Source organism: Monodelphis domestica, chromosome 7, assembly GCF_027887165.1.
Source record: "Monodelphis domestica isolate mMonDom1 chromosome 7, mMonDom1.pri, whole genome shotgun sequence".
Classification (NCBI taxonomy): domain Eukaryota; kingdom Metazoa; phylum Chordata; class Mammalia; order Didelphimorphia; family Didelphidae; genus Monodelphis; species Monodelphis domestica.
The window spans coordinates 229,495,694-230,544,118 of NC_077233.1; the positions used below are offsets into that span (position 1 = coordinate 229,495,694).

The window sequence follows — 1,048,425 nt, forward strand, 5'->3', positions numbered from 1 at the left end:
GAAAGCTTTCCCTTTCTTTGAGGCCCTGCTCAGATGCCACTGAATCCAAAGAAGTCTTTCCTAATCTCTCTCAGATATACCCGTGATACCTCCTTAAGCTTTCTTAAAGCAATTTGGATCTTTCTTTTACTCTTATCACACTCTATTATCTGAAATAGTTATTTGTGAACATTCGGTTACTCAGTTGTAAAATAAAGATAAATAATACCTTGGGTACCTATCTCTTGAAATTGTCATGGGTCAGAAAGAAGATAATGTAAGTAAAGTATTTCATCAACCTTAAAGCACTCTACAGGATGTTTCCAAGATCTTGGTGTTTTCATAAGCTTACTAGCATGAAACTACATTAAGACTTTTGAGACACCCCTTATAAATGCCAAAAATTATTATGATTATTATTCCCATTTGACTCTAAGTTCCTTAAGGGTAGGCAGTGACTATCTTTTCCAACTCTATATCACTAGCACCTAATAAAAACTGTGGCAAATACATGGATAACACAGCAATCTTTGGTTTCATTGCTACTTGCAATCATTCTGTTTTAGTAGAAGTCATCTAGTCCAATCCTTGCATTTGGCAGAAGAGGAAACAGGTTAAGTGACTTGTCCAAAGTGACACATAGGTAGTAAATGACAAATTTGAGATTTGAACTCAGGTCTTCTGACTCTAAATTCTGTGCTCTTTTTACTTTGCCTTGTGTTAGTTGCTGTGACTGGAAAATATTGTCTGGGGGCTAACTTCTGATCTCACAACACATAGTTTGATGATCTGCCCTAAGAAGGTATTTAATAAATATCTGCTGAATGAATAAGTTTCTGAAGTTAACTAGGTTGGTCTTCAGACAAGACAGCCAGCCCATCACTGGGCAACTAGTCCCTCTAGTTTGGTAAGAGCTTCAAGTGCTTACATTTTATTTTCATGTTCTTTGAGGACTTTTGGGATCACCTTCATACCATAATAAAGTTTCAAAGTAAGAAAACTTCTCAAAAGCTAATCCATTTTGGTTGAATTGAGCTGATCAGATCCATCTACACAAGTGATGATGAACCTTTTAGAGTCTGAGTGCCCAAACTGCAACCCTCATGCCACATGTAAACTGCCCCCTTACCCTGGACAGGGGAGGGAGAAGATTCTCTCATTGGGCTGCTGGGCAGAGGGGCTGGTCATGTAAGAAATGTCCTCAGGCTTGGTGGAGAGGGGGATGGGAGTAGCCCCCTCTGGCTCATGTACCATAGGTTTGCCAAGATGGATCTACACATTCAAGAATAATATGGCAGTGGATAAGTTGATTACAAGAGGCAGAGGATGGTGGCAGGAAAACCTGGTAGAAAGGTCTTGCAGTAAGTAGTTCAGGTCGTTGGTAATCAATCAATTACTAAACCAACAAGCATTTATTAAACACTTAGTAAGTATATACCAGGTATTATACTTGGTGCTGGGGATATAAATACAGAGAAGAAGGAAATTCTTGCTCTCAAGGATCTTAAGTTCTAATGAAGGAGACAACAGTATATGTAAATATGTTATTGTTTAGTTGTTTTTAATTGTGTCCAACTCTTAGGGTCACCATTTGGAGTTTTCTTGGCAAAGATATTGGAATAGTTTGCCATTTCCTTCTCCAGCTTATTTTTACAGATGAAGAAACTGGGGCAAACAAGGACAAGGGACTTCCCAAGGTCACCCCACTAGTATATGTCCAAGACTGAATTTGAATTCAGATCTTCCTGGTGTTATCCTATCTACTGTGTCACCTAGCTGCTCATATATACATATAATATGTATATAAACAATAAATATAAAGAGAATAAATACAAATAAATAGCAATAGAATTAGAAAGAAAAACAGTTCAAAAGACATTATAGAGATAGAAAATACAGGACCTGTTTACTTGATGCAATAGCAGACGGAGAAGAGAGCCAAATGGGTATATGTAGGCATAGGAGTTTCACTACTTTTTTTTTTGACACCAGCTGCAGAGAGCCATTGCTTCCATGAACAGCTGCCTCCCTTAACTGCTGCTTTAAAGAGCAGGTCTTGGACTTAATTTAGGTGTACTCTGGGATCAACTCTGCACCCAAATACACTGTATAGTCTTCCTCACTTCCACAGTCAAACCTTTTTTTAAGAACTTGTCTGCATTCACTTCTCAATCCATATTGATTGGATTTCCAAACTCATTGCTCAACTGAAACATTTTTCTCTAAGGTCAAGAAAGATCTCTTAATTGCAAAATCGAATGGCCTTTTCTTAGTTTTCTTGTCCTTCTTGAACTTTCTGTAACATTCTAATCTGTTGGCCACCTCTTCCTCCTGGATATTCTCTCCTTCTCGGGTTTTCATGTCACAGCTTTCTCCTGGTTCTCCTACTGTCTGGCCCCTTAACTTCCTTTACTCTGAAACAGGTGTCCCTTAAGATTGTCTTAGACCTTTTCTTTCTATATACCCTCTCTCAAGGTATTTTTGTGGACAGTCCAGTTCCATTTTTATACAGTGACTCCAGGAATCTCTATAAAACTCATCTTTCTCCTAAGTCCCGATCCTATATCGCCAACTGTATAATGGGCATCTCCAACTGGAGATAGACATCCTGGAGTTAAACTGCCTCAAATGAAATTTTATTATCTTTCCCCTCAAACCCACCCTTCTTCACTTCCCTATTTTGGTTAGGAACTTTGCAGTCATCTTCATCTCTTCATCCTCCCCCATTACTCCTCATATCCTTTCCAAATTCCTGTCAATTCTGCCTCCACCACACTTGATTTTCTTCCCTTATTCAGATGGCTACCATCTCAGATCAGCTTCTTTTCACCTCTCACCTGGTTTTCTACAATAACCTCCTTCCCCAAATCCAGGCCCTTCCTTCTCCAAACTATCCACACAACTGACAAAGTGAGTTCCTAAAGCATGGGTCTGATCATAATACTTCCTCTCTCAGAAAGTTTCCTCTGTTTGGCATTTTAAAGTCTTTTACAATCTTCCTTCAATCTATCTTTCCAGGCTGACTTCACACTCCTCACATATGCTATGTTCCAAATGGGCCTATTTTTTTTTAAACTCTTACCCTTTGGCTCAGAATGGATACTAAGAGCAGTTAAGGCTAAGCAATTGGGATTAAGTGAATTGTCCAAGGTCACAAAGCTAGGAAGTGTCTAGGGCAAGATTTGAACCCAGATCCTCCTGACTTCATCCCTACTGCTCTATACTGTGTTACTAGCTGACCCTGCCTATTTGTTTCTCTCTCACATATGACATCTGCTTCCATGCCTTTAAAAGCCTGTACCTCATACCTAGAATCATACTTCTGTCTCATCTCTGCCTTTTTTTTTTAACCCTTACCTTCTGTCTTGGAGTCAATACTGTGTATTGGCTCCAAGGCAGAAGAGTGGTAAGGGCTAGGCAATGGGGGTCAAGTGACTTGCCCAGGGTCACACATCATCTCTGCCTTTTAGAGACCCAGGTTCCTTCAAGTCTCAGCTGTAGTGCCTTGAAAACAAATTATTAATGCCTTCTCCCCAGAAATTGCTTTGAATGTACTTTATTATTCACAAATTGTACTTACTGCCTTGAATATTTGTATTTTCATATTTTTCCCCAAATAGAATGCAAACAGCTTGAGGGTAAGGAATGGTTTTTTTTTAATCTTTGTATTCCCAAATGTCTAGCATGATGTTTATATATCCACATGTAACCCAGTGGAATTGCTTGTCAATTCTGGAAGGGGGGAGGGAAGAAGGGAGGGAGAAAACATGAATCATGTAACCTTGGAAAACTCATGTATACATTTATTATTGTAATAAGATAAGGATAAAATTAAAAAAATAAAGGCAGTGCGAAAATGAAAACCTCTCCCTTAAAACAATGTTTGTAGATCATCCGTGATTAATAAATGCCTGTTGAGTGAATGTTCGTTAACATAAATAATTCACGAAACACACCTAATTAAGAGAGTGAAGGTGAATAGTGGGAGGATGAATGTTCTAAGGTGAGTATGGCTCTACAGAAGTGCCTCAGGTACTACCCCTCCGCACAAAGGTAAGGCTTGTGTGGGGAAAGATTTTTTAAAAGGGGGAGGTAGAGTGTAAGTAGCACTGGATTGGGAATTAGACCTGGCTTCTCTTCTCTGCATTCTTCTCATTCCTAGAACTGGAGAATTCACTGTAGAGGAGGTAAGCCTTAACATATGGGCAGACCAAGTGCTTCACCGGTACTCAGGAAATGGAAAAAGTGCTAGAGGAAGGCATCCAGATAGCAGGTGGATCCTCAATGGAAGATTTATGGAAAAATCTGAATTGTTCAGGATGAGAAAGGGTGAATTGCCTTCCATCTGTTTGGGGCGGATGGTACAGTGTAAATAGCCCTGGCTGTACCCCAGGTCCTGGGATCTAATCTTGCCTCTGATGCTTACGTATACATGTGACCTTGGCCAAGTCACTAACCTCTTTTGAGCTCAGTTTCCTCTTCAGTAAAATGAGAAGGTTGGACTAGATGGCTTCTGACTGATAGCTTCCAGCTCTAATCTATGACCCGCTCTCCAAGGTCCTTAAATGCTCTACCATTCAGTGATAGGCGTACAAGTGTGTGTGTCCTGCCTTGGCGCTTCTGGGGAAGCATCCAAGACTTCAGCAGCATTTAGGGTCTAACCTGGGGTTCAGTTCTCACTCACAGGGCAGAGGTGCCCCCAACCCCTATTCACGAGGGAGGATGAAGCTAAGCCAGGACTAAGCTGTCTGGAGTCAGTCCCCCAACAGCGGACACAAGCACACAAGTGTGCACACGTACTACACACACAGATACCATAGACTCCCGGTCCCCAAACCTTCCCCCGTGAAAGGTCTATACTCCTTCCTAACTCCAGGTCTTGCCCCCACCCCGCCCCACACGCAGGCTATACCCTGCCGCCAGCATATCCAGGCTGGGTCCGAATGACTCCCCTCTTTCCCCAGCCCAGGTGGAGGCGCCCAGCTCACCTGGTCCCTCCACAGCTGTCTCAGCCTGGGCGCTGCTGCTTCTCAGCCACCTGTTTCCCTCCTCTCTCGGCCCCCAGGAGCTGTCCAGCTGGGCAGTGAGGGGCGGGGCTGGGGGCGGGTCGCAGTGGGCGGAGTCACCTCGAGGCACGCCCAGGGGTGCTGGGCTTTTCTCTTCTATTGTCTAAACAGGGCTCCTGGATTCCGTACCCAAGCATTGAGGCGAGCCTGAGCACCTCCCCCTCCTCTCAGGGGTTCACTTTCTCTAACTGTGACCAAAACAACCAGTATCCACTTGTCCTCACATCGGAGGCCCCAGGAGAGAAGCAGATCTCGGGGAGGGGGGGGGAGCTGGGGTGGAGTGGAGGTGGCAGTCGGGAGAGAGCAATCGTGGATGAAAAAAAGAGGCCTGGCCTCTGTTCTCCCACATCCAACAATCCCCAAACACTAGGACAGAATTTTAACCTTTGTTCTTTGAGTTTTGAAGTTGGGAGACATCTCCAGGCAGATCTGCATGTTCTCTATAGAGCAGAACAATTAGTAAACATGGATTATATAAAAGCTCCCTCTGGACTGTGGACGCTCTTTGTCCCATCTATGTGTCTCTTTGCTGGCTATTCCCTCCCCCCCCCCCCCCCCCATGCCTGGAATGCTCTCCCTACTTAATTCTACCTTTTAGAATTTCTTTAAGACTCAGTTTAGGATTCCCAAAGAGGGAAGGAACTGCAAATGAGATCCTTTGTGCAGCTAGGTCCATTCAGGCAGGATCTCTTTAAAACATGTCTAAGGTTTTTGCTTTGCCTTTTATTTTTTAATGGAACTACTATGCTTTGTGAATAGGCACTGAGAAAAGATGTCTTTCTTATCCTTCATCAAGACCAGGATCCCATAAGAAATGAACACATCATAGGAAAGAGGGGACCTCTTTGAAGTGAGGCAGTGACAGTGAGCAGAACTAGAATGATGCATACAATGAGGACAGTGTTATAAAGAAAACACACCTTTGAAAGACTTTATAACTCCAATTCAGGCAATGATAAGAAACCAGAAATCTAGAGGCCTGAGGATGAAACAGGCTATTCCCACCCTCTTTCATGCCAGGGAGGTAATGGACTTCAATTGCAAACTGAGACATACATTTGTCACTGTTGTTTTAAACCCTCACCTTCTGTTTTAGACTCAATACTAAGCATATGGGTTCCAAGGCAGAAGAATGTAAGGGCAGGACAATTGGGGTTAAGTGACTTGCCCAGCTAGGAAGTGTCAGAGGCCAGGTTTGAATCAAAGACCTCCTGTGCCTAGGCTTGGATCTCTATCCATTGAGACACCTAGCTGCTCTGTAACATACATTTGTGAACATGGCCAATATGGAAGTTTATTTTCCCAATTTTGCATATTTGTGGTGAAAATTGTATTTTTCTGTTTTTTTAAAAAAATTATTCAGTATGGGGAGGGAAGGGGGAGAAAGTGATAAAGAGAGAGAGAGAGAGACAGACAGACTGAGAGGGAGAGAGACAGAGACAGAGAGAAGGGGGGGTAAGAGAGAAAGAGAGAAAGAGGGAGGAAGAGAATAAATGTTTGTAAAAATAAATTACATTTAAAAAAGAACCAGGATCTACCTCTCTCACTCATTGACCCAAGATCTCTTCACTTAAATGACCAGTTTAAAGGTGTTATTTTTTTGAAAGAGAAGCATCACTTACAATGACATGTGAGGCAGTTAGCTAAACATTTTCATTTTTTCCAATTTGAAACAACAAATCACCTTCACAAAGTTCCAAGAAAGACAGAAGGCCTTGTTCCAAGCTTAACAAATAGGTTTTTCTTTCATCAAAGATTTATGAAGAACAGTGATCACTTCTAATATTCTAAACAACAATTCTGATTCTAGCAATAGTTAACTTTTTTATAAAAGCTATATAAAATACATACTATATACGCTATTCAGTTTAAAAATATATAATTGGATTTACAATGTATATCCTTATGTTCATATCCTTTAACAAGAAATTTGCTAGACAAGCTGCAAAGAGCAGCAACTCAATTCATTTTGATGGATGGATGGATGGATGAATTGGTCCTGTTGTTTTTCATTCCTTTCAAGCCACTCTAATAAAGGCATTCCAAAGAGTAGTCTAAAGAGGGCAGGGAGGAAAGCATGGAGGGAAAAAACAAAAGGAAAACAATGACAGGCCATTATTTGCTTAAAAAATACACAAAACTAAAACGAAACCAAGAAATAACCTAGTTCAACTTTCATAAATGAATTTTCATGGAGCTTATTTATTGGGACCAGGATTCAGAAACTCTTCTAAAACAAATTGCAAATCCTTTAACTCTTCGACTTCTTGTTTTCTGTTAATTTGTCTAGTATTTGTAGTCAACTGGCATTTTGGATTATTAATTGCATCTATTTAGGTCATCCTTATCCCCCATCATCTCAGGAAACCAAATCTGGCAGTGTGGTTTTATTTTTTCCTCATAGAAAAGAATTCCTATTGAGGGATCATGCAGTTTTACAGCTGAAAAGGTTCACTGGTACAGAGTAGAAGGAGATAGTATTCGCACTCAGATTTTTAGCATATTTTCACTTTAGCATACTGTCTCAGTTTTCATGGTACTTGATAAATTCCCATGTTTACCTGAAACCTCTTTTCTAAATAGGAATGTCTATTTCTTGAATAGTCTTCTTCTTCTGTAGTAGTACTCTATGAGAAAGAAAGAGGGTTTACTTTAGAAGGAAGGTAGGAGAGAAGGAAAGAAGGAAGAAAGGAAGAGGTGATATTATTATCTGTTCATTACAGAGGGCATATGCCAGGATGCCCACATTTCTGAGCCTGACCTAGTTCCTCTGGCCACTAGTTTTTAGGGAAATAGTACCCTGGTAGTAATTTGTTTCATCTTGGTGGGAAGCCAAGTTGTAGGATGAAGTAGAGCAAATTCTCACTCTCACCCTAGCTCTGCCTAAAGAAGGAAGTGTAGAAGGCAACATCTGTGATTAAGGGAGACAGAAAGGGAAGATGATGAAATGGATAGAAGCATCCCTATGACTGTGCACTCTCTAGTTATGTCACATCCTTACATTCAAGATTAGGCCACAGAGACTTTTTTCATTAAAACCTTTCTCCCTCTGACTGGCCAGTTCTTATACCTCCTTTACTTATGTAAACTCCTACCCAAGGAGGAGAGAATCTGAGAAACTCATTCATAATGTGTTAATGAAGAATGTCACTAATAATATAACATTATCTGTCCCAAAGATCAATTGTATTTGAAGAGAAGCAATAATATTAAAAAAAACCTGTAAATCTCTCTAATAGTGGTATTTTAGACATTAGAGCATTTGGGAGGGATGCTTCTTGTCACGCCTTATATATTATACTACAAAAACTTCATCATTGTTCTCTCCATTTTACAGATGAAGAAACTTTGAGAGGTTAAGGGACTTGTCCAAGAGCTCATAGCCAGTAAGTGTCTAAGGTGGGATTTTCCAAATCTAGTATGTTTCCCACAATTCCACTCTACCTCTGACACCTCAAAGTACTTCTGTAATAAATCATTGTGATACTTTCTGTCTAACCAAACATTTTTCTTGGAAAATACCTATGAGGAATGTCATATGTTATTTTTCTCAGAGAACTAAAAGTACCATGGGCAAGAATTAATTACTCGAGGTTACCTGGTTGCTAACTGGCAAAACTGGAACTTGAACTGAGCTCTTCCAACTGCAAGTACGATTCCATTTCTACTACACCATTCTCTCTCTGTATGATGAAAATTTACTTCACCCTGCATGTAGTCTGTGTCCTTTTTATTTTGGCACTACCTGCTGTTTCCCATCCCACCTATTTGTTTTTCCTTCATCGTGCCAGAAATGGCATAAATATCCTTTGAGTCTGTACCTGAAAGCCTGAGCCTGCCTTAGGAAATGCTTGGCTTTGAGTATCTCTTGAGCAAGTTTCTTTAGATCATCTCCTTCAAATAATTGCAAAAACGTATCCTTTGCAGGGGAAACAATGAGAAAGCCACAGTTACTTTCCTTCATATCTTATTAAAATACTCATTTGAATTATATAAACTTAGAGATCTTTTAGTATAAACTTCCACCCAATGCTGAAATTCTTTCTATGATATCCCTTTAGCAAAGGGCCTGACACACAGTAAATCCTTGAAAAATGCTCCTTAGGGTAGCTTGGTGGCTTAGTAGATAGAGAGCCAGGCTTGGAATTGGGAAGACTTGGGTCTTCCCTGGCCTCTGACACATCCTAGCTAGACAAGTTAATAAATCCCATTTGCCCAGCCTTTAGTGCTCTTTTGCCTTGGAAACCATATGTAGTTTTGATTTTAAGAAGGTAAGAGTTTTTAAAAAATAAAGTAAAATAAGCTTGTTGGTGGTCTGACCTTCAGTAATAAAGTTTCTGAACATGTGAGAGAGCTCACTGCTTCCCAAAGCAGGTCTTTCCATTGTTCACAGGATGACAGAAAGCTGGAAGGGACCTTAGAGGTTATGGAGTCCAACCCTATCATTTCTAGATGAGGGAACAGACCCAAAGAAGTGACTTACTCAAGGTGACACTGCTATTAATTGCCAGAGGTAGGCTTCAAACGCAAGTCTTTCTGATGCCAAGTCCAGTACTAACTACTATACTATGAAATCCCTTAATTTGGGTGATGATTATTGTTATTGTTGTTATTATTTTAACACAGGTCAGGCTTCAAATGTAGGTACAATGAGATAAATTTCTCATTTTACTGACTAGGCTTTTCATAAAACAAAGGCTGTTACATCCCCACCATTCCATGTCTTCCCACCTTCCTTTGCTTGAAGCTCAAAGGGAGAGATGCCAGGGAAGCCTAAGAGCCTTTGCTTCCTGCCCCTTATATCTTTTCGCTTTTAAAAAAAGAATGGATTTTAAGTTGAGGAAAATAAAATAAATATTGATGAGGAAAAACATCCCAGGACAAAATTCTACAGACATTAATAGTAACCTACATTGTTTTCAGTCATATCACCAGTCAGCAATCTATGAATCTCTGCACAGTCCTCTAAATCCATTTGGCAGTGATGGTAGCGCCCCCCAGTATTATTAGATATCTTTTTCAGAAGTCCGATTGCTAGCCTGGAGAGGAGTAAGATAGGGATGAAGTTGATAGGATATTGACAAATGTTACAAGTTGCTAATTATTACACTAAATAAGCATGGCCTCATTGTTTTAGGATGCAGAGAAATTAAAGGGCAATAATAATCATAGATGCAGGGCTGAAAGGGACCTCAGAGGCCATAGGATCTGACTGTTTCATTTTATTATTTGAATTTTTTATTTCAGTTTTTTTATTCTGAATTTAACATATGCCATATTAAATAAGCATTTAATTTGAAAAGGAGAGGAATGGGAATCTTTGACTATATTTTGTAGAGTTTGCTTTTTCAAGTATATATTATTTCAACATGTAACTTTCAAAGTTGTCCTGCTTGTCTTTTATTCTTTTTTTTTAACCCTTACCTTCCATCTTGGAGTCAATACTGTGTATTGGCTCCAAGGCAGAAGAGTGGTAAGGGCTAGGCAATGGGGGTTAAGTGACTTGCCCAGGGTCACACAACTGGGAAGTGTCTGAGGTCAGATTTGAACCTAGGACCTCCCGTCTCTAGGTCTAGCTCTCAATCCACTGAGCTACCCAACTGCCTCCTTGTCTTTTATTCTTTCTGGGCTTCCTTCTGTTTTCTTCTAGTGCCTTTCCCCTGTGATCATCTTTCATTTGCACTATATCTATATCTCATTTATACATAGCGGTTTGCCTGTTGTCTTTCTCAGAATATGAACACCTTGAGGGAAGGGACCATGCTTTTTGCCTTTGTTGCCAAGATTTAGTGAAGTGTAGTTAGAACACGTAGTTAGAACTTAATAAATACTTACTGATTAACTGATTTCTCATTTTGTGGAGGAGGGAGGAGCCCTAATTCTATCCTCTTTCTCCCTCCTACTTCCTTCTATTAGAAAAAAAGAAAATCAAAACTTCTATAATAGACAAGTACAACCAAGCAAAACAAATCCCCACATTGGCCACGTCCAAAGACATATCCTTTATTCTGATCTTGAGTCCATGTCAAGGGAGTTCAACCCCCTCATTTTACAGATGAGAATAGTGACTGACTTATCCAAGGTGGGATTTGAACCCAGGTCCCTTGACTCAGAGCCAGTACTTTTGTCTCTATACCATGCTGCCTTTTAGGCAGTGTTTAGTATAATACAAAAGGAAATCCCTAATTCGATTTATGGGCATGATTCTAAACTTTGTAATACCCCTGAAGCTTACTGTTATCAGAGACATTGGCATCCAAAGCTTTTGATTGTGTGTGTATGTATATACACTCAGGTGGGCTAGGGTATACTAGAGTCTGAAGAGAGAAGGCAGCATTCAATGAACCAACCAGGATCTTTAATCAGCTCTACCTAGATCCATGTAACATACGGTATGTATCTCTAGTTTTCAGATAACTCTTACACATCTTTATGCATCACATATTAGAGGGATCCTAAAATTCATCTAGTCCAACTCTTTCTTTTTTACTAAGTAGGATACTGAACAACAGAGAGGGTTAGTGGATGACTTGTCTGATGTCACAGAGGCACTTAGTAGCAGATTTGGGGTGTGAAGCCAGGTCCTCTCACTCCAGATCCAAGCTTTTTTCTCCTGAGCATGTGCGCCATTATCACAGATTGGAGGTGGGTGGAGATTAAAAGGAAGAAAAAATGTGGATGGAACAGAATGCATTTATTTACTCTTCTGGGGGAAAATTAGACTCAAAATTCATGATCCACTGATGGTAGATGAGTAACCATGCCATTTAAATGTATATAACACGAGCTTCAAAGCTCATTTGCATGAGATCTTCCTTAGTGTTGGAGATTGATTATATTCAGGGCTCCATGATGTGAGGAGCAGAGTTGGCAAAGAGCCTGCTGGTGGGTCTGCCTGCCTCAAGTCTCTTTCCTACTCCAAAAATCTATTCTTTATTCAGCTACCAAAATGATTTTCTGAAAACACAAGTCTGATCATGTCACCTCCCTATGCTATAAAATCTAGTAGCTTCCTATTCCCTCCAGGAGCAAATACACAATGCTCTGTTTGGCATTCAAAGTCCCTCATAATCTGCTTCTTCCTACCTTTCCAGTCTTCATACACTTTACTCCTTGCCAGATACTCTTTTTTTTTTCCTTGCTAGATACTCTTGGAGCAGTGACACTTGCCATCTAGCTGTTCCATAAAGAAGCCCTATTTTATATCTTGGCTTTGGGCATTTTCTCTGGTGGTCCCACATACCTCGAATGTTCTCTTTCCCCTCCTCTCACTCCTGACCTTCTTAGCTAACTAAAGTCCCTTCTTTTACTGAAAGTCTTCCCAACCTTTCTTAATTCTTCTTCTTTATTTCCTGTTCATTATTTCCTATTTATCTTGTATATGTTTGTTTGCAAGTTGCTTCCGCCATTAGATTGTAAGCTCTTTGAGGACACTTTTTGATATATTTTGTAACCCCAGTACTTAACACAGTGCCTGAAACACAGCACACTTTATAAAGGTTGATTGATTAATTGGGTTACATACACAAAAGATCATCAGGTGGGTAAATTGGTATTAAAAGAAATGTAGGGGGCAGTTAGGTGGCTCAGTAGATGGGGAGCCAGGCCTATAGATGGGAGGTCCTGGGTTCAAATATGACCTCAGACGCTTCTTAGCTGTGTGACCCCGAGCAAGTCACTTAATCCCCATTGCCTAGCTCTTTCTGCTCTTCTGTTTTGGAACCAACACACTGTATTGATTCTGAGACAGAAGGTAATGGTTTAAAAAAAGAGGGAAATGTAGTTGCATCCATTAAAAATATTTCAAAAGGTTCCCTTAACATGATTATTAGAAAAATGAATGAATCTTCCCAAGTAACCATATGTAGGACCTACCAGGGAGAGTATTGTCTATATACTATGTAAATGATTATAAGCTTATTACTTTTCTCTCTGATATGAAATTGTATAAACCTATTAACTAAAAGATTCTGGATTTCTTACCTTGATTCTTTATCTCTTTTAGAGGAGTTGTTAAAAGAAATTGAATGTACTTTAATATTTTTTTTCTTCTTGAGTTTTTCAACTTCATTCAGAATGAGACTGTAGTTTGAGTCCGACCTTCCATCAGTTAGAAGATACAGTCCTTTTACATCTTGAAAAGTGAAAGCTTTCTGGAAAAGCAGGGTGAAGTTTAAGGAGCTAGAGGGTCTATGGCCTGAGCATCACTAAATACTGGGGTAGAATTCAGGTGCTCAACAGTTATCTATGTTGTTGTCCATTCTTCTCCCATAGACTTATCATTCATTTTTTTTTTTTGGTATATTTTGTAATCCCAGCACTTAACATAGCAGGCACTTAATAAATGTCATCCCAACATACCTCTGGATCCCCTCCCTTTGTTTCCATTCCTTCAGGGTCAAGGGCAAGGAGTTAAGGGGAGAGAGAGAGGGCAGGGAAGGTGGTAAAACTCGCCAATAAAGCTCTCAAGATGGAGGTAGTTCCATGGGTTTCCAGTTTGGTCACCCACTGCACAGCCCTGTGGCATGCTTCATCTGTGGAGTGTACCAGTCTGTCTTGCCAGGAATATAGGTCTTCTGCAAAACCGAGCAGGTTAAAGCTGAGGATAAAGGGAGTGTGGAGCAGTGAAGGATGGAAGTTGAGAGAGAGATAGAGGCAGAGAGACATACAAAGAGAGAGAGAGAGGGAGGAGAAATATAGAGGAGAGAGAGAGAGAGAGAGAGAGAGAGAGAGAGAGAGAGAGAGAGAGAGAGAGAGAGAGAGAGAGAGAGAGAGAGAGAGAGAGAGAGAAATCTTTTGGTTAGAATATAATAGACTAAGGGGCAGAGAGGTGGTTCAGTGGATAGAGCACCAGGCCTGGAGACAAGAAGTTCTGGGTTCAGATCTGACCTCAGACATTGCCTAGCCCTTACTGCTCTTCTGCCTATGACTGATAATCTATTTTTAAGTCAAAAGATAAGGGTGTGGGGTGGGGGGAAGGAACATAATAGACTAAATCATATGTTGGCAGGGGGTAATAAATTGGATCACAGTAGGAGATTAGACCTCATTTATTCTGTATGTGTGGAAACAAAACCTACCTCTATTTTTTCTTTTTTTTTCCTACCTGTATTTTCTTTCTCTTTTTAAGAAAAGTTTTTATTGATTTTTTATACCTGTCTTTCCTAGGTCAATTTTAGCTATAATTTACATTGTACCTCCAAGAAAGTAAGAATAATTTTTCTCACCTCTGCTCAGAATGAATTAATAAGTACAGGTAGAAAGGTACTCAAGATGATTTTTTAGAAATTGCTTTATTTCCCAAACAGAGCTCATTTTCAGTGTTTTTCAATTTATCTAGTCCATTGGTTCTCAAAGTATGGTCTCTGAGATCCTTTTTGGCTATTCAAGAGGTCAAAACCATTTTTATAATAAAACTAAGAAAATATCTATTAAAATACTCTCCCTTTTTCCAATTACATGTGTGAGGCTAGATTTACTTCATATACTTCAATTAAAAAAATAGATCACAACAGAATGTAGAAGCAGAGGTAAGAATCCAGCTGTCTTTTACTAACACAGACACTAAAGAAATTTACAAAATATGTAAAATAATGCCATGCATACCTCACTAATTTTAAAAAGTTATTTTAAATAAAAATATGTTTATATATACTTGTTATTGGTATTGCAAAATAACATAGAGTTTAAATTTTGTTTTAATTTCTAATATGGCAAATATCAACAGATTTATCTAACAGAAATTCTTTAGGGTCTTCATTAATTTTTAAGAGTAAGTAATAAATTTTAACTGATGCCCCAACGTTTGAGAACCTTTGCTCTGGGGTATTTCAAAGGATATTTTAGAAACACTCATCTTCTTGCCTGATTAATGAAAAGGGAATTGATGAAGGTATTAACTAGGCTATGAACTGACCATGGGGTAGTGATTTATTGAATCATATAACTTTTTGGCAGGAAAGTCTCTTCATCTCTAGATAGATTCCCTCCTCCCCAGGGCTCCTTGTTCCTACCTGTCACATTTTCTCAGCTGTTCCCAAATCAGCAAGTTCAGTTCTTTCTTCACCTGCTGCAGATGGGACCCCATGGACTCTGATAGGTCTATCATGATGCAAACCTTGTTCTCCAAAATGGTGCCAAATAGTCGACGACTTCCTGATGAATATGGAGCCGGAAGAGGAATGAAGCATAATTTAATTTCCCTCCCCATAATATATATTGTAGTGCCTAACAAAATAAGTCTTCAATACATTTTTCTTGATCATGCCTTTTTCAGGTGACATCCTATTGGGAAATATCATATATGGCTAGAGGCCAGGGTGGGATATTCCTCTGGGAGGCTACTGGAATTCAGAATGGTACAGCGGGGAGAGAATTATACTGGCAGTCTGGAGTCCTGAGTTCTGGTCTTGGCTTTGACACAAACTAATTATGTGAAGTTGGGCAAATCACATTATGTCCCTAGGCATCAGTTTCCTCACCTGTAAAATAAGAGGATTGGGCAAGATAACCTTCTCATTCTGATATGATGTGGCTTTATGATTCCCAGATGTGTGGCAAGCCTGCCTACAGAGAAATCCTCTATCCTTTTTTCCTTTCCTTTTTAAAGGTTGAATTGAAGAATGCCAATATGTGAAACTTTACTGAAACTGTACACCATGTACCATTTACAATGTGTATTTCTCCTGGCCATGGGAATCTAAGCAAGGTGCCCCAAAATGTACCCAGAACAAGTGGACAGAGAGAATAGGGAAAAGAAAGGAGGGATGCCAGTTTGCATGAGGCTGGCTAACTTTCTGAGCAGATGTCCTCATTTTCCTTGTCCCAAGTATAAACTCCTTTCCTTGAGTCTTCACACTTATTTTTAAAATAATTCTTACATTCTGTTTTAGAATCAATACCAAGTATTGGTTCCAAGAGTAGAAAGGGCTAGGTAATGGGGGGGGGTGTCAAGTGACTTGCCCAGAGTCACACAGCTAAGAAATGCCTGAGGCTAGATTTTAACCCAGGACTTCCTGTCTCTAGATCTGACTCTTTATCCTCTGAGCCACCTAGCTACCCCTTACATAACTTAATATTTTTTAAAAACTGGCCAAACAAAAGAAGGAACTGAAGACATCATAATATGGAAAGATTGTCCTGGTAACACACACCACAATATCTCAACATACTGGTTAGTAGGGAATACTTTAAAACAGAAGTGTCAAACCAAGGACAGCCCAAACCAGATTAAAATGTAATTGGGAAATGTTTAACAAAATAAATAAAAATACATTACAATACAGATAATGATCCCTGTCCCCCTGAGTCTGCCCCAGTTCATTCTGTATGTATTCTGTATATACTCATGTGTCCTGTGTTGCCTCCCTCATTAGAATGTAAGTGCTGGGAAGGCTGGGACTGTCTCCTGTTTATCTCTGTTTCCCTGGAACTTCTCAGGGTGCCTGGCACATGGTAAGCAAGCACTTAATGCTTAGTGTTTAATTTAATGATTCTCACTGCATGAGAGCCAAGTCAAGGGAAGGGAGGGTTACAGATATTGGAACCCAAATGTGGACTATCTCTATGCTATTATTCCCTGCTCCATGGGCAAGAAATTTACCTGTCAGCAACCAATGAATCCGTCTGATGTAACACCTTGTTGTCTTCTCCATCTCTTCTATGTACTCGTCTAAGTCCTTATCCTGGCACTGCAGATGCTTTATCATGCTCTAGGATGGGGGAAAAGTACATAAAAGGAATGGAGAAATGTTTTTCTGATTCCCACAACAGTTTAAGGGAGAAGGGTTGGTTTTGTGATTTCACTTCTTGGTCCCGGAAACTTACAGTTTTAGAAAGCTGGCTAGATCAGAGGTGTTGAACATGAGAGTGACTGATAACACCCATCTAGACCAAATTAAAAAGTAATGGGGAGGGTCAGTGGATTAAGAGCCAAGCCCAGAGACAGAAGAACCTGGGCTTAAATCTAGCCTCAGATAATTCCTAGCTGTGTGACCTTGGGCAAGTCACTTAACCCCCATTGCCTAACCCTTATCATTCTTCTAAGATGGAAGATAAGGTTTTTTTTTAAAGTAATGGGAAATATTTACCAGGATAAATAAAATACAATAAAATACAGATAATATTAATTTTAAAACACACACACACACACACATATACACACACACACACAGCCTGGAAGGATCCTTATGTATGGTTTAAGTAGACTTATTTCTACTTGAGTTTGACATCACTGACTTAAAGCAGAGATGTCTTTTATTTTTATTCTGTACTTAACACCAAATGAAATGAGCATTTCCATATGCAGAGGAGTGTGTCTCACAAGCTATGACTATTATGTAGAACTTGTTTTAAAGTTTATAATAAATCCAACAGGAAACTTTCAAAGCTATCCTGCTCGTCTGTGATTGCTGCTGATTTTTTTCTTCTCTTCTGGGCATTTACAAAATACTTTAGTGAACCTCTTTTATTTTGCAAGTCTATTTATTTCTGGCTCTCTTCTCCCTTTCACCTCATCCCCATCTACCCCCAAAACCTACCTAATCACTTAAATTTGATTTGTGGTTAATGCTTTCCCAAATGTGTTTGACATAATTTTGCTCTTAAACTAAGTCCTATATATTTTTGGAATTGATATTCTTGAATAGGACTGTGGGGATTCATGGCAAATGCTATCACTGTAATGAAAACAATAACCCCACCATCACAATAGACCAATCTCTATTCTAAAACAGAAAGGTTGATGGGAAACCAGATCACATTAGTTAGGGAGGCATGATTTCCAGTTTGGTGGATTAAACTGGACAGGAACTTATTAATAAATTCTTGGACAACTAGGCATAGAGTAGATAGAGTGCTGGAGTTGGAGTCAAGGAAGACCTGAGTTCACATTTTGCCTTGGATACATAGAGATCCTGGACAAGGCACTCAGCGCTCATCTGCGTCTGTTTCCTCCTTTATAAAATGGGGATTATAATGGCAGTCCCTCTTAGGGTTGTTGTGAGACTTGTATGAAATATGCAGAGTATTTTGTAAATGCAAAAGCACTACAAATGATTAGTTTTGACTCTGCTGTCTTTAGCCAATACTAGTTCTCCCAGATGCTGAAAATGTGGTTGTGAGGGCAAAAGTGGGAGAGATTTTTTTTTTAAACTTAACATTTCAACTCCAATGCTGCTGTTTCTAAGCAGTTCTTTGCTTAACACATTTGGGTAAACCATTTCTTTTGAGAATGTTCCTCAGTGCTTCTGAGGCTGAGTTACTTTTCTATGCAATATTCTCCAGCTTGCCACAACCTACCAGGCTGGTCCAAGCATCTACAAACAAGATTTGGTGAGGTTAGAATTCAGGACTGACCTTGATTTCTGTGATTGGATAGTAGCTGGTGACTTTGGATGAAATTTGCTTCTGAAAGGCATCTTCCATTTTCTTCTGATGAATGGAGTTTGGACCAAACAAGAATCTGGGCAGTTCTAGCTTTAGTTTTCTCAAGCTGCAACTTGCCAACCACTTTCAAATAAAGGAATATAGTATTTGAGAAATCATGTGTCTGATTGGTTGACTGAATCATGCACCCCCCCCCCAAAAAAAACAAATGTAAAAAAAATATAAAAACACAAAAAACCCCCCAAAAGTAAAATTTGCTGCAAGTTTATAGCCCTCTTGGTTTGTGGTTTATTGGTATTTATTTATTATCCTTTTTAAGATTGTGAGCTCCATGAGAGCAGGGACTATATCATTTTATACTACTGCTACTTCCAATATCTTGCAGATAGCAAACTCTTAATAAATGTTTGTGGGATTTAAATGAATAGCCTGACAATTATTGTCTAGCTCAGTTTGAAAGGTTATAGGACAGCATATATGTAGTATAAGTGAAGTCCCTCTGTGTAGAGTGCTTTGGACTAGCTTCTTGGAAAGCAGAAATCCAAGAAAGAGTGAATGAGGTTTCTATCTTTGAAGTGCTTTCATAGTGTCTGTGTACCTAGACCCCAAAGAGACCAAAGAAAGAAGAAAAGCACTCATAGGTACAAAAAATTTTATGCCCCCCCCCTTTTTTTTGCTGTGGCAAAGAACTCTGAGCATGCTCATCAATTAAAGAATGGTTAACAAATAATGGCATATAAATGTAATTTAATATTCTTTTTACTTAAGAATTTAATTAATAAGCTTTTAAATTTATCTGTTCTTCCTTTATTATCCCATGATGAGCAAAATCCACTCCTGAAAAATAAAGACCTGTAGGTATAGTTGCATAGTATAGTAAAGCAAATTCCCACATTAGGAATATTTAAATAACCCCATATCAGAAAAAGAAATTGAACTCTTAAGAAAAAGTCCCCAGGTACTGATGGATTCACAAATAAATTCTAGCAAACATTCAAAGAACAGCTAATCCCAATATTATACAAACTATTTGACAGAATAAGCAAAGGAGTTCTACCAAACTCCTTTTATGACACAAACATGGTACTGATTCCAAAGCCAGGCAGGTCAAAAACAGAGAAAGAAAATTATAGACTAATCTTCCTAATGAACATAGATGCAAAAATCTTAAATAAAATACTAGCAAAAAGACTCCAGCAAGTCATCACAAGGGTTATCCACTATGACCAGGTAGTATTCATACCAGGAATGCAAGGATGGTTCAATATTAGGAAAACCTTCCACATAATTGTCCATATTAACAAGCAAACCAACAAAAATCACATGATTATCTCAATAGATGCATAAAAAGCATTTGACAAAATACAACACTTATTCCTATTGAAAATACTGGAAAGTATAGGAATAGAAGGGCCTTTCCTAAAAATAATAAACAGGATATATCTAAAACCATCAGCCAACATCATCTGCAATGGGGATAAACTAGAAGCCTTCCCAATAAGATCAGGAGTGAAACAAGGATGCCCGTTATCACCTCTATTATTTAACACTGTAATAGAAACACTAGCAGTAGAAATTAGAGAAGAAAAAGAAATTGAAGGTATTGACCTAAGTAATGAGGAGACTAAGTTATCACTCTTTGCAGATGATATGATGGTCTACTTAAAGAATCCTAGAGAATCCACTAAAAAGCTAGTTGAAATAATCAACAACTTTAGCAAAGTTGCAGGATACAAAATAAATCCACATAAATCATTAGCATTTCTATATCTCCAACACATCTCAGCAGCAAGAATTAGAAAGAGAAATTCCATTTAAAACCACCCTAGACAATATAAAATACTTAGGAATCTATCTGCCAAGACAAACATAGGAATTATTTGAACACAACTATGAAACACCTTCCACACAACTAAAACCAGATCTAAATAATTGGAAAAATATTAATTGCTCATGGGTAGGACAAGCTAACATAATAAAAATGACAATCCTACCCAAAATATTTAGTGCCGTACCCATCAAACTACCAAGAAACGTTTTTACTGAATTAGAAAAAGCAATAACAAAGTTTATTTGGGAGAACAAAAGATCAAGAATATCAAGGGAAATAATGAAAAAAATGCGAAGGAAGATGGTCTAGCAGTACCAAATTTTAATTATTATTATACTTTATAGTATAATAAAGCAGTGGTCATGTAAACAATATGGTAATGGCTAAGAGACAGAAAAGAGGATCAGGAAATACACTTGGGGTAAATGACCTCAGCAAGACAGTCTATGACAAGCCCAAAGATCCCAGATTTTGGGGCAAAAATCCATTATTTGATAAAAACTGCTGGGAAAAATGGGAAGACAGTGTGGAAGAGATTAGGTTTGGATCAACATCTCACACCTTACACCAAGACAAACTCAGAATGGGCGAATGACCTGAATATAAAGAAGGAAACTATAAGTAAATCAGGTGAACACAGAATAGTATACATGTCAGATCTTTGGGAAAGGAAAGTTTTTAAGACCTACATGCAGTTATGAAGCATGAAAGGAACAAAACCAAGAGATCATTATATACGGCAACAGAAATATTGTTTAGAGAATAATTTGTGAATGAATATCCACTTCCAGAGAAAGAGCTGATAATAGAAACATGCAAGACTTAGTTTTATGTATACATATATATGTATATTTAAAAAAGTTTTTTTCTTGTCAAATGATGCCTTCTTCAGTGAGTTGGGGAGACAGAGAGGGAGATATCTGGGAACTTTAATATAACAAACAAATAAATATAAAGAAGACAAAGCACAGTTCACTTAAAAGAATTATGCTTTCTTACATATTTTCTTAATTAGCAGACACTAACAGAAGTTACCATAGTGTCATATGAAGGTCCTTAACATTTTATTAAATATTTTAAAAAGGTTCCTTATATTAAAAAAGATTAGAAGTGCTGATCTGATTCAGAGGAACCATTGTTCTTTGTAGTTGTTGTCAGGGTTCAGTTATTCTCTGCTTTTCATGACTCCATTTGGGGTTTTCTTGGCAAAGATTCTGGAGTAGTTTGCCATTTTCTTCTCCAGTTCATTTTATAGATGAGAAATTGAGGTATATAGGGTTATATGACTTGCCTAAGGTTACACAACTAGTACATGTCTGAGGTTAGACTTGAGGTCTTCCTAACTCCAGGCCAGGCACTCCATCCATTGTGCCACCTAGCCACCCTGTTCTGAAACACTGTTCAGGAGAAATGTTTTTTTCCCTCCAATTAAAAAAATTATATACTTAGGAAGCACCACTACCAACAAAAACCATTTGAATAAATACATAAAAATGTGCAGGACCACAAATTCTACATTATTTATAATGTTAAAATATGTAAATTACATATGTGTGCTAATATAGACATCCTCTGCTTTTAAACCTTCTTTGGATTTACTTTGATACTTTTTCCTCTTGATTTTGTGACTGCTAATTTTTTAAGTGTAATCATAGTATGTATTATTTTCCTCTCTTTTCTTTTCACATTTTCATGCATTTCCCTTATTTCCTTTATATTTCTAATACTTGTCATTTCTAATAACATAATACATTCCATTATATTAAAGGAGACATCTATTATTATGGATAACTTAATACCTCTTCAGTTGAGGAAATGTCATCATTTTGGGGAAACTCAGTGGAAGGAAAACTTTTTTTCACAACTTTTATTGGTAGATTTTTCTTGTGTGCTGCATCTAGAAGAGATAATATTTACATCAAGTATAACTCCTTCTTGGTACCAATTCTCAATGTCATTCAATTGTTTTTGTTTTGTTTTGTTTTAGAGTCTGGCTCTTCTTATCTCATTTCCAGGTTGGAAGTACTATAGCCACTCATGGACTGATCCGAATACTGGTCAGCATGGAAGCTTTAGCCCATTCCATATTCTGACCTTGGTTGGTTTAACCTTCTTTAAGTGGCCCAGCAGTCCTCCATGCCTGATGGCTTACCTTACTGGTAAACTTCTCCCTTTGTTAATAACAAATAATGAAAAAAATGCTTGGTCCTTTCTTTGGTGATTTGATTTTTCTTTTAGTCAGAGCCCAATTTCATTGGCTGGGCTAGAAAAGAACACCTGACCATTTCAGATGGGGGGAGCCATGCTGGTTAGTTAGCACTGTGTTGTCTTTTAGGCTTAACTCCTACTTTCTAAATTAGAGACATTAGGCTTTTAGTCCTATTGTCTCTCACAATTCTTGAAATGAAGCAAATCATCAGCTCCAGACTTTCCAGTAGAAGAGACTATACATATTAACTACTATGCCTAATTTCAATTTGGTTTTAAAATACAAAGTTTATTATTTTTTAAAGGATGAATCTCTATTTATAATACTGCAACAACTATCATTTAAACCATGCTTTAAAGTTTTCAAAGCACTTTACATGTTATCTGATCCCATTCTTACATAACCCTGGAAAATAGGTGCTATTATTAAATAAGGAAACTAAAGCTGAGAAGGGTAAAGTGATTTGTTTAAGGTCACAGAGCTAGAAAAGTATGTGGGGTAGGATTCAAACTCCAAGGCCCATGTTCTATCCATTGTGCAGCTTTAGAAACAAAATAGTATAAATGCTAGCTAAACAAAATAAAACTATTAAGAATCATTTAACTCGATTGGCACCATTTACCAGTTACACAGACTGGGTACCCAAATTGGACTATTTTCATGGTAAGGGGACCTTCTCCTAACATTTGAGTGTTAAGGCAGTTGGATTTTAGAGATTTTTTCCTAATATAAATATGCATTTTTGCCTTTCCTGGATGCTTTCCTTCTCTCTGTATATAATTTTTGCAAGATCATCCTATGAATAAGTTAGCAGATGTCAAACTAAGGAAAGATGTACTCCAGAAATACTGCGAATGTAGCCTCCTGGGAAACAAAGGACCCTGGCACTGGTGAGCTGTTTCTTTTCCAACTACCAAGTAGGAGAGGTCCTTTCAAATGGTCTTACTTTGGGGCCCAGAATTGGAGTGTAGATTAACTCAGTTACCTGCATCTTTCCCTTGGTCAAGAACGAATAATGAAAAAGATGTGGTTGGCCCTTTCTTTGGTGGTTTGATCTTCTTCTTCCCCTTATTTGAATTCCAATCTTTTGTTAGTTGGCCTAGAAAAGGAGAACATTTGGCCATTTCAGATAGGGGATGCCATGCTGTTTAATACCATGCTGATTTCTAGCTTAATTGCTACTTCTTAAATCCCAAGTTACACTCTGAACTGGAAGACTGGGTTCTTGGACATCACAAACTGTGAAACTCAAGAATGACTTTGAGATCCTAGGTTACTAAGAGGTCTCTTTCTATTCAATATGACATACTCATTAGACCTCCACTGACTCTTTTGAAGTGTGTCTTGTAGGTCACTTAATTTTCTAGCAAATATGGGTGCTCTTTACATGGCTGGATCTGGGTCATCTGCTCAGATTATGATCATTTCGATTTTGTATTGAGATCTTAGCTTATAAAACTGGTCCCCATACAAATACTTTTTCTTCATTTCCCCATCCCAATCATGCTGGTGCCTATGCCCTCTCTTACCTGATGGGATGGTTGGTTTGGTGGTGTTCGGGTGCCATGTTATATTCTTTGTGGAGATGATCTTGTCTCTGTCAAGATCACTTTTATTACCCTAAAAAAAAAGGTCATCTGGAAAAAAGTCTTGATCTCTGTGCTGTTTGTATCCCTAGCCCTTGAGAACCTTTTTATCAACCTATAACTATAACCTGTACAAGTCGAGCTAGGGAGAAGGATAGGAAAAGTAGCAAGAGAGACATGAGGGCACATCATTCCCATCTCCTGTAGGAAGCTTTGCTAGATTGTGCAGGACTTCTAGGCCTTTACTATACTATACCATTATGTCTATGAAGGCAGGGAACTTGGCAAAAAAAAAAAGACAGAATAGAAATGAGCAAATATGGAGAATTAGGCATCACAAGTATTAGTCTGTTTCACCTTTTGCACTGATTAGATTTTTCTAAAATTTTCACTTGTTTGACCCAGAGAGTGTATATATCTGCTCAACTCTACAATTTGTCAAGCTGAAAGCTCTTTTGTTATTAAGTGTTACTGAAAGGCAGTAACCATTCAGCTAAAACAAACCACTCAGTCTCCTCCAGCTTGCCAGGTGAGCAGCCCCTTATCTGTGTGCCCACATGGAAAAGCGAAGAACTGAAACTCTAAGAAATAGTCTATCCCATTGAAGCTTTAAGTCTATTTATTTATTGAAGTCTATTTAAGTCTATGCAAAAGTCGATTAGAGGCATTGATAGTCCACAGAGCTGCCATTTCAGGCCTTTGGCTCAGTAACTACCAGGCAAGATGATAAGAAGAAGGCCTTAGAACTCTGGGTTTTTTTTTTTTAAATCATGGACAAATATTTGGGGAACAAGATGGGAAGGATGAAGCACCCTGAAAGCCTAAATGAAACTCTTGAATGATGACAATATGTGTGCAAATGGAGTTGAGTGTTGGCTGAATGTTAGCCACATTTTTGCCTTGTTAAGAAAAACTTTGGGTTAGAACATTAAAATCATTGTAAAATAATGAGGGATATATGCCTCATTGTCCTGCTTTTACTCCCAAGCTCTGGCATAGGCTATCACCTCTGGGGTCTTTTGGAAGGTTCAGGCCTCCCTCTTGGGAGCTCCCAAGGATTAGGTTCTGTAGCTACACAAATATACATACAAAACTGATACCTATGAAAAATCAGCTTTCCTTCTAACAGCCAAGAAAAGTAAACTCTTTGGCCAGGGTCAAAGAATAAACCATTTGCAGGCTAAATGCTACCTCTTCTTTCTTCTTCTTCTTCCTTCTCTTTCTCCTGACAAGTTTGACTTTAGTTCTCCAATCTATCCCTAGCTCTTTCTGGTCCATGATATTCCTATATATTCCAAGCACCCCCTGCACCACTCCATTCCTCTAGCACCATTCTCTGAGGCCAGTCCAGGCAAACCAAATTGAATCAGGTTCAGATTAGTTTGGGTACCTTTTTCAGACCCACTCTACCAGCTGGCTTGAGCTAATAAGCAGTCTCCTCAGAACTCTACTTCCCAGGAGCAGTGGGCAGGATGCTGCTACCTCCTCCCTAATTCGAGCTATTGTGGGTTCTGGTCCTTAGTGAGAGGGAGGTGCTGGTTTTCATTTCCTGGTTTCCCAATTTCCATCTTTTTTACTCTGGGGCCTTGCCTCAGATGCTTCTAAACCCTCAAAATGATCAAGAGACAAGGTGAAACACACAGGCACTCATTATTAATAAGGGGGAGTCAAACCATTTTGCCCAGCGTGAGGGTGTTGGATTTAGGGCAGTACAGTTTCCGAGGCTGAGGCTGAGGCTTGGGCTGGCTTTTTTCCTTCACCACCTTTGGCTCTTCTTTGGGAATTGGTGGGTTTTCAGTGGGGGGTCCAGGCTGGTTTTTAAGGGTTGCTACCAGCAAAGCACACTGAAATGGTGAAGCATAATGTTAGTGTAGCTCTTTAGTTTGATCTGAAGCTAAATATCAAGGACAAGGGCTGTCAGAGTTATTTCATGGGGAGTGGTAGTGGGTGGTAGTGGTGGAACTACATGCTGGTTCAATTGAAAGCAATGGGACCTTTGGAAATTTATTGAAAGTGAGCTCCCTAGGCCCTTCCTTTAGAAATCTTGGACTGCCAATCTGGCTGCTTAGTATTAATGGCAGTCACATTGTTTTTTTCCAAATGGAGCATAGATAGCAACCTCAGCTTCTATAATTACAAGCCTTACACTTAGGTTTGGCTATACTCATAGGCAGAGTAACTTGTCTTAATGGTCAGATTGGAAGACTTTCTAAGACCTTTTGCCCTAGAGAATCTTCCCCCCAGTGACCTGAAATTCTTTCTAGGTCAGATATTGAAAGCCACCATTAATACAAGTATGAAATCTGGAACATAATAACATAATAAGGAGAATACTTTCACAAATAATTATGACATAATTTCATTTGTTAGATCCAGTTGAATCAAAGGAACTGAAGAGAGAGAAACAAAGGGAAATAGATGGCAGGTCCATTTTAATGAGGTAGAGGAAAGGTCTTTGGAGAAGATCCAAAGAAGGAAGCTTTGTAACTAGGAGGGCACCACTTGGAAAAGGTGGGGTGTCAGGGAAACTTGAGGAAGCTGGGTACCTAGGAGAGCGACATGAAAGTCACTTATTTGTTCAAAATTTACTGAGCACTGTCATTATGTGTGAGGCATCGAGCTTGCTTATATGGTGGAGAAATAAAAAGATGAATTAGATAATCTCTGAGCCTTCATGGAGCTTGGTCCATTGGGGGAAATTATGAGTATATAAATAATGATAATATATCAAATGAATAGTACAAACAATAAGTAGTATAGGAATGTGAAGGAAGAAGAGGTCACTTCTGGCTGGATGGCTGAAGTGGGGAGAGGCTCATGAAGGAGGTTGAATTAGGCCCTAGGAATGATGGAATGTATAAGATAGTTGAAGTGTATGTGTGGGGGAAACAGCATAGACAGAAAGAAGGAAAAGGAAAAAAGGAAGAAAAGGAGAAAGGGAGGAAGGGAGGAAGGAAGGAAGGAAAAAGAGAAGCCCAAGTCCCCTTGTAATTTTGTTTAGGGGTAATCCCAACTATTTCCCTCCCTCCCCCCCCCATCCTGAATTAATTTCAAAGACCTGGGTTTTAAGAGAGAAATGCTCACTGATTTAGCACACCAGAAGCTACAAGTGGTTGAATAGTGGCAGGGTAGAGGAGGAAAGGATGGGGAAACACTGTATATTGAAGGAAGGTAATTAGGTAATTGTCATAAAGGAAAAGCACCTTTTGGGAGTAGTTGAAGGCCTTTTCCATCTCCAAGGCGATGGCACTGATATCATCACTCTCGAAAATTCCTGGAAGCCAAACCCTGAGTGACTGTAGGAAATTGGTTTTAAGCAAGAACTGTGTTCCAGAGGAGTTAATTAAAACAAGAGAAGCCTGTGTTCTACAGGGACCCATTGGAATTTCATAGCTGCTTTCTTTGGTAGCTTGGAGGAAAGGGGATTCTCATCTAGGGCTCTCCCCACCAGACCTTATTAACCCTTAATAAGAACACAGCTTCAATTCCAACTTTAAATACTGAGGTCAACCTCAGATTTTCGTAAATTGTTGCAAAGAAATCTTCACCACAATGTACCCTGCCTTAGAGGGAATCCAATATATATATGTATATATATTACCAACCCAGAGTCATATAAAATAGTCTATTAATCAATCAATAAGTATATGTTAAGTATCTTCTGTGTGCTTGGTACTGGGTAGCCCAGAGATACAAGTACAAAAAAGTCACACAGGACATAAATTTTCAGAGAAGATGCTGATCTGCCCTAAGAGAGGAAATTTTCTCACTTGGTAGTCCTTCCTAAAAATGATAATATGGGTCTAGTCCCTATCCTATCAATATCATTATTGATGTAATAACTAAAATATAGTAATAGAATAATTTCTTCAATGTGTTTTGACTTAATATGGGGACAGAAAAAGCATAGGGAAAAACTGAATTCAAATCCCACTTTAGACACTTCCTAGCTGTGTAACCTTGGGAAAGCAGTTCCCCCCAACTATAAAATGGGGATAAAATAATATCTGTCTTACAGGGTTGTTATGGGGATCAAATGAGATATTTGTAAAATATTTAGCACAGTGCTGGGCATATAGTAGGAGCTATGTAAAATCCAGCTATTATTATTAGGAATCCTAATACTGGTTCCAGCTGTTACTAACTAGCTTCATGTTCCTAGACCAGTTGCTTATGCTCTCAGAGACTCAGTTTCCTTACACATGAAGTGAAACAATAGTTTTTAGGATTATAAATGATCTCCAAGGTCTCTTCCAAATCTGAAATGTAGTTTCTTCTTTTCAAATCATACTCATAGCTGTGGTTTCATATTAACAAAACCTTGTGATATGGGTAGATAATTACAATTTTATAGAGGAAGAAATAGAGAAATAGAGACAAAGAAGATTATTCAATTTGCCTAAGGTTATATGATAGTATAGTCTGGCTTCCAGTTCTAGTATCTTTCCATTAGATTACTGCCACTGAGACTTAATTTATAAAAATTTTATTTATACAAAATGTTTTAGGAACAAATCTATTACTAGGGATGTTGCTCTGTTCCTTACAGGAGTATTTGGAAAGACATGCTGAAGCCATTTTAAAAAAAAGGTCTAATAATTGAATTGGGCCCAGGTGGATATATAGGAACAGTGGGAAAGATTAGAGAAGTGGACCTATGAGCTGGTGTTAGAATTTTCTGAAAAATACATTCTTTTTCTCTTTTAAAAAGGGCACTCCCTACCTGGCTGATCACAGACCTGGCAATTGCTTTGTTCCTTGGATATCATGAAGGGATACTGAATAAACTGACAATTCTGGGACCATACTCTACCCAAGTTCAAAATGTGATAGAGGGAGACTAGGCCAGAAAAACTGCAAGTTAAGTCTGTGACTCAAAGGTCAGAATCTGGCAGAAGGCAATCAATGGGTCTCTGTCTCTCTGTCTCTCTGTCTTTGTCTCTCTGTCTCTGTCTCTGTCTCTCTTCTCTTTTCTTCTCTCTCTGAAGTTTGTGAGCTTCAGAGAGTCATTCTGCCCAATGAGTTTTCAGCCCGCCTCAACAAGAATGGTTCAAAGGAAGTTTGGGAAAATTCTCTTTATTGCTCTGTTTGTGCTCTCTGGAGTAATTTTCATTGCAAATTCCTGCCTCCATATGTATTCTTCATATTTTCTCTGCTGTATTCATCTGGTGTCTCCTTATTAACCTTAACATTGTTAATTTCTTTTCTATAACATCTTCCTCCTGGTTAAGGTTAAGGAGGGGCAGCTCTGGGCTGCAAACTATGAATATGGAAGGTTTATGTGGCTCCTGATTGGTTGAGAGATTGCTGGGTGCAGATGAAGCATGTAGCCTCCAGCTATCTCTCCCCTGCCGTGCTTTGGTAGGAGTGTTACCTTTCTGTGTATGTATCTACCCTACCAGGTGCGTGTTACTCTTATATGTTGTTAAAATTAAGTATTTGCCAAGTAGTTTATCTGATTGAGTAAATTCCTGTTTTGATGATGATGATTTTCATTTTTGTCTGTGGGCTAAAATTTCCCTAAAAATGATCGGGGTATATTTTAATTTTGTATGCCTGAGAAACTTACATTTTTTGTTTTCTAAGATAGTCCTAAGAGTGTGTGAGTTATTAAGAGGTCCATCTGCCAGGATGCAAAGGTGCCAAAGCTAAAAGATCCCAATTTCACAAGTCTTTTGGGACATGTGTGCAAGAAGCACACGACGATGGGAGTATTTCTAATAGTTCTGGTAGATTTTTTTTTTTAAAGAGAGGTGGCCCATTCATAGTCTGGAATGCAGCCACCACTCTGATCAGGCACAAGTTCCAGCCTTTACTAGATAGTATAAAAAAGCAAGGAATTGCCTAAAAAAAGAAGGGAAAGGAGAGAGTAGCCAAGACCTTCGCTAACCTGTATCACCAAACCAGTGGAATCTCCCATTAGCAGCATGAGTGATATCCTTGTAAGCAGAAGCCGTGTCAATACTGTTGGCATAGCGAGCAGGAACTGCTCCATCCATGTCTAACTCATTGATGTGGAACAGGCAGACGTGAATCTTCAGATCACAGCCCCTGCAGGTCTCAGCAATGTAGGCGGTAACCAAAGGCTGTGGGAAGATGAGTAACTCTGGGAGTTCATCAGCTACAGGTTCCTGAAGCTTGGGACTGAACATCCTGAACCCATCTCATCACAGGGTAGGAAGGTAGATGGAATTGGTGTTGCCATCTGATCAGTAAGTGGTCAACACCCAAGTGGAAGTGTAAACCTTAAAATTTCTTAGACTTATGAATGTTGGAAATTTCCCCATTGGGAAATTTCATACTTGAAAAATTTCCTACTGATAGTAAGAACTCTATTGGAATGTGAAACTCCTTGGAATGGGAGGATCCTTCTCCTCCCTACTTAAGACTACTTTAGGACAGAAACCTTTTGCTAAACAATGGAAAGGGCTTTGACCTATGCTTAAGCATAGAACAGGAAGTTCTTTGAGTCATGATTGATTTTAGAATTGATACAATAGAGATACTTGGAATGACAGAACCAGGTCTTGGAAACTACAATCTCCACCCTACTCAGAGTAACAGGATTTAGCAAGGGCTGCAGCAAAGATCAAGATTTAATTATTTGAGAATATGACCTTCAACAGACATGTGCAAAGGAAACAGACCTCTGGGTGGTCCTGGGTTAAGCTAGAGCCACCACTGGCACAGGGGAGACATCGACAGTGATTGGTAGATGTGAGAACTGAGGGGAGGGGACTTGGATAGTTTCCTTAAAGATAGCGGGGTCTGAGGAGAGGGGGAGGTTGGCTCTGAGAAGTTTTGCTCTGAGAGGAGGAGGTTTTGCTCTGAAGTGGTGGTGGCTCTGAAGGAGGCTGGAGGTGGAGGCCCCTGAGACTGTTTCTCCATTTTGGTCACGTGAGTGATAGGGACTGATCTCTTTTCTTTGCCCCAGCTATCTAAGGGCTTGGGCCTTTGGCCCAGCCTAAGCAGAGGGGGTATTTAAGCCCTATTCCCTTCTCTCCCCTTTCTCTCTCTCTCTCTCTCTCTCTCTCTCTCTCTCTCTCTCTCTCTCTCTCTCTCTCTCTCTCTAATACCTTTCTTCCTCCTGTTTGTAATTAAAAACTCCATAAAAGGTTGACTGCTGACTTGAGTTTTCATTTAGGAATTACATAGCTGAATTCCTTGGCGACCTTAAATTAATATATATCAGTCTTTTAAAGTGATTTCCATATCACAGAAGAGAGCCATTAGGGCTTTTCAAAGACCCTCTTGTTCTGGGAAGGGAGGAAGAATACTCGGAGAAGAATTACCACAGTTCAAATTAGTTGGGTCTCTCAAATAGAGATTGCTCAAGGATGGCATAAGGAAAGTCATATCATCAAAAAGGAATTCCAAGTCACTCTGGCTGGAAAGATGGAAGAAGAAATAGAAGAAAAACACCTTCTCCATTCCACTTTTGGAAAGCATCTGGATAGTTTGACCCATTAGCTGGGGTCATTTATCCCTTTTCTCCCAAGTCCTTTTCATTTGATTTCTAATAGTTTCTGGACAATAGGCCAGGCTGACTTACAGTCCAGAGGCAGTGTGGTCTTGCCCTCTCTTAGAGCAATAACTGAGCCAGACCTGGAGCTGGATTGCTCCAGAAGAAGTGAGCAATATTGACTTGGCCTCTGAATTGCCCCCTGAAACCAGTAGAAGTTCCAGAAAGTTAAAGTCTTTTCATTTGTCTTGTCTTTCTGCTTTCCCTTTTCATCCAGAAGACCAGAATTGCCACTGTGTCAGGGGCAGTGGGGCATTCTCCTCTTGAGGACCTATCGGACACTTGGTATCAAAAATGGCTTCTGAAATTTCTTTGAAAGCCAGGTCTTATATTGTATGTGAGATTTCCCTGTCTTAAATGCCTCTAGTCTGGGGAGTGGGATTCATTTATACAAATGCATAGTTATTTCAGGAGGTGTTTGCCACCATTTTTTGGTGGCCTCTAGATAGGTCTGTGGCTCAATCATCATAGACAGTAAGTCCTGGAAAGTCTAAAAAACCCATCCTACCTACCATTTCCTGGTCAGAGACTCCACCAGTGAAAAGGTAGATGCCTTGGGAATCAAAGTTTTCTTTCTCCTTGAAATCTACTTCTATTGCCTTCCTCAGAGCCCCGAGGACATTTCTGCTGCCCTTGCAGTTCAGGCTCAGGATCCAGCTGGAGAGATGAAAGGAAAAGTCAAGATTCAGAAGGGGATGCTGAGAGGATAGATTGCTAATGTAGAACTGAGAATAAAAATAGAAAAAAATAATGTTAAAAAAATAAGTGTTTGGGGGGCAGTTGGGTGGCTCAGTGGATTGAGAGCCAGGCCTAGAGACAGGAGGTCCTGGGTTCAAACCTGGCCTCAGCCACTTCCTAGCTGTGTGACCCTGGGCGAGTCACTTGACCCCCATTGCCTAGCCCTTACCACTCTTCTGCCTTGGAACCAATACACAGTATTGTTTACAAGATATAAGGTAAGGGCTTTTAAAAAAAGTGTTTGAGGGTAGAGGAAAGACTGAAAAGAAAGTATGGGGCAGGTTTTTTTTTTTCCATGCCTTTTAGAAGAAGAGAGAGATTTCAGGACAGTCATAATTAAGGATTGCAAATAGCAATGGTTTAGGCATGGGCATCCCTAGGCCAAAAGAAGAGTAATATATCTTCCCTTATCACCTACCACCAGGCATTTTGCAAGTTTTCTTGGCTTAAGGGAACCATTTCGGGTCTCCAGCTTTCAATAATACTTCCAAACCTTCAAAGGAATCATCATCATCATCATTATCATCATCATCATCATCATCATCATCAAAAATCTTTTTTACTGTGCTTTACAATTTACAAGATTTCCCCAAGTATGGACAGCTAGGTGGCATGGTGGATAAAGTGCCAGGCCTAGAGTCAGGAAGACTCATCTTCTTGGATTCAAATCTGACCTCAGACACTAGATGTGTGATCCTGAGTAAGTCACTTTGTCCTGTTTGCCTCAGTTTCCTCATCTATAAATGAGCTGGAGAAGGTAATGGCAAACCACTCTAGTATCTTTGCCAAGAAAACCCCAAATACGGTCAGGAAGAGTTAGACAACAAGTCCTATATATTCAAGAGTTGATATTACATAGTAGGTAGAGAACAACCCTTGACTAGGAAACTCTAGAATCTGGTTCCACCTCTAACATTTACTGATTTTGTATGACCCCAGGGTAAGTCACTGGCTTCTCAGTACTCTGGGCTCTAGTGCCAAGACTCTGTATTGCAGAGAAGGTGCTGACCTGCACTGGTAGAGGGTGTTTCCTCACCTGGGGGCTCCTTCTAATAATGAAATCAGTCCTTATCCCTTCCTATATATTATCTCAAAAATCCTGTAAGATAGGCAAGGCAGCAATTACTATCTCTCTTTCATCTCTTGAAATTTATAGGAAACTTGTCAAAGGTTTAGGAAAGTAGTATGTAGGTATCTATTTAAAAGGATGCAGATAGGGATTGGACCAGTGATTTGATTGGTATGACAGAGAACTCTGGTGAATAGACTCTTTTCTCCCAACATAGGTCAATGCCTCTGCAATTTATGGTCTTTTAGCATTTCCCAGGGCTCTGAAAGGTTAGGTTACATGCCAATATGTGTCAGAGATGGGGCATGAACACAACTCTTTCTGGCTAGGAGAATGGCTTGATAATCACAACCTCCTGCTAGTCTTCTTCCTTCCTTCCTTCCTTCCTTCCTTCCTTCCTTCCTTCCTTCCTTCCTTCCTTCCTTCCTTCCTTCCTTCCTTCCTTCCTTCCTTCCTTCCTTCCTTCCTTCCTTCCTTCCTTCCTTCCTTCCTTCCTTCCTTCCTTCCTTCCTTCCTTCCTTCCTTCCTTCCTTCCCCTTATCTTCCACTTTAGAATCAATACTGTATATTGGTTCCAAGACAAAAGAGTGGTTAAGCACTAGGGGTTAAGTGTCTTGCCCAGGGTCAAACAGCAAGGAAGTGTCTATGGCCAGATTTGAACCTAGGACTTTCCCAACACTAGGCCTGGATTTTTATCTACTGCATCTCACAGCGTCCCATCATACTTCTTTCTAAACAAATTTTGGAGCATATTTTACATTAAAGTAGGTTAATAGGGAAATAATAATTATAGCTAGCACTTATATAGTACCTAGTATGTTCCAGGCACTGTACTAAGTGCTTTACAAATATCTCATTATCCTCACCAGAACCCTGGGAGATAGGTCCAATTTTTATCTCCATTTTACAGATGAGGAAACTGAGGTTTAGAGAAGTTAAGTGATTTGCCCAAGGTCACAAAGCTAGTAAGTATCTGAAGTTAGATTTGAATTTAGGTCTTCTTAACTCCAGGGCCAGAATTCTTTCTACTATGCCACCAAGCTGCATTCATTGGGAGGGATAAAAAAAAAAAGAAACTCTCACCACAGTTAAAACATCTCTATAAGTGAACAAACCTATGTATGTATACACATATACACCCAGAGAAAAACTGATTACTAGGGGAATGAGAGTTCTACCTATTTTTGAGGATCTAAAATCCATGATTCAACTTTCCAGCCTTTGTAAATATAAATGATTGAACATATTTGAGGCCCCCCCCCTTTTTTTAGCTAACTTGGTATCTTAGAGTCATTCTATAGGACTCTAACTATAGAAGATATAGGAGATTGGACTGGATATATGCTGATCTTGGGAAACTGCTTTTTGGAAAAAAAATAAGTCTTATCACAAACTTATTTTATTGCTATTTGTTTATTTTCATTAAAGTGGAACATAGCAAAACTAGGTCCTTGGTGATTTTTTTTTTTGGGTGGCAGGTCTTAGCTGAATTAAATTCTTCAGCTGAATTAGTTGAGATTTTTACAATGTATGACTGGTTGGAACTAGAGTAATATAGGAATTCAGACAAATGTGTGTTTGTAATATTCTGAGCTTTGAATATTTTCCATTTGAACTCAGGGTCTGGAACAAATGATCCTATGAAGCAAGGCAAGTGTGAACCTTATGATTCATCTGTGTCTTATTTTTTTGCATATTGCAGCATAGGAGTCATGAGAACAAACCCGGGCCATGAGATCTGGTTACATTTTACCCTGGTTGATCAAGTGATGTGTTTTGGGGCCACCTATCAACATTGCCCCAGTGGACTCCTGCAACCATTTAATTATTCAAAGCTAAAAACGAGATCATCCAAATCAGATAAACTGATAGCCATCATATGACGTTAAGTCCCTTTAATATTGATCGCCATCATCATCTTGTTGCCAGTCACCTTCTTTGTACAAACTCCCTTCCAATAAATATATTCCTCCCACCCCAATCATCAGAAGCTTACGCTATGATATTGAAGCAATCCTTGTTTGACAATTGTTCTTCAAGCAGAAGTCTTAAGGAATGTTGGATATGAATAATGTACATGGAATTGGTCACTGAGAGATCCACCAGTATAACTACCCTAAAAAGAAATACAACCTTTAAAAGGAGAACTGAATCTCTCAGCTAATGTTTATTTTGTTCCATATTACTATTTAAAGTTTTTTCCAGGAAGAATTATGTGAGTTGAGCTAAGCACTGTTCGAAATCTCTACAATTTGAAACCAACAAAGGTATGGCCAGAATATTAGAGAAGGTATCCTGAGAAGGGCATCTCATCTCTTCCTCCAGAAGTATCAAAATATGGAGCACTGGACTGGGGTAATTATAGCATGGTCATAACCTGAGGCATGACAATGGGGTAAGATGACCTCCATTTCCTTGGTTCAAAGCCCCTACGAGTTAATGATCCTGCAACTAAAAGTCATAGGGGAATGATAATGATAAAAATAATAATAGCTATAATTTATAAGGTGTATTAAGGTTTGCAAAAGCATTTCACAAATATCATCTCATTTTATCCTCACAACGATTCTGGGAGATAGGTGCTATTATTATCTATTTTACAGATGAGTAAACTGAGGAAGACAGAAACAGATGGGTCTTAGAGAAGGCAATTTGTGACATTAATATGCACCCTTCTTTTCTCCTCCCCCAACCTTCTCTTCTTCTTACCTACAGCTTATCTTTTTTTTTCTTTTTCAGATTTCCCCCTTCTTTTTCCTCCCCTGACTGACTATACCATAGGCTTACTGTTCTGGGGGGGAGTGCTTAAACTTACCATGGATTTTCAGGACTAGAGAAATTTTCTCTTCTTGGCCTAGATCAGAGGTTCTTGACTTTTTGTGTGTCAGCTGTGTCTATTTTTTTCCCCATACAAAGTCATGGTCCCCTGAAATCTATCTATGGAGTGGATGCCATCCACAATACCATCACTAATGAAGTTTAATGAGAACTCACCATGCATGAAGTGTTGTGTAGCAGAAACATAATGAAAGAGTCAGGAAACCACAGAGGAGAAAATACCTTTTTTCACAGACTGTGCCCCAAATTCTCCTGCTAGAGATGGAAAGCCACTCAATCCGCCTCTCATATATCTGTATGGCATTGTTTAGTTGCTTCTACAAATCCACAGATGGGACAGACTTAATGGACAATTGTTTCCAAAGAAAGGCAAACCAAGAGATTTGGGGGAAGAGGGAAATTTTGTGGTAAGGTTAAGGGGACTCCCATGATCAGGTTTCAGGAATTGTGCTATGGTTCTCCCCCCCAAAAATCCCATAAATAAATAACCTCTTTGCCTTGTACATAAAATCTCCATTTTAAAATGGGAATGATAATAAAGACTACCCCCCTTGTAACAACCTTGAAGGAAGATGCTATTACTATCCCCTTTTTACAGATGAGGAAACTGAGGCAGACAGAATAACTCACCCAGGGTCATAAAGTCCATAAGTATCTGAAACTCGATTTGAATATAGGTCTTCCTGACTTTAGGTGCAGTAATCTATGCACTGCACCACCTACATGGGAGTGTAGGGTAAATTGGTCTTGAGTTAAAAAAAAGAGAGAGAAGGGCAATGGGGAAGCTTTTCTAAAAGATGGCATCACAGACCAGATGGCCAAGAAGCATTTGCTGGGAGGGCCCTGGTCCCTACATTCAATTGGTGAAAACAATTTGGGGATTCTAAGTACAAGGCAAAGAGGTTATTTACTTTTGGGATTTCTACCAGTTCTTTCTGTTCCTCCTATGTCTGCTTTCTCTCATTCTTCCCACAGTGTGTGTGTGTGTGTGTGTGTGTGTGTGTGTGTGTGTGTGTGTGTGTGTGTGATCAAAAGCCATTCACTGACCTGATAGTCATACAGAAGGGGTAGATCTACTTGTATATTCTTTACGGTTCCATCATACCATTCAAACTGCATCATCACCTTCTGTAGTCAAGGGAATAGTATAGGGAAATGAGGTGAAGTCTTACTTGTGCTTTGGCTTCTGGGTATCATAATGAGAAGTGGGAAAATGAATTGCAGCCACATTTAAGGCTATAGAGACCACTACCATGTCCTCATCTTTTGTAGGATCAACAGGAAAGGGGGACTTGGAAGATAGGTGGATAAAATGTATAGGATCTAACTTTCAAAAAAAGTCCTCTTTTTCGATGCTTTTCTATGTATTGAAGGAACATACACAGTGAGGAGTACAACATCTATAAAACAGGTTTGTTAGATTTAGAGTTGGAAGGAAACTTAGAGGTCATATTAATCCAATTTTCTTCTATTACAGATGAGAAAACTGAGGCACAAACAGATTACATCACACAGATATAGTAAGAAGCAGAGTCAAGATTTAAACTCATGCTCTCTACCAGCTGCAATATTATTTCCATTAATATGTTGCAGTTGTCTTGAATTACCTCATGGAGAGTTGAAGGTACTGTTTTCTGGAGAATGGGCACAAATTCTTCTATAGGACTGAATGCATTAGGAGCCAAAATCTGGAAAAGAGTTAACTTCTTGGCTGTAAAAGACAGTAAAGTTCAGGGCATTTTTTTTTTAACCAAGGCATAATGGCATTTAGTTATTTGTGTCCACTCCTTGAGAAAAATACCTTTCAATCCATTTGACTTCAGCCAGTCTTCAGAAGTTCTGGTCAAGAAGTTGGGGATTTTAATTTTGAGGGGGCCCTCATGCTTTGGAGGCTTGGGTAAGAAGCTGGATATGGGCAATTTTGTAAACTCAGCAGAGATCTAAAATGAGTAAAAAATATCATAAAGATATACAAAATTTTAGAGCTAGGAAGAGCTTAAAAAATTCAAGAGTCCTCAGCATTGTACTATCTATCAGTAGACTTAGAAATCTTATTTGGTTAATCTCTAAGCTAACTACCACTGAACCAACTCTCTCCATGCCACCTTCTTTGGGGTCTGCTAAAATCTTCAATGAGAAGTCAAGTGCACTCATCAGCTCCTATTTCCATAGCCTACATAATGGCTTTGTTAGTAATTTCTTTATTCCCTTCATTACCATCACTGATATTTATATTGGAAAGTATGCTTGCATGAAAAAGGAACATAAAGACTTGTTCATTTACCATGCTCTTTAAAAAATCAATTAAAAATTCAATCATATTTTATAAAATTTAAAATTTGCTAAAATTAATCAAAAATGAAATTTATTTATTATATTCCATTTTTTTTGTTCCAAATTCTCTCCTTCAAACATTTTCCACACAATTAAAACTAGATCTAAGTAATTAGAACAACATTAATTGCTCATGGGTAGGATGAGCTAACAATAAAAATGACAATCCTACACAAACTAATTTACTTATTTAGTGCCATACCCATCAAACTTCTAAATTGTCTCCTTCCACTTTCCCTTAACCACTGAAAAGGCAAAAAATAAAAGTAGAATTTGTTATAAATATATAGTCAGGCAAAACAAATTCCACATTAGGCGTGACAAAAAAATGAAAGAAAAAGAAAAAATAGACTTCATTGTGCTCTCTATCTGGAAATAAATAGTATGTTTCATTATGAGTCCTTGGAATTGTGGTGGCTCATTGTGTTGACCAGTTACCAAGTTTTTCAAAGTTGAATCTCTTTATAATATTGCTGTTACTATATAAAGTGTTTTCCTGGTTCAGTTCATTTTACTCCATATCAGTTCATACAAGTCTTCCCAGGTTTTTCTGAAACTATCCCCGTCCTCATTTCTTATAGCACAATAGTGTTTCTTTGCATTCGTATACCATTACTTGTTCAGTCATTCCCCAGTTTGATAGATGTCCCTTCAGTTTCTAATTCTTTGCCATCACAAAAAGAATTGCTATAAATATTTTTGTTCATATGGGTCCTTTTCCTTTTTTTTAAAATCTTTTTTTGGGTATAGATCCAATAGTGGTATTATTGGGTCAAAGGGTATGTACAGTTTAATAACTCTTGGGGTACAGTTTCAAATTGTTTTCCAGAATGGTTGGATCAGTTTGCAGCTCTACCAGTAGAATGTTATCTAGTATATCTATTTTCCCACATCCCTTCCAGAATTTGCCATTTTTCCTTTTTTTGTTGTTGTGTTTTTTATAGCATGGCAAAATGTAGATAATTACTTCTAAGGTTAGAATAGTTGCCATGATAGCTCCAACCTACTTAGAATCAGCAACAAAGAGGGGAAGGGAGACCTCCTGGCTAGCTCCATTATTTTAAAGGTAAAGAAGCTGACAGTCAAAGAACATAACTTACTTGACTATGAAAATACAGTTGAAGGTCAAGCCTGAAACCCAAGTTTAGAGTCCAGTGTTATTTCACCCTCTACCATGCCTTTGTTCACTTATGCTCTAGTATTTTTGTTGTTCTGCAGTTGTTTCAGTCCTGTCTGACTCTTTGTGACCACATTTGATGACAAATATCCTAGAATGGTTTGCCATTTCCTTCTCTAGCTCATTTTTACAGATGAGGAAACTGAGGCAAACAGGGTTAAGTGATTTACTCAGGGCAACAGAGCTAGGAAGTGTCCTGAGGCTGGACTGGAACTCAGAAAGATGAGTCTTCTTGTCTCTAGGCCTGGCATTCTAGGCACTGTGCCACCTAGCTGCCCTACAAGCTCTAATATATAGAATAAGTACTCTATATTTTTCTTCTTTTTTTTAAAAAAACTCTTACCCTCTGTCTTAGAATCAATACTATGTATTGATTCAAGGTAGAAAAGTAGTAAGGGCTAGGCAATGGGGATTAAGTGGCTTGCCCAGGACCACACAACTAGGAGGTATCTAAGGTCAGATTGTATGTTATCTGCTCTTAATCCTGCCTTGTCAATAGCTGTGTTTTCTATCAAGCCAAAATGACATGCAATATTTATTGTGCCCATTATTATGAAATGAAGAAAAAGAAAGAGTTTTTAATGCTCTACATAACATTAGGCTCTAGTAAATGATTGACTTATTAAATTGTTTCCAAGTTCCCATTAATTATATCCACAAGGCGGTGGAGTTATTCTGAATGTGGCAGGAGAATAGAAGAATGATCTTCAAGGCATCTCACAGTCACAAAATCAATCCACCTCTGTGATGGGGGAACAGAACACTTGCAGTTCTCTCCTTAGGGAAGTGAAAATGACCAAAAGTGGTGAAACCATTTTCAGCCTCCCTGGGGCACATAGAAAAGGGAAAAAGAAATAAGTAAAAGAATCAAGCTTGATTGTTTTGGTGGAGGAGAGCTGATTTTGTTTCCATGGGAACCAGATTCAGGGAGCTTTGGGTGCACATCAGATGACAGGGACTTGTTCAACTTCGGGTATACAAACTACCTACTGGGAGTAATCCTGTCAGTTTGGCCTTCCTTCCTGTAGATACTTAGATAATAAAAAAGCAAAATAATTTTTTTAGAGGCTCTCTATATTTTTTCTGGGTGGTAGATTAAAATATACATGAAATGCCAAAAGCTTCCTTGGCAAATGTTGAACACATATGTTGGCAAGAGGGTTAATAAACATAGGTTAGGGAGGCTCAGCACTTACTTCCCGTGCCATGCTGGTGAATGCTTCACAAGTCCTGCTCTGGTACATCTCTTTGATGGTGCCAAGAATATTATTAGCCTGCTGAATCTCTTTAAGGAGCTTGACTATATCACTATTGGCAGAATTCTGATCCTAAGCAGGAATAAAACAAAAATTTAGGTTAAAGGTAAATATTATAGCTGGTCAAGATTCACTTAAGGAATGGACAATTAGCAAATGAGTGTGACTCATGTTCTTTGTGTTTCTACTTCTATTCTTGAAACTGTGTTATTTAAAGTAAAGCTTTAGGCAGGGTTTTACTACAGGAAAGTGCTGATTAAATTTGGTTCCCTGGTGTGAAATGTAAGATTTGTGACGTTAAAACATACCTGTAAAATCCATATACATTTATTAGTGGGCACCAATACCTGGTCATTGAAACATGAACCAGTAATCTAAACAACTATTTTACTAAATGGATAATTAATTATTTAAATGTTGATACAGGATAATATATAAACATGTTAATTGTTCTTCTTTGGTATTGGAATTGATAGCATTTGACTCTTATTATTACATATATTATCTTTATTTGGCAATGATTACTTCAACACTCTTGTTTTATCATCTTTAGAACTTGTACGTGTTCATTCTGGGAAGTTCATATCTCAGAGGGTAATACTACAGTGTTAGTTTTGAATTACATTGTCATAGAATCACAGAATTACACAGAACCTCAGAGGTGGAAGAGGCCTTAATGGCTTTATTGCTCAACAAAATGATTCCTTACAACATACCCCAGATGTAGTCATCCAGCTTTCATTTGACATACCTGTGAAGGGATACCTCCTACCCTCATGAGGTAGACCATTTCACTTTGGGATTATCCTAATTGTTAGGAAGTTTTTCCATAACTCAGGTCCATTTTTTCCTCTTTGCTAGTTCCCTTCATCAATCCTAGTTTTTTTTTAAACAAGCAAGACAAACATATTCTTTCTTCCATGTGCAAAACATTAAAATACTTCAATGCAGCTACCATATCTCCCCTAAGCCTTTTCTTCTTCAGTCTAACCATCCTTCAATTGATTTTCATATGGCATGAACTTGAAGCCTTCCTATAGTCTGGTTACCCTCATTGATTTCCAATTTATCAATATTTTTCCTAAAATATGACTAGAACTGAACATAATACTTCACATGCAGTCTGGCTGGGACAGAATACAAAGATATTATCACATCTCTAGTCTTATTCACTATATTTCTCTTAAAATGCAATCCAAGTTTGCTTTAGGTTTTCTTTTCTTTATTTCTTTGGGGTTTTTTGTTTGTTTGTTTGTTTTGCTATCATATAACACTACTAAAACTTAGAGTTCACAGTCCACTAAGGTCTTTGATTTTTTTTAAAAAATTCCCTGGATCCTGAAAGTGATTTCCTAGGGGGTCAATTTGTGGGATTCATCCACATCTCCTGTTTCTCTTTAGAAGTTTTGAAATGATAAGGATTGTTTATAGATTCAAAAAAAAATTGACAAAAATAGAGCATTCTTTTTAATGTTAAAAAACATTAGAAAGCATAGGGATAGGAAACTGAGGGGTTATCCATCACCTGGCGAATGGATGAACAAGTTTTAGGATAAGATTGTAATGGAATACTATTGAGCTATTAAAAATGATTAGCAGGATACATTCAGAAAAACCTGGAAGCCTTATATGAACTGATGCAAAGTAAAGTGAGCAGAACCAGGAGAACAATGCATACAATAACAAAAATATTATATAATGATCAACTGTGAAGGGCTAGACCATTATCAACAAAGCAAGTTTCCAGGGTAACCACAAGGGATTTGTGATGAAAATGTTACCCACAGCCAAAGAAGAAACTGGAGGAGTCTTGAGTGCAGATCAAAGAATGCCATCTTTCGCTTTATTTCCTTCATGAGATTTTTATTGTATGTGTGATATGTCTTCTATCATAACATAAGCAAGATGGAGATATGTATTGCATGAAAGTACTGGTATAACCTATATCAAACGATATATTACCTTGCAGGGGAGAAAGGAGGGAAAGAGCAAATCTGAATCTTAAAATGTCAGAAAACAATTGTCAAAAATTGATTCTGCATGTACCTAGAAAAAAGGATCAATCCTGACCTTTTTTGCCAGAATTTACAGTCTAACAAATATACATTTTGTATGTATTATATTTTTGTACTGTAATACATAGAATCTAAATAGTATCTATCTAGAGCAGAGAGATAGTATTATCTGTAAAGTAGAAACAATAAAGGTCTTTCCAGTTTAAGGAGGGCAAGAGTAAGATTGTTTATTGTTTCTACTAATATTTGATACAGTTTCAGAAATGCTAGCTAATATAATGACAAGAAAAGGAAACAGAGGCAATAAGCATAGTGTGAAGAGTAAAATTAACTCTCTCCTGATTGTGAAGATTAAAAGATCTGACCCCACATGTTTCCTAGCTGTGTGACTCTGGGCTAGTCACTTAACCCCCATTGCCTAGCCCTTATTGCTCTTGTGCCTTGGAACTAATACACAGTGTTGCTTCTAAGATGGAAGGTAAGGGTTAAAAAAAAAGAAAGAAATGTTTGTTGAATTGCATTGCCAAGGAGGAGATCCATTTCTTTTTCTGAGACTAGAGGGCAAGAGGAAAGGAAAGGCTATTATTGAAGGGTTTGGCATAACAAAGGGATGGAATTACAAAGGATGACTTTATTTTTCTCAGTAATGATTTAATTATTTGGAGGGAGTGATTAGAATTGGAGGTCTGAGGAAAGAGAAGACTTGAAATAGCAAATACAGGAAATCTAATAGACAATGAGACATGAAGAATCTGGGTAGCTAGGGGCACTGTAGAATGTAGTCTGATGGGATGTGCATCAGTGAGGACCCAGCTGAAGCATAAATTAATTGACATAATCAGTACCAGTTCATGATTTTTCTCCCTCAGCTTAGAGTAAGCAGCTCAGGAGTAGAACAGAGGTAGCAGAATTACCTGGAGTGAATGTTAGCAGGACAGGGATCAGGTGGTCTTACCTCTGGTCCTGGTTTGTAGCTGTGGTAACGGCCTTTAATACTTTCTGAAAAGTTCCTGACAACAGCCTACAGCAATGGTGACAGAAGAGAGCTAATGTCAGTCCTGAAGAGAGTAATAACAATATCATGGGGTTTACAACTCCTGGAAAGGTAATTGAATCTGGAGTCAGGAAGATCTGAGTTCAAATCTAGTCTCAGATATTTACTAGATTTGTAACTCTCTGGGCAAATAACATAGCCTCTGTCTGCCTCAGTTTCCTCATCTATAAATTAGAGGTAATTATAGTTCCTCCTTCCTGAAGTTGTTGTAAAGATTAGATGAAATATGTATGATATATTTGATAAATCTTAAAGGGCTTTATAAATGCTGCTGCTGCTGCTACAGCTATGACGACGATGACGACAACGACTACTACTACTACTTATCCCCTGGAGTTCAAACACTTAACTCCTCAATCCAACTTCCATAAATTCATTGCTTCCCCTTTTACAAGAATGAAAACTGAGGTACAGAGAACCAGCATTAATAATCAAATTGACATTAGAATAAACCAAGTCTTTTAACTCCCCTAAACCACGGATTGAGTCCAGATCTTTAAACCATAATGACTTTACCAGATTCAGTGAAAAGCTTCCTACCCTTCCAGGCACTTACCAGGGGCATGTAGTTACTGCATTTGTAAGTGATAGTGTGGAGGTTCAGATTCCTTCCCAGGGTGCACTGCAGAATGTAGTCTGACAGAATTTCTGGTGATTGGTCTGGGCTGAGGAAAAGGACCCCGTTTCAGACAAGACAGGCCATAGTGAGACAATCCCAAAGTAAAGGAGTTACAACAAAATGGTATGTTAGATTACTTATGCTCTGTGCCTCCTATTTTCTTTCTGAGAAAGGTACCTGAGAGCTTCCCAGGTAGATGGGTCTATACCCACTTCTCTAGTCCTTAGTGCTGTCTCCTCTCTCTCAACATTTTTGGATTAAAATGTCCCAGTGGTCTTTCTCTCACCATTTTACACTGGGAAGCTGTCCAAAGTGTGAGCATTTGAAAACACTAACTACAAGGTATGATGCCTGACAATCCTAGAGATTCAGGGGCCATCTGAGCATTTAAACTTAAGAATATCCTCTTAACCTCAGCTTTTTCCTTCTCTGCCCACTTCTTCTTGTTTTGTAGACATTTAAGTAATGCTATGTAGAGATATCTTAAAATATAGAGGCTGGTGGGCCCAACATCTGCTACTAAAATAGTTTTATTATAAAATGAGTGTGTAGAATAATTTCATATAGCATCTTTCAGAGTGTCTTATCTAAGGAGATTCCCACAAAATACTCAATTCTTCCTCTCTTACTCTAAAACACTGGGTTCTTAGCTCTAAGATCCATGTAGCTCATCCTCCAGGAGCCCCCCACACCTTTGACAAATTCCTTCCTATCAGGCCCACAGGAAAATCAGGATCAAAGAGAAAGCAGAGTTGTATAGATTAAAGGAAACTCCAAAGTTTTGTATATCATCTCAAGAAAAGACATTGATGTTTCCAAGAAGGAAAAAAAAATGCAATAGGAAGGAAAACCAAAAGTGGGCATGATATATTTTAATTCAAACATGGAACAGACTAGTTGATTAGGCTGATGAGGTCATAAGCATGGAGTTTAATTCTTTGGTGGGACAATCCTGATACATTAGCTTTTCAAAGTTAATGATTTCATCTCTGGTCATAACCATTCATACCACTAATCCCAAAGAGGGGTATGAAAGAGTATAGATTGTTCAATGGGATCCATCCTTACTTACTATTGGACACCCAACAAAATACATCTGATGGCAGGTCAACAGTTTAATTTCATATCTGAAAGATGGCATAATTTTCCAGAAGCAGGACAAAATGTTCTTTTAATTTGCCTCAAACTAATGATGCATTCTTACATACATAGTCTCATGTGCATAGTCAACTGGTTCTTTGCCTCAGTTTACACAGCGTTATGTTCTTTTATGTAAAGATAATTTTAGTGTTGTGACTTGAAATCTAGATTTAAATGGTCGCCAAATAAAATTCCCAAGTCAGTCTTGTCACTCACCATAAGACCATCTAGTCCTCCACTGAACTCAATCTTCTGAACTCAGTTCAGAAATAATCTCTTGAACTGACTTTTAGCCTTCTTTTAAAGAGCATTTTCTCTTATGTCACCTCCCCTAAATTTTTATATCTATCAATCACAGTAAACGCTTTTTTCCAGGACTGCCCATTCTTAGTTCTCACCACTCTAGTTCTCACCTTCTCTGGTTAGATTATATCTTCTGAGTACTTCACACTTCTTTGTTAAGCTCACCTTTTGTGAGTTACTTGACCTTTTTGTGATTAATTTAACCTTTACAGGTACTTAACACTTTTTTGTATTAGATCTAAAAATAGACCTAGCTTAAGGTTCTGGCTTCACTATAAGGTATGAGTTAAGTACCTTCATTGTTCAATCAGGAGTTTACAACTTTATCTTCCCCTAAAGTATGTCTAAGTATGGATGGAGTAATGTAAAGTTCCCAAGCCCTTCCTGATTCTTGTTAGACCAAATATCTCCATTGTTACAATAAAGAAATAGCTAAATCAAATCTTCTAAAGTATAGTCTGAGTAGTTTTTAAGATTTGCATTTAGGAAAAGGGACCTACCAGCTTCCTATGATAACTACCAAGGAATCCAGCTCCTTCTTCATGAAGACTTTTCTCAGACTTTGGAGCAAATTGCTTCCTCCACGGGGCTGTAGCATCTGTACCCACTCCTTGGCTTCCTGGAGGCTGAAAAGAGAACAAAACTGAGACCAAGGTTCACATTTCTATTATCATCTTGGGAATCCCGCTTTGATCTAAAGTATTGAGTTATCTTTCTTCACTTAAAATACTTCCCACAGCCTCTGGTAATTTATCTCAGACTGGGTACTCTCTTTGGGTATGCAATATGGACTAGCTTTGGACTAGCACAGAACCAAAAACTTATCACTAAAATGAAGATAAAGATGAAGAAGCACATGATGAAAATGAATTTTATTCAGATATTTGGATTAGATAGTTACTATAGCTTAATTGATGCTGAATCTCCTAGGATACCAAGTCTGGTTTAAGAAAGGATCAGAGAAAAGTTACAAAAATGTTATTAGCAGCAGCACAAAAACAAATGAAAAATTTACCTTCTTTTTTCCCCAGTTACTTGTAAAAAGTGTTTCCAACATTAAAAAAAACTCTAATTCTCTCACTCTCTCCCTTTCCTTTTTCATCCATGGTAACCAATATGATACAGATTTTTGATGTGCAATCATGTAAAACATTTCCCATATTAATCTTTCTGTGGAAGGAAACTTGAACAACAACAAAAAAAATTAAGGAAGAAAGTGAAAAAAATTTTCTTTGGTCTAGATTCATACTCCATCAGTTTTTCTCTGGAAGCAGATGACATTCTTTATCATGAGTCCTTTGGGATTGTTTTGGAGCATTGCATTGCTGAGAATGGTGTAGTCATTATTCACATTTATTCATTGTGTCACTGTGTACAGTGTTTTCCTAGTTCTGCTTATTTCACTCAGCTCCAGTTTGTTTAAGTCTTTCCAGTTTTTTCTGAGATCCTCCTACTTGTCATTTCTCTATAGTATTATTAATAAATAATTAATAATATTAACTATTACTAACAGCACGATAATATTCTATTACAATCATATGCAATAACTTACTCAGACATTTTCCAATTGATGGACATCCCCTCATTTTCCAATTCTTTGCCCCAATAAAAAGAGATGCTTTAAATATTTTTGTACACATAGATCCTTCTCCTTTAGGATTACAAATCTAGCAGTGGTATTGCTGGGGCAAAGGATATGCACTATTTCATAGCCCTTTGGGAATAGGTCCGAATTGCTCTCTAGAATGGTTGAATCAGTTTGTAAAACTCTCCCAACAGTATATTAATGTCTCAATTTTCCCATACCCCCTCCAAGCTTTGTCATTTTCCTTTTCTGTCATAATAACCAATCTGATAGGTGTGGGATAGTTCCTCAGAGTTGTTTAATAGTGATCTAGATAGTGATTTTTGCATGACTAGAGAACTTTAGTCATTTTATCTTAGAGCTGCCTATTCATATCCTTTGACCATTTATCAATTGGGGAATGACTTGTATTCTTATATATTTCCCCCATTTTCCTATGTATTTGAGAAATGAGGCTTGTATTTGAAACTTATGAAATTTTTTTCACCATTATGATTATTGTGTATTATTCTTCATCTTATTGTATCCCATTTATCCTTTTCTCTCTACTTTCATTTTACCTATCCTCAAAAATGTTTAGCTTTTGACTTCCACATCCCCCAATTTGCTCTCATTTCTGTTAGTCCTCTCTTATCCCCTTTCTCTTCTACTTTCCTATGAGATAAAATAGATTTCTATACCCAATTAATTGTGTATGTCTGTCCATCTTTGAGCTAATTCTAATGAAATTAAGATAAAAGTGCTCTTCTCCCTACCTCCCCCACTTCCCCCTCCACTGTAAAAGTTCTTTTATGCCTCTTTTATACGAGATAATTTAGCCCATTCTTTTTATCCATTGTCCCAATACATTCTTCTTCCTCATCCCTTAATTTTATTTTTTTAGCTATCATCCCATCATATTTAACATATACCCTTGCCCTCTATCATTGTATACTACTTCTAATTGCTCTAATAATGATAACGTTCTTAGGAGTTACAAGAATCATCTTCCCATGTAGATATGTAAATACTTTAACTTTATTGTCTTTTAGTTTCTCTTTCCTGTTTCTCTTTTTATGGTTCTCATATTTAAGAATCAAGTTTTCATTCAGCTCTGGTCTTTTAATCAGAAATGTCTGAAAGTATTTCATTGAATAAACATTTTTGCCTCTTAAGGATCATGCTCAGTTTTGCAGTGTAAGTGATTCTTTGTTGAAATCCTAGCTCCTTTGCCCTCTGGAATATCATATTCCAAGCCCTCCAGTTTTTTAATATAAAAGCTGCTAAATGTTATGTTATTCTGACTGTGGGCTCCATGACATTTGAATTGTTTCTGTTTGGCTGCTTGCAATATTTTCTCCTTGACCTGAGAGTTCTAGAATTTGGCTATAATATTTGTAGAAGTTATCTTTTTGGGATCTCTTTCAGGAGGTGATTGATGTGTTCTTTCAGTTTCTATTTTACCCTTTGTTTATAGAACATTAGAGCAGTTTTCCTTGATAATTTCTTGAAAGATGATGTCTAAGCTCTTTTTTTGATCATAGCCATCAATTTCCTAGTACAAATTCCTAGATTGTCTCTCCTGGATTTATTTTCCAGGCCAGTTGTTTTTCCAATGAGGTATTTCACATTTTCTCCTCTTTCATCTTTTTGACTTTGATTATTTCTTGATATCTCATGGAGTCATTAGCTTCTGCTTGCCCAATTCTAATATTTAAGACACGATTTTCTTCAGTGAGCTTTTTGTACTTCCTTTTTAATTTGGCCAATTCTTTTTAAAAATAATTTTTGTAACCCTTACCTTCTGTTTTAGAATCAATACTGTGTATTGGTTCCAAGGCAGAAGACCAGTAAGGGCTAAGCAATGGGGGTTAGGTGACTTGCCCAGGGTCACATAGATGAGGCCAGATTTGAACCCAGGATCTCCCATCTCTAGGCCTGGCTCCCAATCCACCGAACTGCCCCCTCCCCATTCTACTTAAATTTTTTAAAATTTATTTAGAATATTTTTCCATGGTTATATGATTCATGTTCTTTCCCTCTCCCCTTCCTCCTGGAGCTGACAGGCAATTCCACTGGTTTATACATGTATCATTGTTCAAAATCTATTTCCATAGTATCCATATTTGCAGTAGAGTATCTTTTAACACCAAATTATAACACCAAAAAAGATAATCTTTTAACACCAAAACCCTAATCACATCCCCATCAAATCACTTAATCGATCATGCTTTTTTCCTGTGTTTCTACTTCCACAGTTCTTTCTCTGTATGCGGATAGTGTTCTTTATCATAAGTTCCTCAGAATTTTCCTGGATCATTGCATTGCTGCTAGTAGAAAAGTCTATTACATTTGCTTGTGCCACAATGTTTCAGTTTCTGTGTACAATGTTCTCCTGGTTTTGTTCCTTTTTTTCTGCATCAATTCCTGGAGGTTTTTCCAGTTCACATGGAATTCCTCCAGTTCATTGTCCTTTCAGCACAATAATATTCTATTAGATACTACAATTCATTCAGTCATTCCCCAATCAATGGACACCCCCTCACTTTTCAATTTTTTTGCCACCACAGAGTGTGGCTATAAATATTTTTGTAAATGTATTTTTCCCTATTATCTCTTTGGGCTACATATCCATTAGTGATGTATTGCTGGATCAAAGGGCAGGTATTCTTTTAAAGTCCTTTTTTCATAGTTCCAAATTGCCCTCCAGAATGGTTGGACCAATCACAACTCCACCATCAGTGTATTAGTGTCCCAATTTTGCCACATCACCTCCAACATTTATCACTTTTCTTTGCTGCCATATTGGCCAGTCTGATAGGTGTTCCAATTCTACTTAAAAAAAAATTCTTTTCCTTAGTGTATTTTTGTACCTCTTTTACCAATTGGCCTATTCTGTTTTTTTAAGATATTAATTTCTTCGGTATTTTTTTTGTCTCCTTGACCAAGCTATTGACTCTTTTTTCATGATTTTCCTGTATCATTCTCATTTCTTTCCACAATTTTTATTCTACCTCTCTTATTTGGTCTCCCCTGACACCATAATATCTTTCAATGTTGAGTTTTGTTTTATTGTTTTCTCATTTGCCAGTATTTTTCTTTTCTTTTAATTAAAAAATGATTGAAGTTGGGCTCTGTTCCTTTAGTGTGGGGAGCACTATTCCAAGCTTCAGGTTCTTTATGCAGCTGCCTTCAGAGCTAGCTCTGGGGATTTATACATTTTCAGTTCTTCCAGGGTGGAATGATGTAAGGAGAGATGTGTTTAATATTCTCATGGCTTGTGCTCTAGTTTGTGAGTAACCACAGGTACTCTTTTCTGACTTGGAACTATGGCCAATGTCTCTTGCTCCCTTGGGGTGGCAGATCCTGGTATGTGTTAGTACTCCTCCTCATCTTGAGATTGTGATCCAGAACTGTGACCTGTATCTGTGTAGGGACATTGCATTAAGAGTCTTGCATCCAGAGCCAGCAAAGGGATCCCTGTAACCCTCCTTCTGAGCAGTTGTCCAACCCCTCTTACTCTCTGTGGCTGAATGTTTCCAAAGTCTTTGCTGTTGATATAGGTGCCCCCTATTGTCTGTTGCTATAGTTGGGACTATGTTGGCATGCTGCCCTTATGTTTCACTTCCAACCTGTTATAGTAGATCTGCTGTGCCAGTCACCTATAATTTTTGGGCTGAAAAATTATTTTACCCCATCTTTTTGTAGATTATGCTGCCTCAGAATTTATTTTTTGGTGTCATATCATAGTTGTCTGGAGGGTAATTTGGTAGAGATCGGGTGGGTCTGTGTACCTTCTCTGCTATTTTGGTTCACAGGAAAACTTAATACAGTCCTAATAATTCATAGTACTATGCTGGATACTTTATGTATGGTAGGATTTCTTAATAATTTTTTGTGACCTAAGTCCTTTGAGCTGGCTGATGAAGATTGTGGACTCCTTTTCAGAATGCATACTTTTTAAAATGCATAAAATAAAATTACATACATTACAAAGGAAATAAATTATATTTTAATATAATTATCAAAATGTTAAAAAAAACACATATACAGACTCCCTGAAATTTATCCATTGACACCTTGAGGATCCATGTACCTCTTGTTAAAATATCTGAGTTAGAAGATTATTATACAGGGTCTCTTTGGTTTTAGATGTTTTAGAAATAAGACAGATATCAACATTGGGCCAGGTACATACAGAGTGACTGTAAAATACTCATTAACAAATACTGGGGTTTTTCCTGCACTTATGCACATGCAAATCAGAAATGTGTCAACAGATGGAGAAGATCGTCTTCCATCTAGGGCAGGGGGTTCTTAATTTGGAGGCTGTGAATTCATTTTAAAAATATTTTGAAAACTGCATTTCAATAAAATGGATTTCCTTCGTAATCCTGTTCTTCATTTTATGCATTTAATACCTTCTTCTGAGAAGAAGTTCATAGGGTTTATCAGACTACCAAATGGTACCCTGAAAAAAAAAGGTTAAGATTTCCTTTTATTTTTTCATGATTTCACATCTATAATCAAAATCAAATTGCTTTCTGACTTAGTGAGAGGAGTGAGGAGGGAGGAAAAGAATATGAAAATAAAATTTTAAAAAAAGAAATATTAAAGAAAATTACACATAATTGGGAAACATTTAATAAAATAAAAAAAGATTTAAAAAGAGATTTCTCGTTCTAGGGTTATTGTACTTGGAATTTGCTCTGGGTTCAGAGGTCCTAGCCATTCCAGTCATTTCAGGGTTTTGCCTCCTGACCTCCCAAAGGTATGCTTCTTGTTCCCCATCCCATATGAGATGAGTTTTTGACTTGCTGTTGGAGGGTCTTCCCACCTCAACTCAGATTAGATCCACTGAAGTATGGAAGTACTCTGATTATCCTGTTTTCCTTGGTCCTTCCTGTTCAGATTATTTTATATGTCACCACCATTAGAGGCAGAACTCACGTGGACTTATTGACCTTCACTGGATTTGGCCAGAGAGCTGAAGGCTGGGTGCCGAAAGAGACAAGGTACAAGTGTTCTTTTTTGCTCAGCTGGTCATCTATTAGATTCTGCAGTAAAAAGGAAATAATAAAACCCAAGAATATAAGAAATGGAAGGGACCTGATAAGTTGTCTAGTCCAATCTCCCACTCACAGACAGAGAAATAAAAAAAATGTCCATTCTTTTTGGCATGTAGTTAAAAAAAAGGGCTGCCTCAGAATTCAAGGTATTCAAACTCTACCGGGCTCTAATTCCAGTTATTCCTCTTATTAGACTGAGGGTTTTTTGAGCAGGGACTATCTTTTATTTTTCTTTGTTTCATTACCTAATCCCAGTGCCTGGCACATAGTAGGTGCTTAATAAATGTTTATTGACTGACTTAATCACAAGAATATTAGAGTTTAGAAGGTGCCATAGATGTCATCCAACCCAAAATCACATGGCATGTGAGCAGTTCACCTACAAGATCCCTAACCAAGATTTATTCAGCCTTTGCTTGAATACTTCCAGAATGGGATATTCATTACCTCACAAGGCAACCCATTTCATTTTTAGGCAGATCTGTCAGGAGAATCTTTCTTCTCCTGAGTTGAAATCTGTTTCTCTGTAATTTCTACCAACTGGCCCTAGTTTTGCCCTCTGGAGCCAAACAGAACAAGCCTTACTTGTGATAGAATGTATCTGGTTCAATATGAATCCATCTGGGACCTGTATCTTTTTTGTAATGTGTGAAACTGAAACACTAAAAATTCACTGCTTTAAGGCATCCAGATTACTCACTGTCAGAGAAAGAACACCATCTTCTTTTAAACTGGAAAGATTCAGAAAGAAAAAAAGATCAGGATGTCTAGTGACAATGACCCTATGAGTCTTTGTGGTTCTCCAGTGGTGTTCCCTTTAGTTTATTGAAGTTGTGAGGAGAGAGATGACTATGATCCAGGTAAAAAACACTTAAATATAATAAAAGAAACAATAGTAGTTCTATTAATTTCCTTCCCATTGTATTTCCATGGTGGGGTATAGACTTGGGGTACTATTTCAATAGCTTGCTAGGAGGGTAATTTTTAATCCTTTTCTCCAATGGCCTAGGACTGTGGTGGCAAATCTATGGCACACATGCCAGTGGGGGCACTCAGAGTCTTCTCTGTGGGCTCTGAATTTATTACTAGAAAGCCAGAGGGACACGGGGACAGGCTGCTCCCCTCCCCCTCTCCACATGCACCTGAGGATATTTCTCACATCACCTGTCCCTCTAAAAGGTTCGCCATCACTGGTTATGGGGATGGTATGTCACAAGACTTTTTTTTTTCCCAGCAGGCAGACAGCTGATGTTTTCAATTCTTCCACCTATATGTCCACTCACCTTCCTAGAACCCAAGCCTATGTACCAAATGTGGCCTGTTCTGACCCTTTGAGATTTAGGAAACATTAAAAAAAAATCTAGGGGGCAGCTGGGTAGCTCAGTGGATTGAGAGTCAGGCCTAGAGATGGGAGGTCCTAGGTTCAAATCTGGCCTCAGCCACTTCCCAGCTGTGTGACCCTGGGCAAGCCACTTGACCCCCATTGCCTAGCCCTGACCACTCTTCTGCCTTGGAACAAATACACAGTATTGATTCTAAGACAGAAGGTAAGGGTTTAAAAAAAAAAATCTAATTAGCATACCTTAGAGTAAAGCTTATGTGTAACTGACTCAAAATGTCATATCAGTAGTCATATATCAATTAGTAATAGAAATTAAGAGGATTGGAGTTGGAGCAAGAAGTCTTAAATTTGAATCCTAATTCAGACACTTGCTAGCTATGTGACCCTGGGCAAATCACTTAACTTTAACTAATCTCAGGTTCCTCATTTGTAAAATTAGGATTAAGACTGCACTTATATGATTGTGGTAAGAAATCAAGTGAGATAACATGTAAAGGACTTTACAAACCTTAAAGGACTATTATAGATGCTAGCTATTATTATTAATATAAATGCTAGTTATTGTTGTTATATAATCAAAATAACATACCTCCTTCTTTCTTTCCTTGCTTCCTCCCTCCCTTCCTCCCTCCTTCCCTCCCTCCCTCCCTTCTCTCTCTCTCTCTCTTTCTCTTTCTTTCTTTCTTTCTTTCTTTCTTTCTTTCTTTCTTTCTTTCTTTCTTTCTTTCTTTCTTTCTTTCTTTCTTTCTTTCTTTCTTTCTTTCTTCTCTTACCTTCTTTGTCTTTCTTTAACCCTTACCTACTTTCTTTTTCTCTTTCTTTCTAAAACCCTTACCTTCTTTCTCAGAATAGCTACTAAGTGTCAGTTCCAAGGCAGAAATAAGGGTTAGGCAATTGGGAATAAGTGACTTGCCCATGGTCACACAGCTAGCAAGTGTCTGAGGGCAGATTTGAATCTAGGACTTCCTGGCTCCAGGCCTGGCTCTCTGTGCACTGAGTCATCTAGTTGCCCCATTCTTTTTTCTTTGTAAATATTTTTGTGTAAATATTGAAGAAAAAATACACAGCCTTGTCACATATCATGGTTATCTCCTTAAAAGATAAGGGAGAGAACACCACCTGAGACCCACAGGAGTTCACAGGTCAATGTCATTGGACTCTATTTAAATGAAATCCTTTAGTTATTGAAGTAGGTAAACTATTACCCTGATTTTTGTGTGTATATATTCCTGGTTTTAAAAGATGCTATACCATACTATTGACACTGATTGATATGGATACTTTATAGAAATGAATTTGAAACTTTGGGATGATAAGCTTCCAGAGGAAACTGCTCTCCTTATGTTAACTGGGAACTTTATACAAACAGTAGAACATCAGGCTCTGCTGAAAAACTTACATGAGCTGATACAGGCTGAAATAAACAGAACCAGAAGAGCATTGTACACAGTAACAGAAATATTGTGGAATGAGTAACTGTGAAAGATTTAGCTATTCTCAGCAATAATCCAGGACAATTCTGAAGGACTTATGACAAAGAATGCTATTCATCTATGGGGGAAAAAACTGTTGGGGTTAGATGCAGATCAAAGCATACTATGTTTCACATTAATTTATTTATGGTTTTCTTGGGGCTTTGGTTTTATATGAGTATTCTCTTACAACAATGACCAATATGGAAGTATGTCTTGCATGATAATACATGTATAACCCAGATAAAAGTGGATACCATCTCCTAGAGCAGGGAGGAAAGGGAGGAAGGGAAATAATTTGGATCTTATAATTTCAGAAAAACATGTTGAAAATTGTTATTACATGTAATTGGAAAAATAAAATATCTTTGAATAAAGAAAAAGAAGAACATTCAACCCTAGCATTTTGGATCAGTCTACAGCCCAGTTGGCAGACCTTCCAGGGTCACGCTGGAGAATTATGGGGACCTGTGAAGTCTGGAGGAGACAACACTGAGAAAACCCTGAAGACCTATTATGGTGAAGTAAAGGAACTCTTTCAAGGCTGGGAGAAGCTGACCATGGTGAAAAATATCTTATCCATTACTACTTCTTAGCAAGGGGTTCCCAAATAGGTCAGGTATTACCTACTCTAATTAACCTTGTTGCAGAGGTCTCCAGGCTACCTGACAGTGCTATCTCCTCCTCTCCTGGCTCAAAAATCTCAGCAGGGAAAAAGAGATTCATTCTCAACTTTCATTATTAATTAAACCATCAACAATCCCTTTCCCCTAAGGATAATATAATTTTCAGGAAGTCAAAAGTATTTACCCCTTAGGGAGAATCTATGGTTCTCATATTCTTGTAGTAGCGGAGATTCTGAGCTAGAAGAGATCTTAGAAGCCATTAAATCTACCCCTGATTTTATAGATGAGAAACCCAAAGAACAGAAGATGTTAAGTGACTAATGTCTAAGACAGAATTTGAACCCAAATCCTTTTGATTCTAAGCCCAGTCCCTTAACTGCTGCCTAGAGTACACTGCCTGTCAAAAAAAATCTACCAACAGAGGATGGTGGGTAATGTGGTATGTATTGATATCTAGTAGGACCAAGGGCAGATATCTAGGTAGCATAGTAGATAGAGTGCCAGGTCTGGAGTCCAGAGGACCTGGACTCAAATATGACCTCAGACACTTCTTAGCTGTGTGAACTTAGGCAAGTCACTTAAACCTAAATGCCTAGTCCTTACCTCTATTCTATCTCAGAAGCAATTGTGTATTGAGTCTAAGACTGAAGTTAAGGGCTTAAAGTATATATTTGTATCCACATATATTTGTATATAGTGTATAGGCATGGTCAGTTTCTGGGTTCACAATTCTTAGAGGAAACCATGAACTGAAATAGAAGTGCTGTTACAGAACGAAATTGTGTTTGAGGTGAGAACATTGGCAAATCTGACTGCAATTACTGATGTAAATGTAATTCATTTTTGTCTGTTTGGTAGCTTAGTGTTAATGAACCATTCTTGTCGAAAAACAAACAACAAAACATCAGCATCAGAAATCTCCTTTTATCCATTTTTTACAATTGAGCCCATTTTGCAAATTTAATGTTAACCTCCTACTCTCCTAATTCCTATCAGTCAGAACAAGACACAGAAATGGAAGAAGTCATTCAGTCCTGGACACAAACCTCTTTTCCCTGCTACCTCTCTCATACAGTTGTTCCTTTTCATTTAAGCAGGATAATAGAGTGGAAAGGGTACTAGATGAAACCCTAATTCTAAGTCAAGAGATCCCGTGTTCAAATCCCATCTCTGCTATGTATTATTTATTTGATCTTGGGCATGAGGTTGCTTAACCTTTTTTGTCTTTGGTTCCTTGTCTGTAAAATGATGTTGTTTCACTAGTTGAGGAGTTAATAACTTAGGGTGCACAGACCCTTAGAAGTCTATACACTTAGCTTCCTTCCTTCCTTCCTTCCTTCCTTCCTTCCTTCCTTCCTTCCTTCCTTCCTTCCTTCCTTCCTTCCTTCCTTCCTTCCTTCCTTCCTTCCTTCCTTCCTTATCTCCTATCTTAGAATAGATGTGAAGTATCAGTATCAGATCAAGTGCATTTTTATTTTTCACTCACCTTTGGTTTCCTTGGTCATCCTATCCATTTTATTTCTATTTTTAAAAACACTGTTTAGAGATGTGGTCCCTAGGCTTCATTAGCCTGCTCAAGGCTCAAAAAATTAGAAACCCACAGACTAGATGATTTTTAATAATGTCCCTTCCAGTTCTAAATAACTGCTGTCCAGTACCTCCCTTCTCTGCTAGTATCTTTTCCTTTCGCAAATTGTTGAGCCATTTCCCTTCATCTTTGATTTCTCCTCTTTATAAATCTTTTCATCCTTTATCAACTCCTCCATTACTTATTGCTTTCCTTAGGCTGCCTGACTTTAGGAGAAGACATCTTCTTACTCCTAGTTTCCCACTGTTTCATTGAGATCATAGGTTGTTCTTTCCTGTTTCTAGTCAACAATTTCTTTCTCTAATGCCTATAACTGTTTCTTGACTCATCTCCCACTATCAAATGCACCCCTTCTCTCACAGCTCAGGTGCAGCTTCTTCCATTAAACCTTCCCAATCCACCCAGCTAAAAGTGAATCTCTCAGTCTAACCCAGTTTCTCCTATGTGCTCACCCCATTCTAATTCCTATAATGGTTATTTGCATAGGCAGCCAGGTGCAGCACTGGATAGAGTGCCTGGCCTATAGTCAGAAAGACTCATCTTCTTAAGTTCAAACTAGCTATGTTACTTTGGGCAAGCCATTTAACTGTGGTTGCCTTAGTTTCCTCATCTGTAAAATGTATTTTAAAAGGAAATGGCAAGCCACTCCAGTATCTTTGCCAAGAAAACCCCAAATAGGGTCACAAAGAGTTGGATTCCACTGAACAACAACAACAACAACAACAACAACAACAACAACAACAACAACAACAACAACAAGAAAAAACCAACCTCTATTAGCCTGTAAGCTTACTGAGGTCAGGAAATTTAAAAAATATATATTTCTCTATAGTGTAGCAGTCCCTGGAACACATTAGATGCTTCATGAACATTGACTTGAGGCAGGTAGAGTTACTTTTTTTTTTTCAAAGTTCATAAGATCTACTTACCAATAAGTCATGTTGGAATTCTTGCATCTGAAAATGACAACTAATATTTGAAACATCCACCAGGACTCCAACTTTAGTTCCTTTTAGGAGGCCAAACACCTAAGGGCAAAGATGTTTGTTGAATCAGTGAATCAGAGACACTTTACATGGATTATCCCCAAAATCTTCCTGTGTTTTTAAAGTTATTAAAGCTCAAACCAGCACTAAGACTTTTGGGAAGGTACCAAGACTGAAGCTATTTGAGCTAAAACATCATTGTGACTTTTGGGACCCTCTGCACTTCTCTAATTACCAAACCTTGAGAAGTTCTGGAGCTTTCAGTTTCCTCCACTGAATCATGAAGTGCAAAGAGCACTGGTACTGTTAAAGTCCTTGCTGAGGAGGCAGAAGAATGGGAGCCCCAGAGAAGTAGCTGAAAATGACACATTCTCAGTGTTATTTACTTGTGTTTCTTGGCAGAAGATGATGTTAAGATAAGGCTAAAGACTTTGTCCCCTGGCAAAAAAATTGAAAATGAGGGAGTGTCCCTTGATTGGGGAATGGCTAAACAAATTGTAGCATATGATGGTGATGGAATACTATTGCTATAAGGAATGATGAACTGCTTGATTTCTATATGAACTGGAAAGACCTCCATGAACTGATGCAGTGAAATGAGCAGAACCAGGAGAACATTGTACACAGAAACCGAAACATTGTGAGATGTTCAAATGTAACTGACTTTGCTACTAAGAGCAATGCAATGACCTAGGACAATCCCAAGGGACTTATGAGGAAGAACACTATCTACATCCAGAGAAAAAAAACTGTGGGAGTAGAAACACAGAAGGAAAACATGATTTCTCACTTGGTTCTATGGGTATATGATTGGGGGTTTTGGTTTTAAAAGATTATTATAAAAATGAATAATAGGGAAATAGGTTATCAAGTGATGATACATGTACTACTCAATGGAATTGCTTGTCAGTTCTGGGAGAGGGGAGGGAAGAGGAGAACAAGAGAAAACGAATCATGTAACCATGGAAAAATATTTTTAAATTAAAATAAATAAAAAATAAAACTTTGCCCACCTATCCCCATCTGCCTCCTTGCCCATTCCTCCCATTCTGGGATTATTCTTTTTCCAGAAGTAATACTGATGTTGATACCCTCCAGGTGTCCTTGAAAGAAGAGTCTTTCTCTCTCTTTCTCTTTCTCTTTCTCTTTCTCTCTCTCTCTCTCTCTCTCTCTCTCTCTCTCTCTCTCTCTCTCTCTCTCTCTCTCTCTCCCTCCCTCTCTGTCTCTGTCTCTGTCTCTCTGTCTCTCTCTCTCCCTCCCTCTCTCTCTCTGTCTCTGTCTCTCTCTGTCTCTCTCTCTCCAAATGTTTTGCTTTTCTTTGTATCTCCAGACCTTAGCCAGTGCTTGGCACAGAGAAGGGATTTTATAAATGCTAGTCAACTGGCTGAAGACAAACCCTTGGCTTTATGAAAACCTGTGAGGATGTCCAAGTCTGACCCATTTTCAGAGTCTACAAAACACCACTGGTGAAGAACTCATTTGGAACAAATCTCGGGGCAGAAAACCACAGAGATGGCTCACAGTAGGTCATGACATGAAAAAACTTCTCTCCCAAAGCCACAAAGAAGGGAGCAGGCTAATTTCCCATTAGTCATATTCTGCTCCTGTGAACCCCCTCTCATCTTGGCTGTGCCATACTAGAGCAGAAGTGCTAGCATATGGTGAGAGCTTCAGGAGCTATTCTTGGGGAAAAAATAGAGAATACAAACCCCAGGGGGAGTGTTGGCTCCATGTCACTCTCATCTTCAAGGCTTTAAAGAACTAAAATGTCCCAGTCTTGCTGGATTTTGTCATGATCTCAAAGTCTGGGCACACAGGTTTAAGTTGTGTATAGTACCCAGATCACATTATGTAACTCTTTGCCCCTTTGCTCAAATAAAACTTAATACAATGAAATTAACCAGGCATTATAATTCATACTTCTATAATAGTGATTTACAGTTTGCAAAGCATTATCCTCACAAGAACTCTGTGGGGTAGAATACTATAAGTATTATTATCTCTACTTTACAGATAAAGAAAATATAAACTTAAAATGAGCATAACCCAACCCTCATTTTATAAGGAAGAAAACTGAGGTCCATTAAAAAACAAAACAAAAACAACCCTTACCTTCCATCTTAGAATCAATACTGTGTATTGGTTCTAGGGCAGAAGAGTAGGAAGGGCTAGGCAATGGGGGTCAAGTGACTTGTCCAGGGTCACACAGCTAGGAAGTGTCTGAGGCCACATTTGAACAGGACTTCCAATCTCTAGGCCTGGCTCTCTCTCTCTCTCTCTCTCTCTCTCTCTCTCTCTCTCTCTCTCTCTCTCCACTGAGTCACCTCGCTGCCCCTGGTCTATAGAGTTTTAAGTGATTTTTCTAAGGTGATATGGATATTAACTGGTTAGCCTGAGACTCATTTTGATATTTTCCTGACTCACAGTAAGATTAACTGTTGCTTCTCCAGTTCAAATCCAACCTCAGATGCTTCCTAAACTGGGTGACCCTGGGTGAGTTGCACATTTTTCAAATTCAGTTTCATTATCTGTTAAATGAGATAATAGCACCTACCTTCCAGGGCTTGATGAGGATCAAATGAAATAGTATTTATAAAGTGCTTTGCAAACTATATAAATGCTAGCTATGATAATAAGAGGTATTATAATTTTAAGGAAAGGGAACTGAACTTTGCTTTTAATAGGAAGCAACACCAAAACCCCACAGGGTCACTACATTTTAGTGTAATGTGAAAATTTAATCCAATAACCTCGTTATCAGGGGTTTTACCCTGAGAATATGTAAAAAGTATATTTCCTGCATTGCTTGTTTTTTCCCTACCATCATGATGCCTCTTCCTCATTCCACCTCCCAGGTCAAACTTATTTCAACTTTGGAATTCATACCTCCTTAGGACCTTTGGCTGCCTTGGTCTCTTTGGTTGTGGGGCTGCAGAGTAGAACAGAAAGTTCCTCCCAAAGCTTCTCTTTAAAGACAGCCCAGAAACTCAGCCAGTTCATTTCCTGCCAGCTTTACTACTTGGGTTTGACTCCACAGCATTACCGTGCCCCAAAGGCACTGGGTACCCTCTGCCCCTCTCCCTCTTTCAACTTTTTTTTTGGGTGCTGCCTTCTCCTATTAGATTGTAAGCATAGGGACTATCTTTTTCTTATTTGCATCTTCAGTGATTAAGCCTGGCACCCAGAAGGTGCTAAATATCTTTGTGCAGTATTGTGTCATAATGAAAAAACTTACAACTGGTATGACCTTGGGTAAGTCACTTAACTTCCTGGGACTCTCTGTGAAGGTCCCTCCTAGCCTAAATCATTGATCCTACAAAAACAGTGACAGTAGAATTATCTGTAATTGTAAAGAACTAGAAAAAACTTCAGTGTCAGACAATTGGTGAGGGGCTAAACAAATAATGGTCTATCTATGCATATGATAGAAATGGGTGAGTGACAAAAAGGCCTGGGCACGTGATGGGTAAAAGGCACAAAAGTCAGACTGCCACTGGGATCTTCTGGATGTGAGGAGAAATGGGGGAGCACGCTTGGCATGTTTTGGGGTGGACTCCTCCTTGTGATGAATTTAAGGAAGAACATGGAAGGAGTCTCATATGGGCAGGGAGAAATGCATTGTTGGAGGGAAGATCTAAGTCCATATAAAATCATAGGCTCATTTGATGATATGCCTGGAAGAGAATATTATTATGCTATTAAAATGATAAGTATGATGAACATAAAAATGAATTTTATTTATATGAAGTTGTATAAAGTAGAGAAAATAGAATAATAAAAATATATACCCTCTGACTACCTAAAAGGAAAATTTATGCAGAAATGGAGAACAAGGATATCGAGGGGTAAAAATCTGTTCTAAATGTTCCTAGTTAATGTAGAAATTAACTTAAAGGTGTAAATAATTGGTAGTCTATCAACTCTATGACACATGTCTAATTGGATTTATTATTTAAAGTATAACATACTTTAAGTTTAAATATAACATATATCATTTTAAAATGTAGAGACTACCAAGAAATTAAGGGTTCATGTAAGAAATTGCTGTAATTTTTTGAAGGAAACACATGATTGTGATATGTGATTGCTAGAATCATGAATATTATATTTAATAATATAATGAAAAATAGCACAAAGTGATTAATGGTCACAGGGTAGTTTACCCCCTTTTCTTGTTGAATTTTCATGGCAATCCCTTTGAGGCTGGAAGGAGAAATATCATTTATGCCCATTATACAGAGGCTGAGACTGATGCCCAGAGAGGTTAAGTGACTTATTTACCCATTATATTGTTAATAAATGCCAAATTTGAATCCAAGACCTCTAATTTCAAGTTCATTTAAAATATAGCTTTGAGGCAAAAAGAGAATAAAAGGGGCAAAGATAAAAACTTTTGTTTCTGTTACCTTTTTGCTGCCTTCCATGAGCCACTGAATTCTTTGCTGATATGTTTTAATAGCTCTGTCAAGACACAAGCAAAGCTGTGAATAATCTTGCTGCCAACTTTTACTTACATATCATACTTCTAACTTTTTCAAAGTTTTTTCCACTTCTATATCACATAAGAACAATCACTTAAGAACAATCTTGAGCGAATGGCTGAACAAATTGTGGTATATGTTGGTGATGGAATACTATTGTGCTCAAAGGAATGATGAACTGGAGGAATTCCATGGAGACTGGAACAACCTCCAGGAAGTGATGCAGAGTGAAAGGAGCAGAACCAGGAGGACGTGGTACACAGAGACTGATACATTGTGGTACAATTGAATGTAATGGACTTCTCCATTAGCAGCAATGCAATGATCCAGGACAATTCTGAGGGACTTATGAGAAAGAACTGTGGGAGTAGAAACACAGAAGAAAAACAACTGCTTGACCACATGAGTCAATGGGGATGTGACTGGGGATATAGACTCTAAGTGATCACCCTAGTGCAAATATTAATAATATGAAAATGGGTCTTGATCAGTGACAGTTAAACCCAGTGGAATTGCACAACAGATAGGAAGGGGGTGGGGGAAAGGAAGAACATGAGTCTTGTAACCATGGGAAAATATTCTAAATCATCTAATTAAATAAAATAATAAAAAAAGAACAAATCTGTTAGCTAGGCAAAAGGCATAATATTATTCCCATTTTATAGTCCCACATACTTGAATGACGTGCCCCAGGTAAATGACAGATCCAGAATGTGAACTCCTCATACCTTCTGATCTCTCCTTCAGTGATTACTGCTTCCTGAACCTCATACTTAGTTTGCTTTGGTGGGAGATGCCCCAACATCCAATTTATTTGTCCTAGTTACCATCGATGTTGGACACACTATTTAAATTGGTGATTCAAAATAGTATTTCCATAGGGGGAGTTTGATGAAGGGTCCTTGATGTCATCTTTGAGTTTTCCTTCTCCCCCTTACAACCATTCACCATTTCTTTTCAGGTTCTTCAAAATGTCTCATGGCCTCTCTATCCTTGACATTCACTCTCCAGACCATGCCTTCATCATCACATCATGCCTATATTCATATACTAGTTGACTAAATGGTCCAGCCTCTTCTACTACCTATCCACATAGTACATGGTGGAGAGATTAATTTTTTTCTAAAACACTATTCTCATTGTACAATTCTCCAGTTCAAAAATTTTCAGTGATTTCCTTATTACCTACAGGGGAAAGTTCTGATGTCTTAGCTTGGCAAAGGGCCTTCAGAGTTTGGCTCCACATTTCCTATTTTACTTTCTACTAATTTTTCACATGAAGTTTCTGCTTCTAGACCTGATTGTTTCACTATCTATGAGATAGGGCATTCCTCTTTTTAATGTTAAGCCTTTGTCTTATTTTTTAAAACCCTTATCTTCAAAAAATGAAATAAAATAAATTAAAAAAACCCTTATCTTCTATCTTAGATTAATACTGTGTGTTGTTTCTAAGGCAGAAGAGTGGCAAGGACTAGGCAATAGTTAAGTGGCTTGCCCAGGGTCACACAGGTAGGAAGTGTCTGAGGTCACATTTGAACCCAGGACCTCTTGTCTCTAGACCTGGTTCTCAATCCACTAACTGCCCCCTCCATCACACTTTCTTCTCATCTATTCATATTTCTCCTCTTCCTTCCCCTTCCTGCCTCTGCCCCCCTCCACCTAGGAGATTATAAACTCCTTGGGGACAAGAGCTTTGTCTGGCATTCTCTTATATCCATAGAACCTAAGGTGGTTTGGAATATAGCAGGCACCTAGTTAACTTAGATTGTGAGCTCCCTGAGGACAGGAACTGTCTTTTGCCTCTTTCCTATATCCTCAATGCTTATCACAGTGCCCTGCATGTAGCAGGCTTTTCATCAATGTTGACTGAATGGATTCAATAGTATAAATCCTTTGAATTAGTCAATGATTCCAGCTGAGTGACTTAAAACAAGCAAAAACTCTACTTGGGCAAAGTGTCAAGAAGGAATGAATTCCTGGAGGTAGAAAGCCCAGGACAAAACCTTTTGGAAAGGCAGCATTTAAAACATTATCTGCTAAAATGAAATGTTACACATTTCTTTAGCTGCTGGGGCTATACTTACTCAGAAAGTCTTGATTCAAAGCGACTGACAGCCTTGATAGGAAAGTGTATTTTTTGCATGACACTATTGTTCTTGTTCCTAAAGGGAGAACATGTCACTATGAGCTTCAATGCTTCCCCGGGGAAGATGGAGGGAAGCAGGGAGGGAGATGGGGATTACAGTTGGCTGAGGAGAAGCTTATTTTTATTATTTTTTTAAATTTTAGACTCACAGAACAGCAGTGCCCTGGCTGATCAGATCCATCAATGTAAGCTTCTGGAATGTTAAACTGTGGGTGTCAAACCATTCTTCAAAGCCTTTCTTAGGTGGGAACTGGATCTCTTTTTCATTTCCCTTATGAAAAATGGGACCCAGAGGCAAATAGCAGTTAGAGGAGAAGATAAGGTGGGGCAGGTTCCCCAAGTTTCCTTTGTACCCATACTGAAATGCTACCCACTCTGTCTGGACCCAAACCCAAGAAAATATTCAGAGACATCTCACTCGGAGGTAGGCATTTACAGAGTTCCCTGGGCGAATTCCATGAGATGTGCCCTATGCCTCAGACCCCTGACTCCATGTACAGAGCCATCCAATTTTTGAACTATTCATGCAGGACTTAGCAGCTACTCTCTATGCTGTCAGTTATCCTTTCTTGTGTCTATGTCATGTCTTCCCAGTTAATTCTGTAAAGTCCCTAGGGAAAGGTCCTGTTTCTTATTTATCTTCGTATATCCAAATATCTAGCACAATGCTCTTCACACTGGAGGTATCTAATAAATGTTTGCTGTTTTTTAAACAAGGTTCTTTTTCTGATCATGCCCAAAACCAAATAAATAAAGCATCCTAATTATTAACTGGTCAACATTCATGAGTGTCTTTAGTGTGCAGGACTCTATGGGAGGCTATATAAGAAAAAATGGGCAAAATTGCTATGTTCAAGGAGTTTGAAGCAATCTTTAGACATACTTTGTTGTTGTTTTTCACATGTGTATGACTTTTCATAACCCCATTTGAGGTTTTCTAGGTGGAGATACTGGAATGGTGTGCCATTTCCTTTTCCAGTCCATTTTACATATAAAGAAACTGAGGAAAACAGGATTCAGTGACTTGACAGGGATCACACAGGTAAGAAGTAACAGAGGCCAGATTTGAACTCAGGAAGATGTCTTCCTGCCTCTAGGTGCAGAACTCTATCCACTGCACCACCTAACTGTCCCTTTAGATATACTAATCCAATGCAAATCAACAAATACTTACTAAGCCTCATGCTAGAAACTGGAGATACTCAGATAGTCTAATGGCTCTTTGGCCACATCAATTTTGAAGTTCTCCCCCAAAATGCAAATCACATTCCGGTTAGACCTGATCATCCTGTGCTATTTTTGCCCTAGTCTGTCACAAAGTTGGACACAGAGGGTTCATTCCATGTGCTGGAAACCTTTTGCTTTCTCCTACATTACAGCATTTCCAGAGGAGTAGTTTGGCTTCCCCTTTTCATTTCATTTAAACACCTTACCATTACCTATTTCTCCTGTCCTTCTTCGGAGTTCCTCATTGGTTATATGTCACATTCTGTTCACACTCATCACGTACCTTTCCATTGTCCTCTCTGTGATACTGGTTTTTAAAATTCTTTGGAGATGGTTGTATTCCATGTCTTACCACTGCATAACAACACATATAGGAAGCTGATTTTTTAAAAAATGGGCCTTTGAGATATGAATAACACGGAAATCGGTTTTTAGCAATTACATACATACATACATGCATGCATACATACATACATATGTACATGTATGTACGTATATGTGTGTGTATACACACACACACACACACACACACATATATATATATATATATATATATATATATATATATATATATATATATATATATATATATATATATATATATATATATATATATAAAACCCAGAGGAATTGCTTGTCAGCTCCTGGAGGGAGGAGGGAAAAATTATGAATCATGTATTCTAAACAAATAAATAAATAGGGCATTTGTTTTCATGAGAAACTTGGGGTCATTAAAAGAGCTTTTCAATTTCCCAAAGGCAATCCCAACTTGTTTTTCACCTATACTGTATGTCCCAGCTATACATAATGAGAAACAAGCTCTATTAAGTTGTTGATCCAAATGTATGTCATGATTTAGTGATGGATGTTTTTCACCCATTTGGTTTTCCATGTGAGAATAGTTAACCTCCTTACTGACTGAATACTAACCCTACTGATCCAGGAGACTCTTCAGTGTTCCAGGACTTGATGTAATAAGCTCAAAGTTATCCACAAACAGGAGGGCCTGGAGGACCTCACTTTCAGTAGGGAATCCCTCACCAAAGTGAACTCTATCTTGGATCTCCTCCATTACAGTGGAAAGCATTTGCAGGGAAGCATCCATCTACCTTCTTTATTATTTACCAGATGTCTATGATCTGAGTTTCATTAAATAGGGCTATTTCTGTTGTTATATTTTTCAAGGAACCTTTTGGATGGAATTGATATACAGTGGGACCTTGTTTTATGCAACCAATACTTTCCAACACCTTTTGTGTAAGTTGAAAATTGGGCATAATAGTGATTCTCATTATTTAATAAATATTTCTTAAATGAACCTACCCAGGCACATTATAACTTTTCTTGGGTTTATCAGAGCTACTTTGTACTTTGGGGCCATTATTAATAACTAAGTAGTGTTAATAAAACAAAGAGAAACATACCTTTTATGCAAACACAATTTGTTACAAGAGAAAACTCCAGACAAAGACATCAGGCATCAGAACTACTGGTTAATATAAAATAGCGTCATGCCTCACACTAACGTTTCTCAGATGGAGAAGAGTGTGATGGGCTGCAAAAATGGTACTAATTTAGTGAATTATTAATTTTTTTCTGCTTTTTTTGATCAAGTTTTTGATTGCCAATCTTGTATACCTGAATTCGGGTGTGTGGAATTTGTGTAAAATAAGGTCCTACTGTGTATGGATGGGTCATACCTTAATTGTAAAAGAGTCTTAAGGTAGCATTTTGTTTTATTAAGTCAAGTGCTTTTTCATAATTAACAAACAAGAATCCCAGTGAGATCTTGTAACCTCTTTCAGACACTTGGAATCCAAAGGGAAGAGGAGCAGGGAATTAGCATTTATATTATGCCCACTATGTGCTTTTTACAAAATACTCTCTCATTTGAACAAAGAGGGGAAAAAAGGCAGGGCAAAGCCTCAAGAAACTTAGTCTAGCAAAGAGGAGGGGTTTGTGAAATATAAATAAATATGTGTGTAAGAGAAGTCAAATAGAATGGTCTGATAGAATTGATCACTTCTGAGGGGGATCAGGGAAGGCTTCAGAGAGATGACACCTGAGCTGGTCCTTGAAAGACAGGAAGGAAATTAATGAGCATAAATGAGGGAGATAGTTGGCTCCAGGTGTGTGCAAAAAACCTTAACAGCAGGAGATGGCAACATCAGGTCAAGAAAAAGTAAGTAGCCCAATTTGGCTGGAATATATCATGAACAAAAAATTGTGGAATAAGGTTGGAAAGCTGTATTGTGGAAAGCCTGAGAATCTGGCTAAGGAATTGCACTTCTTCACCAGGTAATGGAATGGGAGTCAGGGCAATGAGAGGCTAAGCTTTGAGTACCTTTATGCCCATCAGGGACTATGTTCAGAAGTTATCTATCCAGAGTTCATGTCAGATCTAAACCTAACTCTCCTATATTTGTCAAATTGAACAGAATTGAGTTCTTTGTAATTTTGCCTTGCCTTCCTTAGCAAGGGTAAAGGGAAAAGCCCCTGACATGAGCTGAGGCTAGAGCTTCCAGAATTGGCTGGTTATTATTCCCATGTGATATGGATGAGCTTTAAACATCACCAAGGGAATGTTTAATTAAAACTGCAAACTGGTCCCCCGACTGCTGGCATTGCTCTACATTTAAGACCCTCTAAGAAATGACTTATGTAGATGGACATAGATTTAAAGCTGGAAAGTAAAGATTTTCTAACCCAACTCTGTCCTTTTAAATATAATGGGGCCTCTTCCTTTCCTCATTCTCCCATTCTCCCAGCATTCTCTGCCTGTTGTCAGGGGACTATGTTGGAGCTCTGGGAGAGAGGATGCAATTTAGGCCAGGAATGGACTAATTTTCTGAGAGTCCTCTAAATGATGGCTGAGCTGATGATGGGGAGTGCCACTCCTGGTAGAAAAAAGTCCACTTTTGGCTTTTGGATGCAGCCTTCTGGGTCACAAGATGTGAATTTGTTGACCTGTAGAAGATGGCCCTTCTCTACCCCCATATGAGAGCCATGGGTTACTACTCCCTATGTGGGATGTAACTAGCTGAGCTTTTCCTGGGGCCTCTGGCTGCTACCTTTGTCTTTGTGTGTTTCCTTATTTTGTCATTGACCTTATGAGCAATGAGAAGTCTGAAGAGATTATAGCTTTGGCAGCTGGTGTCTTCACTTTCCCTAGCATTTGTGCTGAAAGATTTTTTGAAAAATTTCCCAAGCATGGGCAAGTGGGCTGGCACCAAAGGAAGAGTTGCCACTGGAGAGAGACCAGCAAAGATGGTAACTTAGGGGGAAGCAGTATAGTCTAGTTCTTCCCCATGAGCACTTCTAGAAAGAATGGAATCTTGATTGGGAAATCCAAGGGAAAAGCAGTCCTTTTCAAGATTCGGTCCGTGAAGGAAGATATGCTGAAGTCTGTGAGCACTGGGGATGACAGAGTGGCAGCTTTCTCCTTGGTCTGAGCTTGCTATCTTGATAATTCCACTGCAGGCCTTACACCATGGTGGGAACTGAATTGCTTACCTCACTCAGAAGCACACAACTGTTTCCCCCTTTTATTACCATCTTTGCCCAGTATACAGCCTCGAACCTGTGACTAGTCCTTGTTCTAGTGCACAGTTGAAGGTAATCTTAGCCTAGTTATAAGTTGCCTCCTCAGTCTCAGGAAATCAGACAAGGGGAACCAATGGGTATTTCCATGTGCAGAGCAGATCAGAAAAACTGCAGATCCTTTTTCCATATTATTCAACATGTAACTTTTGAAGCTGCCCTACTAGTCTGTCATTCCTTCTGACCTTCTTTTTGTTCTCTTCTGTTAAGGCAAAAAAAGATAATAACATATATTTGCGTGAGGCAATCCAGAAACCAAAGAGGGGGAGCTCCAAGGAGGGCAACTGGACAAAGATCAGTATAAGGAGAAACAGAAGCAATATTAGGAGACCACCTGAATGGCAGAAGGAAAACGATGAGGAGTTTGGGAAATGGATCACAAGCCAGACACAAAGGCACTTTAGGAACTTCAATTATCCAGACATATACTGCAACACTACCAAAAGAAAGAAAACTAATATATTTTTGGCTTGCCCAAGTGACAATTTATCCTTTAAAAAGTGGAGAAAACAATATGAAGAATTGCTATTCTGGATGTGGTTGTTAAGATAAAAATGGTGGAAACCTTGGGGCAGAGACAGAAATGACCACTATATCAGCATCAATGGTAGAAAGAATAGAAGAAACCTGGACAATTGTTTGACCTGTACCCTTTGTTGTGAAAGAGTAGATTTTTTAAAAGTTCCCCAAAAAGGCTAGGTAGACTCCTATGGACAAAATTTCTTTAGGGAGAAGGCAACCTGGGAGTAGTGAGAAGCTCTCAAGAATGAAATTTTGAGGCTACGTAGAAGCTATGTTTGGACATTGCCCTGAATCTTCATTACAGCCACCAATGAGGACTTTGTTCAGGGGTTTATGACATCTTTTTGATGAAGTATGAATTCCTTGTCTGGTACCCACAATGAAGAAGTGATCAGTTCATTTGGGCTCTCCACTGGACATAGAGAAACAGACACATAAAAATTTGGTTCCTTAGAGGAAAACTAGCACACACATACAGTCCTTATAGAGATACCATTGGTTAATCAATAAGCACTAAGTGCCTACTATATACACTAGACACTGTGAGGGGTTCTAAGTACAAAAAAACCCAAAAAATTATTTTGTATTTATTTTTGTAACAGTCTGTATAGATACTAATAATAAAGCCCATCACTCAGGTCAGAAATATTTGGTTTCTCTACATTAAAGAGGTATTAGGCTATATGACCATATTGTCTTCTCTTTGTCCTGGAGAATTATTGCAGGAGGAAAGATATGGGTGTGCATCTGAGGGTGGGTTGGATATGGACGGGATGCTCTGAAAAGAGTTTGAGAATAAAGACTTGACGGAGATGGGTATGAGATAGGGTGGAGGGAGGGTGGTTGAGCTATTAGCTCTGTGCTGCCTCAGTGTACACTGGTACTAGAACTGACTGAACACATTTGAGGTGGAGCATCATTGTATACACTTTTCCTTTATAAGATTTTATGAGCAAATAAGAGAGAACATTACGAGAAGTAAAATGAATAATTTTGATTATATTAAATTTAAAAGTTTTTTGTTACAAACAAAATGAAACCAAGATTAGAAGGGAAACAACAAACTGGGAAAACATTTTTTTCAAACAAATTTCTCTTATATATGTGTCATTTCTCAAATATATAAAGAACTAAGTCAATTTATAAGAATCCAAGTCATTCTTCAATTGATAAATGATCAATGGATACGAATAGGCAGTTTTCAGATGACAAAATCAAAGTTATAAATAATCATATATTTCAAATCCCTCTTGATTAGAGAAATGCAAATTAAATTAACTCTGAGGTACCCCCCTCATGTCTATCAGATTGGCCAATATGACAGTAAAGGGAAATTGGAGGGGATATGCTAAAGTTGGGACACTAATGCATTGCTGGTGGAATTGTGAATTGATTCAATCATTCTGGAGGGCAATTTGGAATTATGCTCAAAGGGTAATAAAAGGATGCATACCTTTTGATCCAGTAATACCACTACTAGGTCTATATCCCAAAGAGATTTAAAAAATGGGAAAGGATCTATTTGTACAAAAATATTTATAACTGCTCTTTGTGGTGGCAAAGAATTGGAAACTAAAGGGATGTGCCTCATTCAGGGAACAGCTAAACAAACTGTGGTATATGATGGTGATAGAATACTATTATGCTAAAAGGGATGAACAGGATGATTACAGAAAGAGCTGCAAAGACCTAAATGAACTGATGCAGAGTGAAATAAGTAGAACCAGGAAAACATTATGTATAGTAATTGCTATATTGTGGAATGACCAAATGTGATAGACTTTGCTACTAACAGCAATACAATGATCCAGGATTTCTGAGGACTTATGACAAAAAATGTCATCCATTTCCAGAGAAAGAACTATTGGAGTAGAAATACAGATGAAAGCATATAATTTATCACTTGTTTGTGTATATGTTTTGGGGTTATATTTTATTTATTTATAATTTAATTATATATGATCATTCACTTAAGAAAATGAATAATATTGAAATATGTTTTGCATAATAATACATGTATAATGCAGATCAGATTGCTTGCTAGTTCCAGGAGAGGGAGAAGGAAGAAAGGAGGGAGACAATTTGGATTATATAACTTTGGAAAACTTACATGGAGATTTGCTATTAAAATAAAATATTAAACAAAAAAAGAAATTTTCCCTTTAGGGAAACTGATGCAAGACAGGAGAAAAAATAAATTAAAACTAAAGCTTGTCTGACTTTTACTGTTTATATTTCTGCTCATTTCTTACTGAATGCCAACATGTTATAAATTTCTGATTTATATATGTGTTTCAGTCTTGTGAGTGGGGAGTCAGAGGAACAGCAACAGGTATGAGATACAAAGAGAGAAGGAGGTAGAGAAGATAAACTTTCTGTTGAAGATGTCAGAATCTTTTTTCCCCCACCTTCCTATGGCAAGAAGGCTCTAGAGTGAAATGAAAGAGACTTTTATTGACTGTATATTTCCCAACTTTCCAAAGCAAGACAAAAGCAAAGGCAAAAGAAAGTTCCCCATAATATGAAATGCTAGAACTTAAGTTTGTGTGTGTGTGTGTGAGAGAGAGAGAGAGAGAAATAGAGAGAGAGAGAGAGAGAGAGAGAGAGAGAGAGAGAGAGAGAGAGAGAGAGAGAGAGAGAGAGAGAGAGAGAGGTTTGTTTAAAAAAAAGCTTTTACTTATAGAAGTTTGTGAATTTAGGTTCTGGGTTTTTTGTTCATAATGAATTTCTCAAATGGAGATTTCTCTAGAACAATCTTAAATGCTTTTTTTTTCATTTAAATGTTAGTCACTAATGTTTAAAATTGTACTAATTGTTGATTCCCCAACAGCAGATCTGGATCTGAGAACCTCCTGCAAGAGTCAAGAGAATTTGTATTCATGATGTTAAATCTTAGTGTTTTCTTTGCACTTTCTTCACAGTGAATGTGGAAAATATTGTATATAATGCTATTGATTTTTAGAATGCAAAGCATTATTTTAACCTAAGGATAAGCTCCTCTTTTGAGCTGAAAGCTTAGGGGTTTCAAATTTAAGCTGTTGTCTAGAAAACAGTGCTTTTTCATTTAACAGGTTCTGCAGAGTAAAAAGTCATTTTGGGTTTGGTAATCTGCAGAAATGATTGTTTATTGTGATGAGAAAATTCTACGAAAATTCTAGGGAAAAAAATGCCTTGTGACTAATGTAAAAGACCTTGAGTGCTAATTGAACAAATTTAGGTTCCACTCACAAGCAGCTTCTGGAATATGAGGGAAATTTGGGGTGGAGCTGAAACAAAGGCAACTTTTCTTGGAGCCACAGTTGAGAGTGGAGTGTAAAGATAAGAAATGAGGATGGGCAGCTCTTAAAAGGGTTTGGAGGTCCCTCATATCAGAGGTTTCTGTCCTCCCTGAACTCCCATTAGTAGTTTTGATCTCTACTAAATTACTCCCCCCAAAAAACCAACCCTATGATATAACATCTTAGGATGAATGAACTCTGTAACATAACCCACAAAAAGATGGGGTAACAGATCTATTCACCTGCCAGCATCCAGAGGGAGACAAGTTTGATCACAGAACTTAAGAAAATTTATGTGGAAATTTGTTATTATATATAATTGGTAAAAAATAAATAACAAGATGGAGTAATTTCTTTTTAGCCCCCCAAAATTTAGAAGGCCAGCATGAGGGATCTGGTGCACGGGGGTTGGAGGTAGACTGCAATGTTGCACCATGGGAACAGGCCCTGGGCACAGTTGAAGCAAGAGCAAAGGCTTCCAGAACTCTTGGCCAGAGATGGTAAGGGGGAGGTCAGATAACTGCATGGAAGGAGATTTACAGGAGTCCCTTTGCTGGCTCTGGGTGCAAGACTCCTGTTGCATTGCCCATGCACAGATCCATGTTGTAGTCTTGGGCAGAGGTTTCAGAGTGAGGATGAGCACTAGCAGACACCAGTGTTTGCAGTCACAGGGGAACAGGGGATCTTGGTCACAGTTCCAAGAGGATAAAAGAGGACTTGGGGTTGCTCACAGACCAGAGCACAGGCCAGGAGAGTATTGAACACATTTCTCTTGATATCATACCTTGGAAGAACTGAAAGCAGAGAGATCCCCAGTGCTTGCTCTCAAGGCAGCTGCACAAAACCTGAAGCTTGGAATAGTGCTTCCTTCACCACAATTACTGAGCCCAACTTTAACAGTTTTTTTTTAATTAAAAGAAAAAGGCTGGAAAATGAACAAACAACAAAGAAAGAACATAAAAAGTTATTTTGGTGACAGAGAAGATCAAAATACAAACTTGGAAGATGACACAAAGTCAATACTGCTGCATCCAAAGTCTCCAAGAAAAATAAGAATTGTTTTCAAGCCCAAAAAGAATTTTAAAAATCAAATAATCAAGCATCAACAGCTTGGTAAAGGAGGCACAAAAAATCCCAAGAAGAGACATTTTCTAGGCAGATGGGAAGGACTTCACTAAGTCTCAGAAGACATCTGAACTGGACTAAGTTTTGTTCTTTGTCTATTTTGATTTTACACTTGGTTAATAACAATTTAAGTACCCTACTTAGTACTTCACTAGATTAAGAAGGTAGTTTTAACTCTCCTTTGTCTGCTTTTGAATTGAATCAACAAAAGCTTGAACACCCTACTACTACTAATCCCCTGGGCAGTGCTGGGCAATTTGGAAGTTGTGATTGGCCCTTGTGAAGAGGGGAAGAGACAAGAAGCCACTATAAAAGATACTGAATTTCTGGGGCTAGGGAGTCAACTTCAAGAAGGAAGTCAGCTTCAAGAAGGAATTGACTTCCAGAAGAAGGTTGGCTTATGGAAGAAAGTCTACCTCAGAAGTCACCTTCAGCTTGAGTCACCTGCCTCTTGGAGGGAATTTGGGTGAGTAGATAGCTGGCATTCCCTTCCTGTCTTCTGGAGAGAGTTTAATTCTGGTTGAAGGTCAAGTCCTGGCTGAGTCGAGAACTGGAGCAATATTTAGTTAGATAAGCTAATATCTTCTCTACCCTTTTGTGTTTCTCTACTTTCACTCTTTCCACCTCTTTTGTAAATAAAAGCTATTAGTCATTTTGACTTTGAGCAATAATACTTTGAATCAGCAACCACCATTATTATTTATAATCTTCATATATTTTAGTCAAACCATTAATTTTTAATTTCTACAGCATCTTTGCTCTACTTTACTTTGTCTATTATATTTCGCTCAGCACATGTCCCTGGGCTAGCTATGGAACTCCCCTGCTGTTTTTCTACCGTGAACAAGGCAGATAAATGATTCAATCTGAGAACTAGAAAAGTCAGAAAGTAAAAAAGCTAGTGCTTACCTCAAACTAGAGTAGGGGAGTTTCAAATCAGTTGTGTCTGTGAACATGAAAGGAATACTGACTATAATAATTAGTTGGGTTTGCTCAAGCCTCCATTTTTTGCAGGGGTTTCTGATCCTATGAAATAATAATACTGTGAAATAATAATAATAATGCTTTGTGACTGGAAGCTAAACTTGAGAAACGAGGACCACCAACTGAACCTGGAGCATGAGAAACTATTTTGAGTTTTCCAGATAAAACAACTGTTATCAATAAAACAACCCACGGGGAAACCCCTCCTACTCCAGAAATTGACTTAAACCCCTTCCCTGAGCTGGTTTTTGAGCAATAAAAAATCTAGTTAATCCTGTAGTTCGGGGGCTCTATTTCTTAGGAGAGGAATTCTGCATTCATGCCATTCTGCTGAAAATATGATAGACATAATGTCTGTGCTTCTCCCTCTGGTTCTTGGTATCTCTCTCAGTTGGTCTCTGGTCCATGGGGGCCAGACACTGGGGAGGTACTGTGTTCACATTTCTTATTTTGTTAAGAGGGCTAATATAACTTAATATCTGCTAGTATGGAAATTTACAGCAATTTTTTCCAGAGTGCTTTTCTAAGTTTGTGGAAATTACTCTGTATACATTATCTATGTAGAATTCCAAAATGTAATTATTTTGTCAATCTGTTATTGGAAAATCTTAGGCAAAAGTATTGGAAGCTTAGCATCTCATTCTCCTTGGGGGAGGGAATTTTGAATTCAGCTTAATTTTTGAAAATTTTGTTTGAAACTAAAATTTTTTCAATATTCAAATATTATAATGGGTATCTGATACATGCTTGATAAAAAACCCCAAAGTTATTAGTTATTATTATGAGAATTTGGTTATAAAGTCCTCCCTTTTCTTTTTCAGCCAAGCAGTTATTATGAAAATTCACCCATTAGAAAGGATATTCTCAAGGACATTTCCTGGGAAGGCACAGATTACTGAAGTCTGTCTACCTTAGATCCCCAAGACTGGATGGATTTGGGGGAAACAGGATACTCTTTTCTTTTGTAAAACCTATTTGCTCCTAGAGTACCTCCTGGCTGCTAATTGTCAATGTGTCTTATCCTTTGTAAGGTCTGACAGGAAGTGCTCCTAAAGGCTCCTGGTTCATGCCCTGACCTTAGACTCCCTCCCACCTTTGAACAGAAGGCCTCTCTCAGACTCTCCTGGACATTATCTTTTATTCCTTGCTATGGTCAATGGCAGAATCACTGTGACCACTGGGGAAAAATAACTGTTTGCTAGAAACCCCCAGATTGACTTTTGTCTCAGATAGAACTCTAAATCCTCCAGTACCTGTCAATCACCCAAGCTAGAACTCAGCTGAAGACAATCAAAACCTCAAGCACATCTTAATCATATCAAGCTCCAATGAATTCAATTAACTAGATTAATGCCTTTATTTACTAAATAAATTCTTCACGTTGTGTAGTTCATTGAGTGTCCCAAGACTGTAGTTCTATGGGGCTTTTCAGATTATAATCTATCTGGCCAATTACCTCTTGCTTAAAAACATGCATAGCCTTTCCTGATTTAAATGACTTTTTTTTTTAAACAAAAAGTCTTTTCTTTTGACCTTGCTTTATCCTTAAGCTATGATCTCTCCATGCCTCAGTTTCCTCATCTATGAAATGAGATTGGGCTTGATGGCTTTTAAGGTGTCTTCTGGGTCTAAATCTATGAGTTTTCTTCTTTCACTTCAAGGTCATCAATGTCCTCTTAATTGCTATAGCAAATGACCTTTTCTTGTTATTCTTTGACCTGTCTGAAGCTTTTAACCCAAGTATTTAGTATAGTGTCTAGTATGTAGTAGTAGCTTAAGAAATATTTGATTTATTGATGACCTCAGACGTCTCCAAAAACTGTAACTCCTTCTCTGGTTCTTAGTTCTAATTCTGAATTTCCAGTTGTGTCCTAGATATGCTAATCGTGCCTCAAAGTCAACATCAAGCCCATTATCTTCCTCCTTAAACGTCCTTTATCCCAAATTCATTTTCTGGTGTTGGCACATTTAGCTTCCAAGGAATAATCCAGGTTTTTATCCCTGAGTCTTCTATCTCCTTCATCTTCTCACATCCCCTCATTTGTCAAATTTTGTTGATTTTTACCTCCATGATATCTCTGGAACTTGTTTTCTCCTCTCTGTTTACATTGTTGCCCACCCTAATCTTGGCTCTCATCATTAACCTGGGAAATTGTAATGGTCTGCTAACTTGTCCTAATGATTTTCTTTCTTCCATTCACTTCTTTATTCCATCTACCCTTCATCACAATTCTGCCAAAGTAATCTTCCTAATTCCCAGATATGAACACAATACTCTCCAGTTCAGAAGCCTTGGATAGCTCTATATTGGTACAAAATGAAATAAAAATAATTGACTTTCATCTTACCATTACAACTTCATAGCAACCATTTCCTTTCATTTTACAATTCAGCCAGATTCAATTACTTATTCCCCCATTTCAGCCTGACTCTGCATTTGTTTAGACTTTTCCCCAATGCCTACAACAGAATCCATACTTTCTCTGCTTGTTGAAATCTTTTTCTTTAAGACCTAGTCAAGTGTCATATCTTCCATAAAACCTTCCCTTATTCTCACCCTCCTTAACCCTATCAGCTGAAAGTAATCTGTTCCCCCCCCCCTTAAATTTGCTTAGTGTATTTGTTTCAATTTTTTCTTTACATTTTTCTTTGTGTCTAAATATCATCTCTTGTACCCCCTTCAGACTATAAGTCCTTTGAGGACAGAGACTGTGTTGTCTTTCATTTAGGGCTTAATACAGTGCCTTCCATACATTGGTCACTTAAAAAATTGTGGTTTTATTCATTCAATAAGCAGAAGAATGTAAGAGATGGTCAGGGAATGGGTAGCAGCATATTTTGGCTGGAATGTTGTTCTAAATTTTATGTAACTACACTTTATTCCTCATCAAAAAGCCTTGGAGCTTTAAGGAACCTTTGGAAAACATTTGGTTTCATCCTTTGTCTTTGGTCTACAACATTATCAAAGATCCACGTGGTAGGGTATCTTATCACATGCTTAATTAATAATAATAATTTATATTTAAACTTGATGCTTTTTAACCATTCAAAGTCCAACTCTGTAAGACAGGTAGAGCAAATATCACTTTTATTTGGCAAAGAAATTGAGGCCAGAGAGGGTAATAAACTATTTGCCTATGTATACCCAGCATATCCAGTTGCAGAGCCAAGAATAAAACTGAGATTTCCTTGCACCTAGACAATTTCCAGTCCTTTTCTACCTCCAGTTATATGTAACTTTACCCAAATTTATTGAATTAACAAGAGAATAAAAATCCTACCTAAATTAATTTACTTACTCAGTGCCATACTAATCAAACTACAAAAAGCTATTTTATAGAACTGGAAAAAATAACAATTCATTTGGGAAAACAAAAAGTCAAGAATATTAAGAGAACTAATGAAAACAAAACGTGAAGGATGGTGGCCTAGCCGTTTTAGATCTTAAACTGTATTATAAAGCAGCAACCATCAAAACAATTTTGTACTGGCTAAGAAATAGAAGGGTGGATCAATGGAATAGATTTGACAAACTCAAAGATCATGAAACTTTTGGGATAAGAACTCACTATTTGATAAAAAAAAAACTGCTGGGAAAATTGGAAAACAGTATGGCAAAAATTAGGTTTAGATCAATATCTCACATCCAATACCAAGATAAAGTCAACATGGGTACCATATATGATTTAAACAGAAAGAGTGATATTATAAGTAAATTAGGGGAACATAGAATAGTTTACTCATCAGATCTATGCAGAAGGGAAGAATTTATGACCAAACAAGAGATAGAGAACATTATAAGATAGAAAATGAATAATTTTGATTATATTAAATTAAAAAGTATTGTATAAACAAGACCATTGCAACCAAGATAAGAAACAACAAACTGAGAAAAAAATTTATAACAAATTTCTCTGATAAATGGTTCATTTCTCAACTATATAAAGAACTAAGTGAAATTTATAGGAATCCAAGCCATTCCTCTATTGATAAATAGTCCAAGGATATGAATAGGCAGTTTTTAGATGAAGAAAGCAAAGCTATCTAGAATCATTTGAAAAATGTTCCAAATTCCTCTTGATTAGAGAAATGCAAATTAAACTAACTCTGAGGTACCCCCTCACACCTATCAGATTGGCCAGTATGACAGTAAAGGGAAGTGTTCAATGTTTTGGGGTTTTTTGGGGAAAATGTTATTTAATTAATTTAGAATATTTTTCCATGATTACAAAATTCATGTTCTTTCCCTCTTCTTCCCCCATCCCCCTCCTATAGCTGCCACACAATTCCACTGGGTTTTACATGTATCAATGATCAAGACCTGTTTCCATATTCTGATATTTGTACTAGGGTGATCATTAGAGTCTACATCCCCAATCATATTCCCATCAACCCATGTGATCAAGCAGTTGTTTTTCTTCTGTGTTTCTGCTCGCACAGTTCTTCCTCTGAAAATAGATAGCATTCTTTCTCATAAGTCCCTCAGAACTATCCTGGATCACTGCATTGCTGCTAGTAGAGGTCTATTACATTCCATTGTACCACAATGTCTCAGTCTCTGTGTTCAATGTTCTCCTGGTTCTTCTCCTCTCACTCTGTATCAATTCCTGGAGGTCATTCCAGTCCCATGGAATTCCTCCACTTTATTATTCCTTTGAGCACAATAATATTCCATCACCAACATATACCACAATTTGTTTAGCCATTCCCCAATTGAAGGGCATCTCCTCATTTTCCAATTTTTTTGTCACCACAAAGAGTACAGCTATGAATATCCTTGTATAAGTCTTTTTCACTATGTTCTCTTTGGGGTACAAACCCAGCAATGCTATGGCTGGATCAAAGGGTAGGCAGTCATTTAGCGCCCTTTGAGCATAATTCCAAATTGCCCTCCAGAATGGTTGGATCAGTTCACAGCTCCACCAGCAATGCATTAATATCCCAACTTTGCCACATCCCCTCCAACATTCATTACTTTCCATTGCTGTCATGTTAGCCAATCTGCCAGGTGTGAGGTGGCACCTCAGAGTTGTTTTGATTGGAAATGATCAATGTTGGAGGGGATGTGGCAAAATTGGGACACTAATGCATTGCTAGTGGAATTGTGAACTAATCCAATCATTCTGGAGGGCAATTTGGAATTATGCCCAAAGGGCTATAAAATAATGCATTCCTTCTGATACCACTACTAGGTCTGTATCCCAAAGAGATTTTTAAAAATGGGAAAGGTCTTGTTTGTACAAAAATATTTATAGCTTCTCTTTTTTGTGGTGGCAAAGGATTGGAAACTAAAGGGATGTTCCTCAATTGTGAAATGGCTAAAAAAATTGTGGTATATGATGGTGATGGAATATTACTATACCGTAAGGAATGATGAAAAGGATGATTTCAGAAAGAGCAGGAAAGACCAACATGAACTGATACAGAGTGAAATAAGCAGAAGCGGGAAAACACTGAACACAGTAACTGCAATATTGTGGAATGATCAAATATGATAGGCTTTGCTACTAACAGCAATACTGATCCAGAAAAATTCCGAGGGACTCATGGAAAAGAATGCTATACACCTCCAGAGAAAGAACTATTGGAATGAAAATGCAGATGGAAGCATCTTATTTATCACATATATTTGGGTATGTATTTTAGGGGTTTGTTTTATAAGATTATTTGCTTATAAAATGAATAATATGGGAAAATATTTTATGTGACAATACATGTATAACCCTGATTGAATTATGTGCCACCTCCAGAAGGGGGGAGGGAAGAAGAGAGGGAGACAATTTGGATTATATAACTTTGGAAAACTCACGTGGAAATTTGTTATTAAAATGAAAAGAGAGAAAGAATGTAAGCTCCTAGAAGATGTGTACAGCAAGAGTAGTAGCTTCAAGAACAATTTAGTTTGCTACTGAAAAGAATTTACATTTTGCCAGTGGACTGGGTTGAACTGTTAAGAGTTTCATGACAAGGTGGGTTCTATCCAATGGTATTGTGCAGTTCAAATGAGATAATAGATATAAAGCACTTTGCAAACCTTAAAGTGCTATATAAATGTCAGCTATTATTATTATTAGCCAATAGGCACCAGAACTATATAGTTTGGTGATGACCTTATTCTATGAGCCTTCTACTCTACTTCTGCTGAATTGAAGAAATACATAAAAAGCAATACAGAGAGGGGCTGGGAAATGTTTACTAGGCTTTCCTGGAGAAAAGATTGTATGCATACATACTCACTTTTAAGTTTAATCTACATTATTAACATTTTCCTAAGTATAGATTATCAACAAAGCAATAAATCTTGATTTGTAGTGAGGTACAAATTATTAGATTGATGGGCTCTTGGGAACCTAGGAGCCAGCTCTAGAACACCCCTACTTCTGCCTTTCCAAAAGAAGGTACAAGATATTTTGGGAAAATGAGGTTTCAGAGCTTTGTGAGGGGGATAACCTAAAATCACCATAAACCAGGAGACCCTATCTAATATTAGAAAAGGGAAGTTTATTAAAATGTCACAGAATGCCAATACTAAAAAGGTCCTTAGTAATCCTATGGCCCAGTGATGGTAAATGGATAGAGACAGTGTGCTGTGCCCTGCTCCCCCACCAAGTATAGGTATGCCCCCTCCCCTTTACCCCACACAGAGGAGGGAGAAAGTGTTTCCATTGGGCTGCTAGGCAGAGGGGCAGGTGATGTGAAAAAATATCAGGCATGGTGGGGCATGGTGGAAGGGAGCAATTCCACCTGAGTCTCTCTGCCTTTCTAGTAATGAAGTGAGTGAGGAGGGTAGAGGGCAATGTGCATGCCCACAGAGAGCACTCTGTGTGCCATCTTTGGCACATGTGCCATAGGTTCACCATCACTGCTATAGCTTATCACTTCATTTTATAGACAAAGGAAAGGAGGCTAAATTACTTGTCTGAGATCACACAGTAGCAGAACTGGAAACTGGGATTTAGGTCTTTCTCTTTTTACTATGCTACACAGAAATTTTATTTATATCTCAGCCAAAGGGCTGCTGTGTATAGCAGTCACAGATTTGAAAGTGGAAATGGTCATAGTTACATAAATAGCATATATTGCTAGCTCTTCCAGCCCATTTGCAATAGATATTCTGCCTGTAGGGTTAGGCAAGAATTGCCTGTATCAAATCCATCCAGATGTCACAATTCTTACCTCTTAGGATTCTGTCTTTTTGGTTGACACACCAAACATAGTAGAGTTCTTATTCATAATCCATTCATCTTTCCCATAGTAGAAATGATCAGTGGGACTTTTGAACATGGATACATAATTAACATCTGAAGAAGCACATATATGTTAGTGCTTTTCTATCTCTGTAGGGCTTAGACCACGATTCCTAATCCACAGGCAATAGTTTACATATATATAATTATTTTATTAATATGTAATACATACATACATATATATATATATATATATATATATATATAATTCTCTAATGTATTATCTTCCAGGGTCTGAGCCTCACAGAGATAGGAAAGCCCTTTGAGATAATATGGCAACTATTAAGTGAATAGATGTCCCTTTTTTCTATGTTCCTTATACATATAGACATAAGGATAAGAGGCATAACATATTATTTGCAGAATAACAGAACCATTTTGTTTAAAGTTAGAGATCTGATAGTTTATTTAGTTCAACCTCTCAATCAATTAACAAGCATTAAATGCCAACAACTCTGTGCTGAAAGGCAGTGTGTCATAGTAGATAAGGAGTTGGCCTCAGATTCAGGAAGACTGATTTCAAATCCTGCCTTTGATACATTTATGACCTTAGACAAATCAATTAAACTTTCAGGGTCCTAGGCATATTATAAGTTGAGAGAAGGTTCTGAATGGCTTGCATTGGGAAAAGGAATTCTCTATATCAATGAAATCACAGGTCCAGTCACTATCCCTCTGGACCCCTTCCCTCAAGAAGCCTACATTCCAAGGGGAAGCAGGGAGGAGGAGACAATAGATCTTGACAATGACAGATGGTCATCCAGCCTCAGCTTAATCACTTCCTTGCCTGGGAGCTCAGTATACCCTAAGTATTGCTCATACCAATGTTGGATGGCTCTGAACATAAAAAAATATTTTCTTTTGCAAGGAGAAAGCTGCAACCCCTACTCATCAATTCTAGTACTACTCTCTCCTCTGGAACAATAAAGAATAGGTTATCTCTTTCTTTCATAAGATAGTCTTTACACATTTGAAGACAGATTTCTGGTCTCCCTTAAATGCTCTCTGGTATAGTTTAAACACAAAGCTCAATCAGCTGTTTCTCATGTGACATGAGCTTCATCTCATTCCAGGCTTTTAGTCTTATTAGCCTTCTCATTCCAGTTAGGTGGCGCAATGGATTAGAGTACTGAGCTTGGAATCAGAAGACTCATCTTCATGAGCTCAAATCTGGCCTCAGATACTTACTGACTATGTAACCCTGGGTAAGTCATTCATTCCCATCTTAGTTTCTCATCTATAAAATGAGCTGGAGAAGGAAATGGCAAACCACTCCAGTATCTTTGCTAAGAAAACCCTAAATGGGGTCATGAGGATCAGAAATGACTGAACCACAAGACTTCCCACCTAGGGGTGTCCAAAATACAAATGAAAAACTGGAAATACTTCTCTAATAAAAGTGAATGTTTTAATTTTTTTCAAAGTACAAAGTAATTCAAGCAAATTAGATTTATCTCATTCTGTTAACAGGGGTGGTGTTTTCTTAATATTCATGAACATGGGTGTTTAGCAAAAGATGAGAAAGTAACTAGAAAATCCATTTTTAATCATGATCAACATACATATAAAATCTATCTTCCCCCCCTCTCTCTATGCAAAACAAAAGATAGGGAAAGTTTTCAAATTTCTCTTTGTATTTCCCATCTTTTCTAGCTTAATACTTTGCAAATTTCATGTCAATCAATAGCAGGCATTTATTAGATGTATATTTATGTGAAAAAACATCTCTAGTCCTGTGGTCAGTACACATCTGGAAGGAATTATTGCTTTTTTCCTCCTTTGCATGCAATTCAAAAATTTTTGAACATAAATATTTTCCCTGAGACAGTTAGTTGTACCTTTCTCGCTGCCCATCTGTCCTGATGTTGTTCTGCCAAGTCCCATTTTTCAACTTTCTAGGTTGAGGTATATCATTGGGAAGGTCCTTAGAGCAAAATCATCCTCTACCCACTGCCAATCCCCTAGGATATGATTTGTAACTATTTTTTCTTAGATGTATAAATTCAGTTTTTTATTACCAAATCCTGGGTCTCTTTGATGTTTGAAACCAATAATCCATGATCTGTTTTCACAGTGCTTCCATCGATAAACGGCAAATTTATATCCTTCTTAAGTTCTGCATCACTATTTTCTTTCTCACTATAAAACACAAATTCCACTTGGTCATTGCTCATAATTCTAATTCACTGTTTTCTTTTAACCTGTCTATGATCCATCATTCCACAGAGGCCTTGGAATAACTTTGAGGGGATTCTATTATTTTTTAAATAAGCTTGAGGTTTTCTTATTTACTTTTTTCCTCCCAGTTATCTTCATGAAACTTTACTATGTATGAATCAATCCCTTGGATTTATGTATCAAAGCCAGTTTATAGGGGAAGACCTTTTTATGATGTGGTATCTTGGTATATTAGTAACTAACCTCTCTCCCACGTGGGTTCCAAGACTATGTTAAATTTTATTCCCCATAGGATAGTATTGTAGAAAAATTCCTTAGTATTTAACAAACAAAAATGAAAACTGTATCAATTTCCTCTTATGAGTAATTATTTTATTTTCATTTGGTAAGCTAGGTCCTTACCTAAGGTCTTGCAGAAAACTTTCGTTATCTTCAACCTGGACTCCAATTCCAGTTTGTATGTCCATTTAAAAAATACTCAAAGGCATAGTTTTCTATGAAGGAAAATAATCACTTGGTGAATATAACCTATGGCAAACATTCTGAAACTAGACAGGTGACATGCAACTCCCTTAGGAGTCCTCAGCTTTCTTTTAAAATATTGTGGCAGGAGTAAACAAGCTAAATTGGGTGCCATAGAGCTATTTCAGCAGTGAGCATTTTATTTTGGATCTCCTTGTTGATACTTGTTTTATTTTACATTTTCAGGGAAGCACTAAGAAAATGTGAGGATGATTCAGTAACACCTCACCCAATATATTGGTGTCACTAGGGAAGTGGGATTCTGGGAGCTAGAACTGCTAAAATGGAAATTTCTTTAGAATCTTGGGAAGCCTAGAGCAGTCTCAGAAATTCTTTTTCATAGAAAGTGATTAAGAAGTATATAATGTATATAAATTCTAATATAATGGGCTTATTTGGTTAAATGTCATAAGGGATTGAGGTACAGATTAAATAAAAGTTACTCATATGATGGCAAGAGTACTGGACCAGGAAGTAGGATAATTGAGTTCTAGCCTTAACCCTGTGACTGACCTTCTATGAAACTTCATGTAAGAAGTACTTTGCTTCTCTGTTATCTCAATTTTTTTCAGCTATCAAATGAGTATAATAATATCTACCCACAGGATTTTTAAATGAGGATCAAATTAGATTATGGACTTGAAAACTCTTTGAAAAATATAAAGTGTTATAGTACTGGAAGGTATTGGGGTGTGCTGATAAATAACAATTGGCTGTATATACAACACTTCTAAAGTTTAATCTGGAGAGAAGACTTCTGGGAGTGTAGTGAAGATGGTGGAGTAATCCAGAGCAGCTCTGTGCCACCATGAGAATCCTCTCTGACTAAGATTAAAATATCATCACAAAATGAATACAGGAGTGAAAGAACCAACAGGGAGACAGAATGAAACAACTTTCCAGAAAAGAAAAACCTAAAAACTCAGGATGGAGCTCCAAGTCAAGACAATCAAGGGTGTGCCTGACTGGATCAAATACACAGCCCCTGACTGGATCAAGATCAGAATGAGATAAAAAATATATATACCTAAGCCTGAGGCAAGTCTTTAAGCTATCAGCATCTGAAGGGTCAATTGAAACAGCAGGAAGAGGGGGCTCTCAGACCTCAGACCATCACATCATTCCCCCCCCCCCAAGTCTACATAAAATTAGATAGGAAAAAATGAGCAAACAACAACAAAAAAAGCACTTAACTCTAAAGAATTTTTATGGGGACAAAGAACAAGGTACAGATACAGAAGGGTACAGACACAGAAGGAGACAGTGAAAGCAAAGGAAACACACACAAAGTCCAAAAGAAAAAATATGGGTAGGACACAGATTATGGAAGAACTGAAAAAGGACATCAAAAACCAATTAAGAGAGTCAGAGAAAAAGTGAGAAAGAGAAATGAAAATGCTGCAAAAAGAAATGGGCCAATTGAAAAAGGAGAACCAAAAACTGACAGAGGAAAATCAGGTCTTAAAAATCATAATTGACCATCTAGAAACTAATGATTTCATGAAAAATCAAGAAACAATAAAGCAGAATCAAAGGAATGAAAAAAAAGAAACCAGAGGAAAACATGAAATATCTTACTGATAAAACAACTGATCTAGAAAATAGATCTAGGAGAGACAATCTGAGAATTATTGGACTACCTGAAAGTCATGATCAAGAAAAAACTTTGGAAGTCATATTATAAGAAATTATCAAAGATAACTACCCAGAGATCCTCAAACAAGAAAATAAAACTGAAATTGAAAGTATTCCCATATCACCTCCAGAAAGAAATTCTCAAATGACAACTTCCAGGAATATAATAGCTAAATTCAAGAGTCATCAAGCCAAGGGAAAAAACATTTCAAGCAGCCAGAAAGAAACCATTCAAATACCATGGAGCTACAATCAGGATCACATATAGGACCCTAGTGGTTTCTACATTAAAGGACAGAAAGGCATGGAATATGATATACAGGAAGGCAAAAGATGCTAGAGAATGGGTGGGAATTGTACAGAGAAGAAAGAGAAAGAAGAGAACAGTTCTATAATTATAGAACTTAAAAACTGATTTGACGGTCTTCCAAAAGAGAAGAAATTAATATTTTCTCTATCACCTTCTTAATTCTAGATAATCAAGAAAACAATAAACACTGATTTGTAACATTTGCTGTTTTCTGAGTTGTAAATGCTAACATTGAAGATTTAACAATAAATTCTCTGAGCCCCTTCAAGCTGGTTCTAGCACATCCCTAATTTTGGGGTTGAAAGATATTGTTCCTGCCTTGAAAGAGCTAAAAATTACAATTTTGCATGTAAAAAATAAACAGTGAAATTCTTTAATTTCAAAGTTCAGAAAGTAACGGGAGAAGTAGAGGCAAGAGGACATCATTCAAGATAGTAGCTTTGAAAATAAAATTCTCAGTCTCAAAGTTCACTTATGGCAGGAATTGAAAAGGGCAACAATACAGTTTGGGCTCTAAGCATAGAAGGTTGGAAATACTTAGTGGATGTGATTTGATAGGTACCAAAAAGTCACTTTGTCCAAAAATAACTCCCTTTGGACTTCACTGAGTCTGTTAAGGCATTGATAATTCATGGTAATAATTCAAATATTACCTGGGAAGGTGAAACATTAAGTCATTAGTGGCCATTAACAACTTAGCTTTTAGCTTAAATTCTTTTATTAACTAGCTGAAGAGTAAGGCTCTGAAGGAACAGTAAATAAGAAAGGAGAGATTTTGTGAGACTGTCCATTAGAAAGTAGGGCAGACAGTTTTATAGTATGAAAAACTTTTTTAGTAGAGCAAGGCAAGGGAAAGGAAATTGGTAAAAGAGAGGAAAGGACCATCTAAAAAAGTCATTACAAACCAACTTATTCATGTTCTCCCATAACTTTGCCATGGAGGTCCACCAGAAAGGCTGAGAGCCTTCCTCAATTTCTCCTGACAATTGTAAGAATACCAATGGAGCACTTAGGCCTGGATACCTTTTTATTACTTGCCTTCTCATCAACCCATTTTCCATTTCTGGCATAAATTTTCCTGATGAAATTCTTTATTCCAGTTCTTCATCACTGGTTATGTTTCAGTCAGCTCATGCCAACCAACATACAAGAAGTAATAGTGACAAAAAGGGTTGGCTTCTTAAATAGTTGGCTGCCTATCTTTATCCTACTGTTCTTTTATTAATACCTGAAATTCCATTTTTAGAGATTGTTGTGCCTTCAAGAAACTCCTCTTGAAATTCTGTTATTTCTATAAAGGATAATTAGTTAAGCTAATATCAACTAAGATGTTAGGATTAATTGACAGGCAGATGAGAATAGCTTGGCGGAGTATAAAGAACTCCTGCTTTGGGATCAGAGGACAGGTTTGAATCCCAGCTCTGCTAATCAATACCTGTGTGGCTTTGCGGCAAGTCCCTTTATTCATCTGATTCTCAGTTCTCTCAGCTATAAAATTAGATGGGTTAGATGAGATCAGATCTAAGGACTCTTCCACTGCTAATGGTCTGTGATTTTGGATACTATTAAGTTGCTTTGGGAAAAAAGTGATAACTTAAGAGCAGGATGGAGACAATCAACTAGGACAAGAAAATCTCTTTGGCCCATTTAGGTAGTAGATGAATAAACTTCTCCCCACATGAGTGATGCTGATCTTCTGGACAAGAATTCTTAAAGGGATGAAAAAGGGCACTGTTTACTTCTCCAAAAACTCAGCTGACCATTTTCCAATTTCATAAGCCTAGGGTGGAAGCAGGCAGGTGTTGTTGCTTTTTCTGCCAATGTCTTTGAGAGTTTGGGATCTGGTAATGGCAGCTGAGGTAGGATAAAAAGCCTGCATGGCTGATCTTCTAGTACCTCCCACTCTACTACCCTTCCTGTAGTCTTCTGGCAAGAAGGATCTACAAAGTTGCTACTCATACTCACCTACCACTTCTTCCTATCTTTGATCCTCAGTCCTCCATCTTTAGGAGGAATATTTAACCCCAAAAGACTTTGAGGTCTGCTCACACTTTCCACCTCCTTCCTTACTTTCCTTATAGCCAGTCGGTGGGGAGATCTATGAGGATGTTGTTCCATCCCCTAGGTGACAGACTGTACCACAGTAAACCCTGTGGCAGGGGCAGTAGCAGGTCAAGAAGACTCCCAGATAGTGATAGAAAAGGACATCAAATTCTGATATTATTTTCTGAAATTTTAATCATCCCTCTATTTCGTCTCACCTGAATAATAATAGCCAAGAAGCAGCAATTTGTTTCATGCCTTGCTATTGTTATTTCTTCCCCTTCCCCCAAGTGTTTTTGTGCTGGGTAGGAAAAAAAATAGTTTAGTCCATTTAGAATAGGTTCTTTATATATGGTTGCCTGGCTTGGCCCTGCACTGGCTCACAGTGGTCCAGGAATGGTGTTTGTTTAGAAGATAAATGGTGAGTTGGGGTTGGGGTTTATACTAAAGATACCACTTCTTAGTTCCCTAGTATCATTGCTTGCTTTACAAATATAGTGGGTTGGATTAGCATCTTTACCAGGCAAAATCATGAAACAGTGGGTTTGTCTTCTGTACTCTCTTCTCTTGGCAGGACCTCATGCTCCAAGACCATTCCTTTCTCCTGCCTCCCCAGACTCCCATTGTGAGTGTTTTCACCTTAACTGTCTGTCTGTCTGTCTGATGGGCAATTCAAACCTTTAATGGGAAGGAGAGCTCTTCAAGTGTCTTTTTTTTTTGCCTCTCGACTCTCTCTTCCTAGGTATCTTATTCACTCCCATTTCAACTATTGCTTTTCTGCAGATGGTCTCCGAATCTAAATATTCAGACCTGACCTCTTTAAATTCCAGATCTATACCTCTAACTCCTTAAAGGACCATGACTTTGTATCTCTCCTCCCTGCCCCCTCCCCTGTCCCTCTCCAAAACCCTGAATAAATGTTTGGGGACTATCATACAATAGAAAAAACAATAGGATTCTGGCTTCAAATTGGATATATTATTTACTATCTGTGTGACTTTGGGAAATCAATCACAAGTATTTTTTACTACTATAAGCTTTTTACCATGTCAGGATGTTATTCAAAATCATAGTCCTTGCTCTCTCATTCCATAAGGGAAGACTAGGTACAATACAAGGCAATATTGAAGTGAGAGGCAGCTAGATAGCTCAGTGGATAAGAGCACTGGGCTTGAAATCAGGAAGACCTGAGTTCAAATCCAGATTCAAACACTTTCTATCTGTGTGACTGAGCAAATCACTTATGTTGTTTCATTTAGTCCACTGGAGAAGGAAATGGCAAATCACTCCAGTATCTTTTCCAAGAAAACCATGGATTGATGGATCATTAAATCAGTAACCCAGCATTCAAAAGAAATGCCACGAGACACTTAGAAGGAGTATAATTTTGAACTGTTAGAGGTGGAGGTCTGCATCTTGGAAAAAGCCAAGAGGATGACCTTGGCAGGGCCAAAGATAGAAGCCTCTTGGCTCAGTTTCCCTATTGTGTCATTTCTTTTTGAAAAGGCATGTTTCCCATCTGGTTAAACCCCAGTCCGGTTATGAAATGGGATTGCTACTGTATGATTGGTTGTCAACTATGACTTACCTGAAGAGCTAAGGATGCTTTACTAGACATACATGTATCAAGTCATTCTGTGCCTTTAGGCTTAGTTCTGAAGGACCAGTTTGGATGCTGTCATAATCATGTTTTGACTTTTTTTCTTTTATAGCAAATTACTATAATTAGAACAAGGTCAGTAGAAGATATGCACACAAAGCAAGTATGTAAGAGCTTACTGTTTTCATTCTAAATATATAGTCATTCTGTACCAAACAACTAAGTAAATTAATTCTTGGGCTTAAATTCCTGAAATATCTCATTCTTTCAAAATACTATGGGAATAATTGTACAAAAATAAAAAAAAAGTTTGTGAAACAAAGATGTGAATTTATTAATTTAAGAGGTTAATGTCATAAACCTGTTTTGTTTTAAAGAACAGAATTTCAATCAGTTATTATAGTGGGGAATAAAGTTTGTATACTCTTTTCCATTCAAATATGATTAAGTTGTTAATATACATGTTCTACTATAGGAAATCTATTTGATATACATTGGTCTCAAAATACAATTGAGAATTAATTACTTAAGTATAAGCTACATATCCCATTCTAGATCTTGTGTTATAATTGGAGTAAAGATAGCCTTTTATAAACCAGTTCATTTGTATAATTGTTGAACAGTGATGAAAAGCATCTACCTGTAAAGTGTTATTATCTATGTTTTCATGTATAGAATTAGATTCTTAATAGCATCTGATTCTCCTAAAGGAATTTGAATTAAATAGAATGGAAAACTTTTGAGACAGATATCAGATCAGACAATCCTGTATGTAGAATGTAAATTATTCGAATGGGGCATAAAACCTAAATTCTCTTAATTCCAAGCAATATTCTTCCTATAGCTCTATTGTTGATAAGATCAGAACCACAAGGTTTGAGCTAGTTTTCACCACATAAGCTAATTACATAAGCAAATTAAGAAAATTTGAGACACTCTACTAACTCATTGAGAACTATTTTGTAAAAGATTTTAGCAAGAATGTTTAAGGAGTCTCCACAAGTAACTTGGAACCAGAGAAGCAATCTGCTAAAGAGGAGCTTTATCCTACAATGTCTAAGAGAAGATGTTTCAAAAGACCAGATGACTATGTGGAACATCTGAGATTTAAGATAAAATTTGCTGATTAAATAGTTATTCGGCATGGGCTACAAAAATGCAAGGCGACAATGTTATTTCATGTTGAAGGTCATTATTGTATTACTTTGGCTTTTTGTTTTCTTTTATCTGTATACTGAGTTTTCTCAAATCTTGGTGTCATGTGAATTTCCTCTTTAAAATTAGTCCATGATTTAGATATCCTTGCTATGGTTTGTACTGTGATTGTCAATCTTGGTATTACACTAATTTGTCAGGGAAAATGTCTTTTTGACATAATTCAAAAAGTCTTATTGAAAAAAAGGAGAAATTGGGAAAATGAAATTATTATGATTCCATTTAAAAATTCATTCTATTAAACACAGGAACTATATGAACACAACTACAAAACACTCTCCACACAACTAAAACTAGACTTGAGCAATCGGAAAAACATTAACTGCTCATGGGTAGGATGAGCCAATATAATAAAAATGACCATCTTACCCAAACTTATTTACTTATTTAGTGCCATACCCATTGAACTCCCAAAATACTTCTTCACTGATTTAGAAAAAAACATAACAAAGTTCATTTGGAAGAACACAAGATCAAGGACATCCAGGGAAATAATGAAAAAAAACCACATATGATGGGGGCCTTGCAGTCCCTGACCTCAAACTATATTACAAAGCAGCAGTCATCAAAACAATCTGGTACTGGCTAAGAAACAGAAGGAAGATCAGTGGAATAGACTGGGGGAAAGCGACCTCAGCAAGACAGTATACGATAAACCCAAAGATCCCAGCTTTTGGGTCAAAAATCCACTATTCGATAAAAACTGCTGGGAAAATTGGAAGACAGTGTGGGAGAGACTAGGAATAGATCAACACCTCACATCCTACACCAAGATAAATTCAAAATGGGTGAGTGACTTAAACATAAAGAAGGAAACCAAAAGTAAATTGGGTAAACACAGAATAGTATACATGTCAGACCTTTGGGAGGGGAAAGACTTTAAAACCAAGCAAGACATAGAAAGAATCACAAAATGTAAAATAATAAAAAAAATTAAAAAAAAAAGAGATAATAAGGAAAAAGACTTGTACAAAAATATTCATAGCTGCGCTCTTTGTGGTGGCCCAAAACTGGAAAACGAGGGGATGCCCATCAATTGGGGAATGGCTGAACACATTGTGGTATATGTTGGTGATGGAGTACTATTGTGCTCAAAGGAATAATAAAGTGGAGAAGTTCCATGGAGACTGGAACAACCTCCAGGAAGTGATGCAGAGCGAGAGGAGCAGAACCAGGAGAACATTGTACACAGAGACTAATACACTGTGGTATAATCGAACGTAATGGACTTCTCCATTAGTGGCGGTGTAAAGTCCCTGAACAACTTGCAGGGATCTAGGAGAAAAAAACACTATTCATAAGCAAAGGATAAACTATGGGAGTGGAAACACCGAGGAAAAGCAACTGCCTGACTACAGCGGTTGAGGGGACATGACAGAGGATGGACTCTAAATGAACACTCTAATGCAAATACTATCAACAAAGCAATGGGTTCAAATCAAGAAAACATGTAATGCCCAGTGGATTTACGCATCGGCTATGGGGGTTGGGGGGGAGGAAAAGAAAATGATCTATGTCTTTAATGAATAATGCTTGGAAATGATCAACTAAAATATAAAAAAATATATAAAAAAAATTCATTCTATTTTGTATCCCCTAATGTTTTGTAAAATTGCCCAGTTATATTTATTTGTTTCTGAACATAATTCAGCTAGCCTGTAATAAGTTTAGAAATCTAGTTCTCCCACTATTCACCAAGTGCCAGATTCTTTTCACCTCCCTTGAGGTGGGTTGGAAGAAAAGGATAACAATTGCAGTAATTCTCTTATTGGTCATGTTGTTTCCCTATTTGTGCTTGAAGTGCTGTTGTGGATTGTGCCTCCAATATATTCATTGGCAGTCTCCTCTGCATCTGTGGAAGATGAGGAAATCTGTGGAAGATGTTATCGGAAAGATTGTATGAGCAGGTCTCAAGAGGTAGAATGTACAGTGGTCTCATGTGGTGAGGACATGACTTATGACTTCACAGAGAATGTAATCTACCTTGAATAAATACAAATTGCAAAAGAAGCTCCAACTATCCCACGGGAAAATCTGCACATAATCTTGGGTCATCCCTGGCCCTATAACTTTGTTTTCTATAGACTTGACCTGGCCTACGATATTACTTTGTCATGCTGACACTAAGGACTGTTCTCTTGTGAGGACACCCCCCCCCCCCCAGTTAATCTTATAAAACCTATTAATAACCAGCTGGCACAGGGCCCTCTTTTTTTGGTCTCAGTAGTCTCTTAATGGGCATGCCACCCTATAATTGGCATAATCAGCACAGATCTGTCCCCCTACATTTGGCATAGTTGGCAGACAGTCTGCCCCCCCCCCCAATCTTGTGTCTTTATACTTGGCGATTTGTGATGTGGATGATGGACAATGAGGAGTTGAAGATGAGTGCTATCCTGTGAAGGGTGATGGTGGCCAAAACTGAAGAGGGAAATTTAGAATAGGGATATCTTTTGGAAGAAAGATGAGTTCTTTTTTGGATGTGTTGAGCTGACAGTGCCTATAGGACACCCTGTTTAAAATCTGCAATAAGCTGTTGGTGATGAGGGATACTAAAGCTCTGAAGGGCATCAGGGAAGAACTTAACTTCTCTGGGCCTATTTTCTCCTCTAGAAAATGAAAGGGCAAGTTGGCGTCAAGTCTACCTACTACTCAGTGTGATCTTAGAAAGGCCACTTAAAGAAAAAAAGGTCACTTGTCCTATGTAGGTCACTACTTCCTTTTCTGTAAAGTGATAGGGTTGGTCTAGATGAGAAGTTCTACAACATTTTGGTTGCAAGACCCCTTTATACTCCTAAAAATTACTGACAACCTCTTTGTACTCTTAAAAATTACTGAAGACCCCAGAAAGCTTTTTAAAATCTGGATTATAGATATCAACATTTATTGTATTGGACATTGAAACTGATATTTTTAAAATGTTTATCAATTTATCTAAAAATATCAACAAAACTTATATTAATAGAGGTGACTTTTCCTTAATGAAAAATAATTATATTTTCCAAAAAAATGGAGAAGAGAGGCATTGTTTTATATATTCCTGTAAATCTCTTAATTGTCTGGCTTATTGGAAAACAGCTAGATTCTCATCTGCTTCAGCATTCAGTTAGTTGCCATGTTGTTTTAGTTGATACATATGAAGGAAATTCATCTTTGCATAGTTAGAAAAGGGAGTATTTTTAAAATGTCTTAGTATTGTTATGAAAAACTTTTTTTTTCCCCTTTTGGATCCCTAAAAGGGTCTTGAGAACCCTCACAGGTTCTCAGACTATACTTTGAGATAAATTCCAAGGTACTCTATTAACCCATGATACCCTCTCAGGATAACATTCTCAATACTAGCTCAGATACAGTGAAAGAGGTAGCAAACATTCTAAACCGAAATAGTCAAATAATTCTAGCCTAGACCCTGAAAGGTGTTTTATTAATTTTTATAATTTCTCCTTTTTTATATTTAAGAGGAAAAGGAGCAATAATATTTTATTCAGTCAGAGACCCCCTGCTGTGCAGTTTGGCATTTAAAGATCCCCTGCTGTGTCACTTGGCAGTTGGTGACATTTAGAAGGGTGTGGCTGAGTGTGGTTTGTAAGTTGCAGACCATTGGAAAGGGCTTTTTGTCTCTGGATATCCTGGGGAGAGGGTGTGTTGCTAGCACTTTCTCTGATTGGAAACAGAGAAACAGAATGTTTTAATAGCCTTATTGATTATCAATTAATTTGGGTAAACAGGTAGATAGTAGTTATATTATCAGATAGAGAGAGAGTAGTGAGAGTAGGTGAGGGCTTTGGCCTAGCAGAAGCTACTGCCCTCTGAGGCAGATAGATGTAGGGTTTTCTAGAGAAAAATTTAGTTAGGATTGGGATCTTGGGTATAGTTATAATCACTTTCCTCCTTCCTATTTCTAATCCATATTTCCTAATAATAAATTAAGTGTTTTATCGTGTTTAATAAACTGTGCACTGGTTTTTTATAAAACTCCTGCCCCCTCTCCCCGCCCAATTTAACCCCACACAAAGGAGTCACCATAGTGAGAACAGTTAATACTGATAACACCCAGTTGGGACCTGGGGTTGTGATTCACTAAGATGGAGAAAGGGAAGAGACATCAGAAAACGGGTAGTGTACTCATAAGAGAAAGTGTCATCATCTGGTACTTGTCACCAGTTGGTCTTCTGACAAGTGATCAGCAAATGCCAGCTGCTAGATTAATATCACTTGTCTCTTATAATGACCAACTAGCTCTAAATACTGTTGCAGGGAAGCTGGTGAGAGATCTGCAAAGGCTGGTTATGGTCATAATTTTTTTTCTGTACTAAAATGAAACAAAAACCAATGCTGAAAAAATGTTTTCTTATATTCATTCTCCACTAGGGCTCATGAAACACTCTCCTGAAGTATTTGTACATGTGACTAAAAAAAATGGACATGATTTTTGTGTTATTTCTCCTCCCTAAGTGTATTTGCATCTAAAAGGAAGAATCAATCAGTACTCATTTATTAAGTACTTACTATGTGTCAGATACTGTGCTAAGGAATGGGGATACAAAGAAAAAACAAACTCTTCACCCTTAAGGACTTCTCTCCCGAACAAGGGGAGACCACAGAAATAAATTAGAATATATAAAATATAGAGTAATCTTCGAGATAGCAGTAACTCTTTTGAGGACAGACAACGGCCTTCTGGAGGTGGCTTTTAAAAGTCTTAAAATAAGCTAGAGATATTGGGTGACAATGCCTTTAAATCCCAAAGAATCTTTATATTGTGGCAATTTAGGGCAAATTGAAAAGTCAAAAAAGGAAGTTATTTTGGGGGCAAACATCCTACCCAGCAACTTTCTAATTATGCTAAATAGCTCTCAAATTATAAGCCTTTTATTATGCTACTCCACCAAGTGCCTCTGGGCAGGATAATTGACTATAATTTGGGTCTAATCCATTATCTGGGTTAAAAACTATGTCATTCTGTTTCTTTCTTAGTCATTTAAGTCAGCTGACTTATGGCAATATTCTTTGCCCATCTAAAAGAGAAGAGGGTATATAGCACTTGAAAAGATTCCCTTCCTTCAAGGAGGCCAAACTGAGTGATTCAGAGGTGAAGGATAATCCTAGAGAATAGATGAGGAAACTGACCTTCCCTGTTCATGGTGGGTGAAATGTTACAGTATCAGATTAGGTCACTATATCAGATGTTTCTGGTTGAGTTTTGTTGTTATTAAAAGGAAGGCAAAGTTGAATTCAGAGGTGGTGGGAGAATATTTACAAAAATTACAATTATCAGGATACATATATATATATATATATATATACACACACATATATGTGTACATACACATATATATATTTATAAGCCTTCCTTCCTTCTCCCTTCCTCCCTCTTTTCTTCCTCTTCTTCATTCCTTTCTTTGTCTCCCTCTTCTTGTCTTCCTCCCTGTCTTCCTTCCCTTTTCTTTCCTTCTCTCCCCCTCCTTCCATCATTTACTTCTTCTTTTCCTCTTTCCCTCCAAGCCTTCCCTACTTCCCTTGATTACCTTCTCCAACTTCTTCCCCTACAACAACAAACCCTAATGCCCTCCAAAGAAAAACAAACAAACCGACCCTGGGAAAATATTCATGAACTCTCCAAAGAGGATTTGCTGATGATGTCATATAAAATAAAAAGGCATACACAATCTCTTAAGTCTTGATGTTTATAAACCAGAATTCTTTCTTTTAAAATAATTTTTCCCTTATAGACAATAATAGCAATAGTTCACCTTTAAATATCACTTTACAGAGCAGTTTTCTCAAAACAATCCTGTGAGGTAGATAGTGTGAATCTTATATTTTCATTTTATAGAGAACTTGATCTACTTCAGTTATAAAAGGCTGCCTCATGATGCCACTGAAAATGTATTATTTTACCTAAAGGCTACTTCTTTAGTCATTGCTTAGGAATAGAATTACTTTTAATTCCATAACATGGTCTCAGAGCTGGGCAAAAATTTGACCTAAGAACTGATAGCAGCAGTGAAACTTGGTAGATGGGTAGGAGAGAGTGAAGAGTGGGTGGCACAAGTCAGTTCATTAAAAAAAAAAAAAAAAGCCCTTACCTTCAGTTTTAGAAGTGATACTAAGTATTAGATCAAGGCAGAAGAGTGGTAAGGACTAAGCAGTGGGGGCCAAGTGACTTGCCCAGGGTCACACAGCTGGGAAGTATCTGACACCAGTACTGAAACGAGGACTTACTGCTTCCAGATCTAGCTGCCTCAAGTCAGTTCATTTAAAAAAAAAGGGGGGGGGGGGAAGAGGGTAGCTGAATGGCTTAGTGAATAAGAGACAGATCCAGAGATGGGAGGCCTGGGCTCAAATCTAGCCTCAGACACTTCCCAGCTGTGTGACCCTGGACAAGTCATTTAACCCCCATTGCCTAGCCCTTACCACTCTTCTGACTTAGAACCAATACCTAGTATTGATTCTAAGATAGAAGGTATGGGTATTAAAAAATTTTTTTTTTTCAAAAGCCATGCTGACAAAAGGTTCAGTGGATGAAGTAATTTAAAATAGTGTCTAACATTAGGTTTTTTGATCACAGGTAGATTTTGATTAGTCATTGTGGTAAAATAACAGAGAAAGAAAGAAACAAGAATTTATTAATCACTTACTAGGTGTTAGACACTGTGCTTAAGGCACTTAACAAATATTTCATTTGATCCTTACAACAACCCTAAGAGGAGATGCTATTAAGACACCCATTTTACAACTGAGACAACTGAAGCAAAAAAGTATAACTTGCCCAGGGTTACACAGCTAGGAAGTGCCTAAAACTGGATTTGAACACAGGTATTCCTAACTCTAGGCCTGGCACTTTATCCACAGCATTACCTAGTTACCAAGGATAAAATAAGAGTCAATAATTTCATTAGTTGTGTTTGAATATAAAATAATGTAGCAGAAAAAATTTCTATTTTTCTGATCTTGATTTTTGTTGTCTTAGACAATTAATATTAAACATTTAAAACTAAGTAGGACAGGATGGAATTGAACAAATCATTTGATTCCCTCTTGACATATGCCAAATGGAATTGATTTTATGTTGGCAAAACAGTAAAATAACTGTATAAAATAAAATAAAAGTAACTGTGGATAACAACATCCCAAGGATGAAGACCACAATTCCCTATTTGCTAAGCAGAAACCATTCAATTAAAACCATCTTGGCTGAGATCCAAACCTTTGCAAAACATAATACATCAGAGAATCTAAGAGCATGGAGGAATTTCCAGATGTCTAATGAGAATAAACAGTGACCATATCTTGTTTTCTTTCTTAAAGAAGGATATTCATAAATTTGTAACACTTATATAATATGATACACATTATTTAATATTTTCTATATTCTCAGATAGAATATAATAATCATGAATTTATAACTACAAATAAGTTAAACAGTAAAGTACCTAGAGACCAGAGTAGAATGGAAATGTCAATGCAACTGGCCAATCATCCAGCTTAATATACACCAGTTCCATAAAGAATTTTTTGGCTCCTAGAGTACCATTTATAAAGGTATTCCCTTGCTTCCAGTTAGGACTATAATGAATCTCAGAGATGGATGGCTTTCTGAATTCTTGAGATCTCCATAAGAGCAATTTTTCCTTTAGAATAAAACTTTGATCCAAAGAAATAAAAAAAGAAAAAGACCTATTTGTACAAAAATATTTATAACTGTTCTTTTTGTGGTGGCAAAGACTTGGAGACTAAAGGGAGGTTCATCAGTTGGGGAATGGCTAAACAAACTGTAGTATATATGATGGTGATGGAATACTATTGTACTAGAAGGAATGACGAACAGGATGATTTCAGAAAGAGGAGGAAAGACCTACATAAAACTGATGCAGAGTGAAATAAGCAGAACCAGGAGAACATTATATGCAGTAACTGTAATACTGTGGAACAATCAAAGGTGATAGACTTTGCTACTAACAGCAAAACAACGATCCAGGACAATTCTGAAGGACTTATGAAAAAGAATGCTATCCACATCCAGAGAAAGAACTGTTGGAGTAGAAATGCAGATAAAACATATGATTTATCACTTGTCTATTTGGGTATATATTTTGGGGTTTTAGTTTTATAAGATTATTCACTTATAAAAATGCGTAATATGGAAAATGTTTTGCGTGATAATACGTATAAATCCCAGATTGAATTGCTTGTCAGCTCTGGGAAGGGGAAGAGAAGAAGCGAGAGAGACATTATGGAACTTGTGTGGAATTTATTAAAATAATTAAAAGAAACCATTGTTTGAAATGTAATATTATAAGAACATGTTTGCAGTTACATAGTTAAAATCAATAGAAGTAAAAAGTGGTACTGTACCCAGGAAACCATCTAAAAAAAAGCAAGAAAGTTAAGTATGGGAGAGGAACTGCTTCAGGGATGCAAGAGAGCTTTTCTATGTGGTCCTTAAAAGAAGTTGGTGCTTTGAAAAGAGGGCTTACAAGCCAGCACAAATTCTAATAAGGGTCAGAAGCTAGATCCAGAACCCAGACTGTTAAACCAGAAGCAGGGGATAGACATAGTGTCTGTGAGTCACTATGAAGAGAGACAGAGCCTCCTGTAGAGTACTCAGTCATAGCAAGAACTAAGGCCAATCACTGCCTGTATAACAGTGCTGCAGTGATTGTGCAGGAGACATAAGATTACTGGCATAATCTTCAGTGTATGACTAGAATCTGTGAAGGTCACAGCACAGGAAGGAGAGACTGGTAAAGACCAGAACCTACAGAGTTGAGTCAGCAGAATGAGACTGGAGCAAGAATTGGAGGCAGAGTATGAGGCCTGGTAGCAGCCATCACCCAGAGCAGCTGTGACATCCGTATCATAGAATAAAGGTCTACCTGGCCCATTTGTGAGTAGAGCACAAAGTTCCAATGTGAAAACTGAAGGTCAAAATGAGTGAATAGAAGAAAACACCCAATACAATGATGAAACATTAAGGGTCATGAGAAGTCCAAGAAATAAACCCAGAAGAGTAATCCCATTGCAACTAAAAGCAGAGCTTAAAAAAAAAAAATAAATAAAGATGACTTGGTCATAAGGACTCCAAGGATGCCTGGAAGAAATACAAGAGATACATTGTAAATGAAATGAGATTTTAGGAGGAAAAAAACCTGAAGAGAATAATAAATAGCATAGAACAAGAGATAGAAAACCTTACCAAAGTAATTAACTTCTTGAAATACAGAATGGAACATGAGTAATGTTCTCTATGATGAACTAATGCCTCTATGAGAGAACAAATGACATCAGAACTAAGTCAAAAGGCAGAAAAAAATTGAAGTTATCAAAAACAACAGAACTAGGAATGGTTTGACTTGAAGAGAGATAATTTCAGAATTATCTGATTCAAGCCACAAAAAAAGCCTAGATATTATCTTTAAAGAAATTATCCAGTGAAACTGTCTTAATCTTCTAAGACCAGAGGGTAAAATAGAAGAGGAAAGAATCCACTGATTACCTCCTGAAAGAGATTCCAAAATGAAAACTCCTAGGAGAAGCATAATCAGATTCCTGAGCTCCAAGATTAAAGAGAAAATATTTAATGTAGACAAAAAGAAATCCAATTCAAATATTGTGTAGCCACAGTCAGGATAGCAGCTTCTACACTGAAGCATCAGAGGGCTTGGAATATGATATTCAGGATGGCAAAGGACTAAGATTACAACCGAGAATCACCTACCTAGTAAAACAGTATAATCCTTCAGGGGGAAAAAATGGATATTCATTGAAAGAGAGGACTTAAAAATATTCCTGATAAAAAGCCCAGAACTGAATAGAAAATTTGATTTCCAAATACAAAACTCAAGAAAAACATAAAAAGGTAAACAAAAAAGAGAAACCAATAAGGGATTTGAGAAGGTTAAACTATTTACATTCCTACACGGGATGATGATACTTGTAACTCCTAAGAACTCTGTCATTTTTATTTTTATTTTTTTTTTTGGACAGGAGTACTTATAAACAGAGGGTGTGGGTGTGAATTGAATATGATGGAATGATATATAGAAGAAAAATAAGGGGGGAGAACGAGGAATGCATTGGGAGGAGGGAGAGGTAGAATAGGGGTAAATTACCTCACATAAAAAGGCATGAAAGAGCTTTTATAGTGAAGGGGAAGATGAGGGAGTACAGGAGGGAAGCATCTTAACCTTATTCTCACTGGAAATGGCTCAAAGTGGGAGTCACATACACACTCAGTTGAGTATAGAAATCTATCTCATCCTAAAGGAAATAAGTGGGGAAGAATAAGAGAAAGGGGAGTGGGACTGAAAAAAGGGAGGGGGGATTAGGGGAGGTGGTGGTCAGAAGCAAAACACTTTTGACAATGAACAGGAGAAAGTAGGATAAGTAAATGGGGAGAAAAGGATGGAGGAAAATATATAATAATCATAATTATGAAAAAAAATTTAAGGCAAGTTTCTTTGATAAAGGCTTTATTTCTCAAATAAAGAACTGAATCAAATTTGTAAGATTTCAAGTGATTCTCCAATTGAAAAATGCTCAAAGGATATGAATAGGCAGTTTTCAGATGAAGTAATCAAAGCTATCTAGAATCACATAAAAAATGCTCTCAATGAATACTGATTAGAGAAATACAAATTAAAACAACTCTGAGGTACCATCCCATACCTATCAGTTTGGCTAACGTAAACAAAAAAAAATGACAAATGTTGGAGGGGATATGGGAAAATTCAGACAGTAATGCACTGTTGGTAGAATTGAGAACTGATTCCATCATTCTACAGAGATTTGGACCTATGCTCAAAAGGCTATAAAATTATGCATAGTCTTTGACCCAGCAATACCATTACTAGACTTCTATCCCAAAGAGATAAAACACAAAAAGGAAAAGAACCTATATGTATAAAAATATTTATAGCAGCATTTTTTGTGGTGGCAAAGAATTGGAAATTGAAGAGATGCCCATCAATTGGAGAATGGCTAAACAAATTTTGGGCATATTTTTGTCATGGAATACCATTATTCTATAAGAAATGATGAGCAAAAAGCTCTCAGGAAAACCTGGACATATGAATTTGGTGCAAAATAAAATGAGCAGAACCAGAATACTGTACATACTAACAGCAATATGCTACAATGATCAGTTATGAATGACTTGGCTATTATCAGTAATACAATGATCCAAAAAAAAATCCCAAAGGATTTATTGTGAAAATTGCCACCCCCTTCCACAGAAAGAAAAGATGCAGTCTGAATGTAGATCAAAGCATATTTTTTAAAACTATTTTTCTTGGGTTTTTGTTTTCTTTCACATTCTTGTTTTCTTTCACATGACTTATAAAGAAATATGTTTTGCATGACTACACCTGTATAATCTATATCAAATTGCTTGCCACCCCAGGAAGGGAGGGTATGGGATGGAGAGAATTTAGAAGTCAAAATTTTAAAAAATGAATGTTAAAAATTGCTTTTACATGTAATTGGAAAAAATAAAAAGTCTAAAAGAATCATGTGATTCCATGAAAAATGAAGACTAAACAGAAAACCAGCCCATCATATTCAAGAAATTAATAAAAGAAAACTTCCCAGATCTAGAACCAGAAGGCAAAGTGAAAATACAAAGAATCTGCAATCTGAATGAAACTCCTAACTGAAAACACTTAGGAATATAATAGCCCAAATCCAGAGCTTTCAAGTCAAAGAAAAAGAAATTGCAAGCACAGGACAGAATTCAAATATGAAGGGGCCAGAATTGTACAAGACTCTATGCCTCGGTTACTATAAAAGAGAAGAAAAATCTCAAAATGTCTTCTAAAAGGCAAAAATAAAAGGCTTACAATCAAGAAAAATTTAATCTGCAAAAAAGCATAATTCTTCAGTAGAAGAAATAAACTTTAATAGAAAGCTTTCAAATATTTCTGATGAAACAATCACAGCTGAGTTGAGACTTTGAAATATACAAACACAGGAGCAAGAAAAAACCTTGAGGTAAAAGCACTTAAAAAGGCTAAACATTTAAGTACTTATAATAAGAGGAAAAGAGACAAGTACTCCCTACTATCTTCAAGGTTGTAGAGGAGGGGAGGTAAGAGATAAACACAGGAGGGCCTATGTGTGGTTTTGTTCTGTTTGGTCTTAAGAAAGTAAGAAAAGGGAGGGAAAAAGGAGGAAGAATGTTTCAAACTATATGAGGAGAATATACAAAAAAACATGGAGAAAAGTTGGGGAGTAGGAATTATGAACCTCACTCATTTGAACTGGGTAAAGAATGATTGAACACACACATAGTATGATGTAGGAATACATTACATTCAACAAAATTGATAGGAATAAACAAAGCAGAGGATTATTAAAGGGAGAGCAGAGTCAAGAGGGAGACAGTCACAAGCAAAACAAACTTCAACTTTATAAGGTTGTTCAGAAAAGGATTAAAAAGAAAGCAAATGAAAGAAACCTCAAGATCTGGGCTTAGTAAAGAAATGTGGGACAGAAGAGTAGGAAGAGCCCATTTTGATTTGAGATTACCAGTGCTGATCAGATTAATTCTCTTCTTCCACTTTTCTCTTTGTATAGGAGGTGAAGGACAAAGAGGAAAAGTTTAAAAAGTCGTGCTAGAGAGATGCACAATTAACAATCATAATAGTGAACATGAATGAAATTAGCTCACCCACAAAATGGAGCAGAATGGATTGGAATGCAGAATCCTAAAATACATTGTTTAAAAGCATTACACTTGAAATATGAAGTTTCAAGACAGAAGTTAAGATAAAAAGCTGGAAAAGAATTTGTTTTAGATGAATTCAAATCAATTGAATCAGTTTTAGTTTGTTTAGTAGACAATTTATTTTGATAAACTTGCTCAATAACAAAAATACAAGTGAAGAAAATTATGTTCATTTTATACAGCTTGTATTAACAATTTGTTTTGAAATTATTAATTGAAAAATGTTATAACCAATTAAAAAAAACAATCCTTAATAAAGTTTGGGATAATATACAGACTTTGAGCACAAACTTTAAAATCTCTTGAGGTGATAACAACCATTAACTCTTTTGTTGGGAATCCTACCCATGCAGACAATTTTTTCCTTCATATATTTTTCATCCTTCAAAATTTTCCAAAAGAACAGCTTACTGTTTTAATTGTGAAGGTATTTTTTCTTTTATCTCTATATACACATATACATATATATGTGTGTATATACATATATTTTAATGGGGGAGGGCGCAAACTTAGGTTCTGGAAAAAGCTAATAGTCAATAAAAACTTATGACCAAAAAGGCTTTTAACAAAAACCAAAACAAAATGCTACATGTGTTCTTCTGAGGAAGCCCACACCTCAAGAAAAAACCGTGATAAAGCTTTTCGAAAGCTAAAGCACATTCAACACTTTTCCAGGGCCTTTCTTCCAAATCAGTAGGTGTAATGCTTGATACCAAGACTTCCATTTAACATAACATACTAAAGAATTTATTCACAGAATGTCAAATAGGGATATCAAACCTTTGGGCAAAAGGCTGAAAATCAATTAGGTGTTTTGGTCATCTAGAATACAAGAAAAGAGCTGTCCTTTAAAAACAAAACAAAGTAGGTGGAGTCAAAGAATTACATAAACACATTAAAAACATAGAACATGGATTACCTTTGGAAAGAATGATACTGAAATACTTGTTTTTAATGAATTAAAGAATTTAAATGTTTACAGATACTTAGGCATGTTCAACAAGAACTTCCTAGAGTTTAAAACTAATCTTGTGCAAATAAAACCTATAAATAGTTTTCAGCAGATTTTACAGTGACGCTCTTAGGTATGAAAAAATGTACACAACTTTAAAAACAAAGTAACAGACAAAAAGTTTGACAAATGATTGCACCATAAACAGTGTTTTATATACAGTTTATAAGATATGATTTTCTGCTATAAATTAATACTGTACTATATAGTACTTAATATAGTGACCTTATTAAAGGCAACTGCCAATAGTTGTCTATTTTTTCACTTACAGGATTTATAGATTTGTTTATGTAAATGATTTTATTTTCATGTTTGGACCAGAAGAATCCAAAGATTTGACTTCACATACTACTAGATGAAGTTGGGGTTGCTTTGCTCCTGGGTATAACAGCTAGTGGGTCTGGCCAGTGAATGTTTCCAACTCATTGGTCATTCGCACACTGGATATTTTCCAAGATGATGATGAAATTAGAGACAATTTGATGGATTTGATAACAGATACTAAACAAAATCCTAAGACTTGTCATCTTACACGTAATACCATTCATTGTAAGTGAAGGAAGTAAACAAGTGGGGAAATTATTAGCAGCTGAGAAACTCTCTCTCCCCATGCCCATGATCCAGTTAAAATATTTTGTGAAACTATTTACAATAAGATTGATCTTTTGGAAGAAGAAAAGCTCTTAATCATATCATAAATTAATTTGAACCATACTTTGCTAACACTTCATTCAGTGGTATAACGGTTATATCCAAAACTTCATTTCTGAGTGACTCATTTTATTTGAGGACCAACCAAATCTCAATTGGCATAGCAACCCAGCAATCACAAATGTCCAGAGAACATATGTCCAGTAGTATTCATGTAATTGGATAGACATCATAATACTTTAGAAATTTTTTTCTTAGAATTTTTGCTAAGGTGATTTCTTCTTAGAAATTAAAAAATATATATTTACTGTTACATTTGGGGAATACTCTACAGATATACTAGAACTTCCAAAACAAACATGAGCTGATATACACTAAAATCTTTCTTAATTAACATTGGAGGTATATGAATGGCAAGTAGGTATATATGAATTATGTTAGAAGTTTTTGTTTTCTTTGCTTATACATCTTCCAGCCCTCATTTCCACCAAGTAATTCATGAATACTTCAAAATATAATGTAGTTTCCTGGAAATTTGCCCTCTGCAACAATTATTTAGGTATGTAATTATTTTGACAGGTATATTTGGTTTGCCACTTCACTGTAAAGAACAAAGGCTTGACTCTACTGCCAAAAAGTGTCCCTATGTACATAAAGGGGAGAATATTTATAGTATATTCATTTGGAGGGGGGAAATGAATTGAGGGAAGTGAGAAAGGACTATTTGTGATTTAAGGTTTAGCTGAAGTGTCTCTTTTAGGAAGAAACTTAAGTTGTGGGTTTAAACAGCCCTTAAAATAAATGTACATTGAAAAATGTTAGCTTTTAGCAAATAAGGCATATCAAATAAAAAAGTATTGCTTAGGTTTTTGATGGAGATGAATTAATGCTTAAATATAAATTCATCTTTTATTTAAGTATGAAGTTAGTATTTGTAAATGACCAAAATACTGCTATTTTCTCTAGTGAGTTTTGTAGTTATGTAGTTGCTGTGCTTAAACCTAGATCAATGCATTATTAATGTAACAGATAAAGCAAGTAGAAAAGAGAATCTCTGTACAACAGACAACAGCTGATAATAATTTAAATAGTGTCAGATTTCCCAAATTTGGGTTTGAAGTATGACATGATCTTGCTTTCTACCCTCATATACAAATAAATTAACCGTACAAAGAATCTTTAGCTTAACTTAAAATTGCACCTAGAAAAGTATGGGATTATTTGTACCTATTACAAAAACCTGTTAAAATCAAGGGCTGCTACAAAGAATGAGGTAAACTGAAGACTCTCTCCACACTGCAGCCTTCAGAGAAATGGCTTTTTTCTTTTGAGTTCTAGGTTTGCACACCACAGTGTTTTGCTAGCAAAGCATTCCAAGTTCTCTTCCAGGAACTGTGTAGGTATATATATATATGTATATAGACATATATACATACATATATACATACATATATATATATACACACATACACACACTGTATACTGCATCAGCAAAATATATATATTATATATATTTATATAAATATAAGGAAGATTCCCCCCACCCCCAAAGCAACATATTTCTTAATATGTTTTCTTGTTAAATTTTTTTTAAACACAGAGACCAGGGAATTAAGGTTTTCTTTTTTTTTTTTTTCAACACATATTTTAGCAAACACATTTTGATCTATTGGCTTCTTGGTGCAGTAATGCAACAGCAATTCATTTGGGGGTCAAAGGCTTATCCTATCACAAGGGAGTTTTGTACACTAATATCTTAGGAGTGAGGCCAGCCCCACGTGAACTTTTCTTGCAACCATCTGGTCCACCATAAGTTCATAAATACTTTAAAAAAAATGAATCAGACAAAAACAGAACGGTACAGTCACTTAGGGCCATATGCTTTTCAGTATAAAGCATTCTTCTTCACTAGGTTGCTATCACAGTGCAGACCTGACTGCCTGAATATGCTCAGGAGATTTAGTCAATGTTGTCTGTATTTGGTTATGGAAAAGGCTCTCCATTTTAATCCAAAGTGCATAGTGAGAACGAGTCAACACATTTCTCTTTTCAGTAACAGATAGCTTCATCTAAGCATCCTCCTGAGAATAGGACTGCTCAGATGCCTTGCCTTTGTTCTCCCCACCCGCCATCTTTCCCACAAAAGAAGTCAAGCAGTTTAGACATTCATCAGCCAGGTAAACAAACTTTGCCAGCAAATAGAAGTCCCACTATTGTAAAGAAAATTGATAAGACAAATAGTACATATGAAGACCCAACTACTGTATTGTTGGGCAGTTTATAAGGTTGACCTCCAACTTCATTGATGTAAAATCCTATTGGAAATATTAGGGCAGCCATACAGAAAAGGATCACTGTAAAACAAACCAAAAAACCAGAAATTAGTGAGGCAATTTGGCGATTTATAAAACAACAACAATTTGGCAAAAAAGATAGTTATGAAAGGAATAAAGTTTGATAGAAGTTGGGAATTGAGCCACAGTATTATTAACATCAATAGTAAAAAAATATTCTGTTAAAAGATAGCTCATCCTTACATTTACTTGAATACGCCAAATCCATGGAACATAATTTAAAAGAGTAAAAATTTTATGTACCTTAATACAGTGTTATTCTTAACTCCAGTGCTTAAATTGTAAAAGTTTTGTATCATACTTCGTAAGTACTTCCTTGTTTTATTGAGAGGTCTACTACTGACTAATTCATTGGTTAAGTCACCAACTTTCAGGGGCAGCTGGGTAATTCAGTGGATTGAGAGCCAGGCCCAGAGATGGGAGGTCCCAGGTTCAAATGTGACCGCAGACACTTCCCAGCTTGACCCCCATTGCCTAGCCCTTACTACTCTTCTGCCTTGGAACCAATACACAGTACTGATTCCAAGATGGAAGATAAAGGTTTAAAAAATTAAAAATTAAAAAAAAAAAAAGATGACACCAACTTTCTGTTCCTCTGATGGATGCTCACTTATGGAGAATGGGACCCAAAGGCCAGGTCCAACATAAAAATTTGGTGTTTTTTTAAATTATAAAATTAAAAAGTCAATCAGTATCTTTTAGTACTGCCTTTTAAATATCAATACTTTCAGTGTTTTTTATGGTTACAGGTCATAGAACATTCATCTCTGAGGAAGTGAAAGTAAAAATCCTCCCAAAGGTAAAAGAAGCACAGTACAAACCAGGAATGATGAAGAAGTGGAACAAAGAATGTCATCAAAGAATTGTATTATTAAAAAAATAGATGGACTGGGGGGGGGGGGGAGGGAGAAGCTGGGTAGCTTAGTGGATTGAGAGCCAGGCCTAGAGACAGGAGATCCTGGGTTCAAATCTGGCCTCAGACATTTCCCAGCTGGGTGACCCTGGGCAAGTCACTTAATCCCCATTGCCTAGCCCTTACCACTCTTTTGCCTTAGAACCAATATACAGTATTGACTCCAAGATGGAAGGTAAGGGTTTAAAGAAAAAGAAAAAAGATGGACTGGTTGTGTAGTGAAGGGCTGCTTGTGTGCTCAACTATCAAATATACAATGTCAGTAGGACAAAAGGAAGGCCAGCACATTGTATGGAAGCTCTGTGGTAAATGTATACAGAGTGAGAGCTGCAGGGGATGGGCAAGTATGGTTGGGTTGAAATATGCATAACTGGAGGGAATAGAATACTTATATGAATGAGATTTTGAATCCGCTTGTGTATGTTGACTATTTCTTTATTTTGATTTAAGAGAAATGGTGAAAAGATAAAAACCTGCTGCGTTCACACCACAAGTACTTGAAGACATTCCACAACACAGAAAGTGGTAAGGACAGAGATTCACCATTGCCTATAGGTCCTGGGGAATTTAGCAATTATCTAGAAGGTATCTGCATTGTCCAAATAGTTGCTTTTTACCACAAATAATGTTCTAAAAAAATAAAATCCCTCTCAAGTTCTTGGGCATGGGTTTATATGGAAAAGCAGATTTTAAAAGACCTTCTTTTGCTTCACCTATCCAAATGCAATTAAGTAAACTACAATGAAAAATGCCTGTCAAAACTCTACTGGATAGGCATAAAAATTTTCATATGTCTGGGTCAACAGTTCTTAGTATGCTTGTGGAAAGTGTTTTAGAAAAGTATGCCCCACTGTTTCCAAGAAAAAAGTTTGAGTGTTTTGAAACGAACTTTACCCATATGTACTAATCAAATATTAATTCTATCCTTTATAGGTTAACTAGTTTGGAATCTAGAAAATCACTTTCTACATATAGTATAATGCAAAACAAGATAGATAGCTGTCTTGCTCATCAAGAGAAAAAATGGTGGTATAGTAAATAATGATTTTATCTAGGGCCGGCAATGGCCACTTCCTAGATTATTTTATACAATGTGCTGATGGTTCTTATGATTTAATATAATTTGATAAGAGATCTGGAGTCATAATTTAAGTTTCCAAAACACCCAACTTATTAAAATACAAGACAAGAAAAATACTTAAAAAAAAGTTTGTTTTTTTCTTAAATCTTTACCTTCCATCTTAGAATCAATTATTGTATTTTGGTTCTAAGGCAGAACAGCAAGGGCTAGGCAATGGGGGTTAAGTGACTTGCCCAGTATCATACAGCTAGGAAGCGTCTGAGGCCAGATTTGAAAACAGGACCTCTCGTCTCTAGGCCTGGCTCTCAATCCACTGAGCCACCTAACTGCCCTAAGAACAATTCTTTTTTAACTAATTTTCTTAATATTTAAAAAACTGGTCACCTACCTTAATCTTATACTCAAAATCAAGTTAATGGAAAAATACTTTAAGGAAATAATTTTACTGCTGCTAGTTTTGGCAATTGATATGTAAATGACATGCAAACTCCCACTTTCTCCTAACCCCATTATAAAATTAATATTCACACTTTATAATGGTATCCCATTAAAATAATCATCAATATTTTATATGAGTTGAATATTTTCCAAACTGGCAAGAAAAGGCTTAACAACATTTTTAAAGGAAGCAGATTCTTACTCACTATGATCTTGGTTGACATCCAAAGACATACAATCACTATGCTTCTTAGGCTTAAGATAAATTTTGTATCTATACTTTTTTATTGGTTACAAGGAAACATTAAGGTACTTGAGACTTTAAAATGATATTTTGATGATGATAATGAATCTCTTAATTCCCGAACAAAAGCTGAGATGTGCTGGCAGATTAGGAGGAGACAGAGGTTAGAAGAGACAAGCCTAGCAGCATGGCATAGTGTCAAGAACACTGACCTCACAGCCAACAGACATTTGTTCAAGCCTCAACTTTGTGGTTCATTAGCCTAATAGTTTTGAGACTTGTGGTCAATTTAACTCCCTGAAATTTAATTGTATTCTCTTATTTAAAAACATGCACAATAATACCCCTACCTGCATGCCAAAGAGGGTTAAGAGAAAATTGCTTTGCAAATGGCAAGGCACTATATAAGTGTGGATTATAATTTTTATTTATAAGGTCTTTCAGTAAACATGATCAAAGACATTTTGCTTTCCCTTCTATTAGGTTTCACACTGAAGTCTCTTCTAAGTTTCCCCACAGAAGAATCCATCAAACAATGACCTGACTGATTCATGAACCAATATGACCAATGTTTAAGAGATATTGGTGCCTAATATAGAACAGTATATAACAAGATCAAGATAATCTTCAAAGTTGAGATATAAACACTAGGGGGAGCCCATTCTCTCCTGTTATTGCCACTCTATAGCAGATGGATTCATCACAACAGACTAAAACATTAAGCTTGAGGCTTATTCCACCAAACTTCAAACTTTCTCTGCTGGAAGATAAAGTTTAATAAAGAAGTCAAATTAATTACTGCTCCTAATTTTGATCACCTGAACTAAGGGCCTATACATTAGTTTCAGTCTACTCAATTTATAGCAATTACCAATAACCACATGCAGAGGCAGACCTCATACTAATATTTTGACAAAATCTAGGGATAAATTCTTCCAATTATGGCTATATTTTAATTCATAAAGAATGAACTTCAAACAGCAAAAATTAATTGCTTTTTGTACCAACTCATAAAGTTCCTGTTTAAATCTCTATTTAGTATTCCCTAATTCAGGCATTTTTGTTTTCCTTAAACTGTCTCGGGGCACAGATCTAAGTAAGTGAGGAGACTGTCTTCAATGGTGAGTTCTCCTATATTAAGGTGAAAGGTGAAAACACCAGTTTGTTCCTTAAATAGGTAATAATAGTTGAGTAACTGTTTTTATGTCCATAGGGGGAAAAAAATAAAGAATGGGAACAGAAAGAAAAAGAGTAATAGAAAAATTAGAAGAAAAAGAACATATACTAATATAAAAAGACATTCAGATTCCCACAAAGAATGATTAATAGCTTCTTGGAAAAACAAATCTATGTTTTGGCCTTTTGAGATGTTGCCACTAATGATTTATGAAAAATTGTTAACTTTTCACAACTGTAGAGGCAAATGGAGCTATAATTTCCTTATATTTGTATGACAGGCTAGGTAATATGAAGTTGAGGGCAAATCCAGTCCATGGGCTAGTGTCTCTACGCCCATTTTATATTAAATGTTTTTTGCTGACTTGAAATTTGGGGTAGGTCAATGAACCAGAAGTTCCCTATATCATCATTATTTATCCCTAAAAATCATCACATTTCTCTACTGCTTTCATATCTCCCTGAAGAGTAATAGATAAAGCAAAATGATAGAAATGACTTTTCTTTTGCATTTTGATCTCTTTGATTGGACTCTAAGTTAAGCCTTCTTTTTATTTTGTAGTTAGGCTCAATTTTCTAAGTCACAAGAGGACATGTGGCATATACATTCATCACAATTTTGAACAATGTTTGACAACAATGTGTAGAACAGTTGATACATATTTATTACAAAATCAAACCTGTAGATTCTTCCATGCTCATAGCAGATATGTAAAAATAAGCAAAAGTATAATTTTGTATTTCTGAATCCTTTCTTTTGATTTATTTTTGGTATGGAGACCCAACTGCCTGTAAGACCAATGGCCACTTTGAGGCAAAAAACTGGACCAACTATGCTACGAAACAAACAAGAAACAAATTAAAAAAATAATAAAGACAGAAGAAGTCTTTAAAGTAGTCTAGGGTTTTGAATTACTAATCTTAAGTAAAAGCTTTGAATTCCTAATAGACTGCAGTAGTTCTCTTTGTATATAGTGCATGTCATGCTAAATTGGGCACTATGGCCTATGCTAAGAACAGAGTACTTTGATGTTTATTGATGTTCTTTGTTGATGTTCTTTGATGATCATGAAGAACTGATTATTTGCCTCTATTTTTCTTCATAATGTCATTAGTTTGCTTTCCTGACAAATTTAGCAAACACAGATTACTTACTTCCAGTGAATGCTATCCAACGAGCATATTTTGTAGCTTCTCTTCGCCAATGGGAAGCCACCAGCAAGCCACATGTGACAGTCAATGAAATGATTCCCATGATGATGAAAAACAACGTGGTAACCCATTCAGGGGGAAGCCGGGGAGGAATACATGTCCTGTCACGTCCATGGATCGTTTGACACTGCCGTACAAGGCCCACAGTGAGTGCTCCTAGAGAGATGTAAAACGTGGGGAAATGTTTATGGGACTGAGATTCTTCCTTCCTCCTCCCCCAAAACAAACTGAACTGTCCCTAATTTAAACCACTAGGTTAAAGCAATTATGATGCTTCATGAAATGGTCTTTGGAGCTAATGAACTTTTAACTTGAGAAACACTGGGAATGAGGTCAATCTAGTGCATTTAATTCCACTTGGGCCCTGGAAAGCCACAGATTGAGATTTTCCCTTTGACTGTCCTAGCTCAGACTGTAGTGAAGCTCTTTTTAAACATGCAATATAAACTATTTAAAAATACATATGTCTATATAATAGATACTGAGCAGCTGGAACCATTTTGTCTTAGATGACCCCCCCTCCCCACTGTGTATTACTTTTTATGGAGTCACTGGAGACAATACTTTATAAGAAAACCATGCTAACAAAATTAAATATCTTGGAATTTGCCAAATCACCATATAATGAAAGTTCTACAAAGGGTCAAGCATTAGAAAAACTACCTTAAACTTTCCCACTTAAACCCCTGCAAATATGCTGGAAAAGACTTTCCCATTTAGTAAGTTCAGCAAATTTAGAACATAATAAAAATACTATGTCCATAATTTTAAATAGTCACTGGCATAGCATTGTCAGGAAACCACTATAGCACAAACAACAAAAGATATATGGAGAAAATTTTCAAATATTATCAGTTAATGGTTGTTATAAAACATTATTTCCTTCCAACATAAAATAGTTTCACACCAATACGGATTCCCCTCAAGTCAACAAATTCAATAGATTAAGGGCCTACTACAGTGATGGTGAACCTTTTAGAAACAGAGCCTCACTGCCTAGGTTGAGTGCCACTCCCCTTCCCCCAATTACCCCACACAGGGGAGGGAGGAAGCATTTCCATTAGGCTGCTGAGCGGAGGGGTGGGGGAAGTGAAGAATGTCCTCACTGAGTATATAGAGGGGGAGAGGTGTGGCCCAAGCTCTCCGCTCCTCTCCAGCTCTGCTGCCTGTGAGTCCCCCAAGATTCTCTGCCTTTCTAGTAATGAACTCTGGGGGGAAGAGGAGAGGGCACATGGCCACAGAGACTGCATGCCATGTTTGGCACCTGTGCCATATGTTTGCGATCACTGGCCTACTATATACAAGATGTTGAAGGTGATACAAAAACAAGAGAATTTTAATGTCAAGTAGTTTACACTCTAATAGGTATTGGTAAATATAACATGCATAAATTAAGACCATAACTACCACATAAAACAAAAGTGAATAAATAAGAGAGGCACAAAGTGTTCAGTTGTAAGCTGCCTCAAGGAAGAGTATCATGGAGAATAGCATTTGAGTTGGGTTTTTAAATGTAGATAGATAAAAAATTTCATTCCACACCAATGAATGAGGGACAACTTTGGACAGTGTTCATGGAATTGTAAATAGTTCAATTTGACTAGATCATAGAATGTATAGGAAAAAAACTGCACAAGTTAAGGCACGCCAGAGCCAGAGAGTAAAGAGTCATAAATACAAGGATGTTTGGACTGTATTGAGGAGTCAGCAAGGATTTCTGACAAGTTGTGATTAGATATATGTGTTAACGAATGTTAATATTGCAATGGTGTAAAGGAGTGGAGAAGAGTTAAAAAAGATGGATTAAGGGGCTATTTCAATAGTTTTGGCAAGATGTAATGAGGGCTTTGTCCAGATTGCTGGCAGTGGGAATGAAAAAGAGATAATCTATGTTGAACTTCATGGAAGAAGAACCAATAGAAATTTTAGCAACCATTTGGATATGGGAGGTTGATGAGAGGGAAGGATGAATCAAAGATGACTGGTTTTGAGCCTTACATGACTGGAATAATGATGCTGCCATTAATAGAGAAACTGTAAAGATCAAGTTTGAGGAAAAGATGAATATGATTTAAGAATTTGAGTGAGAATTCATTCACAGAATCTCAGACTCAGACACTAGAGTTTCAGTATTCATTTTTTATCAACTTCAATCACCAATCAAGAATTGTGGGAGAAAGTGTTACTTCTATACAAAAAACAGTTCCAACAAAAGTTACCTAAAAGAAAAGAAATGCCTGGGGATCTACCAAAAAACAATCCGTATATTTTTTGCCTCTAATTATTTTTTCAATGGGAAAAAAAAGGATCCTTGGACCTAAGACAATGATTTTTGTTTGTCCTATTTATATTTTCACTCATTAAGATAAAGAAACCTGCTATTAACAAGAAAGACTTTTTTAAGAACAAAATTTGTGCATTCAGAACTCCTAATATGTAATGGGTCGGCTGTGGAGGAGGTTGTGACAGTAGTCTAGGGTGTTTTAGCACCTTGGTTTTGCTAGTGAAGTATTTTTAGAAACAAGAATGAAATTAAGAGTAAATGAAGTAAGAAGTAAGTAGGTTATAGTCTCAAATGGTGCTGCAATCTTGGAATATTTTTTTAAAGTGCTAACTACTTATGACCGTAGCTCTTTAATTACAATTATCAGAAAAGATAGAGGGAAATAAAATTCAGGCAAGTTATGTTTTTTCCTCTGTTACAGCACTAACATAATCTTACACTTAGATCTATATGATTATCTTTGCACAGAAGAAAGAAAGGAATGTAATTGTTCCCAAGTTATTACTAAGGTATATGCCAGATTCATAGAACAGACTTTAACAGTAACACTATGCCTGCCTCTAGCCATAGCTTAGAATAGTATATGCCAAATTGAAATTCAGTTTTCTTGAACCTTAATACTACTCTTTAAATACTACTCTTATGATAATTGTTTGAGACAAATTAGAAAACCAGAGGAAAAATGACAACATATAGCTATCCTTGAATACCACTAACATTTTCTTGAGATGAAAACATGAAGGGGAAAGCCTCCTACAAAACTATAAACTTATGATGACAAAGCATTTTCTTGTGCTTTCTGAAAACAAAGAAGGCATTCACAGCAGACTCAAGAGCTCAGAACAGGAAACTACTCCTGACCATTGAGCAAAGGAAGGCCTCTAACAACAAGTTAACCTCTGTAGTCCCTATTCCCTAAATGAAAGCAGATTGCTCTATGAAAGGCTGTGAAAAAAAGACCAGAGAAAGGCTCCTTACAAAGTGGAATCTAAAAACAAAAACAAAAAACAACTCAAAAAACTCTTCAAAATAAAGTATAATTTGAAAAAAAAATCACCAAAGTATAATCTGATGAATTCTGATTATAGTCTTTTTGAGTAATCAAAAGGGCTTTATGCTAAAAAAAGATGAGGGAGAGAGAAGACTGTTTATGTATAATCTCCAAGTGAGATATTATAGGAGAAAGAAGCCACAAAGAATAGCAACTGAAATACTTAGAAATTTATAGGAGAAAAAAATCTAAGAAAATTTGGCAGTAAAATCCATGCAGCCTCAAAAGTCTACATACAAATGATCAGCTTAGGCAAATATTAAGAGGTTCTTTACACAAGGAAGCAAATTTGACCTAAAAAAAGTTTTCACTGAGTTGTGGTGGGATAAAACCTGTAACAAGATCATGGCTCTAGATCCATATACTTTATTCAAAAGAAAAAGGGTAGGCAAAGGGAAGTAGAAGTAAGGTAGTATGTAATATCATGGAACTATATTCATGGAAAGAAATTTAGGACTCAGGGAAGCTAAATCAAACAGAGAGTATCTGAAAGTGAACAGAAGTGATTTTGTCACTGGAATCTTGTCTGTTGTTCATTTTTCATTGTCAAAGAGGACCAATGACATCACTTGGGTGATACCCTGACTCGACATAACTTGCATTTAAGTGAGGCAGAGATGTGCAAAGTCACAGACGTTACTTTCTCTTCCAGAATCGTTGAAGTTCAGTGGCAGGACAAAAGTCAAGAGGACTAGTGATAGCATGGGAAGCAATACTGGGATGACCTTGGCATTTTCAATGTTCGATAAAGCTCTAAGCATTCCATAGCACCTTCTTCAGCTACCTTTGTGGTTGCTGAAACAATCATTCTCATCCACCCATTTTGTTGGGGGAAGTCTTCATATGCATAGGGTAGACATCTCCCTAACTCACCAATGGGTTTGAGGCTTGTCAGTTATCCTTTGTTTGGTCTGTCTGCCAAGGCAGGTGTGGCTGCTGAGCATGCTACAAGTTCTTGGAGTCAAAGCTAAGAGTTAGGTGAAAAAGTAGACAGGAAAGGTGGATGAATAGCTCTGAAAAGAACTTGGCAAACACTTATATCAGAGGTGCTAGTTCTCCCTAAACACCATGTACACCCCACAAGATAGAGCAATCAATACAGAAAGGTAGACAAATCAGCCTGTTTAGGGCCAAATAGAGGAATCTGTGTTTAATCCTCTGCAGCTTCTTGAATAAGGGCATAAACTATTCAGACTGGTGTTTTTAGAATATTACTTCGGCAGCTGTTTAGCTGGCAGATTGCAAAGGAGACAGAGACTTGAGGTAGCATGATCAATTAGGACACTGCAATAGTTCACATGAAAGATGATGAGGAACTAGAGTGGTTTGCCTTGTGAGTGCCGAGGAGATAGATGACTTTTGTATTTAGAAAAGACAAGCCTTGATGACTGATTAGGTATGGGAAGTATAAGAGAAGAAATGATTAAGGATGATTCCTAGGTTGTGTAAACTTGGATAACTAGAAGAATTAGGGGAAGGGAAGCTGGTAGTAAGGATGGATTTAGGAAGAAAGATAATTAGTTCAGTTTTACACATTCTGATTTTGAGATAGTTAAGATACCCAGGTAGAGATATCTAGTAAGCAATTTGTTCATAAATAAATATATTGGAGTTGATAAAATCACAAGGAAGTGTAAAAAGATAAGAGGACTCTGGGATTACAACTATGCATGAGAGATAACATATCATTGATGATCCTGCATACGGGACTAAAAAGAAATCAGTTGGAGAAAAAGGAAAGGACTCATGATATAACTATTTAAAAAACAACCAAAAAAACCACTAACAATCCAGAAGAAAATGAGTCGTTCAGTCATTCAGTCACGTCTGACTCTTCTTCATAATCTAGCACACTACTTCCATCCTATACGCTCTCAAAGTCTGTCCAAGTCCATATTCTTTATTTCTATGACACTATCTACACATCTTAATGTCTGTTTATCTTTATTCAAGGATCCTCAGAACTTTCACAAAAATTCATTTTTAATATATTTTTGTATTTATGGAATTTCTCATGTCAAATCTATCTGAAGTTAATATTCAGAATTTTTCAATGCAAAAAAGATAAGGCTCCAGAGGTGTGGGGAAGGAACATTTGACAGCTTCTACCAAATATACATTCAACCTATATACTAGCTATTTACTATTAAGTGGGTTATGAAAAGAATTTGTAACAAAAAGAGATACTAGGGCAGCTGGGTGGCTCAGTGGATTGAAAGCCTGGCCTAGAGACAGGAGGTCCTAGGTTCAAGTCTGGCCTCAAGATACTTCCCAACTGTGTGACCCTGGGCAAGTCACTTAAACCCCATTGCTTAGTCCTTACCACTCTTATGCCTTGGAGCCAATACACAGTACTGGTAAGGGAGGAAGGAAGGGGGGAGGGGGGGAGGGGTTTGGAGGGTAAACAAAATAACAATCCCAAATTATTATTTACATATGGTTTTGATAGAACTGAAATCATCGTGCTATAACTCATGTTATCAGTTAAGAAAAGATGTGCCCAACAAACTAGCCCCCTCTCTATTAAAACATATGGTAATTAACTATGGAGAATAATACTTGTGAAGAGTAAGCATATATGGCTGTGTAGTCGTAGTCTCTCGTTAATGGAGGATGACGATTGTCTTTGTGCATTTTCATTTATGGTATATAGATGAGTGTGCACAAAGACACTTGTGCATGAAGGGGATTTAAGTGGAAAAGTCGGTGCACAGAGACAGTCCCACTCTCTCAGCGTTGGAAGCCTGGGTCCAGTGGCACGAAAAGTCGTTACACCTGGAGACTTCCTCAGCTGCATTGGATGGCAGTGTTGTCCTTTGTGCTCCAACACGCCCTAAGCACTCCACAGTGCTTTGCTGCGTCGCCCTCTCAGCCGTTGAACCTTCTTGTTGGTTTCTTCCATCTGTTCAGCCGAAGCAGTCTTCACAAGCTGGGTGAGCAAGGCCCTAGTTCACCAGGGGTCTACGACCTGATGGCTACCCTCACAAGGTTTAGCTGGCCTGTTGAAGCCGTTGCCTGGGGTATGGTTGCTGCCGAATGCTAGCAGCTACTAAGAGCCACAAGTGAGAGCTGGGTGTCAGGTGAGGGTCAGAGGCTGGAGAGCTGCTCTAGGAGGGCACAACAAGCCCTCCATACCAGAGATACTACCCCTCCCTGAGCACCCCATACAGTATTTAATGGTATCTTTTAATTGGTTCTTTTAAAATTGTGATCTGTGATTTAGAAGTTATTGGATGGTACCCTTCTTACTGCTCCTTCCCTTCCCTTCCCCCAGTTCCACTCAGAAAATTCAGCTGCCCCAAGAGCACCTTTTAAAATTGTGAGTTAGCCAAACCAAACACAAAACATCTTTCCCCTTACCTCAATAACAAATCTCTCACAGCTCTGCAGCCAGTCAATTGTTCATTCCAAAGGTGCTGAAAGACCCAGGTGATATCAATGCAGGGAGAAGGCCCAGAGAATGAACAAAAGCAGCTTTTCCCAAATAGAGAAAGTTTTGTGATGCACTTAGTCTCAAGAATTAGCAACTTAATGTAATTCCATACCCCCCCCCCCCCCCCCACATCTGCCCAGGCACTAACAGTATCAGAAGTTGTCCTTTGTTGTATACTTAGTAAAACACATCTGGTCCAATCTTTTGACAGTCCCTAGAACCATCACTTTGAAAGATAGTTTCATAGCCAGAATCCATGAGGATGGCAGGATGACAAGAGATAAAAAATGCAACACAAAAAAAATTATGTCACTTGAACTAAAAATTGTATAAATTGAGGGATTTTCTGTCTATCCTCTGGTACTGTCTTGTGCCTTTGGCCTAAGGGAATGTTCTGCTCTTGTGTAATAGCCAATAAAAGCTGTTGGATGTTTTCCATCTCATCTCAGCCTCTCAGATTTTGTTTTGGGTACTCCAGGGGTATAGCCCACAATTAGGGAATTCCAATTTTATCCCAAACACTATGAAGATGGATGATACATGCTCAAGAATAACATTCTGAAGATACAAAGAGAAACAATTTCATTAGGGAGGAAAAATTGGATTTGTCTAAGGCAGTGATGGTGATGTATGACACAGGTGCCAAAGACAGCATGCAGAGCACTCTCTGTGGTCACGTGCCCCCTCCCCCCTCCCCCCAGAGTTTGTTACTAGAAAGGCAGAAGGACTTGGGCAGAGTTCTTCCCCTCACCCTCTCCACCATGCCTGATGACATGTTTTATATCCCCGCCCCTCTGCCCAGTAGCCAATGGGAGCACACAGGGGGGTAAGGTGGGTGGTTCACAGGCAGCAGAACTGGAGGGGAGCAGAGTTTGTGTCACACCTTCCCCTCTCTACACTCACTGAGGACAATCTTCACTTCACCCTCCCCTCTGTCCAGCAGCCCAATGGGAGCGCTTCAGAACTCCCCTGTGTAGGGTAATTGGGGGGGCATGCCTGGCACTCAGTGGTGGGAGGGGTAGGGCACATGGTCTCTTGGGAGGTGGGCATAGCACTACTGTTGTAAAAGGTTCGCCTTCACTGGTCTAAGGGAACTCACTTACCAATTTATATTTTAAAAAGAAGCAAGGATGGCTAGAAGAATAAATAGAAGAGTGTGGCCTAGACCTATAAAAAGTGGCAGGAATCTTAAAGCTTGAAATGAAATGAAGATGGCAAGAGAAAGTAAAGACAACAAAAAGAGTTTTTAAAAAGTGGTGCAAGCAATTTGAGATACGAGAAGTCATAGTAGGGATTTTTTGCTTTAAGTCACAAATAGACATTTGAATCATGAGCTTCTGCCACCCTCCACTAGACAGTCTACCAAATGTTTGGTTCCACAAGTTACACGAGGCTGTCTTGTTTGGTTCAATTTTTATCTGGCCGTGTGAGCATCTGTATTGAATTGCTTTTGATTGCTTTTGCTTTCTTCTTCTGTCTTTATTATCAAGTTTGGGGACAAATTTCTTAACTTTTAATCATGGGTCCTGATGATGAAGGAATTGAAGGAGTTACAGCAGTAGCAGCATGGGAAGTTTTGCAGGAAATTAGTGGGGAGGAGCCTGAGGTGGATGAGGTAATCAGTACAACTGAGATTAAGGAAATGTTGAGGATTTGGGAAAAAATTAAAGAGTTTATTGAAAAGACATCCAGAAAAAGTTGCAATAGGTCACATGTGGGATCTGTATAATGATACTGTTTTAACATTATTGAAATGTTCTGAAAAGGAGGAAGAAACAAATTTCTAAAGAAAGGTTTTTGTTCAAATGGGCTTGAAGTGAAATCAAGGAAAGTGTGGCAAAACAGCCAAAATATAATGAAGAAAATGATGATAACTAAGTAAAGTAAAAAAATAGCAATTAAGTTTAGCAGTAAAGTTATATATCATAAGTAATGTGTAAGGTTAATTTTGCATTTAAATGTAGCATGATGTGTGTAGAAAGTAAGTTATGTTAAGCGATAGGGCTTGAAATGAAAATCTTCTCTGCCAGCATGACCTTGAAGGTAAATAACATTTCATAAGCAAGTTTATGTCTTTGCATCCTTTCTTATTATCTATAAATATATTTATTTGTTATTTATAAAGTACAGTTTAATATTTATATTATAAAGCAGTTAAAACAAAAACAATTATGTAGTTTTTTTTGTGGCTGGAATGGATTAATTGCATTTCCATTAATTTAAGTGGGGAAATTCAATTTGTCATATGAGCAAATTGAGTTATAAGCTTGGCCATGGAACAAATTAAACTCGTATGTCAAGGTGCTGCTGTACTGAAATGGAAAAGGGGACTCAAAGAAGAAAAAGGAACTTTGAAATGGATAAAAAAATGATAACTGATAAGACAGAGAAGGTAGAACTGTTCAATATTCATTTTGTTTCTGCTTTCTTTGCAAAGAATGACTTTTACCTTGGCAATGACAGACGAAAAATAACTAACAAGAAGTTGACACCCAAGATAATTAAAGAGGTAATAAGAAAGCACCTAGTTCCCCTTGATGAATTCAAGTTATTTGGCCCAAATGAACTAAGTCTATAAGTCCTGAAAGAACTGGAAGATATGACTGCTGAGCTCCTAATCAGTAATATCTAAAAGGTCACAGAAAACAAGAGAGGTACCACAGAGTGTCCTGATTTTGAGAAGTGTATATGAATCTGAAATCTACAGTCCAATGAATTTAACCATAATTCCTGAGGAAATTATATAATGGCTTTTAAAAGAAATGATTGCAGAACATCTAGATATAAGATTTTAAAAGGCCAGCAATGGCTTCATCAAGAATAGGATATACCAAACTAATCTCATTTTTTTTTTTGCTAGGAATTATGGATTGTACTAGTAAATAATGTTACCTAGATGTTAGCAAAGCTTTTGCTAAACTATTTCAAGTAATTCTTATGGAGAAGTTGGAGAGATGTGGAAAATAATACAATAAGATGGATTTAGAATTGATTGGATGTCAGGACTGAACGAGTAGTTGTTAATGGTTCAATGTTAATGTGGCAGCAGGTTTCCAGAGGAGTACCACAGGGATCTATGATTGGCCTTGTGTGTTAAGGTTTTCTTAAAAAAAACTTTTTTACTTTCTGTCTTAGTAACAACTCTACAACAGAAGGGTAAGGGCTAGGTAAACAGGGTCAAGTGACTCACAGCTATAAAGTGTCTGAAGACATATTTGAATCCAGATCCTCTTGACTCCAGTCCTGGAGCTCTATCTACTGGGCCACCTAGCTGCCCCTTATTTAATATTTTTATTAATAACTTAAAGTTGGAGATGGTGATATTTTTATCAAATTTACAAGTAACACAGTTGGAAGGCTTGGCTAACCAGAATCAAAAGATGATAGGCTAGAGCAAAAGGCTGAAATTCAATAAGGATAAATGCAAAGTTTCACACAGATAAAAAAATTAATTTCACAAATAAGAAGGAAAAGGTACAACAAGCAGTTGTTTTTAAATCGATGTGGAAAATTTAGTGGGCTCCAAGCTCAATTTGAGCCAGAAGTGTGATCTGGCAATCAAAATTATTTTTTAGGTTATATTAAGCAAGACTGTGAACTTGTATTAAGAGAGGTTTAGCTTACAGAAATAGGGAGGTGATATAGTTTCACTGTACTCTGACCTTGTCAGACATCATCTGGAGTATTGTGTTCAGTTATGGATGCCATAGTTTAAGGACCTGAAAAGCTAGGGAGTATCCCCCGGAGGACAATGAGAAAAATCAGAGCCTTGAGTCTATGTCATATGAGCATTGCTTGAAGGAACTACATACACATGCTTAGCTTAAGAGAATTTAACCTGACAGAAAAGTTTCCATTTATAGCTGTCTACAGAGAGAACTTTCCTAGATTTCATTTTGAAGATTTTTTCCATAAAGTAACTCATTCTACAAATCATAACTCAAATATACTTCCTCTTCTAAAACATATTTCTAAATGTATCTAAGTATAAAAGTTAAAATTAAATCTCAATAACAAAAATATTATATATTTAAGAGATTTATATTATCATTAGAAATCAAGGAATAAAGAAGATACAAAATAAAGACCATGTGCCCATGGCTGATCAGCCAGTTCAAACACCCGCCTTATTACCACCAAGCTTGGGACTGGAAGTAAAGAGGACATCTTTCATGTCCCCACTTAATATCCCCTATCTACAGGAAGTACATAAAAACAGGAAGTCAGTGGACTCCTGGGAAATGTAGTTCTTTTTTTTTAGGGTAACAGATTTTCAATTATACATAGAGTAGATAAAAGTATATATGTGCCATTGTTCCTCTTACCCAGGCACATTACAGGGCATAATATTGCTCTAGCCTAGTTTATCCTTTTGTGAATACTGTCAAAATTTTGAAGATTGACTTTACCTTCCTTTTTTGGCTAGAACTCAATCTAGTACAAAGGATTATACATAGTTAGAAAGAAGCTATTAATCAAAGTTTTGACATGTGTTCAACAAACTAAGAGAAAGAATCTTAACAGATGTTTTGTTCTAATGGAATAGCAGTGCCACTGTATGTACTGAATCCCTGACTGCCAAAAGTCAAAATAAAACATTTAACACATATATTTTGAAGAAAAGGGACCTAATGTTATTTAGTCACAAGAAAACATAATGAAGCTAGGAAAGTTAATCCTCAAGTATTTATTGTTTATTATGTATCCAGCACTGTTACATAAACTGGAGATATGACAATTAGTAAAATCTACCAATTTCAATTAAAAAGAACCTCTTATGACACACTGTATGTCTAGTGAAAGCAAATGGTTTGTTAACATTATTATTTTATTTCATGGGAGTGACCCTAGCACAACTTAATTTGTAACTTAGAATCTTAGAGCTAGATGAGATCTTAGAGATAACTCAGTTCAAGCCTCTCAATGTTATAGGTGAAGAAGCTGAAGCCAAAGATATCAGTGGCAGAGCTAGGAGTCTTCAGACTTGTATTACAGTATGCTTTTCACTACACACTATTATGTCCTTAGGATCTAATAAATTATAGTCACACACCTTATTCCATAAGTTATGTCTTACATATAGGCTCTTAATGTACATTATAAAGAGTAGATATATATCTGAGTATTCTGTTGTTTTCTAGTACTGTTAGCTCAAGAAACTTTTGTCTATCTGTAGACTTAATCTTTTTTACTCAGAAAAATTAACCATTACCTTTCTCTCTCTGAATTCCTGTATATAGGCTATATCATATAATCTTATACTTAATTATACTGCATTTTGCTTTATATAATCTTCTCCAGTTATTCCATGCTTGTAAGGCTTAATATGAGTAGGGACTAAATCTTCATCTTCTATGTCTTCTGTATTTTCCCAACCTTTAATAGTTTATGACAGCATTGGGAGCAGGGGCAGTTACTTAATAAATTCTTGGTGAACTGAAGTGAATTGAAAACAAGCTAAATCACACTACGTTAAATAGCCTCTCCTGTAGAATATGCCTTATTTTATGTGGTTCCCTGCAGCACATGAATTAAATACACTCAAGTCATTCACTAACGTTACATTCAGCAAGCTTTATTTGCCACTTGAAGTGGCCTACAATTCCAAATCCCCTTCAGCTCTGTCTGTATCCTGAAACTGTTTCCTAGGTAACAAACCCTGCCAAAGAAAAGAGCTGTATGTAGTAGAAAGAAACCAAACTCTAGAGCTCTACCCCTTTATCTCCCTTCCCTTGGAATCTCACTTGCATGACACAATATGCACAAGAAAAAACAAGTAATGGTTCTAGAAATGGATTCCTACCTATGGCCTCTTTATTAAAGAAACATTATGAAACATGCCATACAGAGATCTTAAAATACAGTTTAAATTGTCACACACAAAACCTGTATATATTTTGCATTTAAAATAATTAATAGCCATGTCATGACATGACACGACACCTCATACCAAAATTGATAAAACAAACTAATGGAGAGTCAGAAGGAAAAAAAGTTATCTTTAAGAAAGGCACATAATAAATTACCATTTAAAAGTGAACGTTCAGGAATCATGTATTTTTAGTATGATGGCCAACCCTTTGCAAAATTAAAAAAAAAACTGCTTTAATCTTATATTTTGTAATATTTCACCTACCCTTTTATTTATTTTTATTTTTTAGAACCCTTGCCGTCTGTCTTAAAACTGATATTTGGTATCAGTTACAAAGAAGAGCAGAAAGGATAAGACAATTGGAGTTATGTGACTTGCACACAGGTAGGAAGTTTTTAAAAGCAGCTTTGAACCCAGGACCTCCTATCTCTAAGCCTGGCTCTCTACCCACTGAATCATCTAGCTGCTGCATACCTATACTTTTAGCAGACCTCTCTTAACCTTCCTTCTCTCTTCCTCATGTGCTCAATTCCCTTCTCTCTAGGGTTCTCCAGTCCAGTTTTCCTCATGCTCCAACCCTTTCTCAATTCCAAATTGCTCTTAGATGCCTGACTGCTCAAGTGGAAAGGCTCATATATTCCTACGGTATTAGTGATTGATAATAGCTTAATGCTTGTCTTTTCGAAGGAGTATATACATTTTAAAAAGGGACAGTGTTTCAACATGAAGGAATGATGACACCTCAGGCATCTGTGACAGGTTGATGGGAAAGATATCTTTGAGCAAGGGAACTTCCAGAGAAATCTCTGAAACATAGAATCTTGGCAGCCAGCCAACCAACTCCTCTCATTCGAAAGACCTTCCTTGCTTGATTAAATATACTTGAGGTAGAGGTAGGATAAGATGACAAGAAAAGCATGGAAAATAAATACTCTCATAGTTCAGAAATTTGATTTATAGACATTAGATTTTGAACATTTTTACCTACATTGCTAGTTTTGAAAAATTGACTGAATATATCTCTTATAATTTCTTCTTGCTTAACTTAAGGTAGAGTTGGCATGGCATAGTGAAGAGATGTAACTTGGAAATTGAAGATCCTGATTCAAGTTTTGCTTCTGACACATTCTGGCTTTGTGATTCTGGGTAACTACTCAGTGCATGATAATCCTCAAAACCCATATAAAAACTCCTAAAAAGGCAATATACCAAGGGAGAACTGCAATGGTATATAATGTGCTAATGATATCATAGGTCTAGTCCATATCTGCATCCCGAGGCAGAGATACTACTTTTTGCTGTTCAGTTTTACTGGAAAACCTCTGTTTCCTCTGTATCCATATTATACCCCTAATGGTAGAAGTTCTCCAAAACTATTTGAAACCCTTTTTTTTTTCTTGCTACATACTCTTTCTTGGCAACCTCACCAACTCCTAGGAGCATAACTAACATGACTCTGTAGACAACTCACATATCCATATAGCCAACCCTAGTCTTTCCACTGGGCTTTAGTTGCATATCACCAATTGATTATTGGACATTTCAAACTGCACGTTCAGGAAACATCTCAAATTCAACATATCCAAAACTGAACTCATTTTTCCTCTCAAGCCCTACCCTCTTCCAAATTTCCCTATTCATACTGTTGAAAACACCATCATCCCTTTAACTTCTCAGGTTCATAATCTTGGCATTATCTTGTCATCAGTTGCCAAATTCTGCCATTTTACATCCTCATTTCTCTCCTCAGACCCATTCTTTCCATTCACACAGCTACTACTTTAGGTCAGGTCCTCATTATCTCTGATTTATTTTATTTTATTTTTCACCTCTCACTTAAATGATTGCAATAAATTCCTCACTTATCTCTTTGGCTCAAGTCTCTTAACAATCCAGTTCATCCTATTCACCTATACAAAGCAATTTTCCTCAAGGGTAGATATTACCATGTCTTCTACTTAAATTCAGCACTTCCTGATTGCTTTAGGATAAAATATCTGTTAAGGTTTTAAAAGCCTTCCCAGTCTGACCCTAGGCTTTCTTTTTAGTCCCATTGAATAGTTCCCCTCCAGTCTTACTGCCTCTAAGTTCCAGACAAACTGGCCTCTCTGCTCTTTGTCATCACCCATCTCTGTGCCTTCACATGATCTTTTTTCATCTCTGCCTGAGAATCCTTCTCTTCCTTCAAGATGAAGCTAAAGAATTAAGTTCTATGTGATGTCTCTTGTTGGTCAAAAAACATTTTCTAAGCAGCTACTATGTGCCGTCACTGTGTAAGGAATGGCGACATAAAACAAAATAAAACAAAACAAAAATCAGTCTCTGCCCACAAGGAGTCCACAATTTAATGAAGGAGACAATAAACCAGCAAATATGTACAAACAAGCTACATACAGGATAAATAGGACATAATTAAAAGTTAAGGCACTAGAATTAAGAAGGGTTGGGAAAGGGATACAGTAGAAGATGGAATTTTATGTTCAAGGAAATTACTAGGTAGAGATGAGGAGGCAGAGCATGGGAGAAAGTCAGAGAAAAAGCCAAGAGATATAGTATCTTGTTCATGGAACAATAAGGAGTTCAGTGTCACTGAATCAAAGGATATGTGTTAAGGAGTAAAATGTAAGAAGAATGGAAAGGTAGGAGGAAGATGGAAGATAAATTATGAAAGGCTTTGAATACCAAAACAGAAGATGAAAAAAATTGCTTATAACAAAATATTGGTTGTGATCTGCAACAATATAGGAAAGAAGCACATATATATAAGAATCAGATATCTGATCTCAATATTGGAAGGGAACATCAAGATCAAAACATACCAAGATAAGAATCTCCTCTGCATCTATCTACAAGTATCATGTAGCCTTGGCTTGTAGACCTCTGGTGAGATTGAAATCCATTACTTTCAAAGGCAGCCAGCCCTTTCTACTTTTAGAAGCTGTTAGGAAATTGTTTCTTACTCCCTAGCCATCTCTACACCATGCTGCTTCTACTCCAGTCATCAAGTCATTATCTCTGCTTCCCCCTCCGATCCCAATTCTCCAACCTTGGATTCCTTCCCTGGGATACCAAACTCTAGATAGGTGAGTTTTCAACTTATCCTAACTGGAACCAAAGATATATACTATTTCCTAAACATTTCCACACCATGTTATTTTCCCACTCATCTATCATTTATGTGCTATATTCCAGATTAGAATGCAAGCTCCGTAAAGGTAGTGATTGTCATGCTTGCTCATATATTTATCTCCAATCAGAAAAAGAAATTGAACAAGCCATCAAAGAACTCTCTAAGAAAAAAAATCCCCAGGGCCTGATGAATTCACAAGTGAATTCTATCAAACATTCAAAGAACAACTAATCCCAATACTCTACAAACTATTTGACATAAGAAGCAAAGAAGGAGTTCTATCAAATTCCTTTTATGACACAAATATGGTACTGATTCCAAAACCGGGCAGGTCAAAAACAGAGAAAGAAAATTATAGATCAATCTCTTTAATGAACATAGATGCAAAAATCTTAAATAGAATACTAGCAAAAAGACTCCAACAAGTGATCACAAGGGTTATTCATTATGATCAGGTGGGATTTATACCAGGAATGCAAGGATGGTTCAATATTAGGAAAACCATCCACATAATTGACCATATCAACAAGCAAACCAACAAAACTCACATGATTATCTCCATAGATGTAGGAAAAGCCTTTGACAAAATACAACATTCATTCCTGTTGAAAACACTAGAAACTATAAGAATAGAAGGGCCTAAAAATAATAAACAGCATATATCTAAAACCATCAGCAAACATTATCTGCAATGGGGATAAACTAAAAGCCTTCCCAATAAGATCAGGAGTAAAACAAGGATGCCCATTATCACCTCTATTATTTAACATTGTACTAGAAATACTAGAAGTAGAAATTAGAGAAGAAAAAGAAATTGAAGGTATTAAAATTGGCAATGAGGAGACCAAGCTATCACTCTTTGTGGATATGATGGTCTATTTAAAGAATCCTAGAGAATCAAGTAAAAAACTAATGGAAATAATCAACAACTTAGCAAAGTTGCAGGATACAAAATAAACCCACATAAGTCATCATCATTTCTGTATATCTTCAACACATCTGAGCAGCAAGAATTAGAAAGAGAAATTCCATTTAAAAGCAATATAAAATACTTAGGAATCTATCTGCCAAGACAAGCACAGGAACTATATAAACACAACTACGAAACACTTTCCACACAATTAAAACTAGATCTAAATAATTGAAAAAACATTAACTGCTCATGGGTAGGAAGAGCTCACATAATAAAAATGACCATCCTACCCAAACTTATTTACTTATTTAGTGCCATACCCATCAAACTACCAAAAAACTTTTTTACTGAATTAAAAACAAACATAAAGTTCATTTGGAAGAACAAAAGATCAAGGATATCCAGCGAAATAATGAAAAAGAAAATGTGAAGGAAGAAGGCCTAGTAGTACCAGATCTCAAATTAAAGCAGTGGTCATCAAGACAATACGGTATTGGCTAAGAGACAAAAGGGAGGATCAATGGAATAGACTTGAGGTAAGTGATCTCCGCAAGGCAGTCTAAGATAAACCCAAAGATCCCAGCTTTTGGGACAAAAATCCTCTATTCAATAAAAACTGCTGGGAAAAAGGAAAAGGGAAAGAATGTAATCACCACTTTTAATTTATAATGCCTAGAATCTGCTCCTATTTTAGTCACCCAGACCCAAATCTTATTTTTACCTTCATAATCAGACTTCTATAGTTAAGAGTTTTTGTTTGAGGGATCTCTTCTCCTACTTTATTTTTCCTCTCAAAACTCCCTCCCTGTGCCAGTTATGTTCACTACTTACTTCAATGTATTTCTAACACTAATTTTTTTAAACTTTCCCTTCCTCCATACAGTTAAATGAGGTTTAAAAACCCCATTCCTCATCACTTCTTCAATGTTTGGATAATTTTCTACTGTGCTATCTTAATGACAAGAAATAGTAAAATCCCTTCTTTTGTATTTTTTTCTTTCTACCTTTTTTGCTTTTTTGAATTTCTATTCCCAAAGTTTATCATTCTTTATTCCCTCACTAATCCTTAGACACAGTGGGGCACTGACAAGATAACAATATTCTTTTCCCTTTAGGATGTAGACTCCTGATCATAACTTGGCTCCTTCAAGTTTTCAAGCTATTTATCTCTAGTTCTGCTATAATGCTTGTTTTGAAAATGTGAAATTGTTCCAATACAACTGAAATATTAAGGCACAACAGTTCTAATTTTTAAAAAAATGCAAATTTGTTCTAACATGGTGGATATATAAAAACACATTTTCATCATGAGGTGAATTCCTTGTGGGAACTAGAGTGCGGGGCATGCAGTAGCCCAAGGCAAGGAATGTCACAATATTTGTGGTAGTTAAATTATGTGTGTGTTAAACATTTAATACATTAACCCAGTAAAGACGGAATCCCAACCTTACAAGGCCTTAAATGGAAAGGCGCTCCAGGCATCTGTAAACCTCAAAATTTCTTAGACTTATAAATGTTGGAAATTTCACCATTTGGAAATTTCATACTTGAAAAATTTCCTATTGATAGTGGGTCTTGACTATTGGAATGTGAACCCCATTGGCATGGGAGGTTCCTTCTCTTTCCTTCTTAAGATTACTTTAGGACAGAAACCTTTTGCTGAACAATGGAAAGGACTTTGACCTATGCTTAAGCATAGAACAGGAATTTCTTTGAGTCATGATTGATTTTAGAATTGATACAATGGAGACACTTGAAATCAATTTCCACCCTATTCAGTCCTAACAGGATTGAGTAAGGGCTGCAGCCTAGATCAAAATTTAATTATTCCAATCTCTACCCTACTCAGGTTAACAGGATTTAGAAAGGGCTGTAGCAAAGGATCAAAGATTTAATTATTTGAGAATATGACCTTCAACAGACATGTGCAAAAGCCAGAGACCTCTGGGCGGTCCTGGGTTTAAGCTAGAGCCTCCATTGGCACAGGGAAATTGATGGACAGGTGATTGGTAGATGTGAGGACTAAGGGGAGGCAACTTGGATGGTTTCCTTAAAGATAGGGGAGAGGCTGAAGACTCGGGTGGTGGTTGAGAAGTTGGTCGGTGTGGTTCGTGTGGGCTCTGAGAAGCTTGCTCTGAAGGAAGCTGAAGGTGGGGGCCTCTGAGACTGTTTCTCCATTTTGGTCACGTGAGAAATAGGGACTGATCTCTTTTCTTTGCCCCAGCTATCTAAGGGCTTGGGCCTTTTAGCCCAGCCTAAACAGAAGGGGTATTTAAGCCCTATTCCCTTCTCTCCCTTTTTCTCTCTCTCTATCTCTAATTCTTTTCTTCCTCCTATTGTAATTAAACTCCATAAAAGATTAACTGCTGACTTGAGTTTTCATTTAGGAATTACATAGCTGAATTCCTTGGCGACCTTAAATTAATATATATCAGTCTTTTAAAGTGATTTCCTTGTCACACATCCCACATAGTGTTGACCAGCATATGGGAAGAGGAAGACATGCCCCCAGAACTCAGAGATGCCTCCATCGTAGCCCTATACAAGAACAAAGGCGCACGATCAGCCTGTGATAACTACAGAGGCATCTCACTACTCTCCACTGCTGGAAAGATCCTCACCCGTGTTATACTCAACAGACTCCTGTCATCTGTTTCAGAGGAGAACCTGCCTGAATCACAATGTGGCTTCCGACCAGATTGTAGCACCATCGACATGGTCTTCATGGTGAGGCAAATGCAGGAAAAATGCCTTGAGCAGAACCTGAGCCTCTACATTGTCTTCATAGACCTGACAAAGGCATTTGACACAGTGAACAGGGACTCATTGTGGGTGATCCTTAGCAAGCTCGGTTGCCCAGCAAAATTCGTCAAACTGATCCAGCTCTTTCATGTCGACATGACAGGGGAAGTCCTATCTGGTGGAGAGACTTCTGATCGCTTCAACATCTCCAATGGTGTGAAACAAGGCTGTGTCCTCGCTCTGGTTCTATTCAACCTATTCTTCATCCAAATATTACGACATGTTGTGATGGATCTAGACCTGGGCATCTACATCAAATACAGACTGGATGGCTCACTATTCGACCTTCGCCGCCTGACTGCAAAAACAAAGACAACAGAGAGACTCATCCTGGAAGCTCTCTTCGCAGATGACTGAGCTCTCATGGCCCACCAAGAAAATCATCTTCAAACCATTGTGGACAGGTTCTCTACAGCAACAAAACTGGCCTGACTATCAGCCTCAGCAAAACAGAGGTGCTGTTCCAACCTGCACCAGGGAGGCCAACTAACCAGCCATGCATCACAATCAACGGCATGCAGCTTTCTAACGTCAACACTTTCAAGTACCTGGGCAGCACCATCGCCAACGACGGGTCCCTAGACTACGAGATTAATGCCAGGATCCAAAAGGTCAGCCAGGCACTCGGGCAGCTGCGCTCCAAAGTCCTCCAACACAGAGGTGTAATCACTGCGACGAAGCTCAAAGTGTACAACACAGTGGTCCTCAGCTCGCTCCTGTACAGTTTCAAGACATGGACACTGTACCAGAAGCACATGAAACAGCTGGAGCAATTCCACCAATGCTCTCTCCGGTCAATCATGAGGATCCAATGGCAGGACCGTATCACCAACCAGGAAGTCCTCGACAGAGCCAACTCCACCAGCATCGAAGTCATGGTCCTCAGAACCCAGCTACGATGGTCTGGACACGTCATCCGCATGGATCCACAGCGAATACCAAGACAGGTATTCTACGGTGAACTGTCAGCTGGACTCAGGAAACAAGGTGGTCAACCAAAGAAAAGATTCAAGGATCAGCTAAAGTCAAACTTGAAGTGGGCTGGCATTACAACAAAGCAACTAGAACTCGCTGCCTCTGTCAGAAGCAACTGGCGAACCCACATTAACCATGCCGCCGCCACCTTTGAAGATGAACGACGTCGACGTCTTGCCGCTGTGCATGAACGCTAACACCAGGCCCCAACCGTACCTCCTGTAACAACTGGCATCCCATGCCCCATGTGCCACAAACTCTGTGCCTCAGCCTTTGGACTTCAAAGCCACACAAGGGTACATCAATAGATGATAATGCACAAAGACAATTGTCATTCTCGGTCACCGAGAGACTACCATTACTACATTAAGTAGCATTGCCATTTTTATTACGTTCTTATATTTGTGTGTGTGTGAACAACAAATTTGAGTGTTGTGCCCCTGATCCCATAAGCTCTGTGATTTCTATTGAGGGATTTTGCACAGTGCAGTTATTTTTAAGAATACATATGTTGCATTATAGTAGAACTGACCATATTTTGTTCACTGGACTTTGCCTTTTGAAAACTTTGCACACCTCTAGTTTCTCAACAGTAAAACCGGGAGGTAATTCATTTGATTAACAAGTCCATTTCCCCACTGAAGTTGTTTTCCCATGGTATTTTTCCTGTGCATTTCAATGTCATTTTAATTTTTTTCCTTCCTTCCTCTTTGCTGATGTGCTGGCCTGGGTGACTCTGGCTGAGTTGACTGTTTATGATTAGTTACTTCCCAAGATAGGAGAAATTAAAGACTGGAAATGAGAATTCATTTGTGTGTATATAGAATTTCTTAGTGAGGAAATTCCATCTATCAATGCAGGTTAGCACCCTCTCTGCTACTTAAAGCCTTAGAGAATTGACTTAAAGCCTGAGAGAATTTGTGTCAGGAGGAAGGAAATAAATCCAAGTCTTCCTGACACTGAGGTCAGCTCTCTGTCCATTATGGCATGCTGTCTCATCTTAGCCACTGGTAGCATTTTTTCCTTTTTCTTGAAAGCTCTATAGCTAGGAAATCACATTTCTGGGCATGTTATATCTGGAAGTTTCTCTCTGTTGATTTATAGATCCTATCAATTGGTACCCTGTCATCACGTGGTTCCAACATTTTTGAGCAATTTTTAGTTTCTTAAAAAACATAGATTTTTCCATTCCTTTTCTGGGAGGCTAATGACTCTTAAGATTATTTCTCTATACCCTGTTTTCAGGTTGGTTTTGATAGTAAATATCATTGATGGTGTTCAACTTTTCTGGGTTGACCTTTTCCTTATATTTCTGAATCACTGAATTTTTAAGTGCTATTTCTGCCATTTTTTTTCCTCCCAAAGTATTTACTGACAAACTAAGGATTAAAAAATAATGTCATGAGGTATATTCCATTTCTTATCTCTTCTTTAAAACTTTCAACCACCACTTAGTCCTTTGTAGACATTCCATCCTTTTTCTAGAGTTCTTCCTAGCTGTGGTTACTGTAGAGTTACTGTACTCTCTTCCTCTGGAAATTTGACTCAGTTTTTCTTCATTGTATTAGGAAATTTTTGTTATTTGCTCATTTTCTCAGTCTCTAACTACAAGAAAACTAGAAAAGAAATGGGTGCCTATCAACTGGGAAATGTTCTGGGTCTGAATTAAAAAGCAAAAACCAAAATCTTGGTTATTTTATGTTCTATGTACTGTTAGTGCCATTAAAAAAAACAAACAACTCAGTAGCTCTTTAAATATGAGCATATGGAGTAGCCTCAGGTTAGTGCAAGGCAAAAGGTCTGAGAGACTCAGGGTAGGTTGGCAAAGGCCTCTGGTCTAAAGTTTTGTTGTTGTCTTTTCATTTTATACTAGCCATTATCCCTTCTTGCCCCATTACAGCCACCCTTAAAATAAAACAAACAAAATAACATTTCATCAAAACCAACTAAGGTCCAATATCTGATGGTATATCCTACATTTTGCATCTTTAGCCCAACACCTAAAAGAAGATATGCTTCTTGTAGCATACCAGGCATGTTAGCATCTTGTAAGTATGATTGATGTATTGATATTGTATCCTATATATTAATTTACCAGACACATGGTCAGATCACTTAATGATCACTGTATGGAAAGAGATAGTCCAAAGGACAAGCACAAAAGACAGGCGAATTCCCGGGCAGGGAGTTGCCGGCCACAGTGTCCTAGCTCGTGCTTTGTCAGACCACATTCCTTTCCAAGGTGCATGTTGGATTAATCTCCTCCTCTTTGATTTTGTGATTATCAATTCAACCTATGTCATATCATGTATTTATTAATCGCCTCCCACTTCACATTCCTAAAATCTCCAATAAAAGTTGGGGAACATGTGCGAGCCTCCCTGTTACTTCTCTTGCCTTGCCTCTTACATCTTGGTCTTGCCTATATTGCTCCTCATGTCTGACTGAGTTACGCAACGCAGTTGCCCCACATATCTCCCATTAATCTTTCAGCCATCTGGTCCATGGGAGGTATCCCAGAGTTCTTGGCTCCCCACATGTTCTCTTGTTTCTCATACTTATAATTTCTCCACTTATCTTCTTCTAGAGAGGTAATAACGGAGCTCGCAACTCCCCAAGTATTTTAACTTGTTGTCTCTGAGCCTTTATTCCTGTGTCTCTCCCTCTGTCTTTAATCTATTCATCCAGATTCCTCTAGCCTCCATTCTCTTTCTCAGGTCACCACCCACAGGCTCATTATATAGGAACTGTTGGCGGTTCCTATAGTTGGTGTGCAATGGTGGTCAACATCGCCTAAGGAGAAAGTATTGGAGTTCAAGATTGGAGACAGATCAGTATACCAGGACTTGTCCAGTCAGGTAGCGTGCTTTTCCATTCAGGAAACTGGATCAAACTCTATCTTCGCATACCTGTTATATTAGATTGTTGAAGTCTTTAGTTCAGAAGCGAGTACTTAAGATTTCAGAGACTAAGAAGCTCAGAGCATTGATTAAGACTATCTTAAAATCTTATCCTGATTTTCCATAAAAAAGGGTAGTAGATGTACAAGAATGGGATCAAATAGGTCGAGTTGCTGGTCCATTAATCTTTAAAACTAGCAATTAAGATCTCAGAAGTTTAGCTCTAGGTGTTACTTAAAGTTATCTTGTAATGTCCTAACTTTCAAGAAAAGGGAGTATTTACTAAACAACAATATGAAACATGGGGGGAGGAGAGAGAGAGAGAGAGAGAGAGAGAGAGAGAGAGAGAGAGAGAGAGAGAGAGAGAGAGAGAGAGAGAGAGAGAGAGAGCGAGCGCAAAAGCATGGTAATTATGGAGAATATTACCAGCAATTGGGAGCACATAGAATCTAGTCAGAATACTGCACTAAATGTGGAGAGTTGAGCTATTTCTCAGTTTCTACCCCAACCTTTCACTAAGTCTACTAACAATTTACTTATCACTATTCCTCTTTCAACTTTTTGGCTTTAACTGACTCATCTATTTATTCTACACCATTCTTACTCTGCGGCTGCTGCAGATGCTGGAAAGTAAGTCTAATCCTTACCTTAGGAGGACTATCTTTACCTCCTTTCCCCCCTATCCTCCTCAATTTCAACCTCTGCCTCCATGAGAATTTAATGCAGTATTACAATCATTTTAAATCTGGAGAAGAAAGCAGGTGAAACAGCTTCTCGAACAGAAATTAGAGATAATTCTGAAAGTGTAGTACAGTAAATTTAGTACAGCCTAATAATGTTGCCTTCCTGACTCCTAAAGAGATCAAAAGCAGGGTAATTCAGTATGATAATGAAGCTCCCTTCACCAAGGAGCTGCTGGACTAGATAAGCAGCAGTGTCTAAGGCCAGATATCAATTTAATCTAAACCTATTGAGGAAGATTTCTTAACTTGAAAACTGCTATTTCAAAAGTTATGCAAGCAACAAGCTAGAAAAAATAAGGAAATCTATGTGCCCATTCCGTATGAGGAATTATCTGGCACAGGTACAATTTGAAGTTTCTTAATAGGTAATTGTCATACAATTACAAACCTTTAATCACATTGGACTAGCTGCTAAATAAGAATTCTTTGAGGAGACAATTCCTCACAAGAGGGCTATAAGAACATTACAGGAACCTCCAGCAGTTCCTATATTTCTAATCAGTTATTTAGGTTCAAAAATTAGATCACAGATCTATTTACCTTTTACTGTTCTCATTTACACTGTTATACATTGCACACTGATCTGGTTCTGCTCACTTTGCTTTGTTTTAATTCATATAATTCTTACTAAGTTTCTCTGAATTTCACATTCATTTTTCTTAAGTCAAATAATATTCCATTACACACACACACACACACACACACACACACACACACACACACACACACACACACACACACACACACAGACACGCACACAGCTCAGTGATTTCCTAATTGATGGGCACCCATTTCTTTTCTAGTTTTCCTGCAGTTGGTTCCAAACTCTGACTCAGTAGCTGTGGGAGCCCCAATGCACAAAATCTAAAGATTGGAAATGGAAGGCAGGCAGCAGATGGTTTAGCCCTTTGCTGTTTTCCTTTAGATTTTCTGCAGGAATTGTCTAATGGAATTTCTTTTCTTTTCTCCTTTATTTTTTCATTACTACTCTTTTTATTTCATTTGGTTTATTTCTTACTATCTTTTAGAGATGGTAGAAGAGAAAGTCAAATTTGGCTAGTAACTTTTATTCCATCATCTTTCCAGGAGTCTCTCTGTATTAATTGTTTAACAAACATCTGCTGAATTGAATTTAGAGTCAAACTTCACTCACATTCTGCTTGCAATCCATTAAAATTCACAGATGAGATTCATACAATCCTCCATATCATACTTGAAAAGGTGATGGAAAAAAGTATAGGAATTTAGATTTAACCATATGAAATTTCACCTTTATTAGATGAGGTCAATAGTCTAATTGTCTTTCAGTTTCAGGATCATGAATCTGATCCATTTTATTAACCTCTAAGATCCCTTCCAGCTTTAAAGCTATGATTTTATGAAGTATCCTGCTCAACTTTATTATTAGAAAATTTGATAAAGATACCATTTATTTCATCTAAGTGATAAAAAATATTGAACCACATAAAGCTAAGAACTGATAGATTTCTAGGATACTCTATTAGAAATTCCTTGACATCAGAAATTCCTTGACATCAGGCTATGACTTTTCTTTGGGTCTTAGTCACTCCATCAATTCCAAAGCTACCTAATTGTACAGTCAATATTTAATTTTTTTTCAGAAAAGAATACTGAAAGACTTTGTCAAAAACTTTGCTAACATCTAGATATATTCACTCTACAGCATTTTCCTGATTAGAAAGGCTAATAACCTAGTCAAAAAGAAAAATGCAGTTAGTCTTGTATGACATGTTTTTGAAACCATAATGTCTCTTATGCCATGAAGTGGTGCAATGGAAAGAATCCCAGGCTTGGAATACTAGAATTCAAATCCAGATACTTTATTAGCAGCATGACCCTGAGCAAGTCACTTATCCTGTTTGACTCAGTTTCTTCATCTGTGAAATGGGTATAATAATAATAGTTACTCCCCAGGGTTGCTGTGTTGTTATATCATATAATATAGTAATTGTAAAGTGTTTATCACAGTGCCTGGCAAATAATGCTACAGAAATGTTAGCTATCATTATTACTATTAACTACTTCCCTTTCTAAAATCGCCCACAAACTTAATAACATATTCTAGAATTTTGTAATGAATTGAAGTCAAGCTCTTAGGACTGCAGACTCTTCCCTATTTCTTCTTTTGAAAGTTGGGGTAACACTTTTACTCGTCCTATGGCATCTCATCCACTGTTTCAAAATGTATTGAGTGTGGCTCAGTAATCATATCTGCTAGGTCTTTCAGGGCCCTGGGATAAAATTCCTTTGGCTTGGTGGGTCATTAAAGTACCTAATCCTCTTTTACTATCTCCTCACTTATTCTCAATTCTCCATTAATTATTCCTGATGTTCTTCCCAGGCTGAAGATTATTATCATTGATAGAGAAGAAAAGCAAAAATAAAGTTGTCTCCTTTCTGCTGTCCATTACTGTCATCCTACTTATCCTAAGCAAAAGTTCTAACCTTTGTTTTTGTTCTCCTTGCCTCTAAATAGGATCAATAATTTTTTAAAGCATCCTTAGCATTCACTATAAGAATCCATTCATTGAGATTTAGCATTTTTAAATGTCTCAAATATTTTTTGCTACTCTTTTGTAGTCATCCTCCTTTATCTGCCTTTGCTTTCATCTTAAACAAACAAACAAACAAACAAAAACAATCCAAACTGAATGATAGAGGTAGTACATGTGTAATAGTTAGAAGACCTGGGTTTGAATCTTGGGTTCTGCTACTAGCTATCTGTGTGACCTTGAGCAAGGCAACTTTTCAGTTTCAGTTTCCTTATTTATAGAAAAAGGGGATTGGACTAGCTATCTTCAAACATCCCTTTCAGTTCTAACCAGCATACCAGACATTTTAAACCGTATTTTTGTCTTTTCTTCCTCATTAGACCTATGTTAGGAGTATGTCATCCTACAGACTTCCCGTCTCTCTTAGTTTCACTTCCCCTTCTGAATTTTAGGCTGTAAGAGTATATCTATCCTTTCTATAAACTCTCTGAAACTTGCTATTCCAAAATATGTTATAGACCTTAATGTAAATTACTTCAATCAAGTCAATCCAATTTATTAACCACCAACTTATAGTGAAGCTGCATGATGGTTCTAAAGCCAGCCTTCAAAGCAAAAAAGTAAAAATGACCTTTAAAACAATATCCTTAAGAAGTAGCAAAAAAGTGTCTCTGAAAAACAAGGGGTATGAGATGTTTTCTATGGAAATAATTAAATACAAACTTTATTATTCTCCATATCAGTTAAGCTATTGATCAGGAGAGAAGAAGGAACTAGGACTTTTACTCAAACAGAAAAACAAACAAAAAAATAACCAAGAAAAGATTTAGCTGGTAAGAAAATAGACAATTAAGGGGGAAAAATTCTCTTGAGAGGGCAATTACACCATTATAGAACTATTCCTTTGTTCCTGCTTTACCATGAAAGGGGCATATGAAAGTCAAAGGGAACACAGCAGGGTAAAGCTGAATAGGAATACTAGGAAGACCAATTAAGGCTATATCCTCCATGTTAGCTCTACTAGATTAAGCAGAATTAATAGGCTGTCTGTGGGTATCATGAGGAAGATATTCTATAATCACATTCAATGCAAACAGATGCTCACACTATGAGGGGCGTGCAGGAATTGGGACCCACTGAGGGAAAAGAAGATTAACATTTCCTGCTCATTCAAGGACATATAGTCATTGAATGGAATGGCTGGTGAAATCCTCCACAATTGACTTTTCATCTTTATGTGTGTCTATGGAAAACTTGCCAGAAAATTCACTCAATGTGCTAGCAGCCTCCTTTTGGTTCTTTGAATATCATGGGGGCACACCAAAGTAACATTTACCCTCACAAACTATCTGATGCTTTTTACTCTTAATATATGACTTGCATACCACCACCCCCTCTCTATATATATTATATACATGTTATATATATATACATATATATAACTGATATCTTTTATACCATTTCTTTTATATGTTATTGTTGGTAATGTGCTGCAGTCTATTTAAATCTAAGACTCTTTTCCATTGCTTTTTTGTCATTCTGATTCCTCTGCAATGTTCCATTCATCACAGACATGCAATATCACTGAGAGAATATTGGGAGAATGTCTACTGCAGTACTAAGCAGTTTAGAATCAAACACTGCAAATGAAAAGCCACCCTAATTTCTCTTATTCAATTCCAGACTCATCTTATTCTCTTAATGCCTATTTGAAATCAGCTAACTGGGAATTCTAATGGGAAGGAAATTGGGGGGAAATGGTAGTTTGGGATCATGGTGTGTTTCTGGAAAAATTCTGATGATTATAGGTGAGCTGGGAAGCTTTGGCTGGCTAAAGGAATGGCATTGTGAATCTGAAGTTTGGAAGGTACATAGTGCTTAAATATAGATTATTTAGTTAACTGTAATGTAGGCAATATGGAAAAGCTGAATTTGGAGTTGGTGGGTCTAGGCTCAAATCCTCCATCTGCTATTTCCTTACCTGTGTAATTTTGAGTAGATTACTCACCTTCTTTGAGACTTAATTTCCTCAGCTGTAAAATGAGATGTCTAAAGTTCATGCCATATGAAGATCAAACAGATTTGCAGAGATAACTTGGAGTTATCTATTTAAAGGCTGTCACGTGGATTAGCCTTTATTGAGCTTTAATCTCCCATTACCAACTACCTCCTGGACAGTTCTCATAAATATCTCAATAGTATCACAAACTGACTTGTATAAAACTGAATTCATTCCCTACCCACCTAACCTTGAAACCTATTCTTTCAAACTTCCAAATTTATCTTGAAGGTACCATCATACTTCCAGTTATCCCAGTTTCACAATCTTCAATTCTTCATTATTCTTCACCTTCTTTATTCAAATCAGGTGATTCTATCTACACATCTCTTGTATCATTAGCCTTTCTCTACTCATGCCCTAATCACTTCTTATCAGGTCTATTATAGTAGTCCAAATGGCTTCTCTGCCTCAGGTCTTTTCCCCTTTCTAATCCTCCTCCACTTAAGAGGCAAAATGATATTCTTCAAATGCAGGTTTGACCCTGTCAGGCAACTGTTTAAAAAAATCCAGTGGTTCCATACTGCCTCTTGGATAAAATATAAACTCTTCAGTTTGGCATTTAAAACCATTTATAATCTGGCTATCACCTAACAGGGTATTAGATGCTGCTCCTCTATACACACTCTCCCTTCCAGCCAAACTGGAGCCCTTACTTTTAACTACAGTATACATAGCATTCCAACTCATCTCCTGTACCTGTGCCTTTACTCAGGCTGTCTGTCTCACATATCTGGAATGAACTTCCTTCACATCTCTGCCTGATGGAATCTCCTAGCTCCCTTTAAAACTCACTCCAGCACCATAAGAAAATTATAATCATGATAGCTTGCATTTATATACAGGACCTATACTATTTTCCATTAAGAATTGATCCTTCTAAAAAAAAAAAAGAATTGATCCTTCTAACAGTCCTAGAAGGTAGGTGTTATCACTATACTCGTTTTACAATTGAGGGACTTGAGTCAAATAGATGTTAAGATCACATGGTTAATAAGTGCCTGAGTCCCTATTTGAACTTCCCAACTCCAAGTTCTGCACTCAGCTCCATACCATCCAGCGCTACTTTCTATATAAGACCCTTCCTGACAACCTTTTGTCTTTGCATTCCAGTGCTTAGCTGAAATACAGGAGGTACTTACTAAATATATGATTTAGCCAATTTGGGAATCTTTTGCTTGACTGTATATATTTGTAATAAGTTTTGTTTTTCTTGTTTCTCAATACAGAGATGGGGGTGGAAGGGAAAGAATGAGGACATGAAAATAAAATAAAATTGAAGCAGACATATATATATATATATATATATATATATATATATACATATATATATGTATATATGTTGACTGACTGATAGTCTTATTCTGCTTGGCTCCCAAAGCACAAAACTAGGAACAAAGGACATAAGTTTTAGAAAGGTAGATTTTGGCTTTGTATTAGAAAAAACTTATGATGGAGTGCTTTGTGAGGTAGTGGGTTATCTCTTACAAGAGGTCTATAAGCACACATCGGGATGCTGTTCAGAGGATTCTTAGTTGAGTATGAATTAGACCACCTCTGAGGTACCTCCCAATGCTGAGGTTCTCTGATTTGCATATTTTGGGGGAAAGATGAAACCATCATCAACTTAGACAGCAATTCTCAGGCGAATCACAAATACAAATAACTTTACTCAGGATATAACAAAGGTTCTGCTGTGCTATCCCAGACCAGAGTCAAATTATCAGCTTACATTTCCCACATTAGCTTTTCCAAACCTCCTTGTTTTCTAACAGTCTGCCATAAATTTCTTTTGCTGACTTCCTCACTTCTCACCTCCCAATCTGAAGTCATTTCATGTGAGTTTGTTATTCTCCCATTCTCTCTATCATTCCCAACTCCTTCCCCTTTTCTCCTAGTCTCAACAATGATGTGGCCTTTCTCTTTGCTAGGGATAACCATTGTCCAGTAGACCCTTCCTCCACTTCAATCTCTACTTGTTACTGATTTCCTTCCCCATGCCTTCAAACATGTCCAAATCTTCTTCATCCTTACAACTCTATTTTAAAGGGTATTTATACATATATATGAAAATGGCCTAGGCAATCAATAATATATCAGACAAGGGGTCACAGAACTGACTTGGCATATTATGCTACCAAGAATATCTGGATTTCCCGTCAAGCGAATAGTCATGTCAACGTGTATTTATCAAGCATCTACTTATATAATTATGATTCTTGGTGGTGGTGGTGGTAGTGATAAAATCAAGTATCAGAAGGACTATTAGAGGTCATTTAATCTAACTACTACTAGAAACATGAATTTCTTGTACAATATCTCTAATAAGCATTCATATTACCTTCATTTAAATGCCTCCAGCAATGGGGAAGAGGAAGAGAATAAGAATTTAAATAGTACCTACACTGTGCTAAGTGCTTTCAAATATTATTTCATTTGATACTCAAAACAATTCTGTGAAGTAGGCCCTGTTATTTCCTTATTATAGAAATGAGGCAAACAGAGGTTAAGCAATTTGCCTAGGGTGACACAACTGGTAAATTTCTGAGGCCACATTTGAACTCGGGTCTTCTTTTCAAGGTCTAGGACTCTATCCACCATATTGTCTAATTGTCTCCTTCTTAAAGAGGAACTTTAGCTCTTGAAAAACCCTTTTCTGTTTCTAGTTGGTTCTATTTGAAAGTAGAATTTGAACCCAGGACCTCCCATCTCTGGGGCTAGCTCTCAATCCACTGAGCCACCCAGCTGCCCCCTTTCTTAATAAAAATATGGTTTCTAAAACAAGGGAATTGATAATCTCAACCTACTCTGCAGCTTCTAACTGTTGAATACACTTCCTTGACACTCACTTCTCTCTAGGTTTTCAGGATACCAGTGTCTCCTGGTTCTCCACCTACCTTTCTGACCCCTCTCCAGGCTTCTCTGCAGGTTCTTCATCCAGATCACATGCTCTAACTATAGATATCCCTCAAGGTTCTATCCTAGGCTTCCTCTTCTCCTTCTCTACTACTTTATTTGCACATCTCATCAGCTCCCTTGGATTTAATTATCACCTCTATGCTGATGATTCTCATACCTACCTATCTTGCTGACTTCCAATCTCACATTTCCAAATGCCTTTTGGACATCTCAAACTGAATGTCTAGTTGTTATTGGTCAGTTGTTTTCAGTAATGTCTTAACTCTGTGATACCATTTGGCATTTGGGGTTTTCTTGAGCAGTTTGCCATGTCCTTTTCCAGCTCATTTTGTAGATGAGGAAACAAGGTAAATAAGAGTTAAGTTATTTGCTCTGTATCAGGCACACAGTTAATAAGTGTCTGAGGCTTGATTTGAACTCCAGAAGATGAGTTTTTCTGGCTCCATGTCTGGCACTCTATCCACTGTACAACCTAATTGAGGTAGACAACCCTGTTTGACTCAAGTTTTCTCATCTATAAAGTTGAAGAAGAAAATGGCAAACTATTTCTGATCTTTGCCAAGAAAACCCCAAATGGGGTCATGAAGAGTTGGAGAGGATTAAATGATCAAAATAAAATCAAATGAAACCACTACAGATGTTTAGAAGACATCTTAAATTCAATATGTCCAAAGTAGAATTCATGATATTCTCCTCTAAACAATATCTTCTTGCTCCTAACTTCCTAATTACTGTAGATGGTTTATCACCCATCTAGACCATCAGGTTTGATGCTTAGTAGTCATCCTGGATCCCTTGTTACTTCTCATCCCCAACCATAATCAATCAATTGTCAAGACTTGTCAATTTTATCTTTGCCAACATCTCTTGAATATATATCTTCTTCTATTTTCTGGCACCAATATAACTATGCAACCACTAATGAAATGTTTTTTCTTGTCCTAGACCAGGGGTCCCCAAACTGTGGCCCCCTAAGGCCACTTATCCAGCCCCCACCACATTTCTGGAAGGGGCACCTCTTTCATTGGTGGTCAATGAAAGGAGCACTGTATGTAGCAGCACTGCAAAGTGTGGCATTGCTCACATACAGTATTTCTGGTGACATAATCCTTTGCGTGGTGCCTTGTTCTGAGAGTAACTGAATGAGAACCAGGTGCCAAGCAAAGGATTATGTGGCTGCACAATGGAAGACATCAGCATGGTGAGCGGAGATCTGGGGGGGGGGGGGGAGGGGGGGGGGGTTCTGCACTGTGTATACTGCTGTCCGGTATAGTGGTGGTGGTGATGGACCTGTGCAAGGTGTGACAGGCCCATCCCAGCCAGCACTGCAGCCTCCACTCTCCCAGGCAATGGTATATTGTGTCACAGGCTTAGCACTGCCTCCAGTACTGTATATAGGCATTTGATAACGGTGATCTGGCCTGTGACATCAGTGGTGGGCCTCTACTGTGAGAAGCCCACCACTGCCACTGGGTGTTTTGTAAGACACCCTCTGGTTTTTTTTGGATCAAATTAATATAAGACAGTGTCTTATTTTGGGGGAAACACAGTAGTACAATGGCCTTCATACTCCTCTAGATGTACCCTATTATAGGGGCCATTATGTTGTGCATCTGGGGGAGTATGGGGGCCATTGTACTGTGTACTAATGTGAGGAGAGACTTTTGGGCAAAAGGAGGTTATAGGGGCCATTATGTTGTACATCTGGGGGAGTATGGTTGCCATTGTACTATGTGGAGGAAGTGAGGCATGTCTTTTTCATATTATGGTTTATAATTATAATTACATGGGTCTTACCCATGCGATCAGATTCCTGTGTCATTTCACAGATCACAATGCGGTTTGCACAGGGTAGTGTGAACTGGAAAGGTGGTGGAGGAACCAGCTCTGTAATCGTGCCAGTTTCCAAACTGCACCAGTGTGAGCTTGAGGTAAAAGTGGAGTTCCACCAATATGGCCACTGGTGAGGCTGAAATGATGTGGACTGGGAAGACTCCTGTGACTTTGATGGACACAGATCAGATTGCATTGATGGGCAGTGCAGTCTGTATGCCTCTGTGTGGGCAAAATTATTTTTGGTATATTGGTTTTGTAGGGCTCTGTGTGTGTGTGTGTGTGTGTGTGTGTGTGTGTGTGTGTGTGTGTGTGTGTGTGTGTATTTTACTAATAGCAATTTGGAATCCCTAGGAAACAATGTCAAGAAAGAGAAAAATTGACTCAGAGCATAGGATATTCAAAGAACAGTTGACTTATGACTACTTTTTCATTATTTTCAAGGAAAGAGCTGTGTTTTTGATATGCCAGAATATAGTGTCTGTGTTCAAAGAATACAATTTGCATTGATACTATCAAACTCAACATAAAGATAAATATGATTGTTTGGTCAGAGATGTGAAAAAAATAAAATATTAAAACTGAAAAATACATTGACAACTCAGCAATATACTTTTATGAAGCAGAAGCAGCTAAATATTTCATCACTGTGAGCAAGTTTTCAAGTTGTCAAGCTAATAGTGTGCACTGGCAGACCATTCATGGAGGGAGAATTTGTACCAAAGTTCTTTCTGTTGCCAAAGAGATGTGTCCAGAAAAAGCAGACTTATTTTATTTAGTACAGTTAGTCTTTCAGGATCTACAATTACATGAAAGATTGAAGAAATGGGAGACAATTTGCATCAGCATCTGCAAAACTCCACAAGAAAACTTTCCTATTTCTCCTTGGCACTCAATGAGAGCAATGACATTCGTGATTCTGCACAACTTCTAATTTTTATTCATGGGACGAATGACAATTTCAAAGTCACAGAAGACCTTGCTGCACTGCAAAATGTAAAATTGAGATTTGAACTCTGGGCTTCATTCCCCAGGAGTCCTTGCTAATTCCCGGAATGCCCTCTAATCTCACTGAAACCTCACCTGGGCCGAGAACAAGATGGGGTATTTAACCTGATTGCAAAGGCTTTTGTTTCTCTTTACTTCTGTCTCCGCTGGCAAACAGATGCGTCTCATGATATGAGTGAAATTTTGGGTGGGCCTTATGGCCCACCTGGCACGTGCCTTTTCTTACTTGTATATTCTTAAATTCTCAACCTTTAATAAATCTCATAAAAATATAATACTCCTTGCAGAGAGAAACTAATTTCTACCTGCCTCAATTTCCCCAGTTTCCTAAATTTTAATCTTTACAAAAGCATCAAAGGAACAATTACAGGAGAGGATATCTATGAAAAGGTTTCCCAAACTGTGAAGGATTTGGAGCTGGACTGGGCTAAACTAGTCAGTGTGACAACTGATGGTGCTCCTAGCATGGTGGGGTCTAAGACAGGAGTAAATGCTTGCATTAACCAAGAGATGGAAAAACATAACCATTCTCATCCAATAGCCAAACACTGCCTCATCCACCAACAAGCGCTGCTATGTAGTAAATCACTGAAGTGGGACTCTGTTATGAAAACTGTGGTATCTTGTGTTAACTTCATTAGAGCTAATGCACTAAACCGCAGACAATTTCAGGAATTTCTGTCTGAGCTAAATGTTGCCTAAGAAGATGTTCTGTACCACACAAAAGTCAGTTGGCTGAGTCAAGGGAGAGTTTTGAGACATTTCTATGACTTTTTCCCACAGATTACAGCTTTTATGCTTTCAAAAAACAAAGAAGTACCAGAGCTCAATGATGCAGAATGGAAATGGCACCTCGCCTTTCTGACAGATGTAACAGAGCTACTCAACAGTTTCACTGTGCAACTTCAAGGAAAAGGGAAACTCATCAGTGATAAGCAATCACATGTGAAAGCGTTTGAAGTAAAATTAGGCCTCCTTATCAAACAAGTGAAGGAGGAAAATTTCTGCCATCTCCCCTTAACACAAAATTTGTTAACAGAAAAACCCTTGATTGCATTCCCAAAAGAAACATGTGGATTCACTGAAAAAGTTGCAAAAGGAGTTCCAATTCAGATTTAAAGAGCTTCATCTCCATGAACAGGACATACAACCTTTCTGTAACCAATTTTCTATTGACATTAAAAAGAGTGGACATAATTTACCAAATGGAATTGGCTGAACTGCAGAATTGTGACTCTGAAAGATGCATTCAAGTCAAACAGCTTGACTAATTTCTATGCATATCTCCCCTCTGAGACATATCCTAATCTTAGGAACCATGCACTCAAAATGGCAACCATCTTTGGCAGCACTTATGTCTGTGAACAGACTTTTTCCAGAATGAAACATCTTAAATCTCCAACCAGATCTAGACTAACTGATGCACACTTGCATCACTTGTTAGGGCTCAGTGACAAATGTGGAACTGGACATTGACCATCTCATTAGTCAAAAGCAGGCCCATATTTCCCATTGAAATATTGGTCAGTTTGTTAATTTAAATTGACTTGTTCTTTATTTTAAATATTGTATTTGTTCCTGTTGTATTTTTTTACTTTAAAATGTGCAGTGTGCATAGGAATTTGTTCAGTTTTTTTAATAGTCTGGCCCTCCAATGGTGTGAGGGACAGTGAACTAGCTCCCTGTGTAAAAAGTTTGGGGACCCCTGTTCTGGACCATCTGGACCACCTAAACAATTTAGGTTATAAAAATTTGTGCTCTGGAGGGAAGAGATATCTCAGATTGTGAGGAAGATCTGAGGTCCTATTCATTAAAGGGAGTCAGGTCGCTTTAATAAATGGCTATTGACTTGTTTCCCCAATGGTTTTTATTGCAGATTGGAGAGATTTTTTTGAAGATACAAACCTGCATGCCTTAAGTCTCTTCCAATTCAATTCCATCCTCCATTCAGTCACTAAGGTGATTTTCCTAAAGCAGTCACCCTTTCTTCTCACTCAATAAACTCCAGTGTCTCCTTATCACTTCCAGGATCAGATACAAAAACCCTCTGTTTTGCATTCAAAGCTCTTCACATCCTTGTCCCTCCCCACCTCCCCTTTCCACTCTCAAGCCTTTCTCTACTTCTCTTAATTCTAGTTCCTACACTCTTAATGATTTCCTATCTATCCTGCTTGCCCTCATGAATTTTAAAGTCTAGTGGAGCCAATAGACAAAAACAAAGATAATGATAAAAAATAATACATGGATAAGTGGATTAGAGCAGTGCAAAACAAAGGCATATGAGATGGAGATGGAGATGGCATATGATGGAGAAAAGGTTATTATAGTGGGGATGATTATAGGAGTAATCAAGGTTACTCTAGATTGGCATAATTATAGCAACATACCAAATGTTCCACTAAATGAAGTCCAGTAAGAGAACTCACTACCTCCACTTGCTCAGGTACTAAGGCACTTCCACGTTTAGCCCTAAATGTTAGAAAGTTTTTCTTTATATCAAGCTTAAATTTGCCACTTTATAACTTAATATTACTGCTACCAAGTTATTCCCTCTATGTTCAAGCAAAACAAATCTAATTTCTCCTTTCATGTGATAGTTCTTCAAACCACCATTGAGTCTTCCCCTAAGTTTTTCCTTTTCCAGACTAACCAGCTTCTATTCCCTTCAACTGATATTCATATGGCATGAACCTGAGACCCTTCATGTCACTGGCTGCTGTCCTATAAATACTTTTTGAGTGTATCATATCCTTCTTGAATTTACCACAATTGACCAGAATATTTCAACATCCCTCAAATAAGGATTCCTATCTATAAGTAAAGTCTGGGAAGACTTTGGTGGGATTATCCTTTAGGTTTGCAGTATGGGAATATTTAATGGAAGAAGAAAAGCTCCAGATCCATAATCTTGGACAATACAAAGTAGAACCTTGGTTAAGAAGGTTCTAATATTTGGGGCTTTGCAATACCTTTATTTTTCCTATAACCTCATCTGGGTGTTCCTTAATGTTCATGGTAGAAAACTACTAAAATTTAATCAGCTTTCTTATCTCTATTTGGATAGTAGTACTAAAAACACTCCTATAATTGTTTCACAGAATCACAAAATCTAAAAGATGCCTAAGAAGTCAATTTAGTTTGAGGGAGGCCTGAGCAGGAAAATGCCCGGCCTTGGAAGTTCAGAACATCCGTAAGCAGACATAAACATATCAAGGTCCCAATAGCAGTATGTACCAGATAAGAACTTAGGGGCCAAGCAGACCCCCGGCGGAAAACATAAACATGTCAAGGTTCCAACAATAGTATGTACCAGATAAGGACTTGGGGGCCATACATGCTGGTGGGTAGCAGGTATATAAACCTCTGCATTGACGGACTACAGTTGGAACTCCTGTGCTGAGCTCCCCTGGTACGCACCAGATCAATAAATGACCTTTTTGCTTAATTGCACTGTCTATTGGTCTTCTGTGGTGGTGGGCAACAACCCAGACCCTAACAAGTTCAACCCAAACCTTAATAAGAGTACCCTCCTATAACATTCCAAAAAATAGTAATCCTGTCTCTCCATAAAGATCTATATACTTTTGTAGAGTTCTATTCAAAAGTTTTACCTAGGATCAAGCCCAGATCATTCTTCCTAACTTCTACCCATTACTCCTAATTCTGCTATCTGGGGCCAAGTAGAATAAATCTAATCCTTCTTCCATATCAAAGCCTTTCAAATGGCAACTCCTGATACTCCTAAATTTTCTTTTTTTCTAGTTTAACTACTCCTATTCTTTCACATGACCCTCATATAGCATAATTTTATTTATACTATAAAAAGGCAGTAAATTAGTTTTTTATTGTTATTTAACCTGCCTGAATCACAATGTGGCTTCCGACCAGATCGCAGCACCATTGACATGGTCTTCACGGTGAGGCAAATGCAGGAAAAATGCCTTGAGCAGAACCTGAGTCTCTACATTGTCTTCATAGACCTGACGAAGGCATTGAACAGGGACGCATTGTGGGTGATCCTTAGCAAGCTTGGCTGCGCAGCAAAATTTGTCAAACTGATCCAGCTCTTTCATGTCGACATGACAGGGGAAGTCCTATCTGGTGGAGAGACTTCTGATCGCTTCAACATCTCCAATGGCGTGAAACAAGGCTGTGTCCTCGCTCTGGTACTATTCAACCTATTCTTCATCCAAGTATTACAACATGCTGTGATGGATCTAAATCTGGGTGTCTACATCAAATACCGACTGGATGGCTCACTATTCGACCTTCGCCGCCTGACTGCAAAAACAAAGACAACAGAGAGACTCATCCTGGAAGCTCTCTTCGCAGATGACTGTGCTCTCATGGCCCACCAAGAAAATCATCTTCAAACCATTGTGGACAGGTTCTCTACTGCAACAAAACTGTTTGGCCTGATTATCAGCCTCAGCAAAACAGAGGTATTGTTCCAACTCGCACCAGAGAGGCCAACTAACCAGCGCAGCTTTCTAACTTCAACACTTTCAAGTACCTGGGCAGCACCATTGCCAACGATGGGTCCCTAGACTACGAGATTAATGCCAGGATCCAAAAGGCCAGCCAGGCACTCGGGCGGCTGCGCTCCAAAGTCCTCCAACACAGTGGTGTAAGCACTGCAATGAAATTCAAAGTGTACAACACAGTGGTCCTCAGCTCGCTCCTGTATGGTTGCGAGACATGGACAGTGTACCAAAAGCACATGAAACAACTGGAGTAATTCCACCTACGCTCTCTCCAGTCAATCATGAGGATCCGATAGCAGGACTGTATCACCAACCAGGAAGTCCTCGACAGAGCCAACTCCACCAGCATCGAAGTCATGGTCCTCAAAACCCAGCTACGATGGTCTGGACACGTCATCCGCATGGACCCACAGCGAATACCAAGACAGGTATTCTATGGTGAACTGTCAGCTGGACTCAGGAAACAAGGCCGACCAAAGAAAAGATTCAAGGATCAGCTAAAGTCAAACTTGAAGTGGGCTGGCATTACACCAAAGCAACTAGAACTCGCTGCCTCTGAGAGAAGCAACTGGCGTACCCACATTAACCATGCTGCCACCACCTTTGAAGATGAGCGATGTCGACGTCTTGCCGCTGTGCATGAACGCCAACACCAGGCCACAACCGCACCTCCCGTAACAACTAGTGTTCCATGTCCCATGTGCCACAAACTTTGTACCTCAGTCTTTGGACTCCAAAGCCATATGAGGGTATACCGTAGATGAAAACACACAAAGACAATTGTCATTCTCGGACACCGAGAAACTACTACTACTACTAAACCGCATTTACCATCTAGCTCAATTTTTCAACTCATTTAAATTTCCATTGTACTTGAAAAATCCTCCTCCTATCAGTTAAAAAAAGACAACATACTTTTAAATAATCCAATTATAACAAATTCCATACCTGGCTCATTTGTCAAAAGTAAAAAAATGAATTGCTTTATAGCACTAATGAAAAGTTTACAGCACCTACTTCCCAGGGTTATTATAAGCTCATGAATATATCATATATATATAAGAAACTACTTTGCAAAACGAAAACAACTGAATTAACAAAAACCTTAGGCATCAGGTTAGAGGAAAGCAATTCTGATCCAACTAGGTGGCGCAATGGATAAAATGCCTGGCCTAGAGGCTGGAATTTCAAGAGTTTAAATCTGGGCTCAGATACTTTACTTGCTGTGTGACCCTGGTCAAATTACTTTACTCTACTCCTCATCTGTAAAATGAGCTAGAGAAGGAAATGGTAAATCACTCTAATATCTTTGCCAAGAAAACCCCAAATAGGGTCATGAAGAGTTGGACATGACTGAACAACAACAATTCTGGTGAAATCTTGCAGAATCATGATGTATTCAATGGTAGTATCAAATGAAATCATCTTTATCTTTAGGATTACAATAAAATGAAGAATATAAGATAAATTCAAGTAAATAAAAATATATAACTAATATAAAATAATTCCAAAAATGTAAGGATAGTAATAACGGGGAATTGGGAACCTACAGGGAGAATATGGGAAAGGCTTTCTGTAGGATTTAATATGAATTCTACTTTGAAGGTCTCTTAAGTAGCAGAGCTGAGAAAGGAGGGAATTCCAGACACAGAGGAATAGTTGTACAAAGGCAAAGAGGTGGGAGATATAAACATCATATACAAGGAAGGTTAGCAGACCAAAAGGAATGTAGAATGTGTGAAGTCTTATCAATCTCTAAGATAATGAACAATGTTGTAATGCAAATGGAAGTGTACTGTATCAAACTAAAGGTCTGCTTTTATTTAAGGATGAAAATTTACAAAAGAGATGAGGAAATGTTTTTCATGATATAAAAATGTCTATCTTACAAATTATTATTTTGTGGAAATATTCATATTAAGATTAATGGAAAATGAAGATTAAAAACCCAAAATTAAGATGGAGAGATATGTACTAATTAATAAAAATCAGATTTATTCAAACTTCAAGCTACATGTCTATTATACAAATCACTTCAATCACATATTACATTAGGTACTACGTGTAAGAGAACAAATTTGCTCTCTCAAACATTTTATATTCATGCCATTTCTCTACTTTAAAAAAGTCCCAATATTTTATACCGAAGTATAAAACTTTAGAAGTTTTCTCTTTGTAATTCATTTCTTTTGCCTTAAAGGATAGATGGTGATTAGAGCAGATGGCACTAGTTAGAATCAGGAAAACCTGAATTTAAGTCCTGTTCAGATACTTTCCTAGAGAAGTCACTCAACCTCTGTTTTAGTTTCCTCGTCTATAAAATGGGACTATTAACAGCACCTACTTCCCAGGGTTATTCTGAGCTCATGAATATATCATATATTTTATACATATATGATATATAATAAAACACTTTGCAAACTAAAAACACTATATCAATATTAACTATTATTATTACAAAAATGTTTTTAACTTTAGAATCTTAATTCCCAATCCTGTCCTCTCTCTCACTGTAGTTCCAAGAAAACAATTCAATTGTAAAATCAAGGTGATAGCCAATTCAGACCTAATGGGTGAAAAAAAAAATTCACCAGTAACTGTTCTCAGAAGTCTCACAATTTGTATTTTATATAGCTGAGAGAAAAAGTGAGCACCACCAAAAAATTCTTCCCATTTTCCCCCTTTAGGGAGAGAGGTTTTAAAAAGGAGTAACAACACAAACAGAAATAGAAAAGAGTGAAACTATTAGTTTCAAAATGGGGTCAAAGTCAACCCAAATGACAAAGAAAAAGTATTTTAATAACTTTGATGTTATAAGAATAATATTAGTATTCAGTAGCACCAGCTACTTTTTATAATATAAACTATCTCTGCCACAATCAAACCCTTTTCAATCACTTACAGAGGAGAAAAGTTATTTTCCAAATTTCCATGTTATAATAAAACAAAGCCTGACTCAAACCCCATCAACTATTTGAAGTTAGGCTGATATGAAACAACAAATAAGATAAAACCTTTTTTTCTATTGTAGGAAAACATATAGCTTTGAAATAAACAAACAAAAAAAAATTACAAAGCTACCAAATCCCAAACTAAAAGCATTCCAGAAGATTCTAACAAGCAAGATATGGTTTGCTAAGGCTGAAAATTGAAAGGAAAACTTAAGAAACTAAACAGAAAATGAAGACATACACAGTGATTTTGTAGATGGTCAGATATATAGGTACTTGTCATTGAGCAAAGAGCATAGATTATTCTACTCTGTAAGAATCTATTTCTTACTCAACACTTCTTTGAAATGTGTCAATATCTTTTGCTTCTCAAACGTGCCAGAGTAAAACTCAAGATTTTTAGAAGGCTCTTTTGACAGTATCAAGTCACAGGGCTCTTTTCTATCCCTTGAATGTTTATTTCTTCTTTGCCCTTTATATTTAAAAATAAAATAAAATAAAGCTTTAATCACTACTAAAAGATTGACTTGATATAATGGCTGTAATAAGAAAAATTGTCTTTACAGAAGAGAATGGATTTACTTCTCACTAAAGAGAAATACCTATGACAAATTTGAATATTTTAAAATAAATAATAAAAAGCTTTTAATTATTCTCTTAAGTGAAAGAGGGAAGAAAAAGATATGTGAACAGTCTCGGGAATAAACAGAATATGTTCAATTAGTGAAAAAGAATAAGTTTTCCTTTTGCATTATCAAATACAGAGATTTTAAAAGTGGCATGTATTCTTGAACATATACTCAAAGTCCGCAAAAATGTTTTAGCAAAATTTATATTATTGTCTGATTTAAATGAATGAATGAATGAATGAAAAAGCATTTATTAAGCATCTATTATATGCCAGGCATTGTGTAGGTTCTGGGATACTTTCTGCCCTTAAGGAACGTACATTCTAAAAGAGGGAGACAACATATATAGGATAGTGAATGATGGAGAAGGGAGTTTTTGTCTGAGAAGTCACTAGAATGATGAATGAAACCATAGGGCAATTGTCCTTCCCTTTCCAGAAGCAATGGTAGCATAGAATGATTTGATTATGGTTCTCAAATCAACAGGTGAAAAGGGAGAAGGTTATGTGTGTTACAACAGGGCAGATAGCAAGATACCCTCATGTCCAGAGTAGATGAATGTGAAACATGGTCTGGGCTAGCTACAGATGTTTAGGTGAATTGGCATTCACTGGCCAAACAAACTCTGACTCAGAGTGAAGTTCTGAAGAAGAATGGATTAACTCACCCAGGGAAGGTGTCATGGTCTCTGGTCTAAAAAATGATGCTATTCCACATGGGGAGGGGAGGGCAGCAGCAAGGCAGATGATAAGATGTTCCAAGATTTCCTGGGTGGATGGATATAAAGTGAAAATGCTACCTGCTGTGATTTGGGCAGAAAAAAATTACTAAGGGTATTAAAATGAGAATCTTTATTTTAAAAATAATAAAAGCATTTAATATATGAACTAGAAAAGGTGGACTTGAAAAGAATAGTCACAAGAGTTCAGCCTTCTCGGAAAACCTGGCATCAATTAAACTATCTGACCAACAAAGAAGCATCAGAATTTTCGATCCATGTATTTTGGAAAACTTGCAACATTACTAGACTACATATTAAAAGTGAGAAGGAAATTTCCCTAATTGTCTTTCACAAATGAAATGTGGATAATTTCCCCTCCTTGTTCTGATATACATGTTAAACATCACTTAATCATTACATTAATCACTCTAGAAGAGATTGCACTGTGGAAACAAGTGTTTGGCTATGGACTTGTCCTGCAGTATGCTAACATGGATTATTAGCAAGTTCATGGGTTTCTATAAGAATAGTTCCTCCCATCAATACTGTTTATTTCTCTAGAAGGCAATTACTTTTGTTGTTCAGTAGTTTTGGTCATATCCGAATCTTTATGATCCCATTTGGGGTTTTCTTGGCAAAGGTAAAAGAGTGGTTTGCCATTTCCTTCACCAAAAGGCAACTATGAACTAAAATAGTGATATCCAATTTAATTTAACAAAAATTGTTTCTCAAGCATCAGAATGATTTCCTTTTGTAATGTTTTTTAAAATCACAAACCAACACATTTGAATGTGCTCGGTTTTAAAAAAAGATAAGCATATCCAAAACCCTAGATCACATAACTGTGCTAAACATAACTTGCAATCCTTCTACTCTTCCTTAATTGTCAATACTTCACACAGCCAGTGTCAAACCTCTTCTCTCCTCAAGTCTCCCAGGAAAACATTACCAACCCCTCGCAGAAGATCTTATTTCACACTTTACCAAGAAAACAGTTTATTAATCCTGAAGTTCCTCTTCTCTCTTTTTTAAAAATAAAGAACCTTATTCTTATTATAATTCTGCATCTCAAATCCATTCAACATTATTCTTTGATCTCTCTATCGCTCCCATCTCTGAAGAGATGGCCTTGCCATCTTCTTGCCAAAGTCAATCTTTCCACCTGTGCTCTTGATCCAATCCTCACATCTCTTCCAGAAACTTGCCCCTTCAATATTTCTAATCTTCAATCCATCTTTATCCACTGGCTCCTTTTCTTTTGCCTACTACCATGCCCCAATTGCTCTACGCTTACAAACATCTTCACTTGATACTGTAATCCCAATATATTCTCCTATAATTTTGTTCCCCTGTAAAGCCAAACTCCTTAAAAAAAAAAAAAGGACATTTACACTCATTGCATCTAATTCTTCATATTCCATTCACTTCCCAACCCTTGCAATATGGCTTCCAAACCTGGCTTAAATTGCTCTCCAAGATTACTAATGACCTTGCTAAAAAATATATTTTATTGATATATTTTGTCACCTATTTTTGATGCCACCTTAATTTCTGAATAAACCCCTTCCCTCTTAGAGAACTATCCCTTATAATAAAGAAAAAAAGGGGTGGGAGTAGGGCTGAGGTTCAGTTCTGCAGAATCAATACATTTAAAAAGTCTGACATTATATGCAATGTTCCACACCAATGATCCTCTTCTGCAAAAAACTATGGGGAGATGCCTAACCATATAAATTCTATGAGGCCAAGTTTGGTCATTATAATTTTGCAACATTCAGTTTTTACTGTTTTGACATTTAAAGTCCTTCACAATCAGCTTTGACCCTTTCCAGGCCAATTTCACATTACTTCTACTCATATGCTGTTTTCTAGTCAAATTGACCTACATAATCTTCCCCATAAACAACAATCCGTCTCCTGCTTTTGTACCTTTGCACAGGCACTCCCTCATTCTTCTTGTCCTAATTTCTACTTCTTAGAATTCCTATCACCCTTCAAAGCTCAGTTCAAGTGCTACCTCCTATCAGTCTTTCCCAATTTTCTTCCCTTATTTAGACCTCCACCATACTTCTTTGTATATATTTTGTATTTTACTTATGTATGTACATGTTGTTTTTCTTCTACTAGTATAATGAAGCTCCTTGAGGGTAGAGGGTTTTTGTTTTTGTCACTGTAACACCCAGTACCTGGCACAGAGAAGACCTTAATAGTAAAAATGAAATTAATAATTTTATACTAGCTTTAGGACCTTATGTCCTAAGGATCTAGCACGATGTGATATTTAAATATCTCCAAGGCCAAATAACAGAATCCTAGACTTACACTATCTACCCCAATCCTTTTCTTTACACATTGAGGAACCTAGGGTCCAGAGAAATTAACATTACAAATTTTATCCCTAACTCTGTTTGCCTCATATATCCCAGCTTTAAAATATTTTCCTTTTACTTTGTAAAAATTGTCCCAATGTCTGTGAAAAATACTACACATGGGACTTCAGTTTCTAGGTCACCACAAAAGAGATCCAGCAAGTACTATAGCAATTTGCCTAATTAAAATGCTTCAATGAAAAATAAAGAGTCATATTTGGAAGCAAAAATGGCATTAACAGCTTCCATGTGCATTCACATGTTAAATTACAAGTAGCTCGACTAATAGGATGTTAGGATGAAGGCAAAGAGATCTGAATTCAAGTCTCACCTCTAATATATACTGGTTATGTAATGCTGGACAAGTCACTTAACTTCTAAAGTGTTCTAGGCAACACTCTAAAATTAAGCTGTAGGGAAGGCACCAACCTCCACTGATAGTTTCCTCCTCTTGTATTAGTACCTTCACAGGGTCCTATCCTTCATTAAGACCAAGAAAAGCCAAAAAATAAAAACTCAATAGAGCCAACATTTGGGCTAAATCCAAAATTGTGGACTACAAATTAAAGTTTCTATCAATCAATGATGCATAATTTGTATCAATTATCACCTGAGCTTCTAAGTCTCTCATAAACAACCAGCAACAATTTAAGCAACTAATACTTAAAGAAGAATTATAATGAGTTAAAAGGATTGCTATGGCTTAAAATTAATACATTTGAACTTTGAATTTGTTTCTGATTTCATCTGTAAATAGTTTATCATGAAAAACTACTTCTTCTAATAAAGATCAGCACCATTTTACAATTGATGTCTTTAAAAACAAAAACAAAAAAAAACACCCCTTACCTTCCATCTTAGAATCAAAACTGTGTATTGGTTCCAAGGCAGAAGAGTGGTAAGGGGTAGGTAATGGGGTTAAGTGATTTACCCAGGGTCACACAGCTAGGAAGAGTCTGAGACCAGATTTGAACATAGACCCTCCCATCTCTCTAGGCCTGGCTCTCAATCTACTGTGCCACCCAGCTGCCCCCAGCAATTAATAGTCTTAAGAGAACTGTCAGGGCAAAGAGGTTAAGTGACTTGTCCCAAGTCACTTGACATATGTCAAGAAGGGATGTGAATCCAGGTTTTCATGACTCCCAAGCCATTTCTTTATCTATTATCATATAATGGAAATAACAACAAAGAACACTAGTCACAAGGCCAAAAAAATCAAGTCATCTGGCACAAAAACTACTTTTTTAAAAGAAAAAATTAAGTACAAGCATTTACTGTTTATTATTTGTAAGATCCTTGTTGGATAACAATCTTAATTTTAAGTATATAAAAATCAACAACTGATTTCAGTTCCATAATGCTTCACTATTTAGCAAGGCCTTCTGCCACTCTCCTCCCTTATCCCTGTCTTACATAATGAAGAGGCTTTACTCCTTATCAAGGTTAACCCCTCTACTTACTCAAGTGATCCCATTCCATCTCATCTCCTCCAACAGATTGTTTTCTTTGTCATTTCCATTCTTTCATTTATCTCTCCTTTTTTACTGGTTCATTTCTTACTGCCTACAGACATGCTCATGTCTCCCCCATCCTGAAAAAAAAAACAAAAAACAAAAAACCTACTTGACCCTTCCATCCCTGGTAGCTATGTAGTTATTACATAACATATTTCTTCTACCCTTTGTAATTAAATTCCTTGAAAAGATCATCTACAAAAGATACGTCTACTTTTTCTCCTCTCATTCTCTTTTTAACTCATTACAATCTGGCTTCTGATCTCACCATTCCATTGAAATGCAACTCTCCAAAGTTATTAATGTTCTCTTAGTTGACAAATCCAATGGCCTTTTCTCAATTTTTATTCTTCTTGACCTCTCTACAGCATCTAACTCTGTTGATCACTCATTCTTGATACTCTCTTCTGGTTCTCATCTTACTTATCTGCCTTCTCTTTCTGTCTCTTATGCTGAATCCTCATCCAATATTCCTTTTGTTCCTCAGGGATGTGCTGGGCCCTATTCTCTTCTCCCTCTATACTACTTCACTTGGCAATACTATCCTCCCAGTTCCTTAGGCTCACAACCTTGGAATCATTCTGGATGCCTGACTATAGATTGATCCCAATATTGCCACGGCCTGTTGATTTCACCTTTGCAACATCTTTCAAACATGCCCCCTTCCCTCTTCAGACTGCCACTCTTCAAATGCAGGTCTTCACCATCTCATGCCTTAATTATTATAATAGTCTGTTGGTGGGTCTGCCTGATTCAGGTCTCTCCCCACTCTAATCCATCATCCATTCAGCCACTAAAGTGATTTCCTTAAAGCACAGGTTTGATCACAACACCCATGAACTCAACAGATTCCAGTGGCTCCTTATTGCCTCCAGGAGCAAATACAAAATGCTACATGGCATTCTAAGCCTTTTATAACTTAGACGTGTCCTCCTTTTTCAAACTTCTTCTACCTTACTCCCTTCCTACAAACTCATTGATCCAGTGACACTAGATTCCTGCTTGTTCCAGGAACAAGTCATTCCATCTCTTGGTCCTAGACATTTTCTCTAGCCATCCCTCATTCGTGGAATGATCTCCCTCAGCAGTGCCAACTAAAATTCCACCTTCTACAGGAAACCTTTCCCAATCTCTTTTAATTCCAATGCTTTTTCTTTATTATTTTCTATTTATCTAGTGTGTAGCCTGCTTTGTATATACCTTTTTGCATATTGTTTCTCTCATTATACTGTAAGCTACTTAAGGGGCAGGAATTATCTTTTGCCTCTTTCTGTATCCCTAGCACTTTGCTAGGCAATGTAAGCACTAAATAATTTTTTTTTTCAAAAATCCTTACCTTACATCTTAGAATCAATACTAAGTATCAGTTCCAAGGCAGAAGAACAGTAAGAGCTAGGCAAGTGGGGTTAAGTGATTTGTTCAGGATCTCACAGCAAGGAAGTATCTGAGACCATATTTGAACCCCAGGACCTCTTATTTCTAGGCCTAACATTTTATCTGCTGAGCTACCTAGTTGTCTCCACTTAAGAAAGTATTGATTGTACGAGGGAAAGGAAAACATATATTCTTATTCCCCTTACTATTTAACCTTCCCCACATATTTTCTCTCTCTCTCTCTCTCTCTCTCTCTCTCTCTCTCTCTCTCTCTCTCTCTCTCTCTCACACACACACACACACACACACACACACACACACACACACTCATCATAGATACCTATATGTATATATTTAGATATAGATATATCTCTTTATATATGACTTCCATCTACTTCTGTCTTTTAACACAGACCCATCTACCTGCAGATAAAGGTGAGAGGCTGTCAGCAGAATTTATACACATAAATGTTTTATTCCCAGGCCAGGCCACATGAATAATGAAGGAAAAGAATCATAAAAGTACTAGGCATAAGAAACAACAAATAATATTACAAAAAATGATACTGAGTAATTTTTAGCTGGACAGCTACAGTGGTGCAATAGATAAAAGTCAGGCCTAAAGTCAGAAAGACCTAAGCTATGTTACCCTGGGCAAGTTACTTAACCCTGTTTGCCTTGGTTTCTTCATCTGTAAAATGAGCTAGAGATGGAAATGGCAAACTATTCCAATATCTTTTCCAGGAAAACCCCAAGTGGGGTCAGGGGAGTTGGACATGACTGAAATGACTGAGCACAACAATTTGTTATTGATGTGAGAATTATTCCTAAAATCAATTGCCCTCTGTACAGACTACAAACTTGTTATAACAAAGATCAAAATGAATACAAATGAGTTTTGTCATTTTCCTTTTCTATCATAACAGCCAATCTGATAGATGTGGAGTGGTACCTCAGAGTTCTAATTTACATTTCCCTAATTAATAGTGATTTTGAGCATCAGGACAGAGGCAAAATCAAGAATTGAGGGAGATGTTTTAAAAAAAGGAAAAGGACATATAAATGCAAAAAAATTTATAGAAGCTCTTTTTTGTAGTAGCAAAAAATTGGAAACTAGGGTGCCCATTAATTAGGGAATGGCTAAAAAAATTAAGATATATGAATATAATGGAATACCACTGTGCTGTAAGAAACACCAAAAAGGATGATTTTAGAGAAACCTGGGAAGACTAAATCAGTCAAGTGAGCAAAAGCAGGAAAGCAATTAAAATAGCAACACTGTAGAAAACAATTTTGATAGACTTATGGACTCTTACAAATGCAATGATCAACCATGATTCCAGAGAGCTGATAAATTATCGTCTATCTGCTGTTAGATTCCAGATACAAAATGATACATACATTTTTGGACAGAGTCAATGTGGGAATTTGGTTTGCTTGATTTTACCTAAAACAAACAAAAAAAACACCAACCCTTCCCTTTGGCAGAAGAGCAATAAAGGCTAGACAATGGGGGTTCAGTGATTTTCCCAGGGTCACATAGCTATGAAGTGTGTGAGGTCAGATGTGAACCCAGGAACTCCCATTTCTAGGTGTGGCTCTCAATACTTAGAGCCACCTAGCTGCTCCCTGGCTTACTTGATTTTTAAGAGGTTTTTTGCTTTTTTTTTAAATTAGGGACAGGAAAGAATAAATGTTTGTTAATTGAAAAATAAAATGAAAGATTCGAAAAATAAAGGGAGAACCAAGTTTTGGCCTTATAACTTCCCTCTACTGGTACTAGTTTTGTACAGTCCAATGGTCAAAGACTATGATCAAGCAGTTCTACAAAGACATTCAAGCTACTGATAACCATAGGAAAAAACACTCCAACTCACTAATAAGACAAATGAAAATTAAAACAACTTTGAAGTTCTACCTCACACTTATCAGATTTACAAATAAATATTAAAAAAAAAAAAAGAAAAATGACAATTGTTCAAAAGGCCTATCTTAATATGTGTACCTATCACCCAGGATGTGATGGGTACACAAAAAGTACTGTTAGTTAAACTGTGAAGTGGTTCAACCATTCTAAAAACTATATTAAAAAAGGTCACTTACCTGTGCATACCCTTTGACCCAACAATATTATTATTAGGTGTCTATTACCAAGAGATTAAAGTCAAATAAAAGTATCTAAATGAATAAAAATATTTACAGTAGCCCTTTTATTTTAGCAAAGAACTGGAAACAAAACAGGTGCCTATTAACTAGGGAATAGTTTAACACATTATGATATACTTGTACGAGGATAGTGTGCCAGACTGGTGAGTTCAGAAAGATGTGAATTTAAATCTTGTTTTGGACATTTAGTCTTATATACCCCTGGCACAAATCATTTCACCTCTCTTAGTTTGAGTTTCTTCATCTATACAGTACTTTGTAAACCTTAAGATACTATATAATTGTTATTAACCTTTTGCTTATTTAAGAAATATCATTAAGTGTCATTAAGAAATAACAAAAGGGACAGATCCAAAGGGAACCTGTGAAAACTTGTATAAACTGATTCAGAGTAAAGTGAGCACAATGAAAATTATTTACAAAATGACTACAATATTGTAAATAAAAACAATTTTGAAAGACTTAAGAGCTCTGAACAATGAAATGCACAATTACTCTTCTAGAATATGGAAGGGGAATCATGCTTTGAATCTCTTGGCAAAGAGGAGCTAGACCAGAGGTATAGAATGAAATATACATTTTCAGATGTGATCACTGTGTCAATTTATTTCCCTTGATTGTATTCATTTGTTAAAAAGGAGGGATTTTTTTCTTGATGGGGGTGGAGGGACAGAAAGAGGGTAAAGGGAAGCTAGGTAGCTCAGTGGATTGAGAGCCAGGCCTAGAGATGGGAGGTCCTAGGTTCAAAGCTGACCTCAGACATTCCCAGCTGTGTGACCCTGGGCAAGTCACTTGACCCCCATTGCCTAGCCCTTACCACTCTTCTGCCTTGGAACCAATACACAGTATTGATTGCAAGATGAAAGGTAAAGGTTTAAAAAAAAAAAAGAGGGTAGAAATAATAGTGAAGGAATAAAAAGCATTAACAAAAGAACAAAGAAAGAAGTCCAAAAGGGGGCACAGATAAGCAGGGTAGTAGTATGGGTACTTCCATGCTAAATCTAATATATACTCAAAAAACAAATTATATATAAAAGAATCATGGTTTCATGTGCAACTTTTAAAAACATGGAAATATTAATGTTTATTGATAATTATTATTAGTACAATTCTGCTTCCACATGATACAAAAACAAACCTGTGATCTTGTCAATGTAGATATTCCTTCCAAAAATGGGGTTCATAACTTATAAGCTTGGGATAATTAAAATTGTCATGATTTATTTAAAAATAAAGTCATTCCGTTCTAACCTTATGGATCTTGTCAAGGAGTCAGGGTAGGGTTGAAAAGAACTACATCAACTTTATAAAGAACTGGAAATTGTTAATTACACCTGAGAGAAGAATATCAATGTTAATTATATAATTATATAGTTAACAGCAGCTTAAAATTCTGAAACTGTTAGAGGCCTCTGATTTATTAAAATGGCAGAGTAGATATTAAGCTTGCTGTTAAATGATTATTCTTTTTTGATGAACAACTCCATTGTCCTTCCTGTAGTGAATATTTTGAACAGGTGAAAATAATAAAGTGTTTATGTGCAGTAAATACAGATCAAGTTCTAGACTTGAAATCAGATTAAATAGATTAAAATTCCATTTCAGACAATTGGTAGCTGTTTAATCATAAGCAGCAAGTCACAACTTCTTTTAAGTCGTTTCCTCTTCTGTTAAATAAGGATAACATACAATATATCACTCAGCTATGAGGAAGTCATTTTGTAAAACTTACAGCTATATTAGAAGCTATATAAATATGTTATTATGTGATGATAATGATTACAAGTGTGTTAGGAACTTTCATAACAGAAGAACCACGGTTCAAACTAGGTGGGCTCAACTCAGAAAAAGGCACAATCCAAAACTGAGATCTGTGATCTTATCACAGATATGGGCATTCCCTCTAATGATAGAGAATTCAATGCATAGGATCTTCTGTGAGTTTTTTGTATTTTTTGTTGTTGTTACAAATCTATCAAAAGGGAGTCACCAAATGTCCAAAAAGTGTCCCTAAATATTTTTCGGCATTATACAGATAACAATAGAGAAAATGGACTATTCAGTGGCTATCCTTCCACCTAGCAACGTGACTGGCCCAATGTCTTTTCTACTCATACATATGTCTAATGATATCCCTTATATTACTTCCTAAATGAGGCAGTTAGGTAATGCAGTAGATAGAATGCCAGGCCTGGTGTCAGGAATTAATCTGAGTTCAGACCTGGCCTCAGACATTTACTAGCTATGTGACCTGGGACAAGTCACTTAACCCTGTTTGTGCAATTTCTGAAATGAGCTGGAGAAGGAAATGGCAAACCACTTCAAGATCTTTGCCAAGAAAATACCATATGGGGTCATGTAGTTAAGACACGACTGATATGACTGAACAATAACAATAAAATATAATTTGTCAAAATTAAGCTTTTATAATTACTATTGAAAACTTTATAGAATTAGATGCTCACTAGTTTGCTTTACCACATTAAGTTATACTCTTAAGCAACACAACGTAAAATGTTTTTGGAAGATGAAGCATAAAATTCTACTCTGAATCAAACCCTTTGAGAGCCTCTTATTTCTTCAAATACTGTTTTTACTGTTTAAAATTTTTCTTCAGATTTATTTTCTAAAGCAGCTTACCTTGAAAATGATCTGATTAAATTACTGTAGTATATGATAAACCCAGAGATCCCAGCTTTTGGGACAAGAATTCACTATTTGACAAAAACTGCTGGGAAAATTGGAAGACACTATGGGAGAGATTAGGTTTAGGTCAATATCTCATACGCTATACCAAGATAAACTCAGAATGGGTGAATGACTTAAATATGACGAAGGAAATTATAAGTAAGTTAGGTGAACACAGAATAGTGTACCTGTCAGATCTATGGAACAGGAAAGAATTTAAGACCTAGCAAGAGATAGAGAATATTACAAAATGTAAAATGAATAACTTTGATTACATTAAATTAAAAGGGTTTCTTAGCAAACAAAATTAGAAGGAAAGCAACAAATTGGGGAAAAAAGCTTTATAACAAAAACCTCTGACAAAGGTTTAATTTCTCAAATTTATAAGAAACTAAGTCAATTGTACAAAAAAATCAAGCCATTCCCAAATTGATAAGTGGGCAAGGGACATGAAGAGGCAGGTTTCAGATAAAGAAATCAAAACTATCAATAAACACATGAAAAACTATTTATCAAATGTTGGAGAGAAGTCAAGAATAATGAGGTTCAAGAAAAGGCTATCAGAACTGGCAATTAGGAAATCACTGGCAACTTTCAAAAGAGCATTCTAAATACTGAGATACAATTCAGAAGCTAGACTGCAAGTCACTAAGAAATGAAACAAGATTCAAGTCAAGCAATGATGGTGGACAGCTTTTTCTAGGAGTTTGGTTCTATGAGCATAGAGAAATGCAGGAAAATGGTTTGAAGGACAGGTAGGTTCTCGTGAGTCTTTTGGGTTTTTAGGATGAAGGTCACCAAGGCATATTTGTAGGCAGCAGAGAAGGAGTCCATAGGAAGAGAGAAGCTGGGCAAAAAGGGAAGACAAAAATATTTATTAAACATGTATTGTCTGTCAGGTAAAGTGCTTTACAAATATTATGACTGTGTTAGCAATCTGAAGAAGATACAGGAAGATATGGGATCCAGAGTATATGTATAAAAGGATAGACCTTGAATGGAAGGGAGGTATTAGAAGAGTAGGTATGGAACAGCCTCTATAGGAAAGAAATACAAAATCAATTAAGGAAGGACTGGGTGAGAGACCAGTTGAGATTAGAGAACATAAATCCATAGTATTTTCAGCATAGTTGCCTGACTTCCTCTAGTACAACACATAAGTAGTGGAGAAAGTGATAGTAGAAGTAATCCAGGGTTGAAATTAGGGAAAGAATGAGAGGTGATAGGACACAATGGCAACAGTCTTGAAAGTAGAGAAATGCAGTGCTGAAATGATTATCTACAGTGCTGAGAATGGGAAGTGAAGAAAGTGAAGCAAAAACAATGGCAATAGTCTGGGAGAATACAGAGGGTTAGAAGAACTAGAGATCATGGTGAGTATAAATAATAAGTTTTAGAGAAGGAATGGCACAGGGAGAGATGGAATTATAAGATATTCCAGATAAACAAATTTCAGAATTCTCAACATGGAAAAAGAAAAAAGTCATTCATCCTTTAATATTTGTGGATGTCATATTTGTGATTTTGGTTATTTATGGGTTGGCCACTGATAATCAAATGGAAATTTTTGGAGATTTGAGGCATACTATCACAGATGACACATGGATGTAAAGAAAACAAAAAATTAGTCATAAATATTACACATATTATTCTGTTATCACTTAATAAGTATATGTACATAAATATGTTATAAACAGTTACATTTTGAATGCACTCAATCAAATGTAACAGACTTTTCTACTAGTAGCAATGCAATGAACCAGAACAATTTTGAGGGACTTATAAGAAAGAACACTATCCACATCCAGAGAAAGAACTGTGGGAGTAGAAATACAGAAGAAAAACATGATTGGGGTTTGGGCTTTAAAAGATCACTCTATTGCAAATATGGAAATAGGTTTTGAACAATGATACAAGTATTACCCAGTGGAATTGCCTGTCAACTCCTGAGGGGGTAGGGAAGAGGGAAGAGGGAAAGATCATGAATAATGTAACACCATGGAAAAATAGTCTAAATAAATAAGTTTAAAAATAAATAAAGTTTCAGTGCTCTCTCTTTGGGAATTCCACCTCTTTGTTTCTCTACCATCTAGCCTCAGTCCTATGATTTCCTCCCTTAGTGATCACTGAAAGGGAGAAGAAAATCTGTTAAGGCTATGTTTGAAGCCTCTGCATAGTATGAGATACTATTCTCCTCATAGAAACTACAACTTTTTTAGGGATGCAGTGTACTGTTTTACTTGTTTTGTAAGTTAAATAAATATAATCAGAATTATTAAAAATAAAGGTTTGGAGTGGGGCCTAGAATTATCCAAGATTTTTCACACTTGTGGGAGTCCTATACCCCTTAACCCCCATAAATGATGAGGGATGACTATATTTATATATGATGTAGAGATCAAGGGTGAGATCACTTATATGTTCTGTATGTAGCTGTGGTGGAACAGAAAAGGTCATGGGAATTAATGAGACTGAGAAACTAGGAGTTTAGCATACATAGCATGTATGTTGTAGCTTCCTAGTGCAAGAGGGAGTTGGGGAGAAAGGAAAGGAAGACTGTAAGATTTCAAACCCCATAAAAAAGTAAGAGAAATGACCAGTAGATTACTGAGATTGGAATCTAGATTAAATTACATAACTGGAGTGAATCTCAAAGCAAGAGAGGTTGCTGACTGATGGCAATGGAGAGAGAGGCTGGAATTTACAAGAAGTTAGAAGTCTACTGTTCAGTATTGAAGAATAAGGAGGATTGTAGGACCAACAGGACACAGATACCATTTCTAGATTTTTTCAGTAAAAGTTAATTTTAGCAAAAAAGATATTATAAATAAAATTTTATTCCTGGTAATCCAAAACAGAGGATCTTAGATACTCTTTGTAAGAAAAAAAAAAAGAGTAGTGACTTCCTGATCAACAAAACTGATATGGGCACAATCTAACTACACCTGGGAAGAGCTTCTATTACTGTGGCTGTGAAACTTGATCTAATGTTCCAGGTGAATAACCTAGCTGTGATTACATTAGAAATGGCAAAGCCTCATAAAATGTCCCCTCTCCCACATTTCTTGCTTGATTTAACCAACTGAGTTTCTACTCTACTTTTTCTCATTCTCTAAAGATAGGTCATGGTCTAGAGTTGAACATCTCCAAATTAAAATTCAACAGCTGTCATTTTGCTCAATATACACAGCAGCAAGTGTCACAAAGCCAAATGTTATCTTTTATTTATAGCAAAGCTAGAAACCCCACCATGTGATTCCTCTTTCCCTAAAACTATTTAAGAATATATTTAATGTATTACACATACAAACATACATATTATGTACATAAATGTAATTCAGTAGTGATCCAAGGAAATATTAGTTTATTTCAAAATTGAATTATAAATTATGCTGTGAAATTTCACATAAACACAATCTTAAAGTATTATAGAATGCCAATTATTTTTATATATAAATATATATACACATATACATTTATATACATTTTATACTAATAAAATAATTCTTGAACTTTTTCACTTAATTATGTCACATACTGTACCTTTGGTACATTTTCCACTACAATTTACAAAAAAATTAGAGAATAGGCAGAAAAGTTTCTAAGGATACATCACTACTAAAAATTAGGATTAAAAATTCACATACTGAATATATTCAATGCAAATCCTAACAATCATATAATTTAAGAAATGGAAGTGATCTTAGTAGCCATATAGTCCAGGCTATACACAACAGGAATATCCACTGTACCCCCTTGACAAATGAATCTGTAGTCCAGACTATGCATGAAGACCTCCCAAAGAAGAGAAACCCACAATCTCTGATAGCAAGCCTAAATTTGCCCCTGTAATTTCCATCCTAATCTATCTCCTTTAAAACAACTCTTCAAATACTTAAGGATTCTTTGAGTCCTCTCCAGACTAACTATGCTTACTTCTTTCAATGAGTCTTTATACATGTGTTAAGGCTCCTCACCATCCAAGTTGCTTTCTTCTGGGCATTCTACAGTGTATAGAGTGCTAGGCCTGGAGTCAGGAAGACTGAGTTCAAATTTGACCTCAAACACTTACTAACTGTTTGACCATAGACAAGTCACTTAAACCTGTTTGCCTCAGTTTCTTTCTTTATCTGGAGAAGAAAATAGCAAATGCTCCAGTATCTTTGCCAAATAAAACTCAAATGGGGTCATGAAGAATTGGACAAGATTGAAATGACTAAACAACAAAAAAAGCCCAGAACTGAACATAATATTCTAGATGAAGTATGACAACAGAGTTAAGTGGGACTAACACCTCCTTATATCTGGAAGCTATTCCTCTCTTAATATAGTCCAAGATCTCATTAGCTTTTTTGACAACCACGTTACATGTATTGATTCATATTGTGCTCGAAGTTCACTAAAACTTCTAGATCATTTTTAGAACAATTGCTTTCTATTCATGTTATCTGTCCTCATTTTTTACTTTAAAGTCGAAGTTTTTATCTCCTACATTTATTCCTATTGAATTTTATTTTATTAGATTCAATCCAATGTTTTACTCAGAGGTGTCAAACACAGCCACATGCATCCCACAACACTCCAGAGAGTGGCCCCAAATACATTAAAATGTAATTGGGAAATATTTTACAAAACAAATAAAAATACAGTGAGTACTGATAACTAAGAGATAAAATCAATATGAGATTTTCTAAGTCAATACATGGCCTACAACATTCCTTATGTATGGTTAATGGCAAATTTCTACTTGAGTGTGAGACTATTCTAGACTATCAAGATTTCTTTTGGAGTTTGACTGGGTCTTTCACTATCTTTCCCAACTTTGTGTCATCTGCAAATCTGATAAGAATACCATCTATGCCGGAGCTTCAACCAGAAAAAATAATAAATGTGCGCATTACCCAAAACTCTGTCTTGGGCCCTTTTCTTCTCCTATATTCTTTCAATTGGTGATCTCATCAGTTCTCATGGTTTTAATTATCATCACTATATACATGATTCTCAAATATATTTATTCAGGCCTAATCTTTCTCTTAACACCCAGTTTCACATTTCAACTGCCTATTAGACATCCTAAACTAAATGTCCTGTATTCATCTTAAAACCAACATGTCCAAAACAGATTTCATTCCTTTTATCCTTCAAATTTTTTCTTCTTCCTAATTTCCCATTACTAGTAATGGTATCATCACCAACTCAGTCATGAAGGCTTCTAACCTAGATGTCATCCATGATTCTTCATATCCAATCAGATGTTGAGTCCTGTAGTTTTTGCTTTCATAATATCTATGTTTCCTTATCTGATACTACAACCACTTTGGTATAGACCCTCATCACCTGATGCTTAGATATTACAATAGTCTGATTAGTATTTCCGTGCCTCAAATGTCTCCTCATTTCCATCTATCCTCTACTCTGCTGTCAAACTGATCTTCTGGAACACAGATTTGACCATATCACCTTTTTATAAAATTCAATGGCTCCTCTCATCTCCAGGTTTGAATATAAAATTCTGTTTGGTTTTTAAAGTTCTTCATAACCTGATGCCTTCCCATCGTCCTTTCCATGTAACAATGGCTTCCTTGCTGTTTCTAACATGGCACTCCATCCCTGGACACTAAGCATTTTCACTGGCTGTCCAACCATGCCAAAAATTCATTCTGTTCTGATCTCTGCTTTCTAGTTTCCCTAGCTTCCTTCAGATCTCAGCGAAAGCCCAATCTTCTTGCAAGCAACATTTCCTTGTACTCCTTAATCTTAGTGTTTTCCCTTTAAGACTACCTTCTAATTTAGCTTTTATATATCTTGTACACAGTTGTTTGCATGTTTGTCTCTCATTTAAATGACTGTGAGCTCCTTGAGAGTAGGGGCTGTTTTTCTGCCTTTTGAAATATTCCTAGGTCTTAGTATACTAAATAATGACTATATGACTGACTAAACAACATAGAATAAAGCACAGATCTCAGAGGTGCTCAAATAAGTTTGATCTTAAGTGATTTTTAGATATACCCTTTGCATGTCAATTCTTCTCTGGTATTCTAATTACAATCTTGGCCTTGCCTCCCCCTAAAGCAAGGAGTGACTAAGGCCCTGCCAAATTCTGCCTCTTGAAATAGAAAATCTGCTATACCTCTAATTGGGATAGCTTTGTAAAATAATCTACCAAAGATGATACAAAGTGAATAATTTACAAAATACTTGGAAAAATCTGAGTACCACCAGAGCATGCCCAGGAAAACACTTGATAATCAGAGGGAAATAAATGTAGCACATAAACTATTAAATAATTTAAGATGTAGGGCACAGCTGGGTAGCTCAGTGGATTGAGAGCCAGGCCTAGAGACAGGAGGTCCTAGGTTCAAATGTGGCCTCAGACACTTCCCAGCTGTGTGACCCTGGGCAAGTCACTTGACCCCCATTGCCTAGCCCTTATCACTCTTCTGCCTTGGAGCCAATACATAGTATTGACTCTAAGACTGAAGGTAAGGGTTTAAAAAATAATAATAATAATTTAAGATGTAAATAAGAAACTTACCACCCACATACAGTCAGCCTTGTTACTACCTAGCCTTATCTCTTGGGCTACTTAGAGGAAAGGCTTAAAACAAGGTCATTGTGTGAATAATTACCCATTCAAATTGCATGATTAAGCTGTAATTTACACTCTAACAATAACAGTTTCACAAACATCAACACTTCATTAGTTGCCAGAGTAGAATGCCTGAGATATCATAATATGGCCCACTAGGTAAACTATACAAAGTCATGAAATAGATAATTAATTTTCAGGAAGACAATATGGGAGAAATTAAGTTTGGATCAACATCTCACACTCTATACCAAGATAAACTCAGAATGGATGAATGATTTGAATATAAAGAAGGAAAGTATAAGTAAATTAGGTGAACACAGAATAGTACACATGTCAGATCTTTGGGAAAGGAAAGATTTTAAGACCAAACAAGAGTTAAAAAAAAAAATCACAAAATGCAAAATTAATAATTTTGATTAAATTAAATTAAAAAGATTTTATACAAACAAAACCAATGCAACCAAAATTAGAAGGGAAGAAAGAAATTGGGGGAAAAAAATCTTCATAACAAAAACCTCTGACAAAGATCTAATTACTCAAATTTATAATAGTTACATCACCCTAATGACAACCAGAAGAGTTCTTATCCTTTAAGCTGGAACTACAAGTAGTTACACCATTTGGACAGATTTCCATAAGGAAATAGTTATTTTGCCCATTTCAAAGGTGATTTTGAGATGTTGGGAGGAATTTCAAATATAGTTATTATTAGTCAAATCCTCTTTTGATTCTCAACTAAACGAAAAACTTTATAAATTGTCAACTTTCTAAATACACCTAAAAAATCTGAGTTAAATGAACTATAGAGAACATACTGTTTCAATACCCATATCAAATCGGAAAATCTCAGAATGCTTGAAAAATAAGATAAAATCAACCTGGAAGAAACAAAAAATCAGCTATTAAAACCATCAAATAACTTCGGTTTCATGAATTAGGGGGGAAAAAAGCCTTCCTGTTCTGAAAACCTCTTCTATCTGCTCCAGCAAAGCATAAAATTGGTCACTTCTCATTTCTTGTATTTGCTTGTGTCCCCATAAGCACTAAATTCCTGCTAAAAATGACTATGTAGTCTCTCCTCATATTGAACAATAACAGTTTAAATCAACTTTTCTTGGGAGGCAAATATTCATCATATTATATATATGTATAATATACATTAAGAACAAGGGTGAAAAAAATAGTCTGCTCTGATGTGAGAGTGCAGTAACAAAGTTTCTAAGATGAGTCTAGACTTCCTGACATTTTTTTTACATCTAAGTTTTCAGAAGATTATACAAAAAAGCTGTGACAAATCAAATGTTTCAATAATAATGATCGTTTATTCTGGAGGGCAGTTTGGAACTATGCCCAAAGGGCACTAAAAGACTGTCTGCCCTTTGATCCAGACATATCACTGCTGGGTTTGTACTCCAAAGAGATCATAAGGAAAGGGACTTGTACAAGAATATTCATAGCTGTGCTCTTTAAGGTGGCAAAAAAATGGAAAATATGGGGATGCCCTTCAATTGGGGAATGGCTGAACAAATTGTGGTATCTGTTGGTGATGGAATACTATTGTGCTCAAAGGAATAATAAAGTGGAGGAATTCCATGGGAACTGGAACAACCTCCAGGAATTGATGCAGAGCAAAAGGAGCAGAACCAGGAGAACAATGTACACAGAGACTGTGGTACAATCAAATGTAATGGACCATTGGTGGTAATGCATTGATCCTGAACAATCCAGAGGGTTACAGGAGAAAAAACTACTATCCACATTCAGAGGAAAAACTGTGGGAGTAAAAACACTAAAGAAAAACAACTGCTTAATAACATGCGTCGAGGGGATATGCTTGAAGAGGTAGACTCTAAACGAACATCCTAGTGCAAACATCAACAACATGGAAATGGGTTCTCATCAAGAACACATGCAATACCCAGTAGAACTGTGCGATATGGGAGAGGTGAGAGGGAGGGGAGGGAGGAATAGAAAATGATTTTTATAACCAAGGAATGATGTTTGAAATTGACCAGATTAAAAAAAATAATAATAATAACGATCATTTTATGAACCTAGAAGCTAACATGATTCTATACCATTTATTTCCTTTTCTTTCCTTTTTTTTGGGCCAATCTCCATTTGTTATTTAAGTCTGCTAATATCCTAGGTTCCCAACCTTTCTCCTCCACAACTCACTGCATAGGCTAGCTGTCTACCTCTATCTCAGAGATCAAGAAAATAAAATCACAGGTCTGACCAACCCTCATTCCCTCATTTTTACTGTCAACTTTACTTAAAAGTAAGTTTATTTGCCTAAAGACATTGTTACTGTATGATACATAGGTCTCTATTTTTCTACTACAAAATTAACAAAATTGAAATGAAAAGAGTAATTTTTAAATGATTACTTAGATTACTGATAATGTTCCTCATGCCAAAATAACTTTTAGATAACTGAGGTCATCACTACTTTGAAAAATGGAGTTATTATTGATCAAATTTCAAATTATTATAATTTTAAATTTCTTATTGATGGTTTACAGCCGGAAAATCCAGCTACTTAAGTAATAGTTTAGTTAACTAGGATATACCATTACATCTTAGAAGTGTTCCAGGATTCCCAACAGAGAAATACAATCAACATTGACGCACAAGTCCTCCCCTTACATACAAGCCATTGGACCTAGCAGACCTTAAATGTTAGGGAAAACAAAAAGTAACTCTTCTTCATAAAAAGATGAGAATCTTGGGCTTAAAGAAATGAGATAAATTAGTCTGTGAAACTTTTAGTCCTCTTTCCTGATCTATAATCTCACATTACCAACAACCAATTAGATATCAGTTCCTTCAACCTCTAACATATAAAGTAGTCCATTCCACTTGCCAAGGCAAACCCCTCAACATAATGCTGCCCATTATAGCTTGTCTCCTCCAGAAGATTACTCCTTCTATCACCCTGTCTCACTAATCTTCAATCTTTCCTTGTCTACTAGGTACTTTCCTGCTGCTTGCAAACACACTTAAGTATTACCTAGTCTTAAAAAAACAATCTTTACTTGATCCTGATCATGTCCCCCTAAATGATAGTCCTATATTTCTCCTCCCATTTATGGCTAGACTTTTAAAAGTAATCTACAGGGGTCATCTGGGTAGCTCAGTGGATTGAGAGCCAGGAGGTCCTGGGTTCAAATCTGATCTCAGACACTTCCCAGCTGTGTGACCCTGGGCAAGTCATTGCCTAACCCTTACCACTCTTCTGCCTTGGGGCCGATGCAAAGTATTGACTCCAAGACAGAAGGTAAGGGTTTTATTTTTTAAAAAATAAAAAAAAAAAAGTAATCTACACCAGGTGCCTCTACCCTCTTCTAAACCCTATGAAGTCTTCCTTTCCAATCTCATTATTTAACTAAAACTACTCCCTCCAAAGATCTTTAACTATTAAATTTCATGGCATTTTCTTAACCTTCAAATAACTTACTTTCTTAAACCCTTACCTTCCACCTTAGAATCAATACTATGTATTGGTTCCAAGACAGAAGAGTAAGGGCTACACAATGGGGGTTAAGTGACTTGCCCAGGATCACACAGCTAGGAAATATCCCAGGCCAGATTTGAATTTAGGACCTCCCATCTCTAGATCTGGCTCTCAATCTACCAGCTACCCAGCTGCCCCCTAAACTTCAACTTTCTTGACTTCTCTGCAGCCTTTGATATTCTTTTCCTGGTTCCTCTTTAGCTAGGTTGTAACACTATGCTTTCCTGATTCTCCTCCTACCAGTCAGAATGCTCCTTTCTTAGTCTCCTTTCTTGGATCTTCATCCACATACCGTGAGTGTCCCCCAAGAGTCTGTACTGGACTCTATTCTCATACTATTTCACTTGGTCATCTCATCAGCTCCCATGGAGTTAATTATTATCTCTACCCAGATGATTCTTATATCTATTTTCCAAAACCTAAGTTCTATCCTGACCTGACCTTTAGTTTCTGTGTATTAGACATCTTAAACTAAATGTCACTCCGCCTCACTCTACTCCCCACTCCTGTCTTCCTGCCTGTCTTTTCTTCCAAAATCCTTCCCTCTTCTGAACTTCCCTTTTACTGCTGAGGTCACCATCTTCTTTCTAGTCACCCAGGCTCCCAATCTGGATATTATTCCTAACTCCCCACTCATCCCCCCCCCCCAATTTGTTGCTAAATCCTGTTGATCATACTTTCACAACATCTCATATGTGGCCTTCTCTCTATTCACACAGCTACCACACTGGTATAGGACTGTATTTGCTCATACCAGGGCTAATACAAAAACCTTGTGGTTGGTCTTCAATCCTCAAGTCTCTTTCCCCCTCTAGTTCTTCCTCCATCCAGATCCCAAGGTCACCTTCCTAAAGTACAGGTTTGACTGTATTACTCCCCTACCCAAAGTCCAATGGCTCCCTATTACCTTCAAGTTCAAATATAAAATCCTATTTAGTTTTTATAGTTTTACAACTCAGTCCCTTCCTACTTTCCCAGGTTTTTTATACCATATTCCCTTTGACATAACTAAAATGAGCAATACTAGCTATCTTGCTATGCCTTGCACACAGTACTCCTTCCTCCATAACTTTTCACTGGCTGTCCCCAAGCCTAGAATGCTCTTGTTCCTTTATCTTAGCCTTCAAGCTTCACTCAGATTCTACCTTCTGCTAAAGACCTTTTGAAACATCTCAATTGCTATTGCCTTCCCTCTAAGATTACTTCCAATTTACTAAGTAAAAATAAAATACATTCTAGAGACCTGAAATACAGGTAACCAGGCCTCAGTTTCAGTGAGGGGCCCTATACCTGTGATGGTAAACCTATGGAACACATGCCAGAGGGGGCACTCAGAGCCCTTTCTGTGGGCACACACAGAGTTTGTTACTAGAAAGCCTGAGGGAGGTGGGGCCAAGCTGTTCCCCTCCCCCTTTCCACTCACACCAAAGGACATTTCCCATATCATTCACCCCTCTAAAAGGTTTACCATCACTGTCCTAGAGTATAAAGAGAGGCAGCATGCCCTAGCCGTGGTGGCAAACCTATGTATGGCATGCGTGTCAAAGGGGGCTGCTCCCCTCTCAACAGCACCTGAGGCCATTTTTCATATTACCCATCCCTCTGCCCAATGGGAGTACTTCCTCCCTCTCCCATCTGGGAAAAGGGGGTGGCTCACAAGCAGCATGACGGTTGCAGTTTGGGTATATGGTTTCTAAAAGGTTCATCATCACGGAGAGGAAATCCTGGTGTCTAAGGAATCTAAAAGTCTAAAGAAGGAAGTGTAACAGAAGGAGATTAGGGAATAAAGGAAAGTGGACAAGATGCCCCAACCTGAATACTTAAATGTGTTTGGTCCTTCAATTCTGAGCACCTTTGGGGCAGGGATGATATTTTTAGCTTTGTATGCCCAGGGCTTACTTAGAATAGTACCTTATATATAGTAAATACTTTTTAAAGTGCCTATTGTTTTAGGAGGAAAGATGATATGCAGGATTTTGTTGGGAAAATGATAATGAATTTCTCTGAGAATAAAGCAAAACTAAATGAACTTCAATTATTAGAAGAAAAATTCTGAGTAGATAGAAAGAACTCTTTCCTGCACTGCAGTAGTCTCCTGGGGAAAGCTGTAGAATTTTCCCAAGGAGTTCCCATCTGCCAAGAAAAGTTTATTGATGGCATAATCCTGCCAGAAGATGGCTACTGAATTCCCTTCTGAATAGGAATTCCTCAATAAGGGATCACTTTAGATACTGAGCAAATTTTTAATCACCAAAAGTCATTATATTCAGCTTACCACTTAACAAAAATTAACTCTTTAAACTTCAAAACAAACACTCCAGTAATTTAAAGATAAGAATAAAGTATTAGTGAGGGATAAAATAATTTTAAGATTGACACCTAAAACTTTCCTCTTCCACTGAAAGCTTTTTACCTAACTTAAAAATAACAAAGGCAAACACTACTTCAACAAATAAGAGTTTTTACTGGAATAAGGCTAAACTTTCTCCTCACATCCTAGAAATAGAAGTCTTAGATATGTATCATTACCAAAATGAAAAAATATGAAATGACTATTCTCTAGACAAATACAGAAAGTAAACCAAAAACAAAAGAAATATTCCAATAATCAATCACCTTAAAAATGGAAAAATTCTCTAATTATACCATTTTTGCTTCTCATGTAGTTTTGGGTTATTTTTAGTTTGTAGTATTAAAATTTTGACATATCACCTAGGTTTTCATTAATTTACCTATTTTCATTAAAAACTAGTAAATGTTGATTAAAAAATTTCTTTTCCTACACATACCATTGAAAAATTTAATGTTTTGGTTTGATTATATCTTGAAATAGCTTTAAATCAATTCACATGTTACTATAATATGATGTCTTCAGTCAACTCTGAGCTCCTGAAGATATTAATGAACTTTCATTTCTATACTGAGCAAAAAATACAACTATAAGGGGTGAATTTCCTATATCTCAGCAGCATTAATAATAGAGAAGAACAAAAAAGCAAAATATATACAGATGGGTCTGTAAGACAGTTCTTATCCTTACAGTAATAGCCCCTTGATCTGAATTTTGAGAGATTGACCTACCTGTCTTTCAGGATGTTTTAAAATCCACTTGCTTTAGATCAATTTAAGTATTGTTCCAAACACATAACCATTGCAGTGCTGTCCTGGGATAACTGATTGAGAATTACAAACTTGTCTTCCTCAGAACAATTCTGGCTATGTGATTCTGGGAAGGTCACTTCTAGTCTCTAAGTTGTAGAGAAGTTGCATTAGTATAGGAAGTTCTTCACTAGGTTCTCAAATACTGTCCAGAAGCTCCTGGAGATCCCCTTTCAGGGAGGGTGTAAAGTCAAAGCCATTTCAAAGTAATACTAAGATATTTTCATTTTTAATACAGTAAATGTTGATATAACCTATATTAACAAAAAGCCCTGGGGCAAGGTTCCTCCCAGAATTTTGAAAACCAAGCAGGCTCCTAAGGCCAAAAAGTTTGAGAACTACTGCTCTATACCAAAGAAATAACAAGTCCAATGCCTACAGCCTTATCCTACACTGATTTTAGGTCTGGGTTTCTTCTCTCCATTATTGCCTTATTTCCAACAATGTCTACAGTTTAAATTTCTCTTTTTAACTACTAGATGATACCTATGGAACTACATTGACTAGAGCCTTTTAGAATACTATTTTTTAAGTATTTTTTTTACTAGTCACCAGTTTTGTCTTTCTAAGACTATAATTTTTTTGATAAGGTTTTATTTCTGAAACTGGAATTCTGAAAACTGTAAGAATATTCTATATGTCTGAAACTTTTCCTTCAATCATTTCTACATTTTTCCTTTTCTATATACCGTTGCAGACTGACTAGATGAACAGAAACTCTACAAATAGCAAAGGGCCCTACAAGTAATACCAATCCAGGGACAAGAGACAGAATCAAGACAAAAAAGAAAAGCAGATTATGAGCTAGTCTTTTTAGGTTTAACTGTATGAACTAGAAGCATTTACAGACACATAAGACCATATATGATATTGTTAAGCTTGAGTTTCAAAGTACTTAAATATTTTTGTCATACATTTTGCAATTATGAGCTTTGCTAAAACCATATAGCCAACAGGATCCAAACAGTGTCCTATCAATAAGCAAAAAATCTGATGGTATAAGTTACATGGTCTATGGAAGGGAGATGGTGGTGGTGGTATCTTGGCAGAGAAGCAATGTCGTCCCTGTTGCCATTTCTGAAAGAGCTAAAAACACTATTGAATAGTAAAAAGCACTTCACAAGTTTGACAAAGTAATCATTTATGTTTACAAATAATTTCTAGATATTAATATTTCACCATCCCCTATATCATCTACTAAACTGACAATTTTAAAGTGAGCTCATTAACTTAAAACCACTTTAGTTAGCTCTTCTGTTACTTACAATTAGCTAAAGAAAATGAATAGTCTTCTCCAAGAACCCATTCCCCAAAATACAAATTTTAGGATAGTGGGCTAGAAAATACTGATGATAAAGACACTTCAGACACTTTGAGTCTTGAAATTTCTAGCAGTCTCTGCAGTTACTGGGAACTCTTGCAATTCTAATGTGTTATTTTACTATGTGATGTAACAGAACAAAAAATATACCATAAATTAGGTTTATTAGTAGCATTATTATAGATTTGGGGTTTAAAAAAATAACAAAATTATAACAACACACATCAAAGAGAAAACCTGAATCTACATGTAATTCAAAAGCTTTTAAGAAGCAGATAGAGATATTGTACAGAGTTCTGATACGCCACCATGCCTAGGACAATATCAGCTTTCCTAGCCTCCTTTCACCAGCAGACACTATTAACCCTCACCTCCCTAGTTTTGTGCCCTGTTCTCTAAATTAAGTCTTGCCAGCTCTCACACTCTCTGAGTATTAAACCTGTATTAATCCCATTCCTTCGATTTTTCCAGATCTCTCAAATCATATTTAAGTATTCAGTTCAGGGCACTGACTTGCCTACCTCGAATTCTCCCTATATCCCCTTCACATCACATCTGTCTATTACATTTCTTTAGAAGATCTCCTTCCCACTCCTGGACTACAGGATTTTCTTTCTTCAGGTCTCCTCATTGAAACCCAAAGTCCCTTCTGGACCTCTTGGGGTGGCCCCCTCCATCCCCAGTTACTTTCTACTTTCTCAAATTCTTTGCACCTCTTCTTCCCTCCCTTCTTCATCCCTAAAACAGTGAGGTTAAAGCCAGGCCTTCTCCATTTCTAGATAAGTCAAGTCTCCATTAAGGTTTCCTCCTCACCAATAATTTCTCCTCCTCAGCTCCAGACTCTCCTCATTTCCCCACTCAGCCCTAAGGCCTCTTTTCATTTTCTTATCCAACCTTGGTCTCCTCTTTTCAAGCAGAGTCTCTCCTTCTCAGCCTCATTACTGCCTTCTTATTCACCTCAGCCCTGGTCTTTCTTCATTGTTCTCACATCTAGCCTCTTTCCTGATCTCTCTTCTCCTCTCATTCTCTTCCTCAGTCCTAGTCTCTCCTCTTGATCTTTTCCTTCCTCAAACCTGGTGTGTTCCCCTTATTCTCCTCTCCAGCCCAGGACCACCCTCCTAATTTCACTTTTTTTCTACTACTCAGTTGGTTTCTCAGCTAATTTCTACTCATTCTCCTCCTCTGCTCTGGTTTCCCTTCTGACTCCTTGACTTCACTGACATCCTCAGACTTCCTTCCTTAAACCCTTATGTTTCTTCCTTAACTTGATCTCCCCTCCTCTTTTTCCTTCTCAGCCTCAGTCTCCTCTTCTGATCTCTCTCCTCAATCTCATTCTCATCTCTGGTTTCTCTTTCGGATCCCTTTTCTCCTTTTTCTCCTCTTCAGCCCCATTCTTCCCTCCTTGGCTGCAGTGTTTGCTTCTCAGTTCTCATCTCTTCCTTTCTCAATTTTCAACTCTCTCTCCTCCTCGGCTCCAGTCTCTCTTTAGCTCTCATCTCTCCCCTCCTAAGCCCCAGTGTGTCTCTCTTCCTCACCTCTCTCCCTTTCTCATCTCTCTGCCTCAGCCCCAGTATCTCTTCTCTTCAGCTCTCATCTCTCTCTTTCTCAATTCCTATCTCCTCTCCTCAGCCCCAGTGTTCTCTTTTTCAATTCTCTTCTCTCCCCATTTCAGCTCGGGTCTATCCCCTCCTCAATTCTCATCTCTCCCCTCCTCAGCACTCCCCGCACCCCGGCCCGGCCCGCAGCCCCGCCCCCTGCCCGCTCACCGGCGGACTCCCCGGTGTTGATCCAGTCGGGGTTGGCGATGCTGGCGATGGCAAAGATGTCCGCGGCCAAAAAGAGACATCCTGAGATGATGGTCAGTTTATCCATCTCCCCGTCCCCACTCCCCCCTCCCCCCCTCCCCCCGGCCCCGGGACTCGCCGCGGCCTCACGCCACCCGCCCCATGGGCCGCCGCCGCTGCTGTCTCCGCTGCCGCTGCCGCTGCCGCCGCCGCCGCCGCCGCCGCCGCCGCCCGCCGGGGGCCGCCTCCCGCGCCGCCGCCTCCTCGAGCCCGCCCCCGTCTCCTCCTCCTCCTCCTCCCCCCCACCCCCCCTCAGCGCCGCTCGCTCGGACCCAGCATCCGCGGCGGGCCCGCACAGCGCCGGAACCGCCGCCCGCCCCGGAACTGCTTGGCCCGCCCGCTCCTGACCCGGAAGCAGGACCTGCGTGGTCTGGGTTGGCTCCGGGGAAGGGAACTAATCCCACCCCTCACTTGAGCTTGCTACGGCTCCCTGTGTACCTTGTACTCCATCTCAGGCAGGAATAGGCTCAGGTGTCCACTCAGGAAGGGGGCCGCAAGCGAGGGAGGCAGAGAGGCCCTTCTTTCCTCCATCCCTGTCGCCGCCTCGTCCTTGCCTTCCTGCATTGGCTGAGCCAAACCTACTAAGTCCGGGAATTTTGTGCAGCCGAAGGTCGGAAATATGGCTTAGAACCGCCCCCACCCACCCCGCCTCAATTAATTGGAAATGATGATCATTTCCCCATTCTCAGAAGGTACAATTGAGTGTTTGAGAATACCTAAGGAGCTGCCGAATATTTCAGAGCAACCTCTGGGCACGGAAAAGACGAGACTCAAAGCTGTCTTATACTGTTATTTAGTTTTTGGTTTTGAAAAAGCTGTTCTAATAAACAGACATTTCTTTTCATTGCAAAGTTTTAAAAGGGTTCCTGTTTTCTCTATGACAGATGGATTAGACCCATAAGGTTCTATGGAAGGAAGAAAGAATTTATTAAGCTTTTACTAGGTGCTAAGCGCTGAGGATTCAAATGGAAAAATCTGTCCTTGCTCCCGAGAAGCTCTAAAGGGGACAACACATATGGAAGGTTTCAGTCCCTATATCAAATGTAAGGGTCTCCTGCTTTGAGTGAAGAGGACAAAGCAGGAAATGATGCTTCTTTTTCAATGTTCCCGCTGGCAAAAGTCACGTATTTTTGAAATTGAACGATTTAATAGTGCCAAGTGCCATTCTGGTAAAGTTTCTTCTCTGAATTTTCACTAGCCGTGGCTTTAGCACCTGCAGGAGCAGTTCTCATTCTGCATCATCATAAGGGTTCCTTCCTCAGGATGATGGCTGCAAGCACTGGAGTGGAGACCTTGTTATTCCCATGACTTTTGGGTTCAGAGGCCTGGGCTATATTCGTGGGATTCTGAGGGAAGATAGTGGTTAAGATAGTAGTAATTGGAGTAGCCAAAACACAGGGTAAATAAAAAATTACAAACCAATTGTAATAGACTCAACCTAAGTGTTCCTTGTTTCAAAAAGAGGCAGGTAACTTTGTTATCTGATGGAGGTTTCCAGGTTTTTAGGATCTCCCAAGCTAAATTGTTAATTCTAATTTTCAGTCCAGTTTCAAACCAAATAAACAGCAGTCAATATCAGCTTTCCCCTTCACTATCATTTTTAATTGGCTCTTTTGTTTCAATTTTTAGATTAGCTGCCCATTTGCAAAACCAGTGCAACCAATCAACCAAAAAGTGTTTGTTAAATATTTTCTATATGAAAAAAAATTTCTATATGCCAAACACTGTGGTAGGCAATGGGAATATAAAAACAAAAATGAAAACAGTTTTTGCCCTCATGAAACTGTCTCTCTGTCTCCCTACACACACACACACACACACAATAAGTGGTTTGGGATGGAAGATACCAATAGCTGGGAGAAGGAGGATCAGGAAGGCTATTCATGTAGTAAGCTGTACTTGAGTAGGGATCTGATTGAAACTACAAATTCTAATAAACAGAGATGAGGAGTGAGTGCATTCCAGGGATGGGAGGATAGCCAGTGCAAATGAACAAAGCTGTGGAATGTATAGTAATGTGATTCAAATTCCAACAGATCATAACGTGTTGTAAAAATCATTCACTCAATATAGATAGATAGATAGATAATTTAGTACCATGGTAGTAGCTAGAAGGGGAAAGAACATTTTAATTTTATAGTCTGGATTTTCACAAATACTAGACTCAAAAAAAAAGTTATTATTGTTCTTTTTATTTTTTAAGTTATATGACTTCTACTGAATAAATCAGTACTAGATCAAACAAGTATTCCAGGGACCCTGAATATGACATATGGACAAAAATATAAAACTTCACTGAGCAGCCTAGAACACTGAATTACTGGGTGATATTGTCATTTTTCCACTGAAGTATTTGACTTCAAAATAGTTGTGGCCTTGTCTATACTGTTTGTTGCCAAACAATGAAGGAAAGCTCAACCAAATATGAATTAAAACTCCATATTCCATCTTCTTCATATCCTTCAATAATGGTTATTGATGATTAAATTGATTATTGAGTCTTATTATTAGCAATGATAATAATAATTAGTTAATGAGACCCCTATGAACAGATGAAAGTGTTAATGTTCCTTTTGAGTAAAGGAATATGATCCAGGTCTTGGTCTTAAATGGTTAAAAAAACAAAGTTTAGGATCCAGATTTATCTCATGCCTGATTCTCCAACCCTTTCCATCTATGACTGTACAGGAGAGGTCTGGATATAAGGGAAAAAAACATATACAGGAATTGAGATTTTAACAAGAAAACAGAAGATACTGGGAGAGATAAATAGTGACAAGGCCATTGACCTGGAAGTCAAGGATAGGTTCTAGTTCTGACTCAACCATTAATTTTGTGATGATGAACCAGTCACTTCAACTTTAGGCCTGTTTCTTCCATGCAAGGCAGTGTGGGTTGGATAAAATAATTTTAAAGGCTATTTTCAGCTCTAAGATTCTCTGATTTTATGATTATGGTCAAATAGATCCCTTTAGTCAAGCATTAATCATGGTTGATGCAAGGTTAATAAGCATAGTTCTACTTGGGGAGGAAATGAACAAGGAAGCTTCTTAAGGCTACAAGAGGAAGAATGCCCTAGGAGTACTTAGGAGAAAAAAGTAAGACACCCCAAAAGGTACTATGAAACCCAAAATCATAAATGGGGTTGGAGTTTTAGAGAAAACCAAAATAGATATTACCTATCCCCTTATAGCATTTAGTGTATGCCATCAGATCTTAAAGATCATCTGTTCCAGTGCCCACCTTCCAAGGACATTGCGATAGAAAATGTTGTGAGGGACCCAGAAATTCCTAATTTGTCTGGCTTTTTACCTTACATAACTTTTTTCCCACCAAGAAGTCACAGGACTAAAAGGCAGAGAAGCCACAAGAACAAGAGGATGAATGTGAGTTGCAGTGGTCCCCTACATTTCCCCTGTCTAGTTAGCAAGAAGTAGAAAGTCCACAGAGACAAAGAAAGATCTGAGTTGATCCCAGTGACTGGAGCAGAGAACCAGCCTTCAATGCCTAAAAGACTAAGGTCCATCTGACAACTGCTTTCTCTAGTCTACCCTTGTGGAAATTCACTTTACTTTTCCAACCATTTCACTTCCCATTCTACCAATTGGTGGGGAGAAAAGGAAGTGATGGGTGTAAGAAATTAATTGGCTTTCTCATTTTTAAAAATGCACATTCTGTTTATTAATTATATTTTTATTTTGCTAATATATAGTCAGATTTGTTAACATATGGACAGTATGATCCATGGAGTCATCAAGAGTCAGACATAACTGAACAGCAACAATAACAATGTTTGTAATGATATGATTTCCCCTTAAAGACTATTTTAGCTTCATTCTGGTAATTTTGGTATATTTTTTCAGCATTTACCATTTTCTTTATTAGTATTAATTAATTAAATTAATTTTTATTTTATTTTTACTATTATTTAATTTAATTAATTAAATTTATTTTTACTATTATTAATTAATTAATTAATTAAATTATTAGTTGTTTCAATGATTTGTTCTTTGACTTATTTAGGATTTCATTGTTGTCTCCATTTGAGCTTGTGGCTTTTATTTTCAGTCCCTAAATCAATTGCTATTTTAATTTTGCTATAGTCTGCAAAGGCGTGGTTACTATTTCTGCCCTTTTTTACATTTGTTTACAATATCTGTGCCCAAAGACATGACTAATATATGTAAAAGGTCCATGTGCTGCTGAGAATGCATATATTCTTTTCTACCCCATTTAGAAGACATAAATCTTTTAGTTCTTATCTTTTTTTTTTTGCTTTTAAATTTTTTTAAAATTGATTAAGAGAATTTTTTCATGGTAACATGATTCATGTTTTTTCCCTACCCACTCCCACCACCTTCCTGTAGCCAACGTGCAATTACACTGGGTTTTACATGTGCCATTGATCAGGACCTATTTCCACATTATTGATATTTGCACTCTTTCTCATAGGTGCCTCAGAAATGTTTTAGATCATTGCATTGCCACAGTGTATCAGTTCTCCTGTGTTCTGTGTATAAGGTTCTCCTGGTTCTGCTCCTTTCACTCTGCATCAATTCATGGAAGTCTCTCCAGTTCATATGGAATTTCTCCAGTTCATTATTCCTTTGAGCACAATAGTATTCCATCACCAACAGGTATCACAATGTGTTTAGCCATTCCCTGATGGAAGGGCATCCCATCATTTTCCAAATCTTTACCACCACAAAGAGCATGCTTTTAGCTCTCATCTTGCTAGTAATTTGTTTCTATATTTTCCTTTTGTTCCTTTCTGTTAGATTTATCCAAAACTGAGAGAAGGAAATTGAAATCTCCTGCTTCTTTTTTGTTACTGTCTATGTATTCTTGTACCTTGGTTTATGTCTCCTTTATGACTAAACTCTAAGGTATTTGGTGTATGGTAAGTTCAATACTGAAAATGGTTTGTTGCCTATGGTTCCTTTTGGCATAATATAGTTTCCTTGGTTTTTCTTCTTTTTCATATTTCAAATTTTTGTTTTTTTCCTGTTTGATATCATGATTGTAATTCCTTTTTTTTTTTACTCACTTGGTACATGGTAAATTTTTCCCCAGACCCTCATTTTTTATTTTGTACATATCTTTTTTAAAAAATGTTTATTGTAAGCAACATATTGTGAGGTTTTTTTCATCCAATTTATCACTTTTTTTTGTTTCTTTTATTGGATTTTTAAAATCTCCCATTTACAGTTATGAGGTAGGTTTATATTTTCCTCCATTTGTCTCTATGTGATCTATGCAAGTCACTTAATCTTGTTTTCCTCAGTTTCCTCAACTTTAAAATGAGTTGGAGAAGGAAATGGAAAGCCATTGCAGTGTCTTTGCCAAGAAAACCTCAAATAGGATCATGAAGAGTTGGACAGAACTAAACTGATTGAAAAACAAAAATCAACCTCTCTCCTCCTACACCATCTCCATCTGTTATTCTTTATACTAATTTTAGAGTATGGCTTATTATTTCCTTTTTTTCTTGCTTGTTTTTATGTAGTTATTTAATTCTTGATCTCTTTTTGCCCCTCTCATGTTAGTCAAACAGAATTGCCCTTTCTTTTCCTTCAACTTGTTTTCTTGATTAGTTTTTAAAATTTCACTTTCTATACCTTTTTTTTCTGGAAAGGATTTCTTTTCCTCATTCTTTTCCCTTTCTGGCTGTTCTAGACTTTATTTTTTTGATTCATGGCCCTTATACTTATTTAGTCCTTCTTTATTCTTTGTGTATCTAATGGAATAAAAACTTTTGAGGTACCTTTTTTGAGTTTTTTCTTCTGAATGGTTTCTTTTTATTGTCTTGTAGATTTCTCTCTCTCTTCCCTTTTTTTTCCCTGTTGTATCTTACTCCTAGATTTATTAGTTTCTGCAAGTGATAGAGAGGATATTACCTCATTCTAGGAACCTTCCTGTAATGGAGGGGGGAAAGAGATGGAGTTCCCCTCTTTCCCCCCTTTCCCCCCCACTGAGTTCAGGACCAGAGTGTGGTAGAGATTAAATGGAGTTAAAGGGTGGAGAGAATAGTCTCTCCCCTCTCCTTCCTCAATAAACTCACACTATCTGTCTTCAAGGCTACTAATTACTTTTCTTCAGAGGCAGGGCTGAAGTAAATCCAGGACTAAGCAGATTCTTCTTGCTTGGGGAGGAAATATAGTTCTCCCCAAAGCTTCTGGTCCTTTTCCCTGAATATTAGGAGCAGGCACTAAATCTATAGAACAGCTATTTATTTGAGGAACCTACAAAGGGTAAGGTAACTGAGATTGAGGGATAAGGTATTGGGAAAATGGGAAAAAAGAAGCCCCTAAAACCCAACAGTTGAACCCCTTCTGCCTAAAATCCTGCAGGGTCAGGCTGTGCCTGCCTGACCCTCTGGGGTCAATTGTGAGAGCTGTCTTGACTTCTATCTATCCTAGTTATAACATCAAAGTGCAAAAGCTGCTTTGGAGTGATGGAGAGGAAATCTTACTGAGGTGGATAGCTTTATATCAAAAGTCCTATCCACTCCTGTTGTCTTCCACTGGATTCAGGGGGTCTGGATTCCCAGAAGGAAGACCAGGGCTCAGCAGTGCTTTCAAAACAACCTTTCTGAAGGGCTTTCCAAAGAGAAGTGAAGTTAACTACTTGGATCTTCTCAGCTCTCCTCTGTTCTTTCTCTGGAATTCTCTGTTCCTCTTGTCCTTCCCCCACTTGTCTTGTTCCTCTGGCAGATTGAGTCTAAGTTTCCCCTCTTACATTCCTAAAATATCCCTGATTGTGCAGTTCATTAATAACCTTTTTTCTTCCTTTGGCCATTTCCCCCCTGTTTGCCTCAAAATCTTTTCTAAGCCCATGCCCTGCTACTAGTACCAGTTGCCTGATTCCTTTTCTTCTAAGGCAGGATGAGTGATCTCTAAATATCCAGTGGATGAAGGTAATATTCATTATTATTAGTGGTACCCCATTTGACATAAAAAAACAAAGGTTCCCTTCCTTTCTTTCTCCTTTTCTCCATTTTCCTATAGACGCTTTTCTTTCTGAGATACTACAATAGTTACTTTTCTTTCATCATTAGCCTTTGACATGATTACATTATACATTACCCTTCTATCTTAATTCTTCCTCTTTCCTTTAGATGTCCTCCTTTTCTGTAAGTTGGTCCCACAAGAAATATTGGTTCACCTGTAGTCAGAGTGTTTTGAGGCTTATGGTCCATGATGTTTCAGGGCAGTTTATCACCACTTCTATTTGATTTCCGCTTTTATTTTTGTCTCTTCATGTACATTTAGAAAGAAATCTCCTAATGGTTTCTCTGTTGTGTTAGTTGCTATATTTATTTGCCCTTCTACTTATATGGTCTGAGATGTTTGAAAAGCAAATAATCTCTTCAGGTATGGATTTCAATCTAGGAATGTTTTGAATGATTCCTTTTTTTAAAAAATGAACTATCCATCCTTTCTTTTCATTTATGGATAGACTCAGATTTGCAGTAGATCACCTTGCAGTGTAACTAGAGCTCTTTTGCTTTTTGGAACACTATTCCATTTCTTTCTGTGGTTTCTGGAGATTGTAGAATTTGATCGGTCTTTTTTCAGTCATGTCCAATAGTCTTGAATTTTAAAATTTCTTTTCCTTTATATTTGAAGGTCTTTCTCTTGGTTGCTTATAGAACTTCTTGTTTGTCAAAGTGCAATTAACTTTGAGTTTTGCAGCATAGGAAGATTTCTAGAGATAATCTTTGGATTCTTTCAATTAGCACTTTATTTTCTGTATTCAGATGTTGTGGACAGTTTTCTTGTATTATTTCTTGTGGAATGGTGTTCAATTATTTGAATTATTGGGTTCTTCTGAGTCCTATCCTGAAGATGTCTCCATAGATGTTGTCTTTGAGATCAATATGTTTTGCATGAATGGAGGTTATACTTTTGTTATGATCAAAACTAAGATAAACTGAGGCACAAAGTTCTGAACACATCCAATTTATTGGTAAGGCTAACAATTACCAATAAAATGGGTCTTAAGCCCCTCAACAAGCTGAAAGATCTTGAATGAGGGCTGACAGATTATTTTTAGAGACAAAAGGAAGAGTCTCTAAAAGCTAAAAAAGAGATCATAAATGGAAAACAATATGATTGGATGGAAGTCTGGAATGCTGAGCTAGCAACAACCTCTCCTATCTTATTCCTAGGGAAAGCTCATTGGTGGTGTCCACTTGCATAGCTAATTAGTGTCACAGTGATAACAGACCAGATTTTTTTTGAAGGACAGCCACTATTGCAGAGATAACAAACCAGACTCCCTGGCATTCCCCTGTATCCTTCAAGGATAACAGATTTCCTTGACGCAAGGATAGAACAGTGATTAACCAGAAAACTGAACTTCTAAACTGAATTAGTTTAGAGAGGAAAGCTGATCTGGACTTAACTCAGAGACAAAGAAACATGACTTTGGCAGTATATAAAATGGTTGTGATACAGAATAAAATCAATTATAAAAATGTAGAGAATAGCAATTTGCTTTTCTAACTTTGAATGTTATTGCTTCTTCCCCACCCCCCACCCCAGACTATCCTTTACTTTATATTTATGTTCCCAATCAGCTATCCTCTTTTTCATTTCTTTGCTGAGACTTGCCACCATGGACACAAGTTTTTCTGTTCTACAAATTATTCTTGCTCTGCAGGCCATACATCCTTTGATGACAGTTTACCTGGGGGCTGGATCTCATCCTCCTTCTATACTAGGTAATTAATGGTTAGTCAACCTCAGTCTTTGTCCCAGGTGATTTCTGAGAGGATAGATCTAGCCCTATCAAGATTCTTGGCACTTTTCCTCAGGCTTAGTGGATTCTCTCTCTCTCTCTCTCTCTCTCTCTCACACACACACACACACACACACACACACACACACTCACACTCACACTCACACTCACACTCACACTCATACTCACTCACACACACACACTTTATATATATATCCTGCCCCTGTTCCCTCTGTTGCCATTATCTGGCTGAGCTCAATTGTGCTACAGAGCACTATAGCACTATCACAATCCTGAACAAATATTTAAGTTTCAGCTTCAGTAAATTAATTTAAGTATTGACTGATTTGATCTTGTGGTCCAAGGGAACAAATTTCCATTAGCATCTCAGTGGCACTAAGAGAAGACCAATAAGGAAGCCTCTTCACTGAGAGTGAGAGGGAAGATGGGGTGTAGATTCTTTTGAAAGCAGGTGAGTCAGTTTATGCAGCCTTGCTCAGAGGAGTGTGATGAGTAATGGGGAGAATATGCTAAATGAGTAAATTAGGGTTAGGGATTAGCTCTCTCTGTTGAGTTTTTAGCTTGTTTGGGTCTTTGGTGCCCTAGATTATGGAGAAAATGAAATCGCTTTGTCTCTTGCACCTGATTCCTGTTTTGAAGAGGTTTGAAGATTGGAGAAAATGTCTAGTCCTTTATTATGTTGGTCATATGATTAATGAGGGGTAAGAAATTCAACTACTGATCCTTTCTCAAAATTCATTAGTCCCTCCAATTACCTACTCTCACCACTGAAGTAAGTTTGTAATTTTTGACTAAGGGCTATAAAGAGCACCAAACACAAGTAGCATGTAAAATACCCCCATATCACTCTTTTAAGATAAATTCAGTTGTGAAGGAGAGGAGAGATTTTAGGATATAATGTTTCCCTGAGAGGAAAAGTTCTAAAACACCATCCTGTGAGAGAGGGAAAGTAGAGGCCTGCTTTATTTTGTTGCCAAGAATCTTGTGCTGTTTAAAATGCTGTTAATATGTAAAGCTATTTATAGTGATTTTAGTCCAAGCCAATAAAAGTTAGGTTTGATATTCAAGAAGGGGAAAATTCAAAGAGCAGAAATGTTTCTCAGCTCAGGCCAATGTGTGTGTGTCCTAATAGGTGATCCTATTAGAGAACGTTTTTGAAATACTTATACCTTAGACTTCCTTATGGATGACCTTGGCTTCTTCAATGTCTGACCAAGCTTGAGGCACTCCACAGTGTCTGCTTCAGGTGCCTTTATGGCATTACAACAAATTATTTCCATCCATCTATTCTGCCAGGGGAATTCTTCATATACTTGGGATGCACCCCCCCCCCCCAACTTACTGACAACTCTGAGGCTACTTTTCTTCTTGCTTTAGCTGCATTGGTTTTGTTTGTACAAAAGGTTTTAAATTTTATCAAATAAAAATTAACCATTTCATCTCTTATGAACTCTCTGTCTCTCATTTGGTCATAAACCCTTCCTCTATTCATAAATAGATTCTTGGTGTTAAAATCCTGCAACTTTGTGTATTTGTTCTGTTTGCATTCCTAATTCTACAGAGCTATAGGAAATTCATCTTAGCTGTGTTTACTGCCTTATGTAGAAAGGAAAGTGCAGAAATATCTTTGGGAACTCATGATTGACTAAAGATACCATATTGTGTTAACATACAGACTGATTTAAAGCTATTTTGAGATATAATAAAACCAAGAGATTGAAATTTTAAATAGTATATGTAAAAATATTTCAAAGAAAATTTAAGAACTTAATGAATTTTAATAATGAATAATGAAAACCTAGGTGGGATTAAAATTTTTTTTAAATTTGATATTACAAACAAAAACCCCATAATTTTGCTATACTTAAGCTGGCTGATTATTGGAATTTAACTTTTAAAAATCATGTTTGTTTAATTCTTTTTGGTTTACTTTTTTACTTGTCAAATAGCCATCTTCACATTTTGTTTATTTGCTAATAATACAGATTTAAAACTTCTGTTTCTAGGATTTGGGGAGAATTTTTAACTTTATTCCAATAAACCCCTCTTTGTTGAATTAATGTTTGCCTTTATTATTTTTAGATTAGGTAAAAAGCTTTCAGTGGAAAAGGGAAATTTTAGATATCAGTCTAGATGCCAGTCCTAAAATTATTTAATCTCTTACTTTATATAGTAATTCTTTTTGCCTTAAAGAAGCACATAATTACTTGAGTTGTTTTGAAATTTAAAGTGTTAATTTTTGTAAAGTGGTGAGCTCAATAAAATGGCTTTTGTTCAATATTTAAACCGACCCTTTATCAAGAAATGCCTATTCAGAAGGGAAATCAGTAGCCATCTTTTGGAAGGATTATACCATCAATAAACCTTTCTAAGTAGATGGGATCTCCTCAGGAAGATTCCACAGCTTTGCCCAGGAGACTGCTCCTGTGCAGAAGAGTGCTTTCTGACTATTCAGAATTTTTCTCCTAATAGTTGAAGCCCATTTATTTTTCCTTCCTTCTCAGAGAAGCTCATTATCACTTTCCTAACAAAATTCTGCATTTCATCTTCCTTCCTAAGACAATAGGCATTGTTTAGTATTTAGTATGTGTAAGATACTGTGCCAAGAAAGCCCTGGGCATACCAAAAAAAAGACAAAAATATAGTCCCGATCCAAAAGGAGCTCACAACTGAAGGACAAAACATATTTAAGTATTCGGGTCGGGGAATCTGGTCCTCCTCCCGTTCTCCCCTTATCTCCTTAACATCCCTCGGTTGCACTTCCCTCACAAGCTTCCTTCCTATTCCCCAAGGAAGTCCCTACGGAAGCTCCCAGCCTCTGCGGTGCTCCCCCGCCCTCGCTGGGGTTTAAAGAACTCTGTGCGACTGCACAGCGCCACCTGGAGGCATTATCTGGATGGGTCCTGGAGCGTGCTCGTCTCGGCTCCGTGTTAACGGAGCATGCTCCGGGGTCGCCGTCTCGAGCCTGAGCCCGTGGCGTCCAAAACTGTTGGTGGAAGTTGGAGGCAACGCTCTGTTCCCCTGGTGGGATTGGCGTAGAGGTTGGCCGGGGGTCTTTCCACGAGGAAACTGCTGCTGGTTCTGGGGTGGCGCTCGTAGGTCACCTCGCCCCAACACTTCACTCCTTCCACTCCCCCAACCATGAAACGTTTTCTCAGGTCCGTGAAGCCTCAGCGCAAAACCTCGAAGAAAGACAGTCTTCCTTTGGATGCTAAGGAAGAGGCAGGTAAGAGGAGCTTTATAGAGCCCCGAGCCGGCACCCTCCCCCCCCCCCCCCCCGTCATTCTCTTCATTTTATGGATGAGGCTGAGGCACAGGGGTCAAATGACTCGCCCTGGGTGATCCAGTTGATATGTGTCAGAGCAGGATTTGAACCTAGGTCCTCATGACTCCCCAGGGGCAGTCGCCACTCCAGACTGTTTCTGAAATGTAAGCAGGATGATATTAGTCTTGAATGGGGACAAAGGGATGCAAATACAAAGAATGAAGGAGCCTTTGCTTTAAGCTGTGCTAAGGTAACTTTGGCAAGTACCTTGACTTTGCTCCTACCATTACACTTTGCCCCTAGCTTTGTGGCATTGGGCAGATCATTTCCTTTGTTCCTGTAAAAACGAGTGAGTTGTTGGTCAAACATTTGTTAGGAGCTTACATTCCAATGGAGCATGGAACATACAAATAACTGCATGCGAAATATATGCAGGGTAAATTGAAGGTAGTCTGAGGGGGAAGGCACTAGCATTTAAGGGAACCTGACTAGAAGGAAGTAGATTAGATCTCTGGTCTAACTTCCATGTCACAGTTTCTGTAAAGTGGGAGTAATATATTAGCCCTGAAAAAGTAGCACCTTTCCCCCTCAGCAGTTTTTTTTTTTGGCCCAGAATTTTGAGAATCAAATAATAGTTCGCTATGAATAGATTTAATTACATTATTTAATTTGACAATATGAAATAGGTGTTCTTATTACCTCCATTTTATAGACAAGGAAACTGAGGTTCACAAAGGTTAAATTTCTGCCCAGACCAGGGTCAACACAGCTAAGATTCAAATGCTGTCTTCCTGGCACCAAGTCCAGTTTTTTTATACACTATGCCATGCTTTCTCCATTACATAAATTAAGATGTATTATTAATAACGAATCATTTTTATTTCCTTTATGCAGAATACCACTAAATTGTGGTTAGTATTAAATAATAGATTTTCATACTTCTGGATTTCTTGAGCTTAATAAAAAGACTAGTACCAAACTTCTTTTCCTTTATACTCTTTGGTGACCATCATTTTCTCAGATTTCTGGAAAATGGTAGTTAATCACAGTGAATTACTGGTCAGGCTAGGCATTTTATTTCAGCGAGTAAGACCCAAAGTTTTGATGGTGAAAGTAAAATTAGATAGAGGAAGGAATATGAATTTATTAACCATGGAATAATTCTGTTTCCCCAACTTTACCAAGAGATTTGCCTGATCACATTTGAGTTTTTCCCAGCCCTAAGTAGCACTTCAGGGAGATTGAAACTGGAGAAAGTGCAGTATTTAACAGTCTAAAAATTGTATTTAATTTTTGATTTCCAAACTAAGATATGTGGAATTAGAGAAGAGTCTAAAAATAGCAATTATTGTCATTTCTTTAAAATTTTATTTGTGAAATATTGAAAAATTAACCATGACCTGAAAACAATTACTGTCAAAAACGTTTCCCTGGGTAAAAGTACTTAATGGATTGAATTTTTTAAAAAGGTAATTTTCTAATCCTTAAATTTTCTGTTATGAAATTTATGTCCATAGAAAATAGATGTTAGATAGACATTGCTGTCTTTCTGTTTAAAGGGGAGCCTCCATCTCAAATGCTGCCTTCACCATATGCCTTGGGCACAATAATAAAGACCTCTCTTAAAATGAGATCCCAAGGACTAGGACTCATTGTCTTCCAACATGGACCTTATCTTCAGATATGCAACATTGTGGAGAAAGGAACAGCTGCCAAGGATGGAAGACTAAAGCCAGGTGATCAATTGGCTACCTAGATCTTATAGAGTATTAACAGTTTACTTGTTTAATCCACCTAGAATTTACCTTTATTCCATTCTAGAATCTAGTTACTATGTTATATATGTTCACTTTGAGACTCCTTCAATAGTCAGAAGACTCTTTGACCTGATTAGTCTAATTGGTTTTCTATGTTAGTAAAGCTTTTCTCTTTAGAAGAGGAAAGAAATATTTTTAATTAAATTCAGCATGTATTTATTGAATGCATATTATAGAAGATAGAAAAAAATGTAAGGCTGTCTCTGAATTCAAAGAAATTTAAAAACTTACTAAGTAGACAACATTTATATAGTTATAGTAATTAGAAGCAGTAAATTATTAAATGACAAATTGCAGATAATCAAATAGCACAAGATATGGTAGTGACTAATAATTGATATGAGTGCTCAATCATTCAAGCCAAAGATATTTATTGAATGCTTACTACGTGATAGACATGTTATGCACTGGGGATACAAAATAAGGAGTCATCATGTAGGGGCGGTATGGGAGCAGCTTGGGACTGGAAAAGCTACTGCAGAAGATTTGAGTGAAGCCAAAAGAAGTGAGCTTTAAATGTCAAATAGAGGAATTTATATTTGATCCTAGAGGTAATAGGGAGCCACTAAAGTTTATTGAGAATGTCTATTGCTAGGGAGTATGTATGATGTGATCAGAACTATACTTTAGAAAAAAATACCCTGAGCTGGGTGCCTCAGTGGATTGAGAGGCTGGTCTAGAGATGGGAGGTCCTAGGTTCAAATCTCAGACACTTCCTAGCTGTGTGACCTTGGGCAAGTCACTTAACCCCCATTGCCTAGGCCTTACCACTCCCACCTTGAAACCAATACACAGTGTTGATTCTAAGGTGGAAGGTAAAGGCTTAAAATAATTACTTTGGCATCCTTCATTTTGACTGATGGATTAGAGTGGAGAGAGACTTGAGGCAGTGAGACTAATTAGAAAACTATTGCAGTAGTTAAGGTGAGAGGTAACATGAGTCTGAACCAGGATAGTGGCTATATGTAGTGAGAAGGGGACATAGAGTTGTGATGTTGTGAAAGTTGAAAAGTCAAGATATGGCAATAGAGTCAATATCCAGGTGAGAAAGAATGAAAAGTTGGAGATGACACTTAGATTTTGAGTTTGGGTGACTAGAAGGCAGTTGGTGATGTGGAATTAGAATTTAGGAGAGAGAGATTAGATTTGGGAATCTACATAGAGATTCAACAAGGTAGGTGCTGAGAGCACAAAGATAAAAATGAGGTAGCCTTGAGGTCCTTACATTCCACTAAGGAATGCAGCTTGTGTACAAATAAGTAAATGTGTTATACATACAAAATAAACATATTTGGGGGGACAGGGCAAAATCAAGAAAAGCCTTTTATAGAAAGTAGCACTTGAATTGGGTCTTGAAAGGAGGTATTTCTAAGAGATTGAGATTAGGAAGAACATTTGTTATGGAAGACAGCCTGTACAAAGGCACAAAGAAAAGACATGGAATATTATTTACCCGCAATAGTAAGTTGACATTTTTATCAAGAATATGGATTGAATATATAATTAATTTGGAAAAGTGGGCTGAAACCAGATTGCAAAAGACTTTAAATGCTAAACAGGAGTTGTTTTTTTTTAATAATTAAATTAATTTAATGACCTCAATAAACTTCTGGAAAATGACATGTTTGGATTTCTGCTTTAGGAGTATCAATTTGGGACTTCTATTGCCAAGATGGTAGAGTAAGGAAGTTGCTTTCCTAAGCCCTTCCAAATCCCCCTCCAAACAAGCCTAAACAAAAGCCTTATGCCACATTTTGGAGAAGTGAAGCAGTTTTCCAGACCAGAGCAGCTTGGAGGACCGGAGCTAAGTCTAAGCAGGCAACAACAAAGATGGGCTTGCACCCCAGTGGACCATATGAGGCCCCACCTCCTTAGCAGCCTGACATTAAACTTCTTCAAGGTTCCACCCCTGGGTCCAGCCAACAGCATGGCTCCATCCCAGGGGCTGGCCAATGGTGAAGCTCCATTCCTTGGGGCAGGGCAGTGGTGAGGCTCCACTCCTAGAGTTGTCCAAGTGATGTCTCTCTCTAGTGCAAGGCAACAGTGAGGCTTCCCACCAGTGGAAGCCAACAGGGGAAACCCCCTACTAGTGTAAGCCAACATCTAGATCTTTTTTTAATTGAAAATCTTTAATTAATTAATTTAGAAGATTTCCCTCCTCCCCACCCCCCAGCCAATGAGCAATTCCACTGGGTTTTAAATGTGTCATTGATCAAGACCTATTTCCATATTATTATGATCGCTTAGAGTCTACATCCATAATCATATCCCCATCGACCTATATGATCAAGCAGTTGTTTTTCTTTTGTGTTTCTACTTCCACATTTTTTTCTCAGTTCTTTCTCTGGACAGCATCTAGATCTTGAGGGATGATGCAAGCCAGAAGCAAAGCCCCAAGCCTCAGCACAAGAAATATGTGATAGCACCTTCTCTAGCCCACAAGCAAGGCTCAACTTTACAGTAAAATAAAGAAAAAGAAAATATGACATAAACTAGTAAAAATTAACCAAAAAGCCAAAAAAAGAATAGAACTCTAGGTACTTGTATAATATAATTTAAAAAAAAATAATAAATACTATAATTTAAAGAACTCTAGATAGATACGGTGAAAAACATATTAAAGGACACCATTGTCAAAAATGTTTCATGTGCAGCATCAAATAAAAATTTATATTGGTCTCAGGCCCCCCAAAAGACTTTAAAAATAAAAACAAAAACGTTAGAAGAAAAACTGTGGTATGTGGAGGTGGGTAAGAATGAGAGTAATACAGGAAAACCACGAAAAAAGATTCAACAGCTTTTTAAAGGAAAGACAAAAAATGGAAAAATATCTAAAAATTTGCCAAAGAAAAATTTCTTAAAAAGTAAAATTGGCCAAATGGAAATAGAGGTACAAAAATTCAATGTAGAAAACAAGTTCATAAAAAGAAGTAGCCAAAAGGAAAAGGAGATACATAAGCTCACTGAATAAAATAATTAAAAAAAAATAGAATTAGACAAATAGAAACTGATTCCATGAGACTTCAAGAAATAATCAAAAGCAAAAGAATGAAAACAATAAAATTTCTCATTGGAAAAACAACTGACTTGGAAAATAGAACACAGATAATTTAAGAATTACTGAACTGTCTGAAAACCAAGAGAGAGAAAAAAAGAACCTTGTGATCTTCAAGAAACTATCAAAGAAAAGTGCCCTGACCTGGAATCAGAGGCTAGAATAGAAATGGAAAGAATCCACTGATCACCTCTTTAAAGAAATCTCCAAAGGAAAAATCCCAGAATTATTATAGTTAAATTCCAGAGCTTCCAGACTAAAGAAAAAATACTTCAAATATCCAAAAAGAAACAATTAAAATATCATAGAGCCAAAATCAAAATTACACAAGACTTAGCAGCTTCCACTTTATTTTTTTCCAATTTAAAATCTTTCATTAACTTAAACATTCACAAAAGTTGGACAGACTGTAAATTAAAGATGATGAATCTGTTCAATTCAGAATACATTAAGAAAAGATGACTTTTCTTCACACATAGTATGATAAACAATATAGAAGAGCAAATGACTTAAAAGTTGTAACAGCCCACTGAGTAATGACTTTTAAATTTATAAAGATACATATATATTTCTCTAACAATTCAGTGATGGTCTGCAAAAAATTTCTGACTTTATGCTCTATAAAGGCTAGATGCAACTTTCCAATACCACTAATTTTATTTCATAAACTCAACTTGGCTGACTATTCAGTTGAAGTTGAGAGGAACAAACATACATATTTCAGTTAAGTGAAATTTCCCTTTTCATCATTCACTTCAGGAGCAAATCATCCTTATCTTTTGTAGGATTGACATATATTCGGCAATCATATGAGTCAGTGGATCACTTTTTCCCTTTTCCATTTTTTACCTCCCTTTCTGTGTTGAAGACTTTGATCACCACCTCCTGTTTTTTGTTTCCTTGTTTTTAGCTTAGGAATCATTTCAGCTGCATACAACATTACCAACTTTCATGATGGGAACCATACAAGTCATAGGCTGCCATCTTCGTGCTTGAGCTGAACCCATACTCTGCCCCTATATTGAAGATCATGATTCCAGTCTGGAGTATATTTTATTTTTCTCAATGTGTACATTAAGTCCAACTGCCAGGCATACATCTTGTATTTCTGTAGCTGTAGGATTCTCACCAGCTTTGTCAATTGGAATCTGTCTTCCCTCAGCAATTGTCTTCTTGTTATTTAAATATGCAGGATAAATGCAAATCAACCTGTCCTTATTTGCTGGAGACTGATCTACATATGCTATCTTCCCATGGTTTTGCATTCTCCTGTAGCTTCCATTTTAAAGGATTGCAGGGTTTGGAATATTATCTCAGAAGGCAGAGGAAGTAGGATTACAACTTAGAATCACCTACACAGTGAAATTCAGTATAATAAAGGGGGGGGGGGATGGATATTTAATGAAATTGAGAATTTTTAAGAATTCCTAATGAAACATGGGAAAATTTGACATTCAAACAGAAGACTAAAGAGAAGCATAAGGAAGTAAACAGGAAAGAGAAAATGTAAGATTCAATAAGACTAAACTATTAAGCTATATTCTCATATGGGAAGACCATACTTACAACTCCTATGTATGTTATCAATATTATGGCAATTAGGAGGAATATACATAGAGGGTATGGGTGTAAATTGCCTATAATGGGAAGATATCCAAAGCAAAATTAATGGAGGAGAAAGAAGACTACACCAGGAGAAAAGGGAAGGAAGAGATAAAATGGGATAAATGATCTCACATAAAAGAGGCCTAATAGAACTATAACAAAAGAGGGGAAGATGGGGGTAGGGGAAACACTTGAACCTTACTCTCATCAGGTTTGACTCACAGAAGGAATAAAGTATATACTCAGATATAAACATCTATATTATCCTAAAAGGAAGTAAAAAGGAATAGGGGAAAGGAAAGGAGGAAGACTTATAGAAGGGAAGAACATTTGGGATGGTAGTCAGATATAAAATACTTAGGAGGAGAGACAAGGTGAAAGGAGAGAGAGAGAGAATAAAGGAGAAAGTAAATGAAGTATAGGAGGAAATAATAAAAACTAATGGGGAACCTCAACTTTTACCTCTCAGAATTAGATAAATCTGACAAAAAAACAAAACAAAACAAAACAAAAGAAAGAAGTTAATAGAATTTAGACAAGTTAGATATGACAGACCTTTGGATAAAATTAAATGGGAATAGAAAACTATATACCTTTTTTAAGCAGGTTATGGTACCTACACAAAAATTAACCACGTATTAGGGCATTAAAACCTCACAATCAAATGCAAAAAAGCAGATATTAAATGCATCTTTTTTCAGATCATAATGCAATAAAATTATATTCAATAAAAGCCCATGGAAAGAGAGATTAAAAATTAATGGGAAATTCAATCATCTTAATTCTAAAGAATAAATGGGTCAAAGGGTAAATCATAGGAACAATAATTTTATTAAGGAGAATGACAGCAATGAGACAACATACCAAATTCATGGGATACAGTTAAAGAAGTACTTTTGGGAATATATAATTGCTTACATCAGTAAAATAGAGAACAGATTAACAAATTAGGCATGCAATTAAAAATAACAAGAAAAATAACAAATTAAAAATCCTCAAGCACCAAGCTGAAAATTATTTCCGTTGATATTCTTGATCTTTTGTACTTCCAGATGAACTTTGTAATACTTTTTTTCTAATTCTATAAAAAAGTTTTTGGTAGTTTGATAGATATAGCACTGAATAAGTAAATTAATTCAGGTAGGATTGTCATTTTTATTATATTAGCTCATCCTACCCATGAGCAATTAATGTTTTTCAAATTGTTTAGATCTAGTTTAATTTGTGTGGACTGTTTTGTAGTTGTGTTCATTTAATTAATTTGTTAGGTTCCCAGATATTTTATCTTGTTTAGAGTAATTATAAATGGAATTTCTCTTTCTAATTCTCACTGCTGCTGGGTTTTGTTGGAAACATAGGAATGCTGATGGTTTATGTGGGCTTATTTTGTACTCTGCAACTTTGCTAAAGTTGTTAATTATTTCCAGTAACTTTTAGTTGATTTTCTAGGATTCTTTAAATATACCATCATATCATCTGCAGAGTGATAGTTTAGTTTCCTTATTGTGTACTTTAATTCCTTCAATTTCATTTTCTTCTTTAATTACTATAGCAGCTACAGTAGCTAGATAGCTATTAAGCTCTCACTCTTTGTGGATGATATGATGGCATATTTAAAGAACCCTAGAGAATCAAGTAAAATGCTAGTGGAAATAATCAACAACTTTAGCAAAGTTGCAGGATACAAAATAAACCCACACAAGTCATCAGCATTTCTATATATCTCCAACACATCTCAGCAGCAAGAATTAGAAAGAGAAATTCCATTTAAAATCACCCTAGACAGACTTCCGGGTAAAAATGGCTGCAATCTAGACGCGAATTGCTTCCTCTCCCCAGCACCCAACGAAATAGACTACCTCAAAAGAGCATAAAAATCATCTTTGGAAGAATGGAGGGACTCTAAAGTAGGGCACGGCAATGAAGGTACGTGGGGTTTGAGCATTTCCACACTATAAAAAGGAGAAAAAGCTCACATCCAAATGTGAACTGAACCACCCTCCCCCACCTCACCTATGGAACCAGAGTAGGGACCAGTGAAAGAGTGAGTGAGGAACATCTCTGTAGTGATGGGGGGGTGGGGGGCACACCAGGGTCCTTGGGATCAAACTAGGACTGCCAGGTAACTACCCCTCAGAGCGGTTTCATAGGAGAGCCCTGCGCACTGGAGAGCACACAGACCGCGGGGGCTCTTGCAAACTTCGGATGCTGGGGAGACTCTTAAGAGACTGCCTGAGGCAAAAGCTCTGCTCCTTGCTGTAGTGAGGGGGGCGGGCATGGTAGGATCCCTGGGAACTGACAATGTCTACCAGGGAACTACCCCTCAGAGCGTTTTCACAGGAGACTCCTGTAAACGGGAGAGGAGACTACGGACCACATGGGTGGGCGCGCTAACAAACTGCGGAGGCTGCTGGGGAAGAACCAGCCAGAGGCAAAAGCACCGCCACTTAAATCCACGGAAAACCCTCCCATCTCACTCAGACCTCTGACTAAAAAGAAAAGGGAAAACCACCAAAGGGATGGCTCATACTGCCCAAGATCAACTCTCCAAGAAGAAAAGCAAAAAAGTGACTATTGAAAACTTTTACGGAGGGAAAACCCAGGCTACAGAAGAAAAAGAGGATGGAATTCAAACAAAATCAAAACTTTCCCCCCCCAAAATGGAAATTCTCCACAAGTTCTGGAAGAACTTAAAATGGAGCTTATCCAAAAGAGGGAAACCTTTTGGCAAGAAAAATGGGAAAAAATTCAGAAAAAGGTCAACAGTCTGATAGACAAGAACACCCAATTGGAGAAACAGCTGGAAGCCTCAAAAAGCAGGGCAGACCAAACTGAAAAGCAAAATCAGTCCTTAAAGACCAGAATCAAGCAACTGGAAGACAATGATCTTGCAAAACAGCAAGAATTAATAAAGCAAAGTCAAAAAATTAATGAATTAGAAGAAAACATAAAATATCTCACTGACAAGATGACAGACCAGGAAAACAGAGGAAGGAGAGACAATTTGAGAATCATTGGTCTACCTGAAAAACCAGAGATAAACAAAAATCTCAATGCCATACAAGAAATAATTGAAGAAAATTGCCCTGATGTTCTCAAACAAGGGGGCAAAATAGAAATTGAAAGGCTTCATAGAACACCCTCTATACTAAATCCCCAAAAGACAACCCCCAGTAATGCAATTGCCAAATTCAAGAGCTCCCAAGCTAAGGAGAAAATCTTACAAGAAGCTAAAAAAAGAAACTTTAGATACAGAGGAGCACCAATAAGGATTACACAAGACCTAGCAGCGGCCATGCTAAAAGAACTCAAAGCCTGGAACATCATATTCAGAAAGGCAAGAGAACTGGGTCTTTAACCAAGAATCAGCTACCCATCAAAACTGACTATATACTTCGAGGGGAAAGTATGGGCATTCAAAAAAATAGAAGATTTCCAAATACTTGTAAAGAAAAGACTAGAACTCAGTGGAAAGTTTGACATCTAAACACAAAGAGCAAGAGAAACATGAAAAGGTAAATATGAAAGAAAGGGAAAAGGAGAAAAATGCTTTTCCCCCCCTTTTATTCAAACTCTCTTATATAAGGGCTACAATTAGATCAAATTATATATATTAACATATGGGGGAAATGTTATGTGTAACTCTCAAAATTGTATGCATTAATAGAGTAATCAGAAGAATCACTCATAGGGAAAGATTGGGGCATTAACATGATTTGGAGGAAAAAAACAAAAAGAAAGAAAAAAGGAGGGGGAATCAGTGATGGTACTAATATATACTTGAAGAAATAGAAATAAATTAAATAGAATAATCTTTGTCACACAAAGATACACACAGGAAGGAGAGGGGAAGAATTCTCTTATAAGAAGGAGTAGAAAAGAGTGCTAATTGGTGTTACTTAAACCTTAATCTCAGTGAAATCAACTCTGAGAGGGAAAAGCATCTTGATCCATTGGGATCTTGAATTCTATCTTATCCAACAGGATAAGGGAGAAGGGAAAACTAAGGAGGGCTGGGGAGAGGGAGTACAAAAAGGGAGTGAAGGAGAGGGGGAGGGGAAGGGAACAAAAAGGGAGGGGCCAGAAAGGGAAGCATAACAAGGAAGGGGAATAGGGGGACTGATTTAAAGTAAACCACTGGTATAAAATGTTATAGCAAAAGAAAAAAGGTCAGAATTAGGGGAGGAGATCAAAATGCTCAGGAATTCACAAATGACAATCATAACTTTGAATGTGAATGGGATGAACTCACCCATAAAACATAGACAAATAGCAAAATGGATTAGAATCCAAAACCCTACCATATATTGTCTTCAAGAAACACACATGAGGTGACTCACAAGGTCAGAATTAAAGGTTGGAGTAAGACCTATTGGGCCTCAACTGACAGAAAGAAGGCAGGAGTTGCAAACATGATATCTGACAAAGCCAAAGCAAAAATAGACCAGATTAAAAGGGAGTATAGATAATGAGAAAATATCAGTAATCAACATGTATGCACCAAATAATATAGCACCCAAATTTCTAATGGAGAAACTAGGAGAACTGAAGGAAGAAATAGACAGTAAAACCATATTAGTGGGAGACTTAAACCAACCACTATCAAATTTAGATAAATCAAATAAAAAAATAAAAAAGAGGTAAAAGAGGCGAATGAGAAATCTTAGAAAAATTAGAGTTAATAGATAAATGGAGAAAAAAAAATAGGGACAAAAAGGAATACACCTTCTTTTCAGCAGCATGTGGCACATTCACAAAGACTGACCATACACTAGGTCATAAAAACATGGCATATAAAACCAGAAAAGAAGAAATAATAAATATAACCTTTTCAGATCATAAGGCAATAAAAATAATCAGTAAGGGTACATGGAGAGCAAAATTAAAAATCAATTGGAAATTAAATAATATGATGCTCCAGAATTGGTTAGTTAGAGAACAAATCATAGAAACAATAATTTCAATGGAGAAAATGACAATGGTGAGACATCCTTTCAAACCTTATGGGATTCAGCCAAAGCAGTAGTCAGAGGAAAATTCATTTCCCTGACTGCATTTATTAACAAATTAGGGAGGGCAGAAATAAGTGAATTGGACATGCAAATCAAAAAACGTGAAAGCGAACAAATTAAAAACCTCCAGAAAAAAACCAAATTAGAAATCCTAAAAATTAAGGGAGAAATTAATAAAATTGAAAGTGATAGAACTATTGAACTAATAAGACAAGAAGATGGTACTTTGAAAAAACAAACAAAATAGACAAAGTACTGGTCAATTTAATTTAAAAAAGGAGAGAAGAAAAGCAAATTAACAGTATCATAGATGGAAAGGGGGACCTTACCTCCAATGAAGAAGAAATTAAGGCAATCATTAAAAACGTCTTTGCCCAATTATATGGCAAGAAATATGCCAATCTAGGTGATATGGATGAATATATACAAAAATATAAATTGCCTATACTAACAGAAGAAAAAATAGAATTCTTAAATAATCCCATATCAGAACAAGAAATCCAACAGGCCGTCAAAGAACTCCCTAAGAAAAAATCCCCAGGGCCTGATGGATTCACAAGTGAATTCTATCAAACATTCACAGAACAGCTAATCCCAATACTATACAAACTATTTGACATAATAAGCAAAGAGGGAGTTCTACCAAATTCCTTTTATGACACAAACATGGTACTGATTCCAAAGCCAGGCAGGTCAAAAATGGAGAAAGAAAACTAGAGACCAATCTCCCTAATAAACATAGATGCAAAAATCTTTTTTTTTTTTAAACCCTTACCTTCCATCTTGGAGTCAATACTGTGTATTGGCTCCAAGGCAGAAGAGTGGTAAGGGCTAGGCAATGGGGGTCAAGTGACTTGCCCAGGGTCACAGAGCTGGGATGTGTCTGAGGCCAGATTTGAACCTAGGACCTCCCGTCTCCAGGCCTGGCTCTCAATCCACTGAGCTACCCAGCTGCCCCCGATGCAAAAATCTTAAACAGGATACTAGCAAAAAGACTCCAGCAAGTGATCAGGAGGGTCATTCACTATGATCAAATAGGATTTATACCAGGAATGCAGAACTGGTCCAATATTAGGAAAACCGTCCACATAATTGACCATATCAACAAACAAACCAACAAAAATCACATGATTATCTCAATAGAACCAGAAAAAGCCTTTGATAAAATACAACACCCATTCCTATTAAAAACACTAGAAAGCATAGGAATATAAGGGCCTTTCCTAAAAAAAAAAAAATAAACAGTATATATATCTAAAACCATCAGCATACATCATCTGCAATAGAGATAAACTAGATGCATTCCCAATAAGATCAGGAGTGAAACAAGGATGCCCATTATCACCTCTATTTAACATTGTACTAGAAACACTAGCAGAAGCAATTAGAGAAGAAAAAGAAATTGAAGGCATTAAAATAGGCAATGAGGAGACCAAGCTATCACTCTTTGTGGTTGATATGATGGTATACTTAAAGAATCCTAGAAAATTGACCAAAAAGCTAGTTGAAATAATCAACAACTTTAGCAAAGTTGCAGGATACAAAATAAACCCATATAAGTCATCAGCATTTCTATATATTTCCAACACATCTCAGCAGTAAGAATTAGAAAGAGAAATCCCATTCAAAATCACCTTAGACAGAATAAAATACTTAGGAATCTATCTGCTGAGACAAACACAGGAACTATATGAAAACAACTACAAAACACTCTCCACACAACTAAAACTAGACTTGAGCAATTGGAAAAACATTAACTGCTCATGGGTAGGATGAGCCAATATAATAAAAATGACCATCCTACCCAAACTCCTCTATCTATTTAGTGCCATACCCATTGAACTTCCAAATTTTTTTTTTACTGAATTAGAAAAAAACCATAACAAAGTCCATTTGGAAGAACAAAGGATCAAGTATATCCAGGGAAATAATGAAAAAAAATACAAACAAAGGTGGCCTTGCAGTCCCAGATCTTAAACTATATTATAAAGCAGTGTTCATCAAAACAATTTGGTAATGGCTAAGAGATAGAAAGGAGGATCAGTGGAATAGACTTGGGGTAAGTGACCTCAGCAAGACAATCTATGACAAATCCAAAGATCCTAGTTTTTGGGACAAAAATCCACTATTTGACAAAAACTGCTGGGAAAATTGGAAGACAGTGTGGGAGAGATTAGATTTGGATCAACACCTCACACCCTACACAAGATAAACTCTGAATGGGTGAATCACTTGAATATAAAGAAGGAAACTATAAGTAAATTAGGTGAACACAGAATAGTATACATGTCAGACCATTGGGAAGGGAAAGATTTTAAAACCAAGCAAGACATAGAGTCACAAAATGTAAAATAACTTTGATTACATAAAATTAAAAAGTGTTTGTACAAACAAAACCAATGCAACCAAAATGAGAAGGGAAGCAACAAATTAGGAAACAATCTTCATGTCAAAAACCTCTGACAAAGGTCTAATTACTCAAATTTATAAAGAGCTAAATCAATTGTACAAAAAAATCAAGCCATTCTCCTATTGTTAGATGGGCAAGGGACATGAATAGGCAGTTTTCAGCTAAAGAAATCAAAACTATTAATAAGCACATGAAAAAGTGTTCTAAATCTCTTATAATCAGAGAGATGCAAATCAAAACAACTCTGAAGTATCACCTCACACCTAGCAGATTGGCTAACATGACAGCAAAGGAAAGTAATGAATGTTGGAGGGGATGTGGCAAAGTTGGGACAGTAATTCATTGCTGGTGGACTTGTGAATTGATCCAACCATTCTGGAGGGCAATTTGGAACTATGCCCAAAGGGTACTAAAAGACTTTGATCCAGTCAAAGCACTGCTGGGTTTGTACCCCAAAGAGATAAGGGAAAAGACATGTACAAGAATATTCATAGGTATGCTCTTTATGGTGGCAAAAAACTGGAAAATGAGGGGATACTCTTCAATTGGGGAATGGCTGAACAAATTGTGGTATATGTTGGTGATGGAATACTATTGTGCTAAAAAGAATAATAAAGTGGAGGAATTCCATGGGACTGGAATGACCTCTAGGAAGTGATGCAGAGTGAAAAGAGCAGAGCCAGGAGAACATTGTACACAGACTGATACACTGTGGTACAATTGAACATAATGGACTTTCCCATTAGTGTTAATGCAATGTCCCTGAACAACCTGCAGGGATCAAGGAGAAAAAAAAACAAAACCACTACCCACAAGCAGAGGACAAACGGTGGGAGTAAAAACACCGAGGAAAGGCAACAGCTTGACTACAGGGGTGGAGGGGATATGATTGAGGAAAGACTCTAAATGAAAACCCTAATGCAAAAACCAATAATATGGAAATGAGTTCAGATCGAGGACATGTGATACCCAGAGGAATCACTCATCGCCAATGGGAGGGGGGGGAGGGAGAAAATGATCTTCGTTTCTAATGAATAATGTTTGAAAATGACCAAATAAAATAATGTTTAAAAGGAAAAAAAAAGGAAATCAGATTATCAATTTTTGCATACTGGTTTGATGTTTTCTTTTTAGTTAATTAGTCCTATTTGATAAATTGTTTTTAACAAACAAAAATTAGTCTCCCCGTATATCCTGTTTCTAGGGTCAAAGCTGAAGGGGCTTGCTTTAATTTATTAGGCAAAATTGGCATGTATTACGTAATAAATTGATGTGCTAATAAGTTAAAAAAATCACCCTAGACAGTATAAAATACTGTGAGATTTAAAATAGTGAAGCCCATAAACTGTAGTGAGTTAAAATGGTGGGAGATATAAATTGTGATAGATATAAGAGAGGGTGAGTAAATTTGACCACAGAAAATATGTTTCACTACAGTGTCTTGGTTTTTAAATCAAATATAAGGTGGTCGCCAGGGAAATATTCCCAATTATTCAAATACCCAAGTCAACTGGGTTTTATAGAGATTTTAATTAATACAAATGTGGAATTAAAGAAAAGAGAGAAAGAGAGAAAAAGGAAATAAGTATGAAGGGCCTTAAGCCAACATGGCCTAGACCTGATTCTTAATTAAGAGAGAGAGATCAGTCAGTCTTTTAACACTCACCACAAGGTCTGCCTAAGCAAGGATTCTAGTGACACCAGGCCAGCATCATCTCAGCTGCTTTCACCAGCTCCCTCCTCCATCTGAATGTTTCAGAATCAGTCCTTCCTCAATCTGAATGTTTCAGAATGATCCTCCTCAATCTGAATGTTTCATAATGACCTCCTCAATCTGAATGTTTCATAATGACCTCCTCAATCTGAATGTTTCAGAATGAACTCCAGCTCTTCTCTGAGCTCTTATTTTTAAGGGCAAAATCTCCTATGTCACTTCCCCTAAGTTCTTCCATCTACCAATCTCTGTAGATGTTTTCCAAAAGACAGCCCATTTTGAATTCACAGCTGAATAGATTAATCTCTTTAGTAAGTCAGAAAAAATGCTGCTGTGTCGACTAATTTCATTAAGAGAAAACCTCTGAGTATGTTTTCACCTTTTAGGTCTAAGTAGTTTACAAGTTGCCCCACCTTTATAGGCACCTAGCATCCCATTGTATCAATTCCAAAAACAGGCATGGCTCAAAGAACTTCTTTCCTTTATAAGTATGGTTTTCAAGTACTTTCATTGTTTAGCAAGGAGTTTTCTCCCCTAAAGCAGTCTTAAGTAGGGGTGGAGTAGGGATACTACCATAGCAAGGAGTTTTCACATTCAAGTAGAGTTCTCACTATCTGGTAGGGAATTATTTCAAGTAGGGAATTGGAGGATTCCTCAATGTGGAGTAAAATTTTTAACATTCATAAGTCTGTGAAATTTTAAGGTTTACAATACTTAAGAATCTACCTGCCGAGACAGACACAGGAACTATATGAACACAACTACAAAACACTCTCCACAGAATTAAAACTAGATCTAAATAATTGGAAAAACATTAACTGCTCATGGGTAGGACGAGCTAACATAATAAGAATGACCATCCTACCCAAACTTATTTAGTGCCATACCCATTGAACTACCAAAAAACTTTTTACTGATTTAGAAAAAAAGCAGCCCAAAATTCATTTGGAAGAACAAAAGATCCAGGATATCCAGGGGAATAATGAAAAAAAAATGTGAAGGAAGGTGACCTTGCAGTACTAGATCTCAAACTATACTATAAAGCAGTGGTCGTCAAAACAAATACGGTACTGGCTAAGAGGAGGATCAGTGGAATAGACTTAGGCTAAGTGGCCACAGCAAGACAGACTAGTATAAGCCCAAAGAACCCAGCTTTTGGGACTAAAATCCACTATTTGATAAAAAAAAACTGGGGAAAATTGGAAGACAGTGTGGGAGAGATTAGGTTTGGATCAATACCTCACACCCTACACCAAGATAAACTCTGAATGGGTGAATGACTTGAACATAAAGAATGACACTAAGTAAATTAGGTGAACACAGAATAGTATATACATATCAGACTTTGGGGAAAGGAAAGGTTTTAGAACCAAGCAAGACTTAAAAAAAAATCACAAAATGTAAAATAAATAATTTTGATTACATCAAATGAAAAAAGTTAGCATTTCTAGTACAATATTAAATAATAGAGGTGTGATGATGAGCATCCCTGCTTCACTCTTGATCTTATTGGGAAGGCTTCTAACTTGTCCCTATTACAGATATTTGCTGGTGATGTTAAATAAATACTGCTTATTATTTTGAGAAAAAGGCCCTTCTATTCCTATACTTTTTAGTATTTTCAATAGGAATGGGTGTTGTAGTTTGTCAAAGGCTTTTTCTCCATCTACTGAGATAATAATGTGATTTTTGTTTGCTTATTGATATAGTCAATTATGTGGATGTTTTTCCTAATATTAAACTATTCTTGCATTCCTGGTATAAATCCCACCTGACCATAGTAAATAATCCTTGTGACAACTTGTAGCCTTTTAGCTAGCATTGTATTGAATATTTTTGCATCTATGTTCATTAAGGATATTGGTCTATAGTTTTCCTTCTCTGTTTTTGGTCTTCTTGGCTTGGGAATCAGTATCATATTTGTATCATAAAAAGAATTTGGTAAGACTCCTTTGCCTATTTTGTCACATCTTTTGTAGAGTATTGGGACTAATTGTTCTTTAAATGTTTGATAGTGTAGGATTTAAATTTATGTCCAAATACTTCAATTATTATTTTTATAAATTTTATTATCTAACAAAATAGAACCATGTGACTTAGTTTTTCTACTTGCTCAAAAAACCCTGTACCACCAAAGCCATGACAGGTGGAACTACACCCAATTTATATCCTATCTACATCAGTATGTAACAACAGGAAGTGAGTAGGGTTCTGGGAATCATAGTTTTGCTGTGTATAGTAGGTTTTAGGGTAACAGATTCTAATTACACAATAGAATTCACTTGTGAATCCATCTGGTCCTGGTGGTTTTTTCTTAAGGAGTTCTTTGATGGCTTGTTCAATTTCTTTTTCTGATTTGGGACTATTTAAGTATTCTAGTTCCTCTTCTGTAAGTCTAGGCAATTTATATTTTTGTAAATTCATCCATTTCACCTAGATTACCATATTTATTGCCATATAATTGGGCAAAATAGTTATTAATAGTCACCTTAATTTCCTCTTCATTAGAGTTGAGATCACCCTTTTCATTTATGATACTGTTACTTGGTTCTTGTCTTTCTTTTTCTTAATTAGATTATCCAGTACTTTATTTTATTTGTTTTTTTTCAAAATGCCAGCTGCTAGTCTTATTTATTACTATATCTTATTTTACTTTTACTTTTATTAATTTCTCCTTTGATTTTTAGGATTTCCAATTTGGTCTTTACCTGAGGGTTTTAAATTTGTTCTTTTTCTAGTTTTTTTAGTTGCATGCCCAATTTGTTAATTTTCTCTTTCATTTTTTTTGTTAATATGGGCTCTCAGGGATATAAATTTTCCCCTGAGTACTGTTTTTACAGTATCCCCAAAATTTTGAGATGTTGTTTCCTCATTGTCATTCTCTTCCATGAAATCATTGTTTCTATGATTTGTTCTTTAATCAACCAGTTTTGGAGAATTCAATTATTTAATTTCTAATTAATTTTTGATTTGCCTCTCCTTGTACCCTTGACTTGACAGGTGACTGACAAACATTTGGGGAGCCCAAAGGAGTGAGGAGAATGAGAAATAGAGAGAAGGATGAAATGCTTTTTCTCCTGGTATTTTGTTTGTTTTGATTTGTCTAGTTCTTATAGGGGAAGGTTGAACCCCCCCCCCCTACCCCCGTATGGTTTTACTATTTATTTCCTCCTTACAGTTTCTCCTTTAATGAAATTGAGAATTTCATTAAAGAACTAGCTTGTAGTATTTTCTTCTTGATCTGGGAACTCTTGCACTTGGCTATAATATTCCTGGGAATTATCATTTGGGGATTTAATGCAGGAGGTGATCTGTGGGATTATTTCAATTGCTATTTTACCCTCTTGTTTATGGATATCTGTAATTTTCTTGGATAATTTCTTGTAGTATGATATCCAGGCTTTTTTTTTTTTGGTCATGGCCTTCAGGTAGTCCAATAATTTTTAAATTGTCCCTCCTGGATCTATTTTCACAGTCAGTTTTTTTTTTATAAGGTGTTTTAGATTTTCTTCAATTTTTTCATTCTTTTGATTTTGTTTTATAGATTCTTGATGCCTTGTGAAGTCATTAGCTTCTAATTGTTCAATTCTAATGACTTTTCGATCCTCTTTTTCCTTTTGATCTATTTTTCTTGGTAAATCATTCTTTTCATCTTTTGATTTTTTTTCTCATCTTGAGGAAGTTTTTTCTTTTCTTTTCTTTTTAAATTTAAACATTATTTTATTTGGTCATTTCCAAACATTATTCATTGGAAACAAAGATCATTTTCTTTTCCTCCCCGCCCCCCCCAACCACTTTTCCCTCTCCCATAGCCGACGCACGATTCCAATGGTTATCACATGTGTTCTGGACTCGAACCCATTTCCCTGTTGTTAGTATTTGCATTAGAGTGTTCATTTAGAGTCTCTCCTCAGTCATATCCCCTCAACCCCTGTAGTCAAGCAGTTGCTTTTCACTGATGTTTTTACTCCCACAGTTCATCCTCTGCTTGTCAATAGTATTTTTTAGATCCCTGCAGATTGTTCAGGGACATTGCATTCATCTTTTGATTTTTTTTTAACCTCATTTTCGAGTTGGTCAATTCTGGCTTTTAAGAAATAATTTTCTTGTTTTAGTTCATGTGCTTTCTGTTTCTAGATGACCTCTTTTGCTTTTTAAGTTCTTTTCTGTCTTATTTGTTTTTTAAATTCTTTTTTGAGCTCTTCCAAAGCTTGATTCTTCTAGTTCACTGAAGTTTTTGAGGTTTTGCTTGATGTTCCTTGGTACTCCTCTGTTCTATCTGTTTTTTTGTTTGTTATCTGAATAGAAGCTTTTGATTATAATTTCCTTTTTTTTCTTCTGTTGTTTACTCATACTTTTTTTCTTTCTTCCCCGTCCTTTTGGGCTGTACACTTGCTCCTATGGTTGTTTGCTAACTCTGTGAGTTTGATATTTTCTTCCCTGAAGTGGCTTCTCTGCTCTGAGGCCAAATCTTTCCCAGCTGCAAGCAAAAGCTGAAGGTGAAGGTGTGGAGGCTGAAGGTTGTAAATCACCTAACCCTCCCCTCTGCTCCTTTCTGCCAGTTGCCTCCCTGATAGTAGTTGTTAGAACCCTGAAATTCATGTGGTTATACCAAGGTACTCTGTTGCTGTTGCAGTCCTTACCCTGAGATCCCACTCTTATCCCAAATCCTACAGAGGATCTCAGTGCAATAGGTGGGGGAGGGGTGTTGGGACTTTCCTTTTATCCATTATACCTGAGAATTCAATGTTCTCTGCACAACTCTCAAGTTGATTTGAGTAGGAGAGTCCTGTGACTGTCCTTTTGTTGGGTTTTGATTTCTGTTTTTTTTTTAATTGCTTTGTGTTGATTGGTGTGGAAGGACAGTCACAGAAGCTTCTGCTGTTTCTAAGCTTTCATCTTGACTCCCCCAGTAGCTATTTTTTTAAACAACCAATAACATAGACAATTCATTAGTGAATTTAATTTTAAAAAGGAAAGAAAACCAAATCGTTAGAATTAGAAATGAAAAGGTGAATGTACCACCAATAAAGAGGAAATTAAAGTAATTATTAGGAGCTATTTTATCCAGTTACATACCAAAAAATTTGACAATCTAAGTAAGTAGCTGAAGAAGGCATCCCATCAAACTTTTTGTAAAACCCAAATATGGTATTGATACCTAAAACAGGAAAATAAAAAACAAGAGAAAGAAAATTGAAGACCAATTTTGCTAATGAATATTAATGCAAAAAATTTTAATAAAATACTAGCTAGGAGATTATAATACACCACAAACATCATACACCATGATCAGGTGGAATTTATTGCAGGAATGTGCAATATTAGGAAAATTATCAGCAAAACTGACTACATCAATAATAAAACCAACAGAAATTATATGATTATCTCAAAAGATTGAGGAAAAAAACCTTTGACAAAATACAGGTATTTCTATGAAAAATATTAGGGAGCATAGGAATTAAGGGAACTTTCCTTAAAATGATAGTTTATATCTAAAACCATCAAGTATTATCTGTAATGGAGATAAACTAGGCGCCTTCCCAGTAAGATCAGGGGTGAAATAAGGATGCCCAATATCTCTGCTACTTGATCTCTGTTGTTCAACATCATACTAGAAATGCTATCTAAAGCAATAAGAGAAGAAAAAGGAATTAGAATGGCAATAAACAAAACTCATTCTTAATGGGTATTATGAAGATAGAGAACCCTAAAGGTTCAACTAAAAAACTAGTTGAAATAATTAACAACTTTAGCGGAGTTGCAGGATATAAAATAAATCCAATAAATCATCAGCATTATCTTTATATTACCAGGAAAACCCAGGATCAAGAGATGGAAAAAGAAATTCCATTTAAATTAACTGTGGATATTATAAAATACTTGTCTGTCAAGACAAACCTAGGAATTATACAAACATGTTTATAAAACACTTTTCTCAAAAATGAAGTTGGAAAAATATTACTTCCTCATGGGTTGGCTGGGCCAGTACAATAATCCTAAATTAATTTACTTATTCAGTGCATGCCAATTGAATTGCCCCAAAATTGTTTTATAAGACTGGAAAAAATGATAAAATTCATCTGGATTCAAAGGAGCAAGAATATAAAGGGAATCTTTGGGGGAAAATGTGAAAGAAGGTGGCCTAGAAGTACGAGAGCTCAAACTGTATTACAAAGCTGTGATCATCAAAACTACTTTGTGAGGGCAGTGAGGTGACTCGGTGGATAGAGAGCCAGACCTGGGAACAGGAAGTCTTGGGTTCAAATCCAGCCGCAGACACTTCCGTAGCTCGATGACCCTTGGCAAGTCACTTGATCCCTATTGCCCAGAACTTACTGCTCTTTTGCATTGGAACCAGTCCTAAGTACTGATTCTAAGATGGATGGTAAGAATTAAAAAAAAAAAAACCACAATCTGGTACTGGCTAAAAAAAATTGGACTTCTTGGGAAAAGATCGCTGATACAATGGGGAAAACATCTAAGATAAAAAGGGTGATTGAGGATTTGAGCATTTCTTTTGCTCCTATTCAGGACATTTAATGGATGCTTGGAGATCTCTTGTTCAGTCTAAGACAAAGTCAATTTGGATCTTCCCTGAAAGGCAAGTTCCCAATAGCAATGGACAAACTTGGGGCTTCCAGAATTCAAGTTGGCAAATAAAATATTTAAAGGAATATTAATTTGGCAACTGTGTGTGAAAATATTGAAGTAAGAGATTAGATTTGGGGAGACAAATTAAGAGTGTTGCAATTGTCTGATGGAGGGGACTTGAACTGGGCTGTTGTGCTTTGAAAAGAGAGAAGGGAATGGATGTAAGAGATGTTGTAGAGTTAGAATCAACAAGCCTTAGCAATACATGCTCAAAAGGGGAGTTTGTATTTGATACTTGAGGCAATAGGCATCCACTGGGACTTTTGAGTAAGAGAGTAACATGGTCAAACCTATGGTTTAGGAATATGATTTGATAGCTGTGTGGAGGATGGCTTAAAGAGCTCTCAGATGGAAAAAACTGAGAGGTGTCAGAGGCAGGGGCTAGAAGGTGGGGCCTAGGAGAAGGGAGATCTGGTAGCAGAAATTTAAAGAAAAGGCTTTATCCAAAGAGGTAAAGCTTGAACTAGTTTTGAAGGTAGGTTAGATAGAAGGGAAAAGGGAAAGGGCATTACAGAAAGAAGGAAGAAAATAAAGAATCTAAGCAGGAGTTCTTAACTTGGGATCTAGGATTAAAAAATGGTTTTGTTTTTTTTACTACTGTGTTTCAACATTATTGGTTTCTTTTGTGATTCTTTGTTTTTTTAAGCGTTTGAAAATTATCTTCTAAGAAAGATCCACAGGCTTTACCAAACTGCCTGAGGGGGATCTATTGCACAAAAAAAGGTTAATAGACCCTGTAAGGATGGTGTGTATGGGAGACTGACCTAATTGGAATATCCATGGTTCATAAAGTGAGAGAAGTTAGAATTAGATTATGGAAAGGCCTTCATTATCATTCTGTAAGGAATTAAATTTATGGTTGAACTAAATATAAGAGAATATGGTCGCCAATTTTAAAAATTAATACAGCTCAAGTCAAAATGACTTTTTAGCAGCTTTATTTACAAAAAAATGGGAAAGAGTAGAAGTCAAAAAATGTAAAAGGTGGGTAAAGAAATTCTCTAACCTAACACACCAAATATTTGCTCTGGCACCTGGTTCCACTCCAGCAGGGTTTGTGATGAATTAAGCAAAGGTTTCACCCATGGGGCCTCCTCTGAGAGGGAGGCCTCTCTGGTGGTAATCTCTTTAGAAGCCAGGAAAGGAGGATCAGCTTTTTTCACTCACCCCATCCATAGCTCCAAGCTGCAGTCCCAGTCCAAAGGGGAAGATCCAGGAGTAGTCTTACCAGAAGCAGTTCAAGTTGCCAGCCCCAGGTCCTTCATGATGAAGATTCAGACCAAAGACCACCTTGAATACCTCCTGGACAGGAAGTTCATCATGTTTTATAGTCCCTTTTTTACATCACTTCCTGTCCCTTCCTCCACTTTATGGGGACCAATTGCAGTCTTTAAATTTGCTTAGCACCACCCAGGGGGACAGTGTTTGTAGGCTCCACTTCTTGTCCTATAAGGGTATAAACTCTTATCAAAGGATTCCCAAGTTTCTGACTGATTGAGTTGAAAGGGTGGAGCTCTCTAAGTGGCTTGCGAATTCCCCCACCTAGTGCCAAATAGGGGGTATTCAAGTTTTGGTTGATTAATTAAAAATAGACAAGGAGAGAGTCAAGCCCATCTTCATAATTCTCAGTTGACTTTGTCTCCTAAGCAATGGGGAAAAATGTCAGATTCTTTAACAGAGGAATGGCGTAATTTAAGAGTGAAAGAATTAGAAATATATATAAAATGTTGGATAGTTCTGGTGAATGAGGTAAAAAATTCAAATTTCATAATTCATTTGTAATATGAAATTTCTCTAGATAACATAATTTTAAAAAGCAAGATTTTCTATAAAAATATAGCATTCCAGAGCCTGAATGAATTAAACAAAAATACAGAATTCATAATTTCTTTCTTTTTTTTAAGCCCTTATTTTCTGTCTTAGTATCAATTCTAAGACACATGAGTAGCAAGGGCTAGGCAATCAGGGTTATAAGACTTGCCCAAGGTCACATAAGCTAGGAAGTGTCTAAGGCTAGGTCTGAACCCAGGTCCTCCTGACTTGAAGCTTGGCATTTCTATCCATTGTGCTACCCAGATCTCCCAGAATTCATGATTTTGTAAATAAACCCCAAAATGATTAATAAAAAACTATTAAAGATAATCTAAGTAGATTTATTAGAAGAAAAGGAAGGAAGCTATTTGAAATATAGTTTTGGACTGTGTACAAATTAGAGAGCTGTACCTATTTGGTCATCTAAGAGAGTCTACAGTACTCCTGTTTTCTCAAATCAGTCTGAAAATCTTGGTGTTAACATTGTGTACCAAATGGAATGGTGTGGGGCTCTGTCATTGTTAATGTAAAATGGAAACTGAGAACAATAACATCAGCACTGTTTCAGGGGTACCCAGTCAGTGGTTTCATAGAATTTAAAGTTATTCTTGAAAAAAAGGAAATTCAGGGACCCAAACCTCTAAAGCCATCTGCATTATTTTTGGCCAATGTATTTTAAAGTGCATCTGTAATTTATCTTTTTCATTCTCAGTACCAAAATAGTTTTAAGGTCTTTTCAGCATGCTTTCTATCCTCCACGCGTTGGAGACGATTGCTGCAGTGACTGCTACTGTTCTTGCTTTGTCGAAGTCAGAGTCCCCCAAGGAGCCTGAGCAATTGCGGAAGCTCTTCATTGGAAGCCTGAGCTTCGAGACAACAGACGAGAGTCTCTGGAGCCATTTCGAATATTAGGGCACACTTACAGACTGCATGGTGATGAGGGATCCCAATACCAAGTGGTCCAGGGGCTTCGACTTTGTTACCTATGCCACAGTGGAGGAGGTAGATGCAGCAATGGATGCCAGACCTCACAAAGTCGATGTCAGAGTTGTTGAACCAAAGAGAGCTGTTTCCAGGGAGGACTCTCAAAGGCCAGGTGCCCACTTAACTGTGAAAAAGATTTTTGTGAGGGGCATCAAAGAAGACACTTAAAAGCATCACTTAAGAGACTACTTTGAACAATATGGAAAAATCGAAGTGATTGAAATTATGACTGACAGAGGCAGTGGCAAGAAGAGGGGCTTTGCTTTTGTAACATTTGATGACTATGATTCTGTGGACAATATAGTCATTCAAAAATACCATACTGTGAATGTCCACAACTGTGAAGTAAGGAAAGCCTTGTCAAAGTAAGAAATGGCCAGTGCTTCGTCAGAGAGGTTGAAGTGGTTCTGGAAACTTCGTGACCATGGAGGTGGCTTTGGTGGAAGTGATAACTTTGACTGTGGTGGGAATTTCAGTGGTAGAGGTGGTTTTGGCAGCAGTTATGGTGGTGGTGGATATGGTGGAAGTGGAGATGGCTATAATGGATTTGGAAATGATGGAAGCAACTTCGGAGGTGGTGGAACTACAATGATTTTGGCGACTACAACAATCAGTCTTCAAATTTTGGTCCGTGGAGGGAGGAAATTTTGGAGTGCTGGTGGAGGCCAGTATTTTGCCAAACCATGTAACCAAGGTGGCTATGGCGATTCCAGTAGTAGCAGTAGTTATGGCAGTGGAAGAAGATTTTAATTACTGGTAGGAAACAAAGCTTAGCAGGAGAGGAGAGTCAGAGAAGTGACAGGGAAGCTATAGGTTACAACAGATTTGTGAACTCAGCCAAGCACAGTGGTGGCAGGGCCTAGCTGCTACAAGAAGACATGTTTTAGACAGTACTTTTGTGTATGGGCAAAAAAAAAAAAACACACCAGGACTGTATTTGTAACTAATTGTATAACAGGTTATTTTAGTTTCTGTTCTGTGGAAAGTGTAAAGCATTCCAACAAAGGGTTTTAATGTAGATTTTTTTGGGGGGGCACCCATGCTGTTGATTGCTAAATGTAATAGTCTGATCATGATGCTGAATAAAGGTGTCTTAAAAAAAAGGATCTTTTCAGCATCTAGAACAATACTTTGGTGATCAAATATTGAGTTAAATTTCTAGACAATGTGCCTAGCTTATGGTATAGCCCTCACAATCTATCATTTCTTAGTTCTAGAAAGTTGCTTTTTATTTGAGCATTTGCTCTCTTATAGTTATGGTTTATAGTCATTGGTTTTGATTAATTGCTATTAATTAGGGTTAATTTACTGCAAGAAATTATTTGCTTGCCTTTAGGACTTAAGTAAAGCTATAATATACTAACCTCTAACAATTTAATCAATTAAAATGCCTAGGAGAGTGTAAGTTCCTTGCCAGCTGCTGCTCTTTTGAAATAGTAGATGTGATGTCTTAATTGTTTAGTGGATCTATTATCTCCTTTCTTTGTAAGCACTCCTGCCAATTCTTGTCTGTTTCCTCCCATAAACATTCCAGAGAAAATATTCCTAATGTACTGGGGCTTTTCCTTTGGATCTCTTGACATTACATGGGTACCAAAGCAGTACTCATTATTCCATATCTTACACTTGATTCTTATTAAATATCAGTTACACATCTTTTTTCTTTTATATTTTCTTTCTTTATTTTAAATAGAATTTATTCCTAGTTATCTTAGCCTTTTCCCATTCCCAACAACAAGATATGCATATATAAATTATGTCTTTTATGTTTTTATTTATCAGTTCATTCTTTGGAGGTGGATATTCACAAGTTATTCTTCAAATATTAATTCTAGAGCTGTATATAATATTCTTCCTTCACTCTTCATTATTTCATGTAGATCTTTCCAAGTTTTAAAAAAATTAACCTGCTTTGTTTCTTATGGCACAGTAGTATTCCATCACAAACATGAAGCACAATTTGTTTAGCCATTCCCCAACTGATGTACATTTCCTTGATTTCCAGTACTGTGCCACCTCAAAGAGAGCTACTATAGCAAGATGGCAGCTTAGAAGCAGCAAAAGTTCAGACCTCTGAAAACCCTTCCTTACCGATCATAAACTGAATGCTCCTAGGGGACTGAAAATCAAACTTAACAACAGGACAGAGGTGGGGAACCCTCCTTCTGGACTCAATTCAAAAGGTACATCCCCCAAAAGCTGGAATCCAAGAACACCCGGGTCTAAGGAAGGCAGAAAGAAGGTCCCAGGACCCCTCCCCCCCAACCCAGAGCACTGAGCCCCCAGCAGCAGCGGGAACCTCTGGGCGGGCAAAGGTGCTGGTCTGGAGGGTGTACCTTGAGAGCAACCTGGGCCAGGCTCAGAGCATCCAACACAGGTGGCAGGGAAGCAGCCAGAGAGAGACTGAAGAGCCTGCAGCACCGTGGCTGGGTCCTTCCATCTGGCTCCAGTCTCACCGGAGGTTTTTATCTTGGGGCACATCCAGACCAACCCAGTTGAACCTAATCCCATCAGGAGTCCTCAGAGCTCAGGGAGGCCAGGATCCCTCCCCCCCTAGAGTGCAGGGCCTCCCGCAAGGACAGGAACCTCTGGGCAGGTAAAGGCACTGGTGTACCTTGCGGACAGTGCTGTGCCAGACTCAAAGCGTGGAATGGAGGAAGCAGAGAAGCAACTGGAGAGAACTGGAGAGAGCCTGGGCAGCTCCAGCCTTCCAGCCTTCTGTATGTAAGAGCATATACAGCCCAACCCAGTTCAACTTAATCCTATCAAAAGCCTCCAGAGGACAGGGAAACCAACATTCCTCCCCCAGAGACTGTACCAAGAGATCTGACAAAGCTCCAAGAGGGGAGACTGACAGCCCCAAAACAAAAAAAATGAGAGGAGCAAGAGCACAGACAAATACGGGGAGCAAAGAAGGGGTAAACATGAGCAAACAACAGAAAAAGAAGAAAGAAATTACAACAGACAGCATCTGTACAGGTAATGAGCAAAGAGCGAACGAAACAGAGGGGAAGGGATCAGCAAAGGAAAAATCAGACATCCCAGCGAATTGGATACAAGCTTTGGAAGAACTCAAAATGCAATTCAAAACACAATTAAGAGAGGCTGAAGACAATTGGGAAAAGAACTTAAAAACTAAGATAAATCATCTGGAAACAGAAAATAGTGTCTTGAAAGCCAAAATCAACCAACTACAAAATGAGGCAAAGGAGATAAAAGATGAGGTAAAGAGAATAAAAGATGAGAAAAAGGAGATGAAGGACAAGGTAAAGAGTATGAAAGATGACCTCCAAAGAAAATCAGACCAGAAGGAAAAAGATGACCAAAAAGCCAGGGATGAAATCTAGTCTTTAAGAATGAGAATACAACAACTAGAATTAAGTGACCTCACAAGCAGCAGGACACTATAAAACAAAAGCAAAAGAATGAAAAAATTGAGGAAAATATGAAGCATCTCATTCACAAAACAGAAGATTTAGAAAATCTTTCAAGGAGAGACAATTTAAGAATCATTGGTCTACGAGAAGACCATGACAAAAGAAAAAGGCTGGACATCATACTACAGGAAATTATTAAAGAAAACTGCCCCAATATCCTAGAACAAGAGGGAAAAGTGGAGATTGAAAGAATCCACAGATCACCTCCTGTACTTAATCCCCAACTGACAACACCCAGGAATGTTATAGCCAAATTCAAGAACTATCAGACCAAAGAAAAGATATAACAAGCTGCCAAGAAGAAGTCATTCAGATACCATGGAACCACAGTGAGGATAACACAGGATCTGGCTGCATCCACACTGAAAAACTGAAAGGCTTGGAATATAATATTCCGGAAAGCAAGGGACCTAGGTCTAAAACCAAGAATCAACTACCCAGCAAAACTGACTATATTCTTACAGGGGAAAGTATGGTCATTCAACAAAATAGAAGAATTCGTAAAGAAAAGACCAGACCTGAACAGAAAATTTGATGTCCAAGCACAGAACTCAAGAGAATCATCAAAAGGTAATTTAAAAAGGGGGGGGGGAGAAAAACAAAACAAAACAAAAAAACATTTTTAAGAGACTCAATAAGTTAAAATGATATGTATCCCTATAAGAAAAGAGGTCATTGGTAACTCTTAAAAACTGTTGTTATTACCTGGGCAGCAAAAAGAAGTACACTTAGAGGGAACAGTGACAAACTGTATAGGATGAAAGGACAAGACATAAATAGGTATAGAGATATATGTATGCATAAATACATACACATGTGTATGCGCACACACACACACACACATATATAACTAGAGCTAAAAATAGATTAATAGTAAAAGAAATGGGAAAAGAAACAAACGGGGATAAATTTATATGTCACAAAGAAGCTCATGGTGGGAGGGAGGAGAACAGCAATACACTGGAAGGGTAAAGAGGTCAGAAATAGGAAATACTCAACTCTTACGTGCTTTGAAATTGACCCAAAGAGGGAAGAATAATCAAATATATTGGGGCAGAGAATTGATTTACACCCTATAGGGTAGTAGAAGGGCAACAAACGAACTGGTGGGGAGGGAAGCAGTACAAGGGAGGGAAAGGGTGGGGGGGTTAAATTTAGAAAGACTACAGGGAAAATAAGGGGGGCGATAAGAAAGGGAAGTAAAATAAGGGTGAGAACTAGGGGGACTGTTTAAAAACAAACATTGGTGTAGAAGGAAAGAAGAAAAGGCAGAAACAGGAGTAAAAATCAAAATGCTGGGTAATACACAGCTAGTAATCATAACTCTGAATGTGAATGGAATGAACTCACCGATAAAACACAAGCAAATAGCAGAGTGGTTTAGAATCCAAAACCCTACCATATGCTGTCTACAATAAACACACATGAGGAAGGTAGATACACATATGGTGAAAGCAAGAGGATGGAGCCAAATCTATTGGGCATCAACTGATAAAAAGAAGGCAGGAGTTGCAATCATGATAACCAACAAAGCCAAAGTAAAAATAAATCTAGTTAAAAGAGATAGGGAAGATAATTATATCCTGATAAAAGGCAGTATAGACAATGAGGAAATATCTGTATTCAACGTGTATGCACCAAATGGCATAGCATCCAAATTTCTAATGGAGAAACTAGTGGAGCTCTATGAAAGATAGAAAAACTATACTAGTGGGAGACCTGAACCTTCCTCTATCCGAACTAGATAAATCAAACCAAAAAATAAATAAGAAAGAGGTAAGAGAAGTAAATGAAATCTTAGAAAAATTAGAGTTCGTAGACATGTGGAGAAAAATAAATAGGGACAAAAAGGAATACACCTTCTTTTCAGCAGCACATGGTAAATTCACAAAAATTGACCATGTATTATGGCATTGCAAACAAGTGCAAAAGAGCAGAAATAATAAATGCAACCTTCTCAGATCACAATGCAATAAAAATAATAATTAGTAAGGGTACATGGAGAGGTAAAACAAAAATTAATTGGAAATTAAACAATACAATCCTTCAAAACTGGTTAAAGAACAAATTGTAGAAACAATAACTTCATTGAAGAAAATGACAATGATGAGACATCCTTTCAAAACCTATGGGATGCAGCCAAAGCAGTACTCAGGGGGAAATTTATATCCTTTAGTTCATATATTAACAAATTAAGAAGGGCAGAGGTCAATGAATTGGGCATGCAAATTAAAAAATTAGAAAGTGAACAAATTAAAAATCCTCAGATGAATACTAAATTAGAGATCCTAAAACTCAAAGGAGAAATTAATAAAATTGAAAGTCAAATAACTATTTATTTGATAAATAAGACTAGAAGCTGGAACTTCGAAAAAAACAAATGAAATAGACAAAGTACTAGTCAGTCTAATTTAAAAAAGGAAAGAAAAAAACCAAATTGACAGTATCCAAGATGAAAAGGGAGACCTCACCTCTAATGAAGAGGAAATTAAGGCAATCATTAAAAACTACTCTGCCCAATTATATGGCAACAAATATGGCAATCTAGGTGATATGGATGAATACTTACAAAAATATAAATTGCCTAGACTAAAAGAGGAAGAAATAAATTACCTAAACAACCCCATATCAGAAAAAGAAATTGAACAAGCCATCAAAGAGCTCCTGAAGAAAAAAATCCCCAGGTCCAGATGGATTCACAAATGAATTCTATCAAACATTCAAAGAACAACTAATCCCAATATTAAACTATTTAACAGAATAAGCCAAAAAGGAGTTCTACCAAATTCATTTTATGACACAAACATGGTACTGATTCCAAAGCTGGGCAGGTCAAAAACAGAGAAAGAAAACTATAGACCAATCTCCCTAATGAATATAGATGCAAAAATCTTAAATAGGATACTAGCAAAAAGACTCCAGCAAGTCATCACAAGGGTTATCCACTATGACCAGGCAGGATTCATACCAGGAATGCAGGGCTGGTTCAATATTAGGAAAACCATCCACATAATTGACCAAATCAACAAGCAAACCAACAAGAATCACATGATTATCTCAATAGACGCAGAAAAAGCCTTTGATAAAATACAACACTCATTCCTATTAAAAAACACTAGAAAGTATAGGGATAGAAGGGCCTTTCCTAAAAATAATAAGCAGTATATATCTAAAACCATCAGAAACATCCTCTGCAATGGGGATAAACTAGAAGCATTCCCAATAAGATCAGGAGTAAAACAAGGATGCCCATTATCACCTTTATTATTTAACATGGTACTAGAAACACTAGCAGTAGCAATTAGAGAAGAAAAAGAAATTGAAAGTATTAAAATTGGTAATGAGGAGACCAAGCTATCACTCTTTGCTGATGATATATTGGTTTACTTAAAGAATCCTAGAGAATCAACCAAAAAGTTACTCGAAATAATCAACAACTTTAGCAAAGTTGCAGGATACAAAAGAATCCCAAATAAGTCATCAGCATTTCTATATATCTCTAACCCATTTCAGCAGCAAGAATTAGAAAGAGAAATACCATTTAAAATCACCCTAGACAATATAAAATACTTAGGAATCTATCTGCTGAGACAAACACAGGAACTATATGAGCACAACTACAAAACACTCTCCACACAGTTAAAACTAGATCTAAACAATTGGAAAGACATTGATTGCTTATGGGTGGGATGAGCTAATATAATAAAAATGACAATCCTACCCAAATTAATTTACTTATTTAGTGCCATACCCATTGAACTACCAGAAAATGGCTTTACTGATTTAGAAGAAACCGTAACTAAGTTCATTTGGAAAAACAAAAGATCAAGGATATCCAGGGAAATCATGAAAAAAAAAATGCAAAGGAAGGAGGACTTGCAGTCCCAGATCTCAAAGTATACTATAAAGCAGTGGTCATCAAAATAATTTGGTACTGGCTAAGAGACAGAAAGGAGGATCAGTGGAATAGATTTTGGGTAAATGACCTCAGCAAGACAGTCTATGACAAACCCCAAACCCCAGCTTTTGGGATAAAAATCCACTCTTTTATAAAAACTTTTGGGAAAATTGGAAGACAGTGTGGGAGAAATTAGGTTTGGATCAACACCTCACACTCTACACCAAGATAAACTCAGAATGGGCGAATGACTTGAATATAAAGAAGGAAACTATAAGTAAATTAGGTGAATACAGAATAGTATACATGTCAGACCTTTGGGAAGGGAAAGATTTTAAAACCAAGCAAGACTTAGAAAGAGTCACAAAATGTAAAATAAATAATTTTGACTACATCAAATTAAAAAGTTTTTATACAAACAAAACCAATGTAACTAAAATCAGAAGGGAAGCAACAAATTGGGAAACACTCTTCATAAAAACCTCTGACAAAGGTTTAATTACTCAAATTTACTATGAGCTAAATCAACTGTACAAAAAATCAAGCCATTCTCCAATTGATAAATGGGCAAGGGACATGAATAGGCAGTTCTCAGATAAAGAAATCAAAACTATTAATATGCACATGAAAAAGTGTTCTAAATCTCTTATAATCAGAGAGATGCAAATCAAAACAACTCTGAGGTATCACTTCACACCTAGCAGATTGGCTAACATGACAGCAAAGGAAAGTAATGAATGCTGGAGGGGATGTGGCAAAGTAGGGACATTAATTCATTGCTGGTGGAGTTGTGAATTGATCCAACCATTCTGGAGGGCAATTTGGAACTATGCTCAAAGGGCGATAAAAGACTGTCTGCCCTTTGATCCAGCCATAGCACTGCTGGGCTTGTACCCCAAAGAGATAATGGACAAAAAGACTTGTACAAGAATATTCATAGCTGCACTCTTTGTGGTGGCCAAAAGTTGGAAAATGAGGGGATGCCCTTCAATTGGGGAATGGCTGAACAAATTGTGGTATATGTTGGTGATGGAATACTATTGTGCTAAAAGGAATAATAAAGTGGAGGAATTCCATGGAGACTGGAACAACCTTCGCGAAGTGATGCAGAGTGAAAGGAGCAGAACCAGGAAAACATTGTACACAGAGACTGACACACTGTGGTACAATGAAATGTAATGGACTTCTCCATTAAAGGCAATGCAATGTCCCTGAACAATCTGCAGGGATCTATGAGAAAAAACACTCTCCACGAGCAGTGGACAAACTGTGGGAGTAAAAACACGGAGGAAAAGCCACTGCTTGACTACAGGGATTGAAGGGATATGATTGAGGAGAGACTCTAAATGAACACCCCAATGCAAATACCAACAACATGGAAATGGCTATGGGAGGGGTGGGGGTGGGGGAAGAAAATGATCTTTGTTTCCAAGGAATAATGTTTGAAAATGACCTAATAAAATAATGTTTAAAAGGGGGGAAAAAAGAGAGCTACTATAAATATTTTGGAACATATTGGTTCTTTTCTTTTTTCTCTGATCTCTTTGTACTTTATACTTTATACTCAGTTTTATAACTCTCTGGACATAATTCTAAATTGCCATGCATCTCATGAATGATGTCTTTTTTGTTATTTTGTTATACAATTCCTTGTTTGTTATACATTGCTGCTCATTTTTGTCTTCATGGATCTCTTCATTGCTCTTGAATTCTCCCAATTTTGATTCCTCTGAGGTTGTGGTATCGGTTTGCAGTCATATAGTAGCACTGGGAAAATACTGTTGCTAAAAAAAATGGGATTTTCTTTCAGAAAAGAGCTGGCATCATTGAAAGCAATGTACAATTCCCCAGATGCAATCCTGTGTTACTATACAGAGGAAAAATAAAATTTATATTCTTTGGTAGTGTTATGACTATCTATAATATGATGTTATATGTTTCCTTTAGTCCATTAAAATATAAAATTGTATGCTGAATATTAAATTGGTGTTTACGTAGGGCAGTGTTGAGTGTTTTAATTCCATCTGCATATGAACAAAAATTCATACCTTGTAATATAGGGAATTAAGTTATTTTCTACATTCTCAATAAAGTCATTTTTACAAACAGTATTCTGGGCATGTCTTTCAGCTACAGATGTTTGATTTAACATTTGACACTCATTAATTTGCTTCACTAAATTATACTACAATGGATAAATAGTATGCATTACTTTTTAACTAAATTTCTGGTCAGCTGAAGTGACCTAGAAAGTATAACCTGAAGGTAGTTTAGTGTAAGTCTTATGTAGTTCTGAACAGCCAAACCCACTTTCCAGGCCAAAATAGAGGGTTTGTTTCATTTCCCCCCTTTTCATTTAAATTTTTTATTGGTATTTTTTGTGTTTATATCAGGTTCTGAATGAACATTGCTAACCCCCTACACAGCAAGTTTCAACAAACTTGTAACAAAGATTTTAAAAATCTCAACAGTTCAGCAAAACCAACTAATACATTAGCCATACTTGATAGCATGTGTAACATTCCTTAGCTATACCCTACCTCTTTTAGTGAAATGAGAAGAGTGCATTTCTTCATCTATTCTGCAAAGTAGGGCATAACTTTGGATTTATAATTCATGCAACATTCAATTTTTTTTCCTGTTTACAATGTAGTTATTTTGTTGTTATTTTTTACTTTTCTGTAGTTGTATATATGGGTTTCCTGGTTCTGTTTACTTTATTCTTTATCATGTTATATGTTTCTCTGAAGTCTTCACACTTATTGTTTTTAGGGTTCAGTAATATTTCTTTACATTCATGTAACCAGAGTTTATTTAGCCTTTTCTCAGTTGATGGGCACTCATTTTGTTTGGAGATCTTTGCTTCCACAAAAAAATGTTGCTATGAATATTTTCATATATGTGGAAACTTTCTATTTTTAACTTCCTTGAGGTGTATACTTAGAAGAGACATTTCTGGATCAAATATTATGGACATTTTAGTCATTTTTTTAGCATACTTCCAAATCACTTTCCAAATTGTTCTAGTTTACAGCTCCAGTAACAATGTATTTGTGTTTGTCTTCCTGTAGCCCCTCTCATATTACCATCTTTTTCAATTTGCTCAGTATCATATGAAACTTAAAAATCATTTTAATTTGCATTTTTATTATTAGTAACTTGTAACAATCACATGATTTTTCAGTTTGCAGTTATTTTCATATAATATTTTTTTCCAATTGTAGGTAAATCAATTTTTAACACTTGTTTTCCAAAAATTTGAGTTCCAAATTATTTTCCTACCTCCTTTCCCACTTCCCTTCCTGAGATGGTAAGAAGTTTGATCTAGGTTTTCCATCTGTATTCAGGTTCCATTCATTCTTTCTTTGGAAGGGATAGTATTTTTCATCATAAGCCCTTTGAAATTATCTTTGATCATTGTATTCCCAAGAATAGCTGACTAAGCCATTCATAGCTGCTCATCATACAGTATTGCTGTTATTGTGTACACTCTTCTCCTTGTTCTTCTCACTTGTCTTTGCATTAGTTCATGCACGTTATTCCAGTTTTTTTCTGAAATCATCCTGCTCATAATTTTTTTATAGCATGATAGTATTCCATTATATGTGACAATGTGTTCAGCCATGTAATTGAAGGACATCCTCTCAATTTCCAATTCTTTCTTACTACAAAAAGAGCTACTGTAAACATTTTTGAACAAATGGTTCTTCCCCCCACTCCCTTTTTTTAAAAAAAATTCTTTGGGATACAGATAGTGCTGATCAAAGGGTATATACAATTTTATAGCCCTTTGGGCACAGTTCCAAATTGCTCTTCAGAATGGTTGGCTTAGTTCACAATTCTACCAATAGTGCTTTGGTGTCCCAATTTTCCCAAATCTTCTCCAACATTGATCATTTTCCTTTTTTGCCATATTAGCCAATCTGATAGGTGTCAGAGGGTATCTCAAAGTTATTTTAATTTTCATTTCTCTAATGTTATTTTAGAGCATTTTTTTCCTGGCTACAGCTTTGATTTCTTCATCTGAAAATTTCCAGATCATATTCTTTGGCCATTTAGCAATTGGAGAATGATTTATATCCTTATAAATTTGACCCAATTCTCTTCTATATTTAAAAAATGAGACCTTTATTAGAGAAACTTGCTATAAAATTTCTGTAGCCCTCCACCAAGCTTTCTGCTTTCTTTCTAATCTTGGCTGCATTGCTTTTGTTTGTGCAGAACCTTTTAAACTTAATATAATCAAAAGAATCAATTTTACATCTTGTAATGCTCTCTATCTTTAATTTTGGTCATAAATTCTTCCCACATCCATATATCTGACAGGCAAACTATTCCATTCCAAAATTATTTTGTTTATAGGATTTGCTCAATCATTCCCCCACCAGCACAGTCTTTCTTGCTTTGCATATTTCATACTATTTTTGTACATTAGTGTTATTGAGAAAATTGCTCTGTACACTGTAAAGCACTATATAAGTGTGAGTCATTAAAAATCACAGTGGTATTCTTTCATTGCCTTTTGGAGAATTAATATTGTACAAGGGCAGATGATTAGCATTAATTCACACAACAAAAATTTATTATACATTTATATATACAAAACACATGTAGATCTGGGAGAGACTTTAGAGATCTTCTAAGAAATTTTAGCCCAGACCCTTGTAATTTTACAGAGGAATAAAAGGAGTCACAGAGAGGATAAGTTTTTTGCCCAAGTTGAGAGGCAAAGCATGACTTTAAATCACGTCTTGATACTATATTTAGTGCTTTCCCCATAATGCCAGAGCCTCTTTTTCCTCTCTTGTGGGGCTCAATAGTTACAAGGACCCATGATACACAGTAATTGCAATATTGTGGAATGACCAAATGTGATAGACTGCTACAGTGTGATAGACTTTGCTATTAACAGCACTACAATAATACAGGACAATTCTGAGGGACTTATGAAAAAGAATGTTATCCACCTCCAGAAAAATCACTGTTCGAGTAGAAATGCAGAGGAAAACACATGATTTTATCACTTGTTTGTTTGGGTATACATTTTGGAGTTTTGGTTCTATAAGATTATTTACTTTCAAAAATGAATAATGTGGAAATATATTTTGCATAATAATACATGTTTAATCCAGATTGAATTGCTTGTCAACCCTGGTTGGGGGGAGAGAAGAAGGGAGGGAGAAAATATGGATCATATAACTTTGGAAATTTATGCAGAGGTTTGTTATTAAAATTTTAAAAATTAAAACAAGGAGCCATGAGATTTCAGAAAAAGGAGATTACTTCTAATTTTAATACAATTTTTTTCAATTAACAAAAATCTATTTTCTTCTCTTTCCATTTCCCCAATGAGAAAAAAACCCCTTGTAACAAATATGCAAAATCAAAACAAATTCCATGAGATTACTTCTGACCAAACAAGCATAACATTATTTATATAGCAGAAGACAGCATAATTGCCAGGTGGGCAAAATATATCATATATAATCTATTCATCATTTAATATAAATGGACCAAACTTAGTAGTCTAAATATTTAATTTGGAACTATAATTTTAAGATTCCTGAATAGCAACTAAAATGGTAAAATACATTTACCCTTTGTTAGACATATGAACCATTTCAAGTATATCGCTAACATTGTTATCAAGAAACATTATCCCTTTACTCATGCTTCAGGGTATTTAATAAAATTCATGACTGAGATGTCCTCAGATCAGTCTTGGTTTAATGTAATAAATGCTCTCCCTAGACCAATAAATTAGCAAACATTTATTAAACACCTACTATGTGGTAGGCATATGCTAGGCACTAGGGATATAAGGAACTTAAATTCTGGTAAAGGAGACAATTTGAAACACACACACATATATAAAATTATATAAAATATATGTACAGCATTATTTTGCTGAGGAAGTAGCAGTAGGTAAAGGATCAGGAAAAGCCTCATGAAGGAGTTGACACTAGAGGTGAGCTTTGAAAGAAACTAGTGATTCCAAGAAGTGAAGAGGGAGTGTATCCCAGACAAGGAGAGCGCAGTCTCTGCAATGCCATGGAGGTAGGATATAGAATGTTATTAGGAAGAACAAGAAGGCCAGATTGACTAGACCCTAAAACATATGAAAGGGAGTGACATAATAAGCCAGGTTGGAAACAGAGTATGTTGTGTTCTCTAGATGCCAAACCAGGAGTGTTTTCTTTGAACCTAAAGACAATTGGGAACCATGAGAGGTTTTAAAAAGGTGTGACATGCTTAGAATTGTGCTTTAGGAGTATCATTTTGGCAGCTATGTGAGCTTTGAGCTGATTGGAGAGGGGAGAGGAAATAGGAAAGAAGCCCAGGACAAAGCATCAGGAGTACAACCACAGGTGTGAAGATCTTAAAAAAAAAAAGCTGAGAAGGGGATAAAGAGGAAAACCAAGAGCAATATAAAAACCGACAGAGGAGAGAATATCTAGAAGAGGGTGGTCAGTAATGCCAGATGCTGCAGAGAGGGCCAGAAAAATGAGAATTGGGGGGGGGAAAGCAATCTGCAAATAATATTATTGTGCATAAGACATGAAAAAGGAAAATTTTCAGAGGAAGCTATGGTGACTTATATGAATTGATGTAGACTACATTGCAAACATCTTTGATAGAATTAAGAATTAAAATCCAACCAGAATTTCAGAGCACCAGTGATGAAACATGCCACACCTTCCTGAGAGAGAGGTGATGGACACAAGAAGAATTAGAAATACCTTTTCCACTATGGCCAATGTAGGTAGGAATTTGTTTTGCTTGACTATGCATATTTATTGCAAAAGTTTTCTTTTTCTTATATTCCTAGTTGGGAGTAGATTGAGATGGGAAGAGAAGACTTGGGGGAAAAAGAAAAAGGAAGAGGAAAGGGGGTGAGGGGAGAGAGAGGGAGAGGGAGAGAGGAGGAAGAGGAGGAAAAGGAGAAAAAGAAGGTAATTGAAGCATTACAAAATGCATAGAACAGAAGGCAGGATTATAGATAAGCAGAATATTCTTTGAAAGTAAGTTACATGTTTATTATGTTTTAAAAAGCTTTACAGAGATTTACAGTTTCATATACAATCTCCTTTTTCTGCATTACCGTGTAAATGGAAATGCTGATTTTACCTAAGTTGAAAATAAAAATATATTTGAAAGAGATTATTAATCATTTTGAAAGCATTTTGAGTTATGTGACAAGGCCAGAAGTCAAAAGCAAAGAGTTAATGAATGACATGAGAAATAGAAGCAATGAGCCAGCAGCTATTTTTAGTTTAGCTATGAAATGGAGGAAAGACATAGAACAATAATAACTAAAGGTACAAAATTGATTCGGAATACTTTAAACTTAAAAAATTTTTTTTTCTTATCATGCAAAACACACTTCTATATTGGTCATCATTCTAAGAGTACTCATATGTGGTGAATTGGAAGAAAGGTTTGAGTTTCTCTGGTAGCTCCTGTTAGAAGGCAGGTAAAGCCCAACCCTGTGCCGGTTGGCTCAGCAGCAGAGGAGTGGAATTACAGAAAATGTGTACTGACCAGCAGATACAGCCTAAGTGAGAGTGAGAGAGACTGAACAAGAGTGGAGAGAAAGATGGAGACAGAGAAATGAATGTGCAGAAAATAACTGAGTCATGGGCAACCTAGGGAGGCTCGAGGGAGTGAAATGGAGAAAACCTGCATTACTGGGCATTTAAGAGCGATTTTTATACATTCCTAAACAAAGTTCCATGTCAGAAGTGCACATTTTCTGTATGTCAATTAAGAGTATTCAAGCCCTATCAAAGTATGCAGGCCAGTTAAAGGTATGCAGCTACATAAGGGAGTAAATACATTCAACAATACTAATCTACAAGGTTTCTCTTTTATGTGCTCTCCAAGACATGAGAGAGTGCTGGGGACAGAGCAGAGAAGGTCACTGTCCTTGCCAGGAATTTCCTGCTACTAGAATTTGTATAGGATGCATAGAAAAAGTGTGAAGGTCGGTTTGTGGGAGATAAAGCCTTAAGGTTATGCTAACCTGGGCATTACTATTTTAGTCCTTCAGGAATGTTTTAAGCCAATTAAGAAGAGCCAATTAGAAAAGCCAGATATCTATAACATGATTTGTTCTGTCTCTTTTTGGCTTTTCCTTGCCTTGATGGGCCTGGGGATCTATCACTCCATACATAACCCAAATCCCAAAATAAAGCCATAAAACGCTGATATAAAAGATAGTATGCTTGGATCTGCATCCATCCAACAGCTCTTTCTTTGGAGAAGGATGAATGCTTTAAACTCTTAATTAAATCATTGATTCTTAATTTTTTTTTTGCAGGAGATGTTGTGATTTCAATTGGCCATTCAAATGTGTTAGGATATACACTTCGAGAGTTTTTACAGCTTTTGCACCATATCCCCATAGGTGCAATTCTCCAAATCAGAGTTTACCGAGATTTCATTGACATACCACCAGAATGGCAAAACATTGATGATTTAATCCCTGAGACTAATCCTGCAATAGGAATAACTCAGTAAGTTTTTTTTTTACCTTTTCATTTTGGTATAGATTTATTATACTATAGTGAAAAAAAATTATGTATATAAAATGTGATCAATATTTTAAGCTAAAGTGGATCAGAGGGGTGGACAGAATATGTTAGTGATAGGATTTGCCAAGTTTTGAGACACATTTCTAAAATTATTGTTCTAATATGCAAGATTATATGTTAGAAAAATATATTTTCCTCACAACAAAGATTCATTCAGGTACCTCCCTAATTTCTTTAATCAAAGAACCTTTCTTCCTAAGTTTTCCTAGTTATTTTGTTTTATGTTGCTATTGAATCTAGCAGTGATGAACAACTCACATTCTATAGTGCTTTAAAGCTTATAGGATACTTTTCACACCAGCCCTGCTTGATAGTAGTAAGGAACTTGAGGGTCCAGACAGTTAACAGTCTATTAATAGTAGTTACACTAGTTTGGGGGGGCTAGACATGAACCCAGACCTCTTGATTTCCAAAACCAGTGTGCTTTCTCCACCTCATAGTCTTTAGAGTTGTTGACAAATCTACATTTTATTAAGAACCAGAAACGTTCTATGGTCATTAATTGAAACCAGTGCAATCATCAGAACATGTCAGGACTGCAGGGGCTAAGAACGTCTGAAAATTTGTCAGTCTAAAGATCTTTTGAGTTTTCCATAATGTTGGGTTATTGATCTAAATTCACAATTTGGACTTAGTTATAAATGAGAACAATTTTGTTCCATTTACATTTAGTTAAAAGTTGGTAAATTGATAATGCAGAGTAATCTAATTAAATCCTTATGAAAATCAAGTCGGCTATGACCCAGAATACATTGGAATTCACTTTTCCACAAACACGTTTATTTTTCTAGGTGGTAGCAGTCAGCCAGCTTGGGGGGAGGGTGTGTGTGTGAGAGAAGTAAAAATGTTATGAGGGAGGGCTGAAGAGACAACATAAACTACTATTCAAATGAAGGGAAAACTAATAAAAGCAAGTCATAGATAAGTTTTGGGGGATCCATAGAAAGGAAAAGATGTAAGTAAGGTGAGCAGGAAGAAGATCCTTGGATGGAAAGTAGGGCAAGAACCACAAAGCCGTATATAATATAGAAACACAGGATTGATAAAGAATAAATGTTTGCCTGTATATATGCCAGTTCTTTATAGTAGATAGGAAAAGAAGCAATGACTTTTTCAATTACTGTAAAACTACCATTTTGAAGATACTTACACCTACTTCCTTTGAATTCCCAGCAGATATAGTTGCTCTAGGACTATCATTTCGCCTTTGACAGAAGTCAAAGGAGGTCAGAAATGTCATGGCTATTTTGTATTCCATAGAACTAGACTCAGAATAATAAAATATTGACCTTTTACTTATTACCTACAATTTCCACTCGTAGCAATAATTCAGGTTTAAATTTGTTCTTTTTATTATTTAAAAAAATATATTTTTTTCATGGCTACATGATTCATTTCCTCTCTCTCCCTCCCTTCTTTCCTCTTCCCTCTCCCCTCCTAGAGCTGACAAGCAATTCTACTGGGCTATACACATGTTGTCACTTGATACCTATTTCTGTATTATTCATTTTTGCAACAGAGCAATCTTTTGAAACCAAAACCCTAAATCATGTACCCATATAAACAGGTTCTAAGTCATATATTTTTCTTATGTGTTTCTACTCCCACAGTTCTTTTTCTCCATGTGGATAGTATTCTCATAAGTCCCTTAGGATTGTCCTGGCTTGTTACATTGCTACTAGTAGCAAAGTCCATTACATTTGATTGTTACACAATGTTTCAGTTTCTGTGTACAACGTTCTGGTTCTGCTCCTTCCTCTCTGCATCAATTCCTGGAGGTCTTTCTAGTTCATATAGAAACCCCCCAGAGTGCAGCTGGGTGGCTAAATGGATTGAGAGCCAGGCCTAGAGACTGGAGATCCTGGGTTCAAATCTCACCTCAGATACTTCCTAGCTGTGTGACTCTGGGCAAGTCACTTAATTCCCATTGCCTAGCCCTTACCTCTCTTCTGCCTTGGAACCAATACACAGTATTGATTCCAAGACAGGGTTTAAGAAAAACCCTCTAGTTCATCATTCCTTTTAACACAATAGAATTTCATTATCATCATATACCATGATTTGTTCATCCATTCCCAAATCAAGGGACACCCCCTCATTTTCCAATTTTTTGCCACCACAGAGTGAGATTATGAATATTTTCATACAACTCTTATTATCTCTTTGGGGTACAAACTTAGTCGTCATATTTCTGGATCAAAGGGCAGGCATTCATTTTAAAGTCCTTCCAAATAGCCTTCCAGAATGGTTGGATCAATTCACAACGCCACCAGCAGTGTATAGTGTCTTAATTTTGCCACATCTTCTCCAACATTTATCACTTCCCTTTACTGCCATATTGGCCAGTCAGTTAGGTGTGAGGTGACACCTCAGAGTTGTTTTGATTCACATTTCTCAAATCAGGAGGGATTTAGAACACTTTTTTCATGTGCTCATTGATAGTTTTCATTTCTTCATCTGAGTACTGCCTATTCATATCATTTGACCATTTGTCAATTGGGGAATGGCTTGATTTCTTGTACATTTGACTTAGTTCCTTTTATATTTGGGAAATTAGACCTTTGTCAGAGAATTTTGTTATAAAATTTTTTTTCCCAGTTCATTGTTTGTACAAAACATTTTAAATTTAATATAATCAAAATTACTTATTTTACATTTTGTGATGTTTTCTATCTCTTGCTTGGTCTTAAATTCCTTCCTTTCCCACAGATCTGACAGTTATACTATTCTATGTTTACTTATTATTTCACTATATTTAAGTCATTTACTCATTTTGTGAATTCATCTTGGTATAGGGATTTAAGATGTAGATCTAAACCTAATTTTTGCCATACTGTTTACCAATTTTTCCAGCAGTTTTTGTCAAATAGTGAGTTCTTATTCCAACAGCTGGGATCTTTGGGTTTATCAAACACTAGCTTGCTGAGGTCATTTACCCCTAGTTTATTCTATTCATCCAGTAACATATTGTTTTGATGACTGCTTTGTAGTACAGTTTAAGATTTGGTACTGCTAGGCCCCCATCCTTCCCATTTGTTTTTCATTAGTTCCTTTGATATTCTTGGTCTTTTGTTCTTCCATATGAATTCAGGTTTAATTTTAACACAGCTTTTATAAATAATGCAAAGTATTCCAAAGTAAAGTCTAGGAATCTAAAAGATCAAGGATTACTTAAAAAAATCTTGAAGTGAGGTTAATTCAGATTATAGGGCAATTCATTTAAGAATTCTAAAAATACTGCAAATCTTAAGATCTCTTTCTTTACATATTCCTTCTATTTTAGCACATCCAAAAAATATGAACAGGAGAATGCTACATCTTCATCTAGTAGTGAAGATGATAAAGATGAAGACTTAGATGGCCAATTTATGTACTATAAGTCTCTACAATCATTTCAGCATCATTCTACAAAGAAGCTGTCATCAATCTCCACAGAATGGCATGGATATAAAAAAAAGAATCATATGTTTACGGTAGGAGAAGACATTGGATGTGATGTTATGATTCATAAGGATTCTAAGGAAAATATGGATGTTCCAAAAGACTTTAGAGCACCTTCTCCATATTGGACAATGGTAAAACAAGACAGTGACATGTCTTCCTCTTCTTCTACATCAGATGCTTTTTGGCTTGACGACTGTGCCTATGCTCAACAGGAAAAGGACATTTTACAGTATAAGAAGTAGATTTAATTCAGGATCAGATTTTTAATTTTCTGTGTCACTGAAGTGCTAAATGTTTAATTTACTTTACAAAAGGATGTATTTCTCCCAATTGAATTTGTATTAGTAGTTGTAATCCAAAAGCATAAGGGATCTTTTTTAGATATCAAACATTAGTCATAACCAGTTCTGAAACTCCCATTCCCAAAAGAACAATACAATTGCTAACACTTTATGTACCTTGAACCATTTTCTTGAGAGAACTTAATCTTCAAATACGAATATGATGCTGTGGGATTTTTGTGGCAGAATGAAGTATGAGACAATTAAAACACTGATCTTCACTTCTTAAGGTAAAAGGAATAGACTGACTCAGGTCAATGTATATATATATATAGTTACTCCACACTTTATTATAAAAAACAGATAAATCCTCAGATGATCATACTTAGAATTTTTTTTTTAAAGGAATCTTTTAGATTGTGTGCTCTATTGTATTTAAGTGTTGGGAAAGCTGAAGATGAACTATTAATGTAAAAGGTTTAGAAAACAGGACTTTGATTTACATTCAGTTTATGCAAACTTTCTGAAATGTACCTATCATGGAGAAATCCAATCATTTAATTTTGCCTAAATGATAACTACTTAACTTTGTGAATTTGTCACCATTGATCATTATAACAATTCTGCAGTATTTACAATTGAATTGGCTTATCTAGCTAGCCCTACCAAATTCCCAGGAATCTTTTTTCAAATATTATACCTCCTTTTGTTTTTATCAATTACCCCTCCAACCCCAATTAAGCCCTCCCTTTTGAGAAAGAAAAAACAGTGATTGTATCTGACAGCAGATTCAACTGAGCGAAATCTCTTTTTTGGAAGCTGTGAATGTATTGTTTTTCTGGTTCTACTTTTTTCATACCCATTTCCTGTTTTTCTCATATTTTTAAAACTCCACAATTATATACCCTAGTTTTTCAACCATTCCCTAACAACTTTTTTTCCTATTCTTTTGCAGCTACAAGAATTATTTTAGAGCCTTGTTTCTTTGATCATCTGCTTTAGGGAGTTGTTGCTTCTTTCCATAATGCCAAATTAAAGACACAATGACTAAGCCACTTCACAGCCTCATCAAATGTATCAGATTATAACTATTTTATCTTCAGACTTGCCATCTTTGCCAATCTGTGTGGTGTGAAAAATCATTTTTGAATATGTATTGTTTTATACCTAGTGATTTGGAGTATTATGTACTTGTGATGATTTATGGTTTACACTTCTTTTGAGAAGGTTTCATATGCTTTGACCATTTTGAGAAAGGCTCTTGGTGATAAGTTTGTATACATTTTGGACTTGATTTTATTATAGATTTATTATAATGGGTAGAGGGGTAACTGATAAATACAAAAGGAGGCATTAAGATATATTTGAAAAAAGATCATTTGGAAATTTGGTAGGGCTTAACTGGATACCGCAAATTCAATTGTAAATAATGTGAAATTGTTAAGTATAATCTATGACTTAATATATTCTGTATGTAAAATATATATTTAATAAATATGTAAAAGAATATATTTTCCTTGTATATATTTGGGAATTGATTTTACTTATGCAGTAGCATTAAATTCTTCTGTAGTCAAATCTGCCTTTTATGATCCTCTCTCCTGGTTTGAATAAAAAGTCCCCTCAGCAATGCCCTGCTCCTTCCTCCCCCTAAGCCATAGTTGTAAAAGATACTCTTCTTTTTTAAGGGTTGACCTTTTATATTAAGGGAGGAAGGACATCTAATTCCTTTCATGTCTCTTCCTAGTTCTCTTGGCAGCCCTTGAAAATAAGGGAATCCTCTTAGCATTTGGGTTCATTGAACAAGGGGGGGCTCCTGTTTTTGCTCATCTGTGTTCCACTGATCTTCTTTCCTGTTTTTTATAAACAATGTCTGATAGACTGAAATCTGAGTGATCTTTATATAAATTTCTTATGCTTTTTTACTCAAGTAAAAAATAGCTATCTATTCTCATTCCCCTTAGCATCTACAAAGTAGGTATTTATTCAATTTAAAAGATTAAAAAAATTTTTGGAAAAAAATCAACAGTAGCATTTAAAGAGAATGTTTTTATTGACTTTACATTAGACCAGGTGGAATTTGTCTCACTTGTTTCACCATTTTTCCATTGATAAATAAAAAAACCAACAGTGTTAATAAAATCTGATCTTTCACTGAGGCCTATTCTGCCAGTTCACTGAGAAAGTGTTTTGTTTTCTTCCTTAATAGGTGCTTCATTATTGTAAGTCATCAAGGAATGGAGTATTGACCAGATTTCCACTTGCTGCCATTGACTTCTTGCCAGAAACAAACTTTTTTGCTGCCTGAAAAAGTTGACACAAATAATAAAATATAACCAAATAATAGCCAAAACAACTGAACCCAAATGTATAAGTTAGTTATTAAATAATTAAACTCTTAGGGCAAGGACCTTGCTTTTGTATTCTCCATAGTGGTATGTACATACATAGTAGGTGCCTGGGAAATATTCATCAAATATTAATATAGTGAGTCCATTTTGATTTATTAGATGGTTCTGTGGAATATTAAGTTATCACATTATGTACCAGTCCTTTTCAAAAATCTATAAAACTTGATAAACATACTTGCCACCTCCTTCACGAATTCATTCGATATGTCCCGTTAAAAACAAAAAACCAAAAAACTACTACTTAAAACTTACTTAAACAACTTAAAACATACTCAGTGGATTGAGAACCAGGCCTAGAGATAGATAGGAGGTCCTGGGTTCAAATCTGAAGTCAGACAATTCCTAGCTGTTGGACCCTGAGCAAGTTCACTTAAACCCCATTGCTTAGCCCTTACCACTCTTCTGCCTTGGAACCAACACAGAGTATGGATTCCAAGATGAAAGGTAAGGGTTTAAAAAAAAAAGATGTAAGAAGTGGTCATGCTACCTCACAGAATAATATTTATACAATGCCTTTTATGTACTTGGCTTTACAAATATAACCTCATTTTTGTCCTTACAACTCTAGGAGGATGGTGCTATTATCCCCATTTTACCATTATGGAAACTAAGGCAAAAAGAGAGGTTAAGTGACTTGCCCTGGGTCATACAGCTAATAAGTATCCCAGATCTTCCTCCAGGCCTAGCACACTTGCTCCACTGCATCACCTAGTGGCTTTTCTTTCTATGTATAAAATATGTATAAACAAAAATGCAGTCTTAGTTACAGATAAATACAAAGTAGCTTGCTTCAATGAAAATCTAGTCCACTTTGGAAATGATAGAATCAACACCTAAGTTTTATCTTTTACTTCACTAAGTACCATTAAAGTGGGCAAACATTTAAATGCCAGGTGAAAAGCTCTAGAAGCAAAGTAATTTGGTATTTTGGGGTAAGTATACATTTCTACTTTTGTACTTCAATTTCTGATTTTAGGGGAAGAAAGATAGTGTGACAACACTTCCTCTTTTCCTTGACAAATAGGGAAGCAGAGACAGAGAGAAAGAGAAATGATCATAGCAACTTTTTCTTGTACATTTTTAATCAAATGTACAAATATAAAGCCAACGAGCATGCTAATGTGCTCATTAGATTAGTGAAGTCTGGATTTTTATATACATACACATACTAGATTATATAATCTGAATATGTCAGATTATATTATTAGATCAAGAAATAGTTTAACTCTTAATATTGGTTATATGAGCTACTATTTAATAAGCTATTGAACCAACATGTAAACAGTGACTAGCTGAGAATAAAAGAAAATATCCGTGACCCAAAGGAACCCTTATAAAGTTTGATCCCTTTCTATTTAGGTGAAAAAAGGTAAATCATACATACTTGTGTAAAAAGTCATAAAAGCTCAAGTACAAGAAATAATTACTGTCCAACGTTATGAAGTGATCTATTTTACTTACTTTAACAACATCAGCAGCAGCCACAGAGTCAATTGCTTGGAGAACCGATGATGGTGTGACATATGAACCAGATGCCAGAGCCTGGGACCCAATTTCATCCAGATAGCCTTCTGAAGATTCCATTAACATCAGGTATGCAGCTTTTAGTTTGTTTCTGGGCACAAAAACGTTGTTATGAACAGTATTTAAGTGACAAACTTTTAGCACATAAACATTAGTTACAAGTTGATTGCACAGTACTCCTATAATTGTATTCCAGTATTATTTTACAGTCTATTTTCTTAATTTACCTTATATTTGTTACTTTTATTTTTGAAAACTTACTACATACAAAGGTTAATCCAAGGGTACTAGCTATTAAATTGAATTGAATTCCAAAATAACAAACTCCACAAAAAAGCTATTCTGTGATACTTGCCAGGATCTATTTAAAATTTAGAACTGCAGATAAAACTAACAGTTCTTCGCTTAGTTAAGCTGTTTTCTTATGGGTTCTCCTTCAATGGAGTTTTTTAAGCACAGATTAGATATGACTGTTTGTCAAGTAGATACAGTTTCAGGCATGGGTTAGACTAGATGGGGGTCCCTGATATTTTGTGATTCTTGTTCTAGGAAATGGCCCTCAGTGTGTTTTCTATTTATTTTTGAGGGAGGTAGGGGAAAGGGACTGCTTTTTTAAAACAAATTTTACTAAATTAAAAAGCCTCTATATAATTGCCATGTTTACAACTCACTAGAACACTAATAAAGCAAACCAAAAAAATCTTTCTTTGGTTCAGTATTTGACCTTTTCTGGTTGTTGCTGAAACTGCATGCTGTATTCATGTTTCATTGAAGGCCAGAGCAAAGACCCTGGTTGAGTGTACCAGTTAATAAGGTCAAGTGGGAATAAGGGGAGGTGAAGATGGAGATTATAATTGCAAAGATTCTTGTGGGGTAGAGATGGAGAGGGGGAGTCAGGTCCAAGATGCAATTAAAAAAGATGGTGTTAAGTATGGACACAGAAACATTTGATATTTCAGGTATCACTCCAGGGCTTTATATCTTGTGTACTAAGGAATGAATTGAGAGGAGTTCAGAAATTATTTGACATACAGTAATAGCCAATATGGAGGATGTTAGCAAAGAAGAGGATATATCTAATAAGAAGGGTATGTAAGGATGTTTTTGAACCAGTCTAAACCTATAGACAGTTCTCACTTCTGTAGACTGCTATGTAAAGCAACTTTTGCAGAGAAGATTTGCATGCAGATGTGGGGGAAGGGAGGAAGTCAGGAAGGGGGCTGCACATCTGTGGAGGGACCACAAGAACAAGTGGGGACCAGGGCAAAAGGAGAAACACAGGGACCTGGTCAGAACCAAAAGGAAAAAAACATGCAGATTTTTTTGGGGAACGTTGATTTCTTTCAGAATTCTTTAAGGTCAAGTGTGCAAAATGCAATTTCTATAAAGTGAGAACTGTCTGTTTTTTCAAAACTGGATTTAAGAGTTGTGCAGCTTGACCCAAACCATGAGCCCAATTAAAAGACAAAACATTTTATATTTTAAAAAAAGATTTAAAAGAGTATGCACTGGGATCTATTTTCTTAGTGCTAACCTAACCTGACTGAAGGTAGCATTTCTAATTTGAACTGATACTTAGGAAAGCATTTTCCTTACCAAAAAGACCAAAAGCATAAAAGACATTTTATTTCTTACACTTACTTAGCTGCTGTGACATCTGCTTCAGAAAGGGTACCTTGAGCAACTGCTTTTACCTGGTTGTAAGCTGCCTTGATAACCTAGACATTAGTAAATTTCAGTCAGTAACTTTGAGCACCCCTTTATCCATTTCATCAAAGCACACTTCCCAAGACTTCCATATGACAATATAACCTTGGCCAAGGCCATTTCCCATATTAGGCGGTAGAGAGCTGTTGAGAGCTCCAAATCTCCTTCTAAAAACACCCAAACCAAATTAGACGGTGCTGTAGGCTTCCTATCTTAATACACTGACCTCTTCCCTTCAAAGAAAGTCTTAGAAAGCATCAAGACATACAGTGGAGGCTGCTGTAGAATGAAAAGTGCTGACCAGAAAAACCAACCAGAGATAGAAAATGGTCTTCCTATTACTTGGGTCAAGAAATAGATTGCACAGTTAAAAGCTGGAACAGTAGGATACTTTTTGGGGGGTTCGAAGTCCTCTTCATTGGGCTGGAGGTTTAGGGACTGCTAATTTGTTAGATGCAGAAAACCAGAAGGTCCAAGGTGACACTCAGGAACATGGAGGCTTTCTTTAGGGTAACAGGGAGGAGGCACAATACTTCTCTTGGACATTTCTTCACATCTAACTCACTCAAGAGTGATTCTCATGCCTATTTCCTCACTTCCTTTTTAACCTGAAATTGGTTCCCTGTTTCTACCACATTCTAGGGCAGCTGTATGGCACAGTGGATAGAGATGACTGAGCCTAAATTCAAATCTTCCCTCAAATACTACCACTAGGTGTGCAACCTTTGGTTTGCATCAGTAAAGTGGTAATAATAGCACCCTCTAAGGGTTGTGAGGATTAAACGGAATATATACCATATTTGTAAAGTGTTTAATACAGTATTTGGCATATAAAGGCAACTCAATAATGCTTGTTTGTTTTCTTCTACTTCCTCCACTCTGATAAAACTATTTTTTAAAGGTTACCCATGATTTCCTAATTGCCAAATTCATTAGCTATTCTCAATGTCTTGATTTCTTTACACTACTTGCCAGCACTTCTTGTTGAGATACTCTTTTCTTCTATTGCCTTCCTGATTTTCTTCACTGGCTCTTCAATGTTCTAGCCTTTTAACCTTCTTTTACTACTGTCACTACCTAAGACAGAAAGTAATGGTTTTTAAAAAATCTTTAGTGACTCACTACTCCTGCTTCCTTTACCTTCTGCCTTAATCAATGCTGTGTGTTGGTTCTGAGGCAGGAGAGTGGTAAGGGCTAGGCAGCGGGGATTAAGTGACCTGCCCAGTCACACAGCTGGGAAGTGTCTGAGGTCAGATGTGAACCTAGCACCTCCTGCCTCTCATAGCTATCCAGCTGTCCCCTGCCTGCTTACTTGTAAAAATTATTACAAACCCTCTATTTAATAACCTGTTTTAAATTCTCAGAATATATATATATATATATATATATATATATATATATATATATATATATATATATGAATTGCACATACTAATCAGCTTTGTATGGCACAAAAAAAGAAGTGGTGCAAATTTTAATGGTAGATTTCAGCTCAGTATAAAGATCTTTCTAATAATCAAAGCTGTCAAAAATGAAAGATATTCAGTACTGACATTGAAATGAATGAATACCAACTTTTCAGAGCTTAAATATAGCTTTGTATAAATATATAGCCTCAAAATTCAGTTTCTATTAATTTTACTCTTAAAAGGGTTTTGATTTCAGCAAAGCATCTGACATTCATTGGCAAGAATGAGGAGCTCTGTGGTTTGGAAGACCAAAGAGTTGGCAGATTTATTATAACAGATTAAATCGGTCTGGAAGGAGGTCCTAAAATGTATAGCCTTTGACATTCTTACCAATCAATTATTTATATGTATGACAAAAAAAATGGCCAAAGGAAGTAGATATTAGCACTTCCCTTTCCTTGACCATAACCATTTGGATGGGTAAGTAGGGAAGTGGATAATGTTGGACATGGAGCCAGGAAGATCTGAATTAAAATTCTACCCTCAGAAAATACTAGCTGTGTGACCCCGGGCAATTTTTTAAAACTCTAGGCCATTTTCTCCTCTTGCACCCAATTAATTTAGAGGGTTGTAGTGAGCATCAAATGTATATAAAGTGCTTTGCAAACCTTAGTGTTATATAAATGTTGGCTGCCATACTATAAATATTTATAAATATTAAATATATGATCATAATATTCAAATCTTTTTATATTTTATATTTTTTGGTTAACTTACATCACCAGCAGCTGCAGCCTGAGATATAGCATAAATCCCAAAGAGTCCAGAATCAGAGTAATTTGCATTAAAGGCTGAAACCTAAAAAACAAATGAACTTTATTAACCATGGTAATAAAAATCATAAAAAGATATGAGAGGAAGATTCCTTAAGGATGACCATTACTTCTTAATGACACAATAATATTCCATTAATTCACATATCACAATTTGTTCAGCCTTGTTGAACAGTTGATAGGGAATCACTGTAATTTTTTGCTATAACAAAAAGTGATACTATATCTTTTCTTTTATTGATCTATTCTGGGAGTAAGTCTAGTAATAAGACTACTAGGTCCCAGAGTATTCAGAATTTAATGATTTTAGAGTACTATTTCAGGTTCCCTTTGATTCGATTGGACTACTTCAGTTTCACCAATAGAGCATGAGTATGCCTGTGATCCTACAACCTATCAACAATCCTCATTTTCTTTTATGTCATCTTTGCAAGTTAGTATATGAGGAAAATCCCAGAGTTGTTGTAATTTAATTTCTTATTAGTCATTTGAAGCATTAAAAAAACAAAACAAACAGTTGACAGATTGACATTTGAAAAATATATACATTCACTAACTATACAGGGTGGTTCCAAAAGTTCTAATAAATTAAAAACTACAACCAAGGCTTGAGATCACTCTCTGTATCTTGGACAAATACACACACACACACACACACACACACACATATATAATCTTGTTGCAAAAAATTTTTTTTCTCAAAATTTTATTTATGAAAAAATTTTTAAATTTTATATTAAAAACTGTTCATTTTATCAGTGGTGATCCTTTCTACCCCTCATATATTTAAAAACTCTCCCCCATCTATAGGTATGCAAAATACTTCCTTTACAAATATTCCTCCTTGTTGAGATGTCCTCATTTCTCTTTTAGTTTCTAGGTGGTTTACTTTTGTTATAACTTTTTGATGGAAATGGTCCTAAAATGTACAATACTTTCCTATTTTCTTAAACTTAATTAATTCAGTACTTTTAAGGACCCTAAAACTTTCTACAGTCACATACCAATTGCAAGTCCTCTAGATTTTTTTAAGCTCTTCTCCTAGAGAACTAAAGCACTGGAGGGCTTTAGTGGAGGTTTCTTGTATGAAATGCTTTACTTTGGTCTCAATGACCGTCATCATTATCAATGTCAATTAACACATACTTTCTCTACAGGCAGGAATATTCCTGAGATTTTAGAGGCCTAAGGAAAGTGGCCCCAGACTGTTGTTCTGTAATTAAAAAATTCTTTTTAAGTCTATGAAACCTTTTTTTGTTTCCCAGAGGCTCTGGATATTTGAATGGTCAGAAATGTGATAAACAAGGGTCTTAGTGCATTATTCCAAGCATGCAGTGATTAAAGCTTTTCTCAGTGAAACCTTATAAAAATCTTTGAACATATCTCACATAAAACTTACACATATCTTCAGACAGCTCAATGCAGTATTTTTTGCAACATCTACATAACTCAAACACCTGGCCAACTACTGAATCAAAACCATCAAACTGATTTTTTAGTAAGAAGCATTCATTTTAACCTAAGAAAAAGTAATTACTAACACTCATTAGAGTCAATAGTAAAGATGAAGGAAATAAGAAGACTGATATAAAAGAAAGATAATACTAGATAATATTAGAGAACAGCTTTACTTCCTTGTTCTTCAGGAAGAAATAGAGGGAGAAAAGTAAAACACAATTTGTAATTAAGTGCCATCAGAGAATCTAAATAACCAAAGATTTTCTAAGTCATCAAGAATAATAACATAACAGAATGGGCCTAAAAGAAAGGACAATGGCTCTTTATGATCACAAAGGATACTGAATACAGTCATTTCCTTTCCTTTAAGGAGAAAGATGTGTTTTGAGCTCTTTCTTGTCTCATAAGTAATTTTAAATACTTTGATCCTAGTTTAAAAATAGAATGATGTTAAAGAAGTAAAACAATGAACTTTTAATTATGCTATATATTAATATTATTTCATTTCACCGTTGAACCAGAGTTAAGAGTAGCATAGAGCAGGATGAGAAGTGGTGAGTTAGAAATGGAACTGGGGAAGACAGAAAAAGACCCAAGTTAATAAAGGACTGGCTGCAATCTGTAGGCAGCTTAAACCTTTAAGTCAAAAAAAAATTTTAAGCACCCAAAGGGTAAAAAACTAAAAAATGTTTAGCATCCAATTTGAATTTCTGACAGTTCTAATATTCTCTCTTTTGCATTAGAATATTTGGAATAGGCTTTACATCAGAGATGGGGGAAAGAAGTATGTCAATTTAAGCATCATCATTTCTTCAGTTAAAAATTTTTTTTTCTAAGAACATCTCAAATCTTAAATTATTTCTGAAGCCCATTCTTACATCATTTTAATATTAAATCTTTGAAAACAGAATAATGGCAATAAATGTTTATACTAACATCAAATGGCTGGTTTGTTCCCTTAGCCACAGCCTGGCATAGCAGGCTGGTAACATTGCTGCCCCTCTTAACATGAGGGCCTGCACCAAGGACATGCTGAAGGATACTAAATGCATTTGCCTCTGCACTTCCTGAGGTAGCTCCCTCAGCTACAATGGCAGCATGGACAAGACTATCACCATTCTGCACTCGAATTTCACCTGGGGTGGGAGGAAAAGCAAAAAGTTAATTATATTTGTTTGGATTTTGTTTTTAATTCTCATTAAATCTAAATTTTGTCAACTTGACCTCCACAAAAGTAATGGGATACACAAAAAAGAAGCCTATATCATCTTGTAGTACTGTTCATTTATAACTTGGACCACTGAATGGAAAACACAGCAGGGGTAAATTTGTCTCTTCTATACTAGCTAACCCACACAGTATTACAAAATACACTTCAAGTACCAACCTACAGATTCTGGCAAAATTGGTAAAAAATTGTTACTAAGTAGAATCACAGTAACTCCCTCATCCACATCTCCTATCACGTAGGTGTGCTCTGCCACACTCTACTTCTTCACCCCATGTCACATGAAGTGACCTTACTCCACAGCCAGGCTAATCTCTCTACTTGTTCAAGTGAACCCATTCCATCCTGTCTTCTCCAACAGGTTGCCTCCTCTGTCATCCTACTTTTTTTTCAGTCTCTCAGTATTTACTGGTTCATTTCTTCTCTTTCTTTCTTCTTTTTTAAACCCTTACCTTTCATCTTGGAATCGTGTACTGGTTCTAAGGTGAAGAGTGGTAAGGGCTAGGCAACAGGGGTTAAGTGACTTGCCCAGGGTCACACAGCTAGGAAGTGTCTTGATTTGAACCCAGGACCTCCTGGCTCTAGTCTTGGCTCTCAATCCACTGAACTACCCAGCTTCCCCCTACTGGTTCATTTTTTACTGCTGTGAATTTCAAAACTACTCCACCCTATTCAGACCATTCTTTAGAAGATGGGATTTAGCTATTTCCTGTTCAATAACAATAGAGAAACTTGGAATAATATAATCAGGTCTTGGAAACTACAATCTCCACCCTACTCAGGGTAACAAGATTAGGAAGGGCTGCAGCAAAACTCAAGATTTAATTATTTGAGAATATGGCCTTCAACAGACATGTGCAAAAAGGACAGACTTCTGGGCGGTCCTAGCTATGAGGCACATATGAGACGCAGGAAGTGAGGTAGAGGACAGTCTCTGGAGTTGTCGTGACTTCCTGTGAGGAGGGCAAGAGGGAGTTGGAGGCTGGTGCTTGGAGTTGGAGGAGCCCGCAGACTGTTTTTCTCCAGTTTGGTCATGTGAGTGATAGGGACTGATTTCTTTCCTTGCCTTGGCTATCTGGGACCTTGGGCCCACTTTGGCTCAACCCTCTTTCCTTCTCTCTCTTTCTCCCTCTAATACTTTCTTCTGTTTGTAATTAAAACACCATAAAAAAATGTGGCAGCTGACTTGAGTGTTTCATTTAGGAATTACATAAGTGAATTCCTTGGCGACCTTAAATTAATATATATCAGTCTTTTAAAGTGATTTCAATATCACACTGCCTAGAAACTCATGCCCATGACTCTGTCCTGAAAACCCCCTCAATTGATTCTTCCATGCCTGATAACTTATCCTTTAAAGTTAAAAAGCTAAACTCCTTGAAAAGATCATCTACAAAAATCCCTCCACTTTCCTCTCCTTACAATCTGGTCCTGATATTATCATCCCACCAAACTGCTCTTCCCAGAGTTACTAATGATTTCTTAGTGCCAAATCCAATGGCCTTTTCTCAAACATTCTTCTTGACCTCTGTGCAGCCTCTGACACCTTTGATCACTCCTTTTTGATTCTCTCTTCTCTACAGATTTTTGGGACACCTATTCTTTCCTGGTTCTCATCCTACTTGACTATTCTCTGTCTTCTGTTGGATCCTCCTCCAGATCATACCTTTTAATCACAGATGTCCCTCAGGGTTCTGTCCTTGAGCCCCATTTCTCTTTATACTACTTCACTTAGGGGGCTCATCAGTTCTCATTTAATTACAATCTCTATGCTGATGATTCTCAGGTCTCCCTATCCTGCCCAAAACTACTGACTTCAGACCTTAACATCTCAGATACCTTGAATTATATGTTCAATAGACATCTTAAATTCAATATATCCAAGACAGAATTTATTATCTATCCCCCTAAACCTTCAATCCCTTCTGAGAGCAACATCATCTTCCTGATCCCTCAGGATTACAATCTAGGAGTCATCCAGGATTCCTCACTCTCACCCCCTCATATTCAAACTGTTGCTGAATGAAGCCTGTTGATTATACTTCAGGTCTCTTCCCGATCTAATCCTCCATTCAACCATTCAAAGTCACTAAAGTATTTTTCCTAAAGTAGAGGTCTAATTATGTCACCCTTCCCCCTGCCCACCTGCTTAATAAACTCTTTTTAATAAACCTCATTTAGCATTCAAAGCCCTTCATAACCTAGTCCTCTTCTACCTTCCAATCTTCCACTTTATTCCCTTAAGAAATACTCTTTGATCCAGGGAAATTGGCTCCTAAGTGTTCTGAAAACAAGCCATCACATCTCTTGGCTCTAGACATTTTCTCTGGCTATCCCTCATTACTGGAATGCTCTCCCTCCTAAGTTCCAACTAAAATCTCACTTTCTACAGGAAGCCTTCCCTAGCTTCTCTTAATTCCAGTGCCTTCCCTTTTTAAATTAATTTACATTTATCTTGTACATAGCTTCCTTTGCAATATACTTTTTGTGTGTTGTCCTCCCCATGATTACAAGAAGGCAGGGACTGTCTTTTGCCTCCTCCTGTATCCCCAGCACTTAGCACAGTGCCTGGCATAGAGTAGGCACTTAATAAACATTTACTGATTGAGGAAGGAATAATTTTGTCCAACTTGTTCTCCTGACTTTAATTTAGCACATTTCCTTTTACACTCTACTGCTTGAGCATGAATTAAATTTATGTCTTCTGATAAACTCAAACCTAACCAAAAATACCTACCTCCATAGTATTGTGCCTTTGCACCAGACATGCCAAGCCCACCCCTCATATTTAGAAACTGCTCAGCAACTTGCTTCAGAATAGTATGGTCTACACCTGCAGTAACAGAAAAAAAGTCAAAACAGGCTATTTATAAAGCTAAATATCAGATTGTCACTTTTTAAAACACTAGAAATTAAAACAAAAGGTAGTCATAGTATTTGAAGCCAATGACTTAAGGTCATGACCATTTCCCACTATTCAAATTATGTCCCACACTGAAGAGCAATCAAATTTATAAGACAGATAATGTGAAACTTACCAATTCCAACCAGAGCCATTCTTGCACTTGTAAAATTGTTCTGTATATAATAATGAAGCTAAAGAATTGAAATACTCTTATTAGATTATTTTGACATTAATTGAAACAACTATTAAAAAATGTTGCAAATTCTGTTATAACAATTGTTTTGAAAATGCAAATTTGCTCTGATGAAATGGATATATTGGGGAACAATTTGAGCATAATGCAAATTTTAAGTTTGTTTATGCTTGATTTTTTGTCTTTGAGAAAGTCAATATAAAAAATTCTATCCAGATGAACTGAACTCCAAAGGAACATATAAAATGCAGACATTTCAAAAATCTACTTGCTATTAGGTCATCATGTGCTATCCCACAAAGGAGAAAGGAAGGAAATATATTTACATGGTGATTGTTATATGCAAGGTGCTATGCTAAGCACTTTAAAAGATATTCTCTGCAAAATTGTTTTGCTCTTTCACATTTGTGAACTTTTATGTGTGTACATTCACATGCACCTTACATTAAAATCTAAGTGTCATATTTATTGTATATCTTTTGGTGAAGTAGGAGATGGGCTAGTCTGTATCCACAAATTCAACCTCCAAACCTCCAAGTTTTTACCATGCACAGGAATACATATGTGAAAGTTAAAGTAGAATTGATTTTTAGCATCAGAAGGAACCTTTTAAATCATTTGGTTGAACCCTTTAATTTTACAAATGAAATAACTGAAGCTGCTCGAGGAAGGATGGAGAAAAAGTAAATATGTCAAGTCCAAACTGACTAGATATATTTTAAGGTGCACTGGAATTATATTTTACCATATTATATATGAAAAGAACTGGATCACTGGCCACCTGGAAATATTATTGTTACCGATATATTATTGTAATGATATTTAACTTGCACAACAGATTGCTTTGTGTAAATGGTAATGAAATAAACTAACAAACCACATTTCAGCTAGTTCTTGCCTATCTTTCAGATACTCTTGTCATCTTCTCTCAGATGAAGCCTTCCCTGACATGAACCTTCAATAATCTCTCTCTTGCAAATTCCTACTGTGTAGTGTGGCAAATATCATAAAAAAATAGATGACTATAAAGTTCTGAGACCTTCAAAAACAAACCTGAACTTACACATCTAAAGTCAGTTGATATCTCTGCAACCATAGTCTTAGCCTCTACAACTCATACTTGTGTGGAGCAGTGAGAGGTTAAGTCAGTGTCAAAGGTTGACACTCAAACCCCTGAAACTCTTGACTGAAGCCCAGCTTTCTACCCACAGTACTACACCATCTCCAGATTTTTACAGATTTTAAAAATCCAATCCTTTTCAAAGAACAAAAAAATGCATACGGCCTTTCAAGTAAACTACTTTGAAAAGGACAACACTATTACTATAAAAAAAACTTGACTATAAAGACAATTTCTTACTTGTATTTTATGTTCCTGTCAATTACATGGCCATAAAGGCTTGGTTCTAAGGGAAATCATTTGCAAAAAGCCTGCCTTCTCATAATATTTCTTTTTAAGCCACAGATAATTCTGATACATGTGTGAATAATTCACCAAGATTTAGGGATGAGAAGTATATTAGTGTATTTATGGTTTCATTATTTTGGGGTTTTGGTTTTGTATGAGTGTGTTCTTAAAATGACCGAACTGTGTTTTGCATGATAATAAAAATAAAATTTAAAAAAAGTATATATGGTTAATTGTTTTCTCAATTTGGTAGAAGCATTTGTGATGCATTTCTCTCTGGCCCAACACATCAGCTGTGTCCTCAGCTTTTAAAGGTCAGTTTTTGGTTCATATTACTGAAAACCTCAGCTTCTATACCATGTCCCAGATCACTTTATATCAGGCTACCTCTACCTGAACCATCACCTTTATCTCCTTTCCATCAGGAACCTGGTATATGAGTTATTCAAATGTGAAATGAGCTGGTTCAGGAGGTGGTAGCTAATCTTTCTTTTTTGAGACTTGGACTCCCTTTCTTGTTCCAGGTTAAAAGTATGTGGCTACTCACAGGCATGATCCCACTAACTGCTGATAGAAGCGTTGATATGGGCCAGTCCATCCCTCTTTCTGGGCTTGGTGCAGACACACAATCATCTTTAGCTGTAGTGAAACTAAGATCATCTAATCCACTACTCTGTTTTCTCAGCAACACTACACTTGGCATTAGGTATCTCTCAATAACAATTTTCAAGCTATGAATGACCATTTATTAGAAATATTTAAAGGGGATGATTCTTATTCACAAGGTATTGGTTGGACTATGGCCTAAGATTCTGTAAAATTCTTGCCTACTCCTTGACAAGCTTAGGCTAAAGCTTCAAAGAAAAGAAGGCAGGATTGTGATATTTAGAATCAAAAGGCTCTTTTAACCAGGAATAGGGTAATAATTTCTAAAACATACCAATCTCCTAGTAAAATGACATTAGGGCACATAATTTAAGGATAAAAGTCCAGGTAGGATTTTCTAAATAAGCTTTTGCTAAAAGCTTAATAAAAAAACAAGAAAAACATTTTTTTTTCCTGAAAACAGAAAGAGCTGATGAGCATATTTAATATCAAAGCAATAGTATTAAGCACAAAATTTACATAGGTACCTCTTCTGGAGTAATTTTCCCAATCTTATAATCAGGACAATACAAGGGATTTGAAAGAGCATTCCGATAAGCTACAGCATGCAGATTTTCAATCACACCTACAAAGATACAGGAAAAAAAAACATTCACTAAAATATATATCAAAGTGAAGATAGCAAAGTGAGAAAAAAGGAGCATCTGGTCCTGATTATTCTACTGTGCCTGATTATTCTACTGTGCTTAAGTATTAACAGAACTTGAAACTTATAGTTTATCTATTGACAAATGTAAAATTTTGCTTGTTAGCTAAGGAAATGAAGGCTATTAGGGACAGTTATTTCTGAATATGTGTCCCACTTAAGAGTTTTTATCTAAAGAATACCTAACTCCTCTGTCACTTTGGCAACACACTTACTGCCACCATCACCAGAAAGATGATCCAAAGAGAGGGGCTCCAGCTTTGAGGACTATAACCCTGGAAAAAACACATCTAGGTCTCAAGACATCTGATTCTGACCCAGTTCTGAGATTTTCTAACTGTATGACCTTGCTTAAGCAACTTAATACTGAGATTAGTTTCTTCATTTATAATACTAAGAATTGGATTAGGTGATCTCTAAGGCCTCTGTAGGTCTAAAATTTAATTAACTTCCTTGATAAAGGTCAATAGCATACTCCCCCCCCCCCCCCCCCGACTCCCCACAGAGTTCAAAAGTAATCTAATTCCTTTACAATAATGAACATTACCAAAAAAACCCACAACAAATCATGGACAAACCTCATTAAATTCTAATACAACTAAAATCTTAGTTAAATCTACAGTGTTTATAATACTTTCCACAGTTCTTCTAAAACATACATTATTCCATTTGAAATAATAATTTGGACAACCATTGATTTAAAGATTTGACTCCTAATGATAAGCATTTTAGGACATTGTTATTTAAAATAAGAAAAAAGTGACTTGTGATACTTTAACCAATGAAAAGACTAGAAGCATTTGATTATATTTTATTTATATCTCATACATCTAATATCTTTAATCACTGTTATTCTTAAGTTTTAATTATCTTATCATAAAATACCGCCATCACTAATTCACTGCAACAGGAACAGTGCCAATCTTAGATGAGTTCTTTGTAAAACTTTTTCATTTCCTCATGAAGCTGTTAGTCATTACAGAGCAGGGTATAATGACTTCTACTTTTATTGTAGAGCTAAAGGGAGATGAGAAGTGCTTGATATAATACAATACTGATGTACTGTACTGAAGTAATAGCTGACTGAATATCTGAAGGATTGAAAATGATTATCACGCAGAGGGCAATGAAGAGACATGTGGTGGGCATAATTTAAATAAACAAGTTATAACTCCTATGAAACCTAGTTTTATAATCTTCCATTATCAATTTAGTTTTTCAAGTAAATATTCCTACTGGCAAGAAATGCCTGCTAATGGCTAGCAGACATGTTAATTCTAGCATCCAGAATACATCCTCTAATAGTTCTATTTTCACTGTAAATTATTTCATTGGCACAGTTTCTTAATTTCTTGTCAATTTAGTGTAAATCAGTTGCCCAATCTGATTATGTCAGATCAGACTAATAAGACTGAACTCCCAACTAGATAATACCAAGGCCTACTTCTTGATCCTCAAAGCCCCAACACAGTACAAGCACCTGAGATGGTTGGCTTAAGCGGTCAGCCAGAGATTATCTTTAAGTTGTAACAACACTATCACTTAAATATAATATATCAAGATACTTTTTACCAGTTTGGGGGTTTTGAAAAGCAACTTCTTTATCAATCTTTAGCTGTGACTGAAGATCTGCTACTTCCCAGCGTCGAAATTCTGGTGCTGTGGTGACATTGAGCAGGTACTCCATTAGAATATCACTGTGAAAGACAAAGAGGCAAATTTGGGGACCATGACCCTAAAATAAAGCCAATGGTAATATATCTGCCTTGCAAAAATAAGATACAGACATTCTGATACTCACATATCATCACGAAGGCAATCTGCTGTATAAGCCATATTTTCCCTTGTACCAGTCACACTAAACAAGATGTATATTAAGGTCAGTGATCTGAATTTCTGAATTAGTAAAATAAATTATTTTCTACTTTGTGGAATAAACATTATTTAGCTTCAATTGGTAACTAGGTCTTTTATTTAACATACCTTAATTTGCCACCAACTGCTTCAGTCCCTCGAGTTATCTTAAAAGAAGAAGCTCCTTTGGTAGTCTTAAAAAAAAAAAGTCTTTTTTGTCAATAATTTTGAAATACCAAAAGTCATACCATAATAGCAACAAATATCCAAATCAAAATATACTCAAGTTGTTGGCAAGCTCAAAAATGAAAATGAATCCTTAAGAATGACAAATGTAAGAAACTCCAAGAAATATAGAAAGTGAAGCCTAGTGAACAAAGCAGAACCAAAATAACAATCTATGTATTCCAGCAATATAAATGAAAACAACTATTGCTCTAGAAAATCCATAAGATCCTAGACTTAAAGCTGCAGTGACCTCAGAGTTTATTTCAACCACCTTATCTTACAAAGGAGGAAAGTGAAGTCCACAATGGTTAAGCAACTTGTCTTGTGTTACACAGCGAGTAAATATAGAGGTGAGATTTTAACTCAAGTCCTTTGATTACAAATCCAACACTTTTTTCATTGTATTATGAAATTCAAAATTTTTACAAAGGATACATACAATGGTGCTATTTTAGCAAAATTATTTTTAAGTATCTCACAAAATATTAAAATGTGAGGTTAGAGGTATTATCATTTGCAATGATTTAGCTCATCCTAATTGTTTTCTGAGATTGTATTTTGTTGAGATGAAAAGAAGACTATGTTATGCAGTGGTTACAAGATGATCAGTTTGTACACTGTGTCAAAACAAATTTAGTAACAGAAAAGTAAAAATGAAAGTTATAAAGACTAAGTAAATAAAAGTATACAAATAATGACTCAATTATAAAATATAGCATGTATAAATGGCACTTTATAGTTTGAAAAAGTATTATCAAGTGCTAATTTACCAGAGGCACAGGGGTTGCACTTCTGGGGGGGAAAGATCATTTATAATATAAAACATATGCCACTGTTAGAACATTGACATAGGTAGTGTGTCTTATGTATCTGCACACAAAGGCTAAGTTGGTATTTTTCTCTAAAAAGGTACTAAATTATTATAATTTGATTCAAATTAGTAACTTCAAAGATGAAAGGCTTTAAGTATTTTTTCTTTATATTAGTTTTAATCAAGCAAAATTGTCTAAAATATTGAATTGCTTAAAACTAGGACTCTATAGAACACAATAAATGTTTTTTAATAGATTGAAGGGAGCTACTAAAGAAGTTGTAAGGCTTAAGGAATCAAAGTGTCTAAGGCAAATGACAGATTCCTCTTCTTCAAACAACCAAATCTTAGCTGTTAAGTGTTAAGTCTTAGCTCCTCTGGTCAAGGAAGAAGCCAAGAAAGTGCATTTACTAGGGAATATTACAGAAGAAAAAACAGTAGTTCAACATTAGTTTAAAAAGTTAACAGAGTAAACTGAGTAGATAAGTATTCCAATAAAGATAATAGTCAAATTATGTTGAAGAATCTTAAAGCTATAAGTGAGCTTTACGTGAGTGATAAAAACTTATTAGATTTGTGAACTGACCTGCTTCATGTATTTTTTTAATCATTTATTTATTTTATTTTTATCATTTTATCATTCACCACTATTTCAAGTTTAAAGTTCATTTTTATCCACAAATACTATAAAAATAAAACATGTCAAGAACACAGAACTAGGATATTCATCTGTTTGCAAATATTTATCTGATTTCATAAATATGGTTTTTAAAAAATCAAATGTATTGAGAAAGGATCTTTACCAAATTGGATGCAAGACGGAGTAAATGGGAGGTTCCAAAATTGGTAGCATCTTCATATCTGCTACCAGCTTTAATGAATAAACCAATTCTTGAAGCTGGGGCATAGTTTTCCATGGAAGCAATCACTAAGCCATTTGGTAACTTTGTTAGCTATATTTAAAACAAAGCAAAAATGTTATTAATGTCATCTTATAAACAAGTAATGAGAATTTTTTTTTCCTAATCAATACTTGAGAGATCTGGTTAGACTTACCTGAAGTTCCTCAGGATAGAGTTGTACGGCTGCTTTGACAGTAGAGGTTTTTATTTTTGGAGCAACTTTAAGGGAATAAAACCGTCTCTAAACACAAAAGATGACAAATATTCCTCACATGAATATTGCTTTCTATAAAATCATAAGACCTAGGTTGTATCTAAGAGAACTATGATTTTTAAAGATGCTAAACAAAATGACATGGGTATTTGAAATACATGTGAGAAATTATATTGGTATTGGACACAAAAATCACTCTCTAGATTAGGCAAATAAATCAACTCAACAATTCAAAAACAAATAAAACACTCAAGGTATGACTGTAAGGTATTGCCAAGTAAGTCATTACCATGAGCACTACCACCTTAATCACCACTTTCTCTCAGACCCTGATTGAGTTAGCCCCCAAATCTAGGGAGTAACAGTGCTTCCAACCCAGTGCCCTCAACCATCATCTTGAGAAGTAACTCCTATGGAGAGGCATCCTGGGAACTGCTCCTGTAGGTGCTAGAGACAAGGCTACTGAAGACCAGGAAAGAAAGTTCTTGCCACCAAAGACCTGGGCACTATCAAATGGTTCACATAAACTCATCTGCTTTTATTAGTTGAAATGACATTAAAGTAGAGGCATTTAACTGTGTTTTGCTGCTACACCCTTAGAACAACTGTACCTTTCATTGGACTTAATGGCTGAAATGTGTTGTTTTCTGTTACTGAATATGAGCTAATTGAGAGATTGTCTTAATTTCCTTTTTGTGACCTCAGTGTTTAGTACATAGTTAAGTGCTAAATAAATGCTCTCCTCATTCATATTAGTCAATATGTAATCTGACAGCTAGAAATAGAAACAGTATTTCATGACTTAAAAAGCACTTCTAAAATATATAGTAGTATTATATAGTATATATTTGAGTCAGCCTAGTTCAGTCACTAGTTTCCTCTTTGACTTTGGAAATTACTTTAACCTAAGTCTCCCTTTCCTTATCTACAATTTAAGGTTCTTGAGGTAGATGAGCCCCCCCCCCCCCCCCCCAATCATCAGATGAAAGTGAAGCTAGCAGAACTTGTGTTGCAGGCTTAAGGAAAATGGAAAACAAATTTTTTATAGGACTCATCTGGAGAATGCAGTAGCTCTACTGGTATAAAAATCAAACAGAAAAGAATCCCTTTCAGGCAGCATACTGTCTTGGAAAATCACAAATTAACACTACACAGTATTGCATTTTTATTAAATGCTTCCTAATTACACTATTTGGTTGGCCACGGTTTGACATCTCTGCCATAGAGAATAAAAGATGAGCAAAAGATACAAGAGTCTACCTAATGTAATATTATATAAAAATTATATTAAAATGTTATACATGGAAAATGCCTTAAAAATCATCTAATGTAGTCCTGTCATTTTATAGAGAGTCAAACAAAGGCCTGCCAGGCAGGTGAAGGAATCTACTTCCAAACACAATCAACAGAAGAACTTGAATAAGGAACCAGGATAAGGAACTCCTAATCCAGTGATCTTTCCACACTGGCATGCCAGTTAAATAGCATAGATTAATAATAGAAAGTTAGCATGGTTTCATTACTTTCTTTTTAAAAAATCCTTACCTTCTGACTTAAAATCAATACATGTTATCAGTGCCAAGGCAGAAGAGTAGGCACAAGGGGTAGGCAACTGGAGGTAAAACTTGCCCAAGGTTGTACAACCAGGGTGTGTCTGATTCCAGATTTGAATCCAGGGCCTCCTTTCTCCAGGTCTGGCTCTCTATCCACTGAGATTACCTAGCTGCCTCAGCAATCTTCTTTAGCTATCAACAACTTGGGCTGCCCAGAAAGGGAAAGATGGAAACTCCATTCAGACAGCTAAGGGAAATACAGCCAAGAGTCCAAGGGATGCTAGGTTCTTAGTGAAAATATCATTGAAATAAGTTAACTTATTTCTTAAAAGATACAAAAAAGGGTTGAAGGACTGGGAGAACATAGAAGGGTGCAGGTAATCGAGGCAGAGTATATTAAAAGATATGAAGGAGTGGAATGGTAATATGTATAGAGCAAAAGGAATTTGGATTCAGAAAGAGGAATTTCAGAATCTAAAACCTAGTGGGGAGGTGAAAGGTATGACTGTGCTATTAAGTAAAGTCTTCGAATCACTGGATTAGGAGTTCCTTATCCTGGTTCCTTATTCAAGTTCTTCTGTTGATTGTGTTTGGAAGTAGATTCCTTCACCTGCCTGGCAGGCCTTTGTTTGACTCTCTATAAAATGACAGGACTACATTAGGACTACAATAAGGAACTTTAATATTTTTAGTAAGAGCTTTTAAATGGATTCTAGGAAACTAGGGAATCCTTTCTTACAAGAGCCTTACCCATTTAGTCACCTCTATGTTTTCATATCCTACTTCTTTTGATTTGTTCTATTACCTCTAGATTTTCTTAGTTCTAGCCTTGGAGATTTGGTGATTAAGTCAGTGTTCAACCATCCATGGTCAGACACTTATCATGTGGGCACTTTATTAAAAATGAAGACTACAAGTTATCCACAAGTCCTGTATAACCCTTGTCCACATCCTCCAGTAAAATCTCTTTGGTGGTTGATCACCTAAGATTGGACAATGTCATGTATACTGATGATCAAAGGTTTTCTAACAGTTATACTTTGATATAGTTACTCATCTTCCCCCTTCATACCTATTCATAATTATCATATAAGGGCTTCAATCCTTGGACCAAAGTTCTACTATCTCTTCAAATGGAAGCCATTTTATCCCTCTGAGCTATAAAAATAAAGGAAACTGGGGCATAGCACAGTGGAGGCCTATAGTCAGATTCAGACTCAGTCATGTTTTAGTTGTGTGACCCTGGGCAAGTCACTTAATCCCGATTGCCTGGCCCTTATTGTTATTCTGTCTTATAACAGATGCTGAGACAGGAAGTAAAGGTTTAAAAAAATAAAGGAAACTTAAGATAAACTTCTACAGAATGAAGTAACACATTTTAAAGTAAAGTACTAGAGCTTTATAAAGCACCTAACTGCCCTCGTGGGGCCCATATACATCCCAATCTATTACTGCCTTCTCTAATCAAACACTGGATCTTAAAAAAAAATTCATCTCATATTATGTCATTTAACAATCATCACAGAAATGTGAGCTCCTGGACACACTGAGTCAATCTTATGAACTCAAAGTCTACATCTTTACTTGTGGAATTGGGGGAGAAGAGATGAGATGATCGATCACATTCCCGCTATAACCTCGTCCCCAAGTAAGACTTGGAACCACAGCTCTGACGACTCCCCTTCCTACCCCAGAGCCCATAGGGTAGTCGTCAGAGCTGTTATTCCAGGGCATCCTGCAACCAGGGAGATTCTTGGGATATCTAATGCTCTATAAAATTTATGGCACAAGCTGCACCAACTTTTCAAGGAGGATATTTCCTCAGTCTCAGCCTTACTCCCCAGGGATGGTGCAGGGATGATGGTTCGGCCGATCGAGCCCTGCCCTTGGAGCGGGGTCACAGGGTCACAGACTCAACCTTCAAAGATCTCCTCTAAGCCCTTCAGGAAGGAGTGGTCCAAGGCTTGGCTCAGCTCTTTGTGGGCAACGGCTACCTCCTGGTAGTAGCCCCGGCCCCCGCCGCTCCTGCTGGGCTCAGCTGAAGGACAAGCAGAGGCCAGAGGGGAAGTGGGAATCGGAGGATCCGCGGCCAGGGAGTTCATTCTCCCCTCCCCCGCCCCCTACCGGAAGCCCCTCACTCCCTCTGCATCTCCGCCATGACGGCTCCGCTCACCGAGAAGGATCCGGCGCCCGTTAGCAGCTTCATGGCTCCGACTCACTTTTGACCCAGCACTAGCAGGGCTCAGAGAAAGCAAGATGGTGGCGGAGGACCTCCGTTTCCCACAATGCCTCACGCTCCTCAGGGAGGTCTCTCTACGCGGAGCGTTCTCTACTGTTCCCAGCAGGGAGTGGGGGTGGGGAGGAATTGAAGAGGGAGGCTTTTTTTTTTTTTCTCCTGCCGATCTTGCTGCTCCTGTCTCTAAATTTCAAGGCTTCCATTAAAAAATACTATAATAAAGTATTCAGCTAGGGTGACTTTATTTCTTCATCACTGGATAAAGTGCTAACCAGCAATAACAACTTCCCTTCCTCGGATTTTTCTGGCCATAACCACCCATCAGACTCCTGGAGACTCTCGCCTCCCCCGCCCCGCCTACTTTTTTATACGTAGTAGGTTGGGGGGCGGGTCGTCTTAAAGCTCAGATTAGAGGCTGGGAGATGTTTAAGTCTTGTTCATTTCTGTCTGCGTGGTGGAATGCCTACTGTGTGCACATTCTGGAGAAGCCCTGGAAACTAAGAGGCAGAGAAGTGCACATATAGGAGAAATGCGGTTTTCAAGAATTGCAAGGAGGCCACTGTAGCCTGATTGGAGAATGCAATCCAGAAGGGAACAAAATAAATGTTGGAAAACTGAAAAGGTTTTGAAGAGCTTTAAAAGGCTATCTTTAAGGCATTAGGGACACACTGAAATTTATATGAGAGAGGTGACACGGCCAGACCTATGCTTAGACTCTTGAGGCTGATAGAACAATTGGGAAATGATTGCAACAGTCCATTGGGGCCTAGGGTGCTACCTGTGGGAGATGTGAGGCGGAAATGGAGAGAAGGCAACAGAATGAACATATGGAGAAGAGTCGAGGAGGGTACTGTGCTTGCAAACCTGAGTGTCTGGGAGGGTGAGAGGACTCTCAACAACAACTGGGAAGTTGGCAAGAAGGGAGTATCTTTATTTTCTAAACTTCTGTTTTATAGTAGATATCAATTCTAAGGCAGAAGAGTAGGAAGGGCTGGGCAGTGGGGGTTAAGTGACTTGCCCAGGGTCACAGCTAGGAAATGTCTGAAGTCAAATTTGAACCTGGGACCTTCTGTCTTCGGGCCTGGGGCTCTATCCACTGCTTCAGAAGGGAGTATCTTAAGGCAAAGACAGTAAATTCTGTTTTGGACTTAATAAGTTTGAAATGCTTATGAAAAAATTCAGTTTGAGATGTCCAAAAGCATTTGATGATGTAGTTCTGAGAATCTTCTCATCCAGATGACAATTGAGCTCATAGGAGCTGATGTAACAACTAATCCTTTTTGATGCATCTCTGATAATATCAAGTGAGGCATAAAAAGGAAGATCTGTGTTGGCCAAAGGTATCCACCACTGTAATGGAGGATGTGTGGAGTGAAATTCGAAGGGGGGGCGGGGCTGATTCCCCCATGAATCACTAATGAGCAGATCGGAGACTTGATGCTGGCAAAGTTCATGTGGCTTTATTCAGAGGCGGGGGTGGGGCATAGAGTGAGGAACATGTTTGGGCATTGACAGTATCCTCACAAAGTTGGGGGGGGGGGCAAGGAGAGATCAAGAGAGTGGCTCCATAGTCTGAGGTCTCAGTAGTGGGCCCAGATGTCTAGGTTTACTCAGATTTTAAAGGGATCCAGCACAATGCTATTTCCACTTTCCCATCTTCTGTAGCTTATTCTACCCTCCTTCTACCCTCATTAATTCATCCCAACATTCTGAGTAGTCCTAGTGTATTTGGAATATTCCTTAGGTTTGCACATTTTAGTCAAGTCAGGTTTTTAGGCCTGTTCAAGGATTTGCAGCATTGCAACAATTCAGGCTGAAAACACTCTTTTAAAACATTTTTTGGATTATCACATTGTTTAGGACATGTATTTAAGATTATAACTTGTAAATTTTGAGATTTCTCTCAGGGATTAGGTCACCCCAAAACTTCTTCCCCCAGGAATGAAGGAGGGGGCCCTTTCGCCATATTTGAGAAGAATATCAAAGGCCTACATATACATACATACATATATATGTATATGTATATAGTTGCTTGGGGAGGGGGTTTCTTCAACTCTTCAAAAGGAGAGATTGATATCTCCTAGTGGAGGGCACCTAACTTCACTATTTTTCTATAGGAAGTTGCCAATGTATGGTTACTAATATGAATCAATGCATATTGGGGAATAATGCACAATTTTCATCCCACACAGAGGAGATCCAGTGTAAAGACCTGGTAGAAGAAAGATTTCCCTTGGATGGTATGAGTTTCAAAACTACTCCACCCTATTCAGACCATTCTTTAGAAGATTGGATCAATAACAATAGAGCTACTTGGAATAACAGAATCAGGTCTTGGAACTATAATCTCCACCCTACTCAGTGTAACAAGATTAGGAAGGGCTGCAGCAAAACTCAAGATTTAATTATTTGAGAATATGGCCTTCAACAGACATGTGCAAAAAAAGGACAGACCTCTGGGCAGTCCTAGGTCAAGCTAGAGCCACCATTGGCACATGTGAGATGCAGGAAGTGAAGTAGAGAACAGCCCTGGAGTTCTCGGGACTTCCTGTGAAGAGGGCTAGAGTTGGTTGGAGGCTGGTGTTTGGAGTTGTAGGAGCCCTCAGACTGTTTTTCTCCAGATTGGTCACGTGAGTGGTAGGGACTGATCTCTTTCCTTGCCTTGGCTATCCAGGGCCTTCCTTCTCTTCTCTCCCCTTTCCTTCTCTCTCTCTCTTGCTCTCCTTCTAATACTTTCTTCCTCCTGTTTGTAATTAAACACCATAAAAAAAAGTTGGCAGCTGACTTGAGTGTTTCATTTAGGAATTACATAAGTGAATTCCTTGGTGACCTTAAATTAATATATATCAGTCTTTTAAAGTGATTTCAATATCACAGTGGTGAGGCCTCTAGATGTTCTTGTTTTTGGAGGACATTTTGCTGATTATATCAAGCCCCAGGATATTGCAGAGATATGTTCTCTTCACCTCCAGCTCATTCTATGACTCCCACTTGATACCTTCTCATCTTTCATTAACTGCTTAACAACTCTCCTTTATGTTTTGTCTTCCCCTATTAGAATGTAAGCTATTTGAAAGCAGGAACTATTTAGGTTTTATGCCAATATGAGAATTCTATAGTAATATTGTGGTCGCTGATCTTTAGATCTTTAGATATTATAACTTACGTCAAAATGACTTTTAGTAGCTTTATTTACAAAGAGGTGGAAAGGATAAAACTGGGAAAATGAAAGAAGAGGGTAGAGAATTATCTAGCCTATTACCCTAAATGCTTCTCCAGTATGGGGCTCAGACCTATCGGGGCTTCACCATGTCCCTTGTCCTCATGTGGATTTTCCAGTAATCCTCAGCCAGAAGTCCAGTGGTGTCTTCAGCAAAGGTTCTACCAATGCAGCCTCCTCTGGGAAAGGAAGGCTTCTCTGGAACCAATCTCTCCAGAAGCCCAGAAAGGAAGGCCAGTTACTCACCAAGCTCACTGATGCAGAGTTTCTCAAGGTGAAGTTCCAAGGAAAAGATCCAAGCTGAAGGTCTCAGCTGAAGATTCCTTGGACAGGAAGTTCAGTCCTTTTTCCATGTCACTCCTGTCCCTTCCTCCACTTTACAGGAACCAATTGCAGTCTTTCACTTTGCCTAGTACTGCCCAAGGGATGGTCAGTGGCCTCTAGAGTTGTCACCTACTCTGGCAAGTGACTTGTGTAACCTAGTGTTGAATAGAGTGTTTTGAGTTTTCTTCTGAAAATTCTCATTTTTCTTATTTTGTAATATATAATCATTGATACTTAAACTCATTTACTAGATCTGGATACTTTATTTCCTTTTGTGGTAATGTTTTCCCTGTTTATGTTCAGGGTCTTTGAGTATTCTTTTTTCTGATATCTATGTTAATTTCATGTTTTCTCCCTTGATTTTCTCCTATTCACTTTCAGACTCTTTTCTTCTGATGGTGTTTTCTTTGGGGGCTGGATCTTAAGAAGTCTTAGCTTCCTCTCATATTGGGCAATTCATGGTTCTTCAGCCTAGGTCCCGATCCCAAATGACTTTTTAATGGTTAGGCCCATGTTGGATGCTGTGCTCCTTTTCTTCAGGTTTGGTGCTGCACCACCATATCCCCAAATAGTATCCTGTACTGGTGTTCCTAGCCCATTCACCTCTGTTCCTTATTCCCTGACTGGCTACTAGCTGTTCAAAGAAGTGTTGCACTGGGGTTGTGGTCCCTGGAAATCTTTCATTTGTTTATTTTAGTTACATGTAGAATTTTTAACAATTTTTCTTTTTACACTTTAGGAGTCAGTTTTTCTCCTTCCCTCCCTTTCTCACTTTCCCGAGGCAGTAAATAATCTGAAATAGATTTTATCAGTGCTTTCATGTAATACATGTTTCCATATTTTTCATTCTGTGACAGAAGACACATCACATGTACAATAAAAAAACTCATGAAGGAAATAAAGTGGAAAATGGCATAGTTTGATCTACAGACTCCAACAGTTTCTTTTTTTTGGTGGTGAATGACATTTTTTTGCTTGGTTGATAATTCACAGTTGTTCATCATATATTATTTCTATTACTGTATACATTGTTCTCCTGGTTCTTCTCACATCACTTTGCATCTGTGCATATAAGTCCCTCCAAGTTTTTCTGAATTCATCCTGTTTATTGTTTCTTATGATACAATAGTATTCCATTACAATCATATGCTACAATTTATTCAGCCATTTCCCAAGTGATAGATAACTCCATAACTTCCAATTGTTTGCCACCAAAAAAAGTCATTTAATTATTTTTGTAGGTCCTTTTGGGATATAGACCCAATAGTGGTATTTGGGGGTTAAGGAGTACAGTTTTATGGCACTTTAAGCTCGATTCCATATTGCTCTCTAGTATGGTTGTTTCAGTTCAAATTTCTACCAACTGAATGTTAGTGTCTCAATTTTCCCACATCCCCTCCAATATTTATCATTTCCCCTTTTTAGTTATATTAGCTAATTGGATAGATATGAGGTGGTAACTCAGAATTGTTTTAAGGTGTATTTCTCTAATCAATAGTAATTTGGAGCATTTTTTATATGACTATAGATGTTTTCTAATTTCTTCTGAGAACTGTCTGTTCCTATCCTTTGACTATTTGTCAATTGAGGAATATTTTTTATTCTTACAAATTTGACTCCGTTCTCCAGACATTTGAGAAATGAAGCCTTTGTCAGTGACACTATACAATTTCTCCTAAAATTTGTTTCCCTTCTAATATTGGTTGCATTGTAGGAACCCTTCTTAATTTAATGTGAGCAAAATATCCATTTCATTTTTTGTAATGTTCTTGATGTCTTGTTTGGAATGTCTTTATTGAATAAATTCTTTATTCCACAAGTCTGACAGGTAAGCTTTTCTGCTTTTTCTTATTTTGTTTATGTATCAACTTTTATTTCTAGATCAAGTGTCCATTTTGATTTAATCATGGTATATGGCATGAGATGTTGATCTATGCCTTCGTTTCTGCCATACTGTTTTTCAGTTTTCTCAGCAACTGTTGTCAAATAGTGAGTTCTTTGCCAAAATCTTGGATCTTTGGGTTTATCGACCACTAATTTGGTATGGACATTAACTACTATGTGTTGATTACCCAACAGATTCTGTTGATCTTCTATTCTGTTTCTTAGCCAATTTCAGATTGTTTTGATGCTCATTACTTTCTAGTATAATTTGAAATTTGGTACTTGTTACAGTTAAAAGTTGCCATAAACTGTGACCATGGAAATATGGTTTCAAGACTTTGCATAGCCAAAGCTGTAAAGATAATTTTTAGTGCCTTGATTTTATATTAAAAATGAAGTGGTTTCCATGGGAAAAATTCCCAAATATGAAATATACCCAAGTCATCTGGGCTTTTATGGAGATTTTAATTAATAAAAATAAGGAATTAAGGAAAGGGAGCGAGAATAAGAGGAAATAATGAGAAAATGGCTAGGCCAGCCTAGGCTTAAGCCTTAAGAGAGAGATCAGTCAGTCTTTTATCAACTCACCACAAGATCCTTCCAAGCAAAATTCTAGTGTTCAGAGAGACCCTCCAGTATAGCTCAGGAAGCTGAACTAAGTTCAGCCACCGAGAGAAAGCCCAGCCTCCAATTCAACTTTGGCAAGCTGAACTCCCGTTCAGGGGCCTTCTGACCTCCTTTTAAAGAGAATTTTCTCCTATGTCACCTCCCCTAAGTTTTCACTTCTACCAATCACAGTAGACATTTTCACAGGACTGACCATTCTTAATTCACACCTGAGTAAACTAAACTTTTGAGTAATTTACACCTGAGTAGACTATAATCTCACACCTCTTGCTAAGCTTGCTTGAACTTTTAGTGATTAATTTGACCTTCATAGTTACTTATCACCTTTTTGTATTAGATCTAAAAATAAACCCAGCTTAAGGGTTTTAGCTTTACTTTTAAGTATGGGCTGGGTACCTTTCCATTGTTCAGTAAGGAGTTCACAACTTTATCTTCCTCTAAAGTATGCTTAAGTATGGGTGGAGTAATGTTAGAGTTCTCACATTCCTGATTAAATACCTTCATTGTTTAAAATGGGGAATGGTCTTAACCAAATGTTCTAAGGTAGAGTCTGAGAATTTTTTTTTTAAATTTTTAAACATTATTTTTTCATACATTATTCACTGGAAACAAAGATCATTTTCTTTTCCTCCCCTCCCCCCCCCTGCCTTTCCCTCTCCCATAGCGACACATGATTCCACTGGTTATCACATGTGTTCTTGACTCGAACCCATTTCCCTGTTGTTGGAATTTGCATTATAGTGTTCATTTAGAGTCTCTCCTCAGTCTTATCTCCTCCAACTCTGTAGTCAAGCAGTTGCTTTTCATCGGTGTTTTTACTCCCACAGTTTATCCTCTGCTTGTGGGTAGTATTTTTTAGATCCCTGCAGATTGTTCAGGGACATTGCATTGCCACTAATGGAGAAGTCCATTACGTTCGATTGTACCACAATGTATCAGTCTCTGTGTACAATGTTTTCCTGGTTCTGCTCCTTTCGCTCTGCATCACTTCCTGGAGGTTGTTCCAGTCTCCATGGAATTCCTCCACTTTATTATTCCTTTTAGCACAATAGTATTCCATCACCAACATATACCACAATTGGTTCAGCCATTCTCCAATTGAAGGGCATCCCCTCATTTTCCAATTTTTGGCCACCACAAAGAGCGCAGCTATGAATATTTTTGTACAAGTCTTTTTGTCCATTATCTCTTTGGGGTACAGACCCAGCAGTGCTATGGCTGGATCAAAGGGCAGACATTCTTTTATCGCCCTTTGGGCATAGTTCCAAATTGCCCTCCAGAATGGTTGGATCAATTCACAACTCCACCAGCAATGAATTAATGTACCCACTTTGCCACATCCCCTCCAGCATTCATTACTTTCCATAGCTGTCATGTTAGCCAATCTGCCAGGTGTGAGGTGATACCTCAGAGTTGTTTTGATTTGCATCTCTCTGATTATAAGAGATGTAGAGCACTTTTTCATGTGCTTATTAATAGTTTTGATTTCTTTGGCTGCGAACTGCCTGTTCATGTCCCTTGCCCATTTATCAATTGGAGAATGGCTTGATTTTTTGTACAATTGATTTAGTTCTTTATAAATTTGAGTAATTAAACCTTTGTCAGAGGTTTTTATGAAGATTGTTTCCCAATTTGTTGCTACCCTTCTGATTTTGGTTACATTGGTTTTGTTTGTACAAAACCTTTTTAATTTGATGTAATACAGATTATTTATTTTGCATTTTGTAACTCTTTCTAATTCTTGCTTGGTTTTGAAGTATTTCCCTTCCCAAAGGTCTGACATGTATACTATTCTGTGTTCGCCTAATTTTCTTATAGTTTCCTTCTTTATGTTCAAGTCATTCACCCATTTTGAATTTATCTTGGTGTAGGGTGTGAGGTGTTGATCTAAGCCTAATCTTTCCCACATAGTCCTCCAATTTTCCCAACAGTTTTTATGAAATAGTGGATTTTTGTCCCAAAAGCTGGGATCTTTGGGTTTGTCATATACTGTCTTGCTGAGGTTGCTTGCCCCCAGTCTATTCCACTGATCCTCCTTTCTGTCTCTTAGCCAGTACCAAATTGTTTTGATGACCGCTGCTTTGTAATATAGTCTGAGATCTGGGACTGCAAGACCTCTTTCCTTTGTATTTTTTTCCATTATTTCCCTGGATATCCTTGATCTTTTGTTCTTCCAAATGAACTTTGTTATGGTTTTTTCTAAATCAGTAAAAAAAATTTTTGGAAGTTCCATGAGTATGGCACTAAATAGATAGATGAGTTTGGGTAGGATGGTCATTTTTATTATATTGGCTTGTCCTATCCATGAGCTGTTAATGTTCTTCCAATTGTTCAAGTCTAGTTTTAGTTGTGTGGAAAGTGTTTTGTAGTTGTGTTCATATAGATCCTGTGTTTGTCTCGGGAGATAGATTCCTAAGTATTTTATTTTGTCTAAGGTGATTTTGAATGGGATTTCTCTTTTTAGTTCTTGTTGCTGAGCTGTGTTGGAATTATATAGAAATGCTGATGACTTATGTGGGTTTATTTTGTATCCTGCAACTTTGCTAAAGTTGTTGATTATTTCGATTAGCTTTTTGGTTGAATCTCTAGGATTCTTTAAGTAGACCATCATGTCATCTGCAAAGAGCAATAATTTGGTCTCCTCCTTGCCTATTTTAATGCCCTCAATTTCTTTTTCTTCTCTAATTGCTACTGCTAGTGTTTCTAATACAATGTCAAAAATAGAGGTGATAATGGGCATCCTTGTTTCACTCCTGATCTTAATGGGAATGGATTTAGTTTATCCCCATTACAGATGATATTAGCTGATGGTTTTAGATATATACTGTTTATTATTTTTAGGAATGACCCTTATATTCCTATGCTTTCTAGTGTTTTTAGTAGGAATGGGTGTTGTATTTTATCAAAGGCTTTTTCTGCATCTATTGAGATAATCATGTGGTTCTTGTTGGTTTGCTTGTTGATGTGGTCAATTATGTGGATAGTTTTCCTAATGTTGAACCAGCCCTGCATCCCTGGTATAAATCCTACTTGATCATGGGGGATTACCCTTCTGATCACTTGCTGGAGTCTTTTTGCTAGTATCCTATTTAAGATTTTTGCATCTATATTCATTAGGGAGATTGGTCTATAATTTTCTTTCTCTGTTTTTGGCCTGCCTGGCTTTGGAATTAGTACCATGTTTGTGTCATAAAAGGAGTTTGGTAGAACTCCCTCTTTGATTATTATGTCAAATAGTTTGTATAGTATTGGGATTAACTGTTCTCTGAATGTTTGATAGAATTCACTGGTGAATCCATCAGGCCCTGGGGATTTTTTCTTAGGGAGTTCTTTGATGGCCTGTTGGATTTCTTTTTCTGATATGGAATTATTTAAGAAAACTATTTCTTCTTCTGTTAGTCTAGGCAATTTATATTTTTGTAAATATTCATCCATGTCACCTAGGTTGGTATATTTATTGCCATGTAGTTGGGCAAAGTAGTTTTCAATGATTGCCTTAATTTCCTCTTCATTGGAGGTGAGATCCCCCTTTTCATCCTTGTTGCTGTTAATTTGCCTTTCCTCTTTCCTTTTTTAAATTGGATTAACCAGTACTTTGTCTACTTTGTCTGTTTTTTTTCAAAGTACCAGCTTCTAGTCTTGTTTATTAGCTTAATAGTTCTGTCACTTTCGATTTTACTAATTTCTCCCTTAATTTTTAGGATCTCTAGTATGGTTTTCTTCTGGGGGTTTTTAATTTGTTCATTCTCAAGTTTTTTGATTTGCATTTCCAATTCCTTGATCTCTGTCCTCCCTAATTTGTTAATATATGCACTCAGGGATATGAATTTTCCTCTAAGTACTGCCTTGGCTGCATCCCATAAGGTTTGAAAGGATGTTTCGCCATTGTCATTTTCTTCAATGAAATTGTTAATTGTTTCTATGATTTCTTCTCTAACTATCAGATTTTGGAGTATCATGTTATTTAATTTCCAATTAATTTTTGATTTGGGTCTCCATGTACCCTTGCCGATCAATATTTTTATTGCCTTGTGATCTGAAAAGGCTGCAGTTATTATTTCTGCTTTTCTGCATTTGAGTGCCATGTTTCTGTGACCTAGTGTATGATCTATTTTTGTAAATGTGCCATGTGGTGCTGAAAAGAAGGTGTATTCTTTTTTGTCCCTATTTATTTTTCTCCATATGTCTATTAACTCTAATTTTTCTAAGATTTCATTCACCTCTTTTACCTCTTTCTTGTTTATTTTTTGGTTTGATTTATCTAAATTTGATAGTGGTTGGTTCAAGTCTCCCACTAATATGGTTTTATTGTCTATTTCCTCCTTCAATTCTCCTAGTTTCTTTATTAAAAATTTGGATGCTATACCATTTGGTGCATACATGTTGATTAGTGATATTTCCTCATTGTCTATATTCCCTTTTAGCAGAATATATTTACCTTCCCTATCCCTTTTGATCAGGTCTATTTGTGCTTTGGCTTTGTCAGATATCATGATTGCAACTCCTGCCTTCTTTCTATCAGTTGAGGCCCCAAAGGTCTTACTCCAACCTTTAATTCTAACCTTGTGAGTGTCAACCCGTCTCATTTGTGTTTCTTGAAGACAACATATGGTAGGGTTTTGGGTTCTAATCCAATCTGCTATTTGTCTACGTTTTATGGGTGAGTTCATCCCATTCACGTTCAAAGTTATGATTGTCATTTGTGGATTCACTGGCATTTTGATATCTTCCCCTAGTTCTGACCTTTCTTCTTTAGCTTTCTCCTTTTGAACCAGTGATTTACTTTAGGTCAGTCCCCTTAGTCCCCTCCCTTGAGATGCTTCCCTTTCTAGCCCCTCCATTTTTATGCTCCCTTCCCCTCCCCCCCTCTCCTTCCCTCCCTTTTTATACTCCCCCCCCCTCCCCCTCCTTAATTTTCCTTTCTTTCTTGCCCTAATGGATAAGATAGAATTCAGGATCCCACTGGATCTAGATGTTCTTCCCTCTCAGATTTGCTTTCACTGAGAGTAAGGTTTAAGTAATTCCACTTCATGCTCTCTTCCTCTCCTTCTCATATGAGAGTTCTTCCCCTCCCCTTCCCATGTGTATCTTTATATGGGAAAGATTATTCTATTGAGTCCCCCCCTATTTCTTGAAGTTAATCTTAGTATTAGCGATGGTTCCCCCCTCCCTTTTCCTTTCTTTACCCCCACTTTCCCCAAATCTTCTTAATGCCCCAATCTTTCCCTATGCATGTTTCTTCTAACTACTCTTATGATGCTACAATTTTTGAGAGTTACACAAAACATTTTCCCCACATATTAATATATATATAATTTGATGTAAATGTAGTCACTACCTTATAGAAGAGAGTTTGACTTAAAGAAAAAGATAAGATTTATCTCCTTTTCCCTTTCTTTCATATTTACCTTTTCATGTTTCTCTTGCTTTCTGTGCTTGGATATCGAACTTTCCACAGAGCTCTGGTCTTTTCTTAGCAAATGCTTGGAAATCTTCTATTTTGTTGAATGCCCATACTTTCCCCTGGAAGTATATAGTCAGTTTTGCTGGGTAGTTGATTCTTGGTTGGAGACCCAGCTCTCTTGCCTTTCTAAATATCGTGTTCCATGCTTTGCGGTCTCTTAGTGTGTTAGCCGCTAAGTCGTGTGTGATCCTTATGGGAGCCCCCTTATATCTGAAGCTCCTCTTCTTGGCTTCTTGTAGGATTTTCTCCTTTTCTTGGAAGCTCTTGAATTTTGCAATTACATTCCTAGGGGTTGTCTTTTGGGGATTTAGTATAGAAGGTGTTCTATGAATCCTTTCTATTTCTATTTTGCCCCCTTGCTCCAGAACGTGAGGGCAATTTTGTTTTATAATCTCCTGTAGAATAATATCGAGTTTATTGTTTATCTCTGGTTTTTCTGGGAGACCGATAATTCGGAGGTTTTCTCTTCTCCCTCTGTTTTTGAGATCTGTGACCTTCTCAGTGAGATATTTTATGTTTTCTTCTAATTCATTAATTTTTTGGGTTTGCTTTATTGATTTTTGCTGTTTTATCATCTCGCTTTCTTCGAGGTGCTTGATTCTGGTCGTTAGGGACTGGTTTTGCTTTTCAGCCTTGTCTGCCCTTCTATTGGATGCTTCGAGTTCTTTTTCCAATTGAGCAGTCTTATCTGTCAGACTGCTGATCTCTTTCTCCCATTTTTCTTTCCAGGTTTCCATCTTTTGGATAAGTTCCAGTTTGAGATCTTCCAGAGCTTGTTCATAGTTTCCATTTTGGGAGGCATGTTCTGATTTTTTTTGGATTTCCTCCTCATTCTCCTCTTTTCCTTGGGTACTTCCACCATAAAAGTTTTCAATAGACACTTTTTTCCCTTTCTTCCTGGAGGCTTGATTTTGGGCCATGTGAGCCATCCCTTTGGTGGTTTTATTCCCCTTTCCTTTTTGGTCTGGGGTCTGGGTTATATGGGCAGTTTTTCTGTGAATTTAGGTTGCTTCAGACTAGTTCTTCCCAGCCTCGGAGGTTTCTTAGAGCGCTGGGTCCCTGATCACAGCCACACTGCCCAGGTGTTCAGCTCCTCCCAGATAATGAGCACGTGGTCCACCCCTGGTGTTTAGCTCCGCGGAGATGTTCAGCGCAGCCACCCCAAGTACAGCTCTGCTGACCACCGTAATCAGCGCCGGATTCTCCAGTGAAACCGCCCTGAGATGTTTTTCCTGGCAGTCCCCAGATCCCAAGGACCCTGGAGTGCCCCCCCCCCCCCAGACAGAGATGTTCCCCACTCACTCGCTGTCCCGGTGAGCACTCAGGTAGCTCACTCTGGTTTGGTGGGGGAGGTTGGGTGGGGGAAGGGCAGCTCATTTCACTTTTCTGTGCAAGCTTTTCCTCCTTATTATAGTGTGGAAATGTTCAAGCCCCACATACCTTCGCCTCTGTGGAGTACTGGGAGTACTGGTGTGTCCTTCTGTTCCTCCAAAGGTGATTTTTATGCTCCTTTGATGTAGTCTATTTCGTTCGGTGCCGGGGAGAGGAAGCGTGTGGCGTCTAGATTGCAGCCATGATTCGAGTCTGAGAATTTTTAACATTCACAAATCTGAGAAATTTTAAGATTCACATACTGTTAGGCCTTCTTCCTTCATTTTTTTTCATTAATTCTCTTGATATTTTTGGCCTTTTGTTCTTCCAAATTTTTCTTAAAGTTTTTTTCTAGCTCTCTGTAATAATTTTTGGGTATTTTGATTGGTATTGCATTAGAGAAGCTAAATTAAGTAGGATTGTCTTTTTTATTTTATTGGTTTTGCCTGTTCATGAGCAATTAGTGTTTTTCCAGTTGTTTGGGTCTAACTTTGTGTGAAGAATGCTTTGTAACTGTGTTCATATAGTGGTTGAGTTTTGTTTGGTAGCTATACCTTCAGGTTTTTTATATTGTCTAGAGTTATTTTGAATGGAATTTCCTTTTCTACCTTTTGCTGCTGGACTTTGTTGGGGGTTAATAGAAATGCTGATGATTTATATGGGTTTATTTCATATCCTGTGACTTTGCTAAAATTGTTAATTTCTATTATTTTTTTTTGATGGATTCTTGTGGATTATCTAGTTATACCACTATATATACAAAGATAACTTTGTTTCCTTGTTGCCTATTCTAATTCCTTCAATTTTTTATCTGTTCTTATTGCTTATTTTTTTTTTTTTTGCCATTTTTATGGGCATCTTTGATCTTATTAGTTTATTCCCATTATTGATAAAAATGCTTGTTAATGGTTTTAGATAAATGTTATTTATCACTTCAAAGAAAGCTTCATTTATTCCCATATTTTTTTTAATGAGGAATAGGTGTATTTTGTTAAAAGCTTGTTCTGCATCTATTGAAATATGTGTTTTCTATTGGTTTTGTTGTTGATAGTCAATTATACTGATGGTTTTCCTAATATTGTATCACCTCTGTTTTCCTGGTATAAAATCCAGGTGAACATGGTGATAATCCTTGTGACTCAATACTATTAATTTCCTTTCTAATATTTTATTTAAAAATTTTTGCCAATGTTTATTAGATTGATTTATAGTTATGTTGGTGAACCTATGGCATGCATGCCAGTGAGGGACTGTTCCCCTTCCCCTATTCACCACGCCTGAGGACATTTTTCACATCACCCAGCCCTCTGCCCAGCACCCCAGTGGGAACACTTCCTCCCTCGCCTGTCTGGCGTAAGGGGGCAGCTCACATGTGGCATGAGGGTTGCAGTTTGGGCACTTGGTCTTTAAAAGGTTTGCCATCATTGGTCTATAGTTTTCTTTCTCTGTTTTAGCTCTTCCTGGTTTAGGCACAAGTACCATATTTGTGTCATTAAAAGAATTTGGAAGGATTCCTTCTTTCCCAATTTCCCCCTGTGATATGGAAATCATTTTAAAAGACTGATATATATTAATTTAAGGTCGCCAAAGAATTCTGCTATGTAATTCCTAAATGAAAACTCAAGTCAGCAGTCAACCTTTAATGGAGTTTTTTTTTTTTTATTATTATTAACAGGAGGAAGAAAGGTATTTGAGAGAGAGAGAGAGAGAGAGAGAAAGAGAGAGAGAGAGAGAGAGAGAGAGAGAGAGAGAGAGAGAGAAAGAGAGAGAGAGAGAGAGAAAGAGAGAGAGAGAGAGAGAGAAAGAGAGAGAGAGAGAAAGAGAGAGAGAGAGAGAGAGAGAGAGAGAGAGAGAGAGAGAGAGAGAGAGAGAGAGAGAGAGAGAGAGAGAGAGAGAGAAAGGGGAGAGAAGGGAATAGGGCTTAAATACCCCTCTGCTTAGGTTGGGCCAAAGGCCCAAGGCCTTGGATAGCCGAGGCAAAGAAAAGAGATCAGTCCCTATCACTCACGTGACCAAAATGGAGAAACAGTCTCAGGGCCTCCACTCCAAGCCACCAGCCTCCAACAACCTCCTTCCTCCACACAGGAAGTCCCCAGACTCCTCAGCTGTCCTCTACCTCACTTCCTGTGTCTCCCTCTAGTTTAACCCAGGACTGCCCAGAGGTCTGTCCCCTTTACACATGTCTGTTGAAGGTCATATTCTCAAATAATTACATCTTGAGCTTTGCTGTAGCCCTTCCTAAATTCTGTTACTCTGAGTAGGGTGGAGATTGTAGTTTCCAAGACCTGATTCTGTCATTCCAAGTATCTCCATTGTTATTGATCAGGAAATAGCCAAATCCCATCCTCTAAAGAATGGTTTGAACAGGGTTGAGTAGTTTTGAAATTCACTATCCCCCCTGAGGCCCAAGGAAGGCTAACCTCTCTGATGGGTCTTGTAAACATACTAGCTATGAAATTACAAAAGTTAGAGATAAGGGAAAAAATAGGAGAGATAGAGGGAGACAGCAAAACCAATGTTTTGCTGGGCATATTGACAAAAGCCAATTAGCGGGCAGTCCCCTTTGGCAGAAGAGTGTACATTCAAAATAAATTCAATCAACCTTCAGTTCAAGCAACCACACCCCAAGGTTCATTCTTGATCTTGATATAATGTAGGTTTTCTGGCACCTTTCTGCAACAGTTCATTCTCTGGATTTAGGAGTTAGCAAGCTTTTTCCTTGAAGATGTTTCTCAAAAAAAAAAAAAAAACTTTTCAAAATCTTGGAATTTTATTAAAATACAATCCCCCCTGAAGTGGGTGTTAAAAAATCCAGTTCAGCTCAGGATGCATTGTTGAGTTATGGGGGTATATGAGTCAGTTATTAAAAGAATTCAAAAACAAAACCAAACAAAAACAAAAATATATAAAGGGAAAAAATATGGAAGAAAGTTAAACATTTGGGAGAAAGGGAAGAAAAAAATTCAAAATCAGAATCAAAATACCAAAATCTATGTATAAAATGTTGAGTAAACAAGAATAACTTCATAATGGGCCCTTGTAAAGGTCCAGTTTACAGTAATTTTTATCCCACAAGTCTGTAGGACAGAATGCAGTAATATTTCACTCACCCATTTGCAGCCAAGACTACAGGAAGTTGTCATATTATAAGAAGGAAAGGAACTAGAATTTTATTTTGATAGGGAAGAGTCATTCCCTGGTCTGACTTTCTTCATTCTCAAGGATATAGGGAGCCAGCATGATAGTCAAATTTTTGTACTTGTATGAGTACTTCATAAAGAGTGTAGATACAAGGAAGTCCTACAACTTAACGTATGTCAAGTGTCGCAACCTTGAGTCTACATTAGTATTTCCTGTGTGCTCTTTTGGCACTATTCAGGTAAAGTCTGTGCTCCTTGTTTTTATCCCATTTCCTGGAATCAGACACAAACATTAATCATAGTTCCATAACATTTTATCAATAAATGGCAAGTTCCCACAATCTAAAGATGTTTGGGTATGTATATTTAAACATATTACTGCAGAGAGAGAGGAAAAAAAATTAATTGTATGTACCTTTTGTATAAGAAATGAGGAAAGGGGAAAAAATTCAAATATTCAAAAGAAAAGCAATAATAAAAAAATAAGGGAAAGAGAAGAAAAAAAATCAGGAATTCAATGTGTTTTTGAAAAAAACAGCATCCATTTGTCAATGGATTATTATCTTCAATGCATGTGATAGGATACAGTCAATCAGTCTCAGCAGAAAATGCTCTCTTTACATGTGAGCAATGAATCCAAGAGTCCTTTTCTCCAACCTTTATAGATGTTGGAGTAGTTAACAATATTTGGAATGGTTCTTCCCAAGAAGGCTGAGTTGCTCCAGTATGCTGGAAATTTTTAATATACACCTTGTCTCCTGGGTTCAGGTTGTGAAGTGAAAAGTCTAGTGGTCCGGCTTGTACTGCAGCTCCAGATTCATGAAGTTCATGCAGTTTATGCTGCAATTCCTATATATAGGAAGCAATAGTAGTATCTCTCCCTAATAGGGATGTATATGCCGGGGAGAAAGGCTTAGCCTGTATAGGTGGATGTCCAAAAAGCATCTCAAATGGTGAAATAAGTAAGTCTCCTCTAGGCCTGCTTCTAAGATAAAATAGGGCCAGAGGGAGAATTTCAGGCCATTTTAAATGGGTCTTAGTGCATACTTTGGCAATCATAGTTTTAAGTTCTTTATTCATCCTTTCCACTTGGCCTGAACTCTGGGGATGATATGGAACATGGAATTTGGGAGTTATCCCCAAGCAAGAATATATTTGGTTTAAGACAGAATCAGTAAAATGACTTCCTCTATCGGAATCAATACATGCTGGCAGGCCAAAGCGGGGAATAGTTTCTTTTAAAAGCACCTTAGCAACAAAAGCCGCCATGGCTCGGGTCGCAGGAAATGCTTCTGGCTATCTAGTCAGTTGATCTACTATGACTAGACAAAATTTATAATGTCCGGCCTTTGGCATTGTTATGAAATCTATCTGTAGGTGCTCAAAAGGTGTGTAAGCCAGAAAACGACCACCGAAAGCTTTGCCACGAAAGGAGTGTTGGTTATATGCCTGGCAGGTAGAGCAGGCTGAACACACTTTAGATGCTATGGTAGTTATACCGGGGGCTATCCATACTCTCTTAACAGAGTCCATGATGCCCTGGGTACTAAAGTGACCATTTTTATGCACAGATTGGCAAATTTGGTGATAGAAACTTCTAGGGAGCAGGGGTTTCCCTTCAGACAATACCCACACTCCATTAATCTGTTTTGCTTTAAATTTTTGTTTCCATTTTCCCACTTCCTTTTCATTATAGGAAAGTGATAAATTTAAATTGTCAGTGGTTTTTAATGTTAAAATTAATCCAGGTCCTTCTATGGCTGCTAGTTTTGCAGCGGCATCTGCTCAGTCATTTCCTCTAGAGACAGGGTCAGAGCCACCTGTATGGGCAGAGCAATGAACTACAGCTAGGGCTTCAGGCAGTTTGAGAGCAGAAAGAACTTCATTAATAATTTCTGCATTAGCTATGGATTTTCCAGCTGAGGTTAAAAATCCTCTCTGGAGCCATAGCATCCCAAATGAGTGACTGACAAATGCCAAAAGCATATCTAGAATCCGTATAAATTGTTGCCTTTTTTCCCTTGGCAATTATACAGGCATGTTTCAGAGCTATGAGTTCTGCCCCTTATGCGCTAATATTAGAGGGCAGCCAAGCTGACCACTCAGTGGCAAATTCTGTGACTACAGCAGCTCCAGGGTAGCGTATGCCATCTCTCATAAAGGAAGAACCATCAGTAAATAAGACCAGATCTGAGTTGTTTAAGGGAGTGTCCAAGAGATCATCTCGAGGCTTTTCTGCCATGGACACTAGTGATTCACAACTATATAATGGTTCTCCTGAAGCTGGTAAGTCTGGAAGCAAGGTGGCAGGGTTAAGAGTTCAACAACGCTTCAAGGTAATGTTTTCATTGTTTAACAAGGTTATTTCATACCTTGTAATTCGCTGATGCCTGTGTTCTATGTCTTAACAACAATGCTTCTACCTCATGTGGGCACTTAATTTTCAATGGGCATCCCAATACTAGATCAACAGTTTTTGTCACTAGTAAGGCTGTAGCAGATACTCCTTTAAGACATGGTGGTGCTCCTGATGCTACTGGGTCCAGTTGGGCAGAATAATAGGCAATTGGGCGCTGAGAAGGTCCCAAAGTCTGAGTTGAAACACCTGAAGCTACCCCTCTTTGCTCATGTACATACAAAGTAAATGGCTTGTTGTAATCTGGGATGCCTAGAGCGGGGGCAGACAGGATAGCCTTTTTTAGATCTGATAGAGCTGACAGGTGTTCTGGTTCTAATTTGAGGGGTTCAGGGACCGAATCCCTTGTTAGTGCTATAAGTGGTTTAGTAATTTCCCCATAGCAAGGAATCCATTGTCTACAAAACCCTGTTGCTCTTAACTGTTTCTTGGTGGTAGGACCACTTAAATTTTGAATATTCTCAATTCGTTTGGGAGAAATCAAACGGGCACCTGCAGACAGGATAAACCCCAAATATTCTACTTTAGGGAGGCACCACTGAACCTTATCCTTTGAGATCTTATGACCTCTTTTGTGCAATTCCAAAAGAAGGTGCTTGCTATCTTCCTGACATGTTTCTGCGTCTGTTGAGGCCAAGAGTAGGTCAGCTACGTACTTGATTAATTTGCTGTTTTAAAATTTTATATTTTCTGTATCTTGGCTCAAAATTTGCTCAAATAAGCTCGGGCTGTCTACGAAACCTTGTGGCAGATGACTCCAGCAGTATTTATGGCCCTGCCAGGTGAAAGCAAAGATATGCCTCGAGTTCTCATGTATGGGCATCAAAAAGAAGGCTGAGCACAAGTCTACTACTGTAAAGTATGTAGCTGTGCTAGGAATAGAAGAAATAATAGTATCGATATTGGAAACTACGGAGTGTCTTTTTATAACGTGATTGTTCACAGCCCTCAAATCCTGCACGAATCTATAGAGGTATTTGCCATCGGGCCCTCTTTTTGGTTTTTTAACAGGCAGGATGGGCGTGTTGTATTCAGATTTACAAGGGGTTATTATTCCCTATGCAATTAATGAGTTAATTACTGGGGTAATTCCCTCAATTGCCTCTTTTGAGAGGGGATACTGAGGAATGGAAGGAGGTGGGCTAGATTTAGTTTTTATCTGCACAGGAACAGCTGACTTAGTAAGCCTACATTGGAAGAAGATGTGGCCCAAAGAGACTCCAGTATATCTTCTAGTATTGCAAAGACGGGATGCTCTTTTTTCTCCTGACTCTCTGAGAGAATTACAGGGAGTAAATTTAAAGATTCCTCTGGTACTTCCAATGATAAAGAACCATCTGGGGAGCAGGTTATTGTGGCTCTGAGTTTGCATAGAAGGTCCCTCCCCAGCAAATTTAAAGGGGAGTCAGGCATCAAAAGGAAGGAATGTTGTACCTCTACGAGTCCTACAGACACCAGTCTAGGAGGAAGTCTTTTAACTCTTTGGGTTATTCCCGATACTCCCATTACATTCTCTGAGCCAACAGAATAACATTGTAAATCAGGTGTTCTCTTTAATACAGACCAGGAAGCTCCAGTGTCTAATAGACAATCACAATAGGTGTTACCCACCTTTAAAGTAACATGGGGTTCATTAGTATGGGGGGGTAGTGGATAGGGACAACGGGTAGTAGGACATCAGGGTCCGGAAAATCAAAGGTTGTATCTTCTGATTTCTGTGTCCCAGCCCCCCCTCCAGACACCTTGTGTTTGGGAAGTTCCTTGGGCACCCCCATGAAAAGTGCCCCCCTGAAGGGCACCCCCTGAGGGGCATTCGCTCCTCGAGTATTTTTTGGACAAGCACCATTTTTTATATTTTGTTGTGGAGTTATTTCATTTGAGTTATCATTTTCCCAATATCCATTCCTATAGTCATCATTCCTAAAGTTGTGGTTTTCATTGTCATAATTATATTTCTATAATTATCACTTCTGTAGTTGTTATTAAGCTGAGTATTCCTTCCTATAATCTTGAGAAAAGCTCTACACTGTACCGTATTGTGGCCCTTCTTCCCACAGAAGTGGCAGGTAATGGATTGATAATTAGATTTCTGGAGAGGGGCAATTGTCTTTGGTTCATTATCATGCCCACTTTCTAATTTAGTTATCCTATCTATTACACATCTCATTTTTTTCTTCATTTTCTCCATGTCATCATTATTTTCTTCTTTCTTTTCTTTGTTTCCCTTTAAACATATATAGCTGTTTTTCGCAATTCTTCTAGGTCCATCTCTGACCATCTTGGACATTGTGTTCTAAAATAATTCTTAATTGCTTTGCAAGAGTTATTGACAAAGATCCTTCTAGCTTCTCTTAAGCTAGTTTCTTTAGTTAGGTCTCAATCCAGGTATCTGTCCCCAAACTCGATTATTCTATCCATGAATCTGGAGGGTGTTTCTTCCTCCTTTTGCTTAATTTTTTCAAGTTCCATCCACTTATCTGTATTGTCTGCACATTTCTTCATTGCTGTAAGGATGGCCTCTCTACAAAGGTATAGTTGTAGATAATCCTCAGGATTGTTATAGTCCCATTCGGGATCCTGAGATGGCCAATGTGCTGCAATTATTTTATTTTTTTCATGTTCAGTTAAAAAAGCCTGTAGTAAGTTCTCAACGTCCTTGTAAGATGGATTATACTGAAAAAATATGTCTCCCATCTTTTTTGCTACTAGAAAGGGATCTTGTTCATATGTGGGAATATTTCGTGTAAAATCATTTCTTGGGGAGTAAACAGTATCCTATGTCTTAAAGTCACCACGTCCCCATTCTGTCCTATTTCAGGTACTTCTCTTAGAGGAAACAGGCCTCTAGTTGAATTTTGTACCTGTGGATCAGTTTGACAAGGACAGGTTTCTCTAGGAGGATGAGATCTCCTTTGCATTGGAATTTGGTTTTCTGTAGGAGAGGGAACATGAGAAACTGGGATTTTGGGGAAGGATTTTGGGGGTTAAATTCAGTCAAGATTTGCACTATACGAGAGAAGCAGTCTGTTAACTGAGCTATAGGGAAGGTTTTTTCCATCTCTATTTCAGGGAAGGAAATTTCCTCATTCAAAGGTTCAGAAACAGGTCTGTTTCTGGTAGAGTGGGTATTTGCCAATTGATCCTGTAAGAAACATTTTAGATCTTCTAATTGGGCTTGCATTTTATCCTCAATTTTTTTTTTATTTTAGCATCTCTAAATACAGTATTGAGGAGTACAAAAATGACAGTACATATTAATATAAAAATTTGGAGGTATCCTGCATTACTCAATGCCCCTAATTCCTCAGCTGCCATATAAATGTCAAAGAATGTAGTACTCATTTATATATATATATATATATAGTAATTATTTTTCTAACAGTCTTCTTAAAACACGTGGGGAGCTGTAAATCTTGAAATTTCTCAGACTTATGAATGTTAAAAATTTCCACATTGGGGAATTCTCCATTGGAACAAATTCCCTACTGGAAACATTCCCCATTTTGATGTGAGAACTTGCCAGGATCAGAAATGGGAGGACCTCTACTCCACCCATACTTAAGACTGCTTTAGGGGAGAAAACTCCTTGCTAAACAATGAAAGTACTTGGACCCATGATTATGATGAGGCAGGGAGTTCTTTGAGCCATGCCTGTTTTTAGAATTGATACAATGGGATGCTAGGTACCTATAAAGGTCGGGCAGGTTTTCTCTTGATGAGATTAGTTGACACAGCAGTGTTTTCTCTGGGTCAGACTTACTGAGGGGATTAGTCGACAGAACAGTGTTTTCTCTGGTTCAGACTTACTGAGGGGATTAGTCAACTTAGCTGGAATTCAGATGGGCTGTCTTTTAGAAAACATCTACAGTGATTGGTAGCTGGAAGAACTTAGGGGAGGTGACATAGGAAAAAAAATCCTATATAAGAAAAGGAAGACTTCCGGTCAAGATGGCGGCTTAGAGAAAGCTAAAGTTCAGATCTCTGGAAACCCTTCCCTACCGAACTCAAACTATATGCTCCTAAGGCACAGAAATTCAAAACAAACAACAGCAGAGACCCCGGGAATCCTCCTCCTGGACCTGGACCTGGATCAAAAGGTACAGCCCCCCCAAAAAAGCCAGAACATGAGATCACTCAGACCTAAGGGGTAGGCAGAAGGAAGGTCCCAGGACCCATCCCCCCAACCCAGAGTGCTGAGTCCGAGGCAGCAGAGGGAACCTCAGAGCCTCAGGGCCGGCTATCCTGAAGGCCTCTTCCTGAAAACAACCTGACCCAGTCGAGGGGGCACCCAGACAGCAGGGAAACAGAGAGAGACGGGGGAGCCTGTAACCCCCTGACCAGATACTTCCATCTGAGTCTCACCGAAGGTCCCTGCCTCAGGGCATACTCAGTCCGAGGTCAATCCCATCACCAGCCCTCAGAGCTCCAGGAAGCCACAGCCCCTCCCCCCTCAGAGAGCAGGGTCCTCTGAAACAACAGTAACCCTCAGGGCTGGCAAAAGGGCCTCGAGAGCCAGCTATTCTGAAGGCCACATCCTGAAAACAACCTGACCCAGTCGAGGGGGCACCCAGAAAGCCGGGAAACAGAAAGAGATGAGGGGAGCCTGCAGCTCCCTGGCTGGATCCTTCCATCTCAGTCTCAAGGTCCCTGCCTCAAAGCATACTCAGTTCAACCCAGAGAAAGTTAATCTTCCACGGCCCCTCCCCCCTCAGAGTGCTGGCTCTCCTGGCCAGCTAAGGCACAGAAACAAACACCCCAAGGAAAGGGCTGAGCCAGGTTCAGAGTGTGGAAGTAAGGCAACAGAGAAGCATCGGGAGGGAACTGAGGAGGGCAGTAACACAGAAACACCAACAATTCCTGGCTTCCTCGGAAAGACAGAACAACAACTGCATAGAACAGACAATCTGCCTAGGGCTAAAACCTCTGAACACCAGACAGAGATAAGAAAAGCTAGTCCTCCCCACTCAGATAGAGATGGCAAACTCCACAGAAGCACAAAAGCCCCAAAATTCCAAGAAAAACGAGAAGAAGGGGGTGACTTTGGACACATTTTATGGAGCAAAAATACAAAATACAGAGGAGATAGAAGAGGAAACACAAGCAAATGCTCCGAAACCTTCCAAAGGAAATGGAAACTCTCCACAAACCCATGAAGAATCTGAATCAGAAAGGATAAAAAAGATGGAAGCCTTCTGGGATGAAAAGTGGGAAATAATGCAAAAAAAATCCATGCATCTACAAAACCAGTTTGACCAAAACCAGTCTTTAAAGGTCAGAATTAGGCAACTCGAAGACAAAGAGCAGGTAAAAGAGTAAGAATCAATAAAGCAAAGCCAAAAGGTCAAGAAATTAGAAGAGAACATAAAATATCTCACTGACAAGGTGACAGACTTGGAAAATAGAGGAAGAAGAGATAATTTAAGAACAATTGGACTTCCAGAAAAGCCAGAAATAAACACCAAACTCGACATCGTAATACAAGATATGATCCAAGAAAATTGCCCAGAGATTCTAGAACAAGGGGGCAATACAGCCACTGACAGAGCTCACAGAACACCCTCTACACTAAATCCCTAAAAGACAACTCCCAGGAATGTAATTGCCAAATTCCAAAGCTTTCAAACAAAAGAAAAAATCCTACAAGAAGCCAGAAAAAGACAATTTAGATATAAAGGAATGCCAATCAGGGTCACACAAGACCTTGCAAGTTCCACTCTGAATGATCATAAGGCATGGAACATGATTTTCAGAAAGGCAAGAGAGCTGGGTCTTCAAACAAGAATCAGCTATCCAGCAAAACTGACTATATACTTCCAAGGGAAAGTATGGGTATTCAACAAAATAGAAGATTTCCAAGTTTTTGCAAAGAAAAGACCAGAGCTCTGTGGAAAGTTTGATATCGAAAAACAAAGAGCATGGAATACCTGAAAAGGTAAATATGAAGGAAAGGGAAAAGGAAAAAAATGTTATCTTTTTCTTTTACTCAAACTCTCTTCTATAAGGACTACATTTATATCAATCTATGTATACTAACATGTGGGGAAAATGTAATGTGTAAATAGGGGGAAAAGAAAGACCAAATAGAATAATCTTTCTCACACAAAGATTAACACGGGAAGGGGAGGAGAAGAAAACTTCTATAAGAAGGAGAGGAAGAGAGTATTTTATACTCACTTGTTCCAGCAGCTGTGTCTTTAAGCCGAGTTAGCTGATAAAAGGGACTAAGTGGTGAGAAGGTAGAGTAAAAAGGCAAGAAAATTCAGAAGTTTATTGAGAAAATTCTTTATACTCCCATGTGGTCAGCCACAATGTGATATGGAAATCACTTTAAAAGACTGATATATATTAATTTAAGGTCACCAAGGAATTCAGCTATGTAATTCCTAAATGAAAACTCAAGTAAGCAGTCAACCTTTAATGGAGTTTTTTTTTTTTATTATTAACAAGAGGAAGAAAGGTATTTGAGAGAGAGAGAGAGAGAGAGAGAGAGAGAGAGAGAGAGAGAGAGAGAGAGAGAGAGAGAGAGAGAAAGGGGAGAGAAGGGAATAGGGCTTAAATACCCCTCTGCTTAGGTTGGGCCAAAGGCCCAAGGCCTTGGATAGCCGAGGCAAAGAAAAGAGATCAGTCCCTATCACTCACGTGACCAAAATGGAGAAACAGTCTCAGGGCCTCCACTCCAAGCCACCAGCCTCCAACAACCTCCTTCCTCCACACAGGAAGTCCCCAGACTCCTCAGCTGTCCTCTACCTCACTTCCTGTGTCTCCCTCTAGTTTAACCCAGGACTGCCCAGAGGTCTGTCCCCTTTACACATGTCTGTTGAAGGTCATATTCTCAATTACATCTTGAGCTTTGCTGTAGCCCTTCCTAAATCCTGTTACCCTGAGTAGGGTGGAGATTGTAGTTTCCAAGACCTGATTCTGTCATTCCAAGTATCTCCATTGTTATTGATCAGGAAATAGCCAAATCCCATCCTCTAAAGAATGGTTTGAACAGGGTTGAGTAGTTTTGAAATTCACCCCCCCAAATTTATGTAGTATTGGAGTGTTATTCTTGAAATGTTTAGTAGAATTCACTTATGAGTCCATCTGGCTCTGGGGGTCTTTTTCTTGGGAATTCTTTTATGGTGGTTAATTTTTTTTCCTGTGATGGGATTATTTAAATATTTTATTTCCTCTTTTGTTAACCTGGGTACTTTATATTTTTGTAAATATTCACCTATTTCATTTAGATGGTCAGATTTATTGACATATAATTGGGCAAAACAATTCCCAATAATTGCCTTAAATTTCTTCATTTTTTTTCATTTTTGAAGGTAATTTGGCTTTCTTTTTTTAAATCAAATTTTAATAGTTTAGCTTTCCCCCCATAAAATCAGCTTTTACTTATTTCAATGATTTACTTTCAATTTTATTAATTTCTCTCCTTATTTTTCAGGATTTTTAATTTGGTATTTAATTGGGGATTTTAAATTTGTTTTTTTTTTCTGGCTTTTTAGTTGCATACTCAATTCATTGACCTTTTTCTATTTTATTGATGTAAGCATTTAGAGATAAAATTTCCCTCAAGTGCAGCTTTGGCTTCATCTCATGAATTTTGCTATGTTGTCTCCTCATTGCCATTTTCTTTAATAAAATTGCTATGATTTTTTTCTTTAATCCCAGAAAGCTTTTTCTTCTCATGGGCTGCCACCTGACATACAGACTGTCTGTGGATGTTTTGGCAAACTTTTACAACCTGACATCAGGATCTCAGTGGCAATGGAAAGAAGAAGGTCCATGAAGTGGCATTGGGTTTTTTTTGCAATCCTACAGGTGTTTGGTCTGCTGGTATGGCCTTCTTCTAATGTGGTAGATATGGCCTTCTAATATGGTAGATGAGGGAGGGATGTTGAGTGATCTTAGACCATGTGTGTTTCTTTTTCATTTCTTTTGGATTATGGGTGTTCTAGACCACAGAGACAGTTAAAGTTGCTTTATATTTGGTATGTAATTTCTGCTTTGAAGAGGTTTGAAAGGTTATGGAGATCAGAGAAAATTTCTAGTCCTTCATCTTGTTTCTCATGTGGAAGTTCAATTCCTCATTTTTATTATATGCCTTTGTTTTATAGAAATATTTATCAGCAACAGATTATGTGGTTTTACTTTCTTATCCAATCTGTTACTTTTTATTATACTGTTTAATAATTTTATACCAAGGTATGATAGGATTATTTTTAGTGGTCTCTAATATAACATTTATTCTAGGATGTTTTGGGTTTCCATTCTTCTTTAAAAGTATTACTTTGTATCTTTAATTTAATCTTCTTAATTTATTCTTCCCACAGACTTTTATACCCCTCTCTCTTTTCCTAATTTTAGAGTTTCTCTCTCCCCTACCTATTCTTTCTGGGGGCAGGATGTGTCATTTTGTGTTGTATCTTCAGATCTTTTGCTTTTCAGAACATATTTTATTCTCTTCTATAGTTTCTGTGGAACAGACTTATGTTATTCTAATTTCCATTTATATTTGAAAGTCTTTTTCTTGATCACTTTTGGTATTTTTTCTTGAATTATGATGTTCAAGGTTTTTGACTTATCAATGTTCTTTTGGGAAACATGATTTTAAAGTTTTCTTCATATCTTGTTTTTGAGACATAAAAGATAACTTAATTAAGTAACTTCAATCAATTTATATCCATTGCTTCATATCTCTTTATAGCTTTATATCTTCTGCATGTAATTCCATTAGTTAATATTTTGATAACTTGTAACTAAAGATTTAATAGTAAGTCAGAGTCCCAAGTAATTGATTGAATAACCATGTATGAGAATAATAAATCAATAATTGTAGTATGAATAAAACAAAAATGTTCCCCATAGTACCTTACCAGATATTTCTGAGGCTATGGGTCCACAGTATCACATTGGCTGGATTCTCATGCTAGCCAGGTTTCTCATGCTAACAAGAAATATATCTGCTCTGAAGCTGCTGTGTGTGAGGGTGTGTGGAATAAATCACAATGTGCTGAACTTTCCCATGTGACTGCCTTTTTTGCCCTTCACTTATCCTGCTCCTGTCCCTAGTGGGACCCTGTTTGTGACAATTTGGCACCCAGAATGTGGGGTGAGAAGATAATACCAAGGTCCAGAGCCCAGAGAATTGTTCCTACTCCTCTGTGCCACAGGATAAGACCCCGAGGTTGAGGTGTGCACCTAAAGTATTTAAGTGGTTGTTTGGGGGAGCAGGTTAGTTTTGTTTTCACTGCTGGTTATAACTACCATGTCACCCGACACCCCAATATTGACTAATTTTATTTGTTCTGAATTATATGTTCTTTATCCACAATCAGAGAACTTTATTTTAGTGCAAGGACAACCTGTGCGAGTTTGTATTATATTACAAGCTCCCTATCAGAAACATGACATGCAACCTCTCTTCATTGACAATTCATCTTAGATAGGACCTCAAGCTAGGATTACCATTGTGTATACCACTGATGAATTTTTTTATTGTAGAGGGTGAGGTAGCAGTGGTGGTTGAAGATAAACAAACATCTTCAGACATCATGTGGACACAGGAATTGGATTACCAAAGACCTATGTTTACTATGGTAGTGGAAGGAATTGTCATGACTGGTTTATTAGACTCTGAGGCTGACAGTTCAGTCATCTGAGTAGAAGAATGGACAAAACATATAGAAAGTATATGAAAGAACTATAGAAAGTAGAGAATCAGTCAGAGGTGTGTGAGAAAAAAATGGTTTCTTCCATCTGATGCAAATTCTTGGAATACCTTTAAATTTATGGGGAGCTATCATGACCATGGATTTATCCTAAGGGCCCTGGCCAGCAGTGTGTCCAACCACTTTGCCTATTACCTGAAAAACTGACATACCTATATATGTGGACCAGTGGTCCCTATCTAAAGAAAAGCTCTGGTACAGGAATAATTAAAAGCAGGACATATTAGATAATCTAATAGTCCCTGGAATTCTCTTGTTTTGGTTATCAAGAAAAAATCAGGTAAATGGAGATTTGTGACTGATCTTAGAAAAGTGAATGATCAAATGAAAACTATGCGTGATTTATAGTCTGGTTTACGCAGTCCTGCCATGATTCCAAGCTTGGAGGTTAGATTGAAAGAACTGCTTTTTTACAATTCCCTTGTAGTCACAGGATTGTGCTAGATTTACCTTCTTAGTTCCCTCTGTTACTTTGCAAGAACCTCATGACCAATATGTATGGGTAGTTTTGCCCCAAGGCACGAGAAATTCCCCCACTCTTTGTCAAATGGCTCAGGCCCTTAGATCTTTTCTAAGATTTCATTCACTTCTCTTACATCTTTCTTATTTATTTTTTGGTTTGATTTACCTAGTTTGGATAGGGGAAGGTTCAGATCTCCCACTAGTATAGTTTTTCTATCTATTTCATCCTTGAGCTCCTCTAGTTTCTCCTTTAAAAATATGGATGCTCTGCCATTTGGTGCATATATATTGAGTACAGATATTTCCTCATTGTCTATATTGCCTTTTATCAGGATGTAATTACCTTCCTATCTCTTTTAACTAGATTTATTTTTTACTTTGGCTTTGTCGGATATCATGATTGCGACTCCTGCCTTCTTTTTGTCAGTTGATGCCCAATAGATTTGGCTCCACCCTCTTACTTTCACTCTATGTGTGTCTACCTTTCTCATATGTGTTTCTTGTAAACAGCATATGGTAGGGTTTTGGACTCTAATCCACTCTGTTATTCACTTGCGTTTTATGGGTGAGTTCATTCCATTCACATTCAGAGTTATGATTACTAGCTGTGTATTTTCCAGCATTTTGATTTCTTCTCCTTTTCCTGCCTTTTCTTCTTTCACTATTTCCTTCTACACCAATGTTTGCTTTTGAACAGTCCCCCTTGTTCCCACCCTTATTTTACTTCCCTTTCTACCCCCCTCCCTATTTATTCCCCCCCTTATTTTCCTTATAGTCTTTCTAAAATTAACCCCCCACTCCCTCCCTCTTGTACTGCTTCCCTCCTCACCAGACCGTTTGTTACCCTTCTACTCCCCTATAGGGTGCAAATCTATTCTCTGCCCCCAATGGATTGGATTGTTTTTCCCTCTTTGAGTCACTTTCAAATCACATAAAAGTTGAGTATTTCCTGTCTCTGACCTCTTTACCCTTCCAGTGTATTGATGTTCTCCCCCCTCCCACCATGAGCTTCTTTATGAAATATAAATTTACCCCCATTTGTTTCTTTTCACATTTCTTTTAATATTCCCTTATTTTAAGCTCTAGTTATATATATATATATATATATGCATACTTATGCATATGTATTTTTTGCATGCATATATCTATATACCTATTTATGTCTTGTCCTTTCATCCTATACAGTTTGTTGCTGTTCCCTCTAAGTATACTTCCTTTTGCTGCCCAGGTAATAACAACAATTTTTAAGAGTTACCAATGACCTCTTTTCTTATAGGGATACATATCATTTTAACTTATTGAGTCTCTTAAAAATTTTTTTTTGTTTTTCTTTTTTCCCCTCTTATTTTTTTAATTACCTTTTGATGATTCTCTTGTTTGGACATCAAATTTTCTGTTCAGGTCTGGTCTTTTCTTTACGAATTCTTGGAATTCTTCTATTTTGTTGAATGACCATACTTTCCCCTGTAAGAATATAGTCAGTTTTGCTGGGTAGTTGATTCTTGGTTGTAGACCTAGTTCCCTTGCTTTCCGGAATATCGTATTCCAAGCCTTTCTTTTTTTCATTGTGGATGCAGCCAGATCCTGAGTTATCCTCACTGTGGTTCCTTGGTATCTGAATGACTTCTTCTTGGCAGCTTGTAATATCTTTTCTTTGGTCTGATAGTCCTTGAATTTGGCTATAACATTCCTGGGTGTTGTCAGTTGGGGATTAAGTACAGGAGGTGATCTGTGGATTCTATCAGTCTCCACTTTTTCCTCTTGTTCAAGGATTTTGGGGCAGTTTTCTTTAATAATTTCCTGTAATATAATGTCCAGGCTTTTTCTTTTGTCATGGTCTTCTGGTAGGCCAATAATTCTTAAATTGTCTCTCCTTGAACGATTTTCTAAATCCTCTGTTTTGTGAATGAGATGCTTCATATTTTCTTCAATTTTTTCATTCTTTTGGTTTTGTTTTATAGAGTCCTGCTGCCTTGTGAAGTCGCTCGATTCTAATTGTTGTATTCTGGTTCTTAAAGACTGGATTTCATCCTTAGTTTTTTGGTCGTCCTTTTCCTTTTGGTCGGATTTTCTTTGGAGGTCATCTTTCATCTCCTTTGCCTCATTTTCCAGCTGGTTGATTTTGGCTTTCAAGACACTATTTTCTGTTTCTAGATGACTTATCTTAGTTTTTAAGTTCTTTTCCCAATTGTCTTCAGCCTCTCTTAATTGTGTTTTGAATTGCATTTTGAGTTCTTCCAAAGCTTGTATCCAATTCGCTGGGATGTCTGATTTTTCCTTTGCTGTTCCCTCCCCCTCTGTTTCATTCGCTCTTTGCCCATTACCTGTGCAGAAGCTGTCTATTGTAATTTCCTCCTTCTTTTTCTGTTGTTTGCTCGAGTTTACCCCTTCTTTGCTCCCCATATTTGACTGTGCTCTTGCTCCTCTCATTTTGTTTTGGTTTTGGGGCTGTCAGTCTCCCCTCTTGGAGCTTTGTCAGATCTCTTGGTACAGTCTCTAGGGGAGGAATGTTAGCTTCCCTGTCCTCTGGAGGCTTTTGCTTGGATTGAATTCAAGTGGGTTGGGCTGTATGCGGTATGAAACTGAGGCTCTGAAAACACCTGGAAGGCTGGGCCGCCCAGGCTCTCTCCAGTTCTCTCTAGCTGTTTCTCCACTGTCCACAAGTGCCTTTGCCCTCCTCCCTAAACTCTGAGGAGTTCTGGTTGAATTGGCTGGAATTGATCTGGTTATATGCCCCGAGGCAAAAGTGAGGCTGGAGCCTGATGAAGGGACCCAGTGATGGCCCTCTCTCTCCCTGGCTTCCTCCCTGCTGTCCAAGCTGGATTCTCCGAGCCCGGCGTCCCGCTGCTCACAAGGTAGACCCTCCAAGCCAGCACCTTTGGCCGCTCAAAGGTTCCCGCTGCTGTTGCTGCGGGCTCAGCGCTCTGAGTTGTGGGGAGGGGTCCTGGGATCTACTCTCTGCCTTCCCCTTAGCCCTGAGTATTCTCAGATTCTGGCTTTTGGGGGGTGTACCTTTTGATTTGAGTCCAGAAGGAGGGTTCCCTGCTTCTGTCCTGTTGTTCAGGTTGGGTTTCAGCGCCCTAGGAGCATTCAGTCTGTATCGGTAAGGAAGGGTCTTCCACGAGGTCTGAACTTTTGCTGCTTGCTAAGCCTCCATCTTGACTCCGCCCTCCCCCCCCCTTAGATCTTTTCAACAAAAATATCCTCAATTTTTGGTGATCCATTATATGGATGATATCCTCATTGCTCATTCCTCTATTGAGGAGTTACAGTGGGCTTGCCCTGAACTACAGGAAAGCCTCGAAAAATTTGGCCTTCTTCTAGCTCCTGAAAAGGTGCAAATGCAAACTCCTTTGCAATATTTGGGATATGGAATTCATGACACTTGTGCAGCTGCAGAAAATTGAGGTAAGACTGGATTGCTTAAAAACATTAAATGATTTTCAAAAGTTACTCAGGGTAATGTATTAGTTGGCTAATACCTATTTTAGGAATTCCTAGTTATGTATTGACTTTGCTATTCCAGTTGCTGAAAGGAGACTGATTTGAATTCCCCACATCACTTGTAAAATGGAGATTTGAACACTAGACTTCAATCCCCAGAAGTCCTTGGTATTTCCTAGAATTTCCTATAATCTCACCTGAGTCTCCACCTGGGCAAGATCATAATTAGTATTTAAACTGGCAGTAACGCTTACCTCGCCCTCTTCTATGCTCTTCCTCTGTACTTGGCCATTTGCAAGATGTAGTAAGTAAGCTTTGAATGGGCTAATTAGCTCTAGGCACATGGTTTTCTTATTTTGTATTTTCTTTATTCCTTGATTTCTAATAATCCTTAATAAACCTCATAAAATATAATATTTCTTTTACTAGAGACTAATTTAATTTTTACACACTGAACCTCTGCAGCCCAAGATTCTTTACTGAAAATTAGTAATGCTATTGCTAAAGCTAGATTGGATAGATATGAATCCAGCAAAGATATTGATATCCAAATTGTGTTTACCCCTATTTCACTTACTAGGGCTTTAATTCATTTAGATAAGATATTAAAGTATGGGTATCTTCCTCACCAGCTGATCTCTCTTCTGTACAAACTTATCCAGAGATGTTTGCTATATAGAAAAAACTGGTAAAAAGATTACTTCAGTTAACAGGAGTGTATCCCTCCCATATTTTTCTCCCTTACAGTAATGTACAAATTGATGATCTCATCAGTCATTCACCTTCTTGGCAGAATTTGCTACGCTTCTCTGTTCCTTTGATTCATAGAAGACCTCAAGGGCTTTTTAGCATTTTTACAAGTTACTCCTCATGGATTTCAACGAGTGGTATTCACCACCATGACAGTGCTCAGCACCAAGCCACTTATAATTTGGACCAGGACTCCACAGTCACAGTTATACAAACTCCTTTTGATTCCACTTTTCAGCCAGCCTCTTTTAGTGGAATTAACCCCCATGGTACTACTTCTCTATAATTATGGCAGACAAAAGTAACTCATTACCCTGCATTTGGTAGACTTGCTTACCTCATGCCACTCCAGAGAAAAGTGTAAAGATGTGACGGAACATTTACTTCTTGTTTTCCAAATTGCTGGCCCCCCACAAAAATTAAAAACAGATAACGGTCCAGCTTACACCTCAAATCAATTTCAGCAATTCTGTAAAACGTGAACGATCACCCATGTTACAGGAATACCCTTACAATCCTCAAGGGCAAGCAATTGTGGAACGTAAGCATCCGACATTGAAAACATTCTTACAAAAACAAAAGGGGGGAAGTCACAGGTCAGTACCATATTTGCTGGCTATGGCAACCGATGCTATGACTTTTGATGATAACAATGAGACCCCAGCTTTAAAGTTTTTTGCTCAGCTGTGGGTTCCATCTGAATCTTGTCCTTCATCTTTAAGCATTTATCTGGCAAAAGCAAGGTGAGTAAGAGGGCAGGTACCAGTCCTAATGTGTGGTCGAGGATATATTTCTGTCAGTTCGGATGGAGTTCTCTGGCTGCTCAGGTGATGGATCCAACTTGCTTCCTCATCTCCAGGCAATGAGCTTGAAAAGTGAGCCAAGAACAGGGCGGGGAAGGAAAAGAACAAAGAAAGATATTAATTACTGGAAGATATTGATGGCTGTGGCATGGGGTCAGTGGAGTGGAAGGCTGGATTCTCTGGAAGGATACTCCATTTGTGGAAGTGGTGGGATGGGACCAATTTGTACCTGAACCTGTATTATGTGATAAGACAAATCTATTCTTGGGGGAATAGACATACTGGCACAGGAATTTGGGGCCCATAAGGATAATGGAAGGCAAAATGAGAAAATCAGGAATTTTACCTTCCACAGGGCTGTGGAGACACCTCCACTTTGTTTTTCATTATTGAATCATTTCTCTGGAAGTGTCCAGATACAGAATGCCATATTTTCACATTTTCATTATACTTTGCTTTCTAGTATTGGTGTCACCCATTGCGCAATACTGACCCATGCCTCCAGGGAGACATGGACCCATGCTTTTGGCGATGGCAATGTCACCATGTATGGAATGCTCGGGACAGATTGTAATGTTGCTCTGTGAGTCCCATAGACCATGGACTCAAAGCACTGATCCACCATTTCTGCAATGGCGTACATTCCACACTCAATGCATCTACATTTCAGGCTCACACTTGGTGTCTTGGCACAATGAGGGCTGCAGGAGGAGTGTGAAACCACATTGCTACATAGGTGGCTACTCTGAGCCATGATGGACTGGAAATCAAGAGAGCAAATGCTCCAATATGGAAAAAAATGGTTGCCACTGAACTGGTGTAGGCTGCTTATAGTACTACTGGTCAGAAGCATCATTACATATTATGCGTCTTTTCTAGCTTGTTTAGGAGATAATTATGCTTTTATGATTTGTACTTCCATTATTGGACTGTGGATGGTAAAAATTGTTGGGCAAGAATGAGAATCATGAGGTTATATTTGTAATTTCACCGTACCCCATTCTCTTTTATGTCAGTGAAGGAAGGACATTGGTATGGATCCCTTGGGGATCATGTCATGTCATCAAATCATTGCATGACTTAATCAAGCCTAGACAGAACCCTTGTACATCTTGTGTTGTAATTAGCTTCTCTTCTAGCTAGCTCTGTTGCACTGGGTCAATGTGTACAAACAGTGCAGACTCAAATACATCAAGTTGCTTACCTTGAGGCATTAGCATATGATGTGACCATGACTTTTCAGTCACAGAATAGAATTATTCATGATTTTTATACAGCTATTTCTGCTCTTAGAGATGATGTATTGGAGCTGACTTCTGAGTTCCAGATCTTACAGTTGTCTCAGAAGCTGCGGTGTGACCATAGATATATTCATTTTTTGCTTATTACCTGTCCAATATAATGCTACTGATGTAAAATTTGCTCGACTTCAAGCTCACTTGCGGGGATTGTGGGGATTAACAATGGACTTGGAAGATTTGTAGAGCATAGATGAAAGTATTCGTCAAGATCTGTCACCCTCTTGCACTGCTATTGACATCTGTGATTGGGTTCAGCAGGCACACGGATGGATTTCTGGAGCAATATATACCCTCCTCACTCTGGTACTCCTAGTTGTGATGAGCCTCTTTCTCTCATTTGTCTCCCTGTTCTGATTTGCTCCATATACCGAGCTCTTTACAAAACAAAGAAGGGGACATAGGGAGAACTTAGGGGGTTAATTCCTCCTGATATGTTCCCCTCCCTTCCTGGCATTCCTGAGGAGGTCATGAAAGGGGCACAACCACTGAGAAGAGCACGTTTGATATAACATACTGAGGTGGGTAGGTTCCTTGCTCCAGATGTCCTGCCGTTTCCTGCCAGAAGAAAAACAGTTCTCAGTATCTTAAGGAAAAAACAATCCCAGAATTTTACCAGCTCCATCCTTGTTTATTGCTTGATTTCATGCTAGCAGGTTCGATTCTCGGCTAGCAAGAAATATATCTGCTCTAAAGCTGTTGTGTGTGAAGATGTGTGAAATGAATCATGAAGTGCTGAACTTCCTTGTGTGACTGCCTTTTTTGCCCTTTGCCTATCCTGCTCCTGTCCCTCGTTGGACCTCGTTTACAACAAACCAATTCAAAGGGACAGAAAGAAGAGATATATTGAATTCAGGGAACCAGGTCATTTTGGTTGGGACATAGACTGTGTCAAAGAAAGTAACATGAAAGGGATTAAGAAAAGCAGTAGAAAGGTTGCCCTTGGCAAGAAAATTGATGACTTCTTCATCAGGGTCCAGAGGAAAGAAGAAAATGGGAAGTAATGTACAGGAGCTTTGAGGTACAGAATAGAGGAGGAGGTCATGATAGTCTCTTTTTTTCAGTAAAGTGGGTCCTCTTCAAGAAGGAAGGTGTGACTTAGGGGACTTGAAATGGGAAAGTTTGGACTATCCACTTTAGAATTATGATATAGTTGTTTAGGAAAACAAAAAGATTCCTATGTAGAAATTAAGGTCTAGAGGGAATTAACACATTTATAGTGAATCTAGTCAGTAAAGTGGTGTCATTTCCTTCAGTGATATTCAACAACATGTAAGAACGGAAAAGGTTAGTGGGAATAACTTAACAGGTAAGCAATTCAAGGGCAAAGAATCTCTAAAGTCCTTTCCAGCTCAAAACTATGATGCTACACAGTCCTCCCTGCCATGTCCTCACTGACTAGAACATAAGAATTATGGATTACAATATGAGTATCTTCCCTTGGCTCTGTGCTGTATTTTTAAAAAAGTAAAAGTGAAATTAGTTTCTGATCCATTTTACAGCTACTGCATGGTGACACCTAATCTTCCTATGCCCAAGAAAGCCATTTATACACATTACAACTTTGCTCTTGGATGCAGGGATTAGAAATCCAGAGAAGGGATTGTTACTGTCTTTCTGTTGGTGTCTAGCATATTGTGTGTGTGAGATATGTAGTGAAGGAGTTATATAATAGATATTCCCATTCCTTACACATCTGTAGTAGCTTGATAGACAAACCAATTAATACTTGGGTTCAAATTGCAAAGGTGTTGGGAGTGATATATATAAGATTCATCATATTAAAGCCATAAGTATTTACTAAAGAATATGCAGGAATAGTAGGAAATCAACCAACTTTGTGATCTAGTTCCAAAAGCCTGAAAATGCTAATTCCATTTATAGTATCACAGAATACTCTAGGGGTGTGTTAGAATTAATAGGCAGTGCTGTATTGAAGCCAGTTCAAAGGAGTTCTGCCAAGAATGGAGGCATTTATACCTCAGACATTGGCAAAATACTATAAATAAGGTATTTATCGACTGTTTGGACTTTAAAAAGTGATGGAGAAAATGTTAATGCAAATTAGGCATGGTGCATACTTTTTTCTTTTCTTTTCTGAGAGCTAGTTGTTAAACAAGATCCACTGGTCTTCTTCAACACTCCAGACATCAAAGAAATCCCCACTATTTGGCCCAGCTGGACTGGAGCCTGCACTGGCAAAAGGTGCCTGGTGATAAACAGGGTACTGCTCCAACACTGAGGTGGCCCATAGTCCTTTCAGTAGAGGCACTGGGATATAAAGACTGGCTGTATTTTCATGACTAAATTTCCTTCTAATTCTTAGGCAGTTTGTCTGTTAGGGATGGAGAGACATGACATAAGGAATGTGATATTATCTCTTTAGAAGCCAGAAGAAGCTAACTTCTGGAAAACTGATATTTAAGTAGAAAAGAAAAGCCTAAGAATGTGTCCTATGAGTAGTTAATTAAATTAGCTAACATGATTTCTATTCTCCACACCTAGCACTCTTTGTCTAAAACTGTTCAACTCTATTTTTTGTCTTCACTGTTAAGGAGAATACTGTTTAAATTAGAAAGGACAAAAAATGATTAAAAAAGACTTTAATGAAGATATTTAGAGTGTCTAGCTGCTGTTAATGAGTTCAAGTCACCTGGCCCAGATGAACTACATCCTTGAATTCTCTTGGTTGAGTAATTCCTCCAACTGATTCTCATGTAGCAGGGACTGTAGGCCTTTCACCATTTATGACTGTTTACTTCTTGACATTCTCTGGTTTATCAATAGCTTTCTAAAAATGTGGCAGTCTAAGAGGGACAGAGTACAGGAAAACTATCACTTTCCTATTGACAGAAGCTATACCTCTCTCAATGCCCCTAGGGATCACTAGCTTTTTTGGTTGCCATATCACAGTTAATTTACATTTCAATTATAGCTCTAGACTTTTTTTTTTTTAGTTTAAATCCTGCAACAGACTGCCTCAAACATTAGTGAGTTCTCTTTCTCTGAAGGTTTTCTAGCAAAAATTGAATAATCACTTGTTGAATGAAATGTTGAAAAGATTCTTGTTCATAGATGGTTTGGACCAGTTGATTTATGAGATCCTTTGTAATTCTGAGATTTTGTGCCTCTCATTTAAAAATATTTGGACAATGACTTTAAAGGAGATTCTTTCTCACTTGAAAAAAGAGTGATATGAATTTCTTCTCTAGGATCCTAGTATCAGAAGTAATTATTACAAAGACTGCCTGGATTCTCTTTTCAGGTTGTCATACAAAGAACTAGGAAATATGATGTTGTTTTTGCTAGACAGGATGTACTGAAAATGGAGAACCTTCCTAGACCTGCTAGTGATTTTAGTGTCTCATGAAGCCTCAGCTTCATCCTGTAGGGAATTGTAGTCAAGGTAATAACCCAGGATCTAGGACTTCCTGATACTGCATAGGGGACAAAGTGACTGAATCTGTAGGGATATGGCTAGTTGCAAAAAAAAAAAAAAAAGACATGGCTTCAATAGTTAATGCTTCTGACATTTTTTTTTAGGAGGTGGTAGGTTGATGTTTAAACTCTGATGAGTAACAAATGAGAGAACAGTTAGATGAAATCATGATAATTTCCATTTGTCTTCTAAAGGTATATCCCACTCCCCACCCCCTATGGCTTCTTATTTAGCTAGATTTTATCACAGAAAAATGTAAAGGGAAAGAAATACTGTATGATTTACCCTGGTCTCTAACTCCTACATCCTATACCAGTGTTGGCAAAGCTATGGCATGGGTGCCAAAGATGGCACACAGAGTGCTCTCTGTGGGCAGTTGACCACTCTCCCTCCCCATCTCCTACCCTCAGAGTTTGTTCTAAAAAGGCAGAGGGACTCCCGCAGAGCTGTTCCCCTTCCCTTCTCCATCACATCTGACAACATCTTTTCATATCACCTGCCCCTCAGCCCAGCAGCCCAATGGGAGTGCATAGAGGATAAGGTAGGTGGCTCACAGGAAGAAGAACTGGAGCAGTCCAATGGGAGCACCTTCTCCTTCCCCTGTGTGGGATGGTTGGGGGCAGAGCATATCCATCATGTGGTAGGAGGGAGGAGCATGGCACACAGTCTCTGAAGGGGTGAGCACAGCACTCTATCTCTAAAAGGTTTGCTATCACTGCCCTATACCATCCAAGGGACTGGGGCTTGGCTAGTTACCCCGTTACTCTGACCAAAGAGATGGTTCCTTTTCTGAAGGCTGTACCTCCTAAGTTTACCTCCATTACCTCTCAATGTTTGTTTCACTCATAGCTCAGAGCTCCCAGGGGATGATTCTTTGTCTTCCACCTTGCTAAACATTGTTCTTTCTTGAACTGGTTTTGGGAAGTAAAGTATAGACATTTTATTTAAAGACTTTAGGCTCTAAGCACTTATGATTTCTTCTGTCATGTTTTGCACACATCTGCAAGGATCTTATAATGCCAATGGTACTCACCTGAATTCTTTAAATGGAAAATAATTATACATATAAATTACGACAAAGGCTTACAGGTAGAATAATTGTCCCTTTATTCACTACACATAGGTATGTGTCATAAGGGCCAGTGGTGTGGAGAACTCTCTAGTCATCGTCTTCATTCTCTGTCTTTTCACTTTCAGCAAAACTCAGGAACACTTGTTCTAGTGTGATTTGACTGATTGTATAGTCCTCCAATTTATTAATATCTTTTTCTTTCTCCAAGATACCAAAAACCTTTGGGGCAGCAGAAAGAGTCAAATGTTAACAAAGTTACCCAGGGAGCATCCTAGAGGAGACATGGACCCCTTATTCTTATGGAGGGAGAAAAAGGTAGGTGGGTTTTGGAAAGTAGGGGAAAGAGTCAAATAAAACATAGAGGATGAAAGTCTCTTTGGTAGACAAAGACTATATATAACAAATGACTGGAAGATATCTTTTCAGGAAGCTACAGCTTACCACAGTGCCCTTCAGCAAAGAAGGTAGAATTAAACATCCCCTAAAGCAAGAATTTTTAACTCTTTTAGTACCATGAACCCCCATGGCAATCTGGTGAAATTTAGAGACTCCTTAGAATACTGTTTTTAAATATATAAAACAATAAAGATAAGTTTACAAAGGAAACCAATTATTTTGAAATAGTTATCAAAATATTTTTTCCAAAAGTTCACAGGCCCCATGTTAAGAAACCTTGTTCTTGCTGAAGGTTCTGCTCTTGCTTCCTTTCTTTCTTAGAATAATTCCTTTTGCTTTCTTAGAATAATTCATGCCTCCAGGCTACAAGGCTATTCATATTTACATCATTCTTTAAGTTTTACAAAGTACTTTCACATTTACCCTGGGAGGTAGAGCATTATTCTCCCTTTCAGTTTTTCCCATGTAAGTCCCATTTTTCTTCTACTACACCACTCAGATCAAAGGTCTCTGATGGACCTGAGCCTTCAGGTGCTGATTGTCAATACTTTACAATACTCATTCCCTATAAGGCTGGTCCTCACTCACCTTAAGAAGCATCAATTTGGGTTGGCTCCTCACACTTACCTTTGCCCAGCTGAAGTTTTCACTGGGAATGTTGTAATGGATAATTCCTTGGTGCTCATATTGCAGTATACTGCCTAAAATGGGGAGGAGACTCTTGGTGAGGGAAAATCATGGGGAAAGTAAATATCCTGGTAAATTTATTTTTTAATTCAAAATTATTGTAACTGTCAAGTCACTTACACTATTGGAGGCAAAAGATATAGACCCAGGCATGACTAGACGGGTATGCCAGCACCTCCTTATTTTCCCGTATGGGAATGGGAAAAGGAAGAGGAATGGAAAAGGATACAGAATTTCCTTGCACATCTAGCACACCCCTGTATGCATGCCTCTAGGTGTAAATAATCCAAAGAACAGATAATCCAAAAGCAATTTTTCTTTGGGTTAGATTTCATGATAGCTACTTGCCGAAGCAAGATTTATTTTCCTTTTTGTTTTTGACTTCTCATGATATATTCTCTCTGGTACATAAAAATACAGAGGACTGACAGATTTTTTAAAATCCTGCTGGTTAAAAATAATTTCTATGTGCTTTAATGCAGTCCATGAAGAATAGTTGAGGCTTTGCAAATTCTTATATATTGACATGTATACACATATAATGGATGATCAGGGGAACTCTTAATTATTTGCTGGATTGGGCTACCTTCCATGGAGGTAGAGAAGTACAACAAGTTAATCAGGAATACTACTAGCCACCCACCTAGTGAACATGAATGGACCTCTGCAAGAAGTGGCTAAGCACATGTCTCTTGGAAAGGAGCCTTGGTTCCTTCTTATACCCAGAGAATCAAGCAGAAGTTCCATGATCATTACTGGTCAGTATGTGGAGAGAGGACAGAAGAGAGGGAGAGAGAAAAGGAAAAAGGAAGGAAGAGGAAGGGAGAGAAAAGAAATCACACTGATTTGGTTCCCTATAAGATTGTGACATAATCTCCATTGGGCCTACACATCAGCTAGGCAATCCTTTTATACTCTCCCCATCAGTTAGCTATCCTATTCACTACAATGGCTATTCCAGATCTTTTTATTCCTCCTCAACCCTCCCTATTCCTCACTTCATCCTTCACTCAAAAAGAGTTACTCACAAGAGCTCCTGCTTTTCCTCTTCTCTTCTCACTTTATTCAGAGATCTACTTCCATTATCTCATGAAGAGGCAACTTTTCTCCTTGCCACAGCCATGTCCCTCCACATTCATCTCTCCTTTCCTTCTACAAAGCATGTCTCTCCCCACTCCCAACCCTTTAAATCTTTACATGCTATTCCCACATACTTAAAAAACAATCTTATTGTGTTAGAATCAATACTGTGGGAGGCAAAGTCAAGATGGCGGCATAGAAGGAGCAGAAGTTCAGACCTCTGAATACCCTTCCTAACCGATCACAAACTGAATGCTCCCAGGGGACTGAAAAACAAACTTAACAACAAGACAGAGCCAAGGAACCCTCCTGCTGGACTTAATTCAAAAGGTAAGCCCCCCAAAAATCTGGAATCCGAGAACACTCGGGTTTAAGGGGAAGACAGAAGGAAGGTGGCAGGCCCTATCCCCCCTCCTACCCAGAGCACTGAGACTCTAGTGGCAGCGGGAACTTCTGGGCGGGCAAAGGTGCTGGTCTAGAGAGCATACCTTGCGAGCAGGGCAGTGCCAAATTCAGAATGTCCAACACAGATGGCGGGGAAGGAGCTAGAGAGGGAGCACAGACCTGGCAGCCTGGCCAGAGCTGTTGAGATCCTCCATATTTGCTCCAGCCTTCCAGGAAATTTTGGACTCAGAGCACACCCAGCCCAACTAAGCTGAACTTAATCCCATCAAAAGTCTCCAGAACTCAGGGAAGCCCAGGCTCCACACCTAGCAGATTGGCCAACATGACAGCAAAGAAAAGTAATGAATGCGGGAGGTGATGTGGCAAAGTGGGGACACTAATTCATTGCTGGTGGAGTTGTGAATTGATCCAACCATTCTGGAGGGCAATTTGGAACTATGCCCAAAAGGCACTAAAAGACTTTCTGCTCTTTGATCCAGCCCTAGCACTGCTGGGTTTGTACCCCAAAGAGATAACAAGGAAAAAGACTTGTACAAGAATATTTATAGCTGCACTCTTTGTGGTGGCCAAAAGTTGGAAAATGAGGGGATGCCCTTCAATTGGGGATGGTTGAACAAATTATGGTATATGTTGGTGATGGAATACTATTGTGCTCAAAGGAATAATAAAGTGGAGGAATTCCATGGAGACTGGAACAACCTCCAAGAAGTGATGCAGAGCAAAAGGAGCAGAACCAGGAGAACATAGTACACAGAGACTGATACACTGTGGTATAATCGAACGTAATGGACTTCTCCATTAGTGGCAATGCAATGTCCCTGAACAGTCTGCAGGGATCTGTGAGAAAAAACACTATCCTCAAGCAGAGGACAAACTGTGGGAGTAAAAACACCAAGGAAAAGCAACTGCTAGACTACAGGGGTGGAGGGGATATGATTGAGGAGAGACTCTAAATGAACACCCTAATGCAAATACCATTAACATGGAAATGAATTCAGATCGAGGACACATGTGTTACCCAGTGGAATTGTGCGTCAGCTAGGGGAGGGGTGGTAGGAGGGGTAAGGTGAGGAAAAGAAAATGATCTCTGTTTCCAATGAATAATGTATGAAAATGACCAAACAAAATAATGTTTAAAAACTAAAAAAAAAATGCCTCATAAATTCCATGTGAACTGGAACGACCTCTAGGAAGTGATGCAGAGAGAAAGGAGCAGAACCAGGAGAACAATATACACAGAGACTGATACACTATGGTACAATTGAATGTAATGGATCTCTCCATTATTGGCAATGCAGTGATCCTGAACAACTTGGAGGGATCTACAAGAAAGAACACTATCCACATTCAGAGGAAAATCTGTGGGAGTAGAAAGACCAAAGAAAAACAACTGCTTGACTATATGGGTCAAGGGGGATATGATTGGTGATGTAGATTCTAAATGAACATCCTAGTGCAAATATCAACAACATGGAAATGGGTTCTGATCAAGGACACAAGTAATACCCAGTGGAATTGGGTGTGGGCTATCGGATGGGTGGGGCTAGGTGAGGGAGGGATAGAATATGATTCTTGTAACCAAGGAATAGTGTTCTAAATTGATGAAATAAAATTAAAATAAAAAAAGAATAAAAAAAAGAATCAATACTGTGTATTGGTTCTAAGGCAGAAGAGAGGTAAGGGCTAGGCAATGGGGGTTATGTGACTTACCAGGGTCACACAGCTAGGAATACCTCATACTTCTTGACTAAATTCCTTAAGAATGCTGTTGAGGCAAGGTCCTTCTACCTTCTCTCATCACTTGGTTTTAAAACCTTTGCAATTGTGTTTCTGATCTTATTCCACTGAAACTAAAGTCTCCAAAGTTGCCAGTCATCTCTTAGTTGCCAAATTGAATGATTTTTTCTCAATCCTTATTTTCCTTTACCTCTCTGCATCCTTTGACATTGTCAATTATCCTCTTCTCCTGTATATTCACTATTTTTTAAGTTTTATTGACACTGTTTCTTTTTAGCCTTTTTTTTTGATGGATCTTCATCGTGACCAGGCTCACTAACTGTGGGTTTCCCAAAAGATTTTGTCCTAATGGACCCTCTTCACTTTTCTCCCGGTATTCTCTCATTTGGTGACCTTAGCTTCCATAGGTTCAATTATCATTATTCTCTAGATCAATATATTCAGGCCTAATCTTTTTTCTGAGTTACACTTGTGCATTATCAGATGAATATTTCAAACTAGATATCATATAAGCATCTCAAACATGTCTAAACCAGGACAGACTGTCATCACTTTCTGCCTGCACTAGATTACAGCGGCTTGCTAGATGGCATCTCTGCTTCAGGTCTCTCTCATTATAATCCATTGTTCATTCAGTTGCCAAAGCGATTTTCTTAAAGTATAGGTGTGACTATCTCATCTCCCTACTCAATAAACTCCAGTGGAGTTCCCTCTTGGTTACAAAATGAAATCTAAAATCTTCTGTTCAGCCTTTAAAGTCATAGAGAGCCTAGCAGCTTCTTTTCCAGTCTATTCTACTATGAATTTTAAAACTATTCCACCCTACTCAGACCGTACTTTAGAAGATCTGATTTAGCTATTTCCTGATTTGTAACAACGGAGATACTTGGTCTAACAGAATCAGGTCTTGGGAACTCTACATTGCTCCACCCTACTTGTTTAACAAGGTCAGGAATATCTGCACCCATACTCAAGGATTAAGTATCTAAGAAGATGGCCTTCAACAGACATGTGCAGAAACAGCTGACAGACCCCTGAGCTGTCCTGTCAAGCTAAGCTAACATTGATACAGATGAGACACAGGAAAGTGATATAAAACCATCTATATAGGGCAGGTCACTTCCTCTCTTTGGCCTTTTCCCCCGGAGAGGTCGCCTTGGCTGGCAGCATGCTAAGCATTCCGGACATCTTGGCATGGTGGCAGCTATTTGTCTGGGTTTTGGTGGTGAGTTTGCCCTTGAGCTAATTGAGTTCAGGTATCTTGGCTGAGCCCTCTTGGAGTTCAGGCTGATTCCTTCCTCTTTTACTCTACAAAACCTTACCTTCCTAAAGCCTCTAATCTTCCCCCTGGCACAAGCAGGCAAGAGAAATCCTACACCCTTTCCTTCTCCCTTCTTAATTTTTTTCCACTATATTAATTAAATCACCATAAATTTCCAGCTGACTTGGGTATTTTTTAAATTTGGGATATCCATGGTGACCAATAATTAATATAGTTTAGTTCACAATGCTAAAATTATCCTTTACACTTCTACCCACAGTAGCATACTTCCTGTTCCTCACATAATTCCTGACTGTGCCTTTTCATCAGCCTTTTCATATCCAGCTCCAGCTCCCCTGGCTTCATTCAAGACTGCTTCTGTCTTCCTTACTCCTAGTCCTTTCCCTCTGAAATCAACTTCTTTTGAGAGTCTGTAAGAGCAAAGACTCTGTTTTTGCCTCTCTATATCCTCAGAACTTAGCATGGTGCTGGTTAATTGGCACATGGCACATTGAAAAGGGCTTGTTGACTAAGCATCCAAGAAAGCTAATGCAATTTTGGACTACATTGACAGATAATTGCTTTGTACTTTGGCTGGCTGAGATAATGTCCGATATACTGCAGTCAGTCCCAGATTCTACTTTCTAAGAAGAAACTTAATGTGGTAGAACAAATCCAAAGGAGGGTGATAAAACCTCAGGATCAGACCATGAGAAGCCTGGCTGATCAAACTGAGTATGTATGGCCTAGAGAAGAGAAGAAATAGGGATGTTTTAGGAACTGCCTGCAGTTCCTATATGATTTACTTCTGGGTGGTGACCTGAGGAGAATGGAGAGTAAAGGAAGATGGATGAATAGATAATACAGGGAGAAATGCCAGACTAAAGACTCAGAGACAACAAGTAGGGAGTTGCGAGCTCTGATAATACTTATCATGGGCAAGAAAGCCAGAGGATTAATGAGAATTATGAGGAACTAGAAAACACGTGGGGAGCAATGAACTCCGGTAATACTTCTCATGGGCAAGAGAGTCAAAGGATTAATGAGAAGTATGAGGGGCAACAGTGTTGCGAGAAACCAGAGGATATGAGGAACAAGATAGGCTAGAGTGGCAAAAGCATCTAGAGCAGTCAGAAGATCAAAAGAGGATCAAGAGCAGGATCAAGAGGGAGACTTGCTGTCTTCCCCAACTTTTATTGGAGATTTTAGGAATGTCAAGTGGGAGATGATTAATGTCACATTAATCATCCACATAGGATATCCACATAGGTTTTAACATTGGTTGAACTGACAATCATGAAATCAAAGAGGAGGAGATTAATCCAACATGCACCTTGGAAAGGAATGTGGTATGAAAAGGCATGAGCTGGGACACTGTGGCTGGTAATGCCCTGCTCAGGAATTCTCTTGCCCTTTGGACTGCAGATTAGTCCATACAATGATCAATAAGTGACCTGTCCATGAGTCTGGTAAATGAATACATAAGATACAATATCAATCATACTTCCAAGATGCTAATATGCCTGGTATGCTACAGAGGTAGGACAGCTCTCTTCAAAATTTAAGGGTTGTGACTTCTGGTTCCAGAGCCAAGATAGTGGAATAGAAGCAGAGAAGCTTGAAACCACCATGATAATCCTTTCCAATCAATCTTAAAATAACACCACAAAATGAATACAGGAGTGAAAAGAACTGACAAGGAAACAGAGTGAAGCAACTTTCAAGAAGAGAAAAACCTAAATGTTAGGCAGAGAACATCTGGGGCACAGGGGTGACAGTCGAGAAAACCAAGAGCAACCTCCGATTCCCCCACCCAACATCTGCTATGCCAGGTTCTAAACCTGAGTTCAAGCCAACATCAAACCCTGAGACCCTACTTGGGCAAATAGAGGTCCAAGCCAATGCACACCCCTTGAAATTCCAAGCAAACCTACAGTGAAGTCCCAAATTCCAGCCAAAGGGCAGTCTGTGTTGAAGCAGCCTGCTCTGTTTAGGCCTAGAATAAAGTCAGGAGTCCCAGTTTGGGGCTGTGGTGAGGATATAGATTCTAGTTTGGGGCAGTTGGTAGACCCAAAGCTGGTCCCCTGATCCTCTTGCCAAAAACTCAAGGTAGAGCCCCAGGGCAAGGGAATCTGCTGTGTGTCTGACCTGATCAAGTCTACACTGAGATCAAAAGCTTCATGTATACTGAGGCTAGAATTTGAGCTGTGTCTGATCTGATAAAGCATAGAGGGAGATGAAAAGCCTATACCTAAGTCCGAGTTGAGAATTTCACCTATCAGCAGTCTCAAGGATTAATTGAATCAGCAGTGGAAGGTGGCTCTTAGAGCTCAAAGCCCTCAAGCTACCATCTTGGAATAACTGAAACTGACAGAAACCCAGAAATAAAGTTAAGGAAGGACTGAAGTTTAAGAGGGTATGCTAACCTTCCAGAGAACGGAGCTTACCTATAAAAAAGTTTGGAAAAATGAGCAGACAACAAAAAAGCACCTAACTATAGAGAATTTTTATGGAGGCAAAGAACAAGGCACAGACACAGAAGGTGGCAGTGAAAGCAAAGCAAACATACACAAAGACTAAAAGGAAAATATGAACTGGACACAGATTCTGGAAGAGTTCAAAAAGGATTTCAAAATCAATTAAGAGAGGCAGAGGAAAATGGGGAAGCAAAATGAAAACAATGTAGGAAGAAATGGGCCAAATGAAAAAGGAGACTCAAAAGCTGATGGAGGAAAATCATTTCATAAAAATTAGAATTGAGCAACTAGAAGCTAATAATTTCATGAGATATCAAGAAACAACAAAACCAAAAGAATGAAAAAAAACAGAAGAAAACACAAAATATCTCATTTAAAAAACAACTGGCATGGAAAATAGATCTAGGAGAGACAATTTAAGAATTATTGGACTACCTACAAGCCATGATAAAAAAGCAAGCCTGAACATCATAATACAAGAAATCATCAAAGAAAACTGTCCAGATATTCTAGAACCATAAAATAAAACAGAAATTAAAAGAATCTATGGATCACCTCCAGAAAGAAATCCTCCAATGACCACTTCCAGGAATATAATAGCTAAATTCAAAAGCTCTCAAGTCAGGAAGAAAATACTGTAAGCAGCCAGAAAGAAACAATTCAAATGCCATGTTGCTGATTCAATCAGGATCACTCAGGACTTAGCAGCTTCCACATTAAAAGATTGGAAGGCATGTAATATGATATTCAGGAAGGAGAAAGATCCAGGTTTACAACCCAGAATCACATATCCAGCAAAACCGAGTATATTCTTTCAGTATTCCTGAGGAAAAAAACCAGATCTAAAAAAAAAGATTTTAAGTCTAAACATAAGACCCAAGAGAAGACTAAAAAAGTAAATAAGAAAGAGAAAATTTAAGGGACTCAATAAGGTCAAACTGAATGTAATCCTACATAGAAAGAAGATATCTGTAATTCTTAAACATTATGCTTAGTAGTAGAGCAGATAGAAGGACTATAATTGATAGAGGGTGGGAAAGTAAGCTGATTATGAAGATATATGCAAACAACAAATTCAAGTTATGAAAAGGAGGATTAGAGTGAGAGAAAGGGGAAGGGAGAGATGGAATGGGATAAATTATTTAAGATAAAGAGTTGTGAAAACTTATTACAGTGGAGGAGAGGATGAGGGTGGTGATGAGTAGTGCTTAAACTTTACTCTCATCATAACTGGATCAGAGAGGGAATAACAACCATACTCATTGGGGTATGGAATTTTATCTTACCATACAATGGAGTAGAAGTGGAATAAGACAAAGGAAGTGGAAAGGGGGTAATTTGAGGGAGAGGGAAGTGGTGAGGTGATAAAAAGCAAAATACTGGTAAGGAGGAACAGAGTTAAGGGGAAAAGAGCAGGACTGAAAGAGGAAAATAAGACACAGGGCAATATACAGTTAGTAATTATAACTAGGAATGTGAATGGGATGAACACAGCCATAAAACAGAGTGGATTAAAAATCAGAATCCTAGATTTCTGGGGTAACATGGCTTCAGTCTATACACAGGACTCTTCCTCTCCTCTTCACCTACCAATATAGACTACTTCAAAAGGCCCAAAACACCAAATTCATATAAATGAAAAGACTCCATAGTAAGGTACAGCACTGAAGGTACGTGGGACTTGGGCATTTCCACATCATACTCAAAATGTATGCACCAAATGGTATAGCATCCAAATTTTTAAAGGAGAAATTAGAGGATTTGAAGGAGGAAATAGAAAGTAAAACTATATGAGTGGGAGACTTGAACATTCCTCTATCAGATCTAGAAAAATCAAACCAAAAATAAAGAGGAGGTAAAATATGTGAATAAAATCTTAGAAAAATTAGAGTTGATAGATATGTGGAGAAAAAGAAATGGTTACAAAAAAGGAATACACCTTTTCCATAGCACATGGTACATTCACAAAGATTAACCAGGTACTAGGACATAAAAACATTGCAAATAAGTACAAAAGAGCAGAAATAATAAGTGCAAACTTTTCAGATCATAATGCAATAAAATAACATTTAGTAAGCATATAGAGAGGCAAATTAACAAATTAATTGGAAATTAAATACTACAATTCTCCAAAATCAGTTAGAGAAGAAATCACAGAATCAATTAATAATTTTATTGAAGAAAATTACAATGATGTGACATCCTTTCAAAATATATGCGATGTAGTCAAAGTAGTACTCAGGGGGAAATTTATATCCTTGAGTTCATATATTAACAAATTAGGGAGGGAAGTGATCAGTGAATTGGGCATGCAAATTAAAAAACTTGAAAGTGAACAAATTAAAAATCCCTAAATGAAAACTAAATTAGAGATCCTAAAAATTAAAGGAGAAATTAATAAAATTGAAAGTAAAAGAACTATTGAATTAATAAATAAGAGTAGAAACTGGTATTTTGAAAAAAAACAAATAAAATAGAAAAAAGTACTGGTCAATTTAATAAAAAAAAAAGGAAAGAAGAAAACCCAATTAACAGTATTCAAGATGAAAAGGGAAACCTCACTCCTAATGATTAGGTAAATTAAGAAAATCATTAAAAACTATTTTACCCAATAATATGGCAATAAATATGGCAATCTCGGTGTTATGGATGAATATTTACAAAAATATAAATTGCCTAGATTAACAGAAGAAGAAATAGAATACTTAAATAATCCCATATTGAAAAAATAAATTGAACAAGCCATCAAAGAACTCCTTAAGAAAAAATCCCCAGGGCCTGATGGATTCACAAATGAATTCTATCAGACATTCAAAGAACAACTAATCCCAATACTCTACAAACTATTTGACATAATAAGCAAAGAGGGATTTCTACCAAACTCCTTTCATGACACAAATATGGTACTTATTCCAAAGCCAGGCAGGTCAAAAACAGAGAAAGAAAACTATAGGCTAATCTCCTTAATAAACATAGATTGCAAAAATCTTGAATAGAAAATACTAGTAAAAAAACTCCAGCAAGTGATCATGAGGTTTATTCATTATGACCAGGTGGGATTTATACCAGGAATGCAAGGATGGTTCAATATTAGGAAAGCCATCCACATAATTGACCATATCAACAAGCAAACCATCAAAACGCATATGATTATTTCAATAGATGTAGAAAAAGCCTTTGACAAAACACAACACTCATTCCTATTGAAAACACTAGAAAGTATAGGAATAGAAGGGCCTTTCTTAAGAATAATAAACAGTATATATCTCAAACCATCAGCAAGCATCATTTGCAATCGGTAAAAATTAAAAGCATTCCCAATAAGATCAGGAGTGAAACAAGGAGACTCATTATCACCTCTATTATTCAACATTGTACTAGAAACACTAGCAGTAGCAATTAGAAAAGAAAAAGAAATTGAAGGTATTAAAATAGGTACTTAGGAGACCAAGCTATCACTCTTTGCAGATGATATGATGGTCTACTTAAAGAATCCTAGAGAATCAACTAAAAAGCTAGTGGAAATAACCAACAACTTAGGAAAGTTTCAGGATACAAAATAAAGCCACACGAATCATTAGCATTTCTATATATATATTTCCAAAACATCTCAGCAGCAAGAATTAGAAAGAGAAATTCCATTTAAAATCACCCTAGACAGTATAAAATACTTAGGAATCTACCTGCCAAGACAAACACAGGAACTATTTGAACACAACTACAAAACACTTTCCACACAATTAAAACTAGATCTAAATAATTGGCAAAACATAATTGCTCATGGGTAGGATGAGCTAACATAATAAAAATGACAATCCTACCCAAACTAATTCTTTTAATTAGTGCCATACCTATCCAATTACCAAGAAACATTTTTACTGAATTAGAAAAAAAATTATGACAAAGTTCATTTGGAAGGACAAAAGATCAAGAATATCAAGGGAAATAATGAAAAAAAATGTGAAGGAAGGTGGCTTAGCAGTACCAGATCACAAACTGTACTATAAAGCAGTGGGCATCAAAACAATATGGCTAAGAGACAGAAGGGGGGATCAGTGAAATAGACTTGGGGTAAATGATCTTAGCAAGACAGTCTATGATAAACCCAAAGATCCCAGCTTTTGGGGAAAAAATCCACTATTCAATAAAAACTACTGTGAAAATTGGAAAACAGTATGGAAGAGATTGGGGTTGAATCAACATCTCATACCCTACACCAAGATAAACTCAGAAACTTGAATATAAAGAAGGAAACTATAAGTAAATTAGGTGAACACAGAATAGTATACCTGTCAGATCTCTGGGAAAGGGAAGATTTTAAGACCAAACAAGAGTTAGAAAAAATTACAAAATGTAAAATAAATAATTTTGATTACATTAAATTAAAAAGGTTTTGTACAAACAAAACCAATGCAACCAAAATTAGAAGAGAAGCAACAAATTGGGGGAAATTTTTCATAACAAAAAACTCTTTAGACAAAGGTCTAATTACTCAAATTTATAAAGAGCTAAATCAATTATACAAAAAAGCAAGCCATTCCCCAATTGATAAATGGGCAAGGGACATGAATAGATAATTTTCAGATAAAGAAATCAAAACTATCAGTAAACATATGAAAAAAGTGTTCTAAATATCATATAATAAGAGAAATGCAAATCAAAACAACTCTGAGGTACCATCTCACACCTAGCAGATTGGCTAACATGACAGCCAAGGAAAGTAATGTTGGAAGGGATGTGGCAAAATTGGGACATTAATACATTGTTGGTGGAGTTGTGAATTGATCCAGCCTTTTTGGAAGGCAGTTTGGAACTATACCAAAAGAGCACTAAAAGACTGCCCTTTTATCCAGCCATAGCACTGCTGGGTTTGTATCTTATAGAGATTATAAGAAAAAAGACTTGTACCAAAAAATTCATAGCTGTGTTCTTTGTGGTGGCAAAAAATTGGAAAATGAGGGGATGTCCTTCAATTGGCGAATGACTGAACAAATTATGGCACCCATTGGTGATGGAATACTATTGTGCTCAAAGGAATAATGAACTGTAGGAATTCCATGTGAACTGGAATGACCTCCAGGAATTGATGCAGAGTGAAAGGACCATAACCAGGAGAACAATGTACACAGAGACAGATATACTGTGTGGTGCAATCGAATGTAATGGACTTCTCTACTAGCAGCAATACAATGGTCCAGAACAATTCTGAGGGACTTATAAGGAAGAATGCTATTTACAGTCAGAGGAAGAACTGTGGGAATAGAAACACAGAAGAAAAACAGCTGCTCAATCATAAGGGTTGATGGGGATATGATTGGTGATATAGACTCTAAATGATCACCTAGTGTACATATTAATGGCATAGAAATGGATCTTGATTTATGACACATGTAAAACCCAGAGGAATTGTGCATCAGCTATGGGAGAGGTTTGGGGGAGGGCAAGGAAAGAACACGAGTCTTGTAACCAGGGGAAAATACTCTGAATTAATTAAATAAAATTTTCAAAAAAATAAAACAAGAGGACTAAAAATAAATAAAATTTAGAATCCTATATGTTGTTTACAAGAAATACAGTTGAGGCAAAGTGACACACAGAGTAAATATAAAAGGCTAGAGTAGAATTTATTTTGCATCATCTAAAATATAAAAAGCAGGAATAGAAATCTTGATTCCAGACAAAGCTAAAGTAGAAATTGATCTGATTAAAAGAGATAAGGAAGGAAATTACATCTTGCTAAAAGGTACTATAAACAATGAAGTAATATCAATACTAAACATGGTATAAAATCAAGATTTTTAAAGGAGAAACTAAAGGAGCTTAAGGAGGAAATAGTAAAACTATACCAGTGGGGGACCTCAACCTTCCTGTATCAGAATTAGATAAATCAAACCAAAAAATAAATAAGAAAGAAGTAAGGGAAATGAATGAAATTTTAGAAAAACTAGAGTTAATAAATATCTAGAGAACATTGAAAAGAAATAAAAATGAATATACCTTCTTTTCAGCAGTACATGGTACGTATGCAAAGATCAACCATAAACTAGGACACAAAAACATTGTAAACAAGTGCAGAAAGGCAGAAATAAGTGCAAACTTTATAGATCATAACACAATAAAATTATAATTAGTAAGGGTTCATGGAGAGACAAATTAAAAAATAATTGGAAACCAAATAATCTAATTTTTCAATACTTGAGGGTTAAAGAACAAATCATTGAAAAAATTACTAATTTCATTGAAGAGAATGACAATGAGAAGACAACATATCAACATTTATGGGATACAGGCAAAGTAGTACTCAAGGGAAAATTTATATCTCTGAGTATCTATATCACCAAAATAGAGAAAAAGGAAATCAATGAATTGGATATGCAATTAAAAAAACTAGGAAAAGAACAAATTAAAAATCCCCAGATAAAGACTAAATTGGACAATCAAAAAGTTAAAGGAGAAATTAATAAAATTGAAAGTAAGAGAACTATTCAATTAATAAATAAGACTAGGAGTTGTTTCTTTGAAAAAATAAAATAGATAAGTTGTTGATGAATCTAATTAAAAAAAGAAAGAAGAGAATCAAATTATCAGAATCTAAAATTAAAAGGGGGATTTCACCTCTAATGAAGAAGAAATTGAGGCAATTATTAGGAGAAATTTTGCCCAGTTATTTGACAATAGACATGATAATCTAGGGAAAATGGATGAATATTTACAAAAATATAAATTGCCTAAATTAACAAAAGAGGAAATGTAATACTTAAATAGTACCATCTCAGAAAAAAGAAATTAAACATGCCATCAAGGAACTCCCCATGAAAAAAATTCCCAGGGATAGATGGATTCACAAGTGAATTCTATCAAACATTCAAAGAACAACTAATCCCAATACTATACAAACTATTTGGCAAAATAAGCAAACAAGGAGTCTTACCAAATTCTTTTAATGACACAAATATGGTACTGTTACCTAAGCCAGGAAGACCAAAAACAGAGAAAGAAAACTATAGACCAATCTCCTTAATGAATATAGATGAAAAATCTTAAATAAAATACTAGCAAAGAGACTACAGCAAGTTATTACAAAGATTATTCACTATGATCAGGTAGGATTTAATACCAAGAATGCAAGGATGGTTTAATATTAGGAAAACCACACACATAATTGACCATATTAATAATCAAACCAACAGAAAGCACTTGATTATCTCAATAGATGCAGAAAAAGCATCTGACAAAATACAACACTCATTCCTACTAAAAACCCTAGTAACAGGTCTTTCCTTAAAATAATAAGTAGTATTTATTAAAACCATAGGCAAGTATCATATGCAATGGGGATAAATTAGAAACTTTCCCAATAAGATCAGGAGTGAAGCAAAGATGCCCATTATCACCACTATTATTTAATATCTATGCTAGTGGTAGCAATTAAGAGAAGAAAAAGAAACTGAATGAATTAAAGTAGGCGATGAGGAAACCAAACTATCATTCTTAGCTGATGATATCATAATATACTTAGAGAATCCTAGAAAATCCACTAAAAAGGTAGTGGAAATAACCAATAACTTTAGCAAAGTTGCAGGAGACAAAATAAACCCATACAAATCATCAGCATTTCTATATATTTCCAACAAAAATCAGTAGCAAAGGTTAGAAAGAAACTCTATTTTAAATCATTCTAGATAACATAAAATATTTGGCAATCCTTCTGCAAGACAAACACAGGAATTACATGAACACAATTATAAAATACTTTCCACATAAATAAAACTATATCTAAACAGTTGGAAAAATATTAATTGCTCTTGGGTAAAATGAGCTAATATAATAAAAATGACAAACCTACCTAAATTAATTTACTTATTCAGTGCCATACCTATCAAACTACCAAAAAACTATTTTATAGAATTAGAAGAAATAACAAAATTCATCTGGAAGAAGAAAAGATCAAGAATATCAAGGGAACTAATGGAAAAAAAAAAGATGTGAAGGATGGTGGCCTAGCAGTACCAGATCTTAAACTGTACTATAAAGCAGTGATTAGCAAAACAATGTGGTATTGGCTAAGAGACAGAAGGGTAGATCAATGGCATCTCCTAGGGGTAAATGAACTCAGCAATCTAGTGTTACATAAACCCAAAGATCCTAGCTTTTGGGACAAGGGACAAGAAACCACTATTTGACAAAAATTGCTGGGAAAATTGGAAAACAGTGTGGCGAAAATTAGGTTCTGATTATTATCTCACACCCTCACACTCAGAAGATAAGTTCAAAATGGGTATATGATTTAAAACATCAAGTGTGATATAAGTAAATTAAATGAATGTGAAATAATATATCTTGTCAGATCTATGGCTAAAGGAAGAATTTAAGACCAAAAGTGCTTTAAAAGAATTCATGTCCTTTGATCTAGCAATACCACTACTAGGTTTGTATACCAAAGAGATTTTTTTTAAATGGCAAAAGATCTGTTTGTACAAAAATACTCATAGCTGCACTTTTTGTGGTGGCAAAAAATTGGAAAATGAGGTGATGTCACTTGATTGGGGAATAGCTGTACAAATTGTGGTACATAATGTTGATGGAATACTATTGTGCTATAAAAAATGATGAACTACTTGATTTCTATATGAAGTAGAAAGACTTCCATGAATTGATGCAGACTGAAATGAGCAGAACCAGGAGAATATTTTACACAGAACTGAAACATTATGGGATGATCAAACACAATTGACTTTGCTACTAGTAGTAATGCAATGATCCAGGACAATCCAGAGTGATTTATGAGAAAGAATGCTATCCACATCCAGAGAAAGAAATGTACAGTAGAAATGCAGAGGAAAACATATGATTTATCATTTCTTTATATGGATGTATTATTTGGGGTTTTGATTTTAAAAGATTACTCTATTACAAAAATGAATAATATGGAATAATATGGAAATGAGTTTTAAGTGATAATACATGTAACACCCAGTGGAATTGCTTGTCAACTCCAAGAAGGGGGAGAGAAGAGGGCAAGGAGACAACAAGAAAAAAAATTAAAATTTTAATTTAATTTTTTAAAAATAGAAGGGTTGCTATGTAAGAAGGATAAGATAATGTTTTATCCTAAAAAGCAGGATTAGGAACAATGAATGGAAGCTAAAAAGTGGTAATTTTAGGTTTGGAAAAAATTCCCAATCGAGACATTTTTAAAAAGTAGAATGCTGTTCATTCTTCTCAGGTCTATTGTTCAACTATTGGCTCCTTCCAGACTGGCTACAAGCATGTAACTGATATTTCCATCTTCCATTCCTCTTCTCCTGCAAATTGCCCTGGATGTCTTCTAGCAATATTTGGATGTCCAATTTAATTCTAAAAGCACTTACAGTACAAATTGCCATATATACTACAATGTGCCTGGCACAGTGTAAGATGCTGGTAATATAAAAACAATAAAATAGCTCTTGGGGATGCAGCTGAGTTGCTTAGTGGATTGAGAACCAGGCCTAGAGATGGGAGGTTCTGGGCAAGTCACTTAACCCTCATTGCCTAGCACTTACTGCTCTTCTGTCTTGGAACAAATACACAATATTGAGTCTAAGACAGAAGGTAAGGGTTTAAAAAAAATAGCCCCTAACCATAAAGAGCTTATATTTGATTGGAGGAAATAATATATGCCCATGGAAGTAAATATGAAATATTTTTTAAATGGGGGGAATAGGACACAGACCTAATATAATAACTGTCAATATTTTTATAGTACTTACTATATGCCAGATACAGGGCTAAGTGCTTTACAATTACTAACTCATGAGATATGTACAACCTTGAGAGGTAAGTGCTATTATTTTCCCATTTTGTAGAAGTTAAGTGACCCAGGAGTCATACGGCTAGTAAGTGTCTGAGGGCAGATTTGAACTTAAATATGTAGAGGAGTTGTTTACAATAGAATGAGGGGTCCAGAGGGAACAACACAAGTATAGGAAAGAAAGGAATACAAATATTGAAGGGATGGGGCTCATAAAGATGAAGATAAAGAGTTAGGGAAGTTAGTTTTCCCTAGGCAACCTATAGGCCATGGGGTAGTAGAATGTTATGTTTATCTTAGTAGTAAAAATAATGTTTTCCCCCCCAATGTTTGTCAGGATTTTTAAAAATCATTACTCTTTTCCATGTTAACTCTCCATCCAAACAGCATCATATAAAATTTGGCAATCATGCCATCTATATCATGCACAGTTCATAAAGCAAAGCTTTAGATACTGGGAATTAAAAAAGCTAAACAAGACACAATCTCAATTTTTAAAAACCTATGACCTAAGAGATTCAAAGATGACCTGACCCATCTTTCTGGTCACCAAGGATAGACATGGATTTAGTAGTGTATTGATAAATGTTTCAAGAACTGAATCTCCAAAAATACATGCCATATTTTAAAATTTCATTTGTATTAACACTTTATCATTTCCCATCAAGTTTAGAAAGTCAACACAGCAAAAATCAGTCCCTGACTGACAGTTGCCAACTGCCCACATGCCCAGAAAGAAAAAAAATTTTAATCTCTATGAAAATGTTTTTGATTAAAGTCTTTGTAAATCAGGTGCGTAAAGGAATCAACAGAAAGAAGATAAACAATAGGAAATAATGCCTTCTTTTTAATCTTTTCATGTTACTCCATTAAAGAAAACAAAAGCAATGTTGATTTATCAATGTTTGAAAAAGTGAAAAAAGTGGGGTGTTAAAGAAACAGGGCAGAAAATTATTCATAAGGTATATTTTGGAGGAGTTTTTATACAGGTATGGGTTGGATTAGAAGATCTCTGAAATTCTAAAATTCAGAGTGGCTTGATTTTTCTCTGGAAAGCAATGCCTTCCTGACCACCTTTTTCAATAGAGGTTGCTATTTCTCTCATGATTTCCTAGGAGAAGAAGCTTATTTCTAGAGCCTTTGGTACTATACTTTAGGAAACTTACTCTACCACTTTGGGGTTCAGTCCATGTAATTGAGGCTATACTCTTATTTTTATAACCTACCTCTTTCAAGTTAATATTCATTCTCAAGGAATTTAGGACCTGGTTCACAGTCTTCCTTTCCACAATAACCCATACACTCATATTTAAGGATGTTGTTATACATGTTTTTTTCTTGTTTTTTTTCTTTTTAATGTTTTTTGGCACATGCTTACTTCTAAACTATTTCCCTTTCTCTCTCCTTAACTCAGTACTAGAGAAGGCCAACATTTAACACAGATATATACATAAAACCATATAATACATATTTCTATATATCAGTTCTTTCTCTGGAGGTGGATAGCATCTTCCTTTGTAGGTCCTTTGTAGTTGATTTGAATATTCATATAACTAAGAATAGCATAGTCATTCATAGTTACTCTTTGAACAGTATTGTTATTGCTGTATATAATGTTCTCTCAGTTCTGCTATTGCTGTATATAATGTTCTCTCAGTTCTGCTCATTTTACTCTTCATTTCATGCAAGTCTTTCCACGTTTCTCTAAAATCAACCTGCTCAAACCAGGAGAATGTTGTACACAGAGACTGATATATTGTGGCACAATCAAATGTAATGGGCTTTTCTATTAATAGCAGTGCAATGATTCAGGACGATTCAGAGGAACGTATGAGAAAGAACACTATCCACATCCAGAGAAAGAACTGTGGGAGTAGAAACGCAGAAGAAAAACATATGATTGATCACATAGTTCTATGGGTATATGGTTGGGGCATTGGCTTTAAATGACAACTCTACTGCAAATATGAATAATATGGAAATAGGTTTTGAATAATGTATAACCCAGTGGAATTGCTTGTCAGATCCAGGAGGGGGGAAGGAAGAGAGAAGAGAAAAATCATGAATCATGTAGCCATTGAAAAATATTGTAAATAAATAAATAAAAATTTAGAAATAAAATAAAATAAACCTGCTCATTATTTTTTACAGCATAATAGTATTCCATCACTGTCATATCCACCTCTTATTTAGTAGTTCTCTAGTTGATAGACATTCCCTCAGTTTCCAATTCTTTGCCACCATAAAGAGAGCTGCTATAAACATTTAGAATATATAAGCCCTTTCCCTTTTACTTTGATCACCTTGGGAAACAGACCTAATAGTAGTATTATGGATTAGTTGGCAGTTCCACCAATATTATTGACCCAATTTTTCCACATTTCCTCTAGCATTTATCATTTCCCCCTTCTATCACTTTTTCCAATCTGATAGGTATGAAATGAAATCTCAAAGTTGTTTTAATTTGCATTTCTTTAATCAATAAGTATTTAGAGTTTTAAATCTGACTATATATAGCTTTCTTTCCTCAAAACTACTTGTTCATGTTCTTTGACCATTTATCAATTGGTGAATGATCCATATTCATATACATTTGAAAGTTAAGTATATACTTGAGACATGAGGTCTTTATCTGAGAAACTGCTTATTAAATGTTTCCCCAATTTTCTGCTTTACCCCAACTTTTAATTATTTCTGCCATTCTAAAATTCATTTTAATGTATTATTTCAAGTTATTTGTAGAGGAATTTGGGAGAGCTAGGTAATTTCCTGTTTTATTATGCCATTTCCCCACAATTTCTTCTGTCATCATACATACTGATGCTCTTCTGAATATCTTAGTCTTCTGCATCAACTTCTTCAGCTCCCCTGACCTATACTTTTGGTACCTATCTCATAGGCTTTTTGTGAAATTCAAAATATTCTGCCAATTTTATAGGATTATATAAATGTTAGTTATAATTATTTCATCTTTTCTATACCTAGACACATGGGGATAGTCACATCATATATGATTTCAATAGCATCTATAATTGTTCTATGATCTTGCATTCTGAAATTTCCCTTTCTGATAATAACTATATATATATATATATATATATATATATATATATATACATTGTCTTCCCCCTTTGAATCCCTTGCTCCTTTGTCCTTTATAGCTTTGGTAGAAGTTACAAAGACATAATAACTGAATTAGTGAGACATTCATGTTATCTGATTTCAAATAGTCTCAAAAAACTGCATAGCAATCTTCAATCTTCCTTGATAGATTCTTCAACCTATTCCCTTTGGTAATTATTCCAAATCTCTCTTCTGAAACACCTAAGCTTGCTCCCACCTCAGTAGAGGGAAGCCTTCTATTTTACTGAGAAAATTGAGAGGAATCACTATGGACCTTCTTCATGTTCCCTAATTCCATATTTCAAAATGTCTCTACAGATGTACCTATATCTCCTTGTCCTTTAATGTGGAAAAGAAGTGGCTCTTCTCCTCAGCTTCTCAACTTGTGCTTAGTTATACCTTTCTACTTCCTCCAGGAGCTTCTTCCCATCACTCATTCCGTTCCTTATTGCCATCTTCAGCCTCTTCCTATCTCCTGATTCCATTGTTGCCTAAAAGCATATTTGGTTCTACTCTGTCATTAAAAAAAACTGCCCCTTGTGCTACTGTACTTTCAACCTAATGTTTTTGTATTTTCCCCTCCTCTAATCACCAAATTCCTAGAAGGAATTGTTTATGCTTTACTGCTTCACTCTTTTACCACCAATTTGTTTCTTAGTTCCTTATAGTCTGGTTTATTACTTCACCACTTAACTGAAACTATTCTCTTCAAGGTTACCAATGACCTCTTAACCATCCTTCTTGACCTCCGTATAGCTTTTAACAGTGTTGACTACCCTCTCCTGAATATTCTTTCTTACCTTGATTCTAGCCTCAGCTGGTTCCTCTTCCAATCATCCAACTCAATCAATCTTTTGCTTTTCCTAATTCATTTTCCTATTTCCTGTTTGAAAGTCTCCTAAAACTCAGTATTGAACCTTCTTATCTCTTCATTAGGCAGCTTGGTGGCACAGGAGATGGAGTGCCAGGCCTGGGGTCAGTTTTATCTGGTCTTATCTGGTATCAGACACTTACTAGCTGTATGAATCTAGGCAAATAACTCCCCTCCCCCATTGGCCTCAGTTTCCTTAACTATAAAATGTGCTGAAGAAGGAAACGGAAAACCACTTTCTGCCAAGAAAACCTCAAATGGAATTACGAAGAGTTGAACATGACTGAAATGACTGAACATACATCTCTTCATTGATGACCACATCTATTCCCATCATTTCAATGTTAAATCTTTACACAGATATCTTTGTGTGTGTGTTATCAACCTATCCTTTTCTCCTGAATTCCAGTCCTGAATGGGCAACTCCCTGCTAGACTGAAATCCTGTCAGCATCTTAAGCTCAATATGCTTCTTTTTTATATATTATTTTCTTTTCCCCAATTGCATGCAAAAACAATTTAAACATACATCTTCCAATATGTTTCAAGCCAGAACCAATTTTTTTATACCCACCCCAAACTTCTTTTATACCCTCCAAGCTTCCCTCTTTCTGTTGAGGGCATCAGTATCTTCCTGGTCATTCAAGCTCATAGCTTAACATAATTCTTGAGGTAGGAAGGAAAAAAAAAACCCATTTATTAAATGCCTATTATGTTCCAAGCACGGTGTTAAATGCTTTACAAATATTATCTCATGATTCTTACAACAAGCGAGGTAGGCACAACTATTATTCACGAGGAAATTGAGGCAGACAGCGATTTTCCCAGGGTCAGGAAGCTACTAAGTGTAGTTTGTTGGATTTGAACTTGGGTCTTGACTCCACACTTTATTACAATACCCATTTCCCTATAGATTGCTAGTTTAGTGCCTTAACATCCCATCCTCTTTCTCATTCCCAAAATCCAATCTTCTGCTAAGGTAATTCTTATTGTTGCTGTTCAGTTGTTTCAGTCGTGTCTCACTCTTTGAGATACTATTTGGGGGGTTCCTTGGCAAAAATATTGGATTGAAATTAATATGAGTAAACTGAGGCAAACAAGATTGAGTGACTGGCTCAGGGTCACACTGCTAGTGTCTGAGGCCAGATTTGAATTCTGGAAGATATCTTCCTGACTCCAGACCTAGAACTCTATTCAATGTACCATCTAGCTGCCCAGCTGATTCTACTTCTAACACATCTCTCACCTCCATCTTTTCCTTTCTACTCATGCAGGTATCATCCTAGTTCAGGTCCTCATCATCTTTCATATGGTCTATTGTAATAGCATTTTAACTGGTTCCTTGCTTCTAATTTCTTTCTTCTCCAATTGCTACCCCAAATGCTGCTCCCTTTTATAAACTATGTTCCAGCCAAATTGGACGCCCAACAGTTATATGAACTAAATATGCTAACACTCACACTTGCACATTTATCAGGACTATCTACTCTGCCTAGAATGCTCTTTATTGTCAAGCTTCTAGTGCTCCCTTTTCTGTGAAGTCTTTCCTGACCTTTATTATTAACTTTCTTACTCATTATGTTTTATTTTACCTATTTGTCTTTATGTTTGAACACCAGAATAGTCAACTCTTGAAGGGCAAGGACTATTTCTCTCTCTCTCTCTCTCTCTCTCTCTCTCTCTCTCTCTCTCTCTCTCTCTCTCAAACACACACACACACACACACACACACACACATACACACATTCCATCTTAGAATATTGTATATTGAGTCCAAGGCAGAAGAGTAGTAAGGGCTAGGCAATGGGGGTTAAATGACTTGCCGAGGGTCACCCACCTAGGAAGGATTTTCTCTTGGTTTCCCATTCAACTAAGTTAGTGACTTGCACACAAAAACAATATATTTAATATATAATTAGTTGAACTGCATTTTCATTTTATACCACTTCTTGGAGAAGTCATTGATAACATTAGTTTCCTACTTGTTTCTTAGTGTGAGCTTGGGGGTAGCAGAAGTACAAGGCAAAACAGGAAAGGAATTTATTGAAATCAGTGGAGCAAGGCAGATGTTGTAGTATACAGGCAAGTGGTATAAACCTTAAAACTTCACAGACTTATGAATGTTAAAAATTTTACTCCACATTGAGGAATCCTCCAATTCCCTACTTGAAATAATTCCTTACCAGATAGTGAGAACTCTACTTGAATGTGAAAACTCCTTGCTATGGGAGTATCCCTACTCCACCCCTACTTAAGACTGCTTTAGGGGAGAAAACTCCTTGCTATGGGAGGACCTCTATTCCACCAGTACTTAAGAATGCTTTAGGGCAGAAAACTCCTTGCTAAACAATGAAAGTACTTGAAAACCATACTTATAAAGGAAAGGAGTTCTTTGAGCCATGCCTATTTTTGGAATTGATACAATGGGATGCTAAGTGCCTATAAAGGTGGGGCAACTTGTAAACTACTTAGACCTAAAAGGGGAAAACTTACTCAGAGGTTTTCTCTTAATGAAATTAGTCAACACAGTAGCATTTTTTTCTGACTTACTAAAGAGATTAATCTATTCAGCTGTGAATTCAAAATGGGCTGTCTTTTGGAAAACATCTACAGTGATTGGTAGATGGAAGAACTTAGGGGAGGTGACATAGGAGATTTTGCCCTTAAAAATAACAGCTCAGAGAAGAGCTGGAAGTCATTCTGCAACATTCAGATTGAGGAGGACTCATTCTGAAATATTCAGATTGAGGAAGGACTGATTCTGAAACATTTGGATGGAGGAGGGAGCTGGTGAAGGCAGTTGAGATGAGGCTGGCCTGGTGTCACTGGAGTCCTTGCTTAGGCAGACCTTGTGGTGAGTGTTAAAAGACTGACTGACTGATCTCTCTCTCTTAAGACTCAGGTCTAGGCCATGTTGGCTTAAGGCCCTTCATACTTATTTCCTTTTTCTCTCTTTCTCTCTTTTCTTTAATTCCACATTTGTATTAATTCAAATCTCTATAAAACCCAGTTGACTTGGGCATATTGAATAATTGGAAATATTTCCCTGGTGACCACCTTATATTTGATTTAAAAACCAAAACACTGTAGTGAAACATATTTTCTGCGGTCAAATTTACTCACCCTCTCTTATATCTATCACAATTTATATTTTCCACCATTTTAACTCACTACAGTTTAAGACTTCAACCATTTTAAATCTAACAGTGGTCACACATTTGGCTTCCATTATAAGACTATAAGCCAAGATTAAAGAGGAGGAATAGTTAGTTCATGACTACGTGTGTGTGTGTGTGTGTGTGTGTGTGTGTGTGTGTGTGTGTGTGTGTGTGTGTGTATTGGTATATTTATTCCAATGGCCTATAAGATCAAAATCTAGACTGTGTGCAAAGTGTAGAGCCTAAGCAACCAAGCAAGAGTGAGTGATTAGAGAGATTCAGAAAGAGGCAGAAGACTACAACTAAAAGTGGTATCAGGCAAAGGGCAGGGATTAGGGTCCAAAACAGGTATAAGAGAACAGGTGAAAAATGTCTAGAAAAGGAGGCTAAAAATAGTACTTCTAGTTGTGGAATATGAGAGCATAAACTACACAACAGTATGACTGTGTCATAACTACTGATTTTTTTTTAAAATAAGGGGCTATCTTTTCTCAATTTTGGTTTTAAGTAGTGTTGATTCTATAGTGACTCCCAGGAACTATCTTGCCTAGATCATAATGATAGATGTATCTTTTATATGTCAAATAAAATTGTGCTATAAAATATAGTTTGGATTATTTTCCCCTAAATGAATTTATTTCTTTTATTTTTGTCCAAACGAAACTAATTTTTCCTGTTTAATCTTGAAAATCTCACATATAGGCTAGTGCTGTATCATCATATAGATATACATATATATTAGGGCTGGATTATCCTATCATGTGCATAGAACATTGTGCCATGGCATCATACTGAAAGATCAGTATGCTGGTGCATAATCATCTAATTATTTTTGTGCCCATGACCTCCAGACTATTTGTTTGAAAAGGGAAAAGAGACTTCATCAGTTTTAATTTTTCTTCCCCCTAGCACACTTTGGCTGGGGTAGGAAAGGTCTGTAGAACTTGCAAGCTAGGTGGCGGAGGGAAATCTTAAAAACAACAATTAAATAAACAGGGATCCTCCCAATCTCTCCAATTATCCTCCAAATAATTATAATGCCTCAAAACGAATTCTTGAGTGGCAGAACTGACAAAAAGATGGGGTAAAGCAATTTTTTAGCTCAGAAGATTGGCACAAAATGTTGGTTGCACCTGGGTGGGAGTAGAGCACAAACCAGATCACCAAGGCAGGTGCCACCTTGGCAATTTGACTCAGGCCTTCAGGGTATCTGAATCAGTGGCAATAACTTCCAAAGTTCTCATCCCACAGATTGTAAGGAGGTCAAAAGATATTATAGGGATCCCTTTGCTGGCTCTGAGTATAGGACTTTGTTGTATGGCTTGTATGGAGATCCTGGGTCTGGTTCCAAAGTGAGAAGAAACACTAGCACATCAGTGCTTGTCACCACAAGGAAGCAAAGGACCTGGGCCATGGTTCCTAGGCAGAAAAGAGAGCTTGTGGTCACTTATAGACTAGAGCACACAGGCTAAGAAAGTATTAAACACTCTTCTCCTTAGATTGTACCACCTTGGAAGAAATGAAAACTTATAGAACCCTGGTGTTAGCTTTGAAAGCAGCTGCACAAAGAACTTGAAGCTTGGGACAGTGCCCCCACACCATAGGAGATAGAGCCCAACCATAACAGTTTTCTAAAAGTGAAAAGTCAAGAAAAGGCTGGGAAAATGGGCAAAAAAGAGAGAGAGAGAGAGAGAAAGAAAAAGAAACAGAGAAAGTTATCTTGATTATCTATCCAAAGCCTCAAAGAAAAATGTGAATTACTCTTTCAAGCCCCAAAAGAATTCCTGGCAGAGTCCAAGAAAGAGTTAAAAAGTCAAATAAGAGAGGTAGAAGAAAAAATTGGGAAAAGAAATGAGAACACTCAGAAAACCATGGGGTTAAGGTAAACAGCTTGGTTAAAGGAAGTACAAAAAAATTGAAGAAAATAATACTGGGGGTCTGTATGGCAAAGAGCTAAAAAAATTAAAAAGAAAAGGATTTATGTGTACAAAAATACTTAAAGCAATTTTTTTCTGTGGTAGCAAAGAATGGGAAACTGAGGTGATATCTACCACTTGGCTGAATAAGTTGTAATATATGATTATAATGGAATACTATTGTGCTTCAAGAAATGAAGAACAGGAGGATTTCAGAAAAACTTATTGGAAAGACTACACAAACTGGTGCAGAATGAAGTGAATTGAATCAATGTATACAATAACAGCGATATTGTACAATAAACAACTATGACTGACTATTCTCACCAATACAATGATCTAAAGTCAATCTCAGAGGATTTATGAGGAAAAAATGCCAACTACTTCCACAGAAAGAAATGATGGTCTGAATCCAGATCAAAGCATACTATATTTCTCTTTATTTCTTCATTTTTTAGTTTGAGTTTTCTTCCATGAAAAATGTTTCACAGGATTACACATGCAAAATCTATATCAATGTGCTTACCATCTAAGTGAGGGAGAAGCAGAGGAAGGGGGAAAAGAATAAAGGACTCAAAATTAAGAAAAAGAAAATTGAATGTTAAAAATTATTTTTTATAAGCAATTGGGAAAAATAAAATTTAAGAAATGAAAAAAATAGCTAATGGTAAAGAGGGATTGGTAAAAGAACTACATGTATCACCAATGGCTCTGCTAGGTAGATTTCTGCTTAAGTTATCATACCTGGAAAAGTGGTTTCGATGAACTTCTTGAACTGTTCCATATCATCTTCTGTATAGTTATTCTTCAACTTGGCCACCAAGGTATATCCAGAGCCAAACTTGTTCTTGAGGTACTGTGGACCCCCTAGACACTTCAGCTTCCCAGCCACCATGATGGCCAGTTTGGTACATAAGGCCTCACATTCCTCCATGCTGGGGAGACAAAGGACCAGGGTTGGAGCTATTTCTCCTTGTGTGGTAAGGGCTGTGGTCTAGACAGAGGTAAGACTATGTGTACCATCTCTGGAGAGGCCAGTCTTAGCAATGCAAGTGCTCAGGGCCCAGCGTGTGTTTAGGGAATAGAGAAACTAAAGGTCACTGGATTATAGGATTTATATAGCTGGAAGGGATTTTGGAGGCCATCTAGTCCAGTCCTCTTATTTTGAGGAGGTTACAAGTGTTTAGTATATAAAATAAGCAGATGCCAAAATTCACTATGGGAGCTTTCATCTTCCAGCTTCTTTCTGTCTTCCCACTCTAAACTCTAAGGGCTCCAAAGACCTTAGCCAAGCTGCCAGCATCTAAGGATTCTAGCATGTTCCCTTTGGCAAAATTAGCCACTGGTAGGTCTCCTTTCTAGGAAGCTCAAAGTCTCAGAGGCACTGATTCAGGTTCCCAGCCCCAATAAAGCCCTGCTATTCCCATTGCAGTTCCCCCCATATCCCTGACCAAGGTACGGGCCACACCTATGGGAGGTTATGACAATGGCCTTGCCGGACTCACGGGTCCGCACCAGTGTGTCCCAGAGCAGGCGCCGAGCCACAGGGTCCATGCCAGTGGAAGGCTCATCCAAGAAGACGACTGACGGCCTTCCAATTAGGGAAATACAAGTGCTCAGTTTACGCTTGTTGCCACCACTCCACGAAGAAGGAAGCAAATAAGGAAAGAAAAGGAGGCTGTTAACAGCAGTAATTTACCAGAAATAATTCAGGGACAACCAAAGACCTAAGTAGCACAGTGACAAATATGATTGATTGGCTGTGAATCTAAAAAAGATAGCAAACCCCAATGCAGACTTTTCATTTAAATATATTTTCAATACATGCTCAAGAAGGGAGTCATGTCCTTGTATCTGGCCAAGCTAGTAGCATTTGTGGCATTCAATTTATCTATGCTTTTAATATGTAGGCACCACAGATCATTCCTAGTGTTGGCACTTGAATCACCACAGTCTTCTGAGTTGATTGCTCCTTTAGCAGAGTCCTTGTCTCTATGTATCAGGAAGGAAATTGGGACCTGGTCTTAGCCACTCAAGCTATGATGCTGATACTCTCCTTTTCTATAGTATAGATCAATAAGGAGGTAGGTCCAAGGAAGGAGCCCTGATCATAGCATCAGAATCATCACTAGAAGCTAGATGGATCTAGTATCTCTAGCAAGGATCAATCAGTGAAGAGTATAAACTTAAAATGCAGTTTGTTCTGTATGGAATGGTAGCTGGTTAACTCCCTGGAGGCAGATCTCTATTCTACCTCTGCTGTCATGGAGTTTCTAGTGGAAGACTGACTTTGGGAAATCTATGTGATAATATCCTAAGCCTATTGGTTAGGAACTCCTTGCTCCTTCCTCATTCTGCCTCTAAGATTTATAGATAAAGAAAAGAAGCACTAGGGAAGAATAGCATCTCACCTTAGGTTCCTTATGAGCTTGTCTGCATTGGATTCCAGGAGCAATGCCTTCAGCATGTTTTTTACATAATGTTTGATGTGATTTTCAGGAATCCCCCACAATCGAGCATACATGTACATCAACTCCCTTCCTGTCATGTAGTCTAGCAGAGCATCAAGTTGAGGACAGTAACTGATTCGTCGCTGTACCTAAAATGGGGTTCAGTGCCCCAGGAAATGGTTTCAGTCAAAGGGTGGGACTGAAAAGAAAATGCTTTTTCTTTGGTTACCCACTATATCTCCACAGGACCTAGTACTGCTTAGCATCTCTAATTAATGAGATTTATTCCCTTCAATATCCCTGCCAATATCAGGACTAAAGGTTCTCTGCAGCTGCAGCCCACTGGGATAAAATATGAATGAAATGGAAATGGAATAAAATTCTTTACCTGGATTTGCTTCAACTAGTGTTTCCTAAAAATTGGCTATGCTCAGTGCTGTGGAGGAATACATAAGAAGTAAAATACATAAAACACAACAAGGATGATAGGAAAGTTGGGCCATGAAGGTGATAAGGTAGCAGTGAAGGGAAGGGCAAAAAAGCCTTTGGGGTTGTATTAGCCATTCTTCTTCCACGAGGAAGCTAATTGCACTTAGATCATAAAAGCTAGAAGAAGCAAGGTTTCTTTGCTGAATTTTTGTACTTTGGCTTGTCATACTGTTGTTTCAGGACTGGTTATTTTTGGAGTAGGAAAAGAGAGGACATGGGGCAGCAGTGTGACTGTGGGAATCCAGTATTATCGAGCAGCAATCTGGATGTGTCTGCAATAAGGATTTAGACAGAGATGAGGAGGGGTGACCTGTGAGAATGCAGAGAGGTGTAAGATGGAATGTGGAGTTTGGGGAACATCTTGTAATTTCGTGTGGTCAGGGCAATAGAGTAGTGAAGTAGTACTGAATAAGACTGGAAAAGACAAGTTAGTCCCTGATAGCTGAGAGGCTATAGGGTTTGCTTATTCTCTCAAGGCAAATCACTGAAAGTGAGGGTGAATCATGGAAGTGAAGAGAATTTGAAGTTTTGTAGTGGCTATATGATGGATGAGAGAAGGGGTATGATAGAGATAAAAGAAGAAATATTTGTTAAATGACTGGATGTGGGAGTGTGGGAAAGGGACAAGTCAAAGATGACCCATATTGGTGAATCCGAGTAACTGAAAGTGTGAATATCCCCCTAGAAAGAAAGAAGTTTAGTGAAAGGGTAGGTTTAGTTCCCTAAATAAGATAATCAACTTGTGTGGATATGTTAAGTTTGGGATATTAACAGGAAATATCTAGTAGGCAGTTGTTTTTTTTTAAACCCCTACCTTCCGTCTTGGAGTCAATGCTGTGTATTGGTTCCAAGGCAGAAGAGTGTAAGAGCTAGGCAATGGGGGTCAAGTGACTTGCCCAGGGTCACACAGCTGGGAAGTGTCTGAGGCCACATTTGAACCCAGGACCTCCCATCTCTAGGCCTGGCTCTCAATTCACTGAGCTACCCAGCTGCCCTATAGTAGGCAGTTTTTAATATAAAACTAGAGTTGAGGAACAAGATGAGAGTTGGCTTTATAGATCCTAGAATGATGTGTATGGAGATAATACTTGAATTCAGAGGGCATGACTAAGGGAGAGAAAATGAGAGCTGAAACATCTTGTCCTGGATCACAGATCACATTTAGAAGTGTCTAGGGAAGGTTTTGAACCTAGATCTTATGGACTCCAGGTCTATTGCCCTATCTGTTATGCCATGACTGAATTAACACATTTTCCCTCCCCAGAGTCAGAGTGAGGTCATAGGCAATATACTAGTCACATTTGCAATTCCAAAAGATTTCACCTCATATATCAATTTCCAATGCTAACAATTAAATCAGGGTGAAATGATCGTTTTGGTAAACATAAATCTTCATGGGTATTGGGCTTGCTCTATTTTTGTAGTGTATTAAGTATTATAATCATTACATAGCTGTCTTTCTATTTGACCTGCAGATTATAGTGATAAGCATGTTATAGGTTAATAGTGGCAAATGAGGTTATGACAATAAGAAAGGTCCTACATATAATAAAGTATTTATCACTTTTGTAATAGCAAAGAATTGGAAACAAAGTTAACACCCATTGTGTGAGATGGAATAAAATGTGTGATTCTCAAAGTCAAATATTTGGCTTGCCTTCCCCCCCCCTCTTACCCCCAGCAATATTCCCAGGGCAGAGGTGCCTGATTGACTTTCCCAGGGGAAAGCTTTTAGCATGTTTCAATACTGTTAAATTCACAAAGAACATTTGTTGCTTATCTAACTATTCCCAGGCCAAACCAGCTTGGGAAAGTACATTTTCATGTCTAAGCTCAAGGACAATGCTCATGTTCTGTATATTTCACTTCCTGTACCCTGAAATTAGCTCACATGCTCAAAGACTGTAAAGTCACAGTCTCCTCCTAAGAAGATGGCTGGATGAGAAGGGAGCGGGGAATCTTGCATCAGGATTATTATAAAAATGTCTGTTTTACCTGTAGAAGCTGTAGATTGTCATTTGGACAGTCCGCCATGCATTTTGCCATTTAGGGCAGATTGCCATTAGGGCAGTCTGCTGCTGTCCTTATCATGCCAGCAGATTTCCATTAGGGGAATCTGCCACCTTTCTTAATGGAGAATGAAAACTGCTGCTTTATCACTGCCTGTCTTTCATTCAATTTATTGACACTGGGAGATTTTCAAGCTGCGCTAATGTCATCCCACTCACCATTGATTAGGGAATGGCTAAATCAGTTATGGTACATGCCTGTAATGGAGCATTATTGTGTTGTAAGAAACAATAGATAAGATGAATACACTGAACTGTGACAAGTGAAGAAAGCAGAATCAAGAAAAAGAGCACACTCAGTGCCCACCACAATGTAACAGATCAATCAAAACTGAATGTTACAAAATCAGAATAATCAAGAAATATGAAAAGGCACCCTTCTCCTTCTTTGTAGTATGGAACTATGCATACATTGTCTAACTTGTTGGATATGAAGTTTAGTCTTGGTGAACTGCATTTCTCCTCTTTTATTCTTTGTTACAAGGAATTTTTCTTAGGGAGAGGAGGATGGAAATATATTGGGAAATGTAGGTGATATAAAATTGGTTATCAATCAATTTGTTAAAAAATTTTTTAATCCATATTTTGGACACATTAGAAAAATAACATTTTTCTAAATGATTCTAACTCAGTTTTTAAAAAAGTTCTGGACAAACCAAATCTTTTCATTATAGCCAATCAAATATTTATGATGTGAATAGGCAATCACAAAAATAAAACAATGACATTGTGATTAAATAACAAAATTTATCATAATTTATATTTAGGTCATAGTACAATATTTTGGCCAAGAATCATATCTTTTTTTTTTTTAAACCCTTACCTTCCATCTTGGAGTCAATACTGTGTATTGGCTCCAAGGCAGAAGAGTGGTAAGGGCTAGGCAATGGGGGTCAAGTGACTTGCCCAGGGTCACACAGCTGGGAAGTGTCTGAGGTCAGATTTGAACCCAGGACCTCCCGTCTCTAGGCCTGGCTCTCAATCCACTGAGCCACCCAGCTGCCCCCCAAGAATCATATCTTAATTGCAAGCACAGGATTTTGATAGACAAATGATCAGGTTTTCTAGTTTTTTTGTGGTACATATGCAACTATTTCCTCTCCAGAAAGAAAAACATTTGAAAAAAAAACCCATAGGGAAACCTACAATGATATGTAATCATTACACATTGTACAGAATCCATGATTCTAATCTCTCCTGCGGTGTTCTTCCCACAATGAATCTTGGGAGGAGGTGGTTAGAATGGCACTGACAAAGGAGTAGAAATATTCATGCCAATAAAATTATGTTTTCTTAGTAGACTGTATTGTTTTCGAGCTATGGTGTTAGTGAATTTAGGTTCAAATCAAGTCTGTGTGAATTGCTATGGAATTATCAGCCTGTCCTTGTGGTGAAGGAATATCTTAAATTTCTCTGTATAGGGAGGAAATCATTCTGATACCCAAATATATAAATTAACAAAATCCTTGTAACATTTTGGACACAATCTGAAATTTTAAAATCCAAGGGTTAATTTTTTTTATCACTCTATTTGTAAGACTATCAAATATACCTTAATATATATTTCTGTTAATTATTCTCAAGGGCTTTAAAGCATAAATCATTTTCTGCTTGCAGAGAAAGTATTCACAGTGAGAGGCTACTGAGATCTTTTTTACTTCCTCAAAATGAGATTATTTTTTAGCATACCACAGTGTATTTATTTAAATAGTTAGACAATCCCTTTTTAAAAAAACAGACTACAACATAATTACATCATTGAATGTCAGGGCAGCTTCAGTCATTTTTCATGTGTATATTGGGAATGCATAGATTCAAGCTTCCAACTTCATCTATTTATTTATTTATTTTAAAAACCATTACCTTCTGTCTTAGAACCAATATTGGCAATTGGGGTTGTGACTTGCCCAGGGTTACACAGCTAGGAAGTTTCTAAGGTCACATTTCAAACTAGGATGTCTCATCTCTAGGCCTGACTCTCAATCCACTGAGCCACCCAGTTGCCTCCCCTCAACTTCATTTAAATGAAGTTGCCCTTTCCAAAATTACCTGCCAACCCTAACATCCTTTCTCAGTCCTCATCCTTCTAGACCTCTCTTCATCCTCTTCTACTGTTAATCACACACCCCTCCTGTGTACTTTTTCTGGATTTTTGTGAAACTGCTCTATCTTGATTTTACTGCTACATATTTGATCAATCCAACTCTCTTTTGGGATCTTCATTTAGAAGATGGACTTTCCACTTTGGATTTCCTCATAGGCTCTATACAAGACCATCTCTTGTTATTCTTTACTCTCTCCCTTGGTGATCTCATTAGCTCTCATTGGTTCAATGTTCATATCTATTCAGATGATTCCTAGATCTATAAATCTGGTATTAATTTCTTTTCTGAGTTACAATCCTGCATCACCAGCTGTCTTTTGGACACATCAGACTGAATATCCTGCAATTACCTCAAACTTAAAATATTTATTATTCCCCCTTCCTTCAAAAAAAATTCCTCTTTCAATTTTTTCTATTACTGCTAAGGGTATAACCATACTCTCCATCACCGAGGTTTGCAATCTTGGTGTCATTGTCTACTCCAGATACGCATTCATCCCACCCCACAATCCATTAACAAATGTTGTCATTTCTACCCCATTGTCTCCTCACATAGCTATTACTTGGGTCAGGCCTTCTTCACCTCTCATCTCAATTATTCCTGCTTCAAGTTTTTCTCTACTCTGGTCTATTCTAGTCTAATTGCCAAAATGATTTTCCTAAAGCTTAGGTCTGGCCATGTCATCACCCTACTCAGTAAAGCTCCAATGGCTGCCTATTACTTCAAGACAAAATGCCAAATCTTCTGTTTGACACTCAAAATTCTTCACAACCTCATTCCTCAATACCTTTCCTGTCTTCTTATACTCAAGTGTACCCTTTCCATACATAAACCAATACGCAGGCCTACTTGCTAGTTCCAGAATGTGGTATTCTGGCTCTTTTACACACCTTTGCACTGGCTGACTCCCACACCTGGAATGCTCTCTTCTTATCTCTGTCTCTTGAGTTTCCCCGACTTCCTTTGAGACTCACCTCAAATTCTACTTTTTGCAGAAGGTTCTTCTTTGTTTTTCTAGCTATAAGATGAATTTTTATCTACTCTTTATATAATCTTGTATGTACCTACTTATTTTCATATTGTCTCCCTCTTTAGAATATAAACCCCATGAGGACTATGACTGTATTTGCTATTCTTTACATCCTAGGAATTTAGGTAATGCCTGGCATATATTAAGAGTTTAATAAATGGCTATTGACTGAATAACATATTAAAGTCAGATCACTGGAGTCAGGATATTCTTTTTGTGATTTTTATTAGCAAGGCTGTCTGCTCTCATGGCTAGGAGCACCATCTGGTGAAGATATAGCTTAGTTTGCTTTTTTTTATTATAGAAGATTCATTATATAACTCTATATTCATATCCTCTCTGTTCTACCATCTCTGGCAATCACAAATTTTCTGATTTTGCTACATGTTGGTGGTATATCATTTTTATCAATTCTTTTTGTTTAAGCTTTCTTGCTAGCCATGTTAATTATGAAGCACATACAACATACTGTCCCAAATGCTGAGGATATAAATAGAAACAAAACAGTATTTCTGCTCAAGGAGCAATCATTCATATTTCTAAGGATTTTGATCTGTACATAAAGATGAATTCATCTCCTTCATCACTGAGAAAATTGCCTAAAATGAAACCAACCATTTTCAAAAGTAGTAAGTGTCACTTTCAGAGGTATTGAAACCCAGTATAGAGAATCATCTGTCAGGGATGCTGTAGAAGGAAAATCATGCATTAGGTGGAAATTTAGCCTTCCATGATCCATTCTAAGACCATATGAGCCCATGAACCAGCAATGTTAGTCTGGAGAAGAGAAAGTTTTATTGGAGGGTGGCAATGGTGGGAGTGGAGGCAGTATAGGGTAGCCATCTTCAAATGGTTAAAAAGGCTGTTCTGTGTTAGAGGGATTAGTTATTCTTTTTGGAAAAGTAGAAATAGGAATAACAGAAGAAGTTATAGAGAGGCAGGTTCCAATTCAATATAGGGAAGAGGTTTCTGAATAAAGAGTTATCCAAAAATGGAATGGGCTCCATGGAGACATAGGAATCGCAGGCAGGCAGAGAGTGTATGACCATCTACTGATAAATGGTCAAGGAGATTCATGCATTTGGCAGATTAGATGATTTTCAAGGTCTTTTCCAACTTGAAGATTTTATGAACTGGAAATCTTCAGCCTAGAGAAGACTTAGCAGGAAATGAATAGCTACTTTTACAAGTATGTAAAAGTATATTATGTGGAAGGGGAATTAGATTATTTTTAACTTCCTTTTTGCAGCTTCATACAGAAGAATAATCACTAATTTGTTAAAGTTACAAGGAAATAAACTTGGGTATAGAAAAGGCTATCCTTGCTCTGCTTGACTGAGTAAATGTCCTTCTGGGGGACTGAAGTCAAGGGTAAGCTCAACATACCACAAATTGGTTTGATGTGAAGGATGTTAACAACCAGTTCCCTTTTTTCTTTTTTAATTAATAATTTTTATTTACTTATCTGTATTCATATTGTTTAGATGGATCCCTTAGGGCAGACTTATGGAATAATATGTACAACAATCATGAAGGAAAAGCAGATAAAGATGGGTTAAAATCTGTACCACTAGAAGGCCCTATTCACACTAATGAGAACACAGATCCCGCTGACTGTTAAGTACATGCTGTATTTCCACCCCAACAATATAAGCTCATTGTGAAAGGTGAAGGGGAGAGGAGTGTTTTTTTATTTGCATACTCGGTATCTGGCAAAGTAGCTTGCACACAGGTACTTAATAAATATTCATTGAATTGATGAACATAAGACATTTGGAGTTATGTTGACATAAATTTGATCTGGGCTATTAGGGATTATGGAATAAGTAAATAAGGAGGGGAAGATAGTCTTAAAATTATAAGTGGAACTCATGGACAAGGTTCTCCACTCTTGATCAGCTTAGAAAACATGTCCTTGTTGGTACACTTGAGGCTCATGAAGGTAATAAAGGTGCTGTGGATTTGCTTTTAAAGTACTCTTTGTTGATTCTATCTACTGTTACTGACCTGACCTGGGTACGCCTATTTATTTACGTACTTCTATACCATTATGGATCTGTAATCTCACTGATATAAGTACTGTTTCTCTGTGCAGAATGAGACCCATACATACCTTGACTTCCTGAGTGATTCTTGTTCCTGTCCTTTCATAAATCTTCTAAAAGAAGCTATCAAGAACACTGGATATTGCTTCTTCTGATTACTGTAATATCTTTTACACTAATGCAACACAAACTATCTTGCTTTTATATCTTCCTCTCAAACCTACTTCCTTTTCCACTCATGCTTATCTTTTATGCATTTAATGTCTAAATGTCATCTCTGTTAATATATTTATATTATATGCATATATAATATAATATAGCCTATATTCATCTATGTTGTGTTCTTCCATTGCCCTTTGGGCAATCTGCCATTTTGACTCTTTGAAGGCTATATTGCCTCCTTATTTGAAGCCATATAACAGCAGTGGGAGAATATTAGTGTATAGGCTTTGAAATTTCTGCCCAATTTTTCTAGATAAGGGAAAAATGTCTAATTTGAGTTGTCTGAAAATGGATGAATTTATCTCCTTAGTTAATTAGACAACAATGGGAAATAAAGTAGAGGGTGGCTGACTTTGTGGATAAATATACTAGACAGAGATTTAATTAGATAAAGGTTTTCTAAGGTCCTTTAATAGATTTTCAAGTATAGTTAAAATTTAGTCAGTTGGAGAAGAGGGGAATGGGCATTCCAGGAAGGAATCTGAAGACACAAGGAGATCACCAGTTGTAAATCTTAAAACTGCTCAAGCTCTACCTTAGAACATTTGGTTAAGGCTATTCTCCATTTAAACAATGTAGGTACTTGATCAGGAATATATTGGGAACTTTAAAATTACTCCACCCATACTTAGGCATACTTTAGGGGAAGATAAAGTTGTAAAAACTCCTTAGTGAACAATGTAGGTACTTAACTCATACTTATAGTGAGGCCAAAAGCCCTTAAGCTAGGTCTATTTTTAGATCTAATACAAAAGGGTGCTAAGTACCTATGAAGGTCAAATTAATCACTAAAAGGTCAGGCAACTTGCAAGGGGCAAGCTTAGCAAAGAGGTGTGAAATTCTCCAAAGTTTTAGTCTACCCAGAGAAGGTGATAACAAGATGTGAATTAAGAAGGTGATAAGATGTGAATTAAGAATGGTCTGTCCTTTCGAAAACGTCTACTGTGATTGGTAGATGTGAAAATTTAGGGGAGGTGACATAGGAGAAAATTCTCTTTAAAAGGAGGTCAGAGGCCTCTGGACTGAGTTCAGCTTAGGAAACTGAATTGGAGTCTCTCCGTGGCTGAACTTAGTTGAGCTCAGGAGCTAAACTGGAGGGTCTCTCTGAACACTAGAGTTTTGCTTGGACAAAATCTTGTGGTGAGTGATTAAAGACTGACTTAGTTTTCTCTCTCAAAAGAAGGGCCTAGGCCATTGGCGTAGGCCCTAGTCTTCCTATTGTTTCCTCTTACTCTGTCTCTCCCTTTCCTTAATTCCTTCATTTATATTAATTAAAATTTCCATAAAACCCAGCTGACTTGGGTATTTCATATTTGGGAATTTTTCCCATTGGTGACCACTTATTTTTGATATAAAATCGACACTAAAAATTATCTTTACAGTTTGGGCAATTCACAGTCTTGAAACCCATATTTTCATGGTCACAGTTTATGGCAACCACTCTTTTGTCTGTCACACAGTCTGGTTATCATAGAGGAGTGATGGCAAACCTTTCAGAGAAGGAATATTTTCACATATGAGGTGACAACTATGCCTGCAGGTAGCTCAAAATATAACTTTTTGATTGGTATAAGATCATAAGCTCAAGCTGCATTATTAGAAGATATTGTTACCTAACTCTTTATCACTTTTTCAGTAACCAACATTAGTATTCATCAGCCACTTCTGCCTGAATTTCAAACACTACAGTCTGAGGTCTGCTACCTATGCTGCAGATATTTCCCTAGGAGGAATACAATTTAGTAGTTCTGTCTCTCCACCTCCCCCTGCCCCACACTCCGGGAGGTTCAACAAGGTAAATTCTATTCAGACCATTAGGGTAAGATTGCTTTTATTTTACTGATATTTTTGCTCAGCTGCTTCCATAAATACCCCAGTACTTTCTTCCTATGAATCCAGACTTGTAAATGTGGTCTCCAACCCCATATATCTCAGGCAATCATATCATTTTGGATCCTAGTAGTAGTATCTTACCGTCCTGATTTGACTGCTGATGCTAACGCCACTGAAGTATGCATTCCCACTGCTTATGGTTTCATCTCCAGTCAACATTTTGAATGTGGTAGATTTCCCGGCTCCATTGAAACCAAGTAGCCCAAAACATTCTCCTCTCATGATTGCTAGGGAAATGTTGTTCACAGCCAGAACAGGCACCTTCCGATAATATATCTGCAAAACCCCACAGATTATAAGACTAAAGAAATAATGCCTTTAAGTTAAGAACAGCAATTGTAGATCAGCATATAAGAAACACTTCCATTTTTGAAGGTTAATTATACAAAAAAGGTATTTTTTATTTTTATTTTTATTTTACTTCTCTTCCCCCTAAAGGAACAACAGATGCAGATATCAAAGATCTGCTACAATGATATGCATTTTTAATGCCCCTGGCTAGTAGAGTCTAGGAAAACTCTGACCACCAACTAGCTTTACCTTCACGAGGTCTCTAATAACCAGTGGAATCTCCAGGGCTACCATTGCTTCTACAGGATAGTCTCTGACTTTCTTCCTCTCCTTTGTTACATCTTTATCTTCAATTATTCCTTTATTACGGTGCTGTTTCTATATTCCAAAGACAAAGAATAAAGTTGTGGATACCTTTCAGGCATCTTGGCAAAGCAAGTTAGCTGGTGAGAGACAGGTGTAGTAAAAAGTTTAAGGGGAGACATACATGAAGACAATACCAGTTTCCCAGTTCCTCAACTTACTCATTTCCCATAATATTTCTCCACACCATTGACCTGGAACTGGATAAAATCAGGAAACCACTGATTAGCTTTCATGTGGGTTCATGAAACCACTTTGGCTGATCCACTACAAATTTATGCTACATAATCTCAACTAGACTCACTGGATAGCAAGACAATCCTTGTATAGCTCCATAATCAATTGACTCTCCTGTCACTAGGGAGAACTTTTTATACTTCCTTAAGTTTCCCATCGTACAAGGTCCTCCTTCTTGGAGGATCTTGCTTCATACCTCACTAAAAAAATGGGTGCCATTTGCTGAGAGCCCCCTCTACTCACTTCTAAATGCCTCCTGGACATCAATCCACATCCCATCTTTTCTTAGCAGGTTGCCCTCTCCAATATCCCTACTCAGACAACTCATTTTCAATCTCTATCTACTGGCTTCTTTTCTGCTACCTAGAAATATGCCAAGGTGTTTCCTATCCTTAAAAAAGCCTGACCTGATCCAACCATCCCTGCTAGCTAACATCTCATTTCTACTTCTTGGCTCAACTCCTGGAGAAATCCATCTAAATCCTTTCCTCTCTTGTTCAGTTGTTTCAGTCCTATAGCTTCTTTGGAGTTTTCTTGACAAAGATATTGGAGTGGTTTGCCACCTCCTTCTCCAACCCATTTTACAGATGGGGAAACTGAGACAAAGAGGGTAAAATGACTTGCCCAGGATCACATACCTAATAAGTATCTGAGGGCTAATTTGAACTCATTTCTTCCAGACTACACGTTTGGCCATCTACTCACTGCTCCATCTAGCTGCCCAAGGTCGCTCCAAAACTCCCAGGCCCCATCCCTCTGACTTGCTGAGGACTGTGGAAATGGATATGGTCCAGTGCGAGGTTCACACTCACTTCACCTATATTTTCTGCAGCCAGCAAGAGCTCCCCTAGGGCTCTGAAATTGCCCTTCCTCTCACTCTCTTCTAAACCTAAGAATTCTGGCTTCCAACTTCATTTACTTGAAACCACTCCCTTCAGTTACAAATTGAATAGCCTTTTCTTGATCCTCATCCTTGATATCTCTTCATCACTGCTAATCAGCCTCTTCTGTGTACTCCCTCTTTATGCTTTGGTGACAATGTGCCTGCTTTGTTCTCTTCTTGCCTGTTTGACCACACCTTCTCTCCTTTTGCTGGACATCCTTTTTCCAGGTCAACCCATTAATCTTAGGTGTCCCTCAAGGGTCTATCCTGTGCCCTCTTCTCTTCTTCCTCTATTACTACCTTGCTTTGTTAGGTCATCACCTTCCACAGATTCAATTCTTCATCTCCATACTGATGATTCTAATATCTATTAATCCAGTATTTAGATTTCTTTTACCTCCCATCTTTCATCACTAACTCCTTATTGGACTCCTTGACCTAGATGTCCAGTAGGCATCTCAAAATCAACATATCCAAAATAGAACTTACTATCTTTATCTGAGCACTACTCACTTTCCCCATTGTCTCATGCCTGGACGAAGGGAAAGAGTCTTCTGAGTTGCCTCAAGTCTTTTCTCTCTCTGTTCTCTAAATCTGTCCATCACCCAGTTGCCCATGGGATCTTCCTTTAGGAAGGTCTAACCATATCCTCCCTATTGGTTAAGCTTCAGTGGCTCTAGGATCAAATATTAAACCCTGTTCAACTTTTAAAGTCCTTCACAACCTGGGCCATTCTTATCTTTTCAGTCTTCTTCATATATTCTATAATCCAACAACACCATGGCCTTCATCTTGTTCCTCACCCACAACATTCTGTCTGCTGGCTCCATGTCTTTTCACGTGACTATCCTTCATAATTAGATTGCTATCCCTCTTTGTTTCCTCTTTCTAGTTTCTCTGACTTCTTTTAAGACAGCCCAGATTCCACCTTCTGCAAGAGGCCTTCTTATGCCTCCCACTTATAATATATAGATCTTGTATGTATATATAGTTGTTTACATATTGTTTCTCCATTAGAATTTATTTCCTTGAGGTTGGAGATTATAGTTTTATGTATCCTAAATAATTAGCATAATATCTTGCACATAGTAAAAGCTTAATAAATGTTTATTGTTGTTGCAGATGACAATGATAGATTTTCCATCTATTATCTCAGATCAGTATAAAATAAACTTTGTCCTCTAGGTCTGGAAACTGATCTCTTGTTTCCATGACCAGAGAATACCTATTCTTTTTCAGAAATGGAAATGTTATAGGCACACTAATAATTTTTAATAAAAATAAGTTATATGTCTCAGGAAAACAAAAAGACCTGGACCCCTGAGACTACTGACCTGAAGAAGGAACTTGAAAGTAATCTTCCCTACTGGATAGAGCCCCAGGTAGCTCCATAATTTAGAAGGAGTCCAAAAAGACAAGTCTTTTTCCTATGTAGGTCATGGATGACTACAAGAAATAAACTTTCTATCTAAATAAATCAATAAGCTTGATCTTACAAGTTATACTATTGTATAACATGTGCCCCAATGAGGTCCATGGAATATTGGGTGATAAAAAGCAATAGGAAAGTATCTGCTGGTCTACCAGAGTAAAAAATTGACCAAGGTCAAGCCTTCTGGAATAGCTTCTATTTTCCTCCTCCTTGTGCGACCATAAACCTGGAGTATCACTTCTTCTAACTCACTTTCTTCTATGTTAAACAAGACTCATGTTTGCTTTTCTGGAAGGTCATTTGATGAAAGATGTTCAGCCAATCAAGGCTTCTAAAAAATGTCTATGGACAATGGAGTTGCCTGAGCTGTCTTTGGTTGTTCCTTCCTGTGGCTTATCTTCCTCATTTCTCATAATAAGCCATAAAAGCAGTTTGCTTTTTTCAATCTAGGTATCTAGAGTGCAACAAAAACTACAATGGGCATGAGGATACAATGAAGGTAGGTACAAAGCACTTATACACAATTACAAGTACATGGAATTTATACTGAGACCATTATAAGTTTCAGTTAGAGGTCCTTTGAATCTGGAGCCCTCATTGAAGTTCCCTTTCACCCTTTCTGTAACACACACGTGAGCACTTAATTATGGACTCTTGTGCTAGTTGTGAGAGTAGGGAGAGACAGTTGGACATATTAACTTCTTTGAGCTTTAGTTTTGATTATTCAGGAAAACCCCTGACTGCTGGGATATGTGCAAGCCTCTCTTTCCACTTAATGGGGCTAGTACAATGGGAGCAAAAATTCCATATTCTGAGAAAAGTCTTATAGAAAATGTTATGTTCCTAAAAATCATAAGCTTAGTTACTTACCGAATACCAACCTCTGTAACAGTAAAAGAACATGAAGCGATCCAAAAGGTTTTTCAATCTCCAGGATTTGCTCTCAATAAGGAAAAGCACTAAAAGGAAAATAAGGCCTGAAACAGCCATTGCGATAATATATTTTCCAATCCCATTACCTATCAATGAATAAAAATTCTTCTCATATGTAATACCTGAGGATAACAAAAAGAAATATTATCACAAATGTTTCCTCTAATTTTTTAAGTTATGATGATCATGTTTCATAAGCTATCTAAAACTAAGCAGGATAATGTAAGAAAGGAAAAATGTCAAGAGCATATTTAATAAAATGATAGTATGGCATAATGATAAATGTGCTAGACTTGGAAATTAGAAATGTATTTTTATTCTAACTCAGATATTTGCCACAGGTAAGTAGTTTAACATCTCAGCATAGGGGTAATGATGACAAATTTCTATTAAATATCTCATGGGTCTGATAAGAAAATGCTTTTCAAATCTTAAGATGCAATATAAATGTGAATTTTTATCAACATTTGCCATAGTATTAAATGGTTAAAGGGCATAAATGATAAAGAATTAACTTAAATGTAATTAATATCACTTTTTTCATAATCTACTTTTCAGCTTTTCTTATTTGATTAATATGTTATCAATGTCAGCAGTATTCTCTGATGCTATGTACAGTTTAATACTCATTTATCTTTCTTACACAAAAAGAAAGGTATATATTAAAAAAAACAACAACAGAAATGAAGATACTAGAACTTTCTCCTTAATATCTGGGGCTCCTGGCTGAGTCATGGATTATATCCTAACCCAGAGATCTGGTTATTTCCTCCTTAGTGTCTGTGACTCTTGCTTCAGTTTCCCTTGGCTCTCCACCATTCCCCTCATTGCCAAGTTAAGCCTTATGCTTAATATTGTGAAAGTTAAAATGTGACAGATAATGGCTATTTCCTCACTGACTGGCCTCTTATCTCTTCTGTGGAAACCTCTAAGTCCCATAAAAAAGTTGTAAAGGGATTGGGACAATTACAAAATCAGAGATAGTGAAACTCTAATTAGAATGATTGGTAACATTCTTTCTGAACCTCTTAGGTGAAAGGATATTGACTCACTCTTCTGTGATGAGAAAAATGATGGGCACCATTTATACAAGTTCCGACATTATCCAAGGAACAGGTTAAGGGAAAAAATATCTCGAGAGGAGACATAGCTTCTGAGAAAAGTGGGAACCCTTTTTAAAGAAGAGCCTTTTGGGAGTGGTGTGTGTGTGTGATGGAGAACAGTGCTATTAAAAGCAGAAAAGGCCACTAAGCTGTACATAAAGATTCCAACAGGCCGCATATTAACTTAGTTTTAAAGTGTAATGTTTTATTTGTTTGGTTAAATATTTCCCAAGTATATTTTAATTTGACTTGGGCAACAATTACTAGTATTCCTGACAGCTGTCTGACACCTCTGTGTTAGAATATAATGTAAGACTTTTTAGATGTACCCTTCTACATATGTACACAGATTTGTTGGTTAACTGAAGTAGGGGAATGGAATGCCACTGTGGAGCCCAAAGAGTGAAGATAATTTTCTCAACCATTTTTATAACTTTCTAGTTAGTCTAAGCCTCTGCTTCCCTCAAAATTCCAAACAGGTACTTCTAACAAGTCATCTACCACCTTCAGTAAGCAAATAAAAAAAAAAAAAAACAGGCAGAGGCCAAATATTCTCTGGGGCCATAACACTATTGTTAGAGTTCTTCATTTAACTTAATGATACTCTTCTTGTTGGCAATGAATTCCTACTCCTTTTTATCTTGTTGTTTTGACTTCTGTCCCACCATCTTCAAGCCAGTTCTTATCTCAGTTAGTCAGTCTCTCTGTGCCTTTGTCCATGTTTTTTGTACTCCATAGGCATGCAATTTGTAGCTATCATTTCTTGTTCTGATCCTTCTTCCATTTCCCCGATTACACTGACTAGGCTTGTTTTAGGAACTCTTAAGTCCAACCAAAATGCCTTTCTTGCTGTTTCTTTTATGACTCTACTTGACTTTGCAAGACCTCATGTCTCGAATGCGTTCTTTTTTCTTTCCAAACTCAGCTCAAACTCTACATTTTACACGAAGCCTTTCTTGATTTTCCCAGTTGCTAGGAACATTTCCCCTTCAAACTAAATTATATTTGTGTATATTTTTAGTATGTACTTATATGTGTATAATTTATTTCTCTTATTAGAATATAAAACTACTTGAGGGCAAGAAAAGTTTCATTTTTGTCTTTGTATCCCTAGCATCTATGACAGTGCCTGGAACATTGTAGGTGCTTAATAAGTGCTTGTTTGATTCATTACTTGCCTATTACTTTTAGTCATGCTTTCTGCTTTTCACCACCTTTGGCTAATTAACTAGAATCTGACCTGGACTTATGGTACTCATAGTTATCCCTACATTTGATGTTCATACCTTCAATAAGCATCATAGAATAATGGAATCATAGCTTTAGAGGTGGAAGAGATCTTAAAGGTCATTGAGCCCAATCTTCTTATTTTAGAGATGAGAAATTGAGATCTAGAGAGGCTAACTGACTTGCCAGAAGATATTAAGTATCTGAAGAGGGATTTGAACTCCACATCTATCATTCTATCCCCTATATATCATGTTGCCTCGTAGAACCCTAGTTTGCCAATTAGACTTATACTGATTATTTATTGATTAAACTATTCTTACCTGCCTATCTTGTTGCCACTCATGGCCTAATACAATAATTTTCAACTATACATAGATGAATAGTAGCTATACATGGAATATTTTAGGTTATGGGCTTGCATGCATAAGTAACATTGCTCACAGTTCCCTTTCTTCCATCCCCTCTCGCCCTACCTCATCCCCATTTCCATGACATAGCTGATTGTGTAGGCAGGTGAGTCACAGAACTGGGCTAATTTACCTCCATAAGAATTTTACAGAATGGCCACAGTTTTAGTGAACCAAGTCTGTGAACCAAGGATGTTGATCTACCTATTTGAGACGGAGACTTTCAGGCCCTTTTGTCTAACATCATAGAATTTTTAGGACTAGTCTAATTTATTTCAGACTACCTTAAATTCTTCTGTGTCAGGGTTTTCAATTACTTAAAGCTACAGGTTTATCTCCTGGGATAATTCACTAGGGGTATGAGGCCAGAAAGAATATATATTAAGCCACCAGCTAATCTTTGACTGGCTTGATGACCCATTAAGCTATAATTCTTTTCCTATGATAATATTTTCAGCATATGGGGTAGCTGGGTGGCTCAGTGGATTGAGAGCCAGGCCTAGAGACAGGAGGTCCTAGGTTCAAATCTGACCTCAGACACTTCCTAGCTGTGTGACCCTGGGCAAGTCACTTGACCCCCATTGCCTAGCCCTTACCACTCTTCTGCCTTGGAGCCAATATACAGTATTGATTACAAGATGGAAGGTAAGGGTTATTAAAAAAATAAATAAAACATTCAGCATATGAGTCACAGTCTAAAGATTTTTATTGGATTAAAGAGGCTAAGATACCTTCTCTCTTAGACACAGAATTTAGCTGTTTGCTTTCTGACATTAGTTCAGGCACAGAGGACCCCATGACTCCTTCTCAGCTCAGCAGTGAACTAATGCTCTGAAAAAAATCAATGTAACTAATTTTCTGGAGAGCAAACTGCTACTATCTCCTTCGAAGCATCTGCCATTTATGTTTTTCTCTGAGTTCATAAATGGCTTCACAGAATCTCCATGTTGAGGAAATAACTTCTGTACAGACAATGCTCCTAATGACACTCTTATCTCTTCTACTTCAGCTAATAAATAAGGAAGCTTTAAAGAGAAGGAATCATTACTCCAGCCTGAATACTCACCTTTGCTTTCACAATCTTTAGAAGCAACAGAGGTACAGTATTTCTGAGCTTTGTAGTTTTCATAAAATCCACTGATAGACTTCCCCAGGTTGTGATTGGGAAATATCATAAATATATTATCCAATAATTCAATGGAGGAATTCGTCATTACTACCACTATGATAGAAAGGTTATAGATTACCTTCTACTGCAAGAAACATGACTCCCCAGACACTCAAATTAGGTTCATGGAATTTCTAAACTACACATGATACTTACCAGTAAGCTTGTTTTCCTGAGAGCTGGTTCTATAGGTATATATATCTAGTATGACAGAGTTCTGAAATAGCCTTTGGATGCAGTAAATATTTTTAGGTGATGACTGCTTTTTCTGTGATGAGGAAGCCCACCTGAACCAATTATCACATTTCAATTTTGACTCAAGGGTCAAGAAGGAAGCAAAATTTCTAGAAGGCATATATCCTAGGATAAGAGTTGTCATCTTTTTAAGGGCTAAGAGCCATTTTTTTTTCATTCTTAGACTATTAACTTCAGTGATATTTAAATAAACACACATATATGTACATACACATTCATATATGTACCAGGGGGATTTTATGCTTTCATCTTTATTGGATTACTTTCTTTTATGTTTTGTTTATATGGCTTGTGCATTCGAAAGAGGAGCTTTGGTACATCTTAGATGATTTTATCAGGTTATCTCTCATCTTGGAATGTAGGGAGAACCTGGCTCTGAAGGGATGAATGTATTATGAGACAGGAATTAGCAGAGATAAGAAGAGGAATGCATTATGGCTGCCACAAGTCCTGGAAGGAAAGTGGTGGGACACTGAGAAGATCCAAGTGAGTGCCAGATGCAGAATCTGTGCTTTAGGAAGTGATTTTGCTTTGATATTCAGTCTTTTACTTTTGTACATGTCTCGGCCCTTTTATTAAACTGCAAGCTTAGAGTAAGAGCAATGTTTTTATTCTTTGAATTCCTTCAGTCTTACAACATAGTAAGCATTTACTGTTTTTGTTCAATAGATGAATACTCTTTTCTCTCCCAAATGAGTGGAAAGAGAACCCAACTCTATGCTCTTATCTTTTTTTAAATTTTGCTTCTTCCTCACCCCCATGCCATGAAGTGACTTCCTCTTATCACTTCCTGATGCTGCTCCTTAATCTGGGCAAAGGGAAGAAATGCATGTGTGTGGACCAAATTTTCAGTGATGTCTTAATATAAAAGTAATTTTCTTGGAGAAATGAGACATAGAAAAAACGAATCTCCAAAGAGAAGAGAACTAAGGGTAAGTAATTAATGGAGTTTCCTTCTAGTAGGGAGAGAAAAGCAGAAATGGCAGTAAAATGTAGATTGAGCTAATGATAGTATTGTAAGCAAGAGTAATAGAACTAGAGAATGGAAAGATTTGTTATTCCATGACAAAGCATAATATCCATTATTTTAAAATGTTTTGGGAAGTATTTGTGGTTTGGGTGGATACGTTCATAAAAAAAAATTTAAAGAACATTTAACTTTGCCTTCAAGAGTCAAAAAACCTTATAAAAAAGGCTTCTCTCTTTGATCCTGAAAAAATCAGTTTTGCTCCCTAAAGAAGTAGTTCCTCTGATTGATTTCTTGAATTATAAAGATAGCATTAAATTCAGCTTTGGGTAAACTTTGATCTTCTGAACTTTAGTCTAGGGAGAGGATTTGGAGAATCAGAGAATATTAAAAGTTTAAATGGAACTGGAAACCCCATTTTAAAACTGAAGAAACTGAGGCTTAGAGGATACACATGACTCAGTGCCATACAGTGAGTTGTTACAGTCAGAACTAGAATTCAGACCTGAGTTGTAAGGTCCAATTATTTTTTTTTAATTACCTCATTGCTGTCTCATATTTTAGGACCATGTACTCTTGAAACTAGTGGGAAAAGATAAGAAGATGGATTGAGAATGGTAATTGGGAAAAAACAGAGTTCTGTCAAAAGTGAAAAGAACTCTCATTTGAACCTTAAACAATCTCTTTGGCAAGCCTTTGTGCTTCAATAGGAAGAGAGAACTAAGGTTTTCATACCCTACCTAAAATCTGGAAAATAAAAAAACATCTGGCTGGTAAATTCATGGGAAGTATAAAATCTAGAATTTAGATGAAAGCTCTTTTCTCAAGTCTAAAATTGATATCTCAAAATTTTATCCTTAGGAAAAAGAAATAGTTGTATGACCAGGTATTAGCACCATCATCAAGGATAGCAGTTGTAAGATTTAAATTAATATCCAATAACTATGATATAACAAGTATTATATTTTAGAAGATTTATTAATAATCACTTGAAGTAAAAGAAATAAAAAGAACAAAAGTAAAAACCTGAGCTGCAAAGTATATCTAGGAAAAGGAAAGCATGAAGCTGACCATAGTTGGCCTGAATTGTGGTACCATAATGGGCATGTGGGTGTAATGTGGGTGAGTATTGTGGAAAAGATAAACATAGACTTTTAGAATTGGGAAGGATCTCAGATGCCATCTGGTCCAATCCATAACTAAAAAAAAAATTAATCCTCTCTCTAATACATCCATCAAGTGGTCATCAGGTCACTTGCTTGGAGATATCTAATGATAGAGAATGCCTCCTCTCTCACTATCTTTCCCTTTATCTTCCACTTCTAATGAGGGGAAATTCACTATCTGCCAAGGGTAATCATTTCACTTCTATACAATTTAAACTATTAGGAAGTTTCCCCATAATATCAAGTTTAATTTTTGCATCTTTCCAACTTTATATCCATTGATTTTGGTTCTGGCCTCTGGATTCAAAGAGAAGTGTACCCTCTTCTGTACATAATAACCTTTCAAATCCTTGGAGATGACTAGTTTGTTACACCTGAGACCGACCTCTCTTCTACGGGCTAAACTTAACCAGTTCCTTTCAATATCTCATTATTTTAATCATCTCATTATTTTAAGCACTAACTCAACTCTTATGGCTCCAGCCCACTTTTGCTCCATTAACCAAGCAGAATGAGGAAGCCCCATAGTTTTATAGAGGAGAGCCCAGATTTACTTGTCTCATAGATGGAAAAGCTTCCCTGCCTTGACACCAGCTGTATCACTTTATGAGATCTTTGAATATGAGAATGCCTACTAGCATCCTTTGCTTGGACTTAACTCCCATGACTAACAGACTTACACTACCTCTTCCTTTCTCTGAAGTGATGTCCAATGCTCCTCAAGTAAGCCATGCATTTCCCCACGTTTCAAATCATTTTCTTTCTCATTCCCCATTCACCTCAATCCTATCCTTCCTATGTCTACTTTAACCTTGTCTACCCCTTCCACTGTGTTCTCTGGAGCTCATTTCACAGGTAATAAATTTCTTTTCATGTTAGATTTGTTTCTTAGGGTTCCTTTATCTACTTAAATTAACAGAACGTATTACCTTAAACTATCAACCTATGTCTTTTTTACTCTTTCACTAGCAAACTCTCAGAAAAGCTATCTGCCCCCCTTTTTTCCTCTCATTTTTCATTCCTTCATAATCTGTTTTTCACCTTTAATATTACTTAAACTGCTCTCTCCAAAGTTACCCATGATCCATTAAATGATAGATTTAATGGCCTTTTCTTAATCCTCATCCTTAGTGACCTCCCTCTAATATTTGTCACTGTCAGCTATCCTCTACTCTTGGTTACTATCTTTTTCCTCAGTTTTCATTACACTGTTCTCTATTGGTACTCCTACCTGTAAGATGGTTATTTCTCAACCTCAGAGTCTTTGCTATTCAGTTATCCATCCATATTATTCCCCATAAGCGTGAGTGTATCACAAGGCTCTGTTTTAGGCCCTCTTACTTTTTTGCTTGGTGAATTCTATAAATCCTGTGGGTTTACTTATTTTTTTGTAGGCATCTGACTAAGATTTATATGTAACAGATGGAATTTGATCAGGAGATGCCTGAACAATTGATTTCCCCCTGAAATTGTAGAAAACAAGGGTCAGAAGACAGAAATAGTTAGGTTTTAGTCTCAAATTAAGAGTAAATAAGTGTTTTTTTAACCCCTGTAAAAGGCATGAAGAAATTCTTCAATCATGATTTACAGAATAGGAAGGCAACTGGCTATTGCCTGGCAAAAGGTTCAGCTATGCCTCTAGTGGCTCTTTAAAAATTAAGACACAGTCTCCTGGTTAAAGCAGATTAAAAGCTCTGAAGAATGTGAACTTTGGCAAATGAGAAGATTGTTAGCATTAGAAGCTTTCCTCTAATCCAGCCATTGAAGGGGAATCTTTCCATGCCCCATCGCTGAAAATGCCATTTTGCAGTGAACTACTTACCTTGGAGGAGAAACCTTGCCCAACAGAAAGCAGGCCTGGAAAGGATAACTTTAGAGCCAAGAGAAAGATGGACTGAAGAGATGAGCCTAGGTAGGGAGCCTACCTGAGGAATCTGCCCAGAAAGACACTATACTTGAGATGGTGTAGTTAAGAGGGGAACCATGAGGACTCCATGAGAAGAAAAAGAGCATTGGTATCTTGTACCATCAATCAGTCAATATTTATATATAGCACCTACTATGTATCATGTGATCAAGGATTTAGGACCAACTGAAAGTTTTTTAAGGATAGGGGAGAACATATTTGTAGGCAGTAGAAAATGAGTCAGTAGTCAAGGAGAGACTGAAAATAAGTGATAGTGTGGAGAATGACAGAGGGGGCAATATTTTGGAGGAAATAGGAAGGAATGGGCTTACTTGAACAAGTGGTTAGTCTTTGTAAAGAGTAAGGCCTCTTCACAGTGTAAGACAGGGGTGAAGGAAGAAAGAGTGGCAGAAGACATCTGGGTGTTAAAGAGATAGGTAGGAGGGTATTAGAGGGAGATCATTGTGAATGGTCTCAATTTGTAAATCTGTAAAATATGAGGTGAATTTCTCAGCTCAGAGAGTGGGAGGTTTGAGGAGAGATGAAAATGTTTGTAAGAATACTCTATGGAGAGGGGGACAGTGAGTTAATAAGGGAGATAAATTAAGACTGCCTAATAGTAGTGAGGACACTTGAAAGGATGTATAACATAAATTTGTAGTGGATCTAGTCAGAACAAATGCATGATTTTCTTCTACTTTTGTTCAGCAGCATGACAATGAGTGATGGGAGTGATCCAAGGCTGAGGTTTGACTGGTCATAATAATCAGCAATATGATTAGAGGGTAGGGACTCAATAGGAGAACAGCATAGGGACGAATTCAGTCACCAAGGAGTTAAGGTGAGAAGAGGAGGGAGTGGCAAGTGCAAGGAGAGATGGCCTGGGAGAGAACTGAGAGATGGGAGGTCATAGGTCAGAGGATGAAGAGTGGCATTTTTTTATGAGAAGGCAGAAGGAGAGGTGAAAAGTCAAAAGTTCATGGCCAAATAAGGGGAATTCAGAATTCTTCAATATGCATATGGTACATTTATGGGTGATAACAAGATTGAGGACATTACCATCTTTGTGTGTGACCAAAGTATGGTGGAGAAGCATTTAATGGGAAGTTGATTGAGGCACTGAGTAGTAAGGGTATTTTAGGGGAAATCAATATAAATGTTGAAGTTCCCTAGTTTGAGAGCAGGAGTCGGGGAGGAGAGAAAATTGTAAGCCACATATCAAACTCATTGAGGAAGGAAGGGTAGTGTGACCTGGTGTTCTGTTGACAGAAATTACCAGGATTTTGATTAGATGGTAGGAAAAGCATGAATCTCAAAAGAAGACAGGATACTTAATTATGGAGGTAGAGGGAGAACATAGAAGTGGCAATGGGGAGCAAGGAATATCCCAATTTCCCTGACCAGTGAATTGAGGAGAATTAGTGAAAGAGTAGGCAGAACTAGAAAGAGGACAGGAGGCTGTTGTCACAGTGAGCTAGGTTTCAGTAAAGGCTAGTAATTGGAAGGAGTGGGAAAGAAATAGATTTAAGATGAAGGGAAGTTTGTTGCTTATGGAACAGGCATTCAGAGGGCACGATGGAAAGATTGGTTAGAATTGGAATGAAACTTTGAGGAGTTTTGAGGGAATGAGACTGAGGAATTAGGTGATAGGGGCTGATAAATGGGGTATAAAGAGTATGACCAGGAGTAAGAATGTTCATCACTGAATAAAGGGGCTCTCAAAGGACAGATGCATCGATGTATGAAAGGCCTAAAATCAAAGGGAGTGTTGCTCTTTTTTATTATGGAGATTCTCCACATCCTAGTTGGGAGATAGGTCTGTCAGCAGGAGATAGAATATGTCTCATGCTGGTACAGATGGAAGTGGTTGCTTTGGAGAAGATGGAAGATGCCAGGCCTGGCCCTTATAATCTTTTCCTCCAGGGACATGCTGTACTCAACAGAAGATGGGAAGCTCAGGAGTTCTACAAAGGCAAGGTCTGAGGACTTTCACTTAAGGAGGCTAGTTATGAGGTGGCAAAAGGAAGAGGCAAATACCCTGGGCATATGGAAAATGCCTGGCCTAGCCCCTAGTATCTTTACCTCAGGGAATAACAGTGCCCAGTGGGAGACTATCAGAATATAAATTGTCTTGGCTCTGTGTTCCCTAAATGTCTTCTCTACTAGTGTACTCTTTATTCATGTTCATTTTATCCATATTTTTATATATTGACTGTAACACAATGCTCCTTAGGTTCATGGGGGTAAAGAAAATGTTATTCTTCTTTATGCAGTGCTATTTCAGTAAATTATCTTTGCTTTGAGCTAATTGTGTCAATTATAATTTGTAAAAACACCACTGGGGTGGGGCAGCTATGTGACTCAGTGAATTGAGAACCAGGTCCAGAGAAGGGAGGTCCTGGTTTCCAATCTGGCCTTAGACATTTCCCAGCTGTGTGACCCTGGGCAAGTCACTTAACCCCCATTGCCTAGCCCTTACTGCTCCTCTACCTTGGAACCAATACATAGTATTGATTCCAAGATGGAAGGTAAGGGTTAAAAAAACACACACGGAAAAACCACCACTAGGGATACACAAGCCATAGTTTTTCACGTATAGATTTTTCACATATATTGTGTGGCACTAGGTAGTCATCTCTAGGAGGACCCAACCTATACATTTGAGTCCTGGTTGGTAGCTCTAAAGACACACACACACACACACATACACACACACTTATACACATCTAGATATTTAGGTCTATGTATCTATCATATCTTTCTCTCTTTTTAGATATCTATATATTTCTATATCTGTCCAGCCCTAATCTCTCTCCTAAACTTAAGTCTTATATCACCACTTGTCTATTGAATATCAAATTGGATGTCTTAGAGTCAATTCAGTATATACAAAACTGAATTCACTATCTTTTCTCCAAAACCTACCTCTCTTCCATTCAAGGGATTAATTATTCTCCAACTCATCCAGATTCATGACCTTGGTTTTCATCTTTGACCCTCATATTCAAAAAGTTGCCAAATCTTGTTGACTCTTCCTCTAACACCTCTTTCAAATCTATTCTCTTCTCTCTACTCAAAAAATCATCACTTTAGCTCAAACCTTCATCTCCTTTTGATTGAGTTACTAAAATATTCTCCTAATTGGCCTTCCTGCCTCTAGTTCTTCCTCACTAAAGGCTTTTGCACAGATGCCAAAGCATGTCCCCACATTCAGCATTTTGCCTTCTATAGAAGTTCTAGAAATAGTATGGAAAGATGAGGTAATGATTTGGGAAGTATTTTTAAGAGGATGGTATAGATAGACTGAGTTTTGTTTCTGGAGTCTTATAGAATCAATGTCTTCAAATTAAAATTATATTACTGAAGTACTAAGTGTGACTCCCTATAGATTTTACTCCTCGGGCTCTGGATGAAGTGGTAAATTTAAAAGGACTTGTAATTACCATCTCTTTGTAATGGTTAGAATGGGATTGACTAAATTATAAGAGTAAAAAATGTTGTGGTTGCTGTTTATAGAAATGAACCCTTAAGTCACAAGACAGTTAATAGTGCAAATAGCTTTATCATAGTAAGATAAAGATAATAAGAGAAAGAAATATAGAAAGGAGGTAAAGAATTACCTAGCCTAATAACCTAAAGCCTAACAACCCAGAGTCTGTCTCCAAATCAGCCTCAGAAACCCTCCCATCCCATTCCTGCTGATCTCACCTTATTTGCCATTCCATTCACCCACTAGCTCTCCTACATCACCTCGCAAGAACCAATCACAATTCCTCAATTAGCCTGGTACCACCCAGGGGGGCAGTGCCTGTGGGATCAATTCCCTGGTTGCTGATTGACCCAAATTCAAAACAAATGGAAAGGAAGTCCAAATCTCTGATTGATCAAATCAAAATACAATTCTCCTTATCACACCCTTAATAATGAGGCTGCCTTTCTTGATTTTAAAATTTTGTGAAATTTAGGTCATTTTATATTAAAAATAAACATCAATAGTAAATATAAATAATAAGTCATAATCACCTCTTCTATTCCTTGTGTGAACTTTAAAAACTACTCCACCCTACTTAGATCGTACTTTAGGGGAAGATAAAGTTGTAATCTCCTGATTGAACAATGAAGGTACTTAGTTCTCACCTTATAGGGAAGCTAGAACTTTAAGATAAGCCTATTTTTAGATCTAATACAAAAAGGTGTTAAGTAACTATAAAGGTTAAATTAATCACGAAAAGGTCAAGTAACTCACAAAAGGTGAACTTAACAAAGAAGTGTGAAGTAGCTCAAAAGATATAATCTAACCAGAGAAGAATGGGCAGTCCTAGAGAAAAGTGTCTGCTGTGATTGGTAGATGTGAAAATTTAGAGGAGGAGACACAAGAGTGAAAGAGGATGAAAAGTTCAGTTTGGGACATTCAGTGATTTGGACATTCAGGGAATTGGACATACGGGCAGTTCAATGGTGAAACTCAGCCTGGAGGAGCTCACTCAGACAGCTTCCTTGAGACAGTCTTGTGGTGAGTGATAAGACTGACTTTCTTTTCCGTTAGGCTCAGGGAGGCCCCTTTGGCCAAAGCCTTTAACTACTGCCTGGCTCAGCCTGAGCCAGAGCAGTTTAAATTAACTCTTCCTCTCCCTCTCTTTTCTCCTTAATTCCTTCTCTCTGTATTAATTAAAATCACCATAATTTCCAGATGACTTGGGTATTTTATTATTAGGGATTTTCCCTGGCGACCAATTAATTTGTATTTAAGTCACAACGCTAAAATTATCTTTACACTTGTGATTATATGGAAATATAACCCTCTCTTCAGATCCTCCAACAGAGGAACATAGAATTATAGGATCATAGATTTAGATCTAGAAGGGACTCAAAGGTCATCTAAAGCAAACTCTTCATTTTCTTTTCTTTATTTTTACAGATGAGGAATATGAAGCCAAGAAAAGTTAAGTGACTTGCTCAGACTCAAACAGGCACTGGTAGAATGGGAACTGAACCCATATTCTTTGACTCCAAATTTAGAAGTCCTTCCACTTCACCATGTTAGAAGAGGCCTAACATGACAATCCAATTCATACTTGAAAAAGAATCCCCTCTGTAACATATCCAACAAGTGGTCATCCTGTCTGGGGACTTAAGTTTTATTTCTTTCCGTATACAGATTACTCCCAAATATGTGTATAGATTCTTATAGCTAGATCTTTAAGCATTAATACACTTAGATATTCAAATGATATCTACATTTTGGTTTTCTTCCTAATCTTTCTTCCTGGGAGGCAGAGTCAAGATGGCAGCATGAAGGCAGCAAACATTCAGACCTCTGAAAACCCTTCCTTACTGAATACAAACTAAATGCCTTTAGGGATCTGAAAATCAAACCTAACAACAAGACAGAGCTAAGGAAACTTCCTGCTGGACTCAACTTAAAAGGTAACCCCCTTCCCTCCAAAGCCGGAATTTGAGAACACTTAGGTTTAAGGGGAAGGAAGAAGGAAGGTCCTGGGACCCCTCCCCCACCCAGAGCACTAAAACTCCAGTGGCAGCTGGAACCTCTGGGTGGGCAAAGGCACTGGTCTGGAGGGAGTACCTTGTGGGGAAAGCTGTGCCAGGCTCAGAGCGTCCAACACAGGCAGTGGGGAAGCATATGGAGGATAAACGCAGAGCACAGAGAGGGAGGCATAGTTTCAGTAGTGGAGACACTCCATACTGCCCCCACCTTCCCGAGGATTTGGCCCCAGGGCACATCCAGCAACTAGGACAGTCTTAATCCCATCAAATCCTCCAGAGGACAGGGAAGCTCAAGCTCCAAAACCCCTCCCCCACAGACTGCACTGAGAGATTTACTGACAAAACTCCAAGGGTGAAGGCGGTAAGAAAAGCCCAAAACCACATACACACACATAAAACAAAACAAACAAACAAACAAAAAAAAAACAAGAGGAGCAAATATGAGCAAACAACAGAAAAAGAAAGAAATTAAAATCAACAGCTTCTATACAGGCAATGAACAAAGTAAACAGAACAGAGAAGGATGAGGGAATTCCAAGCAAAAAACCAGAAAACCCAGCGAATTGGATACAGGTTTTGGAAGAACTCGAAATAAAATTCAAAACACAATTAAAAGAGGCCAATGACAACTTTAAAAGCAAGATAAGTCATTTGGAAACAGAAAACAGTGTCTTGAAAGCCAAAATTAGTCAGCTTGAAAATGAGGCAAAGGAGATGAAAGATGAGACAAAGAAGATGAAAGATGACCTCCAAAGAAAATCAGCAGAAGGAGAAGGATGGCCAAAAAGCCAGGGTTGAAATCCAGTCTTTAAGAACCAGAATACAACAATTAGAAGCAAATGACTTCACAAGGCAGCAGGACACTATAAAACAAAATAAAAAGAATGAAAAAAATGAGGAAAATATGAAGTGTCTCATTCACAAAACAGAGGATTTAGAAAATCATTCAAGGAGAGCCAATTTAAGAATCATTGGTCTACCAGAAGACCATGACAAAAGAAAAAGCCTGGACATAATACTACAGGAAATAGTCCAAGAAAACTGCCCCACTATCCTAGAACAAGAGGGAAAAGTGGAGATTGAAAGAATCCACAGATCACCTCCTGTACTTAATCCCTAACTGACAACACCCAGGAATGTTATAGCCAAATTCAAGAACTATCAGACCAAAGAAAAGACATTACAAGCTGCTAAGAAGAAGTCATTAAGATACCATGGAACCACTAACACAGGATCTGGCTGCATATACACTGAAGGACCAAAAAGCATGGAATAGGACATTCCAGAAAACAAGGGAACTAGGTCTACAACCAAGAAACAACTTCCCAGCAAAACTGACTATATTCTTATAGGGGAAAGTATGGTCATTTAACAAAATAGAAGAATTCCAAGCATTTGTAAAGAAAAGACCAGACCTGAGCAGAAAATTTGATGCCCAAACACAGAACTCAAGAGAATCATCAAAAGACAATTAAAAAAGAGGGAAAAAATAAAAACAAAACAAAACAAAGCTATTTTAAAGAGACCCAATAAGTTAAAATGATATTTATCCTTATAAGAAAAGAGGTAATTGGTAACAGTTAAAATTGTTATTATCACTTGGGCAGCTAGAAGAATTACACTTAGAGGGAACAAATTGTATAGGATGAAATAAGACATAAATATGTATGCAGATATGTGTATGCATAAATACATATATATGTGTGTATATATATATATATACACAACTAGAGCTAAAAAAAGAGGTTAATACTAAAAGAAATGTGAAAAGAAACAAAAGGCATTAAATTTATATGTCAAAAAGAAGCTCATGGTGGGAGGGGGGAAAACATCAATACACTGGAAGGGTAAAGAGGTTGGAGATAGGAAATACTCAACTCTTGTGTGCATTGAAATTGACTCCAAGAGGGAAGAACAATCCAATCCATTGGGGGCATAGAATTGATTTGTGCCCTATAGGGAAGTAGAAGGGTAACAAATGGACTGGTGGGGAGGGAAGCAGTAGAAGGGAGGGAGAGGGTGGGGAGTAGTTTAAAAAGACTGTAAAGAAAATAAGAGGGGAATAAGAAGGGAGGGGGGGTAGAAAGGGAAGTAAAATAAGGGTGGGAATTAGGGGGACTGATTAAAAACAAAATATTGGTGTAGAAGGAAATAGTGAAAGAAGAAAAGGTAGGACTAGAAGTAGAAATCAAGATGCTGGGAAATACACAACTGGTAGTCATAACTCTGAATGTGAATGGAATGAACTTACCTATAAAACACAAGTAAATAGCAGAGTGGATTAGAAACCAAATCCCTACCATATGCCGTCTACAAGAAATACAGAAAAGGAAGGTAGACACCTATAGGGTCAAAGTAAGAGGATGGAGCCAAATATATTGGGCATCAACTGATAAAAAGAAGGTAGGAGTTGCAGGCATGATATCTGACAAACTTGATAAAAGGTAGTATAAACAAAGAGGAAATATCAGTACTCAACATGTATGCACCAAATGGCATAGTATCTAAATTTCTAAAGGAGAAACTAGTGGAGCTCAAGGATGAAATAGATAGAAAAACTATACTAGTGGGAGACCTGAACGTTCCTCTATCCGAACTAGATAAATCAAACAAAAAAATAAATAAGAAAGAGATAAGAGAAGTGAATGAAATCTAATCTTTCTTCATAATCTGTTGATCAATCCAAATTTTCATGTCATAATCAACTGGAATGCTCTTCTCCCCCAGACATTCTACTTTAATAAGTCTTTCTTGAGTCTTTTAATCTTTTTTACTACACTATTTAAATGTTCATCTATCCTAGCTTTTGGGAGAAAAATTCATTATTTGATAAAAACTGCTTGGAAAATTGGAAGACAGTATGGGAAAGTTTGGGTTTAGATCAACATCTCACACCCTACACCAAGATAAACTCAGAATGGGTGAATGACTTAAACATAAAGAAGGAAATAATAAATAAATTAGGTGAACACAGAATAGTATACTTGTCAGATCTTTGGGGAAGGAAAGATTTTAAAAACAAGCAAGAGCTAGAAAAAAATCACAAAATGTAAAATAAATAATTTTGATTACATTAAATTAAAAAAGGGTTGTACAAACAAAACTAATGTAACCAAAATTAGAAGGGAAGCAAGAAGTTGGGAAAAAATCTCTGTTAAAAAAACTCTTAACAAAGGTCTAATTACTCAAATATATAAAGAGCTAGATCAATTGTACAAAAAATCAAGCCATTCCCCAATTGATAAATGAGCAAAGGACATGAATAGGCAATTTTCAGATAAAGAAATCAAAACTATCAATAAACACATGAAAAAATGTTCCAAATCTCTTATAATTAGACAAATGCAAATCAAAACAACTCTGAGGTACCACCTCATACCTGGCAGATTGGCCAATATGACAGTAAAGAAAGTGATAAATGTTGGAGGGAATGTGGCAAAGTTGAGACATTAATGCATTGTTGGTGGCGTTGTGAATTGATCCAACTATTCCAAAAGGCAATTTGGAACTATGCCCAAAGGGCTTTAAAAGACTGCCCTTTGATCCAGCCATACCACTACTGAGTTTATACCCCAAAGAGATCATAGGGAAAAAGACTTGTACAAAAATATTTGTAGCTGTGTTCTTTGTGGTGGCAAAAAATTGGAAAATGAGGGGATGCCCTTCAATTGGGGAATGGCTTAACAAATTGTGGTATCTTTTGGTGATAGAATACTATTGTGCTAAAAGGAATAACGAACTGGAGGAATTCCATGTGAACTGGAATGACCTCCAGGAACTGATGCAGAATGAAAGGAGCAGAACCAGGAGAACATTGTACACAGAGACTGATACACTGTGGCACAATCTAATGTGATAGACTTCTCTACTAGCAATGCAAGGATCCAGGACAATTCTGAGGGACTTATGATAAAGAATGCTATTCACATCCAGAGGAAGAACTGTGGGAATAGAAACACAGGAAAAAAACAACTGCTTGATCACATGGGTCAACGGTGATATGATTGGGGATGTAGACTCTAAATGATCACCCTAGTACAATTATCAATAATATGGAAATAGGTCTTGATCAATGACACAAGTAAAACCCAGTTGAATTGTTCGTTGGCTATGAAGGAGGGAGGTTAGGGGGAAAGGAGAGGGAAAGTACACGAATCATGTAACCATGGCAAAATATTCTAAATTAATTAATTAAATTAAAAATTTCAATTAAAAAAATAAAGAGCATTGAACAGAAAAAAAAATGTTCATTTAGTATTTCCTCTATAAATTTTGTTGGATCCACTCCCTTCTATTTGTTCACACAGTCATAAATCTAAACTAGGCCTCCTAAACATCCATTCATTCCTAGACCAGCATTGGCAAAGGCTTTCAAGTTCACATGCCCATAGGGCAACTTTAAGCTCTGTGAACTCCCCACCTTATCTGAGAGATTGGAGGGAGGAAGTAATTGCTTTGGATTGCTGGACAGAGGGGTGGGGATGCAAAAAATGTCCTTGGGTGCTGGGAAGAGGGGGAACAGAGAAGCTCCCCTGTGCTGGGGCTAGCATGCATGGCAATATTTCACCAATGCTGACCTAGACTGTTGTTACAAGCCTCTTAACATGCCCCCCCACCCCTTAACATTTTCTTCTACAAGGTTTGCTGCAGAGGATGAAGGTAATTTTCCTCAAGTATAGGTTGTATCATAATCAGGTTTCAAAGAAACTTTGTCTTTTTGAGTGAAATCCACATTCGTAATCGTAAATTTTAAGAGTATGATTATTGATTGTTTTCATTTACTTCCTAACCCAAGAAATGCTTCATTACAGCCAAATCAATGGTGTGCTATATTTAAGTTATTAACTCCTGTCTCTATTTCTTAAACTATAGGTTCATATGGAATTTTCTACATTTCTTAATAGTGTTTGTATTTGTTATTCAGAGGGAGGAGGAAGGAAGACATCTTAATTCATTATCTTCTGGGCTAAAGGGTCTAAAAACCCATGATTTGGAATGAAGGGAAATTGGTTGGTATGGAATTCCTCATCATATGGACAGATAAATATAGTGGCTGACATACACACATCTTTGAATCATGTCCAAGTGAAATATTTGGATCAAAAACACTTTCAGAACTCTGATTTTACAGAAGAAACACATGGCTATGGTACTATCAGAAATAATTAAAATCCTATTTGTAGAGAAACTCTTTTTTCTTTCTAATTTTCTACATAAAATAAAAACATCACCTCTGTTTTCTCAATAAATGAACCAGGATTTAAAATGATCTTCCACAAAGAATTTTATGTGTTATACAGTACTTATAATATAGTAGATTTCATGTATTATAAAAAATATTGTCTGAAATCCAATTTTTTGAGATGTTAACTGTGAAGACAGGATTAACTCTCCCCCTGTCCATTTTTAGATTAAATCACCAGAAGCATATACACCCCACTTACACTTGAGTGTGGGAGGCCTATATCCCCTGTGTGCTGAAAGTGGGTGACAATCAGAACCCATTGACTACTCCCTCGGCAGATCTAAGAAAATTTATAGACTATAATTGGTTCACATAAAAGGGGAAGGGAGGCACAGGGAGTGACAAAAGGAATGGTCTTTAAAAATGCCAAGAACTTCCTGTGAAGAGGGCTTTCGCCTTTAACTTGACCTTGGGTTGATTGAGGACTGCTTCTAGGTTTACCAGGTGGGTGAGTGAGAAAGGCTGACTCCCTTCCCTGGCTTCTTCTAGCCTCTGGAGAGGTCCCTCTTCTTGGAAGATGCCTCCTGGCTAAAACCCTTGTTTAATTTACCTCTGGGCCCCCTTTGCTGGAGCCTCTTAAGCCCTGCCTGATTCTGACCAGGCTGGAATAAACATCTACTCTGATTTTCTTACTTTCACTCTTTCTCCTTTTGCAAATAAATTACCATAAAAATCATTTGGAATTAAGTAATAATTCCTGGCAACCATACTCTTAAATTATTTAGCCCAACCCTTTAATTTTAATCCCTTACATTCTAGCCCTTACATAACATAAAAGATCACAGAATTATAATTTGTAAAAAAAAAAAAAAAAGGGGGGGGTGTTGCATGTTACCAATTTTATTTTGTCTTCTGCATTTTATAGATTATTTCATGATTACTGTGTTGGGAAAAGAGCCTATTAGCAGAATTAATGTTTTGTTATAAAGAATTATCTACAGTTTATCTACAATTAAATACATTATCTACATTATCTACAATTAAATACACTTTTGTATTTAAAGCAATCTCTAGAAGAAGATAATAGTTTTTGGTGGTTCTGGGTACCTAACTCTCTACTTTCCATAGGTTCATTGTATTGGTATTCTCATTTTTTATTTTTGTGCCTTTTTCTAGTAAAGTTCATCCCTCAAAAATTAAGGACTGGGGGGGCAGCTGGGTAGCTCTGTGGATTGAGAGCCAGGCCTAGAGATGGGAAGTCCTGGGTTCAAATCTGGCCTCAGATACTTCCTAGCTGTGTGACTCTGGGCAAGTCACTTAACCCCCATTGCCTAGCCCTTACTGCTCTTCTGCCTAAGAACCAATACATGGTATTGATTCCAAGATGGAACCTAAGGGTTTAAAAAAAATTGAGGACTGATTGATTTATTCCTATTTTAGACATTCCATCCAAGAATCATCTTTATGTACTTCCCTAGATCACTCACTACACATTTGTTTATAGTATCATCTTGAGAAGATTTTCGGGAAATAAATACCTCAAATACTGCTATATATACAACCAATGTATGCCATAAAAGTCGTTGGATTAGAGGATTAAAAGGAAAGTTATTCCAGTATGTTTCTTAAACTAAGATCTACTTTGCCTCACTTAAGTATTAATCTATAGTGTTGATTGAAGTCTTCAAGGAATCAAAGACTCCTCTATTTGAAAGATCACTATACATTATCTACTCCAATATAGAACAGATTTATGATCACTGTGAATTTTAATTTCCCTACCTTAAACCCTGTTTCTTCTCACTCACTCATTCACTACTTTCCCTTGGGAAAGGACTTATTTGGGAAGAGGATAACTGAAGGGAGAGGGAGAGAAAGCACTGTTTCCCTTACCTTTAGATTTTGCCATGTAAACAAAGAGGAAACTGATCATGCCTGAAAAGAAGTTGAATACAACAAGTTTGGCATAGGCAGTGGCACTACTAGAAAAAAAGAAGCTCATCAGGTACATGAGGGGGATGACAGACCAGCCATATACCAGGAAGATCAATAATGTGTTTATGAAGTGAAAGTCTTCAACGAAAGCATCCATATGACAGATTTTGAACACCATCTAAAAACAGAGACCAAATATAGAGATGGAAAAATGAGTAAGAAACAAGCAGTCTATAATCTAAGAATCCTAGAGATAGAGAAAAATGGGTAGTTTCTCTTTTTAAAGACAGGGGTATGAAACTCCTATTCAGCCAAACCATTTTAATAACCTTTAAAAAAGCTGGCTCATCAAAGGGAAAACAAAGACATTGAGAAGGCTTTTTATATACATCTTATTTTTGTTAATTTTGTTTCAATCCCTAGGTTAGGAAATGCATTTGAGCAAGAATGCGGTTATGAGCACAATTATGTCTGGGACACGAACTTTTTTTTTTCCCCCATGGTTACATGATTCTTTTCTCCCTCCCCTCTTCCCTCCTCCATCCTGGAGTTGACAAGCAATTTCCCTGGGTTATACATACATCATCACTCAAATCCTAGTTTCATATTATTCATTTTTATAATAGAGTAATCTTTTAAAACCAAAACCTCAAATCATGTACCCATATAAACAAATGACAAATCATATGTTTTCTTATAGATTTCTACTCCATAGTTCTTTCTCTAGATATGGATAGCATTCTTTTTTATCCATTCCTCAGAATTGTTCTGGATCATTGCATTGCTGTTAGTAGCAAAGACAATCACATTTGATCATCTCACAATGTTTCAGTTACTGTGTGTAATGTTCTCCTGGTTGGCATATCTCACTCTGTATCAGTTCATATAGGTCTTTCCATTTCTTACAGAAATCAAGCAGTTCATTATTCTTTAGTGTACAATAGTATTCCATCACCATCATATATCACAATTTCAGCCATTCCCCAATAGAGTGTGTGGAAGTGAAATTAACTCTCCCCTGATTGTGAATAGTAAATTAACTTCCCTTCCCATTTTTAGATTTAATCACCAAAAGTGTACACATCCCACTTAATCTTTAAGTGGGGGAGGTCTGTGACCCGTGTGTGTGTGTGTGTGTGTGATAGTGGGTGATGAATCAGAATCGACTGACTGCCCCTGGGCAGTACTAAGCAAAACTATAGACTATAATTTGAATATGTAAAAAGTAGAGGAAGGCACAGGAAGCATCTTTAAAAGTTATAACTTCCTGTAAAGGGGAGTTCTCTCATTCTTCAGAGTTCTGAGTTCCAGTTGGAGGCTGATGAAGAATCTGCTGACTGGACTTGAAACCTTGGACTTGGTGAGACTGTTCTTAAATCTCTCCCTTTGGACTGACATGTGGTGAGTGAAAAAGAGCTGACTCCTTGCCTGGATTTTCTAAAGGGACTAGCCTCAAGAGAGTCCTACTTTCTTGAGAGAGACTTCCTATATCCCCAGGTCCTCTCCTCAAAGCTGAGCCCCTCTGGCTAAGGTTGAGCCAGGGATCAGAGCAAAATACTTAGTGCTTAGGCTAGATATCTTACCCTATCATCTCTCTGATTTTCTTACTTTCACTCTTTCTATATTTCATAAATAAATTGTTAAAGTAAATCTCTTTGGAATTAATTAAATTTCTGGTGACCCTATTCTTAAATAATTCAGTCCAACCTTTTATATTTCTACCCCTAACAAGAGACAACCCTTCAGTTCCCAATTTTTGCCACCACAAAAAGTGTAGCTATAAATATTTTTGTACAAACAGGACCTTTCCCATTTTAAAAAACTTTCTTTGGGATACAAATCCAGTCAAGTATTGCTGGATAAAAGGACACACATTCTTTTAAAGCAGGGCACCAGCTTTGTGACTAGTACTCATCAGTGCACAAATGAAAAAGCATCTAGGACTAGACTTCTGAAGACACCCAAAGATCAGAAAACAAACTTTCATCTACTGAGGGCAGGGAGAGGGAGGCTACTCAGAAGAAGACTTCCAAGCAATAGGAGTCAGGAGCTGAGCTCAGCCTTTGTGACTAGATTTAAGAACAGAGTAGTATTAAACTGAAGGAAGCTCCAACCTGGAATAATGGACTTTAACACACACAGATACATTCCTATAATACTCACCAGTAGCAGGAGGCAAGGAATGAAAAAGATGAAGAGGTCCCACAAGAAGGCAGAGCACCAGAAGTTAATTATTCCTACACCACTCACAAATTGGAGGTGCTTTGCCTTAATGATTCTCTCAGTGACTGTCAGAAGACAAAAACTACTGGCTAAGGCAGCCATACCAAAGAACAAACTGAAGGCAATTTCTTGTCCACGACTGCCCCTGTGAAAGATAGACATGGAGAGACATTAGTTTGCCTGGCTAGATTGGTAGCAGAGAAGATTGATTCATATCAGGAGCTAACTCCCACATCATGATATTTTAATGTACAAAATATTAGAAGAAATATTAATGGTTTGAAAACCACACACCAAGGAGAGAGAAAGTAATACATACTTATGGTATGTTTCCCTTGCAGCTTTGATGGCACTTCGAGGCTGAGGCTTATTGGAGATGGTAATGGAAGCACGAGTATTAGAACGTGACAATAGTAGCATATTGTCTACTAACGACAAGGCTGCTGCAGGTGAATGGTATGCCTGGTTGTTGAAAAGAGCAGTGATCTCTGTCTTGTTATCATGGGAGTCAATCTCAATTGCAATGATGCATTGGCCTTCACACAGCCTATCACTCAAGAGGAACTCATCAAGGCTTCCTAGGATGAGGAAGCCACAATGATCAATCAATATGAATCATGTAATAAGATGTAATCCTTCTCCTTGAGGGATGATTGTGCTTGGGAACTAACCTTTCCTCAGGTTAATGGGGCAATTTTAACATAGCATATATTGACTGAACAATATCTGTGAAATTAGTATCAGTAAGCTAAAGCATGCATTCTCCAAAAATCCTGGTTAGATCAGTGTTAACTAAAAATTCCAATTCAATGGGATTGTGTGGAGCATAAAATTACTATTCTTTGCATGTTTAAGGTAAACCATGTGCTACCAGGATTTCCTATTTGTTTTGTCTTTCTTCTTCCTTAAATCAAGGAAGAAAGAATAATATAGCAAGAAGGGCCCTGGCTCTGGCTCTGTGGATTCAAATCCCACATATGACATTGAATCAAGCCTTTGCGATCTTGGGCATGCTGATTGATTTCCTTTGACCTTAGTTTAGTTTCTTCATCTATAGAGTGAAGGAGTTGCAACAGAGTCTTTGATGTATCTTCTAGTTTGATATCTCTGTTCCTATGGGGTAAATTCACAAATTGTTGTATATAAGATAAAGCTGATTATAACTTTCCCCAAATCTTAATATTTAGACATCTGGCTTTGAGACCAGCTATTCCAAAGCAAGTGATTAGTTTCCTAACTGGACCCTGCCATATGCCACCTTTTAAGCCAGAGAGAAGAAAATAAGAGAATTAAGAAAGGGATATACCATTGAACTTCAATTTTTATTGTCTACTGTGATGTGTAGTCTTCTCCCAATCTCCTCCTGTGATTTGTGCTCATTCTCTAGTTCCTATTTGAGAACCCAGAGTTTGGTCCATTTTCTAAGGACCAAGGAAAAATCTTATGCCATGCATTGGAAGTCAAACTGCTGACTTTTCTCAGATTTCTATTCTTATTTAAACTTCTATGAAGTCTGGGAAATACATCTAGGAAATACATAGGTATCAATTAGTCATACTAGATGTATAACATCCTTTATGAAAGTCTATCCATAATATATCTTCCTGTTTTGTGTTCTCAAAGGCTATGGCAATGAAATGCAAGGTCTGAAAAGTTTTACCAGTTGAAATTTTTTAAATTACCATACATTTTTACATGTAATTAAGACAACCTATGCTGAAAAAGAGAATTTCCATATACAATAGACTACAAAAAAGGGATTCTAAATGAAACCATGAATCTCTACTTCATGTTGTTGTGGTTGACTTGTTTCCAATTCTTTGTGACCCCATTTGGGGTTTTCTTGGCAAAGATACTGGAGTGTTTTGCCATTTCCTTTCCCATCTAATTTTTACAGATGAAGAACCGAGGCAAACAGAAGTAAGTGATTTACCCAAGGTTACATAGCTAGGCATTATCTGACTGGATTTGAACTCAAGAAGACAGGGTTTCCTGATTTCAAGCCCAGTATTCTATCTATGGTACCACCTCTATTTCATATCTCCTTTCTTTTATACAAGTATATAATAAATTGTACATATTACTTTCAGAACCTCCTTGCTTTTCTGTGCTTTATTCTGAATTTCCTTCTGTTCTCTCCTTTGCATTTTGAAAAAAAAATGTTAACAATGATTCTTCTTTTGTTTGGCATCATTAGTGCTAACCCCTCATCTCCCCACTTCCTAAATAAAAATCAAAGGAAAGAAAAGGAAAAAAGAACTTGTAAAAAATAGGCATAGTCAAGTAAAATGAATCTATAAAGTGATAATCACAAAAGATGTCTCTGCAACTCCTGTTAGGAAGTGGGTAACATGTTTTCACATAGGGCTACTGGATGATCATTGCATTGATCAAAGTTCTTAAGTCTTGAAAAGTATTTTTCATTATTACATTGTTAACATAGTATAAATTGTTCTGCTAGTTCTGCTCATTTAACTTTACTTCAGTTCATTCTACCGAAGATACTGAGTTTGTAATTGTTTACTGTACAATAATATTCCATTAATATAGCATGATTATTGCTAAATTCTTGCCAAATTGTCTAAGGTATTTCTCATTCTTAGAATTCTAATTCTTTCCCTGTTCTTGGTCCCTTCAAAATCTTTTTTTAAGCATCACTAAGTTTTTCTGTGACTTTTCTGAGATTCTTTTAGCCTTCTAGCCACAGTAGTCACACGTTTCCCCCTGAGACGTCTGATGTTATTCAACAGCAAACTATTTTCAACTCTCCTTTGTTAATTTTGGGTAATATGTTTTTAGAAAATTTTGGATAATTTTAAATGATGCCCATTAACCCTAGTCCTTCTTAATGTTTGTATGCTCTTATTACACACTTCAATTATGAGAAATAGCAAGTTCCAATTTCTTCTTCTCCATTATACACAAGTAAATGATTTCTTAGACTTGATATCCATCCCTTTGTTAATGAGTATGCATTTATGTGTAGTACTGGGTCTTCAAAATTCCATTTATTTTTAAAATATATGTATATACTCTAGATATACATTCCTTCTCTCTACATATATATGTACATACACTCATGCATACAGATAGGACAAGTATTTTCAAAACTGGATTAAGATTTTACATAGAAAACTATATTAATAAGTATAAATAAATCTTAAAATCACATATATTTCTGTTTTGAAGTCTCTGTCTGATAATATTAAGAGACAAAAGGTCTCATTTTGCAAGTCAGGCATTCATGAATCCTTTCTTCTTCCAGCCTGTAGATAATATTATCCATATGGGATACAGGGTTCATATAAAGAGAGAAAGAAAAATGGTATATGAAAAATAAAATTCTCTGATCTCTTGAAGGATCATGTTCATGTGGACAGTTAGATGGCACAATGACTAGTGTGCTAGGCTTAGAGCCAGGAAGATTTGAGTTCAAATCAGGCCCTTAAACACTAACTGTATGACCATGCATAAGTCACTTACCCTATTTGTCTCAGTTTCCTCATCTATAAACTATAGAAAGAAGTAGTATGCCTCACTAAATCATATTGAGTTTTCTTATCAGCAGGTTTTAGTAGCATTACCCAGGGAACTTCTTCAAGTGGCTTAGAGTGAGGGAAATTGATTTCCTGGGAGAAACACACCTCTGGATCTATCTTGAAAACTGTGATTTTTAAATCTCCATCTTGCTTGGTCTAGCACCCAAAAAAATTGTGCACACCCACACTATACGGGCATGTGCTAGTCAATGGCAAATCAGAAATAACTAACTGCCCATCTGGGCTGTCCTGAGCCAAGCTTGAGCCTCCATTGGCACTTGTGAGACACAGGAAGTGAGGTAGAAAATAGCCTCTGGAGTTTGCTCACTTCCTGTGGACAGGGCTAGGTGGCAGTTCATTCTAGGAGCTCAAGGAGGAAGGAGGCCTGCAGGCAGCTTTCCTTCAGATTGGTCACGTGAGTCAAGGACTGATTCTCTTCTCTACCTTGGCCTTCCAGGCCTAAACTCCCTCTGGCTCTGCCAGAAGGTTGAGTTAAACTTTTTCCTTTTCCCCTCCTTTCCTTCTTTCCCTCTCCTTCTTTCTTACTCCCGTTGTGATTAAACCACCATAAAACTCCATTCTGACTTGAGTGTTTCATAAAAAAATAAAAAATTCTGACTTCTTCTCTAGCATGAAAAGAGGACTAAAAACTCGTGTGTGAATTTTCCAGATTATGTGGGCATCCCTGTGATGCAGAAGGGATACTTGTAATTTATAACTGTTGAACTATTTATTCAACTTGTATGACATTGTAGGATGCATGGAATTATGAATTTGTCTTTTCTGTGGTACTTGTGGTCATATGCATTCTCCTTTGCTATTGCTTTCAGTGTCTTGGAAATTTCTCTACCATCATTGGTACCTTCACAAAAAATGAAAATTCACTCACAAAAACAGACAAAAAACTAAAACTGAATTATCTTTTTTGGTTCCTATATAATAACTGAAATTTAAACTTGTAAAAGTGTCTTAAAAAAAGAAAAACTTTCTCACTTATAATTCTCCATTTCAAAATGGAAATACATTTAAAATAATGATTAAGTAAATTAATCTTAGCAAAATGCACCCTAATAAAAAGGAGTTTTAAGGTTTACAATGCTTCACAAGTGACATTTGGTTACAGCATTCCATTTTCAAAGGAAGAAAGGTAACCTGGCTGACAATTTCATGATTTCAGTGCTAAAAAGAACCCAGTCTTTTAGAAATCAAGCAAAGGCATTTAAGAATGGTGCTAGCATGTTCCACAATGGCATTCTGTATCAGAGACAGTATTTAGCTGAACAACTAAGTCCCTTTGTAAAATAAGTGTCTGGCTGGGGTCACATTCTATATTGCCCAGAACATCCAACTAAATGCAGACCGAGAACCTTTTATACTTATTTTAAACATAAAAGTAATTGGTAGAGAATGGCCTTGAAAAAGATCTTAATCCATTTCCCCCCTTTAAACAATTTCTCAATAAACTATCTAAGCAAAAGGTCCCAAAACACCAGGAACCATCTTAGAGAATTTGAATATCAAAATACTGCCAAATAGTTTAGCATACTTCTACCTTTGAATCCAAATCCCCAGACTTTACAAAGATTGTTCTGGCAACTAAGCTACATTCTGTAAGAGAGGGAACCAGAATTTTTGAGAATTTAATGTCATAGAACTCTATTTTTTTTTTTGTAAGAATACAGACAGGTCCTCCCATTGTATGTGGCCCTTACCTTTCACGAACTGGGGCACTTGTCTGTCATCAATTAGCAAAGTTTGCATGTATTCTCCGAGTTGTCGACTCAGTTCAGTTCCCCCAGAAATAGAGAAAGGGACAATGGTTCTGCCGTAGTGTCGCAAACTCATGTCTAATTGAGGGTCATCATTAATTTCGGAATAGAAGGTGATGGCTCTGAGGAGTATAGCAGTGAATGTCAGAAGTACCATAATTTGCAGTAGTATTAACTTCCAATTACGCCAACTGAAGGTAGCCCTCTTTACTAACATGGCATAGAATTGCTGGCTGAAGAGATAAATCTAAAAAACAGAGAGAAATATCGTATTATGATTGTCCCAGAGCCATTGAATTCTAGAGTTGGAATACAGTAGCTAGTTTGTCCAATTTAAATGCTAAATCAAAAGCTCTCAAAACATAGTCAGCAGTAGGATATTATGCTGAAACTGTCTATAGTTTATAATGTGACTGTAGTTCAAAAGTAGTTTGAGAACAAAGAATACACAGGCATCCCTGAACACAGTGCTTGGACAGCACACAAGAAGTATGGCAGAGATAATTAAAAAATAGTAGACTGCACTAAAAACTTCATCTTATGTTTATAAAATTATTTGGTATGAGAAAAATTTATTTCTGAAATCACCACTTATTACATACTTACAAGATTAAAAAAAGATAAGAATTTCCCCCTGAACATACGTTGAGCATCTTTATGCAGCATAAAAACAAAATCCTATTATCTCTCCTGTATAAATAAAAAAAATAAAAGTAATCATTCCCATAAACCTGGAAGTTTCAACTTTTTGTTAAGTTTTTATACTGCATCCAAATGGTACAGTATGTAGGCCTGAGAGGAAAGAGACTTGGCTTCTAGCTCTATCTTTACCATTAACTAGCTGTGTGTCCTAGGGCAAGGCACTTTTCTAGGCCTTAGTCTCCTTATTGTGAAATCAGAGAGGGAGATTCTGGGGTCTAGAAAGTCCTTTCTAGCTCAAACATTCTTCATTCTATTTATCTAGAACAACATGCCCAAACTTAAACAAGCTCTAACTTTAAATCAGAGGTTCTTAACCTTTCTTTTTTTTGTTATCATGCACCTATCTGACAGTTTGGCAGAGCCTGTGGACCTCTTCTCAGAATAATATTCTTATATGCATAAACTAAAATAAATAAGATGACAAAGGAAACCAAATATGGTGAAATTAAGAGTTAATAAACATTAAGTCCCTGCTATCTGCTAGGAATTGTGCAAAAGTGCAAAACAAGGCAAAAGAGTTTCTGTTTCAAAAAGCTCACAGTATAATGGAGGGGAGAGGAGACAATAAGCAAATATTTGTACAAACAAGCTCTGTACAAGATCAGTAGGAAGTAATTAAGAGAGAAGTCACTATAATTAAGGGGGGTTGAGAAAGGCTTCCTGCAGAATAGAGGTGTCAAACTCTGCCCACAAAACTCCCCACCACCGTCCAACCCAGACTGAAGTGTAAAGGGATAATATTTAACAAAATAAATAAAAATACAATAAAACATAGATTACATTATGTCTTAAAACTAAGACAAGAATGTGGCCTGAAAGGATCTTTATGTAGAAATTAATGGTCCTTTTTCTATTTGAGCTTCACACCATAGTAGTAGTGAAGGAAGTCAGTGAAATTCAAGAGGTTGAGGGGGAGGAGCATACCAGGAATAGGGGCAGTGAGAGAAAATTCCTGAAGCAGAGATAATGTCTTGTCTGTGGACAGTGAAAAGGTCAACATTGTTGGATCAAAGGGTATGTGAAGAATAAGATGTAAGAAGATCAGAAAGGTAGGGAGAGTAGATTATTAAGGGTATTGAATACCAAAATAGGGTTTTGTACTGGATCCTGGAGTGATAGAGGGCCACTGGAATTTACAAGGGTGGTATGCAATTAAGTTCCAAAAGTTCAAGTATCCAGGAGAAATGATAGTTATAAGAAAGGGAAGGATGATTCCTCCAACTAACATCTGCCTTTGTATTCCTTTCTTCTCAATACTGGTGACCATTCTATTAACAACCATCTCACATGTCAACTTGCACATGTATCAGAGGATGCCAATTGAAATAAAAATTCTAATTCAGCTGAAATGGAAATTTACCTTAAAACTTCCCATCCTTTTATCTAAGTTCCTAATAAATGATGTAACTACTAATTTTAGCTTGTTATATAAAAGCTCTCTTCTGGGGAAGTAATAAAGAGATGGAAAAATTAAAGTTTGACATGTAATAAGCAGTGTCTCATGTGTTTAACTAGCATGATTCACTTTAGCTAACTCAAAATTTCTTACTAAACTTCAGAAGAATTAAAAACCAAATTCCTGGGTGACAGAGTTAAAAGATCACATTCTAAAACAAAAATATATGACCCAGAATGATGACAACAGTAAGAACAACAACCATAATTTTTGCAAAAATTTTCCTTCTAATGATTTATTACAGTGTAGCCTCTGAATCACCAAGTTACTTGGATAGCACAGAACAGCCATTATATCCTAAAACTGCCTGAGTTGATTTAATTTTTTATTGATGTAATTTTTAACCTTTTTTTTAGTTCAAATATTGAAATCAAAACATATACATTGCTTACTAACCAAACCTTTCAGGCTTGCAATTCCAAGCAAGATTGCTTACCCCTGTATTGAATTTGACAGGTAGGTAGTGGTGTATACGAGGTAGCTTCTCATCATTTTTATCAGTATGATATTCAATTTCATCTTCTTCTTCACTTTCAGGATCACGAAGATAAATACCCATATCCTCTCCCTCTAAAGACATTCTACTGGCCTGTCTCAGGAACTCTTTATTTGAGTCAGACACTTTAATGGCTTGGAGATCCATCTTGGAATCCACCATCTTACCAACCCTGTACCAAAAAGCATTTCATTTTAGCTAAAGCTGAAAGTTAATTGTCTTTGGGAGACTGTCAAGGTAACTGATAAAATTTTAAACAGTATCCTTAGTAGAAATAAAAAAGGGATCATTTTCCATCCCATCAAACACAAAACCTTTCTAATTTCTAAGAAATATGGTCACATTTACAAAATATATAATTATTTTGCAGTGAAGCTTTTAAGAAATTGAAATTCCAATTACATTTTGTTTTTAAGTGTGATGGAAAAAATCTTATTACCCAGATATGTATGTTGGTTTCTTTAAAAAAATTATTTTTTATTGTATACTTCACCACCACACCACACACACAAAAACATTTAACTAAACAATGCATAAAAATTATGTGCATGACCAAACTCCACATTATTTACAATTTGTTTTAAAATATATAAATTATATACTTATGCTAATATAAACACTCTCTGCTTTAGAGTTTGATTTGAATGTTTTACTTTGATACTTTTTTCCCCTTGATTTTGTGGTTGTTACTTTAAAAAATGTAATCATGGCATATATTATAATTCTCTTCTTTTCATATATTTATCTTCTTTTCTTTGTATTTCCAATATTTATCATGTTTAATTACATTCAAATATCACAATCTATTCAGTCATATCTCCCATTCATTGCATTTGTTATTTCCAATTATTTTGTCATAATAAAGCTTCCATGAATATAATGCCTTTAGGGTATGACCCTAGTAATGGGATCTCTAGGTCAATCATCATGAACAGATTTATAGCTCTTTCCACCTTATTTTCCAAAAAAAAAAGGCCTTTTACTCCAGTTTCATATCAGCATTTAATTTAATTTAGCCTGTCTGGTTCTCAGTTAACATATTTTGCTAGATTGATCCTTAAGCAGCAGACACAATTTGTTTCCAGGACCACACTCTTTCCAGAACAAGTCTTTCCAGCTTGATCATACCCAGTGGAACTTTTGTTCCAGTGCCACAACCCCTCAGGAATGCAGACTTACATCCATAGTATGATGAATGTTAAATTAAGACTTTGGCATAATACTTATGCTCTTTAAGCCATTATTGCCCCACCAGAAACTATGTTTGGACTAAATGTATGCAGGTGCTGGAGACTCTCCAGATATTTATCATATTTAACTTGGCCGAGGTTCTATTCATCTCCCTAACTTCTAATTTATTTTTTGGTTAGATTTATCTAGTTCTGAGAGGGGAAAATTAAAGTCCCCCACTATTATTTGTTATCTCTTTCCACCTGTATCTCAGTTTTCATTTAAAAATATTGGTCCAGAGGAGTTAAGATGGCGGCTTAGGAGCAGCAATAGTTCAGACCTCTGAAAACCCTTCCTTACCAATCACAAACCAAATGCTCCTAGGGGACTGAAAATCAAACCTAACAACAAGACAGAGCCGGGGAACCCTCCTGCTAAACTCAATTCAAAAGGTATGCCCCCCAAAAAACCAGAATCCGAGAATACTTGGGTTTAAAAAGAAGGCAGAAGGAAGGCCCCAGGACCCCTCCCCCTGACCACATAGAGCAGTGAGCCCCCAGTGGCAGTGGGAAACTGCGCGGGCAAAGGTACTGGTTTAGAGGGTGTATGTTGTTCTCTCTTTATCCCAGGCCAGATGAGAGTATTTCTCTAGTATTACCTTCACCCCTATACTTCCCTTGTCCATGGCAGTTCTCCACTCGTTCCTCCTCCATAGAAGATAGCCATTTCCACCCCAATTTTTCCTGGTCTATTTTACTACCATTTTGGCTCATTCCATTACATTCACCACAACTTTGAGTTTTCATTCCATACTGTGGTGGTGAGAAAGGAGGAGTGAGGAGGGAGTGTAGATGACATTTTCCCATATAGAAATCAAATAATTTCACCTTTAGGGTTGTTTATGATTGGTCTTTCACTACATTTTTATGTTTCTTATACATCAAATTTGTTGTTTTTCCCTGGGAATAGTTGAAACTCCTTTTGTTTGTTAAATATCCATTTTTTTATCTATTATAATTTAGCTCATCTTTGAATAAGTTATTCTTGGTTGTAAGCTCTGTTCTTTTGCCCTGTGAAATGCTGTATTCCATGCCTTGTCTTTTCAGTGTTTCAGCTACAAGGTTTTGTGTTATTGACTATAGCTCTATGGTATTTAAATTATTCCCACCCTCCCCATTGTTGTAATCTCTCCAACCCCCTTAATTTGAAAGCTATGGAACTTAGCAATCATGCTTCTATGTATTTTCATCTTTGGGTCTCTCTAAAATGGTAATCAATAGATTCTCAAATTTTCTATTTTACCCTCTGATTTTAGAATTTCTGGGCAGTTTTCCTTGATGATTTGAGTATGATGTCTGATTTTTTTTTTACTGTAACTTTCTAGGAGTCCAACTCTTCTAATATTATCTCTCCTTGATCTATTTTCTAGGTCAGTTATTTTTGTGATAAAATGTTTCATATTCTCTTCTATTAGTTCGTTCTTTTGATTTTGTTTTATTATTTCTTATTGTCTTAGAAATTGTTACCTTTTCTTTGTCCAATTATAGTACTTAATAGATTTTCTTCTGAGTTTCTGAATCTCTTTTTCCATTTGGGTAATCTTTGTTTCATATTTTTCTTGATTTTCTTGTATTGCTCTTTTTTCTTTCCCCTTATTTTTCCTAAACCTCTCTCATTTGTCTTTTAAAAAGTTCCTCCAAAAGCTTTTTTTGAACTTGTGGCCATTTATTGTATTTCTTTGCTATTTTTGAAGTGGGTGTTTTTAATTTCACTGTCCTCTGAGTTTTGAGTTGTGATCTTTTCTGTCCCTGAAATAACTATAAATAGTTGGGTTCTTTCTCCTTTGTTTACTCATTTTTACCTTTCAAATGATAATGGCCAGGCCAATAGATTCAGTTGTTCACTTTTTACTGTATTCTCAAGGTTCCTATTGTGTTGGCATTCTCTGGGACAGAGCAGGGTGTCAGTCCTCTTTCCCCAGGCCTTCAAAGTCCCTTGCTTGCTAGCAGTGATGACTGAGTTCCTGCCCTCAGGGCCCAGTGACCAATGCGAATCTTAAAATTGCTCAGACTATATATATATACCTTAGAAGATTTGGTTAAGCAATTCTCCTATTGTAACAATGGAGGTACTTGATCAGGAATGTATTGTGAACTTTTAAAATTACTCCACCCTATTCAGACAATGCCTTGAGGGAAGATAAAGTTGAAAACTCCTGACGGAACAATGAAAGTCCCTAACTCATACTTATAGTGAAGCTAAAACCTTAAGCTTGGTCTATTTTAAGATCTAATACAAAAGGGTGCTAAGTACCTATAAAGGTTAAATTAATCACCACTAAAAGGTCAAGTAACTTACAAAAGGCAAGCTTAAGAAAAGAGATGTGAAATACTCAGAAGATATAATATACTCAGAGAAGGTGAGAACTAAAGAGTGATGAGAACTAAGAATGGGCAGTCCTGGGAAAAAGCATGAAAATTTAGGGGAGGTGACATAAGAGAAAATTCTCTTTAAAAGGAGCTCCCTGAACTCAGTTCAGGAGTTCGGAGGAGGGTCTCTGAACTCAGTTCAGGAGTTGAGGATTTCAGTGAAGGACTAGAGCTTGCTTGGGATGATCTTGTGGTGAGTAATAAAGACTGACTCTCTCTCCCTTAAGGCTCGGGCCTAGGCCATTTGGTTCTACTATTCTCTATCTCTCTCTCTCTCTCTCTCTCTCTCTCTCTCTCTCTCTCTCTCTCTCTCTCCTTCCCTTAATTCCTTCATTTGCATTAATTAAATTCTCCATAAAACCCAGCTGACTTGGGTATTTTCATATTTGGGAATTTTCCAATGGCAACCATGTAATTTTTAGATTTTAAAATCAAGACACTAAAATTATCTTTACAGTTTGGCCAAAACCTTTACAGTGTTTTGGCAATTCATAGTCTTAGAACCCACATTTTCATGGTTACACCAATGACTCCGCAGTGTACACTGACACCAGTGTCCACTCTAATCCCCAGATATGAGACACAGCTGCTCCTGGGGCCCTCTGCCTCCAGATTCCAGTAGTATCTTGGAGGATACAGGCTCCAGAGCTCAAAAAACAAGGTGAGATTGTTAATACTGCTCTAGTGGGCTATTTTGAATCCTACTTTGCTTAGTTCCTGTCCTCAGGACCCAAGGTAGTAGGAGTGAGGCCAAGTAAGTTAGAAACCTTCCTCCCAAGTTGTCTTTGGCTGTTCAGCTTCTCTCTAGACCCCTGCCCATTTTTTTTTTTTTGCTGCTTTTAATGTTGATTTTTGTGGATTTATTTTTGGTTGTTTGTGGAAGGTATTAGGAAGGTAAAAAAACTTCATGCCCTACTCTAGGCATCTTCCCATAATGAATCACATCATATACATTATTTTGAAAGTTTTACAAAGATGTCCGAGGTACATATATGGTAGATGTTAAAGTTGTTTAGATACTATAAAATCAAGACAATGGTAAAGAGTATTATCCCTTATTCTTTAATGGACAATCCATGCTATAAAAATGCCTCTGTGCTTTTTTATCTTTCATAGAGCTGTAAAAAGTAAAATCCATTTTCTACAAACAAAAATAGAAAGAATTTCTTTCAGCAATCTTGCAGGAATGGAATTGACAGGCTAAAAAGGACAACAATAATGAAAAAAATTCTACAAAGAATGAGGAATTTTAATAGCTAAACTTTGTTTCCACCCTCATTTATACCTTTAATGAATCAAGGTCTTGTATAATTTAATCTGCTGAGAACTTTCTTTTCATATAGAATTCTATCACAGAAGCACTGAATTTTAATTAGAAAAGACATTTAGATTAGCCTACACCTGACCAGGAATCCCCTTTATAAGCTTAAATTTTCCTCTTTCTTACTTCCAACTACTGTCCCTAGTTCTTTTCAAACAAGGACTTTGATGCCACCTTTTCTATTATTCTTGATTTCCTCTTAGTTCTGAGTAATATTAGAGGAAAGCCCTCAAACTGAACAGACTATTATAAAAAGCCAAACCTTACCCTCTCTGTCCCTGAATCAATGCCAAATATTGGTTCCAAGGCAGAAGAGTGGCAAGGGCTAGGTAATTAAGGTTAAGTGACTTGCCCAGGATCACACAGCTAAGAAGTATCTGAGCCCACATTTGAACCCAGACCTGGCTCTATTTCCACTGAGTAACCTAGCTGCCTCCAGAAATAGACTATTAAAGGTTCATATTTTTTCTGATTTCAACAAGGAACTTGTCACTCTCATTTAGTTTGTGCTCATATATATCATTTGGTCTTCTTTAAATCATTATTTCCTCCATACTTCACATTGTATTTCATTAATGAGAGAGAGAGAGAGAGAGAGAGAGAGAGAGAGAGAGAGAGAGAGAGAGAGAGTCCTAAATATGTTTTTCTTTAATAAAGAGTTTTTCAACTAGGCCACATTCATGATTATGAACTTACCTTTTACTCTCTCTGGCACTCATCGAGAGAGTTGAAAACTTGCATTTATGTAATGGTTCAATCAATCCCCAACAATTTATTAAATGCTGGTAAGTTAACAAGCTTAATAATCACTTACTCCCTGCCCAGAGGTCAGCTAAACATTGGAATGTAAATACAAGTAAACAAAAGATAATTCCTATTTATGTTCTAATGGAGAACACAACACAAATAAGGAAGTTGAACAGGTGAGGGGAGAGGAAGGTATCTAGAGTGGGGGTAGAAGAAAGTTTATAGTGCCACCTGTTGAGTGATCTAGAGATAGATGGTCCTCAAATGGAGGTTTGGGAAGGGTACTTCAGAGAAGTGAATTCTAGAGCTGAAGTGATTTTCTGGGATGAAGAGGTTCCTGGGGCATAGTGAAGTCCAGGTTGTAGCCTTATAAAAATTAGCTATGTGCTGGGGATACAGTGATAAAGAATGAAATAATCGCTGCTCTCAAAGAGCTTACATTCATTCTATCCCATCAATCAATAAGCCTACTATGTACCAGGCACTGTGCCCTGCACTAGGGACAGTGGGGGGGGGGGGGAAGAATTATTTACTGCCTTCAAGGAGCTTACATACTGGGAAAAGCAATATACCAAAGATAAGTAAATACCAACTGCATAAATAATAAATACAAAGTGATTTTCTAGGGGAGAGACACTAATGACAGAGGGAATCAGAAAAGGGGAAGAGGTAGCATTTGAGCAAGCTATGTTGCAGAGGTGACACAGCAGTCTGGGTCAGCCCGGAAAATGTGAGGGAGTGGGAAATGGAATGTATTATACAGTGAACAGCAAATAGGCCAGTTTGCTGAAACAGAGTATTCAAGACAGGGAGTTTAGAAAGCTATAGCAGGATTGTGAAGGATTTTAAATGCAAAACAGGAGTGTTTGTATTTTATCCTAGAGGCAATAGGCAACAACTAGTTTCTTTTGCAGGCAGGCCTAATCACTTTGGCAGTTCTATAAATAGTGGATAAAAAAAGGTGATGCAGGATGCAAGATAATGGCTTCTCTAATGCTCCATCCAGAAAGATCTTGTTCTTATACATCTGTCTTGCTGAAAATTTTAGCCTCTCATACTATTTTTTACTTTCTTGCCCCAAACATTTACTAGCTATGTGACTCTAGGCAATTTCTCCTGGCCCTGGTTTTTCCATCAGTGAAATGGGGATTATAAAAGCACCTACCTCACAGAGTTTTTATGAGGCTCAAATGAGATAGTATATGAAAGCATTTTGCAAATTTTACGGTGCCATATAACTACTAGCTATAATTGCAGTTATTACTGTAAGTGTTTTAAATGTGCTCATTTAAGAAAATTATTTTATTTTCAGTTTTATTTTTCTCCCTCCTCTCTTCAATACTCACTGAAAAGGTAAGGAAAATAAATCTACTGTGAATATATTGTTATGCAAATCAAATTTCCACATTAGTCATATCTAGAAAGAAAGACAACATAAAATATGCTTCAATCTATATTGAGTCCATCATTCCTCTATTTGTACATGATAAAGGACTTAATTTTCAAATATATAGGGAATTGAGCCACATTTATACAAATAAAAGTCATTCTTTGATTGATAAATGATCAAAGGATATGAATAGGCAGTTCTGAGAAGAAATCAAAGCTACTGTCAGTCACATGAAAATAACTACTAATTATAGAAATTAAAATTAAAACAACTCTTAGGTACCTGGAAAAACCCAATATTGAACTGGGATATTTTCCTGAAATAATTTTCCTTTTAGATCTCCCCCCCCCCATCCCCCAAGAACAGTCTGATTCTAAACTGAGGAGATCCCCAGTTTCTCCTCCCAGGCTATGAAGATGGGTTGTTATCTTTCCTCTTGGTCAAGGATAAAGGGATTACAGGCAGGGCTGAACTCTGACCCACTGGAAATATTAAGCGAAATCAGCAAGTTCTGGCAGCTATGCTGGAAAGGGTGTGTTGATGTCCTCCTTGTATGGACAGGGACCTGCCTCTTCCAGTGATGAAGCTACAAGGGGGAAGTTGAAATCTCTAAGCCTACCTCTTCAGTAGCTATTTACCAATTAGAGATACTTTGGGATACTGAGGGGAGGGACTAGTGAGCTAACAAGTGGTATGGAAACCTGCACTGAGACACCTTGTTGCCCCCTATATATTTTAGATCAAATTGTTTACATAGAAAGAGGCCCTGCAAAAAAAAAAAATAAATGGCCAATGTCCTGCACATCTTAGGGGGAGCCCTGCATATCAGGAACTCAAAACTGAGTTTGAAGTCCACTAAAAACCCCAGATCTCTTCAGAACACTGCCCATCCATGCTTCCAGATCTTGTACTTACAATATTTATTTTTAGTACTCAAGTGCAAGATTTTATTTATTTCTACAGAATTTTTAATTGTTAGATTCAGCCCAATGCTTTAGCTTGTTTTAGGGAAAAAATTAGCATGATGAATGCAGAATAGCATAAAAAGATTGAGAAGAATCTGATACAAACAGAAGTAAGCAGAATCCGGAAAACAACATGCAGGATCACTACAACAGTATAAACCAAAAGATCAAGGACAACAAAAGAAACCAGAATCTGTGGAATTACATTGACCCCTAAGAAGTGATTAAGGGACATTTTCCCTCATTCTTTGCAAAAGTGAGGGACTGCATATAATTTCAGAGTTTTTTGACATGTTGGTTAGTTCCATGGAACTTTTTTCTTTCCCTTCTTTTAGAAAATTCATAATTATAAGAGATGGTATAGATAGGGAACTACATTCAAAGCCAGGAAGCCCTGGATTGAAATCCTGCCTCTGACAGTGCAAGTCACTTAACTTCTCAGTCAAAAAGCTATCAGGAAAGAACTTTCGTGGAGTACAGATTGTCGGTTAGTTAACAAGTTAAATACCTACTATGAACACTGAGGCAATTTCCTGGGATATAAAGAAATGGGAAAACAGTTATTGCCATTAAGGAGCTCACATTCTGATGGAAAAGACTATCTGAACTATGTACTGATAAGAATCTATATATATACATCTATCTACCTATTTTCTCTCTTCCTCCCTCCCTATCTATCTATCCATCTATTCGTCTGTCTGCCCACTCACCCACCTGTCCATTCATCTATCCGTCCATCCATCATAATCTCAGGTAATCTCAAAGGGAAGGCACTGCCAGTAGGGACCAGGGGCATAGAGAGGACTGGGAAAGGTTTTTTTGCAGAGGAATATTACTTGAGTCTTTAAGGAAGACAGAGATGTCAGAATATGGAGTAGAGGAAAGAAAGCAATGGGACACAATGTGTGAAAATGCCTGGAGTCAGGAGATAGTTGTAACTCATACAAAGACCAGCAAGGAGATCAGTGTCCCTGGACTGTAGAATATATAGAAGAGAGTAAAATATAAGAAGACTAGAAATGTAGGAATGATCCAGGCTGTGAAAGGATTTAAAATTCATGGGGTATTATATTGATCTTGAAGGTAACAGATAGCTACTGGAATTTATTGAGTAAGGATCTATGGTGACATGGTTAGACTTGTTCTTTAGGAAGACTGCTTTGGGGGCTAAGTGGATAGAATATAGTGGGGAAAGACCCAGGAGCAGGAAGACCAACCAGAAGACTATTACTGCATTAGACCAAGAAAGAATGAGGTTCTGTACCAGGAGAGTGGTAGGGTCATAGGAGAGAAGGGGTGTATATGAGAGATGTTTCAAAGGAAGAACTGACAAGTCTTGGCAAAAGATTGAATGTGAGGGAGGGGAGAGGAAGTTGAGTCAGGTAGGACACTTGGTTGTGAACCTCTAAGTGTTCTAGGAAACTCACTAAATTTTTACCTTTAAAAAAACCACAGCTTTCTTTTCAATAAATGAAAATTATTTTTCTTTTCTATTCTATCCACTTTGACTTATATTTAGAATTTCAGATCATACTGATCAGTTTCTGAGTCTTTCCAAGTTGTTTGAAAAATATTATTGTACCAATAATGCTCCCGGTTCTGCTCATCTTGCTCTGCATTCATTCATATATCTTCTCACATTTGTCTGAAACCATCATCTTTTTGTATCCCTAGAATCTCAAGATACAAAAGTATCTGGCACATAGTAGGAGCTTACTGTTTAGGGACAGATCTTTTAAAGCCCAACTGTATTTTATGATAATCATTTGCCATATTTTGTTTATCCATTCCCCAATTAATGGGCACTCCCTTAGTTTTCAGTTCTTCTGCATCACAAAAAATATTTTTTGTGCCTATTTGGTTCTTTTTCTTCTTTCTTTCATCTCTTTGGAAGATAAGATGTTAGGTATAGTTCCAAATTGCTTTCCAGAACAGATGGATCAATTCACAGCTCTACCAAAAGTGCATCAATTCACCTATTTCCCAACATTTGCCATTTTCTCTTTTCTTGCAATTTTGCCAACCTGATGAATGTGAGGTATAACATCAGAGTTGCTTTAATTTGAAATCTGCACTAATTTGCACTAAGTATTAGTGATTTGGAATATTTTTTAATATGGCTTTTGACTTTGGAGTTCATCTTCATATTTCATATCCTTTGACCAATTATCATTTGTCTCTTATTCTTATAAATTTGAATCCGCTCTCTATGTCTGAGACATGAAATTTCTATCAGAGAGATTTGCTATAAATATATTCTCAATTTATCTGCTTTTCTTTCTTCTTACTTTAGCAGAATTGGTTTTGTGACTAGTCTCTCATTTTGGTTATGTCATTCAGATACTCCAGTGATTCTTAACATTTTCTTTTTCTGGCTTGGAGGGTGTTAGCTTTGGGAGGCTGCTCTCTTTTTCCTGAATTTAGGAGCTGGCTTTTCTAGTAGCCCCTTTTCTTAATGCTTTTGTAATTCTGATTGACTTTTTGTGCAGCTCAGGTGTGGGATGGAGTTATGTACTGTTTTTGTTATGAACTACCTTATGTTTTCTTCTATTTTTTCAGTCTTTTGACTTCAAAAAAATTCTTGTTGTATCATGAAGTTATTGGCTTCTACTTGGTCCATTCACATTTTCAGGGAGTTTGTGGCTTGGTTTTGTACCTCTTGTGCCAAGCTGTTAATTCCCTTTCCCAATTCTTTCTTCTACAATGCTCTCTCTCAAAAAAAAATGTACAAAAATAAGTATAGCTCTTTTTGAGGTGGTATAAGATAGGAATCTGAAGGCTTGTCCATAAATTGAGTAATGGATGAACAAGTTATGGCACAAAAATGTGAGAGAGAACCATTGTGCTGATCTTGTTAGCATAATGAGCAGTCACAATTCCAGAAAACTAATGATGTCCATTTCCTGATACAGAGAAGGACTCAGAATACAGAATGAAATTTTTTTGGACATACCCAATGCAGAAATTTGCTTTGACTAGATATGTTTGTAATGAGTTTTGTTTTTCTCATGTTCTCAATTGGGAAGAGGGGTTTGAGTGAGAGTAAGAAGGCTAATTAAAACAAATAAAATATATATTTTTAAAACCCACATTTCACCTTTTCCAAGAACTTTATTTGAACTTGTGCCTGAACTATGCTTTTCTTTGAGACTGATTTTAGATGTTTTGGAATCATTCTCTCCTTCCAAGTTTATGTCTTGAGCATTACAATCACCAGAGTAGGTTTTTAGAATAGAAAAAAAATTTTTTTCCTCATTGTTTTAGCCTATTTCTTGCCTTCTGATTTAATGTCAGTTAGGCTCTCTATTTCCAATGGAGGTCTGGACAGGTCCATTTGCTTTTTTTTGGGAGGGGTGTTACTGCAGGTTGTACTAATCTAATATCTCAGATAGCTCAAACTAGTGACTAAAAGTTTTCAGTGCTCCCAAAGTGATCTGTTTTGGGGCAAAATCTGATTTTTGTACTTGTCTGAGTTTTGTAAATTTTTCATGCGTGTTTTGGTCTGAGCTACAGTAGACTGCTGCTTAACTTAGGCACTGAGAAGTGCTGCTGCTTCTAAAGCACAGAACTACAGGCTCTCCCTTTCATCTGAATTCCTACCCTAAAGTCTCTGCAGGATTTAAATTGGGCTAGAAGTTAGAACTGAGAGCCTTCTCTATTATTGGGATCTTAGCCACAACATTACTCTTTGCTCATCTCACCCCAGGGTCTGTGGCACCCTCTCCTGTATTGGCAAGGTCCCTTTCTTCAATCTGTCTATCTTCAATCTATGACCTGAAATTGGGTAGTGGGGGACAAAGCTGCCAGATAGTACCTGTTCCTATTCCTTGCAGTATCATGGTATGGATATAGATTTGCCTCCTTTTGCGTAACTTCTCCCTGAGTGCCAGTGTTCCACCTTTGGCTGCTCCAGACTATCCTGTGTCCACAGATTTTTTTGTCTGTCTCCTGTGCCAACCTGGATTGGTATCATGACCCAATGTGACTTTTTCTTGTATTTCTCCATCAGGATTTAACCTGGTATATTGTCTAGATGTGTTTATAGGAGGTTTTTTGTGAGGTTGAACTTGCTGCACTGCTTCCTAAATTCCATCATCTTTCTTCTGCCTCCCCACAATAAGATTTGATTACATTTACATGCCACAATTTGTTCAGACATTCAACAATAGATGGGGACCTCTTCAGATTCCAGATATTTTCTTTTCTTTGAATTCTAACTTCAAGTTTAGGCAGTTGGCTTTTTTTTTGTTCAATTTTGTTTGCAACTACTTTTTTCTACAGTATCACTCTCATTTTTAGTAATAATTCCTTTTGTATTTCCACCTATTTCCCTAAATTTTATGGTGTAGTTCTATACTGTCTCTGTGCTTGATCTTCCTTTGTCTAATTGACATATATTCATCAAATACCCATTTATTTTTTCACCTCTACCTTCATATTAATATAATTTTCTCATGCATTCTAGTTATGAGAAAAAGTAAGTTCCATCACCTTCTTCTTTTCCAAACAAATATAGGTATTCTTTCTACCTCTTGGGTATTAGGGACATTGGCACCCAGGCAATCTGGAAAATGTGCATAAAATTCTTTGACCCTCCCTTTGTATCAGAGAAGAAATCTCAATTTTAAAATTTTCTTATATGGACTATATTTACAGTACCTTATTGTAAAATCTGTGTTAAGTATTTAGTCATAGGCTATTTATAAGTCAATATTAAGATACCTCTACATTTCTAGCCTTTGCATGTCATCATCTGTTGGCTTTCTCATTCTTTTTTTTTAACCCTTACCTTCCATCTTAGAATCAATACTCTGTACTGGTTCCAAGGCAGAAGAGTGATAAGGACTAGGCAATGGGGATCAAGTGACTTGCCCAGGGTCATACAGCTAGGAGGTATCTGAGGCCAGATTTGAATCTAGGACCTCCTATCTCTAGGCCTGGTTCTCAATCCACTGAACCACCCAGCTGCCCCCCTAGCCCTAACTAGGAAGTTACTTTCTTTCTTGAGCTTTTGTACTTCCTTTTTCATATGGCCAATTCTATTCTTTAGAAAGTTGTTATCTTCAGTGTTTTTGCTTCCATTTCCATTTGGCACAGTCTAGTTTTTATGGAATTATTTTCTTCAGTGATCTCCCTTCCCCCAAGCTACTGACTTCTCTTATTATTTGATTTTTAAGTTTCTTTTCAAGTCCTTTCAGGGGTTCTTTTGGGGCCTGATACTCTTTCACATTTTTCTTTATGGCTTTACATGTTTCCTTTCTTGGCATTGCTGTACTCTTTTGCGTTTGTGTTTTAATTTTTCTTGTCACTAAAGTAACTTTTCAAGGTTAGGTTTTTTCTTTGTCTTTTAAACCAAATTTTCTAGTTATTTTTCCCCATTACTTTATCTATCTATTGAGGTTATTCTCTGCATGTGGAGTAGAAGTAACACTTTTCAAAGTTTGCAGTGTAGTCTTATCTGGTAGTTGGGGTAGGCCTGGCTGTCTTTGGGTCCCATATACTGTACTTCAAGGTAGTGGCTTTGTTGGCTTGCTGTGGGACATTTCAAGATGTTTTGTCCAGCTAGATTTCACTCTCTATGCTGTCAGTTCCCTTGTTGTCTTATGGGCAAGGTTATTTCCCCCCTTCTTTGATACTTTATTGTCTCTGGCCACACAGCTAGCTCTGGATTTGCCCCTACTCTCCTGCTTTATTACCTTGGGACATGTGAAAGTGTGTTAGACTAGTACTCTGCTTCTTCCATTGTCCTAGGCTGCATGGATTGCCCTGGGTTGCTCCTCCAATCTTAAGTGCATTGGGCTATTCTTTGGTTCTGCCACTTTACTGCCCAGGCCTGTGTGGAAGTGCATTGGGCTGGTCCTCTGCTTTGCTGCTTCTTTCTCCTGGCCCAGTGACTTGTTTTGGACAGGTCTCCCTGCTTTGGCAGTTTGTCCTCTGGTCATGTGTTAGGCACCTCCTTTTCTTTCTTTTGAGGCAATTTATTTTCTTTGTGTGTGTGTGTGTGTGTGTGTGATTTGGGTGGGCAAATTGTCCCTACTCTACCATCTTAGCTCCCAACATGTGTGTTCTTTCAAGTCCATAGATTCATAAATTATCTCTTCTTGTTCTTCCCCAGGAGAGTTGCTTTTGAAATCATATAGCTTACATTTTCTTCTATGTTCTTAATAGTCTTACTTTGTTCTAATATTTCTTTCTGTCTCATAAAGTCATTGACTTGTGTTTGGTCTAGTCTAAATTTTAGGGAGGTTAGCTATGTTCTACGATTTTTTGTTTAAAGGTATTTTCCTTCTAATTCTTTCTGTCCAAAGTTTCATTTAATTTGTATTTTTTCCCTTTATTATTTCTAATAGTCTTATTTTGGAAGACAATTTTTCTTCTTTGAGTCTCTGTTTATATTTGCTACAGAGTTAATCTCTCCTTCTAGCTTGGATTTTTGGCATCTCAGCATATTATACTTTTACACAGTAGTCTATTTTTGCTTATTCCTTCTTCCAACTTTAGTTTCCAAATGGGAATTATATCCCAAAGTTGATAAGAAATTCTTCATATACACCAAAACATGGATAGCAGCATTTTTTTTTTGTGATGAAAAAATTTGTAAACAAAGTAGAAATCCATTAGTTAGGGAATGGTTAAATAAATTGGAGTACATAAACCTACTGGAATATTCTGTTATAATAATATGATGAACACAGAAAAGCATGAAAAGTTTTATATGACTCAATGTAGAATGAAGTAAAAAAAGCCAAGAAAACAATATGTACAATGTTATAACAATGTAAATGGAAAGAGAAACCACATACACAAAAATAGAAAATTAATGTTGGACATGTTTTCAGTCCTTTTTCAATGTATTGATTTGTTGGGCTGATTTTTTCCCCTCTTTCAAAAAGAAAATACTATGCGTTATATGGAATGGCCTGCTGGGATGTGGAGATGGAAGGATACTTTATGGTGTAAAAAATGAAAATATATACATAAAAACTAAGATATGCTATGATATTTTATTTGCATATTTAAGACCTATGTGGTTACAAAATTTGTGATATGTTTTTAAGTTTATTTGAAAACTAAAATATTAGCTTAGAAAATTATATGAAATGTGTTATGATAATTGTGATCATTCTTTTGTAAAGAAATGGGATGCCACTACAAAAAATATAAAGACCACTAACTTAAGGGGAAGATAAAAACATACAAGAGCAAATCAGGCAAGGTTGGCTAAATGGTTCTCCTATGAATGAGGGATGGTACAGGAGGAGAAATACAAATCAACACTGTGATATAGATGAAAAAGACCTAATGTAATATTTGGCTGAATAGAACAAAGTGGCTAATAGTGCAATTGTACTCTGCATTAGTAAACTATATTCAGTTCTGACTATTAGTCATTCATTTAACAAAGCTTTAAGCAGCTATTATGTTCAAGGTGAATTTAAAGAGGATCACTGGAAAATTATTTAATCCAAAGAAGATGATTACTGTGATGAGTAATTCTTAAAACCTTAATGTATAAGGAACTAGGAATGTTTATTTTTGGAGAAGATAAAACTTGAGATGTTATGTAAAAGCTATTCTAAAATGTTTGAGGAGCAGTCATGAAGTGGAGTTAGGCTCATATGAGACTCACATGTACTTATAAAGGATTAGAAGATTATTGAGAGAATTTACAGAAGTGGATTTTTGTGCAGTAAAAGTAAAAACTTTCTAATGATTGATGTAATTCCAAAGCAGAATGAGTTACTTAATGTAGTTACTCATTAATGAACATTTTTAAGGAAAGGCTAGATGACTATTTGTCTGTCAGAGATATAGTAGTGAATTTATGAATATAGTATTAGGATTAATTCAAGAACAGTTTAAACACAAATGAACTGAATATCCACTTAAAAGACTGAGATTGTTCTTTTGGAACTTGCCGAAACTATGAAGAAAAGTGTTTTGTGTGAAAGTCTTAAATAGTTTGACATTTTTGCTTTTTGTTTTCCTAAATAATACTGAGGCAACTATGTGGCACAGTGAATAGAGTACTGGACCTGATGTCAAAAAGACATAATGTGAACCTTAAATGCAGCCTGATGCTATACAACACTGAGAAAGTCACTTAACCTGTCCATTTCCTTATTGGTAAATGGGAATAACAATAATACTGTATATATTCCCAGGTTGTTGCAAGGATAAAATAATATTGGTAAAGCCCTTAGCAAAACATACATTATGTTAATGTTACTTATTCTTATTTTTTAAAATATCAAATTCCATTTCAATGTTGAATATTTGGAAAAAAAACTTTTCCTTGAATTGAATTAGTGGAAGTGATGTAACTGAATGATTGAAGTTACCTTTAGTATGGATTTAGGGAAAATTGATACCTATCAAACAATCAAAATAATTTTTTGAATACTTAGTGTGTGTATGATCCCTAAAGAAGTATGTCATGGTACCTGATCTCAAAAATTTTTTTTTTAAGTTTAGTTTAATGAGTTTATAGTTAGTTTATAAACATACACAGAATAGGTGGGTATATGTATAGATATATACACACATATATATGTATGAACATATGTAGATATATAAATGATATCATATAATATCGGGGTATATGGGGTGCTCAGGGAGGGGTAGTATCTCTGGTATGGAGGGCTTGTCATGCCCTTCTAGGGCAGCTCTCCAGCCTCTGACCCTCACCTGACACCCAGCTCTCACTTGTGGCTCCCAGTAGCTGCTAGCATGCGGCAGCAGCCACATCCAGGGCAAAGGCTTCGACAGGCTGGCTAAAACTTGTGAGGGTAGCCATTGGGTGGTAGACCCCTGGTGAACCAGGGCTTTGCTCACCCAGCATGTGAAGACTGCTTCGGCAGAACAGGCGGAAGAAACCAATAAGAAGGTTCAACGGCTGAGATGGCGATGCAGCAAAGCACTGTGGAGTGCTTAGGGCGTGTTGGAGCACAAAAGACAACATGGCCATCCAATTCAGCTGAGGAAGTCTCCAGGTGTAACGACTTTTCGTGCCACTGGACCCAGGCTTCCGATGCCGAGAGAGTGGGACTGTCTCTGTGCATCAATTTTTCCACTTAAATCTCCTTCACGCACAAGTGTCTTTGTGCACACTCATCTATCCTAACCCCGTCCACCCTCTTCAAGACCTGCGGCGATGGGGGAGTGGTGACGCAACAGGTGGAGGTGACCACTGGCAGTTGTAGTCACGATCTTGCACGTAGGCGGCCCACGAACCAGTGGTCGCTCGGCCCTGTATGGCAGCAGGGATGTTCGGCAGCATCCTGGGCGACTGAGCAACCCTCTCTAGGACAGTACTGCTCACCCTAATCAAGGGAGGGGACTAGAAAAGGTGTCCCAAACATTGCCTGCCCTACAAACACCCAGTCAGCATACCGCGGTCGAAATCAAAGAAAATAAAACACAAAGAAACTCCTACTAGGAGCATGGAACATCAGGACATTACTTGATAGAGAGAATACCCCCAAGACCTGAGAGAAGAACAGCTCTAATCGGTAAAGAACTTGCGCAATATAACATCGACATCGCAGCCTTAAGTGAAACACGCTTACCAGAAGAGGGATAACTCAGCGAACCCACCACTGGATACACCTTCTTCTGGAAAGGTAGAGCCTCAAATGAAGACAGAATCCATGGTGTTGGCCTGGCTATCAAGACCAGTTTGCTCAAACAGCTGCCAGACTTGCCTGTGGGCATCAGCGAGAGGCTCATGAAGATCCGTTTGCCTCTCAGCAAAGACCAGTATGCCATGATCATCAGCGCATATGCCCCTACACTGACCAGCACAGAGGAGACCATTGAGCAGTTCTACTCTGACCTGAGTGCCGTCCTGCACTCAGTGCCCACCAATGACAAGCTGATACTACAGGGAGACTTTAATGCCCGCGTTGGACAGGACCATGAAAGATGGAAAGGAGTTCTCAGCAAACACGGTGTGGGCAAAATGAACAACAACGGCCTACTGCTACTCAGCAAATGCTCAGAGTTCGAACTCACCATCATGAACACTGTGTTCAGAATGGCGAACAAATATAAAACAACGTGGATGCACCCACGATCAAAACAATGGCATCTCATTGACTACATCATTGTACGCCGGCAAGATATCCAGGATGTACAGATCACCAGAGCCATGAGAAGAGCTGAATGCTGGACAGACCATCAATTGGTTAGAGCGACTCTTCAAATGCGCATTGCACCTCGCCATCCAAAATGTGCCCAGACAGTTCGTGCATTTTACAACGCGAGTCATCTTAGAGATCCATCTTATTTGCAAACATTCCAGTCCTGCCTGTACAACAAGCTATCTGCCAAGGGACCACTCACTGGAAGCTCAACCGAGAAATGGAACCAATTCAGAGACGCAATGAAGGAAACATCAAAGGCAGTCCTAGGCCCCAAACATCTCAACCACCAGGACTGGTTTGACGAGAACAACACTGCTATTGAAGACCTATTGGGCAAAAAGAACAAAGCCTTTATGGAGTGGCAAAATAACCCAAACTCTGCTCCTAAAAAGGACAGATTCAGGTCTCTCCAAGCCACGGCACAGTGTGAGATCAGGAAGATGCAAGACCAATGGTGGGAAAAAAAGGCAGAAGAAATCCAGCGCTTTGCGGATACAAAAAACTACAAACAATTTTTCAGTGCCCTCAATACTGTCTATGGGCCATTAAAACCCACCACCACTCCCTTGCTATCCTCTGACGGTAACACTTTCATAAAAGATAAAAAAGGCATCAGCAACAGGTGGAAAGAAACTTCAGTCAGCTTCTCAACCGACCCTCTTCAGTCGACCAAAGCACCCTTGACCAGATCCCCCAAAACCGCACCATTGAACAACTTGACGATCCTCCTTCAATAGAGGAAGTCCAAAAATCCATTAAACAAATGAGAGCAGGCAAGGCACCCAGTAAAGACAGGATCCCAACCGAGGTGTACAAGGCCTTAAATGGAAAGGCGCTCCAGGCATTCCACATAGTGCTGACCAGCATATGGGAAGAGGAAGACATGCCCCCAGAACTCAGAGATGCCTCCATCCTAGCCCTGTACAAGAACAAAGGCACACAAGCAGCCTGTGACAACTTCCGGGGGATCTCACTATTCTCCACTGCCGGAAAGATCCTCGCCTGTGTTATACTCAACAGACTCCTGTCTTCTGTTTCAGAGCAGAACCTGCCTGAATCACAATGTGGCTTCTGACCAGATCTTAGCACCATCAACATGGTCTTCATGGTGAGGCAAATGCAGGAAAAATGCCTTGAGCAGAACCTGAGCCTCTACATTGTGTTCATAGACCTGACAAAGGCATTCGACACAGTGAATAGGGACACATTGTGGGTGATCCTTAGCAAGCTCAGTTGCCCAGCAAAATTCGTCAAACTGATCCAGCTCTTTCATGTCGACATGACAGGGGAAGTCCTATCTGGTGGAGAGACTTCTGATCGCTTCAACATCTCCAATGGCGTGAAACACAGCTGTGTTCTCGCTCCGGTACTATTCAACCTATACTTCACCCAAGAATTACGACATGCTGTGTTGGATCTAGACCTGGGCGTCTACATCAAATACCGACTGGATGGCTCACTATTTGACCTTCGCCGCCTGACTGCAAAAACAAAGACAACAGAGAGACTCATCCTGGAAGCTCTCTTTGCAGATGACTGTGCTCTCATGGCCCACCAAGAAAATCATCTCCAAACCATTGTGGACAGGTTCTCCACCGCAACAAAACTGTTTGGCCTGACTCTCAGCCTCAGTAAAACAGAGGTGCTGTTCCAACCTGCACCAGGGAGGCCAACGAACCAGCCGTGCATTACAATCGACAGCACGCAGCTTTCTAACGTCAACACTTTCAAGTACCTGGGCAGCACCATTGCCAACGACGGTCCCTAGACCACGAGATTAATGCCAGGATCCAAAAGGCCAGCCAGGCACTTGGGAGGCTGCGCTGCAAAGTCCTCCAACACAGAGGTGTTTATTACTAGGGGGTAAGACAGGGCTATTTCTCCTAGTCAGAAGTTTATTGAGTTGGCTAAAACTTGTCCCAGGGAATGTGAAAATTTATGTAAGGCTTCAAATAGGCTTCACATATTCTTCAGATAAGAATCCAAAGGGAGTCAGGGTTCTAAAAGCAATTTGACTCACTTTGAGGAAGGATACCAATTCGCTTTAACGTTGAGTTATCTTTGAGGCATGTAAGTCTCTCTCAATCAGTCCACCGTGAAGCTTCTAAATGTAGTTTGGTCTATAATTTGACTTAGTTTACCGTTAGAGTCTATTTAGGCAGGTCTGTTTCTTTATGAAATTATGATTCTATTTAAGCTTGTTAAACTTTTATGACTTAAGGGGATACACAAGAATGCTATGTATCAAAAATTATTTCCTTATCTCTTTGACATAATTTTCTCTATAAAGGCTTGTCAGAAATTCCAATCTTTGTTCAGTTATTGTTCTACTTCCTGAAGCTGTGCGTAAGCATAATAAAACCTAAATTTTTAATCTGTATAATTTTTGCATTGTGGTAAATTTGACATCAGTAACCTACCCACCACAAGATCTCAAAGAGGGTCTCCCATAACGTTTCTTATTTCAGGAGAAAGGAATCTCACAGTTAAATTTCCAGTACTTGTCTTTTCAGATAAAATTAACATAGGACATCAGTATCTTTTAAAACTCAGTAAAATTTGGTTACTCTAGTTTCATGAAGTGGGGCCAAGATTTACTCCTAAATCCATACATGATTCAGGAAGAGGGGATGGGAGAAGAGCTTGATTTCCTGGGCTATACCCACAAATTACTCACTTAAGGAAGACTTCCTCCATAGTTGTAACAGAGGTCCCAAAGCTAGCAATACCTAAAGATTTCCGTTTGTTTTCTAGTTCAGTAAACAAATCTTCAAACCTAGAAAAAAGCAAAGAGAGAGAAAAAGTGCTGTTCTGGTTTATTCTAGTTGAATTTTTAACAGTTTGGTAGTGTCATAATAATCCCCCCCCCATGTGACAGAAAAAAAATTCATTCATTGGTTCTTTATTACAACACTGGAATTTTGTGCATGCATTGTAAGCTAGAAAGGTAATGGAATATTGTAGGAGGAGATAATGAACAACTGTGGTGGGACCTTACCATAACCAACTACCTAAGCAAGTAATTTTTCTTTATGAATAGGTTGGATAAATGGCTACATCTGGTTAAAAGTAATTGTGTAATCAGTAACAGATGCCAATCATTTTCTCATCCAGGGAGAAAAATGGGGGCGTCTCTTTAAAGAAAAACTCAGGCATTGTACTAGAGGGAGAAATACTTGCAGAAAAATCGCCACTTGTGTGGAGATCTGGAAAAGATTTGCTCTTTTAAATAGCCTGGCCAGATCAGTTGAAATCTAGATCTCATGAAACTTTATTCAAGATGAAATTAAGGGAAGAATAGAAAACTGATGAACACTGACAGAAAGTCATAGAAATTGGACAAATTTAGAATTTATATATAATCAATGTGCCTGCAATAACCTATAAGTTTATATTCTGTATCCTTAAACTCATTATGACTTTAATAGTTTATTGAATTTGTGAAGACTTTTCTAGAGGTTAGTATTCTTATGTGGTGGATAGTGGAGAGAGGGGTTTGTCAGATGAATGGAACCATATTCCCAGGATCTTAAAATTTAGGGTTGGAAGGAATTTTAGAACTCATTTATTCTAATCCCTGACAGCTAGGTGCTCAATGGATAGAGCACCAGAAATAGAGTCAGGAAGAAATGAATTCTAATCTGGCCTCAGGCACTTAGTACCTGGCTGCCCTGGGCAAGTCACTTAATCTTAGTTACCTGTTTCCTCATCTATAAAATGAGCTAGAGAAAGAAATGGCAAACAGCTCCAGTATCTTTGCCTGATTAAGGTGCAAAGAGGTTAGTCTCTGTATGAAGGATCCTCAAACCCTCAATTTAGGGCAACAAAAGCCAGAAATATATAGTGATAAAAGAGCAGAACTCGTATTTGCTAATTTATGTATGGTTGGATATGCTGGTCTAGGGAAATGTTAAAATCTGATAATTTAATTAGATCAGGGAGAAATAAAGCTCAGTTAGCAAAAAAGCCCCAAAACATTCTGGTACTAGATCTCACATGTGAACCAACAGATCTACAATATTTCCAGAATTTAATAAAAAAAGCTGAATATGTCAAATAAGGTTGAGAAAAGCCTCAACATTTAAAAATTGAACTTTCTCAAAGAACCTCTCTTATAATCACTTGCTGAAATCTGGCATAAATATCATACTTGGCTGACAAGGAAGGCTTCCATAGTATTCCAAACCATAAGCCCTATTTCTAAGGTTGTTGACTAGACCTTCTGAGAAGATGGCAGAATAAGTAATGCTTTTCTATCTAATTGAGAAACAAATAATATTACTAGTAATTAAAAATTTACTGTAAAAAAAAGTTCTGCAATATCAGAAAATATTAAGTTATCAGGTAACCAACTACCCAAAAAAGAAGTGAAAAACTCCAAAGGACAAAGTAGACAATTTACAATTTAAAAGAAATAGTGATATTGTATCCATCTAATTAACATGCTAATTAGCATATGGTAATAATTCTGTTATAAAAAGAATTAAAATTAAATATTATAATAAGTAATATAAGTATCTCAAGGTTAAAGAGAAAAAATAAAAATAGCACTTAAAAAAGACATTAAGATTAATTACAATAAGCCAGCATAGTTATAGAGTTAGCAAAAATGAATAGCTTTAATATCTATTAAAAGGGTATTAAAAATAAAGTTTAACTATATTGAATATAAAAGTTGTTTGAATAACTTAGAGAAATTTATCTTCTTATCCTTCCCTAAAATGTTTTAAAAAATCAATTCTACAATAGAAATAAAAGTGAAGAAAACAAAAAACTTCATCAAAAAAGAGAAAACCACATGGGGTGAGAAAATAGTAATTCATTTAACAAAAAATAAAAATTAAATATGGGTGGATGAAACCTTCTTAAGAAAACTCTCCATGCAATGGCTTGAAAATAAAAAAAAATCCTACACAAATAAGAAAGCTGGTATATGCAGTGTTATATCCAATTAGTTTTTTCAATTTTCTTTGGAAGATACATGATCGTGCTGACGTGTAGAAAGTTTAAATATGAATTTTCAACTTCTAAATTTCCTGACTGGTTGGCACAAAGTAAAGGCAGGAATGGGGGCAGGTAGGTGGTGCAGTGGATAGAATGCTTCCTGGAGTCAGGAAGACTCATTTTCCCAACTTCAAATTTGGTCTCAAACACTTAGTAGTTGTATGACCCTGGGCAAGTCACTCAACCCTATTTGCTACTGTTTCTTCATCTATAAAATGAGCTGGAGAAGGAAATGGCAAACCACTCCAGAATCTTTGCCAAGAAAATCCCAAATAGGGTCACAAAGAATTGGATATGACTGAATAACAGAAAAAAGGCAGAAACCCTGGCTTATCAGGATGCTGAGGTGTTATGCCTGAGGAAAACAGGGAAAGTAACTAAATAAAGTATAAATATCATCAGCCCAACACTCTCTGGATTCATACTTGTGAGCATCCTCTTTGGGTAGGATAAATGACAACTCAGCTCCAACATTACTCTCCAAAGTGGCATTTGGTACAAACTGATTAATCAGTTGGGAAACTTTCTTTATTTGACACTGAGGTTCCTTCACCATGATCAAGCGGTATCCAGCACCTGAAATAATTTTAAAAATCAAGTGAAAGCTTTACTTTTTACATTACCCTTGATATACCACATTTGGTAGTTACAAGGAAAAGGGAAATAGAGAGTCATATAAAGTTTGGCTACAATTGTAAAAAATGCTAAATCTCCTCAGATGGTGAATGTTAAACACAAGTCCTAACCTAGAAAGAGTATTTTCATGAGAGTATGATCAAGCAGGTGAGGAAAACCTTTGATATAAGTTTAGCTATTTGGGAGTTTGAGTCAATATTCTTCATGATAATTTCTCTAAGGGAATAGTACCTATCTGGGGTTTGGTACTAGGTCTAGAGGTAGCAGAAACTGGAATTCTAAAGAAGTAAAGCTTTGATTCCCTCTGTGGATGTCCTCATTCTCATTCACCTGTGCCTTGTTTAGGTATTGTTGCCAAGAGTTTCTTTATACTTTACTATAAAAGAAAATTATTACGAAGTTATTTAAATTTTTTTTAAATATATGAATTGCAAAGAGTTATTCCCAACTTAGAGCAAGATTTAAAGAAATATATCACATACATAAAAGTGAGGGACCTTCTCACCAATCTTTTGCTAATATTAATGACTAATTTAGTTCTATTTTAGATTTAGACTTTACTAGTATAAACATTGTATATGAAGTCATGAGAACATGATTTCCCTAAGGATTGCAATAGAGAGAAAAAAAGTGAAGAGCTGAGAACTTAGACTGAAAAAAGACTTACTATTATGAGATTAGGAGGATAAAGGGAAAAAAAAATAGGTCCGTAGGAAAGGTAGGAAGGAGATCAGGGAAGAGAGAATTTCCAAGAGTAGAATGCTCAACAATACCTAAACAAGGCACAGGTGAATGTGCCTTTAAACTATCCTGGTGTTAACCAATCTTGAAGAATAAATTAACGATATCACCTTTTTGCTTAAAAACATACACTAGCCTCCTATTACAGTCTACTGCATAAAATAAAATCCAAATTTAGCTTTCAAAGCCTGTTATAACTTAGTCTTATATTTCTATTATTCTTTTTTCTATTCTTCCTCCTTAGAATACTGGTTTCCTTATTGATTCATAGAACATGCTTACTCTTACCTCTATAAATTTATATTGTTCTCTTCATAAAATTCCTATTCCTTTCCCTTCTAACAACCTAAGCAGTATTTGTTCTATAGTGTAAAATTTAAGTCTCATTTCCATTGTAAAATCATTCTCTACTATTCTATTTCACAATGATCTTCTTTCTAAAAATCTTACAAAACAATACAAACATTTAATTTTGTATACTATATTGTCTCTTAAATGTTTCATGAGTCTTGTCTCTCCAACTAGACTGTGAGCTCTTCTAAAGCAAAGACTTTGAGAATAAACTATTTACTTCCAGAATCCACCTTTTCCAAAAACAATGCTGAGAAACCATATCCTTTCATTAAAATATTTGAATTGGTCCACATAGTGACATGATCTGACTGACTGAAATAGAGGGTACATATATCAGAAAATAGTAGTAAATAAGTTTGGATAGTTAGAATGGAGCCAGATAACAGAAGATGAGAAAGTTTAAGCTGAGGAATTTAAATCCTATACAAGAGGAAATAGGAAACGATTTTAGTTTTTTATACTGAGGAAATTCATTAAGAAAATCCTAATAAAGAAAGATAAGTTGGCAGTAGTATGTGGGTAGGATCTAAAGGGGGAAAAACTGGAGAGACCATATTTTTTTTTGAGGAAAAGTGAAGAGCCACAGCACTGTAGGCCTCCCTTGGCCATTATGGCAATGCGGTCACCAAGCAGGTCAGCCTCATCCATATGGTGGGTGGTCAGTAGGATGGTGCGTCTACTTTTCTGCTTCTGAAGGAGATCCCAGGTAGCCCTTCGTGAGATCAAATCCATACCAGATGTAGGTTCATCTAGCATCACAACCTACAGGCCAGAAAGAGAACTTTGGTAACTGGTGCTATATCATATATGGAATCTCTTACTATGCATGGAGCACAACTTAGATTTGCTCTTCTGGTTAAAGAGACAAAGTGGTTGAGTCATATATCTGATTGCAGATAAATACAGGTTAAGTCAGGGCTAGACCTTGGAAACCTTATTACCAGATCACATAACATTATATTTCTTGTTGTTTTTTTTTTTTAACTCAGCTTCATTTTAACAGCTGCTACTTGATCTGAATACCTTTTACAGTGGTAGTAAACAATAGTTTTACTTTTCATTACTCTACTATATTACTACAGCTGATGTTATCTCAAATATATCTTCTAATAATTATAAATATGGGTTTGGGATATTATTTCTCTCTCATTCCTTATGCTATTCTGGTGCTGATATCTAATTGGTTTTATAATTGGTCCAGTGCTGAGATATTGCTTCCTTTTGCTGAAGCAACTATAAGAGGGGGTAGCTCTTATATTCCATCTGTAATATTAATATTCTGTAGTATGTCTGTGGTGGCTAAAAGTTTAAGATGGATATTAAAAAGGTATAATGTGTTTGGCTGGACGACTTTTGGTATTGATGAATTATAGAATATGGTTAATGCATTACAACTGAAACTGGATAAAATTGAAACAACGTGTGAGGAATTGATGAAAGTTACTGGTGTGGTAAAGAATCTAAAGCAATAGGAACTAGTGAAGCTTGCAGGGGCTAAACAACAAGCTCCTACAAAGTGAGAACTAGAGGCTGAGGCTTTGGAACATAAGCCAGTTACAATGTGTCCATTGAGAGAGGTCTCTTATGTTACAACTGACCAGGGCATTGTGCTTATTAGAAAGCACAAGAATTTTACACAAGGAGAACTGGAATCCTTAAAGAAATGGATCCCTAAATATGAAGATGAGCCAGTCCAAGTTGTAAAAGAGCTAGAAAGAGTTATCAGAATATATAATCTGAATTACCAAGATTTTGACCTTCTTTTGGATGAGGCTTTAACTAAGAGGGAGAAATAGCAGATTGTAGAACAAACAAACGCCAATACTGCTCTTACTCCATGGTTGCCTGTGTATAAAGATCTTAAGATAAATTCTAGGAATGGCAAGGGAGTCTCTCTTAGAAACCATGAGAGCAAATTCTAAGCACCCAGGGACGTGGTCAAAATTTGAGAGACTGAGGCAAGACAAAGGGGAAACACTAGCTAGCTTCCTTGACAGGATTGTTGATTGTGGGGAACACTGGCATGGCCTAGATGTACTATCTGAGGAAAATGTAAGTCACATAAGAAGCCAATTCATCAAGAATGCCTGCCCAGTGGTGAACCAATTTTTCAGAAGCAATTGCCTGAACTGGTTCACCATGGGTCTTGGTGAATTAAAAAGAACAAGGACTTACTTTTACCAGGATGAGTTAGATAGGCAAGATGATAAGACTGAGGTAATTGATAAATAAAGTATACAATTGAAGGAAGCAAACAAAAAGATTCAAGCAAGTGAGAAAGAGCAGGTTAAGACTGTTGCAGTCCTGCAGTCTTATAGGCCTCCAAGGCATGTATATAATTCTAGAGAGAACAGGCAAAATCCTCCAAGGAGCTATTTATGCAATCAACTTGGGCACATGATGAGGGAGTATAGATTCAGGGGTCAATTTTCAGCTCAGAATAGGGGAAACTGAGGCAATGTCTATAATACTGGTTATAATGGTTATAGATAAAATTATTATGGTGTAAATAATGGATTTAATAGTAATGTATATACTGGAAATAATTGTTGTAATCATGGTTGTTTTAATGGTACCCATCAAGCTCCAGACTTACAAAGCATGCAGGATTTCATCAGAACAGGAGAACAGGTGGCTGGGGGGGAATACCTAGAAAGGTGATTTGCAAAAGGGAACCTGCTTAGCCTACAGGTGTGATCAGGATGGTATGATTAAATTAAGTTTATATACTGATTATAGGAAAGAAATTGTTAATGATACAGATGTAAAAGAATTTAAAAATGAGATAATTAATGAAAATGATAAAATAATTAATGTAAATAATGTAGATGAAATAAATAATATATATAATGTAGAAGTAGATGAAATTGTAAATGTGAGCAATGGAAATATGAAGAACAATGGAAGATGTAGTGAGTCACAAAAATCCTGGCAAAATGATAACTGTGTGAAAACATGGGACAGGGATATAAGAGTAAATGGGGAGATGGAAGGCAATGGATAGAAACTAGGGATGCAGTTTCCTGATCCTGATGTGCTACCTCCTATTATTCAAATACATTCTCCACCGAGTAGCACAGAGTCCTATATTACTCTGAAGGTGGGGAAATAGATATATTGCCTTGTGAATACAGGGGCTTCTAAATCTGTTCTGCAAACATCCCCAGAAGATTGTAAGGCTATGGGAACTATGGAGGTGGTAGGAGTGACTGGGAGACCACAAAGGGTAAAGAAGTTGCAACTCAAAATGGTATCATTGGGTCCTTTATCCATATAACACTCTTTCTTGCTAATGCCCAATTCACCTATGAATTTACTTGGGAGAGATCTTTTATGCAAATTAAGAGCAACTATTCAATGTATACCAACAGGGGATATATCTTTAGAACTTCCTGAAAGAGCTCTGAATCTTTTCCCAATGTTATTCTTAGATGCAGTTGGAAAAGAGAAAGAGTTTATCCTATACCTGAGATATACCAGAACAGGTATGGGCTTCTCATTCTATAGATGTTGGTCTATTAAAATCTGCAACGCCAGTTAAAGACCAAAGGAGATCCTCCACCTTGCATAGCACTATCCCCTAAGCAAAGAGGCAGTAGCTGGTATCATTCCTATTACAGAATCATCACTGAAATAAGGCATTATAGTCCTATGTATTTTGAAGTTTAATACACTCATACTCCCAATAAAGAAACCAAAACTGGATGAAAATGGGAAATCATGTTATTGATTCGTACAAGATTTAAGGGCTATTATTGACTGTGTGGTTAAGTCCCACTCAGCTGTTCCAAGTCCAGCCACAATTATCTCTTCAATACCAAGCAGTGCCAGATATTTCACAGTGGTAGATTTATGTTCCACTTTCTTCTCAATACCAACACACAAAGAATGACAAAAGATATTTGTTTTCACCTGGCAGGGAAGTTTCTGTTGGAGTTGTTTGCCTCAAGGGTTCTTCAAATGCCCATCTCTCTTTTCACAAATCCTTAATAAAGATCTAGAGACAATCAGATTTAAAGACAGCAAACTTGTCCATTTTGTGGATGACATACTTTTAGCTTCTCCCAGTGCTAAAGTATGTTTGAGGGATAGCAAATTTCTTTTGTATGAGTTGTGTAAAAAGGGGACATAAGGTATCTAAGGTGGAACTTCAAAGGTGCTTACTGAGAGTTGAATATTTGGGATTTGTTTTATCTGGTGGTTCTAGAAGCATTTCCCCAAAACATATAGCAGACATCCAAAAGCTAAGTGCCCCAAAGACTAAAAAACAGCTAAGAGCCATACTGGGGTAACAAGATTCTATAGACAATGGATCCCTGCATATAGTGAATTGACCAAAGCACTTACAGATTTAACAAAAGATGCAGAACCTGAACCACTTGAATTACAGCCAGAACATCTACAGGCTTAAAACTTAAAACTGCAAAACTTAAAGAAGAAATTCTTTCTGTTCTAGCACTTGGAATTCCAGATTATGAAAAAACCTTTTGTGCTATTTGTTCATGAATGGAAAGGGATAGCTTCAGGTGTTCTTAAACAAACTTTAGGGTCAAATTATTGTCCAATTGCATATTACAGTGCACAGCTAGATCCTATTGCATCTGGGATAGTTCCATGCTTGTGTTAGTGCAGAAGTCTACAGACCTGGTTCTTGGGTGCTCATTGACAATATTTTGTCCACACCAAGTAGAAGCCCTTGTGTTGAAATATCATATTCAGGCTTTTTCTGACCATTTCATAGCCAAATATGACATAATTCTTCTTGGGAATGAAAACATACAAATCAAGAGGTGCAGTATTTTAAATCCAGCCACACTATTACCTGATTTGCCAACAAATGGAGAACCATTGCATGACTATATTGAAGTGGTCCAATTAATAGAACAACTGAGGCAAGCTTTGAAAGATACACTACTGGACAATCCTTTATACAGATGCTTTATACAGATGGTTCATCTTTCATGCAGAATGGTATCTGTTTTACAGGGGCAGAAGTGGTCACTGAGTTTGAGACCCTGTATGGTTCATTACTCAAGAACATGAGTACACAAGGGGCAGAGTTGGTAACTCTGAAACATGCCTGTATGTTAGCTGAAGACAAAAGGGCTAATATCTATAGACTCCTATTATGCATTCTCTATCTGCCATGCAACTGGTTCCATCTGGAAACAGAGAGGTTTTATTACATCAGGGGGAAAACAGATAGCTCATGCAGAGATTATCACAGAGACACTGGTAGCTATTCAAAAACGAAAAGAACTGGCTGTAATACACTACAGAGGTCGTTCTTTTGGCAGAGATCCAGTTTCTCGAGGTAATCATCATGCTGATGTTACTGTCCATTATGTAGCACACAATGCCCCAGGTTACATAATGAATTTCTCAGTCATAGAATCTGAAGATCTTGGGAAAGCATATCTTGACTCAGAAATTCAAACATGGCAGCATAGCTTTGGAGAAAGGAAAGAGATTGGCATTTGGGTATCATCAACAAGAAAGCCAATACTTCCAAAGGCATTTTTTTAATGGTTAATAAATGTTTATTGAATCTTTTTTAAAAATTGCTGGTAATTTTATTTTTTTTTGAAAATTTTATTAAATTAGTTAATTTAGAATATTTTTCCATGGTTACAAGAATCATGTTCTTTTCCTCCCCCCTCCCATCCCCCTCCCATAACTAACATGCAATTCCATTGGGTTTTACATGTGTTGTTGATCAAGACCTATTTCCATATTATTGATATTTGTACTAGGGTTATCATTTAGAGTCTACATCCCCAATAATATCCCCATTGACCCATGTGATCAAGCAGTTGTTTTTCTTCTGTTTCTATTCCCATAGTTCTTCCTCTGAATGTGGATAGTGTTCTTTCTCATAAGTCCTTCCTAATAGTTCTGGATCATTGCATTGCTACTGGTAGAGAGGTCCATTACATTCGATTGTACCACAGTGTATCAGTCTCTGTGTATATTGTTCTCCTGGTTCTGTTCCTTTCACTCTGCATCAATTCCTGGAGGTCGTTCCAGTTCACATAGAATTCTTCCAGTTCGTTATTCCTTTTAGCACAATAGTATTCCATCCACCAACATACACCACAATTTGTTCAGCCATTCCCCAATCAGAGGGCATCCCAAAGGCATTTTTCAAACATATTTTCCAGGCTATTCACTACAAAGGCCTTTTTGGGACACAGGCTTTAGTTGATACTGTAAAAAGAGTGTGGATAGCCCCAGTAATTACCACCATGGCAAACAAAATTTGTTCCAGCTGTTCTATTTGTCAGAAATTCAATCACAGTGTTTTTAAGAAAAGAGATCTAGGTGGGAGACCATTAGCTCACACTCCTTTTGAAAATCTGCAAAAAGATTATATTACTATGCCCAAAGCAGGGAAATATAAGTATTGCTTGGTATTGGTGGATAAATTAACAAGATGGCCAGAAGCATTTCCATATGTGAGGAACACTTCAGCATTTGTTGTTAAGATCTTGCTGAGAGAGATTGTTGAGTTCTGGTTAGAATTGACTTGGATAAAGGGGCCCATTTCACAGATGGCATTCTAAAACAAGTGTGTGAGAACTTGGGAATCCTGGCAAAGTTTCATGTCCCATACCATTCACAAAGTTCAGGTCAAGCAGAAAGAATAAATAGAGAAATAAAAACTATGACAGGGAAACTTTGTACTGAGACACATCCTAAATGGTCAGACATCTTACCCCTAGTGTTATTGTATATCTGTACAAGACCAAGGGCTGATATTCATGTTTCACCATTTGAAATGTTGTATGGTTATCTACCTTTACAAGTCAAAAGTTGTAAAACTGCTTATGCATTGATGTTAGGGGGCACCATCCAAATAGAATCCTATGTAAGTGCTTTACAAGACAGATTAAGAGAACTGCAAGATATGGGACTTCTAGTTCAGAGTGTTCATTATATAACATCAAGCCAGGTGACTCAGTTTACATAAAAATTTTTAATAAAACCTTAGCAACATAGGAATCATGGGTTGGTCCATTCACTGTAATTTTAACTTCACCTTCCACAATTAAAATTTTAGACAGAGTCCTGGTTCCATTGCTCGCATGTTAAAAAGGTTCCTAGAGTAGTAGTAGTAGTAGTAGTAGTAGTAGTAGTAGTAGTAGTAGTAGTAGTAGTAGTAGTAGTAGTAGTAGTAGTAGTAGTTGAAGATATATTAGTGTTATAGTGAAAGGTTGTCATTTTGTTTTGTAACTGTTTGCACTTTGCATGTTGCAATTTTTGATGTTCTTGTTATATTTTGTTGCATTCTGTATGTTAAGTTTTACTATTGTTATTGCAACTTTTATATTTGTTTTCCTTTATGTAATTGCTTATTGTAATTTCCTTTTCCACTAAATTCTTTAGATTGTAGAGAAGAATAGATAAGTTTTAGATAAGAATTGTGTGTTGAGGGTTTTTAGGTAAATAAGATAGAATAGGTTTAGGATAAGGGGGAATTTATATTGTGATGAGCATATGACAAATCTATAGATTTGGTCAGATGCTCAGAGGGCAGAATGTAAGTAAGGAACAGAGAAATTTTCATACATTGTCTTTAAGAGGAAAGGAGGAGAATTTGGATACAAGCCCAGGAGGGGAAAGATTCTGGAAGGGGAAGAGGATATTGGGAATTGACTGGTTTTAACTGTCACTATGGATCTGGCTTTCCACTGAGCTGGAAGAAGGATCTTTGTTCTTTCATTTCATTGGAAATCCTGATTTGGTGGAAAGATTTGGATATTCCCAGATGGGATATCTGCCTCTGAGGAGATCTGCTTTTCCCTGGAGTACTGAGATTCATCTGAGAGTTATCAGTCAGAGATCTACTAAATCCCAAGGGTTTGTCACCTGAGACTCTGGGTTACCTAGGAAGCCAACCCCAAGCTTGAGAGGGTATTCAGGCTATCAGTGAGTCCTGTCTTCTTTGCCTCATTAAAGACAATCTGGGTAGTGAGATTAGTAGATAGTCAGATAGCATTTTGGGGTTTTAGGTAAGAGCAGGGAGTGGAAAAGCATGGCCTAAAGAAGTAATTAAGAGTACTTCTCATGAGATGTGTAGAAGGTGGGTCTAAGTTTAGATCTGTAGCTGAGGACCCTTCCTATCCTTTCCGTTTACCCCAATTATCCAAATAAACTTGGTTTCAAAAGCTTAAGGATTTTGTTTGCTGGCCCTGGGAAAGTCTCTAGGTGGGTGTTTCTCATCTCCCATTCATCTAGGCCTTTCACAAACAATCCACTTCCCTTTGAAGGGAGGATTTTATTTCAATATCAGGCCATTATTATTTTTCTTCAATGATTATCTCTTAGGAAGTCTTATAATTATGATCTCCATTTGATTTTATTTACATCAACTGATATTTCTAACCAGACAATGGTAAGGACCATTTTTACTAGATTCAGTACCTTAGAATCTCCTATGAGTGCAATACTGATGGAGAGTTTGCGCTTCATCCCTCCACTCAGTTTAGATGAAAACTCATTGCGTTTATCTTCCAGGTTAAAAATATGCAACATGAAATTAATTTCATTCTTTAACTTCCTTTTAGGAAATCCTTTCAGCTAAAACATTAAGAAAGAAGATTTAAGTTATCTAAATTTCAATAAGAATCTTAAGAATTAGAGCTAGAAGGAACTTTAGTGGTATTGAAAGGAACCTCTCTTATTATAAATGATGAAATTGGGGTCCACAAAAGTGAAGTGACTTTGCCTCATTTGCCATAAGTATCAGAACTGAGATGTGAGCCTAGGTCTATCTTCTAACTTTTGATCCAGTACTCCTTCCACTCCATTACAAGGCTACAACTTAGAACAATTTTTGGTTTGAGATGGTCCTTCCCCTTCAGTCTTACTTGTTTTAAAAGGAATAAGGCAGTAAAGACTGCAAGATTTTGAGTTGAAGGATTTGGGTTCAAATTTGCCTTTTACTATCTTTTAAATCTTGGGGAAGTCAAGTAACTGTTCTGTGCCTCAGTTATTTACTTGTAGAAGGAGTTGGGCTCCTTTCCAACTATAAATCTATGAGAATACTATTTTGGGACATTCCAATAGTGCTATTTCTAAAGACTCATCACCCAAAGCCTGTGAGCAGGGGCGGGGGGGGGGCGGGGGAGGGGGTATTATTCTTTGGATTACCATAGCGAAGAAATAAAGATGTTCAGTTACTGTTAAGGAATCAAATAAGAGGTCATGCTGGGGGCATAAACCCAGACTCTTTCGGATGTCAATCATATTCCTTGTGATGTCAAAGCCATTGATGTATGCCCGTCCACTTGTAGGAGGATATAGACCTGAGAACCAACAAAAAGTTATCTCAAAAGCTTATCTGTAGTAATATAACTTCAAAACAATTCTCATAAGAACCTAGACTAAATGGAATCCTTCTGCTTTAATCAATTTGATTTAATAAAGAATTACTTAATGATACTATATTTATGGGAATGATTCAGGTCCTAGAGATAACAATAAAATTATATTATCTCTATTTTGGGGCAGATTATATTCTATTCGGGAGATTTTCATAAAGAAAGATTAATAAGATATATGCAAGAGAATGATAGGAACAAATGGATGATCAGAGAAAACACATTAAGGAAATGTATTTGAGGAACAGAAGATTTTCAGTTATGACATTGGAGAAGGAGGCAGCACTTGAAAGAAAAGAATAGTGAAAGCCATGATGAAGAAAAAACCTTGGATTTCATATTACAAGAAATTAACAAAGATAACTGCCCAGAGATCCTTGAAAAAGAAAAGAAAATTGAAATTGAAAGAATTTATAGATCACCCCCAGAAAGAAATCCTCATTTGCCAATTTCCAGGAACATAATAGTTGAATTCAAGACCCACCAAACTAAGGAGAAAATCCTTCAAACAGCTAGAAAGAAACCATCCAAATACCATGGAGCTACAATCGGGATCACACAGAACCTAGTAGCTTCTACAATAAAGGATTAAAAGGCATGGAATATGGTATTTAAGAAGGTGAAATATTTGGGTTTATAATCTAGAGTAAAAACTGAGTATATTTTTTTTCAGGGGAAAAAATGGACATGTAATAATATAGATTTCCAAGCATTCCTGAGGAATAAGCCAGACCTAACCAAAAAATTTGAAGTCTAAACACAAGACACAAGAGAAGCCAAAAAGGGTAAGTTAGAAAGAAAATTTAAGGGACTCATTAAGGTCAAAATGTTTATATGTTGGGGGCAGCTGGGTAGCTCAGTGATTGAGAGCCAGGCCTAGAGATGGGAGATCCTGAGTTCAAATCTGGCCTCAGACACTTCCTAACTGTGTGACCCTGGGCAAGTCACTTGACCCCCATTGCCTAGCCCTAACCACTCTTCTGCCTTGGAACCAATACACAGTATTGATTCCAAGAAGGAAGGTAAGGGTTTAAAAAAATGTTTATATGTTTACATGGAAAGAAGATTTGTGTAATTCTCAAAAATTATTCTTAGTATTAGAGAAGATAGAAGGAAATTCCTCAGAAAGAGGGTGGGGAAGTAAGTTGATTATGATGATATGTATATGATACGATAATATATGATGATATAATGTTTATGTAAATGTGATGATATGAAATGATATGTAAAAAAACCCCAAGGGATGAAAGAGAGAGTTGTACTGAGAGAAAAGGGAAGGGGGAGATAGAATGTGGTAAATGATATAACATAAGGAGGTAAGAAAAATCAATACAGAGAGGGGAGGATAAAGGTGTGGTCAGTGCTTAAATTTTACCCTTGTAAATGGCTCAGAGAGGGAAAAACAAGTATACTTAGTGGGGCATAGAATTCTATCCTAACCTACAGAGGAGTAGAAGGGGGATAAGACAAGGGAAAGGGGAGGTAATTGTAGGGAGGAGATGATGGGGGTTTGTAACAAAAAGCAAATATTACTGAGGAGGAAGAGAAATGAAAGGGAATAGAGCAAGATCTAAAGGGGATAATATGATGAAGGGAAATATACAGTTAGTAATCATAATGCTGAATGTGAATGGGATGAACTCACCCATAAAACAGAAGCAGACAGCAGAGTGGATTAAAAAACAGAATCCTACTATATGTTGTTTATAAGAAACACATTTGAGGCAGGGTGACACAGACAGATGAAAGGTAAAAGGTGGAGCAGAATTTATTAGGCATCATCTAAAGTAAAAAAAGCAGGAGTAGCAATCATGATATCAGACAAAGCTAAAGTAGAACTTGATCTGATTAAAGATATAAGGAAGGAAATTTCATTTTGCTAAACGGTACTATAAACAATGAAGTAATATCATTACTAAATATTTATGTTATAAATGGTATAGCATATACATTTCTAAAGGAGAAATTAAAGGAGCTAAAGGAAGAAATAGATAATGTAAAAGTTAAAATTAAATCTCAATAATAATATTATATTTTAAGAGATTTATTAATGATCATTAGAAATCAAGGAATAAAGAAGATACAAAATAAAGATCACATGCCAATGGCTGGTTAGCCATTTTTAGCCATCCCCACTCACCACCATCACTGCTGATTCTACATCAGCGAGAAGCAGCCTCCAAAGCCCACACCCTTTATCCTCTGTCTACAGGAAGTACATAATAACAAGAAATCAGTGGGCTCTTGGGATATGTAGTTCTTTTTTAGGGTAACAGATTTTCAATCATACATTCCCCCCGAGATCCGCAGAAGACTAGTCTCTCCAGTGGGTCTTGTAAACATACCAACTTTGAAATTGCAATAATTTGAGGATAAGAATAAAAGAGAACAAAACCAATAATTGCTAGGCGCACTGACAAAAAGCCAGTTAGGGGGCAGTCCCCTTTTGGCATTAGAGTATACATTCAAATTAAATATTCAATCAACCTTCAGTTCAATCAACTACACCCAAAGTTCATTCTGGATCTTCTTGATGTAGTTTGTGGTCTGTGGAGGCATCTTCATGGTATCTTCAAAGAAGAGTTCATTTTCTGGATGTGGAGAGGTAGCTTGTTTCTTAACCTACAATTACTCTAAAAAAGAATTTAAAATTTGCAATTTAAAATAATAATCATACATCCCGCCTGAAGAGGGTGTTGAAAAACACAGGGATCACTTAGGGATGCATGGCTGAGTTATGAGGTATATGAATCAATTGGCAAGAGTAAAAAATCCAAATAAAAAAGTAAGTTCTGGATGAAATATAGATTATCAAAGTCTTATGTGTAAAATTTCTAAGTAAAGGAAAAATAAATCTATAATAGGTCCTTGAATCAGGGCCCAATTAAAATGATTTAAGCAGTTATGCATTTACCCAGGACTATAGAAAGTTTACCACACCATGAAAAACAGAAAAGGGACTTGATTATAGGAGCCAAGTAGGAGCCAAATTTGAGATACTTGGCAGAATGTGGGACAAGGAAGACCTGCCCTTTAATACATGTTAAACGACTGCAACCTCAAACCCCAAACAAGTTCAAGTCCTCTTGTCTTGGATCAAAATTTTCATCAATCCCGTTGGGATTGGTTGGTCTCTTTGACATTGTGCTCGATTGGCACTACGCAATTTAGCTTTATGCTTCTGTGGCACTGTGCAGTGGCTCTTTTTGTATTCTCTTCTCCTGGAATCAGACAAAATCATTAAGCAAAGTCCCATAATTATTTTTAAACAATCAATGACATCATTTTTATAGTCTCAAGCTTTTTGGGTATTCATTGACATTATAGCAAATATATTTTAAATTATATTATTGCAAAATCAAAAAAGTTAAAGAAAATCTCAAAACTGGTCACATGTGCTTCAAATACAAAAAAGGAAAGAAAAAATGAAACTGAAATAGTATATTGCAAATGCAAGCAAAAACAATAATAAAAGAGTTTTAAAAAGAAAAAAAATATGTAACTTAAAATCATTGACATACTGTGTCAGCTAAAGGTAAATACAAGGTTTCTCACCAAGAATGAGATCCATTTCCTTTCCATATCTGGCCATGATCCACTATGAGTGCAAAGCAAATGATTTTCACAAAGTAACAGTTATTTTTTTATAAAGAACAATAGTACAACATGTCACATTCAAAAAGTATCAATATCCCCAGAGTTATAATAGCCCATTTAATTACAATAGCAAACAAACCCACAATCCTATTTCATATAAGTTGCTCTATGACCAACCCCCCCCCCAAACTATGAACTGATGGATATTTGTCACAATTTTTACAGATGTAGCAAATCTTTCAACCTTGGCAAATATATTTTTAAGTAAAACTTATTTGGGTCTAGAACATCACCAAGAAATCTAGATTGTTCTGGTGGAAGTAAATTAAACTGAAGAATTTTGCAGGAGCTCTTTTTGGCTTCTTGCCTCATATAAATACCTTGGTAGGAACATTTCTTTGTTTCTCTACCTTTAATACAACATTCTTTAAAATATAAATATAAAAAAAAACCTCATCCATTCAGAAACCACTAATTAATCCAAATTATTTCTGAAGACCCCTTAACACTACAATTAAATTCTTAGCTTATTAAATTCTCTAAAGGTTGTTATCAAGGTTGAGTCCATCCATCATCTTTGTGACAATTAACAAATGCAAAAATGGGGAAAAAGGCTATTTATGGGCTTTTTACAATATTTTGTTCAGTAGTCATAAGGGAAAGGTAACAGAATATATCTAATAGTTAAAACACATTAGATTAAAATGATTCAGTGTAAAAGAACAGTATCGAATACATTAATATAGGAACTTAAAACAACAAAATTAAATCTTAAATAAAACAATCAGCAAAATACAATATGATATAGAAACTTTCATTAAAAAATGGAGTCTGAAAAGGCTTAAAATTTTACCTCCAGACAATTTAATGTTCCTTTTTCTAAAATTCAGATCCCTATTGTCAGCACCGTGGGATCTCCCATAGGGAGGGAGAACATGGGTTTGAGGAATCTCAAACTGGATGAATCTTAGAGACTGGGCAGGCCCAAATGGCAAAGGGTTGTACGGGGATTCATTTCTCTCCTGAATCTCAGACAAGATAATTGAAAGGATCAGTGGTAGAAAGAAAAAAAACATCCTAAAGCTGGAAGCTGTTTGAAATAGGTAATGCACTGCTCTTTCATAGAATATGCCATGCTTGTAATCAATTTCCTGTCTGGAAGAGTCTCTATCTTCTCCTTATCCCCCCTGAGGTAATATGCTAGTTTCTTCAGAGGGAGTTAGGAGGCTAATTGTTGCCCAAAGAAAAAGACACTCGGGTTTTTTTTTTTTTTACCATCTGCCCTGAGGAGAGACCCCAAGGACTCCTAGCTTCTCAGTGGCAGCAATCAGCCCAGCAGGGGCAGCAACAGCAATCAGGGTCGCATTGTGGCAGAGGTTGATTTAGGATCCTAGCTGGAGATCAGGAGGAAGATTTCTGGAGGTTGGGGCTGGGGTCTGGTGAGCGATCTGGGTCCAGAAGATCAGGAGGAAGCAGTATCAGCAACACCAGAGTCAGCAGTGAGGAGGAATGAGGAAAGATGGACTCAAGCAGTTGGATGAGAGAAGGGGTTAATTTCTTCTTTGCCAAGAGTCCCCCTGCTAAAAATAGCCTGGCCACTAGGGAGAGCAAGCAACTGGGCAAAAAGTAGGAAAAACACAGCAGCTCCAAAGAGAGTTGGAGTTTCTGGGGGTGGGTAGGGTAGGAAAAAAGCCTTAGCAGGACAAATGTGGCTTAAAAGTTTTTATTTAGGCTATCTTAAAAATTGGAGAGGTTCTTCTCTGACTAGTGGTTGGCATCAATGTAATAGTTAAAATTAAATCTCAATAATAATATTATATTTTAAGATATTTATTAATGATCATTAGAAATCAAGGAATAAAGAAGATACAAAATAAAGAACACGTCCTCATGACTGGTTAGCCATTTTTAGCCATCCCCACTCACTACCATCACTGCTGATTCTACATCAGCAAGAAACAGCCTCCAAAGCCCACACCCTTTAACCTCTGTCTACAGGAAGTATGTAATGACAAGAAATCAGTGGGCTCTTGGGATATGTAGTTCTTTTTTAGGGTAACAGATTTTCAATCATACAATAGTAAGACCATAATTGTAGGGGATCTCAACCTTCCCCTTTCAGAACTAGATAAATCAAACTAAAAACTAAATAAGAAAGAAGTAAGGGAAGTGAATGAAATGTTAGAAAATTTAGAGTTAATGGATAACTGGAGAAAACTGAATAGGAATAAAAAGGAATATATCTTCTTCTCAGCTATACATGGTACATATACAAAGATTGACAATTTACTAGGGCATAGAAACATTACAAACAAATGCAGAAGAACAGAAATAATAAATGTAAAATTTTAGAATCATAATGAGATAAAATTACAATTAACAAGGGTTCATGGAAAGGCAAATTTAAAATAAATTGGAAACCAAGCAATCTAATTCTTTAAAAATGGTAGGTTAAAGAAGAAATCATAGAAACAATTATGGACTTCATTGAAGAGAATGACAATGAGGAGACAACATATCAAAACCTATGGGATGTAGTCAAAATAGTACTGATGGAAAAATTTATATCTCTGAGTGCCTATATCAACAAAATAGAGAGGGAGGAGATTAATAAATTGGGCTTGCAACTTAAAAAATTAGGAAGAGAATAAATTAAAAATCTGATAAAAATTAAATTGGAAATGCTAAAAATTAAAGGAGAAATTAATAAAATTGAAAGTAAAAGTACTATTGAATTAATAAATAAGGCCAGGAGTTGGTTCTTTGAAAAACATGAAATAGATAAAGTACTGGTAAATCTAATAAAAAAAGAAAGAAGAGAATCAAATTAATAATATCAAAAATGAAAAAATGAAGAGGAAATTAAGATAATTATTGAGAGCTACTATGCCCAATTATATGGCAATCAATAGGTGAAATCAACAAATATTTACAAAAATACAAAATTCCTTGATTAAGAGGAAATAGAACACTTAAATTATTCCATCTCAGAAAAAGAACTTGAACAAGCCATCAAAGAATCTCCCAAGAAAAAATCCTCAGGACCTGATGGAGTCACAAGTAAATTCTATCAAACATTTAAAGAATAAATAATCCAAATATTACACAAACTATTTGACAAAATAAGCAAAGAAGGAATCTTACCAAATTCATTTTATGACACAAATATGGTACTGATTCCCAAACCAGGAAGACCAGAAACAGTAAAAGAAAACTACAGACCAATCTCCTTAATGAACATAGATACAAAAATTTTAAATAAAATGCTAGCAAAGAGACTATACCAGAAACAGTAAAAGAAAACTACAGACCAATCTCCTTAATGAACATAGATACAAAAATTTTAAATAAAATGCTAGCAAAGAGACTATGGCAAGTTATCACAAGGATTATCCACTATCACCAGGTGGGATTTATGCCAAGAATGAAAGACTAGTTTAACATTACGAAAACCATTCACAAACTTGACCATATCAATAACCAAACTCACAGAAATCACATGATTATTTCAATATATGCAGAAAAACACCTTTGACAAAACACAATACCCATTCCTATGAAAAACACTAGAAAATATAGGAAAAGAAGGGCCTTTCCTTAAAACAGCTAACAGTATTTATTAAAAATCATCAGCAAAGGGGGCAGCTGGGTAGCTCAGTGGACTGAGAGGCAGGCCTAGAGATGGAAAGTCCTAGGTTCAAATCTGGCCTCAGACACTTCCCAGCTTTGTGACCCTGGGCAAATCACTTGACCCCCATTGCCTAGTCCTTACCCACTCTTCTGCCTTGGAGCCAAGACACAGTATTGACTGCAAGACAAAGTAAGGGTTTAAAACAAACCCTACCATCAGCAAGTATGATCTGCAATGGGGATAAGTTAGGAGTCTTTCCAATAAGGTCAAGAGTGTAGGAAGGATGCCTATTATCACCACTACTATTTAATGTTGTGCTAGAAATGATAGCAGCAACAATTACAGAAGAAAAAGAAATTAAGGGATTAAAGTCAGCAGTGAGGAAACTAAACTATCACTCTTTGCAAATGACATGATGATATACTTAAAGAATCCTATAAAATCAGGCTAGTGGAAATAATTAACAACTTTAGCAAAGTTGCAGGGTACAAGAAAAACCCAAATAAATCATCAGCATTTCTATATATTTCTGACAAAATTCAGCAGTAGGAGTTAGAAAGAGAAACTCCATTTAAAATCACTCTAGACTAGCAGTTCTCAACCTCTCAATTTGTAGCAATGAGAATGCATAATGCATATCAGGTATTTACATTCCGAATCATAACTGTAGCAAAATTACAGTTTTGAAGTAGCCACCAAAATAATTTTTTGGTTTGGGGTCCCTGCAACATGAGGAATTGTATTGCAGGGTCACGGCATTAGAAAGTTGAGAACCACTGCTTTAGACAACGTAAGATTTAGAAATCTATCTTCCAAGGCAAACTCAGGAATTATATCAACACAACTACAAAACACTTTTCACAGAAATAAAACTAGATCTAAACAATTGGAAAAACATTAATTTTTCATGGAGAGGACAAGTTAATAAAATAAAAATAACAATCCTACCTAAGCTAACTTACTTATTCAGTACCATACCTATCAAACTACCAAAAACTTTTTATAGAATTAGAAAAAGTTTTAACAAAGTTAATTTGCAAGCACAAAGATCAAGAATATCAAGGGAACTAATAAAAAAATGAAGGATGGATGTCCAGCATTGCCAGATCTTAAACTTTGTACTCTAAAGTGGTGATCATCAAAACAATATGGTACTGGCTAAGAGATAGAAAGGTGGATCAATGGAATAAGACTTGGGGTAAATAACCTCAGCAAGATAGTGTTCAATAAACCCAAAGATCCCAGCTTTTGGCACAAGAACCCACTGTTTGACAAAAGCTGCTGGAAAAATTGGAAAACAGTATGGGGAGAGATTAGGTTTAGATCAACATCTCACACCCTATACCAAGATAAATTCAGAATGGATAAATATCAGGAATGAAATCATGAATAAATTAGGTGTACACAGAATACTATTGTCAGATCTATGGGAAAGGAAAAAAAAATAAGCCTAAGCAAGAGAAAGAACATTACAAAATGTAAAATGAAAAATTTTTATTACATTAAATTAAAAAGGTTGTGTAGAAACAAAACCAATGCAACCAAAATCAGAAGGGAAGCAACAAACGTGGAAAAATGTTTATAACAAAAACTTTTAACATAGGTCTAATTTCTCAAATTTATAAGGAACTAAGCCAAATATACAAAAGATCAACCCATTCCCCCAATTGACAAATGGTCAAGGGACATGAATAGACAATTTCCAGATGAAGAAATAAAAACTATTAATAAGCACATGAAAAAGTATCTAAATTCCTCCTTATTAGAGAAATGCAAATCAAAAGAACAAGCAGATTGGCCAATATGACAGTAAAGGAAAATGATAAATGTTGGAGGGGATGTGGCAAAATATGGACAATGATGCATTTCTGGTGGAGTTGTGAATTGATCCAACCATCCTAGAAGGCAATTTGGAACTATGTCCAAAGGGCTTTAAATGAATGCATACCCAACAATACCACTACCAGATTTATACCCTAAAGAGATGAGGAAAAATGTTATATAAAAATATTTATAGCTGTGCTCTTTGGATGGAAAAAACTGGAAAATAAGGGGATGTCCCTTGATTTTTTTTTCCCATGGTTGATCCAATTTCTTTTTATTTTTTTATTTTTTTAAAATTTTTTAAATATATTTTATTTGATCATTTCCAAGCATTATTCGTTAAAGACATAGATCATTTTCTTTTCCTCCCCCCCACCCCCCATAGCCGACGCTTAAGTCCACTGGGCATTAGATGTTTTCTTGATTTGAACCCATTGCTTTGTTGATAGTATTTGCATTAGAGTGTTCATTTAGAGTCTCTCCTCTGTCATGTCCCCTCAACCTCTGTATTCAGGCAGTTGCTTTTTCTCGGTGTTTCCACTCCCATAGTTTATCCTTTGCTTATGAATGGTGTTTTTTTCTCCTGGATCCCTGCAAGTTGTTCAGGGACATTACACCGCCACTAATGGAGAAGTCCATTACGTTCGATTATACCACAGTGTATTAGTCTCTGTATACAATGTTCTCCTGGTTCTGCTCCTCTTGCTCTGCATCACTTCCTGGAGGTTGTTCCAGTCTCCATGGAACTCCTCCACTTTATTATTCCTTTTAGCACAATAGTATTCCATCACCAACATATACCACAGTTTGTTCAGCCATTCCCCAATTGATGGGCAACCCCTCGTTTTCCCGTTTTGGGCCACCACAAAGAGCGCAGCTATGAATATTTTTTTTTTCCAGCAGCAGGTGTTTATTTTTTTAAAAATATATTTTATTTGATCATTTCCAAGCATTATTCATTAAAGACATAGATCATTTTCTTTTCCTCCCCCCCACCCCCCATAGCCGACGCTTAAGTCCACTGGGCATTAGATGTTTTCTTGATTTGAACCCATTGCTTTGTTGATAGTATTTGCATTAGAGTGTTCATTTAGAGTCTCTCCTCTGTCATGTCCCCTCAACCTCTGTATTCAGGCAGTTGCTTTTTCTCGGTGTTTCCACTCCCATAGTTTATCCTTTGCTTATGAATGGTGTTTTTTTCTCCTGGATCCCTGCAAGTTGTTCAGGGACATTACACCACTACTAATGGAGAAGTTCATTACGTTCGATTATACCACAGTGTATCAGTCTCTGTGTACAATGTTCTCCTGGTTCTGCTCCTCTTGCTCTGCATCACTTCCTGGAGGTTGTTCCAGTCTCCATGGAACTTCTCCACTTTATTATTCCTTTTAGCACAATAGTACTCCATCACCAACATATACCACAGTTTGTTCAGCCATTCCCCAATTGATGGGCATCCCCTCGTTTTCCAGTTTTGGGCCACCACAAAGAGCGCAGCTATGAATATTTTTGTACAAGTCTTTGTGTCCATTATCTCTTTGGGGTACAGACCCAGCAGTGCTATGGCTGGGTCAAAGGGTAGATATTCTTTTGTCGCCCTTTGGGCATAGTTCCAAATTGCCCTCCAGAATGGTTGGATCAGTTCACAGCTCCACCAGCAATGAATTAATGTCCCTGCTTTGCCGAGGATGTCCCTTGATTGGGGAATGGCTGAACAAATTGTGGTATTTGATGGTGGTGGAATACTATTATGCAATAAGGAATGATGAATTGAAGGATTTCTATATGAATTGGAAGAACCTCCAGGATCTGATGCAGAGTGAATGAGCAGAACCAAGAGAACATTATACACAGAAAGTGCAACATTGTGGAACAATACAGTGTAATGGACTTTGCTAATAGAAGACAGTCCCAAGGATTTTATGAGAAAGAATGTTATTCACATCAAGAGAAAATACTGAAGGAGTAGAAACACAGAAGAAAAACAAATGACATCATTTGTGTATATGGATATATGATTTGGGTTTTGGGTTTAAATGATTGCTCTATTGCAAAAATGAATAATATGGAATTAGGTATAAGTGATAACATTTGTATAATCCAGTGGAAGTGCTTATTGGATCTGGGAGAGGGGAAGGAAGAGGGAAGGGAAAAAAATCAAATATGTAAACATGGGAAAATACTTTAAAAATAAAATGTAATGCAGGAAAAAGGAAACCAACATGTACATAAAAACCAAGTTTTTCATGTTTTCACTTTTCTGTTCACTTTCTTGAGCTAACATTTACAATTTATTCTGTGGTTGTGTGTAGTGTTTTCTTGGTTCTACTTATTTCATTGTTCATCGTCTCATGTAATCCTTTCCAAGTTTTAAAAAAAGTCAGTCTGCTTATCATTTTTTATGATGCAGTATAGTATTCTATCACAATCATATACCACAATTAGTTTAGCCATTCAACAATTGATGGGTATATTCTCTAATTCTTTGCCACCAAAAGAGAACTGCTGTAAATATTTTGGAACAGATTTTTTTTTCCTTCTTTCTCTGATCTCCCAAGAAACAGACCCAGCTTGGTGGGTCAAAGAAAGGGTATATACAATTTTATAACTCTCTGGGCATAATTCCAAATTGTTCTCCAAAGTAGTTGGATCAGTTCACAGTTCCATTAACACTGTATTAAGTGCCTACATTTTTTTCCATATCCCCTCCAACATCTGTCATTTTGGCCTTTTGTCATTTTAGCCACTCTGGTGGGTGTGAGTTGATATCTAAAAGTTATTTTGATTTGTATTTCTCTAATTGGTAGTGATTTAGAGCATTTTTTAATATATCCATATATGGCTTTGATTTCTTCACTTAAAAATTGTCTGTTTATATCTTTTGCCTATTTATCAATTAGGGGATAGTTTTTATTCTTATAAATTTGACAAAGTTCTCTATCTATTTTTGAGATGAGACCACTATCCAAGAAACTGTCTATTAATTTTCTTCCAATATACTGCTTTCCTTCTAATTTTGGCTACATTATTTTTATTTTTACAAAACCATTTTTAATTTATGTATTCAAAATTATCCATTTTACATCACACAATGTCTCCTAGATCTTGTTTGTTCACAAATTCTCCTAACTGTAAATCTGATGGGTAATATATTCCCTGTTCTTCCAATTTGCTTACGATCTCTTCCTTTATGCCTGAGAGTCTGTCTATAAAAATCCCACCCCTCAAATTTTCTGTTTTCCTTCTCATCTTGGCAGTGTCTGTTTTATTTGCATAAAAATTGCCAATTTAATGTACTCAAAATTATCTATTTTATAATTCATAATGTTCTCCATGTCTTGTTGACTCATAAATTCCTCTCCTATCCATAAATCTGATAGGTAATATATTTACTGTTCTTCTAATTTATTTATATCTCTTTTTATGTCTAGACCAAGTTTCCATTTTTATTTTTATCTTTATCATTTTCTACCCTGCCATCTTTTCACAGTGTGTCTCTTCCTTTTGTTAAACTTCATATCACTGTAATATCCCAATGACTTGCCTTTCTCATTCAAAAAAGAGCTCTTGTACAACAAGTACAGTAAAGGAAAATAAATCAATATTTTGGCTATGCCTGAATTATACTTCAGGTTATATCTCCTTTGCAGGTGATACAAATGGAAATTTTAAATAATGTCTGAGAAATAGGGTGCCTGAGGTGGGGAGCTCCCCACGTAAATGGCTATGCATAGGGAATAGCATATGTAAAAGGCTCAGAAGGAACCTGGAAGCCACATTCAGGAAACAAACAGATTCGCTTCTTGGCTCTGAGACAAGACATGGTAGCTCTCCTTTATGTTGTGGTCTAACTAGAGAAAACCATTTAGGCAGAACATGTGGAAAAAAGTCAGAAGTTCTTGTGTGGTATAGTATTTAGTGGGTTAGACTCAGAATTGAGAAGTCCTGCCATGTCTCTGACACTCATTGGCTGTATGATTACAGGCAAAAAAACCAAACAAACCTTAATCTACCTTCTCAGTGCTCTTAGGCAACTTTCAAGACCAAATTACAGTTGATTTTCCATGATGGATATATGAAATGATTTTCTTCACTGGAAGTCCCCTATACTGTTCAAATAACAAATCTTTCAAGCCTGTCTTACAAAGTGGTATATATCTCTTGAAAACTAACATTTATATAGCATTTCAGTGTTTTTCAAAGTACTTTACATATATGATATCAATAGATCCTCATAATTTTGTAAAGTATACTAGAATATATATTAGCAAAAGAAAAGCTGTTGGTAGAGAGCTATTTTCTAGTAGGAAAGGACACTATTCTTCATATTTAGTAGAGAGCAGGCCACAAAGAACAAAGAGAGTTGTTGGAGATGGTTACAGTAGAGTTTGCACTGGAGTGGAAAGGCTGCCACTAGAGGACTAGAGGAAAGGGGCAATATCACCAGGGAAAGAGCCCTGAGTTTTTCTTGAAATAACCTAAAAACAGAAACTGATTAAAGGCTTCCTTAATAGGAGAGATTTCTGAATGTATGCCTCATTCCTTCCCTATCCCACAAAAAAAAATCAGAATATGTGGGAAACTTTTAATAAGTACAGATTTAACTACCTACTTTCCTAGTATGAATTTATACAACATATTTCCACTGGACTAGAACTATTTATCACATTTTATATATAATTCTAACTTCAAATAGTATGAATTTGAATAATGTGATCAATTAGCAAGTTTCATTATTTGCATGAATTGGAACTTTGCTGTACACAACTATGCAATCTCTTCTTTGAATTTCACCTCCACATTGTCAAATACTTGGGAGAACCGTCCATCTTCAAGGTTCCTGCTGGTACCTCAATTTCAACATGTCCAAATTGGATTGACTCTCAATTTACCTTCCCAACTTCTCTATGATGATACACCTTTGAAGTCATCTTTGAATCTCCCTCTTCTTTATTTCCCACATTAAATCAGTTTTCAAGTTTTCTTGCTTTCATCTCCATGGCATTTCTAGGATCTATTTCCTTTTATCTACTTACTCTACTCATCATTTCTTAAACTTCAATAATCATAATTGCCTTTTAATGGATCTCCCTGCCTCCAGTTTGCCCTTTTCCAATTCATCCTTAGAAAAGTAAAAAAAAAAATTTTTTCCTAAGGCAATGGTCTGATCATGTTATACAAATTTTCAGTGCTTTCTATTGATGTTCTTGTTATACACTATTTTGTATTTACTTTTCTGTGTATATATCTTATCATCTTTAATGGAAAGTTGTGAGGAATAGGTCTTGGAAAGATGGTAGACTCCTTTCATAAGCCATATAATGGAGTAAAAAGAAAAGAAAATTGAGTTATGTTTCATATTCTTTGCTTAAGTTCCTTTCCCCTATATCCATATCAGTGGGACATGACAAGAAACACAAGATAGGTGTGTCCTTTAAGAGATTAACAGGTGAAGTTGCTTTACTTTATACCTGGGGTTCTGAACTGCATTCTGGTCAGTTGGCTCTCGTGACTAGATTATAATACTCTATTAACTGGCCCATGGTGAATGAGGGGAGGGACTGATTTCCGTTAATAAAAGGGAGCCTGTGTGCTCCCATTCCTTGTACTTACTTGTGGCCTATTACACCAGCTAGAGAGAGTACCTATTCTCAGAAGGATGAAATAAAAGCAGTGAAGGACTATGTCAAGGCACAATGTAGATCCTCAATAAATGTTAATTGAGTTGAATTAAAAGAAGATTCTTCTGATTTATGTGGCAGGACATATAAGTGTGGAGGAAAATCACTAACTGGATCCACACTATACTTCCAAAGCAATTTCTAATGGTCTGAAAGCTCTGCTAAGAAAAAAGAAACAAAGTTTTTATATTTCTTTCTCAATCACCTCCCGAGTGACCACTACTACTTTGTGTGTATGTGTGAAGAAATAAGTGTGATTTAAAGCAGTGCATTGGCTACAGTAGTTTAAAAAAAACCCTCTTGAATTAATACTCCTTCTCACTGAGCCATGATATACTGATTAGATCTAAGATGCAGAAGTGTATAGTTGAATGTGTGTACAACTAAATTTGTATCTTTTCTGGGGATAAATGCAAAGATTATATTCTATGCTGGCTATGCCATTATGAATATTAAAGAGTTATTTTGGTCTGGCACACATTCTTTCCATTTCCTAACACTTTATCAGGATGGTATTGGCATATTTATTAAACAAACATGTAGTTGCTTAACTTAATAACATTTTTTTGGGATAGGAAGTGCTAAAAAGGTGAACTATATCAGTCACCACTGCATTAGGATATAAAGATCTATCTATCTGTCTATCTGTCATCTAGTTATAGCCAATAGATCATTTGGAGACACAAACATACACACACACATACAAATATAGATGGATAAAGAGGGAGAAGATCGAAAAAGAGACGAGTAAACCAATGAGAAGTAGGCATTACTATTGGTACTGAATCCTATAATTATAACTAGGAACAACATGTTTTAATGGAGAAACTTGATTATTTACCAATTGCAACTACCCTAAGTATTTTTGGGAAAACAGGATAGCAATTTGGAAGAAATAGGATTTAATCTACAATTTTATACTTTCTACCACAATTAACTCAAAATAAATGACCAGATCATAAAAAAGCTGTACCATAAAAAAATTAGCAGAGAATAGGCCTAGGCATTATTCACAACTATATCTAAAGGCAGATTTCTTACTTAAAGGTGTGAACTTTAAATTATTCCACCCCACTTAGATCTTACTTTATGGGAAGATAAAGTTGGAAACTCCTGATTGAACAATGAAGATACTTAGGTCTCACCTTATAGTGAAGGTAGAACCTTAAGCTAAGTCTATTTTTAGATCTTAGTACAAAAAAGTGTTAACTATAAAGGTTAAATTGATCACAAAAAGGTCAAGTATCTTAATACAAAAAGATGTTAAGTAACTATAAAGTTTAAATTAATCACAAAAGGGTCAAGTAACTAACAAAAGGTGAACTTAACAAAGAAGTGTTAAGTAACTCTAAAGATATAATCTAATCAAAGAAGATGAGAACTTCTCTTTTTAAGAATGGGCATTTAGAGGAGGGGACACAAGGGTAAAAGGTCTATATATTGGCTCACTTCCTCTCTCTGGTACCTTTTGTGGCAGAGAGTTGGCTAATAGCAGCGTGCTGGGCCTTTCGGCATCTTAGTGTGGTTACAAGCTATTGTCCAGTTTGGTGGTGAGTTTCTGGCTGAGTTTTCCTCCTTTACTTTCTAACTTTATCCTCTTAGAAGCCTCTAATCTTCTTCAGAGACCTAGGGGCAGGGATTTTAAAATTCTCCCTGGCACAGGCCAGGCAGGAGAAAGCCTATATCCTCTTCCCTCCTTCTCCTTAAATTCCTTTCCTTTATATTAATTAAATTACCATAAATTTCCAGACTGACTTGGGTATTTTCTTTTGGATTTTCCCTGGTGACCAATTAAATCTAGATTTTAAGTCACAACCCTAAAATTATCTTTATAAATGATAGTCAACAGATATTTATTAAGTGCCTATTATGTTCTAGCACTGTGCTATAAGATATTAAAAGATAAAATGAACTATTTTACTAACTCAATCTTTTTAAAAAATTTGCAAAAAAAAAATATAGAGAAAACATGGGGCAGGAAATATATATTTGCCTCAAATATCACCAACAATGGTATGATATTTAAAATACAAAGTCAATGGACACAAATATATGACAAAGAGTCATTTCCCAAAAGGTATCAAAGGATGTCATTTTCAAAAAAAATCTGTAAATTATAAGTAAATACTTGAAAATATGTAAAAAGTCTATGAGTTTCAGGTTAAGATGGCTACTGAGTAGAAGCAGAGCTCATCTTCTCCTCTCCACCCATCGAGACAGAGTGCCTCAAATAGACAAAACCAAAATCAAATGAGTGAGGAACTACATGGTAGGACACAGCACATTAGGTAGGCAAAGTTAGGGCACTTCCACGCTAAAAGGGGGCGAAATTTCCCCCACCAAGGGGCGAGCTCACCACCTCTCCCCCACTTCACCTACATTTTCAGAGTCCAAGAGAGCACAGGACAAACTCCTAAATTCTAGCAGGGAGGCTGGATGAATTCAACACAGACTTATCTCTAAGAGAAATGACTCAGAACACTGGGAGGCTGAGGAAACGTGGAGATAGGGGGTTGCGGAGCTTGGGGAGAGGGGGCAGTTCACAGTAAAAACACCACAGAGAACTGTAAAAAGCGCTTTTTACAGTGCTCAATACAGAGACCTCCCTATACTCTACACCCAGACCTCTTCCAGGCAACTTCTAAGTTCTCAGGGGCCGGACCTGCCTTTAAGAATAGCAAGACTAGGAACCCCAGGAGGTGGAGGAAATGTGGAGATAGGGCACAGAGCTTGGGCAGAGAGGGGAGGCTCAAAGAAAAATGCCACAGAGACTTGAAAAATAGCCTCTGGACAAAAACCTCTTCAGTGCTCAATACAGAGACTTGCCTACACTCCACACCCAGACCTCTGCAAGGAAATCTTTAAGTTCTTAGGGGCTGGTCCTGCCACTAAGAGCACCTGGATACTGCTGAGGAATGGGAAAAATATTCTCAGGGCAAAAACCTCTCCAGAGCCCAATACAAAGATCACCCACATTCCTCACTTAGACATCTGACCAGGAAGGAACAAGGCAATGGCCACCAATTCCCAGGAACTAAAATCCACAAATACCAAAAAATACAAGAAGAAAATATTGACCCTTGATAATTTTTATACAGAAAAAAACCAGACTAAAGAAAAGACAGCAGAAGATGACCAACAATTAGACACACCCAAACCTTCGGGAAAAAATGGAAATTGGTCACAAGTTCTTGAAGACTTTAAATCTGAAATTGTCAGAAAAATGGAAGAGATATTGCAAGAAAAGTGGGAAATAGTCCAAAAAGAAAATAACAGTTTAAAAGACAGGATCTCCCACTTGGATAATGAAGCCCAGAAATCAAATGAAATAATAAGCAAACTGAAGACCAGAAATGACCTGCTGGAAGCCATGAAAAGCAGGATAGATCAAACTGAAAAGGAAAATCAAAATATCTTAGCTGAAAACCAGTCATTAAAAACTAGAACTGCGCAAGTAGAAGCCAATGATCTCACAAGACAGTAAGAATTAATAAAGCAAAGTCAAAAGAATGACAGATTAGAAGGTAACAGAAAATATCTCATTGAGAGGGTGGTTGACCTTGAAAATAGATCTCGGAGAGACAATTTGAGAATCATAGGACTACCTGAAAACCTGGAAAAAACAGAAAGCTTCATACCATACTACAAGAAATTATCCAAGAAAACTGTCCTGAGGATCTGCAACAAGAGGGTGAAATAGATATTGAAAGAGTCCACAGATCACCTGCCACACGAAATCCTCAAAAGACAACTCCCAGGAATGTAATTGCCAAATTCAAGAACTTCCAAGCTAAGGAGAAAATATTACAAGAAGCCAGAAAGAAACAATTCAGATATCAAGGAGTATAAAATACTTGGGAATCTATCTGCCAAGACAAACGCAGGAACTATATGAACACAACTACAAAACACTCTCCACACAACTAAAACTAGATCTAAATAATTGGGAGAACATTAATTGATCATGGGTAGGATGATCTAACATAATAAAATATAAAATAAAATAAAATAATAAAAATGATAATCCTACCCAAACTAATTTACTTATTTGGGGCCATACCCATCAAACTACCAAAAAACTTTTTTATAGAATTAGAAAAAAATAACAAAGTTCTCACACCTAGCAGATTGGCTAATATGACAGCAAAGTAAAGTAATGCATGTTGGAAGGGATGTGGCAAAATTGGGACATTAATACATTGCTGGTGGAGTTGTAAATTGATACAGCCTTTCTGGAAGGCAGTTTGGAATGATACCCAAAGAGCACTAAAAGACTGCTTACCCTTTGATCCAGTCATAGCACTGCTGGGTTTGCATCCTATAGAGATTATAAGAAAAAAGACTTGTACCAAAAAATTCATAGCTGTGTTCTTTGTGGTGGCAAAAAATTGGAAAATGAGGGGTTGTCCTTTAATTGGGAATTGGCTGAACAAATTGTGGTATCTGTTGGTGATGGAATACTATTGTGCTCAAAGAAATAATAAAGTGGAGGCATTCCATGGGAACTGGAATGATTTCCAGGAATTGATGCAGAGTGAAAGGAGCAGAACCAGGAGAACATTATATACTGTGGTACAATTAGTGGCAATGCAGTGATCCTGAACAACTTGGAGGGATCTTCGAGAAAGAACACTATACACATTGAGAAGAAAAACTGTGGGAGTAGAAACACAGAAGAAAAACAACGGCTTGATTACATGGGTTGAGGGGATATAGACTTTAAATGAACATCCCAGTGCAAACATCAGCAACATGGAAATAGGTTTTGATCAAGGACACATGTAATAATACCCAGTGGAATTGCGCATCAGCTATGGGAAGGGTTGGGGGAGGGAAGGGAAAGAAGGAATATGATTTTTATAACCAAGGAATAATGTTCTAAATTGACTAAACAAATAAATAAGTTAATTTAAAAAATTTAAAAAAAAGAAAATTTGAAAGCAGTCTGGGAGAGATTAGGGTTAGATCAATATCTCATACCCTATACCAAGATAAACTCAGAATGGGTAAATGACTTGAACATGAAAAAGGAAACAATAAGTAAATTAGGTGAACACAGAATAGTATACTTGTCAGAACTTTGGGAAAGGAAAGATTTTAAGACTAAGCAAGAGGGGGCAGCTGGGTAGCTCAGTGGATTGAGAACCAAGCCTAGAGACAGGAGGTCCTAGGTTCAAATCTGACCTCAGCCACTTCCTAGCTGTGTGACCCTGGGCAAGTCACTTGACCCCCCATTGCCTAGCCCTTACCACTCTTCTGCCTTGGAGCCAATACATAGTATTGACTCCAAGACGGAAGGTAAGGGTTTATTTAAAAAAAAAAGACTAAGCAAGAATTAGAAAAAAATTACAAAATGCAAAATAGATAGATTACATTTTTGTTTTACATTTTGATTTTGATTACATTTTTTGATTTTGATTATATTAAATTAAAAAGGTTTTGTACAAACATAACCAATGCAGTTAAAATTAGAACGGAAGCAACAAATTGGGAAACAATCTTTAAAACAAAAACCTCTGACAAAGGTCTAATCACTAAAATTTATGAGAAAATCAATCAATTTGTACAAAAAAATCAAACCATTCCCCAGCTGATAAATGGGCAAGGGATATGAATAGGCAATTTTCAGATAAAGAAATCAAAACTATTAATAAGCACATGAAAAATGTTCTAAATCTCTTATAATCAGAGAAATGCAAATCAAAACAACTCTGAGGTATCACCTCACACATAGCATATTGGCTAACATGACAGCAATGGAAAGTAATGAATGTTGCAGGGGATGGGGCAAAATTGGGACATTAATGCATTTCTGGTGGAGTTGTGAATTAATCCAACCATTCTGGAAGGCAATTTGGAACTATGCTCAAAGGGCACGAAAAGACTTTCTGCTGTTTGAGCCAGCCATAGCACTGCAGGGCTTGTACCCCAAAGAGATAATAAGGAGAAAGACTTGTACAAGAATATTCATAGCTGCGCAGTTTGTGGTAGCAAAAAATTGGGAAATGAGGGGATGCCCTTCAATTGGGGAATGGCTGAACAAATTGTGGTATATGTTGGTGATGGAATACCATTGTGCTCAACGGAATAATAAACTGGAGCAATTCCATGGGGACTGGAACAACCTCCAGGAATTGATACAGAGCGAAAGGAGCAGAACCAGGAGAACATTGTACACAGAGACTGATGCACTGTGGTACAATTGAATGTAATGTACTTCTCTACTAGTAGCAATGATCCAGAACTATTTGGAGGGACATATGAGGAAGAATTATTTGGAGGGACATATGAGAAAGAACCCTATCCATACCCAGAGGAAGCAACTGTGGGAAAAGAAACATAGAAGAAAAACAACCCCTTGATCACATGGGTCGGTGGGGCTATGCCTAGGAAAGTGAACTCTAAAAGATCACCCTAGTGCAAATACTAATAATAAGGAAATGGGTCTTGATCGATGGCACAGGTTAAACTTAGAGGAATTGTATGTCATATATGGAAGGGTATTGGGGGGAGGGGAGGGAAGAAGCATGAATCTTGTAACCATGGAAAATTATTCTAAATCATCTAATTAAATATAAATTTTTTAAAAGTCTGAGTAAGAGAAATGCAAATTAAAATAACTCCATTTCCATACAAATTGACAAAGATGAAGAATGATGGGCAGAGTCAATGCTGGTGGGACTGTGAAGTGATCTAACTGTTCTTGATTTTAATTTGGAATTATGCAAGGATAGCCCACAAGAAGTTAAAGATGGAAACAAAGTTATTATATTTAATTTAATTAATTTATTTAATTTAAATATATTTATTTAAATTTAAATTTTATTTATTAATTATATTTAATGTACATATATCCTTTTGAATATTTCCTGTGACATATATATATATACTCATATGCATATATGTGTGCATTTATCTTCTTAATAGCCTTCCTTCAGGTAGAAAAGAACAAGAAATAAAGTGAGTACTATAGGGCCCCATATCCTTAGGGGACATGTTCTAAAACTTACCATGGATGGCTAAAATCATGGACATGAGTGAATATCTGCTAACTTCTATGTATTTGTGGTCTCTCTACCTGCCCATGTCTCTCAGCTCCTCTGCGACCTCTGACTCCCTCTAAATAACCCCTAAAAAAGTAGTGAGAGTGGAAGCAGAGGAAATCACTGCTTGGGGCAGATTGTTTCTGCAGGTAGACTTTGCAGGTAGACATCTGGCACTTTGGGTTGACTACAGATAACTAAAACCATGGAAAACAAACCATGGCCATGGGGGCCTTTATATAGGAAATGAAGAACAATGGAATAATTATTGCATATGGATGCAATAGAATATTATTGTACAGTACGAAATGGTCAATGTAAAGAATTCAGAGAAATGATGGAGGATTATAAAATGAAGCAGAACAAAATATGAATAATAGATCAAATAACTATAATAATACAGATTAAAAGATTGCTCAAATAAAGTTGAATTTTAAATAATAAAAAACCAGTAAAGGTCCTGGAGAAGACGTAATAATCTCTTACAGCAGAGAGAAAGGGGACAGTTAGTATAGACCATCACATACATTGTCAAAGTTTCTCTGTACCAGATGTTTTAGCTTAATCATTCTTTGTTAAAGCATAGGGTTCATACTAGAAGATAGGTGGATAAATATGAAATAACTTCAATGTAAAGGCCAAAAAAAAATACATTTTGTAAGAAATTATAACTACCAAGAAACTAGGAGATCTATCCCATTCTTCATAATGCCACATTTAAAGCTAGTCGTTCTTGGTGAATTGACAAACCAGCAGATATGTTCTGGGATAACAGACCTTATTTAACTAACCCACTTTTCTCTTAATTAGCAACTCTCCACAGGGCAGGCAGCCACTGATTAAGATGTAGGGATGTAAGAGGCCTAGGGAGCTACCTTCTATAAACTACAGCTACTAGAGCCACCACTCCTGTTCAGAAAGTTAAACTAATGTCATCTCTACAATCACCATAGCAGGGCTTTAATAATCAATCAGTTAATCAATAACCATCTTATGAATGTACCAGGCCCTTGGTTCATGTTGGTGACCTTATTTTTACACCATACCCCTTGCCTGATGAAAGTGATATATTAGAGGGAAGATGGTATGATTCTTTAATTGATATATTTGTACAGTACTCTGAACACCATAGAGTTCTGTCATAATATCTGGGATCCCTTAGTTAAATCACATTTCAGTTTATGTGTCTCTTTCTGAGAGACACAAAATTTATGGCACTTGCACTAAGGAGAAATATCATGTCTTTATGTTCCTGAAGAACAGTTAAATCCCAAGTGAATAAGCTTTGCTATGCTTCACTGGGACTCTAAAGAGTTAGGGGACTGTCCTAAACCACTTGGGTCATAAGGAACAAAGAATAATGGACAAGTTTCTTTTACCCGGATTAGGTCCATTAGGTTCTTGTCTAAGAGTAAAGTTCTGCTACTATCAAAGAAAAAGGTCTTCTCAGTGGGCAATGTTGTAAGGGCAATAAAGTTAGTTCTAAGAATAAAGGTGAAAGGAGGCAGCTGGGTGCCTCAGTGGATTGAGAGCCAGGCCCAGAGGCGGGAGGTCCTAGGTTCAAATATGGCCTCAGACACTTCCTAGCTGTGTGACCCTGGGCAAGTCACTTAACCCCCATTATCTAGCCCTTACCACTCTTCTGCCCTGGAACCAATACTTTGTACTGATTCTAAGGGGAAAGTAAGGGTTTAAAAAAAAAAGAATAAAGGTGAAGGCATCTTAACTAATCAGGGTTCAAACATACCTGTAAGCATGGACAAAGTGGTGGTCTTCCCTGCTCCATTATGTCCTAGCAGAACAGTGATTTGGCCCTCATATAGGTTCAGAGTCAGGTCTTTTACTGCCTCTTTGACACGTCTCCCTATCACAAACACCTGTGGAAGAGGCAAAGCAATAGTAACTTTTTGCACCCATTTTCATTATTCTGGAGTTCAAATTAACTGTCCTTATATTCCACCCTATATCAATAAGAAACATCTCCTTTATCACTTCTTAGAGCACAGTTTCTACATGGCTTTGGTCTTTTAATCAGGAATGCTTGGGATTTCTTTATTTCATTAAAAATTTTCTTCTATATTCAATTTTGCTGAATAGGTTATTCTTGGCTATAAACTCATATACACAGCCTTTTGGAATACTGTATTCCTAGCTCTCTGCTATTTTATAGTAGTGATTGCTAAATTACATGTGATCATGAGTATGATTCTTCTAAAACTGAACTCTTTCCATCTGCTTCTAGTATTTTTTGTTTGACTGGAAACTGACTTGGATATAATGTTCTTGAGAGTTGTCATTTTGCAGTTTTAGGAAATTACTGGAAGATTCCTTCTAATTCTACTTTTCTCAAGTTCTAAAAGATCTGGACAGTTTTTTTTTTAAGATTTCTTGATCTACGATGTCTAGGATAATTTTCCTGGTCAGACAATAATTCCAAACTGCTTTTCAAAACAGTCATATCATGTCACAGTTCTACCAACAAATGTATTAATGTACTTATCTTTCTACAATCCTTCCTATATTGTTTTCATTCTAGACTTTTATCAAAGAAATCTGTAATAAAGGTAGTTTTTTAAATTAATCTGTTAAATTTTTGGTGGATTCTAACTACATTTTACATTGCTCATTTAAATATTTTCAAATTTATATAATCAAAACTTTCTATTTAATGTTTTGATCATTTCTGGGTAAGCCTTCTCTCCCTAGCTCCCATTGTGAAAGAGCCATTCCTCAAAAGAAAATGATGAGTAATTCAAGCTAACCATCACCACATGAAAAATAATCCCAATCATTAGTAATAAGATAAATGCAAATGCAAACAACTTCATAACCTTAAAATTATTTAAAATAAAAAAATGGAAAATTATAATAGTTGTGTGAAAACCTATAAAGTTTGTTCATCTAGATATATATCTTGGACAGACACTGTCAACAGAAATTTATTTAAGCCTATAATCAAAAAGGAGGAGAGGGAACTGGATGTCCTTTAAAATTTTTTTTAATGAACCAAAGTTTTCCCCTAAAACAAAGACTCATTCATCTTTTTATTCTTCTGATGATTGGCATATAGCTGTTAGGTATGAAACATTACAATCACCAAAAAATTGAAATTGAAGATTACCAAGAGGGTAAGAGAGGAGCATATAGTAGTCATGATAAAGAAAAGCAGAGTAAAAATAAGTGAGAAAAGATATTCATGAGAAAAGAAAACATAGACTGGTTCCATGATTGCCTATATGTTGCACTAATATCCTTATAATGCCAAAATAAATTGCAGAAAGTTATAACTTCTGGCTTATGGCATCACAAAAGTTTCTAGCCAAACCTTTTTTCTTAGGAACATTATTTCTTAAAAACACCTAATAATATGCCATATGAAACAATAGTGAACTCCTCCATACCAGAAAGGAAGGTACAAGAAGATAGGTCCTGAAGCAAAGGCCTCTTCCAGTATCAAAGCCTCTGTGCTTAGGACTGGAGTATTAAAGTATACTATTTCCTTCTCTTAGTGGAGCCACTCCATGAGATATAGCACATAACACATCCATTGGGGAACTATGAGAGAACGAGGAGATTCCTGGGAGTTAGATCATGTCCACTTCAGTACATTTGTACTTTCTGTTTATGCCACTCTCCCTGAGGAATGGGCTGTTAGAGAAGAGATTGTATCCTCTGGATAGGGGAAGGGTACGTTTTTGTACTTCTGCCCTTATATTTTCTCAGTAAAGTTCTTTCTATAAAAGCTAGAAATAGTGAAAAAAAATCAATTTGGATGAGGTTTAAAATTATGAGTTGTCTAAAATATAAAAATGTTAATGTACCAAACAACTTAAATTTTAAGACATGTATTGAAGATGAAAGCAACAGAGAATTAATATAAATGGGTGATACGTTATTATTTGCAATGCCAAACTTAGAATAGGCTGAGGCCAAAAGCAAAACTATGAAGAGAAATGATTTTTTTCTTTTTTTTAATATATTACCTTTATTGGGAAAAACAAGAGGGTGAAAGAAAGGATACAATCATTGTTTGAGAAGGACAAGAGATGATAGGGAACAACTTAATTCTTATTTTGCTATCTGTATCATTCTGGGGATTGAAAAGAACAAAACAGAATGGATAATGGAAATTTTAATGCCTGAAATGAGTAAGGAAATAGCAAAAGAATATCTAGCTATACATGAGATAAAAACCACCTGACCAAAATGAATTTCATTTTATGATGCAGGAAAAACTCACAGATAAGACTGATGAAACATTGTCGGTTAACACTAACAGATTATATGAAGGGGAGAGATACTACAAAACTAGAAATGGCCAATCCCTCCAATTTCTTATAAAAGGTAAAAGAATATGGACTCCCTGGGTCACATGAGAAAAAAAAAACAACTCTTACTTTCCATCTTAGAATCAATACTGTGTCATGGTTCCAAGGCAGAAGAGCCATATGGACTAGGCAATGGGGGGGGGGGTGGGTGTTAAGTGACTTGCCCAGAATCACACAGCCAGGAAATGTTTGAGATCAGATTTGTACTGGGACCTCCTGTCTCTAGGCCTGACTTTTAATCCACTGAGCCACCTAGTTGCCCCCACTTCCTTTATTTTTGGATCCCTATGACCTCTAAAATGTCCCCCAAACAGAAATTATACATTTAAGAAAAAGCAACTTCAACTGTGTTTATAAGATCCAGGACACCTAGCCTCTAAAATTAGGTTTAAAAACAAAAAAAAAGGAACCAAAATTCAGGAACTGATGCTTGTATTTCCTAAGCTTGCTTAGCACCCTTCCTCAACCTCCCTCAGTTTGGGCTGTGAGGATCCCCTGTAGATCCAAGGACACAACACAAGCTTACAACAAAACCTAACCATGAACCCTATTCTGTGCTCCCTATAGATCCTTGCATAGACTGTAGAATTTTGCTTAGGCATTGACAGCCAGAATTGTAATTGTCTTTCAAAAGCAAAAACCTGCTAGGGCTGCAACCTAGAAACATTGGTACTAAAAAGCTTTAAATTGCCACTGCTGGGAAAACAGGCTCTGAACTGCTGAGAGAGAACTAAGGAAGAGAGAAAATAAGACTGGTCATAAAGACACTGTATATATGGTGAGATGTGCAGCACTCCACTAAGCCTGAGGGAAAGGGCATAGCATTTGGTTGGGGCCAGTTCTGACCACCCAAATGTCAGTTGGAGCAGAAACCTAGGTTATTCAACCATGAACTACACCATATAGGAAGAGGTTGGGATGCTTTGAGATCCAGCCATCAAGGAAACCATAATCAGAGACAAGGAAATTGGGAAATGACAAATTAGAAAATAAAGGGAAGGAGGGAGACTAAAATCACCAAAGATCTGAGGAAGAAGAAAACTCAAAGATCCTGAACATTAATATAAATCAATAGGAAAAAAGTAACAATAGAAGGAAATATGGCCTCCAAATCTAACAAAAAGTTTAGGCTTCTATGAATAAATACTATAAAATGGAAGAAAATGATCCATCACTTGAGATCAAGGATATTATGGAATTTGGAAAGAACATAGAACCACAACATGTTGTTGTTGAGAAAGTTAAAAGAAAAATGAGAATTAGGAGAATAAAGTTTATATCCTGCCCAGCAAAAATAATTAGCAGTATTAAAAAATTGGAATCTGAAATGGCAAGTCCCACCAAAAAAAATTGGTTGGGAATCCTAAGACACAAAAATAAAGAACAATGTAGAAGAGAATCAAAAAACAAAAATGTTAAAAGAAAAGATGCTGACTGCAAGTAAAACAAATGAAATGATATATGTGAAAACTTTAGAACTGTAAAGTATTAAACAAATATATAATCATAAGAAAAAACTAAATGTTAGATTTCAAAAAGAGGTCTTAATCTAGTCTTCATTTTGCTATTGTTCAAAGAAGGAAGATAATGACTAAGATATCCAAGAAAACTGCCCTGAGATTCTGCAACAAGAGGGCAAAATAGACATTGAAAGAGTCCATAGATCACCCGCTACACTAAATCCTCAAAAGACCCTCCCCAGGAATATAATTGCCAAATTCAAGAGCTTCCAAGCTAAGGAGAAAATATTACAAGAAGCCAGAAAGAGACAATTCAGATATCAATGAGCACCAATCAGGATTACACAGGATCTCTCAGCATCCATTCTAAAAGAATGCAAGGCGTGGAATACAATATTCAGAAAGGCAACAGAATTGAGTCTATAACCAAGGATTACCTACCCATAAAAACTGACTATATACTTCCAGAGGACAGTATGGGCATTCAACAAAATAGAAGACTTCCAAACATTTGTAAAGAAAAGACCAGGACTAAACAGAAAATTTGACATTGAATCCAAAAACCAAGAGAAACATGGAAAGGTAAATAAAAAAGAGAATGGTCTTATTTTTTTTTCTTTAAGGTCCTCAATAAGGCCAAATTGTTTATATTCCTATATGGAAAAATGTTATTTGTAACTGTCAAAATTGTATTCACTATTAGAGTACTAAGTAGTTTAAAATCATATATAAAAAAAGACAAAGAAAGAAATGGGGGGAGAGAGAAGATGGCACCAAGAGAAACTTGAAGGTATAAGAAAATTAGGAAAATTTGTACTACACAAAAAGGCATATGGGAGTGGGAAGTGAAGAATACATTTATAAGAAGGAGAGGAAGAGAGTGCTAAAAGGTAATACTCAAACCTTATTCTCAGTGGAATCAATCCTGAGAGGGAAGAGCATCTAGATCCATTGGGGTATTGAATTCTATCTTGCCCTATAGGGAAGTTGAGAGGGGAAAACTAAGGGGAGGAGTGGGGCGGGGAGTTAAAAAAATTGGAGGGAAAGAGAGGGGGAAAGGAATTTAATAGACTCTTTAAAAAAAGGGGAATAAAAATGGAGGGGAAGGAAAGGGATGGTGAGGAGGGAATCAATACAAGGAGGGGTAAAGTGTGTATGGTAGCTTAAAAAGACCCCAAAAGGAAAATAAGAGAGGAATAAGAAGGTAGGGTGGAGAAAGGAAAGTAAAATAAGGGTGGGGATTAGGGGGACTGATTAAAAACAGAACACTGTAGAAGAAAATAATGAAAGAGGAAAGGGCAGGGCAAGGAGAGAAAATCAAAATGTTGGGGAATACACAGTTTGTAATGATAACTTTGAATGTGAATGGGATGAACTCACCCAGAAACCAAAATCATACCATATGTTGTACACATGAGGAAGGTAGATACACATAGGGTAAAGGTAAGTGGATGGAACAAAATCTACTGGGCATCAACTGAGAAAAAGAAGGCAGGAGTCAAAATCATGATATTTGACAAAGCCAAAGTAAAAATAGATCTAGTTAAAAGAGATAGGGAAGGTAATTATGTCCTGATAAAAGACAGTATAAACAATGAGGAAATATCAGTACCCAACATGTATGCACCAAATGGCATAGCATCCAAATTTGTAAAGGAGAAACTAGTGGAGGTCAAGGATGAAATAGAAAACTATACTAGTGGGAGACCTGAACCTTCCTCTGCCTGAACTAGATAAATCAAACCAAAAAATAAATAAGAAAGAGGTAAGAGAAGTGAATGAAATCTTAGAAAAATTAGAGATAGTAGATATGTGGAGAAAAATAAATAGGGACAAAAAGGAATACACCTTTTCAGCAGCACATGGTACATTCACAAAGATTAACCATGTACTAGGACATAAAAACATTGCAAACAAGTGCAAAAGAAGGGAAACAATAAATGCAAACTTTTTAGATCACAATGCAATAAAAATAATTAGTAAGGCAACATGGAGAGGCAAATAAAAAATTAATTGGAAATTAAATGATATGATTCTCCAAAATTGGTTAAAGAACAAATCATAGAAACAATTAATAATTTCATTAAAGAAAATGACAATGATGAGACATCCTTTCAAAATCTATGGGATGCAGCCAAAGCAGTACTTAGGGAGGAATCCTTGAGTTCATATATTAACAAATTAGAGATGGCAGAGGTCAATGAATTGGGCATGCAAATTAAAAAACTTGAAAGTGAACAAATTAAAAATCCCCAGGTGAAAATTAAATTAGAGATGCTAAAAATTAAAGGAGAAATTAATAAAACTGAAAGCAAAAGAAGTATTGAATTAATAAACAAGACCAGAACATGGTACTTTGCAAAAACAAATAAAATAGACAAAGTACTGCTCAATCTAATAAAAAAAAGGAAAGAAGAAAACCAAATTGACAGTATTCAAGATGAAATGGGAGACCTCACCTTGAATGAAGAGGAAATTAAAGCAATCATTAAAAACTATTCTGCTCAATTAGATGGCAATAAATATGGCAATCTAGGTGACATGCATGAATATTTACAAAAATATAAATTGTCTAGATTAACAGAAGAAATAGAATACTTAAATAACCCCATATTGAAAAAAGAATTTGAACAAGTCATCAAAGAACTCCCTAAGAAAAAAGCTCCAGGGCCTGGTAGATTCACAAGTGAATTCTATCAAACATTCAAAGAACAACTAATTCCAATACTCTACAAACTATTTGACATAATAAGCAAAGGAATTCTACCAAACTCCTTTCATGATACAAATATGTTACTGATTCCAAAACCAGGCAGGTCAAAAACAGAGAAAGAAAACTACAGACCAATCTCCTTAATAAACATAGATGCAAAAATCTTGACTAGAATACCAGCAAAAAGACTCAAGCAAGTGATCATGAGGATTGTTATTCATTATGATCAGGTAGGATTTATACTAGGAATGCAAGGATGGTTCAGTATTAGGAACACCATTCACATAATTGACCATATCAACAAGCAAACCAATAAAAATCACCTGATTATCCCAATAGATGCAGAGAAAGCCTTTGACAAAGTACAACATTCATTCCTATTAAAAACACTAGAAAGCATAGGAATAGATGGGCCTTTTCTAAAAATAATAAACAGTATATATCTAAAACCATTAGCAAACATCATCTGCAATGGGGATAAATTAGAAGCCTTCCCAATAAGATCAGGAGTGAAACAAAGATGCCCATTATCACCTCTATTATTTAACACTGTACTAGAAACACTATCATTAGCAATTAGAGAAGAAAAAGAAATTGAAGATATTAAAATGGGTAATGAGAGAAAGCTATCAGTCTTTGCAGATGATATGATGGTCTACTTAAAGAATCATCTAAAAAGCTAGTAGAAATAATCAACAACTTTAGCAAAGTTGCAGGATACAAAATAAAACCACATAAATCATCAGCGTTTCTATATACTTCCAACTCATCTCAGCAGCAAGAGTTAGAAAGAGAAATTCCCTTTAAAAATCACCCTAGACAATATAAAATACTTAAGAATCTATCTACCAAGTCACACACAGGAACTATATGAGCTCAACTACAAATCATTTTCCATACACTTAAAACTAGATCTAAATAATTGGAAAAACATTAATTGCTTGTGGGTAGGACAAGCTAACATAATAAAAATGACAGCTCTCCTGAAACTAATTTACTTATTTATTAGTGCCTTACCCATCAAACTACCAAAAAATGTTTTTACAGAATGAGAAAAAACAATAATAAAGTTTATTTGGAAGAACAAAAGATCAAGAATATCAAGGGAAATAATGAAAAAAAATGCGGAGGAAGGTAGCCTAGCAGTACCAGATCTTAAATTGTACTATAAAGCAATGGTCATAAAAACCATATGGCACTGGCTAAGAGACAGAAGGGAGGATCAGTGGAATTGACTTGGGGTAAGTGACCTCAATAAGACAGTCTATGATAAACCCAATGATCCCAGCTTTTCGGGGGGATCAAATCCACTATTTGACAAAAACTGCTATTGGAAAACAGTATGGGAGAGAGTAGGTTTAGATCAACATCTCACAGCCTACACCAATATAAACTCAGAATGGGCGAATGACTTGAACATAAAGAAACAATAAATTAGGTAAATACAGAAAATTATACCTGTCAGATCTCTGGGAAAGGAAAGATTTTAAGACCAAGAAAGAGTTAGAAAAAATTACAAAATGCAAAATAAATAATTTTATTACATTAAATTTAAAAGTCTGTGTACAAACAAAACCAATGCAATCAAAATTAGAAGGGAAGCAATAAATTGGGAAACAATCTTTATAACAAAAACCTCTGACAAAGGTCTAATCACTAAAATTTATGAGGAACTAAATCAATTGTACAAAAAATCAAGTCATTCCCCAATTGATAAATGGGCAAGAGATACAAATAGGTAATTTTCAGATAAAGAAATCAAAACTATTAATATGCATATGAAAAAATGTTCAAAATCTCTTATAATCAGAGAAATGCAAATCAAAACAACTCTGAGGTATCACCTCACACATAGCAGATTGGCTAACACTACAGCAAAGGAATGTAATGAATGTTGGAGGAGATGTGGCAAAATTGGGACATTAATACATTGCTATTGGAGTTGTGAATTGATCCAACCATTCTGGAAGGCAATTTGGAACTATGCCCAAAGGGCAAAAGACTTTCTGCTCTTTGATCCAGCCATAGCACTGCTGGGTTTGTACCCCAAAGAGATAATAAGGAAAAAGACCTGTATGAGAATATTCAAGCCAAGCTGTTTGTGGTGGCCAAAAATTGGAAACTGAAGAGATGTCCTCCAATTGGGGAATGGCAGAACACATTGTGGTATATGCTGGTAATGGAATTCCATGTGAACTAGAACGACCTCCAGGAATTGATGCAGAGTGAAAGAAGCAGAACCAAGAGAACATTGTACACAGAGACTGATACCTATTTTACTTTCCAACTTTATCCTCTTAGAAGCCTTTAATCTTCTTCAGAGACCTAGTGGCAGAGATCTTGAACTCCCCCTGGCACAGATCAGGTGGGAAAAATCCTATACTCTCTTCCCTCTTTCTCCTTAAAATCTTCCCTCTATATTAATGAAAATTTCCATAAATTTCCAGACTGACTTGGGTATTTTATTTGGAATTTTTCCCTGGCGACCAATTAAGTCGCACTTGATGGAAGAGACTTGATAAGGGAGAAAAAGAAGCAATGGAAACACAATAACCCAGTGTTCAATAAAATATAAACTATAAATTACTTGGTAAGGAATTTCTTATTTGATAAAAATTGTTGGGGAAACTGGAAAGCAGTTTGGCAGAAATTAGGCTTGAACCAACTCTTTATACCATATTCTAGGATACATTCTAAATGAATATATTTATATTAAATGTCATATAAAAATTAGAGAAGCAGATCATATATTTTCATCACTACAAGAGATGAGTTCTTAACCAAATAGAGATAATTTCTTTCTCTCTCTCTCTCTCTCTCCGATCTATCTACTATTCTGTAATAGATGAGTAGCCAAAGGAACGACTGTAAAGTATTAATAATCATTTGAAAGAATTCTCTACATTATTAATAAGAGAAATGAGAATCAAACAACCCTGAGGTTTTACTTTACAGTCTGAAAAATGGCAAAACAAAATGTGAGAAGTCAAATGCTGGAGTGGTTGTGAGAAAATAGGCACACTAGTGCATTGTTGGTGGAACTGTGAATCAGTAAGTATTTTGGAAAGCAATTTGGAGTTATGCAAATAAAGATACTAAAATATCCATATCCTTTGATCTGGTTCCATATTGGGCTTATATTCTAAGAAGGCCATTGTTATGTAAGAAGAAACGTTCCTTTATAAACCAAAATATTTATGGCCATACTTTTCTGTTATAACAAGGAACTGTAAACAAAGTAGATGTGAATTGAGTGAGGAATAGTAGCATATAAATACAAAGGATTATTATGCTGTAAGAAATGGTGAATGCAGAGAAACATGGAATAATCTATAGGAACTGATGCAGAATGAAGTAATCAGATCCCCCAAAATAATATCTACAATATCTATAATAGAATAAATGAGAATAATTACAAAAAAAGTTGAGTGAATGTTGCAAAATTCTTTATCTTTATTCTTTAAAGAACAGAATAACAAAATATAGATTCAATCACCTTAGGCAATGATGTAGTCTAAGAATAAATAGCACTTAAGATGATAAAAAAATCAGACCACCAAATCTGTACACATGCATATGGGGTAGATTCATGTTAGAAGCAATATAGTTTTGAATATTTTGAGAAATTGTTTTTTCTTTTTATGAAATTTTTATGAGAATTTTCTAAACACATATTGAGGATCTCCTTGATGAAATATGAGAAGTGAAAAAGAAAGCTTTTTGTAAATTATTTTCTGTAGCAGACTATTTATAATAACACATAAAGTTCTACTTCATTTATTATTACTTAGTTTCATTTTAAAAAGAGCATTAAAAAAGCTCATTAATATACAAACTGCAGCCTTAAAGGCTCACCTTCAAAGAAAAGTCTTTCATGTATGTAAAACCCCATAATATATAAAACCAAGAAGCTACTTGTTTATCAACTCTGATAACTGACTTATAAAAGATTATGTTCATATAAAAAGTATGTTCATAGACATATCATCTATTGCTATGGAAGATTGTCAAATAGGAAGAGAGACTTCATATTTATGGTAAAATCATCTATATGTTCTTGTTTGTGGAGCAGGTTATGTATCAAAATATTAAAGGTCTTCTCAATGAGATCTTTATTTGAAAGAGATTTGTCTAATAATACATATATGATGACAAAATGTATTGAAATGGCTATTGTTCAAATATTAATAAGCAGGTGGATAACTAAGTTAATTTGTCTATTAATGCTTATATCTGGAACAGGTACTAAACATGGGTAGTGAATTGTACCCAGAATTGGATAGGAGAAAGCTAGAGGGTGAGATTGTATTTGTTATTAATAATAATTTCAAATTTTAGTGCCGTTTGTCTTTATATCATTCCTAGGCTTTGAGATATTGCTTAATACATAGATAGCACAAAATGAATGTTTAATTGAGTTGTCTCTGTCAGGGTAGAATTAAGACTGGAACCCAGATATCCACACTCTTGGTCCAGGATATTATATAAAACATTGATTTTACAATAGTAACAACATTTCCGGGTCCACCTGGAAAAGAGATTTAGAAAAATTAAATACCTTGGATAGATTTTTGATCTGTACTCCTGCCACCAATCCTACTGGTTCGGCCTCCATGTATTGATTTTGTGAATTATCTTCAGAGTCTTTATGACTTCTAAAAAGAGGTTTGGGGTACCCATACCAGTAGGAGCGCTAAGATAACAAAAACTGTATTATCAAGATAGGTAGTCAACAAACAATAGAATTGGAGGATTATAATAGCTGAAAACAACAAGGCTCTGCTTATTTTGTTGACTAAAATAAAGAAAACCTCAGCTAATTTTTTAGGTATTGAATTTCTTAACAAAATGAGCTTAGACTTGTCTCCAAAATTCAATTTCAAAAATTCATTAAACTGCCAACTGTTGAAAGGTGTCAAAATGAAGCAACTTTAAAATTGGAGTCATGGCAAAAAGTAGAAAAAAGCAGTATTATTGCCATCATATTGCTTAGTATGACCATGACTCTGAATTAACTCAAGGAAGAAGTATTCCATGTGGGTCAAAGATTATACTTTCTGTCAGTTTTATCAACATCCTTAATGCTGAAATTTATGTGATATATTCTTATTTACCTCTTTAGACAGTTGATAGAATTATATTAAAGGGTGTATTCTTATCTTCCTGAAGATGTTATTAGAACATTATTCTTTACCTCTGGAACTCTTTCTTAAAGACAATCTTATTCATCATATTTTACTGAAAGAGAGCTAATTACTCACATTTAAGGTGATTTGCATGATATGATCCACAGATAATATTTAATGTACATTTTTATCACATCTGACTGTGCTAGTATGGTCACCTGACCATCTGATTCAATTGCAAACATATTTGAAACTGAATTCATTCGTGGATTAATCCAGGACAGAAAGAGAAAAAATGTTCCATTACAATAAGATATTTAGGCTTCAGCTTTCAGATAAGGTCACTGTGGGTAGGGGTAGGGATTCTTATGACCACCTTTCCACTAACTAGCTAAAGCAAAAAAGGCTATTGATAATCTAAGGAATAGCTTCAGAACTCACCTTCAAGAAGAAGTACCATGGTTGAGGTATACCATACTCCCCTGGAAAGACAACTTCCATATACCAGCCTGCTAAACCATAGCAGAAAGCATCAACCAGCATCATTCCCAGAATATGCCCCAAATTTAAGTCATCATCAATGCTCACTGTATCTGTGAGGCGTTCCCAATGAACTCCAATCCCTGAAATACACAATAAGAGGCAGTTATATAGACTAGGTTAAGCCTAATCAGTTATCCTGAAGTTTTTTGATCAATGAAAAACAATGAGTAATCTCACCCCCAGGTCATTCTATTTAATAGAACATTCGCAAATAGTAATTTATTTTAAAATTTAAATTTCAAAATAGCAGTGAATTTCAGAACTGGACCCACTGAGAAAATTGTGATGGTGATTAGAACAGGAATGACTAATTGTGGAAATTGAGTAAATCTCAATGACTCCATATTGTGGAGCTAGTTTAGTTCTCTTTCTATTCAGTTATGGGCTTAGTCCAAATTTTGTCCTAGGAGAAAAAGTTAATTCTATTATGAGAATTGGGAGAATACCTTATTCATTATTTGAACCTAGCCCTGTGTGCTGTGAAACTGGACCATACCTGCTGTTTAGTTATGCTAATTAGAAACACAGTAAAATCCTAAGATTGAGGTAAGGAGTTTTCCCATAGTAGTAATCTCTCGGTAACCAAGGATGACATGTCTTCATGCATTTTCATAGATGAGTGTGCACAAAGACACTTGTGCGTGAAGGAGATTTAAGTGGAAAAGTCAATGCACAGAGACAGTCCCACTCTCTCGGCGTTGGAAGCCTGGGTCCAGTGGCACAAAAAGTCCTTACATCTGGAGACTTCCTCAGCTGAATTGGATGGCCATGTTGTCTTTTGTGCTCCAACACGCCCTAAGCACTCCACAGTGCTTTGCTGCGTCGTCCTCTCAGCCGTTGAACCTTCTTATTGGTTTCTTCTGTCTGTTCCACCGAAGCAGTCTTCACATGCTGGGTGAGCAAAGCCCTGGTTCACCAGGGGTCAACGACCCAATGGCTACCCTCACACTGATCAATCAGTTGATTTCACATTCCTTTGACTATTGATAGATACTGGGAGAGGATTGGGACACCTCTAACTTGGAAAGTCCCTAATCTTTCATCCAATTAGAGATTAGATTAGAAATCGGATAACCTAATGTTGTATTGTTTCCATTTAAATAATTAGTATTATTTGATTATTTTATTGTACAAAAATCTCTCTACTGCTATATTTGGGGTCTAGCTTTAAACTGAGGAAAGAACGTGGTCCCAATTTGTTGAGCAATTGGCATATATTTCTTAATAAACTGATATGCTCAGAAAATCAAACTTTGCTTCCTCAGTCGTTTTATCTTTTATTCCTTATATAGTTTTAGTGAGTGCAGCTAGGTTGAGACTGGCCTTTGGTCGTTAGTACAGTTTTATGGGGGAGTTGCCCCAAATTTGGCAATTTCACTGTGGGAACCAGCACGATAGACTTCTTCTCTCAAGTCCGGTTTCCTTTCTGAGCTTTCGGAGAGTTTAGATTTCATTTTTTAGTACCACTATTAGATAATAGGATCTGTGAATTGAATTTCTGGTGAATGGTGATGATTTACTCTGTGAAAATGAACTTAGCCCATTGCAAGAGAAATGAATTTGTCACAAGCTACTAACTTTAAAGCCTACTTACCTTGGGAATAAATTAGGCAGTAACTATCCATATTACTTACATGCAATAATGGTCCTTTGGCTATTACCAAATTATCAAACTATATAAAAGAGAATCCTGGTCAAATATGCATGTTGTACATGTAGAGAAGAACTAAGAGTAGAATCACAATTCAAAACACACTCAAAAAATGAATGTGTGTTCTAAATGGAAACACACAAAATTTAGAAACAAAATTATGTAATGGGTGATGATATGTATCTTACTGTTGGAATATAAAACATCTTTAGTTATACTTTAGGGTACATTTTTTTTATTCTGGAAAAAGCTTGTAAACTTTAAAACACTATAGAAATACGTACAATTATTATCAAATTGGGAGTGGCATGCATGTCAACCCAGTCAACAGGGAGGTATATTTTGAGCTGTAGGGTAGTGGAGGGAGATCATAATTTGGAGCCATAATACAACTTTCAAACAGTCTCAATAGCTGTAAAGGTGGAGAACTCTGATTGTCCAAAGGGATAGTTTCTCTTTTGAGGCTTCAAGTTCAATGGCCCCTATCTTTAGGTCAAGAAGCGAGTATATTCATCTCATCAGAACAAGAGTCCCAAGTCCCAAATCAATTATGTAGTTGAAGTTCCCATGAGTGAGAATAAAGGGATTGGAGGTTTGGGTTCTTGTTGGGAAAAATGAAAGTACTGGAAGGAAAGTTCTCAATTTGTGGCAGTGTTATTCTCAGTAGCTGGGAGACTCAATTCATAGATGAAGCTTCTTGGTGCTCTCTAACTTACACATTATAATAGAGTTTTGTGGATCACTGGACTTAATTTTTAGGGCTGTCACTATAATGAGGTTGGTAATGCTGATTCAATAAATATTTAATAAGATCACAAGATCACAGGTTTAGAGCAGAGAGCTTAGAAGTCTTTAAAACTAACCCTCATTTTACAGATGAAGAAACTAAGGTCTAGTGATGTTAAATGGCCTATCTAATGTTACATGAATAATAAGAGCAAGATTTGAGGTTTGAACCCAGGAAAAAGCATGAGTAATGACCACCAGATTTGGAAATTTAAAAAATCAGTTTAATTTTGAAGGTAGCAATTTCTGTTGAATCAAGTCAGAATACAAAATTCTAAGTGGTGAGAAAAGAGAGCAAATTGAGGCAATTCATATAGCCAGTTATATCTAGGGGTTTGGCTGAGAAAAGAAGGGAAAATAAAAAACTGCTTTGCTCTCATAGTGAACCTAATCTCCATGTTCTCACCCCCCCCAAATGAACTACACTAACACAATTTTAATTTTAAAAAATGTCCTTTGTAGATACACATATACATTGTGTGGCCTTCTCTAGGATGAGAATTGTTTCAGAAGTTAAGAGCCCATATAACACTAAACCCTTAGATAATGGTCTATCAGAATGAGAGGTCTAGATAATGTGTGTTTAAAAAAAACCTGTATGCTGGGGGTTTCCCTGCTCTTCCCAGGGTTCTCTTCTCTTTATGTCCTGGCATGGGATTGGTCTAAAAATGGACCAATCCCATGCTGGGAGGGGCTTTTGGTCTGGGGCTCTGGTGGGAGCTCAGGAGGTTGTTGGAGCTTATACTATTTTCCTCGGCTAGTACCCCTTTATTAAACACTACAAATTATTTGCAGTGTTCGTTGTTTCTTATTTTTTCTACAATCACCAGTGGAGATTTTATTTTTTTCTGAGTTTTATTGCTTGCCTTGCAATTTATCATAGGAAAGAAGTATGAATGAAAGTGACAGGCACTACACTTGTGTAAGATGGTTGATAGTTCTGCTGTTTGCTTTGCTATGTAGAAGGAATGGGTTATGCTCCATGAACATACTTGTTTGTTGTTGTGTGTTTTTTTCCTGCCCTGCTATGCCACAGGAATATATATTTCTTTGATACAGCAATACTTAAAACAATTTCTAATTTCATTAGTTGTGGGTGTGCCAATGATGCAGACATGCTTGAGACTCTTGTCCATATCTCTCATAAATTCCCTTTAGATGGCCCACTCAACATTTGGAGAGCCTTCTAGACACATTTTGAGATTGCAAACATGAGTTGTTCAAAGCTCATCTTTTATTACATGTCTGATCTACCTTCTTTTCTGGTCATATACCTCTCCCATTAGATTCTTTATAACACTTCACCTTTGCAATTCTTTAAAAATATATTCCAGGCATCTAGGTGGCATAGTAGCTAGAACTCTAGGCCTGGAGTTAGGAAGATCTGAGTTCAAATCTTGCCTCAGATACAAGCTATGTGACCCTGGACACGTCACTTAACCCTATTTGCCTCAGTTCCCTTATTCTATTAAAATGAGTTGGAGAAGGAAATGGCAAACTACTTCAGTATCTTTGCCAAAATAAAACCCAAATGGGGTCACAAAGAGTTGGCCATGACTGTATAGCAGCAACAAAAATTTAACTTTTTTTAGAGACTGCTATTCTGTGACTTGTAGAAATATAGCACCATTGGAAGAATTCTGGTGTTCAGAGATGAACCTTTGCTTCAGGGTGAAGTTAGGGTTAAAAGCATTGCATAATTTTTCAAAGGCAATTCCACCCATTTTCCTCTTCCTGTTGTAGGCTCAGTTCACTGTCCATGAATAATTTTTGTCTAAGATATACTGGTATTGATATACCAGGTACGTGGGTCATTTTTCCAACTGAGAACCACAGTCTGAACACTAGGCATTTTCATGTCTTGGTTTTTCCTGAGTGAATAGTCAAGGAAAATACTGAATGATTATGAATTTCATGGAAGAGGTTCTGCATGATCTGCTGCTTGAGGCAATCAGCATGATGCAACTTGTGAAAAGGACTAACTGCAGAACTTCATCATCAAAAGTGAGTCAGTTTCCTTTTGAACTCTAAATTCCATGTTGGTGGTTAAAAAAAAAATTGGCACATATTTGTCTCAAAAAACAATGAGCCAAGCAGGATCTTATGTTTTCTCTATCTTTCAGTGAGGGGGCTTTCCTTGACTTTTTACTTAGATGCAAGTCTTTTCTGTGTCTTTTACTATGTAAAATGAAAACTTTTATGTTGTTGCCTTGTGAATCTAAATGCTTATATTGGGGAATAAAAAGCCTATTGGCCCTACTTGTGTGGGAACATCCTATATGTTCCCACACAAGTAGGGCCGATAGGCTAGGTTATGGGAAAAGTGAGCTTACCATCATCCTTTTAGGGTGATCAGACCTGAAATTCCTAGGTTTTACTTGTGTATAGGTAGACAAGTTACATAGTAAAAAAGATACAGTTGTCCCTCATTATATCATAGTTCACTTATTGTGGCTTAAAAAAAAAGACATTCTGTATTGCAGAGTTTTGGTTATATCACAAGATTTTGTGGATGAATACTGTACTGTACACAATGGAAATGCAATACAATGATACTTCACAGATTTTCACCTATTGTGTGAGACTCTGGAAAGTAATACCCACAATAGGTGAGGGATCACTGTACTACCTTCTCCCACAGCCCTTTGTGGCCTAGAGGGGATCAATGACAGGAGCTATATTTGCTTTTTTTCCCCCCATTTATTTATAATATTTTTTGCAACATTGAATTTTTTTCTTTCATTATGAGATTATAAAGTGACTTTTTAAAAATTAGCTTAACTTTTCATAATTCCTAAATTTTGCTGACTTAAGATGTTCATTTTTTGGTTATAATCTTGACACATTCAAATGGTTAACTTTTTGCTTTCATTTTCTCCTTTTGTGTCTTCAGCTTCAGAAAAATTTTTGTAGATTTTTTTCCTGGTTATCTTTTTACAAATTGTACTTTTAAAATGTTGCAAAATATCATGACTGATTATATTAATTTTTCTTTGTTAGTTTAGCTCTTTTATCAAATGTGTCTTCTTGATTTTCACTATTGATTGTAACAATCTTATTTACCATGGGTATCCTAAATTATTTAGTCATTTTTATAACTTTTATGTTCAATTTTTGATAATTTCATCGTCTTTCAAAAAAGATTTGAGTAGTTACTTTTGTAGGAAAATCATTCAGTTTCAAGCCTATCATTCATTATCTTCTTTAGTTTCATATTTAAGTTGGCCCAATTTCTTCTTTTCTCTGTAGTTTCTAAAGCTTTATTGGAAGACTGCCTTGTTTTTCCTTGTTAAATGTTATTCATTCTATTGGGTTGCTTGAAGAGTTATTTTTTTTAATTGAAAATTTTTATTTAATTAATTAGAATATTTTTTCCATGATTACATGATTAATGTTCTTTTTCCCCCCTCCCCCCCACAGTCAACACAGAATTCCACTGGGTTTTACTTGTGTCATTGATCCAGACCTATTTCCATATTATTAATAATTGCACTAGAGTGATCATTTAGAGTCTACATCCCCAATCATATCCCCCATCAACCCATGGGATCAAACAGTTGTTTTTCTTCTGTATTTCTAGTCCCACAGTTCTTCCTGTGAATGTGGATAGCGTAATAAATGGTTTTTCTAAGGATGTACATGATGGTGAGGAGAGGACTAACTTGATATTAGTACTAGACTCTATGCACTTATGGAGAGAAGGTCTGGACTAGTCTTGCTGGAACTTCCTTATGGTGTTAAGTGCTCTTTTATTCTAGGTTTTCAGGGATAATTCAAGATGGAGTCCTGCCAGCTCTCAAAGTTGTTTGATCTAGGGTAAAGTCTGATTGATGCCCCTGATCCATATCTCTCTTTAAAGGTTAGGATGTATTTGCATACCCTGATTGAGATAATTTTCCCTAACCTTCCTTTCCTTTCTGCATGCTACCCCCCAACCTTAGTGTATTCCTTTATTTAACTATATATAAACTATAACTATATATATAACTTATCACATGTCTTATAATATAACATATTATATAAATATATAACTCTCTCTCTCTCTCTCTCTATATATATATATATACACACCCTCTCTCTCTATATAACTTAACTCCCAAGACTTGTGTAATTAGACTCCATCTGTAACCCTAATGATAATGTTCAGAGAGGACACAGGTATGAACTACCCATGTTTCAATGTAATTAGTTTATCATTCTTTATCCCTTTGTCATCATTCATATTTACTTTTTATGCTTTTTTAAATTCTTGTGCTTGAACTTCAAAATAGTTGAATAGTTAATAGTCTTTACTTGAAAACAATCTATTTCATGAAGAGTCTAATTCTTTGGCTATAATTTTATACTTGGTTTTGCTGTCTACGTTTTCTTGGCTGTAAGCCTATGCCCTTCTTTCCTCCCTAATAGTAGTACCTGCTAAATCATGTGTGAGCTGTTGATTTCAGGGGGAGGAGCCAAGATGGCAATGTAGAACAGAGAAACTCTCAGTGACCATGAGAATCCTCTCCAACCAATATTAAAATGTCACTACAAAATGAATATAGGAGTGAAAGAACCAACAAGAAGACAGAGTGAGACAACTTTCAAGAAAAGAAAAACCCAAAAGATAGGCAGAGAACATCTGGGGCACTGGTGAGAGGAGAGTATAGTCAGCAAGACTACAGCAAGGAGTGAAGAGAAATCCAAGAGCAAGCCACACATGTCTATCCCACATCTGCTCTTCCAGTTGCAGAACCTAAGCCCAATCCAACATTCAGAACTTCAGATCCTGCCTGGGCAAATAGTGTCCAAGCCGACCCAAACCACTTGAAATTTCAAACCTGTGAAGAAGTCTGGAGTACCAGCCGAGGGAAGTCTGGTCTAAAGTGGGCTGATCTGTGTGGGCGCAGAATGAAGCTAGGAGTCCCAGTAGGGACTTGGGATGAGGACATAAGTCACAGTTTAGGGTGGCTGATAGTTCTAAGGGGGAGCCTGGATCTTTTTGACTAAAGCTCAGGGCAGAGCTCTAGGACAGGGCAATCAAGAGTATGCCTGATTAGAATAAATACATAGTAAGACCAAAAACTTACATCTAAGCCTGAGGCTAGAATTTAAGTAGTTCCTGACCTGATTAAGATCAGAGTAATACCAAAAGCTTACAACCAAGCCTAAGGAAAGTCTTTAATCTATCAGGATCTCAAGGGTTAATTGAATCATCAGGGGGAGGGGCTTTCAGAACTTTCAGCCCTCAGGCTGAAACATAACATCAAGGAAGGCCTGTAGTTACGAGGGTACCCCAACCTCCCAGAAAACAGAGCCTCCCTATAATTAGGTAGGAAAAATGATTTTTATGGAGACAAAGAGCAAGATACAGACATAGAAGGGGGTAGTGAAAGCGAAGCAAACGCACACAAAGTCCAAAAGAAAAATATGGATTAGACATAGATCCTGGAAGAGCTCAAAAATACTTCAAAAACCAATTAAGAGAGATAAAGGAAAAAAGGGGAAGAGGAATGAAAGCATTGCAAGAAGAAATAAAAAAGGAGAACAAAAAACTGACGGAGGAAAATCAGGCCTTAAAAAATTAGAATTGAGCAACTAGAAACTAAATATTTCATGAGCAATCAAGAAACAATAAAGCAGAATCAAAGGAATAAAAAGATGAGGAAAACATGAAAAAAAAAGACCTTGAAGATAGATCCAGGAGAGACAACTTGAGGATTATTGGATTACCTGAAAGCCATGATCAAGAAAAAACCTTGGACATCATAATACAAGAAATTATCAAAGAAAATTATCCAGAGATCTTTGAATGAGAAAATAAAATTGAAATAGAAACAATTCACACATCATCTCCAGAAAGAAATCCTTAAATGACACCTTCCAGGAATGTAATAGCTAAAGAGACACCAAGCCAAGGAGAAAGTACTGCAAACAGCCAGAAAGAAATCATTCAAATAATATGGAGCACACAGGACCTAGCAGATTTTACATTAATCACACAGGACCTAGAGGCTTCTACATTAAAGGATCAAAAGGCATGGAATATGATATTGAGGAGGCAAAAGATCTGGGTTTACAACCCAGAGTCACCTGCCTCACAAAACTGAGTATATTCTTTCAGTGGAAAAAAATGGATATTCAATAAGATAGAAGATTTCCAGGCATTCCTGAGGAATAGGTAAGACCTAAACAAAAAAATTGAATGCCAAATACAAGACACAAGAGAAGCCAAAAAAGAAAGAAAAAATTTAAAGTACTCATTAAGGTCAAAATGTTTATATGTCTACATGGAAAGAGGATATCTGTAATTTTCAAATATTACTCTTAGTAGTAGAGAAGATAGAAGGAAATTACTCAGAAAGATGGTGGAGAAATAAGCTCATTATGATGATATGATGTATATAATACTATATGAAGATATGATGTGTATTTTTTTCAAACCCTTACCTTCTATCTTGGAATCAATACTGTACTGTGAATTGGTTCCAAGGCAGAAAAGTGGTAAGGGTTGGGCAGTGGGAGTTAAGTGACTTGCCCAGGGTCACACATCTCGGAAGTGTCTGAGGCCACATTTGAACCCAGGACCTCCCATATCTAGGCCTGGCTCTCTATCCACTGAGCTACCCAGCTGCTCCCAATTTGATGTATATTTAAATGTGATGATGTGAAATGATATTTATGTATGATTGGATATGTATGCATATGATAGGATATGAAAAAAAATTAAGGGGTTAAAGAGAGGGTTTAACTGAGAGAAAAAAAGAAGGGAGAGATAGGATGGGGTAAATTATATAACATAAAGAGGTGTGAAAAACCATTATAGAGAGGGGAAGACAAGGGTGGTGATGGGCAATGTTTAAACTTTACTCTCCTTGTAACTGGCTCAGAGAGGAATAAAAAACTCAGTGGGATATAGAATTCTGTCTTATCCTACACAGAAGTAGAAGAGGAGTAAGACAAGGGAAGGTGGAGGTAATTGGAGGGAGAGGGTAATAATGGAGGGGGTGACAAAAAGCAAAATACTGGTGAGGAGGACCAGAGTGAAAGGGAATAGAGCAGGATCTAAAGGGGATAATATGATGAAGGGCAATACACAATTAATAATCATGATGCTGAATGTGAATGGGATGAAGTCATCCATAAAATGGATTAAAAACCAGAATCTTGTATGTTGTTTATAAGAAACACATTTGAGGCAGGGTGACATACATAGATTAAATGTAAAAGGCTGGAGCAGAATTTATTATGCATCTTTTAAATTAAAAAAAGCAGGATTAGCAATCATGATACCAGACAAAGCTAATGTAGAAATTGATCTGATTAAAAGAGTTAAGGGAAAAATTATATTTTGCTAAAAGGTACTATAAAAAATGAAGTAATATCATTACTAAACATTTATATACCAAATGGTATAAAATCTACATTAAAAAAAAAAGAAATTATAGAAGTTCAAGGAAGAAATAGATAGTAAGACCATATTAGTGGGGCATCTTAACCTTCCCCTTTCAGAACTAGATAAATCGAACCAAAAAATAAATAAGAAAGAAGTAAGGGAAATGAATGAAATGTTAGAAAAATTAGAATTAATGGATATCTGGAGAAAACTGAATAGGTATAAAAAGGAATATACCTTCTTCTCAGTAGTACATGGTACATATACAAAGATGGAGCATGTACTAGGACATAGAAATATTGCACACAAATGCAGAAAAGCTGAAATCATAAATACCGCTTTTTCAGATCATAATGTGATGAAAATTATAATTAATAAGGTTCATGGAAAAGCAAATTTAAAAAATTTAATTGGAAACTAAATAATTTAATTCTTCAAAACTGATGGGTCAAAAAACATCATAGAAACAATTATTGATTTCATTGAAGAGAATGACAATGAGGGGACAACATATGCAATATAAAATCTATGGGATATAGCCAAAGCAGTATTCAGGGAAAATATATATACCTGAATAACTATATCAACACAATAGAGAGAGAGGAGATCAATGAATTGGGCTTGCAACTTAAAAAATTAGAACTAGAACTAATTAAAAATCTCCAGATTAAAATAAATTAAAAATCATAAAAATTAAAAGAGAAATTTATAAAATTGAAATTGAAAGAACTATTGAACTTATAAATAAGAGTAGGAGCTGGTAGTTTGAAAAAACAAATAAAATAGATAAAATATTGGTAAATCTAATGAAAAATAGGAACAAAAGAATCAAATTCCAAAATGAAAAGGGAGATCTCACCTCTATTGAAAAGGAAATTAAGACAATTATTAAGAGCTCCTATGCCCATTTATATGGCAATAAATATGATAATTTAGGTGAAATGTACAATTTTACAAAAATATAAAATGCCTAGTTTGAAAATAGAATACTCAAGTAATTCTATCTCATAAAAAGAAATTGAACCAGCCATCAAGGAATTCCCCAAGAAAAAGTCCTCAGGGCATGATGGATTCACAAGTGAATGCTATCAAACATTTAAAGAACAACTAATACTAATACTACACAAAGTATTTGACAAAATAAGCAAAGAAGGAGTCTTACCAAATTCATTTTATGACACAAATATGTTGCTGATCCCCAAACCAGGAAAAGAAAACTGCAGACCAATCTTTTTAATGAACATAGATGAAAAAATCTTAAATAAAAGACTACCAAAGAGACTATAGCAAGTTACCATGAGGATTATTCACTATGATCAGGTGGGATTTATATCAGGAATGCAAGACCGGTTTAACATTAGGAAAACCATCCACATAATTGACCACTTCAACAATCATACTAAACTGAAATCACATCTCAATATCACAATCTCAATAGATGCAGAAAAAACTTGACAAAATACAATATCCATTCCTATGAAAAACTCTAGAAAATATAGAAATAGAAGGGCCTTTCTTCAAAATAATAAACAGCATTTATTCAAAACCATCAGCAAATGTTAACTGCATTGGATATAAGTTAGAGGCCTTTCCAATAAGATCAGGAGTGAAGCAAGGATGCCTATTATCACCACTATTATTTAATATTGTACTAGAAACACTAGCTGTAGTAATTAGAGAAGAAAAAGAAATTGCAGAGATTAAAGTATTCAGTGTGGAAACTAAATTATCACTCTTTGCAGATGATATGGTCTACTATAAGAATCCTAGAGAATTAACTAAAAAACTAGTGGAAATAATCAGTAACTTTAACAAAGCCACAGGGTACAAAATAAACCCCACATAAATCATCAGCATTTCTATTTACTTCCAATAAAAATCAGCAGCAAGAGCTAAAAAGAGAAACTCCATTGAAAATCACTCTAGGTAATATAAAATATTTGGGAATCTATCTGCCAAGACAAACTCAGAAATTATATGAACACAACTACATAACACTTTTAACAGAAATAAAACTAGATATTGGAAAAACATTAATTGTTCATGGGTAGGACAAGATAACATATACACAAACTAACTTACTTATCCAGTGTCATACCCATCAAACTAGCAAAAAAACTTTATAGAATTAGGAAAAATTATAGCAAAGTTCATTTGGAAGAACAAAAGATCAAGAATATAAAGGGAATTAATGAAAAATATAATGTGATTGATGGAGGCCTAGCAGTACCAGTTTTTAAACTGTCCTAGAAAGTAGTGATCATCAAAACAATATGGTACTAGCTAAGAGGTAGAAAGGTGGATCAATGGAATAGACTCGGGGTAAATGCAAGATAGTGTTTGATAAGCCCAAAGATCCCAGCTTTTGGAACAAGAACCCAGTATTTGACAAAAACTGCTGGGAAAATTGGAAAATGGTATGGGAGAGATTAGGTTTAGATCAATATCTCACACCCTATACCAAGATAAATTTATAGTGGGTAAGTGACTTAAATATAAATCAGGAAATTATAAGTGAATTAGGTGAACATAGGATTGTATACCTGTCAGATCTATGGGAAAGGAAAGAATTTAAGATCAAGCAAGAGAGAGAACATTTCAAAATGTAAAATGAATAATTTTGATTACATTAAATTTAAAAGTTTCTTTACAAACAAAACCAATGCAACCAAAATCAGAAGAGAAACAACAAACTGGGAAATATGTTTATAACAAAACCTCTTGCAAAGGTCTAATTTCTTATATTTAAAAGGAATTAAGTCAAATGTACAAGAAATCAACCCATTCCCCAATTGACAAATGGTCAAAGGACATGAATAGGCAGTTTTCAGATGAAGAAATAAAAACTCTTAATAATCACATGAAAAAATATTCTAAATCCCTCCTGATTAGAGAAATGCAAATCAAAACAACTCTGAGGTACTACCTCACACATAGCAGATTGGCCAATATGACAATAAAGGAAATGAATAAATGTTGAAGTGTATGTGGTAAAGTTGGGACACTAATACGTTGCTGGTGGAGTTGTGAATTATTCCAAACATCCTGGAAGGCAATTTGGAACTATGCCCAAAGGTATTTAAAGAGTGCATGCCCTTTAATCCAGCAATATCACTACTAGGGTTTGTACTCTACAGAGATAATAAGGAAAATTTTTTGTACAAAAATATTCCTAGCTGTGCTCTTTGTGGTGGCAAAAAAAAAAATGGAAAATAAAGAGTTGCCTCTTGATTTGGGAATGGTTGAACAAATTGTGGTATCTGATGGTGATGGAACACAAATGTATTGTAAGGAATGATGAACTGGAGGATTTCTATATGAACTGGAAGAACCTCTAGGAATTGATGCAGAGTGAAATGAGCAGAATCAAGAAAACATTATACACAGAAAGTAAAATATTATAGAATAATCCAATGTAATGGACTTTGATAATACAAGACAAACCCAAGGGATTTATGAGAAAGAATGCTATCCACCTCAAAAGAAAGAACTGTGGGAATAAAAACACAGAAGAAAAACAAATGACTTATCATTTGTTTATGTGGATATATATTTGGGGTTTGGGTTTTAAAAGATTATTGAAAAAATGAATAATATGGAAATAGGTATAAGTGATAACATTTGTATAACACAGTGGAAGTACTTATTGGATGTAGGCGGTGGGAGGGAAGAGGGGAGGGACAGAAAATTAAATATGTAAACATGGAAAAAGATTTAAAATAAAAGAATAAAAAATAAATCATTTGTGAACCTGACTATTACTCCTTGATATTCCAATTCTTTCTGGCTGCCTGTAATACTTTTTTTTTTTAATTAAAAATTCTGGATTTGACTAGGATGTCCCTGGGAGTTTTAATTTGGGGGTTACTTTCTTTGAGATGAGCAGTGGATTCTTTCTATTTCCATTTTGACTTCTATTTCTAAGAGATCTGGGAAGTTTTTTTTTTAACCCTTTCCTTCCGTCTCAGAATCAATACTGTGCATTGGTTCTAAGGCAGAAGAGCAATGAGGCCTTAAGTTCAGTGGACTGAGAGTCAAGCCTAGAGATGGGAGGTCCTAGGTTCAAATCTAGCCTCAGACACTTCCTAGCTGTATGACCCTGGGCAAGTCACTTAACCCCCATTGCTTAGCCCTTACCACTCTTCTGCCTTGGAGCCAATACACAGTATTGACTCCAAAATGGAAGGTAAGGGTTTAAAAAAAATTATGCCTTACTGTCATAATGTCTAGGATTATGGGGAGGTGGTGGTACCAATACACTCTGCCCTGATCAGATTACACATGATGAAACTAAAAGGAATTTTGGGTTCAATTTTTCATAATTTAATGAAGAGTTTTTATGAACTGGGAAATGTCCAGAGGAGGGCAAACAAGTTCATGAAAGATCTTGAATTCATGTCATAGCTATATAGGCTAAAGGAAATGGGGATGTTGGACTGGAGAAGAGAATTATAATTATCTTCAAGTATTTAAAATTGTAAGTTGGTAGGAGAGGAATGGACTTGTAAATGCCCCCAGAATGCACAGCCAGGCAGGTTACAAGAACATGATTCTTGTAACCTGGGGAAAATTGTCTAAATTGACTAATTAAATAAAATGTAAAAAAAAAAAAAGAAATTATCCAAGAAAACTACCCTGATATTCTTGAACAAGAGGGCAAAATAGTCATTGAAAGAAACCATAGATCACCCCAACATTAAATCTTCAAGAGACAACTCCCAGGAATGTTATATCCAAATTCAAGAGCTCCCAGGCCAAGGGGAAATATTGCAAACAGCCAGAAAGAGACAATTCAGATATCAGGGTACCCCAGTCAGGATTACATAGGATCTGGCAGCCTCCACACTAAAGAACCACAAGTCTTGGAATATGATATTCAGAAAGGTAAGAGAATTGGGTCCACAACCAAGAATCACCTACCCATTATAACTGACTATAGGCTGCCACTGTCTGAACTGATGTGAGATGGTGGTCGCCCTGGTGGTGGTGGAGGCCCACATGGTTGGGGGGTGCTTGGCAGCCTGGGAACTGGAGTAATTGAAGCCACTGAAGCCTCTTGAATTGGAGCCTGAAACAGTGCCGGTGGTGCCTGCTGCTGTAGTGTCTGCAGAGGCTGAGGAAGTGGAAGGCAACTCCTTCCTGGAGGACCATGTCCTGATGTGTCTTGACTTGCCCACCTATGTCTTGTACAGGGACAGATCAGAATGGGCTGATATGAAGTCAGTGCCCCAGAATGATGGGCCAAATCCAGTGGTTCAGATCATTTATAGTGAAAAATTTAGAGATGTTTATGATTATTTTCATATTGTTCTGCAATATGATGAAAGAATTGAATTAGCTTTTAAATTAACTAGAGATGCTATTGAGCTAAATGCAGCTAATTATACTGTGTGGCATTTTTGGAGAGTTCTCTTAAAGTCATTACAAAAGGATCTAAGTGAGGAAATGAACTATATTACTGAAAATAATTGAGGAACAGCTCCCAAACTACCAAGTCTGGCACCACAGGCAAGTGTTAGTGGAGCGACTGAAGGATCCTTCTCAGGAGCTTGATTTTATTGATGATATTCTTAACCAGGATGAAAGAACTACCATGTCTGGCAGCATCGACAGTGGGTCATTCAGAAGTTCAAGCTTTGGGATAATGAGATGCAATATGTAGACCAACTTCTCAAAAAGGATGTGAGAAATAACTCTGTGTGGAACCAAAGACACTTAGTAATTTCTAACACTTCAGGCTACAAAGGTCCTGCTATCCTGGAGAGATAAGTTCAATATACTCTAGAAATTATAAAAACTGCACCACATAATGAAAGTGCATGGAATTATTTTAAAAGGATTCTGCAAGATCATGATCTTTCCAAGTATCCCATCCTTTTAGAGCAGTTGTTAGATTTACAGCCAAGTCACAGTTCTCCCTATCTGATCATCTTTCTTGTGGATATATATGAAGATATGTTAGAAAACCAATGTGACAACAAGGAAGACATGCTTAATAAAGCATTAGAGTTATGTGAAATGCTAGCTAAAGAAAAAGACACTTCTATAAGAAAGGAATATTGGTGATATAGTGGAAGATCCCTTCAAAACAAACACAACACAGAAGGAGGTTTGCCAACAGATAAGCAACAATAATAGCATTCAGAAGACACTAATGGAATAGTTTTATTTTTAAAAGAAACTTGGAACAAGGAATTGTGATATGGCTAAAAACCAGAGATATCATTTCATTCTACCTGTTTGCGTGTGTGACAACAAGTGCATTGCACAGGTATTGCTGTCTAACAAGTACTAAGCAAAATAAGTACTCCTTGGGCACTGCTGCTATTCAGACTAACTCTAGAAGCATTAATTTGGCTGTCTTTTTAAAGTAAAAGAATTCCTTAAAATATCAATCCTCAGATGAATTGTTGGATAATAAATAATTTCATGTTTGTTTGCTTTTAAAGACCCTAAACAGTTTGTTTTCTTCACCTATTTCTTACCACTCAGCTCTTTCCTAAATAGTATATATGAATTCAGATTTGCAGCAGTAATGATTACAGATAACTTGTATATTGTGGAGGTAATACAGACTATAAGAAAAGAATACAATTGCTGCAATACATTAGACCTATATTATAGAAGCTGCACTGGTAATATCTTGCTATCGCTTTAACTAACTAAATGACAAAATGGTTTTGTAATAAAACTGTTTATACACCCTAAAAAACCCTATAAAATAACTGACTACATACTTTCAGGAGAAAGTACTGACATTTAGTAAAATAGAATATTTCTGAGCATTCCTAAAGAAAAGACCAGAACCAAATGGAAAATTTGGTGTCTAAATATAAAATTCAAGAGAACCATAAAAAAGGTAAACAAGAAAGGGGGGGGGGAAGTTTAAGGGCTTCAGTAAGGTTAAATTGATTATATTCCTTTATGGAAAAATGATATCTGTAACTCTTGAAAATTGTTTTCATTACCATAGTAGATAGAAGCAATATTCATAGGCAGAGGTTGTGGTATTAAGCTGTTTAAGATGATATGTTAAAAAATGGGGGGGAACAAAAAAGAGGATGGTACTAAGATAAACTTGAAGGAAGAGGTAAAATAGGATAACCACATAAGAGGTACATTGGGTGGGGTGGGGGGAAATAATCCTATATAAGGGGAAGAAGAGAGTGGTGACAGGTAATACTTAAACCTTACTTTCAGTGGAATCAGTTCTGAGAGGGAAGAACAGCTACATCTATTGGCATATAAAATTCTATCTTACCCCATATATAATTCTATCTTACCCTACAGAGAAGTTGAAAGGGAATAAGGAAGGGGTGATGGTGAGGGGCAGGGAAAGAAAGGTTGGGGGTAGTGATTAATAGACCTTAAAGAGAAATAGGAGAGTGTGAAGGAAAGTAAAATAAGGGTGGGGAAAAGGGGGACTGATTAAAAGATAAACACTGGTGTGGAAGGAAATAGTGAAAGAACGGGAAAAAGAGGAAATAAAAATGATGGGGAATAACAGGTGGAAATCATAACTCTAATGTGAATGGGATGAACTCACCCATAAAATGGCCAGATAGCATATGTTGTCTACAAAAAACACACATGAAGCAGGTAGGCACAAAGGTAAGAGGTTGGAGCAGAATTTATTGGGTATGAACTGAGAAAAGGAAGGCAGGAGTCACAATCATGATATCTGACAAAGCCAAAGTAAAAATAAATCTGATTAAAAGACATGAGGAAGGTAATTACATCCTGATAAAAGGTAGTATAGACAATGAAGAAATATTAGTACTCAACACGTATGTACCAAATGATATAGCATCCATATTTTTAAAGGAGAAACTATTGGAGCTTAAGAAGGAAATAGTAAAACTATACTAGTGGGAGACCTGAACCTTCCTCTATCAGATCTAGATAAATCAAATCAAATAAAAAAAGAAATAAGAAAAAAGAAATGTGAATGAAATCTTAGAAAAATTAGAGCTAATAGATGTATAGAGAAAAGTAAATTGGGATAGAAAGGAATATACCTTCTTTTCAGCAGCACATTGTACATTTACAATGATTGACAATGTACTAGAGCATAAAAACATTACAAACAAATATAGAAAAGCAAAAGTAGAATAGGATGCCTTAGGAGACAGTGATATTCACAAGCAAAAGTATTTTGTAGGGTAAACTTTAGAGAGGAATATTATTTAGGTATGTGATGAACTAGATAGTCTCTGAGATTTTGTAACTCCATTAGAAGGAACATAATGGGTAAAGATTTGAATATATATTAAGAGAAAATTATCTTTAGAACCTGCAAAGTAGAAAAGAGTCCTAGAATCATAAAGGAGTCTCAATATATTTCTCACTGCTTTGCAGAAATTCTTTTATCTATGATTAGATTTTTATCATAGATAGACCTTACTTGTGGTTGTTCTAAACTCAATTTTTTTCTCTTCATGGCTCAATATCCAATTCTACCCCATCCTCAACAAATGCATTTGTCTCCTACTTTAATGAGAGGATGGAGGCCATTATTAATAAACTCTTATAGCCCCTATTTTCTATACCTCAAAACCTTTTTGTATCTGCACATGTCCCATTCTTGCTTTAATTTTTCACCAGTTCTTTTTGCCTTTGATCCCATCTCTTATGTCCTTAAGGAGCTTGCCCAAGTGATTATTCCCTCTCTCTCATTCTTAATTTCTTCATTATGGATTCCTTCTCTACTGTCTTGAAACACATTCAATTCTACCCTTGTTTTAAATATATCTTTATTGACCTTGGATACTCCTTAAGTTCTCATCCTCTTTCTTCCCTGTCATAGGTAAACTCTTAGAAAAATAACCTGTATCCATTCTTTCAACTTCTTGCTTCTCTATCCATTGCAATCTGGTTTTTGATCTTATTATTTAATCTACTGAAAAATCTCTCAAAGTTCAATATTAACTTATTTTTGAAATCAGTTATTATTTTTCTTTCCTCATCCTCAGACTTTTTGTAGCTTTATGTTTACCCCACTCCTTTTTGGATATTTAATTTCATTATCTTCAGTGATACTGCTTTCTCATCATACCCTAACTCAATTGATTATATCTTATTGGTTCATATTCCATTTGTTCAGATTCCTTCTATCTATAACTGTGGATGTCTCCAAAGGTTTGACTTTAAGCTCTTTTCTCAACACTTGATCCCTACTACTAATTTTTAACCACTCTTCTGGGTTCAATGATCACTTGTGCCTCCCAAATCTATTCTGATGTAGTACTAGATCATCAGATAAAAAGAGATCAAGACCATACAAGGTCATGATAGTCCCTCCCATAAGTGCACATAGCCTGGCTCTTAACACAAAGTCCCTATCTTGGAATAAGGCTAGAAGAATGAAAAAGATAAAGAGCCATAGAGCTATTATGATGCCAAGAATGCTAAAGACACAAACCCCAAGAACTCCAAAGAAAATCAGCTATTTCTCAGTTGTGTCTGGTACCTTTATAAAAAATGTATTAGGACATTGAAACTCACCCCCATCAATAAAAGCAGAAAAGCAATAATATCTAGCAATCCTTTACTGATTATAGTGTGATAAAAATTATATCCACTCTAGGTTCACCAAAGGATTAAAAATTATTGGAGAGTGACCTAATCCTAAAGAATTAGTGCATCAAAAAGCAAATCAAAGAAATAATATACATTTAGTAAAGATAATTTCAATAATAAGACAATATATCAAAATTTTAGATGCAACCAAAGAGTCTAGCATGGAAAATTTCTCTCTAAATTTTTTCATTAATAAAAGAATGAATGGGCAGGCAACTAAAACAAATCTTAGACAAACATCAAATTCCTCTATCCATTTAAACACCAAAAGAGAAATCTTAAAAATAAAAGATTAATAAAATTGAAAGCAAAAAAAATCAAAGAGCAAATATACCTAGGACCTGTTTTTAATAGGAAAAGAACCAGAAACCATAGCCAATTTGATTTTTTAAAAGGAAGAGGAAAGCCAAATATCTAACAAAAATGAAAAAGGAGAATTTATAACAAATGAATGATACTATTAGAAACTATTTCCTCCCCTACATGTAAATATAACTGACAATTTTACTTTTTATTATTTTTTTCCATTTGAATTGATTTATTTAGTCAATTTAGAACATTATTCCTTGGTTACAATAATTACATTATTTTCCTCCCTTCCCTCCCACCACCCTTCTCACAGCTGACATGCAATTTTATTGGGTATTACTTGTGTCCTTGATCAGAACCTATTTCCATGTTGTTGATGTTTGCTCTAGGATGTTAATTTAGAGTCTACATCCCCAACAACTGACAATTTTAAATAAAATAGAATATTTAGAAAAATATAAAATCATATGAATAGAATAAGAAACAGAAAATGTGAAAAATGCTACGTCAGAAAAAGAATTTGGACAAGCTTTATGTCTATTTCCAAAGGTAGGGAGGAGACCCTGGGACCAGATGGGTTTATGAGCAAATTCTAACAAACTTTCAAAGAACAATTCATTTCATTATTGCTCAAATTGTTTGCAAAAAGATAAAAAGAGGAACTGGATCCTAAGCTTTGATGATACAAATATGATCTTGGTATCTAAACCACGGAGATTCAAAACAAAGAAAGGAAAAATAGAAACCAACATCCTTAATAAATATTGATATAAAATTTTAAATGAAATATTAGCAAAAAAAGGTTACCCAGCAACATATTAAAAATATTCTACATTACCAGGCTGATATAAGAAGAATGTAGGATGTTTCAATTTAGGCCAAATTCTGATCAAGCTAAGTAGAAAACTCCAGGACCGGAACTCAGGGTGTTTTCATGGACATGGTCCAAGGATCCAGCAGAAAGAAGTGGGACTGGTGACCATAGCAGAAGGAACATTGTTATTTTAGGAAAAGCCACAATCATACTTCACTTTATTCCTTCCACTCTGGCCTACTCCTCCACAGCCTTCTTGCCAACCAAATCACCTATATATGTGTGTGTGTGTGTGTGTGTGTATGTGTGTTAACTACCATTACCCTTGGAGTAGATAGTATTCTTACTGAAATCTTGCTCTCCTTGGCATCCCTCTGATGATAGAGCTTTACTGGCTGCCCTTTCCAGTCCTGGCTCCAACTTCATTCACACAACTGGCTGAAGTGGGGGATTAGAACAATTCTTGCTCCCCATTGCCACATACACATTCTTTCCCTACCTCCATCAGTCAGTAACCTCTCTTCCTTTGAGATTCATGCTATTCATATCTACTATCCAATCAAGATCCTGGTAGTAGTTGTCCACATATTCCCATATCACACATTTCTTTTTCTCCTTCCTGGTTGTCCTCCTCTACCTGACTACTCTTTCTCTGGCTCCTTTGCTGGGTCCTCCTATAGATTATGCCTGGTAAATGCAGGTACTCCTTGGGGTCCTCTTTGTTTTCCACACTACTTCAGTTGATATTGATGATTCTCAAATTCCCCTTTCTAGTCCCAAACTCTGCTGAACTAAAATCTCACATTTTCAATTCCCTTTCAGACACCTTGAACTGGAAATTCAATAGAAATCTTAAATTCAATTAAGTAAAAAAGAGAATTCCTTATCTTTCCCTTTAAACCCTTCCCTCCTGCCTTTCCTATTACTGTAGAGGGCAAAACTATCCTCCCCATCTCCCAAATTTGTGATTACTATTGTAATAACCTGGTAGTGGGCCTGGTAGTGGGTCTACCTGCCTCAACTCACCTCTCACTCCAATCCATAAAGTACAAGTGTGATTATATCACTTCTCCTGTTCAATAAAGTGGCTCCATGTCACCTCCAGGATAAAATTTAAAAAATGTTCTGTTTGGGATTCAAAGCCATTAATAACTCAGCCTCCTCACCAGTTTTCCAGTCTTCCTGTACCTTACTCCCAGACTCATATTCTTTGATCCAGTGACACTGGCCTCTTCGTTGTTCCATGAAGAAGACATTTCACTGACTCAGCTCCAGGAAACTTCTTTGGCTGTCCCTCATGCCTAAAATGCTCTCCTTCCTCTGCTATGTCACTGACCTCCATGGCTTTCTTTAAGTAACAACTAAAATCCCATCTTTTATATGCACTCTTTCCCAACTCCTCTAAATTCTGGTGTCTTCTTTCTGTTCCTTTATATATGTTCTTATATAAATACACATATGTATGTATATAGCTTGCATTGTATAGTTTGTACTTGTCTTTCTCATTAGATTGCCTCTTTTTGTACTTTGTTTCTCATTAGATTGCTTTTTCTTGTATCTCCAACACTTGATTCATAGTAGGTACCCAATTAATGTTTATTCTATCTCTCTATCTAATTAATCTACTCCCCTATGGCCCCAATCACCATCTCTATAACTTTTTGTACCAAAGTGCCTTCCATGGTCATCATCCCCCAATAGGTGTTTTTACACATTAGAATATAAGCTTCTTGTGGACATAGACTGCCTTTGTTTTGTATTTGTATCCCTAGTACTAAGCTTAGTGCTTGGCATTTAGTAAGCATTTAATGAATGCTTTTTTATTCATTCACTTTAATATTTCATTTTCTAGTTGCTTGTGTTGGGCTAGGGAGCATTGGTCAGAAGGTGAATCTGTCATGCATGAGAGCAAAGGATAAATTATCTATATTTATATTATCTATATATCTATCTATCTATATATTTATATTATCTATATATTATCTATACAATGTCTAGAAATATAAAGGAAGGTTCCTAGCATGCATGCTGCAATGCCTGTGGAGGATTTACAAGAAGACAAAGGAAAAACATCACACAGGATTGTTAAAATAAGTTAGTTGTTTTGGTCATATATAGATAGCTCTCTTATTCTTTAAGTTCCATGGGGTCAAGGTCTGGGTCTTCTCTATTGCTTGTAGTTTCCTAGTAGTTAGCAGAGTGTTGAAATTAAAAAAAAATCAGAAGATTCAGAGATGAAATTGAACTGAGTGATCTAGTCCCATTCCCTTATTTCACAAATAAGGAAACTAAGGTCTTGGGAGATTGACTTGGTTAAGGCTACACAGATATAATATTTTTATATTATTTTATAGATTATAAAGCACAATAACAACATTAATTAGGTAATCTGCATAATAAATTTAAATAGGATTTCTGACTCCAAATCTAGTGCCTTTCTAATCAAACTGTAGTAGTAGTAGTAGTCCTAGTAGTCGTAGTCATAGCAGTCATAGTTGTAGTAGTCATAGTCGTCGTCGTCGTTGTCATAGTAGTAGTAGTAGTAACTCACAATAAAAATCCACTTACAGGCCAACCCATCATCCACATTATGGGGGAAGGGGATGATAAAGGAAACAGAAAATAAGGGAATGTCAGTAATGGTGATGGCTCATTTAAGGAAGAGGAAATGGCAAGAAATGTTTATTAAGTGCCTGCTATGTGCAGGATACTGTGCTAAGAAGTTTACAAAAATCTCATTTGATCCTCACAACCACCCTGGGAAGTAGGTGTTATTATTCCTATTTTACATTTGAGGAATCTGAGGCATACAGAGGTTAAATGACTTCCTAGGGTCACACAGTAAATGTCTGAGGTCAGATATGAACTCAGGTCTTCTTGACCTGTGTGACTTTCTATGCACTATACCATCTCATTGCCTCTATGTAGGCTTAGTAAGAACTCTTCTGTATCCTGGGATTGCTAATGAAATGTTGGTTAATTGGACCCTGGACAATGTGATATTTAAACACCCTTATGAATCTAAAAACCAATAGGTTGAAGAAGGGGGAATAAACTTGCAAACAAGACCCATTTGACACTGCAGATATGGTCCTTTACAAAGACAACAGTAGAGTAATACTTTTATATTTTATATTTTTGTTTAAAAGAAGGAATGATACATTGGAATAAATCAGAGATATCAAAGCTCTGCTTCCAGAAATGCTTTTGTGCAGATATCATCGACCATTAGGGCAGGTCAACACAGAGTCCACATGAAATGAAATGAATATCTAAATGCTTTTATAATGGACCAGTTCTATTTCACAACAAATATGAAAACAGATCTTACCAGTCACAGGCACGAACTTCCGATTGCCTTTTTGTCAGTGCTATCCTCAGTTCTAAATTACATGATGTACTGCAGATCAATGGAGGGCAAATAAAATAAGTAACTTTATTTCTAAGTCCAGATTAGATAAATTAAAAGTGAAAACTGAGGAGTTATTTAAAATTGAATAAAGAAAAATTCCTCCAAGGAGGAAATAGATAGTAAGGCCAAATTAGTGGAGGATCTCAACCTTCCCCTTTCAGAACTAAATAAATCAAACCAAAAAAATAAATAAGTAAAGAAGTAAGGGATGTGAATGGGATGCTATTTATTGCTATTTATCTTGCTGATGGCTTTAGAGAGATGCCAGCTACCATTTTGAGGAAAGATTCATTTATTTTTAATGTTTTTATGTTTTATGAGGAATGGGTATTGAATTTTGTCAATATCATGTTCTGTATCTTTGAAATAATTATATGGTTTTTATTGGTTTTGTTATTGATAAGGTCACTTATGCTTATGGTTTTCCTCATATTGAACCATCCTGCATACCTGGTATAAAACCAACCTAATCATGGTCCTTGTTAGATATAATGCTACAATCTCCTTGCTAGTATTTTATATAATTTTCTTTGCATCAGTGTTAGAGAGATTAGTCTTCTTTCTCTGTTTTAGTTATCCTTTGTTTAGGTAAGATTTAACATATTTGTATCAGAAAAAGAATTTGGAAGGATTTTCTTTCCCTATTTTTTTCAAATATTTTAGGTAGTATTCTTTGTTCTTTGAATGTTTAGTAGCATTCACATGAATCCATTTAGCCGTGGGGCTAAATTCCTTAGGAAATTCTTTGATAGTCTGTTAAATTGTTTTTTTTTTCTGTGATGTGATTGTTTAGGAATTCTATTTCCTCTTTTGTTAATCTGAGTAGTGTATATTTTTGTAAATATTCATCTATTTCATCTAGATTGTCAGATTTATTAGCATATGATAGGGAAAAATTACTTCCAATAAGTGCCAGGTTTATTGAACACTAGCTTGCTGAGGTCATTTACCCCTAGTTTATTACACTGATCCACCCTTCTGTCTCTTAGCCTCAAACCTTCACATTTTAAAAATTATTTCCCTTGATATTCTTGATCTCTTGTTTTGACCCCCCAGTTTTGAAGAATTAGATTATTTAGTTTCCAATTAAATTTAAATTTGCCTTTCCATGGACCCTTGTTAAGTATAATTTTTAATCTCATTATGATCTAAAAAGCTTTTCTTCATTTGTTTGCAATGTTTCTATGCACTAGCATATGGTCAGTTTTTGTATATGTACCATGTACTGCTGAGAAGAAGGTATATTCCTTTTTATTCCTGTTCTGTTTTCTCCAGATATTTATAACTCTAATTTTTCCAGCATTCCATTCACTTCCCTTACTTCTTTTCTTATTTATTTTTTTGGCTTGATTTATTTAGTTCTGAAAGGGGAAGGTTGAGATCCCCCACTAATTTGGCCTTACTATCTATTTCCTCCTTGGGCTCCTTCAATTTTTCCTTTAGAAATCTATATGCTATGCCATTTGGTGCATAGATGTTTAGTAATATTACTTCATTGTTTATAGTACCCCTTAACAAAATATAATTTCCTTCCTTATCTCTTTTAATCAGATCAATTTCTTCTTTAGCTTTGTTTGGTACCATAATTACTACTCCTGCTTTTTTTACTTTAGATGACACAATAAATTCTGCTCCAGCTTTTATCTTCATCTGTGTGGCACCCTGTCTCAAATATGTTTCTTGTAAACAACATATAGTAGGATTCTGGTTTTTAATTCACTCTGCTATCTGCTTCCATTTAATGAGTTTATCCCAAGAGTTATGATTACTGTGTATTTCTATCATATTTATCCCCTTTATATCCTGCTCTATTCCCTTTCTCTCTGTTCTTCCTCACCAGTATTTTGCTTTTTGTCACTCCCCACTCTTCCCCCTCCCTCTAATTATCTTACTCTTCCCTTGTCTTATATTCCTCTACTTCTCTGTGGGGTAAGATAGAATTCTATACCCCACTGAGCATACTTGTCTTACCCTCTCTGAGCTTTTTACAATGAGAGTAAAGTTTAAGCATTGCCTGTCACCACCTTTCCCTATGATTTTTCATGCCTCTTTATGCTATATAATTTACTGTATTCTCTCTCCCTTCCCCTTTATCTCAGTGCAATTCTCTTTCAATCCTTGATTAATTTTTTACATATCATTCATGTGATTCAAATGCCTACATATCATATCATACGTATCATTCCATATCATCATATTTACATATATATATAATTGCATCATAATTAGCTTACTTCTACACTATCTTTCTGAGTAATTTTTGAGAATTACAGAAATCCTCTTTCCATGTAGACATATAAACATTATGATCTTAATGAGTTCTTTAAATTTTCTCTTTCTGGACTTCTCTTGTGTTTTGTGTTTGGACTTCAAATTTTTTGTTTAGGTCTGGCTTACTCCTCAGGACTGTTTTTTTATTTTATTGAGTGACCATTTTCCTCCCTGAAAGAATATACACAGTTTTGCCATATAGGTGACTCTGGGTTGTAAACCCTGATCTTTTGCCATGACTAGGTCCAGTGTGATCTTGATTGTAGCTCGATGGTATTTCAGTGGCTTCTTTCTGGCTGTTTGAAGAAATTTTTCCTTAGCTTGGTGCCTCTTGAATTTAGTTATTATATTCCTAGAAGTTGTCATTTGAGGATTTCTTTCTGGAGGTGATCTATGAATACATTCAATTTCAGTTTTATTTTCTTGTTCGAGGATCTCTGGGCAGTTATCTTTGATAATTTCTTGTAATATTATATCCAAGGTTTTTTCTTGATCATCACTTTCTGGTAGTCCAGTAATTCTCAAATTGTCTCTCCTAGATCTATTTTCTAATTCAACTATTTTTTCAATAAGATATTTCATGCTTTCCTCTTTTTTCATTCCTTTGATTCTGCTTCATCGTTCCTTGATTTCTCATGAGATCGTTTATAGATGTTCAATTCTGATTTGTAAGGCCTGATTTTCCTCTGCCAGTTTTTGTTTCTCCTTTTTCAATCAGCCCAATTTCTTCTTGTATTACTTTCACTTTTTCTTGCATCACTTTCATTTCTCCTTTCATCACTTTCATTTTTCTTTCCCACTTTCCTTTACCTCTCCTAATTGTTTTTTGAAGTCCTTTTTTTGTTCTTCCAGAATCTGTGTCCAACTAATATTTTTCTTTTGGACTTTGCTTGTTTTTCCTTTTCTTTCATTGTCCCTTTCTGTGTCTGTACTTTGTTCTATGTCTCCACAAAAATTCTTTAGTTAGGTGCTTTTTTTTTATTTGCTCATTTTTCTTATCTAATTAGAGGTAGGATCGGGGGATGATGTGCTGGTCTGAGGGCTGAGAGTTCTAAAATCCCCCCTCACCCTGATGATTCAATTGATCCTTCAGATGCTGATAGCTTAAAAACTTGCCTCAGGCTTAGGTATAAATTTTTGATCTCACTCTGATCTTGATCAGGTCAGGGGCTGATCAAATTCTAGCCTCAGTCTTAGTCTCAAGTTTTTGGTCTCACTGTGTACTTGATCCTATCAGGCACACCCTTGATTGTCCTGTCTTGGAGCTCTGCCCTGAGCTTTAGGCCAAAAGATCAGTACTTAGTACTATCATGTACTCCAAAGTATGAATTCAGTCCGTGTCCCTAGCCTAGACTAGAATTTCCTGCATTAGGTTTGAAATTTCAAGCAGTATGGATTGGCTTGTACCTCTATTTGCTCAGGCAAGGTCTCAAGGTATGGATGTTGTCTCAGGCATAGGCTCCCAAATCTTGGATAGCAGATGTGGAGTCAGGGTGTTTATGTGTCTTGCTCTTGGTTTGCTCTTCTTCCTTCCTTGCTATAGCTTCTTGCTAGCTCTACTCCCAGTGCTCCAGATGTTCATTGTCCACCTTTTGGTTTTTTCCTTTTCTTGAAAGTAGTTTCATCCTGTCTCCTTCTTGGTTCGTTCACTCCTGCATTCATTTTGTGGTGATATTTTAATCTTGGTTGGATAATATTCTCATGGTGGCACAGAGCTGCTGAGGATTACTCTGCCATCTTGGCTCTACCCCCTTCTTGGAGTTGACTTCCTTTTTAGCCCCAGAAATTCAAGGCCTTTTATAGTGGCCGCCTGTTTCTTCCCCTTTTCACAGTGGCCAATCACAGCTTCCAAATTGTCTAGCAGTCTTTGTCGGAATCAGTTCTCACCTTCTGAAGGTCAATTTCTCATAAAAAAGATTCCTAACTGAACAGTGTCTCTGTGTGTGAACTCTTAAAAGAATTCACAAGTTTCTGACTAATTGAGTTTTCGTCCATTTTCTGAAGTTATCACTCATTTTAGGAAGTGACTTTTGAACTCCCTTACTTAGGGTTCACACTTCACAATGGGTTGGATAAATCAATATGATAAAAATGACAATCCTATCTAAATTAATTTACCTGTTCAGTACCATATCAATCAGACTACCAAATAATTATTTCATAGAGCTAGAAAAATAATAATAAAAGGGAGGGAGCCCCATTTCTACCTGATCTCAAGCTGTATTACAAAGCAGTGATCATCAAAACCATCTAGGAATAGTTAAGAAATAGAGTAGCTGATGAATAGACTAGATTAGGTACTCAACAATATAGCAATAAATGACCATAGTAATCTTGTGTTCCAGCTTTTGGGAAAAAACTCACTCTATACAATAATTTAGAAAATTGGAAAACTGTAAGGACTAGAGGCTAGGCAGAGACCAACATCTCATACCATATACCAAGATAATGTCAAAATGGACACATGACTTAGAAATAATGGATGATAACAAAATAGAAAAACATAGAATAATTGATCTGCCAGATTTTTGGATAAGGGAAGAACTTATGTCTAAGCAAGAGATAGAGAACATTTCAAAATGTATAATTTTGAATACATTTAATTGGAAAGGTTTGCACAAACAAAACAACATAACCAAGATTAGAAGGGAAACAAAAAATGTGGAAAATTATTTTAAAGCAAATGTCTCTGACAAGGCCTTATTTCTCAAATATATGGATAACTGAGTCAAAATTTACAAAAATACAAGTCATTCCCTAATTGATAAATGGTCAAAGGATATGAATAGGTAGTATCTTGAATGAAGTTAAAACTATCTATAGTCATATAAATATGATCCAAATCAGTACTGATTAGAAAAATGCTAATTAAAACAATTCTGAGGTACCATTGGCTCAAATGTTCAAAAAGAAAAATTATGAATGTAGGAGAGGATGTGGGAAAATGAGTACATGGAGCTGTGAATGGATACAACTATTCTGGAGACCAATTTGGAACTATGTCCAAAGGGCCATAAAACTACATTTCTATTGACCTAGTGATCTCTTCACAAAGAGAAAGAAGAAAGAGGAAAAGGACCTACTAATGAAACAATATTTATAGCAGCTCTTTTTGGAGGGGACTTGGAAACCAAGTGGATATCCACCAATTGGAGAACTGCCAAACATGTTAGGGCATGTGATTATAATACACAGGATGATTTTGAAACATTTGGAAAGACTTATATGAACTGATGCAGAGAGAAGTAAACAGAAGCAGAGGAATAGTGACATAGTTACATCAATATTGATAACTGTGAATGACAACTATCAGTTATCATAATAATGATCAAAGGAACTTATAATGAAAAATTCTATCTCCAATCATAAAAGGAACTGATGGAGTCTGAATAATTAAAGCATACCATTTTTCATTTTATTTCCTTCATGAGTATTTTTTGTATGTGTAATATTTGTCTTCTTTCACAACTTAATAAATAGGTAAATATGTATTGCACGATAGCATATGTATCATTTATATATTAGCTGCTGCATTGGGGAGTGGAGAAAGGAGGAATGGAGGGGGAAAATTTGAATTGTAAAATGTCAGAAAACAAACATTAAAATTTTTTCTTCAGGCAACTGGAAAAAATATAACAATCTTTGGGAATGAGAAGGATACTGTGCTAGATTTTGCAGATACAAAACGAAAAATAAAGCAGTTTTTGCCCTCAAAAAGCTTTATTCTACTAGTGGGCCAATAAAATATGAGTAAACACAATGCAAACTGAGGAGGGAAAAATATAAACCTCTGGAAGGCTTAGAGAAAGCTTTACCAGGGAAGGAGTACCTCTGTAGAGCCTTTAATGAAGATAAGGATTCTGAAAAGAAGAGTTGAGGTTATTCCAACCATCGGGAATAGCTTGTGAGGATGGAGTAAGGGATGGAACGGGAACATTGGGAAGAACTAGAAGGCTAGCATATAGTGTGTGTAAAGGGAAGGAATGTGAAATAAAGCTGGAACCACATGCTGGATGACATTAAATGACAAACTAAGAAGTTTGTATTTCATCTCAGAGTTAATAGGTAGCCACTGAAAGTTTAGGAACAGGGAGAGCTGTGTCTTAGAAAATATTATCTTGAAAGCTCTTTGGAAGATGGACTGGATAAGAAAGTGAATACAGGGTGACCAACTGGCAGGCTATTATAATAACCTCAACAAGAGATGATAAAAGCCTATGGTGGTGGCTAGTAAGCAGATAGAAGGAAAGGGATGTCAGAGATATTCCTAAGATAGATAAGACATGAATATGCAGTTCATAATGACTTCTTCCTTCTCTAAACAGCATTTACATCTATACTGCCTAACATTCTATACTTGTTTCTTATGTGTAAACTTAATCTTGATGGAAGTTTCTCAAGAGAGCCTGTTTCTTATTTCTAGAGGATCTTGTATGGTGCTCACCAAGATAAAACATTCAAAAGTCATTTGTTGACTATCTGAAACAGAAGCAATCATTTACCAATTTCTGAGTAGTAAGTAACTTTTGAAAGAGAATTTGAAATGAACAATATGGAAATATATTTTGCATATTGTATTATATATTATATTATAACTGAAATTAAATTGCTTACCATCTCTGGGAAGGGGAAGGAAGGGAGGGAGGGAGATAATTTGGATCAAATAACTTCAGAAAACTTATCTGGAAAACTGATGGAAATGTGGGGAATGTGGAAAATTATTACATGTAATTGGTAAAATAAATTATCTTTAAGAAAAAGAATGAGTAATTATAGTTCACTACAGGATCAGTCACTTTTTAGATTATTTTAGAAAGTAAATTTTACTCTATCCCTATTTGTCATAAAATTTATAACTGTACAAGTTATAGTCTCCTTAGAAAGGATATGTTAGACAAAAATCTAATTATCATTAAGCTTTTATTTCTGTAGTAATTTAGAACTATCCATGATTCTCTCCAAGCAGCATGAATGTTCTTATGAAAGTTGGGAAATCCTGTACATTTTATTTCCATTTTAAACTCTAGGAGGATGCTGTCATTTCTGCAGATGTTAAAGGATTAAATTAGTAGAGATGGAAATTTAAAATGAAAATACTCACCTTTAATTTCAAATCTGACTATCATATTGATCCCCATTGTCATGGCAATGTTAGAGAGTAGACAGGCAGCCAGCTTTTGGTCAAGACTCATCTGGTTGTATCGAGAACTAATGAATAAGTATGGGAGGTAGGTGATGAAGTAGATGCACCCTCCTGTAGCAACAGCCATATTAGCTGAAAGTTTTGAGGGGGAAAAATATAGATATTTTAAACAATATGTAATAAAAGAAGTCAAACTCTTTGGAAAATGACAAGCAATAAAATTACCTCTGCCTGGGGGAGGGCAGTTTTGTATTAATTAATACACTCTATCCCTATTTGTCATGAAATTCTTATGACTTTATTAATCTGATGATTACTTTTGCCACTTCACATCTAATATTGCCCTCAAAACTCATCTCCCTGGAAAACTTCAATTCATCCCACCCTCATTCATGTTTTATATTTTTATTCTATGTCCTCTTAAACTTATCTCAAATTGCTTCCTAAGTGTTTATTTCTAATTGACTCTCAGACTGAGAGCTATGAAGCCATATATGCAGTTTTATATATAATACACACATTATTCAATACATTCTTGCTATGTAGTTCTTCTCTTTCAACTCTGAATTTTTTTCTTCCTTATCAAATAACTTTTGAGTTTTACTAATGCTATTTTTACACCAGTCAATAACACTCTCTACCATGATTTGTTTAGTCATGGATATGCATTTTACTTTCAATTTTTTGTAGTACAAAAATGCTGTTGCAACTATACATATCTACTAATGGGTTATTTGGCTCAAAGAGTAGTAATTTTCTCACATATTTATAATTATTTTTCTGAACAGTTAAATTAATTCAGTTTCATCAATCATATATAAATGTGCCTATCTTTTCATAGCCACTCCAACACTGACAATTCTAGATTTTGGCACTGCTAATTCACTCTGAAGGAGAAAGCTCAGTTTTATTAATTTGAATTTCTCTTATTAGTGATTTTCACCAACCTTTCATATACTTGATAACTTGCAATTCTTCTTAGAAAACTTCATACTTTTTGAAATGTGGAATGGAATATATGTTATATATGTATACACATATATGTTCTTATATATGTGTTAATTCCCTATAGATCTTAGTATTTTGAAGATTTATATTGGAGATGTTTGTGCAGAGATTTTTCTGTGTCTTAATAGTTTCCCCTAGGCTGGCTGAAATGATTTTGTTTGTGCGAAGTTATGTTTTTAAAAAATAATTACTGACATTCCTTGTTCAGTTAATAATTTTCTCCCTAATCATGGTTGTCAAAGGGAACTTTCTACTATACTCTTTTAAAACAAACAAACAAAAAAAATGTGACTTTTACATTTAAGTTATGCATCTATTTGAAATTTATTGTGGTATTCAATATAAGAGTTTGGTCTTACAATAGGCAGCAAAACCTGTATTTGACAAATTTCTTTGCAGTTTTCCCAATAGCTCTTGATCATTAGGGAATGCTTTTGTATGAAGAGGAAAGCACAGATGAGAAGAGCAGTACTGAACCTCTCCACACATCTTACTTAACTAATCTGTAATATTGATGTATCTTGTATCAAAAACAATTATTTAAATCATTACTGTTTTATAATATAGACTGTAGTGTGTAGTGCTATGCTTTGTTACTGCTTCATTTAATTCCCCCCATTTAGTATTTATTTTAAACATTTTGAGTTTCAAATTCTCTTCCTTTCAACCACCCACTTATTATTCCACTGAGAAGGGAAGCAATTTATTAATTATTCGTGTGAAATCATGCAAAACATTTTTCCATATTAGCCATATTGCAAAAAATAAAGTGAGGAAATTATATTTCAATCTTCATTCTAGGTTCACTTGTTCTCTCTCTGGAGGTGGAAAGCAATTTTCCATTCCAAGTCCTTTGGAATTGTCTTGGATCATTATGATTATGATGGAGTACTACTGTGCTATAAGAGATGGTGAGAGGGAATAGCTGCAGAAAATCTTACCTATATGAATTGATGCAAAGTGAAATGAGAAGAACCAGGAGATCATGGTGCACAGAACAGCAATGTTGTAAAAGGCAATGTTGTAATGATGATCAACTGTGAATGACTTTGCTACTTACCACTCTTGTTTCTTGAACTCTTCTAGAAAATTTTGTTGGGCCTGTGTCCAATGAGAATTTTTCTTATAAGCTTTTGTTGTTAGTTCTTTTTAATTAGTCTGAGTTGTCTTGATCTTTCCTGCTGTTCTATTAATGGTTCTTTTTATGTTGTTTGTATTTTCCTAGTATATTTCTTGACTGAACCTTATGTTAAAGTTGGGGTTCTGTTCACCTCAGGGTGGGCAGGCACCTAATCAGGCTTCAGACTTTTTGTGCTGTTTTCAAAGCTAGTTCTGGGAATCTGTATTTTTTGGTGCTTCCAAAGTGATATGATGCAGGCATCTGCTCTCTTGCTCTGTGCTATCTTGCTTCATACACATTATTTCTCTCATGATTTTAGACCCCTTTTCTTCCAAATGAAGTTATGTGGTCTATTTCCAAACCCCTTTGTAGTTTGAATAGTACTAAATCTACTGGAACAGCCTTGCTATGAATACTCCATATCTCTCCAATCACTTCATTATTAATTTCTGTAAAGAGTGGTTTTTATTTATTTTTATCTTTTTATTTAGTCAATTTAGAACATTATTCCTTGGTTACAAGAATCATATTCTTTCTCTCCCTTCCCTCCCACACCCTTCCCGTAGTCAACATACAATTTCACTGGGTATTACATGTGTCCTTGATCAAAACCTATTTCCATGTTGTTGATGTTTGCACTAGGATGTTCACCCAGAGTCTACATCCCCAACCATATCCCCCTTGACTCATGTAATCAAACAGTTGTTTTTCTTCTGTGTTTCTACTCCCACAGTTTTTCCTCTGAATGTGGATAGTGTTCTTTCTTGTAAATCCCTCCGAGTTGTTCAGGATCACTGCTTTGCAACTAATGGAGAAGTCCATCACATTCAATTGTACCACAGTGTATCAGTCTCTGTGTACAATGTTTTCCTGGTTCTGCTCCTTTGGCTCTGCATCAGTTCCTGGAGGTCGTTCCAGTTCACATGGAATTCCTCCAGTTCATTATTTCTTTGAGCACAATAGTATTCCATCACCAACATATACCACAATTTGTTCAGCCATTCCCCAATTGAAGGGTATCCCCTCATTTTCCAATTTTTTGCCACCACAAAGAGTGCAAGCTATGAATATTCTTGTACATGCCTTTTTCCTTATTATCTCTTTGGGGTACAAACCCAGCAGTGCTATGGCTGGATCAAAGGGCAGACAGTCTTTTAGCGCCCTCTGGGCATAGTTCCAAATTGCCCTCCAGAATGGTTGGATCAATTCACAACCCCACCAGCAATGCATTAATGTCCCTACTTTGCCACATGCCTTCCAGCATTCATTACTTTCTGTTGCTGTCATGTGAGCCAATCTGCTAGGTGTGAGGTGATACCTCATAGTTGTTTTGATTTGCATCTCTGATTATAAGAGATTTAGAACTCTTTTTCATGTGCTTATTAATAGTTTTGATTTCTTTATCTGAAAATTGCCTATTCATGTCCTTTGCCCTTGACTAGGTTTGGGTACAGTGAGGAGATCTACCACTCTCATGTTGCTACCCAGGTCCAATCTTCTAAGTAAGTTCCTCCAAAATAAGCTATTTATGCTGGCCTGGACCCACTTTTCTTTTGTATTTTGATATCTTCTCATGACATTGGGGTTATTCCTTTAGACAGTTTGCCCCCTAACAGTATGTTCTGGGTTTGTTAGCTTACTGATTTTTTAAAAATTACATTTTAGTTCATTAACTTTTTTACTAAATATTTTTGAAGATATAATTTTTCCTCTCTGTGTTACCTTTAACTCCAAAATTTGCATATTGTTTTCTTCTTATGATTTTTAAAATTGTTCCTTTGATTTGTTTTTTGAGCCATTCATTGTTCAGGTTGTCATTAGCCTCCATTTAATTCTGAGACCTTTACTCTTGTTTCTTGTATTATTAAACTAAGGTCTACGAAGGATATGCTTAATATGTCTCATTTTATATTTATTATTCATGTCTTGGCACATGACCAGTTTTTGTAAAATTACCCAGTGATGCTGAGAAATGTCCATTTAGAAGGTCATTTTAATATATATATGTGTATATATAAATGTATGCATTTATGTATAGCCAACAATATGTTCAGTTCTTTGGCTTTCTTTTTATCTAGTTATATTTATCTAGCTCTGAAAGAGCATCATTAAAATCTCATAATTTTTTGTTACAGTATTTTGTTGAAATTTGGTTAGCTTTCCTTTTATTAATTTAATTGCCTTTTTTTACTTAATAGTTTTGTTAGTAATTATATTTCTTCAGTATCTGTGGTACTTATAAGCATGATATAATTCCTTTATTTCTCTTGATATTTTTTCTTGAATTTTTCTTGTCTTGTCTAAAATCACAAATGCAACAACTGCTTTTGTGGAAATGCCTGACATAATGTGAATTTTGTCCAGTTATTCATCTTCATAATGTATACATCTTGAATTTAAAGGTTTTTTTTCTTAGGTGTAAGAAATAAAATCCTTTTTGCCATTTAATTTTGTTTTATTTGGGAATTTAACTGGTTCATATTTAAGATTTTAATGGTTAGTTTTGTGTTTTCTTTTATTTACTTTTTTATTGATTTTTTTCTCCTCTTAAAAGTCAATACTTGGTCTCTTTGATTACTTTAGCTTCATTACTTTGAGTTTTCCTTTTTTTTTTTTCCTTCATCATGTTAGAATGCAGAGTAGGACCACTTCAAATTTTTGGTATTTAACCTCAAATAGACTCTCAATGTAGTAAGGTAAATTCTTTTCATCATGCCATTTGATTCTCTCTCCTACTCCCCAGAAAAGTTGTTTCAAATCTCTTTTCTCCTCCAGACTTTCTATCCTAACCCTATTAGCTGAGGACCACATTAAAATTAAACTAAAAAAAAAACCCAAACAATTAAGAAACGACAAAGCCATATTTGTTGTAAAGCTCCATTTTTTAATAGGTTCAAACCCCTTGCTATTATTTACCATTCTCTCCTTTATTTTAGGTTCTTATGAAGATACAGCCCTTCTTGTCAAAGTCAACCCTTTTACATGTACCTATGTACCTATCTCCCCCTGCTTCCATCTCTTGACAAACTGCTAAGAGAATCACTACCCCTTTCTTATGCTCTAATTTTCAATTTCTCCTAATCTACAGATTCCAGTCCTATTGCTTATAAATATTTCTAAGACAACTGAATCTTTAAAATACCTTTGCTCAATTCCACTATTCCTTCAAATTATGGTCCTTTTTTTTTCTCTCTCCTTCCTTTGAAGACAAATTCCTAGAGAAATCTGCCTATATTTATTGCTCTGACCTCCTCTCCTCTCACTTCTTAAAACTGCAATCTGGCTTCTAACCGTATTAATTTAATTTAAACCAGATAATGGCCAAACACCTTCATGCTTCTCTCCCCCTGCCCCTTCCCCTCAATCATCCTTCTTGACTTATCTGTAATATCTCACAATGCTGACAACTCTTTCCTTCTAGATACTTTTTTCCCTCTGCATTTTCCAATCCAAATCCAAATACACTTTAATCCAAAATCCAAAACACAGCTGCTCTTTCAGTACTTCTACAAATTTGACTACTTCTCTGGATAATCATTAATACAACACTCCAAAGATATACCATAGTGTGCTCTCTTCTCTCTAGTCTCCCTCACTAACTGGCCTCTTCAGCTGGATTTAATTATTACCCTTATACATATGATTGACTCCCAGATTTATATATCCAATTCTAGCCTATTTTCTGAGTTTCAGCCTTGTATCATCAATTGCCTATAAGTCATTTTGAAACAGATGTCTCAGACTTACATATCCAAAGCATTATTCATTATCTTTAACTCTAAAACCACTTCTCTTTGACATATCTATTTCTTTCAACAATACCACCAACCTTCTAGTCATTCAGATTACTATCTTAAAGTCATCTTCTATGTTTCACTCTTCCTCAACCCCTCACATATAAATAGTTGCCAAGTCTTACAATTATATCCTCACAACCTCTCTCATCCCCACTTCATCTCTCTAGTTATATTGACATTTCTCTCCTGGACTATTAAAATAGTCTACTTAATTGGTCTGCCTTATGTCTCTTCCCACTCCAAGTTCCATATAGTTGCCAAACTAATTTTCTTTCAGTACACATCTGTTATTGTAACTTCTTTATTCAATGAATGTTGAGTCTCCAATGGCTCCCTGTTACCTTTAAGATCAGACACAAACTCTTATTTGGGGGCATTTAAAGTCCTTCCCAAACAGGCTCTTACATGCTACCTCCCTATATAATACTTTGTACATATTTTGCCTATGTATACAATTTCTATAGTTTTTTTTTTTTTGCTGAGAGGGATTATTTTATGTTTATATTTGGATTCCTAGGACCTAGCACAGTGTAAGTGCTTAAAAAATGCATGTTGGTTGATTATACATTGTAATCATATTTCTTTCCCCTAGAGAAAACTCTTTAAGATGAGGTTTCTAGAAATGTAATCTGCCAAAGTGGTAACTGCTTTATAAGAATTTAACAGCAATTGGTATAGTACACTGTACAAAGATAATCAAGGGATAGCATTCTATGTATTCCAATAGAATAAAATACCATTCTGACATGCTATGTATAGGCATAATATATACATATAAGCAGTCTGAAAAGAAACCTATTTATCCAAAAACTGGGATAAAAGTAGTAATCAATTGAGAAATATTTCCTAAGCAGCAACTTTGTAGCCAGACCTATTTTAGATACTGGAAGAGAATGAGGGGGATAAAAAAAGTACCAGACATGGTTCCTCCAGCTTAAAAGATCACAACCTAGTTTAGACAAAAAGATATATGTATAAGAAACAATTAGAGAATAATATAAAACAGCATATAATGAAGTACTAAAAAACATAAGAATTCATTAGGTCTTCAAGCAGAGATTCCACGATTATTTTGGGATATAAAGAATTCTTATTCAGTTACTAGTTGGACTAGGTGGCCTCAGGGTTACTATGACTCTGTGATTCATTGGGGAACTAGTTTAATGCCTTGCACATAATAGGAAAAGCCACTAACTGTGAAAATGAACTGACTTCTATTTACATTACATGAAACATTACACTTTTACTGTTTTTTTACATAATACTTTAACAAAATTACTATTAAAGCTTCAAAAACCTTTTTGAGTTTGTCAATGGCAAAGAAGTTGGTATTTCTACACCTGAGTTAATAGTTAAAAGAATTTTACACATGTAGTGGCTATGGGTGGTGGCATCTGGGTCTGGATCATTTCTAGAGCTCAGAGAAATTAACAGATCTGAAGCAAAAGAAACTAAAAATGGAAAAGAATTTATGCTAGCTGTGAACCCTAATCTTTACCACCTTGACTGGATACTCCATAACAATGAAGGCTAACAGAATAAATAAATAAATCCTTAGTGTATCTCTAAGAACTTCTAGTCTCACCTTTATTGAAGAATGTGCTGATCATGAAGCCAAAGAACATGGAAGAAAGGGCAAAACATAGCAGAAAGATAAACACCAATGATGAATCACTGTGGTAAATTATTGGTTGATCAAAAACCTACCAAAAACATTTTAAAATACATGTCAGTCATAGATGTAATGCTATTACATAAAACAAGGGAAAGATGGGAAGAGAATAAAAATCTTGCTTAAAATTCCTGCAATGAATGTAAGACTATTTAGCCAACAAGGCATAATGGATAGATAGCAGTCCTTTGAGTTAGGAGGACCTTGATTCAAGTTCCATCTCTGATACACAATGGCTAGATGACCTTGGATAAATCACTTACTATCTAGTGCCTCAGGAAACTGCCAGTGGGATGTGAAATAAAGTGGACTACTCACTTTTAAAGGAACAGCAAAACCTATCCTTTAAATTTAATATATATTCTGTGACATTAACCTATAGCTCTGATTAGATTCATTTCTAACAGTTATTGTTAACTCTTTTCATTCGTAGATTTAGAGATGGAAGCACTCTCAAATGTCATCTAGTCTAATTCTCTTATTTTACAGATAAAGAAACTGAGGTCCCAAATAATTTGTTTGAAGTCCCTAAGGTAATAAGCAGTAGAACTGGGATTTGAACCCAAGTCTTTTCTCACCAAATCTTGTACCTTCTGTACCACCATGCTTTCTTCTATAAGCCCTCCCTTATAAAAGAGTTTCAATATGACAAAAGAAACCAAATACTTGCCTGCATGAAGAAAAATAATGTCAACAAACATATGGTAATGAGAAAAGAAAAGAAGAATGTGATGAAATAGCTACTCCAGAGCAGCCAGTTGCTGAGGCCCATCATTTGAAGGTATTCCTAAGAGGGAGTTGGGGAGGAAGGAAGAAGGAAGCAACATAAACCAAAAGGCACAAAATCAAACACTTAACTGTCTACTAGTTTAACAGAGTAAACTGTTAAGTAAAGCTTTGAAGGATTTTAATGTAGGTCTTTTATGTCCAAACCCCTAAAAGCATGTGAGGAACTTTTATAGATATCATTCATTATAACTATGGAAGTTAGTTATAACTATTGGTTGGTCAGTAGAAATCTCTAAATTAGACCATAGAAAAATAAGGAAGTAGAGTTCATGGCATATTTAACACTGAAATTAAATAAGAATGGACTCTAGAAATCAGTTGGTCCAAAGCATGGATTTTATATTAACAATATCTTCAACAATAAGTTGCCTAGTTTTTGCTAGACAATATCTCAAGACAGAAACTAACTACTCATTGAATTGATCTAATATTTGAATAGGAAATGTTTCTTTAAAATGATCCAAAATTTGCCTTTCTGCAACTACCATCCATATAGATTCTTTAGAATTTCAGAAACACACTATGAAGGCACATAGGTTCTATATTCAGAGGATGTGTGTTCACATCCTGCCTCTGATACTATCTCAAGTCTCAGCCTCCTTGGTTCTTTGGTTTCCTTATTTATAAAGTTAGGGAGTTAGACTAGATCGTCTTTGAGTTTCCTTCCAACTCTACATCTATGAATCTATGATGTTTCAAGCTACAGCAAAATAGTATCCCATTTTAGTTCAGTATACTGTGATAATCTGTAAATCTAACAAGTAATTCCTGCTTTTAGCTTGGCTAATAGTAATTGATATTTTATACAATTATGGTGCTGTAATACTGTATTGTGTACATATTATAATTCTGTAGTTTGGGGAAATAGTAAAAGAAAAGGTTTTTGTTTTTTTCAAATTCCACAAAAGTCCCCTCAATCACCCAATCTAAATTATGTTAAAGTATGTCTAGTATGTCCACCCCCCAGGCCATTTTTTTTTCTTCGTTTCTCATGGAGTTGTTTATAGATCACTATCATCTGCTCTCCAAATCCTGCCTTTATAGTACGGTGATTTTAATATCCCCTTACATCAGGGATTCAACAAACCTCAAGGAGTCCAAAGAGAGAATTCAGGGGGTCAGTAAACTTGGATGGAAAAGATTATTACAGTTAAATTTTAATTAACTTTTGGTTTCCTTTGAAAAACTATTTTTTCTTTAAAATTTAAAAACATTATTTTCAGACAAAGGTCTCCTTCAATAGACTGCCAAAGGGGTCGACGACACAAAAATGATTAAGAACTTAATGCTCCTTCAAATTTTCTAACTTCCCAATTCCTCAGTCCTCTTAAATCCTTTGACCTACTGTTTTAATCCACCTCAGACACATATAGGGAAGACAAACACATTAGATCTCACCATTACACATAAACACTCTATTTCTCTAATTAGCAGCTCTGATGGGAGATACACAAGTGTTATATATTATATATGTATTTGGACATTTTCTACATCAGTTGTGATTTTTCTTTCTCTAAAAAATACTGTTTGTAATATTAGATGGCCCTTTGAGAGGAGGAGTAGGAGGAATACTTGGGAACACTATAGTGATATAAAAAACGAAGATATCAGTAAAAACACATAAAAATAAACTTTAATATTCCCTTATTTGACCATATCCTACCATTTAGTTTCTCACTGTGCTTCACTCCTCTTCTACCTGATCTTTGCCCTCATAAAGATCCTTATTAATTTTACTCCTTGGTATTCTTTCAGGTCAGTAACATCTGCTCTGACTTCACTTTCCATCCTCTCCAGTGTTACCCCGATAGTTAGCTATTTCTTTGCTATACTTCCCTCTGTTCCTGAATATTCTGCCCTTTTGTCTTACCACTTTTCTTTTCTGACCAAAATCAGTTCTGGACTATCTTTACAATTTGCCTTCTCTGGTACTACTCATGAAATGATAAACAAATCTGGAAATTTGTTCTCATAACCATTATGACTGGTCCTTACTGAGTAAGTCATTCATTTTATGACTCCATAATTCTTTATAATTCTCCACAGAAGCTATTTCAAAGCTTTATGTTCCCTTCTGAAGCAACCCAACATCTCTGCCTCCATTTTCTCTCTCCATTGAGCACTTTGCTTCTTTACTGAAAAAAAAATGAGACTGAAGAAGAGGAAAACAAAAATTTAGAAAGAGCATAAGATTGAGTCATGACTGGGAAATCTAAGGAAAAACCACAGTGAGTGATTTTCTCAGCTAAGTTCATCTTAGGAAGACATAAAAAGTTGTGTGGATACAAGGAAGGCATCACAAAAGAGCTTTTTAGCCCAGCTATTGAACTGGGTCCTGCAGCTGTGTACTAGGAAAAGGATCAGGAATGATCACAGGCCTGAGACTGGGTGCTAGGAAAAGAGTAGGAACAGAAGTGAGTAGTAGTTATGTAAACTCCAAAAACTGAGTCTAGGATTCAGTTTCCAGCAGACTACTGGAACTCCAATAAGGGACAATGGTACAATTGGCTTGCCCCATAAATCAAGGTCAGGAGTTTGTAAAGTTCAGATTAGGAAGGCAATCACCACATTTTGTACTAGAATAGCTCACTTTGGATACACTGCAAATATGCAGGTCCCCAGTTTGAATTACCCCAAGATTTGTAAAGGGCACAGAAAGCAAGAGAAAACAACATGACCTAAGAAAATACAAATCAGGAACAAACAAGACCTAGAAATCCCTCCATAAATTTTCAGAGCCTGGTCCTAATACAGTTTCACAATTCAAGAAATAAGGCTGGATCTTCCGGTCAAGATGCCGGCTTAGAGAAAGCTAAAGTTCAGATCTCCGGAAAATCCTTCCCTACCGATCTCAAACTATAAGCTCCTAAGGCGCGGAAATTCAAAACGATCAACAGCATAGACCCTGGGAATCCTCCTCCTGGACCTGGACCTGGATCAAAAGGTATGGCCCCCCTCAAAAGCCAGAACCCAAGATCACTCATACCTAAGGGGTAGGAGTGCAGAGTCCAAGGCTCCAGGAAGCTGCAGCCCTGCCCCCCTCAGAGAGCAGGGTCGTCTGAAACAACAGCAACCCTCAGGGTGGGCAAGACAGCCTCCGGGGCCAGATCCTTCTATCCAAGTTTCAGTGAAAGTCACTGCCCTTGGGGAAGCCGCAGCCCCTTCCCCCTCAGAGAGCAGGGTCTTCTGAAACAACAGCAACCCTCAGGGCCGACAAAACAGCCTCACAGCCAGCTATTCTGAAGGCAACTTCCAGAAAGCAACCTGACCCAGTCCAGTCGAGGGGACACTTAGCAGCAAGGAAACAGAGAGAACCGGGGGAGAGTGTGGCCCCCTGGTCCGACCCTTCCATTCCAGTTCCAGTGAAAGTCATTGCCTTAAGGCATACTCAGTTTAACCCAGGGAAAGCTCATAGAACCAACAATCTGCTCAGGACTAAAGCCTCTGAACACCAGACAGAGATAAGAAAAGCTAATCCTCCCCATTCAGAGATGGCAAACTCCACAGAAGCACAGAAGCCCCAAAATCCCAAGAAAAATAAGAAGAAAGGGGCGACTTTGGACACATTCTATGGAGCCAAAATACAAAATACAGAGGAGATAGAAGACGATACACAAGAAAATGCTCCGAAACCTTCCAAAGGAAATGGAAACTCTCCACAAACCCATGAAGGATTTGAATCAGAAATGACCAAAAATATGGAAGCCTTCTGGGAGGAAAAGTGGGAAATAATGCAAAAGAAATTCACGCATCTACAAAACCGGTGTGATGAAACTGAAAAGGAAAACCAGGCTTTAAAGGCCAGAATCAGGCAACTGGAAGACAACGATCGTGTAAAAGAGCAAGAATTAATAAAGCAAAGCCAAAATACCAAGAAATTAGAAGAGAACATAAAATATCTCACCAACAAGGTGACAGATCTGGAAAATAGAGGGAGAAGAGATAATTTAAGAATAATTGGACTCCCAGAAAAGCCAGAAATAAACACCAAACCCGACATCGTGATACAAGATATAATCAAAGAAAATTGCCCAGAGATTCTAGAACAAGGGGGAAATACAACCAATGACAGAGCTCACAGAACACCTTCTACACTAAACCCCCAAAAGACAACTCCCAGGAATGTAATTGCCAAATTCCAAAGCTCGCAAACAAAAGAAAAAATCCTACAGGAAGCCAGAAAAAGACAATTTAGATATAAAGGAATGCTAATCAGGGTCACACAAGACCTTGCAAGTTCTACTCTGAATGATCGTAAGGCATGGAACATGATCTTCAGAAAGGCAAGAGAGCTGGGTCTTCAACCAAGAATCAGCTACCCAGCAAAACTGACTATATACTTCCAAGGGAAAGTATGGGCATTCAACAAAATAGAAGATTTCCAACTTTTTGCAAAGAAAAGACCAGAGCTCTGTGGAAAGTTTGATACCGAAAAACAAAGTGCAAGGAATACCTGAAAAGGTAAATATTAAGGAAAGGGGAAAAATGTTATCTTCTTCTTTTACTCAAACTCTCTTCTATAAGGACTACATTTATATCAATCTATGTATACTAACATGTGGGGAAAATGTAATGTATAAATAGGGGGTAAAGAAAGACCAAATAGAATAGTCTTTCTCACACAAAGATTCACATGGGAAGGGGAGGGGAAGAAAACTCCTATAAGAAGGAGAAGAAGAGAGGGTTTTTTACTTAAACCTTAATCTCAGGGAAATCAACTCTGAGAGGGAAAAACATCCAGATCCATTGGGATCTTGAATTCTATCTTACCCAACAAGGGTAGGGAGAAGGGAAAACCAAGGGGGGGAGGGGGAGAGGGAAAACAAAAAGGGAGGGAAAGAGAGGGGGGGAAGGGGAGGGAACAAAAGGCAGGGACTAAAAAGGGAAACATCAAGGGAGGGGACAAGGGGGACTGATTCAAAGTAAATCACTGGACTAAAAGGTAGAGCCGAAGAAGAAAAGGTTAGAATTAGGGAAGGCTATCAAAATGCCAGGGAGTCCACAAATGACGATCATAACTTTGAACGTGAATGGGATGAACTCACCCATAAAACATAGACGAGTAGCAGAATGGATTAGAATCCAAAACCCTACCATATGTTGTCTTCAAGAAACACACATGAGGTGGGCTGACACCTACAAGGTCAGAATTAAAGGATGGAGTAAGACCTTCTGGGCCTCAACTGACAGAAAGAAGGCAGGAGTGGTAATCATGATATCTGATAAAGCCAAAGCAAAAATAGACCTGATCAAAAGGGATAGGGAAGGTAATTATATTTTGTTAAAAGGGACTTTACACAATGAGGAAATATCATTAATCAACATGTATGCACCAAATAATATAGCACCCAAATTTCTAATGGAGAAACTAGGAGAATTGAAGGAAGAAATAGACAGTAAAACCATATTAGTGGGAGACTTAAACCAACCATTATCAAATTTAGATAAATCAAATCAAAAAATAAATAAGAAAGAGGTAAAAGAAGTGAATGAAATCTTAGAAAAATTAGAATTAATAGACATATGGAGAAAAATAAATAGGGATAAAAAGGAATACACCTTCTTCTCAGCACCACATGGCACATTCACAAAAATTGACCATACATTAGGTGACAGAAACATAGCACACAAATGCAGAAAAGCAGAAATAATGAATGCAGCCTTCTCAGATCACAAGGCAATAAAAATGATGATTAGTAATGGTACATGGAAAACCAAATCTAAAACCAATTGGAAATTAAACAATATGATACTCCAAAATCGTTTAGTTAAAGAAGAAATCATAGAAACAATTAATAATTTCATCGAGGAAAATGACAATGGCGAGACATCCTTTCAAACCTTTTGGGATGCAGCCAAAGCGGAAATCAGAGGTAAATTCATATCCCTGAATGCTTATATTAACAAACTAGGGAGAGCAGAGATCAATCAATTGGAAATACAAATGAAAAAACTCGAAAGCGATCAAATTAAAACCCCTCAGCAGAAAACCAAACTAGAAATCCTAAAAATTAAGGGAGAAATTAATAAAATCGAAAGTGATAGAACTATTGATTTAATAAATAAGACAAGAAGCTGGTACTTTGAAAAAACAAACAAAATAGACAAAGTACTGATCAATCTAATTAAAAAAAGGAAGGAAGAAAAGCAAATTAACAGCATTAAAGATGAAAAGGGGGACAGCACCTCCGATGAAGAGGAAATTAAGGCAATCATTAGAAATTACTTTGCCCAATTATATGGCAATAAATACACCAATTTAGGTGATATGGATGAATATATACAAAAATACAAACTGCCTAGACTAACAGAAGAGGAAATAGAATTCTTAAATAATCCCATATCAGAAAATGAAATCCAACAAGCCATCAAAGAACTTCCTAAGAAAAAATCCCCAGGGCCTGATGGATTCACCAGTGAATTCTATCAAACATTCAGAGAACAGTTAATCCCAATACTATACAAAGTATTTGACATAATAAGCAAAGAGGGAGTTCTACCAAACTCCTTTTACGACACAAACATGGTACTAATTCCAAAACCAGGCAGGTCAAAAACAGAGAAAGAAAACTATAGACCAGTCTCCCTCATGAATATAGATGCAAAAATCTTAAATAGGATACTAGCAAAAAGACTCCAGCAAGTGATCAGAAGGATCATTCACCATGATCAAGTAGGATTTATACCAGGGAAGCAGGGTTGGTTCAATATTAGGTGTGACAAGGAAATCACTTTAAAAGACTAATATATATTAATTTAAGGTCGCCAAGGAATTCAGCTATGTAATTCCTAAATGAAAACTCAAGTCAGCCGTCAACCTTTTATAGAGTTTAATTACAAACAGGAGGAAGAAAGGATTTAGAGATAGAGAGAGAGAGAGGGAGAGAGAAAGGGGAGAGAAGGGAATAGGGCTTAAATACCCCTTCTGTTTAGGCTGGGCCAAAAGGCCCAAGCCCTTAGATAGCTGGGGCAAAGAAAGGAGATCAGTCCCTATTACTCACGTGACCAAAATGGAGAAACAGTCTCAGGGCCCCCACCTCCAGCTTCCTTCACAGCAAGCTTCTCAGAGCACCTCTCCAACCACTCAGAGCCAAAACTCTCCAACCAACCCCCAGTCCTCAGACCCCCCTATCTTTAAGGAAACCATCCAAGATCCCTCCCCTCAGTTCTCACATCTACCAATCACTGCCCATCATTTTCCCTGTGCCAATGGTGGCTCTAGTTTAACCCAGGACCGCCCAGAGGTCTGTGGCTTTGCACATGTCTGTTGGAGGTCATATTCTCAAATAATTAAATCTTGATCTTTTGCTACAGCCCTTCCTAAATCCTGTTACTCTGAGTAGGGTAGAGATTGTAATAATTAAATTTTGATCTATGCTGCAGCCCTTCCTAAATCCTGTTAGGACTGAGTAGGGTGGAGATTGCAATTTCCAAGACTTGGTTCTGTCATTCCAAGTATCTCCATTGTATCAATTCTAAAATCAATCATGACTCAAAGAAATTCCTGTTCTATGCTTAAGCATAGGTCAAAGTCCTTTCCATTGTTCAGCAAAAGGTTTCTGTCCTAAAGTAATCTTAAGAAGGGAGGAGGAGGAACCTCCCATGCCAATGGGGTTCACATTCCAACAGCCAAGACCCACTATCAATAGGAAATTTTTCAAGTATGAAATTTCCCAATGGTGAAATTTCCAACATTTATAAGTCTAAGAAATTTTAAGGTTTACATAGGAAAACTATCCACATAACTGACCACATCAACAAGCAAACCAGCAAGAACCACATGATTATCTCAATAGAAGCAGAAAAAACATTTGATAAAATACAACACCCATTCCTATTAAAAACACTAGATAGCATAGGAATAGACGGGTCATTCCTAAAAATAATAAACAGTATATATCTAAAACCATAAGCTAATATCATCTGCAATGGGGATAAACTAGACGCATTCCCAATAAGATCAGGAGTGAAACAAGGATGCCTGTTATCACCTCTACTATTTGACATTGTACTAGAAACACTAGCAGTGGCAATTAGAGAAGAAAAAGAAATTGAAGGCATCAAAATAGGCAAGGAGGAGACCAAGTTATCACTCTTTGCAGATGACATGATGGTCTACTTAAAGAATCCTAGAGATTCAACCAAAAAGCTAGTCGAAATAATCAACAACTTTAGCAAAGTTGCAGGATACAAAATAAACCCACATAAATCATCAGCTTTTCTATATATCTCCAACACAGCTCAGCAGCAAGAACTAGAAAGAGAAATCCCATTCAAAATCACCTTAGACAAAATAAAATACCTAGGAATCTATCTCCCAAGACAAACACAGGAACTATATGAACACAACTACAAAACACTCCACACAACTAAAACTAGACTTGAGCAATTGGAAAAACATTAACTGCTCATGGATAGGATGAGCCAATATAATAAAAATGACCATCCTACCCAAACATTTATCTATTTAGTGCCATACCCATTGAACTACCAAAATACTTCTTCACTGATTTAGAAAAAAAAACATAACAAAGTTCATTTGGAAGAACAAAAGATCAAGGATATCCAGGGAAATCATGAAAAAAAACACATATGATGGGGGCCTTGCAGTCCCTGACCTTAAACTATATTACAAAGCAGCAGTCATCAAAACAATTTGGTACTGGCTAAGAAACAGAAAGGAAGATCAGTGGAATAGACTGGGGGAAAGCGACCTCAGCAAGACAGTATACGATAAACCCAAAGATCCCAGCTTTTGGGACAAAAATCCAGTATTCGATAAAAACTATTGGGAAAATTGGAAGACAGTGTGGGAGAGACTAGGAATAGATCAACACCTCACACCCTACACCAAGATAAATTCAAAATGGGTGAGTGACTTAAACATAAAGAAGGAAACCATAAGTAAATTGGCTAAACACAGAATAGTATACATGTCAGACCTTTGGGAGGGGAAAGACTTTAAAACCAAGCAAGACATAGAAAGAATCACAAAATGTAAAATAAATAATTTCAACTACATCAAATTAAAAAGCACAAACAAAACCAATGTAATTAAAATCAGAAGGGAAACAACAAACTGGGAAAAAAGTCTTCATAGAAACCTCTGACAAAGGTTTAATTACTCAAATTTATAAAGAGCTAAATCAATTGTACAAAAAACCAAGCCATTCTCCAATTGATAAATGGGCAAGGGACATGGATAGGCAGTTTTCAAATAAAGAAATCAAAACTATTAATAAGCACATGAAGAAGTGCTCCACATCTCTTATAATCAGAGAGATGCAAATCAAAACAACTCTGAGGTATCACCTCACACCAAGCAGACTGGCTAGCATGATAGCAAAGGAAAGTAATGAATGCTGGTGGGGATGTGGCAAAGTAGGGACATTAATTCATTGCTGGTGGAGTTGTGAACTGATCCAACCATTCTGGAGGGCAATTTGGAACTATGCCCAAAGGGCAACAAAAGAATATCTACCCTTTGATCCAGCCATAGCACTGCTGGGTCTGTACCCCAAAGAGATATTGGACAAAAAGACTTGTACAAAAATATTCATACCTGTGCTCTTTGTGGTGGCCAAAAACTGGAAAACGAGGGGATGCCCATCAATTGGGGAATGGCTGAACACATTGTGGTATATGTTGGTGATGGAATACTATTGTGCTAAAAGGAATAATAAAGTGGAGGAGTTCCATGGAGACTGGAACAACCTCCAGGAAGTGATGCAGAGCGAGAGGAGCAGAACCAGGAGAACATTGTACACAGAGACTAATACATTGTGGTATAATCGAATGTAACGGACTTCTCCATTAGTGGCGGTGTAATGTCCCTGAACAATTTGCAGGGATCTAGGAGGAAAAAACACTATTCATAAGCAAAGGATAAACTATGGGAGTGGAAACACCGAGGAAAAGCAACTGCCTGAATACAGCGGTTGAGGGGACATGACAGAGGAGAGACTCTAAATGAACACTCTAATGCAAATATTATCAACATAGCAATGGGTTCAAATCAAGAAAACATGCCATTCCCACTGGATTTACGCGTCGGCTACGGGGGGTTGGGGGGGAGGAAAAGAAAATGATCTATGTCTTTAATGAATAATGCTTGGAAATGATCAAATAAAATATTTTAAAAAAAGAAAAAAAAGAAAAAAAGAAATAAGACTGGAAATTAAAAAAAAAGATTCCAATGATAAGGAGTTATTTTAAACAACTGAGATACCCAAGACACAAACCCAGAAGAAAAGAATGACTCTAAAAATCTAAAAGTCTCACAAAAAAACACAGCTTGGTCACAACGTCAACTAGATATCTAGAAGAAATGAAGCAAGAGTTTAAAAATACTATCAGCAAATAGGGATAGTTTTATCTCATTTTTGCCTGTCTTTATGCCTCTTATTTCTTTCTCTTGTCTCACTGATGTTACTATCATTTCTAAAACTAACAAATAACAATGGAAGGCTGACATCATTACTTTAAATATGAATTTATTGAGAAAACATCTCATAGTTTTTAGTCTCAGGACCCCTTCACACTTCAAAAATTATTGAAGACCATAAAGGGCCTTGGTATATATTGGTTAGATCTATTAAAACATCTTTCTATTATTACTGGCTGTGTGAATCTGAGCTGTCACTTTACTCTGTTTGCCTCAGTTTTCTCATCTGTAAAATGCATTGGAGAAGGAAATGGCCAACCACTCCAGTATCTTTGCCAATAAAACCCTAAATGGAGTGATTAAAAGTCAAACACACCCCAAAAAACTGCACAATAATATTATGAAATTTAGCATAAATAAGTTGTGTTAATTTTGCCCATTATTGATGAATGTTTAAACAAACTATAGTATGCGAATGCACTGAAATATTAATATGCTGCAATAAACAACAAATATGGTACATACAGAGAAGCATGGAAAGATTTTTGTGAACTAAATGGAAGGGAATTTAAACAGTCCAAAAAATATAAAGGCAATGATTACAAAAAAAAATTGTAGATAACCCCAACAAGAAACAATAAAAAAGAATATTGAGAAATTACTCAGAGTAAGTATGGTCAAAAGAAGACATGAGAAAATACAGCTCCCCCATTCCTTTTCAAAAGTGGAAGGTCCAAGTGTATGGAACACTGCATATAGTTTCAGATTTTTTTTTAGGTATTGATTCGTGTTCCCAATTATTTTTTCTCTATATTCTTGTAAAAAATGATTCTTTGTTATAAGGGATAGTCCTCTGAGACAACTGAGGGGAAGTACATAAGGGGAAATTTAGGTGACATAAAAATAGACAATATCAATAAAAAATGAAGAACTCTAAAAAAAAGAAAAGTCCTAGGAACATCATAACTAAAATAAAAAGTTTTCAGGTCAAAGAAAAAATAGAAAGAATTCAACTACCAAGGAGTCATAGCCAGAATTTCACAGCATTTAGCAAATGCCACTTATAGTGGCATATATATATTTCATATATTTTTTTTTATAAAATAAGAGAGTATGGAATATTTTAAATATTTTGGAAAAGGATTATAATTGTGAATTATAACTAGAAAAATGTCAAAAAATCTTTCAGAGGGCAAAATGGTTCTTAAATAAAATAAGAGACTCCTAAATATTCTTGAAAAAAAGATGAGACCTGTGTGGAAACTTTGAAATATAAGCACAAGTTTCAAAAGAAGCAGAAAACATAAATGCGACCAAACAACTGAAAGGGACAAAATTATTAAGTATTACATTCATAATGATAGTTGGAGATTATATGTGTGCCCTTAGAACTATGATGTCATTGGGAGTCACAGAGAAGAGTTTAATAAGAAAGAGGGTCCAGAAATTTTGTTCTGTTTCACTTTATTTGGTGATCTTAAAAGATGAAATAAAAGGGGAAAATGTAATATGGATGAAAGGGAGAGGAGTATATCTCATAACTGGGATATGCAAGTAGAAGTTAATACATAAATAATGAAGGTCAGAGGGTACAAAAGGGTGCCATTTAAGCCTCACTTTCTTCTTTATCAGTTGAAAGAGCATATAATTTATATCAACAGGGAAAGAGAACAAGGAAGAGAAAAGAGGAAGGAATGAGAGGGGTGATAAATTTAAGGAGGAATCAGTCAAAAGAATAACAAAGTTGAAGCTTAAAGAGATACACATGAAAAGGTACATAAAAGAAAGGGAGGGACTTCCGGTTAAGATGGCGGCTTAGAGAAAGCTAAAGTTCAGATCTCCGGAAAATCCTTCCCGACCGATCTCAAACTATAAGCTCCTAAGGCGCCGAAATTCAAAACGATCAACAGCACAGACCCTGGGAACCCTCCTCTGGACCTGGACCCGGTTCAAAAGGTACGGCTCCCCTCAAAAGCCAGAACCCGAGATCACTTGGACCTCAGGGGTAGGAGCGCAGAGTCCAAGGCTCCCGGAAGCCGCAGCCCGGCCGGGCTCAGAGAGCAGGGTCCTCCGAACAACAACCCTCAGGGCCTTCTACCCGAGTCCGGGTGAAAGTTACTGCCTGGGGCTTCCGCTGCAGAGAGCAGGTCGAAACAACAGCAACCCTCAGGGCGGGCAAGACAGCCTCTCGGGCTGGATCCTGCTATCCAAGTCTCAGTGAAAGTCCTTGCCCTCGAGCTTGGGGAAGCTGCAGCCCATCCCCCCGCAGGCCAACGAAACAGCCTCACGGCCAGCGATTCTGAAGGCAACTTCCGGAAAGCGAGCAGGGGGGAGAGTGTGGCCTCGTGGTCCGACCCTTCCATTCCAGTTCCAGTGAGGCATATTGAGTTTAATCCAGGGAAAGCTCATAGAACCAACATCTGCCCAGGACTAAAGCCTCTGATCACCAGACAGAGATAAGAAAAGCTAATCCTCCACATTCAGAGATGACAAACTCCACAGAAGCACAGAAGCCCCAAAATACCAAGAAAAATAAGAAGAAAGGGGCGACTTTGGACACATTCTATGGAGCCAAAATACAAAATACAGAGCAGATAGAAGAAGATATACAAGAAAATTCTCCAAAATCTTCCAAAGGAAAAAGAAATTCTCCACAAACCCATGAAGAATTTGAATCAGAAATGACCAAAAAGATGGAAGCCCTCTGGGAGGAAAAGTGGGAAATAATGCAAAAGAAATTCACGCATCTACAAAACCAGTTTGACCAAACTGTAAAAGAAAACCAGGCTTTAAAGCAAGAACTAATGAAGCAAAGCCAAAACACCAAGAAATTAGAAGAGAACATAAAATATCTCACCGACAAGGTGATAGATCTGGAAAATAGAGGGAGAAGAGACAATTTAAGAATAATTGGACTCCCAGAAAAGCCAGAAATAAACACCAAACCCGACATCGTGATACAAGATATAATCAAAGAAAATTGCCCAGAGATTCTAGAACAAGGGGGCAATACAGCCACTGACAGAGCTCACAGAACACCTTCTACACTAAACCCCCAAAAGACAACTCCCAGGAATGTAATTGCCAAATTCCAAAGCTCGCAAACAAAAGAAAAAATCCTACAGGAAGCCAGAAAAAGACAATTTAGATATAAAGGAATGCCAATCAGGGTCACCCAAGACCTTGCAAGTTCTACTCTGAATGATCGTAAGGCATGGAACATGATCTTCAGAAAGGCAAGAGAGCTGGGTCTCCAACCAAGAATCAGCTACCCAGCAAAACTGACTATATACTTCCAAGGGAAAGTATGGGCATTCAACAAAATAGAAGATTTCCAACTTTTTGCAAAGAAAAGACCAGAGCTCTGTGGAAAGTTTGATACCGAAAATCAAAGAGCAAGGAATACCTGAAAAGGTAAATATTAAGGAAAGGGGAAAAATGTTATCTTCTTCTTTTACTCAAACTCTCTTCTATAAGGACTACATTTATATCAATCCATGTATATTAACATGTGGGGAAAATGTAATGTATAAATAGGGGGTAAAGAAAGACCAAATAGAATAATGGTTCTCACACAAAGATTCACATGGGAAGGGGAGGGGAAGAAAACTCCTATAAGAAGGAGAGGAAGAGGGGGGGGGGTTTACTCAAACCTCAATCTCAGGGAAATCAACTCTGAGAGGGAAAAACATCCAGATCCATTGGGATCTTGAATTCTATCTTACCCAACAAGGGTAAGGAGAAGGGAAAACCAAGGGGGGGAGGGGGAGAGGGAGAACAAAAAGGGAGGGAAAGAGAGGGGGGAGGGAGAGGGAAGAAAAAGGGAGGGACTAAAAAGGGAACCATCAAGGGAGGGGACAAGGGGTACTGATTCAAAGTAAATCACTGGACTAAAAGGTAGAGCCGAGGAAGAAAAGGTTAGAATTAGGGAAGGCAATCAAAATTCCAGGGAGTCCACAAATGACGATCATAACTTTGAACGTGAATGGGATGAACTCACCCATAAAACGTAGATGAATAGCAGAATGGATTAGAATCCAAAACCCTACCATATGTTGTCTTCAAGAAACACACATGAGGCGGGTTGACACCCACAAGGTCAGAATTAAAGGATGGAGTAAGACCTTCTGGGCCTCAACTGATATAAAGAAGGCAGGAGTGGTAATCATGGTATCTGATAAAGCCAATGCAAAAATAGACCTGATCAAAAGGGATAGGGAAGGTAATTATATTTTGTTAAAAGGGACTCTAGACAACGAGGAAATATCATTAATCAACATGTATGCACCAAATAATATAGCACCCAAATTTCTAATGGAGAAACTAGGAGAATTGAAGGAAGAAATAGACAATAAAACCATACTAGTGGGAGACTTAAACCAACCATTATCAAATTTAGATAAATCAAATCAAAAAATAAATAAGAAAGAGGTAAAAGAAGTGAATGAAATCTTAGAAAAATTAGAATTAATAGACATATGGAGAAAAATAAATAGGGATAAAAAGGAATACACCTTCTTCTCAGCACCACATGGCACATTCACAAAAATTGACCATACATTAGGTCACAGAAACATAGCACACAAATGCAAAAAAGCAGAAATAATGAATGCAGCCTTCTCAGATCACAAGGCAATAAAAATAATGATTACTAATGGTACATGGAAAACCAAATCTAAAACCAATTGGAAATTAAACAATATGATACTCCAAAATCATTTAGTTAAAGAAGAAATCATAGAAACAATTAATAATTTCATCAAGGAAAATGACAATGGCGAAACATCCTTTCAAACCTTTTGGGATGCAGCCAAAGCGGTAATCAGAGGCAAATTCATATCCCTGAAAGCTTATATTAACAAACAAGGGAGAGCAGAGATCAATCAATTGGAAATTCAATTGAAAAAACTCGAAAGCGATCAAATTGAAAACCCCCAGCAGAAAACCAAATTAGAAATCCTAAAAATTAAGGGAGAAATTAATAAAATCGAAAGTGATAGAACTATTGATTTAATAAATAAGACAAGAAGCTGGTACTTTGAAAAAACAAACAAAATAGACAAAGTACTGGTCAATCTAATTAAAAAAAGGAAGGAAGAAAAGCAAATTCACAGCAAAGATGAAAAGGGGGACAGCACCTCCAATGAGGAGGAAATTAAGGCAATCATTAGAAATTACTTTGCCCAATTATATGGCAATAAATACACCAATTTAGGAGAAATGGATGAATATATACAAAAATACAAACTGCCTAGACTAACAGAAGAGGAAATAGAATTCTTAAATAATCCCATATCAGAAATTGAAATCCATCAAGCCATCAAAGAACTTCCTAAGAAAAAATCCCCAGGGCCTGATGGATTCACCTGTGAATTCTATCAAACATTCAGAGAACAGTTAATCCCAATACTATACAAACTATTTGACATAATAAGCAAAGAGGGAGTTCTACCAAACTCCTTTTACGACACAAACATGGTACTGATTCCAAAACCAGGCAGGTCAAAAACAGAGAAAGAAAACTATAGGCCAATCTCCCTAATGAATATAGATGCAAAAATCTTAAATAGGATACTAGCAAAAAGACTCCAGCAAGTGATCATAAGGATCATTCACCATGATCAAGTAGGATTCATACCAGGGATGCAGGGCTGGTTCAACATTAGGAAAACCATCCACATAATTGACCACATCAACAAGCAAACTAGCAAGAACCACATGATTATCTCAATAGATGCAGAAAAAGCCTTTGATAAAATACAACACCCATTCCTATTAAAAACACTAGAAAGCATAGGAATAGAAGGGTCATTCCTAAAAATAATAAACAGTATATATCTAAAACCAACAGCTAATATCATCTGCAATGGGGATAAACTAGATGCATTCCCAATAAGATCAGGAGTGAAACAAGGATGCCCATTATCACCTCTACTATTTGACATTGTACTAGAAACACTAGCAGTAGCAATTAGAGAAGATAAAGGAATTGAAGGCATCAAAATAGGCAAGGAGGAGACCAAGTTATCACTCTTTGCGGATGACATGATGGTCTACTTAAAGAATCCTAGAGATTCAACCAAAAAGCTAATTGAAATAATCAACAACTTTAGCAAAGTTGCAGGATACAAAATAAACCCACATAAATCATCAGCTTTTCTATATATCTCCAACACAGCTCAGCAGCAAGAACTAGAAAGAGAAATCCCATTCAAAATCACCTTAGACAAAATAAAATACCTAGGAATCTATCTCCCAAGACAAACACAGGAACTATATGAACACAACTACAAAACACTCGCCACACAACTAAAACTAGACCTGAACAAATGGAAAAACATTAACTGCTCATGGATAGGACGAGTCAATATAATAAAAATGACCATCCTACCCAAACTTATTTATCTATTTAGTGCCATACCCATTGAACTACCAAAATACTTCTTCACTGATTTAGAAAAAACCATAACAAAGTTCATTTGGAAGAACAAAAGATCAAGGATATCCAGGGAAATAATGAAAAAAAACACATATGATGGGGGCCTTGCAGTCCCTGACCTAAAACTATATTACAAAGCAGCAGTCATCAAAACAATTTGGTACTGGCTAAGAAACAGAAAGGAAGATCAGTGGAATAGACTGGGGGAAAGCGACCTCAGCAAGACAGTATACGATAAACCCAAAGATCCCAGCTTCTGGGACAAAAATCCACTATTCGATAAAAACTGCTGGGAAAATTGGAAGACAGTGTGGGAGAGACTAGGAATAGATCAACACCTCACACCCTTCACCAAGATAAATTCAAAATGGGTGAGTGACTTAAACATAAAGAAGGAAACCATAAGTAAATTGGGTAAACACAGAATAGTATACATGTCAGAACTTTGGGAGGGGAAAGGCTTTAAAACCAAGCAAGACATAGAAAGAATCACAAAATGTAAAATAAATAATTTTGACTACATCAAACTAAAAAGCTTTTGTACAAACAAAACCAATATAACTAAAATCAGAAGGGAAACAACAAATTGGGAAAAAATCTTCATAGAAACCTCTGACAAAGGTTTAATTACTCATATTTATAATGAGCTAAATCAATTGTACAAAAAATCAAGCCATTCTCCAATTGATAAATGGGCAAGGGAAATGGATACGCAGTTCTCAGATAAAGAAATCAAAACTATTAACAAGCACATGAAGAAGTGTTCTACATCTCTTATAATCAGAGAGATGCAAATGAAAACAACTCTGAGGTACCACCTCACACCTAGCAGATTGGCTAACATAACAGCAAAGGAAAGTAATGAATGCTGGAGGGGATGTGGCAAAGTAGGGACATTAATTCATTGCTGGTGGAGTTGTGAATTGATCCAACCATTCTGGAGGGCAATTTGGAACTATGCCTAAAGGGCGACAAAAGAATATCTACCCTTTGACCCAGCCATAGCACTGCTGGGTCTGTACCCCAAAGAGACAATGGACAAAAAGACTTGTACAAAAATATTCATAGCTGCGCTCTTTGTGGTGGCCCAAAACTGGAAAACGAGGGGATGCCCATCAATTGGGGAATGGCTGAACAAACTGTGGTATATGTTGGTGATGGAGTACTATTGTGCTAAAAGGAATAATAAAGTGGAGAAGTTCCATGGAGACTGGAACAACCTCCAGGAAGTGATGCAGAGCGAGAGGAGCAGAACCAGGAGAACATTGTACACAGAGACTAATACACTGTGGTATAATCGAACGTAATGGACTTCTCCATTAGTGGTGGTGTAATGTCCCTGAACAACTTGCAGGGATCCAGGAGAAAAAAACACCATTCATAAGCAAAGGATAAACTATGGGAGTGGAAACACTGAGAAAAAGCAACTGCCTGAACACAGAGGTTGAGGGGACATGACAGAGGATAGACTCTAAATGAACACTCTAATGCAAATACTATCAACAAAGCAATGGGTTCAAATCAAGAAAACATCTAATGCCCAGTGGACTTACGCGTCGGCTATGGGGGGTGGGGGGGAGGAAAAGAAAATGATCTATGTCTTTAACGAATAATGCTTGGAAATGATCAAATAAAATATATTTAAAAAAAAAGAAAGGGAATAAATGGGCAAGAATTTATGATTGGGGTCTGAAGTGGGGAAAGAGAAGTGGAATAGAAGATGATTGTATCAAGCATAAAGTCCTTAATGCTGATCACACTCCATCTCTCTTGCCATGCTTTTTCTCTTTGTAAAGAATGACCAAGAAGGAAAGAGAGGGGAAACTATAAGAGTAAAGTATGAAAAGAAATATATAACTGCATATGTGATAAACTCACCCATAAAATGGAAGAAGATAGTAGGATGAAATAAAAAGCAGAATCCAAAAATATGCTATTCACATAAAACACACTTAAGACATAAATATTCATACAGGTTTAAGATATAAAGGTTGGAACAAAATCTATGATGCTTCAGAAAAACTAAAAAAAATCAGAGATAATAATCATAATCTTAAATAAATTAACAGTAAACCCTGTGACTCCCTCATATACATGCTTGTTTTTTATATTTAAATGTTTTATTTGGTTTATTTCTGTTGTTTTAATTAACTGAGATAAATAGGAAAATTATTATACTGAAAGTTATTACAGAAAATAATTAATACCAATACTTAATAATACAGATGCACTGAAAGGCATAGCATCTAAATACTTAAAGGAGAAGTTAAATGTGTTAAAAGGAAGAATAGACAATGAACCTATAATACTGAGGATCACACTCTTATTGGGAGTACTGAAACTATCCTATCTACCACACTTCCAAAGAGAATTACAAAAGGCACCAGCCCTCATCCTAATGGAGAGATGCAGAACAAAAAATCATTGGGAATAGGTGAACAAATTATGGTTTATAATTGTGATGGAGAATATCACAAAGAAATCTCAGAAAAATCTGAAAGACTTACAAGAATTGAAGCAGTGAAGTGAGCAGAACCAGAACATTGTACACCATGACGGAATACTACACAATGAATAACTGTGAATAACTTAGCTCTCCTTAGCAATACAGTGATCCAAAACAATTCCAAAGGGCTCATGATTAAAATGCTCCCTGCTCCCTGAGAAAGAACTGATAGAGTCTGAATCACAACCAAAGCAAACTTTTTTCACTTTTAGATTTTTTGGTTTCCTTCCATAAAATGATCAATAGGGGAAAATGATTTTACATGATTGCACATGTAAAATCTATAGTGAGATTGCTTACCATCTCAGGGCAGGGCAGGGAAGGGAGAAACTTTGAGACTCAAAATTCTTTTGAAAATGTTGGAAACTATTTTTACACATAAGTGGGGGAAAATAAAATTAAATAAAAATGTTTCAAATAGTAATTTGAGAAATGCAAATTAAGATTTGCAAAGTTGATAAAGAAGGAAAATGACAAAAATGGAGGGTCTCTAGGAAAATGGTACTGCAGTTGCATTGTGAACTATTCTATTTTGGAAGGCAATTAGAATAAAGTCCAAAAAAGTATTAAATTAGGTATATTCTTTGTCTTAGAAATACCACTATTATATTATGGCCATATTTCATAGAGTTAAAGAAAAAGGAAGAGCACCTATATGTACAAAAATTTTTACAGCAGTTCTTTTTGTAGTGGCAAAGAACTGGAAAGAGTGCTCATCAATTGATGAACCTAATGAACCTTGATGAACCTAACCTAACCAAATTATAGTTATATACATGAAAGAATTATTGTGATATAAGATAAGATGGGGATGATTTCAGAGAAACCCAAGAATATTTGTGTGGCTTGTTGAAATACAATGAGCAAAACCTGAAGAATAATTTATATAATAACAATACTGTAAAGATAAATGATTTCAAAAGACTTAGGAAATTTGATGAACCTAATGATTAATCACTAGTCTAGAAGACTCATGACAAATCATGTTACTACTGTCTTGTGGATAGAGGGATAAGGAAATGCAGATTAGACTTTTTTTTTGGCATGGTCAACATGGGAAATTGCTTTGCTCAACTACACATATCTATAACAGGTGTTTTGTTTTTCTTGCTTTTTCAATGAGAAGAGGGAAAAAAGAAGATTTTCAGTGACAGAAAAAAATTAATGAAAAAGAAAAGCAATTAGACTATAAGTTATCTACTCTGACTCCACTCTTACAGTGAGTCCTCAATACTTTACCATCTACTTACTTTATCACTCAACTGAAACTTCTCTCTCAAAAATTATCAATGATCCCTTAATTGCCAAATCTAATGATCTCTCAGTCTTCATCCTTTTCCCTCCTATATATTCTCTCATCTCTGCATTTTTATGACACTAGTCACACTTAATTCTCCAATTTGCTGGACAACTCCTCAGACTTCATGGCTGGCTCATAATTCACATAATGCTTCCTTATCTGTTATTTTTCAAAAGTTGTGCTCTAAGTCTTCTTTTCTTCTCCCTCTACACTCCTTCTCTTAGTAACTTCATCAAATCTGGTGGATTTAAATACCATCTCTATGTTTATTATTCACAAGCCTATATCCAGAGTCTCCTTGAGCTTGTACACCACATCAACAATTGCCTATTATGAGACACTTAAACTCAACAAGTCTAGTAGTAAAACTATTTTTCTTCTTCAACCTTCCCTCTCTCAAACTTCTTTACTTTTCACAAAGGCACAACCATCCTTTCCATGGCTCAGGTTCAAAATCTTCAGATTATCCAGAACTCAAGTTCCCTCATACCCAATCGGTTGTCAAATTTTGCCATTTCTACTTTTGAAACATCTCTCATATCTGACCCCATTCTCTCCATTCACATAGATCAGGCTTTCTTCACCTCTCAACTAGATTATAATTGTCTTGTAGACATATTAAGCTCAACATGTCCAAAACTGAATCCATTATATTTCCCCTCAAAATTCTCCCCTCTTGTCATATGAGAAAGAACACTATCCATATTCAGAGGAAGAACTGTGGGAAAAGAAACACAGAAGAAAAACAACTGTTTGATCACATAGGTCTGTGGGGCTATGACTGGGAAAGTAGATTCTTTTTTTTTGTTTGTTTGTTTTTAATTTTATAGTATTTTATTTGATCATTTCCATGCATTTTTCATTAAAGACAAAGATCATTTTCTTTTCCTCCCTCCCACCCCCCGTGGCCGACGCATGATTCCACTGGTATCATATGTGTTCTTGACTCGAACCCATTGCCATGTTGTTAGTATTTGCATCAGAGTGTTCACTCAGAGTCTTTCCTCTGTCATGTCCCCTCAGCCATTGTAGTCAGGCAGTTGCTTTTCCTCGGTGTTTCTACTCCCTCAGTTTGTCCTCTGCTTATGGATAGTGTTTTTTTCTCCTTGATCCCTGCAGATTGTGCAGGGGCATTACACCGCCATTAATGGAGAAGTCCATTACGTTCGATGATACCACAGTGTATTAGTCTCTGTGTACAATGTTCTCCTGGTTCTGCTCCTCTCGCTCTGCATCACTTCCTGGAGGTCGTTCCAGTCTCCATGGAATTCCTCCACTTTATTATTCCTTTTTGCACAATAGTATTCCATCACCAACATATACCACAATTTGTTCAGCCATTCCCCAATTGATGGGCATCCCCTTGTTTTCCAATTTTTGGCCACCACAAAGAGCGCAGCTATGAATATTTTTGTACAAGTCTTTTTGTCCCTTATCTCTTTGGGGTACAGACCCAGCAGTGCTATGGCTGGGTCAAAGGGTAGATATTCTTTTATCGCCCTTTGTGCATAGTTCCAAATTGCCCTCCAGAATGGCTGGATCAGTTCACAACTCCACCAGCAATGAATTAATGTCCCTACTTTGCCACATCCCCTCCAGCATTCATTACTTTCCTTTGCTATCATGCTAGCCAGTCTGCTTGGTGTGAGGTGATATCTCAGAGTTGTTTTGATTTGCATCTCTCTGATTATAAGAGATGTAGAGCACTTCTTCATGTGCTTGTTAATAGTTTTGATTTCTTTATCTGAAAACTGCCTATCCATGTCCCTTGCCCATTTATCAATTGGGGAATGGCTTGATTTTTTGTACAATTGATTTAGCTCTTTATAAATTTGAGTAATTAAACCTTTGTCAGAGGTTTCTATGAAGACTTTTTTCCAATTTGTTGTTTTCCTTCTGATTTTAGTTACATTGGTTTTGTTTGTACAAAAGCCTTTTAATTTGATGTAGTTGAAATTATTTATTTTACATTTTGTGATTCTTTCTATGTCTTGCTTGGTTTTAAAGTCTTTCCCTTCCCAAAGGTCTGACATGTATACTATTCTGTGTTTACCCAATTTACTTATGGTTTCCTTCTTTATGTTTAAGTCTTTCACCCATTTTGAATTTATCTTGGTGTAGGGTGTCAGGTGTTGATCAATTCCTAGTCTCTCCCACACTGTCTTCCAATTTTCCCAGCAGTTCTTATCGAATAGTGGATTTTTGTCCCAAGACCTGGGATCTTTGGGTTTATCGTATACTATCTGGCTGAGGTCACTTGCCACCAGTCTATTCCACTGATCCTCCTTTCTGTCTCTTAGCCAGTACCAAATTGTTTTGATGACTGCTGCTTTGTAATATAGTTTGAGGTCTGGGACTGCTAGGCCCACCTCATTAGTGTTTTTTTTCATTATTTCCCTGGATATCCTTGATCTTTTGTTATTCCAAATGAACTTTGTTATGGTTTTTTTCCAAATCAGTAAAGAAATTTTTTGGGAGTTCCATGGGTATGGCACTAAATAGATAAATAAGTTTGGGTAGGATGGTCATTTTTATTATATTGGCTTGTCCTACCCATGAGCAGTTAATGTTTTTCCAATTGCTCAAGTCTAGTTTTAGTTGTGTGGCGAGTGTTTTGTAGTTGTGTTCATATAGTTCCTGTGTTTGTCTCGGGAGGTAGATTCCTAGGTATTTTATTTTGTCTAAGGTGATTTTGAATGGGATTTCTCTTTCTAGTTTTTGCTGCTGAGCTGTGTTGGAGATATATAGAAAAGCTGATGACTTATGTGGGTTTATTTTGTATCCTGCAACTTTGCTAAAGTTGTTGATTATTTCAATTAGCTTTTTGGCTGAATCTCTAGGATTCTTTAAGTAGACCATCATGTCATCCGCAAAGAGTGATAACTTGGTCTCCTCCTTGCCTATTTTGATGCCTTCAATTTCTTTTTCTTCTCTAATTGCTACTGCTAGTGTTTCTAGTACGATGTCAAATAATAGAGGTGATGGGAAAGTAGATTCTAATAGATCACCCTAGTGCAAATATTAATAATAAGGAAATGGGTCTTGATTGATGGCACATGTTAAGCCCAGTGGAACTGTGTGTCAGATATGGGAGGGGGGTGGGAGAGGAGAGGAACATGAGTCTTATAACCATGGAAAATTATTCTAAATCATCTAATTAAATAAAATGAAAAAAAAAACACCTCTCCCCTCTTCCTAACTTCCCTATTACTGTTAAGGGCACTTTGATTTTACCAGCTACCCAGGCTTGTAATATAGGTCTCATCTTCAACTCCTCACTCTCTCCCATTCTACCTCCATATTCAATCTGTTGCCAAAACCTGCCAAGTTTTACCTTTGCAACATCTCTGAGCCTAGACAACTATTACTATACCAATTAGTCTTGTTACAAGTCTCTTCCCACTCTGTAACATCTTCCATTTGGCATTAAAAGCCCTTTATAATCCAACCCTACTCAAGCTGAGTCCCACTCTCCTATGTATTCTATAATCTAATGATACTGATCTCCTTGCTACTGCTCAAACAAGAAACCACATCTTCCAACTGGGCATTATCACTTAGCTGTCCTCCTTGCCTGGAGTGTTCTTCTTCATTTCTACAACTTAGCTTCCAAAGCTTCCTTCAAGCCTCAGCTAAAACCTCATCTTTTATAGGAAGCTTTTCCCAATCTTAATTCTAGTGCCTTCCCTATGTTATTTCCAAATTTTCTGTATTTAGCTTATTTATACATAGCTTTTTCCATGTTATCACCTTCATTAGACTTGCAAGAAGGGACCATGTTTTGCCTTTCTTTATAGCTTTATAATTTAGCATACTGCTTGGCACATAGTAGACATTTAAGCAATTGATGCTCTACTTGAATTAATTCCTTAATGTTCATACAGTCTCATTCCCTCATTTTTTTCCGTCCCAGTGATTCTTCAGTCCTAGCTACAAACCCCATTTTCATTGTCTATTGCTATATTTACATTCCCATGTCTTCCTACTTTTCATTCTAGATTTACTATCTCCTCCATTGGACTCCATGGAATGTCTGCTCCATAATTAACAAGTCTTGTTTTTAACTAAAATCTTTTCTCATTTCTCCATCATTTAGTTTTCATTGACACCCAGTTATCTCCAATGTACACTATATATCCGGCTACTCTTTCTAGTACTGGTTGCATTTTCACTCATAACCCCTGACTCACTAATCATGATGGGGGTGTTGAAATATTCTTATTTCATTATTTCCACTTCTAGTCTCTCTCTCTACTATTACTCAATAACCTCTTCTCCTTCAAGGTTCATTCAATCCAAATTTATCACCCAATAAAGATTCCATTAGATATTATCTACCAACTCTGAGGATATCCTTCTCCTTTTCAATGAGTTCAATGGTTGTGTCAGTCTTTTACTTGACCTCATACTAGGAAAATTCAAAATATGTATTGACACTCAAGTACCCTAAGTTCCCTGCTCAGTGTATTCACTTTGAATTTCCATTCCTCCATTCCAACTTAATTACACCCTTGTGTAATCATGAGATCATCATGAATTCTTCTTCCATGTAAACTGAAAATTCCTATATCTGTTCATCTATCATTTCACCTTTCCTTATGTCTTACAATTCCTATTGCTGTTCTTCATCCTCATTGTGACCTCTTATACCTCTACCCCTTACCTCCACCATGGCTACATTCTCTTCCCTTTTATATTTCTGCCTTTTGGTGAATCAATTACATCAGGTTCTTGCCCCTTCAGGCTATCATTTACCATAATTTGCCAACCTCAGTCTTGGATTATTCCCATCGTGTATTGCCCTCACTTCTTATTTGCTTGCTATTGAATGAAGCTGGAGAAAATGATTATTAAAACCATTTTACAAGTAGCACTTGTTGTGCTACTTGTGTTACATGTAACTTTATATACATAATGTCCATTTGGCTATCATGACAATCTTAGATCTCCCTAATAAATTTATCATCTCAGTCAACAAAGTAGTTACTCCAATTCCATTCAACCCACCAAGCTTCCCTTAGTACCCACTCCTACCATACTCTAAGCTAAGGAAATGAATTCATAATTCCCTGAAAAACTGAGGACACTTATGAAAACTTTCATATATCCCCTATTTGTCTTACACAACAAATACATTTCCCCCAACTATCTTTTCCTTTACCTCTGTCTCACATAAAGATGCAGTCTTTCTCTTTGCCAAAGCAATCCCCTCTACATTGACCCTTGATCCAGATTCTATCCTACCTTCTCCATCAAACTGTCCTCCTATATTCTCCACTCTGTGTTCTTCATTGCTTTCCTGTTTTCCTACTGCCTACAAACATACCTACATCTCTCCCATCCTTAAAATATGCTCATTTGATTTGACTATGTCCACTGGCTAACATCTCATATCTTTCCTTCCATCTTTAGTGGCTCCACTTTTTGTTTCCCTTAATTCTAAACTCTCCATCTAGCCTTCTACCTTATCATTCAATTGAAACTGTTCTCTTCAAAGTCACCAATAATCTCATGACTGCCAAATCTAATGTTTTTTTTTCTCCTCAATCCTTTTCATTTTTGACCTCTGTAACCTTCGACTTTGTTGATAACCTCCCCCCCCCCCCCCCCGATATTGCTTTCTCCTGGTTCTTCTTCTGTATGATCTCAATAATGGACAATATTGAATCAACAAAAAGTTACCACCCTGATAAAGCCTTGGAGGGACAATAAGAGATCATTTGGAAAGATATTACAGAAGATAAGAACTGGCAAGAAGGCAGGTACTTTAACTGAAAAGAAAAGAAGCATAATTAAGAATTAGGTTTAAAAACATCAGAGTAGGAAATGGAAAAGTGAGGTGACCAAATGAGTGAGTAGATTTAATGATTCCTTGTTACTTCCTATCATGCATACATTACTGCTAATACCTTACACTAACTAATGAATATTACTGAGAGTGTAGGGCAATAAACCTAAGTCCTCCCCCAAGTATTGCTCCTTAAGTCTCTAACATTCCACAGCAGTTCAAATTAACAAAAGGTTTGAAATGCAAACACAAATGAAATTACCTTCAATTGCTTTTCCTTTTCTTGAACAATGACTCGGATGATCATGAGTACATTTAAAGAGTAAAGCAGTAAAATTATCAGGGGCAACACCTGGTCCAGGAACTTAAGGAAGTTGTCAGAAACAAATGGTGGGAATGGAAACCTCTTTACACTGACAGTGACATGATCATTGAGCCATTTTCCACCATCTTTCCCATGATATTCTATGATGGCTTTATCTACAGCACGCTGAATGGTTAGGAACCCTTCAGAGATGTAGCCTGAATGAGAAAGCAAAGGATATTAAATAAGGATGGAAAAGTATCTCACAGGGAAAAAAATCAAATGTGGTTTCATTAGGCACATATCTATACTCATAACTTTCTTCTGGCACTTAATGCATACTTGTGAGCTAAATGTGCTTCCTTCCTTATTTTTGTGCCTTCTCTACCTCGTTCCAAAGTGATATATAACAAGTGATAGGCTAGATATGCTTTATTAAATAAATAGAAGGAAGGTTCATTTAGAATGATAAATAGCTTTAAAAGATCTAATATAATGTAAAATGGAAAGGTTAAGAAAGACATGAACTACAGACTGGAATGTATCTTAGCTCCATTTACTAGAGTGTAATTTATGAAACTGGTTGTGCAATAATTTAAGCTATAATAGAGACTTAAAAAAACTTTAATGCAAACCCCCAAATAAGAAGCATCTCATATTTTTGTTATAATATACCTCAACTCAACCTTTAGAAGGAAAAGAATAGTCTTAAGAATTCATGTTATGGTTTATGTAAATTTAAAAATTATTATTGATTTATTTTTCATATGAAACAAAGAAAAAAGGAATTTCAATAATTTTGTATGATATTTTTATCTATTCCTGAAATAATCAGTGTTTCTTAGAGGAATGACATGTATGTTCTAATTTCTAAAAATTTGTTAGGTTACTGTAATTGTTTTATATTCATCATTTGGAAACATCTGAAAAAGGAACTTTTATTTCCTTTTTAAGATTGATATCAAGTGACATATAGCATTCCTTATTGGGGCAGTTTCATAGTTAAGAGTGATTTAGGCATGGTTCTTGGTTTCAGAAATATTGGAATCTTAGGAATATTAATGTTTATGAAAAGAAGTTAACAATTTTATTCTACATACTTCAATACTTCAGGAATTTGTCATTTTGTTGTTGGGGGCACTTCTTCCACTAACACAGATCAGAACTCTTATATAATTCAGTAAATAGTGTTTGAGAGTTGCTGAGCCTCCAAAATTAGTCATCCTCTTGCCAAACAGGTTAAAAGGTTCTTTAAATTTTGTTAGGCTGGGTCCTTAGATCTTACCACCATGTCATTCTAGCTTGGCAGAGCCAAGTTTGAGTTCTGCTAGTATAGATTCTGAGAATCCAAGGTCACTCTCCATGCCATAATGAGCTAAGAAAAGGATCTTAACAGAGTTTACCATATCAAAAGCAAAATGGATATACAATAAAATTAAAAATCATAATACAAAATAGTGTAAGGAAATATAAACGAGTAAATAAAACCCACAAAATTCTTCCAATTCCAGAAAAAAATAAGTATACTAGTCTTTCTTAGCCTGATTATAACAATTCTGCTTTGGCCTTTCTCATGTCAGTTTATCCTCAGATAGCTTAAGGAAAACCAGTATTTATTATCATAGAATTTTATAGCTAGAGGAGATCTTAATGCAAAATAAAAATTCCACATTTGGCAGACAAGGAAATTGATTCACAGAAAAGTAAAAGGACTGTCCTAAATCTATCTGGTATTAGAACTGGGACTGTATCTAGGTGTTTTCATACCTAGGTCAGTACTTTTTCTACCGGAGCATACTACCTTTCATAAATGTGTTTATTTCTCTAAGTCAGACTTATTAAATATCATGGCAATATGACTTTGCTACTTACTAAATTACTTGGAAACATGATGTCTTCTGTTTATCTTCTTTGCTTCTTTTTGTTGTTGTTCTCTGAAAGGAAACCCTCCTTTCCTGAAAGAATGAGTCTGTTTTCCTCAAATAGTCTTTCCACTTATATTTTTTCCTAGTTCAATTTTCTTCTCATTCTAAATTGTCTTTAATTGTGGTGTTACATGCCACTTCTAAATAACCACATCCCCCCCAGTTAATAACTCAGTTTGATTTTTTTCACAGGAGCCAGACTCTTTTCTGAATCATAACTATCAAACTGTAGATAGATCAAACATATAACAAACACAATAACAGACTAAACATAAACAAGTTTCTTCACAGAAGAAATAAGCATACAATATTGGTTGCCAAAGGGAATCAATTGAGTTATAAATAAAATAAACATGCTTAAAATCATTCTCACCAGGATTTCCCCCATCACTGGCAAAATGATTCCGGGGTCCTGGTAATGGGTAAAGTGGAAACAGAAGGGCTGTGCGCCAGCCTTCTGGTTCCTCTGGCATCAAAAAAAGTCTCCCTGTTACCAAGGTGTTTCTTGGAGAGAAACTGAAACGTAGGTGGTATCTAACCTAAAAAAAAATAATTATAAAAGAATCAGTAAGATACAGAAAACAAAGAAAGACAGATATAAACCAAAGAAAGTTGTAACTAAATAAGAAGTTCCATACAGTGTCAAAGTCAAAGAACTAAATGCTAGTTAAGACAGTGACCCTAACATGACAGCTAGGTAGTGCAATAGATAGAACCCTAAGTTTGGAGTCAGGAAGACCTGAGTTCAAATCCTGACTCAGATACTTATTAATTTTGTGGCACTGGGCAAGTAACAACCTCTTCAGACTATTTCTTATCTATAAAATGAGGGAATTGAACTCAGTGACCTTAAAGGTCTCTCCTACTCTAAAGCTATGACTGCATGGCACAAGTAAAATCTCTCTCAACTCCATTTCATTTAAATTTATAATTCAATTAAAAAAACATTAAGAGCCTATTTATAAAGGCACTGTGATTGGGGATACAAAGAAAAAAAGAAAAATGAAGAAAAAATGGTGAATCCTTACTCCTAACGAGCTGTCATTCTCCTAGGGAATATATGCAGTGTTAGGAGTAAAGAAAACTGGGGATGTTTTTGAGGTAGGTAAGATGTACATTCATCACCTGGGCACAAAAGTATACAAACAGCAAATGGAATGCCATGTACAAAAAACTAGCAGGTCACTTTTACTTGAATGGTGAGGAAAATTAATTTTATGCTTTATCATTTGATATTGAATACTAACCTGTATTTTTCCTTTTTCTGTCAAAACTCCTAGCTCAAAAAAGACCTCTCCCATTCTAGTTGAGAAATTAAAGTACTCCCAGCCCCCAAAGCATCTAGTTGGGCAGAGATGCTTACTTTTGTTTATTCTACAAACAGAAAGCAGTAGGTGCTGGATTCTCCATCAGAGGCATGTTCTTTTTTGTCCTTGCTCTTCCCTTCGACATAATGTACAAAAGGGAAACTAAGCCAGGGAGATGCTGATTGGGTAATTTTTCTAGCTCAGATTGTATGGGGCAGCTGGGCCTCAAGACCAGTTTACTATCCTCAGGGAAGGGTTTAGAACTCTTAGTCCACCAACTTGGGATTGACTTTTCTTTGCCAGGGAGGTCCAAGTTATATACTGTCAGAAGTAAAAGATCTGGATTTGAAGGGGTCTGGGGGACTCACTTGGCATCTTTGGACACTAAAATTGATAAATGCTCAATTTATTGGATACTGCTAATCTAGCTAGTAAATTGATTAATCATATCCAAAACTTTGTCTCTTAGAATTTCATTCAGCACAGTGGAATATATGAAGCAGAGTAATATAAAATAATTCTAGAGTAGCAAATGGGACCCAGACTGTGATCAGTTTTAATATTTCATTGAAGCAAGTCTTCATAACACTTTACAGGTCAAGTCTTATAAGCATGGGGAGCTTGCAGTTTGGAATAATCACTTCAGTGGAGAATAAGCCAGAAGGGAATATGAGAAAAGTATCAAAACTGTTGAAAAGTCATGATCACCTAGCTAAAATAAAATGCCATAAATTTCTGGGATTGTAAAATTAGTCATCTGTTGGGAGCTCTTAATTTCCCATTCCTAATATATCTACATAGAAAGAAGGAATTGTTCCCTTTTTATCTTAGTACCCTCATCAACTGGCATAGTTCTAGGCACATTCAAAAATGTTAATAAATGCTTGCTAATGGAGTCTCCACACCTCAAAACTTTTGTGTCTTTGTTATTTTTTTCCTTTCTCTTCAGTCTTGCTCCTCTATACTGTCCTGTCTCATTAACTAATAATGATAATACCAAGATAAAAAGGCAAGTTAGAAGTCAGATCAAAAGAAATGAAATGTCATAGAAGAGCAAGCAAGTAAAGGTGAGAAATCTAGGTGGTCAAGAATTAGAAATCCATGTTTGGAAAAGAAGGAAATAAAGGATCTAGAACCTATAGAAATAGTTTGGGAAACAAAGAGATAAAAATGTAGACCAGAAGCTGGTCAATAAGGGGGGGGGGCTTAAAATCCATATTTTAATCTTTTCAATAATCCTCCTTATCTAATAGTCAAATGAATGATCATACAACAAAAACAGTGAAAAATCAACTATACAAATCTCACTGGAAGTCAAGAAATTATAACTATAGTCTTCAACTCCTTTAAATTCCTGGTATCAAGTCAAATGATGACTATTTTAGTTAATACTTCCTCACCTTAAGTGGCAGGGATTCCAATTTGTGGCGGAAAGTGTGTTCAAAAACAACGGCGGCCAGCACATTGGATGACTCATTGTGATACCTAACATAACTCTCAAAAGCCCTCTCTGAAGAAAAGCCTCGAACTGTGGAGAAAGAAAATCAAGCAGTGAGCTGTCTAGAAAAAGGTAATAATTGTTTGACTATCCCATCTATTTGTGATGTGGGAGTTTCAGACCATTTAAAAAAGGATGAGTTTATAAAACTTTTCAAGGGATAGCAAAATTCCAAAATGAAGACTATAAAACTTCCAGCTTTCTAGTCAACTTTCCTTTGGAATGTTTGTTCTAATCATCTTCTCCTGATGACTTCATTTTTTACAGTGACTTCATTTTTATAGATGTAGAATCATAGAGATGAGAGTTACCTTAGAAATTATTTAGTTCAACCTGTCCAGTTTACAGGTAATAATTTTGTTGGCTATACTGGGAAATAATTTAATTTCACCCTCAAACTTTATCTAGTTCTTAATTTTATATTTATGAGATAACTGGAGTTTTCTTTCTAGAGTACCCATACTTACAGGAGTAAGTATAAGTTACAACAAATAAGAATGTGATCTTCAAATTAATTTAATAATATATTTTATAGGAAACCCTTCTCTTCAAATTTCCTAACCTTTAATATTGTTGCCTAAAGTCTTTTGTGCTCTTTTAGTGATATTCTTCACTACTTCACTATTGGATGGCACATAAATCAGCTCCCATTGTGTGGAAGTTTGGAAAAATGAAGGTAGAGTTTCAATTTGTTGAATATTATATGAGACAGAATCCACATGCTCTGTAGGAATATACTTGCGATACATCAAAAGTAGAATGGCAAACAGCAACTCCAGGATGATTTCTAGAAGTGTAATTATCCACATCCGCTTCTGGTAGAGAAATTGAAAATACACATAGAGTGAATATAGTCAATACTCTTATATTTGGAATTCTTTTTCTTTTATCCTCAAACCACTCTATTCAATGCTTTGTGACCTGAAAAGTATAAAAATCTGCCATTCAAGAATACTCTCCCTAGTTACATGTTCTTTACTCACTTCCATCTAAAGGCATTGGATTAAGCACCACTGGGAACTGCCTCCTGTTCAACTGGAAGCATAACAATACTCCGTGATCTCAGGTCTTAGTGCCAGTATTTTACATTTATTCTTCTGTCTATTTTGCCTAGACATGTGGGATTTCTGTGACTATGATGAATTCTTGTTTGCCATATCTTTGGTCATCTATCTCATCTTACTCTTTTGTGTATGTGTGTCCTATTGATTTTTATCTATATATATTGCGGTTGATTCTATGTTTGCTCTAACAACTGTTATAAGTGATTGACTACAAATATTGGTATCTGGTATCTAACTTACTTTCCCCCCAAATTTCTGATATTTTCTGTTTGTGTGTTTTTTTTTAATTTACTCCACCCACATAGATTTCTGGACTCTGGATTATAAAACCCTTACCTTCCATCTTGGAATCAATACTGTATATTGGTTCCAAGGCAGAAAAGTGGTAAGGGCTGGGCAATGGGGGTTAAGTGATTTGTCCAGGGTCACACAGCTGGGAAGTGTCTGAGGCCAGATTTGAACTTAGGACCTCTTGTCTCTAGGCCTGGCTCTCAATCCACTGAGCTACCCAGCTGCCCCCTGGACTCTGGACTATTAACATGGTTACAGGCCATGTCTAGTCAAAACTTATTACCTTAATAAATTCCTGATTTTATCTGTTCCTATACACATAACCTATAGCCACACAGAATCCCAGCATTGATAAAAAGAAAACATAGAAACTAGGAATTTTCTCTTGGGGAAAAAAATCCAATCAGATTTTCTATACCCACCTTTATAATGTAATTTTTCCAGAGAAGCAGTGAAAGCTGCTTAAGCAACAACTTGAATTTTCCCATGGTGAAAACTTCATTACTAGGTCAGATATAAAAAGAGAAATTTAGAATATCTAACCAATTAACAAATCCCCCTTTCCAAATCTTTTAATCTTTTAATTTTTATTTCTTTTACCAACTCTCAAAGTTAATATAGATCATTACTATGTTTAATAAGAAAGTCTTTATTTTGTGTCCGTAACTAGTTTTTTTTTCCTTTTTTAAAGTATCGTTTACAAAATCTTTCAGGGTGAAACTTGGTTCTTTCTTATGGAATCTCCATCATAAATTCATGTTTCCATAAGAGGCAAGGAATAAATTTATATTTTCTGGAAACTTGGATTCAGGAAATTTTCTAGTAACTCTGCACCATGATCTATCCTTTACCAAACCAGAGTCAAGCTAAAATTAGCTGCCAAAGTGGTGGTCAGGGGGGTGGAACCAAGATGGTAGAATAGAAGTACACACAGCTTGAACTATACTGAGAATCCTGTTCAACCAACTCTAAAATAAAATGAATACTGGAGTGACAGAGCCAAGAAGGGGATGGAGTGAAGCAACTTTCCTACAGAAAACAACTTGGAAGAAAGGCAGAGAAGGTCTATTTCACTAGGGTGAGAAGGGAGTACAGCCGATAGCAAATATACACAGCTGGAAGTAAGCTCCCCATCCGTATCACACAACTACTGTTCCAGGTTCTGAACCTGGGCCCAAGTCAACATCCAGACCCTGAAACACTGCATACAGCAGAACACCCTGCACCCACTCCTTATAGTTCTCAGACCTAGTAAAAGCCTACAGTGAGGCTCCAAGCCCCAGCACAAGGAAATCTGCAGTGTGCCTGGTCTGTCTAAGTTCAGAATGAGACCTAGAGACCCTGCCCAGGCTTGACATGATGCCCTGAGCCTCAGCACAAGGCAGTCCATGGTACTCTGAGCCCTATAAGCCATCAGCAGGCCCTATAGGAGACTGAATCAGTAGTGGGAGGTGGTTTTCAAAGATCTCAGCCATCATACTACCTTGCAAGAACTGAAACTCAAAGGAACCCAGAACTAGAACTGAGGGTAGCAGCAAAGAAAAACTGAAGTTTAAGAGAGTGTCCCTTCTACTGTGAGTGAGAAAATACCCCTACTCTCTTATACATGATTAGATTTTAATGATGATAGTTTTAAGATAATCATAATTATAATTCTAAGATAATTATTATAAGTCATGATTTTATAAGGCCTTTTCATCTATATTTTAGTTAAGTTTTAAAACTGCTTTAATTTAGGTCTTAGAGTCAGTCCTCACCCTTTTGAGTTGAGTTCATGCACCCTTCCTTGTGTCTGGGTATGTGTCAGTGGCTTTTACCTCAAGGTTCATAACCAGATATGCGGTTATTCATCACTATCCATCCTTATCTGGAATGGGCCCAGAGAACATCCTTTTCCCCCTCCCCCAATAACCATCAAGTGACTCTTAGGTAATGGTAAAAGGATATCTCTTACCAAATAAGGGATACTTCCTACATGACCTAACCTATGGACAAATATGGGTTGCATCCTAGTCAAACTAGCCAATGAGCAGTGTTTCTGGGTGTCCTCATCCTTTGAAGGGTATGACTATTCTTATACTTTTTCTTGTACTTTTATGGAAAACTTGGCTGTTACTTGAAGGTTATAAAAGAAGGTCTCTTCCAGTGCTCTGGGTTTCCTGGTATTTATCAGGGGTCCGGCTTTGTTAGAGGACTTGGCTGTCTTCCAATAAATAATTACCTGGCTCAGAGAATTTGACTATTTATCCAAAATGAATATTCTTAATAAAATTTTACAACAGTTTTTTGGTGACCCAGATGGGACTTTGAATAAGTGGTCTTGTCATTTTGGGGGTCTCTCCTCCAGGAAGGGAAATTTTAAAAGGGTATCTTGAGAGGAGGTTGACTTGCAGAGAGACAAACCCTTTTCTTAAGTCCTGAACTACATCATCAGAGCAGGTAAGTCAAGAACTCTTTGGGTTTGTTTTTCCCCAAACTGCAGTTTGGAAAAACACCAAGACCCCTTTTTTTCACTTTCTATCTTTTAAAAATCCTTTTTGTATAAATTGGTCATAAACCTAGAAGTTCTTACAGAGGGGAAATTAAGACTTCTGCTTTTTCCTCTAATTTATATGTGAAATTTATGATAGGCACCTAGTGAAATAATAACAGTTAGGGGTATCTATCTAGATTTGCAAGTTATTTGTTTAAGATGATCTGTTATTAGGGTTTGAAGCTAAGGTTGTCTGAGATTCACTTTCACATTTGGAGCAACCAGCACTAGGCAGATAACTTGGTTTGGTTTTTTTGTTTATTTTATTTTATTTTTATTTTTGACCTGTACCTGGGCAAAGAGTACTGGGGGTAGGTGGGTCATGAAGTTGACATAGGAAAATGAGCAAACAAAAAAAAAATCAAAAAGAACCTGACCACAAAAGCAATGATGATAGGGAAGATTATTCCCTAAACTCAAAGGAAGACAATGAAGTCAAAACAGCTAAAAGGAGAGCCTCAAGGTAAAAAAAAAATGAATTAGACACAAACCCAAGAATTCTTAGAAGAGCTAAAACATAATTTTCAAAATCAAATTAAGAGTGGTAGAGAAAAAGAAAGCAAAGGAGAAATGTATGAAAATGCAGCTTTGTAAAAGAGATACAAAAATACTGAAGAAAATAACTGTTCAAAAAAGCAAAATTGGCCAAATGGAAAAATGGGTGTGAAAGTTGAAAGAAAATAATTACCTATAAATTAGAATTGGACACATGGAAACTAATGATTCCACAAAAACCCTATAAAATAAGTCAAAAGGAAAAAAAAGAAGAAAATTAGAAATATCTCATAGGAAAAACAACTGATATAAAAAACAGATTGAGGAGAAATCATTTAAGAATTAAGATGACCTGAAAGTCATGATCCAAGAAAGAGCCTAAACATCATAGTTCAAGAAACTGTCAAGGAAAGCTACTCTGATATCCTAGAATGAGAAGGTAAAATAATAATTGAAAAAATCTATCGCCAAAAATATCCCAAAATGGGAAAACTCACAGGTATGTTATAGCCAAATTCCAGAGCTTCCAAGGCAAAGAGAAAATACTACAAGCAATTGAAAATAAGTAATTCAAATACTCCAGAGCCACAATCAGGACCGAAAAAGACTGATTTAGAAGCTAACACATGAAAAGAATATGGAATTCCAGAAGGTAAAAGAGCTGGGGTTACAATGAAGAATAACTGACCCAGAAAAACAGTATAATCTTTTGAGAAAAAAAGAAATTTAATGAAGTAGAGGATATTCAAACTTTCCTAATGGAAAAATCCAGAGTTGAATATAAAATTCAATATTTAAATATAAGACTCAAGAGAAACATAAAAAAAGTAAACATCAAAGAAAAATCATAAGGGATTTGATAAGGTTAAAAAATTTGTGTTTCTATATGGAAAGATGATACCTATATCTTCTGAGAACTCATATTATGCAGGTAGGTAGAAAAATCTAACCAAAGGAGGGCGTAGGAGTCATTTGTTATGTTGAGATAATGTAAAAAAATAGTTAGGAAAGAAAGAGGGATGCCCTGGGGAAATGGGGAAGGGAATAATAGAATAGAGAAAATTAAGGAAGAGCTTTTATAGTGGAAGGGAATTGGTAGGTGGGTGAAATAGTTGAACTTCATTTAGATATTCAACTGGTAATAGAATTCTATTTTATTCGACAGGAAAATAGGAAGGAAAGGGTATAAGAGAATGATAGTGGGGAAAGGTGATAAAAGGGAGGGCGGATAAAAGAAGGTGGTAATCAGAAGCAAAATACGCTCTAGATATTGATAAAAAAGTGACATGGGCACTGTACCCCCAGAAACCCAGAACTATTATCAGGGAAACTCCATTGCCCTTGCATCCTTGTGACTCTTAATCTAGAAACACCCAATGACCCCACCCAGGGTCCTGAGATGTTTGCCCTCTTTTGTCCTCTAGATTTAAGGTGGACAAAGAAATGAATCTTTATGCCTCCAGGCAGACCCCAGTCAGATGACCACCTCACCCTACCAAATGCCTGAGGGACTAACACTCACTCTGGTCTTGTCCACATCAGGACCTAGCATCTAAAGAGTATATAAACCCCAGAACTGATGTCTGGGGGACAGCCTCTCCATCCATGCTATCCCCATGGAGGAACAGCTTTTCCTTTCATGCTGTCTTCCCAAGGAACTGCTCCCCATCTTGCTGTTCCACCTTGCTATCCTCCTGGCCACTCTCAACATTACTCTCTAAATTAATAAATTTCTTTTTGTTTTTAAGCTAAATTTTGGAGTCATTGCATGCTTGCAAAAGGTATCCTTCCCAAACCCCAAAAGGGTATCCTTCCATGCCAATAACAAAAGAGAGATGGATAAGAGATGAAAACAGCAATAGAGGGAAATGAAATTAGTAATCATAACTATGAAATTAGTAAACATAACTATGAATGGGAATGGGATGAACTCACCCATAAAATGGAAGCAGTTAGCAGAATGTACTAGAAAGTCAGTAATATGCTGTGTGTAAAATTAATATTAAAAAAATATATATATATACACATTAGCGGGCCCATGCACATTAAGAAAGAATGCCAAGTGAGGTGAGGGGGAGACTACATAGTCAAACGAAAAGGCCTGACTTCCTGAAAGGGTTAGCAGAAGTCCTGATATGGCAACTGATGTGGTTACATGCAACATCAGAACACATGAACCAGACTGCCCAATCAGAAAGTCAAGTAGATGTAATGTCTTGGCCATATAAATTCTGGGGTAAGTGGGAACTTCAGGTATTTTATGCTCAGGTCCCTTCCTGAACACAAGTTCTCTCTTTCTGGCTTTAATTTATTGGGCCCAACTATTTGTCAGGGCCAATAGGGAATCCAGGAGCTGAAGAAGCAGAGTGACCAGGAAACTGGTAGTTAAAAAGACCTTTTTTCTCTCTCTCTTTTTTCCCAAATAATTATAAATTTAATGTGTCTCAAAGATCAATTTTAAATTATAACAGCTATGTACAAGAAACACATCTGAAATAGAAATATAGAGAGTTAAAATAAGGAGCTAGAGAGGCTTTGGCTGAAGTGAATAAGATAAAGGATAATAAAATCCTGCTCTCCAACAAAGCAAAAGAAAAAACAAAATTAAAAGGTATAAGCATAGAAAATACATTTTGCTAAAAAGTGTCAATGACAATGAAGTAATATCAATACTAATATGGACCAAATAGTATAGTACACAAATTCTTAAAGGAAAAGTTAAATAAATTATAAAGGAAATAGACAGTAACACTATAATAGTGAGGAGCCTCAACTTTTTCTCAGAAATTGGCAAATCTAACCATAAAATAAATAAGAAAGAAGACAGAGAAATGAATAGCATCTCAAAGAAGTGAGATATGATAGAGCTCTGGAGAAAACTGAATAGGAATAGAAAGGGGTATACATTTTTCTCAGTCGTATATGGCATCTTTCCAAAAATTGATCATGTAAGGCATGTAGGGCATAAAAACTTTTATGACCAAATTCAGAAAAGTAGAAATATTAAATGTGCCCTTTTCAGACTATAATGCAATAAAATTCTATTTTAAAAAAGGATATGGAGAAAGAGATGAAAAATAAACTGGAAACTAAAGAATGAGTGGGTCAAGGAATAAATCATAGAAACAATTTCATTAAAAAGAATGATAGATATCTGGTGTCAAGATGGCAGAGTGAGATCAGCAATGTCCCAAGTCCTCCCAAATTCTCCTCCATACAACTACAAATAAAAGTCTTTTACCACATTTTGGAGAAGAGAATCAACTTGCCAGATGAGAGCAGTCTAGAGGACTAGTACAAGAAGTTTGTCTCATTGGGGTAGGAAAGGAGCTAAGACTGAGTAGGCAGGACAAAGGCAGACCACACCCCATGGGGCCCCATGAGGTTCCTACCTGACATAAGCTTCCTGCAAGGAAAACTCTGCCCTGCTGATAGCTAACAGCAAGCCCCAACTCTTACAGTAGCCAGTAGTGAGGTTCTGCTCCTGGAGCTGTCCAGCAATGAGGCTCTGTCTCAACACAAGTCAGCAGTGAGGTCTTCCACCAGGACAAGGTATCAGCAAGGCTAATCAACAGTGCAAGTCAGCAGTGAGACCACATAATAGTATAAGCCAGTAGCAGATCCCAAGGCCTAGTGCAAGCCAGGAGAAATCCCCAAGCCTTGGCACAAGAAGTGTAAGACAGCTCCCTTTCTGATCCAAAGGAGTTCAACTTTACTATAGTAAAAAAATTACAAAATAAAGTAGTAAAAATGGGCAAATGATGACAAGAAAGATCAAGATGCAAACATGGAAGAGGACACACAACATTAGCAAAATAGCTACATGTGAAGCATCAAAAAAAATTTATATTGGTCTCAGGCCTCAAACAATCTTATGGAAGAGGGCAAAAAGGAGAGCAATATAGAAAAATCATGAAAAAAGAATCCAGTTTGGTAAAGGAAATGCACAAAATGGGAAAAGATATCTAAAAAAATGCCAAGGAAAACACCTTCTTAAAAAATAAAACTGGACTATTTGGAAAGGAGATATATAAGCTCACTCAAGAAAATAATTCCTTAAAAATTAGAATTAGTCAAGGGGAAACTAAAGACACCCTGAGGCTTCAAGAAACAAACACAAAAGAATGAAAAAATAGAAGAAAATGAAATTTCTTGTTGGAAAAACAACTGACATGGAAAATAGATCACAATAGAGAAATCCTTTAAGAAATACTGAACTGCCTAAAAACCAAGAACAACAACAACAACAAAAAGACCCTGGACATCATACTTCAAGAAATTATCAAGGAAAAGTATCCTCCAAACCCTAGAATCAGAGGGTAAGAGAAATTGAAAGAATTGATTGATTACCTCCTTAACAGTTTCTGATCTGAACTGATCATCTCCTGAAAGAGATCCCAAGGTAAAAATCTAGGAAATATTACAACCAAATTCCAGAGCTTCCAGATCAAAGAAAAACTACTTTAAACAGACAGAAACAATTCAGATGTCATAGAGCCACAATCAGGATTACACAGGATGTAGCAGCTTCTACTTTAAAGGACTGCAAGGCTTAGAATATGATATTCTTGAAAGCAAAGGAGCTAGGACTACAACCAAGAATCAACTATTCAGTGAAAACCAGTCTTATCCTTCAAGAAAAAAAAAAACAGTTATCAAGAATTTCTACTGAAAAGATTAGAACTGCATAGAAAGTTGAATATTCAAGCAAAAGACTCATAAGAAGCATAAAGAGGTAAACAGGAAAGAGAAAACAAGGGATTCAATAAGGTTATATGAGAAGGTAATATTGATAACTTTTGTGAACTTTATCAATATTAGGGCAATCAGAAGGAAATTATGTATATATATATAATTTCCCCCCTCTCTCTCTCTCTCATATATACAGAGAGAGAGAGAGAGAGAGAGAGAGAGAGAGAGATATTGTAGATGTGAATTAACTACAATGGGATATTTTTAAAAAAGCAAAATTAAGAAATGACAGAGAGGACTCCACTAAGGGAAGAGGAAAAGTAGACATCGAGTAGGGTGAATTCTCTTACAGAAAAAGGCTCAAAAGAGTAATTACAATGGAGGGGAAGTAAAAAGGGAAGTGGAAAAGGTAAAGAGGGTGACTTATAGAAGGGAAGATGATTGGTAGATTCAGATGTCAATAATAAAAGATTTAAGGAGGGACAAGGTGAAAGGAGAGAGAGAAGAATAGAGGTTAAACAGGATGAAGAGAAATAGTTCATCATCATAACTGGAATTGATAATGGTATCCCCCTTTATTTTTAGATCAAGTATACATTTTGAATTTATATTGGTGTATAGGATAAGATGTAGATCTACACCTAGTTTCTACCATATTGATTTCCAGTTTTCCTAGCAGTTTTTGTCAAATAGTGAGTTCTTTGCTCAATAGCTTGGATCTTTGAGTTTATCAAATACTAAGTTGCTACGGACATTAACTACTACTGTGTTGATTTCCTAACTTATTCCATTGATCCACTATTCTATTTCTTAAGCAGAACTAAATTGTTTTGAGAATTGCTGCTTTGTAGTATAGTTTGAGATCTGGCCTCCATCCTTCATTTTTTCCCATTAATTATTTTGAATATTTTGATATTTTAGACTTCCAGGTGAATTTTGTTGTTTTTTTCTAGTTATTGGAAATAATTTTTGTGTAGTTTGATTGACATGGCAGTGAGTAGGTAAACTAATTTAGATAGGATTATCATTTATTGTATTGGCTCAGCCCATCTACAAGTAATTAATACTTTTCCCATTGTTTAGGTCTGACTGTGAAAAGTGTGTTCATATAATTGTCCTTTTTTTTTGTTAAGGCATTTTATGGGTATTTTATAAAATATTAAGTTATTTCAAATGGAATTTTCTTTTCTATCACTTGCTGTTGAACTTTGTTGGTGGTAAATAGAAATGCTAGTGTGATTTATATAGGTTTATTTTGTGTACTGAAGCTTTTCTAAAGTTGTTAATTATTTTTATTAGTTTTCTGATTATCTGGAATTTTCTATGTATACCATCATATCATTTGCAAAGGAAAAGTTTTGTTTCCTCATTGCTTATTCTAATTCCTTCAGTCTCCTTTTCTCAGGTAACAGTACTATATGTAATAAAAAAAATTTGGTAGGATTGCTTCTTTGCCTATTTTCCCATATAGTTTATATAGTGTTGTTCTTTAACTGTTTGATAGAATTCACTTGTAAATCCATCTGGCCCTGGGGATTTTTTCTTAGGGAATTCTCTGATGGTTTGTTCAATTTCTTTTTCTAAGATGGGATTATTTAAATATCCTATTTCCTCTTTTGTTACTTTGGGCAATTTACATTTTTGTAATATTTATCCATTTCATTTAGATTATCAGATTTACTGGACTGGCACATAATTGGACAAAATAGCTCCTAATGATTCCTTTAATTTCCTCTTGATTAGTAGTGGGTTTACCCTTTTCATTTTTGATACTGATTATTTGATTTTTTCTTTCATTTTAAAAACCAAACTAACCAATGCTCTATTTTATTTGTCTTTTTTTCCTATAAAAGCAACTACTAGTTACTTAGTTCAATGGTTCTCTTACTATCAACTTTATTTTCTTATTTTATTTTTAGGATTTCCAATTTAGTCTTTAACCATGGATTGTAAATTTATTCTTTTTCTAGTTTTTTTGGGTTGCATCCCCAATTCATTGATCTGTTTTTCTCTATTGATGTGTTTAGAGACATAAATTTTCCTCTATGTATTGCTTTAGCTGCATCCCATAAATTTTGATATTTTTTCCTCATTGTTATTCTTATTAATGAAATTACTGTTTCTATAATTTATTCTTTGACCTACTCCCTTTTTTAGCATTCGATTATTTAGTTTCCAATTAATATTTTCATGGACTCTTGGTTAAAATTTTTGTTGTATGATGATCTGAAAATGATACATTTATTATTTCTGCTTTTCTGTATTTGGTTGTGAAGTTTTTATGCCCCAATAGATGGTCATTTTTGTGTATGTGCCACATACTGCTGAAAAAAAATGGCATATTACTTTCTATTTGCATTCAATTTTCTCCTGAGATCTATTAGTTTTAACTTTTCTAAAATTTCATTCACTCTCTTTTCCTTCTTTATTTTTTGGGTTGATTTTTCTCTGAAAGGAGGAAGTTGATGTCCTGCACTAGTATAATTTTACTGTCTATTTACTACTGAAGCTCATTTAATTTCTCCTTTAAAAATTTGGAGGCTATACTATTTAGTGCATATAGGTTTAGTATTGACATTCCCTTTCCTCTCAGTGCAATCCTCATTTTCACCCTTTGATTTTTTTTTTCATATTTTGTCCTAGTCACTCCTTTTAACTGTTCTAATACTGAAAAACCCCAATTAAGAATTACAAGTTTCATCTTTCCATATAGGAGTATATACTTTTACCTTACTTAATCCCTTAAATTTTCTCTTTCTCAGACTTCTCTTGGTTCTTTTGTTTGGACATAAAATTTTCTGTTTAGGTCGGGTCTTTTTGTCAGGATTGCTTGGAAATCTATTTTATTAAATGACCATTTCCCCTCTGAACGAATATGCTCATTTTTGTTGAATAGGTGATTTGGGGTTGTAAACCTAGGTTTTTTGCCTTCCAGAATATCATATTCCATGCCTTCCAATCCTTGTCTGAGGAAGCTTTATTTTAAGGTTGGCTGGAGAGGAATCTCAGAGTGGTTTGAGTTTTCCTTGCTTCTATGCCCCCATCTTGGCTCCACCCCCTGGAATCAAGATAATCAATTTTGAATGATTTTCTCTGATCAGCACTATGAACAACCACAATTTGAAATAACTTATGACAGAATCACCTGATCTCTACCAAATTATTCTCCAAGAAGTTATGATATAATGCCTCAAAATGAATTTTGGAGCAGCACAATCAACAAAAACATGGGTGAAATAATTTTTCAACCCAAAACAACTTAAAAGGCTGGCACCAAGGATCTAATGCACCAGAATGGAAGTCAAGTGCAAAGTGGCATGCCAAGGCAGGCCCCTTTATGGCAACAGACTTTGGGCATAGCTAAATCAGCAGTAAAGCAAAGTTTTTTTGTGCTTTCAGCCATAGATGGTGGTAGTGGTGGGGTGGTTGGACAGCAGCTCAGAAGATGATTAGAGGGGTCCCTTTGCTGGCTTTGGGTGTAAGAATCTTGTTGTATTGTTCATACATAAATCCAGGTCATAAGTCTGGGTCATGGTCTCAGGGAGTACATAAGCACTAAGCACATACTAGCACTTGTGGCCACAGGAGAGCAGGGGATCTTGGTCACAGTTCAAAGAGAAAGAAGTGTTTGTAGCTAATCACAGGCCAGAGAACAGGCCAGGAAATTTTTAAATACTTCTCCTTAATTTAAAGCCAATAGGTCTCTAATCAGCTCTCAAGGCAGCTGCACAAAGAGTCTGATGCTTATTAACAGTGCTTGTTTTACCACAGCTACAGAGTCCAAAACATTCATTTAAAAAAGAACAGAAAAGAAAAAGGGTAGAAAACAAGCAAGCAACAAAAAAAAGAAACTCAACATAGAAAGTTATTTTGATGACAGGGAAGACCATACAATCACATTCTTTTGGAGAGTTTTTACACTGATAAAATCATAGAAGTATTGAGGAAAATATTTTATGCAGCTATAAGACATTTGGTCTTATAGCTGCATACCTTTTCCATGTTTTGCAAATGATAAAACAGGATTAAAGGAATTTCTACAGAGAAAAGTACAGATTTTCTAGAATGTCATTCAAGGTTCTCCATGCATATCTTTCTATCTTTATTTCACATGTCAACAGTCAAAATGAACTACTTATAATTCCCCCAAAAGGCTTATGTCTTGCAATTGTAATGCCTTTTCTCATCTGTCATCCTCTTTTTCCCTCCTGAATTGCCTTCCCCAACTCTAACAAAATTCTACCAGTCTTCAAAGTTCCAATTCAAATGCTACCACTTCCATTAAGTCTTAAGTCTTATCTCTTTCTTATATGTGCTTTATCCTCCATTAGAATGTGAACCTCTGAAGGGCTGGGGCTTTCTCTGCTTTTCTGTTTATATTTAATTCATGGATCCCACAGACAAAAGTAATCTTTATTTCTTCCTCCTTCTAAGTCCACAATATTGTATATATCTTTCTTGTAACAATTATTTCTTTTTGCACTCTATTCTGTGTATGTTTTATCCTCTAGATTATAAATCCTTTGAATGAAGTGTCTTAAGCTTATTAGTCTTCTTACCCTTCATAGCAACATTCATAATAGTGATTTGCACACTAAAATTGCTCAACAAAAGTCTGTTAAACTGAATTATTGTTCAGTCATGGCTAAACAACTACAGAATTGAGACTCCTGGATCTCTAGAACAATGTTCAACTTTACCACAAGACCTTTTTCTATAATAATAACACAAACTTTTAAATGTACAAAGTGCTTAAAAATACAATCACATTTTACTTTCAACCCATTCTTTGAAGGCATTCTTTGAAGTAAGTGCTCTTACTAGCCTGATTTTATGGATAAGGAAACTGAGACACTTAAAGGTTAAGTGACTTGCCCATGGTCACAAGTCTCCCAGGCAGTAATTTAACTCAGTTCTTCCTGGCCTCATATGGAGGGCTCTGTCCAGCACCTGTTTGCATAGGACCAGGGATCAGGTGATAAACAAAAAATGTAGATTCAACTAACACCTCTATAAATAGCATCCTAATCCTGCCTATCTGTAGTTTTCTTCTTTCCAGCTAAGGTTTAAAAGATATCATGTAGATCCCCTCCCTATTAAATCTTATTGAACTCAAGAAGCATTCTTCTCATTCTCCCATAACATTACTTTGATAGGAGGAAATGATCTCCTCTCCTGGAATTCCCTCCCCAAAGGTTCATTCCTTAAGAAAATTTTCTCTCTCTTACCCTGGAGAGTGATCTCCTATTCAGCCTCCACTGTTCCATTTCCTTGAGTCTTCTATTTCTTTTTAATTTCTTATACAATGCATTAAAGAGAAGAAAAAGAACATGCTTAATAAATATCAGATGGGAATGAAGACTATACAGAGGGAGATGAGGAGTGGGAATCTGGAGGAAGCTGGGACACTAATAATAGATGCTATGTTATGGTGACAAGAGAAGCGGATGGGAAATAATGCCATGAGAAGGAGAAAGTTGAGGAGGAAGAGGATGGAGAGACAATGGTATAAATATTAGAAATATGGTGAGAAACACTGAGAAAAGCTTTTTTTCCCTAGGTCCTTTTTAATTACTGGGGAAAAATAGAAAAAATTGTTGGATTATGATTTTTAAATGGAGAATAAATTATTAAGGTTAAAATGTTCATATATTGATTCACTACATTCCCACAAAATAATTTCTAAAACTGCTATAACAGGGACATTGTAAAACTATGGAATCACATCATTGTAATTTCTGTACAACAACAACAAAAAAAGCCTTATGGACACAATCAAATACAAGCTCAATATAAATTTTGTTTTTCAGAAGATAGTCATTTTTACAAGAATTAACAAGTTTCAATGTTTTGCTTGCTGATGAACTTCTTGCCAATTTTTGATCTATCAAAGTGTTTCCAGTTTCCTGGTTCCACCTTAAAGAATTGGAAGATGAATGAAAAATGACAATGGTACCTATGTAAATGACCCAAAAGAGCATCTGTTCTAATTTCACTGCTTTCAGGCTGCTCATTATCAAATTAGGTACCAGAAGCCCAGAAGAATTAAATAATTTATCCAAGTTGAGGTTAGACACAAAAACCGTATAATTCTAATGGTTGAAAAGTCTCAAGGCAGAGAAAAATAAGTTTAAATATACAAAACAAAGTAGATCCATGTTGATAATAATTCAGAAAATAAGATACTTTGTAATATGGTAAAACCTATGGTAAATAAGGTTCTGTTGTGTTTTTTTTTTAATAGTGTTCTAAATTTTTCTCAACTTTTCTAAGGAGGAGAGTTTTCTGTTATCTGTTTTAACACAACAAGACATCATATTTGGAAAGCATTACAGTTACTTAAGGTTTTTCTTTGGCATTTGATACATCTCACACACACTAGATTCCTTAACTAGCTCAAGCTTGAAAAGTTCAATTATTGTCTGAATATGCTTCTACATGTAGTATGCTAAAGATGATGAATATCTATGAGCAAATCAAGGTCCTAAACTAAAAATTTAACAAAAATGTATAAAGAGCTAGTCATGGTTGGCTACAATAGGCACTGGCAACACAAAGATAAAACAGGAATCCATCAAGAAGATGGCACCCAATTTTATTCTTGAAAAGAACATTATGAAAAGAGGTGAAAAAATGTTTAACAGTCTTAAGAGATGAGCAGTGCTAATGCAGAGGCAGAAGACAGTACGTTGAGTTGGACAGTACATAAGTTTGGCTGGAATATAAAGTACATAAAAGGAGATAAGCTTGGAAAGATATGTTGACCCAGACTGTGGAGGGCCTTAAATTCTAAGCTAAGAAGTTCCCCTCTTTTTTCTTTTCCTTAAAAGCAACTGTTTTTCCTGACTTTAGGCCCAAAACTCTATCCACTACACTACCCATCATCCTAGCTTCTAGAGACATAAAAATTAGGAACCACTTAAAAACAGTAAGATCTGTACTTTGGAAAGATTGGAGCAGCTTTGTGAAGAATGGTCTGAAAAGGGAGTGAGACTAGACATTTATGCAGGGGAAAGGTAATGCCAGTATTAGCTAAGGTGATAGAATATGAGTAGAGAAAATAGAACAGATGTGAGAGTTAATATGGAAGTAGGAATTAGTAAATGAATACATGGGTGAGTTAGATCAAAGACAGAAAAAGATTTCAACCCTAAGTGATGTGGCAGAATAGCTAATTAGCAAGTTAGGAGAAAAATTAGGGGGAAAGATGATACAATCAATTCAGTTCAAATTACTGATAAACTGGCTTTGAAGTCAGAGGACCTGAATTCAAATATCACTTGTCCAACTGGAAAATCTCAACCCTTTCTGGGCCTCACTTTCCTGGATTATTTTTTAAAAGGGGGAAAGGGGCTGGACTTGTGTGTGACCAAGGGCAAATCATAACCACTTTGGAGATCAATTTCCTGGATTATCGTTTTAAAGGAGGGGGAAGGGCTACATTAGAAGGCCTCTGAGGTCAACTGCAAATGTAGACCTATGGTCTTAAAACTTGAGATGCTTGAGACATTCAGTGGAAATGCAGAGACTAAGACTGAGTAACACCGTTTTGTGCATTATCTACATCCTAGAGAGACCAGTCAGGGAATGTAAAACAATGGCTCTGCCTGGAGAGGCTGAGGGTTTAAATCTTGCTGGGCCTCTCTGCCCTGTAGTGCTGTGTGAACTCGGGCAACCTCTCTTGGTCACGACCTTTAGGTCTCAGGTTCCTCATTCTGAAAGTGATGGGATGGGACTAGGCGGCCTCTTCCAGAGCCAAATACTGTGACTCTAGGTATTATAACCCCCACCCTCAGCCCCTTCCACCTTCAGGACCCTTCAGGAATTCAGCCCTCCAATCCATTTCCAATTGTCCAGGCATGATCCAGGCTGGACAGAGGGGAGCAGCGGCTGGGAAGGCCTTGGGTGGAGGGAAGGAGATGAAAATAGTCAAAGTTGAAGGAGAAAGGGCCCGGGAGGAGGGTTGGGGGTAGGTGCGGCACTCACCGGCTCTCAGCCGTTAGAAGGAGTGGTCAGAGGCCGAGGCCTTCTTCCCCGCTCCCGACTGAGAACTCGTGAGAGTCTCCCCAAGCTTCGCCTCCCCGCCCCACTTCTCTCCACCATCCACCACTTTCGAAATCTAAACTCCAGCGGGTCTCTCAAAATACTCACAACCGCTGCGCCGCCGCCGGCCACAAAGGGCGCGCGAGAGTACCATAGGGAGTGAGCGCGCGTAGGAGGGAGCGCGCTGCCGGGCCCTCCTCCAACTGCCTCCCGTAGGTCTCTTGGGGGTGGGGGTGGGGGCGCGGGATGCCTTGTGGAGGGTATGGATGGGGCGGACGCTTTGGGGGCTCCATCGAGGACGCTTTCTCCGGAACGCATTGCCCAGTGACTAGTAGACTAGTAATCGGGGAAGCAGGGACTCCAGGTGCCACACTAGACTCTTGTTCAGTCATCTTTCAGCAACATTTGCCTCTTCTTGACCCCATTTGGGGTTTTCTTGGCAGAGATACTGGAGTCTGCCCATTTCCTTCTCCAGCTCATTTGGCAGCTGATGAAACGGAGGCAAACAGGGTTAAGTGACTTACCCAAGGTCACACATCTAATATGGACTCAAGGCCAGATTTAAACTACAAAGAGGAGTCTTCTGACTGCCCAATCTGTCTTGCCATCTAGCTCCTCCATCCTCAGTAGTCTATTCCTGAAACCTTGAAATGGAATCCTACCAGGTTCTCCATATGTTTCCTACCCAACCTAGAGCTTCATTGCTGTCATTCCATGCTCCTCAACAGGGACCAGCGGCAGGAACATGGAAGATGTGGGTGGTTTCTCCCTGACCTGAAGGGGCTTCATCTGACATTAGCCATCTCTGCTCCTAAAGTGGTGAGGAGAGGGACAACAGTCATTGAAAACAGCTGAGGGAGGCCTAGTACCCAGTGTGGCTCAGGCCTGACCTTGCAGTGGTTGGGGGAACCCAACTCCTTTGAAGTAATTTTTTTTTCAGGTTAAAAAACAATAAAACTTTGGATAAAGGCATTTGCTTTTAAAAGAGGGAGGTGATGAGGTGATATTATATAAGTCAAAGAAGGATATTATATATCACCCATAATCATAATCAGAAAGAGCAGAGTTCACATGTGGTCCCAGACACTTAAATAGCTGTATGATCCTGGGCACAAGTCACATAATTTCTCAAAGATTTCGATTCCTCAGCTATACATGAGGATAATTATAGCAACTGCAGGCCAAGGTGGTATTTTGAGGATACAGAGCTATGTAAATGCTAGTTATTATTGACAGTGATGATAATAATGAATCAAAATAACACACAGGATCTATAAAAATGGGCAACGAATGGTGATGAAACATCTATGTATGAAACATAGTATTCTAATGCAAACAAGTAATCTGTAAATGAAAGCCTCTGGGTTCTTTCTTGGAGACAATCCTCAGTAACTGATGAGTATCTGTATATTTTCTATTTGTAACAGGGTCTGCTGAATGGTGAGTTGGGTTTGGTGAACTGGCTTTCTGTTATTTGATGCTCCTATTTACTTGTTCTCCGCTGGCTGGTCCTATTTGCCTCAGTTTGGGAGGGCTAGTTATCAAGCTTAGGCCAAAGGAAAACTTCCAGTTCTAGTGAAATGAATGCTACTGCCCACTCTACTAACAGATCCCAGGATTGAGAGGTAAAGAAAATTGGGGATGAAATGGTCAGACAGAAAGAAAGGTATTTGTATAGAAATAGAATAGAAGGGTGGTAATACTTTATAACAGTTCATTAAAATTTGAGTTGGCTGTAAATTTTAACTTAGATCACACCTTGAAAACAGTGCCATTTACAAGATGTAAGGATTTTGGAAAATAATTAAAAATGTGATATAAAGTGGTTATCAAATAAGCTGTTGTCTCCTTTTTGGCCTGTCAGTCCTCTTCTGTTTCCAACAGAAATCAAATGTGGACTAGGCACTCCAAGAGGCTTGTATATCATTAATTTGGTATAATATATAATGATTTTAAACTAATGCTAGTTTTGTTACTGCGTTGTTTGAAATGTTTCATTTCCTGGGTGAAACCATGTTGTAAATGAAGAGACCTAGAAATCTTTTAAGACCTGTCCACTAAATTTCTGTGATTGCAAATACAACCCTTTCCAGAAAACTGTCTGCACTCTTCATGGGCAGTTGAAGGTGATCCTCTGTCAATTGTCTTTCTTTGTACAATTTGGTGAATTATAGGCTAATATATTTCAGTATTCTGTCAATAGTTTTTATTATTACTATGTTTTTGAAGTACACTTATTTGGTTATTATTTTAACATTCTCTAGTGTACTAAAGTTTTTTTTTTAACCACAATAGACCTGTTTTTCTGAAATATTTATTTTTTGAATTGAAAAAATTTTATTAAGTAATTTAGAATATTTTCCATGATTACATGATTCATGTTCTTTCCCTTGCCAACCCCCTCCCCTGTAGCCGACACACAATTCCAATGAGTTTTCCATGTATCATTGATCAAGACCTGTTTCCATATTATTGATAATTGCACTAGGGTGACTGTTTAGAGTCTATATTCCCAATCATATCCCCATTGACCCATGTGACCAAGCAGTTGTTTTTCTTCAGTGTTTCTACTCACACAGTTCTTCCTCTGAATGTGGATAGCGTTCTTTCTCATAAGTTCCTCAGAATTGTCCTGGATCATTGCATTGCTGCTAGTAGAGAAGTCTATTACAATGATTTGATTATACCACAGTGTATGAGTCTCTGTGTACAACGTTCTCCTGGTTCTGCTCTTTTCATTCTGCATCAATTTCTAGCGGTCATTCCAGTTCACATGGAATTCCACCAGTTCATTATTCCTTTGAGCACAATAGTATTCCATCACCAACAGATACCATAATTTGTTCAGCCATTCCCCAATTGAAGGGGATCCCCTCATTTTCCAATTTTTTGCCACCACAAAGAGCATGGCTATAAATATTTTTGTACAAGTCTTTTCCCCTATGATCTCTTTGGAGCACAAACCCAGCAGTGGTATGGCTGGATCAAAAGGCAGACAGTCTTTTAAAGCCCTTTGGGTTTCTGAAATATTTAAAACAAAACTCGATTATGTAGCCACAAAATCACCTCTATTGCCTTGATTATATTTTGAGTTTTTAAACTATGGATTGAGCTATAGATTCAGTTTGTGAAATGATAGGAACAAATATTGAGAAGTAGAATTCAGAAGGTACTGTTGTGGTACATAATACAATCTTAATCTATTATCTTAATTTAAAAGTAAATCTGCAGAAATACAGATTGTCCCTTATGATTAAATACACCCATAAAGTACAACTAAAAGGCTTCTCATACTACCTGCTGCATTCTTTGAAATATATATTAATTACAGTTATATTGTAGCTTGATTCATAAATATTTCTATTATCAACAAAAGGAGTTTGAAATAAAGGATCCCATGGCATATTGATATTTAAAACAATACATTGTTTTAGATCTTATACCATTAATAACCTAAAAAATCCATCTAAAGACAGTTGGATAACTGTCTAGTCACAGAACTTAATTCTTTCTTCTGCATGTTACAAAAACATACACATAATGAAAGAGGAGATTACTGTTTACTGACTATACAGATTATTGGTTTAAGTTTACTGGTTATTGTCATTAGTGATTTTATGTTGCCACTGAATTACTGGAGAACAACTGGATAATTACTGGAAGTCATTTTATATTATAGTATATAATTTTCCTTATCATGTGGCATAAAAAGTAAAATTATGAAAAAGTTTACAAATCTCTTTAGTAAGATCTTCTCCATCTACCAGTCATATAATGTTGGGAAATTGGTCAAAATATTAAATAATAGACTACACCTTTACACCTTTGTATATGATAAAGTTTCTTATTCACTGTACTACATTGGCCTTGAGTTTATAATTTCTACTTCAAAGACATCCAACAGAGAGACTGCCTGAAAATTTTCTAAAAAAAGACCAGGTAGCTCCAATAATCAGTACTTTTGTTAGACTTGAGGATCTTCAAACATAGATCCATAAAATCCACTTGAAAAAGATTCATGACCCTTTACAGGTTACTATTGAAACAGATGGCTAAATGAAGGAATTTGTTTTTTTCTTGACTATGCATATTGGTCACAAGTTTTTTTTTTTCTTTTATAATGTGGAGTTTGGATGAAAAGGAGAGAAAATGAATTTTTAATTGTGAAAAGATTAAAATTTAGGGGAGAGGGGGAGACTGAGGCAGGTAGAAATTAGTTTCTCTCTGCAAGGAGTATTATATTTTTTAGAGGTTTATTAAAGTTAAGGATTAAGAATATACAAGTAAGAAACATGTGCCTAGGCCAGAGGCCTAGACAAAATAACCTCACATCATGGAAGAGACGCCTCTGCTCCAAACGGAAGTCCAAAAGGGGGCCGAGCCCTTCAAAAGCCTTTGCTTAAATATCTTCTCGATCTCAGCCCAGGTGAGATTACAAGGCATTCTGGGTAAGTGGAGCAAAGGCTCATGGGGATTGTAGTCCTGTATTCGAGTCTATTTTTTACAATTGAAAAAAGTTATAAAAAGGAAAGAAACAGGAGGCAGGGTCAATGAACTAGTAACATCTCCCCTTTTCAAGAAGAACACAAAAACATATTGCAGATGTCAAAAGCCTAAGAGATGTTAAGTCATTTTGTTTGTCAAGGCAGCACCTTTGACATTCTTTGGACAATCACGAACTACCTATACTTAGATGCAATAAATATGTGTCCATGTTGTTCTGCTGCTAATGCTAAAAAAAAGCATTTAGAGTTCTGGACAAATGCCTATTATTTCTCTGCAGACTAAAATTTTTTTCATCTTGATGATTTTTAATTTCTTTTTGCATTGTGAATGGAGTGTATCTGATTGTATGGAAAAATTAGAAGCATAAAAGGAAAGTACTTTAAAAGTTTCTTAAAACATTCTAAGATCAAGTCTTCAACAAGACAACAAAGATGTCTGTGATTTCATATTATGTATTAAGACACAAATGTAGACTAACTGTTGCTCACTGGTCCTCATGTTAAAGAATAATTATAGTCTTGATTTTTTCATCAGTGGAATTTATCATATGTATAATCTTTTGGGATTAAAGGGTCATAGGTTCTGTGAATTTCAAAACTATTCTACCCTAATCAGACCATTCTTTAGAAGATGTGATTTAGCTATTTCCTGATCAGTATCAATGGAGATACTTGGAATAACAGAATCAGGTCTTGGAAACTCCACATTCTCCATCCTACTTAGTTTAACAAGATTTTGAAGGTCTGCAGCAAACTCAAGATTTAATTATCTGAGGAGATGGTCTTCAACAGACATGTGCAAAAAAAAAAAAAAGGATAGACCTTTGGGCTGTCCTAAGTCAAGCTAAGTCCTCATTGGTACAGATGAGATGCAGAAAAATGATGTAAAAACATCCATATAAGGCATGGCACTTCCTGACCCCTCTTCTTTCTCTGGAGAGATGACTCTGGCTGGCAGCGTGCTAAGCGTTCCGACATCTTGGAGTGTTGGGTGTTAAGTTTTGCCCTGGAGCTAATTTCAGGTTCGGGCATCTTAGCTAAGCCTCTTTGGAGGTCAGGCTGATTCTTTCCTCCTTCGCACTCAAAATCTTATTTTCTAGGTCTCCTGTCTTCCTGCTTGGTACTAGCCCCTTCCTTCCTCCTCCTCCTTAAAATCTTCACTACTATATCAATTAAATCACCATAAAATTTGTCAGCTGACTTGGGTATTTTATTATTTGGGATTTCCCTTGGCGACCACTTAAATTTAGATTTTTTTTCAGTCTCAACCATAATTTCACCCTTTACAGTTCAAAGATCATAAATGTGGAGCTGAAAGGTCATTGAGTTCAATCCCCTATTTCTATAGAGGAACAACTTTAAACTTGGGTTCTCTGACTTGAGAGATGGATTTTTTTCTTTTTTTTCACAATAACCATGACTTAGTTATCATCTGATCTTACTTTGATCCTAGTGAGACAAATTTTGTGTTTTTTAAAGATTTATCCTATTTACAGAATTTTTTTTCTCTAACTGCCTAAGCCATGATCATTTGTCTCTCAATTTAGTACATAAATTCAACTGGACTATAATGAATTGAGTGTAGAAAGCAAATTCTTCTAGTAGTAATCATTTTATCCTTGCCTTGAGAAAATTCGTTATCCTTTAGGGATGTGGGTAGACACAAGGGATTCTGGGTTAGTATCTTTACACCATCAATTTATCCTTTAAGGATGTCTTATTTGCTATCTAAAGAATCTGGTTTACTATCTCTCACTTTGCAGGTATACTCAAACAATGAACATTTTGTAGGTAAGGAAGAAAGGAGAGGGGTTTGTTGCTAGTCTCTCTTTCCCAATCATCAACCAATCATATTGTCCCCAGGCCTCAGCTACATAACCAATCATGTTGTTGTCAGCCCTGTAACCTATCCTGTTCCATTCTTTGTTTTATGTTTATAAAAAGGAAGTTCAGGGGATGGAAAACCTTGCAATATAGCAGAGAAGGTACACAGACCTACCTGATCTCTACCAAATTACCCATCATAAAACTGATATAAGGCCTCAAAACAAATTCTGAAGTAATTTTTCAGCCCCAAACAACTTGGACTGCCACAAAAGATTTATTGCACCAGCATGAAAGTCAAAAGCAAAGCAGCACTACAAGACAGGTCCCACCACAGCAACAAGCCCTGTGGGAAGTTGAAAGGGTTTCAGAGCTCTCAGCCACAGAGAGTAGGGGGATTGGACAACTTCTCAGAAGGAAATTACAAGGATCCCCTTTCTGGCTCTGGGTGGAAGATACTTGTTGCATTGCCTATCGGCAGATCCAAATCTCAGGGGGAGCACAAGTACTATACACAAAAGCACTTGTAGCCACAGGAGAGCAGAAGATCCTGGTCATGCTTCCAAGGAAGAAAAGAGTGGTTGTTAATAAGTGGTTACTTACAGGCCAGGAAATTATTAAACACATCTCTCCTTACATTATACCCCCTTGGAAGAACTGAAGGCAGATAGATCTCCAGAGCCAGCTGTGAAGGCACAAAGAACCTGAGGTTTGGAATAGTACTTGCTTCACCACAGTTACAAAGTTCAACGTGAATAATTTTCAGAAAAGAAAAAGGCTAGAAAATAAGCAAACCACAAAAAAAAGAAACCCAACATAGAAAGTCATTTTGGTGATAGAAAAAAACAAAACACAAACTCAGAAGACAACAAAGTCAATACTATTGCATCCAAAGCCTCTAAGAAAAATGCAAATTGCTCTCAAATCCAAAAACAATAAATGGAGGGGCTAAAAGAAGATTATAAAAACCAAATAATAGAGGTATAAGAAAAATTGGGAAAAGAAATGAAAGTGTTACAGGAAAATCATGAAAAAGTCAACAGCTTGGTAAGAGGAGCAAAAAAAAATGCTGAAAAAATAAATATCTTAAAAAAACAGAATAGGTCAATTGATTACAGAGGTACAAAAATTTCACTAAGAAGAAAAGCTTCTTAAAAAGCAGAATTGAGTAAACAGAAAAAGATATACACAAATTCACTGAAACAAAAAGCATCTTGAAAGACAGAATTGACTATATGGAAAAAGAGGTACAAAAATTCACTGAGGGAAAGAACTTCCAAAGTAGAATTGGCCAAATAGAAGATACAAAAGCTACTCAAGAAAATAATTTCTTCAAATTAGAATTGGGCAAGTGGGAGCTAATGATTCCATGCAACATCAAGAAACAATCAAAGTCAAAAGAAAGAAAAAATAGAAACAAATATGAAATATCTCATTGGAAAAAAAACAACTGACCTGGAAAATAAATCCAGGAGAGATCATCTAAGAATTACTGGACCAGCTGAAAACCATAATTAAAAAAAGAGTTTAGCTATCATCTTTCAAGAAATTTTAAAGGAAAATTGTCCTGTGAAACTATAAATTGAAAGAATCCACTGATCACCTCCTGAAAGAGATCCCAAAGGATAACACCTGGGAATATAATAGTCAAATTCGAGAACTTCCAAGTCAATGAGAAAATATTGAAAGGAGCCAAAAAGAACATTTCAAATTTCATGGAGTCACAAGTCAAAATAAACAGGATTAAGTAGCTTCAACATTAAAGAATTAAAGGATCTGGAATATGATATTCCAGAGGGCAAAGGAAATAGGACTTCAACCAAAAATCATTTACTCTGCAAAGCTGAGCATAATCCTTTGTGGGGGGGAAAAGTGGGTATTCAATAAAGTACTAGATTTTTAAACATTCCTGATGAAAAGACCAGGGTTGAATGGAAAATCTGATTCTCAAATATAGGACTTAAGAAAAGCATAAAAAGGTAAACAGGAAAAAGAAATAAAGTCATTGAATAAGGGTAAACTGTTTATATACCTATATGAGAAGATGATTCTTGTAATGCCTAAGAACTTTATTATTAGGGCAGTTAGAAGAAATATACACAGGGCAAGGGTATGAGTTGAATATGATAGTTTATTATAAAATAATAAAATTACAGCATGAGAAAAAGTAATGCATTAGGAGGAGGAGGAAGGGAAATTGAATGAAGTAAATTATATCACATAAAAGAGGCATGAAAGAACTATTTAGTGGAGGGAGAGATTGGGAATGTAGGGAAGAGAACATGTGCACTTTACTCTTATCAGAATTGACTCAATGAGGCAAGGCCATACATTATCAATTGGGTCCAAAAATCCATCTTACCCTATAGGAAAGTAGGAGGAGAATGGTATAAAGGAAGGTGGTTGGGGCTGATAAAAATAGAACAAATTAGGAATTGTGATGGTCAAAAATTAAGAAGAGGGAAATAAGATGGAGAGTAATACACAATAATCATAATGGTACAATTTTTATAAGTTTCTATAATAAAGGCCTTGTTTCTCAAATATGTAGAGAAATGAATCAAATGTATAAGAATGTATAAGTCATTCCCCAACCTAAAAATGGTCAAAGGATATGAACAAGCAGTTCTCAGAGAAAGCAATTAAAGCTCTCTATAGTCATGCAAAATGCTATAAATAACTATTAATAGTGCAAATGAAAATAACTCTGAGGTGCCACCTCATACCTATCAGATTGGCTATTATGACAATAAAGGAAAATGACAAAATTTGAAGGAGATGTGGAAAATTTGAGACATCAATGCACTATTGGAAAAGTTACCATTCAGGAGAGCAATTTGGAATTATTTGCCCAAAGGGCTACAAAGCAGTACATATCCTTTGACCCAGTGATATCACTACTAGATTTGTATCTCAAAGAGAAAAAATTGGGAAAGGACTTATATGTATGAAAATATTTTTAATTTTATTTTTTAGAATATTTTTCTATATTTACATGATTCATTTTTCTTTTCCTCCCTGCTCCAAGAACCAACAAACAATTCCACTGGTTGTACAAATGTTGTCACTTGATATCTATTTCCATATTATTTTTTGCTATAGAGTGTTTTTTTAAAGCCTAGACCCCAAATCACATATCCATATATACATGTGATAAGTGATATCATATGTTTTTCTTTTGCATTTCTACTCCTATAGTTCTTTCTCTCAGGGTGGATAGCATTCTTTTACATAAGTCCTCCACGAGTGTCTTGGCTTGTTGTATTGCTACTAGTAGCAAGGTCTATTACAGTGGATTTTTCCACAACATTTTTACTTTCTGTGTACAGTATTCTGGTTCTGCTCATTTCACTTGGCATCAGTTCATTGAGGTTCTCTCAGTTCATATGGAAAGCCTCCAGATCATCAATTTTTACAGCACAATAGTATTCCATCATCATCATATACTACAATTTATTCAGTCATTCCATAATTGATGGACACCCCCTCATTTTTCAATTATTTTTTGCCACCACAGAGTGCAGCTATGAATATTTTTGTACAAGTCTTTTTCCTTATTATCTCTTTGGGGAACAAACCGAGCAGTAGTATTGCTGGATCAATGGTTGTGCATTCTTTTAAAGTCCTTTGTGTTTAATTCCAAATTGCCTTCCAGAATGGCTGTTTTAATTCATACCAGCAACAGCAATCTATTAGTGTCCTGATTTTGCCACATCCCCTCCAACATTTATTATTTTCCTTTACTGTCCTATTGGCAGATCTGATAGATGTAAGGTAGTACCTCAGCATTGCTTTGATTTGCATTTCTCTAATCATGAGAGATTTAGACCACTTTTTCATGTGCTTATTGGTAGTTTTGATTTCTTTATCTGAAAACTGCCTATTCATGTCCCTTGACCATTTGTGAATTGGGGATTGGCTTGATTTTTTTTTTTTTACAATTGACTTAGTTCCTTATAAATTTGAGAAATGAGACATTTGTCAGAGGATTTTGTTATAACCCCCCTACCCCCAATTTGTTGCTTCCCTTCTAATTTTGGTTGCATTGGCTTTGTTTGTAAAGAAACTTTTAAATTTAATATAATCAAAATTACTTATTTTACATTTTGTAATGCTCTCTATCTCCTGCTTGGTCTTAGATTTCTTCCTTTCCCATAGATGTTACAGATATATTATTCTATCTTCATTTGTTTATGATTTTTCTTTTTATATCTAAGTTAATTTACCTACTCTTGGTATAGGGTGTAAGATGTTTATCTAAGCCTAATTTCTCCCAAACTCTTTTCCAATTCTCCCAGCAGTACTTGTCCCCAAAGCTGGGATCTTTCGGTTTATTAAACACTCTCTTGCTACTGTCATTTACCCCTAGTCTATTCCATTGATCCACCCTTCTATCTCTAAGCCAGTACCAGATAATTTTGATAATCACTGCTTTATAGTATAGTTTGAGGTCTGGAAAAGCTACGGTGCTATCCTTCACATTTTTTTTTCATTATTTCTCTTGATATTCTTGATCTTTTGTTCTTCCAGATGAACTTTGTAATAATTTTTTCTAATTCTATAAAAAAGTATTTGGGTAGTTTTATAGGTATGGCATTGAATATGTAAATTAATTTGGGTAGGATTATCATTTTTATTTTATTAGCTTGTCCTACCCATGAGTAATTGATGTTTTTCCAGATGTTTAGATCTAGTTTTATTTGTGTGAAGAGTGTTTTGTAGTTATGTTCACATAATTCCTTAAATTGTCTTGGCAAGTAGATTCCCAGGTATTTTATCTTGTCTAGAGTAATTGTAAATGGAGTTTCTCTTTCTAACTCTTGCTGTTGGGTTTTGTTGGAAACATATAGAAATTATGATTTATGTGGGTTTATTTTATACCCAGAAACTTTGCTAAAGTTATTGATTATTTCTACTAGATTTTTATTTGATTTTCTTGGATTCTTTAGGTATACCATCATCATGTCATCTGCAAAGAGTGATAATTTAGTTCCTGAATGCCTATTTTAATCCCTTCAATTTCTTGTTATTCTCTAATTGCTAGTCCTAGCATTTCTAGTACAACATTAAATAGTAGTAGTGATAATTGGCATTCCTGCTTCACTCTTGATCTTATTGAGAAGGCATCTAACTTATCCCCATTGCAGATGATACTTGATGGTTTTAAGTAAATACTGTTTATTATTTTGAGGAATGACCCTTCAATTCCTATACTTTCTAGTGTTTTGAATAGAAATGGGTGTTGTATTTTGTCAAAAGCTTTTTCTGCATCTATTGAGTTAATTATGTGATTTCTATTAGTTTGGTTGTTGATATGGTCCATTATGTGGATGGTTTTCCCCATATTAAAGCACCCTTGCCTTCCTGGTATAAATCCTACCTGGTCACAGTGAACAACCCTTGTGATCATTTGTTGTAGCCTTTTAGTTAGTATTTTATTTTTGCATCTATATTCATTAAGGATATTGGTCTATAGATTTTGGTCTTCCTGGCTTGGGAATCAGTACCATTTTTGTATCACAAAAAGTTTGGTAAGACTCCTCCTTTGCCTATTTTGTCAAATCATTTGTAGAGTATTGGGATCAATTGATCTTTAAATGTTTGATAGAATACAATTGTGAATCCATCTGGCCCTGGTGATTTTTTCTTAAGGAGTTCTTTGATGCTTTTCAATTTCTTTATCTGATATGATATTATTTAAGTATTCCATTTCCTCTTCTGTTCATCTAGGAAATTTTTATTTTTGTAAATATTCATACATTTCACCTCAATTGCCATTTTTATTGCCATATAATTGGACAAAATAGTTCTGAATAATGACCTTAATTTCGTCTTTATTAGAAATGAGATCATCCTTTTCATTCATGATACTATTAATTTGGTTCTCTTCTTTCCTTTTCTTAGATTAACCATACTTTTATTTGTTTTTTTCGAAGTACCAGCTCCTACTCTTATTTATGTGTTCAATAGTTCTTTTACTTTCAATTTTATTAATTTCTCCTTTGATTTTTAGAATTTCCAATTTGTTCTTTATCTAAGATTTTTTAATTTGTTCTTTTTTCTAGTTTTTTTTTAGCTGAATGTCCAATTTGTTAGTCTCTTCTTTCTCTTTTTTGCTACTATGGACCCAGAGGGATATAAATTTTCCCGAGTACTGATTTGCAAATCTCTAAAATTTGGATTTGTTGTTTCCTCATTGTAATTCTGTTCAATGAAGTTATTGTTTCTATGATTTGTTCTTTAACCAATGAGTTTTGGAGAATCAGATTAATTTCCAATTAATTTTTGATTTGCTTCTCCATATACCCTTACTAATTATAATGTTTATTGTATTATGATCTAAAAAGGTTACATTTATTATTTCTGCTTTTTTTGCATTTGTTTGCAATGTTTTTATGCCCTAGTACATGGTGAATATTTGTGAATGAACTACGTGCTGCTAAAAAGGTATATTCCTTTTTATTCCTATTTACTTTTCTCCATATATCTATTAACTAATTTTTCTAAGATTTCATTCACATATCTTCTTATTTATTTTTTGGTTTGATTTATCTACATTTCATAGAGGAAGGTTCAGGTCTCCCACCAGTGTAATTTTCCCATCTATTTCCTCCATAACCTCCAGTAGTTTCTCCTTTAAAAATTTACATGCTATACCATTTGGTGCATATATGTTGAATACTGATAGTTTTTCATTGCCTATACTGCCTTTTATCAGGATGTAATTACTTTATCTCTTTTAATCAGATCTATTTTTACTTTGGCTTTGTCAGATATCATGATTGTGACTCCTGCCTTCTTTTTCTCAGTTGATTCCCAATAAATTCTTCTCCAGTATCTTACCTTTGTCCTGTCTGTGTTTACCCACCTTATGTGTGTTTCTTGGGAAACATATGGTAGGATTTTTGTTTTTAATTCACTCTGCTATCTGCTTCTGTTTTATAGGTGAGTTAATCCCATTCACATTCAGAATTATGATACCCACCTGTGTTTTCCCCACCATGGTGATTTCCTCTTTCAGTCCTCCCCTTTCTTCTTTCACTGTTTCTTTCTACACCAGTATTTTGCTTTTAATTAGTCTCCTTTTTCCTCACCCTTATTTTACTTTCCTTTACACCCTCTCCCTTCTTAGTCCCCTTATTTTTCTTTAAGGTTTATTAGTTTCTCTTCCCCCAACCGTTCCCTCCTTTTTAACACTCCCCACCCAACACCTTCCCTTCATTATTCCCTCTTTACTTCCCTGTAGGGTAAGATAGAATTCTATACTCCAATAGATCTGACTGTTCTTCCCTCTCAGAACTGATTCCACTGAGAGTAAGGTTTAAATATTACCTATTACTACTCTCTTTCTCCCCTTCTTATAATAGTATTGTCCCCACCCAATGTACCTCTTTATGTGGCATAATTTATTCTATTTTTCTTTTTCCTTCAAGTTTCTCTTAGTACTATTCTTGCCTCCTACCTTTTTTTACATTTCATCTTAAATAACTTAGTACCATAACCTCTGCTTATGAATAATTCTTCTATATACTATGATAATGAAAACAATTTTTAAATTATAGATATCATTTTTGCATATAGGAATATAATCAATTTAACCTTAGTGAAGCCCTTAAACAATTTTCCCCCTTTTTCTTGTTTACCTTTTTATGGTTACTCTTCAATTTTGTATATGGACATCAAATTTTCCATTTAGTTCTTATCTTTTCTTTAGGAATGCTTAGAAATAGTCTATTTTATTAAATGTCCATACTTTCCCCTGAAAGTATATAGTCAGTTTTTTAAGGTATATAAACAGTTTTATTACAAAGTCATGTTGTCATTTAGTCAATTAAAGCCTTGGGTCCTTTAGTGTGGAGGCTGCCAGATCCTGTGTAATCCTGACTGAGCAGCTCCTTGATATCTGAATTGTCTCTTTCTGGCTATTTGCAATATTTTCTCCCTGACCTAGAAGCTCTTGAATTTGGTTATGACATTCCTGGGGTTGCCTTTTGAGGATTTAATGTAGGGAGCAATCTATGGATTCTTTCAATGCCTATTTTGCCCTCTTGTTCAAGAATATCAGGGCAGTTTTCTTGGATAATCTCTTGTAATATGATGTCAAGTCCAACCATAAATTTAACAATCACTTTCATTTATTTTTCTTATTTTTGAGGTAGTCCAGTAATTCTCAAATTGTCTCTTCTGGATCTGTTTTCCACCTCAGTTGTCTTTTCAATGAGATAGTTCATGTTTCCTTCTATTTTTTCATTCTTTTGATTTTGCTTTATTAATTCTTGCTGTCTCATGAGATCATTAGCTTCTACCTGCCTGACTCTAGTCTTTTAAGACTGGTTTTCAGCTATGATCTTTTGATTTTCCTTTTCAGTTTGCTCTAGCCTACTTTTCATGACTTCCAGCAGGTCAATTCTGATCTCCAATTTTCTTATTACTTTATTTTATTTCTGTGCCTCTTTTTCCATGTGGGTAATTTTGTCTTTTAAGGTATTTTCTTTTTGTATTATGTGAAGATTGGATTAGGCTTTTCCATGATTGTAACAATGGAAGTACTTAGTTCTTCCTTGATTGTGAAGGTTAAATTGTAATCCCTTGTCTATTTTTAGATTTAATCCCATAAGTGTAAACACAGTACTTAAAAGTTAAGTTTGGAGATCTACCCATTTTTGGATTTAACAAAAAAAAAAAGGTAGGAACACCCGTTTCACACACTGAGTAGGAGCTCTGTGACCCATGTGTTAAAGAGTGGGTGATGAATCAGAATCAACTGACTGCCTTCTGGGTGGTCCTAGAGTGGAGAATCAGCTGTGATTGGTAGACATAAAGATTAAGGGAAGTGATACAAGAAAAAACGGTCTTTAAAAGAAAGAGACAAGGGCCTGAACTCAGTTCTTCTGGAAGTTCAACTTGGACTTCCACTTTTTCTGGAGTTCTATTGCTAAAGAGGGGCAGAAGGACCTGCTGACAGGATCTGTTTTTCCTGGTGACCCTGTTCCTTTAAACTGACACATGGTGAGTATAAAGGCTAACTCCCTTTCCCTTGGCTTTTCTGGAGGCACCAGCCTCTGGAGAGGCCCATCGTCTTGGGACTCCTTTCCCCTGGCTCAGAGGAAGCCAGAGTAGTTATCTCTATCTTTTTCTTCTCTTTCTCCCTTCCTTAATATCTTCCCTCTTTATTGTAAAATAAACAACCATAAAATCCATTCTACTTTAGTAATTCATTTGGGATTTAGTAATTAAATCCCTGGCAACCAACTAAAATATTATTCAGTCCAACCATAAATTTAACAATCCCTTTCATTTATTTTTCCTACTTTTCTTCCCATTTTTCTTCTATCATTTGTATTGGGTTCTTGAACTCCTTTTTGAGTTCCTCCAGAGCTTATGACCAATTTCCATTTTTTTGAAGGTTTCAATGTGTTTGCTTATTTGTCACTTTCTGCTATTGCTTCTGTATTTTGCTCTTTTTTCCATATACATTATCCAGGCTCAAAAGCTTTTTTTTTTTTTTTTGCTGCTGCTTATTCCTTTTGTATCTAGTAGATTGGGGTTCCTGCATATTGGTGGACATTGCTTTCTTAGCTTTTGTCTCACAGAGCTTTGTCTTGATAGTATCTTCCCTTCCTAGGCAGAAACCTGAATGAGGAGGGCAGGCCGTTCTTTGTGTAGTGCTCTTTAAAGCATTTTGCCCTGAGACTATTTTTCCAGTCCCTTCTGCCTCTGCTGTGGCCAGCCTTGTTTCTGCACAATTGCCACACTCTACTGCCCAGGCTCCATGCTCTTTAGCCTTGGGTCTTGCTGCTAAGGCCTTGCAGTGCCCTCAGGGGTAAGCCTGTGGTGCCCTCAGCCAGTCCCCAAGAATTTAGAGATTGTCCCAGCCCTTGCTCTGATTCTAGCATGGTAGGTGGTATTGTGGAGGGGTGATCAGCTTGAGCACTGATAAGTATAAGTTCACCCCCTTATAGCATTAAAATCCTCAAATACTGTCTACCTTTAAGGCTCCATCCAGTGGGGAGTCCCTTTACTCCTAATTTTGATTTCTGTCCTTTTGAGATGCTTTATAATGATTGGTTAGAAGGAGATTCATAAAGCTCCTGCTTCTCTGTTGCCATCTTACCTTCACCCCTGTAATAAAATATGTAAAGCAGCTCTTTTTGTTGGGGCAAAGAACTGGAAAGTGAGAGGATATCGATAAATTTGGGAATGAGTAAATTATAGTGTGTTATTTCAATAGAATACTATTATGCTGTAGAAAAAATGATGAGCAGGAGTTCAGAATATCCTCGAAAGACTTAGATGAACTGCAGCAGAGTGAAGTAAGCAGAATAAGAACATTATACCCAATGACAAGAATGCTATACAATAACTATGAATGACATAGTTATTTGCAGCAATACAATGATCCAAAATAAAGCCCAAAGAACACATAGCAGAAAATGCCATCTACTTCCAGAGAAAGAACTGATAGTCTAAATCCAGACACAAGTAAACTTTTTTCACTTTCTTAATTTTTTGTCAGTTTCCTTCCACAAAAGGGTTGATATGGAAAAATGTTTTACAACATGACTTGCACCTATAAAATCTTATATACGATTGTTTATCATCCCAGGGAAGGTAGGGAAAAAGAGAGTTTCAGACTCAAAATTCTTTTTAAAAGGCTAGAAACTGTTTTTATATGTAATTGGGGGAAAATAAATTTAAAAAATTTTAAAGGAATTGCATATTAATTTAGGGGTCTTTTGGATTAAAACGGAGGAAGTCATTGACCCACTTTATTTTTTGGTCTGCACCTTGCTAATAAACTATTATCTTGCTTGAAGAACACATGCCTCATTCTACCTTGTTGAATTTTACGCACACTAGTAAAAGTGTTTATACTATTGATGTATTAATCTGCTATGTAAAAAAACATTTCAACGTCTACCTTCTTGGAGTGCTTTCTGGAACTTCCAAATAAATCAGTTCCAGGAAGCTACAGATTTCTGGGTGATTATAGAGTGACAGTCCTGCAAAAGAAGTACCTGGCTCCCTTTGATTCATTTCCTTCATTGTTTTGCTTTTCCACTTTGAATAGGGAAGTTTCTCAACTATTAGATTATGGGTCTAGGTAGTATAGTCTTTGAATAATGTGAAATTTTAAATTGGTTGTCCCCAAAATATCTCTGACCTTTAATTGAGATTCAGTTATGTTGAGAGTCTTGTTCCAAGACTTTTAGACCCAGACATCATAAACAATATTATAAGTGTCCTATCTCACCCTTTTCATTATATCTATTAGAGGAGACAAGCCAATTTATGTTCAATTTTACTAAGTTCTAGTTTTATGAAGGGTTTCAGTTATAATGAATCATAAAGATATTGAAGATATATTCAAAAGCTGACTCTAATGAGCAAAGTGCTCATGGATGAGACTTATGGATATAATTCTAATATTTCATATGATTGACTTCTGAATCCTTAAATTGGTTGGGTCTTAAATTTTGTGGAACTTAAAAATCAAACTTCTACTGTTATCCATAGTCTGTAAACTAGCAGACAATTTCTAAAGGTCCTTTGTAATGTTAAAGACTTGCATTTGCTTAAGCTGGTGCCAGTGTGCTGGAAAGGAGAGGATTTCACATGTGTTTCTTATGTGAGTACCTGGCTATATATTGTGACCATCTGTTCCTTTTGGTTGTCATTATTATGTTAAAACTTCTTCTTCTTTTTTTTTTAACCCTTACCTTCTGTCTTGGAATCAAAACCGTGTATTGGTTCCAAGGCAGAAGAGTGGTAAGGGCTAGGCAATGGGGGTCAAGTGACTTTCCCAGGGCCACACAGCTGGGAAGTATCTGAGGCCAGATTTGAACCTAGGACCTCCTGTCTCTAGGCCTGGCTCTCAATCCTGTCCCCTATGTTAAAACTTCTGATGTGCTGACTGTTTGATTAACTTCTCGCAACTCCTTGTCCTACAATCCTCAATAAAATCAGTTCAGCTCACTACTGATCATCTGACCTACTGATACACTGAGACCACACTAAAGTTTTGCCCCTATGTTCCTTATCTCTTTCTGCTCCTTCTATGGCTCACTCTTTCTAGTCTAATCTTAACCCATTGCTTTCCAGCTTTAAGCATCCCTCCACAGGTGATTCAAACCCACATGAGAATTTTATGTATGAGCTGGTTCTCTACATTTTATATAAATCTACTATGCTAGGAATACTTGGCTGGAATAACATTTTTATAAGATTTAGGGTTTCCTTATTATAGGGGATTTTCATATTAGGAAAATCCTACTAATGCAGTTATCTTTTCAGCAATTCTTAGTCTTAGAGAAATTAAATGATCCAGAGTCACACAACCAGGTTGTTTTAGAAGCAGAATTTTAACCCTTGCCTTCTCTATGTTATGCTATATAATAGTATAATAATGATAATAGTAATAACTATGATAAGAACTAGCTATTTCCAAATAGTTAACCTGCCAAATTTTTAGTAACTGCTGTGCTCAACGATATTGATGCAGGCTTTACAGCCTATTAAAGCAAGATCTACTATGTGTTCCAAACTTCTCTTCCAACATACAGACTCACATCTCTAACTGCCTATTGGATATCTTAAACTTGACCACTCCAAAACTCTTTCTAAATTCTCTATTTTTATCAAAGATGCAAATATCTATCCAGGAACCTAATTTTGCAACCTAAGTATCAGCCAGGACTCCTTACTCTCATCACACTATACAATCTGTTGCTTTACATACCTACTTACAACATCTTTTGTATAATCCCCCTTATCTTCTCTGACATTGTCATTTATGTAATATATATATATATATATATATATATATATATATATATATATATGTGTGTGTGTGTGTGTGTGTATGTATAAAGTTCTCATCACTTCCTACCTGGACTATTGCAGTAATCTTTTTTTCAGTTGTAATTTTTTAATTTTTTAAAATTACATGTTGAAAAAAGTTTTTTTTAACAATTATTATCTGGCAATTTGTTATCCAGATTCTCTCTCCTCCTTTTCTATCTCCTCCATGAAATGGTAAATAGTCTGATATAGATTATACTAGTGTTTTCATGCTACATATATATTTCCATATTACTCATGCTGTGAAAAAAAAGACATCTCACATACACCCAAAAGAACTTATGAAGGAAATAGAGTGAAAAACAGCATGCTTTGATCTGCTTTCTGACTGACAGTTCGTTTTTTGATTGTGGATAGCATTTTTAAACATGAACTCCTTTGTGTAATCTTAGAACTTTGCATTGTTGATATGCTGATAATGGTTTAGTTCTTCACAGTTGTTTTCTTTATATCTCTCTAAAGAATTTACATCACGCTCTTATATATAGCCTATTGTATAATTTTTATAAAATTCAAGATTAAAAATTTTTGGGGAGAAATTTCAGGAAAAGAAGCTCACTAGCCCCCCAAATCAAGAAAATGAACTGTTTGGAGAAGGTGCTATAAAGAAGCCTGCAAAAACCACACACTGCATTAGAAGACTCCAGAATGAACTTTGCGATGTAGTGAACTAAACTGAAGGGAGTTGAACACATTTATTCTGAATGTAAATTCTGGGGATCGCACCCTAATTGGCTTTTTGTCAATGTGCCTACCAATCATTGGTTTTTCTCTTTCTCTTCTATTTCTCTCTTATCTCCAACTATTGTAGTATCCGCTTAGAAAGTGAAGTATTGTATGTACCTTTGGCTAGAAGATCTTTAGAGGTATAAGCTGGTTATATTAAATGATTCATTGGGGAGACTAGTCTCCCAAAGGATCACAGAGGGGATTGCAAAGATAGGAATAACTCTCCCCTTGTCAATTTTTAGCTAATCAAATCAAGAACTTAAAGTACCCCACTTAACCATTAGGTAAGGGAGCTCACAAGTTACAGGAACCAATCACAACCTTCCAATTTGCCTAGCACTGCCCAAGGAAGTGGCAGTGCTTATGGCCTTTGGGAGTGTGAACTAGTAGGACAGAATCACAAATGAATTCTATCAAATATTTAAGGAACAACTAACCCTAATGCTACATAAACTATTTGGGTAAATAGACAAAGATGGAACCCTTTTATGACACCAATATGGTGCTGATACCTAAGCCAGGAAGAGAAACACAATTATAGGCCAATCTCTTTAATGCACATAGATGAAAAAATTTCAAATAAAATATTATCAAGAAGGAGCCAGCAATATATCAAAGGATCACTCACTATGATTAGGTGGAATTTATACCAGGAATGAGGTACTGGTTTTAATAGGGAAGTTATTTGCCTAAGTGACCATATCAATAATAAAACTTTGAGTATGTGGTACTAGACACTTCCTTCGATCACTTTTACAATGGGGCTGCCTGAGAAAAAGCAGGAGGTTCCTTGTGAGGTATAGGATTGGGAGAAAGCATTTCTGGGCAGATAAATTTTTTAAATACAAAGTTGTTATTATGATTATTAACCCAATTATTCACACTAAAGGATAGAATACAAACGCAAAGAATTTTAAAGCTCCTTTTCCTTTGGAACTTATGATTTCTTTTTATAGCAGTAAATAGATTTAAATTAGTTATATTTTACTCCTGATGACATGTTCTCCATGATATGCAGAAAGCTGACTTCCTAATTTTTGGTTCAATTCTTGATAACTGTAATAAGGAGATATAAATCAACTCTCTATGCCTTAATGAATCCTTAGAAAAAATATCTAAACCCTTTGAAAATCTATACACACTATATAAATTTACACCAATACAAAGTTCCAAGGGGATAAGCATGAGCCATTCTTTACTACTTGGTTATTCCTCTGGAAAGGCCACCAAAATGTTTTCTATGTCTGGTCTTTGTAGCTTCTATGACTCATGTTTATTATGTGTATAAGGATGAGGTTTTGCTTCTTAGATTTTTGTAACTGAAAGTTTTTATTCCTCCCCATCCTGAGGAATGAAATTGGTTGCTATAAAATATGCATGTGCATATGTACTTTTTTTGGCCATATTATTACATAATGGCTTTTCCCTTTGTTAGCATCTTTGGGTCTCAGAAGTTTATCTCCTTGCCCTGTGGATTCTGTTGTAATATTTCAAATGTAAAAATCCAAAAGTAAGAGGGAGATTCTAAAATTAGCAGCTCTAGAGGTAATTCTTTTAGTACTTTCTAGGTAATTGGCATGCATTTTATAAATGTCATTTTTTCCTTTTACTTTAAAATTTGTTGAGGCCTCCCTCTCTATCTCCAATAATAACTTCATCACTAATTACTCATCTGTACCCAAATGGCTCCATAGTAACTGGTTTCAAGGATATGATCCTCTATTTTTCCCCATTAGAATTGAGTAAATCAGAAAACTGTCAAGATCTGCTTGAATGATTCTAAGATTACAGGAGAGTCAAACTGCCAGATTGAAAGATAAGACATGTCAGACATCCTCTTGCTGGGTGTTAACAAAGCTTATTGAGTTGGGGAACATACTTATAGGGAAAATGTCATAGGCTAAGGGATTAGGTAAGCCTTTTGCAGGGACAATGGTTAGTAATGATTACCTCAGTGATTCCAAGCAGAATTTTCTATAGGATAAATAAATCACAGGGAACATGTCAATTCAACATGTCAACAGAAAACAGTTCATTCTAATGCTTCCATACCTTTCATAAAATTATAGATTCAGAGATCCCAAAGCATATATCTGGAAATTAAAGTGGCAAATAACACCTTGCCCCACCTAATTACCATCCTAGAACTACTGAGGACAGAACATCTCTAAAACATGCAGTATTTTGGATTTTTCCTATAAAAAAGAAATGGAGAAGCCATCTTTGGAATTATCATACCCCTGCAATTTAAAGATCTACCATTTTAATACCAAAATCTGGACACAAATTTATAAAGCTGCAATATTCCACTCTATATCTGAATGTATCCTTCAGTAGTATCCTTTCATATTTAAGTTGTAAGTATATGATTCCTTTTCCTTTTCCTAAAGCAGATGATCAAGTTTCCACATAATTGGTTCAGAAATGGAAAAACAACCATATTCATTTGGGTACAGAAACATATCTTACCCTATGGAAAAGTAGGAGGGAAATAAGATGGGGAGTTGTTCAGTTCCAATGTCTCTTGTGACCTCCAGTCTTACATCTGCAACTGCCTTTTGGACTTCCTGAACTAGATGTTTTGTCTTAAATTCAATATGTCCAAAATTGAACTAATGATCTTTCCCCTAAAATTCTCCACTTTTCCTAACTTCACTATTACTATCAAGAGTATCACTATCTTCCCAATCATCCAGGTTCACAACTGAGGTGTCTTTCCTGACTCTTCATTTTCTCTTACCCTTCTCAACCTCTCTCAGAGACAATTAGTTCCCAAGTCCTACCAATTCTACTTTTGAAACATTTCTTCTTTTCTCCTCATCACCTCATGCCTGGACTATTGCAATGACCTGCTGTTTGAGTTCCCTGCTTGAAATCTCTCCTCACTCCTGTAAACCTCAAAATTCCTTAGACTTATAAATGTTGGAAATCTCACCATTGGGATATTTCATACTTGGAAAATTTCTTACTGATAGTCTATTGGAATGGGAACCCCATTGGCATGGGAGGTTCCTTCTCTTCCCTTCTTAAGATTACTTTAGGACAGAAACCTTTTGCTGAACAATGGAAAGGACTTTGACCTATGCTTAAGCATAGAACAGGAATTTCTTTGAGTCATGATTGATTTTAGAATTGATACAATGGAGATACTTGGAATCAATCTCCACCCTATTCAGTGCTAACAGGATTGAGTAAGGGCTGCAGCCTAGATCAAAATTTAATTATTCCAATCTCTACCCTACTCAGGTTAACAGGATTTAGAAAGGGCTGTAGCAAAGGAGCAAAGATTTAATCATTTGAAAATATGACCTTCAACAGACATGTGCAAAGCCTCTGGGCGGTCCTGGGTTAAGCTAGAGCCTCCATTGGCACAGGGAAATTGATGGACAGTGAATAGTAGATGTGAGAACTGAGGGGAGGCAACTTGGATGGTTTCCTTAAAGATCAGGGGGGTCTGAAGACTCGGGGTGGTTGAGAAGTTGGTCGGTGTGGTTCGTGTGGGCTCTGAGAAGCTTGCTCTGAAGGAAGCTGAAGGTGGGGGCCCCTGAGACTGTTTCTCCATTTTGGTCACGTGAGTAATAGGGACTGATCTCTTTTCTTTGCCCCAGCTATCTAAGGGCTTGGGCCTTTTGGCCCAGCCTAAACAGAAGGGGTATTTAAGCCCTATTCCCTTCTCTCCCTTTTTTTCTCTCTCTATCTCTAATTCCTTTCTTCCTCCTATTGTAATTAAACTCCATAAAAGGTTGACTGCTGACTTGAGTTTTTCATTTAGGAATTACATAGCTGAATTCCTTGGTGACCTTAAATTAATATATATCAGTCTTTAAAGTGATTCCCTTGTAACACTCCAGTCCATCCTCCATTCAGCTGGCAAAATGATTTTCCTAAAGCATAGGTCTGCTCATGTAAATGTTTCCCCTGCCCTGCCTCCCAGACACATTAAAAAAACTCCAGTGGCTACCTATTACCTTTAGAATCAAATATAAAATTCTCTCTGTGACTTTTTCTTAAGCCCTTACATTCTGACTTAAAATCAATACTATCATACAGTTAGGAAGTTTCTGAATTTAAATTTGAACCCAGGGCCTTCTCTCTCTAGGTCTGGCTCTCAATCCACTGAGTCACCTAGTTACCCCCCTCTCCTTGAGCTTTAAAGCTCTTCATACCTAGGTCATTTCTATCTTTGTAGTCTTTTTACGCCTTACTACTTATTCTCCCTTCCACATATTCTGTGATCCAGTGATACTGATCTTATTGTTTCAGTAGTTGATAAAGTCTTCATTTTTTAAATATCTTCTGCAATTTTGTTTAAATATGCATACATTTCTAAGTTATTTTGAAAACTTGTCCTTCAGTGCATTCAAAATTATGTCACCTACCTGCTGTACAGGGTTTTAGAGTATATGAGAAATGAGTCTAAAATCCTACCTGTGATCAGTCCTTTCCCCAGGGTATTCTCACAAGTTTGGGATGCCATATAAGGGGTAAAATTTAGGATTGGACTGGACATATTTTTAGTTGGTCGGTAGCAATTTAAATTCTAAATCCCAGTGAAAATACTTGTCAGGGGGGAGGGAGGGAAAGGGAGAGAGGAAGGGAGGAAGAAAGAGAGAGAGCGAGAGAGCGCTGTTCTGGCCTGGTATGAACCAGGGAGGAGTTCAGAGGCCTCAGCCAAGGGGACGGGGTTGGGGGGCGGAGCGGGCAGAGAATTGAATCTAACATGGCTTCCAGACATAAGGCCTCCTCCAAGATGAGGAGTCTTTCCAGAGGCTAGTGACTCCAGAAAGTCAAGAGAAAGGGAGTCCCAAGAGATGGGCCTCTCCAGAGGCTGGTGCCTTCATCAAAGCCAAGGAAAGGGGAGTCAGCCTTTTCACTCACCACATGACAGTCAAAGGGAAACAGTCTGAGGTCTCATGCTTGAGCTCCTCCATAGTTAAATCCCTGTCTCAGGAAGTGACACAAAATATAAAGGCAGTTCTTTATGTCACTACCTGTGTCTCACATGTATCAATGGTTGTTTAACCTTGGCTTTGGACAGCCCAGGGGGTCAATTAGTTGTTTCTGATTTGTCACTTGCTAGCACATGTGGGTCATAGACCTTTCTCCCCCACACTTAATCCTTAAGTGGGGGTGTATACATTCCTGGTTGCTAAAATTCTAAAGTCTAAGCAGAGTGGAGTAAATCTAAAATTCATAGCCACAAGTTCCTACAACTACCAATTTGAGATGACTGACTCAAGCTAAGTGTCAAGAATTTATACATAAGAAAAGAAGCTCTCAATAGTGGGAGCAGGAGGGGCCAAAAAATGACAAGAGAAGCCAGAGACAAACAGAGAAAAATGGAAAAAAGATTAAAAAAAAAACACTAGACAACCAAAATCCCAAACCAACCTGGTAAATCATATATACTGAAGTAAAAACAAGATTTTTTCCCAAAGCTACAACACAATGTATAAGTGAACCCCAAAGGTACAATTAATTAATTTTAACAGCTCCTCAGGGCTCACTCTTCCAAAAGCTATGTACCTTGGCAAGTCAGGGCCCCACAGGGTAGTTGAGTATCACACCCAGTTTTGTCAAGATGAGTGGGAGTTGGGAAGATAAGCTCAGGAGTGCTACGAGATTAATTTTAAAATATTTATTAAGGGCTTACTGTATGCCCAGCACTCAACTAAGTGCTAGAATAACAAAGAAAAAAAGAAACCTATCCTCAAAGAGCTAACATTCTCATGATGGAGACTAATATACATGAATATATATACAAATTTATAAAATGTATACAGATAAAAGAAATTTCCTTGTTATCTCTGTACCCCTGACTCCCAAAAGAAAAACTTTTATTTCAGAAAAAAATTAACTACAGACTCACAAATAATTCAAGTCAAATTTTAAAAATATGTTTCCCAGCCACTGCATTTATGCCTCTAGAAGAAAATGATCCTGAATTAGTTAATTCAGCATTCAGAGCTCCTGTTTCCATAAACCATTTTTTGAAAGCAGAAGATTAAAATGTTTACTGTATTTAAGGCCACTCAGATTATAGATCATTCTATATTTAGGAGACCTGAGATAGCTACAGGTTCATGAAACAGTCTTACTTATTGTACTCTGGTGGCATATAGTGTCTTAACCTATACAGTCAGTTACTGGCACATGGTCAATAGCTGGAAGTTGGAAGGTTTGCCATCAAACTATAAATCTATAAATATTATCTTTTTCTTTAAGTCAAACTGTCTTCTATAAGGACTACATTTATATCAAATTATATATATTAATATGTGGGGAAAATGTATTGTGTAACTCTCAAAAATTGTATGCATCATAAGAGTAGTTAGAAGAATCATGCATAGGGAAAGAGTGGGGCATCAAGAAGATTTGGTGAAAGGGGGGGAAAAGAAAGAAAAAGGGAGGGAGGAATCGTCGATAATACTAACATTTACTTCAAGAAATAGGGGGGAGGGGACTAAATAGAATAATCTTTCCCATACAAAGATACACATGGGAAGGGGAGGGGAAGAACTCTCATATGAGAAGGAGAGGAAGAGTGCGTGAAGTAGAATTACTTAAAGTTTACTCTCAGTGAAATCAAATCTGAGAGGGAAGAACATCTAGATCCAGTGGGATCCTGATTTCTATCTTATCCAACAGGGTAAGAAAGAAAGGAAAATCAAGGAGGGGGACAGTGGAAGGAGTATAAAAAGGGAGGGAAGGAGAGGGGGAGGGGAAGGGAGCATAAAAATGGAGGGGCTAGAAAGGGAAGCATATCAAGGGAGGGGACTAGGGGGACTGACCTAAAGTAAATCACTGGTTCAAAAGGATATAGCTAAAGAAGAAAGGTCAGAACTAGGGGAAGATATCAAAATGCCAGGGAATCCACAAGTGACAATCATAACTTTGAACGTGAATGGGATGAACTCACCCATAAAATGTAGACAAATAGCAGACTGATTTAGAACCCAAAACCCTACCATTTGGGCCTCAACTGATAGAAAGAAGGCAGGAGTTGCAATCATGATATCTGACAAAGCCAAAGCAAAAATAGACCTGATCAAAAAGGATAGGGAAGGTAAATATATTCTGTGAAAAGGGAGTATAGACAATGAGGAAATATCACTAATCAACATGTATGCACCAAATGGTATAGCATCCAAATTTTTAATAGAGAAACTAGGAGAATTGAAGGAGGAAATAGACAGTAAAACCATATTAGTGGGGAGACTTGAACCAACCACTATCAAATTTAGATAAATCAAACCAAAAAATAAATAAGAAAGAGGTAAAAGAGGTGAATGAAATCTTAGAAAAATTAGAGTTAATAGACATATGGAGAAAAATAAATAGGGAGAAAAACGAATACACTTTCTTTTCAGCACCACATGGCACATTCACAAAAATAGATCATACACTAGGTCACAGAAACATGGCACTCAAATGCAGAAAAGCAGAAATAATAAATGCAACCTTTTCAGATCATAAAGCAATAAAAATATTGATCAGAAAGGCTACATGGAGAGCCAAATCAAAAATTAATTGGAAATTAAATAATATGATACTCCAAAATCGGTTAGTTAGAAAAGAAATCATAGAAACAATTGATAATTTCATTGAGGAAAATGACAATGGTGAGACATCCTTTCAAACCTTATGGGATGCAGCCAAAGCAGTACTTAGAGGAAAATTCATATCCATGAGTGCATATATTAACAAATTAGGGAGGGCAGAGAGCAATGAATTGGAAATACAAATCAAAAAACATGAGAACAAACAAATTAACCCCCCCCAGAAGAAAACCAAACTAGAGATCCTCAAAATTAAGGGAGAAATTAATAAAATTGAAAGTGATAGAACTATTGAGCTAATAAACAAGACTAGAAGCTGGAACTTTGAAAAAATAGACAAAGTACTGGTCAATCTAATTTAAAAAAGGAAAGAAGAAAGGCAAATTAACAGCATCAAGGATGAAAATGGGGACCTCACCTCCAACGAAGAGGAAATTAAGGCAATTAAAAACTACTTTGCCCAATTATATGGCAATAAATATACCAACCTAGGTGATATGAATGAATATCTACAAAAATATAAATTGCCTAGACTAACAGAAGAAGAAATAGATTTCTTAAATAATCCCATATCGGAAAAAGAAATCCAACAGGCCATCAAAGAACTTCCTAAGAAAAAATCCCCAGGGCCTGACGGATTCACCAGTGAATTCTATCAAACATTCAAAGAACAACTAACCCCAATACTATACAAACTATATGACATAATAAGCAAAGAGGGAGTTCTACCAAACTCCTTTTATGACACATACATGGTACTAATTCCAAAGCCAGGCAGGCCAAAAACAGAGAAAGAAAATTATAGACCAATCTCCCTAATGAATATAGATGCAAAAATCTTAAATAGGATACTAGCAAAAAGACTCCAGCAAGTGATCAGAAGAGTCATTCACCATGATCAAGTAGGATTTATACCAGGGATGCAGGACTGGTTCAATATTAGGAAAACCATCCACATAATTGACCACATCAACAAGCAAACCAACAAGAACCACATGATTATTTCAATAGACGCAGAAAAAGCCTTTGATAAAATACAACACCCATTCCTATTAAAAACACTAGAAAGCATAGGAATAGAAGGGTCGTTACTAAAAATAATAAACAGTATATATCTAAAACCATCAACTAATATCATCTGCAGTGGGGATAAACTAGATGCATTGCCAATAAGATCAGGAGTGAAAGAAGGATGCCCATTATCACCTCTATTATTTGACATTGTACTAGAAACACTAGCAGTAGCAATTAAAGAAAAAGAAATTGAAGGCATTAAAATTGGCAATGAGGAGACCAAGTTATCACTCTTTGCAGATGACATGATGGTCTACTTAAAGAATCCTAGAGATTCAACCAAAAAGCTAATCAAAATAATCAACAACTTTAGCAAAGTTGCAGGATACAAAATAAACCCACATAAGTCATCAGCATTTCTATATATTTCCAACACAGCTCAGCAGCAAGAACTAGGAGGAGAAATCCCATTCAAAATTACCTTAGACAAAATAAAATACTTAGGAATCTATCTGCTGAGACAAACACAGGAACTTTATGAATACAACTACAAAACACTCTCCACACAACTAAAACTAGACTTGAACAATTGGAAGAACATTAACTGCTCATGGGTAGGATGAGCCAATATAATAAAAATGACCATCCTACCCAAACTCATCTATCTATTTAGTGCCGTACCCATGGAACTTCCAAAAATTTTTTTACTGATCTAGAAAAAACCATACAAAGTTCATTTGGAAGAACAAAGGATCAAGGATATCCAGGGAAATAATGAAAAAAAAATACAAAGTAAGGGGGCCTCGCAGTCCCAGATCTCAGACTATATTATAAAGCCGCAGTCATCAAAACAATTTGGTACTGGCTAAGAGACAGAAAGGAGGATCAGTGGAATAGACTGGGGGTAAGTGACCTTAGCAAGACAGTATACAATAAACCCAAAGATCCCAGCTTTTGGGACAAAAATCCACTATTCGATAAAAACTGCTGGGAAAATTGGAAGACAGTGTGGGAGAGATTAGGAATTGATCAACACCTCACACCCTACACCAAGATAAATTCAAAATGGGTGAATGACTTAAACATAAAGAAGGAAACCATAAGTAAATTGGCTAAACACAGAATAGAATACATGTCAGACTTTTGGGAAGGGAAAGACTTTGAAACCAAGCAAGACATAGAAAGAATCACAAAATGTAAAATGAATAATTTTGACTACATCAAATTAAAAAGCTTTTGTACAAACAAAACCAATGTAACTAAAATCAGAAGGGAAACAAAAAATTGGGAAAAAAATCTTCATAGAAACCTCTGACAAAGGTTTAATTACTCAAATTTATAAAGAGCTAAATCAATTGTACAAAAAACCAAGCCATTCTCCAATTGATAAATGGGCAAGGGACATGAACAGGCAGTTCTCAGCCAAAGAAATCAAAACTATTAATAAGCACATGAAGAAGTGTTCTAAATCTCTTACAATCAGAGAGATGCAAATCAAAACAACTCTGAGGTATCACCTCACACCTAGCAGATTGGCTAACATGATAGCAAAGGAAAGTAATGAATGCCGGAGGAGATGTGGCAAAGTAGGGACATTAATTCATTGCTGGTGGAGTTGTGAACTGATCCAACCATTCTGGAGGGCAATTTGGAACTATGTCCAAAGGGTGATAAAAGACTATCTGCCCTTTGATCCAACTATATATAGCACTGCTGGGTCTGTACCCCAAAGAGATAATGGAGAAAAAGATTTGTACAAGAATATTCATAGCTGCGTTCTTTGTGGTGGCCAAAAATTGGAAAACAAGGGGATGCCCATCAATTGGGGAATGGCTGAGCAAATTGTGGTATATGTTGGTGATGGAATACTATTGTGCAAAAAGGAATAATAAAGTGGAGGAATTCCATGGAGACTGGAACGACCTCCAGGAAGTGATGCAGAGTGAAAGGAGCAGAACCAGGAGAACATTGTACACAGAGACTAATACACTGTGATATAATTGAACGTAATGGACTTCTCCATTAGTGGCGGTGCAATGTCCCTGAACATTCTGCAGGGATCTAGGAGAAAAAACACTATTCATAAGCAGAGGACAAACTGTGGGTGTAGAAACACTGAGGAAAAGCAACTGCCTGACTACAGCGGTTGAGGGGATATGACAGAGAAGAGACTCTAAACGAACACTCTAATGCAAATATTAACAACATGGCAATGGGTTCGAATCAAGAACACATGTGGTACCCAGTGGAATCACCCGTCGGCTATGGGGGTTGGGGGGAGGAAAAGAAAATGATCTTTGTCTTTAATGAATAATGCTTGGAAATGATCAAATAAAATATTATAAAATTAAAAAAAAAAAAGCATCTTCCATTGGTGTTCTCACTGCACACTCCATAGCAATTGTTCCTCTTTCCCAGAGTAATTGTAATGATTGACTTTTTTTTTAATTCAATACAATATATATTTATTATAAATGCTTGTTTTTCTTTAGGACTTAAGGATATCCTATTGTTTTTTAAGGCTAGACATATATTACTCACATAAAGTGGATACTGTTTATACACACCGCGGTTAATTTTTCCACTTTTTTAAACTTTAAATTATTTATTTCAAAAATATTTATTTTTCTTATTTGTAGTTTATTAAATACAACAATTCATCAAAAAAAGCTGATACTGGCTAAGAAATAGAGTAGTGGATTAATGGAACGGGTCAGGTATAGTACCATACAGTTGTTAAGCCCAAAGACCCAAGCTTTGGAGGGAAGAACTCACTGACAAAAAACTGCTGGAAAATTTGGAAAACAGTAAAGCAGTATCTCAGAACCTATGCACAGGTCAATGTCTCACAGCATACACCAAGATAAAATCAAAATGGATTCTTGCTATATAAATAAGGGGTGACACCTTAAACAAATTAGGGGAACACAGAAAAGTTTATTTCTCAAACTTTTGACTAATGGAAGAACTTATGATCAAACAAGGCATAGAGAACATTACAAAAACTGAAATGGATACTTTTGATTACATTAAATTTTAAAGTTTCTGTATAAATAAAACCAATGCAACCAAAAGGAAAACAACTAAATAGGAAAAATTTTTATAACAAGTATCTCTGAAAGTCCTAGTCAGTCTCTCAAATATATAGAGAACTGACTCCAAACTTATTAGAATACAAAGCATTCCCCAATTGATAAATGGTCAAAGAATATGAACAGGCAGTTTTCAGAAAAAGAAATTAAAAATATCTATAGTCATATGAAAAATGCTCCAAATCACTACTGATTAGAGAAATTCAAATTCAAATACCTCTGGGATATAATTTCACATTTATCAGACTGGCTAATATAACCAAAAAGGAAAATGATAAAATGTTGGGGGGGATGGGAAAATTGGGAGACCAGTTCATCGTTGGTGGAACTGTCAATTTATACAACCATTTTGGAGAGCAAAATGGAACCATTAAACTATGTATGCCCTTTGACCCAGCAATTACCACTATTGGAATTGTATCCCACAGAGATTAGCAATAAGAGAAAAGGACCAATTTGTACAAAATAATTTTAGAAACTCTGTAATAGCAAAGAATCAGAAACTATGGGGATGTCCATCACTTGGGGAATGACTGAACAAGTTGTGGTATATGGTTGTAATGAAATACTATTGCACCAAAAGAAATGAGGAACTGTATGAGACTAGAAAACTTGGAAAGGCTTATATGAACTGATGCAAAATAAAGTGAGCAGAACCAGAACAGTATATGTAGTAACAGAAATACTGTACAATGATTAACTATGAAGGACTAAACCATTATCAGCAAAGCAAGTTTCCAAGATATTCACAAGGGACTCATGTTGAAAAATGCTATCCGTGGTCAAAGAAAGAAGTATTGGAGTCTGATTGCAGATCAAAGAATGCCATTTTCTACTTTATTTCCTTTATGGGTTTTTTTACTGCATGCATGATCTGTATTTTCTGTCACACAATAAGCAATGTTGAAATATGTATAGCATGAATACACAGGTATAATCTATATCATGCTATTTAGGTGGAGAAGAAGGGAGGGAGAGAATCTGAATTGTAAGAAGTCAGAAAACAATTGTCAAAAATTGTTTCTACATGTAATTAAAAAAAGTAAAATAGTTAAAAACAATAAAACACTATTTACAGAAATAAAGATAGATCTAAGAAGGAAAACATTAATTTCTCACAGATAGGCCAAGATAATGTCATAAAAGTGGTTGCCACCTAAATTATTTATTCAATACCATGCTAAATTACCAAAGGACTGCTTTATTGAATTTGAAAAACTACTTATCTGGAAGAACAAAACATCAAGAATTTTGAAGAAATATTGACGAAAAAGGAAGAAAGAACAGAGCTTGCAGCAACAGATATCACAGTATAAAACAGTAATTAGCAAAATCATTTGGTACTATGGAGTAAAAAAACAGGGAGGTTGATCAGTGATAAAGAATAGGTACATCACAAACAATACAACAGCATCCATATGATAAGTTCAAGGACTTAATATATGGTATAAAAACAAAATGCTATATAATAAAAACAAAACAAAACTTTGGAAAACCTGACAGCTGTCTTGCAAAAATTAGGTTTAAAGCAACACTTCATACCATATGTCAAGACAAACTCCAAATGAACAATTTGTACTTAAAAGGTCTATTAAAACTTATAGAGGAATATGAAGAAATCACTTTGTGATCTACAGCTAGGGCAAGAGTTCATGACTAATTAGGAGACTGAGGGGATACAAGAAGACAAAATAAGCGATATTAATTATGTAAAACCTAAAAGTTATGTTTAAAATTAGGTAAGCTTAAAAAAAAGTTTTTGAACAAACAAATGCAAAGCAGTTAAAATTATCTGGGGGGAAAAAAAACAAAACCTTTGCAGCAAGTTTCTTTGATAAAGTCTCATTTCCAAGATATAAAAGAAACTAAATCAAATATATATGAAATATATGGATGTAAATGGGCAACAGAAATGAACAAGCAGTTTTTAAAAGAATAACTCCAAGTTATTAATAACTATCAAAATGTTTAAAGTTAGTACTAACTAGAAAAATGCAAGTTAAAATAACTCTGAGAATCCCCTGCAAACCTATCACACATCAAAGCTGATCAAAAAAAGGGAAAATGACAAATTGTGAAGGGGCCCAGGGTAAAACATCAGTGCACTATTGGCAGAGTTGTGATTTGGCACAATAATCCTGAAATGCAATCTATAACTGTAAGGGAAATTTTTGATTTTCATTTTTATTTTATTAATTTTCATAATTCTAGGCTCTTGGCCATTTCTTCTATAATTTTTTGTTAACTGAAGCCTGGTCTTCTTTTAATAATAACCTCATCTGACCAAAACTTGTGCCATGGGATGTGAAAATTTACTTAAGAATATAAAACATTCTAGATAAGAAGCTGAAGGAAGAATTTCAACTGTGCCTTATACTTTGGTGACATGAAAATCTTCCTCCTTTTAATCAGGCTATTGGTGAACTCTCTAAAGGTAGTTTAATTTGTAACCTGGCTTAGTTTACCTATAGAGTCTTTTATTCGATTTATTTACACCTGAGATTATGACTTTAAATTTGTTCAACATTTATAACAATGAAGGAAGTATGAGCTTATGATCTGTCTTTAAATTTTATGGTCTAAGGAGAAATGTACTACAAAATTGCAATATGTAAACAAATAAATATGTCTCTCTGACATAATTTTGTTTTAGAGTCCTTATTAGAACTGTCATGATTATTAGATTTATTGTTTTCTCAGAGGCCTACATCTATGTTTGAATATTCTAATAAAATCTAGGTTTTTACCTTTATAATTTCAGTATTGTGATAAATATATTTTGGAACCTGAATTCAGAGAGGTGCTATTTCCCCCATAACAGAACTAAGTCCAAAAAGAAATTAAATTCTGCATATCCTTTGACCCACTGATAACAACACTACTAGGTTTATACCCATAAGAGATCAAAGGAAAAAAGTATCCAGATCCCAAAATACTTCTATCATCTCTTTTGTAGTTTTGAAGAAACAAAATCAGAGGGTGCCCATTTATTGAGGAATGGTTGAGGAAATGATGGCACGTGAATATAATAGAATAGTATTGTGCTATAAGAAATGGTGTTTAGAGGTTCAGAAAACGCTGGGAAGGCTTGAATGAACTCATGCAAAGGGAGGTGAGAAGAACTAGAATAATGTACAAACAAACCATTTTGACCTCAGCAAGAACTCTGATTCAATTGTGATCAGCCAGGATTCCAGAACACTGCCATCACCTGGTATAGCATACTACATTTTGGCTATATGGCCAATAGTATTCCACCTGTGTATACCTACTTATTACAAGATTTTTTTTTTTTAAATTGGGGTGGAATGGGAGAGGAAAACTAGACTCTTGATACACACACACACACACACACACACACACATATATATTTTAATTAAATGAAAAACAACCCCCCCCATTTCTGAGCTATTGATGATGCTTTTGGGGTGAGGAAGGAAAAAGATGCATTTCCTGCCTCTCTAGCTCTACTCTTTCCCGGAGTGATGTGTATGGACAGGGGAAGCCTGGGAGAAAAGGGGCAGAGGCAAAGTGTAGAGGGCGGGGAAGGGCGGGGCGGTACTCACCGAATTCTCACAGACTGTAGCCATAAATGCAAAGCCACAGGCACCCTCCCAGGCTGCTGGAGTACTGGAGAGCGTCTCTTGTGGCCCAGGCTTCCCTTCCAATCTTTCAGTTCTGGGAAAGCTGAACTACTGCTTCCGTTGCCTGGAGACTGGAGGGTCCAAGAGAACCACGTGGTAAGAGCCAGGGAGGCATGTGCTGTACTCCGACTCCACCTCCAACGCTCTCTGATCAGAATATCCCAAGCTCCCTGGGGCAAGCCTTTCCTCTGCCTCCTGGGTGACTGTTTCCTTTGTGTGGGCTTGAAGGGGCATTATATAATGGTTAGGCTAATGGTCTTGGAATCAGAAGGATCTGAATTCAAATCAAACTCCAGATATTTACTAGTTTATGTCCAATGATAAGTTCCTTAACCTCAATGGGCCCTAATGTACACCTCTTTCAAAGAACATGGTCCCCTTGCTTGGAGTAATCTCTTCTAACTTGCTGAATTCCTACAATTCTTTCAATTGTGCATTTTTTTTTCAGAATTGTTTTATTATTTATTTTTAACATTGCTTTAAAAAATCTGAGTTCCAGATTTTCCCTTTCCACCCCTTTCCCACCCACTGAGAAGGCAAACAGTATATCAGTTATACTTGTGAAATCATGCAAAAATTTCCTTATTAGCCATAGCACAAAAAAGGGGGAAAAAAGAAAGCAAGAAAGTTATACTTCTCTTTCCACTTGGAGTTCATCGATTTTCACTCTGGGATCATCTTGGATCCCTACTTTGATCAGTGGCCAAATCTTTCACAGTTGATCATCATTAAAACATTGTTGTTATTGTGCACAATGATCTCTCAGTTATTCTTACTTCATTTTGCATCAATTCATATAGGTCTTGCAATGTTTGCTTTTTTCAAAATCATCCCCTTTGTTATTTCCTATCTAGCACATTAGTAATCAATCCATCAATCATATTCCTCAATATTTTCAGCTGTGGCCCAATTGATGAGTAACCCCTTATTTTCCAATTCTTTGCTAGTACAAAAAGAATGGCTATATATTTTTTTACATATCAATCTTTTTCCTTTATCTTTGATCTATTTGAAGTACAAATCTAGTGGTGGTATTACTAGAACAAAGGGTATGCATAGTTTTATACACCTTTGGACATAGTACCATATTGTTCTTCAGAATGGTTGGTCCAATTCACTACTCCACCAAGAGTTCATTAATATACCTATTACCTCAGAGTTGTTTTAATTTGCATTTCTCATAACTATAGGTAGCTTTGATTTATTTTGAAAACTACCTATTCATATCCTTTGATCTTTTCTCAACTGGAAAACAATTCTTATTTTTACAAATTTGACTCCATTCCCTTTATATTTAAGAAATAAGGCCTTTATCAGAAAAATATGCTGTAAAACTTTTTGAGATTACTTCATTGTTGATGGTAACATTTTAGCAAATATAGTTTCGCTGATTCTTTCAAGTAGGCTTCTTTATTGCTTTTGCTTCATGTGAGATCATGATTTGTCACCTCTGCTCTCATTTCAGCTGAAGCATAACTGACTCTGATCCAGCCCTTCATTTCAACTCTGTGTGTGGCATTCTGTCCCAAGTGTGTGTCTTATATACATGTTGTTGGAGTCTTGTATCCAATCCATTTTGCTATCCACTTACCTTCTGTGAGTTAGTTCATCCCATTGACATTAATATTTATGATCACAATTCATTTCTCTCATCTCATTTTCCTCTGGTTATATTTTTTTATCCTGTCGCTCCTCAAGTCTGCCCTACTTCCAACCACTTCCTCTCCTACTCCATCAACCCCCTTATCATGCCCCCCATATCTCTTATTCTTCCCCTTCTATCTCCTTATTGGATAAACTAGATATATGTATTCAGTTATGGTTCTGAATCAATTCTGATGAGAGTGAGGTTCAAGCACTGCCTACCACATCCCCATTTTTCCTTCTATTATATAAAAGTGCTTCCTTACATGCCTCTTATGTGAGAAAGTTGCCCCATTCTAACTCTCCCATCTTCCAGTGCATCCTTCTTTCTCATCTCTATATTTTAAAAATATAATTCTGTTAGGAGCAAAGCCTGAAACCCTATTGAGCAAAGCTCTGGGGACATTGAAGGCACCCTCATCAAGGCTGAAGCCATAGATCAGCCGATGGTAGTCATGTAGCTCTCTTCTCACCCTGAGGCCTCAAACCCCTTCTTTCCCCACTCCTGTTTGTACTGGATATACCTGCAAAATCACTGATGTATGCTTTTTCTTGGGAATCTAAGCTAGGCTGTTACATGTTGATTTGTGATCCTATAGAAATCACAGAATAGACTCAATGAGGTAACCAAGATTATATTGCATCACTTTACCAATCATTTACTTTAATTGTGTATGTGGAATCTTGTGCAAAGATCCCAGCTTCTTTTGCTCTTTCTATAAAATGGAAGCTATAGCAAATAAAGTTTGCCTTGATTAAATATAAGCTTTTCTCAGGCCTCTTGATTCCATTTGTATCTCATGTTATCTTCCTTACCCCTTCCTGAGGTCCCTTGGATAATTTGTCAGACAAGGCTTGACATAATCCCAATATAATCTATTGCCACTCATGCTCTCTATCTGTGCAGACTCCTTCTAATTGCCCTAATAATGATAAAGTTCTTAGGAGTTACATATATCATCTTTCCATAGAGGAATAAAAACAATTTAATTCCATTGAGTCCCTTATGGTTTATGTTTATGGTTCTTTTGAGTCTTCTGTTTGAAATTTTCTATTCAGCTCTGGTCTTTCATCAACAATCTTAGGAAATGTTCTATTTAATTAAATATTAATTTTTTCCCCTGAAAGATTATAATTAGCTTTATGGGCAGGCTATTTTTGGTTTGAAGCCCAACTCTTTTGCCTTCTAGAATATCATATTAAAGTCACACAAGATTTGGCAGCTTTCATGATAAGGTAATGTGGAAGCTGCTGAATCTTGTGTGATCCTGACTCTGGCACCACAATATTTGAATTGTTGCTGTCTGACTGCTTAGAATATTTTCTTCTTGGCTTGGGGGCTCTGGAATTTGGCTATAATACTCCTGTGAGTTTTTATCTTGGAATCTCTTTTAGGAGGTGATTGGTGGATTCTTTTAATGTCTAATTTACCTACTGGATCTAAGCTGTCGGGCAGTTTTCTTTGATAATTTCTTGAAATATATCTAGGTTCAGGTGATCCAGTAATTCCTAAATAATTTCTCCTTGATCTATTTTCTATCTCAGTGCTTTTCCAATGAGACAATCATATTTTATCTTATTTTTCATTCCTCTGATTTTGTTTACTTCTTGATGTTTGAAGGCATTAATTATTAGGCTGTACTTGTCCAATTCTAATTTTTAAAGAATTATTTTCTTTAGTAACTTTTTATATGTCTTTTTTTACACCTGTTCTACTTGGAAAGTTATTTTCTTCAGTGAATTTTTGTGCCTCTTTTACCATTAGATCAATTCTGTTTTTTAAGATGTTATTTTCTTCAGTATTTTGGGGTGCCTCTTTTACCAAGCAATTAATTCTCTTTTAATAATTAATTGCATTGCTCTCATTTCCTTCCCCAATTTTGCCTTTACCACTCTTAGCTCTTTTATCAACTCTTCTAGGAATTCTTGCTGACCTTAGGTTCAATGAGGCTTTGCTTGTAGCTGTTTTGGAATTCTTGTCTTCTTATGAGTTTGTGTCTTGATCTTCCCTGTTACCATAGTAGCTTTTTATGGTCAGGTTATTATTATTTATAAGTTGTTCATTTTCCCAGCCTATTTATTTTCTTTGAATTTTATGTTAAAGTTAGGCTATGCCAAGTTGGAGAGACACTGCACCTACTTTCAGGCTTTTTATATGCTGCTGTTTTAAGAGCTAGTTTGGGGGGTTGCAAATTTTTGGCACTTCTCAAGTGGCATTATCCTGGGAGAGGTGTGATCACTGTTATCCTATCTTCACTGTGATATTTACCCAGAAAGGACACCTGCTTCCCCTATGCTAGCATTCCTCTTGACCCTGGCACTATGACCCAGAACTGCTTATTGGTAATATAATTGACAATCAGTGCCTTAGTGCCAGCAAATGGTCCCATGTAATATCTTTCTGACCAGTTGTCCTACTCTCTTACTGTCTCTAGCCTGGGAACTTAAGAAGTATCTGTAAGGCCTACCTTAGGTGGTCCTGTTTCCCTCTGGGCCTTCACCCTGGTGTTATAGACTTCTCCTGCAGACCATCTAAATAGCTGTAGGCTGGAAAAATGTCTCCCTCTTACCTTTTATTGGTCTACCACTCCAAACTGATTTTAGGCATTATTTCAAAATTTCTTGAACGGAAATGTTGGAAGAACTCACCTGATCCTGGCTTATACTTCATCATCTGACTCCACATCTGATTTCCTTTCTTTTGTAAAAATCCTTGCCTTCTTTCTTCAAATAAATAGTGTGTGTTTATTCCAAGGCAGAAGAGTAGTAAGGGATAGGCAATGGGAATTAGTTGACTTGCCCAGAGTCACACAGTTAGGAAGTATCTGAGGCTAGATTTGAATTTAGGACTTCCTATCTCTAATACTGGTTCTCAATCCACTGAGCCACTTAGATGGCTTTTCTAACTTTCCAGGTGAAGCAATGTGGACCTGGAGTCATAAAAACATCTTTCTGAATTCGATTCTGGCCTCAGATTCTTACTATGTGACCCTGGGTAAGTTACTGAATCCTGTTTGCCTCATTTCTTCATTTATAAAATGAGCTAGAGAAGGAAATTGCAAGCTTATCTTCGTTGAGAAACTCCAAATGAGATCACAAAGAGTTGAACCTGACTGTAACAACTGACCAAGAAAAGTATCTGTTTTATATGTCATATCACCCTACTAGAATATAGCATTCTGCTCCATAATGCAGGGACAATACCTTATCTTTAAAAAATTTTTTAAATCTTTAAAAATAAAAATTAAAAACATTTTATTTACCAGCCCCATGATTTAGTTGCTGTAGGGAACTTCTGGCAAGGAAACTTTCTCTACTAACACAGAACAGTCCTTCTACTGTAACTTAAAGAGAACTGTATGTAGAACCAAAGGGTTAATTGACATGCCCAGTTTTACCCATCCAGTGGCTCAGAAGTGAGCCTTTACCCTATGGTTTGTTGGTTTTTTGGTTTGTTTGTTTTTTCTTTTTGTTTTTCTCAACTAGCTCTCTGCTCATTATGCCAAGTCTATACTTTGTATATAAATATTCATAGCAGTGCCCTGAGCATTGTAAGCTCTTTATTAAGGGTCAAACTTCCAGGGTCTTTCCATATCATGTTAGATTTTGGTCAGCTCCAGTCTGGGGTGGAATGGGAACAGAGCTAAGGAAAGTAAAAGTTCAACATTGTAAAGATTTTGCTCTGTTATCCTAAATTTATAAGAGGAAACCTGGAAGAGAGAAGCTAGACTACAATAGAGAAGGGGTGGGTGTGTGCTGACAATGTGTTGCTACATTTTCAATTATATTCCAATTAAAAGCATCTTAACTCATTCTTTGCCTGAATTTCTATTAGCACAGTATCAGAAAGGAGAGTCAGCAGAGTTCAAACTTAAATGTTTCTGGTTCCTTTTTTAAACAGGGGCAAGAGCCAAGAGAGGAATTTTTATTAGAAAATATCTTCTATAATATAAATTGAAGTCTATGAGGTTCTAGTGCTTGTTGCCAGAGGAGCAACATAATTTCAGCTAAATTCATTCCTTTTGAAGTCTGCCCTACATGTTTGATACTTTGATGGCTTTATAAAGAGCAAAACTCTTACATACCTTCTCATCCTGTACTGTTGCCCAGTACCTAATAATATACCCCCTCACTATGTGGATGAGGACAAGTGACATTGTCATTTTCTCTGATCCTTATAAATTAGTACTACCAAAACATAGTCATTAAAATAAGCTGACATGTTATGACAGCTCCATCATCTCTACTTATGTTTATCACATTCCAAGTGAAGAGAATGAGAATTCCTGAATCCTTTAAATACAAACCCAGATATTAGAGTCAAAGAGTATTTAGTCAAAAGAAGTGATAAATCTAGGAGAATAATTGATTAGTGATTAATAGAATTCTAGTAAGTATATTTTATGAGGTCATGAATTTTAAACAAATGCAGTACATCTCACTACTTAATTTGGCAACAAAGTGTGCCTCATCAAGCAAGCTGAAGTTTGCTAACCTAATCATAAAAGCCATGTCCAGATGATGAGTAGTGAGGCCTTGGAACTTTACTGGCACATTGGGAGGAATGATGGTAGCCTTAGACCTCTCATGACCAGTAAGGAAGCTGGCTGAGGCCTCTCCTCAAGAAGCTAAGGCACTGACCACAGATAGAAAAGATATCTGGATAGAAAAGATGTTTTGAAAGATACTGAGAAAATGTATATAAAAAGAGGAGAAACTCACATTTAATAATTTTTAAGTATGAGGAAGCCTAATGGCCCAGCTTTGCTGAGAGACATTATTCTCTCTCAACACACCCCTGAATGGCTCCAAGTCTGCCTCTTTGTTTTCTTTCAGATTGGCTGAAAAATATTTGTCATACAAGTCCAGGACATGGAGGAATCAGTTACTTCTCTTACCGGGTTAAGTGCTGTCCTTTCTCATTTTCTGGGATTTGTTCTGGGAGGAAAATTGTAGTGGCTTCACTGAAAAAAATTCTGACCATTTCTGATTTCTCTTTTCATGTTTGGCTTACTTTTGTAAGAAGCTCCTTTTATCCCCAGACACTCACCTCAGTCCTCAAAGTGGAAAAATGAACTCTTTATTATATTTGTACATCAAGAAACAGATATAGAATTATTTTCAATCTATGTATTAGATATAGGCAGGAGCTGTGGATGTGGTTAGGGCCATTGGTACAAATTTTCACTTTTTCTTTATTCATTAACTAGGTCCTCTGGATTGGCAAAACCTAGGAATATTTGCTCCAGTGTGGTCTGACTGATGGAATAGTCTTCCAAATTGTACAACACTTTGACTTCCTCCAAGACACCAAATACCTTTGGGACAATAAAAAGACAATTAAGGCTCTGAAAAAAAGCATGTGAAAGACACCTAGTGTACTCTTACGTGTGCTTATTATAATTGTGTATAAGGGGTTTCCCCCCTTTTTTGGCTTGTATCTGTGATTTTACTGGTATGGAAAACTCTCAGTAAGGAAACTTTCTTGACCAAAACAGAGTAGCGTAGCAACTGTTTCGGCAATGAAAAAGTCTTGGAGAGTTTCCTGAGATAATTAAAAACAAGAAATTCTAAAAAATGTAGTCATGCTGAATATCAAAGGAAAAACTCTAACAGAAAGGAAAAGACCTCCACTCAATGGGAAAAACAAACTCTTTATAAAGTGTCTCTGCTAGTCTTTAATTTATTGCATTTTCAAATGCTTAAATCTTAATGTCTCCTGATTCTTACTACACTGTGAAATTACTACTTGCTCTTTCTTCTATAGCATTTAGTTAGCTCTATACTCACCTTTGCCCAGCTTTGATTCTCATTAGGAATGGAGTATCGGATCATTCCATGGTACTGCTGTAGCAGATTGATGCCTGAGAAAAAGCAAGAAGTTCTTTGTGATGGCCAGGGTTGTAGAATTTCCAGGAAGAATACTTTTTAAGCCCAAAGTAATTATTATTGTTATTCACACAGAGTAGAAGTGCAAATAATCTAAATGTCTTTTCCCCTTTTGGAATTAATTTTATGATTTTTTTGTGACAGTAGTATATTTATTCTTCTGAGTTATATTTTATTTTCTTCATATACATAAAACAGGTGGCAAAGGAGCTTTTAACCTAAGAATGATTAATGGATCATTTTAAACATTTAATGCTGGGTAAAGAGGGAGACAAGGGAAGTCTATTCACTGAAAAGAGAAAAGGGGGATAGGAGTAAGGAAAGGGAAGTAATATAGGAATGGAAGACCTGGAGCATACATTCTTTCTCTTAAGTTTGTCCCAGGGAGAAGAGATGATAAGGAAACTAGAAAAGCAAATGTATCCCTTTATGCCAGAGAATGGGAGTGTTGAATACACAATAGACTGGTAATATGATTACTGGTATGAGAAAGCTCTTCATGTAAATGAAGTTATTTATTAATTTACTCTTCCCTCTCTTCCTTTTTTTATTTTTCCCCTTCCCTCCTCTTTATTCTTTCTTTCATTCCTTTTTTCTCCAAGTCAGACACATAGGAGGGCTCAAGGTAGAACTGTGTATACATACATATATATATATATATATATTGAATTTTAGATTTACTTCACCCTGCTTAGTCTAGCAATCAGGAATGTATACACCCTTAATTAAAGATTAAGTGTTGAGGAGGATGGCCTATGACAGACATGTGCTAGCAAGTGACAAATAAGAAACAACTGACAGACCCCTTGGGCTGTCCTAAGTCAAGCTGAAGCTACCATTGGTACATGTGAGATGTAGGAAGTGATGTTAAAAAAAAAAGTATATATATTCGCATCACTTCTTCTTTCCACTCTCTTTGGCGGCAGAGGCATTGAGCTCTGTGTCTCTTTCTGGGTCTTTTCGCAGAGAGATGGCTCAGGCTCTCTCATGTAGTCGTGGCTCTCATTTTGTCTCTCACTCGTGGAGACGATCTTTGTCAGCAACATGGGGAGTGCTGGGCTGCGTTTGGCATCTTGGGTCTTGGCGTGAGTGTGCTGGGTGAGTGAGTTTAGACTAATTCCCTTTTCCTTTACCTCCTAAAAGCACTATCCTCTTAGGAGGCCCCTCCTCTCAGAGTAGACCTTGTGGCTAGAAGCCAAGTTAGTTTTAATCTTGGAGGAGGTCTCGTGGCTGGAGTCTCTGAACTTCCCTTGGTTTAGGCTAGGCTGGAGAAATCTTATACCCCTTTCTCTTTCTTCTTAATTCTTTCCCTTTATATTAATTAAAAAACCATAACATTCCCAAACTGACTTGAGTGTTTTTATTGGGATTTGAATTAATCCCTGGTGATCATTAGTATAATATATTAGTCAAAACCCCCTAAATTTACCCTTAACTTTATATATATATATAAAACTAGCTCAGCTTCTAGCCATGAGGTCTACTCTGAGAGGAGGGGCCTCCTAAGAGAATAGTATGGAATACACACACACACACACACACACACACACACACACACACACACACACACACACACACACATTCCAGCATCCTTTTGTCTTGCAAGGTGACTTCTTTTACTTAACCATGTAGAATAAGAGTTGATAATAAAATTTAGTAAGGATGGTAACAAATGTGCGAAGGTATTTTTACTTGTTAAACATCTTTGATTTCTTTTAAACTGCTTATTACTTTATATTCATTCTTTTAAAATATTTAATTTTAATACCAAAAAATTGCATTGAAAAGCTTGTGGAATGAGATTCAGTGTGTAATTCTCAGAGTAGTGTTTGGCTTGTAACCCCAATTTTCAAGACCCCTTACTGTTACTATTCTTTAGACTAAAACTGTTTCCCCACCCCATAAAACTTTTAGTTTTCCTGATCTATTTTAAAAAATCTTGAGGAGTAATCCTCAGCAGCTCTGTGCCACCCTGAGAATCCTTTCCAACAAAGATTAAAGTATCACCACAAAATGAATACAGGAGTAAAAGAACCAGAAAGGAGATAGAGTGAAACAAATTCTATGAAAAGAAAACCCCAAAAGGTGGGCAATGAACATCTGGGGCACTGGGGAAAGAGGAGAACAGACCAGCAAGGAGAGAAGAGCAAACCAAGAGCAAGCCATGCTCTTCCCCCTCTCCCCATCCTCAACCCCACATTTGCTATCTGAGGTTTAGGAACCTATGCCTGAACCAACATTCAGATCCTGAGACCCTGCCTGAGTAAACAAAAGAACAAGTCAACCCATACCCCTTGAAATTTCAAATCTGTGGAGAAATCTAGAGCCCCAACCCAGGGAATTCTTGTCTGGGTTTGGGATAAGGACTTAATTCACACCTTGGAGTGGATCATATTACTAAGTTCTAAGTACTGATCTTTTTACCTAAATCTCAGGATAGAGCTCCAAGACAGGGATATCAAAGGTATGACTGATTGGATCAAATACACAGTGAAACAAAAAAAAAAACCTTGAGAGTAAGCCTGAGGCTAGAATTTGAGGAGCCCCTGACCTGATCAAGATTAGAATGAGATCAAAAGCTTATACCTAAACCTGAGGTAAGTCTCTAAGCTATCAGTATTTCAAGAATCAACTGAATCAGAAGGGATAGGGGACTCTCAGAGCTCTCAGCCCTCAGACCATCTCATCATCCTCCCAAACCTACCTATAATTAGAGATGGAAAATGAGCAAACAACAAAAAAGCATCTCACTCTAAATAATTTTTATGGAGACAAAGAGCAAGGAACAGACACAGAAGGGGATAATGAAGGAAAAGGAAAAACACACAAAATCCAAAAGAAAAATATGGATTAGACACAGATTCTGGAAGAAATCAAAAAGGACTTCAAAAACAAATTAAGAGAGGCAGATGAAAAGCAGAAAAGAGAAATGAAAGTGATGCAAGAAGAAATGGGCCAATTGAAAGGAGAACCAAAAACTGACAGAGTTAAAATTAGGTCTTAAGAATCAGAATTGACCATGTAGAAACAAATGATTTCATGAGAAATCAAGAAACAATAAAACAGAATTAAAGAAATGAAAAAAATACAGCAAAACATTAAATATCTTATTGAAAAAATAACAGAGAAAATAGATCTAGGAGAGACAATTTGAGACTTATTGGTCTCCCTGAAAGTCATGATCAACCCCCCCACACACACACATATCCACATATGGATATCATATTCCAAGAAATTATCAATGATAACTACCCAGAGATCCTCAGATAAGAAAATAAAATTGAAATGGAAAGAATTCACAGATCACCTCCAGAAAGAAATCCTCAAATTACAACTTCCAGGAATAGAATAGCTAAATTAGAGAGCCACCAAGCCAAGGAAAAAATACTTCAAGCAGCCAGAAAGAAACCATTCAAACACCATGGAGCTACAATCAGGATCACACAGGACCTAGAATCTTCTACATTAAAGGATTGAAAGGCATGGAATATGATATTCAGGAAGGCACAAGATTTAGGTTTACAACCCAGAGTTACCTATTCAGCAAAACTGAGTATATTCTTTCAGGGAAAAAAAATAAACATAAGATAGAAAAAAATGAACATTCAATAAGATAGAAAATTTCCAAGCATTACTGAGGAATAAGCCATAGCTAAACAAAAAATTTGAAGTCCAAACATGAGACACAAGAGAACCCCAAAAAGGTAAATAATGAAGGGAAATTTGAAGGACTAATTAAGGTCAAAATGTCTATATATCTACATGTCAAGAGGATTTCTGTAATTCTTAAAAATTGCCTTTAGTAATAGAGAAAATAGAAGGTTTTTATTTAGAAAGAGGGTAGAGAAGTAAGCTAATTATGATGATATGATATATATGTAAATATGGAACAATATGTATGATATAATATGTATGCATATGAATGAAAAATTAAAAAACATATCAAGGACTAAAAGAGACAGTTGCACTGTGAGAAAAGGGAAGGGAGAGATTTAATGTGGTAAATTATATAACATAAAGAAGAATGAACAATCATCATAGAGAGGGGAGGATAGGGTAGTGATGGGCAATGCTTAAATTACTCTCATTGAAAAGGGCTCAGAGAGGGTAAAATAAGTATTCTCAGTGAGTGGGTTATATAATTCTACCTTACCCCTCAGAGAAGTAGAGGGGAATAAGACAAGGGAAGAGAGAGGTAACTGGGGGGATGATGAAGTGGGGTGTGTGCGTGACAAAAAGCAGAATACTGTTGAGGAAGAGCAAAGAGAAAGGGAATAGAGCAGAATCTAAAGGGGATAATATGATGGAGGGCAACACACAGTTAATAATCATAACTCCAAATGTGAATGGGATGAATTCACCCATTAAAAGGAAGTGGATAGAACTGTCAATTTAAAATCCAGAATCCTACTATATGTTGTTTATAAGAAACACATTTGAGGCAGGGTAACACACACAGATTCAAGGTAAAAGACTGGAGCAGAATTTATTAGGCATCATCTAAAGTAAAAAAAAAGCAGGAGTAGCAAACTTGATACCAGACAAAACTAAAGTAGAAATTGATCTGATTAAGGAAGATAAGGAAAGAAATTACATTTTGTTAAAAGATACTATAAACATTGAAGTAATATCATTATTAAGTATTTATGTAGACTTCCGGTCAAGATGGCGCCTTAGAAGCTGCAAAAGTTCAGACCTCAGAAATCCTTCCTTACTGATCGCAAACTGAGTGCTCCTAGGACACCGAAATTCAAGCTGAACAACAGGACAGACGTGGGGAACCCTCCTCCCGGACCTGGATCAAAAGGTATGGCCCCCCAAAAACCAGAACCCTAGATCACTCTGATCTAAGGGGCAGGCAGAAGGAAGGTCCCAGGACCCATTCCCCCCAACCCAAAGTGCTGAGCCCACGACAGCAGCGGGAACTTCAGGGCTGGCAAAAGGGCCCCAGGGCTGGCTATTTTGAAGGACTCACCTTGAAAGGAACCTGAGCCAGTCTCCGGGATGCCCAACACAGAAGGCAGGGAAACATAGAGAGAAGGGAGAAGCCTGTAGCCCCCTGGCTGGATCCTTCCAACTGAATCTCAAGGGAGGTCCCAGCTTTAGGGCACCAGCTGAACACAATCCCATCAGGAGCTACTGAAAGGAGAGAAACCTTAGGGCTGGCAGAGAGGTTGCTCCAAAGAGCTTACCTTGAAAGTAAACTGGGCCAGTCTCTGGGCATTCAACACAGATTGTGGAGGAGGAGGTTGATTTTTTTCTTTTCTTTTCTTTTCTTTTTCTTTTTTTTGGCTCTGGGATCATTTGGCCCACACCAGCTGAACCTAATCCCATCAGGAGCCCTCAGAGCTTCTGAAAGAACAGAAACAGGCCAGGGAAGGGCTTACCTTGAAAGCAACATGGGCTAGTCTCCCAGAACTCAACACAGACTGTGGAGGAGGAGGTTTTTGCTTTAGGGCTCATTCAGTCCAAACCAGCTGAACCTAATCCCATCAGGAGCCCTCAGAGCCCAGGGAGGCCAAGATCCCTCCCCCCTTAGAATGCAGAGTCTTCTGAAAGAACAAGCTGAACCTAATCCCATCAAGAGCCCTCAGAGCCCAGGGAGGCCACAACTCCTCCCCCCCTTAGAGAGCAGAGTCTTCTGAAAGAGCCAGCTGAATCTAATCCCATTCAAAAGTCTCCAGAACATAGGGAAGTCCAGGCTCTCCACCCATCCTCACTGACTTGTGGACTTTAAGTCAATCAAAAGCCTCCAGAGGACAGGGAAGCTCAAACCCCCAACAACCCTCCCCCAGAGACTACACCAAGAGATCTTCTGTTAAAGCTCCAAGAGGGGAGACTGAGTGTAGTCCCCAAAAAACAAAGAAAATGAGAGGAACAAGAGCACAGACAAATACGGGGAATAAAGAAGGGGTGAATTTGAGCAAACAACAGAAAAAGAAGAAAGAAACTACAATAGACAGCTACTACTCAGCAAATGGAACAGAGGGGGAGAGATCAGCAAACAATAAACCAGAAATCCCAGTGAATTGGATACAGGCTGTGGAAGAACTCAAAACACAACTAAGAGAGGCTGAAGACAATTGGGAAAAGAATGTAAACATTAAGATAAGTCATCTGGAAACAGAGGCACTTGAACTAAAATAAGAAAATAGTGTCTTGAAAGCCAAAATCAACCAGCTGAAAAATGAGGCAAAGGAGATGAAAGATGAGGCAAAAGAGATGAAAGATGAGGTAAAGAGGATGAAAGACGATCTTCAAAGAAAATCAGACCAGAAGGAAAAGGATGACCAAAAAGCCAGAGATGAAATCCAATCTTTAAGAACCAGAATAAAACAACTAGAATCAAGTGACCTCACAAGGCAACAGGACACTATAAAACAAAACAAAAAGAATGAAAAAAAATGAGGAAAATGTGAATCATCTCATTCACAAAACAGACGATTTAGAAAATCGTTCAAAAAGAGACAATTTAAGAATAATTGGACTACCAGAAGACCATGACAAAAGAAAAAGCCTGGACATAATATATATACACATGACTAGAGCTAAAAAAGAAAAGAGGTTATGACTAAAAGAAATGGGAAAAGAAATAAATGGAGGTAAATTTATATGTCACAAAGAAGCTCATGGCGGGAGGGGGGAGAACATCGATACACTGGAAGGGTAAAGAGGTTGGAGACAGGAAATAATCAACTCTTACGTACTTTGAAACTGACCCAAAGAGGGAAGAACAACCCAATCCATTGGGGAAGAGAATAGATTTACTCCCTATAGGGGAGTAGAATGGTAAAAAACGTACTGGTTGGGAGGGAAGCAGTACAAGGGAGGGAGAGGGTGGGGGCAATTCTAAAAGGAATACAGGGGAAAATAAGGGAGGGAATAAGAAGTGAGGGGGGTAGAAAGGGAAGTAAAATAAGGGAGGGAACAGGGTAGGGGGGCTGACTATAAACAAACATTGGTATATAAGGAAATAGTGAAAGAAGAAAAGGCAGGACCAGGAGTAGAAATCAAAATGCTGGGAAATACACAGCTAGTAATCACAACTCTGAATGTGAATGGAATGATCTCACCCATAAAACGCAAGCGAATAGCAGAGTGGATTAGAATCCAAAACCCTACCATATGCTGTCTGCAAGAAACACACATGAGGAAGGTAGATACCCATAGGGTGAAAGTAAGAGGATGGAGCCAAACCTATTGGGCATCAAATAATAAAAAGGAGGCAGGAGTAGCAATCAGGATATCGGACAAAGCCAAAGTAAAAATAAATCTAGTTAAAGAGATAGGGAAGGTAATTACATCCTGATAAAAGGCAGTATAGACAACGAGGAATTATCGGTACTCAACATGTATGCACCAAATGGCAGAGCATCCAAATTTTTAAAGGAGAAACTAGAGGAACTCAAGGACAAAATAGATAGAAAAACTATACTAGTGGGAGATCAGAACCTTCCCCTATCTGAACTAGATAAATCAAATTAAAAAATAAATAAGAAATAGGTGAGAGAAGCAAATGAAATCTTAGAAAAATTAGAGTGAGTAGACACATGGAGAAAAATAAATAGGGACAAAAAGGAATACACCTTTTCAGCAGTGCATGATACATTCACAAAAATTGACCATGTACTGGGGCACAAAATCATTGCAAACAAGTGCAAAAGGGCAGAAATAATAAATGCAAACTTCTCAGACCACAGTGCAATAAAATTAATAATTAGTAAGGGTACATGTATAGATAAATCAAAAATTAATTGTAAATTAAACAATATGATTCTCCAAAACCAGCTATTTAAAGAACAAATCATAGAAACCATTAATAACTTCATTGAAGAAAATGACAATGGTGAGACATCCTTTCAAAACCTATGGGATGCAGCCAAAGCAGTACTCAGGGGGAAATTTATATCCTTGAGTTCATATATAAACAAATAAAGAAGGGCAGAGGTCAATGAATTGGGCATGCAAATTAAAAAAAACTAGAAAAGTGAATAAATTAAAAATCCTCAAATGAAGACTAAATTAAAGATCCTAAAAATCAAAGGAGAAGTCATTAAAATTGAAAGTCAAAGAACTATTGATTTAATAAATAAGACTAGAAGCTGGTACTTTGAAAAAACAAATAAAATTGACAAAGTACTATTCAGTCTAATTAAAAAAAGGAAAGAAAAAAACTAAATTGACAGTATCCAAGATGAAAAGGGAGACCTCATCTCTAATGAAGAGGAAATCAAGGCAATCATTAAAAACTACTATGCCCAATTCTATGGCAAAAAATATGGCAATCTAGGTGATATGGATGAATACTTACAAAAATATAAATTGCCTAGACTAAAAGAAGAAGAAATAAATTACCTAAACAACCCCATATCAGAAAAAGAAATTGAACAAGCCATCAAAGAACTCCCTAAGAAAAAATCCCCAGGTCCAGACGGATTCACAAATGAATTCTTTCAAACATTCAAAGAACAGCTAACCCCAATACTATACAAACTATTTGACAGAATAAGCCAAGAAGGGGTTCTACCAAATTTTTTTACAACACAAACATGGTACTGATCCCAAAGCCAGGCAGGTTAAAAACAGAGAAAGAAAACTATAGGCCAATCTCCCTAATGAATATAGATGCAAAAATCTTAAATAGGATACTAGCAAAAAGACTCCAGCAAGTAATCACAAGGGTTATCCACTACGATCAGGTAGGATTCATTCTGGGAATTCAAGGATGGTTCAATATTAGGAAAACCATCCACATAATTGACCATATAAACAAGCAAACTGACAAAAATCACATGATTATTTGAATAGATGCAGAAAAAGCCTTTGACAAAATACAACACCTATTCCTATTGAAAATGCTAGAAAGTATAGGAATAGAAGGACCTTTCCTAAAAATAATAAACAGTATATACCTAAAACCATCAGCAAACAGCATCTGCAATGGGGAAAAACTCAAAGACTTCCCAATAAGATCAGGAGTCAAACAAGGATGCCCATTATCGCCTTTATTATTTAATATAGTACTAGAAACACTAGCAGTAGCAATTAGAGAAGAAAAAGAGATTGAAGGTATTAAAACTGGCAATGAGGAGACCAAGCTGTCCCTCTTTGCAGATGATATGATGATTTACTTAAAGAATCCCAGGGAATCAACCAAAAAGCTAATCAAAATAATCAACAACTTTAGCAAAGTTGCAGGATACAACATAAACCTGCATAAGTCATCAACATTTCTATATATCTCCAACCCAGCTCAGCAGCAAGAATTAGAAAGTGAAATTCCATTTAAAGTCACCCGAGACAATATAAAATACTTAGGAATCTATCTGCTGAGACAAACACAGGAACTATATGAACACAACTACAAAACACTCTCCACACAACTAAAACTAGACTTGAGCAATTAACTGCTCATGGATAGGACAAGCCAATATAATAAAAATGACCATCCTATCCAAACTTATCTATTTAGTGCCATACTCATTGAACTACCAAAAACTATTTTACTGAATTAGAGAAAACCATAAGAAAGTTCATTTGGAAGAATAAAGGATCAAGGATATCCAGGGAAATAATGAAAAAAAAATACAAAGGAAGGTGGTCTTGCAGTTCCCGTTTTCAAACTATATTACAAAGCAGTGGTCATCAAAACAATTTGGTACTGGCTAAGAGACAGAAAGGAGGATCAGTGGAATAGACTTGGGTTAAATGACCTCAGTAAGACAGTCTGACAAACCCAACGAACCCAGCTTTTGCGACAAAAACGCAGTACTTGATAAAAACTTTTGGGAAAATTGGAAGACAGTGTGGGAGAGATTAGGTTTGGATCAACACCTCACACCCTACACCAAGATAAACTCAGAATGGGTGAATGACTTGAATATAAAGAAGGAAACTATAAGTAAATTAGGTGAACACAGAATAGTATCCATGTCAGATCTTTGGGAAGGGAAAAATTTTAAAACAAAGCAAGACTTAGAGTCACAAAATGCAAAATAAATAATATTGACTACATCAAATTTAAAAGTTTTTGTACAAACAAAACCAATGTAACTAAAATTAGAAGGAAAGCAACAAATTGGGAAACAATCTTCATAACAAAAACCTTTGACAAAGGTCTAATTACTCAAATCTATAAAGAGGTAAACCAGTTGTACAAAAAATCAAGCCATTCTCCAATTGGTAAATGGGCAAGGGATATCAATAGGCAATTTTCAGTTAAAGAAATCAAGACTATGAATAAGCACATGAAAAAGTAATCTAGATCTCTTATAATCAGAGAGATGCAAATCAAAACAACTTTGAGGTATCACCTCACACCTAGCAGATTGTTCAAACATGACAGCAAAGAAAGTAATGAATGCTGGAGGGGATGTGACAAAGTAGGGACATTAATGCATTGCTGGTGGAGTTGTGAATTGATCCAACCATTCTGGAGGGCAATTTGGAACTATGCTCAAAGGGCGATAAAAGACTGTCTTCCCTTTGATCCAGCCATAGCACTGCTGGGTTTGTACCCCAAAGGGATAATAAGGAAAAAGACTTGTACAAGAATATTCATAGCTGAGCTCTTTGTGGTAGCCAAAATTGGAAAATGAGGGAATGCCCTTCAATTGGAGAATGGCTGAACAAATTGTGGTATATGTTGGTGATGGAATACTATTGTGCTAAAAGGAATAATAAACTGGAGGAATTCCATGGAGACTGGAACAACCTCCAGGAAGTGATGCAGAGTGAGAGGAGCAGAACCAGGAGAACATTGTACACAGAGACTGACACATTGTGGTACAAGAGAATGTAATGGACTTCTCCAGTAATGGCTTTACAATGTCCCTGGACAACCTGCCGTGATCTACGAGAAAAAAAAACACAACATAACTATCCTTAAGCAGAGGACAAACTGAGGGAGTAAAAACATCTAGGAAAAGCAACTGCTTGACTACAGAGGTTGAGGGGACATGATTGAGGAGAGAAGCTAAATGAGCGCCCTAATGCAAATACCAACAACAAGGAAATGGGTTCAGAGCAAGGACACATGTGATACCCAGATGAATTGCGTGTAGGCTAGGGAAGGGGTAGGGGTGGGGAATTGGGGGCAAGGAAAAGAAAATGATCTGTTTCCAATGAACAATGTATGAAAATGACCAAATAAAATAATGTTTTTAAAAAAAGTATTTATGTACCAAATGGCATAGCATCTATATTTCTCAAAGAAAAATTAAAGGAGTTCAAAGAGGAACTACATAGTAAGACCATATTAGTGGAACATCGCAACCTTCCCCATTCAGAACTAGATAAATCTAACAAAAAAAAGAAGTAAAGGAAGTGAATGAAATGTTAGACAAATTAGAGTTAATAAATATCTGGAGAAAACTGAACAGGAATAAAAAGGAATATACCTTCTCAGCAGTACATGCTACATATACAAAGATAGACCATGTACTAGGGCATAGAATTATTGCAAACAAATACAGAAAAGTAGAAATGATAATGCAAAATTTTAGGGTCATAATGAGATAAAAATTATACTTAATAAGAATCCATGGAAAAGCAAATTTAAAATTAAGTGGAAACTAAGTAATCTAATTCTTTAAAACTAGGTCAAAAATAAATCATAGAAACAATTACAAACTACATTAAAGAGAAGGACAATGAAGAGGCATCATATCAAAACCTATGGGATACAGTCAAAGCAGTACTCGGGGAAAAAATTATATCTCTGGGTGCCTATATCAACAAAATAGAGAGGGAGGAAATCAGTGGATTGGGCTTGCAACTTAAAAAATTGGAAAAAGAACAAATCAAAAATCCCCAGATAGAAGCTAAATTGGAAATCCTAAAAAATTAAAGGAGAAATTAATAAAATTGAAAGTAAAAGAATTATTAAACTAATGAATAAGACTAGGAGCTGGTACTTTTGAGAAAACAAATAAAGAACTAGTTAATTTAATTTAAAAAAAGGAAAAAAGAGAATCAAATGGATAGTATCAAAGATGAAAAAGAGTGAACTCACCTCTAATGAAGAGGAAATTAAGGTAATTATTTAGAACTATTTTGATCAATTATATGGCAATAAATATGACAATGTAGGGAAATTGATAAATATATACAAAAATATAATTGCCTAGATGAACAAAAGAGGAAATAGAATACTTAAATAATGCCATCTCAGAAAAAGAAATTAAACATGCCATTAAGGAACTCCCTATGAAAAAATCTCCAGGACCAGATAGATTCACAAGTGAATTCTCTCAAACTTTAAATGTTAAATCATCAATTTAAATTTAAATTTAATAATAAATAAAAATTTAAATCATCAATTAATCCCAATATTCTACAAACTATTTGACAAAATAGGCAAAGAAGGAAACTTATCAAATTATTTTAATGACACAAATATGATATTAATTTCATAGTCAGGAAGACCAAAAACAGAGAAAGAAAACTACAGATCAACCTCCTTAATGAACATAGATGCAAAAATCATAAATAAAATACTAGCAAAAAGACTACAGCAAATTATTACAAGGATTATTCACTATGCCCAGGTAGGATTCATACCAGGAATGCAAATATGGTTCAATATTCAGAAAACCATCCACATAATTGACCATTTCAACAAACAAACAAACAGAAATCACATGATTATCTCAATAGATGCAGAAAAAGCCTTTGACAAAATAAAACACCCATTCCTATTGAAAACACTGGAAAGTATATATTTAAAACCGGCAGCAAATATCATCTGTAATGGGGACAAGTTAGAAGCCTTCCCAATATGATCAGATGTGAAGCAAAGATGTCCATTATCACCACTATTATTTAATATTGTACTAGAAGCACTAGCAGTAGTAATTAGAGAAGAAAAAGAAATTGAAGTGAAATTGTAGGCAATGAGGAAATTAAACTATCACTCTTAGTAGATGATATGATGGTATACTTAAAAAATCCTAGAAAATCAACTAAAAGGTTAGTGGAAATAATAACTTTAGCAAAGTTGCAGGGTACAAGATAAACCCACAGAAATCATCAGCATTTCTATATATTTCCAATAAAATTCTGCAACAGGAGTTAGAAAGAGAAAATCCATTTAAAATCACTCTAGACAATATAAAATATTTAGGTATCTATCTACCAAGGCAAACACACGAATTATATGAACACAACTACAAAACGCTTTTCACAAAATTAAAATTAGGTCCAAATAACTGGAAAAACATTAATTGCTCATGGGTAGGGCAAACTAACATAATAAAAATGACAATCTTTTCCAAATCAATCTACCTATTCAGTGCCACACCTATCAAAATACCAAAAAATGTTTTCATAGATTTAGAAAAAAGTATAACAAAGTTCATCTGGAGGACAAGAGATCAAGAATATCAAGGGAAATAATGAAAAAAAAGTGAAGCAGTATCAGATCTTAAACTGTACTACCAGTATTTACCATGTTTTGTCTTGAAATTCCTATTTATCCTTATTGTTTGTTTCTTGTATATAAAAATAATTGCTATTTATTCCTATCCATGACAAAAAGTGGATCACCCAATCTCATGTTGATATGATTTTACAAAATGAAAAAAGTCATTGCGCTGAGTTGCTTCAGTATTTAAAGAAGAGTATTTTACCTAAAATAATAAGGAATTAATCCTTAAACTCAACAATATGATATGGTAGGTAGAGTACTGATTTTGGAGTTAGAAATTCAAATGCAATTTCTGCAAATTGTCTCTGATTACCTGTGTGAACCTAGACAAGTCCCTTAACCTATCTGTACCATTTCTGTAAAATTTTGGGGTTAGACTAGATAATCCCTAAAGGCTCCTTTAACTCTTAATCTATGATCTTCTGAAACTCTGGCATTTTCAATGGCTAGGTTCTTTAATAGTTGAAAGTTCCTTAGCACTGATTCACCTTTCCTGAATACACACTATGGATCCGGTAGGAATTCGCAGTTTTATAGTAGATAGTAAGAAGAAACCTTAAATTTAGGATACAGGTGATGTTCATACTTAACAAAATAATCCTTAAGAATTTAACTAACTATTGTTGAATTAAAAAAAAGGCAAGAAACACTACAAATTAGCTATGGAGGGTTAAAAAAGCAACAAATACAAGGCAAATATCTCCTCTTTTCTCAGCACAATGGGGATTATTTCAGGGAATAATATTCACCTCAAGGGATCCCATTGGGAAAGTTTATACTCAATCTATAATACCTGGGAATATCTCCTTCATGAATTGCTTGAAATGTTCCACTTCAGATTCCTTATAATCTCTCTTAAGTTTGACTAGTAAGGTATATCCCTTACTAAACTTCTTCTTGAGATGCTGTAGGCTTCCTAGACACCGGAATTTCCCATTTACCATGATAGCCACTCTAGTGCACAATGCCTCACACTCCTCCATGCTGGGGAGACAAAGAATCAAGACTGGAGATGTATCATCTTCCCCCTCAGTGAGGCCTAGATCATAGATAGGGATGAAAATTTATGTTGAGTCTCTGTAAAGGCCAGATAGGGTATTACAGATATGCAAAGCCCAGAGCATGGATGGAGTATAAAGATGTTCTCATGATCTGTGTGTTTAGCAATGGAAAAAAGGCATGAATTCCCAAATCTTCTTTATGAAATTCTATCCAGTTTTCCTGTGTTCTAAAGCATTCAAAGCAATATAGATCATACATAGCCCAGCAATCAATATCTGAGTAATGTGGCATATCCTATTTTGACAAAATTAGACATTTCTCCCTCTTACTTTACAGACTTCAGTAAGGAAATCAACCCATGTCTTTGGACCCAGGTAAATGCCTATTGCCTCCACTTTATTATCCCCCTGACCAAGAATTAGATCCATACCTATGGGAGGTTATGACAATGGCCTTCCCAGAATCACGGGTCCGTATTATTGTATTCCAAAGTAGTCGTCGAGACAGAGGATCCATGCCAGTGGATGGCTCATCCAGGAAGATGATTGATGGATTTCCAACTAGGGCAATACCAGTGCTTAGCTTCCGCTTAGTGCCACCGCTCCATAAAGAAGAAAGAAAAGGAAGGAGAGGGGAAGGGGAGAAAAAACTGTGAATAGCAGTAATTCATAATTGGTTTTGGAATGTAGAATAGTTGAAAACCTTCCTAGGTCCCAGGGCAACAGGGAAGCAGCTTTAAATAGAAAATTTTAACCCATCATCAAGATCATTACCAATATCTCTAGTTTGAGGTAGGGGCAAGCTGTAGCAAAGATCTATCAAAGTGGAGCAAACTCAAAATACAGGTGATGGTTGAACAGGTTCCTGAATGAACCTATTTAGGAGCTGCTGATTCATTAGTAATTTAATTTGTCAATACTAGTAATTTCAATAGTAGTTACAATAATAATAAGAGAAGAATGAAACTGGAGTGCAGAATCAGTGATGATGGTTTGGAAGTATCTATTTCAAAAGACAAACAGATTCTAGAAAAAAGAACTGCCGAGGCTACAATTAAAGATGTTCTAGGTAAGTCAGATGCAATGTAATGTTTGTCTATTGTTGTTTGGTCATTTCAATCAGATCTGACTTTGTAGCCTCATTTAGGGTTTTCTTGGCAAAAATACTGGAATGGTTTGACATTTCTTTCTTCATCTCATTTTACATATAAAGAAAATGAGTTAAACAAGGTTAACTTTATCTGGGGTCACATAGCTAGTAACCATCTGAGGTCAGATTTAAACCTTTCTGACCCCAGGCCTGGTACTCTATCCACTGCACCACCTAGCTGCCACAACTCTTGCATACAGTGGCTTAATCATGGACTTTATTTTTCAAAATATCAAAAGAAATAGAATTTTTTTTGGCATTTCACCAAAATGGCAATTTAAGATTAAGGCCTTCTCAAAAGAATGACCACCATATGTATGTTCACTAATCTGTGGTATATATACATAAAAATACAGTGAGGTCATGATTGATGGTAATTTGAATAATGAAAAATTCAATAAACTGTGAATTATAAAATGATATCAGATTGTATTTAAAGCAAGCTAAAATTCAATTAATGTGATACACAAAGTTAGTTGAGAATTTTTTACATGCATAGATGTGATATGCTGTTTTGAACCATATTACTACTAGTTGTGTTAATTTTTTTAAGTTACCTTAATAAATGGTAAAAATAAATTCAGACATAAATACTGCCAGTGCAAAAAAATTCCCTTACAACAAAAATGTATTGTAACCAAATGACATGAATATGATCATAATAACTAAATTCATATGAGATGTCAGAATGCTTAAATAATGAAGAAACTTTTACTGCAGGTATTAGTTGATTCAGACACTTTAAAAATTGAGTGTAATTACATAATATTAAAAATATCAGAGAAGCTTCTAGTATGTATGAAGACATAACTAAATATCCTGTTTTGAAGAAAATAATAAAAAATGGATATACTGAAAGACAAATGCTTAATATGAGTGAAATGGACTTATTCTAGAAAAGGATACCATAGGAGGTAGAGCCATGATGGTACAGTAGAAGCAGGGAAAGCTCAAACCACTCTGAGAATCCTTTCCAACCAATCTTAAAATAATACTTCAAAATGGATTCTGGAGTGAAAGAAGCAATAAAGCAACATTCCTCCAGAAAATGACTTTAAAGATAGGGAGAAAGAGTATGGTTCTATGGAAAGAGAGGCTCCAATCAAGGCTATGGAGTCTCTAGCAAGACTATATCAAGGAATACTGGTGCAAGCCAACAGCAAGTCACCCTACCATATCTACTGTTTCAGTTTCTAAACCTGGAAGCCATCTTTGAGACCCTCAGACAATGTCTAAGCCAATAGCAGTGCATGCCTCTTTAAGTTCTAAGTTCCAGTGCAAGCCTTTAGTGAAGTCCTAAGCCCAAATGCAGGGCACTATGAAGTGTACTTGGATGGTCTAATCCCAGAGTGAGGCTGTGAGCCCTAGCACAAGTTAGTTTACAGTCATATGAGTCCTGCAAGCCCTCAAAGTTCTCTCCTAGAAGAGACTGAATCAGCAGTGGGAAGTGGTTTTTAGAGCTCCCAGCCCACAGTCAATCAAACTACCTTGAAAGAATTGAAACTTGCAGAAATCCATAAGTAGAGCTAAGGATAGCAGAAATGAAAAACTGAAGTTTAAGAGACTTCCCCCTCTACCTTGAGAATAAAACCTACCTTTAAGATAAAAACAAAAATCAAGAAAAAAGGCTGAGGAAATAAGCAAAGAGCAATAAACTAAACATAGAAAATTTTTATGGCAACAAAAAAGGACAAGACTGACTCAGAAGGGGACAGTGAGAACAAAGCAGCCACACACAAAAAACTTCAAAGAAAAATTTAAATTGGTCTCAGGCTCTGAAAGAGCTCAAAAAGGATTTCAAAAATCACTTAAGGGAGGCAGAGGAAAAATGTAGAAGACACATGAAAGCAATGCAAATGGCCAAATGGGAAAAGGAGGCTCAAATATTCATGGAAGAAAATAATTCCTTAAAAATTAGAATTGGGGAGACTTCCAGGCAAGATGGAGGCTTAGAGGCAGCGAAAGTTCAGACCTCTGAAAACCCTTCCTTACCAATCATAAACTGAAAGCTCCTAGGACACCGAAATTCAAGCTGAACAACAGGACAGACCCAGGGAACCCTCCTCCTGGACCTGGATCAAAAGGTATGGCCCCCAAAAGCCAGAACCCTAGATCACTCTGATCTAAGAGGTAGGCAGAAGGAAGGTCCCAGGACCCATACCCCCCAACCCAGAGTGCTAAGTCCGCAGCAGTAGTGGGAACCTCAGGGCCAGCAAAAGGGCCTCAGGAACCTCCCATGCCAATGGGGTTCCCATTCCAATAGACTATCAGTAAGAAATTTTCCAAGTATGAAATATCCCAATGGTGAAATTTCCAACATTTATAAGTCTAAGGAAATTTGAGGTTTACACAGGGCTGGCTATTTTGAAGGACTCACCTTGAAAGCAACCTGAGCCAGTCTCCCAGCATTCAACACAGACTGTAGAGGAGGAGTTTTTTTTGCTTCGGGGATCATTCGGCCCACTCCCACTGAACTTAATCCCATTAGGAGCCCTTAGAACCCAGGGAAGCCACGACCCCTCCCCCCTTAGAGAGCAGGGTCTTTGGAAAGAACAGAAACCTCAGGGCCAGCAAAGGCACTGAGATACCTTGCGGACAGTGCTGTGCCAGGCTCAAAGCGTGGAAGTAAGGCAGGGGAGAAGCAAATGGAGGGAACTGAGAGCAGTAAATCCCTAAACGCCAGCAGGCAGAAGAGGACAAACACTGGGCCTCCCCAGGAAGACAGAACAGCTGCGGAGAAAGGACAATCTGCCTGGGGTTAAAGCCTCAGACCATCAGACAGATACATGAAGAGCCAGTTCTCCTCACTCAGATGGAGACTGAAAACAGTACAGAAGTACAAAAACCTCCAAACACCAAGAAAGGCAAGAAGAAGGGGGTGACTTTGGATACATTTTATGGAGCAAAAATACAAAATACAGAGGAGATAGAAGAGGAAACATAAGCAAATGCTCCAATACACTCCAAAGGAAATGGAAACTCTCCACAAACTCTTGAAGAATTTAAATTGGAAATGATCAAAAAGATGGAAGCCTTCTGTCAGGAGAAGTGGGAAATAATGCAAAATGAATTCAACAATTTGAAGCATGAAAAAACATAACTACAAAAACAGTTTGACCAAATTGAGAAGGAAAACCAAGCTTTAAAGGTCAGAATCAGTCGACTGGAAGACAATGACCTTGCAAAAGAGCAAGAATTAATAAAGCAAAGCCAAAAGACCAAGAAATTAGAAGAGAACATAAAATATCTCACTGACAAGGCGATAGACTTGGAAAATAGAGGAAGGAGAGACAATCTGAGAATAATTGGCCTTCCAGAAAAACCAGAAATAAATAAAAATCTCGACATTATAATACAAGATATCATCAAAGAAAACTGCCCAGAGATTCTAGAACAAGGGGGAAATACAGGAATTGAAAGAGTTCACAGAACACCCTTACACTAAATCCTCAAAAGACAACTCCCAGGAATATAATTGCCAAATTCCAAAGCTTTCAAGCAAAAGAAAAAATCATACAAGAAGCCAGAAAAAGACAATTTAGATATAAAGGAATGCCAATCAGGGTCACACAAGACCTTGCAATTTCCACTCTGAATGATCGAAAGGCATGGAACATGATTTTCAGAAAGGCAAGTGAGCTTGGTCTTCAACCAAGAATCAAATATCCATCAAAACTGACTATATACTTCCAGGGAAAAGTTTGGGCATTCAACAAAATAGAAGATTTCCAAGTTTTTGCAAAGAAAAGACCATAGCTCTGTGGAAAGTTCAATATCAAAAAACAAAGAGCATGGGATACCTGAAAAGGTAAATATGAAAGAAAGGGAAAAGGAGAAAAATGCCATCTTTTTCTTTTATTCAAACTCTCTTCTATAAGAACTACATTTATATAAATTTTTATATATTAATATGTGGGGAAAATGTAATGTGTAACTCTCAAAGATTCTACGCATCATCAAAGTAGTAAGAAAAATCATGCATAGGGTACATTTGGGGCATCAAGATGATATGGAGAAAGGGGGGGGTAGAAAGGAAAAGGGAGAGGGGAATCGTTGATGGTACTAAGATATACTCCAACAAATGGGGGGGGGAGAAAAAAACTAAATAGAATAATCTTTCTCACACTAAGATACACATCGGAAGGGGAGGGGAAGAAAACTCCTGTAAGAAGGAGAGGAATAGAGTTTTTACTTATACCTTACCTTCAATGAAATCAACTCTGGGAGGGAAGAGCATCCAGATCCATTGGGATCTTGAATTCTATCTTATCCAACAGGGGTAGGGAGAAGGGAAAACCAAGGGGGGTAGCTGGGAGGGAACACAAAAAGGGAGGGAAGTAGGGGGGAGGTGAGGGAACAAAAAGGGAGGGACTAGAAAGGGAAACATATCAAGGGAGGGGTCTAAGGGGACTAATTTAAAGTAAATCACTGGCTTAAAGGGTTATAGCTAAAGAAGAAAGATCAGAATTAGGGGAGGATATCAAAATGCCAGGGAGTCCACAAGTGACAATCATAACTTTGAACGTGAATGGGATGAACTCACCCATAAAATGTAGACAAATAGCAGAATGGATTAGAATCCAAAATCCTACCATATTTTGTCTCCAAGAAACACACATGAGGTGGGTAGACACCCACAAGGTCAGAATTAAAGGATGGAGTAAGACCTTCTGGGCCTCAACTGACAGAAAGAAGGCAGGAGTTGCAATCATGATATCTGATAAAGCCAAAGCAAAAACAGACTTGATCAAAAGGGATAGGGAAGGTAATTATATTTTGTAAAAAGGGACGTTAGATAACAAAGAAATATCACTAATCAACATGTATGCACCAAATAGTACAGCACCCAAATTTCTAATGGAGAAATTAGGAGAATTGAAGGAAGAAATAGACAGTCAAATCATATTAGTGGGAGATCTGAACCAACCATTATCAAATTTAGATAAATCAAATAAAAAAATAAATAAGAAAGAGGTAAAAGAAGTGAATGAAATCTTAGAAAAATTAGAATTAATAGACATATGGAGAAAAATAAATAGGGATAAAAAGGAATACACCTTCTTCTCAACACCACATGGCACATTCACAAAGGTCACAGAAATATGGCACACAAATGCAGAAAAGCAGAAATAATAAATTCAACCTTTTCAGGCCACAAGGCAATAAAAATAATGATCAGTAATGGCACATGGAAAACCAAATCAAAAACTAATTGGAAACTAAACAATATGATACTCCAAAATCGTTTAGTTAGAGAAGAAATCATAGAAACAATTAATGATTTCATGGAGGAAAATGACAATGGCGAGACATCCTTTCAAACATTTTGGGATGCAGCCAAAGCGGTAATCAGAGGTAAATTCATATCCCTGAGTGCATATATTAACAAACTAGGGAGAGCAGAGATCAATCAATTGGAAATACATATAAAAAAAACTCAAAAGTGACCAAATTAAAACCCCCCAGCAGAAAACAAAACTAGAAATCCTAAAAATTAAGGGAGAAATTAATAAAATCGAAAGTGATAGAACTATTGATTTAATAAATAAGACAAGAAGCTGGTACTTTGAAAAAAGAAACAAAATAGACAAAGTACTGATCAATCTAATTTAAAAAGGGAAGGAAGAAAAGCAAATTAACAGCATCAAAGATGAAAAGGGGGACATCACCTCCAATGAGGAGGAAATTAAGGCAATCATTAAAAATTACATTGCCCAATTATTTGGCAATAAATACACCAATTTAAGTGATACGGATGAATGTATACAAAAATACAAGCTGCCTAGACTAACAGAAGAGGAAATAGAATTCTTAAATAATCCCATATCAGAAAATGAAATCCAACAGGCCATCAAAGAACTTCCTAAGAAAAAATCCCCAGGGCCTGATGGATTCACCAGTGAATTCTATCAAACATTCAGAGAACAGTTAATCCCAATACTATATAAAGTATTTGACATAATAAGGAAAGAGGGAGTTCTACCAAAATCCTTTCATGACACAAACATGGTACTGATTCCAAAACCAGGCAGGTCAAAAACAGAGAAAGAAAACTATAGACCAGTCTCCCTCATGAATATAGATGCAAAAATCTTAAATAGAATACTGGCAAAAAGACTCCAGCAAGTGATCAGAAGAGTCATTCACCATGATCAAGTAGGATTTATACCAGGGATGCAGGGCTGGTTCAATATTAGGAAAACCATCCACATAATTGACCACATCAACAAGCAACCCAACAAGAACCACATGATTATCTCAATAGATGCAGAAAAAGCCTTTTATAAAATACAACACCCATTCCTATTAAAAACACTAGAAAGCATAGGAATAGAAGGGTCGTTCCTAAAAATAATAAACAGTATATATCTAAAACCATCAACTAATATCATCTGCAATGGCGATAAACTAGATGCATTCCCAATAAGATCAGGAGTGAAAGAAGGATGCCCATTATCACTTCTATTATTTGACACTGTACTAGAAACACTAGCAGTAGGAATTAGAGAAGATAAAGGAATTGAAGACATCAAAATAGGCAAGGAGGAGACCATCTTTGCAGATGATATGATGGTCTACTTAAAGAATCCTAGAGATTCAACCAAAAAGCTAATTGAAATAATCAACAACTTTAGCAAAGTTGCAGGATACAAAATAAACCCACATAAGTCATCAGCTTTTCTATATATCTCCAACACAGCTCAGCAGCAAAAACTAGAAAGAGAAATCCCATTCAAAATCACCTTAGACAAAATAAAATACCTAGGAATCTATCTCCCGAGACAAACACAGGAACTATATGAACATAATTACAAAACACTCGCCACCCAACTAAAACTATACTTGAGCAATTGGAAAAACATTAACTGCTCATGGATAGGACGAGCCAATATAATAAAAATGACCCTCCTACCCAAACTTATCTATCTATTTATTGCCATACCCACGGAACTCCCAAAAAATTTCTTTACTGATTTAGAAAAAACCATAACAAAGTTCATTTGGAATAACAAAAGATCAAGGATATCCAGGGAAATAATGAAGAAAAAACCACAAATATGGGGGGCCTTGCAGTCCCAGATGTCAAACTATATTACAAAGCAGCAGTCATCAAAACAATTTGGTACTGGCTAAGAAACAGAAAGAAGGATCAGTGGAATAGACTGGGGGCAAGCGACCTCAGCAAGATAGTATATGATAAACCCAAAGATCCCTGCTTTTGGGACAAAAATCCACTATTTGATAAAAACTGCTGGGAAAATTGGAAGATAGTGTGGGAGAGATTAGGCAAAGATCAACACCTCACACCCTACACCAAGATAAATTCAAAATGGGTGAATGACTTAAACATAAAGAAGGAAACCATAAGTAAATTGGGTAAACACAGAATAGTATACATGTCAGACCTTTGGGAAGGGAAAGACTTTAAAACCAAGCAAGACATAGAAAGAGTCACAAAATGTAAAATAAATAATTTTGACTACATCAAAATAAAAAGTTTTTGTACAAACAAAACCAATGTAACTAAAATCAAAAGGGAGGCAACAAATTGGGAAACAATCTTCATAAAAACCTCTGACAAAGGTTTAATTACTCAAATTTACAAAGAGCTAAATCAATTGTACAAAAAATCAAGTCATTCTCCAATTGATAAATGGGCAAGAAACATGAATAGTCAGTTTTCAGATAAAGAAATCAAAACTATTAATAAGCATATGAAAAAGTGTCCTAAATCTCTTATAATCAGAGAGATGCAAATTAAGACAACTCCGAGGTATCACCTGACACCTAGCAGATTGGCTAACATGACAGCAGAGGAAAGTAGTGAATGCTGGAGGTAATGTGGCAAAGTAGGGACATTAATTCATTGCTGGTGGAATTGTGAATTGATCCAACCATTCTGGAGGGCAATTTGGAACTATGCCAAAAGGGTGATAAAAGATTGTCTGTCCTTTGATCCAGCCATAGCACTGCTGGGTTTGTACCCCAAAGAGATAACAAGGAAAAAGACTTGTAGAAGAATATTCATAGCTGCGCTCTTTGGCCAAAAATTGGAAAATGAGGGAATGCCCTTCAATTGGAGAATGGCTGAACAAATTGTGGTATATGTTGGTGATGGAATACTATTGTGCTAAAAGGAATAATAAAGTGGAGGAATTCCATGGAGACTGGAACAATCTCCAGGAAGTGATGCAGAGCGAGAAGAACAGAACCAGTAAAACATTGTACACAGAGACTGATACACTGTGGTACAATCGAACATAATGGATTTCTCAATTAGTGGCAATGCAATGTACCTGAACAATGTGCAGGGATCTAGGAAAAAAACACTATCCACAAGCAGAGGACAAACTTTGGGAGTAAAAACACCGAGGAAAAGCAACTGTTTGACCAAAGAGGTTGAGGGGACATGTCTGAGGAGAGACTCTAAATGAACACTCTAATGCAAATACCAACAACATGGAAATGGGTTCAAATCATGAACACATGTGATACCTAGTGGAATCGCTCATTAGCTATGGGAGAGGTGGAGGGGTGGGGAGGAAAAGAAAATGATCTTTGTCTCCAATGAATAATGTTTGGAAATGATCAAATAAAAATTAAAAAAACTAAAAATGGAAAAAAAATTAGAATTGGGTAAGTAGAAGGTGATGACTTTGGGAGACCCTTAAAACAATAAAACAAAAACAAAAGAATGAAAACAAACAAACAAACAAAACCATGAATTATTTCATTTAGAAAAACAACTGACCTGGAATACAGACACAAGAGAGACAATTGGGCTACTTGAAAGCCAAAATTAAAAAAAAAATGCCTTGACGTTACATTTCAAGAAACTGTCAAAAAATTATTGCCCATGGGTAGTATTAGGGATAAATTTGGATTAGGTTTGGTATAAAGATTTTATAAATTGAGTTGCAGGAGAGAACTTTGTCAAAATGCCCAGTTTGGAGTTTTGGAACCAAGGCCTCTACTGGAATTCTGAGAATTCTTGGTGTTTGGAGTTTTTGTAGCTGTCACTCTATGAGCTCTCTCTCTTGGATCTGAGCTTGGTCTGAGAAGCAGCATCTTTCTGAGCTCCCTGACTTTTCCCTGTGGAAACATTTTGAGAACAGAAGAGTGATAGTTGGAAAAGAGAGGGGTTACTGTTTGACGGTGACTCAAGTGTAAAACTAATAGAGAGAAGAATAGAAGATCTTTTTCTCTGATCTTTGTGAGAAAACAGATAGAGAAGGTAGGCTTCAGCTTAATCAGGTCATTCCTGTTTCAAACAGATTCAACCTTAGCTGGAACTGGCAGAAAAATTTTTACTGAAACATCTTGAGACAGTATTCTTAAACTATATATAATTTTAAGTAAGGATTTTGGACTTAAGTTCAGTTGAGATAGAAATTTGGGGACAAGTTAGAATAAGAAGATAACATAGGTTTGGGGAAACTCGAAAAGAAGAGAGTCCCTTAGGACTTTGGAAGTTGATGTGGGAGGAGTTATAAAATGCATAGTTTTTAGGGAACCTCTTACCTTTCAATCTTGTTATCTTTTATTTCTTTACAACTTTAATATATTTTTAATATCTGTCTCCCAAACTTTGTACAGCCAGTCGATTTATACAGGAAAAAGTGTGTATTAACTGACCCACATCAACAGTTAATCACCTGGCCCTTATCAATATATAAGAAGAAATTATAAGTAAGGATACTATTTCAATATAGACAACTAATATAATAAAAATGACAATCCTACCCAAATTAATATACTTATTCAGTGCCATACCTATCAAACTACAAAAAAAACTTTTTTATAGAATTAGAAAAAACTATAACAAAATTCATCTGGAAGAACAAAAGATCAAGAATACCAAGGGAAATAATGAAACAAAAATGGGAAGGATGGTGGCCTAGCAGTACCAGATTTTAAATTATATTATAAAGCAGTGATAATCAAAACAATATGGTATTGGCTATGAGATAGATAGGTGGATCAATGGAATAGACTAGGGATAAATGACCTCAGCAAGCTAGTGTTTGATAAACCCAAAGATCCCAGATTTTTGCACATGAACTCACTATTTGACAAATGCTACTGGGAAAATTGGAAAATAGTATGGGAAAAATTAGGTTTAGATCACCATCTTACACCCTATACCAAGATAAATTCAAAATGGGTAAATGACTTAAATATAAAGAGTGAAAAAAATAAATAAATTAGATGAACATAGAATAGAATACCTGTTAAATCTGTGGGAAAGGGAAGAATTTAAGACCAAGGAAGAGATAGAGAACATTACAAAATGTAAAATGAATGATGTTGATTATATCAAATTAAAAAGGTTTTGTACAAACAAAACCAATGCAACCAAAATAGAACAAAAGCAACAAACTGGGAGAAAATTTTTGAACAAAACTCTCTGACAAAGGTTTAATTTCCCAAATACATAAGGAAGTAAGGCAAATTTACAAAACATTAAGCCGTTCCCCAACCGACAAATGATCAAGGGACATGAATAGGCAATTTTCACATGATGAAATAAAAACTATCAATAAGCACATTAAAAAAAATTTCTAAATCTCTTATAATCAGAGAGATGCAAATCAAAACAACTCTGAGGTATCACTTCACACCTAGCAGATTGGCTAACATGACAGCAGAGGAAAGTAATGAATGCTGGAGGGGATGTGGCAAAGTCAGGACATTAATTCATTGTTGGTGGAGTTGTGAATTGATCCAACCATTCTTGAGGGCAATTTGGAACTATGTCCAAAGAGCTTTAAAAGAATGCCTACCCTTTGAGCCATACCACTGCTGGTTTTGTACCCCAAAGAGATAATAAGGGAAAAGACTTATACAAAAATATTTATAGCCACACACTTTGTGGTGGCAAGAAATTGGAAAATAAATGGGGAGGTGTCCATTGATTGTGGAATAGCTAAACAAATTGTGGTATCTAATGATGATGGAATACTATTGTACTGAAATGAATAATGAATTGGAAGATTTCTATGTGAACTGGAACAACCTCCAAGAAGTGATGCAGAGCAAAAGGAGCAGAACCAGAAGAACACTGTACACAGAGACTGATACACTGTGGTACAATCGAATGTAATTGACTTCTCTACTAGCAGTAATGCAATGATCCAGGACAAACCAGAGGAACTTATGAGAAAGAATGCTATCCACATCTAGAGAAAGAACTGTGGGGGAAAAAATGCAGAAGAAAAACACATGATTGATCACATGGTTCAATGGGAATATGATTGGGGTTTTGATGTTAAAAGGTCACTCTATTGCAAATATGAATAACATGGAAATCACAATGATACATGTATAACCCAGTGAAATTGCTTGTCAGCTCCTGGAGGTTGGGGAGTGTGATTATTTTATTTGTTTTAAAATTAATTAAAAAAAAAGATTAGTTTTAAAAATCCTAACAAACATGAATGTAAACACCCCTACTTAAGGATTAAATGTTGAGGAGGTATGGCCTATGACAGACATGTGCTAGCAAGTGACAAATAAGAAACAACTGACAGACGCCCTGGGCTGTCCTAAGTCAAGCTTAAGCTACCATTGGCACATGTGAGACGCAGGAAATAATGTAAAAAAAAAGTCTATATATATATATTTGTGTCACTTCCTCTTGCAGGGCTCTCTTTTTGGTGGTGGAGGCGTTGAGCTCTGGGTCTTTTGTCTGGAGATGTGGCTCTGGCTCTTTGTACTGGGTGGTGTTTTGGCTTCTTGGTGCTTTGGCATGCCTGCAGCTCCTGTCCTGGTGGTTTGGTGGTGAGCATCTTTGATGACATGACTGGGAGAAGCTCAGTAGCATGGGTCAGGTGAGGCATCTTCTCTCTGAGCTCTCTCGGAGTTTAGGCTGATTCTTTTTTTTCCCTTTACCTTCCTTTCCTTTAAGCTATCCTCCTAGGAGGCCCCTCATCTTGGAGGCTGGAAGCTGAGCTAGATTAAATCTTGGAGGAGGCCTTGTGGCTGAGGTCTCTGAACTTCCCTTGGTTTAGGCTAGGCTGGAGAAATCTTATGCCCCTTTCCCTCTCTCTTCTTCTTAATTCCTTCCCTCTATATTAATTAAACCACCATAAATTTTCCAAACTGACGACTATTTTTATTGGGATTGAATTAAATCCCTGGTCACCATTAGTATAATATATTAGTCAATACCCCTAAATTTACCCCTTACAGTCGGGAAGGGGAAGGGGAAAATCATGTAAGCATGAAAAAATATTCTAAATAAATTTTTAAAGGTATATGTATACTAAAAAAAATTAAAATCCTAAGAAGCAAAGAATAACTGGACCATTCCTTAAAATGATAAGGTAGTATATCTATCTAAAACCATCAGTAAATGTTATCTCCATCAGTATCATCCATAATGGGGATAAGTTAGAAGCCCTCCCATTAAGATCAGAAGTGAAGCAAATATGACCATTATTGTCAATATTGTTTAATATTATACTAGGAATGCTAGTTTTAGCAATAAGAAAATGAAAATGAAATTAAAGTAGGCAGTAATGAAAGAAAACATGATGGTATACTTACCCTACTCGAGAGTCAAATAAAAACTAGTTAAAATAATAACTTAAGCAAAGTTTTAGGATACAAAATAAACCAACACAAATAAAGAACATTTCTATATATTATTATCAGAATTCAGTAGCAAGTAATAGAAAGATAAATTCCATTTAAAATAATTCTAGACAATATAAAGTGCCTGGTAATCTACTTGCCAAGCCAAACATGAGAATTATTTGAACAAAATTACAAAATTGTGAAGAGTGAATCAAACTTTTTTTGTCTATCAATCAACAAATTTTAAATTAATCAATCAAAAACTTAAACACCCCACTTAACACTAAGGGAGTTCCCAAGTCGTTTTATTAGATGGGGTGACAACCCCAGAGGTGACTGCCCTGCCTCTGGGCAGTACTAGGCAAATTTAAAGACTGCAATTGGTTCTTGTAAAGTGGAGGAAGGGAAAGGAAGTAATGTGGGAAAAGGACTATAAAAAGCCATGAACTTCCTGGCCAAAGGGTCTTCAGCTTAAGTCTTCAGCTTGAATCTTTAGACTTGGACCTAGGCTTCAACTTGGGACCTTGCCTTTTGGACTGCTTCTTGAAAGACTTCTCTGGGGTCCTTCTCATCTTGAGTGAGTAGCTGGCCTTCCCTTCCTCACTTCTGGAGAGATTCATTCTAGAGAGGCCTCCTTCTCCTGGAGGAGGCTGCTTGCTGGAACCTTTGTATAAGACTAGGTCCTCTGGCTGAGGGTTAATGAGCCCTGCTGAAGCTGGGCCAGACACCAGAGCAACATTTAGTGTGATAGGCTAGACATTTTCTCTACTCTCTTATATTTCTCTACTTTTACTCTTTCCACCTCTTTGTAAATAAAAGCTGTTAAAAGTCATTTTGACTTGAGCTATATTTTTTAAATCAGCAACCACAATATTACTTTAGAAGTCTCATATTTAGTCAAACCCCTAAATTTAATTCCTTACAAAAACACTTCACACAAATAAAATCAGATCTAAACAATTGGAAAAATATTAATTCCTCATTATAATAAAAGGGACAATTATACCTATATTAATTTACTTGTAAATTAATGTAAATGCCATACAATTCAAACTACCAAAAAATTATTTTATGAGACTAGAGAAAATAATGACAAGATTTCTCTGGAAGAACAACAGTTAAGAATATCAAGGGAATTAATGAAAATAAATGTCAAGGAAGGTGGCCTAGCAGTACCAGATCTCAAACTGTACTATAAAGTAGTAATCATCAAAAAAATCTGGAACTGGCTTAGAAATAGGATGATGAATCAATGGAACAGACACAATATACAGGTGTAAATGTACACAGCTGTCTATGATTTGATAAATCCAAAGATCTGAGTTTTTGGGATAAGAACTCACATTTTGACAAAAATTTATGGGAAAACTGGAAAACAATATGGTAGAAATTAGACCAATATTTTACACCCAATATCAAAATAAGGTCAAAATAGGTATATGATTTAGATATAGAGTGATATCCTAAGTAAATTAGAGAATTAACCTATCCAATCTAAGCAGAAGGGAAGAATTTATGACCAAACAAGAAATAGAGAACATTATAAGATGTGATTTTTATCATATTAAATCAAAGGCTTTTATAGAAACAAAATCAATGTAACAAAGTTTAGAAGGAAAACTAGGAAAAAACTGTACAGCAAATTTCTCTAATAAAAATCTTATTTCTCAAATTAATGAAAATCCAAGTCAAATTTATAATAATACAAGACATTTACCAATTGGCAAATGACCAAAGGATATACATAAGCAATTTTCAGATAAAGAAATCAAAGCTATTAAAAATGCCCAAAATCACTCTTGATTAGAGAAATATAAATTAAAACAATGCTGAGGCACCACCTTATACCTATCAGATTGGCCAACATGACAGTAAAGGAAAGTGATAAATATAGGAGGGGACATGGCAAAATTGGGACACTAATGCATTGTTAATGGAGTTGTGAACTTATCCAACCTTTGTGGAGGGCAGTTTGGAACTTTGCCTATTGGGCTATGTAAAAATGGAGATTTTAACCCCGGACTTTAATCCCCAAAAATCCTTGCTCTAGTTCCCAAGATACCCTCTAATCTCACTGAGATTCCCACCTGGGTGAGATCAAAATTTCTATTTAAACTGGCTATAAAACCTACTGAACTCTCTCTTCCTGCTTCCGCTTCCAAGCAAACGCGTCTCTCAAGATGTAGTGTAAGTGTAATTGAATGGGCCATTTGGCCCTCCTAGCCACGTGCTTTCTTATTTTGTATTTTATTTATTTCTTATTCTTTAATAACCCTCATAAAATATACTTTTATTACTAGAAACTAAATTTTAATCTTAACAGTTGGCGACCTAATGGGACCCTCCAGTTTAGCTCAGGAAGCTGCACTCAGTTCAGAGCCCCAGCAGCGTCCTCTGCCTTCTGACCTCCAATTCAGCTCCAAAGCTGAACTTTTTACTCAGAGGCCTAAACCCCTTCCTTTTAAAGAAAATTTTCTCCTGTCACCTCCCCTAAATTTCTATGTCTACCAATCACAGTAGACGTTTTCCAAAGGACCAACCATTCTTAATTCACACCTGAGTAGACTAAAAATTTTGAGTAATTCACACCTGCGTAGACTACTTGTGTCCTTTGCAAGTTGCCTGATTAATTTGATCTTCATAGGTACTTAGCACCCCTTTGTATTAGATCTAAAAATAGACCTAGCTTAAGGGTTCTTGCTTCACTTTAAGTATGGGTTGGGGACTTTTCATTGTTCAATCAGGAGTTTACAACTTTATCTTCCCCTAAAGTATGCCTAAGTATGGGTGGAGTAATGTTAGAGTTCCCACCTACATTCATGACTAAGTACCTTCATTGAAAAATAAGGGGATAGCAGCCTTAACCAAAAATGTTCTAAGGTAGAGTCTGAGAAATTTTAAGATTCACAAGAGTCTTTACCTTTGCTCCTGGAACCTTCATTACCCAGGCTTACCTATTATTTGAACTCTACTAATAGCACACCTAGGTGCCTCCCTCCCTGGATCTGCTTCTTTCAGCTCCTTTTCCCACTTCCATTTATTAGAAAAATATTTCTTCACTTGCTTGCCATCATAAGGTTTGAGCTTTTTGGAATAATTCTGATTTACTTGACATGCATACATTTTCTTGCTTAACAATGATTATCTTTATTTTCATAGGCATTGTATCTCTTAGTTTTCTTCCTGTTTTGGGAAAGTAGGACTGTGGTTTCATAGAGGTCTGTTTTTGTCAAAATACCACTCCAGTTTGCTCCCCCTTGGGGACTTCTATAGAAGTCTTGACTAAGTTTCCAATTGTATGAGAAAATAAGTATGCAAATTAACCAAGCTCCCTATACTTACCAGCATATGTATGAATATTTAAAGAAAGATGAAATAGTTCAGTTTATACCGCTAAAATATTTTAAATTAATAATGACATTTTTCTTATACTGTGACTATAGTCTTTACATATGACATTCAGTACATTTCAATTTTTAAAAATTATGTTCTGTAACTACTTTATTACTATATAAAAAACTTCAATCAGAAATACATTTTTCTGATCCATTGTTTATTATTTACTTATATAAGCAAACTATTTTTTTGCTAATATTATACCAAAATGTATTATTAGCTTATATTTACATAAACAGATAAAAACCTGTTTTGGTTGGAACCAAATACCATAATATATACATAATTATAACTTGTTGAAAGGAAAACTGAGATTTTTGTATTTCTGCCCACTGAGATTGAGCAGCCATCATTTGGAATGTGACAGGATGGGGAGTGACAGTTGGAATGACAGAAGAGGATTGTGGGAGAAATTGCTAAAGAGAAAGGGTTTTTGCCCTCTGAACTCTGTTGAATGAGGTGCAAGGACCTTGAGCTCTAGATCCCAACCTGTGGAAAAACCTTGCCTTCATTTCTCTTACCCAGAAGAAGAGAGAAGATTCCTATATGTTTGAGAGTATCCATTAGAAGAAAAACCAAACAACTGCTTCTGAAAGGGGTTGATCCCTTAACATTAGGGGGTCACCCTGAAGATCCCTTCCATCCTTGACCTTCCAAAGAAGGATACTTTCCATTTTATTTAGTTAGGATAGAGACAGTGATTAGCTAAGAAGAAGAAAGATAAGCTGAAGTTGAGCCATTGTAGCTCAGCTGAAGAAGAAAGAAGCACGGGTCTCCTATTCCCACATATCTATCCCCTTTCTTTTATTATTATACCTATTAAACCACTTTATAAAATTTAAAATCACAGTCATATTCAAATTGAAGGAAGAGAAAAGAAAGAGAGGGTGGTGGGCTGGGCTAGCCATTAGCCTTGGCTAAACAACAAAAGCTAACAGTGACAGTCTGCCAGACAAGGGGGACTTCTGGGGTTTCAACTACCAGTCAAGCCCAGAAGAATAAACTCCATGAGTCCCCAGAAGTTCACTCAAAGACACTGGTCCTGTCATCCTTAACCTAACATTACCCAGGGGTATCTCTATGGTGAGTTGAGTGTGAGGGAATTACAAACATTGTCTCTCAGCCCAGGGGAACCTCTCTCCCTTTAACTCATCAGCCTCCATATCCCCTCTGTGCCTTCACCTATTCCATTCCTTATTACAAACCCTTCCTTATCCCCTGCACCTCAATCCTTACAAATTTCAAATAATGCAAATTTGAATAATGTGATTACTTGACAATTTTCATTATTCACACTAATCAGGACCTACTTGTAAGTATGAATGTGTAAGCCATTCTGCATTAAACTGGATGATGGCCATTCTCAAAAATTAAAATTTATGTTGCTGTTGTTTTGTCTTTAGATTCCCTACCTCCTGATCTCCCATTTCTTAAACAGCATTTATTTTGGTGGAGAAAAGAAAGGAAGATGAAATCTTTCAATAAAGACTGACTTTTAATTGTTTCTTATACCATTAAGTGTAGATAAAGGTCCTTTAAATTCCTACTATGTGAAGCCTGTGGGCCAATCAAGACTGTTAAAAGCATCCTTTTCTCTACAGTTCAGACCAGAATCTACCAAATTTTTGAAATGATTGTGATATATGTACTCTAACTTTGGCTCCTTTTGTCAAAATGTTGTTCTAATGCCTTCAACCACTGTGATGCATAAACTACTGACCCTGAACTCCTTGGTTTATTATTGCTCAAAATCTTGTTTAAACTTCCCTTCCATGTATCTACTAGTGTTGACATAGCCTAGATTCTGGCTCAATCTTGGTTTTGTCCTTTTTTTCAACCAACTAGTTCCAGAGTTTAACTCTTTTTCCAGGTAGGGGGCTCTGCCCTCAGAAAATAACTAGTAATAATTATGGTATAGTAGAAAGAGTATCTGCTCTGGAGTCAGAGTACCTAAGCTCAGCTGCTGGCTTTGTTATTTACTGGCTCTGTGGCTTTGATTAAGCCATTTAACATTTGTGGGTTTGCACTAGGCACAAAGGACTAATTCTAAGATACAGATGAGTAACTGGCCTCTCCCACTTTTTCCAGTTGTTTAACATCAAGTGTTCTTCTCTAAATGGAGACATGTAAAAAAATCACTATCAGACCACTAAAAGGTGTAAGCAAAACTGAACATGCAACTGATGTATAATCTACGATGCCATATTAGAGGATGAATGGTGGAAGGGAATGTTAAAACTGTAGTGGCTTCTAAAGCTGCTTCTGGATGAAGAGTCTGCTTTTCTAGGCCTGTAGAATTTTGAGTCCTATGCCAAGATTGGACACCCTGATAGAAACACCAGAATCCATGTGAAAAACCAGTAGAAAATTCTTCAGTGGTAGTTTAATCTTATTGTTCTTATTTATACAGATAAAAATCCTTATGCTCAATATCACTTATTAGCAAAGTTTCATTTCATTTCATGATTAGCCTGAAGGTTGGTAGTGCTAACTATGCCAGGGTACATATAGCTAAACTCAGGGATAATCTTTTTGGAACTAATGCTTATTCCTCCAGTCAACTTGGTCTTGACACACCACTCAAGATCCTGAGGGGTCTCAGATGCACATAGTTGTTATATAGGGGGGGAATTGGGAGTGATTATAATGATCCACTTTACAATTTGACTAAGGATAACAGCCCTTGTGGAATGACTGTTTTGTTAGGATGGGAAGCCTGTTTATTTCAGAGACTAATTCTTATCCTGAGAATGACCTTTGAAGAAGTACTGTTAGGACAGAGTAGGGGGAAGTAAAGAAACCAGACAAAGTCCTTTTAGGTTTCTGTAAAAGTTCTGAAGGGGAAAAGGTGTTGAATATTTTTGTCTGCAAACATGAGGTTTGCAGTTGTATGAAGTTGTAAAAAAGTTATATACATCAAATAAAATTATTCACTCATATTGCAAGCAAAAATAATTGATATACTAAAAATTAAAATTTTAATTACTTAAAAGTCTTTCAAAATAGCTAGTATTTATTTGGTTCTTTATGGTTTGCAAAGCATGATGCATTTCTTAATTCATTTTATCCTCAGAATAGCCTTGTGAGGTAGATGCTATTATTATCCTGATTTTGCTAAAAAGAAACTCCTTTCTCACTCCAATCTTTCTAAAACTTTATTTAAACAAAAGTAACAGCAGTTTCTGCAACTGAAATTAACTCAGCACTTTCACTTCTCCCTATTCACCACCCTCATTCATAAAAGTGGGAGAGAGATTCTTGGTGCAGGAATGGTCCTTGTATAAACCAATCCCATGCTCAGAAGTAGGGAGGCGTGGTCTCTCCCTAGCACTGGATTAGTCCATTTAGGATCAATCCCATTACAGGAAATGGAGGGGGGACCCCTGTGGCATGTTGGGAAATGCAGTCCCCAGCCAGGATACATTTTAAAACCCACAGCAGATGAGTAAACTGAGGATGAATGAGGTCAAGTAACTTGCTCGGGATGACATAATTGAAGTATGATCCAAATAGACTCCAAGCTCATTATTCTTACTCATTGAACCATCTAGCTGCCTCCAAAATAAGAAAACACTAATGGTTTCAGTAAATAGTAAATGATAAATAGATTCAAACTCAGCAAGGGGTTGGCTCATCACTTGACCACACTTCTACAGTTGCAAATTAATACATTAGTTGTATCTCAAACTACAAGAAAGATCACAGAAATCAAAGAAAGACCTGAATAATGGAAAAGGCCATCTAGGACAGGCACCTTGGTTTCTTCATCTGTAAAATAAGGTGGTGAGATGATGCATGCCACTTGGAATTCTAGGATTCAGTTACTTCCTAATTAATTGTAAATCATCTGTCCTTGGCTCTCAGCTATGCCCCCAGTGATGACCTGAAGCATTTCCTCACCTATACCTCAGCTTTACTCCTCTTCTGGAGACAGTATTCTTGGCACTGACAATTCATAGTGTCCACTGTCATTACAAACATGGGATAATCGATTTGTAGTGCTTTTTTTGTTTTCTAGGATGAATGATATACACTTGTACATTTGTTTAAACAGAGGATATAATTAATGTAGACAGTTTTGATTAGAAACAGTCAAAACACAGAAGGAAGAAATGAAATCTTGGGTTGATATTATATCCTTTGAAAACTCTCTGAAAACATATCTGTTGGGGAGTTATGGTGTTATAGTTTTGATTTTCCATTTTAACTGCTATTTCTTTAAATTCCGACTCTTGATTATCCCTTGATGTCTGTTGTTGTTTTTACCCTGATGTTCTTTTTTTTTAAACCCTTAACTTCTGTCTTGGAGTCAATACTGTGTATTGGCTCCAAGGCAGAAGAGTGGTAAAGACTAGGCAATGGGGGTTAAGTGACTTACCCAGGGTCACACAGCTGGGAAGTGTCTGAGGTCAGATTTGAACCTATGACCTCCCATCTCTAGGGCTGACTTTCAATCCACTGAGCCACCCAGCTACCCCCTACCCTGATGTTCTTGATTGATTATTTCATGTGTTTCTAGTTGGGGTATTTGCAATTCCAACATTCTGTTCATGCTTTCTTTAACCATGAATGGTTAAATCTTAAATCTATGATGATGAACCTATGGGACATGTGCCAAATATGGAATGCAGAGACTTTTCTGTGGGCTTGAGCACACTATTGCCTGCCAGAATTAGTTATTAGAAAGGCAGAGGGATTTGGTCAGAGCTGCTCCCTTCCCCCTCTCCACCTCCCCTTCCCACCCTTCTGCCAAGTGGAGCCATAGGGCCACTCCCCTCCTTTCTCCCTCCACTGTCTGGGGTAAAGGGGTGATAGCACTTAGTCTCTAGGGGAGGCGGGGCATGGCACACAATGAGGGGAGGGGCACTGCAACAGATTTCTAAAAGGTTTGCCATTAATGCCTTAAATGTTTCTCTTTTGTTGAACAACTTACTTGATGATTAGTATCAGATTTGCCCAGTATGTCATATTGAAGGATTGCTTGTACTTTGCTTTTCAGAATATACTATTCCATTTCCTTTCCTTCATTCCAAAAATTATACAATAATCTTGTATTATTTGAATTTACTTTCCTTTATACCTGATGGATACCTGAAGATGCTTTTCTGGGGTCAAATATACATAAACGTAGTAGAATATTGATCTAATGATCAAAATTACACCCTGAAGGCAGCTAGGTGGCTCAGTAGATAGAGAACTAAGCATGGAAATAGGAGGTCCTGAATTTAAGTCTTACTTCAGACACTTCCTAGTTGTATGACCTGGGCAAGTCTCAAGCCCAATTGCCTAACCCTTACTACCCATCTGCCTTGGAACTTACACAGAAGGTAAAGGTTTTAAAAAAACAATTGCCCCCTGAGGAGGCAGAGTCAAGATGGCGGCCTAGAAGGAGCAGAAGTTCAGACCTCTGAATACCCTTTCTAACCAATCACAAACTGAATGCTCCTAGGGGATTGAAAAACAAACTTAACAATAAGACAGAGGCAAGGAACCCTCCTGCTGGACTTAATTCAAAGGTACGCCCCCCGAAAAGCCAGAATCTTAGAACACTCGGGTTTAAGGGGAAGACAGAAGGAAGGTCCCAGGACCCATCCCCCCTCCCACCCAGAGTGCTGAGATTCCAGCGGCAGTGGGAACTTCTGGGCGGGCAAAGGTGCTGGTCTGAAGAGCATACCTTGTGAGGACGGTTGTGCCAAGTTCAGAGCGTCCAACACAGATGGTGGGGAAGGAGCGAGAGAGGGAGCATAGACCTGGCAGCCTGGCCAGAGCTGTGGAGATCCTCCATATTTGCTCCAGCCGTCCAGGAAGTTTTGGACCCAGAGCACACCCAACCCAACTAAGCTGAACTTAATCCCATCAAAAGTCTCCAGAACTCAGGGAATCCCAGTCTCCCCACCCATCCTCACTGACTGCTGGACATTAATCCAATCAAAAGCCTCCAGAGGACAGGAAAGCTCAAACCCCAACAAACCTCCACCAGACACAATACCGAGAGATCTCCTGTTAAAAGCTCCAAGAGGGGAGACTGATAGAAGCCCCCAAAACCAAAAAAATGAGAAGAGCAAGAACAGACAGATACAGGGAGTAAAGAAGGGGTGAATTTGAGCAAACAACAAAAAAAAAGAAGAAAGAAACTACAACAGACAGCTTCTACTCAGCAAATGGAACAGAGGGGTTGAGATCAACAAATGATAAATCAGAAATCCCAGTGAATTGGATATAGACTGTGGAAGAACTCAAAACACAATTAAGAGAGGCTGAAGACAATTGGGAAAAGAACTTAAAAATTAAGATAAGTCATCTGGAAACAGAGGCACTTGAACTAAAACAAGAAAATAGTGTCTTGAAAGCCAAAATCAACCAGCTGGAAAATGAGGCAAAGGAGATGAAAGACGAGGTTAAGAGGATGAAAGAGGACCTTCAAAGAAAATCAGACCAGAAGGAAAAGGATGACCAAAAAGCCAGGGACGAAATCCAGTCTTTAAGAACCAGAATATAACAACTGGAATTAAGTGACCTCTCATAAGGCAGCAGGACACTATAAAACAAAATGAAAAGAATGAAAAAATTGAGGAAAATATGAAGCATCTTATTCACAAAACAGGCCATTTAGAAAATCATTCGACAAGAGACAATTCAAGAATCATTGGTCTACCAGAAGACCGTGACAAAAAAAAAAAGCCTGGACATAATACTACAGGAAATTATTCAGGAAAACTGCCCTGATATCTTAGAACAAGAAGGGAAAGTGGAGATTGAAAGAATCCACAGATCACCTCCTGTATTTAATCCCCAACTGACAATACCCAGGAATGTTATAGCCAAATTCAAAACTATCAGACCAAAGAAAAGATATTACAAGCTGCCAAGAAGAAGCCATTCAGATACCATGGAAACACAGTGAGGATAACACAGGATCTGGCTACATCCACACTGAAGGACCAAAAGGCATGGAATATGATATTCCAGAAAGCAAGGGAACTAGGTCTACAACCAAGAATCAAATACACATCAAAACTGACTATATTCTTACAGGAGAAAGTATGGTCATTCAACACAATAGAAGAATTCCAAGCATTTGTAAAGAAAAGACCAGACCTTAACAGAAAATTTGATGCCGAAGCAGAGAACTCAAGAGAATCATCAAAAGGTAATTAAAAAAGAGGAGAAAAAGGAAAACAAAATGAAACAAAAATAACAAAAAAATTTTTAAGGAACTCAATAAGTTAAAATGATATGTATCCCTATAAGAAAAGAGGTCATTGATAACTCTTAAAAACTGTTGCTACCTTTACAAAGAGCTACATCAATTGTACAAAAAAAACAAGCCATTCTCCAATTGATAAATGGGCAAGGGACATGAACAGGCAGTTCTCAGCCAAAGAAATCAAAACTATTAAGAAGCACATGAAAAAGTGTTCTACAGCTCTTATAATCAGAGAGATGCAAATCAAAACAACCCCGAGGTATCACCTCACACCTAGCAGATTGGCTCACATGACAGCTATGGAAAGTAATGAATGCTGGAGGGGATGTGGCAAAGTAGGGACATTAATTCATTGCTGGTGGAGTTGTGAATTGATCCAACCATTCTGGAGGGCAATTTGGAACTATGCCCAAAGGGCGACAAAAGAATATCTACCCTTTGATCCAGCCATAGCACTGCTGGGTTTGTACCCCAAAGAGACAATAAGTAAAAAGGCTTGTACAAGAATATTCATAGCTGCATTCTTTGTGGTGGCAAAAAATTGGAAAATGAGGGGATGCCCTTCAATTGGGGAATGGCTGAACAAATTGTGGTATATGTTGGTGATGGAATAGTATTTTCCTAAAGGAATAATAAAGTAGAGGAATTCCACGGAGACTGGAATGACCTCTAAGAAGTGATGCAGAGCGAAAGGAGCAGAACCAGGAAAACATTATATACAGAGACTGATACACTGTGGTACAATTGAAGGTAATGGACTTCTCCATTGGTGTCAATGCAATTTCCCTGAAGAATCTGCAGGGATCTAAAAAACACTATCCGCAAGCAGAGGATAAACTATGGGAGTAAAAACACCGAGGAAAAGCAACTGCTTGACTAAAGGGGGGAAGGGGATATGATTGAGGAGAGACTCTAAATGAACACTCTAATGCAAATACCAACAACATGGAAATGGGTTCGAACCAAGAACATGTGTGATACCCAGTAGAATCGTGCGTCGGCATTGGGAGAGGTGGTGGGGGGAGGAAAAGAAAATGATCGTTGTTTCCAATGAATAATGTTTGGAAATGACCAAATGAAATAATGTTTAAAGTGGAAAAAAAATAATAAAATAAATAAATAAATAAAAATAAGAAAGCTTAAAAAAAAACTGTTGCTACCACCTGGGCAGCTAGAAGAATTACACTTAGAGTGAATAGTGACAAACTGTATAGGGTGAAAGGAGAAGACATAAATAGGTACATAGATATATGCATGCATAAATACATATACATGTACTACCAGAGGTAAAAAAAAAGAGGTTAATACTAAAAGAAATGGGAAAAGAAACAAATGGGGGTAAATATATATGTCACAAAGAAGCTCATGGCATGAGTGGGGGAGAACATCAATACATTGGAAGGGTAAAGAGGTTGGAGATAGGAAATACTTAACTCTTACATGCTTTGAAACTGACCCAAAGAGGGAAGAACAATCCAATACTTTGGGGCAGAGAATAGATTTGTGCCCTATAGGGGAGTAGAAGGGTAAAAAACAGACTGGTGGGGAGGGAAGCAGAACAAGGGAGGGAGAGGGTGGGGGCAATTATAAAAAGACTACAGGGTAAAATAAGGGAGGGAATAAGAATTGAGGGGGGTAGAAAGGGAAGTAAAATAAGGGTGGGAACTAGGGGGACTGATTATAAACAAACATTGGTATAGAAGGAAATAGTGAAAGAAGAAAAGGCAGGACCAGGAGTAGAAATCAAAATGCTGGGAAATACACAGCTAGTAATCATAATTCTGAATGTGAATGGAATAAACTAACCCATAAAATGAAAACAAATAGCAGAGTGGATTAGAATCCAAAACCCTACTATATGCTGTCTGCAAGAAACACACATGAGGAAGGTAGATATTCATAGGGTGAAAGTAAGAGAATGGAGCCAAATCTATTGGGCATGAAATGATAAAAAGAAGGCAGGAGTCATAATCATGATATTGGACAAAGCCAAAGTAAAAATAAATCTAGTTAAAAGTGATAGGGAAGGTAATTACATCCCGATAAAAGGCAGTATAGACAATGAGGAAATATCTGTGCTCAATATGTATGCACCAAATGGCACATTCTCAATTTCTAAAGGAGAAACTAGGGGAGCTCAAGGATGAAATAGATAGAAAAACTATACTAGTGGGAGATCTGAACCTTCCTCTATCCAAACTAGATAAATGAAACCAAAAAATAAATAAGAAAGAGGTGAGAGAAGCAAATGAAATCTTAGAAAAATTAGAGTTAGTAGGCATGTGGAGAAAAATAAATAGGGACAAAAAGGAATACACCTTCTTTTCAGCAGCACATGGTACATTCACAAAAATTGAGCAAGTATTAGGGCACAAAAACATTGCAAACAAGTGCAAAAGGGCAGAAATAATAAATGCAACTTTCTCAGATCACAGTGCAATGAAAATAATAATTAGAAAGGGTACATGGAGAGATAAATCAAAAATTATTTGGAAATTAAACAATATGATTCTCCAAAACCGGTTAGTTAAAGAACAAATCATAGAAACAATAACTTCATTGAAGAAAATAACAATGGTGAGATATCCTTTCAAAACCTATGGGATGCAGCCAAAGCAGTACTCAGGGGGAAATTTATATCCTTGAGTTCATATATAAACAAATAAAGAAGGTCAGAGGTCAATGAATTGGGCATGCAAATTAAAAAATGAGAAAGTGAACAAATTAAAAATCCTTAGATGAAGACTAAATTAGAGATCCTAAAAATTAAAGAAGTCATTAAAATTGAAAGTCAAAGAACTATTGATTTAATAAATAAGACTAGAAGCTGGTACTTTGAAAAAACAAATAAAATAGACAAAGTACTAGTCAGTCTAATTAAAAAAAGGAAAGAAAAAAAACCAAATTGACAGTATCCAAGATGAAAGGGGAGACCTCACCTCTAATGAAGAAGAAATTAAGGCAATCATTAAAAACTACTATGCCCAATTCTATAGCAATGAATATGGCAATCTAGGTGATATGGGTGAATACTTACAAAAATATAAATTGCCTAGACTAAAAGAAGAAATAAATTACCTAAACAACCCCATATCAGAAAAAGAAATTGAACAAGCCATCAAAGAACTCCCTAAGAAAAAATCCCCAGGTCCAGACAGATTCACAAATGAATTCTATCAAACATTCAAAGAACAGCTAACCCCAATACTATACAAACTATTTGACAGAATAAGCCAAGAAGGGGTTCTACCAAATTCTTTTTACGACACAAACATGGTACTGATCCCAAAGCCAGGCAGGTTAAAAACAGAGAAAGAAAACTATAGGCCAATCTCCCTAACGAATATAGATGCAAAAATCTTAAATAGGATACTAGCCAAAATACTCCAGCAAGTCATCACAAGGGTTATCCACTATGATCAGGTAGGATTCATACCAGGAATGCAAGGATGGTTCAAAATTAGGAAAACCATCCACATAATTGACCATATAAACAAGCAAACTGAAAAAAATCACATGATTATCTCAATAGATGCAGAAAAAGCCTTTGACAAAATACAACACCTATTCCTACTGAAAACACTAGAAAGTATAGGAATAGAAGGGCCTTTCCTAAAAATAATAAACAGTATATACCTAAAACCATCAGCAAACATCATCTGCAATGGGGAAAAACTCAAAGCCTTCCCAATAAGATCAGGAGTCAAACAAGGATGCCCATTATCACCTTTATTATTTAATATTGTACTAGAAACACTAGCAGTAGAAATTAGAGAAGAAAAAGAAATTGAAGGTATTAAAATTGGCAATGAGGAGACCAAGCTGTCACTCTTTGCAGATGATATGATGTTTTACTTAAAGAATCCTAGGGAATCAACCAAAAAGCTAGTTGAAATAATCAACAACATTAGCAAAGTTGCAGGTTACAAAATAAACCCGCATAAGTCATCAGCATTTCTATATATCTCCAACCCAGCTCAGCAGCAAGAATTAGAAAGTGAAATTCCATTTAAAGTCACCAGAGACAATATAAAATACTTCGGAATCTATCTGCTGAGACAAACACAGGAACTATATGAGCACAACTACAAAATACTCTCCACACAATTAAAACTAGATCTAAACAATTGGAAATACATTGATTGCTCATGGATGGGACGAGCTTACATAATAAAAATGATCATCCTACCCAAACGTATCTATTTATTTAGTGCCATACCCATTGAACTTCCAAAAAACTTTTTTACTGAATTAGAGAAAACTATAACAAAGTTCTTTTGGAAGAACAAAGGATCAAGGATATCCAGGGAAATAATGAAAAAAAAATACAAAGAAAGGTGGTCTTGAACTCCTAGATCTCAAACTAAATTACAAAGCAGCGGTCTTCAATACAATTTGGTACTGGCTAAGAGACAGAAAGGAGTATCAGTGGAATAGACTTGGGGTAAATGACCTTAGCAAGACAGTCTATGACAAACCCAAAGACCCCAGCTTTTGGGAAAAAAATTCACTCTTTGATAAAAACTGCTGGGAAAATTGGAAGACAGTGTGGGAGAGATTAGGTTTGGATCAACATTTCACACCGTTCACCACGATAAACTCAGAATGGGTGAATGACTTGAATATAAAGAAGGAAACTATAAGTAAATTAGATGAACACAGTATAGTATACATGTCAGACCTTTGGAAAGGGAAAGATTTTGTGTAGCAGTCCACCCCTAGCTATGGGCAAGGGGAACAGTTGGTATGTGCAGATTGCCTTAAAAGAGCATGCTCAGTCTTGAGCATGCTCAGTATTGCTCATGGCTGGGAAGGCCTCTGACCCTTGACCCCAGCTTCTCCCAGGTTAGGCGGGAAAACAGGTTTCTTTGTTCTCCCCTGGTTAAGAGAAACCACACCTATGCCTTGTCATTAACCAATGAGAATCATCCCTATGTACTGTGTATATTTGCATATCAAAAACTATATTTAGCCCAGCAAGCTCCGCCTCGCTCTCTTTCTCCTTCTCTTTCAGGCTAGCTGATGGCTGTCCTTGCAGGAGCTTGGCCTCTGGCCAAGCTCCATCTCTAATCTTTCTCTATTCATCTCTCTGACCTGTGTGGTATTAAATATGGATCTCTGGACTGGAAAAGCCTACGGAATGGTCCTTTGATCAGAGCTTGGCTGTGGCTCATTGATAATTAATAAAGACTCATTCTGACCACCTCATATCTCTAATTGGACTCCGTCATCCCCCTCGTGGGATCCAAAACTTCTATCCTGTCTCTATCTTCCTACCTTGTGGCTTCTCTCCCCTCTGAGAGAGCTACATTTTAAAACCAAGTAAGTCTTGGAAAGAGTCACAAAATGTAAAATAAATAATTTTGACCACATCAAATTAAAAAAGTTTTTGTACAAACAAAACCAATATAACTAAAATTAGAAGGGAAGCACCAATTTGGAAACAATCTTCATAACAAAAACCTTTGACAAAGGTTTAATTACTCAAAGTTACAAAGAGCTAAACCAATTGTACAAAAAATGAAACCATTCTCCAATTGGTAAATGGGCAAGGGACATGAATAGGCAGTTTTCAGTTAATGAAATCAAAACTATTAATAAGCACATGAAAAAGTGTTCTAAATCTCTTATAATCAGAGAGATGCAAATTAAAACAACTCTGAGGTATCACCTTACACTTATCAGATTAGCCAACATGACAGCAAAGGAAAGTAATGAATGCTGGAGTGGATATGGCAAAGTTGGGACACTAATTCATTGCTGGTGGAGTTGTGAATTGATTCAACCATTCTGGAGGGCAATGTGGAACTATGCCCAAAGGGCGATAAAAGACTGTCTGCCCTTTGATCCAGCCATAGCACTGCTGGGTTTGTACCCCAAAGAGATAACAAGGAAAAAGAGTTGTACAAGAATATTCATAGCTATGTTCTTTGTGGTGGCAAAAAATTGGAAAATGTGAGGATGCCCTTCAATTGGGGAATGGCTGAACAAATTGTGGTATATGTTGGTGATGGACTATTATTGTGCTCAAAGGAATAATAAAGTGGAGGAATTCCATGGAGACTGGAACAACCTCCAGGAAGTGATGCAGAGTGAAAGGAGCAGAACCAGGAGAACATTGTACACAGAGACTGAGATACTGTGGTACAATTGAAAGTAATGGACTTCTCCGTTAGTGTCAATGTAATGTCCCTGAACAACCTGCAGGGACCAAGGAGAAAAAACACTATTCACAAGCAGAGGACAAATGGGTGTAGTAAAAACACTGAGCAAAGGCAACTGCTTGACTACAGGGGTGGAGGGGATATGATTGAGGAGAGACTCTAAATGAACACCCTAATGCAAAAACCAGTAACATGGAAATGAGTTCAGATCGAGGACACATGTGATACCCAGTGGAATCGCACGTTGGCCAAGGGAGGGGTGGCTGGAGATGGGGAGAGGAAAAGAAAATGATTTCTGTTTACAATGAATAATGTATGAAAATGACCAAATAAAATAATATTTATAAACTTTAAAAAAAATTACACCCTGAGCCAGAATATAAAAATCACTCAGACCAAAGGGACAGTGGACTAACAAAGTGTTAAGAAAATTAAGGAGCATAGAAACACATGTTGAATTAAGACTCATAACTTACCCACTCCCTAAAGTATATATATAAAGGACACAAGGAAATGGATTTGAAGAAATTTCACTGTTGCTTAGAGCTGACTACCGTGGATAAACTTACCAACTATCAATTTTCAGTGAACATCTTCAAGTGTGAATAACATTTTTTCATTAATAGACCCTTTGAAAGTTAGAGGCCCAAGCCCTCAGCCATCCTCAGGTCATGTTTCCCTGCCGTTGGTATGCCTCAGTAACCACAGGGTTACCACACTTTCCAGGAGGGTGGAGTCTTTCTAGATACTGATATGACTAAAATGATCATTTCCCAAATAACAAGGAATCCCCACCTCTCTCATGCCTTCTCTGCATCAAAAGGAAAATCTCATGGGAAAGAGTGCCTGGAAAAACACTAAGTCTCACCTATAGGTCTTTGTGATTTTATCTGAATAGTCCTCCAAGAGTAGTGACTGCAGCATTTCTATCACATGTTCGTTGATAGAAGGCTCAGGAATGCCCCTAAGTCGAGCATACAAGGTTAACATCTCCTTCGATGTCATGTAGTCCAGCAAAGCATCAAATTGTGGACAATAACTGATTCTCTGTCTCACCTGAAAGGAGAATCCAGACCCAGAAAATAAGTAATAGTCAAAGCTTTGGGCTAAATGAGAAAATTATCATACTCTATATGCTATAAATAGAGATGACACCGATTATTTGTAGTTCCCACTACCCAGGTCCCTGATCAATGAGTACTTGTTCCCATAGCATCACTGCTAGCCCTTTACTTTGCTACCAAGACTATGTGTTATGTTCAGTTTGAGCTTTATGGAGTGTTTTAAAATTTTTTTTACTGTGGGTCCTTCCACTGGGATTCAATACTATGCAGAAATTGTCGCTGAGCATCTTCTATGGGCCAACACTGTCAGAAGTTGAAAATAAACAACAAAAAACCCCCTTTGCTCCTTATGGTCAAGTAATGTGAAGTCCCCTTGGAGAGGAGAAAAAATAGTGAAATTAAAGTAGCTTGCTTTAGTACATGATTACAGATGAGTATAGCCAGTAAATGTGATAGGAAGAGAGATATAGACTGAAACATAAAATGGATCCCAAGAATCATAAGAAATGACTCTGATAACGAAAAGGAAAAGAACAAAGTTGATTCATGCCTACCATTCCTATTTTGGAAAAATTTAAGAAGTTGAGAATTTGAGAAGGGTTAAGGTTCTTGGTGTCAGGTAGTTGTGTTGTAACTGGACGCATTTCCCACTATACTATCATTAACCTATGAGTTCCAGTTAGCTAGTGCCTGGAGTATGACATCACTCCTAACTTTAGAAACAATAGTGATATTACAGTGGCTCAGGGAATTTAAGAGAAGGGAAAAATAAATGCTTTCTAATCTACTGAGCCTTAAGTCTGGTACTCCTGGACATCTCCTCTTCTTTCCCTAAAGCTCTCCACCTGTCGTTTGTTCTCCTTTACAGTCATTGCTATATATTTCAAGTTTGTCTGGATCACTATCCACACTGGGAGAGAATGAGGATGCAAAGGAAAAGAAAAGAAGCTACCTCTACTCCTGTCAAAAATACCTCTGCTCCTGAGCTATTTCAAAAGAGTCTTTGTAATTCTTGTTTATATCTTAATTTGGGTTGAGATATGATGCATAGCCTAAGATGGCCACTGACAAAAAAAGAAAGTCTCCATGCATATCAAAATATTTCTAGCATCACTTTTTGTGATGGCAAAGAATTGGAAATAAAGCAAATGCCCATTGATTGAGGAATGGATAAATAAATTATTTAGGAGAGAGCTAGGTGGCACAGTGAGCAAAGAGTTGGACTAGGATTCATGAAGTCTTGATTTCAAATTCTGCCTCAGATGTTCTTATGATTTCTGTATGTGATTGTGAATAAGTCACTTAAACTCTCTTGATCTCATTTTCCTCATCTGCAAAATGAAGTGTAATAACTGCAATATACTCTGGCAGCTAGAGAGATGCTAGGGGAACCTGTAAGTGTCTAGTTATAAATGGAGATAGAGGTATTTCTTCTGAGAGATAGAGACATGCTACTAGAGGGGGATACCCTGGGGTTACCTATTGATCACTATTGATGGCTAATAGATCAAGATATTTCCTACCTTCCTCCTCCCTTCAACCCCTCCCTTCACCACCCTTTTCTTGAAGCCTTTTGGCTTCGCCCCTCCCCCGAGTGGACTGTGAGATTTATGAGGGAAAACTCCTTTCTTTTCCTTTCTCAAATAAGGGGGTTTATTGGGAACAACAGGATGGGGATTGAGTTGAGGGGGATAGGGGTGTCCCTAATCTATAAGGAGGATTGGGGGATTTTGGGAAATGTTAGTCCTGTCATAGCTGTGACAGAGACAGTCAGAGAGATGGAGGAACTGGTAAATCTTCTTTCTTCTTCGAATTACACAAAGTCACAAACAAAAGTTAATTTCTTCTCAGATTAATTCCAGAAGACCCCCCAAAGGTCCTTCAACCTAGGACAGATGAAGCCAGTCTCCCTTGGTCAGGAACCCCAGAGAAGAAGTCTCAGTTCATCTCCTCTGGCCAGGCTCCAACTGCCTTTCCTGGGAACATTCTATTTTAGAATCTTCACCTTGATTGACAGATCAGTCCCCAGCTTTGTTTTGCAAACATGAAGTTCCCTCTTTCTTCATGCCTCTTCCACAGAAAGCAATAATAGCACCTAAGAGAAATTTTAAGTTTACAAAGTGCTATACATGTTTTCTTATTTGATCTTCACAACTACCCTAAGAAAACATGTATAGCACTTTGTAAACTTAAAATTGCTCTAGAAATGCCAAATATTGTCATAATCATTACTAATTGTGGTATGAGAATGAATAGAATCATATTGTTGAAAAATATTGACTATGATGAATACAGAAAAGTTTCAGAAAGACTTAACTAATGCAAAGTACAATAAGTAGAGTCAGGAAAACAATATGTACAATGACTACAACAATGGAAAAAATCCACAAAATAAAAAATGAATGTTGATAAATGATAAAGAATAAACTTAACCTCCTCAAAATAATATCATTTCCCTTCTCTTCTGCAGAGGTCTGGATACATAAATATGAAACATTGCATTTAATGTTAGACTTAATCACTGAATCAAAAACAATAGGCCTTCCCTTGGGTGAAGCTGTGTGAGTGGGAGACAGGGCTTCAGAAATTTTCATCCCAAAGAAGTTGGGGGGGCAGCTGATGAGGAAATATTGCTGTGGGGCCCCTGCTGGCACTGGACACGGGGTCCAGGAGTATTGCCCAAGCATACTAACTAGACATGGATCTGGGCTGCGTTTACAGGTGAAGAGGAGGAAACACATTCTGGTTAGTGAAGTCATAGAGGGATAGAACATAGTTCTATTCTTGGTTATGGGAAGGAAAAGACTGACTGTACTCACTTGAAGGAGAGTAGAATCCTTGTTTTAGGTATCAAGGAAGAGGGATGAATAGATATTTTCAGCCACAAGAGAACAGAGGCTGTTGGTACATTTCCAAGACTGCAGAGAGTGAGAGCATTTGCCATGGCAGTGGTATAAGGAACCCTAGTAGTGGCTTATGAGTGGAAAGGAATACCTGAGGTCATCTGTAAACCAAGGTGTAAGCCAGAAGAGGTGTGACCACTCCTGGCCATAGATCACTGGAAGAACCAAAAAATCAAAGACATCTTGATAAAACTCTGGAAACAACACAAGAAATATGAAGCCAGAGACATTATCTCCTACATCCCAGGAGTATAGGACCCTAATAAAAAGTCAATAGCCAAGAAAAGGACCATTAAAAATGAGTAAACAACAAAAAAGAACAGATTCATAGATAGGGACTATAGTGATAGAGAGAGTCAGGGTTCAAACTCAGAAGAAGATAAAGAAGTAAAAATAGCTACTTGCAATGATTCAAAGAAAAATGGAAAAAAAGATTCTAACACCAAAAAGAATTCCTGGAAGAACTCAGGGGCTTTAATAATTAAGAGAGATAGAGGAAAAATTGAGAAATGAAATGTGTAACAAAAAAAAATCATGAACAATCAGAAAAAGAGGTCCAAAAGCTAAGTGAAAAAAATAACTTCTTAAAAACTAGAACTGGGCAAGGAGAAGCTAATGACTTCATAAGACATCAAGCAATAATACTTTAAAAAATAAAAAGAATGAAAAAGTGGAAGAGAATATGGAATAACTCATTGGAAAAGAAACTGATATGGAGAGAAGAGATATAAGAATTCTGGGGCTACCTGAAAGTCATGATCAAAAAAGTCTAGAGTCTAGACATTATTCTTCAGGAAATCATTAAGGAAAATTGTCCAAAAGTTTCTGAACTAGAAGATAAAATAGAAATTTTAAAAATTCATTGATTACCACTTGAAAGAGATCCAAAAATGAAAACTCACAAGAACATTGTAAGTAAATTTCAGGGTTTCCAGAACAAGGAGAAAATATTACAAGAAAGAAACAAATCCAGTACTATGGAGCTTTAGTCAGGAAAACATAAAATTTAGCAGCTTCTACACTAAAAGTCCAAAGGGTGTAGAATGTGATATTCTGTAAAGCAAAAGAGCTGAGTTTGGAACCAAGAATAATTGAACCAATTGAACCAATAAAAGAACCAAGAATAACCAAGAACACAGAAAATTCTATTGTAATTCTATTGGGGAAAATATTAATATTTAATAAATTAAACTATTTTCAGATATTTTTGAGTAAAAGGTCAGAACTAAAAAGGTAATTTGACTTTTAACTACAAGAATTGGGAAAAACATGAAAAGGTAAACATGAAAGAATAATTGAAAGGAATTTTATAAGTTTAAACAGCTTACTATCTTATATGGAGAAATGCTATTTATAATTCTTAAGAATGTTATTAGAGTAGTTAGAAAAGAATATATACATAGATAGAAGTCTTGCATTTGACGTGATTATTATAAGATGATCTCAAAAAATAAAATTGAGTAGATAGAAGTAGAATGGAGCAAATTTTCTTATTTAAAAGAGACATGAATGAAAGAACTTCCACAGTGGAGGATAAGATGTTGTGTAGGGCAGACAGTGCAGGAACCTTATTCTCATCAGAATTAGGTTAATGAGGGAATCAAATACACATCTAGTTTGGAATAAAAGAATTCTTTTTTTTTTTAACCCTTACTTTCTGTCTTAGAATCAATATTAAAAGTATTGGTTCCAAGGCAGAAGAGTGGTAAGGGCTAAGTAATGGGGGTTAAGTGACTTGCCCAGGGCCACACAGTTAGAAAGTACCTAGGTCAGATTTGAACCTAGGACCTCCTGTCTCTAGGCTTGGCTCTCAATCCACTGAGCCACCCAGCTACCCCAAAAAGTATTCTTAACTTGCAGAGAAATAGGAGGTGTGATTAAGGGAAATGGGCACAGACAAAAGAAATAAAATGCAAAAAGAGAAGAGCTCAAGAAAAGCATGGAATCCAGACCCAGATCCATTGGGGGAGGAGAGATAGAATTCTTTAGAAGCTTGAGAAAGGAGGCAGTTAGCCTCAAGCTGAATTCTGGACACACTTCTGCTTGGGAGTGTAAAAATGGAGACTTGAATCCAGGACTCCAGTCCCCAGAAGTCCTTGCTCACTTCCCAGAATGCTTTGTAATCGCACTGAATTCTCACCTGGGCGAGATCACAAATTATTATTTAAAGGAGTTCTTCGCCAACTGAAGCTCTCTTTCCTACTTCCGTTTCCCAGGAGACTAAGGCCTCTCTGGGCCGAGACATGTGCTTTCTTATTCTGTATTTTCTTTAATACTTAACCTTTAATAAACCTCATAAAACATAATACTCCTTGCAGAGAGAAACTAATTTCTACCTGCCTCAGTTTCCCCTAAATTAGCTGGCCCCCTAATTTTAATCTTTACAGTTGTCATCTGAACACACACCATTTCACTTCTTTCTGGCTAACCTTTTGAAGAGAGGAAAGCTGAAGAAAATATTGGTTGTTGCCCTTCTCCATCTGACTTAAGCTGAAGGGAAAGAGAGTCTTGCCCAGAAAAGATCTCAACAGGATTTCTGCTGTTTCCCTCAGTGGAAGAAATTTTATTCCTTTTGAAGAGATTAGAATTTGGGAAGACCCCTTTCCCTCCCTCCCAGTTTCCCTCTTATTTCCTTCCCCCCAAGAGAATAGATTCTTTTCAAATAAAGAACTGTTCTGAAGATTTTTGTAATTAGAAGGAGGAACTGACTCACCATCTGTTGAGACAAACTCCATTAAGAGAACATTAGAGAACAGGAAGTAAGTGTGTCTTCTGAAATTAGCTCCTTTCCTTCAAAGCTGTTTCCTGGTTTAATATCCTTTTGAATCCCCTATCATCTCTCACTAATTCCTCTTTAATACAGAGGGCATAAGGATAGGACAAGGGAAGAACTCTTAGAAGGATGTGCAATGGTCGGGATTAGGGTAAAAGTAGGATGAGGATAAGCAGAGAGAGGGAAATAGGATAGAGGTAAATAAACAACTAATAATTATAACTTTGAATGGGAATAGGATGAACTTACCTGTAAAATCAAAATGGATAGAAGAATGATTCAAAAGCTAACAATATGTTGTTTTCAAGAAACGCTTAAAAATAAATGACTGCTACCTCAGCTTTATTCTTGAGCTCATGAAAAAAAAAAAGCAAGAGAGGTGAATGTGATCTCAGGCAAAGTTAAAGCTAAAGCAGATTTAATTAAAAGTGATAAGCAGGAAAACTATGTTATGTTAAAAAGTAACATAGATAATGAATACCAGTACCAAATGGATATGCATCAAATGTTATAACATCCAAATTTATAAAGGAAAAGGTAAATGTAGAAATAGCAAAACCATAACACTGATGGACTTGAATCTTCCCCTCTCAATATTAGATAAATATAACTAAAAATACAGAAAAGAAGTTAGGGAGATGAATAGAATCTTAGATAAGCCAGATAGGACAGACATCTGGAGAGAATTGAAAGGGAATAGAATATACCTTTTTCTCAGTAGTACATGGCAACTTTATAAAAACTGATTATATGTAAGGGCATAAAAGCCTTAGAGTCAAATGTGGAAAAGCAGAAATATTAAATGTATCCTTTTCATATCAAGGCAATAAAAATACATTTAATAAGAGAACCACGGAAACAGATTATTAATTAGAAATGAAATAATCTAATCTTATAGAATGAGTGGGTCAAAGAACAAATCATAGAAACAATTTTATTAAAGATGATGAGATGATATGTCAAACTTATGTGATCCAGCAAAAGTAGTAATCAGAGGAAAATGTATATTTTCTTAAATCAAACTAGAGAAGGTGCAGAGTAATGAATTGGGTATGCAACTTAAAAAAAAACTAGAAAAAGAACAAATTAAACATCCCCAATTAAACACCAAATTGGAAATCCTGAAAATTAAAAGTGAGGTTAATAAAATTTAATGTAAGAAAATTATTGAATTAATAAATATAAGTAGGAATTGGGTTTTATTATATATATATGTATACACACACATACATGCATATATGTGCAGTTTAAAATGGATCTGACCCCTGGGAGACTATATCTCCCAGGACCCTCTACCCCAACTTCCTCAGACACATCCCACTTCCTTTATGGGAGGGGTCTGAGAAGATATAAAATTAGAGAGAAGGATGGGTTTTGGAGGCCTTTTTCTGGAAAAGAGCCTTTTGCCCCAAGACTCTTTTTACCCCCCAGGGCTGGGGATCAAATTTTCTTTAGTTTTCCCAAACCTTTCTTTCCTAGCACAATAAACCTATCTAACTATTCCTAGAGTCTGGTTTGATTTAATTTAATTCCCTAGCATAATTAAACTAGAAAAAAAGAAAAGCCCGGTCAATTTCCCTACCGGGACTGGGGGACCCTGGACTACCTTCCTTTTCCTATCTTCCCATCAACATATATATGCCAATATACTTAACAACATAAATGAAATGGAAAAATACTTGGAAAAAATATAAACTGCTTAGGCCTGTGTTGGCAAATGTGAAGATTAGATTTTGCTCTCACCTAATTGTAACAATGAAGGTACTTAGCTCTTCCTTGATTGTGAAGATTGAATTGTAATTCCCTGTCTATTTTTAGATTTATTCCCCAAAGTGTAAGCATGGTACTTAAAGTTGAGTATAGAGATTTGTTTATTTTTAGATTTTAATCCTCATAAGTATAAACAGTACTTGTATGGAGATCTACTCATTTTTGTATTTAACCAAAAAAAAGGTAGAAACACCCATTTCACACACTGAGTGGGAGGTCTGTGACCCATGTGTGAAAGGGTAGGTGACAAATCAGAATCTACTGACTGCCTTCTGGGTGGTCCTAGAGTGGAGCATTGGCTGTGATTGGTAGATGTAAAGATTAAGGGAAGTGATGCAAGAAAAAGGTCTTTAAAAGAAAGAGACAAGGGCCTGAACTCAGTTCCTCTGGGAGTTCTTCTGGGAGTTTGACTTGGAACTCTCACTTGGAGTGGAACCTCCTGTGAGAGAGAGTTCTTCTGGAGTTCTACTGTCAGTTCTACTGGAGTGGAGAATAATTCTTAATTCAGAAGAGTGCTGACTTGACCTGTTTCCCTGGTGGCCCTGTTCCTTTGAGCTGACACATGGTGAATGTAAAGGCTGACTCCCTTTTCCTTGGACTTTCTGGAGGCACCAGCCTCCGGAAAGTCCCACCATCTTGGGTCTCCTTTCCCTTGGCTGGAAGCTCTGAACTCCTGCCTGACTCAAAAGGAGGCCAGAGCAGCTATCTCTCTCTTTTTCTTCTCTTTCTTTCTTCCTTAATATATTCCCTCTATTGTAAAATAAACTACCATAAATTCCATTCTAACTTAAGTAACTCATTTAGGATTTATAAATTTAAATCCCTGTCAACCAACTAAATTATATTCAGTCCAAACCATAAATTTGACACAAACCTATGAGATACATGCCAAACAGGGCTGCTCCCTTCCACTTCTCTACTATACTTGAGGACATTTTTTCACAGCATCTGTTCTCTGCCAAGCAGCTCAATGGGAGTACTTCATCCCTTTCCTGTCTGGGGTAGGGAGTGGTTCACATGTGGTGTGAGGGTGCAGTTTGGGCCCTTGGTCTCTAAGAGTTTCACCATCAATGGCCTAGACGATCAGAAGAGGAAATAGAATATCTCAATAATCCTATTTTAGAAAATAATTAAACAGGCCAAAAATGAATTGCCTGAGAAAAAAGTATCAAGTCTAATTGATTTACAAATGAATTCTACCAAACATTTAAAGATCAACTAATTCCAACATTAAGTAAATTATTGAAATAATAGGTAACATGAAAATCCTACCAAACTCCTTTATGAAACAACTATGGTACAGATACCTAAACCAAGAACAGTAAAAACCAAGAAACAAAATTACAGACCAATTTTATTAATGAATATAGATGCAAAAATCCAAAATAAAATACTAGCTCAGAGATTACAATAATATATCACAAAGATTATACGCCGTGAAGAAACAAACAGGACTTATATCAGGAATGCGGGGATGGATTAATAGAATGAAAACTATCAACATAACTGATTATATCTATAACAAAAGTTTTTTTTTCCTTTTTTCAAGTCAAGGGGTTTATTGGGATAACAGGATGGGAAACTGAGGTTAGAGGGATGAGTATGTCCCTAATCTAAATGAGGGAAAATTGAGGTTTGAGAAAGTAGTCCAGTCACAAACTGTGACTCTAAGACAATTGGAGAGATGGAGGACAACAGCTTTTAAATCGTCTTTCTTCTTCTTCACAAAATCAGGACGGTCTCTCAGCTTAATTTCTAAAGCTGCCTTCCCCCCCCCCCCCCCCCCCGCCCCCGGGTCCTTCAGTCTGAGACAACTCTCCAAGAGAGAAAACAAAATTCAAAGTCTCTCAGTTTCTCCTGGCCAGCTCAACTCTTAAATAGACCACCAACTCAAAAGGCAAGTTTCTCCCTAGTCAGCTTCAATTGCCCAAAGGCAGAGAGACAGAGATCAAGTCCAAAGCCAAAGCCAAGTTTTTTCTTCCTCTCCTCTGTGTGACCAGCAACCCCCCGGAACTGCCACTCATGGGAACATTCCATTTGGAACTTTCCTCTTGATTAACAGGCAGGTCCCCAGTCTTGGTTCTTGCATCTTGGCTTACAAGTCCCCCCTCTCTCTCTGTGCCTCTACCACACTCCCCACTCCAATATATCATTCTACTCAGCTGTCAAAGTTATCTTTCCAAAACCAGGGCCTAACTATGCCATTCTCTTGTTCAGTGAGTTTGAGAGGGAACTATTACTTCTATGATCAAATATAAAATCATCAGTTGGGGATTTTAAAGCTCTTCAGATGTGATCCCTTCCTATTTTTACAATCTTTGGATTTTTCACTTCTTTCCAGAAACTCTGAGATCTCTATACATTTCCTCTTATAGGACACTCCTATCTCCTGGCTCTATGCCTCTGCACAGGCTGTCCTCCATGCCTGGAAAGTTTTCTGACCTCCCTCTCTTACCTCCTAAATTCCCTGACCTTCTTCAAAACTCAGTTCAAATCCTACTTTTCAAGGCATCTATTTCTAGTGCTGCCAGATGCTAATGTTTTCCTTTCTTACAATGCCTTCTGACTATTGTATAGAATATATATGTAGATTTTCATGTGTCATCTCATGGAGGGCAGGGACTATTTTTTTGGCTTTTTCTCAAAACATTTAGCACAGTAAATGGCACATAGTAGCTGATTAATAAATGCTTGTAGACTACAGTAGTATTCCCATAATCATTTCATCATTTATTGGAGTATTTTTTCATGATAACATAATAAAGAGAATATTTTAGATTTAACATGGTTCCTCTAAATTTAGTAGACTGGAAATTGATTTCTTATATGTTAAAAAGTCTTTTTTAAAAAGACTTATAATTTTAAGGTTCATTATATACATTGCACAATCTCCATCAGATTTGTGAACAATTGGAAGTTATTTTGCTTTTGCTACTAATCTGCCTTCTTATTTCATAACCTTATTTCTCATGGATTCCATGAAAGTCAATGGGAAGTAATGAATGGAAAACAATATGAAGGTGATCTCAAATGTGGTAAGTGTGGATGATGGAGCCAGATTATAGTAAAAATTGTGAGTTGTATTGATCTGTGAAGGGGGGTGGGGTGATTGAATATGCCCCATGGGACTTATTTTAACCATATAGGTTATATGTTAGTAACTTTATGGAATCTTCAAACTTCCTTAGGTTGTTTAATGAGAAGAGAGATTTGCTAAAGATGCAAGAAATGTACAGGAACAGGGCAAAGCAGAAGGAGAAAGAACAGAATGTTCAATGACGGGATTCTAAAGGCCAACGGAACTCTGGAAGGGACTGTTGGAGAGGAAGGGGTTCGGGTTTGAACTCTTTGAGAGGAGGGAGCACTAAACCTTTCTTCCTGGACCTTTCAGCATTTTCCAAAGGAAAAATGAACTTTTGGAAAGATCTTTGATACTCCTGTGTCTGTGCCCGGAAGCCCGAACATCTATAACTGTGTGGACTCAGTGAAACAGGCTTATTCATCTAGAATACAATGAAAGGAGAATAATACATTAAGACTAGAAACATAAGTGAGAACTAGATTATAAATATGTAGGAATAATAAATGTGTCATTTTTTTTCTTTTTTAAATACTGAATTATATTATTTTTTACAAGGGGCTGTTTTATCAGGGAAGAGAGTTATTGGAAAATGACAATGATGAGGAAAACATCCAAAAAAACCCCCCCAAAACGTGTGAAGTCTCCATTGAGGGATATAGTTCCACTGTGTTATATACAGCCTTTTTTCTTCTAAGGATTAAATGTTTTCAGCATGAGAGTTTACAATATGTTCATATTGAAACTATACTTTCCCTGTGTTTCAGAAAAAGAACACTTTATGAGGTAAGTTTTCTAAGGAAAATATAGAGAATATTCTAGCCCTGTACTCTAGATTCTTTAATAAGTAAAATTAGTAAAATTATATACAAACATCACAAAATAAATGATCAATTCTAGATACTAGTACAATCCTGTTATAGTTAGCACTATCACAAACATAGTCTATACATCAAATTTACAAATTAACATATTTGCAGAGGGCCCACAGAATTTATTTCAACAAATATTTACATAATATTTATGTGTGCCTAATATGGGGTTATTAGGTGTTGCTAGGTATAAATTTACTTAGCCAGACCTAACCTCTCTTCTAAACTCCAACTGCCTTTGAACATTTCAAACTGCATGTCAAATAGATATGTTAAACTCCTAATCTTCCTCTCTCACAACCTACTCCCCCTGCAAGCTTCTTTATTACTACTGAGAACTCTACCACTTTCCAAAGCACTTAAAATTCTCAAGCTAGGTGCCACCCTCTATACCTCACTTTTTTTTTTAGCTTTGCAACGTTTTCTAGTAAGTAATTCTTAAATGAATTAAAATACTTGAAATTTTTTTAAACTAAAAATATTTTAAAGGAAAATGTCATAAAAAAATAAGAGAAAATATTTAAATAACTATATCCAAAAGGAAATTGAAAAACTTTCTATGCCACATGTATAAAAATGAACAAGTCATATGTATAATGACATTAATAGTTTTTTTTTTTAAATCACAACACACAGCTGTGCCATCATCTACCATTTCTGGGTTGCTGTGGAGAATGCCTAGAATGATCTGAAGGTTCTGATCTCTGGTCAGGAGATCATGAAGGGCTGTGGCGAGGCCTGTCACATGATCGAGTAGAATGGTCTGAAACCAGTCATTGAATTTCTGAAATGTCATCTCTTTCAGATGCATTAGCAGAGTGAATACTGTCAGAAAGATCAGGGACATTCAAAAGCGTAGCTCACTCATCTCTCTGTACTACCATTTTCAATTTGCCTTTGGACCTTTCTATTAATGTTTTTGCATCTGTCAAAGACATATTTTCTGTCACAGTGCCATTTACCTGAAATACAACATCACCTTCCTGGATAGTGCCATCTCTTGCTGCCAAACTGTCTTGTGATATTTCTTTTACAAAAATAAGACTGGCCAAACGAAGCCCATATTCTTCATTTTTCTGGGACTTCACCAATGTTACTTTGGTAGGCTTTGCAGGTTGACTGGAAGAAACAGATCTCCTATCTGATCTAGGAGATAAACTCCTCTCTTGACTTGCACTTAGATCTCTCACCCAACTCTTTTCGCTCCTTCTACTAACAACTGGACCGCTTTGAATCATGTACCTCTTCATCATAAATGTCTTCTTCATTTTCAGATACTGGCTCAGGTTCTGTACGGGTTACAGGTATCTGAACTTTCTTCTTTCTTCGAATGGTAATTTTTGCATTTTTCCCACTTTTCCTTAATTGTTGAACAGCAAAAGCATGTTCCACATTATCCATGGAAACACCATTAACCATTGCAACATGATCATTTTCCTGAAGTTGTCCTTTAGCTGGACCTCCTTTCAACACTATTGAAGTTTCACCACTCTGAAAATGAGGATTATTTCTTCCTCCTGCTATTGCAATTCAAAACCCAAATCTAGGAGCCCTGTGAAGCGTCACTGTGTATTGTTCCCATATAGGTGTTTCCTCCATTGTTGTGCTCTTAGCCAACTCCACAGGCTGGTATTTCTTCTCCTCCACCGCCTTGGCCTGAGCCAGAAGATTGATCCCTGGGTGGATCTTCTCAGGGCTCTGTCCCATGGGCACCATACACCGGACCCACAAGGCTGCCCCCCATCCCTTGCCCCCCAATCCCCAGATTCTGGTCTATAACAAAAGTTTTTAAAAATTATAATTATAAAGAATAGATACAGGAAAATCATTTGACAAAATATAAGACCTATTCCTATAAAAACACTAGAGAGCACAGAAATAAATGGAGCTTTCCTTAAAATGTGTGAACCTTAAAAGTTCTCAGACCCTACTTCATAAGGTTTGGTTAAGACCATTCCCCACTTTAAACAATGAAGGAACTTAGATCAGGAATGTGAGACCTCTACTTAGATCAGGAATGTGAGATCTCTACTCCACCCCTACTTAAGCCTGCTTTAGGGGAAGAAACTCCTTGCTGAACAATGAAAAATACTTAAACCCATACTTATAGTAAGACAAAAGTTCTTAAGCTGTGCCTGTTTTTAGATCTAATACAAAAGGGTGCTAAGTACCTATAAAGGTCAGGCAACTTGTGAATTTATAAGGAGCAAAGAGGTGAGAACTTACTCAGAGGTTTTCTGGTGTGAACTTAATAAAAAATTTAAGCCTTCTTAGGTGTGAATTAAGAATGGTCTGTCCTTTGGAAAACATCTACTGTAATTGGTAAATGTAAGAACTCAGGGGAGGTGACATAGGAGAAAATTCGCTTTAAAAGGGAGCTCAGAGAGAGCTGGGGACATTCAGATTCAGGATTCAGCTGGGAAAGCCTGCCTTGAAGGACTCTCTCAGGGCTTCCTCTCAGAGATCTTTGAGCTGTGAAGCAGCTGGAGGAGATTCAGCTGCTTCACAGCTCAAACAAGACACAGTCTTGAAACCATATTTTCTGCGGTCAATTTAAACCATACACTCTTGTATCTGCCACGGTTTATGTCTTCCACCATTTTAATTATTACAAATGATAAGTAGTATTTATCTAAAACCATCAGTAAGCATTATCTATAATGGAGATAAATTAGAAGTCTTCCCAATAACATCAGGAGTGAAACAAGGATGTCCATTATCACCACTATTATTCAGTATTGTACTAGAATTGCCAGCTTAAGTACTGAGAAGAAAAAGAAACCAAAGGAACTAGAATAGATAATAAAGAAACAAAACCATCAACTTTTGCAGATGACATGATGGTGTACTTAGAGAATCCTAGGGAATCAACTAAAAACTAATTGAAATAATTTTAAAACTTTAGCAAAATTGCAGGATTAAAACTAAACTCACATAAATCATTAGCATTTTTTTAATATTATCATGAAGTCTTGTTAGACTTTGAGATAGAAAGAGAAATTCCACTTAAAATAACTAGGAAAAAGAACATAACTGGAAGTCTACCTGCCAAGACAAACTCAGGAAAGCATATGAACAATTACAAAACACTTCTCACACAAATAAAGTCAGATCTAAACGATCAGAAAAACATTAATTGCTAATGAGTAGGGCAAGCCAACATAAGAAAGATGATCATTTTACCCAAAGTAATATACTTATTCAGTGCCATACCAAACTACCAAAAATTATTTCATAAAAGTTAAGAAAATTAATCACAAAATTTATTTGGAAGTACAAAAATTCAAGAATATCAAAAGGATAAACTGGAAAAAATATCAAGAATGCCTAGAAAAGGAGTAGTGATCAACGGCAATGGAATAGATTAGATACACAATACATGGAAGAAAATGACCACTGTAATTTATTGTTTGATAAAACTAAAGATCCAAGCTTTGGGGATAAGAATTCTGACAAAAACTGCTAGAAAAAAATGGACACAGTATGACATAAATTATGAATAAATCAATATCTCGTACTATATTTTCTAGGATAAGATAAAATTGATAAATAATTTAGACATAAGTGGTGCTACCACAAGCAAATTAGGGGAACATGCAATAGTTTTAATTCTGGTTGATGGACAAAGGAAGAATTTATGACCAAACAAGAGCATTACAGGACATAAAATGGATTATTTTGATTACATTAAATTAAAAATGTCTTGCAAAAACAAAACCAATACAACCAAGATTAGAAAAAAAAAGAAAGCAGAAAACTACAAGGGGAAATTTTATAGTAAATATCTCTGACAAAGGCCTAATTTCTCAAATATAAGGAAAACCGAATCAGATATTATTCCCCAATTGATAAATGGTCACATGATATGAAAAGGCAGTGGCAGTTTTCAAATAAAAAAATCAAAATTATCTATAGTCATATTAAAAAATGTTCTAAATCACTAATGACTAGAGAAATGCAAGTTAAAATAACTCTGAGGCATCACCTCTATCAGATTGGTTAATATGACAGAAAAGGAAAACGACAAATATTGGAGAGGATTTGGGAAACTTTGGATTCTAATGCATTGCTGGTGGAGTTGTGAGTTGATCTAGCCATTCTAGAGAGCAATTTGTAACTATGCCCCAAAAGCTATAAAATTGTGTATACTTTTAGATCCAGCAATACCACTACTAGTAGTATCTATATCCTAAAGAGATTTTTAAAAAGGGGAGAAAGAAATATTTATAGCAGCTTTTTTGTGGTTGCAGAAAATTGGAGATTGGGGGGATGCCATGTCAATTGAGGAATAGCTGAACAAGTTATGCTATACGAACAAGTAATGGAATACTATTGTAACATAAGAAATGATAAAAAAAAAAGGGGGGGGCAATTTCAGAAAAACCTGGAAAGACTTATATGAAAGTGAAGTGAGTAGAATCAAGAGAATATTGTATACAGTAACAGCAATTAAGTTTATAACTGAGTGGAATAAGAGTTTTATAGAAATGAAAAGTAAAAGAAAATATTCTAAAAGGCTTCAGTTGAGCTGTTGATATTCTTCCACAGGATCTCAGTGAGTACTGACTTTTACTTTCTAACTGTTGTTTATCCTTTGTTTCTAAGAGGACCAATCCTCTTTGGTTTGTCGTCAGCCTCACTCTATCTTTCGGAGTCATCTAAGTCCAGTGACAACACAAAAGTCAGGATAACTAGTGATGGCCCAGGATGCATTAGATGACCTCAGCATCTTTTATGTCTCACCAAGCTCTAAGTGCTCCACAACACCCACTTCAGTCCCCTTCATGGCTATTGGAAGAAAATGTTCTCATCTGCCCATTCCACTGGGTGAAGTCTTCACATTCTTGGAGTAGACATCTTCCTAACTCACTAGTGGGTATGAAGCGTGTTAGTTACCCTCAAGTTGGTTTAGCTAGCCTGCTGAGATGGTTTCAGTGGGGTGTGGCTACTGTGCATCCTATAGCTTCGTAGAGCCACAGGTAAAAGTTGGATGAAAGGTGAATAAACAACCTTAAATTGGTCCCAGCAACCCCTTACACTAGTCTTGCTAGTCCTCACTGAATACCCCACATATCCCACTTTCATAATACAAGAAATTATAGAAGGACTTGCCCCCTCTAGAGGTTCTTGAATGTTAAACTACTTTTAATTTTCCCTGGTTTTTGATGCCTTTTGAAAGGAAATTTCCTTATCAATGATCTTTTACTCCATTAATTTTATACCTACCTACTGGGTCCTCATCCTTGAGGACGGTGTGTCTGCTATCAATCCTGGTCTTTAGCAACACCTACCTTTCCAATGTCTTTGAGGATGCTGTAGTTTTCAAAGAAGGCATCTCCAGAAGTGATGGTTTCATCTCCAGTCAACATTTTAAAAGTGCTGGTTTTCCCTGCTCCATTGAAGCCAAGGAGCCCAAAGCACTCCCCTTTCTGAACTGATAGAAAGAGTCTATCCACAGCCAGGACAGGTATCCACTTAAAATACACCTGAGAAAATGAAAAACATAATGACAGAATTGATCCATCTTTTCCAAGAAATATTTCAAGGGCAGCTTCACAAAAACTGTTCCTCATTCAGCTTTAGTTCTTCTTCCCTGATAGCAGACAGAATGAACTAAATTTGTGATATCTCTGACATGCCTTTGATGAAACAATATTGATCACTCTTTAACTCTACCTTTAGGAGACCCTTAATAATTAATGGGCTGTTCAAAGATGGCAGCATATCTGAAGGGCATTCTTGGATTTTCTTCTTCTCATTTTCCACATCTTCATCTTCAGACTTCTCTTGATCCTATATTTCCAAGACAAATATTAATGATGTGGATAACTTGCCCAGTCTGAACTAGAGTGAAGAACTGGTAGAGGAGGGTAAAAGAAAAACTCTTGGTAAGATTACAGAAGCTTTGGGAAAGGCTTTAAAGGAAGTTTCACACTCATTACCAAAAATTAATTTCCTTCTGATTCAGTACCTTATTCTGATTTAACTGTTGAAGTGTATGTTGTTGCCACATTGGGTAAAACCAGTAAAGTAAATGAGTGCAACAATTTCTTACTCTCCAGAAGTACTTTTCAATCAAACAAAGCAAGAGGAGATAAAAGAAGCCTGAGGCAGCCATGGCAACCAGAAATTCTGCATTCCCAGTGTCATTCCATCCAAAGAAATCTTTTGCAGCATCTGGGAAGGAAAAAAAGAGATGGTGCCCTACTTTTTTATTTATTATTTTTAGAAGGGTTTCCCAACCTATGGTCGGATAACAGGACTGTTACACAAGGAACACATTATGAAAGCAGAGTGCATATAAACATTCAATATGATAAAATATAATATATTTTTTGTAAAATAATACATAATAATGCTCACATTTTGTATTAATAAACATATTCCCATATTTTAAGCATGGATCTCAATTTGTCCCTTCAAGATTTTTAATAGGATGGAGAACCCAAGAGGTCGGTACCTCTGTAACATAGATCTAAATGAAACAAGATCTACAGCATGGATTTCAGTGAAAATAAGGAGTTAATTGCTCACTTTTTGGCAGGACTGCAAAATTACTGATAGTACCTAATTACTGCTCAGCAATATTTATTGGCCTAAAAGTCCTAATTAATTAATCAATAAAAATTTTAAGTACCTACTCTATGTCATGGGGTGTGCTAAGAGCTAAAGATACAAAAAGATAGTCCCTGGCCTCAAGGAACTTACAGTCTAATGGGAGAGACAACATGTAAATAAACATATATAAAGTGAGCTATATATAGGATAAACAAGAAATCATTAACAGATAGAGAACAAAGGGATTATATGAAGTTAGGAGAACCTTCTTATAGAAGGTGGTATTTAGATTTAAAGGGAGCCAGGGAGGTCAATGGTTGGAGTAGAGAAGGGAGAGCATTTCAGGCTGGGGACAACCAGAGGGAATCACCTATAATTACTAGATAGAGCATCTTTTTTATGGAATAGTCAGGAATCTAGTGTCATTGGATCAAAGAATATGTTTTAGGAAGCAAGGTATAAAAAGACTGGAAAGGCTATAGGGAAGTAGTTTATAAAGGATTTTGAATGCCAAACAGTATTTTATATTTGCTTTTGGAGGCAAAAGGAAATCTCTGGAGATTGCTGAATGGGGAGGGTGGGTAACCTGATCAAATCTGTGTTCCAGGAAAATCACTTTAGTAATTGAATGGAACCCTGGATAGGAATTGGAATGAGGAGAGACTTAGGAAGGCAGACCCATTAGCAGGTTAATGCAATAAAATGATGAGGGCCTGTACCAGAGTGGTATCACTTTCAAAGAGAAGGGGGCAAATTTCAGAAATGTTGTAAAAATGAAATTGCCAGGCTTTGGCAAAAGATTGGCTATGAGAGGAGTGTGTGTGAGACATAGTGAGGATTCCAGGATAACTAAGATTACAAACCTGGGAGGATGATATTGCCCTCCTAGAAAAAAATGTAAGCCAGAGTGAGGGAGGGTTTAGGGAAAAGAAAAATGAGTTTAATTTTGCATATATTGAACTTAAGATGTCTACTCAAGATCCAGTTTGAGATGTCATGATAGTTGGGGATGCAAGATGAGGTCAGCAGAGAGAGCAGGGCAGGAAAGGTAGATTTAAGAATTATCACATAGAGAAGGTAATTAAATCCATGGGAGCTGTTGAAATCACCAAGCAAAGAAGAGAGCCCCAGAACAGAACACCTATGGTTTGAGGGTGTGATCTGGAAGAAATTCCAGCAAAAAAGACAAAGGAAAATAGATAGTAAGAAAACCAGGAGAAAGTGGCACCCCAAAAACCTAGAGAAAAGAATATCAAGGAGATAGTGATCAACAGTGTCAAATGCTGCATGCAGAGCTATCAAAGAGAATGGAATAGGAAAAAGGCTATTGGATTTGGCAACTAAGAAGCCATTGATAACTTTAGAGTTGGCAGTTTCAATGGAATAAAAATATTGGAAGCTAGATAGTAAGCAGGTAAGAAGAGAATGAAAAGTAAGTCGAGGCATTTATTATATAGATGAACATTTTAAGATGTTGAATCACAAAGGGCAGAAGACATATAGGATGATAGATAGTAGCAATGGAATTTCTAGCAACCTCTCCTTGCCCTCAATTAGCTTCTTTCCTTCCTTCTTAAAAAAGGCAGGAAAAAAAACACCCCAAAAAGGAAAAAGCTCAACCCTGTTGTATGTTTGCACTGTGACTTTATGGTGGGAAAGTTAGTCTAGATATGAAATCTCCTGGTATCTGTTGTAGCCATTTAAAGACCTAACAATTTATATATATATATATAAACTAGACAGTTTACAATTTTTAAAAGGGGTCAAGGAGGATCAAGTGAGGATTTTTTAGGATAGGGGAGATATGGGCATGTTTATAGGCAGTAGGAAACAAGTCAGTAGACAGAGAAAGATTGAAAACAAGTGAAAGAATGGGGATGACAGAGGACAATCTTTTGGAGGGGAAAGGCTGGAGTGGGATTCTTGGAACAAGTAGAGGAGTTAACCTTGGTAAAGAGTAAAGCCACTTCATCATGTGAAACACAGGTGAAGGAGGAGAAAGTGGTAGAAGGCACATGAGTGGTAGGCAATGAGGAAGAGGGGAGAAGAGGTAATTCATGGTGAATAACTTCAAATATTTCAGTATTACATGAGGCAAAGTACTCAGCTAAGAGAAGGGGAGGTAGGAAAGCCATGGAAGATTTGAAGATGGATGAAAAATTTTGGAAGAGCTACAGTGGTGAGTGGAATAGTGGATTGATAAAAAGAGGTATAAAAGGATTGAGCAGCAGTAGTAAGGATCCAGATGTAGTTATGTAACATAAATTTGTAGTGTATTCAGTTAGAACCATTACATAATTTTTTTCTACCTTATAAATGACCAATGATCCAAAGTTGAAGCTTGATTGAGCATAACTGGTGATATGATAAAGGTGCTAAGGATTCAAGACAAGTGACAGTACAGAGTTGAATTGGTTCACCAAGGGGTCAAGATGTGAAGAGGAGAGGGCACAGGATAAATGGCCTATGAGAGAATTGAAGAGTCAAGGAACTGGAAGTTATAGTGTGGGTGAAGAGGTAAGGTTATGTAAGGGAAGGCAGAGGTAGAGGTAAAAAGTCAATAGATAATGATTGGATAGGGATGTTTTAGAATTCTTGAACATGTGGGTGATGGCAAGATCAATGTGTGTGGCCAAGGTGGGTTTGAGGTGAATTGGTTGAGGAACTGAGAGATATAAGTATTTGAGGGAAAATCAGTAAGTTTGTTGAATTCCCTGGAAGAGTGAAAAAATGTAAGCGGAAATCGAACTCATTAAAGAAGGAAAGGCAATAACCTTGAGATCTGTAGTCAAAAGTTACTAGAGTTTTGATTACTTGGTAGGTATGAATAGTATGAAACTCAAAAAAATAGAGGTTACTAAATGATGAAGGAAAGGAGAAAAACTGAAAAAGGTAATGGGAAACAAGATGTATTTCTAACCTCTGCCTTGACCAGTGAGCCAAGGAGAATGAGTGGGTAGAGCCAATACTGGAAAAGGGAGCCAGGGAGACTATCTCATCAGGAAAAATCCAGGTTTTGTTATGAGTTATAAAAAGGAAAGAAAGAGGAAAAGATTTAAGATGAAGGGAAGTTTATTGTCTATGTAACAGGCATTCCAGAGGGCACAATATAAAGACTGGGTAGTTAGAAAGAAACTTTGGTGTGAAATATTTGAGAAGAACAATAATGAAGAATAGGGTGGTAAGGAGGATGGATTGGGGTATGGATAATTATGTACAGGAGTTTATAGTCACTAATGTTTGAAGGATATGACAAGGTATGCAAATGTTCATAGTTAAGTGAAGAACCTCACTCTTCTACCCTCAAAGGATAGATGCAGCAGGAGATGGGAGGCTTAATTTCTTTGTACTAGAGATTCTCTACATTCCATTTTGGAAGCTGATTTGGCAGATGCTTAATGTACTTCAAATTCTTAAAAACCTATATCTCATTCCCCATGATAATATGATTATCTTGAATTCGTCTCATATCTTCTGAAACCTCAAAGTACTTCATATTCTCTCAGATAGCCTTCTGTATTGAGATATGTTCTAATGATACTCCAGCCTTTCTCCATTACATCCTTTTGTCTCTGGGTTTTTGTAACACTGCTCTGTCTTTGTTCTTTTCCTACATGTCTGAGAGGAAGACATGCCCCCAGAACTCAGAGATGCCTCCATCGTAGCCCTATACAAGAACAAAGGCTCATGAGCAGCCTGTGACAACTACAGAGGCATCTCACTACTCTCCACTGCCGGAAAGATCCTCGCCCATGTTATACTCAACAGACTCCTGTCATCTGTTTCAGAGCAGAACCTGCCTGAATCACAATGTGGCTTCCGACCAGATCACAGCATCATCGACATGGTCTTCACAGTGAGGCAAATGCAGAAAAAATGCCTTGAGCAGAACCTGAGTCTCTACATTGTCTTCATAGACCTGATGAAGGCATTCAACACTGTGAACAGGGACGCATTGTGGGTGATCCTCAGCAAGCTCAGTTGCCCAGCAAAATTCATCAAACTGATCCAGCTCTTTCATGTCGACATGACAGGGGAAGTCCTATCTGGTGGAGAGACTTCCGATCGTTTCAACATCTCCAATGGTGTGAAACAAGGCTGTGTCCTCACTCCGGTACTATTCAACCTATTTTTCACCCAAGTATTACAACATTCTGTGATGGATCTAGACCTGGGCGTCTACATCAAATACTGACTTGATGGCTCACTATTTGACCTTCGCTGACTGACTGCAAAAACAAAGACAACAGAGAGACTCATCCTTGACGCTCTCTTTGCAGATGACTGTGTTCTCATGGCCCACCAAGAAAATCATCTCCAAACCATTGTAGACAGGTTCCCCACCACAACAAAACTGTTTGGCCTGACTATCAGCATCAGCAAAACAGAGGTGCTGTTCCAACCTGCACCAGGGAGTCCAACTAACCAGCCGTGCATTACAATCGACAGCACACAGCTTTCTAACGTCAATACTTTCAAGTACCTGGGCAGCACCATCGCCAACAATGGGTCCCTAGACCACGAAATTAATGCCAGGATCCAAAAGGCCAGCCAGGCACTCGGGCGGCTGCGCTGCAAAGTCCTCCAACACAGAGGTGTAAGCACTGCGATGAAGCTCAAAGTGTATAACGCAGTGGTCCTCAGCTTGCTCCTGTATGGTTGCGAGACATGCACATGAAACAGCTGGAGCAATTCCACCAACTCTCTCTCTGGTCAATCATGAGGATCCAATGGCAGGACCGAATCACCAACCAGGAAGTCCTGGACAGCCAACTCCACCAGCATCGAAGTCCTGGTCCTCCAAACCCAGCTACGATGGTCTGGACACGTCACCCGCATGGACCCACAGCGAATACCAAGACGGGTATTCTACGGTTAACTGTCAGCTGGACTCAGGAAACAAGGCCGACCAAAGAAAAGATTCAAGGATCAGCTAAAGTCAAACTTGAAATGGGCTGGCATTACACCAAAGCAACTAGAACTGGCTGCCTCTGACAGAAGCAGCTGGCGAACCCACATTAACCATGCCGCCACCACCTTTGAAGATGAGCGACGTCGACGTCTTGCCGCTGCGCGTGAACGCCGACACCAGGCCACACCCGCACCTCCCGTAACAACTGGTGTCCCATGCCCCATGTGCCACAAACTGTATGCCTCAGCCTTTGGACTCCAAAGCCACATGAGGGTACACCGTAGATGAAATTGCACAAAGACAATAGTCATTCTCGATCACCAAGAGACTACTACTACTACTACATGTCTGAATAGTCATTCCCATTCTCCATTACTGGATCATCATCCATGTTCCTAGACACATATGGATGGGTACATTTCAAGACCCTCACACCTCATCTCTATACTTTGTTTTATCTTGCCAAATCTCATGAATTCAACTATTGTCTATATGCAGATGACTCTCAGATCCGAATCTTTCTCCTAAGCTCCAAATCCTTATCTTCGCCAGAATACATCATGCCGAACTCAACTTGTTTTTCTACCTAAACCTACCCTTTACTCCTAACTTTCCTATTTTTGTCCAGGATACTGCTATTCTTCTAGTCATCCAGGTTTACAAGTTAGAAGTTATCCTTAAACTCTTTGCTCTCACCTCCTATTTGCAAATTATTTGCTAAATCTTGCTAATTCTATCTCATATGAGATTTTCCATCTGTCCCTTTCTCCCCCAAACACCACAATGACCTGAATCAGACTTCCATTCTGTTCTGGACTATTGCAAGAGCCTCCCAATTGTCCCTAGAGCATCTATTTATCATTTCTCCAATTCATTCTCAACACAGATGCCAAATTCATATTCATATATAACAGGTATGATAAAATAATTTCCTGATTGCTTACCAAATAATATTGGTAAAACACTTAGTATACAGTGCCTGACACATAGTAAGCCTTCATGAATGCTGCTTTCCTTCCTTTTCTTTTCCCCAACTCAAAAATTCTAGTACCTCCCCTTTTGCCTCTAGGATAAAAATACAAAATTCTCTCTTTGATATTCAGAGCCCTTCACATTATGGCTCAAGCATATCTTTCAGGATGGTTACATATGACTTAGCACATTATATTCCAGTGGAATTGATTTCCTTGCTGTTTACCTTATATAACATTCTGTCTGCCACTTCTTTATACTTGCTCTCAGAGTGTCCTTTACAACTATAATCTCCCTTGTCACCACTTGAAAATCCTAGTTCTCTTCAAGATTCAGCTCATTCAAGAAGCCTCCCATGCATTCCAAAATTTAGTAGCCTCCCCTACTAATATCACTTTTTCTTAATTTTGTATAAATGCTCCTTGTGCACATTTGTGAATATGTTGTATCCTCCAAGCAGAATGTAAGATCCAAAATGGAAGAAATTAACTAATTTTATATTTGTGTCCTTAGCCTGGCACAGTTCCTAGAATACGATGCATATTTAATAAATGCTTCTTCACTGACTACAGCCATTCTCTAGTTTCTGCTCCAAAATAGGGATAGCTGGAGATAGGGGGAGTTCGAGGTGGACTACTTCAAAACCAGGACCTGAAGGAACAAAGGATACTTACATTTATCTGAGCAATGAGTGCCCCCAGAAATGGCACATTTTTTGCTGATCTTGAAATTTTCATAAAATCTTTGAATGGACATCCCCAAAGAATGACTGGGAAGCAGCAGGAATGAACTGGATGTAATGTCAGAGTAGCTTTTCAAATTTATCACTGTGATGGAAAAGTGGTTGATTAGCTTTCACTATAGAACAAATAATTATCCAGGGCAACTAAATAAAGCCATTGAAGCCCCCAGTGACAACATATATACGTTTCTCCTAAAACAGTAATCAGAGTTCTTAAAGAGAATTTTGATTCTATCAATTTCTATACAATATGACCCATATCCCTGCTGCACAAGATATCCAAGAGAACCATTTAGACCAGTTCTTCAATTCATAATACAAATAGAGGTTCAGAACAGGAGGGTTTGAAATTTCAGAAATTTTGAATAAGAACATTACAGTTTTCTTTTTCTTTTTTATTTTCTCAATTATATGTAACAATTTTTAATACATTCTGAAATTATAAGAACCAAATTATCTCCCTCCCTTTCTTCCTGAACCCCTCCTGAAAGTGGTAAGCAATTTGATCTAGATTATATAAGCATGATCATGCAAAATATATTTCCATGTTGGTCACTGTTGTAGAGGATACTACTATAAAACCAAAACCCAAAAATAAAATCATAAATAAAATAAATTTTAAAATAGTATGCTTAGTCAGCATCCAGACACCAATAGTTCTCTCTCTAGAGGTGGATATGTTTTTTGTCATAAGTTCTATAGAACTCTCTTGGATCATTGTATTACTGAGAATGGCTAATCCTTACATATTGATCTACCTTACAATATTACTGTAACTGTTTAAAATGTTCTCCTGGTTCTGCTTACTTCACTATGCATGTAGGTCTTTCCATATTTTTCTGAAATCATCCTGCTCATTATTTTTTATAGTAAAATAGTATTCCATCACCATCATATTTGTTCAGCAATTCCCCAATTGATTGAAATCCCTTCAATTTCCAATTCTTTTCCACCATAAAAAGAGCTGCTATGAATATTTTTTTTACAACTAGGTCCTTCCTCCCTCCTTTTTTTTATCTCTTTAGGAAACAGATGTAGTAGTAGTATTACTGGATCAAAGGGTATGCATTGTTTTATAGCCCTTTGGCTCACAATTCCAAATTGTCCTTCAAAATGGTTGAATTATCACAACTCTACCAGCAGTGAATTAGTGTCTCAATTTTGCCACATCCCCTCCAACCTTTATTAGTTTATCTTGCTGTCATATTAGCCAATCTGGTTGTGTGTGACGTGGTACCTCAGGGTTGTTTTAATTTGAATTTTCCTAATCAATAGTGGTTTAGAACATTTTTTCAGGTGACTATTGACACCTTTAGTTTCTTCATCTGAAAACTGTCATATCGTTTGACCATTTGTCAAATGGGGAATGTTGTATTCTTATAAATTTCTGTCAGTTCTTTATATATTTGAAAAATGAGGCTTTCTATCAGAGAAATGTGCTGTAATTCCCCCCACCCCCACCAGTTTCATATTTCCTTTCTAATTCTGATTATGTTGAGTTTTTTTCCAAAACCTTTTAAGTTTAATGTAATCAAAATTATACATTTTACATCTCCTAATGTTCTCTAATGTCTTGTTTCCTCATAAGTTCTTCCCTTATCCATAGATTTGATTGGCATATTATTTCATTTTCCCCTGATTTGCTTATGGCAGTGATGGCGAACCTATGGCTTGGGTGTCAAAGATGGCATGCAGAACACTTTCTGAGCAGGCAGCCACCCTCCTCCACAAAGGTCATTACTAGAAAGGCAGCAGGGTCCCAGATTAGCTGCTTCCCTCCACCTCTCCACTCAGGCTGAGGACATTTTTTTTCACGTCACCCACCCCTCAGTCTAGCAGCCCAATGGGAGTGTACAGGGGATAAGGTGGGCGGCTCATAGGTGGCAAAGTTAAAGGAAGCATAGTCTTGGGGCCACTCCCCTCCCCCTCTCTACACTTGCAGAGGACATTCCTTACTTCAACTGCCCCTCTGCCCAGCAGCCCAATAGGAACACTTCCTCCCTTCCCTGTGTGTGGTAAAAGGGATGTGTGTGGTGGTGGTGGGGCAAAAAGCTTTGAGTGAAGTTGAAGAAGCAGCCAAGGCTTCCAGAACTCTCAGACACACAAATGGTAAGCTTGGAGGGTGTTGGACAACTCCTCAAAAGGAGATTATAAGGGCTCTCTTTGCTGGCTCTGAGTGCAAAACTCTTGTTGCATCACCCATATGCAGAACCAAATCAGTCATTCAATGCAGTTGCAGGGTGAGGAGCACTAGCATATAGCAATCCTTTTGTAGCCAAAAGGAAGTGGGGGACTCTGATCACAGTTTCAAGGGATAAAAGAGGCCTTGGGGTTACTCACAGATTAGAGTACAGTAGGGAAAGTATTAAACACACCTCTCCTTACATCCTATCACCTGTTGGAAGAACTAAAAGCAGATAGATCCCCAGTGCCAGCTCTAAAGGTGGCTATGCAAAGGACCTGAAGCTTGGAACAACTACACTTACAAAGGCCAACTTAAACAATTTTTTAAACTAAAGGAAGAGAAAAAGGTAAGAAAATGAGCAATCAACAAAAAAAAAAGAAATTAAACATAGGACATTATTTTGGTGACAGGGTGAACTCAAACTCAGAAAAAGTAAACAAAATCAATACTGCTGCAACCAAGAAAAATATGAATTGCTCTCATTCCCAAAAAGAATTAGTAAAGAAACTCAAAAAGGTTTTTAAAAATCAAATAGGAGAGGCAGCAGAAAAATTGGGGAAAGAAATGAGAGTGAGGCAGGAAAATCATGGGGGAAAAAGATTCAATATCTTGGTAAATAAGGCACAAAAATATTGACAAAATTAATATCTTAAAAAACAGAATAGGCCAACTGGTAAAAGGGATGAAAAAAAATCACTAAACAGAAGAACTATTTAAAAAGCAGAATTTTCCTTTTGAGAAAAGAAGTACAAAAATTCACTGAGGGAAAAAATTCTTTCCAAAGTAGAATTGGCAATTAGGTTTAGGCAAGTGGGAGTGAATAATTCCATGAAACATCAAGAAACAATTAAACAAAGTCAAAAGAAAAGAAAATGTGAAAGATCTCATGGGAAAAACAACTGACCTGGAAAATAAATCTAGGGGAGATAATTTAAGAATTGGTGGACTACTTGAAAGCCATGATAAAAAAAAAGATTTTGGACATCATCTTTCAAGAAACTATCAAGGAGAACCTCCCTGATATTCTACAACCAAAGGACAAAATAGAAACCAAATGAATCTACCGAACACTTTGATAAAGAGATACCAAAAGGATAACTCTCAGGAATATTATAGCCAAATTCCAGAACTCCAAAGTCAAGGAGAAAATATTGCAAGCAGCCAAAAAAGAAACAAATCAAATATTGTGGAGTCACAGTCAGAATAAGACAAGATTTAACACAAGCTTCTATATTAAAGGATTGAAGGGCCTAGTATATGATATTCCAGGGAACAAAGGAAGCAATACTTCTTTTTTTAAAACCCTTACCTTCCATCTTCTAGTCAATACTGTGTATTGGCTCCAAGGCAGAAGACTGATAAGGGCTAGCCAATGGGGGTCAAGTGACTTGCCCAGCATCACATAGCTGGGAAGTGTCTGAGGCCAGATTTGAACCTAGCACCTCTCATCTCTAGGCCTGGCTCTCAATCCACTGAGCTACCCAGATGCCCCCAGAAACTAGTACTTCAAACAGAATCACTTCCCCAGAAAAATTCAAAATAATCTCTTAGTGGGGGAAATGGGTAATCAATGAAATAGAGAATTCTCAAACATTCCTCATGAAAAGACCAGAGCTGAATTGAAAACTTCACTCTCAAATACAAGACTCAAGAGAATCATAAAAAGGTAAACAGGAAAGAGAAATCCAAAGACATTCAATAAGGTTAAACTGCATACATCCTTATATGAGGAGATAATTTTTGTAATGTCAAAGAACTTTGTCATTATTAGGGCATTTAGAAAGAATATACATAGATAGAGGGTGAAGGGGTGAGTTAAATATGATGGAATGATATAAAAAATAAAATAGAATTAAGACACAAGAAAGGGGAATGCATGGAGAAAAGGGGGAAGGGAAAAATAGAATGGGGTAAGTTACTGTACATAAAAGACACATTAAAGAACATTTACAATGGAGGAGAAGATGGGGGAGGTGGGGAAGAGAGCATGTAAACCTTACTCTTTATTAGAACTGGCTCAATGAGGGAAGAACATACATAATCAAATGGGTATAGAAAGTTATCTTACCCTACAGGTAAATAAGAGGAAAAGGTGACAAAAGAAGGGAGGTGGGGTTGATAGAAAAGAGGTGAAGTTTTGGGAAGTGGAAGTCAGAAACTAAACAATGACAAATAAGATGGAAAATAATACCCAGTAATCATAATGGTGCAAAATTTTTTATGTCTCTCTAATAAAGGCCTCATTTCACAAATACATAGATACATGAGTTGAATATATAAGAATACAAGACTTTCCCCAATTGATAAATGGTCAAAGGATATGTATGGTCAATTCTCAAACAAAGTAATTAAAGTTCTCTATAGACATGAAAGCAGGAGGAACCTAGAAAACCCTAAAAAGACTTTAAATTAACTGAAGCAGACTGAAGTAAGCATAACTAGGAGAACATTGTACTGAAAGAAATATTTAACAGTGAATAAAACTTATTTTCAGCAATACAATAATCCAAAACTATCCCAAAGGACTCATGATAAAAAAAGCCATCTGCTTCCAGAGAAAAAGAACTGAGTCTGAATCCAGACCAAATCAAACATTTTTCACTTTATTTTTTTCTATTTGAGTTTCCTTTCACAAAAAAATTAATATGGAAAAAATGTTTTATATGATTGCACATGTCAAATCTATATGAATTTGCTTACCATTTCAACGAATTTGGAAGCTGGAGGGAAGGAAAGGAGAAAAGAGGGAAATAATTTGAGATTCAATATTCTTTGAAAAAATTGGGAACTGTTGAAAACCAGTACTGAAGAGAGACAATGGTGAAGGTTGAAATTTTATAGACATAACAGCTGAAGTAGATAGGGGTACTATGGACAGAATTTGGTTATACCCTAAATACAAAATAATCAGTGTTTTGGGAGGGTGTGTTTGTGTATGCGTGTGTCTGTGTGTGTATTTAAAGTTAAACATGGGAAGTGTCACAAAAAGGAGAACGCTGATAGAAGTGTGTGATGTGTTAGAGTCAAATCAAGAGCCAGTAATGAGGGAAGCCTTAGAGAAGCTCAAAAAAGGGAGTGGGAGAAGAAGAAGGCACCAATTAGAGACTATGACAGAGGCAGTAGCAATGACTAAAGTTCTCAGTTTAGAGGTAGAAGGGGATCAGAGTTAGAAAAAGATGAAAAGGAATCCTTTGAAAGCACTTGTACAGGCTTGGGCACTAAATGGGAATTTCATTGCCCATATTTAGTTCTGGGTCATAATTTCAGGCTTGAAAAGAGTGGTTGTGGTCAGTCACAAGGGACATTGGAACCTGGTAACTCTTTGAGAACTGAGAGAAACACCAGAGTGTATGGCTGAAGGGGGTCAGAGGGTCTGGTCACAGTTTCAATGTTGAAAGAAGTGCTTATGTTTCTCACAAAGGAACAAAGGTCTTGGTTACAGGATAACATGAGAAAAGAATGCAGGTGGGGATGTGGAGAAATGGGTACATGAATATATTGTTGGTAGAATTGTGAACTGGTCCATTTATTCTGAAAACAATTTAGAACTATGCCCAAAGGGCAATAAAACTGGAGAGTGAGAGTATGGTCCTTAATTGGGGAATGGCTAAATAAGTCATGATATATGAAAATAGAAATGCAAATCAAAGTAATTGTGACATTTTATCTCATACCCACTAAATTGACAAAGATGAAAAACAATGGGAATAGTAAATAATAGAAAGATTACAGAAAGACAGATACACATTAATATACTGTTGGTATAGCTATGAATTGGTCGAACCATTCCAGAAAATAATTTGCAATTCTTCTGAGAAAGTAATTAAAATATCCCAAACTTTATGACTTAGAAATTCCACTGCTCAGCCTATATTGCAGTCAATCAATCAGTCAGTCAGTCAGTCAACAATCATTTATTATGCACATACTTGGGGCTAGGCTCTATGCTAAATGGTGATAATATTTTTAAAAAAGCAAAAAAAAAAATAGTCACTACTCTCAAGAAGCTCTCATTCTGCTAGGAAGATAATATGCAAATAAATATCTGTACGCTGAATCAAAAGACCAAAATTCTTAGTGTAATTTTAAACTTTAATATCTTAATAGTTTAGTAGCTTAAATATACTAAGACATTAACACCCTTTTTAAAGTATACACTGTAGTGTAAATTATTGGCTCCATTTTCTACCTGGCTGCACTCCTCTGGATTTCTTTATCATGCCCTCGGGAGCTTCATCATCCTACAAGATTCTATCAAGTCTTGGTACTCACACCTCAACAGTACCTTCTGCCCCTGAGATCTCTCTGATTAGAGGGTAAAGCACAAAGCTGGGGGTGGGGGTGGGAAGGAATAGGAAAGACCTCCTAGAAAAGATACGATTTAAGCCGAGTCTTAAAGGAAGCTAAAGAAGTTAGGAGGTGAAGGTAAAGAAAGCGAGCATTCCAGACTTGGACAATGAGTTTGAAGAAGTACTGTATAAAGAATTAGGCCAGTATTGCTGGACTGTGGAGTTCAGGGAGAGGAACAAAGTGTAAGAAGCCCGGAAAGAGGGGAAGAGGTCAGGTTATGAGGAGATTTAAATGCCAAAAAAAGAGATTGTGTATTTGATTTCAAGTCTTCTCTAAGTTAAACATCCATATTTGCTTCTCCCAATCTAAAAGCAGGCACTTTTTCATCCTGGTTGCTCTTCTCTGGATACCCTCCAGCTTTATCTTAAACAAAGGCATCCAAGAATGAACATAAAATTCAAGATGGAATCTTAGAGTACAGTATTACAATAGTATTTTCTCCTTATTCTATAAAAGAGCAATGCACTTCTTTCAATGTGTTTCAATATATTGTTAGCTTTTATTTGGTGATGGTGGTGGTGCCATATTATATTGTTGATTTATATTGACCTTGCAGTCCAATGAACTCCTTATTTTTCAGATACATTGATATATAGCTATGCCTCCCCCTTGTATTTGTATAATTGATTATTTTTAACCCTAATATAATATTTTATATTTATGCCTATTGAATGACATCTTCCCAGATTCAGCCTAGTGTTCTAGCCTGTCAAGATTTTTTTTGGATCATGATACTACAAGAGTGTGTCTCCCTTATCTCCTTGTTTAGTATTGTCTGGAAATTTTGATAAGCATACCTTCTGTGCTTCATCTTTCTTGATCTTGAAGGGAGAGGGGAGGGAGCTGTTGTTAAGCAGTTGATGTGCCTCATCAACACAGCACAAGGTCAGATGTATTTTGGAGATAAAAGACTACAAAGGATCTTGAAGGGACAGGGGGAAACCCTGACCTATAATATATTGATGTTGGAGGGTGAAAGAATATGACAGAGGAGGAAGGGAAGGTCTACTAAATTCATGAATATAAGAAAAGGATATGAGTCTCTTTTAAAAGAGGAAGAAACTAGGCCCTCTGAGGAGGAAATAGGTACTAATGTGCTAATGGGTAATGCTATGGTATCATAGTTAATATCAGGAAAGAAAAATTTCATAAGGATGAGTTGGAGACAGGTGGCATGAATGTCATTTGTGACTTCCTACTGAGATGTAATGGTTTAATTTGTCAAACTAATTATTGACCAACTACCTTTCCATGGAAATGCATCTAAAATATGCTTGAAAACCTACTTAGCAAGGATAAAGGCTGCCTCTTAATGTGAGACTGGGAAAAATGAAGAGATAGTAGCTAAAGTTATCTAAGGAACAAGGGCTGGAATAAACATGAATAATGGACAAAAGGGAAGAGGCAGAACTAATTAATTAATTATTATGTTACTTTTATTTTCTGCTAAGATAAATTATCTTTTTGATCAAAAAGAACAGAATAAAATGGCAAGGAACTGAAATTCATTATAAGTCAGGTATTAAGGAAAAACATGGCTAATATTAATTATTCAACTCATAAATCCCAGAGAAACTGTGGTCCAGATGATTAAAAGAACTGATTAATGTGATTGGTTGCTGATTCATTCTTTTCATATAATCATGGAGAAAATGAGAATGCTGCAGGCCTGAAGAAGAGCAAATGTCTCAATTTGGAAAAAAAAAAGAGTGGGTCAAGATGGTAGCTAAGCAGTAGCAAAAGCCTGAAACTGCTCTGAATATCCTTCCAAACCAATCTTTAAAAGATGCCTCAAAAGGACAGGAGTCAAAGCAGAATGACTGAGGGGGCTTTCCCACTGAACACAATATGAAAGGTAGGCAGAGAGTGAATTTCCATGATATAAAGGGAAACCAGAAGCAAAACTACACAAACAGGTGCCGGCCAACCACCCCCCACCAACCATGCCAGACTCTGAGGATCCCAGGCCATGGGCTACACTAACAAAAGAGTACCACAGATCCTCTCCCTTGACGTCCCAGGCCCTGGCAGTGAGGACCAGGTGCTAGGTGCTCTCAAGTCTCCATGGCAGCAGTGAAGACAGCCCTAAAGCTGTGAACCAGGGCATAGGCAACTTCAGGATCTTAGGTCATGGGCTATACCAACAAAATAACACCTCCGACACACCCCTTGAAGTCCCATGCCTTGGCAGCAAGGTCCAGAGGTCCATTGTACTGGGTGTACTCTTAAGCCTCAGCAGCAGCAGTGAAGACAGCTGCAGAGCAAAATAACTATGAGCTAGAAGCTAAGACAGAAATGGCCAGTGACTTGCAGATTTCCCAGTCCACTGATGAGAAAATGAGCAAACAGCAGCAAAAACAAAACAAAACAAAAACCAACAACACTTGACCCTGAAAATTTTCTATGGAGAAAAAAGAGCAAAGAACAGAACCAACAGGAGATGAGATTTGCAAACATATGCAAAATCCACCCCCCTCCATGAGAATTGTTTGCAATCTCTTGAAGAACTAAAAAAAGGAATTAAAAAAAAAACCAACTAAGACAGATTGAATAAAAATGGGAAAAAGAAATGAAAATAATGAGAAAAGAAAATAATTTAAAAAGCAAAATTGGTTTACTGGAAAAAGAGCTAAAAAATCAAATGAAGACAAGTATGCCATGAAAAAGACAATGGACCAAAAGGAAAAGGAGGATCAGAAAGTCATGGAAGAAATTCAGTCTTTAAAAATTAGATTTGGGCAAATAAAAGTTAATGATTTCACATGACATCAAGAAACAATAAGACAAAATTAAAAGAATGAAAAAATATAAAATGACATATCTTATTGAAAAAACAACTGACCAGAGAGACAATTTAAGAATTATTGAACTATGCAAAAGTCGTGATAAAAAAGCCTATACATCATATTACAAGAAATTTTCCAAGAAAACTGCCCAGATATTCTTGAACAAGAAGATAAAATAGAGATGGAAAGGCTCCACAGATCACCTTCTGCAATAAATCCCAAAATGACAACTACCAGGAAAGTTATAGTCAAATTCAAGAGCTCCTAGGCCAAAGAGAAAATACAGAAAACAGCCAGAAAGAAACTATTCAGATATCATAGAACCCCAGTTAGGATTACACAGGATCTTTCAGCTTCCACACTGAAGGACAAGAAGGATTGGAATATGATATTTCAGAAGGCAAGGAAATTTGATTTGCAACCAAGAATCACCTACCCATCAAAACTGACTATATTCTTTCAGGGGAAGGTATGGTCATTTAACAAACTAGAAGATTTCTAAGCATTCTTGAAGAAAAGACCAGACTTAGATGTCCAAATGCAAAATTAAAAAGAAGCATAAAAAGGTAAATAAGAAAGAGGAAAACATGTAGGATTTCAATAAGGTCAAACTATTTATATTCCTATATGGAAAGATGATATCTATAACTTAAAAATTGTTATCATTATCATAGTAGTATCATATCATAGACGGAAAATGTAACCTGTTTAGGATAATATGTGAAAAAAAAAACCCTAGAGGTGAGAAAGAAGATTATACTAAGAGAAATGGGAAGAGAGAAATAAAATTGGGGCAGGGGGTACTATTATAATGAAGGGGAGGATAAAGGTGGAGACAGGTAACCTTACTCTCTTTGGATTTGGTTCAGACAGGGAATAACTGCCAGGCTCTTGGGATATCCTATCTTATCCATAGAAAAGCAGAAGGGAACTAAGGGTGGCAAGGAGGGGAGTAATATAAGGGATGGAGAATTTTGGGGAGGGTGATTAAAAAAAAGCAGAAAAAAATGAGTGTACAAACAAACAATAGTGAGTCTGCCATTGATTCTTGGCAAAAATTTACAACATATTATTTTAAATGCTTTTAAATACTTAGAAGAGCAAGTAGTTATCAAAAAGACTCATTACAGTTTTATCATATTGTGCCAAACTAACATTTTTTCCTTAGGCAGCTATGTAATAAAGTCAAAAGAACATTGGGCTCAGAGTCAGAAAAACCAAAGTTAAAATTTAGCTTCAGATACTTACTAGCTATGTGACCTTTATCTCTGTCTCATTTTCCTCAACTGTAAGATGGACTTAATAATAGCACTTCTCTTTCAGAGTTGTTAGGAGCATGAGATAATATTTGCAAAGTGGTTAACAGTGACTGGCACATAGAAAGTGCTATATAAATGCTATTTTTTGCCACAGGACTTAGAACAGTCATGTTAAATTAAAAAACAAACAGGTCACTAAACTATCCATAAGGATTTCTGATGACCACATATTGATTTAGAATATCATATACTGACATTGTCTGCATTCTACAGTGTTTAGTTAAATATTTGCCAATTACATTTTAATTTGATTTAGGCTGTACTCTAGGGTGTTTGCAGGCCTAGTGTATAACTCCTCTAGATTAGGAGGAGGCTATACTTTGCTCAGTTTTCACCAAAAAATTTGGCAGATCTTTGTGGACAAGATAGAGAAAGGTGGTTTAAAATTATAGTAAAGTGATTTCAGAATGAGTTGAATAACTAAAACCAAATATTAATCATTAATGGATCAATTTGGTGGAATGTCTAAAAAGGTACACCCCAGGGGTTTGTCACTGAACCTGCCATTTAAAAATTTATTAATGTACAGTATACCTGACTTGCTTAATAAATGTGCAGGTTATACAAAACTGGTATGGATAGCTAAGTCATTACTGGAAGAAAGTACTTGGGATCAAAATTGATCTCAACAGGTTAGTCTGGAGCTGAATTTAAAATTGTATGACATTTAATAGGGTTAAACACAGAGTTCTACATTTGAGTTTTAAAAAATATATTTCCAAAGTCCAAAATATAGGAGCAGTGGCTAGATAACATCTTGTCTAAAATATGTGTGGATTTTAGTGGAAAAAAAGGTTTAATATGAATCAACAGTATGAGATAGAATTCAGTTAGTATGAATAATGAATTCCATAAAGTAGTCATGTATTTGAACTCACATTATTTGAAGTTACAATTATTTAAAATATGGTCCTTTTTCCAGCCCAATGAAAACAAACAATTGAATTCAAATAATGCAAGCACTTCAGGAGGCTCAAGTTCTACTAATTAAGATCTACGTGTACTATAACAGTTAAAATCCCCCCCAAACTAAGATGATATATGGTTGCATTAAGAAAAGAATAGTATCCCAAAGGACTAGGAAGGTGATATAGTTCTTCTGCATCCTACTGGGCCCAGATTACATCTGGAATATTGCATTTGATTCTCAATAATTACTTTATAAATTATTCTCAAAAACAGAGAAAGAAAGTACCCTACCACAATCCTTTTATGACTATATTCTGAATACCTAAACTAATTAAAGATAAAATACAAAAAGAAAACTATTGGCCAATATCATTAACGAACATTGACTTAAGCACATTAAACAAAATCCTGCCAAAGAAGACTATAGTGGTTTATAATTAATTATAACCAAGTGGGATTTATACCTGAGATGCAAGGATATTCAACATTAGGAAAATAACCAACATAATAATATTAAAAACTCGAACATTCAAAATAACATGATTGTCTCAATAGATGCTGAAAAGGCATTTGACAAAGTATAACATTCTTTTGTGCTAAAAACCCTATGCATAGGTAAAGCCTATGTCAAGACATATAGGGTCCTTTTTTAAACATCATAAGAATTATCTATCTAAAAACCAAAAGTAAGACTTCTGCTTCTGGGAACTGAGATGGTGGAATAAGGATGGAATTCTGTGAAGGGAATCTTCTAGGATCATAAATGGGGTCCTGCCTGCATCCCCAAGTTCCTGGAGCTACACTGCTTACACCACCTATTTGGGCTGGTCACCTAGTTATGTCCCTAACATAGGGTATGGGACTCTGAGTTTGACCTGGAAGTGAGAAAGAGAATAAAAGGGACAATCCAGGAAATGTTCACTCTCTGTCTCTGGTGATCAGCCTAGGGGAGCTGCTGCTGTGGCCAGGCTGAGACCACCCATGTATATTTTTTATTGCCTTGCATTGATTTCTTATTTAACCCATATAGTCTAGTTGCTTTTTATCATAAAATTAAAGGAAGTTGTGTCTTAATTTTTTTTTACTAGGGTATTGGTAATGTTTTGGGATTTTTAGTTATTTGAATTCATAGAATTGCTAGCCCCAGTGACACACACAGCTGCTGCTGGAACTATAACTAAACTCCCAAACCCCCACTTAAATTGGGGTTTCTTTTCCTCAGCAGCAATAGCCAGAACAGCTCCCTACTGGGCACTGGCTGTAGTACTACAGCTACTGCTGGGCTCCTAACTCTTTCTTCCTGTGGAAAAGAGAGAAATTATAAGGCATACAGCAAGACAAGAAGCTGAAGATTGATCAGCTGCCAATCAAAGGAAAATTCCATTTGGAATGCAACCGAGAAACAGTTGAAGGCAAGAGCCAACTGCTTACTGGATTTTCTGGGTTTTTTGGCTGATGGTGGTGACTTTGAAGGAAGAAGCTGGGACTTGAGATAATCAAGTTGGAGGTGGCTTGGCTGATTTAAAGGCAGAAGAAGAAGGACAATAGTCCATATGTCTCTCTCTGACCTGTTCTGGTTCATGGTAGTGACTGAATTGCCATTTCTCTCAATATCCTCCAACCTAAGACTCACTGTAGATAATAGGAAAACCTCCAACCCTCTTACCTCCATCTTCCACTTTTCCTGTTTCCCCCAATAAACCTTTACTTGAGATAAAGAAGAGAAAGGAGTATTTCCTCTGAAACATCATAGCTCACTCTGAGTGACTTAGAAGGAGGCTGAAGAAGAAGGGGGAAGGGGAAACTGAAGGGAAGGAGAGGGGAGGAAGGGAGATTGAAAGAGGGAAGAACGGAGGTATAGAGGGAGGAGGGTAGGCAAAGGAAGATAACTACCTGATCCATTAGTTATCTAGCATCCATCAACTATACCCCCTCCAATATCATCTATTACATTCCTCAGTAATGGCAGCCAAAGCAGAAGCCGCCAACAGATAGGTTATAAAAACCCAGGAGTTTTCCCAAACAGATTAGAAAAGAAAGACTAGAGATTTTCTAACTTTAGGGACAAAAGCCCATAGTTCATACCAGATAATATGGGAAACATTGCAAAAATTCAGAGAAAATCCAACAGAATCCCCTAGGGTTCACCTGTAAAGCCTGGACACTAAAATCTTTTAGCTGACTAAGGTTTGATTCATTTGACTTTAAAGTTCCAAAAGAACTAAAACTGGCTATTAGCAACAAGAATTCTAAAGAATATTGTTATTGGCTACTTTGGATGTATCTTCTTGACAGTTCAACCAAACCCACTACTGCTGGAAACAGCTTGGCTGAATCTGAAAAAACCTGGCACAGTGCCTTCATAGTTCACTGCTCATGAGGCTATTCCTTCTCTATATCTGGGTCATTCTGACTTGACTACTTTGGCACCTCCCCCAATCATGTCTCTCTCACCTTCCAGCCCACCTTTGGTACCATCTCTATCCCTCCCTTACTGGCTAACCCTTTCCCTGCCTATCCTTGCTCTTGCCTTGCCCAGCCTCTGCCTTGCCCTGCCTAACTTTTCTCTTTCCTTGCCCAGCTTTTCCTTCCCCATTGCCCAGTCTCTCCCTCTCCTCCCCCTCCCCACCCAGCTTCTCCTTTTCCTTCTCCTAGTCTCCACCCTTTCTTTTCCTTTCTCTCCTCTGCCCAACCCCTCTCTCCCCCTGCCTACTCTCTCTTTCTACTTTTCTTCCCCCTTCCCCCACCCACTTATCCCCAACCCAAACAACAAACCAGGCACAAGTAATCACAGACAAGTCAAATACAGGTCTTTTCCCTCTAAGGCATGTTTCCACTTATGATAAATGAAGGAATTTAGTAAATATTAGACATCACACACCTTCTTCTCCATGAGACATTGAGAGATTCAAGGAAAAACTCCTTCCATTGGTGAGGCACCTTTAGTGGTGATTAAGAAATTTGAGAGTATATATAGGACATACAATCCCCAAATGGATAGATGTTACAGAATTATTATATGCTTTGTTAATGGAAGGTGAGAGAAACATGATCCTCTCCATCATAAATGGGTCCCAGAATGAGGCTGCTGTATGTTGGCCCCTAGAAAATCCAAATTGGGATTCTAATTCAGTAGAAGGTCACATAAGACTCTGTGAGGCAAGGAATGAGTTATTAAAGGGAATAAGAGCTTGCTTGATAGTCCAAGTAACTGGACTAAATTTGAAGACTTGAGACAAGGTGAGAATGAGAGACCATCTCATTTCAAGGATAGATTTGTTGAACCAGGATCTAGGTATCTTGGCCTGGAACTCTCCAGAGAGTCAGATGTCTCTCCAGAGAGACACATAAGGATGCATTCTGTTAAGCAGAGCTCCTGAGATATTAATGACTATTTTAAGAAAAATTGGCCTGATTAGGCAACCATGGACATAGATAAGTTAAGAGTAAAGCAGTATATTTCTTTGAGGGCAAAGCAAGATAGAGAAAAAGCTGAAAATGAGGAAGTAGATTAAGGGGAAAAAAACTGAATCAGAGGGAGATGAAAGAAAAAATGAATTAAAGGAGAAATTAAGGAAGGAAATTAAGCTAAATTAGAAGGAGTAAAAGAAAGAGCTGTAAGACAGAAGTGATTACTCCTTTGAAGGAATCCATGAGGCAAACAAATATATGCTTTTTTGTAGCTATGTAGCTATGAATTGTAGAAAGAGGAATCAGGATAACAGAAATAGAAGTTGGAGGAATAATAATAATTATAAAAATACCAATAGGGCTAATAATTTGAATGAGGCAAATCATAACCTATACCACCACATCCATCATGGGGCTTGTATTCACTGTAGGATCCCTTCTCAGTATGTGTGTGTGGGCCCAAAGGAATAGCCAGAGATCTTTATGATGGTGTGAGGGGGAGTGAGAAACTTTGGAGTCAGGGGTTGAAACCTTCAATTCCCCAGATGCTGATTTTTTAATGCCTGTTATCCCAGTCCATCCCCCCACCCTCCAAAATAAAGAGCCTCACATGATCCTGAAAGTTGTGAACACTTATTATAATTGCTTCCTAGACCCTGGGGCTTCCAGATCAGTTTTGGTGAGTAAACCTGATTCTGAATTTAATTCTATTGATTCTTTAAATATTGTAGGTGTATCAGGAACACCCTAAAACATCCCAAAACTCTCTCCTTGGATGGTATCTGTGGGACCCCTATCAATAGAACATTCTTTTCTTTTAATGCCTGATTCCCCTACAAACTTTCTAGGTAGAGATCTTTTATGTAAATTTAAGAGCTATGATAACATGATCCCCAGATGGCTCTATGATGCTAGAATTGCCTGAAGTATCCTTAACTTTGTCCTGAGTCCTCCTTTCAGGCTGTCATGAGATGAAGGAACCCCACCACCTTTGAAATCCCAGCTGATATACCTAAGTCTCTCTGGGCTACTTCTTCTTCCAATATAGGCCTACTCAAGTTAGCTTCAGATTAAGACAAAAGGTGGCCCACCTCCTTTCATCTCTCAGTATCCCCAATCAAGAGAAGCATTTGAGGAATTTCCCTAGTGATAGATTCATTAATTGAGCAAGGAATAATAATTCCATGCAAATCTGAATATAACACACTTATTCTTGCTATAAAAACCAAAGCCAGGACCAGATGAAAAACCAATTTATTGGTTTGTACAAGATCTAAGGGCTGTGAATAATCATGTCATAAAAAGACACCTGTGGTCTCCAACCCAGTCACAATTATCTGTAAGAAATTAAATTTTATGGTTGGACTAAATATATGAGAATTCTAAGATAATACTGTGGTTGCTGATTTAAAAATTAATACAGCTAAAGTGAAAAATGACTTTTAATAGCTTTTATTTATAAAAAAGGTGGAGAGAGTGAAAGAAGAAAAATGAAAAAGAGGATAGAGATGTCTATCTTACCACACTAAATATTTGCTCTGGTGCCCGTTCAACTCTGGCAGGGCTTGTTAAGCCCAATCAGAGGGCCCAGTGGGAAATTAAACAAGGGTTCCACCCATGTGGCCTCCTCCAAAAAGGGGAGATCTCTTTGGAATTAATCTCTCCAGAAGTCAGGAAAAGAGGGTCAGCTTCTCACTCATCCTGGTTGAAGCTTCCAAAGAAGAAGATCCAGGAGCAGAAGCAATCCAAGACCCAGGGTCCCAGGTCCAAGTTGTAGCTACAAACCACAGTCCCAGTCCAAGGTCATCCAACCTGAAAATTCAGAAAGATCCCTTGGACAGGAAGTTCATCATCTTTTATAGTCCTTTATTTTACATTCCTTCCTGTCCCTTCCTCCACTTTATGGGGACCAAGTGCAGTCTTTAAATTTTCTTAAGACTTCCCAGGGGGTGGTCAGTTGCTTCTGGAGTTGTCATCCACTTTAGTAAGTGGCTTGTGTACCTCCATTCCTTAGTGTTAAGTAGGGGTGTCTATGCTTTTGGTTGATTAAATTTAAAAGTAGGCAAGGGGAGAGTCAATCCCATCTTCACATATCATATCTATTCCCAACATGAACACATATTTTACTGTGGGGGATTTGTGCTCAGCATTTTTCTCAATCCCTATCCATGAAAATTCCAGGGCATTATCTTTATTTGTACCCTCTTTTGATGATTTGTCCAGAGATAACGTCATTATAAAAGTCCATAAACAATTTGGATAAATTCTTTCCAGGGCAAAGCCATTGATCCCTATGGATGTCACCAGATCCACCAGAGCTCTGTTTTGTCATGGTAAACAATACAGGCAACATAAATGAAATGTTACCACAACTTCACCACAGAAAGCTCAAATGTTGCCTAAACAACATTTTGTCTTTGTTAACTGTCACATAAATGATGATGAATGGACTTCATCAAAATGGTTACAACCTATATCAGTAACCTTTGAGGAATTGAAAGAACTAAAGATCTCAGCTGATTTTTAACAGGTTTTCAGAAGTGGTTTTAGATATCTAGGAGCACCACTATTTCTGACTGATCATTTGCCTACTTTTAAATTGTATGTGATAAGAGACAAGGGTACATTAAGTAGTAGTAAGTATGTGGGGGAGAAAGTGAAGTCCAACCACATCATTCCATTCCCTACCTATAGATTTATTTGTGCTAGAGTAAAGCTTAGAAATACAATGGATGGGTTGCATAAATACATGTCTTTTATGGCTGTTACAGTCTCATCCCAGAATAGGAAGGATTTCCCATGAGGCTTGGTTACTCCTAGACAGTTTGTAACTCTTCACCTTACTCTACCCTTCCCTCAGGATAGTATGATACATGTGGTTTGGCTTATGTTATTCCACCTGTATCAATGCATGATCATTATATTGGCTGGGTAGATAAGTCCTTGGCCAGAAATTTAGATTCTTGGTGGCATTCTGAACTCAAGAGATTGAAGCCAAATTCAGTAGCATCTTCATCAGCAGTAAAGAGGTTTTTCTGGGCACTTCTGCTAAATTTTGGAATGATGGCAGTGATAGACTCTGAGGTTGAAAGACACAGCTCAAGCCACCTTCCAGACTACTAAGGCCATCTCTTTCCTACAGGAAGAGATGGACTCCTTAGCAAAAACAGTTCTACAAAATCAGCTGGTCCTTGACACATGTACAGTCACATTGGGAGGCACATGTGCCTTTATTAATCAATCTTGTTGTTCTTATGTAAATAGATCAGGAGAAATTGTGACAAATATCCATGAGTTCCAAAAAATTTTAAATGACACATAGTAAGTTGTTGTAGAGACTCCTGATGGTAACTGGTGGAAACTCTCATGGCCATAGGGAACTGGTTTGTTTGCTACTATCATCAAATGAGCTCTGATGATTTTGTGAACTGTGGTACTTCTTGGAATCTGTATTAGCTGTTGTGCTACTGTTTATAACAAGCTTTTACCTGGTGAAAAATTATGTACAATTGCACCATGGATCATGGCCAAGTTAGAAAGGAAATAGAGCTCACTTTTAAGTGAGAAATCTTTTTGTTATGCCTCTGTTTGACTGACCTACTGTCAAATGGGATGTGCAATGTGAATTTCTGAATTTTTCTCTATATTTTCAATAGGAAATTTAATTTTTCCTTATTGCTTTTTTATACTTAAGTATATGGAAACAGTATTAATGTTTTTGATTTTGAAATATAAGTTTACAATATCTATTAGCCCTAAAACAATGCATACCCCAAAAGCTTTAGACTATAGAAGCTTGCCATTGATTGTTGAGTGTTATGTGACTTTAATATTTGTGTCTGATTTCAGAAAAAGGTATGACTAAGAAGCCACTGAACAGTGCAAAGAAGCACAGGGTCAAGGAAATCAACAATCCCTGTGGCAATGATAGGATCTACAAGATAGAGGACTTGTTTTGAGGTTTGAGGAAGCAGTTGTTTGGCAAATCCAGAGGCTGGATTTCCCCATGCTGGGTTTCTACAAGTACCTTTGACTTTCATTTTGGTTCCCCTCTTCCTGAGATGGAAGGTAAAATCAGACCAGGGACTCATATTTCCCTTTTACCTCAGACTTTTGTCCCTATTTTTCTTTTATAGCATTGCAATTTTTCTGTACTCCTGGCTGCCGATGGGTAAGTTCAATATTGCTGTAATTGTCCTGCATGCTTGTAGTAATAAACCACTTTCATTGGGCCTCAAATTTTATACATGTAGGATATATATATATATATATATATATATATATATATATATATATATATATATATATATAACTTTTTCCTCTTCTATTTGGTTTTTGGGTTTTTTAGAATTGATTCACATACCTCCTAAGTCAGCCATGTATCCTGGGGTGATTCTAGTGTTGGTCAACACCCTCTTAAGAAGGGAGTTGTGTAATTATCCTAAAATTCCAAGTTTTAAGATCTTTTAAAGTAATTTTAGGAAAAGGAAATCAATAATACTACAAAACAAGAAGAAGATTTTCTGGAGAAGATTCCATCAGGATGCCTACAGAAATAAACACACTGTGTCAAGAGATCCAAAGTGAACTTTGGGATATAATGAACTGAACTGAAAGGTGTTGAACCAACCATTTGTTCTGATTGTAAAGTTTTATGCCAAAGAGGAATGGCCCCTAATTGTTTTTATTTTGTCAATGTGTCTATCAATTTTTTTGGTTTTCTTTCTACTTTTTCTTTCTTTCCCTCTTATCCCCCAAATTGTTGTAATTCCTTCCATGTAAGGAGCAATATTTTATATATCTCTAGTACACATGCAGAATGATTCATTTGGGAGACCTGACATGTTAATCTCATAGAGAATCCAAGTGAGGAGATTTAATATGCTGGTCTCCCAAAGAATCAAAGGGAGAATTGTGTGAAGGTAATCCTCTCCTAAGATCATGCATGGGGTTTTGCCTGCATCCCTGTGTTCCCATGAACTACATCACTTATGTTACCTAGATAGGTTGGTCACCTAGTTATATCACCTAACATAGGATATAAGACTCTGAGTTTGATCTGGACATGATTTTGAATTTGACCTGGAAGTGAGAGAGAGAATAAAGGGAACAATATGGGAAGTGTTCTCTCTCTGTCTCTGATGACCAGCCTAGGGGAGCTGCTGCTGTGGCCAGGCAAGCACTCTGTACCCATGGGAACCGATAGTGTGTGTATGGGACATGGAATCTAACTTGATCCAACTCAGGCAGCATCTGAACAGAGAAACCAAGGGCCTCTCTACAGCAAGTCAGACAGACTCCCCTCTAAAGTGCACACTGAAGGACTCAAAGGTAGCTAAGCTGTCCTCAATTATTGGAGCAATTTTGAGACAGTATTCCCTCCATCTCAAAAATAGAGGTAAATATCAACATATAAGCAAGGTCATGCCAGAAAAAAAAGACTAAAAAAATAAACAAAAGACAAAGAAAAAAACCTAACTCTAGAAAGGTATTCTAGCAATGGGAGTTCAAAATACAAATTTGAAAGAGAATAACAATGCCAAAACCAAAACATGAAGCCTCAAAGTGCGAAAGAGTACCAGGCCCAAAAAAGAACTTCTAGAAGAATTCAAAAAGGAGTTAAAAATCAAATAATAACAGAAGTAGGAAAATTTTGGGAAAAGAAATTGGAGAGTGCAAGCTTGGGGGGAATGTCACTGAAGAAAATAATTCCCTTAAAACTATAATTGGCCAAATGGAAAAATAGGTACAAAAATCAACTGAAGAAAAGAACTTTTTAAAAAGCAGAATCAGTTAAATGGAAAAGGAAGTACAAAACTCAATGAAGAAAATAATATCTTAAAATTAGAATTGGGCAAATGGAAACTAATGGCTTCCATGACATATGAGAAAGCAACAAAACAGAAACAAAAGAATAAAAAAATAGATGAAAATCTGAAATATCTCACTAGAAAAATAACTAAACTGGAAAACAGATCTAGGAGAGATAAATCTAAGAATCAATGTACTGCATGAAAGCCATGATCAATAAAAAGAAGCTAGACACCATATTGCAAGAAGTCTTCCCTTATATTTTCAAACAAGAGGGTAAAATAGAAATTGAAAGAAATTGAAAGAATCTACTGTTCACCTCCTGAAAGAGATCTAAAACAAAAACTCCTGAGACTTTTATAATCATGTTTCAAAATACCCGAGCCAAGGAGAAAATTTTGTAAGTAAACAGAAACAATTCAGTAATTGTGGATCCACAGTCAGGATGACACGGCATCTAGCAGATGCTACATCAAAGGACCAAAGGGCTTGAAATACGATGTTCCAGAAGGCAAAGGATCTAGAATTACAACCAAGAATCACATACATAGGAAATGACCATAGTACTTTAATAGTTCCAAAGATCCAAGGTTTGGGGACAAGAACTCACTGACAATTGCTAGGAAAACTGGAAAACTATGGCAGAAGCTAGGCATGGATGGACATCTGACATCATCTACCAAGATAAAATCAAAATGGATATCTGATTTTTAAATTTAGGGTTATATCATAAGAACATTGGTCTATCTGTCAGACCTATGAATAAAGGAAGAACTTTTGAGTAAAGAAGGGATAGAGAGCATTTTGTGATCTAAAATGGATAAGTTTGATGCATTAAAATGAAAAAGATTTTGGATAAACAAAAGCAATACAACAAGATTAGAAAGAAAAGAAAAAAACTGGGAAAATTTTTATTACAAGTAGGCTTCATTTTTCAAATATATAAAGAATTGAGTCATACTGATAATAATATACTACATTCCCCAACTGATAAATGGTCAAAGGACATAAACAAGCATTTTTCATAATTAGAAAGTAAAACTATCTATAAACTTATGAAAAAATGTTCCAGATAACTATTAGAGAAATGCAAATAAAACAACTTTGAGGTACCACCTCACATCTATCAGATTGGCTAATATGATTGAAAAGGAAAATGTTGGAGTGGATATGGGGAAATTAGGACACTAATACACTAATGGTGAAGTTGTAAGCTGATTCAACCATTCTGAAGAGCAATTTGGAATTATGCCCTAATGGCTTTAAAATGCTACATACCTTCTTGATTAGCTAACTTATTCTACTGATCCACCACTCTTATTAATTAGAGAGTCCTAAATTGTTTTGATGATTACTGTTTTATAGTACAGTTTGAGATTTGATATGACTAGATCTTCATAAAAATTTTTTAATTAATTCCCTTCATTTGATCTTTCATTCATCCAGATGAATTTTATTACATGTCTAGTTCTAGGAAATGATTTTTGAGTATTTTGATTGATATGGCCCTGAATAGGTAATTTATTTTATGTAGAATTTTTATATTCATTATATTGGCTCAGACTACCCATGAGGAATTAATATTTTCTCAATTGGGTAGATATGGCTTTATTTGGGTGAAAAGTTTTTTTTTTTATTGAGTTCATATAGTTGCTTTGTTTGTTTAAAATACTTTATAGGGGACTACCGGATAAACATGGCTGCAATCTAGATGCAAATCACTTCCTCTCCCCGGCACCGAATGAAATAGACTACCTCAAAAGAGCATAAAAATCATCCTTGGAAGAATGGAGGGACTCTCCAGTATGCTACAGCAATGAAGGTACATGGGGTTTGAACATTTCCACACTATAAGAAGGAGGAAAAGCTTGCACAAAAACACAAACTGAGCTACCCTCCACCACCTCACCTACGGAACCAGAGTAGGGGCCAGCACGCTCACCGGAGACAGCGAGTGAGTGAGGAACGTCTATCTGGGGGGGGCACACCAGGGTCCTTGGGAACTAATGAAGACTGCCAGGGAACTACCCCTCAGAGAGGTTTCACTGGAGACCCCTGCGCACTGGACAGCATGCAGAACATGGGGGCCCTTGCAAATTGTGAACACTGTGGAGACTCTAGAAACTGTAGAAACAGCTGAGGCAAAAGCTCCACTCCTCACTATATATAGAGGGGTGGGGCAGGCCAGGGTCCTTGGGAACTGACAAAGGCAACCAGGGAACTACCCCTCAGAGGGGTATTACAGGAGACTCCTGCACACCAGAGAGAAGAGACCATAGAGCACAGGGGCGGGTGTGCTAACAAACTGTGGAGGCTGGGAGGAACTAGTCTGAGGCAAAAGTATCAAAACCCGCCCATCTCACTCAGACCTCTGACTAAAAAGGAAAGGGAAAACTACCAAAGGGATGGTTTACACTGCCCAAGATCAACCCTCCAAGAAGAAAGGGAAAAAAGTGACTATTGAAAACTTTAATGGAGGGAAAACCCAGGCTACAGAGGAAAAAGAAGATGAAATTCAAACAAAATCAAAACACGCCCCCCCAAAATGGAAATTATCCACAAGCTCTGGAAGAACTCAGAATGGAGCTTATACAAAAGATGGAAACCTTCTGGCAAGAAAAATGGGAAAAAATTCATAAAGAGATCAGCAGCTTGACAGACTTAAGAACTCCCAATTGGAGAAAGAGCTGGTAACCTCAAACAGAAGGGCAGACCAAACTGTAAAGCAAAATCAGTCCTTAAGATCAGAATTAAGCAACTGGAAGACACTGATCTTGCAAAACAGCAAGAATTAATAAAGCAAAGTAAAAAAATTAATGAATTAGAAGAAAACATAAAATATCTCACTGACAAGGTGACAGACCAGGAAAAGAGAGGAAGGAGAGACTACTTGAGAATCATTGGTCTACTGAAAAACCAGAGATAAACAAAAATCTTGATGCCATACTACAATAAATCATCAAAGAAAATTGCCCTGATGTTCTCAAGCAAGGGGGCAAAATAGAAAGGGTTCACAGAACACCCTATATACTAAATCCCCAAAAGACAACCCCCAGGAATGTAATCACCAAATTCAAGAGCTTACAAGCTAAGGAGAAAATCTTACAAGAAGCTAAGATACAGATACAGAGGAGCGTCAATAAGGATTACACAAGACCTAGCAGCGAACACGCTAAGAGACTGCAAAGCCTGGAACACGACATTCAGAAAGGCAAGAGAACTGGGTCTTCAACCAATAACCAGCTACCTATCAAAACTGACTATATACTTCAAGGGGAATGTATGGGCATTCAATGAAATAGAAGATTTCCAAGTATTTGCAAAGAAAAGACCAGGACTCAGTGGAAAGTTTGACATCCAAACATAAAGAGCAAGAGAAATATGAAAAGGTAAATATGCAAGAAAGGGAAAAGAAAAAAAGTGTTTTTTTTTCTTTTATTCAAACTCTCTTCTATAAGGACTACAATTAGATCAAATCATATATACTAACATATGGGGGAAATGCTATCTGTAACTTTCAAAAATTGTATGCATTAATATAGTAATCAGAAGAATCACCCATAGGGAAAGATCAGGGCATTAACTTGATCTGGAGGGGAAAAAATAAAGAAAAAGGGAGGGGGGGATCAAAGATGGTACTAAGATATACTTGAAAAAATAGAAATAAATTAAATAGAATAATCTTTTTCACACTAAGATACACACAGGAAGGGGAGGGGAAGAATACTCTTATAAGAATGAAAGGAAAAGAGTGCTAATTGGCATTACCTTACTCTCAGTGAAATCAACTCTGAGAGGGAAGAGCATCTAGATCCATTGGGATCTTGAATTCTATCTTATCCAACACAGTAAAGGAGAAGGGAAAACTAAGGGGGACTGGGTGGGGGAGGGAGTACAAAAAGGGAGGGAAGGAGAGGGGGGGAGGGGAAGGGAACAAAAAAGGAGGGGTCAGAAAGGGAAGCATAACAAGGAAGGGGACTAGGGGGATTGATTTAAAGTAAACCACTGGTTTAAAAGGAAAGGTCAGAATTAGGGGAGGATATCAAAATGCTGGGGAATTCACAAATGACAATCATAACATTGAACGTGAATGCGATGAACTCACCAATAAAATGTAGATGAATAGCAGAGTGTATTAGAATCCAAAACCCTACCATATGATGTTTTCAAGGAACACACATGAGGCGGGTAGATACTCACATGGTCAGAATTAAAGGTTGGAATAAGACCTATTGGGCCTCAACTGACAGAAAGAAGGCAGGAGTAGCAATCATGATATCTGACAAAGCCAAAGCAAAAATAGACCTGATTAAAACAGATAGGGAAGGTAAATACATCCTGATAAAAGGGAGTATAAACAATGAGGAAATATCACTAATCAACATGTATGCACCAAATGGTATAGCACCCAAATTTCTAATGGAGAAACTAGGAGAACTGAAGGAGGAAATAGATAATAACACTATACTAGTGGGAGATCTGAACCAACCACTATCAAATTTAGACAAATCAAATAAAAAAATAAATAAAAAAGAGGTAAAAGAGGTGAATGAAATCCTAGAAAAAATAGAGTTAATAGATATATGGAGAAAAATAAATTGGGTCAAAAAGGAATACACCTTCTTTTCAGCAGCACATGGCACATTCACAAAGATTGACCATACACTAGGTCATAAAAACATGGCATACAAATGCAGAAAAGCAGAAATAATTAATGCAACCTTTTCAGATTATAAGGCAATTAAAATAATGATCAGTAAGGGCACATAGAGAGCAAAATCAAAAATCAATTGGAAATTAAATAATATGATGCTTGAAAATTGATTAGTTAGAGAACAAATCATAGAAACAATAACTTCATTGAAGAAAGTGATAATGGCGAGACACCCTTTCCAGCCTTATGGGCTGCAGCCAAAGCAGTACTCAGAGGAAAATTCATATCCCTGAGTGCATATATTAACAAATTAGGGAGGGCAGAGATCAGTGAATTGGACATGCAAATCAAAAAACTTGAAAGCGAACAAATTAAAAACCCCCAGAAGAAAACCAAATTAGAAATCCTAAAAATTAAGGGAAATTTTAATAAAATTGAAAGTGATAGAACTATTGAACTAATAAATAAGACAAGAATCTGGTACTTTGAAAAATCAAACAAAATAGACAAAGTAGTGGTCAATTTAATTAAAAAAAGGTGAGATGAAAAGCAAATTAACAGTATCATATATGAAAAGGGGGACCTTACCTCCAATGAAGAGGAAATTAAGGCAATTATTAAAAACTCCTTTGCCCGATTATATGGCAATAAATATGCCAATCTAGATGATATGGACGAATACTTACAAAAAATACAAATTGCCTAGACTAACAGAAGAAGAAATAGAATTCTTAAATAATCCCATATCAGAAAATGAAATCCAACAGGCCATCAAAGCACTCCCTAAGAAAAAATCCCAGGGCCAGACATATTCACAAGTGAATTCTATCAAACATTCAAAGAACAGCTAATCCCAATACTATACAAACTACTTGACATAATAAACAAAGAGGGAGTTCTACCAAATTCCTTTCATGACACAAACATGGTACTGATTCCAAAGTCGGGCAGGTCAAAAACAGAGAAAGAAAACTATAGACCAATCTCCCTAATGAACATAGATGCAAAAATCTTAAATAGGATACTAGCAAAAAGACTTTAGCAAGTGATCAGGAGGGTCATTCACTATGATCAAGTAGGATTTATACTAGGAATGCAGGGCTGGTTCAATATTGGGAAAACCATCCACATAATTGACCATATCAACAAGCAAATGAACAAAAATCACATGATTATATCGAAAGACCCAGAACAAGCCTTTGATAAAATACAACACCCATTCCTATTAAAAACACTAGAAAGCATAGGAATAGAAGGGTCTTTCCTAAAAATAATAAATTGTATATATATATGCCATCAGCTAACATCATCTGCAATGGGGATAAACTAGATTAATTCCCAATAAGATCAGGAGTGAAACAAGGATGCCCATTATCACGTCTATTATTTAACATTGTACTAAAAACACTAGCAGTAGCAATTAGAGAAGAAAAAGAAATTGAAGGCATTAAAATAGGCAAGGAGGAGACCAAGTTATCATTCTTTGTGGATGATATGATGGTCTACTTAAAGAATCCTAGAGAATCAACCAAAAAGCTAGTTGAAATAATCAAAAACTTTAGCAAAGTTGCAGGATACAAAATAAACCTGCATAAGTCATCAGCATTTCTATATATCTCTAACCCATTTCAGCATCAAGAATTAGAAAGCGAAATACCATTCACCCTAGACAATATAAAATACTTAGGAATCTATCTGCCAAGATAAACACAGGAACTATATGAACACAACTACAAAACACTCTCCACACAACTAAAACTAGACTTGAGTAATTGGAAAAACATTAACTGCTCATGGGTAAGATGAGCCAATATAATAAAAATGACCATCCTTCCCAAACCTAACTATCTATTTAGTGCCATACCCACTGAACTTCCATAAAAATTTTTTTACTGAATTAGAAAACACCATAACAAAGTTCATTTGGAAGAACAAAGTTGGATCAAGGATATCCAGGGAAATAATGAAAAAAAAATACAAAGGAAGGTGGCCTTGCAGTCCCAGATCTCAAACTATATTTCAAAGCAGCAGTCATCAAAACAATTTGGTACTGGCTAAGAGACAGAAAGGAGGATCAGTGGAATAGACTGGGGGTAAGTGACCTCAGCAAGACAGTCTATGCAAACCCAAAGACCCCAGATTTTGGGACAAAAATTCACTATTTTACAAAAACTTCTTGGAAAACTGGAAGACAGTGTGGGAGAGATTAGTTTGGATCAACACTTCACACCCTACACCAAGATAAACTCAGAATTGGTGAATGACTTGAACATAAAGAAGGAAACTATAAGTAAATTATGTGAACACAGAATAGTATACATGTCATACCTGTGGGAAGGGAAAGACTTTAAAACCAAGCAAGACATAGAAAGAGTTGCAAAATGGAAAATAAAGAATTTTGATTATATCAAATTAAAAAGTTTTTGTACAAACAAAACCAATGTAACCAAAATTAGAAGGGAAGCAACAAACTGGGAAACGATTTTCATAACAAAAATCTCTGACAAAGGTCTAATTACTCAAGTTTATAAAGAGCTAAATCAATTGTACAAAAAATCAAGCCATTCTCCAATTGATAAATGGGCAAGGGACATGAATAGGCAGTTTTCAGCAAAAGAACCCAAAAGTATTAATAAGCACATGAAAAAGTGCTCTAAATCTCATAATCAGAAAGATGAGAATCAAAACAACTCTAAGGGATCACCTCACACCTAGCAGATTGGCTGATATGATAGCAAAGTAAAGTAATGAATGTTGGAGGGGATGTAGCAAACTTGGGACATTAATTCATTGCTGGTGGAGTTGTGAATTGATCCAACCACTCTGGAGGGCAATTTGGAACTATGCCCAAAGGGCACTAAAAGACTGTCTGCCCTTTGATCCAGCTATAGCACTGCACCCTAATAACAAGGGCCTGTTATGAATTTATTCTTTTTTAATTCAGAAATTTTATATACATAGTTTTTTTTTTATATTTTGATTCTGATTTTGACTTTTTATTTCTCTTAAAAGCTTAATTTTTTGACTTCCGGTTAAGATGGCGGCTTAGAGAAAGCTGAAGTTCAGATCTCCGGAAAACCCTTCCCGACCGATCTCAAACTAGAAGCTCCTAAGGCGCCGAAATTCAAAACGATCAACAGCACAGACCCTGGGAACCCTCCTCCTGGACCTGGACCCGGTTCAAAAGGTACGGCTCCCCTTAAAAGCCAGAACCCGAGATCCCTCGGACCTCAGGGGTAGGAGCGCAGAGTCCAAGGCTCCCGGAAGCGGCAGCCGCGCCGGGCTCAGAGAGCAGGGTCTGAGGAACAACAACCCTCAGGGTCTTCTACCCAAGTCCCAGTCCGGGTGAAAGTTACTGCCTGGGGCTTCCGCTGCTGAGAGCCGGTCGGTCCGGGTGAAAGTTACTGCCTGGGGCCTCCGCTGCAAAGTGCTGGTCGGTCCGGGTGAAAGTTACTGCCTGGGGCCTCCGCTGCAGAGAGCTGGTCAAAACAACAGCAACCCTCAGGGCGGGCAAGACAGCCTCACGGGCTGGATCCTGCTATCCAAGTCTCAGTGAAAGTCTGTGCTCTCGGAGCTTGGGGAAGCGGCAGCCCATCCCCCCGCAGGCCGAAATCGAGCCAGGGGGAGAGTGTGGCCTCGTGCTCCGACCCTTCCATTCCAGTTCCAGTGAGGCATATTCAGTTTAACCCAGGGAACGCTCATAGAACCAACATCTGCCCAGGACTAAAGCCTCTGATCACCAGACAAAGACAAGAAAAGCCAATCCTCCACGTTCAGAGATGACAAACTCCACAGAAGCACAGAAGCCCCAAAATACCAAGAAAAATAAGAAGAAAGGGGCGACTCTGGACACATTCTATGGAGCCAAAATACAAAATACAGAGCAGATAGAAGAAGATATACAAGAAAATTCTCCAAAATCTCCCAAAGGAAATAGAAACTCTCCACAAACCCATGAAGAATTTGAATCAGAAAGGACCAAAAAGATGGAAGCCCTCTGGGAGGAAAAGTGGGAAATGATGCAAAAGAAATTCACGCATCTACAAAACCAGTTTGACCAAACTGTAAAAGAAAAACAGGCTTTAAAGCAAGAACTAATAAAGCAAAGCCAAAACACCAAGAAATTAGAAGAGAACATAAAATATCTCACCGACAAGGTGATAGATCTGGAAAACAGGGGGAGAAGAGAAAATTTAAGAATAATTGGACTCCCAGAAAAGCCAGAAATAAACACCAAACTGGACATGGTGATACAAGATATAATCAAAGAAAATTGCCCAGAGATTCTAGAACAAGGGGGCAATACATCCACTGACAGAGCTCACAGAACACCTTCTACACTAAACCCCCAAAAGACAACTCCCAGGAATGTAATTGCCAAATTCCAAAGCTATCAAACAAAAGAAAAAATCCTACAGGAAGCCAGAAAAAGACAATTTAGATATAAAGGAATGCCAATCAGGGTCACACAAGACCTTGCAAGTTCTACGATGAATGATCGTAAGGCATGGAACATGATCTTCAGAAAGGCAAGAGAGCTGGGTCTCCAACCAAGAATCAGCTACCCAGCAAAACTGACTATATACTTCCAAGGGAAAGTATGGGCATTCAACAAAATAGAAGACTTCCAACTTTTTGCAAAGAAAAGACCAGAGCTCTGTGGAAAGTTTGATACCGAAAATCAAAGAGCAAGGAATACCTGAAAAGGTAAATATTAAGGAAAGGGGAAAAATGTTATCTTCTTTTACTCAAACTCTCTTCTATAAGGACTACATTTATATCAACCTATGTATACTAATATGTGGGGAAAATGTAATGTATAAATAGGGGGTAAAGAAAGACCAAATAGAATAATGGTTCTCACACAAAGATTCACAGGGGAAGGGGAGGGGAAGAAAACTCCTATAAGAAGGAGAGGAAGAGGGGGGGGGTTTACTTAAACCTCAATCTCAGGGAAATCAACTCTGAGAGGGAAAAACATCCAGATCCATTGGGATCTTGAATTCTATCTTACCCAACAAGGGTAAGGAGAAGGGAAAACCAAGGGGGGGAGGGGGAGAGGGAGAACAAAAAGGGAGGGAAAGAGAGGGGGGAGGGGGAGGGAACAAAAGGGAGGGACTAAAAAGGGAAACATCAAGGGAGGGGACAAGGGGGACTGATTCAAAGTAAATCACTGGACTAAAAGGTAGAGCCGAAGAAGAAAAGGTTAGAATTAGGGAAGGCAATCAAAATGCCAGGGAGTCCACAAATGACAATCATAACTTTGAACGTGAATGGGATGAACTCACCCATAAAACGTAGACGAATAGCAGAATGGATTAGAATCCAAAACCCTACCATATGTTGTCTTCAAGAAACACACATGAGGCGGGTTGACACCCACAAGGTCAGAATTAAAGGATGGAGTAAGACCTTCTGGGCCTCAACTGATAGAAAGAAGGCAGGAGTGGTAATCATGATATCTGATAAAGCCAATGCAAAAATAGACCTGATCAAAAGGGATAGGGAAGGTAATTATATTTTGTTAAAAGGGACTCTAGACAATGAGGAAATATCATTAATCAACATGTATGCACCAAATAATATAGCACCCAAATTTCTAATGGAGAAACTAGGAGAATTGAAGGAAGAAATAGACAATAAAACCATACTAGTGGGAGACTTAAACCAACCATTATCAAATTTAGATAAATCAAATCAAAAAATAAATAAGAAAGAGGTAAAAGAAGTGAATGAAATCTTAGAAAAATTAGAATTAATAGACATATGGAGAAAAATAAATAGGGATAAAAAGGAATACACCTTCTTCTCAGCACCACATGGCACATTCACAAAAATTGACCATACATTAGGTCACAGAAACATAGCACACAAATGCAAAAAAGCAGAAATAATGAATGCAGCCTTCTCAGATCACAAGGCAATAAAAATAATGATTAGTAATGGTACATGGAAAACCAAATCTAAAACCAATTGGAAATTAAACAATATGATACTCCAAAACCGTTTAGCTAAAGAAGAAATCATAGAAACAATTAATAATTTCATCAAGGAAAATGACAATGGCGAAACATCCTTTCAAACCTTTTGGGATGCAGCCAAAGCGGTAATCAGAGGCAAATTCATATCCCTGAAAGCTCATATTAACAAACAAGGGAGAGCAGAGATCAATCAATTGGAAATGCAATTGAAAAAACTCGAAAGCGATCAAATTAAAAACCCCCAGCAGAAAACCAAATTAGAAATCCTAAAAATTAAGGGAGAAATTAATAAAATCGAAAGTGATAGAACTATTGATTTAATAAATAAGACAAGAAGCTGGTACTTTGAAAAAACAAACAAAATAGACAAAGTACTGGTCAATCTAATTAAAAAAAGGAAGGAAGAAAAGCAAATTCACAGCATTAAAGATGAAAAGGGGGACAGCACCTCCAATGAGGAGGAAATTAAGGCAATCATTAGAAATTACTTTGCCCAATTATATGGCAATAAATACACCAATTTAGGAGAAATGGATGAATATATACAAAAATACAAACTGCCTAGACTAACAGAAGAGGAAATAGAATTCTTAAATAATCCCATATCAGAAATTGAAATCCATCAAGCCATCAAAGAACTTCCTAAGAAAAAATCCCCAGGGCCTGATGGATTCACCTGTGAATTCTATCAAACATTCAGAGAACAGTTAACCCCAATACTATACAAACTATTTGACATAATAAGCAAAGAGGGAGTTCTACCAAACTCCTTTTACGACACAAACATGGTACTGATTCCAAAACCAGGCAGGCCAAAAACAGAGAAAGAAAACTATAGACCAATCTCCCTAATGAATATAGATGCAAAAATTTGAAATAGGATACTAGCAAAAAGACTCCAGCAAGTGATCAGAAGGATCATTCACCATGATCAAGTAGGATTCATACCAGGGATGCAGGGCTGGTTCAACATTAGGAAAACCATCCACATAATTGACCACATCAACAAGCAAACTAGCAAGAACCACATGATTATCTCAATAGATGCAGAAAAAGCCTTTGATAAAATACAACACCCATTCCTATTAAAAACACTAGAAAGCATAGGAATAGAAGGGTCATTCCTAAAAATAATAAACAGTATATATCTAAAACCATCAGCTAATATCATCTGCAATGGGGATAAACTAGATGCATTCCCAATAAGATCAGGAGTGAAACAAGGATGCCCATTATCACCTCTACTATTTGACATTGTACTAGAAACACTAGCAGTAGCAATTAGAGAAGATAAAGAAATTGAAGGCATCAGAATAGGCAAGGAGGAGACCAAGTTATCACTCTTTGCGGATGACATGATGGTCTACTTAAAGAATCCTAGAGATTCAACCAAAAAGCTAATTGAAATAATCAACAACTTTAGCAAAGTTGCAGGATACAAAATAAACCCACATAAATCATCAGCTTTTCTATATATCTCCAACACAGCTCAGCAGCAAGAACTAGAAAGAGAAATCCCATTCAAAATCACCTTAGACAAAATAAAATACCTAGGAATCTATCTCCCAAGACAAACACAGGAACTATATGAACACAACTACAAAACACTCGCCACACAACTAAAACTAGACTTGAACAATTGGAAAAACATTAACTGCTCATGGATAGGACGAGCCAATATAATAAAAATGACCATCCTACCCAAACTTATTTATCTATTTAGTGCCATACCCATTGAACTACCAAAATACTTCTTCACTGATTTAGAAAAAACCATAACAAAGTTCATTTGGAAGAACAAAAGATCAAGGATATCCAGGGAAATAATGAAAAAAAACACATATGATGGGGGCCTTGCAGTCCCAGACCTCAAACTATATTACAAAGCAGCAGTCATCAAAACAATTTGGTACTGGCTAAGAAACAGAAAGGAAGATCAGTGGAATAGACTGGGGGAAAACGACCTCAGCAAGACAGTATACGATAAACCCAAAGATCCCAGCTTTTGGGACAAAAATCCACTATTCGATAAAAACTGCTGGGAAAATTGGAAGACAGTGTGGGAGAGACTAGGAATAGATCAACACCTCACACCCTACACCAAGATAAATTCAAAATGGGTGAGTGACTTAAACATAAAGAAGGAAACCATAAGTAAATTGGGTAAACACAGAATAGTATACATGTCAGACCTTTGGGAGGGGAAAGGCTTTAAAACCAAGCAAGATATAGAAAGAATCACAAAATGTAAAATAAATAATTTTGACTACATCAAACTAAAAAGCTTTTGTACAAACAAAACCAATATAACTAAAATCAGAAGGGAAACAACAAATTGGGAAAAAATCTTCATAGAAACCTCTGACAAAGGTTTAATTACTCATATTTATAATGAGCTAAATCAATTGTACAAAAAATCAAGCCATTCTCCAATTGATAAATGGGCAAGGGAAATGGATAGGCAGTTCTCAGATAAAGAAATCAAAACTATTAACAAGCACATGAAGAAGTGTTCTACATCTCTTATAATCAGAGAGATGCAAATCAAAACAACTCTGAGGTATCACCTCACACCTAGCAGATTGGCTAACATAACAGCAAAGGAAAGTAATGAATGCTGGAGGGGATGTGGCAAAGTAGGGACATTAATTCATTGCTGGTGGAGTTGTGAACTGATCCAACCATTCTGGAGGGCAATTTGGAACTATGCCCAAAGGGCGACAAAAGAATATCTACCCTTTGACCCAGCCATAGCACTGCTGGGTCTGTACCCCAAAGAGATAATGGACACAAAGACTTGTACAAAAATATTCATAGCTGCGCTCTTTGTGGTGGCCCAAAACTGGAAAACGAGGGGATGCCCATCAATTGGGGAATGGCTGAACAAACTGTGGTATATGTTGGTGATGGAATACTATTGTGCTCAAAGGAATAATAAAGTGGAGAAGTTCCATGGAGACTGGAACAACCTCCAGGAAGTGATGCAGAGCGAGAGGAGCAGAACCAGGAGAACATTGTACACAGAGACTAATACACTGTGGTATAATCGAACGTAATGGACTTCTCCATTAGGGGCGGTGTAATGTCCCTGAACAACTTTCAGGGATCCAGGAGAAAAAAAACACCATTCATAAGCAAAGGATAAACTATGGGAGTGGAAACACCGAGAAAAAGCAACTGCCTGAATACAGAGGTTGAGGGGACATGACAGAGGATAGACTTTAAATGAACACTCTAATGCAAATACTATCAACAAAGCAATGGGTTCAAATCAAGAAAACATCTAATGCCCAGTGGACTTACGCGTCGGCTATGGGGGGTGGGGGGGAGGAAAAGAAAATGATCTATGTCTTTAACGAATAATGCTTGGAAATGATCAAATAAAATATATTAAAAAAAAAAAAGAAAGAAAAAAAAGCTTAATTTTTTCCTTTATTTTTCTTTTATGTTTTTGGTTTTTTCTTTTGATAACTGACCCATACACCCATAACTCAACCATGTTGAGTTGATCTGGGTGTTGGCGAAAACCCTCTTCAGGGGAATTGTATTTTATTTTTATTTAAAAAAAATACAAGATTTAAAATTTTGTTTGAGAAGAATTTCAGGAAGATTGCTAACTTTTCGAATCCAGAGAATGAACTCTTTGAAGAAAGATGCTTGCAGAAACCTACACTGCATCAAGAAGATCTAGAATGAACTTTTGGTTGCAATTGATTGAACAAAAGGGGATTGAACATTTATTGTAAATGTACAATTTAATGCCATAGGGAACTGTCCCCTAATTTGGCTTTGTCAACGTGCCTAGCAAAACATTGGTTTTGCTTTCTCTCTTTTCTAGTTCCCTTTTATCTCTAACTATTGTAATTTCCTCTTAGAAAGTGAAATACTTTATATATCTGTAGTTAGAAGTTTTTAGGGGTACAAGATGATTATGTAAAATGATCTATGTGGAGACTAGTCTCCCAATGATCATCAGAGGGATTGTTAAAATTGGATTTGTCTCCCCTTGATTGTAACAATGAAGGTACTTAGCTCTTTCTTGATTGTGAAGATTAAATTGTAATCCCCTGTCTATTTTTAGATTTAAAACCCCAAAGTGTAAAGCACAGTACTTAATGTTGACTATGGAGATCTACCCATTTTGAATTTTAACCACAAAAAGGTGTGAACATCCATTTCATACATTGAGTGAGAGGTCTGTGACCCATGTGTGAAAGAGTGGGCAATCCTGGAGTGTCCCTCTCCCTCCCCACCCCCCCCTCTGCTGGCACTAGAGAAAAAGTGCCAGACTGAAGAGTATATGAAATTGATCACCTCAACGGGGGAGGGGCCCCAGGAGTGAATTTCCTGAGGAGAGAAGACTCTGGTGAGGAGAGCTGTGAAGGCCTCTCCATCTTGAGACGTCAAAGAGAGAAGGTGGAAAAAGACTTTCTCCTTTGGGTTACCCATTTTTCTTGCTGTTGACTGGAAATCTTTTTCCCCAACACTTCTCAATTGAAGGGACTTTCTGAAGAGAAACCTGAGCAGACTTTACCTCAACTCCTGTTGCCCAGGGGTGAATCAACCTGACTTTCTCGGGGGGACTCAGGTTGCCAAGGCATGAGTTCCCCCCAAACTCGAGGAGGGAGGGGAAAGGATTTAGATAGAGACAGGGACCCCCTTTTCCCACTTTCTTTTTCCCATTCTTCCCTGCCCATTATGTCTTTTGTATTACCTGATTGAGTTCATATTAAAAGTTATCTGTTCCCCAAGCTGAGTGTGAGTGAATGGATCAAAGGGAGACCTTTGGGTCTTGAGTAGTGGAGGGGGAACAAAAGGCACAAGAGTGAACTGGGGAGAGCAGCTTTAGCTAAGGAGGGAAGGCAGAAGGGGGAAAATCTTCAAAACCCCTCTCCTCTCTCTGAGCCAACCCATTACAGCTGCTGTCTCCCCTGAACCCCGCTTTGTGGGAAGGGGGGTGTCTCCTCTCTTTCATCTCTCTCTATATCAAAGCCCAAGCCTCCCTCCCGGGGGTACAATCCCTTCCTTTTCTTTAATTTTTTTTAAAACGCTCTCTCAACTCCCATAAATTCCATTTGACTTTAGTAATTCAATTAAATATTCAGATTCAACCATAAATTTAACACCTACTAAAATCTAATAAGAGATGTCTGTAAATTAGACACTGATTATAGTTCCTGGAAGAAAAGTAAAGAGAAGCAATTGTGGCCATTCCTGGGAGAAAGACAGTAGTATTCTCTCAAAGGAAAAAAAAAAGATGTAGAGAGGAAGGACAGTGCAAGCTGTCAACATATGCCTCTGTATGGTTTGTACATGGTCTGGTGAAACTTGTCTGGAGTTTTAAAATAAAAGAAAGAGGTTAGAAAATCCAAAGATTAAGAAGCAGCTATGGGCTACTATAGGCACTGTCATCAGTGAATTCCATTATTCAATGAAATTATTAAACCATTAATTTCCTTAACTAAAGACTGTTCCCGAACACCTGAGATAATAGATACTCTCAAAAAGTCTCTTCTCTCAGCACCTGCTTTAGGTCTCTGAGACAATGATAAGCTTTTTTTTCCCCCTTTTTCCATGGGAAGAAAAGTGTGGCATCTGGGTTACTGACCCAGTATCATGAATGATCCCTATACCATACTGCCTATTATTCCTGCCAGCTAGATGCTATTGCCCTTGGGCTGTAGCATCTACTGCTCTTCTGGTGGGCAAGACCTATGATCTGGTTTTAGGCTCTCAGATTACTATAATATGTCCTCATGAAGTAGAAGTCCTTTTGCTGAGACCCAGGTTTTCTTTGGCCAGAGACTTGCTAGATATGAGTTAATCTTGTTAGGCAAAGAAAATATTACTATTAGAAGATGTTCAATCTGTGAATTTTAGATTTACTCCACCCTGCTTAGTCTAAGAAACAGGAATGTCTACACCCCTACTTATGGATTAAGTGTTGAGAAGGATGGCCTATGACAGACATGTGGTAGCAAATTACAAATCAGAAACAACTGACAGACCCCCTGGGCTGTCTTAAGTCAAGCTTAGGCTACCATTGGTACATGTGAGACACAGGAAGTGATGTAAAAAACAGTCTATATATTTTGTGTCACTTCCTCTCTCCAGGGTCTTTTCGCGAAGAGGTGGCTCTTTTTTTGGCAGCGGAGGCACCTTGGTGTACCTGCAGTTTTTGTCCGGGTTTGGTGGTGAGCATCCTTGATGAAGTAACTAGGAGAAGCTGAGTAGCATGGTTCAGGTGAGGCATCTTCCCTGAGCTCTCTTGGATTTTAGGCTGATTCCTTTTTTTTTTCCTTAACTTTTCCTAAAATGCTATCCTCCTAGGAGGCCCCTCATCTCAGAAGAGGCCTTGTGGCCTGAAGCTGAGCTATATTAAATCTTGGAGGAGGCCTCCTGGCTGAGTTCTCTGAACTTCTTTGGCTTAGGTTAGGCCAGAGAAATCTTATACCTCTTTCCCTCTCTCTTCCTCTTAATTCCTTCCCTCTATATTAATTAAACCACCATAAATTTCCTAAACTTACTTGAGTATTTTTATTTGGGATTGAATTAAATCCCTGGTGACCAACTAAATTTATATTCAGTGAAAAACCCCTAAGTTTACCCCTTACAAATCCTTAATCCTATCTCATTCCTACCAGAACTTCCTTTGTCAGATAAAGTACTTCCTTTACTTGACTTTAACTTTGTTGTTGAAATGGCTGAGAGATCCCAACAAAACTTCACTGATGGCGCTTTTCCTCATCCATATCTAAATCTCTACACTGATGGCTCTTCCTTTAAGGGATGGTATCTGTTGCACTGGTGCTGCAGTGGTTTCTGATTAAGAACTTCTCTGGTCTACTTCCCTACCTTCTTGCTTCAGGTCCCAAGCAGCAACCTCTGTATGGTTTGGACATGCTCTGGTGGACCAATCACCATCCTCACTCAAGCCTTTCAGATGTCTAAAGGTAAAGCAGTAAATAGCTATACCAGTAATGGCAAATCTATAGCATGCATATCAGAAAGGGCATGCAAAGTCCTTTCTGTGGGCACAGATGCAGTTACCCACCCACCCCTCTGCCCAGCAGCCCAGTGGGTGCACTTCTGCCCTCTCTTATTTGGGATGGCTTCCTACTACAACATGGCTTCCTTACAACCTCTGGAAATATAATAATCAATGGTGACTTTATCTGTGATCTCTTTGAGGCTATTAAACTTCCTAGTTCTCTCTTAGCTATTCATTACTCAAGTACATATTGAAGTCACTGATCCAGTGCCTCTTGGTAAAGGAAGAGCTGGTACAGCAGTCAAGACTGCTGCCATCAATAGCTCTGTTTTTCTATTCTCCCTCACACCTCTTTTGATGAAGAAGACACATTCCACCTTCCTCTTAAGAATGAAGAAGGGTTGCCGGCAAGTGGAAGAGGGGTTGTGTTCCCTCTTTTACCCTACTATCCCCTAGCACCACCCAGACATCGTGCTGGTCGCTGGCACCATGAAAATTTGGACATCGGAGCACATTTTTGACCACCCTTGGGAAACAGTTACAACAGCTGCTATGCAGAAATATCCAAATCCTATGAATCCAAGTGTCATTGGAGTTGATGTATTAGCCAGATATATAGATCCCACGGGAAAATTGGATAGCCATAGACTTCTTAGCACAGAGTGGGGAATGCCTTCTATTGTAAAATCGCTTATCGGTGCAGCAAGAACTAAAACGTATGTACAAGAACATTCTGTAGTTGATCCTGTAGAGAAAACAATGGAGCTTAAATCCACTAATATTTCATTTACAAATTTGGTTTCAGTAGATGAGAGACATATATAAACCACATCCTCAAGAACCAGGAAAAACCATTTTGACTCAAGAAGCCATTATCACTGTGAAAGGAGTAAGCCTTAGTAGTTATCTAGAAGGACTGATGGAAAGTACAATATCATCTAATGCTAATAAAGGCCGTGAAGCAATTGAGTGGGTAATTAACAAATTAAATGCTGAGATTGAAGAGTTGACAGTCTCAGCAAGAGGAAGCATGAGGATACCAATGGCAGTGGCAGCATTTGTAGAGAAATGATAATGGCTATTTATATGAAACATTAATAGGTCCACCAGGGTCTCTCCAAGCTGGTAACATATTTATTCATATTTGTTATTTAAGAGGCATATCTGTATTTTAGATAGATATTCAATTAGCTTGGAGGAAGGCTGCAACTTTTGAGGAAAAGGTGCAGGGCTTCCAAAAACATGCGATCAACTGGAATTAACATAACCCCAAAATATCATGCAATATCAAGTTTCCAATTTTCTTGAAGATTTAAGGATATTTCAAATGGATACTTTGACCAGAAACTAGCATGTTGAGTATCTCCACAAGCTTGAATTTTACAGCATTTAATTCATGAGACTATCTGATTTGGACCAGCTCCAAAAAGAAGCAGAGGTACTTTTTAAGCACAATTGCCCAAGCAATTTTCATGTTCTAATAATTTCCTTTGGAAAGAAGGAGAATATATTACTCGAAGTCCAAATGCAGGCCTTTTATCAGTACAAAAAGTAACTAGCTTTAAAAAACTATGACATTCTGAACTGGTATTTAAGTGATATTTTTGTAATGGAACATTATATTTAAAATGATATGACTCCCAATGTAAACTTGATTGCATTATTTAACAAATTATTGATTTGCCAAAATTTTGTGATTTAATAGTCATGATCAATCTTAATTTTTGCACTTGAGGAAATGTATGTGATTTAGAATACTGAATTCTGGACATGTGATGTTCACTTTGATATTTGAAAAGGAACAAAAATGAAAAAGTTATTACCTGAATTTAGGAGCATCATAAAATTTAAGCTACAACAGCTATTTGCATCTTTTAAGCATTTCATATAATGTTTAATTACCTTGTGCAAAAATGACTGAATCATGTATCAATAATTGGTACAGCATGATATGTCAAACCATTTAGCTGCAAAATAGCTAATGGCATCTTTTTATTGTAGTAATTGACCATAAGCAAGTGTTTTTTACATGCAGATCCATGGGTCATTTGATTTAATTTCTATTCTGATTTAAAATATAAATCCTAGGTCTTTTAGATTTCTTTATAATCCTATGGTGCCACTGCCAAAAGAAGGAACTTAATCACAGCTAAACCACTTAGGGAAGACTGCACTGAACCTTTTATTTGTGGGAAGTCCTTCCTTTTGGCACAAGACGGCCAACTGGAATACAGAAAAACGCTTCCAGAAAATGCTATATTTTGTTTAATATTTCAAAGCAGATAATTACTAACTGCTAAACAGTATTTTCTGATCCTTTTAATTCTGTAATACTAGTTGCATATGGAGTATTCTAAAAGACAGTTAGAGCTTGCCTTTAACTGTGCTTAACCTAAATTGGAACTTCTGTAAAGATTTCCTACACTCTAAAGGTTTCCAATAGAAAAACTAGTGTGTATATACATAAGCCACAGAAACATAAGTTTACCAAACTATTTAAAAATGAATATTTTTTCTATTTAAAATATTGTTTAGCTCGAGACTTTGTTAGTACATTTGTAAAAGCAACTCAGATCCACTAAGGTTTATGATTATTTTTTGTAACAGGGGATTGTTTTTACAACTGAAATGGCACTTCGGCTAAACAAAATATAGTAAATGTTAATACTTGATAAAAGTTGGCTGTGTATAGTTTCTGTACATTGGACTTGTTCAGAAAAAAGTGTAATGAATGCTCTAATGATAAAATATTTCTAAACAAGTTTTTCTATGGCTAAAAAAAAAGAATGAAGAAGGTGATTCCCTGATTTGCAATGAGAAAGAGATAGAGTCCCAGAAGACAGTTTAATACAAAGCAGGTATCTAGAGTTGGGATCACAGAAACTGTTTACACATCACTGCTGGGTGGCAATCTTTCCATTTCCACTTGTCTCAGAGCCCTACAAAAACAGATAAAAGAGCTCCATGACCACAGACTTGCTACTCAACCAGGACCACTAGACTTCTCATTGTACAATTTACAACCGGGTGAAAGTAAAATGTGAAGAGACCACAAAAGTAGGAAGTGGACAAGTTATAAAGAACTTTAAAAGCCAAAAGAAATTTTTATATTTGGTCCTAGAGGCAATAGTGAGTCATTAGGATTCGATTTTGTGTGAATTAAATATCTAGGGAACCACTAGATCCAAGAGATCTCACCTAAAAGGGTCACAAAGTCATTAAATTGTCAGTGGGCAGGTCAAATTCCTGACTGGCAATAGTCAAGGGATGTGACGAGTAGGGGCTGAAGTGAAACCCTGGCCAATTAGACAATCTTAGGGGAAGGGTTTAGAATGAGCTTAAAAAGCCATTGTGTGAACCATTTTTGGTCTTGGGAGAGGAGCTCTCTTGCAGATGAGGTCAGCACTTATCTATGTAAGGCATCTCTGGCAAGTGATACAGCAGGTACAATGGAGTGGGAATTGGGGAACCTGGTTTCTTCGGCTCTTGCCCCGTCCTGAACTCAAACCCACTCCATGGCTGGCCTTAATTTGTCTGGTCTGACTATATAGGTGGCTGGACCCCCAGACCCTGGCTTATGAAATGAACCAGAGCCCATGCAGAACCTAGAACCTGATGAAGCAAGAGAGAGGCAGGGAAGCCAAATAGCAAAATGAAACATACAATCTGGTTTTCCTAACCCAATACAGTTTGGTTAATCTGAATTTGACCTTTTTGATTAGGCACTAACATGAGCTTTCACAGATTTGTGGGACCTTGTCCTATGGAGATAACGGTTTCTATTCTATCCCTAACCCCAAGTCTGATTCTTTTTACTTTTTGAATTACTACCTCCTAAGGAAGGGCAAAGTTTAGGGAAAGTAGGTTTTGATAATCTTACCTTTGGCTTTTATCATATATAGAAGGGACATGCTGATCATTACAGAAAATACATTGAAAAGGAAAAGGTACATTTCTGCAGATGACCCTTGTGAGAAGAAGCAGCTCATCAAGTAAATTAAGGGTATGACAGACCATCCATGTAATGCAAATATCAGGAAGCCAAATGAAAAGTGCAACACTTCCGAAAAAATTTCCAAAACAAAGGCTTTGAACAATGCCTAAAACACAGAGACAAAGTAAAAATGTTGAGCTAAAGGAAAGAACAGGATATGACAAACAAAAAATTAACTCAGAATACCAATGAAAGAAACTGCCAGTTCTACCTTTGAGAAAAGAGTAATCAATATATCTACTCATTGTGAAATCATATTAAAAACTTTCTTTATAAGTTCCCAATAAATATCTTCCTCTAAAGTCCTTTATAGATTCTTGGGAAACATTCCTTGGGAAAATAGATAACATTATTTTTCTTAGGGAAAAGGTGAAGAAAGGTTTTTATGGTGAGATTCTTTTTTGTTCCTTCATTCTTCATTCATTCTTTCTAACTTTGGATTTTGTGTAAGCTCTAGGTTCTGAGAATTTCAGTTATGGGGGATGGCCAGTGAAAATGCCTAGACTTGGGAGATGGAGTATTTGTGAGAAGAACAGCAGCACACAGCAAAGGAAGCCAGTGGCACTAGGTGATAAAGTATGTGGAAGAGAGTAAGATGTAAGAAGATGACAAAGGTAAGAGGAGAGGAAGGAACTTTAGGTTATAAAGTGTGATGGCCAAGCCTCAGAGATCATCTAACCAAGTTCCTTCATTATATAAAGATGAGAAACCCATGACCCAGAGATATTTGTTCAATATTACAAAAGAATTAAGTACCAGAAATAACATTCAAATCAAAGTTTACTTTTTTTTTTTTAAACCCTTACCTTCCATCTTGGAATCAGTACTGTGTATTGGTTCCAAGGCAGAAGAGTGGTAAGGGCTAGGCAATGGGGGTTAAGTGACTTTCCCAGGGTCACACAGCTAGGAAGTGTCTGAGGCCAGATTTGAACCCAGGACCTCCCATCTCTAGGCCTGGCTCTCAATCCACTGAGCTACCCAGCTGCCCCCCAAAACAAAGTTTTCGTTTTTTTTTTTTTAACATTATTTTATTTGGTCATTTCCAAACATTATTCATTGGAAATAAAGATCATTTTCTTTTCCTCACCCCCCCCCACTTCTCCCCCAGCCAGCGCACAATTCCACTGGGTATCACATGTGTCCTTGATTCGAACCCATTTCCATGTTGTTGGTATTTGCATTAGAGTGTTCATTTAGAGTCTCTACTCAGACATGTCCCCTTAACCCCTGTAGTCAAGCAGTCAAGTGGTTGCTTTTCATCGGTGTTTTTACTCCCACAGTTTATCCTCTGCTTGTGGATGGTGTTTTTTAGATCCCTGCATATTGTTCAGGGACATTGCATTGTCCCCAATGGAGAAGTCCATTACATTTGATTGTACCACAGTGTTTCAGACTCTGTGTACAATGTTTTCCTGGTTCTGCTCCTTTCTCTCTGCATCACTTCCTGGAGGTTGTTCCAGTCTCCATGGAATTCCTCCACTTTATTATTACTTTTGATGATTCTCTTGAGTTCTGTGTTTGGACATCAAATTTTCTGTTCAGGTCTGGTCTTTTCTTTACGAATTCTTCAAATTCTTCTATTTTATTGAATGACCATATTTTCCCCTGTAAGAATATAGTCAGTTTTGCTGGGTAGTTGATTCTTGGTTGTAGACCTAGTTCCCTTGCTTTCCGGAATATCGTATTCCATGCCTTTCTTTTTTTCAGTGTGGATGCAACCAGATCCTGAGTTATCCTCACTGTGGTTTCTTGGTATCTGAATGACTTCTTCTTGGCAACTTGTAATATCTTTTCTTTGGTCTGATAGTTCTTGAATTTGGCTATAACATTCCTGGGTGTTGTCAGTTGGAGATTAAGTACAGGAGATGATCTGTGGATTCTTTCAATCTCCACTTTTCCCTCTTGTTCTAGGATATCGGGGCAGTTTTCTTTAACAATTTCCTGTAATATAATGTCCAGGCTTTTTCTTTTGTCATGGTCTTCTGGTAGACCAATGATTCTTAAATTGTCTCTCCTTGAACGATTTTCTAAATCCTCTGTTTTGTGAATGAGATGCTTCATATTTTCCTGAAATTTTTCACTCTTTTGGTTTTGTTTTATAGTGTCCTGCTGCCTTGTGAGGTCACTTGATTCTAGTTGTTGTATTCTGGTTCGTAAAGACTGGATTTCATCCTCAGCTTTTTGGTCATCCTTTTCCTTTTGGTCTGATTTTCTTTGGAGGTCATCTTTCATCCTCTTTACCTCATCTTTAATCTCCTTTTCTCATCTTTCATCTTCTTCACCTCATCTATCATCTGCTTTGCCTCATCTTTCATCTCCTTTGCCTCATTTTCCAGCTGGTTGATTTTGGCTTTCAAGACACTATTTTCTTGTTTTAGTTCAAGTGCCTCTGTTTCCAGATGACTTATCTTTGTTTTTAAGTTCTTTTCCCAATTGTTTTCAGCCTCTCTTAATTGTGTTTTGAATTTTGAGTTCTTCCAAAGACTGTATCCAATTTGTTGGGATTTCTGATTTCTCCTTTGCTGATCCCTCCTCCTCTGTTTCATTCGCTCTTTGCTCATTACCTGTGTAGAAGCTGTCTATTGTAATTTCTTTCTTCTTTTCCTGTTGTTTGCTTGAGTTTACCCCTTCTTTGCTCCCCATATTTGTCTGTGCTCTTGCTCCTCTCCTTTTTTTTTTGGTTTTGGGGCTGTCAGTCTCTCCTCTTGGAGCTTTGTCAGATCTTTTGGTACAGTCTCTAGGGGAGGAATGTTAGCTTCCCTGTCCTCTGGAGGCTTTTGATTGGATTAAGTTCAACTGGGTTGGGCTGAATGTGCTCTGAGGCCGAAGATTCCTGGAAGGCTGGGCCGCCCAGGCTCTCTCCAGTTCTCTCCAGCTGCTTCTCTGCTGTCCACAAGGTTCCCCAGTGCCTTTGCCTGCCCAGAGGTTCCTGTCCTTGCCAGAGGCCCTGTACTCTAAGGGGGGTAGGGTACCTGGCCTCCCTGAGCTCTGAGGAATCCTAATGGGATTATGTTCAACTGGATTTGTCTAGATGTGCCCAAAGCAACAGTGAGACTGGAGCTAGATGGAAGGACCCAGCCATGCCCCGGTCTCTCCCTGGCTTCCTCCCCGCTGTCAACGCTGGACGCCCCGAGCCCGGCGCCCTGCTGCTCACAAGGTAGACCCTCCAAACCAGCACCTTTGCCTGCCCAGAAGTTCCCACTGCCGCTGGGGGCTCAGCCCTCTGGGTTAGGGGAAGGGGTCCTGGGACCTTCCCTCTGCCTTCCCCTTAAACCTGAGTGCTCTTGGATTCCAGCTTTTGGGGGGGGCGTACCTTTTGATTTGAGTCCAGAAGGAGGGTTCCTTGCCTCTGTCCTGTTGTTAAGTTTGAATTTCAGTTTCCAGGAGCATTCAGTTTGTGATCGGTAAGGAAGGGTTTTCAGAGGTCTGAACTTTTGCTGCTTCTAAGCCGCCATCTTGACTCCACCCCCAAAAACAAAGTTTTCTAACTCCAAAGCCAGTGCTTTTTCCATTATACTACTCTAGCACCTGTGAGTTAAGTTCCATTCTTAGGTCTACCACCAATTAGCCTTTGGGAGACAGTGTACCATTAAATGTGAAGAGCAATGAAGCTATCCAATGGGCATGTTGCCTGAGTAAGATCTAGTACAAAGCAAGCTAGATGGATGAATAGGAAATAATAAAGGAGAGAAAACACTGGAATTAGGAGGCATTGGGGAAGGTCCTAGAGAAGGTGGAATTGTATTTGGCATGTAAAGAAATCCATGAAGATCAGTAGATGGGGGAACAAGGGAGAGCCTTCTAGCCTTGGAAGACAGCAAGAGGAAATACCTAGAGCTGACAGATAGAGTGCCTTGCTCATGACTAGCCCGGAGGCCAGTGTCACTAAATCAAAACGCATGTTCTGAGGAGTAAGATGTAAGAAAATTGGAAAAGGTTGGAGGGAGACAACTTATCAGGGGCTTTGAATTACAAACAGCATTTTGTATTTGCTCCTGGGGGCAATAAGGAGCCATTGGAGTTTACTGAGAAGGGAAGCACCATGATCAAAACTGCATTTTTGGAAAAATTACTTTAGTAGCTGAATGGAGGATGGATTGTAGTGAGGAGAGACTTCAGGAAGGCAGACTAGCGCATTATTAAGGGATGAGGTGACAAGGGCCTGCACTAGAAGGATGGTGCTTTCAGGAGAGATGGAGGCAGATTTGAGAGATGTTGCAAAGGTGAAATCCTTAGACTTTGACAACAACTTGATATGTGGGGGGAGAGGGAATCCAGCGTGGCTCCTAGGGTGGAAGCTGGGAACTGGGAGGATGGTGTGATCTTGACATTTCTAGGAAAGGAGGAGGTAGGAGGACTTAGAAGGAAAGACAATGGAGTTCTATTACATATAAAACCTGAATCAGTGGCTCAGGCACAGAAGTGGCCACCCTCTTTTCAGATGCTGCCTCTATCTTGAACTTTTCCCAATTCTCTCTAGTCCCACATAGAAACTCAGAGGTAGGGATGTCTATGGGGAAAGTACATAAGTTACAGACCACTGCAGTGGCAATATCTGGCTCATCCTGGACAGTCTGTGTTTACTTTGTGGCATCCACCCTTCAGCATAAGCCTAACCATAGAGGCCTCAAAAGGAAGATGGCAAGCAGACAAATGGCAGCAAAGTGACCACAAAGTATCATTTAGAAACTAAGTACCCTGATCCAATTCTGATGTTCCTAGATATTAGGATAGCCTTCAAAAGACATATCCTTTGATTGTCTGAAATGACAAGAGTCTTCAGAAAGCGCCCCCATATACACACACGCACACGAGGGAGGCCTTTCTACCAGGCAAGCCATTATAAGAAGTCCCCAGAAGGCTCTAGCTTCTTTAAGAAAGCCTTCCAATAAACTTAGAGATTAATCAATTAATTAATCAATAAACTAATAAGTACTTTACTTACTTCTTACTAAGGGTATGGCATGAAACTAAGCTCTGAAGTTACAAAGAAAATATCCCTCTCAAAGGGCTTATATTCCATCAGAGAGACAATAGGCACATATAAGATAATATGATGATAGTTACATTGTATTTTTTTTTTAGGCAATGGGGGTCAAGTGACTTGCCCAGGGTCACACAGCCAGGAAGTGTCTGAGGTTAGATTTGAAGCCAGGACCTCCTGTCTCTAGGCCTGGCTCTCAATCCCCTGAGCCACCCAGCTGCCCCAATTACATTGTATTTTAAAGTTTACACTTCTCTTATAATAGGTTGGTCATCTTATTCTCAAAACAATCCTATGAAGTAGGTGTTCAGATCACTCCCATTTTAGAGATGAGGAAACAGGACAATCAGAAGATCATAGATCCATATGGAATCTGAGAGGCTACTGAACCCAATCCCCTCATTTTACATGTGAGAAAATGCGATTAAGAAAGGTTTAATTTGCCCAGGGTCATATAGCTAATGTTTGAGGCAGGACTCCATCTCAAAGATCTCTGTCTCTAAGTCTAGGACTTTAGATACCATGTATATAAGATAAATAAAAGGAAGTTAACTACGGGGAAGTTAGATATTGGGGCAGGAATATGTTGATAAATGTTTAACAATCAGCTCTCTGGGGGAGAAAAAAAGACACAAATTTAATCTTCATTTAAACATTTTCTTGATCACTTTCTTAATTCTAGATAATCATCAAAACAAAAAATCTGGACTATTTGAATAGCTATTGTCAATTTCTTATATGATATATAGTATTTTTAGAGAAGGAAAAAAATGTTAGCATAATTGGTTAATAAACTGAAAAAGTTCAAAAACATGTGTAGTGCTTAAGATGTGTAGACCTTTTACTTCAAAAGGGTAGGTTAGTAGTATCTTCTCTATCTCTATTTTTGATGTATTTTTTCCCTAAAAAATTTCAAACTCTTCTAAATTATTGAATATCCATCTTTTTTTCTGAATGGTTAACTGAGATTTATGGGATAGGTCACTTTGGCTACATCCTGAGCTCCATTGCTCTTCAGAATACATTATTCCATTCTCTCTTCTTTTATCTAGTGGGTGCTCAAGTCTTGCATCATTGCTGAGAGTCACTTTCCTTTGTATTTGAAGTTTTTCTCCTAATGGCTTGCAGAACTTGTTTCTGAACTGAGTTGTTCAATTGAACCACTATATATCTTGGAGTTTGCAGGTGTGGACTTTCTTTTGTTTTCTATGTTTAGAAGTTTTAGGTAGTTCTCTTCTATTAGTTCCTTCATCATGTTGTTAAGGTTTTTTTTGTCTTGGAGTGGTTTTTTGGTAGACCTTATGATCTTTATATTTTCTCTGTGCACCCTGTCTTTGACTTTAGTATATTTTGCTTGCATGGTAAGCACATATTCTTTTAATGTTATTGTGGTATTTATATACCTAAACTATTGTTTCTTTAGTGAGGCTTGCCATTGTAGAGTCAAGCTTTTCTATTCTGATCATTATTTTTGTTGTGCAGGTCATAAATCCTACACTCAAAAGTCTCATTTCTTTTTTAAACTACTCAGGGACACGTCATTGTGTTTCCATGTTCTCTTCAAATTCTGTAAGGTTCTCTGACTCATCACATATTGGATTGCTTTTCATTATTTTCCAGTAAACAAGATCTGGAGGCCATAGTTCTTTCTATTGTTTCTTCCCCCCCCCCCCATTGATTTGTCTGTTTTGTTCAGGGTCTTTAGTTTTCTTCCTTGTAAATTTTTTTTAGTCCTCTCAATGCCCCCACTTACACTTATTATTTTCCTTATCACTTCCTTCCTGAATCCCTCCCCTCTGTGATTTCCTTGGGGAATGAATCTCAAATTTCTCAGTTTCTTCCTATTATACTTCATGGTGCACCAGCCTAGTTCTCTGCCCCAAGTGATTTTTGGGTGGCCAGAAGTGGATTCTTAGCTCTTTCCTTTAGATTTCATATAGTGCTACATACATAGTTCCCCACATACATCATATCCTGTCCTGGTGACCTGCCCTCCTCCCTTTCTGTGTTCCACATTATCTGATCGGATACAAACTCTGGTGCTTCTGGGATGCAGCCTCTAGAAAACTTGCTCCTGAAATAACTGAGTTGTCTGGCAAGACCTGAGCAAATTTCTACTGCCTAAAGATGAACTCTCAACAACCCTGGAAAGGAGAGAATACTACACAAAACTGGGTTTTTATATAAGCCTCTATCATGTCCTTATTCTGCTACTATATCCTCACTTCCAATAATGTAGGAGATGGGAGAGGGGACTGAGTGATCTCAGAGTTGGTCAGTGAGCAATTTTAATTTGTGGAATATTTTTTTAAACTTCTTTATGGGTGTCCACACTGTGGATACAGTCAAAGTTACTTTATTTTTAGTAATATAGTTTCTGTTTTGGAAAAGTTTGAGAGGTTGTGGGGATCAGAAACAAAAAATCTCAGGAGTGTTATAGGCAAATCAAAGCTGTTATTGATTAGCTAAAGCTGTTATAGATAAGCTAAAGCTGTCAGGGGTTAAACTAATTTGTAGGTGGTAGATGGAGGGCTGGAAGCAGTTGGATCCAACCCTTATTTATTGTGTTCTATAGGAATAGGTAGGGAGAGGAAATAGGAGGTAGAAACTAGGAGTTAGGAATAGGATAGGAAATCTCTTAACCTTACACTAAAATCTCTAAATAAAACCCCTCAGTAGGCCTCCTTAAACTATTCTCACTAAACTAAGATTTAATTCTATCTTACTAGCCTATGCTAAACGATGAACCTTAAATTTATAATGAACTCCTTAAGTTAATTCTTATATTAACTGTTAGTTGAAAGCAGCTTGTCACACACAGAAACAGACAATTATGCAGCTCCCTTCACAGCGCTGTGGAGAATAGGTCTCAAAGTCAGCCTATCTCCCTCAGAGAACTGAGAAGGCAAACCCTTCAGTAATTAGACTCCTAACTAAAAGTAGTAAGTCTTTTACTTCTGCTCTTAATGAGACAGAATAAACACTTAATAAATTCCTTATAACAGGAATGTGTCATGAAAAGAAATAGGTTAGTTGAAAAGACAGGTAAGTTGTTGGAATATTTGTATGAATTAATCATGAAGGCAAGACCTAAACTGAGATAGAAGTTCTTTCCCATTGCCTAGGCAGTAAGTCTTATATTCTAAAAACTGAAAACTCTCTTGATTCAGTGTGAATTCATCTTGGTTTTCAATACTCCCTTCTACATTAAGCACTCATAGATCCAGGCTCAGATATCAAATGCTTACCTCGTCTTGCATTATTTTTGCCCTTCTCTAGGAATGGGAAATCAAAAATAATTCAGCAGATGCAGTTAAGATATACAAAACTAAATTGAATCTAACCAGAGTGCTCTTTAAAACTTTCTCATTTCTGGAATATAATGCACTGGGGCAATGGAACAGCATAAGTTTTTAAACAAAACTAATAGGGACTCTCCAAAAGAGTACCTTTCCTCACCACATAGCACAATGACAACACAAGGGAAAATGATTCAATATCCAAAACCATGAGTAGCACAACTGCATTGCTATCCCCAACTTCTACTGATATCTCCCTTATGTGCTCACTTTCTACTGACTTTCACCAAAAACATTCTTTCTCATTGCTACATTTGTTCACATCCAATAAAAGTACATTTGTTCATATCCAATAAAAGTCAGTTTTAATATAGTTCTACCCATAAACCAGTCCCCTTCCTGGTACCCTTAAATAGACTGGTAGAAATACCAATACAATCAATATTCCTTATAGCAGAAGAAATATTCTAGAGAAACTTGGCCCTACACAAAGACCAATTAATACCCCTTCACACATATACACACACAACAATAAAGTTATAAAGGAAAGAAATCCAAGACCAAACACTGCAGAAACACTTTATTGGCCAACCATTTTATTGTAGCCCATCTGCTACTTATTAATAGACCTTGTGATGATAGCCCAACTTTTGCATCTAACATCCAATAAACATTTATTAAGCACCTACTATGTGTTAGAAACTCTGCTATGAAGTGGAAAGTCATACTCTGCCCTAAGGGAATTCACAATCTAATGTAGGAAGACAGTAAATAAAAAGAAGCTGAAAAGGTGAGGTAGAGGAGCATGATGAAATCTAGAGGTGTGCAATCAGGTGTATGCCCTCCATAAATGGAGAATCTGAGAGGAGCTCTCCTCTTTCCATGCTTTTTAATCAGACAATGTAAGGAGCCCAGGAACAGAGGATACTGAGGATGTGTAAGTTTCAGAGTTGATGTGATCTTGCACTAGGAAATGGAAAAGGACAGATCATGTTCCCTCCTCCTAAGACCAACCTAAAAGCACATGCAGGTACCACCTTAATTCAGGTATTCAACAACTCTTGCCAAACTCATCAGAAGATTTTCTAATAAACCCTAGTGGCTTCATATTGATTTTATGATAAAATATAAACATTGCTTATTCTTAGCTTTATTTATATCTAGCTTTTAAAACCCTTTGTAATCTAATCCTAATTTAACTTCAAGATTCATTATACATAATTATTCTTTGCCACACCCATACTCTGAAATCTAGGCAAACTGCCATTCTCTTTGTTCCTTACATATAACATTCTACCTCTTGTCTTGGTGCCTTTATGACATGCTCTTCCATGCTTGGAATGCATATTTTCCTCACCTCTAACATACAGTTCCTCTCTTCCTTCAAAATGCAGCATTTCTCAGAGGAAAAAAATTAAAACTAGTCAAAGTTACACAAAAAAATGCTTCAAATCACTATCGATTATAGAAATGCAAATTAAAACAACTCTGAGATACTCCTCGTACCTGTCATGTTAGCTATCTAACCAAAAAGGAAAATGAGAATTGTTGAAAGGGATGTGGGAAAATTGGGACACTGATAAATTTTTGGTGGAACTGTGAACTGTAACTATGTCCAAAGATCCATAAAACTAAGCATACCCTTTTACCAAGCAATATCTCAACTGAATTTGATTCTCAAAGAAATGGGATATGAGGAAAAAAGTCCTATTTGCACAAAAATATTTCAGTAGCTCTTTTTGAAGTGGCACGGAAGTAGAAACTGAGGGAATGTCCATCAATCAGGGAGTGGTTGAACAAGTTTGGTGTATGGTTGTAATGGAACACTATTGAACTACAAGAAATAATAAACAGGATAAGTTCAGAAAAACTGGAAAAACTTCCGGGTAGGCATGGCAGAAGTCTGGATGTGAGACATTTCCTATCCTTAGCACTCAACAATATAGACTACCTCAAAAGACCAAAAAAAAATTCTCATAAGAATGAAGGGACTCTACAGTAGGGCTCAGCATGGAAGGTTTGTGGGATTTGGGCGTTTCCACACTACTAAAAAAAGGTAAGAAAACCAAATTAATAGTATCATAGATGAAAAGGGAGACCTCACCTCCAATGAACAGGAAATTAAGGCAATCATAAAAAACCATTTTTGCCCAATTATGTGGCAACAAATATAGCAATCTAGGTGACATGGATGAATATTTACAAAAATATGAAATGCCTAGATTAACAGAAGAAGAAATAGAATTCTTAAATAATTCCATATCAGAAAAAGAAATTGAACAGGCCATCAAAGAATTCCCTAAGAAAAAATCCCCAGGGCTTGATGGATTCACAAGTGAATTCTATCAAACATTCAAAGAACAGCTAATCCTAATATTATACAAACTATTTGACATAATAAGCAAAGAGGGAGTTCTAACAAATTCCTTTTATGACACAAATATGGTACTGATTCCAAAGCCAAGCAGGTCAAAAATGGAGAAAGAAAATTACAGACCAATCTCCTTAATGAACATAGACGCAAAAATAGGATACTAGCAAAAAGACTCCAGCAAGTAAGTGATCAGAAGGGTTATTCACTATGATCAGGTGGGATTTATATCAGGAATGCAAGGATAGTTCAATATCAGGAAAACCATTCACATAATTGATCATATCAACAAGCAAACCAACAAAAATCATATGATTATCTCAATAGAAGCAGAAAAGGCCTTTGACAAAATACAACTCTTGTTCCTATTAAAAACACTAAAGATGTCCATTATCACCTCTATTATTTAACATTGTACTAGAAACACTAGCAGTAGCAATTAGAGAAGAAAAAGAAATTGAATGTATTAAAATCAGCAATGAAGAAACCAAGCTATCACTCTTTGCAGACGATATGATGGTTTACTTAAGGAATCCTAGAGAATCAACCAAAAAGTTACTCGAAATAATCAACAACTTTAGCAAAGTTGCAGGATACAAAATAAACCAGCATAAGTCATCAGCATTTCTATATATCTCTAACCCATTTCAGCATCAAGAATTAGAAAGCGAAATACCATTCACCCTAGACAATATAAAATACTTAGGAATCTATCTGCCGAGACAAACACAGGAACTATATGAACACAACTACAAAACACTTTCCACACAGCTAAAACTAGATCTAAACAATTGGAAAAACATTGATTGCTCATGGGTGGGATGAGCTAACATAATAAAAATGACAATCCTACCCAAATTAATTAACTTATTTAGTGCCATACCCACTGAACTTCCAAAATACTTTTTTATTGAATTAGAAAAAACTATAACTAAGTTCATTTGGAAGAACAAAAGATCAAGGATATACAGGGAAATCATGAAAAAAAATGCAAAGGAAGGAGGACTTGCAGTCCCAGATCTCAAACTATTCTATAAAGCAGTGATTATCAAAACAATTTGGTACTGGCTAAGAGACAGAAAGGAGGATCAGTGGAATAGACTTGGCGTAAATGATCTCAGCAAGACAGTTTATGACAAACCCAAAGACCCCAGCTTTTGGGACAAAAATCCATTATTTGACAAAAACTGCTGGGAAAATTGGAAGACAGTGTGGGAGAGATTAGGTTTGGATCAACACCTCACATCCTACACCAAGATAAATTCAGAATGGGTGAATGACTTGAACATAAAGAAGGAAACTATAAGTAAATTAGGTGAACACAGAATAGTATACATGTCAGACCTTTGGGAAGGGAAAGATTTTAAAACCAAGCAAGACTTAGAAAGAGTCACAAAATGTAAAATAAATAATTTTGACTACATCAAATTAAAAAGGTTTTGTACAAACAAAACCAATGTAACTAAAATCAGAAGGGTAGCAACAAATTGGGAAACAATCTTCATAAAAACCTCTCACAAAGGTTTAATTACTCAAATTTACAAAGAGCTAAATCAATTGTACAAAAAATCAAGCCATTCTCCAATTGATAAATGGGCAAGGGACATGAACAGGCCGTTCTCAGCTAAAGAAATAAAAACTATTAATAAGCACATGAGAAAGTGCTCTACATCTCTTATAATCAGAGAGATGCAAATCAAAACAACTCTAAGGTATCACCTCACACCTAGCAGATTGGCTCACATAACAGCTATGGAAAGTAATGAATGCTGGAGGGGATGTGGCAAAGTAGGGACATTAATGCATTGCTGGTGAAGTTGTGAATTGATCCAACCATTCTGGAGGGCAATTTGGAACTATGCCCAAAGGGTCATAAAAGACTGTCTGCCCTTTGATCCAGCCATAGCACTGCTGGGTTTGTACCCCAAAGAGATAATAAGGAAAAAGACTTGTACAAGAATATTCATAGCTGCGCTCTTTGTGGTGGCAAAAAATTGGAAAATGTGAGGATGCCCTTCAATTTGGGAATGGCTGAACAAATTGTGGTATATGTTGGTGATGGAATACTATTGTGCTCAAAGGAATAATAAAGTGGAGGAATTCTATGGAGACTGGAACAACCTCCAGGAAGTGATGCAGAGAGAAAGGAGCAGAACCAGGAAAACATTGTACACAGAGACTGATACACTGTGGTACAATTGAAGGTAATGGACTTCTCCATTAGTGTCAATGCAATGTCCCTGAACAATCTGCAGGGATCTAAAAAACACTATCCACAAGCAGAAGATAAACTGTGGGAGTAAAAACACCGATGAAAAGCAACTGCTTGACTACAGGGGTGGAGGGAATATGACTGAGGAGAGACTCTAAATGAACACTCTAATGCAAATACCAACAACATGGAAATGGGTTTTAATCAAGAACACATATGATACCCTGTGGAATCGCGCGTGGGCTATGGGAGAGGTGGTGGGAGGGGGGTAGGGAAGAAAAGAAAATGATCTTTGTTTCCAATGAATAATGTTTGGAAATGATCAAATAAAAATTAAAAAAAAACACTAGAAAGTATAGGAATAGATGGATCTTTCCTAAAAATAATAAACAGTATCTATCTAAAACCATCAGGCAATATCATCTGCAATGGGGATAAAATAAATGCATTCCCAATAAGAGCAGGAGTGAAACAAGAATACCCATTATTATTGGATTGCCAATTGGATTATTAAAGGATGCCCTTTATTATTTAACATTGTACTAGAAACACTAGCAGTAGCAATTAGAGAAGAAAAAAAATTGAAGACATTAAAATAGGCAAGGAGGAGACCAAGTTATCACTCTTTGCAGATGATATGATGGTCTACTTAAAGAATCCTAGAGAATCAACCAAAAAGCTAGTCGAAATAATCAACAACGTTAGCAAAGTTGCAGGTTACAAAATAAATCCACATAAGTCATCAGCATTTCTATATATCTCCAACACATCTCAGCAGCAGGAATTAGAAAGAGAAATTCCATTCAAAATCACACTAGACAATATAAAATACTTAGGAATCTATCTGCTGAGACAGAGGAATTATATGAACACAACTACAAAACACTTTCCACACAACTAAAACTAGATCTGAGCAGCTGGAAAAACATTAACTGCTCATGGGTAGGATGAGCTAACATAATAAAAATGACCATGCTACCCAAACTCATCTATCTATTTAGTGCCATACCCATCAAACTTCCAAAATACTTTTTTATTGAATTAGGAAAAAAACATAATAAAGTTCATTTGGAAGAACAAAAGAACAAGGATATCCAGGGAAATAATGAAAAAAAAATGCAAAGGAAGGTAGCCTTGCAATACCAGATCTCCAACTATATTATAAAGCAGTGGTCATCAAAATAATTTGGTACTAGCTAAGAGACAGAAAGGAGGATCAGTGGAATAGACTTGGGGTAAGTGACCACAGCAAGACAGTTTATGACAAGTCCAAAGATCCCAATTTTTGGGACAAAAATCCATTCTTCGATAAAAAACTGGGAAAATTGGAAGACAGTGTGGAAGAGTTTAGGTTTGGATCCACATCTCACACCCTGCACCAAAATAAACTCGGAATGGGTGAATGACTTGTACATAAAGAAGGAAATTACAAGTAAATTAGGCGAACACAGAATAGTATACATGTCTACATGTCAGACCTGTGGGAAGGGAAAGATTTTAAAACTAAGCAAGACTTAGAAAGAGTCACAATATGCAAAATAAATAATTTTGACTACATCAAATTAAAAAGTTTTTGTACAAACAAAACCAATGTAACTAAAATCAGAAAAATTGGGAAACAATCTTCATAAAAACCTCTCACAAAGGTTTAATTACTCAAATTTACAAAGAGCTAAATCAATTGTACAAAAAAATCAAGCCATTCTCCAGTTGGTAAATGGACAAGGGACATGAATAGGCAATTTTCAGTCAAAGAAATCAAAACCATTAATAAGCACATGAAAAAGTGTTCTAAATATCTTATAATCAGAGAGATGAGAATCAAAACAACTCTGAGGTATCACCTCACACCTAGCAGCAGATTGGCTCACATGACAGCAAAGGGAAGTAATGAATGCTGGAGGGGATGTGGCAAAGTTGGGACACTAATTCATTGCTGGTGAAGTTGTGAATTGATCCAACCATTCTGGAGGGCAATTTGGAACTATGCCCAAAGGGTCATAAAAGACTGTCTGCCCTTTGATCCAGCCATAGCACTGCTGGGTTTGTACCCCAAAGAGATAATAAGGAAAAAGACAGGTACAAGAATATTCATAGCTGCGCTCTTTGTGGTGGCAAAAAATTGGAAAATGTGAGGATGCCCTTCAATTTGGGAATGGCTGAACAAATTGTGGTATATGTTGGTGATGGAATACTATTGTGCTCAAAGGAATAATAAAGTGGAGGAATACCATGGAGACTGGAACAACCTCCAGGAAGTGATGCAGAGTGAAAGGAGCAGAACCAGGAGAACATTGTACACAGAGACTGATACACTGTGGTACAATAGATTGTAATAGACTTCTCCATTAGTGGCAATGCAGTGATCCTGAACAACCCAGAGGGATCTATGAGAAAGAACACTATCCACATTCAGAGAAAAAACAATGGGAGTAGAAACACAGAAGAAAAACAACTGCTTGACTACATGAGTTGAGGGGATATGATTGGGGATGTAGACTGTATATGAACATCCTAGTGAAAACACCAACAACATGAAAATGGGTTCTGATCAAGGACAAGTGTAATACCCAATGGAATTGTGCGTCGGCTATAGGAGGTGTGTGGGAAGGGGAGGGAGGAATAGAAAATGATTTTTGTAACCAAGGAATAATATTTGAAATTGACCAAATAGAAAAATGTCAAAAAAATGAAAAAGAAAAATCTGGAAAGACTTATATGAACTGATGCAAAGTGAAGTGAGCATAACCAGGAGAATAGTGTATACAATAACAGAAATTTTGTATGATTATCAGTTGTGAATGACTAGACTATTATCAGCAAAATCAGGTCCCAAAATAACCCCAAGGAACTCATGATAAAAATTGCTACCCACAGCCAAAGAAGGGATTGTTGGAATCTGATTACAGATCAAAGCATACCATCCTTCACTTTATTTCCCTCATAAGTTTTTTATTGTATGTGTGATATATGGAAATTTGTATTACATGAAATAGTGGTATAACTTATAATAAATCATTTTCTGCCTCAGGGAGGGAGAAGAAAAGGAAGGAAGATAATCTGAGCTGCAAATGTCAGAAAATGATTGTAAAAAACTTCTTACATGTACTTTTTTTAAAGAAACAATTTTTAAAAAATGCAGCTCATCTGTGAAGTAGTTCAACCTATATAAAACCTTTAACTAGTAATATGACTCCTAGGTCTGCACCCTAAAGAGATTAAAGGGCAAAAAGGGCCTACATTAGTGGTGGTGAACCTATGGCACAGTTGCCAAAGATGGCATGCAGAGTGCTTTCTGTGGGCAAATGGCCAACCCCACCCCAGCACCCCAGAGTTTATTACTAGAAAGGTAGAGAGACTCAGGTGAACTGTTCCCTTCCCTCCTCTCCACTGCTCCTGATGACATTTTTTCATATCACCCATCTCTCTGCTCAGCAGCCCAATGAGAGTGTTTTCTCCCTGCTATGTGGGGTAAGGTGGGCAGCAGGGAGCAACGTACACTTGGGTGGTGGGGGGCATGACACACAGCTTGGGGGGAGCAGGCATAACACTCTGTCTCTAAAAGGCTCACCATCACTGGCCTATATGTATGAAAAGATTGATAGCTATTGCTCCTGTGGTGGCAAACAATCGGAAATTGAGGGAATACTCATTAACTGGAGAGTGTCTGAACAACTTGCAATACATGATTATGATAGAATACTATTGTACTATAAAAAATGATGAATAGGATAGTTTCAGAAAAAAAAAAGAGAAATCATGAATTGATGCACAGTAAAGTAAGCAAAACCAGGAGAATACTGTACACAGTAATAGCAATATTATGATGAGTGCCAACTATGAAAAATTTAGTTATTCAAGATCGATACTTTGATCTGAATTATAGGGGACTTACGATAAAGAAATGCTATCTACCTTCAGACAGAGAACTGATAGACACTGAATACAGCCCAAAGCATGTATTTATTTTATTTATTTCCTCCTCCCCACCCCAGTTAATCTGGAAGTATTTTGCATGACTTCATATGTAAAATATATGACATGTTAATCATGTATGCAGTAATAATGAGAATGATATTTCTTACCTTCTTAATGTGTGTGTGAGGAAATTGAGAGGGAGAATTTGGAATTTAAAAGGTAAAATTTTTAATGAAGTGCTACTCAGACTCTACTTTCAATCTGAACTTTCCTGATCCTTCCTTTTCCCAAATAATGCCTTCCTTTCCACACTACTTTGGATTTAATATTTAGTATTTATTTGAATTTATTCATTTTATTTATTCTACATACATTTCTATATGTACTTTTGTTTTCCCTGTTAAAATATCAGTACCTTATGAGTAAAGATTGTCTGGTGCACAGTATCTCGTGTCTGGCCTAAGGCATTTTTTGGTTTACTGATAGATGAGTGAAGCTAGGCAATGAGGTGGAAATACACCAGGACTTCTATGCTAAACTGAGACTTCAAGGGAGTAATAAAATAATCTGATTCATATTTTATGAGTGATAAGATAGCTAAGTTGGGGATAAGGGATGGGAAGGAACATAGACTCTTTAATTTTATCCTTATTCAAAAAGTAAGGGAAGATAGCAAGTCTCTATGTAATTATATGCAGAATCAATATTTAAAATTTAAATACAAAGTAGTTATATAAAGATAGTATGAAAGGAAAAGAAATAATTGGGGCGATCAGCATAGTGAGCTGGTGGAGAGGAGGAAGAAAATGATGGATATCTTCTCTTCTGTGCAGTTTTACCTGTATACCAAAGGATGGAATTTTTAAGAGAAGGTGAAGTAAAACTGTATGTTCTCTGGATAAACATCCCTGGCATAGCTAGGGGGACAGGCCACATGGCCTACACAAGAGGACATTAGCCTGGGGATGCCTCGGATAATAATAAAAGCTTACAACAGACCTTATCATACAATGGGTTCGAGCAGGTCACTTAGCGTAACAACTAAGAAGAATAATTCTACCTTAAGAGAAGCTCTAAAATTAGTATATATTGATGAGCCACACTTAGGTAGAATTATCTCTGTTTTTAGAGAATCAAGGTGTAATTAATCTTTTTTTTCTAACAAAGGAACTGCTCTTGGGGGGCGGGATTCACATTGGGTTTCCCAGCATCAGGAACTGAGGATTCAGTTCCTAGCTGCAGATGATTTCTGGCTTGGACTGAGTTCAGAGTGGCACTGGCTGAAAAGGGAGTTCCTATGGTCCAGAAAAGGCATACTCAAATTAGTACTCACCACAAACATTAAACAGACAATGAAGAAGAAGATGAAATCCCATACTAATGCAGACAACCAGAAAATTAGGACATATGCACCATGGACAAACTGCATGTGCTTCACTTTTGTAACTCGTTCAATGACTGGCTCTCGGGAAAAACCACTGGACAAGGCAGCCATGCCAAAAATGACAGTAAGAGCAAATTCATATCCATGATCACTTCTGTAAGAGAGAAGATATAGAGATTAGTACATGTGGGAAGTAGAAAAGACTTCTACTGATGACACTTTCCAGTGTATGCATAAATGAACAAATACACAATTAAAGTGAAAAAATTTAGCTGTGAAGACCACCCCTTCCAAAGTCTCACATACCCAAGGGATTCAGTTGTAGCATTTCTGGGTTTATTAGGCAGAGGCTTGTTGGAGACTGTAATAGAAGCTTTTGGGCCACAAAAAAACATGAATAGGATGTTATCCACCATTGCCAGAGATATTGCAGTTGAATGGTATGCCTCATTGTTGAATAGAGCAGTGGCCACAATATAGGATCCAGTGACATTAACGGAAAATGCAATTATACATTTTTTAGGAGAAAATTTTCTATTCCTCAAGAACTCGTCCAAATTACCTAAGGTAAGAAGGGATCCTGGGTAAGTCAATTGATATTAACTCTACAACTTCTGCTGGATATGGGTGGAGACAAAATAAATGAAAGCCACATTATCTGTCCTCAAAAAGTTTATAATTCTCAGCTTTAAAGATGAAATATAAACACTATTGTCAGTAATATAGTAAACTACATTTCTTCTAAATCGACATAGGGTTAAACTTGATATGACAGAGAAAATACATTCATAGGCCTAATTTTTTATGCATTTAATATGAAACTAAACTAGAACTACAATCCAAACATATCAAAGTCAGCATTAATATTCATAATAGTTCCAAAATATAGTGATGGCAGAGGACCAGATGGATCATTTTCATTGCCTTTTAAAGATACATAGCTGGGGGTAGATACTTCTCTATCTGTGTGACCCTGGGCAAGTCACTAATTCCAATTGCCTAGCTATTCGTTTTTCTGCCTTAGAACCATTATACATGATTGATTCCAAGACAGAAGGTAAGGATTTTTTAAAATAAGAGTTGAAAAATCAAGATCTATATACCTATACTAGTGGTTATCAGGGTCTGTCCCCTGCTTTGGCCTCTGTCAGAATCCTTTCTTTTTTTTTTTTAGCCCTTACCTTCTGTTTTAGAATCAATAATATATATTGGTTCCAAGGCAAAAGAGTAGTAAAGGCTATCTGGGACCTGATTAGATTTTTCCTTGGACCTGTTATTTCATCAGTATGGGGAACTCTTGGTAAGGATCTTCTAAAAAAGCTGCTGGAGGTTCCAAGAAATTTTAAGGCTCTTGCCCAAGAAAAAATTGTCTCAGAGGTAGAACTTGAACTCAGGTCTTCCTGCCCCAAGGCTAACTCTTTGTCCACCATGCTGTTTCCTTTGTCATTTGATGTTCATTAAAATTTTTTGTACCCCCTTAAAAAAAGAAAAGAACTCACATCTCTAGGCCTGACTTTCAATGCACTGAGCCATCTAGCTGCCCCTCCCCATTTCTAATAGAATGAGAATTAAAGTTTGAATTTTAGAGTGACCTGATAGTTGAGCATTTTATTATTGCTATTTATTTACATATAGTCTCCTACTTAAAATGTTGACAATGGCTTTAATAGATTTGCCCCTGAGAGAAGGCAGTGTAGTGGACTCCTGAAGGAACAACAACAACAACAAAAATAAAACACCATGAATTTACAAATTAATTCCATTAAGTATTTTAATTTTATTTTTTTAAAAATACATTTATTTACTAATTGAATTCATCCATCCCATTCCAACTCTCCCCACATCACAGAAGGTATCATCCAGGGTACCAACGTGTTCATGGAAATTAAGTCTTTCATGCTTTCCCTTTCAGTTCACTCTTTGGAGGTAATATTCACAATTTATTCTTCCAGGTAATTCTGTAGCTGTGTATAATATTCTCTTCATTTCACTTTTCATTATCCCATGTAATTATTTTCAATTAGCCTGCACATCATTCCTTATGGTGTGGTAGTATTCCATCACCATCATATGCCACAATTTATTTAGCCATCCCCCAAATAGTGGGCATCCATTCAATATCCAATTCTTTGCCAGCACAAAGTGAGCTTGTATAAATATTATGGAAAATAGGAGTTCTTTTTCCTTTTTCCCTGATCACCTTAAGAAATAGACCTAGTAATGGCATTTGGTATACATAGTTTTATAACTTCCTGGGTGTAATCCCAAATTGCTCTCCAAAATGTTTGGATCAGCTCACATTCCCATGAAGTGTATTAGTATCTCCCTTTTCCCCACATTTCCCTCCAACATTTTTTATTTTGACCCTTTGTCATTTCAGTCAGCCTGATGGGTATGAGATGATATCTCTGAACTGTTTTGGTTTGTATTTCTCTAATCGGTAGTGCCTTAGAGAATTTTTTCACATATCTATGCATGGCTTTGATTTCTTCATCCAAAATTTATTCATATCTTTTGCTGATATATCAATTGAGAGATGGTTCTTATTCCTAAGAATTTGTTAATGTTCTTTATACATTTTAGATATAAGAGCTCTGAGAGGTTGTCTTGTAAAATTCACCCCTAACCCCCCCAGTTTTCTGCTTTCCTTCTAACCTTGGCAACATTTAGGATTTTTTGGAAAAAATCTTTTCAATTTAATATGATCCATTTTACATTTCACAGTGCTCTCCATCTCTTGGTGATTCATAAAGTCCTCTCTGATTCATCCATAGTTAATTTTTAGGATTTCTAATTTAGTGTTTCATTGGGAATGTTTAATTTGTTCTTTTTCTAGTTTTTAAAGTTTATTTCCAATTCATTGCTCTTTTCTTTCTGTATTTTAATATAAGTATTTAGATACATACATTTTCCTCTAACACTTCTTTTGCTGTATCCCATAGACTTGGGTATGTTGTTTGATTATTTTCATTCTTCTTAGTGAAATTATTGTTTCCATGATTTGTTCTTTAACCCACTCATTCTTTAAGATTAAATTATTTAATCTCCAGTTAGTTTTCTTTTTTTTTTGTTTCTGTGGTCCCATATTATAATTTTTATTGCATTATGTTCTGCTTTTCTACATTATGATGCTTTTGTATACTAATATATGTTTAGTTCTTATGAAGGTGCCATGTACTGCTAAGAAGTTATGCTCTTTTCTGTTCCTATTCAATTCTCTCCAGATATCAATCATATTTAAGTTATTTAGAATTCTATTTATCTCCTTGACTTACTTCATTCTTACTTTTTGGTTAAATTCATCTAGTTTTGAGAGGGGAAAATTAGTTCCCTGCTATATTGGTTTGTTACCTATTTTCATCTGTAACTCATTTAGTTTTTACTTTGGATGCCATAACATTGTGTGTATAGTTTTAATATTGATAATTCTTCATCATCTATGGTATCTTTTAATGTGATATAGTTTCCCTGCTTATCTCTTTTGATTATATCTATTTTAGTTTTAACTTTTTGATTGCTACTCTTGCTTTCTTAGTATCAATTGATGCACAATATATTTTGCTCCAGGCCTTTGGTTTTACTCTATGTGGGTCTCTCATTTTTAAGTGTTTCTTGAAAACAACACATAGGTTTGTTTTTTGAGTCATTCTGCCATCCATTTTCATTTTCGGAATGAATTCATCCCATTCACATTCGGAGGCATAATTGCTAATTGTATATTTCCTTCTGTTGTTTTTCCTCATTGTCTTCTTCCTTTCTTTTTGCCATATCCCTCTCGGATGTTCAATTTCTTCTGTCCACTATCTCTCCAATTCAAACCCCTTCTTAGAAACCTTCTCTTATTCTTTCCCCTTGTCCTCCTAGTTCCAAAATGGTCCACCTTTCTAACAGTCCCTCCATTGTCCCTTCCCTCTTATCTTTTAATTGTGTTTCTGCCTTTCCAAAAAAACCTTATCCCCTCACCCATACCCTTCTATTTCTCAGATGAATTCAATTCTAAAAATTCCTCTCTTATCTTGTCTTAAGAGTCCCAACCTTATCTCCTTGCTTTATGCCCCTATTTCTTCACATATACCCCCTTTTAGAAATCCTTCCCTTTTTTGCCTCTTTGCCCTTACTCTTAATCTATTCTTCATTCTCTTAGTCCCTCAGTTCCTTACCCCTTCCCTCCTGTTTCTCTATTTAACCCAGATCTGATGAGAACTTTAGTTTTAGTGCTACCAGCCTTTCACTCCTACCTTCCCTTTCCTATGGCAATTATTCCAACTCATTCCTCTTTTATGAAAGATAATTATTTCATTTTTCCTCATCCTGGTCTAGTTTTAAATTTTATTTTTTTTTATTCCATTATATCCAACTCACCCTCAAGTCTTTTATCTATATACACCCTTTCAAAGTACCCAGGTAATGATAATCATTCTTAAGGTTTATAGATGGCATTTCCTCATGCAAGAATTAAATAGTTTGGCCTTTTGGATCTCTTATGATTGGTCTTTCATAATTAATGTTGTATACTTCTTTTAGATCAAATTTTATTTTCCCTTCCCTTTTTAAATTTAGAATAATTTTTCATGGATCCATGATTCATGATTCCCAATCCCCCTCACTTTTTCCTTCCCCCTTCTGAAGCTGACAAGCAGTTCCACTGGTTTATACATGTATCATTGTTCAAAAGCTATTTTCATGTTATTCATATTTGTAGTAGAGTGATCTTTTAACATCAAAACCCTAATCACATCCCTACCATACTACGTGAGATCAAATTTTAGAGTGAGTTCTGGGTTTTTCCCCAAACATAGGTGAACCTCATTTAGTTTATTAAATATTGATTTTTTCACCTGATATAATTATTCTCAGCATTGCTGGGCATTTAGTCTTTCACAGGTGATCATCATACAATATTTCTTTCTTTTTATAAAAATTTTATTTAGAATTTTTTCCATGGTTACATGATTCATAATCCCCCCATTCCTGTTCCCCCCCAGCTGACAAGCAGTTCCACTGAGTTATACATGTATCATTATTCAAAACATATTTTTATATTATTTATATTTGCAGTAGTGTGATCCTTTAACATCAAAATCCTAATCACATCCTTATCGTACTATGTGATCAAGCATATATTTTTCTAATGTGTTTATACTCCCACAGTTCTTTCTCTGGGTGTAGATAGCATTCTTTCTCACAAGTTCCTCTGGATTGTCCTGGGCCATTGTATCGCTGCTAGTAGAAAAGTCTATTACATTCGATTGTGTCATATGTTCTGGTTCTGCTACTTTCGCTCTGCATCAATTCTTGGAGGTCTTTGCAGTTCCCATGGAATTCCTACATTTCTTATTATAATATTTCTTTTGCTATATACATTGTTATTGTTATGTTCATTTCACTTTGCATCAGTTCATATGAGCCTTTCCAGGTTTTTTTTTAACCCATTCTGTTAATCATTTCTTATGGTCCAATAGTATTTCATTAGGAACATACACCACAACTTGTTCATCCATTCCACAACAGATGGACATTCCCTCAGTTTCCACTTTTTTGCCACTACAAAATGAATTACTAAAAAATATTTTTGTATAGCTGGGTCTGTTTCCCTTCTGTCTTATCTCTTTGTGATACAGACCCAGGAATGCTGGGTCAAAGGGTATGCAAAGTTTTATGGTCCTTTGAATGTGGTTCCAGATTACTCTCCAGAATAGTTATATCAGTTCCACCAACAGTAAATTAGTGTCCCACCAACAATTATCATTTTTATTTTTGCTAGTGTTAGACAATGTGATAGATGTGAAGGGGTATCTCGTAGTTGTTTTGATTTGTATTTCTCTAATCTGTGGTGATCTGGAGAATTTTCTTTATATAACTATAGATAGTTTTAATTTCTTCCTCTGAGATATTTCTGTTCATGTCCTTTGGCCATTTTCCACTTGGAGAATGCTTTGTATTCTCATAAATTTGACTCAGTTCTCTAAATATTTCTGAAATAAGGTCATTGTAAGTGATGCTTTCTATAAAATTTTTTTCAAAATTTGTTGTTTCCCTTTTAATCTTGGTTGCATTGGTTTTGTTTGTACAAAACTTTTTAATATAATGTAATCAAAATTGTTCATTTCATTTTTCATAATGTTCTTTATGCCTCATTTTGTCATAAATTCTTCCCCATCCCTATGTCTGAAAGGTAAACTTTTCCATGTTCCCTAATTTTTTATGGTGTCACCCTTTATTTTTAGATCAAGTATCTATTTTTACTTTATCCTTGGGTATAGTGTAAGATATTGTTCCATTTCTAGTTGCTTCCATATTGCTTTCTAGTTTTCCCATTTTTTTGTCAAATAGTGAATTCTTTCCCCCAAAACTTGGCTGTTTAGGTTTACCAGCCACTAAGTTTCTTTCAGCATTAACCACTATGTGTTGATTACTTAACCTTTCCCAGTGATTGATTACTCTCTTTCTTAGTCAGTACCAGATTGTTTTGATGATTACCACTTTATAGTATAATTTGAGATCCAATAAGGCTAGGTCTCTCTCCTTCATACTTATTTTTATTGATTTCCCTGATATTGTTGGCCTTTTGTCCTTCCAGATGAATATTGCTATTTTTCTCTAGCTCTATAAAATAATTTTGGGTAGTTTGAATGTTATGGAACTGAATAGTTTGGATGTAATCCAATTAATTTGAACAGGATTGTCATTTTTATTATGTTGGTTTGGCCTATTCATGAGCAATTAATATTTACCCAATTGTTTAGGTCTGACTTTATTTGAATGAAGAGAGTTTTGCAATTATGTTCATATAGATGCCAGACATGTTTTGGCAGGTATGCCCTCCCCCTTCCACCCCTGGTATTTTATATTATATAGAGTTATTTTGAATTAAATTTGCTTGTCTAATCCAATAGAAATTCTGATGATTTTGGAGGGTTTATTTTGTATCCTGCAACTTTGAGAAAGTTGTGAATTATTTCTATTAGTTTTTTGGTTTATTCTCTAGGTCACTACGATGAATGATAACTTTTGTTTCCTCGTTGTCCATTTTATTCCTTCAATTTCTTTTTCAGTCTTATTGCCATAATTACCATCTCTAATACAATAGTAAACAATAGTGGTGATAATGGGCATCCTTGCTTTACCTCTAAACTTATTGAGAAAGGTTTTAGCTTTTCCACATTACAGAGAATGCTTACTTATGGTTTTAGATAGATGCCACTTATTGATTTTTGTTTAATGCCATCATCAAGGAAATCTCAATTTATTCCATTGTTTTCTAATATTTTCATAAGGAAGAGGTGGTTGTTTTTTTTCAAATGCTTTCTCTGTTTCTACTGAAGTAATCATATATATTTTTGGTTTTGTTACTAATATATCACTCATGCTTATGGTTTTTCTAATATTGAACCATCCCTGAATTCTTGGTATAAAAACCACCTGATCATGGTATCTGATTCTTAAGATATAATGTTGTAATCTAGTATTTTATTTAAAATTTTGGCAATAATATTCATTAAGAAGATTCGATTATACTTTCTCTGTTTTAATTCTTCCTAGTTTAGGTATTAGTACCATATCTATGTCATAAAAAGAGTTTAGGAGAATTTCTTCTTCCCCTATTTTTTCAAATACTTTATGTATTTGGAGTTAGTTGTTACTGGAGTTAATTGTTCTTGGATTGTTTGGCAGAATTAACTTGTGAATCCATCTGGTCCTGGGGTCTTTTTCTTAGGAAATATTTTGGTAGTTTGTTCAATTTCTTTTTCTGTGATGGGGTTATTTAAGTAATAAGTTTGGATTTTTATTAGAATGCAGAATTGATAAAATAGGAAAACTATTAACATAATAGAATGTGTTAATAAGAACAATGAAAACCATAACATTATATTGATAAGATGTACAAAAACTTTTGACAAGATATAATACCAATCCTGTTTAAAAAAACCCTAGTAAACAGAGATATAAATAGACCTATCTTTAATATGATAAAGAATTTCTATCTAGTGATAAATTAGTAACTTTTCCTAAAAAATTAGGAATAAAAAGAAAGATTTATAGTTTAACTGCTATTATTTGGCATAATGCTAGAAGCTACATAGTAAGACAAGAAAAAGAAAATGAAAAAGTAAGTCTAAGAAAATAGGAAATAAAATCATCACTTTTTATTGACAATATGATGATTTACCTAGAGAACTCTAGGGAATCAACTGAAATTATTTGAAATAACTTCAACAAGTTACAAGGATATAAAATAAATCAATACAAATCATCAGCACATCACTAACATAAACCTAACAAGAGGAGATTAAAAAGAGAAATTCCATTTAGAAGTAACTACAATTTACAAGAAACACATTTGAACAGAGACACACACACAGAGTAAAGGGAAAGGGCTCGAGCAGAATCTATTATGCTTCTGCTAAAGTAAAAAAAAAAACAACAAACAAACAAACAAAAAAAACAGCAGACAAACCAATCATGCTATTGAGCTTTGACTTAGCACAAATAAGTGTTCTGGCAGGGAATTTCCAGAACAGTGAGGTTGCACTTCACATTGTCACCCATATATCTGCTACTCGGCTTCCTTTAACACAGAAGGCAAAGGGTACCTAGTCAGTCAGTGGTAGTTGGGCTCCCAAATATTTGAAAATTACCTTAGAAGACAGGTTAAAATCAACAGAGATTTACAAATATGTAAAAAAAAATTATAGTGGTTGTGACAAGTTGATGGGCCCCCTCCGTCAGTATTGATGTGACAGGAACCACAGAATTACATTCAGAATCAGTTTACTCACTAAGACCATTCTAGAAGTACCCATGTCCAGGAGATAGTCATAATAAGTGTTCCCAACCTAACATTGACATGAGGCTCTTTACTAGTGGAAGAGGAACAGACTGGAATAATTGAAATCAAAACAGCACAGTCTGGAAAAGGGTAGATCTCACCCTCAGAGTCCAAGGACTCTTCCTCACCCTCAACCCATCACAAATCATGATTCCTGTGGTTATTTCTCTGGTGTCCTCTATAATGACTACAATTCATTTGAGAGGTACCATGGTTTGCATCATGAGAATTACAAGTCCTGTTGGGAGTCTGTATTATTTCTCCAGTTTCTGTTTCTAAATTCCTAATTTTTCCTCCTACAATTTATCCTTACACGACCTGGCTTGTGACAGAAATCACACTGTATTGATCCTCTATCTGTTAGAATCTTTGTAACTTTTTTAAAAGGGGCTATGAATTCTTCACCTACAGAAGTTAGAATGGGAGCCAAAATAGCAGTTTCCCTTTCTCTGTCCTGTTCAATTCTGTCCAATTTTTCCATTTCAAACTTTTTCCTTTTCCTTTTTCTTATACCCTTCCAAAACATAAAATGGATGTTCTCTTCAATCTGTTCTGTATTCATACTAGTCCAGCCAATGCTTTTAAAAATATTCTTTTATTTTGGGGGAGGAATGGTTCACAAAATGGTGCTGTATGATGAGGGCATCAGTGGGTTTAATTGGATCCAGTCCTGCATACCTCTTGGTGGTATTGCATACACAATGATAAATATGGTTTGAAAGCTCATTTTCTTTCTGATGAAAGTGTTCAAATTTTTGCCAATTTTCTGGGTAAGAAGATCTGTCCCCTCATTCCTTTTAACAGTACTCCTCTGACCTTACATAGTCCTCAGAATTATTGGGGTCCCATTGTGTGTCTTGCAATGGCCAATAATTGGGCATAGTTGCTCACTACTGGCTACTTAACTGGACTATGCCAAGCTTTGGAAAGCCAACCTCTACCTCTTTCTGCCTGGGGTATCTTGAGCAAGCTGCTTCATCTTTGGGAACTCTTATTTCCATTTCTGTGCAATGAGGAGATTGAAATAGATGGCCTCCGAGATTCCTTCTAGCTCTAAATGCCTTGATCTTTATTCTTTTTCTTGAGATTGGATCTCCTTATCTCGCCCAGGCTGGAAGGGCTTTGGTAGCTCTCAGTCCTGATCCCAATCCAATCAGAACTGAAAGCTTTCATTTGTTCTACTTCTGACCTGGACCAGTTGACCCTTCCTTAGGCAGGCTGGTGGTTGATTACAATTCTATGGAGGCCATATATTAATATAGAATTATTTATTAGTAAGGGTTAGAGAAAAAGAAAATCTGTTTGCCACACTCTCTATTCATCAATCAAAAGCAGCCAACCTAGCAAATCTTCAGCATAAGTGCACCAGGAGCTGAATGCCAAAATTTTTTTATAAGTGTCTCTGATAATGGCTTCATTTCTCAACTATATAAAGTTGAATCAAATTTATCAGAACACAAGCATTATTGTCATAAAACAATAATAATGAAATGACTATTTATTAAGATATTGCACATAATAATTACTTATGGGCAATGGAAGGGAGAAAAATGCATAAATTCAGGTAAATTCTGACATTTATATAGCTAATTATACAGAGATTAGCTATCTTATCTCATATGATCCTTATAACACTGTTATAGGACATATGCTATATTCACTTTACAGATGATGAAACTGAAGTTGCAATGGTTAAACAATTTTAAAATGATACAATAGACATGTGTTATTAACCAATCAACAAACATCTATTAAATAATTAATATGAGTTGAGCACTGTGCTGAATTCTGAGAATTTAAAGATGAAAAGGAAATAGTACCTTCTTTCCTCTACCTTCGGTTTTATTGGAGGAGACACTATATATTATATAGAAATAAATACAAAAACCTGGTGGTTATTGATACTTCTTGGTCACATTTTTGGTAATACCACCAGCTTTGATTATCTTTCTAATCTTAGTTCTTTAATGCATTCAAAATTATAACAAGTCAATAAGTATTTATTAAATGCTTACTATGTGCTAAATCCTCTCCTAAGTATTGAGGAAATAAAACAAAAGGCAGAAACAATCCCTGCCTTCAAAGAACTTAGAATCTAATGGAGAAGGCAAAATGCCAACAACTATGTACAAACAGGAAATATATAAAGAATAAAATAAGAGATTTATCTTGTCACTTGGAGCCCAGGAAAGATGTACTGTTTTCTCCAAAGGGAGTTTACCCAGTGCAGGTACCCTATGGGTCCTCACAATACCAACTTAAGTCATATAGGACCACATAGTGCCAGGGCTCTTTCTGTTGAGAAGAAAACAGGCTCCCAAAGCAATAGAAGCAGAAGGGAACAAACAATGAAGAGAGAAGCAAGAGACTGTCCCATGATTACAAGAAAAAGAATGAAATACAAAAGTATGAACCTGATTCCACAAAAATAAAGTAACAGTGAAACTCAAAGGAAAAAAGGAAAAACAATCAAGATTGTCCTCCAAAAATAAAAAAATATCTAACAACAAAAAGGACACAGTAAAATCTGTGGACTTCTCAAAGTTCATGGAAGAAAATTAAGGAACTCCAAAATGGTTCAAAAGAGAAATAAAATTTTTATATGTTTGTGAAAAATTTTAGCAATTTTTAGATCATCTTGATATTCTACTATCCTGCTCCTCCCTTCCCCACAGTCATCGTTTGTAAAAATAGGCTCTCTGTGCCTATCTTTCAAGTTATATTCAGCAAGACAGTCCTGTGACTTCTTGTTGTGTTTGTGTTTCTTTATTCTTCAGAGTGTGTTTTAAAAATTGGTATGGGAGGATTATCAGAGAGGTTTGAGCTTTTGGTGCTACTGAGCCACCATTTTGGCTCCATCCCTTTTAGTTGATTTTGTAGGATTCTCTAAGTATAATGATAGTTTAGTTTCCTCACTGCCTACTTTAATTCCTTCAATTCCTTTTTGTGCTCTAATTACTAAAGCTAGCATTTTGAGTACAACATTAAATAATAATGGTGATAATGGGCATGCTTGCTTCACTCCTGATCTTACTGGGAGGACTTCTAACTTATCCCCATCGCAGATGGTTTTAAATAAATACTACATATTATTATAAGGAAAGGCCCTTTTATTCCTCTGCTTTCTAGTATTTTCAATAAGAATGGGTACTGTATTTTGTCAAAGGCTTTTTCTGCTTCTATTGGGATAGTCATGTGATTTCTGTTAGTTTGATTATTGATATGGTCAATTATGCTGATAGCTTTCCTAATATTAAACCAGTCTTGCTTTCCTGTTATAAATCCCATCTGGTCATATCTTTCTGATATATTGTTGTAGTCTCTTTGCTGGTAGCTTATTTAATATTTATTAAAGAACCTCAATGTTCATTAAGGAAATTGGTCTATAATTTTCTTTGGTTTTGGTCTTCCTGGCTTAAGTATCAGCAACATATTTGTGTCATAAAAAGAATTTGGTAGGTATCCTTTACTTATTTTGCCAAAAAAAAATTGTATAGTATTGGAAATAATTATTCTCTAAACATTTGATAGAATTCACTTCTGAATCCAACTGGTCCTGGGGATTTTTTCCTTAGGCAGTTCATTGATGGCATCTCAATTTCTTTTTCTGAGATGGGATTATTTAAGTATTCGATTTCTTCTTTTGTTAATCTAGGTAATTTATATTTCTGTAAATATTCATCTTTTTCACCTGGATTATCAGATTTATTGTTATATATTTGGGTGAAATAGTTCCTAATAATTATATTAATTTCCTCTTCATTAGAGGTGAAATTACCCTTTTCTGTCAAGATGGCAGATTAGAGAAACCTAAAGTTCAGATCTCCGGAAACTCTTCCTTACCGATCTCAAACTGTATACTCCTAGGGCACCGAAATTCAAAACAAACAACAGGATAGACACCCGGAACACTCCTCCTGGACCTGGATTAAAAGGTATGGCCCCCCAAAAGCCAGAACCTGAGATCACTAGGATCTAAGGGGTAGGCAGAAGGAAGGTCCCAGGACCAAGCCCCCCCCCCCCCCCAACCCAGAGCACTGAGTCGGAGGCAGCAGCGGGAACCTCAGAGACAGCAAAAGGGCCTCAGGGCTGCAGCATAGATCAAAATTTAATTATTCCAATCTCTACCCTACTCAGGTTAACAGGATTTAGGAAGGGCTGTAGCAAAGGATCAAAGATTTAATTATTTGAAAATATGACCTTCAACAGACATGTGCAAAGCCAGAGACCTCTGGGCGGTCCTGGGTTAAGCTAGAGCCTCCATTGGCACAGGGAAATTGATGGACAGTGATTGGTAGATGTGAGAACTGAGGGGAGGGAACTTGGATGGTTTCCTTAAAGATAGAGGGGTCTGAAGACTCAGGGAGGGAGTTGAGGAGTTGGTCTGAGTGGTTGGAGTGTGCTCTGAGAAGCTTGCTCTGAAGGAAGCTGAAGGTGGGGGCCTTTGAGACTGTTTCTCCATTTTGGTCACGTGAGTAATAGGGACTGATCTCTTTCTTTGCCCCAGCTATCTAAGGGCTTGGGCCTTTTGGCCCAGCCTAAACAGAACGGGTATTTAAGCCCTATTCCCTTCTCTCCCCTTTCTCTCTCCCTCTCTCTCTCTCTATCTCTAATTCCTTTCTTCCTCCTGTCTGTAATTAAACTCCATAAAAGGTTGACGGCTGACTTGAGTTTTCATTTAGGAATTACATAGCTGAATCCCTTGGCGACCTTAAATTAATATATATCAGTCTTTTAAAAGTGATTTCCTTGTCACAATATATATATATATATATATTTATAAAATCATCAGCAAACATCACCTGCAAAGGGGATAAGTTAGAGGCTTTCCTAATAAGATCAGGAGTGAAACAAGGATATCCATTATCACCTCTATTAATTAACGCTGAATTAGAAACACTAGCTATAGCAATTAGAGAAGAAAAACAAATTGAAGGTATTAAAATACGCAATGAGGAGACCAAACAATCACTCTTTGCAGATGATATGACGGTCTACTTAAAGAGTCCTAGAGAATCAACCAAAAAGCTAGTCAAAATAATCAACAACTTTAGCAAAGTTGCAGGATACAAAATAAACCAGCATAAGTCATCAGTATTTCCATATATCTCCAACACATCTCAGCAGCAAGAATTAGAAATAGAAATTCCATTTAAAATCACCCCAGACAATATAAAATACTTAGGAATCTATCTGCCGAGACAAACACAGGAACTATATGAACACAACTATAAAACACTCTCCAAACAATTAAAACGAAATCTAAACAATTGGAAAAACACTGATTGCTCATGGGTAGGATGAGCTAACATAATAAAAATGACAATCCTACTCAAATTAGTAGTAGTGACCGAGAATGACAATTATCTTTGTGCATTATCATCTATTGATGTACCCCTCATGTAGCTTTTAAGTCCAAAGGCTGAGGCGCAAAGTTTGTGACAGCACATGGGACATGGGACTCCAGTTGTTACGGGAGGTGCGGTTGTGGCCTGGTGTCGGCGTTCACGCGCAGCGGCAAGATGTCGACGTCGTTCATCTTCAAAGGTGGCAGCAGCATGGTTAATGTGGGTTCGCCAGCTGCTTCTGTCAGAGGCAGCGAGTTCTAGTTGCTTTGGTGTTATGCCAGCCCACTTCAAGTTTGACTTTAGCTGATCCTTGAATCTTTTCTTTGGTCAGCCTTGTTTCCTGAGTCCAGCTGACAGTTCACCATAGAACACCTGTCTTGGTATTCGCTGTGGGTTCTTGCGGATGATGTGTCCAGACCATCGTAGCTGGGTTTTGAGGACCATTACTTCGATGCTGGTGGAGTTGGCTCTGTCGAGGACTTCCTGATTGGTGATTCTGTCCTGCCATTGGATCCTCATGATTGACCAGAGAGAGCATTGGTGGAATTGCTCCAACTGTTTCATGTGCGTCTGGTACAGTGTCCATGTCTCACAACCGTACAGGAGCGAGCTGAGGACCACTGCGTTGTACACTTTGAGCTTCGTCGCAGTGCTTACACCTCTGTGTTGGAGGACTTTGGAGAGCAGCCTCCCAAGTGCCTGGCTGGCCTTTTGGATCCTGGCATTAATCTCGTGGTCTAGGGACCTGTCGTTGGCGATGGTGCTGCCCAGGTACTTCAAAGTGTTGACGTTAGAAAGCTGCGTGCTGTCGATTGTAATGCACGACTGGTTAGTTGGCCTCCCTGGTGCAGTTTGGAACAGCACCTCTGTTTTGCTGATGCTGATAGTCAGGCCAAACAGTTTTCTTCAGTGGAGAACCTTTCCACAATGGTTTGGAGATGATTTTCTTGGTGGGCCATGAGAGCACAGTCATCTGCAAAGAGAGCTTCCAGGATGAGTCTCTCTGTTGTCTTTGGTTTTGCAGTCAGGCGGCGAAGGTCAAATAGTGAGCCATCCAGTCGGTATTTGATGTAGCCACCCAGGTCTAGATCCAACACAGCATGTCATAATACTTGGGTGAAAAATAGGTTGGATAGTACCGGAGGGGGGACACAGCCTTGTTTCACACCATTGGAGATGTTGAAACGATCGGAAGTCTCTCCACCAGATAGGACTTCCCCTGTCATGTCGACATGAAAGAGCTGGATCAGTTTGACGAATTCTGATGGGCAACTGAGCTTGCTAAGGATCACCCACAATGCGTCCCTGTTCACTGTGTCAAATGCCTTTGTCAGGTCTCTATGAAGACAATGTAGAGACTCAGGTTCTGCTCAAGGCATTTTTCCTGCATTTGCCTCACTATGAAGACCATGTCGATGATGCTGTGATCTGGTCGGAAGCCACATTGTGATTCAGGCAGGTTCTGCTCTGAAACAGATGACAGGAGTCTGTTGAGTATAACACGGGCGAGGATCTTTCCAGCAGTGGAGAGTAGTGAGATGCCTCTGTAGTTGTCACAGGCTGCTTGTGCGCCTTTGTTCTTGTGTAGGGCTAGGATGGAGGCATCTCTGAGTTCTGGGGGCATGTCTTCCTCTTCCCATATGCTGGTCAGCACTATGTGGAATGCCTGGAGCGCCTTTCCATTTAAGGCCTTGTACACCTCGATTGGGATCCAGTCTTTACAGGGTGCCTTGCCTGCACTCATTTTTTTAATGGCTTTTTGAACTTCCTCTATTGAAGGAGGGACATCAAGTTGTTCAATGGTGCGGTTTTGGGGGATCTGGTCAAGGGTGCTTTAGTCAACTGAAGAGGGTCGGTTGAGAAGCTGACTGAAGTGTTCTTTCCACCTGTTGCTGATGCCTTTTTTTATCTTTTATGAGAGTGTCACCATCAGAGGATAGCAAGGGAGTGGTGGTGGGTTTTAATGGCCCATAGACAGTCTTGAGGGCACTGAAAATTGTTTGTAGTTTGTTGTATCAGCAAAGCGCTGGATTTCTTCTGCCTTTTTTTCCCACCATTAGTCTTGCATCTTCCTGATCTCACACTGTGCCGTGGCTTGGAGAGACGTGAATCTGTCCTTTTTAGGAGCAGAGTTTGGGTTATTTTGCCACTCCATAAAGGCTTTGTTCTTTTTGCTCAATAGATCTTCAATAGCTGTGTTGTTCTTGTCGAACCAGTCTTGGTGGTTGCGTTGTTTGGGGCCTAGGACTGCCTTTGATGTTTCCTTCACTGGGTCTCTGAACTGGTTCCATTTCTCGGTTGAGCTTCCAGTGAGTGGTCCCTTGGCAGACAGCTTGTCATCCAGGCAGGACTGGAATGTTTACAAATAAGATGGATCTCTAAGACAACTCACATTGTAAAATGTGCAAACTGTCTGGGAGCGTTTTGGATGGCGAGGAGCAATGCGCATTTGAAGAGTTGCTCTAACCAATTAGTGGTCTGTCCAGCATTCAGTTCCTCTCATGGCTCTGGTGATCTGTACATCCTGCATGTCTCGCCGGCGTACAATGATGTAGTCAATGAGATGCCACTGTTTTGATCATGGGTGCATCCACGTTGTTTTATATTTGTTCACCATTCTGAACACAGTGTTCGTGATGGTGAGTTTGAACTCTGAGCATTTGCTGAGTAACAGTAGGCCGTTGTTGTTCATTTTGCCCACGCCATGTTTGCCGAGCACTCCTTTCCATCTTTCATGGTCCTGGCCAATGTGGGTGTTGATGTCTCCCAGTAGTATCAGCTTGTCATTTGTGGGCACTGAGTGCAGGACGGCACTCAGGTCAGAGTAGAACTGCTCGATGGTCTCTTCTGTGCTGGTCAGTGTTGGGGCATATGCGCTGATGATTGTGGCTTAATGGTCTTTACCTCTCGCTGATACCCACAGGCAAGTCTGGCAGCTGTTTGAGCAAACTGGTCTTGACAGCCAGGCCAACACCGTGGATTCTGTCTTCATTTGAGGCTCTACCTTTCCAGAAGAAGGTGTATCCAGTGGTGGGTTCGCTGAGTGATCCCTCTTCTGGTAAGCGTGTTTCGCTTAAGGCTGCGATGTCCATGTTATATCGCCCCAGTTCTTTACTGATTAGAGCTGTTCTTCTCTCAGGTCTTGGGGCATTCTCTCTGTCAAGTAATGTTCTGATGTTCTGATGTCACTTACTTAGTGACATACCCACTGAACTACCAAAAACCTTTTTTACTGAATTAGAAAAAAAACATAACAAAGTTCATTTGGAAGATCAAAAGATCAAGGATATCCAGGGAAATCATGAAAAAAAAATGCAAAGGAAGGAGGACTTGCAGTCCCAGATCTCAAACTATACTATAAAGCAGTGGTCATCAAAAGAATATGGTAGTGGCTAAGAGACAGAAAGGAAGATCAATTAGTTGAATAGACTTGGGTAAGTGACCTCAGCAAGACAGTCTATGATAAGCCCAAGATCCCAGCTTTTGGGATCAAAATCCACTATTTGATAAAAACTGCTGGGAAAATTGGAAGACAGTATGGGAGAAATTAGGTTTGGATCAATATCTCACACCCTACACCAACATAAACTCAGAATGGATGAATGACTTTAATATAAAGAAGGAAACTAAAAGCAAATCAGTTGAACACAGAATACATGTCAGATCTTTGGGATAGGAAAGATTTTAAAACCAAGCAAGATTTAGAAAAAAATCACAAAATGTAAAATCAATAATTTTGATTACATCAAATTAAAAAGTTTTGTACAAACAGAACTAATGCAAGCAAAATTAGAAGGGAAGCAACCAACTGGGAAACAATCTTCATAACAAAAACCTCTGATGAAGGTATAATTACTCAAATTTATAAAGAACTAAACCAATTATACAAAAAATCAAGCCATTCTCCAATTAATAAATGGGTAAGGGACCTGAATAGGCAATTTTCTGTTAAAGAAATCAAAACTATTAATAAGCACATGAAAAAGTGTTCTAAATATCTTATAATCAGAGAGATACAAATCAAAACAACTATGAGGTATCACCTCACACCTAGCAGATTGGCTCACATGACAGCAAAGAAAGTAATGAATGCTGGAGGGGATGTGGCAATGTTGGGACATTAATGCATTGCTGGTGGAGTTGTGAATTGATCCAGCTATTCTGGAGGGCAATTTGGAACTCTGCCCAAAGGGCGCTAAAAGACTGTCTGCCCTTTGATCCAGCCATAGCACTGCTGGGTTTGTACCCCAAAGAGATAATAAGGAAAAAGACATGTACAAAAATATTCATAGCTGCACTCTTTGTGGTGGCAAAAAATTGGAAAACGAGGGGATGCCCTTCATTTGGGGAATGGCTGAACAAATTGTGGTATATGTTGGTGATGGAATACTATTGTGTTCAAAGGAATAATAAAGTGGAGGAATTCCGTGGGAACTGGAACAACCTCTAGGAATTGATGCAGAGTGAGAGGAGCAGAACTAGGAGAACATTGTATACAGAGACTGATACACTGTGGTACAATAATATAATGTAATGGACTTCTCCATTAGTGGCAATTCAGTGATCTTGAACAACTTGGAGGAATCTATGAGAAAAACCACTATCCACATTCAGAGGTAAAACTGTGGTAGTAGAAATACAAAAGAAAAACAACTGTTTGAATACATGGGTCGTGGGGATGAACATCCTAGTGCAAACATCAACAACATAGAAATAGGTTCTGATCAAGGACACAAGTAATACCCAATGAAATTGAACGTTGCAGGAAGGTGATTATTGTAACCAAGGAATAATGTTCTAAATTGACTAAATAAATTAATTTTTAAAAAAAGAATGCTGAGTATGTGGGAAAATTGAGGTACTAATGCATTGTTGAGGGAAGTTTTGAACTGAACTGATTCAGGTATTTTGGAAAGCAATTTGGGCTTATGCTTAAAGGGCTATGAAACAGTATATATACCCTTTGACTGAACAATATCACTGCTAGGTTTGTATCCCAAAGAGATTAAAAAAACAAAAAGGTTAGGACCTATATGTACAAAGATATTTAAAGCAACTCCCTGTGGGGATAATGAATTAGAAATTGAGGTGATATTCATCAACTGAGGAATGACTGAGTAATATATAACTGTCATGAATTATAGAATATTATTGTAATGAAAGACTATTATGCTATTTAAAATGATGAGCAGATGGGGGGTGGGGGGGGGAGGAAAAGAAAATGATCTATGTCTTTAACGAATAATGCTTGGAAATGACCAAATAAAATATATTAAAAAAAAAAATGATGAGCAGGAGGAGCACAAAAATACCTGGGAAGACTTGTATGAACTGAAACAAAGTGAAATGAGCAGAACCTGAAGAATACTGTACATGATGACAAAAATATTATATGATGAACTACTGTGAATAACTTAGCTATCCTCAGTAATACAATGATTCAAAACAATTCCAAAGGACTCGGGATAAAAAATGTCATCTGCTTTGAGAGAAGGAAATTATGGAATCTGAATCCAGACCAAAGAAAACATTTTTCACTTTCTTTCTTAATTTTTTATATTCATGTTTCCTTCTACAAAAGGATTATTATGGGAAAATGTTTTACATGATAGTAAATATAAAATCTATTAGATTCATTACCATCTTGGGGGATAGGGGAAGGGAGAGAATTTGAGACTCAAAATTCTTTTTAAAATATTGGAAACTGTTTTTACAATTAGGGAAAAATTAAATTCTTCTAAATATGAGGCATTGGGGTAGAGTGATAGTACATATATTAAATGATCCATATTTCCAAGGGCATTTTCACCTTCCACAGTTGAAATTTAAAAGAAAACCCATATTGATGCCTTTTTACCTAGATACTACAATTATTTCTTAGTGATGAGGGGGAAAAAGCCATCACTACCTCTACCAGATTGAATCCTCCATTTTAAAAATGAAAATAATTTAAAAACACCTAATACAATACAATAAACATTTAAAAAGAAAGGGAAAAACAAATATATATGATCAAGGACACTTTTGTCTTCTACTGTGAATTATCAGAGATGTTAGTAATTTTGCACTTTGCATATCTTGAAAAGCCAATCTAGTTCTATGATTTTAAAAATTTGTTTTAATTCAAGAAAAACAATTATTATTATCAGCTATTAATAACTGAATTAACCAGTAGACAATTGTGAAAGGCAAAAGCCTGAGATCCCCATTTTGTTGATCTAAGTCTTTGTCAAGCACCATAGACTTAATCTAGTACTCTTTAGCCTGGTCTCCTAACCCTGGATTTGTGCTTCCAGAATGAATTGAGTAGGTATCATTTCATTTGACCTTTATCCCATTTGCTTCCACAGAGCAAATATAGGAGGCTGAAGATTAGTATGCATGCAATATTTGATCCAATTTAGGTACCGAACATTGCTCTACATGGAGAGTTTGGATAGTTAAAGAATGCTTCAAGACACAATTTTATTTGTTGTAAGTGATAATGTCTATAGTATCTTAGCCTGTACAGTCAGTCATTGATACATAATATGGGGCTACAACATACTAGAATGCTTGTAGTCAAAATTACCATATTAATAAGTGAGGATTGGAACAAAAGGAAGAATGCCATGTTTGTGGCACAGCTGAATGCTGGGGTTCATTTTTTTTCATGTAGCAAAGATATACTGTGGTAAAGAGATCACTGAATTTGGAATTATAAGGCTTGGATTTAAGTGTCTGAACTGCTTCTTGGTAACTGTGTGCCCTTATATGTCACTTAAACAAATAAAATAATCTCTAAGTTCCCTCCGAGCTCTTAATAGCAGGACTCTCTAGTACAGAAAGTTCTTCACATCAGCATACTATAATACTCACATAATCCTTACCTTTCACTTCCTTAAGGATATGTCCCTGAGGCTTTAGCAGAGATTCAACAGATTTAAATATTTTCTGGGTCACAGATAAATTCCCAGACATAGAAAAGGGCACGATATTTTGTTCATATAGACTTAAATCCAATTTCATGGATGGTTCATCCTCAACCTTTGGAGAACTAAAGGCAGTGAGCATTAAGTAAATGTAGAGGGGAGGTAACACCAGGTGCATCAAGGTTGTCTTCCAGTTGCGCCAACTGTATATAGCCCTTTTTATGAACATGGCATAAACTTGCTGGTAATAAAGATTGCACTAGAAAAAGGGAAAAAAGATACAACATTACAATGGTCACAAATCTTGGTAATCCATTCAATTTGCAGCGTGTATCTTGGCTCCAAAGTTTCTGGTCACCAAAAACAGATGCCCCTGTGCCCCTGATTTACAGTGAGGAAGTCCAAAGGAAAAGGAAGTACAGAATCCCTTTCCTGGCGTCTGTGGTATAAGTGTGGAGAGAAGATGTTCAGCAACATAGAATCTATCCTGCCACACCTGCCTCACTGACCCACACAGCCTTGAACTTTGTGGTAGCTGTGCCCATAAAGATTTCTGTTCTCCCAGATCTACTGGACTTCTCATGACCTTTTCTTCTCTAGCTCCATGTCTCTTCTGTAAGACTTACCATGACTTGGTTCCTATTTGAACTTACCTCTTGGACTGTTTAACTGTATCTTAAGAATTTGGGGATGAGGTGTAGTCAATCATTATTTCACTAATGTTATTTCCACTTCAAGAATTATTTCCCCCATTAACATATCTTTTATGGTTAAAAATTAAAATCATATTTGCTTTTATCAGGTCCATATTTCTTAAGTTTCTAAAATGTAAAAGCTAGGGGGCAACTGGGTAGCTCAGTGGATTGAGAGCCAAGCCTAGAGACAGGAGGTCATGGGTTCAAATCTAGCCTCAGACACTTCAAGCTGTGTGACTCTGGGCAAGTCACTTGACCCCCATTGCCTAGCCCTTACCACTCTTCTGCCTTGAAACCATACGCAGTATTGATTCTAAGATGGAAGGTAAGGGTTTTAATAATAAAAATAAATAAAATGTAAAAGCTATTAAATTTATATTTCATAAAGAAAACATTCTTCACTTTTCTGGAAACATATATCATAGATTTCCTTTTATATATCAGTCATTTCCTAAGCATACAGTGATTCCTCCTTCACAAGAAAACAGTTAAGAATACAATAACATCAACAATGTATAAAACATTTTGTCCTATTAGTTTTCTATCTTTCTGCCAGGAAAGAGACACTGTGTTTAATTATAGATTCTCCAGGGCTTTTGTTGTTTCGAAGTAAAATTAAATTACTTCAAGTTTGATTTCTTTTCATTCATGTTACTGAATAGGAAGGAAGGAAATAGACAGTTGCAAACCACCCACTATTTTAGCATTTTACAAATATGATCTCACTTGATCCTCAAACAACTCCTTGTACCATTAATATCCTCATTTTATAGCTCAAAAAAAGAGATAAACAATTTAAGTATCTTGATCAAGGCAACACAGCATCATGTAGAAGAGGCTGAATTTGAATTCAGTTCATTCTGACTCCAATGCTGGTTCTTAATCTGTTGTACTCTATCCTGTCATTAAATACAAAAAAAAACTAGTCACTGGATATACAATACTCTTGGTTCTGATCACTTGTCTTTGCACTATATCTCTCTGAATTTCTCATATACATATTACCTCTGATGTTGTTCAGTTGTTTTCAGTCACATCTGACTTTTTGTGACACCATTTGGGGTTTTCCTGGCAAAAATACTGTAGTAGTTTGCCATTTCCGTTTCCTGCTTATTTTACAGATGAGGAAACTAAGGCAAACAGAGTTAAGTGACTTGTCTAAGGTCACATAGCTAGTATGTGTCTGAGGTCAGATTTGAACTCAGGTCTTCCTAATTCCAGGCCCAGTACTCTATCTACTGCACAATCTACTTGCCTATTCCATTGTATTCCATTCAATTCATACAGCATAGTATTTTAGTCATTTCCCAGTCTACTTTGTTAATGATATTTTATTATCACAAAGAGTGATGCTATAAATATTTTGGTAATATTGAACCACTGTTACCTTTTACTTTCACATACTATATTTCTAGGAGGAGCATTGCTAGGTCAAAAAGTATGGAAAGTTTACTAATTTCCTTGCAATATTCCAAATTGATATTCAGAAGGGACAAACAACTCTGTAGCTTTACCAGCATATCAATGTGCCTGACTTTCCCCTGAGCTTTTAAATACTGACTACTGCCATTATTTCATCTTTATCAAATTGTGTGTTGCAAAGATAAATGGCAAAATTGTCTTCTTATGTATTTCTTTACTAATAGTGATTTGAAATATGTTTTAATGTGATTATTTTTATACTGGAATTTTTGGAAAATTTTTGATCATATATTGTCACAGATTATTTCCTGGGGAATTATTCACAAGGTTATAGATTTGTGTCAATTCTTTTTATGCCTATTAACTTTTAAAAATGCATCATTTATTGACTTTTGCTTTTTTACATCACTACAGTTACCTAGTTTCTTCTTTGACCATTTGCCTCAAAATATCCTCCCTGTGTCCCAGGTGCCAGTCGCCCCCAAGGACTTCCAACTCTCCTCTTCTGAGGTATATTTACCCTCTACCTGACACCAGAAAGCCATCTCATAGCAAATAATATTTAAAGACCAAAAAAAAAAGGAGGGGGTATATGAATGAGCACAAGTGATTGATTCACTGAAAAATCCCAAAATATGGGCAATAGAGAATATGGAATGGCTGTTAATAAAATATGTACAAATAATGAATGCTTGTGTGTCTTAGATAACAATTCCTTATAAGAAAAGCTCAATACAAGGACTTTTTTCTCATTCCCTTCTTATGCTAGCTGCGCTGATTTTGTCTGTGAATAAGCTTCTCCATTTCATGTAATCAAAGTTATCTATCTTGTATTTTGTAATTGTCCCTGTATCTTATTTGCAGCATATTATTTGCTTTTTTTCTAATATTTTTAAATACTGTGATATTCAATATTGAGGTAATATTTATTTAGAACATATATTGAAATATGGTGCAAAGTACTGGACTAAAATCACTGTGTATCTAGTCTAAAAAAGCAGAAGTTGCAAATCTAGCATTTAACAAACCTAAAGCACACTTTAATAAAAAGGGATGAACAAGGAAACAACATTATGCTGAAAGGAACCATAGAAAACAAAACAGTTTCATGGTACTTCCTTGTCAATTCCTATAGGTGTCAGAGAAGATAATGCTGTACATCCCTGTTTAAGCAGCCCAACACTGATCCTTCCTCTTCCCCTAGTTTCTTCTTTGACCATTTGCCTCAAAATATCCTCCCTGTGTCCCAGGTGCCAGTCGCCCCCAAGGACTTCCAACTCTCCTCTTCTGAGGTAAATGGCTTTTTCATGTACCAAACCTACTCAGCACTAGGCCTCATCTCCCCTCACTTCTAAGAGTACACATCAATAGAAGCTCAGATTTGTAGGATAGGTCACCCTGGTTTGTGTCCTGACCTTCCTTATTCTTGGAAACAAACGATTCCATTCCCTCCTGCATTATCTGTTTGGTGCAGAACAGTTTTCTCTTAATTCAAATTTCTTATTCTCTTGTAATTGAGGGTCTTAATCCTGGTCACTTGCACAATTGTTTGCTTCTCAACTGAATTATTAAATTTAACCAATATATATCATACAGTTTGTAACCTTGCAGTTTGTAACCCCAGCAGGTGAGCATCTTATTACATGGAATTGAAACCAGGTAGAGCATTGGTGAAAAACAGTAAATTACAATTTTAATTTCTACCCTCTGCCCAGCCCTCTAATTAGAAGAAACTGAGGGAGGTGGTGTCCAGGTTTGATTTAACAACATAATGATGATATTAGAAGCAGCTTGTTCCTTGGAGATAAAACCAGGCAGAGCAGCAGATGCAAAGTAGAGTGAGACTCTAAGGCTGATTCATAATCTCCTACTGCATGCTACCTCAAGCTATTCTTCAAACCATCTATTTCCCCTATTTCTAAGGTAATTTTCTATAAAATGCTCTTTTGAATTTAGTTGAGAACCCTTTGGAGATATATTCTACAGAAGTCAACTCACTAACATATAGATAGGGCATCAATGATTTGTTAGGCAGCCATGCTTTCTTTCTTTTTTTTTCAAACTCTTACCTTCTGCCTTAGAATCAATACTATGTTTTGGTTCCAAGGCAGAATAGTAAGGGTTGGGGGCAAAGGGGGTTAAATGACTTGCTCAGGGTCACACAGCTAGGAAGTATCTGAGGCCAAATTTGAACCCCAGGATTTGTCTCTAGGCCTGGATCTCAATCCATTGAGCCACCTAGCTACCCCCAACAATGATATTTTCTAATGGAAATTTATACTATTGTTCTATGTGTTGATTAATATGAATCATTTAACCAGGGCATGATCAACTGTAATGAACAATCAATTTTTGGGATGATGAAGCTGAAAAAATACAATCTAAATCAAAGATAACTTACTCTGAAGAAAGAGATTAGTAGGTCAAGATATGTGCAAAATAATCCTGGCACCATCTATAATGGTATAAATCTTGACTAAAGCCTATAACTTAGTACTGAGAAATTAGTCTACAGTATTAAGCAGACAATACCTTAAACTTGGCTGAATTTTTCATTGCTGAAATCTTCAAACCTTTCTAGACTTCAAATATATCCCTTGTACCCCACACAGATCTTAGCAGGCTCACCCCAGTGTTGTGTGTCAGAGTCGAGTACACAGGCTTGATTAAAGACTCAGGAAGGTCATGGGATTCCTTTTCCCTGCTATCAACAGTTTCTTTTTCTTTCTTTTTTGATCTCCGGTTCTGCAGAGAAGAAAGTTTTTGGAAGCTTCCAAGTCTTATATTTGAATCCGCCAGCTGACCAACCCTGTACCAAAAAATATTTCATTTTACTGGCATAATTTTTTTTAGAAATGTGATGAAACATCAAATATATAAAAGATTTTTGGTATGATAATTTCCATAGGTGGAAAGCATATGACAGAAAAATTATTTTTAAGTTTTTATCCATATCTTCTCTTTTTTACATCATCTTAAGATAGTGTCCCCAATACCCCTTTCCCTCCTCTTCCCAGGAAGCCATCCCATATTCTTAAAGACAAAAAAGGAAAAGAAAAATTAGCACAATTGACTAATATACTGAAAAAGTCTGGAAAATGGGCAATGCATAACCCTTGTAGACTTGCTACCTGCACAAAAGGTTGGGGGTGTCCTCTCATATATATTCATTCAAGATATCTTAAATATTGGGGGCAGCTGGGTAGCTCAGTGGATTGAGAGCCAGGCCTAGAGACAGGAGGTCCTAGGTTCAAATCTGACCTCAGCCACTTCCCAGCTGTGTGATCCTGGGCAAGTCACTTGACTCCCATTGCCTAGCCCTTACCACTCTTCTGCCTTGGAGCCAATACACAGTATTGACTCCAAGATGGAAGGTAAGGGTTTTAAAAAAAGATATCTTAAATATTTATATTCACATTTGCTTTACATTTGTGTTATGTGTGGTATTTTTTTGTTCCATTTACACTGTTGTCATTATTGTATGCTTTTCTTAGCTCTATTTACTTTATTCTCTATCAGTTCATGTAGATCTTTCCAGGTTTCTTTGTATTCATCACATATCATTTCTTACAACACAGTAATAAAGGCACCTGGTGGTGAAGTGGATAAACAGCCAGGCCTTGGGTCACGAAAACTTGAAATCAAATCTGGTCTCAGACATCTACTAGTTGTATGACGTTGGGCAAGTCAATTAACCTCTGTCCCAGTTTCCTCAACTGTAAAACTGAAATAATGCCACTGACCTCAGAGGGCTGTTGAGGACTAAATGATAATATTTGTTAAAATGTGTAGGACTAGTAGGTGCTATATACAAATTTTGTTTCTTCCTTTCCTTTTCCAGTAATATTCCTTTACATTCGTGTACTAAATATTTTTGGTGTCTATGAGGACTTTTTTATTATCTATGACTTCTTTGGGTATAAGCCCAGTAACGGATCTCTGGTTAAAAGAGGATGATTTTAGTCTCTCAGTTTGCATAATTCCAAACTGCTTTCCAAAGTGGTTGTACCATTACCATTTCACGGCTCAACCAACAATACATTAGTGTTCCTATTAAACCACAACTCCTCCAAAATTTACTATTGCCATTTTTGGTTACTTTTGCCAGTTTTCAGTGTTTGAAATGAAATCTTGGATTGTCTTGATTTGCATTTCTTATAATTAATGATTTGGACCATTCTTTCATGTAAATACTTTGATTCATCTAAGAATTATTTTTCATATTCTCTGACCCACTTAGCGATTTGGAAATAGAGGTATGTGGGGTTCACGGAGGGCCAACTTTTCTGGTATAAGGCCTCGCTAGACCCTTTCCAAGACTCCTCTGATGTCCGCTTTTCACCCAAACCTTGCTTGTAGTTTCAAGAAGCTGTAGCATGCACAGTGGTCACATTCCAGTAAAACCATCTCAGCAGACAGGCTAACCCAAATTGTAGGTAACTGATAGGCCTCAAACGCATCAGTGAGTTAAGGGGTGTCTATTCCAAGCAAATGAAGACATCCTTCAGGGAATGGATGGATGAGAACAATTTGTTTCAAATGCCACGAAGGCATCCTGGGCTGTGATCCCAGTTCTGACTTTTGTCTTGACACTGGATTTGGAAGACTCTGAAAGAGACTGATGACTTTGTGCAACTCTGCCACACTTAATTCTAAGTCATGTGATAATAAAGACATCATCTCATGTCACTGATGTCACTGGTCCACTTTGAAATGAAGGATGAACAACAATTTAGGAATAGCTGTTAGTTGAGTATGAATATGTTTATATATATAAATATATATATACATATATACATATATATACACCTATATATATATGCATATATATATATACACATAGACATACATACTCTGTGTTTGCATACCCATATACCTAGGGATACATGAATATATTTGTTAATTTATACACACACACAAATACCATAGGTTTCAGAGCTGTGAACTAAACAGAATGCAAATTCATCCTTTTTGTGTGTGTGTATTTATATAAGCATATATAAAATTTTATATATTTTAGATAACCCTTATCAAAGGAAATGATAAATTTTCCCTCTTTCAATGGCTTCCCTTCATATCCTAAGTGTGTATTAATTTTTGTCTCTGCATAAGCTTCACAGTTTCATGTGATCAGAGTATCTATTTTATCTTTTGTAATTACCTCTATATCTTGTTTGGTTAATAATAGATCTCCTATCCTTAGCTGTGATGAGTTACATGATTTTAATTTTTGTTATTTCTAGATTAAAAAAAAGCAAAACCTTTACTATTAAGGCCACACATCCTTTTAAAATGTATTATAGAATGAACTGGGAGAACCTCAGTGAACTGATGCAGAGCAAAATGAGCAGAACCAGATCATTGTACACAGAAAGTAAAGCTTTGTGGAACAATTCAATGTAATCAACCTTGCTACTAGTAGCAATGCAACAAGTCAGGACATTCCTGAAGGGCTTATGGGGAAAGAATGCTATCCATGTTGAGAAAAAGAACTATGGGAGTAGAAATACAAAGCAAAACATATGATATCACTTATCACATGTATATATGGGTTTAGGATTTGGGGTTTAGGCCTTTAAAAAAATCTCTCTATAATAAAAATGAATAATAAGGAAATAGGTATCAAGTGGTAAAATTTGTACAACCCAGTAAATTGCTTGTTGATTCTGGGAGTGGGGAAGAAAGAGGGGAGGGAAAGAAAATGAATCATTTAAAAATGGGAAAAAATATTTAAAAATAAAAATTTATATTAAAAATAAATAAAATAAAATGTATTATAGAATGAATATGAGACAAGGTGTTGATATAAACCTAATTTCTGTACTTTTTTCTAATTTTTTCAGCAGTTTTTATCAAATAGGTGTTATTCTAAATAATTTAGTTTTTCATTTTGTCAAATGCAGGGTTATCTGCCATTGATCTATTTTTTAACCAATACAAAATGGTTTTGATGACTATTTGTAATAAAGCTTAAGATCTGGAAGTTTTATTTCTACTCTGTCCCTATCTCTTCATCATTTCTCTTAATATTCTAGATATTTTGTATTAAAACCTCATGAATTGTTATTATTTTATCAAGTTTGATTAAATATCCCCTTGGTAATTTAATTGGAATAACACTAAAAGCATAAATTAATTTTAGTAGTAATTTCATTTTTATTATATTTGTGTGGTCTAGCCATGAGCACTGAATAACTCTCCAGCTACTTATGTTGTTTTTTTCTTTGAGGAACACTGAATAATTGAATCTATATACATCTTCTGTGAATTTGTGTATGATGCATTTTTAGTTATTTAGAATGAGATTTCCCTTTCTTTTATCATTTCTTAGGTTTTATTGTTATCATATAGCAATGTTATTGCCCTAAATATTATCTGCTGATTTTCCAAGTATCCCTATCATCAGCAGATAGGGATAGTTTCTTGCCTCTTTACCTATATTTATGCTTTTAATTTCTTTCTTTTGTCTTAGTGTTAACCTATTGTGAGGCAATTGAAATGCTTACTTTCCCTTGGTTTTGGTCTCCTGTCCTATTTTATTCCACTGCAAGGTTTTTGTGAGTGATTTCAAGTTAGAAATGAGTCCCTAACTATTCTTGATCTCAGAACCCATACAGTTGTGTTTCTGTAACTTGTTGCTTGCTCCTTATACAAATAGGGTTGCTGGACTCTTTTGACAGGAGCTGTTGCTCCGTCCTTGAATTATTGCCTAGAACTGGGGCATGAACAGCAGAGCTGCCAGATGGCACCTACTTCTGCTTCCAGTGCTGGTATAGGGGTCCCCTGAGTTTCTGCTTAGATGTTCAGTCTCCTTGGATACTAGACTGCTTTCCTCCTCCTTCTGCCACTTCTATCTAAGTGGTTGCTGCTGCCGCCACTACAATGTACCAGATCCCTCCCCACCAGTATCTGAAGATTTCTTTGTTTTTCTAACCTCAAGTGGAAAAATGACTGACTGTGACGTTTTTCTCTTTCCCAATAAGAATTCAGTTTAATACATTCTCCAGGTCATTGTGAATGAATTATGTTGGGAGAGCTAAGAAAAAATGCTGGTTCTCACTCCACCATTTTGAATCCATTTTGAATATTAGTTATTTTAAAAATTTTTAATAGAATTTTTGTGTGAATATATGAGGACTATTTTATTTTTTCAGTATAAAGACATTTTATTTTACATATAACAATATATTTCCACATGAGTTTTCCAAGGTTATATGATCCAAATTGTTTTCTTTCTCCCTTAGTTCCCTTCTCCCAGAACTAGCAAGCAATTCAATCTGGGTCATATATATATATATATTATCATGAAAAGCATACTTTCATAATATTCATTTTTGTAAGAGAATAATCATATAAAACCAAAACCCCAAAATAAAAACCTAAATAAATTAAAGTGAAAAATCACATTCTGAATTCCAGCTTCAACAATTCTTTCTATGGAAGTGTATAGCATTCTTTGTTCTAAGTCCTTTCATATTGTTTTGGATCACTGTATTGCTGAGAATAGCTAAGTTTATCACAACTTGTCATCATACAATATTGCTGTTACTGTGGACAAAATGTTCTTAAGGTTTTGCTTGTTCCATCCTGCATCAGTTCATGTAGGTCTTTCCAGCTTTTTTTGAAATCATCTTGTTCATCATTTCTTACAGCACAATAGTATTCAGTTCTGTGACCTTTGAAGACATTAGTATTCTTCTCAGACATTTATATTTTTCCTTTGTTATTATTTAGACTCTTCAAAATGTTCAAATTATTTGCTTTTCTTTATTTTTCTTGATTCTTCCATTTGCATTTCTACTCAGCTATCAAATTATGATTAAGAAATTCTTCCATCCCAATAAATATCCTATAGAATTCAGTCTCTCAGGAGGCTTTAGCATTTGCATTTTGGAAAAGCATATGCCAAAATATTCTCTCCTTCCAAGTTGTTGCTTCTTGGGCTTGTGATCCTGACTATGACTTCTTGATAGTTGAACTGTTCCTTCCTGACTGTTTTAAATATAGTATTTCTGATCTTGAAGATGGGTATTTTGATTTAACTGTTTGTTTATAGTTTCCATTTGTGTTTTCTTTAAAGAGGTGATAAGTGAGTTCTTTCTATTTTCACTTTGATTTTTATTTTGTTAAAGCAGTTTTCATCAATCTTTTCTTGAAGTATGTTTTGGGAGTTTTTGTTTCATTATGGATTTTATGGAAACATATGATTCTTGAATTATTTCTCAATCTGTTTTCTGATCAATTTTTAATAAATGATAAATAGTGGGGGGAGGAGAGGTGATGATTAATCATGTAACCATAGAAAAATATTCTAAATTTTAAAAAATGATAAATATCTGTGGGTAGAGCCAAGATGACAGAGAAAAGGCAGGGTTCCTGCCTGATATCTCCCCAATTCCCCTCAAAATAATTTAAAATAATGCCTCAAAACAATTTTCTAAAGTAAGTCCCACAAAAGGACAAGATGGATTAAATTTTCTAACTCAGAGGTTGGTAGGAAAAATCTACCACATCAATATAAGAGTGGATCTCATTAGAACAAAGGTAAAGCCAGGAAAGGCTCCACCTTAGAAAGCCAGTAATGATTTTAGGGAATAGTAGCAATATTCTAGAGCTCTTAGCCTACAAACAGTAAGGCAGTCAGTCTATTTGTCAAAAGAGATTATAGGGGATCCATTGCTAGTACTGAGTTCAGCCTGCTGATGAAATACCCAGAAGCAGATCTGGATTGTTGTCCTGCATCACAGTACATGGCTGAAGAAGAATATTAGCATATTAGAGCTTGTTACTGTAGCAGAGCAGCAACATTTAGGGTTGGTCACATTTTTTGGGGTTGCTTACTGAACAGGAACAGACCAGGAGAGTAGCAAACACACCTCTCCTTAGATCTTACCACCTTGGAAAAACTGAAAACATTACATTAACTAAGTCTGAAAGTAGCTACACAAAAAAATCTTAAAGTTGGGATAGTGCCCTCTCCACCTAAGGCACAAAGCCCAAACTTAATGGGATTTTATTTTTTAGTTCAAAATCAAGAAATAGACTAGGAAAATTAGCAAATAAACAAAAAAGAAAATGAACATAGAAAGTTATTTTAGGGAAAGAGAAGACAAAAACACCAATGTTCCAGAGACCTCCACAAAAGATAAAAATCCTTAAAGTAGCTGTTATATTTAATTATTTACATATATAATATATATAAATATATTATAAGGCTTTATAAACCTCTCCCACTCTCCTATAAACCTTTTCTCCACTCTTTATTATTCTTTTCCACACTCTTATAAACCCTGAACCAATCAGCACCTAGGATACAGAAACAGCACCATGGTTGGTCACCTTTCATTCCATCAGTCAATAGTGTGCTGTGTACAATCTCACATTGGCAAACTTTCTCAAGCAGTAGTGGCATACCACATTTCCATTGTGTACAGTATGATATTCATCCACAAAAATCTCACAATATAGTGAAAAGTCCTTGATATAGAATTATATATATATATGTATATACATATACATATATATTTAAAACTAAAAATACAGTGAAGCTGTGAAAAGTGAACCATGATATAATGAAGGAAAACTGTATATCTAAAGAATGAAAGAAAAATGTGAATTGGCCTCAGGCCAAAAAACAATTTCTAAAAGAAGTCAAAAGGATTTTAAAAATAAAAAATGTAGAGAAATAATTGGGAAAAATAAATGAAAGTGATGCAAGAAAATCATGAAAAAAATGTGATAATTTAGAAAAGGAGGCACAAAAAAACTGAAGAAAATAATAACTTAAAAACCAAAATTGGCCAAATGGCAAAAGAGGCACAAGAATTGTCTGAAGAGAACTCAAAAAATTAGACAAATGGAAAAAGATATACAAAAATTATCTGAAGAAAAACTTTCTTTAAAAGTATAAATGACCATATAGAAAAGGATATTTAAAATTTCATGGAAGAAAAAAATCCTTAAAATTAGAATTATACAAATAGAAACTAATGAATTCATGAGACATCAAGAAAAAATTGTGAAATACTTTACTGAAAAACAATTGACCTGGACAATAGATACAGGATACATAACCTAAGAATCTTTGGACACCTAAAGCCACGATTTTAAAAAGAACCAAGACACCATCTTTCAAGAAATTAACAAGGAAAACTATCCTGATATTCTAGAACAGAGAGTAAAATATAAATTAAAAGAATCCACTAATCACCTCCTGAAAGAAATCCCAAAATGAAAACTCACAGAAGTATTATAGCCAGAGTGGAAAGCTCCCTGGTCAAGGACAAAATATTAAAAACAGACAAAAAACACATTTAAAATATCATGGGGTCATAATTAGGATTACACAAGATTTAACAGCTTTTACATTAAAAGAGCAGGTGGCTTAAAATATAATATTCTAGAGGACAAAGGACCTAGGATTAAACCTGAAAATCACTTAAGCAACAAAAATGAATGTAATCCTTCAGGAGAAAAAAAAAACAGATGTTCAACAAAATAGAAGAACTTTACACATTCCTAAAGAAAAGATCAGAAGAGCCGCCTTTTTTAATTGTAACCTTTAAATGCAAGACTTAAGAGATGCACAAAAAGGTAAACAAGAAAGAGAAAGTATTAGGGATTCTATAAGGTCAAACTGTTTAGATTCCCACATAAGAAGATGATCCTTGTAAATCCCAAGACTTTTTCTATTTTAAGGGCAATTAGAAAGAATATGCAGAGGGCACAAGTGACTGGATTATGACAGGATGATATCTAAAAATTAAATTAAGGGATGAGAAAGAGGAATATATTGGGGGGGAGGGAGATATAGAATAGGGTAAATTATCTCACATTAAAGATCTTTTTGCAGTAGAGGAGAAGATGGGAGAAATGAGGGAGGGAAGCCCTTGAATCTTACTCTACTCAGATTTGGCTCATGTAGGGAATAACACGTAGCTGGGCATAGAAATCTTTCACTAGGGCAGCTAGGTAGCTCGGTGGATAGAGAAGCAGGTTGAAAGTTAGGAGGACCTGGGTTCAGATCTGACCTCAGACACTTCCTAGACCCTGGGCAAGTCACTTAATCCTATTTATCTAGCCCTTGTCCTTCTGTCTTAGAATTGTTATTAATACTGAAGGTAAGAAGTACTAAGTGCTGAAGGTACTAAGAAGAAGAAAAGAAATGTCTTACAAGAAAGTAGGAAGGAAAGCTTGTAATAGGAGAAAGGAGTTCTGACAGAACAAAGGGTACAGTGGGGAAGGTAGTTACTCAGGAGCAAAACACTTTTGAGTACAGACAAGATGAAAGGAGAAAACACGATAAATGGGGGAAATATATGATGAAAAGAAATGCACAGTAATCATAACTTTAAAAGTACATATTTTAGAACAATGTCCTCTGATAAAGATGTGTTTCTCAAATACATAGAGAACTGATTAAAATGTAAAAGAATACAAGTCATTTCCCAATTGATACATGGACAAAGGATATGAACAGGCAGTTTTCAGTTTTCAGATAAGGTAATCAAAGCTAACTATAGTCATACAAAAAAAATGCTCTAAATCACTACTGATTTAGATTTATAGAGTGATGTTATAAGTAAATTAGGTGAACATGGAAAAGTATACCTATCAGGTCTATGGAGAAAGGAAGAATTTAAGACCAGACAAGAGAGAGGGAACATTACCAGATGTAAAATGAATCATTTTGATTATATTATAATTTATTAAAAAGGTTAAAATCAATGCAACAAAAATTAGAAGGGAAGCAATAAAATGGGGAAAATTTTATAATACAATTCTCTTACAAATGTCTAAACTAATATACAAAAAATGAAGTCAAATTTATAAGATATCAAACAATTCCCCAATTGACAAATAGTCAAGGGATATAAATAGTTAGTTTTCAAATGAAAGAATAAAAACTATGAATAATCATATTGAAAAATGTTCTAAATCCCTCCTGATTAGAGCAATGTAAATCAAAACAACTCTGGGGTACCACCTTATAACTAGCAGATTAGGCAATATGATAGTAAAGGAAATAATGAATATTGGTGGATTGATCCAACCATTCTGTAAGATAATTTGGAATTATGCTCAAAGGGCTTTAAAAGATTGCATGCCCTTTAATACAGCTAAACCACTGCTGAGTTTGTACCCCAAAGAAATAATAAGGAAAAGTACTTCTACAAAAATATTTATAGCCATGCTCTTTGTGGTGGCAAAAAATTGGAAAATGCGGAGGTGTCAGTTGATTGGGGAATGACTGAACAAATTATGGCATTTGATGGTGATGGAATACTATTGTGCTGAAAGGAATAATGAACTGGAGGAATTCCATGGGAACGGGAAAAGACTTTCAGGAATTGATGCAGAGCAAAAGGAGCAGAACCAGGAGAACACTGTACACAGAGACTGAGACATTGTGATACTATTGAATGTAATGGACTTCTATATTAGTAGCAATGCAATGATCCAGGACAATCCAAAGGAACTAATGAGAAAGAATGCTATCCACATCAAGAGAAAGAACTGTGGGAATAGAAATACAGAAGAAAGCATATGATTTATCACTTGTTTATATGGGTATATGATATGGGTTTTGGTCACAAAAGATTATTGCAAAAATGAATAATATGGAAATGGGATTTGAGTGATTATATATACATATGTAAATGTATAAATACATATATTTATATTTATATAAAAAACCCAGTGGAATTGCTTGTCAGCTCCAGGAGGGAGGAGGAAAGAGAGGAGAGAGACAATAAGAATCATGTAACCATGGGAAAACATTTAAAAATTAAAATTAAAAAATTAAATTAAATGTATAAGAATACAAATTATTTCCCAATTGTTACATGGACAGAAGATATGAACAGGCAGTTTTCAGATAAAATAAAGTCATCTATAGTCATGTGAAAAAAAATGCTCTAAATCATAATTGATGAGAGAAATGTAAATTTAAATAAATTTGATGTACCACTCCATACGAATCAGATTGGCTAATATGACAGAAAAAGAAAATTATGAATATGGGAGAGGATGTGGAAAAACTGTAATATTAATGCATTATTGTTGGAGTTGTGAGCTAATCCAACTACTCAAGAGAATGATTTAGAACTAAAAGCAAAGTGCAAAAAACTGTGTATATTCTTTTACCGACTATTAAAACACTACTAGGTCTGTTTCCCAAAGACATCAAAGAAAAGGGGAAAGGACCTATATACGTAAAAGTTATGTAAAAACAGTTACCAATATTTTCCACAAATTTGAGTCTGGAAAATGAATAAAATAAATAATTAATTTAATATTGTACAAGAAACACTAGCAGTAGCAATTAGAGAAGAAAAATAAATTGAAGACATTAAAATAAGCAATGAGGAGACCAAGCTATCACTCTTTGCAGATAATATGATGGTCTATTTAAAGAACCCTAGATAATCAACTAAAAGCTAGTCAAAATAATCAAAAACTTTAGCAAAGTTGCAGGATACAGAATAAACCCACATAAGTCATCAGTATTTATATATATTTCCAACAGATCTCAGCAGGAAGAATTAGAAAGAGAAATTCCATTTAAAATCACCCTAAACAATATAAAATACTTAGGAATCTATCTGCTGAGACAAAAACAGGAACTATGTAAACACAACTACAAAAGACTCCACACAATTAAAACTAGACCTAAACAATTGGAAAAACATTGATTGCTCATGGGTAGGATGAGCTAACATAATAAAAATGACAATCGTACCCAAATTAATTTACTTATTTAGTGCCATACCCATTGAACTACCAAAAAACTTTTTTACTGAATTAGAAAAAAACATAACAAAGTTCATTTGAAAGAACAAAAGATCAAGGATATCCAGGGAAATCATGGGAAAAAATGCAAAAGAAGGTGGCCTTGCAGTCCCAGATCTCAAACTATACTATAAAGCAGTGGTCATCAAAACAATATGATACTGGCTAAGAGACAGAAAGGAGAATCAGTGGAATAGACTTGGGGTAAGTAACCACAGCAAGACAGTCTATGATAAGCCCAAAGATCCCAGCTTTTGGGACCAAAATCCACTATTTGATAAAAACTGCTAAGAAAAGTGGAAGACAGTATGGGAGAGATTAGACTTGGATCAACACCTCACAGGCATACCAAGATAAACTCAGAATGGGTGAATGACTTGAATATAAAGAAGGAAACTATAAGTAAATTAGGTGAACGCAGAATAGTATACATATCAGAATTTTGGGAAAGGAAAGATTTTAAAACCAAGCAAGAGCTAGAAAAAAATCACAAAATGTAAAACAAATAATTTTGATTACATCAAATTAAAAAGTTTTTGTATGAACAAAACCAATATTAGAAGGGAAGCAACAAATTTTGGGAAACAATCTTCATAACAACAACCTCTGACGAAGGTCTAATTACTCAAATTTATAAAGAGCTAAATCAAGCTATTCTCCAATTGATAAATGGGCAAGGGACATGAATAGGCAATTTTCTGTTAAAGAAATCAAAACTATTAATAAGCACATGAAAAAGTGTTCTAAATCTCTTATAATCAAAGAGATACAAATCAAAACATCTCTGAAGTATAACCTCACACCTAGACGATTGCGTAACATGACAGCAAAGGAAAGTAATGAATGCTGGAGGGGATGTGGCAAAGTGGGGACATTAATGTATTGCTGGTGAAGTTGTGAATTGATCCAGCTATTCTGGAGAGCAATTTGGAACTCTGCCCAAAGGGCGCTAAAAGACTATCTGCCCTTTGATCCAGCCATAGCACTGCTGGGTTTGTACCCCAAAAAGATAATAAGGAAAAAGACATGTACAAGAATATTCATAGCTGCGCTCTTTGTGGTGGCAAAAAATTGGAAAATGAAGGGATTCCCTTCAATTGGGAATGGCTGAACAAATTGTCATATATGTTGGTGATGGAATATTATTGTGCTCAAAGGAATAATGAACTGGAAGAATTCAATGGGAATTGGAACGATCTCCAGGAATTGATGCAGATATGCTCTGGTACAATTGAATGTAATGGACTTCTCTATTAGTGGCAATACAGTGATCCTGAACAACTTGGAGGGGTTTACGAGAAAGAAAACTATCCACATTCAGAGGAAAAACTGTGGGAGTAGAAACACAGAAGAAAAACAACTGCTTGAATACATGGGTCAAGGGGTTATGATTGGGGATGTAGACTCTAAATGATCATCCCTGTGCAATCATCAACAACATGGAAATAAGTTCTGATCAAGGACACATGTAATACCCAGTGGAAATGTGCATTGGCTATGGGAAGGGTGGGGTTAGGGGAGGGAGGGAAAGAATATGATTCTTGTAACCAAGGAATATTGTTCTAAATTGACTAAATAAAAATTTAAAAATAAATAGTTAATTTGGTTTCAAAAAGGAAAGAAAGGACTTCCGGTTAAGATGGCGGCTTAGAGAAAGCTAAAGCTCAGATCTCCTGAAAACCCTTCCCGACCGATCTCAAACTATAAGCTCCTAAGGCGCCGAAATTCAAAACGATCAACAGCACAGACCCTGGGAACCCTCCTCCTGGACCTGGACCCGGATCAAAAGGTACGGCTCCACATAAAAGCCAGAACCCGAGATCACTCGGACCTCAGGGGTAGGAGCGCAGAGTCCAAGGCTCCCGGAAGCCGCAGCCCGGCCGGGCTCAGAGAGCAGAACCCTCAGGGCCTTCTACAGTCCCGGTGAAAGTTACTGCCTGGGGCTTCCGCTGCAGAGAGCTGGTCGAAACAACAGCAACCCTCAGGGCGGGCAAGACAGCCTCACGGGCTGGATCCTGCTATCCAAGTCTCAGTGAAAGTCCTCGCCCTCGGAGCTTGGGCTAGCTGCAGCCCATCCCCCCGCAGGCCAACGAAACAGCCTCACGGCCAGCGATTCTGAAGGCAACTTCCGGAAAGCGAGCCGGGGGAGAGTGTGGCCTCGTGGTCCGACCCTTCCATTCCAGTTCCAGTGAGGCATATTCAGTTTAACCCAGGGAAAGCTCATAGAACCATCTGCCCAGGACTAAAGCCTCTGAACACCAGACAGAGACAAGAAAAACTAATCCTCCACATTCAGAAATGGCAAACTCCACAGAACCACAGAAGCCCCAAAATACCAAGAAAAATAAGAAGAAAGGGGCGACTTTGGACACATTCAATGGAGCCAAAATACAAAATACAGAGCAGACAGAAGATAATATAAAAGAAAATGCTCCAAAACCTTCCAAAGGAAATGGAAACTCTCCACAAACCTATGAAGAATTTGAATCAGAAATGACCAAAAAGATGGAAGCCTTCTGGGAGGAAAAGTTGGAAATAATGCAAAAGAAATTCACGCATCTACAAAACCAGTTTGACCAAACTGTAAAAGAAAACCAGGCTTTAAAGGCCAGAATCAGGCAGCTGGAAGACAACGATCGTGTAAAAGAGCAAGAATTAATAAAGCAAAGTCAAAAAGGAAAGAAAGGTGAATTCACCACCAATGAAAAAGAAATTAAAGTAATCATTAAAAGCTATTTTGCCCAATTAAATGCCAATAAATCTGATGATCTAAGTAAATTAGATAAATACAAAGCTATAAAATGCCTAGATTCAAAAAGGAGGAAACAGAATAATAAAACAACCCCATCTCAGGGGATAAAGAAATTGAATTATGAACGCCCTAAAGAAAATCCCCAAGGCCAGATGAATTCACAAATGAATTCTGTCAAACATTTAAAGAATCCCAATATTATATAAATTATTTGGGAAAATAGGAAAAAAAAGACCTACAAAATTCCATTTATGACACTGTTGTGGTGCTGATACTTAAGCCAGGAAGAGCAAAAACAAAGAAAGAAAAGTATAGATAAATTTCCTTAATGAACATAGATGCAAAAATTTCAAATAAAATTCCAGCAAGGAGGTTATGGCAATAAATCACAAGGATCATTCACTATGACCAGGTAAGATTTATACCAGAAATGTAGGTCTGGTCGAACATTGGGAAAACTATCAGCATAACTGACCACATAAATAAGAAAACCAACAGAAGTCATATTATTATCTCAATAGATGCAGTACAAGTTCTTGAAAAAATACAACACCCATTCTTGTTAACACTAGCAAGCACATGAATAAATGGAGCTTTCCTCAAGATGATAAGTAGTATGTGTATATATATATATATATATATACATATACATATATAGATACATACATATATAAAATCATCAGTATGTATTATCTATAATGGGGATAAAGTAGGAGCCCTCCCAATAAGACCAGGGGTGAAGCAAGGATGCCTATTATTACTATTATTTAATATTATACTTGAAATGCTAGCTTTAGCAATAACAGAAGAAATAGAAAGAGAATTAAGGTAAACAATGAGGAAACTAAACTATCACTCTTTGCAGATATGATGGCATAATTAGAGAATCCCAGGGAATCAAATAAAAGACTAGTTTGATGATGACTAATTAATGACTTCATAAAAATTGCAAGACATAAAATAAACTACACAAATCATCAGCATTTCTATATATTACCCACATAGTTCAGCAGCAAGAGTTAGAAAGAGAAATTCCATTTAAAATAACTCCAGACAATATAAAATCCTGGGAGTCTACATGACAAGAAAAACCCAGGAGTTATATGAACACAATTACAAAACACTTTTTATACAAATAAAGACACCCCCCCCCCCACTACCAGGAGTATTAATCCTTCTGGGTGACATAAAGGTCATGAACATTTCCAAGTATCTTTGTCTTTCAAAAGAAATAAATTAATGTGAAATATTTATTACATATGTAAAAAATTTAACATTTTTGTTTCTCTGGTCCTAGGTGGCCTGGCATTTATTCACAAAATTATATATGATTCTAAGGGGTAAAGGGATTTTTTCCCCATGGAATCATAATTACTTACCTAAGGAAGACTTCTTCCATGGTTGTGACAGACACTCCATAGCTGGAAATTCCCAGATCTACTTGTTCGTTTTCTAGTCTAATAAACAAAGCTTCAAATCTAGAAGTAGAAAAGAGATATAAAGAGAAATCGGCATTCTGAGCTGATTCTTGTATTTTTTTTAATGTCTAAAATAATTTTCTTTTCCAAGGATGGGCAAAGATTGGCAGGATACCCCCTACTTTCTGAAAATTTGAGCTCAATAATGTGACTTGTCCTTAAAGTAAAGTCACACCAGAATAATCTTATTTCTTTTTATCTTTTTCTTTTTTTAAATAATATTTTATTTGATCATTTCCAAGCATTATTCATTAAAGACAAAGATCATTTTCTTTTCTTCCCCCCCTCCCCCCATAGCCGACGCGTGATTCCACTGGGTGTCACATGTGTTCTTGATTCAAATCCATTTCTATATTGTCAATATTTGCATTAGAGTTTCGTTTAGAGTCTCTCCTCTGTCATGTCCCCTCAACTGCTGTAGTAAGCCAAATGCCTGCTTTTCCTCGGTGTTTCCACTCCCATAGTTTATCCTTTGCTTATGCATAGTGTTTTTTCTCCTAGATCCCTGCAGATTGTTCAGGGACATTACACCGCCACTAATGGAGAAGTCCATTATGTTCGATTATACCACAGTGTGTTTGTCTCTGTGTACAATATTCTCCTGGTTCTGCTCCTCTCGCTCTGCATCACTTCCTGGAGGTCGTTCCAGTCTCCATGGAATTCCTCCACTTTATCATTCCTTTCAGCACAATAGTATTCCATCACCAACGTATACCACAATTTGCTCAGCCATTCCCCAATTGATGGGCATCCCCTCGCTTTCAAGTTTTTGGCCACCACAAAGAGCGCAGCTATGAATATTTTTGTACAAGTCTTTTTGTCCATTGTCTCTCTGGGGTACAGACCCAGCAGTGCTATGGCTCGATCAAAGGGTAGACATTCTTTTGTCACCCTTTGGGCATAGTTCCAAATTGCCCTCCAGAATGGTTGGATCAATTCACAACTCCACCAGCAATGAATTAATGTCCCCACTTTGCCACATCCCCTCCAGCATTCATTACTTTCCTTTGCTATCATGCTAGTCAGTCTGCTTGGGGTGAGGTGATACCTCAGAGTTGTTTTGATTTGCATCTCTCTGATTATAAGAGATTTAGAACACTTCTTCATGTGCTTGTTAATAGTTTTGATTTCTTTATCTGAGAACTGCCTATCCATGTCCCTTGCCCATTTATCAATTGGAGAATGGCTTGATTTTTTGTACAATTGATTTAGCTCTTATAAATATGAGTAATTAAACCTTTGTCAGAGGTTTCTATGAAGATTTTTTCCCAATTTGTTGTTTCCCTTCTGATTTTAGTTATATTGGTTTTGTTTGTACAAAAGCTTTTTAGTTTGATGTAGTCAAAATTATTTATTTTACATTTTGTGATTCTTTCTATATCTTGCTTGGTTTTAAAGCCTTTCCCCTCCCAAAGGTCTGACATGTATACTATTCTGTGTTTACCCAATTTACTTATGGTTTCCTTCTTTATGTTTAAGTCACTCACCCATTTTGAATTTATCTTGGTGTAGGATGTGAGGTGTTGATCTATTCCTAGTCTCTCCCACACTGTCTTCCAATTTTTCCAGCAGTTTTTATCGAATAGTGGATTTTTGTCCCAAAAGCTGGGATCTTTGGGTTTATCGTATACTGTCTTGCTGAGGTCGCTTTCCCCCAGTCTATTCCACTGATCTTTTCTGTTTCTTAGCCAGTACCAAATTGTTTTGATGACTGCTGCTTTGTAATATAGATTTAGGTCAGGGACTGCAAGTCCCCCCTCATTTGTGTTTTTTTTTTCATTATTTCCCTGGATATCCTTGATCTTTTGTTCTTCCAAATGAACTTTGTTATGGTTTTTTCTAAATCAGTGAAGAAGTATTTTGGTAGTTCAATGGGTATGGCACTAAATAGATAAATAACTTTGGGTAGGATGGTCATTTTTATTATATTGGCTCGTCCTATCCATGAGCAGTTAATGTTTTTCCATTTGTTCAAGTCTAGTTTTAGTTGTGTGGCGAGTGTTTTGTAGTTGTGTTCATATAGTTCCTGTGTTTGTCTTGGGAGATAGATTCCTAGGTATTTTATTTTGTCTAAGGTGATTTTGAATGGGATTTCTCTTTCTAGTTTTTGCTGCTGAGCTGTGTTGGAGATATATAGAAAAGCTGATGACTTATGTGGGTTTATTTTGTATCCTGCAACTTTGCTAAAGTTGTTGATTATTTCAATTAGCTTTTTGGTTGAATCTCTAGGATTCTTTAAGTAGACCATCATATCATCTGCAAAGATGGTCTCCTCCTTGCCTATTTTGATGTCTTCAATTCCTTTATCTTCTCTAATTCCTACTGCTAGTGTTTCTAGTACAGTGTCAAATAATAGAAATGATAATGGGCATCCTTCTTTCACTCCTGATCTTATTGGGAATGCATCTAGTTTATCGCCATTGTAGATGATATTAGTTGATGGTTTTAGATATATACTGTTTATTATTTTTAGGAACGACCCTTCTATTCCTATGCTTTCTAGTGTTTTTAATAGGAATGGGTGTTGTATTTTATAAAAGGCTTTTTCTGCATCTATTGAGATAATCATGTGGTTCTTGTTGGGTTGCTTGTTGATGTGGTCAATTATGTGGATGGTTTTCCTAATATTGAACCAGCCCTGCATCCCTGGTATAAATCCTACTTGATCATAGTGAATGACTCTTCTGATCACTTGCTGGAGTCTTTTTGCCAGTATTCTATTTAAGATTTTTGCATCTATATTCATGAGGGAGACTGGTCTATAGTTTTCTTTCTCTGTTTTTGACCTGCCTGGTTTTGGAATCAGTACCATGTTTGTGTCATGAAGGATTTTGGTAGAACCCCCTCTTTCCTTATTATGTCAAATACTTTATATAGTATTGGGATAAACTGTTCTCTGAATGTTTGATAGAATTCACTGGTGAATCCATCAGGCCCTGGGGATTTTTTCTTAGGAAGTTCTTTGATGGCCTGTTGGATTTCATTTTCTGATATGGGATTATTTAAGAATTCTATTTCCTCTTCTGTTAGTCTAGGCAGCTTGTATTTTTGTATACATTCATCCGTATCACTTAAATTGGTGTATTTATTGCCAAATAATTGGGCAATGTAATTTTTAATGATTGCCTTAATTTCCTCCTCATTGGAGGTGATGTCCCCCTTTTCATCTTTGATGCTGTTAATTTGCTTTTCTTCCTTCCCTTTTTAAATTAGATTGATCAGTACTTTGTCTATTTTGTTTCTTTTTTCAAAGTACCAGCTTCTTGTCTTATTTATTAAATCAATAGTTCTATCACTTTCGATTTTATTAATTTCTCCCTTGATTTTTAGGATTTCTAGTTTTGTTTTCTGCTGGGGGGTTTTAATTTGGTCAATTTCGAGTTTTTTTTATATGTATTTCCAATTGATTGATCTCTGCTCTCCCTAGTTTGTTAATATATGCACTCAGGGATATGAATTTACCTCTGATTACCTTCCTGTAGGATTTTTTCTTTTGTTTGATAGCTTTGAAATTTGGCAATTACATTCCTGGGAGTTGTCTTTTGGGGGTTTAGTGTAGAAGGTGTTCTGTGAGCTCTGTCAGTGGCTGTATTGCCCCCTTGTTCTAGAATCTCTGGGCAATTTTCTTTGATTATATCTTGTATCACCATGTCCAGTTTGGTGTTTATTTCTGGCTTTTCTGGGAGTCCAATTATTCTTAAATTATCCCTTCTCCCTCTATTTTCCAGATCTATCACCTTGTCGGTGAGATATTTTATGTTCTCTTCTAATTTCTTGGTATTTTGGCTTTGCTTTACTAATTCTTGCTCTTTTACACGATCGTTGTCTTCCAGCTGCCTGATTCTGGCCTTTAAAACCTGGTTTTCCTTTTCAGTTTCATCATACCGGTTTTGTAGATGCGTCAATTTCTTTTGCATTATTTCCAACTTTTCCTCCCAGAAGGCTTCCATCTTTTTGGTCATTTCTGATTCAAATTCTTCATAGGTTTGTGGAGAGTTTCCATTTCCTTTGGAAGGTTTTGGAGCATTTTCTTGTATATTATCTTCTATCTGCTCTGTATTTTGTATTTTGGCTCCATAGAATGTGTCCAAAGTCGCCCCTTTCTTCTTATTTTTCTTGGTATTTTGGGGCTTCTGTGCTTTTGTGGAGTTTGCCATCTCTGAATGTCGAGGATTAGCTTTTCTTATCTCTGTCTGGTGTTCAGAGGCTTTAGTCCTGGGCAGATTGTCGGTTCTATGAGCTTTCCCTGGGTTAAACTGAATATGCCTCACTGGAACTGGAATGGAAGGGTCGGACCACGTTGCTTTCCGGAAGTTGCCTTCAGAATCGCTGGCCGTGAGGCTGTTTCGTCGGCCTGCGGGGGGATGGCCTGCAGCTTCCCCAAGCTCCGAGGGCAGGGACTTTCACTGAGACTTGGATAGCAGGATCCAGCCCGTGAGGCTGTCTTGCTCCAGGCAGTGACTTTCAATGGGAATCCGATAGAAGGCCCTGAGGGTTGTTGTTCTGAGGACCATGCTCTCTGAGCCGGGCAGGGCTGCGGCTTCCCGGAGCCTTGGACTCTGAGCTCCTACCCCTTAGGTCCGAGTGATCTCGAGTTCTGGCTTTTGAGGGGAGCCGTACCTTTTGATCCGGGTCCAGGTCCAGGAGGAGGGTTCCCAGGGTCTGTGCTGTTGATCGTTTTGAATTTCGGCGCCTTAGGAGCTTATAGTTTGAGATCGGTCGGGAAGGGTTTTCCAGAGATCTGAACTTTAGCTTTCTCTAAGCCGCCATCTTAACCGGAAGTCAGCTATGAATATTCTTGTACAAGTCTTTTTCCTTATTATCTCTTTGGGGTACAAACCCAGCAGTGCTATGGCTGGATCAAAGGGCAGACAGTCTTTTATCACCCTTTGGGCATAGTTCGAAATTGCCCTCCAGAATGGTTGGATCAATTCACAACTCCACCAGCAATGAATTAATGTCCCCACTTTGCCACATCCCCTCCAGCATTCATTACTTTCCATAGCTGTCATGTTAACCAATCTGCCAGGTGTGAGGTGATATCTCAGAGTTGTTTTGATTTGCATCTCTCTGATTATAAGAGATGTAGAGTACTTTTTCGTGTGCTTATTAATAGTTTTGATTTCTTTGGCTGCGAACTGCCTGTTCATGTCCCTTGCCCATTTGTCAATTAGAGAATGGCTTGATTTTTTGTACAATTGATTTAGTTCTTTATAAATTTGAGTAATTAAACCTTTGTCAGAGGTTTTTATGAAGATTGTTTCCCAATTTGTTGCTACCCTTCTGATTTTGGTTACATTGGTTTTGTTTGTACAAAAATTTTAAATTTGATGTAATCCAGATTATTTATTTTGAATTTTGTAACTCTTTCTAATTCTTGCTTGGTTTTGAAGTCTTTCCCTTCCCAAAGGTCTGACATCTATACTATTCTGTGTTCTCCTAATTTTCTTATAGTTTCCTTTTTTATGTTCAAGTCATTCACGCATTTTGAATTTATCTTGGGGTTAGGATGTGAGGTGTTGATCTAAAGCTAACCTTTCCCACACTGTCCTCCAATTTTCCCAGCAGTTTTTATGAAATAGTGGATTTTTGTCCAAAAAGCTGGGATCTTTGGGTTTGTTATATACTGTCTTACTGAGGTTGCTTGCCCCCAGTCTATTCCACTGATCCTCCTTTCTGTCTCTTAGCCAGTACCAAATTGTTTTGATGACTGCTCCTTTATAATATAGTCTGAGATCTGGGACTGCAAGACCCCCTTCCGTTGTATTTTTTTTCATTATTTCCCTGGATATCCTTGATCTTTAAAGTTCTTCAAAATGAACTTTGGTTTTTTCTAAATCAGTAAAAAAAAATTTTGGAAGTTCCATGGGTATGGCACTAAATAGATGAGTTTGGGTAGGATGGTCATTTTTATTATATTGGCTCGTCCTACCCATGAGCAGTTAATGTTCTTCCAATTGTTCAAGTCTAGTTTTAGTTGTGTGGAAAGTGTTTTGTAGTTGTGTTCATATAGATCCTGTGTTTCTCTCGGGAGATAGATTCCTAAGTATTTTATTTTGTCTAAGGTAATTTTGAATGGGATTTCTCTTTCTAGTTCTTGCTGCTGAGCTCTGTTGGAATTATATAGAAATGCTGATGACTTATGTGGGTTTATTTTGAATCCTGCAACTTTGCTAAAGTTTCGATTAGCTTTTTGGTTGAATCTCTAGGATTCTTTAAGTAGACCATCATGTCATCTGCAAAGAGCGATAATTTGGTCTCCTCCTTGCCTATTTTAATGCCTTCAAATTATTTTTCTTCTCTAATTGCTACTGCTAGTGTTTCTAATGCAATGTCAAATAATAGAGGTGATAATGGGCATCCTTGTTTCACTCCTGATCTTAATGGGAATGGATTTAGTTTATCCCCATTGCAGATGATATTAGTTGATGGTTTTAGATATATACTGTTTATTATTTTTAGGGATGACCCTTCTATTCCTATGCTTTCTAGTGTTTTTAGTAGGAATGGGTGTTGTATTTTACCAAATGCTTTTTCTGCATCTATTGAGATAATCATGTGGTTCTTGTTGGTTTGCTTGTTGATGTGGTCAATTATGTGGATAGTTTTCCTAATGTTGAACCAGCCCTGCATCCCTGGTATAAATCCTACTTGATCATGGTGGATGACCCTTCTAATCACTTGCTGGAGTCTTTTTGCTAGTATCCTATTTAAGATTTTTGCATCTATATTCATTAGGGAGATTGGTCTATAATTTTCTTTCTCTGTTTTTGGCCTGCCTGGCTTTGGAATTAGTACCATGTTTGTGTCATAAAAGGAGTTTGGTAGAACTCCGTCTTTGTATATTATGTCAAATAGTTTGTATAGTATTGGGATTAACTGTTCTCTGAATGTTTGATAGAATTCACTGGTGAATCCATCAGGCACTGGGGATTTTTTCTTAGGAAGTTCTTTGATGGCCTGTTGGATTTCTTTTTCTGATATGGGATTATTTAAGAAATCTATTTCTTCTTCTGTTAGTCTAGGCAATTTATATTTTTGTAAATATTCATCCATATCACCTAGGTTGGTATATTTATTGCCATATAGTTGGGCAAAGTAGTTTTTAATGATTGCCTTAATTTCCTCTTCATTGGAGGTGAAATCCCCCTTTTCATCCTTGATGCTGTTAATTTGCCTTTCTTCTTTCCTTTTTTAAATTAGATTAACCAGTACTTTGTCTATTTTGTCTGTTTTTTCAAAGTACCAGCTTCTAGTCTTGTTTATTAGCTCAATAGTTCTGTCACTTTCGATTTTATTAATTTCTCCCTTAATTTTTAGGATCTCTAGTATGGTTTTCTTCTGGGGGTTTTTAATTTGTTCGTTCTCAAGTTTTTTGATTTGCATTTCCAATTCCTTGATCTCTGTCCTTCCTAATTTGTTAATATATGCACTCAGGGATATGAATTTTCCTCTAAGTACTGCCTTGGCTGCATCCCATAAGGTTTGAAAGGATGTTTCGCCTTTGTCATTTTCTTTAACTAAACTATTAATTGTTTCTATGATTTCTTCTCTAACTATCTGATTTTGGAGTATCATGTTATTTAATTTCCAATTAATTTTTGATTTGGCTCTCCATGTACCCTTGCCGATCAATATTTTTATTGCCTTGTGATCTGAAAAGGCTGCAGTTATTATTTCTGCTTTTCTGCATTTGTGTACCATGTTTCTGTCACCTAGTGTATGGTCAATCTTAGTGAATGTGCCATGTGGTGCAGAAAAGAAGGTGTATTCTTTTTTGTCCCTATTTATTTTTCTCCATATGTCTATTAACTCTAATTTTTCTAAGATTTCATTTACCTCTTTTACCTCTTTCTTGTTTACTTTTTGGTTTGATTTATCTAAATTTGATAGTGGTTGGTTCAAGTCTCCCACTAATATGGTTTTATTGTCTATTTCCTCCTTCAATTCTCCTAGTTTCTCTATTAAAAATTTGGATGCTATACCATTTGGTGCATACATGTTGATTAGTGATATTTCCTCATTGTCTATAGTCCCTTTTAGCAGAATATATTTACCTTCCCTATCCCTTTTGATCAGGTCTATTTGTGCTTTGGCTTTGTCATATATCATGATTACCACTCCTGCCTTCTTTCTATCAGTTGAGGCCCAAAAAATCTTACTCCAACCTTTAATTCTAACCTTGTGGGTGTCAACCCGTCTCATATGTGTTTCTTGAAGACAACATATGGTAGGGTTTTGGATTCTAATCCAATCTGCTATTTGTCTATGTTTTATGGGTGAGTTCATCCCATTCACGTTCAAAGTTATGATTGTCATTTGTGGATTCGCTGGCATTTTGATATCTTCCCCTAGTTCTGACCTTTCTTCTTTAGCTTTCTCCTTTTGAACCAGTGATTTACTTTAGGTCAGTCCCCCTAGTCCGCTCCCTTGAGATGCTTCCCATTCTAGCCCCTCCCTTTTTATGCTCCCTCCCCTTCCCCCCTCTTCTTCCCTCCCATTTTATATTCCCTCCCCCTCCCCCTCCTTAATTTTCCTTTCTTTCTTGCCCTAATGGGTAAAACAGAATTCAGGATCCCACTGGATCTAGATGTTCTTCCCTCTCAGATTTGATTTCACTGAGAGTAAGGTTTAAGTAATTCCACTTCACACTGTCTTCCTCTCCTTCTCATATGAGAGTTCTTCCCCTCCCCTTCCCATGTGTATCTTTATATAGGAAAGATTATTCTATTGAGTCCCACCTTATTTCTTGAAGTTAATCTTAGTATTATCGATGGTTCCCCCCTCCCTTTTCCTTTCTTTGCCCCCACTTTCCCCAAATCTTCTTAATGCCCCAATCTTTCCCTATGCATGTTTCTTCTAACTACTCTTATGATGCTACAATTTATGAGTTACACAAAGCATTTCCCCCACATATTAATATATATAATTTGATGTAAATGTAGTCCTTATAGAAGAGAGTTTGACTTAAAGAAAAAGATAAGATTTATCTCCTTTTCCCTTTCTTTCATATTTATCTTTTCATGTTTCTCTTGCTTTCTGTGCTTGGATATCGAACTTTCCACAGAGCTCTGGTCTTTTCTTAGCAAATTCTTGGAAATCTTCTATTTTGCTGAGTGCCCATACTTTCCCCTGGAAGTATATAGTCAGTTTTTCTGGGTAGTTGATTCTTGGTTGGAGACCCAGTTCTCTTGCCTTTCTAAATATCGTGTTCCATGCTTTGCGGTCTCTTAGTGTGTTAGCCGCTAAGTCGTGTGTGATCCTTATGGGAGCCCCCTTATATCTGAAGCTCCTCTTCTTGGCTTGTTGTAGGATTTTCTCCTTTTCTTGGAAGCTCTTGAATTTGGCAATTACATTCCTAGGGGTTGTCTTTTGGAGATTTAGTATAGAAGGTGTTCTATGAATCCTTTCTATTTCTATTTTGCCCCCTTGCTCCAGAATGTGGGGGCAATTTTCTTTTATAATCTCCTGTAGAATAATATCGAGTTTATTGTTTATCTCTGGTTTTTCTGGGAGACCGATAATTCGGAGGTTTTCTCTTCTTCCTGTATTTTCGAGATCGGTGACCTTCTCAGTGAGATATTTTATGTTTTCTTCTAATTCATTAATTTTTTGGGTTTGCTTTATTGATTCTTGCTGTTTTATCATCTCGCTTTCTTTCAGTTGCTTGATTCTGGTTGTTAGGGACTGGTTTTGCTTTTCAGCTTTGTCTGCCCTTCTATTGGATGCTTCGAGTTCTTTTTCCAATTGAGCAGTCTTATCTGTCAGACTGCTGATCTCTTTCTCCCATTTTTCTTTCCAGGTTTCCATCTTTTGGATAAGTTCCAGTTTGAGATCTTCCAGAGCTTGTTGATAGTTTCCATTTTGGGAGGCATGTTCTGATTTTTTTTTGGATTTCCTCCTCATTCTCCTCTTTTCCTTGGGTACTTCCACCATAAAAGTTTTCAATAGTCACTTTTTTCCCTTTCTTCCTGGAGGCTTGATTTTGGGCCATGTGAGCCATCCCTTTGGTGGTTTTATTCCCCTTTCCTTTTTGGTCTGGGGTCTGGGTTATATGGGTGGTTTTTCTGTGAATTTAGGTTGCTTCAGACTAGTTCTTCCCAGCCTCCGAGGTTTCTTAGAGTGCTGGGTCCCTGATCACAGCCACACTGCCCAGGAGTTCAGCTCCGCCCAGATAATCAGCGGGTGGTCCGCCCCTGGTGTTTAGCTCCACGGAGATGTTCAGCGCAGCCGCCCCAAGTACAGCTCCACTGACCCCCATAATCAGTGCCGGGTTCTCCAGTGAAACCGCCCTGAGACGTTTTTTACTGGCAGTCCCCAGATCCCAAGGGCCCTGGAGTGCCCCCCCCCAGACAGAGATGTTCCCCACTCACTCGCTGTCCTGGTGAGTGCTCAGGTAGCTCACTCTGGTTTGGTGGGGGAGGTGGGGTGGAGGAAGGGCGGCTCAGTTCACTTTTCTGTGCAAGCTTTTCCTCCTTATTATAGTGTGGAAATGTTCAAGCCCCACGTACCTTCACCTCTGTGGGATACTGGGGAGTCCTGTTCCACCAAAGGTGATTTTTATGCTCCTTTGATGTAGTCTATTTTGTTCGGTGCCGGGGAGAGGAAGCATGTGGCGTCTAGATTGCAGCCATGATTACCCGGAAGTCTCTATTGCAATATTCTGAAGATCATCTTGCAAGTAAAGGTACCAGATGCTCTGCCAGATGCTGTGATACTTTCTTGAACTGAACTATCAAGCATTAAAGTTCTACAACAGAGTGTAACTCTGATGACCTGACTAAATTGTTCACATGTCAAATGCATGTTTCCTTAAAAGGATATTTTATAAAGTTCACAAAAAGGCAAGTGCTCACAAAGAGGTCAGAAAAAGTGAAACAAGAAGGGGGTGGAGTCAAGATGATGGCCTAGAAGCAGCAGAAGTTCAGACCTCTGAATACCTGTCCTTACCGATCACAAACTGAATGCTGCAAGGGGACCGAAGATCAAACCTTAAAACAGGACAGAGCCAAGGAACCCTCCTGCTAGACTCAATCCAAAAGGTACACCACCCCCCAAAGTCGGAATCTAAGAACACTCGGGTTTAAGGGGAAGGCAGAAGGAAGGTCCCAGGACCCATTACCACCTACAGCTCTAAGCCTCCAGCTGCAGTGGGAACCTCTGGGCATGCAAAGGTGCTGGTCTGGAGGGTGTATCTTGCAGGCAGGGCTGTGCCAGGCTCAGAGCGTCGAACAAAGGCAATAGGGAAGGAACTGGAGAGGGAGCATTAGAGCAGGCAGCCTGGTCAGAGCATGGTGGAGACCTTCCATATTGCTCCAGCCTTCCAGAAAGTTTTGGCCTCACAGTACACCCAACCCAACCCAGCTGAACTTAATCCCATCAAAAGTCTTCAGAGGTCAGGGAAGCCCAAGCTCCAACACCCATCCCCCACAGACTGCTGGAGTTTAATCCAATTACAAAGCCTCCAGAGGACTGGGAAACTCAAACTCCAACACCCATCCCCCACAGACTACACGGAGAGATCTCCTGACAAAGGTACAGGAGAGGAGACTTACAGAAAGCCCCCAGACCAAAGAACATGAGAGGAGCAGGAGTACAGACAAATATGGGGATCAAAGAAGGGGTAAATATGAGCAAACAACAGAAAAAGAAGAAAGAAATTACAATTGACAGCTTCTATACAGGCAAATGGAACAGATGAGGAGGCAAGCAATAAAACAGAAATCCCAGCAAATTGGATACAGGCTTTGGAAGAACTCAAAATGCAATTCAAAACACAATTAAGAGAGGCTGAAGACAATTGGGAAAAGAATTTAAAAACTAAGATGAATCATCTGGAAACAGAAAATTGTGTCTTGAAAGCCAAAATCAACCAGCTTGAAAAAGAGGCAAAGGAGATGAAAGATGAGGCAAAGGAGATAAGAGATGAGGTAAAGAGGATTAAAGATGACCTCCAAAGAAAATCAAACCAGAAGGAGAAGGATGACCAAAAATCCAGGGATGAAACCCAATCTTTAAGAACTAGAATACAACAACTAGAATTAAGTGACCTTACAAGTCAGCAGGACACTATAAATCAAAACCTAAAAAATGAAAAAATTGAGGAAAATATGAAGCACCTACCAGAAGACAATGACAAAAGGAAAAGCCTGGACATAATACTACAGGAAATTATCCAAGAAAACTGCTCCGATATTCTAGAACAAGAGGGGAAAGTGGAGATTGAAAAAATCCACAGATCACCTCTTGTACTTAATCCCTAACTGACAACACCCATGAATGTTATAGCAAATTCAAGAAGTAACAGACCAAAGAAAAGATATTACAAGCTACCAAGAAGAAGTCATTCAGATACCATGGAACCACAGTGAAGATAATGCAGGATCTGGCTGCATCTACACTGAAGGACCAAAAGGCATAGAATATAATATTCCAGAAAGGAAGGGAACTAGGTCTACATCCAAGAATCAACTACCCAGCAAAACTGACTATATTCTTACAGGGGAAAGTATTGTCATTCAACAAAATAGGAGAATTCCAAGAATTTGTAAAGAAAAGACCAGACCTGAATAGAAAATTTGATGTCCAAGCACAGAACTCAAGAGAATCATCAAAAGATAATTAAAAAAGAGGGAATACAGAAAAACAAAACAAAAGAAAAAAGACCTTTTTTTAAAAAGAGACTCAATAAGTTGAAATGTTATGTATCCCTATAAGAGAAGAGGTCACTTGTAACTCTTCAAAATTGTTATTATTACCTGGGCAGCTAGAAGAATTACACTTAAGAGTGAATAGTGACAAACTGTATAGGATGAAATGACAAGACATAAGTATGTATATAGGTATATGTATGCATAAATACATATATATATGTGTGTGTATGTGTGTATACATATATTTATGTATACAACTAGAGCTAAAATGAGGTTAATACTAAAAGAAATGGGAAAAGAAACAAAAGGGGTTAGATTTGTATGTCACAAAAATGTCCCGCTCATGGCGGGAGGGGGGAGAACATCAATACACTGAAAGGGTAAAGAGATTGGAGACAGGAAATATCCAACTCTTACATACATTGAAATTGACCCAAAGTGGGAAGAACAATCCAATCCATTGGGTCAGAGAATAGATCTGCGCCCCATAGGGGAATAGAAGGGTAACAAACAGAGTGGTGGGGAGGGAAGCATTACAAAGGAGATAGAGGGTTAGGGTAGTTTTAGAAATACTGCAGGGAAAATAGGGGGGAATAAGAAAGAAGGCAGGTAGAAAGGGAAGTAAAATAAGGGTGAGAATTAGGAGAAATGATTAAAAACAAACATTGTAGAAGGAAATAGTGAAAGAAGATAAGGCAGGAACAGGAATAGAAATCAACACTCTGGGAAATACACAGTTAGTAATCATAACTCTGAAAGTGAATGCAATGAACTCACCCATAAAATTCAAGCAAAGAGCAGAGTGGATTAGAATAAAAAATCCTACAATATGCTGTCTACAAGAAACACACAAGAGGAAGGTAGATACTCATAGGGTGAAAGTAAGAGGATGGAGCAAAATGTATTGGGTCTCAACTGATAAAAAGAAGGCAGGAGTCACAATCATATCTGACAAAGCCAAAGTAAAAAGAAATCTAGTTAACAGAGATCGGGAAGGTAATTATATCCTGATAAAAGGTAGTATAGACAATGAGGAAATATCCATACTCAACATGTATGCACCAAATGGCATAGCATCCAAATATGTAAAGGAGAAACTAGAGGAGCTCAAGGATAAAATAGATAGAAAAACTATATTAGTGGGAGACCTGAACCTTCCTCTATAAAATTTAGATAAATCAAATAAAAAAATAAATGAGAAAGAGTTAAGAGAAGTGAATGAAATCTTAGAAAAATTAGAGTTAGTAGGCATTTGGATAAAAATAAATAGGAACAAAAAGGAATACATCTTCTTTTCAGTAGCACATGGCACATTCACAAAAATTGACCATGTATTAGGGCATAAAAACACTGCAAAGAAGTGCAAAAGAGCAGAAATAATAAATGCAACCTTCTCAGATCACAATGCAATGGAAATAATAATTAATAAGGGTACATGGAGAGTTAATTAAAAAATTAATTGGAAATTAAACAATATGATTCCCCGAAATCAGTTAAAGAACAAATCATAGAAATAATTAATAACTTCATTGAAGAAAATGACAATGATTACATATCCTTTCAAAATCTATAGGATGCAGCCAAAGCAGTACTCAGGGGGAAATTTATATCCTTGAGTTCCTATATCAACAAATTAAGGAGGGCAGAGGTCAATGAATTGGGCATGCAAATTAAAAAACTTGAAAGCAAACAAAGTGAAAATCCTCAGATGAAGATGAAATTAGAGATCCTAAAAATCAAAGGAGAAAGTAATAAAATTGAAAGTCAAAGAACTATTGATTTAATGAATAAGACTAGAAGCTGTTACTTTGAAAAAAAAATAGACAAAGTACTGGTCAGTCTAATTAAAAAAAGGAAAGAAGAAAATCAAATTGACAGTATCCAAGATGAAAACGGAGACCCTCTCATCTAATGAAGAGGAAATTAAGGCAGTCATTAAAAACTATTATGCCCAATTATATGGCAACAAATATGGCAATCTAGGTGATATAGATGAATACCTACAAAAATATAAATTTCCTAGACTAACAGAGGAAGAAATAGATTACCTAAACAACCGCATATCAGAAAAAGAAATTGAACAAGCCATCAAAGGATTCCCTAAGAAAAAAATCCCCATGTCCAGATGGATTCACAAATGAATTCTATCAAACATTCAAAGAACAACTAATCCCAATATTATACAAATTATTTGACAGAATAAGCAAAGAAGGAGTTCTACCAAATTTCTTTTACGACACAAATATGGTACTGATCCCAAAGCCAGGCAGGTGAAAAACAGAGAAAGAATACTATAGACCAATCTCCTTAATGAATATAGATGCAAGAATCTTAAAAAGGATACTAGCAAAAAGACTCCAGCAAGTTATCACGAGGGTTATTCACGATGACCAGGTAGGATTCATACCAGGAATGCAAGGATGGTTAAATATCAGGAAAACCATCCACATAATTGACCATATTACCAAGCAAACCAAAAAAAATCACATGATTATCTCAATAGATGCAGAAAAAGCCTTTGATAAAATACAACACCCATTCCTATATAAACACTAGAAAGTATAGGAATAGAAAGGCCTTTCCTAAAAATAATAAACAGTATATATCTAAAACCATCAGCAAACATCACCTGCAAAGGGAATAAGCTAGAAGCCTTCCCAATAAGATCAGGAGTCAAACAAGAATACCCATTATCAAATCTATTACTTAACATTGTACTAGAAACACTAGCAGTAGCAATTAGAGAAGAAAAAGAAATTGAAGGTATTAAAATGGGCAATGAGGAGACCAAGCTGTCACTCTTTGTGGATGACATGATGATCTACTTCTAGAATCCTAGAGAATCAACCAAAAAGCTATATGAAATAATCAACAATTTTAGCAAAATTGCAGGATACAAAGTAAATCCACATACATCATCAGCATTTCTATATATCTCCAACACATTTCAGCAGCAAGAATTAGAAAGAGAAATTCCATTGAAAATCACCCTAGATAAGATAAAATACTTGGGAATATTTCTGCCAAAACAAACACAGCAACTATATGAACACAACTACAAAATACTCTCCCCACAATTAAAACTCGATCTAAACAATTGGAAAAACATTGATTGCTCATGGGTGGGATGAGCTAACATAATAAAAATGACAATCGTACCCAAATTAATTTACTTATTTAGTGCCATACCCATTGAACTTCCAAAAAACTTTTTTACTGAACTAAAAAAAAATAACAATGTTCTTTTGGAAGAACAAAAGATCAAGGATATCCAAGGAAATCATGAAAATAAATGCAAAGGAAGGAGGACTTGCAGTCCCAGATCTCAAACTATACTATAAAGCAGTTGTCATCAAAACAATTTGGTACTGGCTAAGAGACAGAAAGGAGGATCAGTAGAATACACTTGGGGTAAATGACCTCAGCAATACATTCTATGACAAGTCCAAAGATCCCAGCTTTTCGGACCAAAACCCCTTATTTGATAAAAACTGCTGGGAAAATTGGAGGACAGCATGTGAGAGTTTATGTTTGGATCAACATCTCACACCGTACGCCAAGATAAACTCAGAATGGGTAAATGATCTGAATATAAAGAAGGAATCTATAAGCAAAGTAGGTGAACACAGAATAATATACTTGTCAGATCTTTGGGAAAGGAAAGACTTAGATTTAGAAAAAAATCACAAAATATAAAATAAATCATTTTGATTGCATCAAATTAAAAAGGTTTTGTACAAATAAAACTAATGCATCCAAAATTAGAAGGGAACCAAGAAATTGGGAAACAATCTTCATTACAAAAACCTCTGACAAAGGTCTAATTACTCAAATTTATAAAGAGCAAAACTAATTGTAGAAAAAAATCAAGCCATTCTCCAATTGATAAATAGGCAAGGGACATGAATAGGCAATTTTCAGCCAAAGAAATCAAAACTATCAATAAGCACATGAAAAAAAGTGTTCTAAATCTCTTATAATCATAGAGATGCAAATCAAAACAACTCTGAGGTATCACCTCACACCTAGCAGATTGGCTAACATGACAGCAATGGAAACTAATGAATGCTGGAGGGGATGTGGCAAAATTGGGACATTAATGCATTGCTGGTGGAGTTGTGAATTGATCCAACCATTCTGAAGAGCAATTTGGAACTATGCCCAATGATAGCTAAAAGACTGTCTGCCCTTTGATCCAGCACTGCTGGGTTTGTACCCCAAAGAGATAATAAGGAAAAAGACATTCAAAGATATTCATAGCTGCGCTCTTTGTGGTAGCAAAAGATTGGAAAATGAGGAGATGCCCTTCAATGTGGGAATGGCTGAAATTGTGGTATTTGATGGTGATGGAATACTATTGTGCTCAAAGGAATAATAAACTGGAGGAATTCCATGTGAACTGGAACAACCTCCAGGAATTGATGCAGAGTGAAAGGAGCAGAACCAAGAAAACTTTGTACACAGAGACTGATCCACTGTGGTACAATCGAATATAATGGACTTCTCCATTAGTGACAATACTGTGACCCTGAACAACCTGGAGGGATCTATGAGAAAGAAAACTATCCACATTCAGAGGAAAAACTGTGGGAGTAGAAATCCCGAAGAAAAACAACAGCTTCAATACATGGATCAAAGGGATTTGGTTGGGGATGTAGACTCTAAATGAACCTCCTAGTGCAAACATGAACAACATGGAAATAGGTTCTGATCAAGGACACAAGTAATACCCAATGAAATTGCGAGTTGCCTGCAGGAAGGTGGAGGGGAGGGAGGGAAATAATGTGATTATTATAACCAAGGAATAATGTTCTAAATTGACTAAATAAACTAATTTAAATGAAAAAAAAAAGAAAAAGTGATATAAGGACACACTGAAGAATTTTGCTATCATTTGGGAGGAAGAGAATTCACTGGCACAGGACCATCCAAGCATGTTGTGTACACACTGAAGGAGCCATTCTCTATGAGCAAAGCAGAATTGCAGTAGCTTAAAAGAAACATCAGATGTGTAAATTTAGACATCCCCACTTCAACTGTTTATTATAGACTATTTGTGCCAACGATGTGGTAGAATCCTCTGAGTTCATATTGGTCTGATCAGTCAACATCAGACACACTATATATTGACTTTGGCATAGAGATTTCATTTTGGACCTCTCCAAGTAAAAAAGACAACAACTGGTTCCAAAGAGATCAAAAGAAAAGGAAAAGAACCTATATGTACAAAAGTATTTATGTCAGCTCTTTTTGCGGTGCCAAAGAACTGAAAATTGAGGGGATGTCCATTAATTGGGGAACAGCTGAACAAGTTGTGGCATCTGATTGTGATATAAAAAAATGATGATAGTTTTGGAAAACCTGGGAAGACATATGAACTGATTCAAAAAGAACAGAAGTAGGAGAACAGCATACGAAATAGCCTTATAGTTATATTGTAATGATGATCAACTATAAAAGACATTCTCTCTGATCAATATAGTGGTACAAGATAAATCCAAAGGACCAATGATGAAAAGTGCTATCTCACCTCCAGAGACAGAAGTAATCAACTCTGAATGCTGACTGAGGTATATTTTTTTGTTTTATTTTTCTTCCTTTATTTTTTTGTGGTATGCCTAGCACAGAATTATATTTTGTAATACATAACATATATAATGGGTATATGTAATTGCTTGCCTTCTCAAAAGATAAGGAGGGGAAAGAAATTGTAACTCAATATTTTAAAAGAATGTTTATTACCAAAAAAGCAAACAAACAAACAAACAAACTTCTCACACTTGCATAGTCATAGTAGCAATTAAACACAATATTCAATCTCTCTATCTTTATATATATATATATATATACATATATATGTATGTATATACCTATACATATATAAACTGTCCAACAATGCATTTTACACAGTAAAATATGCATTTTATATAGCAACTGTTTCAACCTGAACACAAAGGTGCCCACTGGAAGACTGAAGAGATTTTTTTTTTCTCTCCAGTGAATCTCTGCTCCACTAGCACATCTAAAATGGATATCCTGGATGAACTCTCGCAATATAACACTAAGGGCACTCCCTTTAGAATAATTATCTCAATCAAGGGATTCTGTGAAATCACATCCACTCAAAATTTCTCTATGTTTTCATTAGCCTAACCTAATTAGAGATCACAAATGTTATGTACAAGCATGGTAGTTTAAAGAGATGTTAAAAGCCAATTAATAGACATATTAGGAAGGAAATAAAAGTTATTCATAAAATATATACCAATTATGTATTCCATTGTTTCTGCATACAAGATCTAAGTCACTAGGCTGACATTTTCCCCAAGTTTGGTAACAAATAAAACTCTCTTAGAGTGACCACATCCACACATTACATGAGTAATATCCATTTTTTCACATTACTCCAGATAATTAGCTAAACAGTTTGTGAGTTAGGGATAAGGGGAAGATTTGTGATCCTGTTCCTATGCTATTATGAAGGCAATAAAAGCAAATTTTTCAACACAAAAATTTCTAATATGTATATTTATAGTCTAACAGTGACAGGATTCTCAAATCCTCAGAAGGTCCATCTGCCCAGCTTGAGAAATCCAAGAAAAAAATACCAACATGAGCTATCAAAAATCATAAATCGAGGATTCATACCTGTTTGTACTTTCTTTGGGTAGGATAAAAGATAATTCAGCTCCAGTATTGCTCTCTAAAGTTGCACTTGGTACATACTCTTGAATAATATTAAAGATTTTATCTACATCACAATTAGAGTCCTTCACTATGATCATGTGGTATCCAGCACCTGAAAAAAAATATTTTTAAGAAAAAATGAAATAGTTTTGTGTTCCATTTTTTTTTCCATAAAATCCCTTACCTTCTGTCTTAGATAGTAAGTATACGTTCCAATGCAGAAAAGTAATAAGGATTGCCTCCACTGTTCTTAATAGACCATGCTTGACCTACTTATCATTTGGGTTGGGTACCTGATGGACTGTGGTGTTGTGGAAAGGAACTATAAATTAGAGGCAGGAGATCTGGATTTCGATTCTCACTGCATCACTTACAATGTATGATGAGCAAGTCATTTTATCTCTTGGAACCTCAAATTCCTCAGGAATGAAATGAGATGATATATTATTTATGTTATAGGGTGATTGTGAGAAAAATGTCTGATATGACTTAAAGTGCTTAAACATGAGTATCAATTATTTGGCTGAAAAGACAAAGTGCTGAATTGTCAATTTTAATTGCTTGGTTGAATTTTTTTTAATCCCTTTACCATTTAAATATTGTTATTCAGTCTTATCTCCTATTTCTTGCTAAGAACTGGTTTGAAATGCCTAACCTTAGGTAAAGGATTTGCATGAGTAGGCTAAACAATCAGAAGAAGAAAATTTCTTATAGGAACTCCAAAGCCTAGATGTTACAATTAAAATGAAAATTAGCTAGGAAAAACAATCCTTTAGTTTTGAGCAAAATTCACTGTTAAGAGAGTTGATGTTTTCTAACCAAGGAGAATGAGGTATATATCTGCCTTGTTTCTAAATTTTCTCTCCTTCACCAATAACTTAATCAATTGATTTAGAAACAGAAATATTTTCCAAGGGAGCATAACAATAAGTAATTCAAGGAGGTGGGAATAAACATGCCAACTTTGAGGGTTTATGAAAAGACCTGCTTAATTGGAAGAGAAGGTAAATGTGAGTGTGTGGAAGCATGTAGCATTAGGGCTTTATTTGTTACAAAATATTAAGAAATAATTCTATGGGCCAGATGTGCTAACATGTGCTTGTAATCTCTATTTCCTGAAGAATGCTAAGGCTGATCACTTTAGTTCAAGAGTTTTGAGTTCAGGAGTTCTGAGATGAATTAGGACTAAAGGCAATAATTCTGGCATCATAGGATTTAGATTTAGCAGTGGATGTGTCCTTAGAAGTCATTTGGTCCAAACCTTTTATTTTGCAGCTGGGAAGACAGGGGCTCAGAAAGTTAGAAATGATTGCCCAATGACATTCAGCAAGAGTCAGAAGGATATAAACCCAAGTCTTCCTGAATCCAAGTAATTATATTATGCTACTTTATAGGGCAAAAAACGACAACAAAAAAAATCCCCAAACTTTCAACTTAACCTATGTACATTTTTTTTACTTTGTTGTGGAATTTTGTCTTCTGTTTTTATATTACTCAGGATATAAGTGAACATTTTTAGGAACAAAGAGAATTCTCCTTAGCAAATGATCTCTGATGTTGGGACATCTCTTATAGGGTGAATGCTTGTACACTGGTAAATGATTTCTCATAGACTGGATAAAATGTTAGAGGAATGAGTTATTGTTATATAAGGAGAAAGGATGAGGCTAGATTAGAGGACCTTGAAAATAAAGGAGAGGGGTTTAGATATAATAGAAAGTTTCTGTGTTTATGAGATATGTAATAAAATAAATTTCTAAGAATGTTTAGTCTGACAGAAGGAAGCATAAGAAGAACAAAACTATAGAGACCATATCTGTGTTTGAGGAAGAGTGAAGAGCCACAGCACTGTAAAGTTCCATTGGCCATGATGGCGATGCGATCACCCAGCATGTCAGCCTCATCCATATAGTGAGTGGTCAGCAAGATAGTGTGGTCCCTTTTAAACTCCTCAATGAGATTCCAGATGGTCCTCCTGGAGAAGGGGTCCATGCCAGATGTTGGTTCATCCAGAATAACTACCTACAGACCAGAAGCACAGCACCATCACATTAGTACTAGTGCTAGGCCACAGGGATAGCTTCTTCATATTCTTGGAACCCACTTTGAGAATGCTTTGTACTCATTTTTCTACCGTATGCCACTCATACCCACTGAGAACACCTTGGTATGCTTCCTTTTTATGATTTATGTTAATATTAGCTGATTTTTTCAAGTCAAGAAACAGCAGAGATGTATCAGATCCACTTTCTTTACCTTGGAATCTCCTATGAGTGCAATGCTAATGGAGAGCTTGCGCTTCATTCCTCCACTCAGTGTTTTTGAGAATTCATTCTGCTTTTCTTCTAGTTTCACCATTTTCAAAATATTAGTTATTTTCTGATGGCATGTCTCCCTAGACATTCCTTTGATCTTAAAAAAAGAGAGAGGGGAAACTTAAATGGGACTTTCAGTTCCTCCTAATAATCTTCCCTGCCTTTAAATACTTCTAATTAACCATATTGGTTTAAAAAGTCCCCTCCTCCCTCACCTCACTATCTCAGAGTTCTTCAAAAAGTTCATATTAGATCAGAGCAATAATTCCATTATCAATCCTACTAGATGAACTGAGGAAAAAACAAAATGAAAAATAAATTGAAAAGGCAAGATTAATATGGTGGAGTGGGATATGAAGCTTTCATGTCTTCCTAATACTTCCCCACAAAGAGCCAAAAATAACCCTACAGAATCAAACCTAAAAATCACCCAAACAGGCAAGAGTCAGGAATGAAGCTAAGCAGCCTGGGAAAACTAGGGAGGAAGGTTTCTAAGTTCCCTGACTTCAGTCCCACTACCATAGGACCTCCAGACAAGAACAGAGCAAACAGTGGAATCTACAAGTTAACCTTTAGGGGCAAGATTGACAGCTTCACTTTGTTTTCTGGGTCCCCAAGCTAGCATACATCCCCAAGGATACTACTGAAATCCTCTGCTGTGGCCTTGACTCCAGAGACCTCTGCTGGCCCATAGCTGGGAACAGAAGGAGTGTACACCACAGAATCTATAGGCACCAGCCCCTAATGTCAGGAACTGAAACTTCACTGCCAAAAAACAAGGGACTTTGGGGGTCCAAGGAATATGGGCTAGAAAATTTGCTCTATCCTAGTCTGTGACAGTAGGAGAGGGGAGTGAGGAAGAAGCATGCACTAGTGAGTATGATTGCTGAAGGACTGGAGTCCCTGTCAGCTGTGATCACTCCCAGGAGGAGTCCCAGGTTGCTGCCACAGGAGGAAGTAGACTGTCTGTTTGCAGCAGTTGTGGCAGAACTGCCCACAGGTTTTGGTCAGGACACCTGAAGTCAATCATGGCTTGAGCCGGGGGCTCAGGATTACATCAAACCCTGTACTATAAAAACTGGAAGACTAAATAAAACCCGAGCCAAAAAAAAAAAAACAGAAAAAATCCTAACACCCAAGTTAACACACCTGAGCACAATAGGAATCCTGGCCACTAACATTTTTTAAATAAATAAATAAAAATGAGCAAGCAAAAGAAAAAGAACCCAACTACTGATAGCTATTATGGGGACAGAGAAGGCCTTGGTTCTAACTCAGAGGGCAGTGAAATTTAAAAAAAAATATTTCAAATACAGCAAAGAAATACAATAAATGTCCAGAAACTCAAAAAGATCTTTTGGAGGAACTTTAAAAAGACCTCAAAAACCAAATGAGAGAGGTGAAGGAAAAATTGGAAAAAAAATGAGACCAATTCAAGAAAATCAATTTCATTAAGAAAGATCATCCAAATCATTTCGAAAAGATTCATGAAAGAAAATAATCTATTAAAAACTAGAAATGAACAAGGTGAAGCTAATGATTTTCCAAGACAACAAGAAATAATAAAGTAAGATAAAAATAATTAAATAAAAAAAGAGAATATGAAACATTTTCACAAAAATGCCTGACCTGGAAAATAGATCAAGGAGAGATAATATATGAATAGTTGAATACCTAGAAAGTTACAATAAAAAAAAGTTTAGATACAATACTACAAGAAATCATCAAGGAAAAATGCCCAGAAATTCTAGAATCAGAGGATAAAGTAGAAATTAAAAGAATCCATTTATCACCACCTCAGAGAGTCCACCCAAATGAAAATGTACAAGAATATCATTGCTAAGTTCACAGCTCTCAATTAAGGACAAAATACAAAAAGCAACAAGGAAAAAACAATGTCAATATTGTGGAGCTGTAGTCAGAATAACACAAAACTTAGCAGCCCAAAAAAAAACCCATTAAAAGGATGCAGAATATGGAACACAATATTTCAGAGCCAAAGAACTGGGATTACAACCAAGAATAATATATCCAGGAAAGATGAGCATAATAAGAGGTTAAAAAATGGACATTCAACAAACTAAAAGTTTCAATTATGATTGGGGTTATAAACCCTAAATGATCACTTTAATGCAAATATCAACAATATGGAAATAGGTCTTGACCAAAGACATATGTAAAACCCAGTGGAATTGTGCATTGGATATGGGAGAGGGTTGGGGGAGAGGAGGGAAAGAGCATGATTTTTGCAATCCTGGAAAAATACTCTAAATTAAATGAAATTAAAAACAAAGTTTCAACTATTCCTAGGGAAAAACTCATCTATGGCTCCTGAGAATGGCATTATTGCCTGGGTTTTTTGAAGGGGCATATATGGATGAAAGACTCAAAGTTAAAGTGAATGTAAATGGAATGAGTTAAAATGGTAGAGGAATAGACCAGGAGGAGGTTTATAGTTTTGCATATAATTTTTCATACATTTATTTAGTGAAATATTTTTTCTGGTGGTGTTAGTAAGTATACAATTTTAAAATATCAAATTATAAATAAATAAAATAAATAAATAATAAAATATAAATATATATATATAAAATAAATATAAATAAATAAAAAATAAATAAAATAAATAAAATAAATAAATAAAAAAAATAATAATACTCTGTCTTTTTGGCCCACCTGAGCAAAGAAGTAAAGGTGGTCATATACTGTCATGTAATCAAATAAGATATCATGCTGAGGGCAAAAGCTCAAACTCTTCCGGATCTGATCAAATTCCTTTGAGATCTCATGCCCATAGATATATGCCTTTCCACTTGTTGCACACAACATACCTAGAGCATACAAAACATATCCAAGAAACTTAACTTCAATGACAGGAGATTTTAATATATGGCTTTGAACTCAAAAGCCTGATTTTGCCTTACCTTCCTAGATTAACTACAGTCCTACCCTCTAGAATGCTCAATTAGCTATAAACACAGACCCATCACAGTGGTCAGAACACAACCCAGAACCATGGAGAACTGTGCCATGGAAGCAACACTGAATTTTGAGTGAGAGACCCTGGTTCAAATTATGGCTCTGCTTCTTATTACCTGTGTGACCTCATTTTACTTCTAGGGAAGTCAGACTTTCATCAATAATTTAAAGGGGATGGAGCAAGAAGATAAATCAGGTTTCTTTCAATTAAAAATTTAAGCTTGTATAGTTTGTACTCAGTGCTCTGAAAAGTAACAAAAAAGAAAAAGAAGTTATGGTCTCCATACTGAAGAAGACTAGCTGAAGAAACAAAACACAAAAACTTGAAATGACTTCAGGTGCTCTCATCTTTTTCTGAAAGTGATATGACAATATTTAATGAGAACTATAAACATGTCCATAAAAATCTGTGCAGAACTCTTTACATGGCACAATTCCTTATGTAGACTTTGCAGAACATGGAGAGAATTCTATGACTGTGTCTGATTTGCTTACCAAGGGGTAAGGGAAGGTTTTTCAATTGGCTATGAAGCCAAAATGAAGGAAACATAAAAAAAGGTCCAAATAACTCAGTCTTGTGCTATTTTCTGCCTGGCTGTGTACAAGTAAGAAGTCAATAACGGCTATAAGGTTCCAGGTGGGGAAAATGGAAGCAGTGTACTCTTCTCTCCAGATTGATACGGTTCTACTTCTGTCCTCAATATGTTTATTCTATTCTGCCTCAGCTGATACAGATGATGTAGTATCTGAGATGAAATAAACAAGAAATGCCAACTTGTGAGTTTCCAAGCATTAGGAGAACTCCAGGGGAGTACATGTAAAAATATATAAGCAACTGATACTGAGCAAGAATGAAGCCCACAACAAATTACTTGACTCAGCTCAGTAGGGAATTCACATCTAGAAATGCTATCTGCATACATGGGAACTGGTTTCTTCTTCTAGAATGCTGCTGCCTTGGATGAATACTTTGCAGTAAATAATTTAAGATTGGTCCCACTCTCCCCAAAGACCAATGTAGTATAGGAGAGAATGTGCCCTGGTGTTTTTTGTTTTATTTTATTTGGGGTTTGCTTTGTTTTATTTTGTTTTGGGGTTGGGGACTATATTTCTGTTTATGCCATATTTTCTTATGAAATATCCCTGTGTTAAGGCAAATGTATATTAATTGGTTAAGTGATACCAGAAGACTAATCAATAGTATAAATGAAAAAGGAGTGATTTATTATTTATAAATATTGTTACTTACATTTGGGAAACACACCAGAATGGGTGTTCAAGCCAATAGCATTAAGAAGACATCCATACCCCTCAGAGAGTACCTTTAGAAACCTGTCAGGATCCAGCCATATCATTGCTGGGTTTATATCCCAAAGAGATAATAAGGAAAAATATGTGCCCAAAAATATTTATAGCCATGCTTTTTGTGATGGCAAAAAATTGGGAAATGCCCTTCAATTGGGGAATGGCTGAACAAATTGTGGTATATGTTGGTGATGGAATACTATTGTTCTCAAAGGAATAATAAAATGGAGGAATTCCATGGGAACTGGAACAACCTCCAGGAAGTGATGCAGAGTGAGAGGAACAGAACCAGGAAAACATTGTACACAGAGACTGATACACTGTGGTACAATTGAATGTAATGGACTTCTCCATTAGTGGCAATGTAATGATCCAGAGCAACTCGGAGGGAATTATGAGAAAGAGTACTATCCACATTCGGAGGAAACACTGAGGGAGTAGAAATAGAAGAAAAACAACTGCTTGATTACATGGGTTGATGGGGATATGACTGGGGATGTAGATGATCATCCTAGTGCAAACATCAACAACATGGAAATAGGTTTTGATGAAGGACACATGTAAACCCCAGTGGAATTGTGTTTTGGCTATGGGAAGGAGTGGGAGGAGGGGAGGGAAAAGTGTGATTATTGTATTCAAGGAAAAATGTTCTAGATTGACTAATTAAATAAAAATTTCAATAAAGAAAGAAAAATCCACAAAAAATATTTCTGCTTTTAAAAATATTCATAATTTCTCTGTTCCCAAGCACACGGTCCATTTCTTTTAAGGTATTAAAGCTATAGTGCTGATTTGAAATAAGTACATTCTTTAGTGTTTCTATTTAGAAGACATCTTCCCAGTCCTTTAAGTTCACAAACCAGGAGTCATTCTGAACTTCTCACTGTATCTCACCCCCCCCCCACACACACACACACTGAATCTGTTGTTAAGGCTGTTGATTTCACTTTTGCAACATCTCTTGAACACATTCCTTTCTCTGTCCTCCAACACTGCCACCACTTTGGTACAGTCCCTCAATCACCTAATGCTTGGACTATTATACCAACTTGCTGGTGGATGTACCTTTTTTAAGTCTATCTCCATTATAATCCATCTTCTGTAAGTCTGAACATGCCATCATCACTAAACCCTGCCACACTCAATTGACTCCAGCAGTTACCTATCACTTCTATGATGAAATATAAAATCTTTTACTTGGCATTCAAAATCCTTCATGATCTAGCTCCCTCCTACCTTTCTGGTCTTCTTATATCTTACTCTCCATTACATTAAATTTGATCCTATAGTACAGACTTCCTGGCTATCTCACAAACAAAATACTCCATCTCTCAGTTCTGGGCATTTTCTCTGGCTGTCTCCCATGACTCGAATGCTATTTTTCCTCAACTCCACCTATTGGCTTCCCTAGCTTCCCTAAAGTTCTAAATAAAATTTTATCTTTTACAGGAAGTATTTCCCAACCTTTCTTAATTCTATTGACTCCCTTTGTTAATTATTTCCTCTTTATATTATATTTGGCTTGTTAATATATATATATAGTAGTATATATATTTTCTCATTTTGTGTGTGCATGTTTGTATTCCCATTCCATTATGAATTCCTTGAGCTCCCAGTCTTTACTTCTTTTGTATCTCCAGTGCTTACCACAGTGCACACAAGAGGCACTTAATAAATGTTTATTGGTCGATAATATTAAATCTTTTGGTTCTAATTATTTCCTTTTTCTCTTTTTTCATTCTTAAATATTTTTAAAGTACAAAAAAGATTGTATATGAAATAGCATTTCTGTTATGTAGAGTATTAAAATGTATATTAAATTTAACACATTAGTAATAGTCTTCCTTATCTGGCTTCTATTCTCAACTGCATATAACTCTTCTGTTTATTTGTAATGTTCATTGATACTAGTTATTTTTTTGTGTGTATCATCACTACTCACCAATAATAAATAATAAATAAATAAATAATAAATGATAATAATAAATAAAATTCCTTCTTTGTAACAATTTTTCAGCCCTAAATTTTTCAAAAGATTGTGTAGTATTTCATGTTCCCAAACTTGTTTCTCATCATCAGATTGTTCATTGAGAACAATGAGACAATGAGAACTTCTGGACAATGAGTCTAGCTCTTAGAGAACAAAGTTTCCTAAACTTGCTATTTTACCACATTCTTTGGCAATTTGCTTAACTTTTCATTTATGGATTTAGATATTCAATTTTGTGCATACATATTTAGTACTAGTCCCCAATTAGTTTAAATAATAAATTCCATGAAGTGGACAAATGTATTAAAATTCACACTAATCTAAGTAACAATCATATAAAATAATACCAATTCATTGTCTATGTTCATTTGTGCATAATGTAGTTTCCCCCCTTTTTATCACTCTTTTTTTATAACAAATGCCTTGTCTGTTTTTATTTCATTTCTCAACATATCAATCTCCTTCCCTATCCATACAATTATCTCTTTAAAAAGGAATGAAAAAGATAAAAACAGAAGAACAAAATGCATCAATCTAGTTTCATAGCCTAATTAATAATCCATGTCCACCTCTAGAATTAAGGGAGAGAAGTACATTCTTGTATTCTCTCTTAAAAACAAGGTTAATAATCACAGAGCTTTCAGTTTTACTTTTTCTTTTTTTTCTTTGTATTTCATTGTAGATTGTATTGTTTTTCTGCTTCTGTTTACTTTATTTTGAAACAGTTCATATTAAATATTCCCTTACTTCTCTGTATTTTTATAATCATCATTTCTTAGTGTCCTGTAATATTCCATTCTATTTGCATACTACAATTTATTTAGCCATTCTTCAATGAATTTTACATATACACGGTTTATTTCTTGTTCTTGCTCTCACAAAAGCATTGCTCTGACTCTTTTGGTGCATATAAGGCCTTTCTATTTTGAGCTCATTGGGCTTTCTGGGTAGGAAGGGGACCTCTAGTTCAACAGTATAACTACAGATTCTTTTCCAGGGCAGTTAGGTAGCAAACTAGATAGAGTCCTAGACCTGGAATCAGAAAGAGCTTAAGTCAAATCTGATCTTAGATATTTACTAGCTCTCTGATCTTGGGTAACTCATTTTATCTCTATTAGTCTCAGTTTCCAAAACTGCAAAATGTGAATAAAAACAGCACCTACCTCCCAAGATTATTAGAAAGATCAACTGAGATTATACTTAATGCTTAGCACAGTGCCAGGCACATAATGGCTCCTTAACAAATACAATTTCCTTCTCTTTCCTTCCAGAATAGTTGGACCAATTCATAACTCCACCAAGTCACAAAGCATTTTATAAGTACTTTGTGCCAGAAACTATGCTAAATTCTGAGAATATAAATTAAAAAAAATTTAATGGTCCTTTTCTTCAGGGGAAGCCAAAAAATGAGGTAGGAAGAAAGAAATGCAAAGAATTAATAACAGAGAAGAGGAATGAAGGAATGAATATGGCTGACCTGAGCCCTTTCTTAAAATAAAGGTTCTCGGAAGAAGACAGAGTGAGGAAGTTTCTGAAACTTATTGTGAGAATCTATGCAAACTATTTTGGAAACCTTAAAGTCCTATATGAATGCTTGTCACTGTTACTATTATTATTATTATTGTATAGGCAAGATGAAGCAATCAGAAAAATAAGGTGAGAAATCTTGAATAAGGCAGGAATATGACCACAGTATTGATGCATGGTTTGTAAGGCTGAGATTAAGCAATGAAACAATAAGCACAATGAAACCAAAATAAATGGATGTATATGTTTATGAAGACAAAAGTACTGATGTCCAGTTTAAAAACCAATACTAGAAAAATGTGAGCTGTTAAGAATAAAATGGTCAAACCAAATTATTTATTAAAGGGGTTTCCATGTAGCAAGTCTCTTTGACCACCCAGGATAATATGACAACATTTTTTTTAGCATGCCCTTAAGTGTCATTGCCTAGTGGAAATGGAATCTGAAAAATAGCATCTAATTATAGGCAATGGAATGTTCAAAGGCTTAAGAGAAAAGAACTATGAAGTCAGGTAGAGTGGAAAACAATGGTTAATTAAGCTTAACTGAAGTAGAAGATAAAGTGTTCATTCATTTAACTCATAGACAATGTTAGAATTTGAGAACAATATTTTGCAGAATACAACAAACAATGATCTATATTTTTATATAAAATTAATTTCTCACAAAGAACTACAAAATGGTCAATTGAGCAATGATAATGAGCAACACTGAAATAACAAATCCAACTGCAAGAGGACAGATGAAAACTTGATAGCATGGTACTGATTAGGATTTTTGCTACTTCTGAAAACACAAAAAGTTGTACAGAGCAAATCCCTGATCTCTCAGCTGATAACATACCTGTGAGTATTGACATGGTGGTCGTTTTTCCTGCTCCGTTTTGTCCTAGTAGGACAGTGATCTGATTCTCATAAAAGTTCAGCGTCAAATCATTTACTGCCATTTTGGTAATGTGCCCTTTGGTAAACACCTGTAGAAAAGGAAAAGAAATAATAACTCCATATGCCTCTTTGGTATTTCTGAAGTACACTGTTTAAAAAAATAACAGAAAATATGGTCAATGAAATGAATTAGGTAAACAAAACCCAAAAATAATTGTTTCAGCAGTTCTTGAAAGCATTATCTGTTGTGTGTTAGGTATTGTCTAGGTGCTAAGAGCTAAAGTTTTAAAGGGAATTTAATGAATGTGGGAAAGAGAAGAACAAAAAGCTGAATTAAACTCCAAGGTTCCTGACTCATCTCTTCTAAAACAGGTATCCATGTTTTGTGGAAGCAACAACACAATAAGAAGGGGCCTGAGAAGAGCTGGGGATTAACCCACACCTCAGATAAAAATAAAAAGGATAGTTTTTTCTCTAATCTCTCAGCAAGAGTAGATTTGAGGAGCACAAAATAAAAGTAATGGAAAGGAATAACTGAAATGGAAAGTTTGGGATATGATATTATGGAAGGTAGGGAACCTAGGTTTACAACCAGAATCACCAATCCAGCAAAACTATGTATATTCTTTAAGGAGAAAAAAATGGTTATTCAATAAAATAAATTATTTCCAAACATGCTGGAGGAAACAACCAGACTTAAACAGAAAATTTGATGTCCAAACACAAGACCCAAGAAAAGCCTAAAAAGATAAATATGAAAGAGAAAATTTAAAGGAATCAACTTAAGGGAATTCAAACTCTATGTATTCTTACATGGAAAGGGGATATTTGTAATTCTTTTAAAAAATTATCAGTAATGGGCAGTAAGAAGTTAGACAGAAGATGTAGAAGTAAATTAATTATATGATATGATATGCAAAACAATCAAGGGGTGAAAAAGAGGATTACACTGAAAGAAGGGGGAAGGGAGAGATTTATTGAGTAAATTATCTCACCTAAGAGGCATGAAAAACTATTATAGTGGAGAGGAGAATTGAGGGTGGTGATACACAATGCTTAAACTTTATCATAACTGGATCAGACAGAATAACAACTATACTCACAAGGGTACAGAATTATATATTATAGAGAAGTTGGAGGAAAACAAGACAAGGGAAGAGAGGTGGCAACAGAAGAGTGGGAGAAAGCAGAAAGGTGGTGATAAAAAGTAAAACACTGGTCAGGAAGGACAGAATGAAAGGAAAAAATGCAGGATCAAATGGGTAAAATAAGACAGAGCAGAATACACAGTCGGTAATGTGAATGTAAATGGGATGAATTTACCCATAAAATGGAAACAGATAGCAGAGTGGATTAAAAACCAGAACCCTACTATATATTGTTTACAAGAAATACATTTGACAAGAAATACATTTGAGGCAGGGTGACACAGAATGAAAGATGAGGGACTGGAGCTGAATTTATTGTGTAACATCTGAAGTAATAAAAGGAGTTGAAATCATTATCTCAGACAAAGCTAAAGTAAAAAAAAAAGATCTGGAAGGAAATTACAATGAAGAAATAGCAACACTACACATATATTCACCAAATGGTATAGCCTCTAAAGTTTTAAAGAGGAAATAAAATGAACTTCAGGATGAAATAAATAGTAAAACTATACTAGTGGGACCTCAACGTCCCCCTTTCAGATCTAGATAAATAAAACTAAAAAGTAATCAAGAAATACATAAAGCAAGTGAATGAAATCTTAAAAAAGTTAGAACTAATAGATCTCTGGAGAGGATTGAATGAGAATACAAAGGAATACATTTTCTTTCCAATAGTACACATCTCTTACACAAAAATTGATCATGTATTAGGGCATAAAAACCTGACAACCAAATGAAGTAAAGAACTAATAATTGCATCCTTTTCAGATCATAATACACAATAAAAACTTTAATTAATAAAGTGCCAAGGAAAGACAAATAAAAAATTAATTGGAAAACTAAATAATCTAATGCTAAAAAAGGGTGGGTCGAAGAACAAATTATACAAATAATAATTTTATTAATGAAAATGACAATGAGGAGATAGATAGCATATCAAAACTTATGGGACACAACCAAGGCAATACATAGAGGAAAATTTATAACTATAAATCTCAATAAAACAGAGAAAAGCATTTCAATGAATTGGGCATTCAACTAAAAAAACTAGAAAAAAGCACATTAAAATCCTCATTTAAAGACTAAAATGGGAATTCTAAAAATCTAAGGTGAAATAAATAAAATTAAAAGTGAAAGATTCACTTAACTAATAAATAAGATTAGGTGTTGGTTTTATGGAAAAAATAAAATAGACAAAGCATTGGTTAATGTGATTTTTAAAAGAAAAGAAGAAAATCAAATAATCACTATCCAAAATGAAAAGGTAAACTCACCCCCAATGAAAAGGAAATTAAAGCAATCATTAGGAGCTATTTTGCTCAATTATATGCCAATAAATCTGACAATCTAATGAAATCGATGAATATTTACAAAAATAACAATTGCCCAGATTAACACAAAAGGAAATAGAATTCTTAAATAATCCCATCTCAGAAAAAGAAATTGAAGAAGTCACCAATGAACTCCCTAAGAAAAAATTCCCAGGGCCAGATGGATTCACAAGTGAATTGTATCAAACATTTAAAGAACATTTTAATCCCAATACTACATAAAATACTTGGAAAAATAGGCAGGGAAGGAATCCTACCAAATTCTTTTAAAGAAACAAGTATGATACTGTTACCTAAGACAGGAAGAGCAGAAACAGAGAAAGAAAATTATATCCCAATTTCATTAATAAATATAGACATGGAAAATTTTAAAGAAGATATTACCAAGGAGCCTACAGCAATATATTACAAGGATCTTTCACTATGGCCAGGTGGGATTTACACTAGGAATGCAGGGCTGGTTTAATACTAGAAAAACTACCAGCATAATTGACCATATGAATAACCAAATTAACAGAAATCACATTATTATCTCAATAGATGCAGAAAAAGTCTGACAAAATACAACACCCATTCCTATTAACACTAGAAAGCATGAGAATAAATGGGTCATTCCTTAAAATGACAAATGGTATATACCTAAAACCTTCAGCTAGTATCATTGGCAATGCATCTCTTTATGTGTCATTTCTGCTAATAAAACCATAAAAGTTTCTGATGTTGTACCATTTGATGTTCCAAGGACTTTGGCAAGAGCTTTCTTTTCTGGATCTTTAGTAACTATTGCTGCTGAAGATACAGGGACTACAAATACCAGAAGAGGCAGTATCCATATGTCACATCCATAGAAAGGAGATACTTCTCAGTATGATAGTTATACATGCATGATGGAAGAAAGGATTATCATATAGAGTATAGGTACTATTTGTCTAATGACTTTTGAACTTACCACAATATAGTGGTAGATGGTATTGGAAGTGGTAGGATGGTGGTCTCCTTTTACTCAAGAGCTGCTCCTATGAATGATGATGGCTGTGATGGCCATATTAGGAGCAGATCAAGCAGTTATGGGGTGCTATTGATTCCAGAACTCTTGGACTTACCATACCAATAACTACCAATAGATTCCCCGATCTTGAAGTGAGAATATCACTATGAAGCATGGTTACAATATCTACAGAATCTTATTTTTTCCTTGAAAAAGACCAATAAACACACAGTAATAAGACAATGGTTGAGCTCCTTCATTCAACTCTTTCCTGAAAAACAATACAATCATGAGGATTATATCAAGTTATTAAAACCCACCAAACAATTCTCTGCTTTTCCCAGTGTCCAAAAACTCCAGTACAGAATTGGATGCAGACTGATGATGGCAGAGAACAGGAAGCTTAGTAGAATTCTCAATATTCTCTTTCAAACAACTTTAAATTAATTATCACCACTATTATATAATATTGCACTAGAAATGCTAGCTACAGCAAAAAGAGAAGAATAAGAAATTGAAAGAATATGCCTAAGCAAAGAGGGAACAAAACTATAACTTTCCTAATATGGCAAATATAGAAATATGTTATGCATAACTTCACATATATCACTTATATTATAAAACTTGTCTTCTCAATGAGTGAGATGAGGGGGCTCAAGAGAGGGAGAGTATCTGGAATTGAAAAAAAATGTTTAATAAATGTTATAAATAGATAAAATGATTTTTTAAAAATCAAAGCAGTTAACAGGCCCAATTAGAAAATAGAAGTAGTGAAATATAATACCTTGTTCAGGTGTTTTATCTGAATCCCAGGTGTTAATCCTACAGGATCAGCCTCTATGTAATCATTGTCTTCAACTTCTTGAGATTCTTCATCAACAACAATTTTAGAGTTCAGAGTCCCAAACCAGTAGGAGGGCTAAGAACAAAATCAAAAGTTGATTACAAAAATGAGGATTTGCCAAAAGTTTGAAGTATTTGAACAGTTCAAAATAAAACAGCTTTGTTGACTTTGCTATTTGAAACTGGGAAAGCAGTAAATACTTTAAGGTACTGCGTTTTTATAGACAAAGACCTTAGATTTGAATTATTTATTTCAACATCAAAACATGTTTTTAAAATATACTCAAATAAGATTTCAAACTATATTACAAAACAGTACTCATCAAAACACTTTGATACTAGTGAAGGAATAGAGTAGGTGGATCAGTGAAATAAATTGGGCAACCTGTACATAGTAGTAAAAGACCACAGTAATCTAATGTATGATAAAACCAAAGATTAATACTTTGGGAACATGAAATCACTCACTGACAAAAATGGAAAGAAAACAGAAAGCAGTATAGCAGAAATTAAGCACAGAACAACATCTCACACCATAAATCAAGATAAAGTAAAAATAATTCCATAATTTCAACATAAAGGGTGATATAAATAAATTAAGGGAGCACAGAAAAATTTACCTTTGAACTCTTTATATCAAGGAAGAGTTTATAACTAAACAAGAGATAGAGAAGATCACAGGATACAAAATGAGCAATCTTGATTATGTGAAATTTAAAAGATTTTTCACAAACAAAAGTATAGAATGCAGCCAAAATTATAAGAAAAGCAAGAAACTGAGGAGTCATTTTCAGAAAATTTCTCTGATATAAGCCTTATTTCTCAAATATAAGTAACTGAACAAAATTCATAAAAATATGGACCATTTCCCATAAATGATAAATGGTCAAAGAAAGAGACAATTTCAGAAGAAGAAATCAAAGTTATTAATAGTCATATTTTAAAATGCTCTAAAACTCTAATTAGAGAAATGTAAATTAAAAGAACTCTGACACATCATACCACACCTATCAGAAATTGGCTAACATAGATCTAGACACCTTCCGGTCAAGATGGAAGCTTAGAAGCAGCGAAAGTTCAGACCTTGGAAACCCTTCCTTACCGATCGCAAACTGAGTGCTCCTAGGACACCGAAATTCAAACTGAATAACAGGACAGACCCAGGGAACCCTCCTCCTGGACCTGGATAAAAAGGTACAGCCCCCCAAAAGCTAGAACCCTAGATCACTCAGATCTAAGGGGTAGGCAGAAGGAAGGTCCCAGGACCCATCCCCCCCAACCCAGAGTGCTGAGCCCACCGCAGCAGTGCAGCGGGAACCTCAGGGCCAGCAAAAGGACCTCAGGGCTGGCTATTCTGAAGGACTCACCTTGAAAGCAACCTGAGCCAGTCTCCAGGGAGCCCAACACAGATGGCAGGGAAAGATAGAGAGAAGGGAGAAGCCTGTAGCCCTCTGGCTGGGTCCTTCCATCTGAGTCTCAAGGGAGGTTCCAGCTTTAGGGCAGCTGAACCCAATCCCATCAGGAGCCCTCAGAGCTACAGAAAGTACAGAAACCTCAGGGCCGGCAAAGGGGTTGCTCCGAAGAGCTTACCTTGAAAGTAACCTGGGCCAGTCTCTGGGCATTCAACACAGACTGTAGAGGAGTTTTTTGGGGATTTTTTTTGGTTTGGGGATCATTCAGCCCACACCAGCTGAACTTAATCCCATCAGGAGCTTTCAGAGCTTCTGAAAGAACAGAAACCTCAGGGCCGGCTAAGAGGTTGCTCGAAAGGGCATTCCTTGAAAGCAACCTGGGCCAGTCTCTGGGCAATCAATACAGATTGTGGAGGAGGAGGTTTTTTTTGCTTCAGGGCTCATTCAGCCCAAACCAGCTGAAACTAATCCCACGAGGAGGCCTCAGAACCCAGGGAGGCCAAGACCACTCCCCCCATAGAGAGCAGGGTCTTCTGAAAAAACAGAATCCTAGAGGCGGAGTCAAGATGGCAGCCTAGAAGGGGCATAGACCTGGCAGCCTGGCCAGAGCTTTGGAGATCCTCCATATTTGCTCCAGCTGTCCAGGAAGTTTAAAACTCAGAGCAAACCCAGTCCAACCAAGCTGAACTTAATCCCATCAAAAGTCTCCAGAACACAGGGAACCCCAGGCTCCCCACCAATTCTCATTGACTGCTGGACTTTAAGAAAATCAAAAGCCTCTAGAGGACAGGGAAGCTCAAATCCCCAACAACCCTCCCCCAGAGACTACACCAAGAGATCTTCTGTTAAAGCTCCAAGAGGGGAGACTGATAGAAGTCCCCCAAAAAACAAAAAAAATGAGAGGAACAAGAGCACAGACAAATATGGGGAGTAAAGAAGGGGTGAATTTGAGCAAACAACAGAAAAAGAAGAAAGAAACTACAATAGACAGCTATTACTCAGCAAATGGAACAGAGGGAGAGAGATCAGCAAACGATAAACCAGAAATCCCAGCAAATTGGATACAGGCTGTGGAAGAACTCAAAACACAACTAAGAGAGGTTGGAGACAATTGGGAAAAGAACTTAAAAATTAAGATACGTCATCTGGAAACAGAGGCACTTGAACTAAAACGAGAAAATAGTATCTTGAAAGCCAAAATCAACCAGATGGAAAATGACGCAAAAGAGATGAAAGATGAGGCAAAGGAAATGAAAGACGAGGTAAAGAGGATGAAAGACGATCTTCAAAGAAAATCAGACCAGAAGGAAAAGGATGACCAAAAAGCCAGAGATGAAATCCAATCTTTAAGAACCAGAATAAAACAACTAGAATCAAGTGACCTCACAAGGCAACAGGACACTATAAAACAATACAAAAAGAATGAAAAAATGAGGAAAATGTGAAGCATCTCATTCACAAAACAGAGGATTTAGAAAATCGTTCATGAAGAGACAATTTAAGAATAATTGGACTACCAGAAGACCACGACAAAAGAAAAAGCCTGGACATAATACTAGAGGAAATTATCCAGGAAAACTGTCCTGAGATCCTAGAACAAGAGGGGAAAGTGGAGATTGAAAGAATCCACAGATCACCCCCTGTATTTAATCCCCAACTGACAACACCAAGAAATGTTATAGCCAAATTCAAAAACAATCAGATGAAAGAAAAGATATTACAAGCTGCCAAGAAGAAGCCATTCAGATACCATGGAAACATGGTGAGGTTAACACTGGATCTGGCTGCATCCACACTGAAGGACTGAAAGGCATGGAATAAGATATTCTGGAAAGCAAGGGAACTAGGTCTAAAACCAAGAATAAAATACCCATCGAAACTGACTATATTCTTACAGGGAAAAGTATGGTCATTCAACACAACAGAAGAGTTCCAAGCATTCATGAATAAAAGACCAGACCTGAACAGAAAATTTGATATTCAATCACAGAACTCAAGAGAATCATCAAAAGGTAATTAAAAAAGAGGGAAAAAAACAAACAAAACAACAACAAAAAATTGTTAAGAGACTCAATGAGGTAAAATGATATGTATCCCTATAAGAAAAGAGGTCATTGGTAACTCTTAAAAACTGTTGCTATCACCTGAGCAGCTAGAAGAATTACATTCAGAGGGAACAGTGACAAACTGTATAGGATGAAAGGATAAGACATAAATAGGTATATAGATATATGCATGCATAAATACATATACATGTGTATGTGTGTGTATATATATATATATATATACATGACTAGAGCTAAAAAAGAGGTTATGACTAAAAGAAATGGGAAAAGAAACAAATGGGGGTAAATTTATATGTCACAAAAAAGCTCATGGTGGAAGGGGGGAGAACATCGATACACTGGAAGGGTAAAGAGGTTGGAGATAGGAAATCAACTCTTACGTACTTTGAAACTGACCCAAAGAGGGAAGAACAATCCAATCCATTGGGAAGAGAATAGATTTGCGCCCAATAGGGGAGTAGAAGGGTAAAAAATGGACTGGTGGGGAGGGAAGCAGTACAAGGGAGGGAGGGGGGATTTTAAAAAGACTACAGGGGAAAATAAGGGAGGTGGAGTAGAAAGGGAAGTAAAATGGGGGGGGGGAACTAGAGGGGCTGACTATAAACAAACATTGGTATAGAAGGAAATAGTGAAAGAAGAAAAGGCAGGACCAGTAGTAGAAATCAAAATGCTGGGAAATACACAGCTAGTAATCATAACTCTGAATGTGAATGGAATGAACTCACCCATAAAACGCAAGCAAATAGCAGAGTGGATTAGAATCCAAAACCCTACCATATGCTGTCTACAAGAAACACACATGAGGAAGGTAGATATGATTAGGGTGAAAGTAAGAGGATGGAGCCAAATCTATTGAGCATCAAATGATAAAAAGAAGGCAGGAGTAGCAATCATGATATCTGACAAAGCCAAAGTAAAAATAAATCTAGTTAAAAAATATAGGGAAGGTAATTACATCCTGATAAAAGGCAGTATAGACAACGAGGAAATATCTGTACTCAATATGTATGCACCAAATGACAGAGTATCCAAATTTTTAAAGGAGAAACTAGAGGAGTTCAAGGATGAAATAGATAGAAAAACAATACTAGTGGGAGATCTGAACCTTCCCCTATCTGAACTAGATAAATCAAATAAAAAAATAAATAAGAAAGAGGTGAGAGAAGCAAATGAAATCTTAGAAAAATTAGAGTTAGTAGACATATGGAGAAAAATAAATAGGGACAAAAAGGAATACACCTTCTTTTCAGCAGCACATGGTACATTCACAAAAATTGACCATGTGAGTAGGGCACAAAATCATTGCAAACAAGTGCAAAAGGGCATAAATAATAAATGCAACCTTCTCAGACCACAATGCAATGAAAATAATAATTAGAAAGGGTACACGGAGAGGTAAATCAAAAGTTAATTGGAAATTAAACAATACAATTCTCCAAAACCAGTTAGTCAAAGAACAAATCATAGAAACAATTAATAATTTCATTGAAGAAAATGACAATGGTGAGACATCCTTTCAAAACCTATGGGATGCAGCCAAAGCAGTACTCAGGGGGAAATTTATATCCTTGAGTTCATATATAAACAAATTAAGAAGGGCAGAGGTCAATGAATTTGGCATGCAAATTAAAAAAACTAGAAAGTGAACACATTAAAAACCCTCAGATGAAGACTAAATTAGAGATCCTAAAACTCAAAGGAGAAATTAATAAAATTGAAAGTCAAAGAACTATTGATTTAATAAATAAGACTAGAAGCTGGTACTTTGAAAAAAACAAATAAAATAGACAAAGTGCCAGTCAGTCTAATTAAAAAAAGGAAAGAAAAAAACTAAATTGACAGTATCCAAGATGAAAAGGGAGACCTCACCTCTAATGAAGAAATCAAGGCAATCATTAAAAACTACTCTGCCCAATTATATGGCAAAAATATAGCAATCTAAGTGATATGGATGAATACTTACAAAAATATAAATTGCCTAGACTAAAAGAAGAAGAAATAAATTACCTAAACAACCCCGTATCAGAAAAAGAAATTGAACAAGCCATCAAAGAACTCCCTAAGAAAAAATCCCCAGGTCCAGATGGATTCACAAATGAATTCTATCAAACATTCAAAGAGCAGCTAACCCCAATACTATACAAACTATTTGACAGAATAAGCCAAGAAGGGGTGCTACCAAATTCTTTTTTATGACACAAACATGGTACTGATCCCAAAGCCAGGCAGGTTAAAAACAGAGAAAGAAAACTATAGGCCAATCTCCCTAATGAATATAGATGCAAAAATCTTAAATAGGATACTAGCAAAAAGACTCCAGCAAGTCATCACAAGGGTTATCCACTATGATCAGATAGGATTCATACCAGGAATGCAAGGATGGTTCAATATTAGGAAAACCATCCACATAATTGACCACATAAACAAGCAAATCAACAAAAATCACATGATTATCTCAATAGATGCAGAAAAATCCTTTGACAAAGTACAACACCCATTCCTATTGAAAACACTAGAAAGTATAGGAATAGAAGGGCCTTTCCTAAAAATAATAAACAGTATATACCTAAAACCATCATCAAACATTATCTGCAATGGGGAAAAACTGAAAGCCTTCCCAATAAGATCAGAAGTCAAACAAGGATGCCCATTATCACCTTTATTATCTAATATTGTACTAGAAACACTAGCAGTAGAAATTAGAGAAGAAAAAGAAATTGAAGGTATTAAAATTGGCAATGAGGAGACCAAGCTGTCACTCTTTGCGGAAGATATGATGATTTACTTAAAGAATCCTAGGGAATCAACCAAAAAGCTAATCGCAATAATCAACAACTTTAGCAAAGTTGCAGGATACAAAATAAATCCACATAAGTCATCAGCGTTTCTATATATCTCCAACCCAGTTCAGCAACAAGAATTAGAAAGAGAAATTCCATTTAAAGTCACCCGAGACAATATAAAATACTTAGGAATCTATCTGCCGAGACAAACACAGGAACTATATGAACACAACTACAAAACACTCTCCACACAATTAAAACTAGATCTAAACAATTGGAAAAACATTGACTGCTCATGGTTGGGACGAGCTAACATAATAAAAATGATCATCCTACCCAAACTTATATATCTATTTAGTGCCATACCCATTGAACTACCAAAAATGTATTTTACTGAATTAGAGAAAACCCTAACAAAATTCATTTGGAAGAATAAAGGATCAAGGATATCTAGGGAAATAATGAAAAAAAAAGGAAGGTGGCCTTGTAGTCCCAGATCTCAAACGATATTATAAAGCAGTGGTCATCAAAACAATTTGGTACTGGCTAAGAGACAGAAAGGAGGATCAGTGGAATAGACTTGGGGTAAATGACCTCAGTACAACAGTCTTTGACAAACCCAAAGACCCCAGCTTTTGGGGAAAAAATCCATTATTTGATAAAAACTGCTGGGAAAATTGGAAGACAGTGTGGGAGAGATTAGAATTTGGATCAACACCTCACACCCTACACCAAGATAAACTCAGAATGGGCAAATGACTTGAATATAAAGACGGAAACTATAAGTAAATTAGGTGAACACAGAATAGTATTCATGTCAGACCTTTGGGAAGGGAAAGATTTTAAAACCAAGCAAGACTTAGAAAGATTCACAAAATGCAAAATAAATAATTTTGACTACATCAAATTAAAAAGTTTTTGTACAAACAAAACCAATGTAACTAAAATTAGAAGGAAAGCAACAAATTGGGAAATAATCTTCATAACAAAAGCCTCTGACAAAGGTCTAATTACTCAAATCTATAAAGAGCTATACCAGTTGTACAAAAAATCAAGCCATTTTCCAATTGAAAAATGGGCAAGGGATATCAATAGGCAATTTTCAGTTAAAGAAATCAAGACTATTTATAAGCACATGAAAAAGTGTTCTAGATCTCTTATAATCAGAGGATGCAAATCAAAACAACTATGAGAGATCACCTCACACCTAGCAGATTGGCTAACATGACAGCTATGGAAACTAATGAATGCTGGAGGGGATGTGGCAAACTCAGGACATTATTGTATTGCTGATGGAGTTGTGAATTGATCTAACCATTCTGGAGGGCAATTTGGAACTATGCCCAAAGGGCGATAAAAGACTGTCTGCCCTTTGATCCAGCCAGAGCACTTCTGGGTTTGTACCCCAAAGAGATAATAAGGAAAAAGACTTGTACAAGAATATTCATAGCTGCGCTCTTTGTGGTGGCCAAAAATTGGAAAATATAGGGATGCCCTCCAATTGGAGAATGGCCGAACAAATTGTGGTATATGTTGGTGATGGAATACTATTGTACTAAAACGAATAATAAAGTGGAGGAATTCCATGGAGACTGGAACAACCTCCAGGAAGTGATGCAGAGCGAGAGGAGGAGAACCAGGAGAACATTGTACACAGAGACTGACACATCGTGGTACAAGAGAACGTAATGGACTTCTCCAGTAATGGCTTTACAATGTCCCTGAACAACCTGCAGCGATCTACGAGAAAAAAAAAAAAACTATCCTCAAGCAGAGGACAAACTGAGGGAGTAAAAACACCGAGGAAATTGAACTGCTTGCCTACAGAGGTTGAGGGGACATGATGGAGGAGAGACGCTAAATGAGCACCCTAATGCAAATACCAACAAGGAAATGGGTTCAGAGCAAGGACACATGTGATACCCAGACGAATTGCCTGTCAGCTAGGGAAAGGGTGGGGGGGGGGGGTTGGAGGGAAGGAAAAGAAAATTATCTGTTTCCAATGAACAATGAACTAAAAAAAAAAGAAATTGGCTAACATAAAAGGATGACAACTGGTGGACATATGGGAAAAGGAAGACACTAATACACTGTTGGCAGAGTTGTGAACTGATCTAAAAATTTTGAAGAACAACATGGAACTATGCCCCAAGTTCTATAATCTGCATATACTACTAGGTCTATATCCCACAAAAGTAAAAAATACAAAGGAAAAAGCCTTATATGTACATAAAGTACTTATATCAGCTCTTTTTGTAGTGGCAAAGAACTGGAATTGAGGGGATAGCTATCTATTGGGGCTAGCTGAACAAAGATAGCTGGTTTTGTATATATATTTTGTATCTTGTATATAACTCTATCTATTCTTATCTCTGATGATCATGTGATACTACTGTGCTGCAAGAAATGACGAAAGAGGATAGTTTTGGAAAAACCTGGGAAGACTTACATGAACTTATACAAAGTGAAATGAGCAAAACCAGTAGAACACCATACACAGTAACAGCAAAATTATACAATGTTCATCTGTAAATGACATAGCTTTTCTCAGAAATATAATAATCCAAGAAAATTGGGACTTGTGATGAAAAAATGCTATCCACCTCCAGAGAAAAAAATTGATGGAATCTTCATGCAGCATGAAGCATACTTTTTTTAAGCTTTATTATTTGTGTTGTAACATGATTAATATGAAAATGTTTTGTATGACTTCACAAGTATAATCTATATCCTATTGTTTGTTTTGTCAAGAAGATGTAAGTGAAGAAAGGGAGAGGATATGAAACTCCATTTTTATGACTTTTTTTGAGTTAATTTATTTAGTCAATTTAGAACATTATTCCTTGGTTACAAGAATCATATTCATTCCCTCCCTCCTCTACCCCTACCCTTCCAACAGCTGACTCACAATTTCATTGGGTATTACATGTGTCCTTGATCAGAACCTATTTCCATGTTATTGGTGTTTGCATTAGGATGTTCATTTAGTCTACATCCCCAGTCATATTCTCTCGACCCAAGTATTCAAGCAGTTGTTTTTCTTCTGTGTTTCTACTCCCACAGTTTTTCTTCTGAATGTTGATAGTGTTCTTTCTCATAGATCACTCCACGTTGTTCAGGTTGTTCACTGTCACTAATGGAGAAGACCATTACATTCGATTGTACCACAGTGTATCAGTCTCTGTGTACAATGTTATCCTGGTTCTGCTCCTTTCACTCTGCATCAATTCCTGGAGGTTGTTCCAGTTCCCATGGAATTCTTCCACTTTATTATTTCTTTGAGCACAATAGTATTCCATCACCAACATATACCACAATTTTTTCAGCCAATCCCCAATTGGAGGGCATCCCCTCATTTTCCAGGTTTTGCCACCACAGAGCACAGCTATGAATATTCTTGTTGAAACTCAATTTTTTAAAAAGAATTTTAACAATTTTTTACAGTAACTGAGAAAAATAAATATAAATATAAAAGAATCCACCAAATCGAGGTGGTCAAAACCAGGAAAACATTCCACACAGTAACAGCAATATTGTAATGATGATCAAATGTGAAAGATCTTATCACTATGATAATCCAAAATAGATGTAAATATGAAAATATGCTTTAACAGGTCTTAATGGGTATAACTGTCATCCTATTGCTTGTCTCCTCAAATGAGTTTGGGAGGCACAAGAGGAAAGAAGAGAATTTGGAACTCAAAATTAAAAAATGAAATATAAAAAAGTACCTTATAGGCCAGCAGTGATGAAAATGGAATAATCTCAAAATGATGTCCTGACAAAAAAGTTTAATTACTAATATTTTTTTAATTTTCAAAATTTTTTTGAAAAGCCATATACTAAACCCCTACTATCTGCTAGATGCGGGGTATACAAAGATAGATAACACAACCTTAGACTCAAAGAACTTATATTTTTATACAAAAAAAGACATTACATTGACATCTACTACTCTACATAATCTAACCTAATTGTGAGAAGGAACTAAAATGTACTTCATGACATTGTTTCAGCCATGGATACCAGCATCTTAATAATCATAGGCTTTGGGAACAAGAAACTTTGGAGAAGTTTGAACAGGGCCCTCTTTTACAAACTAGCCCAAAAAAGTGGTATTTTAAAGACCTTAAAAACAATAGCATCAGATCTTACCATCAAGAAAAAGTTCCAGGGATGGGAGATTCCATAGTCCCCTGGAAAAACAGCTTCTGTATACCAGGTCACTAGGGCATAGACAAAAGAGTCAAACAATAGCATTCCTAATATATGTATAAAGGCTAAATTATCTTCAATTATGACTGGGTGCCAAAGTCCATTCCAATGAAGTCCAGTCCCTGAAACACAATACAAAAAACATTTAGTCATTATTTATGCCAAACTAAGAATACATCTGAGCTATCCCTACAGGACCTAGACATCAGATTGAATTTGAAAGAGAAAAATTTTCCTTGCTTTCTTTTTGATATGTAATGACAGTATTCTTCTTAGACTTTTTGAACTGTATTTAATATGATAATTTTATGTAATTACTTTCCAAAGAGATTTTATTTTAAGAGTAGTTTATGTTGTATCACTCTCAATTCTCACCCCAATTTTTCCTCTACTTCTTCTATTTAATTTACAAAATGCTTTTTTTAGCTTTTCTATTCATTGAACCTTTGTGTGAAGCTGGTTTAGTCTCTGTCATCATAGTGTGTCAAGGAAGTTCATACCCTCCCCATCCTGGATTGCTGACCTGGTCTGTCAACATTCTTAAAATGCCAGTGCAGTGTCTGTGAACATAAAAGAGAAGGGGCAGGGACTGACCAGGACTTTTGGAATGAAGGTGGGGAGAGAGCCAGCAGGTAAGAGGGAAGGAGGAAGAGACTTGCAGGCTAGGCACCACGTGATCAGGTTACATAGAGGAATGATTGTCTACTCTTTCTAATAAACTTTATAAAACATATATCTGGGTAGAAATATTATTTCAATAGTAACTTTATATGGTCAGGTTCTTTTTTTGTTTTTTGCTTATTTTTCTAGATTATTTCTTGACTTTTAATGTTAAAGTCCAGCATTGTTCCCAAGGTGGATTGAGCCCTGTCACAAGTTTCAGGTTCTTTTGTGCTTCTGTTTACAGAGGTATTTCTGGGAATCAGTTCTTCCAAAGTTGTATGATCTAAAGAGATGAATGATCACTACTCTGCTGGCCTGTGTTTAGATCTGTGAGTGACCACAGGTACTCTTTTTGGCCCTGCAACTATGTTGAGTTCTTGTTCCCCTGTGGATGCAAGCACTAAATGTGAAAATGCTCCTGCTCACCCTGAGACTATAATGGGAATATATATGGAGCAATGAAATGGAGCCCTGTATCCCATGCCACCAGAGTCCCCTTTAATCTCCTTACCAGCTGTCCAATCCCTTTAACTTATATGGAGCTGAAAGCTCCAGAAGCAACCAATGTCAATGCAGGTACCTCCCACCCAACACCTGTTGCTTGCTTACCAGCATGTGGCCTGCACTCTACTATGCTCTACTCTCACCTTGATGAAAGAGACTTTTCCTGCTGACTTCCTAAGTTGTCTTTGAAAGGAACATTTCATTCTGACCGTTAGTCGGTTCTGCTACTATAGAATTCATTTTGATGTATTATTTTAAAGTTGTTAGGAGGGCTGCAGTGACTAAACTGATTACACATTAAGTCTATAATTAATATGGCAAGCCCCCAAGAGAGTAAGTCCACTAAGTAACATAAGAAAGGCCAAACTCGCCCAAGTCAGAAACATAATAGTTCAAACCTCTTAAATTGAGCAGTAGTGAAACTAAGTGATGAGTAGCCCCTGGACTTCTAATTTGGGAGAAATGGAACAAAAACTTTTTTTCTAAAAATGTTTATGATGGGAATTCTGGGAATATGATTGCTTAGACACAGTAAAGGTACAGACATTTCTGAAAACCCTTCCATACCCAATCAAAAACAAAGTGCTTCAAGGAGACAGAAAACCAAATCTAACAAGAGGATAGAGCTAGGGGACCCTCCTGTTGAATTCAACTTAAAAGGTATGCCCAAAAAAAGCCTGAATTTTTTAACTCTCTGGTTCAAGGGAAAATAAGAAGGAAGGTCCCAGGACCCCTACCCCACCAACTGTGCCAAGTCTCCAGTGGTCCCTGGAATCTCTGGGCAGACAAGAGCACTAGTTGGAAGGGAGTGCCTTGTGGGCACAGCTGTGCCAGGCTCAGGGAGATGAACACAGATGACAGGGAGGCAACTGGAGAAGTGCAGAGAGGGCAGCCTTGTCATAGCCAAAATGTTCCATCTTGCCCCCAACTCTTTCTCAAAGTTTTTGCCTCAGGGCACACCCAGCTCCAAAGAACAACTCCACCCTGGCTTAATCTACTCAATATGGCAGAAAAGAAGCCTTTAGAGGCCAGGGAAGTTCAATCTCCAACACCCCTACGCCCACTGACTCCACTGAGAGCCTTGCTAACTAAGCTCTGAGGTCAAAGGCTGCAACCACTAGAGAATACCCTGATAACAGGGTGAGAAGCCCAGTTCCCTTTAGCCTACACACTTTCATATACACCTTCAGGTTCTGTTACCATGTGGGGAAGATCTGACCTCAGGGCTCTTTAATCCCATCAGCCTAACCTAGTCAATCAGCAAAGCAGAGAAGAAGCCCATTCAGGACAGAATATTGCAAAACCACAGATTCAGCAAATAATCAGAGGAGCATGATTACAAACAATTATGGGGGGAGGGGAAGAGGGAAGAAATACGATTTCTTTTTATACTACCCTCCACACTGTCCCTCCCTTGTATTACAATTGACAGCTTCTATCCAGGTATTGAACAAAGAGCAAATGGAACAGAGGAGGACCAAGGAACACCAAACAAAAACACAGTAACTCCAGTGAATTTGACACAGGTTTTGGAAGAACAATTCAAAAAACAATTAAGAAAGGCTGAAGACAATTGGGGAAAGAACTTTAAAAGCAAAATAAGCCATCTGGAAACAGAAAATAGTGTCTTGAAAGCCAGAATGAACCAGCTTGAAAATGAGGTTAAGTAGGTAAAAAATGACCCACAAAGAAAATCAGATGAGGAGAAGAATGACCATTACACAAGGGATGAAATTCAGTCTTAAAAATTAGAATGCAAATGACTCCGCAAGGCAGCAAGAGTCTATAAAACAAAATCAAAAGAATGAAAAAATTGAGGAAAATATGAAATACTTCATCCACAAAATGGAACATCTTAAAAAGAGATCAAGGAAAGAAAATTTAAGAATTATTGGGCTACCAGAATATCATGACAAAGGGAAAAGCCTGGACATCATTCTACAGGAAATTATCCAAGAAAACTACCCCAACATTCTCAAAAAAGAGGGAAAAGTAGAGATTAAAAGAATCCACAGATCATTTCCTATACTTAATCTGCAATCGGCAACACCCAGGAATGTTATAGCCAAATTCAAGAACTACCAAACCAAGGAAAAAATATTACAAGCTGCTAAAAAAAAAAAGTCATTCAGATACCATGGAACCACAGTTAGGATAACACAGGATCTGGCTGCATCTGCACTGGAGGACTGGAAAGCATGGAATATGATATTCTGGAAAGACAGAGAACTAGGTCTACAACCAATAATCAACTACCCAGCAAAACTGACTATATTCTTGCAGGGGAGAGTATGGTTATTTAATAAAATGTAAGACTTCCAAGCATTCATAAAGAAAAGACAAAACAGAAAATTTGATGCCCAAACACAGAACTCAATAGAATCACCAAAAGGTAATTAAGAAAGGAGAAAAAAAGAACCCAAAACTTTCTTAAAGGGACCAAAAAGTTAAAATGATTTATACCCCTACAAGGAAATAGGGCATTGGTAACTTAAAAATTGTTATAATCACCTGGATAGCTAGAAGAATTATACTTAGAGGGAATAGAGACAAACTATATGATGAAATGTCAAGATATATATATATATATATACATATTTATATATGTATACATAAATATATATAAAAATAGAGGTAAAAAAAGAAGATAATACTAAGAGAAATGGAAAAAGAGACAAAATGGGATAAATTTATATTTCATAAAGAAGTACATGGCAGGAGCAGGGGAGAAGACCAATACACTGGAAGGGTACAGAGGTTGGAGACAGAAAATACATAATTCTTATGTACATTTAAATTGACTCAAGGAGGGAAGAACAATCAGATCCACTGGGGCAGAGAAATGATTTGTGCCTGTAGAGAAGTAGAAGGGTACAAACAGACTGGTGAGGAGGGAAGCAATACAAGGGAGGGACAGTGTGGAGGGTAGTATAAAAAGATCCTAAAGAAAAAAATAAGAGGGAAATAAGAATGGGGAGCGGAAAAACAGAAGTAAAATAATGGTGGGGATTAGGGGGGGATTGATTAAAAACAAAACACTGGTGTAGAAGGAAATAGTGAAAGAAGAAAGAGCAGGACTAGGAGAGGAAATCAAAATGTTGGGGAATACACAGGTGGTAATCATAACTCTGAAAGTGAATGGGATGACCCATAAAATGAAAGCAAATGGCAGAGTGGATTAGAAATGAAAATCCTAACATATGTTGTTTACAAGAAACACAGATGAGGCAAGTAGAAACACACAGGGTAATGGAAAAAGGCTACAGAAAAATCTAATGGGCATCAACTAAGAAAAAGAAGGCAGGAGACTCATTCATGATATCTGACAACGCCAAAATACATCTAGTTAAAAGAGATAGGGAAAGGCAGCATAGACAATGAGAAAACATAAGTATTCAACATGTATGCACCAAATAATATAGCATCCAAATTTTGAAAGCAGAAACTATTGGAGCTTAAGGAGGTAATATATAGTAAAACTATACATACTAGTGGGAGACCTAAACCTTCCTTTATCAGATCTAGATAAATCAAGCCAAAAATAAATAAGAAAAAGGTAAGAGATGTCAATGAAATCTTAGAAAAATTAGTTGATATATATATATGTGGAGAAAAATAAATATGGATAAAAAGGAATACACGTTCTTTTTAGCAGCACATGGTACATTCACAAAGACTGACCATGTGCTAAGGTATAGAAACATGGAGAACAAGTGTAATGGAGCAGAAATAATGAATACAACCTTTTCAGTTCACAATGCAATAAAAATAATAATTAGTAAGGGTACATGGATAGATAAATAAAAAATTAATTGGAAATTAAATAATATGATTCTCCAAAATCAGTTAGTTAAAGAACAAATCATAGAAACAATAAATTCATTGAAGAAATTACAATGTTGACACATCCTTTCAAAATCTATGGGATGCAGTCAAAGCAATATGCAGGGGGAAATCCATATTGTTGAGTGCATATATCAAAAAATTACAGAGGGCAGAGGTCAAGAATTAGGCATACAAATTAAAAATCCTCAGAAGAAAACTAAATTAGAGATCGTAAAAATTAAAGGAGAAATATCCTATAATTGCCAAGCCAAAGAAATCCAGCTCAACTCTGACAAAGGCTCCCTCAGGTCCCAGTCTCCAACCTGGAGTCATGGCAGTCTCTTCCGCAAGAGTCTTACCAGCAGAGATTAAATCTCCAACACAGAAGTCCAAGGCAGAAGAATTCCTCCAACACAGAAGATCCTCCAATGCAGAGTCACCAATGCAGAAGTCCTCCCTCAGCAAGAGCCACCAAGGCAATAGAAGTGAATCAGATTGCCATCAGATGGCTTTTATAAGCAGTTTTCTCCATGTCACTTCCTGTCTCTCTCTGGTTTCTCTTTCCTTTTACTGTGGGCTGGTCTATCACATCTCAGGAACCAATCAAAGTCTCTCAATTTGCCTAGCACTGCCTGGGGTGGGGGGTGGAGGGCAGTGCTTATGGTTTTTTAGGACTAACTGTTAATTACTATGTAAATGTAAACTCTATTTGTTACTGACTTACTAAGTTTTAAGTAGGGGTACTTCAAGTTCCTGACTGATTAACATAAAATAGACAAAGGGAATAAAAAATTCCTTCAACAATATTATCCAAGAAAATTGCCCGATTATTCTTGAACAATAGGGCAAAATAGACATTGAAAAAGCTCATAGATAACTCTCTACATTAAATCCTCAAAAGACAATCTCTGGGAATGTAATTGCCAAATTCAAGAGTTTCCAAGTCAAGAAGAAAATATTGCAAGAAGCCAGAAAGAGACAATTCAGATATCAAGGAGTCCCAGTCAGGGTAGCCTCCACACTAAGGACCGCAAGTATACCTGTCAGATTTATGGGAAAGGAAAGAATTACAGATTAAGCAAGAAATGAATAATTTTGATTACATTAAATTAAAAATGTTTTGTACAAACAAAACCAATGCATCCAAAATTAGAAGGGAAGCAACAAATTGGAAAAAAAAATCATCATAACAAAAACCTCTGACAAAGGTCAAATTTCTCAAATATATAAGGAACTAAATCAATTGTACAAAAAAATCAAGCCATTCCCCAATTGAGAAATGGGCAAAGGACATAAATAGGCAGTTTTCAGATTAAGAAATCAAAGTGTTATATATCTCTTATAATTAGAGAAATGCAAATCAAAACAATTCTTAGGTACCAACTCATACCTAGCAGATTGGCTAACATGACAGCAAAGGAAAGTAATAAATGCTGGAGGGGATGTGGCAAAATTGGGACACTAATACATTACTGGTGGAGTTGTGAATTGATCCAACCATTATGGAAAGCAATTTGGAATCATGTCCAAAGAGCTTTAAATGAATGCTTGCCCTTTGATCCAGCTATACCACTGCTGAGTTTGTACCCCAAAGAGATAAAAGGAAAAAAATTTATATCCATGCTCTTTGTGGTGGCAAAAATTTGGAAAATGAGGGGCTACCTTTTGATTAGGGAAAGGCTGAAAAAATTGTGGTATCTGTTGGTGATGGAATACTATCCAGAGAAAGAAATATGGGAGTAGAAACACAGAAGAAAAACATTTCCTTGATCACATGGTTCTATGGGGACATGATTTAGGATATAGACTCTAAATGATCACTCTATTACAAATATTAATAATATGGAAACATGTCTTAACCAACGATACATGTAAAACCCAGCTGAATTGCTCTTTGGCTTTGGGAAGGAGGAGCAAGGAGGGGTGGGAAAGAATATGAATCATGTAACCATGGAAAAATATTCTAAATTAAATGTAAAAACAAAATTTAATAAAATAATAATAATAATCACATGAAAAAGTGTTCTAAATCCTTCCTTATTAGAGAAATGCAAATCAAAACAATGGTGAGATAGCACCTCATATCTAGCAGATTGACCAATATGGCAGTAAAGGAAAATAATAAATATTGGCGGAGATGTGGCAAAATTGGGACATTTCATACACTGTTGGTGAGGTTGTGCCTTGATCCAACCATTCTAGAAGGCAATTTGGAATTATTTACAACTTAATTTAATTATAGTATAATATATAATATAAATTATTATTATATTGTATATTAAATTCTATATTATTTAATATAATTTAATGCTATAGTTATAATAATTAATATCTATTCTTGTTTGGTTAATTATTAATTTGAGAATAATATTAAAATTATAATGATAAACTTTAAAATTTAAAAGAATGCATTCCCTTTGATCCAGTAATACCACTACTAGGTTTATGCCCCAAAGAGATAATAAGGAAAAAGACTTGTATGAAAATATTTATGGCTGAGCTCTTTGTGGTGGCAAAAAAATTAGAAAATGAGGGAACAAATTTTGGTATGTGATAGTGATGGAATACTACTGTGTTGTAAGGAATGATGAACTAGAGGATTCTATATGAAGTGGAATAACCTCCAGGAAGAGTGAAATGAGCAGAACCAAGAGAACATTGTATGCAGAAAGTGAAACATTGTGGAACAATCTGATAGAATCAAAGAATGTTAGGGTCTGACCCAGAGAGAAAAGAGCCATGAATAAATGTTGGGGTCTGACCCAGGGAGAAACATGCCATAAACTAAATGTTGTGTGTTTTCTAGGCATAGGAACACAAATACAAGAAACAAAGTCTCCAAATCAAATAGGCTTATTGGGAGATGGCTGAACTCATAATAAAGTCAGACTTCTGGCCAAGTCCAAAAGATTCATAGCATTGTGAAGAGGACTTCTTTTATGCCCAAAGAATTAGACAACTTATATACCAGTTTAAAATTAATTCAGGACAGTGATAAAAATAGAGAGATATGGATAGTAATTAGGAAATACTTCTCATTTGTAGAAAAAGTCACTTGATAGATGAGGAGAAAGTGGGGGAGCCTGAATCCTCCTTTCTAAGTCTGGTGATGTCAAGGATGATGCATACTTTGATGGCCAGGGTAGAGTGGAGGTGCCAGATCCCAAAGCAGAACAAAAGTCTGATAATGTATATACTAGGGTATATACAAAGATGAAGGGGTGTCACAAGGCTTCAAACCGAGGTAAGAGCTTCTATGCTAATGAAGGCCAACTCATAAGTTCACCATAATTTCTGAGAGTGCGATATAGCCAAGTTAAAGGCTAAGGCTAAAACTGAGGCCTATGCTAACAATGATTAATTATGTTAAAGCAGTTATCTTATTTAATTTTAAAACCTTAGAACTTACACTAAAATAATCACAAAATGGCCTACTAAAATCATCACTTATGCTAACATTATTTAGCTATCTTAGAATTACAATTATGATTAATTCAAAACTACTGCTAACATTAAAATCTAATCCTCATATAAGGGGGCAGGGGGATTTTTCATTCACAAAATCTCACAGAGAGACTCTGCTACTCTCAAAGGTCATGTACAAAGCTCAGCTATTATGGCAAGCTACAAACAGCAAGCTACAAGTATCTCATCTGGGGAAATGTTCAAGGCTCATTCTGAAATGCTTTTGTAAGCCTCTAAAGATTTTTTTTTTCCTGGAAAAATCTGATCTCGAAAAAGTGACTTTAGTGACAGGGAATTCAAACTCAGAAGAGGGCAATGCTAAAAAGAAAACATGTGAATCCCCAAAGTTAAGTGTAAACGTATGTCATGACCCAGTAAAACTCCATGGAGAACTTAAAAAGAAGTTTTAAATAATAAGAGAATTGATGGAAAAACTCAACAGCTGGTAAAAATTCATTGAGGAAAACAACTCCCTAAAAACTAGAAGACACAATAGAAATGGAGGCACACAAAATACACTGTAGAAAACCATTCCCTTAAGAATAGAATATCATTTGTAATGGGTAAAAGCTAGAAGCCTTCCCAATAAAATCATACAAAGATTACCTCTATCAAAAATATTATTTAACATATTATTAGAAGTCTTAGCAATAGCAATAAGAGAAGAAAGAAACTTAAAGAATCAGAATGGGCTATTCTGCAGAAGACATGATGGTATATGTGCAAAATCCTAGAAATTCAAATAAAAAATAGTTGAAACTATCAATTTTATCAAAGTAGCAGGATATAAAATAAACCCACATAAACCATCAGCATTTTTACAAATTACTAATAAAATCTTGCAAGAAGAGATAGAAAGAGATCGTCTATTTAAAATAACCATAGATAGAATAAAATACCTGGGAGTATGATGGACAAAATAAACATAGTAACTACATGAACATAATTATAAGACACTTTTACATGAAGTGAGATCTAAATATTTGGAGAATATTAATTTTTCATGGATGGGCAAAGCCAATATAATTATAATTACAATCCTACCTAAACTCATCTAATTATTTAATGCTGCCCCATTTAAATTACCAAAAACAATTTTTTGAGTTAGAAAAAATAACACCAAAATTCATTTGCAAGAATAAAAGATCAAGAATGTCAAAAGAATTAATGAGAGGAAAAAGTAAAGGATGGCAGCCTAAATACCAGCTTTAAAAATCATATTATAATGCTGTAATTATGAAAATTATCTGGTATTGGCTAAGAAATAGAATGATATATAAGTGGAACAGAAAAGACATATTACAAACAATAGTAAAAGATTATAGTCATCCCTTGCTATATCATGGTTCACTTATCACAGCTTCACTGTATCGCAGGTTTTAAAAAACATGTATTTAATTCTGTATCGGGGAGTTTTGGCTATAATGTGGGATTTTGTGGATGAATACCATACTGTGACACTACTGCTTGCATAAGTTTCTGAGCATTGATATAGGCCAAAATCAGAATCCCAGGACTGTAATTATACCACCACCAATAGAGCACCCCACTTCCACCTTCTGAGGTCCCAAGCCCTGATACCAGCCCACAGTAAGGCCTAGAAGTCAATAGTACTTGTACCTTTCAAGCCTGTGCAATAATTAAGCCCCAATCCCAGGGGAAAATAGCTCAGTGCTAAGTCCTTCGAGCCATAAGCAGAGGAAACAATTAGGAGCTTTCAGAATTCCCAGTCCAAAGGCCAAAAAAAGGCTGGGAAAATGAGCAAACAGCAAAATAAACATCTAACTATAGAAAGCACAGAATCAGTAGGGGATGTGAGATCCAAGCAACCGCACGCAAAACTTCAAATAAAAATGGGAATTAGTCTCAGGCATTGGAAGGACTCAAAGAGGAATTAAAAAATCTAATCAAGAGTAGTGAGAAAAATGGGAAAAAGAAATGAAAATAATGTAAAAAAGAAAATGATAGCTTGGTTAACTGAAGAAAAAGACAAAAATCCACTGAAGAAGAGTGCCACAAAAACTATAATGGACCAAATTGAAAAGGAGAATCAAAAGATCATAGAAGAAATTCATTCTTTAAAAATTAGAATTGGGCAAATGGAAGCTAATGAATTCACAAGGTATCAAGAAACAATAAAACAAAATCAAAAGAATGAATAAATAGAAAATATCTCATTAAGAAACAAGTGACCTGAAAATGGAAGAGTGGAATAGGTTAGCAATCTGGTGCTGAACAAACCCAAAGATCTCAGCTTTTGGGATGGGAACTATTTAACCAAAACTGCTGGGAAAGTTGGAAAACAGTATGGAAAAATTAGGTTTAGATCAATATCTACCACCCTATTCCATTATAAGTTCAAAATAGGTATATAATTTAAATGTAAAGAATGATATTATAAGTAAATTAGGGGAACCTAGAATAGTTTATCTTTCAGATCTTTGGAGAAGGGAAGAATTTAAAACCAAACAAGATAGAGAACAGTACAAGATGTAAAATAAATAATTTGGATTATATCAAAAAGTTTTTGTACAAACAAAACCAATGCAACCGAGATTATAAGGGAAACAACAAATTGGCGGGAAATTTTTAAAACAAATTTCTCAAATATATAAAGAACTAAATCAAATAATATCACACTAGGTCCATATGCCAAAGAGATAAGTAAAAGTGGGAAAGGACCTACTTATACAAAATATTTTTATCTGCTCTTTGTGATGGCAAAGAATTGGAAACTAAAGCGATGTCCCTCCATTGGGGAATGGCTGAACAAATTGTGGTATATGATGATGATGGAATACTATTGTGCTATAATGATGAATAGAATGATTTCAGAAAGAGCTGTAAAGACCTACATAAACTGATGTAGAGTGAAATAAGTAGAACCAGGAGAACATTATACACCATAACAACAATATTGTGGAATGATGAAATGTGACAGACGTAGCTGCTATCAGTAATACAATGATCCAGGACAATTTTGAGGAACATATGAAAAATAGTGCTATCCATCTCCAGAGAAATAACTATTGACTGAGTAGGTCTGCAGATGAAGGCATATGATTTATCACTTGTTTACTTGGGTAAATATTTCATTTTTTTTATAGTATTATTTACTTACAAAAATGAATAATATGAAAATGTTTTCTGTGATAATACATGTGTAGCACACATTGAATTGCTTGCCAGCTCCAGGAGGGAGGAGGAAAGAAGGAACGGAGACAATTTGAATCATATAACTTTGGAGGACTTGTGTTGAAATTTGTAATTAAAATAAAAAAGTAAATGAAAAATATCTCAAATATAGTCTTGAAGACTGAAAAACACAATTGAACAACAAAAAAAATCAATATCATTACAAGAATAGTTTGAAGGGATCTACACAGATAGTAGGATTGGGGTTGAGATGAGTATGATAGTGTGTGGAGTATAAAAAATCAGTAATGCATTATTCACAATTATGATTAGGATTGACCATAGTAGAGATCATTTTAGATCAATTATCCCTGTTACTCTCCTATACAGATTGGTTCAGCTAGGCCCTAAAGGGAAGAGAGAAAAGAAGCTTAGCTCTACATAACAAATAGCAGAGATAACCTCTCCCAGAAGTAAATAAACTCTTCCCCCCATTCAACCCCTTTTCTGATTGCCAATAGTACTTCTTTAAAAATGGAAGATAAACACCTTTCCCTTTTCTTTCTCAAATGACATGCAATCATCATTTCAAAGGTTAAGAAAATGAAGCTAAAGTACAAAATCCTTTTGGAGGATGAAATGTTCATTCTAAGTCACAAATACATCTGCTGCTTTGATTTGGCAGAGGAAAGTCCAATGGATGTCCAGAAAGATGAAGGGTCCTATCATTATTATTTCACATTTCTATACCAGCTTTGTGATCTGCTTCCCTAACTTACAATTTAATTCCTCCTTCTTTATGGAGACTCATGAAAATGTTATTTATGCTCAACCATATGGTATCTAAGTTTAAAAAGGCACCAAGACTTCTAGGTCATTGTGTCTATGGATGTGGGGAAGTATGTGTACCTAGAAGAATTTTTACCATTGGCTCTTTTTTGAATAGTGCTTCCTAATAAATTACTGATCCTTTCTTTTAACACTCTTCCTGTTTTATAGCCACTATTTTCTATGGTATCTTATCTAGTACTATATTTGAAGATAGTTTTGTACCTCTGTTTTCATTCTCAGTTTGGAGTCTTTTTGAACATATTCATAGGTCTTTAGATAAATATACAGAAATAACAGTTTTTGTCAAGTACGCTAGCCAAGAACCCATGATTACTGTATAATAACTCACATGTATATAACTCTTAGCTCTTTACCCAAACAATCCTATCAGATAGACAATATTATTATTTCCAATTTTCAAATGAGGAAATTGAGATACAGAGAATTTTGCCAGTCACAAATCCTTTAAGTGTTATAAGCAGGAATAGAAACCAAGTTTCTTAATTCCAAAGCCAGCATTCTCTCCTCTATACTGCACAGGACATCTTTTAAGCCACAGTCCAGAAATATAAATTCAATACTGTAAATTCTCAATTGATACTTTCCAAAGACATGCCCAGTATAGGACAATTATTAAAAGCAAATGAGGGGGCAGCTAGGTAGTTCAGTGGACTGAGAGCCAGGCCTAGAGATGGGAGGTACTAGGTTCAAATCTGACCTCAGATACGTCCTAGCTGTGTGACCCTGGGAGAGTCACTTAAACCTCATTGCCTAGCCATTACCACTCTTCTGCCTTGGAACCAATACATAGTATTGATTCTAAGGTGGAAGGTAAGAGTTTTTTTAAAAAATGAGTTCCTCTTGGAAATCATATATTGAATATAAATTTAATTATAGAATTTTTTGTTTTGTATTAGCTAAATACCCACCACAATTCCCTTCCAACACTGGGAAAAGAATTTTATTTGAAAACAATACAAAGCTAGAAACTTCCAGGTCTATTTAAATAAGGAAAACATTTTTATAAACCTTAAAGTACTATATGAAACTAAATTAGCCTTATTTTTATTTAAAACTCTAGGGGCAGTTAGGTGGTTCAGGGGATAGAGAGCCAGGTTCTAGGTTCAAATCTGACCTCCTACACTCACTAGCTGTGTGACTTTGTACAAGTCACTTAACCCCAACTGCCTAGCCCAAGGAGCTAATATTCAGATTTGATTCTAAGACAGAAGGTAAAGTTCAAAGGGTTTAAAAGGTTAAGTGTTTACCCTGACTACCCAAAAAGTAAGAGTTAAAAGAAAAAAAACCCAAAGCTCTAGGAAATCATTGTCAATCTCACTTCTGCTCAAAAATGATACCAGTCAAGAGAGATTCAACTTAACCACCCTTTACAAGGTGCCATGCACTGATACAAGAAACTCCAGGTGATGAAATCGAATTCCCTCTACAAACACAGATCAGAAATCCTATTCTACATGTGATTCACAAAACTGCCTCAGGTACTGAAAGGCTGAATGCCTTGCCCAGGGTCACACAATTAATTTGTGACAGAGGAAATCCTTGACTCTGATGCCAGTTCACACTAAACTATGCTATGTTGTATTTAACATTTAGGATTGAAAGACAAAACCAAAACAGTCCTCACAGTCAAAGAAATTAAGTCATTAAGTAAGAAAATGCTTACCTTTCATTTCAGCTTCAACAATAAGCTCAGCCCCTAAACTCATTGCAACATTTGAAACGAGACAAGGAATCAACTTCTTAGTGAGAGTCAATTTCCTGTAGCTTTTGTGGACGTAACGATATGGGATGAAGGAAAAGAAATAGACTAAAACTCCAACAGAAGAAGCCAGTTTTGCTAAAGTTTGGAGAGAGAAAATAGAATCAAACAACATTCAGTAACATTAAATGATACGCAAAAACATGTTTAGTCATAATACAGTGATTTTACAAATTAAAGCATATTCAGCCTTTGTGTGTGAGACAAGAGGAAACCTTTCTGAGAACTGTTCTGTATTAAAAGATTATGTCAATTAGGAGTCATTTAAACAAAGATCATCATTATACCTTTATAAATTTCCTTTTGGAGCCTTTTAGGAGCCCCTTTTGGACTTCTTTCCCAAATGGCATGAGAAAATGTAACTGGGAAACATGGAAATAAATCTTAGAATCTAGAAGTGGAAAATATTTTAGACTTTACCTAGTTCAATCTATAGAAGAACCTCCTTTAAAAATGCATGAAAACTCTTGGGCAGTTTAAACTGATGGAGATTCTATAAATGTTTTTCATTGGGTTTTTAAATAGCTATAAAAGTGTGTAAGTTTTCCCTATGTCAAAACCAAATCTAGAATAGTCACTCTCACTTCTGAGATCTGACCTCTGGGACCAAGAAAAATATACCTTATTTCTCTTCAGCATAAATATTCTTAAAATATTTGATGAGAGCTCCCTTATCCCCTTTAAGTCTCTTTTCCAAGTATAAAGGCAAGAATTATTGTCTCAAGTACCCTACTTCACTTAAAGTAGCTAATAATAAGATTTCTACATCACTATGCCATTACTAGGTAAAAATACCTTTATGAAACCAATCAAAGACTTTATTTAGAAAATTTATGAGTGAAAACTATAGGACAAATGAGATACTACTACATAAGAAGAGGATTAGGATTAGCTGGAAAGTTGGTCCTGCCTTCTGGGTCTTCACTGAAAATTGTAAGCTTGTCCAGAAGCAGATTCCAGTTTTATTCTACCTAAGTGGTAGTAAAAGTTCCAATCAAGCACCGGATAGGGAATTGCTAATGGAGGAGTGAGGAGACAAGCTTTTGTCTTCTCTTGCCCTCCTTCCCACTTGACCAAAAAAATGACACTGAGAACTAACTTCAAAAATTTAAGAAGATTCTGAACTTGCCATGGGCATTGTAGCAGTGTCTCCAGAACATCAGTGGCTGATGGAAATGTCTATATCAAGCGCTGAGGACAAACTGAGGAAAAACAGTTTCAATACTATGAGAAGCCCAACATAGAACCACTTCATAAGTGTTAACAGGGAAAAATATGAGACTGGCCATAAATTAATAATTTTATTAAATAAAAAGTAGTAGGGAAAAAAGATAGAAAAAATTGGAGAGATATATAGGTTACTTTCCTTGCTATTCTGTAGCCCCCATTAGGACCTCCCTAATCACACTCATAGGGAAGTCCAGCCAGTAAGAAATATGGAAGAGAGCGAAATTCCCTCACCTCAGTTTATCCAACCTTTTCTCCATACACTTTCACACATCACGTCTCAGGAGCTAACTGTGGCTTTCTATTTTGCCTGGGCCACCCGGGGGGGGGGCAGTTCAGGGGGGCAGTGCAAGGTACATATGCCCTGTCCTCTGTCTCAGATCTCTTGACTCTATTGCTGCCTTTTTCTAGCCACTATTTTATCCTCATGACCCAATCCACTTATGATTTCCTTGGCCCAATTCTCTATCCCAATCCCCTTGATTCTTAGGGAGACCAGCATGTTAAATCTTCTCACTCAGTTTTTCTAGGAGATTAACACATCAGGTCTCCCCACTGAATCATTCTACATATGAAGCCTGTACATTTAAAGATTCTCTCACTAGAAAGGTATAAAATATTACACCTTACATAGAGGGAATTACAAGAATTTAGGATATAATAGGGAAAGAAAGAAGTAAAAAATGATTGATAGATGCATTGACAAAAAGCCAATTGGAAGTACTCCTCTTTGGCATAAGAGTTTACAATCAGAATAAATGATAGGTTCAACCCTCTTCAGTTCATTTCATTATATCCCAAAGCTAACTCTGGACCTTTTGATGTAGGTTTCCTTATGGCATCTTCTCCAGAAGATCCTCTTACTCGGTTTGGGGTGTTGGCAATTTTCTTTTCCTAAAATTACTTTAAAAGATCTTAAACCTTGAATTTTAGGATAATTACACATAAGGACAACAAAAAGGAGAAGAAAGGACTTACAGTAACCTGTTTGGAACTTTCAGGGGTGGAGCCAAGATGGAGGGTTAACTAGGGCAGCAGGTTGCAATTTGACCATGAAAATCCTCTCTGATCAAGAGTAAAATATTGCCACAAAATGAATACAGAAGTGAAAGAACCAACAAAGAGACAGAGGGAAACAACAACCTTCAAAAAAAGAAAAACTCAAAAGGTAGGCAGAGATCATTTGGGGAAATGAAGTGAGAGGGGAGCAGAGCTAGAAGGGGGCATAGCAGCAACTGAAAAGCAAGCCAAGAGCAAACCACATCCCCACTGCCCCACACATCTGCTCTCACAGGGTCCAAACTTATGCCTAAAGTAAACTAACTTAGACCCTGAGATCCTGCCGGGCAAAAAAGAGGTCAAAGCCAAATAATATCCCTTGAAATTGCAAACCTGTGGAAAACTCTGGAGTCCCAGCCCATGGCAATCTGGGCTGAAGGGGGCCAATCCATAGGGGCCTAGAACAAAGCCAGGAATCCCAGTCTGGGTTTGGGATGAGGACATAATCCATAGTTTGGGGGTGAGGACACGGTTCTTAGAGGGAGCCTCCCTGAGATCTTTTTTCATAAAACTAAAGGTGGAGATCCTTGACAATTCAATCAAGGGTGTGCCTTGATTAAATCAAGAACACCTTGAGACCAAAAAACACAAGCCTAACCCTGGGACTAGAATCTGAGCAGCACCTGACCTGATCAAGTTCAGACTTAGATCAAAAGCTTACACCCAAGTCTGAGGACAGTATTTAAGCTATCTGCATCTAATGAGTTAATTGAATCAGCAGGGGGAGGGGCCTCTCAGAACTCTCAGCCCTTAGCCCATCTGGTAAACTAATAACAACCCAGAAAATAAGCCGGAAATAACATCAAGGAAGGATTGAAGTTTAAGAGGGTACCCCAACTTCCCAGAAAAAAGAGCCTATCTATACTTAGATAGGAAAAATAAAAGCACCTAACTCTATAAAGACTTTTTATGGAGAAAAAGAGCAAGGTTGAGACACAAAAAGGGACAGTGAAAGCAAAGGAAACATACCCAAAATCCAAAAGAAAAATATGGATTGGACACAAATTCTGGAAAAGCTAAAAAAAAAAAACCCAATTATTAGAAGTAGAGGAAAAGTGGAGAATAGAAATGAAAGTGATGCAAGAAGAAATGAGCCAATTGAAAAAGGACAACCAAAAACTGACAGATGAAAAACAGGCCTTAAAAATTAGAATTGACCATCTAGAAATCAATGATTTCATGAGAAATCAATATACAATAAAGCGGAATCAAAGGAATTAAAAAAAAACAGAGGAAAACGAAATATATTATTGAAAAAACAACAGACCTAGAAAATAGATCTAGGAGAGACAATCTGAGAATTATTGGATTACCTGAAAGCCATGATGAAGAAAAAACCTTAGATACTATATTACAAGAAATTATCAAAGATAACTGCCGAGAGATCCTTGAACAAGGAAATAAAATTGAAATTGAAAGAATTCACAGATCAACTTCAAAAAGAAATCCTCAAATTGACAACTTCCAGGAATGTAATAGCTAAACTCAAGAGCCACCAAGTCAGGGAAAAAGTACTTCAAGCAGTCAGAAAGAAAGTATTCAAATATCATAGAGCTAAAATCAGGATCACTCAGGACCTAGCAGCTTCCACATTAAAGGATTGGAAGGCATGGAATATGATATTCAGAAAGGTGAAAGATTTCAGTTTATAACCCAGAGTCACATATTCAGCAAAACTGAGCATAGTTTTTCAGGAGCAAAAATGGTCACTCAATAAGATAGAAGATTTCCAAGAATTCCTGAGGAATATTTTAAATAAAGGTCTCATTTTTATAGACTTATACTTGAGCATCACTATAAGATAATTTTTTACCTTTCTTTCCTTCCTTTCCTCCCCAATATATTCCTCTTTCTCTTTCTTTTTCATTTTCATTTTAAAATTATGAAGACATGACAGAAACACCCTCTGGCCTTCTAAATAGACTCTCAACAATTTCTAATGATGATATGCTTCAGAGGAGACATGTATCATTTCTTCATATGAGAATGTATACAATTTATTCTTATTTAGTCTTTTATCACTTTTTGCTTGTTTATCTTTCTTATATTTCTCTTGAAAATTTTTATAATTTCAAATTTTCTATGCAGATCTGGCCTTTTTTTCATTTGGAGAATTTTATTTAATTTAGAATATTTTTCCACAGTTATAAGATTCATGTTCTTTCCCTCCCCTCCCCTCAATGCCCTGCCATAGCCAACATACAATTCCACTGGGTTTTACATCTGTCATTGATCAAGCCTTATTGCCATATTATTGATATTTGCACTAGGGTGATCATTTAGAGTCTACATCTCCAATCATATCCCCATAAACCCATGTAATTAAACAGCTGTTTTGCTTCTGTGTTTCTATTCCCACAGTTCTTCCTCTGAATGTGGATAGTGTTCTTTCTCATTAGACCCTCAGGATTGCCCTGGATCACCGCATTGCTGAGAGTAGAGAAGTTCATTTACGTTCGATTGTGCCACAGTGTATCAGTCTCTGTGTACATTGTTCTCCTGGTTCTGCTCCTTTCACTCTGCATCAATTCCTGGAGGCTGTTCCAGTTCGCCTGGAATTCTTCCAGTTCATTATTCCTTTGAGCACAATAGTATTCCATCACCAACATATACCACAATTTGTTCAGCCATTCCCTAATTGAAAGGCATCCCCTCATTTTCCAATTTTTTGCCACCACAAAGAGTGCAGTTATGAATTTTTTTGTATAAGTCTTTTTCCCTATTATCTTTTGGGGTTACAAACCTAGCAGTACTATGCCTGGATCAAAGGGCAGGCAGTCTTTTAGCACTCTTTAGGCATAGTTCCAAATTGCCTTCCAGAAAGGTTGGATCAATTCATAACTCCACCAGCAATGCATTAATGTCCCAATTTTGCCACATCCCCTCCAGCATTCATTAGTTTCCATAGCTGTCATGTTAGCCAATCTGCTAGGTGTGAGGAGATACCTCAGAGTTGTTTTGACTTGGATCTCTCTGATTATAAGAGATTTAGAACACTTTTTCATGTGCTTATTAATAGTTTTGATTTCTTTATCTGAAAATTGCCTATTCATGTCCCTTGCCCATTTATCAATTGAGGAATGGCTTGTTATAAAGATTCCCCCCAATTTGTTGCTTTTCTTCTAATTTTGGTTGCATTGGTTTTGTTTGTACAAAACCTTTTAAATTTAATATAATCAAAATTATTTATTTTACATTTTGTAATTTTTTCTAACTCTTTCTTGGTCTTAAAATCTTTCCTTTCCCAAAGATCTGACAAGTATACTATTCTGTGTTCACCTAATTTACTTATGGTTTCCTTCTTTATGTTCAAGTCATTCACCCCTTCTGAGTTTATCTTGGTGTAGGGTGTGAGATGTTCATCTAAATCTAATCTCTCCCATATTGTTTTCCAATTTTCCCAGAAGTTTTTGTCAAATAGTTCTGGTCTTTAAAAAAAAAAAGGAATGCTTAGAAGTCTTCTATTTCATTAAAGATCTATTTTCTCCCTTTAGGATTATCTTCAGGTATGCTAAATAAATTAGTTTTGGTTCTGAGCCTACATCTTTTGCCTTATGAAATATGATATTCCAAATTCTCTACTTTTGATGGCTGCTAACTTGCATATGAATTCAACTTTGGATCCCTGGTTTGAAATTCTTTCTTTCCAGATTTGCAGCAATTTTTCTTTGATCAGGCAACTCTGGACCTGAGATACACTGTTTCTGGGATCTTTTATTTTAGGGTTTCTTTCAGGTGATGAACAGTGTCTTCTTTGTATTTTTACTTTGCTTTCTGGTTAAGAGATCTAGGATATTTTACTTTAAATTATATTAAAATATGATTCTAGGATCTGTTTTTCAGATCAATTGTTTTTGCTGAGTTATCTTATATATACTTTTATTTTTCCAGACTTTTGACTTTGTTTTAATATTACTTGTTTCATGGAATCATTGGCTTCTATTTAAGTCATCCTAATTTTGTGGGAGTTTGCTGCTTCAGAAACATTTTTGTTTTCACTTCTGCCAAGCTATAACTCCCATTTCATTTTCAAAATTTCCCCCTAATGCTCATTTCTTTTATTTTTTTAAATTAACTTAATTTTTAAAAATCATTATTCAGGGCTAGACATTTTCTCTGACTCCTATGACTTCTCAAACTTTCATAAAAAAAAAATTATGTGCCAAACATAAGCAACCTCAGCTGCTTCATTAAGAAACACATATGAATTGATGCTTACCAATTCCAAGCTCACTCAGAACTCATTCCCAACTGCCCACACACCCAATGACTCAATACAGCTTTACAACAAAATATCCCTACAACCTGGTCCCTCCTCCTTCTCTCCAGTACCATGGAGACACTGGATCCAGAAAGTGGAAGTCTGCTCAGGTATCTGACAACCACTGGCCACAGACCCTCAGAAAAAAAAAAGGAAAAAGAAAAAAAAGGCCTGTCAGGGGAGGCAGTCCTACAGTATCAATGCTAGAAATCGCTGAATTGTCCATACCAGGGCAAACTGTAATATGAAACAAATGCCAGTGCCAAGCCAGAGAACTAAAGAAGAAAGTGATTGGGACAAATCATAACAGGGCACTGTGTATTAGAGGGATTATGCAGAAATACACCAAGTCCAAGGGAAAGAGCATGGTATTTAGATGAGGCAAGTGGGAACACCCAGAAGTCACTTGGGACAGAGATGGAGGCTAATGAACCTGCCTGGCATGACTGAGACACTTTGAAATTCAGCCCCCAAGTAAATAACCAAAAGAGAGAAGAGGAGTTAGAAAGTTAATAGTGAGGAGTTGAGAAAGCCTAAAATTATTAATAATGAGAAAGAAGAAAACTCAAAAACTTTGAACTCAAGAAAATAAAATAAGGAAAACACTAACAGAGAAAACTATAACATCCAGATCTAGTAAACAAGTTCAGGCATCTATCAATAAATACTGTGAAACAAAGGAAAATAACCCTAAGAGAGATTGATGAGAAAAAGAACCCTAAAGAATTTAAAATGAAACAATATACTGTTCCTAAAGTGGGCTTGGGGCATTTTCGGCAAGAACCTGGTAATTGTCTTAAAAAAGGTAACACTTCCTGACTGGTTAAAAAGAGAAGTAAGAATTATGGGAGTAGAATTTATCTCCTATGCAGCTAAAATAATGTGCACAATAGAAATATTGAGTCTGTAATGACAAATCTCACAAAAGAAAAAAAAAAAACAGAGAACTGACTGGAAATGCAAATACACAAAAGTAAAGGACAACCAAGATGACAAAAAGCAAAAAATAGTAACAATAAATTGCTCACTATTCCAGCAAAACTTGGATTTTGAAGATAGGATGTGTGGAAACAACCTAAGGATCATAAATCTCATGATTTATGAAGAACATGAAAAAAAGAAAAAAATCCTTAATACAATAATGAAGAATATTATATATGTATATAATTTAATATTATAATATACAAATATATGTTATATAATAGAATGCCACGACTTTTAAACAAAGAAAATGAAAATTGAATTGAAAGAACTTAAGATTGTCTCCAGACAAAAGACCCAAAGCTACAAATTCCAAAATAAATAAAAGCTAAATTTAACAATTCAATTCAGAAACAAGTTCTACAAGTGATCAAGAGAAATACCTTTCATACAAATGAAAGAAAATTCAAATAATGCAAAACTATTCTCTCTCTCCCAGAAAATGGAATAATGTGTTCTTAAGTACAATGGAATCCATCTTAGTTTAACTACAAATGAAAAACAAAACAAAACAAAAACCTGCCATTAAATAATAAAGAAGCATTTGATCCATTTAAACAAAGAAAACCATAACTAAAAAGATTATTTGCCTCTCCAATATTCCAAACAATAGAAATGTAGGAGTGACTAAATGCATTTTGGTGCAATGGTAAGGACAGCAATAGCCTGACAACAGAAAGATGAGGAAGGAACTTTTTAAAAAATGTATATACTTATACACAGAAAAGAAGTGTTGGTGGAAGTTTAGTAGAGATAATAGTGGAGAAGTATGCCTGGGACATTATGGACAGAACCTAATAACACTTTGCCTATAGGTGAAACAGTTTTTGTTGTTGTTAAGATTACATGAACTACTGGGGAATGAAGCAGGAAAATAGGAAGATGTGAGTGTCGGGATCAAATCAAGGACCAGCAATGAGGGGAAGGTGACTCCTGTCTGAAAGAGAAGAATCTAGAGGGGAGATAATAAGGATTGAAAAAAGGGGGAAAGGAAGAAAATCATATTTTGGTGGCAAAAGGGGGCACCACTGATGAAAGTTACTATGGGTGAAGATGTGTTTTGTAAAGAGAGATGGGGACCTTGTGCTGGGATTGGCCTATGGAAGCTGGTATTTGAAAAGTGTTCATTCTACCAGAGGATGGGAGGAGTTGGAACTCCTGGAGGCCACTGGCAGCTGGAGAAGAAGAATAGCACTGACTCAAGAGAAAACATTGAGACAAATGGGGATAGAAAGATAGCCAAGGGAGAGTACAGAACAGTGATGAGCTTCAAATTAAGTATGTGACAGGAGAGGCTATAATAGGACATGGGACAGTGTCCTCTCTGAATCCTGCAATAATTGGCCTTGTTCTGGGAGTAAGGCATGATAGAAAAGGGAAATGTGCAGGGCATGCTTTAAAAGGTAGTGACAGAAACCACCTATGGAGGAAGGTCTAGAATTCTACTTTGAAAGCCTCACTTGAATAATAAATGCAGAAAAAAGAGAGAGACCAGATAATTATAGGGGTCATGAATTAGAGAACAGGGAACTCTAGATTAGAGAGAGACTATATAATGAAGAGAGGAAGATAAATCCTTTTGAGAAAAGGGTGCAAGAAATAAAATTTTTAAATGTAATGAACGGGACTAGTTGAAAAGGCAGGAAGGAAGGGGGAATCACTAATTGAAAGGAAAAAAGGAGGGAAGAATTATATAACCTGATAAAAGCAAAAGATATGAAAAAACCTGAAGGGAAAGGGGGAATAAGTTAAAGGAGTGGATCAGGGATGAGGTGAAAAGAGTTAGTGGGTACAGGGCAACCTAAAAAAGATTTAAGTAAAGTAACTGGAGTAAGTAAACATAATACTGTTTATAAGAGAAGGGAAAAATTATAACTTGAAAAAAGCATTTTTAGAGACAAATGATTGAAAATATAAACTTGCATAACCTTAAATATGAATGGATTAAATAATCCAATAAAATAAATACAGTGGCAGATTGCATATGAACACAAAACTCTCCAATCTAGTGCTTACAAGAAGCACATTTAACATACTTAAAATAAAACTGAGGAGATGGGGGAAATTTTATATAATTTAGCATCAAGTGAATCCAAAAAAGTGCTTCTACTTCAGGGGCACTGAGGAACTAGGGTTTTTGGAGTTACCTGTCAGGTGAAGTTTGGGCAACAAGTTCCAGGTCCTCAGCAAATAGAGGGAGGTGTGGATCTTCCCAGAATAAAGAAGGAGAGACTGCAGCTTTGATTGAGGAAATTGTAAAGATCTGAGTGGGAGTAAGAGGTGGCCCTCTAATGGGAAAAAGGGGATGACTATGATGGTATTAGAAATAGAAAATATCAATAAAAACTAGTTTTTAAAAGATAAAGATTTTGCTTCATCTCTTCCAGGAATTCTAGTTTAATTTGTGCCCAATCTGTTTTTTCTTTGAGCATTTGCTTATAGATATTTTGGAGTCATTCCCTTATGCTGGGTTTGTCTCTTGAGCAACCTTGTCACCACAATAACTTTTTATGACAGATTTCATTTTGTATTATTCATTCTTCCAATCTATTTTTCAGGGTAGCCTCTGTGGAGTCCTAGAGATGTCTGGGCTGAAATGAATGTTGTTTTATTTTAGGCTCTTATAGACAGCTGAGACTGAGGATATATAAGGTTTCAGTGTTCACAAGTGGTTTGATTCAGGGTAAAGTCTGATCATAGAAATAACTTGGTTTGAGGTCTGAAAGTTCCTAATTCGAGCCTGAGTTTGAACACCAACAGTCTGTTGCTAGGCTCAGAAACTATCAGCAAACCCAAAGATTCTGCTGGTTCAGAATGAAAAAGCTACAGGTTTGCCTTGTACCTGGTTATTTCTCTGCAGACTTCAGAATGTGCTAGAAGCTAGAACGGAGTCCCTACTTCATTCTCAAAGTCTGAGTCACAGTGCTGCTGCTTGTTTCTGCATTTCCTCCTTGTTAGAACCTATGACCATATTCATTCCTGGATACAAGTCTCTTCCTCAGCCTTCCCTGGATACTATGACCTGACAAAGCTGTCAGGTGGCACCTGTTCCTGAACCCTTCATAGGGATACCATTAGGTCTGAGGTCTTATGCTGCTCTTTGACATAGTCTCTGTGCACTAGAATGCTTTGTTTCACCTATTCCTGGTCAGACCCCATCCCCATTGTTTTCCTGGTCAGAACCCATCCCTATTGTTTATAGACCCATCTCTGCCTTCCTATGCTAAGCTATACTAGACAAATAACTTCCTGTGATTTCTTCTTCTTAGATTTCCCAATTCGGAATGAATCCGGTGCATTTTCTAGATCTGTTCAGGGCACTTTTGGAGAGGAGGTTCTTCTTGCTGTTCCATGCTAGTTTTGATGAGGATTACCAGGGATTAACAGTTTAAAACTGGCAGATCACAGGAGAGCTAAGCATATTGCACTGCTAGCCAGATTACCTTAATCACAACTGTATTCTACATATATGCATATGATGTTAAAATGAAATGCCCATTCTAGTCCTACAAGTCTTCTGGGAGTCTTTTCTACTTCCCACATGATTATAATAGAGCTGAGAGGCTTCCATGAGTTACTTGAGAATTTCATGATTTTAATGGTTTACAGGCTTCTATATGATCTATGTAATAGGCTCCTGTTTTGGGGGCAGCTGGGTGGCTCAGTGGATTGAGAGCCAGGCCTAGAGACATGGGAGGTCCTAGGTTCAAATCTGACCTCAGACACATCCCAGCTGTGTGATCCTGGGCAAGTCACTTGACACCCATTGCCTAGCCCTTACCACTCTTCTGCCTTGGAGCCAATACACAGTATTGACTCCAAGACGGAAGGTAAGGGTTTAAAAAAAATAGGCTCCTGTTTTATGTTTTAAATATTCGTCACTGAATACATAAGAATCCTTTGTGATTTATGTGTTTCTTTGTAATGAAGGAAATATATAGCTCTCACTTAACCCAATATCCACTATGCTGTATAGTAAGTATCATCCTAAAGAAAGGGACTCTGTTAAACCTCCTTTGGGGTAGATCCTAGACATAAAACAAATCTAAGCTCTGTTTAAGAGAATTTCCTAAGAATGGCCAGACTGGCTGTAAATGAGTCAGAGTTGATTTTAAAAAATTTCCCAGTATGGAACCCCATCCATGTGACTTGGAACTTAAGGCCCTTTTGGGAAGCAAGTGCCCTCCTTTGGCTGTGGGTCTTTACAAGTATAGTAAACTTATATGTTGGTTATTAATGAGTTATATACTGATAACCTAGCAGAAGTATATCTCTGCTTATACCTTCTTGTAGTTTAGTATCTAAAATTATAAATTAGCCCTTGCTAATTACCATCTATAATTTTTCAGAGTTGGCCATTCTTATTCAGGGGAAATACCACAAAATGGGTTATGTATAAGATTATATATGACATTCATTTTATAATAATTCACAAGCATGATAAGGTTTATCACTTGGTAGATTTTTACATTTGTGCAAATTTCACAAATTTCCTTTATACAGCTTTGATCATTCTAAGAAGAATGTGAGCGACTTGAGTGCATTCATCATATAATCACTGCTACAATCTGTTCTGGTTCCATTTAAACATTCAAAAAGAACCTAGTCTAGAACACTATACATTACATCACTAATGATGGGGCCCTCTTCTTTTGGACACTTTCAAAGTTTGGCTAGTCCCCATTTCCCTTTACTTCCTGAGATGATAGGCTATAACATGCTTTTTCTTTTGAGCCAAGCACAGTATATGTAGATTCAACTACTGAAGGAAAATATATTCATTCATAATATCAAATGCTACCTTTTTAAAAAAAAATTCTCTTCACTAGTGTGACTAGCCTGCCAATTGGAGTCATGCTATCAGATTCAAATGGTATTTTAAGAATTCCAGTCTAAATATACCCAACTACCCAATTTTTTTTTCATTAAAAAATCAATCTTTCTCCCTGTCACCCTAATTTTTACTATTCAAGAAAACTGAATGGAAAAAGAAAACTCCAAAATAAATTCCTACATTGACCTGATCTAAAAAATATCTGTCCCATTCTGTACCTTGAATCTACCACTTTTCTGGTAAGTGAGTCTTTGGGGATCATGGTTGGTGATTGTGTTTGAATAAACTCAAGTCTTTCAAAATTATTTATCTTTACAATGTTGATGTTATTGTATAAATCAATCTCCTGGTTCTGCTCAAATTATTCTGCTTCAGTTCATACAAAGTTTCTCAGCTTTTTCTGAAACCCTTCCCTTTGCCATTTTTAGAGCACAATTCCATTGCATTTACAGACTATAATTTGTTCAGTCATTTCTCAGTTCTTAGTCACCCCTTTAGTTTCCAGTTCCTTACTATTACAAAAATAGCTACTATAAATATTTTTGCTAAAACTTAAAGTATTACTTTATTGTTGTTCATTCCCCATCCTTCCCCTCTCTCATGGAAATTAGGTTGGACTTAAAAGCAACTATTAATAATAATTTGAAGCATTTTTATTATTATTCATGGTGTTTATGATAACAACAACAACAATAACTACTAAGCAAAACTTACTTTGCAGACAAAAGAATTTTTTAAAATATTGGCCAAGAGGCTACTGGATTTAGATAATTCCTTTTTGCTACATTGTGAAAGAAACGCTGTCATATGATTATCCTCCAACTAATAAAATGTATTATTCCATGAAGTATAAAATTCCTGGTTCTAATACAACTGCCTTGTATCATATGCATACATTAAATGAGATCATTTTTCTGATGACTTAGTAGGGAGGAAGAATAAGAAGAATAAGGGAAAATTCTGTTATAAAAGTCATGTTCTAAAGAATATATACTTTATCTTACAGGCTGTAGAGGAAAAAATGCCCTATAATTAAGCCAATGAACTCTCTAAATAGAGATAACCCTATAAATGGGTGATATTCTATTGAACATAATTTGTCTAAAATGGCTTTTATAAACAATAGCCTCTCTGCTTAGAATTTTTTCCTTGTTCTTTTACAAAATATGTACTCTGATAATTACCCAAACCATAAAGAAGCTGCTTTTCTTTTAAAAGGTAGCTAAATTTTTTCCTGTTCTAAGATAACTTCTCTTATGCTCACACTGATAATTAGTTAATTCTACAATCTCTTAGCACTCATATTCCACATATTTTGCATTTTATATATACTTGCTCTCAAATTGCTTGCTATATATATCTGAATTCCTAATTAGAGGAAAAGCATGGAACCATATAGGCAAGCAAAATTTTAAATAACAATGTATACAATAAATAAATGTCAGTCTTTGCATGATGCCTTTTCATAGGCCACTAGCTCCATCTGATCTCCTTTGAAGCCAGGCTCATTTCTTCCAGGAAGTCTTGCATGATTGAAACAACCTGACCATGTTCAATCTTCCACTGAAGGTCTCCCCATAAATCCAGGCAGTTTGGGTACCAAATTAACTGTCATTTAGGGAACAAAGGATAGAGCACTGGGCTTGGAATCAGGAAGACTCATCTTCTTGAGTTCAAATCTGGCCTCAGACATTTATAACTGTTGTGACCCAGGTTAATTGACCCAGTCAATTAACCCTATTTATCTCAGTATCATCTATAAACTGAGTGGGAGAAGGAAATGGCAAAACCACTCCAGATCTTTTCCAAGAAAACTCCAAATGGGGTCACAAAGAGTTGGACAAGACTGAAAAACAACTCAACAACAAAAATTGTCATTTCTTGATGTATGTTAAAGATTTTACATTTACTGCTCTATGTTCACATTGATATTCTATTTCACCCAATAAGAACACAAACTTTGAAGGAGAGGAAGGTGACATATCTTTTTTATATTCCCCCATATTACCTAATGAAGCACTCTGCATTCAGCAGGAATTCAGTTAATTGATTATCTTTTTATATATAGTCAGAATGACTATATTAAGCCACCCAAGGAATGATGCATAAAAGCATTTTATAAACAATAATCACAAGTTATTTCTGAAATAAAAATCACGTTATTAATTAAAATAACTTTAATCAAGAAGTAGTTAGTACATTTAACATTAAGAGTAAGAACTTGGCTCTGGAATGCTTGCCTAAACATCTCATATTCCCATGAATGAAAGATGTAGTACCTTAAGTTATAATGCTCCCGGAGACGGATCACTAAGATGTGTTACTACTATGTTTTTACAAAAACCAATTTAACAAACATTTATTAACTGCCCTCTGTATACAGGATAATGGGATTACAAAGACAAAAATGAAATAATCCCTGAGGATTTGACATAGAAATGTTCTTGTACTCACATTTGTTGAAGAATGTGCTGATCATGAAGCTGAAGTTGACACAAGCAAGGGCAAAACATATCAGAAAAACAAATATCAAAAATTTATCACTGAAGCGGATTACTGGCAGATGTGTAATCTATCACAAAACATCCAATAAATTAATTCAGTTATATTAAAAGTTAAAGGAAAAAAGAAAAAATATGAAAGAAATAGATAATGTCCTTAAACGTTGCAATACTACAACCTAAACTATCCACTGACTGAAGCTCAAATAAAGGGAATGGAAACTATACTTCTCACCCCTAGGGAAAGGACAAGAGGTCTTCCTGATCTCTGTTAATATAAAAAATATTTCCCAAGAGACTAAGTATATGCTTTCAATCAGTCTCAGAACATCATTCATCCAATAATCTCAGTACAATCTATTTATATCATCAGGACATTCTCCCCAAAGTTCCTTTATTATATTCTCTCATTATCTCCTTCAATTGCAAACCCCGCTTGAGGTGGGGGTAGGAAAAGTGGAATTGCTGTATGTATTTTAGGAGTCCTCATCTCCTGATATCCTCCAGAAGTAAATGCTTAGCTATACCATCATTATATTGACAATGCAACAAATGTTTTATGTAATATCTTGGGCTTGATTGATGTTCTATTTGATGGTATAATATCTCTTCAATAATAAAATGTCCTCCCTCTACACTCCTTTTAAACTTTAACCATATTAAAACACACATCCCAAACACTTGCCTTGTAAAAGAAGATCAAAATCTGCAAAAATATGACGAGAAGACAACGAATGAAGAATGTGAAAAAATAGGTACTCCAGAGCAAAAATTTACTAAGACCCATCATGAGAAGGTATTCCTGTTAGGAATCAGAAAAAAAGCAAGTAATACATAATCAAGCATTTTAATCTGATAGCATAATAAATGATTAAATAAAACTTTGAAGATTTTCTTTCTTTAGCGCTTACATTTTATCCTCAGGAAGGATGTAAAAAATGTGACTATAGAGCAATAGAGTAGTGATGGCAAACCTTTTAGAGACAGTGTGCCAGACCCACCCCTCCCCTCCAGACCAAGTGCCAGAGACCATATGCTGTGCCCCCCCCCACATGCTGGGCATGCCCTATTCCCCATTACCCCACCCAGAGAAGGGAGAAACTGCTCCCATTGGGTTGCTGGTCAGAAGGGGGGGTAATGTGAAAAAATGTCATCAGGCACAGTAAAGAAGGGGAGGGAGGCAGCTCTACCCAAGTCTATCTGCCTTTCTAGTAATGAACTTTGAGGGTGAGGGGTGGGGAGGGAGGGTGGTCGAGAGCCCACAGAGAGAGCTCTGCACATCATCTTTGCCACCCATGCAATAGGTTAGCCATCCCTGCTATAGAGTCTAATTTTACTTCCAATTGCTACTCTTAAGAAAATACTAAAACTGAGCCATCACTGGAAAAGGATAACAAGTCTCATAATGAGATTAAAGCCATAAATATTCTTTTGATATTATTCATAATGAAAATATGTAGTGTTTCATCTTATAACAAACATTATCTAGTATAGGACAAAAGTTAGAATAAAAAAATGCTACTTGCTTTTAGATCGGTCATGAGAAAGCAATATGCTATATTATATTCTTCCTTATGTTATGGTGTTCTGAATATGTCCATATATACATGTATTATAATTCTATTATATATTAGATATATTTATATATTATAATAGATAACATTTATCTATTATATAGGGTCTTTGATTATAAAAGTTATTATTTAGGTTATAAAACATCATGTTTTTTGGTTCTTTGCATACTGTCTTTTAAGGCTGATAAGGAAAGGCATATCTATTTAACCAAAATTTAACAAATAAAAATCAAGTTTGCACTGCATTATGGGGCTGCTTTGCCATCCATAGAGGAAAAAGTTGGGATAAATGGGTAATTCTCTGACAAGATAAATAGTATTTATCTTTGGATCAGTGCTTCAACTGATCTATATAATATGTTTTCATAAATTATCTGGGTAATGAAGCCCACAGTAAAATCTCATAGCTTTCAAGTCACATTAAACTCTTCTAAGAAAACTTGTCAAGTGAAGATAAATTAATCTAGTCCCTTTAATGACAGAATAAAAGTATTTTAGGGAATATAATAAATATAGTATACTTAAGTTTCTGCAAAACAAGTTTTTTAGGCTTATGGACAAGATAAAGAAATATGTTTTGGTATACTTGAAATTGGTTGAATGATCAGAACAAAAGACAAGTCATTTTAATGGGCAAATGTTAAAGCCTCTAGAAGTATGCCTAGGGACCTATTTTCATCTATTATTTAAACAAAGGCATAGGTGACATAAAGCAATGAAGAATTGCTAATGTGTGGTCTGGTTAACACAATCAGAATTTTTTAATGTCTTTCATTTCTTTTCATTTCAAAGCAAAAGCTAAACCAAATAAGGTGAAATTTAATAGATTAATATAAAATTCTATGATTGGTTTAAAAAAAATCAGTTTCAAAATGAAGGAGGAAGAAGATATAACTAGATAGCAATCTCTACTTATAGGGTTTGTGCGTTCTTATGGATAGCATCTAACTAGGAATTGGAAGTGTGATATGGTAGCCAAAAAAGCAATAGCTACAGCTTGACTGAAAGTCGTGGTACCCAGGACAAAGTAAGTATAGTAATAATAAACTATATTCTGGTAAGTTCACATTTGGAATACTGTATTCAGTTCAGGAAACTATACTTCATGAAAGACAGGTAAGTTGGAGAGTATCTAGGAAAGGGTAACCAAGATGATAAAGGGACTAAATACATACAAGAATGAATTGGGGGGTACAGCTAACTGACTTAGTGGATTGAAAGCCAAACCTAGAAATGGGAGGTCCTGGGTTCAAATCTGGCCTCAGACACTTCCTAGCTGTGTGACCCTGCACAAGTCACTTAACCCCTATTTGCCCAGCCCTTACCACTCTTCTGCCTTGGAACTAATACACAGTGTATTGATTCTAAGACAGAAGGTATGGGTTAAAAAAAAAAAGGATGAATTGAGGGGAGTGGATACATTTAACCTAAAAAAAGGAAAGACTTAAGGAAGAAACTATAATCTTTAAGTATTTGAGAGGCTTGTGAAAGACAACCTCTTGTTGCTCCAGTTGGCCACAGAGAATAGAAGGAGGAGCAACAGGTGGAAGCTGCAGAGGCAGATTTTGGTTTGCTAAAAGAAAACTTTCTAACATTAACATTTATGTGAAAATGTGCAGGGAGGGTAGTATGTCTCAACCTACTGTGTTCTTCAACCTACTGTGTTATGATATTTATTGGAGATGTAGGTATTCTGAGGCAGTTATGAGGTTGATTAAATGACCCATAGAGTCCCCTTCAAATCTCAGATTCTGTCTCTAACACCCCACAGCATTAAATGCTATGAGGTATTTTAAATCCACCACAAATGGAGATTTACCTTGCATTTATTTTCTTTTTCTGACACAATGAAACGGATGGCACCAAGTACAGGAGAAGAGAAAGCTAATAAAATTATTATGGAAAAAAAATATTTGAAAATAAGGAAGAAGTGGTCAGTTTTGATAGCTCTGTTTTGAAATCTCTTGATAAAAACAAAAGAGGTGATATTAGACTTGTCTTTCACAGTATTTCTTCTATGGTACTGTATAATGGCGTGATCAACAGCATACTGTACAGTCAGGAAACCTTCAAAGTAATACCCTGAATGAGAAATAATAATAAAATCTCAATCAATATACTGTTTTAGATTTTACAAACTATTTTCATATACATTATCTCACATGATGTTCTTAACAACCTTGTGTAGTGTTGGAAGGTTGTTGGTAATTATTTATAGTTTACAGATGAGGAAATGGGATCAGAGAGATTAGGGAAATTGTCTTCAACTCTATAATTACACTTAAACCTTTTAAAGATTAAGGCATATAGCTATACTTAAACTTTTATAGCCTAGTTATTAGACTTTAAATTCAGTGACAAGCTGAAAAAACAGGTCTGAGACACAAAGCAGACAACATAAAGACAGATCAATACTTTCCATTCCCAGAACAGGAAAAATTGAGATAGATGTAAAGGCCATCTCCATAGTTAAAATCCCCATGGTGTTCAGTGTCCTGTCCAGGAAAGATTCAATGATATATAAAGCAAACAAAGAATCAATGGCATTCTGAACAGTTTTCCTAAGATGAAGGTGGAAGGTAGAAGATAAAAAAAATTAGAGTCAAAGGGAGCTTCTGATAACTGCAGTCCATGATAATTAAGCTAAGAATTTAAAAATCCTCTACGCAAAAAATCACAAACAAGCCAAGTTCTTTTAGATCCAAAGGGCAAAGTAAAACTAGGAAAAAATCCAATGGTCACTTCCGGAATGCCAAAGTCAAAATCCAGAGCTTCTGTGTTAAAGAAAAAATATCAAAAGTGTTTAGAAAGTATTCAAGTACCAAGAAACCAGAGTCAAGATGAAACAAGACTATCTTGCAAGTATTTTAAAGAAGGAAGAACATTCTAAATTCCAAAAAGGGAGGAGTCAAGATGGTGGCATAAAGGCAGCAAAAGTTCAGACCTCTGAAAACCTTTCCTTAACTGATTACAAACTAAATGCTCCTAGGGGACTGAAAATCAAACCTAACAACAAGACAAAGCCAAGGAATCCTCCTGCTGGACTCAACTTAAAAGGTATGCCCCCAAAAGCCAGAATTTGAGAACACTTAGGTTTAAGGGGAAGGAAGAAGGAAGGCCCTGGGACTCCTCCCCCACCTAGAGCGCTAAGATTCCAGGGCAGCTGGAACCTCTGGGCGAGCAAAGGCACTGGTCTGGAGCAAGTACCTTGCGGGCAAAGCTGTACCAGGCTCAGAGCATCAAACACAGGCAGTGGGGAAGCAGTTAGAAAAGAAGCACAGAGCACAGAGCAGGCAGCTTAGTTGCAGCAGCAGAGACAATCCATATTGCCCCCCCCCTTCCCGAGGTTTTGGCCTCAGGGCACATCTAGCTCAATGCAATTGGACTTAATCCCATCAAAGACTTCAGAAGGCAGGGAAGTGCAAGCTCCAACACCCCTCCCCTCTAGACTGCACTGAGAGATTTGCTGACAAAGCTCCAAGGGTGAAGGCTGAAAGAAAAGCCCAAAACCACACAAAAAAAATGAGAGGAGTAAGAGCACAGATAACTAACTGCAGGGAGTAAAAAGGGGCAAATATAAGCAAACAACAGAAAAAGAAAAAAGAAATTACAATCAACAGCTTCTATACAGGCAATGAACAATATGCAAACAGAACAGAGAAGGATGAGGGAACACAAAGCAAAAAAACAGAAACCCCAGCAAATTTGATACAGGTTCTGGAAGAACTCAAAATACAATTCAAAACACAATCAAGAGAGGCTACTAAAGACAAATGGGAAAAAAAAAACTTAAAAAGTAAGATAAATCATCTAGAAACAGAGGCACTTGAACTAAAACAAGATAATAGTGTCTTGAAAGCCAAAATTAACCAGCTTGAAAATGTGGCAAAGGAGATGAAAGATGAGGCAAAGAAAATGAAAGATGAGGCAAAGAAGGTGAAAAATGAGGCAAAAAAAATGAAAGATGACCTCCAAAGAAAATCAGACCAGAGGAAGGATGACCAAAAAGCCAGGAATGAAATCCAGTCTTTAAAATCCAGACTACAACTAGAAACAAGCTACTTCCCAAGGCAGCAGGACACTATAAAACAAAATCAAAAGAATGAAAAAATTGAGGAAAATATGAAGCATCTCATTCACAAAACAGATGATTTAGAAAATTGTTCTAGGAAAAATAACTTAAGAATCATTGGTCTACCAGATGACCATGACAAAAGAAAAATCCTAGACATCATACTACAGGAAATTATCCAAGAAAACTACCCCGATATTCTAGAACAAGAGGGAAAAGTGGAGATTGAAAGAATCCACAGATCACTTCTTGTACTTAATCCCCAACTGACTACACCCAGGAATATTATAGCCAAATTCAAGAACTATCAGACAAAGTAAAAAATATTACAAGCAGCTAAGAAGAAGTCATTCAGTTTCATGGAACCCCAATGAGGATAAAGCAGGATCTGGTTGCATCAACACTGAAGGACTGAAAGGCATGGAATATGATATTCCAGATAGCAAGGGAACTAGGTCTACAACCAATAATCAATTACCCAGCAAAACTGACTATGACTATAGTCTTACAGGGGAAAGTATGATCATTTAACAAAATAGAAGAATTCCAAGCATTTGTAAAGAAAAGATCAGACCTGAAGAGAAAATGTGATGCCCAAGGACAGAACTCAAGAGAATCATCAAAAGGTAATTAAGAGAGAAAAAATAAAAACAAAACAAAACAAAAAAAATTTTTTTTAAGAATCCCAGAAAGTTAAAATGATATGTATCCCTATAAGAAAAGAGGTCATTGGTAACTCTTAAAAATTCTTATTATCACCTGGGCAGCTAGAAGACTTACACTTAGAGGGAACAGTGACAAACTACATAGGATGAAATGTCAAGACATAAATATGTATGCATAATGTGTATATATACATATATACATACACAACTAGAACTAAAAAAAAGGTTAATACTAAAAGAAATGGTAAAAGAAACAAAAGGGGGTAAATTTATATGTCACAAAGAAGCTCATGGTGGGAGGGGGAAGAACATCAATACACTGGAAGGGTAAAGAGGTTGGAGATAGGAAATACTCAACTCTTACGTGCTTTGAAACTGACCCAAAGAGGAAAGAACAATCCAATCCATTGGGGCAGAGAAGTGATTTGTGCCCTGTAGGGAATAGGGAAGTAGAAAGGTAACAAAAGAACTGGTGGGGAGGAAAGCAGTATGGGGTGGGGGGGAGGGAGGGTTAAAAAGACTGTAAAGAAAATAGGAGGGGAATAAGAAGGGAGGGGGAGTAGAAAGGAAAGTAAAATAAGAGTGGGAATTAGGAGGACTGATTAAAAGCAAAACATTGGTATAGGAGATAGTGAAAAAAGAAAAAGTAGGAATAGGAGTAGAAATCAAAATGCTGGGAAATACACAACTATTAAATATAACTTTGAATGTGAATGGAATGAACTCATCCATAAAATGCAAGCGGATAGCAGAGTGGATTAGAATCCAAAACCCTATCATATGCTGCCTATAAGAAACACACATGAGGAAGGTAGACACGCATAGGGTAAAAGTAAGAAGATGGAGCCAAATCTATTGGGCATTAACTGATAAAAAGAAGGCAGGAGTCGGAGTCATGATATCTGACAAAGCCAAAGTAAAAATTGATCTACTTAAAAGAGATAGTATGGGAGAGATTAGGTTTGGATCCACATCTCAGACCCTACATCAAGATAAACTCAGAATGGGTAAATGACTTGAATGTAAAGAAGGAAACTATAAGCAAATTAGGTGAACACAGAATAGTATACTTGTCAGATCTTTGGGAAAGAAAAGACTTTCAAACCAAGCAAGAGCTAGAAAAAAATCACAAAATGTAAAATCAATAATTTTGATTACATCAAATTAAAAAGGTTTTGTACAAGCAAAACCAATGCAACCAAAATTACAGGGGAAGTAACAAACTGAGAAACAATCTTCATAATAAAAACCTCTGACAAAGGTCTAATTACTCAAATTTATAAAGAGCTAAACCAAGTGTACAAAAAATCAAGCCATTCTCCAAATGATAAATGGTCAAGGGACACGAATAGGCAATTTTCAGTTCAATAAATCAAAATTATTAATACGCACATGAAAAAAGTGTTCTAAATCTCTTATAATCAGAGAGACACAAATCAAAACAAGTCTGATGTATCACCTCACTCTTAGCAGATTTGCTAACATGACAGCAACGGAAAGTAATGAATACTTGGGGGGTGGGAGGATGTGGCAAAGTGGAGACATTAATGCATCGCTGGTGGAGTTGTGAATTGATCCAACCACTCTGGAGGGCAATTTGGAACAATGCTCAAAGGGCGATAAAAGATTGTCTGTCCTTTGATCCAGCCATAGTACTGCTGGGTTTGTACGCCAAAGAGATAATAAGGAAAAAGACATGTACAAGAATATTCATAGCTGAGCTCTTAGAGGTGGCAAAAAATTGGAAAATGAAGAGATGCCCCCAATTGGGGAATGGCTAAACAAATTGTGGTATATGTTGGTGATGGAATATTCTTGTGCTCAAAGGAATAATAAACTGGAGGAATGCCATGGAAACTGGAATGACCTCCAAGAATTGATGTAAAGCAAAAAGAGCAGAACCAGGAGAAAACTGTACACAGAGACTGATACACTGTGGTTCAATCGAATGTAATGGACTTCTCCATTAGTGACAGTGCAGTGATCCTGAAAAACTTGCAGGGATATACAAGAAAAAAACACTATCCATATTCAGAGGAAAAACTGTGGAAGTAGAAACACAGAAGAAAAACAATGGCTTGTTTACATGAGTTGAGGGGATATGGTTGGGGATGTAGACTCTAAATGAACATCCTAATGCAAACACCAACAACATGGAAATAGGTTTTGATCAAGGTCACGTGTAATACCCAGTGAAATTGCATGTCAGCTACAGGAAGGGTGGGGGTAGGGGAGGGAGGGAAAGAATATGATTCTTGTAACCAAGGAATAATGTTCTAAATTGACTAAATAAATTAATTTACATTAAAAAAATAAAAAATAAATTCCAAAAGGGAGAGGGAGGAAATATTATAACCAAAAATAACATACTCTACAAAACTCAGTATAATCCCACAAGAAGGACTGAATTACAGAGGAATGTACCTTTAACTGAATGGTGGAGCCTGTGGTTTTATCAGTATAGGAAACTTCCTCTACCAAATGCAGATCAGTAGCTTCCATTGGACTTGTGGACAGGGAGACAAATTGCACAATCCAGACAGCTAGCCTCAAGTAGGAGAATGTAGGTCAACCAAGTACTATTCCCTGGAGTTTGTCCAGCAATAATAATAATATCCCCTAGATACTTTAAGAACTATGTTTCATTGGTTAGGCACTATTATTCCTGTATCTACAACTCACCAATACTTGTTTCTTTTCTTGTCCCTTCAATACTCAATCACTGACCCCTTAGGAACAAAATATCTCCAACACCATATTCCTATGCTCATCTTTTTTTGTCACAGACATATTTCTTTCATATTGTTTTCCAGAACTTACTCTCATCAAGACCTAGATTCTCCCAGAAAACACTAGATCCCTGGTCCTTCTTTCTATCAATGTCTGTACCTTCTGTACCCTACAATTTACTGGCCCAAGAGGGGAAGGTGGATTACTCCTTGCTCCCCAAGGACACAAGCAAATTCTTTTGCTGTCATTGTTCAAAAATCTTTCCTCCTTTGCAGTTCAGAGTATTAAAATTTATTTAACACATTCATCTGATTACAAACTTAGATCTGGAAGAGATCTAATAAAATATCTAGTCCAGCTATAGATGAGGAAAATGAAGAACAGAAAGACCAAGTGATTTGCCCCATAGTATTTGAAGTAGGATTAAAACTTAGATCTTCCTGATTGGCAGCTTAGCACTCTACCTGCCCTGACAGCTAGCTGCCTTTTAAAGAAGTAGTGCCCAATGTGAGACATGGGCCCACATCACTAAAATTATGGAGGTATCTTTTATAGGGACAGAGTCAAGATGTCAGAGTGAAGTCAGGTTCTTCTAACACTTTCTCTCCAAAACATTCTTTAAAAATGTATCAAATTCTAGGTTGGAAAGTTAGTTAAGTCAAAGTAAGTCATTTTTTTCAAGCTCAGAGAAAATTCAGAAGACCGAAAGAGAGGACTGATGATAGGGAACACATAGTCTAGCAGAAAAGGTACCAGTGGTGATAGCAACACCCAGCAATGGCAGAGATAGAATCAGCAGCAGTAAGGTACAACCCAATTCCTAGGAATTAGAGAGAACTGACTGTCTGGTAAAGAGATCCCAGTGGATATGTACTAGAAATGGGAGCACAAATAGGCAGGTCTATTGCCTATTACTCAGTTCCATATCACAGTGTCAGGTCAAAGAAAGGAGTGATGATGGCTACAAGGGAGCAAGGGTCATTCCTGGGTAAAGACCAAAGTATAGACCAGGAAGGCATTAACCAGACCTCTTCCCAATTATATTCCTTTATAATTACTGAAAATATACAAGCTTCCATTGAGCTGTGAAAGCAGCAAACAGACATAAAAGACAAATGGTCAAACCAGGCATCTCTCTACCCTGAGAGGGGAGCAAAGACTATCTCTAATATAAAGTCTAAATCAAGAAATAGGCTAGAAAATAAGCAAATGACATAAAAAGGCCCTATCCATAAAAAACTTCTGTGGGATAAAGAAGCTCAAGACATGAACTCAACAAGATGACAGTAACTTGAAAACATGTACTAACAAAATTCAAAGAAAAAAATGCAAGTTGGATACAAGCCCAACAAGAATTCCTAGAAGCATTTTAAAAGAACTTAAAAAAAAAAAAGAAAAAGAAAAATTTACAAAGCAAATAAGAGTAGCAAGCAAAAACTGGGGGGGGGGGAGGGAGAGGAATGAGAGCTATGAAAGAAAATGATGAAAAGAGAATTTATAACTTAGTAAAAGAGGCACAAAAATATTAAAGAAATTAACTCCTAAAAAATTCGAAATGGCTAAATTAAGTACAAAATCTCACTGAAGAAAATAACTCCTTAAAAATCAGATTAGATAAATGGATGTTAATGGCTACATGAGGCATCAAGAAATGAACCATTTTCCTTTCCCCAACACTTTCCCTTTTATGATGTTAATTAATGTTGGTCCTTCTTCAATACCTTAACTTCCCAATTCCACAGTCTAAAGCTTTACTAGCCCTCACTGACTGACTGGGATGGTCACACACTGTATCTTACCACTACCCACAAGTATAACATTGTATATTTATTTGATCATAACAAATTAACATTCCATCTCCCCATGATCCCTTCCTATAGATCACCTTCATGATGATCTCTAATATTTGTATCAGGCAGTACTTTCTCAAGTCACAAATCCCATGACTTCATACTTTCCTTCTTTCCCAATATAAGGCTTTTTTTTGACCAATCCAACTCCAACCTGTCTTCAACTCTCAAAATTCTCACTCCCTTGCTCTATCCCTTCCTCATCCCTGCCAAATCACAAGCCCAAGTTACTTCCAACATCTGTTTCTCCACTCCTTATCATGCATTGTTAAAGACAGGTAGAAAGAAGTCACACTCTATACTATGTGACTGCACTATAAAGCCATGTTATCCAACTTTACCTGAGCTTTTGCTATAGCAAAACAGTCCTTTTATTCTTCTCTAATTTCTTCTATGCTTCACTCTTTTCTAATGCTATTCAAATCCTCTATCCTCTCTCTAAGAATCTCTCAACTTTTTCCTCTTCCCATCTCTCTCAATTAGATTTTGTCTTTTATTGAGTAAGAAAATTAATATTTACTATAATTTTATTCTCCCCCTCCAATATCTTCATCTCAAACCCCCTTGGCATCAACTCCTTCCACTCTCTCCTTTCACCAATTCTCTGGTGAGATGGCCTTTCTTCTTGCCAATGGCAACCCTTCATGTACCCTTGATGTCCTCCCATTTTATCTAGAAGACTGCCTGTTCCAATCATGCCCCACCTTCCCTCTGTAATCTAAAACCTCTCCTTATCTGGTTCCTTTCCTGTATGTTTAAATATGATAGAATATCTTCTATCCTTAAAAAATCTTTACTAAAAAATACTATCCCTCATACTATCATACTATATCTCTTCTCTTCTCAGCCAAAAAGATATCCACATTTTTTTGTCTCCATTTCTCCTTTTAACCCATTCCATAACCTGTTGCAAACTAATCAATCTTCTAATCTCAATTTAAACATCCTCTCTATTACCTGTGATCTCTTAATTTCCTTTTCCCAGTCTTCATCCTACATAACTTCTCTGTTATATTTTAAAGTCTTGACTATCCTCTTCTCAGTACACTCTGATCTATAGGATATATGACCAATCAATCAAAAACCATTTATTAAGTACCTACTATGGACCAGTATTAAATTTAAATTAATATCAATTACTCCAAGTATTATATTTTATGAGATTTATTAGAGTAATAACTTGAAGTAGAAGAAATAAAAAATAGGAATACAAAGAATCAGTATGACCATGTGGGTAAACTTTCCTGCCTGGCTCTCACCCAACTTCCACAACCACCTTCCTGGGAAAAGACAGAGAAGGGCTGGGTTACATAAAAATATATCCTCCCTACATATGCTTACACACAGTGTTCACACTCTGCATGAGCATATAAATAAAATGCTGGGTAAGAGAGTCCTGGGGAGCAAATTCTAATTACACACCAGGCAAACTCTCTAAGACCATAAATTGCAGAGAAGGTACTGACTTAAACAGGTAGAAAGACTTTCCTCATCTGGGAATTCCCTATGCCAATGAAATTACAAGTGTAATTTCCATCCCCATATGGACCTTTTATTTATTCTATGTAATACATACATACTTCCTGGGGGACAGAGTCAAGATGGCTGAGTGGAAGAAGGGAAAGCTTGAAACCACCATGAGAAACTTCTCCAACCAATCTTAAAATAACACCACAAAATGAATACAGGAGTGAAAGAATCAACAAGGAGGAGTGAAGCAACTTTCATGAAGAGAACAACTTGATAGGCAGACAAAGAGCATCTGGATCAGTGGGGTATGGTGGGAGCACAGCCAGAAAGAGGTTACAACAAAGAGTAAGGAACAAGTCAACCACAAGCCCTACCACTCTACATCAACTATTTTAGTTCTGAAACTGGGCCCAGGTTAACATTCAAACCCAAGATACTGACTAAGCCAACAGCAGTGCAACCCAAAATATACCACATAAAGTTCCAAGCAAGCCTACAATAAGGTCTGGAATTCCAGTGCAAGGCAGTCTTGTGCTGCATTCCTTATCTGTGTAAGCACAGACTGAGTCCAGGAATCACAGCCCATGCTTTTAGTGAGGGTCTGAATTCCAGGTTGAGGGAGTCTGTGGCACTCAGGGTTGGTGTAAACCCAGAGCTAGGCCCCCAGATTGCCAGTCCCCAGAGTGCTACTTGTGGGAGCCCAAACCTAGCTATCACTTACTAAAGTTCAAGGTGGAGCCCGAAGGCAAGGTAGTGTGCCTGATCTGATCAAGTTCAAATGATACCAAAAACCCCCACCCAAGCCTGAAACTAGATGCTGAGCCACCAGGCGTCTCAAGGGGGTGACTGAATCAGCAAGGGGAGATGGCTTTCTATAGCAGTAATAATAATATATTGCTGTTAAATGTGGGCCAGAATATTGCGATAGGAATTTCATAGAGGAAACGGGGGCTGGAAGATAACAAAGAGTTAATAATATACGTATGCTAGCAGGCTTTACAGTTCTAGTTTATTCCAACATGTTTTGCCTCCATTAAGCTTTTCTCTCTGGCAGAACCAGAAGCAAAGTGTATATATCCCTTCTTCTACTGAGCTAGCTCATCATGGGAATCAGTCAACAAAAAATAATTTTTATTACAGCCAGACATCTGGTACCAGCTAAGGAATTTCTCCCTGCCTCGATACCTTTATCTTCAAGGTTGTGCTTTTTCTCTGTATTTGTGCCCTCTTTAAGGCCTTTCAAGAATGTCAGGAGAAGAGGGGGGGGGGAGAATTTGGGAGAATTTAACTCCTTGGCTTCCCACAGTTTTCAGAGTTCCCAGCCCACAGCCATCATGCCATCTTGGAAGAACTGAAACTTACAGAAAAATAAAAATAAAGCTAAAGGTAGCATCAAGGAAGAACTACAGTTTAAAAGGGTGCCCTAACCTCCATGAGAACAGAGCCTACCTTTACAATAAAAGTGAAAGTCAAGAAAAAAGTCTGGGGAAATGAGCAAACATTTAAAAAGGAAAGAAAGAATTTTTATGGAGACAAAGAGCAAGGCACAGACATAAAAGAGGACATTGAAAACAAAGCAAACGCAAGCAAAGCTCCAAATAAAAATATGAATTGGTCTCAGATTCTGAAAGAACTCAAAAAGGATTTCAAAATTAAGAGAGACAGGAAAAATGGGGAAGAGAAATGAAAACAATGCAAAAAGAAATGGGAAAATGAAAAAGGAAACTCAAAAGCTCCCTGAAGAAAACCATTCCTTAACAATTTTCATCTGGCAACTAATGACTTTAGGAAACATTAAAAAATCATAAAACAAAATCAAAAGAATGAAAAAACAGAAAAAAGTGAAATATCTTATTGAAAAAGCAATTGACTTTGAAAACAGATCCAGGAGAGACAATTTAAGAATTACTGGACTACCTGAGAGCCATAATTAAAAAAAAAAAAAGGCCTGAATATCATAATACAAGAAATTATCAAAGAAAACTTCCCTGATATTCTTGAACAAGAGAGTAAAATATACATTTAAAGAACCACAGATCATATCCAGAAAGAAATCCCCAAATGACAACTTCTAGGAATATAATAGCTAAATTCAAGAGCCCCCAAAGCCAAGGAGAAAATACTGCAAAAAGCCGGAAAGAAATAATTCAAATACCATGGAGCTACAATGAGGATTACATAGGACTTTGCAGCCTCCATAGTAAAGGGTTAGAAGGTTTTGAATATGATATTCTGGAATGTGATAGATTTTGTTTTAAAATGCAGAATTATCTATCCAACAAAACTGAGTATATTCTCTTAGGAGAAAAAAATGGTCATTCAATAAAACAGAAGATTTTCAAGCATTCCTGATGAAAAGATAACACTTCAACAGAAAACTTGATGTCCAAAAACAAGACACAATAAAAGCCTATAAAGGTAAATAAGAGAGAGAAAATTTAAGGTCAAGTTGTATGTATTCCTACATGGAAAGAGGATATTTGTCATTCTTAAAAGTTTTTTATCAATAGTAGAACAATTAGAAGGAGTATACATAGAGGGTGTGGAAGTAAGTAGATTAAGATGACATGATACACACAAAAAAGTAAAGGGGTGAAAAAGATTACATGAGAGAAAAGGGAAAGGAGAGATGGAATGAGATAATGAGGCATGAAAAACTATTATACTGGAGGACAGAATGAGGGTGGTGATGGACAATGCTTAAACCTTACTCTCATAACTGGCTCAAAGAGGGAATAACAACCATACACATTGGGGAATAGAATCCTATCTTACCCTATAGAGAAGTAGGAGGGGAGGGAAGAGGGGTGATAGTAAGAGGGAGAGGGAAGTGGTGGGGTGTGATAAAAAGCAAAACACTAGTGAGGACAAATGGAGTGAAAGGAAAAAGAGCAGGATCAGAAAGGGAAAATAAGATGGAGGGGTTGGTAATCATAACTGTGAATGTGAATGTGAATGGCATGAAATCACCCATAAAATGGAAAAAGATAGCAGAGTGAATTAAAAACCAGAACCCTATTATATGTTTACAAGAAACACATTTGAGGCAGTGTGACACATAGACAATAAAGGTAAGGGGCTGGAGCAGAATTTATTGTTCATCATCTGAAGTAAAAAAACAAACAATAGTTAATAGCAATCATGATCTCAAACACAGTTAAAGCAAAAATTGATCTGATTAAAAGATACAAAGAAGGTAATTACATCATGCTAATAGGAATTATAAAAAATGAAATAATATCAAAACTAAACATATATACACCAAATGGTATAGCCTCTAAAATTTTAAAAGAGAAATGAAATGAACTTCAAGAGGAAAAAGACAGTAAAATTAAACTAGTAGGGGGCCTCAACTACTCCCTTTCAAATCTAGATAAATCAAACCAAAAAATAAAGAAGAAAAAAATTAATGAAGTGAATGAGATCTTGGAAAAGTTAGAACTCATTGATATCTAGAAAGAATTAAATGGGAATAGAAAGGAATATACCTCCATTTTAGCAGTACATAGTTCTTACATAAAAACTGATCATGTATTAGGGCAGTGATGGCAAAACTTTTAGAGACCATATGCCATGCCCCACCCCGACCAGACTACAAACAGTACCATGCCCTCCCAAGCCAGGTGCCCCACTCAGACAATGGATCCTGTATGGAGTATGTTCTACTTTTCAGGATGTTGCTGAGTACCTTAGGCAGCTCTCTTCAGGAAAAGCAAGTAGGAGAAATTCTTGGGCCAGCAAGTCCTGCCACCATTAGATTGGGGGGGAGCGGGAGAAGGCAGCCTAAACAGAGTTCTAGAATAAGGTGAGCTTCCCTTTTTTAAAAATAAAATCATTCTTTGGACAGCTAAGCCTGTTCTGGTTTCAGGTCAAGTTTGGGCTTGCAAGGATTATTTTATCAATGATTAGGGTCTGGCTATAGTCCATATGAACTGAAGTCTTCTAGGTGAGGGTGAACCTGCCAGGGGGCCTCATGCTTTCCCCACTTTTGGAGAAGGAGTAGTCTTGGAGTTTCCTTCCCTTCAGCAAGCAAGCATGTGTACACTTGTTAAAACTCTCTGATGGGGTGGGGGTCACTGCAGGCAGGTCTTGAAGGGTCCCCAAGATGGAGAGGAAGGGGAGTCTTGGTGCATCAGAGGGACCCTCCCTGGGCCTGGGAGCAGGCTCATCTTTGGGAGGTTCAGGTCTTGAAAGCAAAGGAGGAGCCCTAGGGAAGGGGCAGGGAGGCTCTGCAAGGTTCAGAAGTCAGAAGGAAGTGGGGTGTTTGGCATGAGCCTCTGCCACTGTTTCCTTCCTTCCCACCACTCAGGGTGTCTGCACACAGTCTGTGGTGGGGGCTCAGTCTGCTCCTCTTTGAATGCCCAGACTCCAAGTCCCCCCCTTAGCCTTGGCTTCTTCTCCTAAGGGAGGAGGGTTATGGGAGCCTCAGGCCAGACAGGGGAAGGAGAAAAGAAGGGGAGTAGTCTGAGTGCTCCAGTCAGAGGATGGAGTAAGCACAGAGGGGTAGGGAGGCATGGTAGAGAGAACATCTCCCCTGGGGTCCCTCTGCCTTTTTAGTAACTAACTCTGCCAGAAAGGGTACACATGCTCATAGAGAGGTCTCTATGTGCCATCTTTGGCACACATGACATAGGTTTGCCATCATTGTATCAGAGCATAAAAACTACACAACCAAATGCAAAAAAAAATTCATTCTTTTCAGATCATAACACAATAAAATCATAATAAAGTTCCATGGAAAGACAAATAAAATTAATTAGAAACTAAATAATCTAATGCTAAAAAGGGGGTGATATTAATAAGAATGACAATGAGGAGACAACATATCAAAATTTATGAGATACAGCCAAAGACGTTCTCAGGGGAAAATGTGTATCTCTAAACACTTAAAAAAAGAAAATAAAGAAAATGCAGATCAATGAACTGGGCATGCAAAGAAAAAAACTAGAAAAAGAACAAATTAAAAATCCTTAAAGATTAAATTGGAAATCCTAAAAATTAAAGGAGAAAGTCATAAAACTGAAAGAGAACCACTGAATTAATAGATAAGATTAGGAGTTGGTTTTATGGGAGAAAAAATAAAAAGAGTACTGTTTAATCTGATTCTAAAAAGGAAAGAAGAAAATCAAATAATCAGTATCCAAAATAAAATGGGCAAGACTCACCAAGGAAGAGGAAATTAAAGTCATCATGAGGAGCTATTTTGCCAAATTATATGACAATAAATCTAACAACATAAGTGAAATAGGTAAATATCTACAAAAATGCAAATTGCCCAGATTAGCAAAAGAGGAAATAGAATCTTTAAATAATCCCATCTCAGAAAAAGAAATTGATGAAGCTATCAAGGAACCAGCTAAGAAAAAATCTCCAGGGCCAGATGGATTCACAAGTGAATTCTACCAAACATTTAAATAATTAATACCAATACTACATAAACTATTTGGGAGAACAGACAGAGAAGGAATCCTACCAAACTCTCTTTATGAAACAAATATGGTACCACTACCTAAGACAGGAAGAGAAAAATCAAAGAAAAAAAATTATAGGCCAGTTTCATTAATGAATACAGATGCAAAAATTTTAAATAAGACACTAGACAAGGAAACTACAGCAACATATCAAAAGAATCATTCACTAGAAGGAGGCAGCTGGGTGGCTCAGTAGATTGAGAGCCAGGCCTAGAGATTGGAGGTCCTAGGTTCAAATCTGGCCTCAGACACTGCCCAGCTGTGTGACCCTGGGCAAGATCCCCATTGCCTAGCCCTTACCACTCTTCTGTCTTGGAGCCAATACACAGTATTGACTCCATGATGAAAGGTAAGGGTTTAAAAAAAAAAAAAGAATCATTCACTAGGATCAGGTAGGATTTATACCAGAATTGCACGGCTGATTTAATATTAGGAAACTTATCAGCATAATTGACAATGTCAATAATCAAACTAATGGAAATTAAATGATTATCTCAATAGATGCAGAAAAAGTCTTTGACAAAATACAACACCCATTCCTATAAAAAATACTAAAAAGTATAAAAAAATTGGTCATTCCTTAAAATGACAAGTAGTATCTATCTAAAACCTTTTGCAAGTATTATCTGCAATGAGGATAAGTTAGAAGCCTTCCCAATAAGATTGGGAATAAAATAAGGATGTTCATTATCATTGCTATTACAAAAATATTGTATTAGAAATGCTAGTTTTAACAATAAGGAAAGAAAAAGAAATAGAAAGAATTAAAGTAGGCAATGAGGAAACAAAACTATCACTCTTTGCAAATGATGGCATACTTATCAACTAAAAACTAGTAAAGTTGCAGAACACAAAATAAATTCATATTAAATCATCAGTATTTCTATATATCACCAACAAAGTCCAGCATTAAGAATTAGAAAGAAAATTTCCATTTAAAATCATTGTTTAGAAAAAACTTGAGAATCTATTTGCCAAGGCAAACACAGGAATTATATGAAATCAATTATTAAAAAATGCTTTTTCACACAAATAAAGTCAGATCTAAACAACTGGAAAATATCAATTGCTCATGGGTAGGCTAAGATAATATAATAAAATTATAATTCTACCTAAATTAATTTATTCAGTGACATAACAATGAAAATACCAAATAATTATAAAACTAAAAAAGATAATAAAATTCATCTGAAAAAACAAGAGGTCATGAATATCAAGGGAATTTGTACCAGATCTCAAACTGTATTATGAAGTAGCAATCATCAAAACAATCTAGTACTGGCTAAGAAATAGAATAAAGATGAATGGAGTAGATTAAATACACAATATATAGAAGTAAATGACCTTAGCAACCTAGTGTTTGATAAACCCAAAGATTCCAGCTTTTGGAATAAGAACAAAATTTCTGAGAAAATAAGAATTCAAATTTATAATTCTAACTAATGAACTTCACTAATGATAATAATAGCCTAATTGCATAAACTCAAAGTCTTCCTGCATTTTTAAGATAAATTACACAAAGGGCATTTTATGCAACTTTGTGGTAAAGACAAATAGTAATGCCAAGTAATAAAATAGCTTGTATGGCCGAAGCTAGGTATAGACCAACATCTCACACTCTATACCAAGAAAAGGTCAAAATGTATATATGATTTAGATATAAAGAGTGATACCATCACTAAATTAGGAGAATACATAATAGTTTATCTGGCAGATGTTTAGAGAAGGAAAGAGGAGATAGAGAGTATTATAAGATATAAAATGAATGATTTTGTTTTTATTAAATTAAATTAAATTAAAATTAAAAGGCTTTTGTACAAATAAAACTAAAATAACCAACATTAGAAGGGAAAGAACCTGAAAAAAATTTTTATAATAAATAAAGGTCTAATTTCTCAAATCTATGGAGAACTAAATCAAATTTATAAAAAATACAAGTCATTTCCCAATTGACATATGGTCAAAGAATACGAATAAGCAATTTTCAGATGAAGAAATCAAAGCCATCAATAATCATATAAAATGTTATAAATCACTTTTGATTTAATAAATGTAAATTAAAATGCTGAGGTACTACCTCACACCTATCAGATTGGCCACTATGGCATTAAATAAAAATGGTAAATATTCAAGAGGATGTGGCAAAATTGGGACACTAATGCATTGTTGGTGGAGTTCTGAACTGATCCAACCATACTGGAGGGGAATTTGGAACTATGCCCAAAGGACTATAAAACTGTCCTTGTGCATACCTTTTGATCTGGTAAAACCATTACTGGATCTGTATCACAAAGATAATAACGAGATAATAAAAAAGGGGAAAGGACCTACTTGTACAAACATATTAATAGCAACTTTTTTGTAGTGGCTAGAATTGGAAATTAAAGGATGTCCATCAATTGAGGAATTGATGAACAACCAATATGTTGGTGATGGAATACTATTGTGTTACAAGAATGGTAAGCAAGATGATTTCAGAAAAAATTGGAAATATCTGCAGGAACTGATGCAGAGTGAAATAAGAAGAACTGGGAGAACACGGTACACAACAACAGCAATAATGTATGATGATTATCTGTGAAAACTTGGCTACTCTCAGAAATGCAATGATCTGGAATCTTAAAGATTTATGATAAGGAATGCTATCCATCTCCAGAGGAAGAATGGAGTAGTCTTTCACATCATTGTATTTATGCTTTTATTTGGGGGTTTTGTTATGTACAATATACATTTACAACAGTGACCAATATGAAAGTATGTTTTGCATGACAATAAAAATAATTTTTTTAAATCTCTATACTTGCTGTTATACTCTTAAGAGTAGGAATTATTTTGTTCTTTTTATATATACATCTAGAAGTATATCACATGATATGTAATTAATAAATGCTTGTTGATTGACTGATATTCACTGACTAGTACAACTATTAAATATTTAAAGGGAAAGATAGACAAAATATGGAAAGAAATACACAGCAACACTAATATTTGGGATCCCAAATGTGCCACTTTCAGCTCCAGAAAATTTTAATAGAAAGATAAACATGAAAGACAATAAGAATCTGAAAAGAATTTTAGAAAAGCTGAATATGACAGACCTCTGGAATTTATTGAAAATAAACTGAAAAGAATATATATATACACACATATATATATTTATTTCTATGCAAGGTTGCAAGGTTGGTTTAATATTAGCAAAAATGTGGGCATGGCAGACTACATTAATGGTAAAACCTATAAAAACCATAAGATTACATAGATGCAGTAAAGTCTTGATAAAATATAATGCCAATTTATATTTTAAAAATTAAAAAGCAAAATAATAAATTTACCTTTCCTCAATGTGGTCAGCCACATTGATCTAAAAGCAAAAATCAGTATCATACATAATCCAGAAATAATTAGAAGCCTTTAAAATAAGATTAGAAGTAATGCAAGGGGGGCAGCTGGGTGGCTCAATGGCTCAGCCAAGCCTAGAGACGGGAGGTCCTAGGTTCAAATCTGGTCTCAGACTCTTCCCAGCTGTGTGACCCTGGGCAAGTCACTTGACCCCCATTTCCTAGCCCTTACCACTCTTCTGCCTTGGAGCCAATATTCAATATTGAATACAGAAGATGGAAGGTAAGGGTTTAAAAAAAAAGAAGTAGTAATGCAAGTATACCCATTTTCACCATTATTATTTGATATAGTTCTAGAATTGCTAGATAGTTTAATAAGAGAAAAAAGAAATTGAAGAAATAAGCATAAACAAAGAAGAAATAAAATATGATTTTTGTATGTGCTGTTTTATCAACTAAAATTAATTGAAATTCAAGGCAGAGCCAGGATGGTAGAAAAGCAAGTAGAAATGCAACAAGTTCTATCTCCAAATTCCTTCAAACAAATATAAAAAACACTGGAATGAATACTATGGGAAAATTGAAGAAAAAATAACAATGGATCATTCTCCCAAACCAGGTAGACCTAAAGAAACAGGAAGAGCGATCTGTGGATAGCAGGGATAGGGTCTACAGGAACACAACTACCTGGGACATGAGTACAGAGAGAAGATGGGCATCAGGACAGGAAGGGTACCCAGACACAGAACAGAAGAAACTAAACCTGTGTAGGGTACAGTAAAAGATTTCTACTGACAGCTCTGTTCCCTATGACCCACTTTCAGGTCACAGATTTGGGGCAGATTAGAGAGGAAACCTGTGTCCTAAAGTGGCAGTTCAAGCCCTAGAATATACCCTGAAAATTCAGAAGCAAGAAGACATGATTTGAACTGAAGAAGTTAAATAAATTGCATTCGTATCTTTTAACCCCATACAAAGCCTTCAGAGAAATAAGCAGGACCCACAGACTAAGAACTTGCAGAGCACAAATGAGGGGACAGCAAACACTTTTCCCTGAATCATATCACTTTGAGAACAATGAAAACTTGCAGGTCCCCAACATGATCTCTCTTTAAAAACCTGGAACAATACAACATTCAATACCCACAAGAAAGCAGCAACAAGAGCTATCTAATTCTCCCCAAAAGTCTGAACTTAAAGCCCAAAGTCAGAAAATCAGCTGGAAGAATGAGTAAAAAAGGGGAATTCCATCATAAAAAACTATTGTGCTGACAGAAAAGGGAGAAAATGGCTCCAAAACATTTATAAGAACCAAAAAGAAAAAAATAGAAAAAGATACATTTATGAAGTTAAATAATACCACAACAACAGACCATCAATAGGTTTCTTTCTAAAAGTATACAAAGAGATAAAGATAAGAAGTTATGAATGGTAGAAGAAAAAGTCTGGAAAACACAGACTAAACCTCACAATATACCATGAACAGGTGAATCAATATTTTTTTGGTGGAAAAAATATGCAAAATGGGAGGGTACATAAAACAGCAGAGAGGAGAAAGAGGAGATTGTGAGATTTATCTTGACCAAGTCAATGGTAAACAATGAAGAAAAAGAAATGGCAAAGGAATGGACTAAAAGAAGGGAGAGAGATCTCAATTCAGTGGTGGGCGGGGTAGCACTTACAAACATTTACATGGAATGCAAGAGATATTCTATTACAGGAAATTAATATCTTAATGGAACCTTGGTATTCAGGGAGAACAATGATGCCGAGAGAAGGTTGTGCCTCTAAGGAGAGCAACATGCCTTAGGAGAAAGGGCATAAGAGTTTCTGGGAACAACCAATCCAATAGGGTAGAAAGGCATGGACTAAGAAAAGATTCCATGGCAAATAGCTAAGAAAATGATCACAAGGAAGGCAGCAATTAAAAATGGTTTGATTGATCCATTTTCTACCAGAAAATTGCTATCATTGGGCAACACTTCCACTCTCTCATTTCCTGTAGAAATCTGTATTTGTAAGAGCGAGTCACAAGAGAAAAAAGGAGTAAGGGACAAGATCTACAAGCAGTATCATATAAATTGTTTATAATGTGTGTTTTGAAAAAACTATATGCTGGGGGACCACATCCCCCAGCATTCCCTGAAACTCCCAGGGTTTCCTTTCCCTAACATCCTGGCATTAGACTGGTCTATAAATGGACCAATCCCATGCTGGGAAGGAATTTTTTTTTACCTGGTTTTGGTCCAGAGCTGAGGGGGAGAGCAAGAGCTTGATATAGAGATAGAGATGGAGATGGAGATAGAGATATTTCTTTTTTTTTCTCCTTTATAAACACTCTTTTTCTTCATATTTGTGGCATCTTTTTACTTCTTACATTTGGTGAATAGTATGGGTATCATCTGAAGGAAAACCCCTACTCCCTAGGAGTTTTTAATCATCAAATTTGCCAATCTATTCATATAAATGGTCATTTTGGTACCCAGGGAATTGTGATCTCTGTTAAAAGAGTATGGATAGCCCCTGGTATAACTACCATAGCCTCTAAAGTGTGTATAGCTTACCCTACCTGCCATGCATTTAATCAGCATGCCTTTTGTGGCAATGCTTTTGGAGGGCATCCTCTGGCATACACATCTTTTTGAACACCTGCAAATTGACTTTATCACTACACCAAAAGCTGAACAGTATAAATTTTGTCTGGTCATAGTAGATCAGCTGACCAGATGGCCTGAAGCATTTCCTATTGCTCCAGCCACCGTGGCTTTTGCTGCCAAAGTGCTTTTAAAAGAAATTATTCCTCACTTTGGCCTGCCAGCATGCATTGATTTGGATAGAGGCATTCATTTTACCAATCTGATCCTCTCTCAATTTTATTCATTTTGGGGATAACTCCTAAATTCCATGTACCATACCATCTCCAGAGGTCAGGTCAAATTGAAAGAATGAATAAAGAACTTAAAACTATGATTGGAAAATTGTGCACTGAGACTCATTTAAAATGGCCTGAAATTTTCCCTCTGGCTCTATTTTATCTTAGAACCAGGCCCAGAGGAGATCTACATATTTCACCATTTGAGATGCTTTTTGGATATCCTCCTATACAGGCTAAGCCTTTCTTCCCTGCATATAAATTGTTACTAGGGGAAGATACTTCTATTGCCTTATACATACAAGATTTACAGACCAAATTGCAAGAGCTCCATGAATCTAGAGCTCCTGTATAGGCAGGTTCTATAGACTTCTCACTACATGACTTGTGCCCAGGTAACAAAGTTTTCATAAAGAATTTCTGGCATACTGGGGCAACTCAAACTGCCTATGGCAATCCATTCCAAGTTGTGTTAATTACTCCAATAGCCATTAAAATTAGAGAAAAGGATTCTTGGATCTACTGCTTCCATGTAAAGAGAGAACCTTCTATAGATGATGAGTAACTATATCCTATTGTATTTTGTTGATTGTTTGCTTTGAGATTTAATTTTAAGTATATATATTACATATATATCTGTTGGTTAATCTATAATATTGCTATTATTCTATGACATTTTCAGCTATTGTATTTTTGTTATTGGATATGTGTACTATCTTTATTTGTACCATCCTATCCTTGAACCTGAGAAAATACCTTTATAAAAAGTCCATAGACTAGTTGGAAGAAACCTGTATTAGGAACCTTTAGATAAGTTGATATGTTTTTTATGAATTTTGAGAATTTAGTACTTTCTTTGAATGTGCATTACCTATTATACTACTGTTTTGTAAACTTGTTGCTTTGTGAAAATCATTTGCACTAACACTGTGGATCAAGTTAAAATGGAAATGGATCTCATATTTGTCTTCTACCTCTCCTTGATTGACACAGTGTGTCGCTGATTGTAAGCTATACATTTTGATTTTAAAAACATTTTATTATTGTTTTTCCTTGCATGTGCAAAATAGTATTTGAGTTTTCCTTTTTTCTTTCTCTCATTTTTTGTATTTGAATCACATGTCACCGATATGAAAATATTTTTTTGATTTTACATTAGGTTTAGAATATCCATTAGCCCTAACTGTAAATGCATGCCCAACAGCCTTAGACTGTGGAAACTGCCACTGGTTGTTTAAATATTATGGGACTTTGCTTCATAAATGTGTCTGATTCCTGGAAAAGGGATCACAAAGGAGCACAGACTTCACCTGCACATTACCAAGGAAGCACAAATACAACCTGCATAGTACCAAATGAGCACACAGGTCAAAGAGACAAATCAATCCTGGTAGGATTGATGAGATTCTGCACCAATACAAGAGGACTTGAACCTTGTGTGAGACTCAAGGTTGAGGCTGTTTGACATATGTTAGACACAGGACTCCTTGTACCACATCCCCATACAACACTTTCTATCAATTACCTAACACTGGCTGTTCTGGCTCCCCTATCCCTGAAAGACGAGGAAAGATAAAACCAGGGAATGATATTTGTCATCTGTTTAAAATATCTAGTCCATTTTCTGTCTTTCAAATGGTGACAATTTACTGTAGTTCTGGCTGCTGAGTGGGTACATGCATGACTAGTATTACAGGCTTATCATACATAAAATCACTCTAATTGGGCCCTGATTCAAGAACATGTTATGATTTTATTTTTTCTTACTGAGGATTTTTTTCATATAACATTTGGATATTTTATATTCCATCCAGTAATTACTTTTTTCTTTTATTTGGATTTTTGTGACATTTTTTATTTTTTTGGCAATGATTCATATACCTCATACCTCAGCCATGTTATCCCTGTGTGATCTGTGTTTGTAAATATCCTCATCAGGGGGGAATGTATTATTATCTTATAATGCAAAGTTTAAGTCCTTTTGAAAGTAATTTTAGGGTACGAAACTTGCTACCTCCCAAAATCTAGAAAGCCTACAGAAGATACCATAAAGACACCTGCAGAGACCACATGCTGCTCCAAGAGATCCTGAGCAAACTTTTGGATGTGCTGAATTGAACGCGGGGGGTTGGATGCATTTGTTTTTTTGGATGCATTTATTATGTATGTACAACTGTTATACCAAAAGGGATTGCCCCTTAATTGGTCTTACTCTTTTTCTCTTTTGTTTCCATTTGTCCCCAAATTGTTGAATTTTCCCCTTAGAAACTGTATGTATCTTTAGTTGAAGTTATGTTTAATTGCGTTTGCAGGATCCACTGGGGAGATTAGTCTATCAATGGATCCCAGGGGGGTTTTGTGTTTTGAAAAACTGTATATTGGGGAACAAATCCCCCAGTATTCCCTACACCACCCAGGGTTTCCTTCCCCTTACATCTTGGTGTGGGATTGGTCTAAGGACCCAATCCCACACTGGGAGGGATTTTTTTGATCCAGTTTTGGTCCAGAGCTGAGGGGGAGAACAGGAGCTTGCTGGAGCAAAGATATTTTTTTCCTTTATTAAACACCCCTTTTCATCATATTTGTGGCATCTTTTTCCTTCTTACAATAAAAGGGAACTGAAAATAAGTAATTTAAAAGCTCTAATTCTATGAGGTACACAAAGACTAAAGAAGGAACAAATAAGGATCAAGAATTAAAGAATAAAAGTTTATAATATATAGAAAAGGAAGAGAATTAATGAGGAAAAGAGGTAAAAATATTCTAAAAATTCTTTCTAGAAAAAAATAAATGACAAAAGAAGTTAAAGGAAAGGAGAGGAAGAGTGATTTTACTTAACTCTAACTGAAGGGGGGAGAAAAGCTAGGAAAAATTAGAGAACTAGAAAAGGAAGAAAGAAAAAAGGAATAAATGTAGCAGAACTCCAAAACTAAGAGGAAAGGTGACAAATAGGGGGTTTGCCAAGGAAAAGAAGAAAGCTCGTGGTTAGCAAGAATGAGATGCAACCAACCAATGACCAATACAGAACTCTGGAGTACAGTCAAGTCAATCAACAAGCATTAATGTGCCTGCTATCTCTTCAAACACATTCCTGAGATTAATTTATACAGATTGAAAACATACTTGATGAAAGAGAAGAAAATAGGCAAACTTTTACAGATGATATTCTACAGAAGATCATATCTTTATAGTTAATTATATAATTGATTGAAAAATAAAGACAGTTCTCACAGTGCTTTCTGTTTGTTGTGGTTCTCACAGCATGTACTACTTGCTGAGGTTTTTAAAAGGCAATTTTAGGGGGCAGATAGGTGGCTCAGTGAATTGAGAGTGAGGCCTAGAGATGAAAGGTCCAGGGTTCAAATATGGCCTCAGACACCTCAGATGCCTCAGACACCTGTGGGACCCTGGGCAAGTCACTTGACCCCCATTGCCTAGCCCTTATCACTCTTCTGCTTTGGAAACAATACACAGTATTGATTCTAAGTCAGAAGGTAAGGGTTTTATAAAAAGGCCAGGATAAATGTCTGTTTCTGAACATATGTTAGAATTAAGCTAATAATTCTTAAAAAACCTAATTTTAAAAAAATCTCTTCTCCCTCAGTTCTTGAATATCTAAAGGTACTAGTTGGTTTTTTGGCAAACCTGATGTGGACAGATATACCTGTAAGGAAACTCGGAACTTTTCAAAGGAAAGCTATCAAACTCATAACCTCTATAACTAGGAAAGGCTCAATCTTAGACTTTCTGGTTTCTTCTAGGTGTTATGCTAGATGAGGTCTTCTATCTGCTAGAATTAGTCACTTCTTTGCAAGTATTCTGGGCTGCCTCTCAGATGCTATGTAACTTTATCTGAATGACCTCTAGTTCCCTGGGTCAGTCATATGCCAGTAGGACAGCAGTATAACATGGTCAGGGCTAGAAATGACCTCAGGAGGAGAAATGAATGGAGTTGTAGCAAAAATAAGTAATAAGTAAAGTTGATCAACTGTTCTAATAGCACAAGGTATACCATGAGAGGCATTATTCTAAGTTGTGTGCCAGTGGCTTTTCTTTCATGTACTCTAGGTGTCTTCTGATTCATCTCAGAGATGAAAACATTCTACTAAATGAAACACTAAAAGAAGCTCTCAGTAATTTGTCCTCTGTGACTTTACAATCCCACTTAGCAGCTAAGTATCTCTATGATTTGAGAGCCAAGCCTAAAGACCTCTGGCTTCAGGCACTTCCTAACTATTGTAAGGGGGAAAAGGGATTTATATAAAAAGGTTGGACTGCATTATTCAAGAGTAGGGTCGCCAGGAATTTTATGAAATTCCAAAGAGATTTATTTAACAATTTATTTACAAAATATAGAAAGAGTGAAGTAAGGAATCAGAGAGAAGATAGGGTAAGATATCTAGCCTATGTATTTTGCTCTGGCCCCTGGCTCAACCCAGGCAGGGGAGTTTAGTCCTTGGCCAGGGGGCCTCAACTTTGAATGTGCTATCACCGTATATAAATTTTTGATCCAATGACCTGTGGTTCATAACTAGGTCAATATACCAAAGAGATCAAAGAAAGAGGAAAAGGACTAATATATGCAAATATATTTATAGCAACTTTTTGTAATGGCAAAGAATTGGAAATTGAGTTGGTACCTATCAATTAGAGAATGACAGAACAAGTACATGAATGTAATGTAAGATTTATGAAGGAGATATTTTCAGAAAAAATATGAGAAGACTTACATGAACAAATATAAGGGGAAGTGAGAAAAATGTAACAATGCATGCAATAACATTATTATTGTAGAAAGAAAAATTTTTGAAGACTTAGAGACTATTTAACATAATGAGCAACCACATTTGCAGGAGATTCATGAAGAAACATGCGACTTGCTCAGGAAGTAGATTTGAGACTGATGTTTTCTTCTGTCATGTGTAACATAAGAATGTTTTGTATAGCAATACATAGTTTTACAGATTTTTTTGTTTGTTTGTTTTCCCAATGGGGCTGGGGATGAAAGGAAAGTTGAAAGGGAGAGGATTTTGATCCAAAAGTAAAACAAAATCTAAGGAAGAAAGAAAATCAATCTAAGTTAATGTTGGAGTTGCTGTTTTATAAAGTACATTTCAGTTTTAGTGTAAAAAATGCATGTGAAAGCATCCTGGATGGCCCATGTTCAGAGTTTCCAAAAGTAATTCCATTTGCGGAGATCAATAGTAAGGGATGACTAATCAAATTTTATTTTGCAGCACTTTACAAATTTCTGCACTTCCTATAGTTTCTATAAGAAAATAACAAAGTGCCCATTGGAGCACAAAGGGACATAGAACTTAAGTGTTATGAGTAAAATCAAGTTGATAGAGGAAGTAGCTTCATCATACCAGTTTTCCTAACTCCTAATCCAGGCTCTCAAAAATGTAGCAACTCCAAGTCAGAACTGTTATGATAGCAGTATTATTTTGTTACTCATATTGCTAAGAGAGAGAATATCTCAATCTTACTTGCTTCATTTTCTCTTTGTTTTTCAGTGTACTCCCTTCCCCAAACCAGAAAAATACATTCATGTAGAATTGCCTATTCTAAAACATTTTTCCTTGACCAGCTTTATTCATTGTTAATTGACTGGCTTTTTTTTACCTTCTGTCTTGGAACCAATACTTCCAGAAGGGATTTTTTATTTTTAAAACCCTTACCTTCCATCTTAGAATCAATACTAGGTATTGGTTCCAAGGATGAAGAGTGGTAAGGACTAGGCAATGAGGGTTAAGTGACTTGCCCAGGGCCACACAGTTGGGAAGTGTCTGAGGTCACATTTGAACCTAGGACCTCCCCTCTCTAGTCCTGGCTCTCAGTCCACCGAGGCACCTAGTTGGCCCCTCTTACTTTTAACATGCAATTTCCAATTAGCCTATTTCCAATATTCAGCAATATAGCTTTTCAAAGATGCTAGATTCTTTTTGAACAATAACATAATTAACAGTTAAACCACCTAGCTCACAGGGATAAGATTAACATAAATATATTTCTTTACAGGCCAAAAAATGTTAACATAAAGTATTGGTAAACAACTAGAATATTAATTAAATAAATGTTTAATAAGTTTATTCTCACCAGGCAATCCTCCATACTGTGTTATAGCAGCACTGTGGATTAGTTTTTCCTCTGTAGGTCGAAAAAGAGTCTGCGTATACCAAGTGTTAGCTACACGTGAAATCTTTGAAATAGGACTGAAACGCAGAGTATAACTAACCTATGAAAAACAATGAGAAAATTTTGTCTGTAGAAAAAAAAACTATTAAAAAATTGGGCCAAAAGAAATTTAAAGTTTTGATGGGAAATTCTACAGAAGTTCATTCACAGCATTGAAATGACCAAATCCAGGTAATAAGAGTTAAGGAATGGCAGAATGGGATCCCACGTTTTAAATTAAATATTTTAAATAAAATAAATTTAAATTTAAATTTAAAAGGGACCTTAGCTATCATCTAATTCTCTTGTTTTGGAGGTGAAGAAATTGAAACCCAGAAAGGTTCAGTGAATTTCTTTAATTAGAGCTGGGATTTTAACTCAGAACTCTGATTCCAAATACATTATTTTTTCCATTAAATCATACTGCAATAATCCTAACATGGCATAAGCAGCAAATGCTACTTTTTCTCTGCTCATACAAACTTTTTAAAATTAAAAAATTTTATCAGAAAAAAATTGCCTTTTCCCACCTAACCCCATCATACACTGAAAAACAAAAACCCTGTTACAAATATATATAAATAAAACAAAACCTTATATAGACCATGTTTTTTAAAAAGTCTCAATCTGCACTTTGAATCCTTCTTCTATTAGAAAATAGGTAAAATGTTTCATTAATAGTCCTCTGGAATTGTGATCTGTCATTATACTGATCAGAGTTCTTAAGTCTTTCAAAATGTCTTTTTTCCCCAATTACACTCATTTCATTCTGAATCACTTCATGCAAGTCTTCTCGGATTTCTCTAAAACTATTCCTTTCAGTATTTTTTATAACATATTAATATGAAATAACTTATTCAGTTACTCCCCCAACTGATGGCTTTTCTCTCAGTTTCCAATTCTTTTCCACTGCAAAATAAGCTGCTATAAATATTTTTTACATCTTTAGAGTTTGTTTTGGTTAGGACTAATCCTTTAGCCAATTAAGAATACTTGTAAGTTCTCTATTTTATTTTTTAAAATCAATTTTCCCCCTATGGGGTTATATTCAGTTTTTCTGGATAAGTTATTCTTTCCTCTAAATTTATATCCCTAGTTTACATTCTAAATTTTTTTTACTCTTTTATACTGATGGCTACTAAATCATTTGTGATTCTATAGCATTTAAGTATTCAAATTCTTTCTTTCTGACTGCTTGCAATATTTTTTCTTTGATTGAGCAACTGGATTTTGGCTATACTGTTTCTGGGATTTTAATTTCTGAATTTCTTTCAGGAGGTGACCAATAAATTCTTTTTGTTCCCACTTTGTCCTATGCCTCTAAGAAATCTGGGCAGTTTTGATTTCTTGAAACATATCACTAATAACAAAATGGCTAGCTTCTTTTTAAAGTCACAGCTTTCAAGAAGTTCAGCATTTCTTAAATTCTCTCTTAAACTCTTTCCTAAGTAAGCTCTTTTTGGTATATCTTAAATTCTCTTATTTTTTTAGTACCTTGACTTTGCTTTAATATTTCTTATTGTCTCCTTGAGTCATTGGCTTCTTTTTGAAGGACCATTCTAACTTTAATAATAATAATTGTTACTACTATCTTCAGGGAGTTTGTTGTGTAAGCAAATTTAGTAACTCTTTCACTAAGTTATTAAGCCTCTTTCCAATTGTTCCATAACTCTCCTTTTGTTTCCAATTTTCCTCTTGTGCTTACTTCCTTTATGAAAACATTTCTACCTCATTTTAAACTCTTGCATCGTCTCTTCCAGGTATTATACTTAATGTGTGCCCAAGTTGTATTCTGACTTTAATTATAGTTGTTTAGGAGTCATTCTTTTCTTCTTCATTTGTGTCTTAAGAATCCCTGTCACCATAACAGCTTTTTAATGGTAAGATTCATTTTTTTTGTTTGGGGTGGAGGAAAGAACCTTTTTATATCTCTACCATCTGGGCTTACTTTATTCATACAAATTTAAATTATTTATGCATTCATGAAATGTTTTACAACTAATAGAGCTACTCTCATTCCATAAAAAAAAGAAACATTAGATGTTGATGTTGTTCTTTATGTCATCGAGAAGCAATATTTGAGAAATTTATACTACAGTAATCAGGTAACTCAGGAAAAAAAATGTGGTTGATTTCTGTCAAAGAATGCAGCTGCCTCAGGCTCTTCTGGGTCTATCTAAAAAGAGAAGCCATGCCATTTGCAATAAGTCTGGTATGTACATCACAAAGCAGCTCTATATATACTCTGTATAGTGTATAGTTCTTACTATTTTCATCATAAACATTTTACTTTTAGTATATTGCCCAGAGTGTAGTAAGCCTCACAAGCAGCTAAACAAAATTTGTCATCTTGGTGGCCATTAAGAACATTCACAAGTTTCAGAAGTACTACTACAGGTAGAGTAGCACACTGGGCATATCTTCTGTGCATATAGTTAACAAGTAGGTAAAAATGTAGCAAAAATTAAGCCCAGGAGCATCTGGGTAGCTCAGTATTGATTCTAAGACAGAAGGTAAGGTTTTAAAAAAGTAAGCCTAACTTCAACTCTTATCCACTATACCATGCTTCTTCAAAAATAAGGGTTCTTAACTTTTTTATGTTATAGAACCTTCTCAGAATAATTTCTTAATGTACAAAATAAAATACATAGGATTACAAAAGAAATTAACTAAACTGAAATGGGAGTTTTTAAGTTCAAAGATTTTAGGCTAAAAAAATTCTGCTCTATAGTAATTAGAATTTATAGCATAGTAATATATAGTAAGTAATATCTGGGATGGAGTAATCAAGAAAAGGGGCGCGTAGGTGGCACAGTGAATACCATTCAGGCCCTAGAGTGAGGAAGGCCTGAGTTCAAATCCAATTTCAGATATATACTAGCTATGTGACCCTGGGGAAGTTCATCTAATCTGTTTGCCTTGCTTTTCTTACCTGTCAAATGAGCTGGAGAAGGAAATGCCAAACCACTCCATTACCTTTGCCAAGAAACACCCTCAAAGAGTTGGACATAATTGAAGAGTCAGAAACAACTGAAATTACAATAGTCAAGAAAAGTCTTAGGGGGTAGCTGGGTGGCTCAGTGAATTGAAAGACTTTTCTAGAGACAGGAGGTCCTAGGTTCAAATTTGGCTTCAGATACTTCCTAGCTGTGTGACCCTGGGCAAGTCACTTAACCCCCATTGCCTAGCCCTTACCACTCTCCTGCCTTGGAACCAATATTGATTCTAAGGTGGAAGGGAAGGGAAAGGAAGGGAGAGAGGGAAGGAAGGAAGGAAGAAAGGTCGATCTTAGAAGTAGTACCTGAAATGTGTGCTTTGTATAAAATTAGGAATTTGAGAAGGTGGATGTTGAGGAGGGAGTTTATTCCAAACACAGAAAACCATTTGTGCAAAGACACAGAGGCAAGCATTTCTCTATCTCATATGGAGAAGAGCCCTTGGGGTGGGGGTGGGGAATGGAATGCAGAATACAACAGTAATGAGGAATGTGAAGTGAAAGAGGGAAATGACAGATGCATGACTTTGCAAATCAAGGTGGCTCATGCATAAACGGTAAAGGTTCCAAAGAGTGTGAGAAAACGATATAAGGTGAGAAACAGATATAAGAACAGAGTTCTGGAGGGGGGGTGTTCCTGTCTCTTTGTGAGCTTGGAGAGAGTACTTCCTGCAAGGAAAAAAACGGATTTTTTATGGGAAGCTATTTGCCCTGATCCTGCAATTTCTTCTATCAACCATCCTGTCTCTGGGATTCACCTGGATTTCTTCTGTTCCCATAAACCTATCCCTGTGTTCCAGAAGCCTAACAGATTTCATCTGTATTGAGAAGAAACCAACCTGAACCCAGGGATCTGTCAGCAAGTGAAGCTGTAGCCATTTTTGGCTGTATCCACTAGGGTGATTTTCGCTATTACCTCCACCCTATTTAATCCACTCATCCACTGACAATATTTTTTTTTTTGGGGGGGGGTACTAGTCAGGAAAGCTAGATAGGGTTTTGTAGAAGTAAGGAGCAGCAAAACCAGAAGACAGGTCTGTGAGGATCTCACAGATTGAAAGGAGGAGAAATAGAGAAAATGTTTAGGGAAATCTACCTTGGCCCTCCTTCCTTTTCCTGTGTTGAAATATTCAATAGACCCTTTTTTATAAAAGCACCAGCAGTAAGATTGCGGTTTACCAGTCAATCAGGTGGTGAGGCCTACCAGATCGGGCCTACAGCCTGATACAAACGGAACAGAATACTCGACCAAACTACCATCAATCCAGATCAAGTAATTTACTTATTTCAGAAATAAGCCTGCAAAAGGGATTGAGAGCCACTATGAGGATTTTCAGTACCAAAGAGGGAAAGCAATCTGTCATTTATCCTAGGGACATTAGGAAACCGATGAAGATTTCTGAGCAACAGAATGAGGATGTGTGGCAGAGTCAGCATCTGATTACTGAATATTCTTAAAAGTAAGAAATTGATTGGAAAGGGAAAGGTAGGACATACTGAGACTAATTAGGAGACTAATATAATATTTAAGGTGAGAAATAAGATTATATGAGACAAAAGATGAATGTTATGGGGAGTAGAGCAGCAAGACCTGCCAACTTAATGATGAAGAGCTTATGGGACAAGAGAATGCTATAAGTCAAGTTCTTTGCAAGCCATAAAGTGCTATATAAATGCTAGTTATAATTTGTTATAGATGATTATATTATAGTATATTATATTATTTATAGTAGCTTCTAGGTAGGCATACAGGTTTATTATATGTGCATATATAGATTTACTATATATAGGTTATTTCTTGCAGTATCTGTTGATTGGAATTCAATAGATGTGGCTAGGCCAGGTTTCAGATGATAGGTATTTGTTTTTGAGGTTCAGAAACATTAAGAAATATTTTCTAATATCTAAATACAATGAAGGCTTTAAAGACTCATCTCAAATACTTAAATGGATCTGTGGTTTCACTGAAGCTGTTGAATTGTGCCTGTGCTACACATCATAATCCATCCTTGCCTAACCAGCCTTCCTCTTGTCTGTATTCTCTGTTGAAGGTTGTAAGCCTAAAACCCTTCCTCACTTTCTTGATATTATGAGTATACAAGTAAAGCACGTTAGCTAACATTCACTTTGGATGGTATCACCAGCCCATCTTCTTTTCTGAACATTATTAGATTTCTTTGATGACAGGTTCATTATCAACAAAAAGGTATCTGTGGTATACTAGAAATATCCCTGAATTTGTAATCAGAAGATGTGTTGAAGTCCTACTTATGTGACTATACACAAATCTCTTCATCTGAGTTTGACATGCCCATCTTCAAAACTGGCATAATAATTGTTTGTTGTTGCTTTTGGTTAGTCATTTTTTAGTTGACTAACTCTTCATGACCCCATTTGTGGTTTTCTTGGCAAAGATATGTAGTAGCTTGCCATTTCCTTTTTCAGCTCATTTTATAGATGAAGAACAAAGACAAACGGGTGAAAAGATTTGCCCAAACTTAGTTTCTGAGGTCAGAGTTGAATTTAGATTTTCATGACTCCAGGCCCAGTACTCTATCCACTGTGCCACTACCCATGCTTGTACTACCCACCTAAAAGACCGTCATAAGGAAAATACTTGATAAATTGTAAGGTAGTTTTTAAAATATAGAATGCTACATAAATGTGAATTATTATTGGTACCTTTTCATATCTATATGCCTTCTTTTTGAAAAACTAATGCTTTCAGGTCTCTAGATAGGCCTTTTCCCACTTCCCACCTTTATGGATTTAGTTCATTAAAAGCTTTAACAATTCTGCCACACCGCTGAGATACATTAGTAAGACCTTGATGCTTCCTGCCATCTCTCCTACATACAACTACTTGTTGCATATGTTCCCAGGTCCAGCTAACAACATAGTACCACTCTTTCTCAACCTGTGAACATCAAACTCCATACCCCAATTTAGTTATCACTACCATATTTCCTTCCCTACACTAACCTTTTTGCTTTCTCCAACACAATAAATAATGACAAGGCTTCAGAAAAACATAAAATTGAGCCTCTACAAGAAAAACAAAACAAAACAAAACAAAACAAAACAAAACAGGACATGTGATCTACACCCAAACAAACTGTTCCTTGGTTGGATCTTCTGAGACTCAGTCTGAGAACTTTGTTGCGAGTCAAATGGGTTATCATATGGTAAATACGGTTATTAATCAAGCATCAGAATGCCAGTGAAAGCCAGTGTCACAGATAATTACTTAAAGATCAAAATGAAGGTGACTTTAGTTAAGACCTTCTCACCTTAAGGGGTAGGGGGTCTTTTTCATCATCAAAATTGTGATGAAAAACGACGACAGCCAGTAACAAAGATGAGTTCACACCAGAAAAAATGTAATCATGAAAATCCATTTCTGAATCAAAGCCTTTAACTGTAGAAAGAGAAAATTGGAAAATTTAACTGTTTGCATAAAGTAATAACTTCTGAGATATGTGAATTTCACAATTCAATTTATTTATAAAGAAACTTCCATGTACAAGATAGAAACTTCTTAAACTTGCCAAGGGATAGCAAACATTCAAAGTTCTCTAAAGAGAGATATGGAATACAGTTGTAGTTGGAACAATTTAATCAGAAACTCTCATTTCTCACAGTGCTACACTCCTTCATTCTTTTTTCTTACTTACATGTAAGGTTGAGGGACGTGGGTAATAGTGCAGTTCCACACCAGTTCTAGTTATGCAACCAATCAATAAATAACCCATCTTCTCAACACAAGATTAGTAGAGTGGAAATATCAAAACATCTGCATATGCCCCAAATCAAGGGAACTCACAAACCCATTACAGATCGTCATGCCTTTCTAGAAGTAGTATTCTCAGCATTATCCACATGAGGGATTGCCTTATATACTCAATTATTAGGACTTTTTCTTCAATTATTTCTAAACCACTAGAGTAATTTTATAATGGACAGTCATTTGTTTTCTTCAGAACAGGAAGAAAAAATACTCACTGACATAAAAAAGCTTTAGCTGATATAATTAAGTACATGAAAAATGAACAATTATTCACTGATTTCACTAACCACTAAAAATGAACACTAACAAATGGGGACAAAGTTAAAGCGCATAACCTTGCTAAAGCTTAATGCACTGAAAAAAAGAATGGAATATTTGGGAGACAATTTTAAGTGTTTTATTTCATATATAGATGTTCTATAATGTTCCTTTGATTAATGATGTAGGTATTAAAATAGAAATCACTCCATTGTATGTTTAAAGATATGTTGTTATATTAGAAGAATGACAAGTGGCAGCAAGATCCTGATTTATCATCCTTCTTGATTCCTCTGCAGCATTTGAAAATGGTGATCATTCTCTCCTCCCAGATACTCTCATTTCTCTGAATTTTTTCTCCTGGTTCTCCAATCTATCTGTCCACTCTTGTGCTGATTCAACATCCATATCATTTCCTACAACTGTATATTCTAGACCTTCTATTTTCTATATACCTTCTCTTTTGGTGATTTTATCAGTTTCCCTGGGTTTAATTATTATCTCTATGCAAATGACTCCCAGATCACTACATCCAGCCCCAAGCTCTCTCCTGGAATCCTGTCTAACAATATCAATTGTCTTTTGGACCTTTTGAAAAGAATATTCCCTTTATGTGTAATTTGAAAAAATAGACCATAAACAGGGGGAAAAAATGTGGTTAATGGCAGAGGTAGGATTTGAACCTAAGCTTTCTGATTCTACAAAATTAGCATTCCATCTATTATGCTATACAAGCAATGTTCTATTAGTCTGAAAAGATAGTTGGAGACAAAGTATGTAGTTCTCTAAATGACAAATAAAGTCGGTATTTCATTCTAGAGGCTAAAGGGAAGTGCCATAGTAAGAACTGTGTTTTGGAGGTTATCAGTTTTAGAGTTGTCAAGATGATGGATTAAGGTTGGACATCCAATTAGGAGAAATGGCAGAATTATATTATATTTTTACAGTTTCACAAGCTCAGAGCAACAGTTTAAGGTTTGATAAATTCAAACATCCCAAATTCTAAGCATTCAATTACTCAACAAAAACTGTTGGGAAATCTGGAAGTAGTGTGGCAGAAAATAATTCTAGGCCAACATCTCATAACATATACCAAGATAAACTTCAAAAGGACACTTTACTTGTGTCCAGCACTTAACACAATATCTAACACATAGTAGGCACTCATAAATGTTTATTTATTGATTAAGATGTCCTATCATAGCTAAAGTAGAGATCTAAGGAACAAATTTCCTTTAAGATATGTTTGTGACTAAATAAAAGAAAAAGAGCTTAGAAAACAAAATACGCAATTTTATTACATAAAATGTAAAAATTTTGCACACAAAAAATTAATACAGCTAAAATTAGAAGAAGAAATAACTGGAGAAAAATCTTTGCAATAGGTTTCTCAGATGAAAATTTTATTTCCAGGACATATAAAAAACTCATTCTATAAATAACAGAGCCATTCTCCAATGAAAAATGGTCATGTAGATAGTTCTCAAAGGAAGAAGTTTAAGCTATCAACACTCAGATGAAAATATACTCAATAATCACCAAAATCAATAATAACTAAACAAATGCAAAGTAAATCAATTCCAGGGTACCATTTCCTACCCATTATATTGAGAAAGTAAACAAAACTATCTTGGAAAAAAAAGAAAATAACAAAAGGTGGAAGGACATAGGAAAAGTCACATTTGTTCATTGTTGATGGAGCTATGAATTGATGCAGCTACTGTGGAAAATTATTTGGAAATGTGTCCAAAAAGTCACTAAACTAAATTACCTTTAACCTAGCCATTCCACTATTAGGCATATCTCAAAGTGGCCAAAGAAAGATGGAAAAGGACCAATAAATATACAAGTATTTATAGCAGTTCTTTTTGTTCAGTTCTTTTTGTTATATGAAGGGTGGGAAATTAAGTGGGTTCCCATCAAATGAGAAATAGCTGGTCATATTTTGTAATGTGTAATGGATAACATTTCTGTGCCGTCAGAAAAAGCAAAAGACTGGTTTCATAGGAATTTGTGGGGACTAGTATGAGTTAATGTAGTGAACAGAACTGACACAATGTATTCAATAATAACTTGTAAGCAAGATTAGCTATGTCTATAAGCTTTATTTTTCCCCCACCTAAAAATAAAAATGTCAACAAAAAAGAGAAAGAAAAGGTTTAGAATTGTCAGCATGAGTATTCACTTCACTGATTGGTGAAGAATAAAAGGACTGCTATACAGCAGTACAGGCCAAGATTAGACAGATAATATAAATTTGTAGTAAATTTATCAGCAGAGTTGCATGTTTAATAAATTATAAAAATTCTTCAAGGCATAAAAACTACCAAAGAAATAGTATGAAAACAAGAAGAATTAGAGAAAAACAAAAATTTAAAACAAAAATGGCCATTAAAAATCAACTAATCCAAATTCTTCTTTTCACAAACTTAACTGGGATCAAGGGGTTTACATAGGTGTCACCCAGTAAGCAGTGGCAAACCCACCTATCTTAACTTCCAACCCAATGTTTTTTTTTTTTTCCAGGACACTATGTCCTACTTCTATATGGATGCCTTTCTGACTAGCCTTACTAATGCATACAATTTAGTTCCTTTCTTGGAAGGAAGAAATTTCCCTAGTTTTCTATACTGTAGGCTAACAATTTGTCACATAGACTCCATTAACATACAACAATGACTCTCATCAACTAATAAAGTTTCTATTCTAGACACTAGATTTTGCACTGTACCATGCTGGCTTCACTGCCAACAACAAAAAGTAACAGATCTAAAATGATACAGAAATAATATGTATCATTTTTTTCATTTAATGCTTTATATTATTTAGACTAGGTTACACTGAGAAATGATTTGATCTGATTTTTATTCCCCTTCTTTGTCAACTTAAAATTTTCATACTTGTGTATAGAATCACCTCTTACAGGACCTGTTACTATGAGTGGAAACAATAAAGAATGTACTCAACTAAACAATGCAGTGTACATGAAACCTCTTTCTTTCTGTAATTCCTAACCTCTCAAGGAGCGCAAAGTTGATTGCACACTGCCAATGATAGTCTTCACTGCATCACTTTTAGAAGGCACATAGAACAGCTTCCAGGAATCATTAGAGCGGTAAATTTCCAATATCCTAGGTAGTCTATTGACGGTAAAAGAATTATATCTACTAGGTTCAGTAGTTTTTTCAAGTTCAACAGAACGAAAAAACACAATTAATAAAGCAAACACTGATGACATTAGAACTTCCAAGACTATAAAATGCCAAATCTGCTTCTGAAAGAAAAAAAAAATCAGTATTAATCCAAGGCACATGGGGTACCCAGTGAGTTCTCTTCCACTGAAAGTTTCTTTTTTTAAAAACGTCATTCTGTACCACTCTAGTATCATGAAAGGTGGAAAGATTTTAACCTAATAATATATGCATTCTTCCTACCCTACTATGTTCTAATCCATGTAGGTACTCTCACCTGCCCTGTCAAGGATATAAAAGTCATCTGGCTGAAGCAGATGATTATCTCAGTTACTCAGGAAGTCATTCAATAAATGCTTACTGAGCTCTTACTTTGGGTATAGCATTAAGTTGAGTATCATAAGGCTCTTCTTGGTATTTGTATCTTTTATCTGTTCTTCTGCCAATATTTCCCCTTAGTTCTCAATTTTCTGCTCAAAATTTTAACAATTTCCAGTAACTTACTTACCCTTCAGACTCTGTGTTTTTGTTTCCCATTTGACTAGCTAGCATTTGATCTATTCTCTTCTAAGATCTCTGGTAATTGTGTCTGTTTTGCAATCTCCTTGTCCAATTGGTATCTAACTCACAGCTTGCCTAGAACTTTTAAGTTGGTATCAATCTTGATTTGGGAATACTTATACCTGATTTTCTGACTTCTTTCCCTTGGTCAGAACTATTTAAATAGGTTTCTGGACAACTGACCAATGACTAGTTTGTTAACCATGTCTAGGTTAGATACTAAATTCTGATTTTCTCAATATTAGCCCCTCACCCATAGTCCCAACATTAACAAAAATAAAATCAAGAAATGTAAGAGAAAATTATTCTGCAAGATTTTTTTTCTTCTTGGGTCATTAGCTCCTCCAGCATTTTTCCACAAATGCTATCTCACCATGAAAAGGAAATTCTTCCAGAGAAGAAGTTTGAACTGTTGGAATTTCCCCATTCTTTTACCTGAAAAAGAAGTTTGTCATTAGTCAGGGACAAATAAAAGAAAATTAGAAATTCAACATCTAAAAAACGTATAATACTACAAAAAAATATGATTATATCAACATATTTTTAAAACTTTGACCAACATCTAATAACCATGATTTCAAATAAAACATTAAAATGACAGAAAGTATCTATATTAAGTTAAAAGCCAACATAATATGCCATAGAGAAATAATAGAAGTATTCCCTTTAAAACAAATACAAGAGTTCCTCGCATTATTGGACATGGAATCAGTTGCATTTAAAATGAATAATATATTACATATACATATAATATATATAAGTATATATAATAATATATTAACATTAAAAATAAAGAAGTTAGGATTAGCTACTCCCAGCAAACTTCTTCAATATACAAAGAATTTATGACCCAACTGTAGAATAATTTCTGCTAAATCCTCACTCTAAGGGGGAGAAGGAATTGAGATATATAGATATAAAATGAAGCATAGAAAATGTCTCTTGGGATCTATTGATTAATCTTGAGGAAACTTCAATACTTATTCAGTGTCCTCTCTCCCAAACTCTACATTCCCATGGCAATAAGCAGAAGTTAAGAAGGTCTTAGATAAGATTTTATACCAACAATGCAGAGATGATTCAAAATTAGAAAAACAGCAAAATTGATAATATCAAAAATAAAATGAACAGAAATAATATATATATATATAAAAATCTCAATAAAAGAAAAAAACTTCTGAAAAAATACAATCCCATTCCCATTAAAAACACTTACAAACACTAGAATAAATGGGGTTTTCTTTATAGTGATAAATAGCATATATATAAAACCATCACCAAACAACTGGGTGTCAGCAGGCTTTGTTTTATGGCAATCACTGGCCTTGTAATAAAACAATTATTCTCAGAAGCTTGTTTTTTCCCCAATCTTTTCTTTTCTAGGTTAAAAAAATAGTTTTTAATGGAGGGGTGGGGGGTGGGTAGAATGGGAATGTGTGAAGTGTTTAAATCAAATCAAAGGCTAACAATGAGGGGGAGATGACCCCTTGTGGTCTCAGGAAATAAAGAGTGTGCATGGGAGTGAATGAGGAGCAAAAGAGTATTGGAAATGAAGAGAAAAACAAGAAGTCATTACCATGGTGGTGGGAGGAGATTGCACTGATGCATACTTCAATGGATGAAGACAGATATCCTGTGCAGGGAGATGGGGATCTTACATTGGGTCTAGGTGATGTGATGTTTGAAATAGAGTGCCATGCCATTTTGCCCTCCCCCTTGGACTGCTGGGCTGGTGACTCAGGCACATGGAGAGGAGGAGGGGAGCAGCTCAGTCTGAGTCCCTCTGGTTTTCTAGTAATAAACTTTGGCAGGCAATAGCATTCATGCCCACAGAGGGCTCTGCATGCCTTCTCTGGCACATGTGCCATAGGTTCACCACCATGGCCCTAGGGGAAATTAGTACCTGGGAGTATGGGAGGGCATAGGCCTGAAGAAGTGAGGGAAATGCAGAGAAAGTATCCAGGAAGAAGACATAAATAGGTGGTAGGTCAAAAAATCATGGATATTCAAGGGGTCCTACCATCAGTCAGTGTCCTCTCTGACACTTACAATAAATGAAATTGTTCTAGAGTCAAGATACAAAGAAAAAGAGGAATCCACATGGCAACCTCTACAAAGCATTGGTAGAATTTGTTAAGGGAGAACTCTGGATAGATATCATGAAAGTTTTGACTTCATGAGGGATACAGAAGAGAAAGAGAATCTACAGAATTATACAGGTCATAAACTAGAGAATAAGAGTCTAGATTAGACAAACTATAGATAATGAAATGAAGGAGACAATAATTATAGGAGTCATGAATCAGAGAATGAGGGTCCAAAGTAGAAAGAGAGGATGGATAATGAAGAAAATAACAGAAATCCTCTCTGGAATAAAATGAATGCAAAGAAAAAAATGACATTTTAAAAAGTACTGAACAGAACTAGTTGAAAGAGGGATGAGGAAGGGGAATCTATCTAACTAATAGAGAAAAAAAGGGTAGAAGTTATATAACCAGATAAAAGCAAATAAGGAAAAGGAAACTAATAAGCAAAGTTCCAAATGGAAAGGGGTGACAAAATAGAAGAGGATCAGGTAAGGGAAGGTAGTCAGTAGTAATAGCCCCACATTTTTAAAAGATTCTATTAAAGTAACTAAAAATATATAATACAGAAAAAAACATAACTTGAAAAAATTAGACCAGAAAAATAGAAACCCAACTATACAACCTTAAATGTCAATTGATTAAATAATCCAATAAAATGAAAAACATTTTATCAAAGAAAAAAACCCATATGTATTGTTTACCAGAAACATATTTTTAAAAAAACAAAGACTGAAAAAACTGAAAGAATGGAAAAAAATTAATATGTATCAAATGAATCAAAAAAGCAGGATCTACAATCATCATATATGACAAAGCATAAATAAACATTCAAGGAATTAAATAAAATTAAACTGTTTACAATCCTATATATAATTGCATATATATACACACACAATACAATGATATATGTGACCTATAAAAATTTTATCATCACTAGAGCAGTTAGAGGGAGTCTGGTAAGAGGTCATAGGTGTGAGACTATTATAATGTTTCAATGATCTTAAAAGAAATATGGAAGAGTGAGAAAGAGGGATGCACTGAGAGGAGAAAGGGAAAGGAAGAACAGAGAAAATTATCTCACAAAAATGAAGTACTTAAGGAAAAGTTTAGATAATGGAGGGTTGAGGGGAGATAAGGGAATGGATAACACTTGAACTTCACTCTCATCTCAACTGATTCAAGGAGTGAAGAGTATACCTACATACATACATTCAGCTGGGGAAAAAATTCATCTTATCCAACGGAGAAATAGGAGGGAAAGGAGAAAAGAGAAGAAGGGGGGGGGGGGTATAGAATAAGAAAGAAGGAGAGGGAGACAGTAGTCAGAAGTAAAACAGATTCTTGAGAAGGGGATGGTGTAAAAAAGAGAAGGCTATAGATGTGTAGCCTTCTCTTTTATGTGCACATAAATATATGACAATAGAAAGGAGAGAAAGTTAGCAATTGTAAACATGAATGAGAATGTAGTGGACTAACCCATAAAACAAGACTAAAGCAGAATTATTCGAAATCAGGAGTAAACAATATGTTGCTTACAAGAAACACATTTAAAACTGAAAGATATATACAAAGTTAAAATAGGTGGTTAGAGCAGAATCAATTACACTTCACCTAAAATTAAAAAAAAAAGTAAGAGGAGTATAATAGTTAAAAGAGTGGTCATCAATTTAAAATTAAACTTATGAGGCTGTTAGTAGCTTTAACAATTTAATCTAATTAAAATGGAGATATGATAAAAAAAGAGGGAAACATAGGAAGAAGGTAGCCAATTGCCTAGCCCAACACCCTGTAAACCTTAAAATTTCTTAGACTTATGAATGTTGGAAATTTCCCCATTTCCAACATTAGGTAGGGAGGGTCCTTCTCCTCCCTACCTAAGACTACTTTAGGACAGAAAACTTTTGCTAAACCATGGAAAGGGCTTTGACCTATGCTTAAGCATAGAACAGGAAGTTCTTTGAGTCATGATTGATTTTAGAATTAATACAATAGAGATACTTGGAATGACAGAGCCAGGTCTTGGAAAATACAATTTCCACCCTACTTAGAGTAACAGGATTTAGGAAGGGCTGCAGCAAAGGATCAAGATTTAATTATTTGAGAATATGTCCTTCAACAGACATGTGCAAAGCCACAGATCTCTGGGCGGTCCTGGGTTAACCTAGAACCACCATTGGCACAGGGGAGATATCAACAGTGATTGATAGATGTGAGAACTGAGGGGAGGGAACTTAGATGGTTCCCTTAGATAGCGGGGTCTGAGGAGAGAAGGAGGAGGTTTTGCTCTGAGCAAGGTGGCTCTGAAGGTGGTTGGAGAGGTTTTGCTCTGAGAGGTTGTGCTCTGAGAAGCTTGCTCTGAAGGAAGCTGGAGGTGGAGGCCCCTGAGACTGTTTCTCCATTTTGGTCACCTGAGTGATAGGGACTGATCTCTTTTCTTTGCCTCAGCTATCTAAGGGCTTGGGCCAGAGGGGGTATTTAAGCCCTCTTTTCTTTCTTTCTCTCTCTCTCTCTCTCTCTCTCTCTCTCTCTCTCTCTCTCTCTCTCTCTAATACCTTTCTTCCTCCTGTTTGTAATTAAAAACTCCATAAAAGGTTGACTGCTGACTTGAGTTTTCATTTAGGAATTACATAGCTGAATTCCTTGGCGACCTTAAATTAATATATCAGTCTTTTAAAGTGATTTCCTTGTCACAACCCTAAAATAAAATCTGTTGTAAATAAAAGTCACTAACATCAAAGTATGCCTCAAGCCATGTCTATAGCTGAATCTGAGTCTCAGTCCTCTCAGTCTCCCCCTTCTGCTGAGTCTCCACTTATAAAGCAGTTTCCTTCACCCACTAACTGTCCCACATCACCTCCTAGGAACCAATCACAGTTCCTCAATTTGCCTGGCACCATGGGGGTGGGGGGGTGAGGGGGAAGCACACACAGAGCCTGTGGGATCAACTTTATCTCTCTGAGGGTGTGTTTGTTCTTGCAATCTTGGATAAAGGGTCTTCAAGTTTCTGACTGAAATGGTTGCTAATTGATTTGAATTTAAAACAAAGAGAAGGGTAGTCCAAATCCCTGTTTAATTAAATCACAACACATTCCCTTCTCAAAATAACAAATTGTGATTTCAAACAAAGCAAAGGCAAAAACATGCTTAATTAAAAGAGATAATTAAGGGAGCTGTATTTTACTAAAAGTTACCACAAAATAAATTAATTATCTATACTGAACATATATGTACTAAATGGCATAGCATCCAAATTCAAGAAGTAAAAGTTAAATGAGTTATAGGAGGAAATAGACAACAAAACTATAATAAAGATATAGATTCATCTAACTATAAAATAAACAATAAAGAAGTTAAGGAATGGAATTTTAGAAAAGTTAAAATGTGATAGATCTCTTCGAAATATGGAATGAGAATAAAAAGGAATATACCTATTAGTCAGCATAGCATCTTGACAAAAATTGGCCATGTTTTCAAGACATTTAAAACCTCACAGAAAATGCAGTAAAGCAGAAATAGTTAAGAGCACTTTCTTCTGACCATAATAGAAATAGAAATTACATACGATAAAGGGCCTTTGAAACATAAATGAAAAATTAACTGGAAACTAAATTAGCTAATTCTAAAGAATGGGAAGCTAGCTGGTTCAGTAGATAAGAGTGCCAGGCCTGGACTCAGGAATGCTTATCTTCCAAGTTCATGTCTGACCTCTGACATTTATTAGCTGTGTGACCTTAGGAAAGTCACTGTTCACCAGTTTCCTCACCTGAAAAATAAGCTGGAGAAGGAAATGGCAAACCACAATCAGTCTCTTTGCCAAGAAAACCCTAAATTAGATCATAAAGAATCAGACACAGTTAACATGATTAAACAACAACAAAAGAATGAGTAGTTCAAAGAGCAAATCAAAGAATGAATAATTTTATTAAAGACAACGATAATGAGACAGCATACCAAAATTTGTGAGATATAGCCAAAGTGGTACTTGGGAGAAAATTAGATCTCTAAATGTTTATAACAATAATAGAGTAGATCACTGAACTGGATATATCACCTAGAGAAAGAACAAATTTTAAAACCTCAATTAAACACCAAAACAGAAATCCAGAAAATCATGGAACATTACATTTAAAAACTCTAATAAATAAAACTAGCTGGTTTTAGTAAACTAAATACCTAAATAAGCCATTGGTTAATTTGATTCGTGTATCCACTCTTCTAGTACCTAGACCAGTATTGAGACTGACTCTCTCTGTGATGTTACTGACACTCAGTACCTCTATCACTGTGCCCATTTTGAAGAGCTAAATATTTGCCTCTTCTATGGCACATCAAACCCTTTTGGAAAGACCCTAAGATATCTTTCATCTTATAGCTTCACAATCCAGAAATTTCTGCAGGATTTTTTCAGTGGCAGAAAGTTCAAGAAGAGTATCAATCCTAATAAAGCCAATGCTATCCATCTTGTCTGGAAATAAATCTGAGAATATTGAGGACTTTCTGCCTTTGGATGTCATTTCCCTTTGTATTGAAATTTTTGGTTGAGCAGTTACAAAAACAGTACTGATCAAACGCAATGCTAATCCTCCCTACCAAGCAGATATATACCTATCCTACCTACTTGGTTACAGCCTGGTGTACTTATTCAGATTTATGAAGGCAAAAGAGCCATGACAAAGGATAGCAACCTGTGAGCTGACAGGAATCCTCCTTGTCCCAGAGGTGGTTCCTATTATTGAAGTAACTTTGCCACTAATACAAGTGGCAACCTAAATGTGTCTGCTGTGGATAAGAGACCAGGCAAAGAGCGGGGTGGAGTCAAGATGGTGGCTTAGCAAGCAGCAAAAGTTCAGACCTTGGGGAAGACCCTTCCTTACCAATACAGACTGAATGCTCCTAGGGCACCAAAATCCAAGCTGAACGACAAGACAGAAGTGGGGACCCCTCCTTCTGGACTCAAATCAAAAGGTCCACCCCCCAAAAGCCGGAATCCGAGAATACTCAGGACTAAGGGGAAGGCAGAGGGTAGGTCCCAGGACCCCTCCCCCACAACCCAGAGTGCTGAGCCCGCCGCAGCAGCAGCAGGAACCTCTGAGCGGGCAAAGGTGCTGGTTTGGAGGGTCTACCTTGTGAGCAGTGGGGCACCTGGCTTGGAGCATCCAGCTTGGACAGCAGGGAGGAAGCCAGGGAGAGAAGGGGGCCGTAGCTGGGTCCCTCCATCCGGCTCAAGCCTCACTTTTGCCTCGGGGCACAACCAGATCAATCAAGCTGAACCCAATTCAACCAGAACTCCTCAGAGTTCAGGGAGGAGGGCAAACTACTTGCAAACAGCGGAGAAGCAGCTGGAGAGAACTGGAGAAAGTTCGGCCCAGCCTTCCAGGAGTCTTCAGAGCCTCAGAGCTTCATACCACATACAGCCCAACCCACCTGAACTCAATCCAATCAAAAGCTTCCAGAGGACAGGGAAGCTAACAGTCCTCCCCTAGAGACTGTACCAAGACATCTGACAAAGCTCCAAGAGGGGAGACTGACAGCTCTAAAACAAAACAAAAAAAAAAGAGAAGAGCAAGAGCACAGCCAAATACGGGGAGCAAAGAAGGGGTAAAATCGAGCAAACAACAGAAAAAGAAGAAAGAAATTACAATAAACAGCTTCTGCACAGGTAATGAGCAAAGAGCGAATGAAACAGAGGGCGAGGGATCAGGAAAGGAAAAATCAGCAATCCCAGCGAATTGGATACAGGCTTTGGAAGAACTCAAAATGCAATTCAAAACACAATTAAGAGAGGCTGAAGACAATTGGGAAAAGAACTTAAAAACTAAGATAAGCCATCTAGAAACAGAAAATAGTGTCTTGAAAGCCAAAATCAACCAGCTGGAAAATGAGGCAAAGGAGATGAAAGATGAGGCAAAGCAGATGAAAGATGAGGTGAAGAAGATGAAAGATGACCTTCAAAGAAAATCCGACCAAAAGGAAAAGGACGACCAAAAAACTAAGGATGAAATCCAGCCTTTAAGAACCAGAATACAACAACTTGAATCGAGCGACCTCACAAGGCAACAAGACACTATAAAACAAAATGAAAAGAATTAAAAAATTGAGGAAAATATGAAGCATCTCATTCACAAAACAGAGGATTTAGAAAATTGTTCAAGGAGAGACAATTTAAGAATTATTGGACTACCAGAAGACCATGCCAAAAGAAAAAGCCTGGACATCATATTACAGGATATTATTAAAGAAAACTGCCCCGAAATCCTTGAACAAGAGGGAAAAGTGGAGATTGATAGAATCCACAGATCATCTCCTGTACTTAATCCCCAACTGACAACACCCAGGAATGTTATAGCCAAATTCAGGAACTATCAGACCAAAGAAAAGATATTACAAGCTGCCAAGAAGTCATTCAGATACCAAGGAACCACAGTGAGGATAACTCAGGATCTGGCTGCAGCCACACTGAAAAAAAGAAAGGCATGGAATACGATATTCGGGAAAGCAAGGGAACTAGGTCTACAACCAAGAATCAACTACCCAGCAAAATTAACTATATTCTTACAGGGGAAAGTATGGTCATTCAACAAAATAGAAGAATTCCAAGAATTCGTAAAGAAAAGACCAGACCTAAACATAAAATTTGATGTCCAAACACAGAACTCAAGAGAATCATCAAAAGGTTAATTAAAAAAGAGGGGGGAAAAGAAAAACAACAAAAAAAATTTTAAGAGACTCACTAAGTTAAAATGATATGTATCCCTATAAGAAAAGAGGTCATTGGTAACTCTTAAAAACTATTGTTATTACCTGGGCAGCAAAAAGAAGTATACTTAGAGGGAACAGCAACAAACTGTATAGGATGAAAGGACAAGACATAAATAGGTATATAGATATACGCATGCAAAAATACAAACGCATAAGTATGCATATATATATATATATATATATATAACTAGAGCTTAAAAATAGGTTACTATTAAAAGAAATGGGAAAAGAAACAAATGGGGGTAAATTTATATGTCATAAAGAAGCTCATGGTGGGAGGGGGGAGAACATCAAGAGGTCAGAGACAGGAAATATTAAACTTTTACATGATTTGAAAGTGACTCAAAGAGGGAAAAACAATCCAATCCATTGCGGGTAGAGAATAGATTTGCACCCTATAGGGGAGTAGAAGGGTAACAAACGGTCTGGTGGGGAGGGAAGAAGTACAAGAGAGGGAGGGAGTGGGGGGTTAATTTTAGAAAGACTATAGGGAAAATAAGGGGGGGTAAATAGGGAGGGGGTAGAAAGAGAAGTAAAATAAGGGTGGGAACAAGGGGGACTGTTCAAAAGCAAACATTGGTGTAGAAGGAAATAGTGAAAGAAGAAAAGGCAGGACCAGTAGTAGAAATCAAAATGCTGGGAAATACACAGCTAGTAATCATAACTCTGAATGTGAATGGAATGAACTCACCCATAAAATGCAAGTGAATAACAGAGTGGATTAGAGTCCAAAACCCTACCATATGCTGTCTACAAGAAACACATATGAGAAAGGTAGACACACATAGGGTGAAAGTAAGAGGGTGGAGCCAAATCTATTGGGCATCAACTGACAAAAAGAAGGCAGGAGTGGCAATCATGATATCCGACAAAGGCAAAGTAAAAATAAATCTAGTTAAAAGAGATAGGGAAGGTAATTACATCCTGATAAAAGGCAGTATAGACAATGAGGAAATATCTGTACTCAATATGTATACAACAAATGGCAGAGCATCCAAATTTTTAAAGGAGAAACTAGAGGAGCTCAAGGATGAAATAGATAGAAAAACTATACTAGTGGGAGATCTGAACCTTTCCCTATCCGAACTAGATAAATCAAACCAAAAAATAAATAAGAAAGAGGTAAGAGAAGTGAATGAAATCTTAGAAAAATTAGAGTGAGTAGACATATGGAGAAAAATAAATAGGGACAAAAAGGAATATACCTTCTTTTCTGCAGCACATGGTACATTCACAAAAATTGACCATGTATTAGGGCATAAAAATATTGGAAACAAGTGCAAAAGAGCAGAAACAATAAATGCAACTTTCTCAGATCACAATGCAATGAAAATAATAATTAGTAAGGGAACATGGAGAGGTAAATCGAAAATGAATTGGAAATTAAACAATATGATTCTCCAAAACCAGTTAGTTAAAGAAAAAATCATAGAAACAATTAATAACTTCATTGAAGAAAATGACAATGGTGAGACATCCTTTCAAAACCTATGGGATGCAGCCAAAGCAGTACTCAGGGGGAAATTTATATCCTTGAGTTCATATATAAACAAATTAAGAAGGGCAGAGGTCAATGAATTGGGCATGCAAATTAAAAATTAGAAAGCGAACAAATTAAAAATCCTCAGATGAAGACTAAATTAGAGATCCTAAAACTCAAAGGAGAAATTAATAAAATTGAAAGTCAAAGAACTATTGAATTAATAAATAAGAGACTTCCAGGTAATCATGGCTGCAATCTAGACGCCACACGCTTCCTCTCCCCGGCACCAAACGAAATAGACTACATCAAAGGGGAATAAAAATCACCTTTGGAGGAACAGAAGGACAACCCAGTACTCCCAGTACTCCACAGAGGCGAAGGTACGTGGGGCTTGAACATTTCCACACTATAATAAGAAGGAGGAAAAGCTTGCACAGAAAAGTGAACTGAGCCGCCCTTCACCCACCCCACCTCCCCCACAAACCAGAATGAGCTACCTGAGGGCTCACCAGGACAGTGAGTGAGGGGGAACATCTCTGTCTGGGGGGGGGGGGGCACTCCAGGGCCATTGGGATCTGGGGACTGCCAGGAAAAAACTTCTCAGGGTGGTTTCACTGGAGAACCCGGCTCTGAGCATGGGGAGCTGTACTTGGGGCGGCTGCGCTGAACATCTCCGTGGAGCTAAACACCAGGGGCGAACCACACGCTGATTATCTGGGCAGGGCTGAACACCTGGGAAGTGTGGCTGTGATCAGGGACCCAGTGCTCTAAGAAACCTCGGAGGCTGGGAAGAACTAGTCTGAAGCAACCTAAATTCACAGAAAAACCGCCCATATAACCCAGACCCCAGACCAAAAAGGAAAGGGGAATAAAACCACCAAAGGGATGGCTCACATGGCCCAAAATCAAGCCTCCAGGAAGAAAGGGAAAAAAGTGACTATTGAAAACTTTTATGGTGGAAGTATCCAAGGAAAAGAGGAGAATGAGGAGGAAATCCAAAAAAAATCAGAACATGCCTCCCAAATTGGAAACTATCAACAAGCTCTGGAAGATCTCAAACTGGAACTTATCCAAAAGATGGAAACCTTGAAAGAAAAATGGGAGAAAGAGATCAGCAGTCTGACAGATAAGACTGCTCAATTGGAAAAAGAACTCGAAGCATCCAATAGAAGGGCAGACAAAGCTGAAAAGCAAAACCAGTCCCTAACAACCAGAATCAAGCAACTCAAAGAAAGCAAGATGATAAAACAGCAAGAATCAATAAAGCAAACCCAAAAAATTAATGAATTAGAAGAAAACATAAAATATCTCACTGAGGTCACCGATCTCGAAAACAGAGGAAGAAGAGAAAACCTCCGAATTATGGTCTCCCAGAAAAACCAGAGATAAACAATAAACTCGATATTATTCTACAGGAGATTATAAAAAAATTGCCCCCACATTCTGGAGCAAGGGGGCAAAATAGAAATAGAAAGAATTCATAGAACACCTTCTATAGTAAATCCCCAAAAGACAAACCCTAGGAATGTAATTGCAAAATTCAAGAGCTTCCAAGAAAAGGAGAAAATCCTACAAGAAGCCAAGAAGAGGAGCTTCAGATATAAGGGGCCTCCCATAAGGATCACACATGACTTAGCGGCTAACACACTAAGAGACCGCAAAGCATGGAACACGATACTTAGAAAGGCAAGAGAGCTGGGTCTCCAACCAAGAATCAACTACCAAGCAAAACTGACTATATACTTCCAGGGGAAAGTATGGGCACTCAACAAAATTGAAGATTTCCAAACATTTGCTAAGAAAAGACCAGAGCTCTGTGGAAAGTTCAATATCCAAGCACAAAAAGCAAGAGAAACATGAAAAGGTAAATATGAAAGAAAGGGAAAAGGAGATAAATCTTATCTTTTTCTTTAAGTCAAACTCTCTTCTATAAGGACTACATTTACATCAAATTATATATATATATATTAATATGTGGGGAAAATATTTTGTGTAACTCTCATGAATTGTAGCATCATAAGAGTAGTTAGAAGAAACATGCATAGGGAAAGATTGGGGCATTAAGAAGATTTGGGGAAAGTGGGGGCAAAGAAAGGAAAACGGAGTGGGGAACCATCGATAATACTAAGATTAACTTCAAGAAATAAGGTGGGACTCAATAGAATAATCTTTCCCATATAAAGATACACATGGGAAGGGGAGGGGAAGAACTCTCATATGCGAAGGAGAGGAAGAGAGCGTGAAGTAGAATTACTTAAACCTTACTCTCAGTGAAATCAAATCTGAGAGGGAAGAACATCTAGATCCAGTGGGATCCTGAATTCTATCTTACCCATTAGGGCAAGAAAGAAAGGAAAATTAAGGAGGGGGGGAGGGAATATAAAAAGGGAGGGAAGGAGAGGGGGGAGGGGAAGGGAGCATAAAAAAGGAGGGGCTAGAAAGGGAAGCATTTCAAGGGAGGGGACTAGGGGGACTGACCTAAAGTAAATCACTGGTTCAAAAGGAGAAAGCTAAAGAAGAAAGGTCAGAACTAGGGGAAGATATCAAAATGCCAGCGAATCCACAAATGACAATCATAACTTTGAACGTGAATGGGATGAACTCACCCATAAAACATAGACAAATAGCAGATTGGATTAGAACCCAAAACCCTACCATATGTTGTCTTCAAGAAACACATATGAGACGGGTTGACACCCACAAGGTTAGAATTAAAGGTTGGAGTCAGACCTTTTTGGGCCTCAACTGATAGAAAGAAGGCAGGAGTTGCAATCATGATATCTGACAAAGCCAAAGCACAAATACACCTGATCAAAAGGGATAGGGAAGGTAAATATATTCTGCTAAAAGGGACTATAGACAATGAGGAAATATCACTAATCAACATGTATGCACCAAATGGTATAGCATCCAAATTTTTAATAGAGAAACTAGGAGAATTGAAGGAGGAAATAGACAATAAAACCATATTAGTGGGAGACTTGAACCAACCACTATCAAATTTAGATAAATCAAACCAAAAAATAAACAAGAAAGAGGTAAAAGAGGTGAATGAAATCTTAGAAAAATTAAGAGTTAATAGACATATGGAGAAAAATAAATAGGGACAAAAAAGAATACACCTTCTTTTCTGCACCACATGGCACATTCACAAAAATAGATCATACACTAGGTCATAGAAACATGGCACTCAAATGCAGAAAAGCAGAAATAATAACTGCAGCCTTTTCAGATCACAAGGCAATAAAAATATTGATCGGCAAGGGTACATGGAGACCCAAATCAAAAATTAATTGGAAATTAAATAACATGATACTCCAAAATCGGATAGTTAGAGAAGAAATCATAGAAACAATTAATAGTTTAGTTAAAGAAAATGACAAAGGCGAAACATCCTTTTAAACCTTATGGGATGCAGCCAAGGTAGTACTTAGAGGAAAATTCATATCCCTGAGTGCATATATTAACAAATTAGGGAGGACAGAGATCAAGGAATTGGAAATGCAAATCAAAAAACTTGAGAACGAACAAATTAAAAACCCCCAGAAGAAAACCATACTAGAGATCCTAAAAATTAAGGGAGAAATTAATAAAATCGAAAGTGACAGAACTATTGAGCTAATAAACCAGACTAGAAGCTGGTACTTTGAAAAAACAGACAAAATAGACGAAGTACTGGTTAATCTAATTAAAAAAAGGAAAGAAGAAAGGCAAATTAACAGCATTAAGGATGAAAAGGGGGATCTCACCTCTAATGAAGAGGAAATTAAGGCAATCATTAAAAACTACTTTGCCCAACTATATGGCAATAAATATACCAACCTAGGTGATATGGATGAATATTTACAAAAATATAAATTGCCTAGACTAACAGAAGAAGAAATCGATTTCTTAAATAATCCCATATCAGAAAAAGAAATCCAAAAGGCCATCAAAGAACTTCCTAAGAAAAAATCCCCAGGGCCTGACGGATTCACCAGTGAACTCTATCAAACATTCAGAGAACAGTTAATCCCAATACTATACAAACTATTTGACATAATAAACAAAGAGGGAGTTCTACCAAACTCCTTTTATGACACAAACATGGTACTAATTCCAAAGCCAGGCAGGCCAAAAACAGAGAAAGAAAATTATAGACCAATCTCCCTAATGAATATAGATGCAAAAATCTTAAATAGGATACTAGCAAAAAGACTCCAGCAAGTGATCAGAAGGGTCATTCACCATGATCAAGTAGGATTTATACCAGGGATGCAGGGCTGGTTCAACATTAGGAAAACTATCCACATAATTGACCACATCAACAAGCAAACCAACAAGAACCACATGATTATCTCAATAGACGCAGAAAAAGCCTTTGGTAAAATACAACACCCATTCCTACTAAAAACACCAGAAAGCATAGGAATAGAAGGGTCATTCCTAAAAATAATAAACAGTATATATCTAAAACCATCAACTAATATCATCTGCAATGGGGATAAACTAAATCAATTCCCATTAAGATCCGGAGTGAAACAAGGATGCCCATTATCACCTCTATTATTTGACATTGTATTAGAAACACTAGCAGTAGCAATTAGAGAAGAAAAAGAAATTGAAGGCATTAAAATAGACAAGGAGACCAAATTATCGCTCTTTGCAGATGACACAATGGTCTACTTAAAGAATCCTAGAGATTCAACCAAAAAGCTAATCGAAACTTTAGCAAAGTTGCAGGATACAAAATAAACCCACATAAGTCATCAGCATTTCTATATAATTCCAACAGAGCTCAGCAGCAAGAACTAGAAAGAGAAATCCCATTCAAAATTACCTTAGACAAAATAAAATACTTAGGTATCAATCTCCCGAGACAAACACAGGATCTATATGAACACAACTACAAAACACTTTCCACACAACTAAAACTAGACTTGAACAATTGGAAGAACATTAACTGCTCATGGGTAGGATGAGCCAATATAATAAAAATGACCATCCTACCCAAACTCATCTATCTATTTAGTGCCATACCCATGGAACTTCCAAATTTTTTTTTTTACTGATTTAGAAAAAAACATAACAAAGTTCATTTGGAAGAACAAAAGATCAAGGATATCCAGGAAAATAATGAAAAAAAATGCAAAGGAAGGGGGCCTTGCAGTCCCAGATCTCAGACTATATTATAAAGCAGCGGTCACCAAAACAATCTGGTACTGGCTAAGAGACAGAAAGGAGGATCAGTGGAATAGACTGGGGGCAAGTGACCTCAGCAAGACAGTATATGACAAACCCAAAGATCCCAGCTTTTGGGACAAAAATCCACTATTTCATAAAAACTGCTGGGAAAATTGGAGAACAGTGTGGGAAAGATTAGGTTTAGATCAACACCTCACACCCTACCCCAAGATAAATTCAAAATGGGTGAATGACTTGAACATAAAGAAGGAAACTATAAGAAAATTAGGCAAAAACAGAATAGTATACATGTCAGACCTTTGGGAAGGGAAAGACTTCAAAACCAAGCAAGAATTAGAAAGAGTTACAAATCCAACCATTCTGGAGGGCAATTTGGAACTATGCCCAAAGGGCGATAAAAGACTGTCTGCCCTTTGATCCAGCCATAGCACTACTGGGCTTGTACCCCAAAGAGATAATAAAGAAAAAGACTTGTACAAGAATATTCATAGCTGCACTCTTTGTGGTGGCCAAAAACTGGAAAATGAGGGGATACCCTTCAATTGGGGAATGGCTGAACAAATTGTGGTATATGTTGGTGATGGAATACTATTGTGCTAAAAGGAATAATAAAGTGGAGGAATTCCATGGAGACTGGAACAACCTCCAGAAGTGCTGCAGAGTGAAAGGAGCAGAACCAGGAAAACATTGTACACAGAGACCGATACATTGTGGTACAATCGAAGGTAATGGACTTCTCCATTAGTGGCAATGCAGTGTCCCTGAACAATCTGCAGGGATCTAAAAAACACTATCCACAAGCAGAAGATAAACTGTGGGAGTAAAAATACTTATGAAAAGCAACTGTTTGACTACAGGGGTGGAGGGGATATGACTGAGGAGAGACTCTAAATGAACACTCTAATGCAAATACCAACAATATGGAAATGGGTTTGAATGAAGAACACATGTGATACCCAGTGGAATTGTGCGTCAGCTGTAGGAGAGGTGGTGGGAGGGGGGGAGGGAAGAAAAGAAAATGATCTATGTTTCCAATGAATAATGTTTGGAAATGACCAAATAAAAATAAATAAACATACAAACAAACAAACAAATAAATAAATAAATAAAAGAGACCAGGCAAAGAGAGATCAATATCACCAATGACAATGGGCATCTGAGCAAAGAAAAACACTAAGCACATATGAGCATAAGTTGAAAAATACAAGGCTGAAAATGATAAGCAGAAAACAAGGTGACTTCTGAGAACTCACTTCAATCTTATACTTTCAACATGAAGGCTATGGTAGAAGATATGAAAATTCAAAGCAAAATCAGTCTTGAAGAAAAACAGAAGATTTGACAAATGTAACACAATCAACTGGATGGATAAGAACAAGACCGCTGAAATGGAAGAATTTTAGCACCAGCAGAAAGAAACCCATCTTTACTAAGCTGTAAACTAGTTGGTGAATACCCTAAGTACTTGAAGAGGATCAAAATGACATAATGATATCAGGGTCAATATACTGTGTATCACACTGTGGCAGATCAGACCAATTTGAGTTGGGGGAAAGCTCTAACACAGGTGGGACATGCATAAATAGCCTGAATAAACATTTGGAATGAAGATGTCTCTAAATATGCACATATGATGTTTCTTTGGAGATACTACAATTTCATATGGACACATTACACTGGAGGGTCCTGTTCTGGTATCTCTCATATCTCACAATTGAAACTTAAATTCTTCAGAGAACTTTAGTATGTCATGGTATGATTTCTGATTCCCAAATGAGTGCTCTCCTTGTATATATTCTCCATAAAATTGTTTTTTAGACAAATGGACCTTTAGCATTCAAATAATGTGGCTTGCCCATCAGATCTGCACTCTCTACAGGAGAGTTAGAATGCTTAGAATTTCAGCTTGAGAAGGGACTTCAGTATCTGGTACCTTAAATTCCTAGATAATCTTCAGAATCTTCTTTAGACAAATCAAATGGAAGCTGTACTGCAGTTCAAAAGAATGCCAGGCATGCCTGATGGGTTTCCAGGTGGCAGCTCCATTGAGAGGTGCTTCTCTTAGACTTACTATTGAAGAGGCTAACTAAAAATACCAGAAGAAAAGAATATTCCACACCTTTTTCTCAGCAATACATTATCTTCACAAAAATTGACTATATAAGAGGGCATAAAAACCTCACAACCAAAAATGTACAAAAGCAGAAATATTAAATGCTTGCCTTTCAAATAATAATACAATAAAAATTACATTCAACAAAGGGCAATGGAGAGACTAAAAATAAATTGGAAACTAAATAATCTTATCCTAAATAATGAATGGATCAAAGAATAAAGCATAGAAACAATCAACAATTTCATTAAAGAAAATGACAATGAGGAGACAATATACCAAAATGTGTGGGATTCAGTCAAAGCCATACTTGGGGGAAATTTTATGTCTCTAAATACTTATATTAAAAAAGTGGAGAATGAGAAGATCAATGAATTGGGCATGCAACTAAAAATTTTAGAAAAAGAACAAATTTTAAATTCTAATTAAACACCAAATTGGAAATCTTGGAAATTATGAAAAATAAAGGGAAAGATTAATAAAATTGAAAGAAAACCATTGAACTAATAATAGATGGTGACATGTTCACCTTTGTTTCCCCTATGAAACTGAAGCTAAGAGAGTAGGTAAAACCTGAATGAGGAAATTAAGTTTAAGTTATATACAATTAGGGAGGAAATCAGCTTGAAGAGAGGACAGTCATGGAGCCTTGAAAGAAAGAGAGAGAACTGAGGGAGTTGAGGATAGTCCCTGGACAGAGAGAGCACTTGGCAGGTAACAAGTTAAGATTACTCTTCTACTTCCATGGTACTCCTTATTCCCTAGTATTGTCAAGTACTGGAGAGCTTCTACAATGTGCTTTTGTCCCTCTCTTCTCTCCTACCCCCCAAGCCCCAAGAAGTTTTCTCACTGGATCTACTCTGGCTTTTCCAGTTCGGAGAGCCCTGGGTTGCTCCTACCTCCATTCTAGGTTGTCCAAAATCAATTTGTCTTTTCTCTAAGGTTGTGATGGCAAACACACGTGGACATTTTCAATGGCACACAGCAGCATGTAGCCACATACAGAGAAGTATGGGGCCACATGCTGAGAAGGACGTTTCATCCTCGGCTTCTGCATGGCCAGATGCAGTAACTGAGGATAAAACATTTGCTGTAGTGTAATGTATACGCTGTGCCAGAGTTCTGTAGGCCAAAACAACAGAACTCTGGCACAGAGTGTCTGGTTCTAGGACTTCCAGTTAGGCCAGTAGGAGATTTTTTACTTCACTTCCAGCCGACAGAGCAGGGAGCAGTGGAATGCCGCGGGGGTCACATCTCTAGGGGTCCTCTGATCGCCATTACCAGCAACCACATAACCAAAGCACCCTCATCCAATCTACTGTTTTGGGGTGTTGTGGATTTCTGATTGACCATCATTATTGAGATAAGTGAGGAGGAGACTGGGAAAGGGGAGGGCCTGTGCTATGGGTGCTGTTTCCTGTCATTAGAAATAGCAGCAGCCAGCTTAATTTACATAAGGAACACCATCTTGCAGCATAGTGGAGTCTCCATTTCACCACTATTACTGTTGTGCATCCTTATTAACCCCTATTTCTGCTTATTAACTTTACCCTTTCCTAAAAGGGTACTCTTTCCTAAAAGACATGTGCCATCTTGTGGTCAGTTAGGCTAGTTAACCCCTAAAATGCCTGCATGGCTAACAGGCAATCTATAATTCTATCTTCTGTCACTGCCCCTCTAATGGAGAACCCAAAAAATTTAAAAAAAGGTTAAGTAAAGGAAGTGGTAGTAGCAGTAGACCACCCTTCCAAGAGACATGGTCCAAGATGTATGGCACTATAGAAAAAAAAAAGGCAGATTATTTTGTGTTCTATGTACTGAAATGGTAGTAAGCAGAACATGGAATATAAATAGATATTTCAAAACTAATAATTCCCAGCTCTTGGAAAAAAAAAAGTGAGGATGAAAGGAAGGGATACATTTCCAGGCAGCTACACCTTTATCAGAGACAATCTTATTCCATTCTTAAATCTGTAAAAGGCTCTACAAATTTAACATCTGCAAGTTTGAGCATTGCTCACTCCATAGCTCAGCATGGAAAAGCACTCAGAGAGGGAGAATTTATTAAAGAAACTCTCCAAGATGTGCACCAGTTCTATTTCATGATGTGCAGAATAAAGATGCAATTATTAAGAGAATAGCTGAGTTACCATTCAGTAGAAATATCATAAAAGACCAAATAATGAGACTGAACACATATGTGTAACATCAATTAAAGAGAGACATAAGGAATTGTAAATACTTTTCAATTTCTCTTAATGAAACTACTACATCACACACTCAGTTGGTCATTATTGGTCAATATTCTGATGGTCTCACTAGAGAAGAGTTGATAAAGTTTGTGTCAGTGCCAACAAGTACATCAGCAAGCAAAATATGTAACGTTGTTATACAAACATTCCGTAACCTAAGTATTGATATCTCTAAAGTTGTGTTAGTGACAACAGATGGGGCACCAAACATGGTGGGGAAAAAAGTCAGATTTGTCAAATTGTTTATGGAAGCTACTGGGCATCTGATTGTGCTTTTTCGTTGTAATATCCATTAGGAAGCTTTATATACCAAGGCAAGATTCACCAACTTAAACAACCTAATGTCAGTTGTTACAAAAATAGTTAATTTAATAGCTGCTCGCCCCCTTCACAAGTGAGAATTTTCTGCACTTTTACTGGAGGTTGATTCCACCTACAGTGGACTACTGATGTACGTAAGATAGTTGAGCCGAGGCAAAGTTCTTGAGTACTTTGTGGAGTGCTTTGAAGAAATTAAGGTATTTCTTTAGGATAAGTATCTGGGAAACTTCCATTAGCTTAATGCTGATAAATAGTTCAATTCCCTGTTTTTTACAGATCTCTCTTTTCATATTAATGAACTGAACTTAAAGTTACAAGGTTTTGGCAAAAGTATTGATGTTATGTTTGGATCCATAAAAGCTTTTGAAAGTAAACTTAAAATTTTCAAGTGAGATGTAGAAACCAAAACTTATAAGTATTTTCCTCAAGTAACAAAGTATTTTGAGAAGGCCAGTGCAGCTGTACAAAATGAAATGGAACCCTTGCATATAAAGTACCAGCATGTTTTAGACTTGTTGCTTGACCAGTTCAGTGATAGATTTAATCAATTTAGAAGCCTAGAACAGACCATGAAAATAATTAAGTATCCTAATGTAGTAGTCTACAGTAGTTTGGAATTAAATGGTTTCCAATGGATGCAAATTGATGATTTGGAGATGCAACTTGCAGAATCTCAAGACAGCCTCTGAGCTCAGGTGTTTGTCTACTTGAGGTCAAAGCTTGAGAATCTGGAAAGGTGCCACTATGAACAGGAAATTTGGAGTGCCTGGAACCGATTACCAGACACTTTTAGCACCCTGAAAAATATAGCAATGGCTTTACTCACAGTTTTTTCCTCTACATACTTTTGTGAGACCTTATTCTCAGCGTTAATCAAAACCAACAAAAGAAACAGATTGACAGATGAAGTTAGTAGCACCTGCTTGGGCTTTAAGTGTACAAAATACCAACTTTCAAACAAAGATTTAGCCAATGATATTCAGCAACAAAAAAGTCAACAGGAAGGTTAGTTAAAAGAATTCTCCCTCCCCCTCACTTCTCTTAGTTCATGGCACCCCACACAAGTTAAATAATATCAAGACCAACAAAAGACAGATGAACAAAGAAGTCACTAAGCAGGTAAGTTAAATAATTAGTTTTGGGTTTATTAAATACAGTTATATATTACAATTATACATTTTTGTAATTTAAACTATAAATCATTAAACTATGGGTTTTTTCTCAAAGTTACATACCATTCAAGTTATGCTTGGTTTTTTAAGCGAATTTTGACACACCAAGCTCAAAAGGCATCACTGCTCTAAGGGCACTGACATCATCACAACCATTTCCACTACCTTCTTCACTCTGCTTCTCTCTCTACCCCCATTTTGTGATGGTCTTGATGGTGATGGTAGTGATGGGATCACAGATGCATATTTCCATATGTAAACAAATACATTTATGTTAAAAAAGAATTGGTTTTATGAAAAATAAAATAAACCAGTGCTTAATTTAATTTAAAAAAGGAAACCAAGTTACTAGTTTTAAAAATGAAAACGGCAAAACCACAACCAATGAAGAAGAAATTAAAGCAATTATTAGAAGTTACTTTGCCCAACTATGTGCCAATAAATGTGACAACCTAAGTGAAATAGATGAATATTTAGAAAAACACAAACTACTAAGATTCACAAGAGGAAAAAGAATAGTTAAATCCCAACACACACGCACACACACACACACACACACACACACACACACACACACACTCACACACAAACTGAACAAAAGATCAAAGAATTCTCCAAGAAAAAAGCTCTAGGGCCAGACAGTTTCACAAGAGAATTTTGCCAAAAACTGAAAGACTAACTCCAATACTATATAAACTATTTCGAAAAACAGAGGAAGATGGAATCCTTACAAACTCTTTTTATGACACAAATATAGTACTGATACCTAAACCAGGAAGACCTAAAACAGAGAAAGAAAACTATAGATCAACCTCCCTAATGAACATTGATGCAAAAATTCTAAATAAAATATTAGCAAGGAGACTACAGTGTTATATCACAAGGATCATACTCCAGGATCAGGTGGGTTTTATACCAAGAATGCAGAGAAGTTCAATGTCAGGAAAACCATCAGCATAATTGATCATATCAGTAACAAAACAACAGAAACCATATGATTATCTTAATAGATGCAGAAAAAAAAATTTGACAAAATACAATGCTTATTTCTTTTTTTAAAAAAATTGGAATATGTTGAATCAAAGGAACATTCCTTAAAATGATAAATGGCATCTATCTAAAACCATAAGCAAGCATTATCTGTAATGAGGACAAATTATTAAAACCCTTCCCAAAAAGATCAGGGTTAAAACAAGGGCAGCCATTATCACCACTTTTTAATATTGTACTAGAAATGCTAGCTATTGCAATCACAGCAAAAAAAGAAATTAAAGGAGTTAGAATGCACAATGAGAAAACAAAGATATCATTCTTTATAGATATGATAGTCTACCTAAAGATCAACCAAAAAACTAATAGAAAAAATTCATGATTGTTAGCAGTCACAAGATACCCAAAACAAAAACACATAAATCACTGGCATTTTTATTTACCACAAAGTTCAAGAAAAAGAGATAGAAAAGGAAATTCCATTCAAAATAACTCTCGACAATATAAAATACCTGGGGATATACCTACCAAAATAAACCCAGCAACTATATGAATAGATTTACAAAACACTCTTCATAGAAATAAAGTCAGACCTAAACAACTGAAAGCCATTAATTGCTCATGGGTAGGCCAAGCCAATACAATAAAAAATGTCAATTATACCTACATGATTTACTTATTCATTTCTATACCAATCAAATTACTCAAAAATTATTTCATAGAACTAGGCAACAAATAAATCTAAAAAAAGAAAACACCAAGATTATCATGGGAATCAATGAAAATAAATATAAAGGAAGGCAGTGTAACCATACCAAATTTCAAACTAGACTATAAAGGGATAATCATCAAAATAATCTAGTACTGGCTAACAAATAGAGTAATGGATCAATAGAATAGATTAAGTAATCAATACACGGTAGTTAATGTGTATAGCAACTTAGTGTTTGATAAATCCAAAGACCCAAGATTTGGGGGAAAGAAAACTGCTTTGAAAAAACTGCTGGGAAAACTGGAAAGCAGTACGGCAGAAATAAGGCATAGAACAACATCCATACACCAGATAAAGTCAAAATGAATACTTGATCTAGAAATAAACATAAACTAATTAGAGAAACATGGAAACATGTATTTGTTAGACTCATGGAAAAAGGGAATAATTTATGACCAAATAATTCATAGAAAACATTGCAAAAACTACGATAGGTAATTTTGATTAAATTTTTAAAGTTTTATATAAACAAATCCAATGCAAACAAGATTAGAAAGGAAACAAATTTGGGGCAAAAAATTATAGCAAGAATCTCTGACAAAGGTCTCATTTCTCAACTATATGGAGAACTAAGTCAAATTTATTCTCCAATTGATAAATGGTCAAAGGCTATATAAACTGGTAGTTCTGAGGAAGAAAATAAAACTATATATAGTCATATGAAAAAATTCTCCAAGTCACTATTGATTAGAGAAATCCAAATTAAAATAATTCTGAGATACCACATTATCCCTATCAGATTGGCTAACACAACCAAAAAGGAAAATGATAAATGATGGAGGGGATGTGGGAAAATTGGGACACTAATACACTGTTGGTGGAACTGTGAACAGATACAACCATTTTAGAGAGCAATATGGAATCATGCTCAAAGGGCCATAAGATTATGCATACCCCTTTGATCTAACCACTACTGGTATCCCAAAGAGATATGAGATAAGGGAAAAGGACCTACCAGTTCCAAAATATTTTTAGCAAGTCTTTTTGTAATGGCAAAGAATTAAAAGCTATAGGGTTTTCCATTACTTAGGGAACAGATAAACAAGTTGTGGTATATGATTGTAATGGAATAGCATTGCAGTATAAGAAATGACAAAGAGGATGAATTCAGAAAAAAACATGTAAAGACTTATATGAACTGATACAAAGTGAAGTGAATAGAACCACGAGAACAATTTATACAGTAACAGAAATGTTATGTGATGATCAACTATGAAGGCCTAAACCATTATAAACAAAATAAGTTTTCAAGATAACCACAAGGGACTGATGATGAAAAATGCTATCTATAGCTGAAGAAGGAATTGTGGGATGGAGTCTGACTACAGATCAAAACATGCCATCTTCCACTTTATTTCCTTCATGAGTTTTTTATTGTACATGTAATATGTGTCTTCTATCAGGGCATGAGCAATATGAAAATATATACTGCACAATAGCAGTGACATAATCTCTGTCAGACTATTTATCACCCGTGGTGGATAGGGAGGAGTAAGGGAGAGAAGTAGAAAATCTAAATCCTAATGAAAAATTACAACAGTCAATGTGGGTGGAATTATGGAATGTGAAATAATAAACATACTAATACATTGTTGGTGAAGCCATGGTAAAGCCATCATGGAAAGCAATTTGGAATCATGCATATCAAAATATTAATATGTTCATATTCTTTGAAGCAGAAATTCCACTCCTGGAATTATACCCCTAAGAAGGCATCCATAAGAAGACTATATCCATAAATCCCAAATAGTAAAAGCAGCACTTTTTGAGATAGCTAAAGAGGTTTAAAAAAAAAACCCCACAAGGAAAAGGAAGGCCCTATAGGAACAAAAATATTTGGAGCATCACCTTTTGTAGTCAGTATATGAATGTACTGTAATATTATTCCACTTTTTTTAAAAAATGACAAAAAATTAAGTGGACAAAAGATAAAGTACAAAGACCTCCATGTACTACTGATGCAGAAGTGAGTAGATACAGGAAAACAATTGATACAATAACCTTAGAAAGAACAACAGCTTTGAGAGCCTGGAGGGCTGATCAATGCAAAGGCAACCACCAATAGTAGAAACTCAAGATGAAGCACACTACAGCCTCCTGACAGAGATGAGGGACTCAATATGCAAAATAACACATTCTTGTTGGCCATGGCCAGTGCATGAATTTGCATAGCTAACTAACACATATCTGTTAACAAGGATTTTTCGTTGCTATTACTAAAATTGAAAGGGGTGGAGTGGAGGAGGGAAGAAAAAATTAAAATGCACGTTAATTTAAAAACAAAATTAAATTAAAATGTTCAAATATTTTGGACGGAAAAAAGGTGTGCGTGGGGGCTGGGCCTGGAGAGGAGGAAGGTGGTAGGGATGGAGTCAGACTCACCAGGCCTCTCCCAGATGGCAAAGGCAATGGAGGCTGTTGTCTTCTCTCCCAAAGACTCGAGTCACCCCTCTCAGTCAGGTCTCAGGCTTCAGGCCTTTCGGCTCCCACCGAAGACCTCCAATAGCCCATGTCTTCAGCACCACCTACACAGAATGAGGACCCAAAGAACTGCGCATGCTGGGCAAGAAAGGCTTCCCAACCGCCTGTGGGGTCACGTGGCCAAGGGGCGGGGTCTCCCTGGTTGCATGTGAGCAATATCTGCTAGTTGGCGCCTTTCTAAATCCCACCCCCTGTTCCTAATCTCCCCTCCCCCAACATCCCTCCAATGCAAAAGTAAGTTTTTACTGGTCTTGCTATAGTATTTGGGGCTGGAAGCCACTGAGGATGCAAAATCAAAACAGGAAAATAGCTCCTGCCTGTAAGGATTTTATGTTTTACCTAAGGATTGTTGGGAGCTCCCGAATTTAGTCCTTCCTTTTAAGGAGGAACAGTGACATCAAGGGTGAGTGTAATGTATTCAAATAAGGTAGGAGTTTGCACAAAGGCCTCAGCCAAACTCTCTCTTCCAGTGTCCTTCAAATCCAATGGCAAGATAAAAGTCAGGCTGACCGGCCGATGGCCTGGATGCAGTGGATGGCCTTGCCATCTTGGAGGTCTGACCAAATTCTTGGGCTCTGCACAGCACTTGCTTTATCCTTTCTGGCCATTTGAACAACTTATTCTCATCCGCCCATTCTGCTGTGGGGAATTCTTCACATGCTTGGGATAGCCATCCCCCAAGCCACAATTGGGTTCCAAGATTGCCATGTACGCAGTTTAGCAGATCTATTGGGGTTGTTTAACTAGAGTGGCAGATGTGCATGCTACAGGTTCTTGAAGCCACAGATAAGAGCTCAGTGACAGGTAGACACTAAAAGTAGATGAGCAGCCCTGGAGTACAGAAAGTCCAGATCTGATGATAGCTCACCAGAATGAGATCAAAATCCCCTCTAAGCAAAAGAGAAATCAAGAATGGAGAAGAAGGAACTGACCTCTACCCCAAATTAGGTTAAAAAAAAAAAAACAACCAACACCCCCCAAAAAAACCCCACCCTCTTCAGCTTTCCAGGCTGCATCTCAGCCTGTTCCCAGTTCTGATTCAATTCAAATTGCAGTGCTTTACAGTGCAGTGATTACAGAAGGAAAACGTTATGTCTGACATTGTTATATGTAGAGAAAAAAAGTCAGGTCCCTGTCCTTAAACATATATTCTAAGGTAACTGAAGAGGTAACAGCTACCCTTAATCATAGTTTGGAAAGATGGAAAGATGGAAGGAACTTTAGATGCCCCTCCTAGTAATATAGATCTTGGGGTTACTAATTAATATAGTGATCAACACCCCATCATATCCATTTTATAGATAAGGAAACAGTGAGACTACTTTTGAGGATTTGAGGATTACAATTTGAGGATTACAAAAGTGATAAATGGCAGGGCCAAGATTTTTACTGACTAGATCCAGTATTCTTTCTTTCTACTACACTATTATTCTGGGAGAAATTTCTCTCCTTTTTTTAAAAAAGTATTATGTGTATGTGGTAGGTAACTTCTGAAATTGATCTACCACTATGCATTATTACAGTGGTAAAAGTGGGGGTTTTATTATGGTTAAGCACAAATCTTAGACAAAATAAATAAACAAACTTGAAGGAAGATTGAAATTCTAAAGAGGACTTTTTATAGACCAAATTATGTTAGAGTGACAGAGGAATAATTCTTTTTTATATATTATAATCATGTATATAATCATGTGCATTTCTCTTATAAATAAAGGAAAGACAGATGCTTTCTTAAATGCCAGAAAATGAGCAGACTTAGTTAAACATTCATAATCTTATACATTCCTTAAGGAAATATACCTAGTTAAATAGACTTTATAGGTAAATTAAGTCAGGTAACAGATTAAAACAGTTAGAGGTTTATAATGCACTGAAGGGGATGATTTATGTGCTAGTAAGATAACCAAGAAAACTAGTGCTAGGGAAATCTTTTCTTACACAGCCAACTCTCCTAGCTAACAAATAACTAAATAACTTGAGGAGCTCAAACTTCCCTTTGGTTTTTATCAGACAAATGTCAAACAGTTTTCCCTTAATACTGTTATTCCATGAGTCAAGTTCTGGTCAGGTGAGGCCATGTAAACAGAACATGGGCTTATAGTTAACCAAAAGTTGCAAAAAGAATATCTCTGTGCCCTGAATAATAAAATTAATAAAAGAAAATTCAAAATTCCCTCTACATAGATAAGTATAATAAATGATAAGGAAGGAGTGGATTAAAGGAAAGCTCAAAGAAGACTAGGAATATTAAAGAACACAGACAATTTGGTAAGGGAGGAGGAAAGATGGGTCATCCAAGACTTTATAGAAGAGATAACATTAGCCTAGAAGGAAGATAGGGATTTTGAGAGGTGCAGAGAGAAGGAGTGAAGTCCAGTTATAGGGAATGATCTCTGTAGATACAGGGAGGCAGGAGATGGGAAGTAGGGAACATCTGGTGGGCCAAATTAGTTGAAAGAAATAAAATTACAATAGATTATAATAATAACTAGCATTTATGTGGTATTTACCATGTGCCAGGTACTGTGCTAAGAGCTTTTGATCTTTGCAACAATTTTGTGAGGTACTTTATTATCCCCATTTCTGCTCACCCTAATCAAGGGAGGGGACTAGAAAAGGTGTCCCAAACATTGCCTGCCCTACAAACACCCAGTCAGCACACTGCTGCTGGAGGGTCATCCCTTTAAGCAGTCGAAATCAAAAGAAACAAAATACAAAGAAACTCCTACTAGGAGCATGGAACATCAGAGCATTACTGGATAGAGAGAATACCCCAAGGCCTGAGAGAAGAACAGCTCTAATCGGTAAAGAACTGGCTAGATATAACATCGACATCACAGCCTTAAGCGAAACACGCTTACCAGAAGAGGGATCACTCAGTGAACCCACCACACCTTCTTCTGGAAAGGTAGAGCCACAAGTGAAGACAGAATCCACGGTGTTGGCCTGACCATCAAGACCAGTTTGCTCAAACAGCTGCCAGACTTGCCTGTGGGCATCAGCAAGAGGCTCATGAAGATCCTTTTGCCTCTCAGCAAAGACCGGTATGCCACAATCATCAGCGCATATGCCCCAACACTGACCAACACAGAGGAGATCATCGAGCAGTTCTACTCTGCCCTGAGTGCCGTCCTGCACTCAGTGCCCACAAATGACAAGCTGATACTACTGGGAGACTTCAATGCCCGCGTTGGCTAGGACCATGAAAGATGGAAAGGAGTGTTCAGCAAACATGGTGTGGGCAAAATGAACAGCAATGGCCTACTACTACTCAGCAAATGCTCAGAGTTCGAACTCACCATCAGGAACACTGTGACAAGGAAATCACTTTAAAGACTGATATATATTAATTTAAGGTCGCCAAGGAATTCAGCTATGTAATTCCTAAATGAAAACTCAAGTCAGCAGTTAATCTTTTATGGAGTTTAATTACAATAGGAGGAAGAAAGGAATTAGAGATAGAGAGAGAGAAAAAGGGAGAGAAGGGAATAGGGCTTAAATACCCCTTCTGTTTAGGCTGGGACAAAAGGCCCAAGCCCTTAGATAGCTGGGGCAAAGAAAAGAGATCAGTCCCTATTATTCACGTGACCAAAATGGAGAAACAGTCTCAGAGGCCCCCACCTTCAGCTTCCTTCAGAGCAAGCTTCTCAGAGCCACACCAACCACACCGACCAACTTCTCCACCACCACCCCGAGTCTTCAGACTCCCCTATCTTTAAGGAAACCATCCAAGTTGCCTCCCCTCAGTCCTCACATCTACCAATCACCTGTCCATCCATTTCCCTGTGCCAATGGAGGCTCTAGCTTAACCCAGGACCGCCCAGAGGCTTCTGGCTTTTGCACATGTCTGTTGAAGGTCATATTTTCAAATGATTAAATCTTTGATCCTTTGCTACAGCCCTTTCTAAATCCTGTTAACCTGAGTAGGGTAGAGATTGGAATAATTAAATTTTGATCTAGGCTGTAGCCCTTACTCAATCCTGTTAGGACTGAATAGGGTGGAGATTGATTCCAAGTATCTCCATTGTATCAATTCTAAAATCAATCATGACTCAAAGAAATTCCTGTTCTATGCTTAAGCATAGGTCAAAGTCATTTCCATTGTTCAGCAAAAGGTTTCTGTCCTAAAGTAATCTTAAGAAGGTAGGAGAAGGAACCTCCCATGCCAATGGGGTTCACATTCCAATAGTCAAGACCCACTATCAATAGGGAATTTTTCAAGTATGAAATTTCCCAATGGTGAAATTTCCAACATTTATAAGTCTAAGAAATTTTGAGGTTTACAACACTGTGTTCAGAATGGCGAACAAATATAAAACAACATGGATGCACCCACGATCAAAACAGTGGCATCTCATTGACTATATCATTGTACACCGACAAGACATCCAGGATGTACAGATCACCAGAGCCATGAGAGGAGCTGAATGCTGGACAGACCACCAATTGGTTAGAGCGACTCTTCAAATGTGCATTGCACCTTGCCATCCAAAACGCTCCCAGACAGTTCGCGCATTTTACAATGTGAGTTGTCTTAGAGATTCATCTTATTTGCAAACATTCCAGTCCTGCCTGGACGACAAGCTGTCTGCCAAGGGACCACTCACTGGAAGCTCAACCGAGAAATGGAACCGGTTCAGAGACGCAGTGAAGGAAACATCAAAGGCAGTCCTAGGCCCCAAACAATGCAACCACCAGGACTGGTTCAACAAGAACAACACAGCTATTGAAGATCTATTGAGCAAAAAGAAAAAAGCCTTTATGGAGTGGCAAAATAACCCAAACTCCGCTCCTAAAAAGGACAGATTCACATCTCTCCAAGCCACGGCACAGTGTGAGATCAGGAAGATGCAAGACCGATGGTGAGAAAAAAAGGCAGAAGAAATCCAGCGCTTTGCTGATACAACAAACTACAAACAATTTTTCAGTGCCCTCAAGACTGTCTATGGGCCATTAAAACCCACCACCACTCCCTTGCTATCCTCTGATGGTGACACTCTCATAAAAGATAAAAAAGACATCAGCAACAGGTGGAAAGAACACTTCAGTCAGCTTCTCAACTGACCCTCTTCAGTTGACCAAAGCACCCTTGACCAGATCCCCGAAAACCGCACCATTGAATAACTTGATGTCCCTCCTTCAATAGAGGAAGTCTAAAAAGCCATTAAACAAATGAGTGCAGGTAAGGCACCCGGTAAAGATAGGATCCCAACCGAGGTGTACAAGGCCTTAAATGGAATGGCGCTCCAGGCATTCCACATAGTGCTGACCAGCATATGGGAAGAGGAAGACATGCCCCCAGAACTCAGAGATGCCTCCATCCTAGCCCTATACAAGAACAAAGGCTCACAAGTAGCCTGTGACAACTACAGAGGCATCTCACTACTCTCCACTGCTGGAAAGATCCTCGCCCGTGTTATACTTAACAGACTCCTGTCATCTGTTTCAGAGCAGAACCTGCCTGAATCACAATGTGGCTTTCTAACAGATCATAGCACCATCGACATGGTCTTCATGGTGAGGCAAATGCAGGAAAAATGCCTTGAGCAGAACCTGAGTCTCTACATTGTCTTCATAGACCTGACAAAGGCGTTTGACACAGTGAACAGGGACACATTGTGGGTGATCCTTCACAAGCTCGGTTGCCCAGCACAATTCTTCAAACTGATCCAGCTCTTTCATGTCGAAATGACAGGGGAAGTCCTATCTGGTGGAGAGATTTCCGACCACTTCAACATCTCCAATGGCGTGAAACAAGGCTGTGTCCTTGCTCCAGTACTATTCAACCTATTTTTCACCCAAGTATTATGACATGCTGTGTTGGATCTAGACCTGGGCGTCTACATCAAATACCGACTGGATGGCTCACTATTTGACCTTCGCCGCCTGACTGCAAAACCAAAGACAACAGAGAGACTCATCCTAGAAGCTCTCTTCGCAGATGACTGTGCTCTCATGGCCCACCAAGAAAATCATCTCCAAACCATTTTGGACAGGTTCTCTACCGCAACAAAACTGTTTGGCCTGACTATCAGCCTCAGCAAAACAGAGCTGCTGTTCCAACCTGCACCAGGGAGGCCAACTAAGGAGCCATGCATTACAATCGACAGCACGCAGCTTTGTAACATCAACACTTTCAAGTACCTGGGCAGCACCATCGCCAACAACGGGTCCTTAGACCACGAGATCAATGCCAGGATCCAAAAGGCTAGCCAGGCACTTGGGCAGCTGCTCCCCAAAGTCCTCCAATACAGAGGTGTAAGCACTGTGACGAAGCTCAAAGTGTCTAACACAGTGGTCCACAGCTCGCTCCTGTATGGTTGTGAGACATGGACACTGTACCAGAAGCACATGAAACAGCTGGAGCAATTCCACCAACACTCTCTCCGGTCAGTCATGAGGATCCAATGGCAGGACCGAATCACCAACCAGGAAGTCCTCGACAGAGTCAACTCCACCAGCATCGAAGTAATGGTCCTCAAAACCCAGCTACGATGGTCTGGACATATCGTCTGCATGGATCCACAGTGAATACCAAGACAGGTATTCTATGGTGAACTGTCAGCTGGACTCAGGAAACAAGGTCGACCAAAGAAAAGATACAAGGATCAGCTAAAGTCAAACTTGAAGTGGGCTGTCACCTCCCCTAAGTCCTCATATCTACCAATCACAGTAGACGTTTTCCAAAGGACAGACCATTCTTAATTCACGCCTAAGAAGGCTTGAACTTTTGATTAAGTTCACACCTGAAAAGTTCTCACCTCTTTGCCTTTTGCAAGTTCACAAGTTGCCTGACCTTTATAGGTACTTAGCACTCTTTTGTATTAGATCTAAAAATAGGCACAGCTTAAGAACTTTTGCCTTACTATAAGTATGGGTTTACATATTTTTCATTGTTCAGCAAGGAGTTTCTTCCCCTAAAGCAGGCTTAAGTAGGGGTGGAGTAGAGATGTCACATTCCTGATCTACGTTCCTTCATTGTTTAAAATAGGGAATGGTCTTAACCAAACCTTATGAAGTAGGGTCTGAGAATTTTTAAGATTCACACAATAATTTCAGAAATTCTAAGTAACTCTAGATATATATACTGTCATGGATCTGTATAGTGCTTATTTTAGCATTCTAATTACAAAGGAAAGCCAAAAAATCTTTGCTTTTACTTGGAATGGGACTCATTGACATGGGGAAGATTACCAGTGGGATTCTGTGATAGCCCAATAGCATTTTGCCAAATCTTGCAACAAGATTTAAAGAACATCCAATTCAAAGAAAGCAAAATTGTGCGAATGACATTCTTCTGGCATCCCCATTTGCTAATGTTTGTTACGAGGACAGTAAAAAAACTCCTCCAAGAGCTATATAAAAAAGGCCACAAAGTTTCCAAATCAAAGCTACAATGGGTCATGCCTAAAGTGGAACACCTAGGATTTATTTTGGAAAAGGGGACAAAAAAGATTTCCAAGAAAAGAGTAGAGGATATACAGAAGTTCAAAGTGCCAAAGACTAAGAAACAACTGAGAGCCTTTTTAGGAGTGACAGGTTTCTGTATGCAATGGATTCCATATAGACAAATAAGAAAATGCCTTACAGACTTAACCAAAAACACACTCATGAAACTTTTGAAACTAGCAAAAGAGCATCTCGGAGCCTCGGCACAACTCAAAGAAGCAATCATAACAGTTCAACCCTTAGGTATTCCAGACTACAATAAAGAATTCTATCTCTTTGTACATGAAGCAAGGCTCATTGCTTCTGGAGTGTTGGTCCATACTTTAAGACCCAATTTTAGGCCAATGGCATATTATAGTACACAGCTGGATATAATTGAGAAATGAATGATTCCCTGTTTGAGAGCAATCGCAGCCACAGCAATCATGATTCAAAAGTCATCTGATTTGGTATTAGGATTGAAACTTAATGTCTACTCTTCACACCAACTCGAAACCATATTGAAGAAATGTCATTTGCAAGCTTGCACACAGCAAAGACTTTCTCAATATGAAATTGTGTTACTATGCAACAAAAACATTACTTTAAAACATTGCCAAATATTAAATCCAGCATCTTTGGTTTCAGGCCTGCCTTTTGAAGGGGAACCCATACATATTTTCAAGGAAACAATATCATTAGTAGAAAAGCCAAGAAATGATTCAAGACACTCCCCTGGAACAGCCCTACATTGAAATTTATACCGATGGTTCGAGCATGATAGTTAATGGAGAAAGGTATTGGAGTGGTAGTAGTAACACAAATAGAGACATTATGATATGTGTCCTTACCAAAGCACGTGAGCACTCAAGGAGCAGAGCTAGTTGCTTTATTAAATGCTTTGCAAATCGGGAAAGATAAACGGGTCAATATTTACACAGATTCCCAGTAAGCATTTGGAAACATAGAGGATTTTTGACAAGGGCAGGCAAAGAGATCGCATATGCCAAAGTAATAATGCAACTTCTTGAGGCTGTACAACTGCCCAAGGAGGTGGCAATAATCCACTGTAGATCACATACAGAGGCTGATGATCATGTGTCCTTGGGAAACCATAGAGCTGACATTACAGCAAAATTTGGAGCTAGAGAAGGACCTCTACATGTATTGAATTTCTCATAGTTGAACAGGACAATCTAACTAATGCCTACAATGAACAGGAAATTCAATCATGGATGAAGAACTTAGGAGCAAAACAAATAAGAGGAATATGGTTTTCGCAAGTAGGCAAGCCCATCTTGCCTAAAACTTTATTTTATCATGTGTGCAATGCAATACATGCACAAGGACATTGTGGAACCTGAGCTGTGATCGATTCAGTGAGATGATTTTGGACTGCACCAAGAATATCCTCATATGCTATAAGAGTTTGTCAAAAATGTAAAATTTGTATGCAGTTCAATCAAGGGAGCTTATAAGAACAAAGGGTTAAGAGGTTGTCCCTTAGCATATACTCCACTTGAATGCATACAGATAGATTTTATCAATATGCCAAAAGACAAAGGGTTTAAGTATTGCCTTGTCATCATAGACAGACTGACTAGATGGCCAGAAGTTTTTCCTGCCAAAAAGAACAATAGAGCATTTGTGGTCAAAATCCTATTAAAAGAAATCATACCTAGATTTGGGATTCCCTCAAAACTGGACTCAGACCGTGGAAGTCACTTTACTCAATCAATATTAAATGAAATTTATAAAAATCTATGAATACAAGCAATATACCACACATCATATCATCCCCAAAGTTCAGGGCAAGTGGAGAGATTAAATAAAGACATTAAAACATTGATAGGAAAATTTTGTGCAGAAATACAACAACAATGGACAGACATTCTGCCATTAGTTCTGTTCCATCTTAGAACACGACCCAGTAAAGATTTGTACATCTCTCCATTTGGGATGCTATATGGACATGCAATTTGGCAAGGGAGGACTTGTAAACCAGCTTACTTTGCAATGATAGGTGGAGATTGTCAATTAACAAAATATATACAAACTTTACAAACAAGAATAGCAGAGTTGCATGAAATGGGCTTGATGCAACAAACAGTACCCCTGGATTACAATTTGCACAACATCAAACCAGGAGATATATTATACTTTAAAAATGTTGATAGAAAATTGGCTACAGACATAAAATGGACTGGACCACATGAAGTATTGCTTATGGAGTATTACTTACTACCCCAACAGCTATAAAAGTTGCAGGGAAAGACTCATGGTTCCACTATTCCCATATAAAACCAGAAAAATTTAATATCACTATAACAGACATAAAAGATAATTAGACAAAAGATAGTGCTGAGAAATGAAAACAAAAACTAATATAAAAAGTACACCACAAAGAAATAATAGTGACACATAATGTTTGAGACAACTTCCCAGCCCAGAGGAAAAGCATCCCAGAGGAAAAGATTTTAAACCAACCCAGAGGAAAAGCATCAAAAAAAGGAGGAGGAAAAGCTGAAATGGCAGCTAAGACTTTGAACTTTGTAAATTTGTTTAATTGCTACTAGAGAAATGAAACAAAGGGAAAAAAAGTTGAAATGGACAGCTAAGACTTTTGACTTTGTAAATTTGTTTATATAAGAAGAGGACAGATGGAAAACGAGACTGTGTAAGACTGTGTGTTGAAATAATAAAACAAGTAATTTCACATATTAGGGAAATAGCATGCATCACTACATAACTTGGAAGGAAAAAGAGATCCATCAGTCAACATGAGATGTAGAAATCTGAAGAAACTTGATAAGTATTAATTCAACACACTATTAGATACAAAACACAAAATAAAAAACTGACATATTGGGAGATCTTGTTTAAATAAACAAGTGTCTGAAATTGTATTTATGCAAAATGTAAATATGTATATAGTTAGTTCCATAAGGTCTTAGGCAAATGGAAAGATCAGTAGATATTTCTTTTTGACTGATGTCAGGATGCAGAACAATGTATATTATTGTATTATATGTAAAAATCTCTATAAATAATGTATATATTATATTTAGGTTAATAACATAGTGATAGAGTCTGTAAATATTTAGCATAGCATGTATATATGTTGTACATAAGATTAGGTTATAGATTAGACTAGAGACTTAGATAATAGTTATAATAAGTAGGGAATAGATTAGTAGTAAGTTAAGTTAAACATAGCATAGACAATGAGTTATACATAGGAATAGACTTAAGCTGCAGTTGCAGATAGTAAACTTTTAATTGTTTATTGTAAAGCTGATGCTGAAATTGTGTTTAATTGATATATATGTATAGGATAATTAGCAAATAATAATATTTATAAAATAGGAAATCTATTTGTTTTACTTAACTTAGCAAAAGTAGTATTAGCATTAGGATTCAAATTTCTTGTAATGGTTTTGTTCAAACATTTATTGTACTGAATTTATTGTAAAACCCTAAAACTACCCTTACCCAAACTTTCCTGCATAGAATTCCTTAGAGTAGATTTAGTAAATTGGTAACTATAATATAAATAAGTGACCTTGGGAAAGTCACTACAAAAAAAGGGGATGATTGTGGAAAGGAAACAAGACTAACAGTTGATGGGGGAAGGGGCAACTGGGAGTGGCAGTTGGGTCTTGTAACTAGCACTTCCTTCCTGCCGGTTTTACTTCCTTCCTGGTGTTGGAGGTGGGAGAAGTGTTGGCTTCTCAGTCTGGATTAGGAGTGTTTCTACTCGGTTCAGCCCAAAGACACAGGCCTAACCAGTTCTGAAGGTTAGAACTGTTCTTATTGTTTTCTGTCTACTGCTAAGATGATGAAATTGACAAAACTAGTGCAGAGGATGGGAGTGGGAAAAACCCTCCACCAGGCTGTGAGGCCTGGCCTTAGCTCCAAAGCTGAGGAAGACTCCAACCTTATTCAGGGACATCCCTTGCCCCTCTTTCCTGATACCTCTAAAATCCAAACTGGTTATTTTTTTTAAAGCCCTTACCTTCTGTTTTGGAATCAATACTGTGTATTGGCCCCAAGGCAGAAGAGTGGTAAGGGCTGGGCAATGGGGTCAAGTGACTTGCCCAGGTTCACACAGCTGGGAAATGTCTGAGGCCAGATTTGAATCTAGGACCTCCCATCTCTAGGCCTGGTCCTCAATCCACTGAGCTACTCAGCTGCACACTCCAAACTGGTTATTAAACTTTATCTCATTTGAATTCGCTGTCAGATAAGTGGACTATCTTTTCTGGGGCATAGAGGGAGCTGAACTTCAGTTCAGTCATTCAATGACAAATAGTCCTTATTGGACCCCTGCTGCTTCCTCTTGGCTGGGGGCATCTCTCCTTTGCCTCACTGAGTGATATTCCCTCTCTCCTCTCAACTCCACCATACCCTGTTAAAAACCCTCATTATCCCCTGTTCTTCATATCCTCCCCATCTTTTCCAGTAAATATTATAATTCTCATCCTCAAGCTAAGTAGAGCCTGTTCTGTTGCCTGAATAAGCAGCTTGATCTTCGGGGGAGTGAGGGGGTGGAGGAAGGAAGCTGGGTCTGTTCCCTAAAAATGCAGGCAAAAATGATCTTCTTTTATGTACTTCAATTTTATTATCCTCCCCTTTGGGGACTACTTCAGTAGTAAGGAGGAAAGTATTTTGTAAACCTTAAAATGCTATCAAAATGTAAATTATATGCACTCTGTACTCATTTGATTCATCTATCTTGTCCAGTGCTTCTTGGTTCTCTACTTCTGTACCTTATCGGATGATATAATTGCTACTTATTCCATGAATCACATATTCCATGATATTCCCAAATAAAAATTATTTTTGCTTCCTTCTTCCCTTGAATTTCTCAAGCCAGACTCTCTGATCTCTCCTATGCATTTAACAATTTTTCTAATTTGTTTTATATTAAATTATTTCTATATCTTATAACAATACTAGACTGTAAACTACTTGAGTGAGACTGTCATTTTTTCATGTTTGTATGCTCTGATAACAGTAACTAAAAATGTTTGTTGAATTAAATTAGAGCAAGAGTCTATATGAAAGTTCAAAATAGTGACTAGATCATGGGATCTCAATCTAAAGAGAACCCCTCAGGCCACAGAGTTCAATCTTTTTATTTTTTAAATGAGGAGAACTGAGAGCCATAGAGAGTAAAATATAGGTCCAATGTGATAATATGATTCATATTTTCTTGGTTAAGAAGTGAACTTCCCCATATGACAGTTGTCATATAGTCTCTGCAACACAAGTAGCTCTAGTACTTCTTATTAGCTAGTAGAGATCTCCAATATAATTACCATTAGGACCATTTATGGCATAAGGACCAAGGATAAAATTGTGCACTTCATTCCCCAAATGCAAATTGATAGGGCTGGGGATCTGCAATAGGGGGAAAAGATAAGGGAATAATCTACTCTCTACTCATTCTCTGTAACTAGACTTGAAATGATCCTTACTGTCTCCAAATTTATAGTTATCCCAGGTCTAGGCATTGTAAGATTAAAAAATTCTTATAAAAATGAAACAAAGCTGCTGTTCATTGTTGGTTGTCTCTCAAACCGAGGATGACGATTGTCTTTGTACGTTTTTGTGCACAAAGACACTTGTGCGTGAAGGAGATTTAAGTGGAAAAATTGATGCACAGAGACAGTCCCACTCTCTCGGCGTTGGAAGCCTGGGTCCATCGGCACGAAAAGTTGTTACACCTGGAGACTTCCTCAGCTACATTGGATGGCCGTGTTGTCTTTTGTGCTCCATCATGCCCTAAGCACTCCACAGTGCCTTGCTGCATCGCCATCTCAGCCGTTGAACCTTCTTGTTGGTTTCTTCCACCTGTTCCACAGAAGCAGTCTTCACATGCTGGGTGAGCAAAGCCCTAGTTCACCAGGGGTCAACGTTGACCCGATGGCTACAATCACAAGGTTTAGCCGGCCTGTCGAAGCCGTTGCCCGGGGTGTGGCCGCTGCCGCATGCTAGCAGCTACTAGAAGCCACAAATGAGAGCTGGGTGTCAGGTGAGGGTCAGTGGCTGGAGAGCTGCCCTAGAAGGGCACAACAAGCCCTCCATACCAGAGATATTACCCCTCCCTGAGCACCCCATACACCCCTGTTCATTAGTGTCACTATAAATACAACATAAAAACCACTATGTATAATTTACATATGTACTGGGTAAATTGGAAATATTCTCAGACAAAAGTCACTAAGATTAAGGGAGACTAGAAAAAATTTCTTGTAGAAGGTGGGATTAGAGCTGGGACTTGAAGGAACCCAGGGGTATATATATATGTCAGGAATGAGGAGGATGAGAGAATTCTAGGCATTTGGGACTGTCAGGAGGTGAAAAGACAGACTTTGGAGAAGGGATGTCTTGGGCAGGTGACAGAAAGGAGGCCAGTGTTACTGGATTGTAAAGTATGTAAAAAGGAATAAAGGAGACTGTGTAGGTATTAAGGGACTATGTTGTGAAAGGATTTACAAGTCAAATAGAATGCTTTATATATTTGATCCTAGAGGTAACAGGGAGCCACTGTTATTTAATGAGTAGGGGGATGACCTAATCAGATCTGTATTTTAGGAAAATCACTTTGGCAGTCACATAGAAGAAAGACTTGAGGCAAGGGGATTAATCCAAAGGTTATTGTGATAGTACAGGCATGAGGTCATGAGAGTATATACCATGATGATGGCAGTGTCAGAAAAAAAGAAAGGAGCATATACAAGAGATGTTTCAAAGGACTTGGCAACAGATGGGACAGACCTAGAGGATGAGAGAGAGATCAAAGAGTCAAGGATGACACCTTGATTGTGAGCCTAGGTAACTGGGAGGATGATGTTACCCTCAACAGTAATAGGCAAGATAAGAAAAAGAAAAAAAGATTTTGTTTTTTTCCCTTTGTTTGTTTTTGTTTTTGTTTTGGTGACAATTAATCCTGTTTTGGACATGTGTTAAAGATAACCTTGAGTCATCAAATTCTAGATGTCCATTAGGCAGTTGGAAATGTGAGAGGAAAGGTCAAGAGAAAGAAATTAGTACTGGATAAGTAGATCTGACAATCAATGATCATTGAATCCATGGGATCTGATGAGATCATCAAGTAAAATACTAGATAGGACAGAGAATTGCCATGAAGACCTGGAAAGAAACAAGTAACCAGGTGAAAAAGATGATTGTAGTATAAAATTCCAGATGTCAAGAAAAATGAGGGTTGAGAAAAAGACTATTAAATGTGGCAATTAAGAAATTATTGGTAACTTTGGAGAGAGCAGTTACAGTTGAATGATAAAGCTGAAAACCAGACTATGTTAAGAAAGGGAAAGGAAGCAAGCAGAGGGGCTTTCTTTAGGAGTTTAGCCATAAAGGGGAAGAGATAAATAGGATAGTTAGCAAGGATGGATAGATCAAACGATTATTTTTTAAGGCTGAGAGGTTATTTTTTTATGTCTGATGATTTTAGTCTAAGACAACGTGGCAAACATGACAGTGGCTTATTTTAAGGAAAAAAATCTCCAAATGAGGTGACAAATATCAAGAAATATTTATATTTTCAAAGGTAGTCCTCAATTTCTTTTGTGTTCTCTGTTTTGTTAGCATAGAACTGAGAACACAAAAGAAGTTGATTACTTTCATAGTAAGTCCTGAAAAATAGTTATGATGATGGTTTTGTTGGAATCTCACCTTGTTTATTTGTTGTTTTCTTGAAATGAGTTGATGCCTTCTTTTTTAGTTTGGTTGGTAAAGATGTATCAATTTAATTAGTTTTTTCTAAGAACTAGCTTTTATTTTTTATCATATCTCTAGACTTTAATTTGCAACTGATTTAGTTCTCCCTTAATTTTGAGTATCTCTTCCTTTGTTCTTTTTTAAGGTTTATCTGTTGGTTTTCTAATTTTTTAATTTTATAGTCAGTTCACTAGTTCCCTTCTTTTCTATTTTGTTACTGTTTATTTTTAGAGATATGATTTTCCTCTGGAGGACTACTCAGTATATATGTAAGTTATTTTTGCAGGGATGGAGAAGTAGTCATATTGGTTGGTAATTTTATATCTTCTTGGTCACTTTCTTTTGGTAATTATAAGGTCTCTGACTTTTCCAAACATTCAGCATCGTCTTCCTCTGGAGATCTTGACAATTAATTCTTGAGCACCTCCAGAATTATGTCACAGACCAACTGCTCTTCACATCTTTATTTTCTTTAGTACCATTTCCATTACCTTAGGCAAAACATCCAATACTGTGATGTCAGAGTATAAATGTGGAATCTCAAGTTCCTTAATAGAGAAAGAAATTTAATCTAGAAACCTTTATAGATCTTCTCCATTTTTCAACTATGCATTATATTATTCTAATTTCGTCCTTAAATGATCCTCAGATAATTTGGTTTACATGGCTAGCCAAACTTTTTGTTAACTCGTTTTTCTTCCTTCTCCTTCAGTTGATCAACTAGCAGTTTAATAAGGTACCTGCTTAGTTCTAGAGACAGAAATGAAACCATGTATGACATTAAAGAGCTTACAATCTTATTCAGGGAGACAGAATGTATGCATGTAAGTATATGTACAATAAAGAAAATAAACTGAGTAATTTTGGAGAGAAGGTATAAGAAACTGGTGAAGGGAAAGAATCAGGAAAGCCCTAACACAGAGAGTGATATTTAAAATGAACTTTTCTTTTAAAAAAAACATTATTTTTATTTGGTCAATTTCAAACATTATTCATTGAATAAAAAAATCATTTTCTTTTCCTCACTCCCCTCCCGCCACCCATCTCATAGCCAGTGTGAGATTCCACTGGGTATCACATGTGTCCTTTATCCGAACCCATTTCCATGTTTTTGGTATTTGCACTAGGATGTTCATTTAGAGTCTACATCCCCAATCATAACCCCTTGGCCCCTGTAGTCAAGCAGTTGCCTTTCTTCAGTGTTTTTGTCCCCACAGTTTGTCCTCTGCTTGTGGATGGTGTTTTTTTTTTTTTCTCATAGATCCCTGCAGGTTGTTCGTGGACACTGCATTGACACTAATGGAGAAGTCCATTACATTCTATTGTACCACAGTTTATCAGTCTCTGTGTACAATGTTTTCCTGGTTCTGCTCCTTTGGTTCTGCATCACTTCCTGGAGATTGTTCCAGTCCCCATGGAATTCCTCCGCTTTATTATTCCATTAAGCACAATAGTACTCCATCACCAACATATACTGTTATATTTATTTGGAAAAGATATGGGGGATTTGAAAAATGGGAGATAAAGAGAGGTTTGTAACAGGGTATGGAGGAGTTGAAGGGAGAGAGTGAATATTGCTCGGTGAGGCAAAGGAGAGAGATGTCCCCTGCTGAGAGGAAACAGCAGGGGTACAATAAGGACTGTTTGTCGTTGAATGACTGAACTGATGTTCACCTCCCTCTATGCACAGAAAAGATAATCCACTTATCTGACTGCGAATTCAAATAATATAAAGTTTAATAACCAGTTGGGATTGGAGAGATATTAGGAAGGAGGGGCAAGGGAGGTCCCTAAATAAGATTGGAGTCTTCCTCAGCTTTTAGAACTGAGGCCAGGCCCCACAGGCTGGTGGAGGATTTCTCCCACTCCTATCTTCTGTGCCAGTTTTGTCAATTTCAGAATCTTAGCAGTAGACAGAAAGCAAGCAAGAACAGTTTTAATCTTCAGAAGCCTGTGTCTTCGGGCTAAACAAAGTAGAGGTACTCCACTCCAGACTGGCTGAAATAGCTCCTCCCTCCTCCAACACCAGGAAGAAAGTTAAGCCCTGCAGGGAGGAAATGCTAGTCACAAGACCCAACTGCCACTGCCGGCAGGAAGGAAGTGCTAATTACAAGACCCAACTGCCACTCCCAGTTGCCCCTTCCCCCACCAACTGTCAGTCTTGTTTGCTTTCCACAATCGTCCCCTTTTTTTGTTGTGACCTTTCCAAGCTCACTTATTTATATTATAGTTACCAATTTACTAAATCTACTCTAAGGAATTCTATGCAGGAAAGTTTGGGTAAGGGTAGTTTTAGGATTTTACAATAAATTCAGTACAATAAATGTTGAACAAAACGATTACAAGAAATTTGAATCTTAGTGCTGATACTACTTACTCTAAGTTAACTAAAACTAATACATTATTTATAGAAATTATTTGCACATAATACAACAATATACATTGTTCCACATGTCAGTCAAATAGAAATATCTATTGATCTTTCTATTTGCCTAAGACCTTATGGAACTAACTATATACATATTTACATTTTGCATAAATACAATTTCAGACACTTGTTTATATAAACAAGGTCTCTCAATATGTTAGTTTGTGATTTTGTGTTTTGTTTCTAATAGTGTTGTGTTGATTTAATACTTATCAAGTTTCTTCAGATTTACACTTCTCATGTTGACTGATGGATCTCTTCTTTCTTCCATGTTATGTAGTGATGCTATTTCCCTAATATCTTCAATTATTTTTGTTTTATTATTTCAACATACTCAGTCTTACATATACGTCTCATTTTTTATCTGTCCTCTTCTTATATAAAAAAAAAATTACAAAGTTCAACTTCTTACCTGTCCATTTCAGCTATTTTTCTTTGTTTCCTCTCTAGCAGTTTTTCTTGATGCTTTTCCTCTGGGCTGGTTTAAAATATTTTCCTCTGGGATGCTTTTCCTCTGGGATGCTTTTCCTCTGGGATGCTATTCCTTTGGGCTGCTTTTCCTCTGGGTTGCTTTTCCTCTGGGCTGGAAAGTTGTCTCAAACATTATGTGTCACTATTATTTCTTTGTGGTATACTTTTTATGTTAATCAGTTTTTGTTTTCATTTCTCAGCACTATCTTTTGTCTAATTATCTTTTATGTCTGCTACAGTAGTGTTGAATTTTTTCTGATTTTACATGGGAACAGTGAAACCATGAGTCTTTTCCTGCAACTTTTATAGCTGTTGGGGTAGTAAGCAATACTTCATGTGGTCCAGTCAATTTTATGTCTGTAGCCAGTTTTCTATCAACATTTTTAAAGTATAATATATCTCCTGGTTTGATGTTGTGCAAATTGTAATCCAGGGGTACTGTTTGTTGTATCAAGCCCATTTCATGCAACTCTGCTTTTCTTGTCTGTAAAGCTTGTAAATATTTTGTTAATTGACAGTCTCCACCTATCATTGCAATGTAAGCTGGTTTACAAGTCCTCCCTTGCCAAATTGCGTGTCCATATAGCATCTCAAATGGAGAGATGTGCAAATCTTTACTGGGTCGTGTTCTAAGATGGAACAGAACTAATGGCAGAACGTCTGTCCATTTTTGATGTATTTCTGCACAAAATTTTCCTATCAATGTTTTAATGTCTTTATTTAATCTCTCCACTTGCCCTGAACTTTGGGGATGATATGATGTGTGGTATATTGCTTGTATTCCTAGATTTTTATAAATTTCATTTAATATTGATTGAGTAAAGTGACTTCCACGGTCTGAGTCCAGTTTTGAGGGAATCCCAAATCTAGGTATGATTTCTTTTAATAGGATATTGACCACAAATGCTCTATTGTTCTTTTGGCAGGAAAAACTTCTGGCCATCTAGTCAGTCTGTCTATGATGACAAGGCAATACATAAACCCTTTGTCTTTTGGCATATTGATAAAATCTATCTGTATGCATTCAAGTGGAATATATGCTAAGGGACAACCTTTTAACCCTTTAGTCTTATAAGCTCCCTTGATTGAACTGCATATAAATTTTACATTTTTGACAAACTCTTATGGCATATGAGGATATTCCTGGTACAGTCCAAAATCATCTCACTGAATCGATCACGGCTCAGGTTCCACAATGTCCTTGTGCATGTATTGCATTGCACACATGATAAAACAAAGTTTTAAGCAAGATGGGCTTGCCTAGTTGTGAAAACAATTTTCCTCTTATTTGTTTTGCTCCTAAGTTCTTCATCCATGATTGAATTTCCTGTTCATTGTAGGCATTAGTTAGATTGTCCTGTTCAACTATGAGAAATTCAATACATGTAGAGGTCCTTCTCTAGCTCCAAATTTTGCTGTAATGTCAGCTCTATGGTTTCCCAAGGACACATGATCATTAGCCTCTGAATGTGATCTACAGTGGATTATTGCCACCTCCTTGGGCAGTTGTACAGCCTCAAGAAGTTGCATTATTACTTTGGCATATGCGATCTCTTTGCCTGCCCTTGTCAAAAATCCTCTATGTTTCCAAATTTCTGCTGTGGCATAAATTACTGAAAATGCATACTGGGAATCTGTGTAAATATTGTCCCGTTTATTTTTCCCAATTTGCAAAACATTTAATAAAGCAACTAGCTCTTCCCCTTGAGCACTCATGTGCTTTGGTAAGGACGCATACCATAATGTCTCTGTTTGTGTTACTACTGCTGCTCCAGTATACCTTTCTCCATTAACTATCATGCTCGAACCATCAGTATAAATTTCAATGTCGGGCTGTTTCAGGGGCGTGTCTTTTAAATCATTTCTTGGGGACTTCCGGTTAAGATGGCGGCTTAGAGAAAGCTGAAGTTCAGATCTCCGGAAAACCCTTCCCGACCGATCTCAAACTAGAAGCTCCTAAGGCGCCGAAATTCAAAACGATCAACAGCACAGACCCTGGGAACCCTCCTCCTGGACCTGGACCCGGTTCAAAAGGTACGGCTCCCCTTAAAAGCCAGAATCCGAGATCCCTCGGACCTCAGGGGTAGGAGCGCAGAGTCCAAGGCTCCCGAAGCGGCAGCCGCGCCGGGCTCAGAGAGCAGGGTCTGAGGAACAACAACCCTCAGGGTCTTCTACCCAAGTCCCAGTCCGGGTGAAAGTTACTGCCTGGGGCCTCCGCTGCAGAGAGCTGGTCAAAACAACAGCAACCCTCAGGGCGGGCAAGACAGCCTCACGGGCTGGATCCTGCTATCCAAGTCTCAGTGAAAGTCTGTGCTCTCGGAGCTTGGGGAAGCGGCAGCCCATCCCCCCGCAGGCCGACAAAACAGCCTCACGGCCAGGGATTCTGAAGGCAACTTCCGGAAATCGAGCCAGGGGGAGAGTGTGGCCTCGTGGTCCGACCCTTCCATTCCAGTTCCAGTGAGGCATATTCAGTTTAACCCAGGGAACGCTCATAGAACCAACATCTGCCCAGGACTAAAGCCTCTGATCACCAGACAAAGACAAGAAAAGCCAATCCTCCACGTTCAGAGATGACAAACTCCACAGAAGCACAGAAGCCCCAAAATACCAAGAAAAATAAGAAGAAAGGGGCAACTTTGGACACATTCTATGGAGCCAAAATACAAAATACAGAGCAGACAGAAGAAAATATACAAGAAAATTCTCCAAAATCTTCCAAAGGAAATTGAAACTCTCCACAAACACATGAAGAATTTGAATCAGAAAGGACCAAAAAGATGGAAGCCCTCTGGGAGGAAAAGTGGGAAATGATGCAAAAGAAATTCACGCATCTACAAAACCAGTTTGACCAAACTGTAAAAGAAAACCAGGCTTTAAAGCAAGAACTAATAAAGCAAAGCCAAAACACCAAGAAATTAGAAGAGAACATAAAATATCTCACCGACAAGGTGATAGATCTGGAAAACAGGGGGAGAAGAGAAAATTTAAGAATAATTGGACTCCCAGAAAAGCCAGAAATAAACACCAAACTGGACATGGTGATACAAGATATAATCAAAGAAAATTGCCCAGAGATTCTAGAACAAGGGGGCAATACAGCCACTGACAGAGCTCACAGAACACCTTCTACACTAAACCCCCAAAAGACAACTCCCAGGAATGTAATTGCCAAATTCCAAAGCTATCAAACAAAAGAAAAAATCCTACAGGAAGCCAGAAAAAGACAATTTAGATATAAAGGAATGCCAATCAGGGTCACACAAGACCTTGCAAGTTCTACGCTGAATGATCGTAAGGCATGGAACATGATCTTCAGAAAGGCAAGAGAGCTGGGTCTCCAACCAAGAATCAGCTACCCAGCAAAACTGACTATATACTTCCAAGGGAAAGTATGGGCATTCAACAAAATAGAAGACTTCCAACTTTTTGCAAAGAAAAGACCAGAGCTCTGTGGAAAGTTTGATACCGAAAATCAAAGAGCAAGGAATACCTGAAAAGGTAAATATTAAGGAAAGGGGAAAAATGTTATCTTCTTTTACTCAAACTCTCTTCTATAAGGACTACATTTATATCAACCTATGTATACTAATATGTGGGGAAAATGTAATGTATAAATAGGGGGTAAAGAAAGACCAAATAGAATAATGGTTCTCACACAAAGATTCACAGGGGAAGGGGAGGGGAAGAAAACTCCTATAAGAAGGAGAGGAAGAGAGGGGGGGGGTTTACTTAAACCTCAATCTCAGGGAAATCAACTCTGAGAGGGAAAAACATCCAGATCCATTGGGATCTTGAATTCTATCTTACCCAACAAGGGTAAGGAGAAGGGAAAACCAAGGGGGGGAGGGGGAGAGGGAGAACAAAAAGGGAGGGAAAGAGAGGGGGGAGGGGGAGGGAACAAAAAGGGAGGGACTAAAAAGGGAAACATCAAGGGAGGGGACAAGGGGGACTGATTCAAAGTAAATCACTGGACTAAAAGGTAGAGCCGAAGAAGAAAAGGTTAGAATTAGGGAAGGCAATCAAAATGCCAGGGAGTCCACAAATGACAATCATAACTTTGAACGTGAATGGGATGAACTCACCCATAAAACGTAGACGAATAGCTGAATGGATTAGAATCCAAAACCCTACCATATGTTGTCTTCAAGAAACACACATGAGTCCCAGCTTTTGGGACAAAAACCCACTATTCGATAAAAACTGCTGGGAAAATTGGAAGACAGTGTGGGAGAGACTAGGAATAGATCAACACCTCACACCCTACACCAAGATAAATTCAAAATGGGTGAGTGACTTAAACATAAAGAAGGAAACCATAAGTAAATTGGGTAAACACAGAATAGTATACATGTCAGACCTTTGGGAGGGGAAAGGCTTTAAAACCAAGCAAGATATAGAAAGAATCACAAAATGTAAAATAAATAATTTTGACTACATCAAACTAAAAAGCTTTTGTACAAACAAAACCAATGTAACTAAAATCAGAAGGGAAACAACAAATTGGGAAAAAATCTTCATAGAAACCTCTGACAAAGGTTTAATTACTCATATTTATAATGAGCTAAATCAATTGTACAAAAAATCAAGCCATTCTCCAATTGATAAATGGGCAAGGGAAATGGATAGGCAGTTCTCAGATAAAGAAATCAAAACTATTAACAAGCACATGAAGAAGTGTTCTACATCTCTTATAATCAGAGAGATGCAAATCAAAACAACTCTGAGGTATCACCTCACACCTAGCAGATTGGCTAACATAACAGCAAAGGAAAGTAATGAATGCTGGAGGGGATGTGGCAAAGTAGGGACATTAATTCATTGCTGGTGGAGCTGTGAACTGATCCAACCATTCTGGAGGGCAATTTGGAACTATGCCCAAAGGGCGACAAAAGAATATCTACCCTTTGACCCAGCCATAGCACTGCTGGGTCTGTACCCCAAAGAGATAATGGACACAAAGACTTGTACAAAAATATTCATAGCTGCGCTCTTTGTGGTGGCCCAAAACTGGAAAACGAGGGGATGCCCATCAATTGGGGAATGGCTGAACAAACTGTGGTATATGTTGGTGATGGAATACTATTGTGCTCAAAGGAATAATAAAGTGGAGAAGTTCCATGGAGACTGGAACAACCTCCAGGAAGTGATGCAGAGTGAGAGGAGCAGAACCAGGAGAACATTGTACACAGAGACTAATACACTGTGGTATAATCGAACGTAATGGACTTCTCCATTAGTGGCGGTGTAATGTCCCTGAACAACTTGCAGGGATCCAGGAGAAAAAAAACACCATTCATAAGGAAAGGATAAACTATGGGAGTGGAAACGCCGAGAAAAAGCAACTGCCTGAATACAGAGGTTGAGGGGACATGACAGAGGATGGACTCTAAATGAACACTCTAATGCAAATACTATCAACAAAGCAATGGGTTCAAATCAAGAAAACATCTAATGCCCAGTGGACTCACGCGTCGGCTATGGGGGGTGGGGGGAGGAAAAGAAAATGATCTATGGCTTTAACGAATAATGCTTGGAAATGATCAAATAAAATATATTAAAAAATAAAAAAAAAAAAAAAAAAAAAAGAAACACACATGAGGCGGGTTGACACCCACAAGGTCAGAATTAAAGGATGGAGTAAGACCTTCTGGGCCTCAACTGACAGAAAGAAGGCAGGAGTGGTAATCATGATATCTGATAAAGCCAATGCAAAAATAGACCTGATCAAAAGGGATAGGGAAGGTAATTATATTTTGTTAAAAGGGACTCTAGACAATGAGGAAATATCATTAATCAACATGTATGCACCAAATAATATAGCACCCAAATTTCTAATGGAGAAACTAGGAGAATTGAAGGAAGAAATAGACAATAAAACCATACTAGTGGGAGACTTAAACCAACCATTATCAAATTTAGATAAATCAAATCAAAAAATAAATAAGAAAGAGGTAAAAGAAGTGAATGAAATCTTAGAAAAATTAGAATTAATAGACATATGGAGAAAAATAAATGGGGATAAAAAGGAATACACCTTCTTCTCAGCACCACATGGCACATTCACAAAAATTGACCATACATTAGGTCACAGAAACATAGCACACAAATGCAAAAAAGCAGAAATAATGAATGCAGCCTTCTCAGATCACAAGGCAATAAAAATAATGATTAGTAATGGTACATGGAAAACCAAATCTAAAACCAATTGGAAATTAAACAATATGATACTCCAAAACCGTTTAGCTAAAGAAGAAATCATAGAAACAATTAATAATTTCATCAAGGAAAATGACAATGGCGAAACATCCTTTCAAACCTTTTGGGATGCAGCCAAAGCGGTAATCAGAGGCAAATTCATATCCCTGAAAGCTCATATTAACAAACAAGGGAGAGCAGAGATCAATCAATTGGAAATGCAATTGAAAAAACTCGAAAGCGATCAAATTAAAAACCCCCAGCAGAAAACCAAATTAGAAATCCTAAAAATTAAGGGAGAAATTAATAAAATCGAAAGTGATAGAACTATTGATTTAATAAATAAGACAAGAAGCTGGTACTTTGAAAAAACAAACAAAATAGACAAAGTACTGGTCAATCTAATTAAAAAAAGGAAGGAAGAAAAGCAAATTCACAGCATTAAAGATGAAAAGGGGGACAGCACCTCCAATGAGGAGGAAATTAAGGCAATCATTAGAAATTACTTTGCCCAATTATATGGCAATAAATACACCAATTTAGGAGAAATGGATGAATATATACAAAAATACAAACTGCCTAGACTAACAGAAGAGGAAATAGAATTCTTAAATAATCCCATATCAGAAATTGAAATCCATCAAGCCATCAAAGAACTTCCTAAGAAAAAATCCCCAGGGCCTGATGGATTCATCTGTGAATTCTATCAAACATTCAGAGAACAGTTAACCCCAATACTATACAAACTATTTGACATAATAAGCAAAGAGGGAGTTCTACCAAACTCCTTTTACGACACAAACATGGTACTGATTCCAAAACCAGGCAGGTCAAAAACAGAGAAAGAAAACTATAGACCAATCTCCCTAATGAATATAGATGCAAAAATTTTAAATAGGATACTAGCAAAAAGACTCCAGCAAGTGATCAGAAGGATCATTCACCATGATCAAGTAGGATTCATACCAGGGATGCAGGGCTGGTTCAACATTAGGAAAACCATCCACATAATTGACCACATCAACAAGCAAACTAGCAAGAACCACATGATTATCTCAATAGATGCAGAAAAAGCCTTTGATAAAATACAACACCCATTCCTATTAAAAACACTAGAAAGCATAGGAATAGAAGGGTCATTCCTAAAAATAATAAACAGTATATATCTAAAACCAACAGCTAATATCATCTGCAATGGGGATAAACTAGATGCATTCCCAATAAGATCAGGAGTGAAACAAGGATGCCCATTATCACCTCTACTATTTGACATTGTACTAGAAACACTAGCAGTAGCAATTAGAGAAGATAAAGAAATTGAAGGCATCAGAATAGGCAAGGAGGAGACCAAGTTATCACTCTTTGCGGATGACATGATGGTCTACTTAAAGAATCCTAGAGATTCAACCAAAAAGCTAATTGAAATAATCAACAACTTTAGCAAAGTTGCAGGATACAAAATAAACCCACATAAATCATCAGCTTTTCTATATATCTCCAACACAGCTCAGCAGCAAGAACTAGAAAGAGAAATCCCATTCAAAATCACCTTAGACAAAATAAAATACCTAGGAATCTATCTCCCAAGACAAACACAGGATCTATATGAACACAACTACAAAACACTCGCCACACAACTAAAACTAGACTTGAACAATTGGAAAAACATTAACTGCTCATGGATAGGACGAGCCAATATAATAAAAATGACCATCCTACCCAAACTTATTTATCTATTTAGTGCCATACCCATTGAACTACCAAAATACTTCTTCACTGATTTAGAAAAAACCATAACAAAGTTCATTTGGAAGAACAAAAGATCAAGGATATCCAGGAAATTAATGAAAAAAAAACACATATGATGGGGGCCTTGCAGTCCCAGACCTCAAACTATATTACAAAGCAGCAGTCATCAAAACAATTTGGTACTGGCTAAGAAACAGAAAGGAAGATCAGTGGAATAGACTGGGGGAAAACGACCTCAGCAAGACAGTATACGATAAACCCAAAGATCCCAGCTTTTGGGACAAAAATCCACTATTCGATAAAAACTGCTGGGAAAATTGGAAGACAGTGTGGGAGAGACTAGGAATAGATCAACACCTCACACCCTACACCAAGATAAATTCAAAATGGGTGAGTGACTTAAACATAAAGAAGGAAACCATAAGTAAATTGGGTAAACACAGAATAGTATACATGTCAGACCTTTGGGAGGGGAAAGGCTTTAAAACTAAGCAAGATATAGAAAGAATCACAAAATGTAAAATAAATAATTTTGACTACATCAAACTAAAAAGCTTTTGTACAAACAAAACCAATATAACTAAAATCAGAAGGGAAACAACAAATTGGGAAAAAATCTTCATAGAAACCTCTGACAAAGGTTTAATTACTCATATTTATAATGAGCTAAATCAATTGTACAAAAAATCAAGCCATTCTCCAATTGATAAATGGGCAAGGGAAATGGATAGGCAGTTCTCAGATAAAGAAATCAAAACTATTAACAAGCACATGAAGAAGTGTTCTACATCTCTTATAATCAGAGAGATGCAAATCAAAACAACTCTGAGGTATCACCTCACACCTAGCAGATTGGCTAACATAACAGCAAAGGAAAGTAATGAATGCTGGAGGGGATGTGGCAAAGTAGGGACATTAATTCATTGCTGGTGGAGCTGTGAACTGATCCAACCATTCTGGAGGGCAATTTGGAACTATGCCCAAAGGGCGACAAAAGAATATCTACCCTTTGACCCAGCCATAGCACTGCTGGGTCTGTACCCCAAAGAGATAATGGACACAAAGATTTGTACAAAAATATTCATAGCTGCGCTCTTTGTGGTGGCCCAAAACTGGAAAACGAGGGGATGCCCATCAATTGGGGAATGGCTGAACAAACTGTGGTATATGTTGGTGATGGAATACTATTGTGCTCAAAGGAATAATAAAGTGGAGAAGTTCCATGGAGACTGGAACAACCTCCAGGAAGTGATGCAGAGCGAGAGGAGCAGAACCAGGAGAACATTGTACACAGAGACTAATACACTGTGGTATAATCGAACGTAATGGACTTCTCCATTAGGGGCGGTGTAATGTCCCTGAACAACTTTCAGGGATCCAGGAGAAAAAAAACACCATTCATAAGCAAAGGATAAACTATGGGAGTGGAAACACCGAGAAAAAGCAACTGCCTGAATACAGAGGTTGAGGGGACATGACAGAGGATAGACTTTAAATGAACACTCTAATGCAAATACTATCAACAAAGCAATGGGTTCAAATCAAGAAATCATCTAATGCCCAGTGGACTTACGCGTCGGCTATGGGGGGTGGGGGGGAGGAAAAGAAAATGATCTATGTCTTTAACGAATAATGCTTGGAAATGATCAAATAAAATATATTTTTAAAAAAATCATTTCTTGGTTTTTCTACTAATGATATTGTTTCCTGGCAATTATGTATGGCTTCCCCTTCCAACAATAGATCTGGAATCAAGGATATGGGATTCAATATTTGGCAATGTTTTAAAGTGATGTTTTTGTTGCGTAGTAACACAATTTCATATTGAGAAAGTCTTTGCTGTGTGTTAATACCTTTGCCACATTGTTTTCTCTTTAGTCAGTTGCTTAATCATTTGCTTCAGTTGCATCATCTCCTCCCTCATGGCTAAAATCATTACAGCCATTTCATTGTCTCTTGCTTTTTTCCCATAAATTAGATGTACACCTTTTTTTTAGGGCATAGTATAATTGGGTTAAGAAGAATAATGCTCCAGCATATGTAGGAATAAATGAAATCAAGTGATATATACTTATATTCAGCCATTGCAAACTTTCATAGATCCTAAACATAAATATAATCTGGAATCATGACAAAAAAATAAGTTGTAAAACATATAAAAGAAATATCCAATCCAGACTAGATAACCCATGGCAAGTAACTGTTTCTTTGCCGTCTTGTATCTTGAAAAGCTTTTTGCAATAGAAAAAAATGTTTTTAAGTCTGGCCCTTTAAGAGTAACCTCCTCCCTTCAGGAGGAGTGGTTTCTTTTGGGTGTGGTATCACTAGGCAGATTAGTTGCACTCAACACTGCTCTCAAAATGGTTACTTTTCACAGTCACACAGGCTTTTGAAATGTATGCCGGCCTGATTTTTCTGAAACTTCTCTGACAACTCCAATTGACTTCTTTTTCCCAAATTCTTGACAAAATAGGTTGGAAAACTTAGCTGGCTCTGCCAAAAACTGTAATATTTATTGGGGAAAGACTGGGGAAATGAAAAACTGGGTATATCACTTGGTATCAATGGATAATGTTTGAAAGAGTCTTTGGGTAGATGTAGAAAGATTTCCCCCAATTTATCACATTGAATAGTTGCTCCAATTTTACACAAAAAGTCTCTCCCAAGAAGGTTGATTAGGCATTCTGGAATTAACAAGAATGTGTGTTCTGTTGTTAGGGGTTCTAGCGTTACCATTTTTTATTTTAGTTTTGGTACTCTGTTTTTTCCCTGTAGCCCCTATTATTTGTACGTAACTTGTGATTTGGCTGTCTTCAGGAGTTGTTTTTTAAAACAGTTTTAGTTGCTCCTGTATCAATACGAGCTGAGTAGATCTCATTACCCACTTTTATCATGAGCCTTGGTTCTGTGTTCTCATTTTGTTGGCATACTTGGACCATAGGTGCCTGCATTTCTATTTTGTTCAAATCCAAGTTTTGTTCTTCTGCTACAGACTTTTCTTGTTGCTCTGAACACTCATTTCGCAATCCATCATCAGTTTGCAAGGGAATTGCATTATCATGGAGACTTAAGGATGGCATGATAGTGTTTGTTTGCTTTTTCTTGTGCAGTTACTATTGGTTGGAATTCTTCTGTATAAGGATTTAAAGTTGACTTTTCTATTATGTCATTGGTATTTTCTTTTGTAATATCATCCCTGCTTTCCATGTCATTGTTCTGTTATTTCATTTTCCTCCCATTGGACCCTTCTGTTGTTTGCTCATGTGTTTCAATTAATTCATTTGCAGTTTGTGTATTACACTCTGTTGCCAGTTCTATTTCTTTCTCTTTCTTTGTAGCTTGTTCCACCGTTCCAAAAATTTTCTCTTTAATCTCTGTTACATCATTATCTAATTGGATTTCTTATTCTATCCGTTCTTTAGTTTAATGCTTTTGGCACCCCAAATTCTATCAGCACGCAGTCTCCCTCCTTTTCATTTTTCCCATTTCCTTTCTCACTTTTCCTTTTTGATGTTACCCCATGAACCTGGCTTCATAACTGACTTTGTTTGGCAGTACCTGAGACTATTTGTGAATAATGTGGTTTCACTCCTTGTTGGATGTATCTCTCCATGGTTTCTAAATTTGGTGCTTGCAATGAATTCTTGTAATTACAATCACAACATTTTGTATTTGTTTGTGTATTATTGCTGCTATACTTTATGTTGCTTTTCCAAGATCTCTATTTGTTATTAGCTTGGAATAATTGTGCCTTTAAATAACAGTCTCAAACCATGTGACCCATTTTTCCACAGAAGAAACATGTGGGTACATTTTTCCTTTGATTGCTTCGTGTGTAATTTCTTGTGGGTTTGTATGATTGCAGAGGGGCTAGATTTTTTTATTTCTTTATGTTTATTTGAGCTATTTGCCTCCTTGAACTCTTTTATTATTTCATCCTTTTCCTCTAGCATTTCTTTATGACCTGAAAATATGTAAGATGCAGTTTTTCTTAAATCTTCCAGACTTAGTGTTTCCAAATCTGGGCATTGAAGTTTAAAATGGGATCTAATAGGTGTGTTACTGCCTTTCACAAATTGTCTCCTTATGTGTTGGAGATTTTGTTCAGTTAAATTTTCAAATCAAAGAACATCCTCTGCTATTTCAATAACTCTATCAAGGAACTTTGATGGATGTTCCTCACTTTCCTGTCTCAATTTTTCAAATTGTCCCCAAGTATGTGGTCTTTTTGAAAAACTTTTCATTGCCTCTAATAGATCTTCTCTGGCCTTTCTTAGATAATGTAGATTTTCATTATTAGATAACTCTAAGTCTGTTCCTTTCTCTGGCCATGATGTTAAACTCGGATTGTTTCTTGTTTCATCAAGGAATTATTGTTTTTTCCTTTTTGAAAATAATTCTGAGAGAAGAATTTCAGTGTCCTGGAAATCTGGATCATAAAGCCTAATTGCTCTTTTAAATTCTTTTAAATATCTCATCAGTTCTGAAAACCAGGAAGGCTTTCAAGATCAGCTGTTATAAATGGCTTATGTGTTTTAATATGAATTATGCTGCTATCTGGTTGTAGGCTTGTTTAATCTCTTAGTGGCAATATTGATATTCCACCTTCAGCCCCATCTGTATTTTCTTGCTTAACTACATTGTTATTTCTTGTTTTTTTCTCATAGATCCCTGCAGGTTGTTCATTGACACTAATGGAGAAGTCCATTACCTTCGATTGTACCACATTGTATCAGTCTCTGTGTACAATGTTTTCCTGGTCCTGCTCTTTTCATTCTGCATCACTTCCTGGAGGTTGTTCCAGTCCCCATGGAATTCCTCCACTTTATTATTCCTTTGAGCACAATAGTATTCCATCACCAACATATACCACAATTTGTTCAGCCATTCCCCAATTGAAGGGCATCCCTTTATTTTCCAGTTTTTTTCCACCACAAAGAATGCCGCTATGGATATTCTTGTATAGGTCTTTTTCCTTATTATCTCTTTGGGGTAGTCATAGTCTCTCGTTAACGGAAGATGATGATTGTCTTTGTGCGTTTTCATCTATGGTGTATAGATGAGTGTGCACAAAGACACTTGTGCATGAAGGAGATTTAAGTGGAAAAGTAGGTGCACAGAGACAGTCCCACTCTCTCGGCGTTGGAAGCCTGGGTCCATTGGCACGAAAAATCGTTACACCTGGAGACTTCCTCAGCTGCATTGGATGGCCGTGTTGTCCTTTGTCCTCCAACATGCCCTGAGCACACAACAGTGCTTTGCTGCATCGCCCTCTCAGCTGTTGAACCTTCTTATTGGTTTCTTCCATCTGTTCAGCCAAAGCAGTCTTCACATGCTGGGTGAGCAAAGCCCTAGTTCACCAGGAGTCGACGACCCGATGGCTACAATCACAAGGTTTAGCTGGCCTGTCAAAGCCATTGCCTGGGGTGTGGCCGCTGCCGCATGTTAGCAGATACTAGGAGCCACAAGTGAGAGCTGGGTGTCAGGTGAGGGTCAGAGGCTGGAGAGCTGCCCTAGGAGGGCATGGCAAGCCTTCCATACCAGAGATACTACCCCTCCCTGAGCACCCCAAAATAAAAATAAAAACCTTAATAACATCAAGCAAAACAAATTTCCAAACTGGCTGTTTACAAAAAAAAAAAAGTATATCTCTTTCTGAGCCTTGAGTCTATCACCATTCTCTCTCGGGGGGAGGGGGAGGGCAGCACACTCAGTTCTCTAAGCCCTTAGAATTGTTCATGGTTCCTAAGCCTTTCCAAATTGTTTTTCTTTATAATGGTATATTATAAATCATTTTCTAGTTCTGTATTTTGCAAGAAGTGCTGAATTAGCAAGTGTTTGTTCAAAGACCTTTGCTGTGCCACAACAAAATAAGTCTCTGAAGCTGTGGGAAGAGATTGAAAGTCGACATCCTAGGTTAGCTGATGTATGAGATCAAGTGATATTTGCTGTTTGTCAGGAATATGTCCAGCTTGGAGATCAACTCCTATTCCTACAACTAGGCGACGAGATTGCAGTTATTCCCCTCATTAATGGAGGATAATATCTCTGGGCTGTTGGGGGAATCTATGAGTTCAACTGAAGACAAACCTAAAGATATAATTAAATTCACTCCTGAGAAACTCTCAGTAGATGAAGTCTCACAATTGGTGATTTCTCCTGTCTGTCGAGCAGTATCTCTATTTGTGGGAACTACAAGAAATAACTTTGAAGGGAAAAAAGTTGTTAGCTTAGAATATGAAGCCTATGTACCAATGGCAGAAGCTAAAGTTAGAAAAATATGTAATGCTGTTAGACAGCAGTGGCCAGTCAAGCACATAGCCATATGCCATCGGCTTGGCTTAGTTCCAGTAACAGAAGCAAGTGTGGTTATTGCTGTGTCTTCAGCACACAGGGCTGCATCTCTTGAAGCTGTGAAATATATCATTGATATATTAAAGGCCAAAGTTCCAATTTGGAAAAAGGAGCTCTATGAAGAAGAAACATCATCTTGGAAAAGAAATAAAGAATGCTTTTGGACAAAAAATAATTAATTTTTACTAAATGAGAATTTAGAGCTCTAAAAATTACTCTACTGTAATTAATTGTATGCTGTTTTCCTCTTTGGGGTACAAACCCAGCAATGCTATGGCTGGATCAAAAGGCAGACAGTCTTTTATCGCCCTTTGGGCATAGTTCCAAATTGCCCTCCAGAATGGTTGGATCAATTCACAACTCCACCAGCAATGCATTAATGTCCCGACTTTGCCACATCCCCTCCAACATTCATTACTTTCCATAGTTGTCATGTTAGCCAATCTGCTAGGTGTGAGGTGATAACTCAGAGTTGTTTTGATTTGCATTTCTCTGATTATAAGTGATTTTGACACTTTTTCATGTGCTTATTAATAGTTTTGATTTCTTTGGCTGAGAACTGCCTGTTCATGTCCCTTGCCCATTTATCAATTGGAGAATGGTTTGATTTTTTTGTACAATTGATTTATCTCTTTGTAAATTTGAGTAACTAAACCTTTGTCAGAGGTTTTTGTTATGAAGATCATTTCCCAATTTGTTGCTTCCTTACTGATTTTAGTTACATTGGTTTTGTTTGTACAAAAACTTTTTAATTTGATGTAGTCAAAATTATTTATTTTACATTTTGTGGCTGTTTCTAAGTCTTGCTTGGTTTTAAAACCTTTCCCTTCCCAAAGATCTGACATGTATACTCTTCTGTGTTCACATAATTTACTTATTGTCTCCTTCTTTACATTCAAGTCATTCACCCATTCTGAGTTTATCTTGGTGTAGGGTGTGAGGTATTCATCCAAAACTAATCTCTCCCACACTGTCTTCCAATTTTCCAAGCAGTTTTTATCAAATAGTGGATTTTTTCCCCCAAAAGGTGGGGTCTTTGGGTTTGTCATAGACTCTCTTGCTGAGGTCACTTACCCCAAGTCTATTCCACTGATCCTCCTTTCTGTCTCCTAGCCAGTACCAAATTGTTTTGATGACCACTGCTTTATAATAGAGTTTGAGATCTGACTGCAAGGGCACCTTCTTTTGTATTTCCCCTGGATATTCTTGATCTTTTGTTCTTCCAAATGAACTTTGTTATGGTTTTTTCTAGTTCAGTAAAAACAGTTTTTGGAAGTTCAATGGATATGTCACTAAATAAATAGATAAGTTTCGGTCAGATGGTCATTTCTATTATATTAGCTCATCCTACCCATGAGGAGTTAATGTTTTTCCAGTTACTCAAGTCTAGTTTTAGTTGTGCAGAAAATGTTTTGTAGTTGTGTTCATATAGTTCCTGTGTTTGTCTTGTGGTATGGTGAAAATCACCTTTAAAGATTGTTATAATATTAATTTATGGTTGCCAAGGAATTTACTTATGGAATTCCTAAAATGAAACACTCAAGTGAGAATGGAGTTTATGGTGGTTCAATCACAACGGGAGTAAGAAAATGGAGAGGGAGAGAAGGAGAGAGGAGAAAAGGTAAAAAGGTTAACTCAACCTTCTGGCAGAGACAGAGAGAGTTTAGGCCCAAAGGCCAAGGTAGAGAAGAGAATCAGTCCTTGACTCATGTGACCGATCTGAAGGAAAGCTGTCTATGGGCCTCCTCCCTGTTCAAGCTTCTAGCATGAACTGGCGCCTAGCTCTGTCCCCAGGAAGTGAGCGAATTCCAGAGGCTGTTCCCTTCCTCACTTCCTGTGCCTCACAAGTGCCATTGGTGGCTCAAGCTTGGCTTAGGACAGCCCAGGTGGGCAGTTAGTTATTTCTGATTTGTCACTGACTAGCACATGCCTGTGTAGTGTGGGTGTGCACAATCCTGGGTGCTAGACCAAGCAAGATGGAGATTTTAAAATTCATACTTGGCAGATAGATTCCAAAGTATTTTATATTGTTTAAGGTGATTTTGAATTGAATTTCTTTTTCTAATACCTGCTGCTGAGATATGTTGGAGACATAGAGAAATGCTGATGACTTATGTGGGTTTATTTTGTATCTGGCAACTTTGCTAAAGTTGTTGATTATTTTCACTAGCTTTTTAGTTGATTCTCTAGGATTCATTAAGTAGACCTTCATGTCATCCACAAAGAGTGATAGCTTGGTCTCCTCATTGCCAATTTTAATACCCTCAATTTCTTTTTCTTCTCTAATTACTACTGATAGTGTTTCTAGTACAATGTTAAATAATAGAGGTGATAATGGACCTCCTTGTTTCACTCCTGATCTCATTGGGAAGGTTTCTAGTTTATCCCCATTGCAGATGATGTTTGCTGATGGTTTTAGATATTTTTATTTTATTTTATTTTATTTTATTTAGATATGTTTATTATTTTTAGGAAAGACGCTTCTATTCCTATACTTTCTAGTATTTTCAATAGGAATGGGTGTTGTATTTTGTTAAAGGATTTTTCTGCATCTATTGAGATAATCATGTGATTTTTGTTGGTTTGCTTGTTGATATGGTCAATTATGTGGATGATTTTCCTAATATTGAAACATCCTTGCATTCCTGGTATAAATCCCACCTGATCAAAGTGAATAACCCTTCTGATCACTTGCTGGAGTCTTTTTGCTAGTATCCTGTTTAAGATTTTTGCATCTATGTTCATTAAGGAGATTGGTCTATAGTTTTCTTTCTCTGTTTTTGGCCTGCCTGGCTTTGGGATCAGTACCATATTTGTGTCATAAAATGAATTTGGTAGAACTCCCTCTTTGCTTATTATGTCAAATAGTTTGTATGCTATTGGGATTAGCTGTTCTTTAAATGTTTGATAGAAATCATTTGTGAATCCATCAGGCCCTGGGAATTTTTTCTTTGGGAGTCTTTTGATGGCCTGTTCAATTGATTTTTCTGATATGGGATTGTTTAAGAATTCTATTTCTTCTTCTGTTAATCTAGGCAATTTATATTTTTGTAAATACTCATCCATATCACCTAGATTGGTATGTTTATTGCCATATAATTGGGCAAAATAGTTTTTAATGATTGCTTTAATTTCCTCTTCATTGGAGGTGAGTTCTCCCTTTCCATCCCTAATACTATTAACTTGATTTTCTCCTTCCCTCTTTTTTATTGGATTGACCAACATTTTGTCCATTTTGTTTGTTTTTTTCAATGTAAGGTGCTGACCAGCAGCCCTTACAAGAAAGGATAGATAGAAGATTGACCCTTGGGGGAAGGGCTGAAGCTGAGGGGATGGATAAGAATGGAGGCAAACACCAACCCATTATTAACAGTAAGCAAGCTGCCCAGATCGAGCCTCAGCTACCTAACTTCACAAGGACATGAGGCAGTTAGATGACCTTAAATCAACAACATGGGAGTCAGAAATGAGTGTAGAGATCAGCTGAGAGAAAAGACACTGATCGCTTAGAGCCAGTGCTCTAAGCACGGATCACACAGGCTTGAGGATAGGAAATTAAGAAGGAAAGGTCTTTCACAGAGATAAAGGAAATCCCATGAGAAAACTGTGCTTGGCCAGAGGCCAAGCTCCAGGAAGGACAGAGACAGGTGAAAGAGATAAAAAAAAAAAGGGCTCACTTTCTGTGAGCTGCTCGTATTTATTGACATTGTGATGCAAAGGTACCTAATACATATTAATGAAGACACAGTGGATTGCCATTGGTTTAGGTGTAAATTACCAGAGGCTTGGATTGTCTCAGCCAGGTGAGCACAAAGAAACCTGAGTTTGCACCTAAACCTTAGGAATGTTGGGATCAAAGGTCAGCACCTTTCTTACCATGTGCAGGACTGAGTATGCACTCTTCTAAGACAATCCTTACAGATTCATTATCTTCCTTGTGCATACACAGGTGTGGACTGTTACATTCAAAATACCAGCTTCTAGTCTTATTTATTAGTTCTATCACTTTTGATTTTATAAATTTCTCCCTTCATTTTTAGGATCTCAAATTTGGTTTACTTCTGGGAGGTTTTAATTTGTTTGCTTTCAAGATTTTTTATTTGCATATCCAATTCATTGATCTCTTCCCTTCCTAGTTTGTTAATATATGAACTCAAGGATATAAAGTTTCCCTTGATAACTACTTTGGCTGCATCCCATAGAGTTTGAAAGGATATCTCATCATTGTCATTTTCTTCAATGAAATTAATTGTTTCTATGATTTGTTCTCTGACTAGTTGATTTTGGAGAATCATATTATTTAATTTCCAATTAATTTTTGATTTGGCTCTCCATGTACCTTACTGATCATTATTTTTATTTCCTTATGATCTGAAAACATTGCATTTATTATTTCTGCTTTTCTGCAGTTGTATGCCATGTTTTTATGACCTATATATGGTCAATCTTTGTGAATGTGCCATGTGCTGCTGAAAAGAAGGTATATTCCTTTTTGTCCCTATTTATTTTTTCCATATATCTACTAACTCTAATTTTTCTAAGATTCCATTAACCTCTTTTACCTCTTTCTTATTTATTTTTTATTTGATTTATCTAAATTTGATAGTGGTAGGTTCAGATCTCCCACTAGTATAGTTTTACTATCTATTTCCTCCTTCAATTCTACTAGTTTCTCCATTAGAAATTTGGGTGCTATACTATTTGGTGCATACATGTTGATTAGTTATATTTCCTCATTATCTATATTCCCTTTTATCAGGATGTATTTACCTTCCCTATCCCTTTTAATCAGGTCTATTTTTACTTTGGCTTTGTCAGATATCATGATTGCAACTCCTGCCTTCTTTCTGTCAGTTGAAGCCCAATAGGTCTTGCTTCACCCTGTAATTCTGACCTTGTGACTATCTAGTCATCTCATGTTTGTTTCTTGAAAACAACTTATGGTAGGATTCTGGTTATGGGTGAGTTCATCCTATTCACGTTCAAAGTTATGATTGTCACTTTTGAATTCCCTAGCATTTTGATATCCTCTCCTGGTTCTTATCTTTCTTCTTTTGCTATATCCTTTTAACTCAGTGGTTTAATTTTAGTCAGTCTCCCTATTTCCCTCCCTTGATTTGCTTCCCTTTCTGATCCTTCCCTTTTTGTTCCCTTCTTGTTTTTTTAGGGTCTGTTAAGTCCCTCCTCCCTCGCATATCCTCCCTTTTTTTTTTTTAGCTCCCTCTCCCCTCCCCCCCCTGGTTTTCCCTTCTACCTTACCCTGTAGGATAACATAGACTTCAAGATCCCAATGGATCTAGATGTTCTTCCTTCTCAGAATTGATTTCACTGAGGGTAATATTCAAGTATTACCTATTAGCACTCTTTCCCTCTCCCTCTTATAAGAGTGTTCTTCTCCTCCCTTCCCATGTGTATCTTTGTGTGACAAAGATTATTCTATTTATTTTATTTCTTCAAGTATCTCTTAGTACCATCATCAATTCCCCTCACCTTTTTTTCATATCATTTTATAGCCTTTAATTCCCCAATCTTTTCCTATGGGTGATTCTTCTATTTACTATAATAATGAAAACATTTTTGAGAGTTACAAATAACATTTCCCCCATATATTATTATATATAATTTGATCTAATTGTAGCCCTTAAAGAAGAGAGTTTGAATAAAAAAAGAAAGAAAAACATTTTTCTCCTTTTCCCTCTCTTTCATATTTACCTTTTCAAGTTTCTCTTGATCTTTGTGTTTGGATATCAAACTTTCCACTTAGTTCTGGCCTTTTCCTTACAAATACTTGGAAATCTTCTATTTTGTTGAATGCCCATACTTTTCTCTGGAAGTATATAGTCAGTTTTGATGGATAGGTGATTCTTGGTTGAAGACCCAATTCTCTTGCCTTTCTGAATATCATGTTCCAGGCCTTGCGGTCTTTTAGTGTTGAAGTTGCCAGGTCTTGTATGATCCTGATCGGTGCTCCTTTTTATCTGAATTGTTTCTTTTTGGCTTCTTGTAGGATTTTCTCCTTAGCTTGAAAGCTCTGGAATTTGGCAATTACACTTCTGGGAGTTGTTGTTGTGTGTGTGTGTGTGTGTGTGTGTGTGTGTGTGTGTGTGTGTGTGTGTTGTTTAGTGTAGAGGGTGTTCTATGAACTCTTTCGATGTCTATTGTGCCCCCTTGTTCAAGAACTTCAGGGCAGTTTTCTTGGATGATCTCTTGTAGTATGGTGTCAATGTTTCTGTTTATTTCTGGCTTTTCAGGTAGACCAATGATTCTCAAATTATCTCTCCTTCCTCTGTGAGATATTTTATGCTTTCTTCTAGTTTGTAAGTCTTTTGACTTTGCTTTATTAATTCTTGCTTTTTTGCAAGATCATTGGTTTCCAGTTGCTCAATTCTGGTCCTTAAGGCCTGGATTTCTGTTATAATCTTTTGGTTTTCTGCTTTAATCTTTTGGTTTTCAGTTATGATTTCTTCATTTTTTAACCATTTCTCATTTCTCTTTCCAGAAGACTTCCATCTTTTTGATAAGTGCCATTTGATATTCTTCCAAGTCTTGTGGACAATTTCCGGTTTGAGTTATGCCTTTGTTTGAGTTTCATCCAGTATTTCCACTGTAGTCTGGGTTTTTCCTCCATAAAAACCCTCAAGGGTCACAGCCTTCTTTGGGGGGGGGGGGGGTTTGGAAGGATTTTGTTGCTCCCATGCATGATTAGCCATTTTTCTGGATGTTTTCCCTTCCCCCTTTAGTCAGAAATCTGAGTCAGCAGGCAGGTTCTCTGCTTTCAGGGGTGGGTCCCCTGTTGTCCTAGTCAGCTCCCAAGGACCCAGAGATGCCCCCCTACTCACTACAGAGGTGCCCCTTGCTCATTCGTCTTGGCAAGCGCTGGCTCTGGCTCTGGTTCTCCATGTATGGGGGAGGATTGGCTCGTGTTTGGGGGTAAGCCCTTTCACCCTCTTATAGACTGAAAAAGCCCCAATCCCACGCACCTTCAATGCTATACCCCACTTTACAGCTCCTCTGAAAGTGATTCTTAAGGTCTTTTGGGGTAGTCCTTGTCAGTGTATGCTGGGGAGAGTAAGTAAGCCGCATTTAGATTGCCACCATGCTTACCTGGAAGTCTGAAATGAACTTTTCAAGAAGGCTAATTTTTGGAATCACAAGATTTGCAAAGGAAATATATATTATATTTATGATAAAATATATGGGACTTCCGGTCAAGATGGTGGCTTAGAGAAAGCTAAAGTTCAGATCTCCTGAAACCCTTCCTTACCTATCTCAAACTGAAAGCTCCTAGGGCACCGAAATTCAAAACGATCAACAGCATAGACCCCAAGAGTCCTCCTCCTGGACCTGGACCTGGATCAAAAGGTACGCCCCCCCCAAAAAAAGCCAGAACCCGAGACCACTCGGACCTAAGGGGTAGGCAGAAGGAAGGTCCTAGGACCCATCCCCCCCAACCCAGAGCGCTGAGTCTGAGGCAGCAGAGGCAACCTCAGAGCCCCACGGTCTGCTATCCTGAAGGCCACTTCCTGAAAACAACCTAACCCAGTCGAGGGGGAACCCAGACAGCAGGGAAACAGAGAGAGACAGGGGAGCTCTTAACCCCCTGGGAGTAGCCCTCGGAGCTCTGGGAAGCCGCGGCCCCTCCCCCTCAGAGAGCAGGGTCTTCGGAAATAACAGTAACCCATAGGGCTGGCAAAAGGACCCCAGGGCTGGCTGTTCTGAAGGCCGCACCCTGAAAACAACCTGACCCAGTCAAGGGGGCACCCAGACAGCAGGGAAATAGAGAGAGACAGGGGAGCTTGTAACACCTGGCTGGAACCTTCCATCTGAGTCTCAGGAAAAAAGTCCCTGCCTCAAGGCATACTAAATTCAACCCAGGGAAAGCTAATCTCATTAGGAGCTCTCAGAGCTCCAGGAAGCCTCGGCCCCTCCCCCCACAGAGTGCAGGCGCTGGCCGGCTAAGGCACAGGAACAAGGGCCAAGCTAGGCTTAGAGCGTGGAAGTAAGGCAACGGAGAAGCATCAGGAGGGTGCCGAGGAGAGGAGGGCAGTAACAGGGACACACCAGCAACTCCTGGCTTCCCAGGAAGACAGAACAACAGCTGCATAGAACGGACAATCTGCCTAGGGCTAAAACCTCTGAACACCAGACAGAGATAAGAAAAGCTAATCCCCCCCCCCACTCAGATAGAGATGGCAAACTCCACAGAAGCACAAAAGTCCCAAAATTAAAAAAAAAAAAACAAGAAGAAGGGGGCGACTTTGGACATATTTTATGGAGCAAAAATACAAAACACAGAGGAGATAGAAGAGAAAACACAAGCAAATGCTCCGAAACCTTCCAAAGGAAATGGAAACTCTCCACAAACCCATGAAGAATTTGAATCTGAAATGATCAAAAAGATGGAAGCCTTCTGGGAGTAAAAGTGGGAAATAATGCAAAAGAAATTCACGTATCTACAAAACCAGTTTGACCAAACTGTAAAAGAAAACCAGGCTTTAAAGCAAGAACTAATAAAGCAAAGCCAAAACACCAAGAAATTAGAAGAGAACATAAAATATCTCACTGACAAAGTGACAGATTTGGAAAATAGAGGAAGAAGAGATAATTTAAGAATAATTGGACTTCCAGAAAAGCCAGAAATAAACAGCAAACTTGACATCGTAATACAAGAGATAATCAAAGAAAATTGCCCAGAGATTCTAGAATAAGGGGGCAATACAGCCACTGACAGAGCTCACAGAACACCCTCTACACTAAACCCCCAAAAGACAACTCCCAGGAATGTAATTGCCAAATTCCAAAACTCTCAAACAAAAGAAAAAATCCTGCAAGAAGCCAGAAAAAGACAATTTAGATATAAAGGAATGTTAATCAGGGTCACACAAGACCTTGCAAGTTCTACTCTAAATGATCGTAAGGCATGGAACATGATCTTCAGAAAGGCAAGAGAGCTGGGTCTTCAATCAAGAATCAGCTACCCAGCAAAACTGACTATATACTGCCAAGGGAAAGTATGGGCATTCAACAAAATAGAAGATTTCCAACTTTTTGCAATGAAAAGACCAGAGCTCTGTGGAAAGTTCGACATCGAAAATCAAAGAGCATGGAATACCTGAAAAGGTAAATATGAAGGAAAGGGAAAAGGAGAAAAATGTTATCTTCTTCTTTTACTCAAAGTCTCTTCTATAAGGACTACATTTATATCAATCTATGTATACTAACATGTGGGGAAAACGTAATGTGTAAATAGGGGGAAAAGAAAGACCAAATAGAATAATCGTTCTCACACAAAGATTCACATGGGAAGGGGAGGGGAAGAAAACTATAAGAAGGAGAGGAAGAGAGGATTTTTTACTTAAACCTTAATCTCAGGGAAATCAACTCTGAGAGGGAAAAACATCCAGATCCATTGGGATCTTGAATTCTATCTTACCAACAAGAGTAGGGAGAAGGGAAAACCAAGGGGGAGAGGGGGAGAGGGAAAACAAAAGGGGAGGGAAAGAGAGAGGGGAAGGGGAGGGAATAAAAAGGGAGGGACTAAAAAGGGAAACACATCAAGGGAGGGGACAAGGGGGACCAATTTAAAGTAAATCACTGGACTAAAAGGTAGAGCCGATGAAGAAAAGGTTAGAACCAGGGAAGGATATCAAAATGCCAGGGAGTCCACAAATGACAGTCATAACTTTGAACGTGAATGGGATGAACTCACCCATAAAATGTAGACGAATAGCAGAATGTATTAGAATCCAAAACCCTACCATATGTTGTCTTCAAGAAACACACATGAGGCGGGTTGACACCCACAAGGTCAGAATTAAAGGATGGAGTAAGACCTTCTGGGCCTCAACTGACAGAAAGAAGGCAGGAGTGGTAATCATGATATCTGATAAAGCCAAAGCAAAAACAGACCTGATCAAAAGGGATAGGGAAGGTAATTATATTTTGTTAAAAGGGACTTTAGATAATGAGGAAATATTACTAATCAACATGTATGCACCAAATAATATAGCACCCAAATTTCTAATGGAGAAACTAGGAGAATTGAAGGAAAAAATAGACAGTAAAACCATATTAGTGGGAGACTTAAACCAACCATTATCAAATTTAGATAAATCAAGCCAAAAAATAAATAAGAAAGAGGTGAAAGAAATGAATGAAATCTTAGAAAAATTAGAATAGACATATGGAGAAAAATAAATAGAGATAAAAAGGAATACACCTTCTTCTCAGCACCACATGGCACATTCACAAAAATTGACCATACATTAGGTCACAGAAACATAGCACACAAATGCAGAAAAGCAGAAATAATAAATGCAGCCTTCTCAGATCATAAGGCAATAAAAATAATGATCAGTAAAGGTTCATGGAAAACCAAATCAAAAACTAATTGGAAATTAAACAATATGATACTCCAAAATCGATAAAATATATGATAAGGCTATAAAGACATCTTGGAACCATGCCAGTTAAAGAACTTTAAATGTCAGAGAAATTCATTTTTAATCTCAAAGGTCATAAAAAGCTAACAGAGTTTACTGAGCAAGGGAGTCAGATCTATATTCAGGAATATTTGTTGGACATATGTGTGGAGGATATATTTGTGATTATTTTAAGCAAAAGAAATTTAAAATAAACTCTTTAATCAGTTTCTTAATATCTTTAGAACCAAATGTATACCCTCTGTTTGTCAAAGGAGAGAGGGTGGTCAGCAGTGTCATATGTTGTAAAGAAGTCAAGAATGAAGAGATTTGAGGATGAGGCCACCAGACTTGGCAATTGAGATACCATTGGTAGTTTTAGATAGAATAATATTAGTTTGAGTGATAAAGTCAGAAATTCATGAAGTTAAGAAGTGAGTGAAAATAGAAAAGGTAAAGGTGATGATTATAGATAGCTTTTTCTAGGAGTTTGACTGAGAAATGGGAAAAAGTCAGCTTGAGATCCTTATAGTGTCAAATGAGAGTTTTTTCAAGATGGGAAAAACCTGAGAATATTTGAAGGCAGCAGGGAATGAGCAAGCAAACAGAGATTGACTAAGGATGGTGGTAAAGGGGGACTTCTGGGTAAACATGGCTTCAGTTTAGATGAAGGAATCTACCTCTCCTCACCATCTACCAATATAGAGACTACCTCAAAAAGGCCAAAAAAAATGAATTCAGATGAACAAAGGGACTCGACAGAAGGGAACAGCATTGAAGGTTTGTGGGATTTGTAAATTTCCATGCTATAAGGGGGTGAAATAGCTTCCAACAAAATGTGAGCTAATCTACCCTCCCCCACCCCACCTACAGAGCCAGTGCACTAGACTCAGAGGCAGCACACTAGAATCAGTGAGCAAGCAAGGGGCACCCCTAGGTCCTTGACAGCTGACTAAAACAACTAAAGACCTACCCCTGAGAGCAGCTAGACTTGAGACCCCAACAAGTGGAATAGCGCAGATCCTGGGCTTGCAGATAGTGCAGAGAAGGACTGCAAACAGCAAAAGCTTTAGAGACTCGAGATGTGGCTTCAAGCAAACCTTCACTCCTTATCTCTATACACAGAGAGCCTGCCCTCCTCTCTCAGACTTCTAACTGGAAAGAGAAGGAAAAACCAGCATAGTGACGGCAAACAATGCCCAGGAAAAAAAAAAAACTTCCCAACACCAAGAAGAACAAGAAGAAGGCTTTTACCCTGGATAATATTTGTGGAGGAAAAATCCAGACTGAAGAGGAAATAGCAGAAGAGGGCGAACAAATAAATGCATCCAAACCTTCAAAAAAAAAAAAGGAAATTGGCCACAAGCTCTTGAAGAATTTAAATCAGAGCTTATGAAAAAGATGGAAGAATATTGGCAAGGAAAGTGGAAAAAAGTTCAAAAAGAAAATAACAGTTTAAAAGACAGGAATTCCCAATTGGAGAAATAAGCCAAGAAGTAAAATTAAATGATAAATAAATTAGAGACCAAAATTAAACAATTGGAAGCCATGAAAAGCAGGATATAGAAAACTGAAAAGGAAAATCAAAAGATTATAGCAGAAAACCACTCTTTAAAGACCAGAATTGGGTAATTAGAAGCCAATGATCTCGCAAAACAGCAAGAATTAATAAAACAAAATCAAAAGATGAACAAAATAGAAGGAAACATGAAATATCTCACTGAGAAGATGACTGAAAACCCAGGAATAAACAGAAACCTTGACTTCATACTACAAGAAATTATCCAAGAAAACTGCCCTGATGTTTTTGAACAAAAGGGCAAAATAGACATTGAAAGAGTTCATAGAACATCTGATACAATAAACCCTCAAAAGACAACCCCCAGGAATGTAATTGCCAAATTTAAAAGCTTCCAAGCTAAGGAAAAAATTTTACCAGAAGCCAAAAAGAGACAATTCAAATATCAAGGAGCACCAATAAGGATCACACAAGATCTGGCAGCTTCCACATTAAAGGACTGCAACGCTTGGAATATAATATTCAGAAAGGCAAGAGAGGGGACAGCTGGGTGACTCAGTGGATTGAGAGCCAGACCTACAGATGGAAGGTCCTAGGTTCAAATCTGGCCTTGCCTCAGACACTTCCTAGCTGTGTGACCCTGGGCAAGTCACTTAACCCCCATTGCCTAGCCCTTACACAGTATTGATTCCAAGACAGAAGGTAAGGGATAAAAAAAAGAAAGGTAAGAGAATTGGGTCTTCAACCAAGGATCACCTACCCATCAAAACTGACTATATACTTTCGGGGGAAAGTATGGGCATTCAATAAAATAGAAGATTTCCAAGTATTTGTAAAGAAAAGACCAAAACAAAGCAGAAAGTTTGATATCCAAACAGAAATATCAAGAGAAACATGAAAAGTTAAATAAGAAGGAAAGACAAGGGGGACAATTTTTTTTTAATTTAAAATTTCCTAAAGGCTTCAATAAGATCAAATTGTTTATATTAATATATGGAAAATTGTTATTTGTAACTCTCAAAAATTATATTCACTATTATAGTCCTTAGAAGAATCATGTGTAGGTAAAGATTAGGGTAATAAGTGGTCTAAGATGATATGCAAAAAAAGAAAAAGGGAGGGGGGAATAGAAAATGGCACCAAGAGAAACTTAAAGGAATAAGATAAATAGGATAATCAATATCACACAAAGAAGTGCATGGGAAAGGGAGGGGAAGAATACTATTATGAGAGGAAGAGAGTGCTAACAGGAAATACTTAAACCTTACTCGCAGTGAAATCAATTGTGAGAGGGAAGAGCATCTAGATTCACTGGGGTATAGAATTCTATCTTACCCTACAGGGAAAGTGAGAAGGGAAAAATTAAGGGGTGGGGGTGGGATGGGGAGTATAAAAAAGGAGAGGAAGGGGGAGGGAACTTAATAGACAATAACGGGAACAAAAAGGAAGGGGAAGAAGGGGAAGTATAATAAGGGTGAGAATTAGGGGGACCGATTAAAAGCAAACCACTGGTTTGAAAAAATATAGTGAAAGAAGAAAGGGCAGAAATAGGAGAGGATATCAAAATGTTGGGGAATACAGAGATGGTTAGCATAACTGAATGTGAAAGCAAATAGCAGAGTGGATTAGAAACCAAAATCCTACCATATGTTGTCTACAAGAAACACACATGATGCAAGTAGACACTCACAGAATAAAAATCAAAGACTGGAGCAAAATCTATTGAGCTTCAACTGAGAAAAAGAAGGTTGCAATCATGATATCTGACAAAGCAAAAGTAAGAATAGATCTGATTAGAAGAAATAGGAAGTATAAAAATAGACTCGAATCCAGGACTTCAATCCCCACAATTCTTTGCTCCACTTCCCCAAAATGCTTTGTAATCTCCCTGAATTCTCACATGGGCCGAGATTGAGAAGGTATTTAACCTGATTGCAAAGACTTTTGTGGGGCTTTTGGACTTCTGTTTTGGAGTAGACGCATCTCTTTTATGATGTGAGGTTATCTTGTCTAGGCCTCTGGCCTACGCACGTGTTTTTCTTATCCTGTATTTTTGTTAATCCTTAATCTTTAATAAACCTCATAAAAATATAATACTCCTTGCAGAGAGAAACTAATTTCTACCTGTCTCAGTTTCCCTAAATTTTTAATCTTTACAGAAGGTAATTACATTCTGATAAAAGACAATATAGACAATGAGGAAATATCAGTTATCAATATTTATGCAACAAATGGTATTGCATCCAAATTTCTAAGGGAGAAATTAGTGGAGTTAAAGGAGGAAATAGATAGTAAAACTATACTAGTTGGAGCCCTGAGCCTTCCACTATCAAATCTAGATAAGTCAAATAAAAAAAATAAAATAAGAAAGAGGTAAGAGATGTGAATGAAATGTTAGAAAAATTAGAGTTAATATATATGTGGAGAAAAAATAAATAGGGACAAAAAGGAATACACCTTCTTTTCAGCAGCACATGGCATACTCAGAAAGACTGACTGTGTACTAGGCATAAAAACATGGCAAAGACGTGCAAAAAAGCAGAAATAATAAATGCAAACTTTTCAGATCATAATGCAATGAAAATAATAATTAGTAAGGGTACATGGAAAGGCAAATAAAAAATTAAATGGAAATTAAATAATATGATTTGCCAAAACCAATTAGTTAAAGAACAAATCATAGAAACAATTAATAATTTCACTGAAGAAAATGACAATGATGAGACATCCTTTCAAAATCTATGGGATACAGCTAAAGCAGTATTCAGGGGAAACTGTATATCATTGAGTTCATATATTAACAAATTAGAGAGGGCAGAGGTCAAAGAATTGAGCATACAAATCAAAAAACTTGAAAGTGAAAATTAAAGATCCCCAGTTGAAAACTAAATTAGAGATCCTTGAAAATCAAAGGAGAAACTAATAAAATTGAAAGTCACAGAACTATTGATTTAACAAATAAGACTAGAAGCTGGTCTTTGGAAAAAAACAAATAAAATAGACAAAGTACTGGTCAATCTAATTTAAAAAAAGGAAAGAAGAAAATCAAATTAATAGTACCCAAAATAAAAAGGGAGACCTCATCTCTAATAAAGAGGAAATTAAGGTAATCATTAAAAAGTATTATGCCCAATTATATGGCAATAAATATGGCAATCTAGGTGATATGTATGAATATTTATAAAAATATAAATTGTCTAGATTCACAGAAGAAGAAAGAGAATGCCTAAATAACCCCATATCAGAAAAAGAACTTGAACAAGCTATCAAAGAACTCCCTAAGAAAAAATCCCTAGGACCAGATGGATTCACAAATGAATTCTATCAAACATTCAAAGAACAACTAATCCCAATGTTATACAAACTATTTGGCAGAATAAGCAAAAAAGGAGTTCTACCAAATTCCTTTTATGACACAAATATAGTACTGATTCCAAAGTCAGTCAGGTCAAAAACAGAGAAAGAAAACTATAGACCAATCTCCTTAATGAATATAGATGCTAAAATCTTAAAAAGAATACTAGTAAAAAGAATCCAGCAAGTGATCACAAGAGTTATTCATTATGATCAGGTAGGATTTATACCAGGAATGCAAAGATGGTTCAATATTAGGAAAATCATCCACATAATTGACCATATCAACAAGCAAACCAACAAAAATCACATGATTATCTCAATAGATGCAGAAAAATCCTTTGACAAAATACAACACCCATTCCTATTGAAAATACTAGAAAATATAGGAAAAGAAGGACCTTTCTTAAGAATAATAAACAGTATATATTTAAAACCATCAGCAAGTATCATCTGTAATGGATATAAATTAGAAGCCTTCCCAATAAGATCAGGAGTGAAACAAGGATGCCCATTATCACCTCTATTATTTAACATTGTACTAGAAACACTAGCAGTAGCAATTAGAGAAGAAAAAGAAACTGAAGGTATTAAAATAGGCATGAGGAGACCAAGCATATCTTTGCAGATGATATGATGGTCTATTTAAAGAATCTTAGAGAATCAATTAAAAAGCTAGTCAAAATAATCAACAACTTTAGTAAAGTTACAGGTTATAAAATAAACCCACATAAATCATCAGCATTTAATATATTTCCAACTCATCCTGGCAGCAAGAGTTAGAAAGAGAAATTCCATTTAAAATCAACCTAGACAATATAAAATACTTAGGAACATATCTGCCACGACAAACACAGGAACTATGTAAACACAACTACAAAACACTTTCCACACAATTAAAACTAGATCTAAATAATTGGAAAAACATTGATTGCTCATGGGTAGGATGAGCTAACATAATAAAAATGACAATCCTACTGAAACTAATTTACTTATTTAGTGCCATACCCATTAAACTACCAAGAAACTTTTTTCCTGAATTAGAAAAACTATAACAAAGTTCATTTGAAAGAACAAAAAATCAAGAATATCAAGGAAAATATTGAAAAAAAATGTGAAGGAAGGTGACCTAGCAGTATCAGACCTCAAACTATACTATAAAGCAGTGGTCATCAAAACATTATGGTACAGGCTAAGAGACAGAAGGGAGATCAGTGGAATAGACTTGGGGTAAGTAACCTCAGCAAGACAGTCTATGATAAGCCCAAAGATCTCGGCTTTGGTAACCAAAATCCACTATTTGACAAAAACTGCTAGGAAAATTGGAAAACAGTATGGGAGAGATTAGGTTTAGATCAACATCTAACACCCTACACCAAGATAAACTCAGAATGGGTGAATGACGTGAATGTAAAGAAGGAAACTATAAGTAAATTATGTGAACACAGAATAGTATACTTGTCATATATTTGGAAAAGGAAAGATTTTAACACCAAGCAAGAGTTAGAAAAAATTACAAAATGTAAAATAAATCATTTTGATTTCATTAAATTAAAAAGTTTCTATACAAAGAAAACCAATGCAACTAAAATTAGAAGAGAAGCAAGAAATTGGGAAAAAATCTTCATTACAAAAAACTCTGACAAAGGTCTAATTACTCAAATTTATAAAGAGCTAAATCAATTGTACAAAAAATCAAGCCGTTCTCCAATTGATAAATGGGCAAGGGACATGAAGAGGCAATTTTCAGTCAAAGAAATCAAAACTATCAATAAACACATGAAAAATGTTCTAAATCTCTTGTAATCAGAGAAATGCAAATCAAGAGAACTCTGAGGTACCACCTCACATGTAGCAGATTGGCTAACATGACAGCAAAGGAAAGTAATAAATGTTGGAGGGGAAGTGGCAAAATTGGAACACTAATACATTGCTGGTGGAGTTGTAAATTGATCCATCCATTCTGGAGGGCAATTTGGAACTATGCTCAAAAGGCGATAAAAGATTGTCTGTCCTTTGATCCACTGCTGGGTTTGTACCCCAAAGAGATAATGAGGAAAAAGACTTGTACAAGAATATTCATAGCTGCGCTCTTTATGATGGCAAAAAAATTGGAAAATGAGGGGATACCCTTCAATTGGGGAATGGCAGAACAAATTTTGGTATCTGTTGGTGATTGAATACTATTCTGCTCAAAGAAACAATGAACTGGAGGAATTCCATGTGAACTGGAATGACCTCCAGAAATTGATGCAGAGTGAAAGGAGCAGAACCAAGAGAACATTGTACACAGAGATTAATACACTGTGGCACAATCGAACATAATGGATTTTTCGAATAGTAGCAATGCAATGATGCAGGACAATTCTGAAGGACTTATGAGAAAGAACATTATCCACATTCAGTGAAAGATTTGTGAGAATAGAAACACAGAAGAAAAACAACGGCTTGATCACATGGGTCAGTGGAGACATTAGGGTTATAGACCCTAAAGATCACCCTAGTGCAAATATCAATAATATGGAAATAGGTCATGACCAATGACACAGGTAAAACCTAGTGGAATTGTGTGGCTGCTATGAGAAGGGTTTGGGAGGAGGGGAGGGAAAGAACATGATTTTTGTAATCCTGGAAAAATACTCTAAATTAGTCAATTAAATAAAATTATTTTTAAAAAGGGATTAAAAAGAATGATGGTGACAATGTGTGATGGTAAGTGTGAGGACAGAACTGTTAAGATTTAGCTATACCATCAAAATATCTACTGACTGGATCACTAAACAAGAATCACACATTTAAGCTAAGCCAGTGTTTATAGATATCTAAAAACTATAAAACTCAGCACCTTGTCTCTCTTCCACACTCTCACTTTCATGGCAGAAACAGGAGGGGGCAGCAGAAGACTGAGGCAATCTACCATAGGATCCAGGAAGAGATCAAAAGTTCAAGTAGAGTTATTAGACTTGGAAAGAAAGATTACCCTTTTATTAAAGCATTGGATAGCAGACTAGAAAATGGAAAATAAACTCAAAGGATTTTGAGATATTTAGTAGTAGAAAAGAAGATGTTCACAGCAAATTGCCTCTATTTTCTAAAAAAATAAGACTGCTTCTCAATGTTTTATCAGTGATCGTGCTCATAATTTTCTACCATCTTCATAAGATTTTCAAAAATATCTTTTATTTAGCCTTTTATCTCACATCATAGTCATTTCAAGGAAAAAAAATACACATATACAATTGAGTTTCTGAGAGTGTTACATTCTGCCTCAGTGGTCTGCTGCCTATCTGCATTTTCATTTAAGATCTTTTAAATTAGTTTATATTTTAAACTGATATTGCCCTGGGCTGCCATGTTTCTCCACTTGGTTAGCAAATTAAGTGTTTTAGGTAGGTTCTTTTGGGGTCTTCTTTTTGGTGATTGATTAATACCGGTTAAATTTTCTTAGGAAAGGATGAAGTAGTTTCTTTAATTCCTAAAGTTGCCTCATTTGTACATTATAATTGCTCATTTTTATTGTCACTTCTAACTTGGTTTTGATTTGAGTCTTTGCTCTAACAATAGTAGTTTGTCTACTATATAGCTATATAGCTTAATTCAGAAATGATTCCTCTCATTTACTGTCAAAAAAGAAATGTAAGAATGTGGGATCAGTCTAGACAATGACCTCACTCTAGTGAAGGTGTTATTATTATTCCTATTTTCCATTTGAAGAAACTCAGTCAGATAGAGGCTAAATGACTTCTCTACTGAGTATCTTAAGCCACATTTAAATTCAGGTCTTCCTGATTCCATTTCAGGTGCTAAGGGGACTGAGGAAGGCAAAGGTTAAGTGACTAGTCCAGGGAAATATACCTGATGTGCCTGAAGCCAGATTTGAGCTCAAGTCTTTCAGACTTCAGGCCTCATGCTCTAACCACTGAGGCACCTAGCTGTCCTGTTACAATTATACAAGATCACTTTAAAAGTTCAAATGCTGCAGAGAAGTCAAGAAGGATAAGGACTAAGAAAAAGCCATCAGAGTTTGCAATGAATAAATCACATAACTTTGGAGAGAGTAATTTTAGGTAAGTGATTACATCAAAAGCTAATTTTGCAAAATAGCAATATTGTGGAATAATCAACTGTGATAGAATTAGCTACTCTCAGCAATACAATGATCCAGGACAATTCTGAGGGACTTTTGGCAAAAAAAATACTATCCATCTCCAAAGAAAGAACTAATGGAATTGAAATGCAGTTCAAAGCATTTCATTTTTCACTTGTGTATTTGGGGTTTTGTTTTGGAGTTTTGGTTTTATATGATTATTCTCTTACAAAAATGAACAATTTAGAAATATAGTTTGCATGATTATATACTTATATATATATATAAGTATATAATATATATTTAACCCAGATCATATTGCTTGCCAACTCCAGGAGGGGGGAGGGAAGGAAGGCAAGGAGACATTTTGGATCATATAACTTCAGAAAACGTAAGTGAAAAATTGCAATTTGTTACTACATGTAATTGGTAATAAATTATCTTTATGACACAATTTTTAAAAAAGCTAGTTTGCAAAGTGTTAAGTCAAACGAGAGAAAGAGGCAATGAGCATGTATAAGATGGCTTTTTCTACAAGTTTGGCTTTGAAAGGGAAGAAGATAGAAGAAAGCTTGATGGAAAGTAGGTTTTAATTTTGTTTAAGTATGGGAACATCTGGGCATATTTATGAAGAATACAGAACCTCAGATCATCTTTCACAAAGCTGGAAGGCAGAAACCAGAGTTTCTTCTTTCAAGATCTCTAATACCGCCTTTTAGAAAATAGAGTAATCACTCCACCAGTGAGTAAAGCCTTACGCAAATGAAGTTTAAGATGAGAGTACTATTTACAAATAATAAAGATGAAGTTAATGAATGAGGTGTAGCTGGAAAATAGAGGAGATGCTCCAAAAGACAATCTTCCATAGACAATTAAACAGGTAATGGTGTTGGCATTTGTAAGAAACAGTACTTCTTCCTTTGAGAATAGTGCAAAGAAGGAGAAAGTGGAAGATGATATTGAGTTGGTGGAGTATGTAGAAGACAAGACCTAAATTGTAGTTGTACAAGGAGGAGTCTTTGAAGTGTTGCCCCTCCAGACATCAGCCAGGAAATCTCTTTCCCAGGGCTCACTCCAATATTAAATTATCTCTACTAGGGTAAGTGAATCAAAGTATATTTTTCATGAACTAATGAACATTAGTGCCACTAGCAAATTCCTGCCTGATCCTTCCTGATGATCAAGATATGGAAGGCTAGAGATGGAGTCTAACAAGGCAAGGCAGATGGCAAACAAAAATTGATCCTAAGGAAATGAAAGGATTAATTTTCTTAAGTGAGTGCAAGCACAGCAACCAAGAATTCAATTGCATAAATCCACACCAAACTATTAGAAAGGATCAGGGCTATCTATCACCCTATTGATGGAACCAAAGGGGAGAAGCACAGCAGCAACCTTAGCTCTTTCTGACTACAAATCCAGTGTCTTATTCACTATGGCATGCTGCCTTCAGACATGAGAACTCACTCTCTTTCTAACCTGCAATATAGTTTCTACTTCAACTACTTTACTAATATAATGGGGATATTGAATAAATGAAGAAAGTCTGAGAGAGTTGCAGTGTCCTGATAAACATCATACTACTAATGAATGACAGTTCTTTGAAAGATGGTGTTGACCCAAATTGATAGATGGAGTTTCCTCATCCAGGGAATTCCCCATACCATTGAAATTATCTCCATCATCTTAAATATAATGGCCACCCTATCTCCAGTTTTTCTCCTTCCAATACATTCTGCAGAATGATGCCAGATTAATCTTTCTAAAATATCAAGGACTATGTGATTCTCTTGATTGAGTTCTTCAATATCTCTTTACAGACTACAAGAAAAAGACCAAATTCCTCATTAGTCTAATTTGACTTTTCAAGTCTTATGTCTCGCCCATTTCCTTATATGAACCCTATCATGTAGCCAAATGGTCTCTTCAGTATTCCTGAATTTACTGCATCTTGTTTTCCCACTTCTGTGCTTTCCTAATGCCTGGAAGGCCCTTTCATCTTTTTTTCTGCTTATCAAAATCTTACCTATCTTTTTAGACCTAATTCATATCTTGCCACCCTGACCACTTTAGCTCACAAAAAAATTTTGTCCTCCCATGAACTTTAGAGTGGGTTAAAGTCAGTGTATCTGCCACTCAGCATTTCGAAGACTTGCATCTCTCTAGTTAAGGTCTTATCTTGACAACCAGTTCTTGAGCTCCTTGAAGGCAGGGGCATTTCTTTTACTTCTTTGTATTCTCTTTACCTTCCCCTTCTCTTGGCATCTGGCCCACAGTCAATTAACATTCACTGATGGATTGATTGTATTTGTCCTTAACTAACCCTGCTTTAGTTTAAATGGATTCCGGCCTGATTCTACAGTTCAGGAATTTAGAGAACATGCAGATGACATCCGACATTAATAGACATCCGTTACTTTATAGATATCAGTCGTGCACATTCCCTTGTTCCTAGGTGGAAAGTCAAATTCTTCTCCTCATTCACTGGAAGAAAATAAGATGGAAGGAAAGGTATTCTATTGTTCAGAGAGACGTTCTGACAGTAAGAATCCAAAAACGGATTCGAGATTTAGACACACTTATAAATGTGCATAGTCTAAGTAATATTGAAATGTGTCTTTCTCCTAAAGAGTAGATTCTTGGTACTTTCATCCCTTCCCTCGCTCGGTGCCAGGGGCCATGTGCAATTAAGGGCTTAATGTGTTTTGTTGTTAAAGGTAGTGGTCACCCTGGGAGAAATTTTGAAACCCAAAGCAATTCTCAGCTCTGAGATCTGAAAAGAAAACAAAATGGTTTTAAATGGCACTCTGCTTTCTTTCATCCAGGGCTCTCCTTGCAGCAGGCAATAATTACGACCTAGGAGAGTCTCGCCAATCACTTCCATCTCTCAGTCTCCCCTACCCCGCCTCAGCCCCCCTCCCTACCCTCCAGTTTTCCCAGACTTGAAGATAGATAATAGATGGGAAGAAATGATGACCGAAATGCTTTGTAAATATGCCTTTCAAAGAATATGGCTGATAATAATTATAATGTTGAAGACTTAGACCCAAGGACCTCAATTCCGAAGCTGTCAAGAACCCAGGCTGGACGAGTCAGAAGTCACTCCGGGCACTTCCCACCTAGGGTGTGCACTGGGGTGGGGTGGGGGTGGGGGGCTGTGTCGGCTCCGAGGTTCCCCCAGGGCTGGGCTGTGACTAGTAGGCGGTTCCGTCTTGTTTGGGCAGCCAGCCTCTATATAGGGACTGTGGGGTAGCCGTAGCTCCAAGTTGCATTACAGCGGAAGCGGGTCCCGGAGAAATCCTGGGAGCAGGCAGCTGACCGCCAGCAGCGAGCAGCACAAAGCAGGCGCCAGACAGCGGGCAGCATGAGCCGGAGTCCAGCCTTTCTGAACGCTGAGGAGGTGGAGCGGTACCTGAGCAGCTCCAGTCTCCTGATAACACCCCTGGAGAAGGCTCTGGCCAATTTCTCTAGCGGCCCGGAAGGAGGAGTCGTGCAGCCAGTTCGCACGGTGGTGCCGGTGGCCAAACACCGAGGGTGAGAGTGAAGGGGAGCTGAGGAGGAGAAAGAGAATGCTGAACGGGGGAGAGCAGGAAGAGTTATTAAAAAAAAAAAGGCAACAAGAAAAGATGAGGAAAGGACCAGAGTAGGAAGAGGGGAGGAAGATAAGGGGAGAAGTCGCCAAAGAAAGGCAGAAAAGGACAAAGGATAGTAGACTTAAATCCCGAAGAGACATCAGCGGCCATTTGCAGATCTCTGAATCGCTGGTAGGTTAAGTGATTTGTTTAAGGTCACAACTGTAGTAAGAGTTAGAAATGAGGTCTAAAACCCAGGTCTTCTGAAAACCACGAGACCTGGGCGAAAGATAGCCCTGGGATAGGAACCCAAGAGAGAGGACTGCAAAGGAAGATGGATTGGATTCTGGGGAGCAGAATTGTCAGCTGAAAGCACTGTGGGCAAGTAGAAAGGACTGTAAATGTTCATGCATCTCTAAACTGCTCTTTGGCCTCATCTCCCTTGTAGTTTCCTGGGTGTCATGCCTGCCTACAGCGCTTCTGAAGATGCCCTTTCCACAAAGCTAGTAACCTTCTATGAGGGCCACAGCACCTCCGCTATCCCTTCGCATCAGGCCACAGTGTTGCTCTTTGAGCCCAGCAATGGTTCTCTACTCTTGGTGGGTATCTACTCCTCTGGAAGAGACTGGGGATGGTTGTGAAGCTGCTTGGCCCAGTGGCCTGGAATCCAGGGGTAGAGGGTATGAATGAAAACCAGGGTTGAGTGTCTAAGGATGCAGTTGTGACTGCCAGTGCCAGAATGTAAGTGGCAATGACTGTCTAATTCAAGCATAATTGTTTTTCTAAGGATGTATGTAAAAAACAACCACCAACAACAGTAAATCTGTGGATGTCACTGAAGGACAGTTGCATCAATAAGACAGATGGTATTCCTATAAGCCTGTGAGTGATGCTTCCCAGAGGAGAATCTCTTAAGATGAGTGGCTTCTGCTAACACAAGCCCAAAGTTTACTTTGCTCAGCAATATCCTTCCTTTCAAATGGGGCAAATAGTTTGTCTTTTCTGGGAATGGGGAGGGCACAAAATGGGACCCTTTAAACATTGCCTCTTCTAGTTTTTTAATATGATTTCATGAGTCATATTTGAAATTTCATTAAATGTATTCTTTTTAATACTAATTTACATATCTCTTTGGCCCTTTAAATTTCTGGTTATCTGAACTATCTTAGACCTCTATTATGTGGAAGAAGTTAGGGGCAGAAAGTCCTGTATTGAGGTAGATATAGATGTGCCTGGGATTTTATTTCCATAATATCTTACATCTTAATCTATTCCAAACACCTACTAGCCCAAATCCATACCACCTGGCTTGGTTTTCCTAATTGGTATCCCTACATCCAGTTTCTCTTTCCTCAGATCCATTCTATAATCAGCCACCAAATTAATATTCTCAATATTAATATTAATTTATAATTAATATAATTAATATAGTATTATAAATATATAATTAATGTATTGTGTGATGGTAAATGATTTATTAATATATTAATATTAATAATATTAATTAATATTCTCACAATATATGGCAATGTTGTTTCCTGGCTTAGATATCTTCAGTGACTCCCCATTGCCTCTGGGATAAAATAGAAATTTCTCAGCCTACTTCTAAAGCTGTCTACAACCTGGCCCTCCATATCCAAATTTATTTTATATTATCAACCCCACTCCCTTATATACTCCCTCATCCAGCAAATTGAATTATTAGCTCTTTATCCAACTAGACACTCAATCTCCCTTACACAGACCTGTTTGGAATATACTTCCTCCCCTCCCCTGTTAAAATTCCTAGCTTCCTTCAAGACATGACTCAAATGCCAATCCCCCTACCCAGTTGTTAGTGGTTTTTTCCTCTCAAATTATCTTGTATTTGCTTCTCTGTTTTCATGTTTTACCCACATATTAGGTTCCCAAATTCTTGAGGACAAGGACTATGTTCTTATTATTTTTTGTACCCTTGGTGTCTCATTTGTCAAATTGAATGGAAACCAAGAGGGATTTTTCACATTAGGTAGGTATCTAGTTCTTCCTATTTATCTTGGAAGAATAGAAAGGAGATCTAGATCAAGCCTCAGGGCCTTTTTGTGGGTATCAAGGGATTGACATGAATCTTCCAAGGTCTGCCCAGACCAATGATTCCAGAACTGCAATGACAAAGGCTAAGTTCTAAAGAATATAAGTTTCTTATCGATGGTTATATTGTTATTGTTCAGTGATTTCTGACTCTTTGTAACTCCATTTGGGGTTTTCTTGGTAAAGGAACTGGGGGGTGGGGTGGTTGCTATTTCCTTCTCCAACTCATTTTACAGATTAGGAAACTAAGGCAAACAAGGTATAGGGAAGCAAAGCATTGTTCTTTGCTACCCATAGTATCTCTAAACTTTGAGTAGTCTTTATTCTACTTTTCAAACTTTTCTCAAAGATCATGGATGGAAGTGTAATTACTGCAAAGAGGACAGCTGCTGTGTCTGCCATTGCTACCAAGGTAAGACTTGCTTCTGATGACCAATTTTATATTCAAGTTGTGTGTGGTAGAAAAAGAATGTCTGTCACTGAGTTATTTGGCATGTTGGACTCAAAATTAATTAGCTTGCTAAAATGAAAAGACTGAGCAAGGCAAAGAAAAAAAGTAAAATGTCAGGCTAACCAGAGCCAAGATGGACAACAGTGCTTCTAGAACTGGAGGTAAAGGTCAACTTTGTTAGAGAAAAAGGGTATCAGGAGGGATCTCACTTTAAGGGAGACAAGGAAAAACTAAGGGACTTTTCAGCACTTGCTGGAAGAATTGAAGACTAGAGTCTTTAAGTCCAGGGGAGACAGGTGAGAGAAATAGAACACTGGGAGGTGGGGGAAAGGATATATAAAAGGCTTAAGCCTCCAGGAAACTTGGGAAACCAGTGGGAGGAGTAGAAGGAACAAGTCTGTATTTTGTGAATGTGTTAAAATTGCATTTGGCTTTGGGCCTTTGGGGAAGGGAATTGAGGGATTACTTTGTCATGTACACAGTAATTGTCTATGAAACAAGATAACCCTATGGGCATCTACCTTGGTGAACTGGTTATTAATTAGATGCAAATACAGTTTAGTTTAGAATAAACAGGATCAGAGACTTTTCCAAGGTTAAAATGGGAGATGATTTTAAATATTTGCACTAGGTTTTGACCAACCTTGTTACAAAATTAGTATTTTGCATTATATAGTACTTCTGTTTTTTGCTGCAGATTTCAATCTGGAGGGAACTTCTTTATTTCTTCATTAATGTTTCATTTTTCCCATTTACATGTAAAAATAGTTTTGTGCATTTGTTTTTTTAACATTTTGAGTTCCTCATTCTCTTCCTCATGTCCCCCTTCCTTTGACGATAAGCAATTTGCTATTGGTTAAATATTTGCTATCATATGAAACGTAACTCCTTACTCCTTGAAGTATTTTTCCTCACCTCCCTTTTTGGTTTGAAATTTTTACTTTGGGGAAAGAATGGCAGGAAACTCAGAATCTATCTGACTGTGACAGCATTTGGGTTTATAACAACCTGAAACAGGTGATCCAAAATTTTAACATCAGTACTTCCCTGATTTTGTACATCGACACCCTGGGCACTAATACCCTGATGCCTAGAGGTGTTCCTAATCCTCCCTCTTTTACTGGATCCAAGAAAGTCACTTAATCCTATCATAACAAGATGATAGACCTGGTGGTAAAGGGGCCTCAGAGACCATAATGACTGGCATTCTGGAGAGCTCAATAGAGGGCTGAGGAAAGACTTGAGGTCCCCTAGTGACTGAAGCAGCATGGTTTTTAGAAGCCATCATGGACTCTTACTATTCAATTAAATTCTATGATCTGAGCATGGAGATGATCTTAGCCTGCCCACTATTCAGACTGGGAAAGTGAGGCACAAAATGCCTTATTTCAGGTTACTTGAGTGCATGGACCAAGTAAGGATCTGGGTTACATCACCTGTGTGCAGCCTATATGGCTCTTTTCTCTCTAATATGCTACGGTAAAGTAGTGTTTGTGCAACTGACTCTTGGCCCTTCTTCCCTTTTCCCTAACAGTTTTTGAAACCCCCTTCAAGTGAAGTTTTGTGCATACTTGGTGCTGGTGTCCAGGCCTACAGTCATTATGAAATCTTCACAGAACAATTCTCTTTTAAAGAGGTAAGGCAGAAAGAAGAACTGAAGCAAAGGAGTTTGAGTATCTCTATCGGTAGCAGTTATTATCATTCCCATCTGCAATGTGCTTTAAAGTGTTCTAAGCATTTTCCCTTCCTACTCTGGAAGCTTGGTAATGCAGATCTTATGCTTCTGTCTTATAGCTGAGAAAACTGAACCTCTGAGAGAGGTTGTGATTTGTCCCTACTCAAGTAACTTTCTGAGGCAGGATACAAATCCAAGTCTCCTGACCAAGTTTAACATGCTTTTCACTATACTACGTTGCCTCCCTAGTGCCTGGAAAACCTGATTAAGTCAGTGAATTACATGGAAACAGCTAGATTTTTGATACCTTTCCTACCCCAGGATTATGATCAGTTTGGGTAGAGGGAGTACCCGCATCCATGAACCCCTCGTGGATCTTTGAAGATAGTGAAAGAAATCAGCTCCAGTGTTTCCTAACCTTTTTTTCTGGTCACTGATCCCTGGAACACTGCACGTAGGATGACTAAGGAAACCATTGAAATACAGTCATTCAACACTCTTTACAAGAGTGGTAGGTTTGCAAAGTATTTTATAAACATGACTTATTTCACCCCCATAGTAACCTTATCAGGTACCCCGTTTTACAGAGGCTAAGTGCTTTGCTCAGGGTTACCCACTAGTAAGTCTGAGAGGCTGCTTATCAGTTCAAGCCTTCCTGCCCCCCCCTTTTCCCCCCCTCCCCCGCTCCGGTAACTATCCACCTGCGACCTCACTACCTAGCCCCTCCAAAAACGTTTATGGAGCCTCGGTTACGAGTGTCTGGTCTACGGCTAGAAAGATACGGCCAGTTTACATGTGTTTGAGTTCCTTAGGCCCTCTTTTGAGGAGAAAGGCTCAGTTCATCTCGATTTCCTCTGGGTTTCTGACTTGTGCCTGAGGATATGGAGACCCATAGGCAGTCTTTAAAGGGGGGGTGTTGGGGTACATGGCCTGGGCCTTGGCTTCCCTACCTGATATTGTTATATGAAACAGTCAATGACTGGATCGGGGTCTCCTTCTGACTTCTAGCTCACAGGGGTCCCCATCGGCTACCTCCCCTGGTTGAGGCTGATAGTCTCCCATGGGAGCCCCTCTCTACAAGCCTCCCATACCCTGTGCACCCTCTCCCCCCCCTCCCAGCACCCAGCCCTGAGTGGTTGATCAGAGAGGATTACAAAGCACAGAGCTTTCTCCAGCAAAGCTTAGCCCAGTGGAGGAGGACGGTAAGTTAGGCAAAGGTAGAACAATCTTTTACGAACGATACAAGATGGGCTATCATCCAGCGCTAAGTCACGAGTCAGAGACACGTTTCTGAGCCCCCTTGATGAAGCGGAGAGGTGCCCAGCTTAAAAATAGTCATAGTGTTTCCATAGAACTTTAGAATTTCCATAACATTTTACATATTCCGTTTCATTTGGTCCTCACAACAACCCCCTAAGGTAAGTGCTATTATTCCCTTTTAATGTAAGAGGAAACAGCTTGAAAGAGATGATGACTTGCCCAGCTCTACACAGCCAGAAAGTATCTGAACTAAGATTCGAACTCAGGTTTTCCTGACTCCAGGTCCAATAGAGTTAGATTATTTCTCTGCTCTAGACTGTTCTCTTTATCAATACCTATTTGCCTCACAATGTAATTTACCATCCATAAACTCTGATTTATCTTATATATAATAATAATAGTGCTCACTATTTGCTAGGCCCGCTGTGCTAAGTGCTTTACAATAATTTTCTCATTGGATCCTCATACCGACTCTGGGAAGTAGGTGCTATTAAACACCCCCATTTTATAGTTGAGAAAACTGAAGCAAACAGGTTAAATGACTTGCCCAAGGTCACTTACCTAGACAGGGTCTGAAGTCACATTTGAACTCAGGCCCAATGCTCTAGCCACTGTGCTATCCAGCTGCCCCTAGAATGTAGGCATGTTGAAGACAAGCGCTATTTTTGCCCCTCTTTTCACCCCCATTGCTTAGTACAGAATCTGGTACAGAGGAAGTACTTCAGAGATGTTTGTTCCTTGCATGATGGATCTAGACAGCCGTATCCCCCACTTCCTGCACAGGCAGCACTGTTCTCTAAGGGCCCTTGGAATTCATTCGTATATAACTAACACACAATGTGACTATTTGTATTTCCCCCTCGCTGCCCCGACGAAAGGTCAGGATATGGAATCGCACCAAAGAGAATGCCGAGAAGTTTGCTCAGACGGTGAAGGGAGATGTGCACGTCTGCTCCTCTGTCCAAGAGGCAGTGACAGGTGCCGATGTGATCATCACTGTCACCATGGCAACAGAGCCCATTTTATTTGGAGAATGGGTGAAGCCGGGAGCCCATATCAATGGTAAACCATCTGCCTGAGCGTCTTCCCTTTTTAAAAAGGATGTGAGTGGGGTCCAGAGTTCCTCCCGGACCAAAGGAAGGATGGAAGGGACTGTTGCATCACTAAGGTTCCCATTGAACCTGCTGCATCTACGGGCCAGCTCCCTGTAACAAGCTAGACTAGAGAAGGCTGGAAACAAAAGTCCAAGCAGACTTCAGGGTCAGATGGAGACAAAGGGTCTAGACACAGGACTACGGTCAGGGATCATTTGTTCTGGGGACAGGCACATAAAGACTGGACAATTCATTTAGAACAGAAATCCATAAGCTTTTTTGTTAAACGATGGCTTGTGAACCATAGGCGAACCATGCAAGACCCTCGGGTTTCTGGTGAAGTCTCTGAACCCTTTCTCAGAATAAGTTTGTGGCCTATATTCATAATTGAAGGAAAAGCTCAATATCAGTTACAGGTTAGTGAAAATAAAAATATATCTTTTTTTCTCATCCAAGTTCATGGATGAACTTGCCATCTTGAATTCGATCCATGGGCTCCCGGTTAGGGACCACTAACTTAGAGGGCAAAAGGTAACCAACAAATACCATAAGTTAAAGTTCTACCCCAACTCTAAGGTTCAGCTTGTCCAGCTATATAGGGGAGGACAGGGAGTGAGGAGCAGTGATACAGGCAGTCATTTTTAGAGTGGTCTGGCAGCAGATGATAAAGACCTAGTTACGGGGAATCAGAAGTGAAGAGGCAGAAATCCATAGGATCCCAGAGCAGAAACCTAGATGGGGTGGGGGTGGGGGGTTTGGGGAGCAGGGTATAAAGCAGAACCCCTCCCTTTAGCATTAGGAAGACTGGCAGGGTGGGGCAGAACAGAAACTCAGACCTTGGGAGGGCTGAGGAGCACAGAGCAGAAACTCAGCCAGTTGTAAACAAAATAGAAATAAAGTTTTTTTAGGAAGACCCCGAGATGGAATAGCACCCCAGCCACTGAGGTATCAAAGTCAGGAAACATAGAAACAAACTATCCAACCACTGGTTGCCAAGAACTTATTGACCCAAGATACCTTATACTCCCTTTAAGTAGAGATGAGATGGACTGCCTAACTAAAGGCAAGAGGTAAAGTCATAAGCAAATTCTTCTCCAGCTAAAACTTCCTCCTTTTCATTTACATTTTCCTGGGTCTGGGAGAAGGGAGAAAAGGACTGCTTTCTCATCTCAGTTCTCTCAAAGCTCTTGAATTCCCTTCAGTTTGCTTTGCTATTTTGTTTTTTAGCTGTTGGTGCCAGCAGACCCGACTGGAGAGAACTCGACGATGAGGTTATGAAGAATTGTGTTCTGTATGTAGATTCTTGTGAGGGAGCCCTCAAGGAGTCTGGAGATGTCATACTGTCTGGGGTAAAGGTCTCTCTTCTGTTGTTGAGCTTAGAGTGTCCCCCCTCCTTTGCCCTTCCCCTCACACTTAGGTAATATTCCTAGGATCATAGATTCTAGAGCTAGGAAGGATCCCAGGAGCATCTCTACAATGCCTTTATGAATTTCACAGATGAGAAAACAGAGGGCACAGGATTTTCCTGAATCACCGAAGTGAGAACTCTACTGGTTGAAGAGCTGGTCTCCTTTCTACTATATAATACTGACTCAGGCTCTTAACAATTCATTGTTGCTGTGTTCCTGGAACAGTCACATAACTGTAGTTTCCAAAGATTCCTTTTCTTCTCAGTTTATGAGAATACTGGCTTCTAAAATGTTCCGCCTCATTTTAGCCTTTTCAAGAGCCATGGTCCAGTCACCGCAGTATCATGCTTTTTTCCTATTCCTGGAGTCAGAGATTTGATGGGATTTTGCCCTTGGGTTAAGTTGTTCCATAATACATTGGAATTTGGGGATGGGGAATAGGGGGTAGAGAGCTTTTCAGTAGTCTGGAGTGGCTTTTCCCATTTATCTCCTTTCTTCCTTAAGCTTCCCTTTGTTTTAGGGAGGCTGACAACAGTTGGTATGGATGAGGAAAGGTACCCTTAGAGTAGATTTTTCTGTCCATTTCTGTCTGTACTGAAAATATGACAGTCTAGCTTCAACTAGATGCAGATTTACCCATTTAAGTTTCTGATCTCATAAAGACATATCTTTTCTTGTTGAATTTCTGAACAGAACATAAAACCACATAGAAATTGACTCTGATCAGAGTTAAGAGATTTTGAATCCCTTATAAGATCATTTGTAGGGGTGTAAAGATAATTTTAGGGTTGTGACTTAAATCTAAATTTAAATGGTTGCCAGGGAAAATCCCGCTTTTTTTTGCACATGTCTGTTGAAGGCCATTTTTCTCAGATACTTAATCCTTGAGTTTGGTGCAGACCTTCCTAATCTTTTAAACTAAGGAAGGTAGAGAAATGTAGAGTTCCCAAGACCTGATTCTGTTGGTCCAAGTAGCTCTATTGTTATTGATCAGGAAAGAGCTAAATCAGATCTTCTAAAGTATGGTCTGATTAGGGTGGAATAGTTTTAAAATTCACAGGGGGCAGATAGATGGCTTAGTGGCTAGAGAGCCAGATGGAGAGACAGGTGGTCCTAGGTTCAAATCTGGCCTCAGATACTTCCTAGCTGTGTGACCCTGGGCAAGTCACTTAACCCCCATTGCCTAGCCCTTACCACTCTTCTGCCTTGGAACCAATATATAGTATTGATTCTAAGACAGAAGGTTAAGAGTTAAATAAATATAAGGTAATTTGTATGTGTTTTTTTTTCTTTCCCTTCTATCTTCTCGAAGGACACGGGACAGCCAATGCTAGTTTGCAATGCTACTCACACCAGTGCAGACCAAATTTAATCAATGTGTGTTTATGTCCTAGGCTGAGATCTTCGCAGAGCTGGGAGAAGTGGTGAAGGGAGTGAAGCCAGCTTATTGTGAGAAAACTACAGTTTTCAAATCTTTAGGTAAGAGTCAGCACCCCCTGAATACAAATATAACCAGAAAATGTATTGCTTTGCCCTGTGGTGGAAATGGAAATGACTCATTCTGGGAATCAGAGATGTTTACTGTAAATTTGTACTACATTTATTATAAGAATGCTAATAGGGTTGTATGACATATACTAAAAGGGACCCAGAAGAACATATGCTCTTAATTTTAAATGTAGGAAGAAGGATATTTAAGGTAATTGGCAAAATTCCAGGCCGAACACAGAGTCGTGTATCTGTCATCCATCTAGCCTCAGACACTTATTAGCTAAGTGACCCTGGGCAAGTCACTTAACCTTGGGTATATGCCTCATCTATAAAATGGGACTAATAATATCAAGGGTTGTGAGGATCAAATGAGTTAATAATTATAAAGTACATAGTAAAGTACCTGGTACATAACAAATACTACATTAAAAATTAGCTATTATTATGATTATTCTAATTATCCAAGAACCCCTGGAGCTCCAGTGAAGGACAGATAGTGAAAGTTTGTCTCTCCTGTTGCTTTTTGACCATTCTTTTTTTTTCCTTCCCTTCTTCTCCTCCCATTCCCATAACTTCTTTATCCTATGGGGGAGGCCATATTGTCCTCCGAGGAGAAGAGGAAACAGATTCAATTAAGCAATAAAGTTTCAGGACCTGATCTGCTTTCATTTAGGTAAAGAGCCCTAGATTCAATCTGTGTTCATATCTTGGCTATACCACTTACTTTCTAGATGAACTTGGAACAAGTTCCGTAATCTCTATACATCTTAGTTTCCTCATCTGTAAAATGGGAATAAAAATACCTACTGAGTACCTATCAGTAATATCAATTGATAGAATACTAGACTTAGCATTAGAAAACAACCTTGATTTGAACCCAGGGCTTAACACTGTATGGCTAGGTGAACTTAGGTTCAAATCTGGCTTCAGACATTTCTTAGCTGTCTTAGCTGTGTGACCTTGGGCAAATCACTTAAACCTATTTACCTCAGTTTCCTCATCTATCAAATTATCTGGAGAAGAAAAGAGCAAACCACTCTTGAACCTCTGCCAAGAAAACCCTACATGGTGTCATAAAAATACCTACTGAGTACCTATCAGTAATATCAATTGATAGAATACTAGACTTACCATTAGAAAACAACCTTGATTTGAACCCAGGGCTTAACACTGTATGGCTAGGTGATTCAGTGGATAGAGAGCTGGGCCTGGAGTCAGGAGAACTTGGGTTCAAATCTGGATTCAGACATTTCTTAGCTGTCTTAGCTGTGTGACCTTGGGAAAATCACTTAAACCTATTTACCTCAGTTTCCTCATCTATCAAATTATCTGGAGAAGAAAAGAGCAAACCACTCTTGAACCTCTGCCAAGAAAACCCTACATGGCGTCATAAAAATACCTACTGAGTACCTATCAGTAATATCAATTGATAGAATACTAGACATAGTCAAAAAGAGTGGAACATGATTGAACAACAACAACCTGAAACTTACCAAATGTATAACCCTAGACAAGTCACTTTACCTCCTTAAACCCTCAATTTCCTTATCTGTGAAATGGGAATAATAATGACTGTAGTATTTATCTCTCAGGGTTGTGGTGAGGATCAGGATCTTTATAAACGTTAAAGTGCTATAGAATTGTTGGCCATTACTATTGTCATTGTTATTTTTGTTGTTGACATAACTTCCCCAAACTACCTGTTTTGCTCTTGCCAGAAGAGCTCAGGATTTCAGGGGACGATTATCTGTTGAGAGACAGGCAAATGTTGCATAAACCTGGCAGGGTCTGGCTAATGAACACCAGTCCAATTCAAATATGGTATTCCAATAAACACAACTTATTAGAGTATGGCTTGGCAAGATCCACGAAAGAGGAAAAACAGTTGAGCCAAGAGAGAAATCTGCTGTCCTGTTTACTCCATGTGGACAACTTGTTCCCAAGAATAGGGCTGGTTTCCATTGGTTGGCAGGCTCCTTCCTTCCTTAAACAAATGTAGATAAAGAGGCAAAGGCACATGATCCTTGCCCTCAAAGATCTTTCCCTCTAGGTTGGGGGATGTGGCTGTGATGATTAAAATTGGGGGGGGGGACTAGCTTCTGGGTAAGAAAATCAACATATTGATTAGGCTAGCAACAGCCCATAAATTAATCCATCTATGACCTTTCTTGGTGATCAAATCACCACATAGATCATTGAACACAATTTTGGAAGATCATTATTCAGTCCTCCCCTTGACCTCACAAGACAGTTCTAATTGGGGGAGAGTCCATGAGGAGACAGTCCAGTCTCTCAATCCCTCGTTGATGATAGTAAATCACAGACCTGGTCCTATGACTCCAATGTCTACAAGGAGGAATCAAGTTCTTCCCTGTTAGAAGTGACTTTTTTCAGTCCTTTCCATTGTGAAGCTCAGTTCTGTCCTGCTACTTACAGAAATACCTGGCCTGAGCTGGTATTTATTTGCTAGGCAAGACAGAGCCCTTAATCTCACTTTTCTATCACACTGTAATGAGAGATACTTTCAGAGTAGGGTCTTCCTTGAATATCCTAGAAACAAAGGAATGAGTACAGAAGTCCAAGAGATAAATCTGAACCTGAAGTTAAAACCCAGTAACAGAAAAAAAAAATCAATGAATTGGAAATACATCTTAAGATGTGTCCTCAAATAACCAGAAAAACAGCATAGGAGCTGTCCCATATGAGTATGCTAGGAGTCAGAAGAGGGAAAGATCAGTCATGGCTAGTATGGTCAGAAAGCCTGTAACAATCGAGCTAAGCCTGAAAGAATAGTTGTATTGTAGGGGATTGACCCTTCTCATGTGGGCGTCTTGAAGAATACGCTCTCTAACTTATATAATATATCCGGTGCCCAATAAAACGTGACTTTTGTAAGTGTAAAAAATGAAGGTAAGAGAGAGGGGTGTGAACAGAGGAAAAAGAGCCAGAGCCCAGCAAGAACTCCTCCTGGCATGGGATTGGTCTCTTTATAGCCCAGCCCATGCCAGGACGGAAGAGAAGAAAACCCGGGGAAGAGTAGAGAATGCTGGAGGATGAAGTCCCCGGGGTACAAAATTTTAAAACACCCACTTTGCTGGGCTAATCAAGTGAAATATTCTCCTCCCTGGGGCAGGTGTCTGCCAGACATTCCTGAACCTCCCAGACTTGACTCTATTCCAAACTCCCAATCCCAGTCAACCTCACTCCTTGGGTGTATGGAGTAAAGAGTAGTTTGGGGTTTCCTTCATCTTTCATTTCTCATTGATTCTGTCTAGTAAATAGAAATGTCAGAAAATGACTATAGTCATTTGGATATCAAAAATTAGGGTCTGGCTGAATCTGGGAAATTTCAAAGAGACAGAATTGGTCAAAGGTGACTTGGATTTTTGTCCATTCCAGGAATGGCAGTGGAAGATACAGTTGCAGCGAAACTGGTCTATGATTCTTGGTCATCTGGTAAATGAAGCAGAGAACCTAGCCTTGAGATGCTGTGATGTAAAGACTGCTGCTTGTCTCTCATAGTTTCTTTCACAGAAGGGAAAAATGGACCCACAAGGAAATATAATTTTGCACTTAATATCACTTGCCTTAAAAAAAAGCAAACTAGCCAATTTTGTTTGTGATTCAAAAAATTAAATTATAGTATTGTGTTTTTTCTTTCCTTTGTCTTGCTGCTGAAGGAGCCCCAAGCAGGGAGCTGCTTGGTCAGTACAGCATATATCACTATAGAACATCTGACCAACAGACCCCTGTCAGGGAACCTAAATGTGCCAACGCCCAAAACATAGATTCCAGGAGAAACTTGTGGGCCACATATAGTGGCTAGTGATATGCTGTCAGGCGTTGGGTATAAAAGACTGCACTCACAACTGCAGGTGGTCTCTTGTGCTGAGCTTCCCCTGGTATATACCAGAATAAAGGACCCTCCTGCTTGATTGCATTGTCTGTGGGTCTTCCATGGTGGTGGGTGATGAACTGGACCTTAACACTGCATCTTATTATAGCATTCTTTGTCCATAGATATAACCACCTTTTGTATTTCCCTTAATATGAATTTCCCTTAAATAAAGAATTTGCCAATTTTTGGCTGCTTGCTACATTTCTTCTCAATGGTAATTGTGGAACCAAATGTTTGCTTTTCCCATTGGAAGGTGGCAGGAAGCTATGGTCAACAAAGACAAAATTGCAATCTAAAGGAGGTTTTCCCAAGGAAATCATAGAAACACAGATATCAAAGTCTTAAGGAACAATCTTTTTACATTTGTCACGTTAAGTGGTAGAACTTAATGCTTCACATAAAGGGGGAGGGTGTCAAGCATTTGGTTTTTCTTTATTTTTTTAAAGGGATCTTATGACAATATGCATACCCTTAATGGGGAAGGAGTATGATGCATGGAAAGAATTCTGGATTTGAGGACAAAGGTCTTGAGTTCAAATATTGGTTCTCACACTTTCTACCCATATGATTTTGTGCAATTTGCTTAACCTCTAGGACATTATTGTCCTCATCTGTAAATTGAGTATGTTGGACTAACTACCCTTTAAAGCCCCTTTTAGCTATAAATCTAAGAATCTATGATCAGTTTTGCTTAGGATGAATAATTTATTGTTCTAAAGATTCAGAGTCAAAAACGGTGCAAATAAGTTCTGAAAATTCTTTTACTTTTTTTCCCCTCTTCTCTGTTGCCCATGCCATAGCAATGATACGCCAAATAGTATTGTGTTATTTTAGAAGGAATCTTGGGGATCCATTTTCACTTTTCACTGACCATATGGTAGTGAATATTAAATTAAATTTTAAAAATTATATACATTAAATGTATTAAACTCTGTGTTTAAAATGGATCAAATAATATTTATGCTACCCACCTTACAAGGTTATTGGGAGAAAAGTGCTTTACTTTTTATTCATTGGAGAATTAATCTTTTGATTATTCAACCAATAAACATTTATAAAGGACCTCACATATATAGACATATACAAAATAACTACCAAAATTGACAAATGATAATTATGACATGGAGTGGAAAGGCATCAGCACTAAGGGTTCAGTAAAGGCTTTTTGTAGAACGGAGAATAGAAACTAAATCCTGAAGGAAAGCAAGGATTCTAAGAGACAGATGAGAAGGGGGAGTGCTTTCTATGCACAGGAAGCACCCAGTGCACACACTCAGCCCAGAGATGGAATGTTGTGTGAGGAACAAAGAGGCCAATTGGGCTCGACATAGAACGTTCACGATAACACACATCAGTGGCAGAGCCAAAACTGAAATTCACTGAGGCTCCCAAGTTTAGTATTTCAAAATGGTGTTCTTTGAAGGCACTCTTTTACATTGCACTAGGAGGCTGTCCCTGAAATTCAAGTAAAATTTACAGTTACAGTCAGGTAGATAGGAGTGAGATGTAATCCAGGGCTCAAGTCTAGGCATTTGCTTAAGACTTTCCACATTAATATAGTGTTACTCCATGCTCTGGGTCTGTGGAATTCAATTCAAAAGATTTTCTTCTACCTTCTATCTTTGGAAGTTCCTTTGGGAGGAGATCCAGAGGAAAAGAAGACACAGATCCAAGTAAACAATATGGTTTCATGGCCTGATCTACTGTTGTTTAGGGGAAAAAAATCTAGATTTAGACTGGGTTCAGAACTGTTATTCAAATGCCTAGACTCGAACTCCAAGTTACAGTAATACTGCCCAAAGATATTTTAAGGAATTTAGGCTTCCTTTCTCTAAACTACTAAGTAACAAAGAAGTTCAGTTCTCAAGAGATAAGAAATATGTGGCAGTGTCTAATATTAACTTTAAGGTTCATGTATGTAGCTAGGTATGACCACTGGGGTTGAAAGTCAAACCAATTGTTCTTTAATTGGCTACACCTGTGAAATGTGGCGGAAGCCATTCTTTCCTTGCCTCTATCCTTAATTCCTTACTACCCTCATTCACTTACAGACTAAATTCCAAAAAGAAAAGGTGAATTTACTGGAGGATATAGCTTCTTTTTCTACCTAACTTCCTCCCAGCCATCAATGTTGATCTGCTGAGGTTAGAAAAAGCTACAGATCTACTGTGTTTGAAGAACTTTATCAAATGCTAATAAATCAAAACATTTAAATTCTTCCTCATTTGTTCACAGCTCCAAGCTAGGATAAAATCCTAGTGTAGTAACAGGGCTCTCTGTTAGAATTGTCCTTCTCCCCTCCTAATTCCCCCCTTTCTCCTTCCCCTCTCTCCTTCCTTTTCTCTTCTTTCCTACCCACAGCACCCCTCTAAATCCCCACCCTTCTTTTCCCTTCCCCTTTTCTCATTGTTCTCAAGGACAGACGTTAATTAAAAAGCAGTTACATTGATCAAAATTTTATATGTAGGGTGAGCTAGCTTTAAGGTACTAATTAAATGAGGAATTATGAACAGATTTAAAGAACAGAGCCGCATTTGAGTAAATCTCTGCTGTTTGGTTGGAGATGAAGTAAGGGAAGTTAAAGCATATCAAACATCTTTCTCAGATCTCCTAGAAAGAAACAGCTCAATAATGCCTCCTCAGTTCATTGCATCCAAACCTCTTCTCAGTGCCCTGGAAGGTGGAGCGAGTAGATGGAGCCATACTACCTTCAAGACCAATCTCTAGGTTTCCAATCCAGTTTCTTGCCCCTGTTTGCCCAACTAGATTCAAAAGAAATTGTCAGAATTTCACCCTCCTGAGCCAAAAACAACTAGTGCAAACTCCCACCACTGCCACATTGGCCTCCCATTCAGAACTCATTTTAGACCAGGAAGAAACAATGCTGTCCGCATTGTTTTTCCCAGGAGTTTGACTAGTCTCTGAAAACTTTTCTCTCCTGGCAGAGATCCATCTCCAAATCTCAGCTATATTCCCATTATAATCTGAGGTAACTATTTAAAAACCAGTCAAACTATAGATAAGTGAGAAGGGGGAGACAGAGTAAATTGAAACAAGTTACCATCTTGTTCAATAAATAATTCAATAAACATTTATTATCTACTATATTAGTGACAGCAGACCTTGTAGAGACCAAGTGCCCTGAGGACATAAATAGGAAAGCAAGACAACCCCTGCTCTCTCAAGCTGCTCACATTCCAATAGGGAAAGCAACCTAAATAGAGCTTTTAAAATCTTAGCAATTTTGGTTAACTCAATGAAAATACTATGAAGTCTAGAAAGAGAAATTGGAGCCAAAACATGGTAACATTCTTTGAATGTTAGAATAGAGATGTTCATTTTATTGGCTAGCCAATGGAGAGCTGCTGAATATTTTTGAAGTCATTTGGACATTTCAAGCTATATAATAGGTACTTCTAACTCAGTGTTTCTGAGACATTTCAAATTTCACACATCCAAAAGAATACTTAAAATCCTCCTGTGTAAATGTATTATAAAATTGTACCCCTTATTCCCCAAGACTAACCTTTTTAGGACACAAGTGATCTCTTCTCTTTAACCACAAAGTCACCATGATGAGCTCAGCCCCTCATCACATCTCAGTTAGATTACTGAAATGGACTCCACTTTCTTTCCATGACATTCTGTCCTCTAACATGTTGAAAAGATAAGTGCAGATATGACCTTTTTGCTATTGTTTGTCCTTCATTTCTGGAAGAGGGTGATGTCTTGAGTCACGGGTGAGTTGGATTGAGGCAGAGTTGTACAAAATTGTCAGCCTCACCATCTCTTCCAGAGTCATCCAAATGCAAGGACAAGATAAAAGTAAGGATGACCAATAATGGACCTGTGATGCAGTGGATGATCTCAACATCTTCCCTGCCTGACCAAGTTCTAAGCAGTCCACAATACCTGCTTCAGCAGCCCTCATGACCAATGGAACAAATTGTCCCCATCTGCCCATTCTGCTGGGGCAGGGAGCAGTGGAGTGGAATGAGGAAGACTTCACATATTTGGAGTAGACATTCCCCTAACTCATCAATGGATGTGTACCCCATCAGTTATTCTTCAACCTCATTTAGCCCATCTGCAAAGATGGCTTATTGGGATATGGCTTCTGTGTATGCTATAGCTTCTTGGGACCACAGGTGAGAGTAGAGTGCCAGGTGGATGACTCATGACCATGGCATTCCCTTGTCCAATAAACTATAGGTGCTCTCTGTTGCCTCTAGGATAAAATATAATCCCTTCTTTTTGGCCTAGAAAGCCTTTCACAGATGGATTCAATCTATTTTTTCCAGCTTTGTTGAATAGCATTCCCATTGCCACATTCTGCAATTCATCCAAACCTTCCTCTTTGTTCCTCACCCTTAAGTGTTCCATCTTCTTTCTCCATTCCTTTGTACTGTCTCCCCATACACAGACTCTTTTTTAAACTCTGCCTTACCTTATAGATTCTCTGTCTTCCAAGACACAACTTAAACACCACCCTCTTACTTGAAGTTTCTTCTGATTCCTTCTGATGTCTCTGACTGCAAGTGCCCTTTCTTGCTAATTATCTGGTGTATTTGTATTTATTCTCTTCATATTTATTCCATATACACTTTAATTTTTTTGTATTTATTCCCCAAGCAGCTAACCCATTGCCTAGTAGGTGCTTAATTAGTTCTTGTTAACTGATTGAGAAGGGAATGTGATCATGCTGTGCATTTGGAAGATTAATTTGACAGCTGTTTAAAAAATAAATTGGAAAAGGAAGGGACAAGAGCCAAGAAAACTGGTTATTAAGTTATTAAAGTAGCCCACAAGAGAAATGCTGAGGACTTGAGCTAGGATTCTTTGTCTCTAGTACTAATACTTTTATTAGATTAAGACTTTCTGGGAATACATGCTTTTATTTAAAATCTGAAATATTGGGGTTTTTAAAAATTTTCATAAATCTTGTGAATTGAAGCTATCTCTTTTTCAACTGCATAATTAAAATACCTCAGTGCCCATTATTTGTTTGTCCTAGCCCAGTTGAAGATGAAATTGTGAAGTGTTAGAGGTTTAGCCTCCCTCCCTATCCTTCACTTTCTGCATCCTTTCCCAAACCCTGTTGGGAAACTTTCTTCTTACACAAATGTATATTGGAAAGAACCCTGGATTTCATGTGAAAGGGTCTGGTTTCATATTCTAGTTCTGCTACCACAGGTAGTACTGTGTGACCTTGTAAAGGTCAATTAACCTCTCTGGGACTCACTTCCCTCATCAGTTGGATAAAGGCTTGGACTAGATGATCTCTAAGGCCCCTTAGGGTTGTACAACCTACCATATTCTACAAAATGAGGGGGGAACTGATTAACACTCATTTAGACTTGATTTGAATTTTTACAACACTCAAAAGCTAGCTTAATAAGACTTTAAATTTCAGACTTTTATCTCTAATTTGGGAAAGAAAGAAGCCTTTTTCCTTTCTTAAAGTAATTTCAGGCATGAGCAAGGAGCTGTGAAAATCTTTTGGGCAGTGACCCCTGAAATCACATTAGAACTATCTAGTCAACTGTGAAACATAGATTCCTTTTAGAAATATTTGGAGAGGATTGGGAGAGGGAGCCAGAAGGCATAATCTATAACTCCTAAATTCCCCCTTTAGAAACTGACCCCAAACAGACTTCATTGGAATTTCGGGAGCTGCTGAAGATGAATTTTGGTTTCGTGATTTCTTCCAGGATGTGAAGCCTACTTGGCTTAGCCCAGTTCTATAGGTTGGCACATCCCTCTTCCAGTTCCTCTTCCTCCTGTGTCTATTTCTGTGCTTGAGCTCAAGTTATGTCTTTTCTCCCATACCCCCTAATTCTTCCTTCCCTTTCCTTTTCACTAGAATTCTCAGATACATATTTTATGCCTAGAACTCCATAGCCATATTTAGGTTCCTAAAATCTATTCTGATTTACCATCTATCTATTCAAACATTGCTCATAAGTCCCTGTTTTTTCACTGAACCTCCCCCAACAAGGAAGAATCAATCATAGAACACCACAGGAAGGTAAAAGGGTACTTACTGAAATGATGAAGAGGATATTTTCAGAAAGACCTAGGAAGACATATATGAACTGATAAAAAAAGGGAAGTGAACTCAAAGAGAACACTATACACAGTAAGAGTAACATTGTAATGATAATCAACTGTGAAAAACTTAGCTACTCTGATCAATACAATGACCCATGGGAATTTCAAAGGAGTCATGATAAAAAAAAAAAAGTTATCCACCTCCAGAGAGAGAATTGATGAATTCTGAGTAATGATTGAAGCATTTTTTCACTTCATTTTTCTTGCTTATTTTTGGCAATATATCTGATGAGAGTTGGCAATCCTTTTTTCCATAATAGAGCTTTTAGATTTTATGCTTTTCACTAATTAGCAGACATTAGAATCTCTCTGAGTTTCCCCAGCTGCTCCCAGCTGAAGAGCTTGCTGGGTCAAGGAGGAAACATCACCAGAGCTAACTTGTAGATCATTATAACATAGTTGCCTTTTGAATTAGAGTTTAACAGTGAAATAACTTTGAATGTCCCCCAGACAGTCAGATGTGGTAGTAATTATTAACTAGGTGCACTGAGGATCTTCTCCCTCCTTCCTTGTCCCCTTCTCTGGAATGTAATCCAAGGGTGGACAGGGGAACTCACCCAGAGGATGACAATAGGAATTCACTCAAAAGTGGAAAAAAAAACAAAAAACATGAAATAGGTATAACAGGTATCCCTATACAAAAGAAGGCATTCTAAGCATTAAAGAATCATTGAATGATTAGAACAGAATCCACTCACATGACTACTTATATAATCAGTTGAAAGGATGTGCATTTTCTTTGCAAAGGCTGATGATTTTGAATTATAAATTTCATCTCCATTAAATATAACCTAATCAGTATAAAATAAGTTCTTTCTGTTTGATCCTTGGGGGACTTTGCCTTTTGAGCAGTATGCCTGTGCTAATGTTCCAGAAGCCATTACCCTGATGTTCAGGTGCCAGGATAGACCAGCTGCCTTTTGAGATATCACAAAACCTTGTACCAAAGATATTAAGTGACCCTATCCCAAACACAGGCTTGCCTAGAAGACTGTGTAAAGGGAACCCCTTCCTCCCAGGTCCATTAGCACAGCTGGAATGCTCCAAACAGAGGTCACAGATTAAGGGTTCTAGGAACATAAGGTTACACTTCCGGGTCAGAGAGGCTTTGGTTGGTTCCCAATATGTGATAGACTAGCACACAGGGAAAGGAAGTGACGTGAAGAAAGAGGACTATAATAATGAGACTGTAGAGGCGATCGGGCTCTTCTTTGGAGGTCTTTTTATTTCTTTACCTCCTGATTTATTTCTTAGGCTATATTTATATTAAAATTAAATTGTTAAAAGCTACTATTATCCTTGCAACTTAAGGGTTAATTATTTTATAATCAGTGACCACCACAATCTTTTTCTTTTTTACTAATATTGTATTTCCAAGTTGTAGCAGTCCACCCCTAGCTATGGGCAAGGGGAACAGTTGGTATGTGCAGATTGCCTTAAAAGAGAGCATGCTCAGTATTGCTCATGGCTGGGAAGGCCTCTGACCCTTGACCCCAGCTTCCCCCAGGTTAGGCAGAAAACAGGTTTCTTTGTTCTCGCCTGGTTAAGAGAAACCACACCTATACCTTGTCATTAACCAATGAGGATCATCCCTATGTACTGTGTATCAAAGTGTATAAGTAGCCCAGCAAGCTCCACCTCACACTCTCTCTCTCTCTTTCAGGCTAGCTGATGGCTGTCCTTGCAGGAGCTTGGCCTCTGGCCAAGCTTCATCTTTAATCTTTCTCTTTCATCTCTCTGACCTGTGTGGTATTAAATATGGATCTCTGGACTGGTAAAAGCCTTCGGAAGGGTCCTTTGATCAGAGCTTAGCTGTGGCTCATGGAAAATTAATAAAGACTCATTCTGGCCACCTCATATCTCTAATTTGACTCCGTCATCCCCCTCGTGGTATCTAAAATTTCTATCCTGTCTCTATCTTCCTACCTTAAAGCTTCTCTCCCCTCTGAGAGAGCTTCACAAGTCAATTTCTAAATATTACATTTGGCATAATAATTTTTCAATATTACAAGGCCTGAGCTTATGGCTTGAGTATGGATGTATGGGAGAGAGAGAGAACAGTCTCTGACAGAGACTAGCTGAAGAGAGAGTGGAGGAGGAGCAAGAAGAAAAAAACTGAGAATTCTAGGAGAGAATCAGAAGCTTGAAGATCCAATTGGCAACTTCACTTTCAGCTGGGAATGTGAGGAGGGAGGTGGATTACCGGAATCTGGGAAGGAGCCTATTTCTTTGGAAATCTACTGTCCCTTCTGAGGCCTTGAATACCTTCAATCAAACTCTCCCTGACAGCAGTCTAAAGTCCTCAGTGGGATTGTGGATTGGGACTTTTGAAGGGAAACATCCACAGAGGGTCATACCTCTCCCCAAAAGGGGGTTGACTTCTAGATCCCAATGATTCAAGATTGCCTGACCCAAGGAACTGACATCTTTCCTTGGCAGTTGAGTAGTCCTAAGACCCTGAAAAGGGCTGATAGTTAATGTCCCTGGGAGAAGCAGAGGCATAAGAGATCATCTTGCCTCTCAAGGACAGATTGGACCGCAGGAGCCCTGGGCTCCTCCTAAGGGAGGTATCTTGCCATCTCACCGTGGCATTCCTTCTCTAGTCTCCTGTCCTCCATCTCCCAGAAAACATTCTCTGGGGAGACACACTCCCCTTTCAAGGAGATAGGACTTGGCTTATCTCTCCCCAGAAGGAAGGGAGGAGAAGAACGATCTCTTCACTCTCTCAACCCCATTCCCTCTTTCTCCCCATCATCACCTTCATTACACTGGCAAGTTAGTTCAGTCCAGGTAAAGGGGTTAACTGACCTGTCTCAAAATAGTCTCTTTCATATGAATAAAGTGGGTTTATACTGCTCTTAGGCATGCAACCTAGAGACTCACATAGGCCTCTGATCAATAATTCAACAATTGGATTTTTTTTTTAACCCTTACCTTCTATCTTAGTATCAATTCCAAAACAGAATAGCAAGGGTTGTTGACTTGCCCAGGGTCACACAACTAGGAAGTATCTGAAGCCAGATTTAAACCCAAGTTCTCTTGACTCCAGGCCTAGAATTCTATCTACTGTGCTCCCTAGCTGCCCCTGGATCTTAAATTACATCTTGTTCTGTGCTAGGCCGGATTCAGGGCAGCACCCTAATAAATTAGGTTTGATACTGCAATGAAATGATACACCTATAAGTCATTCAACACTTAACAAAAGATTTGCTTAGCCATAACAGAGGAAGGACACTTCAGAATGAATGGAGAATCCTGAAAGTTGATCCTACTGAATAAACTACCCTACCCCTGAGTTGTCCATCATGGTTTGCCAGTCAACACTCAGACTGAAAGCTTCATGGTTGTATTGTACAAAGAAGACCAAGAAGTAATATCAACAGTCCAAACCTTGAGTCCCCTGAACTAATAAAATTTTGAAGGACACCTAAAATATCTGTTAAGGAAAAACTAGCTTAACTTACATGGGAAGGACTGGTAGGGCAAAGGGGTTAGGATATTACTCCCACCAAATTTCCCCCTCCCTGGGAGCTCTAAAGAATAGAGGAAGAGGAATACCAAATATCTAGAGCCCTCTGAGGGATATCCCTCCTTCTATGAGAACTAAATAGATTCTTTCCCCTCTCTCTTATTGCCATAAAGTAACAATGTCACCCTTTGGTCCTCCCAACCCTTCCTAAAGAGTTATTCAATGGCCACTGAATGGTATGGTAGTGGCAATGTGGAGAGGCCAATCAGTTCTAGAATAACATAAGCAAGGGGCTACCTTTGCCATTACCATGCCAAAGCTCACTCTACTGGGGCCTCTGAATCTGCCCACTCTGTTGCTGCTAGGCTGCCATTGCTTCTGGGGTTTGATATTCTGTCCATTGCCACTGCCCAAAGTCAACTGCCACCCCCTGCCCAGGACCAAAGCCTTCACACTGTCATGGGTATTGTCACTGTACCAGTGTTGGATTACTGCTACCATTGGGCCCTAACTGGGCCCTCTTCCCTTTTTTTGACTCTGACCCCTATTCAGGGGTCATCTGCTGATTTTCACCTATTGTCTGTGGGTTCTGCAAAACTCCAACCCCCCCAAATTCCTATTTAATTTCTTATGCCAACCCATGCTAAATTGAAACCACAATGGGGAAAGTCATGATGTGGCAAGTGATACTTGCATATACAATGTGCTCTTCTTTTTGAATGGCCACATTTTACAGTCTAATCTAGAATTGGGGAAGGGAGTATGTACCTTGTGGTAAATAACTATCCTCTCTAGAGGCATCACCAAAAACATCACTGGTAATATGGAAGCCAATGTGGGCTCACTTTCCTCTGCCTTTACTTTGATAAGATCATTTCATTTAACTCCTACATGACTGTATCAATTATTCTGAGATAAGCCCATCCTATACCAATATACTGTAATCTAAATTCCCTATTGGAATATCAGACACTAATAAGTTTTTCAACTATTAACAAAAGATTTATTTAACCATGGCAAAGGGAGGATCATTCAACAAGGCTGAGGATTAAGGGTGCCTTGAGTTAACTCACATAGATAGTTAGGGTATTTCTCCCATAACACATAGATTACCCAATAGTATGGCTCTTGCTATTCAGGAAACAAGAACAAATAAGGGAATTTCATTTGTCAAATCCAAATATTTCTAAAACCAGGAAGTCCCTCTTCTTTGTATGCTTTTCCATAAGTAAAAGGAAATTCTTAATCCCTTTCTTCTAATTTAATGGGGGATATGGAGGTTTTCTTACCACAGAAATGTGTAGGGATTAACCAGCCTACAGTGACAGGCATTAGAAACCATAGAGACAGGAAATAAGGTAGAAAGAAGGATATAAAAGGGGGCCACTGATCAGTTGGTTGGTCTGTCAGTTGCTGACAGTTAAGGCTGGCAGTTGCAGGAAGTTGGATGCTGGGCATGAGTTGGTCATTGAGAGTTGGTTGCTGGTGGTGTGGACTGGTGATTAGTTGGTGGTTGGCATTTAGTTGCTGGAATATAAAGGAGGGCCTGAGTTTACTGAGAGGGCTTTTGACTTTAGCCTTTAGAGGGCTTTTTGCCTTTTGGGTTTTGGGCTTTTGGTTTGGACTGTTAGGTTTTTTCCTTTCTTTGAACTTTTTGGAAGGTGGCTGCTCTTCATTGTTTAACAGTTAAAATTTAGGGAAACTGAGGCAGGTAGAAATTAGTTTCTCTCTGCAAGGAGTATTATTTTTATGAGGTTTATTAAAGGTCAAGGGTTAAAGAAAATACAAGCAAGAGAAGCACATGCTAGGTGGGCCATGAGGCCCACCCAAATTTCACTCACATCATGAGGTGTGTCTGTTTGCCAGGGGAGCCAGGAAGGGAAGAGAGAGACCCTGCCGTGGGCGGAGACCCTCTAAATAATTATTTTGCTCTCGGCCCAGGTGAGAATTCAGTGAGATTACAAAGCACTCTTGGGAAGTGGAGCAAGGATTTCTGGGGATTGAAGTCCTGGATTCAAGTCTATTTTTACAATTGACAGATCTAATTGGGGTTGGATTAAACACTGATTGGGTTGGTTTTGATTGGGCTGGATTGGGTTGGAACTTTGTGTGGTGGTTGTTATTATAGGTAGTTTTAGATAGTAAAATTATAGGCAGTTATAGATAGTTATAGGATAGCTAGTTAGGTATTAGGAAATTTATTTCTCTACCTCTTTCCTATATTCCCCTCCTATACTATATCCTTTTACTATCTGTATTTTAATTAAACTAAAATTTTAATTGTTAAAAGCTGCTAGAATTTTTTGTTTCTCTGGCTTAAAGGGATAATATTAATTTATAATTCTACTATATTCTCATTAAAACTTAAATTATTAAAAGCTGCTCTCTTATTTTTCCAAAACCCTTATTTTAATCCTTACACACATAAACCACAAACTCCCTATTTTCTATATCAATATATATTGCTCTATGAACATGAAAGCACTGTTTGATAACATTGGACTTAAGAATCAAAAAAGAACTCCAGAGGTAGGAATGGGTTTTATCTTCCCAACCCAAGGTGGTGGCAGGTATGACTAAGAAATATGAGACTTATGTTTAATGTAGCTGAAGGAAAGTGTTAGCAACTTATGTGGCATATTCAGAGAATGGAGACATTAAAATCTTTTGAACTTATTGACGCTTTTTATCTCTGGAAAGAGGTAGTAAGAACTTAGCATTTCATCAAGCATGTATGAGAATATAAAATTTCAAAGCACAAAACTTCTGTGGTTGCTATATATTATAGAAGAGTTTCACGTGATGAAGACACTATGTATTATAATTTAACAACCGTGGCTTGAACTGAGAATGCCTGTTCAAACAGGAATGAACTTTCTTGCCTAGAACTTGAGCTGTAAAGGTTTCAAAGGTACAAAAATAATTTATGGAATGGAATGGAAATTCTGATAACCAGCTTGAGTCACATAACTTAACAAAGGTTAAGTTACTTGCCTTGGGTCACATACCTAGTAAATATCTGAGACTGAATTTGAACACAGATATTCTTGACCCCAGATTTAACACTCTATCCATTGTACTACCTAACTCCTTTACCATCTAACTACCATATCATCAAATATTTTATATATAGGGGACAGTTAATTAAATAAAGTATAAGAGAATCAGATCCATTCAACCAACAATCAACCTAATATTGTTACAAAGGAAATTTAAGAAATTATTGCACACGTAGCCAGATGACAATGATAATGTTTGCTCATGTAATATATGTCTTACATTTTTGCTTGTGGGTGTTGATATATATTGATGCAAATATTAATTGCTATATGTTTCTGAATTATGTAAAAATCAATTTATTAGTAATTCTAGCAATCACCAATGAATGAGTCAATGGCCTCTTAAATACCAAAACAAACAAACAAACTAAGTTTTAGAAAGAGCATTTTATGTTCAATAAAGAGGGACCATATTAGTGAGACATGCATATTCAAAACATTATTGATTATTCATAGGGATTTACAGGAATAGGGAAATATAATGAGAATAGTAAAGTAGATCAGTTTGAAATGTTGAGCTGCTGGACATGTTGGAGACATAGTGGGGTGTTTACGCTATGTTACAATCATTAAACTGTATATCTGGTTGACTATTTCATGTTACAACTGATATCATGGAATTTTTGAGCCAGCTGAAATGAGAGGAATGTTATTAAGAAACTTAAAGAAGAGATATCTTAGACTGTCATAATTTGAAGAACTGGGCATGCTTCTTAAGCTCTGCAAGAACTCAGCTTGTGAAAATGAGGGCTTCATTTCTCACCATAATAATTATAAATCTCTTTATTTAAAGCTATCTTAATCAGATCTTATAAGCTAAAATTAATCAATAAGATAGTTGATGTTAGAATTGTTTCTTTTAGTTGTGTAATGTCAAATACATGTAACGTTAAAATAGACTGAATGTATAAATACTATGGAATAATTCCTTGGGATGTGTGAAGATTAAATTTAACACTCCCCTGATTATAGGAATGAAAATACTTAAATCTCCCCTGATTGTGAAGATTAAATTGTAACCCCTGTCTATTTTTAGAACATGGTACTTAAAAGTTAAGTATGGAGATCTACCCATTTTTAGATTTAATCACCAAAGGTGCAAACACCCCATTTCACACATTGAGTGGGGAAGGTATGTGACCCATGTCTGTGATAGTAGATGACAAATCAGAATTGACTGACTGCCTTCTGGGAAGTCCTAAAACAAAGCATCAACTGTGATTGGTATATATAAAATTAGGGGAAGACACAGGAAGTGATGCAAAAGAAGTGTCTTGAAAAGGAGCTGTTACTTCCTGTGAGATTGAATTCTTCATTTTTTGGAAGTGGAGACTGGAGGAATTCTTCATTCTTTTGAGTTGAGGCTGGTGAAGAGGGGCAGAAGGATCTCCTGACTGGACCTGGAACCCTCCTTTCCTGGTGAGGCTGATAAAGAATCTGCTGACTGGACTGACACGTGATGAGTGAAAGGCTGACTCTTAACTGCTGGCTTTTCTCTGAAGAGACCGGCCGCAGGAAAGACCTACTCTTGAGAGAGGCTTCCCCGGGTCCTCATCTTTGCTGAGGCCAACTGAAACTAATTCTCCCTGCCTGGAGGGGTTGGGAGTAAATTACTTAGTGCTCAGGCTAGATATCTTACATTATCCTCTCTCTGATTTCTTGCTTCACTCTTTCTACATTTTGTAAATAAAATCTCTTTGGAATTAACTAAATTCCTGGCAACCACACTCTTAAATAATCAGAGTCCAGCTCTAAAATTTAACCCCATTTCCCCCTTACAGATGTATAGATATTCATTCTTATAATTTTAAGTGTTGATTTTTATATTTAATGCTTTTGACATATAGTTCATATAGTTGCAGATGTCATATATACTTCAATAGATTTTGCAAGGGAATAAAATTTTTTTAGCTGTAGGGAGGAATGCTGCCCTTGTCTTAGAGTATCTAAGAGAAGATAATTCCTCCCTTAGAGTCATTATACTAGAATAGATAAGTCAAAGGTATCTGTCCTTAAGTAGGCAAAAATTACCTTGTTAAGTTCTCATGGCTTTTGACCTTGAAAAGACTTCCAAAGAGAAATATCAGATATGTAGAGAAACAGAAAACATATGGGGTTGTTGAAGAATGAAGGTGGGGCACCTTCCTATACTTCATCTAGGACTGTATGAATGTGAAGTTGAACACTTGCTAGTAGCTATCATTTGGTAGGGAAGATTGAGATCAGAGCAGAGAAGATGTACAGATATGAGTTATAAATGAACTAGAATCTGAGCAAGAAACTGAATGTAGATCAGGCAGATGTGGGGCCAATGAAATATAGAAATGTAATCCAAACTATTGAAAATGCATATGCAATTGGGGGAAATGGTTTGATAAACTTGCCCATTGTAGGGTTGCCACAAACCTTCAGTTTGTTAAAAAAAATCTGTAAAATGAAACAAAATGAAGGACAATAAAACAAAGTATGCCTGTATACACCTGTATTACTACAACCTGGTGGGGTTGAGTGGGGAAATGTTTTCCTGAATTCCTTACATGATATGAAAATAGAAGAAATAAGCATGTTGTATCCTTTTAACTTTGATGTTGATTCTTGTAAACCCTGAATTAGTAAAGTGGTTTCTTTTGCCTTTTATTTATCTACCAGTTCCTTATTGTATTTTATCCCTTAAACCCCAAAAAGCAAATCATTGGACTAGTCTAGCTTAGGCCTGACCTAGAGCAAGAAAGTGACTAAAAGGTGACTTAAAACTTGTTCTTTGAAGTATAGAGAAATTAGGGATCAGATAGTCCAAATCCTACTGATTTTACAAATATGGAAAATGAGGCCCAAAAAGATTAATTTATTACCTAAGATAAAGAAGTATTAAGTCTAGTTAGGACTCTTGCTGCTATGCAACATATCTTATCAACTAGCAGTTCTCCCAGGCTGTCTAACAGTTTGGGCCAGTGGAAAGATGCTGACCCACTTTATTTTCCTAGCAAACACTTCTGGTGCACTGGTAAGTTTTTATTTGCCAGGTTGCTTTAGCAAAGGACTTTTCACTATGATTAAACACTTTAAAAGGTAAGATTTTACTAACTATAATTGTGTGTTTTTCCTGAAATTTTGACAAAGAAAGGGGAAAATTATAAAAATTTGACTAGAACATATGCAAAATTAAAATATGTGGGCCATGAGCCCAGAATTATCTCCCCAGGAAAACTCAATATGTTCCATAAAGTGATGAAATTGATATTTCAAAAGCAAATAGACATTGAAAAGTTTACAGAAAGACATAATCATTTTAAGGAGGACTTAAAAATAAAAGACAATGGGACATGTAGGTGGCTCAGTGGATAGAGAGTCTTGGGTTCAAATGTGGTCTTAGATACTTTCTAGCTGTGTGACCCTGGGCAACTCACTTAAATGTCGGTTGCCTAGCCCTCATCATTCTTCTGCCTTGGAATTGATACCATCTGTTGATTATAAGCCAGAAGGTAAGAATTTTTTATTTTTTTAAAAGAATAATAGGCAGGCCTCTAAGACAAAAAGATAAGTACTTAAAATAGTTCAGACACTTAAGTCAAGGCAAACCAGTTGTTAAAAAAAACGGAAAACTAGAATATCACATTAGCTAAATTACTAAAGGTTCTAAAAGGTTGTTTCAGAAACACTAAGGGTAAAAAATAGAAAGAGAGATTAGATGCTAGTTGATTCTGTTAAGTTACTACCATTAACAAAAAAGAAGTCCAAATAGCTTACAGAGTTATTGATATATGTTATGTAAAACTTTGAAGATGATAAGATAGTATATGTGGAAAATCCTAGAAATTCAACTAAAAAGTTAATTGAAACAATAATCTTAGCAAAATAAGCAGGAAATAAAATAATCCCACAACATCATCAGCATTTCCATATATAACTAATAGAGTCCTGCAAGAAAAGATAGTAAGGGATACTCTATTTAAAATAACCATAGAATAAAATACTTGGGAGTATACCTGCCAAAAGAAACTCAGAAACTACATGAACATGATTATAAAACACTTTATACAAATAAAGTCAGATTAAAATAAATGGAGAAATAGTAATTGTTCATGGTTTGGCAGAGCTGACATATTTAAAATGACACTTTTATCTAAACTAGTCTACTTACTCAATGACATTTCAATTGAATCACCAAAAATTATTTTATTGAGTTAGAAAAAAAGAATGACAAAATTCATTTGGAAGAACAAAAGGTCAAGAATATCAAAGGAATTAATGAAAAAAATTAAAGAATATAGTTAGATTTAAACTGTATTTTAAAGCAGTGGTTGTCAAAACTATCTGATACTGACTAAGAAATAGAAAGGTTGATCAGTGGGACAGAACAGACATACAACAAACAGTAGTAAAAAATTATAGTTACCTTATGTTTGACAAAAGTAAAGATCAAAGTTTTGGAGATAAGAATTCACTATTTCCTAAAAAAAAGTTGGGAAAACTGGAAAGTAGTCTGGCAGAAACTAAGTGTAGATCAATATTTTATATCATTTGCCAAGATAAGATCAAAATGGATATATGACTGAAACATAAGTGGAAATATAAGCAAATTAGAAGAACATAGAACATATTATCTATCAGATTTATCTAGAATCTATAAACAACAGATAAAGAACATTAAAAAATGTAAATGGATATATATTTAAAAGGTTTTGTATAAATAAAATTAATATAAACAAAATTAGAAGGAAAACAGAAAATTGGGTAGGGTTATAAATAATTTCTGGAATAGAGGTCTTACATATAAAATATATAGAGAAGAGAACTTTGTCAAATTTATAAGAATATGAGCTATTTCCCAATTGATAAATGGTCAAGGGATATGAACAGACAATTTTTGGGGAAAAAATCAAACTTATTTATAGCCATATGAAAAAAAATACTCTAAATCATTACTGATAAGAGAAATGCAAATAAAAAATAACCTCTGAGATATCTCAAATTGGCAAAAGCGATAAAAGCTCAAAATGGCAAATGTTGGAAAGGATATGAAAAATGAGGACATTAATATACTGTTGGTAGAACTGTAAATTGATCTAACCATTTTGGAGAGCAATCTGGAATTATGCCCCCAAAGTTATAAAACTGTGTATACCCTTTGACCCTGCTATACCACTTATTAGGTCTATTTCCCAAAGTGTTCAGGGGAAAAGGAAAAGAACCTAGATGTTCTCAAATATTTATAGCAGCTCTCTTTGTGGTGGCAAAGAACTGGATACCCATCATTTAGAGAACGGCTAAACAAGATGGGGCATATATTATAATGGAATACCACTATGTTAAGAAATGCTAAGCTGGTTATTTTTTTTAAAACCTATAAATGAATAGAACCTTTAAGAGAAAATTATATACAGAAACAGAAATATTATTTGAAAAATAACTAAGACTGTTCACCTATAGAGAAAGGACTGGTAAATAGATGCATAACATAGTTTTATACATATATTTCTATTTTTTGTTGTCTGCTGATCTTCATGTCATCTATGGCTTCCACAAAACCCTAAAAAAATTCCCAATTAATTTCTCATGCTATATTTCTTATATTGAAATCTTGGTGTAGTTAAAAAAAAAACTATTATAGACAAAGTTTCTTCTTAAAAATTTATTTGTTTCTTTGTTACATGAAAGTTCCCACTCATCTCCTTCCCTCCCTCCCCAAGCTGCACTAGAGAATTGAGGGACTCAGTGAAGACTGAACCGTTTATTTTCATTTTATTCTTCTTGCCCCCAACCTCACATGACTATCATAGATATATGCTTTACATGATTTCATATGTAAAATGAGTATCATATTTCTTGCCTCCTCAGTTGGTGAGAGAGGAGTGGAGAAAGAGAATTTTGTGATCATTTAAAATTCCATGAGTTCCAGGTAAGAAAATCAATTTATTGACCAGGCTAGCAATAACCAATAAATTAATTGGTCAATGATCTCTCTTGGTGACCAAAGACCAAGAAATTCAGCCTCATGCATCATTAAATATAATTTTGGAATCTTGTTATTCAGTTTTCCCCTAGCCATCCCAAGACATCTCTAACTTCCTCTAATGAGGAAGTAGTCCAACATTCAGTCCCTCCTCAATTCCTTGATTGATGATGGAAAATCACATGCCCTGTCCTAGGATTCTAATGTTTGGAAGGAAAAATCAGGTCCTACTCATTTAAGAGTGACGTTGTCCTTTCACCCCACTCAGGACTTAAGGCTTGCCCTACTGCTTGTAGACGCATCTGGCCTAAGAAGATTCTTATTTACTGGGCAGGATAGAACCCACAATCTCACTTTTAAATTACCCTAAAATAGAAGATGCTCTAGAATCGGAGATGTCAAAACCATTCCTTGTACTTGTTAGAACAAAGAAATGGGGAAAGAGGTTTGAAGGATAGATATGAGTCTCAACATAAAGCTAGAAATGAGATATATCTGCAGAGTGAGAGGAGCAGGAGAACATTGTACACAGAGACTGATGCACTGTGGCACAATCGAATGTAATGGACTTCTCTAGCAGCAGTGCAATGATCCAGGACAAGTCTGAGGAACTTATGAGAACTTGGGAGAAAGAACGCTATCCACATCCCAAGAAAGAACTGTGGAACCAGAAATGCAGAAAAAAAAATATGATCAATCATGTAGTTTGAGAGGGATATGATTGGGGTTTTGATGTTAAAAGACCACTCTTCTGCAGATATGAAAAACACAAAAATAGGTTTTGAACAATGATGCATGTATAGCCCAGTGGAACTGCTTGTCAGCTTCAGGAGGAAGGGGGGAGGAAAGAGTAGGAGGTAGGTGGGAATCATGAATCATGTAACCATGGAAAAAGTCTAAATAAAAAAAATTTTTTTAAAGAAATAATATCATATCAAAAAACAGATCCTTTCAATTTTGAACTGAAAATAAATTTTAAATTAATAATTAATTTAAAAAATATATATTTTAAGTGCACTGAATTTACCATTCTGGAACCCTTACCTTACCTTCCACCAACACACAATATTGATTCCAAGGCAGAAGAGTGGCAAGGGCTAGGCAATGGGGGTTAAGTGACTTGCCCAAGGTCACACAGCTGGGAAGTGTCTGAGGCAATATTTGAACCCAGAACCTCCCATCTCTAGGCCTGTACATTCACTGAGCTACCCAGCTGCCCCTGTTTTTCATTTCTAATGAGAAATGAAGTGAGATAAATTTGTACTCTGTCAGGGAGACATTCTGAGGAGGATTTCTGAGGGAAATTAAGAGTCTAACTGCCATCCTGAAAAAACAGAAATGTTGGATCGTAATTCCATTGTTATAGAACAGAAATTATTTGGAGCTGTTGAGTACCCTATGGCCTTTCTCACAGCCTTATACAATGCTTAAATATTTATTGTCATTATATTATATATTACTGTTAATAAATTACATGGTTAGTAATGTTGATATTTTTCTGACACTGAGTTTGAGGTCTGCATCTGAGAGAGCAGCTAGCTCATGGGAAAGGGATTTTACCAGGGCTCACTGAGCAGGCTCAAAACTAAAGAGAGATTTTTCATTTTTATGTAATTTTTGAAGTAATTTCTAATCATCCTTCCTAGACTAAATTCTGTGAAAGAAGTAATTTATAAGGTAAGCAATTATATAGAAATACTATGGAATGAAGATTGTGTGTTTATCCTCAAGAGGACCTGAAAGATATTACCCTCCTTGTGCATCATGTACACATCTCATAATCATCTTGTCTAGGGAACACATTCTATGAATGTAATGGAATATTATTATTCCATTAAAAACAATATGTTCTTTTCTCCTTATCCTATTACCCCTAATCCCTTTCCAAAATTCCAACCTATGATTTCTCCTATCACCCCTCTTTTCTCTTATTTGCTGCTGAAAGTATGCTGTGATGGCTGGGTCCTCTCTATATGGGTGCTATATATAATGGGATCAAACAGGTGAATCCAGCCCTGATCTACAGGACATTGGGACATTTCCAGGGGGCCACATGCATTAGGCAACTTCATTCTTATCTGGGATCTCCCCAAAAGGGAAAGGAGTACAGATACTCAATGTACAATGTAAAGGAGGTATTGGACAGCTAATTATTTGGCTAAAAGTACCAAGAGTGATTAGAGCAAACAGGTGAGTCCACCTAATCTGTGTACTTCCAGTGGATCAGTGCTCACACTGAAGTGTTTAGTGCTGTGAGATGATGTAGCAAATCATCTGTCCTCTCCTCTTTTGGCCATCTCTCCTAACCCTATGACAGCTGAGATTCGAGACTATCAAAGTGAGGTCAGCTTCTGTATACCATTTCTTTCTTCCTGCTGGAGTGCCATGTAACTCTCTCTCTCTCTCTCTCTCTCTCTCTCTCTCTCTCTCTCTCTCTCTCTCTCTCTCTCTCTCTGTCTGTCTCTGTTTCTTTCTCTCTCTCTGTCTCTGTCTCTGTCTCTCTTCCTCTCTCTCTCTCTCTCTCTCTCTCTCTCTCTCTCTCTCTCTCTCTCTCTCTCTCTCTCTCTCTCCCTCTCTTTCTCTCTCTCTCTGTTTCTCTCTGTCTCTGTTTCTTTCTCTCTCTCTGTCTCTGTCTCTCTGTCTCTTCCTCTCTCCCTCTCTCTCTCTCTCCTTCCCTCCCTCCCCCCACCCCATGCCTCTCTTTCTCTGCTGTTGACTCCTCTCTATGAAAAAATTCTTTTTTTTTTCCTCTTGAAGGCAGGCCAAATCCAAGGCCAGATTTTGTGATGTAAGAGCTTATCTTACTCTTCCTTCTTTTTCATTGTGGTATTCCACCTTCTTCCCTTTAGTTACCAGTAGTTTCACTCTCTTTTTACCCTTTGCCCATCAAATACTGGCCTTGGAAAATAAGTCAACTTATTAACACTGATATATGACTACTACGGTAAGGAGGAGGGCAGCAGCTAGGTGACACAATTGATAGAGCACTTGGCTTGGAATCAGGAACACTCATCTTCATGAATTCAAATCTAGCCTCAGACACTTACTAGCTATGTGATCCTGGAGAAGTCATTAAATCCTATTTGCCTCATTTTCCTCATTTGTAAAAGAGTTAGAAAAGGAAATAGCACTTCAGTATCTTTACCAAGAAAACCTCAAAATGGTCAAGAAGAGTCAGACACAAATGAAATTAACTGAACAACAATTTGTATCCAGAGCCATTGTACAGTTATAGTTTTCATCTCAATGGGGTCAAGATTGGACAAACAGGATTAACAAGATAGATAAGCAGAGATCTTGTCTGCAACTACTTGTATTTTCATTACAAAGGATTAAGGCAATTAGGTGGCTCACAGGATAGAGCACTAGGCCTAAAATCAGGAGGGTCCAAGTCCAAATCCAGTCTCATACTGTGTGACCCTGGGCAACTCACTTAACCCTGTTGGCCTCCATTTCCTCATGTGCAAAATGAGCTGGAAAAGGAAATGGCAAACCTCTCTAGTACCATTGCTGAGAAAACCTCAAATAGGGTCATGAAGAGTCAGATGTGCTTGAAAGGACCAAACAATAGCAACAAAGGATTAAATCAAAGGAATTGATTTTTCATGGGTATTGAGAAATTATCCAGTCCCTCTCCTGGACTTAACTTACAAAAAGAAACAGTATGGCTTAATGGCGAGTTACTTGTACTTAGGAGATATGGGTTTGAATCTTCATTCTGCCACTTTCTAGATAAGCGACCTTAAGGCACCATGTTTTTTGAGCTTCAGTTTCCTTATCTGTAAAATAATGAACTTAGGTCACTAAAGTACCTTCAAGGTCTATCATTCAATGCTTCATTACCAGTGATTCTGAAGAGGCTTGAATAATGTAAGAAATTATTTGAGCAAAAAATTGGATGAGTTGTAGATTTAGTCTAAACCTTCTTACTATCAAAATTGCTTGCTGAGTTTTACGAGGGGTGAGGGAGGGTATCCCTGTTAATCTGTTGTCTGATAATAGCATTAAAATTCATAAGTCTTTAGTTATGACCAATTCAATTAATCTTTGACTGTAATTGGAAGATAGATGAAATTTTTCTTCTCAAATAGAATCATTTTCTTTGTTTTGTTTTCTTTTCTTCTTTTTGGTCTTGGCTTGAATTTTCATCACTATAAGGAGGAAACTTCCTCTGCCAGTGAAGATTTGTATGTTCTTATCTGGGGCACTGAGAGGCAAATGACTTGCCCAGGGTAACAAAACAAGTACATGGCAGAGAACAGACTACATCAAGGTACATCTCAGGCAAAAACCATTTTCCATTGGGATAAGACAAGGAATATATTGCCCCCAAAGCCTGTGCCAGTGAGAATTCTGGCATTTTGATAATAAACTTAAGGAACTTAAAGTAAAAGTCTTAAGATGATTTAGCATTTATATTTATTCACTACTTGTGGGTTTGGAAAGAAGCACCTCATTAATACATTTGATTTGGGAGCATCAAATAATAAGAAAGATGATGTCAGGGAATTATGACATTGGATACCATCTGTCTTTGTGCTATTAGGAATAAGAACCATCTAATACTGGAAAGTGATTTTGGTGTATTGGGTGGTTAATAGACACAGAGTTTGAGTAGGTCACCCTATGATAACAATGCCAAGTGATTGTCCAAAATTGAGGTAAGGAACTCCTTTATGTATTCAGACAATGCTTGTGACATTCAGTTCAGAAGTAAAAATATTTTAAAAATAGAATGGCCTGCTCACTTTAGAAGAATTTGAATATAACAAGTAGGTCATACTATGATGAGAAATGATAGTTCAAGTCTAAAGTTGAAACCAGAAAGGTGTATTTTTCTTCCTTTTCATTCACTAGACCTTTCCGAAGATGAATCAAAAAAGACACTCGAGAAGTGTCCTGTGAAACGAGACACCATTTTTATATTCCCTTGGTCTCCTCATGATACTCAGTGGTAGTTTATTTGGAAGGAGTATGCCCAGAATTCAGGATGTGAAGGACTTGAGGACAGCTTCAAGTAAAGGTAAGATTCCCCAGAAGGCAATGGGGGATTTCCCCAGGTGGCTGTTTGGGTTTTGTTGTTTGTTTTTCAGGTGTAGAGAAGAGAAGAGAAGAAGAGAAGAGAAGAGAAGAGAAGAGAAGAGAAGAGAAGAGAAGAGAAGAGAAGAGAAGAGAAGAGAAGAGAAGAGAAGAGAAGAGAAGAGAAGAGAAGAGAAGAGAAGAGAAGAGAAACAGTAGCTTGACATCAAGATATTTCCCAGAGCTGTATTATGGAGATCATGTCTTTAACCCTGATTGCTCCTGGACACACTCATTCATCAGAGGCTTGTGTCAGTCATCTGGCCAGGATGCTGTAGTAACTGCTTTCTCCTGTCTATGGCACTGAGGATCTTCTTCCTTGGGCCTAGCTGCATTTGTATGCTCCGGAGGTCCTCATCTGAGCAAAGTAAGAGGGCTTCTAGATCAATTTGTTCTCTCATGAAGATGGGGATGAACTCACTTAGGTTCTGAGACATCAAAAACAATTCAAGGGGAGTAACATCTGCTTCATCTTCCTCCCATTCCACTTCATTCTCATTCCAAGGCATATCATCTTCATCCTCTTCTTCTATCTCTGCATCTGGGTCAGTCTCCCCAGTATTCCCTGATCCTCCTCGCTGGAGTAATCCTGAAACTATGTTAAACTCTACCTCTCTCTTGCTGCCTGAGATATCTTCCAGGGCTGTATTTCTTCTAAAAACCATATTGCCCAGACCAGGACGATTGAAAATGGACTCTTGTTGCACATCTCTGTTTTCATCTTCTGTGAGTTGTAATTTGTCTTTGAAACCATTTTCGAATGACTCTTCCTCATCTTCCTGGAAGATTTCCATCACATTTCGCTGCCCATGCCTGCTCTCCTTCTCTGTTGCTTTCCCCAACTGTTCTTCTTCTGTGTTCCTGTTCTTCTTAGACCTTATCTTGAAGGTATCTTTCAGACCCTTGGAGAATGTCCCAAATGCAGTGGGAATGGAGGAATTTGAAGAGAATGAACTGGAAAAAGTGCCCTTGGAAGAAGTTAGAGTACCAACCTTCTCCTTCTTGAATGTGTGATTCATTTTATTCTGATGCTTATTTTGAAGCTTTTCACAATCTTTAATCTGTTTCTTGGCATTTCTTTGGGCCTGTTCCTTCTGCCTGGCAACCTTTTTAGGGTTCAGGATATTCTGGTCCCTGGCAGCTTTGTCCAGGATGTCAACACATTCATTCTGCTCTCTGCTGGCAGCAGCATCTAGTGGAGATTGTAGGTCATTGTCCAGGGCAAATATATTGGCACCAAAGTTGATCAAAAATGAAACACAATGAGTATGTCCATTGGAGGCTGCGCAATGGAGAGGAGTGTTTCCCCAGATGTCACACTTATCAGGATCTCCCCTGCAAGGGAAAGTATAGGAAACACATATATTAGTGACCTGTCATCATTCGTTGATTCCCATTAATTCATTCAGCACCTATTATATAGCAGGAAATGTCCAAAGTACAAAAAATTAAAAAAAAAAGCCCTAAAAACTAAAATAGTACTTGACCTCAAGAAGCTTAAGTTTTATTGATGATAAACAGCATGAACACACAACAGTAGACATAAAATGGATACAAAGCACTTTCCAGAGGGAGAGGGAACTCTTGGGGAGATTGCCTGGAGGGTGGCACTTGAATTGAAATTTGAAAGAAACTCAGGATTTAAGGAATCTGTGAGGCAGGGGTGAAGAGGATACATTTCAGACTTGGGGGAAAATATTAATGCAAAGACATTGAGGTAGAAGATAGAATGTCATGCAATGGTTATAAAATTTTAAACAAAAACATTTTATTATAATTAAGAGTATATAAATGAGTACTATTGTAAACCTGGGAAGGAAGATAAGACAAATGATCTTTAATGAACAAAGAAATTTTATTTCATTCTAGAGTCAAGAGGAAACCATTGGAATCAATTTGATCTCCATGTGGAAAATAGTTTGGAAAGGAAGAAAAACTGGAGGTTGGAAGACTCACATAGTAGACTATTGAAATAAGGTAGGCAAGAGGTGATAAGAACCTAAACTAGGGCAATGGCCCTAAAGAAAGTGATGAACAAGAGAGATTTAATGGTGGTAGCATTGGCAAAACTTGGTAAAACTAGTTAAATATGAGAATAGAGAAAGGGGAAAAGTCCAGGAGAAATAATTCTAGGATTGAGAATTGGATAGTGAAATGGATAGTGTTATTTCTACAGAAATAGGGAAGTTAGAAAGGAGCCAAGATTAGGAGAAAATTATGAGTTCTATTTTAGATGTGTGGAGGTTGAGGTGCCTAAGGGACATCTATTTCAATATCTAATAGGTAGCTGGTGATGTGGGACTAGGGTTCAGGAGTGAAGCTAGATCTGGAAGTTGTTTGCACAGAGGTGGTAGTTGAATACAGATGAACTAATGATATTTTTGAGAGAAACTGTAAAGAAGAGGGCCCCAGAGAACAGCTATGCAGAGTTGGTGGGACATTAATGATAACCCAGAAAAGAAGACTGAGAAGAAACAGCCTTGTAAGAAGGGTAGACCTGCCAATAATTTTATTTTCCTTTACTGTCATATTGGTCAGTCTGCTAGATGTGAGGTGGTACCTCAGAGTTATTTTGATTTGCATTTCTCTAATTATGAGATATTTGGACAATTTTCCATGTGCTTCTTGATAGTTTTGATTTCTTTATCTGAAAACTGCCTATTCATGTCCCTTGCCCATTGATCAAATGGGGAATGGCTTGATTTTTTGTACAATTGATTTAGTTGCTTATATATTTGGGAGATTAAACCTTTGTCAGAGAATTTTGTTTTTAAAATGTTCTCTCAGTTTCTTGCTTTCCTTCTAATTTTGGTTGCATTGGTTTTGTTTGTACAAAACATTTCTAATTTGATATAATAAAAATCATTCATTTTACATTTTGTAATGTTCTCTGTCTCTTGCTTGGTCTTAAATCCTTTCCTTTCCCACAGATTTGACAGATATACTATTCTATGTTCAACTAATTTATTTAAGATTTCACTCTTTATATTTAAATCATTTACCCATTTTGAATTTATCTTGGTATAGAGAGTAAGATGTTGATCTAAACCTAATTTTTTCCCATACTGTTTTCCAATTTTCCCAGTAGTTTTTGTCAAAGAGTGTATTAGTGGGGAAATTGAGAAGGAACCAGAGTTGCCAGATACTTGGGGAATAAATATAAGGTAGCACCACTTCTTCCTCCCCTTCCCCCAAGCAGAGCTATTAACAATGGAGTCAAGCTGAAAGGGTAGATGAAAATCCCCCTTAGCCTCCTTCTTCTTTAGATAATGTACTTTGTAATTCCCCTCATAACACACTGAAAATGATTGAGCCTTTTGTAAAAATCAAAATATCTATTTATTTGGGTAAAAGGGTTGAAGTGTAATGAGGATAGAGGAAAACATGAATTTGCTAGCTATTTCCCTTCTAAGGATGGCTTCAGGGATTTGAATTAGGGAGCCTTCTTTAGAATAAGCTCTTGTTTTCCCCTAAGGGTAAAGTCTTTATCCTAAAGATATCAGCAGGGAGTCTTCACCATAATGGGTTAGTTCCCTCTCTCTTCAGACCAAGTAGAGAAGAAGAACCTTTAGCTTCCCAACTGCTGTTCCTTTTAGCTTGGCTGGAAAGTTCCATCCCATCCCCCTATGGCAGCTGGGTTCCATCCCATCTCTTCCTGAGACAGTTTTTCAAATCCAGTCATTTCCATTCCTTCTGGCCTTTTCCTCTAATACAATAGTTAGTTCTTGTCCCAAAAGCTGGGATCTTTGGGCTTATCAAACACTAGCTTGCTGAGGTCATTTACCCCTAGACTATTTCATTGATCTACCCTTCTGTCTCTTAGCCAGTACCATATTGTTTTGATGATCACTGCTTTATAGAAGAGTTAAGATCTAGTACTACTAGGCTCCCATCCTTCACATTTAAAAAAAAATTATTTCCCTTGATATTCTTGATCTCTTGTTCTTCCAGATGAATTTTGTTATATTTTTTCTAATTCTATAAAATTCTATAAAAAAGTTTTTTGATAGTTTGATAGGTATGGCACTGAATAAGTAAATTAATTTGGGTGGGACTATCATTTTTATTATGTTAGCTTATCTTACCCATGAGCAATTAATGTTTTTCCAATTGTTTAGATCTAATTTTAATTGTGTGGAAAGTGTTTTGTAGTTGTATTCATATAATTCCTGTGTTTGTCTTGGTAGATAAATTCCTAAATATTTTATATTATCTAGAGTGATTTTAAAATGGAGTTTCTCTTTCTAACTCCTGTTGCTGAATTTTGTTGGAAATTTATAGAAATACTGATGATTTATGTGGGTTTATCTTATACCCAGCAACTTTGATAAAGTTGTTAATTATTTCTACTAGTCTTTTAGTTGAATAGGATTCTTTAAGTCTACCATCATATCATCTACTGCTGGGAGCCATCAGACCACAACGCCTTGACAGAGTCACACGTGGTGGCTAAGGAGGCCACAGAGTAGCCCTTGGCAAGATGTAGTTGCCCACTCAGTCCCCTTTACATGACCTCTCTCATTAATTCCCCTTACCTATGGAATTGACATGATTATTATTCCCCCTAGTCTCAGAAGGAATAATGCAAGAGCAAAATACCTGTACCCTAATTCTCTAAAAACATCACCAAAAGATCAGACCCTCAAACCCTATCCCAAAAGACTATTATGGGTTAACTTTCATTTAGGTACATAATTCCCAGCAAAACCGCAGCTACAAGTCAAACCCAAAACTTTCTCACTCACAGAAACCTATTCTCATGAAGCCAGCACACAAATCAATCATAGAGCCCCATACAATAAGTACAAGTACATCAAGCTTCAGTGTGCCTCAGTGACTTGATTATACAAATCAGTAACTCTGGAACTCCCTAGTAAAACCCCTGAAAAATGATCAGTCTAAATTTGAATTATGTTCCCAGGACCAATCACCCTCATATGATTGTTGAATTGTCTTTTAAGAACTGTTGATTAATTATTCCATTTTATTAAAAGCATTAAGTAATTTTCCTTGATTGTTTGTAAGCTCAAAACTTCTCACTGGGTAATGAGAAAATTAAGCCACCTGTGACAAAATCATTTATCTTGTGTGCAACCTCTTATTCTGTCTGTAATCACAGTACAAGAATATAGAATGTTAATCCAGTGATTTGTTAAAAGTTAATGTATCACTTTTCCAATTATCTCTCTTTGAACATATGTGTTAAGTAATGTGTGCCAAGAAAATGGGTATAAAAATAAAAACCAGGCATGGGTATGGCAGAGCAGCTATCAGATGCAAAGCAATCCCATGGCTGTAATGATTAAGCTGTCTTCTGTTTGTTATTTATTTTGACTGATCATTCCCCACCTGTCAGGAAACCCTGGAGTTGCGAGTGAGGCTGGACCCTGCCTGTGGCAATCTACAAAGAGTGACAGTTCAGTTTCCTCGTTGCCTTTTCTTTTTCTTCTCTAATTGTTACTGCTAGCTTTTCTAGTACAGTATTAAATAATAGAGATGATAATGGGCATCCTTGCTTCATTCTTGATCTTATTGGAAAGGCTTCTAACTTATCCCCATTGCAGATGATACCTGCTGATGGTTTTTAAATACATACTGTTTATTTATGGAGGAATGGCCCTTCTAGTCCTATACTTTCTAGCATTTTTAATAGGAATGGGTGTTGTATTTTGTCAAAGGCTTTTTCTGCATCTATTGAGAGAATCATGTGATTTTTGTTGGTTTGCTTGTTCATATGGTCAATTATGTGGATGGTTTTCCTAATATTAAAACAGCCCTACATTCTTGGTATAAATCCTACATGATCATAGTGGATAATCATCCTGATAACTTGCTGTAGTTCTTTTGCTAGTGTTTTAAGATTTTTGCATATATGTTCATTAAGGAGATTGGTCTGTTGTTTTCTTTCTCTCTTTTTGGTCTGCCTGACTTTGGAATCAATACCATATTTGTGTCATAAAAAGAGTTTGGTAAGACTCCTTTTTGCTTATTATGTAAAATAATTTTTATCACATTGGGATTAGTTGTTCTTTAAATGTTTGATAGAATTCACTGGTGAATCCATCGGGCCCTGGGGATTTTTTCTTAGGAAATTCCTTGATGGCTTGTTCAATTTCTTTTTCTGAGATGGTATTATTTAAGTATTCTATTTCTTCTGTCATTAGTTGAGGCAATTTATATTTTTGTAAATATTCACCCATTTCACCTAGATTGTCATATTTATTACCATATAACTGGACAAAATAGTTCTTAATAATTACCTTAATTTCCTCTTCATTAAAAGTGAGATCACCCTTTTCATCTTTAATACTGTTAATTTTATTCTCTTTTTTAAATTAGATTAACCAGTACTTTATCTATTTTGTTTTTTCAAAGTGCTAGCTCCTAGTCTTACTTATTAGTTCAATAATTCTTTTACTTTCAATTTTATTAATTTCTCCTTTAATTTTTAGAATTTCCAATTTAGTTTTTAATCTGGGGATTTTTAATTTTTTCTTTTTCTAATTTTTTAAGTTGCAAGCCCAATTTATTGATCTCTTTCCTCTCTATTTTATTGCTATAGGCATCCAGAAATATAAATTTTCCCCTGAGTACTGCTTTGCATGTATCCCATAGGTTTTGGTATGAAGTCTCCTCATTGTCATTCTCTTTAATGAAATTCTCAATTGTTTTTATGATTTTTTTTTACCCACCAGTTTTGAAGAATTAGATTATTTAGTTTCTGATTTATTTTAAATTTGCCTTTCTATGAACCCTTCTTAATTATGATTTTTAACACATTAATATCTGAGAAAGTTATATTCATTATTTCTGCTTTTCTGTATTTGTTTGCAATATTTCTATGTCCTAGTACATGGTCAGTCTTTATATATGTACCATGGACTGCTGAGAAGAAGGTATATTCCTTTTTATTACTATTCAATTTTCTTCACTCATCTATTAGCTCTGATTTTTCTAACATTTCATTCACTGTGGAAAGTGTTTGTCACTGTGTTCATATAACTTCTGTGTTTATCTTACAGATAGATTCCCAAATATTTTATATTTTCTAGAGTGATTTTAAATGGTTCTACATACCTTTTAATCTAGCAATGCTAGATATGTCCAAAGAGATTAAAAAAAAGTGGGGTGGGGGCAGCATATCTGTATAATGGTATTTATAGCTAGACTTTTTGTGGTGGCAAAGAATTGCAAATTGAGAGAATGTTCATCAACTTGGGAATGGCTGAACAAATTGTGGCATGTGGTTGTAATGGAATACTATTTTGCTATAAAAAATAATGAGCAGGATGACTTTACAAAAAGCTGGAAAGATTTACATGTCCCCAATCGACAAATGGCCAAGGGACATGAATAGGCAGTTTTCCCATGATAAAATCAAAACTATCAATAAGCACATGAAAAAGTGTTCTAAATACCTCCTGATTGAAGAAATGCAAATTAAAACAACTCTGAGGTACCACCTCACACCTAGCAGATTGGCCAATATGACAGCAAAGGAATGTGATAAATGTTGGAGGGGATGTGGCAAAACTGGGACACTAATACACAGCTAGTGGAATTGTGAATTGGTCTAACCATTCCAGAGGGCAATTTGGAACTATGCACAAAGGGCTGTAAATGAATGTTTGCCCTTTGATCCAGCCATACCCCTGCTGGGTTTGTACCCCCAAAAAGATAATAAAGAAAAATACTTGTACAAAAATATTTATAGCGTGCTCATTGTGGTGGCAAAAAAAATTGGAAAATGAGAGGGTATCCCTTGTAATAGGGGGATTTGGGGATGGGATTGGATGGACTACTTTGGGCTAGTATCAAAGGGTCGCACTGTGGGTGAAAGGATAGGCTTTTCCAGGCCAAAGCCTGGTCTAAGGTCCAGAACACAGATCAACCAGTAGAGTAGGCAAAAAGTCACTGGAAGTTGTAATTTATTGTTAAAATTGGTTTGAAGGGAAAAGGGAATTCCTATCAATAATTTCTATCTAATGCTCCCAGGAACTATGCCTTCTTGAGAAGGGTCTTCAAAGAGTTTCTTTGACTACTCTTATCTCCCTCTCCTATCTCACCTAAAATCCTCAACCCTGAAGTCTGGCTTTCCTGCAGCTAATCCAAACCTCTTTTGATGGTTACTTGAAGTATTGGTCTGTGACAGATTAGATAGTAACCCAAGCGGAAAGATCCCAAGTCCAGATGGATTCAGATCTCACACTCACTGATTGCTGCAGATGACTGAAAGCTGTTTCAGGCTAGCTTCAGGGTCAAAGATCTTCTTACTAGGGAAACACAAATCCTAATAGCAAGAACAAGAAAAGGAACTCTACCAGGTCTGTGGCAGCAAATGCTTCCAGGTGTCCACAGTTAGCAAACTCCCAGAGAGACTCTCAGAATCTTTCCCTGTTGGTCTCCCGTCTCTTTTCTCTGCAAACTTATCTCTTCCTTATAACACTTTCAGTTGGAGAATGGCTGAATAAATTGTGGAATATGTTGGTGATGGAATATTATTGTGCTGAAAGGAATAATGAACTGGAGGAATTCCATGCGAACTGGAACAACCTCCAGAAAGTGATGCAGAGTGAGAGGAGCAGAACCAGGAGAACATTGTACACAGAGATGTATACACTGTGGCACAATCGAATGTAATGGACTTCTCCATTAGTGGCAATGCAGTGATCATGAACAACCTGGAGGGATCTATGAGAAAGAACACTATCCACATTCAGAGGAAACACTGTGGGAGTAAAAACACAGAAGAAAAACAACTGCTTGAAGGCTTGGGTCTATGGCTGGGGAGGTAGACTCTAAATGAACATCCTAATGCAAGCACCAACAACATCGAAATAGGTTCTGATCTTAGAATAAGCTTAATTTGCTGAAGAAAGTTCAAGTCAACCAAAAATGGATAGTGTTAAAAAAAAAACAACAAACCAATCCCTATCTTAAGGGAGAGAAAAAGAGGATGATAAAAGGTACAGGATTGTTGCTTGGGTTGGAAGTGAATGGGATAGCAGGGGAAAGTAGAGTGCTCATTTCTCATTGTGTTGGTTTTCATTGCTAAGGAGAATGACCTTTGAACTGTAAACAATGGAACAAAAATGGCCAAGAGGAAGTTGATACTCAAGTAAGGAGTGAGTAAAAGGGCATCTTACCACCCTTGATCAATTCAGATTGCCTTACTCATCTGAACTGTATCCTGAAGTACTCAAAAAACTGGTAGATATGATGGCTAGTCCACTATTTGGGATATTTGCAGTATAGTAGAAATGGGAGGGGCACTGCACAGTCAGAGAAGGGTAAATTTTCAGAAGAAAAAAAGGGAATAAAGTCTTCAGGGAGCACTGACTCGAGAGAAAATTCAATATGAACCATTTAAAGAAACTGTTAGTGAACAGCTAGCCAAGAAGTGATGATTTCCAAGAGCCAGAAAAGTTTTGTCAGAGATAGATCATGCCAAACAAATCTTATTTCCTTTTATGACGGGAAAGTGCAATGCCTATACTTTATCCAAAATTTAGGGAAATATTTGATAAAGCATTACATACTATTCTTTCAAGAAAGAAAGATAGATGTGAGATAGATGGTCATACAGTTAGATTCTGAACTGGTTGAAAAGTCACACATGCTTATAAGCAGTAGGAAAGAATCCAGTAAATAAGATAAAAAAATGGTTTTTTAAACCAAAATGGTCATTAATAGTTCAACAAAAAAATAAATCTGGCAGGAGGTCCATGTGTCTAAATGGCTATGGCCCTGTGATATTTAACAATTTTAATGATGGCTTAGATATAGGTATGAATGGTGTAACCATCAAATTTTAAATGTCATAAAAATTGAGAGGGAGAGCTATTGTATGACAGAATTGGAATCCAAAATGATTCTTCTTCTAGAGGAGTCTAGAGTCTAGAGCATTGGGCCAAATAAATATAAAGTTTTACACTTAAGTACCAAAAAAAAAAAAAAAAAAACCTGTCCCGTCCAATTCAATTCATCAGGAATGTAGAATACCAATTCTGGAAAGATAGATTGGTAGACAGACTGAAAAGGTCCTTAAAAGCCCAAATGAGGATTTTAAATTTTATCTTTGAGGCTAGCGACATGATCAGACTCTGCTTTTAAAGGATATCTGTTAGAGTCTTCTTGTTATCTGAAGTACATCTACTTCATCTTCCAAAAGGCTATGAAACCAAGAGGAATGGTGTAGATAAAGTTTACCTAAACCTCACCAAATCATTTTATAAAGTATCTCATGGTATTCTTATGGAAGAGATGGAGAAATGTGGGCTCAATAATAATATAGTTTGAAAGATTTGGTACTAGTTGAAAAAAAAGGTAAGAGTTAATGGCTTAATGACAACTTAGCTAAAGATTTTCACTGAAATGTTGCAGGGGACCTACATTATTTCTAACATTTTTGTCAATGACTTAGATAAGGGAATAGATGGCATATTCATCAAGTTTGTCATTCAGTGTGTTAGCTATCCTTTTCAGTTTTGTAGCATCTAAAGAATCAGGATCCCAAAAGATTTCAACATGTTAGAACCATGGTGGCAAACCTATGGCACATGTGCCAAAGGGGGGGGGCACGCCTCAGAGTCCTCTCTGTGAGTACACGTGTCATTGCCCTAGCATAGAGTTTACCAGAGTTTGTTACTAGAAAGCCAGAGGGACAAAGGGCAGGACTGCTCCCCTCCCCCTTGCCCGATTTATTACATCACCCATCCCTCTAAAATGTTCATCATCACTGGGTTAGAACATTGTATTGATCCTAATAAGATGATATTCAATACAGATAAATGTAAAATTTTGCCGTTTAGTGTAAAAAAAAAATAGCTTCATGATTATAAAATGGTTAGACAGTTTGCCTTAAAAAGACATGAGGTTTTAGTGGACAGTAAGCTCAAAGAGTCAGTAGTGTGATGTGGAAGCCAAAAAGCCAATGCGATCTTGGGCTGTACTGGGAGGAGCATAGGTTCAAGACTTAAAGAAGGTCATATCTCTATGTACTCTACCATGACAGACAATACCTCAAGTATTATTTGCTTCTGGGTGTCACAATTTATGGAGAATTCTGATGGGGCAGTTAGGTGGCATGGAGTTGGGAGGACCTGGGTTCAAATTTGTAGCAGTCCACAGCTATGTTTACTCAAGACAGATAATTAAGCCATAAAGTTAGGCCTGAGAAGAGCGCATTCTCCGTCCTGCGCATGGCCAGTAAGGCAATGAACTTTGATCCCAACTAGTTTGGGCACGAAATCAGGTTTCTTTGTTCTCCCCAGGCTGAAAAAGGTTCCGCCCTTATCTTATGACAATTTACCTTTCTACCAATGATAATCCCCTATGTCTTTAATTACTATGCATTATGTATCTTTGCATATGATAATCAATAAATACACGAGCCCACAGGCCCAGCCCAGCTTGACCCACTCATCTCTCTTCCTTACTACTATCTCTCTCTCTCATGGAGCAGGCCTCTGGCCATGCTCATTCTTTCACCTCTACTGCTCTTACCCCTATCATTAAGCCATAACAGTCCGTGCTAATAGCACGGGTTTAAGGACTGTGGCTTGTCTCTATTGATCTCTAAGCTTATTTCCATCGCCCATGATGTGGTGTTATGGTCTTCTCACTGTCTCATGTATCTATGAAGTGGAAGGCCAGAGCTAAAGTCTGTGGGCTCGATTTACGTATTTGGTGTCTGGTTCTCTCTTGCCATCCCTCCTGGCTTCAGATCCTGGTTCCCCCAGAGATAAACTTCTATCTATCTTTCCTCTTGTGCGAGGGCTACTGGCCAGTCTCTCATCACAAAATTTGATATCAGACACTTCCTAACTGTGCCTAGGTCTAGAGCACTAGAGAAAAAGGTGGCCCCTTTAGGTCTGATATTCACATATTTGGGGCAAAATATAGCATCTCATTCCTGAAACTCATTATTTTGTTATTTTAGAACAACAAAACAGTTGAAAGGCTCTTTAGAAACTATGACCATCAAAGGGTAATTATAAATCATCTCAATTATTGCCATATAAAAATTAAAAGAAAAAAACTTGATTACATTTCCCTGAAGTTACACTTGGTTGAAATGAAATTGAAATTGGAAAGAAAAGTATGTAAAACATCTTCTTCCCAGCAGAAGTCAAAGTTTTGAATCCAACCATAAATACTTGAAATTAAAACCTCACAAGATAGTGGGAATTTCCTCTGTTATGGGGTTTCCAGTATGGGAGAAATTGTATTAACAAGGAATGATCTGATTCTGCTAATATGCACTACTTTAAGGAAATCCAATATACAAAATTCCAAACATAAAACAAACACATCAGGAAATAAAATTTGTATTACAAAAACATTAAAGACCACAGAAGAATCTCTTGCAAAATTCCTTAACAGTGAGTTTCCAAAACATATTTAAAATATTTAACCTACAAAAATTAAATTTATATGCCACTTTTTAGGAATGCAATTGTAAAAAGCAGGATACAACTATACAAAGTTTGAGGGTCTCATCAGTATTGCACAATCAATAAGTTTGTCTTCTGGTGGGTTAGCTCATCTTCTCGTATTTGTATCATTTACTGATTTAAGTTCCAAAAAGTTCTCAACAGACAAAAATGGGATGAATCTAAAAAAATGAAATTGTATAGAGATAATAAATAAAGTTTTACATTGGATAAAAAAGAATCTTGCCTCAAGGAAGGAAATTTCTACTTCTATGATTTTCTGGATCACCTTATATTCAAAGTTGGGTCAACCATAAATATACTTCAAACCTTGTAATAATTTCTCCTCCCATCTCTAGAAATTATTATTGCCCATTCCTGCCCTTACTCATGCTACAATTTCTATTATACAAATCAAATCTTTACAAATAACTTGAAGGAATCTTAGGTTATAGGATAATAAATACTCCGATAGAAGGGACCTTGGAAGTTACTGAGTACAGTCCCCTCATTTTACAGATGAGTAAACTGAATCCCAGATGGTTAAGAAATTTGCCTCAGGTAACATAAACAGTGCTTAGCAAAGATGAGGTTTTTAACTCACATCTTCAGATTTTAAATTCTACACTCATTCGAATTGGCCATGAAAATGAATGGAAGTCTTTCTTAAAAAAGGCATTCTGATATCCAGGGATGTGATGGCTCTAGCATGTTTAGTGGACAATCTACAGAGGACTAATATAAAGACTTGAATAAGAGTCATACAGGATGAGGAACTATAGAGATATTATGATCTGAATCAGTAGAACTATCTACACCAGAGAAATATATCAAAGTCAAGTCATCTATAGATGTGATGAGCTTGTCATCTGTTGCTCATCCAAGTTACTGACAAAAATTTAAAATACCACAGGGCCAACCATAGACATCTAAGGTACTGGATGATCTCTCTCCTGCTTATATGGAAAGACATTCGTTGACTCTTATTATCTGTATAAACTTGAACAAGGTACTTGATTTCCCTAGGTCCTCAGCTTTAAAATGAGTGAGAGAGGAACTGAAATCTCTTCTGGTTCTAAAGCTATGATACTATGACTATCCACAAGGAAGATTTGCCTACCTTTGAAAAAACAGCTAATAGTCATTCAGTGGTAGCAGAAAAAGTATATAAGTTGTTGCATAATACTATCCATAATAGTTGAGATTTCAGTACTGATTTTTTAATGACTTGTGGATGTTTATTTTTCAATCTTAAGTACTTGTTTAAAATTTTTATAACTAGTTAATAAATACTACTCAACTTCCTTTCCTTAGTCTCAACAACTCCACAATCACATCCTATCTTTGTACCAACCCTCTATAGGTTACCCTAAATTTGCCCCACTCACTCATCCTCTCTATTAACTTGCTTTACTCAGCAATTATTCCAGTAACATGTTTTTTAAAAATTTCCCTTTCCCCAAGACCTCCAGGAATTGATGCAGAGTGAAAGGAGCAGAACCAGGAGAACATTGTACACAGAGACAGATACACTGTGGCACAATTGAATGTAATAGACTTCTCTACTAGCAGCAATTCAATGATCCAGGACAATCCAAAGGAACTTATGAGAAAGAATGCTATCTACATCCAGAAAAAGAACTGTGGGAGCAGAAATGCATTAGAAAAACATATGATCACGTGGTTTGATGGAGATATAATTGGGGTTTTGATGTTAAAAGATCTCTCTACTGCAAATATGAATAACATGGAAATAGTTTATGAACAATGATACATGTAAAAGCCAGTGTAATCGCTTGTCAGCTCCAGGAGGGGAGGAAAGAAGGGTGGGGAAAATCATGAATCATGTAACAATAGAAAAATATTCTGAATAAAAATTTTTAATTCACTTTCCTCATCTTGAAACTACTTCCTTTTTAATCCTTTTTAAAACTGATAATTCTTCAGGTCTTATTCCCTAATTTGCTAAGTGGCACTTTAAATAGACCAGAGTCCTTGGAGACAGGAATACCTTAGTTCAAATCCAGCCTCAGACACTAGTTAAGTGAGTCAATTAACCTCTACCTGACTCAGTTTCTTGGTCTATAAAATGGAAATAATAATAGCATCTATCTTCCAGGGTTATTGTGAGGATGAAATGTATTTTGTAAACCTCAAAGCACTATATAAATCCTAGTAATTATTATTAATATTATTATTATAATTTCCTCTTTAGTGTCCTTAACCATGTTCTTCTTTCAACCTAAGAAAATAGAGTATGGTTCAGCATCTGGGCTTGGAGATTGTTCCTAAAATTTTCCTCAGTTTATCCAGTGTTTTGAAAAATGTTTCCATGCCAAATTTAACCTGTGACATACCTCAATGGTTCAAACTCCTCCAAGATACCTACCCTTGTCACCTTCCTTATTTGGCTTGTCCTTATCTATTCTTACAGAAGCACAAAGTGAATATATCTTTAGTTTCTTTTCTGCCTATAGATATGCCTAAAGAATTGATCACATACTATCCTCATAATTATGTCACTTCTAGCACAAATACTCTCTGTTTATATTTAATCTAATCCATCTGCTTTTCCCACCTTGCTTCTCTCTAGTATCATTTTTACCTTCTCTATGAGCACAACTGGGACTCTGAATACAAATGTGATGGTTCTCCTGCCCTTGTTGATGAAAAACATTTATTATAAATTTTTTTTCCAATTTTAATTTGTTGTTCTCTATCCTTTTTCATTCCTAAATTTTCTTAGGATCAGTTTGTTTAGTTGGGTCTATTATCAGGCTTTCTTTAAATTATTTCTACCTTATATTGTTTCTCTCTGATTTATGAGTACATAGTACTTATAATCTTCTCGCACCCCTCTACACAAGATTCTTCAAATGAGCTTTGTTCTTAACTAGTGCTTCCTTTGGCTACTGTTTTGCTCTGTTTGGTCAATAAATCAAGTTATTAGTTTACTGACTAAGGCAATTTTGGGGCTCTTTGGTTCTCTGTTTTATGGTAAATTATCATTGTCTGTGTCAATGCCCTTTATTCCATTATCACCTCTTTTTCATTAAAAAAAAAAAGTTGTTTAAATAGGTCATGATTAAATTGTTTCAATTGAACAATTTTTTCCTCATTTTATTCTTTCTTCCTACTTTATAATGTGAGAGAAAAATCCCCTACCCTCTGTTATGAGGATTAGATTTTAATGTTAGCAGTAACCTTGAGATAATCACAATTGTAATTCTAAGAGCATAAATCATGATTTTATTAGGCTTTTAGGGATTATTCTAGTATAAGTGTTAAAAATTTTGAATTAAGTAAATAACTGCTTTAGCATAGGCTTGGTGTGAACCCCACCCTTCAAGGTTGCTATATCATACATCTTCAGTAATAATTATAGTCTTGAAATAGGCCTGACACAGGGTTCAAAGCCTGGTACCACCCAACACTACTCACTCTCTTTCTTTGCATCACTAGTCCAGGCTGTCCATCAAGTGACTTCCAAGTCATAATCAAGTGACTTCTTTCTACCAATGAGAATTACATCCTGATCTAATTTTAGCATGGTATTTTTAACTTGGTATATAAATTGTGCTATTCTTTGGGTATATAGGAAGGTTTCTCACAGCGTTGGGGGTCTTTTGTAATTGACCAGAAGTCTGGCTTTGTTGTAGGACTGGCCCTCTTACAATAAACCTAATTCTTTATGGCTTGGAGACTTTCATTTGTGTACCTGTGATTAGAAATTATGCAACAGTACTAATTTTGATTTTTGCTCTCACAAGTCCATAGTCTTACTGGGAAGACAGCTGATTCTGAATTACTCCCACACCAGTAATGAGTTATTTAAAGATGTTTTTAAAAAATCAAGGTTTTTTTTAATGGTATTTGGTACTCATCATGTCCAAAGTTTAATGATTCTTTTCTTTAAGAAAATAATTATGGTATTTAGGCTTAAGGTTTCTGGACGATCTACAAGCCCTTAGACTCTCTCTCTCTCTCTCTCTCTCTCTCTCTCTCTCTCTCTCTCTCTCTCTCTCTCTCTCTCTCTCTCTCTCTCTCTCTCTTTTGGCTGATCTATTTTCCCTCTAATATATTTCTTGCCATTGTTACTTATTCTTCCTTTGTAATGAAAACTAAATGTCCAAGTGTGTGCTGATTTAATTTGGAAAATCTTATCAAGTTTTTCACATAATTTTTCTACCTATTATTCATACTGCCCAATAAATGTTAGTGCATAAGCTACAATTATTTTCATAGTGGTTTTTTTGAAAATACTTATCATAGCATCATATTATATTACCAAATGCCCTATGTGTTGATGTTTCTTATTGTTTTGGTATGTCTAATAAAACCAAATCTGCTGATTCCTTTTTCTCTCCAAGTAATAACTATTAACCATCTATCCATTTAGCCACTACTTCTTTCTTCTGGTTTGGTTTCTAGTAAGCTTATTAAAGGAATTGCCAGGACTGAATTACAATGAGAGAAATGATGTTGCCACCCTGAATCTCAAGGTAAAAGCCAGGATTCAGTAAAAACAAGATAGTATTGCAAAGCATTTTTCTTGTGTCAAAATCAAAAATACTCATGAGTTAATGAGTCCTGACCTTCGACCTTTAAAATATATTGAGAATTGGCTGGCACTCCAAATTTCATAAAGTCTATTCCTTGGTGACTCTGGCTAATACACAATTGAAATTCAGCCTCTTCTGAAGGTGCTTCCTAATTAGCATTAAAAGCATTCTTGGATTTAACATTTCAAACACCCCCAACACTACTGATCTAGGATTTCCCAAAGGCAAACACTCCAAGGCTCTTCCTTATCAACAAGTCACAACATAAAAGTAAGAGTTTTTCCTGTAACAAGAATTTTCTGACCTGTATTAAAACTGGACCTTGTATTTTGAGGTAACCATCTGTATTGTTTCCCCTGTATACGGTAGATATCAATAATGTAACCAATGTGTATTGGTTTGCCTAATAAAAGGTCTCAAGCTGGAGCACCAGAGAGAGCACTTTTCTATCCTCTATTCGGGCTCCTCTTATTTTTCTTTCTCTTTTTGTAATTCTTGCCACTTCATGTCAGTTATATCTCCCCAGTCAAAGGGACCCTGTTTGGGCCTAATTATGCCAGTGGTAACACTTATCAAGAAAGATACTATTAAATTTCATATTTAAATATGCAGTAGTGGTCATACCATGATGCATGCATGTACTTGAACTGAGCTTCTTTAGGGTTGTATTGGAGAACCCATGTGTGGAGGGGGCTGTTCCCCCCTTTCCCCTCTCCACTGTGCCTCAGGACATTTTTCACATCACCAACTCCTCTCCCCCATTAGCCTAATGGGAGTACTTCTTCTCTCCCCTGTTAGGTTAAGGGGGTGGTTCACATACAGCATGAGGGTGCAGTTTGGGCATTGGGTCTCTAAAAGGTTCACCATTACTGCCTTAGGGAATCTGTTAGGTCACATGTGCTAGGTTGATGATGGTACTTAGCTGTTTGGGATGATGAAGCATTCTGTTATTGGTCCTTTGGTCCATGTGATAAAGTCAGAAAGACTCATCTTTCTGAGTTCAAATCTGGCTTCAGACACTGTACTAGGGGCAAGTCACTTAACCCAAATCACTTAACCCTATTTGCCTTAGTTCCTCATCTGTAAAAACAAGCTAGAAAAGGAAATGACAAACCACTCCAGTATCTATGCCAAGTCAACCCCAAATGGAGTCATGAAGAATCAGGTATGGAACAACAACAAATAATGCCTCAATTAAAGCAAAGAGAGATTATTGTTTAGGTGTAGGTTTGGACAAATTGATTTTCAAAATTGGGCAAAGTAAAAGTTCTGTTTATGTCTTATAAAATTTCAGCTTATAAATAAGCCTGAGGCCCAACCTTGGAGCTTGGTCTTGCTACAGAGGCAGGGACTAGAGCTTCAAGAAAGGAAAACATCATGTTGAGGCTTTAAACATGAAAAGAAAAGAAAATTCTATAAACTAGAATTTATAGTAGTAATATTCCTGGAAACAGAACTTTTTACAGGTAGAGCATAATAGAATTGCTTCTCCTCTAGTCCACTTCTCACCCATTTAAATTGCATTAAAACCATGCCAGATAAATACAGTTTATCCTCTTGAAAATCTTCAACAAAGATGATTACATATTCATCCTTGGCAACCCATTCCAGTGTCTTTGGGTAATAACAGGCAGAAACATCTTTTTTTGCTATTTTTATCTCAGCTCATCTTGCTCCATTCTCAACAGCAAAACAGAACAATTTATCGTCAATTCATTGGTTTAATAAAATGTATTTCTGTACCTATAGGAATATCTACCATTATTATCATGATCGTTATTATTGAGATTGACCTGTCATCAGAAAGCATGAGGAAGGTGTTCTAAGTATAGAATTTCCCCCTTTCCCACAGTGCAAGTTATTGAAACACTTCAGAAAAGAGTCATACAATTCACCCTCAGTGCCATTCATGTTACTTCCCTCTGCCAAAATCCCCCACATAATTTGGGCTCATTGAAAACTGTAGCCTAAACTTACCCCCTGCTACAGATGATCTCCAGGGCTTCCAAATTGCCATGGTAGGCTGCCAGGAGCGTGGGGGTCATGCCATCTTCATCAGAAAGATTGAGATCTCGCTTGGTAGCCTCTTTCAGAATTTCCAGGTAGCCATCAGTTGTGGCCTGGTGGTAACGCGTTGACATTTTAAATGAAAGTCTCTTTTGCCCACCCAAAGCTCATGGAGTGTTTTCCCGGAGTGTTCAGCTGGGCACCTTTGCCTCAATGGGGAGGATTAATCAGTGACCATAAAGAGCAGCACCACCTTCTGCAAAGTAGAAATCAAAGGGCAAAGCTCATCACCAGCCTGCTTTCCTAGGAGGAAGCTGAAAGTGGAAGTTTTTTTCCTGAATGGCTGTGCAGCTAGCTATTTCACTTCCCTCATCCTCCCAACTGTTTCAGTTTGGGGGAAAATAGGAATTGAAATAATGGGCAAGTCACTAGCTAATTATCCTAAAGGTAGCATAGGCAATATAATCACTGAATAATAGAAGACAATTGTCATTGTCATATAATCCAGCACTACTCTCCAGATTTTACTGGGAATGTGTCCTTTTAAAATGGATAATTATGCTTTCCTCTCTCCTCCTATCTTCTCTGCTCCTGTATCTTACTGTCACAAATAAGAAATTATTCTAGAAGAATGCTTCTATGCTTCATGTAGCTTCCATTCTCAGTTACCTCCCAATAATAATTAGAGATAAAAGCTGCCCTTTGATCCCTTTCCTGGTTGCCATGTAAACAGCAGGAGGAATAGCTGACTGAATGATTTGGCCAAGAAGAAGAATAAATTCTGCTAGGGGAGGGTAACTTTGTTCAGGAGTTATAACTACTTTATGAATGAAAGAGAAATGGAACAGAAATTCACTTATAAAGAAACTTTTAATCCACAGAATGTAAATTTTGTTATCTTTCTTATTTTAATCCTGTTAACTTTTTTTTTTGTCCCTAGATGATTTCTCTTAATCCCTCAACCAATGTAGTGTTTTGTTTTGTTTTTAACAATGACCATATCTTGCCCCCAGAGCATAAGAGTGCAGATTTGGTTTTGATTGTTAACTGTATTTATTTACTTTTCTTGTATTTCTCCCATTTGAACTATTTCTGGATCAAATAACCCATTTGCTCCTAGTTTCTCCTGAAAGGATGATGAAAATATCTTATTGGAAAGGCTTTGAAAAGGAAAAGTTGGGAGAGGAGGGTAATGTGATATAACATCAAAAGGCATCAATAGTACTTTTTTTCCAATGGTCTCTTTTTTTTGTTAAAAACATACTTTAAAAAAAATTGGTAAATATACTCCACATTGTAATAATTCTAATAATTTATTTTTGTTGGTATATCATATTCTAATCATTTCTAACTGAATTAATACTAAGTTATTTGAATAATGTTTCCTTAATAGCTAAAAGCCTCTCTCTTTTCTGCATTATCTGTTGTTGGATAATGAAATTTTGTTGTTTAATTACTATCTTGCCTAATGATTAAAAAGTGGGTTGTCCATTCTCCAGAATTTTTATCGATCAGAATCTTACCATCCATATTCTGGGTAATTTTAATGCTCCTTTAATGCATTGCTCCTACATTACTATATTTAGATTTTTTCAAACCAATAATATTTTCCCAAGTTATCAATGATCCTTGGATAATCTCTGGATCCTTTTCTTAAAGGTCAATTTGACTTCTATAGAATATGTTCTTCCCATGACTAATATGGAAATATGTTTCACATGATTGCACATGTTATAACCTATTGTCAAATTGCTTGCCTTCTCAATGAGGAGAGAGGGGAAAGTGGGAGAGAATTTGGATATCAAAACTTGAAAAAATTATTGTTTCTACATGTAATTAGAATAAAATAAAATATTTACATTTTAAAAATATATAAGTTCTTCCAATGATGCTTTCCTCTGGCTCTGGCCTAACAAATTTTCTCTACTTATATTTTTAAATGTCAAGCCTTCCATTGCCCTTTTTAGACCTATTATTTGGAGGCGGGGGGTTATTGCATGTGTTTTTGTAGTGCAGGAGAGTCTAGAAGAAAAGAAACATCCCACACAAAGATAGCTTTAATAAAAAAAAAAAAAACTTGATGGCTACTCATAAGGGAAGGAAGTTAATAGCTGCTTCCAAAGATAATCTCAGTGTTCAACCCCTATGCCTGCAATGGGCAGCAACTGGTGACTGAGTGAAGGAGAATTCAATCAAAGACAGAAACCCTGAAGCTCAAATTTATAGATTGTTTGAGACAAAGAATCACAGATTCCAATTAGAGGCTACCTTGTTATCTACAGAATGAAGAAAGTGAGAGTATTTACAAAATTACAAAATGAGAAAGGAAGACTATAGAGCAAGGAACTAGAAATGAGGAGAGGGGAAGAAGGAAACGATTCTAATGGCACCATTCTAGGAATTACTGAAAAGGGTAATATTCAGGGTCTGGATTTTTGTATAGTTGCATCATGGGAGGGGGAGGGGGTCCAGGACCTTACCAATCAAGCTGGTTTTTACTTAAATTCCTATTCTCTCATTTGTTTTACTGAATTCTTCATTAAAAGCTCTGGTTTATTCACTAATCAGACCTATTTTTTATCTTTATCTCTATTCTAATTTTTTAATTTCTTTTTTGAAAATTTGTGGAGTTTCGTATTGTTCAACTATTTTTCTAACAATTAAAATATTTCAACATTTCTTTTGTATTTCTTCTTCCTAAAATAAATTTTATTGGAATTTTTTTTACATTACCTGCATTTCCCCCTTTTTCTCTCCCCTCCTCTTCCCAGAGAGCCATTCCTTATAACAAAAAATTTAAAAAGACAGAAATCAGTTTAGTAAAGCAATTCAATGAAAAAAGTTAAATATTATCAGTATTGTTTCATACTCTAATCCCCTACTTCTTCAAAGAAGGTAAGGCAATGCCTAGTTTTATCTCTTTGTTGGAGTCAAGCATTTAATTTCTTTCTGGATCTTTAGTTAGCCTCAGCCTTGTTTATATTTGGCCAGTGTTCTGCTATCTCTGTTCCTACTTCTAATATCTAATTACCTTCCCTCCTTGTGTTTTGAAAAGCTATGTTGGGATTCTCTTGAATCAGGTAGGTGGCCTAGTGGATAAAATCATAAGCCTGGAGTCAGGAAGACTGGAGTTAAAATCTAGCCTCAGATACTTAACTTTGTGACTTTGGACAAGTCACTTAACTTGTGTTTGCCTCAGTTTCTCCAATTATAACATGAGGATGATTCTAATACCTACCTGTCAGCTTTGTTGTGAGGATCAAATTAGAAAATATTTGTAAAGAAAGCATGGTGCTAAATAAGTGATAATACTGTTATTATCTTAGCTTGGCCAGCCCTGACTGATGGGATAGGTAATTAATCTATTCCTAAAGTCACTTCTGGCCATAGGAAAGGATTAAAAAAGAAGATCAGATATTGATTTTCACACATCTTCAACTGCTACCTCCTCTACTGTGCCAGCAATGACTTCTTCAATGCAGTCTGATTTATTGGGGGTTTTTATTCTCACAGACATAGTTTCTCTTGCAAATCTAATTAAACGAAAGACGCAAGTCTGAGCATGTACATTCTGGGTCAAATATGTCAGAGAATCTAATTCTAATTGAGTAAAAGTAACAGCAGTAAAATGACTTTATCAGGAACTACAAGATATTTCAGACTTGTGTGGTCATTTGCTTGGGGTTGGGAAGGGCAAAGAGAAGAAAGCAAGGGGTATTACAAATTCATGTGTGTACAGATTTCTAATCTACCCTGAGAAAAACTTGCAGCAAACTTTCCACTGGGTTTTTTCCCTTTTGTTCTCTAAAGCTATTCATTGCTAATTGCAAGAGAAATTCAGTGGCTTGGGTGGCCCAGAAATACATATATTCATGTAATGAGTAGACTCTCTCTTCCCTTCCCAACTCAAGAGATCTGGTTTTCAATAAGCCATTTTTCTCCAGTCTCTAAAACATTTCCAATTATAAAAGAAAGTTGCTTGTGTGGAGTAGAAACCCACATGAATTTTGGTAATAAGAATAAAGGCAATGAGTGATCTGCCTTTCACAAAGCATTCTCAATTGATGTTGTCTTGATTTTTATTTTATTTAAGGCAAAACCCACAAGGAAATAAGGGAGTTTCAAAAAACTTTTTTGTTACAACCTGACCCACAGGAACCCTGTGAAGCTCAAACAATACATCTCTTTATTACCTTGCAATCTGTTGTGAACTTGTGCATGATCCTATAAAATCTCATTATCTGTTCAGATAAGCACATTGTTATGGAATGAGCTATCCAGAAAATGACTGCTAGATCTTTTTTTTCCTTTTTATTATTGAACCAAAACTGTTTCAGCCAACTTGAATAACACATTTTTTTGTTCACAAGATTTTAGACACTAGGAATAACTGTCTTGTTTTCCTCTGAAAAGGATGTAAAGAGACACTTTTCCCTCCCATCATTGCCATTGCCTACCCATTCTCCTTTTTCTTTCTTATTAAAAAGGAAAAGGAAAACTAGACGGGCAGATTGATTTGTGGAATTTTAATGCCTTTGAAGGGATGGTGGGACTTAATTTGTTCACATAAATTTCAAACTATTCACAGTCTTATTTTCCTGCCAGAATAAAAAAAGACAAAGTTGCTATTGTACCATCTGGTTTGCATGAGGTATTATTTGGCATCTCTCAACTGCACATTTTAAAAATGTTAAATCCCAGACGGTATTACATTCTAATTAGGACTAGAAACAATGAAGAGGGATTTTTTTTAAAGCCCAGCCAAAAAGGAAAAGAATAGAAAGAAAGAAACTAACCCTCTCATGATTTGGATGTGCTTTACAATGAAGGATAATGGAGAGGGTATGGGTGGTGGGAGGGGGACACTCATAGTAGGTGCTATGAATTTCAATTCTACTTTTGCAACTAATTGGATTTTGAGATCTACAGAAAGTTCTCTTTTTTCTCTATCTTTCTGATTCCAGACCTATAAATTATTCTGACCTGAAAATCTCAATCTTAATATACTTGTTAGCACTTTTCAAATCACAAAAGTAATTAAAATCCACATGCAAATGACAGAAGAGATGCCCACTTGAAAACTTTTATTGGCTGCCATTTTCTTTAAGGATGGCAGACTGAATTGTAAATCAAACTTAAAGTAATACTCAAATGAGCAAAAAAAGATGATAATGACTTGACCAGGTTCCTTGGCTTCACTCCTAAACAAATTCTCCTAGTGAATCATCTACTCACATGGTTTCACTTGCCATTTATATATTTAGACTTAAGAAGGAGATGGAGAAAATGTTAAATATTGCAGATTAATTTTCAAGTCGTGTCCTACATTTTCAGACAGCACATATACTGCTGATTGTGTGAGAAGCATTTCAGGATTTTGGCACAGTCCCATTCTGTAATTTTATTAGTATGGGGAATTCATAAGCAACTGCCTACATTAAAAAAGAAAAAAAAGGACCCTTACATGCAAACTCCAAGGAAAATTCCATAGTGTCTTAGTGGAAACTAAACATGAAATTTGGACATTAACCAAGAAATTGGGGGTGGGGTGGGGAGTCTAGCTGCTCACAGCATCCAGATCTAGAAGAAAGAGCACTGGATTTGGGATCAGAGAACCTATGTATGAATGTTGATTTAACTGTATGACTCTGGGGGAAGTAATTTATTCCTTCTAGACCCAGTTTCCTTGGTTGTCAAATGAGACGTTAGAACTAAATGATCTTATGTGGCTAAGTGGTATACTGAATAGAGTGCTGGGCCTGGAGTCAACAAGACTCATCTTCTTGAGTTCAAATTTGGTCTCAGACACTAGTTGTGTGACTCTGGGTGAGTTGCTTACCCCTGCTTGCCTGAGTTTCCTTATCTACAAAATGAACTGGAGAAGCAAATGACCAACCACTCCAGAATCTTTGATAAGAAAACACCAAGTGAAGCCAACTATGCCTGAAAAATGACTCAACATTAATGATTTTATAGGTCTCTTCTATATCCAAATCCTCTTCTCTCATGGTAGTAGCAGAAGAGTTTAAGAGACATCACACTCATCTCTTTTCTTAAGCAGCCTGTTTCCTAGTGAAATCATTCTTTAAAAAAAAACAACTTACATTTAAAAAACTCTTTAAAAAACAACTTGCACTTTTGTACCTCCTTAAAGCTTACAAAATGTTTTGAAAATATTATTCCATTTGAACCTCACTACAATCTTGGGAGGTAGGTGCTATTATTGTCCCCATTTAAAGATGGGGAAACTGAGGCAAAGGTTAAGTGACCCTAATGGTTATACAGCTAGTAAGTAAGTGAGGCTGGATATTAACTGGAGTACTTCTTAGTCCAAAAATGCAGATTTCTACCTGAGCTCTCTGGAGACTGTTTCCTTCAACCTTGGTTAGTATTATAGCTCCCAGGTGGAAAAGATTGCCATTTTCTTCAGCCATTCAGAAGGATTCCAAACCACCTGCCTGGGGTTTCTGGGGCAACTTCAAGGTGCTGGGCTAATGCCTACTGTGTAAAGGGGGTAGGTGGGGAATGCCTCAGATGAGACAGGGTTGTAAAGACTCCCCACATCTCCAGAACAGAAGCATTGGGCCTATTTTCCACTGCTGAGAGGACGTTAGACCATACTTTGCCCTTCTCTCTAGTGGGATTCAGTATGCACCCAGCTTGTGCTTATCGTGCTGTGCTTGTTCTCGTTTCGGTCTCTGCCCTGCCCCGGTGTTCTCAATGAAATTCAGAAATCATGGTGTGAGCCCAGGCATCACCTGCGTGGGGATGGGGGGTGAGGGGTGGGAGGGAGAACAGGAGGAAACGTTACAGGCGCACAGCCTCTCCTACATAAGCTCAGGCTTGCGAGCTGAGCCTTCTGAGGTTGGTCTTGCAGTTAACAATGTGTAGAAAGGTCTTTGGGTTCAAACTAAGTGGGAACCCCAAAGGGGCACGGTGAGTAGCCCGAGGCACCTTGATTCTTAATTTGGGGTCTGCGGATGGATTTAATGAGGTCTTTGAACCTGAATGCGGAGCGTTTCCTTCTGTGTTTTATGTATTTAAAAATTTCATTGGGGAAGGGATTCGTAGATTTTACAGGGCACCAAAGCGGTGCGCGATACAAAGAGGAGTAAGGTCCCTTGTCCTCAGCGAAGAAGGCAGAGATGCCCCTGCTAAATTCCTTTCCTGAGGGTAAATCTCTTTTCCCCACAGCCACTGCTCACAGCTTCCCTGGCTCTTCTGCCTTGTGACCCTGGTAGCCTGTGCAGCGGTTGGTCATCTCTCAGCTACTAGCTTCCCAGGTATGTTGGCTCCCTTCCTTATTTAGGGTCAGCGGAGAGGCTCCCGGTAAAGGAGGAGCTCCCCTTCAGGGTCTAGGCAGACACTTTCTCCTTGTATCCGGGACGGGGAAGAAAGAGCCTCGATGTGTGTGTTATGCCTCTCTCTGGTTTTTAGGCACAGTTACTTGCTATGATGATGAAATGAAGATTGGATTTCCTGAAGATCTTGGCAACGAGTCTTGGCAAGCGGATGTGGTTGGTAGGTCTTGCTGATTAGCTAATTGAACCCAACTTACTGACAGCCTCATCAAGATTGAACTTCCAATAAGCAGGTGTCCACTGTGTGTAGAACATTAGGTTAGGATACAAAGATGGGAAAATGACAACCCCTGCCTTGAATGAGTTCCCTGAATTGTGAATGTGTTGCTAATTTGAAGTATCTTGAAGGATAGGACAGGCTCTATAAAGCAGGAAAGACTGGGAATGGTGGAGAGTCAATTCCAGTCAATTCCTATAGAAATCTCTTCATACTTTTCCTAGGAAAAATGTAGTTTTGCTAAAAAGAAAAACCCTCCAAAAGCTTTGTCTCTGGGTTAGTTGATCCTTAAGAGAAATTACACAGTGATTAAGCAATTTGGGAGATAAATTGGATTGGGAATACTTGGGGGGAACAAATTTTGCAATGAACACCAACCAAAGTCAAGCACTTTGCTGAAACTTTCAGGATGCTCTGTGACTCTTCTGATTGCCTCTCTGACTCCTCTAGATTCCCTTGGCAATGAAATCTTGAATTGTGCCCCTGTTATGAACTCAGAAAACCTTACCTTGAGAATCATGTATGAGAGATGTGCTGAAAGAGTGGTAAGTGTTAAGTGGTAAAGTAGTAAAGTAAAAGTGGTAAGCTTTGGGATAAATTTGAGCTACTTCTGACTGAGGAGGGTATTTTAGTTGTGGCAAATGGAAAACCACTGAGCCATGAAAACAGATGTTTGATAAACATTACAGGTGGCAGAGAAGCTATTCTCTTCTAAGAGGCCCCTGTAATAGGAGACTAGGCCTGTGATATTTATTGACTAGTCTATAGCTGATCCTCTGTTTATTAGCGATAATCATTAATAATAAAACAAAACAACTGAGGAATCATTAGAACCCATGTATCTAAGGTGTCTATGTTATATAAGCCATTTAAAAAATTGTGAACAGCATGCCAAGGCATAAACTAATTTGGGATAGGTTTGGCATGGTAGTTCTAATTCCTCCATTTACTGAGATTTTGGACAATTTCCTCTTTGGAGCTCTTTGTCTGCAAAGTAAGGGGGTTAAACTGATGAAAGGAAAATGCTTCTCACTTTGGTTTTTGAGGTATGCTGATCTCCACAGCCTGATTCTGAGTACAAAGAACATCAGTTGTTTGGAAAAAAAAAGTCAAAAGTATAATTTTTTGTTTTCTGGGCAAGATCAGTTTATTAACAGTGACTCATATAGCTACTAATAAAGTGAGTCAGATTGGGTGCCCTCAATCAGGCCAATGACTTTGTGTGTGCATGTCTTCAATTTATTTCCATTAGAAAATATATAGTTATTTAGAAATTTTTGGTCTATTAACTTCTTTTTAACTTTTTTCTTTCCATTAACTTCTACCACACACCCTGAGTTTCTAATTATAGTGGAAAATCTTTTTTTTAATAGTTTTCTGAAGGATTTGCCACATTTAAGTCCTTGGTATTACCTACAACAAATTGAAAGAATGTATAAAATGATTTTTCAAGTTAATTTTGCTTATAAATTAAATAATTATAAGAATTATAATAAATTATAAGAATATCAAATATTTCTCAGAATTTGGTAGAAGTTAATTCCACAAATGTTTTTTTTCCCTTTCAGATATACATAAAATAAGCCACAATTCCTGAAGAAAAGCTTTTTCCTTCATTTCTTACTACCCTTTAATTTTGTAGAGATATATTATAGTGTGGCTACATGTACTATAAATATTACCTTGTAACTGTATTCTTCATCAAATCCCTCAATTCACATTTGTTTTCACCCATTATGCTATTTCTAAAATGAAAAGCCCTTCCATATTTTATTAAAGCTAAATCCTATGACCCAGTTGATTTTATACTTATAATAATCTCATTAAATAGGAAATGTAAGCATTCCATTTTATAGATAAAATGGGACACAAGAGAATGTTTCGTAAAAGTTACATAGTTAGTAAATGATAGCACAGTGGGTGAGCTAATGCCAATCTGATTTGTGGGATCCTGGATTGAGCTAGAAGCATCTTTAGAAGACATTTAGACCAACTCCTGTTTCGTAGGGAACTTACTTACATTGGCTTCTAAATCTAAACTATAACTTGTCTCTCATCAGTTTATATATACTTCCTGCTTGTTTGGTTACCCTAGCTTTGACTAACGTGGAATTGAAGACATCTTAATGTGGTAGAATAATGGGAGGGAGTTGGAAATGGGATGCCTGGGGTTAGTCACAAGTGGGTACAGAAGAACATACCTTGATCCTTTTCAAGGTAACCAGGAAATTTCTTTTTGTTTTCAAGTTCCAAAGAAGTCTGAGTATAGGATTTGAACAAAGGAACAGACAGCAAGAATGTTAAGCAGGCTTGGAGGGTGAGATAGAATTCTTATACTTGTTCGAAGGATATGTGTACAGGCATGTGCAAAATACCTCTGAGTGAGGTAGTAGGTTGAATCCAGGACTCTCGGGCTTCAAAATGTCATTGATTCAAGTGTCGTTAGGGCATAACCAATTTTGTCTCTTCAGCATGGGAGGTATCGAGTGAACCTCCGGTTCCTGCCCAACAAGATTACAAGCAACCAGACTATAAGCTACCAGGTCAGCTGTCCTGCCACTCAAGGTGACGAGGGTCGTGGTGGAATTCTGGCAGCCACAAACTGTACCAAAAATTCCATGTCTGTGAGTATGTCAATCTGATCATCCTTTTGGAGGTTTATGATTTCTTTATTATACACATGGTAGTCTAAGCAAGTTGGCAGTTGGGTGGCTCAATAGATAGAATGCCAGGAATTAGGAAGACCTAAATTAAAATCTTACCTCAGACACTTACTAGCTGTATGATTTGGGCAAGTCTCAACCCTGTTTGTCTCTGTTTGCTCATTTAAAAATGTACTAGAGAAGAAATGACAAACCACTCCAGTATCTTTGCTAAGAAAGCCCCAGAGGGGATCAGGAAGAATCGGACATCACTGAAATACCAACGAACCAACAAAATCTAAATCTCTTGGATTTTTTGTTTTGATTTAGAATCCTGTTATCCTACTAGGTTGTAAGCTCCTTGAAGGCAAGGACTGTGCCTCCATAGTGTACCAAAACTTTATATACAAATGCAAACTTCAAATGTCTGCTTGGCATCAGAATGCAGCTGCTCATCTAACCCTATGTTTGAGGATCAGGTGCTTTGCTTTTTAAAACCCAATAGAAGATTTTAGTGTAGCGCCCCCCCCCCCCGCCCCCCCAAAAAATAGCCAAGTTAGGATGCCTACTTTCCTCATCTGTAAAATGGAGATAATAATAGTACCTATCTCCCAAGGTTATTGTGACGATCAAATGAGAATTATTTGTAAAGTATAAACCTTAGAATTTACATTTGTTTTGGTGGTTTAGTCATTCAGTTGTGTCTGACTTTGTGGTACCATTTGGGAGTTTCTTGACAGATTCTGGAATGGTCTGCCTCCAGCTTATTTTTCAGAAGAGAAAACTGAAGTAAATAGGGTTAAGTAACTTGCCCAGTTTCATCCAGCTAGTTAAGTGTCTGAGGCTAGATTTGAACTCAGGAAGATGACTCTTTCTGGAACTTGGCCTAGCACCCTATCCACTGTACCACCTAGTTCCCCAACTTTATAAAAATATCAGTTATTATTGCTTTAGGGTTATGGCTGATTGGTGTTAAAGAAACACTAATGGGTCAGGATCCTCAGTAAGTATCATTTTTCTCTGGGCTGCCAATTCTGATGGTGAATGAATGGGGGGGATGGGTACCGCTATCCCTATACACTATATCTCTGTGCCCCCATCCTCATTTCTTGAATACAACACAAGGTTTTAAACTAAAATTATATTCAGTTCCCTCATGGTCATGGACCCTTTGAGGGCTTTTTAGCTACCTTAAGACGAGAGGCTAAGGATGTTTTAATTCCTGTAAGGATTTTAATGTCTATAATCCAACATCAATCAGTAGCCATTAATTGCCTACCATGAGCCAGGCACATAACTTTATAGATGAAGAAGCTGAGACACAGGAAAAACTCATTGACTGACCTCAGGTCACTTAGTCTATACTATGCCAGGACAAAGACCCAGGATCTCCTAGTGACCAGGCCAATGTTCTTTTTTTTTTCCTCCCCTTTCCATTTTTGGAGTTGGTACTTCACATTCTCGTAGATGAACTAGGTCTTTGTAGCCTAATGAAAACATATTAGACTTCTAGCTGAGTAACTGGGCTCAAATCCTTCCTTTCATACTAGCCAGGATAGTGTGGGCAAATTAAGTTTTTTAAACTTTAGTTTCCTCACCTAGTATAATGGCAGTAATCACTTTTAGTTCCTATTTTATAGGGTTGTGGTAAGAATCAAATAAGAATGCACATACAGTGCTTTGTAAACTTTTAAGATTATAAATATGTACATTTTTAAAAGCTAGAATTTCCTTTTCTTTCAGATTTCATTTCCACAGATTCTACCCAATTTTCATGATGACACAATGGTATGCGTTATTTTTTTAAATTAAGAACTTTAACTTGCGTTTCTACTTGTGGATATTAACTTATTTTAAAGTACTTTAAGGAAAAAGCCTCATTTGACTTTGCCAATAAGAATTTATGCACAAATATCTAAGAAGGCCTTTTGATTTCAGATTTCGGAACCTCAGACGACTTGGACGGTCATTGTGGGTGATAGCCCCAGAACACAAACACTATCTCTTCATCAAGCCATGGAACAGGGCTACACTTTTGTCACGGACACTAATAAGATCATCCTCCAAGTTTCCTTCAATGCTGCTGGTGTCCTGCACTATGAGGTGTGTATGTGTGTGATTTTATAAAAAAGAAAGTAATATTTGAATTTCCCTTTCTGTGACAGGGATTTTTTATTTGCCAATTTCTTTATTTTGGTCTGGACCCGTGATTCCATTAGTATGGAGAACTCTAGGGTAAATCAACTCCCTCCTCAGATGTGAAGATTGGCAATTTATCTCACTCTTTTGTTCAGTTGTGTCAGACCCTTTATGACCCCACTTGGGGTTTTCTTGGCAAAGATATTGGAATGGTTTGCCATTTTCTTCTACAGCTCATTTGACACGTGGGGGAATCTGAGGCAGAGGGTTGAGTAACTTTTCCAGGGTCACAAAGTAAGTGTCTGAAACCAGACTCAAAGATGAGGCTTCCTGACTCCAGAACTGGTTCTCTATCTACTGTGTCACCTAGCTGCCCTAAAGGCATATTGTTCATATTTAATGAAGGACAACTGCCTGCTAAATATCTTTGTAACTATTCTGCCCACTATTATTCTTTCTTCAGCAACAAAAAATATAGCCAGGCAAGTTTTCATGCTTACTCAATGGATGTATCAGAAATGCTTAATGAAATAGTTACTTCATGCAAAAAGTGCTTTCCTAATTTTATAAAGTTGCAGTCACTTAGTTTCTTGCCTCTAGAGAAAAAGCTGTTATATCAAAATGGTTACGTTTTATGTAATTCACATGAATGCATTGGTATATAGATTAGCTTTGATATTGATGCTTTGGATGTTAATTTGCATTTTAAACAACTTTTTTTAACAGCAAGAAAACAATCACCTGTATACCTTGGCTCTCCAACTTACCTATGGATCTCCTGAACAGAGACTTACCCTCTCATCCCGACTGGTTTGCTTATTCGGTGAGGCCACTAGAAACTAAGACTACATTTTTAAATGGAAGTCTTGTATAAGATTGACATGAGTAATACTAATCTCTCTTCCAGGTCCAGTCACCTGTAATTCAACACATATGACTCTTATTATACCAGAGTTTCCAGGGGAATTGACAACCATAAATATAGAGAATCAGAATATTCTTGTGAATATGTCAAAGAGCAGTGGTATTGCTTTAGAATCAAGAAATGGTTCAAGAGTTCACTTCAACAAAAGAATTCTAAAATCTAAAGTAAGTTTCTTATGTTTGGCATGATTTTCCTTTCACATGTATTACTGATATTGTTTGTCTTAAAGGGTAGGAGGGAAATAAGAGAATTTGAAACTTGAAAACTTCTTAAATGTGTAAAGATAATTTTAGGGATGTGACTTAAAATCTAAATTAATTGGTTGCCAGGGAAAAAATCCCAAATAAAATACCCAAGTCAGTCTGGAAATCTATGGTAATTTTAATTAATATAGAGGGAAGGATTTTAAGGAGAAAGAGGAAATAGAGTAGAGGATTTCTCTCACCTGGCCTAGGCCAGGGGGAGTTCAAGATCTCTGCCAGGGGGCAGCTGGGTAGCTCAGTGGATTGAGTCAGGCCTAGAGATGGGAGGTCCTAGGTTCAAATCTAGCCTCAGCCACTTCCTAGCTGTGTGGCCCTGGGCAAGTCACTTGACCCCCATTGCCTAGCCCTTACCACTCTTCTGCCTTGGAACCAATACACAGTATTGATTCCAAGATGGAAGGTAAAGGTTATTAAAAAAAAAAAAAGATCTCTGCCACTAGGTCTCTGAAGGAGATTAGAGGCTTTTAAGAGGATAAAGTTTAGAAAGTAAAGGAGGAAAGACTCAGCCAGAAACTCATCACTGAATCAGACAATCACTATAGCCACGCAAAGATGCCGAAAGGCCCAGCACGCTGCCACTAGCCACCTCTCTGCAGCCAAAAGGTACCAGAGAGAGGAAGTGACACCAAATATATAGACTTTTTACTCTTATGTCTTCTCTAAATTTTCATGTCTACCAATCACATCAGAGGCTTTTCTCCAGGACTGCCCATTCTTTAGTTCTCATTTTCTTTGATTAGATTATCTTTTGAGTTACTTAACACTTCTTTGTTAACTCCACCTTTTGTTAGTTAACCTTTTTTGTGATTAATTTCCCCTTTATAGTTACTTAACACCTTTTTGTAGTAAGATCTAAAAATACAGCTTAAAGTTCTAACTTCACTATAAAGTAAGAACTAAGTACCTTCATTGTTCAATCAGGAGATTACAATTTTATCCTCACCATAAAGTAAGGTCTAAGTAGGGTAGAGTAATCTAAATTTCACAAATGTAATTGGAAAGTGAGGTAGCACAGCAAGTAGGACCAAGGTTAACATATGACTTCAGATATGTCCTAACTGTGAGACTCTGGGCAAGTCATTTAACCCCAATTACGTAGCCCTTCTCTTCTGTCTTAGAATTAATATTAGGATAGATAGTAAGGGTTTTTAAAAAATGCAATTGGGAAGTATTTAATAAAATAATAAAGTAAGTTTAGTTTTTTAAATCCTTAGTTTGTCTTGGAATCAGTGCTGTGTATTGGTCCTAAGTCAGAAGAGCAGGAAGGGCTAGGCAATGGGGGTTAAATTAACTTGCCCAGGATCACACAGCTAGGAAATGACTGAGGTCATATTTGAATGCAGGACATTCCATCTCTAAGCCCAGCTCTCAACCCACTGAGCCACCTAGTGCTACTCCTGTTGTTTTCAAAGTTAGGATAACTTGTAGTACCTCTCAAAGGAAGAAGATATAAATAAGAAAAATTACCTTATTGATGACTTGGAGGAATCCAGACCTCTCATTAAAATGAAGAGATTAAAATAAATCTCTACACATAGGGTCACTTAGGGTGTTAAGATCCCAGGAAACTACTGTGTTGACTATCTAATTTTCTGTGGTTTTAAAACATAACTGCTCTCTGAGTGAATTCTGAGTGAATTTTCAGGGTAGCCCAAGGTCATACACCTATTCATCCCAACAAGTAGTGGACCTTTCATTTTCTACTCTTTTTAGAAGTTTTTCTAAAATTCTTTGTTTAAAACATAGGAGCCTTTTCTTAAAGATTTGTTCACTACTCTCAACATCAGTTCGTAAGTACAAAGAGCTCTGACCCACCTTCTGGGGTCACCTCTGCCACTTACCAGGTAACCTCAGGCAAATTGTACAACTTTTCTGGTTTCTAGTTTTCTGGTAGCTGGTGTCCTCATCTTTAAAATGAGTTTGGACCTAATGATTTGTGAATGGGATAGAATTAAGTCTGTAATTCTCAAAGTAAAGTGTTCAGTTTACTACCTACTATTCTCAAGGCAAAGCATACAGTTTATACCACCCCCACCAGAAATGAAATGTATAAATAAGTCTCTTTTTCAGCTTCAAGGATGTCTAGTTATTTAAGAACCAGACTTTTTATCTCACTTCAAGGGCATCATCAGGGTCCAAGAAATGAGGGGACAGCCCAGCTATAAGCTGTTTATCTCATCTTGCCCTTGAAAATTTAGAGTGATGCTCATTCTTACCCATGTGATGAGCTCATGTAACTTGCTATTTCCTGGTTGGGGTAGAATTTGTGCCTGGATTGTGAGTCTGCCCCCTCCCCCCCAAGGATGGCCATACAGAGGAGGGGAAGGGGGACGGATCTTGTTTTAGGAACAATAAAATGCTTGTATTTGGGACCAGATGATTTGCAGTTTGTCAGTAGGGCATTTGCTTTTCCTCATGAGGAAAAGAAAAAACCTCTGTCTCCTTCCCTCTCATTTTCTGACTCCAGGTTTGTAATTGTAATTCAGGTGGGTGATCATTTTTATTCCACTCACCTATAGTCACTTCTGGACTCTGGAGAAAGAACTGCAAATAGAAACAAAAGACATAATTCGTATATACATTTTTTGTTTTGTTTTTGTGATGCCTTCTGTGGTGCAGGGAGGGGAAGGAAGGAGTAAGATACCTGCAAATTTTCGTGTAATCAACAAACTAACTTAAAAAAATTTAAGGTTTTTAAAAAAATCTAGGATTCAAAAACCCCTATCATATGAATGAAGACTACTGAAGGATGAAGGCCTATCAGATCTATATTATGCCTTGTGTTCATTTAGCTAGTGGACATCCCTCTTCACACCAGTATCCAGCAGTCATTTGTTCTTCATCGTCTGGATTAAAGCTCCAAGAGACTGTGTCTCCTTTGCAACACAGCGATTGGCCTTTAATAACTGTCTCCCACTTACACATCTTCCTACAATTTCCAAGTTGGGACAGATGAAGGGAAGTGAAGCCAGAGAAGTAAAACAAGATACCCAGCCAGGGCCACATAGCTAGCGGATGTCTGAGTCAGACCTACTTCTTCCCAAGTCTATACCTTTCTAGTGTCCCATGCTTGCATTTCTGGGTCCCCAGGTAAGTGTGATGATTTTGTAGGAGGAGGAAGAGGATGTTCTGTTGTTGTATATGGTCTCTTTCTCATTGTCTCTTATTTTTGACCTTGCATAGAAATTAGAACAGGAAGCTAGGTGGAACAGTAAATAGAGTGCCTTGTCTGGATTCAGGAAAACTCATCTTCCCAAGTTCAAATCTGACTTTTAGACATTTACTAGCTGGGTGACCCTGGGCAAGTCATTTAACCCTGTTTGCTTCAATTCCTCATATAAAACAAACTAGAGAAGAAAATGGTATCTTTGCCAAGAAAATTTCAGATGAGGTCACAAGAAGTCATACATGACCGAAAAATGATTGAACATCAACAAGGACTTAGGATATTCATCACATTGAGGTATTGTACTAAGGGAAATAAATAATCCTTGCTCAAAAAACCTCCAGAGAGAATGAACTGATCTAGAGTCCCTTGACCTGTTGATTTTTTTCCTTTCCTTTTCTTTACTTCCTCCTTTTTTTTTTAAACACTAAAAGCAAATCTACAAATACCCTGCATTTTACCTTCAGTGATGACCTCTGCTACCTCACGCTAGCCCTGATTACTACTTATATTAACTTATTCTCTTTTCAGGTGTCTGAGAATGGTGCAGGAGTTCAGTTTTACTTGCCTTCAGTAAAGCTAATTTTTGCGTATTATGGGGATATGGTACCCATGATCATCAATCCTGTATCCTGTGAGTCACCTGTTTCAGTAGGTAAGGACATTATTTGACTTTAACATTTTGTTCTGTTTTTCTTCTCTCCATTCTGGCCATACCAGCCTGTATGGACATACATTTCAAGTGAGTTGCCCAGAATTGAAGGGCACTAAAATTTTATCAAAGCAATCAGACTCTACTAAAAGGCTTAAAGCAGTATTTCATGGTAAAACTGTCCCCATTGAGAAGAGGTGAAAGGAATAAGCATTTACAGATTGTCTACTATGTGTTAGGCATTGTGCTTAGTGCTTTACAATCTTATTTGATCCTCATAACTCTGGGGAGGTAGTTGCTGTTATTATTCCCATTTTATAGCTGAAGAAACTGAGGCTGATCAAGTGACTTGCCCATAGTCACATAGCGTTAAGTGTCTAAGACTGGATTTGAACTTAGATCTTCCTGACTTCAGATCCAGTTCTTTCTTTCCTTAACTAAATAGACAACAAGTGAGTAGCTTCTAAAGCTTATGCAGCACACAAATCTTTCTTCTGTGTAAATTATAGTTACAGATGGTACATGTACCCAAGATGGCTTTATGGACTTTGAGGTCTACAGTCATCAAACTAGGCCAGCCTTGAACCTGAACACACTCCAAGTAAGAGACACAGCCTGCCTGCCAGCCTTTAAGGATCCGTTTCAGGAGATGGTTCGATTTCACATACCCCTGAATGGGTGTGGAACAAGTGCAAAGGTTAGTAATGTGGAAGGGTAAAAGATCAAGACCTGCCCTCAAGTTAACCAGTTACTAAAGAGCTCTTCCTTTACTTGTCCTTAAGTTTGAAAGAGACCAAGCTATCTATGAAAATGAAATACATGCTCTTTGGGAAGATCTCCCCCCAAGCAAAATCACAAGAGACAGTGAATTCAGGTAAGAGGCTCTCAGCTCAGTACTAGATTGCCTCTAAGTCAGTATCAGATTGTCTAACTTTGGAAACTCTTACCTTCATGTCTTCCTTCCTCTACCCCCACCTCCCTTAGTTTGACAGTGAGATGCTACTATAGCAGTACTGACCTCATAGTCCGAACAAACATCAGCAGTCCTCCTTCGCCAATTGCATCAGTGGAACCAGGATTACTTTCCTTAATCCTTCAGAGCTATCCAGGTAAGACCAAGACAGATGTTTCTGAGAAGCATAATTCCATGGCACGTGAACTCCCCAAGACCAGTTTCCTATTATTTACTTCCATAGTCCATATGCATTTTAGTGACCTTTGCCAACTTAATTTTACACATTCCTAGTTATGCCTGAGTAGTTGTAGTCAGTGACTTCTATTATTAACAATAGTATTACAATAAAATAATCTCTCCTGGATGAATGCCTTGTCATGGCAGAGGGGCTTGTGTGTAGCTCACTGAAACTGAGTTATTCCAGGCAGGATTATGCAAGACAGACAAGTCACAGTAGAGAGTTCTGACAAAAGGTGATCCATGGGTGAAGGAAACAACAAGCCACTCCAATATCTGTCAAGAAATACCCCCTTGTACACAAGCTGTGACAGACTTGAGGAGAAATGAACCCAGAATGGCCCGAGACGGTATGGTTCATGGGGTCAGAGTTGGACACAACTGAACAATAATATGAATTATAATGACCTACCGTTTTTGTGGTACTTCAATATTTGTAAAATAATTTACATATTACCTCTTATAACAAACATGTAAGGGGTACTATTATAGAGGCAGCTAGTTATCAAAGTAGATAGAGTCTGCAGTCAGGAAGACCAGAGTTCAAATATGACCTCATACACTTATGAGTTGTGTGACCCTGGGCAAGTTACTTAAGCTCTCTACCTGCCTCGGTTTCCTCAATTATAAAAAATGATCATAATCGCATCCATCTCTCAGGCTTCTAATGAGATAACATGGATAAGTAAGCACTTAATAAATACTTGTTTCCCTTCCCCTATTATTATAGTTTATAGGACTATATATATATATATATGTATATATATATATATAATTATACTAAGATATATTATGCTAAAAATAATTATTAGAAAACTAAAACTAAGTGACTTGCTCAGACTCATACACTTAGTATTTGAGGCAGGATATTCCCTTTGGTCTTCCTCAATCCCATCTGGCACTTCCCTATCTTATTATGCCTCTTGGTTTCCTCATATTTCAACTCTGGTCTTAACACTTCAAATATCCTACCAGAAATTTTCCCTTCTCTCCTAGATAAGTCCTATCTACAACCTTATAGGGAAAATCAGTATCCAATTGTAAAATTCCTGCGTCAACCAATTTACATGGAAGTACAAGTTATAAATAGAAATGACCCAAACATCAAACTAGTCTTAGATGACTGCTGGGCAACAACATCAGAGGACCCTGCCTCTCTTCCCCGATGGAATGTCATCGTGGATGGGTAAGTCTACATCCCATGCCTCAAAGCTAATCCATTCTTAGGTGCAAAATTTTGATGATCAAATGAACAAGCCACCTATGGAACAATGCAATCACTCATAGGTCCATAGGAAAGGTGAAGTTGGACTGCCTCCTTGAAATGAATGATTGGAAATAGCATTTATTAAGCTCCTATTATAGCTTGAGCACTGGGGTAATAGAAATGGTCTACATTCTGATGAGGAAAGCAATAAATATATGTTGGGAAATGATGGCAACGGAAAGGGTAATTTACTCCAGAAATAGGCTATGGGGAGAAACTAAATGGACACTATCAGTTTAGAAACTATGACAAAGCTGATTTGATCAGGATTCTTCATGGCATCAGAACTCTGAGGAAAGGTATATGTATGAAAAGATGTGGAAAGGGGAAATATCAGCTGGCTGGAAAAGACACTATGGATGAGGGCGTCTGAAAGGAGGGAGTGAAGTAATGCCTGACTAAGGCTTTCCTGATAGAGTGATTCATGAAAGCAGGGTCCCAGGACAGAAGTTCTTCCAGGGCATGGTTCCTGAAGTGGGCAGGAGCTATTAAAGAGGTTCCTTGGCTTGAGCCAGGATGGGGATTAGGGACAAGCATGGTCAGGTGGTTCTTAGTTGAGCCACTTTTCTTTTCTTGAATCGAAGATCATGTTCCAAGCTAGCATATACTCTTAAATTCTCAAACAGTAATAGAAGCTGGGGTTCATGAGTGTAGGGCTTAACACAGTGCTGGCAATCATAGGTGCTTAATAAATGCTTATTGAAAGACCAGAGACTTATCTATGGAATCACCTAGAAGTTTTATAATAAAGTTACAGGTGGAATATATCTAAAAAATTGGTGCCATATTAAAATAGAAATTAAAGAGAAATAGCACCACTAATCCATACATAAGGAGTGTTTCAGGCCACATATTGACTTAGTTTTGAAATGAAACATAGGTAATATTACATTTTTATTTACATAGTTTAATATTTCCCAATTACTCTTTAATCTCATTCAATCTGCACCAAGGGCTTTGTTTTACAGGAGTCAAACCATGCTGTCTCTATCTTGCCTCCTAGCTGTGATTATAAACTAGACAACTACCGCACAAAATTTCATCATGTGGGCTCTTCAGTGAAATACCCTAATCACTACCAAAGGTTCGAAGTAACTACTTTTGCCTTCGTATCTGGTGGTCAAGCTCTCTCTAGCCTGGTAAGTGATCAAAGTTGCATTGGCCCTCCTGTGAAGGGTTATTAGACTGGTTAAACTCCCTTTCTTTCCTCTGTTCATTTATATCCTTCTTTAGATCTATTTCCACTGCAGTGTCTTGCTCTGTGACCAGTCCTATCCAGATACTCCTTTGTGTTCAGTGACTTGCCCTTTGTCATCTAGGACCAAAAGAGGTAAATACTTAAAGACCTTGTGAGGGGCTCAAAGCTTTAAAAGCCTTGCCTGTCTTAGGAGGTAAGAAGAACTTCTGTTGTTCTCTAATCTTTGTGCTCTCCCCCTTTAAAAAACAACAGTCCATTGCTTTCTTTGAGGCTCAAATGTCACATCCTCCAGGAAAGCTTTCTTGATTCAGCTGAGGGGGAGGAATGGCAGGGCTTTTCTTCCATAGAATTTCCTGGAGCATTTTTGTTTAGATTACACATTTATTGTTCTATGACTATTTTATCTACCTGTTATTCTCCATGCTATACTAGATTAGGTTTCTCCTGGGGGCAGGGCTGTTCACCTATGTATCCCAGCACTGAGTACATTATTGAACACAATTTAAGAGTACTATAGTGCTATTTATCTACTTTAAATATGCATTTAACTACTGCCTGACTCCTTTAACCTTGCCTCTTAAAAGCATGGAGAGTAAATCACTGCCTAGAACCATAAATTAGTCAAAAAAAAAATTCAAGGATGCTGTCTCACCATAGTACCATTGTTCTGAATTTGCTTTAGAAATTATTGTTTATCAGTGGTCTTTTTTGTAGACGTGATCATCATTTCCACTAGAATTAAGAATAAAAAACATTAGAATTCATTTAGAAAACAATCTTAGTAATGTTTCCACTAGTTCTAATCAGGTTGCTTATAGTGGTTTGGAGAAGAAAACCATTCCATAGTATTTGCTCTTATAAATCCATGCTTCCATCACTTATCTGGATGACCAGATGTTAACATTAAGTCTGTATGTGTATATGGTTATGTATGTATGTATACGTATGTACATATATATTTTCTCTCCCAAAGAGACCATTGAAGAAAAGTCTACAATTACAAGTCTTCCTGGACCTGTCCTCTTGGTATCAGATTGGGCCCCCTCATTTAGAGGTATGACACAAGACATCTGGAGAAATTTTATTTCCTTGGGTTATTTAACTTTAAGTTCAAATTCTAAGACTTGTATTCAGATTCCCAAACCAGTTAACTATATTTTTAAAAATACTAAGAATTGGTTTTATCCTTTTAGCACTAGGTCCTTATTAGCAAATGAAAATTTAGTTGGGAAAGTACTGATTCTGATAGGCCTTCTAATGTAAAGTCTTCTTATTAAGGCTAATAGTGCTATTCTTTATCATGGGGACTTTTAAGAATGACCTTAATTTTAATGTAGGCATGACTTAAAGTCTGACTCGAATATGTTTTCCTTGCCTTTTAGGACCCATGGATTCTGAAAGGCCTTGGTTCAAAGAAACAAGCATTGCCCTCAACATAGGAGCTATTCTAGTAGTAGTAATATTTGTAGTGGTAATACTTTGTCTTGTTAAATGCATGCGAAGTAGGACAAGAACTGTGGTTTAACAAAGGCACTTGCTTAATAAAGTTATCTGAGCATCAGCTTTATTTTGCTTCTTGAGAGTGGAGTTGGCTGTGTGTATAGAGCTGACAATACTCAACCATTGACCTTTCTATAGCTCTTTGCATCCATCCTGGAGACGACCTTCCCAAACTTTTTTTTTTAAATCAGTGATTATACTAGAAAAAAGTTAGCATGGCTTATTTAGCTGGAGAAATAGAGATATTTGCATTTTATGGTTAAATCCCAATTTTCTTTTTACTGAAACTAAGCAGGCTACTTGGAGATCTTAAACATGCTCTCTTTATCTTGCTTTAAATATATCTATAGATCAAATTCAATCTCTGTCAATAGTAAGGAAGCTAAATTAAAAACAGTTCTTGAGATCCATCTCCTTCCTCTGGACATGATGGAGTTGCTAAATAAAGTTTATTATAGAGTGGGCATTATCTAGACTTATTAGCACAAAGAGTTACCACCTTTTTTGCATTTTTAGCATATCCTTAAAGATCAATTCACTAAAATATTCAAATTATTTCTTATATACCTATTCTGTCCTACCTATGAAGTTAAAGAAATACATGCGTAAGATAATTTCCCTGATAGTATTCTTTTCTTTTAAAAAAAAATATATATGTGTGTGTGTATATGTATATGTAGCTAGGTAGCACAGTGGTAGAATTCCAGATTTGGAGTCAAAGTCTGGGTTCAAATCTGGCCTCAGTCACTTCCTAGCTATGTGACCCTGGAAAAGTCACTTAATTCTGTTTGTCTAGTTTTTGCTTTTCTATCCTAGAGTTGTTACTAGGACAGAAAATAAAGGCACATATAAATATATATATATATATATTTACTCAACTCAAAATGTACATAGTTACATTTTGAATTCCAATTTGTCTGCCAACATTTGATAGATATATGTGGAACCATCAATGAATACTTTCATATATCCATATTTCTTCCTCTAGAAGTAGATAGCATTTTACTTCATGAGTCCTTTGTAATTGATTTGAAAATTCATATTACTCAGAATAGCTTAGTTATTAACAGTAACTCTACAAAAACTATTGCTGTTACTTGTAAACGACATTCTCTTGTTGCTGCTCATTTCACTCAGTATTATATCATGCAAGTCTTTGGATTTTTTTTTTTCAAAATCAACTGACTTGACATTTCTTACAGCACAATAGTATTCCATCACAATCATATCCACAACTTATTCATCAATTCCCCAATTGATGGGCATCCTCTTAATTTCTAGTTCTTTGCCACCATGGGAGCTGCTATAAATATCTTAGAGCATCATTTCTTTTTTTCCTTGAATACCTTGGGAAATGATCCTAAAAGTGGTATTGCTAAGCCAAAGGGTCAACACAGTTTATAACTGGGCAAAATTTCAGATTGCTCTCTAAAATGGTTCAATCAGTTCATAATTGCACCAAGTGTGTATCAGTGTCCCAATTTTTCTACATCCCCTCCAACATTTGTCATTTTCTCTTTTTATCATTTTCGCCAATCTAATAGATGTAACTCAAAAGTATTTTAATTTTCATTTCTCTAATCAATGATGACTTCAAGCATTTTTTATGTGACTATATAGCCTTTGCTTTCTTTTTCTAAGAACTGTCTAATTATATCCTTTGACCATTTATTGATTGGGAAATAATTCAGTCTTAAAAATTTCTCAGTTCCCTATATATTTGAGATATGAGGCCTTTATCCAAGAAACTGCCTATACACATTTCTTCCTAATTTTCTGCTTTCCTTTTACTCTTGACTACATTGGTTTTATTTGTACAAACACTTTTTAACTTAATGTAGTCAAAATTATCCATTTTATTTCCCACAATGCTCTTTCATAAGTCCCCCTGGCCATAAATTTAATATGTGGTATGTTCTATGCTGTAGGTTTCTGTAACTTGAGAGGGCTTAGCATTCTAGCCTGTTGGTATCTTTGGATCCTTTGTTTTTTTCCAGTGTGTTGACTACCTCTCTTGGTTTTATGCCACTTGCTGCTTACTAAGCTTGCCAACTATTTGATAAGGTTATTAAGCAAAGAGGTACTCCATTAGAGATTCCATTCCAAGCTAAGACATTAATAACTTTTTTTAAATGCAGCTATTGAGAATCCATACAACTGTGCCTTTTTTTTAGTCTCCTAAATGTTTTTTTTTTCCCATAATGATAATATGGGAGAATTTTGTTAAACACTTCTGCCAAGTATTTCTAGTATTTTCTTCTGATTTACTAGGTGACAAATCCATATTTGCTCTATAACTAGTTGCTTCCTCTTTTGGGATATTCACTAACCATACCTTTGATAATATATGCTGTAAATTTTTTTTGAGAACTAAAGACTCACTGACCTAAACAATGGATGTTTCATATTCTTCTCTATATTGAAAACCACGACACACTTATCTTTCTGTACTTATCTTTTTTTTTCCTTTTAAAAATGGTCAATTTAATAAAAACATGCATTTTAATTTTTTAGATTCTAAACATTATTTGGTCAATTTCAAACATTATTCCTTGGATATAAAAATCATTTTCTTTTCTTCCCTCCCCCCCTCCATTCCACTGGGTATTGCATGTGTTCTTGATCTGAACCCATTTCCATGTTGGTATTTGTACTAGGATGTTCATTTAGAGTCTACATCCCCAATCATATATCCTCGACCCCTGTAGTCAAGCATTTGCTTTTCTTCAGTGTTTTTACTCTCACGGGTTTTCCTCTGCATGTGTATATTGTTTTTTCTCATATATCCCTCCAGTTTGTTCAGGAACACTGCATTGACACTAATGGAGAAGTCCATTACGTTCGATTGTACCACAGTGTACCAGTCTCTGTGTACAATGTTTTCCTGGCTCTGCTTCTCTCACTCTGCATCAATTCCTGGAGGTTGTTCCAGTTCCCATGGAATTCCTTCACTTTATTATTTCTTTGAGCACAATAGTATTTCATCGCCAACATATACCACAATTTGTTCAGCCATTCCCCAATTGAAGGGCAACCCCTCATTTTCCAATTTTTTGGCACCACAAAGAACGCAGCTATGAATATTCTTGTAGAAGTCTTTTTCCTTATGTATTTGGGGTACAAACCCAGCAGTGCTATGGCTGGATCAAAGGGCAGACAGTCTTTTAGTGCCCTTTGGGCATAGTTCCAAATTGCCCTCCAGAATGGTTGGATCAATTCACAAGTCCACCAGCAATGAATTAAGGTCCCCACTTTGCCAAATCCCCTCCAGCATTCATTACTTTCCATAGCTGTCATGTTAGCCAATCTGCTAGGTGTAAGGTGATACCTCATAGTTGTTTTGATTTGCATCTCTCTGATTATAAGAGATTTAGAACACTTCTTCATGTGCTTATTAATAGTTTTGGTTTCTTTAACTGAAAACTGCCTATTCATGTCCCTTGTCCATTTATCAATTGGAGAATGGATTTTTTGTACAATTGATTTAGCTCTTTGTAAATTTGAGTAATTAGACTTTGTTAGAGGTTTTTGTTATGAAGATTGTTTCCCAGTTTATTTCCCTTCTGATTTTGGTTACATTGGTTTTGTTTGACCAAAAACTTTTTAATTTGATGTAGTCAAAATTTATTTTACATTTTGTGACTCTAAGTCTTGCTTGGCTTTAAAATCTTTCCCTTCCCAAAGGTCTGACATGTATACTATTCTGTGTTCACATAATTTACTTATTGTTTCCTTCTTTACGTTCAAGTTGTTCACCCATTCTGAGTTTATCTTGGAGTAGGGTGTGAGATGTTGATCCAAACCTAATTTCTCCCACACTGTCTTTCAATTTTCCCAGCAGTTCTTATAAAATAGTGGATTTTTGTCCCCAAAACTGGGATATTTGAGCTTGTCATAGACTGTCTTGCTGAGGTCACTTACCCAAAGTCTATTCCACTGATCCTCCTTTCTGGTACTGCAAGGCCACCTTTCTTTGTATTTTTTTCCATTATTTCCCTGGATATCCTTGATCGTCTGTTCTTCCAAATGAACTTTGCTATGGTTTTTTTCTAATTCAGTAAAGGTTTTTGGAAGTTCAATGGGTATGGCACTAAATAAGTAAATTAATTTGGGTAGGATAGTCATTTTTATTATGTTAGCTCATCCTACCCATGAGGAGTTAACGTTTTTCCAATTGCTCAGATCTAGTTTTAGTTGTGTGGAAAGTGTTTTGTAGTTGTGTTCACATAGTGCCTTGTTTGTCTTGGCAGATAGATTCCCATGGATTTTATATTGTCTAAGGTGATTTTGAATGGGATTTCTCTTTCTAATTCCTGCTGCTGAGATGTGTTGGAGATATATAGAAATGCTGATGACTTAGGTGGGTTTATTTTGTATTCTGCAACTTTGCTAAAGTTGTTGATTATTTTGAGTAACTTTTTGGTTGATTCTCTAGGATTCTTTAAGTAGACCATCATATCATCCGCAAAATGTGATTGCTTGGTCTCTTCATTGCCTATTTTAATACCTTCAATTTCTTTTTCTTCTCTAATTGCTACTGCTAGTGTTTCTAGTACAATGTTAAATAATAGAGGTGATAATGGGCATCCTTTTTTCACTCCTGATCTTATTGGGAATGCATCTAGGTTATCCCCATTGCAGATGATGTTGGCTGATGTGATAGATACTGTTTATTATTTTTAGGAAAGACCCTTCTATTCCTATACTTTCTAGTGTTTTCAATAGGAATGGGTGTTGTATTTTGTCAAAGGCTTTTTCTGCAGCTATTGAGATAATCATGTGATTTTTGTTGGTTTGCTTGTTGATATGGTCAATTATGTGAACCATCCTTGCATTCCTGGTATACATCCTACCTGATCATAGTGAATAATCCTCCTGGATCACTTGCTGGAGCCTTTTTGCTAGTATCCTATTTAAGATTTTTGCATCTATGTTCATTAAGGAGATTGGTCTGTAGTTTTCTTTCTCCATTTTTGAATTATCTGACTTTGGAATCAATACCATATTTGTGTCATAAAAGGAATTTGGTAGAATTCCCTCTTTGCTTATTATGTCAAATAGTTTATATAGTATTGGAATTAGCTGTTCTTTGAATGTATGATAGAATTCACTTGTGAATCCATCATGCCCTGGGGATTTTTTATTAGAGAGTTCTTTGAGGGCCTTTTCGATTTCTTTTTCTGATATGGGATTATTTAAGAATTCTATTTCTTCTTCTATTAATCTAGGCAATTTATATTTTTGTAAATATTCATCCATATCACCTAGATTGGCATATTTATTGCCATATAATTGGGCAAAATAGTGTTTAATGATTGCCTTAATTTTCTCTTCATTGGAGGTGAGTTCTCCCTTTCCATCCATGATACTGTTAATTTGGTTTTCTTCTTTCCTCTTTTTTATTAGATTGACCAGTACTTTGTCTATTTTGTTTGTTTTTTTCAAAGTACCAGCTTCTAGTCTTATTTATTAGTTCAATAGTTCTATCACTTTCAATTTTATTAATTTCTCCCTTAATTTTTAGGATGTCTAATTTGGTTTTCTTCTGTGTTTTTTTAATTTGTTCACTGTCAAGTTTTTTGATTTGCATGTCCAATTCATTGACCTCTGCCCTCCCTAATTTGTTAATATATGAACTCAAGGATATATATTTTCCCTTGAGTACTGCTTTGGCTGTATCCCATAGAGTTTGAAAGGATGTCTCATCACTGTCATTTTCTTCAATGAAATTATTAATTGTTTCTATGATTTGTTCTCTAACTGGACGATTTTGGAGAGTCATTATTTAATTTCCAATTTTTGATTTGGCTCTCCATGCACCCTTACTGATCATTGTTTTTATTGCCTTATGATCTGAGAAGGTTGTATTTATGTAGCATACCAGGCATGTTGGCATTTGGGAAAGTATGATTGATGTATTGCATATGTATTCATTTACCAGATACATGGTCAGATCAGTTAATAATCATTGTCTAGATAGTACAAAGGGCAAGTAAATTCCTGAGCCTCCACAAAGGCCTAGCTCTCACCTTATCAAACCACATTCCTTTGAAAGGCGCATGTCAGGCTAATCTCCACCTCTTTGGTCTCGTCTTTGTCAATTCAACCAATGTTAAAACCTATGTCATGTTACATATTCATTGATCACCTTCCAATCCACATTCCTGGAACTACCAATAAATACTGGGGAAAGAGCTCTGATCGCTCTTTTACTTCCCTGGATCTTCAGAGTCTCTCCGTCTTAACCTTTTCCTGCTGATCCTTATCTGTCCTCGCGACACTGTCACCCCCATGCTTCCTATCAAGGAGTTCTTACTCCCATGTTTTTTATTATTTCTCATGTTTCCCTTTAATTAATAATCCAAGGGGAAAACATTATGGAGATAGCGCCTCTCCTCATATTTTTTACTGGTTGTCTTTGAGTCTCTTTTATTCATCCATTCTTTAGTCTCCCTTCTCCTTCTCAGGTTATTACCCACAGGTAAAAATTATATAGCAATCACAGGACCAGGTTGTTATAATTTATTATTTCTGCTTTTCTGCATTTGTATGCCATGTTTTTATGGCCTAGTAAATGGTCAATCTTTGTGAATGTACCATGTGCTGTTGAAAAGAAGGTGTATTCCTTTTTTGTCCCTTTTTGTTTTTCTCCATATATCTATTAACTCTAATTTTTCTAAGATTTCATTCACCCCTTTTACCTCTTTCTTGTTTATTTTTTTATTTGATTTATCTAAATTTGATAGTGGTAGCTTCAGGTCTCCCACTAGTATAGTTTTTCTATCTATTTCCTCCTTCAATTCCATTAGTTTCTTCTTTAGAAATTTGGATGCTATACGATTTGGTGCATACATATTGATTAGTGGTATTTCCTCATTGTCTATATTCCCTTTTATCAGGATGTATTTACCTTCCCTATCCCTTTTAATCAGATCTATTTTTACTTTGGCTTTATCAGATATCATGATTGCAACTCCTGCCTTCTTTCTATCAGTTGAGGCCCAATAGGTCTTACTCCAACCTTTAATTCTGACCTTGTGAGTATCTATCTGCCTCAGGTGTGTTTCTTGTAGACAACATATGGTAGGATTCTGGATTCTAATTCACTCTCCTATTCGTCTACATTTTATGGGTGAGTTCATCCCATTCACGTTCAAAGTTATGATTGTCACTTTTGAATTCCCTAACATTTTGCTATTCTCTCCTAGTTCTGTCCTTTCTTCTTTTGATATATCCTTTTAACCCAGTGGTTTATTTTTAGTCAATCCCCCTATTCCCATCCCTTAATATGCTTCCCTTTTTATTCCCTTCATGTTTTTTAGAGTCTGCTAAGTTCCCTCCCCCCTCTCCTTCCCTCCCTTTTTTGTACTCCCTCCCACCTACCCCCTTAGTTTTCCCTTATTCCTTACCCTGTAGGATAAGATAGACTTCAAGATCCCAATGAATCTAGATGCTCTTCCCTCTCAGAACTGATTTCACTGAGAGTAATGTTTGAGTATTACCTATTAGCACTCTCTTACCCTCCCTATTATAGTATTCTTCCCCTCCCCTTTCCATATGTATCTTTGTGTGAAAAAGACTATTCTATTTATTTTATTTCTTCAAGTATCTCTTGGGACCATCACCAATTTCCCCCCACCATTTTTTATTTTGCATGTCATTTTATAGCCCTTAATGCCCCAATCTTTTCCTAGGAATGATTCTTCTATTTACTATAATAATGAAAACATTTTTTAGAGTTACAAATAACATTTCCCCATATATTATATATAACTTGATCTAATTGTAGCCCTTAAAGAAGAGTTTGAATTTAAAAAAAAAACATTTTTCTCCTTTTCCCTCTCTTTCAAATTTACTTTTTCATGTTTTCTCTTGATTTTTGTGTTTGGATATCAAACTTTCCACTTAGTTCTCATCTTTTCTTTACAAATACTTGGAAATATTCTATTTTGTTGAATGCCCAAGGGGAAACCCTTGAAGTATATAGTCAGTTTTGTTGGATAGGTGATTCTCGGTTGAAGACCCAGTTCTCTTGCTTTTCTGAATATTGCATTCCAGGCCTTGTGGTCCTTTAGTGTAGAAGCTGCCAGGTCTTGTGTGATCCTGATTAGTGCTCCTTGGTATATGAATTTCCTCTTTTTGGCTTCTTGTAGAATTTTCTCTTTAGCTTGAAAGCTCTGGAATTTGGCAATTACATTTCTGGGAGTTGTTTTGGGGGGATTTAGTGTGGAGGGTGTTCTATGAACTCTTTAAATGTCTATTTCGCCCCCTTGTTCAAGAATTTCTGGGAAGTTTTCTTGGATGATGTCAAGGTTTCTGTTTATTTCTGGATTTTCAGGTAGCCCAATGATTCTCACATTGTCTCATCTTCCTCTGTTTTCCTGATCTGTCACCTTGTCAGTGAGATATTTTATGTTTCCTTCTACTCACTCTAGAGGTGCCCCTTGCTCGCTTGCTGGTTCTGGCGTACTCTGGCTCCGGCTCCGAAGGTGGGTTGGGGGAGGGTGAATCAGCTTGCTTTTGGGTGGAAGCTTTTACATCCTCTTCTAGTTTCAAAATGCCCCAACCTTCAGTGATGCACCCTACAGTACAGTTCCTCCATTCTTCTGAAAATGATTTTTAAGATCTTTTGAGGTGGTCTTTGTTGGTGTGTGCTGGGGGGAGGAAGTGTCTCATGTCTAGACTGCAGCCATGCTTACCCTGAAGTCCATTTTAATTTTTAAAGGATAACAGGATTATATATGAACCAATGAATTTGTTGTATGTTTATACATATATTTCTCTTAAATACTACTTCAATTCTCTAAACTCCTTCAAATATCACTGACCAGGTTTAAATGTTCATATCCACCAGTTCCTCATTACCCAAGTCCCTAGTTCATCTGGGTGAGATGACTAAATTGATCAAGATTTCTTTACTTGTCTGCAGTCAAAACTTCATGAGTGGGGGCAGCTGGGTAGCTCAGTGGATTGAGAGCCAGGCCTAGAGATGGGAGGTCCTAGGTTCTAATCTGACCTCAGACACTTCCCAGCTGTGTGACCCCGGGCAAGTCACTTGACCCCCATTGCCTAGCCCTTACCACTCTTCTGCCTTGGAGCCAATACACTGCATTGACTCCAAGATGGAAGGTAAGGGTTTTAATAAAAAAAAAAAAAAAACTTCATGAGCCATTATTATTCTATCATTTCTAGTACAGAGTTAATTCTCTGGCAAAAAGGCACAAAATAAGAATTGAATTGAACACCTGTCTCCTCTGTATATTCTCTAGAAGGGTGGCCTAATCCCTTCTTTGATGCTTTCTAGGCTATTGTCTTCAGCTTGTCTCTTTACTCTAAATTTTAGCTCTACTTTTGCTTTTATCTTCTATCTCACTTTAATATGTGCATTTATGTTCAATTTCTTTTATGATCTTGACAAACATGAACATTAAGAATGAAAAAAGTTGTATATGAAATTAAATCTCTCAAGTAGAGTTTTTGAAATGTATATGAAATTTTGCACAATAGTAACTAACCCTGAACAGCTTGGCTGCGTATCTTTTGGAACTTATGTTCCTTTCCTCATTTTTGTTTTATATCACTGTCACTTCCCCAATGTTCTTTACCTCCCTACCCCCACATCAATCTCTACATACAGCTCCCATTTTTATTTTCTATTAGAACAATTTCTCTCTGAGTTCTTATGGAAATTCACAATAATTAAATTCTCTCTCATAGCATTTTAGCTCATGGAATTGTATTTTTCCTGAACTCTGAAGAATAGATGTCAAACTCTTATTGAAGATATTGTTGGATCTCTTCTATTCTCTAAACAATTTTCTTCCTTTTATGTTTATTAAATGAGATAAGGTTTGCAAGACACAGCATAATTTCCTGACACGTAGTAGGTATTAGACAAATGATAACGCCTTTCCTTCTTCCATTTTTTTAATCAATGTAGTTTTCTTATTGCTATTGCCAAATTTCCAGAACTACATCAAATAACAGTGGTAACTGGAAAGGTTTATAGTGTTTCTTCATTACAGATGATGCTAGTTCTTTGGTTCTAGATACAGTTTACTTTACCAAAGTCTATTTTTCCCTGTGATTTTTATTTTTTAACATAAATACTTTCTATTACCAGAGGTTTTTTTTTCCTTCCTCTATAGATATCTGGGATTTCCCCCCCTGTTATTAAGCTGAACTAATTTGCTTATAGTTTGTCTAATATCGGTGGTTATAGAGGAATTGGCCTGAATTGATACCCAAAATGGAGGCCTCCAGAAGGAACTCCCAAGTAGGAGGAGGAGACTGACATGACAGAGGGATGTTCAAGAGTAAGAAGATTCCTGGTGCTGAGGAAATACCACCATGAAACCACAGCTGAGCCATAGTGGTGAAATCTGGAAAGTTAGAAGTGGAGAGAAATGAAGCATGGCCAATCTGGGTCAATCCCCCAAAGAAAAGGATCCTGGAAGTAATGTGCCAATGGGATGAGGGGGCCAGTAGAAGGGGGAAGGGAAGGCAGCTAAGTTATGTGATGAAATCTGGAAAGGAAGAAGCACAGAAGGAAAGATAATGAAATAGCAAATAGTACAGTTTGGGTGGAATATAGAATATATATTGGAAAGCAGTATATCTTCAGTCAGGATGGTAATAGTCTCAAGATTATGTCATAGAAGAATTATTTGAAGAAAATGGAATACTTAGCCTGAAGAAGAAAAGATCTGGAGTGTGATAGAGACTAGATATTATTTTTGTCTTCCAGACAAAGGATTATGATAAGGAATAGAATTTAGATTAAATTTGATTGACTCCAGAGGACAAAACTACAAATAATCAATAGAAATATCAAAAAGACATTTAAAAAACTTCTCAGTGGTTTAAGTTCTCCAAAAGTAGAATAGGTTTATCTCAGGGGGTATTAAGTTTTTCCTCACTGGAAGTCTTTTATGCAAAGTCTAGATGAATACTTGTCAAGTGTGTTACAAAAGAGCATTCTTGTGAAATTATGGGTTGGACAAGATGGACTCTGGTTTCTTTCAACTCAGATTCTATGAGGACTTGAATTTCCTTTCCATTTCTATCATACATTTAATCTGGAGGGGTCACTTCCCCCAAGGTTCTCATCATTTTCATGCCAAAAAATTAGTTTATTCTTGCCAGAATTTGTTCCAGATTAGAATTATGGAATTTAAAAACTGAAAGGAATCTTAGAAGCCATTAAGGTCCAATTTAAATACACTCAAAAGTAAAACTCACTATAAAATGAAGCAGATTCAGGTAGTAAAGAAGGATATTGTTCCCTTTCTAAATGCCAGGCCTTTGTATTGGACTTGTGGCTTTCTAGTCTTGCCACTTTTTGAGTCTGTCTGGGTTTCTTTTTTCTTCATGTTATGCCTCAGAACTGAATCATATATGACAATGTAGAAAATACCCCAAAAATACCACTTAAATAGGACCCAAATATGTAGTTTGAATATGTAGCAAATATGAAAGAAATTTTACCTCATTGTGTTGGGATGAATTGGAGTCTCCTATGGATTTCTGGGTGTATCCGTTACTATTTCCCCTACATTGTAGCTACTCTTCATACATTTGTATCTTCTATCTACATCCATCTTCCATTTTAACTTAAAACTCTTCTGATTAAATATGAAATATTCTAGAGGAAATCAGCCTAAAAGAAATGGGAAACACTTTTGCTTTAATACACTCTATCCCTGACCAGAACAAATAGGCCTAAGCAATTAAACTATGTAGCATTAAAGTGGGGGAAGACCAACATAAATATAAAATCATATGTTCTGCCAGAACCATATTTTGTCATGGTTTTCATACCACTAAGTGTGTGTATATACGTGTATGTGTGCATACACATACACACACATATGTATAATCTCCATCTATTATCCTCTGATTTTGCCATATGACCATTTTTCAATGATGTTTTTTGATATCTTTTCTGCCACTTTCTGCACATGAGTTGTTACTGTAAAAATGGTGTGGCCTTGTTGTTCCAAGCAGATGTGAAACTGCATTGCCCAGATTATGAGATGTAGCTGAATGAGCAGCTCGTTTAGTCTATCAACATATAGTCATGGATAAATACTACAGGTAGCAAATTAATGAAGCATTTATTAATTGCTTATTCTGTGCAAAGCAGAGTTAAGTTCTGAAACTCTAACTAGGAAAGAAAGATGGTCCCTGATCTCTAAGAGCTCCCATTCCAGTGGAGGAGACAACCTGTGTGGAAGGTTTCAATTGAAGTCAGGTAGAAAGATTACTTGGTCCTTTGGACACAAAACAAATGGCTAAGCAGATGGCAATGTCACCTTTTTAAGTGTCCTGCTCAGTTTATGTTAAACCATTTGTCTTTGGCAAGGACTTTCTGTTCTGGATCTTCAGTAGCTATATCTGTCTCATCTGCAGAATTAGTTGCCAGACTGTGCCAGTCCATAGATTTGCTTAGAACATAGGATTGGAAGCACTGTTATTTCAGAAATTTTTGGTCTGGGACCCTGGTCTGTCTGTACCCTTTCTGAGGGGGTATGTTGGTCAACTGATGCTGTAATTCAACTTGCCTGGAACATGCTGTTTCCTGTGTGTACCCCAGAGTGTGCTAGACCCAGATCTAAGAAATAGATTGGGCTAGATTTCATCTGAGGAATTGTGCAAGACTTTCAACGTTCAACATGAAGGCAGCATCATACTGTGATAAAAAGTATGGGCTCGAAGTTGGGTGACCTGGGTATGAGCCCCAGCCCAGGGTATCTTGAAACCAGATTGAATTGAGTCAATTATCAAAACTTTGGGGTGAGCATTTATACCTTAGAAAATGGCAAACAGTGCTTGATTCATTGTCTTGTTGATTGTCTAGACTTAAGAAAATGATGGGGGAGATGTTAATAATACAAATTAAACTTTAATCTCTATATGAACTATATATTTAGAGAACTAGTTATTAAACACTTACACATCCTTGATCTCAGCTCTTCTGATGATTATACATCCTAGGTCAAGTTCTCAGTGTCCCTGGAACTGTAAAGATAATTTTAGGGTTGTGACCTAAATCTAAATTATTTATTGGTCGCCAGGGGATATCCCAAATTACAATAGATCTCAGTATTTTCATCTATAAAAGGAGATCGAAGTAGGTAACCTCTAATATGTCCCAACCAACAATGTATAATCCTTATGAATTAGTAACTGCTGCCAGTGCTCATCTTTTACCAACTGTATTCTCTCAGTGATTCTTTATGACTGCAAATCATAGAGCATCATGGTTTCATAGGAGCAGAAAATGACACGTGAAAAGATACATGGTGGTTAATGCAGAAGAGGGAATATAAAAGGCATGAATGATTGGAAAAGGAGGTAAAATGAGATGCTAATAGATGGATGTCTCAAGTGGTACCTTTAAGGTACTCGGGGAACTAGAGGAAAACCTATAGTCTGTTGGGAAAATCCTCCATGGAAAACTTATGAAAGAATATATGAAGAAAGGAACACTGGATTTTTACCTCCACTGGCATATGGAATTGTTATTTTGTCTTTTAGTCATTTCCGTCATGTATGACTCTTGACACATCCTGAGGGTTTTCTTGGTAAAGATACTAAAGTGGTTTGCCATTTCCTTCTCCAATTCATTTTACAAATGAGGAACCTGAGAAACAAACAGTTAAGTGACTAGCCCAGGGTCATATAGCTAGAAGCATCTGAATCTAGATTTGAACTCAGATCTTCCTGACTTTAGACTAGCACTGTATCCACTTCACCACATGGCTGCCCTTGGTATAGGAGTACCCTCGCCAATACTAGAGCCATCATACTATCAAAGCAAGTGGGAGCTGTAATGAAAACAGAACTCATCTTACCCTTTCACTTCACTGAGGAAGAAACTGAGACCCAGAGATGGCAAGTGAATTCCCTAGTCATCTACCTACTTGGTAGCTGAAAAAGATCTAGGATCAGTTAAAAAACATTTTTTTCCATTTTAAGAGCATGGTACAACAGAAAGGGTACAGGCTTTAGTCCTTAACTTCATTTTTTTTTCTCATCTATAGCACCTACATCCTAGGGTTATAAGTATAACCTCACCTGTATAATTTTTTCTTTTTTCTTTTTGCATGTTGATATAATTTTTAACAATCCTCTTTTGGCATTTGGCAGTCCATGGCAATCCCTCTTTCTCCCTCTACTCCCCCACCCCCAAGATGGCAGATAATATGGTATTGGTTATACACGTGCTAACATGTATAATTGATATCAAATTGCTTGCCTTCTCTAGGAAGGGGGAGAAATAAGAAAAATGAGAAAAAATTTAAACTTGAAATAAGAAATTAATGGTATAAAATATTTGCATATAAGTGGGAAGTAAATAAAAAGATTTTTAAAAGATTTTAAAATAGTTAAATTATTTATTAAAATATTTAAAATATATAAAATGCTTTACAAATCTTAAAGCTATATCAGTGGTAGCTATTATTTTTACTATCACCTACCAGTGTATGACAATTGTGATTATTATAATAATGTGTGACTATTACAGCAAGCTACAATCTCTGGGTCTTAATTTTCCTCCTCTGTAAAAACAAAAGGATTGAAATACCTGGTGTTGGGCAGCTAGGCAGTACAGTGGATAGAGTGCCAGTCCTGGAATCAGGAGGACTTGTGTTCAAATATCACCTTAGACACTTAACTATGTGACCCTGGACAAGTCACTTAACTCCAATTTCCTAGCCCTTGCCACTTTTCTGTCTTAGAATTGGTACTAAGACAGAAGGTAAAGGTTTAAAAAAGAAAAGAAATAGATGGTTTCTATATTTTCTTCCAGCTCTCAATCTATGTTCTCATGTTTATAGGGTTATGCCCTGGACCCATGATTTCAACTGGTAAGGAATGTCTGGGGAAGAACATTCAACCCATCTCCATTAACCCCTGCTCTTAGACTGTTAGTCTTAAAGTAAGAGTTCTTAACCCCACTTCTCAGAATAATGTCTGATTACAAAGTTAATCATATTGAAATAGTTATTAAAATATTTTAATACCAAATTCAGGGACACTTGGTCAAGAAGCCCTGTCTTAGAGTTATTTAGAACACTGAGAAGTTGAGCCCAACTATTCTAGGGCTACTATTCTAGTAGGTGTCAGAAGCTGGATGGAAAGAGATTTTAGTGTGGAGGTTATATATGTCAGTGAAAAACAAGGAGGCAGAATTTTGAGTCTGAGAAGCAACAAAGTAATAGCAAGTTTAACTTGCTATTAGTTGACAATAACTTGTTTGGATGAAAACCCTGAAGAAGTATCCTTTAAGCAAATCTAGGGCAATATTTCTTGTAAAAGCAATTTTCCCAATCCATGACCACAATGTCACATGTGCAAATGATATTATGATTAGATCTTTAGAAATGAGAACAGAGCCTGCGTGGGAGCAATGGGAGCAGGGAACTTTGTTGTTCTACCAAGTCTGATATTTGCAAGCTGAGCTTTTTCCCCCAAACAAAAAAGTGTTTTAATGCTGAGTGGCCACATTTAATCAAAATAGTTCACTCTGTTCCATTAAAAATACCAAAATGAAAAGCTTTTTAAAAATCCACAAAACAAAGAAATAATAAACTGGAGGAATTCCATATAAACTGGAACGACCTCCAGAAATTGATACAGAGTGAGAGGAGAACCAGGAGAACATTGTACACAGAGACTGATACACTGTGGTACAATGGAATGTAATGGACTTCTTCATTAGTGGCAAAGCAGTGATCCTGAATAACTCGGAGGGACCTATGAGAAAGAACACTATCCACATCCAGAGGAAAAACTATGGGAGTAGAAACACAGAAGAAAAACAACTGCTTGAATACATGGGTGGAAGGGATATGGCTGGGGATGTAGACTCTAAATGATCATCCTAGTGCAAACATCAACAACATAGAAATAGGTTCTGATCAAGGACACATGTAATACCCAATGAAATTGCACATTGGCTGTGGGAAGAGTGGGTGGAGGGGAGGGAGGGAAATAATGTGATTCTTGTAACCAAGGAATAATGTTCTAAATTGACTAAATAAATTCAAAAACAGTAAAATAAATAAAAATAAAAAATAATATCTAGCATTTGCACAGTGCTTTAAAGTTTGCAAAGTGCTTTATAGATGTTATTTTATCTTCACAACAACTTCATATGGTAACTATTTTTAAAATTTATATAAGAAAATTATTCAGTTAACTGTCTTAGAAAAATAAATATGATGGAATTTAAAAAAAAATCCACAAAACAGATTTTCAGAGAAATAAGTCCAACAACTCGCACCAAACTTTCAAAATTAACCTAAAACCTATTATTTGAAAACCATCTTGCCTTTTCTGAAATAGTACAGGAAACAATAATTATGTTCAGTATGACTTGCCATCTACATCTATCCTCAGTGTCTTGTGCATTCACATAACTTTCTTATCTACTTTCAAAGTAATCATAACTATATTTTGTGCTTCAGGGAAGAAAGATGATAAAAACATTATGATAGTTATATCCACAATTTAAAAAAAAGTTATACAAAATATATCTGTCAATAACAGTCTCTCAGACTAAAAATTAAAGCCTGTTGTGATTACATAAAATCTCTTGGTCAAGTGGTGGTGGTGAATACATCAAAATAATAGCTATAAGAGGAAAATGATAGTTTAACAAGTATCTATTGGATAATATTGCAAAGTGACTGCATTTTAAAATCAGTCTTCAAGAGCATCTATCTCAGAATGTCAGTGGTCTGAAGTGAACTGACATGACCAGTGTCATTTGGCAGAGACAATGGGACTTTTTGGTTTTTCTGTTTTCTGTTCTGGGGTTGGTGCTTAATGTTTATTGACTGACTGCTGTCAGTGGTGTCAGGAGTCCAGGCTATGGGTCCCATAAGACATTGTGCTTTTTTATTAATCCCTTCATACTGCCTAGCCCAAGACTACCATGTGCCACCATCATGCCTTCAGGTTCTTAGCTCCTGGAGTATTCACATTCATGCAGGGGCAGCTTGCCAAGATAGCTAGTCACTACTGCTTGAAGAAGTAGCCTCAAACTCAAGACAGAATGAGGGGCCACTAAACCATTTATAAGGATCTCTGTTGGCCACCTTTCAACTCAGGAAACTACATATTGATAATATCTGTTCTATATAAATATGTCCCAAATATATTTTCTTCTGGTTCCAGCATCATTGGACTGTCTTGTGGGCTCCATGTAGCTAGGGTAGGGGAAGGGGGGGCATGTGTTGGACAACCTTACACTTAAGAGTATGCCCATCCTGCCCAAATTAATTTACTTATTTAGTGCCATACCCATTGAACTACCAAAAAACTTTTTTACTGAATTAGAAAAAACCATAACAAAGTTCATTTGGAAGAACAAAAGATCAAGGATATCCAGGGAAATCATGAAAAAAAATGCAAAGGAAGGAGGACTTGCAGCCCAGATCTCAAACTATAACATAAAGCAGTGGTCATCAAAACAATTTGGTACTGGTTAAGAGACAGAAAGGAGGATCAGTGGAATAGACTAGGGGTAAATGACCTCAGCAAGACAGTCTATGATAAACCCAAAGATCCCAGTTTTAGGGACCAAAACCCACTATTTGATAAAAAAAAAACTGCTGGGAAAATTGGAAGACAGTATGGGAGAGATTACGTTTGGATCAACAACTCACACCCAACATACACCAAGATAAACTCAGAATGGGTGAATGACCTGAATGAATATAAAGAAGGAAACTATAAGCAAATTAGGTGAATACAGAATAGTATACTTGTCAGATCTTTGGGAAAGGAAAGACTTTAAAACCAAGCAAGAGCTAGAAAAAAATCACAAAATGTAAAATCAATAATTTTGATTACATCAAATTAAAAAGGTTTTATACAAACAAAATCAATGCATCCAAAATTAGAAGGGAAGCAACAAATTGAGAAACAATCTTCATTATAAAAACCTCTGACAAAGGTCTAATTACTCAAATTTATAAAGAACTAAACCAGTTGTATAAAAAATCAAGCCATTCTCCAATTGATAAATGGGCAAGGGACATGAATAGGCAATTTTCAGTTAAATAAATCAAAATTATAAATAAGCACATGAAAAAGTGCTTTAAATCTCTTATAATCAGAGAGATGCAAATTAAAACAACTCTGAGGTATCACCTCACACCTAGCATATTGGCTAATAAGTTGGGACATTAATGCATTACCGGTGGAGTTGTGAATTGATCCAACCATTCTGGAGGGCAATTTGGAACTATACCCAAAGGGTGCTAAAAGACTGTCTGCCCTTTGATCCAAACTGCTGGGTTTGTACCCCAAAGAGATAATAAGGAAAAAGACATGTACGAAAATATTCATAGCTGTGCTCCTTGTGGTGGCAAAAAATTGGAAAATGAGGGGATGCCCTTCAATTGGGGAATGGCTGAACAAATTGTGGTATATGTTGGCGATGGAATACTATTGTGCTCAAAGGAATAATAAAGTGGAGGAATTCCATGGGGACTGGAACAATCTCCAGGAAGTGATGCAGAGTGAAAGGAACAGAACCAGGAGAACAATGTGGACAGAGACTGATACATTGTGGTACAATCGAACGTAACGGACTTCTCCATTAGTGTCAATGCGGTGATCCTGAGCAACTTGGAGGAATCTACAAGAAAAACCACTAATCACATTCAGAGGAAACACTGTGGGAGTAGAAACACAGAAGAAAAACAACTGCTTGAATACATGGGTGGAAGGGATATGGCTGGGGATGTAGACTCTAAATGATCATCCTAGTGCAAACATCAACAACATAGAAATAGGTTCTGATCAATGTAATACCCAATGAAATTGCACATTGGCTGTGGGAAGGGTGGGTGGAGGGGAGGGAGGGAAATAAAATGATTATTGTAACCAAAAAAAAAATTAAATTAAAAAAAAGTCTGCCTTACCTCTTAGGAGGGATGGCCTTAGGTTATCATTGGGTCTACAGGTTAAGCTCCATTTGGTGAATAGAGGGCTAAGATTTCAAATCTGATAGGACCAACCTATGCCTAACCTCATGCCCTAACCACACTCAATCAAGCCCAGGAAAGCTGATGTCCCTTATAATTAAAAAAAAAAAAAAGTAATCTTAGCAAGTCATTCATGACTTCATGATGACTTGAAAAGTGTAGAATACATCATGGAGAAAGCCAGGTCTGGCTAGTCAAGGGTCCAAATATATGTTGCCTTTTTTGTTTGTTTGTTTAAAAGCATCATTTATACTTTTACCATGGTTTTTTGTTAGAAATTGCTTTTTATTCAGGCCTGAGATGGGAGATCATGGGTTCGAATTGATCTCAAATACTTCCTAGCTGTGCCCTGGGTAAGTCACTTAACTCCAATTGCTTAGCTCTTACTGTTATTTTGCATTAGAATCTTTATTTAGTATCTATTTAATGATAGAAGGTAAATGCTTTAAAAAATTGATTAATGTGGAAACGATTTACTGCACTAAATCCTCACATTCTCATTTCAGATAGGGCTCTCTTCATGGTTCCCAAGATGGTCGAACATGATGCTGGGTGGCATAGTGTCTCTAACTAGGACGAGGTGCTCCCAGTGCCCATTAGACTGATTCATTCCTCCAGGCATGTAGCTACCCACTATCCTCCACCTCACCCTCCTATATAATTTTTCTGCTTATTAACGGATTAGCTTAAAAAATCTCCTGAACTTGTGCTCCCTCTTCTGGTAAAGTAAGACTAATGCATTCAATCTGACACTGTTGTCTGTCTTGGGGCCCCCAGCATGGCTTCTTGGGCTTCCAAAGGGAAGGTGGGGAAAGCTAGTGGCACAGTTACAACAGAAGTAAATAAACTCTCTACTGGCACCTAGTCCAGGACTCTCTGTACTGAGTACATTGAAATTCCCAAATGCTGCAGGTATAGAAAGCTTTGTACCTTCCTAACTGTTTGATTGTATGGTGTTTCCCTTTAACAAACTGGAATGGAAATCATAGACTTTTTAAATGACTCTCAGTCTAAGGGAAGGAGTTCTGGGCTGAGTTTCAGAAGACTTGAATTCATAGGATCCTAGATATAAGGAGCCAGGTTAATAAATCTTTATCAAGTGCCTACTGCATTGGGCTAAATACTAGGGATACAAATCTAAAAAGACAATCCCTACCCTCAAAAAGTTTATGTTCTGAGAGGGCAATTTGGAACTATGCCCAAAGGGTGATAAAAGACTGTCTGCCCTTTGATCCAGCCATAGCACTGCTGGGTTTGTACCCCAAAGAGATAATAAGGAAAAAGACTTGTACAAAAATATTCATAGCTGCGCTCTTTGTGGTGGCAAAGAATTGGAAAATGAGAGCATGCCCATCAATTGGAGAATGGCTGAACAAATTGTGGTATATGTTGGTGATGGGATACTATTGTGCTAAAATGAATAATAAAGTGGAGGAATTCCATGGAGACTGGAACAACCTCCAGGAAGTGATGCAGAACAAACGGAGCAGAACCAGGAAATCATTGTACACAGAGATTGAAAAATTGTGGTACAATTGAATGTAATGGACTTCTCCATTGGTGTCAATGCAATGTCCCTGAACAAGCTGCAGGGATCTAAAAAACACTATCCACAAGCAGAGGATAAACTGTGGGAGTAAAAACACCAATGAAAAGCAACTGCTTGACTACAGGGGTGGAGGGGATAGGACTGAGGAGAGACTCTAAATGAACACTCTAATGCAAATACCAACAACATGGAAATGTGTTTGAATCAAGAACACATGTGATACCCAGTGGAATCGCGCATGGGCTATGGTGGTGGGAGGGAGGGGAGGAGAGAAAAGAAAATGATCTTTGTTTACGATGAATAATGTTTGGAAATGACCAAATAAAATAATGTTTAAAAAAAAGTTTATGTTCTGATGGGGAAGATAA

At 36.8% G+C, this 1,048,425-nt stretch overlaps 9 protein-coding genes, 2 long non-coding RNA genes and 5 pseudogenes across 28 annotated transcripts; 9 read left to right on the top strand and 7 right to left on the bottom strand.

Moving 5' to 3' along the window:
- Positions 1–6,907: 6,907 nt before the first annotated feature.
- On the bottom strand, positions 6,908–90,151 carry VWA3A (von Willebrand factor A domain containing 3A). Of its 6 annotated transcripts, none has more exons than XM_007498235.3 (34): positions 89,990–90,149; positions 85,960–86,051; positions 85,398–85,518; positions 65,546–65,667; positions 65,335–65,412; positions 63,176–63,230; positions 58,713–58,811; positions 52,637–52,743; positions 46,623–46,748; positions 44,617–44,725; positions 43,962–44,027; positions 40,932–41,063; positions 38,026–38,164; positions 37,832–37,935; positions 37,272–37,352; positions 36,381–36,541; positions 35,383–35,502; positions 32,736–32,810; positions 32,092–32,236; positions 29,948–30,143; positions 27,261–27,331; positions 25,731–25,901; positions 24,001–24,091; positions 23,457–23,570; positions 22,062–22,159; positions 18,402–18,554; positions 16,648–16,756; positions 15,059–15,200; positions 13,500–13,644; positions 13,029–13,198; positions 9,958–10,084; positions 8,867–8,964; positions 7,607–7,672; positions 6,908–7,099 (listed from the first exon to the last, which is right to left on the bottom strand). In XM_007498235.3, the coding sequence occupies exons 2-33, from the start codon at positions 86,022–86,024 to the stop codon at positions 7,621–7,623; spliced, it is 3,642 nt and encodes a 1,213-aa protein (XP_007498297.2). In that variant the 5' UTR covers positions 86,025–86,051; positions 89,990–90,149; the 3' UTR covers positions 6,908–7,099; positions 7,607–7,620. The 6 variants fall into 6 exon arrangements, with proteins under 6 accessions (XP_007498297.2, XP_016279369.2, XP_007498298.2 ...); XM_016423883.2 differs by having other exon boundaries at positions 36,447–36,541; positions 89,990–90,148; XM_007498236.3 differs by lacking the exon at positions 8,867–8,964 and having other exon boundaries at positions 89,990–90,151.
- Positions 90,152–105,703: 15,552 nt separating this feature from the next.
- Positions 105,704–184,523, bottom strand: MOSMO (modulator of smoothened). Its single transcript, XM_007498234.2, has 3 exons — positions 184,377–184,523; positions 114,634–114,846; positions 105,704–109,626 (listed from the first exon to the last, which is right to left on the bottom strand). Exons 1-3 carry the CDS (start codon positions 184,480–184,482, stop codon positions 109,442–109,444), a joined length of 504 nt encoding a protein of 167 aa, XP_007498296.2. The 5' UTR covers positions 184,483–184,523; the 3' UTR covers positions 105,704–109,441.
- Positions 110,272–113,082, top strand: LOC103097669 (uncharacterized). The gene is made up of 3 exons (XR_469853.3): positions 110,272–110,425; positions 110,990–111,064; positions 112,786–113,082. It is a non-coding gene; the product is annotated as an uncharacterized LOC103097669 (long non-coding RNA).
- Positions 184,524–196,127: 11,604 nt separating the features above from the next.
- PDZD9 (PDZ domain containing 9) lies at positions 196,128–242,706 on the top strand. Of its 2 annotated transcripts, none has more exons than XM_007498233.3 (4): positions 196,128–196,443; positions 198,042–198,218; positions 237,288–237,396; positions 240,758–242,706. In XM_007498233.3, the coding sequence occupies exons 1-4, from the start codon at positions 196,359–196,361 to the stop codon at positions 241,158–241,160; spliced, it is 774 nt and encodes a 257-aa protein (XP_007498295.1). In that variant the 5' UTR covers positions 196,128–196,358; the 3' UTR covers positions 241,161–242,706. The 2 variants fall into 2 exon arrangements, with proteins under 2 accessions (XP_007498295.1, XP_001377219.1); XM_001377182.4 differs by having other exon boundaries at positions 196,149–196,443; positions 237,201–237,396.
- Positions 221,212–222,651, top strand: LOC103096751 (heterogeneous nuclear ribonucleoprotein A1-like; annotated as a pseudogene).
- Positions 242,707–243,233: 527 nt separating the features above from the next.
- Positions 243,234–265,751, bottom strand: LOC100026672 (cytochrome b-c1 complex subunit 2, mitochondrial). Its single transcript, XM_001377169.4, has 14 exons — positions 265,323–265,751; positions 261,537–261,623; positions 261,284–261,433; positions 259,571–259,635; positions 259,389–259,445; positions 259,160–259,284; positions 257,409–257,506; positions 254,808–254,865; positions 254,507–254,602; positions 251,478–251,677; positions 249,028–249,108; positions 246,776–246,852; positions 245,072–245,225; positions 243,234–243,503 (listed from the first exon to the last, which is right to left on the bottom strand). The coding sequence occupies exons 1-14, from the start codon at positions 265,353–265,355 to the stop codon at positions 243,417–243,419; spliced, it is 1,368 nt and encodes a 455-aa protein (XP_001377206.1). The 5' UTR covers positions 265,356–265,751; the 3' UTR covers positions 243,234–243,416.
- A 39,088-nt stretch (positions 265,752–304,839) lies between these two features.
- On the bottom strand, positions 304,840–572,975 carry LOC100026608 (phospholipid-transporting ATPase ABCA3-like). 7 transcript variants are annotated; one of them, XM_016423876.2, is made up of 32 exons: positions 572,855–572,975; positions 534,890–534,958; positions 522,364–522,445; positions 521,149–521,401; positions 520,489–520,616; positions 518,155–518,320; positions 515,815–516,074; positions 489,017–489,133; positions 488,260–488,377; positions 480,708–480,881; positions 449,308–449,489; positions 448,299–448,433; positions 436,987–437,116; positions 413,234–413,388; positions 412,505–412,660; positions 404,632–404,842; positions 402,775–402,925; positions 400,023–400,121; positions 379,119–379,350; positions 376,468–376,771; positions 371,536–371,794; positions 371,157–371,361; positions 368,952–369,171; positions 351,973–352,128; positions 348,104–348,288; positions 344,568–344,696; positions 344,109–344,303; positions 334,136–334,323; positions 333,193–333,363; positions 332,469–332,659; positions 305,845–305,918; positions 304,840–305,040 (listed from the first exon to the last, which is right to left on the bottom strand). In XM_016423876.2, the coding sequence occupies exons 3-32, from the start codon at positions 522,427–522,429 to the stop codon at positions 304,909–304,911; spliced, it is 5,142 nt and encodes a 1,713-aa protein (XP_016279362.1). In that variant the 5' UTR covers positions 522,430–522,445; positions 534,890–534,958; positions 572,855–572,975; the 3' UTR covers positions 304,840–304,908. The 7 variants fall into 7 exon arrangements, with proteins under 7 accessions (XP_016279362.1, XP_007498290.1, XP_007498289.1 ...); XM_007498228.2 differs by lacking the exon at positions 572,855–572,975 and adding an exon at positions 537,813–537,942; XM_007498227.3 differs by lacking the exon at positions 572,855–572,975 and adding an exon at positions 537,648–537,794.
- On the top strand, positions 464,379–465,455 carry LOC103093219 (protein farnesyltransferase/geranylgeranyltransferase type-1 subunit alpha-like; annotated as a pseudogene).
- On the top strand, positions 572,918–579,934 carry LOC103094850 (uncharacterized). 2 transcript variants are annotated; one of them, XR_469850.3, is made up of 4 exons: positions 572,943–573,028; positions 577,491–577,571; positions 579,413–579,477; positions 579,787–579,934. It is a non-coding gene; the product is annotated as an uncharacterized LOC103094850 (long non-coding RNA). The 2 variants fall into 2 exon arrangements; XR_469851.3 differs by lacking the exon at positions 577,491–577,571 and having other exon boundaries at positions 572,918–573,028.
- Positions 579,641–893,744, bottom strand: LOC100026548 (phospholipid-transporting ATPase ABCA3-like). Of its 4 annotated transcripts, XM_007498222.3 has the most exons (31): positions 893,538–893,743; positions 868,396–868,457; positions 867,286–867,544; positions 863,516–863,643; positions 857,153–857,291; positions 830,405–830,667; positions 827,697–827,813; positions 826,965–827,082; positions 812,053–812,226; positions 797,886–798,067; positions 787,411–787,545; positions 783,119–783,248; positions 777,151–777,305; positions 774,416–774,571; positions 773,971–774,181; positions 772,121–772,271; positions 752,721–752,819; positions 737,427–737,607; positions 732,640–732,940; positions 711,899–712,154; positions 711,542–711,746; positions 693,311–693,530; positions 650,966–651,118; positions 643,821–644,026; positions 643,526–643,642; positions 643,141–643,335; positions 626,257–626,444; positions 595,324–595,494; positions 594,685–594,875; positions 580,367–580,440; positions 579,641–579,894 (listed from the first exon to the last, which is right to left on the bottom strand). In XM_007498222.3, the coding sequence occupies exons 2-31, from the start codon at positions 868,447–868,449 to the stop codon at positions 579,772–579,774; spliced, it is 5,052 nt and encodes a 1,683-aa protein (XP_007498284.2). In that variant the 5' UTR covers positions 868,450–868,457; positions 893,538–893,743; the 3' UTR covers positions 579,641–579,771. The 4 variants fall into 4 exon arrangements, with proteins under 4 accessions (XP_007498284.2, XP_007498285.2, XP_007498288.2 ...); XM_007498223.3 differs by lacking the exon at positions 650,966–651,118; XM_007498226.3 differs by lacking the exons at positions 773,971–774,181; positions 774,416–774,571; positions 777,151–777,305 and having other exon boundaries at positions 893,538–893,744.
- Positions 635,759–639,563, bottom strand: LOC130455628 (tight junction protein ZO-1-like; annotated as a pseudogene).
- Positions 689,820–690,652, top strand: LOC107649538 (PRELI domain containing protein 3B-like; annotated as a pseudogene).
- A 31,711-nt stretch (positions 893,745–925,455) lies between the features above and the next one.
- On the top strand, positions 925,456–926,241 carry LOC103105081 (molybdopterin synthase catalytic subunit-like; annotated as a pseudogene).
- Positions 926,242–948,216: 21,975 nt separating this feature from the next.
- On the top strand, positions 948,217–962,509 carry CRYM (crystallin mu). Of its 2 annotated transcripts, none has more exons than XM_001366722.4 (8): positions 948,217–948,922; positions 949,409–949,559; positions 951,380–951,442; positions 953,016–953,117; positions 955,295–955,478; positions 956,738–956,859; positions 958,314–958,398; positions 961,810–962,509. In XM_001366722.4, the coding sequence occupies exons 1-8, from the start codon at positions 948,753–948,755 to the stop codon at positions 961,872–961,874; spliced, it is 942 nt and encodes a 313-aa protein (XP_001366759.1). In that variant the 5' UTR covers positions 948,217–948,752; the 3' UTR covers positions 961,875–962,509. The 2 variants fall into 2 exon arrangements, with proteins under 2 accessions (XP_001366759.1, XP_007498283.1); XM_007498221.3 differs by lacking the exon at positions 948,217–948,922 and adding an exon at positions 948,943–949,152.
- Positions 962,510–980,564: 18,055 nt separating this feature from the next.
- On the bottom strand, positions 980,565–1,005,643 carry ANKS4B (ankyrin repeat and sterile alpha motif domain containing 4B). Its single transcript, XM_001366668.4, has 2 exons — positions 1,004,953–1,005,643; positions 980,565–987,314 (listed from the first exon to the last, which is right to left on the bottom strand). Exons 1-2 carry the CDS (start codon positions 1,005,114–1,005,116, stop codon positions 986,219–986,221), a joined length of 1,260 nt encoding a protein of 419 aa, XP_001366705.1. The 5' UTR covers positions 1,005,117–1,005,643; the 3' UTR covers positions 980,565–986,218.
- A 6,165-nt stretch (positions 1,005,644–1,011,808) lies between these two features.
- On the top strand, positions 1,011,809–1,027,571 carry ZP2 (zona pellucida glycoprotein 2). The gene is made up of 18 exons (XM_001377066.3): positions 1,011,809–1,011,918; positions 1,012,177–1,012,265; positions 1,012,420–1,012,503; positions 1,013,011–1,013,105; positions 1,015,032–1,015,184; positions 1,016,946–1,016,990; positions 1,017,141–1,017,305; positions 1,018,068–1,018,164; positions 1,018,249–1,018,430; positions 1,022,227–1,022,350; positions 1,022,857–1,023,044; positions 1,023,130–1,023,221; positions 1,023,332–1,023,456; positions 1,024,536–1,024,725; positions 1,025,810–1,025,945; positions 1,026,040–1,026,136; positions 1,026,978–1,027,058; positions 1,027,387–1,027,571. The coding sequence occupies exons 1-18, from the start codon at positions 1,011,866–1,011,868 to the stop codon at positions 1,027,527–1,027,529; spliced, it is 2,139 nt and encodes a 712-aa protein (XP_001377103.1). The 5' UTR covers positions 1,011,809–1,011,865; the 3' UTR covers positions 1,027,530–1,027,571.
- Positions 1,027,572–1,048,425: the final 20,854 nt, after the last annotated feature.

Excerpts from the sequence above, each read along its gene's own strand:
- PDZD9 (XM_001377182.4), top strand. The coding sequence starts at position 196,359 with ATGAAACGTTTTCTCAGGTCCGTGAAGCCTCAGCGCAAAACCTCGAAG. Across the intron at positions 196,444-198,041 it reads GGATGCTAAGGAAGAGGCAG|GGGAGCCTCCATCTCAAATG; the intron begins GTAAGAGGAGCT and ends TTCTGTTTAAAG. Across the intron at positions 198,219-237,200 it reads GGATGGAAGACTAAAGCCAG|GAGATGTTGTGATTTCAATT; the intron begins GTGATCAATTGG and ends TTTTTTTTGCAG.
- ANKS4B (XM_001366668.4), bottom strand. The coding sequence starts at position 1,005,116 with ATGTCAACGCGTTACCACCAGGCCACAACTGATGGCTACCTGGAAATT. Across the intron at positions 987,315-1,004,952 it reads GAGATCATCTGTAGCAGGGG|GGGAGATCCTGATAAGTGTG; the intron begins GTAAGTTTAGGC and ends TTTCCCTTGCAG.
- VWA3A (XM_007498235.3), bottom strand. The coding sequence starts at position 86,024 with ATGGACATACAAACTGGAATTGGAGTCCAGGTTGAAGATAACGAAAGT. Across the intron at positions 41,064-43,961 it reads GCTACAAACCAGGACCAGAG|GATCAGAATTCTGCCAATAG; the intron begins GTAAGACCACCT and ends ATTCCTGCTTAG. Across the intron at positions 35,503-36,380 it reads TACACAACACTTCATGCATG|GGTAGTTATACTGGTGGATC; the intron begins GTGAGTTCTCAT and ends ATTTCTTTTTAG.
- LOC100026548 (XM_007498222.3), bottom strand. The coding sequence starts at position 868,449 with ATGGGGAAATTCCAACAGTTCAAACTTCTTCTCTGGAAGAATTTCCTT. Across the intron at positions 827,083-827,696 it reads TTTTGATCTTCTTTTACAAG|ATTACACATCTGCCAGTAAT; the intron begins GCAAGTGTTTGG and ends GTTTTGTGATAG. Across the intron at positions 626,445-643,140 it reads TCCTCAAAGACATTGGAAAG|GTGAGACAGAGAATCAGTTA; the intron begins GTAGGTGTTGCT and ends TTCTCCTTTCAG.
- ZP2 (XM_001377066.3), top strand. The coding sequence starts at position 1,011,866 with ATGTGTAGAAAGGTCTTTGGGTTCAAACTAAGTGGGAACCCCAAAGGG. Across the intron at positions 1,023,222-1,023,331 it reads ACAAGAGACAGTGAATTCAG|TTTGACAGTGAGATGCTACT; the intron begins GTAAGAGGCTCT and ends CACCTCCCTTAG. Across the intron at positions 1,027,059-1,027,386 it reads TTGGGCCCCCTCATTTAGAG|GACCCATGGATTCTGAAAGG; the intron begins GTATGACACAAG and ends CTTGCCTTTTAG.
- LOC100026608 (XM_016423876.2), bottom strand. The coding sequence starts at position 522,429 with ATGGGAAAATTCAAGTTGTTGCTTAAGCAGCTTTCACTGCTTCTCTGG. Across the intron at positions 521,402-522,363 it reads GGAAAAATTACATTATAAAG|AAGCGGATGTGGATAATTAC; the intron begins GTGGGTATAGAA and ends TTTCTCTACCAG. Across the intron at positions 344,304-344,567 it reads TTATTAGAGACCTCGTGAAG|ATATATTATCGGAAGGTGCC; the intron begins GTAAAGCTAGTT and ends GGGGTTTTGCAG.
- LOC100026672 (XM_001377169.4), bottom strand. The coding sequence starts at position 265,355 with ATGAAGCTGCTAACGGGCGCCGGATCCTTCTCG. Across the intron at positions 259,285-259,388 it reads GATTGCCTTCGTGATGATAT|TGATATTCTAATGGAGTACC; the intron begins GTGAGTATCAGA and ends TGTCTTTCACAG. Across the intron at positions 251,678-254,506 it reads AAAGGCACAATACTATGGAG|GTGAAATTCGAGTGCAGAAT; the intron begins GTAGGTATTTTT and ends CTCCCACCCCAG.
- MOSMO (XM_007498234.2), bottom strand. The coding sequence starts at position 184,482 with ATGGATAAACTGACCATCATCTCAGGATGTCTCTTTTTGGCCGCGGAC. Across the intron at positions 114,847-184,376 it reads CAACACCGGGGAGTCCGCCG|GAGCACTCACTGTGGGCCTT; the intron begins GTGAGCGGGCAG and ends ACATCTCTCTAG. Across the intron at positions 109,627-114,633 it reads TTGGATAGCATTCACTGGAA|TGATCCTTTTCTGTATGGCT; the intron begins GTAAGTAATCTG and ends TTTGTTTTACAG.
- CRYM (XM_001366722.4), top strand. The coding sequence starts at position 948,753 with ATGAGCCGGAGTCCAGCCTTTCTGAACGCTGAGGAGGTGGAGCGGTAC. Across the intron at positions 956,860-958,313 it reads GAGATGTCATACTGTCTGGG|GCTGAGATCTTCGCAGAGCT; the intron begins GTAAAGGTCTCT and ends TTTATGTCCTAG. Across the intron at positions 958,399-961,809 it reads TACAGTTTTCAAATCTTTAG|GAATGGCAGTGGAAGATACA; the intron begins GTAAGAGTCAGC and ends TGTCCATTCCAG.